The sequence below is a fragment of the Odocoileus virginianus genome, chromosome 4 (genome assembly GCF_023699985.2).
Source record: "Odocoileus virginianus isolate 20LAN1187 ecotype Illinois chromosome 4, Ovbor_1.2, whole genome shotgun sequence".
In the NCBI taxonomy this organism is placed as follows: domain Eukaryota; kingdom Metazoa; phylum Chordata; class Mammalia; order Artiodactyla; family Cervidae; genus Odocoileus; species Odocoileus virginianus.
The window spans coordinates 39,186,832-40,340,264 of NC_069677.1; the positions used below are offsets into that span (position 1 = coordinate 39,186,832).

General features: G+C 38.3%; 4 protein-coding genes, 3 long non-coding RNA genes and 1 other non-coding gene across 15 annotated transcripts; 1 reads left to right on the forward strand and 7 right to left on the reverse strand.

Annotated features, from left to right (window-relative positions):
• Nucleotides 1-10,232: 10,232 nt before the first annotated feature.
• On the reverse strand, nt 10,233-31,039 carry LOC139034661 (uncharacterized). Its single transcript, XR_011487154.1, has 3 exons — nt 30,787-31,039; nt 10,567-10,676; nt 10,233-10,454 (listed from the first exon to the last, which is right to left on the reverse strand). It is a non-coding gene; the product is annotated as an uncharacterized lncRNA (long non-coding RNA).
• A 34,850-nt stretch (nt 31,040-65,889) lies between these two features.
• LOC110151112 (uncharacterized) lies at nt 65,890-71,299 on the reverse strand. The gene is made up of 3 exons (XR_002317954.2): nt 71,171-71,299; nt 67,758-67,922; nt 65,890-65,975 (listed from the first exon to the last, which is right to left on the reverse strand). It is a non-coding gene; the product is annotated as an uncharacterized lncRNA (long non-coding RNA).
• An 86,507-nt stretch (nt 71,300-157,806) lies between these two features.
• On the reverse strand, nt 157,807-264,935 carry LOC110151118 (multiple epidermal growth factor-like domains protein 6). Its single transcript, XM_070467083.1, has 15 exons — nt 264,914-264,935; nt 260,011-260,133; nt 257,259-257,480; nt 255,259-255,390; nt 251,197-251,325; nt 249,626-249,754; nt 245,288-245,422; nt 241,540-241,671; nt 190,747-190,878; nt 185,057-185,185; nt 181,565-181,690; nt 174,741-174,869; nt 171,222-171,350; nt 167,747-167,875; nt 157,807-159,009 (listed from the first exon to the last, which is right to left on the reverse strand). The coding sequence occupies exons 1-15, from the start codon at nt 264,933-264,935 to the stop codon at nt 158,858-158,860; spliced, it is 1,950 nt and encodes a 649-aa protein (XP_070323184.1). The 3' UTR covers nt 157,807-158,857.
• On the reverse strand, nt 262,876-788,266 carry LOC110151119 (EGF-like and EMI domain-containing protein 1). The gene is made up of 10 exons (XM_070466463.1): nt 787,470-788,266; nt 715,697-715,831; nt 712,432-712,541; nt 710,791-710,895; nt 381,864-381,986; nt 318,061-318,183; nt 271,032-271,151; nt 268,980-269,102; nt 265,329-265,465; nt 262,876-264,528 (listed from the first exon to the last, which is right to left on the reverse strand). Exons 1-9 carry the CDS (start codon nt 787,742-787,744, stop codon nt 265,329-265,331), a joined length of 1,251 nt encoding a protein of 416 aa, XP_070322564.1. The 5' UTR covers nt 787,745-788,266; the 3' UTR covers nt 262,876-264,528.
• An 864-nt stretch (nt 788,267-789,130) lies between these two features.
• Nucleotides 789,131-875,627, reverse strand: LOC139034662 (uncharacterized). Its single transcript, XR_011487155.1, has 3 exons — nt 875,357-875,627; nt 791,329-791,643; nt 789,131-789,173 (listed from the first exon to the last, which is right to left on the reverse strand). It is a non-coding gene; the product is annotated as an uncharacterized lncRNA (long non-coding RNA).
• A 3,315-nt stretch (nt 875,628-878,942) lies between these two features.
• On the reverse strand, nt 878,943-879,046 carry LOC139034878 (U6 spliceosomal RNA). The gene has a single exon (XR_011487457.1). It is a non-coding gene; the product is annotated as a U6 spliceosomal RNA (small nuclear RNA).
• A 31,894-nt stretch (nt 879,047-910,940) lies between these two features.
• GOLIM4 (golgi integral membrane protein 4) lies at nt 910,941-989,371 on the forward strand. Of its 5 annotated transcripts, none has more exons than XM_020914355.2 (16): nt 910,943-911,767; nt 954,441-954,515; nt 955,731-955,780; nt 957,555-957,608; nt 959,383-959,533; nt 962,756-962,838; nt 963,369-963,452; nt 966,542-966,700; nt 970,513-970,842; nt 972,854-973,101; nt 973,557-973,639; nt 975,701-975,810; nt 978,478-978,645; nt 979,853-979,921; nt 987,260-987,340; nt 987,650-989,371. In XM_020914355.2, the coding sequence occupies exons 1-16, from the start codon at nt 911,581-911,583 to the stop codon at nt 987,797-987,799; spliced, it is 2,082 nt and encodes a 693-aa protein (XP_020770014.2). In that variant the 5' UTR covers nt 910,943-911,580; the 3' UTR covers nt 987,800-989,371. The 5 variants fall into 5 exon arrangements, with proteins under 5 accessions (XP_020770016.2, XP_020770014.2, XP_020770015.2 ...); XM_020914356.2 differs by having other exon boundaries at nt 973,557-973,636; XM_020914357.2 differs by lacking the exon at nt 987,260-987,340 and having other exon boundaries at nt 910,941-911,767.
• A 101,930-nt stretch (nt 989,372-1,091,301) lies between these two features.
• On the reverse strand, nt 1,091,302-1,120,015 carry LOC110128078 (uncharacterized). 4 transcript variants are annotated; one of them, XR_002311045.2, is made up of 8 exons: nt 1,119,878-1,120,015; nt 1,112,415-1,112,559; nt 1,109,469-1,109,562; nt 1,103,239-1,103,357; nt 1,100,749-1,100,891; nt 1,095,007-1,095,204; nt 1,092,564-1,092,673; nt 1,091,302-1,091,486 (listed from the first exon to the last, which is right to left on the reverse strand). XR_002311045.2 is itself a non-coding variant. In XM_020878636.2 (8 exons), the coding sequence occupies exons 1-7, from the start codon at nt 1,119,901-1,119,903 to the stop codon at nt 1,092,628-1,092,630; spliced, it is 750 nt and encodes a 249-aa protein (XP_020734295.2). In that variant the 5' UTR covers nt 1,119,904-1,120,015; the 3' UTR covers nt 1,091,302-1,091,486; nt 1,092,612-1,092,627. The 4 variants fall into 4 exon arrangements, 3 of the variants coding, with proteins under 3 accessions (XP_020734295.2, XP_020734292.2, XP_020734293.2); XM_020878636.2 differs by having other exon boundaries at nt 1,092,612-1,092,673; nt 1,100,749-1,100,870; XM_020878633.2 differs by having other exon boundaries at nt 1,092,612-1,092,673.
• Between the last annotated feature and the right edge of the window lie 33,418 nt (nt 1,120,016-1,153,433).

The following is a 1,153,433-nucleotide window of genomic DNA, read 5'->3' on the forward strand; positions in this document are numbered from 1 at the left end:
GACCCATTGGGATCACAAATTGGGACCCAACTGGGACCCACAAATTAATTTAGGGAGAATTAACATTTATTCATGGCTTAGCCGGTAAAGAATCATCCTGCAATGTGGGAGACCTGGGTTCTATCCCTGGGTTGGGAAGATCTCCTGGAGAAGGGAGTGGCTACCCACTCCAGTATTCTGGCCTGGAGAATTCCATGGACTGTATAGTCCATGGGGTCACAAAGAGTCAGATACGACAGAGCGGGTTTCACCTTCACTTTCATACGATACCAAACAATAACAGTAATTCCACCTAAATTGTGTGTGCTCAGTTGTGTCCGACTCTTTGTGACACCCTGGCCTGTAGCCCGTCAGGCTCCTCTGTCTATGAGATTTCCCAGGCAAGAATACTGGAGTGGGTAGTCATTCCCTTCTCCAGGGGATCTTCCTGACTCGGGGATCAAACCCGGGTCTCCTAGGTTACAGGCAGATTCTTTACCAACTGAGCCAGCAGGGATGTCTGCTGAATTGTGTATCTAAAAGTAAAGCTAAACAAGAAAAAATGGACATAACATACAGTAAGGATATCTTTGTGAATTTGATGTAAAATTTCTTTCTTAAATGGGATGCAAAAATTCTAACCAAGAGGATAATTGGTTAAAACATTTTGTCTTCTGAACATGTAATGAATTCATACTAATCAACATATAATGAACTACTCCTAATCAATAAGAAAAAGGTCATTAATCTCAGTAGAAAAATAGGCTAGAAATCTGACAGTTCACAAAAGATGTTATCTACATATTCAACTTCATTAAAAAGCAAGGAACACCGATTAAAGAAAGCTTTCATGAGACACTCCTTCCAACACTGTAGACTTATTAAATTTAAAAGACTGACAATACCAAGTGTTGGTAAGATATAGAGAGCAACAGTAATTCTCACACATTGCTGGTGGGAGCATAAATGGGTAAAAACACTTTGGAAAATTGTTTAAACATTACATATAAAAACTGAATATATGCTATGCCAAAGAACCAGCTACTCAACAGAAATATGTACACATCTGCACCATAATTCATCTACAAATGTGTTCACAGCAGCATCATTCGTAATAGCCCCCTAACTGTAAATTATTCAAGTATTCATCAGCAGTAGCATAGATAAATATACCAATGACTCTGGTATTTGCATATAGGGAAATACTTGTTGTTCAGTCACTAAGTCATGTCCGACTCCTTGTGACCTATGGACTGCAGCTCCCCAGGCTTCCCTTTCCTTCACTATCTCCTAGAGTTAGCTCAACTCATGTCCATGAGTTGATGTTAGCATTAAAAAGGAAAGACTGCAGCTACATGAAACAACATGGATGAATTTTGCTAAACACAATTTCAAGTAAAAGAAGTTAAAGGCAAAAGAATACATACTGTGTTACTTCATTTATATTAAAGTTAAAAAAACCTAGGTAGTACTATTCAGTGAATTAAGTAGTCAGGATGAGTTAATGTTGTGGTAAGTATAAAAAGGAACTTCTGGATGCTAATATATCCTGGTTCTTAACCTGGGTGATGGTTTCATGGGAGTGTTCATTTTATGATAATTCATTCAGGTAACACTTACAATCTTTGCCCCTTTCTAATTGTGCATTAAAATACATACATATATATATGTGTGTGTGTGTGTGTGTGTGTGTGTATACATATATATATACGTACTTATATCTACATGCATCTACATGCAGATGTAGGGTTTTACCTTAGTCAGCTTATTATTTATCATCAAACTTTTAAAATCAAATTATTAAATACCTCATAATAAATATTTTTTAAAGTCCTCTGGCCTACTGTCTGATTCCTTTTTCCTGCTTTCACAGGCATGTAATTTCAAGTGTTTTAGGTATTTAAATATTCATCTATAAATAACACTTTTATACTGCTGTAAGAATTGATTGGATTCTGTGCTTATATATAAAATGCTTATATTTATAATTTACTATATTTGTATGCAATAAATTTTATTTATCCATTGATTTCAGTTTTAGAGACTATCCTCAGATTCCTGCTATGGTTAATAAGAATTTAACTATCTTACATAATCTCTCCATAAAGTGAAAAAAGAAAGTGAAGTTGCTCAGTCATGTCCGACTCTTTGCGACCCCATGGACTGTAGCCCACCAGGCTCCTCCGTCCCTGGGATTCTCCAGGCAGGAATACTGGAGTGGGTTGCCGTTCCCTTTTCCAGGGGATCTTCCCGAACAGGGATCGAACCCGGGTCTCCCGCATTGCAGGCAGAGGCTTTTTAATCTCTGAGCCACCAGGGAAGCCCCATCTCTCCATACTCCTTCCTCTTATCTTCCCAGCATAGTTATATAAATAGCCCAAAATTGTGTTTACAAATTATGCTAATAAATATATTTTGTATTGATTATATAAATATCATTCTTAGCTCACCCATGCATTACATTTTATTTTGTATTAACTTTTATTTTCCTGGAGGTGAGACTTGCCCTCAAATCTCTAAATTATATCTAAACTTCTGAAATCTGTTCTGAGTGTTCTTGCCATTGACATTTCTAATTTAATATATTCATCTTAAACATTTTCTCTAACTTGTTTTCTATAATTTATTAAACTCTGACTCCTTCAACTATTGTCTGTATGCCGAAGACTCCTCAAATGGTTCTATTTGTGGCAACTCATTACTATCCTCTGCAGAACTTCCCTCCAAGATGTTTCCTTTATGTTCTGGTTCACAGCATCACCTAACAGAAACACCTGCTACCACCTGACTGGTCACATGGGTTCTTTCACCAAGGCCTGTCAGTTCTTCTTCACTAAATTCTCTTATATCTGTTTCAAGCCTTCTTGCTCTTTTTTTCTCATTGGCTGTAATTATTATATTTTGTTTTGTTTTATTTTCATCGGAGTATGATTGCTTTACAATGTTGTGTTAGTTTCTACTGTATAACAAAGTCAGTCAGCCATGTGTATGCATATACTCCTTCCCTCTTGGGCCTCGCTCCTACTACCCCTCCATCCCATCTATCTGTTTCATCAAAGAGCACTGACCCTGAGCTTCCAAGGCGTTATAGCAGGTTCCCACTAGCTATCTATTTTACACGTGGTAGTGTATATATGTCAATCCTATTCTCCCAATTCATCCGACTTTCCCCTTTCCCCACTGTGTCCACATGTCTATTCTCTACATCTGTGTCTCTATTCCTGCCCTGGAAATAGGTTCTTCTGTACCATTTTTCTAGATTCCACCACATACATGCATTAACATGCAATATTTGTTTTTCTCTTTCTGACCTATTTCACTCTGTATGACAAACTCTGGGTCCGTGCATATCTGTACAAATAACCTATCTTTGTTCCTTTTTGTGGCCGAGTAATATTCCATTGGGGCTTCCCAGGTGGTGCTAGTGGAAAAGAACCTGCCTGCCAATGCAGGAAATGTAAGAGACATGGATTTGATCCCTGGGTTGGGAACATCCCCTGGAGGAGGGGATGGCAATCCACTCCAGTTTTCTTGCCTGGAGAATCTCATGGACAGAAGAGCCTGGGGGGCTACAGCCCATAGGGTCTCAAAAGAGCCAGACTTGACTGGAGCAATTGAACACAAACACACAATATTCCATTGTATTTTAGCTCACATCATCTTTTGTCTCTGGCCTGGCCGATCAAGTAAACTTCTGCCTGATTTTCTGGTTCCAGTCTGTTCATATTCCTGTCAACCCTTCATACCATCAGCAACTTAATTTTTCAAATCATGAGCCTGATAATATATTTTAAAGATATTTATAATGTGAAGCTAAAAAAGGAATGAGATAACATGGAAAAATTCTTATGATAGCATGATAAAGGAAAATGCCCAAACCAGAACAGTGTATAATGTAATAAAAATTTTGTAAAAGCATATATACTGAAAGGAAATGCATCAAAATGTTAATTTGTATGGCAGGCATGGTAGGATCTGTGGATCTCTCTGCCCTGAATTGAGGAAAAAATGCAAAATTTTGTTGACTACCATGAAGCCATCCACGGACGTGAACACAGAATTCTACCCAAGGAAGTCTGAGGATACTCCATGGACTCCAAGAGCATGAAGCATAAATGGTGCATAGTTTAGTGAGGCAGACAACAGAGGGAAACATATTCTGGATAAAAGAAACAGCAGTTTAAGAGCCCAGAGTCATGAGAAAGAATGCTGGATTTCAAGGAACTGCAGAGGACTGTTTGGATTGGGATGCATATAGGGAGGGAGTAGCAAATGAGACTGGAGAATCCAGATGACTCAATCCCTAAAACTATGTTGTGACTTTGAATTTACACTACACGTGACCACGAGTATCCATGGAAGAATTCAGCCATAATATGAACAAATTTAGAACACAGAAAGCTCACCCTAGGAGAAAAGACTACAATGGGTAAGACTAGAAACTGAGAGAATAATTGGTTCAATAGTTCTAAAACTGTGGCAACTGCTATCCTAGTAAAATAATTTTTAATTTACAATCTAAGTGTGGTTTTGTGATTTATAATAAGGAATATATATTTGATCTTCATCTCTAATTCTGGCACAAAACTTTCAAAACTCTTGGAGTTTCCCCAAGTGATGAGAGCCAGTAAGTGTATGTTGTTATGTTCATGAGGAACCTAAGTTTGGACTGCACCTGAGGATGTAGGCTGGTTGCCAATGGAATCAACCACGTGAAATTGGAAATGTTAGTTGGAAATTTTAGTCCCACCCCTGTCTTCTGAGGATGGGAGAAGGGCTGGACATTTAAGCAATCAGTACTGGCCAATGATTTAATCATTCATGCCTAAGGAATGTAGTTTCCATAAAACACTGTAAGGACATGGTTTGGAAACTTCCAAGTTGGTGAATACGACACGTGGGGATTTGGGAAGAATGGCTAGCTGGAAGAGGGCATAGGAACTCATCATACTTTGTCCTATGCATCTGTTCCATCCGACTCTTCCTGTGCCTGTGTTCTTTCCTTTCATAATAAACCAATGATCTAGTAAGTAAGATGCTTCTTGAAGTCAATATAGACAATCCATATATCAATACATATTAATGTGTATATGCATAAATATAAATGAATCAAAAGTTTCAATAAATAGTACTTGTTTTTAGCTCTAATATTTTCTATTCCATTTCATTTTTTAACAAAAATTGTTGATCATAATCCATCACAAGTATTTCATACCCACTAATGGACCTCATCCTATAACATGATAAAGACTGAATCTAGGGAGTATTATAATTAATTTATGGAAGAAATGGAGGATGTGTATTAAAAACTAAACATGTCTTAAGAACTATCTGGAAGAATGAAGAGGAGGGACTGGCAGTCAATTGAGATTTAAGAAGATGTGTCAATAGCAGTTGGTGATGGATTAGATATGAGACAGAAAGGAAATCATACTCAAGAACAAGTTCCAGGGAATTCCCTGGAAGTCAAGTGGTTAGGACTCAGTGATTTAATTGCCCAGCCTGCTTTCAATCCATGGTCAGGGAACTAATATCCTGCAAGCCATGTGGCACCACCCAAAATGAAAAAATGAGTTTAAGATTTTTGTTTGCAGAACTTGATAGAGGTAGGGCCATTTGTAGAAATGAAGAATGCAATAGGAAGGATGCATGTGAAAGGGAGTGGAGAGTAAGTAACTAGTTTAATTTTGGCAATTTTGAACCTTAGGTGCATGTGAAACATTAAGATGGTATTGATTAATAGAAAAAATTATCTGGATATAGGAAAATGGGTCTCAGCTGAGATCCATTGAAGTAAATTACAGATTTGGAAGTAAAAGAAAAAACAACCTAAAACCTATAAATTATAGGGGAAAATGTAGAATGAGAAGGAAATAAGCTCAAGGACAGAATTCTAGGAAATATTACCATTTGGATGGTTGATGATGGACAAATAATAAAAGACAGAGAGGAAGGAGGAGAACTGGGAGTCAGCTCTGGAGGTTGAAGGAGGACAGTCTGGAGAAGGATCGGTCCATAGAGTCACATGAAGAGAAGGGGAAAAGGATCATTGAAAACTTTAACAATAACTGTTGTTGAAGAAGTAAAAGTGTTAGTCGCTTAGTTGTGTCCAACTCTCTGTGAACCAGCTTACTGTAGTCCAGGTGTATTGATGATCTTGTTGGTGATGCCCATTGTCTTGCTGTTTACACTGTTCACTGAACCCGTGGTAGGCAAGGCACAAGCTAAGAGGTTGGAAGAAAACTTGAGGAACTGTAGGAGCTGCAAACACGTTTATTCTCTCCTGGCTGGTGCAGCAGCCATAGCAGCAGACACGACATAACACAACATAACTGCACACAGTCCCCAGGGCTTTTCCAGGTGAAGCTTACACAAACTTAAAGAACAAAAGTAGCCTGTGGCCAAGCAAGTACCTCGTGACATGCATGTGCGCTGCCATAAGCGAGCTCAGCTGTTACATAACCGTGCAAAGTCATTGTTTAAAGAACATGGGGCTAGAGGGCATGAGAACGTGGGGTGACAGAGCCTGACTGGTACCATGTTGTTAATTTCCCCACACCACAGAATTCTCCAGGCAAGAATACTGGCATGGGTTGCCATTCCTTTCTCCAGGGGATCTTCCTGACCCAGGGACTGAACCTGGGCCTCCTGCATTACAGCTGGGTTCTTACCATCTCAGTCACCAGGGAAGCCCTACGTGTTGCTAGAGAAAGGTAAATACAGGAAGCCAGCTATTCTAGTAGCTCAAGACAGGACACTCTTTATAGTAACAGGATCCAGGAGAGAGTATCAATGGAGGCAAACATACTGTATGTCTAATATCGAAAAGCTGCAAACCAATAGCACGAACTGCTGAGATGTTCTACCCATTCTAACTTGACAAATGTACCTGTATAACCATCTGGAAGGCCAGGCTCGAATGTTGAGCTCTCTGATTCTTCAGAGCTCTGCCCTGGATTGTGGTAGTTTGGGAGAGGTCAATGCCAGCCTACAGGAGCCCTTTTTTGCTCCCACCCCATAACCTCCATACAATGAGGAACCCTGCACCCATAACATATGTATGGTCACCCAGCCCACAAGTCCAAATTCCATCCACACTTCTTTCCTTGCCAGCCTTCCCCTTATATCTATCCCTTGACCCTAGGAGTGTGCCCAGCAACAGGGTGGTCTGCCTTCTAGAGAGCTGACCAGGGAAGCACTTCCCCAAAGAATGGGTGGGCAAAGGCATATTTACATGCCAAGGGGAAGAAACTAACCTTGGGGGAGTAGTTGAGAGCCTGAGAAGAGTGAGTGACTGACAGTCAAGTCCTTACAGGAGATGATAGGGGTCAGGAAGGCACACAGTGCAAGGACAAAGAGGGCTCCAGCCTCCACGGGAAGAGAGGAAAATTATGGATCCAGGGTAATTTGTAGAGGGAGAGGGAGTTTGAATGCACTCATGCTTTATGTTTTCATTTTCTTGGCCAACTGGGAACACATCTCCATGGAAAGAAAGTGGTTGAGGTTGAGATGGGGAGAGGAACCCTGACGAATATGGTTGCTTTTCCTAGGGAAAAAAGAAAATCTCCCTGCAGTAGCAGTGAGAGGGGCACAGAGAGGAATGGAAGACTACCAAGTGGCCGTCAAGACCAAGCTAAGTTTGGGAAAAAAAAAAAAATCCAGGTTGCTATAATACAAATTGCATGACTGTGGGATTTGTCTTGGCTGTGAAGGAACCAGAGACATAGTGTTCACTATGAGCTAAAGGCAGGATCTAGCTCAGAGGTGGTTTGGTGAACATTTAATGGGTTATTATATGATTATTTCTGAGATTTTTTTTTTCTTAATATCAGGTCACAGAAAATGGAAACGGAAAGGATCTCCTTCCTCTCCCCAAAGCAAAATGGCTTGTTATAAGGGACTCCAAGAATGCATGCCTCATTTACAAAGTCCAGCTTTAAGGAAGAGGTCTCCACTTCCCTTAAGAATTATTTCATAGCCTTACAGTTATTGTAGCCAGGAAGCTGACTTTTTTTCTTCCTCTTGATATTTAGTCCAAATTATATTCTTCTTGATTTCAACCTATTATTGTTAGTCATTTCCTCATGGTTAACTTAGGAATCTCTATCCCTTCCTGGTATTTGCACCTTCCAAATATTATGTCGACTTATCACCTGACCTGGTGATAACTGTTTAAAAATATACATTTTTGGTTTATATATAGGATGATGGTTTTACATCCTATAAACACACTGTATCTGGATGTCTAGGGACTCGAGAAAATACACTTTTGTGTGAGTGAAAATATGTAGGCCATATATACCTGATATATGTAATTACAATCTTCATAATCATTCATTTCAGATTTGCCAACTTGCACATGTGGAAATGTTCAATTTGTAATGTGATTATAACACAAAAACAAAGCATGTTTGATACCTGTGGCTTGGTCGTTTCATGGTAAGTGCAGAAAATTCAAAAAACCGTGTTACATTTCATACTCCCAGCCAAGTCAAACTCTGAAAGTAGCTCTATAATTCTTGGGGAATCTCTTTAAGCAGACTTGTGTCAAGGCCAATTAGAATCCAAACAGCCTTTTTCTAATTGGGGTGAGGTATGCAGCTGAATAATTCTGTCATTAAGCAAACCCCCTTTAAAGGTTACAACTCCAAGGCAAACCTCAGCCCCAGGGCTGAATAAACACAGGAGGGGGGGAGTGTAGCATTCCACGACTGGCACCTTCACCCCAGAAGCCCTGAAGAGGGGAGTCTGGGATTTCTTTTTATGCTATTGCCATCCACTTCTCCCTCCACTCCTGGCTTTTCTCATATGGGGCAAAGATAGAACAGAATTAAGTTTTCCATTAACTTTCACCTTGTCAAGAAGCCATATTGGTTTTTTTTTTGTTATGACCAACCTAGACAGCATATTAAAAAGCAGAGACATTACTTTGTCAACAAAAGTCTGTCTAGTCAAGGCTATGGTTTTTCCAGTGGTCATGTATGGATGTGAAAGTTGGACTATAAAGAAAGTTGAGCGCTGAAGAATTGATGCTTTTGAACTGTGGTGTTGGAGAAGACTCTTGAGAGTCCCTTGGACTGCAATGAGATCCAGCCAGTCCATCCTAAAGGAGATCAGTCCTGGGTGTTCATTGGTAGGACTGATGTTGAAGTTGAAACTCCAATACTTTGGCCACCTCATGCGAAGAGCTGACTCATTTGAAAAGACTCTGATGCTGGGAAAGATTGAGGGCAGGAGGAGAAGGGGATGACAGAGGATGAGATGGTTGGATGGCATCACCGACTCAGTGGACATAGATTTGGGTGGACTCCGGGTGTTGGTGATGGACAGGGAGGCCTGGCGTGCTGCGGTTCATTGGGTTGCAAAGAGTCAGACATGACTGAGCAACTGAACTGTTTTGTTTTGTTTTTTCCTTTGGGGAGATAAGAGCATTCATTTGAGAATTTTATAAAACTGTTTCAATTATTGGGTAAGACCATATCTGCTCTGGTATTCTTGCCTTATTCAAATTTGAGCTCTTCTGTTTTGAACTTATTTCTTCCTACTGCTCCTCATGTCCCCAGTCACTGGCAATCACCATTGGCAATCACCGTTCACTACTACCCTTAATAGAATACTCTATATTTCATCTTTATCTAATTTATCATCTATCTATTTATCTCTATCTTTGTTCACATGATTGCCCCTGACAGGAATACTCAACCATTCATAATATTTTGCACAGGCTTGAGAAGTTTGCTTATCAGGTTCAGACCTTGACTCCACCAGTTATAGATGATGCAATATTGGGTAAGGCATTCAACTTTTCTAAGTCTCACTTTCCTCAACTGTAATGGGTTGACTTCACTATTTTTTAATTAATTATTTAATTAATTTTACTTTGGGCTGCTCTGGGTCTTCGTTGCTGCACTTGGGCTTTCTCTAGTTGCTGTGAGCAGGTGCTACTCTCTAGCTGAGGTGCAGAAGCCTCATTGCAGTGCAGTGGCTTCTCTTGTAGAAGAACATGGGCTCCAGGGCACGTGGACTTGTAGTTGAGGCTCACTGGCTTAGCTGACTTGCAGTATGTGGAGTCTTCCTGGACCAGGGATCAAACCCACGTCCCCTGGGTTTAATATAAACTTAAAGTTTAATATAAACTTTGCAGGTTTTGGGGGCAGGAATAAGATTAACGTATACTAAGCATCTAATAATAATAAGTAATACCTCATCCTGTGGTGTAGATTGAGATCTTTAAGAAAGACTTTGAACTGGAGTTTTGTTTGTAGGAAATTTATTAGGGAGTGTTCGTGGAAACAATACCTTTGGTAGTGAAGGAGGTACGACTGGAGAGGGGAGAGAGAGGTGGCACTATGATGCAGTTACAGTGAAGATCTCAACTCTTTGAAGCTGAGATGGCCTTTAGAGTTATCCCAAATTGTGTCAAGGTGCTGGTCCTTTGTATTGAGCATCAACGAATCATTGGAGGAGGGCTGATCCTGGGAAGGGAAAATGGTCTTGGATAAGGTGACTCCTTTCATCTGAGGGCAATTTCCAGTAGCTGACAGACTGAATGATTAATACTGAAGCAGGAAAATATGGATAGCATACCCCAGCATCCACAGAGATAGGATGGCTTAGCTCCGCTCTTGGCATAGCTCAGATCCACTTTCTAGGAGAAGTTCCTTCGTGATTCTGATGAACATATTTACCTGGAGAAACTTAAAAGAAAAGTGTTAGCAAGACAGCTAACAAGATAGCAGTTAACCATAGCTGCTACTGCTGTAGCTGCTCTTGAGGCTGGAACAGATATTCATTGTCTCCCATCTCTATCACAGATTTTAAATTTCCCTTGGTTAGTTCATACGCTGGTCGAGGTGACTGACCTTCTGGGGATAACCCAGACTCGCATCTCTCATCATCTCTGACCTCAAGGTCACCATGCCTTTCTCGGTCTGTGCTGTTTTGCCTCTCCATTTACTATCAGTATTGGTGGGGAAGTATCAAGAATCACTGAGGTAAATCACATGAGTACCAAACACACCCTTCCTCACCTCCTTTGTGTAACGGCAAATCTCCCTTCCCTGATAATCAAGGCTAATCATCCCTGCCAGCATAGTCATCTCTTTCCTTGCTGTAGGTTTCTTAACAAAGTGACTAGAAAGCAGCCATGGCTTAAAGTTTAATATAATGTTCCCCACTGAAAGCATTTCCTTCTAGGAATCAGCATCTCTAAACAAGCAGTTATGGAAAGTACAGATTCCTCAAGTCAATGGGAATTACTGTAGTGGCACCACTCATTTCTACTTCTTGGGTCCTGGACTCAGGTACTCTGTGGATTGAATATGTAATTTCTTAGCTGGCCCCTACACTACACTCTTCCATTATTCTGTCAGGCCAGTTAAGTGGTGCAGCATGAGATATGCCCAACAGATTCAATGGTCCTGTGCCCAGCACCATAATTCCTTTGCTGGAGAGGATTCCTTAGTCTTATGCAGTATTGTTAGTATTCCTGTGTTAGAAGTGGAAGTCTGCACACCCTCCACTAATGGTGCTAGTTGAAGCCCTCAAGCAAAAAAAGGCAAATCTATACTAAGAATACATGTGGAATATAGGTAGAAGTGGTCCAATATTATCATCAGCTTCTCCAAAATTGTTCTCCTTGAAGAAGTACCATAAAGAGGACTCAATGTTATTCTTCAGTGATGACCGTTTTGGGCATTTGGCAGTGGTAGTAGCTAGATCAGCTTCAGTGAAGGAGATCTAGCTTGTGCTTTAGGTCCAGTGCAGAATTTCCATTCCTCCCATGAGGTTATTCTACTCCTGCATGTATTATGCAAGAATGGGTTCTTCCAATGACAGGAAGGGTGATGCAACTATTGAGTCATTTTTTCTATTTTGTTATTTAAGGCCTCTTCTCTGGCAACTGCTGTCATGTGAGAGACATGATGTGATACAAAGATCTTCATATTTCATGACCACTCATATTAATCCATCCATATGGATCAGGAAGATCCCCTAGAGAGGGAAATGGCAATCTACTCCAGTATTCTTGCCAGGATAATCCTATGGACAGTGGAGCCTGGTGGGTTACAGTGCATGGGGTCACAATGGCTGAGCAACTGAGCAAACACACATTCCTTTTTCCTAAACTTTGCTACCCCTCACCTGCCAATCTTTTCTCTATCAGGATTCAGAATAACCAATCCAATTAATTACAAGGCTGTATACATTCTAAACTGAACTAATCATTTTATACAATGTGGGTGGCCTGGGGAACAGGATAACTGAATTTAAAGCCAAAAGCTCTACTTGTTAGAAAAATTTCCTATCACTGATTTTTTTTTCAGTACTACCCATGAGTAAGCAGTAGTGTGGCTGTCATTCATTTTTGGCCTGCGTAAAGTTCGAGTTAATCCATCCAAGACTGTACCTGATAGGAAGCACTGACATGTCCAAGACCACTGCATATCAAAGATCTTCAGTGACTGGCTCATCTCTGAATCTCCTTTGGGTTTATTTTTAACTTGGAATGCATGTGTCTCACCAAGATCTCCAAAATACTTGCCACTTCTGGATCATTCTGTCTAATTAACATGACATCATCAAGATATTGGACCAACCTGATTTTCTGCAGAATATCTATGTGGTGTAGGTTTTTGGATGATCCTTTGACAGGGAGTGAAAGAACCCCCAGGACAAGATAAGACATATACGCCACTGTCTGTCTCAAGTGATTGTGAACTGTTCCTGATCTTCCATTATGCTACAATTAGAAAAGAATGCACTTAACCCAATCAGTGATCATATTCAGTCACCTGAGTCTTTATTAACCTAGTCTAATAAAGTTACCATACCAAGCACAGCAGCTACAAGAGGGGCTAGTACTTGGTTGAGATTTTAATAGTCCATTATTATCCTCCAGGATCCATGCTTTGCCGTTTCCAGACCTGAACTTCCACCATTCAGTTACAAAAGGTCTAAAGCAAGTATTTCAATAAATATTAGATACTCTTTTACCTGCCTCACCAACATTGGTACTTACTATAATAACTGTTCCTACCTCGCTTCTATTATTATTTTGGCTCCATTTACCCATGTTGTTATCAGGAAGCACAGGTCCATGGTCACACCAGAGAGCACTTTAACAACTGCACCAGTACTACAAGTTGAGTGTCACTGGTGCTCTCTTTATCATCTTTGATGGAATCTTCAATGTTTACTGGTAATCTAGCACCAAAATTCTATTTGTGAGCCTGAGTAGGTAGATAATATCTCCTCTCTCTCTCTTTCTCCTGAATTTGACTATTTCTACCACCTCCTATTACTCTTGTCCAAGCCACCACTATATCCTATTATGGTCCATAGTGCCCTTTATCTGGCCCAGCTCCCTCTCTACAGTCCTCTTTGGATCTGCCTCTCCTGGTTCACTCCTCTGTAGCATAAATGTCACCTTAACAGAAAAGTCATCCCAGTGCACCAGGCCCGAGCACTTGTCTCATGCACCCAACCTGGGCTGGTGATCTATTTCACCCTAGATACTATACATGTTTCAATGCTGTTCTCTTGAAACATCCCACCCTTGCCTTCTCCCAGAGTCCACAAGTCTGTTCTATACATCTGAGTCTCTTTTTCTGTTTTGCATATAGGGCCTGGTGCACTGGGAAGACCCAGAGGGATCGGGTGGAGAGGGAGGTGGGAGAGGGGACCGGGATGGGGAATACATGTAAATCCATGGCTAATTCATTTCAATGTATGACAAAAACTACTGTAATGATGTAAAGTAATTAGCCTCCAACTAATAAAAATAAATGGAAAAAAATAATAATAATAATTAATACAATGGTAAAAAAAAAAAGTCATATGTGTCCATCTTATCCTAAAGACCACTTCCAAATATTCTCTATCACCTTATGTTGTTACATTTCCTTTTATAGAACTATCACTATCTGACATTATATTAGACATGTATCTATTTATTTTCTATATGTTTATCTTCTATACTAGATTGTACTCTGTGTAAGGGCAGAGTTTGTTTTATTTCATTCTTTATCTTTAGCGCCTAAAATTGTACCTGATATACAGTAGGCATGAATACATATTTATCAAATGAATGAATGACTTCTTAGTGTTATCAGATATTGCATTGATGATCTCTGTTGGATATATATGTGAGTTCTGAGTGAACCAATGGCAGAAGCCACAGACCTCTATTAAGTTCAGAATTGTCTTCTTTGAGTTAAATTTGGCTTGGATTTTTAAGATGAAAGGCAACATTCTGTTTTCCAAGTGGCCCAGTTTCCTTTTGCATTGACATCCATTTTGGAGCCTCTATTGTGCTGTGAACTTTGTTCTTACAGAGTCTATTGTTTGCCTTGCACCAACATAGAATCCCTTGGAATTAAAACAAAAGGGATTAAAAGAGATACCATATCAATTCTTTTTCCAAGGTTTCTTTTCTACTCTTGGCATCTAGATTCTCACGTATCCCCATGACCAATCTGATCTGGGGACTATTAGGAATCTTGTTCTCTCCCTAATCTCTCTGCTATCTTGCTGGGCGTTAGAGGAAGCAAAGAGGGGCAAGGTCACTAAAATTAACTTTGTAAATCTTTTGGATAGAATTTTTAGTATGTGATGCATAAGAATCTTAGCCTTTTGTTACTTTGAAATTTTTAAGTTATCCAAGTTCAAATAATATTTATATAATTTATTTAGACATAAATCTCCGAATTGGCAAATCTACCAAAGAAGCTACATCTACCTGTGTTTCAATATTTAAGTCTTTTTCTTATGTCTCTATGCAATATCTAGAGGATTCCCTAGGAGATTAATGGATAGGAGAGAAAACACTAATGTTTTATAGGTCAACTTCAGAAATATTTGAGTTTTAAAATATTGACCAAGTCTGGGTGAACACCTCATTATTTTAGCTTTTTTTTCTATTTTTGTGTATCTTATTAACAATGCTATTCTACTAGAATATAAACTCCCTAAGGGCATGGATTAATTTCTATTTTTTTCACCCTGCTTCTAAAGTATCTGGAATAGTTCCTAGCATATGTTAGGTACTTGAAATAAGAATTTCTTGAAAGAATTAAAATCTGGTGCTTTTTCCTGCTTGTCTGAAATTTCTTTATTCCAATGTTTATTTACACCAAACATAACCCACATAAAATTTTTATTGCTTTCCTTCTGCATGGAGAAATAACAGCACTTTTTAAAATATACTTTTGATTTCATAAGTTTTCACAAAGTGTCTTGCTTTTTCTAGTTATGTTTATAGGTTTTTAAGATGTGTCAAATTTTCATCATCTCTGGAAATGTAAGGAAATAATTTCACATCTTCAGAATACCTGGTATTAGACCTAGATCTCTCTTATATTTTATGTAAAGCATGGACCTCATTGGACATTAGGAGGTGTCCCCATTGATTTTATACTCTGGTGGGAAAGACATACATGGAACTAAAGAATTCAACTGTGTTGAAATTTACAAGAAAGATAACCGTGTGTCACGGGAGCAAACATTTTTGGGGGTAACCTCTCTGAAGACACGATACTTAATTTGAGATGAAAAGGCTCAGTTGAAGTGAGCTAACCTAAAGATGATAGAACCAAATGTTCCTGGCACAGGATGTCTCAAGTTCAAAAGTATTGAGGTGATAGGAAACTTGGTAAATTTTCATTTTTGAAAGTTAAATGTATGGTCCGAGCACTGAGAGCAAGGAGCAAAGTATATGATGAGGCCAGGGAGGCTGGCAAGACCCAGATTATGTGGATTCTTAAAGGATTTTTAAAGGATGTTTGATTTTGAACTTAGAGTCTGATAAGTCTTGTTTTAAACATGTTAGAACTGGTTGGAAAAGTTGCTCTAGCTGCAGTGTGGAAATGAGTTTAGAATCATCTTGGAATGCAAATTGGACATTTGAAATATTTCAAAGGAGAGACAATGGTGACTTTGACTAAGGTGATGTTAATAGTGGACATAATAGTGGACTAAGGTAAAGAATCTGCCTGCAGTGCAGGAGACCCAAGTTTGATCCCTGGGTCAGGAAGATACCCTGGAGAAGGCAATGGCAACCCAATCCAGTATTCTTGCTTGGGAAATCCCATTGACAGAGGAGCCTGGCTGTTTACACTACAGTCCATGGGGTCCCAAAGAGTCAGACAAGATTGAGCAACTAACACATTCACTTTCAAGGTGATTTTAATGCCAAGGATGATTGTTTAGTTTCTGCTCCCCTTCCAGAAGAAGAGAACTCACTATCATGTTCTAGTGACTGTCTCTTCCTTATACTCTTCTAAAAGAATCTGCCCCTTGTCCCAGCACTGAATCATGTGAGGGAAACTTCCCTAGAAATGGCAGAAAGATGCTGTTGGGTTCTAGAACACTAAGGATATATGGTGATGATAATAGAGTTGTTGCTATGCCAAATCAGAGGCACACGCAAGTTGCAACTGTGGAGGCACAGAAACCAGGAATTTCTGAGGATCAATTCATTCTGCAGAGAGAAGAATATAGCAGATTTAAGAGAAAAAAGAGAAAGATGAGTCTGTGTGATTCCCAAGAGAAAGAGACAGGGAGAGGAGAACTGACACTGTCTTGGTTTCTAGGAAGCTTGACCGCACTGCCTGTCGTTGCATTCTATAAGTGTATCCTTATTCTTTTGTTTTTTTTTTTCCTCTCAATAATCTATTTAAAAACTATTCTAGTGTAATATTTTGTTAGGAGTTTCCCAAGTGGCTCAGTAATAAAGAATCTGCCCGCCAATACAGGAGACACAGGAAATGCAGGTTTGATCTCTGGGTCAGGAAGATGACCTGGAGGAGGAAATGGCAAACTCACTCTGGCATTCTTGCCTAAAAAATCCCACGGACAGGGGAGCCTTGTGGGTTACAGTCCACAAGGTTGAAAAGAGTCAAACACGATTGAGCGACTAAGAATAAGATTTTGTTAATTGCAGTCATTTGATACTTGTCTCAGATATTTTCATAAAGAAGATTCTCATTTTTAACAGAACCATTGGATACAGTTTTCTTCTATACATAGAGCTTCATCTTTCTTCCTGTAACATGGAGTTCTTGGGAACCATGCTGAATAAGTCTAATTCCTCCTGCTATACCCCTGTCTGTTGAAGATCATGAGGGTGCCTCATCTGAAAGATTTCTCGACATAAAACATACATAGTTACTTTCATTGTTCTTAACATGATTCGATTTTCAGACCTCTCTCCTATTCTGCTTATTTAACTTATATGCAGAGTACATCATGAAAAATGCTGGGCTGGATAAAGCACAAGCTGGAATCAAGATTGCTGGGAAAAATATCAATAACCTCAGATATGCAGATGATACCACCCTTATGGCAGAAAATGAAGAAGAACTAAAGGGCCTCTTGATGAATGTGAAAGAGAAGAGTGAAAAAGTTGGCTTAAAGCTCAGCATTCAGAAAACTAAGATCATGGCATCCGGTCCCATCACTTCCTGGGAAATAGATGGGGAGACATTGGAAACAGTGTCAGACTTTACTTTTTGGGCTCCAAAATCACTCCAGATGGTGACTGAAGCCATGAAGTAAAAAGATGCTTACTCCTTGGAAGAAAAGTTATGACCAACCTAGACAGAATGTTAAATACCAGAGACATTACTTTGTCAACAAACATCCATCTAGTCAAGGCTATGGTTTTTCCAATAGTCAAGTGTGGATGTGAGAGTTGGACTATAAAGAAAGCTGAGCACTGAAGAATTGATGCTTTTGAACTGTGGTGTTGGAGAAGACTCTTGTCCCTTGGACTGCAAGGAGATTCAACAAGTCCATCCTAAAGGATATCAGTTCTGTGTGTTCATTGGAAGGACTGATGTTGAAGCTGAAACTCCAATCCTTTGGCCACCTGATATGAAGAGCTGACTCATTTGAAAAGACCCTGATCCTGGGAAAGATTGAAGGCGGGAGATGAAGGGGACAACAGAGGATGAGGTGGTTGGATGGCATCACTAACTCAATGGACATGAGTTTGAGTAAACTCCGGGAGTTGGTGATGGACAGGGAGGCCTGGAATGCTGCAGTTCATGGGTCGCAAAGAGTCAGACATGACTGAGCGACTGAACTGAACTGAACTCCTATCCTGTCATGCTTATCTGAATACCTTATGATCTGTCAATCATTTTAGAATAAGGAGCCCAGAATTAAATGAAATGCTTTGTGTATCATTTATTTGACAAGCTCAGAGTAGCATTAGACTATCACAATCCACTATAACTTTGCAGGTAACTAAAAGCTCCTTTCAGAAAATGTCTGTGTTTGAGATTTTTTAAACATAAATAAACATTTAGAAAAACTACCGAAAAAAAAAAAAAACAATTCCTTTGGATTAAGGCACTGTCAAGTGATTACCTGAAGAATCTATCTACAACATTAAATTGTCACCAGCTACTCAAACCTTAGCTTATATTCTTTCCAATGGGTCAGTTGTTAGCTCCCTATTGAAATGAACTGTAAAACACAGTTTGAGAGAGAAAAGGGGAGTTCTGAGCCAGAATCCAGGCAGCACTTCATGGAAGTTGGGTGGGGACTAAGCTTCTAAGTCAATGAGAACACTAGGTGGATTGGGTGGATATGAAAGAGGGATCAACCTAAGTAAGGACAACAAATGAGAGGTGGAAAGATTTATAAGCATTTCAGTTCTAGGTAGCAGTTCTCTGCTAACAAGTCACTCTCCAAGGCTTTCTTGAGATAGCTGCTTTTTAAAAAGTCTAGAGACAGGTGAGTAAAGGGTATGCAATTTCTGCACTTCGGTCATGGAGGATTGCCCATAACCAATGAGAATGATAAGTGTAAACTGTTTACAGTGCCAGTGACTGGATGGACCTATATTGGTCCCTACATCCAGGCATCACAAACTGGTATACGACCCTCAATGTATCAGATTAGGTGAGAGGTTAATATCTGCCTCCACAGATCCTTATGGAGGAGAGTCAATGACTGATTGTTAAAATTCATTTTCTTTCTACGTGTGTGTGTGTGAGGGAAACAGGCAAGTTTTGTGAGAAGGCTTTTTCCATAGTTACAGATGACTCGAGGGGCACAGCCAGGAATAGACACCGTTTTTCATACATACTTCAATTTCCAGCCATGCTGAGCCCTCCCAATTGCAAACTGACCTGCTGTGTGCTGGCAATCTGTCCATGTGCACTCAGCGACATGCAAGCATGTCACACTTTCTGCAACGAGGTATTAGAGTGTCCACATCTGACTACTGTCTCAGCAGTAGTAGGGCTACCAGTCTCTGGCTGAAGCTAAAGAAGGCAGGGTTTCTCACTATCTTTCTGGGTCAGATATGCTTATGTGGAGAAGTGCTTTGTCAAAATAAGTGATGAAAGTAAAACTTCTTATACCTTCTCAGATCTGTCTTGGAGACACTCTCTGTAGCTGAAGGTTTCATTTAGCTTTCATAAGGTTACAATGCTTAATCTCAGTAGGGTTATCAGTTCTGTCATGTATTATAAACCCTCCAATCAAGGCAGTGGGAAACAGTGTCTCTATTTAATACCCGGAGAAATGGTGGAAGTCAGCGATTGATACCAACACAATGATGGGAAAAAGTGTCCAGAGGTGCTACTCACATAATCTCATTTTACAACATCTTGAAAATTCAATAGAAAGGACTCTACTAACAATACCATTACACACCACTGATTATTGTTCTCAAATGTTCCTAAAGCTCTGAAAGCATAACCTAACAATAAAAATGTGCTATAAATACATCCCAACAATGTACTTGACTCTATTTTCCCTTTTAAAAACAAAAGCATGCAGTGTTAGTCACAAGTCATATAATTTCACTTAAGTAATTTCTTGACTAAAAGTGTATTATCATTTCTTAAACATTGTATAAATATAAATAAATAAGCTATTCCTTGGCACTGGAAAGTGTTTCCTAATAATTTAGAAAAAAGCGGGGAATGTTGCACCTTGGGTTAACTACTTAACATGTGATCTTTTCTGCAAGACACATATTGTTTATCATGAGCTCTATGTTATTTGCAAAGGCATTTGGGGAAAAAAAATAAAAATTTCCTTGCAAAGAAAACACAAAACTTAAGTTGTCAAATTTCCTGCTATAAATGTGTCAGTGATTCTTGTTTTTATCTTTTGCCATTAAGACTTTTTGAATAAGTGTGTTTTTCAAAAGGGTTAAAATTGTAGGAAGTTACTGCTATATCCTGTCTAAAAAACAAACAAACAGCTGAGAAACGTACATCCAAAGTATGCTCCAGTTCTTGAAAAAATATTTTAAACTAGTTTGGAAAAATATATTTCTTGTTTCCTGTTTGTGCTTATACCATGGAATGAGGGAACACAAATCTACATTATTGAGAAAAAAAGGTCAGTATTATTTCCCTAAGAATATTACATTATTTTGTTCTGTAATAGAAGGAACTAATAAATAAACATTTCTTTTACAAATAAATATTTTTGAATTGATAACTTACTGAAATATGTAACACTGCTGATTTTTTACTTTAACAAGTTTCAGTTTAAATTGTTTTAATACTATTGACAACACAGAACAGAAAAGTTAAAACTATACTTAAGTTGACTTTCAAAACCATTGGAGTAGTCTGTACGCTTTAAAAAATTCATATTCATATCCACACTCATTTTTAAAGTGTCAAGGAATTCCTTAAAATTTGTTGACTTTAAAGTGTAATGCAAAAAAAATAAAATAAAATAAATAAAGTGCAATGCAAATTAAAATTTATCAGTAATTTTAAAATGAAATCTACATATATTATTTTAATAATTCTTGAAATATTTAATAGTATTATGTTGTATTAATTTGTCAGGAATTATTAAATATGGTGTATTATTAAAATATTACTGGAATATTAAAAATTTAAAGATATTACTAGAATATCTTTTTCATAGTTTGACTATCAAGACAAACTTCCAAAACCTGTTTTCTACTAAAAATCTGCAATATTGCTACCTTAAAATTCTTTTGAAAATGATTATTTTAGGCTATATTCTTAAATGGCCATTTTATGTATTCAATCAGATTTGTTTACCATTTTTATAAACAACATTTATTGGGGAATACAAGAAGCACCAGAAGAGAAAGTTTTCACTCCCTCAAACATAGTAAAATGATCAAACGTTTGGAATAGAGGCAAATTATAAAAATGTGTCTTAACTGAGACGCTTTGCCCTAAGGAACCAAGCATTTGCGTTTGATGATTCTTCCATAAACCTGAGTTTATTTTTAAAAATTGATCCTTTTAATGTAAGAAAGTTGATGGAGAAAGAATTCCACTTACGAGTTTTTCCACTAGACACTATAAAACGCCATCATAGCACCTTGCATTTTTGAACTTGCAGAGTTGAACTGCAGAGTTCAACTGCAGATGCCAGATCTTATTTTGAAAAATGGTCTTGTGTCTATAGGATGCAAATGATCTGGATGAAAATTCAAATCCAATAGAACCTACTTGGTCCTAGATGTTCTATTTGAGTTGAGCAGTGAGATGCCGAAACTTACAGTGGAACATAAGGAAAAGAGAAGGAAGAAGGGAAAAGGCAAAAGTAAAAGGAGAAAGCAAAGAAAGTTAGGTTTGATTTGAAGACAGATTCCATTACAGACCTCTTAGTGCTTCCAACCAAATGATGTTGCAGTTCCTCCAAATACAAGGATGGCTGGTCTTTGTAAGGCAAGGTACCCTGTACGTGATCATCCTCATTGCAATAATCTGATAGCTAGTTGATTAATTTTAAAATTTTTCCTTTAGATAGCAAGTGTTTAATCCTTTTTCTTTGCTGACAAAATTGACTGCCAGATATTAAAAATAATACTTCTCTGAACTAGGTGTTTGGATATTTTTAAAAAGATACTAGAGTAAAATATTTTTAATTTGAAAAATATGGGTAGGAAAGCTTTTGAGAGCTCAATCATCCTTGATGACTCATAATTTGATAAACGCTAGAGACTTTTCTGTTTCCAGATACAACTGTCATAGTGAAAAATTATTCTTTATTGTTTTCCATTATGTTTGTAGTTTCTGTACCTACATAAACTCTCATTTTACATTGAAGTCGCTCAGTCATGTCCGACTCTTTGTGACCCCATGGACTGTAGCCCTACCAGGCTTCTCCATCCATGGGATTTTCCAGGCAAGAATACTGGAGTGGGTTGCTATTTCCTTCTCCAGGAGATCTTCCCAACCCAGGGATTGAACCCAGGTCTCCCACATTGTAGGCAGATACTTTACCATTTGAGCCACCATTTTACATTGTTTTATAGTAAAACTCTAATGAATGATGCGTTCACTTTGTTGAACAACAAAGTCAATCGGAAAGTAAAAGCACTTATGGAGAACCTTTTTACATAAATGGGGAGCTCATGTGGAGCTCAGTCTTACAGATTCTTCGTCTTTCTAAGGACAACGGTTCAAAACCAGAGTTAAAATCAGCAGAAAAGGAGAGTTGCAAAGTAAGAAACTCTAAATAACTCATGGATAAGCATGGAAATAATGTTTCATAACTGGAATCGGGAGCAGCTGCTGGGGGAAATTTTTTTTGTAAGAATCACAGTCAACAACAGTCATATTATTTCAGGTTAGCTCACACCATTGTGTGCATTTACAATGCAACGTTTGTATGCTTCCATTGGTTTGGTAAGAAAATTTAGAATTCTTAAAACACACAAACAGCAAATATAAAGAATCCTTTCTAGTTCTTGCAGACAGGATGACTCAGTAGTAAGAAAACTGTTCTACTTGTAGAATCTACATGAAAGCATGATTCGATACTTTTAAAAGTAAATCCAAACTGTGAGCCTTAAGCTGGAGAGTTCCTCATTCATAAAATAGTGCAAGATTAAGACAAGTTATTGTTTTCGGTTATTTCCCTTTGTTTATTTCACAAATGCCCCTCACTACTTACATAGATTTAGGATAAAGTTCAGTGGAGATACTTGATAAATGAATAATCACTCATTATCCAGGTAGGTCATTTATCATTCTAAAACTGAACAATAGCATAGAAGCAAATTATTTATTTTTCCTAACCTCTAGATTAGAAATGTGAATGCAGTAACAGAAAAAGGAAAGTAATCCAAATTGTTTGAGAATAAATATCCAAGTAAAATAAGATATTCTGCAAAATCTCATTTGGAAAAGTGATAACTGATAATTATTTAAATGGGAACATTCCTCCTCAATTCATTTAAATTGATTTTTACTCCAGCTCCCTTTTCATGGTAAGAACTATTGTTGTAGCTCCCTGGGTTGACATAAAGATAATGCTAACTAATATATTTATGGGATTTGGATATTAGATGAATCTAAATTACCCTGATGTCTCAAATAAAATAATGAACTATATTATTCATTATTTAGGAAATAACTCAGTAATATCATAACCATATATTCTGAAAATTAACTTTTATATTAATATTTTTAAGTTACTTATCCTAAATATTTTCCTTGAGTAATGGTGATGTTGACCCTGTAATCATTTGGGAAAAAGCATATTGCTCACCTTTAGTATTCAGGAAATAACTAGCTTCTTATTTCATATAACTCAGTGAAAATTTCCAAATTTGTAAGTCAATTTTTCTTCCTACCAGAGTGTATGTTTAACCTTGTTAAGCCTGAGGCTTTAAACAGTATATTTTGAGTGTTTTTAAGGATACTGAACAGTCTAAAATAATTTATATTATAGAATGCTAAATGAAACCTTTATAAATACTAGTTATCTCTAAGCAAAATTTAGATATCTTAACTCACATCATTAGTTGACAATCAAATATTGGCTTTATTTTGTTCTGGCTCTGTGATCATGCAGAATTTGAGTCAGAAATAACTCTTTAGATGCACACCTAAAGCTGCAGTTTTCTTTCTTTTCCTTTTAGTTACTAAAGGTGCTGTTTCCTGCTTTTCCTTGTTATTAGTTCTGATACCCAAAAGGAACCTCTGTGCAGTGCATTCAAGTCAAAAGCTGAACATCTGATCTGCACTGTGACTTCCCTTAATCAGCTGTCCCATAACAGTAGCAAAAACCACTACAATACTGTAAAGTAATTAGCCTCCAACTAATAAAAATAAATGACAAAAAAATAAAAACAGTGACAGAAAAAAATAAAATAAAATAAAACCATGCCAACCCCCTCTGCCCCATGCAAGTTATAGTCCACATTAAAGCCATCGTATACCACGTGGCTTGGCAGTCGGAACGTGGTGAGCTGGGGGATATGGAATTTGATCCTGATTTCACTGAGTGCTTTGCTTTTCCATCTTGCCCATCTTGTTATTGACTGCATCCGTTAGTCTATTTGGATAAAATAAGGGTAACACAAATGCACTACCTTTCCATCTATCTCTTCTTTTAAAAAAAAAACAAGAAGTCCAGATTGAAGTCCTAGCAATTTTCCCTCAGCTCTCTCTCTGGCAGTTTATTAAGAAAATGTGAGCTGAGTGGGCTCTAGAGACGCTGGTTCTCATACGTTTAGTCCGTGAGAAAACTCACTTCCACCTGCACAGGGGTCAGGAAGAGCAAGGAGGTTTCCTCCCCTTAAGGCGCTTTCAGGTCTCTGCAGCCGCTGTCCAGGGCCCTCCGTGGTGAGGCCTCAGGCAGGCTCAGAGAGAAAGTATGCTGTGGTCAAAATGCAGATGTCAACTCTTGGTTTTGCAAAAGTAAGAAGTCCACCATCCAGATAAAGCTGCAAAGATCACAAATGACCAGCCACGCGTTGCCAAAAATCAGAAAGTGATTTTGAGTTATTTATATGTTAACTTCAACTTAATCTCTGCCTTGTTCTGAGAAAAAGACATTGGTAAAAATACATATATAAATGTTTTAAATGAATGTTAATTTTTCTATTAGCACTTAAAAAAAAAAAAAAAAGGTTGTCAACTTGGTGATGACCTTAGCCTGGAGTTCTGCAGTGAGCATGTTTTGAGGCTACAGCTGTCTATAGACAGAAGAGTGAGAGTAGGGAGGCATATTATAAAAATGGTTACTCCATCAAAACTTAGGTTTCAAAAAGGACATCTATTGGTTTAAAACAAATGTGAAAGCATTTCAAGGACGCATCTAACTATTCTAAAGCTAATTAGGATTGGCCACTTTATTCTGTGATACTGAAGACTTTCTTGACTTTATTTTTTTTCTAGTTAGGATTCAAATGGGGCAGCAATCAATTGTCTTGGTCTCAGAAATAGACTTACTTTTCTTCCCTAAGGTAAGGAAGAAATAATTCAAATATTCTGATTATATTTAATGGTTAGATAGCTTTCCATTCCAGGTCTGATTAGCCTTAAACTGTTGTATTTCTTTTTTCTTAAGGTGTAGCTAATGAATAGTCATTATAAGTTTTAAAAATTATTATATCTGTTTTCCACTTGTGTTCTGAAGCAAAAAAAAGAAAGGCTATTCTTTCCCACTAGGGAAGATGTAAATTTTGAAGTGTATTTTTATAAAATCTCACAAGTCTATGGCCACTATTTCTCATCAATAGCATATGTATAGATACAACAACCCACAAATGTGTCTGATTATTGGGCAATCAATTTCACTCTTACCAACTAAAGTAGTTTGACTTTACTATTTACATGATTCTTAAAATATGCAGGCCACTGACCACACAAATAAACATGTACTTTTGGATCGGTAGAAAGTCTGGTGTTTATGAACAGGGTTCTTTGTATTTTTAACAATATCTGGCACATTTAAGCAAAACTCTGTACTGAAACATGGAGCCTGTATAATTGTGTGCCTCATGATCTGTGCTGGGCAGGGGCCCCAACCTCTGCTCTTTAAGCAGACAAGAGTACAAAAATCTGTTGTTGCAGTTTGACGTTTTCTTTGCATGATTAGGTCAGTTGGTAAATCTCCACTTTGCAGTTCTTAGAAGCCCAGATTTCCTGTTACAAAGCAATGTGGTTCTGATTACAGCCTTATTGAAGTCCAGACATAGTACCTATGCTCCACGAGCAGCTCGACTTCTCATTTTCCATGTTAACACCAGCAGCTTATTGACCCTTCCTCCCTCTTCTTTGCATGCAATGGTTGGGGAGATCAGAAATCCAAGGGGTCATCTTTAGGGAGGTGAACACAGAGTGAGTATTATTCCTATTATCAGTTCCGGTAAAAATGCTCTTTTAAGTTTGAGGAGAAAATCAAAATGAATCAAACACAAAGAGAAACTGATTTTCTAGTACACAGCTCTGGTTTCATCTGCTTTAATTCTGTCACCACCAAGTTCATTTGGTGAGACCATTATTATTATATTTCAAAGGAACATTGTCAAAGACTTCTGTGTACCATAAAAAGTCCTAGTCCTACCTAATATTACATGGCGAATCTGGTCCATGGCACCATCTTTTTATTATAAAGATGAATTATACAGCTTCTTATGTAAATCAATGTAAGCTTCTTTATATGCCTATATTAACCTGAAAGCTCACTGATAAAGCTTCCTAACTTGTCTCCTTTTTTCATTCGTACTCTCCTATAACCCATTCCTCACAGAGGAGTCTGAATTTTCTTTAAAAAATGAATGCAGGTAAGATCTTTTCTTTCTCCTGTTAAAACCCTCCAATGACTTTTTGCTACATGTTGATCAATATCCAAACTCCTTTTTGTGACATCAAACGTCACCATAATCTAGGCTGTATCATGTTCCTGACTGCAGTTACTACCACTTTCTCTTTGTGCACTGTATTTTATTCACAATGACTTCCTGGTTCTAACTTGAAGACTTTCAATTGGTTGTTCCCTCTTTTTGAAATACTCTTTCTCTGTCTCATCACAGTACTGATTTCTAAGCCATCCTTTGGATCTCAACTTACTTATCATGTCACCAACGCAAACAACTCTGATGAATGGATAAAGAAGCTGTGGTACATTTATACAATGGAATATTATTCAGCCATAAAAAAGAAAGAATGTGAGTCAGTTTTAATGAGATGGATGAACCTAGAGCCTGTTCTACAGAATAAAGTGAGTCAGAAAAAGAAGAGAAAATACCATAAATTGATGCATTTGTATGAAATCTAGAAAAATGGCACTAATGAACCTATTTTCAGGGCAAGAATACAGAGGTAGATGTAGAGAATGGGCTTGTGGACCCAGCAAGGGAAGGAGAGGAAGGGACGAATTGAGCGAGTAGCCTTGACATATATAGAAACTACCATGTGCAAAATGGATAGCAAGTGGGAAGCTGCTGAATAACACAGGGAGCCCAGACTGGCATCCTGCGGTGACCTAGAGGGGTGGGATATGGGGGTTGGGGGGTGTTGGCGGGGATGGAGGGTGGGGATAGACATATATATGCACTTACGACTGTCGTACACTAGAAACCAACACAACATGGTAACACAATCATCCTCCACTTAAAAAAAAATATTAACTAAAAAAAAGAATCCTCCTAGGGTTTCTCCTTTAACTACCTTATTTCTTTCAGAATGCTCATTATTCTCTAGTATTTTCTAGTTATTTCATTGGCTTGTGTGTTTATTTTTTGTCTCCCTATACAGTAATATGTGCTTCCTGAAAAGGGGGACTTTATCTTATTTTTGGTGGGTCATTGCCTGGTCTGGAATAGTCACTGGATGTTCTTTTTTGTTGGGTGGATGGTTGAATGACCAAATCATTGACTTTATTAATAGTTAAGCCCACTAGCCAGAAAAAGCACAGGACTGGTCTTAATCTACTACAGCTACGTGAGGGCCCATTAATTTTCATTCCCTAGATTCTACAGTTACCTTAATTCTTGCCAGAGCCCTACATTCATTTAGTTTCTATTAGTACCTAGAGAGAGAATCCAACACAGGCTAGGTACTTCATGAATGTTAGAGCAATTGGAATCTGATATTTTATTTTAATTAAGTTGAGCAACCTCATACTTGCTGTATAACATATTAACTCTACTAAAAAAGTCAAGTTTCAAAAAACTGAGTGATAACATTCCCCCTGTTTTAATGTCAGTGAAGTACCTTGTCATGATCTCCAACAAGTAAAGGCTAAGCAAGCTGAGAGATAAAAAAGACTAGTTAGAGTTTTTATGGGAACATTTTTCAAAGAGGTTTTGTATTGCTATATTACTGTGTCTGCTCACATAGAATTTCTTTAAGGAAGTAGCCTTACATCCCCTTTTCCAGAAAAGATTAATGTTAGGTGACTCACCCTCACTTGGTGAGCTGATAGGAAAGGAAGTACCCATGTTTCTAATCCCCAGCCCCACCCACAGCCCTTCCCATCTATGTCTCTGCCTTGCTGCCCACTCACTGTTTGAATGTCTTTGCTCTGTTTGGTTCCCTTCAGATTTGTTTTAAAGTTCAAACTTATTTTCTTGTTTTTAACATATTGTTTAAAAGCATACATAAACAAAAAGCCTGGGGCGTGGAAAGAGAACAGTGTTCAGGGAATAGGAAAGAAAAGGAATAGGAAGAGACTGGTAAGAATCAGCAGATCCTCTGAAGTTCAAAAAACCTCTTTACCAAAGAGGGTAATGGGAATGGTCAGGGCATGGTGAAATAATTCCTTTTCAAAGGTAGCCAGAAGGGAGACTGGAAATGACTAGTGCATTTACTCATCATTGATGGCAAAGCCGTCTGCATTGTGTAGCCCAAACTTCAATGTCCTGCTGTTAAGTCATCCCATGAACCACAAAGTGGAGGGTATTTAAAAGCACTGGCTATTGACACAGTTTGATTGGCAGCTAGAGACATTTTCAGATGTGATGGATAAAACAGAGGCATTTACTTTCTTTTCTGATTTTACATCACCATGATACATTCTTTAGATTTTTGTAAGAAGGAGAAAATACATTTTTAAGACGGGTGGAGTTGTCACAGACCAACGAGGGTGACAACAAAACCTGTTGTGATTTTGTAAACAGAAACCATAAAGTACAACAAATGGGCAGTTATCTCAGGGTGACTCAGACCACTGGTGGTAAGTTGAGGATGGGGACTCTGACCACTGGGCTTTGCCTTGTACCCACCCTCACAGCCCAACTCTCAATTTCTGCAAGTAAAGGCAGGGAGAAAATTATAAAACTTTGAGAGGCATCTCAGACTTTCTTGTGTTTCTTTTTTTTTTTTTCAATCTGGAAGAGTTCAGGGCAGGGGTAGAAGGAAAATGAGCTTCAAATGGTTGAGGAAACGTGTTGAAGAAAAAGGTAAGCAATTAGGAAAAAAGGCTTCCTTCATGTTAAAAAAAACAAAGCAAAGTCGTGGTTCCTAAAGAGTGTAGGGGTGATCCTCCTTCTTCCACTACACCATCCAGCCTCACAGGTGATTTACTGAGCCTCTTCGAGCCTGTGTGCCGTCTTAAATTGAGGCTAATACTTATCTTGCAGCTTGTCATGAGGTCTAATCTAGTACTAGGTTCATAACAGTCAGTAGCTGATAATTTTAGAAATCAAAAGATAATTTGAACTGGGAGGAAAATGAAGAATTGCCAATGGTTTATAGTAGGAAACCTAGTATTCCTTTTCAAATCTGCAGTAAGTGGAAAGTTATCCTCTTATCAGAGATCTTCAGCTACATAGAAGCCAAATTCAGTAAAATCCCTTTCAAAAGATATTCCAGTATCTTAATTGTAGGTTGAATATGGGTTTCAAAATCAATGAGAACGTGATCATTTAGAACATCCAGAAAAAAATGAAATAGGTTGCATGTCAGGTCACTGACATGTTCGTGGGTGAAAGGGGTAAGGAAGATTGTGTGTTTACAAATTTCACAAGTAACATATAATTGATTAAAAACAAACACAAATGCAGACTCTATAAGAATGTCTATAGAAAAAAGACAGAAATCTGAGCCCATTACCCACAGATAATTGTTATTTTGTGTATATCATCCAGACATTCTTCTATGTAGTCATTCACAATTACTTCTTATGTGAAATCATACCCTGCTGTTTTCAATCTTATTTTAATTTAAAGTATACAAATGGTTTTCAATATCAATAAATATATATTTGCAATATTTTTAATGATTTTCATAATAGTCTCTTTGTGTGGCTATACCTTAATTTATTTAATCAATTCTACTTCTGAGACAATTTAAGTTTTTATTTTCCCAATTCTTTTTACTATTACACCCTGTGCTTGTATTTGCTTGAATGTTTCTATAGACTCAATTCCTTTCAGCCGAATTGCTAGGTTAGAGAAAATGCAATTTTTTTTTTTTCCTTTTTAGTTTTTGATATATATTTCCGAACTGCCCTCAGGAAAGTTGTTCCAACAAATGCCCCAGTGTTTATTAGCGGTTGTTCTCTCTTGCTGACACTGGACATTACAATTCTTTTAAACCTATGCTTATCTAATAATAAAAAGGTACTCCATTTTAATTTACAACCTTTGTTTACTGTTAAGCATGGAGCATTGTTTACTGATTAGCTGAGAGTCTGCTTTTTGTGAATTGCCCATTCCTGTCCTTTGTCTATTCTTCTACTGGCTTTTAATCTTTTTCCGAGACTGATTCTTAACAGCGTCTTGTATATTGGGGCTATTGGTCATTCTGCAAATTCTTAATTTTTAAATTTATTTTGTGAATTCACAGTATTCAACATTCCAAGTAAAAAGTGGCAAAGTTTGTATGTGCAGAAAAGGACAGGGCACATACAGAAAAAGGGACAGACTTTGTGCAAACATCCACCATCTCCCTAGATATTATTTAAAATAGTAGCTAAATTACAACATGAGGAAACAGGATTACACACAAAAATACAGTTCCTCATAGCTAATGTTTTAAAGGGATGGCCATGTTCTAGAACAGGATGCTGGGATCGCCTTCTGAGGGACTTTGTAAATGAGTTACGTACCTTTCTGTCAGGCTTGAATAATCCGAAGGGATAGGCTGGATGAGTGCTCAAGAGGTCCCTTTGCCCAGAGTGATTATTGTCTTCTATTTCCACACTTGAACTTGAGGTTCAGAAAAGCCCTAGCTCAAGGTTCTTTGCAGTAAATTTCAGCAAATGCTATTTATATTGTCCTTCCTAAAGGGTTTTAAAAAATTAAGAAATTCTAAACTGTATTTCTAAGCTTAAGAACAAATAGAAATAGGTCTGTCTTTCGATTCTTCCTAATAGCAGAGCACATACACAGAAAAGTGTGACCATGAGTCATCTTCGTAAGCTTTAATTTCTTACTGCTCTCTTGTGGCCATTCAAATGAACTGTCCAGATGCCTTTTTTGAAAAACAGATCTTATAATATTAATAGGAAAACTTTTTTCAACCAGAGTCATCACATTTAGTTTGTGTAGTAAATTTAGTGTCTCTGACATTTGAACATCAAGGCTAACAAAATAATTTTTTAATTTTTTTATGATGTACTTGCAGCAATGGGGTTGAATAGGAAAAAGCCTGTTTCTTCTGGTGTTTTTAGTAAAACCAACCACATTGTTATTCATCTATGAAGTCATCAAAAGGCTGAAGTTTGAAATAGTTCTGGCCATTCTGATGGTAAAATAATGCAGTTCCCAGCTTGTTCCCTTATTGGGATTTTGGGAATATCAGTAGGGTCTAAGATTAGTCATCATAATATAAAACAGTTTCTTTTTAGGGAAAACCAATTCAAATACTGCCTATGCACTATAGCACAAATAAGATACAACTTAGAAATAAAATCATTCTGGTACATTTGTGTCATGTTAAACTGCCCATGAGTAGATGGGACCTAGGAACTGAAGTCTCAGCAGTCTTAGAATAGATTGAAGTGCTTTATTCTCCCAAGCCTCAGTGTCAGTCATGCAAATTATAATGTTGTCTAACAAATCTCTTATTCATTTGACTTCAATTCCTATAAACACAGCTATTCAAAATGTGAAGTGAAAATGTTAGTTGCTCAGTCATATCCAATTCTTTGTGTGACCTACCAGGCTCCTAGGTCCATGGGATTTTTCAGGCAAGAATACTGGAGTGGATTGTCATTCCCTTCTCCAGAGGATCTTCCCTACCCAGGGATCAAACCGGGGTCTCCTTGATGACAGGCAGATTCTTTGCTGTCTGAGCTACAGGGAAGTCCTTTAATTAGCATATATATGGGTTGGGTTTTTTTTTCCCCCTGTTCATGGAGCTAATTCTTCCATAAAATGCGGTCAATGCATTCCAGGCATTAAAGTGTAGAGACAGAATTGAGCTCAGATTGTCCAGGGTTAAGTTACTTTATAAGATCTATATTGGAACATCATTTCTATGCAGTCCTGGGGGTACAACAGTAACCACCAGTACCCAAGCCATGGCTTCAGGGAGTTTACAGTCTAATCTTTGAGATAGACATAAGCCCTGAAGGAATGCGGAGGTACAACCATGATAAATACTAGAAAGAAAAGGAATATGAGGAGCTTATCTGGCCAGGAAGGTTGGATGAGGCTTTTCTGATGATGTAATGTTACTGCCAAGATGTCAAGATGCACAGGAGCCGATGAGGCAAAGAGAAGAGAAAGACCAGAAGCACCAGCGTGCAAAGGTCCTACTGTGAAAGGGAACAATGAAATGAAACAGTGGTCAGTGAGTTGGTAATAACAGAGCAAGAGGAAGTGTGAGAAGATTTAAAGCTGTGGAGACGTGGTTTTGCAGGCTCAGTCAGGGAGTCAGTTTATCTTTATTATAAAAGTATAAGACATAAGCGTTCTTGAAGCAGATAAGGATAAGATCTCCTTGTGTCTGAAAAGATCATTCTTCTTGATGTGTGGGGTCAGAGTGATGAGAAGAGGGCACTTTGAGAGCTAGTGCACTACTCCTGGTAGTTATCTTTTAAGATAACAGTAGTAAAAGGATATGGGAGACATACATTTCAGGGCTTAGTAAGTACATTGGATACTGGAATTGATGGTGACAAAAGTATTCTGGATTATTCCTTGATTTCTAGCTTCCATAACACATTGACTGCTGGTTGTATTTACTAAGAGGAATACCAGAAAATGACAAGTTTGGGGGAGAAAGATTGGGTTTAAGTTGTATGTGAGATATATAAATGAAGATATTAAAAGGGAAGATTGATATGTCAGATAACAATTCAAGGGAAGAGTCTGTCATGAAACACTATATTTGCATGAACTTGGTATTCTAATGTGTGACTTTTATGAATTTCTGAGGCTAGAAAAATGATACAAATAATCTACCTTGTAAAAAAAATAGGGGAATTTAAACAAAAGAGGGAGAGAGAGAGAGGGAGAGTGAGAGGGAAAGAGTCTGAAAAGGAGAGTTTAAAAAATTATTGGAGAGGACGTGAGAACATGGTACCACAGAGGTCAGCGGAAGATTGGGATTAAAGAAGATAAAAATGATTACCATGCTGAGCAGCTTAGGTAGGAGTAAGAGCTGACAGTTGAAGCATTTACTATGTGTCAGACATTTTCTCAGGGCTTTGCATATATTAATTCCTTGAATCCTTCTACCTGTACTATGATGCAGATACTATCATCATCCTCATTTTGTGAGTGAAGGAAGTGAACCATGGAGAGGTTAAGGTTAAGTAACTTGCCTTGAGATGACACAACGGGTAAATAAAGGTGTTAGGGTTCAAAACAAGGCAGTCTGATTGTAGAGTTCTATGTTTTGTTCATCACTGCCATTGTTCTGCCTCTTAAAGCGAGAGAAAAATGTGTTTGACTGGAGTGACATGAAGGTCCGTCATGATCTTATCACAGACTTTGAATGGAAGGACAGGGCCAGGCCAACAGCCACGCTCAGGTGAATTGTAGTGAGAAGTCCTGAGGAGAGGAAGAAGTGAACACTGCATTTAGACACAACTAGAAGAGCAGCCATCCAGAATCATGGTGCTGAGAAATCTAGTGTTAATCGTCTAAAGATAGTGCCATGCAATTGGACTTTTTGAGGTCAGGCAACTATGGAAGAGTCCAAAGATTCGGATCATCTCTAGTTGGATATCAGGAAGGGATTCTGAACTGCATCAAGGTCTTAAGTTCTGTTTTTGAGTGAGGCAAAATCCCTCAAAATGGGTTGGGTTGACTCTGATATTAAATCTCCAAGTTTAAAAACTATTTTATTCATCTGATTAGCAGTCCTATCCCAAATTCACACTATTTCCAGTGCTTTACAGGGAGTGGGGAGCAATAGAATTCTGGGGAAATTCACTCTGAAGTTAGAGGACATGAGTGTTTACCCTGCTCTCTACTGGCTGTGACTTTAGACAAATCCAAATTTCCTGGTTCTTCTGCTGCAAAAGAGGAAAAAAGCAGTCTTCTCTCAGTATTTCTGGTAGGATTAAGAATCAAAATACTTTGTTAACTACACTATTCTAAACAAACATTAGGAGCTAATAAGCTGTTGTTGGAAAAAAAGGGAAGGAAGGAGGGAAGGAAGGAGAGGATGAGTGAATGACCTGGTCTGAGAGTTTCATTAGACAAGAAGAAATAAAAATCTATTAAAAATGTGGCCACATAGTAGATGTTCAATGACTTTTTTTGGTGGATTAATTGATTTTTTTCCCCCCCATTTGAGAAGGGCTAGAAACTGCAGCGTACATCTATTGAGGTCAGATAAGGATCACCCTGACCTTTGCCCCTGACCACGATTTACATGAGCATGTTGGCAACAGAGGGGGAGTTTCACATAAGCGGTAGTGATAGAACAGGCATTTCACATAAATATTTGTTGATTGATTGATTGAACTGGGCATATCATCAACACTGTAGTGCAAAACATTTGGACAAGTGATCTTGAGAGATTTGAGAGGAATAGGCTTGCCAGCACTTGGGCAGGCAGACATTTCCTGAATAGTCACACTGCAACGCCCCTGATGAATTGCCCACCAGTGCCAATTAAGTGTAGTTGTAGTTAAACCTTCAGGGTGGTAGAAAATGATCTTTAGGACAGCTTCAGATTCACTGGGGAGTAGCCAGGTCTACAATGCTATAGTTTCACTCGTAATTTGAGCAAGAGGTGGTGGAAGATGAAAGACAGCTGATTGATATCTGCACAAACTATAGATTCTTCCTCAGGGGCAAGTCTGAGAATGTTTAAATTTTTAGAAAGAATGAGACTCTTGGTTCTTTCAGACGCTACACAATGTCCTCTGAGACTTCTTCAGGTTTTAAAAAATATCACTTTTTAAAAGTATTGACTTTTCCAATGAACAAAACAAATGCACAAGTGCAGCAAAAACAGTGAACACAGCAAATGAACCAAAGAGAAGAATAATGCAGTTAAGAAAGACTGCCTTTCTGTGTTAGGATTTGCAGGACCTGAGAGTGTTAATGTGAAATTTATAAAACTATCCAGGATTTTCTTCATCACATCTCCGGAGTAGTCATCATTTCATGGACTCTTCATTCTAGAACATACCCAGCTTTCTCTGACCTTGCTCCATTATCTCCAAGTGCAAAACCACGGGGATGCTTAGTCAGATCCGGCAGTAGGACAGTCAAGGTAAAACGTGGGTTTTCTATGCAGCTGTTGACAGAAGTAACTTAGAAGATGGCAGTCACTTTTTTCTTTCTCTTAGATGTGCGTATGCTGTGTTAGCAACGGCCCTTGAGAGAGTCACTTTTTGGAGCTTGGTATCTTACTCCATGAAAATTCCAATTGGCAATTTGGACATAGATTGTCCACTAAGTTAATTTATATCTGGAAGTCTGAAATTAATAGCAGGATGCTGCAATATAGCACCAGGTGAATGTAGGACTAGAAGTTATATTTGAAATAGAATAATGTGATCAGTTTTAGAAATAACATTTTAAAAGATTAGTATCTTACTAGTCTATAGGCAGTCAGCACCCTAAATGTTCTTGCAAAAAATTCATAATTGCACCTTGTTAGCTCCAAGATGACAGCATCTGCACTTCTTGTAAGTAAGTAACAGATGCTTACTGGTCCAGATTCTGGTGGCTCTGACAGTAAAGAATCTGCCTGCAATGCAGGAGACCCAGGTACGATCCCTGGATCGGGAAGATCCCCTAGAGAAGGGAATGGATACCCACTTCAGTATTCTTGCCTGGAGAACTCTGTGGAGAGAGGAGCCTGGTGGGCTATAGCCCATGGGGTCACAAAGAGTCAGAAACAACTGAAGGACTAACACTTTACTTTCACATGGAACTTTTATCTGTTTAAACCCACTGGCGAAATTGCTGCTTCTTCCTAGCTGCAGGAGTTAAATGCAGATCCTTCAAACCCACAGGCTTTCAGAAGACAGCCCCATGCTCCTCTTTTACAACAACACCCTGCCTTTTCTTAGCCTACAGAATTTTCCTTCTGCCCTCTCCTAGTGTGGCCATATTTAATTTAGCTTGCTATTGTTTGACTCATACCTGATGATTTTGTATACTTTGTATAAAATTTGCATGAATTTATGTGAAAGAGAAAGCCACACTTCAATTTTTAAAGCCAGACAACTAAGTGATGTACCGTATGCTTATCCCACTGTCATGGTCAGTTTATATCAGTTCAGTTCACTTCAGTTCAGTCGCTCAGTCGGGTCTGACTCTTTGCAAACCCATGAATTGCAGCACGCCAGGCCTCCCTGTCCGTCACCGACTCCCGGAATTTACTCAAACTCATGTCCATCGAGTTGGTGATGCCATCCAGCCATCTCATTCTCTGTTGTCCCCTTCTCCTCTTGCCCCCAATCCCTCCAAACATTGAGGTCTTTTCCAATGAGTCAACTCTTCGCATGAGGTGGCAAAAGTATTGGAGTTTTAACTTCAACATCAGTCCTTCCAGTGAACACCCAGGACTGATCTTTAGTATGGACTGGTTGGATCTCCTTGCAGTCCAAGGGACTCTCAAGAGTCTTCTCCAACACCACAGTTCAAAAGCAGCAATTTTTCGGTGCTCAACTTTCTTCACAGTCCAACTCTCACATCCATACATGACCACTGGAAAAACAATAGCCTTGACTAGACAGACCTTCGTTGGCAAAGTAATATCTCTGCTTTTTATTATGCTATCTAGGTTGGTCATAAGTTTCCATCCAAGGAGTAAGTGTCTTTTAATTTCATGGCTGCAATCACCATCTGCAGTGATTTTGGAGCCCCCTAAAATAAAGTCTGACACTGCTTCCACTGTTCTTCCATCTATTTCCCATGAAGTGATGGGACCAGATGCCATGATCATAGTTTTCTGAATGTTGAACTTTAAGGCAACTTTTTCACTCTCCTCTTTCACTTTCATCAAGAGGCTTTTTAGTTCCTCTTCAATTTCTGCCATATGGGTGGTGTCATCTGCATATCTGTGGTTACTGATATTTCTCCCAGCAATTTTGATTCCAGCTTGTGCTTCTTCCAGCCCAGCGTTTCTCATGATGTACTCTGCATATAAGTTAAATAAGAAGGGTGACAATATACAGCCTTGACATACTCCTTTTCCTATTTGGAACCAGTCTGTTGTTCCATGTCCAGTTCTAACTGTTGTTTCCTGACCTGCATACAGGTTTCTCAAGAGATGGGTCAGGTGGTCTAGTATTCCCATCTCTTGAAGAATTTTCCACAGTTTATTGTGATCCACACAGTCAAAGGCTTTGGCATAGTCAATAAAGCAGAAATCGATGTTTTTCTGGAACGCTCTTGCTTTTTCAATGATCCAGAGGACGTTGACAATTTGATCTCTGGTTCCTCTGCCTTTTCTAAAACCAGCTTGAACATCTGGAAGTTCATGGTTCACATATTGCTGAAGCCTGGCTTGGAGAATTTTGAGCATTACTTTACTAGCATGTGAGATGAGTGCAACTGTGTGGTAGTTGGAGCATTCTTTGGGATTGGAATGAAAATTGACCTTTTCCAGTCCTGCTGACTTTTCCAAATTTGCTGGCATATTGAGTGCAGCACTTTCACAGCACCATCTTTCAGGATTTGAAATAGTTCAACTGGAATTCCATCACCACCACTAGCTTTGTTCGTAGTGATGCTTTCTAAGGCCCACCTGACTTCACATTCCCGAATGTCTGGTTCTAGGTTAGTGATCACACCATCATGATTATCTAGGTTGTGAAGATCTTTTTTGTACAGTTCTTCTGTGTATTCTTGCCACCTCTTCTTAATATCTTCTGCTTCTGTTAGGTCCATACCATTTCTGTCTTTTATTGAGCCCATCTTTGCATGAAATGTTCCCTTGGTAAATCTAATTTTCTTGAAGAAATCTCTAGTCTCTCCCATTCTGCTGTTTTCCTCTATTTCTTTGCATTGATCGCTGAGGAAGGCTTTCTTATCTGTCCAGGCTATTCTTTGTAACTCTGCATTCAAATGGGAGTATCTTTCTTTTTCTCCTTTGTTTTTTGCCTCTCTTCTTTTCATAGATATTTGTAAGGTCTCCTCAGACAACCATTTTGCCTTTTTGCATTTCTTTTCTGTGGGGATGGTCTTGATCCCTGTCTCCTGTACAATGTCATGAACCTCCATCCATAGTTCATCAGGCACTCTGTCTATCATATCTAGTCCCTTAAATCTATTTCTCACTTCCACTGTATAGTCATAAGGGATTTGATTTAGGTCATACCTGAATGGTCTAGTGGTTTTCCCTACTTTCTTCAATTTAAGTCTGAATTTGGCAATAAGGACTTCATGATCTGAGCCACAGTCAGCTCCTGGTCTTGTTTTTGCTGACTGTATAGAGGTTCTCCATTTTTGGCTGCAAAAAATATAATCAATCTGATTTCAGTGTTGACCATCTGGTGATGTCCATGTGTAGAGTTTTCTCTTGTGTTGTTGGAAGAGGGTGTTTGCTATGACCAGTGTGTTCTCTTGGCAGAACTCTATTAGCCTTTTCCCTGCTTCATTCTGTACTCCAAGGCCAAATTTGCCTGTTACTCCAGGTGTTTCTTGACTTCATAGTTTTTCATTCCAGTCCCCTATAATGAAAAGGACGTCCTTTTTTGGGTTCTAAAAGGCCTTGTAGGTCTTCATAGAACCATTCAACTTCAGTTTCTTCAGCATTACTGGTTGGGGCATAGGCTTGGATTACCGTGATACTGAATGGTTTGCCTTGGAAACAAACAGAGATCATTCCGTCGTTTCTGAGATTGCATCCAAGTACTGCATTTGGACTCTTTTGTTGACCATGATGGCTACTCCATTTCTTCTAAGGGATTCCTGCCCACAGTAGTAGATATAATGGTCATCTGAGTTAAATTCCCATTCCAGTCCATTTATTTCCTTGATTTCTAGAATGTTGACATTCACTCTTGCCATCTCCTGTTTGACCACTTCCAATTTGCCTTGATTCATGGCCGTAACATTCCAGGTTCCTATGCAATATTGCTCTTTACAGCATTGGACCTTGCTTCTATCACCAGTCACATCCACAACTGGGTGTTGTTTTTGCTTTGGCTCCATCCCTTCATTCTTTCCGGAGTTATTTCTCCACTGATCTCCAGTAGCATGTTGCGCACCTACTGACCTGGGGAGTTCCTCTTTCAGTATCCTATGAAAAGGTAAGGAGCAGCGGCTGCGCTTTGCTGGAGCAGCCGTGAAGAGATACCCCACGTCCAATGTAAGAGAAACGCAAGTAAGACGGTAGGTGTTGCGAGAGGGCATCAGAGGGCAGACACAGTGAAACCATAATCACAGAAAACTAGTCAATCTGATCACAGGACCACAGTCTTGTCTTACTCAGTGAGACTAAGCCATGCCCTGTGGGGCCACCCAAGACGCTGGGTCATGGTGGAGAGGGCTGACAGAATGTGGTCCACTGGAGAAGGGAATGGCAAACCACTTCAATACTCTTGCCTTGAGAACCCCATGAACAGTTTTACATAGTTGGTGTCATTTCTTTGTCACTCCTGAAAATATCAGAATGTAAAATGGTAAGAAAGCGGTAAGAATGATATTATAATAGAGATGACAGTGAATTTGCTTCAACTTAAAAAGAAGACCACTCGTAAGCATTGGTATTTTGATATTAGTAATCACCTGTGACACACCTCATAATTGATTGTCACCATGGTGATCTTGTTTCCTAAGACAAGCGCCCGGGAGAGTCCAGACTTCCCTGGTGGTCCAGTGGTTAAGAAATTGCCTGTTAAGCATGGGATGTGGGTTTGATCCCTGGTCTTGGAAGAGTCTACATGCCACAGAGCAACTAAGCCCATGAGTCGCAACCACGGAGCCCAAGCTCTAGAGCCTATAAACCTCAACCACTGAAACTGAAGTACCCTAGAGTCCATGATCAGTAACAAGAGAAGCCCACTCACCACAACTTGAGAGTAGCCCTCTCTTGCCGCAACTAGAGAAAGCCCGTGCAGCACTTAATCAAAACCCAACACAGTCAAAAATTAAATAAATAAAGAATTTTAAAAAAAGAATAAAGAGCCAGACCAGCTAATGGGTTCATGTCTCTCCGCTTACATCCTCCTCATACCGCTCATCTAGAAAGCCTCAAAGAACTGGATTGATGTAAATCCATGGCTAATTCAATGTAAATCCATGGCTAATTCATTTCAATGTATGACAAAAACCACTGCAATGTTGTAAAATAATTAGCCTCCAACTAATAAAAATAAATGGAAAAAAAAAAAAAAGAACTGGATTGAGGGGCTAAGGCTAGAGCTCTGAGCATGTGGACTGTACAAGAAGTCAGACAAGGGAAGGAGACCAAAGTCAGGCAGACCTTCACATTTCTGTATCTGTCCTGACATCATTCATTCTACTTTCAACATGCCACTAGATTATTTTTCTAAACAAAAATGTGTCTCAGTAGATAACATTAATCAGTTCATTCTAAGTGTAATTGTGTCAAGAACTTTTACTTTCCACTAATAATTTTTGTGGTACTTTTATTCTCATCCCAAACTATTCATAAATCCAAATATTAAGTGAATATTTAATAATACTTATTGAGCATTTATTACATTCTAAACTCTAATCTGCAGATACAATGAACAGAATAACTTGTTATCACAGAGTTTACATTCTTATTGGGGAGATAGGTAATCAATCAAACACAATTATAACAAAGGTTTATAAGTTCTATAGAGGACAAGCACCAGGGGCAAATACCAAAAGGTACATAATCCCACCTGCAAGAGAGAGTCCCCTGACTTCCTGGAAGGCATGAGAACTCAGTTGCTGTTTCAGGAGTGACTAGGACTTAGTCAGGCAAAAGGATCAAGTTTAAGGAAGTGAGTTCCAGTCAAATGGAATGGCATGTGCAAAGGCTTCAAGACAAGGAAGAGATGGTGCATTTGAGGAAGCAATTACCTACATCTGGGGTTAAGGATGAGCAGGGGCAAGAATAGGAAGAAATTAGAAAATGTAAGCTCTCTAAGCCATATTAAGAATTTGGACTTCAAAAGTGAATGGAAGCATTAAAAAGTTGCATATATGGTAAGATTAGATCTACAGTTTAGAAAGAGCACTTGGATATTAATGTAGAGGATACAGGAATCCCTTGCTACCCACATGATCTTTAATGCAGCTTACTGTGTCTCAGTTCAGGAGTGAGAAGACTCACATTAATTTTTACATAAATCCCTCAGCCTCCAAATTTTGTTAATCACTATGCCAAGTAGAGTTAGAACTTAATGTCCTTCTCTTTCCAAATTCTTGCTATCCAAACTGAGGAATCAAATAGATGAAGGAAATGAAGAATATTTGCAAATTTAAATGGGCTAAAATAGAGAATGGAGATTTAATCAAAGTGAAAAATTGACAGTGACCTGAGGATTTAAGAGGTGTTTAGAATAGACCGTCAATAGGCCACTGTGATAGATTCACTATAGAAAGGAGTTCAAGAAGGATGGAGGCAGAGAGTGGAGAATTATATGAAACTGGGGAAATTGTGTAGTATTTCTACTGCTATGATAGGAAACAAAGGAAGAGGAGTCATTTTTTGGTAAAATGAAGAGTGGGGGATCATGGAATGTAAAAGATTATAATATTATATAGATTTTATTTGGGACAAATTGAATTTAAGTTGTCAGTGGGAGATCAAAGTGGAACTGTCCAGTAAGCAGATATTTGAGTCAGAAGCTAAGGAAAGGGATTGGGGCTGAAGATACCGACTTTCTAGCTACTGGCTTTTCCATGGTGTGGCAGAGACTGCTAGGTGTTCACTAAAATCCACCTTCCCCATCTCTCTGAGGATGTGCCCAACCAAAGCCCACATTTCCCAGCTCTCCCTGTGAACTCATGTGGTCATCTGACCACACTCTCACCAGTGCAGTATGAGTAGATGTGATGTGTGTAATCTCCATGTTGTTGGTTTAAAGAGTAGTCCTACCCCTGAACTTCATCTCTTTCCACCTTCCTCAGGTCCCTGAACTTAACAGAAAACCAGCTTCAAACAGCAGACAGTGATGATGCAGATGATAAAGGGGTGCAGAACATCAAGACAAAAGAAGCTGAGTTGCTGACCGACAGCATGGAGCAAGGCTGCTTCCATCTTGGGTCATGTGCACTTTGGTTCTTAGGTGAGAAAGACATAAACCTCATTCTTTAGGCCACTCTTTTCATAGTACCTTAGTCTCCACCCTAAAGAATAGAGCTGGCATATATTAGATATACCTAGAGTATATTAGATATACTGGGGGAAAGTACATGGAATAAGAGCAAAATGATTGGACCTTAAATCAACTCTGAATATTCATTGGAAGGATTGATGCTGAAGCTGAAGCTCCAGTATTTGGCCACCTGATGTGAAGAGCCAACTCACTGGAAAAGACCCTGATGCTGGAAAGATTGACAGCAAAAGGAGAAGGAGGTGGCAGAGGATGAAATGGCTAGATAGCATCACCGATTCAGTGCAAACTCCAGGACTTAGTGAATGACAGGGAAGCCTGGTGTGTGGCAGTACATGGAGTCGCAAAGAGTCAGACAGGAATGAGCAACTGAACAGTAATGTTACAGAATGACAACATTGAAAAAGTAGGCAAACAAGAATCTTGAGAAAGGAAATGAGAAGGTGCAATCTGAAATACAGGAGGAAATCAAGGGATGTGTTTCATCGTATAAGTTTGGGGAAGATTGTTTCAAGGAGAAGAGAATGGTCACTAGTGCCAAATGATACTAATAGATCAACAAAATAAGAACCAGGGGGAAAAGGATAGGGAAGTAAGTGTCAAGGAGTCCATTGATGGCTCCATAAGAACAGGTGTGGAGGAGTGGTGGTGTGAAGAGATCCAGAGAGGTAAGAAAATGGAGTTTACACAGATTGCATTTTAAAGAAATTTGGTGTAGCAGAAAGAAGAGAGATGAAGCCAGAATTATGGATGCAAATAGGATCAGCAACTTTTTCTGAGTACTCATGAGGGGCCAGGTCATGTTTCAAACACTTTATATATGTTTTCTCATTCAGTCCTAACAACAACCCTTAATAGGGTTCTACTATGTGCATTTTATGGAAAACCGAGGTGCACAACGATTCCAAATAACTAAATTTTGAGTTACCCTTAATCACCTTGTGCTATAGTACCTGGTCAGGTAGCTTAGGGGGGTTACATATACTTGTTTTTTCTATATGCATAATGTGGAAACTTCCTACTTTATTTTTGCTGAATATAAGCTAAAAGTTATGGTGAGACCCAGCAAAATATTTAACAGCAAGGCAAAGCAAATCGGTTGTTCCACCCCAAGCAAGGCCCAGAACCTTTCCCATTTGCCTCGGTCTCTGAGCCTAATTAGTTAAGGAAGGATGCTTCCAGATGTTCTACTTTGATAATAATCACCACATCTATTATCACAACGTGAATGATAGAATTGATTTGTCGATCCACTTGGAACTGTTTGCCCTGGATTGTAGCATTATTCAGCTTGTTGTTTATTTGAAATAAGTACCTAGGGATCTAGAAATACAGTTAAGAAAACATAGAAGAAAGGATTTCTCAGGAGGGGTGAGGGCCCCGTTGCTGTTGTGGAGACTATAAATTTATTGTGGTATTAGTCTGCACAGTTACATGATTTCCTCCAAATGATATTCAGCCACTGAGATAAATATGATGAGAAGGGAGGCGGCTGGAGTTCTCTAGGTTTGGACTTCTGCCAGTAGAAGATGGAAAAATAATGAACCAAGTGGTAAGGATATTAAAAACAGAGTTGCTGAAATGATGGACCATGAGACTTAAGCTGTGTAAAGAAGGAAGTTATGGTAGAGTTGATTGAGAGTCTAAAGCAAGATCAATGGTTTTGAAAGGAGGTCCATGAGAGCGGGTATCTCTGACTTCCTGGTTCACTCTAGGACTTCCAGTGTCTAGAATAACATAAGATATCAAGAGGGCTCTCAATACTATTTGTTAAGTGGCATAAAATTGAGATGAAAGATAGAAGTATTGGAGATAATTAGGCAGCAAAGGATAAGTTTTGGCTCAAATCCCCGTAGAGTCTGAATTTGCAATTTAAGAGCTAGACCAGTTTCAGATAAAGATTAAGGTGCCAGTTTTACAACTTGGTGGTGGATGCTTGATGGCCACTGCGTAGGAAAGTCACTGGAAATGAGGTCTTCATCCTGAGAGCTAAGGGTTTATTTGAGTTGAATACATGTCTTTCCAGGCACTCAGAATGGTAACAGAGCCTGTGGAAGGGAGGAGAATTGTAAACCCAGGTGCCAAGGTAATCAGTAAGTGAAAGGGAATGATTAGATCTGAAGACAGCACACTGTGAAGGGCAGAGGATGGTATACAAGTCAAAGACAAAAATTCCAGCTAGCGTCACTCAGTGATAATAATGGTTAATGTGTTCCATTCACCTGGCTAAAGGGGCTGACAATGGGTACTTTATAGCCCGATTTACTTGTTTTCATGGTCTAAAATGAAATATTGATTGCTTGTCTGGAAAATTATTTCATTCTGTGCCATATGACTTGAATCTTCCTTCTATTTTTTTTTTTTTGCATGCCAAAATTGGATGAATCTATAATGGTAAGTTTATTTGACAGTAATGATCAATCAATCAAAAAAAATTCAAGCCAGTTTCTGAAAATGTATATTGTCTAGTCTTTGTTTGAGTTTCTAATATTTGTCAAATAATGTGCTCACAAATTCTTATTATTCACTATTCTTTCTAGATAATTTTCTACTTGTTTTTTATTTTCTTTGTAATGGCATGCATAATTTGGAGCTGTAATGTCAGATATCCTGAGTCAGCCAGTCTTTCATTTCTTACTATTATGTATTGTTTACTGGTTGATAGAGTTTGAAGTTAACTTTATCCAGATTTGACAATTCAGATATTTCAATGATAAGTTTTAATGTGATGGCATTGTTTATAGTGCTAAATATTTGGTTGCATGTCTTGTAACTCAACTTAGCTCCTTTATGATGTCTAGAAACAAAGATCATAGGTTTTTTCATTTGCACACTTGAAAGAGAACATGGAAAACTGAGATAATCATACCAATAACTTAAGTTTATAAATGACTTGGCTATTTCTTTCAAAAGTGTTTCTTCTTCTGTGTTATCTGGATATTTGTTTGTTGTTGTTCAGTCGCTTAACGTGTCTGGCTCTTAGCAACTCCATGGACTGCAGCAAGTCAAGCTTCCCTGTCCTTTGCTATCTCCCAGAGTTTGCTCAAACTCATGTCTACTGAGTTGATGATGCCATTTCCTCATTTCTCTCTTACCATAGAGGGACAGTGTCTAAATCAGAAACCAAAGAAGTTTCTAATACTTTGGTTAAAGAATGAGTGAGGGACTTCCCTGGTGGTCCAGTGATTAAGAATCTGCCTTCTAATTCAGGAGATGCAAGTTTGATCCCTGGTTGGGGAACTAAGATCCCACATGCCACGGGGCATCAAAGTCCATGTGCTGCAATGAAGAGCTGACAGCCAATGTGTAGAACCTTTCACAGTCAGAAAATATTCATATCCTTTACCTTGATTCTCATTAGCTAAAATTTAAGGAACAGAATCCCATCAGTGAATAGACCATTTCAGAAAGAGTGTTTGCATGCTGAATTCTTGATTCCCTTGTCTTTGTGAAGGTAAAAGTCACCAGACACTGATAGCCTGTTCCACTATTCTCTAGTATTCTTTTCTTTTCACTATTTTAACTATGCTAGTCAAGTGAGTTTCCACGGCCCCGTCCTCAAAAAGTTGTGCAGGGCATGATGGCTTGTTTTGCTTGGCAAAATTCTCTAGAATGTGATTCATTGTCTGCAGGTGATTCATGGTTAGGAAATTAATTCTGAACCTGCCAGTGATTGCGGTTGATTAAAGTCCAGAAGTCCCTGCCGTCTATTCACTAGCACTCTTTGTCAACTGAAATATTTCTATAATAAAAAAGAGCCGAAAGTAGATGTGCTTGATGCATGGAATTTACATGCATGTTTGCATCTTTTGAAAGAGCTACTCAAGACTACAGAATTTTAACACTTGGCATGAAAATCACTCTTAAAGTGTCTGACTGAATGAATCACATTTTACAAATAAATATCTGTCAAAGGTGCAATTACTTCAGATCCAGTCATTAAGCAATAAAATAAAGCAGTAAATAGGATACATCTGCTGCAAAGTGCTATAGAAATGTGAGTTTCCTTCTCAAGTTACTTGTCTTTTAATATTTTGGCCTAATTGGTGGAATGATTCACTAGAAACATCAGCCATTCAATCTAATCATTGTACCCAAAATAGAGGGAAAAAAGGTTTCTTATACTAGTCAATAGGACAAGGGGGGAAAAAAAAACAATACCCACTTACCCAAGAAAACATGAAAAATAGGAATGGGACATAAAGCATTGGTTTTATGTGCCATTAACAGGAATGTTTTGAGATGAAGGATCATACATCCTTTGAAAAGCAATAACAGCATCTCAAGTTGTTACCTAGTTTCTGACCATTACAAAACACCAATTGTGTCAATGCACATAAAAGTAAGTTTAAGGAGATGTAACATTTGTGAAGCAACTGAAATTCTTTGTGTGTGTTTTCTCTTAAATAAAGTAAATAAACAAAGGTGATATTAGTGTCACAATTTCTCTATCACTTTAAGTTGATCAGTTGTAGAGTTTATATTAATAGGAAGGCCAGGCAACATAGTAGGTAATTATCATCCACTGATATATAGATCAGTTAAGTCAGTTCAGTTGCTCAGTCATGTCTGACTCTTTGTGATCCCATGGACTGCAGCACACCAGGCTTCCCCATCCATCACCAACTCCCAGAGCTTGCTCAAACTCATGTCCATTGAGTCAGTGATGCCATCTAACCACCTCATCCTCTGTCATTCCCTTCTCCTCCTGCCTTCAATCCTTCCCAGAATCAGGGTCTTTCCAAATAAGTCAGTTCTTTGTATCAGGTGGCCAAAGTATTGGAATTTCAGCTTCAGCATCAGTCCTTCCAATGAATATTCAGGACTGATTTCCTTTAGGATGGATTGGCTGGATCTTCTTGCAGTCCAAGGGACTCTCAAGAGTCTTCTCCAACACCACAGTTCAAAAGCAACAATTCTTCGGTGCTCAGCTTTCTTTATAGTCCAACTCTCACATCCATACACGACTACTGGGAAAACAATAGCTTTGACTAGATGGACCTTTGTTGGCAAAGTAATATCTCTGCTTTTTAATATGCTGTCTAGGTTGATCATAACTTTTCTTTCAAGGAGCAAGTGTGTTTTAATTTCATGGCTGCTGTCACCATCTGCAGTGATTTTGGAGCCACCTAAAATAAAGTCTCTCACTGTTTCCATTGTTTCCCCATCTGTTTGCCATGAATTGATATCAGGGACTGGATGCCATGATCTTAGTTTTTTGAATGTTGAACTTTAAGCCAACGTTTTCACTCTCCTCTTTCACTTTCATCAAGAGGCTCTTTAGTTCTTCACTTTCTGCCATAAGGGTGATGTCATCTTCTGCATCAACCTGCATATCTGCATATCTGAGGTTATTGATATTTCTCCTGGCAATCTTGATTCCAGCTTGTGCTTCCTCCAGTCCAGCACTTCTCATGATGTACTCTGCATAGAAGTTAAATAAGCTGGGTGATGATATACAGCCTTGAAGTACTCCTTTCCCAATTTGGAACCAGTCTGTTGTTCCATGTCCGGTTCTAACTGTTGCTTCTTGACCTACATACAGATTTCTCAGGAGGCAGGTCAGGTGGTCTGGTATTCCCATCTCTTGAAGAATTTTCCACAGTTTGTTGTGATCTACACAGTCAAAGGCTTTGGCATAGTCAATAAAGCAGATGTTTTTCTGGAACTCTCTTGCTTTTTCAATGATCCAGCGGATGTTGGCAATTTGATCTCTGGTTCCTCTGCCTTTTCTAAATCCAGCTTGAACATCTGGAAGTTCACGGTTCACATATTGTTGAAGCCTGTTGATATCATGACATATGGATAGACATTACAAAATATTGTCTTCTTTCTCCAATTGGCCTCCCTTCTATATGAGTAACTATAAAAAGGACCATAAGAAGTATGAAATCTGTGAAAATTCAGTTTGGTAAAATATTTAAAATAAGTTTTTGTTAGGATTTAATTATAAAGAGTACATTTTGTTGTTGAAACATTAGAAAAAATAAAACAGAAGAAATTAAAAATCACATAATCCTTTCTTTCTGGTAACTAATGTTGTTGCCAAGATATTTTGTGATTTTTCTACATTTTTCATTGCTTATTCTCAAGCCTGGACTTAAAGAGGCTGCCTTTGCTTCCCTTTTCTCCCTTTACCTCTGTCATACCACAAAGAGAGCATGCTCAGACCAGTACGTTGTTCCAAGGAGGATGAAAAACATGGAGCAGAGCTGTTCCAGTCAATCCACACACAGACTGTGATGTTCAAATGCATGAGTGATAATAACTGATGGTTGTTTGGGTGATTTGTTATTCAGCAATAGCTAAGAGATGCAATGTGCATATATATGTGTATAGGAGTACATACGTGTATGTGTATGTATATGATACATAAGAGTGTTGGTCGCTCAGCTGTGTCTGACTTTGCTACCCCATGGACTGTACCTTGCCAGGCTCCTCTGTCCGTTGAATTCTCCAGGCAAGAACACTGGAGTGGGTTGCCATTCCTTCTTCCTGACCCAGGTATCAAACCCAGGTCTCCCACATTGCAGGTAGATTCTTTACCATCTGAACCACCAGGGAAGCCCATATGTACACATATATACATATATTTAATAAAGTTAAAAGCATAATGTCTTTTATATTTTTATTAAAGTATATTCATTGAATGGATATGGAATAACCACAATTATCTCAAATATAAATTAATAATTATTTTCATTTCTGTCTTACTGTTAAGAGTATGAGGTCTTTGAAAGCAGATACCCCTAGATGCCAGATACCAGGATCTGGCATCAAGTGATCTGTCAACAGTAAGAGCTAAACAAATATGTACTTAAGTTAAAAATTTCAAGGACTCTGTTTTAATGATTGCAGTTTTTCCATTGTATGTTGTTGCTCTGTCACAGTCATATCTGACTCTTTGCGACTCCATGGAATGCATGTAGGCTTCCCTGTCCTTCACCATCTCCTGGAGCTTGTTCAAACTCATGGCCATTGAGGTGGTGATGCTATCCAACCAGTTCATCCTCTGTCATCCCCTTCTCCTCCTGTCTTCAATCTTTCCCAACTTGAGGGTCTTTTCCAATGAGTTGGCTCTTCGCGTCGGATGGCCAAAGTACTGGAGATTCAGCCTCAGCATCAATCCCTCCAATGAATATTCAGGATTGACTTCCTTTAGAATTGACTGGTTTAATCTTCTTGCAGTCCAAGAGACTCTCAAGAGTCTTCTCCAATACCACAATTCAAAAGCATCAATTATTTTGTGCTCAGCCTTCTTTATTAGCCTTTCCATTGTATATATGCATATATTGTGATATTTCTAACCAGTCCCCTATTTCTGTTTTTGTTGAAATTCTTTTCTGGGCACATTTGTGATTATTTCTGTAGGAAAAATTCTTAGAGGTAAAGTTTGGGGGCCAAAGTATATAGAAAGGACAGCTATTTAGATAAAATTCTTTTTTTATCACTATCTTAACAATTTCAATTTGGCAAAAGGCTTTGTTTTGTTTCTTTTTCTTCTAAGTTATTTGACTCATAATGGGCCTTTTCAGATTAAGGTGAAGAAAAATAGTGGTCTCAGATTATGCCTGATGCAAGGGAAGGTTAGAAGTGGGTATTTTTCCCCCTTAGAAAAGGTAACTTATAACCACTCCCTTTTCTCTTTTCAGCTGCCATATTCTTTTCTTCTTTTTAGGCTTTCTTTCATGTCTGGTCAATAAAGGATTATTGAGGTTCTACTATGTGTGGGGCTCACCTTTCATCAATCTCTTCTCTAAAGGCACTGCTGCTCCTCTTTTATTTCACACCCAAGGAAATAAATGTGTGGAATAACAGAGTTCAGAGAGGTTTAAAACCAGGTTGAAAATTTCAAAGGTAGGACTAATGAAAGCAATGAGAGCAGCAGTCTTAGCTGCTTTGGGCACACTCGGATTGTCTAGCTTGAGGGGGTTTTTGTTGCCTTTCAGTTTGGACAGGTTTTAGAGCAGAGACCTGGAAGCTGACCGAGAGGCAGAGACCTTACTGGCAATAAGTGAGGGTGGGCACAGTACTACAGAGGGATTTACAACTACACCATTATATTGTGTGTAGCCTTTCAAACCAGCTCTAATTGTGTCTGAGCCTTTTCCTTCCTCTTCTCTAGGGATCGTTGTACAATGCAGACTTAATGGTGAATAGACAGTTTCTCATGGTACCTGTTTAAAGTATAATAGACTTGTCAATCCATGGTAATGTTATTCCCACATTCTGCTCAGCACTATAGTTATTACAAAACCTAAAAGATGGTAGGCTAACCTTTTTTTTTTCCCAGTACAGATACTAGATTTTAACCATGTCCAGTCTATTTTAATTGTATGTTTCTATAGGTAAAAAAAACCCCTTTTTTTGTTGTTGTTGTTTTCTAAACTACATCAATTTCTATTTTAATGTTGATATTATGTTCATTTCAGGGCTGTAGCTAAGGAAATAAAATCAGAGAATTTAGTTCTACCTTGAAATGGGTATATGGTTAGCAAATGTCAGAAAAAAGAAGAGGGAGTGGGTTTCTTTTGGTTTCAAATAACTGTAATTTTGGCCCACTCCTGATATCAGGATTGTCTTGGACTAATTTGGATGTAGCTCCTTTTAATAGAGTTGAAACATTTTCTCCAGGATCAGAATTTGATTCAGTACTTAGAATAAAAGCCAAAAGGATTTTAAACTCTGCCCCACCCCCAATACACACCCACAAAGGCCATGGCTTGTCATTCTTGTATGAAGTTGTGCTTGTAAGCAGCCTATTTCAAACCAAAATTACAGTTGGAAGTACCATATTTCAGTAAAGATTTTCCCATTTATCCACAAACTTTAATTTAATAAAAAAAAAGCCACTGGATTTTGAAACAAATTAGAAGGGGAAAATGAAAAGTAATACTTTTTATTTATATTGGAAAGATCAGAGACATGATTCAGAGCCTACTCGCCTCCCCTCCCCCACCCAGAAGACCAGATTTATACATATATTCAAAATGATATGAATAATTGGGCAATTATTCAGATATTTGACCTGAAATATTCAGACATACTACATAAAATTATTTGGGTACTTTTGAGCCTGAATTATTGAGGTAATTGGACCAATTCACTATTTCACTTTGCCTCTGTAAGTATAGTGGTACCTTAATTACAGTCTAATTTACAGAGTTTCTGTTCCTCCACAGACACTTTAAGAATACTGAATTTCAAATAAGGAGACATGAACTTGATTCCCTTTCATTCTTCTGAGCCCTGTAACCTTGGACAAGCCACTCTTCTTTGGGGGATCTGTTTCTTGAACTAGAACAAGACTATGATGTGTACCCTACACATTTCATGAAATTGAGTAAAGTCAAATAGCATAACAGGAAGAGTTACCTTTCATTGGTCATACATGAGTTCATTTAATTTTTACAATAATCACAACCATGTAGAAGAATTGATGCTTAGAAAAATTAAGCCCATTGCCAAAATCAAATAGCTAGAATTGCCCAGAGAGCCCAGACTCAAACCCCCCAGACTTGGATTCTAATGTACATGTTATATAGTCCCTTTAGGGAGACAAATTCCTGCACATACATAAAAGATTATTTTTCATATGATTCCAGTAAGCGCAGTGAACCAGGTAAACTGCAATGAGTTGAACAAACTTCCATATTGGTGGGTACTTAATAAAATGTATGGATTTTTCACTTTTTTTCAGTCAGAATTCTAGGACACTTGAACAAATGGCTCTTAACAGTGTCACTATTGGGGCTGTAGCCATATGTTCATGAAGGACATGTGAAACCTGTTAGCTTTGGCACCATCATCAATAATAACTTTGCCATTTCCCTCAGCTTGGGAACCAATCCCTGGGGTTGGATTTGCTAACACCAGCAAGAGGTCCCTTATCTAATCAGAGCTAGACCTATCCATATTTCAGGGCATTTGACAAGGAATGATGTAATGGTCTTAGTTGAAAATGAGATATGCATTTGACATTTGAATATCACACAGCAATATGATTGTCAACTGAATTGCCTTAGTTTAAAATAGGGTAATGGTTTTACTCTAGAGCTTTATTCCCTGGTCCCATATTAGTTACCTATGCACATATATATATGTGTTGATGCACTTATCTATGAAATAATAATATGCCTGTGAAAACAACCAGGTTGTGTCTGCTTTAAACATGGAGATGTCACTATTTTTCCACCCTCAAAAATTTCCCGCATACTGATGAAAAAGTAAGAAATCTTCCTGCTTAGATTCCAGTGGTGAGAATTTCCCCATATGTTCACCATCTCTTTACCCTTTAGATATTTTGGAGGTAACAAAACAGTACATTCCATCTTCAGTAAATTTCCATCAAACTTTCTTATCACAGATAAGGATTTTAGGTTAATTAACCAGAATCTTACACCAAATGTTTGCAGAGTAGGCTAATTACCATTTGCATAGCTTAAAAAGAAGGAGTATTTGAAATGAATAAAGGAAATATTTACCTTTCTAGAAATAATAGATAAGGTAAAATATATAGCATAACTCCATGAGACATAGAAATGCTACATATAGGCTAATTTTACATTAAACTATCGCTAGAAAAACTGCAAACGGAGGTCAGTCTTTGACATACCTAAAAATACAACCATGTGGATCAAATTTTCCAGTCACAGCTTCATCTCTGTTGATTTTCTTTCATTTGCAAAGGTTTAGCTGTTTCTGCAGAGGAACTGATTAGACTGTCCACTTTAGTGCTGAGCAATGTATTTCTGAAAATGAGCTTCAGCCTACAACAATGCAGTCTATTTGCTGTGTGTTTTTTTAATCTGTCCAAGACAAGCTCTTAGCCCTTACATTTCAGATTTGACAATTTGCCTTCGGCATAAACTCTTTCTTCGTGGCAGCTCCTTGAATTTTCACATTAACGGTTTTCCAGTTGAGAACTGTATCTATATAGCCATGTCATTGGAACATACACTTTTAAACCTCTTCTAATGATTAACATACATTTCTATGTATTGCTCTCACCAAGTTTTGACTTCGATCTTAGTATAAGAGAATAATATCCACATTCACTAATGCTTATAAACTAATGCTTCAGAACAATTGAGTAGAAGAGGAAACAATCCTTGGAATATTTTTACAAAATTGTCATTTTAACAAGGACTCTGTTTTTCCCTAGGACCTCAATCACATCTGAAAGGATTTTGTTTTCTAGGCCACACAATTGGTTTAGCAACTTAATACTGTTATTGCTAAGACATTATTGTCAAAAGGCTTTGACTAAAATATGTTTTGTTCTATATCATTAAACAATGAAATGCCCCAAGTAAATACATTTTCTAGATAATTGAAGTTTATTCCATTAAACTTGTTTGCTAGGACTATTTTGGGATCTGACGGACTGTAGCCTACCAGGCTCCTCACTCCATGGGATTTTTCCTGGCAAGAATCCTGAAGTGGGTTACCATTTTCTTCTCCAAGGGTTCTTCCTAACCCAGAGATGGAACTTGCGTCTCCTGCATTGGCAAGTGGATTCTTTACCACTGAGCCACCAGGGAATCTCCATTTCATTAAGAACCCAGCATTTTGTGTTTAAAATTTGTTCATGATTTAGTAGAGTTTTCCTTAGAAGTATTTAATTAACCTGAAGGTCAAACATAATAGATGCTAATTATGGTGTCTCCCTGGCTTATGATTTCTTTGCCTATAGGACCACTTCTTGGTAACTCAGCTGGTAAAGAATCCATCTGCAATGCAGGAGACCCCAGTTCAATTCTTGGGTCAGGAAGATCCACTGAAGAAGGGATAGGCTACCCACTCCCTTGTGGCTCAGCTGGTAAAGAATCCACCTGCAATGTGGCAAACCTGGGTTTGGTCCCTAGGTTGGGAAGATACCCTGGAGAAGGGAATGACTACCCACTCCAGTATTCTGGTCTGGAGAATTCCAGTCCACAGGGTCTCAAAGAATCAGACAGGACTGAGTGCCTTTCACTTTCACTTTCAGGGCTAATGACCCTAATATTGAGGTTAGTCCCACAAGGACCATTTTGATTTACTTAAACTCTTTCTCAGGGACAGAACTGATTGACTCATCGTTAGATACCTGACCTAAACAGAGTAAGACGGTGTTTATGCATAATTTTCAAATGAAACTAAGTTATATTCCCTGGAATTTAAGTGAATGGGAGCTCCAGGAAGTAACGCTGAAGTACTACCAGAAGCCATTGTCCACAACGCAGAATAAGAGGATGACACTGGGGAGGCCAAAGTGAATAGAAAGACAAATGAGGCAAAGAGGGGATCCTGGGGAAGACTGATTGCTTTGTTCACTTATCTCTGAAGCATAGTTGTACCTCTGTTCTTCCTCAGGTGAGAAAATTAGCTTTTCAATAAATTTTCCTCATTGTGTGACCTGGTTCCATTTGAATTTCTGGCACTTGAAACCAAACAATCCTGATCATGCCATCACATATTTGTGTTGTCTTCAGCTGATTCAGGCAAGCTTCTGAACTTGATATAGACTAGATCAGGTGATTTTTATGGAAACCTCAGTCAATGCAGTTTTATGAAGCCAAGGAACATTTCACAGAAAATGTTTTCTTAAAAGTGGCAATGGCATTGATCTTCGTAAACATAGCATACGGAACACACCCTCATATTTTCTTGATGATATGGAGCTTGTATACAAAAATAAATTTAAATTGTTGCACTCTCATAATTCAGTAAGACACTGAAGAGCTTTCTGAAATAGGAGAAGCTGTTGGTACCCACATTAATGGCCCGAGACAGCTGTGGTTTGTAAGATATTGTGTCTGATTTACAAGAAATCCCTGTCATTCCTTCACTGGCAATGCTGACTCTCATCTCCTGACACTAGAAAGAAATGGCTTGAGGAATAACATGGCTGTTAAAAGGAGAGAGATCTGGGTTAGTCAGGATGTGTATGCTCATTTACTAACTGTTTGATTTTGGGTAGATGATGTCAATGCCTGACCTTATCTCTCTAATGACAAAATTGGCTTAATGGTAAATTTTTTTCTAAAGAATAAATTAGATAATACATGTAAAACACAAATTAGGAGTTTGATAAACATTAAGTCACTTCTGGTAAACACTTCCTCTCAATTTACTACTTCTAGATGGTCCTAGACTAGTAAAAAGAATCTGGAAATATGATTGCTCAAGTTTTGATAGTAATTAAAGGTGACCCAGTTTTGTAAAAATAACTTTAAAGATTATTTAAAAGCTTACTCAATTAAAAACCGCTTGACCAAATTAAGTCTCTCAACAAAGGTCCCATCATATGCTTAGACAAATGCTTTCCCACCCTCCACTAAAGGAAGGGTATATGTTTATTTCTCCCTTAGGCTTCCCTGGTAGCTCAGCTGGTAAACAATCTGCCTGCAATGCAGGAGACCCTGATTCAATTCCTGGGTCAGGAAGATCCGCTGGAGAAGGGGTAGGCTACCCACCCCAGCATTCTTGGGCTTCCTCGGTGGCTCAGCTGGTTAAGAATCCTCCTGCGACATGGGAGACATGAGTTCAATACGTTGGTCAGGAAGATCCCCTGGAGAAAGGAATAGTTACCCACTCCAGTATTCTAGTCTGGAGAATTCCATGGACTGTATAGTCCATGGGGTCACAAAGAATCAGACATGACTGAGCGACTTTCACTCACTCACCCTTGGCCAACTATGGTCATTAAAAAGTTCTAGTCACATTGAACTGCACACTTGAATTAGTTCCACCCATTATTGCCATGTAGGTGGAAGAATGTGTATTTCTGAGTAATGACCATTCAAATATTTGAAAGATACTGTCTTGTCCCTGGGCTTCTTAGTGGCACTAGCTAGCTTGCCAATGCAGGAGATGAAACAGAGAGATTCAGTTTTTGACCCCTGGGTTGGGAAGTTCCCTAGAGAAGGAAATGGCAACCCACTCCAGTACTCTTGCCTGGGATATTCCATGGACAGAGGAGCCTGGCAGGCTACAGTCCATAGGGTCCCAAAGAGTCAGATACAACTGATACGGCACAGCAGGCATGCACGTCTTGTTCCTAAATATTTTTCTTTCATGTTAAAGGTGGCTATCCATTTTACTTCATCTTCCTTAGTCAACTTTTCAGTGTTACCCAATTTTTCTCCTTGAATTATTGTGCAGAGGTGTTATCTGAGTCATTTGGAATAGAATCAGATTTCTTTTAGAGTATGCCCTAGACTTCAAACAGAGAGATGCTTGTATTCTGAATTAGATTATCGTTTAGTGAACTGAAAGGCTTCCCTGGTGGCTCAGTGGTAAAGAATTCGTCTGCCAGTGCAGGAGACTGGAGTTTTATCTCTGGGTTGGGAAGATCCCCTGGAGAAGGCAATGGCAACCCACTCCAGTATTCTTGTCTGGGAAATCTCATAGAAGAGGAGCCTGACAGGCTACAGGCAATTGGGTCACAAAAGAGTCAGACATGACTTGTTGGTTAAACCACAAAGTAAACCTGAACTATAGCCTAGTTCTTCCCAAGAGTCAGGAAAATTTGTTTACTATCGATCAAAACTAAATCTGGTCTCTTTTTACTTTACCATATACCATATATATATACCACATATATATACCCATATATATATATATGCAGACTTATAAAATTGTTTCTCTTACCTATTTTTGAAACTAGATATTTTCATCTTTCTATAATTTTTCAAGATTACCACGTGGTTCTGTCATTTCAGTCATAAGTGATTTTAATACAATGAACTGGACTTATTTAGGAAATGTAGAATACTATATATTTTTATGATCATGATTGTTATTTTGATCTAACCATAATCAATTCAGTTCTTGTTCTATATTTTTCAGCTTGGAAAAATTTCTACCTTCAGAGAATTGCTTTCTCTATGTCCTTTATAAACACTGCTTCAAGTAGAGATCCAATATTTCCCTGATTGCTTTTCTCTCAATTTCCCTGAAAACTGGAAAACTCTATTTGATACCTCTGTGTTTGTGTGTGTGTGTGTGTGTGTGTGTGTGTGTGAAGGGGTAAAGGGTCAAGTTATTTGGAACTTTAACCCAAATGACCTGTGTGAAAGTTTAAGCCAGCTGCAAAATTTAAAGGAAACAGTCTCCAAAAGAGATTACCCTCAAATTTGATAATTTGCAATAAGGTCCTCAAAATGCACTTACAATGATTGTTTTCATGCTTATAGTTTATTACCGGAAAAGGATACAAATTTAAACCAACCAAGGGAAGGAAAGCATGAGGTAGAGTCCAGGAAAAGTACCAAACGTGGAACTTCCATTGTCTTCTTATGGTGTCATGGATGTGTTACTTCCCAGGCATTGATGTTTGACAATGCACAGTGGCTTGATAACATGTGGAGTATTGCCAACCAGGGGAACTCACTAGATTCCAAAGCTGCTGGTGTCTTATTTTTGGACTTTCCTGACTCTATAACTGTGAGAAATATATGCTTATCCAGTGTATAACCATCTAGTGTGTGGTATTGTTATATCAACTCAAGCTGACTAATATCATTTTTCTCCACAAAAGATGACACTAATGATAATGATAGTAATGATAATGTTGTTGTTTAGTTATTAAGCTGACTCTTTTTTGACCTCATTGACTGTAGCCTGCCAGGCTCATCTGTCCATGGAATATCCCAGGCAAGAGTACTGGAGCGGATTGCCACTTCCTTCTCTAGAGGACCTTCCTGATTCGAGGACTGAGCTCCCGGTCTCCTGCATTGACAGGAGTTTTTCTACCCTGGAGCTACCTGGGAAGCCTATTACACATAATAGGTGTTCAAATAAACCTTTTTAGAGTAAGTAAATACACAACTTCTCATTTTTTACTAGAATTTTACCCTCTTATGTTTAGCTTTCCTCATGTGTGCTTTTATCATTTTTCATGTGTCCTTAGAAACTGAACTTATTTTACATAAAACCAAATTTCTGTCTTCTCTTGTGAAATCAGAACCCAAGACAGAGTTCTGAATAATAACATTTGTTGAAGTTCATGAATGTCCATCCCCCCCAGAATGAACAACACCCCAAGTTCATCACATTGTGTTTTCTGCTTTCTATGCCCTTTATGGTAGTCATCTCTTCTGATAAAAATGGGTTAGTGAACCTGCTTATATGACAAGATTTTTGACGTATCTTGAGGTTTCAAATATTGCCTTATTGGGGTCATTACCAATACTACAATAGTAAAATGAATAATTTAGAATCATAAAATGATAAAATGCCTTGAAAAAAGGACATAAGAATACATAAGAACAAACATATACTTAAATATATATATTTATATGTACAAATATAAATATATATAATATATAAATATATATAAATATAAAAATATACATAAATATATATTTATTTATATAAATATATATAAATACATAAATATAAAAATATACATAAGAATAAACTCAATTGTATTGACAGTATCTGAGTGTATTAGGTTAGATCATATTGAGACATGTCACGTTTTTGGATGCAAGTATTATAAAAATGTAAGTTTCTCCAAATAAATGTACTAATTTAAAGCAATTCCAATAAAATAGATTCTAAAGTACCTACAGAAGAATAAAGAAGTGAAAATAAGCAAACAAAAAAAAAATGAAAGAATAACTAATGAGGAGAGCTTTCAGAATTAAATATCATGTTATCAAAGGTATAATAATAGTTAGTGTGGTATAGTCTAAGGACAGATAAATTAATGGAATGGAATAGAAAACTGAGAAAGTGACTCAAGACACATTCATCACTTTACTCAACCAAGTTGTTGGTACTTAGAGAATATCATATGATGAAAATTTGAAATTCATGCCATATTTGAACACAAACACATTACTTTGAATATATAAGTCAAGCAAGAGGAATAAATAAGTAGGCCTAGATAACAAAACCTAACAAAATCCCATGTGACTACTGTCATAAAGAATTGATTTTAATTAGTGAGAAAGAATGGCTTAATGGGAAAAAGGATGGCATACTTTGTTGATTAACTGGAAAATTTTACCTCACAATTTTTTAAAAACTGCAGATGGATTAAAATGTTAAAGAGTATATAAAGAGCTTTAAAGTTATAAAATAATCATGTATAGATGAAAATAAATATGATTTTGGGACTTCCCTGGTGGTCTAGTGGTTAAGAATTCTCCTGCCAACTCAGGGGACACGGATTTGACCCTTAGCCTGGGAAGATTTCTCATGCCTCTGGGCAACTAAGCGAGTGCGATGCAGCTTCTGAGCCTGCAGGCTCTAGAGCCTGTGCTCTGCAACGAGAAGCCACTGCAACGAGAAGCCCAAACACTGCAACTAGAGAGTAGCCCCTGCTTGCTGCAACTAGAGAAAGCCCACAGGCAGCAACTAAGACCCAGAGCAGGCAAAAATAAGTAATAATAAATAAAATTTAAAAAAAATCTGATTCTTGGTAGATATGCAAAGTAAATAATAAAAATATAAATGTTAATGTATTCAAGTACATAAATATTTAAAAATGTGTTCATAAAAATATCATAAATACATGGTAAAGTAGTAAAAATTTAAAAATAAATAAAAATAAAGAACTGTTCTTATTTATGAAGAAATTTATTTAAAGAATTGATCAAAGAAAATAACTGGTTATTCACCACACAAGTTATGAGCACTATAAGGAAATGTCTACATCACAAAAATCAAAGAAATGCATATTAAAATAATAAATATTTTTTCAGATGTAACACTGGCAAAGGTGAAAAAATTGCTCATTTTCAGTATTGGCAAGTGAAGTGAAAGTCGCTCAGTTGTGTCTGACTCTGCGACCCCATGGACTATACAGTCAGTCCATGGAATTCTCCAGTCTAGAATACTGGAGTGGGTAGCCCTTCCCTTCTCTAGGGGTCTTCCCAACCCAGGGATCAAACCCAGATCTCCCACATTGCAGGCAGATTCTTTACCAGCTGAGCCACAAGGGAAGCAAAGGTGGTGGAAAACAAGGATAGTTACAAATTAATTTACTAATGTCAGATAACAGCTTTTTAGAGAGCAATATAGGGTCTTCGCAGGTGGTGCTCGTGATAAAAGAATCCTGTTGCAAGGCAGGAGACCTGGGTTTGAAACCCAGATCAGGAAGATCCCCTGGAGAAGGAAATGGCGACCTACTCTAGTATTCTTGCCTAAAAAATTCCATGGACAAGAGGAGTCTGGTGTGCCACAGTCCCTGGGGTCTTAAACAGCCACACACAACTGAATAACTGAGCATATGGATACGCTATAACAAAAACCTTAAAAATATTCACACATTTGAGCCTGCAAGTTTACTTGTAGGAATGTACTCTGAGAAAACAATTTGATATATTAAAAAAGATTTATACTCATTTTTGTTCTTTGTAAAGTTGCTTATGCTGCCATAAAATATTAGGAATAGAAGTATGGTTAAATAAATTATGATCAGGGAAGGAATTTGATATAGCCATGAGAAAGTGAATTGAAATACTATAACTAAAGTTTTATATACATATATATATATAGTTACACATTTAGAAAAATAGAAGAGTTGCTGGAAGAAAATACATAAAATATTAACAGCAATATGTAGAATTTATTTTTTCTACTTTGACATATTTTCACATTTTAAATTTCCTTTTTATTCCTATATTTTAATATATTCTATACAAAAAACAGAACAAAATATAACAATTAAATGAAATTACCCTATAGCCTTCCCTAATTTCATTCATTTCTCTGGAAGAAATTATGTAGTCCTGTGCATATATCTCTATGAACTTTTTAAATATTAGAAGTGTATTATTATTGTGATCAGAGGTAAATACTATTTTAGTGAGTGTTGATCCAGACAGAAGAGAGTAATATGTATTTTATATCCATAGGTCTAAATATTAAAGGCGGTAACTATGACAAACCATATATAGGGAAACCATATAATTGACTGAAACCTTTTAATGGTATTAGAGAAGATATTTTGTACTATAAGCAGATAGATGACTAACCTTGACTATTCCTACCTCACCACTCCTTAACATACACCTTGGTTGTCATTAAACACTCTTAGAACCTAATAAAACCTTCTAGCAGAGGAAGAGAATACAAACATTTCCAACAATGACAATACACTTTATCAGGAAGAAATATAGTCCCAATCTTAGGGCTTTTGCCTTAAACTCAACAAACTTTTTACATACATTAGTGTTCATTTTCCTCCCAGTTGCATTGAGATATAATTGACATATAGCACTGTATAAATTTAAAGTATACAGCATAACAGTTTGATTTACCTACATCATGAAGTGATTATCACAAGTTTGGTGAACATCCATCATCTTATATAGATAGAAAGATAAAGAAATGGGGAAAACTTTTTCTTGTAATGAGAACTCTTAATGGTTTATTCTCTGAACAACTTTCATATATAACAAACAAGTCTTAATTGTATTTGTCATGTTGTACATTACATTCTTACTTATCTTACAACTCAAAGTTTGTACCCTTTGACTGCCACCACCCAATGCATCCCACCCAAACTCTACCTCTACTAACCATAAATTTGATTTCTTTGTGAGTTTGTTTTTGAAGTATAATTGACCTACAGCACTGTTAGTTTTTATTATACAATATAGTGATCAGATAATCTCTCTACATTTCAAAATGATCACCACAAAGTTACAATATGTCACCATATGAAGATATTACTTATTTATTGACTATATTTCGAACACTGTACATTTCATACCCATGACTTATTTATTTTGCAATTGTAAGTTTGTACCTCTTAATCTCCCTCCTCCAAACCCCCTCCCCTCTGATAATTACGTTTGTTCTCTGTATCTATTATTCTGTTTTCTCTTTTGTTATGTTGGTTCATTGGTTTTGGTTTTTAGGTCCCCATTTAAGTGGAATCATATAGATTGTCTTTCTTTGACTTATTTCACTCAGAATAATACCCTTTAGGTGCATCCATGTGGTAGTAAATCATAAGATTTCACTCTTTTTATGGCTGAGTAATATTTCATTGTATATGTATATATCACAGATGTTTATTTTCCTTGAGATTCTTTATACTTATATTGGTAGGCAGATTACTTGGATCAAATTTTTTTAGATAACATTATTTCTTCAAATACTTTTTTTCTATTCCTTTCTCTCATATCTCCTGAAATATAATCACACATGTACTAGACTCCTTGATATTGTCTCATAGGTCACTGATGTTTTTTTCTGTATTGAATAGTGAAAGCACTATTTCAGTTTGCTTTTCAGGTAATTCTCTTATCTCTTTCATTTCTAGGACTGTTTTTGTTGATTGATTTTCTTCTGGTGAGAATTGTATTTTCCTGCTCACTTGCATGTCTGGTAAATTTTTTTTTTCAATGTATGCAAGATGTTGTAAATTCTCCCTTGTTGGTAGTTGGGCTATATTGTATTCCTTTAAATAGAGTTAAATTTTATTTTGGTGTACATTTAGGTTACTTAAAATTTATTAGGTCTTGCTGAGACTTGCTTTTACGCTTTTCTAGAATGGAAGCCAGGACTTCGCTGGTGGTCTAGTGGCTAAGACCCTAGGCAGGGGCCTGGGTTCCATCTCTGGTCAGGGAACTAGAGGATCCTTTGGTATAGGGCTGATTTAGTCCATCACCTGTGCATGACCCTGCCAAGGATTCTGACCTTTTACTGTAATCTAATGTTTGTTCCACTCTAGCTGATAGAAACTCAAAACTACTCTCAGACTGATGTGAGCATCAGGAATTGTTCTACCTACTCCTTTCTGGTGGCTGTTTCTCTGAACTTGGACCATTTTCTCTCAGCTGGCACAAATTAGTACTCAGCCAAAAATGGAAGATTTCCTCTGCAGATCTTGGACTTTTTTTCTGTGCAGGGAGGAGTCTTTCCCTGAAATGCCCTCCTTTTGGGTACTCTACTTTTAAATTGTGACTTTCCCAGTGCCTCAGATAGTAAAGAATCTGCCTGCAATGCAGGAGATGCAGGAGCTGCGGGTTCAATCCCTAGGTTGGAAAGACCCCCTGGAGAAGGGAATGGCTACCCACTCCAGTGTTCTTGCCTGGAGAATTCCACGGACAGAGGAACCTGGCGGGCTACAGTCCATGGGGTCACAAAGACTAAGACACGACTGAGTGACTGACACTTTCACTTTAGTTTCAGAGATCTCCCTGAATTGTTTTCTGAACTTAGAGAGACTGTAAGTCATTTTTGAATTTTCCCCCTGATTTGCAGCCTGAAAACTGCCCCTGGACATTTGGCTGGTACGACTGTATGCTTCACCTTATTTGTTTCTCTTCTCCCAGAGATTATAGTCCCGTAGTTGTGCTGCCTGGAAAGTGTTGAAACTTTATATATGTACAGTTGACTCTTGAACAACATGGGTTTGAACCGCAAGGGTCTACTTATGTGTGTGTGTGCTCAGTGGCTCGGTTATGTCCAACTCTGTGACCCCATGGACTGTAGCCCACCAGGCTCCTCTGTCCATCGGATTTTCCAGGCAAGAACACTGGAGTGGGCTTCCCTTTCCTACTCCAGGGGATCTTCCCGACCCAGGGATCAAACCCTCATCTCTTGCTTCTCCTGCATTGTCAGGCAGATTCTTTACCATTGTAAATACTACTGTACTACACAACCACTGACAGTTGAATCTGCAGATACAATCATGGATATGGAGTAGTGGTGGTGATTTAGTTGCTAAGTTGTATCTGACTCTATGGATATGGAAGGCTATATAAATTTATATGTGGATTTTTGACTGGGCATGGAGTTGAGACCAGTGACTCTTAGGCTGTTCAAGCGTCAACTATGTATAGTCCACCCAACACCCTGGTTTTCTAGTTGTTTAACACAAGAGGGTAAATCTAGGTCGGTTGCTTCATCTTGTATACAAGACTAAGTCAATATATATTTTTATGATGGAAAATTAAGCTTGTGAAAAGAGGTATTCCTTTACTAAAATGAACTAAGCTAAGAAAATTACTTAACTTGATCGAAGCCTTCGTTTTCTTGCACATAAAGTATTAATGCTTCCCTACTTTATGATTGGATTGCAATTAGGATCCAATGTGACAGAAGAAATTCTTTGTAAACTGTAAAGCCCTATGCAAATAACAATGTTGAGAACAGTGGTTTGGATGGGGTGATGGAAATGTTGCTGACTGTTTCATTTCCATAACTATGCAAAGACTAAGACTATGTTTTAGAAATATTTACTTACAAAAAAAAATCATGTGAATAATAATAACAACATATGTGGGTCTTATACAGGCACAAACAGCATCCTTATCCAAATGGATTTTAAACAAAGAGAGAGTGTATTTGCTTTTTACTTGGGAAGGCCAAGTGGGCCAAGTACAGCCAAATTTTGCATTTCAATGTTCTCAGTCTCTATGTCTCCAGCTCTCTTGCCTCTGCTCTGCTACCTTCTCAGACTTTCTCCAGGTGGCAGCAAGATGGTCGTTGGCAAGTCAATCTCATATTCCAACAGCTTGGCAAAATGAGTAGACAGAATGAATCTTTCAACAATTGTTCTGGCAGAAAATTTCTGAATCTTATTTGGGTAATTTTCCCTTTTTCTGAATCAATCACTGTGACTAGGAGAAAGTGATGTTCTGATTGGGTCTCTTAAATCAGGGACATTTTATTAGATCCTGAAGATTCAAAACTCAACAGAATATGATCTTTCAGATTTAGTATTTATAAGGTACAATAAGTCACAAAGGAGAGTATTATGAGTTTTATTCAATTAGAGACCAGGGAGAAGGCCACAACATGTTTTACATGTTTTAATGTTTTCATTAGCATCCTTGCTTACTACTATAATACCCTGCGCCACTTTTGCGATGTAGATAAATAGGAAAACAAGCAATAAGAAACAAGCAAGCTTTGCCCAAAGAATCTACATAGCAATGGAAAAATGCTAAATCAAAACACTACATAAATTACATGAATACAAGGGAAAAACAATACTGGCATTGTCTTCTCTCCTGTTCTTAGATAATATAATTAAGTATTTTTTAAATACTATCTACATTGTTGCTTTTTTCATTTGTGCCTTATCTCCAATACTAGACAGTTGTCTACTTGAAGGCACGAAAGATCCTGCAGTTTTACCATTGCCGTTTCACAAGTCCCAGAACAATTGTTGCTGTTGACTTACTGAGTCAAGTCCGGCTCTTTTGCGACCCCATGGAAGGTAGCCCGCCAGCCTCCTCCACCTGGGGGATTTCCCAGGCAAGAATACTGAAGTAGGTTTCCATTGCCTTCTCCAAGGGATCTTCCTGACCCAGGGATCACACCTGCATCTCCTACCTTGGCAGGTGGATTCTTTACCACTGAGTCACCTGGGAAGTCCCCCAGGACAATACCTTACCCATAGTAGGATGTCAATGAGTTACTTGTTGAATGAATGAATAGCTAATGATTTGTGGTGTGTGAGGTATTATTCTAATTACTTTACATGTATTTACTCATGATATCTGATAAGATAGGTTGTACTTATTCCTTATTTTATTAATTAAGGAAATTAATGCACAGAGAGATTGTTACCTGCCCAAGAGCTTGTAATTAAGAACCAGGTTTTGAACCCAGGCAACTTGATTCCAGCCTGCTCTATCTGTTGCCTTAAAAAAAGATACAGAAATAATACTTTAGTAAAGAATAGAAGACAAAAAAAAAATCACTGTTGTACGTTGTAATAGTCAACAGCCATTGGCCACATATGAAGGAAAGAGAAAACATATACTTAGCTTAGAAATTTTCAAATCACAAGGGTTTTACCCATTAGTTAGATGAGTCAAATGATGATGAAAGTAAAATCTTTAATGGTGCACTAAGGCAATCACCTGAGTGATTGTTAGTAATATATGAAGGCTGAGAAGTGATTCTTTCTTTGTTCTTAGGTAGCCATGTAGAAATTAAAAAAAAAAAAATCAGTAACAGATTGCTTCAACTCTTAGTGAAGCAAAGGAACCACATTTTGAATTCATTAGACAACAATTACTTGATTCATACAATAAAGCTATTCCTCACCTATTGAAGAGGAAATGGAAGGGTTTAAGAATAGCAAGAATAATAGCAGTAGCAGCTGGTAAGTACAGGACCACCAAGAAAGCAACCTACGACTCTTGCTTGCAACTACCTCTGAAGTTATTTTTATTTATTTATTTATTTTTGGCTGTGTTGAGTCTTTGTTGCTACTTGAGCCTATCTCTAGTTGAGGCAAGTGGGGTTTCTCTCTAGCTGCAGTGAGGTGCAGGCTTATTGTGATGGCTTCTCTTGTTTGGGAGCACCAGCTCTAGGGTGTGCGAGCTTCAGTAGATGTAGCACGTGGGCTCAGTAGTTGTGACTTATGGGCTTAGTTGCTCTGCGGCATGTGGGATCTTCCTGGACCAAGGATCAGACTCATGTCTCCTGCACTGATAGGTGGATTGATAGGTGGCTCCCACTGAGCCACCAGAGAGGACCCTGGAGTTATTTTTATTGCTTGTCTCTTTGGCCTATGATTATTGTTTTTATGTTAACTCTTATGTTGGAATAACTTGGGTTAAATCTAGCTGAAACCATGGAAAAATTATAATTTGAGTAGTTTCTCTGTGTTACCCTTTTTCTCTCTTTTTCTCTGAGTACTGTCCTAGTTAACACTTGTCTCTAAGTCACTGAAATATAAACTCAAGCTGATATATTAATAAAATTATTTTACTTGTGTTAAAGGGCTTCTCTGATGGCTCAGTGGTAAAGAATCTGCCTGCCAATGCAGGAAACACAGGTTCGATCCCTGGGTAGGGAAGATCCCCTGGAGAAGCAAGTGGCAAGAATACTGGAGTGGACTGGCGGGCTACAGTTCACGGAGTTCTGAAATAGTCAGATATGACTTAGCAACTAAACAACAATAACTTATGTTTAAGGGAGTTTAGAGGTAGGACAATCATCTTTTTGCTCTGGTGCCATAGTAGTAGCTTTACAGACTGATTCTTCTCTTGGTCACAGGATGGCTGCCAGGAGCAACTGCCATCCTTATTCATGGAAAATGGGTAAAAGAGTCTGGCTACCTGTGAGAATATCTTGAGAGATGGAAAGAACATATTACACAAAAATAGATTACTACAGGCCATGAAGTCTTTGATTCAATAATGAATACAACCACAGTTAAATTCATGAACCATAAATTGCAAAGCTACCTAATTAAAAAATTTAATGAAAAACCTGCTTACACAAGATTTTAGAAAGTCTGAAGCACTGGATTAAGTATTAGACTTTTGTTGGGGGCTGGGGAGAGATAATCTTAGAGAAAAAAATGTACATATCTATAGTTAGTCCTTTTATAGTAATCATAAAAGAGTTTCAGCCTATTTTGAGTGAAAAAGCAGTTTTCCTATGATACTCAAGTTTACTTTAAAACTTACCTTTTAACGAGTGAGTTGAATTATTGAGACATTATTGAGACAAATTGAGTCGTTCAATTTGTTGTAGAGAATTGTGTTTGTTCCGTCAGCATTGTAAACACTTTGTTCTTCAAGGTTAATTTTGCTTACCAACCTTGTGACGCATACATGATGACCACACTGTTCCTAACGATAAATCAGAAGGTAAGAGTTGAATATTTTCTTATTGAGTCAGAAACATATTTTGAAAGCATTTCTTTTCATGTAATGGAATGCTCAACTAACAATGAAAAAATGTGACTAACAGATTTATTTAAAAACACAACGAAAAATCTTATTTTCCTGTACCTAGAGCTCTTGAGCATGTCACTTACGTTTTATTAGTTGCACACATATACACCACACAATTTTATTAGTACGAGGCTAAAAAATTGTTTTTTTATTAATCTGCTGTACTCTGGTTTGTGACGTCTTGGATAAATGAGATTGCCTTCAACTTTTAGAGTTGGGTTAAATGCTATCAATAATGTAAGGTAGACTTTCAGGGATCTCATCATCTATTTTAGAAAAAAATATCTATCCAAGAGCAATAGATAATTTAAAACTGTTAGTAGTTAATCCCAAATTCTGTGCTGGAGATTTCAGTGTACAGGATATGTTCAAACAAACCATTAGACTCAGTATAAGGTAGAGTCTCCTTGAATCTGAAACTCCCGCCAGTCTAGCAGTTTTGATGAAGGCTCTAAATGGAAATAACTAGTCATGTGTATTTGGCATTAGCATGTAAGTTCATAAACAAAAGAAAGGACTTTGAGAGTTGTATGTTTAACCAGAGTTGATATAAAATAGCAAAGATTAGATTAAAATCTAAAAATTCAAGGGAGAGATTCTGTCAACTCATTCTAAAGACACCGAATAAAAGGACTGTGAACTTTATAAAATAAATACTATAAAATATAAACATGAAATAAATAAATAGTTTATTTCTAGATTCCTGATAATTTTGGTCTCATATCAGTTTATGTCTGTGATGTCATTTTTTAAAAGAAAAATAGGAAAATTTCATACTTCCAGGAGGGAAAAATCCTTTAGCTTAACGTCAAATACTTCAGACTGTCAATCAACAGTGTCAGAAGCTATGGTAAATCAATAATGAATAAAACATATAATCTTTGTTCTCAAAAGTTTGTAATCTAGTGAGGGAGAAAATAATGAGGTATTTAAACTCACAGAAAAGTAGTATTAATAAAAAAGTAAATCACATCTTCTTACAAAAATGTTTACTAATTCCAACGTGGTTTTAAAAATCTAAGGTAATTCTTCTGAGATGTATTTTACTTGCTTAATTTTAGACATGGGCTACACCAGGATATTCTTGAACCTGGGAAGTATTTTACTAGATCAGTCAGTCAGTTCAGTCGCTCAGTCGTGTCTGACTCTGTGACCCCATGGACTGCAGAATGCCAGGCCTCCCTGTCCATCACCAACTCCCGGAGTTTACTCAAATTCATGTCCATTGAGTCAGTGATGCCATCCAACCATCTCAACCTCTGTCGTCCCCTTCTCCTCATTTTACTAGATAGTTATTTTCTAATATTTAATCCCTCTCTTGAGTCTAAGAATCCCACACCCAGGAGTTAGGACAACCTCAGAACATTTTCTATTGAGATTCTATAGGAAATTCTTCAGAAACTTTTACATATACTTGGCTCTCAAGATCCTATTCACTTAACCCTGTTTCTATTCTAAGTGACAGTGAAGTTGCTAAGTCGTATCTGACTCCTTGCAACCCCATGGACTATAGCCTACCAGGCTCCTCCGTCCATGGGGTTTTCCAGGCAAGAGTACTGGAGTGGGGTGCCATTTCCTTCTCCAAGAGATCTTCCCAACCCGGGGATTGAACCTGGGTCTCCCACATTGTAGGAAGACGCTTTACCATCTGAGCCACCAGGGAAGTCCAATTCTAAGTGAAGGTCAAATATAATTTGAACTTTTCATTAGGGTTTGCCCTGTCTTTGACATTTTCTTTTAAATGTGAAGTGGTCTTAAAAGAGCTGCAAAGAGTATCTATCCTTGTTATACCCTGTCACAGTCCCCCCAGACATTTGAGTTGTCTTACAAACCAAAGAAATGGAGAAAAAGGAAAATAAGAGAGGTGAGCAAGCACAGATACAGTAAGTGCTTTGAAAAGGATGAAAAAGCCTGTTTTTGCTTTACTTTGTTTTCCTGATGAGAGAAAGAGAAGAAAAACCATTTACTCTTCTGCCCAGATCACATTAAGTCATGAGTTTGTGGTGGAAGGAGGTGAAAATAAAATAAAGAATTCCTGAGTCTCCATCCTGTGCTCTAACCCCTAGACTGCCGCTCCCTGCTTAGTTTTCAGAAATGTATTTCATCCATCCTAACCTTGTTTGATACGTGAAATGAGTTTAATAAACTTAAAAGTCGTATAAAAATAAAATATGATTTATCAGTCAAAAGAATTTCCTGGTAAGGGTGCACAGCCTTACCTTAGGAACATGCCCCAAACCACAGCGTTTCTCTAACGGTGCCTTTTAAAAATTCCTGACCTCCCACCACCTCTGTTCTCACAGATTTTCCCTGTTTTAGCAGTACTCCATTCCATCAAATAGCTTTCAGTGGCATTATTTATTTGGGTAAAAACAACAGGAGCGTCGATGAGGGACTCATCAATTACAACTCAGACAGAAAAATGACTAGAATTATCTGGTTCTGGAGTTACTTTCTTTTTCACTTCATAAAACATCCCCAACATTCATCACACGTCAACTTCCTGATTGCATTTCAACCTGACCATTGTGTTTGTCAGTTCGAATAACTTTTACAGCCCTGTCTCTGTTTGTCTGAAGCTGCTGATGGTGCCTTGGATTTTACCCCTTCGTCTTCTGGCTTCAGCCTGAGAAGCCGGCTTCATCGGCAGTTCCTCCTGCTCTCCCTGGCTGCCATGACACCCTGTGCCCTGAAGGCAGAGCCCTGGAAGAAGAATGCTCTGAGGGGGAAAAGTTGGGGCCCAAGGGCTAAGTGGTAGGTTTGCGGTGAGTTGGGAATGTGCTTCTAGACTGGTCAGAACACCTTAATTGGGGGAATCTGACAAAAGCAGACAACAGCACTGATCTGTGAGTGACTTCAGTAATCTGAGTGGCAATTTAGGGCCTCTGACCTCAATCCTCTCCTCTCTTTAAAAACAGCAGCAATAACAGATAAGATAATGTCCACCTCAGGTGCCTCACTGAGTTTGCCCCAGTACGGTGGCTTAGGGCTAGTGGCCTTGAGTTCAGTTACATAGCCTTGTTCTCCCTACCCTACCCTAAACCAGCCTCCACAAAGGTAGCTGATATCCATGGACAGCTATGATAGGAAGGCTCTTGTCTACTGCCCCCACACCACATTTCCTGTTTAAAACAAATACTCACTTTTTACCATTTCTTCCTTTCTTTGATCTGTGAATGTTTTTGTGATAGTTTGGATCCTGGTGGTGTAGAAAGAGTTATCCCAAGGTGTTTCTCTTGCAGGAAAAGATTTAAGACATCTGTGGATGACGCGCTAAGGCAGTCCTTGGCAACCTCGCTTCCATTTCCGGGTTGGCTCATTGTTTACCTAATTGCCAGTAATAATATTTCATTGTGTAAAGAATGTTGGCACCAGGGGCCCAGGTTCCAGTTTATTGATGGCTCAGAGTTTATGAATTGATGCCCTCAGCAGGTTGCTGCCCTGATGAATGGCAATTACTGTGACTCCCACAGAGGCAATTGTAGCCAGAGCATTTACTCCTTTCAAATAATTGCCCCCAAGAAGCTGAACAGGTAATTGTAACATCTGAAAACCATGCTTTTGGCTCAGAATCAAAGAGTATTAATCTCCATAACAGAGGTGTTTTGGAATGACCCAAAAGAGTTGTTAAAGAATGGTCTCCAGAGTGTTTAATTTTAAGATGAATTGGAGCAAACTTAGCAAGAACCCCAGTCCCCCCACCCATGAAAATTAACATGTTGTAAAGACACCCAAGTAACAGATATGGGTGCCCACCTTTTTTAAGTTGTAATACCTTATGGTGATTGGTTGATTTTAGGCTTTAACCTAAATTACTTTTCCTTAAAATGCTTTAAGCACTCTGTTCCAGCCAAACTAATCTGCTTATTAACCCCCAAAATGTTACGTGTTCATTTCAGCCACTGAATATTTGTTCAGACCATTCTTTAATACCATTTGATAAATGTTTGCAATGAAAAAATGACAAAAAGAGTAAGTTGTTTGAAATACAATTTAATTTTGCCCCGTGATTTGGGTGAGTTTAGTTAATTACTAAAAGCTCTTTTGTTCAGTTAGTGCTAAAATCTTGGGACCACCTATATGTCTTCTACAGTGTCAAAAGGCTATCAAAGTTAGACCTTCTACTCTACTTATTTAGGTGCCATAGGAGAAATGGTAAATACTCACATAGTATAGCTTCTTTGCTTCAACTTAACTTTGAGAAAAATACTGCACCCAATGGGAAAGAAATATAAAGAGAATAACCTATGATGGTTTTTGGAGGACAAAAAGTAAAGAGTAACAAAAAAAGAAGGTAAGTACAGACACACCTACAACTTTGAGGTCTTTTGTGTGGAGAGAGAGCCAGAAATAATTACAAGATGTCACTGAGAAAAGGAGGAAAATTACAAAAAAGAAGAAAAGGATCTTTCAAAATAAATAAAGATGTAGAAAGATCATAAACTAGTTTTGAAGTCTGGAATACTTGATGTTTAAACATTTCTTCTCAAATTGTTAGCACTATGTCCAATGTGTTGAAGAGAGAACAGCCAGGTATGCTCTCTTTAAAGGCCATCCAAGCATTATCATTCAAAGTGGCAGGGGGTTAAAAAGTGTGTTCATATCACCATATTCCAGACTGATTAATAATGCCAAGAAGAATGATTAGAAGACTTCAGACTGAATTACAAGTCAGTCCAGAAACACTTGATGATTAGAATGAAAAATATAAAAGAGTGATTGTGAGAATAAATATAGGATAAAACTATGAACATGGGTAAAATTAAATGTGAAGTAATTCTACAAACACATATGCATGCATGCACAACTGGAAGGACCCAAAGATACCCAAATAAAGTTACAGTCACCCATGGGCGGGGAAGATCCCCTGGAGAAATAAATGGCAACCCACTCCAGTATTCTTGCCTGGTAAATTCCATGGGTGGAGGAGCCCGGCAGGCTACAGTCCATGGGGCTGCAAAGGGTCAGCCACAACTGAACCGCTGGACACACACACACATATGCAATCCTAGACATAAATTAAGGAACTTAATTTACCGTGAGGTTTCAAGACTTCCCTTCTTATATAATCATGATCTTGTTCTGCCAGTTAGATGATTGGAACTGAGAATTTTGTAGGTTCAGAACCAGACATGAATTTTAGAGAGCATGTGTTCCAGACACCTGCCTTAAGGCAGGTAAGTATCTGAACCAAGGATGACAAATGAGTTTTAACTTAGAGGCTAATTCCAGTCCATTTGTAGTTGAATGGCTAGAGCAATGTGCTAAGGTGGCTTCTGAAGTCCAACAGGAAGGAGTACTAAGTCTGATGAGTACAATAGAGTCTGATTTGCTCAGGATCAGGAAGAAGAATCAGGCATGTATAAGGGTAGAGGCTGACTGGAATGTCATGCATTAGTCTTTCTCAGTCTAAACCGTTTAGGTCTGAGGAAGCTAGCATACAATATGTGTGTGCATGCTAAGTCGCTTCCGTTGTATGCGATCTTTGTGACCCCATGGATGGTAGCCCACTGGGCTTCTCTGTCCATGGGATTCTCCAAGCAAGAATACTGGAGTGATACTTGTCCTCCTCCATCTTCCCATCCTCTTCCTCTCCCCATCCCTCCTCTTCCCATCTCAGGGATCAAACCCGCATCTCTCCTGTCTCCTGCATTTGCAGGCGGTTCTTTGCCACTAAGCTCTCTGGGAAGCCCCAACATACATTACAGATACTCAGTCAATAGGTATTCTAGGGTATAATTACATGGTGCAGATATATTTAACTTGCATTTTCTTTGACCAAAATTGTCTTTTATGTCCTGAGAAAATCTAAAAGTTTTTTTTTTTTTTTTTGCCACAAAATCTTTGCCCTTCATTCCTTTAAGATTAAGGAGTTTTAGAAAAAAAAAAAAAGAAGGGGAAGGTACAGAAGCAAGAGACATGTACTTTTAAAAATTTTTTAAAATTTATTTTCTTCAAGTATAGTTTTGGGTTTCCCTGGTGGCTCAGACAATAAAGAATCTGTCAGTAATGCAGGAGACCTGGGTTCCATCTCTGGGTTAGGATGATCCCCTAGAGGAGAAAATGGCAACCCACTTCAGTATTCTTGCCTGAAAAATGCCATGGACAGAGGGCCCTGGTGGCTACAGTCCATGGGTTTGCAAAGAATCAGACATGACTGAGAGATTAACACTGTCACATTTTCTTTCATAGTTTATTTATAATGTTTTGCTAATTTCTTCTGTAAAGAGATTCAGTTACATACATTCTTTTCACATTCCTTCCCATTATGGTTTATCACTGGCATAGTGGATATAGTTCCTTGTGCTAAATAGTAGGACCTTGTTGTTTATCCATCCCCTGTAAAATAGTTTGCATCTGCTAATCCCCAATTCCCAACCCGCCTCTTCTACCTGCTCTCTCCCTGGGCAACCACACGTCTGTTCTTTAAGAGATACCTGTTCTTTAAGTGAATGACAAGTCATGTTAGTGGCTATTCTTTATCCCATTCTCTTGTTATTCAGATAGCTACATAGCCTAAGACCTCAGTCTGGTTCATCATTTTTTTCCATAACTAATTCTACAAAGTGCTCAGGAAAGCCATGCAACATAAATGGTAATTATAATCAATTATCTTAATTGTACACTATTTATACCGTATACCAACTATTTATACCTAATGAACCAACAAAAATTATTCATACTAAAGATGTGTCCGATTCATTTTGTGGTATTCTTTGTATAATCAAAACAAGGAACTCTGTTGGTTCTAACTCATTTTTCTATGTGCTGTCTATCTTCCCAATTGGATTATCATCTCTTCATGGCCAAGGATGCACTTTTTATTTTTCAAATCTCACATAAAAACAGAGACATGAAATGAGCACCCAGCATCCATTCAATAAACACCAGATGATTTATTTGGTTATGAATGAATGAAACTATCCACAGAGAATGTGGTGCAAAACTGTTAAACGAATATTTCAAATTTATCCCGAGTTGTTAGCTATGGAAAAAATTAACCATCAGCTTAAGAAAGACACACCAAAATATTCTTGGTACACCCTATTTCTGTTAAAGATATTTCTTCAATCAAAAACACTAATGTTGGATGAGTAGTGTGGTACGCATCTAACTTTGAAGAGCTACTGTAGGAAAATAAGAAAGAAAAAAAAACCCTCTCAATTTTAAAGCAACGTTCTCAAACTTCTGTTGAAATGATTCATACTTCATTACCTACTACGATTGGGTCATATGTTTTTTTACTACAATTATTTCCACAAATGTGAAGAAATATATTTCATGTTTTCCCACTGAAATTCAACTTCGCTTATTAATGTAGAATTATCACCAGATTAAAACTGAGAATCTAAAACTGTTGGGTAATTTATACAAATTCTGTTATTAAAATCTGCCTATGGAATCACTTTGGCAGAAGTTAACTCAACCAGTTAAAACAATAACTTATGGGAGAGCTGTCAGAAAAGATGAGAACCCAAATTACATACATGCAGCATAAATATATAGTATGTAAGCTGACGCTGGAACTGGTAAGTTTCATGAGTCTTATTATCTAAGAAAATTAAAGGAAGAACACTGCATTCTTTCTCTGACTTATACTTGGTCTAACAGTGATTGTTGCTGCTGATAGACTAAGAATATGTGCTATTCCCCCGGAGAATGATAACCTCTTCCTTTCCATCCTAGAAATCTGCTAAATCTCTTCTGATGTTAGAGAAAGATTCACAAACTACATATTTAGCTTTTGGTATTTCCTATTGTTATTTATAGTTTCATGCATATTTTCTGTCTTCCCAATTCAACTGAAACTTTTCTTACAGAGAAAGCTGGCATTTTTCTTTGTCTTCTTATCCACTCTGTCCCAGTGTTTTGAACAAGGCTTAAGAATTTTTGAAGAAAGCTAATGAAGGATGAGACATAGCAAGTGAACTCATCTTTTAAAATGTATTTCTAATGAAAATAATGACTTTTTTTTTTTAAACTGTTAACTTAGTCAAATATGTCAAACTGTTGTCTATCTAGAAATGTGACTCAGGATAAGATTAAATCATAGTATAATGGCACAAATTCTAGATCATACTAGTGGCACATCCTACAGAACATACGCTGCTTGGCTGTTCGAACACATCCAACTGTTGTATGTGCATGCATACTCGGTTGCTCAGTTGTGTCCAACTCTTTGTGACCCCGTGGACTGTAGCCTGCCAGGCTCCTCTGTCCATGAGATCTCCCAGAACACTCCAGTGTTCTTCCTGGAGTGGTTGCTGTTTCCTTCTTCAACTGTTATTCGTATGTTTGGATTAAAAACGTTCAGTGAGTTAGGATTTTTCTGCCATTGAAGAATATGTCTTTTGTTGATTAAGTTGGGCTTCAAGACCTGAGAACTCTACATATATGCTCGAAATTTTTGGTGAAATACTGTTCCCATGGCAATACCACCTCATCGATCAAATTTGAGTTCCTCCCAAAACAGCTACTTTAGCCAAAGCCATCTTGCTGAACCACTGAGTGGGGTTCCTGGCACTATTCTTACACTTTCTCCCTTTGACTTTGCAATTTTGCGCAACTGCCTTTGCCCTCAAACCCTTTGTTCTAGAAGATGCATATTAGTGGGAATGTATTCTTTCTCACATAATACGGTGGCAACACACAGTCAAATTAATTAAATATGCAAAAGAAATATAGGTAGTTAATGGTGCTTTAAGACATGTTTCAACATTACCACAGCAAACATTTCCTAACACACAAAAAAATAAAATAAACTGTTTCAAGATGGTATGTGTATGCTAAGTTGCTTCAGTCGTGTCCAACTCTTTTCGATCCCATGGACCATAGCCTGCCAGGCCTCTCGATCCATGGGATTCTCCAAATAAGAATATTGGAATGGGTTGCCATGCCCTCCTCCAGGGGATCTTCTCGACCCAGGAATTGAACCCATGTCTCTTATGTCTACCTGCACTGGCAGGTGGAGTCTTTACCACTAGTGCCACCTGGGAAGACCTGATAATAAGCATATACACATAATTCAACTTTCACATCGCAAGCTTAGTACCGAACAAAGCATTTCTTTGTGAGAAATACTTTTTAGACATTCTAATAAAAGAGTATATTATATATAAAAAATTTATGAACATGGCTGTGTATCATGATGGGGAAGAATTCATTAAGGTAATGACACAGTATCAGAGAATAAGTAGATTTTTTTCAAGGGGAAAAGGAATAGGTTTTAGGCATAGGGATCCACATGAGCAAAATGAAAATTCAAAAGTCAAATGTATTAATTCTATTTTTAATTTGCAATTGATTCTCTTTTTAATAATTAATAATTAATTCTATTAATTACATTGTATAAATCAAGGATGAAGAACTTGAAAGCGAGGTAGTCCCCACTATTGACATCTAGCGGAAAGAATAACTTAAATGACTCAATTATTAAAAATGTAAACAGGATGAGTGAGTCGTCATCTAGGAAATGTGAAGATTATTGTGGGGCTACAGAGAAGGGAATGGTGGTGGTGGTTTAGTCATTAAGTTGTGTCTGACTCTTTCCAAACACATGGACTGTAGCCCGCTGGGCTCCTCTGTTCATGGGATTTTCCAGGCAAGAATGCTGGAGTAGGTTGCCAGTATTTCCATTTCCTTCTCCAGGGGATCATCCCTACCCAAGGATAGAACATGTGTCTCTTGCTTGGCAGGTAGAATCTGAACAGAAAAACTGATACAGAAAATTTTCCAGATCAAATGGATTTTGAGCTAGTCCCTAAAAGATGAGGAAGAATGTGAGAGATGGATCCAGGAGGACAGGGCCTTTCTGGGAGACGAGCAAGAAAGAGGGTAAATAGAAGCAGGCAAAGAATGCTTGTAGACTCATTCAGGTGACAAGAAAGTGGGGTTCTTTGGTTACCAGCTGGGGAAAGAAGGCATAGTAACAGTAAAAGCTGAGATGGTCATTTGGAAAGGAGTGGCAGAGTAGTTTGAATCATGGATCGAGGACCTTCAACAATAAAGAGTGTTGTGATTTAATCTGTGTCTTGAATTCAATGGAGAAGCCACGCTTAGCAGTGTCAGGAAGTGATCCATAAAGAAGAGTTAAGGCATTTGTGCTTAATATAAGACCAGACTGAGGATGGAACTCAGAAAAGTCTTTCATACATGGAGGGGGAAGAAATAGAGAAACTGGAAAAGATTCAGGAAAAGATTGCAAGGAGATGGGAAGTGTATCTTTTGCATCAAATGTTCATTCTTTGAAAACACATTTCACAGTAAATTTGTGGCACTTGTGGACCTCAGCAAAGACTTGAAATGTATACCAAGCAATTCTTCGAAGGGTGGGGATAATGTAGGACTCTCAATTCCCTACCTTTATCTCTCCTTCACCATTCATCCAACCCAAAGTTCATGTATTCTATGACTCTGTGTTTTTACCCTCTAAAACATCCCCAGATGTAATTTTATAGTTAAAACCACAAGAGGTAATTCCGTACTACAGCTCCTAAATAGAATCTGGGCTTCCCCGGTGGCTCAGTGGTAAAGAATCCAACTGCAATGCAGGAGTCATAGGAGACACAGATTTGATGCTTGGGTGGGGAAGATCCTCCTGAAGAGGGCATGGCAACCTACTCCAGTATTCTTGCCTGGAAAATCCCATGGACAGAGAGGAGTCTGATGGGCTGCAGCCCATAGGGTTGCAAAGAGTTGGACATGATGAATCAACTTAGCACACACAGGTCTTAAAGAATGTCCTAATGCTCTGGGATGGTCAAAATGAGGGGCAGAAAATGACTAAAACGGAATAGTCCTAAGAGAGATTATTTTAGATCCACATAGATATTAATCTAAAACATATTCTTCAGGGTAGTTTAATTCTAAGCTAATTAGTTTAGCACACTGTCATGCAAAATCATTTCTAGACATGTGCCCATTTATTGGCATAGAATTGTTGATAATACCTTTTTAAAAAAAAATTGCTGTGGGCTTTACCATTTTAATTGGTAGCTGATACTAGTAATTAATGTTTCGTTTTGCTCTCCAAGTGTTTCTTTATTATTAATTATTAATTAATTGTTAATTAATTGTTAATCATAATCGTTAATCCTATCAGTTTTTGAAAATAATTAAACTGTTTTTTAATTGAATTTTTCCTTGCATATTTGCTTTCTGTTTCATTAATTCTGCTGTCACATTATGACTTCTTTTCTTCTACCTTCTTTGGGTTTCATATTTTGTTGCAATCATTTTGAGATGATATTTAGACAGTTTACTTTTAATCTTTCTTTTTTTTCCTAATATATACACTCAAGATTATATATTTCTAAGCATAACTTTAGCTGATGTGTTTCATAAGTATTGATATTATGTGTTTATTAACATTCAGTTGATATTTTTTCTAATTTTCATTTTGATTTCTTTGACTCACAGATTATATAGAAGTGTGTTACTAATTTTCAAACATTTGGGTACTTGAAAATATTTTGAATGATTGGGTTTGTAGCTTCAGCCTAAGGTGGTCAGATAACATATTTTTAATAATTTCAGTCTTCACATTGACTAATATTTGCTTTATGGTTCAGCATATGTCCAATGTTTCAAGGGCTTTTGTAAAGAATATACATTCTGCTGATGTTAAGTGTGGCATTTTATGATAGCATTTAAGTTAAATTTGTTAGTCAAGTCAGTTTTTTTGTATCCTCACTGATTTCTGTTTGTTTTTATCAGTTTTCAAGTGAAGTATATTAAAGTCATTGTGTACTTTTAAAATATTTCCTTCTATTTCTACCAATTTTGCTTTTGCTAAGTAGAAATTTAGAATTTTGAACATTAAGAAAATCTTATTTTAGATCTAGTAATAATTTCTGTATTAAAGTCTACTTTGTCTGATACTAGTATAGCTATAACAGATTTCTTCAGTTTATGGTTTGCAAGATGCAACTTTCCCGTAATTTAATTTTTCAAGTATTTTATATCTAAAGTGTGCCTCATAAATAGCATATGATTTTTGTTGCTGCTTTTCTTAAAAATCCAACTTGATAGTATCTATATTTTACTATAATACTTATCCACTGAACTTTAATGTTATTTCTTATATATTGATTTTAAATCTACCATCTGAGTACTGGTTTCTATTTGCTCCTACATTTTTACTTTCCTTTTCCTCTTTTTTTCTGACATTAACCTGTTTTATTAGCTTGTTAATTATGGATTTTTCTATTCTTTTGTTGGTTACCCTAGACATTAAAAATTGGTCTTGATTTTTATAATTTAATTTATATTTTCACATTTCTCAAGCAATACAAGGACATGCGAATGCTTTTACTTCATTTATCACTATCATGACTTTTGTGTGTTGTTAATGTTGTCAAATATTTTAATTCTACATATGTGTTCAGTTTGATAGGGCATAATCCTTATTGTTTTAACCGCTGGATATTTATTTAGATTGAGCCTCAGATTTACTCTTTCCAAGGCTTATTCCTTACTCCTTCCCACATTTCCAAGCTTTCCTCTAGGATCATTTTCCCTTTGCTAAAGTAACTCCCTCTAATATTTCCATAAGTGTGAATCTGTTGAGGATACATTATCTTAGGTTTTGGTTATCATAAAATGTCATTATTTTACATTTAAAAAAATATATTCACAGGTTATAAAATTCTCAGTGGTGAGATTGTTTTTAATCACTTTTAAAAGATCATTCCTTTGGTTTCTGACCTTCATCATCGGATATCATTCTTATTGTTGCTAATTTGTAGGAACTATGTCTATTTTCTTTGGATCATTTTAAGATATTCTCTTTATTTTGGTTTGAAGTTTCACTGGAATGGCCTAAGTGGTGTTTTCTCTATGTGTATTCCATTTGGAGTTTACAATACTTTTGACTCTGCTTAATGACATTTTCCTCAGATTTTTATAATTCTCTCTTTTTCTTCCTTGCAACTATGGTCTGCTTCCACCAGCACTTATTCAACACCCTGATCTGATATTTTATATGTTATTTTTAGGTTGTGTAATTTTGCAATTTTTTTTGTGTATGTCTTTTTTTCTCTTCAAACTTCAGTGTAGATATAATTTTTTTTTTCTGATGTGTCTTCCAGTTCATCATCTCCTCCTTAGCTATATCTAGGTTGATACTAACCACATCTGTTATGTTTCTAATTCAGTTATTATATTTTATTTCTATAATTTACATTTTATTATTTTTTTACTTTCAATGCTATGTTAAAATCTTATTCTCTTTTTTCTTAAATATATTAATTATGGTTATTTTATAAGTCTGTGTCTATTAACTACTGTGTCTGGATTTCTCTGAAGTTTTTTCCCTGTTTTTTTGTCGAGTTTTGTTTTGTTTTGTTTGTTTGCTTTAGGGTCGTATAACTTTTTTTTTTTTCCTTTTCTTTTCTGGCTGTGCTAGATGGCTTGCAGGATCTTAGTTCCCTAACCAGGGACTGAACCCATGCCCTCAGCAGTGAAAGTCTGGAGTCTTAGCCATTGGACCTCCCAAGAATTCCCTGGGGTCATATAATCTTATAGGTAGTTAAGATAGGGATATCTAATTTTAAATTATCAAATGAACTTCATGCCACAATAAGTTGCTTCCGTTGCATCCAACTCCTTGCAACTCTATGGATGTAGCCCACCAGGCTCCTCTGTCCATGGGGTTCTCCAGTCAAGAATGCTGGAGTGGGTTGCCATGCCCTCCTCCAGGGGATCTTCCCAGCCCAGGGATTGAACCTGCATCTCTTTCTGTCTCCTGCATTCACAAGTGGGTTCTTTACCACAAGCACCACCTGGGAAGCTCAAGGTAACTTTAGTTTTTGCTAAATTCAGTCATAATTTCAGTTTGCCTCTATACTTAGAGTGTGACTTTTTGGGGTTTCTCCACTGAAAGCTTGGGGTCTTTGGGAGGACTCCTTGTTGGTGAGATCAAAACTTCATTTTTTTTGCTACCCAGCTCTTTCAAAAGATTTGTTCACTCTCTCGGCCTTTTAGCTTTTGCTTGTGCATCACTATATAGTGGGAAAAAATGGTCCAGGACATCGGGCTCAACTTTCTACCTCTCTGAACATCTTTTATTTTGGAAATTTTGACTTGTTATTCTTATTGCCTTAATAGTTCCCAATTTATAAGCACAAAATTATCTATCTATCCAAAGAGAAAGAGAGATAGAGATAATTATGTCTATATATGTGTCTGTGCATTGTCCATTTCTTCTTATTTTTGGTGGGACAGTTTATATGCAAGAAGTTAGTTCACCATTACCAGAAGATGAAACTGCCTGATATTAACTCTTAAACATATACCATTTGTTTAGTTGAAGAAATTCTCTAAATGTAGTTTATCAGAAATCCTGATATATAGCCCTGAACTTGACATTGTGTTCACAGAATTGGCTGCTAAAAACAGAAATCAGAAAAGAAAGCAAAAAGTTGGGGGAGAAGAAAAAGTGTTTTGCCAGAGAAATTGCAGGCAAAGAAAGAGAGGGGGATGAAAAAAAATGAGATACTAAGGCAGAGTTGGGAAAACAGATCATTATGGGTCTCCAGATAGGTTTCATTCCGTGGCTCCTTTTCTGTGTTTCTGATTTTCTGCATCATGTTTCTTTCTCGTGTCTGTCACCTCTTGTTGCCTCAATCAACCTGTCTGGGAAGTTCATGGCCAAACCAGTCTCTGGATGCAACCCACTGTCCTTTATTCAAACTCTTTGTTGGACTGCAGATCTAAGGCATATTCTGCCAGCACTTCTTGTATGTACTCCAGCTGGGAATGGGATGACTGAGCTCTCCTTTATTCCCTCCTCCACCTCTGACCCTCTTTCAGGCCTTTCTTGGTGTTCCTGGCCATCTGCCTGACATCCAGAGTTGCCTGCATTCTGACAAGACAGAGTGGCTCACCTAGCTTCGGAACAAAATCAGAGGTGCCAGCACAAAGTAGACCAGATTACACCATCCAAAATACCCCTCCATCATTATTCCAAACCCTAGACTAAGCCAAGAGTTGTTCCAAAAATACATCACTAAATTTTGGCCTGAGTGTCACTTCCCCACTTGGCAAGCATGGGCTAGAGAAATTGGAACAGAGATTCCTTGTTAGCCTCCCCTATACTTTCTCCTTTGGGATATACATCTTTTACTTTTTCTCTCTCTAATATGACACCATTGCCCCAGCTTTTACAATTATTCATAACATATCTGAATAAAGTGAAAACTTTACATTTTGTCTCCCATCTTCTCCAAAAAGAATTTCAGCCAAATTTTTCTTTTCCTATAAACAAATACTTTTGAGTGGATAAATGATCAACTAAGTGGATATTTGTTGTATATTTGTAATTGCATATTGTGGTTTTCTGAATTCCCCAACTACATCTGTTTTCTCTTTTAATTGGCCAAGTGCAATTGTACCCATCTATTGAGGTCATCTCAAATCTTGAAGCCTCTACTCACCATCCTACCCCTCTTGATGTCTTTTGTGGATTTAATAATTAAAGCGGTAATTTTTTTAACCACTCATTGTGATTAATCAAATACTTCTTTTATAGCTACCAAAACCATTTGTTGTAAAGATAGCTTGCCTCCAGAAATGGGTGGAAAGTGTCTTTGGAACAGAAAAAATTCCTATCATTATAATACTGACATTGGCCTCACATTTACAGTTTATTAAAGACTTGTCATCTTTCTAATATTTTCTTCCTTGATCTTTAAATGCCAGAGTAGAGCCAAGTAGTGGCCTTATTTCAATTTTTAAAATGATGAAACTGAAATGCAAAGAGAATAAGTGATTTCTTCAAGGTCCTCTCCTTGCTAAGTGAAGAAGCCAGGATAGAATTAAACATTGCTACTGCAAATTGGTGGCTCTTCTAATGTAGTATACTGTTTTCCACTTTAAAAATCCCTTTCAGCCTCCAACAAAGCCTTTCACAAGTTACAAAGGCTCAAAAAAGAATGAATGGCTAAATGAATAGTCATATACTTTTTTCAACTTAGTATTTATATAGCTAATTAGGCATAGTTAGTTAGTTCAGTAGCTCAGTCGTGTCTGACTCTTTGCAACCCCATGAATCGCAGCACACCAGGCCTCCCTATCCATCACCAACTCCCGGAGTTTACTCAAACTCATGTCCATTGAGTCGGTGATGCCATCCCACCATCTCATCCTCTGCCATCCTCTTCAACTCCTGCCCCCAATCCCTCCCAGCATCAGGGTCTTTTCCAATGAGTCAGCTCTTCACATGAGGTGGCCAAAGTATTGGAGTTTCAGCTTCAGCATCAGTCCTTCCAATGAACACCCAGGACTGATCTCCTTTAGGATGGACTGGTTGGATCTCCTTGCAGTCCAAGGGACTCTCAAGAGTCTTCTCCACCAAAACAGTTCAAAAGCATCAATTTTTTGGCACTCAGCTTTCTTCACAGTCCAACTCTCACATCCATACATGATCACTGGAAAAACCATAGCCTTGACCAGACGGACCTATGTTGGCCAAGTAATGTCTCTGCTTTTTAATATGCTGTCTAGGTTGGTCACAACTTTCCTTCCAAGGAGTAAGCATCTTTTAATTTCATGGCTGCAGTCACCATCTGCAGTGATTTTGGAGCCCAAAAGAATAAAGTCTGACACTGCTTCCACTCTTCTTCCATCTATTTCTCATGAAGTGATGGGACCAGATGCCATGATCTTAGTTTTCTGAATGTTGAGCTTTAAAGCCAACTTTTTAACTCTCCTCTTTCACTTTCATCAAGAGGCTTTTTAGTTCCTCTTCAATTTCTGCCATATGGGTGGTGTCATCTGCATATCTGAGGTTATTGATATTTCTCCCAGCAATCTTGATTCCAGCTGTGCTTCTTCCAGCCCAGCGTTTCTCATGATGTACTCTGCATATAAGTTAAATAAGCAGGGTGACAATATACAGCCTTGATGTACTCCTTTTCCTATTTGGAACCAGTCTGTTGTTCCATGTCCAGTTCTAACTGTTGCTTCCTGACCTGCATACAGGTTGCTCATCTGGTATTCCCATCTCTTGAAGAATTTTCCACAGTTTATTGTGATCCACACAAAGTCTTTGGCATAGTCAATAAAGTAGAAATAGATGTTTTTCTGGAACTCTCTTGCTTTTTCGATGATCCAGTGGATATTGGCAATTTGATCTCTGGTTCCTCTGCCTTTTCTAAACCCAGCTTGAATATCTGGAAGTTCACGGTTCACATATTGCTGAAGCCTGGCTTGGAGAATTTTGAGCATTACTTTACTAGTGTGTGAAATGAGTGCAATTGTGCGGTAGTTTGAGTATTCTTTGGCATTGCCTTTCTTTGGGATTGGAATGAAAACTGAGCTTTTCCAGTCCCGTGGCCACTGCTGGCTTTTCCAAATTTGCTGGCATATTGAGTGCAGCACTTTCACAGCATCATCTTTCAGGATTTGAAATATCTCGACTGGAATTCCATCACCTCCACTAGCTTTGTTCTCAGTGATGCTTTCTAAGGCCCACCTGACTTCACATTCCAGGATGTCTGGCTCTAGGTGAGTGACCACACCATCGTGATAATCTGGGTCATGAAGATCTTTTTTGTACAGTCCTTCTGTGTATTCTTGCCACCTCTTCTTAATTTCTTCTGCTTCTGTTAGGCATAGATCTAGCTAATATTTGCTTCAAGGAAAAGAATTCTACTAATATAATAGAAAACACGTGCAAAGATATGAATATTAATCTATGTAAGAGGTGACCAACAACAACTAAAAATCTCAGTGCAAAAGATGGATTCCATGGCATTATATCACTATTTCTATTATAAATCAAGCTGTTCCTAGACTTGGGTAAATGAGTTCATTTAAAAACATGCCACCTTCTGATCTTGTGCTTCAACTTACTCTTATCTTATACCTTCCACTAACAGCCCTGTCTTATGCCTGAGCATACATGTAGACATTCAGAAAATATGTGGATAACACAGTCAAACTGATAGCCTCATCATCTTTCCTGACCCAGCTCTCTTGGAGAGGCTGTAAGGAATTTTGAGTAAATTCATATTACAGGGGGAAAAAAAAGTTGTTTTTGCAGACTGAGACCAGATCTTCCAGGAACTGGCTTCTCCAGTTCCTGGAAGGTTTTGAAAATGTTAGACTATCTGTACACTGCCTTTCTGACATGTCGGTAGAGACTGCAAAGTATTATCACCACCACTAATTTACTTTTCTGACCGAGAAAAGAAAATGTACTTTAAAAAAAAAGAGAGAGAAAAATTGTAATGATAGGTTCTTGAACATTATCAGCATTACTATATATCAGCTTTTGTGTTAGAATAGCCTATTTGGAGCCAGGAATGATTCAAAAGCTTTATAATACAAAACGGTGGGGTTTTAACACAATGTAGTCTAGACAGAAATTGTGATAATACAGTCAAATCATTGTTGTGAATTTAAAAAACAAAATAATATAAAGGATGCAAGATTACTTTTAATTACTTCGTGGTGCCAGACCCTTTCCCCTCAAACTAAGCTACTTTTAACTGTTATTTCTTCTGTCCCAGATTTTTTTTTTCTACCCTGGCCATAGGCAGTGATTAAAATACTAGGATTGAAGCTGCAGTTTTACTTGTGCCCAAATTCAGATTGGCCATCAAGTCTTTAGCTCAGCTCTGCACTGCCAGTTTTTCAGTATACCTGTGTTGGGGAATTCAGGGCCACCACTCTGCCAAGACCAGAGCCAATTGTTTCCCAAGTTGGCAGACCCAAGTACTGCTGCGAGTCAGGACAGTGTCCTAGCAACCAAGTGACTCACCTCTTAAATTATCTCTTTATTCTTTTACCCTAAATTGGGAGAAAGCTCATAATTTCCTTCCAATATATTTTCCTGCCACAGTTTGGTTTCTCTTTTAATTATATGCAGAGAAAGAGGTTTTCATTGTGGTCATGGCTTTCTTTTCTTACCATCACGAGTCTTTTAAATTAGAATACATTCTTCATGAATATATACATATGCACACACACACGTATAAATTAAAACTTCATCTGTTGCTTCCTTTAATCTCTATATTTTAAAAATATACATTTTTTTTTTGTTAGTTTAGGACCAGTTCCAACTTCCAATCCCCAATTTAGATTACATGCTCTGAAACTAACTCCAAACATTTACTGAGTTTGAAGGTCACAGTGCTATTGATTGATTTCTAGTTATAATGTATGTTGTCCTAACATGAGTTGTGCTTTTTTTTTTACCTCCTATAACTTTGGGCTGAATCCAAAAATGCAAGGATCAAAGCATCTGGACTTGCTGCTTTCATGTTTGGCATATAAAGGGGCTGGCAGTCACCAATGTGGTCTTGGCTGGGCCCTACTTGTTTTCATTCTCTGATGTGAAACAGTTGGGAATCACAGACCCTCCAACAGCTAGAGTGGACTCAATAAAAATTGGCTTAATAATCTGCCAAGCATTTGGAAGTGCCAGTCTCCACAGTTTTTCAGCAGTTATTGGCCATGACATGTTGCTTTCTTTTATTTTTTTAAGGAAAGAATTTGCTGTGAAATTAGTTTTGTGATCAAAATTTGCAATAGGTAAACTATTCATCTTAGTAAACCAGCTTTATCATCTGATTTTATTGAATTCATTATTTTACATATTTTGTTTTTCTTACACGACGGTTCCTTTTAGCTACTTGTTTGTTTATCTTGAAAATCAAATGTGAAATATAACACATAATGAAGAAATCTTAAATATATGATAATTCTATCCAAAGTTCACTAATTTTAAAGACTTATTGAATCATCTTAAGGTTTTCAGTTACTTAGATGTAAAGCATTCCACATGAAATAATTGCAATTTGATTCCAGTAAAATAATACTGAATACATTTATAAAGCTCTATCATATATATGAACACATCCATTTTGCCAGATATCGTGGAGTGTGGAATCAAGTGGGCTTTAGGAAGAATTACTACCAACAAAGCTAGTTGCGATGATGGGATTCCAGCTGAGCTATTTCAAATCCTAAAAGATGATGATGTTAAAGTGCTGCACTCAATATATCAGCAAATTTGGAAAACTCAGCAATGGCCATGGAACTGGGAAAGTTGAGTTTTCACTCCAAACTCAAAGAAGGGCAATGCCAAAGAATGTTCTGACTACCATACGACTGCACTCATCTCACCTGCTAGCAAGGTAAGTCTCAAAATCCTTCAAGCCAGGCTTCAAGAGGATATGATCCAAGAACTTCCAGATGTGCAAGATGGATTTAGAAAAGGCAGAAGAACCAGAGATCAAATTGCCAACATTCGTTGGATCATAGAGAAAGCAAGGGAATTCCAGAAAAATATCTACTTCTGCTTCATTGACTATGCAAAAGTCTTTGACTGTGGATAACAGCAAACTGTGGAAAATTCTTAAAGAGATGAGAATACCATACCATCTTATCTCTCTCCTGTGAAACCTGTATGATGTCAAGAAGCAACAGTTAGAACTAGATATGGAACAACAGACTGGTTCCAAATTGGGAAAGGAGTACTTCAAGGCTGTATATTGTCAGCCTGCTTATTTAACTTATATGCAGAGTACATCATGTGAAATGCTGGGCTGGATGAATCACAAGCTGGAATCAAGATTGCCAGGAGAAATATCAACAACCTCAGATGTGCAGATGATACCACCCTAATGGTAGAATGTGAAGAGGAACTAAAGAGCCTCTTGATGAGGGTGAAAGAGGATAGTGAAAAAGCTGGGTTAAAACTCAACATTTTAAGTTGAGTGATCTCGAAAAACTAAGATCATGGCATCTGGTTCTATCATTTCATGCCAAACAGAAGGGGAAAATGTGGAAGTAGTACAGATTTTATTTTCTTGGGCTCAGAAATCACTGCAGATGGTGACTGCAGCAATGAAATTAAAAGTTGTTTGCTGCTTGGAAGGAAAGTTATGACAAACATAGCCAGATTTTTTAAAAAGTAGAAATATCACTTTGCTGACAAATGTTCATATAGTCAAAGCTACGGTTTTTCTAGTAGTCATGTATGGATGTGAGAATTGGACCATAATTAAGGTTAAGTGCTGAAGAATTGAAGCTTTCAAATTGTAGTGCTAGAGAAGACTCTAGAGAGTCCCTTCAACAGCAAGGAGATGACATCAGTCAATACAAAAGGAAATCAACCCTAAATTCAACCCTAAATATTCATTGGAAGGACTGATGCTGAAGCTCCAATAATTTGGCTGCTTGATGTGAAGAGTTGACTCAGCGAAAAGAGTGTGATGCTGGGAAAGATTGAAGGCAAAAGGAGAAGGGGGTGGCAGAGGATGAGATAATTAAGATAGCATCACCGACTCAATGGATATGAGTCTGAGCAAACTACAGCAGATAATGAAGGACAGGGAAACCTGGTGTGCTGCAATCCATGGGGTCACAAACAGTTGGACCCAACTCAGCAACTGAACAACAGCAACATTTTGGTTAAGGTGAGGAATTTTTCAAGTAGATTTTTTTTTTTTTTTTTGCATTAAAATCCAGGGAAACGTTGTTCTTTATATTGAATTTTATTGGTGCAATTATTATTTAAGATGGAATTGTTACCTAAGGCTTGTAAATATTTTCATTATTTAGAAATTCCATTGGCTTTCAATATAATTTTTAACTAAATCAACATTTTTACATTTCTCTACAGCCTTGTTTTCTACCAAAACATAGTTGTAGCTAACATACATTTTCTATGGATTGTTAAGGTATTCCAAGAGAAGGCTATAACAGAGTAAATTTAATAACATTGTGGATGGGGTAGGGAGCCAAGTTGGGAGAGTATATTAATTTTTTTGTAGTTAAAATAGAGCTCTAATTTGAATTTGAACTGATATTTAGTATTTGCAATTGTACAAAAGGAAGCAATAATAAGCTTAAAAATTGGAAAGGAAAAAAATCACCACTATTTACCTAGAAAATTCAAGGAAATGAATTAAAAACTTCACAAGCAAGAAATGCACTTGATAGGTTTTAAAGGGAAATGTTAAGCTTCTGAAATCAAGTATAAAACAATGGCATACTAAGAATTAAAATGGACACCACTTTGACAATAATAACAATAATATGGCAATAAAATGGCAATAATAACAATGAAAAGTGAAAAATAGAAGAATAAATGAACAGAAAATGCATACGATCTATAAGAAGAAAATCATAAGATGTTACTGAGGAAATAAAATAAGATTAAAATAAATGAAAATGTGCATAACATTTTTGGATAGTGAGATGCAACATCTCAGAGATTTTTGCTTAATTAATCTATATATTTAATGCTCAGTTCATAAGAAGAGAATTTTTTTCAGAAGCAGACATATTGTTTTTAAAGTTTGTGTGGAAAAATAGATAAGCAAAAAGAGAAAGAACAATATTGAAACATAAAAATAATGAGGAGCTAAGCCCCATGTAGAACCATATTAAAAAGGTATAGTAATTAAAGCTGTGTGATACTGACCCATCCCCCATGGAAAAGAAATGCAAAAAGGCAAAATGGTTGTCTGAGGAGGCCTTACAAATAGCTGTGAAGTGAAGAGAAGTGAAAAGCAAAGGAGAAAAGGAAAGATATTCCCATTTGAATGCAGAGTTCCAAAGAATAGCCAGGAGAGATAAGAAAGCCTTCCTCAGCTATCAATGCAAAGAAATAGAGGAAAACAACAGAATGGGAAAGCCTAGAGATCTCGTCAAGAAAATTAGAGATACCAAGGGAACATTTCATGCAAAAATGGGCTCAATAAAGGACAGAAATGGTATGGACCTAACAGAAGCAGAAAAAATTAAGAAGAGGTGGCAAGAATACACAGAAGGACTGTACAAAAAAGATCTTCACGACCCAGATTATCACGATGGTGTGATCACTCACCTAGAGCCAGACATCCTGGAATGTGAAGTCAGGTGGGCCTTAGAAAGCATCACTGAGAACAAAGCTAGTGGAGGTGATGGAATTCCAGTCGAGATATTTCAAATCCTGAAAGATGATGCTATGAAAGTGCTGCACTCAATATGCCAGCAAATTTGGAAAGCTCAGCAGTGGCCACAGGACTGGAAAAGGTCAGTTTTTATTCCAATCCCAAAGAAAGGTAATCCCAAAGAATGCTCAAACTACCGCACAATTGCACTCATTTCACACACTAGTAAAGTAATGCTCAAAATTCTCCAAGCCAGGCTTCAGCAATACGTGAACTGTGAACTTCCAGATGTTCAAGCTGGGTTTAGAAAAGGCAGAGGAACCAGAGATCAAATTGCCAATATCCACTGGATCATCGAAAAAGCAAGAGAGTTCCAGAAAAACATCTATTTTTGCTTTATTAACTATGCCAAGGACTTGGACTGTGTGGATCACAATAAACTGTGGAAAATTCTTCAAGAGATGGGAATACCAGATGAGCAACCTGTATGCAGGTCAGGAAGCAACAGTTAGAACTGGACATGGAACAACAGACTGGTTCCAAATAGGAAAAGGAGTACATCAAGGCTGTATATTGTCACCCTGCTTATTTAACTTATATGCAGAGTTCATCATGAGAAACGCTGGGCTGGAAGAAGCACAGCTGGAATCAAGATTGCTGGGAGAAATATCAATAACCTCAGATATGCAGATGACACCACCCATATGGCAGAAAGTGAAGAGGAACTAAAAAGCCTCTTGATGAAAGTGAAAGAGGAGAGTTAAAAAGTTGGCTTAAAGCTCAACATTCAGAAAACTAAGATCATGGCATCTGGTCCCATCACTTCATGAGAAATAGATGGAAGAACAGTGGAAGCAGTGTCAGACTTTATTTTTTGGGGCTCCAAAATCACTGCAGATGGTGACTGCAGCCATGAAATTAAAAGATGCTTACTCCTTGGAAGGAAAGTTGTGACCAACCTAGATAGCATATTCAAAAGCAGAGACATTACTTGGCCAACATAGGTCCATCTGGTCAAGGCTATGGTTTTTCCAGTGGTCATGTATGGATGTGAGAGTTGGACTGTGAAGAAAGCTGAGCGCCAAAAAATTGCTGCTTTTGAACTGTGGTGTTGGAGAAGACTCTTGAGAGTCCCTTGACTGCAAGGAGATCCAACCAGTCCATCCTAAAGGAGATCAGTCCTGGGTGTTCATTGGAAGGACTGATGCTGAAGCTGAAACTCCAATACTTTGGCCACCTCATATGAAGAGTTGACTCATTGGAAAAGACCCTGATGCTGGGAGGGATTGGGGGCAGGAGGAGAGGGGACGACAGAGGATGAGATGGCTGGATGGCATCATCAACTCAATGGGCATGAGTTTGAGCAAACTCCGGGAGTTTGTGGTGGACAGGTAGGCCTGGTGTGTTGCGATTCATCAGATCACAAAGTTAGACACGGTTGACCGACTGAACTGAACTGAACTGATACTGACATAGGAATAGACAGATTGATTAATGGAATAGATCAAAATGGCCATAAATAGACTCAGATATGGAAAGGCATCTAGTACATGGTAAAAGTGACACTACAAATTGTTAAGGAGAAAGGGTTTATTCAATAGTTACAACTGAGTAATAGAACAACTGAGTAAACATCTGGAAGAAACTGATATTGAACTCTACTTCATAAGCTAAATCAAAATGAATTATAAGCTGGAACAAATAGTGAAATTCATAGAAGGATGTTTCTATAATCTGAATGAAGAAGGCCTTTTCAGTTATGTAAATTAAATTCAATTGCCTTAATAAATTCAATGAAGTGTAAAAGAATCTGCATGGATAAAAAACATAAAACATTAAACGCAAATTGAAAGCTAGGAATATATTAATTATATAAGAATAAAGAAATAACTTTCCTAGTATTTAAAAATTTCCTTTGAGTAGTTCAGTAAAAATGAACACAAACAAATTGGAATGAGGAATCACAAAGTCTGTGGAAAAGGGAAATAAATGGATATATATTAAGTTTTTCACTCTTATTTATAACAATAGAAATTTAAATTAAAACTACATATGGATCTTTTTTTTTTACTTTTCAATTTGGAACACAAAATCTAAAATTTTATATTACATAAATAAGAATGTGGAGAAACCTGCTTTTTCATAAACTAATGTCAATTAACTGCAATGATTTTTATGACAAGCAATTTGACAGCACCTAAACTTCCTAAACATGCACATTTTTGACCAAGTAACTCTGCTTCTAGAAATTTACTGCACAGATATGTGCGCTCATGCACAGAATGGCATGAATTTGGATATTCGTTGCAAAATTGTCTTTAACAGTAGCGTGAAAACAACCTAATTGGAATTTAATAGCAGGTGAGAAATTACATTACATCCACAAAGCAGAATACTATACTGTTGCTAAAAGGATGAAGCATAAATTAGAAATCCAATTTTCTAACGAAGAAAAGCAGTCTGATGCTACCACAAGGACACCATTGTACCAACAAAGATCCAGGCTTCTTCTTTCTTTTTCTCACTAATTCTCACCGTGTGGCTTACCACCTACTTATTACAAGATGGTTGTTCTCTTTCCAACATCTTACTGATATTTCAGGCAGAGAGAAGTGAAACTGTACGTTCTGCAGCCTTCCAAAGAAAATTTCTCCAAGCCCCAACTATCGATTTCTGTTTTCCTCTCTTTGGCCAGAGCCATATTGAATAACTGTTCAAATGGTAAGGTATCTTGGAAATATGGTATTTTAGCAAGGCACATTTTTCCCCAGAACAGAATGAGCTTCCATTATAAGGAAGGAAGGATTAGGGGCTGGGTAAGGAAGAATGTGTATGTGTGTGTGTGTGTGTGTGTGTGTGTGTGTGCATGCACATGCTTGCCTACATGCCCATGCTTATATATGTGATGGGTATCTCTATGAGGAAGAATAAGAAACAGGTGGCTTTAGTTTCCTCTTAGGAGCGAAACAGGATTATAAATCGGAGTAAAGATATGCTTTTTACTGTACAGTCTTTTCTAGCTGGCATTTTACACCTCATGCATATATTGTTTATTACAAAAATATTAAATAAAAAATATATTTCTCTTCAAAATGCTTTTTAGTGAAACTCTTAAACTTTTCCAATTCACATAATATTCTTAATGAAATGCTCTAGTTTTAAAAGGGTAATTTCTACCATACATTTGTACCATTAAAAAAATTTTTTAACCCTTTCACAGGGAAAGATTTGGGATAAATTTCAGTTTTGTCACTTCCGGGTAGTAAAACTTAGAGAAAGTTACTTGTAATTTCTTTAAGCTTCTTTTTTTTCTGGTGTACAACATGGGGATAAGATTATTATTGGAGAATTAAACTAGATAACATATGTAGTGCATTTAACTTAGTACCAGGCACAGAGGAGATGTTTCATAAATGGCACCTACTATTTCTATTACCATTAAAATAATTACTATTCCCGAGAACATTCGTATAAGACTCTGTACATTCTCTCTAAATAGCATTAAAATGGATAATAATATAAAGATTAGCCTGTTTAGAAATAATACAGTGACAGGCGATCTCTAACAGGAAACAATAGCGTATATTAGGTCTTACACAGTCTGAAAGCATCCTAATTTCTACAAGCTTCATATCATGTGATATGAGCACTTAAAGCACTAAACTTGATTCTGTAAACAGATATGTATTCTCTAGGTTAAATCCTATTAATGTTAGGTCTGTACACTGTAAGTGAACAATCAGTCTTGAATACATTTCTGCCAAATTTAAGGAAATTGAAACTTCTGACTCAACTATAAATTTGTAACACTCACTTTAAGATCTTCCCTGGTAATTCAGTGGTAAAGAACCTGGCTGCCAATGCTGGAGATGTGGGTTTGATCCCAACATCAGGAAGAACCCCTCAAGGAAGAAATGGCAACCCACACCAATATTCTTTCCTAGGAAACACCATGGACAGAGGAGCCTGGTGGGCTACGGTCCAAGGGGTAGCAAAAGAGTTGGACATGACTTAGAAACTAAACAACAAACAACAACAACTTTCTTTGGCTATTGGTTGCTAAAACTGACTTCCCCAAAAAGTCCAAATGAGTCAAAATATAGAAAGGAGGTAGTTAATATAAGTGAGAGACATATTTGAAAAGTGAACTTAAAGGCATAAGAAGGTATTTGCATTTCAACATTCATAATATGCCCAAATTCTAAATAACACTATTGGTATATGTTCCACAGCTCAAGTGCAATATATTATAACTGGAAAGAAAATATCTCTACATGTCTCCTTTGGATGGTTAATGATTTTTTAATAGATAAAAGACTAAAGCCATTTGGAAAGCAACTGGCTTTCTTCCGTGATCTATTAACACTTCCCACAAAGAAACAAAGATTTTCTATCACCTAAAAAGACATATTTTGCCCAGAGGAGTAAGAGAAGAAAATCAGCTGGACAGGTAGATGTTGGCTGGTCTGTGAAGCTCGAACACTTTTCATCATATCAGCTACATGGGACACCCATCAGATTTCTTCCTCAAGAGAAAAGAGACAAAATATTCCACATCCTAGTTCTCAAGGATTGCCTACAAACAGCTTTTCAAGTAAATCTTTGAAAGCAGAGTTCCTTTCTACTGTTATAGCATGCTTAGCACAAATTTAACAACGTGGACTATTTCAAAGTCTTAGTGTTTCTATTTTTTAATCAAATATATATACAATGTGAAGAGTGTCTAATATTAACACTATGTATGAAGTTTCAGAAATCTTTGTAAATCAACAATATATTCAAAATTCCCACTTTCTTTATAATTCGGATATGACATTTTCAATATACAAGCAAGGTTACTGAAATAGATTGGATTTACCCCAAGGCTCTTAAAATTCTAGAGTAACAAACCTTAAAAATAACCAAGTTTTAGTTGTTTAGAAAGGTTGTCTTTAACTCTTGACCAAACTATGCAAGTTTTGCAGTTTTCCAAACCATTAACTGTGCCAGTAACACAGATATAGGGCAGAATGCTGAAAGTAAAAAGAGCTGAATACGTTCCTTTGTGTTCCCTCATCCTGTGTCCTTCACCAGAATGGCTGGGTCTTATACATTTCAGTCTTTAAGATGTTCACTTAACTTCCCCCTTTCCTTGATTCCAAAGCTGCCCAGGGAGGGTTCTAAAGAGCAAAGGGACTATGAGGACTCTAGCATGGCACCAGGCCATGAGAAGGAAGCAACTAAAAAATCATTGTAAACTTGCTATATTTGCATACTAAAACTGCTGTTTCTATAGTAAACATTTTGGTATTCATTAAATGTTTTTTTTTCCTTTTTTAGGTAAAAATCTTAGGGCTAGAAGCATTCCTTTCATCGTCTCTTCAAAGCACCAGGAAACTTTTCAGATTTTCACAATTTGCACATATAATCTGTAAAACTATGAGAGGTACCTCTATAACGGAGCATATGTGAAAAATGCAGAGGGGGCTGGGAGCAAAAAGGAAAGAAAACAATGTTAGGTTATACAACTCTTGTATCCTTAAAGACAGCTTGGAGACATGGAAACCATATGTGAACTTTTCGCTAATAAAATAAAATGCCAAAATGTGGTGGCTAAAGCTATTGCACCCAAAATGTAATTGGACATATGCTCATTTACTTGCTTATAATCAAAACATTAAAAAAAAACTGTTTTGAACTCAAGCTAGGTGTAAGTATTGGACTAACTTAATTCATATAATTATCTCACATGGAAAGAATGCATTTGTGCCATGGTGTTATTATTACATTAAGAAAAGTAAACAATGTATAAGCTGGAATAGATAATACTTAAGCAAAACCAAAAGTTGCTATTGCCCATGCAGAATAAAAGGAAAGAACATATTAATTTTACTCTAAGCTGAAGCTATTTTCCAATGAATGTGCTAGTTGGCTAGTGCGCTTGTTATAGATTGATCATGTTCTCTCAGATGAATGTCAGTCTGTTTAGGTAATCAATGCAAATTTCTTTCTTCAGTCAAAAATAACAGATTTTAAGAGTCTGGTGAAATGGCCGGTATGTCAGACTTGGTTGCTAAACTCAGTTTATGTAGCACATGAATCTAGATTTCTCGTGTGAATTCATTCAAGAATATCAAAGTGGTATTGGACTTTCCCTACCTGAAGGCCCTTTTTAATTTGTTGATCTGGTCTATTTATTTTTATTTACTTGTTTGTTGGTTGGTTTATTAGACATTTAGAGTAAAGCAAGCAAAGTTATTTTTAAAATTAAGAATCCTGAAATGGGTCACAGTCACATATGCAGACATTAGTAAGAAATGTAGAAGAATAAATCAGAATTTTTAAAAATTTAAGCAATCATGAGTGGTGTTAAGAAATTTGACTGAATTAGGAGAAAAGAACAATTGAGATGCTTTGATTATCTCAGAAAACAGTTGAGTAGGAACTCTGCAGGAGACCAAACGACAGAATTAAGTAGGAAAAGTTAAAAAAATCAAGTTTTCTTCCTCAAAACAATGTAGTATAAGATGCTAAACAGGCACATACAAAATGTGTAGAGTACACTTGTAAAGCGGCTTTTCAGCCCATGTAAGATTGTGATACAAGCTGAGTAACAATGATGGGACCTGTCACCAGATAAATGTCTTACCGCATGTGGTTTATGGTATGTATCTACATCCATGCTTAGCAAAGAATTCATAAGCCCTCTATCTGTATATAATCAATAATTTACTGAAAATTTGTTTCACACTTAGGATACAAAGAATTATCACAGGGTAAAGTTTGTCAGCAAAAATATTTGTGTATAACATAAATTTGCTGGTAGATTGATGAAGGACCATCAGTGGAGAGGACACAGACAAGATGTGTGACTGTGGAAGCAGAATCCATGTGGCTGGGAAAATAAGGTAAAAACTGGAAAGAAGGACATCAGTGGAGCTAGAGAAAAGTGTTCACAGTAGGAGATAATGTGGGAAATCAAGAACACTTTAAGGAGCTCAAAAGAAAAAAAGATTACTTTAACTTGAATGGAAATATGAAGATTAGGCTGGTTGATTCAATACTTTAAATTCTATAAATTTAAAAGTTTTTAGTTTGGATTTTTGGGTTTTCCTTTTTTTTTGCATGCTTGGGGTTATGAAGAATAATCTGGATGGGGCTTCTGGAAGGTATGAAGTAAGCCTTGTGGTTAATTCTGTGGTTTTATATTCAAGATGGACTGGAGCTGGGGCTTTCCATAAAGCATTAAGGCACAGTGTGTTAACAGTGATGGAAGAAGGAACTCTGCCTTCCAGTGTGTGGCCGTTGAGTTAGAATGTTGTCTTCATGGCATCTGGTGCTGTTCAGTTGCTAAGTCGCGTCTGACTCTTTGCAGTCCCATGGACTGCAGCATGCCAGGCTTCCCTGTCTTTCACAATCTCTTGGAGTTTGCTCAAACTCATATCCATTGATTCAATGATGTCATCCAACCAACTCATCTTCTGTCGCTCCTTTCTCCTCTCCTATCCTCTATCTTTCCCAGAATCAGTGTCTTTTCCAATGAGATGGTGTCTACAGCAGAGAAATTCAACTGATGAAATGACAATCAGTGGATTAGCTAAGAAAATAAGAATTAAAAAAAAAATTAGGGAAAAGAATCATAAGATCATATCAATTAATAGAAAGCTAAAAATGATAAAATAAAAATGAAAAAATGGCTTAATTTAATTTTTTCTTTCTAAGGAAATAAACTAATATATTAATAAATTTATCAATTTATAAATAAATTAACAATGAAGGAGAAAGAGGTTCCTCTCCAAAGTTGAAGCTGACTCTAGAGAATCTCTAATCACCCCTGAGTTTACCCTCAGTGGTGAGGAGGTCCTAGAACTTCCTAAATCAGTAACCAGTGTAGCTGCCAACTCTAAAGCTCCAGTAGCAACTCTCAACGCTTATTTTAAAAATCTTAAGCACAGTTTACTAATTCTTGTTAAAAGTTCCAAAAGCAAATGTTGAATACATATGACATATATTGAAATATCTGGAGAAGGGAACAGCAACCTATTCCAGTATTCTTGCCTAGGGAATCCCAGGGACAGAGGAACCTGTTGGGATACAGTCCATGGGGTTGCAAAGAGTTTGACACGACTGAGCAACTAAGACACAACACATATTGAAATATAAACATAATCTTTAAGTATATGTTGGATTCTCCCATTTATTAAATGTTAATTATATGCCAGGAAATATGTCAAGTGACTTAGTTATACCATAGTGGTTAAAAATATAGGCTTTGGCGTCCAATTGCATAGATTAAAATTCTAACTCTGTCATTACCAACTTTGTTAGCTTCAGCTAAGAGTGCTTTCTCTTAGTTTTCTTATCCTTACAATTCAAATAGTAATATTTGCTTTATACCTTATAGGATTATTATAAAAATTATTAAATAGAATGCTACAAACAAAATGTTTAGAACAGTGCCCAGCATATAATAAGTACTCAATATGTATTAATACTCACAGTTCCACAAAGGATATAAAATTTGAAGCTAATGAAAAAAAAAACTGAAGCTAATGAATTTTAAGAATTTTGCCTAAGGTCATCTATTTAGTTAGTAGTGGAGCTGGGATTTTAACCTGGGTATGTCTGGCTAGTCTGTCTTCATTACTTAGTACTCACAACTTAGCCATCTGTCTTACCTTTCATTTAACTGGCCCACCAGGCCTCAGTTCACAGCAAAGGGCCAGCCCCACAGAGCTCCATTTCCCTCCTGCCCAGACTGTCAAACGTTCCTTAGTCTCCCCTGACCTCAGCAGAATTCAGTGAACCTAATCTATAGATTCAAAAACCTAACTCATTAAAAACAGAGTTCCAATGTCTCCAGAAGAACCAGAATGGCTCTTCACTTTGTTTGTTTGCTTAGGATCATGTAACCTTCCAAGGAAAACATTTACAGTTTTGGAGAGGGGTTGATTTTCAGTGTTAAAAAAAAAATGACATGATAACTGGACAGAGCTGGCTCCAGAGGGGCAACAGCACATAAAATCATGAGACACTTCAACCATCCTGTTAAAGTTAGAAAAATCCATTACCAAGTTGTAGAAAGAAAACAACTTGCGGAAATATCATCGAGGGCCGACCGTTTCCAATCACTGGTACTCCATTCATTATATGCTCGAGCGGTTCCAGGAACAACAGAAGACCGTGCACTGTTACAATGCCAAGGACAAGAAAGGCAACTCAGCCTGTCGGGCTGACTTCCCCTCACAGCAATCCCGAACATTTCAGGCTTCGCTTCCCTTGCCCAGATGACTTAGTCACTGGGAAAGAGAAACCCCGGCCAAGTACTCCTTTCTGCAAGAAGACTCACTGCTCTCATGGACCACTGGCGGATCCCCACAGTTCTAGGCTGAGCACACACCAGCTCTATTTGGAAGGGACAGGGATGGCTTTTCATTCATTTATATTCTAGCTTCCTTTAGTTCCTTATTTTACCTCTACTCACTACTTTGTAATGACCTACAGGAGAAAAGAATCTAAAAAAATAGTAGATACATGTAAATGTATAACTGATTCACTTTGTTTTACACCTGAAACTGACACAGCATTGTAAATCAGCTATGTGTCAATAAAAAAAAATTTTTAAAGAGCTTTCAAAAGTTCAACATTGTCATTGCACAGTGTCTCTAGTTCTTATACTAACCTACAAAACTGTTTCATTGTCTAGAGGAGGAAAATGATGCTCATAATATTAAGTTTAAAAGGACACATACTAGCAAGAGATAGAAATGGTGCTTGGACCCAGGTCTGCTGAATTCCAAGGTCCATGACTTTTCATGTGGCAGAGTTGAGGGTGGTTTGGAAGGATGAAAAATCCAGGCAACAGTACAGAACCTGCAGTAGAATATAGAGAAATGGTGTTTTGTTTGAGCAAAAAAAAAAAAAAAAAAAGATGCTAGTGAAAGAAATGAAAAATTTCTGTGAAGAGAGCATCTGGATAAGACAGGGTGGAAAAAAGCTTGTGTAGTAAATACTTTCTCACAAAACAACGGGTGGGTCAAGGGAAGATAGAATTCTAGCTTACCTGGAGGTCCCACATATCAGCTTTATGTAGACATGTCAATGGTGAAAATGAATAAAGTATGCCACCATACTGAAGCATTACTTTTAATTTCCATTTGACACATTATTCTTTATGTTTTACTCAAATTTTTATACTGAAATAATTAAATTTTTGCTGAGCTTAAACACACACATCCCAAACATACTCTGTGAATTTATTTAGCCATATGTTTATGAGTTAAATCTTCCTAATGAGATCTTAAACTTGGCAAAAAAAATCTCTAAATATTAAGTCTAGATAATGTTTTGATATGAACACGCTGATATTATTATTAATAAGACTATATTAAGGCTATATATTAAAGACACAATTCTCCAAAAATAAAAGCTTCTCAATTTTGAGAAGGTGGTATTTGATACATGAATTTGAGCAAACTCTGGGAGACCATAGAGGACAGAGGAACCGAGTATGCTGCAGTCCGTGGGGTCGCAAAGAATTGGACACAACTTGGCGACTGAAAACAACAACCACATTAGTTGGTTCACCTATGTGGTAATAATTGCTTAAATATGCTAAACACCCTTATGAAAAGAATTAGTAACTGCCGTTTATCACTCAGAGATGCCTTGAAGTTTCTCCCACTACAGTGGAGCTCAGAGCTATTATTAGAAATCTACATACTTATCACATGTTCTGGATTGAACTGTGATTAACTTATCCCTTAGTTTTTCTTTTTTTTTCTCTAAAAATTTTGCATTCAGAGTAATAAAATTGGTTTCACTGATTCACTCTCCAGTTTCAATTCTCTTTAAGGCTTTGTTCTAGTATGTCTAGCCCAAGAAGGAATTTATGCAGGGCTTGAGTTAGGAAACAGCTGGTACCGAACGTGTTTCTCTTCTTTAAGCCCTCTCCCTTCCTTATCCAAACAGAGAAAAGACAGATCTGTTTTCTCCTACTCCAAAGGAGGAGAGTGAACTCCAAATCCTCCAAAAAAGAGACAGAATGCTGTTCCACCTCACTGTTCACTCCTACTTCAAACTTCAGCTTTTCGACTCACATCATTTTTAGAATGTTAAACCATTTTTCAGAGACATTATCCTCCCAAGAGGTAGGTGAGGATTAGTTTCAGTTGAAGCAACATTCAGACACACAACTTTTGGAAAAACAAAGCAAAACAAACAGGCTGGACATCATTTTTCTCTTTCTTTTTACACAATGAAGATTATAACACTGAAAACCATCCAGTCTGCAGCATCTCAGACTGTACTCCCTGGACCCTCTTATTGGCCAAAGAGAAGTTTGGGAAGACTAGAGCAGTTGAGAAGTTGCCAGTTAAGAAGTCAGTTTGGAAGCCACTTTAAACCAAAGTTGTGTAATCAGAACTGTTGGTCTTAAGTACTTGTTTGAGTAATATATTAAATAGCATTAATATGGACAGTAAAACTCTTGCATTATTTTCTTCCCTGGGGGCTTATAATGCAAAAGTTCATTGACTAGAGCCAGTTTGGTAAATGGAGCAGAAAATGCCTGTAGAACTGATGTAATGTTATGAAGAAAGTGGAGCATAAGATGGCATATAAACTCTTAATGACATTGTTTCCTAGATTCTCCATGTGCAGCAAAGTGGAGATTGTAGCTGTTTTAAAGGAATGGCTGATTACAATTAAAGCACCAGCATGTATGTTTCCTGGCACACATATGACTATGGGGGCACCGATTAGACTTCATTTCATCAAGCTTTAATTTCATGTTCAACCCCTTAAAAGTTCCATATCTCTTAAATATGCTGCCAGCAACCTGTTATCTGGTATAATGAAAAGCAGTGTAACCACTCACCAAATAAAATCCCATATAAAACCTAAACCTCAGTTTCACTTTTCAGGCACTGGTTTCATTGCTGCTTCTACCCACTCTTTCTCTCTGCCAGAGCCTCTAATGAGCAGCAACTCAAATCAAACCCTGCCAAGTGTGAGCAGGTGGGGTTGATGGGATGTGAAATGTAGTTTGCCTGTAACCAGACTGCCATTCGCTGGCAGGACCACATGGGCATTAAGGAAAGAGCAAAAGAATTTAAGCAGGATGCTTATCAATAAGATTGAAAATAAATAATCCTGCTTAATAATACTACATTATTCATTTGCATAATACTCAGTGTATTTAAATTAATATTTAAAGATATACTTCCTGAAAGAGTTTCTTTGTACTTTGTTAAATGTAAAATAAGTAAATTTCTAGAGGGAGGAGCACGTTTCTGGCTCTCTTCACAAAGTCCAGAAAAGCAGAAGCTGTTTGGATGATATGACCATTCATTCATTCTTTCGTTCATGCACTTACTTTAAAACAAAAACCAAGAAATTACAAACTAATTAATCTTAGCTATTTCTCAGACAAATCAGTAAATATAGCTGTGGTTTATGAAACAAAAGCAAGATTATTTTACTGTTACTTTGATTTGATTATCTAATGAATTTTTTAACAGAAAGATATTATATTTTCATGGCTAATACTACGTTTGGTTTCAATTATGCTCTATGTATTTTATGAGAAGGAAGAAATATGCTAAAGAAACTCAAGGGTGAATGTGAGAATCAAAACAGATGACGTGATGTGGAAGGCATTTTCAAAGTGGTGAAACATTTCACAGACTTACAAGCTTATTATTATCTTTTCAGGTAAAATGGTGTAAGGGAGAGAATAGACAAAAGTGAAGAGTCAAGTATAATCTATGCAACTAGCCAATGTGTGGACCTGTGTAGGTAATTTGCCATCTTAAAGACTTAGTTTCTCCTTATTTAAATAGTCCTTCTAATAAGTGCCTTATCCATCTGACACCCAAGCTTTCTGTAAGAGTCAAATGTATTTAAAAGCAATTTTTTGAACTGTAAAGCAGAATAAATAATTTTGAAATTTATGAAATGTGTTCTTCTTGATGATAGTCATTATTTCGGAGGACTAAAACCTCAGCTAAATTTCAAAAATAGGGAAATTTCAGAAGCCTCTTTCATACAAATGCAGGAATTCAAGCACTTCTAAAATTTCATTTTTAAGTGTGATTAGTTTAAATAAAAACCTCTGTTCAATTAGATGTCTTTGAACTAGAAGTAAATCACAAATGCAATTTACAAATTTTTTATTGACTTACTGTGTTGATAATAAATTATTTTTAAATTTACATTTTTCCTTTTAATAAGTGTAAAAGAATAGCAAAATATATGCATTATACAATGTAATAACAAATATGTTATGAGACATAACAACACATGTACCCAATAACCATGAGCCTAAAAACTAGAACATAAGTATGTGTATATTAGACAGTCCTGGCAGGAAACAGATGAGATATAATCATTTAACTGAAAAAAACTAATCCTGGACCAGCAATGACTAGGAGTTCCCATATCTTCTCCAATTTTTGTGCTGTCAAATTCTAAGTTTCTGCCAACTGAGTGGGTAAAATGGTAGCTATCTCATTGCATCTTAATTTTTATCCCCCTTAGTATAAGTAAGATTGGACTTTTTCCATAATTTTGCTTGACAAAATGTTTCCTCTTTTGTGAAGCTCGTTTCCATATCTTTTGCTCAGTTTTATGTATAATAATTGTAAATATGATTGACTTACGAGTTTTTAAAAAATATTTGCTACAATAGTCTTTTGGTGGTTGTATGTATATTGCAAATATCTTCCCAGAGCTTGTGGCTTTATTTTCACTTTCCTTTAAGATCCAAAAGTTGTTAATTTAATGTAATCATAGTCATTAAACTTCTGTGGTTAATGCCTTTTTTTTTTTTTTTGCATCATTTAGGGAAGTTTTCTTTATTCTAATTTCAGAGGGATCTCTCTTACAGTTTCTTTTTTTTAACTTTTTACTTTATATTGAAGGATACCCAGTTAACAATGTTGTAATAGTTGCAAGTGAACAGCAGAAGGACTCAGCCATATTTATACAAAGCAATCATTATCCCCTAAAATCCCCTCCCATCCAGGCTGCCACATAGTATGAAGAGTTCCTATGCTGTACATAAGATCTTGTTAGATATCCATTTTAAATATAACCGTATGTACATGTCAATCTCACATTTCCTTTAATTTTACCTTCATATAGACACCTTTAATTCCTTTAGCAATTATTTTTAATATGGTGAGAGGAAGGGGCAAATTTAATTTTTTAAATGTGACTTTTCTTTATAAAACCACAATTATTGAATAGTCTTTTAACTCCCCAGCTATCTGAGATGCCATCCCTGTATTTATCAAGGTCTATTCTGTGCATGGGGCTTCCCAGGTAACTCAGTGGTAAAGAATCCACCTGTCAATGCAGGAGACGCAGGAAATGTGGGTTTGATCCCTGGGTTGGAAATATCCCCTGTAGGAGGAAATGACAATCCATTCCAGTATTCCTGCCTGGAAAATCTCATGGACAGAGGAGCCTGGCATGCTACATGGGGTCACAAATAGTTGGACATGACTGAGCAACAATACTCTGTGCCTTAGCCTGTATTCTGTCCCTGAACCTGCATTCTGTCCTGTAGATCAACGTATCTATCTGTGTGCCAATCCCACACTTTCTTACTTATTCTGACTTTATCTTAATTTTTAATATATGGTAGAAAAAAATCATCCCTCTTTATTTTTCTCTTCCATGAATGTCTTAATAAATCTTGGCTTTTTTCTCTTCTGTAAATATTAGAATCTGATTTTAAAATAAATATAAAACTCTGCTAGAATTTTAAATATAATGGCATTAAAGCTACAGATTAATTTGGAGACATTTGATATCTCTATAAAAATGACTATATCTACATAGAAAATATCTCTTCACTAATTTAGGTCTCGGTAAAATTATTTGGATAAAGTATTAAAATATTATTAAGTCCTGCACACCTTTTATTTGATTTCCCCTGATAGATTATATATTTTATTGCTATTACAAATGATATTCATGGAAATATTTATTTTCTGATCTGTGTTACTGTTTCATAATGATGCAAGTGATTATTGTATTTTAATTTAGTATTCTAACTTGCACTATATGCTCATATTATCCTAAACAACTCAGATCCTTTTGGTGTTATTCCTTTTTGATGTCTTTAATTTTTTTAAATTTTCTTACTGAGAACCAATTAGGATGGTTGAGGATTGCCTAAGAGTCTAATATAAATGCAATCAATTTTGTAACTATTTTAAGTGTGCTTGAGAAGAGTGTACATGTTATAATTTAGGAACTATTGTAATAAATATTTCTACTACATCAAACTTTCTAAAACTCCTTTGTGTCTATATTAATTCTTTTCAGCTTTGACCTATCAATAATTAAAGATATATTAAAATTCCCATTATTGAAATAGATTTATCAATTTTACTTGGAAGCCTACTCATTTTTTTTCTATGTATTTTGAAGTCATTTTATTAGGTTCATTCAATTGGTATCTTTCTAATATGAACTGAATAACTAGTATTAGCTAATGATCCTCTCTATAACTGGTAGAGCTATTAAAACTCTTTTAATACATTTACTTGGAAAAACCATTTAAATCACTTTTAAATGTCCAATTCAAAGGCATTAGACATTCAAAATGTTTTGCTACCATCACAACTATCCATTTCCAGATTTTTTTAAAATCAATCCAAGCAAGCTGTGTACCCACCAAATAGTAACTCCCAACCCCTCATCCAGAAAAACATCTACTTCTGCTTCATTGACTACAGTAAAGCCTTTGACTGTGTGGATCACAACAAGCTGTGGAAAATTCTTAAAGAGATGGGAATACCAGGCCACCTTACCTGCCTCCTGAGAAACCTTATGCAGGTCAAGAAGCAACAGTTAGAACCAGAGGAGGAAGAATGGACTGATTCAAAATTGGGAAAGGAGTATGTCAAGGCTATATATTGTCACCCTGCTTATTTAATTTCTATGCAGTGTGTGTGTGTGTGTGTGTGTGTGTGTGTGTGTGTGTGGTCGCTCAGTGCAACCTGACCTCATGGACTGTATCCTGCACGGCTTCTGTGTCCGTGGGATACTTCAGGTATTCTTATACCAGAGTGCATTGCCATTCCCTTAACCAGGGGATCTTCCCAACCCAGGGATCGAACCTGGGTCTCCTGCATTGTAGGCAGATTCTTTACCCTCTGAGCCATCAGGGAAGCCCTCTATACAGAGTACATGAGGCCAAATGCCAGGCTGGATGAAGCACAAGCTGGAATCAAGATTATGGGGAGAAATATCAATAACCTCAGATATAGATGCCACCACCCTAATGGCAGAAAGTGAAGAGGAACTAAAGAGACTCTTGATGAAGGTGAAGGAGAAGAGTGAAAAAACTGGCTTAAAACTCAACATTCAAAAAACTAAGATCATGGCATCAAGTCCTATCACTTCATGGCAAAATGATGTGGAAACAATGGAAACAGTGAGAGACTTTGTTTTCTTTGGGGGCTCCAAAATCACTGCAGATGGTGACTGCAGTCATGAAATTAAAAGACGCTTGCTCTTTGGAAGAAAAGTTATGACCAACCTATTAAAAGCATATTAAAAAGCAGAGACATTACTTTGTCGACAAAGGTCTGTCTACTCAAAGCTATGGTTTTTCCAGGAGTCATGTATGGATGCGAAAGTTGTACCATAAAGAGGCTGAGGGCTGAAAAATTGATGCTTTCAAAATGTGGTGCTGGAGAAGACTCTTGAGAGTCCCTTGGACAGCAAGGAGATCAAACAAGTCAATCCTAAAGGAATTCAACCCTAAATATTCATTGGAAGGACTGATGCTGAAGCTTAAGCTCCATTACTTTGGCTACCTGATGCGAAGAGCTGACTCATTGGAAAATACCCTGATGCTGGGAAAGACTGAAGGAAGGAGGAGATGGGGGCGACAGAGGATGAGATGGTTGGATGACATCAACTCAATGGACATGAATATGAGCAAGCTGTGGGAGATACTGAAGGACAAGGAAGCCTGGGGTGCTGCAGTCCATGGAGTCACAAAGAGTCAGACACAACTGAGCAACTGAACAACAAATCCCCTAATATGCCCAACCCCTGGTAACCTCTCTTCTACTTTTTGTTTCTATGAATGTATCTCTTCTATCAGTTCAGTGCAGTCACTCAGTAGTGTCCGACTCTTTGTGACCCCATGGATTGCAGCACACCAGGCTTCCCTATCCATCACCAACTCCCAGAGCTTGCTCAAACTCACATCCATCGAGTTGGTGATGACATCCAGCCATCTCAGCCTCTCTCATCCTCTTCTCCTCCTGCCTTCAATCTTTCCCAGCATCAGGGTCTTTTCCAAGGAGTCAGTTCTTTGCATCAGGTGGCCGAAGTATTGGAGCTTCAGCTTCAGCATCAGTCCTGCCACTGGATATTCAAGGTTGATTTCCTTTAGGATTGACTGGTTGGATCTCCTTGCAGTCCAAGGGACTCTCAGTATATAAAGTCTATTCTGTGATGTAACTTATTTTCCCACAAGTAGAATTATACAATATTTTCTCTTTTTGGCTGGCTTATTTTAGTTAGCTTAATTTTTTCAAGGTTTATCCATGTTGTACCATGTAATCTAGTATAATTTTTTGTTTTAAAGTCTATTTTTACTGATATCACATTACTTGGCAGCATTCTCTTAGCTAGCATTTGCCTGGTATATAATTTCAAATCTTTTGCTATCACCTTTTCTATCTTTGTGCATTAAGATTATCTCTTATAATCTACATACAGCTTTATTTCCTTAGTCCAGTCGAAAGAATCTTCTTCCTGACAAATCAAAATTATGATTATTGACTTTGGCTGATAAAATTTTTATATTCAGATTTTATATCCTTTTTTTCCTTTCTTAAAGGTTTTTAAAAATTGATTGAGGTTGCAATTTCTGTTATTGTTTTTATTTTTTTATTGTGTTTCTGTTTTTCTGCACTACATTGGACCTTGCAACCCTTTTATTTTATCATATTTAACTTAAAATCTAAAGCTGAACGATGTATTAATTCCTACTTTTCAACCAGAAATGTCTTAAAGAATATATCAAATGGTCTGTATTGCTTATTTAGGGCCATTAGTCTAAGACTCCACTATAGACCAATAACACACATTATATTATCATTTGTTTTGGAGTGATATGGAATGTATGTTTGTGTACCCCCTTACGTTTATATGTTAATATCCTATGCCCCAAAGTGATGGAAATAAGATGTGGGGCCTTCGGAGGTACTTAGTTCAGAAAAGTTGGGCCCTCATGAATGGGATTAGGGCCTTTTTAAAAGGGCTCCAGAGAGCTCTCCTGCCCTCTTCTGCCAGGAGAGGCATAGTGAGAAGATACTTATCTATCAATTAGGGAGTGGGCCCTCACTGGCACTAAATATGCTAGCACACTGACCCTGGACTTGCCACCTTCCACTCTGCAAAACAAATGCTTCTGTTTAAACCACCCAGTCTATGGTAGTTTGTTAAGCATCCTGAACAGAATAAGACAAGAAGTATGAATGCTATGAACTAGAAAACGTAATATGTAGTACCATTGATTTGAATTTTTAAAAACATGGCCTCAAGTTCTGGCTCACAATTACTTGACCTTGAGCAAGTTCCTTATAGCCTGTAAGTCAAAATTATTTCTATAAGTAAGACAAATATAGTAATATCCACCATGAAACACTAATTTATTTATTTGTTCATTTATTTATTGGATAAATTTACGTTTGAGCTAATATGTGACTGTTCTGTACTAAATGTTGGGTGTGCAGTAATAGACAGAATGTATTTATTTCCTGTCCTCTTAAAATTTACAGTCTTGGAAATACAGAATTTTGAAAAATTTTATAAAAATATCTGAGACAAATTCTTAGAAGAAATTGATATGCAATAAGAGGCTGTTTTTAACGATATTGCATATGAAATGTATGGAATGTAGTAAACACTAATAAATTATGGGAGTAATATTATGAATAATAATTTTCCATAATTTTAGAGTGATTATTTATCATAAATAAACAATAAGTGAACACTATGCTATATAATGAAATAGTTACATTGTTAAAGGCATTACATTTTTCTTAATGATGTCAAAATATTTGATTTGTGATTTTCAAAAGTAGAACTCAATGAATCATGAAATTGGTTAAAAATACTTTTACCAATATCCAGTATCTTTTTTATTAGTTTCATCACTATATAGAATTCCATTCATATGACATTCATCCTGCGTTTTTCAAGGGAGCAGTTCAATATCTCAACTCTACTCACAAATTTTCATAATTTCTTACATTTAAAAAAAAATTCAGCATTATCATTTGCTCATTCAATCATTCAGTAAACTATTATTACTGAACATTTACTATGCACCACATGTGTGCTATAGCAGGGGTCATGTCATGACATTTTGCAGTGGAATTTGAGAACTGGGCATTTAGGGGGTGGAGGTAGCCCAGAAATAAGAATGTGAGATATTTGACACAATTTACCAGATTTTGAATCATACCACTTTGTTTTATAAAGACAGAATAGAAATCAATCAATTTTTTATTCACTACACATTTGTCACTGCGACTCATGTTCCCCTGGTGACTCAGACATAAAGAATCCGCCTGCAACGAGGGAGACTTGGGTTCGATTCCTGGGTTGGGAAGATCCCCTGGAGGAGGTCATAGCAACCCACTCCAGTATTCTTGCCTGGAGAATCCCCATGGACAGAGGAGCCTAGCAGTCTATGTTTTAGCAAAGAGTCGGACATGGCTAAGTGACTAGGCACAGCAGAGCAGCACACATTTATCAATTGTCTGCTGTGTGTTAGGCCACTGTCCAAGATTCTGGGAATGCAACAATTAACCTTCTCTCCCTGCTCTGAACTTATTAACAGTTAATTGGGAATTATGGATGAGTATAATCCAATGTGATACTATAAGGAAGATCCAAATAACAGAAATAGAGCATAGTATTTAGAATACTTTAGTACCAGGATTCTAAAATAATTCTTGGAAATGGAAAATCAAATCTTATTAGATTCCACACTGCTTTTTTCTAACTGTTTTTGTCTGCTTTATTTATTTATTTTTGTCTGCTTTAAAAAGCAGTTACTATAAAATGTTCTGTTAAAAAATATCAAGATGAAACTGTTGAAACCATGTCATAGAAATCCGTTTTTGCAAGAGATTTGAGAAATAATCTTTATGCTTATGATCTGAGGAGAGAAACAAAGGATATCTGGAAAATTGACATTTCTTGGTACATTCAATATTTATATCCAATGCAACCAGTGTAATTTTAAACTTATCTGTGATTTCAGTTCACCTACTTTTTAAAAAAGTGATAAATCAACAATGTTGCAGGCCAAGGGAAGGAAGTTTTTGTTGATGGCAAATTAAAAAAACAAACAAAAATTAAAGTATTAAGCACTAAGTCTAGTTTAGCTATGATTGTATTTTTCAGGAATTAAAATTCTCTAGAATATTTAATACTTGAAATTTATCAAATTCATCCTTAAAATGATAATGATTGGCTGATCAAATAATAATTGGATGAGCCCAGTAATACAAAAATTACTGAGAAAACTGAATAACCTAACCCCAAAGGATATTTGTGGATATTTGGGGATATTCTTGTGGATATTTGTCAGTGAAAAAAAAAAAGAAAGTATTAGTCTATCAATTGTGTCTGACTCTTTGCGACCCCATGGAGTGTAGCCCACCAGGTTCCTCTGTCCATGAAATTCTCCAGGTAAGAATACTGCAGTGGGTAGCCAACTGATAATTATTTCTGCATATGTGGCAGAACTTTTTGCCACACTGGATTTGCTTTGGGTATATTCATATATGAACTGTTATTTTTTGAATTATCAGAAAAGATTGACATAATAGCATAAAAAGTTTTTAAATTGGGAAGAAATGGCAAGATTGATGATACATAAAATGGCTATAAAATATTTTCACCTTTTTATTTCTGTCTTTACTGAATCTGCCTATACGTTCTTCTTGTTTATTATACTCTTCACTAAAAATGGGGGATTTTATGAAGTCACAGAAAGCTAAACCTTTTATAGCAGTTTTATTTTTCTCTAAGTGAAGTACTTATCATCGATGGAATCGATAGCTATGTAGTAAATCTTACCAAAGCAAGGTACATCAGGAAAAATAACTCTAAAAATAGAATGCTTTCTGTTCAATTTTCTTCAAATGTAATTTGAAAACTGCAGTATAGTCAGAATCTCGGGACTGAGAATAATACAATATAGTTTTATATTAATGGGATAGATGAGATAAATGGGATGAATAATAAATGATATGACAAATGGGATAAATGAAAAATGGGAATAATAAAATACAGTCCCAAAGGTGCTCCAAATAATTTTCGTTTAATGCAAGGAACACCTTTCCTCATAACAAAACAGCAATAACAACAATAAAACATTTAATTGTACATTTTAATTAAAATGTTCATAGCTCTACATGAAGAAGTGTAAACATTACAGATTCCTGAGCATGGCATGAGGGAAATATAAGAATATAGATGTGAATTTTGGGACTTTCTAGGTGAGTGTGAATGATAACACCATCATGATTATCTGGGTCGTGAAGATCTTTTTTGTACAGTTCACCTAGAGCCAGGCATCTTGGAATGTGAAGTCAAGTGGGCCTTAGGAAGCATCATTACAGACAAAGCTAGTGGAGGTGATGGAATTCCAAATGAGCTATTTCAAATCCTGAAAGATGATGCTGTGAAAGTGCTGCACTCAATATGTCAGCAGATTCGGAAAACTCAGCAGTGGCCACAGGACTGGAAAAGGTCAGTTTTCGTTTCCATCCTAAAGAAAGGCAATGCCAAAGAATGCTCAAACTAATGCACAATTTCACTCACCTCACATGCTAGTAAAGTAATGCTCAAAATTCTCCAAGCCAGGCTTCAGCAATACGTGAACTGTGAACTTCCAGATGCTCAAGCTGGGTTTAGAAAAGGCAAAGGAACCAGAGATCAAGTTGCCAACATCTGTTGGATCATTGAAAAGGAAAGAGAGTTCCAGAAAAACATCTCTTTCTGCTTTATTGACTATGCCAAAGCCTTTGACTGTGTGAATCACAATAAACTGTGGAAAATTCTGAAGGAGATGGAAATATCAGGCCACCTGACTTGCCTCTTCAGAAACCTGTATGCAGATCAGGAAGCAACAGTCAGAACTGGACATGGAACAACAGACTGATTCCAAATAGGAAAAGGAGTATGTCAAAGTTGTATATTGTCACCCTGCTTATTTAACTTACATGCAAAGTGAAAGTGAAAGTGAAGTGACTCAGTTGTGTCCGACTCTTTGCGACCCCATAGACTGTAGCCTACCAGGCTCCTCAGTCCATGGAATTTTCCAGACAAGAGTACTGGAGTGGGTTGCCATTTCCTTCTCCAGGGGATCTTCCCAACCCAGGGATATGAACCTGGGTCTCCCACATTGCAGGCAGACACTTTACCATCTGAGCCACAAGGGAAGCCTGTATGCAGCATGAGAAATGCTGGACTGGATAAAACACAAGCTGGAATCAAGATTTCTGGGAGAAATATCAATAACCTCAGATATGCATATGACACTACCCTTATGGCAGAAAGTGAAGAAGAACTAAAGAGCCTCTTGATGAAAGTGAAAGAGGAGAGTGAAAAAGTTGGCTTAAAGCACAACATTCAGAAAACTAAGATCATGGCATCCAGTCCCATCACTTCATAGCAAATAGATGGGGAAACAGTGGAAACAGTGGCTGACTTTACTTTTCTGGGCTCCAAAATCACTGAAGATGGTGATTGCAGCCATGAAATTAAAAGACACTTACTCCTTGGAAGGAAAGTTATGACCAACCTAGACAGCATAATAAAAAGCAGAGACATTACTTTGCCAACAAAGGTTCATCTAGTCAAGGCTATGCTTTTTCCAGTAGTCATGTATGGATGTGAGAGTTGGACTATAAAGAAGGCTGAGCACCGAAGAATTGATGCTTTTGAACTGTGGTGTTGGAGAAGACTCTTGAAAGTCCCTTGGACTGCAAGGAGATCCAGCCAGCTCATCCTAAAGGAGAGCAGTCCTGGGTGTTCATTGGAAGGATTGATGTTGAAACTGAAACTCCAATACTTTGGCCACCTGATGCGAAGAACTGACCCATTGGAAAAGACCCTGATGCTGGGAAAGATTGAAGGCAGGAGGAGAAGGGGCTGACAGAGGATGAGATGGTTGGATGGCATCACCGACTCAATGGACATGGTTTTGGGTGGACTCTGGCAGTTGGTGATGGACAGGGAGGCCTGGCGTGCTGCAGTTCATGGGGTCACAAAGAGTTGGACATGACTGAGCGACTGAGCTGAACTGAACTGGGACTGTCTAGTTGGTGGATTAATATTAGGACTAATCTTTTACCTTGGAGTGAAAGATGTACAGAGACTACTCTGTTCATCCAACTATTTATCTTTCCTCTCTGGGCACAGCAAGACTACATTTCCCAGCCACCTTGCACCCTCCCAGCCATTTTCAGAATTGGCCTATTTAATCTGACAAAGGAGCCAGTGTTCTCCTTGCATCTGTTCCTTGCCATCTGTAGAAGGGCAAAGTCATGAGAAAAGGAGTTTCTCCTTGGGAAAAGGACAGACAGAAGAGTCACTCAACCCAAAATCTACGTTAGGTTATTTTAAGCCCGAGAATAAACTTTTGTTAATCCTAAGTCACTAAAATTTGGATTTCTCAGCCTATCATGACTAATTCAAAAAGATTCCAAGAATGAGAAGTAGAGAGGTTACTATCAACATTCTAGAATCTGCATTATTTGTGTGCACATGAAGCATGAGCTGGAGGGGTATCAAAATGTTTACCTGCTCTTGCTGATAATGTCAGAATTCCATCACACTGTAGAAATTCTTCTAGGATTTTTTTTAATGTAAATATTCAAGGAGCGGAAATGTACTTTCATGAGGATGTTTTCCTATATAACAGGAAAAATGGGAGCAACCTGAGTGAAAGAAGAATGCTAAGGAAACAGGAAAAGTGTAGGAAAAGCCAGGTAATAGCAAACACTGCCTTCACGTATTCCTTTTCACAGGTAATAGAAAACATAAGATCTTTCTTGTAATCCTCAGTTCCAAGAATAGCAGGAGATGGGCTTAAAGTGATGCCATCATTTCTAATAAAGCAGATTATATCACTTGATTCCTCAAAATCTTTTGTATCTCCCTTGTAGTATTTTTCACATTCTGACTTGTCTTGCATTCATCTTATAGTCAGGTATTGCGTAGGGACATTAAGATATAAAAATGAAAATCAAATACGGTATCTAACTTCATGGAGCTTACATTCTGGTCATGGAGAGAAACATGACACATGTAATAAGATAGGTGTATAAGTCATAACTATAGCTGCATAATTAAAGTGATCTGTGCACTATGTTGGAAGCAGCTGTGTCACATGAGATGGAAATAGAAGACCATGGGATAAAGCAAAATTTTACCTGAAAGGTTAGTGATGTAGGCAGGTAAGAGGAGAGAGAAAAAGAGAAGACTCTAGGTGAGTAAAGAAAGGATATGGAAAACATCCAGTATATTTGTAAGTATGCAAAAAACTCTGAGATGGGAAAGAAAGCAGTAAAGAGAAGGCCAAAGATGAGAGTGAATTAGCAAGATAAGGACAAGACATGAAGATAGAAAGGAGCTAGCTGGATCATGCAAAGCATTGTGGGCCATTTCAAGAATTTTGAGTTTTATCCTAAGAGCAATGGGAGATCATTGAAGACGTTTAAGGAGGGGAGTTGTGTGAACTGTCATGCTTTTGAAAGATCACTTATACGCCATGAAGAATGCATTTGAGGGGAAAGAGTGTATTCAGAAAGATCTGTTTGGAAGTCATATCTGAATTCCAGGCAAGAGATGATGGTGGTTTGTACTAGGATGGTAGCCAGGGAGACTGTGACAGTTGGCCCTAGAACTTAACTACAACACTGGCTCCTTTCTAGGTCTCCAGCCTGATGGACTTTGTACTTAATGTGTAGTATTGCTTCCTTTCTGCATCTCCAACCTATTGGAGCATCATACAGATTTTGCAGTTGCTAGCCTCTATAATGATGTGAATCAATTTCTTAAAATAAATTTTTGTATGTCTATATCTACATATCTTATTGGTTCTGTTTCTCTGGAGAACTTTGTCTAGTGCAGAAACTAATACTCATTGAATGCTTTTGAAAAAGAGTTTGTGTTGTCTCAAGTATCTGACTGTATTCTAAAATATTATTACCAATTAGCCACAGTCTGGCTACACTCTTATAGATTTATTTAGACTAATGGTTCAGTGTCCACAAAGATATTAAACTAGAAGTAACTAAGAGAAAAAATATATGGATAAACTACAAATATTTATCAAAAAAAAAAAAACTTCTACACATCACATGAGTCAAAAATAAATCATAAGTGAAACTGGAAAGCATTTTGAACTAAATAAAAATGGAAAAACAAATCAAAATTTGTAGGATTCTGCTAAACCTGACATTAGAGGAAAAACTATAGTTTAAAATCTACTGTAACAGATCACCAGCCCAGGTTGGGTGCATGAGACAAGTGCTCGGGCCTGGTGCACTGGGAAGACCCAGAGGGATCGGGTGGAGAGGGAGGTGGGAGGGGGGACCGGGATGGGGAATATATGTAAATCCATGGCTAATTCATTTCAATGTATGACAAAAACCACTGCAATGTTGTAAAGTAATTAGCCTCCAACTAATAAAAATAAATGGAAAAAAAAAGAGAAGAAAAAACTTCAAATCAATTGTTTAAGTGCCTACTTTGAAAATATAAGAAGCAGCAGCAAATTAAATTCAGATTTAACAGAATAAATTATCATTATAGGTAAGAAAAGAAATAAATGAAATAGAAAACAAAATACAATAGCAGTTAGATCAAAGTCTGGATTTTTTGAAAACTTGATAAATATTTTATAGAACTGATGAATCTTTAACTAGAATGATCAAAGGAAAAGGAAAAGGATACGCCAATTACTAACATAATTGAAACTGGTGACTTCATTAACAGAATAAAAAAGGATAAATGGATAATGAATATTATGAACAACTTTGGGGTCATGAATTTGATAACTTCAATGAAATGGACAAATCCTTTAAAAACACAAATCACCAAAACTGATTCAAAAAGAAATGAAATATATGGATAGTTCCATATCTATGAAAGAAATGCTGCTGCTAAGTTGCTTCAGTCATGTCTGACTCTGTGTGACCCCATAGACGGCAGCCCACCAGGCTCCCCCGTCCCTGGGATTCTCCAGGCAAGAACACTGGAGTGGGTTGCCATTTCCTTCTCCAATGCATGAAAATGAAAAGTGAAAGTGAAGTCGCTCAGTCATGTCCCAGTCTTAGTGACCCCATGGACTGCAGCCCACTAGGTTCCTCTGTCCATGGGGTTTTCCAGGCGAGAGTACTGGAGTGGGTTGCCATTGCCTTCTCCGATGAAAGAAATAGAATTTGTTATTAAAAACATATATGCTCAAAAAAAAAAATCCACACCCAGATAGCTTCACTAGTAAATTTATGCCCAAAATAAGACTTTTCAATAAAATTCCTCACCAATAACCTTTATAAACACCAACACAAAGATGTTTAACAAAATTTTAGGAAATAAAGTTTAATAATTTTAAAATTGCCAGGTAATGATAACCCTATATGCAAAACAGAAAAAGAGACACAGCTGTATAGAACAGACTTTTGGACTCTGTGGGAGAAGGCGAGGGTGGGATGTTTCGAGAGAACAGCATGTATACTATCTATAGATCACCAGCCCAGGTGGGATGCATGAGACAAGTGCTCGGGGCTGGTGCACTGGGAAGACCCAGAAGAATCGGGTGGAGAGGGAGGTGGGAGCGGGGATCGGGATGGGGAATACATGTAACTCCATGGCTGATTCATGTCGATGTGTGACAAAACCCACTGCAATGTTGTGAAGTAATTAGCCCCCAACTAATAAAAATAAATGAAAAAATAAATAAATAAAATTGCCAATGTACCATGATAAGGTTTTTGCAGTAATGCAAGTTTGGTTTACCATTTGAACAGCTATCAGTGCAATTCATTATATCAACAGAATAAAAGAGAAAAATCATATGATCATCAAAATAGGTGCAGAAAAAATCATTTGATAAAAATCCCACAGTCATTCATGATTAAAATTACCCAAATTAGGAATAGATAAAAATTTTATCAACCTGATAAAGAAATCTAAGAAAAATCTACATCAACATCATACATCTTGCAGAAAGGTTTCAACCTATTTTCACTGAAGATTCAGAATAATTTCTATGTAACATTGTACTAAAAGTTCCAGGCAGTTAAGTTAGGCAAAAAAGAGAGAGAGAGAAAGACAAACAATTTGAAAGAAAAATCCAAAATGCTTTTTGGCATATTCATAAACTTAGAAATGCATAAGGAATCCACAAAATTGCTACTTGAGCTAGTAAGATAGCTTAGCAATGCTTACATAGGATACAAGTTCAGTTCAGTCCCTCAGTCACGTCTGACTCTTTGTGACCCGATGGACTGCAGCACGCAGGTCTCCCTGTCCATCACCAACTGCCAGAGCCTACTCAAACTCATGTCCGTCGCGTCAGTGATGCCACCCAACCATCTCATCCTCTGTCGGTCCCTTCTCCTGCCCTCAATCTTTCCCAGCATCAGGGTCTTTTCCAATGAGTCAATTCTTTGCATCAGGTGGCCAAAGTATTGGCGTTTCAGCTTCAGCATCAGTCCTTCCAATGAATATTCAGAACTGATCTCCTTTAGGATGGACAGGTTGAATCTCCTTGCAGTCCAAGGGATTCTCAAGAGTCTTCAACACCACAATTCAAAAGCATCAATTCTTCAGCACCTGGCTTTCTTTATAGTCCAACTCTCACATCCATACATGACTACTGGAAAAACCATAGCTTTGACTAGACAGACCTTTGTTGGTAATGTCTCTGCTTTTTAATATGCTTACCAAACAAAAATTAAATTATATTTCGATATACATTTTAAGAAACAAATAAAAATTGAAATTAAATAATATTTACAGTACTATCTAAGATATTAAGTTCTTAGTAAACAATAACATGTGGGTAAAATATAGTCTATATTCTAAAAATTATAAAATATTTCTAATACAATGGAGTATTGCTGCTGCTGCTGCTAAGTCTCTTCAGTCGTGTCCGACTCTGTGCGACCCCATAGATGGCAGCCCACCAGGCTCCGCTGTCCCTGGGATTCTCCAGGCAAGGACACTGGAGTGGGTTGCCATTTCCTTCCCCAATGCATGAAAGTGAAAAGTGAAAGTGAAGTCGCTCATTGTGTCCGACTCATCATGACCACATGGACTGCAGCTCACCAGGCTCCTCTGCCCATGGGATTTTCCAGGCAAGAGTACTGGAGTGGGTTGCCATTGCCTTCTCCGACATGGAGTATTATTGAACCATAAAAAGAACAAAATAATGCCATTTAAAGCAACATGCATGGCCTTGGCGATTGTCATACTGAGTAAAGTCAGACACAGAGAGACAAATGAATATATGATATCACTTATATGTGGAATCTAAAAAAAAGAGTACAAACAAAGTTATTTACAAAACAAAAGTAGAGTCACAGATGTAGAAAACACCTAAAACTAATACAACACTGTAAATCAAATATACTTCAATAAAAATTTAAAAATTCATTTCAGCAATATTCATAATAGCCAAGTTATAAGAACAAATGTCCATTGATTGATGACTGGATTAAAAAATGTGTCATATACATAGAATAGAATACTATTCAGTCTTGAAAAAGTAGGAAATTCTGCCATTTTCAAAAACATGGATGAACCTGGAGGATATTATGCTAAGTGCAGTAAGGCAGACACAGAAAAACAAATACTGTATAATTTCACTTCTGTATAGAATGTAAAATAGTCAAGAACACAGAAGCAGAGAGTAGAATGTTGTCACCAGAGACTGTGGGAAGAGATATGAGGAAAGAATTGCCAAAGCGTACGAAGTTTCAGCTATATAAGATGAACAAGTTCTGGTGATCGATTATACAGTGCCCAAAGCTACTGGAAATACTGATCTTGGTCTGTTTGTACTGTTATAACAAAAACTACAGATTCATTAGCAAATAAAAACGTACACTTCTCTGTTTTGGATGCTTTGTCCAACATCGAGTCTTCAGCCTGGTGGCATTCTTTTGAGGACCCTCTTCCTGGTTTATAAACAGTGACTTTTGCTATGTCCTCACATAGTAGACATGGCTAAGGAGCTCTTTTATGAGAGCACTAATCTTATTAATGAAGGCTTTACCCTCAAGACCTAACTATCTTCCAAAGGCCCCACCTCCTAACACTATCTCACTGAGCATTCAGATTTTAACATGAATATTGGAGAGGCACAAACATTCAGACCATAGCCTTATTTAAAATTGTCTAAGAAGATGGATTTTATGTTGAGTTTTTAGCACACCATACAAAATAATAATAATTCAGGGCCAAGATGAAACTTCAGGAGTGATGAATATGCCTATGGCCTTGATGGTGATGATGATTTATACTTGTACTCATTAAGTGATGTGCATTAAACATGTTCAACTTTTTTCATCTCAACTATACTTCGATGATATGGTTAAGCATACACACAAGCATGCACATACACACTAGGATGTTTTCCTACTTTCTCAGATGTATTGCCCTGTAAAAATACAGTCATCTTTACTTTAAAGTTGCCTTGCCTTCTGGTCTACATTTTCACATCTGAATTAATCTAATTTTTAAAATCATTTTATGTCTAAGTAACAAAAGGAATGGCAAAAGCACTTTATGGAAGACATCCTGCTTTCTCTGAAGCTGTGCTCTTTGCATTGGTAGAGAAAATGAGATGATGCTCTTCTTCCACTCAAATAGGGGCAGCGGTGTTCTCTGTGAAGCAAACCTTTCAACAATTACCTGTGGTTCAGTTCAGTTCAGTTCAGTCACTCAGTGGTGTCCAAATCGTTATGACCCCATGGACCAGAGCAAGACAGGCCTCCCTGTCCATCACCAACTGCCGGAGTTTACCAAAACTCATGTCCATCGAGTCGGTGATGCTATCCAACCATCTCATCCTCTGTCGTCCCCTTCTCCTCCTGCCCTCAATCTTTCACAGAATCAAGGTCTTTTCAAATGAGTCAGTTCTTCGCATCAGGTGGCCAAAGTATTGGAGTTTCAGCTTCAACATAGTCCTTCCAATGAACACTCAGGACTGATCTCCTTTAGGATGGACTGGTTGGATCTCCTTACAGTCCAAGGGACTCTCAAGAGTCTTCTCCAACACCACAGTTCAAAAGCATCAATTCTTCAGTGCTCAGCTTTCTTTCTAGTCCAACTCTCACATCCATACATGACTACTGGAAAAACCATTGCCTTGAAGAGAAGGACCTTTGTTGGCAAAGTAATGTCTCTGCTTTTTAATATACTGTCTAGGTTGGTCATAACTTTCCATCCAAGGAGTATTTGCCTTTTAATTTAATGGCTGCAGTTACCATCTGCAGTGATTTTGGAGCCCTCCAAAATAAAGTGAGCCACTGTTCCCACTGTTTCCCCATCTATTTCTCATGAAGTGATGGGACTGGATGCCATGATCTTAGTTTTCTGAATGTTGAGCTTTAAGCCAACTTTTTCACTCTCCCCTTTCACTTTCATAAAGAGGCTTTTTAGTTCCTTTTCACTTTCTGCCATAAGAGTGGTGTCATCTGCATATTTGAGGTTATTGAAATTTCTCCCAGCAATCTTGATTCCAGCTTGTGCTTCTTCCAGCCCAGCGTTTCTCATGATGTGCTCTGCATATATGTTAAATAAGCAGGGTGACAATATACAGCCTTGACGTACTACTCCTCTCCCAATTTGGAACCAGTCTGTTGTTCCATGTCCAGTTCTGACTGTAGCTTCCTGACCTGCATATAGGTTTCTCAAGAGGCAGGTCAGGTGGTCTGGTATTCCCATCTCTTTCAGAATTTTCCACAGTTTATTGTGATCCACACAGTCAAAGGCTTTGGCATAGTTAATAAAGCAGAAATAGATGTTTTTCTGGAACTTTCTTGTTTTTTCAATGATCCAGAGGACATTGGCAATTTGATCTCTGGTTCCTCTGCCTTTTCTAAAACCAGCTTGAACATCTGAAAGTTCACGGTTCACGTATTGCTAAAGCCTGGCTTGGAGAATTTTGAGCATTACTTTACTAGCGTGTGAGATGAGTGCAACTGTACGGTAGTTTGAGCATTCTTTGCGATTGCCTTTCTTTGGGATTGGAGTGAAAACTGAGCTTTTCCAGTCCCGTGGCCACTGCTGAGTTTTCCAAATCTGCTGACATATTGAGTGCAGCACTTTCACAGCATTATCTTTCAGGATTTGAAATAGTCGACTGGAATTCCATCACCTCCACTAGCTTTGTTCTCAGTGATGCTTTCTAAGGCCCACCTGACTTCACATTCCGGAATGTCTGGCTCTAGGTGAGTGATCACATGATCGCAATTATCTGGGTCGTGAAGATCTTTTTTGTACAGTTCTTCTGTGTATTCTTGCCACCTCTTCTTTGTATCTTCTGCTTCTGTTAGGTCCATACCATTTCTGTCCTATATCAAACCTATCTTTGCATGAAATGTTCCCTTGGTATCTCTAATTTTCTTGAAGAGATATCTAGTCTTTCCCATTTTGTTGTTTACCTCTATTTCTTTGCGTTGATCACTGAGGAAGGCTTCCTTATCTCTCTTTGCTATTCTTTGAAACTCTGCATTCAAATGGGAATATCTTTCCTTTTCTCCTTTGTTTTTCACTTCTCTTCCTTTCACAGCTATTTGTAAGGCCTCCTCAGACAACCATTTTGCCTTTTTGCATTTCTTTTCTGTGGGGATGGTCTTGATCGCTTTCTCCTGTACAATGCCACGAAGCTCCGTCCATAGTTCATCAGGCTCTCTGTCTGTCAGATCTAGTCCCTTAAATCTATTTCTCACTTCCACTGTATAGTCATAAGAGATTTGATTTAGGTCACACCTGAATGGTCTAGTGGTTTTCCCTACTTTCTTCAACATCAGTCTTAATTTGGCAATAAGAAGTTCATGATCTGAGCCACAGTCAGCTCCCGGTCTTGTTTTTGCTGACTGTATAGAGGTTCTCCATTTTTGGCTGCAAAGAATATAATCAATCTAATTTTGGTGTTGACCATCTGGTGATGTCCATGTGTAGAGATTTCTCTTGTGTTGTTGGAAGAGAGTGTTTGCTATGACCAGTGCATTTTCTTGGCAAAACTCTACTAGCATTTGCCCTGCTTTATTCTGTACTCCAAGGCCAAATTTGCCTGTTACTCCAGGTGTTTCTTGACTTCCTACTTTTGCATTGCAGTCCCCCATAATGAAAAGGACATCTTTTTTGGTGTTAGTTATAAAAGGTCTTGTAGGTCTTCATAAAACCATTCAACTTCAGCTTCTTCAGTGTTACTGGTTGGTGCATAGACTTGGATTACCATGATATTGAATAGCTTGCCTTGGAAACAAACAGAGATCATTCTGTCATTTTTGAGATTGCATCCAAGTACTGCATTTCAGACTCTTTTTTTGACTATTATGGCTACTCCATTTCTTCTAAGGGATTCCTGCCCACAGTAGTAGATATAATAGTCATCTGAGTTAAATTCACCCATTCCAGTCCATTTTAGTTTCTTGATTCCTAGAATGTTGACATTCACTCTTGCCGTCTCCTGTTTGACCACTTCCAATTTGCCTTGATTCATGGACCTACCATTCCAGGTTCCTATGCAATATTGACATCTGACAGAATGTGGTCCACTGGAAAAGGGAATGGCAAATCACTTCAGTATTCTTGCCTTGAGAACTCCATGAACAGTATGAAAAGGCAAAATGATAGCATACTGAAAGAGGCACTCCCCAGGTCAGTAGGTGCCCAATATGCTCCTGGAGATCAGTGGAGAAATAACTCCAGAAAGAATGAAGGGATGGAGCCAAACCAAAAACAATACCCTGTTGTGGATGTGACTGGTGATAGAAGCAAGGGGAACAGAATACAGAACAAAAATCTCTACTTACTGAGGAATCATATGCCAATTAACTCATCCTCCAAACTGGGTCTTGTGTCCTTTTTTATCTCTTCTCAATATGTGGGTGGCATTGCCAGACTCTTGTCTTTGTTAGTAAAATGCACTATCAGTTCTTATTTTTCCCATCATATTTATAAGAATTCAGGGAAATAAAAAATATTATTCATCAGAGAAAGTCAGCAATGTTACTTCTGACGTTACAGTCCATGCATTAGCTAGCAGACCAGAAGTGTGGGGGGACTCCAGGTCACAGTGCCCACTCCAGCATTTTGTGAATTAGGCAGACTTAGGTTTGCCCTCTGATCTGAAATCTGCTCCTTCATACTTCAAACGAGAGTTCTAACATCTTCATTACAGTGTCTTGTTAGGATTCAGAGAGACAAAGAATGTAAAGCACTGACTGCAATGTGTTCAATATACAGTAACTTTGATTATTATTATGGACTGACTAGGAATGAGGACTATTGACTTCTAATGCCCATGGAATACTCCAGCAAGGGCCAGTTCTTAACATTTGTGCCTGTTTCCTTCTCTCTAAATTGAGGAATAATCCCTTCCTTGTCTATTTGATGATATCATTGAAAGGATCCAACATGAAGGAACTCTGGCAATTGCAACTCTGGGGAACCAAATGCTTGAGTCAGAAGTAGCCAAGTACACATTGTGTTTTGATTTCATTGCAATGGGCAGATCAAGTATGTGTTTGTGGTAGGATGAAGAGGGAGAGTCAGGAAAAAGAGAAAATCTAGAATAAACTTGCTTTTCAATTGGGTGAGAAGAAACGTTTTGGAGAAGAAAAATTTATAGTTCCATAATTGGTTGAAAATTGGGTGGGGTCAACAAGGTGGGAAACATGCTTCTAATAAAATCAGAATTGAAAATCGTGGATTATCATGAAAGAGTAAACACAGGAGAATATTGGACTCCAGGGAATTATTGCTTAAGACTGCTAAGAAGTGAAACTCTGCTTAGTTCCTTTTTTGGCCTTTAAACACACACACACACACACACACACACACACACACACACACAACACACACACACACACACACACACACACAACACACACACACACTTGATTCCATGTGATTAAGCAGCTTTGTCCCTGTCATTTTCAACATGCCACTGCTTTCCAGAACTTGGGGAGGTTCTGTGGAATAGGGCTCCCTGGTTCTCGTGTCCCTCCTTGCATAACTCTGGTTTTTGAAGAGGTGCACCAGAGGCAAAGTGCATACTTGTGTCATTTCCAGGATTTATGGGGAACCAAATGCTTGAGTCAGAAGTTGTCAAGGATACATTTCATTTCGATTTAAAGGGCAGTTAATGCCTAAAATTGAAGAGAATACAAGTGATTATTAATAAAATAGGTACTAGGAATTAGCCACTGAGAAGCACAGCTCTTTTACGAACTATAGAAATGATCCCTGAAAGTATAGTCTTACACAGCTCTTTTACATTCAGTCAATGATGCTCATTTGTAATTAGGTACCAAAGTGAAAGTTGCTCAGTCATGTCCGTTTCTTTGCAACCCCATGGACTATACAGTCCGTGGAATTCTCCAGTGGAGTGGGTAGCCATTCCCTTCTCCAGGGGATCTTCCCAACCCAGCGATCGAGCCCAGGTCTCCTGCGTTGCAGGCGGATTCTTTACCAACTGAGCCACCAGGGAAGCCCTAGGTACCAAAAGCAGGCTCCTAATATCGATAAAATGAGAATTAGTTTTCTGAATGATGGTATTCTGTGACTGAGCCCTGGATCTTCATTTATGATGAAAAGGCAAATGGGGGCATTTTGATATGTTGCTGGAAAGATCATTTTCTCTAGCTGTTCTGTAAAGCTCTGTTCATTCCCCTGACTTCAATGCCACAATAACTTGGCAAGAGGCTACAATGGCTCACAAACGGATGCTTATAGAGGCATTTAAATTATCCAGACTTCGTTGCAGCGTGGAGAAAATGAAGGGGCACATGGTTACTGTAAATGTGGACCTTTCCATTGAATGGTGATATATAAGACTGATGACTAATAAACATACCCTACATGGGAAAGAGTTGAGTGATGACATCTTTCTTCTTTCACCCTTTTAACAAGCCACCATGGCTGGGATTTTACTTAAGGAATATATGGGAAACAGACTAAGCCCCAAGGCAGATCACCCTGGCAGCTGTAGAAAGAGAAGGCTTTACTTTCCCATGTATGTTATCTGCATTTTTCTATCATTTTAACATCTGCCAGTGAGATCAGCATGGTCCCTTGCACACTGCACACTAAATGCCCAAGTTTGGTGAACAACTGTGGCTTCCGGCCTTAAGAGACAAAAGAGGCTATTAGGCCGCAGCCTTTGAGGCCCTGCCACCAGCCCTATCCATATGCTTAGCTTTTTGAACAAATAAATTCACCAAGGTTCCCTGCAATCTTGGGAACAATTTTTTGTTCAGCCATCCTTTTCCCTGTGTCTCCAACAAGGAAGATGCTTGTAGTTCCTTAATCTTTATGAGATTCATCACGATCAAGTGAGAGGTTGGTTGCAATTTTGCAAAACAAAGTGAAATGCAAAATATCATATTATTGGCTAATACCACTTCAAAACAAAGATATTTACTTTATCTTCTCCATGAGATTTATTATGTCCAGTTACTTACTTTTTGCCTGCAGAAATATATTTCTGAGTGTACAACTAGCTTAGTTTGTCATTAGACTCTATCACTGAGCATGCTCCTACACTATTGTAATATCTACTCTGTTTTCTCCTGTGTTGTTGAAATTTTCCAAAAATATCCTTAGACCTGCCTTGTTCTTTAATAAGATATAATTATAAGAACAGAACCTACTGTAGCACAGAGGGACCTCTATTCAATACTCTGCAATGCCCTATAGGAGAGTAGCTGATTCCTTTGTTGCACAATTGATACTAACTCAACATTGTAAATCAACTATATGCCCATAAAAAAATTTTTTTTAAGATATATTAATCCCTCATTGGTTAAATTATTTTCAAATATTTTCTCCCATCCATAGGTTCCCTTTTAATTCTGTTGATGGTTTCTTTTGATATGCAAGAGCTTTTCAGTTTGATGTAGTCTAACATCTTTAATTTTGGTTTTGTTGCCTTTGCTTTTGGTGCCAAACACAAAAAACACCTTTTTCTTCTAGAAATCTTATGGTTTTAGGTCTTTAATCCACTTTGAGTTGATTTCTGTCTATGGGGGTAAGATAGGGGTCCAATTTCATTCTTCTGCATGTCTGTCCAGTGTTCTCAACACCATTAAACGGAGAGTCGATTATTTCCTTTCTGTATATTCTTAGCTGTTTTGTTATTGACCATAAATATGTAGGATTATTTCTGGGCTCACTATTCTGTTCCATTGATATATATGTCTAATTCTATGCAAATACCATGTTGTTTAATCATTATAGCTTTGTAATACACTTGAAATCAGGAAGTTGTGGTACTTTCGGCTTTGTTTTTCTTTCTCTAGACTGTTTTGACAATTCATTATTTTTTGTGCTTCCATACAAATTTTAGAATTGTTTGTTCTCTATCTTTGAGTGCCACTGGAATTTTAATAGAGATTTAACTGAATATGGATTATTTTGGGTAGAATGAACATTTGAACAATATTAATTCTTCTAGTCTATGAGCACAGAATATATTTTATTTGTGTCTTCTTCCATTTATTTTATCAATGTCTTGTAGTCTTCACTGTACATATCATTTTATACTCTTAGTTGAATTTATTCTAAGGTGTTTTATTTTCTTTGATGTAATTATAAATGAATCATTTTCTTGATTTTGATTTCTGATAGTTCATTTTTAAGGTATAGAATCACAACTTATTTTTTATATATTGATTTTGTATTTTGCAACATTACAAATTCATTTATTAGTTCTAACAGATTTTGATGGTCATTTTTCCATAAAAATTAATTAACTTGCTTAATCCTATTTCTATTCTTGAACCATAGTTAGATGAATTTAAGCACACAGGTCAGTTACTCCAGTTTTCCAGATTTTTACCACATCTTGTTCTTATGCTACTGGAATTAGTTTTTTGAGAATGAAGAAGAGCATATACGTGCCAAGGATCTGGTCATTCTAAAGCCACATTATTTTTAGGGGAAGGAAGGGGAACATGTCCTTGCTTAGATATATAGTTCTGTTATTTCAACATGAATATAAACTATAAACTTCCTAGTTATCTAGATTACTTCAAACACTATGAGCCTTCTTATTTGACTTTTTATTATGCACTACTTAATGCAGTTTCCAGGGTCCAGCCTCCTGAGAACTGAATAGAAGATGTTGAGGTCAGCATGACTTGACATGACTACCAGGTCAATGTGACCATTTTCAGGACTAAGTGCTAATACGGTAGTCTGTTCAAAGAATAATGCTGTCCCATTGGCCCTTCCTTTACTATATTTGTTGCTAAAACAAATGTGCATTTAGAATCAAGATTGCATGCCTAAGATGATGTGGAAGAGGAAGTTATAAAGTTAAAAGTTCTTGCTCCCTACTCTCCACTTCTCACCCCCATTCTGCCCAACTACATAAACATTAAAATACTATCTAGACATACTTCACTGTAAGCCTTAGGAATGTATGTTTCTATTGGCAACCAAGCTCCTAAACATCACTGCACACCAACTAGGAAAGAATCGGGACTGATGAAAACACAAAGGTAAGATTTGTTCTAGATGATTTATTCTTCTGTAATTTCTTCCAAGAACCTCCCATCCCCAACACACACACCCCTATTTCTCTTAAATAAATAATAAACTTTGGAAGTCCTTTAACCTTTTTTTCTTATAGACATCATTCTAAAGGAAAATAGAGCCCCATGTATTTTGGACGTTTATATAAGTTCCAAAAAAGGAGTCACTCTGGTGCAGTTTGAACTCTTACTACAGCAGGTTTCTTTATGGTGAATATGACAAAGGGCAGGCTGTGCTGCAAAAATGCCAGCCATCTCTGTGTTCGCAAACCTTCTATCACTCTTCTTGATTTGACATGAAATATTAAACACCAGTTACCAGCAAAAGGTTATTGAACACAGATGTCCACTATCACTTTCAAATTGCTAAAGTCATTTTACGTTTATATATTTTCTTTGCTTAAGCATTCGCATGCAACGCAAATGTTCTGTGACAGTAATGATTTCACAATATACCCTTTCAATTAGGAAAGCACATCGTATATGTGTTTTCATTTTTAAAATGCCTATTTGTTTTATCCAAAAGTTCTGTGTCCCTTGCTAAAAATGGGAACTTGGATTGAGAAATAAATAGAAAGAAAGAGCTCCACCTACTGATTCATTTTAAAAACTTTTTTTCCTCTCTGAATTGAAAATACTCGGCATGACAGGGATCTGGTGAGCAATCAATTCAAACTGTTTGGTTTACAAAAAAAAAAAAAAGAAAAAGATACAAGAGTTGCCCGCATGAAGAGAAGCAGATTAGAATGGAGCTCTGTCTCTGTAACTGAAAAAGCTCCCCCGACCCCTGCCTTTGCTGTGCCCCTTAGAAGCCCTAATTAATAAGTCTGCCTCAGGGTTAGTACTCCCCAGAGATATGGGTTAACTGTAGCATTCACTTTTGCTGGATTTAGCAGAATCCTCACGAGTCACACATTTTGCTGCTTTACAATAATCACATTCATGTCCCGGGCTGCCTCTTCTTTCTGAAGGATGTGGTGGGCCCTCTTTGAAAGGATTTACAGGGCCATCTCTCCCACCGGTGAAACTGGGATTGTTCAGCACCTACCGTGCTCCTCCCTGCCCCAGCTACTGCCCAGACTCTAGTGACTTCATGGGGATGGTGAAGAAAAACATCCCCTGAGAACCTGGGGGTATTTTAAGGAAGCCAAGAGTAATTACTGAGGAGGAACTGCTGCACCAGCCTCCTGGGAGCAAGGATTGTGAGCAGCAGCTGGAACGATGACTCTCTGCGACTTCCACCAGCTCCCACCCTGCTACCTCTGTTGTTGAGAAGCTTCCAGGACCACATCTAATTCCTTCCTTAGAGCTTCTATTCAAAAGGGCGTCTTTCCATGTCTCCCATTCTGTGCAACCCAGGCAGCTTCCTCGGGATACAGACAGAAGTGACTTACTGGGGAAATTTCCTGGCTGCCTGGGAGTGTGATGATGTTCTTGATTTTAGGTACCCATCGCTTCCAGCGTGGGTCCTGCTTCCTGTATTACAGAATTTCTCTTAAGATGAACAAACACCAGACTGTATTCATCTCATACGTTGGAGCAGCGGGTATAGAAAATATTACCAATGGGCGACAAGATGATATCTGGGAACACACAATGGAGTCATTTAGATTAAAGTCTCCTTCCTTTGAATCTGTCTGCTCAGTCATGCATTCCTATAAACATGATTAACTAACCATCAGACCCAGGAATTCAAAGTCTGAGTAGAAAATGTCTATTCTTCCCCAAATGAATCACACATCACCTATCACTGCAGAGTTGCCAAACTCTATGGTTTTCTCGTCAAACATAAATTCAAGAGCTGACCACAGCCAGGGAAAGGAATTTCTTATAAATCAAATAACTACATACATTAGAGGGAGATGCAGAGGACCCACTGCCACATTTCAGTCAATCAAAAATATATGTAATGAGAATCTCCCACATTCAAGGTGCTGCGCTTGGTGTTGTGGGGGGTTGTATTTAATGAAATATGACCTGCTTCTAACTCTCAAGCAAGGAAATGCCTACTTCACATTGCTGCTGTGAGGTGTATACGCAATTACCAAGCACAATGCCTGGCACATTGTCAGTGACAGGTAATGACCACTATTATCATTACTAGCATTGTAATATAATATCTAGGGAATATTTAAAACCTAACTGGAAGAGATGTCACACGATGGATGAGTTACCAAATGGTTGACCTAGACACTAATCATTCTGAGTTCAGAAGAAGGGGGAATTCCTGGAGTCTGAAGTAGGTGAGATGGTTTTATGCAGATGATTTTAGCTCTAATTACAATTTACTATTTTGGGAAGCTCATTAAGGTCTAGGCATCAGGTTGAGTAACTAACAATTTCATCTTTTTTTAACTTTCACAATCAAATGATGTAGATACAATCACCCCCATTTTACAGATGAGAAAATGAGACTCAGAAAGGCTAAGCAAGATACTTTGTGTCACAAAGCCCTGAGACTAATGCTCGCGGTTTTAGCACTTAATCAAGTGGTCTACATCATAGAATTATAGACTATTAGAGCTGGAAGCAGAGACCATGTTGTCTTAACTGCTCACTTGACAGGGTTAAAGAAGCAGAGGTCCAGAGAAGGAAATTAATTTGTTCACACATTAACTAGTGAAATCACTGAAATTAGAAACCAAGGTGCTGGTTTCAAGTTGGTACTACTTCCAGTAATTTTCCCAAGTATTTTCCAATATTTATATTAAGTCAATAGAACTTTAAAAATACAAATATAATAAAAATAAATGGAAATAAATAAATTAATTAATTAAAAAATACAAATATAAAAGATTATACTAAGAGATATCTTTATGCTTTAAGCTAATTTTATATAAACTCTTCTCTGTTGAGAAGATATTTCATGATTTCCTGTTAGAAGTTATTCTCCACCTCACATCCCACCCAACTCCATTCTTTATGTGTACAAACACACACACAAACTGAAAATACATACAATCTCTTTTTACTTAGATGGTAAAATGCAGGCTAAATTTATATCACATTATTTGGAACTTCTACTTAATCTCAGGTTTAACTGGATCTTTAGCTCCTCAAATTTATCTTTTAGTAGGATTTGGAGCTAATTTGTTTCTTTAGAATTGTATAATTTAGGAAAATATGGCAAAAATCTACCATAGTAGATGCTACGGTCCAAAAATTTAGCCAATGTTAGAATCCAAAAGTTCAAAACCACAATGAGGTACCATTACACGCCAGTCAGTATGGCTGCTATCCAAAAGTCTACAAGCAATAAATGCCTGAGAGGATGTGGAGAAAAGGGAACCCTCTTACACTGTTGGTGGGAATGCAAACTAGTACAGCCACTATGGAGAACAGTGTGGAGATTTCTTTAAAAACTGGAAATAGAACTGCCATATGACCCAGCAATCCCACTTCTGGGCATGCACACTGAGGAAACCAGATCTGAAAGAGACACGTTCACCCCAATGTTCATCGCAGCACTGTTTATATAGCCAGAACATGGAAGCAACCTAGATGCCCATCAGCAGACGAATGGATAAGGAAGCTGTGGTACATATACACCATGGAATATTACTCAGCCATTAAGAAGAATTCATTTGAATCAGTTCTAAGGAGATGGATGAAACTGGAGCCCATTATACAGAGTGAAGTAAGTCAGAAAGATAAAGACCATTACAATGTACTAACACATATATATGGAATTTAGAAAGATGGTAGCGATAACCCTATATGCAAAACAGAAAAAGAGACACAGATGTACAGAACAGACTTGTGGACTCTGTGGGAGAAGGTGAGGGTGGGATGTTTCAAGAGAACAGCATCGAAACATGTATATTATCTAGGGTGAAACAGATCACCAGCCCAGGTTGGATGCATGAGACAAGTGCTCGGGCCTGGTACACTGGGAAGACCCAGAGGGATCGGGTGGAGAGGGAGGTGGGAGGGGGGACCGAGATGGGAAATACATGTAAATCCATGGCTAATTCATTTCAATGTATGACAAAAACAACTGCAATGATCTAAAGTAATTAGCCTCCAACTAATTTAAAAACACACACACACACAAACAAACAAACAAAAAAACCCAAAAGCTCAAAGTAATGGTTTTAGGAGGTGGGGCGTTTGGAAAGTCAATAGGTCATGAGTATGGAGCCCCCAAGAATGGAAGTAGAGCCCCACAGAGCTCTCTAGCTCCTTTCACCACACGAGGACCTAGAGAGAAGGCGATTGTTATGAACCAGGAAGCGTGTTCTCATCAGAAGGCGATCACGCTGATTCCTTGATTTGGACTTTCACATTTCCAAAACTCTGAAAAATGAATTTCTGTTGTTATCAGCCACCAGTGTTTTGTTATAGCAGCCTGTATGGACTAAGAGGGTGGATATTAATAATCAATTACAAAACTTTATTATTTGCCTCATGAGTGTTCTAAGATCAGTCAGAGTATCCATCAATCAGATTGTCAAGTGAGAAAAGTTTTGCTTTCCCTGATCACAAACTCTTCTTCTTGGTCTGATATGATCATGATGCTCTGTGTCCCTCTTTTGTTTTCTTTTATAGGCCCTACCAATTGCTAGAGCTGATGCAAGCACAAAATTAAAAGAAGCATACAACACAGCACTACAGTAGGCGGGATTTTTTTTTTAACTAAAGAGCTATAACAAAAATTTGTAATTGATCTTTTAGTTTTCTAATTCAGTCAGGTACCATAAACTTCCAGATGTTCAAGCTGGATTTAGAAAAGGCAGAGGAAACAGAGATCAAATTGCCAACATCCATTGGATCATCAAAAAGCAAGAGAGTTCCAGAAAAACATCTATTTCTGCTTTTATTGACCATGCCAAACCCCTTGACTGTGTGGATCACAAAAAACTGTGGAAAATCCTTAAAGAGATGAGAATACCAGACCAGCTGTCCTGCCTCCTGAGAAATCTGTATGCAGGTATAGAAGAAACAGTTAGAACTGGACATGGAACAACAGACTAGGTCCAAATTGGGAAAGGAGTACTTCAACGCTGTATACTGTCACTCTGCTTATTTAAATTGTATGCACTCATGAGAAATGCTCGGCTGGATGAAGCACAAGCTGGAATCAAGATTGCTGGGAGAAATAGCAATAACCTCAGATATGCAGATGACACCACAGAAAGTGAAGAACTAAAGAGCCTCTTGATGAAAGTGAAAGAAGAGAGTGAAAAAGCTGGCTTAAAATGCAACATTCAGAAAACTAAGATCATGGCATCTGGTCCCATCACTTCATGGCAAATAGATGGGGAAACAATGGAAACAGTGACAGACTTTATTTTGGGGGCTCCAAAATCACTGCAGATAGTGACTGCAGCCATGAAATTAAAAGATGCTTGCTACTTGGAAGAAAAGTTATGACCAACCTAGACAGCATATTAAAAAGCAGAGACATTAGTTTGCCAACAAAGGTCCATCTAGTCAAAGCTATGTTTTTTCCAGTAGTCATTTATGGATGTGAGTTGGACTATAAAGAAAATTGAGCACCAAGGAATTGATGCTTTTGAACTGCGATGTTGGAAAAGACTCTTGAGAGTCCCTTGGACTGCAAGGAGATCCAACCAGTCCTTCCTAAAGGAGATCAGTCCTGATTATTCATTGGAAGGACTGATGCTAAAGCTGAAACTCCAAAAGCTTGGCCATCTGATGTAAAGAACTGGCTCATTGGAAAAGACCCTGATGCTGGCAAAGATTGAATGCAGGAAGAGAAGGGGATGACAGAGGATAAGATGGTTAGATAGCATCACCGACTCAATGGATATGAGTTTGAGTAGGTTCCAGGAGTTGGTGGTGGACAGGGAAGCTTGGTGCACTGCAGTCCATGGGGTTGCAAAGAGTCGGACATGACTGAGCGACTGAACTGAATTCAATCATATTTTTCTTTCTGAGAGTGCAATTATCGTCACAAAGCAAATAGCCATGTAATTGTCATCATGACCAAGAAATAAAATATTGTCAGTTCCCAGGAGGCCCCTTTGTGCCCACTATCTCCCCCTCAAAATTATCAATGGTTTGAATGCTAGTCTAATGATTTCCTTAATACCATCAAAGTCTGTATTGTTAAACACTTCAGGTTTTCCTGTTTTTAAAGTTTATTTAAATTGAGTTTTGTATGTATATATATTATGTGCATTAATATTTATTTGTTAAAGGACATTTTTCCAGTTCTATTTTTTAATAATGCTATTATGAATAATTTTGTGCATATTTGGTATTATCTTGAGTGTATATTAAAGAGTAAAATTATGGGGTCATGAAATATGGTTGGTCTTCCCTGGTGGTTCAGACAATAAAGAATCTTCCTGCTTTGTGGGACACCTGGGTTGAATCCCTGGGTCGGTAAAGTCCCCTGTAGAAGGGAATGGCAACCCACTCCAGTATTCTTGCCTGGAGAATTCCATGAACAGTGGAGCCTGGTAAGCTACAGTCCATGGGGTCACAAAGAGTTCAGACATAACTGAGCAACTAACACTTTCACTTTCAAAATATTATCAGCTTTATAAGATGCATTTTTCCAAAGTAGTTGTAGTACTCTCTCACAAAGTACTGGTGTGTGAGAATTCCCATTGCCCCCTAATATTTATTATTATCAACATTTTAAAATTTGGACATTCTTTAGGTGCTCTCAATGTGCATTTTCATGGTTTCTGTATGAGTTTGACTATCTTTTCAGATACTCCATATGTTTACTAGATATTTGCTACCACAGTGTGTGTGTGTATACTGCCTTTTTAGCTCTCTTGGTCTTTTTTTTCTATTGGGTTGTCTGCTTGTCTTTTACTCCTAGGTGAGAGTTCTTTATATAATCTGGAAAAAAAAAGGTCTATATCAGTAATACATGTTTAAAGCATATATCTTCTCTTGGTGATTTGTTTTTAACCATCTTGTATATTTTGATGATCAGAAATATTGTTTTAATATATATCCTCATTTATCTATCCTTTCTTTATGGTTAGTGCTTTTGTTTCTCATTTAAGTTTTTACTTAAAACAAGATTATGAATATATCACACAAATGGTCTTTAAATGCTTTATTGTTTTACCTTTAATATTTAAGCCAATAATACATATCGATTTGATGCTTATGTATAATATGAAATAAGGTCAAGTTTTTTTTTTAATTTTTCTATACATAGTCAGTTTTCCTAGTATCATTTATTGAAAAGACCATACATCCCAACTATCATAGTACCAGTGTAGGTATAAATCACATGTCTATATATATATATCTGTCTGTTGATGGGAATCTTGATTCTATTCATTATATCTTTATAAGCCATTACCATGATCTCTTAATTACTGTAAATTTTTAAGTTTGACACACAGTAGAGCAATGCCAACCACTAATGGTTACTTACAAAAGAGATTAGTCTGCAGAAAATATACAAGAGGAACATCAGAGGAAGAATGAAAATTAAGAGATGCTGGCACATCCAGGGCTGAGTCCTTGGACCACTTCTCTTTTCTTCCTACATTCATTGCCTAGGTCATCTCATCCATTCTCATGGCTTGAAATACCATCTATATCCTAATGGCTCAAAACACTATGCCCCCAACCTAACTTTACCCATGAATTTTGGACTCAAGTCTGGAAGAGCCTGCATGACATTTCCCCCTAAAAATCTAATAGCTATCTCAAAATTAACTGATCCCTGATGCCTGCCCCTCCCCAATTAAATTCTAGCTCTTTCTGTTGTCTTTCTCATCTCAAAGAGTAATTTGATTCTTTCATACATTTTTTTTTTTGCTCTTCTCTTTCTTACACATCCATTCTCCACATCCATTGCATCATCCATTCTCTTTCTTCACATCCATTGCATCAGAAAATTTTCTTTGTTGTGCATGAAATTATATCAAAAATTAGCACTTACCAGCTCTACTCTTGTCTTCCCAGGTAGTGCTAGCACTAAAGAACCTCCTGCCAATGCAGGAGACATTAAGAGACATGAGTTTGGTCCTTGAGTTGGGAAGATCCTGGAGGAGAATGGCAACCCATTCCAGTATTCTTGCCTGGAGAATCTCAAGGAGAGAGAAGCCTGTCAGGCCACAGTCCATAGGGTCACAAAGAGTCAGACACGACTGAAGCAATTTAGCATGCCCTCTCCTCTTGACATCCTGGACACTCTTGCCTGGATAAGGTAATATCTCCTCACTAGTCTCTCTTCTCTTCTACTCCTAGTTCTCCATGAATTATATCTACCCAGGAAAACATTACTATTTTCCTATTAGTCCTCTTTTCAAAAGCAGTTCAATGGATTTCCACATCACTCAGAGTAAAAACAAAAATACTATGTTGAACAGACTCCTAAATGATCTGGTTCCTTGATAACTCTGTGATTTCATCTCTTCGTATTCTGCCCTTCATTCTCTCTGTTCCAGCTACCTTGTCCTCAAACATGCCAGGCAAACTGCCTGCTTAGAGTTTTCACATTAGCGATTCCTTCTTCCTGGAACATTATTGGTTGTCTTCCTGCAGATAGCAACATGTCTAAATTTCTCATTTCTTTTAGTTTTTAACTCTGTCTTCATCATTTCAATATTTTAAAAAATTATTATAAAAAAAAAGATGATCCCTGGACACCTTATCTAGGAATTTCAAAGTTTAACATTTCATATTGCCTTTCCATGCTGTTTTTCTCCTTAACAATTATTACTACCCAACATACTACCTAAAATACACACTTTCCTTGTTTATATTATTTATTTTGTGGTTCTTTGAAGTGATGTGACTTGAGGCTTAAGTGGAGAAATTAGTCTTAAAAGAAGTAAGAGGGGTATATCCACTGTAACAGGTCAGAAGAAGAATGGGATAAATGCCCACATAAGTGGGTTTATAAGTCTGGTTGGTTGAGGAGTCTATATATAATTAACTCCATTGACAGTACTCCTGACTACCTACATAGTATCTTCAAAAGGTTTGACTGGGCTGAGCAGATTTCTTGAAACTATGTTTTGAAAAAATCTTTCATTGATCAGTTTCTGTGGTTTGTAATCATATTCGAACATTTCAACTATTGAACATGATTGAAAGTTGGCAAGATGGAAGATGGCATGGGGACAAGAAGAGAGAAATATGCACTCCGAGTCCAATGTTTTCACACTCATTTGAGCTTAAAAATGCTTATCAATTTAAGAAGTAGCTAAAAGTTACATCTCCAGATTTAGCTATGATTATTTCAACACAAATGTAGGAAACTCTGAATATGATTGGCCCTATAAAAGAGTCAGTAGAGAGATAATTCCAGGATCACTTTTAGTAAGTAGCAGGTACAGGCTTACAAGAAAATTTTAGTACAGTTCTTACCCTACCACTCTCGTGGTCATCCAGTGAGTAAGGTGACTGACTTCCTGGATGAACAGACACTTAGAGTTCAAAGATTGTGTTTGTTATGGGTTGAACTATATTCCCGGAACTGTATTCCAATGTATTACTGGAGGTACCTGTGAAAGTGACCTAATTTGAGAATGGACTCTGTACAGACATCTATAAACCAGAATGTAGATGGTAAAGAGTCTGCTTCTAGTGCAGTAGACCCAGGTTCAACCCCTGGGTCAGGAAGATCCCCTGGAGAAGGAAATGGCAACCCACTCCAGTATCCTTGCCTGGAAAACTCCATGGATGAAGGAGCCTGGCAGGCTATAGTCCATGGGGTCGCAGAGTCAGACATGACTGAGTGACTCACTTTAACTTGAGAATACGGTCTTCGGAGATGGTTAAGTTAAGATGAAGTCATTAGGGTGGACCCTAATCCAATAAGTGCTACGTTGCTTCAGTTGGATCTGGCTCTTTGCACACTATGGACTGTAGTCCACTGAGCTCCTCTGTCCATGGGGATTCTCTAGGCAAGAATCCTGGAGTGGACTGTCATGCCCTACTCCAAGGGATCTTCACGAACCAGGGATCTAACTGTTGTCTTTTATGTCTCCTGCATTGGCAGAAGGGTTCTTTACCACTAGCACCACCTGGGAAGCCAATCCAATATGACTAGTGTACTTATAAACCAAAAATTTGGACAGGAGCAGACACACACAAGGAGAATGCTATGTGGTTATGATAACAGAGATCTAGGAGATGCGTCTACAAGGTAAGGATGCGGAAGATGGTCAGTAAATCATCAGAAGCCAAACAGGAGGTATGGAACAGATTCTTCTTCATAGTCCTCAGAAAGAACCAAACCTACTGACATCTTGATCTTAGATTTCTATCTACCAGAAGTGAAGTCGCTCAGTCGTGTCTGACTCTGCAACCCCATGGACTGTAGCCTACCAGGCTCCTCCATCCATGGGATTTTCCAGGCAAGAGTACTGGAGTGGGTTGTCATTTCCTTCTCCAGGGGATCTTCCTGACCTTGGAATTGAACCCAGGTCTCCTGCATTGTGGGTAGATGCTTTACTGTCTGAACCACCAGAGAAGAAGTATGAAACAATTTTATTGTTTAAGCCACATAGTTTTTAGTACTTTCTTATAGCAGCTCTAGGAAACTAATGTGGTCCCTATTCTCTTTAGAACAACTATTGTAAATAGAGTTCAACTTGTGACCACATAAATTTTAATCTAGTAAAATTTTTAAGGTTTGAAAAGTCACCATTTAAAAAAAAATAAACTTTCTAGGGGACTCCCTTGGTGGTCCAGTGGTTAAGACTCCCACTTCTAAGAAAGGGGGCATGGATTTGATCCCTGGTCAGGGCTTCCCTTGTGGCTCAGCTGATAAAGAATCTGCCTGCAATGCAGGAGACCTGGGTTTGATCCCTGGGTTGGGAAGATCCCCTGGGAGAAGGGAACGGCTACCCACTCCAGTATTCTGGCCTGGAGAATTCCATGGATTGTATAGTCCATGGGGTCACAAAGAGTCGGACACAACTGAGTTGCTTTAACTTTCCTTCCTTTGTCACAAGTAATTAACTGATACACATACACTATTATTAACTAAAGCACACACTTTACTCAGATTTCCTTGTTCTTACCAAGTGTCTTTTCCCATCCAGGATACCATGTGACATTTTGTTATCACATTTCCTTATATTCCTCTTGGTTGTGACAGTTTCTGACTCTCCTTGTTTTTTATGACTTTAATCATTTGAGTAGTACTGGTCAGCTATTTTGTGTACACTGACTGATATTTTTCTCCTGGTTAGGCTGTGATGTTGACTTTTAGGGAGGAAGACCACAGAAGTAAGGTGTCATTTTCATCACATAACAAGGGTACAGACTACCAATGTGACATATCCCTGTTGATGTTCACCCTGAGGGAATATTGGTCAGATTTCTCCATTGTTAATTTAACCCCTGCCCCCGGCCTTTGCATTATATTCTTTGGGAAGAAGTCACTGTGAAAAGCCTATACTTAAGTAACGGCAAGTTATACCCCACTTCCTTTGGGGTAGAGTACGTAATTTTTTCTAAACTCTTCTGCACAAGAGATTTGCCTCTTCTTCTCAGACTGGATTGTAGTTAACTGGAATACTATTTCAATACCCTGAAAATCAAGAGATTCTACAAAGAGGATAATTAAAAATTTTTACTATATAACTTCTCTATAAAATAAAGAAAACAAGATAGTGCTAGTATTTGATGTATAATAAAGCAAAAATTCTGATCCAGATAATTAGAAATAATAATAATACACACTTTTTAAAGGTTTCCTTTGATCACACAGTCTCAATTTCTCTCCACTAGAGCATGTATTCTCAATTATCAAGAGTTTGAAAGTTCATTCTCAATTACAAAGAAAATTTACTATTAATAGTAGAATACAAGATGCCTTTGCCTCTTTTGTCACCACATTGAGGGTTTCATATCTTTGCTCATGACCCAACACGGCCCTTTCATTTGTTTATCCTCCTCCTGAAGTAGAATAGGGAATAGAGTGAGAGGGGGGAAAAAATGTACTTCCTCCAAAATGGCAAACTCTGTCACTAACCATGCCTCAATTCAGATGTACTAGACATCTGAATTAGTAATGTGGTATTATGGAAAAGCTCTTGCTTCAAAAATTCTGAGTAGAGTGAAGTAAGTCAGAAAATGAAAAACAAATTTCATACGTTAACACATACATGTGGATGCTAGAAATGTGTACTGGTGAGTCTATTTGCAGTGCAGCAAAAAAGACTCAGACATAGAGAACAGACTGGTGGAGACAATGGGGGAAGGAGAGGGTGGGGCAATTGAGAGAGTAGCAATGAAATATATACATTACCATATTTAGAATAGATAGCTGGTGAGAAGCTGCTATATAACACAGGGAGCCCAGCTAGGTGCCCTGTGATGACCTACAGCAGTGGGACAGAGGGAGGGGAGGGCAGCTCAAGAGCAGGGTGATACATGTGTAATTATGACTGATTTGCATTGTTGTACCAACACAGAAACCAATAAGTAGAACATGGTAAACCGATTTTCCTCCAATTAAAAAATAAATTAAAAAAAACTCTTATAAAACCACTACAATATTGTAAAGTAATTAGCCTCCAACTAATACAAATAAATGAAAAAAAAAAAAGTAAAAAAAAAAAAAACCTCTGAGCATATTTAGTGCCTTAATTTTGTTCATTCAACAAATATTGATGAAGGGCCAGCTATGTACAAGGCAGTTATGTTCGGTTCTAAGAAACCAACACTGAGAAAGCATAGATAAGGTCTCTGTTTTGGTGTAGTTTTAAACTTGGTGGAGAAAACAGGTACTGAGTAGGGATTAAAAGTGTATTAAGTTACATGCAAAATCACTGCAGATGGTGACTGCAGCCATGAAATTAAAAGCCGCTTACTCCTTGGAAGGAAAGTTATGACCAACCTAGAGAGCATAATTAAAAGCAGAGACATTGCTTTGCCAACAAAGGTCCATCTGGTTAAGGCTATGGTTTTTCCAGTGGTCATGTATGTATGTGAGAGTTGGACTGTGAAGAAAGCTGAGTGCCGAAAAATTGCTGCTTTTGAACTGTGGTGTTGGAGAAGACTCTTGAGAGTCCCTTGGACTGCAAGGAGATCCAACCAGTCCATCCTAAAGGAGATCAGTCCTGGGTGTTCATTGGAAGGACTGATGCTGAAGCTGAAACTCCAATACTTTGGCCACCTCATGTGAAGAGTTGACTCATTGGAAAAGACCCTGATGCTGGGAGGGATTGGGGACAGGAGGAGAAGGGGACGACAGAGTATGAGGTGACTAGATGGCATCACCGACTTGATGGACATGAGTTTGAGTAAACTCCGGGAGTTGGTGATGGACAGGGAGGCCTGGTGTGCTGCGATTCAAGGGGTTGCAAAGAGTTGGACACAACTGAGCGACTGAACTGAAGTTACATGAAGAAATTTAGGGTACTATGAGGGTGCAAACTGTGATCAGAGAATGGGGTGGTGGATTGATTAATTCAGTGCAGTGAAACAGAAGTTTTCTTTGAGAAAACCATGTTAAAGTTAAATTCTGCACAATGCATGCAATTTATGTAAACATGGAAAGTCATGTTGGGGAGGATTATCATATTAACTAATACAGCCCTGTTTTGATTGAAAGTTAAGTTTCTCCTTGCTTTATAAGACAGAAATTTTGGAGATCTCAAAGAAGGCTACACTAGTGTTTATAATATTTCTGAGAAGCCAGTTGAAAACTCCTAACCCTGGAAATTTACCATAAATAATTAGAGATGACTCAGATTGGTAATTCTTTGAAAACCCTCATGGAAATAGCAATGCTTCAATACTTCCATAATCAATATAGTGGTTTATAATAGTCAATTTCTCATGCAAATGATAGAACTGTGTGGTTTTCAGGATGTGTGCTACAAAAGGAGAAAATAAAATAACTGAAGAAGCAATTTTCCTAAATGTGGTGACAGCCTAGTCATTAAAGAACATTTTACTTCACTGTTATGAATATGTGACTCATTCCAATGGTTTACTGGGAATATATATATATACCATTTACAAGAAAACATCTGCTACAACGAGATGATTAGCTGCTAAGTATATAGCAATTTTGTTTTTTAAAGATTTCTTTCCAAAGTGCCCCCATCTACCTTTCATTTAATTCAGGTGCATGCCTGATGACATCAGTAGTGATTTCCAGAATTTTCCTGGTTGGCAGGAGCAAATTCTTGAAGGGGCTCATAAGATAAAGCTTTTGCTTCTCTCAGAATTTCAGCATTTGTTTGAGACTACTCTATCCCATTTTCAACAAGTTCTATGCCCCGTCTCTGGCCCTCCCAGGACATATCTTCAAGGTTAATGTTTAAGTGTTAATTAAGCCTAGCCATCCTTTAAGAGATAAGTAAGTAAACAAGTTGGCCATGATAACAAGGTTTCTAAGACTGGACAAAAAGGAATGTTAATGCATCTTTCATAATGGAAACAATACGTTTATAATCTTAGACTGAAAGTAACTATGGTTACAAAGCCTTGTGCCGCTTACCTTCACTTGATGCCTTTCACTGGGAACCCACCTCTGTCATCAGGAGAGAGTCTCCTCAGCTAATGGCCCCCAGTATGTCATCATGAGAATACAGAGATTAAACACCTTGTGAATAGAGAGTGTAAATTTCTTTATCAGCTTCAGAAGTATCTTTTCAATAAGGAAGACTTGGTCAACAAAAGAGAGAGAAGTGTTCTCAGTTTAAACCAACTTTCTCAATTTAAAAAAAAGCACTGGTTTTTTATTATACCTGAAGTGTTTTGTTGTCAATGATTACCTGCCAAGTGCTTCAAGTCTTTACAGCCACAGTCTTGATGTTGACTAAGTGCTTCAAAAAGAATTTCTGCAGATACTTAGGGTGAAAGGGTCAAGAAGAAGATATTATCAGGGTAGAATTTAGAATACCAGATTTAAGAGGAATTACTGCAGGCATCTTCACAAAGATTGTTAAGAAGGTAGGAAGTTGTTCAAACATAACATTAGAAATAAAGCAGGGCTCAAAGTTATGTCTATAATGCATTCTACAGAAATGATATAAAATATATCAAGATGAAAAGAAGCATATGATAATGTAAACAGTGATTATCTTAGGGGTGAGATTATAGGTGATTTGACACAATAAACATTATTAATTAAACAGTCAGAAATAAACTATGTTTTGTATAGTAATCTATAATCTATTCTAAACATCAGCTACAGTTTTGGCAGTTATAGAAATGACTCACTGTTAATCTGGGACACATTCAGAAGAGGTTAGTAAAGGATATCAGGAGCAGTTAAAGCACTGATGCTTTTTCCCTTGGAGAAAAAAATAAAAGAATAAAGTAACATTAAAACTGGCTTCAACTCTTCGAAAAACTGTCAAGTAGAGGAGTAACAAGACATTTTCCAAAGACTAGAAGTTCTATAGAGTTTAGTGCCTGTCTTAATTTAAGAAAGACATTTCTAATATCAAGGAAACAGACTGATATTCAAGAATTACTGAAGGTATTTAAGAAGAGATAGGGTGGATATCAGACATGATTATAAAAATGATTGCTTCACTGAGGGGGAACTCAGACTGTGGGGTTTTTAAGATATTTTCAACTCTTGGATTCTATTATTTTAAACATTGCTAACATGTTTTCCCAATACTCTAGACCTCAGATCTTGATTTTTCTTTCCCTCACTTTTCCCCACCCCATTCCCACTTCCCTCCCATATTGACAGAAACCGCTGACTTGTGCTAGGAGTCACAGGGGCATACTGCCCTTGAGAACAATGATAAGAGAGCAGTAAATTCCTTGTTATAAAGCCTCCATTTTAAAAATAGAAGTGGCAGTATATAGTGACTTGTCTAATTCACCATAATGTGTTTTGCACCATAATGTTAGGGCAGGGTTCCCTTGGTTTGGGGTTTACAGGGACTTAAGACAGATCACAAAGAATAAGATTGGGCTCAGATTTCTATCACTCATCTGATCACACATTCGAACATGACCCATTTTATCCATCCCTTTCTCTATGTCATTAACTTCCACACCATCTTACTCAAAAATGGCACAAGACATTCTCTGGCCAAACTTCCCAGACATCTCAGCCCCTTAGCTCCCAGGATGCCCATTGTGTGATCCCCACTGAGTGTGATATCTTCACTTCTTGTCAGCCCCAAATAGGAAGCAAATGCAAATACCCTTGTAACACTATTCATTTAGGAAAGATCCAAATAGTATTAGAAATTCCAAACTAGTAACCAGCTATCTCCCAGTAACACTATTATTTAGGAACCAGTCAGATAGTATTAGAAATTCTAAACCAGTAACCATCTATCTTCCAGTAAACATAATAGAACACACACATATATATACATATATATATAGCCCAGAATTGTAAATATACATATATATATATATGTGTGTGTGTGTGTGTGTGTATTTACAATTCTGGGCGATTTTGACGTTTACCTTCACTTAATTCCTAAGTTCAAAGTGAAGTTTCTGCAGAGTTCTCATTGCATGAAATATTAAGGAGAAGAATGTATCTCAAGAGTGACAGACACTAAAAACTCCTGATCATTTAAAATGTCTTGCTTTACATAATGTACATTGCAAAGAATTTTTATCAATGTAGATAATATTCACTTTTTAAAATTGATTTCATTGAAGTATAGCTGATTTACAATGTTGTATTAATTTCAACTGCATGGCAAAGTGATTCAGTTGTGCATACACATATGGATGTTTGTTTGTTTTTGTTTTTGTTTAGTCACTCCATCACATCCGACTCTGCGAACCCAGGGACTGTATCCTGCCAGGCTCCTCTGTCCTTGGGATTTTTAGGCAAGAATACTGAGCGGGTTGCCAGTTCCTCCTCCAGGGTATCTTCCCGACCCAGGAATCAAACCCATGTCTCCTGCAAGTCTTTTGCATCGCAGGCAGATTCTTTACTGCTGAGTCACTGGGGAAACCACACATATATATGTATACACATCCTTTTTCATATTCTTTTCCATTATGGTTTATCACAGGATAGTGAATATAGTTTTCTGTTGCTATACAGTAGTACCTTATTGTTAAAGATTCTTTCTTTGTTAATCATTAAAATCCATGGAATGAGTTATATTTCAAATGGGTCTATTAGTAGGAAAAAAGCATTCATCAAAACAGAAGTCTGAAAATGGAGACAGACAACACTGGCCAAGAAAGAAGAAAGAACAGGTGTTTTATCTTATCCCACACTCATTCAGAGTGGAATATGGAAGACCAACACTCTTGTTTTTGTGGATATGTGCTAAAGAAAACAAAGAACTCCAGCCAAGTTGCACAGTGAGTTTCGTGAATATGTGGAGAAATGTTTACTTGCCTTGAATTGAGGATGGAATTCTAGTCCCCTTAGACAGTGAGCCAGATTTTAGAAAGCCAACATAAGCCCACTTGTATTGTCTAATCATTCTCTCTTCTGGGAAAATTCTAATTTAGCTAAAACCAGGATTTGGATTTGGCCTAGCTATAAATTAAAAGAATACTACATGGTTATGCAGCTCTGCTCAAGAGTTTATTTGCTCTTACATTAAAAAATAACTCAAGTTACTCTCAAAGGATTCATTAAAAACCTGATTTCTCCACTTTATAGCTATTTTGCCTGGCAGATGGGATCTGGTTTTTTCCTTATGTTGCATTTTTCGAACTAAGTCTTTATGGTGAGATAGCAGTATTCTCTCCCGCCAACAAAAAAGCCACATGAATATTTCAATAAAATTGCATTATTTGGCATCTACTGTCCACATATGTTCATTTGGCTATTGCTTGTCCAAGCCAATTATAGCCACAAGGGGAATGAGTGTTTGAAATTTAAACAAGGAGCTCTAAATTTTGTAAGAGAGAAGAGGCCCCCTGACAGGTAGATCAGTCTCTAATTCATTTTTAATGCAGTTGACAATTCCATAAATCATTGTTTCCCTCCTAGAATATGCCAGCTTCTGTGCTGTAGAAGCCTGAAAAGAAAACTTCTTTATACTTTTGGGTGGGTGGGGGGTGGATTAGGACCAAGTTAGACTCTTTGAATGAGACTTTAAGGAGGAATAACTTCAGAATGCAGAGAATAAAGAGTATTTCAAGCAGAGAGAAAGGCATGAAGGTGTGATGAGTTCAAGGGTAGAGCTAGGATACAGATACATAAGTTGGAAGGGGATCGTAGAGGTGATGGATCTCTTGGTGCAAAAAGCCATCATCAAAAGTTTGAAAACAAGAAATGCTAAGTTCTATCCCTATCAGTCCTGAGAAATGGAGTATTACATTCCCACAATTGTGAAAAGAAAACCTGATTCCTCTTTCCAGCAAAGAATGCCGGTAAGGTCTGAAGTTAAGTGGACAGATAAACAGGGCCAAGAGATATTGGGAAATACTACTGTCACTTAAGAGCCAAAATGAGCTTCCCTGGTGTCTCAGTGGTAAAGAATCTTCCTGCTAAGGCGGGAGACTTGGGTTTGATCCCTGGTTTGGGAAGACCCCTGGAGAAGGAAATGGCAACCCACTCCAGTATTCTTGCCTGGAGAATCCCATGGACAGAAGAGCCTGGAGGGCTACAGTTTATGGGGTCACAATGAGTCAGACACAACTTAGCAACTAAACAAGAAGAAACAAAATATGCAGTGCCTAAGTTAAATCACCCTAGGGATTTTTTGTTTCTCCTTCTATTTTTAAGAATCTGGTTGAGAATTGGGAGAGAACAAGGTACAGTTAAATTAGTGTGATTGTTCTTTGTTGAAACTTTAGGTCACTCAGAGATACCATTTGCTTAATCATTGCTTATACACATATCAAAAAAAAAAAATCATACACACACACACATATTTTTACATGCCAAAAATGATAGTGGTTGAAAATGTGACTAAATCATGTGTCTTGATTGGAATCTGGAGTATGAACCTACTCTCACAGATTTTATTACTTTATCAACATTTTCAGCTATAGATTTCATCCTATATGGTAGTGCTTTAGAATCACATGCATAATATAGACAAGCGTTTGGCCCCCAGAATCAGACAAACCTGAGCTCTTCTACTTATGAGCCCTATGACCTCAACAAGTGATTAGATTCCTTTAGTTCTCAACTTTCTGAACTGTTATTAATTAAAAGAGAAATCAGATGTAAACTCATATCTACCAAATAACTGTTGTGAAGATTAAGTAAAACGTTTGAAAATGCTTACTGTGGTGTCTGGTGTATATTAAGAACTTGATAAATGTCATTAACCAATTATATAATTATTATTATTATCCAAAGAAAAACACCCACAATCAGTTTGAGAAGAAACATCTGTAGAAACCATTTTATCTATACACTGAGCCAGTTGATTCACTGCATTTTTCTTGATTAAATAATAAGTAAAAGGTTAATAATAACATACATATAATACTTCAGTGTTTAAGAATATTCCCTCATGAACAAATAATTTGGCACTAACTCTGTGAGTTAGAAAAGATAAAATATTCTTATTGTTTACAGAGAAGAAATAAAAAGAAATCAGGATATAATATCCAAGAGAAAAAAAAATCTATAAAAGTCACAACAAAACAAAGAGATTAAGGGGGAAGAAAAGCCTCTTAAAATGATTAATTTGTCATAACAAACACTTTCAGACAATCAGAGTGGAGAAAACACAGTGTCAGTCAATGGATTGACATTGTGAAATCAACTGATAGGGATCTAACAAATGTCAGACTTATTTAACTTTTTTTATTGCTAGTTATTGATTTCTGAAGTTTAAATGACTCTTTCCAAAATTAATATTCCATTTATGTTTATGACTCTTAACACATACATTATTGCAGAGAAAATATATAATAAAAACATTCATTTAAAATAAACACCATTTTCATAATACATAAGTTTGTTTTTAAAAAGCACATTACTGAGGAAAGTTTTATGTTCTCTATTTTTAAAAATCATATATTTATAGGTTGAAATACAGTCACCATCTTTATCTATTATTTAAATTATTGATCAACAAACCATAAGATAGACTTTGGAATAATGGTGCTCAAATTATACAATGGTGGGCTGAAAATTTGAAAAACAGTTCCACTGGTTAATTGAATATAGTCAATCTTTCTTCCAGTTCACATTTGATTAAATTTTTTAACTTAGATTTTTTATTATATTCACCAATAAAAGTTTTCCTTTAAAAAACTGATAATTGATTCTGACAAAGTGAATGTCCAGTTATCATAAAATATGTATTAATAGAAGTCCTTAGGAAGGTGACTGTGCCTTATTGTACAGTTAATAAGTATGGTCTTATATATTCATGTCTGTGATTTTTGTATCACACTTCCCAGGTGGTGCTAGTGGTAAAGAACTTGCCTGTCAATGCAGGAGAGACGCAGGTTTGATCCCTGGGTTGAGAAGATACCCTGGAGGAGGACAAGACAACTAACTCCAGTTTTCTTGCCTGGAGAATCCCATGAACAGAGGAAACTGGAGGGCTACAGTCTGTAGGATCGCGCAAAGAGTTGGATATGACTGAAGCACTTAGCACACATATATCTATAATAAAGTTATGGTGTCTCTAAGAAATACTGATTCCAAGCCATGTAATATGATCAAATATCTTAATAATTTATATTCTGTCATGATCATCATGATATTCACATGTTTCCTGATCAAATTTGATGACAATTGCTTTAGAAGTATACACATATTCATTTTAATTTAATTACTCTAAATTTGCTTGAATATATCTTTGTTGAGTAGGTATAATATAGGCGGTACAATTGGTTAGTTAAAAATATGTGGAGTAGATCCATTGTTATCACCAGGGTTTCCATTTCAAGTGCTCTCACACTAATGGAAAGAAGATACTTTTCTTTATGGCTACAAATGGAGGTATTACTAATAATGGTTCTCAGAGTTTTTTTGGTACTTACATAAACTTAAAAGAATTACATATTTAAACTTAAATGTCTGTGTGATTTGAATATAGGAATTGGGCTTTTCATTTAATAAATCGATAGCATGGAAAATTATACTTGTTATTTGTAGGCTAAACTGTTTTTTGCATGAAATGTTCCCTTGGTATCTAACTTTTTTTGAAGAGATCTCTAGTCTTTCCCATTCTGTTGTTTTCCTATATTTCTTTGCATTGATCACTGAGGAAGGCTTTCATTTCTCTCCTTGCTATTCTTTGGAACTCTGCATTCAAATGGGTATATCTTTCCTTCTCTCCTTTGCCTTTTGCTTCTCTTCTTTTCTCAGCTATTTGTAAGGACTCCACAGACAACCATTTTGCCTTTTTGCATTTCTTTTTCTTGGGGATGGTCTTGATCCCTGCCTCCTGTACAATGTCACAAACCTCCATCCATAGTTCTTCAGCACTCTTTCAGATCAAGCCCTTGATTCTATTTGTCACTTCCACTGTATAATCATAAATGATTTGACTTAGGTCATACCCAAATGGTCTACTGATTTTCCCTACCAATTTATGCCTGAATTTGGCAATAAGGAGTTCATGATCTGAACCACAGTCAGCTCCTGGTCTTGTTTTTGCTGACTGTGTAGAGCTTCTTCATCTTCAGCCGCAAAGAATATAATCAATCTGATATCAGTATTGACCATCTAGTGATATCCATGTGTAGAGTTATCTCTTGTGTTGTTGGAAGAGGGTGTTTGCTATGACTAGTGCATTCTCTTGGCAAAACTCTGTTAGCTTTGGCCCTGCTTCATTTTGTACTCCAAGGCCAAACTTGCCTGTAACTCCAGGTATCTCTTGACTTCCTACATTTGCTTTCCAGTCCTCTATGATGAAAAGGATAACTTTTTTGGGGTGTTAGTTCTAGAAGGTCTTGTAGGTCTTCATAGAACTGTTCAACTTCAGCTTCCTTGGCATTAGTGGTTGGGGCATAGGCTTGGATTACTGTCATAACTGAATGGTTTGCCTTGGAAACAAACAGAGATCATTCTATCATTTTTGAGACTGCACCCAAGTACTGCATTTTGGACTCTTTTGCTGACTATGAGGAATACTCCATTTCTTCTAAGGGATTCTTGCACACAGTAGTAGATATAATGGTCATCTGAATTAAATTCACCCATTCCAGTCCATTTTAGTTCAGTGATTCCTAAAATGTCAGTGTTCACTCTTGCCATCATCTCCTGCTTGACCACTTTCAATTTACCTTGATTCATGGACCTAACACTCCTAGTATTGCTCTTTACAGCATCAGACTTCACTTCCATCACCAGTCACATCCACAACTGGGCATTGTTTTCTCTTTGGCTTTGTCTCTTCATTCTTTCTGGAGTTATTTCTCCACTCTTCTCCAGTAGCATATTGGGCACCTACCATCCTGGGGAGTTCATCTTTCAGTGACCTATCTTTTTGCCTTTCAGTGTCCTACTTTTTTGCTATGGTTTTTCCAGTAATCATGTATGGATGTGAGAGTTGGACTATAAAGAAAGCTGAGTGCCAAAGAATTGATGCTTTTGAACTGTGGTGTTGGAGAAGACTCTTGAGAGTCCCTTGGACTGCAAGGAAATCCAACCAGTCCATCCTATAGGAGATCAGTCCTGGGTGTTCATTGGAAGGATTGATGCTGAAGCTGAAACTCCAATAGGTTGGCCACCTGATGTGAAGAACTGACTCATTGGAAAAGACCCTGATGCTGTGAAAGATTGAAGGCAGGAGGAGAAGGGGACAACAGAGGATGAGATGGTTGGATGGCCTCATCAACTCAGTGGACATAAGTTTGAGCAAGCTCCGGGAGTTGGTGATGGACAGGGAGGCCTGGCGTGCTGCAGTCCGTGGAGTATCAAAGAGTCGGACTTGACTGAGCAACTGAAGTGAACTGAACTGAAACTTTTTTAACATATAGAATATTTGAGTAATATATGCCAAAGAAGATATAAAGATGTTTAAAATTCAGAAGGCAATGAAATCACTATAGGACCCCAAACTTCTCTTAGGCTTCAGTTCTTTATATCTGTATAAAAGTACTCTTCCCAGATAGAGTTAGCATAACTACTAAATGGTGCCACTGAAAGTTTGGAAGGTCTATGACACAAAAGCCAGAATTCAAAGGGATTTCTGCAAAGCAAAGGTCAGTGACCCTCCTAAGCCAGAAGAATTTTTCATATGTCTTGGAAAAGGCAGAATCAAAAGGCAAAAGATGAAAGATATAAGACATGAGATAAGAGATGGAAAAGTCTTCATTCTGTGATTCTTGGTTTCATTCCTGAAAAAAAAATAAAAAAGACTAGAGGAGCCCCTTTAAGGTTTTTTCCAATTCTGTGCTTCTATGATCCCAGGTGTATAGAATTCTCTGTTCTGTGAGTGTCCCTCGCTTGTTTTGTTTGGTTACCTAACACAATATAGCTAGGCTACTGTATCTCAAATAACCAATGGAGAATGTAGTTTAGCCTGATATGATATGAATCATTACTCATAGGGGATTGCAATTTATTAATTATTAATTTATATATGTCACATAGAATTGGAAGTGTTTAAAAGTAAGGAAGATGATATTTCTGAATACTACAGCTTATACATTTATTTTTCATAATTTGGAATTTTTAATGGAGTTTTAACAGAAAATGTCTAAAATATATAATCCAAAAGGAAATTCTCCACAAATTTGAACCACTATCAACATAATAGGGGTGTGTGTGTGTGTGTGTGTGTGTGTGTAGAACTAGGGATAATTTACATTAAACATTTAATAAGTGATATAACAATCATTAGTAAATAGTAGATCATAATAAATCTAGTATCACCAGATTCCACATACTTCAATTATGTGACAACAACTTTGCAACCATTTAGCAATTCTCAAAAAAAAATTACATTCATTCCAGTGTGCTATTAAACATTCTTGCTTTGGAATTTTTAATGCATTTAAATAATCCCCATGGGTTGTTCAAAATATGGTATATAAAACTACTATAAAATGCCCAGATGTTAGCAAAACTTTAGTCTTTTATTTTTCTAACACACATTTCTGTATGCCTTTTATAATATTTCATTTAAAAAGAACGTATTTGTATACCTATGGCTGATTCATGTTGAGGTTTGACAGAAAACAACAAAATTCTGTAAAGCAATTATCCTTCAGTAAAAAAAAAAATTTAAACAACAAGAATATATATAATCTATTTCACAACTTTCTAATTCTCCTCAATGTTTAAAAAATATTTACTCAATTTCTCATATTAGACAAAAAGAAAAGCAGATCTCTTGAGAGTTTCAACATTTTACTTTGCCTTTCAAAGTTCCATTTTGAGAAAAACTTACTGACTCAGGTCAAATTTGTGGGAAACTATAAATTAATATAGGTCTTGCTAAGAATCCTCTCAGGCAATTACTAGCAGCACCATAAAACGGTGTGATCAGGATATCCAGTCCAAGTATGTTTTTGAGGACTCAAGTATACATTTACTCCCATTTTTCACAAAAAAATGTTTCTTGGGACACTTGTTTTTCAAAATTCTCCTCCAAAAAAACCTACATAGTTAAATAATTTGGACTTCTTTGCATACTGTATCTTCCTATTTGAAATTCACAAATCCATATTAGCGCCCCAAACAAGTATTTCAGTGAAGTGTATTATTTAATCCATGTTTAACCCAGAGTTTTCAAGTCATTAGTGTTCTGACTATAACACTCCCAGAATTCTCCTCTCCTTCTCCCCTCTTCTTATTAATCACTATTCTTTTCTAATTTCATGGAATACTTATTGCTTGAGACAACAAGGCTTTGAGAGCCTCCGCACTATGGCCTTGATACTTTGACTGACTCAAGGCCAGAGTGGAGTCCTGGGTGGAGATATGGAGGAAAAGAGTACAAACAGGAAATCCGTGAGGGTTGTTGTAAACAGAATTATAAGTTGGATTAATATTTCATAGAGCAATGAGAGTGCTTATTTTTGGATTTTTCTTCAGTACGTTTAGAAACATGAAAAAATGGATAAGCCACAACAGTGATATACCTAGCAAACAATGATTGCTTTTCTTATTGCATGATCTTTAAGAAAAGCATAATTGCTTAAACGAGAAAAATGTCTTTGTTTTCAGAAACATCTAGCAAATAGGAAGAAACTATTGTAGAAAGCATATTTTCAAAGAATCAAAGCATTCACCAACATATGAAAAACTTCATAAGTGCAGGCAATATATGATTAAGCATTCAAGTAGACTAATAACTTATACTAAGGACTCTACCTATTATTCAACTGGAATCAAGAAGTTCTTCCTATAAAAAAAGAAATAATCCTTGGTGATTGTAGTGTTAACAATGTGAATGTTCTTAATATCACTGAATTAGATACTTAAAAAATGGTAAGATGGTAAATTTTACGTTATATGTCTTTTACGACAACTGAAAAAAGAAATAATCTAATCTTATTTCAGACATCATTAAAATAGCAAGATTTTTTTTTAATACTTGAGAGAATTACACCTTATTATAAAATCAGATTCTTAAAAATGTCTGAAAACTCTCCTCTCTCACTGGGAAACACCTATCTTGACCAAAAGAGAAGGCAGTAGTGGATGTTGAAAGAACATGTTGGTTTCAGAATAAGAGAACTATTTTCTTTTTTTCTCTACTTCCACTACCTAAATCTCCATGCCATTAGAGCTACAAGAATAGATTTGAAAGTGGACTTCCTTTTTACATTAGGAAAAAAAATAGAGTTTTCTATAAATGTAAAATGGTATTTCCCAAGTTTTAAAAAAATATTTCATTTCTTGTAGTGGCATTAAGAGTAAAATCTTGTGTGTGGATTTTTTAAGGTTAGGTAGGATACATTTGATTATCAAAGTGTGTGTTAATATAGGAGCATTAACAAATTTTTGAGAAATAGACTTAGGAAAGGATTAATGAACTCTAAAACTCACTGCAAAACTAAGAATGTTTAAAAACATTACTCTCCTTAGCTAATATCTTATACTAGATTGTAAGTTTATGACAGCAGGGAACACATCCATCTTGTTCACCACTATTTTTTCATGCTTTCATGCTTTCCAGTGTTGTAAACAATAAATATTAATATCTCTCAGTGTATTAATAAATTCAGACAAAAGTTAAAAATACAGAAAATTGCTTTTTAGGTAATAGTTAAAAAGCAACACTAATAAAGGCCATTTTTCAATCAATAAATGATTTCAAATTTTACCAATGGCTTATATACCTAATCAGTTACAGGTTCCATTATTCATCAAATGTATGCTAAACTTAGCTACCAAATTCATCCAAGTCTTATGTACGGAAATTTATTTACAAACCAACATTCTCCATTTCAAGAGACCAATATTGTCAACACTTAAGCACTTACCATCCAATTCTTCACATCAATCTTTTTATCTGCTGGACCACTGTTGAACTTTTCTCATGAGGTGTGAGCAATAAAGTTATATTTCATAGATATTCTTACAGTCTTTTCAAGTAGAGGCATTATGAAACTTTACATATTTTTAAGATATCCAGTGGAAGAATATAAATCAAAATGTTAATATTTGACATTTGAATTAATTTTCTTCAAAATTTAAGCTATTTGCACATAAATAACAAAATAAGTATTATTAAATAGTGTTTCCTATAATCCTGAGAAAACTTTCAGAGATGAAAGTGTGTGTCAATATTTGTAAAAGTATAGAAAAGAGATACCTACTGCTTTTAAACAGATTTCCTAGACCTTAATTGTTGTTTCTTGTGTTTTTGATTTAAGAAAACTAAAATATAAGCAGAGAAAGTAGGACATAGTTTCCTTATGATTAGCAAAAGTCAAAATTTTGGAATCACTTTGAAATCTATTTTAAAAACTCAGCTACTTTGATTTTTTTTTCTGTTATAGAACCATGAAAAGTTATTTCAACTGAATTGAATACATAACTCCTAGAGTGTAGACAGTTGCTATTATTTGTTCACTTCATCAAAATGCTTTTTTAAATTCTTGCTACATCTGTATTACCAGGTCTTGGAGAAACCAAGGTGAAAGAGGCCCAGGAGAAGCCAAACCCTCTTTGCTATTTCTAACAAAGGAAATGCCATTCTTGCCACTAACTCTTGGAATGATTTCCAAGTTCTCTAAAAATAATTTAACCTGTGTCAAATAGCTGTCTCATCTGGAAAACTCAATAAATGAATGTAGAAGTTAGAAAGAGCAAGGGGAAAGTTAGGTGTTAAACTGAAATGGTATATCCCAGGCTTTTTAGATTAAAACTCCAAATTAGGCAGCACACTTCCATACATCTGCTCACTTTTCTTTAAACTTGAGCTATATTATTGCAGAAAAGCATAGCAATCCCCACTCTGCTCTTGTATTTCAAATGAGAGATTGAAACATAACAACATGGGCACCTTTGAAAAGGGGTATTATGGGTGGATGAATTTCTTGTGGGGTCAGCATTTCCACATTCAAAGAGCAGATTATATAGGGAGGAGAAGTAGAAGGAATAATAAAAAGGATTTCTACCCAATGACAACGATTCTAATTTGACATTGAACTTTAGTTTAAAAAAGACAGGTCTATTAAATCATGCTTCACTTTAAACAATAGTTGAATTTAAAACTTTTGTGCAAATTATTTCTTGGTAGCCAAATTCACTATACTTCAGTAGCTGTTGACAAGTAGAAAGCTCAGGTAAACCCTTACAGAAGTAAAAAGTATGCTATATTTGTTCAGAAATGTGGGTCATTGTATACTATCTTCTTGATTTAAAGCATTTTAACATGCCAGTGATTTAAAAATGAGTTTTTAAATTCTGTTACATGATTTTACAAGGAAATTCTATCTTATACTTTTCCATCTGTTAAATTAAGATTAACGTTTATTATATGCTGGTCCATGAATGAAATGTCATTGCCTAAATGATTTTTAGACATCTGTTAGTGTCCTCAAAGAGAAAAAACTGGAATATTTTTAGAACAGATGACTTACCACATGACTATTAACTTTTGCAGGGTCCTACTTAAGATTTTTCAAGGTGACTAAAAGTAAAATGGAAACCTTCTGGATTTTAAATATTTTTCTATTTTCTTTTTTGATATGAAAGGGAAATCCATAAAAATTTTGTGAAGAAAAGAGGCTACGGTAACTTGCATTGATTCCTGTTGAATGGTAGAGCCATGAAAGGCAAACTCAGTTTGTCTAAAGGGTCACATGACTGTGTGACTAGTGATTCATGCAATAACTCTACTTTCCTACTCTTCTAATTAGCTTTAGTGCTTGGGGTGGAAAAGGAGATGAAAAGAGATCATATATGGACTATCTGCCATTTGCCAAGAATTGTGCTTGACATTTTATATATGGCTTCTCATTTATAAAGACTTCAGCAATACAGAGGGCTTCCCTTGTGACTCAGCTGGGAAAGAATCTGTCTGCAATGCGGGAGACCTGAGTTCAGTCCCTGGGTTGGGAAGATCCCCTGGAGAAGTGAAAGGCTACCCACTCCAGTATTCTGATTCCATGGACTGTATAGTCCATGGGGTTGCAAAGGGTTGGACTGAGAGACTTTCACTTTCTCTTTCAAGTAATACATAAGAAAAATCTCAACCTAAAGAAATCTCTTATTTTTCTTTTTTCCTGCCAAATTGTTTTCTGTCTTACTAAGTGATAAAATCTCTAGTAAAGAAGAGAAACCTGGTATCTTGCTTTTCTCCCCTATTTGCAGTCACTGTTTTTTTAAGCCTTGAAATGAAGGGAGTTCAGTGGTAGATGGCAGTGTGAGAAAGAAAGCTGCTTATACTCTTTGCAGGTAAGATGAGGATGCTGAGAGGAGTTTTAAACATAAAAGGTAAGGAAAATGGTCAAATATTCAGAATAAGGCATAGTTTTCAATTGACTGGATAAAAATAGTTAAAATGACTTCAATTGTAAACATAAAACTTTAATTTCAAATACTATAGATGGAAACTAAAAAAGGATAAGTTGATTGTAGCTCTTTTAAGACCAAAGCAAATTTAGAAGCAATCATTGAGGATATTATCTAATCATATTTTCATATTATTTAATAAAAGTAAATTTGACATGGCTGTCTATTGTAGATATGATATATCTCTGTCAACTGTGTTGAGATATAGGAAAATACATGTTAAGTAAAGATCATAAACTAGTGAATTGATAACACCAAACATTTTTCATAAATCCCTGTCAAATCTTTCTTAAGATTTTATTTAAAAGTTTTAAAGATTTTATTTAAAATTTTATTTAAGAGCTTTAAATACTATTTTGTGTACATATTGTTTTAAGTCAAATATATAGTCATGTAATTTCAATATCCTCTGTTTATCCTATTAGATAACATGAGTGACAACATTTCTAATCAAGAAAATTATTGTTATTTAAAGTGAATTAAGCAGTCATCTGAAATTTTAAACACTTATATACCAGTTGAGAGCAAGAATATAATCATATTTATTGATGTGTCTCTCATGACATGGCTCATGCTTACACATGTTATAGAACCAACCTAAATGATGAACAGTTTGGGTCAAGATTACAGTGTGGATTAAAAGTTTACTTCCAATCAGGTCCTGCTCCATGGGAAATCTGTGGAGCAGGCTAAGCACTTGCCTTGATCAGTTGTACTCACTTTTTCTTCCTGTCTGCTGACCAGTGATGAGGAGAACACCACTAAACATTTTGATGATTCATTGTTAAGTCTGCACGTCATACTTTTACCCTGATCTTTATGTGGCTAAAGTCTTAATAGCCTCCCACACCAAAAGTCATGTTTGAAATACAATACATTAACAATCTGAAGCTGACTTAGCTGTGAAGCAGGATACCGAGAATAAATAGATGAAATTCTAGACATTTCTAAAGAGGATCCAGCTACTTAATGGTCACTGAGGTCTTCAGTGAATAGGTGTGAATATTTCAGTGCAGTCCAACCTGAACTGAAAAGCAGTTCTTACTTCCAAATTTAAATACCTCCTGTGCATATAAAAAAAGAGTTTCATTTATTAGTCCAAAATGTTACTATGATTTGGGACCTTGAAAAAACATTCTCTTTTTCTTGGGCATGTTCTTCAGCGAAAGGAAGTTGGGAAGGGTAGGCTAGAGAATGGAACTTGTGCTTGGAGGCCATAAAGTTGAGACGTCCTGTCTTTCACCTCACAACAGGCGAGGCTGGGCCGAAGATGGTTGAATAAGTACATTTCTCTGCCAAAGTTAAGATGATGAACCATGGGTGAACCTCAGCAAAATTCTATTCATCCACTGAAAAGCTGTTAGCATTTGGTTATTGAGGATCATCCAAACCATTTTCCTCACAGGTTGGACCCATTCTCTTTGGCGGGCGATTGCAGCGCCCATTAAGAGGGTCACAGTGAGCCGTGTGGACACATTGGCACTTCAGAGAGCAGTTGGGTCCGTACTGGCCTGACCTGCATTCTGTGAGGGGAAAAAACAAAAATAAAACCAATTCAAATATGCGTTTCAATCAGTCTTTTTACTACTATTTCTTGGAATTCAATAAGATAATGATAGGCTTGTAAAGAATTCTGGTTAACCATTGATATCTTTTTCCCATGCTAAGAATGTTATATAAGAAAGTAAGGACTTTAATGGGAAACAGGAGGAGGCTGAAGAGTGCTAAGAAAGTCAGTGACAAACAGATGAGAAGACGGGACAGCAACTGATATTTTCAAAATGCCTTCTCAAAATTAGATTATTCGATACAGCTTATAGTAGCGCTTTGTGAGGGACAGGAGGAAAATGGATTAGTTGTCTTGAGGTCAGAAAAAGGCAACACTTACCCAGAAAACACAATATATGAAATTTGCCTTTAGGTTGAAAACACAATTACTTGTGCTTATGTTGCTGAAAATGAAATGACTTTAAATTCAACTCTTTCATCTCTTAACATATGTTGAAAGGATTATAGATCTCACGGAGGATCCTGCTATATGTACTAAAGGGTTATAACTATCTTTAACTTGAATTGCATTGTGATCACAATCAGTAGAGAAATGAAGAAAAGGAATTAAAAAAGTGTTAGCTTTATCAAAATAACAAAACATGGACTAAAAAAAAGTCCCCCTTCCAAAATCACACCCCAACCTGTGTATTTTGTCTTAGTCTGATATCCAGCAGAGACTTAGCAGAGAATTAACAGGTTCTGTTTCTGAAGGATTGTGAGCTTGGGAAGAAAGCCAAGCCCAACCCATGGAAACAGAAAATGGTTTCACATTTCTTAGGCAGTCAGGCAAGACTGGGAAATAACTCAATTTACCAACGTTTAAGGACCAGAGAAACTTAACTTTGCAATAATAACATTCATCTAGCTCTATGCCATTTTTCAAAATGGGTTCCTAATATATCTTAATTGGCTCTAACAAACACCTGTGAGGTAGGAAAGGTGGTGAGGTAAGCTCTCTCATTCTGGAAAGAGATGAACTAAGGTTTGAATGTCTTAAGGGAACTTCTCAAATATTAGACCCCTGGAAAATGACAGAGGTGAATTTCTAAATTCTCAAGTGCTCATTCCTTATTCTGCACTACCGTGTAGAAAGACACCAGGTATTAAGCACATGGAAAAGAAAGCCCAAATCAGAAAGTGGAAAGCTGGAAGGTAGAAAAAATTAGAGATAGCAATATAAATATAAAGATACATACACCTAGAGCAGATTCTGAGTCTGTGAGCAAAATTTTGTTAAACATGTCTTTCGGGTCTCAAAATTCTTTTTGCTGGTTTAGAGATTCACCATAAATATTCCACAAGCAGTGCATGTTTATTTTAATTTTCTTTCTTGGATAATGAAGATAGATTTAGGCATGAGAGGCATAGCTCTCATCTTAATTAACTAGTTGCATTTAAAATACGAGATAAAGGAAAACATATGTCAATTTTACAATTAATCTTTTGACAGAGTTTCAACATGAGCAAACAAATTCAATCTCTTCCTAAATCAAGGAACAACAGGTAGGCAGAAGGAACTGGGGAGGTGATGCAAATACTACTCTGAAATGAATCTTTTTTTTTTTTTTTTAATGATCAAACTTTATGAACAAACAAAACTGTGTCATTTTGAATTTAACCTAACACACCCACTGCTGCCCAGTGTGTGGAAGGATTACTTAGTTTGGTTTTAAGACCTAGTTTTCTTGTTGAAAAAGAGTTATGAGTCAGGATCTCTCCTGAGCAGTTCAGAATCTGATTTTAATTTACAAAAATACCACATTTTCATGTTAATAACGATGTGTATTTAAGACATCTGTTTGAATGTCTGCAAATGTTAATTTACCAAGGGGGTGGGGAAGTAATCCAATAAAAAGCTGCTACATTCTTTTATGAATTAATATTATGGCTGTTTAATAGGTTCTTTACCAGAGTTCAAATTAAAACGAGGTCTTTTATCTTTATAGTGCCTGCATAGACACAGCTGTTCACAGTTAATATCGCAGATGAACTGTGCCTAATTGAAAATAAAAATGCAAATAAAAGAGCCCACAGTACGTCTGTGTAGGCTATAGGTACCCCAAAGAGCTCACAACAAGAGAGGCCTTGAGGTGCCCACCTAGAATTAACAAGTTAATACAAAGCATCCACTGTCACGTGGCAGTTTTACTTGTGGATGAAAGAGACTATGTGACAGCAAATTTGGTCCATAGAAACTCCATACAGTAAGGTTTTAATTTTCAGCTTATCCATCAGCTCTCCTGGTTTAGTGGCTAGTTTTAAGTCATTGCTAAATGTTGTTGGATAGAACTTTCTGAAATGATGAAAATGTTCTATACCAAGTTATTTGATACTGCAGCCCCTAGTCATATGGCCACTGAGCACTTAAAATGTCATGTGTGACTGTGGAGGCGAATTTTAAATTAAATTAAATTAAACAGCAATCACTCTGGTTAGTGGACAAGGCAGATAGACAACTGAAAGCAGTTCCTATCCCTTTCTTTTCCTTGAGAGTCAGTATCTAGTGGGGATGTTAAAAGTCTAACTCTAGATCCAGACTGCTTGTTTCAAATCCCTAAGCTCCCATTTATCAGTTATTAACCTTGGGCAACTTACTTAACCTTCAGCTCCCAGCTTCCTCACCTAGAAAATGGGCATGGTGATAATAGTAAAGGCATCTACTATAAATGAAAATGCCTGGCTGATAATATGCATTCAATATACATTAATGGGTTTCTTGAGGATTTAGATGAAACCACAAATGCTAAAAGCACTGCCTTTTGTGAGCATTTCATTGGAGACTGTGTCCTGTGGCTTCATCATGATGTCATGTAGATGTTTATTCTGAATTTAGTCTAGATGTGACCAAGTTCAGGTGCTTCTATCATGACTCCATTCAGAAAATGGAGAAAGGAAATGAGAATGAATTCAAAAAAAATTTTGCTGAGGCTATCATGTGCTAGACCTAATTCTAAATGTTTTTGATAAAAGATAAGTAAACATGGATTCGACTCTCAAGAAACTTGTAATGCAGTGAAACACAAGGATTAAAGATACAAATGAAGCAGATTTTCAGGGAAGAAATGTCAATATCAGTAAGCTCCTGAGTTTGAAGATCCAAAGGATTCCTAGTGAATACTCAAAACCTCTTGGCCTTATTTTGTAATTCTGCACAGAAGGGAAGAAGGAGGGGTTGGAAGGAATACAAGACTCTTAATGAGCCACTGGAGGTTCCTTATTCTGGACTAGATACAGATGTTTACATATACAGTATCGTCTTCCAATAGCATCACCCAAGGCCTGAAGCCAGAGTACCTGGGTTCAAATCTTGGCTCTGCCACTTTGTACTTTCTGTGCCTCCGCTTCCTCATCTGTCAAATGGGAATAAGAACATCAATGATTTCATGGGGTTGTGATACGGATGAAATAAATATAAGCAAAGTTTAGGGCAGGGCATGGCATTCAAAGCAAGTCGTTTTTATTGCTATTTCTCAGCAGCAAGGTGGGGTGGGGGAGATGGATGTTAGGTGACTAGCACTCTCCTGTTGCGTAGAAGGTTGGTGTTGTATTTATTATTTGTTCAGTCACTAAGTTGTGTCTGACTCTGCGACCCCATGAACTATAGCCCACCAGTCTCCTCTGTCAACGGGGCTTTCCAAGCAAGAACCCTAGAGTAGGATGCCATTTCCTCATTCAGGGGATCTTCCCGACCCAGGGATTAAACCTGCATCTCCTACATTAGCAGACAAATTCTTTACCACTGAGCCACCAGGGAAGCCTGACCTGGAAGGTTACTGAGGCTTTTACATCATGATTGAAATTCTAGATTACAGAATCACAGATTAGTGCTGGAAATGATGTTAGAAATGCGTAGCCTCAAACCTCCTTTCTTTTTTTGGCATTTCTTTTTCTTGGGGATGGTCTTGATCCCTGCCTCCTACACAATGTCACGAACCTCTGTCTATAGTTCTTCAGGCACTCTGTCAGATCTAATCCCTTGAATCTATTTGTCACTTGCACTATATAATCATAAGGGATTTGATTTAGGTCATACCTGAATGGTCTAGTGTTTTTCCCTACTTTCTTCAATTTAAGTCTGAAGTTGGCAATAAGGAGTTCATGATCTGAGGCACAGTCAGCTCCTGGTCTTGTTTTTGCTGACTGTATAGAGCTTCTAAATCCTTGGCTGCAAAGAATATAATCAAGCTGATTTTGGTATTGACCATCTGGTGATGTCCATGTGTAGAGTCTTCTCTTGTGTTGTTGGAAGAGGGTGTTCACTAGGACAAGTGCGTTCTCTTGGCAAAACTCTATTAGCCTTTGCCCTGCTTCATTCTGTACTCCAAGGCCAAATTTGCCTGCTACTGCAGGTATTTCTTGACTTTCTACTTTTGCATTCCAGTTCCCTATGATGAAAAGGACATCTTTTGGGGGTGTTAGTTCTAGAAAGTCTTATACGTCTTCATAGAACCGTTCAACTTCAGCTACTTCAGCTTTACTGGTTGGGGCATAGACTGGGATTACTGTGATATTGAATGGTCTGCCTTGGAAATGAACAGAAATCATTCTGTCATTTTTGAGATTGCATCAAAGTACTGCATTTTGGACTCTTTTGTTGACTATGATTGATACTCCATTTCTTCTTTGGGATTCGTGTCCACAGTAGTAGATATAATGATCATCTGAGTTAAATTCACCCATCTCAGTACACTTTAGTTCACTGATTCCTAAAATGCCTTACAAAAAGCTGTGTAAAGAGAGAAGCAAAGGCAAAGGAGAAAAGGAAAGATATACCCATCTGAATGCAGAGTTCCAAGGAATAGCAAGGAGAGATAAGAAAGCCTTCCTCCGTGATCAGTGCAAAGAAATAAAGGAAAACAACAGAATGGGAAAGACTAGAGATCTCTTAAAGAAAATTGGAGATACCAAGGGAACATTTCATGCAAAGATGGGCACAATAGAGGACAGAAATTGTATGGACTTAACAGAAGCAGAAGACACAAAGAGGTGGCAAGAATACACAGAAGAACTATACAAAAAAGATCTTCACAACCCAGATAATCATGATAGTGTGATCACTCACCTAGAGCCAGATATCCTAGAATGTGAAGTCAAATTGGCCTTAGGAAACATCACTATGTACAAAGCTAGGAGGTGATGGAATTCCAGCCTAACTATTTCAAATCCTAAAAGATGATGCTGTGAAAGTGCTGCACTCAATACCAGCAAATTTAGAAAAGTCAGTAGTGGCCACAGGACGGGAAAAGGTCAGTTTTCATTCCAATCCCAAAGAAAGGCAGTGACAAAGAGTGTTCGAACTACTGCACAATTGCACTCATCTCACACGCTAGTAAAGTAATGTTCAAAATTCTCCAAGCCAGGCTTCAAGAGTATGTAAACTGTGAATGTCCAAATATTCAAGCTGTATTTAGAAAAGGCAGAGGAACCAGAGATCAAATTGCCAGCATCTACTGGATCATCGAAAAAGCAAGAGAGTTCCAAAAAAACATCTATTTCTGCTTTATTGACTAAGCCAAAGCCTTTGACTGTGTAGATCATGACAAACTGGAAATTTCTTAAAGAGAAGGGAATACCAGATTACCTGACCTGCCTCTTAAGAAACCTATATGCAGGTCAGGAAGCAACAGTTAGAACTGGACATGGAACAACAGACTGGTTCCAAATTGGGAAAGGAATACGTCAAGGCTGTATATTGTCACCCTGCTTATTTAACTTATATGCAGAGTGCATCATGAGAAACACTGGGCTGCATGAAGCACAAGCTGGAATCAAGATTGCTGGGAGAATATAAAAAACCTCAGTAATGCAAATGACACCACCCTTATGGCAGAAAGTGAAGAAGAACTAAAGAGCATCTTGATGAAAGAGAAAGAGGAGAGTGAAAAAGTTGGCTTAAAGCTCAACATTCAGAAAACTAAGATCATGGCATCTGGTCCCACCACTTCATGGCAAACAGATGGAGAAACAGTGGAAACAGTGATAGACTTTATTTTGGGGGGCTCCAAAATCACTGCAGATGGTGACTGTAGCCATGAAATAAAAAGATGCTTGCTCCTTGGAAGAAAAGTTAATACCAACCTAGACAGCATATTAAGAAGCAGAGACATTACTTTGCCAACAAAGGTCCATCTAGTGAAAGCTATGGTTTTTCCAGTTGTCATGTATGGATCTGAGAGTTGGACTATAAAGAAAGCTGAGTGCCAAAGAATTGATGCTTTTGAATTGTGGTTTTGGAGTAGACTCATGAGAGTCCATTGGACATCCTAAAGGAAATCAATCCTGAATATTCATTGAAAGGACTGATGCTGAAGTGGAAACTCCAATACTTTGGCCACCTTATGCAAAGAACTGACTCATTTGAAAAGACCCTGATGCCGCGAAAGATTGAAGGCAGGAGGTGAAGGAGTCGACAGAGGATGAGATGGTTGGATGGCATCACTGACTCTATGGATGTGAGTTTGAGTAAGCTCTGGATGTTGATAATGGACAGGGAGGCCTGGTGTGCTGCAGTCCATGGGGTTGCAAAGTGTTGGATATGACTGTGTGATTGAACTGAAGTGAATTGAACCCTCCTTTTAGTCAGATGAAGAAGAAGAAATTCTGAGATTAAATGCTCTATTTTGGGTCATATCTGTGGCACAGTCAGTCCTTCAGGACTATTGTGAATTTAATATAAAACCTATTTATTTTGTATGCATCCGTTAAGTTTAATAGCAAGTGAGAAGTCAATAGTTCATTGAATCTATTTTCTTTTTTTAAAGATAGTTCCTGAATATTGCAATTTTATTTAAGGTTATTCTTCCTGTAAGTAAAATAAAACAAAAAGTGTAAGTTTCAATTCCCAAAGAATAGTTGAGAACTTTGTTTTTAAGAATACCATCTAGACCTCACCTTGATTGCCTTAAATCTAGTATTTTCTTGAATCACTGTGATCACAATGTTTAACTGCATCACTATGAGGTACTTACGAGGTATGCTCTGTCTGTTGTGGTGCTGGTTTGGGATGTCTATAATGTAACAACTGCCATACCCTGATTAATCATAGTAAGGCAAGTTAACAAGCAGTGGTGAGGCAATGTTCTTTGAGTAATGCTTTAGTATGAAAATGTCTGTATATTTCCACATAACCCATGAGTCAGAGAGACATCCAAAGGTGCTTTGGTTCATACCAGCATCACATCTCCCTCCAGTTTTCCCAGGTGGGCAGAGGCATTTTCCAGTTACTGGGTGGCAGGAGCTTTCTCTCTCACAATCACAAAGTTGATGGCAATTGTCTCCAAACATTCTAGCTGGACAGTCTATCCAGGAAAGAGAAATGCTGAAAAATTAACTCCTTGAGCTCTCATTGATGCACCTAAGTTGAGATTTAAGATACAGTTTCTTGAAAAGCATAGTGGGAAGATAAAATGAGATTGATTGGAAGAAGAGAGGAAAGTTCTGGAATGCAGCTTCATTTTATAGATAAGTTCATACTTGCATCTTAAAACTGACTTACTTCAACACTGGTTTGCACCTGTTAGAATGTATGTAAGCTTTCTGAAGACAGAAATTTAAGGAATGAGACTGAGTCATCCAGCCAGGTACATTATTTTAAGTGTTGCTGTTTTGTTGCTAAGTTGTGTCTGACTCTTTTGTGACCCCATGGACTGTAGCCTGCCAGGCTCCTCTGTCCACGGGATTTCCCATCAAGAATACTGAGTGTGTTGCCATTTGCTTCTCCAGGGGATCTTCCCGACCCAGGGATGGAACCTGTGTCTTCTGCATTGGCAGGCAGATTCTTTACCACTGAGCCACCAGGGAACCATTCCTTTAGTATTCCTTATAATGCTATTTATTTATTTACTATTTCTCCAGAAGATGGTAAGCTTCACTATATTTCCAGTCTTTAAATAGCAAGCACATAATATGTGTACATTTTTTCAAATTGTTACATAATAAATGAATAAGTGAATAAAGGATGGACAAGAGATACTATATGTACAGTTCCAGTGACCTATGAGAATAGGATATAGAACTAATATATAGTTCCTTTTTTAAGGCAAGAACTTTGATTCACATAAAGTCAAATGACCACTATCATTATATTATCTTTATAATTATTGGGGTTGCTGTAACTATACGCACAAGAGCAAACATAATATAAACTAAAACGAAACTTGGAATTATTTATTGAAAACTATGTGGTTCTGTATTGCTTTGAATTGACCAGGGCTTAATTATATTTGACCAGGGCTTAATTTTATTTCAAACTGACAGCCCACTTTCTCACCTATATATCTTCATCCACATCCATGGCTGTTATTCTGCTGATGAACGCCTAGTTCACATCTTTAATATTTTCATAAAGCCCTTGAATCTGTTTCAGTACCACTGAACCCAATGCATGTCATCCTTTTCAAAGTATTTAATGAAATATTTCTCATTCAAAGCAGAATCCTTTTCCATTGAAGACTAACTGCTTTAGTGGTGTTTTGAGATCCTAAATAGTTTCATTTAGGGGAGAATAAAAATTTTGACCAATCAGCAATAAGATCAGGACTCATTTTACTGCTTGTAAGAGTGAATTCTTGTCACTTTAATGTCCACATCAAAAGCTCAGGTGATTATTCCATGTTTGAGATTCAGGTTTACATGTTTCCCACCAGATGGAAAGATCTCACAGTCACTCAGAATCCCCACATTCAATGCTTAGAAACACCCTGGCTATACCTTTTTCACACTGGTTGCCATGGAAACCTGCTGGGCAAATGCACTGTCCACTGGCTGCATCACAATTGGCTCCATTTTTGCAGTCACAGATGTGAGCACAATTCAAACCATAAAATCCAGGAAGGCATGCTAGAAAATGGAAATGTCAAAACACTGTTTTGGCTTTAAGAATAAATAAGGGAAAACTTAAAGGATATATTCTAGGTAATCTCTTTCCCGGGACCAAAGAAAGAGAAAAGAGGCCCAGAACTGGAAAGCAAGGAAAAATTATATGGAGAAGCACAGTGACAGTACGTTCATCATGCAGATATATGAATATATCAGTGCCATTCTCAACCACTAGTCTAGAAAAGTCCACAAGAAAATGTAAGATATCTTCAAGTAGATAAAATTGATTTGCTGTAATGCATTATAGTCTGACAAAGACTTCATCAAAACCCTCTAATAACCTAAACAACTAAAATAGCAATGTTTTCTAACTTCAGATCCAGGCTAACTTTAGTGAGAATTTAAAATTTTTTAAATAAATAAGAGACTATCTGTGGAAGGTGATTCATATAGCTCTTGGTATTTGAAGTCCTGGGGATAGATAATGGAAAGGGATAGAAAGAAAAGCGGGGAGGAAAAAGAGGAAGAAAGTAAATAAAAGAGAATATGATGTATATGTATGGAGTAAGTTAACATCTTATGATGAAGTCATGTATTAAAGTCAGTGAAATTTAATCTTTAAAAAATTTCTTTAGATAGCCCATAGAAGTACAATGTAGAACTATTTCTTAGCAAGTCCAGTATAATCTGTTTTTCCTCCATGGTTGGAGATATTTTTGTGGCTGAACATCAGAAGTAATTGGTTTAGATACCATGTGGTCCAAACAAATGCTTTCCTTGGAATGCTAAAATTGTCCTCTGCCCAGGGAGATGGTCACCCTGAAGGAGGTATGTGAGAGCTAATTTTGACAGCAAGCAAAGGATTCTCATTTATTACTTGGGTTTTGTCTATGGCTATACTCATTACTCACCAGTGGGAACAGAAGGGGTATGCAATTTCCTTTCCCTTCAATTATCCCCTCTCTCTTTCTCTCCCTCTCACTCTTGCTCTTCACACTTTCTTCCTCTCTTTGTGTCCCCCAACCCCCGTTCCCAGGCACCTAGAGTTGGATTTGCCTAGTCTTCAAGTGTGTGACACTTTAGCATAAATGGAGTTACTTAGGACATATTTAACATTAGGAAAAAACTCACATCAGAGAGCAGAAAAAGAAGGTAAAACCAAAGAGATGAGGAATGAATTATTTTGTATGATATACAGTCTTCCATCTTATAATCTCATTTTCACTCTTAAAAAATGAATAATAAAGGAAGATATAGTGCAAGTTTTCTTCTATTCGATCTTATATAATTGTTGTTGACAATACATAAAAAAATCAAATCTCCTCTGTCCATGGGTATTCTCCAGGCGAGAATACTGGAGTGGGTTGCCATACCCTCCTCCAGGGGATCCTCCCAACCCAGAGATCCCCAGGTCTCCCACACTGCAGGCAGATTCTTTAATTCTTTACCGACTAAGCCACCAGAAACGCCCAGGAATACTGGAGTGGGTAGCCTATCTCCTCTCCAAGGGATATTCCTGACCCAGGAATCAAACTGGAGTTTCTTGCATTGCCGGCAGATTGTTTTTACTAGCTGAGCTACCAGGGAAGCCTCCTTTATCTCCCCTATTTTAATTATATAAAAAAACTGAGCTCATAAATGTTGGCTTGCTCAACTTTCCCTTTTGTCTAAATAATATTATCATTCTTTCATGTCCATTGGCTTGGAACTTTAGAGTTATCTTTGATTCCTACATCTCCCTCATCTGTATGTCCAAGTCAATCGCCAAAAAACAGTCAATTGTTCTTCCAACATACTTTTCTGTTCATCCATTTACATTTTGATCCCAGAATAGATTTTTGAAATCCTAGATCATCACGATAGCTTCCTGTGTGGACAGAATCAATGGATACTTTTCCTAATAGTTAATAATGTATCCACTTTACAGATTTCTTTCACCAGAGGGATGTCCCCTCTCTGCTCAAAATCTTCCTTGCTACCCTACTGTAAGCAGGATGAAATTTGTGGGAACTTTTTTCCCCTCTTCCGTATCTCTTATTCCAATATTGAAAACAAAACAAACAAAAACTACATGATGTTTACTTTCATACACCCTAACCCAAGAAACATCAGAGTGCTGGCAATAATTCTAAACCTAGAAAGGGTTACTAGAATTTGTTTCTGTGAAATGTTTTCTAGAGCCTAAAGACAGGTTGAAACAAGTGGAAACAATTTTAAATATTGTTAATATCACTGCTGTGTTTAGTTGCTCAGCTGTGTCTGAGTTTTTGTGACCCCACAGACTGTAGTCTGCCAGCCTCCTCTGTCTATGGGGATTCTCCAGGCAAGAATATTGGAATGGGTTGCCATTTCCTTCTCCAGGGGATCTTCCCAAGCCAGGGATCCAATCCAGGTCTCCTGCATTGAAGGTGGATTCTTTACCATCTGAGCCACCAACTACAGAGGCTTTAAAAAAGACTTGATTTGTAAGTAATTAATGTTCATCAGCTTTTACAACATGCACGCATGCGTGCATGCTAAGTAGCCTCAGAATGTCCAACTCTTTGCAACCCTATGGACTGTAACCCACTAGTCTCCTCTGTCCGTGGGATTCTCCAGGCAAGAATACTGAAGTGGGTTGCCATGCCCTCCTCCAGGGGATCATCCCCAACCAGGGATCAAACCTACATCTCTTATGTCTCCTGCATTGGCAGGCGGGTAATTGCCCACTAGTGCCACCTGGGAAGCCTTTTACAACATGCTTCAGTGCTAAATGCTTCCAAGTATCTTCTTATTTAATCCTAATGATGACCGTTTAAGGCGAGTTTATTAATATCTTCATTTTATATATGCTAAAAAGCTAAAACTTACAAAAATTTTGTTTATACATATTTTATATGGCAGAGGCAGGCCATATACAACTAATTCTAGAGGCTAAGCTCTCACATCTTAATCTCTTAGCTCTATTGTCCATCAGGGTTCTCTGATGTCAAAGACAAATTATGGCAGAATTCTCCCTTTACCTAGTTTAGTTGAAAATATAGAGTCCAAATGAAGAATGATATAAAGAAATATCAGTATATTTAAAAAGACCAACAGCTGACTCCACTGCATGTGTCTGCCTGTGTCTACTGTAGATAATCGTAGAACCACAGACATTTTTTAAACAGCTATTCCAAAATGAATAAAGAAGTTCAATTACTTCATCATCATGATAGTTGTCAACACCTAGAACTTAAATTAGAGCTATGAAATATATTGCAAGAATAAATATTAAAATATTAAGTTTATCTAGTTTGATATAATGTGAATGTATTATTTTATGATTTAAAAATATTTTTTAAAACTTGTCAACGTCATAACATGCCCACTCATTTTCTCTGTTTACCGTGCTCACAGTCCCTTCCGTAGTAACCAGGGAGGCATTCACATCTTCCAGAAAACCTACTGCAAACTCCATTGTTCTGACATGTGCAATTAAAATGGCAGCCTGGACCATAATAACCAGGAAAACATTCTGAAAAAGAAACCACAAAAGAAATAACTCTAGTTAAGACAATTAAACCTGTAATGAATTTGAAGACAGAAATAAACAGTACAATTAATGAAAAAGACAAATCATTAGCCAAGTGATCAAAATAAAAGAAGAAAAGTACAAATACACACACTTTTTAAAAAAATGTGCAATGATCATCAAAAGGAATTGATATGAAAAGTATAAGACAAATACATAAACCTTAATGAAACAGAAAAGTTACAGAAGACAACTTACCAACATTTTCCTAATTTGAAGCAGAAAACCTTAGGCTAGTTATAACAGAAAAACAATAGAGAAAATAGAAAACAGCTCCAATTAAAACCAAAAAAAATTCACCACTCCTGAGCTTCACAGGTAAATCCTATAAACCTTTACAGTTCAGATCATCACCTTATTACTTATATATACTCTATAGTATTGAAAAAGAAGGAAAATTCCAAATAGATTTTATTATGTGAGTATAACATCACTTCCAAAACCCCCTCAAAAAATGCATAAAAAACTATACTTCAATTTTACTTATGATATTGATGCCAAATTCATAAAAAGTACACAGAAGCCAATAACATATTATAAAGTAATATATCACAACTAATATTTATTCTAAGAATACAGTTATGCAATATTAAAAATTATTTGATAAATCCATCATACTTATCAGCCTAAAGAAAAAAATCATATTACTAATTTAACAAATGCAGAAGAAACATTTGAATTATAAAGTCATTTAAAATTCAGTAAAATGATGACTAAATTAAAAAATTAATAGCTATGTCATAATATGAATATTAAAATCCAGTGTTTTACTTTATTGGGGAACAAAAAGCTTACACAAATGGAAAGATAGACCATGTTTGTTCTTGGATAAGATGAGTTAATATCAGAAATATGCTAATTCTCCCTAAAACAATAATTCTCCCAGAGGACAATAAAACAATGGGAAAAAAACTGATTTTTTTTTTCCTGCATCTGGATGATTTGGTTATAAATTTCATTTGGAAGGACAAATTAACAAGAATAGCACCAGGAAATCCCCAAAAAGAAAGTAATGAAGGATGGCTAGCTCTGTCAATATCAAATACATATAATAAAGACTTCCTAATAAAAACACTATTGCATTTTCACATAAACAGATCAACAGAATGGAACATCAGAAACTATATCTAACTGCATATTAATGTTTAGTTCTCAATGAAGCCTTCATCTCAAATCAGTGGGAGAGATAGACTTGTGTGATAACTGAACAGCCACATAAGGGGGAAATGAATCTATTCCTCACATGATTCACTAAGAAAAATATTTTTAATTGATCAGAGAATTGAATGTCAAAAATGGTGTCATATGAGTCCTAAAAGAAAACATAGCTGAATTCTTCTAAAACCTGAGAATGGGGAGTCCATCCCTAATTAAGACTCAACATTTTACAAAATAGAGAAAAGATAATTTTATAACAAAAAAAGAAAACAAAATCCTTTTGAATAATGCAGAATCTATAATTCAAAGGTGCTCTTAATAAAGCACATCACCTGGGATTCATACTCTTGCATCGTCAATCCTCTTGTGGAATGTGGGCTGAATCCATAACTGGCTGTACCCAAGAGAATGTGGTAAAAATTATGATAGATCATTTCTATGTCTTAGGAAGACCTGACAACTTCTGCTTTAAGATGTCAGCTGTTATGTAAGAAGCCCAATAATCTTGTTGGAGAAAAAGCCAACAGTGATGAGAGTGGCCAAGACTGTGGAACACACAGACCCTGGGCTCACTTCCTCCCCTGGGCACATTGAAATGACAACTATTTACAGTATAAATAGACAATTTATAGAAAAAGAAATGCAAAATTCCTTAGCCATTAGAGAGGATGCTAAACATTATTCATAATAATAAAAATGAAAATGAAAACACCACTAATATAATAGTTCTCACCAAATTGCATAATATAGTCCTTTGATAACCATATATTGTTTATGAGGAAGAAGTATGGTATAATCTCACATGAAAGATAATTTGTCCATATGTTGCAAACTTACATTTGTAATTACCCCATGACTCAGTAACTCGTGTATATGTTTGAAATGTTCCATAATAAAAGGTTTAAATGATAGAACTAGAAATTAAAATATCCCACATCCCCAAATGCTTGAGAGTTATCTAACTTAAAATCAAAAATAAAATCAAGAGCACGTCTATTCTACACAAAATGCTATTATTCTGCTTTTGGAGTCCTGAGTATCACAATGTTGATAGGAGCTATCTCCCTTGAATTAAGGGAGGAGATCCACGGTTTTAAAAATTCCATGAAAATTGGTCTTACTTGAATGTTGGTTTTAGATGGGCTGTCATTTTAGGGTCATCATCCTCACTTTCAGATGGGAAAATATTGGGAAGATGTTGTGAATGTCCTTATGGCCCAGAGCAAGGTATCAGTAGAGCAGGAATTAGCATAAGGGTCTAGGCAATCCCATGGCAAGATATTTTCACTTGTGCTGTGATGCCAAGTTTCATGACAGTCAAATGAGTGGTGAAGCCTGGTGGGTAATTACACCCATTATGAGAGTACGTCAGGGTCCCAGGTCTAAGGAGCCAGAGATCCCATAGTTGGAATCAACTCAGTATAAATTCACTGTGGATTATTTTTCACTCAGGGAGCCCCAGTGTTAGGCCCCAAGAACGGTGTTCTCATCCATGCTGTGTCTCACTACCCTTTCTCAATGTTCTGAAAAACCTTTCTCAATGTTCTGAAAAACACAACACCATCTTCTCAAAAGTGTGCTCTAATTAGGTGCATGCTTTCCAGTGCTGTACAAAATTATCAACTGTGGTTTGAAAAGCAAACATTAGAACAACTATCGATATTTATTTCTATCCACTCATTGTCAATTTTTCTAATATGGAGCAGCACATGAATATCACTTCTAAATAAAAGTACATTTATGGTGGTACATGATTAAATTTCTCCTGATGATGTGCAGTTTTAAGACCTCTGGTCCCAGAGTCACGTTTTGAAGCTGGGCCCACTCCTGATGTGAGCTGGGTCTGCCCAGGGCCCCGCATCCTTTGCCTTGCCCACCTCAAGAATTGGCTGGAGGGGGAGTGGGATTTAGGTCTCACAGGAGCTCTTTCACATTAATGCTATTTCAATTACTTAAGAGTTTTAAGGGTTTTCATGTGGTATTCCAGTAACAAAGTAACAAAATCAATCGGTATTAACATAACACTATTTTTATTAGAAATGCAATCATAAACTATAAACAACTTGCATAAATGTATTGGAAAATAGCCCCTTCACAGGTTTCTACCATATTTTATCAATGAATGGCAGTATGCTGTAGATTTTATTGAATAAAAGAAGGTAGTAATCAACTTACCTTTTTCACAATAATCTCCTGTCCATCCAAGGGGACAGGTACAGCTTCCATCTACAGGATTGCAAAGGCCACCATTTTTACAGGTGCATTGTAGTTCACAATTTGGGCCATATTTTGTTGGAGGACATACTGCAGTAAAAATTCAAGAAATCAAAGTAAGTAAAAATGTCATGCAAGTAAATATTTTACTCTGTTTCAGATAGACTAATCAAATCCATATAGCAAAATCATTTTTTAAAATACTCAAATTAAAACAAACAACTGCTCAGATATATCCTTCAGGTAGTAAGCACATCAATGTCATTCATTCAAATTTTCATTTACTCCATAAATATTTATTGAGCTTATAACTATGTGCCTGGTATACTTGAGGAACTGGAGATGTTCTATGTAAAACAGAGATCAGTCTTAGACTAGTGATGGGAGATTTTATGTATTTAATCCTATAATTGATAAAGATGCATTAGTCACTTGCTCCTTAATGCCTCTGTGCTGAAATGTGAAAAGCACTTCAATACAAAGTGGTAGGTGACACAAACAAAAATGTACTGGCAAGAGGAGTTAAGATACACGTGAGTGAAGCTAACCAGACGTAAGGGAAATTGAGCCTTCATTGTCAGAGGGAAAATAATTGAATGATGGGAAGTGCCACCTGTGGGAGAGTAACCATTACTCACATTTATTTTGTTTTGCCATGGGCCCAACATAGCCAATGAATATGCTTTTTTTTTTTTTTTCAGGAAAACTCAAAATCCATATTTTATATGAAATCATCTAATATTTGAAAGTTGGCAACTAATTAAAATTGTTTTATAGCACTGTGGAAGCCAAAACTATGTCAGCCAATTCAAACACATTTGTGGCTAGATTTGGCCAAAGGCCTACCATTTATACCCTCTAGTTTATAGTAGCTTTACATAATGATATTTTCCACATGAATTATCTCATTTAATGCTTTAACATATTTCTCTGATGTGGGTAACAGTATTCTTATTTTACACTTGAGAAAACTGCAGCTGAGAAACTTAAAGTCTTGCTCATGCTTAAGCAGCCAAAAGATAAGACCCAAGATTCAAATCTAGAACTTCTGACTCTCTTGCTATTTTAGCTAGCAGAAGAGACGTTAGAGGGCTAAAAAAGTTTTAACTTGCTCTAACTGCATGCTTGCTCAGTCGTGTCTGACTTTTTGTGACCCATGGACGGTAGCCTGCCAGGCTCATCTGTCCATGGAATTTTCCAGGCAAGAATACTGGAGCAGGTTGCCATTTCTTACTCCAGGGGACTGACCTGACCCAGGGATCAAACCCATGTCTCTGTGTCTCCTGCATTGGCAGGCAGATTTTTTTTAACCACTGGGCCACCTGGGAAAACCAACTTGCTCTTATGTCTGGCTAATAAACAACAGAGCGCATACTTTGATTTGTATGACTCTCTCTAGCCTTTATTTAAATGAATAGGTGCACTTAACTTCAGTATCAAATGCTGCTGCTGCTGCTAAGTCATTTCAGTCGTGTCCGACTCTGTGCGACCCCATAGACGGCAGCCCACCGGGCTCCGCCATCTCTGGGATTCTCCAGGCAAGAGTACTGGATCGGTTGCCATTGCCTTCTCCGAATTATCAAATGAGAGAAGCATTTTAATTTTATTAAAAAAAAAAAAACCAGATATGGTTGTACAATTAATGTTTGAAACATCATCATATGTATTTTTGGCTTTTGCCTTTAAGGCAATTAAGCAGAATCAAGACACCATGTCTTATACTACTAAGATTAACTTTATTTGTGTCCCTTTCACCCTTCCAAAACAATTTCATCACCCAGGAGGCCTATTCATCTTCCAATCTGAATGCTGAAATGTACTCCTGAAACTGGTGAATCAGTTAAAAGATGGGACTTTAAGATAGGACTTTGGACAAAAAAAACAATCAGAAAAGTGAGGAGTGCTTAGAAATGTTTCTTTCCGTTGTTCTAAGTCCTAAACAACATTCACACAGAATTGTGTGAATAACTTTAGAAAAGTTATTGTAATTACACAATGAATATTCAAGCAGTATATCAAGGTATATTATGGAGAAAAGTGTTCCATCCCTCAGCTCTGTCTTTCAGTCTCCCTTCTAAAAAACATCACTGGTACTTGCTTTTTCCCGTATAGGCTTCACTTCAAAGAGACTTACCCTGACCACTTGATTCAAAATTTCAATCCACCTAATACTTTCAAGGGGCTTCTCTGGTGGCTCAGTGGTAAAGAACCTGCCTGTAATGATCCCAGGGTTGGGAAGATCCCCTGGAGAAGGGAATGGCAACTCACTCCAGTGTTCTTGCCTGCAGAATCCCATGGACAGAGGAGCCTGGTGGGCTATACAGTTAATGGGGTTGCAAAAGAGCCAGTCAGATACTACTTAGTGAGTAAACAAAACTCTCAAGCCGTACATCATGTTCTTTTTTCTCTTATCATAGATCTTACTCCCTGTTAGCATACATAAAAATCACTTATTAACTATAAAAGTTAACAGTGATATTGATGTCATTGTTAATGCAAGTTCATGTGACCAACACACAGTAAGGTCAAACAAACTGAAGCATCAGAGTTCAGACCAAAGAAAGGTTTATAGCAGGGCCTGCAAGGTGGCTCACGCTCTCAAAAGCCCCAGCTCCTCACAGGGCTGCAGCAAAGCATTTTTAAAAGCCAGGTGAGGAGAGGGGTTCCAGGGTCTGTGATCAGCTGGTGCACAACTCTATGACTGGCTGATTGTGAGGTAGGAGGGTATTGTCAAGGGATTAACATTATCAGTTCTTAGACTCCAGCAGGCCTGGAGCTGAGTGCTCAAGGTCAGTAGGTAGTTTGTTGTCTCCATTTGTTGGAGAGGGGGAGTTTTTCTTTTTTTTTTTTTAACATCTGCAAAACAACTCAGGAAATGGGCACCAAATACTGTTATCTAGGTATTTCAGAGAGGAGCTAAAGCAGAGAATATGGGGGAAGGCCTTCCCTGGGAAGGCCCCTTGGGGTCCTGCTCAGTTACATCATAACTACCGCTTTACTTTTGCTCAAAAGTGCTTGCTGTGTCTGTACCTATTTATTTACCTTGATTTTATTTTAGTCTTTTTTTTTTTTTTTTTGAAGGTAAGGTAGGTGTTATTTTTCTCTTGCTATTTTCAAAATTTGTTGTTTTTTCAGTTTTCAGAAGTTTGACGTTGTTATGTCTTCTGTGGATTTCTTTTGGTTTATCCTGTTTGGCATTCACACAGATTTTTTTATTCTGTAGGTTTAAACTTTTTGTCATGTTTAGGACATCTTCAGTCATTGTTCTTTTGACTCCTTCAGTTCTGTTTACTTTCTCCTCTCCTCTGGGACTCTGATGACATGAAAGTCTGAGTTTTATTTATTTATTTATTTGTTTTTTCCCTTCTACAGATTCCCCAAGGCTCTGTTGTTATTATTTGATTGTTGTCATTTCCTTATCTGCTGTCTAAATTGGGTCATTTCTATGATCTATCTCTGAGCTCACTAATGTGTTCCTCTGTCCTTTCCAAACTGAGATTTTTACAGTTTTGGTTTTTGCATTTTCCAGTTCTAAAATTTCCACTTGGTTCTTCTTTATGTCTCTTATTCTTTGTTGAACGTTTCTATTAGAAAAAAAAAAATTTTTTTTTTTGTTGGTCAGTGAATCATTTTTTATGATGGCTTCTTTAAAATTCTTATCAAATAATCTTGATGTCAGTGTCATCCAAGAGTTGGTGCCTTTCGATTATTTTTTCTTATTCAAGTTGAAATTTTCCTGGTTGTTGGTATAATGAATAATTTTTTAATGAACCTGACATTTTGAGACTCTGGATCTCCTTTAAATCTTCTGTTTGAGCAAGTCTCCTATGATACTCCACTGACAAGGAAAGAGGTTCATCTATTAAGAGGCTGAAGCCTAAGTTCCCCACACAGCCACCAAGGGGAGCAAGGGTAAATGTGCCTCATCCCTGCTGGGCCACGGCAAAATTTTAGGCCTCTACTAGGCTGACATCCTACCTGAAAGACTCTTTATGGCTTTATGGGTAGAAGTGTCTCTTTATAGCTTCCTACTCACTCTTCACTGACTTGCCTGGAGTGGCCTCATTGCTGCTTGGTGTTTGTGAAAGTCCTGACTGCCCACTAGACCCCCTCTGACTCCATCTTAGCTTGGAAGGGTGTGGTTTCCTCATCACCTGGTGGGTGCAAGCTGCCGCTTTCCACGCAGTTTCCACTGTCACTGCCAAGGTGGCAAAGCATCTGCCCCCTAGGATTTCTCTTACTCCATCCCGGTGCAGTTGAGGGGTGCCTTATATACCCCAGTGGAGCTTAAAGGATAGAGCTTATGCTCTTTATGTTACAATCTCGGCATTTTTTAATCATGTAAAATATCTACGTATTTATCATATTCCATGTCACCATAATTGCCACATTTGTTTTAAACTTAGCCTTAATTAAAATAGATTTAACACCCACTAAACGTCCTTTTTGGAGAAGGCAATGGCAACCCACTCCAGTACTCTCGCCTGGGAAATCCCATGGATGGAGGAACCTGGTAGGCTACAGTCCATGGGGTCACGAAGAGTCGGACGCGACCGAGCAACTTCACTTTCACTTTTCACTTTCATGCACTGGAGAAGGAAATGGCAACCCACTCCAGTGTTCTTGCCTGGAGAATCCCAGGGATGGGAGCCTGGTGGGCTGCCGTCTATGGGGTTGCACAGAGTCGGACACAACTGACGTGACTTAGCAGCAGCAGCAGCAGAGACATCTTAATGACCAGCAAACATCCTTTTTACCAGAGATTTTCTATGTACTACTTGGTTGCTCAAATTTACCTTCTAGTAGTTTCTTCAAAATATTTTATGGTTACTATATTGCCAGCAATTTTTGAGGATTAAAAATTATAGTTTATTTCCCATCATGTTATTCTTGAATAAAAGTTTGTGTATAAAATACTTGAATCACATATTTTCCCTAGAACTTTGTAGGTTTTGATAGCCATAAACTAGCCATAAATATTGCTGTGAGGTATCAGGCCGACTTTTTCCCCCTATCTCTTCATATGAGATCTCATATTTTTTCTTATATCCTCAATAGAATTTCCTCTCACATATGATCAAGCCTACCTAGTATTTCTAGGGATAGAATGTATTCATTCAATCTGTAGCAACAGATCTTCTTTCATTTCAGAGGGAAAAAAATCTTGATTATATTTGAATATTTTCTTTTCTATTTATATATCTATTTTCTTCTGTTTCATTGTTTTCACTTTCCTCAGGTATATCCTCCATGTACATGGCTATCACATCAGCAGATTTCGTTCTCTCATTACCTGAGTTCAATGTGGTCTACATTTATATGATGTGAGGTTTAATTTTCATTTCTACTTCTTTCTGAGCTCTGCCAGCTTACTTTTTCATTTCCCTTTGTTGTCTTTTCATTTATTCCATGAACCCACATATCTCTGCATTGCACTCACAATTTATAGGGAACACTTTTTCATTATGTCCTTCGGATGCTTGGAATAAATTCAGTTAATATTTTCATGGGCTCCATAACAAAACTCTTCTGCTCCATGTTCATCTGCTTTTTGTTTTCCAATTCCTTTTCTCCTTCTTATAGAAATTTCACTAAAAAAATCTTTGAATGGTTTCATATTTTGGTTCTAAGATGAGGGAAGATTTTCATGTGCACCAGTTTTTTTTTTTTAAGTCAGATTAGTTTTTGTGCACCTGCAATTTTTATGGGGGGGATGGGACTGGGGCTTCCCAGGTGGCACTAGTGGAAAAGAAGCCACTTCAAATTTCAGGAGATGTGGGTTGTTTCCGTGAGTTGAGAAAATCCCCTGAAGAATGAAATGGCAAGCCACTCTAGTATTCTTGCCTGGAGAATCCCATGGACAGAGGAACCTGGTAGGGTACAGTCCATGGAGTGGCAGAGTCGAATACGACTGAAGCAACTTAGCATGCATGCGGTATGGATTGGAGGCTAGAAAAATGATTCTGGTTATTAGGATGCCTCCTTAGCCCAGAATATGACACAAAGTCATGGGATGTGGGTCATGTACTTGTGCGGTGAGTTTAGCCTCCCTTTAGCTGCAAGATTGCTTACAGTTCCCTCTTCTCTAGTGAAGACTTGAAATGATAATATATCTGTGCACTTCCTCATTTTATTCAATCTTCCTGCACCTTTGTGACATCCACTGGGGTTCAAGAAAGCTCCTGCAGCCTGCCCACACACCCAACTTTTGTATTTCAACAAAGGATCTTTAGATTTGCTCCTCTGTGTCTGTCATTGAGAAACAGCTCTTTGTTGGCTGCAACTCAGAGCTGTAGGGGCCTGGCATCCTCTATGTATGTATTTTCATTGCACACTTCTGTTATTATGATAATGTTATCTAGGACAAAGAAAGTTTGACAGTTTTAAACCAAGATCATGTCTTTTTTCCTTCTCTCATTTTTCTTACAGCTTTCAATGGCCTTCTTGAAAACTGATGAGGACATAAAACTCTTCAGTTGTTGTCATCGGACACCTCCAACACACAATTAGAGGTAGTTTTACAAAAGTTAGTTATTTAAAAATTTGCTCCTCGTTAAGAATATGCATAAATTATTCTGTGTTTGTGTTCATTTTTTTGTTTACTCCCCCAGTAAACTATTTCCTTTATAACCCCACAGAAGTATGTACTTCCATATGATTAAAGCCACATTTTAAAGTGTCGTAAACAATTCCCACTTAATTCTAAGCCCTGGCACTGCATCTGCCTTCAGAATTTAGCTTAATTAGTGCCTGGATGAACAAGGTGACCCTGCAGGCATTGTTACCTTGCTGACACCTGGCTCCCATTTGGCCAGGTGGACACTGGCACCTTCCAGTCACTGGGTCACACTGTCCTGAGACACAAGAACACCGCTGGACACAGTCCTGCCCATAGTAATCTTCGGGACAAGCTGTAGAAAGGAGAAAAACAAAGCAGTGCAAAAGGAAACCAGATTTTCCTTAATAAAGCATTTCGCCAGTCAAGATTTGTAAGAACGTGTAGATACGTAACCTTTTCTTTTAATCAAATAGGTTTCCCCGACTTGCCCTCGATTTTCAATTGAAAAGGCTACTATGGGGGGGGGGGGGGGAGACTTGTTCAAATTGTTGCTTACTTAGTGCAATTTCAGAGAAGGCAGTGGCACCCCACTCCAGTACTCTTGCCTAGAAAATCCCATGGACAGAGGAGCCTGGTAGGCTGCAGTCCATGGGGTCGCCAAGAGTCGGACAAGACTGAGAGACTTCACTTTCACTTTCCACTTTCATGCATTGGAGAAGGAAATGGCAACCCACTCCAGTGTTCTTGCCTGGAGAATCCCAGGGATGGGGTCGCACAGAGTCGGACACGACTGAAGTGACTTAGCAGTAGCAGTAGCAGTGCAATTTTAGTTGATATCAGGAATTCCATCCAAATATCTACTGTCAGACATTTATGTATGTATGTGATATGAATGACACTTAACAGGCTCAGTCTTGCTTCGCTGTGTGGCTGTCTTAGGCTGTGTGTGTATGTACTAATCTTGAGTACAAAAGTGAAAGTGAAGTTCACTCAGTTATTTCCAACTCTTTGCAACCCCATAGTTATTTCCAACTCTTTGCAACCCCATGGACTATACAGTCCATGGAATTCTCCAGACCAGAATACTGGAGTGGGTAGATTGTTCCAACCCAGGGGTTGAACCCAGGTCTCCTGCATAGAAGGCAGATTCTTTACCAGCTGAGTCACAAGGGAAGCCCAAGAATACTGGAGTGGGTAGCCTATCCCTTCTCCAGGGGATATTCCCGACCCAAAAATTGAACTGGGGTCTCCTGCATTGCTGGTGATTCTTTACCAACTGAGCTATGAGGGATGCTTCCTCTTAAAGTGCACTCGGAAAATTTAGCTTACACTTCTGTGCCTTATGCTCACATCTCCAAATATTTATTTATGTATTGATTAATTTCTAAATTTATTGTGCATTTATCAAAACAAATATGTTAAATTACCTTCAATGGATTATATCTATTAAATTAATTGCATTATTTAACAAAATAAAAATTAATTTATTCATAAATTAACACACTTATTAATTTTCTTGCTTGTTTGTTTTGCTGTGAACTCATTCTACCAGTTCAGTGAGATGCTTACCAAAATAGAGATAAAACAAAGATAAAATAAATATCTGTGAGGTTCAATCAAAGGGAAAATACTATAATAGTGTATACATTGTGTGCTGAGTTGCACATGACTGAGTTGCCCAGTCGTGACCGGCTCTTTGAGACCCAGTGGACTGTATCCTGCCAGGCTCCTCTGTCCATGGGGATTCTACAGGCAAGTAAACTGCAAGTAGGTTGCCATGCCTTCCTCCAAGGGATCTTTCCAACCCAGGGATCAAACACAGGTCTCTTACATTGCAGGTGGATTCTTTACTATCTTAGTCACCAGGGAAGTGTGTATACATAAACAAATATCATAATTCTTTGAACTTGTAAGAGGTGACAGAAAACTTGGCTCTGACCTCGATAGCTGTCAAAGCAGAGAAGGAAAATTGCTCAAGTACAAGATCGTGGCTTTCTGCAGACAAAACTCCTCCCAACATTCAAGGAAACCATGACTTTTGAAGATTCTCTGGCCTAAGGAAATTTCTCCAACAATTTTCTTTGAAGAACAAACACAAAGGAGCCAGTTAGAACCTTCATTGAGAGATGTTTATGGGCTGGCTTTCACTCAAAGATAACTTGGCCATTGAGGCCTCAGAGGCAGTATCCATTAGGTTTCAATTTTCTGCCACTTGGAGCCAGGACTTTGTCTTATTCATCTTTTATTCTCAGAACAGCAGGATACTGAAGCAAAGTAATTACGGTTACCCTTATATGAAGAAAACAGAGCAACTATCTGCTTGAGGAAGATAAGCATTCTGGATATCTTTACCATATAACCATAACTCTGCCTGATCACAAACTTCATTATCATTCTTCCAAATAAGAGAATCTCAAGTTCACAATTACAGTCCTTCAATCTTTAAGATCTTTATTCTTATGTGGCAGCCTGGATAGGAGGGAGTTTGGGGGAGAATGGATGCCTGTATATGTATGGCTGAATCCCTTTGCTGTCCAACTGAAATTATCACAACACTGTTAATAGGCTATACTCCAAAATACAATGAAAAGTTGAAAAAAAAAGTCTTCACTCTTTTGTTAAGTAAAAGATAAAGAATGCATGTGAAGTTGTTTCAGTCATATCTGACTCTTTGTGACCCTATGGACTGTAGCCCGTAGGCTACCAGGCTTTTCTGGCCATGGGATTCTCCAGGCAAGAATACTGGATTGGGTTGCCATTCCCTCCTCTAAGGGGATCTTCCTGACCCAGGGATCAAACCCAGGTCTCCTGCATTGCAGGCAGATTCTTTACCACTGAGCCACTTGGAACATCCACCAGGGAAGATACAGAATAGTGCACAAAAAAATAATAGTGGACAGATCAATAAAAGGTCACCAAGCAAACATCCTCGTCAACAGAACTAGGTTAAGGAATAGGACATTGCCAGGATCACCTCCCCACCATGCCCCTCCAACTCATTGCCTCCTCCATCCTCCCTAAAGACCATCATCATCTTGTGAACTGTCTAAATAGTTGGAAACTAACAGATTTTATCAAAGCAAAATGTGTTTGCTAAGGATATTCCCACAATGTCTAAGCCAGTGCTTTGTATGGCATCTTTAATTTATATCTGGTCCCTTAAATTTTATGTCAGTAGTTACTTGTATGATGTTGTTGTTCATTGCTCAATCATGTCCGACTCTTGGCAACCTTACAGACTGCAGCATGCCAGGCTTCCCTGTCCTTCACCATCTCCCAGAGTTTGTATGATAGGTAGTTATTTAAGGTCTTTGGATTTTCAGGAAATGATTACTTTTAGGTAAGGGGAAACTACTTAATTTTGAACTGGAAAATTGCTGAGGATAAATGAAATTGTGGAAATTTGGACAATGAATCTGACATTGTGTACATAGGAATCTCCAGTCTGCTCTGATCTTGCCAAACACATTTTCTTATCCTGACTTGAGTCCAGCATTGCTGGGGCAAGAGAGGTTGTGACCAGAGGGCTTCCTGGCTGCCTTCACTGACTTCAGCTCTCAATCAAATTCCTGCCAGAAGTATTCCTCAACCTAGAATTTACTCCTGTTACTGCAGTAAATCATTATGTAAAATAAATGCAAAAATATGTACTCTCTAAATGCAGTTCTTTAAAACTCTGCTTTAGCATATTAAATTCATAGTAGATAGAGTGACTTACTTTGACTACAGTTAGCCCCGATGAAGCCAGGAAGGCAGTCACAGGTGCCAATCATGGTATCACAGCTACCACCATTCAGGCACTTACACTTCCTTCGGCAATAAGGACCATAAGTGCCTTTTGGACATCCTGATGAGAGAGAACAAAACCATATGTGGTATTGTAACTTGAAGCTATCAGTGCTCAACTTCATGCCCATAGTCATGTGGTTAACTCAACATTCCAATTACTGCCCTGTTCTTTGGTATTCTTATCACATTCAAGATACTGATTCAAGGGATGGACTTATCTGAGGATACAAATGGATATGTATAGATGCCTTAGAAGTACAGATGGGGACATAGAGTTCCTGAGGCTGTTCATTAATAAGATATAAGAAACGTAACCTTGAACTTCCTTGAAAATCTACCCACTTTTAGAGTATGCTCAGAAAAAAAGACAATTCACCAAAGAAGGTTGTTTTATTCCTGCCTAGAAAAAGTCATTCTTTCAGTTAATGTCTAAGTATTGTTTGTCTGATCTGGAATGATCTGGGTTTAATACACATAAGAATTCAAAATGGCAGAAAGCATGGAGGAAGCGTCTTCATTTTCTATTAGTGTCTCAGTTTTCTACTCATATCCGTGGATCTGGGCTGACCATGATGATACTTGTGTAAGAGGTAGATAAATGGCCAGACTTCAAGACAAAAGGAGACTGAATAGGGCAAAGAGTGACCTGAAAACCATATTATCTGTGCAGTGATTGAAAGATTGGTGGTATTTAGCCAGGAGAAAATAGACCTCAGAGTAAAACTGTCTTCACCCATGAAAAGGAAGTCTTATGGAAAAGGAAGAAGGGAGATATTATCTCAATAAGGAAATACTCTTTGAAAGAGCTGTCCAGGATTGGAATAAGCTTTTACCATGAGGCAGTGAGTTACCCATCTCTGTAGGAGTTTAAGTAGAAATAGGATAAGTAACTAGTAGAGAAAATGTAGCAGGGATTCAAGCACTTAACTGACTTTGAAGCACTTCCAAATATGTTGCTGTCCTGCTCTATGAAACGTCTGGTACTTTAAAGTCTTAAAATCACAGAAGTTTTAGTTTCAAGAGACCTCAGGTCCATCTGGCTAAATAATTATTTGAAGATCAGGAAGTATAGTTACTTAAAAATGTTATTGCACAAAATTATGTTACCTGGTAAAGACCAGTTTCCTTTTTCCTGTCATATTTCTAAAATAAAAAGATGTCGAACATTTTGAAAAGACTGAGATTTGAACCCTGTATCTTCCACTTGCTAATGTTATTGAGAAGTCCTTCCTTTGAGCTCCTAGTTCGTTGCTCCCAAAGAGAATGATAACAGAATCACAGGCTTGTTGTGTGAACAAGTAGGGCACCTAGCATATCACCAATCTCAGATAGCTGCCAAGTTAATGGTAGCCATTATTTTCTTTCACAGTGGCAAGATCATTGGTGGGCCTATGGCAAAACCCTTTCCCTATCTCCTTAACCTGAGTGCAAAGGTTTCTTATTTGCCAGAGGTCCCTCCTCTTGCACAACGTTTTCACTTGGAAGCACAGTTCTAAAAATGACTAAACTAGAGACTGAATGCCACTGGCTTCCTTCCATTTTATCCTGTATTTCTAGGTAAGAATCGATGGTAAAGAACATTTTTGAGTGTTGCGCATGTAGCAGGTTTTAGACACCAAAGGATGGTTTTTATTGAGACTCAGATTGTTTATAATCCCTATCTATATCCTGTCCTAGAATCCACTGTCTGATCTTGAGCCCTGGCTTCTCCTTCCCTCTTTCAGTTCCCTTCTCCCCTTCTCTTTCAGTTTTAAAATATTAATAAAGTCCTTCAAGATGGAGAATGAATGGCAAACAGCTAAGATCATTCTTATTAAAGGTGACTTCTCTGTCGCAGCTGTTGCGTTACTTTTTTCCTTTCTATGAAAAATGACGAAGGCACTTCACATTCTCTTCTATTGTTTCTTCCTTCCAAGGGATGCCAGTTCTCATAGTTAATGGATACTTCTTTGGTTTACAGCATTCTTTAGTCCTCCTAAGAAGTTATTTTTCTCCCTTACTAAAATTCAATAGAGTGTATCTAAAAACAGAATGGTGTAAAGAGTCTCTATCTCCTCTTATTCACCAAAATATAAAATGCTTTCATGTCTATCTGGGTCTGTCTTACAGAATGTAATTTTTAATAGCTTTTATCATTATTATATGATGCTTAAAACAAATGTTTGGTTACTTGATAGTGGAGAAAAAACACAAAGAAAGATAAAGGTATACTTGGAAACAATGAAGTGTGGTGGGTACTGCTGGCATGATGCTTCTAAAAAGTAGGTTAAATTAAGAATTGACTAATATAAAAAATTCTGCAATCCCATGAGTAGGAAGTGAAAAGTGACATGGGTTTTTGTTCAAATATGGAAAAGAAAACACCCCATAAAGTGAAATTTACATATTCATTAATGTAGAAAATGTTGAACTGTATATATAATAATGGGTATAAAAGAATGAGCATCAGTTAAAAGGAAAGAAGAGTTAGATGCTGTTATCTGATGAATTTATATAACTGATATATGTAAAGATCTATATTTTAAGATCACTTTCATTTGAATTGAAATGACTTGGAAAACATAATTTCTCTCTGACATATACTCATTACAAACTGTCTGAATGGTGGTTTTGCATTTGAAAACATCATCTCTTGCTGTTTCTTCTTGGTATACAGAAAGAAAATAAGCCTTCAACTTAATTATCCTTTCAAAATCGGGACACTGAATATGATGAAATTAACCTTCTAATGAGCATAACATCTGTTGAAAGACAGTATATGCACTAACCTCTTAATCCTGCAACTCATTAAATTTATATTAAGAGTATGATATGTGTTTACAAAAGTACCCATACATTTTTTTCCCCAAGAATAAGTTATTTTACCGACAGCTCTACTTTCACACATAATTCTGTGACTATGTGAGAGTCTAACTTCTAGAATCATGCACACATCTCTTGCTCAGATGTTCACTAAATTTAATAAGGAAACATACGCCCAGGAGATAATGATTTCATTTGGCTCGTTGGGGTGTTTGGTCTCCCCTCTCTCATTTCCTAAAATTCCACATCATTTCTTGGCCTTTGTTCTATTCTTCACAATTATTTTCCCCAGGAAATTTTGTTTTTTGAACAAGGGATATTTGGTTATTTTCCATTGTGTGTGTGTGTGTGTGCACGTGTGCTCAGGCGTGTCTGACTCTCTGAGACCGCATGGACTGTAGTCCACCAGGCTCCTATATCCATGGGATTCAGCAGGCAAGAACATTGTAGCGAATTGCCATTTCTTCTTCCAGGGAGTCTTCCCAACCCAGGGATCAAACCCACGTCTCTTGTGTCTCCTGCCCTGGCAGGAGATTTCTTTACCACTATGCCACCTGTAAGCCATTATTTTCCATTAGAAGATGATTATTAATATTTTCCCCTATCCTTGCACCACCCCCTCTACATGAAGGAGATTAACTAAGAAAAAGCTTGGAAATGAATTCACTGTTCTGATTTGTTTAAATATTAAAGGTTACTTATACCATGATGAAGTGAGTGGCACTTGGGAAGTTTAATTAGGAAGTTAGAACAAGCAAGTTTGTGACTGTATCTTGAGACACTTAGCTCCAAAGCAAATGAAAAGCCTGAATCTGTTTGTCAGTCTGTTTTCCTAGTAGTATTTGACCAGTTTATTCACATATGCACCAGCCATTGTTACACAGTTTTCTTTTATTCTTAAAAACAGATACTAAGATTTGGCCTGTCTGAATAGTCATTGCTATGAGCAAGACCATTCAAGCCGAGCTTCCACTCATGTCTTGACATCTTCCTCTTGGCACAGGTGAGCTATCCTGTGGCCCATGTTTCTCAAAGCATCCTAAACCAAGTGTTATGGGTCTTCTTATGGATACTGTCAACAGAGTGGTCTATGGTTCTAGAGGATTCCAATGCCTTCAGTTCGCTCAGAGAGACTTCTAATAAATCATACTGTAGGTTAGAGAAACAAAAGATTTCCAGGATCTGTAATCACTTAACAATTTCATGTTGGTCATAAAATAGAGAGGAAGATGAGTTTACATCTATCAGGAAGTTTGTTTGTTTTCCTCCCTGCTTGCTATCCATAGACTGGGACTAAACCACCCAGTATAAATTAAGGAAAAGTGGTGAGATTCCTACTCCAAGTCTGTCCGCTTCCTCTGACCTCTACTGAGAGAAAATGTTGATTCTCCACTCCAAACCTGGGAAGATGAAAGCCCGGTTGTTTTTGGCTGCTGGAATATTTGCTTTTGAGCCAGCTACACTGTTTTCGGATATTTTCTTGAACCCCTCTTTTGTCGTCCTGTAATTACAGTGCATATTGCCAAGGAACCTTTGCAGCAACTTCCAACCACGTGTTGCCTGGGACTGAGCCCATCAGACCAGTCAGGGAGCGGCCTCTGGCCTCAACCTGGCTTTTTCAAGGCAAAGCTCTCCTCCTTCAACCCAAGGTAGCTGGCTTTCTGAAATGGAAGTACGACCAGCTTTATGTAACTTAATTTTGATTTATTCAGATGAAATATCCTTGATATCAAGAAGAAATTCTTCCTGAGAAATGTGACAGCATCAGATGTGAGAAAATCACTCCTTTCTTCCATTGCTTGAGATTTGCCATGACCGAAAAAATAATTAAAATTTTATTAATTTAATGCTTTAGTTTTTCATTGTAAGTTTGAATAATGCAATGGTTATGGGTTCTATGGGTGTATTAAACCATATGTACATGCGTAATTGTGTTTTTAGTTGGTAATGTTTAAAATTAGGACAAATGTGAGAATTGATATTCAAAATATATATTCTATGGCTTGTGGAAAATGGGAACCAATAGCTTGACCATGAGTCTATGTTTTATGACTGGTGTTTTTTGGGGGAGATCCAAAACTCATCCATATACTTGCAGAATTAGGAAAGGAAAGTAGGGGAAAAAAAAACAAAACCTGTTATAGGAACGACTGGGGAGAAAAGAGAGTAGCAAGGGCCAAGTTGGGGAAAAATGAAACTAAAGCCAAATCATTTTATCCTTAAACCTATAAAAAGTACATTATAAATAATTACGAGCTTAAAAATTAAGTAGCTGACTGAACATTTTAACATGTTCCTTGGGAGTTTTTATCATGTGTTCTCCTATAACCATTTCTATGTTAAAATGTCCTAACAAATGAATATAAGGTGTTTGGTCAAGGGACTATTCTTTTTTATTATACAACAATGAGCCAACTGGCATTTTGTCATTTAAGCAAGTCATTGTTTTCATTCCAGAATAACAATTTATTTAACTTGGTTGTTCCTAAAAGGAGATTGTGGAACTAACTAACTTTCTGAAACACTCCAAATATGTTGCCATTTGCTATATATCGATTTATAATAATTGGTTCATATTTTCTTCTTTCTTTCTCTTTAATTCTTATCTTTTTCTTGGGGATATTTTGAATAGGAAAGACAAATGGGAGAATGAGTTACACAGGAAAGTATGTTTTCAACCATTCTAATAAAAACTCCCAGAGGATTTACAATGAATTAGAACCTTGAATTAACATTTGCCCTTTAGCATTCCGAGTGATGACCCACTCCAGCAGTGTCTCTTCAATAAATTACAACTAACACACAGAACACACTTACTGAGATGACAGCGGTTTCCATGGTAGCCAGGCAGACAGGTACATCTCCCTGTGACTGGGTGACACTCCTCATTCTCAGCTGAACACTGATATACCTGTTTACAGTCCTTCCCGTAGGTGCCTGGTGGACAAGCTAAGAGAAAGAGGAAATGTAAACCCAATGAATTAAATTTGTCTGTGTATATATAGCTCTAAAAGTGAAAGCGGGGAAAAATTTATTAAATAAGACCATTGCCTACAGAAGTGTGCTACCCATTGGGATTTAGGTTTCATTAAATTTACTTGGGGATTACTTCAGTGTTTGATTTTGTTTTGTTCAGTCAATTTGTGACCGACTGTCAAGGGCCGGCTGCAATTTTCTTGTCACTAAAGAAACTCATAGGGTGATGTCAGGTAAAATCAACTAAAATAATAGTATAATTCATGAGGGACCACATATCTGGATAAAGATTTTTTTTTTTTTTTTTTTTGGTGCAGCCGGTTTAAATTCTCAAGGTTGTTTCTCTCTGTGCATTAGTATGTACTGTATTTGTGTCACTTGTCAGCTACTCTGCTGGTTTTGAGGGTTTTTTGGTTTTTTTTTTTTACAGCCCAAGCAGTAAAAGATTTCCTTCCCAACTTCTAAATAATATCATACCATTTTGTTAGGAAAAGAGAAAGGTTTTCTAGATATTTCTCAATTTCTCAGCTTACAAGTTGGAGTCAAGCAGACATTTTGAATTTCATGGTTGTATCTGATGACAATTCAAACAAATTTAGTGAAAAACAAAAATCACATAATTTAGGTTGGTGCACCTAAAGTTGCATAACAATATCTAGATCAACCTTTTATCACCTCGGGGGTGGGGCATCATGAGAGAACAAACCTTTTAGAAAACCCTAGCACTGGAGAAGTTATTAGCTGCCTTGTTCACGGTATCCCTCTGTTTCACTGGCTGCTCTGTGTGCCTCTGGAGTTATTTGTTTTCTCTGCATCCACGATCCTTAAGATCATTTCATTTTCCAGTTTTCTTTTTAAGTAGAAATGACAGCAATGGTAGACAAACTAGATACTCTAACTTTAAAGGCCCTTGGTTGCTTGCTTAGTATTAAAAACATAGACTAATGAAATATGGGTGATTAATTTAAAAAGGAGAATTTTTTCCTCTCTTCTTGACTGGGATATGTACAAGTAAGAGAATTAGGTGGAATCTGACTCAGCATGTGAACAACTGTTTATTTAATCTGCTGTTGATCTAAACATCCTTTTTATCTAAGAGTCACTGATTAGTCATATATATGTACCAGTTAAGCACTTATCCTGAACTCGCTAGGTATGCCAAAGAGCACGTTTGGTTTTGCTGGTTGAGAAGTTGATTAACTTTACTTGTTACTGAGTGGTGAAGCAAGAACTGGTCATGGCATTTCAGAGGTGACTGGAAGTGGATGTTTGTAATATTCTTACTTCCTTTACATCGCTGTCAGTAAATACATAAAAGCATCAGCCCCATTTCACTGTAATGTGATGAAAGATACTCCCTAATGAAATGCTCACAATCAGAAAAATCAAATGTGTGTCTTTAAAGCTTTCTGATAAATTCAGAAGCCATGAGCTGCGGTTCTACAAATTCTTCCCATCACTGGGAAGACCTGTTTTTGCCATGGCATTGCTGAGCATAAAGCTTGACAGGGCCACAGCAAATGTGGCCACACAATTCTGTGCTCTGAAGAGAATAACAACATTAAGGAATCAACGTGGCCATGCTGAACACAGAAGTGTTTGTGTAATAAGTCCCATTTCCCCATCTATTTAGCCATTTCCCGTCTTGAGGTATGGGGCCCACTGGCTTGGGGCTTTGAGGGAAGCAATATTCTGAATGATTTGCTTTGATAGAGAGGGGCCTCATGATTACTGTGCTCGTCTGCAAGATCCATTGAAGGTTGTGTGGTCTAGAGGAAATGGCATGAACTTTGGGTCAGGGAGGCTCAGCACCGCTATGGACGTCATCTCTGGCTTTAAACAATTGCTAAGACCACAGTTCACTTCAATTCAGTTGCTCAGCTGTGTCCAACTCTGTGACCCCATGGACTGCAGCACACCAGGCTTCTCTGTCCAACACCAGTGCCTGGAGCTTACTCAAACTCATGTCCATTGAGTCAGTGATGCCATCCAGGCTTCTCATCCTTTGTCGTCCCCTTCTCCTCCTGCCTTCCATCTTTCCCAGTATCTAGGTCTTTTCCAATGAGTCAGTTCTTTGTATCAGGTGGCCAAGCTATTGGAGTTTCAGCTTCAGCATCAGCCTTTCCAATGAATATTCAGAACTGATCTCCTTTAGGATGGACTGGTTGGATCTCCTTGCAGTCCAAGGGGCTCTCAAGAGTCTTCTCCAACACCACAGTTCAAAAGCATCAATTCTTCGGTGCTTACCTTTCTTTGTAGTCCAACTCTCTCATCCATAAATGACTACTGGAAAAAACACAGCTTTGACTAGATGAACCTTTGTTGGCAAAGTAATGCCTCTGCTTTTTAATTTGCTGTCTAGGTTGGTCATAGCTTTTCTTCCAAGGAGTAAGTGTCTTTTAATTTCATGACTGCAGTTACTATCTGCAGTGATTGTGGAGCCCCAAAAAACAGTCTTTCACTCTTTCCATTGTTTCCTCATCTATTTGCCATGGAGTGATGGGACCAGATGTCATGATCTTCATATTTTGAATGTTGAGTTTTAAGCCAACTTTTTCACTCGCTTCTTGATGAAAGAGGCTCTTTAGTTTTTCTTCACTTTCTGCCATAAGGGTGGTGTCATCTGCGTATCTGAGGTTATTGATATTTTTCCTGGCAATCTTGATTCCAGTTTGTGCTTCATCCAGCCTGGCATTTCACATGAGGTACTCTGCATATAAGTTAAATAAGTAGGGTGATAATATGCAGCTTTGACATTCTCCTTTCCCAATTTGGAACCAGTCTGTTGTCACATGTCTAGTTCTAGCTGTTGCTTCTTGACCTCCATACAGATTTCTCAGGAGGCAGGTAATATGGTCTGGTATTCCCATCTCTTTTTTTTTTTTTAATTTTTAATTTTTTACTTTTTTTTTTTACAAAGTGCTTTCTTTTTATTTCTTTTTATTTTTTTTTAAGGGAAGTCCCTTAGTCTTTATTATTATTTTTTCCATTTATTTTTATTAGTTGGAGGCGAATTACTTTACAACATTGCAGTGGTTTTTGTCATACATTGAAATGAATTAGCCATGGATTTACATTGAAGAATTTTCCACAGTTTGTTATGATCCACATAGTCAAAGGCTTTAGCATAGTCAATAAGACCCTCAATTTCCTCTTCAGTACAGTGGGGTCAATGAGAGCAATCTCACAGATTGTCATGAGGAATAACTGAGTAGACATTGTAACATAGGGGAATCTCTTTGTATTTCAGTAAAATCTGTCTCCTTTCCATTGAAACCCTTATACTTAAAATCAGGATCAACTGTTTAACAGAGATGCTATATATGGACAAAACCCATAGACACATTCAGAATAATATGGGAAAAGTATCTAATATTTAAAGACCAATGTTTTTCTAAACAAATGTTCTATATTAATGCATGTATATGGTATTGATGAACCTATTTTCAGGGATGGAATGGAGATGCAGATATAGAAAACAGACTTGTGGATACAGGTGGAGAAGGAGAGAGTGGGATGAATGAAGGAAGTAGCACCTACATATATACGCTACCACAGGAGAAACAGGTAGCTGGTAAGAAGTTACCGTGTGATGCAGGGAGCCCAGCCTGACGCTCTGTGATAATGACCTAGAGGGGTGGGAGGAAGGGAGGGGAGGAAGGCTCAAGAAGGACGTGCTATATATCACCAGGAGGTGACACTGGTTCTCATAAACCAGTATAATCAGGACTGGTTTGTATTGTTGCATGGCAGAAACCAACACAATATTATGAAGCAATGTTCTTCCAATTAAAAAATTAAAAAGAAAGATTGATGTTTCTCTAAAGAACATTGAAACCACATGGCATGACGTCTCTGAAATACATGTAAATAAAATTTATCCACATCCTCCTTAATTGTTCTGCATTTTGAAGCTTCACAAAAATGTTCACAAATGTTAATACTTCTCCATCCCAAGAAGAGTTCAAGCAAATCCTTAGCTTTGATTCTTGAACTCCAGTGGAATCAAAATTGCAAAAGATATAAATAATTACTCAGGAAAAATTGATCTCTTGAAGTTCTCAAAGTCCGTTCTTAAATGGATGTTTAAGTGTCTTTGAAGGAATTTACATTTTGGGATCAAACTCACATCTCTTACATCTCCTGCATTGGCAGGCAGGTTCTTTACCACTAGTACCACCTGGGAAACCCCATATTGAAAACCAATAAAGTGCAAATGGAAATAAAAGCAGCAAAAGCATTTTGAATGCTATTAAAGAGAATTTTTGAGAAGTACTATAGTATTTCTTAGATTATATATGCATCGTGAAAAACATCTATCAATTGTCATAAGGCTGAATGACTTTGACTAGGAGTTCTGAGGAAATCAAAGTTAAAGCAAAACCTGCTCCTTGTCCTCTGAAGGAGAAGGTGGTGTATTAGTTTGTTGCCTCATGATCCCTGATAGACTGCATTATGAGGCATGCTTTCACTCCATCTTACAAAACTGAACTCGCAGAATTCTGGAACATTCTCATTCAGCCAAGAGATATTTCCTGGATACCAGTAGGTATCCAAGTTGTGCTAGGTTCACAACAGTGAGCAAAATCAAACATGGTACTCGTACCCTTCAAACTTGCAATAGAAGAAAGAGGAAAACAATAAAACAATCACTCTAATAAAGGTCTAATTTTAAAATGTTGTAAGGGGGTAGGGTGCTATGAGAGAGAATGACATCAGGGACCTTAATTTAGACTGGCAGAGAGGGGATGGGATGTGTTTTGTTTCAAATGTTCTCTGTCAGGAGATTACCATTTAACAGGTCTAAAACACTAGAAAGAGTATATGTATTGGGAAGGGAAAGGTGACGGAAAGAAGAACAGGGAGGAAAAATTTCCAAAGGGAAACATCCAAGTATGTATGAGTTACTGATGTGTGAAAGCCACTCAGTTGTGTCCAACTCTTTGCAACCCCACGTACTATACAAGTCCATTGAAATCTCCCTGCCAGAATACTGCAGTGGGTAGCCTTTCCCTTTTCCAGGGGATCTTCCCAACACAGGGATCGAACCCAGGTCTCCTGTATTACAGGTAGATTCTTTACCAGCTGAGCCACAAGGGAAGCCCATGAGTTACTGATATAATTCCCAAATAGTGTGTGGGCAATGGTACCTCTGTATGTATGTTAGACAATGGTAAGGCTTATATTGTTATAAATGTTTCTCTATTGGTTTCCTATGCCTGTTGTAACAAACTGTCACAAATTTAGTGGCTTTTAAAAACAAACTTATTCTCTCACAGTTCTGCAGGTTAGAAGTCTAAACCAGGATGTTGGCAGGGCTGCGTTTTTCCTGAAGACTTAAAGATAGGATCTATTTCTTTGCCTCTTCTAGTTTCTAGAACCCACTTATATTCCTTGGCTTGTGGCCACTTTCTCAAACCTTCTAAGCCAGCAGCTTAGCTTCTTCTTTTTATTCTGTTCCCCTCTTTTTTTTTTTTTAAATATATGTATATTTATTTGTATTTATTGGCTCTGCTGGGTCTTAGTTGTGGCATTCAGATCTTTAGTTGCAGCATGTGGGATCTAGTTCCCTGAGCAGGGATCGAACCCACTCCCCCTGCATTGGGAGCACAGAGTATTAGCTGCTACACCCTCAGGGAAGTCCTGTTTCCCTCTTATAAGAAACTTTTTGATTATATTAGGTCTATCAGGTAATCCAGAAAAATCTTTCCATCTCCAATCCTTAACTTAATCACTTCTGCAAAGTCCCATTTGCCATGTAAGATAACATGTTAACAGATTGCAGAAACTAGGACATCTTTAAGAGCCTATCATTCAGCCTATCACAATCTCTATATTCCCAAGTATTTTAAGTAGCTTCTGATTTATCCTTAGAGATCATGTTATTAAGTAGTTATGTTACTAATAATAGCTTGATGCACAAGTCATTATAGAAATCAACACAATACAATTTTTTAAAGAACTATATAATATAAAAATATGGAAAAACTATCATCAGTTATTTTAAAAAATTTTTACTTACTGGAACCAAAGGACATGTTGTAATGAATGTCATTTTGAGAATGACTTGGGATTCTTGAGAGAAGGTCAGCCCAGCAAGAACCTGGGAAGCAGCTTGAGGGGCCAGATACACCTACAGTAAGACTCAAGAAGAGACTTCTCAAGGGCTAAAACTGAGAGAAGTGAAAGACTAAATGCACGTCACAGTGGATGTCACCACATCATGAACTGCTTGTGCTCTTAGGGCTTCATGTATAATATTGTTTTTCTGTTTTAAGAAAATAACTTTAGGGGTTCTCCTATCTGTAGAACAGTGTTTGCTTTTATTAATATGTGTAAGGTCTCCTTTAAGCAGGTGCTACTGTACACCTCGTAAGATAAGCAGACATTAAACCACTTGCACAAATGGTAAGGTTACTAAGTGAAAAAATCAGAACAAAACTAAGATGGCCTTAGGATGAGCTCTGAACTTTTTTTCCATTCTCTCAGGGATTTTTCTTAGGAAGTGAGAAGGGTGCTAATTTTATATAACATTGAAGAGATTACAAAGTTGGAAAGTAGACCAAGCTGTGCTTTAACTTAGTAGGTATGGAAATCAGCCTGGAGAGTTTTATATTGACAATTTCTTATTCACCTTGTTTACTAGTTAGCCATTCAAGTCCCTGGAAGAACTGGTCAGACCAGTTTGAAGTAGTATAATCCATGCCGTTTTCTAGTTTAAATCATTCTGAACCACAAAACCTCTGTGGGTTGCTTCTCTAGGTTTAAGTTGTTTTTCTATATTAAAGCTGACGTTCCAAAAATTTGTCCACCTGTTGCAAAGGGCCAACTCATTGGAAAAGACCCTGGTGCTGGGAAAGATTGAAGGGAAAAGGAGAAGGGGGCGACAGAGGATGAGATGGTTGGATGGCATTACTGACTCAATGGACGTGAGTTTGAGCAAACTCCTGGTGATAGATAGTGAAGGACAGGAAAGCCTGGAGTGCTGCAGTCCATGGGTTGCAAAGAGGCGGACACAACTTAGTGACTGAACAACACAATTAAAGCGAGATTTCACCCTTTGAATTAATCAGTGAATGTACTCCAAAATAAGACTGAATTGACAATTACTATCTTTTGATTTATGTAGAATTTATATCACTTTTACCATGGAGATATGACTTGAATAGAGATAAATACCCAGAAGATGTTGAAAAGGATAATATTGCATTTTTGATTTATTGCATTCTCAGGCATTTGAATGATTTTTAGTAAAAACTGAGGAGTCATTTTGCTAAATTCGAGTTGAAACAAAATCAATTAGACAAGTTGGTTAACCCTGAAAACCTCATGAACACTGCTTCTCACCTAATTTTACTATGGGTAAACTTTCTAATAGTGCTTTTTGCTTCTAGGAAATAAGGGTTATCTTCTTCAAAGTGACTCCTGAGAGGTCATTCATATCTTTACTTTTTCCACTAAAATTTAAAGATGAATGAGATCTCAACTAGAGAATGTAATGAATTTGTCTTTACTTAATTTTCTTGTCTACTGCCTTATATATTCACAATTATTTTCCATGAGCGATATATCTGGCTGGCAAATGTTTTCTGAGATGGCACACAGAATTCAAACCATACACAGAAGAAAATGCAATGAATTGACTTTTTGTCTGGAAATTTATGACTGTCTTAGCATTTGTCACGGCACAAAGTAATTTCTCATGGGAAGACCCTGTCCAGCCTAGCAAGGAGATACATTGTGTAGTCCCAAGATCACTGTGACAGTTACAAACTCCAAGGCCATCTACACCAGCACAGAGTTCCTGACAAGCTAAATAAGCATAAGCAGAAAGATGCTTTAGACTGTCAAAACAAGTACCTACCCTCTCACTGGTTAAGAAAAAAAAAAAAAGAAGTGTATAGCTTTCATGATGGTCAGAGAGGTATATGCAAATTTCATCTAATACTTTGCTTCTTACAATTTGGGATTGACCTTAGGTGGTTTATGACAGCATATTTTGCTCAAGTCCTTATCAAAGGCCTGGTGATAGATCAGCTGTCACCCACCCGTTTCTCAGAATGTCTTTGTATTAAACTAATGGTCCAGCAGAACAGCCAGGCTGACAGGCAGCTTATTTATTTGCAATCTGGTAAAAGAACTGACAACTTCATTGTTTTAATTGTTCATTTTTCATGGCTTGATGCATTAGCTCACTCAGATCTTTGTGCCTCAGTCAGAGGATAAATATATGGGGATGAGGGCATCAGAATGGCTGAGACCATCTTAAAGTTCAAGAAGCTGCGGAGAGACCCACGGTGCCAGTTGTGATTACTAGCATCCCACAAGTATCTGGGGATTTTTTTTTTTTTTGTCTTATCTATGTTCTGCATCTCTTTCCTCTCTTTCAGGAAGACCTATGATGTCAGCTACTGATCTGATTGTTTCTTGAAACAATGTTCCTGGTTCTCACAGCCTATTAAGGGAGAAAGACCGGAGTGGCCTAGAGTCTCCATGTCTCAGTCAGGGTGGGGACCTGCCAGACAGAGGCCCAGAGACCTCAGATATCAAGATATTATCAAGAGCAGATATAGCTCAGTCAGAGACTCTCCAAATTACCCGCAAGTTTTTTTTTTTTTTGCTAAATATACACAGCCTGGCCTTAACTTGGGAGATTTAATTCTAACTCATGATTCTTAGGTATGGACTGAAGAGATATATTTTTAAAATCCCATGATGAACTCCTGGTTGAGAGCTATTAATCTAGAGTATAGAACAACACACTCAATTTACAGACAAGACATCCAAAAGAGTGAGTCATTTGCCCAAGGTCATAGCCAATTAACGGCAGAGCTAAAACTTGAACCCAGGGGTCCTGACCCTTGGATCAATGACCTTGTCATTCTCTGCATCAGATAGCATTCTCTGAGCTACTGAGACACTTCAAGAAGGTTCTCCCAAGATGACCTGCACATCCTAAGGTGTCAGGGCATAAGATGGAGGTGACCATGTGCAACTCAAGGCTTATCTCAAATGCTGGCCCTCAGAGAGAAGAAGACATGTTCGTGGTCCAGTTATAAACATACAGGGTGACTGTTAAGAAATTGGTACCCAAATCATATTACTAATTTATTGCTTTTCCTTCATATTAAAATTGAAAGCATCTCCATGGAAGAGGCAATGTTTTATTATTTTTAATATGCCTGATGCCTCTCATATAACCTAGAACACAGAAGTTGCTCAATAAATATTTGTTGAAGGAAAGAAAAAAGAAGGAAGGGATACTTCTCTAGTCCTATATGCATGACTGTGTACAAGGCTGATCCTACACAAAAACAGAACACTGGCTCCCTAGCTGGTATATGTACACATTCATTTCCTTATTAAATATTTATTCAACATTTACATTATTCACAAGGTCCTGTGCTTGGCACTGATGATATAAAATTGAATAAGCCTAGTATCTGTTTTGGAGAATCCAAGAGAACTGATTCAGGAAGACGTGAAAAACTGACATAGAACATTCTGACAAGTGCTACATACAGACATGTAAGAAAGGCTAAGGAATCTAAAAGAAATGAATAGTTAATCCTATCAGGTGGGAATCAGGGTGTCCTCAGAAGGACAGTGTTAGAACTGGGTCTAGAAGAGTAGAAATTCATCTGTCGGAAGGAAGAGAATGAATGAGTAAAGTCTTTTATTGAAAGTGATAGATACATTACTTCATGGCTACAGGGCAGGGTTTAGGAGCAAGAATGATGTTGAAGAGTTGTGCTGGTCCTTAAAAGTGAGGCATTTTTAATATCACACTGAAGCCTTAAGCTGGTGCTTACAAGTTGCCATAGAAACATCATGGTCAGACTGATGACAGTGTGCATATTGGATTGGAGGATGGGAACCCATTGTGGTGGCCAGAGATAAAAACCTGAACTGGAGATCTGGATAAGGATGGAGATAAGGGGTTGTTCCAAGAGACTTTCTTTGAGGTGGAATAAATAGGACCAGATGACAGATTGTATAAGAGATCAGAGGAAATGCTCTTGGTTCCTAAGTAGTTCTCTCATTGTTTGTTGCTATATGTTTGCTTGTTTTTGCCATATGGCATCTCTCTTCCAAAACGGCTCAATACACTTATATTCGAGTTGCAAATGGGCTAGAAAATTTTAAGATATTGATTGCAGAAGTTCATAGCAAATAAGCAAATCTGAATCAGCAAGCAGCCATCCTTACATTTTCCGATAACAGGCCTTTTCAGTTTACCTTGGCAATTAAGGCACTAGTTGGAGAGGAAAGGCTGAGAGGGCAAAGTCATTGTAAGAGCTACAGAGTGTGGATAATCCGGTGGCTCAGAATTGGAAAATCGCATGTGGAACAGAAAAGGGAAATGAGGCTAAGACCTGGGGCTCACATAGGTGGTGAAAGCAAGTTCCACCTGGCTCCTTTTAAGACTTGTTTCCTGAGTATACGCTCATATATGACACAATCATTAAGGAAATGTTATGGTGTTTTAGTGTTGGAGTCAAAATGACAATGTTCCTTTTTGCAATGGAACCTTCTATGACACAGTCAGCATGGTATCTCACTGGAGCCTTCATGATGGTTGTTGCCTTTTTGTGGAACCTGGTGATTGCCATCCTCCATATGTGTGGACAGTACTAATAAATGTCTGTTAATATTTCCTCCTTGTCAGTGCTCCAGATAAAAGTCAAACAATACATAAAATTTTGAGAACTTTGCCATTTCAACTTAATGTAGATGGATTATATTAATACCACAGGAGAAATAGACATCTGTATGTGTGTGCTAGTCACTTCAGTAATGTCTTTGCAACCCTCTGGATTGTAGCCCATCAAGCTCCTCTGTCCATGAGATTGTCTAGACAAGAATACTGGAGTGGGTTGCCATATCCTTCTCTAGAGGATCATCCCGACTCAGGGATGGAACCAAGTCTCTTGCATGTCTTGCACTGGCAGGTGGTTCTTTTGGACCAGCACTATCTGAGAAGGCCCAGGAGAAATATATCCATTCTGAAAACCAAGGGTTAATTTATGCAAGCCTATTTTTCAATCTTATGTTTTATTTAGCTACTAAAAGGTGAATTAAGTAGCATGGTTAAAATTGTGGTTAGGAGACTTTTACCCCCAGCAGATGTTCAGAATATAAGAATTCAAGCAGAGAGAAGGGAACAGTTTATAGAAATAAAAGAAGGTAAGAATGACCAGAGAGTAGGTTGTGGGCAATTAATGAATTGGAGAACTGAAGAAAGGCTCCTGACTAAAGAGCTGACATTCTCTGAGTACCTACAGTGCATCAGATCTGTTCTAAACTCTCTCCCTGTATTATTTCATTTCATAACCTGAACAACTCTGCAAGGGAATGGCTATTATTTTTATTTTATAGCAAAACTAAGGAAACTAATGTGAAGTTATTTGCTCAAAGTATGCACAGTCTGAGTTGGCATTGGTGACTCAGTATCACTTTCTTAGGCATGACTTTATACTTCTTCCCAGGAGTTATTGCACTAATGGCGGGGGGTAGGGGGTGGGAGTAGAAACAGTACCCTATTGGTTTATGGGCCCTTAAGAAAGTACCGGAGGGCTTCCCTTGCAGCTCAGCTGGTAAAGAATCTGCCTGCAATGCGGGAGACCTGGGTATGATCCCTGGGTTGGGAAGCAAACTTCTCCCCTGGGAAGCAAAATGCTACCCACTCCAGTATTCTGGCCTGGAGAATTCCATGAACTGTATAGTCCATAGTGTCACAAAGAATCAGACACGACTGAGCAAATTTCACTTTCACTTTTCAAGAAAGTACTTGAGGTCCATGTTCTCACCTCATTTCACAGAACCAAGGTAATATAGAGAGAGGAGACCTGGATGCAGATTTGTGAGTTATCAATTCTTACCCATGTTACTCTGGGAAAGTCACCTCTCTGAGGATCATGTTGTTATTTTGTCATTTCCATAACTCTATTTAGTTTTATTTTTCAGAAAACTTTTATTATGAAAATGTTCAGAAAAACATCTACAGTGATGGAAATCTGATACATTCTACTTTAGTATGAGTGTACAATAAGTTAGCTATGCTATATTCACAACCATAGAAACTGATAAATAAGATTAGATTCCATAATTTTCTGCTTCTTTATGAAATAATTACATATTAAGCTTGAGAGGCTATGAAACCAATGACTGCTTTCCCCAAGATCCATAAAACTTAAGGGATAGGAGTAGAATCTAGAAAGAAGGACACCCAGGTCCAATCTTCTGTTTTAGTGGATAGCAACAATCATACTAGATGCAAGAATTCTACCTTGAAGAGGGAAACATTCAGTATTATCTGCTTAGAATTCACAGATTGGATCATGTGCAGTATGGAGGTTAGACAAAGGGGGCAGACCAGGTATAGGAGATGCTTACATACTTGGCAAGGAACCCTAAAATCCCCAAAAGCCAAGTGTTTCTGCTTCTACTTCAGTGTGTTAATACTCCCTTCAGTACATATTCACGATAAGTTTATAGAACCCAGGAACAGCATAGTTAATAGTAATTATTTTCTTTTTGCAGATTTGCTACCAGAAGAAGGCAATTGTTTTTTGACTATTATTCTAGAGCATTAATTTTTGGTATTCATGCAAAATGAATCCTTAATGAAAATTTTCTTCATATCAGTATTAAGGTCAATGAAAATCAACAAGTGATATCCACATATACTAATGAAACTTCTGTATTAGAGATCAGCTCAAATTCTCACCTGGTAAACAGATGTCTATCTTGAATATTATCCCCCCTTTATCAGTACAGAGAAATAAAGCATCAAAGACAGAAACACAAAAGAACCTGTTAGTGTTATTTTGCACAATGCAATAAGATCAAATAACTGTAGCAGCATTAAGTAGATTCTTGTCAGTTCAAATCATAAAAATCATTGCTTTTAGGCCATGGCTTTTGAAAACAAATGCCTTTTCTTAATGCTGATATTTTAAAGCCATATAAATATTCGCTCATAAACAAGCACTAAAGCTACATTCATTTCACTGGCAAATATTAATTCAATGCTTACTATGTAGCAGGCATTGAATTTATTTACGAAAAACTCAAAATTGACTAGATCTTGGAGTTTTCTTCATAGCAAAGTCATCACCTTGTGCAAATTTCTTAAGAACAAGATACTTGAAAGAAATTGGCCCCTAACTTTTACAAATTATTCCTCTCAATTTCAGCCGCTTTACCTGCCAACTTTCTAAAACAAACTCTACTTCAGTTAGTAATAAAATATTGCAACTCTTATGAAGCTCTTTCCCTTTCTAAAGGCAGTTTACTTGGCCCAAAGTAAGGGACTGAAATGAACTACTTCATGTAGTTTTGCCTTACACGTTGTCCTGAATAAGTCACATTCTTTCTTAATAATTTGAAAGCATTTTCATTTGTGCCCTGGGAATGGCTAGAAGAGCTTTTAATATTATTAAGTCTAGATCAAATCAATCCAGTCCAAATAGGGTATAGAACTAATGCTTCTTTAACCACTCCTACTTCTTACCAATTATTCACAACTATATTGGTGGCCTTGTTAGGAAATCCTTGACATCAATGATCAGAGGTTCCAGATGCAGGCCACTTTCATACATTTTGCTGACAACCTTTGAACCAAGCTGCCAAGTCAAATCTTACCATAGTCTTAAAACCCAAATGGTGATTCATTGTTTGCTTACAGAGAGACAGATTACCATTGTTAACTTGACCTCAGCCTCTAACTCCAAGTCAAAAATGCTGGAAGACATGGGCATCTTAACTAGAGCAAGACATAAATCAAATTACCTTCAACACCACAATGAAATGAATGGCTGGCATCTCATGAACTGTAAAGTGCAGTGAGTTTTCCATGGAAGATGAAGTTGATGACAAAAGATCCCATTACTTAATTGAGTTTAATAAAATATGGAGGAACAAACTTTGTCATGATTTCAAATAGTTTGATGAATAAGTAGGGTCATGCTGAGAGCTTGCTAACTGCACAGTTCTTGGGACTGAAGTTTTTCTAAGAGTTGGAGTGAGAAAAAAGACAAACTATCCAGAGATATGTATAATGCCTTCATTATTATTATCATTATTATTATTATTATTTTGCTACAACCAAATCAAATTATATTCTTAATCAGCATACTTGCAGGATTTTTAGATATGGGTAGAGGAGAGGGAATGAAAAGGCTGTTATGAGGAGACAGGGGAAAATATATTTGTTCCAGAGAAGACAAATTTTGGTAAGTGAGAGAGGTATAGTGAGGTTATGGGAGAGCTAAGGCCAGGCCAAACATGATCATCAAGGAAGAATTTTATGAGCATGTTAAATCTCATCATGTCATGAGTTAAACTGCAATTTTATACAATGTTGGTTGAACTGAATTGAGGCAACGGATCCACAATTGAGGAAAAGAAAGACTTGGAAGTTTAAATAATAACAAATCATTATTGTTTTTGGTATATGACTCCAGTTCTACTTTTTCCAGGGAGTTTTAACTAAGTAAAAACTAAACTGTGTCTATGATTTTAAAAAATACTTATAAAATCCAACCTTCAAGGTTAGCTTGAAACCAAAATAAATGAAAATTAAATGTTGAAAAATACCGAATATTGGCAAGAGATAATATTGATCCTAATATTTTAGAAAGTTATAGTTCTTATTTGTCTTCCCTGGTAGCTCAGACAGTAAAGAATCTGCATGCAGTGTAGGAGACCTGAGTTTGATTCCTGGGTTGGGAAGATCCCCTGGAGAAGGGAAAGGCTACCCAGTCCAGTATTCTTGCCTGGAGAATTCCATGGACAGAGGAGCCTGGTGGGCTACGGTCGATGGGGTCACAAAGAGTTGGACACAACTGAGTGACTAACACTCACTCGTTCATAGTTCTTATTTACTTTCTGCTTCAGATCTGGGAGGAGACAGAACTCTACCTGTCCAGAAATGTGAGACAATCAGTATTATTAGTCTTGATATCTCCATAAAAGTACTGATTTTTTCCAAACAAAATCTTTTTGAAAATTGCTCTAGAAAAACTGCACTTTTCCACACAAACAGCAAATAAGCTTCAGCGGTTCATCCCAAAATGCTCTGTAAATTCAGCATTTCCAACAAAAGGTGATCTATCCCAGAAACACAAGAGATATTTCTCATTTTGATAGTCTGCCAGTGTGTAAGCTCTTGTGACAGCTGAAGATTTTAAACATTGGCACAAGCCATTTACTTAGAAACATATGAACATTTTTGCTTTTTTTTTTTTTTGTCTCTGGAGAATGCAACTTAATAGAAAGAGACACCCATGTGCACCTAAGGATACCAGCAAGACGCATGCACACCTAAGGATACTAATGCCTTCATGTACCTCTTTCTGTGTGACCTCATCAACCTACTGTCCAAATTGCTAGTTGAAGAAGAGTTAAATTATTCTGGTTATTTTGCCTACACTCACTGGTCTTTTTTTTTTCTTTTCTCCTTTCTGAATTAATTGAGCTGATGACCTGTGTTCATACAATGGAGTTGAGCTTATGTCATCATTGATTGGAAATAATACAGTGTCTTTCCAAAAATATTAATAGCAACTTAAGGATAATGTTTTTAGCATAGTTACAAATCAACACTAGAATGGAGTGTAAGAAATGGCCACATTTGGGTATATACTCATTAACCAGAATTTGAATTATTTTAAACTATGGGAGTCTGTTGGACAAAAAATGGTGCATGCATATTGGCCCCATGTGTAAGGTGTGGGATAGAACTGTTCAGTCCACTTCCATTGTGGCCTTTGGCTCCAAACCAACCAGGGAGAGAGAAGAATATCCCAGAGATGGACTGACAGTATGACACACCTGGTGACAATTCAACCCCCAAAAGTCCATCTGGACAAGTTGAAAATGGAAAAATACAGACCAACCTTTTCTCCCTTCCTTCCTTCTTTTCTTCCTTCTTTACTTCCCTTCCTTTCTTTTTAAAAATATAGGTCCAGTTTTCGTGCACTATTCCAGTGCTGGTCAAATGAAGCAACTATGTTTTTAGGCTTCTGGACAAAAACTTTTCAACTATTGGAAAACTTTTTAATATTTTTAAAATAGATTCCCCAATCATACTGAAAAGCATTTGACCCTCTGTCAAATTATTCATTACTTGTCTAACACAGAGCATGGAGAATTTTATGCACATTATCTGTTATAGAGAATACAACAACAATTTAAAAATATTCAGTCCAAAGGTTATTTTACACAGTTGATAAGAAATTACTGCTTAGCTGGAGCTTTATAATCTCAAATCACATTTTCAACATAGAAAGTTACAGCACAAGGCAGAAATAAATTCAAGTTTATCTACACAAATCTCTTTCTTTTCTGGTTTGTATAAATGAATTTTTATTAAATTATTATTTTTTACAATAACATTCACACTCAGGAATTCACTCCATATACATAACTCATTTCTCACAAACAAAAATCATATCTATGTATGCAGCGAACTCATTTTTCCTTATTCATATGTATTTTTCTCTTCTAGCAAAGCCATATTTTCCAAGCTCATAAATTGGCAGCCAATAATTACAATTTCTCCTCATTTCATCTTCCTTATTTAAAATATATTAATTACTAAAAATGGAACTTACATAAAACAGCCTAAAAATCCAGAGACCTCAAAATGAGAAATTATTGAGATAAGTCACACAGATTCCTATCTGGTTAGAGCAGGGGGCAGGAAGGAGAGGGTTTATTTTCTCAATTAGCACTGACTAGAGTCCAGCAAAATTCCCATACCCAGGAAGGCTGGAATGTAGTTTAAAGCCTTCTATTACAAAGGCTGAGGATATGGGTAACCAAAACCAAACTGAACACACACACACACACACACACACACACACATACACATACAAAAGAGTGAAATAAATAATGATGCCCTGGTACATCTATTGGTTCTTTGCCATTATATTTTTTTTTTTACATCTGGAATTTCACGTTTACACAGACCTAGAGAAGCTCCATAGAAGCTGGCATAGAAATCCCATAGGACATTCTCTATGCTTGAAAACACATCTCCTGCTCTCTATTCCAAACTATCCTCTTAAGAAAAGTTCTCCTTTGAGTCTCTGACAGTTCTTCATTTATATATACTCTCCACACCCTAGAAGACATAGTCAACTAATACCGAAGTTCAGATATCTCCCTTCCAGTGTAGATTACTCAGATAATGCTAAACACAGCCAGGCGGAGGGTGGAAGGAGGAAATAGGTACAACGTAGGGGCGATATGGCGGGTTTGAAGGAGGAGGAGGGAAATGAACAGCCTTGCCTGCTTTGCAATTTTCCAAGGTGGGCTTGTCCCTTCATGAGATGCTTTTTGGGTCAGTTAGGACATATATAGCTACCATGAAAGGAAGTGGCTTCTGTCAGAGCAAAATGAAGAAAACTGGTACAACAAACCAGCCAACTTCTGTTGTAATTATTTTTAACCTACTACTTGGGTGTATATTTAACCTAGTAACAAAAATATTTGTTAGGGAAAAACTATTTGGCATTTCAATTCTTGGCATTTTGTTCTTTGCTAAAAACCAAGAGGAAAGGGTGGGTGCTATAATTTAGAATGGAGAGAAAAGAATGGGTAAATTGTGATAGGCAGTCTCTAAGGAGAAAGGGAGAAACAGGCTTAGCAGGTGAAGGAAGATTCACTTTAAGATTCAAGATTCATTATTAAAGTTCTTTATGCTGGAAATCATAATAGTGATGAAGCAAAAAGAAACTTAAAGTTTCATTCTCATTTGAATGTTAAAAATAATATCCACCCATGTTCTTTTTTATCATTTAAAAAAATTATAACTTTTAAGTTTATATAAAGTATGTGGAAAATTTAAAATATTTATTTAGACCTAGCACTGGTTTTAGTGCCACTGGTTTATGGAAGTCAGGTCGGTTTGTCCAATGATCTTTTTCTTTTCTGGAACCATTAACAACTGGTCATTCTACTTCCATCTTCTGATCTTTTCTATTTTATATTTAATTTATTCATTGACATTAGTTATCATGGGCCTAGAGCAAGATGTCATTTTTCCTTTAATAAATTGGCAAAGATTATAAAGTTTGATGTACCCAGTGTTTGCTATGGTTAGGGCCAAAAGGTACTTTCACACATAGTATGAGTTTAAATCACTGAAGCACACCTTGTTGTTTGTTTGTTTGTTTGTTTTCTGGAGCTTGACATGTGCTTGTGCTAAGTTGCTTCAGTCATCTGCGACTCTTTGAGACTCCATGGACTGTAGTTCACCAGGCTCCTATGTCCATGGGATTCTCCAGGCAAGAATACTGGAGTGGGTTGCCATGCCCTCCTCCAGGGCATCTTCCCCACCCAGGGATCGAACCTATGCTTCTTATGTCTCCTGCATTTGCAGGCAGGTTCTCTACCACTAGCGCCATCTGAGAAGCCTGGAGATTGACATACTTTGCAATAATTATTAAAGTTTTAAATAAATGCAATATTGTAAAGTAATTAGCCTCCAACTAATAAAAATAAATGGAAAAAATAATAAATAAATAAATAAATAAGACTCACTATTATGTAGCTAGGAAATTTAACTCACAGAGAAACTCTCACATCCATGCAAAGAAATAAATGAAAGGATGTTCACTGCAGCATTTTTAAATACCAAAATCCAACAATCTAGATATCCTTCTATAGAGGATTTGTTAAACAAATCATTTCAGGGGCATATAATAGAGTAGTCTGAAATCATACTGAAGAAAAGGTATATCCGTGTGAGCTGACTGGAAAAGACACATACAATACATAGTTTAGCAAATAAAACAGACAAGCAAGAATAAAGTTAATATTTGGTGCAATATCATTTATGTTTAAAAAAAATTGCACGGCGGGTTGGGAGGGGAGAATTTTAAATTGGCAGGGAGCTTTCACTATACATACTTCTGTGCCATTATTTTTTAAAAATATTTTTACTTGTCATATATTTAAATATATTCTTATGTTATTATTTTCCCTCAAGCTCATTATTTTTCCCTCAAGCTTATTGTTTTATATATGTATGTATATAATACACATAAAGCTTGTTGTTTTATGTGCATATAACATATATGTAATGTATAATATATATATACACATATAAAAAACAATGAGCTTGAGGAGAAAATAATAATATAAAAATATTTACTTTTGGTTTTTTGAGCCCCATCCCAGATGCACAAGGAAGGAGGGAGCTATGGCCCTCTAGTGGAGAATTTTAGCTAAGAACTGTTCACTTAATTCCACATTCTGAAGAAAAGGCAACACGTGAATTTATTTATGGGTAGACTCAACCAGAATTTTATATCAGGTAATATCAAAAAATATATATAAAACTCAGTGGACTTGAATTGAATGCTTGCTTTAAAAGTCTTAGAAGTATCCTAATAAAATTTGAATTGATGATGCGTTTTCAATGTGCGGCACAGCAGTATCCACACAGTTGCATTTCATGGGAAAGGTCTGAGCACTTCTGTTTATTGTGAAAGCATATTTGCTAGCATAGATATTTCAATTACAGGAAAAGGTTGACTTCTAATAATTACAAAGAGCTTTATTGCTAATTAAAAACCAGTCATTGCTTATGCCAGTCTCTGAACCAGGATCTATATGGGTAGCTGTTCCCTCAAAACTGAATCACTGTATGTGAATGATGAAGGTGCTTATTTTCACGGACTAATCTAAAACATTTTTAACAAGAGAAAGTATTTCAAACTATGTATGGCTACGTCAACTGCCAAATTCCTTCGGTCCAGTTGAAGGCATGCATAGTTTCCTGTCAACTTGTGCTCTGAAGCGGAACAGTTTCTCCAACCCCACCACTGGGCTTGCTCCATATTAAGTACTGGCTACCTTGGAAAGGTACCGTCTCTCAGTGTAAAACTCCCCAAAGGGCAATTCAAATCACATTTAGAATTTCCTATTTACATTGCAACAGCCATGGCAGAAGCTTGAATGTCACAGTACAAATCGGGCACCAAATGCTGAGTGTGTTCAGCAGCGGATTTGGTTTCAGAACTCAGTTCACATGAGCACGCTTTCATCAAGCCAAAGGGGGAGGGAGTGTCAGGGGATAAGTTCATGGTATGAACTCTGGTCTTAATTCTATCATTTTGAACAAGTAAACTAGTGTTTTCGCCCTTGCAAAGAAAGTCTTTATCAGACTACTTTGCATAGGAACCTTGCCTTTTAAATGAAATGCATATGCAGAAATGTTATCAAGCAAGAACAGGCCACTGATATTTCCAGTTAAATTTCCCATGTGAAAAAGGGAAATTTGGTTAGAACAGCCTAGCAAATAGAGGCAACTTTCCTGAAGAGACATATTTTTCTCCACAAGTAATGAAGGTTGCTAATTGTTTTTCTTTCTTAAGCTGTGACTATCCTGAGGGGAAATACATTGATATATTATTTTGAACTTCTAATTTCTTTTTTTTTTTTTACTATATGAATTTAAAGGGGTAGATTTCCCAACATAGATAATCTGATGCAATTTTAAACAAACTTTGTTTTGTGTGGTCTTTTTTTATTATTATAAAAAATGAGCTGCAAGAAGAAAATGTTATTCCAACTGGACACAGTCACACACATGCATACCATCTCAATCTTCAGATTCCAAGTCCACCCAACTGAGGTGAACTTGAAAGAACGCTTCCAGACAAAGCTGGAAGGTAAACCTGGCAGTGAGCAGTACTGTTTCATGTCACTATTTAACGACTGGCTAGTTGACTTCACATCTATCCAATGTTCCCTACTTCAGACATGGGCATTTACTTGCAGGAAAAGAGGATATGCCTGGCAATTTATTACCATCTAACTTCAAAATTATTTATTCTGACCTGTCTCTTCTGAAGTTTGTTTAAAAATAAAACAAACCTAAAGGCAGTATGTATTACCATAGATTTCTAGGCTCAAAAAAAGAGTACTCATACTTGGCCTTTGCATGGTTATGGAAAAAATAACATAAGCATCCTTGGCTAAGGCTGCCTTTGAACTATCCTGAATTGCAGACATAAATGGCTGCCTTCATTTGAAATGGATGCACCCTTTTGGGGGCTGGGACTATGGGTGTTCCATCACATGAAGCACACAAACTCAGAAATACATCTGAGCAGAACAGACTTGCCAGCCTAGGGAGTATTCTTACTCAGATAGAAGAAAATAAGACATTGTTTGGTGTTCACAATCCACTGAGGCAGAGACTATTTTTCTTTCAAAAATTTAAATCGATTTGGACACTTTGAACTAGTCACTTATGCTGAGTTTTGATAATACATTAGCATATTAGATTGAAACATCTACTTTCCTGAAGCATTAGGATAAACCTTCCCGGAGATCTAAAATTCATCCCATAAATTCATTTCATTTTGCATATTGAAACAAACAGGAAAAGAGAAAACTAGCCCCCCCCCCCCCTTTTTTTAATATACCAGCTTCAAAGAAGATAGAAGCTGAATACTTCAGAAGTCATATATGTTAATATGATTATTTCTTTAAAAAGCCTTACTGTCGCCTTATGTATTATTCAATGCCATTTTGTTTCAATACACATTGCCATCTAGCCAACAGAGATCCTATAACTTCCCTGCCACACACCATAGGGCAACAAAAAAATAAGGGACTTGGGAGTGAATAGATCTGACCTCTAGTCTAGCTCTGCAGAGATGACAGCGAGGATGACAATACGTTTGCTGCCAGGTATCAGAGATAATGCTTCACAACAGCCGTCCCAGCGTCTGGCATAGGGTTGTTAACAACAGCAATAAGCAACTTTACCCCTGAGTGGCCAGTGCATAAGCTCTAAAGCATCCAGGTCAAACGCAACAGCCCAGAGCTGCCAGAAGGAAAAGTGCAAAGCCACAGTTAGAACTCAGCTGCTGCTTATCCAAGTCCTAAACCTTAGTTGTTCATCCAAGCGCAAGGAGTAATCCATTTCAACCTTTCCCAGTCTTAGTTGATCTTTAATCGAATTGTTCCCATAGGAAGAAAGATTTAGCCAAGTTCCTCATTATGTAGAAACTGTTGCATGTAAGCATTTGAAAATTTAATGTGAGTGCTCCTTTTATAACAAGCCAGGTCATGTCACTCGTCTGAGCAAAGCCTTTCAGTGGATCCCTCATTTTATTCAACTAAAAGCCAAAGTCTTTCAATGGCCCACAAGGTCTGATAGAGCAATCCCTTCCCTCTACTTTTCTGATTTCATCTCTATAGTTTTTTTTTTTTTTCCCCATTTGTGTCTCCATTCTTGATACACTAGTTTCTTACTGTTTCTTAACTCTCTCAACGAACTCAAATCTTGCCTTCTCCCTGAGGTCTCTCTTGACCACTCTTTACCACTCTGATCTGTCTTGCTTACCCAGCACTCCTAATCTGCTTTACTTGTTTTATTTTGTCTTTTTCCAGTAGTACTTTCACCTTATCCTGCAACAAAATGCCCTTAAAATAAGTGCATTTGTTTATTGTTTATTGTCTATTCCTCCCTGCTAGGATGTAAGGTCTAAGGGGGCAATGGTCTTTTTTTGTTCACGGGTATATCTCAGGAGGCTAGATCAGTGCTTGGCCCATACAAACACGGACATAGGACATTACCGACAATTCACAAGACTCTTGAGAGGCAATGTATCAAAAAATGCCAAACCTCACCAGTAATCAGAGAAGAGCAAATAAAAATAATATCTCCTTTAAAAGTCTGACATAAGTTCGACATTAAAGTAACACAGCTGCAGCTCTCACATAACTAGTACCCCTACAGTGGAGGGCAGTTTGACATTATTAAACAAAGTTGCATATAAAATATCCTGTGACCCAACAAATCCACACTTAGTACAAACCCTAAAGAAACATCAATGTATGTCACAAGGAGACACACACTGTTCTTGAAGCACTGATGGTAATGGCAAACAATCAGAAACAACATCTGTGTCCTCTTTAGGAAAAGGAAGAATGCAGCTGTAGCATGTTCACCCACCAGTAGCCTTTTCAGTACTTAAAAGAAATGGACTCAGTCAACATGCAACAAATACAAACTAATTTCCAAAACAATGTTCAGTGGCAAAACAAGTTGTAGGGGGAGAAACCCCGTATGATGGTCTTTGTTAATCAAGACATTAGAAACTTACAGAATAATATTACATGTTGTTAACTGAATGCATTATTAACTCCTTAACTCTGTAGAAGGCTCCCCATTTATAAATCCTTTCTGCATATCCTACCACACTCTCTCCCTCACCTGTCCTTGACTCTGCTCCAAGTTTGGATGAAGTTCAGTGATTCTGCTCCAGGTACATAGAATAGCAAGTTGTGCCTCTGAACTTTTTGGGGTTGGTTTTACATAAGTCGGACTGTTTTAGTTGAGGGAGGGCTGCCCTAAATCTCCAAAATTGCACACAATGTTTGCATTAAATAATCTAGGTTATTAGAGTTCAGCCATGACTTTTCTAAAAGGCTGCTTTCATAGACTTTATCTTGTTCCATGTGACATATCTCCAGCAATAGACCGTTTTAGTTGGTCTATTGCGGCTATCTGCAGATATCTCTCTCAATTTTAGAGGAAATAGAAACGCACTACGGTTCCCAAATGCTAGATTATCAGAAAGAGACCAAGATTTTTAGATACAATCTAAATATGTGAGGCTTAAAATATATAAACAGTTAGCTCATGTACTTTCTAGAATGCCAACAATTTCATTTGCTATTTGAAACAGGGCAAAACAACATATCAGTTTTTAAATGCCTAATAAATACTTTTTCTTTCTTTTGAAACATTCCAATTTTTGATCATATGCTTTACTTGGGATGGAAATGACCAAGAAGCTTCCTGGCTCCCAGCATAAATTCTCCTCCTTTTAAACGTGAATATGTCTCTTTTTATAGCCAACATGGTCAGAAAGAAATCAGCTTAGTCTTAGACAAAATTTTTGAGAAGTGATTTGTCTGTATTCTTCAACTGCATCTAAAAACCTTTTCTCATTAGTAACAGTGATTCTTATCTGACTTTCTCTAAATTAGCTGTTAGCCAGATTGGTTTCAGGGGTTATTAACTTGAACCCATGAGTTAATCTCAGGGGTTTCATAATCTCTATGAAATTGTTAGTAAAAATGAATGTGCGTATATATTTTTTCAGAGAAGAGTTTCTACAGCTTTTGACAGATTGTCTTAAGATGATGAACAACCAAAAAAGTTGAAAAATAATGTTTTAAGAATTGTACCTTGTTTCTAGCAGTAGCTTTCAGAGAGTGCAAAAGATTTCTTGGCTCAGTCTCCAAGAGATCTGATTCAGTGGATCTAAGAGCCAGGAATCTGCATTATTATAAAAAGTACTTCAACATATCATGATGCAAATGGATCTTGACAGAAAAAAATGATACTAAAAACCTACAGAGTAAAATTTAGCTTCCTCAATGATGCCTTCATGGTCTCTGTTTCTAACCAATCTTTCTAGTCTTACCATTTCTCCATTACTCACACTGTCCTACAAATATAATAACCATTCTCCCACTCATTTATTCCTGCATGAAAAAATAAACTGTTGGATTCATTATAGGGATCCTGTGCTGTATTTCAAAGATTTGATGGCTGACAAACAGTCCAGTCATAAGAAATGACCAGCATTTCTTCACATTGTATCTATTCTTCCTTCACTAGGTATGTGCCTATTCATCTTCTGAAACCCAGTGTAAATATTAACTATTTGTGCAACCATTCTAGATCCTTTGGGACAGAGTTTTCTGTTTGTTCGTTTTCTCAGTGAGTCCTGAGCTTGTAAGTATATTGTGATGTGATTGTTTTGCTTTTCTGATCTATGTGCCTCTCCTGGTCAGGAACCATGTAGAACCTCTAACATACTCATGTTTCCCTCCAGTTCCAGTGAAACATTCCCAAACATCATGTTTTCCTCCCTCCCAAGAGGGAGGAAATGTGCATTTTAGTGAGGTACCCTTGAAACCCAAAATTCCTTTAAAGAAGCAAAGGAGTCCATGCCAGAATCCTAGGCATGATGGTACAGTACTGGGCCAGAGACTTCAGTGAGGAAATCATTAAATTCAGCAGTACACCTGAAGAACTAGCTCCCCAAGAGAGTCTATTATTACACAGAATGGTAGGGATATATCCAGGCATTGGCCTCCAGCAACAAGAATGATCTTCAGCTCAGAGTGAATATTGTAACCAACCTACTCCAGAATCATCTCTCCTATCAGACAATCTAAAAGATACTGCCAATGGTGGAGTCACTGGTATTTTACTGGTTTTGGAAAGAAACTAGAGAGAAAAACAGAGTCTATCTAAAGTTGGTTTTATTCTTAAAGTCATTCAAAAAAACCTACAAGCAGTAGTGAAATAAATAAGGCAGCATTCTCTGAATCTTGGATCTAGTGACCACAGTGAGGATCAGGCCAGAAGACAGCATTCCTGGTAAAGCAAATCCACTTGATAATACCTGAACCAATGCCTAAACTTCTATTAATTCAGCAGCTATTCATAAAGGATTGCTTTCAGAGCTAGGAATAACATATGTGTGTACACACATGTATATGATGATAGTTGGTGGTTTAGTAGCTTAGTCATGTCCGAGTCTCCTGTGACTCCATGGACTGAAACCCACCAGGCTCCTCCGTCCATGGGATTCTCCAGGCAAGAATTCTGGTGTGGGTTGCCATTTCCTTCTCCAGAGGATCTTCCTGACCCAAGGTAAAGCCTGCTCTCCTGCATTGCAGGCAGACTCTTTACTGCTGAACCGTAAGACCTGATTTTTTTTCCTCCAAATGAGTACCTAAATTTATTGATGAGCTTTATATATTTGAAGCACTTTATATATTTCTAAGAATAAGTCACCCTCCAAATAATTTGTATATCTTCATTACTTTTATTCTATGTATGCTGTGAAATTTATAACATTTTAAAATGTTGTAAAAGCATACTTCAAATTAGTAGAAATATCATTTGTTTATATTTTCTTCCAAAGCATGTAATTTTTAAATTTAGGCATCTTTCAGATTTTTCATCTTATTTCACTTTGAAGCTACTTCCTTGCTGCACAGAATATTTCCCTCATGTGTTGAGACACTGGATTTCCAGGCTTCATATTGTATGCATTTACACTTGTAAAGATGAAAAGACGTGGACACAGATCACTTAAGTACAAGATATGAGGGTGGTCTCAAATGTGTGTTGAAATTGACATCCACAGTTTTCCTTATCTGTGCATCTCAGAGATCACAATCTGGAAGGTCAGTAGACTGAGTAAAGAAGCTAAATATGGTTCCACTTTTTAAACTAGACATGCACTCAAAGTGGAACACACTTAAAAAATGGAATATTTCACATAAAAATTCTGATTTTTTGGTCCTCCTTGAAACGTTCAGAAATCCTGGCAGCCCAGGGCCAACCTTCCAAATGGCCACAGTCAGTGGAGTTGAGAAACTGCTATGACAGCTCAGGGAATCTTCATGCCATCCTAATATCCCTTAGTATTTCTTAGAGCCTGGGGTACTTTCATGTCTTTAATTCCCCATCTTAAAACTGTATTTTTATTGTCTGAGAAAGTGGATATTTACAATATTCACTCAGACTGCTGCTCCAGTATCTCCAATAATCCCCAAAGACTAAAAGATTTGTGCCTGATTTACTACAGCATCTTCATCAGATAAACAGTTGATACACAAGCTGTACAGTATCTTCCTTGGGTGAAGAATTGACATACCAGCTGATGAGAATGAGGACTTCACGGAGATGCTCTGCATCTTCCTGTCCAGGGGAGCCTTGGGGTGCTGGGCAAACACATTCATAGGAAGTCCTGGGGCCCTTCTCTTCCATTTTCCTTCAGAATTTTTCAGAGGACCAGGGGCAGGCTCTCCTAAAGTTAGCACTATCTAGGGAAACGTGTTAATCTACTGCAGGACAGGTACCATTTTCTATGGCAGTGGTTTTCAAACCTTAGCAAGCTTCAGAAACGCAGAGTTCTGGCTCCACCTCTGGAGTTTCTGATTTGGTATAGGATGGAACTGAAGAATCTGAATTTCCACCAAGTTCTCCAGGGACGCTGATGCTACTGTTTTGGGGACCTCAGTCTGAGATGCATTTGCCTACAGACATCTACAGAGAATTTTTCAGATGGTTTCTGGACGCTGTAAATGCCAGATTTGTGCAGAGAAGGTCAATAAACAGCATTTTGGGGCATATCTTAACAAACATCTTGATGGCATTTACTAGGGAGAAGCTGAATCCGTGGCAAATTTTGAAGATTTATTAGAATCATACCCATACTGCCATCTCTATATTATTATCCCCCTATTTTCTACTATCCATGGTCATCTATGGACTATATGGTATTATGACAGAGAACAAACAAACAAGAGACTGTACTTGGATTATTATAATTTCTCTTTTGCAAGTAAGAGACCATTCCTTTGGATTTTTTTAAAATTGAAAGGAATCTTTGAAACCACACGATGGCAGTGTAATCACATGAGTGACTGTCTCAAGGTGCCTGAATTGGGTTTTTGAACCCAAGTCTACATTAATAAATAATTCTGAAAGCTAAGCATCTGTGATTTTGGCTTAACAGCTATTGGCCCATAAAGTGTAAGTGACAAGTTGTAGTCAGATACCTCCACAAAAACCCTCAGTCAGAGCTTTCAATATTTTTACAATGCCTCACACAGAATACAGTTTTTTCCCCCTCTGCTGTTTCAGTGTGGCAACAGCTTCACAAGAACAAGCAACAGATCATTTCATGCATGAGCTATGTAACAAATTCAATCCAAAATAACTCCTGCTTCAGTTTAGCAAATTACTGTGTGATAGCAAATTCGTTTCTAGACTTTAATCATTTTTGAAAAGTGAATTTATTTTTTCTCTAGCATTGCTTAATTTTAGATATTTGCATGCCTATAAACTTCTTCCAAGCAAGTAAAATGGAACTTTTTCTAGATTTGTTTACTAAAGCATCTACTCAGAGCTTTGCTTTCTATGGTGATATTTTAAGATGGTATTAAGATTTTGGTGCATTTTAATTTGGCTGGTTGGGTAGTAATCTGTACTTTATAATCTACAACCCAAGTTCCACTGTTTCAATTCCTGTCCTGTCGCAAAATATTCTGTACTGTCAGTAGAAATGGTAGGTCTCTGGTACGGGGAGGTGGGAAGAGGAAAGGCTGATTTAATATTAAATATAAAAAATGTTCCTTTATTTGCATCTTGATATGGTGCTCAGGTCAGCTGAGCAATTAAAATATTTAAATAAGACCATTGCAAATATCAGTAGATATGGGTGTCAGCAGATGGGAAAAAAAGACCCTACAAACTTCCCAAGCACACAGGTTCAGTTCTAGTCTGATGACAGAAGTCTGTCTTTGCCAAAGATGATAGGACTTAAAAAACAGCAGCAACCAGAGAGAAATGGGAAAGAAGGAAACAATACCTTTTCACAAACTGTCCTTACCCATCCTCCTGAACACATGCAGACTTTCCCGACCAACCATGGACACTCTGATTCTGGTTTTGGATGCTGCCCTCACAGTGTGGATCAAAGGTTCCCTCAGGGCAGTCCAAATTAGATAAAATACTCTCTGGGAAATACACTGTGAAAGAGATTTCCCCAGATGCAAGGATCTGAAGGGGAAGGTGTATTAACCTACAAAAAGAGAAAACCCAAGGTCTAAAATCATCTCCCCAAATGCAGACAGAAGTCATTAAAATATTATTTTGAGGATGGAGCTATTGCTCTGATGTGGGTACCATGTGCTGCACTTTATTGCCACATGTGTCAGGTGGAATGGGAGCTCAGAGAGCCCACCAGGGCTGTTGTGCTTCACAGTATAGCAACAGCATTCACAGTTTCAGAGGTTACAACTCCCCAGGGCCTCACTGCAACTGATGGTCTGCAGTGTTCAGAATTTCTTATTTGCCCCATGTCATCTGGGTTTTTAACCTGCTCTCCTGGTTGAGCTATTCCATATTCAGCTAGCTTGTCTTGCATTGGTGTCCAATTTATTCTCTTCCAGAATCTCAAATCAAGATCATCCACTTAAAGTAGGATAGATATTAAGATTTGAAAAATTACACTCTGCAAAACAATCGGCCTCATGCATACATTCAGCCATACAGAGCCAAGCTTGTATGTGGTAGGTATTATTATCCCCACTCTGGATAGAAATTGAAGCTTAAGAAAAGTAACTTGTCTATGGATTACACAGTTACTAACTGGCAGTGCTGGGATTCTTATGCAGGCTGGTTCAGTAACCTAAAGTCTGTGTTCTTAATCATTAACAGAGGTGGAAAGATTTATCAGTCATTACACTTCCTACTTTCAAAACAGCTATTTCTTCCCCCCACTTCACTCCTCCACTGTGATGGTTAAAGAGGAACAAATTATCTATTTTTTGGTACAAGCATTTATTATAGGTGGTTGATAAAAAGCAAACTCTTTCTCCATGTGAATGCTACATATTTTTAATTCTGACACATATGTTAACATTTAAAGAACATTCCATGTAATATTTATATGCATAATACATATTGGCAATATGATGTTGGACAGTTATAATTTTATCAAAGTGAAATTATTAGGAGTGCTATATGAGCTATCATTCTTTTTGACAATTCAATCAGGCTTCAAAATTTCAAAAGAAGTTTAACTTGCCTCATTGATTGACTTATTCATTATTTATACCCTATTTCATAAAAAGGATTTAAAATAACTTGCACAAAAAGGAAAGACCCATAAAATAGAATCATTAGAGCAAGGATGAAAGAAGAAGGACCATGCAATAAAAGGGACAAAATTTTTAGATTAAAGAAAATTATTGTAATCAGACATACTTTATCCATGAGTTTTTAGATAGTAAAAACAAATAAGCAAATAAAAATATAGTTCTCTGATTAAAAAATACAATTTTTAAAATAAAAGATATCTTTTTAATTTTAAAATTATGTTTTGGCTTGTGTTTGTAGTGTGAGGTAGGAGTGAAGATTCTTTTTTTAAAAACTTCCTATATGAATATTCAAAGGGCTTCTCTGGTGGCTCAGACAATAAAGAATCTGCCTGCAATTCAGGAGACTCAGGTTCGATCCCTGGATCAGAAAGATCCCCTGGAGAAGGGAATGGTTACCCACTCCAGTACAAATATTCAAGGGACCCAATGCTATTTACTGAAAAGGCCAGTACATGCCAACTGCACTGTGGGGTGATTTTTATCATCATCAATTAATTCTGTATGACAGGGTTATTTTTCTGGACTTTTATTATGTTCCATTGGTCTACCAGTTCAGTTCAGTTCAGTTGCTCAGTCAGGTCCAACTCCTTGCGACCCCATGGACTGCAGCATGCCAGGCTTCTCTGTCCATCACCAACTCCTGCAGTTTACTCAAACTCATGTCCATTGAGATGGTGATGCCATCCAAACATCTCATCTGTCGTCCCCTTCTCCTCCTGCCCAAAATCTTTCCCAACATCAGGGTCTTTTCCAATGAGTCAGTTCTTCACATCAGGTGGCCAAAATATTGGAGTTTCAGCTTCAGTATCAGTCCTTTCAATGAACACCCAGGACTGATCTCCTTTAGGATGGACTGGTTGCATCTCTTGTAGTCCAAGGGACTCTCAAGAGTCTTCTCTAACACCACAGTTCAAAAGAATCAATTCTTTGGCACTCAGTTTTCTTTATAGTCCAACTCTCACATCCATACATGACTACTGGAAAAACCATAGCCTTGACTAGATGGATCTTTGTTGGCAAAGTAATGTCTCTGCTTTTTAATATGCTGTATAGATTGGTTATAACTTTTCTTCCAAGGAGCAAGCATCTTTTAATTTCATGGCTGCAGTCACCATTTGCAGTGACTTTGGAGCCCAGAAAAATAAAGTCTGGCACTGTTTCCACTGTTTCCCCATCTATTTGCCATGAAGTGATGGGACTGGATACCATGATCTTAGTTGTCTGAATGTTGAGTTTTAAGCCAACTTTTTTACTCTTTTATTTCACTTTCATCAAGAGGCTCTTTAGTTCTTTGCTTTCTGCCATAAAGGTGGTATCATCTACATATCTGAGGTTATTGATATTTCTCCTGGCAATCTTGACTCCAGCTGTGCTTCATTCATTGGTCTATTCATCTATATCTAAACCAATACTATTTTATCTTAATTACTGTACCTATAACTAGTAATGAAAGTTCTCTAATTCTATTCCTATTCTTCAAGATTGTCTTGGTTCTTCTTAGATCTTTACTTTCCCAAATAAATTTTAGATCCAGCTCCTCAATTCCAAAAATAACTGGAGGGATTTTGATTCTGATTGAGTTAACACTATCAATCACTTTGGGTTGAATCTTCCAGTCCATGGTCAGAGTATATGCATCCATTATTTAGTTCTTTTAAAATTTATTTCAATGATATTTTGTAGTTTTAAGTTAGAGGCATTATATAGCTTGCACATAATTTATTTTTTACATTTGATATTCTCTAATGCAATTATAAACTGATTCTTTTGAAATATTCATTTTCTATTTGTTTGTTTTTTGGATACAGAAATACAATTAGTCTCTTCATTGATAAAATATCCAGGTGACCTTTATAAAGTTACTTATTAGTTCCAACAGTATGCAGTTTCTTTTATGAGGTGTCCTAAGCACATAATCATATCATGCAGGAATAATGGCAGTTTTAAGTCTTTCTTTCCAGTACATCTTTTTCTTGCCTTATTACAATGGATGAGACCTCAAGTGCAATACTGTAAAGAAGAGGTGACAGCAGCATCTTTGTCTTGTATTTCTAATCTTAAGAGGATAGTTTTAGCCTTTTACCACAAAGTATGCTTGCTGTATTTATTTTTATAGGTTTTTTAAAAAAATCAGTCTTAAGAAGTTCTTTTTCTCATTTTCTAAGACTGTCTGTGAATATACATATGAATATGTGTATATGTTACATTATAATGAGTGATGAATTTTTCACATGCTTTTCTGCATCTATTAACATATATAATTGTGTCCTATTTTTCCCTAATACAATGGTGCACTATAGAGATGATTATCAATTGTAAAACTACCTTTGAATACTTTTTACAAACCCTCTTGAGCAAGAAATTTTTTTTTTATATATTGCTAGATAGACTGTAGATTTAAATGTGAAAGATAAGACAGCAAAGCTTTTAGGAGAACTATAAGCAAATATATGCAAGAGCTTGAGTAGGCAAAGTATTATTAAACAAGTCTCCAAAAGTTAAACACAAAGAAAAAAGAAAAAAGTGATGAAAATTTCAACCATATTAAAATTAAGAACCTTTGCTCATTGAAGGACATAAGTATTAACAGAGTGAAATTGTATGCAACCACAATGTGGGAGAAGATATTGTAATATATGTGATTATGAAGGACTGTACAGAATATAGAAAGAACTTCTATAGACCAATAATAAATGTAGGTACCCAACTTAAAAACCAGCCATAACAGAGAATGCTGCTGTTGCTCCTAAGTCACTTCAGTCGTGTCCAACTCTGTACGACCCCATAGACAGCCCACCAGTCTCCCCCATCCCTGGGATTCTCCAGGCAAGAACACTGGAGTGGGTTGCCATTTCCTTATCCAATAACAGCCCACCAGTCCCTGGGATTCTCCAGGCAAGAACACTGGAGTGGGTTGCCATTTCCTTATCCAATAACAGAGAATAGGGATTCACAAAAGAAAAACTCCAAATCACAATATGTATATGAAAAAATAAATATCATTAATTATCAGGGGGGTTTAGATTAAAATCATAATGAGATACCGTTAAACACACCCCTAGAATTGCTAAAATGAAAAATACACACAACATCAAGTGTTATCAAGGGTGGAGTAAGTAGGGTATTGCTTATAAAAGAATAGTTTGACAAGCACTTTGGAAAACGTTTTCTTGGCATCTGTCTGATGTAGGAATTCCACCACTAGGTATTTATACTCGGTATAGACTGATAAAATATATGCAAAGGAATGTTCAAAACAGTACAATTCCTTTTAGCCAAAAATGGAAAACTATTCCGATAACCACCGCAGTAGCCGGCCTCTGAGATGGTCTGCAGTGTTCCTGCCTCCTGGGGTCCACATTCTTTTGTTGTCCACTCTCACACTGAAACCATCTGTGTAACCATAGAGTATGGCAGAAGTGATGGTTTGTCACTTCTGAGATTCAGTTATCAAAGACCGCAGCTTCTCTCCTGGATTTTCCTGTCCCCTCCTCCTCCCCTATCACTCTCTTGGGAAAGCCAGCCACCGTATCAGAAGAAATGCTATGAAGAGATCTATATGATGAGGAACAGAAGCCTTTTGCCAGTGGACACATAAGTGAACTTGGGAGCAGTTTGTCTTAGTCAATTCTTCAAAGACTGAACTTGGCTGGTAGCTTAAACAAAATCTCCTAAGAGACTCTGAGTCAAAATCCCCCAGTGGCATCACTCCCAGGCTCCTGATTCTCGGAAGCAGTGTAAGACAATGTTTGCTCTTTTAAGGTTCAAGTTTGTTGCCAATTAGGAATAATTTATATGCAGAAATAGATAACTAATATATCCATCATCAATAATAAAACCAAAAATTATGGATCACTTATCAAATGAAACACTGAATAGCAATAAGAATGAGCAAACTACAACTATATCCAACATTACAGATGAATCTCACAAATATGTTTATAAAAGAAACCAGATACTCAAAAGAGTATATACATCATTATTTAATTTGCATAAAGATCAAAAGCCAGCTGGCAAAGTGAATCTATAGTAATAGAAGTCAGTATACTTATTCTTCTAAGAGGCATAAGGGGGCTTCTATGAATTTTGACAATGTTATATTTCATAATCTGACTATTTGTGACATGGATGTATTAATTTTGAAAAATGTATCACCCTGAAAGCTTATGATTCATTCACTTTTCTATATTATATGTATGTTATAATTACACAGGTTAGTTGGGTTAAAGGAGGATGTATCATGTAAATTTCTGGATGAGGGTCTTTGAACAACATACTGAACAACTGTCTGATGCTAGTTTCTTAAAAGTACAGAATCACTTTACGTGTTGTCATTTCTTATACTGATTCTTGATAAAAAATCAAGCACAAAATAGTTAATCATTGCAACATGAAGAAAATTCTCTAGGGAATTGAATTAATAAGGCCCCAGTATATAGTTTTCTAATAATTAAATTTAATTCTGGGATAAAGTTAGCAGTGTTTCTCAAACTTTAATATTCATAAGAAATATCTAAGGGATTGACTCAGAAATGGAGATACTTTGTCTCTATTCCCAGAGCGTCTGATTCAGCAGGACTGAGAAAGAGCCATTAATTTGTATTTTTAACAGATGTTCCAGTGAAACACTTTGTAAAATCCAAAATAAAACTGTACAGGTGTTTTTGCAAACCTTAGTACATACATTTCTAAATTCCAAATAGAAACCATGGTTGGTTTTAACCACGCATACAGTATTTGATACTTTTTTCTAACTTCTCTCAAAATGAAGGTAGACAAAATTAAAGCTTGAATATAAAAGCTTGTATTTTAAATCCCTTTGGAGAATAAAGATGATATGAACTAAAAAGAATCACATATACTTTGCTGATTCTATCACATAACTTCTTTTGCACAGGGATGACATGTATAAAATACACATATGTGATGTACAATAAAACGTCACTCTCATATGAACACCACCTCTCATATACGCACTTAAACTGTAGCCCAAATAACAACTGAATCCTCAGATAAAAATGCCTACAAAAATGTTTATAAGGCAAACAAAGCAATTTCTAGCAAGATCACAGGGTTTCTTAGAAGTTTCTCTCTTCCTAGTTTGTGTCCCTCACTACAGTTCACAAATCTGCACTTGGTTGTGGATGTGACTGTAGCTGAGAGAACATGTAATTCTGACTTGGAGGGAAGAAAAAACAATAGCTCTCAGAGGACAGATATCCAAATAACCTGTTTTTATGCAAATATAACAAACAAAGCAAGGCAAGAAGTATCCTGAATATATAAGATATGTAGGCAGAATTATTTATAAACTGTATTATTGTGAAACTGCCCAAGAGGCATCAGCAAGTCTTTAAAGGTCCCTTCTGATCACTATTATAAGTACTGCTGGAAATAACATACAGCAGTAATAAACAACGGGTAGCTACAGAAGCAGGCATACCATTTACTTTACCAAACGGGGTTTATTTTTCCTCTGTAGTCTCCTCTTAATAATATGAGCCCCAAAGTGAGGTCTGTGTCTAGATTTATGAAGTAAGTGAAAACAGGGAGGTCCCGGGTCCTCATGCACACCAGTAACTCTGTAATCAAGCAACAGCTTACTGGGAGGGGGATATGGCTACCTCTGTGCTTTGTACATTAGCTAGGCCTATTGGTGCTCATTAAATTCTTAATGGGGGTGATGATACTACAGCTGAAAGATTATAAATGCAGCTACCCTAGGTGCAAAATTATGGGCCAGATTTCAAGCCCCCATTTCTGAGCCCTATGGATTTTTGATGAGAACTATCATATGAAGGGATATATGAACAGGATTATTAACATCTTCCCTCTATACAGAGTAACTATTTGCCCTGTTGAAGCAGGTAACACCTCCCCTTCTGGGCAGTGAACTTTAGGGAAATCAGTAGTCAAGGTAGTGTTTCAAAGGGCCAAAGACTAGCAAGGATGCTAGCAAGCTGGCAGAAGTGGAATAGGAAATGTGTGTGTGTGTGTGTGTGTGTGTGTGTGTGTGTATACTTACAGATATATATAAAAACACATATATGTGCAAATATACATATATATATAAGGCCATTAATGCACACACACACATATATATATAAACACACACATATATACATACATGAAAGAAAGAAGATGAAACACTTTCAGGACAAAATCAAAATTCCATTAGAGAAGTTGTATCTGTATTAAACCAAACAGAGCAGAAATGTATTAACCAGTGTGAAAGAGCAATATGGAGCTACCTAGTTATTTTTCTCAAATACTAACTTCACTGAAGGCTAGAGAGAATTCAGCACCTCACATCTCACTTTTGACTGATGGAGGTTATCATGCATAAAAGAGTGGGTGAGATGCAGTATATGAGGGCTTCTCAACACTGCCCCTCATAATCTGAGAAAGGAATGGTGGCCGACTGATCATAAAAATCATTCCCAATTCTCATCCCATCCCTGAACCCCTGCCATGGCAATGTGACTTTCAGTTTCTCTCTTCGAGAGGTGAAGTTTTCTTCCCCATCCCTTGGACCTTGGCTGGCCTTGTTATTTGCTTTGGCCAGTGGACTACAGCAGAAGTGATGGTGTGCCAGTTGTGAGATTAGACCTAAGAGGCCAGCTTGCACCAGCCAGAAATGGCTGCCCTGCCAGCTACCCACTGACGCATAAGAGAGTCCAGCTGAGTCTGGCATTGTCTGAGAGCATGGACTGCCCAGTCTATCCTTGGACTCTAAAGAAATAATGAATAGCTATTGTTTTCTGTCATTAAATTATAAGGCAATGTATCATACAGCAGTAAGTACATAATCTTGCCTAGCATTATCATGAAGAAATTCCCTCTCTAAAGAAAAACTATTTTTTGCATCCCTTTTTTGATCCTAGATTATACCCACTATTATCATGTTTGCTATCTCATGTGAGGCACAGTTCAAAGTAACTCATACAATTACTACAATTAATGGCTTAAAAAACCCCGATTTCTGGTAAAGTGCTTTACCTAAATGGGAGGTCTGGCTCTAACCAGAGAGACACTATTCTCTTGTCATTGACCCTTTGCATTAGAAATGGTAGTTCAAAGGAGCTGCAGCCAGTAGAGAAAAGCAGTGGGAAGATTAAAAGTGATCCTGGAATGGGGTAACTGGGGACCCAGATGAAAAGGGAGTTGCATCATGAATAGGCAAACTCTCTAGCAACCTTTTCATCCTCAGTTGGCACTTTGAACTGAAATCAACCTCAAAAGCTCAGGATGAAATGAATTCAGAAAATGACTAGTATCTTTAAATCATCGCGAACAGGTACCAAGTGTGACGCTGGTCCCAGGGTGCTCCTCTGTAAGTGAACAGAGACAAACATCCTAATATTCTTTCTTCCTAAAAACCAAACTCTAATTACTGAGCAGACTGTTCCCAGGCAAAGACATCTGAAACTAAACCCAGTATCCAATCTATTACATATTTAAATTCAAATGATAAAAGAAACCATAAAAATTTAAACATGGGCTCTCTAAAAACACTGGTGATCACAACATATTGAAAGATCTACAACTTGGAAGAGATTGTAAAATAACATCAAGGCAAAAAAAATAAAATAAACATTTCTATTCCCTTGACTCTTGCAGATTTCCTGCTTTGGCCCAAGGATAGCTGCCACATAAAACCCTCTTCATGAAGACAGAAGCAACAGGGGACAGGTCCCAGTTATTACTGCTTTTAACCACCATCACATGTGTTTCATGGCCCAGTCTGCAAATACCAGCATCACTAGCTGCAAAGAAACACAAAATTTAAATGAGAGTGGATTTCACACTTGAGGCAACAGGCAGTTTTACATTTGGATATGACATTCAGAGCTATGTAAAAATACTACTTTGCATACAGATTATTGAATGCTTTGCCTTGGAAACCAGTTCATGGTCCGTATGCCAAGAATAAGGGAAAACTGGTGGTGCTGACTGGCAGAGTCTCTCATTTAAGTTATAGAAGTCCAAGAAGGAATATAATTTTCCCAAAGTATTTTTTTTTTTTATGAAGAAAGGAAACCAGGAAGCTTTCGGAATGGACTTACAGGCATACAATGAGAGAAATGCAATCTTTGAAAGTTGGAGAAACTATCATTTCCTGCAAATTGGTGGTGAAAATGACTATAGAAATTTATACAATCATGCTAAATAACAGCACAGTTCATCAGATTGTCTTTTTTAAAAAAATTTAAAGTTCTTGGAAAGCAATATCTGGATACTTCAAAAATTAACTATCATGATATGAGTTACTGATTATTGAAGATCTAAATGTGAAGGCCGTGTAGCTGATTTTTTATAATAACCTTTTATAATAATGCTGAGTGCTGGTCCACTCAGCATCCCACATCAAAGGTATTATTGTTATTCCAATTTGAAAAATAGGGGAAATGAAAAAAAAAACCTGATTCATCAGGAGTCATATTCTAAATATATGAATGATTTAAATAAATATTTTTGATTAGAACAATTTTAATGCTGTTTTTTTTTTTTGCTGTCTTTCACTTCTTTCATTTTTTGCTGGCTCTATGAAGACATCAAAGTTGTAACAATACAGATTCCTCTAAGAACTTTCTTCTCTTCTCCATCTCCCTTTTCTATTCATGTCTCAGAATTCCTCTATTCTCCATTTAGATATCTATTTTTCATTGATCATCTTATTCTCAAACTCTTGCTCTATTAAATTCTTGGTTCCACTCCATGAAAATAAGATGCAGATTTTAGACCATGAGGAAGCCGTCATCATAACTAGTATATCTGTGACTGGTCTTTCAGATAGCATTGTAAGTCACACAAGCTTCCAGAGGTAACTGGTCTTTGAAGATACCCCTCTGTACCAAACTTCTAGACTAGTATGCATATGGCCATCATTTTGTCATTTCAGTTCAGTTCAGTTCAGTCGCTCAGTCGTCTCCTACTCTTTGCGACTCCATGAATTGCAGCACGCCAGGCCTCCCTGTCCATCACCAACTCCCGGAGTCTACTCAAACTCATGCCCATCGAGTCGGTGATGCCATCCAGCCATCTCATCCTCTGTTGTCCCCTTCTCCTCCTGCCCCCAATCCCTCCCAGCATCAGGGTCTTTTCCAATGAGTCAACTCTTCACATGAGGTGGCCATAGTATTGGAGTTTCAGCTTCAGCATCAGCCCTTCCAATGAACACCCAGGACTGATCTCCTTTAGGATGGACTGGTTGGATCTCCTTGCAGTCCAAGGGACTCTCAAGAGTCTTCTCCAACACCATAGTTCAAAAGCATCAATTTTTCGGCACTCAGCTTTCCTCACAGTCCAACCCTCATATCCATACATGACCACTGGAAAAACCATAGCCTTGACTAGAAAGACCTTTGTTGGCAAAGTAATGTCTCTGCTTTTTAATTGTCAAAGACCCTTGTTTAACATCTGTGTGTACATGTTTTAACAAATAAGAACTTTAGATTGATGAAGAAAGCAGAGAGTCTTACATTATGTGTCATTTTCAGAGCAGATGCATTTTAATCCAGATAACTAAAAACCACTCCAACTCTTTGACCTCAAAGCTGACACATAATTAATCTTTAATGAGTTATTAATATTCTTTGCAAAGTTTTAAAAGGCCTTGCTAGAGACTAATAAAATTATTAAAATTTAAAAAATTAGTCCTGAACAGATGAGTAGGATATTTTACTATCTTGTCAGGTGGATAATGTATTTGAATACTAAGTATGTGGAATGTGCTACTTTACACGGGTTGGCCTTTGCAAACATTTGCACTCTTAAAACTATTTGTCCTCTTATCTTTTCATATATTTTCAACCAGAATAGTCTTATTTTTCATTTTCAAAAAGCTAAAATAGGAGAGAAAAGAGAACATAAGATTCAAGACAGTTGAATCTTAAGACTTCATATTAGATACCACAAAGAACACATATTTCAAGATTGATAACAATAATAATTTAAGATGCTAAATATAACTAGAATTTGCATCTTCACCAGAACTTCACCAGAACTTCAACAGAACTGTAGTATTAAGGTAGACACCATTGTTTCTCCTTAGATAATTTTCCAATTTTGAACAAGATGATAGAGATGAAAATCTTTTGTAAAGCATAAAGTGCTAAATAACTTTTATGATGATATGATTATTAAAATACATCAGACTGCTGGACCACATAGTTTAAATTATAGACATTCTCTGCAAAAATGCACATTTCTATGTATACTATATATGGGTATGGCTAGCACTATCCCTTTGCATTCTTTTAAGTTTAAATGTAAATTTAGCAACACAGAGTTGAAATACACAATGGAGATATTTCACAATTCTATAATATAAGGAAACATAATTTGCTAGTAATAGTCAACACACTTTATCCTTGTGGGAATACAAAGGCAATTTCAGTGATACTACAGAATTTCCTTTTCAAGATTTACAAAGTTTCAGACTGAGCTTGCAAAACAGGAGTTATGTGGAGCCTCAGAGGAAGGTAGGCTTGTCCAGGAAGTCTGAGCTCCTTGCTGCTCTGCTGAAGTGAGACACATTCCGTGGTCTGCAAGCTTCCTTCCCTTTCTTCTCTACACTCAGACCATTGATTAATGATAGCACAAGAACCCAGCGAGATCAACAGTATCTTAAAATAGGAGAATTTCTTTTCCCTAGTTTCTTGGGCCTATCATTTTCAATACAGAAAAAAAAAAAAAAATCAGACATCTCCCAGCCCATGCATCACTATTGTTTCTGAAGCCAAAAGGCAGTTTTTTATTCCAGCTTGGAAAGAGCTATTATGATCCATCAGGCATTTACAATTGAGTCACTTCAAACTGTGAAAATTAATACACAGATTTCATTTGATTTTTCCCTCTATGTTCTATCTCCTTTTGGGCCCAGAAGATGGAAATTATTCATAATATAGTAACAGACACTTGCCTCCAATGTGTACCTAGACAATAGACCCTGTTAGAAAGTTACAATATAATTATATATTGTTGTGCTATCAGTTTATAAGATACTCCCTAATTTTAGAGATGTTAAAATGTGAAAAAATTGTGTCTCAGTATATATAAATATTGTGTGTGTGTGTGTAAGGAAGGTAGAGGGAGAAGTTCAACTTGACAATAGAAAAATTCAATGAGTTTTAAAAGTTACATATTTTTCCAAATATATATCAGCACAGTCATTTAAATATACTCTGCATGCTTCACATGAGAGCAAATTTCCAGGTATTTGATTTCATTTCAACATTAATAATTCTTAGAGATTCTGAATCTTTTCCATCATGACTACACTGGACCTGACTTTCAGGAGTGAGAGGGACCAAAAATGAATAAGAACCATCAACAGAAAATGATGTATGCTGATGGTCAGAAGGGATAATGTATCCTTGAAGAGGCAAGACAATTTTAAACATCTTGTTGACAGAGAACAAAATGGGCTAAACATTTTGTTTCCATCATTGTCAAGCTTCCTGGGGTGCTATTTTAATTTACTCGTTTACCATTCAATTTTAATCCCAAATTAAATTGATATTTCATGTATTTTTTTTTTCAAAAATTACCAAATTCTAAATCACAAATCCTGAGGTTGCCTTCTATTTTTTTTTTCCTTTTCCTTTTTAAACATATATGAGTTAGTGATTATCCTTTTCTTCTTGAAAGTCATCTTTCTCTGGAATTATATCTAGGTCATTCTATTTCTTTTCCATCTTTTTCCATCTTTTTAAAGCCGGAGTCACAAACACAGGCCCTTTCCCCAGAAAAAAAGTGGGTAGAATCTCTGTGGGTTAATTCCCACAGACCTGTGGGCCCAGGTCCAATAGGAGAGGGCTTGCCGTCCAATAAAGAGGTGTGAACTGATCAGATGTAACTGTTTGTTCCCATACAGGAAGATGTGTCCAGAGTTCCTACATCTGATTTTTTTAAAATATTGAATCACATATTTTAAAATGGAATTTGCCTGCCATTCAAAATATATCTGCAAGTCAAATTCAGCTCTAAGGCTGCCAGTTCGCAACATCTGCTCTAAGTAATTCTTTATCTCACTTGTTGATTTCCCTTTCTCTAGATCCCCTGAATGTAGGGGATTTAGCAAGTTTCTCTCATAGTCTTCTTGGCTTTCTCCTTTAGTGTCTTTCCTTAGTTATCTCTCCTAAATCATCTATGTTGATGGTTCTCACCTCTACCTGCTAGCTCTGACTTCTCCTTTGAGTTTTTAAGATCTGACTTCCCAACAAGTAATTGTTCATGAATGTCTCGTTCAGCATATCTCAAACTATATACCAAATAATTTTCAAACTTCAAATTTTCACTTTCCATATCTATTCACTAAAACTTGCTACTTGAGTTCCAGTCTTAACACCCTCACTAACTAATCCTGTGGCTTAGCCAAATGACTTTCTCTGTGCCTCACTTACCTAGAAAAGGGGTTAGTAAATAGTCCCTACCTCACAATGTTATCATGAGGATTAAAAAAATATTGACAAGACAGCAGGCTACAAAGTGGACATTTTTTATTGTTTTCTCAGATTTGCAGGAGAGGTCTCAAGTCACTGTATGTTCATGCTAAGTCAGTTCAGTTGTGTCCGACTCTTTGTGACCCTGTGGGCTGTAACCCGCCAGATTGCTCTGTCCATGGGATTTTCTGTCTGTGTGCTAGACAACTTATCCAGGTCTTCTTTAAGTGTGAATCTAGTTTTGTGATTTGTACTTGTTTGGTCACTTTGAGGGTATATAACAAGTGCTACAGATTAATTTTTAAAGGTTGGTAGAAATTTCCTTTAAGGAGAGAGGGTTTTAGCTTATAATTTACTGAGTGCAGCTATGTGCTAAATGGCCTTCCAAAGGTATGATATGTATTAACCTATTTAATCCTCATAAGAATCTAGTGAGTTGGGTCTTTTATTAGTCCCACTTTATGGATGGGAAAACTAAGGCAAAATAAGTACATATCTATTGCAAGTGGAGAAGATAAAAGGTCTGGACTTATAAGATTTTTGCTTATGAAGGAAATAATGGCATCTGGACACAGTCATACTTCAAACCAAATTAAAACATAAAGTATTCTTCATGTCGTACTAGCCCTTATATTTAAACACTAAAAAATTATAGCACTAGAATGAATACACGTTCAAGTAAAACTAAATATTCAGTCATAGTAGATAAAAAATTCCAAAACACAGTGGACCATAAACAAAACTAATAACACACAAAGGGTCTGTGTATCTATATATATGAAAGGTGTGAGTACTGGAAAGTAGAACTTTTTGATGACTCACTGTGTAGAAATAAGAATTTATTTTGTGCTCTGTCAGATATTCAATTTAGGGCTCTGGAAGCAAGCAGAAAGAGTAATCATGGATTACAGTAGGCAACTAGCCAGCTATATTTACCAACACACAAAGAGAATTTTAAACACTGTTTAGAGTGGGCAGATCTACAAAAACACAAAACACTGAGACCACTCGGCAAGTGCAAAATGCAAAGAAAATTCTTTGGGTCATTATTTATGTTAGATGATGAACAGGACTTATAATCTGCTTCTGATTTACAGCTTCTGTCGGCAGGCTCAGTCCAGTTGGACAGGCAGATACACCGGCTGGTATCAAGGTCCTGTTGAGAACTATCATTATTGATGTGGTACAGCAGGCATCTTAGGTTGTGGAAATAAGTTGGACAAGCTGCATACAGACAAACAAAAAACATCCTCCCTCCACTGTTAAATTGAGCATAGGCTCCTGTGGCACTTGACATTTCAACAATGCTCTTGGCTATGTCTGTCAACTTACATATATGAGGTCAAAAAGAAAAAAAAAGGACAACCTTAATGAAACTTCCTGACTTCTTAAGTTTTTCATAATTTTTCTCTATTTTCTTTAAATTTTTACAAGCAGGCAGCTACACTATTTAACATCAATAACTATAGTCTCACCTTATATCTAGCATTTGCATGAATGTTATTGTTTATCTAGTCCTCAGTTACTAATTACATAACTCCTGACAAGTTACTTAATTCTTCCTAGAGTTAGCTTCCTCATTCATAAAATGGGGATATTGCTTCCCAGGTAGATCAGTGGTAAAGAATCTCCCTGCTACTGTAGGAGACACAGGAGATGCAGGTTTGATCCCTGGATTGGGAAGATTCCCTGGAGTAGGAAATGGCAACTGCCTCCAGCATTCTTGCCTGGAAAATTTCATAGCCAGAGGAGCCTCGCAGGCTACAGTCCATGGGTCACAGGGAGTCAAGACATGTCTGAGCATACACACACACACACACACACACACACACACACACACTGACGAAAAAGACGTATACAGTGAACACACAAATGTCACTCAACTAGCATGAGCTTTTAGCAATTTATTATCACTTATTATTTATTATCACTTATTTATTTATCAATTTATTATACAGCATATACCTATAGCTTTTGTATAGTGTTACTTACTACATATTGCATTATATATTATTACATAGATACCACATATTGCATATTATCTAGTTAAACCCCTTTTGTTTATAAAAACTAAAAGCCACAGACATTTATTCACTATTCTAATGTTATATTCAGAAGAAATGATTGCATACATTGGAGGTGAGTACAGAAAAGTATAACTCTAGAGTCTTGAGAAGAAGCAAAAAACCACAAAAAACTTCATTGGTGTTTGGTGTTGTTATTCATTAAAATCTTTGCAAAAATCTTCTTCTGAAAAGTTCTTTCAGAAATGGAGCACCAACAAAGATATATATGGTGCTGGGCAAAAGCCTTCCTTCTCCTTGCACCACTGCTGTTATCTTAAAAGTTCTAACAATTCAATCTGGTTTATTTAGGCTAGTGAATATGTTTTTCAGTTCCATAAACTTTGTTTCTCATGTCTTTTTTTGACTCGATGGATTATTTTTATGAAACTTTAATTCCAAACTGTTCTACTAAGTTTCAAGAATGTTCTTTAATTGAGTCTAGAAAATTTTTAATGAGCATCCCTTGTAAACCAAGAGCTGGGGAATACAAAAAATGAATGATCATTTTAATCATGTATGAACAGACAATTATAATACACTGTGATGGGCAATGAAGGGATTTGGTGGTTTTGTTTGTTTGTTTACATATACTGAAAAATAAAAATCCCTGAAATATTTTAACAGGCAACAAAAATGAAGGAAGAAAAAACATTATTTAGGGGAAGAACAATGAATAACAGCACCATGTTTTAAAAGCACATGTGCTTGGGGGAATGATAAGGGTATGTGGGATACAGGTGAGAACAGCCAAATTATGATGGGCTTAAAACTCTTTATGGAATTTTGTAAGGCATCAGTAATTTGCTGAAGGTCATAAAGTTACAAGAGGTTGAATGTTTTTAAAAAGATCTAACAGACATTATGGAAGTTGATAAAAGCAGGGGAAAGAGCAGCCCTGGGACCCCCACTCTTCACCGTAAAGCTCTTCTCTCACTGCACTGTGACTTCCGTTCCCAGAGATGATGCGGAGATGAACGCATTGGTAGTGACATACCCATCAGCCCTCAGCCACATCCCTATTTTAAAACTGATTTTGCACAATAGCTTTTTGAAAGGCCTGTCACTGCTTTAGTGGCGCCTCTGGTCCCACCTCTCTGTGGGAGCTGACATTTTGCTGATACTTCATCAGGCTGGACCGCCTGCCGAGAAGCAGATTGGTAAAGGATATGCATCTCACTGCTGGGAAGGATGGGAGATGCATTATTTAAATACAATTTATTTTATAGCAACTTTAAAAATCAAATTGAGGATTGCTTCGGAGAGGTTGGAAGTATATTATTGCACCTCACCTCTTTGTGCCTGGTGATGCTTAACACTCAAACCTGTTCTAATAGTTTTTTGTTTGTTTATCTTATTTTACTTTACAAGTGTTCTTTTTTCTACCTTAGGTAATCATCTTTTTTTTATATAACAGTATGTCAAAAAGGAGATGCTAGCCCTAGTTTAGGGTAGGTATGTTACAGGAAGTTGGAAACAGCTTAGAGGTTGTTGGAGGGGCCACTTGTTTCCTCATGATCTGAGTTAATACTCCAGTTACATGAACTGAGAGAAAAAGGATAAGGGGAATGAATCTACACATAAAGCAATGCAATGATTTTTGGTCTATTTTTTGAATCTCAAATCTATTAAGCTAAATAATTTTTGTTCCAAAAATAAAATAGACTAGCTTGATAGCAAATTTTTTGTTGGTTGAAGCTATTTGTTGGTTAATTTAATTCAACCCAAATGTCAACTTAGTCACCTGCTTAGAAACAGGAAAAATCAACACCTGAAAAGTTACAAATTCTTAATATTAAAATGGATATTAAAGATTAAATCATTCAGATTTCTAGGGTTTCCCTGATAGCTCAGTTGGTAAAGAATCCACCTGCAATGCAGGAGACCCCGGTTTGATTCCTGGGTCGGGAAGATCCACAAGAAAGGGATAGGCTACCCACTCCAGTGTTCTTGGGCTTCCTTTGTGGGTCAGCTGGTAAAGAATCTGCCTGCAATGCAGGAGACCTAGGTTTGGTCCCTGGGTTAGGAAGATCCCCTGGAGAAGGGAAAGGCTACTTACCCACCCCAGTATTCTTGCCTGGAGAACCCATGGACTGTATGGTCCATAGGGTCGCAAAGAGTCGGACACGACTGAGCAACTTTCACTTTCATTTTCAGACTTCTAAGAATTTTCAGACTACAATTATTTGCCAGCCACTGGTACACTGGAGCTGTTAATACCAACTTGGAAAGCCAATGGTTAATTTGCAACCTGTTAAATTTTGGGGAATTTTCTGAGACAGTTGACATCACATTGGTTGCTTAAAATCACTTTGGTGGGAATATTACACAGGAAATTGTCAAACGAACTAAAACAGTGTTTATATATTTCAGAGAATCAGTAGTTAAACATTTATCAATTTGTTTACAGAAGGTTCACACCTGTCTTTATTAGGGTTTTCATGGCACTTAATGATTTTGACCTTCATCATCTCATGATGAATCATCATTTCATGATATTTGATCATATTTGATAAAACTTGTTTGATCATATAATGTTTAAAAGTTGTATTTGGAATTGGTATCTCCCTGCCTGGGGCTTTCCAGGTGGCACAGTGATGCCAATGCAGGTGATGAAAGAGATGCAGGTCGATCCCTGGTTTGGGAAGATCCCTTGGAGTAGGAAATGGCAACCCACAGAAGTACTCTTGCCTAAAAAATTCCACAGACAGAGGAGTTGGTGGGCTATAGTCCATGGAGCTACAAAGAAGAGCTGGACACAACCAGGACGGCGCACACACACACACACACACACACATCTTCCTTTCAGTATCTTCTCCCTTATCCTTTTCTAATTTTCTCTTCTTCAGAGTGAAGGGGTCTGTTTTGTAAACACTCATAAGAAATCATGGCGGAATTTAGAGAAGTAATAACAATGACCGAGGGAAAGAAAATGGGATTTCTGAAAAAACAGAAGTGAAGTGTCCAGAGGAAACATTTACTGATTTTTTTAAAGCATTTTAGTGATATTGTCAAGTTATGCTCAATATCCACCTCATCTGAAACAGGAGAAAACAATCTTAAAGAGCAACAAGATCAATTGGACTGAAGAACACACATCTTCAGTATATGGGGACAGGAAATGGCAACCCACTCCAGTGTTCTTGCCTGGAGAATCCCAGGGACAGGGGAGCCTGGTGGGCTGCCATCTATGGGGTCGCACAGAGTCGGACACGACTGAAGCAACTTAGCAGCAGCGGCAGCAAGACCACCAGATGATACTTTAAGAATAGACAACTATCTTATGTGTTTAGTGTGTGACTGGTCTGAAGATGATACATTTTCTCCCTTGTAAAGGAGAAAAATAGTTAGGAAGTACATATGGGAAAGACAGAAATGTAAAAAGGAGAAAAATATTCACTAATAGTCCTTAGAGATGGCCATTATTAACATCTGCTGTCCTTTCTACTACAATTTCCCACACACATACATGTGTACAGGTTTTTACAAATTTGGAGCATTCTCTATATACAACTTTTAATGTATATTCAATGTCAATTCTCCCAACGTTACACATTCATCCAAAACATGAATCTTAATGGCCTCAGAATAGTCCACTGATGTGTTATAGGATTTGTTTACTCATTCTTGCTCTGCATGGCTACTTAGGTTACTTTTATTTTGTACTTTAGCTAGCAGAAATAATACTGGGATAAAGAAAAAGCTGGGATCACTTCTGAGATTATTTGGTAACAGGCCTGATATATGAGACTAAACCTTCATAGAGATGGTACGCTCTCATCAAGGGTGTCAGTGTCTATTCAACCATAACTGTCACTAACCCTGATACTGGCTAGCAAGAAGAAAGAAAATGTATTGTCTACCATAATTCAGATAGTTTTCTCACACAGTGAAAGCAACTCTTTTAAAAAGGAATTATTTTGCCCAAGTATTTGTACTTATAATTTCTAATAATTGGAATTTATATAAAGTCAATATCTTTAGAAATGCTTTTGTCTCTCCTACCTTTAAAACATATACCTTGTGTAGCCTCCAAGTATTTTTACAGTTTATTATGCAGAATAACTAAGTTTTAAAATTCTGTAAGCACAATTTTCAGAGTATTTATAAAAATATATATGCGTTTTTTCAAACATAAACCCCTTTTTAAAATGCCACACACATTTCTTGTGGAGTACATGAAGCATTTTTAATGAATCCTATGCTTTGTTTCCATTAATTTTCCTAAATATCCTATTAGGATTATTATATAATTTGTGTTTCTATCTGTGTGTATAAAATCAGATAATAGCATATAACATTAAAATTGAACTGGTCTAGAAGTTGGGGAGTATTTTTGCCTATCCAAATCGATTTATTATCTCATGTATCAGATTGCCAATAAAGTTAGAATTGTCACCTAAAAATCTCTTGGGACTTTCATAATATATTCTCCTTGGTTTTGAAATCTTCGAATGGAAGATAGCTGTAACGTAACTATTAAAATTAATATTTTAAGGAATGAACAGTTTATCTTTCTCTCTCCTTGTTTCTAAATAGTCTATTTATATCACCTAACAATTGAAACAGATATATCACTATCTGTTTAATAATTATTAAATTAAAATTGAGTTAGACAAGAGGAAATGTCATTTCACTTTGGAAATAGCAAGCTACTACCTTTTGAATATGTAAATTATTACCTTTAAGCTTTTTTTAAAGGAAACAAGTAGGTTAGGGATAGCCAACTGCTGCACTAGCAAAATTTATACCTTTTGAAAGGCTGTCAACAGTGCCAGAATGACAGTCCTAAAGTACAAATGATCTAGTTATATCTAGAAAAATCATCAGACAACAACCTTGTTCTATCACTCTTGCTTGAGGGTTATCCTTGGGGGCAGTCATGCATTTTCCCAAATGATCAGATGATTAGTTAAGTGCTAAGTACTACCCTAATGTTACACTTTATATTTACATTTAAGTTTCCGGTTTTATTTGCTTGTTTATAGAAAATTCTAAGCACTAGCAGCTAATTCAGATCAATGTTCACATCTCATAGATCCAATCCAAACACTAGACTTTTGCTAACCTTGATCAGAAACATTTGAAATAGTAACATAAAAATACCGTCCTTACCATCCAGCCCACAGCTTTTCTCAAGTTTTCAAGTAACTGTTTCATGGTGGATGAAGTAGAAAAGGCAATACAGGCAGGGTTAACAGAGGTTATATAAGAATTACAAGCAGAAAAGGAGATAGCAAAGTAGTTCTACACAATTTGAAGCAGATTCAGTTTGACTAATCACTTTTTATCAGTCTCTAATCTGTTCCCACTCTGACAAGAATGAGAAATACAGTCTAGCAGATTTTTAAAGTGCCTTTCAGTATAACTTTAAATAGTATGCTATGATAGATGGGTTCCAAATATCTCCTAGCTTGCAGGTCTTTTGCAATGAGATTTTGCTACTCCTCTCATCAGGAGGCAGAATCTCTTTCTCCTCCCCTTGAATCTGGCTGTCCTTATGACTTACTTTAACCAACAGAAAGTGGCAGAAGTAACAATGTGTGGCTTCCAAAGGTAGGCTTTTGGAGACATTGTAGTCTCTGCTTTTCCACTTTTGGATGCTCTTTCTTAGATTGCTGTCTTAAGGCTGTGAAGCTTTGAGGAAGCCCAAGCTAACCTCCAGCCGTCAGGTACAGATGTGAAAGTTGGACCACAAAGAAGACTGTGGGCTAAAGAATTGATGCCTTTGAACTGTGCTGTTGGACAAGACTCTTGAGAGTCACTTGGACAGCAAGGAGATCAAACCAGTCAATCTTAAAGGGAATCAACCTTGAATCCTCAATGGAAGGACTGATGCTGAAGCTGAAGCTCCAATACTTGGGCCACCTGATGCAAAGAGGCGACTTATTGGAAAAGACCCTAATGCTGGGAAAGATTGAGGGCAGGAGAAGAGGGCAACAGAGGATGGGATAGTTGAATGGCATCACTGACTCAATGGACATAAACTTGGGCAAACTCCAAGAGATAGTGAGGGAGAAGAAGGCCTGGCAGGCTGTAGTCTACGGGCTCACAAAGAGTCAGACATGATTTAGCAACTGAACAACAACAAAGGTAACCTTGTGGAAATGCTATGTACAGGAAAGGCTGGATATCCCTGCTCCCAGCTGATCTACTAGCTAGAAGCAGCCACTAGTGACTGCAGGTGAGACAAGAGGGAGAATCATCTTATTAATCCAAACAATCAAAGTTGTTGTTGGCAGGATTTGGTACCAAATATTGAGGTTTTTCAATACAATAGATAATTAAAACATACACTCTTCCACTGTAGCTCACAGAGCAGTTTTGAAAAAGCATTTATAAAGCTAGCAACTGTAATAACTTTGCTGGTCATCTAGTCTAGGTTAATAACTTACATAGGGTACAGGCTTTTCCCATGTAACCAGGAAGACAGTCACAGGTTCCAGTTTCTTTGTTGCACTGACCTCCATTCTCACAGGGTCCACAGAAGAATTGGCATGCTGGTCCCCAGAGGCCATCAGGGCAGGCTTGTAAAATAAAACGAGAAAGAAAGAAAGGAGCTATTTATTACCACCTTGGAATAAATCTCAAGGTGGTCCCAGATTTCTGCTGTTGCCTAAGCGAGTAGGAAAATGTGTGTGTGTGTGTGTGTGTGTGTGTGTGTGTGACTGAGCTGCAAAGAAAGAAGCATTCAGCATAGCTCCTAAGGATTTATCACGCTTCCAAAGTATTCCATGAAGAAATCAACATGAGGCCATATCTTGTCACTTTGGAAACACACATACAGAGGCTGGCTTTTTGCTGAAAGCATGGTTTCTCAGACAGTAACAATGGAAGCAATTTTGATGTATATTTTTGGAGGCAGTTGCACAGAACATGATCTGAAATGAGATGTAATTTATAAAGGAAGCTTGGAAGGTGCAGTGCTTGGGATTTGTTCCACCTGAACCCTCTTTTCCCAGTGTTTGCTTATTTTCTAAGCCAGAATAATCATTCCAGAGGTTTGTAATTTCTGTGTTTTATAAGACTGTGCAATGTATAAGGGGGAGACAGAGAGACGTGCTGCTTTGTTGAATGTTCTTGAACTAGAAAAGGATGGCTGATACTGCAGGGACCACTGAGGGCTCAGTTAGAGGTTTCAGTCTCCACTGAAACCACTGGAATTTGAAACCTGGTGGATAGCATGCTTTTAACACAGGGAAAACAGTGAGACTTTCTTAAACATGTGATAATTATAGAAAGTTACATAAAACCAAATTTGGCTATCAAGTATCTTCAAGTCTTGGGCAGAGCTTCTGAATAACAGAATTATTATTATTTTAGAATGTTCATACCATTCTTGGCTATTATCTATTGATCACTTCTTCTGTGCCAAGCATTTTACATAAATTAGCTGACATTTTCATAAAAATCCCTATATGACATAGCAACTTTATCTCCACTTACATAAGAAACAAAGACTGGGAGAGGTTAAGTGACTTATTCTGGGTCATGGTTAATAAGTAGCAATGTCAGTATTGGAATCCAGAACTGGCTTTTGAAATTGGTGCTCTCAGTCACTACACCCAACTTCTGTGATGATACTACCAGTACTCAGCACTTTTCATGTCAATTAACCGGCTCTTAGGGTTCCATCAGTGTTCAAAATTTCACCAATATGGAACTAGCCTAAGAAAAATCGGTCCTTTTAATGGTGACACAAAGGCTTAACAGGCCTCCTTAGAGACTCAAGAGACTTGCTGGGCCAGAGTCCTCCATAGTCAAGTCTGTTTGCACCTGAGGTCCAAAATACGCCAGGCTACAAACTAATCAAAGCAAGGCAAAGACGCTGATTTTTTTTTTTTTTCCTCTCTCTCTTTTTGCTATTTCACAGATTAGTGTAGAAACCAGCTCTACTGCTCTTAAAAGTCATCACTGATGGGCTAAATAAGGCCCGGTGCTGATTATGGAGAGCACTGTTCATTAGTGCCATTGAAACAATTTTAGTCTTTAATTAACCATTCATCTGCAATCTAGACACAGGTCTGGAGTCAAGATTTTTAAAGATATGCCTGGCTCTAGGAGCACTTGGGCTACTTCACTCTTTGAAAAAAGAGAAAGAAGAACAACAGGCCTGATTTTCATCATGAACAACACTTGGAGAGTTTTCTTGCCTTCATTTTAGCTGCCAATCATGGTGATCCTGTTCACCCGCTCCAGTCTGAGTCATAATTTCATTTTGTGGTTAGACAAAAATATCAGAATTGGACAAAGTTATCTGATTAAAAAATAATATGTTTTCCTGAGCCTATGGTGACCTCTCTATTTTGCTGATTTACATATACTTTCAACTCATTTTCCTTCACAGTGGGGATCTCAAAAGCATTTTCCAATATAGTATATTCAGCAGTTGCTTTGAGAAAATGTTATCAGAATAAATTAAATCTACCCAGGTGTGTATATATGATATTGTCTCCCATGTGTTGACTTCTAGGGTACAACTTCTCTAGTAGGGAAATGAATGAGGGGCTGACTCATGAAATCAGTTGAAGCAGAAGGAGGTTTAGGTATTGGAATGGGACCCACTCTTATACCACGTTCAATGCATTTGTATAATGTCAGCCTCTGTTCCCTCATGTTCTCTTCCTCATTACCTAGAAAGTCACAGTCCAGCTGCATAAAAAGCCCTAATCTCTACAAAATCTTGTTTACATACTCTAGTTCCACAACCAGGTCCATAGCCACAGGTCAACCCGGAAGACCCTATTCCCTTCCAGTCAGCTTGGACAAACCCTGCATACCCTGTGAAGATGATAATGTAAGGGCAACGTGTAATATACAAGAGTCAAGGACAACCTTCCACCCCAGGCCCAGCCTCTGTAAGTGAACCCAATAGTATGACGGTTTCCATTCAAATCTATTATCGCCTCCTGATTTTAAACAAGGTTGTTTGTACTTTGGCAAAAAGTACACTTACCATTAGTTGTGATAACTGTACTTATATGTTCAGACCTGCTATGTGCTAAAAGGAAATAAACACTGTGATAACTCCCCCTAAATAAAATAGTAAGAATTGCTTAATTCATAATGTATAATATGAGAAAAAGAATAAAGAGAATAAAGAGAAAAAGAATAAAAATTATTGAATCATATTTATATATTTATTTAAGAAAATATAGTAATTATTGAGCAACCTCTATATGTCCAGATTGTTTTAGTAGTCTGGGGATACTTTGGTAAAAAATAAATAAATAGCTACCCTTCCTTTGTTGGGACTCAGCTTCCAGCAGAATGTGTGCAGGCAATAAACATTAGACATAATAATAATTAGAAAATACGGTATGTTAGATGATGGTAAGCACGTTGGAAAAATACAAAGTTCAAGGAGACTTGCAGGTTGCAATTTTGAGTAGCGTGGTACTGACAAGATTCACTAAAAAGGTAACACAATCCAATTTGAGAAAATGAGACAGTCATGCAGATGCCTTAGGAGAAGCATTCCATGAGTCCACAATCCAGAGAGAACTGTTACTAACATCTTGGAATACCTTTTCCCAAATTTTATATGCACCTACACATGCATGTATCTATACATTATATACATACATCTATACATCTATACAGCTATACATATATCTATACATTACTTATCATTGGAATTATGCTGCACACAAACTTGTATTTATAGATTTATAAAGAAATTATTCACAGAGATTTCAGAAAGGAGCACACTAATAATCATGTTTAAAATTTTCAAAATGCTTCTATGTTTCCACTGCATTTGTTTGAGCTGTCCAGGTTTAGATGTAAAGAAAATGATTCTTTCACTCTGAAAGTTAGCAGCCCTTACTTGATTAACTCAGCTCAAAGAAGTGATTGGCCAGCTCTCATCTTCTTAGGATAAGATTCTCTGCAATGTGATCTTTCATCCCTTGCTCAAGCCAGCAAGGGGACAGCTAACATCACAGGCTAAGAAGACAAGGTTAAATGGCTTTATTGCCCTCCCTGTCTCAGGTTCCTCACCTGCAAATGGGGGATTGATAAAGTTTTCTGAGTTCCCAAGGACCTGAGTGGGGTGGAGTAACTAATTAATGATCGGAGGGTGCTAAACCAAAGCTGAGCATTGTTATTAGAGAAGAAAGAAAATTTATCATCTGATTGTACCTCTCTGGCATCTGTTGCCTTGGTAACCAGATTTGCAGGTGCAACTGCCATTTCTGGCACTGCATTCCAGGGTGTTCTCCTCCACGCACTGACATTCTGAAGAGCAGCCAGCTCCGTAGACCCCCTTGGGACAGTCTGCAAGCAGATTGAGGCAAAGCGGTCACCTGAAATCCATGCTTTGTTCCTTTTACATTGTGAGTGCACAGGCATGTAGTTCTGTGGAGCCTGATTATGGGAAAAACAAGGGGATCATCCTGGCTGCCAAAAAAATAGGGAAACAAATGTCTTTCAAATCAAGCAATTCATGTGCTTTTTGGCAACTGGATGTGAACAGTGAAGCCTGAACTACTTAAAAGGCTTTGGTGCTTCTGGGAGAGAAATTGCTTCTCAATGTGCTCCATTGGTGCCTGTAGTTTATATTCTCCAAAGGCTGCTGACGCCTGCCAGGCCCCATATCCATCGTTTCGCAGCTTGGCAATGATAGACAAGCATTGACGGGAAGGCTTGCCATTGTTTTCATTCCCTTTCATTATATGGTAATCTGCAATAATTCTACATCATGTAGATGACCCAAAACCTTCATCCTGACAGCACCATTATCTTGGCCACATCTTTGGCAAATGGTGCCTCCCTTTCCTTCATCATTTTCCCCGTGCTGTTGAGTTTTAGGTATGCTAGTCAGCACAGGAATTCTAATTTGAGAAAGTCCCACCTTTGCATTCAGGAAAACGTACCATTATCTTAGTTATCTTTTTGAGGAGTTATAGTGCTTCAATTTCTTTTCCAAAATATAACTGACAATTTTTTTTTCTCCCACATTAGAGAGTCTAAGGGACTCAAATAAAAGATCTTTCAAGTGCCCTCCAGGCTCAAATTGTATTATATACCTGTATAGGCTTTGCTGTGGAAAACTGCTTGGTAAGAACAAAAAAAACCACTTGACTTTCTGATAGATGGAAATTATGAGCATCTGCTAATTTGTGCTATTATTAGCCGAGGTAATCTGAAGTGGTGGTTATAATCCACCACGGAGGGTGGTCTTTGTCTCAGTTACCAGGGACAGACAGAGTTACCCCTTAAAGCAGAACAGAATTATCAACAGGGCCCCTTTTCATTGTTAATAGTATCCTGTTTGGATGATACCTCCTCATCCTTCCTGCATCTTCTAAGTGTTGAGTTTTTTCCTAGACCCACCAACCCCTAGCAGCTTTCAGAGCTACTGTCTTCCTTGAGGTGGACTTCTTGCTCACTCTCCAGTGCTCATTTTCCTAGACTGGTTTCCAGGCCCTACTCTTTCTGGGTCAGCTTGCAGAACAGGGAATCAGTGGACAACTCATACCACGCAATTCTTAAATGTGACAATTGAGTATATTAAGAACATAGTACCGGGGAAGGGAAAAAAAAGGAAAAAGTGGAAGAAGAAATCTTTTGTTGGCAATCTAGCATTTTCTCAGGGTTTGCCATGCATTGAAACATGTCCTCCAAAAATGCACATGTTTAAGTACTTCCTTCTAGTACCTCAGAATGTGACCACATTTGGAAATTATGTCTTTGCTGATATAATTAGTTAAGGTGAGGTCATATTTGAAATTGTGCTGCTGCTGACATAATTCATTAAGATGAGGTCATATTGAAGTGGGCTGGACTGATATGACTGATAAGTCATAAGTCTGATATGACTGCTGTCCTTATCAGTAGGAGAAATTTGGACAGGGGCACTCACAGAGAGAGAGTGCCATGAGAATATTGGAGTTCTGCTGTCACAGTCAAGGAGGGGCAGGAAGCTAGGGGAGAGAGGCCTGACGCTGTTCCCCCCTTGGTGCCTACAGAGGAATGTGGCCCGCCAGCACCTTGATCCCGGACTTCCAGCCTCCAGAACCATGAGGCAATACATTTCCGTCATTTACAACACTCAATTCGTGGTACTTCACTGTGACAGGACTAGAAAACTAATGTAGTATGCACATTCAGGCCTCTTAGGGCCAGGCAAATGGCATTAATAAACGAAGCCTCAGGTCTGAGCAGTAAGAGTCCTGAAGACCTGGAATGTGTATGTTTTTTCTAAAGAGGATCACATTCCAAATGCTAACCACCATTGCCACCACCACCATCTGCTTTTTAAACTTTTGAGCAGATGAGTTATGATTTGAATGTTTTTCACCAAAATATCTGATATTAGCTTATGAAAAATTCAAGAATCATTACTTTAAAATGTGGTGAATCCTCTTACCTTGGAACAATAACAGAAATGATGCTATCTTTGTTTTTAGGTTTGTTCTAGGAGGTATCGAATGCTTTGGGATACACCGTCAGCACCTGCATTATTCTCATTTACCCATGTCTTCTCTGGTTCTCTGTTCCTTGTCCATACCTTTTCTCATGCTGTTGCTGTTCACTGCTATCATGTCTGACTCTTTGTGACCTCATGGACTGTAGCATACCAGGCTCCTCTGTCCTCCACTATCTCCTGGAGTTTGCTCAAATTCATATCCATTGAGTCAGTGATGCTATTTAACCATCTCAGCCTCTGCTGCCCTCTTCTCCTCCTGCCCTCAATCTTTCCCAGCATTAGGGTCTTTTCCAATGAGTCGGCTCTTCCCATTGGGTGGTCAAAGTTTTGGAGCTTTGGACCCAGGCTTGTTTTTCAATGAAGCCTTCACTGGCTCTTTTATTGGAGAATTCACTACTTATTCTGTTTTTAAGGGGTATGCCTTTTCCAAAATAGATAAGGTCCATGGACATTCAACTAAAAATACAACGTAGGACTCTAAAAGGTCTCTGATATTTTAAATAGGTCATGGTATTACTGAGGTTCACTCAGGAAGGATTTTCAAAGGTGGGACTATGGAATAGGTGGGAGAGTGAGGTGCAGACTGTTTCAGGTTCACAAGGACTTGCACAGTCTCAGGTGGGATGTTAAGGTGGGCACCCAGAGCTGTCCCAGTAGGAGAGAGCTTAGAAGTTACTGATGAGCGGAAACACGTACTGGTGATTGTGTTTTCTTGCACCTTTGGCAGTATGTAACTGCTGGTCACAAATGCAAACTGAACAGCATGATTTAGACATTTTAGGGAATTTTCTTTTGCACTAGAACTCAGTGTATTGGACTTTTGATGTTTAATTTCCATAAAGTGTGGAATGTCCACTTAAATGAACTATTAACATCTTCCTCTCAATAATTAAGGTAAACACTAACTAGGAAAAAGACTTCAGAATATTTTTTTTCACTCATCAAAATATAGATTCTATAATGTAAGGAGGCTAAATAAAGACTAAAACAAAAATTGTGATATGTATATAATATGACTGTATAAAATACACTATGCTTTTTACTTTCTTCCTTTGTCTGATGTAAAGAACAAAGATGTGCTGCTCACCATTTTGTTCCACAAGAGTTAAGTCCTAACCCATTGAAGCTGCTTATGAACAGTAAACTCTGAGAAATTCAGGATGAAAAACAGGATGAGGCACTCTGTGCTTTGGATAAACATGCCTTTAGATGGTTAGATGCATATCTCAGGAAGAATTTCAAAGAGCCAGATTCTTTTGTCAATATGTTTATATATGTTGATATATATGTTTATATATATATATACACACACTCAGACATGACTTAGCAACTGAGCAACAACATACATTTTTTTAGTAGAGTCTTATTTTTTTTTAAATTACCTTAAAATATTTACAGAGAGATGGATTTATATAACTTGGTGATAACACTAAAAATGTACAGGGTATTTCATATTATTGCACTTCCTCCTTAATAATATATAAGGCATTTTACTTTACATAAATAAATAATAATGTATAATATCACACATCAGGTGTGGCACCAATTAAGTCAACCCTAAAATTAGATGAGATGAGTATGGGCAGCTAGTGTGTGCATGTGCACTCAGCGCTTGTCATGTCTGATTCTTTGTGACCCAATGGACTGTAGTCCACCAGGTTCCTTTGTCCATGGGATTCTCCAGGCAGGAATACTGGAGTGGATTGCCATGCCCTCCTCCAGGGAATCTCCCCAACTCGGGGATGGAACTCGTGTCTCCTGCATCTCCTGCATTGCAGGTAGATTCTTTACCCACTGAGCCACCTGGCAAGCTCAAGGGAGGATACAAATATATATAAATAAAGTGGCTTCTCCCTTAATTCCTTGGAGCAGTTTCCTCAGAACTGAGTGGCTGTCTCCTGGGCTCTAGTCTTCAGAAAGACCTTAATTAAAACTTAAGTTCACAACTCTAATGCTGGATGTTTCTTTAAGTTGACATTAAATATTTTCAGTAATTTTCTGAGCTTTCTTGCTTCACACACAGAGAAAATTTAGTGCCATAGACTTACTCAAATGACAAAACCTCCCATAGCGCCCTGGCTCGCACACACAGGCTCCATATACCCTGTGGCAATGGCCATTGTTGGCACAGTTACATTTCCTTTTGCAATTCTTCCCAAAGAATCCTTTTGGGCATCCTGGAGGGTAGAAAGACAAACAAAGTGAATATTTGCGCACATGCAAACCTCACTAGAGCTATTGTTATGTAAGATAAGGAGACTGCAAAAGGTAAGATGTTTCTAATCTGATTAATCAAGAGACTAAAGAGATCTTTTAAAAACTACCCCTATGATTTTATATCATTTGCCCCAAATTCTCCAATGACTTGCCATTGCTGTCAGGTTAAAAACTCCAAATGTAACAAGAAATGAGCCCCTGTGCTGGCTGACCTTACGTTGCACTAGTATCTGCCTGACTTAGGCTCCATCAGCAGATCCCTCTCAGGCACCCCTAAATCACCCCATTCTTTCTCCCTTGCGAGTGGGGTCACATGTGGCCCTCTGAGTCTGCAGCGCTCTTCCTGCTCTCTTGCCTGGCTTCATGTTTCCTCATTTTGCATGCTTCTGCTTAAGGGTCACTCTCTACAAGTCGTTCCTGGCTCACACAGTCTGCATGGCCCTCATGGTTCAACCTCCAAGCACACGGCAAGATTTAACTTGAAATACCTACCAACATGTGTAACCTCTCTGCTTTGAACAAGACTATAAGTTCCATGAGGAAGGGCCAGGGTCTGTTTCATTTTTGTTTTCTTAACATATCATAAAACCTGGCTCAGTGTCTTGCAACACTTAATATATATTTGAATAAATGAATAAAAATTGGGGGATAAATAACTAGGGTGTGAGCATGAGCCTTCTTGCACCTCTCAGAGAGCAAACTAAACTTGGTTTTTCTATCTCCCCAGTTCTACAATCTGTGAAATCTAATAAACTCTCCATGATTTCTGGCAATCCCTGAAGACTTACATCTTCATGACTCTCTGCCTTCAGCTCCTGGGACTGTACAAAGCAGTTTCTTTTTGTGTGTTTTATCAGCCCATGTAGAAAATGTGGTTTCTTGATTGGTTTCTATGAAAAATCCACACACAGCACTCACTGGATGGGTATTTTGTAAGTTTTTCATGCATCATTTCTCCTCTCCTTTCTTTTTCTGGTTTTTATCTCACATCCTCCCTGATTTGTCCAAAGAGCTTCATTTTCTTCTTTCTTTTAGTATGCAGAGCAAATAAATTATCACTCCAGCCCCTGTGTGCAAACCTGCACACACAAACTCAACGCTTTGCTCAGTGGATGAGACAAGGCTTTATCTGTATCAGGATTCATCCTGCTTGGATCACAGCTGGAGATTTAAGTACCACTTATTTTGTTCTGTTATGCATTTATCAGTCAAAGCAATTGTGTGCTCTTGTGTATACATATATATATATATATATATATATATATATACACACACACACACACAGCCCTTTATGTCTTCAGAAAAGCCCACCTTGAAAAATACAGACTCAGCTTTTATTCTATTTCTTATTAGAAACCTCAAGAACTTAAAGAGTTGTCTCACTAGGACCAGACATTCCTACCGTCTCCACAGGTTTTCCCATGAACCCCTGGGGGGCACTTGCATCGCCCAGTCAGAGGGTCACAGGTGCCTCCATTCTGACAATCACAGATGTCATCATACTCTCCCACACTGGTCTCTGGGGAACGAGCTATGAAGAAAACAGTGAAGGTGAATATGCAGTGTTATACCCTCATTGTGACACAAATAGAGAGGGAAAAAAGATTGTCTATTAGAATTGATTCTTGGTAATTAAAATCTCTGTAACTTGCAGACGCAGGAGGAGTCTCTGGCCTGTTCATCACTCCTGGGGGAATTACTGGTACAGGTAGTTAAAATGATGCTGACTAAAGAACTGCTAACAAGGTTTACATGCAAAATTTACCTTGCTCCTTAAACTCTTACCCTCACATTTTCAGAACTACATAAACATTTTTGTTGTATAGATGTCACTAACCCTAATAAGAAACAAATTGCATCTTCCATTTTGAAAAATAGGAAGAAAATGTAGGAAAGAAGAGCCATGTGTTTTTAACCAGAAATGAATGTAACTAAGACTATCTTGTGGATTCCAAGGTATTCTGCACCATCAAAAACTGATGAAGACAAGCAATAGTTTTCTTTGGTTTGCTGTTTTGGGGGGAAGTGCTTAGTATTCCATTAAAAATAAACACAGTGTGGAAAATGCCTATGATTTTAAGCTTGAGTAAGTACAGCTGTTGAGATAATTTCAGTAGCCATTTAAATTGACATTTTATCATCATTGGCTAAATACTATAAAACTACATTTTATTACCTCCTCTATCTACCCCCCGTACACCATTCCAGATGCTAATACAGAAACTTGATTTCTAACTCACTTTTTTCTTTGCTTTCAAGCCTGTGGTTACTATGACAAGGAAAGGAACAGGAAAGGGGAAAAAAAGGAGTAATAAAGAAGTAAACTGGCAACAAACATGGTTGAGACTTGCATTACTAATTTACATGTAGTAACTCATTGAATTTTTATAGCAACTAAAGACTACACATTTTAAATATATATACATCTGGAAAATGAAGCTAAGAAAGTTTAAGTAGCTTGCACTGTATCTGGGTTACAGCAAGGCATCTACATCAGCACACCAACACTATCACTTGCTTCAGTTCAGTTCAGTCACTCAGTCATGTCTGACTCTGCGACCCCATGAATTGCAGCATACCAGGCCTCCCTGTCCATCACAAACTCCCGGATTTTACTCAAACACATGTCCATTGAGCCGGTGATGACATCCAGCCATCTCATCCTGTGTCGTCCCCTTCTCCTCCTGCCCCCAATCCCTCCCAGCATCAGGGTCTTCTCTCCCACAAAAGGATATGGTATCACAGAGTGTGGGCATGCATGTGAGTGCTCAGTCATGTCTGACTCTTTGCAACCCCAGGGCTAGGCTCCTCTCTCCAAGGAATTTTTCAGGCAAGAATACTGGAGTGGGTTGCCCTTTCCTAATCCAGGGGATCATGGATTTGCTAAATACTTCATTAACATCAAAGAGAGCACTTATCTAGAGAAGAAAACTTGAAACCAAACATGTCCCAAACCATAGCTGAATGATTTGGAAAAAGTCATGAATCTTCCCTTCCATGTAATACATAGTCCATTCATTTGTTATATGAAAATACTTTAGTCTTCTCTTTCTACTGGATAGATCCCTCAGAATAACAAAGAAGATAGTCAATATGAAATCTCTTTAAAAGAAATGGAGTCCTAAAGTGTGCTGTTAAAATTAATATGTAGTAATTTTTTAGTTGTTTCCTCTGTAACTACTTGGAGAAATTCCTAAAACATCCAAGTAGACGTTTTCATTATAGACCAATAAAGATATTGGGTTAGAAGATCTAACCAATGGGAAAACTAACTTTCCAGATCCCTGAAGAAATTTTGGTATGTCTCTTGCTGCATAAGAAGAGCTGGTACTCTTAGAAATATTAGTGATGAATGATTGGTCATTTCCATTTTTATAGTTTAATAGGGATTTTTAAGAAAATATCCTCATTCTCCCTTTTTATTAAAGATTTAGTGATCATGCTTTTTTCCTTTCCAATTTGGATTGCTCTGCTTTAATTTTTATAGAAAAAAAAAATTAAAGAGCCAGAGAGGTAATGCAAAGAAGATATAAATTTCTGCTTTCAGGGCCAGACTACCCTTTACAGGACCATGTGAACACTTAAAGAATCTCAAGGTTTTCCAAAACCAAAGAAGGGGTTTTTTCATTTTATCAGGAAGTTCATTTTCAACATTTGTATATTAACTTTGTGTCAGACATGTTTTATTCTCATGGATTTGCAATAGATTTCTACTTTTATTTCTCATGCTAACATGTTATGGATCAAGGGTGTGGAAGACACATATTTACCAATAAAATTTACAATAAGGGGTATGAACATTTACTTCCTAATAGTCATGCAACAAAATTGATTTGTGTGTGTGTGTTTAGTCGCTCAGTGGTATCCGACTCTTTTCAATCTTATAAACTGTATGTAGCCTGCCAGTCTCTGTCCATGGGACTTCCCAGGCAAGAATATTGGAGTGGGTTGCCATTCCTTTCTCCAGGGGATCTTCCCAACTCAGGAATCAAATCTGTGTCTCCTGCAGTGGCAGGCAGATTTTTCATCACTGAGCCACCTGGGAAGTCCCAGATTTATTTGATCCATTTTATATAGTTGACTATATCAAGTGGCTGATCAGTATAGCTGGATGTCTCAAGACAAAGCTTCATTCATTCATGCACTGGAGCCTCCAATTTGGAAACATGTAAATAAGCTCCCAAGCTAGCAAGGGAAATAGAAGAGGAGCATAGCTAACTTGAATCTGATGGAGACAGACAGACAGACAAATAGACAAAGAGGAGAGAGAGAGGCTTTAAACCCACTAGAAACATAAACGGCTGTTAGACTAGGGCCATCAAATAAAGCTTCATGCCATAAATGGCAATGGACAAAGATGGCAGTTTAGCAAAAGGCACAAAGCTGAAAAGTACAAAGCATTAAGTAGTGAGTAGTTTAGTTTGCTGGAAATAATAAGCTGGTCAGATCTGTGGATAAAAAGAGAGAAGGATTTATGAGGGCCTGATAATAGATGGTTGTCAGTGACTAGATTAGAAGTGTAAGCTTTATGTATCAGGAAATGGGACACTTCTGAAGCTGTTTGGGCAGCAGGGAGACAAGATCAGAGTGATGCTTGAGGAAAGTCCTCAGCAGTCTACCTAGTAATTCTGGGGAAACCACTTCACTATGTTATAATCCAGGTTTTGCTTCTTTTATATTTCATAATAGAAACAATATTTGTGCTCTTTCTTCCCATATTCAGGGGCTTCAAAAGAAAAATCTGCTCATACCATCTTCCAAGCCATTCACAAAGAAAACTCTTTTGTTAAAAAATTTATAAGAGAAATTTAAAAAGAGAAAAAGGAAATAAAGGTAGTCAATAAATTTGAGTTTTATTACTTGGCAGTTTTAGCACCTGCAAATATACCTCCCTTTAAAATATAAAGGAAAACATTTATTGGAGGTATTATTGTACAAATCACTGACATTATCTCATGAGAGGCTTATATAAAAATCTTAAAATTGTCATTGCCTGTACTTACATAAGTTTTAAAGAAAAAGATAAGAAAACACAAACAAAAAGGCAACAGTCAAGCAGTTCCACTAACTATACTTCATAACACAAATCATTTTATTTTATTTTTCTTCACGGGGAGTAGCTTGCCAGGGCCTAATGATTTATTTAAATGGAGGGATTTTTATAGGCTGAGGATATTAGGATCCTTTATTAACTTTCATGTTCAACGGATAAACAAGAGACAGCACATCAAGTTTCCCAGGGAACACAAAATTTCCCATTTTAATCACATGTTCAGTTTGAAACCTCAGTGCTTCACAGACATTCTTTGTGCACAGCAAATAAATTGCTTTCCCATCCATATCAGCCATTAATCTTGTTAAAACATTTTGGGGAGAACACATGTAAAGAACTCATCACCAGTAGTTCACCAGCAGTAAAAGGAGAATTCATCACCCTCCACCAATTCTCCAAAGTATTACTTACTTTCATTACAAAGAATGCCTCCCCAGCCATCGGGACAGGAACACCCACTCTTTCCTTCCTGGCACCGGCCTCCATTCATGCAGTCCTCACAACTCAAACTGCAGTCATGTCCGAAGGTGTGATCTAAACAAACTGGAATGAGATGCCGTTTTAGTGAACCCTACATGTACTATCTACATCACTGAAAATGGAGATGAAACCCTTTATTTACCCCAACAAATAAACATGCTCCTTGAGCACATTTTCTAAAGAGTACAGAAAAAAATAATAAAGCCAAGAGATACCTTTTAAAACAAAGCTTGGAATGTAATACCTAAAAAATATTTAGGATCTTTAAGAAAGTAAAAAAAAAAAGAAAAAAAAAGAAATTACCATTGATTTCTGAACACAGAAATAATGTTCCCGGCACTTTAGTGTATGTGTGTGTGTGTGTGTGTGTGTGTGTGTGTTTTCTTATAGGCTTTTTTATACAATTTTTTTTCTTTTTTTTTCCAAGTAAGCCTTTTTACTGAGATTTAATATACAGGTAAAGAAATGCACAAAACTCAAATGTACCCTTCAGACTTTTCCCCCACATTGTCAACAACCCCATGTAAAAGCCTCTCAGATGAAGATAAAGATTATTACCAGCATCACAAAAAACCAAAGGTGATTTGATGACTCTTAATCATTAGCCTTACAAATTAAGCACCATTGTGATTTATACTGCCATGGAATATTTCCCCTTATTTTTGAACTTTATATGAATATAATCGTAAGGTATGTACTCTTTGGTATCAAGCTTCTTTCATTCAATATAATGTTTATGAAACTCGGCCATATTGTGGGTTCACTAGTTTTTAAGTTTTGCCCATTTCACAATGGGGTCTTTCAGATGTCCCAGTTGAAAGCCTGTCATGTTTAGTGAGGTTTCTCCACCTTGGCAGATTCTGAATTTCAGTCTGCCTCCTAGCCCCACAAAACTGCTGGTAACTGTGCTAAGCTCCTCACACTCTTAGTAGCTATCTATAGATTTCCTGGCTTCTCTGTCTGCACTGCCCATGCATTAGCAAATGGTTCAAGGAGAAATGTAGCACAGACTGTCCATCTCACTTGTCTGAATGTCTCTTCTCTCTAGACCTTGGCCCTCAAGTCCTAACTGCCCTGGTAGCCCTGAACTATTTCAGTTGTGACTTTGAGTAGCCCAAGTATCAGAAGCTTGATTAAGAAACATTAAAGCATTTCTATCTTTATGTAGATGCAATTACTGATGTTATGTTTGACCATCATATATAAACAAATCTTCATTTTACTGGAAGCATTCTAAGGCAATCATTAAGCTTTGATGCTCTGAAAATACGAGGAATACAGGAAGAACAAAAAGAGCAGTTCTGTCTTACAAAGAAAAGAAAAAGCAGCAGCAGGCTGGCTGCAAACTGTTACTTTTGAAAGAAGTTATGCTAATTTATTTTGATCAGAAGTGATTTGATGCTTGAGTTCTGTTGAGTGGATATATAAGAAAAACTGTGCACATTTGTAAAGATATTTTTTCCTGGTCCATTTGAGCATATTGAACCATTGGTTCTCTGCATTTTAAAATTTAAAAAGGATCTAAATTTTCAGGCTATTTGAAGTAAATTTTAACTATACAAAAATGACTTCTAGTTGAGTTTAAACTGTTAGAATTAAAAGGCCCCAATCCTTGTCTCCATGATGCTAATTCAAATATATTTTTCAACTCCATTTCACTGTATCAAATTTCCATCACCCTGCATCCCCTTGTCCATTCATACATACATAGCAACCCTTTATTGGCAAAGGGAAGAAAGATAACAGATGATGAATTTGATAGGGAGCTGTGAAGAAGTAATTTTGGTCCCATGTCTCCTATCAATATCACATTAAAACACTTTTATTTGGCATTAAATATTGATAACAAAATTGTCTATAAAAGGAATTCTGTGAATTATCTAAAAATAGAGGGAAGGGGTGATTATAATGAAACATGTTCATTTACCCACCAACACTGTGCAAATCAGTCAGTTCTCCTGGAATATCTTGTCTCTCTTCCTCATTGTCTTCATCTTCATCGGAGAGAGGCAGAGAGGTGGCCACATAAGGAAGCAGTTGAGGTGGGCTCTTGAATAGAAGACCCGGAAACCTCACAATGTCTAATTCTTCTTCTTCCTCTAGTTCATCATCTAAAGCTAAGACCACACAGAGAAATGCCTGGATTCCACATGCTGGTTAAAAGAAGGGAGAACTGAGCAAGTGTTGATGAGAGAAATGAGAAGAGTTTGAACCAGATAGCCAAGGCAGGGGGCAGCTGAAAGGTAAAAGTCTTTGAGAAGACCATTTCAAACAGTCTATTGTAAATGAAGGTGAGACACAGCAAGCACAGAGTGGAAACGGCCACAGGGAGAATAAAGGGGAAAAGAAAAGATCTTAGTCTGTGAAGAGAGAAAGGGGAGGACAGGTTGATTTCAAGAATATATGGTCTCCGTGCTCCTGAAGAACAAGACAGGGCTGAAGTCATTTAGAAGAGATTTGATAGAATCGTTCACAGAGACTTACAGATGCAAGTTTTCCCATCACTTCCAATTCAGTAGCCTTCCTCACAAGAACACTCATAGGTTCCAACAGAATTGATGCATAGTTGGTCACAGATGATACTGACATCCAGACACTCATCCACATCTAGGAAAATTCAAACAATGCCTGCTCTTCGGTGTGGAGATAAAATAGACATTATGAACTCATGGGCATATTTGTCACCTCTATTAACCAATGACAAAGTACTGCTATACAAAACGTGTGTCTGTCTGTGTGCGCTGTGTGCTCAGACGTGTCTGACTCTCTGTGACCCCACGGACTGCGGCCCTCCAGGCTCCTCTGTCCGTGGGATTTCCCAGGCAAGAATACTGGAGTGGGTTGCCATTTCCTACTCCAGGGGATCTCCCTGACCCCAAATTCTTCCTCAAGAATATCCTGCCAATTATTTTCCTTTTATTCATTTCCAAGTTTACCATCATTTATCTATATGCATAGACAATGTCTTTCTGAGATCTCGTTCATAAGATTTTGATGAAGAATTTAAAACTTACATAGTCTCAGGCTGTGTATCATTTAGCAGAATGTTCATTCGCTCTTGAATTATTCAACATCTATGGCAAAGCATTTACTCAATGCATAATTTTGTACATGATTTGTGGAGAATTTTAGAGATGGAAAAATCCTAGGTTTAGATCTCATACAACTTACTGGTGTTAAACTCACATCCAAGCCCAGGCTTTGGGCAATGTGTTCATGATTCTAAAAGGTCATTTACGAAACTGAATTTCTAGGCTGGCCTCAGATTGTAGATACCTTTTCCATTTGGATGTGTGTACCCAAGTATGTATATTCTCGCCATATAATCATCTCTTGGCTCACTCTGTTTAACAGCAGATGGTACATGAAATTCAATTTTTTTTTTGGCCCTGTTAATTGGATGGGAGGTGTAAGTAGTAATATGTTCTACTGTGTTTAGAATATATAGATATCATAGTTGTATGTTCTTTGTTGTTATCGACACTGCAAGGCTGGGGAGTTTGGCATCTATGTGAAGAAACACCTAGCATCCTCAACAGAATTTAAGAATTTGCTTCTCTAATCCAAGAAACACTATTTTCTCTGGGGCATTAAAGTCTTCATATGGAATTCGACTGTTATTGAAATAGATAACAATATTCTCATCTTTGATTTCAAGAAAAATATGGCTCAAAATAATGGTAATAATGACCACAAATAAACATTTAAAGATTATATATTTAGGGTAAACTTGGTAAAGTAATTTTTAGCAATGACTTATACGAGCCCTTCACAAAATTGTGAATTTACTAAGTTCAAACTCCTCTATGATAGGGGCCTTCCTGGTGGCTCAGATGGTAAAAAATTTGCCTGCAATGCTGGAGACTTGTGTTCAATGCCAGGGTCACAAAGATTCCCTGGAGAAGGGAGTGGCAACCTACTCCAGTATTCCTGCCTGGAGAATTCCATGGACAGAGGAGCCTGGTGGGCTACATACATGGGGTTGCAAAGTGTCAGATACGACTGAGTGACTAACAGTTTCACTTCACTTTCATTTTCATGATATTATAAAAATTTATCTGTCAGCTAGAAATCCTCTAAAAGGTAAGCAACAAATCAGTTAGAAAATTATAGAATAACTCATCTTGAAGTGTACATTAGCTAGATTAACATCAGATATATAAAGGAATCTGATACTATGGCTCAAGAACTGGCAATCCTTTTGCTGCTGCTGTCTAATTAAAATGACTTTCAATAATCAACTCAGTTTCCAGTCAAGATTATCATAAGAAACTCCTATAGCATTACGCAATGGCTTGCTGGAATCTCTCACTTGCCTATGTGTATTAAGTTAGGTAAAAGGGATTATGAACCAATGAATATAAAAATAATAGTAATAGTAATAATAATAGCTACTTTTAGTTGAGTGATTTCTTGATGTCAATCACAGTAGTAGGCCCTTTACATTGATTACGTTTCTTAATTTATCCAGTAATCCCATAACTGTCTTCACTTCACTGATGAGGATTTGAGGCTCAGAGCACTTAGTGTCACCAAAGTTCATACAATAGTATGTGGCTGGACCACAGAGATCCAAGTTTCTTTAAGGTGAAAGCCTTTCTCACCCTAACCCTCTGCCTCAGATATTCCTCCATTGATTGCCCCATCACATCACGGATTTCATGTTAGAGCTCAGGAATTTACCATCACATCCACAACCATCAGAACTGATCTGAAAGCCTTCCTGACAACTGCATTCATAGCCTCCTGAATAGTTGATGTAGAACTGGGCACAGCAGGCTTCTCCAGTGTCACACTCATCAAGGTCTAAAAGGGACGAAAGGACATTTTTGTTATTTAAGAGATAGGAATTTAATCCACCTTTAGAGATGCTGATAAGCCCCACTTCTAAATTAAAACCATTTTACTAATTATTTTCTATTTCTCAGGCTACAGAGTACAGACACTGAATAAATGATAACACAAAAACAATGAGGCTTGCATTTGGATCAATGTTTCTGACATGCTTCTCCTATGCCTAGTGTTTATTTGAAAAGCATGTAAATAATCTCCAAATGCATTTAAAAGCACAGGAAAAGAGCTCTTTGCTATTTTTCCCGTTTAAACAGCAATCTGGCTAAATAAACAGAGAACCTGAAGAACAACAATTAAAAAAAAACCAGCTTGAGAAGCAGAGCTAAAATATTCCATTGAATGAATATTTAATGGCTACAAAAAGGAGGCAGTCTTAGGCCCCTATGTGTGTGTTCTTCTAAGAGCTTTGGATGAAAGAATGCTCCCAAGGAAAAGAATTCACAGGACTGGGAAGACAAGTGGTTAAAGGCAATTCAAAGAGAGCACAGACAAGAATCTTAAACATTATGTGTTAAATTACAGAATATTTCAGGGCATTTGCTTGAACTTTTCAATGATACATTGATGGGGATGAGTTTTTACTATAATCGGTGACACTATTACCCTGGAGTGTCCTATCACATAGACAGTTTTCTAAATTATGATCTTTAAGTCTCCTTTGGCACTGTCCTTCTAGAATTCTACAATCTGCCATGTATCTTCCTTTATTTGCCCTAGGGAAAATAAAAATTAATCAGAATAGGTCAAACTGAAACCTTTCAGCAAAGGATAATCTATTTATCCTAAGTTTTGAAATAATCATTTGTAATATATTTGGCTAAGGGGTAGAACAGACTCATCGCCCACTGCTAGACATCTGGAAATTGTGTGGTCAGGGTTTTTGGCTATAGGCCTTCAATTCTACCCACTTTGTTGAGCTGTTAAGTTGGGTGGCCTGTCAGTGCTGAGTTTACAAAAATCCCTTTGCTCCATAACTATGTGAACATATATAAAAGATCAGTGTCTCAATTAACCTTGGAAAGGGTATCAATGTAAGAAAAGGCAGACAAGAGAAAGGAAAGAAAATGCAATCAATTAACCATGGTTAGGGGTCACCATAAAATATCTAAATTAAGGTCATTTGGACACAAAACATTCTTTCTCCTGCAAAATGTCACAAGCAGTTCTACTCACAAAGTTCTAGATGATATTTTTTTCTCTTACATTAAAACTTCTGTTATCTTTTGGATTACATAGCATGGATACAGAAGGCAAAAAACTTAAAACTTCAGTTTTTTATCTAAAACATTGCTTTTAAAATCTTTTTAATCTGTTTTTTTAAATTAGAGGATAATTACTTTACAATATTGGATGGTTCTTGCCATACATCAACCTGAATTCACATTAGGTATACATATGTCCCCTCCTTCTCGAACCCCTCTCCCACCTCCCTCCCCACCCTATCCCTCTAGTTTATCAAAGACCATGGGCTTCGCATTCCCTGTTTCATAAACTGAATTCCCACTGGCTATCAATTTTACATATGGTAATGTATTAATGTATATGTTTCAATGCTATTCTCTCAAATATTCCCACCCTCTCCTTCCCCGACTGTGTTCAAAAGTCTGTTCTTTATCTCTGTGTCTCCTTTGCTGTGCTGCATGTAGGAACATCATACCACCTTTCTAGATTCCATATATATGCATTAATATACAATATTTATCTTTCTCTTTCTAACTTACTTCACTCTGTGTAATAGGCTCTAGTTCATCCACCTCATTAGAACTGACTCAAATACACTCTGTTTTTATATCTGAGTAATATTCCATTGTGTTATATGTACCACAACTTCCTTATCCATTCATCTGTTGATGGACATCTAGGTTGCTTCCAGGTCCTAGCTATTGTAAATAGTTGCTGCAATGAACACTGGGGTTAAAATATTACTTTTTAAGTTTTGTGGGGAGGAGTGGTTTCTTTTTTTTTTTTAAGCCTCATTTTATTTTTATTTTTTTTTCCATTTATTTTTATTAGTTGGAGGCTAAATACTTAACATCATTGCAGTGGTTTTTGTCATACATTGACATGGATTAGCCATGGGTTTACATGTATTCCCCATCCCGGTCCCCCCTCCCACCTCCCTCTCCACCTGATCCCTCTGGGTCTTCCCAGTGCACCAGGCCCGAGCACTTGTCTCATGCACCCAACCTGGGCTGGTGATCTGTTTCACCCTAGATAATATACATGTTTCAATGCTGTTCTCTTGAAACATCCCAAGAGGAGTGGTTTCTTATTTCAAGATTCTTTAAAAAGTCTTCTCATATACCACCAGAGCCTCTAAATACATACATCTCATGATTCCTTATTCTATCTAGCAAGAAGCACAATCACATCACATTAATTGGAAAAATTAGTTCTTCAATCTATCATTTTATGATCCATTTTGGATTCTTCTTCTATTATAATTCCTCTGGGGCTATTTTTTGTCTCATGTATAGAACTCATTAGAAATCCCATGCTTCCTTTCTTAAAATGCCCTGTCCCTTCAAGCCTTGTATCACTTGTTTTCCTAAATTTCTTGATTCCTTCTCAGATCTTTTTTTGGTAAGATCTTATTTTTAACTCCTCTGCCTCTCTGATGATCATATTTTTCCTACATTGGCCAATATGCCAAATATTACAACACTGCAGAGAAATTCACCTGTAAATTTAAAAAAATTTAGCCCTGATCAAAAATACAGAATCAATTATAGCAAGTAAAACAATTAAACATTGCAACTATGACTTCAGAAAAGCATCAAAAGTAAACCTTGAAAGAACCTGATCTTCTGTATCTGTCTTCCACACAGTCACTGAATAAAGCACCAAAGAGTAGAATAATTTTTTTTCTGATAACTATCAGTTGTTAAATTTAGTGAACTTATTGCTGGTGAGACACTTGTGTTTTTTGTGTAGCTGTCTTTCAAACTGTGTTAACACATCACTAGGTTTTATCCTTAATAAATGCTTCCATTTGGGCAAGACTGACCATTTGCAGACTAGATGACTTATCTTCACATTTATTTATATGTTCTCATGTAAGAAGAAGTTGATTCTAAAATAAGCTAAAAAGGAAATTATTTCCTCTCATGCATGAATGTTTTTACAAAGCATTCATGCCTGTAATCTGTTCTCAGGCAAGTAGGCAGACTATGTATATGCACACTCCAAACAAATCATTGCCTTTACTCTAGAGAATATTTTGTTTTTAGGAATGAGTGTTATTTATTGGAAATGAAATAAACTTGAGCCATCAACTAAATAATGTCGTCATGTTGACTGCTGAAATCTCATAAATATGCAATTTTCTATATTTTGACTCTGGCAGATGCAATTTTTTCTGGCTGTAAATATGAACTTTACCAAATTGTACTTTTCAAAGAATCAGGAAAGATATCAAATTATAAGCCTGCAAACAAAAGGCTTAACAAAATTCCAGTTTCCCTTACCGAACAGTCACAAGGAAAGGATAAGAAGGAAGGGAGGGAGGGAAGAAAGGAGGAGGGAAAAAAGAAAAGAAGTTCTTAATTTTTTCCAGAGATCCAAATGTTAGCAAGGTAGAAATCTATAAGCATATTTTTCATTACATAAGAAGGTGCAAGGCAAGCAACTGGCTTCATTAAGCTAACCACTGTAGACTCTGAGAAAAATGCAGAAGATGATGTTGGATTAGGAAATAACAAGCAAAGACATTGTTTTGGTTTAAAACTTTATGAAACCCAAATACTTTAAAATCCCTTAAAGTTCACTCTGTCACATTAGTGCCAAACTAAAAAAATCCCAACAACTTAGGTTTTTGAAATTCACCTCTTCACTTATGGTACTTCAATTTATTTTGAACCACACTGAATAGCATTAGATGGTCAATTTTTTTTTTTTTTTGGTACTCATAATTTTTAAGAAAGGTGATATAAAATACCACAAAAGAAAACATGCAAATAGGGTATCCTAATTCAAATGATGACAAGTTGTTTTAGAGGCTTGTAGGTGCTCTCAGACCCAGGGCACATAGTAATTTAGTTTGATGTTCATGTTCAGTAGTTCAGTTGTGTCTGACTCTTTGTGACCCCATGGACTGTAGCCCGTCAGGCTCCTCTATCCATGGAATCTTCTAGGCAAGAATAGTGAAGTGAGTTGACATTTCCTTTTCCAGGGCGTCTTCCCAACTCAGGGATCATACCCAAGTCTCCTGCGCCTCCCGCATAGGCAGGCGGATTCTTTACCACTGTGTGACCTGGGAGTCCCCACGTATTGCAGAGTGACTTGTGCGGACACCTGGCCAGGCCGAGGTCTGTAAGGTCTGTAGGAAACTTCACCTTGGGAAGTCTGCTATGTAAATAAAGGAAAACACGCTCTTTCATTCAAGAGCTTTTTAAAAAATGCAACAGTATACCAGGCAAGTCTGAGGCCTAATAGCTGCTTCTGACAATAGGGAGGCTGAGAAAGAGGGATAGAGTGATGTTGGGGAAATTTCTTGCAGGAGTAGGAAAACTAGAGATGCTCGCTCTCCCAATTTTTGGTAGATATTCATTTTTCTCAGAAGTTCTAGATTAAACATTTCACTATGAAGCAAGCTGGGGTGGAATTTACTCTTCTCATTGTCTCCTGTGATATGTTTTAATAATATGTTGAAAAAGTTATCTTTTCCGATGGCTTTGAGCTGGGTTTTCCAAAGAATAACATCTTCTAAAGTTTGCTTTCGGACTGTAGCTACCTGCCTTGTCAAAGTTGAACATGTACCCAAATTAACACCAAGTTAAGAACCAATGAACATGATTTGCTTCTGCTTGAGGTGGAAAGAATTAGGATGGCAGCATTTGTTTTTTGAATTACAAATTACATTAGATGGTTAGATAAGCCTTGGAATATTTTCCAGAAAGAAAACTGTTAAGTCACATATATCACTAATAAGTTTTAAATCTCCTTTAACTTCAAAGTAAGTATCTTGAAACACTATGATATCTTAGTAAATAAATATTTCTTTTACATTATCCAGTAGCCAAAAACACTGTTCATTTTACTTGTAGTTTGAGATTTGTGGCTACATTACAGCACCAAGTATTAGAGAAGAAAGGGCTAGATGAATCCAGGGCAACCTCTGAAGGAAGATAGCATCCACCATACATTACCTATGCATGTTTTCTCATCTGAATCGAGCCGGTATCCATGGTTACAGGAGCATGGGGCCCCCCAACTGCATGTTCACAGTGATGGGAACAACCACCATTGTTCTTTTCACAGCTATTGACAATTTCCAATTCAACCCCTTTCCAAAACAAGCAAAGGGAGCATTATTAGCATAACAATAGAGAAATATGAATACATGGCAATAATGGGTACACTCTCTCTCTGTTGGGAAGAGGACAAACTTTATTGGAAATTTGTCAACACTCTGAGCATATAAAAGTTTGAGAACTATTAAGCATTGTACATATCTGACACTGAAGTGAAGTGGTTCAATCATGTTCAACTCTTCGTGACTCCATGGACTGACCCCTCTAAGGCTCCTCTGTCCATGGAATTTTCCAGGCAAGAATACTGGGTAGCCATTCCCTTCTTCAGGGGATCTTCCCAACCCAGGGGTTGAACCTGGTCTCCTGCATTGCAGGTGGATTATTTACCATGTAAACCACCAGGGAAGCCCTGTACATATTTATATCATATCAAAATAATAATAAACCTATAAATAATATTAAAATGACAAGGTAATACAGAAAGGTAATGAGTCCACCAGTGGTTATTAAACACATCTTAAAGGATACTTCCCTATGGCAATTTTTGGTATTTTCAGAGGGTAAATATATATATGTGTGTGTGTGTGTGTGTGTGTGTGTGTGTATTGAATCAATGATCAGAATGCAAATAGTTCGCCAGTTGACATATCTGTTCTCAAACTAATGGTATGTTAATATGTGCCCCTTTCCTAGGCTGTGAGCACTGTTAAAAATGTATGGAACAAAATAATGGAACAAAAGTATGAACACAAAACCTGTGAGTTAGCTGATTATATGTAACTAGCATCATGTTTATAGCTATGATGTATACAAGAGTCTTTGGTATATAAACATCCTATTAATGCAAACACCAATTTGCTGATTGTGGTACATGCCACTAATTTGGGGCATTCGAGGGGACATCCACCTCAATATACAGATGCCAATTTTCCTGAGCACACGGGTATTATAATCAATCCTTTTCTAAGTGAGAAAGTGAAAAATAAAAGCATGCTTTGAATCATTGTGAAAAATACAGAATCAGATACTCTGCTATTTTCACCATTGGTCTCTATTGTTCCTCATTTGTGTTGCTTGGACACACCACTAATGAGAGTGACTACCTTGGTTCATTTCCTTTCATTTTTACCTCCTGAATCTTTTGAAAGAAGAAAGATGGGCAAGAACAGAACAAAGGCATGCAGGATTGTGGCATTCTTTGAGAACCTATATTACCATTCACACTGCTGAGGTATCTGCTATTTTTCTTGTATGGTTACAGTACAGAAATCATACTCCCGGATCCCAGCATCCTGTGTAGAGTAGGCAGCAGCCTTACATATCCCAAAGCAGCCAGGACATATCCCTGCCTTTGTGCTCATCGCTCTGTGCCTTCATCATCTTGTATCATCCAGCTCATAACAGATGTTCAAAAATAGGTTTGAATGACTGAATAAACAAAAGAAGGATTATGCTAATCAATTTATTGTTGAAAATAAGAATGCCTTTGGGTTTAGAAACAGCTAGTTTAGGACTGAGCTAAATGAGAAAGCTAAAGGAAAGATTGAAATAATTAAGGGAACTGATATTTTTCACAATATGTTAACATATACTCTTTAGGGAGACATATTTCAAATTTTGGCTCTGATTCTTATTTTTCTCCTGTGATCAATGTGGCTCTAAGATTGCTGGAGATAATTTACTTTAAATATAAATGGCATTATTATAACCTCACAAAAACTATATGAGGCTAAAACAAGTTCATACTCACCTATAACTTACCACCAGAAGTAAATGTTTTTGATATGGATGATACAGTTAAACTATCATACTTAAAAATATGCTTTAAAAAGTTTAAAAACTGATCCCTGTGGTTTCTCATAGCAAACAATCATTATTTGCTCAATATATTAAATATGCATTAAATGTATATGGAATTTAAGTTCATTATATATTGCCTGGTAGTAGTAGAAAGTTTTATTTAACCATGCTGGATCTGGAATTTTTAAATTTCTAACCACAAGATAGTGATAGTTCATTCATAGAACACATTGAGGATTCAACATTTATGCTATTCAGTATTTTGAGAACTTCTGAAAAGAAATGACATAGGTACAAAATATCATTGTCTTAGGAAAAATTTAAAACAATATTTGCCTAAAATAGGATGCTATATGAAGAACACATAATTTATTGTTAAATATGATCATGTTCTGAAAACACTTACTCCACCTACAAGTTTTGAAGCATTCATTTTCACCAAGAAAGTTTAGTATGTCAGTTAGTAAATATTGAGGTCTGGTGAGAGCCACACAAAGAACTTAGCCAAATATTCACATAAGGGAAATAAATGTAAATATGCACTTCAACCAAATGAATTCAACTCTAGGGCAAATTGCTTTCCCAAGTAAATTCTACGAAAGCTTGAACCTCACGACTCATTAACAATAATGGCCCCTTCTTTCATGATAACTGAGAATGCACCAGTCTGACTGCAGGAGTTTTTATTTCAGGCATCTGTAAAATGTCCTCATCTCCTAAACCTCTGACCACATTAAAAAGCCAAAATATTAATAGTACAGAAAAACCCCTCGACATTTCTCTCTGCCTGAAAGAACTCCTTGGGGCACCAAGAGAAAGACTCACTTTGGAAAAAGTTATATCCTAATTAGTTAATTCTTCCCTTCCATCTTATTTAGTTTGCTCTTTAAAAGATAAATATCACCGCAGCAAAACTGCCCTGTCTTTAAGCAGTAGAAACAAACCAACAGAGCTTATGGGTATACTGGCAACCCAGGCATTAAATAAATGTAGAGCTTTATGCAGTGGAGGAGAATGAAGAAGTTAGTGACCTTAAGACTGTCTCTTCATGAGAGAGCTTAGATAAGAACACTAGCTGATTTATTCTGTTTGTCACTATCTTTATTCTTCTTCAGGATCAAAGGTAATCAAGAGATGTATGATGTATACAAACACATAACAAAGTTAAAAGTAATATATTTGGAGCTTAGAGACACTAGTTCAAGTCCTAGTTCAGTCACTGCCTAATTTTGTATCACTGAACTTTGGGCTTTGGCCCTGATAGGAGAAAAGTGGGAAGGGCACCTTTGGAGCTGAGATCAGAAACCACACGTGGTACTACCATCTAGGGCTGCCCCTCACCCGGCTGGTTCTTTCATTCTTGCTGGCTCCTTTCCGCTGAGTTTTGCACTGGAGTTATTAGTGTCCAATAAATATTGCAGGACAGAGGTGGTGATGGATGACAGACTCCTCACAAAGGAGACCCATGGGTCCAAGAAAGCCCCAATCCAGAAGACCTGAGACTTAGTTCTTGTGGTCTACAAAGAAGATCATGATGCTGACCACATTCTGTGGACTCTGGGCTCCTATTTCATTGAATTAAAATGAGGGGGTTGGCCTTCTAAGCTCCCACTCCCACCCTATTTCAGTGGAAAACATTCTAAGGAGCTCTTACTTTAGCAATTTATTCAGCACAATCCTTTTATTACTCTTGCTTAATACTTGTAAAATGCCACACATTCCTGGGCTGCGATCACTGTCACTTACTGTAACACTGTTTTCCATCAGCTCCCAGCTCAAAACCAGGTTGGTAGGCACAAGTGAAAGATCCCACTGTGTTCACACAGCGATGGTTGCAGGGAGCAAGCCTTTCAGCACACTCGTTTATGTCTGCAGAAAGAGATACACAGGAGCTGTGTCTTTGAAGCTGGAATTAAGACTTATTTACAAACTATAAACATGAACGAAAGCATCCCCTCCCCTTCAACCCCTAACACAGTGCCAACAAACATAACAGTAAAATATCACATAGGCTCCATATTTGCAAATAAACCAACGTAAAATGACAAGAACTCTGCGGCAGGTCTCACTCATGTTCTTAAACACTTATTTCTATTAGAACCTACTTCTTATTGTTGTTTAGTCACTCAGTTATGTCCAACTCTTTGTGATCTCATGGACTATAGTCTGCCAGGCTCCTCTGTCCATGGGATTTGCCAGGCAAGAATACTGGAGTAGGTTGCCATTTCCTTCTCTAAGGGATCTTCTCAACCCAGGGACTGAACCCACATTGCCTGCATTGGCACATGGATCCTGTACCACTGAGCTACCTGGGAAGCCCCATGAGAAACTACTGCTATCTATTTATCTGAAGGAAGAGAAAACAAACAAAAATAGACCTTTCATATCCCCTAACAATACAGATAGAACACTTTAATTTGTCATTGTGAATAGATATCACATTCTTAACCAAAATTGGTATCTTTCTGACTTAAGACAGTACAAGTGGCCCCACACAATGCAGATTTGGAGTCTTCTTAAGTAGCAATCATAGTACATGTTCCACATATGATTGTCACAGTGCCATTTAAAACCTGGTGCCCTCTCTTTCTCGACACCAATAAACAAGTCTATTCAGTATAACATCATTTTGTGGCCCAGGTAGTTTATTCTCCCCTTACTCTACCCCTGCCTTAAATGGATAGGTTTCATCATCATTTTCCCAAATAGAACTTCCTCCTTCTCTTGTCCTGCATGTCACTCCCATCAGAACTTTTAATTTAAGAGAAATGCTCATCTTTCTAAGGTATTACAAAACTCTAAGTAGGCAGTAACTTTGGGGACAGTTTTTTTAGGAATAATGCACCAGATATCAAAATAAAAATTTGAAAAAGATATTCTATAAATTATGGCTATATATCTCAATTTTCCACAGGTATTTAATAAGATCCTAGTTTGTGCCAGATACAGAGCAAGGTAGGTTCTACGTAAACAGAGGACCAAGGCAGAAATATTCTGTCAGAAAAGTATGTTTAACAATCCACAGAAAGTTTTATCTTATTTTTGGCTTCAAGAAAAAAAAAAAACACAACTAACTTAACACTAATTTTTATGTATAATTCTTTTTCAATTTCTCAAAGCATTTATCAGTCACATTAGTCAGGAAACATTTTGTATTTTCTTAATTAACCCCAATAAACTGTTTTTCGTTTCATGGAAATGTCGTGATAAAAATGAAGGATTCTGTGATTTCTCAGAAGTTCTTAAAACAAAGACAGTCCCACAGGAATGACTTCATTTATCAGTTCTGGTCATGAAGTAATTTATCACTTTCATCTTTGAATTGAAGTATGTCTGTTTTGCTATGTCTAGGAAATGGAAATATGTAACCTTGTATTTCTAGAGTTTCTTTCTCTTTGGTTTTAATTATTCCAAACTTCTGAGAACACTCATTTGCACATACTTGATTTTCAAAGGTTAGCCCCACCTTCTGTAGCCTATAATAAAAGCTCCCTGTGCAATTATGGAAGGTTTTGAAATAATAATTTTGAAATTCACTTCAGAATGAAAAACAGAAAACAAAAAGAATTAATTCTGAAAGTACACCAGATTATTTTTTGTAACTAAAAATTTCACTGAGCTTTTATACTGAATAGTACCATAAAAAATACCTTTCAGAATGATCAAATAAGAATATAAGTGTTTCTTTTAAAGCATAAATGAAAACACCTTTCTCCTAGCTGTTCTGACTATTCAAAACTGAATTACCACAAAATTGCAAACAATTACCCAATTAATCCATCAGCTTCAACTTCTTACCTGCACAGGCCTTTTTGTCCTCAGAGAGTTGGTACCCTGGGTGACAGGCACACCTGGCCACGCCATTCTCACTCTGACAGATGTGGGCACATCCATTCCCACCTGTGCAGGGGTCCATCGCTAGTAGCAATTAAGCAGTGATAGTTTGCAATTCATTAACTGTAGAAAAATGTGCAGAGCAGAAGTGTAGAGAAAGATACAAGAGAACTGGGACCAGAGGGCTTCTCACATTAGGATGGTAAGCCCTTTGGAAAGTCTTTCCCACTTTCAGATGACATTCATCCAACAAAAGGTTCCCCATTTTCTGATCTGAACTCCAAAATCTGAACAAATCTAAACATGAATCAAGGTCAAAGAACTGGCTAATTTTACTCTTTTTAAAAGTTTATCTGCTGTGCTCTCATACCCAAAGTTAAGTAGAGTGAGCAGGAAATCCTCCACACACCTTTGCATTTTTTTCGCCTTCTCTCCCCACTTATTTTACTCATTTGCACAGCAGTTATCCTCATATAAACCTTTCACCTCCTCTCGATTTCCTCTACCTTGGAATAAGCAACCACGATGTGAAGTAAAGGCCAACTGGAGTAAAATGGAAGCGTCTTAGCTACAGCTACCATGGAGATGGAATAAAGAAATTCACATCCCACTGAAATTAGTCAGTGACCTCCTTCTGACCTCCTCCTTTTACTTGCTCTTTTCTTAGTCTCAGTCATATTCTTTGGAAGTCCAAAGTAATGTAAAGCCACACATCCTATCCAGATTACCTCTACATAGAGCTTATTTGTTGAATTCACGAGTTAACTGATCCTGGTCTAAATATGAGAAACAGCCTTGTCTACATTATAAGCTGCTGGGGTGGGAATTTCTACTCTTGCATGTTCCCCTTTCCTTTTTAAAAATAATGCACAGAATATAAAAAAAGCAAAACAATGAATAAAGCTACCTTGTCCCCACATTTACCCCGTTTCATGCAACCACTATCATACATAAATGCTTACATGCTTTCATTACTTTCTTGCAAACCATTTCAGACTTTATGAAAATATAAGTGATACAAACATCTTCTATCTATCTATCACAGATACAACACACATTGTTCTGCTTCTTGCTTTTATGCAGGAGGAGATTGAATTAAATCTGTAGATCAATTTGGGGGAATATTGTCATTTGAACAATATTGGGTTATCTGATCCATGAACACGAGATGTCTTTCCATTTATTTTAGGATCTAACTTGTTTTACCAATGTTTTATAGTTTTCATTACACAATTTTTGCACTTCTTTTGTTAAATATGTTCCTATGTATTTTATCGTATTCAATGCTATGGTAACTAGAATCATTTGTTAATTTTACTTCCAGATATTTTAGTTGCAAGTGTATAGAAATCCAATTGATATTTTACATTTTGATCTTTTATCATGTAACAGCTGGATTTCCTTATTATTCTAATAGCTTTTATTTTTTAAGGTGTATTCCTTAAAATTTTCTGTTTCAAGATCCTGTCATCTGCAAAGAAAGATATTTTACTTCTTTTCTAATCTGGATGCCTTCTATTTTCATGCTTTTTTGCTTTGGCTATAATGTCCAGTACAATGCTGAATAGAAGTGGTATGAACAGATATCCTTGCCTCATTACTGATTATAGGGGGGAAGCTTTCAGCACTTCACTGTTAAGTAAATATTAGCTGTGTGTTTCTCATAGATTCCATTTATTGGTTGAGCAAGTTCTCGTCTATTTCTAGTTTGGTGATTTCTCTTATTATGAAAGGGAATTAAATTTTGTCAAGTTTTTTTTTTTTTCCCCTGCATCTATTGAGATGATAAGGTTGGTTTTAATATGGTGTATTTTTAAATACATAATTTTTAGATGTTGAACCCATCTTGATTTCCTGAGATAAATCTGATTTGGTCATAGGGTATAGTTCCTTTTAAGTGTTGTTGGATTTGGTTTACTAGTATTTTGCTGAGGATTTTTACATCTACAAGCAAACAAGATTTTAGTCTGTAGTCTTTTTTTGTGAAATTTGTGATTTTGGTATCAGAGTAATACTGGCTTCATGGAATGAGCTTGGGATTATTCTCTCCTCTTATATATTTTGGGACAACACTTTTCAACTGATGAAAACAACTCAGAATCCTATACCGAGCAAAATTACCCTGCAGGAATGAGGGAGAAACCAAGACATTCCCACATGATGGAAAACTAAGAGAATTTATCTCTAGCAGACTATTCTAAAATTATGTCATTTTTTTTCTAAATAGAAAGGAAATGATTTTTAAAGAAAGGAATAGTGGAGCACCAAGAAAAAAAGAAAGAACAACAGCATAAGAAAGAAAGAGTAAGAATAGGAAAAATATGTATATATATATATATACAAAATATTATATATGCATTATATATATGATATATAGAGAAACATATATAAATACAATAAACTTTACTTCCCCTCATGAATCTCCTAAATTATACTTAATAACTGAATAAAACATAACATTGTCTAACATGGTTCTAAATGTACATAGAGAGAATAGTTAAAAATTATATAGGAATGGAAAAGAGCAGAGAGAAAGTAGTTAAGGTGTCATACTTCACTTGAACTGGTAAAAATGATACTACTGGTAAACAGTTATACACAATATAATACCTGACAACCAGGAAAAAACTAGGTAAAGATATACATTCAAAATTGTTATGAATAAAGGGAAATGGAATTCTAAAAAAATGTTATAGTAATGTATAGGAAGACATGAAAATATTCATAAAAATTTAATAAAACAGAAATAATAAACAGAAAAAAACATGTCAAACAAGTTGTGTCATTACATGACTACATTCATGTAAATGACTTACTATGCCAATTAAAAGGCCCAGTTTTGAAGAATGACTTAGAAAACATGACCTAACTATATGCTGTCTACATGAAACTCACTCTGAAAATAATGATATAGGCTGGTAAAAAGTAAAAGGATGGAAAAATGCATATAATACAAACACTGATCAAAAGAAAGCAGGAATGGCACCATTAATATCAGATAAAGTAGATTTCAGCGCAAAGAAAATTACCAGAGACAGACACATTATATAATAATAGAAAAAGAATACTAAAAAGGGCCAATTCACCAAGAAGACATAACAATCTTAAATGTAGGGATTCCTGGGTGGCGCAGTGGTAAAGAATCTGCCTGCCAATGCAGGAGATGCAAGAGACAAGGTTCGATCCCTGAATCGGGAAGATCCCCTGAAGGAAGAAATGCCAAACCATTTCAGTATTCTTGCCTCAAAGGTTCCATGGACAGAGGGGCCTGGTTGGCTACAGTCTACGGGGTCCCAAAATGTTAGACATGACTGTGCATGCATGTATAGGCACACATATGCGCCAAACAATAATACTGCAAAATGTGGAAAGCAAAAGCTGATAGAAATGAAGGAGAAATAGACAAATTCACAATTTTGGTTGTAGTCTTTATCTCTACACTTTCACCTATTAAGAACAGAACAACCAGAAAGAAAATCATCAAGAAAAGCCACTATCAACCCATAAGACCTAGTTGACACTTATAAAACACTACATTCAACAACAGCAGGATATATATTCTTGTCAAGTGCCTCCAGAACACTAAACAAAAGATATTTTGTGATGCATAGGCTGTAAAAAATCTCGATGTAAAATAAAAATCATCAAGTTGAATAAAAATAAAAATTCAATACCAAAAATTTGAGGACACGGTTAAAGCAATGCTGAGAGGGAGAGAAAGAGGGAGAGATTTGTGGTACTAAATCCACTGGAAATGATCTCAAATCAATCATCTAAGCTTCCACTTCAAGAACTCAGAATAAGAAGAGCAAAATAAATCCAAATCAAGTAGAATGAAGAAACAGTAAAAATGAGGTCAGAAAGCAAAAAAATTAAAAACAAAAAAATAGATAATATTACTGAAACAAAGAGTTGGTTCTTAGATCAACAAAATTGACAATGGAGACTGACAAAGAAAGTAAAAAACACAAATTACCACTGTTCGGAATGAAACAGGATATTACTATAAACCCTGATGACATCAAAAGTATAGTAAGACACTACTACAAACAACTCTCCTGAATTTGACATCTTGGATGAAATGGGCTAATTCCTTAAAAGAAATGCAAACAATCACAATTCAATCACATGAAACAGAGAGTGTATAAAGCTCTATAAATCTGAAAAAAATTAATTCATAATTTAAACATTCCCCAAAGAGAAATTTTTCAGCCTAGATAATTTCACTGAATAATCCTACCAAACTTTTAAGGAAAAATTAACATCAATTCTAAAATTTCTTCTAGAAAATAGAAGAAATACATTTTAACTTATCTATTTTATGAAGCTAGTATTATTCTGATACCAAAGCCCAGCGAAGACTTTCTATTTCTAAAAAAGAAAAAGAAAATACTATAGACCAATATCACTCATCAGTACAGATGCAAAAAATCCTTCACAAAATTTTAGCAAATAGAATCCAGCAATATATACACACAAGTTACACAGACCAAGGAGGTTTTATTGCAGCATAAGCAGCTGGTGCAATATTTAAAATCAATGTAATTCTTCATATTTACAGAATAAAGAAATTCACATGATCATATTAATTAATGTAAAAAATTTGACATAATTCAATAGGGAAAACCACTAGACCATTCAGGTATGACTAAATCAAATCCCTTATATAGTGGAAGTGAGAAATAGGTTTAAGGGACTAGATCTGACAGACAGAGTGCCTGATGAACTATGGATAGAGGTTCGTGACATTGTACAGGAGCCAGCGATCAAGACCATCCCCATGGAAAAGAAATGCAAAAAAGCAAAATGGCTGTCTGAAGAGGCCTTACAAATAGCTGTGAAAAGAAGAGAAGCAAAAAGCAAAGGGGAAAAGGAAAGATATTCCCATATGAAGGCAGAGTTCCAAAGAGTAGCAAGAAGAGATTTAAAAAAAGCCTTCCTCAGTGATCAATGCAAAGAAATAGAGGAAAACAACAGAATGGGAAAGATTAGAGATCTCTTCAAGAAAATTAGAGATACCAAGGGAACATTTCATGCAAAGTTGGGCTCTATAAAGGACAGAAATGCTATGGACCTAACAGAAGAAGATATTAAGAAGAGGCGGCAAGAATACACAGAAGAACTGTACAAAAAAGATCTTCACGACCCAGATAATCACGATGGTGTGATCATTCACCTAGAGCCAGACATCCTGGAATGTGAAGTCAAGTGGGCCTTAGAAAGCATTACTACGAACAAAGCTAGTGGAGGTGATGGAATTCCAGTTGAGCTATTTCAAATCCTAAAAGATGATGCTGTGAAAGTGCTGCACTCAATATGCCAGCAAATTTGGAAAACTCAGCAGTGGCCACAGGACTGGAAAAGCTCAGTTTTCATTCCAATCCCAAAGAAGGGCAATGCCAAAGAATGCTCAAACTACCACACAATTGCACTTATCTCACATGCTAGTAAAGAAATGCTCAAAATTCTCCAAGCCAGGCTTCAGCAATATGTGAACAGTGAACTTCCAGATGTTCAAGGTGGTTTTAGAAAAGGCAGAGGAACCAGAGATCAAATTGCCAACATCCACTCAGTTCAGTTCAGTCTCTCAGTCCTGTCTGACTCTTTTCGACCTCATGAATCCCAGCATGCCAGGCCTCCCTGTCCATCACCAACTCCCGGAGTTTACTCAAAACTCATGTCCATAGAGTCGGTGATGACATCCAGGCTTCTCATCCTCTGTCGTCCCCTTCTCCTCCTGCACCCAATCCCTCCCAGCATCAGTGTCTTTTCCAATGAGTCAACTCTTCCCATGAGGTGGCCAAAGTACTGGAGTTTCAGCTTCAGCATCAGTCCTTCCAATGAACACCCAGGACTGATCTCCTTTAGGATGGGCTGGTTGGATCTCCTAGAAGTCCAAGAGACTCTCAAGAGTCTTCTCCAACACGACAGTTCAAAAGCATCAATTCTTCAGCACTCAGCTTTCTTTACAGTCCAACTCTCACATCCATACATGACCACTGGAAAAACCATAGCCTTGGCTAGACGGACCTTTGTTGGCAAAGTAATGTCTCTGCTTTTTAATATGCTATCTAGGTTGGTCATAACTTTCCTTCCAAGGAGTAAGCGTCTTTTAATTTCATGGCTGCAATCACCATCGGCAGTGATTTTGGAGTCCCAAAAAACAAAGTCTGACGCTGTTTCCACTGTTTCCCCATCTATTTGCCATGAAGTGATGGGACCAGATGCCATGATCTTAGTTTTCTGAATGTTGAGCTTTAAGCCAAACTTTTCACTCTCCATTTTCACTTTCATCAAGAGGCTTTTTTTCTGGAACGCTCTTGTTTTTTCAATGATCCAGAGGATGTTGGCAATTTTATCTCTGGTTCCTCTGCCTTTTCTAAAACCAGCTTGAACATCTGGAAGTTCACAGTTCACGTATTGCTGAAGCCTGGCTTGGAGAATTTTAAGCATTACTTTATTAGCGTGTGGGATGAGTGTAATTGTGTGGTAGTTTGCATGCACTGGAACATCAAAAAAGCAAGAGAGTTACAGAAAGAAAAATCTATTTCTGCTTTATTGACTATGTCAAAGCCTTTGACTATGTGGATCACAGTAAATTGTGGAAAATTCTGAAAGAGATGGGAATACCAGACTATCTGATCTGTCTCTTGAGAAACCTGTATGCAGGCCAGGAAGCAACAGTTAGAACTGGACATGGAACAACAGACTGGTTCCAAATAGGAAAAGGAGTACCTCAAGGCTGTATCTTGTCACCCTGCTTATTTAACTTATGTGCAGAGTATATCATATGAAATGCTGGGCTGGAAGAGCACAAGCTGGAATCAAGATTTCCGGGAGAAATATCAGTAACCTCAGATATGCAGATGACACTACCCTTATGGCAGAAAGTGAAGAGGAACTAAAAGCCTCTTGATGAAAGTGAAAATGGAGAGTGAAAAAGTTGGTTTAAAGCTCAGTATTCAGAAAACTAAGATCATGGCATCTGGTCCCATCACTTCATGGGAAATAGATGGGGAAACAGTGGAAACAGTGTCAGACTTTATTTTTTTGGGCTCCAAAATCACTGCCGATGGTGATTGCAGCCATGAAATTAAAAGACGCTTACTCCTTGGAAGGAAAGTTATGACCAACCTAGATAGCATATTAAAAAGCAGAGACATTACTTTGCCAACAAAGGTCCGACTAGTCAAGGCTATGGTTTTTCCAGTGGTCATGTATGGATGTGAGAGTTGGACTGTGAAGTAAGCTGAGCACCGAGGAATTGATGCTTTTGAACGGTGGTGTTGGAGAAGACTCTTGAGAGTCCCTTGGTCTGCAAGAAGATCCAACCAGCCCATCCTAAATGAGATCAGTCCTGGGTGTTCATTGGAAGGACTGATGCTGAAGCTGAAACTCCAGTACTTTGGCCACCTCATGCGAGGAGTTGACTCATTGAAAAATACCCTGATGCTGGGAGGGATTGGGGACAGGAGGAGAAGGGGACGACAGAGGATGAGATAGCCAGATGGCATCACCCACTCAATGGACATGGGTTTGGGCAGACTCCGGGAGTTGGTGATGGACAGGGAGGCCTGGCGTGCTGCGATTCATGGAGTCGCAAGGAGTCAGGCAGGACTGAGCGACTGAACTGAATTGAATACAATATTCATGACAAAAAGAAAATGGGAGCAGTGAGAACTTTCTCAACCTAATAAAAAGCATATACAAGAAACCAAAAAGCATATACAAGAAACCTATAACTAACATTATGCTTAATGATACTGAATTATTCCCCCCTGGCATTGGGAACAACACAGAAATGCTTACTCTCATTGCCAGATGCAACATAGAGCTACCATAGCTCACGCAATCAGGCAAGAAGAGGAAATAAAAGGATCATAGATCAGATAGAAAGAAATAAACTATTCCTATTTGCATATCACATGATTTGAAAATCATGTTTGAAAATCCTAAGGAATCTACAAACTCTCAGAACTAAAAAGTGAGTTCAGCAAGGTAGCAGCATACAAGGTACACAGATAATGATAAATTGCATTTAGATATACTATTAATGAACACATGCACAGTGAAAACATCTGCAATTACCCAGTTACAGGACACATTCTATATCTTTGAATAGATTATATACAATTCTTTGAAGGCAGGGACCTGACTTATATACCTTGGTATCCTCATACATTGAGAATATATATAGAAGGCATTGTATAAACTGTGGTTTGTTGGAAAGAGGATACAGTTATCAGAAATTTGGTTTCAAGTATAGGTCTGTCAGTTGCTGGAAAATTGAAGGACACAACAGATACATGATGGTAGACTCTAGATGCATTCAAGGGAATAGGACCATGCTCTTGCCCTCCTAGACTGTTCATTCTGCTGGGTGAGGTAGATAGTGTATGAGTAAATCAGTAAGAAAAATCATCACAGATTATTGTGAGTGCTGTGAAGGAAATAAATAGGATGCTGTGAGAGACAGTAGCTTAAGAGGAGAGCCTTGACTGGAAAAGAGAATTTGGGGCAGAGGTCTCAAACACTGAGGTAGGAAAGGCGTAGCATGTTATTGTCATTGTTCAGTCCTTAAGTAGTGTTCAACTCTTTGTGACCCCATGGACTGCAGTGCACCAGGCTTCCCTGTCCTTCACTATGTCCTTCACTCATGTCCAATGAGTAGGTGATGCTATTCAACCATTTCATCCTCTGTCACCCACTTCTCCTGATCTCAGTCTTGCCCAGCATCAGGATCTTTTCCAATGAGTTGGCTCTTCACATCAGGTGATAAAAGTATTGGAGTTTCAGCTTCTGCATCAGTCCTTCCAATGAATATTCAGGGTGGATTTCCTTTAGGACTGACTGGTTTGATGATCTCCTTGCAGTTCAAGGGAATTTCAAGAGTCTTCTCCAGAACCACAATTCAGAAGCACCAGTTCTTCAGTGCTCAGCCATCTTTATAGTCCAGGTCTCACATTCATACATGACTACTGGAAAATCAAAGCTGTGACTATACAGACCTTTGTTGGCAAAGTTATTTCTCTGCTTTTAATACACTGTCTGGGTTTGTCACAGCTGCCATAAGGAAGCCTGTGGCTGCGCATGCAGTCCACAGTAAAGATCTGGGAATTAACTAAGGTCAGTAGTAAGGCACTGAAGAGTTTAAGTGGATAAGTGGCAGGGTCAATAGTAAAATTTCCAGGTCTTCTGAATCTTGCTTCAATAATCATTTTCTCTTTATAGAGATGGTTAAAATATGTGTATTTTATTAAGAAAATACATTACAAAATGGTAGCCGTGAAGCCACATAGGATAAAATCTTTCACTGACTTTGCAATCTTAAAATCTCTCAGTATCTTGCATTCTTATGCACAGTTAAGGCATTTCAAATTCCAAAGAAATTGCTGTTTCCTTTTTACTTTCTGTGTAACTTGAAGAACATAAATAAGAAGGTAATTTAGATGTATGAGTTGGCATGGATTTCACTAAATATGTTAGTTTAAGAGCAGTTTAAAATAATACATTGCGATTTATCTTGAACAGCTCAGATTCTGGCTGGAAATCATTTTAAGGGTTTGATTATTAGTCAAAATTTTGGAAAATGTTTAAGTAAAAAAAAAAAGCAATTATCTTATTTTATGTATTCCAGTACAGTTTAAAACCTTATTTAGATTTTTAACAAATATGATATTAAAATATGATTTAAAAATTAGTTATGATTATAATATTGATTTCAAATGAACTTTTGTCATATACCTCTACTTTCCAAAGACTGTATGGGATAAACAGCCACAGAGAAATTCCTGACTTATTTGTAAAAATTAAACTCATACCTATCTTGCAAAATACATGAGCCAATTTACACCTCAAACTTTTTAAGAAAAGCTTCTTACAGAAAATATACAAATATACACTGAGTAAGCTAAACATTACTTAATTATAATCAGTGACGCAGATTTCAAGCTCAATACCAGAAATTTTTTTCTCTCTTAAAGATGTTCTATTACACTTCCACAAGCTTTCAGTCACCAGTTTTTCAACAATTAAGGACAGAAGAATTAAAGATGCCATGGAAAAGATCTGGCTACTTTTGTTCTTATTTTTAAGACCTCTCAATACTCTCAGGTAACACTTTCTCTAAATGACATCCTCAAAAGCACATGTTAGTAACGTTCATGTTAGTAACCTCCCCATAAGCCACAAAGCATTTGCTAAAGGTATTCACTAGTCAGAGTCTTTTGATTTCCTCTCTCTAGATTCTCATTTCTTGAGTTTCAAAGATGCCTGAAAACCAATGATTCTATTTGTAAGGTTAAGATATCTGTGTTTAACAAAGTACCCATGTGGTTAAACAATGCACATTTTCATATATGCAGGTATATTGGCATTTTGCCAGGGAGTATGTTCTGGTCCAAGAAGTATATTCCTAATGAAAATTAATTGGATATATATGTTAATAAAATCTCCACTCTATAATCCCAATAGCATCCCTAACTGTTGGTGTTTTAAATATGTGATTCTCTATATGTGAAGTAATTCTATGTGGAGGATTTCTGTAACCTTGACACTGTTCTCTGGAGTAATTCCTACTCTTCTTTCCAAATTGAAGTTAGATATCATTTTCTCTTAAAAACTTTTTTTTTAGCCCTTTGGTATGGTTTACTTCTGTTTACTGGGGTTCCTATACTATGTTTTGCACAGCTGTGAACTCTTCATGCATTTGCCTCCCCTTCCAGACCATGATATTCTGGAGGGCAGGGACCTTTGACTTTTGTATCAAACAACTCTTCAGTTCCAACTCCAGTTCCTGGTCTATAATGGGAAGTTGGAAATGTCCCTTGCAGGAAGGAAACGCATGGAATAGCAACATATGAGAGAATGGTGAAGAAGATAAGCAGATTTTTTTATCTGGTGAAATACCACATTATTATCCCAAGCCTGAAAGAAAAAAAAAATCCTCAAAGCAAAAATGAGATAAAACAATCATTTGGTCCATGCTCTTGAAAAAGAGAGAGAAAACCCCCCAAACCTTTAGATTTTCTTTTTAAGTCTTGTTCATTACTAATATTATTCAATTCCTACACTCACTCTATCTGTTAAAGTCCCTCAGAGAGTCAAGATTTATTTCTAGCACAGCATTACAGATCCCTTTCATCTAGTCCTAGATAAAATGCAAGAAATCTATTTAGTTCATGGCGAGAAGTGCAGCTGCTTTTGGAGCTTCTACATGCTTAATGAACTGCATGTTCACTTGAAAGGCTAATCCCATCCAACTAGAGTTCAGGCCATTATGAGGCTTACAAGGGCGCTCAGACATGAAATGCTGGCTAAGACTCTAACTGAGCTTCATAATAGACAGCATCCTGGTTTATGGGACAGGGATATTGTATTCATCAAAGGGCAATATAAGACTTTGTATTGACTGACCGGAGAAACTAGTCACATCATCCGAGGCTGCTATAGTTTAGTCTAGCTGTCAATTTGGCAGTTCCTGGGTTGCAAATTGTGGATACTATTGCTTAACATTCACGTCTCTTCACATCCCAGCAGTGGCAGCTCACCATTGACGACTGTGTTTCCTAACTGCAGTCCAGCCCAGCTGGAGAGCCAATTTCTAACACAATTGCAGCCTGCTCTGACAAGAGGTCTGGTAGTCAAATGCCACATTCTCTGAGGCACTTTGGAGACTATCACTTTATGGAGCACTGGTTGATGCAATGAGAAAACCAATGGGCAGAAAACAACCACTTTTTAAAGTTAATTATATTATTAAAAATTCTGTTCCTCCACAGAATTACTATAATTATTGTCTATAATATTCATGTTGACATTTAACAAGTTAAACTTTCTAAATGGCATATGAAAAAGATCAAAGAGGCATGAATTTGTAACCTGACTTTGCCAGGGCCACTAGTACTGTGACCTTGGGGCAGTCATTTGACTTCTAGGAGCTTTAAGCCCTGTATATGTAAAAACAAGCATAATAATGACTATTTCATGATATTGTTGCTAAATATGAAGTGAAATAAGGTATGTAAAACATCTAGTACAGGATCTGGAATAATGCTCAAATGTTAGGCATTATAAGTGATAATACAGTAAGAAGAGGAAGTGAAATGGACAAAGGAATAATAAGCTACCATCAGAAAGAGAGTTTGGAATTTGAGATATTTGAAGTAAAACAACTGTGAGTGATATGAAATCCAGAGTGTGTTCAGGCTTGTGAATAGCTACCAGTGACTGGGGTAAAGGAAATAAAAAAAAAAAAAAAAAACTTAATGTAGGGAGTTAGAATCACGACAAGTAATAAAATCAAGAATGATTTACCAAATTCCTAGTAAGTAAAAGATCTTAGGAGAGAAAGATAAATAAGAACTTCTACTATGTGGGAAGATGAACAAGTATGTACAAATGGGGAAGGATGTAGAAAGAGAAGATCAATTATTAGCAAAAGAATCAGACCAGGTAAGAACAGGGTCTCAAAATCTAAGGAAAGAGACTTTCAGAAAGGAAGTCAAGTGTAAGTGGGTCAGCTGCTGAAGGGTGACAGTCAAAAGAAAGTTATGAGTGTTTCACTTGTACTAAGTGCTGTTTTAGGTACTTCACTTGTATTCATTCAATACAGCACGAATGTAAGTGCGATAACTTGAAAGTCAGATAAGGAAAAGTCTTTACTGAATGGTATCAGAAAACAAGGAGATGACCTGAAGGGATAATAACTCTGAACTATGCTACATTTGGAAATCTTCAACAAATCATAATAATTACTATAATTGTGGATTAATGGTTGTTAAAATTAAGATAATATATGCTTAATATATTCCAGGAACTATTATAAGTGCTTTATGTGCATTCATTCATTTAATCTTCATAAGAACTCAAAGAAGTACAATTTGAATACCCATTTTATAGACAAAGAAACTGAGGCAGAAATTGTATTCAAGGTCTCAAAGCTAAAAAGTTACAGAAGTGGGATTTGAAGGGGAAAAGAGGGCTTCAAGCTCAGGAGGCTGGATTCAGAAACTTGTTTCTTAACTCCTACACTATACTGGAGGAGAAGAGGTCTGGAGTATCTTGTGATAGCTATACAGATGAGATGCTTACAAAGACAAGGTCATAAAGGGTGGTGTACCCATAAGATAAGTGATGAGATGACAGAATTAAAGGTGGATAATAATGATAAATATAGAGAACAGCCACAGGGGGAATGGAACTTTTGTTCCCGGGAGATGGGAGAAATGGCATTAAAGAAAATTTTGAGAATCTACAGAAATTGATTCTTAAAATTCAGTAAGCAAGGACTGGGAACTGGAAAAGTGAGACCCAGGAAGCCTGCACTGAATAGAGTACATGAGGTTTGAGAGCAAGACTTGGTGTCGTCAAAAACTGAATTTCAGTCTTGACTCTATCAAGAAACTGTTATGTCACCCTGCAGCTGAAAATGTACTCCTCTCTGCATTAGGGTTCTAGCAATAACTTCTGTGAGCCAGGAAACTTACTAAGCCTTACACGCATTACTTATTTAACCTTTATTCATAATGTTATGACATATATATGATTATTATGCCCAGATCACAGATGAAGAAACACTAATGAGTTTAAATTAACAGCTCATCTTCACAATGATTGAGAGAGCTGGGATTTTCAGCCGGATCTAGCTGATCCCATAGTCCTTTAAACCACTAGGTCATACTGATTCTTTCCAGATGTTATTGAAGAGAAAAAATAGGTTTGAGAACCTAATCCATAACGATGGTGTATAAATATAGGAAGGCAGGAAGTTGAGAACAAAGACAGCTGTGGAAATTGGGGATCAGTTATTTGAACTTGAATATGTGTATAGCACCCAACCCAAGGACCCAGTTGGAGTGCTGGCTAGGAAGAACTTAACCCCAGAGTTGTGAGCAATTTTTTAAGTGGGGACACTTTTGGATGGGTGATTGAGGTATGAGATGTATATGAGTGATTTGACGAGAATTCAATTACATTGGATCATTTTAAAAGTGAGAAGACAATGAAAATAGATCTTCATTAATTTGCTTTTCCTAAATGTAGACATTATTTCACAAGAATTTTCCTTTTAATGATGCAGGAAGGATTTGGGGATACTGGTTTACAAATTGGGATACACATTTTTCAAGGAAAGTCAAATGTTCAAATATATATACAGATGCCAGCCTTTTTATTTAATTTTTGGTTTGGAAAATGTTAAAATACAAAAAGTTCAAATCGTTTTCAAAGTGCTGCTGTAACTTAATATCTGCCATCAATAATTTCCATGTATAAAGGCATTTCCAGACATACTAATATTGCAAACAGGCACATTTGGAAATTCTATTAAAGCAATGGTAGATATAATTCCTTGATGTATTTGCAAAATGTAAAATAGGTCAACTAAGACCGTTTAAACTCAATGCTCCAATAATCATTTATTCAGCTTCTAGATGATCTCTGTAATTCAAAGGATTCAGGCAAACATTTCTTTAGAGCAAATATCACAAAAATAGGAAGCACAGGACACTTCCCAGATTTGGACTAATCAATCATCAAGCCCTTACTGAAAGCCTATAATATATGCATGGTACTTGTGTCTTAAAGATTTTGCCAGATTTGAATTCATATGAATTACCTTTTAGATTTAAACACATTTTATAACTCTACTATCAGAACAGAATTATTAGGCTTGTTTCCCAACAAGATACACAGAGGTGATGTGATTTGCTGGAAATCAAAAAAAGGATTTGAATTTAGTGCTTTGTTGCTTCCAGTTTTCAGTCTATGTGTGTCAGGCTGAGCTACCTTAAGATTTAGGTTTGCATGAAAATGTGATACCATGAAATGTGCAAATAACATCTGAACCCTAACAATTTTAATCAGTGGAATTTATCTTAAGGAAATTATCATATTGGGAGCAAAGATTTATCTTTAAGAATATTTTTTTATTATTTTCTTTAAAATAAAAAGTGCAAATCTATTTATTCCACATCAGGATTATTGGAGTGCAATTATAAAAACAAGGATATGCTATGCATAATACAGTCAGCTGGAAAAATCTTGGGTTCCAGAGTGCCAGTTCCTAGGTTCAAATCCTGTTTCTGCCACTTTCATGCTATGAAATCTTGGGCCAAATAGCCAACCTCTACTGTGCTCCATTATGTTTTTTGTAAAGTGCCTAATTTATACAGTTGTTGTTTAAATGAGACAATCCACATAAATGTTCTTTGCAGTGATGTCTGAATCAAAAGTAATTCTGTTATTATTATAAAGCAATCATTAATATTATATTTAAAAATTAAACTTTAAACTTTTGTAATTAAATATATTACATAAAATAATGTATTAAGTATTTTAATAAGGCAAAATGTATAATGGAAGACACTGTACAATCTTATGTCATTTATTTATGCAAATAAAATGCTTGAAAAGATACATACCAATACATAAAAACTGTTACTTTTGTATGGCGGTATGGATGGTTTCTACTATTTTTCTTTTGTGTTATTTTATTATCCATTTTTTCCAGATTTCCTTCAATGAACATGTATTGCTTTTATAATAGAAACTGTAAAGCAATAAAAATAAAATAAATTGCATGGCATATATTGATCCATTACAGTTAAGAGGACTTCAGGAGAAGTTGCTGCTTTCAGTATGTCAATAGATCCTGAGGCAAGAGATGTTAAAGACGCCAAAAAGACCACAGGGAGAGGAGAGGTGTGAAGGGGACTTAGTGTATTTAATATAAAGTAATAGAATTCGAGGTTGATGACAGTAGGACCAAAAAGTCAATGTCTGCGGAAAACAAAAAATGTGCAATTTCAACCTCAAGATCACTATCACTGAAATAGAAAATAATTGTTTCTAATGATCTGGAAATAAACTGGCCTCACCTTGAGTTAAATATGTAAGGCCCTGATTAAATTCATTAACCTCTTTATGTTTTCTTTGGGGTTATTTTCATTTTCAGTTCAGTTTTAGGTGTTATTTCAGGGTCTGAGACTCTCCACACTCATGGTAAGACACAAAACTGGAAGGACCTTTGATCATTCCAAATGGTGATCATTTGATCATGTTCATCATTCCAACACCTTCAGTGTTGGTTTCCCTAATGTACCTTCTTTAACTTTAATTTTTTTTTTTGGTACTCCTTTTATGATGCCAAATTGTTTGGTAAAATCACTAAACATATAAGATTTCATTATATATATATACATATATATATACACATATACATAAGAACATATATATATTATATATATATACACACATATATGAATATGTATATATACATAATATCTCCCCGGTGGCTCAGCAGTAAAGAATCCACCTGCGAGAGCCGTAGGAGATGCGGTTTTGGTCACTGGGTCAGGAAGATCCCCTGGAGGAGGGCATGCAACCCACATCAGGATTCTTGCCTGAAGAATGCATGGACAGAGGAGTCTGGCGGGCTATAATCCATAGGGTCTCAAAGAGTTGGACAGGAATGAGGCGACTTAGCATGCACGCACACATAATATCACATTCTTGTTGCTTTCTCTTTATTGCCTTGGACAGTGACGTGTTATCAGCAAAATCACAGTCCTGTGTCCTTGAGCACTGCAAGTGTCTTTCTGACTGACAAATGACTATCTGTGGGTTCTTGATAAAAATTTAGCTGAACTGTGAATCATCCCATAGGCTTTAACATTTTCTAAAGTCAACTCCTTTGGCATAATCACATGGTTTTGAGCTTTTATTAAAAATGGTACAATGTGATTAAATCCAAGAATTCCAACCACATTACTTCATAACTGAAAACAGAAGAATGTTTAAATAATCCCAATAGCTTTTTGTAGGGAAAAAAAATATGTGTGACAGCAAAGTCCCAAACATTAACTTGAAATAAAGTAATTAAACTATGCTGAGACAGTCTAAGTCAGTGCTTGGAAAAAGGCCCCACTTCCCTGTCCTCTATTATTGGGTATTCCATGAGTTCAAGGAAAAAAGGTGCTACTACCAAACTTCAGTTTACTGCTGAACTAGCTTTTCAATCAAATTAATAGTCACCTTCCTAGGGACAGAAATATCACTCTCATGCTCACTGCCAAATAACAGAAAAAGAAAAGATTCATAAATGTTTGTTGAACAAATAAAGAAGAGTCTTCCCATCTTTTGCTGGATTAGGATTAGATGACTGTAGGCAGAGAATCTGCTTATGTCAACAAAGAACTTAATTATTCACAGTGATTGCTAATGTCAGCTGCTGGAAGGCAGTATTTTCGGAGGACTAGTGGAATTTCCTACTAAGTATGTCAGAAGAAAATGACTGTTTATCCTGATTTTATCCCAAGTATAACAAAACAACTGTCCTGGGGACTTTGTCTACACATATATCAAGTTTTAGTTCACCCACATAATTTTAAAAGCAAGAAACCTTAATATGTTCATTTTCTTCTTCCCACTTCTATCCAAAATCACCAGTTGTTACTTATTCATTGCTGGCAAACTGTTGATTTTATGGATGCTGAACATTAGCAGCATAAGACCATGAACTTGGCACTTGTAAATTCAGACCCATCTCTGTTGCTGCCCAGCAAAATGGCCTCTGCCACTTTCCTTTGATTACACTGAACTACTCAGCAGAATAATTCACAACTTAAAATGTGCACAGTTGCTGAAATAAAACATGCACAATTTCAACTACAAAGATCACTTTTTGTCAATGGTGTTAAAATAAGGTAGAAAACTTCGCTGGTGGTACAGTGGCAAAGACTTTGTGCTCCCAATGCAGGGGGCCTGGGTTTCATCTCTAATCAGGGAACGAGACCCCACATACTGCACCTAAGAGTTCACATGCCACAAATAAAGATCCCACATGCCACAACGAAGATCAAAGATCTCACATCCCACAACTAAGACCTGGCATAGCCAAATAAATAATTAAATATATATATATATATGTAATTGGTAGGGTATTTTCTCTTTCAGTGAATAATGGCTATCTTTGCCTTACCCTACCCGCCTTGTGGGAAAATTCTGAAAGAGATGGGAATACCAGACCACCTGACCCACCTCTTGAGAAACCTTTATGCAGGTCAGGAAGCAACAGTTAGAACTGGACATGGACCAACAGACTGCTTACAAATAGGAAAAGGAGTATGTCAAGGCTGTATATTGTCACCCTACTTATTTAACTTATATGCAGAATACATCATGAGAAACACTGGGCTGGAAGAAGCACAAGCTATAATCAAGGTTGCTGGGAAAAATAGCAATATCCTCAGATATGCAGATGACACCACCCTTATGGCAGAAAGTGAAGAGGAACTAAAAAGCCTCTTGATGAAAGTGAAAGAGGAGAGTGAAAAAGTTGGCTTAAAGCTCAGCATTTGGAAAACTAAGATCATGGCATCTGGTCCCATCACTTCATGGGAAATAGATGGGGAAACAGTGGAAGCAGTGGCTGACTTTATTTTTTTGGGCTCCAAAATCACTGCCGATGGTGATTGCAGCCATGAAATTAAAAGACGCTTACTCCTTGGAAGGAAAGTTATGACCAACCCAGATAGCATATTTAAAAGCAGAGACATTACTTTGCCAACAAAGATTCGTCTAGCCAAGGCTATGGTTTTTCCAGTGGTCACGTATGGATGTGAGAGTTGGACTATAAAGAAAGCTGAGCCCCAAAGAATTGATGCTTTTGAACTGTGGTGTTGGAGAAGGCTCTTGAGAGTCCCTTGGACTGCAAGGAGATCCAGCCAGTCCATCCTAAAGGAGATCAGTCCTGGGTGTTCATTGGAAGGACTGATGCTGAAGCTGAAACTCCAGTACTTTGGCCACCTGATGTGAAGAGTTGACTCATTTGAAAAGACCCTGATGCTGGGAGAGATTGGGGGCAGGAGGAGAAGAGGACGACAGAGGATGAGATGGCTGGATGGCATCACCGACTCGATGGACATGAGTTTGAGTAAACTCTGGGAGTTAGTGATGGACAGGGAGGCCTGGTGTGCTGCGATTCATGGGGTTGCAAAGAGTAGGACACGACTGAGCGACTGAACTGACCCGCCTTGTAGTACTGTAAACTTGATGCCAATTGCCCTCTAGTCTTAAGAAAATAAAATCTAGAGTTCATTAAAAGCTGTCATTCTTTTCTATAATTTAAAGTGGTCTAAGAAAGATTTCTAAAGAAGCCCTAGAATATATAGACTGAAGGGAGCTCATATCTTTGATAGTAAGATGCCTGTGACAGAGACGCAGTGATACAGCACTAAATCCCCAGTTAGGTTAATAAGGAGAGCTTGGTCTTCAGGTTGGAGATATGTTGACTAGGAGACTTACTGTCGTTTAGTCAGCCAGTCAGTCACATCCAACTCTTTTTGCAACCCCATGGACTGTAGCCAGATAGGCTCCTCTGTCTATGGCAAGAATACTGGAGTCAGTTGCCATTTCCTTCTTCAGGGGATTTTCCCACCCCAGGGATCAAACCCATGTCTCCTGTCTGGCAGGCAGATTCTTCACCACTGAGCCACCTGGGAAGCCCACCCACAAATTCATACATGTGATAAGACTGCATGGAACTAAAAACAGAAAAAGTTCAAGCAGCTGAGCACAAATATTTTAATTCTGTAAAGTGAAATTTTCTATAAGAGTTATCTATAGTGCAAAGCTCATTTCAATGAAGTATCAAATCCATCACCCTTTTAAGAGACATAAAATTATGAAAAGGTATCACCAGAACCTACCTAAACATTTCAGCTAAGGGTCAAGAGAAAGTTAAGTGTGTTGTCACACAGAAATCCAAAGAGAATAATCAGAAGGAAACAAGTTCAATATAGTCATACAAATGTTGCTAAAAGAACTAGAGTGGAAGCCAGGATGGTGAGCAAGAGGGAGAAAGAAAGAAAACATGGTTCAAAGAGATCCTAGGAAAAAACCCAGGACAAATACTGGCTTTGGCATTATCTCAGTCAGTTCAGTTGCTCAGTCGTGTCTGACTCTTTGAGACCCCATGAACTGCAGCACGCCAGGCCTCCCTGTCCATCACCAACTCCCAGAGTCCACCCAAACCCATGTCTGTTGAGTCAGTGATGCCATCCAGCCATCTTATCATCTGTCGTTCCCTTCTCCTCCTGTCCGCAATCTTTCCCAGCATTAGGGTCTTTTCAAATGAGTCAGCTCTTTGCATCAGGTGGCCAAAGTATTGGAATTTCAGCTTCAACATCAGTTCTTCCAATGAATACCTAGGACTGAACTCCTTTAGGATGGACTGGCTGGATCTCCTTGCAGTCCAAGGGACTCTCAAGAGTCTTCTCTAACACCACAGTTCAAAAGCATCAATTCTTCGGCACTCAGCTTTCTTTACAGTCCAACTCTCACATCCATAACATGACCACTGGAAAATCAAAGCCTTGACTAGATGGACCTTTGCTGACGAAGTAATGTCTCTGCTTTTTATTATGCTGTCTAGGTTGGTCATAACTTTCCTTCCAAGGAGCAAGCGTCTTTTAAAAATTTCATGGCTGCAATCACCATCTGCAGTGATTTTGGAGCCCCCAAAATAAAGTCAGCCACTGTTTCCATTGTTTCTCCATCTATTTGCCATGAAGTGATGGGACCGGATGCCATGATCTTAGTTTCTGAATGTTGAGCTTTAAGCCAACTTTTTCACTCTCCTTTTTCACTTTCATCAAGAGGCTCTTATAGTTCTCCTTTACTTTCTGCCATAAGAGTGGTGTCATCTGCCTATCTGAGGTTATTGATATTTTTCCCAGCAATCTTGATTCCAGCTTGTGCTTCTTCCAGCCCAGCATTTCTCATGATGTACTCTGCATATAAGTTAAATAAGTAGGGTGACAATATACAGCCTTGATGTACTCCTTTCCCGATTTGGAACCAATCTGTTGTTTCATGTCCAGTTCTAACTGTTGCTTCCTGACCTGCATACAGGTTTCTCAATAGGCAGGTCAAGTGGTCTGGTATTCCCATCTCTTTCAGAATTTTCCACAGTTTATTGTGATTATCTAGGTGACCTTTATTTTTTGTTATAGGTGACTCTAATAGTCTTGTTGCAAGAAACCAGTCCTACTTGTGCCAAGTTAAAAAAAGTCCCTCTTTGACTTTTTGGGTTTAGGTGGTAACCCATATCCTCCCACACCAAAGATATCAGTTCTGGCAAGAACCTGATCTAGGAGACCAGAAGGGGAGAAAACATTGAGATAGTTAAGAAAAACAAAACAAAACAAAAAAACCCACCTAATTTGAAAAAAAAAAAAAAAAAAGCTAGAACCATTTAGGGAATAAGCAATGATTCCAGAACTTCAAGACAGAAGGATCTTCAGAAAAAACACCGAGTTTGGAAGAGAAGGGCTTCCCTGGTGGTTCAGCTGGTAAAGAATCTGCCTGCAATGCAGGAGACCTGGATTTGATTCCTGGGTTGGGAAGATCCCCTGGAGAAAGGAAAGGCTACCCATTCCAGCATTCTGGCCTGGAGAATTCCATGGACTGTATAGTCCATGGAGTTGCAAAGAGTCGGATAGGACAGAGTAACTTTCACTTCTCACTTTTGGAAGAGTATGCAGTCTTAAAGCTGCATTTTCATAAACGGAAACATGCCATTTATATTTAGATGTTATGCTAGAGGTTAAAAAAAATATGAAAAGTTGAAAGGACGGTTTATTTACATTTTCCTTAGGACTGAGAAAACATATATTGCTCATATTAAAAAATATTTATCATTTTTGGGTAAAATTGGAAAATGGATAAAAATTTTGGGAGGAGGGCTAAAGCCTCCCCTTGACCCTCCCCGCCTCCTGAACTGAAAAAAATTGAAGCTAGCAACCAGAGTCTCTTCAGGGAATTTTAATTAAATAAATATATTAATAAAAGCAAGACGTGTTTTTTATCAAAAACATTACTGTGGATACATACTGCTTTTTCAATGGAGTCTGCAGACCATTTCTTCTTGATGTATAAGTAACAAAATATGCAGCAGAGAATAAAAGCCCTCACCCATCTAGCTTAGCTTGTACATCTCCACATTTTCTAGATATCTTTGTTTGTGATTCTTCTAAACTCAGTGGGATACTTAACATCACTTTAAATTCTTGAATGCTGTCACATTTCATCACCGTGAACCATATTGCTGTCTCTGGCTGCCCTGCCTTAAACGTGAGTGAATGTGAAGCTAAGGACACAAAGGGCTTCAGAGACAAAAAAGGCAACAGCTGTTTATGGAAAGCAACGTGTGAAGTCGATTGTAGGGGGGAAAATGATTGTTTCAAACACACAATCTTGCAAAATGGTACAGAAGGCTGGAAAAAGTTTTACCGCTCTCAACACGTTGCTCCTTTGCAGCAGGTAATATGTATTCACTGTGACTTCCTCTCATAGTATCTGCCATCTCATTTCAGCTGGTGGTGTGAAAGGCTCCAGGGCCAGTAGTGTTCATCAGTGATCTGAATACACCACAGCTCATAGCCCCCATTGTTAACAGAGCAAGAGCTGACAGCTTGAATGCTGGAAGAGGCAAGAAACAAAGTAAAACAGATGTCAAAACATCCTTTGCTTGTCTAGGCATAACTAGCACGCTGAGGAATCAATTGCTAAAGAAAATCTATTTCTGTCTATTTCCTACCTACTCCTGAGGTTCTTTGGTTAATATATTTTGATATGATCCCCCTCCCCCAAAGAAAACCATCACATATATATTAGTCCCAAACTCATGAGAAACCATACAATCATTATCTACAACATTTTCATTCTAATAAGATGTATTTCTTCCTTAGTGACAGAGCTTCTCGCATTTGGAGGACAATATCTTTTCAGGGAGTCAGAGTAATGAGAAGAAAATTTCCAGCTGCTGCTACAATTCATAGTACACGCATGTCCACTGGAAATATGAAAAAATGCTCTACAAAGGGCTTTTATACTGCCTTACTGGAAATGATCTTTTTAATGATGAAAATAAGTTTCTAATTTTATTTTATCTTCACCTAGCTCATAGTAGGGTGTCTTGCACACAGTGGTCATTTCACAGATCCTGCAAAATTATATCCAAGGACCCGGCAGTTGAAAAACTATGTTGGGGACTGGGAAGGAGTGTAAAGTCATCAGTTTTCTAAAACTGATTATGAATTAAAGAAGACACTAGAGAACTACTCAAGGAAATCAATTAACATTCTTCTGCTTTCAACTTCACTGCATCTGTGAGTTCCATGAGGGCAGTAACCACAATGTCAGCTTCTTCCCAACACTAATTCCACTGCTCCGAACAATGTATGGGTTATGTTCAGTCATATCCAGCTCTGTTGAGTGTTAAAAACCTGGGTGGCTTCAAAAGGGTCCCATACTTGGCTGAATGCTTTGCCATCATCATCTTAAAATTCTTAATACTTTTTGAACAAGGTATCCCACTTTTCAGTTTTGTACTCACCCTTGCCTATTATGTAGGCAGTCCTTCACTCAGTACATATGTGGAATAAATAAAAATAAATGAACAAAAACAATGACTATATAACTTTTCCATCCTATGAGTTCCAAAATTTTCAATTAAGTTTGCAGGCCCTCAAATTTAGTCTCTAGAACTTCCCTGAAAGTAAATCCAGCTTTAAAATTCAAAGTTTCATGAATGGCATCCCTTTAGAAAAATAAAAGGAAAGTATAGCACACATCTATATGTTATTTCAGTGTATTTCAACATAACAATGTTAAAAATATCTGCCTGAAAGTAAAGTGAAAGTGTTAGTCATTCAGTCATGTCTGACTCTGCAATCCCATGGACTGTAGCCTGCCAGGCTCCTCTGTCCATGGAATTCTCCAGGCAAGGATACTGGAATGGGTTGCAATTCCTTTCTCCAGGGGATCTTCCCGACCCAAGGACCAAACTCTTGTCTCCTGCATTGCAGGCAGATTCTTGACTGTCTGAACCACCAGGGACGTTCCAAAATATCTGCTTACCACATTGTACCAAAATATCTGCTTACCACATTGTACCAAAATATCTGCTTACCACATTGTAAAGTGTTCCAGACGTGACAGCCAAAGAGATGACACAGAAAGGAAATGACGATCTTATCATCCAACACTTGATAAATATTTAAGTTGTATCATGTGTAACAGAAAACAGAAAAATGCAAGAAATTTGAAAAGAAACATGCAGCTAAACATTGTTTAAAAACTGACTGTAAAGGAAAAGCAGAGGGAAAAAATAGAAGAACACAAAAGTGTGACATTTTCTTAATGCATTTAATATTTGTCAAATGGCAAAATGCATAGACCAAAGGTCATAAGTGAAGAAATACAGATATGTTCATAGAAGCTGAAAAAAGAAGACATTTCAGCATTTAAGATAATCATAATCATCTACCCTTGTGTCAATAACTTTTTCCCTCTGGTAGTTTGGTTCAACTAAGTAGTAAGTCATACTAAAAAACTAATAATTTAGGCAATATGTTTCTGATATTAGTATAAACAAGTTGATTGATCCAAAATCATATCTGATAGACAAAACTTGGTACACAAAAGAACTTAATGTACTTAATATTTCACAAAGATAGCATAAAATCATTAAAGAGGAGAAAGATCACTCAAAAATGATGCTGGGATAATATTGAACTATCTGGAAAACACATATAATTTAAGTCCTTGCTTTACATCATACACCAAAGTAAATTCCAAATGGATTAAACATTCAAATGTAACAAAATAAAACTACAAAATCACTAGATAAAATTATCTATATTTATTTATAAGCTAGATAGAAGACTCTTAAAACTTAAATGGAAGAAGCAAATGCAAAAACAAAACATAAATATTTTGTGCAATATAAAATTTAAACATGACTATACTGAAAAACAAAATATTTACAACATATGTGACCAAAAAAACCAAATCAATGATATATTACCTCCATAGAAAAATGGAAGAAAGAAATATGCAAGAAATTTTTAAAATTTATATTAATACACAGAAAATAATATATTAATAAATTACAATAATAATGAGATGCCATTTTAAATTACTATAATGGATACCATAGTGTGTTGCCCAGACTCCATTTTGGGACTGAAATTCTCATTACTTCAGCTCCCCAGGGGTGTTGGCAACAGACAGATTTCATCTGTATCCCTTTCGAGAAGGGTCATTAGATGAAGAGAGACACCCTGCCCAAGGTCACATGTTCTGTTCTAGCAGCCTTCACCTAATGACTAGCCCAGTGTTAGAGTACAAAGTCCTGCTGCCTTGTGCAAAGCTGGGGCCAATCTGAAAAGCTACTCTAGCTCTGACATTTCCAGAAAATTGCCTGAGGCTGGTTGTAATTGCATCTCAATTCATTCACCCACTTGCACAATTCTGCTTCCCTCATCTCTCACATGTGTTGTCCCCAAGAGCTCTCTTCAATAAATGCCCTCTATGCACATCTCAGAGTCTTGTTTCCCAGAGTTCTCTACCTATGATACTTGGTAAAAGAAGGAGGGTGAGAAAAATCTAGACCTGCAATGAGAAGGATGTTAAACATCAGTTTCAACCTCAAGACCAGCTTCAGTGGCAGGGACTATAGCTCATTTCACTAACTTTACTCTTGCCAATTTTCCTGGAAAAGACAGCAACCATAAGCCTAGAGAACTCGTCATTATACAAAGCTAGTAGATCTGAGAGGAAGAAGGCATGGTGTGCAATAGCAGCTCCGGCAACGTCACTCAGTTCAACCACACTCATTCCTCAACTGCTGGACATGGCAGCACACAGCTCACAACCAAGTTCTTCTCCAGAATAGCAGCCCTCAGCTGAAGGCAAACTCATTTAAGGTCATGCCCCTCCCACGTCAGGCTGCAGGTTGTTATAGGCTACTGAGTCCCAGTTGCTTTGCCTCAAGAATGGACAATTTTGAAGGGACACCCCAGCTCTCAAATTCTCTTGACAGGTCAGTAGAACCCTTGTTGAAGTTGCATCATACTTCAATTTCTCCCTCTGTCCTATATCTTGCTAACCTTACCCCTCACTTGTGTTGTTCCCAGTAAATTTTTTGCACAAAAATCTTGGAGTCTGTTTTTAGGGAACTCAAGCAATGACACAAATCACACCTGGGAAATGATGAAATAAAATATATCGTATAAGTCTTATTTGGCATGATGAAAAAGGTCAGGTTTTCCTAAAATATGACTGATAGAAAATTAACTTATTTTCTGGAGGACAATTCAACAATAAACATCATTTCTGAGGTCATCATTTTTGGTATCTTGATTCATACTAAGGAAATAATTCTGGAGACATTCAAAGATTTGGCATAAATGTGCTTAGCAGTTACTGTGTTCACTACAGCAGCAGAGAGAGAAAACACAAAAAAAGTCTACAAACAGCTAAATCATTAAAGAAATTATTTAACAGAAAAAGGAGTATCAGTCATTAAAAAGATTTTATCAGATATATAATAATATGGAAGAGGGTACATATTAAATTTTAAAAGAGTTGCTGAAAGTTGTATAAAGTATGATTGCATTTCTGTTGGGAAAGAAAAAGAAGTGTATGTTAACTCACATTCAAGCATCTTCCACTTTGTCATTTTTCTGCGTTGTAGAAAAAGGTTGAATTTAGCAAACTGAGGACAACTGTCTCCTCAAGGCTTACACGGCTCTCTTAAGAAATTGGTTTCCAAATCTATAGTCCAAAATTGGGAATTCTGTACCATCTTGATAGTCTCTTTTGAAGATTGATGATTATGCTTGTCTAATTGTTCTCTTCAAAATTTCCTCTTTAAGATCAATGCTTTTAGGCTCTTAAAATTGTGCATTTTTGCATAATATCATGGAGATGATTATCCACTAATGTCCCAAACTTTAAATATATATTGAATTAATGTGGTCACAGACCCTTCCTGAATAAAACCATATGAAAGGTCAGAAGTTTTTCTCTGAACAGTTGCTTGGTTATACCGGCTAGAAAACTTCAGTGTTTAGCATATCCTTTGCAAAGAATTTCTTCTGCACTAGCTCTGAGGCCCTGAGAAGGTTCTCACAGTCATGTAGCAGATATGTCACTGCCGATGAAGCATGGTATTGTTAGAATTAGGGAATGCAGAGAGCTGGAACCCTCTGATGAATCATTCCCTCGGAGTTCTGGCTTTCCCTCATGTTACACTTATTAAGACAGAATCTCACCTGCTGAGAAAGGAGGACAGGCAGTACTAGTTCAAAAGCTCTTAAGACTACCTAGATAATTGATTGATACTAGAGAAGTAGATAGATGATCAATAGGGATGATAGATTATAGGTAGATAGATAGACAGCAACAGTGCTGAAGTACATGGAATCTCCATTAGATTTGTTTCTAGTCTATTCCAATTAGCTTTCTAGGACTCAATACCCAAATTTCCAGCAGTATAACAAAAATGTTGACAATGGTAAATTCTGAATAATGATACTGACTTTTTACTGTTTTCCATTTTTTTCTTATACATACATATTCTAAGTTGTGATACACATATATTGCTTTTATACTCAGAAAAATTATGAAAACATATTTGTAACAAGTATAACAGACAATGATTATATTTGCTCTATAAAGCACTATATATATACATACATACATATATATATATGACAAAATTCACAAAAAATTAAAATTAGAAAAAGTACTATAAAAAAATTGATAAAAGACACAAATTACACATATACTTTTAGAATCTGAACTAAATGAAGGAAGTAAAAAATACACATGATTTACTTATCAAATTAGTGAACACTAAAAGGGACAATAAAATGTGATGCTAGTAAGAATAAGACAGGAACTATCATAGTGGTAATGGATCAAGAAATCATATTAAAATTTTGAAAACATTTTGACAAGAGATTTCAAGAATTTTTAAAAATATCTTTTAACTTCTTTTACCTTAATCCTCCTGCTTTAAATCTTGCCTAGAAAACAGTAATAATTTAAAATATCCAGATAATATATGCAAATATACAGTAATGTCAGTATTTCTTAGAAAAGAAAAAAATTCCATGATATGTATATTTATGTAAATATCAAAAGGTATTTGCCTTAAAGTCATTTACAAATAGTTTCAGCTTATTATACATTAAGGTTGCATGTGTGTATGTGTGTGCATGTGTGCTCTTATAGGAGTAGATAGCAAAAGGTGACATGGTCTCAATAAAGAAGAGAAAAAACTGAAATGCAAGAAGTCCAAATAACAAGAACTGTTTCCGAGTGAGAGGGTTTCTGATTCCCTTTATTCTCTCCCTATTTATATTTTTTTACTTCCCAAGATTTTTTACCCAAGGTATGTGCTGCTGCTGCTGCCGCTAAGTCGCCTCAGTCGTGTCCGACTCTGTGCGACCCCATAGACGGCAGCCCACCAGGCTCCCCCGTCCCTGGGACTCTCCAGGCAAGAACACTGGAGTGAGTTGACATTTCCTTCTCCAGTGCATGAAAGTGAAAAGTGAAAGTGAAATCGCTCAGTCGTATCTGACTCCTAGAGACCCCATGGACTGCAGCCCACCAGGCTCCTCCACCCATGGGATTTTCCAGGCAAGAATACCGGAGTGGGGTGCCATTGCCTTCTCCGACCCAAGGTATGTAATCCTTAGGAAGTCAGAAAAGAAAAATAAAACAATAAAAAAAAATCTGAGGTTCCCACAGAATCTTTCATTAAATGTATATTATTCAACTAAAGATGGTATTATATGGTACTGAGCTCAACAGAATATTATTCAAAATATCTGTATTTAAACCCTTGTTCTAACCGTTTCTAGCAGTGTGACTTAAGTCTTGCCTATTTACTGATTGCTTGATAATAGGAGATTTATTTAATTCCTCCAAGCTTCAGTTTTCACATCTTTAAAATGATTATAATGTGTATTTCACAGCATCATTGGGGGGATTAAATAACTTTAAAAGGGATGCATCAAGCCATGTGCCTGACACCCTTTAGGGGTTCCATCAATGTTTGTTGAAGGTAAAACAGTTGGGTGGTTCCATCATTGAAAATCACATTTTTTAAAGTGTAGAAACAGCCTCACTTCACAGTTCTGGGTCACAATCTCCTACCCAGACAAAAGAATATCCTAAAAATAATCTAAGCCTCTGGATACTAACCAATTAAACAGAGCAATGGCAGTGTGACTATTAGTTCTGGCTTCAAATCATTTTTCTCCTTTTTACTTACTCTTATTCTTTATTTTCTTTTAACCTCTCTGTTTGTTTGCTTGCTTGATTTATGGAGTTGTCCAACTTAAATTATAGTCACAGGATTTGTCCAATTCTTTATGTTTTAATTAATGGTGAACTTTCATCATTCCACATTTAAAGCAGTATTGCTCTATGCATTAAATTCATAAGAGAAAATTTTTTCCTAAAAAGGAGGAATAAGGAAATATAAAAGGATGGATATCTGTATTCATTTTGGACATTTTAGACATGGTAGTTCCAAAGGACTGCGAAGCAGAAATTAATCCCACTGCCTGTGGAGTTCTGAGGATGTGCAGGGCAGCAGATCTCATTTAGAATCCTCCTTTGCCATCTATTAAGAAGTGAGCATGGCAGAGTTGGCCATGGGGAGGCTTTTTGATTCTCAATTCCTCTGAACATTGTCAGTGTTTAATCAATAGCTAGTCCAGGCATCATTAAACATGTGCTCTCAGTTCAAGGTCCTCTGATCGGGATGGCTGAGGGAATTGTTCAGTGTTGCTGTAAAGTGCAAAAAAGGGGGCCTACATTCAGGTTAGCCTACTTGAAAGAGACAGTTTTAAACAGTATTGCATTAAATGAGACCTGTTTTAATGGGTCACGTGGAAGATCAATTATTCTTGTTCTCATAATTCTTGCTTCCAAGGTAGGATGTATCCTACTGAATTTGAGATTCAGCACTTATTAATTTATGCTTTCTACAAAGAGAGGGGTTAGCAAATATGCCAGTCATTGGAATGAAGGAAGCCTATTCTTCCACATCTTATATTTTCTATTTCGATGATTCCATACAAATTTAAATTCCTTGTACTGTGTTTAATCAACTGTTTGAAAAACCGAGACAGTCTATTTTGACACTCAGAGTGCGGCTTCAAGGACTAATACACAATTTTTTCTTTCTGGTTTTAATCCATTGTTCTGATACTTTTGTGATATGGCACTTAGTAAAACTATCACTAGCCTCATGGAAATACTAAGAGATGAAGTAGTTTTTGTTATACATTGATATGAATTAGCCATGGATTTACATGTACTCCCCATCCCAGTCCCCCCTCCCACCTCCCTCTCCACCCGATCCCTCTGGGTCTTCCCAGTGCACCAGGCCCGAGCACTTGTCTCATGCACCCAACCTGAGCTGGTTATCCGTTTCACCCTAGATAATATACATGTTTCAATGCTGTTCTCCTGAAACATCCCACCCTCTCCTTCTCCCAGAGTCCACAAGTCTGTTCCATACATCTGAGTCTCTTTTTCTGTTTTGCATATAGGGTTATCGTTACCATCTTTCTAAAGTCCATATATATGTGTTAGTATACTGTAATGGTCTTTATCTTTCTGGCTTACTTCGCTCTGTATAATGGGCTCCAGTTTCATCCATCTCAATAGAACTGATTCAAATGAATTCTTTTTAATGGCTGAGTAATATTCCATGGTGTATATGTACCACAGCTTCCTCATCCATTCGTCTGCTGATGGGCATCTGGGTTGCTTCCATGTCCTGGCTATTATAAACAGTGCTGCGATGAACATTGGGGTGCATGTGTCTCTTTCAGATCTGGTTTCCTTGGTGTGTATGCCCAGAAGTGGGATTGCTGGGTCATACGGCAGTTCTATTTCCAGCTTTTTAAGAAATCTCCACACTGTTTTCCATAGTGGCTGTACTAATTTGCATTCCCACCAACAGTGTAAGAGGGTTCCCTTTTCTCCACACCCTCTCCAGCATTTATTGCTTGTAGACTTTTGGATAGCAGCCATCCTGACTGGCGTATAATGGTACCTCATTGTGGTTTTGATTTGCATTTCTCTGATAATGAGTGATGTTGAGCATCTTTTCATGTGTTTGTTAGCCATCTGTATGTCTTCCTTGGAGAAATGTCTGTTGAGTTCTTTGGCCCATTTTTTGATTGGGTCATTTATTTTTCTGGAGTTGAGCTGGAGGAGTTGCTTGTATATTTTTGAGATTAATCCTTTGTCTATTGCTTCGTTTGCTATGAAATAATGTAGTTCTTATACAACCCGGTCTCATAAAAGTTTTATTGAGAAATACATAATATTGTTAAATTATTTTCTTTTGGAAATAAGGCCAGGTTGAAGCTAAACTGTTTTCAAACTTAAGAAATTTTAAAAAGGGGAGTTGTAGGAATCAGAGCATTCCCTCTAGACAAAGAGGACTAATTAGTCAGTTTGATAAAGTAATAAAATTTGCATCCTTTTCCCTTGAATCCAGGAGAAAATTGAAATTGTAAATATTTTCCCAACATACGACAGAGAAAATATTAGAGGCAGAAAAATCAATCCAACCATTCTACTGCAATTACTAAAAGTTTTAGCCATATACTATATTCACTTCTCAAATAAATGAATGTGAGCACTGAGATTATGGCAAAGTAACAGGCAAAAGCACTCTTATTGCTATTGGTTCATAATCTGTGAATTTCATTGGTAGGGATCAACATAGTAAAGACTTCTAGTACATGTGAAACCATACAATACAAAACCTTCAAATCAAAATTTAAACAATGTCAGACAATAACAAACCTTGGAATCCCTTTCTTTTTACTTTGTTATAAGATCATTAGGTTTGTTATTAAATAATACATCAAAACTTTAGAATTTGATGCAAATTTTATGTTCTTAGAATGAATATACAAATGGTTAAACTGATTTTGATAAAACTAATTTTAAAACTCTGAAAAATCGAACTACAAATTTGTATATGGCTTATATGACTTTTTTTGTCAAATATAATTCATATAGCTAATACCCTGTGTTAACCTATATTATTAGGGAAAAGAATCTGAGAAAGAATTGATATATGTATATGTATGACTAAATCCCTTTGCTGTACATCTGAAATTAACACAACATTGTAAATCAACTATGTGTGTGTGTGTGTGTGTGTGTGTGTGTGTGTGTATTAGCTGCTTAGTTGTGTCTGACTCTCACAACTTCATGGACTGTAGCCTACCAGGATCCTCTGTCCATGGGATTTCCCAGGCAAGAATACTGGAGTGGGTTGCCATTTCCTCCTCCAGGGGATCTTCCCGGCCCAGGGATTGAACCCAGGTCTCCTGCACTATAGGCAGATTCTTCACTGTATAAGCCACCAAGGAAACCCATCAAATAAAAACTCCAACATAAAATAAAAGTGGAAAAATAAAAGCTTTAAAAAGTCTTTAAAAAAGAGTCATCAGAATAATTTTTTGTCTTGATAGATTTCTTTTAAAAATTCATATGGCTCAATATACATAGGTAAAAATCCTGTAGCTTCTGAGTTTCTTAGCTGTGACAGTCCAAAGGGCCAGGATCGCTCACCAGCCATAAGGCAATAAGCTTGACTTGTTCTCCTTGATTTATATATGGCTAACCCATTTTCCACATAGAATTACATTATGAACCCTTTAAGTTTTAATTGGTGTCTTTTCTTTCCTTAAAATGCTTTAACAATAAGTCCAATCATCCAAACACCTTCCTTTTGAACAGATGTTTGTTTTCAGAACTGGATTCAATTGATCAGCTCTGTCTAAAAGGCATATCCCATATCTACCCCTTACAAGCTAAGTGTCCTTCCTCAAGTTGCTTAAACATTCTAAACCTCATTCTTTACATTGCTAAAAGAGTAATAACAAGAGTACCCAGCCCACAGTGTTTTACAAAGCGTAAATGAAACAGTGAATATAAACATAACACTGTGACCCAAAAGATAACACACACTCTATGAATATTAGCCATTGTTATCATGTAAAAACAGGCCCACGTTCACACAGCTTGTTAGGTGCAAAGCTGGGATTCTAACTTAGAGCTGTTTGGTGCCAAGGCTTATGATCTTCCCACTATGCACTCTGTATATCAGATGTCTTAAGGGAGATTTGGATGAATCTTGGCTCCCATTCAGTTCACAGTCAAAATCCTCTAACACGGGCCTGTAGAGCAGAATCTCTACATTTTCAGTTGAAGTGAGAGCCATACTATTTAGACACCAGGCCCTGGGGAGGCAAGGTTGAAATTCTGTTCTGAACGCTTAAGAGTTTGACTTGTGTTCTTGCCCAGACAGAAGGCCAGCCCACCACAGCCCAGACCAACCAGTGTGGGAGTCTACAGAAGGAGCCAATTTTTATTTTCAAGAGGGAACACAGAGAATCTTCTTAAATTCCCAAACTTGGGATGAAATAGGACTAAATTACCATATCACATAGCCCAGAAGAGAGAAGCTTAGCAAAGGTTACATGGCAGATGTACTCAACTTCTTTTCCCCTTCAAAAAGTATAAAGCATACTGCAGCCTACTTCTTCATGGTGCTTACTGATTTCAGATCAGTCCTCCATAGGGCTGTAAACCGAAGCCTGTGATTCCAAGACTGTATTAACCTCTGTGAATCTGGGTTTCATTGTCTTTAAAATGAGAGTAATAATATCTACCTCTTAAGGTTGTTGTGAGGTTTAGAGATAAAATTTTAAAAATCATGGTCATTAGTATTACTAATGGACACAGCCAAAATTACCCCCAAATTGTAATTACTTAGATTCTATAATTTGATGTCTCAATGAATTAATGTGTCTGAAGAAAGACTAGGCTTGCTCAGCCTCTGGATGAATGTCAACCCAGAGGACTAAGCTTGAGACTTGCCTTTCCCTGAGGATGCCCCACGTCCCAGTAGCCTCAATCCACTCAACCAGCAAGCCCACAGGGGCAGAAGTCATGTGATCTTGATTGTTAGTTAGGTCAATGGTTATATTCTTGTCTTATGAGTACTAAAGAGATGATCGCTGAAAAGTTTTCTGTGTCACAGTTCAATTCCTTTCCTGCCTATCTCCTTCTTTGGCTCAAACTTGAACCATACGCTGTGCCTAAGCCTATAGGCACACCTCCACTTGCCTTCAGAACTCAAATTCTCAGAATATGTATGTATTTCCTGAAGATTCCATACACAGTGTGACTTCCAAATAGTGCCCCAGCCCTTTCCCTTAGGTTTTATGTCTTATTCCTTGCCCTATGAAAAGGAAATGATTGGAAATGACACCCTAGATTCTTATCAGAGCTATGCCCTTGACTCCCATGTATAATCATACACATATGCTGTCTTTATGAACTGGCTGCTCTGCATCAAGGTCGAGGTCTACAAAGCCCTAGGTACTCTGCCCACTCTTGTGTGAAGGCCAGTCTTTGATCTTCTCACATGCTCTGACATTGACAGCAAGACCTGGGATTTCAGAGAACCAATAGGCAGACCATCCCACTGAATGGCAGGTTCATATCTTTGCTAAATCTGGGATTTAAAATTCTGTCCATGATGCTTTTACAAGAAGCCTGGTGATAAATCTAGGCTTGGATTTAGTTAGCTTTATTCCATTTATATTCAATTTACTCTCACAGATAATTTGTGGCTGTGTATGGTCTAAACATACCTATAATAGAACCACCAAAGCTATGGTTTAAAAGGAAAGGGAAAGGTACAAAAAATAACTACTGCAGCAAAGTAAGAACCATGTTATGAAATGGGGTAGAGAAAGCTACATTAGGAACAGGCTAAAAAGTCTCTGCAATTAACCCTTCAGTCACATGCTAGTGGGAGAGAGAGACAATAAGCCTTTATAATCCACTGTGAGAGGCTCTATTAGAGAGTTATCCTTGACTGTATGTGGTGTATGATGTAATATTTCACAAATGCTGTTTTGAAGTCATGGCTCAAAACCCTCTTCCCCTTCACAGACTAAGCCCCCACCCCAACTACTTCCCTTATCAAACATTCCAGAGTTAAGATATACACACAGTCAACTGCTAGAGGTCCCTAGACTCACAGACTTCCTGGGGGTTAGTGGAGTTATTCAAAACACCTAAACCCCAGGAAGACTGTGAGTTTAGCCTGACCACCTGCCCCACTTGCCACATATAGAGCTTTCCTGGTGGCTCAGATGGTAAAGAATTTGCCAGCAATGCAGGAGATGATGATGAAGTGAAGTTGCTCAGTCGTGTATGACACTTTGCAATCCCATTGACTATAGCCTACCAGACACTTCCATCCATGGAATTTTCCAGGCAACAGTACTGGAGTGAGTTGCCATTTCCTTCTCCAGGGGATCATCCTAACCCAGGGATTGAACCCAGGACTCCCGCAGTGCAGGCAGACGCTTTACCATCTGCACCACCAGGGAGTTTCTATTTGGAGCTGTAAATAATAAAGGTTCTTCTTGTCTGAGTGTCTTTATATTGTGTCCCACCATTGAAAGCATCTATAAGTCTTATAAAGCAGGTGACAAATGTGGATTCTAAGTATGAGAACAGATCTGGAAAGTCTCAGAGAAGGTGATTCTAACCTTTGCCTGGAAAGACAGAAGTTAGGTGAGGAGAGTTAGAGACAAAATAAATGAGAAAGGGGAATGTGTTGACTTGCACTCAAACCCGGCAAAAAGTACGGGCAGAAACAGGGAGTGTCTGACAGATGGAACACTAAGACCAAGATGTAGGAATGTGGAAACTTCTGGCACGCTTTACATACTACAAATTTTGAGGGTGTTTGAGCCTGGAGTGTGAAATGCAGAGTCACAATATGGCAAGTAAGACAGAAGTAACAAAGAGTCAGATCCTGGAGCACGCTGTAAACCATAGTAAAAATTTTGGGTTAATTCTAAAAGCTATAGAGAAACAAAGGTTTTAAGGATGGTAAAATAATTTTTAAGTTATAGTTTCAAAAGATATCTCTGGCATTAGTTTAGATAATTGATTGAAGGGGTCAGTTATGAAGAATGACATCAGGAAAGAAGCAATTATAGTAAACCTTTCTGTAAGAAATAATGAGGACATGAATGAAAGTAGTCACAGTGAAGCCAGCTCTTTGGGGGGTGTTGAGGAGAAACTACCCATTGGTTTTACTGGAGAGCTTGATGTGAGGAGGAAGAGAGAGGAGGGGTCATGAGTAACTTCAGATACACTAGACTGCCCTGGAAAAAGGGTGACCTGACCTGTCCTTAGTACTCAGAGAAGAAGAAATTTGGGAAACTTAGGCCCACTAAGTTTCCAATGCTTGAGACTCCCTCAATGAGAGCCTCAGATCCTCAATAAGGGCTTCAAGCAGTAGCTGGATCTCTGGGTTCAGAGGACAAGGAGAGTGATCTGATTTAGTAATATTGATGTGGACCTCATCCATATATAGCTAATTAGAGTTGGTAAAGTTTTGCCAGTGGATATGATCACAGAGGAGGGAGTAAAGAAATGGCCAAAACCAGAATTCTGAATATCTAAAAAAATGTTGGAGTTCAACAGAGGGGAAAGACTGTATGAGAAAGATTAGGGAGTCATTACAAAGATGGAAGAGAACCAAGAGAAAGCTGTTTCCTACAGTACAAGGAGGAGAGAAAGTCAGGAAGAAAGGAAGGAGCAGTCATCACTTTCAGGATGTTACACAGAATGCTTGAAAAGTATTTCTTGAAATTATCAGTGGACAATGTATAAACAAGCCTGGCAAAAGCAATTTTAGGGAGGAGATTTGTTTTAGGATAAAGAACCTTGATCTTAATATGCCCTTCTTTCTCTTCTATCATCAACATCTTTCTCTCTATCTTAAAATAAAACTTCCCTCTAAAGCTAGTTTTGCCAGGGTTATCCATACATTGTCCATTGAGAGTTTCAAGGAACACTTTTCAGTTGTTTTACTTAAACCTTGAATGTAACAACCTCTCCTTCTTTCCTGACATTCTCTCCTCTGTGGATTACAAGACACAACTCTCTCCCAGCTCCCTTCCACTTCTGTGATGACCCCATAAGCTCTTTCATATAAAGAAGACTGAGTACCCAAGAACTGATGCTCTCAAACTGTGGTGCTGGAGAAGACTCTGACCCTTAGACAGCAAGGAGGTCAAACCAGTCAATCCTAAAGGAAATCAACCCTGAATGGTCATTGGAGGGACTGATAGTAAAAATGAAGCTCCAATATTTTAGCCACCTGATGTGAAGAGCTGACTCATTGGAAAAAACACTGATGATGGAAGAGATTGAGGGTAGGAAGAGAAGGAGGCAACAGAGGATGAGATGATGGGATGGCATCACTGACTCAATAGACAAGTTTGAGCAAACTCCAAGAGACAGTGAAGGAGAGGGAAGCTGGCATGCTGCTATTCATGGGGTCACAAAGAGTTGGACACAACTTAGTGACTGAACAACAGTAGTCTTTTCCTCCCATCCACCTCCAAAATTTTGAGCAAGGTTCTAAGGTGGGGCAGGATGGGGTTAGCTTGAAATAACATCAGAGTGCTTTCTTTCTCAGTTGAAGAGCAAAGCAGAAAGTGTTGAGAGTTACTAATAATACCGAAAGTTCTAGATGGGAGGAAAAGTTGGGTGGGCTCTTAGCTGGAAATTTCTGTTTTCTCTGCAAAATGAAAGGAATGCATACCTTAAGAGATTTTGAAATTACTGAATTTTAAAAAAAAATGCCTCTATGATTATTGTTGTTAAAAATGCAAACCATGTGGCTCTTGTCAGTCACTAGAACGCTGTACTAGGTTACTAGATTTGGATTTAACTGTTACGCTCATATCTGGTATTTGCAAGCACTTAATCCTTCCGCTTCTTTTTGATGGAGGCAGTCCTATTTTCTGTTTCATATCATTTTGCACTTTGGACCCTGTGAAAATGCATAAGCTGCCTAAAGCTACTGCCTCCAGTGCTTTTGGAAACAGGGAGATATAAATCTTCAACCCAGTGATAAATGAGAATATTTTACCATACAATGAAAATATAGTTTTGAATATTGCTTTAAAACTCCAAAATGCAAAAAAGAAAGAAAGAAAAGTGAAGCAGGGAGTTGTTGAAGGAATGGGGCTGGGGTGGAAGTGTGGTCAAGAGGCAGAGGATGTATGCATGCACATAGGTTGACTTACTTCATTGTATAGCAGACACTAATACGACATTGTAAAGCAATCATATTCCAGTAAAGAAAAGAAAAAAGAATCAATGTATGTTTGCTAAAAGGCTAGCAACCAAGGTGCCCAAAGGAAGCCATCTGATCACCAAAGTAAGCTTATAATGATAACTGTAGTGTCTGACTCTTCATAATTTTATTTAGTCTGGCGGCTTACCTGGTGGAGAATCCACCTGCAATGTGGGAGATCTGAGTTTGATCCCTGGGTCAGAAAGATCCACTGGAGAAGGGAACAACTACCCACTCTAGCATCTGGCCTGGATAGTTCCATGGGCTGTATCGTCCACAGGATTGCAAAAAGTCGAACATGACTGAGTGACTTTCACACAGCCAACTGCAAGTATAGAACTAATATCAATATCATGATAGACTTTTTACTGATTATTTGCTCTGTGTCAGGCACTGCACTAAGGATTTTACCTGTGCTGTAATTTTTCACCAATCCCTACATGTGGAGAAGTGGAATAACTGAACAGTTAAGTGAAAGTCCAAAGTCACACATGTCTTATATGGGATAACTAGGTGGCCAAGTTACTATTGCTATCCTGAAACACTGATATCTTTCCCCCCACGAAATGTTGTTTTCAGATTAGCATTATTTTTCTCAAAATCCTAAATTCTGTTCTCTATTTCCATAAACAATTTAGAGAGAAGTTGCTGTACTTTTAGTTGCGCACAATACAGAATCTCCCATTTTTAGCATCTTTGTGTTTTGAATGGGTGCTCTGATTGTGGGAAAATAATAAAAATAGATAAATAATGATTATAAACTGCTGATTCAAGCCATCATTTACTGAACTTTGACTATGTGCCAGGTGCTATTTTAATCTTTTCATAATTTCATTCATCCCATACAAGGGGTATCCTGTAATGCACTATGAAATTATTTAGGGAACATAAGAAAACAAAACTAGTGCTTAAAAGTAGGGTTTGTTGTTTTATTTGACACAATATATGTTATGAAAATCTTACTGTTAAAAATATTTTACAAATATAACTATAAAAAATTCCTATAGATGCTTAAGAAGGAAGATCTGTGAATATACTTTCCAAATAGAGAGAAAGAAGAAAAGAAAAGGCAACCGGAAAGCATGAAAACCACTGTGCTAACATTTTATCACATTGTCTTGTTTTAATTTTGGATACAGAAGGTAGATTTTATCATACTGCCCAGTTCAAGGAAAATTCTTATCACTCCCCATTCCTTGGAAGGGCCACTCTTGCTTCATTTTTAACCCCAGAATACACTATTAGTCTCCCCCATTCCCCATCCTAGCGTATTTAATACATCCCTCTTTATAAGGTTTATGCCCTTGTACAATGTATAATGTTGATTTTTGTGAGTTATTATACTGGTCTTATTAGGTATAGACATAGATAGATGAGGAAAGAGATAAAGATGATATGGACTCTAGAGATGAGAGGTTAAAAAACCAGGCCAAGATCGTGCTAAGCTGCCTCAGTCATGTCTGACTCTTTTTGATAATATGGAGTATAGCCCACAGATCATGCAACTGTTATATGATGCAGTAGAATTCAGACCTCAGTCTGTCTCTACCTAAAACTGCCAGGCTTACCTTCCCAAGTCTGAAGACTATAGAAAAACTGTAGAAAAGGAAAGATTTCTAAATGCATTCCTAAAATCCACTGAATTTGGGAAAAGGTTTTGAATTGGGTTAATCATCAACAAAATGGATAAACACTTGGAAAGTTCATGATTTTTTTTTAAGGCCACAGATGGGTACAAGGAGGACAGAAGAGACGTGTTCCCTAAATTCAACTTTGGAGAATTAAATTTATCACCTAGCACACAAAAGTGATTAATATTGCAAGGGCGATGAATTTGATAATGACTGAGAAATGCCATCCACCTGACAAACTAAACAATTTTTTTTAACCTGACATAGCCCTGTTCAAGACATCAGCTGTCATACGAAATGAATTCTGTTTCTAATTTGTCTTCATAAATAATGCAATTAATTGAAAGGTAGTTTCAATGAAAGTCTTTAACTTCTTTCATCTCCAATTTGAGGGAAATCTCTGCATTCCCTAGAAAGAATCTTCCATTCCTTTTATCAAATACAACCTAGACATCATGGATCAGAACACTGAGATCAAAACCAAAAGAATCTATTATGTGAAGACCACCACATCTAATTGTGTTTTCAATCCTTTTCTAAGGTGGTTGCTGCTGCTGCTGCTAAGTCGCTTCAGTCGTGCCCGACTCTGAGACCCCATAGACAGCAGCCCACCACGCTCTTCTGTCCGTGGGTATCTCCAGGCAAGAATACTGGAGTGGGTTGCCATTTCCTTCTCCAAACGCATGCATGCATGCTAAGTTGCTTCAGTCGTGTCCGACTCTGTGCAACCCTATGGACAGTAGCCCACCAGGCCCCTCTGTCCACAGGATTCTCTAGGCAAGAATACTAAAGTTAGTATTATCTTAAAATGTGAAACATAAAAATCCAATGAAAGAAAATTTATTCAAGCTCAAAATTTTACTAAGAATATCTGTTTAATCAAGCTTCCAGGCTGTATATCTACCATCTTCGTGACACCTAATTTCTGTTTATTTAGAATTAAAATATGACCTCTGATTCTACTATGTTTCACATTTCAACACACAGAAATACCTTTGGTTTACAGCCTCCAGGTAACCTTACTTCTTCTTCACCCCCAGCTCATTTTGTGAGAATAAAAAGGAACCATTGAACAAAAACAGTTCCTGACCATTTCCAGCAAGTGGAAATAAAGAAATTTTGTATTAAAGACTAAAATAATTAAAATGTTGTTTATCTGAGGTTTCTTTATGCAGACACCAATGATTCCATTTGCTTATGTGTGAGTACACATGTTAATAAACCCATGTGCTGAAGGCATGAAAGAGAGGTAAGAGAACTATGCAAGCATTAAAACTTCCAATCATTTAATTATTTCACCCCTCGGAGAAGGCTAATTTCAACAAATATAGCAGAAGAAGGACATGATTATGAATGGAGATTTGAGCTGAGCATTTTTAACAAGGTTGTTACAAAAAATAGAAAGACAAAGACTTTGTGAGGTACACCAAATTATAGCCAAAATTTTACAAGTTACTTTAAATGCAAATTACACAGCTAAATACAGAAAATTTGGGTAATTAAATTATTTTGGTACCTAGCCCCTGACTGCTAAAAAATATCCACTGGCAATAAAAGGAGTTTAGTCTACATTATCCTTACATATTTTTAGTCATATCTACTAAAGTCTGCCTGTCAACAATGAGAAAATCTGCAAAGCTATCAAATATAATGTATTTTTTGTCCAGGGTCCAAAAGCTAGAAATACTGCAAGTTTGAATTTTTTCCCCAACAAGCAAATCCATCTGAGTAAAGTCCTTATGTTTTTTTTTACATTCTATTATGATAATAGCCTGGAGAAGTTTGAAACGCAACCCACTCCAGTATTCTTGCCTGGAGAATCCCAGGGACTGAAGAGCCTGGTGGGCTGCCGTCTATGGGGTCGCACAGAGTCAGACACGACTGAGGTGACTTAGCAGCAGCAGCTTGATAATAGCTAACATTTAACTAATACTTGCCAGATATTTTATAGGTATCGACTTTTGTCTAAAGGTAGAATTAAACGGAGATAGACTAGAGAAGGGGGAATAAAGGAGAAAAGAGAAGTACATTAGTCTGCTTGGGCTTCTGTAACAAATACCCCAGCCTGGGTGGCCTAATTAATTTTCTCACAGTTTTGGAGGCTGGAAAGTTCAAGGTCAAGGTTCTAGAACGGTTTGGTTTCTGGTAAGTGCTCGCTTCCTGGCTTCAGATGGCTGCCATTCAGTCAGATCCTGGTACGGTGGGGAGCCCAATCTCTCTGGTGTCTCTTCTTACTCAAGCACCAATCCCATCATGAGATCTTCCACGTGCATGAGCTCATCTTAACCTAATTACTTCCCAAAGGCTCTACCTCCAAACACCATCATGCTGAAACTTGAGGCTTTAAAACATATATTTGAGGGACATAGTTCAGTCCATACTGATGAAAGAAGATAATCAAAAGTCAGAACGAGGTAACAAGAACGTAAGTACAGAGAAGCAGCAGTCAAAGGTGAAAATTGTGCTGTCAAGAAGTCAAGAGGAAGATTTAGAAAAATGAGTGGTTAACAGTGTCAGAGGCCATTGAAACAGGCATGGAAAAGACTCCTGTGAAAGCTGATAATTAGAAGGTCATTAGTGTCTTTCATTTGGTCTAAAGCCCAACTGCACACATATAAAACTATATGGTATAATGTGTCATTAAGGCAACACTAAATTATATGGTATTAGAAGGAAAAGAAGGAATGCTTTTGGCTGGGGTCACCTGAGAAGGCTTAACAGGCCAATTGACACTGAACATGGAACTTGGTAAGTAGAGTTCTGATAGGCGGAGACTTGGGGGCCAGAGTCTAAGTTGAGTAAGGTAAGGTGTGGAAGCAGAAAAGGGCATAACTTACTTGCAGAACTGAGCGTAGTCAGGTTTACTGCAGCATATCATAGAAATATAAGAGAAAAGTGATAAATTTGTACTTACAGGGTGATAATATAAGGTGGATTTCTTTCATCAATAGCTGTCATGAAAATACATTATTTTAACCCTGAGCTCCACTAAAACAGAATATAAGAATTTCATTTCATAGCACTTTTATATTTTTTCTTAGTCTTTTAAAATATTTATCAGAAATTATTTTAAAGCATTTAATAACAAGTGAAGTTAGCCAGATTTTCCTGAAAGTTAATTGCCTTTATTTTCAGAGTAAAATTTACTTCATTTCTTTGGATCTCTGACCTTTTATCTCTAAAGTAGACTAGGCTGGATTAGTCCTTGAATTCCTCCAAAATATGATTCTATGATGTAAAAAATAATATTTTCAAAAAAAGACCAGAATATAATTATTGTTTTTATTAAGAACATTTAAGTTAAACTGGATATAAAATTCTCATTTTATATTTTTATTAAACTGGATATAAAATTCTCACACACTGTTTGTATGTAGGACTTCCTAAAGTCTAAGTTCTTTAAATACTTTTTAAATAAAATATTTATACTTTAAATATAAATATAATATATTTATATTTTAAATATAAATATAATATATTTATATTTATAAAACAAATAAAATATCTATAAAATAATTATTCCACAGAATCCAATGGAATTTAACAAATACAGGTTAACAGATGATTTGTAATAAGTTAGTAATTTTGGGAGCTCCATAATATTAAAATACTTTAGAGAGGCAGTAACTTTGTCATTTTGTCCAATTTCTACATTTACCACATGAGGAATACAGGATGAAGAGCGATTAAGTGACTTGCTAAAGGACAGACGACAACTGGAGTCCACTCTGCCACTGTTTCTAGTCCATAGTTGAGAGTCAATAGTGGACAAATATGAATATTTCTGTTTTTCAGGTGGTTGCTAAATCTAGTTTCTATTTTTTAAGCTGTTGGTTTCCAAGTAAAGGGAAATTTAAAAGTATATGAATTATTTGGTAATATCTGTGTTAATGGAGAATACTGATAGCAAAGCAAATCTGATTGCAAATACTGATAGCAAAGCCAAAATTTTATTTTGACTGCTTTCCCATGCTGGGTCTGGACCCTTCATCAACCAGGTGTAACTGTGCTGTCCAAGGTCACGGACCTAGACTTCTGGGTCAGAATTCCATTATAAAGGAAGTTATAAGGAGAAGCGGTCATTGACAAGCTTTGCCTCACATTGACAGAGTTGTGTGACTGTCAATGTTATATCATTATACAACAGTATCATGGAATCCTCCTACATATACACCTTTTAAAGAAGCACCATCTTAAGGCAAAAGTATACGGGAAATATTCTGAAGTATTATAGATGTCTTTAAAAATCTGATGAAAATAATAAGCCCTTACCACCAGAAAAATGACATGCACTGCAAAAATTTGCAAACAAATGCAGGTACTCAAACTGAGGGTCACTGAGGCCAAGATTCCAGTTTTATTGGGATCATATTTTATCAGTAGTCCGGGCAGTACTACATGGGGGGACAAGTGGCCTGTACACTGTAGCTGGATATTATGGACCCCCTCTCTTTTTTTTTTTTTGGACCCCCTCTCTTAACACCACTTTGTATAACTTTATCTGGCAGAGGCTGACCAGTAACTGCTGGCCATATGTCACCACAAGTGCACAGCCCTTAGAGACAGCATGCTTTCTTGAAATGAAGTCATCTTAAACTCTGCAAGGGTTTGGAGTACAAGAAATTTGCTGTAGCTGTGATTAAGACAAAGTGCAAAAAACACCAGAGGCTCAAAAGCTCACACTAACCAAGCCTCTGACTGATGGGCAGAACGGGTAAAGGAAGAGAAAGAAGGTAGGGAGGAGAGGAGAAATGAAAACACCTAATTTCCGGTACTCTAAGTAGTGGAATCATAAGATTCCATAACCTCACCTTCTCCTCTGTGACTCTGCCGCAGGTCATGATGAATTTCTGTCTACTACAACATCCTGGTAAGCATCAGCTACCATTCTCAGTTTTCTGCCAGGTAAAAAAATCCCAAAGGGGATGTGAGCTAATTTGATTTTCTTGTGTTTTAAAATATCTGATCCTTCCTACAATATTACTCAAAATAGGAACCAATGTAAGACTCAGCTCTCTATAGAGCATTCTTTCTTTCAAAACAAATAAGCAAACAAACAGCTCTTATCCTCCGACTCATGTTATGAGTATTTAACTACAAAGTGCTTAAATTCTTCTTGAGTTCATTTTAAAAAGACTGCTATAGTTGTGTCAACTGAGATTTTAGGACCATTCTTTGAAACCAAAATTTCAATATACTCATAGGAGAGAGGCATGAAAATTTTCATAAAGGTCACTTTCTGGGCTCTCAATCCAGTCCTTCTGTAGAATGATACCCAATGGGTGAAAAGCTTTAAAATGATGCAATCATGAAATCCATATTTCTCATTAACTTAGTTTTTAATTTGTACACTGTGTTGAAATTCTGCACAAAAAAGGATCAGTCTGTGGAGCTACAGATACTCTATTGCTATTGCTCTGTCACTTCCATCACGTCCAACTCTGTGCGACCCCAGGGACTGTAGCCTACCAGCGCCTCTGCCCATGGGATTTTCCAGGCAAGAATACTGGAGTGGGTTGCCACGCCCTCCTCCAGAGATGAGGACTACCCTCTTACCATAGTATCCATGTATATGTACAATAGAAATTTACTTTTAAGGAATAGAAACAGAAAAGATAAACCATAATATTCTTATCCAAGTCTACTTTTGACCTGATTTAACTGAAACAAAAATTGAAAACTTTCAGAGCAATGAAGGTGAGGAACAAGGAAACAGCTTAATGATTTTACTAAGAAATAGATAATAACTGCTAGAGTTTAGAAAATTAATTACACCTGAAAAGGTACTTTAGTTGGGATACTAGAGTGTTTATTTTGCCTTAGTGCAAAAATCAGATATCATAGATTTACATAATGCATTACTTTGCAAAGTATTTTTATAGCAGACACAAAAATTCAGCAAGTCAACCTTTACCTATAAATGCCACATCTGCATGTATTGGCAATCCTGTTCCGAAACATTTTGTGCCTGAGAGAAGTTAGAGCGGCAGTGTAAGAATGCAACAGCTGATGTCCTTACAGGTTGGGGCTGGAGATAAGATGGAAAAGGGATTCCTACCGCAACAAGCAGTCAAGTTGCAAAAAAGAAGGTAGTTCAGGGACTAAATAAACATACATGAGCTGCTGTCCCACTAGGGTCCTTGCTGTAGACACATTTATCATGATACTGAGTTCCCTGGCTTCTATGATATGGCTTCTACCTACATGATCACTCAACTTTGGAAAAGTCCTTTTTTGCTCCCCAAACCTCTATTCTCTCATATCAAAATCAGATCTATGACTAGGATACTTTTACCTGTTTCCTCTGGCTTTCTCTCATTTCCTACAAAATATGTTACAAAAAAGAGTATATACTATGAAGTTAAACAAAACTGGCTGTTTTCTCTTTGAAACTTCATAATTATATAATATTCATAAAATGCTGATAATTTTGAGTAAATGGGCAAGCTAACAAGCCCTATACCAATTAAACCAGCAATTAAATGCTGTTGTATAACATGCTACTCTTTCAATGTAATAGATATTTTTTAAAGGGACCTGGAGATGAAATAAAAATGTGCTTGATGCCATCTGAGGATCATCATTCAATGAAAAAACACTTCAGTTAAAAATAATTTATAAATCATACAGGAAGCATGGTGTTTTAAAAGTTATTCTATTTTTTTTCTGTGTACAAAGTCATTTTAGAAAATTTATCAATTTGAGTGAGAAACATACCAAGACTTAAAATAATAATTCTACCACCCCAAACTGATATCTAAGAACATTCTGATACATGATAAGTATATAGTAGCCTCAGATTTAATGTGTGTAGTTTTAACTATTCTTGAGCAACCATAAGCTCCCTGGTACATAATCTGTTACAATTTTTGCTATTATAACCACAAGTCCAATTCTGAATCTGGTTTGAAATGAGTGGACATTGCAGCTAGTGACTGTTATAGCCTCCTCTCTTCATCGAGAGTCTGTGCTGAACTGGTATAAAAGCAACAACTAACAAATTCATACTTTACTACATGTGGCAGAAAAGATGCCCTATGGAAACAGCCAGATGTTTGGAAATTCAAATTTTGCTTGTGAATGTTAATTTCTCTATTTCCTTCCCCATCTTTTTAGTCTTTTAATAGCAAGATATCTTTTCTTTTTATTCTAAGAGAGAGAATTGTACTTGAACACTGTCAGCTTCTATAGGTATTTTTACAATAGAAAAACCTTTTCTTCCTGCCCCTACAAGAGCAGGTCGATTTTCATTGAAAACGACTTCAAGCTGGTTCTAATATTTACTCACTTATGCAGGTGCGTTCATCAGCATGGAGTCTGTATCCTGTATCACATTCACAGTGGAAGGTGCCCAGAGTGTTAATACAGCGCTGCTGGCAGCCTCCATTCACCACCGCACATTCATCGACATCTAGAGGAGGAAGACAGATGGCCAGGATTACAATGTCATTCCAATGTCAGCTTCATAGAAGTGGTACAATATTTGTTTGATACACAGTATGTGTTTTATTGCGCAAAGGCACCATCTCTGTTGCCACAAATCTTTGCCTGTTTGATCCATTTTACTCCACAGTATAAACAAGAAAATGTAGACAGAAACTTTATTGAGCTTTTTAAAGCCTAGCCACGATGAGCATAGGGACTGTTTCACAATTTTCTATTCTTCACATCCTGATTAATTAGACAGATCCGAGATATAGATATGTCCTCAGGGAAGGAAACCTGGAGGGGAGAATTACAATGAGCTACTTACTCTATCTGGAGCAGCACAGGCGAGTAGATAAACACATATTATTGGTCTGATGCTGCTGAAAAAAGTCAGTAATAAAGTTAAGACCTTGACTCTCCTTCTTATATGCTACAGTGGACATTAGGGCAGACCTAGATAAATTAAAATAAAGCCATGATTTGGAGTTCTTAAAAACACATCAATACATTTGCTCCATTGACACAGCTTCTTCCTTATCACTCAAGGTTTCATTTTTTGAAATAGTATGATTATGCATGAAGTGATATTAATTTAAAATAAATACAAAGAGGTCAAGACTCATGGGCACCGATGTATTTGGATCAGTCAAATTTATGATAAATGAAGAGAGTATTTGTCTTCCTTTGGAAAGGAACATCAATTTCTCTCTCAGAACCTATGTCAGTACTTACATATCTAAAATCACAAGAAGACAACCACAAACATAGGTCAAGTTTTTCAGATAATCAGTGACATAAGAGCATCTAAATTTTCTTGTTTGGAGAATCTTTTTGTGACATGTCAAAGTAAAAATCAAGCAGCGGTCAAGATTTAGGACGTGCGTGTCTCATGCAGATAATGTCCCTGAGTCCCCTGCCTCCAGTTCCATTCCAGCAAAGAATATGGAGTATGAATACTCTTCACTAAAATATGTAATCATAATAGATAATTAGCTTTACATTGAGTGAGACTTAATTCCACAGGGCGAGACCTTTATTCAAGACACAATATTGGGGAGGAATACTATTGCAGTGTCTTATCATAGGACCTTGAAATCCTAGTGGATATTTTGTACTGTGGTAAAAATTAGGGCATTTGTACTGAGGGAAGAAAAAGAATTTCCTCTACTTGGCATTTTTTTATGAAAAAGAAGAAAAACATAAATCACAAAATGAGTCCCACATTTAAACATTACTAGTTTACTGTATTTTCCTTCTAAAATTAGATATTCTGGATTAATTTCTGATATTTTTTTAAAGAAATCTTATTTTAGAGATAAGAACTATGGAATTTTCATAGCATTAGAATTTTTATTAAATTTTGAGTCTGTGATCATCAAAACACTAAGTTTTTACATATAAACCAACATCAAATCAGAATTCTCCATTTGTTACTCATACTTTGTGCAGGGCTTTAATATTTATGCTAGCTAAATTTTTATTCTTTCTAGCTTTAGGGTATTATTCCACAAGGCTGAGATATAATTTTGAATCTTAGTTCTGTCAGCCGCTGAATTAGATCTCCTTCCTCTGATTTTAAACATACTCTTAATTCTCAAGAGTCATATGTCCTCCCAATGTAATGATCAGCACTTCAGCACTTGCAATCATCAAAAATTTTCATAATATATCATATATATCTATATATTTATATGTGCATGTGTATATGTGTGCTCAGTAGTGTCCAGTTGTTTGCAACCTCATGGGTTGTAGCCTGCCAGGCTCCTCTGTCCATGGGATTCTACAGGCAAGAAAACTGAAGCCAGTTGCCATTTCCTTCTCCACCTACATAAGTATTATAAATTAAAATGTCTTAAAAAGTGTGCACAGATAAAATGATGACTGCTGAGGGAAGGAAGGCATGTAGATTTGGTGGGGTACAGGAAAAGTGTGTTGGACAAGAAAGTTTATCCACATCTATAATGTTCTGTTCTGTTTTGTTTTGTTTTTTTTCCACAAGAAAGGTTTTCAGGTATTACGTGCATATTAAAAAGGAATTTTAAAGAAAGAAGCATAATAAGACCACCTCGCTTCCTGCTCAAGCTTCAGTAATTTTCTGCCAAAAGAAACCAAGTAAGTGTATAATAAAAAAAAAAATCACTGGGCTCACTCCAAAGATTAGAGTGGACATTGATTTTAAGGATGACTCCTCTTTCATTATATTTTAGTGTGTTCATATTCTGAATCTGCCCCCAGAACTATAATTCCATAGTTCCATAATATATTAGAATATACATAACATTCAAAGAAAAGCAAATCAAACCTCCTCTGGACATTGGGTCAGAGAGCCTTGGGAAAAGTATATTAGTGTCAAAGCTTATTAGCCTGTCAACCTTGCCTCTTTGAGACTCAGGTTTCTCATCTGTAAGATGGAAGAACAAGGACTACCATACGTTTGAATAGGAAAAAGGAGTCCAGAATGGCGGTGGCTAAAAGACAAGGAAGGGGAAGGCCTGGGAAAACAGAACAAAGGAAGGTCTGAGGACTGGAGTGAGGACCTCAGGTAGAACAAAGAGCATTCCTGGCTAGCCCAATATAAAAAGAGACATATAAAAAGGGAAGTCAAAGGGCCAGGGGTCTCTCTCTCTCTCTCCCAAGCGCATGCTCATTCTCTCTCTCTCGCTCCTCTTCACATCTTTTGGGTCGACATGCCTTCACGCCTCAAGGATGTATGTTCCTATTTTTTCTAAATAAAACTGATATGTCCGAGAGCTATAACATGGTCTGTCTGAGAGCCGAGAACTATAACATGGACTGTTTGGGAGCTGTGACGCACCAAGGGCTTTAATGTCCGTCGCTTCAAATTTTTGTTGTGACAAGACAGACCGAAGAGATTACACTCCCCTGACACTATGGTTTTTGTTTTTTCTTTCTTATTCATATATATGATTTTGGAATAGATTGCTCATACTTGAGCTTGTATGTAGGAATCAGTCAATTGTATTCCACTAACTTGAACCAACAAGACAAAACCATAAAGTGAAGGACTTCCCTGATGGTCCAGTGGCTAAGACTCTGTTCTCAATGCAGGGGCCTAGAGAACTAGATCCCACATGCCACAAATAAGAGTTCACATGCCACAACTAAAGATCCCACATGCGCCAATGAAGATTGAAAGTCCCTTGTGCCACAACTAACTGGCACAGATAAATAAATAAAATATTTTTAAAAATCCATAAAATGAGAGCACATGATAGAGGTCCTGAGCAACATAGGAATTCAGGGAAGGGAAAATGCATTTGGGTTGCAGTGATAAGGGGATGGTTGAGATATAAACTGAGAATGGAGTTCATGGAGAAAAGGATCAGTAATACCTGAATGATTCCATGGACAGAGGAACCTCGCAGGCAACAGTCCATGGAATTGCAAAGACATGGACATGACTGAGAGATTGAGCATGCACACACGATCCAAAGGTGCAGTTGTTTAAACATTCAGGGTCTGAGATTTAGTATTCAGACTTGTCAGGTTGGAGAAGAAGGTTGGCAAAAGAAAGAAAAGTTGAAAAACAAATCTAGACTCTTCTTTTAATTAATTGAGATAGCAACATGTTCCTTTTCTTGATTTGCAATACAATACACTTGTGGGCAGGTGGAGACATAATAGGCTGTGTTCACATAGTAGCTAAGCAAACTTATTAAAAGTTAAAAAAAATCAATCATTTATAAAGTGGTACCAAATGCAGAGTAATTGGTTTGACTTTCTTCCTTTTTGTCCTTTCAGAATACACTGAATTTATGAATTTCTTGGGCATAGTGTGACCTATAGTTTGCAAATCTGGCAGCACATTAGAATAATTTGGTGAGCATTTAGAACTATCCATGCCTTGGTCTTGCTTTTAGAAAATCTAATTTAACTGGTCTGGGGTAAGACTTGAGAGTCAAACAATTTGGATAAAATCAGCTATAGGATATATTGTACAACACAGGGAATATAACCTATATTTCATAATAACTATAAATGGAGTGTTATCTTTAAAAATTGTGAATATTAAATATCTGTAACTTATGCAATATTGTATATCAACTAAACTTCAGTATAAAAGATTATAAAAAATAGCCTATAGCAAATGTTCAATAAAAGTTACTTATGATAAAAAAAAAAAAAGCACCTTTAGTGATTCTTATGTGGAGCCAGAGTGAGATCCCCTGATGTTGTTTCTGCTTTAGTTGCCTAATGATCTTGTTAGAATGCAAAGAGCCAAGGGGCTGGATTTTTGCATTTCTAATAGAGCCAAGTCTATTCTGAAGCTGCTGGTCTGGGGGCCATACTCTGAGTAATGAGTCTGCAGACAGTCCTCTGTTCAACTGTAAATGTCATATGGATCATAGATATCATGATCTGACTCAACTTCTCAGCTGCTTGACTAAAGCATACCAATTCAGTTCAAATAAACAAATCAATACTCTGACTAAAATAGTGTATAGTATACACTATTATAGTATATAAGCGAAGTCACTCAGTCGTGTCCGACTCTTTGCGACCCTGTGGACTGTAGCCTACCAGGCTCCTACGTCCATGGGATTCTCCAAGCAAGAATACTGGAGTGGGTTACCATTTCCTTCTCCAGGGGATCTTCCTGACCCAGGGATCAAACCTGGGTCTCCCGCATTGCAGGCAGACGCTCTAACCTCTGAGCCACCAGAGAAGCCCACACAAATGTATACATATATACATTGTTGTTGTTTAGTTGCTAAGTCGTGTCTGACTTTTTATGACCCCATAAACTGTAGCCCGCCAGGCTCCTCTGTCCATGGGATTCTCCAGGCAAGAATATGAAGTAGGTTGCCATTTCCTCCTCCAGGGGATCTTTCTGACCAGGGATTGAACCCATGTCTCTTGCATCTGCTGCATTGCACACAGATTCTTGACCACTGAGCCACCAGGGAAGCCTTATATACATACACACATACATTAAATTATATGCTAAAATCATCTGAAACCACTAATATTTCCCACAATATTCTCTCAGTAATAGTTAATGGCTTTAAGACAACTTTAGCATTATCTCTTATGAGGAATGACTTTCTTCTGTAAAACATGAGGGATATTTTAGTTCTTTTCTGATGAAGTACCTCTGATATAGGATAAAACTGGGTTAAATTGCCAAGATATTAGACACTCATGCTGAAGCTGTCACAAGTGATTTTCTTTTCTATCAAGATTCTGCCCAACAGAGTTAAAAACTAGAAATGTCAATATTACATTAAAATGTTATTATCAAGTATACTCCATGTGAAGAAACCATTTCTCCAAAATTTCTCTCAGTTATATCTTCATGTTAGATGCTTACAGAAAGCCCTGCCCTTAGAATTGGAGCTCCAGGACACTGCTGGGAATAATGATAAAATGATTAGAATTTTTCAGCATTATCATTGAGATATGGACCAAGGATGATGATTTTTATACTGTAAAAAATGTCAGAAAGAATCAACTATGTCTGCTATTTTTCCTTTTTAGTGTCCTTTCTCTTAATACTTCTGCTGTATTTATCCCCCAAATTATTTCCCCAGATGGTCACAGAATATAATAGCTTAAAATAATTCACATCATTATCCAATGTATTTTGCACATAAAAGCTCCCTGAAACAACAATGATCCATTTTTTTTTTCCTAAACAATTCAGGATTATTTCATATTGTTTTTTTTAGAGTGTGCAGCCAGAGTAAGAGAAATTATTCTTCCATTTGCTTTTTAATGTACTGGTCTCAGAAATCTTTTGATTGGAAATAAGTGTTCCTGGGTTGCTTTATATTAAAGATTGCATTATAGAAGTGTTAGGTTTGGAGGGAATATTAAAGAATGTGTTGAAGACTCCACTAGATTTTACATGTGGTTTTATTTTCACTATGTTTTACTATTCTACTTTTGCTCTGATATGCAATACTGCTGACTTTTCACCTGTATTTTAATTTTATAGTTCCTGATGGAATGAACTTCTTAAGGTCAAGGATCCTGTTATATTAAGCATATTCTGGTATAGAGTTTATACTCCATAAATGATAAGTGAATGAATGAATGTGTGGTTTGAGAGCCCTCCACATCATTTAGTCTTCTTATTCACTCATATTCATTAATGGATTTTCTTAGGAATGGGCTCTGTTCCACTTGCCTTCTCTTCACCCCTGTAATAGACTATTGGTTTGTTTTTGACCCTTCACAAGTTTCTTTTAAAAAAATCCAAGGCACAGAATAATTTTTGTTTGTTAATGAACAAACTTAAACTGTGTCTATAGTGAATATTCACTGCCTGACTGCTTAGGATTCATCCATTTTTCCTCTTCATCTTCACTAATACTCAATAGCTATGAAGTTTTCCTTTGGGGAAATTTATCCCTGTCATTTTACAGAAGCCATGTAGATTACATGGGACTGATGAATACCATTCCTCTCTCAGATCTGAGGTGGATATTCCTCGGCATATATTTACCTCCATAGGTCACAGTGATTGGACCAGGTAATGTCTTTATTAGCATACGACTGTCTTAGGAATGAATGAATTCCTTCAGATGTGATCCAGTCACCATGAAGCTCAACATATAGGTTTGGAACCTGAAACATAGAGACCCTGTTGCTCTGGAAATTGTAATGTGTGTATATGAGCCATTTTACAGTAGCCATTTTGCTCCCATGAGTGAAGTTACATTGAAGATAAAGCCAACAAACTGGACAGAACTAAAGGACTAATAGGAGTATAGGAGTTGGAGTCCTAATTGAACTATGCCTGAAGCCTTCCCACCTCTGGCCTTCTCAGTTAAGTGATTCAATACCCTCCCTTTTATTGTTTAGGCATTTTAAATCACATGATCCTATTGCTTGTAAAATAAGTCATCCCAACTGATGCATGCATACTGTAAAGCGGGTTTGCAGGAGGAAGTCACCAAATGGAGCCCAAACTCAGCACACACTTTCCAAAAAGATTTATTGTCCTCCAATCAGTAAAATGTTTTAATCTATGCTTCATCAAAGATTGGAAAAGTGATGTAGTTCTTTCTATTAACATTACTGGGGCAATTATACTCTGTTAAGATTCTAATGAATTTGGGGATTTGTCACAACTTTGGTTCAATTTTATTACAAATATTAAGAGTTTATCAAACTGCTTGTGCAAGGCTGTGATATATCTGATAGTGTCTACAAGGTTGAAGATGCCATCTTGCATGGTTTCCTCACAATTGCACTAAGAAATTTTTCTGATTTGGTCTGTTGAGAATAAGGATTAATGCAAAAAAAAAAAAAAAAAAGAGAGAGAGAGAGATTATGCTAAAGATGTGGCTAGGGCCTGATTATTGAGGATATTTTCAGCCATACTAAGGAATCAGGGGTCTACTTTATAGACCATGGGCACCAGCAGGGCAAAGGATAGGCAAGTGGGAGACTGAAGGCAGGGAGATCAAGTAACAACAATTGCCAAAATCCAGCTAAAAGATGATAAGGACTTGATCTAAGCTAGTAGCAGTGGAAATAGAGAAACATGGGCAGATATAAAAGAGAAGAGAAAATCAAAATGATTTGTTTATTAGCATAGCAACCCACTCCAGTATTCTTGCCTGGAGGATCCTGTGGACAGAGGAACCTGGCAGGCGCATGGTGTTGCAAAGAGTTAAACACAGCTGAAGCAACTTAGCATGCATGCATGATGAAGAGCAAAGACTCGAGGTGAAGTGACTTGAACAACTGGATGGATATTTGTGGCATTCATCACATTCATTAAAATAGCATAGAAGGAGGAACATTTGATACTAAAAGAATATAGCTGCTGAGTCATATGTGTGATTATTTGTTTTATATCTGTGTTCCCTGTTCAAGACTAAATTCCATGAGAGTGAAATTCTGCCGGTTTTACTCACAATACTTAACCCGGTGTTTGGCACTATAGAAGATGTTATAAAAATACCTGTTAAAAAGGTAAATGAAAAGGTACTGAGTATTGAGCATCTCCATATAGATAGTAACTCAGAGCACAAGAGTAGGGATAATATCAATAAGCAAAAGTATGTAGATAAAGAAGATAAAGGAGGTTCATAGAGGACTCTGAGAAGTATCCACATTTAGGACAGAACACACAAATCTGACCAAGATGGCCATCCAGAGAAGTAGGAGGAAAGAAAGTCTGGCTGGGGGAGGGGGAGTTCCAAGAAGGAAAATGTGGACAACACAGGGATTTCAAATAGGAACTGGAAAGTGCCCACTGGATTTAACAACAAGAATTTCACTGATCAAAGTGATGAGGATGAGGATACCAATAAAAATAATCCACCTGACAATTACCAAACACGAACAATGTACCAGGCACTGCTCTAAATTCTCCACATTAACACATTTAATACTTAAGACAGCCTTAAGAAATAAATACTAATATTACTCCTACCTACAGAGGAGGAAGCTGAGACTTAGAAGGCTGTTTTAATAGAGTACTAGATTGATCCCTGGAGAAGGCAATGGCACCCCACTCCAGTGCTCTTGTCTGGAAAATCCCATGGAGGGAGCAGCCTGGTAGGCTGCAGTCCATGCGGTTGCTAAGAGTCAGACACGACTGAGCGACTTCACTTTCACTTTTCACTTTCATGCATTGGAGAAGGAAATGGCAACCCACTCCAGTGTTCTTGCCTGGAGAATCCCAGGGACGGCGGAGCCTGGTGGGCTGCCGTCTATGGGGTCGCACAGAGTCAGACACGACTGAAGTGACTTAGCAGCAGCAGCAGCAGCAGATTGATCCCAGGTTGCAATGTGCTGGATTGAAGAAAAAGTGGGAGACGAAGAAAGGGAGACAGAAAATTAAGACACATGTTGCAATAATTTTGACTATTAAGAAAAGGAGGCTGTATTTGGACTGCAGAGCATAGTAGAGGGAGAGAGTTTTTAAGGTGGACCAGATTTGCAGTCGTTTAAATATTGATGAGAAGGAAGTAATAGAGAGGGTTGACTTAAAGATATGACAGGGATTTCTCAAATTATTGAGAATCTCAAATCATATTAGTGCAGTCCATGAGAAAGTATATCCTGGGAGAAGCAATCCACCCTGGGCACTGAACGTCCTTACATATTTTATGTCAGATCATTCTTTACCTGAGCCATTTTTCAGGGCCCTGTTTGCATAGAGAGAAAAGCTAACATCTCCCCTGAGAAAACAAAGTGGCTTGTCTCCACCGACTCTAAAAGTGGTGGATTCCCCAAGCTCAGTGTTCCCCTTGTTTAATGCAGCCAGCCGATGTGTAGGCATCCATAATGAGCCTTTGTGCCACTGCTCTGGGATCTGGGGGGACACGGGGAATTGACACAGACATATAAAGCTCTGGCTACTGGCTATGCCAGGAGTAATAAAGCCCTTTGTTTCTGACCCTGGAGCCTCATGTCTTGTGTCACCATCTATGAAACAGTTACAGGCTAACTGGTTAGTGTATAGTAGGGAATTATAGAACCTGAGACTCTGCACACTTCGTAATAGTACACAGAAACGAAATCACATGCACACAATCACCTGTTACTCTGGATTACAGTGAGCAAGTCCATCTGAGCAGCAGCAGAGATGTTACTGTTTTCTCCTTGTTTCTTCTTATGCCTATTGATTGCTTGTAGTCTTGAAATGATTAGTAAAGCACAGTACAGGATAGATCCCTTATCTTCCTGGGCCTGATTTGATAAGCTGATCCTTTGTGTTAGCTCAGGAAGGAAGAAGGAAAAGATATCATGCATGTGGGCCCTCGAGATTTTAATGAGCAGTGATAGCACAAATACCTAATCCAGAGAACCAACAATTTTACTATATTGTTAGCTCCTTGAGGACAGAAATGGTATATGTTTTGCTTGTTGCTATATTTCTAGTATTTAAGGCAGTATTTGTCATATAGTATGCACAATAAATATTTGCTGAAAAGGAGGGGGAAAAACTGGACTTCCCTTGTGGTACAGTGGTTAAGATTCTATGCCTCCACTGCAGGGGTCACTGGTTCGATCCCTGGTCAGGAAACGAAGATTCCACAGATGAAAGTGAATAGATGAACAGATAAGTAATGGGTAGATAAAACTGCAGAGGAAGAAGGCTCAGCAAAGAGACTGAGAAAGGAGAATCAAGAAGATGGAAAGGAGCAGACAGTGTGGAATCCTGGTACCCAAGGAGGAATGTCTTTTTAAAAGGGAATGAACAACAAAATCAATGCTGCTGAAAATCAAATCAAATGAGGACTGAAAACAATCTGGTAGATTTGTAAATTATAGTCTTTCTGCCACATAGTAGAATGTGGATAGCAAGTTAGCCTTTGGGGATGACTATTTTTTACAAAAGGTTTTTCAGAGTCCAGAATAATCTATTCTTTCTTCTTATTGAAAACAGAGCTTCCAAGGCCAGGCTCTCTTGGATCTATTATATTGCTGCTTCATCTATAATGCAACCAATATCATCCCTGAAGACCACAGTGTGACAAGCCTCTGATATACAGTGGTACAATATTGTTATCATAGTTTCTCTGTGAGGGGCTGCAAACAATGAAAATGAAGCACATACACAGGGCCTACTGAAAACATGAACTTGACATACACTTAATGATATGCAAAATCATTTCTGTACTTTATAATGTCAAGCACAAATGACAAAGAAAGGTGAGTGAGCCAGTAAAACTGAGCTAAACAAAAATTCATCTATCAATAGTTCATTTTGCTTAGTTACCTTTCTCTATAACCACTTCAACCCACAGTCCAAATACATTGATTCTCTTCCAGTTTTCAAGAAAGAGCCAAACTCACTATAGGTTGAGACCTAAGGATATTATTTCCAGAAATGTATAAGGCGTTCACCCTGGGCATTCAGTTAGAAAAAACAGAAACATTTAGCCAAACTCCAGATTCACTCTCTATAATGAAAAGTATGATCCTCTGAGAGATTTTCATTTTTTTGGTCATGACTGGTTCTGCTTCTCCTTTTTTCCTTGGCGGTCTAACATAACTCTAGCATTTAGATGCTATTTAAGTTTCCTAAATGAATGGTGAATGGAGACACGTCTAGAGAGTTAGAAGAGGGGCCGTGGGAGAAAGGAGGGCTAATGCAGGCTTGGAAATCAAAGGTGGGTAACGAAAAATTGTTGACTGCCTGCTTGACTGAGATAACTGGGTTGGTCTAGAAATTGTTCAAAGACCTTAGAATATCTAACTCTAAGGGTCACAAATGGAGAGTGGGGGGCACCTGGCTCTGAATACTGTAGAAATCACTGCTTGAGAGGTACATCTTTTCCTAAGTGTTGGGATACAGGACAGAATACACACTGGGATTCCATTAATAGAGTATTGATTGATTGATTGATCAACTGATAGATACACAGAGAAATGATAGATGGGGAACCTTTTCTCTCCCAGTAACTATGAGTGAATGGGAAAACTTTTCTGGGAAAGTGAATGTGAGGCTGGATTATCCTCCTAGAGTGGGTTTTAATTAGCTTTATCCTCACATATCAGACTCAAGGAAAGAGTAAGATCTCTTAATGGTAGTGAGTGAAGGAGACAAAAGTTGAGGCAGCCAGCACAGAAACTAGGAGAGTGCCTGCCGTGGGGCCTTAAATAGCTCTAGATCCCAGGGCAGCTGATAGACTGGAAAGAGGATTCAGAAGCTGGGAATTAAGACTCAGAAAATGAACTCACCTCTCTCCCTTCCATTACCTCTGATTAACCCTATCCCCTTTTAGTCGACTTCATTTCTACACCCCAACCCCAAAGGTCAAACTAGCTAAAGGGAACTGACTATGTTTTAATACACAGAAGCCTCACGATCCATGAACGGGAGTCTGATAGAAACTGTGCTGAGTTGATATTATGACTTTGGAGGGTTCTAGTCATGATTTTAGTCAACAAGAGTCCGAAATGCAGTACTTGGATGCAATCTCAGAAACGACAGAATGATCTCTGTTCGCTTCCAAGGCAAACCATTCAATATCATGGTAATCCAAATCTAGGCCCCAACCAGTAAGGCTGAAGAAGCTGAAGTTGAACATTTCTATGAAGACCTTCAAGACCTTCTAGAACTAACACCCAAAAAAGATGTCTTTTTCATTATAGGGGACTGGAATGCAAAAGTAGGAAGTCAAGAAACACCTAGAGTAACAGGCAAATTTGGCCTTGGAGTACAGAATGAAGCAGGGCAAAGACTAATAGAGTTCTGCCAAGAGAATGCACTGGTCATAGCAAACACCTTCTTCCAACAACACAAGAGAAGACTCTACACATGGACATCACCAGATGGTTGACACCGAAATCAGATTGATTATATTCTTTGCAGCCAAAGATGGAGAAGCTCTATATAGTCAGCAAAAACAAGACTGGGAGCTGACTGTGGCTCAGATCATGAACTCCTTATTTCCAAATTCAGACTGAAATTGAAGAAAGTAGAGAAAACCACTAGACCATTCAGGTATGACCTAAATCAAACCCCTTATGACTATACAGTGGAAGTGAGAAACAGATTTAGGGGACTAGATCTGATAGACAGAGTGCCTGATGAACTATGGACGGAGGTTCGTGACATTGTACAGGAGACAGGAATCAAGACCATCCACACAGAGGAAAACAACAGAATGGGAAAGACTAGAGATCTCTTCAAGAAAGTTAGAGATACCAAGGGAACATTCCATGCAAAGATGGGCTCAATAAAGGACAGAAATGGTAGGGACCTAACAGAAGAAGAAGATATTAAGAAGAGGTGGCAAGAATACACAGAAGAACTATACAAAAAAGATCTTCATGACCCAGATAATCACGATGGTGTGATCACTCACCTAGAGCCAGACATCCTGGAATATGAAGTCAAGTGGGCCTTAGAAAGCATCACTATAAACAAAGCGAGTGGAGGTGATGGAATTCCAGTTGAGCTATTTAAAATCTTGAAAGATGATGCTGTGAAAGTGCTGCACTCAATATGTCAGCAAATATGGAAAACTCAGCAGTGGCCACAGGACTGGAAAAGGTCTGTTTTCATTCCAATCCCAAAGAAAGGCAATGTCAAAGAATGCTCAAACTACCGCACAGTTGCACTCATCTCACACGCTAGTAAAGTAATGATCAAAATTCTCCAAGCCAGGCTTTGGCAATAAGTGAACCATGAACTTCCAGATGTTCAAGCTGGTTTTAGAAAAGGCAGAGGAACCAGGGATCAAATTGCCAACATATGCTGGATCATCGAAAAAGCAAGAGAGTTCCAGAAAATCATCTATTTCTGCTTTATTGACTATGCCAAAGCCTTTGACTGTGTGGATCACAATAAACTGTGGAAAATTCTGAAAGAGATGGGAATACCAGACTACCTGACCTGCTTCTTGAGAAACCTATATGCAGGTCAAGAAGCAACAGTTAGAACTGGACATGGAACAACAGACTGGTTCCAAATAGGAAAAGGAGTACGTCAAGGCTGTATATTGTCACTCTGCTTATTTAACTTATATGCAGAGTACATCATGAGAAATGCTGGGTTGGATGGAGCACAAGCTGGAATCAAGACTGCCAGGAGAAATATCAATAACCTCAGATATGCAGATGACACCACCCTTATGACAGAAAGTGAAGGAGAACTAAAGAGCCTCTTGATGAAAGTGAAAAAGGAGAGTGAAAAGGTTGGCTTAAAGCTCAACATTCAGAAAACTAAGATCATGGCATCTGGTCCCATCACTTCATGGGAAATAGATGGGGAAACAGTGGAAACAGTGGATGACTTTATTTTTCTGGGCTGCAAATGACTGCAGATGGTGACTACAGCCATGAAATTAAAAGACGCTTACTCCTTGGAAGGATAGTTATGACCAACCTAGACAGCATATTAAAAAGCAGAGACATTACTTTGCCAACAAAGGTCTGTCTAGTCAAGGCTCTGGTTTTCCTAGTGATCATGTATGGATGTGAGAGTTGGACTATAAAGAAACCTGAGGGCCGAAGAATTGATGCTTTTGAACTGTGGTGTTAGAGAAGACTCTTGAAAGTCCCTTGGACTGCAAGGAGATCCAACCAGTCCATCCTAAAGGAGATCAATCCTGGATGTTCATTAGAAGGACTGATGTTGAAGCTGAAACTCAAATATTTTGGCCACCTGACTCGAAGAGCAGACTCATTGGAAAAGACCCTGATACTGGGAAAGATTGAGGGCAGAAGGAGAAGGGGACGACAGAGGATGAGATGGTTGGATGGCATCACTGATTTAATAGACATGGAGTTGGTGATGGACAGGGAGGCCTGATGTGCTGCAGTTCATGGGGTCGCAAAGAGCTGGACACTACTGAGCAACTGAACTGAGTCATGATTTTATCTAAATGCAACATTTTCCTCTTTTCTTTCTCCTGAAACAGAGCTTCTTTCTTGTGGACTGGGGTAACATGAAGGCTGTTGGCACCCATCTGTCCCCATGACCACCATCAAACTACAGGACTGGAATAGGACCCCAGCTGGGACAACCTGAGAATTCCATCTTCTGAGCCACATGGTTGGGCTTCCCAGTGGCTCAGTGGTAAAGAATCTGCCTCCCAAGCAGGAGATGCAGGTTTTGTCCTTAGGTTGGGAAGATCCCCTAGAGATGGAAATGGCAGCCCACTCCAGTATTTTTGCCTGGGAAATCCCGCGGACAGAGGAGCCTGGCAGGCTACAGCGCATGGGTTCACAAAGAGTCACAAATGATGTAAGGACTAAATAACAGCAGGAGCAACTACATGGTTAGATTAAGGAAGGGCATGTGACCCAGATGAACTAGTCACCAGTGAGTTTTGCACAGGCAATAGAGGAAAGAAGCACTACTTTTTTTTTCTGTATGATGCTTGAATTTCTCTTTATATTACAAAATCTTGAGTTAGCATTATATTTTCATGAATGTAAATTGTGTGCCACTTCTGTTATCTTTATTTCTTTTCTAGGAAAATTTTTGAATTAAAATGCTAGAAATAACTTATTTACCTAATTGTAGAATTCAAAAGAACCTTAAAAGATAAACAAGTCCCAACTCTTACACCATAGGAATCCCTTCAACATTTTTAACAAACGGCCATTCATACTCTGATTACAAAGTTTCAGCTACAGAGAACACACTGTTTTATCCTTTTTCTTACTTCCTACTCTTCCTTTCTTCTCCTTCCTGCTGTCCTCTTGTATTTATGTAGCCTTGTGTGTCTGTGTGTGTTACTTGCTCAGTACTGTCTGACTCTTTGCTACCCCATGGACTGTAACTCTCCAGGCTCCTTTGTTTATGGAATTCTCCAGGCCAGAAACTGGAGTAGGCTGCCATTCCCTTTCCCAGGGGGTTTTCCCAATCCAAGGATCGAACCCAGGTCTCCTGCATGGCAGGCAGTTTCTTTACCGTCTAAGCCACCAGGGAAGCCCTTATGTAATACTACCACATATGAAATGTTTGGAAGATAAAAATCAATAATTATGTATATTTTCCATCAAAGTTATTTTAAAACAAAAAATTATAAACACAATTGTACAAATAAAATAATGTGACATTTTGCTACTTTTAGTAAAATTGGTCTCCTTCTTTAATTTGCACTATATTAAGAATAAACATTTTATATTTGTTTATAGGTTATTATTCTTTTGGAAAAATATGTATTCATGTTTTACACCCATTATTAAATTATATTCTCTGGTTCTTTCTCTATACCTTTCCTTTTCTGATGTTTACCTAAACAAGTACCATTTATCATAAAGTATTACACACTAAAAATATAATCTTTTTTTTTTCAGTTTTTTTTCTCCTTTGCCAACAGCTTTCAACCAAACTTCCAAGAAAGATCAATTTAATTTAAAGTGCACCTCTAGACTATCCAGGATTTAAGCATTTAATTAGAAATCCATTAAAATAATTGTATTCCCTTTTAATGTAGTCACTTAACCTGTAGTTAAAAGTGATTTCTATTATTATAAAATAGCTCATATATAATCTGATGTTATATTGCTTAAATTTATCTCAGAAACATTAGCACTTGTAAATTAAGTAGAAATGTGCTGGATTCAAACCCTGAAGTTCCTAGTCACAAAAATTGGTGATGTTATTTAAAAGTCCCAAATGGAGCAAAACAATATTCCCTTCTCTTATTTCTTTATTTAATCAAAGCCAAATAAACTGGGACTGGGAGAGCATAATTTAGTGATTTTCCCTTTTAAAATTAAAAATCATCTGAAAAGATTTCTTTCCCGCAGAATTGACTTCTTAGGAAATACTTAGTGATAACTTAAAACATATATATTTATCTATTTTTGGTTGTTCTGGGTCTTCCTTGCTCTGTGCAGGCTTTCTCTAGTAGCAAGCAAGGGCTCCTCCTTGCTATGGTGACCGGGTTTCTCATTGTGCTGGCTTCTCTAGTTGTGCATCACAGGCTCTAGAATGAAGACTCAGTAATGGCGGTGCATGGAATTAGCACCCAGCAGCATGTGGAATCTTCCTGGACCAGGGATCAAACCTGTGTCCCCTACATTGGCAGGTGGATTCTTAACCACTGAACCACCAGGGAAGTCCTACTGATGACTTAATATATTGTGAACAAATTTAAATGAGTAAAATTAAACATAAAGATAAACTCAACATTCAGAAAACTAAGATCATGGCCTCTGGTCCCATCACTTCATGGCAAATAGATGGGAAAACAATGGAAACAGTGACAGATTTTATTTTGGGGGGCTCCAAAATCACAGTCACAGATGGTGACTGTGGCCATGAAATTGAAGGGCGCTTGTTCCTTGGAAGGGAAGTTATGACCAACCTAGACAGCATATTATAAAGCAGAGACATTACTTTGTCAACAAAGGTCCATCTAGTCTGTCCAAAGGTCTATCTAGTCAAGGCTATGGTTTTTCTGGTACTCACGTATGGTTGTGAGAGTTGGACTATGAAGAAAGCTGAGCGCTGAAGAATTGATGCTTTTGAACTGTAGTATTGGAGAAGACTCTTGAGAGTCCCTTGGACTGCAAGGAGATCCAACTAGTCCATCCTAAGGGAGATCAGTCCTGAATATTCATTGGAAGGACTGATGCTGAAGCTGAAACTCCAATACTTTGGCTACCTGATGCGAATAACTGACTCATTTGAAAAGACTCTGATCCTGGGGAAGATGGAAGGTGGGAGGAGAAGGGGACGACAGAGGATGGGATGGTTGGATGGCATCACCGGCTCAGTGGACATGAGTTTGAGTAAGCTCTGTGAGTTGGTGATAGAAAAGGAAGCCTGTGTGCTGCAGTCCACGGGGTCCAGAGTCGAACATGATTGCACACTAAACTGAAACTGAAAACATAAAGATAAAACATTCTGTGGCCCATAACTGGTCTTTATCTAGACCAAAGCTTTGAATCTTTATACTTGTTGAATGTTTCAACACCCTAGGACCTAGATTATTTCCCAGTCTGACCCCAAACTTTCATTCACTTTTTGATATGTTCCTAGTGACTCTTTCCCTCTCATTTCTCTGTGACTCCAGGCCCTCATCCAGCAATTCCTCATTCCCTAGAGACTTTCCATATGCCTCTCCACCCAGCCAGGATCTCACACTGTCCCCAGTGGCTCTCCAGAATCCTTTCCCAAATCTCATCCCACACCTACTATGCCAGTTCTGAATGACAACCATCCCAGGAGGGACCAACTTATCTATTAGACACAGTGCCTAGAACCCATAATGCTTTCTGATGACCACATAAATTTTTTATTAGTGTAACCTTTTAGGTTGAAAAAGTATTTTAAGGTAGAATATTTATATCATTGTAATCATAAAATATACATTTTTCTAAGACTGAAAGGGTCCATTAAGGGAAAAATGCCTCTATCATCTATTTACTCTGCTTTTCCTCCAAAGACAAAAACCAAGGACAGCATTGATGAAGGAACTCTCATAAACAATTTGGCTTATGCTGATGCTTCATTGAATTCGACAGTGAGCATTCTAAGCTTTTAATATGACACACACATAGGCACTTGTGCATGCACACACACGGGCATGTGACAACTGGAATAGCAAAGGGTGTTGGGCTCAGAAGGGTCCAATATTTAGGGTTTAATGTTCCGTGTTCACCATCTGGAAATATTTAATATTATTAATGTTGGTGTTTGTGTTTTGTAAGTGAAGGCATACGGGACAATAAGGCAGAATCCAGCGACCTGGGACCTCAACTCATGTCTTTTCATCTCTATGAACTCGCTTTCTCTTTGGACTACTTCTACCAGGCTGCCCTTCCCGCCTCCACCCCACCCCCCCATACCTAGTGACTAGTGCTCCTCTCTGCCCCCCTCCCCAGTCAGTAAAGGCCTGACCATGGGTTGGGAGAGGGTTAAGGGTTTGGTGAACAGTTTCCATGACACTTTGGTGCGTTTTAGCAGCAGCTGGTCACAGTTCAGGCTGACAGCCGCAGAGCACTCCTGTAGGGTGACTTTGCAGGGTTGAGCCTCCTACTCAGCTCTGATCCAATACTGAGCACGTCCAAGCACAGACATGAGGTTTGCCCATCCACATTGGGTAGGGCTGTAAGCAAGCAGGAAGGAAAGGTTGGCTTTCTGGCCCCCAGCCAGGCCACTGCGTGAGTTCCCAGGCGCACACATGCTGAGCTACACAGAAGGACAACAGGCCTGTGTGAGTATCTGCATTTCCCCAAGTGTCTCGTGCCCAGAAGCACAATAGTAAGTAAAAAACATCCTAATAGGATGAGACATTACTATAAAAAAAAATAAAAGCCTTACATTTCAGTACCTATAATATTTTTTCTTACTTTTTGAACAAAAACCACGCATTCTCACTTTTGCTCTGGACCCTGGGACTTATGTAGGTTGCCCTGCACACCTTTCCCAGGTTCCAAGAGCTGCACCTTTTTGATCTTATTGTGAAACCTGAGCTAGTTGATGAGAATCTCTTTGACTTTTGTCTTTCTGTCACAAAATGCCTCCTGTTTCCACTTCTCTTTCTCTTCTTTTTATGGGTTCTAAAATCAGTTTCTCTACATGATGCCTTCAATTGGATTCCATTTCCATCCTCTAGGCTTCATAACATCAACTGTTCTGTTGAGCTTACCTCTTCCTCTCTTCCTTGTCATCAGTTGTTTTCCCCTGTGTCTTCAATTTTCTAACCTCTCTCTTAACCATTCTGCTGCTTCTCCAACTCTAAAAGCCAGTTGAAGTTGGCTCCAATTACTGGCTCTTCTTCACTGACATCCTCTGGCAGTTTAGCCATCACTCATCATATTGCTAAAACTGCCTAATCAAAGGTTACCCGAGATGGCTTTACAACCATGGACCTAGTAATTTGTTGCCTTTCTTTTATATTTTATGTAGATTTAAAAACATGATGTAGAGCTATATATTCTGACATGGAAAGATTTCTATCCTATATGAAAAAGCAAGAATTGTACATAAAAGAAAACTCCATTTTTGTTTTTGCTTTTTTAAAAGGAGTATGAAGATACCTAGGAGGCTATACATCAAACAAGCAGTGTTAACAATTTATCATTATATGTTAATATTAGTCAATATCAACTTTGTCAAAGGAAAGAAATTCTTCAAGGAAAAGCACTGTGTTGATGCTAGAATAAGCAGTCTCAGAGTGTCCCAGGCATATTTTGGGGCAACATATAGATGTGACAACCTATGTCAGATGGCTAGTGCCTGGGATGGGACCTCTAGGCACCCCCTTGGAGCCCTCCAGGCCTGGGCGTCAGCTTTGCAAGCTCAAAAGGGCTATTTGGGTTTCCACACCCAGAAGATATTTGTCTGTGGGGAAATGATTAAACTCAGAAAGAGCATATGGGTAAATCAGAATTCAAATATTCTGAATTAGAATGATATCACCTGCCTTGCAGTATGCCTGAAAATGAGGACCTAGTACTCTGGACTTTTCTATAGATGTCAATAGTACTGACTACCTCCAGGCTTGGTTCTCACCCCTCCCTTGGATTTGTTGTCCTGGCACTTCAATGCTTCTCTCTGACTTTCCTGAAGACTTCTTCCCAGTTCTGGGTATTTTCTATTCTCCATCCTATTGCTCACCAAAAGGAAGTTTAACAGAATGTCCAATAAAGATCTGAACTTATCTGAAGTTGGAATATTCCATTTTCTGACCTACAAGTAATGCATGCTTTTCAGAGTAGAAACTGTAATTCTCCATTGGGATTAATATTGCTTTTTTCCTAAAAGAGATTTCTTCAGAGTCTGTACTCTTTTATTTAAGAAGTCCTTCTGGAATCTCAAAATCAATGAAGTAATTCAAATGCAGATACTTTTGACGGAGACATGAAATGTTCAGTTTAGCCATGTAAATTAGATGCATTGGCAAAACTGTACTTCTGCTATCACATCAAAAAATTGTAGGTTAAGTACTTTGGCCAAAATCTGACAGCACTGATATTTAAATAGCAAAGCCAGGATCCAAACCCCCCAGTTTCTGATGCTGAATCCAGTGCTCTTTCTCCTTCATACTATGCTGCCTACAACTGTTCTTATGTGGTCTGAAATAAATGACCCCTAGCCCTTAGTATAATATCTTGGGCATAATAGATAGCCTAAGAGAGATTTATTAATAAGTGAATGATAATATACATGAATATAAACAAACGTACTCAGATTGAAAAAAAGATACCTTGTTTAACATAAAAGAGATCTAATAAGACAACTTGTTTATCAAATTGTCTTCAATTCAAAAGAGTCACCAATGCCAGTGACACAGTTGATAATGTTAGGAATATTCCAACAAATGTCACAGTATGGACTTAGATTTAAGTCATTCATTTTAGAGAGTGGATCTGATTTTAAAAGGGAGAACTCTATTAGCACCTGGTGTGACAGTACAAGAAAATACATTTCCAGGTTTATCATTTAAGACTTTCTGACTGCGGGCAGAAGACATAGATGAGGTTCTCTCTCACTGAGAATCGAACCAGGAAGAGAAACCTGTAGGGTCTGAAGTACATTAGTAAAGAAAACATGCATTCTGATCCCCATGCTCTTTCTTTCCCCAGTGTTCTGAACATGATTTTTGTGGATTCACAAAGGCAGCACAAATGAAAGAGATGGAAAAGTACAGGCTAGTTACATTCAAAGGGAAGCAAAAGCTGTCTGGATTCAGGCTGATAAGGCTGAATTTGTCTAGGGATGGATTCTCTTGAAATTCGCACTTGATGCTCAAGAGGCTGTACCAGGAATTATCAGCGGTAAGAAGGCACTCTAATTTAGCTTATGAAGCAGTTATTGCTCTGGTTGAATGGACATTGATTAGAAATTGGAAGAATGTGCTCCAGTAGGTCAGGTTTTTATAATGCATGTCTTAAAACTGGGAAGTTTAACCCCAAATACAAACTTTATTTAAAGCTAGGCTTTAATTTTTAAGATTGCACCTGTTTTTGAAGAACCTGGTATTTATTATTACACATTACATAATGTCAGAGAGGAACTTACAGTCTCAGAAAAAAAAAGTACAGAAGAGGCTGCTTCAGAGAAAAGAAATATATGAAAAAGAAGGATTTAAAAGCATTTCTAAAATAAAATAGGTCTAAAAAAAATAAATAAAATAGGTCTATTTTATAATTAGTATTAATATCTGAATAGCAATGCAATATTTAAAGTTTTGCAAAATTTAACCATCAAAAATGTAAAAAACTATATTGTGCTGATCTTAGAAGGAAATAAAGTTATCCACCTATTTAATAAAATAAACTCACTGTAATAAAACAGATAAAAATAGCTTCAACAAATGATTATCTCCATGCTTTAAACTGGTTTAAAAACTGCTAAAGCAACCCTATGGAATGCTATGAAACAATTTTTAAAAAATCAAAAGTTATATTTAAATAGGAATAGAGATACAGTCACAGAGAACAGATCTGTGGCCACTGCAGGGGTAAGGAGTGGGTGGGGCAAACAGAGAGAATCACTGACATGTATCAACACCGTGTGTAAAGCAGATCACTAGTGGGAAGCTGCTGAACAACCCCGGGAGCTCAGCTCTGCGCTCCGTGATGACCTAGAGGGGTGGGGTGGGCAGGGTGGGAGAGAGGCTCAGGAGAGAGGAGATACATGTATACTTAGAGCTGATTCACACTGTTGTACAGAAGAAACCAACAAAATATTGTAAAGCAATTATCCTCCAATTAAAAATAAATAAAAAAGTAAATGGGCTGGCATGAAAATATGTTGATGTCATAAAGTTAAGTAAGAGAAAGAGGAGAGAGATAAAGTTCCTGAACAATATATATGGCATGATATGAAGGTGTTACATATGCATATACATTTATGCAAATGTTTAAAACTATGAATATACATAGATATTTTCATGCAAATGCATATACATGTATGCTTTTGCAATGCTTAGAAGAAGACCACTAAGGATGCACATAGCACTGTTTCCAGTGATAAAGTGGTGTCATCTAAAGAGAAAAGCAAGCAGAAAGAGTTACCAAACAGAACTTCACTTTCTCTTTATTTATACATATTATAATCAGAATGAATCACTCCCATATTTTAAAAATTACATGCATTTTGTCTCCAAAACTGATAACTGAAATCACCAATGGCACCTGGCTACTAATCTCTGTTTATCAGAGAGTGAATGCATTGCATATTCTATATTTAATATTATCACTACCACTAAACCTTGCCTAGGGTTTCTTTAAACTTCCTCGGTAACTTAAGATGGCTCACTTAACAAGCCTATATCACACATTTCAAAATTTCTGAACTTAAAATTTCTGAAAGAGCATCAATATTTATGCTATATTTAAGATTCTTCAAACTTTTGATATAATTCTAGAACAAATGCTCTTCTTTCAAGGTGCTCTTCTTTCACACATAACTGCTACAAATGCATGACAGAAATAAATCACAGCTGATCACTATAAGGGGCATGAGATTTTAGGGGGTGTCTAGCTATTGTTGGATGAAGGTTTTACCTACAAATTCTATAGAAAATATAAAGACCAGAAGAGAACCACTACATGTAATTCAAAACTGATTACTGTTCTTTCAGTTTGTCTTTTACATCTGAATCACATTTGATAGTTGGTGTGGAACATTCTTTTAGCTATTCCACAGATAATAATTACCCTTCCTTCTATTCTTAATCTTTTATGCAAACCATATGGCACATTTAGAAATTTTGCCAGCTCTAATTAAAAGTGTCCATTCAAATTAAACAAGGTCAAAAGAGACACTATATTAAGATCTACCAAATAAGTTGAGGGGAACTACATGTAGAGAACAATAAAACAGACTCATTGTCAGTTAAATTTATCTGCAGTCTTCATGCTGATTTTTAATACACAAAAGCTGAGAAATCAAAGCACATCACTGGTTGGTCTTCCAAATATGCAAAGAAAGCTAAAATGTCAGGGAAGCAAAGAGGTAGGAAAAGAAAGTGGCATCTGCTCAGTGATTTCTTGTGCCAGGGTTGTTAGAGTTCACTTCAGTCACTCAGTTGTGTCTGACTCTTTGCAACCCCATAGACTGCAGCACACCAGGCATTCCTGTCCATTACCAACTCCCAGAGTTTACTTAAACTCATGTCCATTGAGTCGGTGATGCCATCCAACCATCTCATCCTCTGTCGTTCCCTTCTCCTCCTGCCCCTAATCCCTCCTAGCATCAGGGTCTTTTCAAATGAGTCATCTCGTTGCATCAGGTGGCCAAGGTATTGGAATTTCAGCTTCAACATCAGTCCTCCCAATGAATATTCAGGACTGATCTCCTTTAGGATGGACTGGTTGAATCTCCGTGCAGTCCAAGGGACTCTCAAGAGTCTTCTCCAACACCACAGTTCAAAAGCATCAATTCTTCGGCACTCAGCTTTTTTTATAGTCCAACTCTCACAACCATACATGACTACTGGAAAAACCATAGCTTTGACTAGACAGACCTTTGTTGGCAGAGTAATATCTCTGCTTTTTCATATGCTGTCTATGTTGGTCATAACTATTCTTCCAAGAAGCAAGCGTCTTTTAATTTCATGGTTGCAGTCACCATCTGCAGTGATTTTGGAGCCCCCCAAAATAAAGTCAGCCACTGTTTCCAGTTTCCACTCTTTCCCCATCTATTTGCCATGAAGTGATGGGACCAGATGCCATGATCTTAGTTTTCTGAATGTTGAACTTTAAGCCAACTTTTTAATTCTCTTCCTTCACGTTCATTAAGAAGCTCTTTAGTTCTTCGCTTTCTGCCGTAAGAGTGGTGTCATCTGCATATCTGTGGTTATTGATATTTCTCCAGGCAATCTTAATTCCAGCTTGTGCTTCATCCAGTCCAGCATTTTTCATGATGTACTCCGCATATTAATTAAATAAGCAGGGTGACAATGTACAGCCTTGACGTAGTCCGTTCATGATTTGGAACCAGTCTGTTGTTTCATGTCCCGTTCTAACTGTTGCTTCCTGACCTGCATACAGGTTTCTCAAGAGGCAGGTCAGGTGGTCTGACTTCTTGTGCCAGGGTTGTGAGAGTGCCTCAGCTCAAAACAGCTTGATGGAGATGCAGTGACCATGTCCAGCTCCACTCATGCTGGTGACTAGTGTATTGGATGCTAGGATACGCCACCCAGATCACTCTTTATGAGTGAAGGACTTACACATTAGTGGCCAGGAGTGCTGCAAATATCTAGCCTTCAGCTTCCACCCCTCTTCAGGAGCTTCCTTTAATGAAGACAGCCTGTTTATCCAAGAGTACATCTCTTTGTGGGGGCAGCCTAAATCCAATGACTGGTATTTGCAGAGTAGAAAACCCAGACCTTGAAGTCAGCACAATTCTGAAGGGTCATCCTAGTTTCAGAACTTCCCATGAGTTCCGCTAAAATTTTTGTGTCACTGCATCACATAACATACCATTTTCTTCTTTCTGCCCCTTCCTGTTACCATTCCATGATTTCCACATTTGTTGATCTCTAGGGTAGCTTCTAATAAAATTCATGCACATTAATGTCCATCTCAGTGCCTGCTTCCCAGGGACCTATCTTGTGACAGTTTAGTTTAAAATCAGGCAAGAAATCAAATTTGGAAACAAACAATTCACTAGAAGAAACATTTCAAAAATATGGTAAAATATGAATGCTGGAAATAATTTTTATACTATTTTTGAACATGTAACATTTTATCAATTTTTAAGAAGGAATCTGGGGAAAAATTATTGAATTTCTTCTGTGAGTGAAAGCACAAGGTGAAAGCAAAATATGTTTATAATAAAGAGAGATAAAAGTGCAATTTTATTGTTATTAAATGCAAATAAAATCATTGATACTTGAAAATAAGTGCCACTGTCATCACTAGTGGAAGTCTGTGTTTAGGATCCTGGACAACTGCCAGTATTATAACTGAAAATGATAAAACACAACCAAAGAAGGACAAATTTTTAACAAAGAAATACATAAAACACTATCTAGAAAAAGTATTTTCAATACACATTGTTAAGAAACACTCCAAACTGTAGATTTTACTTTGAAATATTTTTTTGGAAATAATAATGGCAGATAAATTTCTGGTTAAATGAATCAATAAAAAGATAATTGATAGTAACCATACTGTAAGAAATTTTGTGGAAGATACAAAATACAAACTTATTCCTCACTATCAAGAAACTTAAAAAGTAGTTTATCAAAACTTCCCTAAGAAAAAACTTTTTTGAAGAAGAATAAATCCAAAAAAATTATGAGCTGTAAATTCACTTTTAACTAAAGACATAATTTTAAAAACTGCTTTTAAAGCCATATAAGGGAAAGATATATTTTCTCCATTTTTAGTTATTAATTTACATTCCAAGGAGAAAGGATTATCCTTTCTTCCTTAATGGAATTGCCATTATTTTGACTTACTAAATAATATCTAAGTGCTTTATGTGAATCATCCACTAAAAGTTTAACTATAATTGTAATCAACTCTGAACATGATACATTCAAGATCCCCTCAAAAAATTCTTGAAATAAAGTAATAACTTTGGTAAAAGTATAAAAATTATATAATAAAGATATTAAAGATTTATTTTAAAAATATATTATTTGAAGGTAAATTTTAATATTTAGTGTCATTTTCTTTCCTTTATTAAAAATCTAATAATAGGGCTTGACAAATTTAATTATTCAGTAATATATTTTGAGCCCAGAAAAATACCTTAGATTACTTTTAAATATTTTTACATCAAAATGTATGTCTAATATTCTCATGAAAATCTTCACAGAAAGTGAATGCACATCTTTCTAATTTAAATCATATATTATCAGAATGTCATCTCAAAAGTAATATGCTGAATCTTTCTATCATCAATTTTTGAAAGCTTTTCTTTTGATTAGAAGCAACTTGAATATTAAAAAGCTATTGTTTACTTTTTCATACCAAACTTACAATGTTCAATACCTTAAACGTAATTATTTTTTAATTAACATGGGCAAATACAGGAGTAAGGTAGCAACTGGTCTTAAAAACATTTCTAAACACAGGAAGGGAGAAGCAAATTAGTTTGCAATACAGTGAATAGACTTTAGCATGCTCATTAGCATCTTATACAAATCTCTTAGAATACTTTATTAAAAACCCTGACAACATCCCTAAGGGATGGAGATAATGAGTCGTTTTCTATACTCATTTTCTGAAATAGTAAGGAACAGCAGAGGGAGTTAATTCACTTTCCTCCTCCTCTACTATTCTCTCGCCCATAATATGAAAGACACAGACAACTCCAGTTGACAAATTATTAGATGGTTCTCTTTCAGATGTTTTTGGTAGTATTCACTCTAAAATTTACTTACCCTTTTAAACTGACAACTTAAAAAAATGCACAGTACAAGAGTTGTGAGTTAATTTTTACTGGGACCAAAATGAGGACTCTAGCCTAGAAGACAGCATTTCAGATAGCTCTGACAAACTGCCCCAAAGAGGTAGGGGAGAGGGTCAGTATATATGTAATTTTGGTGAAAGAGGAGTACATGCAATCGAGCACATATTTTTTTTTTTTTTTTTTTTTTGCAGAAGGTTTCTGCTTGTCTCATGAAGGTTACTACTAGTCACAAGGAACAGTTGTCACCATGAAGGATTTTAGTGCTTTTCTAGATACAAGGAGATGCAAGAATTGGGCTCATAAACTGGCTCCTGAAGATACCTAACTTTCTGAAGACCTGTTTTGCCAGTTTTTCCCAGAGCACAGAGTGCTTCATTTCTACTCTCAACCCTGAACTCCTTTCAGGGGATGTTGAAAGTCAGCAGCTGCAGTAGCACATAATTTAATCCTTTGTAGAGGCAGATGGCAAGTGTTAATAGCAAGTGCCAATTTGTAGCTGACAAAACTATGTCAGTCAATGAGAGAATAAGGTGAAGAAAACCAACATTAACGGCTGGATTCCAGGGTGAAATCTAAAGAAACTACTCATGAGAAGTTGTCTAGAGGTTATTTACTATCTTGTACCTTTAAGTGGTCTCTATGAAAAGTGAAAGTGTTTGTCACTGGGTCCTGTCCAACTCTTTGTGACCTGATAGGTTATAGCCAATCAGGCTCCTCTGTCCAAAGGATTCTCCAGGCAAAAATACTGGAGTGGGTTGCCATTCCCTTCTCCAGGGGATCTTCCTGATCCAGGGATAGAACCTGGGTCTCCTGGATTGCTGGCAGCTTCTTTACTGCCTGGGCCACCAGGGAAGCCCCATACATATGTGCATTTTGATAATAAAAGGAGACATGTGAATAACGTAGGCTTTTGGTACAGCACAAAAGTTGTATAACCTGAAATTCATCTAATCCATGTGTCACTGTGTATTAGCCAGCTGTCAGCTTCCCTGGTAGCTCAGTTGGTAAAGAATCCACCTGCAATGAAGGAGACCTTGGTTTAACTCCTGGGTCAGGAAGGTCCCCTGGAGGAGGGCATGGCAACCCACTCCAGTATTCTTGCCTGGAGAATCCCATGGACAGAGGAGCCTGGTGGACTACAGTCCATAGGGTCACAAAGAGTCAGAAAAGACTGAAGCAACTTAAATCCTAAAAGAGTTTAAACAAAGGGCCTGTTATAGGAAAAGTGCCATCACCAGAGATACCTACAAAAAAATATGGGCTTGGGTGGTAGGGATAAGTCAGCAGAGCCTAGAGACCAAAGTCCGTTCTGTATCCTATTGTCTCTGCATGGTCCAGCCAACATTTTTTAGCAAACACTTGCTTTTCCATCTTCATGTCTATTGCCTTCATCCTCTCTGAAGTCTCCAACCCCTACCTCCTTTTCCCTTTCTCAGATGGCATAGAGCCTTAATTGCCTAATTTGTCCATGGGCCTCATATTCTTATGGAACTCCTTGTATGTACATAATTAAATTTGATTTTTTCTTTTTGTCTCAAATCATTTTAATTCTTAGACCAGCCAGAAGAACCTAAAAAGGTAAAGAAAGAATTTTTTCTTCCCCTACACTTATCTCATGCATAAATTTTTAAAAATATGTTTACTAGTAGTAGTGTTAGTCACTCAGTTGTATCCAACTCTTTGTGATTGCATGGACTGTAGCCTGCCAAGGTCCTCAGTCCATGGGATTTTCCAGGCAAGAATACTGGAGTGGGTTGCCATTCCTTTCTCCAGAGGATAATCCTGACACAGGGATTGAACCCAGGTCTCCCTGTGTTACAGGCAGATTCTTTACCGTCTAAGTTACAGGGAAGTCCAAAAATATGTTTATGATTCTAAAAGTAACAATGACCATTGTTGACAAGGTGGGTATTACAGAAAAGAATTTTTGAAAATGTTAGGTGGTTAGAATAGGAAAAAGGAGTCCAAAATGGCAGTGGCTAAAAGACATAAAGAAAAGCCCGTGAAAATGGAACAAAAGAAAATCCATGGACCCGCGAGTGAGAACTTTTGGTGAAACAAACACACCTCCTTCTTGGTCAGGCCAGTTTGCATAGGGCAGGCTCAAGGTGGGGGAGGAGACAAATGCATAAAAGGAGGAAGCCAAGAGGACTGAGGTTGAGGCTTCTACTTTGGGGTTGGCCTGTCCTCACGCCTTGAGGGTGTACTATCCTTTTTTTTTTTTGCCAAATAAAACTGAGCTGTAACAAAGCTGTAACACTGGTCCACCATATCAAATCTTTGCTGCAATGAGACAGAACTGAGGAACTTACACACTCCCCTGACAAAAAGGAAATTAAATATCCCATAAAGCCACAATAAGGACAGTGTATGTTAACCTGTTAGTGTATTTATTTCTAGCCTCACATATCTAACTTGTATCTATATTTCTATCTATATGAATTTCTTTGTCAGCTCCCATATATCTATCTTTTTGTTTTTTCATACTGTTCTTAAGGTTCTCAAGGCAAGAATGCTGAAGTAGTTATCATTCCCTTCTCCAGTGGGCCATGTTTTGTCAGAAATCTCCACCATGGCCCATCTGTCTTGGATAGCCCTACACAGCATGGCTCATAGTTACATTGAGTAAGACAAGGCTGTGATCCATGTGATCAGTTTGGTTAGTTTTCTGTAATTGTGGTTTTCATTCTGTCTACTCTCTGAATAAGGATAAGAGGCTTATGCAAACTTCCTGATGGGAGGGACTGGCTTGGGGGAATCTGGGTCTTGCTCTAGGGGCAGGGCCATGCTCAGTAAATCTTTAGTTCAATTTTCTACTGATGGGAAGGGCTGTCCCTTCTCCAAACTATGGTGGGGGTAATGGTGGTAACAGTGACCTCCTTCAGAAGGACTTCTGGCAGCATGCCATGGCTCCCAGGATTGTTGGATTCAGTGCCCCTGACTGTCAACCCATGCCTCCACCAGAGACTCCTGGACACTCACAGGCAAGTCTGGCTCAGTTTCTTGTTGGGTCATTGCGCCTTTCTCCTGGGACCTGGTGCACACAAGATTTTGTTTGTACTCTCCAAGAGTCTGTTTCCCCAGTCCTGTGGAAGTTCTGTAATTAAATCCCACTGGCCTTCAAAGTCAAATTCTCTGGGGGTTCTCAGTCCTTTTGCCAGGTCACCAGGTTGGGAAATCTGTTGTGGGCCCTAGAACTTTTGCAAATGTATGAGAACTTCTTTGGTATAATTGTTCTCCAGTTTGCGGGTCTGCTAAGCAGCTCTATGGTGGGGCTAATGGCAACCTCCTCCAAGAGAACTTATGCCATATGTTGTACCTCCCAGGTCTGCTGCAGCCAGAGTTCCTCTCCTCACAGCAGGCCACTGCTGACCCATGCATCTGCAGGAGACAGTCAATCACAGGTACCTTACCTACCTCCTGAGAAACCTGTATGGAGGTCAAGAAGCAACAGTTAGAATCAGACATGGAACAACTGACTGGTTCAAAACTGGAAAAGGAGTACATCAAGGCTATATATTGTCACCCTGCTTATTTAACTTATATGCAGAGTGTATCATGCAAAATGCCAGGCTGGATGAAGCACAAGCCAGAATCAAGATTTCCAGGAGAAATAACAATAACCTCAGATATTCAGATGACACCACCCTTGTGGTAGAAAGCAAAGAGGAACTAAAGAGCCTCTTGATGAAAGTGAAAGAGGAGAGTGAAAAAACTGGCTTAAAACTCAACTTTCAAAAATCTAAGATCATGGCATCTGGTCCCATCATTTCACGACAAAAAATAGATGGGGACACAATGGAAACTGTGACAGACTTTATTTTCTTGGGCTGCAAAATGACTGCAGATGGTGACTACAGCCATGAAATTAAAAGACACTTGCTCCTTGGAAGAAAAACTATGACCAACCTAAACAGTGTATTAAAAAGCAGAGATATTACTTTGCTGACAAAGGTCCATATAGTCATAGCTATGGTTTTTCCAGTAGTAATGTATGGATGTGAGAGTTGGACCATTAAATGGCTGAACGCTGAAGAACTGATGCTTTTGAACTGTTGGGATGGAGAAGACTCTTGAGAATTCCTTGGACTGCAAGGAGATAAAACCAGTCCCTTCTAAAGGAAATCAGTCCTAAATATTCATTGAAAGGACTGATGCTGAAGCTGAAACTCCAATGCTTTGGCCACCTGATGTGAAGAACTGACTCATTTGAAGAAACCCTGATGCTGGGAAAGATTGAAGGTGGGAGGAGAAGGGGATGACAAAGGATGAGATGGTTGGATGGCATCATCAACTCAATGGACATGAGTTTGAGCCAGCTCCAGGAGGTGGTGAAGGTGTGCTGCAGCCCATGGGGTCCCAAAGAGTTGGACATGACTGAGTGACTAAGCAACAACAGCAATATATCGATCTACAAAACAGGAGGGGAGGGGGAAGGGCACAACATTTAAAAGAACTTCATGGCCTTATTATAGCCCATTGCAATACATTAGCATGCTAAATGATACACCCAGCCGTGCCCTGACAGATTTGAGGCCAACCATAAAAGGTCAAAAAGTGCACTGTGGCCCTATTCCTATAAATCTCTGCCCCTTCCCTAAAATAATTGGAATAATCCTCCTACTCATTAGCTTGTGAAATTACCCAGCCCATAAAAACTAACCACACCAGATTTCAGAGCTCTTTCACCTTCTGACATGGCCCATGTTCTGTCTATGGAGTGTGTTTCTCTTTAAATAAATCCACTTCTTACCTATCACTGCATTTCTAGATTTTTTCACAATGAGGCAAGAACCTCAAATTCACTGAGAACATCTATATCCATGTCTACTTTAATTTCTGCTTTATTTTTCAACCTCTGTGAACATGTACCTATCAGACAGTGAATCTTAGGGTGAACCCCAAGTCATGCTTTCATTTCTTTGCATCTTCAAGGCATTCTTGCAGGAAATTTTCTCTCTACCACCTTCCCCCTCTTTTTCTTCTAAGCAAAGTTCTCCCATCTAATGTCAATCAACTGGACTTCAACCTGGCAAAACTCCATCACTAGCTAATCAGAGTTTCTCAAGTCCATTTCAATCTTGCTTGAGATTCTAGTTATATCTGCTCTATTTTCTTTCCAATATAGATTTCAAATTCTTCTGCATAAATCTGTAGTTTGCTTTTTTTCACTGAACAGTCTCATAATCATTTTCTGAATGTTGTAAGTATATTTTCAAAATTATTCTTTAATATTCCAATGTGTTACTTATATTTATAATGAAGTTCATCGTCTAAAAGTATGTAAGTCCAGAGCTAAATAAGAGGAACTGATCAGAAATCAGGAGACATTTACTAAAAATGAAGAAGAGGTGAAATAACCACAAAAAGCTAATCCAAGACTTATAAAAAATAGTGTCACATTACATTGTTTTGTAAAGGTGAATATATATGCATATAAGTAAGGTTCATGGATAAGCAAAGGTAAATCATTTCATGCACTGCGAAGAAGCCAGGGAGGGGTGTTTTCTGTTCATGTTAGATATTCACTACATAAAGTAAAAGTGAAGTTGCTCAGTTGTGTCCGACTCTGTGACCCCATGGACTATAGCCTTCTACAGGCTTCTCCGTCCATGGGATTTTCCAGACAAGAGTATCAGAGTGGGTTGCCAGTTCCTTCTCCATGGAATCTTCCCGACCCAGGGGTCAAACCCGGGTTTCCTGCATTGCAGGCAGACGCTTTACCCTCTGAGCCACCAAAGAATCCATTCACTATATATCCACACCACAAAAGATAATGCATGCCAGTTTTACTTTCTTTGCTAAACCAAATATAATGTGTACTAATCTCCATCAGACAGGAAATTCTTTCTGGGTCCTTTGGTTGGGGAAAAGTCTCCTCTTCCTTAGACTTACACAAGTGCCAGGAAATGGCCCTGCTCTTTGGTTCAGAATGATCACTCCCACGCAGGGTTCTCAAAGTCCCCTGCAGGCAGCATTTCTCTGTTACCCCTGTGCCAACCATGGGAATAGGATGGGCCCTTTTGCTGAGACTTGGAGTTTCCACACTAAGAGGCCACTTTCTGATCACACTGTTAAGTGCCTGGCACTCTGCAGCCGTGGGGCATGATGCTGCCTCCCATGGGAGACACCAATGTGCCCATATCCTGCCCAAGTGCAATTTCTTCCCTCTTCTTCCTCAGGCTGCCTCTGCCTCTTCTTCCTTTTTATATTGCCCTGTATTCTCTCCACATTCTAGAGTCCAGTAACATTGCCTTCAGGTTTCTGGTCTTTCAAAAGGCACAGCATGGGAACCACTTTATGAGGTGAATGGGTCCAAACTCTGGGACCAGGGTATCTACCTGATCCCCCTTGAAGCCAGGGGAAAGCAGACAAGATAAAGGAATGGATGGAGAAGTCCTTTCTTACTTTCTTGACTTCTGAGGCCATGGGAACAAGAAATGCAGTCCTGAAATTACTGTTGCAGTATATTATTTTCACTTCCTCTAATTTTAATTTAGAAAAGTTTCCATAAAATTAATAAGATTTTGTGCACAAACATAAAAATACCTCTAGAAAGCTGGGTTATTCAAAATGACTAATTCTTGGAGACATTAAGATTATCTTGGTATCACTGTAGAATTTGTATAAACAGTGGTATAACAGCTGATTTCTTTAATCTAAAGATATATCCCAATCACTCAGAATAGAATTCAAAGATCACAAATAGTTCATTTGACTAATAGCCCTTAAGTCATTCAGCACACTCCCATTTGCATGTTGTCTAAGATTCAATGAAAAATTCATAGAAGAATTGATTGCACTGATGATTTTGGTTATGTTGGGTCCTCATAAACCTAGACATAATAATGCTAATAAAAATAGCCTCCTTGTATTATGTGCTTTACAATACTTTAAAATACAGCCTGTTTAGTTATAAGTGTTCTTGGAAGAAGAATTAGCTGATAAGATATTGGTATATAAGGGAACTGGATCAATTTAATGTGATTGGCTCAGATATTTTATAGCATAGTAGCACTTTGTTCCCCCAAGTTCCAGGAACTAAATATATACTACACAACTGAAATACAGAAAGTGTGGTGGTAAACTGTGGTACAATAAGCAATGCCCATTCATTTTACATTCTTCCTCTTAACTTCCTCTTAAATCCATGTAGGATTATTTACCTACTTACTCTTGGAATCGTGTACCTATGCATGTGGTATACTTTGATCTGTTCTCATAATTCAAAGGCTCCAGCACCTTCATATTCCTTTTTCATCAAACTACTGTTTCTGTTTTTTAAGGTAACTTCCTATACTTATTGCAAGATTTTGTTTTTTGGAATTTAATTGGTCTTTCAAACTACAGTAGTATTTTTATGAGCTTGGTTGTTTTAGACGGAGCTCAAGTTATAAAGTTCCATTTGTTTTTAGTACTGTGCCCTTATTTTTAAAGTTGAATTATTTTTATGGCTATGAATGCTTTTACGAACATATGCTACAGTGCAAAGACCTAGGCACTATGCTTTTTGATTCTCTTAATAAAATTATGAGGTAACTAGGACATTTTACACCCACTCCAGTATTCTTGCCTGGAGAATGCCATGGACAGAGGAGCCTGGTGGGCTACAGTCCATGGGGTTGCAGAGAGTTGGACATGACGGAAGCGACTTAACACAGGGCATTTTATGGTCTTTCCAGCTGGTGTTAGTGGTAAAGAACCACCTGCCCATGCAGAAGACCTATAAGAGATGTGGGTTCAATCCCTGAGTTGGGAAGATCCCCTGGAGAAGGGCATGGCAACCCACTCCAGTATTCTTGCCTAGAGAATCCCATGGGCAGAGGAACCTGGCGGGCTGCAGTCCATGGGATCACAAAGAGTCAGACACGACTGAAGTGACTTAGCACACAGGGCATTTTACAGATGAAATGAGGTGTGGGGAGCTTGAATGACTCGTCCATTAGCATGTGGTGAGCACATGGTAAACAGCCACCCTGGTTTGCTGATTCATATTTGAGTGCTCTAGACACAATATCAGAGTATACATTTCCAATGACTATCTGCATAAATTACTGTATTAATTATGATCTGCTTTATAATATGGCTTCTCTTATTGCTCTAAATTAGTATTTCAAGCTTTAATGATTATTTGTGTGTTCACAACTCATCTGCCTGGCTGCTCTTATTTGTGACTCCCTGGATAGCTAGAGTACAGGAGAAGCCTCTCCCTTACCCTCCTGATCCCCACTCTGTCCAAACACAAACACAATGAATTACGTGCACCGCACTGCTCAGGCCCTGAGGTCTTAAGGAGAATGCCCCAATTCACAAGTGAAAACCCCATCATCGCACACTGACCCCGGTGTCTCAGTAGTCCTGATGTTTGCTTGAAAGGAATTACAGATTTTTCTACCTGTGAGAAGAGAAAGTACATCTGGATAAAGTGGGCTTGTGAATTAGTGAATCATCTCGTCCCCCCTTAGAACGACCTAGGATGGATCATTACAGATCGATCGGCAACTATAAAGTGTGTACTGACTGAACACCTCTCATGACTCAGGCACACTTTTAGGCGCTAGGACACAGATACAAACACAGCACAGACAGCCTCTGCTATGTCAGCACAAGCGAAAAACACCCTCCTGAGAAGTTTCACTGGAAAGGCACCATTTAGGGCGGTGGTTCTCCAACTTTAGGATATCTGATGTACCTAGAGGATTTGCTAAAACAGTTGCTGTTTTAACTCCCCAGTTTCTGTTTTTTTTAGGTCTGGGTGGGGCCTGAGAATATGCATTTCTAACAAGTTTCCAAGTGATGCTGAGGCTGTTGGTAATTCAAGGCCACTAAGATTTTATCAGGTTTCCCCGGTGGCTCAGACAGTAAAGACATCTCCCTGCCACGCGGGAGACTGGGGTTTGATCCCTGGGTTGCAGAGATCCCGTGGAGAAGACAATGGCAACCCACTCCAGTATTCTTGCCTGGAGAATCCCATGGACAGAGGAGCCTGGTGGGCTACAGTCCACGGGGTTGCAAAGAGTCAGAAAAGACGGAGCACTCATACAAGCTTTTATTGTCTGTAAAAACGGATCTTTGTAATCGTGCCTAACCCATGGGTATGTCTTGAGGATAAAAGTAGTCAATAGCACGGTGCCTGGTACCTAGTGAGAAGTCAACAAATGTTAGCTTCTATTATTATTTTCATTATTATTAAGGGGTTTCAGGAGGATTTACCCAAATTCTCTCTCTCCTACTTCAGAATGTCTGAAATCCCTTTAGCCAAAGACAAACTGATAAAAATTAAATAAAATTCTCTGGGAGAGTTTACTTCCAGTAATACTAGGAATTAAATCAGAGGGATCATTGCCTTCCCTTATTCTGCCTTTGATAAGGTAGAGATCACTGAGGCTCTAGTGGGTGCTGCTAAAGGTGAAAGTATTATCCTGCAGAAAACCAGAAGCAACAAAAACAAAAAAAGGTTAAAGTAACAAAGGGAACTTAGAAAACTTCCTGAGGTCTGTTCTATTCCCACTTAACACAAATTTCCATCCAATAGAGTTCAATCTACATTCTGTTTGTCTCTGTAACATCCATTATTATTATCATTATAGCAAAATCATTAAAGAATAAAATGTTGGACTTCTTTTTTCAGTTGAAGGTCTGTGGCTTCAAAACTCAAGCTGTGTCCAGTTATGTCACATGACAGGCCCCCTGAACTTTCCCTCGGCAGGACATGACACATTGAAAATAAGGTTATTAAATAAGAAATACAAAAAGCAATGATTGATCTCCCATGGAAAACAGCTGCTTCTTGTCAACAACTAACCAAGGGCTCTCTCTCTGGGTTTTGCAGAAATCTAAACACCACTGGAAGTTGAAAAATGCCAACAGAGGAATATACAGTCCAAAAGGAATACATTAAGTGCTTTTTATTAAGGTAATTTCTTTTAAATTTAAAGTATATTAAAATCTCTTAACAGCAATTAAACCCAAGAAAGGTGATGCCTACCCTAGGTTAACGTAAAAAGGAGATGTTCTTATAGGTGGGCTCTTTGCTACATATATGACAATGTGGGAAATAAATCTAAATCCCAAATTATTTAAACATTAGGTGATACAACCAAACTTATAGAATGTCCATGGGCAAAGTGACTATTTTTTTAGTTTCTTGCTAAGAATGTGATGCCCTGCTCAAGTGTATGAAGAATATACATGATTCTTTGGATTTTAACTCCTGGGGGAGATTTAATTGTATTTCCAAAGGGGAATATTAAGTTAGCTTTCTGCAAGCCTCTGGTCACATTTTCACCAACCAATCAATACATAAAACTGTTTTTTTTATATGTGTTTCTGTTTTAAGACATATTTAATATGTATTTTTGGACTATTTTGAACACCAAAACCATCAGCTAAAAGCACCAATACAAGAAAAAAATGTGCCATTAAACAGACTGTAAAAAAAAAAAAAAAAAACCACACACATTTTACAGGTTTACAGGTTGAAAGCTAAAGCAAGAAGGCAGAATGTTATTTTGTTTGACTTCAGGTGGGAACATATGCATTGGGTGACTCAAATTTTTAGCTGCTCTGTGTATGTCCTTGAATGACTGGGAAAGCACTGGGAGTATTGATTTGGGTGTTACAAATAAATTTTAGTTAGTTGGTGAACTCACAAATAATGAAGATTGACTGTATATTCTCCACTATTTTGAAGATCTTGCTCCATTTTTTTCTAGATTCTCCTGTGACAAATCATCTGTCATTTTAGGCTATTTGTCATTTCTATCTCGCTGTTTTTTAGAATTTTCTCTTTATTCATGATGTTTTGAAGTTTCACTAAAACATAGAGAGGTATGAGTTTAAATTACTTCCACAATACTTAGTGTTCATCTCCAAACTGGAGATAACTATATATGTGTATATGTCTAGTTCTGGAAAAAACACCTTTCAATCATTATCTCCTTAAAAATTACTTCTCTGCCATTTTCCCATTGTTTCTTTTTTTTTTTTTTATTTTATTTATTTTTTTTTTTAATTTTTTTTAGCATTTTTTGTTATTTTTCTCAAAATATTTTTTTTTTTTTATTAGTTGGAGGCTAATTACTTTACATCATTACAGTAGTTTTTGTTATACATTGATATGAATTAGCCATGGATTTACATGTACTCCCCATCCCAGTCCCCCCTCCCACCTCCCTCTCCACCCGATCCCTCTGGGTCTTCCCAGTGCACCAGGCCCCAGCACTTGTCTCATGCACCCAACCTAGGCTGGGTGATCTGTTTCACCCTAGATAATATACATGTGTCAATGCTGTTCTCCTGAAACATCCCACCCTTGCCTTCTTCCAGAGTCCACAAGTCTGTTCCATACATCTGAGTCTCTTTTTCTGTTTTGCATATAGGGTTATCGTTACCATCTTTCTAAAGTCCATATATATGTGTTAGTATACTGTAATGGTCTTTATCTTTCTGGCTTACTTCGCTCTGTATAATGGGCTCCAGTTTCATCCATCTCATTAGAACTGATTCAAATGAATTCTTTTTAATGGCTGAGTAATATTCCATGGTGTATAAGTACCACAGCTTCCTCATCCATTCGTCTGCTGATGGGCATCTGGGTTGCTTCCATGTCCTGGCTATTATAAACAGTGCTGCAATGAACATTGGGGTGCATGTGTCTCTTTCAGATCTGGTTTCCTTGGTGTGTATGCCCAGAAGTGGGATTGCTGGGTCATACGGCAGTTCTATTTCCAGCTTTTTAAGAAATCTCCACACTGTTTTCCATAGTGGCTGTACTAATTTGCATTCCCACCAACAGTGTAAGAGGGTTCCCTTTTCTCCACACCCTCTCCAGCATTTATTGCTTGTAGACTTTTGGATAGCAGCCATCCTGACTGGCGTATAATGGTACCTCATTGTGGTTTTGATTTGCATTTCTCTGATAATGAGTGATGTTGAGCATCTTTTCATGTGTTTGTTAGCCATCTGTATGTCTTCCTTGGAGAAATGTCTGTTGAGTTCTTTGGCCCATTTTTTGTTATTTATGGAACTTCCCTCGTGGCTCAGATGGTAAAGCATCTGCCTACAGTGTAGGAAGCCCCAGGTTCAATCCCTGGGTTGGGAAGATCTGGAGAAGGAAATGGCAACCCACTCCAGTATTCTTGCCTGGAAAAATCCCATGGACGGAGGAACTTGGTAGGCTATGGTTCATGGGGTCACAAAGAGTCAGACACAACTGGGTGACTTCATTTCACTTCACTTCTTATTTATGAGACCCCTAATATACATATATTATAACTCCTCAATATAAATCTATATATCTTAACTCTTCTTTCATGTTTTTATCTCTTTGTATCATTTGACTATATGCTAAGTGACATTTTCAGAACTAATTCAATTCTTAAGACACACAAATACCACACACACAGGCACATCCACAATTTTTATGAATTTTAGTTTATGACCCTTTTTCAGATTCACATCTGCCATTTTTTGTTGCACTGTTCCTTTTAAGTATTCCTTTTTCTTTCTGTTTGATGATCTTGAACATACTTATTTAAAACTCATTTATGACTGGTTTGTTATTTTTTGTTGATTAAAGGGGATCTTCCTGACCCAGGAATTGAACCCAGGTCTCCTGCATTGCTGGCAGATTCTTTACCAACTGAGCTATGAAGGAAGCCCAAAGAAACTAAATTCCTTGACTAACTGTTGAGCTTTCTTAGCTTTTTTCCTTGTTTTTTGTTTTCCCTATGGGATTTAGAATTTTGGTTGACAACTTTAATTTGTGTGAAAGCATTTTACTTCCTTTGCTGGAAGGAAAGGAAAGTGGCAGAGGTGAATCTGAAAAAGGGGTCATAAACTAAAATTCTAAAAATTGTAGAGATTCTTCTCTCGGATTTGGGGTTACCTGCACCTAGACTGAAGAAGGCAATGGCAACCCACTCCAGTACTCTCGCCTGGAAACTCCCACGGACAGAGGAGCCTGGTGGGCTGCAGTCCATGGGGTCGCTAAGAGTTGGACACGACTGAGCAACCTCACTTTCACTTCTCACTTCCATACATTGGAGAAGGAAATGGCAACCCACTCCAGTGTTCTTGCCTGGAGAATCCCAGGGACGGGGGAGCCTGGTGGGCTGCCGTCTATGGGGTCGCACAGAGTCGGACACAACTGAAGTGACTCAGCAGCAGCAGCAGCACCTAGACTCTCGAGAACAGGTGCTACATTAGGGCACATGCATCCGTGGGGCTCAGTGTAAAAGAACCAGCCTGCTGATGCAGGAGATGCAGGAGACTTGGGTTCAATCCCTGAGTCAAGAAGAGCCCCTGGAGAAGGAAACAGTAACCCACTCAAATATCCTTGCCTAGGAAACCCTATGGACAGAGGAGCCTGGTGGACTAAAGTCTGTGGGATCTCAAAGAGTCAGGCATGACTTAGCAACTAAACAATAACATTCCTGGAATGGGGCTACCATAGATACAGTTTCTGAACAAGCAGATGGTCTAGTTTTGATTACTCCACATCTGAGGTATGCAAATTAGAACAAAGAGCTAGACTCAGCCTCCTTCGAAAGGTAGGGAAATCCTTTCCTGGCTCCTGGTTTCCTGCCAGGAGAGTGACCTTGGTATCCTATTTTGTAGGTTGAATTGTATTTCTCCCTAATGCCCCAGTACCCCAGAATGTGATCTTACTTGATTTTAGGGTTGCTGCAGATGTGATCAGTTAAGATGAGATCATACTGGAGAAGGACTGGCCTCTATCGCAATACTTGCAAACTTTCCAAAAGGAATGCCATGTGAAAAGAATGCAGAATGTCATGTGATGATGAAGGCACAGATGAATATGATGCTTCTTTTCCACAAGATGACATACACTGTATATTGCCAACAAGTATGACAATTAGGAGAGAGGCCTCCTCTAATGCCTGCAGCATGGCCCTGCTGACACTTTAAATCTCAAAGTGCTACCATCAGAACTTAACACAATAAATTTGTTGTTTAAACCACTCAGCTGGTGGTGGTTTGTTAAGGTATCCCTAACAAACTAATAAAATCAGTATTCGTTTTTTTCAGTCTTTAAGTCCAGTTCCTATTATCTTGCTGTTTACAGACTTAGAACTTGAAAAGTCAGAAGTTAGCCAACTCCATCCACACCCATTTACACATGTGTGAATTGGTGTCTTTTGTCTTTAATATGGAAAAGTTTGTCTTCTTTTCTTTAAGTTTGTCTATTCTTACTTAATTTTAAAAAATATAGTCTACTTACCAATACTAAGTCTCTGTATTAGACGTTGACATTAGAATTAGAAGATTATTAGGAGATGACATTTAATATGAAAATTCACCATAAAATCTTTTCTGTAAATGTCTATTTTCTAAGTATTCTGTGAGAAACATATATCCTTTGTATAATGGGGAAGGATACTTTAAGAAAAAGAGATATAACAAAGTATATCCTTATCCACAGATTTAAGAGTATTTCACAAAGGAAAAGTAAATATTAGGAAGGAAAGAAATGAGAGGGAGCTTGAAGAAATAAAGAAAAAAAGGTACTGTTCCTCTTCAGAGCATAAGTCAAGAGGCCACTCTATAAAGAGTCATAGGAGCAGGTAAGGTGAAAAAAGTCAATAATCAAAATCTATTCTTATTTCTGTCTGTCTTTAACTAACAGTAAAATTTTTCTAATCTGCTATTCTAGGTCCAATGGTTCTCTTACCTGCTCTCACTGGCAAGCTTTCACCCACATGTCTGGAGAAAGAAATATACGACATTAAATCAGGCTCCCTAAGAGATGGTATGGGTGGCACCAAACCTCTCAGGTCTTCTGGGACGCTAGGAATTATGACATGCTTTGCAACCCAGAGACAAACATTCATATGCATTTGTGCTATTTTCACTGATCAACAGCTTGAGAAGGATTCATTAATAAAATCTTTCAATGATCCCAGATTCAGAATGTCTGTAAACAGCAGCCGTGACCCAGAAACAAATCAAAGCAGCCTAGAAAATTTTAAATAGACTTGAACTTAGTTTGGAACCTGCATTTAAAAATGTTCATAAACCTGGGATCTAGGTCACACTCATAAAAAATAGACTATAATTACATAAAGTAAAGCAATGGAACATCTTTTCACTAAATTCTTATTATATTTATTAAAGGAAGCATTTGTTGGATATTAGCTTTCACATTTCCAACTTACATTTTTCATTAGAGGGATTATAAATATCTTTGCGCATTAAGTACAGAGATGCAGGTGGCACTGTGGAAAGAGAAGCAGATTTAGAGAAACAAAAAAGACTGACTGTACCATTTACTGATCACAAGCAAATCTTTTAATCTTTCTAAGCCCCATTTTCCTCCCAACTGGTAATGGCAATAATAATGCCTTCTACCTAGATAGCAGATTATATGAATTACAAAGTGTTACTCAACAATGTGTTTATCTACACTACACTATAGATATTTAGGGCAAAAAAATCTGAAAACAAAAATGAAACTTGGCATAGACTAATGATCCTTTTGAAGAGTAAAAGCACACCACAGCACTGTTATTTCCACTTGGGAAAGGATGTACATGTGCCCAGTAGGAATATCCTGGAGACTGGGGTGAGTAGGCTGGGCTCAGAAAGCCTGGCCCTGATCTTTCTGCTTCATGTTCTGACCTGAGCACGGCCCACTCAGAGTCTGAATGTGTTGGTTCACGTGGAGGGGCTGGGAGAGCAAGGACACAGAGGTTCAAACGAATTCCTATTAACGGCTATACTAGCAGCTGAAAAACCAAGCCTGTTCTTCACAGTGAATTGGGTGCCTGGAGAGTAGATGTACTCAGGAAACCAAATTATAGATGAGAAGCTGCCAGTGTTCACCTGAACAAAGACAGTCAACTGCCTTTAACACTTAGTGCCCTCAAGCTCAAAAACCCAGTGAATTGCCAGCCTCTACTATATATTATTTCTCCTTTTTAAAGTGGAATGGCTAGAAAAGTAGGCTCTTCTTTGGGGAGCATCAGAAACAACAATTAGCCAACATTTATTTTCCGTGATCCAACAGTGTGCTGGGCCCTGGGTAGATAAAAGGATGTGTGAGAAAAGATCTGTATTCAAGGACCTCTGAGTCTAGAAAGACAAACATGGGAACCACTAGCTATAATAAAGATAAGGTGAAGTGAATTTGTGTAAATGTTGGGTGAGTGTTTGGTGAGTGGTTTAAAAAGAAGGAAAAAGATGCTGACATTTTTGGGGCACTCAGATTGGAGGGACAATAGGCATTTCCCACATATTATCTCATTCAATTTAATACTTCCAACAATCCCAGGAGTTAGAGGTGTAACCCAAATATCAACTACATCACACTGTTCTCTAAAATCTATAGAAGGTTGACTCCAATAGTCTTTTTGCTCTAGCAAGCCCTCAGATGACAGGGTCAGTGGAAAACCTGGGAAATTATAGGCTCGTTCATGGGAGGCTGAAAATTCTTGCCACACAGAGCTTAGAGAGAGTAGTATGAATGTCCTTGCTACTCTTGTGCTTTAATTTATTATATGCTATAAATCACATATATTTATCTTATGGCATGTCATGATTTTTTATGTTTCAATACTTATAGAATTTTAATTATTTATGTATCCCTCCCTTATTCTCCAAGTTTTCCTAGTTTTGGCAATAAATGTAATGATTATCTTACTATAACCCCAACACTCACCTGGCCCGCTGTCTACGGCAGCTACCTACAGGGCCACTCCTGGAATCATTGCAAGTACCCTTGAAGTCCCATCCAGTCATTAGCCATAGGATTCTCTCTATTGATATTTAAGTGGAGTACACAATTGCCAACCAGTGCACCAAAACTCAGCCAGAATGAGAAGAGATTTTGATCCTCAAGAAACTTCCAGTGGCTCCCTGTGGAATCTTAACCCACCATCTAACTGTGTGTATGTTAGTCACTCAGTCATGTCTGACTCTTTTTCAACCCATGGACTGTAACCCACCAGGCTCCCCTGTCCATGGAATTCTCCAGGCAAGAATACTGGAATGGGTTGCCATTCTCTCATTAAAGAACAGTAAAAAGAGAGACCTTTAATGCCATTAAATGTCCAAAATTAATTTATTATAATCATATTTCATATTGCCTGTCTGCCAGAGAGGAGGAAAATATGGATTATATTTCCTGAACCAAGATTTGGTACACATTAACTAAAATATATATTTTTCATATAAAATTTATTTAAATAATAACTGTTACAAATAAATAAACATTTAGTAATGCCCTTGATGCTGAAGCTGAAGCTTCAATACTTTCGTCACCTTATACGAAGAGTCAATTCTTTGGAAAAAACCGTGATGCTGGGAAAGATTGAGGGCAGGAGGAGAAAGAGGTGACAGAGGATGAGATGGTTGGATGACATCACCAACTCAGCAGACATGAGTTTGAGTAAACTTAGATAGTGAAGGACAGGGAAGCCTGGTGTGTTCCTGTCCATGAGGTCACAAAGAGTTGGTTACAACTTAGCAACTGAACAACAAATGCCCTTAATAAATTGCTTTCATTAAAGTGAATAAACTCATTAAATCAGGATATTCATAGAAAATTTGGCTAATGTCTTCATTTGTGTAAAAAAAAAAAGAATGCCTGAAGTAGTTCCAAATTACAAATCATCTGATGGATATTCCAAAATGATCCTAAATTATTTTCCTCTAGCTTTAGAAAAACAGTAATGATCTTGATATAAAAATAAATCCCCAAATCATCCTGAAAGGGTGTCATCAACCTGAAAGAGAGTGTTTCTAACTCCCTTCGTATTGAAAATAGCAAATTAAAATTAGCACTAACTGAGCAACAAAATTTTAAAAAGGGATATTGCGGATTTGGTCATAGAGAACGCCATGAGCATAAGTGGGAGTGAGTCATATACAGTCTAATTTGAAAAGTCCAGGTGCTGCTTGGCATATAGAGATATTGTATAAGCTAGTGTTTGAAATTTTAAGTTACAGTAATAGCCCAGACTCAATATCCAAAAAAGCAAACAGATAAATCAAAGTGAAAAACAAGTTAGGTAATTATTACCTTTCATAGTAAGGCAGGGTAGCACTTTACTTCCAAGGAAACTAGATTGCCTCTGCAGGGCAGGTAAAACTGTCATTGACAGAATTGTACCCAAGAGCCCAGGATGTTAATTTATCTCATTTCATCCTCTCGTCTCATCCAGGATAAGGCAGTCATTAGGGATGAAACAATGAGGACAGCCAATGAAAGCCAGAAGAGAAATGATTTCAAATATATGTTTGTGACTTTGTCCTAATCTGGTCTAATAATTCTTTGGGAATTTAAAATTATTTTGGATAAATGATCAGAACTCTAAAATAAATAGATTCAAGAGTTAGACATTTGCGATTTAAAAACTAAGATTTATGAACAAAAGTAAATTATTGTTCATTCTAATTCTATAATTCCAAATCTTAATACCGGATCCAAAATGACCTCAATGGCTCAACCAACATACTAATAGCTGAATATGTGGCTGAGCTTAATGCCAAAAGTATACAGAAATGGTGTCTGATGTCTAAGTTGTACAATCAAGAATGAATATTAGCTAAAGTTCCATTAATATGTGTAGCAGAGAAGGATAACTGGTAGTAGGTGTATTAAGTCTCTTTCTGTATTTTTGTTGTTAAATCCTCTATGAGTCCTAATCATCTAGTAATTATGGTTTGGATTTCCTTTCCTTGTAGTTAATAATAATAAAAATTTGCTTCTGTGTTTTGAATTTAATAATGTATATTTTCTCAGTTTTTCTCTGAATATTTTTACTGGATGGAAAACAGTGAAATTTAAGGAAACTTAATAGTGCCATTTTGAAAAGGCTTTATTTTCATTAAAAATATTATAAGCTCAAGGTAAAAAATAATAAATAGTATAGAGGAGAAACAATTGAAAATAAAACTTCTTTCATTTCTACTGTCGTCACCTCCTCTCTCAGATCATGAAGCCATATTCCTAATAATTTGCTGCAAATTAATTCACATGTTTCCAATACCTAGACACACACATACACTTGCATACATATACACAAGGATTAATACAAGGCAGAATACATTTCATTGCAACAAAGATAACTGTTATTCTTTTTGATGATTATCTCATGTTTTAATCTAATATCTTTTACCAAGGTAGGAAAGTCTTGCAAAGTGAATATTCGGTAAATAGGTCTGAGACCCAAAGGATAGCCTCCCCAGATAGAGTAGTCAATTAAAAGACAATTGCATGTGTTGAATTTGCTCACTGTTGGTCCTTTCTGTGAATATTAGATGGGGCAAAAACTCTGGTCTTTTTATTTTATAACATATAGTTAACTGGGTAAGCATTGAGTGAGCATGGTGTCATTTGTAATACATTTATGCTTTAACAAGCTATGGGATCTTTTTCTTTTAATCAACTATTTCTTTTCATGCAGAATCACTTAGTTGGCATTTTCAATGAACTACATATTTGAGGAGATGAATACACATCTTTACTTTGAAAATAAGAACAAAATTCAATTTTGTTTGTTAAATTACTCTAAATAGCAATTTAACTGGATTTTTAAAAAATAATTGAGCCTCCTGTCCCTTCAGCTAGTCTTTTAATATTAAACAACCCCACTAACATTTGGCAGATAATCATGCCTAAAGTAGAGCTTCAAATTGGGCTGTTAATGAGAATGCTGGTGGATTTGAGCTTTTTGCAAAATCTATTATGGATTGTTTTAAAACTTTATTAAGGGTCTATCAGATGGGTCCATAAAATACAGGGATGTTTCAATATAGAATGTGACTTTTATTAGTCCTCTCATGATAAATGACATCGATTTGATTCGAGATGGCAATAAAAAATATATAGCCTGTTCTAGGGAACTCCATTTCCCAGATCTGGAGATTTGTAATTAGTAGGCAAAGAATTTAAATCACATAGCAGATGATGTAAGACAAAGCAAGATTTACCTTACCAAACATTTCCATAGAAAGTCAAATCTCTCCAGCCTGGCAGATATGATATTCCTCCAAATATTTCTTGCAAGCACATCCAAGGATTACACATACTCATTCATCATGCTTAAGATTAAGAATGAGATGACCATTTATGGACTTCCCAGGTGGCTCAGTGGGTAAAGAATCCACCTGCAAATGCAGGAGACGCAGGAGACAGGAGTTCAACCCCTGAGTCAGGAAGATCCTCTGGAGAAGGGCATGGCAACCCACTCCATTATTCTTGCCTGGAGAATCTCACGGACAGAAGATCCTGGAGGGCTTCAGTTCATAGTGTCACAAACAATTGGACATGACTGAAGTGACTGAGCATGTATACAACATCCATTTATAGATAGTAAATAGACAAGCTTGCTCAAAAATAAAAATACAAGAAAATGTTTTCACATTATCTTTAAGACATCTGAAAAAATGAAGCTTAATGCCTTACTATGATTTAGAATACGTTCAAGCCAATTTTAAAGCTGAAACTCCAATGCTTTGGCCACCTGATGTGAAGAACTGACTCATTTGAAAAGACCCTGATTCTGGGAAAGAGTGAAGATGGTAGGAAAAGGGGATGGCAGAGGATGAGATGGTTGGATGGCATCACTGACTCAATGGACATGAGTTTGAGTAAATTCCGGGAGTTGGTGATGGACAGGGAGGCCTAGCCTGCTGCAGTCCATGGGGTTGCAAAGAATCGGACACGACTGAGCGACTGAACTGAACTGAACTGAAGAATAACTTTTACAACATCGTTTGTCAAAAAACCACTTCCTTAACAAAAAGTTGTATGGAAGTCTATAAAGTCTAGTTAAGAACGGCAAGTTATCCAAAGATAAACCACAAGCCAGTATCCCAATTGATTTGCAGACATTTGATTAAGATAAGGTAAAATGAAGTAAATGATAATCTTGACAGCTGATCATCAACACTGGCAAAAAGACAAGTGTGAGAGCAGTGCAGAGGAACCTTTTTTATTAACGCAACAGTTAACTGTAACCTTTCCACTTCGACTCTTCCACCAGGGAGTTACACCCAAGAAAGTGTCATCTGGCAAATATCAGCTAGCAAGCCTCTGGAGACTTCTCTCAGGTTGACACTGCTGGGATGGCTTTCTTTCAATCCAAGGACAGGTCTTATCTCTTCATTCTATTTTCTTAAGGCAGGTAAATATGTAAAATCAGAAAATAACATAATGATTTGAACTATATTTTATGCAGCATGATAATAATTAGCCAAGCCAAAATCGGAGTTGTTTGTCAAGCAAGGAGACTGTATTAGTCACCTTTTTGGGGGTAATTAAAAAAACAAGCAAAATCTCAGGCATGTATCCAGACCTTTTCTTCTTTTAGTGGTCTATAGGTTGGCCGTGGTTCCACTCAGCTCTGGGACCTTACCCTGGGACCCAGATGAAAGAATAGCCTCTGCTTTGCAAATAAAAATCATCTATACCAGTTTTCTAGATTCTATTTACATGCTGGGAGGAATTGGGAGATTGGGATAGATACATATACACTATGGATACTATGTACAAAATAAACAAATGCGAAGAGCTGACTCATTGGAAAAGACCCTGATGCTTAGAAGGATGGAGGGCAAGAGGAGAAGCGGGTGGCAGAGGATGAAATGGTTCGATGACATCATGGATTCAATAGACATGAGTCTGAGCAAACTCCAGGAGATAGTGAAGGACAGGAAGGCCTGGTGTGCTGCCATTCATGGGGTCACAAAGAGTCAGACACAACTTAGCGACTGAACAACAGCAAGAACAAAATAGACAACTAATGAGAACATACTGTATAGCTCAGGAAGCCCTCCTTAACACTCCAGTGACCTGGGAAGGAAGTCCAAGAGGGAGGGAATATATGTATATGTATGGATGACTCATTTTGCCATACAGTAGAAACTAACACAACATTGTAAAGCAACTATATGAAATAAAATTAATTTTTAAAAAAAGAGTATCCTTTGTGCGGGACTCAGTTTCTATAGGGCAGAGGGCAATGATGCAAGAGGCCTTGCTGAACTGCACAGTCACATTAAAACCCTGCTCAGAACCGGCATTGTATCATTTCCACTCAAACACAATTGGCACCAGCAAGTCACATGATCAAGCTCTCAATGAGCAGGGGGAGCATCTTTGCCTTCAGGGGAGTGACATGTATTTATAGCACCTGTATGGTGTAGGATGAGCATGGTTGGGAATTGTGCTGATTGTTGATTCATTATTCCCAAGCTCCAAACGTACTTTTTGTCCTCTCTGTGAAAATGGATCTGGGCCTTTTGAATGGTTTTCTTTCCTGAGCAGACATGATGTTAAGCTTGGCCACTCGAGGGCGCTGGAGAGACAGGGTAAAGAGGGTTTATTCCTTCCTGGGGGCAGCTCTCTCTGGAGATGCAGCTTCTCCACCGCCTGGCTCCCTTAGCACAAGTCCTCACCAGCATCTGGCTTTTGCAGGGTGCAGGCTCTCCTATCGCTCGGTTTTGTGCTGAAGGCTGTTTGCCCAGCATCACACTTCTGCAGCACAGGCAGCTTCTCTAGCACTAGGATGCTGCATTCGTCCACAGCTCTGCCAATGCAGGCAGCTTCTTCAGCTCCAGCTCCTGCCCTGACTGGTGGTCAGCAGTCCCCAACACCCAGCACTTCCCCTGACACACACTTTGGGTGACAGTGTAGAGAAGAGACACCTCTTCAAGAAGAGTTTTCTCTAGCAGTTTTTTCTTTCTTCAGGCAAGTTCCAAAGGTCATACTTCCAGCAAGTTCCACAGCAGTGGCCTCTCTGCCATCCAGGGAGCCAGGAACACACCCTCTCCAACAATGTCTGGATCTCAGTCTTGGGGAGTCTCTTCCACGGGTATTCTTTTTAGCTCTGGGGTAGTAGTTGTAATCCTTTATTCTTTAAAGTTCTCTATTATTTCTCAGTGACCAAATTCTTCGTACTCCAACCTTCTGTTAATAATTTTTTGTATCAACCTTCTCATGTTAAATTACTGTGTGGTGTCTTTCTCTCCTAATTAGACCCTTTCTTACTGACCAGATCCTCTTCATGCTAATCTCCTGTTATGGTTAACAGTTCTTTGTATTAAACTCCTCATGTTCCAATTTCTGTTTTCTGTCTCTTGTAATTGGACCCGGGCTGATATAGGAACCATATTATAATCTGTCACAGAAATCTAACAAATGGGATTGAAGTGACGTGAAAGTGTTTTACAGATGAGGAAATGGAAGCCCATAGAAGGGAAGGTATACATTCTGAGTAGGGGGATGTGAGGTGGTCACTAAAGTGGTTTCCTAATGTCCACATCAGCGATCATCAATTACTCATGTGGGCAACAAGGGAAAATCTCTACTGATACTGGAGAGCACCACTTGTGAAAATGAATGGAAACGTACATAGCTATAGCTAAAGAAAAAAATGCTGGCTGGAGGGCTGTCTGCAATGCTGTGTATGTTACACTGAAACGTGTAGCTATCCTAGAGATCCATTTTTCTGCTAATTTAAGAACTATGACCCATATTGTTATACATTTCCTGTTATAAATAAGATGATATAATTTACACTCATATTATGCCTGTGTTTTTGTTTCTTAAGAACTTTTTTTAATTTGAGCTAACATTCTTTTCTGTTTGTTTGCTAACTTGTTTGTATATAAAGAGTCTTTTAAAAAAATGTTGTTGCTCACTCTTTGCAAACCATCTGGCAATTCCAACTCCAATGACAAAGGAAAACAGTGACTAAACTAAAAGGAACAAAAGTAAAGGCAGGTCAACTCTTCAAAGAGAGCACTTATTTGCAACCAGACTTGAGCAGTGCTAAATAGTGTGCCCAACAACATAATTAATAATAACATTCAGAGGTAGTTTTCATCTTTAATCTTATTTCTCATTAATTTGAAATTGGCTTAACTTAGGATTTAATGAAGAAAATTAGGAATCAGCATAAAGAAATACTAGTTCCATAATGAAGATGATAAGCAGGCTCTGCCAGATGGCAATATCAAAACACACGGCAGGTCATACACAGAAATCAAGCACTGATTTTCAAATAAGATATGAGGGGGGAAAAAGGACTGAAATTTTCTCACTATAGTATACATTTTTATACAGATTTGCTAATAAATCTGGTTTATATGTGATATCTCTGTTCAGTATTTTTTCTATTATATTGCAAGTGGCATTTCTGCTATCAATAATTTATTCTGTATTACTTAACACCTTATTTACAAAGTTTGGTACTCCATTTCAGTGATCTTCCTACCATTTCCATGTACACTTGTCTTTCCATTTCATTGTATATATTTTGGCCAGAATAACTTTCAGAAATCACAGTTTCATACCCTTATTGTTCTACTCAAATATGTCCCATTGAAAAACATACTTCTTCCCATGTATCTATAGAATAGTTCTTGAACTGAAGCCATTTGCTCTTTAGCTGAAGAAGTTATTCTTGAATATATTCCCTGAATATACTCTGCCCCATCCAGCAGTTCTATATCTGGAAGAACAATTAATCTATATCATGAAAGTGAAAGTGTTAGTCACTCAGTCGTGACCCACTCTTTGCCACTCATGCACTGTAGCCTACCAGACTCCTCAGTCCATGGGATTCTCCAGGCAAGAACACTGGAGTGGGTTGCGTTCCTTTCTTTGGGGCATTTCCCAACCTAGGTATCAAACCTAGGTCTTCTGCATTGCAGGCAGATTCTTTATCATCCGAGCCACCAGGAAAACCCAATCTATATCATGGAATTAAACAATTTCTCAAAATGCATTCTATAAAATACTACATCCTTGAAATATAAATATTTCACTTTTAAAGACTTCCAAACATGTTTTCCCAACATGTTTGGGAAACCTGGGTTAAACAAAGTTAAATGATTCCTCTTTTGCCTGATTTTCCTTAAGGGAGTATTGGCATCAGTGTTCCTCAAAATTATTTGACCATGGATCTCTTTTCATGAAGCCAATTGTTTGATGTGTATCTATCCATACGCATACCCATATAAATGCATATATTTCTAAGTCTTATCTAAAAGAAAAATAAATACATTAAAAGCTTCAGAAAAATTACACACAGACTGACCATATAACCTGTAGTCCCATTCCTATGTATATACCCAAGAGAAATGAAAATATGTACATGCAAAAGCTTGCACATCAATATTGATAGTAGTAGTATTCATAATAGCCCAAAGGTGGAGACAACTCATATGTCCATCAAATGACAAATGGATTTTAAAAATGTGGTAAAACTGAATGGAATATTATTCCATAAAATAGAATATCATTTAGCCTCAAAATGGACATTCTGACACATAATTTGTATGAAAGAAGCCAGTCACAAAAAGCCACATAGTATATGATTACATTCACATAAAAGTCCAGAATTGAGAAATCTATAGAGACAGAAAGTAGGTTTGTGGGTGCTTAGGTTTAGAGGGGAATAAAGGAGAGATAGGAACGTGATACTAAATGCTACAGGTTTTCTTTTTAAGGTGATAGGAATGTTCTAATATCAACTGTGGTAATAACTGTGTATATTTTTCAATGTATTAGACACTACGAATGGTACATTTCCCAAAGATTAATTAGAAGGTATGTGAATTACATTTCAATGAAATTGGCTTTTAAGAAAAGATTATTATACTGTATAAAGTGCTACACAAATGTAATATATCACTATTATGACCTTTTATCTTTCTATGCGAAACAAATGTCATCATTGTTAACAATAATAAGAAAAAAGAGAAGTTTTTAAAATATTGAGAAGGGCAGGTATCACACCATTTGGTAACCCTTCCTATGGCCTATTTTAATTAGCGAGGGCTTAACAATTATTTAACAAGTGAACTGAAAGAAAAGCTAACAAAAGGTTTTCTTCTCAGGGTGGTCTACTATGACAGAATCACTTGCCCTGAGACCCTGTTAGAAATGCCGATTATCAGGCTGATCTCACACCTGCTGAAACAGAATCTGCATTTTAGCAAGATCTAAAGTCATTCCTGGTGGCTCAGATGGTAAAGAATTTGCCAGCAATGAAGGAGACCTGGGTTCAATCCCTGGGTCAGAAAGATCTGCTGGAGAAGGGAGTGGCTCCCCACTCCAGTATTCTTGCCTGGAGAATCCCATGACAGAGGAACCTGGCGAGCCATAGTCTATGAAGTTGAAGAGTTGGACACGACTGAGCGACTGACTAAGCACGCAGAGTGATTCCTATACGCATTTCAGGTCTTACTGACCTGCAGTATCTTCTCATCCTTGAGAACACCAGACTTTTACATAGCTATTTTGCTTTCTCATGCCTTAAGGCTTTTAATAGGGATTAAATCAGCTCACTTTTAATAAGGACAATGTCTAATGAATTATAATTAACCTAATTTTCTCAGCTGTGGTTTTAATATGTTTCTAGTACTCAGTCAAGCCTCCAAAATGTGATGATTGTTTAAAACAGCAGAAATCCTATAAAAACCAATAGATGACTTGTTCAGGTCTTTTGGTCCCTTGAATTTTACAGTCATGCCATCTTTTATGATCACTGATTTAAATGCAAAAGATGATAGTTACCTTGTTCAAAGATACGTAACAAATTGTTTTTAAACCAGCTTATTTTCTCGTGAGTGAAAAGCAATTTATAATCACCTTTTTTTCCTAGTTTGTCAACATTTTTTGATTAATTAGCAAGGGTCATTTTGGTCATGCTCAAAATATATTAAATATACATGAAACAGAGAAAAGATTTTTTTTTTTTTTAGAACTCTGCTGAAGAGTTTGTGCTATTGCTGGGAATACTGTAAGACTTGAAGTGCCCCATATCTGTAAGCTTGTTAGAATTTAGAGAAATTTATAACTAAGAAGCAGGTACTTAATTATAGCATGATGGTGGTGGATGTTTAGTCACTCAGTCATGTCTGACTCTGCGAAGTTTTGGACTGTAGCCCACCAGACTCTTCTGTCCATGAGATTTCCCAGGCAGGAATAGTGGAGTGGGTTGCCATTTCCTTCTCCGGGAGATCTTCCCGACCCTGGGATCGACTCTGTATTGTGTATATTCTCCTGCATTGCAAGTGGATGCTTCACTGCTGAACCACCAGGGAAGCCCTAATTACAGAATAAATATACATATAAAATGCACTCCTTTCAAGGATTATTCTCATTTCTCCTCCTTCCTGCTCCTGACCTTTTATACCCACACAGACAGGGGAGCCGTAGGAGGCTGGATTCTGTGGTTCTCCATCCCAACCCAGAAACGGGGGTCAGCAGGACCCAGTGACAAATTTGAACCAACCAAGGCTAATTCCCTTCCCCACCACAGGTGTGTGCTAGGGAAGTGAAGGTCTCCTATGACAAGCAGGACCACTCAGCACTGTCAGATTGTCTATTACTGGAGAGTTATCAATAGGTTTTAGAAAAATCTAGCTGCCTTTCTCAGTCTGCAAGACAGACTGCAAATAACAATTTATGATCAATTATCCTGAGTATTCAGAAAAACAATCACAGAACCATAAGCTTTCATATATAATGCCAGAGGTTCATCAAACCCCTTTTAACAAAGATAATACTGAGAATTAGAAAAATTCTCAGATATGATTCTTTTAAATATATCTACTACCTGTGGGGAATGGTAAAATATATGAATGTTGATGTTTGTAATAGTATGGCACACTCTGCATATTTACAGTATTTCCTATTCTTAGGCATGTACTGTTACCAGTGAAACACTTGTATAGAAGATATAAAGTAAAAATGCAAATAAATATGCATCTTTCATGTGCTTGGTTTTTACTGGTGATGCATGTGGAATTACCATCAACTGTATCCACAATAAATAAAATGAATGATGTCTTTTTATATTGATATTACCTGTATTCAAGGAAGTGTATACTAGGTCTATGAATAAATGAAGAACTAGAATAAATAATAAAAACAAACAGTTTGAATTTATGAATTAAAGCATACATTTTTTTCCAGAAATCAGTGGTTTCAATTCTCTCTATGAGGTCCTATAGTGAGGAAATTCTGATCTTTAGAGGGTCACTGAAAATAGACACATGAAAGCCAATAGCAAACTAGCTATCAGTTTTAACTGGCTTATTTCCTGATTAAAAATGAAACACATATATATTCAGGATTCCTTCCATTATTTAGAAACTGATGCTTCCATGTTTTAGAAATCAATGAAGAATCTCTCTGAGCAAGAAAATCTTAAGAATTAGCTATCCATTACTATTTATGACAGTAACAGAAAATAATATGGGTCTTGAAAGGTAGGAACCAAACCTCCACATTTCACAGGTCTAAAAAGACCACTCTTTAGAATACAGGATCATATTCATCCTTTGGAGGGTGTGATTCCATATTGCAAAAAATATATAGAAAGAGGGAAAACAAAAATCTGAATTCAGGCAGGGTGCTTCAGTTGGGGATTTTTTTCTTAGAAACAAATGAAAAATGTAACAATATATTTTTTTCAGAAAGATCAGCTCATTTTTAAGAGGATCAAATAGAGAAACTCAAAATAACTGTGAATGAAACTAAAAGCTTTTATTCTTAAGAATAATAAATTTATATTATGTTTCTTGATAAACAGTAAAATTTAAGGAACATGAGCCAAACTCTGGAAGGCCCTTGCTGCCCACTATTCCCAGACACTCCCATACAGACATTTGACCTGATTGGCTGTTCAGTTTCATCATTTTTGCAAGTGGCAGGAGCTATTGAGACAGTAGGTTTGCCATAGCTTTTTTGTCTTGGCATATTACCAACAAGAAGCCCCTGTAAGCAATGTCTTGCTTATTAGCCTCATACTTTGGGGTCTTCTCTTTTTCCAGTGTCCCTCCTTTGGCATCACCTATAGGAAAGAAAATGTTAGTTGTTCAATCATGTCCAACTGTGTGACACCATGGACTGTAGCTCACCAGGCTCTTCCATCCATGTGATTTTCCAGGCAGGAATATTTGGAGTGGGTTGCCATTTCCTTCTCTAGGGGGTCTTCCTGACTCAGGGATCAAACCCAGGTCTCCGGCATTGCAGGCAGACTCTTTACCATCTGAGCCACCAGGGAAGCCCCACCTATTATAAGAACCACACCATAGATCCGCGCCTCTAATGAAATTTGAGTAGTGGGCCAGCTCCTCTTGGAGAATCTGTATCAGTTATGGTTTCTTCCAGCTTCTTTCACTTCCAAATACACTTTTGACTGTAATATGTATTAGCTGAAAGCTGAGGTGTTGAAATGATTACTCTGAATTACTAGGGGAGAAATGATGGGCTTTAGTTAAAAGATTAACTTCAAAAGAGATAAAGTGGATTTCCATTTTCATAGGAGAGTTTCAGGCTTGAATTATATGTGCTTTCTCTCTAGATGAAGAGATGCAGATACTTAAGAAAACATCCAGAGCTTCTACAAAGAATGATCGTGGTGTGGCAGTGGCAGCTTTGCTGTTCAAATCTCAGATGCCTCCCAGTGTCAGACAAGAAGGAAGGGAGACAGCAGGACGAGTAGTACGATGCAGTACTCTGATCGGAATTTTTTTTAAGGAAATTAAAGAAGTGGAAGGAGTGTGGTTCAGTCCCAGGACTGAATGATTCGTGCCTGTCCCTGCTCCCTGATCCTCTGGGAGGGAGAGGCTACCCACTCCAGTATTCTTGGGCTTCCCTTGTAACTCAGCTGGTAAAGGATCGGCCTGCAATGTGAGAGACCTGGGCTCAGTCCCAGGGTTGGAAAGATTCCCTGGAGAAGGGAAACGGTATCCACTCCAGTATTCTGGCCTGGAGAATCCCATGGACTAAGTCCACGGGGTCACAAAGAGTTGGACCCGACTGAGCGACTTTCACTTTCACTGTTCCCTGTGGCCCCTTTTGATTTAACAGTGGGTTATCTCATTCTCTGGCTAATTCCCATAGCATTTTCCTTGTGCCTGCACATAGCTACTCCTGCTATCTTATACTATCTTATACGCATCTCCTTTATTAAGCTGGAAGCTCCTTGGTGAGAGAAAGATAACCGCCTCATACATATTTTTATATTCAGGAACATATAGCATAGGAGGAAATATTTTTTTAATGAGGGAAAAATGAAAAAAAAATTTGACCACATATTATGTAGTAGGCTAATGCAAGGTGTTAGTATATAAAAAGATACGTTAACAAATGGGTATTCTCTGCTTGACTTTTGAATTAATTGCGATTTAATCCAAAATAGGTGGAGGTAGACAAAATAGCAACTTGATTTTTGTTAAAGTGGAACCTGGAAAAAGGATTTAGAAGTTTCCTAAAGATGTATGCAGAATTAGGCAAATGCTCAGAGCTGGTTACAAGTGTAACTGGAAAACTTACGTCTTCCCGATCTGGGGGTCCTGACCTAATTAAATGTGCATCAGAGAAGACCAGCATGGCCATTTCCTGAAGGCCTTTTGCAGATCCTAAAGAGGAGACAGGAAGGTGCACTGAATTCTGTATTCCTTTCCCCAAACTCCCCCGAGAGGGAAGTAACTCCTTCCCTGGGAAGAAGGGAATGAGTGATCTCAGAACTGATAACATCCCTCTTCTTGTGGTCATGAAGTAGGGGAAAGGAGCCTTATCACCAACCAAGTTGTTTGCCTACAACATCTCATTTAATCTCTCAGTTCATATCAGGTTAAATATTGTTACTTTGGTTTGATAGGTGAAGAAAGGACAGCCTGTGGATATTAAGTAACTTCCCCTAAATCTCATAGTTAGTGAATGTCAGATTAAATATTCAAACCCAAAGTGTGTGTTTTGTTCAACATGGTCCACAGTGTATGGGCCGGACACATAATTTGTTAGATGGATGAATGGATGAAAGGAAAGATATTTGTATAGTTTTATGTTTCAAATATGATAAATCCCAAGAATTTTAAGTGATTCATAGTCTTTTTCAACATAATGAATTCCATATTATAAATGTGCTGATAAATTCAAAACAGACAAACTTTTAATATATGAGGATATGCTGTATGGGAATTTTCTCAAATTGTTCTTCATTTTATATCACTCCCCACCCCCCCGCCACTAGACTTGTCAGCGCAAGGAGGTCAGGGAGCTAGTATTACTATTTTTGTGCTGTGCTGTGCTTAGTCGCTCCGTCATGTCTGACTTTTTGCAAACCCATGGACTGTAGCCCACCAGGCTCCTCTGTCCATGGCGATTCTCCAGGCTAGAATACTGGAGCGGCTTGCCATGCCCTCCTCCAGGGGATCTTCCCAACCCAGGGATCGAACCCAGGTCTCCCTCATGCAGGCGGATTCTTTACCATCTGTGTATCTGTATATGCTCCCTAATATCAGCAGAAGTTCAAGAGGACCTTTATAAATGACTATTAAAAGAAGCAACACAGAAAAGTAAATAAATCCTTAATAATGATTTCTTCAAGTGAATTTTATGAACTCAAAAACTAAGATGTGTGTATTATGTATGTAGATAGATGGATAGATACATACAGGGATGGAAAGATAGATAGGCAGTATTTTTTCTTTAAGTGCCAACAGCTTCCAGTATTTGGTACAATGTTTTTAGTAACAGTATTTGGTACAATGTTTTTAGTAAATTGAGGAGGGCACAGAAATGCCCTATAAGTGTGTAAGGAATTAATATAATGGAGGCTTGAGGGACGATTCTGATTTGTTAAGTCTTTCTGAGCTAAGAAGAAAATAAAATTTAGGCTTAAACTTCAGCAGGAGGAATACAGATTACGCATAAGAAAAGCTTTCTTGCTAGACAGGCTTATCAAAACTGTGAAAAGGACACGCAGAACCTCCCTGATGGGAGATGTCTAATATCAGGATAAACAAGCAGATGGTTTAGATTTGGTGCTGCTTGGAGGTAAGGAGCAGACCTGGGTGAGCTCTCAGAGCATATGGTGTAATTACTCATGCGTATGTCCTTAGTCACTCAGTTGTGATCAACTCTTTGTGACCCATTGGACTATAGCCCACCAGCTCCTCTCCAGACAAGAATACTGGAGTGGGTTGCCATTTTCTTCTCCAGGGGATCTTCCCAACCCAGGGATCAAACCTGCATCTCCTGCATTTCCAGTGTCTCCTGCTTTGTAAGCAGATTCTTTACCCACTGAGTCAGCAGGGGCCATATCTCGATGCTTAATGATACTGAAACACTATGATGAAAGAAACCAAATTTTGCACTGATCTAGTACTCTTAAGATTACCCCCAACACGATGCTGAACCAATAAATGCTTATTGACCATAACTGGAAGAATGGCAATTGGAAAAAGGAGAGCTTGATTTTGGTCTTAGCTCTGTAAGTAAACCATCTGGGAATTGGAGGAAATCAGTTTCTTCAGGTTTTTATTTCTTTCCTCTGTAGATTGTAGCCTCTATGAGCCGAGGGTTTCTGGGCCTCCTGTAGCAATTAGACTCCATGGTTCTGATTAATCCGCTCTGTATGCAGTTCATACTGCCTATCAGTCTCACAGAGGGGAAATACGAAAGCTTGGTTTCCAGTATCACTTCATCTATCAATTAGCATTTTGAGAGTGTTCAAATCATTCAATTTCCTTGGGATTCCACCTATAAAAACTTTTGTTTTAGTCAAAAATTCTATAGTTCCATATATAATAACAGCTTGCTGAGATACATTGTTTATTCACACTATTTCTAATGTTTTTCAGAAAAAAGTTGGCTAAAATATTATCAAATTACTTTAAAATATTTGACTGTCAATTCATTAAACAATATACCTTTAGGTTCATTCATTTCTGCCAAATGGAAAGCTATATCCCAACCGTCCACTCAGTATTCATTATTTTTGTCAGTTCACTGATTACAATGTATAGCAATGTTAGTTACCATTAATTTAGAAAAAGTCCTTGACTCCATGGTACTACCATGCTGAGTCACACTAGTTACATTGCCATGCCAATAATTTAGATATTTCACATGGATAAATGTCAGGATTTTCAAGCTAAGATTTTGATTTGCCCTCTAAAAGTAAAAATGTGATTTGCCTTTTCAAATGAAACAGATCTGTTATCAGCAAATATTTACACAGACCTACTAATAACCAAATGGTTTAACTAGTCAGACTTTAAATGACAAACCCAGCATGATTAAAATTTGTACATAAGGAAACGAATAAGAGGTGTACTGACTATGTCTGTATGCATTTCTGACTGGTTCGATATGTACTCTTTCATCTATTCATTCATTCAGTAAGCATTTATGGAATTCTGGTAGGCACTAGACACCTGTGATGTGGTTATGAAAAAGTGATAAGACATGGCTCTTACCTAGGAGATAGTCCTGATCTTGTAAGTAATTCTAGATAGTCTAAATGTTTAAACAAATACAGTGCTCTGTGAGAAGTTTTATATGGGAAGCATAGGCAGCAGGAAAGAAAAGAGAGTCTAACTTGTAGCCTGGAAATAAGAAGCAATAGTTTTAGATTCCCACACAAGGACCATAGAAATTAGCATCAGACACAGGATATAGAATAGCTATGTGCAAAATATCAAAAGGATACAAGTATAAAAACTGAACATACAACATAAAGGAACTTGCTTATTTGAGAAAAATGAGACTTCTTAAGATATAAAGTTAAATTGTTGATATTTGAAACTCAATAAGACTGAGCATATGTAGTAAAGAGAGAAAAGAAAATAGAATATATGAAAGCAGCATGTGAGATAGAATAAGGTCCAGCATATGTACAATCAGAGTAACAGAAGAAGACATTTAGCAGTATCCTGGCCTCAACCCAATAGATGCCAATAGTACTCCTTCCCCTCAGTTGTGAAAATCAATGTCTTCAGACATTGCCAAATGTCTCTGAGGGACAAAATTCCTCCATTTGAGAACCACTGCCATAAAAAGAAAATGAGAAACACAAACTACTGGCCTATTTCACTCATGGTTATAGATGCAAATATGATAAAATTATAGCAAATTTGATTTAATAGCAAATAAAATGACAAAATCGATTTTTTCCTGAAATGCAAAGATGGTCACATTTTTGAAAAGCCTTAAATATCTTACCCAACATTAACAATTTTAAAGAAGAAAAATTTATGTCCTTCATATATATATATATATATATATTCTCACAATGTTCAGTGACATGCAGTTATTTGTACATTTAATTTACACATTATAATAATCTACCTGCAGAATGAGTTAGAAACTGTGTTTTAGGTTCATTGCTATGCTTGAAAGAAGGGGATACTCATGTACCTGAGATAATCAGAAGACTTCTCCACAAGTTTATAGCTCTTTAGAGAAAAGGTTAAGGAATAAGATCAGCCATTTATAAATGCTTCAATTCCATTGAAAGGGTAGACTCTAGATGTATTTTAATGCTACAATAAATGTCTGCTAAAATTCTGATCTGTATTTTAAAAAGCAATTCAAATAGTTAAATACAATTTATATAAATGCAAAGAAAAAGTCTCTTTAAGTGATTGTTTATATCTTCAGCATTCAACACAATAGCCTTTGAAACCAACCAACCTTTACCGTTAACATCAAGTAAATGCATATGAATGACTCACTAGTGCCCTCACATGAATGGAATGCCCATTTGCAATGGCTTTAGGATAGATTTAATTTCAAAGCAACCTCTATTATTTTTATTAAATTACGTATATAAACAAATCTGAGATCACTGCATGTTCAAAAATCCACCATAATGAATCATTAACATCACTATATATATCAAATGGTCATTCAAAGAAATGAATAAGAAAAGATGCTAGGAAGTATGGGACTGAGAGAGGTAGTTCTTTATTGGCAAGTTGCTCCATCCCACACCATCAACCCCAGTTCGACATCTCAGTAAATAGGAAGTCAGTGTTAATTCAGTGTCAAACTCTTAATCCTCACAAATAACCCACGTTACTCTTATATACTGTGCAGAAATGAACATCAGTTATATGAAAGCATGGAAATCACTTCTCTAAATGTTATGTATATGGAGAGTGACTGATTTCAATTAAAACATGAGATATAATTGCATATAAATAAATTAGTGGATATAATGTTTAACATGCCTTACCAGACTAATAGTTGCTATAAAAATAACAACAATAATTGCCAAACGTAACAGCTAATTGTTCTACTGGCATTTCAAATGTATCATAATAATGATCATGTTGATAATAATAATACTCAGCCAAAAAGAAACAAAGAGTTCACTGCTTGTCAGGAAGTGGAGAGGGTTGTCAAAATAATATTCTCATCAGGCAGATCATGCTAACTTCAGTGGGCATTAGCCTACCTATCATTTGGACACTATGAGGTGCTTGACCCCTCTGGTTCTCTGATATTGAATCCATACTGAAAACATCATAGCAGCCTCATCAGAAATAAAGATGATCTCACTTGAATGAAAGAGGACCTGGTTGAATTTAGGATTTGCCTTTATAAATGCACACCTTTACAGGCAGAGGACCATGCCTGGAATGAAACTTGTCTCAGAAAGTTCCAGATGTAGTCACCCTCAAACATATGGTTGTCTACTTGCAGCCCATCCTGTTGCTATGTGCCAGAGATGATCCAGAAGAGAGTGCACTGCACTGCTTCCTGAGAATCTGAGAAATTCTCCAACCTACTCACATCCACAAATTGTCTTGTCTTGGCAAGTCCCAACAAACCCACAGCCCCAGTCTCAGACACCTTCAGTGGGATGACTTTTGTTTCTCTTGTTTTCGCCCATTAACTTACTCATACATGTCCCATTAGGAATTGACACTGTCAGGGGAAAAATTGAGTTTGATTTTGTAAGGTCAGTGGGGAAACCAAATAAATGTATTTCTATGTGATCTAAAGAAAAAGGCTGAATACATTAAATGCTCAAGCATTTAAATGGTAAAAATAGATAGGGAAAAAGTCAGAAAGGACAGTTAAAAAGCATGGTACAAGAGATTATTATATTTTGTGTATCTCTTTTTTTTGAGAAGAAGACATGGAAGTGATCTCTGGTCCCAATTACCTTCCCAATCTGGGAAACAATGTGGTCATAAATTAGGGTACAATTCATAGTTATCATTTGAATACCTACTATAGCCACTCACTGTGCTAAGTGCTTTAGATGCATTATCTTATTTAATTCCCACAGCAACTTTTGTGGTTTTAGGAGCTACCATTATCCTAAATTTTACAGATGAGGAAAGAGTCTTAGCAAGATTAAATAGCATGCCCAAGGTTACAGAAATTGTAAGTGACAGAGTTGAAACTAAAATCCAGGTCTCTTTGAATCCAATGCACTTAACCTCATTCTATAATGTCTTAAAACACTATTCTGTAAAGTTTTCGGCTTATGTTTCAATCTTTGCCTCTAATCAGTGAGCTCCTTCAGGGCAGAATTTATTTCTCATTAATTTTTATATCCCTAGAGCATGGAATAATGCCTGATACAGAGCAGCAACTCAATGACTGTCAAATGAACAAAATGATGAATTAATAAATAAAGGAAGGAGGGAATTAATTTTAAAAGGAGTCAGAAAATGGAAGTTTGTGGGGAAAAAGCTAATTCTATATCAAAAATACTGGTCCTGTGGTTGCTTTTGCATCTCTTTACTTCCATTGTAACAACACACGAGTATTTTATGATAAGCACCATTTTCACTTTAGAATTAAACAAAATGCTTTCACAAATATGTACTTTACCCAGGGATTTAAATGAATGATTGAAATTCCATAATCAGAACATGACACAGCCAAACCAGCGTATAATCATATGTTTCTTATAATAAGCTACTTGAAGTGTTCTTAGGGTTACAATTTTGTAATCTAGACATGAGAGGAAGATCTGTGCTCTTGACAACATTCAGCACAGGCATTTCAACTGGCTCTGGATCAAAGACATCGCCCTCTTTTGCATTACATAGATGTCCTCTCTTATCAGGAAGCGGACAGTCCCAACTGTTACCTCCACATCCTCTGCCATCTTCCTCCAGCTTCTGGCCAGCTTGACACTTGCAGTAATAACTGCCAATTGTATTACAGTATTGGTCCTGACAGCCACCATTGTCAGCGCTACATTCATTTATATCTGCAATTGAATATGCAAACAGAAATTAGCTTCCTATAGCTAGACACACAAAGAGACTTCAGTGGCTCTCCTAAAAATACACCATCACAGCATGACATCACTGTTTGACCTCAGATGAGATAAAATTATAATACATTATTTTAATTAACACACTCCAGTTTTAGCTAACACACTCCAGTTTTGGTGTAAAGAGAAAGACAGGTCATAATCTTTGGTATTTGATGTACTTTTGAACAGTGTCCTAAGGGCTTGTCTAAGTTTAGGGAATTTGGAGGCTTATGGTGCAGATCAAGAAATTTCACATTCGAATCATCATTTCAGGATGAGATTCAGAAGAGGAACTAGCAAGTTAGAACGCAAGGTCACTTATTTATCCACTAAATGTTTGGTTGCAGTCTTCTCAGATGAATAATTATTGAAGCACAAGCTGGAATCAAGATTGCTGGGAGAAATATCAATAACCACAGATATGCAGATGACACCACCCTTATGGCAGAAAGTGAAGAAGAACCAAGGAGCCTCTTTATGAAAGTGAAAGAGGAGAGTGAAAAAGTTGGCTTAAAGCTCAACATTCAGAAAACTAAGATCATGGCAACCGGGTCCATCACTTCATGGCAAATAGATGGGGAAACAATGGAAACAGTGGCTGACTTTATTTGTCTGGGCTCCAGAATCATTGGAGATGGTGATTGCAGCCATGAAATTAAAAGACGCTTACTCCTTAGAAGGAAAGTTATGATCAACCTAGACAGCATATTAAAAAGCAGGGACATTACTTTGCCAACAAAGGTCCGTCTAGTCAAGGGTATGGTTTTCCCAGTGGTCATGTATGGATGTGAGAGTTGGACTTTGAAGAAAGTTGAGTGCCAAAAAATTGATGCTTTTGAACTGTGGTGTTGGAGAAAACTCTTGTGAGTCCCTTGGATTGCAAGGAGATCCAACCAGTCCATCGTAAAGGAGATCAGTCCTAGGTGTTCATTGGAAGGACTGATGAAGCTGAAACTCCAATACTTTGGCCACCTGATGCAAAGAGCTGACACATTTGAAAAGACCCTGATGCTGGAAAAGACTGAGGGCAGGAGAAGAAGGGGATGACAGAGGAAGAGATGGTTGGATGGCATTACTGACTCAATGGACATGAGTTTGGGTAGGCTCCAGGAGTTGGTGATGGACAGGGAGACCTGGCGTGCTCTGGCTCATGGGGTCACAAAGAATCAGACACGACTGAGCGACTGAACCGAACTGAACTGAACCACTACATCTTTGGCATTGCACTAGACAGTGTAGGTGAAGGTAAAAGAGTAATTTCATGATTTCCAATGGCTCAAATCCAGCTGGGGTGGAGGACTAAACAGAAGTGTGATGTGGTTGTGTCCATATGCTGGGTATGTCCACAGCCTACTTCTTAACTTGTGGTCAGAAAGCATCCTTACAGATAGGGCTTGGTTGTATGTACACCCCAACCAGCTTCCAGTTGATAAGCATTCCAAGTTATCTGTAGGTTTGACAGTGAGTGGCCTGTTCTGCTCAAAGTAGCCACTTCTGTATGCTGACTTGTTGACAACGGTATTTGTTTTATGAGGTAATTGTGGCTGGAAGAGAGAGACGGGGGTGGGCAATGAGTTAAGTCAGGACCACCCAAAGTAGCTGACAAAGGAGAAGCAATGCCAAAAGGGAGATGAGTCTCCATAATGGTAGAATCAAGGCTGTGGAGCACTGATAACTAAAAAAAAAATGATGCAGAGTGGGGTTTGGTGCACCTTAACTGGATAAAACTGATTTGCCTGAGGCCTGGCTCTGCAGCTGTAGAAGTACATTTTATTAGTTTTTAGGTAAATTTTCATTGAAGTGTGCCATACACATACAAAAGTAAACATGTCTTAAGTTTTGTTAGGGGAAGCACACTGACTGAAACCGCCCACCCTGGCCAGGTCCCTACTAACCATTTGCATGAGTTGTATCACAACAGGAGATCCTGGTAAGGAACATGGAACATGGAACCACCAACCGGAAGAGTTCGGGAAAAGGTCAAAAGGAGACACCACGTGTCCGACCACCTCCCAGAATCCTTCTTGCTGGTATCCATCTTGGCTGAGTGGTGTGTGCACCACATCACTCAGGAAGGACTCTGAGTCAGAATGATTGGCTGAAGACAACCGGAAACTAATCCCATCACCGTAAAACCTGTAAGCCACGTGGCCGAGCAGTCCTCCTGGGTTCCCTCACCCTACCGCTCTCCATCGGGTGCCCCTTCCCAATAAAATCTCTTGCTTTGTCAGCACATGTGTCTCCTCAGACAATTCATTTCTGAGCGTAAGACAAGAGCCCACTTTTGGGCCCTGGAAGGGGTCCCCCTTCCTGCAACAGTTCGATAAGTCTTGAAACATAAAATACAGCAATGCAACCCCAAGAAACAAACCATTGCTAACATCCAGAGAGTTCTGCCTAGCTGAACATAACAACCACCCTAATCTTTAACACTGTAGGTTAGTTTTGTCTTTCTGAGTTCTACATAACTCATCATACTGTGCATATTTTTTAGTCTATCTTCTTTTGTCCAGTATTCTGCTTGAGACTATGAAACTGTACTTGTAGTCTGTTCATTTTTATTTCTGTATATCATTCACATATATGAATATACCATATTTTTTATTTACCCATTTCATAGTTAATGGGAATTTACCTATTTTCTTACTTTGGGTTATTGTAAAGTGTTTCTATGAACATCCTCACACATGCCTTTGACAGGCCTACATATACATTTCTGTTGGATAATATATCTAGAATTGGAATTGCTGGGTGAAAAGCTGTGTTAGATTCTGCTTTAGTAGTACAGCCAAATAGTCTTCTAAAGAGGTGATTCTAATTTACACTCCCATCAGTGGTGTGTTGGAGACCAGATGCTACTCATCCTTTCTAGTGCTTGGGATATTCTGTTTTGTTTTGTTTCTCATTTTAGCTCTTCTGGAGAGTATACAATAGCATCACATTGTGATTTTAATTTGCATTTTCCAGATGATTAATTAGGTTAAGCACCTTTTTCATGTTATTGGCCATTTGGATAAACTTTTGTTTAAGTGCTTATTCAAATATTTTGTCCATTTGTTCAATTCTTAAAATACTGATTCTTTAACTAGTAGAACACACAGAATGATAAAGAGAAATTGTAGCAGTGTTTATCTTTGTCTGGCTTCTGAAATTATAAAGATACATTTTAACATTTCACTGTAAGGAATACTGTGTACTGTAGGGTTTTTTTTTAAATAGATTACTTTTATCAGATTAGGAAAGTTCCTTTCTATTCTAGTTCTTGAGTATTTGTATCATAAAGAGGCAATTTTTCCACTTTTTTCTATTATCTGAAAAATTTTAAGTTTTTTTTTTTACTTAAATGTTTGGAAGAATTCAGTTATAACGCTGTCTGGGCCTGGGATTGGGTTTTTGTATGTGTGTATGTGTGTGTAGACTTTTAATTATTGATTCCACTTTTAAAATAAATAAGAATAAGAATATTTTCATTTAAACACATTAGACAAATTATGTTTGAAGGAATTTGTCCATTTCATATAAATGTTCAAATTTACTACTGTTAATTTATTCATAACATTCTCATACTATCTTTTTAACACCTGTTCAATTTGTAGCAAGGCCCTTTTCCTATTCTTGAAATAAATAATGTGTGTCTTCTCTTTTCATCTTCATCAGATTTTTGTCTATCTATCTATCTAGTTGGAAAAACCTGAACGAATAATTTGGCCAACCCAATATCTTCATATTTTCCAAGGACAAACTTTTGACTATGTTGATTTCTTTCAGTGCTTTGCTTCTAAGTTCTTGATTACGAAATTAATTTAACTGAGTTTTGGCTTTTTCTTCTTTAAAAATATTTTTGACTACCTATAAGTATAAAACAAACCACCTTTAAACTAAGTGATTTAAAGAGGCAATTTACTATTATCGTTCACACTTCTGGGGATTGAAGAGTCACCTGGCTGGTCCTTATTTGGGTTTTCACATATGCTAGCAGTCAGGTGACAGCTTGGGTTAGACTTGCACACAGGTTGATTCATGCCGATACTGGGATTTGGGCTGAGAGGGCTGGGAACGCGGGCTTCCCAGTGGCTCCAGCGGTAAAGAACTCCCTGCAATGCAGGAGATGCTGGTTTGATCCCTGGATCGGGAGGATCCCTTGGAGGAGAGCATGGCAACCCATTCCAGTACTGTTTCCTGGAGAATCCCATGGACAGAGGAGCCTGGCAGGCTATAGTCCACAGAACTGCAAAGAGTTGGACACATCTCAAACAACTGAGCATGCACACGATTGGAACATATGAGAGACTGCTCAGGCATCTCTCTTTATTTCCACATGCCTAACTTTGAATTTCTCATTGCCTGGTGGTCTCAGGATAGAGACATTTTACCAATGCATGGTGGTTATTATTACTTAGAGAGACAATTCTAAGAGATCCAAACAGAGGCTATGAGGCTTCTAATGACCTAGCTTTGAAAGTCACATAGCGTCCCTTCTTAGACATCTATTGGATAATGCAGGCACAGGTGAGCTGAGATTCCAGGAGATGGAAGACTTTCTTCTCACAATATGGGCTTTTAGGTGTGTCCAGTGAAAAAAGAAATTGATGGTAGCCTTCTTGGAGACAGTGTATCACCCTGATATGTTCATTTAAGGCTATATATTTTCCTAAAAATAAGGATTATCTGCATCCCACAGGCTTTGCTGTCTTATGACTTAATTATCATTCAACTCAAAATACTTCCTAATCTAAATCAACATTTTTGTTTGGGTCATTTTAGGTATATTTGGGGGATTTCCAAACATTTGAGGAAATTCCAATCATCTTGTTATTATGAAATGATAGATTAATTCTCCTGTGTACAGAGAATATATTCTTCATGACATCAGTTCTTCAAGATTTGTTAAGTCTTGATTTATATTCCAGTATATGGTCAATTTTGGTTTAAAAAAATCTATATTTACTTGAAAATAAAGTATATCCTACAGTTGCCAGGTGCTAATTTTTCTGTACGTATATATGAACATATAATTATGTGTGTGTGTGTTAGTTGCTCAGTCATGTCTGGCTCTTTGCGAGCCCATAGACTATACCTCACTGGGCTCCTTTGTTTATGGAGTTTTCCAGGCAAAGAATACTGGAGGGAGTTGCCACTCCCTTCTCCAGGGGGTCTTCCCAACCCAGGGATTGAACCAGGTCTCCCGCACCACAGGCAGATTCAGATATTTCAAATAAGTATGATATTTATATATTTAGGAAAAATGTATAATCAGATCAAGTTTATTAATCATGCATCTCATATCTTTGTAGCCTTATGAATTTTTAATGTTTGTTAATATATCAGTTAGTGAGAGGCATAGTGAATTCTCCCTGATTTTACCTTTGTCCTTTTCTGACTGCAATTTTTGGTTTATTTATTTTGAAGCCCTATTATGAGTGGCAAACAAGTTTAGAACTGCCACATCTTCCAACACATTAAACCTTTGCTATTATAAAATGTTCCTCTTTAGCTCCAGCTACATTTTTTAATTAAAATTGAGGTATTAGAAAATATGGTCCTGTCTAAGACATGCCTAAGACAATTTGTTCATGCCAAAAAATTCTTGATATTTGGTCTTGTACAAAAAATCCATTAGACATCTTGTCCATAAGACATCTGGTTCACACCAAAAGGTCCCAGATACTTGGCCTTGTCTAAAAACATTTTATTTTCTAAATTTTACTTTTAAATTTTTGTGTATTTGCTAAATTGAGAAATTATATTCATGTATCTTTGCATGTGTTATTTTAAATAACTAGTATCTTTAAACTATATCATTGACCTTTAATGTAATTACCCACTATTTGGATTAAATTTACCATTTATTTTCTTATTTTTCTAAATTTCCATATATTTTATATTACTTTTACTCTCTATATCCTTTTAAACTTATTATTAAAAAAATAAACTTAGTATTTTTAGTGTTTTACATGCACTCTTTATTAGGTTGTCAGTTAAATATTAATTTATTACCCTTTTAGTGGTTACTGTAGATATTATAATATCTATTATTAAAGTCTAATATAAATTAGTATTTTAATCACTTCCCTGACAATCCTAGAAACTTATACTTTAGTATCTTTATGCTTTTCCATCTTTTTATATTATTTTTATTATGTGTTTGAATTTCAGATATTTAGAAGGCATAAGGATTTATTGTTGTTATCTTACATAGTCAATAGTAATTTAGATTTATCCACATATTTGCCTTTTCTGATATTTATCATTGCCTCTTTTACTTCTATGCTTCTTTTTGGAATAATGTTCCCTCTGTCTGAAAACTGCTTTTAGTGTTTCTCTTCATATGTATTAACTGGCAATGCTATTTTTTCAGATTTTGTTAGGAAATGACATTTTTTCACTTAATTTTTAAATAAACTTAAAAAAATTAGAACATTTTCAGATTTACAGGAAAATTGCAAAGATAGAGAATTCCCACATACCCCATTTATTTCATATTCCATTAGTATACATATCTATATTAGTATGGTTCACTTGTTTTAATTAATGAGCCAATATTGGTACATTATTAAATAAAATCCATACTTCATTTAGTCTTTCTTAGTTTTTAACCTAATTTCCTTTTTCAATCCCAGGATCCCTTCCAGGGTAACATATTACATGTAATTGTCATGTTCCCCCAGGTTCTTGTTGGTTTTAACAGTTTCTCAGATTTTCCTTGCCTTTGATGACCTTGACAGTTCTGAGGAGTACTGCCAGGTAGCTTACAGAATGTCTCTCAATTTGGATTTTTATGATGTTTATCTTATTGTTTGACGGGGATGATGTGTTTCGAGGAGGAAGACCACAGCGGTGAAGTGCCATTTTCATGATCGTATTAAGAGTACACATGATCAACACCTGACTTAGCACTGTTGATGTCAACCTTGATACCCAGGCTGACAGTGTTTGTCAGATCTCTCCACTGTAAGTATCCTCTCATCCTTCTTCCTTTCTGCACCGGTATTTGCTGGAATGAGGTCATTTAGCACAGCTGACATTTATGGAGTGCAGTTATCCTTCCTCCTCCTTCAGGGTGAGGTGTATCTGCAAGTTATTTGAAACTCTTCTGCGCAGATTTGCCTATTCCTCCCATTGTCACATTTTAACGTCTGAAAAGTGTCTTCAGTGGAATAGAATCATAGATTGACAGTCATCGTCTTTGAGCATTTTGAAAGTGACATTTCACTATCATTTAAATTTCCTTTTGCATGTAATGTGACTGTTTTTCTCTGCCTACTTTTAAGATTTTCTTTTTGTCCTCTTTCTGGTGTTTTACTATGATACGCTTTAATGTGTGGTGGTTCATTTTTTTATAACTTTCCTCCTTGGAATTTAAGGCACATCACAATTCTATAGTTTGGTGTCTTTAAGTTTTACAGAAATTATTCTCACAATTTTGCCCATTTTCTCTCTCTTCTTTTTAGCACTGCATAACACTTCTTTGTGAGACTTTTGATTTTTATGCCACTTTTCTTATGATATTTTGTGTTTTGTTCTACTGTGTTTTTTCTTTATTTGCTTCCATCTAGATATGTTCTACTGACCTGTCATTTAGTCATTAACTCTATAAACAACTCTTCATAATATACCTTTAGTTCCACCTACTGCATTCTCCATTAAAGGTATTATCTTTTTCATTTCTAAAATACATAGTTGATTATTTTGTAAATTCTACTTCTTAGGTGAAATTTTTCATTTCATCCACAATTTGCTCATTTTTACAAATCCACTCTTTTTTGACTTGCTTTATAATATTGAAGCTGGATCCTGTAAATGTTTTTACTTTACCAGGTGGTACATGGTAAGCCTTAGTGAAGGGTACTGTAGGAATGCTATAAGAGGGAGAGACAAGAGTTTGACTCCAGTATTTTCTGTTTCAAAGGCATGTACACTGCAGCTGCCAGCAGGCTACTTCCCTCTCATCAGGAAACTTATCCACCAAGCAGCTATTTTTCCAGTGGTTCATACCCTTCAGCAAGTCTCACCAATGCTCCATCAGTTTTCCATTGAATCTCACTCCCATTCCAGTGGGTAGGTTTCTGCCTGCCATCCCTGGCCAGCAGCACCTCACCAAACTTTCATATCACCCATTGGGCAACAACTACAACCTCTCAAATTAGATGTAAATTTCAACCTGGTGTGAAAACTGGGAGACTGTTTCTAAGTTTGTTCCTTTCTTGAGCATTCTCCTTCAGTCCTGGACATAGTGACTTTTCCCTACATCTGCTAGTCCTATATTTTTTAACATTCTTTTAATCATCCTTCATACTTTATCTCCAATTAATAAGTTGTATAGTATGTTTTCTTTTCTCCTGATTACTTCTTTGCTGTGGATTCACAGTCTTACTCAACTCTGGGATACTTTATCTCCAGAATTTTGAGCTCTCAAACTTTGGATTCCATGATAGGTCTGAATTCCAATTTAATTCTTCCCAACCTCATGAGGCTGATGACTCTTCTTTCTGCCTTTCTTCCTATTAGCAGCAATTTTCTTCTCATCTTTTGGAATGTCCTACTATGTCACTAATGAATCAGCCCCTCAAGGGGAAACATCATCTCACTGGCCTTCCTGGCTGCCATGATATTCTCCAATGTCTTCAGATGTCTCTTTTTTTTACATTACATACCACTTTTCTATTTGTTCTCAGCTAGAGAATTGACGTGTTACCATATAGACCATTGTAGCCAGTAAAAGAATACCTGTTTACATCATTTCTTGATCACTCTTACTTTTCTTTGCATCAAACCAAAGAAAACTCCATTAACTGAGGCATTATGTGCTTGTTTATTTTTCTTACAACATGAATCAGTCAATAAGCCAGGAATTCATGATTAACAAAGAATACAAGACTCTAAAAATAAGTCCAGAGCCTAGAAAAATATCATAGAGAGAAAGAACAGTGAAAGCCGATTTCCTAAAAAATATCTGGGTACAAGTTTACATATTATTCTTTAAATTTAGTTTGCTGGAAAAATAAAAGGAGATATGTTGGGATAGGTCAAGTATCAAGAGTCCTGTGATTTCACATTTAAGAATGTGTCCAAAAATATATTCCAATGGAATTCAATTCTGTTAGCATCTTTCCATACTTAACATCACACAGACCTCATAATGAACTGATGAGATCATTAAAATTGTGCTTATTCAAAAAAGCTACAGTCATTAAAAAGAAAACTGAAAGTCATATATATGTTTAACAAAGCATTTATTACAGCTGAAATGTTCATCAATATGGAAATAAGTAAATTACATATATCACTTCAGTGCAGTCATTACAGGTCATAATTGTGATGGGTATAAATCAACATGGAGAACTATTACACTGAAACAGATTACAAATTGTTTCTGTGTTTTAGTTACAACTATAAAAGCTACATATTCTTATGAAGAAAGCTTGGAAAGATAAAAAATTAAATAATTTGACATAATAGTAGAGTTATATCTTTTAAATTTTAGTTTTGGATATAATATTATTTGTGCCATCATTACTTTAAAAAATAGGTGTGAGATGTCTGATGGGCAATAAAAAAGAATAAAACAATAGATTATATAATTTTTGGTGACCGTTCAAAGGGAAATGCTTTCTGTTTTTTTGGAGGGATAGATTTTTGCTGTCATTAAATTCTTATGGAAATCTGTTAGAATATAAGGACCATTTGATAAAACAATGAACATTTTCAACAGAGGCTTTTCCAAAATGTTAACATTTTGGGGGCTTCCCTGATAGCTCAGTTGGTGAAGAATCCACCTGCAATGCAGGAGACCCCAATCTGATTCCTGGGTCAGGAAGATCCCCTGGAGAAGGGATAGGCTACCCACTCTAGTATTTTGGGGCTTCCCTTGTGGCTCAGCTGGTAAAGAATCCAACTACCTGGCAGGAGACCTGGGTTTGATCCTTGCGTTGGGAAGATCTCCTGGAGAAGGGAAAGGCTACCCACTCCAGTATTCTGCCCTGGAGAATTCCATGGACTGTATAGTCCATGGGGTTGCAAAGAGTCAGACATGACTAAGCAACACTGCTACAACAATTTTGACTGATATTAACCTGTACTAAAAGATAAGGCCTAACCTGTGAGTGAGTGTTAGTCATTCAGTTGCATCCAACTCTTTGCAACCCCATGGACTATAGCCTACCAGGCTCCTCTGTCTATGGAGTTCTTCAGGCAAAAATACTGGAGTGGGTTGCCATTACCTTCTCTAGGGGATCTTCCCAATCCAGGATTGAGTCAGTGTCTCCTGAATTGCAGTCAGATTCTTTACCAACTGAGTCAGCAGGGAAGCCCAAGACCTAACCTAGAATAGCATATTATGACAAAATTACTTCAATTGAAAGCTGAATCAATATGGTCCAAATTGCCTCTGCCAGATTTTTACCTGAAATAAATCTAGAATTTTTAAAAGAAAAGTAGTGCTGCTTTGCATACCCCAAAGAGGGCTTTGAAAAATAATCTGTGCTTTTGGACCACATTTATATGTTCTATGTGTTTTCTAGTTCATCACAGCCTTTCCCACAACCTATCCCTTCTCACTTGTTTATCTCATTCATTTATTTTATTTAACTGGCTCTAAAGGCATCTGACTTGACCCTTCCTGGTCTGAAGACGTGGCTTCAAATCCTTGAAGATTCACAGATCTCTGTCAGGGAAGGCCTGGATAGGAATGGAGAGGAGGACAAGGCGAAGGAACACTGTAGCATAACTTCTCTAATTCATTAAGTGGATTGACTTGCTTGTACTACTTTTATATTGGGTAGCTCTCAACTTAAAATCTGTTTAAATAAATTGGTTGTTTGGCTACTAAAAAATTTGAAAATTCTTTTCCTAGACTGTGACATCTGATCATGGGAGAGTTGAAGACAAGGCTTTTTACTCCTAAAGAACGTAAATAAATGTATCTCTAGGAGATAATATGAGAGAAAACTGTCAGTAAAGATACCCAGTCTTGACTCTGATATATTAAAATAATAAATAACATGGAAGAATCCCTTTCCACATATGTCTATTTAATTTACAAATGTCAAACTGAATTTACCATTCAGAAAACTCATAATCAGATTGATAAGATAGAGTTTATACACGAGCAAGAGTTAAAGAAATAAAAGACAATTAGAAATTTGGTTGGTAAAAATAATTAGTATGTAAAAATAACATTAAAATGTCTTAAAATACCTTTTTCTCAGGAAGAATTTTAGTAGAACAAAAAACAGCTAATGATATTTTACAAATATGTTTTATTTTTTGGAACTAAAATAATAGCAGTATTAAAAAAAATAAAAGAAAGAAGCTGATAGATAGCCCTACATAAACTTTAAAGTCTATCATTCTAAGACCAAAATTAAAAGACAAATAAGAAATGAAGACAACATTGACACATAAAAGGCAAAAGGGCAGAAATCATTAACATATTAAAAAGCTAGTATAAAACAAAAGGAAAAGGTGAACTACTCCAAACAGAAATATGGTACAATGAAATAAACTGAAAAAAATCAGAAATACAGATGTCTAATAAATGTCAAATGTTTTTGAACCCTATTAATAATCAAATAAATTAAAATGAAAATAAAATTAATACTATTCCTTCTCTATTAGATTTACAAAGATTAAAATCAATGCTAATGTGTAAAATTATAAGGGTGTGATAAAGGAATACACCATACATTCTTTGCTAGTAAGAGCACAAACTAAGAAATAGTTTCTGAGATTCAAGGGTCCACAAAAATCTGTATATGCATGCATATACTTTTCCACCCAGCAATTCTTTCCAGAATATATCTTAAGGAGACAGTCAAAAGTGCCTATAATGATTCCTTATTTTTCAATGCCAGAGTAGGAAAAATAAAAATTAAATATGAACAGTAATAAGTATATTATGACACATATGAATCAAGGACCACTATACAACAGTCATGTTCCAGAAGAATATCTATCTCTGTAAATGTTATGACACACAAACAGTGTGTATATTTACATACACATATATAATGGCCATCCCACATATCTACTTATCTGTCAATACATTTTTTAAAATGCAAGGACATACTCAAGTATGCTAAAGTGCTTATCTTTGATTGAAGTGATTGCAGATGGATTTTGCTTTGTTTTATTGCTATATACTTTAGTGTTTCTCAACTTTTTTGCAATGAACATACTTTCAGAAAAATAGCACAATAAATGCTATATATATATGTATATATATATATATATATGTTTTAAGTTAAGGCTAAAAGGTTCCTACCACCTTCCTTTCCTTTTTTATATACTCTCTGCCATGGTGCACAATTATATCCTTTTTAGTGCTTTTACTTGAATTTTAGAATATGTAGTGTGCTATTAAAAAGAAGATGAATGAGCCTTACAGTTTTGCTTGTTAAGCTGCTTTGTAAAGAGCTTAACGTGCTCAATGATATAGAATGTTGGCATTCTATTTAATCCATTTCCTGTGGCCAAGGCTGTAGCAACCAATGAGTTGGATGGTCCCTACTTGAGAAGGCAACAATGCATGTGAATGCTTCTGATTTCTGGAGTAATCTTCACATTCAAATGATAAAGATAGTGTTTTAGAATATGCTCTGTGGAAGTTATACAAGAGATCACTATCCTCCTGAAAAGTAGACCCATGTTTATGTACTGAAGAGTTGATAAAAGGAGAGGGTGTCACACTGTTTATACCAAGAACCTCCTACCAGGGCTAAAGTAGAAACCCTTTCAGTTCAGTTCAGTTCAGTTCAGTCGCTCAGTCGTGTCCGACTCTGCAACCCCATGAATTGCAGCACGCCAGGCCACCCTGTCCATCACCAACACCCGGAGTTTACTCAAACCCATGTCCATCGAGTCGGTGATGCCATCCAACCATCTCATCCTCTGTCATCCCCTTCTCCTTCTGCCCCCAATCCGTCCCAGCATCAGGGTCTTTTCAAATGTGTCATCTCTTTGCATCAGTTGGCCAAAGTATTGGAGTTTCAGCTTCGGCATCAGTCCTTCCAATGAACACCCAGGACTGTTCTCCTTTAGGATGGACTGGTTGAATCTCCTTGCAGTCCAAGGGACTCTCAAGAGTCTTCTCCAACACCACAGTTCAAAAGCATCAATTTTTCAGCGCTCTACTTTCTTCACAATCCAACTCTCACATCCATACATGACCACTGGAAAAATCATAGCCTTGACTAGACGGACCTTTTTTGGCAAAGTAATGTCTCTGCTTTTTAATATGCTATCTAGGTTGGTCATCACTTTCCTTCCAAGAGTAAGCGTTCTTTAATTTCATGGCTGCAATCACCATCTGCAGTGATTTTGGAGCCCAAAAAAATAAAGTCTGACACTGTTTCCACTGTCTCCCCATGTATTTCCCATGAAGTCATGGGACCAGATGCCATGATCTTAGTTTTCTGAATGTTAAGCTTTAAGCCAACTGTTTCACTCTCCTCTTTCACTTTCATCAAGAGGCTCTTCAGTTCTTCTTCACTTTCTGCCATAAGGGTGGTGTCATCTGCATATCTGAGATTACTGATATTTCTCCTGGCAATCTTTATTCCAGCTTGTGCTTCCTCCAGCCCAGCATTTCTCATGATGTACACTGCATATAAGTTAAATAAGCAGGGTGACAATATATAGCCTTGACGTACTCCTTTTCCTATTGGGAACCCTTTAAGGACAAGCAAATATAACTAGCATGTGAGTTCTCTGGGCAGGCCGCACTTTCAAAAGCAACGGCTCTTATTATCAAGCTTACGTCTGGATCTGCCAGGGCACAGGTGAGCACAAAAGTAAGCTCCTTTATGAGATGTTTGAGGCTAGCCTTACAGTTCTCGGGCTCTGCTGGCTCAGATGGTGAAGAATCTGCCAGCAATACGACAGACTTGGGTTCAACCCCTGGGTGAGGAAGATCCCCTGGAGAAGGAAATGACAACCCATTCCAGTGCTCTCGCCTGGAGAATTTCATGGACAGAGGAGCCTGGAAGGCTACAGTCCATAGAGTTCAAAGAATCACACACAACTGAGCAATTAACACTTTCACTTTCTATTCATAGTTCTTAATTTTGTTATCTGTACAGTGAGCAGGAAAGGTATTTTATTAAGATAAGACTATTTTGAGGATCAACTGATATGAAACATTTAAAATAACACAGTTGCTAGCTTAAAATAAGCTCTTTAAATAGTAGCATTTATTATTAACTAAACATTAGCTATTATTATTATACTCGAAAAGTCAGGTGTGATTCATAGAAAGCACTTGATTGTTCTTGGTTAATTTGTATTGAACATGAATTCAGTCTTAATGTGGATGGAATTATAAATTTATAATAACATATATCATATTTCTTGCTGTACAGACAGAAATCTTAAAAACAATTTTGCTCTTCTTCCTATAACACTACTTTCATAAAATGCTGTTGTATTTATATAAAATTTGAGGGTTTTGTTTTTTTTTTAATTGCCTAAATAATCCAACCAAAAGATAAGCTTCATTACTAGTATCTGTTCACTGGTCAGTTACATATTGACATTAGTAAACAAAAAAATATAAACACGCATTTCCAACTGTATTATTTTTTCACCTTTCTTTAAAAAGTAAAAGAAAGCAGGATGCACATTTGGTGACCTCAAATACTCAGAAAAAATATATATGAAAATATAAAATTTTTACCAACTGAAAAATCAGTGTTCATCAGTTTACTTTCAAGTAAAAACTTGAAAGTCATTGGATTTGAAGATGGTTCTGAAAACCAAGTCAATACTTAAGGACTTAAAATTGCAGTTTTATAAAATACTCACTGCATGATAGATTTCAGACTGTTTCATGTGTCCAATGTCATTCAAGGTTGCAAATAAATTTGGCCTTTCAAAAGCAAGATGAATGACAAAAATTCTCTGACATATAGCATGTCTTCCAGGTTAGGCATGACAAAAGTTCAATGATATCATCAAGGCTATCAATCCATCTGTAATGACATACTGCAGTCTCTTCAAAAATTAAATATGATGTTTGCAAGAGCAGTATTGCATTTCTGGTTGTAGGAAAAAAATAGAATTGCAAACATACAAAAAGATATGTTAAATTACATATACAAATAAGCTATTAATTTCTATCTTTAAGCAAATTTGTGAATCTGGCTTTTTTATATTTGGCCATTCTCCTAAAACATGCTTCTGTTTTGAAAACCATGTGATCTATTTAGTCAATAGTTATTGGGTTTTAGTGATTGCTTATATTGCTTTCAAGAACTAGCAAGTGCTGAACAGAGTCGGCCACAGAGGCAGAATCAGAAGTGTTTCAATTTTTACTCACATCTTTCTCTAAACCAAATGTATTTGGTCCAATTTATCATGCACATTTTTGTTCTTACAGGACCCTTTTATGAAAATTACCCGAAAAGTCAGACATATCTTACATATCATAGTCATTTTCAAATCAATAGACCTGCTGGAGTGAAGACCTAAGCTCCTTACTGCAATTAGCTTTTCCAGCAAATTAGTCAATTTCTCTTTAGGTCCCATACTTAATGTAATTCTGTATAGGTTAAGATATGACAGTAATCAACATTTCTGGAAAATTCATACATGCCCAGATATAATTGGGAAATGTATTTAAACAATGCATTGGGTCTTTATGATCTCATTTTGAGATTACAGAATTATGAATGAATTATATTAACAATATGTGTTCTGAATAATTTTGACATTGCCAATGGAATAACTAGCATGTATGATTCTAACTCTAGGACTTTCCTTAAAATAGTGCATCTGTGGCTCCAGTTCAAGACTTCAGCACCCTGTTCTATTCTTAGTCACGAAGGAGGAAACTGAGAAACTCAAACAAAAGTCTTGACCTTCACGAGTCTCCTAAGGCCCAGCGAAGCTCCTTCTTCTACTATGCATCATTAGCAGTGGAAAGCAAGGAGGAATGTGGGAATTTGTTAGACTACCACAGAGGAGGATCAGTCCTATAGTCCAGTGACCTCACTCCTTACGTGACCCCTAGACAAAAAGGAAGAAACAGGGAATGCAAATTAGTACAGCCACTATGGAAAACAGGGTGGAGATTTCTTAAAAAGCTGGAAATAGAACTGCCATATGACCCAGCAATCCCACTGCTGGGCATACACACAGAGGAAACCAGATCTGAAAGAGACACGTGCACCCCAATGTTCATCGCAGCACTGTTTATAATAGCCAGGACACGGAAGCAACCTAGATGCCCATCAGCAGATGAATGGATGAGGAAGCTGTGGTACATATACACCATGGAATATTACTCAGCCATTAAAAAGAATTCATTTGAATCAGTTCTAATGAGATGGATGAAACTGGAGCCCATTATACAGAGCGAAGTAAGCCAGAAAGATAAAGACCATTACAGTATACTAACACATATATATGGAATTTAGAAAGATGGTAATGATAACTCTATATGCAAAACAGAAAAAGAGACTCAGATGTATAGAACAGACTTGTGGACTCTGTGGGAGAAGGCGAGGGTGGGATGTTTCAAGAGAACAGCATCGAAACATGTATATTATCTAGGGTGAAACAGATCACCAGCCCAGGTTGGATGCATGAGACAAGTGCTCAGGCCTGGTGCACTGGGAAGACCCAGAGGGATCGGGTAGAGAGGGAGGTGGGAGGGGGGACCGGGATGGGGAATACATGTAAATCCATGGCTAATTCATTTCAATGTATGACAAAAACCACTGCAATGTTGTAAAGTAATTAGCCTCCAACTAATAAAAATAAATGGAAAAAAAAAAAAAGGAAGAAACAATCACAGCTAGAAGGCAACATGCACTGAACTTCATTCAGCCTCTGAGGCTCTAAATTTGAATCCAGGTTCTAACTCTTCTGTGAGAAACCATGCAATTCACTTCACATTTGTGAGCTGTCTCTTATTCATTTGAAAAAGAATATGATGACAATTCATAAAAATGTTGACAAATATAACTATGATAACATCTACAAAAATGCTTTGCAAATTTTGAAGCCCAATATAAATGCACTCATGTATAGCAAGAGGAATTGTAAAAAAATTAATTGAATTTTTCTATTGAAATATAGTTTATTTATTTTGTTGTTGTTATTTAGTTGCTAAGTCCTGTCCAACTCTGTTCGACTCCATGGACTGTAGCCTGCTAGGCTCCTCTGTCCATAGGATTTCCCAGGCAAGAAAACTGGAATGGGTTGCCTGCACCAAGGACTCTTTGCAACCCGATGGACTGTAGCCTGCCAGGCTCCTCTGTCCAGGGGGTTTCCCAGGCAAGAATACTGCAGTGGGTTGCTATTTCTTCTCCAGGGGAGCTTCCTGACCCAGGGATCAAACCCAGATCTCTTGCATCTCCTGCACTGGCAGGCAGATTCTGTTACCACTAGTGCCACATGGGAAGTCTTTTGATTTACAATATTATGCCATTTTAAGATGTACAACATAGTGATTCTTCTTTTTGCAGATTATATTCCATTATAGGTTATTATAAGATTTTGGGCATAATCCTCGGTGCTATCTAGTAAATCTCTGTTGCTTATCTAGTCTATGTATAGTAGTTTGTATTCGCTAATCTCAAACTTTGAATTTGTCCCCCTCTCTTCCTCTTCCCCATTTGGTCACCATAAGTTTGTGTTCTCTGTCTGTGAGTCTGTTTCTATTTTGTATATAAATTTGTTTGTATTATTTTTTAGATTCCACTTATAAGTGATATAATATAGTGTTTGTCTTTCTTTGCCTGACTTATTTCACTAAGCTTAACATTCTCTAGGTCCGTCCATGAGGCTGCAAATGGAAAATTAGATTTTATAGGAAAAACTTACATTAAACAATGGCTACTTTAAATAAATGAAACCAGAGACATTGAAAAAAGGCCATTATATTATAGCACATCTTACATTTCTAGAGATATATTTATTTTTCAAGAATTTTTCAAAATGTGAAAAAATATTAAAATCAGTGTTCTGCTGACGTTAAATAACAATTCTAAAATTCCTACCTTCTTATTGCAGTCCTCGTGTGTGCTTAGTCGCTCAGTCATGTTCGACGCTTGATAACCCCACGCACTGTAGCCCCCCAGGCTCCTCTGTCCTTGGAATTTTATAAGCAAGAACACTGGAGCAGGTTGCCATTTCCTTCTCCAGTGGATCCTCCTGACCCAGGGATTGAACCCAGGTCTCCTGTGTCTTCTGCATTACAGGTAGATTCTTTACCTGCTACGCCATCAGGGAAGCCCAATTATAGTCCTGTCTGTTAATAATTAGGTATGTTTGAAATATTTGGGTGTATTGACAAAGCAGTTTTAACTGAAAATTTTCTATTGAAACTAACAATCACATTGCTTCCCTGCAGGCTCAGACAGGTAAAGAGTCTGTCTACAATGTGGGAGACCAAGGTTCTATCCCTGGTTGGGAAGATCTCCGGAGAAGGACATGGCCACCCACTCCGGTATTCTTGCCTGGAACATCCCATGGACAGAGGAGTCTAGTGGGCTACAGCCCATGGTGTCATAAAAGAGTTGGACATGACTCAGTGACTAAACCACCACCACCACCAAGGGCAAGTTGCCTTTAATTCAAATTCCCTGTGTAATTTATGTATAACTTTTATCAAGTGGCTGCAAAAAAACAGCTTCACAGTGCAATATGTTGGAAAGCTGAAAGTTTGTACAAAACACAGTCTTCCTGAACTGTTAGCTCTTATCCAGGAAGACAAAAAGTTATGACAAGTCTACAACACAGCTAACAAAAATCAGATGAGGAACTAAAACCAATTTGCTCTTTTGGTCTATATTTCCCTTACTCTATCAACAACACAAATTAGTCACAGTTAATAATTATAATTGCCAATTATATATTGTTTCACATAAATAACATTTGTATATTTACATCATATTCTCATATTCTGGGCTACATCTAAACTTCACAAACCAGGGAAGTGGAGTAGGCCTTATTTTTAATGACGGTACAATACAACTTTCTAAATTAAGGTAGCCATCGCTGAGAAACTTCTATCCCAGTAGAGTATTAAGAAATCACATGAGCCTCTGTCACCTAAAATAAAATGAGATAGTCTAAATCTATCTTTTAGCCAGATTCTCAAATCCTCTTTCATTCATGCATCATTATAGGACAACGGGAGAAACAGATGTCACATTAGTGCTAATAATGTTTGTTTCTCTATAACATTGATCCATCCTCCAATGTGTCAAGAAGACAAATTTTAAATGGAACTATTTATTTATTTATGAAGTACACGTCCCTCTATGACCTAGAAAATTTCCCAGTCCAAGGTATGACAAGTGCTGATAATTTCTGCACTGTAAATAAAACTGCTGACTTACATTCTAGAAATAAGGCAACTGATAGTCTATGAGTTTTAGTTACACCTTTTTCCTAATAATTTATTGAGCTATCTTTTGCAAAAACAAATTGTACATATTTAATGTATATAATTTGATGTTTTGATGTATATACATACATTATGCAAAGATCAATCACCACAGTCAACATAAAAAAACATATTTTTTACTTCTATATAACTGCCATTATGTGTTTGTGTGTGTGTGTGTGTGTGTGAAGATTTACTATATAAGGAACTCATACAACTCAATGGCAAAAAAACCCAAATATATCAATTAAAAAAATGGGCAAAGGAACTAAATAGAAATTTCTCAAAAGAAAGCATAGAAATAACAAACAAGTGTTGAAAATGTACTCAACATCACTAATCATCAGGTAAATGAAAACAAAAATCACAATGACGTGTCACCTCACACTTGTTAGAATAGCAAATATCAAAAACAAAACAAGTAACAAGTGTTGGTGAGGATGTGGCGAGAAAGTCACCCTGGTGCACTACTGGGGGGGGGTGTAAATAGGTCTACCCATTATGAAAAACAATACTGAGGTTCTTCAAAAAATTAAAAAAATAGAATTATCAGATGATCCAGTAACCCTACTTCTGGATGTATATCTGAAGGTTGCGAAATTGAATCCTGAGATATCTGCAGTTCTAAGTTCTTTGCAGCATTTTTCACAATAGCCAAGATAAGAAAGCCACCTAAATAAACGTTCAGTAATGGTCTAATGTAGCAGTCCCCAAGCTTTTTGGCACCAGGGACAGGTTTCCTGGAAGACAATTGTTCCATGGCCCAGGGGTTGGGGACCCCGGTCTAATAGATAAAGAAAATATGGTATATATGCAGAATGGAATACTATTCATCCTTAAAAATAAGGGAACCCTGCCATTTGCAACACATGGATGAATCTGGAGAACATCATGCTAAGTGAAATTAGCCAGGAACAGAAAGACAAACACTACATAACCTCACTTTAATGTGAGATTGAAAATAATGAAACCAGAGTAGAAATAATGAAGCAGAGTAGAGAGGTGGTCACCTGGAGAAGAGAGGAGTGGGAAATGAGGCGATACTGGTCAAAGTAAAAAGTTTTAGTTATATAAGATGAATGGTTTTTGGACATCTAATACAGCATGATGATGAAGGCTAACAATACTCTATTGTACTCATTTCCTCACTCAGTATTTACTCAACGGCTTCTTCATGCTGGGCCTGGAGGATCCAAGGATCAAGCCCATTAATTTTTCTCTCTTTTTTTTAAGATAAGCCTCATTCCCATACTAAGTAAGCTTATGGCTAGTCTGGGAGATGTGGTTCAACAAGTTGCTTTAAATAAACTAAAGGCAAGATTGAAATTTAAGCTCACTAAAATCTAAGTTTTCTGGCTCCAAAGCAGTTTCAGTTTTTTCTACTTCAAGCTGCCTGTTCAGAAATTATTGCCTCATTAAAAAAAAAAAAAATCACTGTTTCCCCCTCTATCTAAACTGCCATGTCATTTTACTATAGTTAGAAATCATCACTTAGATGATGCAACATATATCTACCAATCACTGGACAGTCAGCTTTTACAATGATGACAGTTGATATGTTTATAATCCCATTAAACATTTTCTTATTCTTCTGTCATTTAATTTTCAGTCATAAAAGGAAAAGTTCACTATGCAAAAACATTTTCTGTTCTCTCAGAAATAATGATTTGTAAAGAGAGATTTTTGCAGTACATTCATGTAACATGAAGGCTTTATTTAAACCTGAGTGTGACTGTTGCATGCTCAGTCATGTCTGACTCTGCAACCCCACAGACTGTGTCCCCCCAGGCTCCTCAGTCCATGGAATTTTCCAGGCAATACTGGAGTGAGTTGCCATGCCCTCCTCCAGGGGATCTTCCTGACCCAGGGATTGAACCCACGTCTCATGCATCTTCTGCTCTGGCAGGCAGATTCTTTACCACTGTGCCACCTGGGAATCCCCTTAATCCTGAAGGAATGTGCATACATCTTCTTGAACTTTACTTTCTGGCTAAGGAGCAAGAAAGGTTCTGCAGTCAGAGGGGATCCAGATTCCAGCTCTTAATATTTGTCCACTGTATGACTGTTCCTGATAGCGTTGCTGCATAAACAGAAAATGTCAAAATCTGGTAGTTTAAAAACAGCAGTTATTTTATTGCCTCATTTTCAGTGGGTCACACATTTGGGCCAGGCTTGGCGAGGTCGTTCTGGCTCCAGGCACGCAGTGGTAGTCAGATAGCAGCTGGAGGGAGAGGACGAGGGGAATGGAGCTGCTGGGACTAGCCAGGCACACCGCACTCTCTCTTTGTAATCTCAACATTGCCCAGGAGGCCTCTCTCTCAGGCTGCTTTGGACTTCCTCCAAGCATGCTGGTCCCGGGCAGCCAGACTGGCAGCATTTCAGCTCAGGGCTCCATGCAAGTGCTCCAGTGATCAAGGTGGGTGCTCTATCTACTTTCTGGACCTAGCCTTGGGAGTCACACACTGTCACTTCTGTCACATTCTGTTAGTTTCATCAGAGTCCCAAACCCGTCCAGACTCAAGCAGAGGAATTAGACTCCTCTTTTCATATGGAGATGGCAAAGTTCAACAAGAACATGTGGAAAAGGAGGCATTGCTGGAAAGTAAAATCTTTGGAAAATATAGCATCTATGGAAAATAAAATCTGCCTCAGTGAGCCTGGGAAAGTTAGCTAACTTCTCTATGCCTCAGTTTCCTTATCTGTAAGATAAGTATAATATATGGCCCTTCACAGTGTTCTTGAGGTTTAAAGGAGTTAATTTAGTGTAGGTGCTCACAACAGTGCAAGATGTCATTTTCATATATATTTTATTTTTAATTTAAAATTTAGATTTTATTATCATTAGTATCTTCAGATTTCAATTTAAGTATCACTTCTCCTGTGGAGCTTTCCTACTATTCACAGTGACTTTTCATTCTCTCTTCAAACTTACTATGACTTCAGATTGCTTCTTTTCTAATCTACTTTTTCAGATTGTATTGTAATTCTATGTTTGCAGGCCAAGATCCTGCAGTGTACGCTGGACTTCTCGGGAGCAGGAAACAAAATGGTTGCTCAGAAACACAGGTTTGTTTATCAGGGATTGACTTAGACCAAATTATGGGCTCAATCAGCAACAATGAAAATGTAGATTTTAAAAGATGGTGACAACAAGGTAGGGTAACACAATATAAAGAAGGTACGATGTACACAGGTAATGAGTGTCTGACTTCCATTTGGGCTTACCCTTCCATCAAAGCTTTAAAGGTTACAATTGCCTTAATAAGGGGCTTTAGGAGATGGTGCGATTTACAGATGAGAAAACAGAGGAGTGAGTTGAAAGCTTTGGGCTCCAACATCTAGAAATTAGATGAAATTGGTTGTAATAGACTAGCTAAAATTCAACTAACTTTCTTATCGCTGTAATTTAAACTGTCTATAATTAAAAACATTTGCTGAAAGAAAACTTCATTTGAGAATGAACAGAAGCTTTGAGCCTATAAGTGATATAAATCTGCAGCATTCTATTCATTTTAGGAGAGAAATCAACATTAATGTAAAACAAATAGAGCAAAAATGTCTGTCCTCAGGTATCATATAGAAATCTGCAAGATCTTGAGTAATGAGGAAGATTGCCAGTGCCTTTATCAACAAGAATGTACTTGTAAGCCATAGAATAGTCATGCAAAATCATGCAGGACTTGGTCTCCTGAACCAAGAGTAATCATTTAAATCCAATAAAATAAAAAACTCATAATACATTAAAATTTCAAAAAGCCATTTGTGAATAATACCGCTCTAGAATTTTCATTTTTTTCCCACAGAGCTCAGAAATGTTTAAAAATGAATCTTGCAGTTGAACCCTAGGAATGTCAGATCTCAGAAACAACAGACAAAGAAACTCTAATTAGCTGTGATGAACGTTGATTATAGAGCACGGATATAACAATGATTACAAAAGAAAAAAAAGAGGTGATGCATCAGGCCCACATATCAAGTGTGGTTGTGTAATTAGTGAAATTTAATCACAGTGGGCAAATGTGATGTTTTAGTATTTGTACCATTTTGCGGATTTGCAGGCAGAACTGTTCTTGGAAAATACAAAAGGGATAAAAGCATCTCTTTTTTATATACTGTATCTTTAAACCATTTAATACATGAAGGTCCTTTTTTCTTGTTCTTTTTCCACCTCCTCCCCAACCCCCACAGAAAACCTATTTCTTTTTAAGCAAACACTCAGTGCTATTGCCTTATGAGGCTGTTCTTTACAGAATGTCTCTAGCTTATTAGGGTTAATAGGAGATACACATATGCTCATAGAGGAAAAATAGGCTCTGTTTTATCTGATATATTTGAATTTAAAGATATGGCACCTCATTTGAGTTTCTAAAGAAAACAGAATATAGCATCCATGCCTAAAGATGAAGCCAGGAATAGAACTTACACTCTCAGGTTCTGTGACATCAGCCAAAGCTTTGCTGGTTCATGAAGTGAAGGTGTCAGTCACTCAGTTGGGTCTGACTCTTTGCGACCCCATGGTCTATAGCCCACCAGCTCCACTGTCCACAGAAGAGGACAAGATTCTTGTTCAGGCAAGATTACTGGAGTGGGTTGCCATTTCCTCCTCCAGGGGATCTTCCTGATCCAGGGATCGAACCCAAGTCTCCTACATTGCAGGCAGATTCTTTACCAGGAAGCCTGCTGGTTCATGAATGAATCCAAAAAATATAAGAAGTCCCTTGGCCAGCTGAACTCCCACAGGAGATTCAGTAACCTGTTAAGAGGTCACAGGGTTTATCTTGAATGAGGGTCTGTCTTGCAGCTTGCCGTCTTTTGATTTCCTGAGTAAGTGATGGATGAAAAGAGGTCACCAGGCAATACCGAACCAAAAAAAAAAAAAAAAAAAAATTTAAAAACCCTCACAGAAACCTCGGCTGGCCCACATTATTCCCAGCAAGAGATTTCTGCTTTGCACTGATTACTTATAAAACCTTTTCCCCAAGCAAATCTTTCTTTTTTTTTTTTTAACTAATGGTGTTCTATAATTAGGTGTTTTTGCTGGAATTAGGAGCAAACATGAAAAAAGCTGTGCTTGAAATACATTTGTATAAAGTATCTGAGTTATCACTGGTGATGTTGGATTAGACTATATAATTTATTATTACAACAATATATCTATGCTTTCCCTCGATACTCCACTGAACTACAATAAAAGAGAGAAATAATATGAGTCATTAGAAGGTTACACAGATACACACACGTCTTATACATTAGTACTTTGTGTAGTTTCTTTATCGTGTATATATTATCATTTTTCTAGACTCAATCTGATACAATGCAAATTTATTCACCGATATGGTAATTCTGCTTAAGATATTCAAGAATCCATCATCCTGCAACTTTAACAGTAGGAAAGTTTCTCTTTGATGACAAAACTGAACCAAGCAAAATAGAACCTTATTCCCAACAAGCCTCATGGGGAAACCTGGTTGGAGTGGTAGGCAATTGAAACTAAGTAAGCCAAATCAGTCACTTGGAGATCACTGGATGGGCAAATGGTAGAGAGAGATTGGGGTGAGAGGAGAGTTATCAAGAAGACGGTGCCAAGAAAAAGCTGGTGGTTATAGAGGATCCTGGTTAGCTCAGGGACTCAGAGAAAACTGGTTGATCAGACAACCAGCTGCAAGTACTAGTCACAGAGAAGGAAACACTAAAGTTCCAGAAATAACATTAAGAATGAATGAACTCTTCATACATCAGTTACACTTAAAAAAAAAAAAAATTCTGACAACACTTACACCAAAGTGAAAAATCTTCAAGCCACCTGTTTTGACTTCTTAAACCCATAAGTACCAGGATGTGCCCTAGATAAAGGGCTTAATGGAACACAAACTTCTAAGAAGAATTTAACTGTCATAGCAAATGCATGCTTTTGTTGGCTGATAAATCAACACAGGGATAAAGAAGCTTTACAATTTAAGAGCTGACATAAATTGCTGTGCTGTGATGGCAACTCAAATGTGTAAGAGTCTTTTCTAATAATCTGCAATTACCCACTTTACTGGTATCCTCTGGATGTTTAAATATGAGGGTGAGAATGAAAGCTCTGTTTTATCGTAATGCCTTCCGGCATTCTCACCTTCAGCTACAGGAATATGGCATCAGATAAAAGAGAAATGGCACAAAACCTTCTACGCCACCTTTAGAACCATTAAATGTGAAGAACAGCTTCTCAGTAATTCGAGAGCTTTTCATGAACCATGGTTTCAGCGCCTTGGCAGTGTGAGAGGGCTGAGGACAGCTTGCTGGGGAGGAATGCTCCCAAGCAGGAAGAACACAAGGTCACCAGGAGAATGGATTGGACAGAGTTTCTGTACTCAACTTAGAAGACAACCAAGGGCAAAATAACACCATGGCCATTTCCAAGGTAAGAGAAAATGAGACTCTGTTTTCTGAAAGAATCTGCTATTTAGAGAGTGAAGGATAAGCGAGTACTTGGATTGAAAAGCAAGGTCAAGCTAATAAAAGCAGTAAGTGGAAATTGTCACTCAGCTTAAAAAATAGCACCTAGATTTCAAGCCAAATTAAGGGTAAATTCTAAAGCTACCCCTGCCAAAGCCAAACTCTAAAGAAAGGAAGAAAGAAAGAAAGAAAATCAGATTCCCTATGACCCCTCTCTAGCTAGCTTTAGTTCTCTTCCACAGTTCCAGCATAATAAGGCTTTAAGAATAAATGGTATTCAAAGCACTGTTTGCATAAGGATTCACACTTGCATTATCATAATCCTGGTAGGCTGCTATGATCCAGATATTCCAAGAGGGAAAATGAAATCCACTGACGTTAAGTGCCTGTGGTCACCTAGCTGGTAAGCAGAGATGTTAGGATGGAAGCCCAATAGGTCTTCAAACACTCAGTGTAATGACATTTTAAATGCAGTCAGATTTTTGTGCTCGTAAGTATATATGCTTTCAATGTTATCCAAATTGATCTTTCTTTTTTTATCTTTATCAACATCTGTCTGATTTCTCTGACCCTGTGATTCTTGGTTAATTGTCCCCCATTCAGTCTAAGGCAAAATCCTTCTCTGATCCTGTTGTTTCAAGCCAAGGTTACAGTGAACTGCTAAGAGATTTTCTGGGTATTTTGGCCAAAAGTAACAGTGCAGAGGCAAAGACAATAGGAACCACAATAATGAAAACAAATCTTCCAAATGAGGAAAAGGAAACATTAAACTGCCACAGTAACAGGACTGCAGAGAAGTCATGGGATTGGAGTCGGGACAATCAGAGGTTAGAGCCTAGCACTGAAGACCAGAAAAAAAAATATCTGGAATGTTCAAATTTGAAAGAAAACAGTGAATTGCAAAGAAGAAAAGCATGCATATAGTAAGACTTAATTTCCATTTACCATAACCATATGTCCCTAAAGGAGCACCAGGGAGAAGCAGCAATTTGGCAAACATATCTTTTGTGTTTAAGCATCAATTTTGATTTGTGATGGATACATGTCTTTCAAATATTACATTTTTCATAAGTAGAAATGATCAGGAAAATAAACTCTCTAAGCTGTTTATGAGCTAAATTCTATTTTGACATCTAAAATAGAGAAGAATTTCAATAAAAGATCTTAGATAAAAGGAAAAAAAATAGACACTGCGTTTAGTTCATTTTATTTAAGGACCAGAGTCTCTCACAAACAGAATCAACTACAATTTGGCACATCATAGATCCCAATTTAAATTACTTTTATAAAAAGGAACAAATGACCTAGACTAAACACTTACAAGCAGGCACACACACCACTAGTGTATCAGACCAAGGATGGGAGAAGAGACTTGCTTTTTTCTGAAGCCTGGGAAGTAAGAAGTGACTCTCACCTTTCCCCTACAACCCCATCTCCCAAATGACAAACCTGCTATTGATCATGACATACAGTCTGGTGCTAAAATCCGAGTAATTACTGCTGGTGGTTGAAGAGTCCTGTTTGGGTGAAGGGAGGGCGCTAGATTGAGATCATTATCCAACAACTTGCAATTCTTTCAACTGCTGGTCAACCTGTATGTCTTTGAAATGAAGCATCTAAAGCATTTTAATTGCAGAGAAAGTCTTGGTATAAAAATCACCTCCTGATAGGTAGGCAAATTAGTTCACTTTCTCAGATACACTGTAACTATCCTTCCCTTCTATCTCCTCCCTCCACTCCGCTCCCTCCCAATTCTATGAATCCCCTTCCGGCTGGGGACAGTGATAACCATAAAACTTGACTCATGAAAATATTAATGAACTTTCTATTTTCCCTTCATGCTTTTAGTTTGTTGTTGATAAATAACTGTCTCCCTCCTGCTTTTAGAAAGAGATACCAAGGAATCTCCCAGTTTACCTCTTTTACGGGGCTGTCCCTTGAAAAGTAGACTCATTCGTAAAATTTATCATCAGGAAGTTGAAACATGTGCTGAACCCTCCAATACAAGATATGCCCAAACATATAATAGTCAATTCCCCAGGTTTGGGGACCACTTGGGTGAGGAATTGATTTTTTAGGATCTGTACTCTCTGCCACATGAATTCCTCCCCACCATCACCAATTTCACTATAGACACACTCATGTTCATTGTGCATCACTCTTGTATTGTAATAAATTGCTCATGGATTTAAAAAATTAGAAATAACGTTGCTTCTTTGTCTGGTTGTTTCTCATTTTTTTCCACTTCCTCTTTCAGCCCTCATTCTCTATACTCATTACATCTCTTTATATCTCCAGAAACTTCATCAAATTCTTTCTAAGCTGACAGCTGTTCCTATGATTTTCTATAAAAATACATTCTTAAGTCACCAAGAGCCTTCTGATTGTGAGCCCAATGGCCTCCTCCACTGTAATTTGCCTTGAGCCTGACCAGGTAAAAAGGATTCTGAGATGATGCCAGGTTCTCCCTGTGATACAAACACTGTCCCTTTGTCTCCACCTTTGCGATCTGTCATTTCCATTTTACTCTTGGTTTCCAAACTAATTGCCCTTAAAATGCATTTGCATATTATCATTCTCTTGCTCTGATACTATCAATTACTCACCCTCTATCACTACATCAGAACTATTCTGCTTTGTTGCCTCACATGATCCTCCATCAGTTTGTGGACAGAAGTTGAGGGCCCAATTTAAACAAGATTAACCTGGCACCTTGTAGGCTGCAGTCACTCCCTGTGAAGAATGAGAATATATAGGATATGAGAAGGGACGTAATATTCTTTATTTAATTTCAGTTGTATTTATATTTAATGTCAAGTTTCAGGTTATAACGTATTAGAACTTTTGTCCTTACAAAAGAAAATAAATTGCTTGAAGGGAAAAAAATTTTGTGACAGTTGGAAGTATTCATAATCTCATTCTGATAAAAAATATTTCGTATAGTTTTCCCCAATCACCTTTTTTTTTTTTTGAAATGCATTGATGGCATTGATCAGATGCAAAGCTCCAAACTACTGGTACCTATGTCTACAGTTATCACATATAACATAGGGAAATGGCAACCATTATGAACTCAATTTATTTGTTAATACTTCATTAGTTTCATGTTAATATTTCTTTCTTGAAGCCTAACCCACAGAGAATTTCATTACCACTACCATTCAGGTGTCAAATCCCTTTCTAAAACACAACAAAGGAAAATCTTTTATAAAAGTGGATCTTTAGTTTCGCAGACAAAAGAGACCATAAAAAAGAAGATTAAATCTTCATCATCTTAACTCACAAAGCAAATGCATAGGGAAATAGCATTACTCACCATTCAAATTGCCTAATTAGTCTTGGGAGTTTTTTTAGTCTGTCCAAAGTAAGGGAATTCTACACTCAGTTATAATGCTAAATGCCCAAAAAGTAGATTTAAGCAAATCTTTCATTGAAAGAAATAAATCACTTCTGTGCTGAGGAAGCTCTATTAAGATACCATCTGAAAGATCTATTGAGCCCTGAAGTGAAATACATACATTTTTAAGAGGATAAACATAGGAAAAATGTCTGTCGTGCTCTATGGTGAATATATCCACCCAAATGTTCAAGAGCTCTCTGATTTATCCTCAAGTAACAACCTTGAGTCTTTAACCATTGTTCATGATAGTCGAATAAGAACATGCACAGGGTTTCAATATAAGATATCTGCTAGTAGAATTTCTTTTGAGAGTCAAACATTCTTAAAGCCTCATTTACTTTCACAAACAGCATATGCTCACCACGTGGCACCGTTCTTGTTAACACCGAAGTAGTAATTTGAGCTGAACAGCTTGGGAGCTCTGCTTATAATAATAATAGTATGTGATGTCAAGTCCTCAGGGTCTCAGATGTCAAAGGTGACCATGAACATAAATGCAAATTCCCAAAATCTGCTCTGCTGGGAAAATTATTCTTAGCAAGCCCAAAGAAGCCAATAGAAATACAAATGCTTGGTCTCCAGCTTCTAATAAGTTCAGGAATTGTCTTTCCAAATTTACTGCATCACCTTCATCTGGTTCTAATGTACACACATGCCTAGTGAATTAGTTCCCCTTGGGGGAAAATTTTGTTGTCTCAAGAGCTTGAGATTTTCAATGAAGTGCCAATGATTTTATACAAATTGTTGAAAGTTTTATATTACAACTGTTCTCTTCCTTTCATATGAGCCGACTGTTTACTTTTTGAGTACCTTCAAACCTTCTAGCATTTCAGAATAATGTTTAAAACATGGCATTATTAAGAAACTTTAAGATTGCAGCTGTGAAAACAGACCTATGTCATTATAATCAGTGAGAAAGTCCCTTAAGTGGGATTTCAGAATATAAAAGGAGCCCGTGCAGAGAATTGGCAGGGTAAAAGCCAAGGAGAGAAAAGAGGGAAAGAAAGGGGGTGGGGGGGGAGGAATCCATCAACCAAAGAGAGGGAGCTGTTTCTATTCTTGACAGCCCATTTTTTTAAAATGTAGGTAATTCAGTATTTGAGTAGAAGACTTCTTTCATGAGGGAGGAGGTACAGTTACTCACTGCATCAGCTTGCATAATCATTTTATATATTATATCTATTAAAGCACTGATTTCTTTCTTTTCTAGATAGCTGTTTACTTATCTGTTTTTCTTATAGACTGTGAGCTATTCAAGTGCCTTAATCATATTATATGTATCTTACAAACTAGGACCTAGTACATTGCAGATACTCAAAATCTGTGGTTAAATAAATGATAAAGACCAGAAATAGTACAGAAAACACATTTTTGGTCAGACCATGAGGCAGAAATGGGAAAATATTTAGGGAAGGAAAACTATTCCATATCAGCACTGTACTAACGGAAAGAAATATCCAATATACATTAACATGCTATAAAGTAAGATGACCACAAAAATAAGTAAATTATGCAACATTCATTTGGGAATCCCTCATCTCTCAGTATAGGCAGTATCCCAAAGTGAGTGTTTTTCCTCCTGGCCCTGATCTCCCAGCTTTGCAGGTACAGAGAAGGTAGACAATTGTATATTATTCATGTGATATGGTTTTGTAGCATGGTGTCCTGGTAAGTGAAGATAAAACATTCAGAAGTCCTCCTGCAAGAATAGCTCAGATAAACCCTCTTTCCCTGGGTAAGAGGGAAGAAATTCCAAAAAGGGGCTCAAAGGGACTGATGGACTGGCGACAGTCCATCAGCTTGGCCCCAGGCAATGCCTCTCAAGTCTCTTACCCTGTCTTTTCTTGTAAAATTGCCAGCTCTCTTCCTGTCTGTAAGGAATTTTCATCTCTCTCCTGAAGGTCTATAACCAGTATCTGCAACTCTTAACCTTCTTCCATGCTAAAACAAAACGCCTTCCCTTTAGTCTCTATTAAAACATTATCCTTTTCTTTCTTATCCTTTTAATGCAAACTCCTTTATCTCCATACCAACACTTCCATACCAACCGATGGCTTCTCTATCCCCTGGACTCTAGCTTCCAGATCTATCCCTCTACAGAAGCTGCTATCCTGAAGACTTCCAATGGCTTCCCAATTGTCAGTCTATGGGCACCTTTAGCACTCACTGTATTGAAAGTTTGATATTGTTGATCCCTCCTTCAACCCTGTTCAAAAGAGTTGGCAATAATAGGCCAGTTACAGACTAATATAAGTAAAGTGCTTAGTACAACTTTTTGCACATAGTATGGACTCCTTAAAAATGTTTACTAATGTTCAGTTCAGTCGCTCAGTAGTGTCCGACTCTTTGCGACCCCATGAATCACAGCACACCAGGCCTCCCTGTCCATCACCAGATCCTGGAGTTCACTCAAACTCATGCCCATCGAGTCGGTGATACCATCCAACCATTTCATCCTCTGTCGTCCCCTTCTCCTCCTGCCACCAATCCCTTCCAGCATCAGGGTCTTTTCCAATGAGTCAACTCTTGGCATGAGGTGGCCAAAGTATTGGATTTTCAGCTTCAGCATCAGTCCTTCCAATGAACACCCAGGACTGATCTCCTTTAGGATGGACTGGTTGGATCTCCTTGCAGTCCAAGGGACTCTCAAGAGCCTTCTCCAACACCACAGTTCAAAAACATCAATTTTTCGGTGCTCAGCTTTCTTCACAGTCCAAATCTCACAATCATATATGACCACTGGAAAAACTATAGCCTTGACTAGATGGACCTTTGTTGGCAAAGTAATGTCTCTGCTTTTTAATATGCTGTCTAGGTTGGTCATAACTTTCCTTTCAAGGAAGAAGCATCTTTTAATTTCATGGTTGCAATCACCTTCTGCAGTGATTCTGGAGCCCAAAAAATAAAGTCTGACACTGTTTCCACATCTATTTCCCATGAGGTGATGGGACCAGGTGCCATGATCTTAGTTTTCTGAATGTTGAGCTTTAAGCCAACTTTTTCACTCTCCTCTTTCACTTTCATCAAGAGGCTTTTTAGTTCCTCTTCACTTTCTGCCATAAGGGTGGTGTTATCTGCATATCTGAGGTTACTGATATTTCTCCCGGCAATCTTGATTCCAGCTTGTGCTTCTTCCAGCCCAGCGTTTCTCATGATGTACTCTGCATATGAGTTAAATAAGCAGGGTGACAATATATAGCCTCGACGTACTCCTTTTCCTATTGGGAACCAGTCTGTTGTTCCATGTCCAGTTCTAACTGTTGCTTCCTGACCTGCATACAGGTTTCTCAAGAGGCAGGTCAGGTGGTCTGGTATTCCCATCTCTTTCAGAATTTTCCACAGTTTATTGTGATCCACACAGTCGAAGACTTTGGCATGGTCAATAAATACTATATTAATATTTTTCTCAGTTGACGTTGTGAGTCCTTCTGTGTCTCCTTTTAAATGCAGGCGTCCCTTACCCAGTGTCCTGATTATCCACACACTGTTGCTGGGTAATCTTACCAGTCTTTTGATTTCAACAACTATCACATTATGACTCTCACATCTATATCTCCAGTCCAGTGTTCTTGCTGTTGTTCAGTGGCTGACATGTCTGACTCTTTGTGACCTCATGGACTGTAGCACACCAGGTTTCCCTGTCCTTCACTGTCTCCTGGTGTTTGCTCAAACTCATGTCCATTGAGTCAATGATGCCATCCAACCATCTCCTCCTCTGTCCCCCTCTTCTCTTCTGGCTCTCAATCCTTCTCAGCAGCAGGGTCTTTTTCAGAGTCAGCTCTACGCATCAGGTGGTCAAAGTATTGGAGTTTCAGCTTTAGCATCAGTCCTTCCAATGAATATTTAGGATTGATTTATATCTATACATCTAACTCCTGAGGGAGATCCCCATTTAAATTGGCAATATGTCATTGAAGGATAAAATCACTCCCAAGAAAAGGTTGCTGACTTCTCTATGGTTATTTGTGTCTTTCTTCGGGTGACTGTCAACTTCCTGTAAGCCAGCTCAACGTCTCATTCATTCTTGGGTCCCTCAGAAACAGTAGAGGGCCCCCAAACTGCAGCCACAAATCCAACTCTACAATTCTCAACTTAGAAGGTTTCCTTTAATGGGAAGTCATATTTATCCCCTCCATGGAACAACAGACTGATTCAAAATCGGGAAAGTAGTACGTCAAGGATGTATACTGTCACCCTGCTTATTTAACTCATATGCAGACTACATCATGAAAAATGCTGGACTGGATGAAGCACAAGCTGGAATCAAGATTGCCGGGAGAAATATCAATAACCTCAGATATGCAGATGACACCACCCTTATGGCAGAAAGCAAAGTTGAACTAAAGAGCTTCTTGATGAAAGCGAAAGAGGAGATTGAAAAAGCTGGCTTAAAGCTCAACATTCAGAAAACTAAGATCATGGTATCCGGTCCCATCACTTCATGGGAAATAGATGGGGAAACAGTGGAAACAGTGTCAGACTTTATTTTTGGGGCTCCAGAATCACTGCAGATGGTGACTCAGAGATATTACTTTGTCAACAAAGGTCTGTCTGGTCAAAGCTATGGTTTTTCCAGTGGTCATGTATGGATGTGAGAGTTGGACTATAAAGAAAGCTGAGCGCCGAAGAATTGATGCTTTTGAACTGTGGAGAAGACTCTTGAGTGTCCCTTGAACTGCAAGGTGATCCAACCAGTGAATCCTAAAGGAAATCAGTCCTGAATATTCATTGGAAGGATTGATGCTGAAGCAAAACTCCAATACTTTGGCCACCGGATGAGAAGAACTGGCTCATTTGAAACGATCCGGATGCTGGGAAAGATTGAAGGTGGGAGAAGGGGACAACTGAGGATGATATGGTTGGATGGTATCACTGACTCAATGGACATGAATTTGAGTCACCTGCAGGAGTCTGTGATGGACAGGGAGGCCTGGCGTGCTGCAGTCCATGGGGTCACAAGGAGTCAGATACGACTGAGCGACTGAGCTGAACAGAACTGAATCCCACCTCACAAAAGTCCCTATACAGACTGTTACATTTAGTCCTGATTTATTTCACAAGGAAGTGTCTGGAATATTTCAATAATGAAAAAAATACATGTTAAGTGGATAGTGACAAAATTTAGAGATAAGAGCATACTGTTAAATTTAGAAATCAGATGAAACTTTAGCAAAGTTTTGAATAATAATATACTCTATTAAAAGCATGATTTGCTGGTTATTTTTAAAATAACCCAGGGAAACAGGAACTTCTAAAAATTTCACAGCAGCCTAAGTCTAAGACTTGAAAAAAAATAATAAAGTGCTGGGGTTGCTACATCCGAAGCCATCACATCCACGGCTCCATGTCAATTTATAATGGTAAATGTGCCACAGAAACAAATTTGTCATGGGAATTTTCACAGCAATAAATATCACAGTCTGGTGTCAGTAGATGGAGTTATGGATCACACCCTCACAAGTCTTAGGCCTAGTTTGTGGAATGTGACATGTGTAATGCACATTAGCTGAGACCTAAAATCTTTTCATGCTTCACAAACCAGACCAGATTCGCTGCAATGCAAAGTGTATTTGCTGCAACACAATAAGTTATCCTGGCAAATCACACCCCAGCTGATTGTGAAAGACAAATTAGCTGAAATCAGATCTTCAAGCCAATGTGATACAGTGGGAATGGGGATCAATATTAAAGTCACTGTGATCCACGAAACACAATGTTCTCCATCACTCAAAGGCATGAAACTACTTAAATGGAATATGATATACTAAGAATATCATTAATTAAAATATAAAGTATTAGAAACTCTAGGTTCCCAAAGTGGTATACTACTGGCCTCTAATGTGAAAGTCTTATAATTGTGACTATTATCTAACATCTCTTTAGGGCTTCTTTCTCTTCTCTTCCCTCATCCTCCTCCAACAATATCTTCCCTTTAAAAAAAATTAACCACTATGCCTTCTCTTTCTTTCATAAACTTTCTTCTCTTTCCTTTGATTTCCTAATTTAGCAAATATCTATATTCTAGATAAAAGGTCATATACCTCAAGGGAGTCCTAAAAGAGTAAATGATAGCCTTGTCTTTAAAAATTAATAATCTATGTTTTAAAAACACAAGTACAAAGTGATCATAAAACTAAGTAGAATTTGAAAGTACTGTAAAAGGGGAAAATTAAGCACCATGGAGATTTCAAAGTAAAGAGATATGATATTTGATAGAAGGAAACCAGGATTCTTCTAGTGCGAAAAATTTTAGATTAGGTGATATACTACAAGTAGAAATTGGATTGAGATAGGTTCAGGAAAACACCAAGTCAACCATTTGTTAACTTATGTGAATGCATAAATCATGGTGCTTAACTCTTGATAGGCATTCAACAAACATTCATTTTCCTCCCTCCTACCAGTGTGCTATGGCCTGAACTGTATTCCTTCTGAATTTATATGTTGAAGTCTTAACTCCGAATGCTTCAGAATGTGCCTGTGTTTGGAAACAGGGTCGTTAAGGTGGTAATTAAGGTGAAATAAGTTCATATGGATAAGTCCTAATTCAATATGACAGGTGTCTTTAAAAAGATTAGGACACAGACATGGAGAAGGAAAAGACCATGTGAAGACACAGGGATAAATGGCCACCTACAAGCCAAGGAGAGAAGCTCTCAGAGGAAATAAGCCCTGCCAACAGTTTTATCTTAGAATTTCTCTAGAATTCTGAGGAATTAAAATGGCTATGTTTAAGCCATCATTGACTCTGCTAAAGCCTTTGACTGTGTGGACCACCAGAAACTGTGGAAAATTCTTAAAGAGATGGGAATACCAGACCACCTTACCTGCCTCCTGAGAAACCCGTATGCAGGTCAAGAAGCAATTAGAACCAGACATGGAACAACAGACTGGGCCAAAATTGGGAAAGGAGTGTGTCAAGGCTGTATATTGGCACACTGCTTATTTAACTTATATGCAGAATACATCATGCAAAATGTCACACTGGATGAAGCACAAGCTGGAATCAAGATTTCCCAGAGAAATATCAATAACCACAGATACGCAGATGACACCACCCTTATGGCAGAAAGCAAGGAGGAACTGAAGAGCCTCTTGATGAAGATGAAAGAGGGCAGTGAAAAAGTTGGCTTAAGACTCAACATTCAAAACTCTAAGATCATGGCATCTGGTCCCATCACTTCATGGCAAATAGATGGGGACACAATGGAAACAGTGACAGATTTGATTTTCTTGGGCTCCAAAATTGCCGTAGATGGAGACTGCAGCCATGAAATTAAAGACGCTTGCTCCCTGGAAGAAATGCTATGACTGACCTCAGTTCAGTTCAGTTCAGTTGCTCAGTGGTGTCCAAATCTTTGTGACTCCATGGATTGCAGCACGCCCAGGCCTCCCTGTCCATCACCAACTCCCGGAGTCTACCCAAACCCATGTCCATTGAGTCGGTGATGCCATCCAACCATCTCATCCTCTGTCATTCCCTTCTTCTCCTGCCTTCAATCTTCCCCAGCATCAGGGCATCCCAGCACTATCATACCTCATTTTACGCTCATGACTCTGAGACACTGGTATCATTGGCATGTCAATATTATGGATTGCAAATGTGAGGCTCAAGGAACCTAAGCAGCACAAATACATTTCAGGAGTAAGCAACAGAGTGAGAAAATGAAAGAGGAGGAGCAGTTAATCATGACTAGATAAATTTAGTCCAGTCCAGTTCAGTTGCTTAGTTGTGTCCAACTCTTTGTGACCCCATGGACTGCAGCACGCCAGTGTTCCCTGTCCATCACCAACTCCTGGAGCTTTCTCAAACTCATGTCCAGTGAGTCAGTGATGCCATCTGCCATCCAGCCATCTCATCTTCTGTTGTCCCCTTCTCCTCCCACCTTCAATCTGTCCCAGCATCAGGGTCTTTTCAAATGAGTCAGTTCTTTGCATCAGGTGGCAAGAGTATTGGAGTTTCACCTTCATCATCAGTCCTTCCAATGAATGCTCAGGACTTATTTCTTTTAGGATTCACTGGTTGAATCTCCTTGCATTTGAGGGACTTGCACTGAGGGACTCTTAAGAGTCTTCTTCAACAACACAGTTCAAAAGCATTAGTTCTTCAGTGCTCAGCTTTCTTTCTAGTCCAACTCTCACATCCATACATGACTACTGGAAAAACCAAAGCTTTGACTAAATGGACCTTTGTCAGCAAAGTAATGTCTCTGTTTTTTAATACGCTGTCTAGGTTGGTCATAACTTTCCTTCCAAGGAGTAAGCACCGTTTAATTTCATGGCTGCAATCACCATCTCCAATGATTTTGGAGCCCAAGAAAATAAAGTCTCTCACTGTTTCCCCATCTATTTGCCATGAAGTGATGGAACTGGATGCCATGATCTTCATTTTTTGAATGCTGAGTTTTAAGCCAGCTTTTTCACTCTCCTCTTTCACTTTCATCAAGAGGCTCTTTAGTTCTTCACTTTCTGCCATAAGGGTGGTGTCATCTGCATATCTGAGGTTATTGATATAGACCTAGACAGTATATTAAAAAGAAGAGACAGACATTACTGGCAAAGGTCCATATAGTAAAAATTATGGTTTTTCCAGTAGTCATGTATAGATGTGAGTGTTGGGCCATAGAGAAGGCTGAGCACTGAAGAATTTGTGCTTTTGAACTGTGGTGTTGGAGACTCTGGAGGGTCCCTTGAACTGCAAGGAGGTCAAACCAGCCAATCCTAAAAGAAATCAATCCTGAAATCACTGGAAGGACTGATGCTAAAGCTGAAGCTCCATGATTTTGCCCATCTGATGTAAAGAGCCAACTCATTAGAAAAGGCCCTGATGCTGGGAAAGCTTGAAGGCAGGAGGAGAAGGTTGGATGGCATCAGTGACTCAATGGACATTAGCTTGAGCAAGCTCCAGGAGATGGTGAAGGACAGGAAATCCTGGTGTGCTGCAGCCCATGGGGTCACAAAGAGTCAGACATGACTGAGTGACTGAAAAACAACATGCCATCCGATCTTTGTTGCTTTGTTATGGCAGCCCAAGCAGACTGATGTAAGGGGCCACTGAATATAGGGCTAAGGTGATACCTTGGATCTCTCTTGTTAAGGAGATGAAGTCTGGGGACATGATTTTATAGTCAACAGGAAGTCAAAAAAGGTTTGTAAGCTGAGACTGTCCCAAAGACCTGAGATAGATGAAAAGATTTGTTTTTGTGTGTGTGTTTAGATTGTGATGGTGGAGGAGACAAATTTGGATGGTCAGTTTGGATCAGCCTAAGCACAAAATAGTTGGGACTTAAACTGGCTCACTGATAGTGAGAATGCCAATTGAAGTAAAGTATATTTAACTTAGCAAATGATTTTATAAGGGAGAGCCAGGTAATAAGAAAGCTCAATGATACCAAGTGCTTAGCATGGTAGAGATATTAATAATAAGGATATTAGTGAATAAAAATAATTTTTCATTTTAATTTTAAAAACATGACTCTCCTGCCCATATAGAATATATACAGTAAAGATTTCATCATATTCAACTCACTTGTTAATGAAAAAAACCAGTGATATACATATACACACATAGCAATGGACAATCAGGCAATAGGCAATGGGCAACTAATTTACTAGTAAGTGACAAACTGGTTAATTTATTATAAAGGATAATAACATCATTTGGGTCATGTCATGTTTTTCATAGGGCAGTTATCAAATGTTTATTTATGGGACAAAATACCTTCACTGTGGAGAAAAATCATTTGCATGACTATCAGTTTTCTACAACTTCTATACCTTTAGAGTTGTAGAATAATCCAGTCAACAGAAAGACAAGAAAATATGCACATTCCTATATAAATAGATAATACCCATAGGGTCCCTTAGGCATGTCCAATACTCCAGGGAGAGAATGGATACCTGTAATCTATTTGGCTGATTCCCAAGCACTGTATTGTTTTTTCTGACAATAAATATGAAAGTTATGTTTCATAAATATGAAAGTTATGTTAGGTATATTAAAGACGTAGTGTTAAAGAAACAGGGGAGAAAGTCCAAAGTGCATTTTGAAGGGCTGAGGATGTACATCAGTAGAAGAACAGCTTTGAATTCTTTTATCACCTCTGCTTGATCATTGCACATACCACACCAGCAAGCTCATCAAATTGAGACTCTATCACAGGCTGGAATTAAAAGCAACTATCCAGGACTCAGCCTCTTCCCTCCTCCTTGCTCACCAACAACCTACTTTACTGTGATCCCAATTTCCTGGAGGAGGAAATGGCAACCCACCCTGGTATTCTTGCCTGGAAAATCGCATGGACAGAGGAGCCTGGTGGGCTATTCATGGAGTCACAAAGAGTCAGACACGACTGAACACCACCACTACTACCATCACCTGCACCTAATGGGCTTAAAAGCTTGGTTCTGAATTCTTGACATGGCTTTACTTTCCTGGACTTTGACATATGGTGTTTATGGTTGGTTCTCTTCTGGTATCTATATTTCAGTTTCTGCAAGACTGACCCCTTGGACCAAGATTTCAACTGATACATCTGGTAGGAAATGCTTGTTCCAGTCTAGAGCAAGTGATCTTAGGGAGATGGTCCAGACTTCACTTTCCCAAGTGGCACTGGTCAACATGAGATGAGTGTATTCTTGTCCAGATGAAGTCCTTGGTCTTAAATTGCAGGTTTCTCTTCCTTAGGGCCAGGCCCACCACTGTGGATACATCTTGGTCATGACAATGGCCGTCACTTCTCTATAGCTTCACATGCAAGATTGATGCCGTCCATCCCAAGTAGTCACGTCAGTCGTTCAGCCAATGAGTAGAGGTTCAGCAGAAAGAATGCTGGTACCTGGGTCAGAAGAACTAGATTCAAAGCCTGCCTCTGGCCCTTACAAAGCGTGGGATTTTGAGCAATTCTCCTTTCCTCTGTGGGCCTCAGCTTGCTTCTGAAGTGCCAGGAGCTAGGCAGGACAGTTGGGGAGATGGTGGTAACCCCTCATAGACCACTTGAAATTTCCAAAACTTCCTAAACAAGAACCCAAGTCTCATTTTAATCCTTTGGCTGGTGCTCAGGTGAGCTACCCACAGAGAGAGGGTAGATCTGAGTCACTGCACAGAGATGAAATTTTCCATATAAAAGTCAAGATTTCCAATTTTCTCTTTGACCTTTAGTCTCTTATGTGACTCACTGACAGAGGCCCCTTTTCTTTACTGTCTATGTGCTAGGTATTTGTCATGGGATTTGGAAGCAGCTCCGGTAACCTCAAGTCAAACAAAGCTTTCATTCACTCATTCATTCACTTGTCAAAAAGTACTAAATGTCTCATATGTGATAAGCACTGTACTAGGAACCAGAAGATATACAGATAAACAAAATATATCCTTACCCTCTAAAAACTCAACCACTGAGGGCTATAAAGCAATGATTTTTTTTTTTAAGTACATTCCAGTGCTAGAGTAATGGCAGAGTACACAGGTATGTTCTTCTATCACCCCAGTATCCCCTCTGCCAAGAAAGAAACAACTACAAATAAGGTAAAAATAGGGTAATAAATATATAGTAGATGTCAATATGGATACAGATAGATTTGTGACTCAGCTGGTAAAGAATCCGCCTGTAATGCAAGAGACCTGGGTTTGATCCCTGGGTTGGGAAAATCCCCTGGAGAAGGGAAAGGCTACCCACTCCAGTATTATGGCCTGGAGAATTCCATGGACTGTACAGTCCATGGGATAGCAAAGAGTCAGACATGACTGAGTGACTTTTACTCCACTTTACTCTTACATAAAGGAGATATTTATATATATATAGCGTGTGTGTGTGTGTTGCCGTGGGTTGTTGTACATTTTGGGATAAGCCAACAAAAGATTTGAGAAAGAAATTTCTGTTTCAATTCATCATAGTAAGAAAATTATAATGACAAAAAAAAAATCAACACCGAAATAGACAAACAAAAATATGCTCTGTAACCATGTCTGTGGAAAGTTTTGGAGAATGGACTCTAATATGGAAGAAAACCCCCAAAGGGTCATATTTATCTTGAACAATGCTCTTCTGCCTCTTTTGCCTATAGGTAGCTTTTAACCCCTACACAATTACTTATTGTTATGTACTTATATAACAACATAAACCCCTATATTTTCAGAATTTCATTTTAAAATTATCTCCAAGTAATGAAGATGCACTATGCCACTCTGTCCTTTGGTATGCACAAAGAACTGGTAGGTCACTTTGAAAAATATATGTACATATAATATGGAGGTACATTTTCAAAATTTACCAAGGTCATTAATGCACCAAATGTAAATGGTCTTTCATTTATCAAATGCCCTGGAGAAATCAGGAGATAAGTGAAATGATAGATGAAGAGATGAAACCCTACATTAATGGGCTGTATATAAATGAATCAATGTCACATTTATGAAAGGTTTTAGAAAATGATTCCTATTCTTTGCTTATTTTAAGAGCTTTAAATTTCAGGAAGGTACTTGTAGGAGAACTAAAAACTGAATTTAAAAGACTTGTATCAGAAGCATTTCTCCTATGATTTTTCTTATGATAATTTGCATTTCCCTATACTAATTTCAGGAGAATTTATCACTGTCTCCACTTTTGTATTTGTATTTTCTTTTAGTGAAATCATCAGTTCATAAATTATCTCAGCCACGGATTGTTTCTCTTACTTCTTTCTCCTAGAAAACTTGTAAGGACTTAATATAAGATTAGCATGCTAAAAAAGATTTTAAAACAGAAGAATCTTTCCATTTAGTTAATCAAAATAATTTTTTAACTACAAAAAGTCATTAAAATGACATAGGGTGATTCGGATTTAAATTTGACAAAGAGAAAACTTATTTTTTAGAGCAAGCTATTTAAGATTAAATCAGACAAAGGTCCATGGGAACTTTACTCAGAAGCAACTGATACTCAGAAGCAAACTTTCTCTTCTCCCAAAAGTGACAAAGAATTGAGATGGCAATCCAAATTCTGAAGAGGAGATATGTTAAAACACAAATGTAAAGTCAAACCGTTAATGGGTTTCAGGAATGACAAATGCATCTTCCCTGGGCCAGTGGTTTTTTTTTCCTGTCTACTGGACAAATGTGTGTTTTGACACCTCTAAGCGATCATTTAGAAAGATGCCTGTGATGAGTCATGTTTGTTCCAAGTCAGGCTGGATGCTGCGGCTCAGCGTGGCTATCAGTGCAGCTGAGTGAATGAAAGAGAAGCGCTGATAGATGACCACGGGTACAAGCGATCAGCCTCAGAGGAGGGATTCAGGGGAAGACATCTCCTCCAATCCTAGAACAAGGTCAGTGCCTTGACAGTTGTTTCCATCAAAAGCCGCACAGGAAATGATCTTGCTGATGGTTTTACCAGACCAGTAGTAATTGACCCTCCTAGGACTTGAGCTGGGAAGCATGACCAACCAAGGTCGACCAAAAAAAAAAAAAAAAGAAACAAACCAGGATTCTGTGATTCAAAGGGAAGAGATAGCAGAAAATGCTTAGAAGAAATCTCTTAGGGAGGGGGGACTGGGATGGGGAATACATGTAAATCCATGGCTAATTCATTTCAATGTATAACAAAAACTACTGTAATGATGTAAAGTAATTAGCCTCCAACTAATAAAAATTAAAAAAAAAAAAAAGAAAAAAAAAATAAAAATAAAAAAAATAAAATACACCTGAAAAAAAAAAAAAGAAATCTCTTAGAATCAAAAATGTTACACTTTTAAGCTCAGAATAATGCTTTGGAATTGGAAATCCTGGACAAACTCCCCAAATAAAACATCATGAAAGAATTCAGTCACTGATATGCACACTGATTGTTAAAATACTGATGTATTTCCACACTAGTTGGAAAACAGTCTATGCAGTGAAATCACTGAGTGACCCCACCCACTGGACGGCTCCCCCAGTCCTCGGAACCTCTCAGACTTCTATCTCTCAGTCCAGATAATAAATTATTAAAGCAGGGGTCCTTGAGAACCCTGGTGGCTCCGGCATGTGCTCTGAATTTGTAAGTTTCCTGTGTTATACAGGTTACTAAATAACTTTTCCTGCCATCTTTACATAAATCCAACACTTAAAATGAATTGTATTGGTTTTCCCATTCCCTCTTCACTGCAACCACCCTTCCTTTCATACTAGTCTTCCATACACTTCACAAAAAACTATGCCTTCCCATCCTGCTACCGGTATCTATAATGTTAGCCAAAGGGAATATTAATCTCACTATTTATTACTGACTGCAAAGCTCCAATTACTGTTTCCAATACCAGTGGCTCTTTCTGAGACTGGCACAGCATGGAATAAAGGAAATACAAGATGTGGCTATAACGTGATGAAACTGATTTTCCCATGTGGCTTGTGGGATTTCCCTGACTACTTCTTAGTCATGCCTTGTATTAGCCAGTAGGTAAAAGCAGTCTTCTGAGCAGGAAGATTTCTTACATGGCCTAAATAAAATATGCATTCTCCTCCTCATGCTTACAAGGGTCTCTACCTAGGAAAATTTAGTGTTTATAGAGAACTCCAAAGTCTAATTAGTCTTTTCTTGCACTGTTAATCTACTCTTTCAAAATATTTTGCTTTGCGAACATTACACAGAATTTTGTCTGGCATAAAAGAATACTATCAGTGTCCCTATTGGTTAGCGGATAGAATTTTCAAAGGATGACAAACCAGTTATGTTATGTGGTTTGGTCTTGTCACCGCCAGTCATTCATGTAAGTCCTCAGACAGTAGCCACAATGTATGTAAGAAGGTAAAAGTAGCAACAAAAGAATTTTGCATGGATCCTTCAATTTACCCTGGGGTTTTATTTATTGGGAGGGGTTTTATTTATTGGGAGGAACCTCTCCATTCTCTTCTGCTGAGTTTAGAAATCAATGGCATGATGTTTCGGGATGTGTTTGAAAGGATGCTGAGGGCTTTCTGAAAATTTATTACTGAACTTTGATAATAGTATAGCCAAAGAAATATAAGATAGTAGCATTTGTTTCCAGGGTTTCATTTTCCTATCTGATAAAAAACCTAGTATCCTAAGAAAGTGAAATGTGCCATTTTTATTTTTATGCTGTGGAGGCAACCTCCTTAGAATAATTTCATCTAAAATCAATTGTCTAGTTATAGTAAAAATCAGAGATAATCAAAGAAAGGACCCGTGCAGACAGCTGCTTAATCCTTGTGTGTTTATATAGATATATGACATATCCACATGGAGATAACTAGGTAATCTTCACTAACATCATGTTGGATATCTTTCTACTATTTCCTCTCTGTAGAGCAAAGAAAATAATATATTGTGTAATACTATATGCATGTTGTTTTACCAATATGTGATCACATTGCACTTTCTCTTTTATGAACTACTTAATTTTATTAATATAATAATTTCCATGAATATCTTCCAGGTTATAACCATTCTATAATGTTTTAATAATTGTAAGGCAGTTTCATGATTTACACAGAAAGCTTCCTATTAATGGAGTTTAGTCTATTTCTAGTTTTCACTATTTAGAATACCCCTATTAACATCCTCCTAGCTAAGTATTTCTGCCTATTCATGCTTATGATAAGACTCGGCTTAGTGCTACTGAGAACAATCAGACACAACTGAGACTAACTTGTCATTTGTATGCTGGTCTGAAAGTTCTGTCTGCAAAGGAAATACTGCAAGCACACTCTGCACTGGATACTATAATAATGATTTCAGTGTTCTCTCATCAGAGAGCTATTTCAAAGTGTCTGCCATGTGTATCTTGCATTAGAAGTGAATATCACAATATTTTGCATTTTTTAAAAAAGTGTTTGACTTTAAAATTTTAAACTTAAAATAATTCTTTAGACCAGTGATAGTTGTATTCTCACTAAAATGTGAATCATAGATAAAGCATCACAAATCACCAGGGAATGGTAAATTATTCAATCATTTGTGTTTGAATAAATGATAAGCAATCTTGGGGAAAATCCATTTATAGCCTCACCTCACACCATTTACCAAAATAGATTCAGGTGGATTAGAGTTAAATATTTTCTAAAACAAACTATTAAAAACTGGAATTGGATATTCATTGAATCTCTGAAGAGAGAAAGAGTTTTACAATCAGCAGTTAGAAAAATCACGAAGAAATTAATCAATGACTTTCTACTCAAGAAATTGTGTTTTAAACTTTTGCATGCTATAAAAGCATAGATTGAATAAAAGAAAATAGTGTTTATAAACAAGACAAAATAACAGATTACCATCCTGACTAAGAAGAACATAATTGTTGATAAGAAAATCACTAAGTAGATGTTTTTAAAATTCTATAGAGGCAATTCATAAAAGCTGGCAATTCTCAACAACAACAAAAAAAATCATCACTAGAAACCAAACAAAGCAAATTAATACAATGATGAAACATTATGTCTTAACTTACAAAATATGACTATTTAAAAAAGAAGGTGAGATACAATAAAGGAGTGTTTGCTTTTCTAGGTATTAGTACAATGGTTACCCAAACTTCTGTGAAGATATACATTAATATTAATCAGATGCTATTAGAAATGCATATGCCTTCATTTATTGAAAAAATAACATAACTAGCTAATAATATTGTGTAAATTTGAATACAATATCAAATGATGAAGCCACATATATACAAGTATATAAACATAAAACCTCATTAAGTGAAAACAAATAACTGTTCCCATGGTTGGCTAGCACAGTGTACATGGCTTGAGAATTCATGAATGAAATGCAAATATATTTTAGCAATGCTAAATATAATAGTATTCCATGAATATTTTCCAGGTTATGACCAGTCTATATTTTAATAATTGCTCTGTAATGCTTTAATTAAAAAAAAATTTGAAAAAAAATATACCAAAATGCCAGAGATATGTATTATGTTGTGGTATCACGGGTGATTATTTTTCATGTCCCTATATCACTTTTTATTTTTAATTATTAATTTTAAAAGCAAAATTATGATTCAACAAATAATATTTTAGATTTCCTGTGTGTGTGTGCTAAATCACTTCAGTCATGTCTGACTCTCTGTAACCCTATGGACTATAGCTCACCCGGCTTCTCTGTCCATGGGATTCTCCAAGGCAAGAATACTTGAACTTGAATGGGTTGCCATGACCTCCTCCAGGACATCTTCTTGGCCCAGGGATCAAACCCATGTCTCTTATGTCTCCTGCATTGGCAGGTGGGTTCTTAACCACTAGTGCCACCTGGGAAGGCCTTTAGACTATCCTATAACAGTTTAAATACTTCCCAGTTGTTCTAGTTAACAGTGGTTTCTCGTAATCCTGAGAATGTTCCTTGTAGAAGCATAGAAAAAGTTACTATGCAATCTATTCTTTTATACTTCTTCAGTAAATGAATCTCCTATCTTTTTTGGGAGGTAGAAAAAAAAAAGAATGGATTTCTGGAAAGAACACTTGGAAGAGTTAATGTTTAAGACATGGCTAGCATTTCCAAATTTCTACTATATATCATTAGTTCTACTTATCTATAAGTACCTGGGCTACTTAAACAGACAGCCTTAAGAAGAGTCACATCAAAGCCCAGAGCAGCAAATAGATCATTGTTCTGGGATTACGGACAGGTTTGCTAGAGTTTATGGTTTAGAGCATTTGTTGGAAATCCAGACTGAATAACAAGCATATGAGAACCCATTGGAAGTGTTTGAGGAAGGGACCTGTGTGACCTCAAACCAACACATTGGACAGGGCCCTCACCACCTCTCCAAGGTTTCTTCCCACTGCCTTTGAAACGTAATTGATCTGTACTTTTACTCTCTAGTACTCCTCTTTCGGCCACGTAAACTGCAGGTTAAACTGAACCGATATATCAGTACGTCTCCCCTTTCACATAACCAGCCATGTTTTAGCAAAGGTCTTCTGAGATAATACCTAACTAAAGAAGGACAAAAGAATTTTATCTGTCAGCTCCAGTGGGTTGAATGTGACTTCCTACATGTTGTGATGAGATAGGATCTGGTACCATTTCTGGTCTCAGCAATAAAAATTACCATGAAGAGTAGGTTTATCATGGGAATAGGCTGGGAACAGGGATGACACACAGATAGTGTTTGCCATTCCAGACTTGTCCTGAAAACCAGACAGTTACTTTCGACAATGGAAGGAGAATAATTTGCCACACATGATGACAATTCACACCATGCATGTGACTGACACTGACCCAGTAAAACACAACAGCCACCAAAAAATTGTGAATTGCATATTTGCACTTAGAAGATGCAAAAACAAGCAAGTCTCAAGGATGTCAAATCCTTCAAAATGTGTCAGGAGTCCCTAAACACCATCTGTGGACTGGTGCTGGTCTGTAACCAAGTTTTATGCTCAGTTGGACCAAAATGAGAGAAAAAAATTAAAAGCATGATTGTTTAAAAATAAAGTTTAACTTTTTCTAAATTTAAATATGATTTCATTCTTAGACTGTGTCCATCCTTTCTGAAGTACTATAATGATTTTCTATATGAAATGATGCTAATCATTTAAATAGATTTTTTTTCTCCTAATACCTTTGCTAGGTTAATTTTCTTTTTTTTTAAGTAGACACTCATGAAATCTAACTCTTAGAAACCATTTACTAGTTAACAAAGTATTTTAGATAGACTATCGGAGTTTGCTTCTTTACTTAACATTAGATTTTCAACTATGAACACATAGACGATAAATCTCTCTGGCCTCTCTTCCTTATCAGAAAAAGACACTCAATATAATATCCCTCTTTTTGAGAACTCAGAGGCCATCTTTATGCTCATTATTTACTGTTCTCTACTATATCAAGAAGGAACTTAAGTCTATCTTAAATGAACCCAGGCTACCTCATTACTTGAATATTTCTATAGAATTTTAGCAAGACAGTAGGAGGGATGAATTCACATTTAGAATCAAACCCCATTCCTGCCAGAGATGCTCAGAGGGTTCAAACAAACCTGGTGCGCACCAGGACCCAGAGACCCCCCGGAGACGCAGACAGAACGGTGTGTGAGTGTCCCCGGTGCAGGTACAGATCAGCAGTGGACTGCCACAGGCGCAGGGGCTCTGGAAGCAGCAGACTTGGGTGTGGCTTAAGCCCTCCTGAAAGCGGTCACCATTAATCCCACCACAGTGCTGCCAGAACTCACACAGGACTGGGAAATAGACTCCTGAAGGGCACAGACAGAACCTGTGCACACCAGACCCAGGAGTAAGGAGCACTGACTCCCCAAGAGATTGACCCAGACTTGCCCGGGAGTGTCCAGGACTCTCCAGCGGAGACATGGGCCTGCTGTAGGATTGGGGGCTCTGAGTGTAGCAGTGCATGCATGGGACCTTTTGAAGGAGGTCACCATTATCTTCATTACCTCCACCATAGTTTGGCCCCAGGTAAATCAGTTCAGTTCTGTCACTCAGCTGTGTCCGACTCTTTGCAACACCATGGACTGCAGCACGCCAGGCCTCCCTGTCCATCACTAACACCCAGAGCTTACTCAAACTCATGTTCATTCAGTCGGTGATGCCATTCAACCATCTCATCCTTTGTCATCCCCTTCTCCTCCCACCTTCAGTCTTTACAAGGATCAGAGTCTTTTCAAATGAGTCAGCTCTTCACATCTGGTGGCCAAAGTATTGGAGTTTCAGCTTCAATATCAATCCTTCCAATAAACACCCAGGACTGATCTCCTTTAGGATGGACTGGTTGGATCTCCTTGCAGTCCAAGGGACTCTCAAGAGTCTTCTCCAACACCACAGTTCAAAAACATCAATTCTTCGGTGCTCAGCTTTCTTTATAGTCCAACTCTCACATCCATATATGACCACTGGAAAAACCATAGCCTTGACTAGACAGACCTTTGTTGGAAAAGTCTGCTTTTTAATATGCTGTCTAGGTTGGTCATAACTTTTCTTCCAAGGAGTAAGCGTCTTTTAATTTCATGGCTGCAGCCACCATTTGCAGTGATTTTGGAGCCCAAAAAACATAGTCTGACACTGTTTCCACTGTTTCCCCATCTATTTCCCATGAAGTGATGGGACCAGATGCCATGATTTTGTTTTCTGAATGTTGAGCTTTAAGCCAGCTTTTTCAATCTCCTCTTTCACTTTCATCAAGAGGCTCTTTAGTTCTTCACTTTCTGCCATAAGGGTGGTGTCATCTGCATATCTGAGGTTATTGATATTTCTCCTGGCAATCTTGATTCCAGCTTGTGCTTCATCCAGCCCAGCTTTTCTCATGATGTACTTATTCTGCATATAAGTTAAATAAGCAGGGTGACAATATACAGCCTTGACATACTCCTTTCCCTATTTGGAACCAGTCTGTTGCTCCAAGTTCAGTTCTAACTGTTGCTTTTTGACCCGCATACAGATTTCTCAAGAAGCAGGTCAGATGGTCTGGTATTCCCATCATTTTCAGAATTTTCCACAGTTTACTGTGATACACACAGTCAAAGGCTTTGGCATAGTCAATAAAGCAGAAATAACAGGGGCCAAATAAATAAGAGAGCCAAAGAATTGATGCTTTTGAATTCTGGTGTTGGAGAAGACTCTTGAGAGTCCCTTGAACTGCAAGGAGATCCAACCAGTCCATCTTAAAGGAAATCACTCCTGAATATTCATTGGAAGGACTGATGTTGAAGCTGAAATTCCAATACTTTGGCCACCTGATGTGAAGAACTGACTCATCTGAAAGGACCCTGATGCTGGGAAAGATTGAAGGTGGGAGAAGGAAACGACATAGAATGAGATGGTTGGATGGCATCACCAACTCAATGGACATGAGTCTGAGTTAACTCTGAGAGTTGGTGATGGACAGGGAGGCCTGGCGTGCTGCCGTCCATGGGGTTGCAAAGAGTGGGACATGACTGAGAGACTGAACTGAACTGAGTATTTCTTTACCCTTTACTTCTGGTTTACTCACTATTGGTGCACCCTGTTAGAGCTGGCTGCAGCTCATTTATTCTGGTTGCCTCCTCACATGGTAATGATTCCAGTAAGAACTCGGCAACATACTCAATGCATGGAAGCAAAGTTCATAACTTTTAGTGTTTGACCTTTGAAACATCTAATATTGCTTGGGAAAAAAATGTTTGTGATAACTTTTAGTTCTAAGGAATGTTCTAGAGAGATGTGTGGACAATTTAATTTCTGGAGACAAGATGATTCAACATCTATCCCCTGTCATGTTGCTTTTGTCTTCTGTTCGCTAAATCATATCCAACTCTTTTGCAGCCCCGACTCCTCTATTCATGGGATTTGTTTTCTACAGATGTCCAAAAGCTTTCATGATTTTGGTGGTGGCCATGTGACACAGTGGCAGCTTATGGGATGTAAATAGAAGTCTGTACAGGATTTCTAGGGGCATTTCCTAATATAAACACTGACCCACCCCACTTTATGCACCATCTTTGGGAATAGAATGTAGATGAGATGCCTGGAGATGCAAAAGCCATCTTGAAACCACGAATGAAATGAAATATAAGTGAGCATTCTATAGATGCTGAAGTGGGAAGTTAAAAGAGCCTGGGTACTTGGAGGCATTCTTAAGCCATTTTACCAGTGCTGTGTGCCTTCTCCTAAACCACTTGCAATGGGAGACAAACTGCTAACTGTATAAGCATCTCTCAGTTCTTTAAAGTTGAACATATTCTACACCATACCTGAGTATCTTACAAATGATTTCTCTAGAGGTAAATTCCATTGAACTTATTTTATCATTGAAGTATTCCCCAAGGAGATTTCCGATTTACAAAATACAGTCAAGGTCACTGAAAAATGAACATTTTTATCAAGTTTCATGTGAACAAAGTGAAAACATATATTTAAAGTACCTTAATAAATCATACCTTAATTTTCATTTGAAAAATGAGAGATCTTATAAGCAAGGGGCTTCCCTGGTAACTCAGCTGGTAAAGAATCTGCCTGCAATGCAGGAGACCTGGGTTTGACCCCTGGGTTGGGAAGATCCCCTGGAGCAAGAAGAGGCTACCCACTCCAGCATTCTGTCCTAGAGAATTCCATGGACTGTATAGTCCATGGGGTTGCAAAGAGTCAGAAAGGATTGAGCAACATTGTCTACAACAATTTTTGACTAATATTGACCTAAGGATTTTCATATTGTTGTAGTTTTATAATCATTGTTTTCATGATTATATCATCACATTTAATCCAGTAAAATTTTTTTTTATTTATCTTAGGTATTTAAGTTGTTCTCTGCTTTAGATTTCTAATTTTGGATATATTTTCCAATGTGGGTCTTATGACTGGGTCAAGAATATGAACACTTTAATGGTTTTCATTAGGTACTGTCAAATTCTTTCTAAAATTGTTGTAACAATGACACTCCATCAGAAATAGGTGGGGGATATTAATTAAGAATTTCTGCTGGCAAAGGGAATATGACATTTGGTACCCAAGCAGGTGGGAACCTTTCAAATATCATTGTCTACAGTTGTATTTCTTTTCCATAGAGCATTCCTAGAAACACTCCTCTCCATTGCTGCTTCCTGAAGAAAGTTTGAGGGTCAAATATAAGGAAAGTACATTCTCACTAACCTCTTAGAGTTTTGCTTTACACAATAGCATATTCAAAGTTCTGTAATATCCATCAGAAAGACAATTGCTTAACTTTGTTAAACTACATATTTCTCAAATACACTTCTCACTGAATACCCCTATCTTTTTATAGAACCTGATCTCATTCTGATTTATAAACATGCTCTAAAATCATGTCTTAAGAAAAGATGATGCACACAGCCTATGCAGTTGACTAACAGACACACAAGAATCTCCTTAAGAGCTCAACTTGTTGCTCTGTGATGACCTAGAGGGGTGGGATCGGGACAGGAGGGAAGCTCAAGAAATAGTGGATACATGTATACTTATAGCTGATTGACACTGTTGTACTGCAGAAATGAACACAATATTGTAAAGCAATCATCCTTCAATTAGAAATAAAAATGAAACAAAGTAATCTCCCTCAAACCTGAATCTATTTTAGAAAATGATGGCAGGACTAGTTGAAGGCAGTTTTCAAAAACCTGGGCCTCCCTTCTGGCTCAGCTGGTAAAGAACCCGCCTGCAATGTGGGAGACTCCGGTTCAATTCCTGGGTCAGAAAGATCCCCTGGAGAAGGAAAAGGCTACCCACTCCAGCATTCTGGCCTGGAGAATTCCATGGACAGTCCATGGGGCCGTAAAGAGTTGAACACGGCTGAGCAACTTTCACTCACTCACTCACTTCAGAAACCTAGGCATTAGCAGATCTGGCTTAGCCCAAACTTAGTCTGTATGACCTCAAGATTTCAGGTTCCTTTAGGTATTTGGTGGGGGCTAGAAAAAGATTTCTCTAATTGGCCGAGTGTGTGTTCACAAAAGGAGTTCTCTTTTTCCTGTTCTTTATCTCTCTGGTTTATTGATACTACTCCCCACTTCATCTACTGCAGTGAAGCTGCTGCTGTCTCACAAACAAGAACACAACCCTTGGGTAGGGAAGATCGACTGGAGAAGGGAACGGCAACCCACTCCAGTACTCTTAACTGGAGAATCCCAAGGACAGAAGAGCCTGGAAGGCTACAGTCCAGGAGTTTGCAAAGAGTCAGATATGACTGAGCAGTTAAGCATAGCACACACAACCCAGGAAAAAGAGAAGCCCTAGGGTAACGGCAACTTTGATAGAATATTTCACGTGAGCCACTTGGCACATGGTAGGATCATTGTGAATGGCACCACTTATTACCAACAGTAGCATCTACACTTACTCCTGGCTAATAAAAAGTCTAAACAATTTCTCTAAAAGATAAATTGGCATTTTTCTAAGAATTTTCTTTTCATCGTCTATTGCCCCAGGAACAATAGATAAGTACCCTTTTCAGGTAGTAATTTAAAATTGCTTGTTAACCAACACTGCCTCAGATACTTCACAAAAGCTTGGCAACTGAATAAACTACAAGGGATAAACATAAACAGGACATTAAGAGCAGAAAAAGAGAAAATGCCAACAGAACTGAAGCAACAAAACTGAGTAAAAAGAGAATGGAACAATGTAATCTGAATAAATTAAACAACATCATCCATGAGGTGGATAACTTGTTCTATGTGAGAATCTGAGTCTTTGCACCATAGATCTGTAACCCTGTCAGTAAAATTTTCAACCTTATCCTGTCCCATCCTGGGGCTTCCCAGGTGGCGCTCGTGGTAAAGAACCCGCTTGCCAATGCAGGAGTCATAAGAGATGAGAGTTTGATCCCTGGGTCAGGAAGATCTCCTGGAGAAGGTCATGATAACCCACTCCAGTATTCTTACCTAGAGAATCCGCATGGACAGAAGAGCCTGGTGGGATACAGTCCTTAGGGTCACAAACAGTCAGACATGATTAAGTGACTTAGCATGCATGCATGTCCCATTCTAATAAGTGATTTAATTGATAAAGAAATAAGGAACACAGTCCAAATAATGTTAATAGCAACATTTGCAATCTGTTTAAAAATGTGAACCTTGAAGCCAAAAAAGATCTGGATTCTCACATCATAAACTTTCAGACTTTGAGGAAGATGGCTATTTTCTCTAATTTTTCTTCAGTTACAGAATATGATTTACCTCAGAAGGGTGTGAGGATTAACTGAGTTAATGCATACGAAGTACTTAACACAGTGCCTAGCACATAATAAATTCTTAGTAAATAGTAATATTATTAGAGCATTGTAAAAATTATTTGGAAACAAAAATGACAAAATACAAGACTAATTTTGAGTTGAGAGCTCAACTGAAGTAGTAGTAATGAAAAGAGCTATTCTTTATCTCTCGGGTTTATTCAAACTACTCCCAACTTCATTTGGGGCTGAGGTCCAGGAAGACTGAGTAGTTTTCTAAACTGGTAGAAACCAAGAATTTCAATTCTTAATTTGGAGTCTTCTGACATGACTCTGAACTTCTGTGCCTCTGGAAGTTATGTTAGGCCTGACTTTTAACGACAGGAGCAGTTTCACAATGTCATCTCTGAGCTATACTTAAGAGGGCAAGGTTGGATCACCAACATGTAATAAGATCTTTAATGAAATTGGTCCTCCTGGATTAAAAGGTTGTTTCCCAATTTTCTTAAACCAGCCTTAAATTGAGAAGGGACTACCATACAATATCAAAGGAAAAGTTGCTATAATGAATTAATATAGGAAGTACCCAGAGAAATGGCAGTGTCTTGTTGAAAAAACTTCTTAAATTTTTCTTTTATTAATGAAACTTGATAGTTAGAATACAAAAGTTGAAGAAGTTTCAGTCTGTATTCAAAACTTTTCTTCATGGGTATTTCCTCTCTTGTTTAAAAAAAATAAAGTTACGAGCTGAGGCTATATTTTTAAAGATCTGAATCATTAAACATAACTTGCCAAATAAGACTCAGTATCAGCTATCCCTTCCTCCCATGAATTTTGGGATAAAGGAAGTAAACAAAGGATAAAACAAACTTTTTCAAGGGTAATATTAATAAGGGAGAGGGACCAGGGAAAAGTTGACTTTATGCAGAACCAAAGAAGTCCTGGGGTGAGAATTATAGAGTCTGTGTCCTGTTTTCAGAGAAGCTGCAGTTCATGACACATTTCTGCCATTAATATAATGATGTCTCCTTACCTACTGCTTGTCCTATCTTTCTCTTAGAGATGCAAAAAATGGGTGAAAAAAGCCAACCAGTGATACAAGTGGATCTATTTGCATCATAATCAACCACACTCATCCAATGTACTCAGATATGTGAGAGGAGACATGGGGCCAAGAGTGCAGGAATAGGGAATTAATGAACGGAACCGTCTCCATCTTATCCTGTCTGCATATGAATTTAATAAATAAACATCTTTTTAAAAAGATAAAGCATATTTAATGGACTTACATCATATACATGTAGGTAGGGAAAACTGTAATAGACTAGTCTTGAAATTATCCACATAAGTCATTCTGCATCACATATTCTTAATGGGAATTCCCAAGAACTCGTTAAAAATTAGTTTCATACGAGACTCAAAAGTGAAGAGTGATAAATCAGATATACAGTACCCAAAGAAGGAATGGTGTTCTTGGGCAACAGTAGAAGGGAAAGAAATAAAGAGAATTTCTAAAGCTAAAAAGACTATAATCAGTAAACTTGGCTTCTAACTATTGAATCTGTGACAAGTTGACAGATTTTTCCTGATACCCTGGAACTGGTGACTAGCCCCCAAACTAAGACCAAATAGCTTTTGAACATCTTGTGTTCTGAGAAGAACCACCAACAACTGGGGCTTCTTAAAGAGGTTCACACATTCTCTTTGCTACCCATTTGTTCTCAACCTTTATAAGCAGAAGGCTGATGGTGGATGGAGTAGCCTGTCTTCCTGCCACTTGGCTCAGCAATGTTATGATTGCTGAGAGAACTCGAAAAAAACAGCACCCTGGCTGCACAATCAATGCCTTCCCAAGTCTGTGGGCTACCTGCTGACGGAACCCCAGCTATAGAGTTCACCAGTTAAGAGGAAATAGGGCAAGCAAGAGTGATACAAAGTCAAAGACAAGAACAGAAGCTATAATCTCCATCAAGGAACCAGGCTTTGGGGAATTCCCATTGCAACTTCCCCCAAGAATACTTGCATGCCCCTTGAGAAAGTCAGCGAAGGGCTCTTGCCATACAGTTCCTGCTTTTCCCACCACTACCTACTGTGTCAATCCCCTGTATGTGGTGGGAACCCCAAGTCTGGCTTTCTCATGGGAATTCTTCTTGCCTTCATCCCAAGAACTCTAATGCCTGTCTCACTACCAGAAGAGTTAAAACACAAAAGAAGAAAGAGATCTTGCCTTGTTCTTTAAAGTAGTTTCCTGAAATCTAGGGTCAAACCTTAGAAGAGAAGAGATGAGATTCAGTTCAGTTCAGTTCAGTTGCTCAGTCGTGTCTGACTCTTTGCGACCCCATGAATCGCAGCACGCCAGGCCCCCCTGTAGAATTTTTTAAAATCTTAGATGAGCTTTCGATAACCCAACATGACTAGAAAAGATGGGCTTTCACTGAGATAATACTATAGCTAATACTTTCTGAATATTCATTGGAAGGACTTATACTGAAGCTGAAATTCCAATACTTTGGCCACCTGATGCGAAGAACTGACTCATTTGAAAAGAACCTGAAGCTGGGAAAGATTGAAGGCAGGAGGAGAAGGGGATGACAGAGGATGAGATGGTTGGATGGCATCACTGACTCAATGGAAATGAGTTTGAGTAAACTCTGGGAGTTGGTGATGGACAGGGAGGCCTGCTGTGCTGCAGTCCACGGGGTCACAAAGAGTCGGACACAACTGAGCGACTGAACTGAACTGAATACTTTTCAAAAGTTTAATGTATTAGGCACTGTGATTTAAATAGGGTAAACCAGTGAACAATCACAACAATCTCTTAAATCATTATTTTAATTGTAAGGAAGCTAAATTTGCCACCTCAAAACATGTCTCTTCCGCATGAGGATTATTTTAGGCTGGTTGCTTTTGAAAAACAAAAATCTCAGTAAGAGCTATTACTGCCTTCCCCTGAATAGCTTTGTAGGATTAGATATGGGCTTATCCCAGGAAAAGACCCTGGTGCTGGGAAAGATTGACAGCGCCAGGAGAAGGGGGCAGCAGAGGATGAGATGGTTAGATAGCATCACCGACTCAATGGACATGAGTTTGAGCAAACTCTGGGAGATAGTGAAGGGCGGGGAGCCTGGCATGCTGCTGCAGTCCGTGGGGTTATAAAGAATAAGACATGACTTAGCGATGAAACAACTTATCGCAGGAAGGGAGCCATCTCCAGAGCCAACCATAACTATAAGGAGTCAGACAGGTACTCAGCAAGGCCTGCTTGATCAGTCATCTCTGCATCCCATTATCTCTGCATCATAATAAACATTTGTTGACCAAACATTTGTTTTTTTCCCATTTTCCTATAAATTGCTTTCTTCCCCTTTGAGGGCTAAAACCCCTACCCCTTCTCCTTTCAGATAGCCTATAAGCCTCAATTGCCAGACTTATCCTGGGGTGTCATTTTTCTTATGGGACTCCTGTATGTGTATAATTAAAATATTGATTTTCTCCTGTTAATATGTCTCATGTCAATTTAATTTTTAAACCAGCCAGAACATAAAAGGGTAAGAGGGAAATATTTTCCAATACAATTATTATTACTCCCATTTTATAGATGTGGAAACAGATGCATTAAAAAGTTAAGCAACTTTTCTGTGGTCACACAACTAACATATGTCAGAACCAGACAGTTCAGTTCTTCCCTATTAATCACCACAGTCTTCTACCTCTACAAAATAAAAGTTACAAAAGGAGACACAAATGGGTGTTTAAAGGAGAAGATTGGAAAAACAAAAACATTTCATATTACTCTCCTACTGAGATCAGCTGTTCAAAAGACTGATTACACGTCAATAGGATAGGCTTAATCAATTTTTAATAAAATAATGTTAATTATGAAGGGACTAGGGACCATCTACTCATATCATTTTTACATATTCTCATCTTTCTAGATATAAAATATTGTCATTTACTTTATCCTTTGTATTGTATTAGATGAAAATAATATAAAGTTAAATACAGACACATTTCCTATTTAATGCTCAGTAGATGCTCAGTAATTTTTTTAAAAGATATTTAGTTAGTTCATCTAATTTTCTAATGAAAACCCTAAATTTATTACTAATTAAGACATGAACACTTGACTTGGGAATAAATGGTCCAGTTTCTTTCTAAGAATGGAAAGAAATTTGGTTAAAAGGTACATAATTCCCAGCATCTCCAACATTTAAAGTCAGTTACAATGGTTTTTATCTCTAGCTCGTTGATAATAATGGGTGAGTTTTCCCAAAAGGTCTCTCAAAACTCTGATTTGCAGAATTCTGTCTGAGCTTAAACGACTCAGTTAAAAATGTACTCTTCAGAAAGAATACTCTCATCCATCTCACTGATTATCATAGATAATCTACTGCATTTAGCTAAAATGAGAAAAATTTCAATTGCTTGATCAATCCTGTAATGCCTACCTGTGAGCCTCTATTTCTGGGCGATGTTCAGTCTCTTAGTGTAGATGTTTATTTTCTTGCTCATAATCTAAAAATAAATAGATATAAAACCTAAGGCTTCTCGCGTGTTGTTTCCTCTCCTTATTAACCGGGGAGCCAGTACTTCCTTCGGCTTTGCCCTTGTTTCAAATGTGCTACGAAAGGCAGGCTCCTTCTCCTCCTCGCTGACCTGCTCTAATTGGAATCATTTTGTGTCCCGGCTTCTCTGACCACCCCCCAGGCTTCTGCTGTTTGCTTCCTCTTGTCCTTGCTGATCTGCCCTTGTTCTATCCAGCCTGTAATTGCTTTTTGCATTTCAGATCTTAAAAACGGTCCAAGCCGCTACAGGCGACCTCCTACTGTTTTCTCATCTTTCTTCTCACCAGCATGGGTATCTCTATGCTTTGCCTTTAATACTGTCACGTGTTTTTTTTTTTTTAAACTTTTAAAGAAATTCCCAGAACTAGTTTTCACTACTTTTCCTCTGAGTGGCAGTGTCCAGCGGACAGTGCCCTCAAATACACTAAACTCAGCCATGACTGTTTTAATCCCTCTCTGAACTCTGATCCTTGGTATCTCCCCTTCCTTAGTAACTGTCATCAGCTCCACCCCCCCACTACAAGTGTCTGAACAGCTAACCCAGATCTGTAATTACTCTACTTGCCATGTACTGAATTACTGATGTGCTTGTAGCCTCTTCCACGGAAAGTCATTTGTATAACTTCAACCAAATATTATTCCCATTGTGATGAGTCCAAGAAAGTACAACTAAAGCTGTACAATACAGAACATTTTCTCCCAATGGCTGTATTTTCTAAAAAATCTGGTTATTTTTGCTAATAAATGTCCTTTTATAAAAGTTCCTTTTCTTTATCCCAGTTCAGCTAATCATTTTATTTCTATTTACATACTTACAAGCAGCTTTACACATACACAGCACTGTCAGAGCAGTAAAGAAAACTGAAATCAAAACATGGTATGGTATTTGCCCCATAGATTGTAAGCTATTTTTGAATTTCCAGTATTTTTCAAAACTGCCCTAAATGAGCCTTCTAGGAGAAAGCCTGAATATACGATAGTATTATAATGGCAATAACTGCAGAACCCAGACAACTCAGAAATAAATTTATTTTATCCTAGACATAGCTATCAGGGTTGTGAATATGTAAATAGGTTCCGTCCTTTCACACCCAAATGAATGGATTATATCCTGCAGAAAACTGCGTGGTTTGAGAGATTTAACTAAGACAGGAATGCAAGAATTTTCTTGGGACAAACAGGATTACGCCATTTCAAAAATGTATGAATACGTCCCAGTCACCGAACTTAACATTAATTGGTTGGATTTCCTTGCTGTATTTCTGGGTGACTTTCGAATACAGCAGTGAATAAATATCATAATCATGATGGAATTCTTTGGTGGAGGGGAATGGTGGTATGTAAACCCAGAAATCTTGGGACAAACAAGCAAGTGGAAACCTAGGATTACATACCCAGTGTTTTTTTATGAGAAACTTTGCTGAAGCCATCCAGGGCCAAAAATATCTCCAAAGGTGACTGCCTATAAGCATATGCATTAAAAATTAAGAGAAAGAAGAATTTTAAGCTCTCTGGGGGCAGGAAATACTTTCTGTTTTGGTGGGGACTATGTTCTGGTCACCGTTAGGTACATAATCATCCTGTCTTCCACGTGGTTCTCACCTCATCTCTGACTTCCAGCTCACCACCTGCCTGCCCTAGGTGCTCTCTGCCCCCAAGCCTCCCCACTCCGGTCACTCCCTAGCAGAAATCCTATGCTACCTTCAGGTATTGCAATGACATCTCTGACTTCACCACCAGACTATTAATTCTTGGATGGTGTCTTTGAGTCCTCAATCCCCAGGGCTTTGCACAGAGCCTGACACAAAATAGGTTTTTCAATAAATGCCGGTTGATTGAATAAATGAATTAAGGGATGGATAGATGGATGGAATTAATTGAACTGAACTAATCATAAATGGTAATTTTATGTTCTAAGCTTAATCACTGCTCGCTCTAACTCTCTCAGGAAATCTATTCATGTTCCTCATTTCTTTTCTCCCTAAACACACAGACATCAATTGAATTATTTTAAAGGGTGCTGTGCTGATTAGAAACCCTTCTTTTGCTCCCAAAATAGAAGTTGTAAAAGTTCTGCATATGCATTGCCAAATATTTTATTGCGCAGCGTTAGCTACTGTCATGCCACTTCAGATTTAAAATATATAAATGGACAACTTTAAAAAAAAATAAATGGACAACTTTGCTATTTGGTTCTATTGTAATCATTCGGAGAGACTTAATGTCTTTTTTTTTTCTCTATGAACATGTCTTCTATCAAAAAAGAATCATCTTTCAAAACACTCTGAAAGAACTTACAGTATCTCAGAGATTAAAAAAAGATTCATATAATTCCACTTGGCATCTATAGAATGTTACTCCTGCTTGTATTAACAGTGAGCTTATTAATAGAATTTTTCTATGTCCCTATGCCAGGTATCCTGTCAGATTCATGAGCTATATGAGGACAAGAACAAAGGAAAGGTTAGTATTTAACCTCATGGATCCCACAGATCCAGTGATCCTGGATGGCTAGATAATGTTCTGGAAGCTTCCAGGTCAGAGGCACAGATGTAAAGGCATCCATCCCTCTATCCGAGCACCTTGTTCTTCACTATGTTTAGTGCACTATTTCACTAGCCCCACGCATAGGCTACCACCTGCAAACTACTGCCGTCCACCACACACCAAGTCTTACATAAAAGGGAAAATTGAGCTCTTATTCAACAAAATAATTATTGAGTAACTCTTAGGGCAAAATGCAGAGCACCAGAGGCATAAGGCAGTTTTATATCAGTCTTTTAATGTCTTCCTGTCAAGCCACAGGATGGGAAGGGGGGTGGCTGGGGGATCAGGAAATAGGTGCTTGTCAAGAAGAACACAATTGAAGTCAGAAACCAGAATCAACTATTAAAAACAATTAAATCAGAATTTTTTATGTTACAAGGAAAATCATTCATGCTTTACCTTCCTGTAAAAGAAAAATCACAATGAATATAAATTTATGGTAACACAGATAGATGGTAAAAGAAAGACATGTTTTCCATTTTTCTCCCTTGAAGCATACATATGAATTTAATTATACAAAGTCAGTGGTATCAAGAAAGTAGTAAATGAGTTTTGTTTGCAAAATTTCAATTTGCAAATGGAGCCAGTTATAGGAACATAGAGGGATTTATTGGCTAATCTTCTAGATAACTGAATGATAATTTAATTTCAAGTATATATATAGTCATTTTCTCACCAAGAATAACTTTCTTTTCCTGGAATATCTGGCACACTGCGCTTTTTGGTCATTAAACAAGTAGAATGTACAAATGTGTTCTTGATGTTTTACAAAAGGCAATTCACCAAAAGTCTTAAAGAAATAAAGCAGTGACTTGTAGTAAAGTGTCATATTTTAACACAAGACTTTGTTGCCATAATGGGGAAATTTATCTTGCTTTAAACCATAGATTATCATGGATTCATTCTCATCAAATGACATGAAACATGATCGAGGACTCTCCTTGGACCTCCTATGGGAAATTCAGTTGAAATGAAATCAGTTACTGTCTTCTTATTCAATTTCTAAAACTCAAGAAAAGGTTAGATTTGGGAGTGGTCTGCTCTCACTTGAAACACAGGGTATGTGAAAAACGAAGGGAATAAAAAAGACCTTCATTTGAAACTTTCATTCTGGAAGATGAGGGCTCTCACATATTTACTAATGGTAGAGTAGCTTTCATTGTAAGGTTCCTGTTTTGAATTCTGCCTAAATCAGCAGTGATCAGAATTGTTACCAAGCAGTGAATCCATGAAAAAAAATCTAAGAAAAATAATTATCTCTCACACTGCTGAATTGTTGGCACAATGGACAACCCATGTGGCAAGGAGAGAGTAAACATAGGCCCAAAGAAGGAATTAACCTTTTAGAGATTTTTTTTTTCCTTCTACAACACTCAGTGATGGCAGGACAGTAATAGTATCAGGATGCTGCCCATCAATAAGGCTTGGTTAAATCCAACATTTCTAAATCTAGACCTAAATTCAACTATTCAAGTGCAATCATTTATCTAATTCTCATGTTGTGAAACACTGGGGGAGAGGTCATTCTATGGGTCAGTTAAGCAGAAACTTAAGACATGCCTGTATCCTAAAGTATGGAAAGTAATCAAGTAATAAAATTAGCAACAACAACAACAACAAAATAAATTAAAATTAAAAACAATGGAAACAGTGACAGACTTTATTTTCTTGGGCTCCAAAACCACTGCAGATGGTGACTGCAACCATGAGATTAAAAGATGCTAGCTTCTTGGAAGAAAAGCTATGACAAAAAAAGACAGCATGTTCAAAAGCAGAGAAATTACTTTAATGACAAAGCTCCATCTAGTCAAAGCTATGGTTTTTCCAGTAGTCATGTATGGATGTGAGAGTTTGACTATAAAGAAAGCTGAGTGTCGAAGAATTGATGCTTTTGAACTGTGGTGTTGGAGAAGACTCTTGAGAGTCCCTTGGACTGAAGGGAGATCCAACCAGTCCATCCTAAAGGAAATCAGAAGTGAATATTAATTGGAAGGACTGATGTTGAAGCTGAAGCTCCAATACTTTAGCCACCTGATGCTAAGAACTCAGTCATTGGAAAAGACCCTGGTTCTGGGAAAGATTGAAGTTAGGAGAAGGGGATGACAGAGGAGGAGATGGTTGGAAGGCATCACCGACTTGATGGACATGAATTTGCGCAAGCTCCAGGCATTGATGAGGGACAGGGAAGCTTGGCAGTCTGCAGTCCATGGGGTTGCAATGAGTCGGACATAACCGAATGACTGAACTGAACTAAGTAACGTTTAAAAAGAAGCCTCTAGGAAAGTTTAGAGTAAGAAAAATTACTTCCACCTCTCATGCTTCAGTAAAGACAACAGAGAGAAAAATCTAGGTTGTGTCTTCAGTTCAGTTCAGTTCAGTCGCTGAGTCATTTCCGACTCTTTGTGACTCCATGGACTGCAGCATGCCAGGCCTCACTGTCCATCACCGATTCCCAGAATTTAATCAAACTCATGTCCATTGAGTTGGTGATTCCATCCAACCATCTCATCCTCTATTGTCCCCTTCTCCTCCCACCTTCAATCTTTCCCAACTCAGGGTCTTTTCGAATGAATCAGTTCTTTGCATCAGGGAGCCAAAGTATTGGAGTTTCAGCTTCAGCATCAGTCCTTCCAATGAATATTCATGACCGATTTCCCGTAGGATGGACTGGTTGGATCTTCTTGCTGTCCAAGGGACTCTTAAAGTCTTCTCCAGCACCACAGTTGAAAAGCATCAGTTCTTCGGCGCTCAACTTTCTTTATAGTCCAACTTTCACATCCCATCCATACATGGTTACTGGAAAACCATAGCTTTGACTAGATGAACCTTTGTTGGCAAAGTAGTCTCTGCTTTTTAATATGCTGTCTAGGTTGGTTAAAACTTTTCTTCCAAGCAGCAAGAGCCTTTCAATTTCATGGCTGTGGTCACCATCTGCAGTAATTTTGGAGCCCCAAAAAATAAAGTCTGTCACTGTTTCCACTGTTTCCTCATCTATTTGCCATGAAGTGATGGGACTAGATGCCAAGACCTTAGTTTTTGAATGCTGAGTTTTAAGCCAGCTTTTTCAACCTCCTCTTTCATTTTCATCAAGAGGCTCTTTAGTTCCTCTTCACTTTCTGCCATAGGGTGGTGTCATCTGCATATCTGAGGTTATTGATATTTCTCCTGGCAATCTTGCTTCCAGCTTGTGCTTCATCCAGCCCAGGGTTTCTCGTGATGTACTCTGCATATAAGTTAAATAAGCAGGGTAACAATATACAGCCTTGACCTACTCCTTACCCTATTTGGAATCTGATCTCATGGACCACAGCCTTGTCTAACTCAATGAAACTATGAGCCATGCCATGAAGGGCCACCCAAGATGGACGGGTCATGATGGAGAGTTCTGACTAAATATGGTCCACTGGAGATGGGAATGGCAAGCCACTTAAGTATTCTTGCCTTGAGAACCCCTTGAACAGTATGAAAAGGCAAAAAGACAGGACTGAGAGATGGACTCCCCAGGTCAGTAGGTGCCCAATATGCTACTGGAGAAGAGTGGAGAAATTAACTCCAGAAAGAATGAAGAGACAGAGCCAAAGAAAAGTAAAGCCACCTTGTGGATATGACTGGTAACAGAAGTAAAATCTTATGCTGAAAAGAGCAATATCACATAGCAACCTGGAATGTGAGGTCCTTAAATCAAGTAAATTGGAAGTGGTCAAACAGGAGATGGCAAGAGTGAACATCAACATTTTAGGAATTAGTGAACTTAAATGGAGTGGAATGGGTGAATTTAACTCAGATGACCACTATATCTACTACTGTGGGCAAGAATACTTAAGAAGAAATGGAGTAGACATCATAGTCAACAAAAGAGTCTGAAATGCAGTACTTGGATGCAATCTCAAAAAAGACAGAATGAACTCTCTTCGTTTCCAAGGCAAACCATTCAGTATCACAGTAATCCAAGTCTATGCCATGGCCAGTAATGCTGAAGAAGCTGAAGTTGAATGGTTCTATGAGGACCTACAAGACTTTCTAGAACTAACACCCAAAAAAGATTTCCTTTTCATTATAGGGGACTTGAATGCGAAAATAGGAAGTAAACAGATACCTGGAGTAACAGGCAAATTTGGCCTGGGAATATAGAATGAAGCAGGGCAAAGGCTAATGCACTGGTCATAGCAAACACCCTCTTCCAACAACACTAGGAAAGACTCTACACATGGACATCACCAGATGGTCAATACCAAAATCAGATTGATTATATTCTTTGCAGCCAAAGGTGGAGAAGCTCTATTCAGTCAGCAAAAACAAGACTGGGAGCTGACTGTGGCTCAAATCATGAACTCCTTATTGCCAAATTCAGACTTAAATTGAAGAAAGTAGGAAAAACCACTAGACCATTCAGGTATGACCTAAATCAAAACCCTCACGATTATACAGTGGAAGTGAGAAATAGATTCAAAGGATTAGATCTGATAGACAGAGGTGCATGACATTGTACAGGAGGCAGGGATCAAGACAATAGCCAAGAAAAAGAAATGCAAAAAGGCCAAATGGTTGTCTGAGGAGGCCTTACAAATAGCTGTGAAAAGAAGAGAAGTGAAAGGCAAAGGAGAAAAGGAAAGATATACCCATCTGAGTGAAGAGTTTCAAAGAATAGCAAAGAAAGATAAGAAAGTCTTCCTCAGTGATCAATGCAAAGAAATAGATGAAAACAACGGAATGGGAAAGACTAGAGATCACTTCAAGAAAATTAGAGATATCAAGGGAACATTTCATGCAAAGATAGGCACAATAAAGGACAGAAATGGTAGGGACCTAACAAAAGCAGAAGATATTAAGAAGACGTGGCAAGAACACACAGAACTATACAAAAAAGATTTTCACAACCCAGATAATCACAATGGCATGATCACTCACCTAGAGCCAGAAATCCTGGAATGTGAAGTCAAGTGGGCCTTAGGAAGCATCACTACGAACAAAGCTAGTGGAGGTGATGGAATTCTAGTTGAGCTATTTCAAATCCTAAAAGATGATGCTGTAAAAGTGCTGCACTCAATATGCCAGCAAATTTGGAAAAGTCAGCAGTGGCCATAGGACTGGAAAAGGTCAGTTTTCATTCCAATCCCAAAGAATGCTCAAACTACCGCACAATTGCACTCATCTCACACGCTAGCAAAGTAATGTTCAAAATTCTCCAAGACAGGCTTCAACAGTATGTGAACTGTGAGCTTCCAGATGTCCCAGCTGGATTTAGAAAAGGCAGAGGAACCAGAGATCAAATTGCCAACACCTGCTGGATCATCGATAAAGCAAGAGACTTCCAGAAAACATCTACTTCTTAGTTTTATTGAAACTAATAAAACTACTACTTAGTTTTATTGACTACGCCAAAGACTTTGACTATGTGGATCACAACAAACTGTGGACAATTCTTAAAGATATGGGAATACCAGACCACCTGACCTTCCTCCAGAGACTGAATGGAGACCAGGAAGCAACGGTTAGAACTGGACATGGAACAACAGACGGTCTTCAGAAACTTAGAGAAATTCACTGTTCGTGGATATAAGAAATGCAGGGTAAAATGGGGGTATTATAGTCAAGGATATTATGTGGTTTCTATGGGTTTATTATGCAGGACAAAAACAACAAACATTTAAAATTTCTTCATCTCCTACCGCTTGATTTTATCCCTATTCAGCTTCTCTCTGCTCCCTTCAACCTCTAAGTAAGATTGCCCAACTGTACGATGATAAGTTAAGTTATTTGAAAAGAGAGGGAGAGAAAGAAAAGACAAAGGAAGCTGAGCAGCAAAATCCAGGAACATTAGGAGCAGAGAAGCATTTTCTCAGAAGCTTTAAAATGGGGGCAGTGCCCTATGAAAGCTTTGAGTAAGAGGCATTTATCCCCCAACAATCACAGGAGGTTTCACTCTCTTCTACAGAGTATGATGCTGAGGTTCCAAGAAGTTAGTAAGTAACCTTGATCAGGTTGAAGGGAATCAGAATACATCATCCTAAAATACACCAGTTCAGTGGAAGGATTATTTTGAGTTGAAGGCAATTGAGAAGCAACAGACTTAAAAATAGCTCTCCACTCTGCCCTTCCCTTATTCACATACACTGGACTTTTCATCAGCCCAGAGATGGGCACCCAGGGTATCATAAAAAACCTTACAGACAATTCTTCTCTTCCATTAGTGTTCTTGTATATTTACCTTCCCACAGTTTGCCATCCCCAAAGCCTAAACCTCTTTTCCTTTTCTTGTCACTTTTCTCAAGTTTACTGTTCTTTGTTATAATGGTATATAAGCCCCAGATTCCAGCCACTTCTTCTGGGTCTTCAGTCTTTTTCTGTGAAGGTGCCATATGTGTATTATGTAACAAACCATTTATCCTACTAATCTGCCTTTTGTCAGTTTAATTTGCATTGTCCCAGATACTGAACATAAAAACCTAGAACAGAAAGTAAGAGAAAGTATGTTCCCTTCTGTACAAGGCTGTGTGGCTGGTAAGTGCCCAGATTCAAGCACTGATTAAACTGATTCCAAGCTGATGACCTTCTCTACACTAAATGTCTTCCCTTTGCATGGGCAAGAAAGTAGGTGGTGTGTACTGTGGCTGAAGCGTAGGGTAAAACAAGAACAGAAGTATGCTTAAGAATGGGTCAATAACAGAGGGTCAGAATATTTTAGTAGGAATAAAAGGAAGAGTTGTCAGGTATAAATGAAGTAACTAGTATTCCTCCAGCATCCTTAGAAAGAAAGAGTATTAGATCCTAAAAGTTAGCAGCAGGAAATGGTGTGCAAAGTGGTGATTTAAGTCACATAATGGAGAAACCAAAGGAAATTTCTTGCAATTATGATGGCATAGAAACCTGTTGGAGTCAAGCTGCAAAGGTATGAATAAATGTCCCCCATTTTGCCAACCTAGGCTCCACTGATGCTGTTTCTGAGACTCATTCTCCACAAGTCTGGGTACCACTCTGTTGTTTGCAGTGGTCCCAGGATGATCCATCTGGAGCCTGCCTTTTCAATTGTACAACAGGGGGATAGCACCTTCCCAGTGTTGATGCAGCAGGTACAATAGACAAATTCGTGCCTAAGTGAAACCTGCTCTTTTCTCTCATGTAATCAGAAGATTCAGGGGAGGAGGTGAAGGGGGGAGAAAGCACTGAAAAAGCAAAAATTCAGGAGACCCATTACTTCAACTGTCTGAAGTACTTTGCAAAAGACATAAATACATCTAAAATACATTTCCTAATATTTATAGGCTATTTTAAGACACATGTCTTAGGAATCAAGAGAGTAGCCTTTTCAGTAAAGCTGTCTCATTTCCATCTTAGCAATTATTGTCTAAGAATGAGAGAGAACACCACATTCAGCATGTTTTGATTGCATTTATTTCTTCTGTCTTCATGTCATCTTCAAGCTCACCTCTTGTGATTTAATGACTTAACTTTGCTTATGGCAAAGGCTCAATGTACCTTTTATTTAAGCTGAGAATTCAGTGCTTAAAAAGAGACCTAAGCAAAACATTTTACAGACTATTCCTGAGAGAGCTCAGAATTAAACTGCTAAATGTTCTACTATAAAGAAATTTTGTTAAAATCAGCAGGGAAGTAGATGTTCGCCATTTATCAGTTTTTCTAGATGCAATTTTTTTTTTTATGCATGGGAAGCATAATTAGAAGCCTCTACAGGTGGAAAGTCTTACAGTATATTTTATCAGAATGTGAGTGCTCAGTTGTGTCCAACTCTTTGTAACACCATGGGCTATAGCCCACTAGGCTCCTCCGTCCATGGAACTTCCCAGGCAAGGGTATTAGAGTGGCTTGCCATGTCCCAACCCAGGGACTGAACCCTTGTCTCCTGCATTAGCAAGAGGATTCTTTATCACTGCACCACCTGGAACACCCTATTTAATCAGAATGGTGCTCTTTAATTTGAAATTTTTAGAGCATTTTACAGAGATGATCTACTAGTAATAATAACTAGCATAACTTTACGTATTTTAACATAGAACTGTGTGTAGAAGAGAGAAAGCACTTACAAAATTCACTAGACTTAGGGAACATTGTACCCATTATCTCAATCACTGGAGCGTGCAAGCATGCTAAGTCTCTTCAGTCATGTCTGCCTCCTTGTGACCTACGGGCTGCAGCCCTCCAGGCTCCAGGGAATCTCCAGGCAAGAATACCAGAGTAGGTTGCCATGCCTTCCTCCAGGGTCTCTTCCCAACCCAGGGATCAAACTCGAGTCTCATGTGTCCTGCATTGGCAGGTGGGTCCTTTACCACTAGCGCCACCTGGGAAGTGCCTCAATTACTGGTAAATATATGCAAGTAGGTCAACATTTATACCTTATGTGTCAGAAGGTAAACGAGGATGGAAAAATGTATACTGGGTACAGTGACAGGAATTTACATTTTCAGAGTGCTTCTTAGCTTTACAAAGAAATTTACATGTAGTCTCTCATTTAATTCTCATTCAGTTCTCTCCTTACACTAGAGATAAGACAGTTCAGATTAGGAAGAACAGAGCTTTGCTTGAGACCCTCTATGTGGTGACTGTCACCCACACCCTTCTGAGTCCAGGGACTATCCTCTGTTCCGTGGCTACCTGCTGGGCTTCCCCACGAAACTTCTGTGTGATGGAGCCAGTCACCTCAGTTTTCTGAACTGCCTCTGTGAATTGAGGTAGTTTTTTCCAGATAACTAATTCACCTTCTCCCAAAGCTATATGAACTTGACAAAATTCTACTCAAATCAGGAGGAAAAGAGTTTAAGTTGCAACCTAAGCAAAATGTGTGCTTTGTGAGAGAAAAGAATTATGACTTTTATAAACAACCATACCACTTTATAGAATGCTGAGGTCCCTGAAGACAGCTGGCTGAGGATCTTTCCTCTTCCTTCCTCCTCCTTTTTGATTTTTATTTATAAGACAAAGTAAAAAACTTGCCTCTTTCTGAAAGTGCTTAGGGGTATCCTATTTGTACACTGGTGCAGTAGTATTTAAACCAAGTCATGAACTACTTATGGCAGATGAAAATAATTTAGGGAGATATGTCACCTTTTAAAAATAAAAGAGAACTTAATAAAAATATCAGAGTATATCCTATTAAGAAAAATTAGTCAAATTTAGAAGAAATGAGTAAAATATTTGGGCACTATGCTTTTCAGCATTATATGAGGGTATAAACAAGTATTTGAGAGGTCCAAACAAGTATTACCTAAAGGAATAAACTTTGACACTGCTACTAATGTAAAGTCCCAGATTCAGTGAAAGTATACATTAACTTGTAGGTTTTATACAGTAGCTACACTAATAATTTCTGTCCAGTAGAAAAGATAACTCTTAAAGTTCGAGTTGATTATACTATAGCACATTGGCTAGTTTTACATCTAACTTAGCCATTTTAATATCTTATTGTCTATAAATACCCAGCTCCTCAAATAATCTTTTAACCAATCTCAACATTGTATTGGTTTCCTCAATAAGTAATAAGTTGAATGAAATATATATATATATATATATATATATAATTAGGGGTTAGGGTTTCATTTTATTTTTTTTAGGAAAATTATATCTTTAACTTTAAAAATATTACACTTTGACAATCCTATGAAATAAGGATAAGTACTATTTTGTAAAACTTTGGTTTCAATTGTAGTCTAGAGATGAATATAAGAGGTCACATTGTAAATTGTATTTCTTTGTGGATCTTGTTCAAAAGAGTTTGAAAGCTTCTGAATTAGAAATTTTATCCCATGACCTCTTGAATCACCTCTATTTCTCCAATTCAAATGATTCTGCGTTATTGCTTCTCCTTATTTTTCATTTAAGCGTCAAGCAACCAATATTTTTTTCATGTTTCTCTAAGAATTACCTGCAAGAAGTCTAAATCCTGGGAGTAATTTTTAAAGTAACCAAAGTGTCAGAGAACTGAGAACAAATCTCTTCCTCGGGTGGACAGTGTCCTGCGGTGTGAATTGGTGGTTAGGCCTGCAGCAGCAGCAGACTGTCAATTGCTCAAAGGCAGCGCTGCTCTATGGCCAGCTGATTTGCAGGGAGAAGCTTGGAAAATGTCAGAAAGAGGGTAAAAGCACAGAGATTACAAACCCAAAGTAAATACAGTGGTGGCACAAGTCATTTATTGACTTAGCACAAAATATCATGTGGCATTTTACAATAACAGCAAGATAACTACATGGGAATTCAATTCATAAATAACTGGAACCCCAGTAATAAAGACAGGAAATCAGGACACAAGTAGGCTATATTAAAGCCACAGCAAGAGGCCCGGCTTGGGATTTCCTCATTCAGACTTGGGTTCCATCTGCCTGTTGGCAACATTTTAACTTTGGCTCCTACAAAAAGCCTTCCTTGTGGCTTTTCTACTGGGAACACAGTTTCTCTTCTTTGAGTTTCAACCAAAACAAATGGGATACAAAAAGTTGGTGAAATTTTGATTGAAAACTCTGTGGCTGTTTCAGTTATTTGAGAATCTGCAATCAGAAATTACATTGTTCTAAGGAAGAAAAAAAATAATGCAGTGAATTGCAACTGGTAATATGGCGGATGCTTTGGAATTTGCTATGATTTGTCATAAAATAGCATTGTTTTGCATACAGTCATCTTAACATTTCAGTTGAAATTTGTCATTGTTGCTGTTGTTTAAGAAAAAGTTCTCATTCACATTTTATTTTTTCATGAGGTAACCCAGAATGCCTGTATCTGCAATAGGGCAGATTCTAAATCTGAAATTTTGACAGTGGGTAAACTGGACAGATAGTATTATGTAAAGTTCTTCAGCATCATGATTCATTCCTGTTATAAGAAAACAGTAAATAGCCACAACTATTGAGATAGCGAGCTTGACATGTTACATAAAATATCTTTCTGATAAGAGGAATTATATATTACTTTCAGTATATTATAGCAGAGATGCCATTTAACTGCATCTATGGTCTAGTTTCATGTGACAAGTTGACTCATTGGAAAAGACCCTGATGCTGGGAGGGGTTGGGGGCAGGAGGAGAAGGGGATGACAGAGGATGAGATGGCTGGATGGCATCACCGACTCTATGGACATGAGTTTGAGTAAACTCCGGGAGTTGGTGATGGGCAGGGAGGAAGGCATGCTGCGATTCATGGGGTCACAAAGAGTCGGATACGACTGAGTGACTGAACTGAACTGAACTGATGGTCTAGTTGTTTTTCTTTTGCCAATGACTAGTCATACGACCTTTCATTGATCAAATCAACCTTCTCACTTCAATCTGCTCAATTCACAGATGAAACAAATAGTTCAATTTCCATACTTAGACAAATAATAATATAAAAATAAGTGAAATAATATAACTGAATGTGTTTACAGGTTATAACCTGCTGGAAAATATAAAATGTTTTAACACATATCTTAAGAAACATTTTACATTCATATTTGATGTTTCAATTAATGTGTTTATGGTTTACAATGTTAAACTTCAAGATTATAATGGTTATCCATCAAAAGTTATTAGCTTGGCAATATAAAGTTTAAGCAAAATTTCTGATTTCTTAGAATTCATTAAAATTTGAACAGCTATTTAGGAGTTAAAGGTCTCAAGGGCAGATTTAATAAAATGTACATCTAATCAAGTCAACACCCTACATGGGATTCCCCAAAGTCAAACATTCTTAAAAGGAGAAAACAAACCTAGTGACAAACCTAGTGAGTTTTTCCTGAAAACTGAAGAGTTTTTGCAGTTTTCACAGGTTGAAAAAGGTAAGATTATATGAGGTTAAAGAGCATTTGAGGGCACAGAATCTAACATAGTATCTTTCATTATATTAAAAAAAAACACCTGAAAAATTACATATGATATCCAGTTTATTACCTAATGGCTTGCAGAAGAGACAGGGACAGTTAGCCCTCTGACAAGCCACTCCTTAACTATGGAAACAAGCAGTAAAATGAAATTAGTGCTCTCAGGTGGCAAGCAATGGTTTGGAACTTTATAACCCACAGAAACAACCAATTTTCTACTTCTCTGAAGACAGAGCTTCCATTAGGTCAACAAAGCATGACTTCTACAGCTGCCCCATAACCATATGCTGACCAGATGGCATCTGCCATAGAAAGATTTATGTATACAGAAGGCGTTAATATAGAAACAAAGATACTTCACAGTGCCTGTAAAATATGAAATGTGGCCGAGTAGCTCAGTGTCTGCTCCCTAGAATTGCCATAGATTTATCAAAGTTTCTAGAATACTGAATAAACTACATGCTGCCCAGCTTTAAAGCAAGCGCCATTGATCCATAACTGCATTTTGAAAAACAAGAAAACATATATATGAATATTTCTGCAGGTGATGGTTTGATCTAGACTATACTGAAGTGTTAAGAAAAAGGTATTTACAACAAAATTTTTAAGAAATTAATGTTGTAAATATACCTGTGAAAATGCTTGTGGTGCTTAAAATAACCATTTTTGACTTGGCTGTGACTCTTTGAAAAAAATCAGATTTTATTGGTTTCTTAAGGCAGACAAGACAGACCTTCTCTCAGAATATATATATGTATATATATACATATATATATATACACGCATATATATATACATGCACTAAGTTTTTTCTCTTTGTACAGATAAGTGCCAAAACCGTATCTCTTTAAAGGTATCTTATAATAATTAATAATATTTACATGATTGTGGATAAGCCTCACAACAAATAACTCTGTAAACTGAGTCAGTCAGCCAGTCAGTCAGTTAAGTTGCTCAGTCGTGTCCGACTCTGCGACCCCATGAATCGCAGCACACCAGGCCTCCCTGTCCATCACCAACTCCCGGAGTTCACTCAAACCCATGACCATCTAGTCGGTGATGCCATCCAGCCATCTCATCCTCTGTCATCCCCTTCTCCTCCTGCCCCCAATCCCTCCCAGCGTCAGGGTCTTTTCCAATGAGTCAATTCCGCATGAGGTGGCCAAAGGATTGGAGTTTCAGCTTCAGCATCAGTCCTTCCAATGAACACCCAGGACTGATCTCCTTTAGAATGGACTGGTTGGATCTCCTTGCAGTCCAAGGCACTCTCAAGAGTCTTATCCAACACCATAGCTCAAAAGCATCAATTTTTCGACGCTCAGCTTTCTTCACAGTCCAGCTCTCACATCCATACATGACCACTGGAAAAACCATAGCCTTGACCAGACGGACCTTTGTTGGCAAAGTAATGGCTCTGCTTTTTAATATGCTATCTAGGTTGGTCATAACTTTCCTTCCAAGGAGTAAGTGTCTTTTAATTTCATGGCTGCAATCACCTTCTGCAGTGATTTTGGAGCCCAAAAAAATAAAGTCTGACACTGTTTCCACTGTCTCCCCATCTATTTCCCATGAAGTTATGGGACCAGATACCATGATCTTAGTTTTCTGAATGTTGACCTGTAAGCCAACTATTGCTTTTTCTTCTTTCACTTTCATCAAGAGGCTCTTTAGTTCTCCTTTACTTTCTGCCATAAACGGTGGTGTCATCTGCATATCTGAGGTTATTGATATTTCTCCCAGCAATCTTGATTCCAGCTTGTGCTTCTCCCAGCCCAGCGTTTCTCATGATGTACTCTGTATATAAGTTAAATAAGCAGGGTGACAATATACAGCCTTGACATACTCCTTTTCCTATTTGGAACCAGTTTGTTGTTCCATGTCCAGTTCTAACTGTTGCTTCCTGACCTGCATACAGATTTCTCAGGAGGCAGGTCAGATGGTCTGGTATGCCCATCTCTTTCAGAATTGTCCACAGTTGATTGTGATCCACACAGTCAAAGGCTTTGGCACAGTCAATCAAGTGTACTACAGCCTATTTTATATACCTCAAAAGTCAAAATTTCAAAATGTACAATAGTCTTCCTTATGATTACTTAGCTTATAACTACTAGAGCCAATTTCAAATTTCATTCAAAAGCAAATGAGCTTTAATTTAGAAAATACTTTTGTATATATTAATCTGAATTACAAAAGTTACACTATATTTATCTGGGATGATATTTCAAGGATATATAGCGAACTATAAACCTGGTAATTTTAAAATATTTTTACCCTTTGTCAAAGACAGAATATGCATGCTTCCCTAGAAGGAATATTTGAAAACAGCATACCAAGCCTAATTATTAACACCAGTGAGGCAAAGAGTTGCTACAATTTTTCAAGAATGTGTCAGTGGCCAGAGTATCCAAAAGAAAACCTTAATTTAATGACAATCAATTTCTTCCAGTTTCTTCCTCTCAGAAGGTATGAGAAAGGTCTTTCTTGTTTCATTGTTCCCTTCCTGCAATAAGCAGAAAGGATATCAATTATTTTTGCCAGACAGGCTGTCACTGCCCCTGGTAAGTAAATACGTTTTTAGAAGGCTTCATCTGAAAGGAAGTAAAATATATGTCACTTTCCTAATCAGCTGTCAGGAATCTTTTATTCTAACATGTTTTCATAGAGGAAGATAGAATTGCCATTTTAGAAAAGTGATGGAAACTTTGGGTATTTTTTGAAAAAAAAATTTCAAAAAAAGATGGTGTTCAAACATGTGGCCACAGAGACAAAGTGCTTTTCCTTTTCTAGAGAAGAATGAAAAAAAATGAAAAGACTTAGAGGGAGTGTCTGATTTTATTCTGAAGAGTGACAAAAATGGTAAGCAGTAAATCATTAAGTATCTGATTTGGTGAATAAATAAGAGAGGACCAAGAGGTCTTATATACTAACTGCACGGGTAATTATTATACATTTAGGGTTCTGGGTCTAGGGTGTTTCATTCACAAAAGGCAGACTTGAGCCAAACAGTGGAGGGCTCTTTATGCCTGGATAACTTGAAGAACAAACAGACAAACAAAAGCAAACAGTCCACTCCATGTCTCCTCTGCCCCTAAACTGTGCTCTATATTTACATGTTCAAGAATAAAATGTGATTGTGTTCCTAAAAGAATTCAGACACTCAGAGACCACCCAAGAAAACAGAATAAACACAGAAGCACAATGAATTGTTTCTTTTGATCAATCTTATTAATAGTGAGCAAAATGAGAGCTGACAAGAAAAATATTGACAACTGGCATTCTGTATACCTAACACCCTTGTTGCTTCATCACACATTGAACAGGAAAAAAAAAACAAAGGACAATTTGGAGCCCATTCTGGTCAATCTAACACACAAAACAAAAAGTAAGGGCAAAGACAAGAAGGAAAATGGTCAATATGAATTTATAAGCAACATTGCCATTATCTGGTTCCCCATCATATTTTGTTTGCCTGCAAAAAAACAAAACTCAGTTTTACTGTGATTCTGTTAACTTAAACCACTTTAAGAGGAGAGTGAATTTTTGTGCTGCTCTGTGACATGATTATGCTGTGAAACTGCAAAATACCTGCTCCCTTTCTGATCTGAATTCTTTCATGGCTTTAAAGTGGCTGACAACTTCTCAGGAAAGTGGGCTAAGGACAAATGAAATTATTTTAGCTTGACATATTTATTTCTAAAACTAGAAATATAATTTTTCTCTTTGCTATGTCAGGTTGGTTTTCCTGCACTTATCCATTTAATCATTGATTCTGTTGTATTCCTAACAGTCACAGCTGTCAAAAATACTCTTGAAATTGTCAATCTTTGGTCAAGATGAAAATCTGAAGATTAATGAAGAGAGCAAAATATATTTTTAAATGGAAAGAGGAAATGATGAATGTTCTGGATCATGCTCTCAATATATTTAAAGGACATTATATTCTTAGTGGAATCCAACAAGAAAAGCACAATGCCTAAATACCTGACATGAGGCTAAAAACTTTCTTAGAGAAACAACCTTTTCTATACTCCAGAGAGTTCACACTTCACATATATACGTGCATGCTCAGACACTTCAGTCATGTCCAACTCTTTGCGACCCTATGGACTGTAGCCAAGCAGGCTCTTCTGTCCGTGGGATCCTCCAGGAGAGGATACTGGAGTGGGTTACCATGTCTCATCCAGGGGGATCTTCCCCACCCAGGGATCAAATCTGCATCTCCTCCTGCATCGCACATGGATTCTTTACTGTTGAGCCACTGGGGACCCACTTCACATACTCATACACATAAACTCCTGATTAAACAAACAAACAAACTCCTTAACAGAGCTTAAAAGAAAAAGTAGGGTAATGTACTTTAGTGAATAAAACTTGCAGCAACATTAATGAGAATTCCTTTTAAAAAGAAGGATTTCTGTCTTTATTGACATTTTACCCAGTTTGGTTTATTAACTGATCATTAGAAATCAAATAAAGACTAAAGGGAAAGGAACTGACAATCTGAGAACATATCTGAAAAGCCATATTGCCAGGGTGCCAGTGATCATTTTAATTGTCCAACTTAGCATAGTGGCCCATGTTATAGCTCACAACTGGGACATAAATAACCAGTGGTTTATGATGTCACGTCTCCAGTGATGTTAGAATGCTGGATTCCAACTGCATGGCTCTTCTGTGAAGACAACAGTGAACTTACTAGCTGATCACAATGCACAGTAAGCACTAAGGGAAAGTCACACCACAAGATTCTGCCACTAAGCTTGTATATTCAGAATGAACAAACAAATACCTTTTTATTTTAATTAGCATGTTCAAAACTAGGAAGCTAGTTTTGAGTTTCATTCCCATTTTCAAAGCTTCTACCAAGTAGCACTAATGGCAAATTGATGATTCCATGTAATGCAGACTGCCTATAATTATTTTTTAATCAGTAAATAACATGTAACAGCAGTTTCTAACCTAATAAAAGAGCTTCAACCAGCTTCAGTTGGTTGAGGAAGTCTTCACAGACAAGTTCACTGCAAGGGAGTACTTAGCAACAGCAAATCAAATGGAACCTTCAATGAAGCTGTTAGACACACGACATCAGCAGCTGCTGCCATAGCGAGGGCTTGTTAAAAATCGATTCATTCTAGTGATCAAAGCTGAAAAATCGTTCCACAGCCTGCTTCATATCAATAGACAATTTTGTGCAGTACATCACACACACAAAAATAAAGTCTAGTAGCAGTGGAGAGTATCAGAAATCTGGCTTCCAAACAATATTTAAAATGGATTTTTGTCAGTTGATAAAGGATGAGCTTAAATAGAACACAATGTCAGACAGAAAGGGTGAGGCTTTTAACATAATAAAAGCAATCAATGAAGTTTCTTTTCTAGTTTCAATGTGCAATAAAAGGGGAAGGACTTATTTTTCAGACTGGGAATATCTCAGACCTTGATATGGCATTTTAAAAAAATTATTTTTTTTATTTTTTTAAGCTTTTTTTAATTATTATTTTTTTAATCAAGGAATACTTTGCTTCCAACCTCCGGACATATTTATATATGTGACTGTGTATATTTATATGTGAGTATGTGCATACATACACATATATAATATCAATAAATTAAGCACTGACATGAATAAACATATTCCTGATAGGTTTCATTATTTTTTCTTTTAAATACAACAAAATTCAAATTGTTGGAGCTGCTAAGGTACAACCACAGAATAAACAGACAAATTATTTTCCACAATTTAGTAAAGAGAAATAACACATCAGGTGCCCAAGTCTGTTATTTTAATTCTATACATAAAATTAAGTATCTTATACAGATATGTGGGAAAGATTCCCTGGTTATTATTGTAAAGACCTCAACTAAAATTAAACTGCACCCTAGCTATTCCAGCAAGAATTGAGCAATCAGTCATAATTACAGCCAAAATAAATGAATTGGAAAATAGCAGATTTAAAGAGGTCATATATAGTCTGAGTTTTAATCTGAAATTAATAACAGCATGACTTGTGCTGGTAACAATTCTTTATTAAAAATGAATAAAGGCAGTGCCTGGGAGTAAATGTTTCCCATTTCATGGCCACATTCTCCTGATCACTGGAAGGGGTTTGGAGAGAGCAGGAGACATGGATTTGGCCTTCTGGGGTGCCTCTCCTGCTACAAGGTAAGAGGGATTGGAGTAGATAATGGAAGCCATAGAGAAATCCCAAGGTTAGTAACAACAGTTTGCTTTATTTGGTTATCTCTCCCTCTCAGGAGATCCCACCTACATTCTATAGTCCTCATTATTTCAAAGCCTGGATAGAAGTTGTTATGATCTCTGGGAACACTTCAGGAGCATCTACCCACTTTGGAGAACCACGGTCTCCTCTATCAAAAGAAACCTGAGCCAATGCCCCATAACCCTGCAAGGCATTATCTTTGCATTAAGGTATATCTCTTTACAGAGCACTGTTAGCGTCTTGAACTGTTATGCCTCGTGCATAATGATGCAACATTGACCTTTGCTTTTTGTATTTTCCAAAATAAGAATGAATCCCAACTGTAATTAACTCTCCCTTCTAACACTCCACATTTCATATGCCTTATGATTAGATACTAAAAACATGACTCTCGGAATTATGTGTCACATATTAATCATAGATTGGATGTATCATAGAAACCACTCTCTAATAAATATTTTTCAAACCCCTGATTAGTTTATATACATATCATAGGAACCACTCTTTGATGAATATTGTTCAAACCCCTGATTAGTTTAAAAGTAATTAGCTTTCACTCTATAAAATATTAACCAGAATATGTGTTATGGAATTTTCCCTTTCAGTTTGGGCAATTAGTTACTTCTAAATTGTGATATCTTCTCATTAATACTAGCTGTGTTGCATTTCTATTTTGTTTATCTAAGCCTCTGGCTGTACCTCAATTTCACAAGTAAATAGAAGACAGAAGCTGTACCTACTGGTCCTTATGGAATTAGCACCCAGGGTAGAGTTCACATATAACAGGTCATCAGTAAATATCTGAGTTAATAAATGACTTTACCTTTCATTAAGCTCTTCCAGCAAAAGAAAAAAATCTATGGGTCAAGTATTCCTTGGAAGGAAAGTTATAATAAACCTAGACAGAGTATTGAAAAGCAGAGATATCACTTTGCCAACAAAGGTCCATATAGTCAAAGCTATGGTTTTTCCAGTAGTCAGGTACAGATGTGAGAGTTGGAAGAAGAAGGCTTTGCACAAAAGAATTGATGCTTTCAATTTGTGGTGCTGGAGAAGATTCCTGAGAGTCCCTTGGAAGAAAAGGAAATCAAATCTGTCAACCCTAAACAAAATCAACTCTAAATATTCATTGGATGGACTGACACTAAAGCTGAAGCTCCAATACTTGGCCACCTGATGTGAAGAGCTGACTCATTGGAAAACACCCTGATGCTGGGAAAGATTTAAGGCTATAGGAGAAGGAGATGGGAGAGGATGAGATGGTTAAATAGCATCACTGGACGTGAATGGACATGAATCAATTAATGTGAATTTCAGCAAATTCCAGGAGATAGTAGAGGACAGAGGAGCCTGGCATGCTGCAGTCTATGGGGTTGCCAAGAATAAGAAATAACTTAGTGACTGAACGACTTTGGTCCCTCAATTTCCTTTGGAACATTCTAGTAGCATCTTTTGCCTTTCACTCCAATTTATAAATAATCTCCACTCTCTACTTACTTTCCCAAGGCTATAATATAGTATATCCCTACATATACTAATCTCCTTTCTGTCTAGAAATGACACTGCAATAACCGAAAAGGTATAATGATAATAAAACTTAACACATACACACACAAAGAGAATGAGGAAGGGGCCATCTCTTGATGAGAACTCTCATTACAATTCTGGAAATTCTTTTGAGCAGAGAAAAAAATAGGAGTGGAAGCAAAAAGTGGTCACTGAAAGAAGTGAGCTGCCAGACAAAAATCTAAAATGATTTAGGACTTGTAGAATCATGTAAGGGAGCTTTCCAGGTGGTGCTAACGGTAAAGAAGCCATCTGCCAATGTAGGAGACATAAGAGATGTGGGTTCCATCACTAGGTCAGGAAGATCCCCTGGAGGAGGGCATGGCAACCCACTCCAGTATTCTTTTCTGGAAAATTCTATGGACCAGGAGACTGGTGGGCTAGAGTCCATAGGGTCACAAAGAGCAGGACACAAATGAAGTGACTTAGTATGCTTGCAGGCAATCAGATAAGACTGGATGATTGAAGTTACTAAACAGAGGATTCATTGAATGCTTGCCAACAGAAGTGTAGATCCCATACTCCCTTCTCAGACACAAAACAGCAAAGAGATAAATAAAATGGATGAACATCTTGGAGATCATCAGGTACAGATCCCTCACTCTTAGAGATGACCTCCTGCAAATGAGATAACTCACACACCAAGTCATTAGCAAGAGAAAGAGCACAGAATGTTGATCTCAACTCTGGAGTGCCTTCCACTGCAGCACTAGGCTCATAGTTTAAGGAGCTATCTGTCCTCAAGGTTTGACATTTCCTCGAGAATGAGGACAATGATTTTCATGGTCTCCTTGTTACAGGAAGAAATCACATGAGATCAGAAGGTAGTTATTTCCTACTTCCCTGAAGAGCTTTTTCAATAGCTGTGGTCCACAAAACCATTCTCAAAAGGTCCTTCTAGAATGTTAGAAGGAGAAATACGGCTACTTACTTTTCAATGAACACATTCATATTCTTGACACTGGCATGATATACTAGAAAGGATACTAGATGCTTAATTTCCTTGAGTTTCAGTTAGAAGCATGATACCTACCCGAGAGCATAATTGAAGATAGTGAAAATCCACATGAAATATTTAAAGACATCCTTAATACATGGTGTGTTCCTAAAATGCTAGCTTTTGTGTTTCTGTGTATAATTTTGTAGCAGTCTGGCGCTCTTTATAAAGTGAGCTTATTTGATAAATTAAGATTAACATTGTTAGATGGATTTTCTTTAAGAAACTGCAGATCTTTATCTCAATTCTGTTAATGTGAGATCCTGGATGGAAGCAAAATAATGTTAACTCTTAAACATTCCTATTATCTAATGCAACTCCCTCCCCTAAATGTACAGAAAAATTCCCCTAAGAAGTAAAGTGACTTATCTAATGCCACACAGTTAATAAGGGGCAGCAACAGGGGTTGAATCCAATTTTTTAAGCTCAAGTACAGAGCTGGATATTTTGCTTTGGTTAAGTTAACAAGGTCTCAGGTTTTTCCCCATTTAAAAAAAAAATGTTTCTACACCCAAACTTCTGTCCAGTACAGAAATTTGAGTATTTGAGTAGAAATAAAGGAACATTTTCTGAGCATCCACCAAGCAGCAGATACTTTGCTAGACGACTTGGAGGATAAACTTACTCCATTATATACCAAAATGATAATCAAGAGGGATGTTCCTGATTACGGAACAAAGATTAAGACTTTGCCTTCCAATGCAGTGGGATCTGTGTTCAATAACTGGTCGGCAAGCAAAGATCACATGTGTCTCACAACCAAAAAAACAAAATATAAAACAGAAGCAATATTGTTAACGAATTCAACAAATATTTTAAAAAATGATTCATATTAAAAAAACCTTTTAAAATGATAATCAGGAAGACAATATGGTAACATGAAAAAAATGCTGAAAGTCTAATATGAAGTGAAAAACTAGTCTATAAAATCATGCGCTACAACTTTAGGTACTAGTCTCAGAATTTCTTTAGTGCAGAAGCATGTCTTCCGCTATCTCTCTATATCTATGCCTGGTCCAAAAAGCTTACGGTGAGCTAAATCACATAAGGTTAAAAAGAAAAAAAATCATGAGGCTGTACCAAATAAAAGCTTGAACTAATACACAAAAAATGAGAGCGGTTGCTGCTGGATTATCATAATAGATTATGAATTAATGTTCTCACTGTTTTTAGTTTTTCACTAAATTAGATGTATTTTAGATGTTAGATGTAAATTAGATGTTAGAGAAGACTACCCTTGATTTCTGACTCTTGGTTCAATCCACTAACCTATTAAAAAGACTAGGGTATGATGCCATCAACTCCATATTTCCTTATAGAGAATGTGTCAGCTTTCCTTAACTTCCCAACCAGAGAGGAAATTTAGTCGGAAGAAACGTGGGAAATCTCTGCTTGACTAATATCTCTTCTTTCCTATTATTGTGCATCAGCTTTTACTTCCTTTTCAAGAATCATGTGTCAATCAGGAAAAGATACAGTCAGTTGAGAAAAATATCCTGTAGAAAATGGAATGAAGCCTTCATTAAAATGGTCATAGTGACAGATGATGTATGTTTTAACATTTCTTCACCACTTATTTTTAGATTAAAAAATTAAAATGTACAAAAGCAACCACAGAATGAAAGAGAAAGTCAATATAAAAAAGGAGACCTCGAGCTTATCTCACAATGTCTGCTTTCTCTTAGGTGTGTTCAGAAAATAGAAATTGTGTCCTTTAAAAACCCTTGTAACTGCATGGAAAGTCTCTTTGCATGAGAAAGTTACCCAAAACTTGAGAAAAATAATCCAAAACTTGGAAAGAAGACAAAAGGATATGACTATGGGTTCTTTCAATGTCATATTGGAACAATAACAGGGCTAACAAAGGTTATTTAATTTCCTAGGGCAGAATTTCTCAACTGGAACACCACTGAGCCTCTAGACTGGATGATCCTTCACTGGGGGTATAAGAGGGGGCAGGGAAGACTTTTTGTGTATTGTAGGATATTTAGCAGCATCCCTGGACTCCACTCGCGGGATGCCACCAGCACCCTCCAGGTTGCCAAGAACAAAAACATCTCCAGACTTTGCCAAATATCCCCTGGGGGCAAAATCACCTCAATTCTCAACAACTACTGCACTTGAGAAAGGCACCTTGATTTGATTGACTATATTTTATAGTGTACCAGGTCACCCAAAGTACTTGTGGGCTTTCTGTTTGTTTGGTTTTTGTCTGATAGAGATACAAATAATTTCTCTCTGGTAGAAAAGATATAATCGAAGTTTATGATTTTATTGCCCTGTTGTGTTGGTCTTTTCTCTAATTTAGCAAACTTATTTTATCACCTTTCCCAAGTAACTATATAATCTCACTTCTTGAAAGGTTCCTGAAACCACTTCAGCCATCCCAAGGATTCTCTCATGGATGAGTTAAACAAACTATAGCAAATTCTTGGGGCTTTCCAGGTGGTACTAGTGGTAAAGAACCTAACTGCCAATGCAGGAGACACAAGAGACACAGGTTTGATCCCTGGATTGGGAAGATCCACTGGAGGAGGGCAAGGCAACCCACTCCAGTGTTATTGCCTGTGGAAGCCCATGGACAGAGGAGTCTGGTGAGCTATAATCCATAGGGTCGCACAGAGTTGGACAAAACTGCGAACAAACATGCATGGGGTATCCTTACTTGATATCTGAATGAGGGTCATGTTTTTAAGATTTTTAAAACAATGTTTTGAAAGCCCTTTCCACCTTTTAAAGAAATCATGCATGTCATCTTTCTACCTAATAAACCATTTCCATAAATCACAGTTACCTGTGACTCGTGACAGCTCCACCATCAACCATAAAAGTTGTTTTCATTTAATGAAAAATAGGATTGTATGATTGTAGATGGAGAGATAACCTATCTAAATTCCATTAGTTAATATTTTTAAAAGATTAGTTAATTATACAATTATTACTTTCCCTGTAAAAAATAGCAACACAAAAACATCATCTGATAGATCAAACAATCTTCACTTCAATAAGGAAAATAATCAGGAAACTTACACAGTTATATACTTTGCAAGTGTAAGCAAAATTAACCCCATATCACCAACCAACACAGTTACACAAACTTATGTCAACATGTATATTTGTGGTAGAGAACTAAAGATCCATGGCTCATTCCTTTGTAACATAGTCTTAAAGAGCCATGAGGCATTAGATTCAGCAATAAGACCTTATAAATTCCAGTTTTAAAACTGAAAGGGAAGAAAAGGATTACTTTTGATAGTAATGGAAGATTACTGCTTCTAAGGTTTTCCAGCACTTACTAATATTCTTAATAAGAAAACTGTCCTGTGGCTTAGGTGAAGTGTCTGCCTAGGAATTTATATGCCACAGCTTAGCTTTTATTTTTCCTGTATTTATTTCCCAGTTACCATTTATTTATGATAAATGATACTGGCTTTCCATTTTCCTTGTAATAAATCTTAAATTAAAATAAAAGAAGTATTTATAAATAATAGCACAGGTGGTAAAAGGATATGGCAAAACTTACAAATGTGTTAAGAGAACAATTGAGTTTGGAAGACACTCTGCTAGAGGAAACTGGGTATTTGAAATGGAATTTGTTTTATAATTGCTTGACTTCAAACTTTCTTTTTAACGAAGTGTTTAAAGAACCTCCTCTAGGAGGCAGTCTTAAAGGTAATGTGGAAAGAGTAATAGACCGAGGCACAAGAGAGCCTTCACCCATGTTCTGGGCACGTGTTTAGCTGGTTGTGATATCTTGAACAAGTAAGCCCACTGGAATACAATTGCATCATGTCTGCAATTGAGAATACATGATTTCTAAGGATCCTTTAGACTTTAAAGTGCAGAGACTGGCTGCTATGCTTACAGCAATCTCACCCTCTTCTTCACTCCTATTTCACATAATTAAGTTTAGCACTGATTGACTTTTAATTATTTCATGCCTGCCAGTTTTGTCTTTTTAGCAAGACTGTAAGATCATTGAGGAGAGGAATCACATCAAATCATTTTTTGAAACTTATGGAGAATTTTATGCAATACTGGCCAAAGACTAATACTCAATTACTGTGTGGTCACTGTTTGGTAACTGTCCAGCTTTTAGTTTTCAGTAGAAATCTAATGAGTGTTTTTATTAAAAATAAAGTAGCATCAACAGAATTAGCTTAAAACTTTGAAAACTGCTTTATATCACTATTTCATGGACAGTTTATTGTATAAGGACATGGTAATGAATTAGAACCATTCTAAGATATAGCATATAAGGCTAAGTTATTAATCAAAACCTATGAAATTCATAAAATAACTGATAAATTATGCATTTGGTGAATTTTTAACCTAGAAGAAATTGTCTAAATGATTAAAGTACTCTAGAACTCTGCTGTCCAATATAGGATCCACTAGTCATAAAAAGCAATGTAAAGAATTTAGTTCTTCAATAGCACTAGCCATATTTCCTGTATCCTTTGGTATTGGTTATCATATTAAACTTCTAATATGGTAGGTCACTTCCATCACCGCAGCAAAATCCACTGGACAACACTTCTCTAGACAATCCAGAAGAAGTTCTTTAACTGAAATAACAGTTTAAAAGAAACTGAGTTTCTCTTAATTCATTTCAGAACAAAGGAAAAGTCTAAGCAAAGAATTTGCTTTAAGTATCAGAACTCAACAAAATGGCGATGTGTCCTTTATTAATTTTGCATATTTATAAATTAAACTATCCTAAATGGGATAGAGTAATACCGCTTATAAATAAAAATGTACAAATGTGAAATTCAATTAAGGAAATAAAGAAAAAGTCTTTATTGAAAACAAGTTTCATATTTCTCTAAGGAAGCCTACCAAAATCCATGGCCAGGAGGTATGTAATATATACTTGGCAGAACTTGCCTTTCCAGTTTAAATTTTTATGCCAAGGATTCAGGTCTTCAGAATTCTGACTGAGAAAATAAAAAGCAATTTTGAACTGGTTCCTCTGGCCTAGGAGATGATAATGCATATCCACACTACCATGCCCAGTCCAACCTTTCAGCAACATTAAAGAGTATAAAACAAACAAATTAAAATTAACAGATACCAGCTCAACAGATACAGTCTACAAATAAATTATCAGTCAAGATACAATGCATGCAACCAAGAATTTAACAATACATATTTTATTTACCTCAGTTTCTTTACTTCTCTTCATCCCACCAGATGGGTTATTTGAAATTACTCCAATCTCCTACATAGAAAAGTAGAATTCTGGCAGAACACTAACTAAAGATTTTTGGCCCTATAGGCAAGCAGCTGTGAGTGGGGCTGGGTGTGTGAAAAATATGCAGTTAGAGAAAGGGTGGGTAGATGCCAAAGTGTAAATGGGACCCCCGCAAAATTCTACTCTGTCCATGCATCTCCATCCATCTCTCCTAGCCCTTAAAGAGCTGCCACAAAACCATGGACAACTGACAGCCACAGCTGGGTCAGGGAATAGGAGGTATGTACTCAAGGAGTATGGAGCTTACATATTCACACAACGTTTTAAAAATCATCAGCAGAATTTCTCAAAATTATGTCTCTTTCATGACCGAGACAAGGAAGTACATGAAGGGGAGGGGAAGAAAGTTGATGTGAGAACAGCATTCAGGTGCAAGTTCTAAGGGTTATATTGTATTGTTGTTGTTTAGCCGCTCCTTCAGTAGGCATTGGAAAACTCTGAGGAGGTATCCCACGTCCAACGGCAAAGAAGAAGCCCAACAAGATGGTAGGAGGGGTGAAATTGTGTTTAGAATCAAACCCCATACCCGCCAGAGATGCTCAGACAAACCTTCTGTACACCAGGGCCCAGAGACCCCACAGAGACTGAGACAGAACCGTGTCTAAGTGTCTCCAGGAGAGGTACGGGTGAGCAATGGACGGCCGCAGGGGCAGAGGCTCTGAGTACAGCAGACCTGGGTATGGCCTAAGTCCTCTTGGAGGAGGTCACTCCTTCGTGTCCAACTCTTTTGTGACCCCCATGGACTATAGTCCTTTGGGCTCCTCTGTCCATAGGATTTCGTAGGCAAGAATGCTAGAGTGGTTTGCCATTTCCTTCTCCAGGGGATCTTCCCAACCCATGGATTGAACCTGCGTCTCCTGCATTGGCAGGTGGATTCTTTACCACTGAGCCACCAGGGAAGCCCTGTATTTTCTTTAGATAATGTTTAAAAACAATAACACAAGCAACTGAAAGTGAGGTACAGTTTTTCTTATTCTTGTGGTCAAGAATGACCACACTCACTCATGAGCAGAGAAGATCCTCATGAGTCAAAGGAGGAAGGGGCCACCAGCCCATAATATGTCCTGCTAACTTCCCAGAAACCCTTGCAGTGGAATCCATCCTGGCTGCAAGATGCATATATATATCGAGGAGTGCCCTGAGTCAGACCAAATGTGGGCATGAGCAATATGACTGGCCATAGACAATGCAGATGACTGCCTCCACATAAGTGACCTAAGTCACTTCCATTCCATGCAACTCACTCTGAATTCACCCCTGCGTTCTTTCACACACAGTTTGCCTCTAATAAAGGCTTTATCTGCTTCACACATACAAAAATAATTAGCACTGGTGTCAAATCATTATCTGTCAACCTGGTTCCTGTCTTTTAGAAAGTTCTGAGAAATTCCATTGGAACGGAATTATAGAAAGGTTATGAATTATATCTGTGTTTTAGTTGTTTCTATCTGTAATAAGGCAAGATTAATTTGGAAGTCTTTGTTCTCTAAAAGACTTGCATTAACATAAAAGCCTTTTCTTTCTAGACTGTAGGTATTCTCACAGCCTCTGAAACCAAGTATGGGTCGCCTTCCTGTTCTGCACCAGGTCTCACCCATGCTTGATTTCTTAGGCCAGGAGAGCTTCTCTGGCAGATCTTACAGAGGTCTGATGTCAGAAGAGTCAGCAGAAGGAGGCAGAGTAATAAAGCAAGAGAAGATACCATAAAAATCACTGGATAAATAACACTTTACAGAATAGCAGCTAAAAATGGCCCAGAGGAATTTTCCATTAAGCTTATCTGTACTTTCATTTGCAGTGACAGGTAGACATCCAACAACCTTGAAATTTATTTTGTATATATTTCTTTACTACCTATTTTCTATCATTTGGGAAATTCAACTGCATGGTCTTATCCATTGTACTTTACTCCAATCAATTCTAGACTTAAATGTCTAATTTTCTCAATCATCACACTGTGTTTACAAAGTTTGCGCTTCTATATAGTTCTTCTAATGTTAAGTATATTTGTATGAGGTACCAAAAGAAAAAGATATAAAAAAAAAACCTAAGATATACTGCCAATACATAAATCCACTGAATTTTCTTCATAAATCTAGAACTTCATCTAACTAATTTGATTTACAAGATGTAGAGCATATAACTTCAAGAAATTCTAAAGGTGAGTAATTTCTGTTAATTTAGAATGTTACAAATGTATCATAATCTTTCAATATAAAAAGGAAAATAGAAACGAAGTAACAGAGAAAAAAGCAGGCTGATATGACACTTACCTCTAAATTAGCAAAATGCAATTATGGTCCACATAAGATAATCAAATAAAAATAAATCAAGATTTATAGCTCAGAAAAGACCCTGATACTGGGAAAGATTGAGGGCAGGAGAAGGAGGCAATAGAGGATGAGATGGTTGGCTGGCATCACCAATTCAATTGGCATGAACTTGGGCAAACTGGGAGATGGTGAGGGACAGGGAGGCCTGGCATGCTGCAGTTCATGGGGTGGCAAAGAGTTGGACATGACTTGGTGACTGAATGACAACAACAAAGAGCTGAAAAATACCTGAGAAATAAATATCTAGTCCAAATTCAAGTTCAATCATTTAGAGACCACAAAGCAGGAGCTGTTAGCCTTCATTATGAATTTAGAAATTGGGCAGGAGAGGTTTGCTCAAATCAGTGGCCTGTGTCTGTCTGTCCAAGGCACCCAAGAAGCAAGGTGTGTGCTTCCATGTACCCTCCAAAAACAATGACAGTCAAACAATATCCCATGCCTGATCCTGACAGTGGCCTAGAAACCACCTTGCTCTATATCATCCCTCAGTTCCATTTTTGCCTGACTCCCCATTCAGCGTTATCTCATTGTGTCAAGCCTTGCACCAACCTTTAAGCCTGACTGCCAGCATTTTGTGTCTCAGCTTTGATCTCTAGCGCTCCCCAAAGACTCTGTCGTATACCAGCTCTTTCTGGCTTCCTGAAAAGCAAGGACCCATCCTGTCTGGGTCTTCCCCTTCCCCTTGCCCCGTGATCACCTCTCCACAACCCCCAACACACCCGCATGAACTCAGCCCCCAATGTAGACACCATGCCTCGCAAGTAAACCAGGCTCAAGAGAGACAGCACCATTGCTAACAGTTTTTAGTTCTTTCTAGGGTCACTGGACTGTACTTCTCAAAGTACTATGCTTTAGTTTGAAAGTGGCATTTTAACAACATCAACTTCTTTGCAGAAAGTTTCATGTCAAGGTAACACTTGCTCAAAGGGCACAGGTCACATAATAAACTGATGGGACTACCACTAATGCATGATATGAGGTAGAAAAGTGATGCTACAAAAAATGAAAAGGGGTTTACCAAGACTACAATTAAAATAGAAAGGGCCTTCCAAGAGGAGGAAGAAAGGTGTACAAAGCGAGAGACATGAATGACTCAGGAGCTCCTAGAAATTCATTAAAACCAGAGAACAAATAAGAGAGAGAGAGGGCAAAAAAACACATGAAAAGATGCTCAACATCACTCATTATCAGAGAAATGCACATCAAAACCACAATGAGGTACCATTACATGCCAGTCAGGATGGCTGCTATCCAAAAGTCTACAAGCAATAAATGCTGGAGAGGGTGTGCAGAAAAGGGAACCCTCTTACACTGTTGGTGGGAATGCAAACTAGTACAGCCACTATGGAAAACAGTGTGGAGATTTCTTAAAAAGCTGGAAATAGAACTGCCATATGACCCAGCAATCCCACTTCTGGGCATACACACCGAGGAAACCAGATCTGAAAGAGACACGTGCACCCCAATGTTCATCGCAGCACTGTTTATAATAGCCAGGACATGGAAGCAACCTAGATGCCCATCAGCAGACGAATGGATGAGGAAGCTGTGGTACATATACACCATGGAATATTACTCAGCCATTAAAAAGAATTCATTTGAATCAGTTCTAATGAGATGGATGAAACTGGAACCCATTATACAGAGCGAAGTAAGCCAGAAATATAAAGACCATTACAGTATACTAACACATATATATGGAATTTAGAAAGATGGTAATGATAACCCTATATGCAAAACAGAAAAAGAGACTCAGATGTATAGAACAGACTTGTGGACTCTGGGAGAAGGCGAGGGTGGGATGTTTCAAGAGAACAACATCGAAACATGTATATTATCTAGGGTGAAACAGATCACCAGCCCAGGTTGGGTGCATGAGACAAGTGCTCGGGCCTGGTGCACTGGGAAGACCCAGAGGGATCGGGTAGAGAGGGAGGTGGGAGGGGGGACCGGGACGGGGAATACATGTAAATCCATGGCTAATTCATTTCAATGTATGACAAAAACCACTGCAATAATGTAAAGTAATTAGCCTCCAACTAATAAAAATAAATGGAAAAAAAAAGAGAGAGAGAGAGAGGCTTGTGGTGAATCATACAAAATCAATGAAAGATTAGGCTTGCAAGGGCTATTCTATGAATGGCTCTGAAGGCAATGCTAGAGAATCTGGATGTTTTACCAGTAACTGGTTGGATACTAGAGACTACTTAGAGACCCGTTACAATGTTCAGGTAAAAATGAGGAGGTCCTAAATTTAGACTTGTGGGAGACAACGGGAAAAGAACATTGAACATCAATAGAGCTTGAAGACTGGGTAAAGACAGAATACATGATGACACCTGTGGTTCCAGTCTACCTGAACATGTAGATTGTGATGCTATTTATTGACAGTAAGCAATAAAACATAAAGAGATTTAAAGGGGGTAGATAAAGAACTTGATTTTAAATATGATAAATTTGAAATAAAAGATTTGAGAATCCTAGACTTGAAAACCAAAAGAATGGTCAAACCAGCCCAAGGACAGCATGCAGTGACAAAGTATAATGACTGGAGGACAGAAAAACAGGTACTTCCAATTTAAGGAGACAGTAAAGGAAAAAAAAATTTTGAGAAAGAACATGCCCCCTAGAAGAGGGCATGACAACCTACACCAATATTCTTGCCTGGAGAATCCCCATGGACAAAGGATCCTGGCAGGCTACAGTCCATGGGGTCTCAATGAGTCGGACATGACTGAGCAACTAAACACAAAGGGAAAAAAAATCGAGAGAAAGAATATGCCAACTTTTGTGTAAGTCATAGGAAGTTATATTATCTTATTAGACATATTTTAACACATAAAACTTTTTTATATTATTTTATTAAGTCTCAGTTTTTAACTGCAGTTGGTATCACCATAGGAGATATTCATGTTTTTGTTATCTTGAAAGCTTAGTTTATAGCAAGATTGCAATCATTCTCAACCATACACACACAGATTCATAACTAAAATAAATACTGTAATATAGTTTTATATTGATTTTCATGTTATATAATTACTTTGAGCACCTCTAGTAATCATTTACTTTTTACTAGGGCTTGCTGTAAAAATTGCTTTCCCCATATTTATGCAATAAGATTCTTCCTTGAAATCAATTAGAGAAATAAAGTAAATTTGTAAAGCTCATTTATGCATACACATTACAGAAAAATGAAGGTTCTTCCTTGTTCTAGTTTATTCATCATCTTTACTTCAAGATATCACACTGTCCATAATCAGAATTGGGTTTCAGTATAATCCTTGATAAATATAACAGCCGAGCAGGTATCTTCCTTCGCCTGGGCCTCCATTCTCCCCACTTTTTGCTATTCACAATACTGCACAGCTCACATGCAGACCAGTCTCATCAGCCTGCATTAGGCTTTGGAGCCCAATATTATTTCCAAGAAAGTCTGATACAACCTTTTGTAAGAACAGGTGGCCACTATACAGAAAAACAGAGCTTTAATATAACCCCCCTAGACACACATAAAAGACACCACAGGGGGCTGTCAGTATGTGAAGAGTAATCAGTCACATAATCTTTATTAAACACAGCACACACCCCACCTCAAAGAACAGGGAATCCTTAAACACAAAAGGTGTTTTGCTGCAGATTACTTTAGATTTAGCTTCAGGATCAAAGAGGTAATTTTATTGTATTTTATTTTTAATCCTCAGCCTTAACATCGAGTGTTTTCCTTAGATGGAATTTTTCATCTCCATGCTGATTTTTCTATCCTAAAGACTTGTGTTGAAGTAAACAGTCTCAATATACAAAGATGGTTTCATTGAATCATTTTTCTGGATCCTTTGATATAAATCAACTTTTATAACTCTAACTCCAAAGATTTCATGTCATCTTAAATCTTTGAATGCCTGAATGTACTCTTTACTCCACCAGTAATTACTTTTTATGGAAAAAAAATATATTACCTACTTGATGGTTTCACCCAGTCCAAGACATTAATCTTTCACTTCAGGTATAGTATTAGATTACAGTCCCCACTCACAATCAAGTCTTGATTTGGGATGACAGGGTTGAGCCATCCAGACACTGTTTTTAATCAGCCACTTTTAAAGGTCGGCAAATGAATAGTCCGATTATTTCAGTTCATTGTGAACAGCTCAGAAACAAGCACTCTGTTCACTATGGAAAATGTTAGTGAGAAAGGAGCTTTGCTAGTAACAAGCAAAACTGCAGTGGCATCAATACAGAAGCACATTTCTATCCAACCTAGATTACTCTAGAGCCTTATAAATTCCCCAACTAGCTAACAGTTCTCTTCCATATATTACAGTCCAACTGGACAAATGATTTGCATACTATTTTCAGATCTTTTTTTCCCATTTCCTGGGGGTAATATATTTAATTATTATTATTAAAATTATTATTATTATTATTAGAAGCTATTAATTATTAAAAGAAGCTATCCCTTGCTCCTCTGAAAAGCCTCAGACTTTTAAACTATTATATACTTTTGATTCTAGTTACAAGTGAGTGAAGAATAATGTCATTGGGGAAAGAAGGTGCAAATTACAAATCTCTAGTTATGAGTTCTGTTCTTTTAAACAGAACATAAAAATGCATTAGGTATATGAAAATTATTTGACCATTATTTTATCTCTAGCCACTTCCACTACGAAATTTCAATTACTTACATTAACCCAAAATAATGTACTGTCATTGATGCTATTTTGCCTTGTAAAAATATATTACAAAATTAGGCTTCCCATCAGAAAATTAGGACACTTTCTCTCCTATACAATCAAACAGGAAGGTTAATAATTTTTCCACCTTGAGGCACTGTCAATTTATCAGCTCTGACTGTAGGCTCCTGTCCAATCCAACCTTTCTATCCTATATCCCCAAACCTCATTGCTTCAAACCACTCTTCCAAATCTCTAACCCTTATAGCAGTGAGTGGTCCTAACTCCTGGCTGCATGTCAGACTCTCCTAGGGAACTTTCACAGAATATGGATACCTGGATATTCTGATGTAATTGAGTTGGGATAGGACTTGAGCATCGAAGTTTTTATAAGCTACCCAGGTGATCTAAGGTGCAGCTGGGTTGAGAACTGCTACCCTACAGCAGTTTTCTGGTATTCCTATCATCTATTTTCACAGCCTACCTCCCCACACTGTAGATTTAACCACATTCCCTTCACAAACACACAGAACCAGCGACCAGAGGTGTGATTTTCAATAAATTTCTAAAGAGTAATTTAAAAAACCTCACAACATTTTCTGTATACAAATATTAATAGAAGAGTATTTCTATATTCAAAGAACATATCTGAACAAAAGTGGTGAAAAAAAGCAAGGGAAAAATGCCCATTATATATGTCCTCAAGTATTCAATGAATTTGCTCTTCCCAACCAAATTACCACAGTTCTTTCTCCCATACCTACTATTTCTTACTATTATTCATCACTGATTAAAGGGGAAAAGACAAAAATAAGGACCCACCTTGTCTGGGTAAAAATAAAAAGTGGCGATTATGTGTTTTAGGATGTGTGGTAAATGATTATAGTAGTATTTCCTAATGAACCATACTGTATTATATCCACATTCTTTGCAGAGACACTTTACCCTCTGTCCATTCAGAAGTGAACACTATTTTTCTACCCTTCGTGATTTGTTTTTACCAAGAGAATGTGATGAAGTCACTGCGTGACTTTTCAGGTTAAGGCTCAAGAGAACTGCAGCTCCTGTTTTTGTCCTCTTGAAATGTTTCCAATGAAGAAATCTAGTCTAGCTCATCAGCTCATAAGAGGCCACATAGAGGAGAATCAGGGGGCCACAGCCAATGCGTGCATGCATACATGCTTAGTCATTTGCGACTCTTTATGAACCATGGACTGTAGTCTGCCAGGTTCCCCTGTCTACGGGATTTACCCAGGCAAGAATACTAGAGTGAGTTGCCATTTCCTTCTCCAGGGGATCTTCCCAACCCAGGGATCAAACCGCATCTGTTGTGTCTCCTGCACTGGCAGGCAGATTCTTTACCACTGTACCACCTGGGGAGCCCGTGCCACAGTCAATAGCCAGCATCAGCTGCCAGGCCTGTCAATGAGATTCTTTTGGACTCCTCCATCTCAGCTGAGTTGTTAAGTTTCTCCAGCTGCAAGGGTGAACACAGGCAGGATTCTCCTCAGGAGCAGCAAAAGACACCCACCAATTGAGTTATACCCAAACTGCGGAATCATGAGCAAAGAAATGGTTACAGTTTTGGGCTAGTAAGTTTTGGGGTGATTTGTTACAAGAGATAACTGATATGGAAATTTATGTAATATTCAAAAGAACTGATTACTGTGCTTGCTTTCATGTATGTATATTATATGCAATTTATAAGTAACATTTTCGAAGCTTATTCTTCATAAAGTGTTTTGCAATTCAATCTCTCTCCATTACATTCCATAAAATCATACATTTGGTTCTCATTTTATTCCATCATTACTTGTAGGGGAAAAAAAAAAGCCCTGCTATAGTCATTTCTTAAAAAATTAGGCAACAAATTAGCCTGAAGTTCCTCTATAATTACTAAATTATATAATTCACTTCATTTCTCCCTAGAGAAAAGATATAAAAAGGAAAATTCCAGGAGGGATTAAAACAAAATTGTTCTGCTGCTGAACCTAAGGATATGTCCAAGATTGGCTACCTCGGATAACTTTAATAAACCATTTCCCTAAATATTCCACCTAATGGAAAACCTCAGAAACCTTTCTACAAAAAACAGTGGTAGTGGACCATTTTGCAATTTTTCCATTGGAATCTTTCTTCAATAGAGATCTAGGTTCTGACTGAAGGGAAATGTGACCTTGTGGCTTTTTGTCCATTTTTGGTTTTATACTGTTTTGCAGTAATTTGGGGAGTAACTAGCTGTATTAGTCTCCCAATCACTGCTGCAACAGATTACACTAAAATAATACAAAGTTATTCTTCTGCAGTTCTATAGGGTAGCAGTCTGAAACCAATTTCATGGAGCTAAAGTTAAGGCTTTGGAACTTGAGGAGTGAATCCTTCACCTGGCCCTCTCCAGCTTCAAGAGAAGCACTCCTTGCTTTTCTTAGCTCATGGCCCTTTCCTCCATCTTCAAAGCCAGCAGCATAGCATCTTCACATCTCTTTGCTTTCACCATCACATCACCTTTTCCTCTTATGTAGTCTCATCTTCATCATAAAAACACCGTTCCCTCTTCTGTAGTCTCATCTTCCTGTCTGCCTCCACTTTGTAAGGACATTTGTGATTGCACCTTTGAGCTCATCTTGATAATCCAGAATACATTTCCTATCTCCAGACCTCTAATTTAATAACATCTACAAAGTCCCTTCTATGATAAAAGGTAACATATGCACAGGTCAAGGGATTAGGATGCAGATTTAGGGAATATTACTTAGTTTATCACACTGCCTTTGATTTTGTACTGTTTGGTCCTGAAGTCAGGATTCTTCAAGTAAGTTTTGTCTTGAATTAGCTCAATGGAGGTATAGCAATGAAAATCCTTAATTTATGCATCCTATACAGCACAGAATAAATATCCTGTTTAACGCAAGCAACAATCAAATCATCAATTAAACTTAGCTAAAGCCAAAATCTGACTAGTTAAAAAGAATAGCAAAATTGGTCATTGAGACGGAGCTGTTCTTTTTTCCAGCAATTTATTCTACTTAAGAATATGACTGTCATCATTCGTTTGCCAAGTCCAATAAAAACTTCATCTGGAATGGTTGGTTCAGGGAATGCTGGGTAAATACTATTTTTTGTTTCAATTTGAACACAAACACAATTAAGTGCCACCTTATTTAACTATCATTTTTAATGTATTCTTACCTAACCTATTTTCATTTTATTCGCAGTATAAAACCTAACTCGTACTGTAATTTTTCCACTGACAATGTGGCCTATTTGAAGGCATCATAAACTTATAAGCACAGATTCATAATTCAGACATTATTTTAAAAAAGCACCCCTTAATACATTTTATCTTCAAAAGAGAGTAATATATTTCAATTGAAAATTATGTTAGCAGAGAGAATGATTCAAGCATGTATGCAGAAGTGTTTAGACCATATAACTAAGTTATAATATTTACATGTATGAAATCTCATTGACCCAGAAAATAAGTAATAATCTCTGTCAAAGGGAATATTTCATAAGGTAAATCAAATAAAGAAAACAAAGTATTAAAGGCAAATACTTGTGAGAATGATAGGGAATCATATATGCATTAAAACATCTTATTATAGAATAAGATAAAGTAAACTTAAGAATATAATCTAAGCTAACATTCAAAAGAAACACTGTGCAAATTAACTGTTTTCACTTTATGGTAGCTCTTAGACTGCTTATTTTTCAAGTTATAAAAAGTTATAAAAATAAATGATAAATGGTTTTAGGAGTATATAATTTGGGAAAGTTAATAGCCAGAGTTAAAATACTATTAACCAATGGTCAGAACTGATAAATGAATTAACAGCAGTTACTATCAATATATAATGTATTTAGCATTTTAAAAGCAAATATTGAACAGTTTCCTCTTACTAGTGAAAGAAAAAAAAAACTCTCAAAATCTTTATCCCATTCTTTCCCTAAATCTCACTAAAATGAAAATAAAGGAATCAAGTATAAATACAGAAGCACATAGACAACAGGAGATGGGACATCATCAGATAAGAGATGGCAGCAAATTTTGGAATAAAGAAAGTGAGTGGAAGTCAGGTTACCCAGTTAGCCAAATAGACTTCACTGCCTGGGAAGGGGAAGTAAATTTACCAACAGAATGAAACCAAGCTCAGATGAACAATCGCTGCTAGGTTTAGGAATTAGTTATCAGGAACTTGGAAGTCCAGGGTTCAGGGAAGGACTGAAAGCAGGATTGTTTGCTTAAGTCCATAAAAGCATATGCAGAGTCTCAAATCCCATGGCCTACACAGAAGACTAGTTAATTACTCTTTCTACACCCTCACAGAAGACAGGAAGTGTACGTCAGGCAAGATTCTGAGAGTGGGGGTGAAATAGGATCTTTTCCACACAGGAAATCCACCCTGGTCTCCTGCATTGCAGATTCTTTACCTACTGATCCACCAAGGAAGCCCATTACACTGAAACCAAAGGTTAAAAATGCTTGTCCATATTGAATGAAATCGAAGAATTTTTTTTCCTGGGGAAACCAAGTGGTCCAATCAAAAGATCCTGAGATTCTAAGTGACATTTGAAGGTCCTCAAAAAAAAAAAAAAAAAATCTGGTTCTTGTCCATTTACCAAAAGAAGGCTCCATTTACATACACATACACACACACACACACACACATTTCTCAACAGCCTTTTCTGTACTGCTTGGTACTGAAGTTTGGATTCAAAACAACAAAAAACCTTGTAAACAAACAGTGCAAGAAGAAAAAACTAAATAAATGTGTATTTGTGAGTGTGAATGTATTTGTGTATCTTTAGACATAAGGCAATGGCACCCCACTCCAGTTCTCTTGACTGGGAAATCATACGGACGGAGGAGCCTGGTGGGCTGTAGTCCATGGGGTCTTGAAGAGTCAGACACAACTGAACAACTTCACTTTCACTTTTCACTTTCATGCATTGGAGAAGGAAATGGCAACCCACTCCAGTGTTCTTGCCTGGAGAATCCCAGGGACGGGGGAGCCTGGTGGGCTGCGGTCTATGGGGTGGTACAGAGTCGGACACGACTGAAGCGACTTAGCAGCAGCAGCAGACATAAAAGAAGAAAAGATATTGCAGATACTGTGCTTATATATTTGATTAGGAAACTATAAACAAGAGCACTTAGAAAACAACAAAGAATGCTTACAAATTAAATGACTATCCAAAAATCCATTAAAAAGTTAAAGAAATCACTCAGGAATGTAAAAATAAAACAAATGGATGGAGTCCAAAACTTACATTCATTAGAAAATCAATCCAGGAGATCAGTATCTGATGAATTAGGGTTCCGGAAAGAGAAAACAGAAGATCAGAAATGACCCCCCCTAAAAATAAGACTGCAATTATCCCATACTGAAAGCATACATTTCTGGTTTAAAAGAGTCAGCCAAATGCAGAGCACAAAGGAATGAAAAAGACTTATATTAAGTGAGAGATTGTGAGATTTCAGAACATCAGGTAAAAAGAAAAAAGTTGGAAAAGCTTTTAAAAATAACCAATCAGATACAACAGAGGCTATAATGCTTATCAAACTGGAAGATAGAGAATAGAATAGGGCAATACTTCATAAAATTCTGAGGGGCAATTTTTTTAAAAACCTAGAATCCTATAACTGGTGATATGATCAATTTCTTGTGGGGGGTACAGGAAGACTTCTTGAGACAATGAAAATTTCCAGGAATTCACCCTTCAATCAGTTTTTCTCAAGTAGGTACTGGAAAGTAGTCTCCATAAGAAATAACTAGCTAACCAGATTCAGAAAACAAGGGACCCAAGACAAGAGAAAGGCAGAGGAAATTCCCAGAGCAATGACAAATAAAGTGAAAGTAAGAGTGTTAGTCGATCAGTCCTGTTCAACTCTTGAGACCCCATGGACTGTAGCCTGCCAGGTTCCACTGTTCATGGGATTTCCCAGGCACGAACACTGGAGTGGGTTGCTATTTTTTCCTCCAAATGACAGAGAAGTCCTAAGCAAAAACTGTCCTAAGCTACAACCTTATGGAAAATCAACTCCAATGGAGCCACGGGGTGGGTAAAAGATCTGTTTCTTTTTAAAAAAAAAGAAAGAAAGAAGAAGAAATGAAACAAGACTGTTAGATTCCTTTCTGTGTTTGACCATATTATTGAAGGATGCCTATGGCTCAGGTGGTAAGGAATCATCCTGCAATGCAGGAGACCTATGTTTGATCCCTAACTTGGGAAGATCCCCTGTAGAAGGAAATGGCAACCCACTCCAGTATTCTTGCCTGGAAAATCCCATGGACAAAGAAGCTTGGCAGGTACAGTCCATGGGTCTGTCATAGTACAGTCACAAAGAGTCAGACACGACTGAGCAACATCCCTTTCTTTTTAAGTTTTCTTAGAAAGTTTGCATTGAATTACCGTTAGTTACAGAGAAAAACTGTGGTGTTGGAGAAAACAACACAGAAAAAAAGCAATTGTGGTGTTGGAGAAGACTCCTGAGAGTTCCTTGGACACCAAGGAGATCAAACCAGTCAATCCTAAAGGAAATCAGCCCTAAATATTCATTGGAGGGACTGATGCTGAAGCTGAAGCATCAGCTTGGCCATTTGATGTGAAGAACTGACTCATTGGAAAAAACCCTGATGCTGGGAAAGATTGAAGGCAGGAAAAGAAGGGGACGACAAAGGGGATGACAGAGGGCTACAGTTGGATGGCATCACTGACTCAATGGACATGAGTTTAAGCAAGCTCCGGGAGTTGGTGATGGAGAGGGGCAAGCCTGGCATGCTGCAGTCCATGGGGTTGCAAAGAGTCAGACACAACTGAGTGAATGAACTAACAGAGAAAAATAAATAAATGAGAAAAATGAACCAATCTCTGGTTCCACAAAAAAACTCAGAAAAAAAAATGTAGTCATCATAATACACTAAATAGTACACTACATGGCTTATCTATGATCAATATTTATATAGTTATTTATATAAAAGAATATTGGTTGAAGAAAACACACGAGGTAAGTTTTGGGATAATGAAACAGAAAAAAAAATGTATATAGCAAGAAATGGAGAAGTAAGAAAGCTCAATCCTCATTTTCTACAGTAAGGAGACAGACAATTAGAATAAAATATCAGAAAATAGAAATATTGTCATATTATTTAAAGATACAGAATTATATATGAGAAGAAATAGTTATGAAAGAGTTGAAATTAGGTCCAGTCTAGGCATAGAGATAGAGGAACGAGAGTAGTGGTTTAGTAGATAGCTTAAAAAAAAAAAGAAATTGGTCTTTCATTACTCTTTGACTTTTAAAACTAGGAATGTGTACAACTTTCACAAAATACAAACACATTTTTATAGAAAGCTAGCATCTAGTAAAATCCTGTAATCCACTAACGACCAGCTCTTTTCAATGATTGTTTTCCAGGGAAAAATCCAAACATGTTTTGACATTGCATACCAAATGTCACTTGATTCATTTGCTTTCTAGTATTTCTATGACTGCAATTGCAATTTGCGGTGGCTTCAAGATGGCTCTAAGATAATTCCAAAGCTTTCAGCACAAATTGACCTCGTAAACAACTGCGCGTAATTTTCTCAGGCTCAAGCTGACCAAATGGCAATCAAAATGAAACACAAACAGGATGTTAATATTGCCTTATTGCTCAGTGAGCGTGAGCTCACTTTGAACAAAACAAAAGACAACCACCACTCACACCTGCGGAGGAAATAGTTTTCCATTGGGATGATTGTGTGTTGTCAAAATATATGAACTCAAATGAAGAAACAAATATGTATGTTATTATATGCCAGTCACTGGGCTGGATAAACAGGAAATAGGAAGATGCATAAGATGCAGAGACTTCTTCTGAGGAGTTTGTAATCAAAGAAACTAAAACACTACAAGCTCTCTCAACTGAGCTCCATTTATGTGACTTATCAGACCAACTCTCACTAGCTGTTTTCTCCTTGAAATATGACTGATCTACATGGCATGCTGTACACTCAAGTTAGCAACTACTCTTTCACCATTAGCTTCTTCAACTACCATTTGAACTGTTTGACTATGGAAGGAAGGAACAAATCTCCTCTAACTTCTTAATTAAGTAGTTGGGGCAGTAAAATAATCTGACAAAAGACAGACTAAAAAGAGAAAAACACACAGAATTTATTAATATGTACATTGCACATACACATGGGAGAATTCAGTGATGAGTAAATCAAAGAGGCGATTAGAACTTGGGCTTATATGGCATCTTAACAAAGAGCAAAACTTTTACAGGGAAGTGACAAAAAAAGAAAAAGGGATTTAGACTTTAAAGGTGGCCAATATGTTGTTGTTTTGTTACGAAGTTGTGTCTGATTCTTTTGTGACCCATGGACTGTAGCCCACCAGGCTCCTCTGTCCCATGGGATTTCCCAGGCAAGAATACTAGAGTGGGTTGCCATTTCCTTCTCTAGGGGATCTTCCCAACCTAAGGATTGAACCCTCATCTTCTGTATTGGCAGGCAGATTGTTTACCACTGAGCCACTAGAGAAGTCTGACCAATTGAAGGAAAGTAAATATATGGGGAAACCAGTGGTGGATAAGGGCTAGTTAGTAAGGTTTGTTTGTTGCAATTCTTGGTGCCATCTTGCCTCCAGTGATAAGGCTGTTACCCCGTTTCTGGTATGCAAAATGGGGAGGAGACATCTTCACAAGGAGCTTTTATGTTCTTTTAGAATACATTTATAATTACATACATTTGATTAAATACTATAAAAGTCAATTAAATCTGAGTGTTAAATTAGAACTAGCTGAAAGTTTCGAGAGGACTTGCTAAAGTTGAAAAAACTGTTGAATTAGGTATGAAAAATCATAAAAACCTAGAAGGATTTTTCACAGAAAACTTTGGCAAATATTTTTACATTCTTACTCCTTTTTCAAGAAAATGAAATTGGATATAGAGAGGATAAAAATGAACATGGCTTATACTAAAATATATGACACAAAAGAAACAAAAAAGAGCTCATATTCAAAGAAAAGTCTTAGTTTTTCATGACTAAAAATACATTTCTATGTCTTCAGTTCAGTTCAGTTCAGTTCAGTAGCTCAGTCGTGTCCGACTCTTTGCGACCCCATGAATCGAACCATGCCAGGCCACCCTGTCCATCACCAACTCCTGGAGTTCACCCAAACTCATGTGCATCGAGTCAGTGATGCTATCCAGCCATCTCATCCTCTGTTGTCCCCTTCTCCTCCTGCCCCCAATCTCTCCCAGCATCAGGCTCTTTTCAAATCAGTCAGCTCTTCGCATCAGGTGGCCAAAGTATTGGAGTTTCAGCCTCAGCATCAGTCCTTCCAATGAACACCCAGGACTAGTCTCCTTTAGGATGGACTGGTTGTATCTCTTTGCAGTCCAAGGGACTCTCAAGAGCCTTCTCCAACACCACAGTTCAAAAGCATCAATTCTTCGGCGCTGAGCTTTCTTTATAGTCCAACTCTCACATCCGTACATGACCACTGGAAAAACCATAGCCAAGACTTTCTATGTCTTAGATTAAAATAAATACAATAGGTTGTATATATCACTGATTTTCAATTCCACATTCTAACCAATATGACCGTTACCCAACCAACTACTGGTTCTTATCTTACTGAATGAGAGAGCTTCCTCTGCCTATAGAAGTCACTTGGGCCCCAGGGGATGTGTTTAGAATGGATTCCCTTGGAATGATGATACATATGCTGTTCTAGTCACATTCTTTCCCCTAAGGGCCCCAGCTGTGTTCAGCAAAACTAATTGATAATGTACATTTCCAAGGTGGCTGGTTATGTTTAACAAAATATACAACCAAACAAACAGAAAACTGGCCCGATGTTAAAGATTTTACATAAGAGCTCATCCTTTTGATAACTATTTTCTAAATCACTGTTAACATAGAAAAAAGTAAATTCTTATACATTAATAAAAAAAAAGATTGATGCAGATCCTCAAGAAAAGAAACATAGAATAGAATATTAGCACATGAGTTTGGAAAGGTCTTTAGATGTCTTTCTGGTGGCTTAAATGGTAAAGAATCTTCCTGAAATGCGGGAGACCCAGCCAGACTGGATTCCTGGGTAGGGATGATCCCCTGGAGAATCGAATGGCTACCCACTCCAGTATTATTGGGGCTTTCCTGGTGACTCAGTAAAGAATCTGCCTGCAGTGCAGGCAATCCTGGTTTGAACTGGGTCAGGAAGATCCCCTGGAGAAAGAAATGGTTAACCACTCCAGTATTCTTGCCTGGAAAAACCCATGGACAGAGGAGCCTGGCAGGCTACAGTTCATGGGGTCACAAAGTCAGACAGGACTGAGTGACTAGCACTTTCTCTCTCTCTCTTTTTTTTTTAGATGTCACATGACCTATAGAATTCATTAAGAATAGAGACATACCCAAAACTGAAGAGTAAAAGGGGACAGCTATAAGGACCCACGACAATGTGAACTATTTTCTGAAGCAATGGAAAATGTGTCATTTCAGAACCTTACCTAGTGGGTCAAAGGCTTTGATTTCAGCCATTATAAGGAGAGTTTTTCAAACTATAGCATATTCCATTTGACGACTTGCTTTTCCTCGATATTATTTGAAATCAAAATTAAATGATATATTATGGTAGACAGCTTATATTTTACTTTATTTGAATTTTATTTAATTGTATTTATTTAAATTAGACTATGTTGACTCAGGTAACTCATTAATTAGAATTAAGGAATGACAATTAAATCCTGCAACGTGAAACAAAGATCCTCCAATTTTATAGGCTATATCTCAGAAAACTTGGTTATAATTCAAATATTCTATTAATTTTTTATTATAAAATAAGAGCATTGTCCCACATGGTTAAATACATAAATGTTGTTGTTGTTTAGTTGCTAAGTCATGTATGACTCTTTTGTGACCCAATGGATTGTAGCCCAACAGGTTCGTCTGTCTGTGGGATTTCTCAGGCAAGAATACTAGAGTGGGTTGCCATTTCCTTTTCCAGAAGATCTTTCTGACCCAGAAATCAAACCTGCGTCTCCTACATAAGCAGATTCTTTTTTTCTTTATTACTGAGCTACTGGGGAAGCAAATGCATAATACATTGGCTTAAAAGACTGGAAAAATACGTGTTGAACTTGAACGGTTATGACAATTGTCATGTAAGTTTACATGTGGTCTAATGAGAGCTGGAATTTTGACCTAACATAGGTTACTTCACTTTTCTGCATATAGTTTTACCAGCATCTGAAAATTCACCTTCCTCCTTTGCCATTTCTCTCATCTGGTAGATCGAGGCCTCTTCTCACTCTACTCCATCGTTCTAGATTTTTCCTCCTTACTTTTGTCCTCCTAATAGAGCTAACTCGAAATATCACAATCCCCTAGTGCACGTCACACGAAATAGTATTCTGAAAATTTTTGTTTGAAATTATGAGTTATATAAAACACAGGTTTCTTTTTTAATTCTGTAAATATTAAATTCTGTGTATTGGAGTATTCTTTTCAAAAGATTGAAATTATTATTTATATCCTGTGACCTAGGTTAACTGGTCAAGTGTTTTATTATACCCTTGTTTTAATACAGAAGAATTAACTAAATAATAAAAGCTCAGATTATAAGAACAGTTAATAATTGTCTAGTTCTATTATATATGTTTGAACCCACTTTACAGTTCTCTGACTAAAAAGTTGTTCATTGGTTTCAACATTGCCCGGAAATAAGGAATTCTACCTTCTGGTACAGTCCCATTCCATTGTTAGGAAAACTAGTGCACAGTTATTATGACAGAAGAATTCTGTCTGCCATTCTTTAGATTCCTATTCAGAAGCCACATGTGTCTTAAGCCCAGGCACAGAAATTCAAAGCCAACTACTCATTTCCCATCCTGTCTTCTCTCTTCCTTTGTCCGTGCCATTTACTAAAAGAAGCAAAGAGCAAGCCACACTCCCCAAATCTTCAGTCTCCTGCCTATATCTTTAAAAAGAACAATGTTTTCTTTCAGTTTTCATATATTATTATAAGAGGTAGTAGCCCCAATACTTAAATACGTATTTCAGCAAATCCTGCCTCCTAATGTGACCTATTTGACATGCATGTCATTATCATGAACCAGTTTTGTCCTATGGACCACTGCATCTATGTCTCTCACTCAACAGAGAATCTCAAATTATTGTGATCTGTTTCTACCATTGAGAAAAAGAAACAAAATGTCACAAGGACAAGTTTTTGAGTCTTGAGCATTTCACTAAGAATTTAGCATTCTGTTTTTAACCAAGACATAAAAGCAACATAAAAAAAATCTAAAGCTTTTTACCTTGCAGTCAATTCAGATGGTTACCAGAGTAAGTGATAACTAATAAATCTGGATCACTTAAATAGAAAACATTCTAACAAATTGAAATAGATGGTGGTAAAAAGTAAGAATTAGGTTGCTTTTAATAGATAAAAGTTCTCTTCATCAACATAACAGCTTTGCATTAAAAATTGTCAAAGTTTCTATACCCAAAATCAAATAATAATTATTATATAATAATTCAAAATTACATAATGGTCCAAAATATTATGATACAATATTATCAAACATGAGTATTTTATTTTAGTGGAATTATAGTCACTTAAATAAGGGAAAACAAAGTTGTTTTCTAAGAAAGAAAAAAAGTCTGTCACTTTTCTGGTTTTTACAATAACAGTGTTTCAGTAAATATTCTCTTTTAAACTAAAAAATAACACAGTATTCAATTAATACTATCAATTTCTCTCAAAATGAATCTCTCCTTATATTTGAGGGACTTTATTTTACAACTAGAATCAGTTTGCATTTAAATCTTCCATTCTAGTAAAATTCAAAATGATTTTGTTTATTGAAGGCTCAAGGTACAGCAATTTGTTCTCCAGATTTTATACAGGGTTTGTCATGATTAATTTGCCTCAGGCTTTTTGTTTTGCTTTGTTTCGCTGATTTGGCTTCATTTTCCAATCTCTACCCCTCAGAATGCTCTCTTTCCTGTCCTTTGTGGATTGATCTACAGAAACATGCTACCTGGCAACTGCTCAGGTTTTCTACCTGCCATTGTATAAGTCGTTGAAGCAAAACATGTATAGGTTGGAAATTTGATAGAAAAAAAAATCTTTTTATTTTTCCATCTCTCATCCATAAAATAAAAGGTATTCCACCAGAAGTACTAGAAAGTATCTGTATCAAGGAGAGGCACAAATGCCTTCATTATAAGGAAAATGGAAAAAAAAAATACCCTTTTCAATGGAGTTATCTATCATCTGCTGTGTTGGTGGCCAAGAAAGCAAGAAGCAGTGTGTACAATCATGGTCAGGAAGAGGACTTGGAGTTCCATCCAAAACCAAATAAACTCACATTAATTTGTTAATTTATCAGGACACCCTTTGGTTATTCCTTCATAACTCTATTTTTCAACCTGAAATTTTCATTCAATAAAATGAAATATTACACCATGATAACATTTTCAATTGAACTTGAGCTTAAAAAAGCCAAATATCATATGAAATTTCACATTTTTAAGAGTTGCAGGAAGTTGTTACTGCTTAAAAATGTTTCCATCTCTTTGAATTATTTATGAAAATTATCTCCTTACCTGGGTAGATATGACATTTTCGACTTTACTGTGAAGAGCACAATTCAACCACTCCTCGTGTGAGGCTTTAAGAAAAAGGAATATGCAGATATAGTTCTGCTCTCACAAAAAATGTAAGGAGAGAAATCTACTTCAAATTATACGTGTTACATGCTTATTCTGGGTATATGTCTTTCTAGAGAAAAAATAATACAAGAGCCTGTTAGCATACAGATCAAGCTAGGAGAAATGAGACAAAATTTGCTCTATGGAAGCAGACAGTGTAGTTTAGTGTCCAAACATCCATATAGACCTGAATGAGAATTTTATCCCTGCCTCCTACTAGTACGGTATTTACTAGGATGGTAAATTCAGACAAGTCACCGAACCTTAATAAGCCTCAGTTTTCCCATTATAAATTGAGAATAGAAATGTATACTTCAACAAGCAACTATAAAGACTAAATTATATTATTTTATCCATTCAACTTTCATTCATTTTATATAAATTATGACATACACCAGACAATATTCTAGGCACAAGGGACACTGTAAATAAAAGACACAGACCGCTGAGGAGGCAACATTTGTGCAGAGATAAGGAAGGATAAAAAGGTACTATCCAACAGAGAGCTTTCGAGGGTAAGAGACCAGTGTCTCAGGAGTCTGACAAGCTGGAGTAACAGAAAGGAGGCCACAGTGGCTGGCAGGCAGTACAGAGAGGAGGGCAAGTCTGAGGAGGTGGGCAGAGCAAACACGACAGGCCCCTGGCCTACTTCCTAGGACCTGTGAGTTTACTGGCGTGAAGTAAGTCTAACACTATCTAATATTTCATTTAGCTCAATCATATTTTCTCTCTCCAGAGCTAAGACTACCTGACCCTTAGCATCAATTCTACCGAAACCTGTAGGATCAATCTTGAAAACAAGAACTGTGAAAAGGCTACAGAACATAGAACATCATGGTGAGTGATGCTTGGCTGGGCTACAGATTCCAATCACTCAAATGTCCAGATGGGACAAGTCATATCCCATTGGTGCCTGCCTCATGAGCAAACCAGACCAGTCACACCCTTACTAATTAGATATACCCTCACCACAAGCAGCAAAGCCACACATACCCAGTAGGAGAGAAGCAGGATCAGGGTAGGGGGTATCTAAAAATTTAAACATCTTCTTAAAAGGTACTCAGTCATTCAAAAGAGGTTATTAAAATTGAAAGCATCAGTGATGCTCTAAGTGACAAATGTAAAGTTTGTTGCATAACTGTGAAGGAGTTCAGAGTATACCACCCCCAGATATATTGCTCTGGCAAAAGGATTATTTTGAGCAGAAGGCAATTGAGAAAAAGCAGACATAAGATAAGGTCTCTGCCTACCCATCCATCTGCCTGAAAGCAGAACATAAATATGTGAACTCCTTTTGTGAAGGTGTCCGGGTCCCCTACTTCCTGTATCAGAGATAACAACCTGATTCCTGCAGAAAAGATGGCACTAAGAGTCTACACAAATAAGTCTTGCTAACTGCCTCTTATCTACAATTACTTTCCCCATATATTTTCATTTTAACAACTTGCCACTCCTGGAAACTCATAGAGATTTTCTGTTGTCTTGTCACTTCTCTACAAATTTGCTGTTCTTTTATTAAGATGCTACATAAGTCCAGGTTCTAACTGCCCTTTTGAGCTACTCACCACTGTGATCTGTGTCTACAAAGGATGCACACATTAATAAACTCTGTGTTTCTTTTGATAATCTGTCTTTTGTCAGTTCAATGTACAGGGCCTAGCTAATGAATCTAAGATGAATGGAGGAAAAAAAGTCAAGTATTTCCATCCCTGCACCCACCTATCTTATTTTTAGTAGGATGAGTGCTCATTAGTTTTTAAAAATAAAGTTAGAAACAGTTCCATTTATAAGTCTGTTAACAATTTCTAATACTTCAGGTCATTTCAATCTTTGTGTATATTATATAACAAAATAAATATATCATGTGGTGTTTAAACAGGATTTTGTGCTGAGAATCCAGAGACAAAAAAGGCAGAGCATATTAACTGCAAGCAGAATTTTCAATTAAATTTTTATTTTGGTTGCTTATTTGTAATGAAATGTCTCAGAATCACCTGTGAGTGAGTGAGTGAGTGAAAGTCGCTCAGTCATGTCCTACTCTTACCGTCCAGACCCTATGGACTGTAGTCCACCAGGCTCCTCTGCCCATGGGGATGCTCCAGGCAAGAATCCTGGAGTGGGTTGCCATGCTCTCCTCCAGGGGATCTTCTCAATCGAACCAGGGTCTCCTGCATTGCAGGTGGATTCTTTGCCTTCTGAGCCACCAGATTTAAAAACAACAAAAAGAATTGATGATTCAACTGTTAATGTTTCAGACATGTAAACTTAATATATAAAAATGGGGTAAAAGACTTCTTAAAGAATAAAATATTTATTTTAGTTGATTTCCCTAACCAATCCAATCCATCCTTTACTCTCTCATCTATAATGTTGATATTATAATTATTTCAGTTATTATTTTTCATTTTCCTCTGAAGTAACCCTTTTCTGGGAGAGAGAAGATAACCTAATAGATTTTTCTATATTTAATTTCATGCATTCTGTGAATTTTTAATGCTAATGCTTTAAAGAATTCCTCTTATTTAAATAAGATATTTGATAAAAAGTATTCCAGATAATCTTTCTACTAAATCTTTAACAGCAAAGCTTTAAAAAAAAAAAGAAAAGTTATTACCATATGCTCTTTAATGCCTAAAGCAAAGATCTAGTATGGAATTGAGCATCATAATGAGGTCAATCTCAATTCCATCAATGTTATGTTCTATTAAAATCAAATCCAATCACATTCCTCATTTCAACCCAGCATGGCTTGGCTTTGAGGTATGTTCAGAAATGCACTTAAATTAGAAGGAAACATTAACATTTTATCATATGAATGCCACTAATGGCTCAAAAGATTAGCAGTAACACTTTCTGGAGACTTCCTCTACTGAAAATGTACTCTTAATAATATTCTTACATATCTAACTGTAACTGTTGGATATGTGTTTCTAACTAACAAAGTTCAGGAGCTCTTGGTTAAAACATAAATAAAAGGGGCTTCCCTGGTGATCCAGCGGTTCCCTGATGATCCAGCGGTTCCCTGGTGGTCTGTGTTTCCTCTGAAGGGGGCGTGAGTTCAATCCCTGGTTTGGGAAGTTCCATCCACATGCTGTGAGTGTGCAAGTTGCTCAGTCTTATCCGACTCTGCGACCCCACTATACATAGTCCATAGAATTCTCCAGGCCAGAATACTGGAGTGGATAGCCATTCCCTTCTCCAGGGGATCTTCCCAACCCAGGGATCGAACCCAGGTCTCCCACATTGCAGGCGGATTCCTTACCAGTTGAGCCACCAGGGAAGCCCCTACAAAATGTGAGGTGTGGCCAAAGATAAAATAAAATTTTAAAAAGTAAAAGAAAGAAAAACTACTGCCAATGAAAATCCCTTAACGAGAAATCTACTCCCATTTGCCATTTTCACCAGAAAATGATGCTTCATTGAGATCATCCCTAATCTAGTGAAGTAAGTTACATTTCTCAGGTGAGTAATGGATCATCCTCCATAGATTATCTATGAGTTATAACTAAGTTTGTTTAGGAGGGTTTTGGGTGGGAGTGTATGGGAGGAGGGGTTTACATTTTCTCTGCTGCTGAATAGGAAATAGTACAAATTCACAGTGATCCACTGCTCTAAGTAGTGGATCTAAGTCTAAAGAAGGCTCGCCTCAACAAAAACAATTTCAGAGTTAACCCACTTCCATATAGCAACAAAACATATCACTGAGAACAAGGAAATATGATAGTCCTTAACTTACAATAGGAATGTATTCTTTTATATCTCATGTACTTTGAATGAATTCAATTTCTTGAATATCTAAATTATAACCTGCATGATTCTAGATATGTCAGGTATAGAGCCATGACCTAATGGAGATTGTAAGATATACCTGAAGACCAGATGTACAAGGAAGTAAAGACCTTTAAGCTGTAAATTCTTTTAAAGGTCATGAAGAAGAAGTCATTTTACATTTGTGGGAACAAAAGCCAGGAGAATTGAAGTGCCTTTGTACAAACCACAAAGCAAATTAACATTCTGCTGGGACTAGAGTCAAGAAGCCTGACTCTCAGTGTTGCTCATCTTGAATATGAACAAAAAGAAAATCTGCAGGCAGGGTTGGCGGGGGTGGGGGTGGGGGGGTTGGGCGGCATGCTGTGACACAAAGTGTGCAAATATCAACACTGTGAAAACTCCAAGTGTGGGGAAGACTCAGGGAAGGGTCAACATTTTTCTCCAAATTTAAATTACTGCTGATATCACCTGTTCCTGGAGCCTTAATCCCTAATAGCTTCAAAGAGATCAGGTGTGTATTATTCCAAACCATTGTGAAAGAGGGGTCCATTCATGCACATGAAGGAAACAAAAATATGTCACCCCAAAACATGCCTCTTTGACATAAAAATTATTTTGAGCTGAAGGCAATTAAGAGGCAGCAAAAGTAGGAACAGCTCTCTCTACTCTCCCCCAGCTCTGCCTAAAGGCAGGATATAAATTCTCCTTTTACTCGACAGACTCCTATCCAACCTAGAGATGACAGCAGAAGAATCGGTAAACAACCCAAATTCGGTAAGTTGGGTTCACCTATATATTTATGTTCCCACAGTTCACCACCCTTGAGAGCCTAAAGGCACTTTCCTTTGTTCTGTTGTTTCTTTATAGATGTATTATCCTTTGTTGAAAATGGTATATGAACCAGAGTTTTAAATCACCACTTTGAGCTTCTCTGTATAATAATTTTTTTTCTCCTGTGTGATATGCGCTGCTTGCATTAATAAACTCTTTTCCTTTGTTAATCTCTCTTTTTGAGTTGCAGCTGAAAATCTAAGGGGGGGGGGTGGAAATAAAGTTCAGCGCCCCTATGAATATAAACTCTTTAAAAGCTTGAAAAGACCTTCACCATCCGAGAGCTCTGTAGAACTATGAACCAAAAACCTAAGCACTGAACTGGACCCCTCTGGAATGCAGGATACCACAGTTTTAGATGAAGCTAGGGGCTTCACCAATTCTAGGACCCTTTTAGGAATGTCTTCTCAAAGCAGTCATGGCATTTGGTGCACACAAATTGGCCACAAAATTCCATATTGCTTTATGAAAACAAGTGAAAGTGTGGCTAGAGATGCAGTAAGAAGAAGGGAAGCAAGAGAATCAGAATTAGGGAACTCTAACAATGGGAACAATTTCAGGAAATTTTTAAAATTTCATAATTACTGACCAAATGTTTACGAGTATATTCACAATACAATACTTGAACTTAGAATAAAGAACTGGTTGACAACAGGTTTTGGTTTACAGTTCCCTAACAACTCTGTTGTCAACCAGTTCTTTATTCTAAGTTCAAGTACTGTATTGTGAATATACTCATAAACATTTGGTCAGTAATTATGAAAAAATAGTTCAAATATGCACACATTCCCTGACTTGACAAGTGGGGATAATTAGGATGAGAGCTATGGACACTCATTTTAAAAAAAGAAAATAAGGAAAATTAGAGTAAGAGGTTTTCTTCTCTGACTCTCCACCTCCATGAAGTCTTAGAAATATACATATTTCCCAGAGAGAAACAAAGATGGAGAGACAGAGATAGAGAGGGAGAGAAAGAAGGAGAAGAGAAGAGAGGAGAAGGGAGGAGAAGGGAGGGAAGGGAAGACCCATAGATCATGGGACAAAGAGTCAGCAACTCTCAGTGATTCAATCAGAACCCATTAAATGTTGAAAGGGTGCCTGGAGGAGCCATAACCTCATAACTGAAAAAGCATAGGATATTTACAAGCAGTTTCTTAAGACATAAGATATAAAAATATTTACTATGTCACACAACAATGAAAGATTACTTAATGTCATGCTCTTCATAATGGAAAAAAATTTGAAAATCCCCTAAATATAAAAATAATAACAAAATAGAATAAAATATTTACTATGGGAAAGGAAGGGCTTCACAGGTAGCTCAGTAGTAGAGAATCTGCCTGCCAATGCAGGAGATGCAAGAGAAAAGGGTTCAGTCTCTGGGTCAGGAAGATCATCTGGAGTAGAAAATGGCAACCCACTACAGTATCTTGCCTGGGTAATCCCATGGACAGAGGAGCCTGCTGGGCTACAGTCCACAGGGTTGCACGGGGTTGGACACAACTGAATAACTGAGCACATGGGAAAGGAAATGGTAGATGGAAGTTCTGAAATACAGTAAAAAAAACTACTAATTTTAAGGCCTATACATTGCATCGATATGATGCATATTTAGTGTGCTGCCATAATATCTCTATCTTAATGTACATAAAATATTTATATAAAAGCATTTGGTAGATTACTCCTTACCATTATCCCCCAATCCTATTTGTTCTCATTAGATCTCAAATAACTCAAACTCTAAGCTGGCTACTTGAGAGACTTTCACAAACCTAATCATTATGATAAATATACCTCCCATATCTTCTGTTTTTTTGTAATTTATCATTATGGCCTTTTAAAAATTGTTTCTGAAATCCAACTGTCCTATTAAATGTTCCCTGATGTATTAGAAAATTATTTTCTCACTCCAATTAAGAAAGTTAGATTTCTCTCCCTCCACTTGCCAACTCTTTCACTCTTACCAAGCAAGACCTTTATAACTTGTGTTACTATTTCTGCAATTTCATATCTAGACCATACATATTTTTCAAAGCCACTGTATTTTTGTTTTATTTAGGATAGCCTTTGTTAACCTAATCATAATGACAATGTTCACGTTAACACTTCAAAGCACATTTTAATACCAATTACTAGTTCTCTATCCATTAATGTGACAAGGCTACAAATTAAATGCTCTATATTATTTTCCTCCTATTCTGGATGCTCACAAATTTTAATGCTTCCAAAATTTCATACCTCGCCATTATCCATGACTTCAAACCTAGATTTTTACAATCTGAGAAAAATGTTTATAGGACAAGATGAGGAATATAACCTTTAATGGTAAATTTTTAACAAACTATACATAAGATGAATCAGATAAGATTAATTTACAAATAAATATGCTTGTTTGTCAAAGAACAGAAATTTACTCATGGAACTATAAGCAACTTATGGGAATAAAAGTACAAATGAAAGAGAAAGGAAAAGGAAGAGATGATAACAACCATTTGTTTTCTAAAACTCTAAAGACATGTTCCACACACATACACACACACACACACAAAAGACATAGACACTCATACACACCTATCCACCTATCCTCACATCACACACTTCTATATCCTGTTCATATTAACTTAATGTCCTTTGAATTAATTTTATGACATAGTGTGTTAGGGATGGGAGACAGAATGGAACCCTTCAATACAGTAAGCAGCTCTCTGTTGGAATTGTAAGCAACCCCTAAGCCTTCAGAGAACCACAAAGCTTTGCAAATTTCATTGATTTCTTTGATTGATGTAAATTGCAAGTGACTCTGCATTGTGTCAGGCAACTCTAAAATAGTTCCAGCTGACTCTGCAATGAGCCTCTACATGGTCCAAAGCGCTAGAAGGAACATGTCACATCTTTAACCTCAAGCAATAGAGCTCAATCTGCCTTGTTTTAAATTAAACACCCCGTAAGTAATTGTACTCAAGATTTGAAAAGTTTTTGCTTCCTTAAACAGCAAGAGCATACACTAATAGCATTGGCTTTTATAATTTTGAGAATAAAACCCATTTGGGAGACCTGAGAAAAAAGGCAGCCTTCAAGGTGGAGGCCTCAAAGCAAGAATGAAAACATGAAAGCTGTTCTGGTCGGCTTTTGACATCTTAGAATACAGAATAATGGTCTCAGCTCCTGTCCTCATTCCTCCTGTGATCAGAGCTCCATTTGCAGTGAATGGCAACTCCTTCTATAGGAGGCCTTTCTGAACAGTGAATTCTGAACAGAATGATAGAACTGAAAAGCATCACTGAATATAGTCTCTGGATTGTTCACCACTTGCAAGTTCATGGACAAAGGGGAAAAGAGAAGCAATACAATCAGCAGGTATTCCAAGACGCAAGCAGGCCTGAGAACATATCCAAATGATAGTGAGCAACAAAGATACCACCCTCACGCCATGAGGTTCAAATCCTGGCTACCTCACTTACTAGCTACACAATCTTGGGAATGTTTCTTAATCTCTCTGAATCTGGCTTCTGATTTTTTTTTAATTTTTTTTGGCCTGAGTATGATGATAATTCCTACATTGCATGGCCATTATGATTATCATGTGAGATAAAGAAGTCTATAAGACACCTAAGACTGGACCATGAACTCAGAAAGTGTTCGATAAATATAACTGTATGATGACAGTGGCAGTGATGATGATGAAAAGAATGATGACATATGATGACCACATCATTAAGATGATTCACAGTCCAGGCTATTATGCTGCTTCTGACCCTGGCACTTTTATACACCCTGTTTGCTTCCTCCTATAAGCTTCAAAAAAATCATACTTCATCATGAGAAAGTGGCCAAAACAATAATGCCTTCAGGGAGACAGCACTAGACACAACTGATCTGGATACCTGCTTCTATTTTTCACATTAACTAGAGCAAAGGGCAGATGACTTGGTGAAAGCCACCTGGAGAAGCTGAGTTCTAAAATGGGATTTAAAGATGCTTGGGTTTCCACATATTCCAGACACTGTGCAAAGGAATAAGGCTGGATTTAAGACATCGTATCGGCCATAGAAATATTCTGTCTAGACTTGAAACTACACCAAAATTGTGGCAAGAGCTGTAACAGAAATATGAAAAAATTCTGTGAGAACACAGGAGGGAGACACTAATTAAATCACAGGATGACAGAAGGAGAAGTTTCATGGAACATTTCCATTATAATGTAACACCTGAGGTGGACCTCAGAGGGTGAGTAGAAAAAGTTCCATGAGAGGATCTTCCCACAATAGCCTGTCATCCTATTAACATAAGCAAACCATCTCTAAGGAGTACTCCCCAATATGCAGATGGCTCCCACTGAAATGGCAATAGATTATTATACTTACAAGCCAATAAAGGACAAAGAAGTAGATGGGAGTAGCTTACATTTAGTGTTTTATTTGTCCTAAGGGTGATTTTTAATCAAAGCTATGCAGGACAAATATCAATATCAATAACCTCAGATATGCAGATGACACCACCCTTATGGCAGAAAGTGAAGAAGAACTAAAGAGCCACTTGATGAAAGTGAAAGAGGAGAGTGAAAAAGTTGGCTTAAAGCTCAACATTCAGAAAACAAAGATCATGGAATCCGGTCCCACCACTTCATGGGAAATAGATGGAGAAACAGTGGCAGATTTTGTTTTGGGGGGCTCCAAAATCACTGCAGATGGTGACTTTGGCCATGAAATTAAAAGACGCTTACTCCTTGGAAGAAAAGTTATGACCAACCTAGACAGCATATTAAAAAGCAGAGACATTACTTTGCCAACAAATTTCCATCTAGTTCAGGCTATGGTTTTTCCAGTGGTCATGCATGGACGTGAACTGCTGCTGCTGCTAAGTCGCTTCAGTCGTGTCCGACTCTGTGCGACCGCATAGACGGCAGCCTACCAGGCTCCGCCATCCCAGGGATTCTCCAGGCAAGAACACTGGAGTGGGTTGCCATTTCCTTCTCCAATGTATGAAAGTGAAAAGTGAAAGTGAAGTTGCTCAGTTGTGTCTGACTCTTTGCGACCCCATGGACTGCAGCCTACCAGGCTCTTCCGTCCATGGGATTTTCCAGGCAAGAGTACTGGAGTGGGTTGCCACTGCCTTCTCCAATGGATGTGAGAGTTGGACTATAAAGAAAGTTAAGTGCTGAAGAACTGATGCTTTTGAACTGTGGTGTTGAAGAAGACTCTTGAGAGTCCCTTGGACTGCAAGGAGATGCAACCAGTCCATCCTAAAGGAAATCAGTCCTGTGTGTTCATTGGAAGGACTGATGCCGAAGCTGAAACTCCAATACTTTGGCCACCTGATGCGAAGAGCTGACTCATTTGAAAAGACCCTGATGCTGGGAAAGATTGAAGGTGGGAAGAGAAGGGGACGACAGAGGATGAGAAGGTGGATGGCATCACTGACTTGATGGACATAAGTTTGAGTAAACTCCAGGAGTTGGTGATGGACAGGGAGGCCTGGCATGCTGCAGTCCATGGGGTCGCAAAGAGTTGGACACAACTGAGCAACTAAAGTGAACTGAGGCTGGATAATGTGAGCACAGAGGCAATTTGGGGTGCTAACACAAGCCCAGGTGGTGGTCAGACTACATTTGTTTCTCAGTGCTGGCATTGCTGGGTGGTTAAATGAATTGATGATTGCAAATTGCTTTGAAAATACACAATACTGAATAAAGCCCATGAATTACTGTTGTTCAATTTACTCAGACAAACTTGTCTCCAGACAGAAGGTCCCTGAATAACGGACTATGTTTAAAGACATTTAGGAGCTTTCTTTTTCACAACAAAGATGATTCTTTTAGCTAGATTTATTCTAAAACCATCATAAAGCCTAAGGATAATCTTTTTTAAATGCCATTATAACAAAATAAATCTGAAATTACTCATAAATGCCACTTACAGGGAACTTTAGGGAAAAAATGCATTAAACTAAAACAGTTTTGCCATATCATTTAAAAATAAATTACAAGAAAAAGGAAGCCTCCCATGGGAATGGTAGCTGTGATAGCTGAGAGGAAATAAGAGGAAACAAATTACAGGTATATAACCCATGGAAACATATAGAGAACATTCTCTGCAAAAGATGATGGAAAAACTGCTAAAAGAAACTCACATTTGATAATAATCATTGGGTTTCCTGGTGGCTCAGACAGTAAAGAATTCCCCTGCAATGTAGGAAACCCAAGATCGAACGAACCCTGGGTCAGGAAGCTCCCTTGAAGAAGAAAATGGCAACCTACTCCAGTATTCTTGCCTGGAGAATTCCATGGACAGAAGAGCCTGGCAGGCTACTGTCCACGAGGTCGCCAAGAGTTGGACATGACTGAGTGACTTACACTTTCACTTTTTTCGCTGTATTTCACATGGTTTTCAGCAATGTTCCTATGTCTCCACTAACTGTATCCAACATTTACAAAAGGTTAAGCAGAATGTGATTAGCTATATAAAAATGGTAGTTATATTGATATGTCCTACATTGTCATTCTTTCTAGTTTACACAGTAAATTTAACTAATTCAATATAAAATGTACTGTGATAGGACAGGTATAACACCTTTTTTAATTTGAAATTTTAAAAATTTAAAGAAGCAATTGAGGTGACAAGAGGTTACATGACTAGAAAAGTTGGAATCCCAGAGCAGATAAGTGTTATAATCTAGGCTACAAATTAATCTGATTTCTAGGCTACTGACCTAATGGCATTATTTTCATACACTGAGATTTTGTAAAAAGCCTTTATTCAAATAGCAGACAAGCTCTAAAAGAAATAACAAAATAGATCACTTTTGATGTTATAATAGACTTAGTATTTTAGTATTTAACTTTTTAAATAACAAAAACTGTTTTAAGAAAAACTATATTTACATAATAAAATGGAGAGGTAACACAAGTCTTTCTCAAGCTGTGTTCCTTGGAACACTCATTCCATAAGATGCCAGTAAGTGTGTATGTGAAAAAGATTTTACAGAAAAATGTACTTCAGAAATACTGCTTAGTAAGTCTTTTCTTTCTGTCTCTCAATCTATACTAATATGCAAAAAACGCTGGGAACATCTACAACCAGAAACCTATGGCCTCCAAAATTCACATATTCCATCTCAGTGCTTCTTGAAATGCAGTATAAACTTACCTGAGTTAAAGTTGGACTACCATGTGACAGACATATCCTAAATTACAAAATAAGTATGGTATCCACCTCTAGTGTGACAATTTTGATTGTTATTTTGCTAAAGAATAAGAGATGTAAACATAATTTTTAAATCAAAACAAAGAAAAGGCTATTACTTCAAAGCACTTTTGCTCAGGAAAAGTGCTCTACCCAATAACTAGAAGCCACTTCCCTCTGCCATGAAGATGACTTCCATGGAAATCTTTGAAAAGGAGTGCAATCTGCAATCTGGGGAGAACTAGCATGTCCAGCATTGAAAACAAATTATATGGCTTCTTAGGTTTGCATTTATCATTTACAAATAAAAAGGAACAGAATATGACTAAAATAACACATTGTGTTAAAGAGAGCTTGTTTGCCCACTATGTCTTCTGCAAGAAACCACATATTTCACTGTCATCATGAATGCATACTGTAGTCCTAGTTATCCAGATTTAAACAAGTTCAGGTATGAATCTTTCCTATTTGTTTTAGGGTAAGCTTTCAATTCTGTCAACTAGCAATTTGCTTAGAGCAAGTTGGAGATGAATTAGCAACACTAAAAGAGGTTTCAACCATTCCTAAGGAAGCTGCTTGGTAATCTAACTATTGAGAGAAATGTACCCCTTTGTTTCTTGAACACATACCTTGGTATAAGAAATTACAGTTAAGAGTTGTAATGTATGTGAAGTTGTCCTGTGTGTCTCCAGTTTGAAAATTTTGAGTCTGGGATTTTTCTGAACCAAAAACATGTAGAAAGAAAAGGAAATGCAATTATAATGCTGTACACTGAAGTCCAGAGATCTATAATTTGATTCCTGCTTTGCCTTAAACTAGCTGTCATTTAATTTACTCAGTTCCTTTAGCTAAAATGTGACAATATTTGTTGATATGATCACACAATTCATTGCTGATGCCTGGCAACACACATATACACCAACTCTAACATCAGAATGGAAAGCACAATAAAAAGGTTTACCTAAGACTTGGATTTTTTCCAAAATATGGTTCAAAATATTAAGTGGTATCTCACATACAGTAGGCATTCAACAACTAACCATTAGCGGAACTGATACGGTAATAATAGAACAAATATTTTTAAAAAGAGGAACCAAATCAAAAAGGCTAAAGAAATGGTAGCTAGCAGGCATAAAAGAAGGATGACAAAGAAGCAATGTAAATAGAGATTAGAAACAAAATGAAGTGAGGCCTGCTAATTACTGATAAGGAGACAGAAAGAACGCTGAGAAATTGTAAGTGAGAATGTGGCTTGAAATTTCACACACAATAAAACCTTCAGGACCTCAGTTGATCTGAAAGGGATATTTTAACATCAATAAATACATAAATGTAAGAACTAAAAGGGGGAAAACCAATTCTTGTTTGAAGAAATTTTAAAGATTCTATCATATGAAGAAGGCAGGAGATTAATTTCCCATAGATTGAAATTTTTGTACTGTCTGAGCTTTTACCTTATGTGTGAACTTCTTTTCTTTTTCTTTCTTTCCTTTCCTTCTTTCTCTTTAGCTTTTCAAAAAGTTCTTCTGATAAGACAATATTTAGAAAGAAAATTTTCAGTATCATAGCCTCAGTTGACTAGTTTCTTTAAACAAATACATTTATCTTAATAAATGTGGAAAATAATTAATTTAGGAGTGAAGTCTGGCATAAATATGCCAAATTGAATCCATAATTAGTTTTTTTTATAAAATAACTGCATGATAGGATAGAACAGGAAAATGAGTATCTTTAGGATTTCAATACTATAGTGATTCAAAAAATCCAACAGATCAGTACATTATTGTGAGAGTTCAGACCAATTTCCTTTGAGTTCAGGCAATTGCAAAATTAGAGGGCACAGTCTCCAAATGTGCCCTCACTTCTGACACTAACTGCACGTGTGGGGTATTACAAAACCACCCGCAGGCTCAATAATCCTCTAGAAGGGCTCTCAGAACTTCCTGAAAGAAGCTATCCTCATAGCTACAGCTTATTACAGAGAAGGAAACAGGAACACCAGCCGAGGGGGGAAGCAGACGGGGTGGAGTACAGGCAAGTACCAAACATGGGGCTCCCACTATTTTCTCTGTGTTCCTCTCCTGCCAATCGTGGGTGACAATATGCGTAGTGTTGTCAACAAAGGAAGTTCACCCAAGTCTCAGTGTTCAGAGATTTTATTGGGGCTCCATTATGTAGTAAAATTAATTGATTATTCACATGGTTGATTTCCATCTCCATGGTGACTGATACCATGTGACTCAAAGCCCCCACCCTAAATCACTTGTCATTCCCATATCACAGATATGACCAAAATATTAAGCAATGCATATAAAAGTACTTCAAAATGCAATTACACTACAAACAAGAGCTAGTATCAGGCTTTTTTTCCTATATACTTTTTTTTTTTTCATTTATTTTTATTAGTTGGAGGAGAGGGAGCAGGTATATACTTTCTTTTAAAAAAATCAGACAAGTTCTACCATAAAGGAAAAAAAAGGCATCATGCTATAATTTCATCATGATTTAAAATACAGAATTTGTTTTAATTATTAATGATAAATTGACAATTTTACAATAAAATATTCAATGTTAATTAATAAACTACTAATTGCATTCATCATAATATGATGACACAACTTTTAAAAAGTGATTTTTTATATCTAATACAATATCTTGATTGTGCAAAGAAAAAAAATGTTACTATATAGGACATAGTTTTTAAAAAGTGATTTTTTTATATCTAATACAATATCTTGATTGTGCAAAGAAAAAAATGTTACTATATAGGACATAGTAATTTCAGAGTCTATGACACCTTCTCTTTAATGTTTACCAAGAGGCTACCTTTGACTATATATATTCTATATATTAGCTTTCTGTAGAAAATTTATAACTTTTAAGAATGAGGAGGTTAATGTTATCTAGAAGTAATATGAAAAACATAGAAAAATAATTATTTAACAACTTCACATACTTTAAGACATTCCATTTTAAAAATTTAGCTGGTAAGTATAATATGACAGCACATTACTTTTAACATATGACTAAAGGGAGTGTATAATAAAATTGTTATAACTCAGAGTTTTCAAATCATGCATAAATTCCCCTTGTTAATAGAATTCTATCAAATCTAGCAACTTTGCACTGTCATTTATTCCCTTAACTTGCATAAAAATCCAGTAGATGCCACAGAGATATATAATCTTATAATGAAACTTCTAAATGGAGAAAGCCATAGGATGATCTATAAGTAAATACATGAAAGAGTAATCAAGCTATATGCATGTTTGCTTGGGTAAGAAATGCAAAACAAAAGACAGTGACATGGATCCAAGAACACTCAATGAATTGGTGATGCTATCACTGTATCTTTAGATGTGTGGAGTCTGAAGCAGCATAGAGGAAAAAGGAGGGCTTAGAGGTAGGGCTATTTAAAGACTATTCACTCACTGGTCCCAGTCATGAAGGTAACCCTGATCCAGATGCTCACCTTCCCTTGTTCAAAAGTGAATACAAGACCTGAGTTCAGTTCTAGAACTTGAATCTTGAAGCAAACAACACAAAGAACAAAGAATTTTCTTATTAATAACAATTATGTGTAATCTCAGGGCTGCTGTAGGTCCAACTGTTTCTAAGATTGGGTTTCCTGTTGCTGCTTCACTTTTCTGGGCAACCCTCATAATCTTTCAGTGTGTGTGTGTGTGTGTGTGTGTGTGCACGCAGTCCTGTCTGACTCTTTGCAGACCCATGGACTATAGCCCGTCAACATGGAAGTTTCTAGGCCAGAATACTAGAGTGAGTTGCCATTTTCTACTCCAGGGGATCTTCCCAACCCAGGGACTGAACCTGCATCTCCTGGATCAGCGGGCGGATTCTTTACCACTGAGCCACCTAGGAAGCCCCCAGCAACATTCTCGCTTTCAGTTAAGTAAAAAGTGGTTTCTGATGCTTCCAATCAAAGAGCCCTGACTGAAACAGTTCCTTTATCAAAAAATGGTACTGATATCTTTGGTCAAGGACCTGTCAAGCTAAATAAACAATGCAATTTTTTACATGCACTTGATATTCACCTCAGTTCCAGAAGAGGTCTGAAAAGTGCATGAAGACATGGTTTCCACCACTCAGTATGGTTTAAATATGGCCAGGGAGACAGAAACCACACATGGGAAATGATTACAAACTACTACTGAATGAACTACTAAAAATAAAAAAATATCTAATTTTCTATGCAATAACAGTTTGGGAAAGGAAGAGAATGAAATACAATGGAATATTGAGGGCTTTCTGGAAGATTGAGTACTGTGAAAGGAAAATCAAAATGGAGTTGCTATTGCTAAGAGCGCTCTCTTAAATGGAGCCAGGAGGCCGTTAAGGAAGTGTGACTTATGCACTGTCTCAGCCTACTGACCTGATGAAATCATCCAGAACACCTGTCAGAAATTCAGGATACTTATCTGACCCTTACCCTAAACTAACTCATAAGTCCTTAAGGACAAGTATTTTCTGACTAGCTTCAGAGTTAATAAAAATTCTCACCAGGCAACTTTTAATAACCTAGTGGCTTTCTGTCTTTACAAGCCTCTGACTCTTTGCTTTCTTCAAAACAAACTTTCAGCTTACCGAAATATGGGTCTCTCAAGCTTCACTTCTTAAAACCCCCAGTAAACTTATTCTCTCTTTTGCAGCCTCCCACATTCTTATTTTGGTTGACAGTGCAAACTGGAACCTAAATAAATGACCCCTGTTATTAGGAGTATTACACAAGTTGTCTCTCAGTATCTGTGGGGAATTGGTTTCAACTCCCCTACAGATGCCAAAATCTGTGGATGTCAAGTGCCTTATATAAAATGGCATATTTTCATTTTTATTAATGGCTGAGAATTTGTAGCAGCATGGATGGACCTAGAGAGTGCCATACTGAGTGAAGTAAGTCAGAGAAGGAGAAATATTGTATTATATCTCTTATATATCAAAAAAGAAATTAGAGAAATGAACTTACAAAACAGAAAGAGACTCACAGAAAACAAACTTATGGTTGTTGAGGGGAAGAATCAGTTAGGGACTCTGGTAAGGTCAAGTAAACACTGCTATATTTAAAATTGATAATCAGCAAGGACCTACTATAAAACACATGGAAGTCTGCCCAATGTTATGTGCCAGCCTGGATAGGAAGGGGTTTGGGGGAGAATGGATGCATATATATGTATGGCTGAGTCCCTTCACTGTTCCCATGAAACTACTACAACATTATTAACTGACTAATCCCCAATACAAAATAAAAAGTTTAAAGTTTGGAAAAAATGGCATAGTATCTGCATGTATTCTCTGTACATCCTTTGGTCTACTTTGAATCATCTAGATTACTTATAATACCTGATACAAATGTAAATATTTGCCAGTGCAGCAAATTAAAGTTTTGCTTTTTGGAAATATCTGTTTTTCTTTTTTTTTTTTAATTTATGGCTGGTTGAACCCACAGATGCATAAACAGTGGATATAGAAAGCTGACTGTAAATTAATCTCAATGAAGGAAAATATATAGTACATACATTTAAAGAAGGTGATAAAATCCATACTGTGAAGAAATGGCTTTGAGGGGTATATTGAAGAGTCAAGTCTCCACTGATAAAATGTACATTAGGAATACAGTTTTGGAAAGGAAGAGAATGGTTGGCAGTGCTTGGGTTCTCCTGAAAAGGTGCACATAAACAATCTTACCTCTGTTCACCTCCAGACACACTTTGATCAAAAGCCTTGCCCAGTCTTCAGAAAAGAAATGAGCCAGAAGCTAGTATGGAAAGACAACAGGAGAGACACCCGGAGATGAGAAGATGAGAAGAGGACCTACGGGAGAAGAGTGAAAGAAATGGGCCTGTTAAGTGTAAAAGAAACAGAGGCAGTAATTCAACAGCTTAGAAAGGTAATATATCAAGATGCCAGAAGTGACAGATTTGCCACTGATACAAAATACAAAATAAAAATTAATGACAACCGACAACAATGAATGTTGACGAACACCATTAAGTCTTGGTTTTTGAAAGTACTTAATCCCTTTAATTTGCAGAGGAGAGTTTTTTTTTTTTTTAAATTTAAGGGTTCCACCAGACATAAATTTTCATGCCCTTTGGATTTTATACAGAGCTTGATTGAGGGATGGGCCACTCCCTGGGGAATCTGTCTACAAAGGTTCAGAGCAGAACAGGACAATCTAGGGAGACTGGGAAAATTTCACTTATAAGATTTACTCTCAGGTTAAAGGTGTTTGTGGTTCAAAACACATACAATAATGAGCATGGTGACTATATAATCTATTATCTTATTCTAGACTCTTTTGAGAGTACAGAGGGTTGTTAACCCAGGTGGCAGAGTGGTAAAGAAGCCACCTATCCATGCAGGAGATGCAAGAGATGCAAGTCAGGACGATCCCCTAGAGCAGGAAATAGCAACCCACTCCAGTATTCTTGCCTTGGAAATCCCATGGACAGAGAAGCCTGGTGGGCTACAGTCCATGGAGTTGCAAAGAGTGGGACACAACTGAGTGACTGAGCATACATACTAATCACTTTGTTAGAACAAGGCACAAACCATAGACATATAGAGTCATGGTGCATGCTTCCGAGGGAGGGAGGAGGAGTAAAGCTCCCAAAAAGGATTCCCCCAAGAGTAATAGTAGTTTGGGCAGGTACTTGATTCACCAATAATATTACGTAGGCTTGGGGGCAGTCCACTGCTCAGGACAGCTTCCAGAGGGGGTAGATTCCTTCTCTGCAGCCCTTTTCCGTCAGCTTAACTTGTCAAAATACACTGAACACATAGCTCCAGAGTGTCAACAGGGCATTAAAATTTTTGTTGAATTTACAATATCAAAATAGATTTTGAAAAGTGAGAAGAGATTCTGGAAAGCAAGATATTTTCTCTAAATCTCCCATCTACATAACTAAGCTTCCTCTCGCTTCACAAATATTTCCCCTGGAAACCCCCAACTTTTGTCCTCACCAAGATTTTGTTGCCTTGCCCTGATTTCATTATGGCTCTTAAATCCTGAAGCTACTGAAGAAAGCCTCTTATGTATTCATAGCTGTACCAAGTCAGGCAGAGCCTCCTGGAGCCCATATTATATTAACCTAAGAAAGCATCTGAAACACATGTGGCTCCGTCAGTGAGCCTGGGAGATGCAGGGAGCGGGGGCTGAATCACCCAATTTGATTACAGTTAACTGCGGGTACCAGGTCACTTCCAAACCGCGACTGGAGCTGTTCATTCTATATTTAGCTAGAGAGAAAGAGATAGTGTGTGGAGACATGTAATTTGCCCCATAGACAGAGACTTGAAAGGTCAAAATGACAGCAAAAGAAAACTCTGAGGAGGAATTTTAAAGCCTCACTTGTCTCTAAGGCAAGGAAGTGATCACCTTGCAGCAAGGGACCAGGAAGTGATGAAATTTAACTTTTCTCATCTCTCCCCTGTGAAGAGGGAGGCAAATGAGTAATCACAGGAGGGCTGCAGATGATGGGGTAGTGATCACCTGAGCGGTAAGCAAACAGACTTGCTCCTGAGCCCAAAGAAAGCTCAGGGCAAGGCGATCTCATGATACCAGGAGCCTGCGATTTCACTACCTAACAGTTCTGCAGAAAATCCAAGGCAGGAATGGCAGAGGTCGGGTGGCTGGCTTATGCCCTCCCTTGGTGAAAGCTCCAGGCAATTTCACCATCCAGCTGTTCTGTTTTTCAAAACTAAAGTAATTGGAATTGAACTACAGAGCTTTGCTAAAACCCTAGCAATTAACAGTGCGATTTCCCAAATTGCACTGTAACGGGAAAGTGTCCATCAATCAACCCAGTGAAATAACACATTTTCTCACCAGATGTGAGATTTAATATCTTCATAACTCTCCGGATTTACCACTTATGAATTGTCAGCCTTGCCTGGAGCTCTGAGAATTAATGGACTACATCTCTGCTATGCAAGGATAGTTTACAGTTGTAAAATATCCCCACCTTCTCTTTAGATATATTTACCAAAATGGTCTTCTTTAAGATGTAATCAGAAAACATGCTAGATGGGAAAATTTCATTTCTATTTGCAGCGTTATATATTATCATTGTCTAGATAAATACAGCTTACAGAGTCTCAGTGCCACATGCTCTTGTAACAGGAATAACCAGTTTATCACTGGCAGCGGACAATAAATTACAGTGCAAAGATGCAATGGCTTCAAGTTTGAAACTTTAGAGTATTTTTATAGCTTTTTGGGGAGAGAGACCCAAAATATTCTAAGTTTCTAACTCTGTATGTATATACAGGTCCTGCTGTTCCTCCTGGACTAAGAAGAGAGATTAAAGCATCCACATATGTTCATCCTGTCACTGTGGTTATCAGGTACTTCAGTTCTCATTTTAGCTTTCACTCCGATCTTGAACATCTGAGCCATAGCCAGGATGAAGCTGCCTACTGAAAGCAACTCAGGCAGATTCCTATGATGCCTGAACCTCCAACTTTTCAGGTCTGGAAAATTAGTCTTGCTTCCACCCACAGGGGAAAATATCATAACAGTGAAGGTCACTCCACAGGCCTTGCATGGACTGAATTCATTTAAGAAATTATTTTTCTTCTACTGTGTTGTTCCAGGGTATGTGCAATAATACCTGCAGGGTACCAAGGCGGTATAGAGGGGGAGAGGCTGCAGGAGACTTGGGTATGGGGGTTGTGGTAGCAGTTAGGGATGGTTTCCTACAGGAGACAATGTCTCAGCTTGTCTTCCCATCACAAAACCTGTATGTTGTCAGACACTGGAGGTGTTGAGATGATTATAGTATTTTAGAAAAAAAAAGTCATAGGATTTCTAGCATTCTAAAGAACTCAGAGACCACAGATTTCATTTCCTAAATTCATAGATACATAAAATGATTCAGTGAAAACTGTCAATCACACCATTGCATCAGCTGATAAAACTCACTTGGCATACTGTGTTATCCTAAATAATCTGTCATTCATTCCCAACTCATAACATTTAATTCTCCTTGACCATTTTAGTTGGTTTTAGAAGTTAATATAACTTCTTTCTTTTTCTTGGAAGAAGGAAACAGGAGATGTGAATGGATCGTTTTTTTCCAAAGAATAAAATAATTTAATATATCTCTGCATGTTTTATTCTAATAGAGATTAAAATCACAAAGCAATAATTATATATTAAAAAATAGTTCAAAAAACAGACTGATGGAATAGAACCAAGATGATAAAATTCAAGATTGATATAATTCAAATGATTATAATAATCTCCAACAATGGAGAAAGAAATTACTGTTTAGTAAATAGCATTGAGCCAATGTGATATCGGCATAGAAAAAAAAAATCTTAGAGTCATTGCTCATACTACACAGTGTATTAATTCCAGATGAGTCAGAGTTGAACATTTTATTGAAAACTAGGGGGAAAAAAACCAAAACACAGTTCCTCTTCAGCTACCAAGAAGAGATAAATTCCTAATACTGAAAAAATGGAGTCTATTAGAATCTCATCAGAGGCAAGATGAATGAGCACAGACATATAAAACTAAAGTATCTGATCTACAACACATAAAAAATAAAGCAACATAATGGTCATGTAATAAATATACTGATATCTGATTAAAACATGTTATCAGACACAACCACATACTCACACACACTCATCTGTGTGTGTATAAAGAATTGACCTGTTATACAATTCAGTACTCAGGGGTTTCCCAGTGGTTGGGACTCCACGCTGTCACTGCAGAGGGCCCAGGTTTGGTCCCTTACCAGGGAACTAAGATTCCACATATCACACTGTGCTCAAAAATAAAACAACAACCAACAATAAATACCAAATCAGTACCCAGGCAGTGCCTCACAAATAAAGGGGCTACACAAAAGTTCACAAGAACAGTGAGGTAGAGAACTGTTATAAGGGGGGTTAAAACACAGCCATACAAACAAGTAAAAATAATAACTAAAGTAACAGTAAGGTATCTTTGCAAAATTCTGCTTCCCAGGTAGCTCAGTGGCAAAGAATCCACCTGCCAGTGCAGGAGATGGGGATTCAATCCCTGGGTCAGGAAAAGTCCTTAGAGAAGGAAATGGCAACCCACTCCAGCATTCTAAACAGAAAAATTTCATGGACAGAGGAGTCTGGTGGGCTAGAGTCCAATGTTGCAAAGAGTCAGACACGACTGAGTATGTAGGCACATTTTTTGCATAACTACTGAGATGGCAAATAAAATTAAAAAATACTAAAGTTCAGTGGAGATGAAAGCAAAAAGAGAAAGGGGCAACAGAGGATGAAATAGGTAGCAGCACCAACTCAATGAACATGAATTTGAGCAAACTCCAGGAGATAGTGGCGGACAGAGGTGCCTGGCATGCTATAGTCCATGGGTCGCACAGAGTCAGACACAATTTAGCAACTGACCAACAACTCTCAAAGTGAATAACAACTCTCAAAGTGGGTTTGAAATTTGAATGTATACTTCAGGGTCACCGAGGCCAGTCTATGGCTGGATCAGACCAGCAACGTATTTTTCCTCACAGTTTTCAAAAAGACTTCCAATGTTTTGTCAATGCTGAAAAGTTGTGAGATCTCCTCTAAAACCTGGATTTCTATAGTCTCCATAAATTTTTGAAATTCTATACTGATACTAAGAAGACAGAATGCTGAAGAATTGATACTTATGAACTGTGGTGTTGGAGAAGACTCTTGAGAGTCCCATGGAGGAGGAGATCAAACCTGTCAATGCTAAAGCACATCAGACATGAATATTCATTGGAAGGACTGATGCTAAAGCTGAAGCTCCAATACTTTGGCCACCTGATGTGAAGAGCCAACTCATTGGAAAAGACCCTGATGTGGGGAAAGATTGAGGGCAGGAGGAGAAGGGTGGGACAGAGGATGAGATGGTTGGATGGCCACCACCAACTCAATGGACATAAGTTTATGCAAACTCCAAGAGATAGAGAAGGACAGGGAATTCTGCTGCAATTCATGGGGTCGCAAAGATTTGGGTACAACTTAGCAACTGAACAACACTAATAATAATTCCACTTTATTTCAAAGAAATCTACATGTATCTCTTTAAACTCTCCTTCCCCCCTCCACTTCAGCCAAAAGAAACAGTACATGCTCACTCAAAAATAGCAAAAAGCATGGAGAAAAATCTACCTCTCCCACAGTATATGAATAGCTAGATAAATGGAAGCAAGAGACTTCCACACTATTACAACAAATGAAAGAAGATGATGTGCCTAGTTTGATGAGAATGTTAAAAAGTGATTAATGAGAAAAATGATCATATTGGGGCATGCCAACTACTGAAAGTTTTTGGGCTTTATACTGACAGGTGAGAAGTGAATGAGGAATGATGCTGATTGAGTTCAATACGTATGAAATATATTTCACATAAAGGTGTTTACACTCATAATAAAAATCTCTCAAAGGAGATACTTGTGCAGTTCCTTATGTTCTGAAGATTGACCCACATAACTAGGAAAGTAGTTATGACCCCTTGCTTCTTGAATATCTTTCATTCAGATCCACAAGGCCCTTTTTAGTTCACTCACTGTTTTTGCACCCTGAGGATTTAGAACTTCCTCCATGCATCAAATCAAAATTCCTCTCGAGTTCACTGAAAGCATGCTGTGCTATGCTAAGTTACTTCATCATGTCCAACTCTTTGCAACCCCATGGACTGTAGTCTTCCAGGCTCCTCTGTCCATCAGATTCTCCAGGCAATAATACTGGAATGGGCTGCCAAGCGCTCCTTCAGAGGATCTTCCTGACTCAGAGACTGAACCCACATCTCTTATGTCTCCTGCATTGGCAGGCATGTTCTTTACCACTAGCACCACCTGGGAAGCATATTTTCCCTTATAATTTGAAAGGGTGGAACAACTAACTGAACTACACTTAAATAAAAATATTACTTAGGTTTAATGCCAGTAATCAACTTCTACCATTCTATGCTCCTCTAAGCCAGTGGCTTCCCAGGTGGCATAGTGGTAAAGAATTTGCCTGCCAATGCAGGAGACACAAGAGATGTGGGTTCGATCACTTGGAAGAGGAAATGGCATCCTACTCCAGTATTTTTGCTAGGAAAATTTCATGGACAGAGGTCACAAAGAGTCAGGCATGACTGAGCACACACACACACGTCAGTGAGCCAAGGATGTACATTGATTAGTCTCAGGCTTTGTAATAAAAATCTTACATCCAAATCTTTTCTGATTCTCAGCCATCCTTTCTGTTAATAAGCGGGATAATGATTTTTGTCATATTAGGAACACTGGGAGCATGAATGAGCTAGTAACTAGGAAGGGCTTAGTTTAATATTTAGCCCATGTAACAAGTTAGAGGAGTATCCTTTTTTTTTACTAAAGTTACTGAATCTTTAGCTTTGTTTTCTGTTGAATATTCTGATATGTTTTAGTTTCCTCTCTGGAATATTTTTTTTCTTCTTAGAACCTTCTCAGGATGTTTATGCCTCCTCCCAAAGTGTGACTTTGGCTATGTGAGGGCAAGCATTCTGCAATATCAGCTTCCAACAGGGTTAGCGTCCTACAAGATGAAGCAAAGACTCCATAATAATAGTTGTTATGATCAAGGCAGGAAAGAATTGACTCTAACCTTCAGCGATCTGTCTTACAGTCACCATAAACTACCCTAAAGTCTACCTTCCAAAAGAAATCTAGACACTCTGAACTCTGTAAGAATAAGAGTTTCTCAGTAGGGGCTCATTATCACCATGTTAAAAATCAAATAAGCTATCATTTTGCCCACATACAGTCCATGCCTTCTAAATCTTTTGAAAGAAAATCTGATGCAAATGCTAAAGATAGAGGCATGAAATCATCCATTAAATCCCCTTTTGTTTATTTACTTAGCCTCTATCATTTAAAACCTATTTTTAAGGAAACCAATAGCATAACTTTAATGTTTGAAGAAGTAACATGTATTACTTTGTATTTGATCTTAAAAATTATCTAATGAATCAGTGTTTTTCCTGCTTTAAGGAAAACTGAATGATTGCACAGACTCCAGTGAAGTTAACTTGAAGTGACAAGTCTATAGTGGTAACTTTTCCCATTACTAAAAAGAATAATAAGGAGACCCAAGGCTCTTTGATGGTAAATATGCTTCTGACACATGTCCAGATCGAGGCATCAGAGATTTTCTTTCAAATGGAAAGGTGTGTCCACTTAAAATATAAAATGATAATGAAAACAAAAGGGGGGTTAGGTTACTCTGATTCTTTTTAGTCTTCAACTGTATTTTACTTTTTTATCCCGGTTTTATTGAGAGATAACTGACATACAGCACTATATAAGCTTAAGATATACAGCATAATGATTTGACTTACATACATCATGAAATGGTTGTCAAATAAAATGAAACAATTATTACACTTAGTGATTGTTTAGTCCAGTGAACATCCATCTTCTTATATAGGTACAAAACTAAATAAACAGAAAAAAAATTTTCCTTGAGATGAAAACTTTTAGGATTCACTCTCTAAACAACTTTGACATATAACATTCACTAGTATTCATTATATTTATCACATTGTACATTACAACTCTAGTACTTATCTTATAACTTGGAAGTTTGTGCCTTTTGGTTTTTCAGATGTATTTTGCATAGTTTATACTCTACAGAGATTTTAGGGAAAAAAAAATTAGGAGGTTAATATCAGTTTTGTTACCTCTGGAAGTGGGAGTGGGGATAAGCACGTACTTCTAAGTGTTAGTAGTGAGTGTATTCACATCCAAATAGAGACTGGCTGCACTGTGCTTGGCCACTCAGTCATGTCCAACTCTGTTCAACCCCATGGACCCACCAGGCTCCTCGGTCCATGGGGATTCTCCAGGCAAGAACACTGGAGTGAGTTGCCATGCCCTCCTCCAGGGGGTCTTCCCAACCCAGGGATTGAACCTGGGCTGCCAGCACTGCAGGCAGATTCTTTACTGATTGAGCCACCAGGGAAACCCAGAGAGAGCCTTAGAGGAGGTAAAATTATACTAATTACTACTAAGAGTAAGAAACATGATAGGATGTTTTTAAACCACTTGAAACCAGCTACATTTGATACATAAACCAACAATATGTGTTCTGTGACAGTGGAAATTAAGTGACCAATTTATTTTTGTCAATTGAAAAAAAAATAAAATAAAATAAAGAAGGGAGAATGAGTGCCACCTTGTGGAGAAACCGACAGCAACCACATCCAAGTTAACCTGTGCCCTGCGCCTCTCCTTGTTCTTTCCATACAAAGCTCTCATCCACCCTGCTATTTCCTTACCTTACCTTTCTAGCAGAAAGGATATTGTAGGTTGAAATGTGCTTGGATAAATCAATACTGTAGTCTGGACAAGATTAAGAGAGAAGTCCTGGCTGGGATGCAGGGGCATTCAGAGGAATGTACTGATATTTTACAACCCTGTATCCAATTGCCAAGGGGCTTCCCTGCCTGCCAATACAGGAGACTTGGGTTCGATCCCTGCAGCAGGCAAATCTCCTGGAGGAGGAAATGGTCACCCACTCCAGTACTCTTGCCTGGGAAAACCCACGGACAGAGGATCCTGGCAGGTTACAGTCCATGGTGGGGGGGCCAAAGAGTCAGACACAACCTAGCGACTAAACAACAAAAATACGATTGAGAGAGCAGCAATATTCACTTTAAAGAGGGCACATCCTAGAGGTGACCAAACAACTCATGCTGTAAGAATCTGGGTCCCTCTAGAAATTTCATCCCTTCTGTCTTATTAGAGAAATTGAGACAGCTTACTAGATTCAGCATTTCATAATCATCCATGGATCACAACAATGTATTCAAAGTCCATTTGTTTATTTTGTATTGTATATATTTAATCTGATGCCTTCATTAGAAAGGAGTTTACTTTCGTCAAAAGGCTCAACTGCTAAATAATATAGGAATAATAACCATTTTGTGAATGATAGTGGTAATAATAGTAGTGATTATAATAATAGCAACTAAGACTTATTGAATATAGCATGACAAGTACTTTAGATATATATATATGTGTGTGTATATATATATATATATGTGTGTATATATATATGTGTGTGTGTATATATATATACAACTTCTTAACAACCCTGCAAGTTATATAGCACATTATTAAGCAAATTGATTAAGACCACTGATCCACTAGTAACAAAGCTGAAATTTGAATCAAAGCTCACAACGTTCCTCAACACCAAATTTACTCTCAGGTCTGAAATTTTTGAGACTTCAGAAGTAAAGCATTCATAAACAACAATCTTGAAAAATAGAAGCTTTCCAAAATATGACCTTAAATCCCATTTTAATTATTTTTGCTATGCACCATTTTCCCAACATCCTAGCCAGGACTAGAATTATGAAAATCACTGTATGCTTCACTGAAAAACAGTTTCATTAGCATAGAATGCAATCCAGCTATTCCTCTATGGGGGACAAAAATTAGTCTTAATTGTAAAAGCTTATTAACTAGAGATTGCTTTCCAGTTAACTATCTCTATTCAACATTAGAAAAATGCTCATTAACTATAAATCATGAAGTGATTCAATATTAACATCTACCTCAAAGCAAAATTTTCCATGTTTCAAGTTCTATATCTGACCATCAAATGTTTGTTTTAGAATGAAAATATTTCCTCTTCAAATTAAAAAACAAATTAAAAATTCAATAATATAAATTGAAAATGTATTCTATAATTTTAATTCTTTCATATTTGCTGGAAGTGTATGTGAAAGCTTGGTTTTATTGATATTGTTACTGTCATTGTGTCTTTTTTGGTTTATTTTGGTCCCAGTTATCTGCATCAGCAAATTTTAATAATAAACCACATATTTAGGTAATCAGCATAGGAAATTATTAAAATTTCAAACACTATTCATAGCAGCAGGATACAGAGATTTCATCTGAAAAAATAAAATCTGTATATTCCAGGGAAGCACTTATATAAAAATAAGCATACAACTTTCTGTCCTTCTGGGATTTCCCTATTTGTATCGAAGGATATCAATAAAGGCAAATTATAAATAGATTTTTTATTCATTCTCTTTTTATTTCATTGTTTTGTGTCTGACCATTTAAATGATTGATTCAGGGATTCCTTTGAGCTGCATTTGCCTCACCTGATTGACAGTGATCTTCAAAATTTTATAGCAGTGGTTTTCAACATGTGAGTTTCAGACCACGTAGATAAGTAGAATGATTACAAAGAGTTTGGCAAATCTTATGGGAAATTTTTTGTAGATTGAATACATGATAGGTTACATATCCTCATACATACACATAGAAATCTACTCTTTATCAAATGTATTGTTGCTTTTAATACAATAGAAGTTCATTTATAGTTTACTGGCGTCATCATTGTCATTATTCTGTATATTCTGGTACACCAGGTGAAACACGCAACCATCATAGATGGGGTCAGGTTGGGAAACATTTTCTAGAAGTGACAGAGTTGCTTTTTCCTTGGTGGTCATCATCTCAATGTCTCTCAGAACAAAGAGATGCATGGAGCTGCCCAGGTGTAGCTAGATAAAGAGCACAGAGAATTAAAAGGAATGCCATGTATCAACAAGTAGCAGTGGCCCTTGCCTGGTATATTACTTTTCTCTTTCTTCTTCTAAGATCATCTGAAGGTCCACCCAGATCAAACGCTACAATTCCAGCTAACTGGATGTAGCAGTCATTACAGGGGAAAATGCCCCAATAGTTTTCTTTACTCCTTTCACACAATGCCCAAAACCAACCTTTGGAAACTTTTCCTAAGGAAGAAAAGAAAAACTTCTCCATTAGCTTCAACCTCCTCCTCTTTACCTCCCCTCACCACCTTTATTTGAAAGCATAGACTTTTGGTTGTTTTTGCCCTCTAGCCAGGGAATGATTAGGGGGATAGGGCAAGAGAACCCAGAGAAGGTGCTGCTCTTTGGTTCGGGAACAGGAAGGCAGGTACCCTTCACACAGAGAGGCAGAGACCACTAAGCTTTCCTGCCACCATGTGCAAGTTCAAAAAGAATAATTTCAATGTAAAAGTTCAGTTGGTTGTTCTGTAGTGAAATAAATTATTTCAGCTGCTACATTTTTGAAGTTACTCTATCAGAATTTTAAATCCTTTTCCATACATCCCCTAAGGGCATGTGAGCTGAACCAAGCCTCCTTTCTGTTTTATGATTTCTGGGCTGACGGGAGTTCACAGCAAAAATAACTTCCGAACATCAATCAGGCCCTGTCCGTCTGCTCTTTTATTCGACATGCTTCCTTTTCATTGTGATAATATACTCTGTTTTTACATTTAAAACATGACATTCAATACAAATCATTTGTTAAGATGAACTTCATATGAAATGCAAACCTTATCAAGTGCAGGAAAATTAATAGAAATCATGAAGGCAAAAATGAAAGAGCATAATATAGATTCAGTGGAATTACCTTTTATTGTACTTAAAGGGAATACAATCCAATTCTACAGTGCATTTGAGTGCTTTTGTTCTCTTATTTTAAATAAAGTACCTTTAACCAATGTGAAAGGAGGAGGGGTCTGTTACCAAAGAGAGTGATCAGGCACAAAATGGAAAATACTTTAAAAGTTCATAAATATTTGTAAGATTTTTCTAGCTGTTTCAAACAATTCCTTGGTTTGACTCTGGAAGGGATTCAAAAGTGAAGTGGTTACATCTTAAAATGAAATGTTTATCAAACTGCAGGTAGCAACATTTTAGTGGCTTGTGATGCCAATTTAGTGACATTAGTTAAATAGAATAGATCAGAAAACACAGAACATTGCACATGGCAAAGATGAACCTTTTTTTTTTGTTGTTGATAAGAATGCACATGTGCTAGCTAGCAAAATAAAAAATGTATTAACTCACTGTATGCCAGACTAGACCAAAATGCTTGAAAATTACACCAGTGAAAATTACATCACCCTAATGAAAGAGAAAGTGAAAGTTGCTCAGTCGTGTCCGACTCTTTACGACACCATGGACTACACAGTCCATGGAATTCTCTAGGCCAGAATACTGGAATACTGGCGTGGGTAGCCTTTCCCTTCTCCAGAGGATCTTCCCATCCCAGGGATCGAACCCAGGTCTCCCTCATTGCAGGCGGATTCTTTACCAGCTGAGCCACAAGGGAAGCCCAAGAATACTGGGGTGGGTAGCCTCTCCCTTTTCCAGGGGATCTTCCCGACCCAGGAATCAAACCAGGTTCTCCTGCATTGCAGGTGGATTCTTTACCAACTGAGCTATTAGGAAAGCCTACATCATCCTAATAGGACACAGCAAGTCAGGGTCTAGTGACAAAACAATACCTACAATGTTGCTCAGAGTATCATGGTTTGCAAAGTGTTGTAGAATTCTTCTACAGAACTATAAATTACAGATCCTCTAGTGTATATTACTTAATATAAAGACAATGTGTACAATTCAGCAGGGTATTTTTGGAAATGGATTAGCCAAGGATCATGACCCTTCACTTATATTTTAGCTCATATATCTCTGGTTATTAAGAATATGTTGGTGTTGCCAACAAATATACTTAATATCATATTTGATAATAAAAGGACAAAATAGCCTTTTTTTGAGAGTCATAAGCACACTTTTAATATCTGCACATTCAGAATACCAGTCATGTGTTTCCATCACATCCAAGAGTCTCAAACTATCTGGACAAGGAGCCACTTAGCAATCAACAGAACACCAGTGTTTTCCATCATGTATAGATTTTTAAGCACTCTAATCTTTGCCAAAATTTTTGGGTTAAGAACATTAATGATAACATTTGCAAAAAATGAATAATGGTTACATTTATTGGGTAACCCACTATATGACTAGACACTATAAATATATTTCATTTAATTTTCAGAATAATCCTATGAGGTAGATGCTATGGCTTCTATTTTATGAGGAAAAAAGTTCAGAAAGATTTAATAATTAGTGGAGTATCCTAGGATTTAAACTCAAAAGCCAATGTATCTTCTCACTTTCTCTCAGGATAATGAGAAATAACCAAGAAGCTGGCCTTTTAGTGTATATTTCAGATTTCTTAGTGCTGTTGATAGAAGGATGAAAGGAAGGAAGGAGCAAAAGGAGGGAAAAGATAGCAAGAACAAAAGGAATAAACATTCAAAATTAACTTTACAAAACTAAAACGAAGTGTCAGAACGTGAGATTACACATGTATTGTAATAACTCATGAAAACAATGAATGTATAATCTTTCATTGAAGCAGCCCTATTTCAAATGTGAACCTCGGTAACTGAGAGGTAACCACATACATGAACAAAATAAAAAAATATTCATTCTAACTTCTCAGAAAACAGGAAAAGGAAAAAGAAAAGAGAGAATGGGGAAAGAGGGAGGGGAGAACCTGGTCAAATACCTAACTCAAGGGTGTTAAGAGATGACTGAGAACCTCACAGGTTATTCCTCGGCCTGACCTCACGTGCTCACAAGGCCTAACTACCATAAGCAGTGTAGTCAGCCACTAGGACACAGCAAAGGCTTAGAGGTAAGAGAGAGACCTGGATTCACAATCTGGCTTTGCTCTCTCCTGGCCATTTTGATGTCAGGGGAGTTAACCGAGTACAAATTAAAAGCAGTAATAATATATGAAAGTGAAAGTCTCTCAGTTGTGTCTGCTCTTTGAAACCCCATGGACTGTAGCCTCACCAGGCTCCTCTGTCCATAGAATTCTCCAGGCAAGAATATGGAGTGGGTAGCCATTTACTCCTCCAGGTGATCTTCCTGACCCAGGGATCAAACCTCGGTCTCCTGCATTGCAGGTCGATTCTTTATTATCTGAGCCACCAGAGAAACCCCAGTAATAGAGGCAGAAGTGCCTGTATCACTATTTGTGAGCACTCACTGAGTGCCAAACTTGTGGCTCTTAGTAATTAAAAAGATTTAACAGCTCATTCCCCTCCTGCAATACATTAACTTTTAATATCTAAGGATTAGTCAATTACAACCTATGAAAGAGTATTTTCCATATTTTTCTTAACCCTACCTTACTGTCATTATATTTGTCAACCTAAGTAACTTCCATATTATGGTATTCTTAGTATTTTTGTTTAAAATCAATATTACTTTTACTGAAACAATTATGTTTTTATAATAAACTGAAATAATTATGTTTTACAATGCACACAAATAATTGTTTTTACAATAAAGTTAGGCATGAAAATGTATTTTTCCTAAAATAACTATGTAACTATTACAATTAAACAACTTAATTATCCACATTACTGTTTTAAATAATGAAGAGCCACACTTGGAGAAATGATTTTAGCAGACACAGAGAGAAAAGCCTTGAAGGCACTAGAAAAGCATAGTAGTAGAACAACTGCATTTCTACACGCAAAAAAAATTAACCCGGACCCCTACCTCATGCTATATGTAAAACTTAATTCAAAATGAATTAAAGAACTAAATATAAGAGCTAAAACTATAAAACTCTTGGTGGAAAACATAGGTGTAAGTCTTCATGACCTCAGACAAGGCAGTGGTTCTTTGGACCTGACACCAAAAACATAAGCCACCAAATAAATAAATAAATAAACTGGAACTCATCACGGGTAAAACCTTTCATGCATCCACTCAGAAAGAAAGTGGAAAAGACAGCCTACAGAATGGGAGAAAATATTTGCAAATCATATAACCAATGAGGGTATAGTATCTCAAACATATAAAGAACATTTACAGCTCAACAGCAAAAAGACAAACAACTCAGTTTTTAAGATAGACAAATTTGAATAGACACTCCTCCAAATAAGAAATACAAATGGCCAATAAGTATATGAAAACATGTGCAACATCATTAGTTGGTAGAAAATGTAAATCAAAACTACAAGATATCACTTCATACCAACTATGATGGTTATAATTTTTTTTTAAATGGAGAAAACATTTGATGTGAATGTGGCAATATGAGCACTTCATATATTGCTGACGGGAATGAAAAATGATGCAACTGGTGTGGAAAATCAGTTCCTTCGAAACTTAAATGCAGTTATCATATGACCCAGCAATTCCACAACTAGGCATCTTCCCAAGAAAAATAAAAACATATGTTCTCAAGAAATTTTATACACATATTTCATACCAGCATTATTCATAATAGCCAAAAAGTGGAAAACCCCAAATGACCATCACTGATGACTGGATAAAATGTCCATTAACTAATAAATGAATAAACAAAATGTGGTGCAAACTTACAATGGAATTATTCAGCCATAAAAAGGCATGAAGTACTGATGAAAGCTAAAATATGGATAAAACTTGAAAACCCTACCCTAAATGAAAGAAGTCGGGGGCAGGGACAGGAGGAAAATACCCACATATTGTATGGTTCCATTTATATGAAGTGTCCTCAATAGGCAAATCCAAAAACACAGAAACTAGATTAATGGTTGACAGGAGCTAGAGGGAGGGAAGAATGGGGAATGGCTATGAATGGGTAGGGGTTTCTTTTAGGGGAGAAAAAATATATTCTTTTTTAAAAAATTTTTTTATTTTTATCAGTTGGAGGCTAATTACTTTACAACATTGCAGTGGTTTTTGTCATACATTGAAATGAATTAGCCATGGATTTACATGTATTCCCCATCCTGGTCCCCCCTCCCACCTCCCTCTCCACCCGATCCCTCTGGGTCTTCCCAGTGCACCAGGCTCTAGCATTTGTCTCATGCACCCAACCTGGGCTGGTGATCTGTTTCACCCTAGATAATATACATGTTTTGATGCTGTTCTCTTGAAACATCCCACCCTCGCCTTCTCCCACAGAATCCACAAGTCTGTTCTATACATCTGTGTCTCTTTTTCTGTTTTGCATATAGGGTTGTCGTTACCATCTTTCTAAATTCCATATATATGTGTTAGTATACTGTAATGGTCTTCATCTTTCTGGCTTACTTCGCTCTGTATAATGGGCTCCAGTTTCATCCATCTCATTAGAACTGATTCAAATGAATTCTTTTTAATGGCTGAGTAATATTCCATGGTGTATATGTACCACAGCTTCCTCATCCATTCGTCTGCTGATGGGCATCTGGGTTGCTTCCATGTCCTGGCTATTATAAACAGTGCTGCGATGAACACTGGGGTACACGTGTCTCTTTCAGATCTGGTTTCCTCGGTGTGTATGCCCAGAAGTGGGATTGCTGGGTCATATGGCAGTTCTATCTCCAGCTTTTTAAGAAATCTCCACACTGTTCTCCATAGTGGCTGTACTAGTTTACATTCCCACCAACAGTGTAAGAGGGTTCCCTTTTCTCCACACCCTCTCCAGCATTTATTGCTTGTAGACTTTTGGATAGCAGCCATCCTGACTGGCGTATAATGGTACCTCATTGTGGTTTTGATGTGCATTTCTCTGATAATGAGTGATGTTGAGCATCTTTCCATGTGTTTTTTTGCCATCTGTATGTCTTCCTTGGAGAAATGTCTGTTTAGTTCTTTGGCCCATTTTTTGATTGGGTCATTTATAGAAAAAAAATATTCTTGAATTATACAGTGATGATGGCTCCACAACTCTGAATTTACTAAAAATTGCTGAATTGCATACTTTAAAATGGTGAATTTTATGGCATGTAAATTATATCTAAGTGAGGGGAAAAAAGCACAGTTTGGAAGGCTGAGGTGGAAGTAGGGAGAGAATCTTGGAAAAGAAAAGTTTGAACAGGTTATGGTTTCAGTCACTTAACAAACATGCATGAGCACCTACTCTGTGCCCGGTACTTCGATAGTCACTGAAGGCAGTGAGAGGCGCTAAACTGGTGCAACTATCATGGAACTTTAATGTCCTTATAAATACTCTGAAATTTTATCAAGTCACGTTTACTGGACAACAAAAATAATTTAAATAACAGGATAAAAAGTTTCAAAAGGTGAACAGTTCAGTTCAGGTCAGTCACTCAGTCGTGTCTGACTCTTTGCAATCCCATGAACCACTGCACTCCATCACCAACCCCCAGAGTCCACCCAAACCCATGTCCATTGAGTCGGTGATGCCATCCAACCCCCTCATCCTCTGTTGCTTCTCCTCCTGCCTTCAATCTTTCCCAACATCACGGTCTTTTCAAATGAGTCAGCTCTTTGCACTAGGTGGCCAAAATATTGGAGTTTCAGCTTCAACATCAGTCCTTCCAATGAACACCCAGGACTGACCTCCTTTAGGATGGACTGGTTGGATCTCCTTGCAGTCCAAGGGACTCTCAAGAGTCTTCTCCAACACCACAGTTCAAAAGCATCAATTCTTCGGGGCTCAGCTTTCTTTACAGTCCAACTCTCATATCCACACATGTACTGGAAAAACCATAGCCTTGAATAGACAGACCTTTGCTGACAAAGTAACATCTCTGCTTTTTAACATGCTATCTAGTTTGGTCATAACTTTCCTTCTAAGGAGTAAGCGTCTTTTAGTTTTATGGCTGCAATCACCATCTGCAGTGATTTTGGAGCCCCCAAAAATAAAGTCTGCCACTGTTTCCACTGTTTCCCCATCCATTTGCCACGAAGTGATGGGACCAGATGCCATGATCTTAGTTTTCTGAATGTTGAGCTTTAAGCCAACTTTTTCACTCTCCTCTTTCACTTTCATAAAGAGGCTCTTTAGTTCTTCTTCACTTTCTGTCATAAGGGTGGTGTCATCTGCATATCTGAGGTTATTGTATTTCTCCCAGAAATCTTGATTCCAGCTTGTGCTTCCTCCAGCCCAGCATTTCTCATGACGTACTCTGCATGTAAGTTAAATAAGCAGGGTGACAATATACAGCCTTGACATACTCCTTTTCCTATTTGGAACCAGTCTGTTGTTCCATATCCAGTTCTAACTGTTGCTTCCTGACCTGCATACAGGTTTTTCAAGAGGTAGGTCAGGTGGTCTGGTATTCCCATCTCTTTCAGAATTTTCCACAGTTGATTGTGATCCACACAGTCAAAGGCTTTGGCATAGTCAGTAAAGCAGAAATAGATGATTTTCTGGAACTCTCTTGCTCTTCTCTTTTGATGATCCAGTGAATGTTGGCAATTTGATCTCTGGTTCCTCTGCCTGTTCTAAAACCAGCTTGAACATCTGGTAGTTCATGGTTCACATATTGCTGAAGCCTGGCTTGGAGAATTTTGAGTATTACTTTACTAGCATGTGAGATGAGTGCAATTGTGCGGTAGTTTGAGCCTTCTTTGGCATTGCCTTTCTTTGGGATTGGAATGAAAACTGACCTTTTCCAGTCCTGTGGCCACAGTTGAGTTTTCCAAATTTGCTGACATATTGAGTGTAGCAGTTTCACAGCATAATATTTTAGGATTTGAAATAGCTCAACTGGAATTCCATCACATCCACTAGCTTTGTTTGTAGTGATACTTCCTAAGGCCCACTTGACTTCACATTTCAGGATGTCTGGGTTGAGGTGAGTGATCACAGTATCTCTACACTAAATTTTGCTTATGGCCAGTGAGACCAATTGATACAAATCAGGTTAAAAAAAAATAGTAAGGTAGAATTATGCCTTAAATTTTTCTTTTTAAAAATTCATTATCATATTCTTGTACCATTTGTACAACTTAAAAGATAAATGAATAAAACAAACCTGTATAATGTCCCTTCCTGACAGTGCATTCACTTCACTGTGACTTGACTGATTCCATCATTCATGTTGAAAGCCAACGCTCAGAGAGGGAGAGAACCCCAAGGTCTGGAAGTCTTTGACCTTTCAGCTCCATTCCATACATTTTGTAAAATGGCTACTGGCTCTTAGGGCACTAAATAAGGTAACCCGAAGAAGGCTGCAGTGAATGTGTGTGTGTATGCTAACACTCAACTCATTTTTCTCAGCTGTTGATTATGAATTTTTGTTTCTGGATTCCTCTCACTGATATTTTTGCTTTACTTTTTAAAGGATATTTCTTAGAGAGTGAAGAAATGGACCATTTTCTCTGTTGCAAGGAGACAAGAATACTCTATTAATATCACACTATCAGCATTTAGTTATGCACAATCAATGCAAAAGAAAGTTTTAGCTGCTCATCAATTGCTCCTAATAATGAAGCCAAACACTGTTGTCCTACAGATAAAAACTTGCTTCCCTCCAATCCATAAATTCTCCATAATAATGCATCTATAAAATAGCTGATAAAGGATTATTAGGCAAAAAAGGCTTTAATGTAGATTGCTTACCAGATGGTTCTTGTTCCCAAAGCCATGTCCAAAGACAATCTAAATTATCATAATCCCTGTGACTTTCTGGAGGAGGCATCTATCTACCTGCAGATATTCAATGTTAGTAGTTGTAGTGCCATGTGCTTAGTCGTGTCCAACTTTTTGCAATCCCATGGGCTGTAGCCCCGCCAGGTTCCTCTGTCCATGGAATTTTCCAGGCAAGAATACAGGAGTGGGTTGCCATTTTCTCCTCCAGGGAATCTTCCCAACTCAGGGGCTGAACCCGCATCTCCTGTGTCTCCTGCATTACGGATGGATTCTTTACCGGCTGAGCCATAGGGCAAGCCGTTGAATATTAACTAACAATAAAGGAGACCACTGAGGCTACATACAAGGAATAGCTATGTTGTGCTAATAATAAAACTAACAAGAGCAGAAAAAAAGCAAAAAACCTAAGTTGAAACCTAACTTAAGTTGCCTGTGTAGTTAACACAACATTCTTGTGGTCTCTGGACCACTAAAAAGCCAGAAAAAAAATTAAAAATAAATCCACCTCAAATGTAAACTACTGCCAAATGTGTAAGACTGTTTGATTAATACTACTAATTTTGTTTTATTCCCCTTCTAAAATGCTTACATTTCCCTACCTCCACCAATTGGGATGGACATAACTGCACTTTTTGCACTTGCAGTGTGGCAAAGCAAGAAGAAAACAGATCTCTATTATTCTTTCTTTCTCGCAACGGCATTAACTGTTAAATCACAGAAGAAAGAATATTAAAATGAGAATTATAGAAGCAACAGAAAGTGGAAGTCACTGTAAGTCACAAGAGATGAAATCCATGGTCAACTTTAATGCTAGCTTTGTTGTGAGAACGTAGGCTACTGCCAAGCTGGTCTTTTCTCACACAGAGAACAGATTAAATACAAGGATGCTTTCACTAACTTACTAAGACTATTTAATTAGATTTAAATTATGAAGTGAATGCATGTTATAAAATAGAAGAACAAATACATGCTAACTGGTCATACTAATATGCAATATAAACAAAGAAAAAAATCCAAATCTCCATGCTCTATTTCTTAATTGTTTGTGGAATCTATGTTAAATGAGAGCAGGGGTTTCTGTTTGGTTTGTTCTTAGTTATATCTCTAGCACCTAGAACAGTTCCTGGCAGAGTAGGAGCTCCGTAACAGTTCACTGATCTAATGAATGAATGAATATTTCATATATAAATATATATATATATATTACTTTCTCTTTTGCCTTTTCCTAAAATATACATATCTGATACAAAGTATTCTATATTTTAATTTCTGCTACATATACATCATAAAATATTTTATCATTTAATCTAGTCAATTACCTGAAAGAGAAAAAAGAGCACATTTTCAGTACAGAAAAGAAAAATTCAGTACCATGCATATATCAATACTGATTGAAGATATGTTACACAGCTACACTAACAAAAAAGGAGAGCCTGAAATATTTCTAATGCTTTCTCTTGATTTACGTATTAGAGTTGACTATGGACCTCAAATCAACAGACAAGGAATGACAAAATTTAGTAATATCTGGAATCTCTAACTCTATACCTCATCCCTCAAAAAATGGGCATTGCTTTTTGTTGACAGCTTATTGGAATCACACAAGAGAAGTATAACCAGGGTCACTAAACTTTTTAAAAATTATATCCTAGGAAAGGGGATTTCCGTGAAAAATTTATAATAGCAGACATCTTTCTTGATAAAGGGAAGCGCTTTATTTTAAAATAAGATTTGAAAATACAATAGATAGCCCCATGTATCAATCATATTTCTAAAGAATTTTTTCACATTACCACAGTGAACAATTACATTCGATAGGCATTCTAGTTCCATTTTATACAGGAGATGACAGACCATCTAACCTGCCCAAGACTCCATAACGAGAAAGCAGTAGGGCCACACTTAAATCCGAGTCTCTGCTCTAGCTCCCATCCTCCCTCCTCTGCTTTCTCCTGCCTATATATACTTGGAGTAAGAGACCCAGAGCAAGTCACCAAGTAACCACCACTATGGAAATTCTCCCATGCCTGGAAAACTTAGGAAGCTTGGATGGACATCATGAATTTTATTGGCCAGTGGGGATCCTGGTTGATTGTGGAGCCACCAGCAGCTAGATGGGGAAAATACAGTGCATAAACATGCTCTCAGAACACAGATTGGTGGTTAGTAGCTACAGGTGATTTTGAGTACAGGCAAGATGCTTTTCAAATTGCCTCTGGTCCGTTATGCATTCATTCAGTTCCTAGGTTATGGAATGTCCAGATGTCAAGAGAAAAGGAGTCATGAAAATAGGAGAAGGTAATTTTAAAATTAAGTGCTATAAGAATTTGAGAGCAGCAATAGGCCCTTCATCTGAGTAGCTGAATAAAAGAGTTCATAGGTTTAAGTCAGGAATTGGAAGGGAAATTAGGTGTGTATCCATGCTCCCCCGATGGCTCAGCAGGTAAAGAATCTGCCTGCATTGCAGGAAATGCAGGAGACACGGGTTCAATCCCTGGGTTGGGAAGATCCCCTGGAGGAGGAAATGGCAACCCACCCTAGTATTCTAGCTTGAAAAACGCCATGGATAGAGGAGCCTGTCCAAAGGGTCACAAAGAGTCAGACATGATTGAGTGACTGACACAAACACAATGTATCAGCCTACAGTTGATGCAGAGAGAGGAGAGGAGGGGCATGAAAAGTATTAAGGCAAAAAAATAAAAATAAAAAAGGAATCTATAGACAGGAGCAGTGAAACCTAGCCAGGAAGCAAGGAATCCTCTGTGAGCAACAAAAGGGACACAGTGAATGAAGAGAAAAGGAGTGAGAAAGGCTTGTTGCGCTGTTGTTCCTGTGTTCCTAATGGTGAATTTAACCCTCATTGTTGGAGTTGGGAGACTAAGAAGGATAATTTCAGCCTCCGTATTATTTCTTTGAGATACAAAAACATTAATAGTCACCTCTATCCCATGAATTGATGCTTTTGAACTGTGGTATTGGAGAAGACTCTTGAGAGTCCCTTGGACTGCAAGGAGATCCAACCAGTCCATCCTAAAGGAGATCAGTCCTGGGTGTTCACTGGAAGGACTGATGCTGAAGCTGAAACTCCAATACTTTGGCCACCTAATATGAAGAACTGACTCATTTGAAAAGACCCTGATGCTGGGAATGATTGAGGGCAGGAGGAGAAGGGGACGACAGAGGACGAGATGGTTGGATGGCATCACCGACTCAATGGACATGAGTTTGGGTAAATTCTGGGAGCTGGTGATGGACAGAGAGGCCTTGCATGCAGTGGTTCATGGGATCGCAAAGAGTTGGACACGACTGAATGACTGAACCAAACTGAACTATCCCATGAATGTGCCGGGAATTTCTGGACTTTCAAGAACTTCTTTGACAGGTGGGCAGTCCTTATGATTATCCGAACTGGTAGTCAGTTGGCTCCTTGACTCAATCTTTGAGGTCTTAAGCTTTCTCTTACCCCTTCAAAGATGCTATTGTCTGAGAAGGTAGAAATATAAAGCAATAAGCAGAGCCATAAAACTAGCCAGACTAGAGTTTAGATCCTGGCTCCTGCATTTGGATCTCACGTTTGCTGTATGACCCAAGACACTTCCTTGAGTCTCAGAATCTTCCATGTTAGAATGCTGATAACACATATAACTCTGGAGAATCATGGACACTAAGAAGATAATGCCTGCCAGGTGTTTGATACTGTACCTTCTCACACAAAGCAGATGTTCCATTGGTGACAGCAAGAAGATCATCTTTACCACCAATTATGAATTCTCAGTAGATTTCCATCTTGACTGCATTTTAGAACTAAATGGAGATGAGGGGCTAAATAATACCAATGACTGAGCACCAACCCAGACTTTCTGGGTGGAAATCTGGAGCCCAGGCAGGTTTTATTTCAAAACCTTCCAGAGGACGCCAACATTCAGTCCTGGCTAAGAACGGCTGATTGAACATGAGTTAATTTCTTGCCTGTTCCTACAGCAGCCCTTTCTCTCTCTGGAATGACTTGCCTTTTCTTAAAGCTGAGAGGGGCACCATCTCTACACTCAAGAGACAAACTTAATATGCAGTTTCTCAAAGTTAAGCTTCAAGCTTCCTCATTTCCATTAACCCCTTCTAAGGACCTGGGTCTAATTTTGTATTTATGCTCAGTCCAACCTTTTGCGATCCCATGTAGCCTGCCAGGCTTCACTGTCCATGGAATTTCTCAGTCAAGAATACTGGAGCAGATTGCCATTTTCTACCCGAGAGCATCTTCCCAACCCAGGAATTGAACCCATGTCTCTTGCATCTCCTTCATTGGCAAGTGGATAATTTTACCACTGTACCACTTGGGAAGCCCTTTGTATTCATAATTTTGTATTATTTTTATTAAATACAGTTTCCATCATTGAATTAGTTTTGTGCTCCAAGAAACCCAAATTCTGAAAACTTTGTTCAACTTCTCTTTGATGTAAATGAGCCAGAGAGCCCCAAATGCTTAGCTTGTGCCTGGATCGAATCTGCTGTTCAAACTTGGCATTCTTTGAACTATTTATTGGCTCTTTCTGAATAACTGAAGATTTGACTTTACCTTGAATTCCTATGAACTACCATTGAGTCCTTTGTCCCTTAAAACTGACTTCTCTAGTCTATTTTTAGCTTGCTAAACAGCTGACTCAGCTGCACAAATTACCTCAACCAGCTGAGACTGACCCTGCTAGTTCATAGTTGTACATTATACACCCCCAGTGGGGCCCTGAGAAAATCTGGAAGACATTTATAGCAAGCTGACTATTATGTCTGGTCTTTTTTCCTGAACTCTGAGTAAAAATTAACATTTCCTAAAAGTAATGCTATTCATTGAACTCCAATCCAGTGTCTTATTTTGTTATCTAATAAAAATAACCATAGTTTAAAAAATGTTCTGAGAAATTACTTTCACTATTTACCCAGAATCAAAGCAATTCTCTCTCTCTTAATCTTCTGCTCCCCACAAAGCTTAATTATCTTGCTGTCCATTAGTGTTCTTGGGAGAAACTTTTACCTCAAATGTATGACAGGAACTATTCACTTTATTTCTAAATGCTGTCTTAAAAGAAGCACTATTCTTACTCATCTATTAGAATTTTGGGTTTGTTTCACTATATAAAGTAGTCTTTTCTTCAGTATGATCCTCCTAGAAGAAAAAAAATAAATAAAACCTCATCACCTAAATTATGCTGTTATTTCAAAGTCTGACAGTTCAATTCTCTGCAGAGAGATGTAGGGTCAAGCTGCAGAAGCAAAAGTAGCAGATTTCAACCCAGTGTAATTTGGTGAGGACAGAGGGGAGAAAGACCAGCAAATCATTTCACCAGCTCCTGTAGGGACCAACAAGTCCACTGATACCTTGAACTGCATTTTTCTTTTTTTTTTGTAAGGAGACAAATGTTCACAAGAGAAGGGTTTCATTTTGCCACAAAAGCAAAAATTAGTAAGCAGAAAGTAGAGAGTTTAAGAAATGGATCCCAAATTGGAAAGGTTGAATAGGGAGCCAAAGGTCAGGAAAGGTCTGGAAGCGGGACTCAGGTACCCTGAGAGAAGACGGCATTGGGAAAGCCAGGGAGCAGATCACAGTAGATGGTGGTTTGGTACAGCATGACTGCGACTATTTTCCTATTTCTTCTCTTTGGAACAGATATGAATTTTGAGGGGATTGTAAGAAATAGGCAGTAATTTCAAAAGTATAGAATTTTAAAAGTAGATTTTCTTTAGGTAAATCCCAAAATGTCACTTTAAGCAAATGGCTAGGCGAGTTTTGTTTATTTGTTTGGGCTTCCCTGGTGCTCAGTTGGTAAAGAATCTGCCTGCAATGTGGGAGACCCACGTTTGATCCCTGGGTTGGGAAAATCCCCTGGAGAAAAGCATGGCTACCCACACCAGGATTCTTGCCTGTAAAATTCCATGGACAGAGGAGCCTGGTGGGCTATAGCCCACGGGGTCACAAAGAGTCAGACACAACTAAGTAATAACAAACTTTTGTTTTACTAAATCATCATCCTGGGTTTAAACCATTGACAACATAGTAATTCAGACAACAAATATCCCTGTTACTTCATTGAGAAGCTTCTTTGTTTATCAACAAAGAAATCAGAGCTAAACCTTGAAAACTAAAATGAGAAGATTCATCAGTTCTGGACTTCCTCGGTAGTCCAGTGGTTGAGAATCCGCCTGCCGATGCAGAGGACATTGGTTCAATCTGTGGTCCCCGAAGATCCCATAAGTCTTGTGGGCCCATGAACTGCAAACTACTCCAGCCCATGCCCTAAAGCCTGTTCAACAAGAGAACGCACCATAATGAGAAGCCCGTGCACCACAACGGAAGAGCAGCCTGCTCCGTGCAACTGGACAGAGCCCACATGCGGCAAAGATCCAGCACAGCTAAAAATAACTTACCATTAAAAAGTAGAAAACACTTAAAAAAGATCTACCCATTCCAATTGATCATCTCTCCCACCTTTTTTCTCAGTATATATCTTTCTGAAAAATTATTTCATATTTTTCATTATTTTCATTTCATGTGTCATCTTCTTTGACCATCTCTTAGTTAAGAGTGTTGGTTTTCCTTGACTTAAAAGCTTTTCAATACCTTGGGAGCCACTAAATATCACAGATAGTGTCTGTTCATCCATACTCAATAGAAAGTGGCTGCATCTGTAGGAAGCAGCATTCTGAGTTTTGCTGAGTCTTGATGAAATTTGGTAGGCTGTTTAATTTGCAAACAAATGTTTTCATCTACCTTGAAAGGCCTAACTGACAGAGCTGCAGCATTAGCTCAGTGAAAATAGGACTATTTTTGCAAATTTTCCTTTTGTAGCTCTTCCTGGTTTATCACCAGGTGACAAAATTATGCACTTACGTGGGGAAGTAGCTTAAATATGGTGCCAGCTGTGGCATATGACTGCCTCGGGCAGTTAGAAATGTTTCTACTGATACCTCTGAGAGAGAAAATCATCACTCAATCAAACCATAAAAGCTACAAAGAGACAAAAATCAATCATTCTAAAAGAGCAAAGAAAAATATCATGTATCATAAATAAACACTGGAAGCTATACATTAATGATAGGTACATATTTATTTCCTAGACTTACAGTGCAGCATGTCTCCAAAGAGTATGCATTTAACATGTGTACATACATATAAAGAGTATGATGAGCAAGCGTTAACAAACATTCTAATACCCAGGCACAAAATAACTATTAAATAGAATTTTATATTTTAAATCCTTTTGCAGCTGAGAATAACAAACTTGGAGGCATACAAAGTTGGTGCTAAATGCATATCATTACAGCACACTGTGTGTGACTCCGCATTTCAATAAGATCACTGAAGACTCAGAAATGTTTTGCAAATTGGCTTCAGCCTACAAATCTTTAAAATTTATGGTCACATTTGCTTTACTCTCTGTACCCAGGTACTGTTTCAACTTTTCAGATGTTTGCCTCTGTTGTTCTCCAGAGGTTACATTTCAGAGTTTTGCAAAATTAGACTTAAAACTAAACTTCCATTACTACCACCTGGTAAATCATAACCAAACTTTCAAAAAATAGTTTAGAACTTACATAAAAAGTACTGAGGTATTCCAAATCTGTACTTCCACAATATCTAATTTCAATGGTACCCCATTCTCCATTTTCATCTTTGCATTGGATAAAATGATATATTAATTCTTCAAGCTATTTTCCTGTAATTTAACAAATGCAAAAAATAAAAAACCAGAAACAAAAAAACAAAACCACCACCAATGTCAAAGAACACAGGAAATACACACAAGCAAACAACATATATACATACATATACAGATTTGTGGATGGTAGAAAGTTTTGGCAAGTTTTTTTCCCCCTTTATCTCAAAACCCAGGTTTGGTTTCCTGTCTATCAGCTATTAATATCAAATAAACAACCAACATCAGTAAAAACAGCATAGAAGAATATCTTCAGCTAGAAATGACTTTCCTTCCTACTTCTCAGAGTTATCCAGAAATGTGCGTCAACCAAGCTCAAAATAACCGTAACACTGGAATCACTTGTTCTTCCAGTGACAGACTAGGTTCCACAATAGGAATGAATATCATACATGATAAAATCTGCTCCAAAAGTACTTCTGTGGGGACTTCCCTGGTAGTCTTGTAGTTAAGAATCTGCATGCAGTGCAGGAGATGCAGGTTCGATCTCTGTCAGGGAACTAAAATGCCCCAGGCTGTGGGGCAACTACTGAGCACATGCACCACAACAAAAGGTCCTGCATGATGCAGCAGAGATCCTGTGTGCCACAACTAAGACCTGATGAGCCAAATAAATGAAAAAATAATGACAATAATAAAGCATTTCTACCGGCAAGTTGCACCCTCCCTCCCACCCTTGTGATCTTCACATGAAGCTGAAAGAGAAAAAGGACTTGAGGAAGCAAGGAAGATCATACTATGTGAACTTTACTGCTCTAAAATATGTACTTTAATAGTGACCTTTCACAGGCTCTGAAAAGAGTGCTCATTCCTTATTTATGGAGAAGTATATTGTTCACCTAGAGCCAGACATCCTGGAATGTGAAGTCAAGTGGGCCTTAGAAAGCATCACTACGAACAAGCTAGTGGAGGTGATGGAATTCCAGTTGAGCTATTTCAAATCCTGAAAGATGATGCTGTGAAAGTGCTGCACTCAACATGTCAGCAAATTTGGAAAACTCAGCAGTGGCCACAGGACTGGAAAAGGTCAGTTTTCATTCCAATCCCAAAGAAAGGCAATGCCAAAGAAGGCTCAAACTACCACACAATAGCACTCATCTCACACTAGTAAAGTAATGCTCAAAATTCTCCAAGACAGGCTTCAGCAGTAAGTGAATCGTGAACTTCCAGATGTTCAAGCTGGTTTTAGAAAAGGCAGAGGAACCAGAGATCAAATTGCCAACATCTGCTGGATCATCAAAAAAGCAAGAGAGTCCAAGGAAAACACCTACCCTGCTTTATTGACTATGCCAAAGCCTTTGACTGTGTGGATCACAATAAACTGGAAAATTCTGAAAGAGATGGGAACACCAGACTGTCTGACCTGCCTCTTGAGAAACCTGTATGCAGGTCAGGAAGCAACAGTTAGAGCTGGACTCGGAACAACAGACTGGTTCCAAATAGGAAAAGGAGTACATCAAGGCTGTATATTGTCACCCTGCTTATTTAACTTATATGCAGAGTACATCATGAGAAATTTGGGCTGGATGAAACACAAGCTGGAATCAAGATTGCTGGGAGAAATATCAATAACCTCAGATATGCAGATGACACCACCCTTATGGCAGAAAGTGAAGAGGAACTAAAAGCCCTCTTGATGAAAGTGAAAGAGGAGAGTGAAAAAGTTGGCTTAAAGCTCAACATTCAGAAGACTAAGATCATGGTATCTGGTCCCATCACTTCATGCAAGATAGATGGGGAAACAGTGGAAACTGTGTCAGACTTTATTTTTTGGACATGACTGAGTGACTGAACTGAACTGAACTGTTGTTGTTCTTAGTCACTAAGTTGGGTCTGCCTCTTTAGAGACTCCATGGACTGTAGACTACCAGGCTCATCTGTGCATGGGACTTCCCAGGCAAAAATACTGCAATGGGTTGCCATTTCGTCCTCCAGGGGATCTTCCCAACCCTGGGATCAAACTGGAATTTCCTGCATGGGCAGGCAGATTCTGTACCATCTGAGTCGCCAGGGAAGCCGATGGAGAAGTAGAAGGCACATTAAATTGAAAACCCTCTTCCCTAAAGAAAAAATATTCTCTTGGTTTCAATAAGGTGAAACTTACTAAACTTAAGTGAATGTGGACTTCCTAGCAATCAAGTGATTAAAACTTTGCACTGCCAATGCAAGGATCATGGGTTTGATCCCACCCTGTTCAGGGAAGATCCCACGTGCCATTTGGCAGGAAAAAAAAAAAAAAAAAAACTTAAGTGAATGTGTCCGTAATTTTCAATAATTAGAAAAAGTTACGTCTTCTTAGGAGCAATGGAAATGCATCAGTCAAACTTGAGAGAACGTCACTACTATGGTTAGTGTTGCTTACTCTTTATGATTAGTGTTAAGCAGTCTTACAGATTGTTATCACTCTGCATTTTCTATAAAATATGGTTAATTGGGGCTTCCCTCATAGCTCAGTTGGTAAAGAATCTGCCTGCAGTGCAGGAGACCCAGGGTGGATCCTTGGGTCAGGAAGGTCCCCTGGAGAAGGAAATGGCTACCCACTCCAGCATTCTTGCCTGGAAAATCCCATGGATAGAGGAGCCTGGTGGGCTGCAGTCCATGGGGTCGCAAATAGTCGGGCACCACTACATGGTTAATTGGTGACAATCTTTCTTCCAAAAGGTACACAAGATTTATCATCTGGGTATTCCTCTGATCTCCACTTATAACACACCAGCCTCTGCCATCACTGTTGCCACTCTCAGAACCTCATAGTTCATGGGGAGAAAGCATGGATGCAACAGACCACCAACACATTCATCTTCTCATCACTAAACGCAGCAATCTCTCTGCAACTGTACCTGCACTCTTTCCATTCCTTCTCTGAAGACACATCCTGGCCCTGCTCAGATGGAAGTCTGCTCTCTTACTTTGAGCCTTAGTTCTCCACCCAACTTCCCTGGTGGCTTAGGTAGTAAAGTGTCTGCCTACAATCCCGGAGACCCAGGTTCAATCCCTGGGTGGGGAAGATCCCCTGGAAAAGGAAATGGCAACCCACTCCAGTACTCTTGCCTGGAAAATCCCATGGGTGGAGAAGCCTGGTGGATTACAGCCCAACCATCTTCCTTGATGCTGGGGTCACAAAGAGTCGGACACAACTGAGTGACTTCACTTTCTTTCACTTTCTCCACCCTACACACCTCTTGGGAACATCATTCTAGCAATTATCCCCCTCTCTTCTGCATCTTCATTTATTCACTTTCAATTGGAATATTCCATGAGCACAAAACTTGCACTGTTTCTTTCTTAGCAAACTCATTTCTGGTCTTCTCATTCCTTCCTTCTTGACCACTACCTTTCTCTGCTCCATTTTTTTTTTTCAGTAAAATTTATCAAAAGAATGGTCTACTGGTATTTGCATTCCATTGTCTCCCATTCACTCTTTGGCAATCTGGTTTTCAGTTCCCTCTCCTCCACTGAACTGCTTGTACCAAGCCTACCAGTGTTGTTTTTTAGCAGCCCATATCATTTGGTAGGAGTCTATGCCAATACCTTTGACTGTCTTCTCTTGATTGAAATTTTTTTATAGGTTTCTGTGACAGTGCACTCTTCTGGTTTTCCACTGAGCTCATTACTTAAGGAAATGTCACTCTTTGACACACCTACACCAAAGGGTCTTTCCAGGATTCTTTTCTTCTGCCAGACCTCTGGAAGACAGGCTACCCCAGCCTTGGTCTTCTGCCATGTTCCTTCTTCCTTTATTCTCTCTCTGGAGATGATGCCAGTCAGTCCTGCAGTATTAATTAGTATTTACCCGCTGAAGAGCCAGCTGATTGGAAAAGACCTTGATGCTGGCCAAGACTGGAGGCAAAAAGAGAGGAGGTGACAGAGGATAAGATGGTTAGATAGCATCTCCAGCTTAAAGGACATCAATCTGAGCAAATTCTGGGAGATAGTGAAGGACAGGGAAGCTTGGCATGCTGCAGTCCATGGGGTCACAAAGAACTGGACATGATTTAGTGACTGAACAACAGAAACATCCATTGAAGGCTGCTAGATTTATAACTTTTTCTCAAACTTCTTTCCTTCAACTCCAGACAAAGCCCAATAGCATCTCAAACATCACTATATAAGAACATCTGGCTTCTTTGCACAAAACGGTTCTTTTCACTGACCCCCATTTCCTATTGTACTCTACAAGTTTCCTCGCTGAGCAAGTTAAAAGTTGAGGACTGACCTCTTCCCTTATCTCCAGATTCTAGCTAGGAGCCATATCCACTGGATTTGCTTCCCAAGTATGTTTCAAATTGTTTCTCTCTCCATCTCTACTACCACCACCTTAGTCTAAGTCACACTCATGTTGCTTCCACCGACTGCCAAGTCCTTCTAAAGAGCTTCTTGCTGCTCTACCCATTTCCTCTTTAAAATCTATTCTTCCATCAGCCTGTGATTTTTGAAAACAACCATCAGATCAGCTCACTGAGCTACTTAAACTTTTCAGTGCCTTTCCAATACTCTTTGAATGACAACATCCTTTCCATGGCTTCCCAAACACTTCCCAAATTATTTCTCTCACTTCATGTCCTACTAGTCACCATGTCATTTACCGGGCTTGAGCAAAAACTGGTCTTCCTTCTGCTTCTCAAACACACCCAGCTTGTTACTACATGGGGTAGCTGAATTTTCTCATCCCTTCACCCTAAAATTTCTGCCAGATGTTCACATAATGCCTCCTTCTTCCTGTTCAGTTTTCAACTCTCCTGTCACCTTGTGAAAAAAGGTTTCTGTGTCTCTCCTCTTAAATGCTGCACACCCCCATCACACTGAGCACTCACCACCACACTACCCTTTTTATTTTTATCTATTAATCACTAACTGAAATGATTTTATTTAGTTTGTTACCCAGTAGTTCTTTTTTCATTTATTTTTATTAGTTGGAGGCTAATTACTTTACAATATTGTAGTGGTTTTTGTCATACATTGACATGAATCAGCCATGGATTTACATGTATTCCCCATCCCGATCCCCCCTCCCACCTTCCTCTCTACCTGATCCCTCTGGGTCTTCCCAGTGCACCAGGCCTGAGCACTTGTCTCATGCATCCAACCTGGGCTGGTGATCTGTTTCACCCTAGATAATATACAGTAGTTTATTATCGTTTTTCCCTTGTTGAGATAGTAAGCTTCCTGAGAAGGCAGGGAGCTTTTCTGCCATGTTCAGAACTATATTCCAGCACATTAGGAGAGTATCTGGCGTATAATAAGTACAAAAAACAAAATACAATTGAATGAGTGATTGGATGAATAGCAATGTTTTGCAGAATGGATATCTAAAGTGATATGCTCTGTGCCAAGACATCCGTATAGTGTATCCAGAACCAGCTGGAATTTTGCTGTTGTCATCATATAACAACAGCATACAGGCATTTCTGAATTGATACAAACTCGACTTTGCCACGCCGCTTCTCTGGTAGTTACCAATAATGACTCTACTGTTTTTTAGGAACTGTTTCAGTGATGAGGAGAGCCATAGGGTTGTAGTGTCCCAAAAGAAGTGTGATTTATTTGTATTTTGATTTATATGAACTTAATCAAGTCACTCTTTTATAATAGGCTTCTGAAACCTGTTCCTTTTCCAATATTCTCCATCTTAGTAAATGACAACACCATTCACTTAGCAGCTCAAGCAGGAAATGTGGAAAATATTCTTGTTCCTTCCTCTCACTCACTTCACCACCACCCAATCCATCACCCAGTTCTATTCAGTCTACTTTGAAATATAATTTGAAAATATATGCTATCTTCATATCCATTACCATCATATCTAAGTCATCATTTTATTTTCTTTGGACCATTAACAATGCCTTGACTTTCATTCATACTCCTACAAAATCCATTCTCCATACAGTAATAGCAGTCGTCTCACTGACACTTAGTTACTTCAATAACTGGAGCTTTTTCCCAATTGGAGGTCTTTGCCCATGATGCTTTATCTGTCTAGAAAGCACTTCTCCTCCATTTTATTTTGGCTTTCTCCTTCTTCAGGTATTAGTTATATTGTAGTGGAGGCTCTAGTGTTCTGCTTTGATTCCTCTTTAGAACCGAGGTGTTTGCCTGTGTTGGTGGGAGTGAATGAGTTTCTAACCAGGCATTATTCTCATTTGAGAAGCGCAATCTGGAGCAATCCAGAGCCCTCCGTTGGAATCTAAGCCTCCAATGCAACTGCATCACAGTTCAACCTGTGCCCGTGGTTCTGCTCCCCTCATCCTTCATCGTGTCATCTTCAAATCAACCTCCTGACCTCAAATCTCAAAAGTTTATTTCCCAGGACCCCAGTCTATGGCAACATCTACTCAAAATGCTCTTCTCTAGGAACTTCCCTAGAGAGCCAGGACTTTTCCTGATGGTCCAGTGGTTAAGAATCTGCCTTCCAAGTCAAGGGATACGAGTTCAATCTCTGATTGAGGAACTAAGATATAACATGCCATATAGCAACTAAGCCAAGGTGAGAAGCCCTTCACAACTGGAGAAGCCCACACACCATGATGGAGCGCCAGTACAGTAAAAAAAAAAAAACAAAAAAATTTCTCTAATACCTGTAACCACTCCCCATTCCCTCTAGTAAAATACCCCATTTCCCTCTAGCTCCACCCTGTCATTATTTTCCCTCATAAACCCTAAGTCACAAATTCGAAATTCTGCCCATAGCGGCAAGAACCACCTCTAATACAGTGCTTGCTATATGTGGTGAGAATCCCGTGGACAGAGGATCCTGGTATATCCATGCTGCTGTCCATGGGGTCACACCGTCAGACACGACTGAAGCAACTTAACATGCACTCATGAATTCACAAACCATGCCTTTTTTCATGGTAGACATCAGTAAACCACTGTGTGTTGGTTTCATCTCCGATCTCCAGATAATTTGAGAATGCCAAAGGACCACTGACACTCTTGAGCAAGAGGGTGATCACAGCTGTGACATTTCAAAGACAAATACTAGGTTGGCCAAAAAGTTTGTTTGGGTTTTGGAAATGAAAAAATCTTATGGAATAAACCTGGACGAAACTTTTGGCCAACCCAATAGAACATAACAAAGTTGGGCTAGACTGTTACAAAGTAGTCAGCTTAATAAATATATTTTCTTCCCATTTTCATAAGTTGTGCAAATATTTAAGACTATTAAAGGCTAAAAGTTACATATGAAAGTGCCCCCAACAAAAAAAGAATATATTTCATTTTTCAAAATGCTTCATGGCTGTGGGCCATAAACACATAAGTTCTTTGTAATACATTTTAGATCCAGAGGTTCATGCTTCTTTGGATTAGAAAATATATAGTAGCATCTACAGAGAAAAAAATCCAGAACCCAGTTTTGCCAAAGTCAAGCTCCCAAGACACAGGTGAATTTTGTCTTTTACATTTCTAAATTTAGACCATACAATCCTAAGCAGAGGGGAAAATATTTCCATTTCAGCTTATTAAAAAGATAGAAAAAAAAAAAAAAACACAAAGAATCTCTCACTCACCAGAGAAATGAAATAAAAATACTTAGTATATGTCTTCTCAGATTTCAGTTACCAAAGTAATATTCTTGCTGAGCAGAGTGACTTTATTCCTGACCATGATCTATGCCTTAAATGTAGTCCACAGCTATTGGTGAATCACATTTAAAAAGTTTTCTAAGGTAATTATTATGAAAAGTCCATTTTAGGAGTCATCCTAAAGAACAAAAATATCATATTAGGATAATAACTTGATTTTTTTTTCCTTCTTTAGAGAATTTCACAGAGTAAAGGTCTTTGGGTCCACTTTTTTATAATTATCATGTAATCACTGGAACTATGAATAGCATTGTCTATTTAAGTATCTCAAATGCCTTATCCTCATTAAGTTTAATCAACTGAAATTTTTAGGCCTTGACTCTGAACTTGAAATATGTGTCCAATATCTGTAAGTGAATAAATGTCTGTGTGTGCCCATGTGTAAATGGTTTAAGTAGATTTTCTGTGAGTCACACATATCTTGGAAAATAAAATGGAAACTGGTGATTTCACTTGTGGTAACTTCTAAATAATGGGGACAATTTAAGCAAGTAAACTCAAAACTCTTAAAAAATTAGAAAGCACTAACATTTGAATAGACATAAGCTGTTGTCAAATACAAAGAATGAAATTCAAAATATGAGAATCACAAAGGGCTGATAATTTCTCACCTAACAAAACTCACTAGTAAGAAACCATTATTTTTTTTTCCAATTTTCCCTTTAGAAACAATATAGTTCAAAGAATTCTAGAATTAATCTTAAAATTAGTGCTCTCAGTTTAGTAATGCTTTCCAGTTGCCAAGAAAAAGAATTATTTAACAATTAACTTTCACAAAATCCAACTAATCAATTGCTCATGAAAAAGAATAAATAAACTTCACACATGCCAGGAAAAGATATAGAGTTAAATGAAAATCTGAAGTGATCACTTCATTTAACACTATATTAATTTCTAACATTTTACTGCTGAAAGTATATGTTAAAAAACTATTTATAATGTTGACATACATGCAAAACACAAAAAGGAAGAAGTACATCCCTTGCCCCCAGTTAAGTAGGGCTCATAGATAGGATGAACCACTGGATCAAAAATACTTCATAGCTGTGAGCCAGAAACACAGAGGTTCTTTGCAATACATTTTAGATCCAGTGGTTCATGCTCCTTTGGATTAGAACATATGTAGTAGTACCTACAAAGAAAGAAATCTGGAAAATCATATGCTAAAATTTTAATAGTGATTATTACCACAGATCTGAACTTTCTAATGTATCACCTAAGAATTTATATTTTTATAATAAACATTTTTGCAAGCAAGAAAATAATAAAGAAATGTTTTTGTTTTATTTTTTACCAAAATGGGTAATCAGGACTGGGCAATCTGGGGAAATGTATCTCTTAGTGTGTGGGATAAAGTGAAAATTTCTATTCAGGACTTCTTTTTTTTTAATACAGAGAATATGTGTGTGATTTTACAGTATCTGAATTAAGGTTTCATTAAGATCTCATTTTCATCAAAGATACATTCATCTGAAGAAAAACCTGCCAACCAAAAGGAAAATCCTTAAATCACAAAAAATCACTGCCAAAGTCAAAGAGCATATGTGTAGTGTGTATTCTCTAGCCAAGCTGAAACTAATCCAAGTTGTGTTCTTTGTCATATCATGGGGAAAGAAATCCAAAAAACTTGATATATAAAGATGTTCTCTAATTTTCCTATTTCTTCTGGCATAAAATCAGATGTGCCCTGCCAATCCTCTCCCATATCAGTAGCAGTAGCAATAAACCTAGTTACAAAATTGGTAAATTAGGGGTGACTATTACCATCTTAAGAGTCAACACTTATAAAAAGAATATTCTGTAGGGTTCAAATCTTAGAAAGATGAGCATTTCCCTTAAAGGCATAATTTGTTTGACTAAGACTGTAATTAGTTACAACTATTTAGGGACATATACTTTATATGATGCAAAGCACACTTATAAAACACATATTTAGAGTTGTAAAATATACTTCTACTGTTTTCTTTTGATATTAGATGTTACAAGAAAAGGTGGCTCAGTGGTAAGGAAGCCACCTGCCCATTCAGGAGTCGTAAGAGACGCAAGTTTGGATTTGGAAGATCTCCTGGTTTTGGAAGATCTCCTGGAAGAGGAAATGGCAACCCATTCCAGTATTCTTACCTGGGAAATCCCATGGACAGAGGAGCCTGGCAAGCTACAGTCTATGGAGTCACGAAAGAGTCAGACATGATCGAGAGACTGAGCATGCATGCATGTTACAAAGGAAATTATAATAAAAGCCTCCATTATCAGTAGTAATGGTGAAGATAGCTTGAAGACGTGTGAAATATTCATTCACTTATTCACTCATTATTTAACAAATATTAATTTAATATTACCCTATATATTCTAGGCACTGCAGTGGACAACAAGCAGAAAAAACCTACAAGTACCTCAGATGTGCAGATGCAAGCCAAGCTTTATAGAAGGATTGGAATTACCATATGACTCAGCAATCTAATTCCTGGGCATACACCTGGAGCAAAGCATATTCAAAAAGGTTCATACACCCATGTTCACTGCAGCACTATTTACAATAGCCAGGTCACAGAAGCCATCTAAATGTCTATCAACAGAGGAATGAATAAAGAAGATGTGGTACATATACACAATGGAATACTAGAAAGGTATGAAATTGGGCCATTTTCAGAGACATGGGTGGACCCGGGGACTGTAATGCAGACTGAAGTAAGTCACAAAGAGAAAAACCAATATCATACAGTATATGTGGAGTCTAGAAAAATGGTACAGATGAACTTATTTGCAAAGCAGAAATGGAGACACAGATGTAGAGAACAAACATGGATATGAAGTGGGAGAAGAGAGGGGGTGAATTAGGGGTTTGGGATTGACACATATATCCTGCTATGTATAAAATGGTGGCTCAGTGGTAAAGAATTCACATATAATGCAGGAGACCTAGGTATAAAACAGATAATCTATGAGAACCTACTGTAAGCAGAAGGAACAGTACTCAGTACTCTGCGGTGACCTAAATGGGAAGGAAATCCAAAAAAGAGGCAATATATGTATATATACAACTGACTCATTTTACTGTAGAGCAGAAGTTAACACAATATTGGAAAGCAACTATACTCTAATAAAGATTAAAAATTTTAAAAAAAGAATGGATGATGATTCGCCAAGTGGGAAAAGGGGTATTGCAGCAGTTGTTCAAGATGCCCAAAGGTGAGGAATCATGAAGTATCAGCCCTTATACAAGGAACTGTACATAGGTTGAACCTAAATATGCTATGAATAGAATTTGTTATTTTGTAGCTCAAAAATTATAGAATGTCCATAAGTTTACAAGGCTCATCTTCCTAGCAGGAAATGACTCAAGTGGAGTGTGTATCACGAGGAAAGAGGCGGAAGAAGGAGCTGGAGATGCAGGTAGTAACTATTATGTTGAGCCCTGTCTTATGAATTTGGACTGAACTGTAAACATCAGTGTTTCTCAGACTTTAGTGTTAGTTGCTCAGTCGTGTCCGACTCATTGCAACCCATGTACTGCAGCCCACCAGGCTCTCTGTCCATGGACTTCTCCAGGCAAGAATACTGGAGTGGATTGCCATTCCCTCCTCCAGAGGATCTTCCCTGACCCAGGAATTGAACCCTGGTCTCCTGCATTGCAGGTGGATTCTTTACTGACTCAGCCACCAGGGAAGGCCATGGATGGGACAATTCTACATTTCTAACAAGCTCTTCCTTGTGGAAGTATACAAGGAGGCCTTCAATTAGAATTTTTTTAAAAAAGCCTAAAATGACAGTAACAGACTGATGTCTTTGAATGGTACCAGTAACTCTGCCTGCCTGCAGTCCAATTTCATGATTCTCTGCTACAGTTAAATCTTGGCCCATAAAATGAATGTAGCAATTTATACTTTAAAACTGGCCTAGTGATCTATTCCAGGGAAGCTGCTGCTAATTATAGCTCAATGTTCTTGGAAAGAAAATATGACATAAGCATAAATTTACCTAGGATAAAAACAAATGCACAGATGTTTCTGTAGCCTGCATTTAGTTTGGCTGAGTGTGCTCTCAGCAAAGATGAATGCTCCTTAGAGTCACATAAAGTATCTTTATATTATGTGTACTGTACACTGAGTTTAGGTTGCCTAAATGGGTTTAGGTGACTCAACAGATATTATAAATATGCCAAATGAGGAAACTTTATGTTACTGTTTTCTAACTTTGGTTGAACATTCATAACATTAGAACAATACCATCATGCTTCTACAAACTAAACTTAAATGTCTTCTCCCATGAAGTTCCAGAACACGATCATGTTCAGGAAAGACCTAGAGCAAGGCAGGTATGGATGAACACCTGTTACCACATAAGCTTGGTGGTTGGGGTCAGTCAAGTTGGACAAAGGATTAATAAGCCTCTTAATCGAAGTGGTAGGTATCGGAGGTAGTGCCAAGGTGAAGGCTGATAATTTTGGCTTTTCAGTATTCTGGATTTTTGAATACACAGGTATAAGATTGGAAATTCAGATTGATTGTCCAAGTCCTAGATTTTATACACTGCCATTTATGAAGTAAAACTTGGAAGAAAAATGTAATAGTATGGTGGTATAAAGGAATTTTTCTATCTATCATGTGTTTAATTTTTAAAAATTCAACAATGTACTTTCACCATCACAAATATCTTTTAAAACGCATAGAATTTTTACAGACTTGGGAATCACTGGCTGATAACTCTTCAAGGAAGGCCTAGCTTGTGAACTGAAAAAGAAATGGAGAACAAAGGGGCTAGTTCCTTGATGTTGTTAATATTGCAGTCCTGCCTAAAATGACTTTTAAGGGTGCATGACTTCTGCAGCAGATTGTATGACCAAAGATAGTGAAGTGAAAGTCACTCAGTCACGTCCAGCTCTTTGTGACACCATGGACTGTATAGTCCATGGAATTATCCAGGCCAGAATACTGGAGCGTGTAGCCTATACTTTCTCCAGTGGATGTTCCCGACCCAGTAATTGAACCGGGGTCTCTTGCATTGCAGGCGGATTCTTTACCAATTGAACTATCAGGGAAGCCCAAAGATAACTGCAGTGATAATCTTCATTCCACATGCTTGTCTCAAATGTGATCCTGACACTCCACCAATAAGAAGCAGAGTCTAATCCCTCTCCTATAGTATCTGGCTTGGCCTTAGTGACTTGTTTAATGAGTAGAATGTGACAGAAGTGATGCTTTGGGATTTGGGGGACTGGAGTAGAGAAAGCCTTAAAGTTTCTACCTGGGTCTCCTAACATTTTCTCCTGGGAGACTCTTCCTCTGAACCCAGATGCTAGGCTGGGAGAAGGTCAAGTCCTACTGAGGGCCTGATATAGAGAGGCTCTGGTTGACAGCCCCAACCCACAGCCAGGATTAACCCTGCCCACATTCTCCTTTCATTCTGAGAGCTTTTGAAAAGCTCTAAGGAACAGCTCTCATCTTCTAGTCAATTAAATAAGAATCTTAGAGTGAAGGGCTCATGCGTCAGTGTTTATAAAATGATATCCAGGTGATTGTAATCTGCAGCCAGGATGGAAAGCTATGGACTAATACCATGGTACAACCCTCAAAGGAAAATTAGCAATCTTTTTCTAGTCTCTCTGGGCCCTCAAACCTGAAAAGGGATATAATACTCAAGCAGATATTAGGAAATTGTATACATAATTACCCTATTCCTGAATTAACTAATCTAGAAGATAGGAGAATTTATAGGTAGCATTTGGGTCATGTATTTTTTGTTTGCTTTGCTTGTCTAATTAATAAACCTATTATATGCAATATGGCAACTATAAATATAATAGGAGAACCCCAAGAATGATACCATTTCTTCCACCAGACTGCTCATCAGTGAATAATCTAGTGGGGAGAAGTGCTTGTGAATAAATATTTATAACATTAAACAAAAAATACAGTAATTGAAGTAAGTAGTTCACAGCAGAAGCAATTATCTTTCAGGGAAGGTTTCAAGGGTTTGCATCCAGTATAGTTTTGCACATGGCTTAAGTGCTCTGTGGTCACCATCTTGAAATTCTTTCTTCTAAAAACATTTACTGATTTGGCTGTGCCAGGTCTTAATTGCAGCATGTGGGATCCAGTTCCCTGACCAAGGATCGAACCCTGGCCCTGCGCATTAAGAGTGTGGAGTCTCAGCCACTGGACCACCAGGGAAGTTCCCTCATCTTAAAATTCTTACTCACTTTATGTTTGAGTTTGTGCTTCATAAGTGAAATTCAATGGGCCAATGGAGCGGCACCAGAGTTTGGAACTTTAATTCGCATAGTGTCCTGCATGCCCTAAAAGGGTTCTCAGCCTCTTTCTCCCAGACCAGCCTCTGCTCCACTGTGGGCTGCTACCGCTCTCTCTCTGGGGTGAGGGGGTAATTGACCAGGTTGGCCCCCGGTAGGGAGCCTGAGTGGTACTGCAGGGAGGCAGGTCAGGTGGACCCCAGCACTCAGGTAGGCTGCCAGCTCCAGGATGTATTCAGTGGTCCACCTGGCAAGAACCTCTTACCCACCTCGGGACCCACCTCTTGTCCACCCCTAATCCAGTATCTAGTGCTAGAGGGTGCAATCCTTCGAAGTCACCTGGCCACTAGACTGAGGGGAAAAGATTGACTTCCTCACCCCCAGATGGGACCAGGTGCCTTTTTTTTGGGGGGGGGGCACTTAGCTCCACAAATTATGTTCCTAGACCTAGTTATCTTTGTTTCTGAAGAAGTGGTGCTTATAGCAATACTGTGTGAGAAATTACTGCAGCACAGAACCAGACAAGTCTATCTGCAGCACTTTGTTTCAATTACGTATGTGTGATGTGTTAGATAGTAACATAAAGTTGGACTAATCACTCAACCACATTTCTCAACAGAGGTGACAAACAAAACTGATGTGCATTAATTGGATGGCAGACAACGCATGAGAAATTACAAGGCAGGTGGGAGAAAGATGAAAGAGAAATAACTTCTATTTGGAAACTCCCCAACTTATTTCAGGGGGGATTTTGACCTTTAACTTTTTGCAGGCTGAATAAAAAGAAATAATCTCCAGGCAAAGAATAAGTGAACAGGCTGGAATAATGGTTTTAGAAGGTCTAAAATAACCCACAAGTCATTAAAAAAAGAATCTTGTGATTTAAAAAGCTGTTATTAGAGTTGGAATTTGGCATCTAATTTCTGGTTTTAAGAACACCCATCTTATCACAAATGACCCAGTTACATAAAGATCCCCAAGATAAGCATTTATCATGATCAAAGATCAATAAGAAATTTGATATAACAACTAAAGTGAGGTTGATCTTTGATGAGAGAATGTCTTAAATATTTGAAAGTCTTTATACGACTTATTACAGGATAAAATTTTGTATTATAGAACTCTGATCATCTTTGGAAATGTTTCAAGGCTTTCTGTGACTTGAAGATACTCATTACGAGACAGTCTCCCTTACCAGGGCAGTGTTAAATTAAGGTTTCAGCATACCAAAATATTTCATTAACATTGTATCACAGAAGTTGGGGATTGGATGATTTTTTTTTTTCAAATTCTCTTGACAAGTTCCCACTTTTAAAATGGTTGCCATTTGTGGTCTTATTTTGGAAAGGAAAATACAGTAGGAAAAAAGTTAAGAAACATAAGTTACATGTTTCTCAGTATCACAGCCAATAAGCTGTCTCTAAAACAGACTGGGAGACATTCTGAAGTGCTACTAAAACGGGAGGCAGGGGAACATGAGGAGCCATACAAAGAATGCTGAAACACTTAGAAGGAAAAGAGACCATTTATTGCCTTTCTCACTCTCTCACTGTTCAATGCGAACAGCAAGTAAAGAAAGATACATGCCTTCTGAGACACATTTCCTAATGTGTAACAGAAAACTATCAGTCCCTAAGCAAAGAGATGTTTGCCCTTGTCTTTGATTAATTGGCTTATGGATCCTGGGAGGATAACCTGTATATTCAGGACCACAGAAGAGAGGATGGAAAGGTTCAGAGAATATATGACTCAAAAAAAAATCAAAGAGACTCAAAGGTCTTCCCCTGAATCCTCATAGCAAGTATCAGAATTGGAATTTGGAAAACTGAAAGAAGTTTCCAAGGTTATTTTCTCAATCCAGTGACACTAAGATAGCTTCCTTTAACCTGCCTAATTGCTTTCCCTAAAAACCAGAGCCAGAATAATAAAATTCTTTACAAATCCTTTATCAGTGTCAACTCTTGCCATGGAAAAAATGTCACAACTTCATTAAGAACAGGCCACTTCTAATCAGCTGGCATGCCTCCACCTCATTCCAAGTCTTCCTTTATTGGAAGTGTAACATTTGAGAATATTGCATGGAGTTTCCGGTCTGCCTTAATATGTATTAACTGGATGGCTTTGGACAAGGTGCCATATTTTGTGAAACTAAAACCACCAGTGAATGTAAGTAAGATATACAAGTAGTTTATGTGCCACTCAGTAAAACAAAACAGAACTGCCACTTACCTTCATAAAATACATGAATAGTAAGACAGTCCAATTTGAGAGATGGGAAAATGTATGCTGTGGTCTGAATGTTTGTGTCCCATCAAAATTCATACTCAAAAACCTAATGCACCTGCTGATGGTTTAAGGAGGTGGGACTTTTTGGAGGCTCTGCCGTCATAAATGGGGTTAGTGTCCTTATAAAAGGGGCCCTGACAGATCTCCATAACCTCTTCTGTCACAGGAGGACACAGAAGTCAGCAGTCTGTAGGGCAGAAGAGAGCCTTCACCATGACCTGACCATGCTAGACCCTCACACTGGACTTCCAGCCTCCAGAACTATGAGAAATAAATATTTATCATTTACACAAGCCTAGCGACATGAATGGACTAAGATGACATATCTCAAAATTGATGAAATTGGATGCTAACGTTTCTAATTCACAGCTTCCTCACCTGTAGTCTGTGGCTAGGAGGTAATTCAAATTACTGAGAATTTAACGAGATGAAGCAGGCTGCACAGCAGCTGGCCTTTCTTAACATCTCAATCAGGTTTAACTATTACTATTTTTGTTATTTTTATTGCATCTAATCGGACCAAATCATTTAAAGGTAATGCAGAATCAATACAGACTATCTAATTGGTAATGTAGGATCAATACACACTGACCACAACAGATGAGTAACAGTCTTGTGAAAATTTCTACTAGAAATTCAGTGAGCATACATAAGCTTCTTGAGAAAGGCAGAGATGCAAGAGTGCCAGAACGCAGTGTCACAAACAGAACCATGAGAAGTACTTGGAACCACCGCATGGCTCTCCCACAGGGTCCTCTATTTAAAAGACGCAACCAGCTGGGCCCCTCTCAGATAAGAGATCTGAGATGATCATAGCCAAAGGTAGTATGACTACAGGTCATGATTAATTTTGATCCTTTCTTTTCCCCATGGTACAATTGTTCTGTGTGCCTTACATGAAACCCTTCTCTCTTCACTTGCATATCAGGTGAAAAGGGAACATGGGGAGCGGTTGAAAGTGTCTTTACTTTTACAAAAGTTCTTGAAATTTTGGACTCGTGCTCAAATGAAATCAGCTAAGTGAATCTACACTGCAGGTACAAAGGAGAGATTCAGTGTTATTTTCCTGTGAGTGAAACACCAGAGGTTCAACGCCTTTGAAATGCACTTGTAAGAAGTGTGATTGGCATCAGCTGTAAGGACAGAGTGACCAATATAGAAATAATGAGAAGGAGAGGCCTGCAGGCAGAAACACCACGAAGAGTATGATGAGTATGTGCATGACTGAAGATCAATATGTTCAGAAGATGATGGAATGGGTTTCAATGAGGGAAAAAAAATTGATTCAGATAGTTCAAGTGTGTACAGGAAGACCCAGATGGACTGACAATCTAATACCTGCCAGCCCTGACATGCAGCAGAGACAAGGAAGGCTTCTGCCTTATACATCAGCTGCTTTCTAGTGCAGGGTAAAGGCAGGCTGTGGAGATGAATGAATAAGTGGGTTCTTATTTCTAGAACCAAGGACTCTGCATCTTCAAAACTGTTGTCAAACACATGAGTCAACTCTGCTAAAATTAGTTCTTAGGGGATGGTAAATTTGTCTGTGACCTATGGCATGAGTCTATAATGATCGAGTCCTGAAAATAACGGTTAAGCTTACCACTTGGTTTATACCTTAAAAATCCAAAATAATCTATGCAAGATTCAAACTATGTACATAGTCATACCACTATTATACTTTCTCCTTAATATTAAAGGTCTCTGGCCTTAATGTGAAAAGAGCTACATGTCAATTTCTTCTACTTTGAAATCATTTGAGGAGTGAGCAATGAACATGAAGACCTGCTTGAAAAGGAGGGATTCTTGATCCAAAGCTTGCAAAAGCTGGATGCTACTAGTACTGACCAGTGAAGTGCCCAACTATTTAAAATGAAATAGCTGGTTATTACCTTTCTTGATTTGTTTTTTTAATCACATTCCCTCTTACTACACATTCTATACCTTAACAGATTTTCTGCTAAAACAAATCATCAGGAGCCTTCTGTCTTTTCCTTTCCCTCTATATTAGTATTTAGAAGATCTAGACCCCTAAAAATCATCAAGTAATAACATCTTGAGATTTATTTATTACCATTAATTACTTTCAAAACAAATCAGCAACTTTCAAAAAAAACTCTAAGTAAATTAGTTTAAATATTTTATAATTGTAATAACAAATTAACATATTTACCATCTTCAAGCATGTTCTCATGATAGTGCATGATTTAACTCTAAATTTCTATTCTAAACATTTTAGGGAAGAGCTGTTTCAAGAGCACAAAATGGAAAAGTATTGGTCTCTACTTGGATGATATGAAATATTCTTAACAAATGTACATGGCCCCTGACTTCATGGAGCTTAAAGTCTGGAGGTTGGTATAGACAGGTGCACCCACAACTATTGTTGTTCAGTGACCAGGTCATGTCTGACTCTTCGTGACCCCATGGACTGCAGCACACCAGGCTTCCCTGTCCCTCACCATCTCCCAGAGTTCACCTAAGTTAATCTCCATTGAATTGGTGAAGCCATCCAACCATCTCATCCTCTGTCACCCTCGTCTTCTGTCTTCAAACTTTCCCAGCATCAGTCTGTTTTCCAATGAGTTGGGTCTTTTCCAATGAATCAGCTCTTTGCATCAGGTGGTTGAGGGATTGGAGCTTCAGCATCAGTCCTTCCAAAGAGTATTCAGGGTTGATTTCCTATAAGACTGACTACTTTGATCTTTTTTCTGTCCAAGGGATTCTCAAGAATCTTCTCCAGCACCACAGTTCAAAAGCATCAATTCTTTGGCACTTTGCTATATTGTCCAGCTCGCACATCCATACATGACTACTGGAGAGACCACTGCCTTGACTATACAGATCTTTGTCAGCAAAGTGGCATCTTTGCCTTTTAACACACAGTCTAGGTTTGTCATAGCTTTCCTGCCAATAAGCAATTGTCTTCTAATTTTATGGCTGCAGTCATTACCATCCACAGTGATTTAAGAGCCCAAAAAGAGGAAAAATGTCACTGCTTCCACATTTCCCCTTCTACTTGCCATGAAGGGATGGGACCAGATGCAACTTAAATACAGTATAAGAGATGCCGTAATGGGGACATTCTTGTGGGTGATAAGATATGGAAAGGGCACCTTAACTAGGATAGTGACTTAGAGAAGACTTCTCGGAAGTATTTTTAAAGTCAGGCTTGAACTAATTGTAGGGTAAAGAATGCAAGCTTCCAAAGTACCTTTTGTGGTTTTTTGGTTTCCCAGATCTTTCATTGTACCAACTCTCCACTTCCCTATTACTTGAGGAAGAACTGTGCTCAAAATGTCAATGTTCTAGATTTAACCTTTCCTAGTGTCTTATTCTTCACCATCTAAGCCAGTGTCTTATTCATGGCTCTGTTGGTTAAAAGTATCGGAATTCCCTCATCTATTCTAAACCTATTTTATTCTAAACCTATTCTAAACCTGTCCAAGTCTATGCCCCAAATAGTAATGCTGAAGAAGCTGAAGTTGAATGGTTCTATAAAGACCTATAAGACCTTCCAGCGCTAACACCCAAAAAAGATGTTCTTTTCATTATAGGGGACTGGGAGGCAAAAGTAGGAGGTCAAGAAACACCTGAAGTAACAGGCAGATTTGGCCTTGGAGTACAGAATGAAGCAGGGCAAAGGCTAATAGAGTTCTGCCAAGAGAACGCACTGGTCATGACAAACACCCTCTTCCAACAACACAAGAGAAGACTCTACACATGGACATCACCAGATGGTCAATACTGAAATCAGATTGATTATATTCTTTGCAGCCAAAGATGGAGAAGCTCTATACAGTTAGCAAAAACAAGACCGGGAGCTGATTGTGGCTCAGATCATGAACTTCTTATTGCCAAATTCAGACCTAAATTGAAGAAAGTAGGGAAAACCACTAGACCATTCAGGTGTGACCTAAATCAAATCCCTTATGAGTATACAGTGGAAATGAGAAATAGATTCAAGGGATTAGATCTGATAGAGTGCCTGAAGACTATGGATGGAGGTTCATGACATTGTATAGGAGGCAAGGATCAAGACCATCCCCAAGGAAAAGAAATGCAAAAAGGCAAAATGGCTGTCTGAGGAGGCCTTACAAAGAGCTAAGAAAAGAAGAGAAGTGAAAGGTAAAGGAGAAAAGGAAAGATATACCCATTTGAATGCAGAGTTCCAAAAAATAGCAAGGAGAGATAAGAAAGCCTTCCTCAGTGATCAGTGCAAAGAAATAGAGGAAAACAATAGCATGAAAAAGACTAGAGATCTCTTCAAGAAAATTAGAGATACCAAGGGAACATTTCATGCAAAGATGGGCACAATAAAGGACAGAAATGGTATGGACCTAACAGAAGCAGAAGATATTAAGTAGTGGTGGCAAGAATACACAGAACAACTATACAGAAAAGATCTTCATGACCCAGATAATCACGATGGTGTGATCACTCACCTAGAGCCAGACATTTGAAGTCAAGTGGGCCTTAGGAAGCATCACTATGAACAAAGCTCATGGAGGTGACGGAATTCCAGTGGAGCTATGGCAAATCCTGAAAGATGATTCTATGAAAGTGCTGCACTCAATATGCCAGCAAATTTGAAAAACTCAGCAGTGGCCACAGGACTGGAAGAGGTCAGTTTTCATTCCAATCACAAAGAAAGGCAATGCCAAAGAAGGCTCAAACTACCACACAATTGCACTCATCTCACACACTAGTAAACTAATGCTCAAAATTCTCCAACCCAGGCTTCAACAGTATGTGAACCATGAACTTCCAGATGTTCAAGCTGGATTTAGAAAAGGCAGAGGAACCAGAGATCAAATTGCCAACATCTGCTGGATCATCAAAAAAGCAAGACAGTCCAAGGAAAACACCTATCCTGCTTTATTGACTATGCCAAAGCCTTTGACTGTGTCGATCACAACAAACTGTGCAAAAGTCTTCAAGAGATGGGGATACCAGACCACCTGACCTGCCTCTTGAGAAATCTGTATGCAGGTCAGTAGGCAACAGTTAGAACTGGACTTGGAACAACAGACTAGTTCCAAATAGGGAAAGGAGCATGTCAAAGCTGCATATTGTCACTCTGCTTATTTAATGTATGTGCAGAGTACATCATAAGAAATGCTGAGCTGGATGAAGCACAAGCTGGAATCAAGATTGCTGGGAGAAATATCAATAACCTCAGATATGCAGATGATACCACCCTTATGGCACAAAGTGAAGAAGAACTAAAGAGTTTCTTGATGAAAGTGAAAGAGGAGAGTATAAAAGTTGGCTTAAAGCTCAACATTCAGAAAACTAAGATCATGGCATCTGGTCCTATCACTTCATGGCAAATAGTTGGGGAAACAGTGAGAGACTTTATTTTGGGAGGACTCTAAAATCACTACAAATGGTGACTGCAGCCATGAATTTAAAAGATGCTTGCTCCTTAGAAGAAAAGTTATGAGCAACCTAGACAGCATATTAAAAAGCAGAGACATTACTTTGCCAACAAAGGTCTGCCTTGTCAAAACTATGGTTTTTCCAGTAGTTGTGTGTGGATTTGAGAGTTGAACTATAAAGAAAGTTGAGCACCGAAGATTTGATGCTTTTGAACTGTGGTGTTGGAGAAGACTCTTAAGAGTCCCTTGGACTCCAAGGAGATCCAATCAATCTATCCTAGAGGAAATCAGTCCTGAATATTCATTGGAAGGCTGATACTGAAGCTGAAGAACTGATTAATTGGCCAATTGGAAGAGACCCAGATTCTGTGAAAGATTGAAGGCAGGAGAAGGGGATGACAGAGGATGAGATGGTTGGATGGCACCACGGACTCAATGGACATGAGCTTGAGTAAACACTGGAGTTGGTGATGGACAGGTAGGCCTGGCGTGCTGCAGTTCATGGGGTGGCAAAGAGTCGGACACGACTGAGCAACTGAACTGAACTGATTCTAAGCCAAGAAGAGAATGTGTGGAAAGATAACAATTAAACACAGCAATGCCGAGGTAGGGGGAAAACTTCAGATTTTCAAAGTAGAGAAAAGAAAACCAGCAGGAACATAGTGTTAGCATTTTTCTCCCTGACTGCCTGCTCCCCCCTCTCTTTCTCTCTCTCTCATTGCTGGACTGATTCTCACTGCTGTGATGTACATATACATAGTTAAATAAATAATACATTCAGAACCTATGTTTACATGTCCACATTTCCGATCATCCACAGAAACAAATGACACGTTTCTCAGGCTCCCTGAGGAATTTCAAGAAAAAGAGATTATGATTGACCTAGGTTGAGTCAGGTGCCCATTCCTTCTCTCTGAAAATATATTTCAGCCAATAGGGTGAGGTCACAGACCAGACAAGGTGTCCCGGGCTCACCCTAAAGGCAGGAGAGCACGTCTGAAAGATGCTGTCAGGTGGTACATACTTCAAAGCTGTCTATTACATCTACCTCATCACGAGCATCACTCTCTGCTCTTCCATGACCTTTTTCTATCTTGTAACCATTTCAAGATGAACAAATCCAGGAACTTCTCTTCTCACCCTTAATGAGCATTCCATCTCTACCTCAAATTCCATTGCCAACTCTTGAACAAGTTTTCTTTATCTTGCCCTCACCTTCTCTATCAAACAGTTCTCAAGTTGGAAAAAACAAAAGAAAACACTACAAAATTGTATTTGTTATCACAGAATACTTTTTTTTTTCTTATCCTAAAACTCCCCCCTCCCTGACTGTCCAGGCACTGTATTATGATGGTTCTGCTTTCCGTCCTTCCTCTATTCCCTCATCTTTTCTCTGCTGCTCTAATATAGGCAGGACTTAAAGCCTGGTCCTTGGCCCCATGTTCTTTTCCTGTGAGAAAAAAAAAAGCCATCTAATCCAATGTTTTTAATTACCTAAATCTATGTATCTCAGCCTAAGATTCCATCATCCTCAAGGTCCTGGAATTGAAATCTTATCATTACCTTTATCTCATTAGTTACTCCAAGCCAGTCATTCACTAACCCTGCTGATCCTTTCTCTGAAATGGCTTTTAGATGTTTTTCAATCCACATCAAGCACCTCAGTATAGATTTCTCATTATTGCACACCTGGATAACTGAAAGAGTCATCTTTTTGGTCTTTATGCTTTCATTTCTATTATGATAACTCTTAAAGTAACACTCTTAGCCAGTGTTATATCTACCTGTTTCTTTGGCCCAAGAATCCAAAACAACTTAATGTATATCAAAATAAAGCCAAACTCTAAAGAAAGCCTTGAAACTGTGTATTACCTGTGTCACAACATCATTTGATCTGCCCCAAACTGATCCCTCCTACCCCAGCAAGATCAGATTCTAAATGTGTCTATCAATACACACCCTGTTTTTTCCTATGCCTGCTGCTTAGAGGCTAACTCTGTCTAATCATAACATCTTTTAAATTTCCTTCATCAATACAGATCCTTATTTTTTTTTCCAAGAACTAGCTTATTTTACCCTACACTGATCATCCCCTAAGCAACCCCCTACATAATGTTCCTCATACCGTGTTGTTCATATACTGTTGTACAGAACAATTAAATGTTTTTGTGCTTACTTGCCAAGCTGTATTCGACTCTTACGACCCCATGAACTGTAGCCCACCAGATTCCTCTGTTCATGGGATGTTCCAGCCAATGATGCTGTAGTGGTTTAAATTTCCTTCTCCATGGGATCTTCCTGACCCAGGGATCAAACCTGCATCTCCTATGTCCCCTGCATTGCAGGTGGATTCTTTAGCTGCTGAACCACCTTCTTCCTCAATTAACTGAAAAACCATAAGTAAAAAAGGCATGATGCTTTGCATAGAGTCAGACATGCGATAGACAAGTGGTTGTAAACAGACAGCCTGTAGACTTAAAATGGTCCTACTGAGATCCCATATATGGTATAGTTTTAAAAAGCTATAATTAGTTTTAAACATTTAAATATCCAGATCACTTTGATTTGAAACATCACTTTGAAGCTTATTTTAAAATGGAAATACATTCCATGTTGGACAGAATAATTGCCACCTTACCAATTTGCTATTGTTTAGTCACTCAGTAATGTCTGACTCTTTTGTGACCCCATGGACCATAGCCCGCCAGGCTTCTCTGTCTGTGGGATTTTCCAAGCAAGGATACTGGAATGGGTTGCCATTATCTCCTCCAGGAGATCTTCCAAGCCCAGTCTTCTGCAGTGACAGATTCTTCACCACTAGCCACCAGGGAAGCCCCGACCCCACAAATATCCATGCCCTGATCTCCAGTACCTGTGTATATATTATATAGAAGGCAGGAATCAAGGTTCCGCATGGAATTAATTGTTAATAAACAGATGTTAAAGTAGATTATCTTGGATTATCCAGGTGGACCCAACATAAGCATATGTGTTCTTTAAATTTGGGAAAGAAAAGAAAAAGAATCAGGGTCAGAGTGGTACAGGGTGACAAAGGCTTGACTGGCCACTGGTGACTTTGAGGATGGAAGGCAGCCAGGACCCAAGAAATGCAGGCAGCATACATAAGATAGAAAAGGCAAGGAAAAAACTCTCCCCTAGAGCCTCCATATCACTGCCAACACCTTGACTTTAGCTCAGTGAGACCCAATTCAGACTTCTCATATCTAACTATAAGAAAATAAATTTGTGTTCAAGTCACCAAGTTTGTGACAATTTGTTACAGCAGCAATAGGGAACTGATACTTATGCACCCACAATACCCCTGCTGCTACACAAATTCCCCACAATTATTTCTTCTTCCTACTGTTGATATCATAAGCATTTGATTTCATGACACCTAAAATAGCCATTCAATGACTAGATGACCAAAAGAGATATTAATATTATTAGATCTAATATTAAAGGCAAAGGTTGTAATTTTAAAAAATAAAAGGTAATGGGAAAATGTGTTCACAATTGAATAAAATTTGTGGAATATTATATTTTCAAGACATAGCCCATAAAATTGTAAGTTTAAGGTATGGTTGTGGCTTTATGTGATAATATTATTGCTGAGTAGAAATATTTTGATGGACTACAGCAGGATTTCATTAGGGTTGGATAATTTTATTAAAGCACAAGGTACAAGCATTATATGCTAGAGCAAATTTCAGACAAAATTTCCAAAGCATCATAAACTTGAAACTGAAAAGAAAGTTGAGCATCACCACGGTTATCCACAGACAATTGAGCTAATTAAGCATGTGTTCCTCATCCTGTTATTTAAGAACATCTGATAGCAAGTGTTCTGCAAAATGAACAACTCCATATGTCAAATACTATCCATTTCTCTGTGCTTTACAAGTCTGAAAAGATATTATGCAGTACTCTTTCCCAGACCCAATTCAGATGTTTAAAGCTTTTTATGATCATAGAATTGCTTTGTTTTATAGAGTAGGGTGAAAGTCTTAGAGAATATTTTGTGTTGTGATTGGTGAAATGATTATTTCAGAATTATTGCAACTTGAAAACAGGTAAAATAAATCTAGGCTGCAACGATTTTAAAACAAAACAGACTCAAAGATGTAAGATAGAAAACCAGTAAGTCTCTGCTTTTACAAGTTGAATTTAACTGTGGTATCACTGTGACCCCAGAAAAAGCTTTCACCTCCATGTCTTAGCTGAAGAGATGTTCTACCAGAGACTTTGCCAGGTACAGATACCGCCCTACCACTGAATTTTTTAGATAAAGACTCAGGTAACAAACCATTCAGACTCTTCTGAATTACTTAAAGGCAAATTACGTGCCATAGAGAGTACTGTTTCATACAACACTTCAGAGGATGTAATTTCATAAAGTTGTTTTAGCATTTCCTTTCCCCTACAAAAATTATTCTTTTGAAGTTAGACATGACTTCTTTTCTCCATGTAAGAATTTTTGTTGTCGTTGTTCAGTCAATAAGTCATGTCCAATGCTTTGCGACCCCATGGACTGCAGCACTTCAGGCTTCCCTGTCCTCACTATCTCCCGGAGTTTGCTCAAATTCATGTCCACTGAGTATATCTAAACATTTCATCCTCTGCTGCCCACTTTTCCTTTTGCCTTCAATCTTTCCCAGCACCAGGGTCTTTTCCAATGAGTCAGCTCTTCACATCAGATGGCCAAAAGGACTCTCAAAGAGTCTTCTCCAGCAACACAATTTGAAAGTATCAATTCTTTGAATTCAGTCTTCTTTATGGTCCAACACTCACATCCATACACAACTACTGGAAAAACCATAGCTTTGACTGTATGGACCTTGGTCAGCAAAGTGATGTCTCTGCTTTTTAATACACTGTCTAGGTTTAATACGCTGTAAGGATGATGGAAGTCAAATAGATTTCACAATGATGAAATTCCAACCTAACTTCCTTACTCAACAGTTCAGTCTTTAATTGTCACCGACTTGTTATTCTGCTTTGATCTCTCCCTTAGAATGGCTGCCAATCAACCTGCTGGATATGAAGTTTCTACGATGAAAATTCAACTTGCTCTCAAGCTGAAAGTATCTCTGCACTTGTGAACTTATCAAAGTCAAATATGAACCCAAACAAATGATAGAAATTTTAAAAATTGCTGTTCCATGGCCATTTGGTACTAAATTGAATAAATTAGCCCAAGACCTGTTCTTGGAGTTCTGTGAAAGAATAGCTGCTTGAGTTTTTTCTCCCTGCTGTGAATTCCCTCTCTAAAATGGTTACTTTTGAAGCCATTAGCCTTTTCAATAATTAAATTTGAATCACCAAGGGAGACTCCAAATTCAAGTACAGAGCTAATATTCATTGAATCACTGCTTTCTGGCAAGCATTTCCCTAGGCACCTTAAAAATGCTTTTTATTTAACAACTTTAATAGTTATTTATTATTATTTTCTCCAATTTTCAGATTAGAAGCTCAAAGTGCAAAGAAGTCACACAATCCAATGAAGTGAACAGAAAGCCATTCTGACTCCTTGTTCTTTTTATCACCTCCAGCCCAACTCCCAGACTACCCATTTTTAAACTGCAGTGCTGTGAGCACCTCAGCTAATTCCCCTGTAAGCTGAAGTTGTCTTTGCTTGCATGATATTGTTGGTTCATGAAATAATTTTATTATAAATATTTTGTATAACAAATCTTTTAAAACAGTTTTACACTCAATAACGTCCTCTAATTTATCACTTCTAAAGAACTGCCACCTGACTTTGTTTTCAGGATATGAAGCAACTGTGGATTCAATTATTTTTGACTTTAGACATTGATACTGTTTCTACATTTCTTTCACAATTACATGTTCTTGGTCAATATATGTTTCTCCTTTAAAATCATTTTATTTGCAAAGGGGCTTCTGGAAGGCTCAATTCTTAGGAAAAGTGTAATAATACTGTTGGGTAATTAATTAGAAATATACTGTAATCAGCCTTTCCTGCTTTCTAATTTCTTTTTGCTTACAAGCATGATTTCTTTGACATGTACATACCCTTTTTAAAAGTTATTCATTTATAATTTTCTCATAACTTTATTATAATTTCTTGTAATTCATACTTGTTGAAGGTAATGAGGAAAGCAAGGAAGGAAATGTCAAATCTCATCACCAAAAACTTACTGTTACTATTTTCTGCATATTGTAGTTGTCTCTTTTCTTTCACATAAATATTTTTTTAAAGGCTCAAAAAATATTGTATGGTCGTTTACTCTTTGTTTTCATGTAACTTATTAGGGATAGTATTTCATGTAATTAAATATTACCTGAAATGACCATTTTAATGCTCTCTTGGTATCCCGGTGTTTGAATAGAGCCATAGGTCAATTAACCTGCTATGGTTGAAGATAAAAGTTGTTACCAAGTTTTAGCCATTCATTATAAAACGAAATCGCTGGGGAAAAGTGTAACTCTTCCTATGAAGGCTTCGCCCCCCAGCAGCACTCAGGAGAAAACAATATCCCACAGCCCAACAAAGACTGGTAATTGTATTTACTTAAAATACCTGTCAAAGTGATCATCCAAACAATAGTTTATTTAATTCACTGGTCCCCACACATTCCCCTCCTCCTAATTTATCTTGTCCACTCTGATCTACACCTCAGAGCAACAAAAGTGATTTGCAGTGAATTGCTACCAAAATACATTTTAGCAGCCCTTCCTGGACTTCAAAGTAGAGTGATAATGGGGCTAGCAGGCCTGCTGACTCAATGAGGTGGACTGATTAAAAGAAAAACAGCACTTAGAAAAACAGATACTTTCAGGGAGAAGGAGGCACATATGACTAAGTGCACACCACGCAGTCAGCTCACTCTCCTTTCTTTCCGAGAGCAGAGCTTTTACTGAATTGACAAAGAGGGCACAAAGTTCATAAATAGACTCTCTAACAGCACTTTCCCAGCACTTCAGTTCAATTATCATGAATTAACTTTAAAAACAGCATTAACTTTTCAGCATATACAATGTGCCCAAGAAAAACAACATACTTAGAAGTCCAATCTCTATTATTAAACTTTTTCCCCTTTTGTTAAAACCAGTAAGTAGTCTTCGAGAAAGGACTTTTCACTCCATTGATGGGATGTCACTTGTTTTTAAAACTATAACTAAGACTATCTCTGGTTTGAGATGGCTGGTCGATTGGACAGCGCAGATTTCAAGGGAAAAGTATAGTCCATTTCTGGGCAAAAAAGTAGATTAAAATAAGTGAAAGAAAAAAATCAGTTCCCTGGCCACACTACCTTGATGCTCTGAGTCCTCAAGTCTACTGGCTTGAATCTTAATAGCTCACCTGAAGATGATGAGCGATTAATTTATAATCCACGATAATAATGTGACAATTACACTGTGTATATTTCTAGAGTCAGACAAATTGTGCAATTCATTCACAGGCCCTCTTCTTGTCATCAATGTACTTCAGAAAAAAATGTGTAATTATGCCAACTCTCCAATTAGAAAGAATCATAGCAGAATCAATTGAGAGGCTTTTTTCAAATTACACATCTTTGTAGCTTTCACTATTTCACCCAGATATATTAGCATCATCCAGGAATGCTAGCATATGCCTCTGTTAGTAATATGATAGAAGTGGTACCTCTATGCTATGGTGAAACAGACAAGGATGGCTCTCACAGTATCGGAGCAAACAAACTGAATTGTTTCATGGGTCATTCCAGCCAGATTTTAGAAAGAGGTAATGCCAATAAATACTTACTGGATGCTTCTTATATGCTAGAAATGAAGTCAGGTTGTATTTAATTTATCCCTAACTATCCTATGGTGGTATCACTGACTTCACTTCAAATATGAGGATAGAGGATAGTGTTTCACAATATTCCTAAGGATAAATGGTTATCAAGTAGCAAGACAGAATCCACCAACTCCAAATCGAGTATCAAATCACTTTCATGCTACAGAGACTTTTCTATTTGCCACATATATTCACTAGAGAGGATTCTCTTCCCAAATTGAAAGTAAATTATATCATTTTCTATATTATCAATCAACCAGAACACTTATTTTAACATTACTTCAAGAGGAAAGAAGAATCTTATATTGGTGATATTTTAGTTAAAAACTGAGGATATCATCTTTTTTCCTGAGGTGTAGAAAATATCTCTATTTCCCATAATTCCTTAAAGTCCATCAGCAACATATGTGCAAAGTTCTCTTTTTTAGGTTACAATACATCTGCAGATTCAAATCTCATACATATTTAATTGATTCTTATTAACTATCTTTTTCAGTTCAGTTCAGTCTCTCAGTCGTGTCTGACTCTTTGCGACCCCATGAATCGCAACACACCAGGCCTCCCTGTCCATCACCAACTCCTGGAGTCTACCCAAACTCATGTCCATTGAGTCGGTGATGCCATCCAGTCATCTCATCCTCTGTCATCCCCTTCTCCTCCTGCCCCCAATCCCTCCCAGCATCAGGGTCTTTTCCAATGAGTCAACTCTTCACATGAGGTGGCCAAAGTATTGGAGTTTCAGCATCGGTCCTTCCAATGAACACCCAGGACTGATCTCCTAACAGGTGACAATTTTTAACTCAGTCTATTAATTCTATAGCCATATCTTCAGTGCTCAAACATACTGAAATTTCCAGGAAATCTGTTTGCAAAAGTGTTTATCTTTAATCTTGTGTTCTCTTTTGTATTAGAAAATGCAAAGTTTATTTAAAACAAAAACAAAAACCTTTATCTAGAACTTGTATTCTGTCCAGTCAAGAAGAACATTGCAAAGTTAGGAAATGACAGTCTGAGAAATAGAAATCAATCTCCATGCTGGACCAAACTGCCTCCGCAATACTTAGCCAACAACTTAGGGATGACAGCAGCAGAGTTTTATAAAGAGGAAGAGTATAATAATCAGTATGTACAATTTTATTTTACATAAACAAAAATTTATTGATGTCATTAGTTTAGAAGGAGTCAAAATTTATTTCTTAACTACCTCTATTTTATTCATTTTGGTAATTTATTGCATGCCAGTTAGGGAAAGGGATCCCAAGTATTTGTGTTTAGGACACGCTAGCAGCATGCATTAGATAATTTAGATTCTGGTGAACAGGACATGTTAGAAGTTCTTTATCTTTTAAAATGAAAGACTTTCCCTCAGAAGCACATCTTAGTACAGCAGTGATTTTTTATTGTAATTATTATTACTAAGAACATCTCTCAGTAGTCCTGGGGAATCATCCGTCCTACTAATGAGCAGGACAGGACTCAACTATTATATTTGCTATATTATAAGTCCCTGAGCTCAGTAAAGTGACTATAGGAAGCTTTCAAACTTTGTTACAAAAAAAGAGCATGGTTAAAGTTTGCTATAATAAACTTTGATATGAATGTGCCAGCAAAAGCAGGATGAATATGCATATATCCTCATGAACCCAGTGACTACAGTAGCATGCTAAAAACTACTTTATGTAATTATTGAATTTTACTAAACTCTCTCAGGATGCACTCAAATTTCCCTCTCTTGTGAGAAGATACAAGGCTTATGATCTTTAATTCCCCTCAATTCTTGCTCTATTATATTCATCAGGTTCACTGACAGCCTCATCCACTGGTTTTCAGACATGCCCATACTTGTAAGATCCCAGTTTGGGCACAGTATTCTTCAAACTGAGTTTCCCGCATTCCATTTTTGACCTTTAAAACATTTTTTTTTTTTTTCATCCACTACATTTTTTTTTCTACATCTTCAGAGTAAGGGTAGTATCTTGGATCTAGAAATTCTCCACTTGGAGCATCTTTGCATGAAAATTTGTGTGTATATTTGAGGTACAGCACAACACACTGGACTACCTTCACAAAGGAAAAGTCTCTCCTCAATTGCAGCAGTTACACATGAGGAAAATCAGATATGGATGACAAAAGATCATTTCTTACCCGAAGATCCCTTTCAAGTGCAGTGAAGTCAAAAGTTTAATATCCTTAAAGGCTACCCTCTCTGATCCACCCAAGTTAACACTTCCACCCTCACTTTATAATTTACACAGAGTACATAACGTGTCAGACCTTGCTGATCTCAGTAGGTTAAATGGCCTCTGGTTGTAGCAAGTGTCCTCTACTCATTTTAAGAATCATAGTTCTTAATAGCTGCCCCCAAATTATTGGTTTGAATCTACTTGAACTACTTTTGCCAGATATTTTCTCATAAAAATTAACAGAAAAAAATGCATGACTTTCACCTAATGAGCGAGCTCATGGGAAGATAACGTGTCAACAGCTTTATTACTTTCAAGAAAAGTTGGGAAAGGCTTTAAAAAGGCAAAAAGACTGGCGAATGCCCTGTTTGGTGCATCTTTCTTGGTAACTTCTGCCTTTCATTGTTCTGGAGATGTCTGATAACCCTGTAAATTACTGAATATATTTCAGTTCATTCCTCTCTATAGAAATGCAAATGAAAAACCAGACCTGTGAAATGCAATTCATTATTGCCTCATGGACAGAGCACTTGTGCATCTATTTGCACATTCAGTTTTGCTTTCTTTATTGCTCAGATGTACGTTTCTGTAAGTTTTCCTTTGAACTAGTTGTAGCTTCTTATTGGTTTACTCACTGAGTCAAATAAAATCTCTGACATATGTTCAGTTTATCTTTGCATAAGAACTGTGATTTTATCTTTTTAAAAAGTTATACTTTAACAATACACTTCAAGTTTTTCTCTAGCCAGATCATTCAAGTATCTTCATAAACTTAAGAAGTTATCTTGAGGCTTCCTCAGTGGCTCAGGGGTAAAGAATCTACCTGCAATGCAGGAGACATGGGTTAGATTCCTGAGTCAGAAAGATTCCCTGGAGAAGGGAATGGCAACCCACTCTAGTATTTCTGCCGGGGACATCCCATGAGCAAGGAAGCCTGGTGGGCTGCAGTCCATGGAGTCACAAAAAAAGAGTCAGACATGTCTTAGCAACTAAGCTACAACAACAGGTTATCTTAGAGACTTACTCACTTTTTCAGAGACATATTTTCTAACACTTAGCTCTTAACAGTCCCAGGATATGATAATATATATTAAGAAAAGAAATTTAGAAAATAATGAAATAAAGTATCTTTAAAATGTATCCTTTAAGCTACAAAAGAGAGCTTGGAAATCAGTATTTTAAAAATCAAAATCACAAACATGAGAGGAAAAGATTTACTGCTACTCAAGCTTGCTGGAGGGACATTTGCCAGCTTCACCTCTCCTATAACACCAAACAGATTTGGATATTATTTTCTCCTTATTTCCTTTCTCTAAACCAAAAAGTATATTTCTAAGTTTTTCCTTTAGACATTGACCTTAGTGAGGAAAATCAGCATGCAACACCAACGGGTCTAGCTGTGAAAATTGCATATTGAGAAAATCTGCATAATAGGGAATGGATCTGTCTTTTAGAAACCTTCTGTATAAGAAAATGCTAACCATGAAACTCTTAACCCATTCCCCAAACAAATATGCTGACGATGATTCTGGCAAATTTCCAAAAGAGGAAATTAATACTTTGTTCATCGCTGCTTGAAGTATTCTCTCCTTGGAGCAGTTAACATGATCTAACAGAGGTGATGGAGCTGGTGTGTGTGTGTTTAAGGCACTCATGCAACTATTCCCTCAGGTCCAGTTTCACCCATGCTAGAAATAAATCCATCATTGAAAATTTATTTAAAATTGGAACATACTTTGCAACTTCATAAAGCACACACAGCACAGCAGAGGTGCTGCACAAAACTTTTTCCAGCTTGCTTCATTAAGCCAGTAAATCATAGTGGTCTTTCAAGAGATATAGAACTTTATTGGACACAGCCAGTAAGACTGAAGGCAAGAGGGGCTTATACGGGTGCCGAAAGTGTTGGTATATTTTCACTCCAAAAATATCTATTAAAAGTTTTCAGATTCATGGAAAAACTTTAGCACAGACACATAAATATTAAACCACAGAGCTGTTTCTATATTTTATTACTTATTTCATCAAAAGGAGTTTTTGAAGGTCTCTATCTAATCTCCAGACAATGAAATTACCACAATTAATCTTTACAATAAGAAATGGTTTTAACGTAGACTTGTGAATGGCCTTGGGAACCATAATTTAAAAATACATTTGATGAATGATGAGGCTTTTCAGAAACCACTCGTTAAAGCCAAACTCTAGGGTTACCCGCTTCACTGTTGAACACGAGATATTAGACTAGAAACAGGAAAAACAGTAGCTCTGAAGGAGAAATGGTTAGTCATAAAATGTTAGATATATAATTTCATTTCTACGTATCATTTTTAAGCAGAAGAAGAGAATGTTGTCTTTCACCAGGAGGTGGAAAAGGTGTCTCTATGCTTCACGCTGTTTTAGACGGACAGTCTCTCTGAACACTAGCATTTCGGAGGCAGTCAACTTCATGAGGCAAAACTTAGAGAAGGCAGTAATGACTCAAGACATGAATGCACCAGGCTTCATTTTCTGGGATTATAAACTTTAATTAACAGAAACTATCCAGCAGAAATGAGAGCTACCTAACACATAAGAATGTACCTAGGGAGAAAAAAAATCCAAGACAACAAACTTACTCCTTTGGCTAACTCTCTATGCAGAGATAATCATAAATTGCAGACAAGGATTATAGTTTTTGGACTCATCTATTTATTCTGTAAGAAGTGGAGTTGTCCTTGGCTAATTAACATAGGCAAATTCAATATTGAAATACAAAGATTATGTGAATTTCAATGGAAACAATTTCAATTTGACCTGTTTGCTATTTGCTTGATAGAAAAAAAAAAAATGCAGTTAACCTCTTTAAGTATAATTAAAGGAAAACTCAAATTGTATTCTAAAAGATGGCCTTTGTCTGAGTTCAGGAACTATGTTTACTGACCTGTACCCCCACACTTAAGGTAGTCTTTCTTTTCTGGCCCGTAAGGAGTGACATCAAAGAGCACAGAAGATTTAGAGAAAGAAGAAGACATGAAATTAGCTATTCCTTCTTTGATCTCCTTTCCTGATAATTAGCAAGTTACAGGGCACAGTTACTTTGTTCTTATTACAAAGAGAACCATTTATCAAGGTCAGTAAAAAGAATGAATAAGTTACATACTGAAAAAGAAAGTGAGAAAGTGAAATTAAGAAATGATTATAAAGCTGACATTTCAACTGATGGAAGGAGGTAAGAATCCAAGAGCAACAGTGCTACGCACATTGTTTCAAAATTCCTCAAATGAATTGGAGGATCACACTGTCCCAGATGTGATTCTAACCACTGTATTTATAGCATTTATGAAAAAGCTATTTCACTGTAGCTAAAAGATACCCATTTGAATTTAATCTCAACATCTAAAACTATGTGGTTTATATACATTCCATAACGTTTAGCAGAGAAACATCGCATTAGTAAAAGAAATGAAAATTGAAATAAAGTATCTCCAAAGAGTTTTATATGAGTCCAGAAAAAGGGATGATAAAGATTTTCTCATCAAATCTATACTAAGAAATTGTGCTTTCAAAAATGGATAGTGGTTTTCATAAAATCTAAGAAATCATACAATTCAGACTAATTTAAAGGATAGACAGTTAATTCAACAATGTTTTTAGTCCTAGATAGTGAAAATTTATTACATTACTTGGAGATATGTTTTAACTCACATAAATCCTCTAAAACTACTTAACTGACCTCCTGGCATTTTCAATCACAAGATTCCATTAATAAGCTCAATTTATTTAAGTATTTTTGCACTTAAAATTGAATTAAAGTTTCTTGCCACCTTTTACCACAATCAAAGGGAACTGGGTTTGAAATAAATTCAATTTGAATTCTGTTAGCATATATGATCAATTGGCTGAAGAATTAGAGCTTAGATGGTTACTTAAACTCAGTACATAAAATGTTATCACAAACAATAACATAATATAATAATCTCATTAATACTGGAAACTTGTGATAACCTCAGAGCCCATGCCGTAGAATTATTCATGCTGCTGCTGCTGCTAAGTCGCTTCAGTCGTGTCCAACTCTGTGCAACCCCATAGACGGCAGCCCACCAGGCTTCCCCATCCCTGGGATTCTCCAGGCAAGAACACTGGAGTGGGTTGCCATTTCCTTCTCCAATGCATGAAAGTGAAAAGTGGAAGTGAAGTCGCTCAGTTGTGTCCAACTCCTAGCGACCCCATGGACTGCAGCCCACCAGGCTCCTCCATCCGTGGGATTTTCCAGGCAAGAGTACTGGAGTGGGGTGCCATTGCCTTCTCCAGAATTACCCATGAGTTTGTACTTTAAAATAGTACATTTGACAGTTCAGGTAATTAACTTCATTTGGATAAAGCTCTTCTCCATCATCAAAACAGAAATACATACCAAAATTAACAGAGAATTAATCATCTTCTAAGCTAATAGGGGGAGAGATCTTATCATGCTTGCTACTTTCTAGAATTTTTCAACTTTTCTTAACTGCTACAAATTCTGACAGATATAATTCTTACAGATATAATCACAACTTTACAAATAGAAGCATGCGTTTTTCTTCAGAATTAGAAATTTTTATTAAAATTAAAACTATCAAATCATTGGTGTTCAAGTCATTAATAAGTTAATCAGGCAAATAACTATTAAATATTTACAGCAGTCAAAAGTACATTCCAACATAGACTTATTAAAATTATTTTTTCATAATACTTGTTCAACACAGGACATTTTAAAAAGTATAATCACATTGTTGTTCAGTCACTAAGTCACGTCCAACTCTTTGTGACCCCATGGACAGCAGCACGCCAGGCCCCCCGTCCTTCACTATCTTTCAGAGTTTTTTCTAACTGACGTCCATTGAGTCAGTGATGCTATTTAACCAACTCATTCTCTGCTGCTCCCTTCTACTTTTCCCTTCAATCTTTCCCAGCATCAGGCTCTTTTCCAATGAGTGAGTTCTTAGCATCCAGTGGCCAAAGTATAGGAGCTTCAGCTTCAGCATCAGTCCTTCCAATGAATATTCAGGGTTGATTTGCTTTAGGATGGACTGATTTGATCTCCTTGCAGTCCAAGGGACTCTCAAGAGTCTTCTCCAACACTACAATGCAAAAGCATCAGTTCCTCAGCACTCAGTCTTCTTTATGGTCCTACTCTCACATCCATACATGACTACTGGAAAAACCATAGTTTTGACTATACAGACCTTCACTGGCAAAGTGATGTTTCCACTTTCTAATATGCTGTCTAGTGTCTCAGACTGTAAAGAATCTGCCTGTAATGCAGGAGACCTGAGTTTGATCCCTGAGCCGGGAAGATCCTCTGGACATGGGAATGGCTACCAACTACAGCATTCTTGCCTGGAGAATCCCCATGGACAGAGGAGTCTGGTGGGTTACAATCCATGGGGTCGCAACAGTCAGACATGACTGAGAGACTAACACTTTCTACTTTCACTGGTTTGTCATCACTTTCCTTCCTAGATATAATCACAGTACACAAGTGACCAGATTGTAACTTATTTTATTTTGAATAATAAGTCAGAAATTGTAGGCAATTCATGAATTCTAGGGTAGAAAAGAGATATTTCCTATAAGGGAAAACTTGAGGGAATTTTCATTTTGAAAGGGTCTGTTTTGCAAGCCTTTTAGTTAATCAGGGATTTGGTTGGTGCCTTTCCATTGCCGTTAGGAAACCTACATCAGATTGAGGGGATGAGGGTTCTTGGTAGAGTTAAAAGATAGTTCTACTGGCAGGATTGTACCTTTGCAAAGTTAGAAAATATCTCGTCTCCTAAATCCACATTAGGTTTACCCTATGATCAAATTTATCTTTAGGACATGGTGTATTCTCAGGCAAACATGCAGTCACAAAGAAATTGGGAGAGTCAATTCTGTCAGGTAGGATGTGTCTTCCTGATTGGCCCTCCATCACTTCATAGGTGTGGTGCTGGAGAAGACTCTTGAGAGTCTGATGCCTTCACCTACATCTGGAGGCACTGTCCTGTGGGGTGTTAGGAAGAGAAGAGCCCCACTTCAAGACTGGAGCCCCGGTGCTGGCCACAGCAGTCATGAGATGGCAGCCAGCCCCTGCGGAGATCTAACAACATCCATTAAGCAGCAAGGTCAAGCCATAAGGATGTGAACAAAGGCCAGAGAAGGACCTGTTAAAGAACATGAATAGATCTGATCACAAGAAGCTCTCAGAGATAGTGTAAGGGCTTGCTTGCTGGCCAGTTGATTGGTATATACAAATAATATACAATCACATTTTAGGCTGGTGAGGCTGATGCCATATGTAAATGTGTCACTATATCTACTTCTAGTTTTGTATTCTGCTTTTGCTTATAACATATGAGCATCTGTATGTATCACTAAACTGTCATTGTTCTACTGGTTGTATAATATTCCTCTGTGTGAATACTACAAACTAACCATTTCTATGTATTGAGGATTTAAGTTATTTTTTATTTGCTATTAAATAATTGAACTATGCATATCTTTGTATATGAATATTTTTCTGCAGCTGTGAGTTTTCTTACCTGAATCAGAATTATTGATTCTACCTAAAGAGAGGAGGGATGTTATCCCAAGTCTACATCCAGGACAGGAAATATTGATATCCAAGGAGATGAAACAGAAATTTGGCTGTCTATAACACTGTCTGCCCCTTCAAGGATAACCGCCTTGTTGTGGTAAAAAGGCTGGCATAACTCAACGAAATTAGCCATGCCATGCAGGGCCACCCAAGATGGATGTGTCATAGCAGAGAGTCCTGACAAAATGTGGTCCACCGGAGGAGGGAATGGCAAACCATCCCAATATACTTGCCAGATGTTCAAGCTGGGTTTAGAAAAGGAAGAGGAACTAGGGGTCAGATTGCCAACAATTGCTGGATTATAGAAAAAGCAAGGGAATTTCAAAAAAACAACCATCTCCATTTCATCAACTACTAAAACCTTTGACTGTGTAGATCATGACGAACTGTGGAAGGCTCTTCGACAGATGTGAATACCAAACCATCTTACCCGTCTCCTGAGAAACCTGTATGTGCATAAAAAAACAACAGTTGGAACCCTGTATGGAACAAATGATTGGCTCAAGATCAAGAAAGGAGTACGACAAGGATGTCTGCTGTCACCCTGCTTGTTTAAATTATACACTGAGCACATCATGAGAAATGTCATGCTGGATGAGTTACAAGCTAGAATCAAGATACATGGGAGAAATAACAACCTCAGATATGTGGATGACAACACTCTAATAGCAGAAAGGGAGAAGGGACTAAAGAGCCTCTTGATGAGGGTGAAGGAGGAGAGTTAAAAGAGCCAGTTAAGACTAAATATTAAAAAAAAAAAGCTAAGATCATGGCATCTGGCTCCCATGTACTGCATGGCAAATAGAAGGGGAAAAGGTAGTAGTGACAGATTTCCTCTTGTGCTCCAAAATCAGTGCAGATGGTGACTGCAGACATGAAATCAGAAGATGACTGCTTCTTGGAAGGAAAGCGATGACAAACCTAGACAGGATGTTGAAAAGCAGAGACATTACTCTGTCAACAAAGGTCCCTACAGTCAAGACTATGGTCTTCCCCATGGTTGTACGGTTGTACGTACAACATTGTACAACATGTACAGTTGTACGAGCTGGACCATAAAGAAGGCAGAGCGCCAAAGAATTGATGCCTTCAAACTGTGGTGCTGAAGATGCCTGAAAGTCCCTTGGACAGCAAGGAGATCAAACCCGTCAACCTTAAGGGAGATCAACCCTGAATATTCACTGAAAAGACTGATGTTGAAGTTGAAGCTCCAGTATTTTGGTCATCTGATGTGAACAGACGATTCATTGGAAAAGTCCCTGATGCTAGGAAAGACTGAGGGCTGAAGGAGAAGAGGGTGTCTGACAATGAGATGGCTGGGCAGAATCATCAGTGCAAGGAGCATGAACTTGGGCAAACCCTGGGAGATGGTGAGGGACAGGAAGGCCTGGCGTGCTGCAGTCCATGGGGTCACAAAGAGTCAGACACACTGGGTGACTGAACAACAACAACACTGTCTGAAAGGGGAACTCGGCATTGAAGCAACTTCTTATCCCCTGAGAGCATGGAGCATACCTCATTTCTGTTTCTGCTGCATTGTCCTGAGTTTCCCCTCAGAGCCATTTATAGGATTTCTTGTGACTTCTCCCCTTAGATTGGTTTTCCAGTGATTCTAGCCTTCTTGCATGAACCCAAGCCCCATATTAAGACCAACTTTCTTCTCCTTCCATGTAACTGCAGTAGTTTCTATATTACTTAGTCAAAATCACACACTAAAGGTGGTAAAGAATCTGCTTGCAATGCAGGAGACCAAGGTTCAATCCCTGAGTCAGGAAGATATCCCAGAGAAGGGAATGACTTCTTGCCAAGCATTCTTGCCTGGAGAAGTCCAAGGACAAAAAGCCTGGTGGGCTACATTCCATGGGGTTGTAAAGGACTGAACGACTAACACTTTGACAGTAAGTACATTATTGATTTTATATGGGTCCATGACAAGTCCAATCATTTATGGGCAGAGAGGAGTGAGGTCTTATATTTGATAAAGTTGTTCCCACCAATTGTTCTGCCTCATTCTGAGTCTGCTAAAAGGCAAAATTGGGTATCAATTTAAATTAGATAGAATGCTTATTGCATTCTGTCTTTGGATATAAAGACATAGTATTTCTCTATTTGTTTGAATCTATGAAAAAGAAATCTACAAATATTTATTGAAAGACACGTGCCACATATTACATGTAAGGGCAGTAACTGGATTTTTCATACAATTTAGAATAAACACTCTATCATTATTGATTATTAGTAGTATATTTAAAAATATAATTATTTTTGTTTTACCATAGTCTTAAATTCCCTATTCCACTTCTGTGAATTTTTGTGATGATTCTGTTAGATTTTACAGGTAAAGAATTATGCTATCCTCATATATTAATCACATAACTCCTTTTCAATAATTGTATCTTGATTCTAGGTCTCTTATTTGAGCTCCAGAACTGGATAACCAACTGATCACTTGAACCTCCACCAGAATATTTATTAAGCATACATCTAGTGCTGTTCCCATTCATGCTCCTCACAGTGCTTTCTTTCTCATTAATGATATCATCTATCTAATTGTTTAGGCCCAGCATACAGGAGTTACCCTGTAACTCTTTGATTCCTCATATCTTACTACCAAGCCATCATTCTGACCTCTTAGTTATCCTCCAAAATACATCCCAATTGAACCACTCTCATCATTTCTAACTATCTTATCTCAAGTCACCATTATTTCTCACCTGAATTACAGTAACAAAACTTCCTATCTCGCTTCCTTCTTTTCCCATCCTCTTTCCTCCACCCATCAAACAGAGCAGCCAAGGTGATTCTTCTCAGATGTAAACAGATCAAGATACACTCCTGCTTAACATCACCAAATATCACTTGTTAAAAATCAGAATTTTCTACACTCTAGCTAAGGAAAGACTTCTAAGATGACACAAGGAGTGGCAAAACTATGAATTGTGAAGCACCAGACCTGCCCCTTGTAGGAAATGTGTCTGGAGGAAAGAGATTGCTCGGCCAAAAAAGAAAAAAAGGGTGATGGAGCGAATTCTGGAGTCACTTGGTTTCTCCAATCCTGATATTCCTGGTGCCAGATGTGTGTGTGTGTTCTCCATCCCATCACTTGATTACATAGGCTAATACAATCTACACCTCTGCCTGAGTGATTCTGAATTGGGTTTTTCTCACTTGATGGAACCTCAACCATTCCAATCAATGTGTAATACTATAGGATGAATTTTAAAATCAAACACATAAAGCCTTTTCCTTCTCGAGTAAATTCTAACAAGTAATAGTTTTTCCTTAAAACAATAGAATCTATTTTGGATAATATATATAAGCAAAACATCTAGATAGTGTATTCATTTCTGGTTCTGCTTCTTGTCCCAGGATCAGGTCCAGCACTATTCAGGTTTCTGGCACCTACTGACCAGGTGGCATAAGTGTAGCAGCAGCAATGAAAGAAGCCAAGGATTAGGTCGTTAACTACAGGTTCTCCAGGACTGGCAGCAGAAACCAACAACAATATGCAACAGTAAGACAGAAGCTGGAGGACCAAGGTCTATAACTGATGGGCTTGAAGTTGCAGAATTAGGATGGAATAAAAGTAGACAAGAATGAACCTGTATCAAAGGGCTCAGAAAGTTGATCAGAGGAAATAGATCTAGACTGGGGACTCACAATTTCACCCATAGTAAACAGAAAGGGTAACAATATGTACATCATTAATAAATAGCATTCTGAATAAGGCTTTAACCAAGTTAACAGGTATTCAGAGACACATCCAACATATTTTGTTCTTATAAGTATTAGGAGTATTAAACCCTAAAACTTAATCACTATTAATAAGAGTCCCAGTTCTGGACTTTTAGAATTAGGATGGCACAGCTGATGCAAAACATCTTGGATGATGATTATGGTGTCCTTTGATGTTGTACTTGTAGATTAATTCTAGAAGGCTGTTCATCTGATTCTTGGGCTTAAATGACAATAAAAAGAATTTAGGCTAATGATGAAAAAATCTTTTTTGACAGTTCCAGTTATTAAACACTGAAATAAGTTATAAAAGAGATTACTGAATCATTTTCTCTCAAAGCCTAAAAGAAAGCATAGATTCCCATCTCACTGGGATGACTTAATAATAGCGGCTTTTATTGGAGGCAGATGGAGGCCTGAGTAACTGCCAAATTCCTTCAAATTTGATGATTCAAGGCCTATACAATTCAAATGAGACTGAATTATATGACAAAGTTCTTCACAGGTACCAGAAGTTTACATCTGAAAGGCACCCTAGAGTACTCAATCACTTCTGTATTTTCATTTCTTCTTTTTTATTTTTAAAATTTTTATTAAAAAAAAATATTGGAGTATAATTGGCTGAAGAAGACTCTTCAGAGTCCCTTGGAGTAGAAGGAGATCAAACCAGTCAATCCTAAAGAGATCAATCCTGAATACTTACTGGAAGGACTGATGCTGAAGCTGAAGCTCCAATACTTTGACCACCTGATGTGAAGAGCTGACTCACTGGAAAAGACCCTGATGCTGGGAAAGGTTGAGGGCAGGAGGAGAAGGGGTTGACAGAGGATGAGATGACTGGATGGCATGATTGACTCAATGGACATGGGTTTGAGCAAACTCCAGGAGATAGCGAAGGACAGGAAAGCCTGTTATGCTGCAATCCATTGGGTCGCAAAGAGTCAGACATGACTGAGTGACTGACTGAACAAAAAGAGGTGATTTAAAACATTGTGTTAGTTTCAGGTGCACAATAAAATGATTCAGTTAAACTTATAAACATATTCATTCGTTTTCAGATTTTTTTTCTTATATAGGTTATCACAGAGTATTGAGTCACATTCCATGTACTATACAGTAAGTCCTTGTTAGTTATCTGCTTTATATATAGTAGTGTTTGTTAATCCCAAGTTCCTGACTTACCTCTTCCCTCCATGTTCCCCATTATGTAAGCATAGTTTGTCTTCGATATCTGTATATATTTTCATTTCTAACTCAAAACTATATTTAGGATAGGAAAAAAGAAGGAAGCAGAAATAAACAAAGAAGAAGAAATACAAGGATATTAATTACATTCTCTGTATTTACCTTCCTGGAACTATCAGAATTAGAAGTTATATGTCATGAGCACAAATTACAAATATTGTATAGGCTTCTCCAATTCTGCCTGTGGTTATCATTCCCTGTATTGTTCTACATAAAGCACTATCATAGTGGCACAATTCTTACTTTGAATTTAGTAATAAGCAATAGATTTCTCATTTGGGAAGACAGAGGAAAAACTCTCTAAGTAAACACACACAAAAAAATAGAAAAACTAAAATGTTGCAACTTATCTAAAATCACCTAAGACTACTAAAAAAAAATGTTTATGTATCATTTTAATAAGTGGTTGCTTTAATGTTTATCTAAAACATGTGTGAGAATTCCATGTGGGTTTTTAATAGAAATTAAGATAATTTTTTATTAGTTTGTGGAGAGTATTAGGTTTTTATAGCAATATTTTTTCCTCAGACCCTGGCTTCATTTTTTCTTTTTTATATACACTTAGTGTTTAAAAGTTTATTCTTAAAGGCATATCACACCTATAACCGAGATTCTGATCTTATCGATTTAGTGACTGAATGGAGAAAGATAAAATCTAAGTTTAATAATACCAGTGAAGAAAATTCTTGAAACATGTGAATTGCTTTGAGACTTAAATATTAAGTTGGGCCACAGAGATAATATGAATACAAAGGCAAAAAACTGGAAGAAAGGGGATTTCTAAGAAAAATAATTTCAACTTCTCCATGAGGCTACCCAACAAATTATAAAAGAAACACTGCTTTCTGGAAGGAAAAAAAAAAAAAAAAAGCAAGAAAGAAAAAAAGGAAAGAAAGAAGGGAGGAAGAAAAGAAGAGAGGAAGGAAGAAAAGGAAGATGCTGATACAGCTTGAATCACTGAAATTTTAGGAACAAAAATATAATTTGTTTAGCAACTTTAATATACAGTATCATCACTGATGACTGCTTGGAAGCAGACAAATGACTACTAAATCTTAAGTACACAAGCTGCCTGAGACCATGCCGTTGTAGTGACAATACATTAAACACCACACTGTAAATGGCATTTCACTCTGATTCAGTGCTTGCTGTCGTTTTCACAAAGATACATGCACAACCAAAGGCGATATATGAGTGATTCTAGAATGATATTGAAGAGACGCTGAGCAAATATACACAGCTATATAAATCCACTCTCATCCGTAGATAATTTAGAGACAGAAATAAACCATGTTATTAGAACGCAATGTAGCTACTCTCGGTACCGTAAAGACAATAAACATCAAAAAGACACTTTGAATGGCTCTATGAAGTCATAATGGAAATAACTTGCATATGGAAAATGCTCAAGCACTGTTTTCAAAGATTAATTCACTTAAAATTGATTTATTTAAAGCCATTTCCAACTCCTGCATCCTGACATGCTTGGTTTCCGGTCATTAAGCAGTGAACCCTTTTGATGTTAGACCACAGAATCACATTAGTAAAACTGAAAAGTACAGCAAAGCATTTTATTTTAAAAAGTATAACTGCCAAGAGAAGACGGAAATTAAAAGCATTTCTACCCAATCACTGAGAATTGTACTCTGTGATTTCCTGGATTAAAGTGCCCACAACTACAATACCTCTGTACCAATATTTTAAATAAAGCAAGCATCATTCTATTACCACTAGCAGCTAATAAACACAGAAGATTGTTGTTAAGGAAAATAAATCAGTTATTATAAATAAACTGATTCAGGTCTATGAAATGTTATCATAGAATTATAGCCAAGAGGTGGACTTCAGGTCAGACTAGTGCAGTTCCCTTGTTTTGTCACTTCCTCATTGCATAACTTCTTGGAAACATTACATAAAGTTTTGGAAGCCTCAGTTTTCTCATCATCAAAATGGGAGACAATTGTGTTTATGTTATAGGTTTTTTGTGGGAACTGAATACAGTAACAAGTATGGAGTACTGATGGCAAAGACTTACAGATATCTGTACAGATATCTGACTTAGAGATATCTGTACAGATATCTCTACAGATAGCCCCAAAGAAAAACCTTTAATATGACAATTATTATTATGAACCAAATTTTTCTATCATACAGGAAAAGTAACAGAATGTCATTGGTCTGCTTATGAGTGAAATGCATAATAACTAAAATGCAAAGTTCCACAGTAAACTTTATAGTTTCTTTCTTAAGGAGTTCTTTATTAACTGAGGGGTAAAGCTACTTTAGAGAACGTGGGGAGACAAGAGGAGGGGGAAAAGAAAAAAACACAAAGTGAGGAAGGAAATATTTACCAAGAATCTGTGCAGTCCCTGTGTCAGGCACTCATATATGATTTCGCTTAATCCTTGGATTAATCTGGTGAGATACTCATTTCATGCATGAAGGGTCTCAAAGAATACCTTGGATTTTAACACATGCCCCTTTCTCTATCCAATGGTGCTTCCAGAAAATAAGCTATAAGTATGGAAAACTAATAGTAGCAAGAAGACTATGTCAGAGGAAGTTTTGAAGCTCACAAGTCTTACATTTAATGCCAGGGATCAATTCATCTCCTGATACAGTCATAATTCTAATAACATTAAGCTACTGCAGATTTGATGCTACTGTGGTCAGTCATATCTAGCTATTTGTGACCCCATAGACTGTAGCCCACCAGACTCCTCTGTGCATGGGATTCTCCAGGCAAGAATCATGGAGTGGGTAGCCATCTCTTCCTCCAGGGGAATCTTCCCAACCCAGGGATCAAACCAGCGTCTCCTGCATTGCAGGCAGATTCTTAATAACATGAAGGCCTCTGCTAAGTAATTAACTTTAGGATAAGATTGCAAAGGGAAGTTCCATTTGTAAAAGCACTGTATTTCCACAAGAGATGATGTTTAATAACAACAAGAAAAGATAGGTAGGAGAAGTATTCTTAAACAGTGTTCTACAAAGTGTGATCCATAGATGATATACTAGATCTTGTGGTATCTGCTGGGGCAAATTTCCCAAAAAGCTGCTGATCAAGCTTAAGTTTCTGGAGTATTTATTGTGACACTGTGCCTAATTTTATGTTTGTGTTATTTTCTTTCAGAAGAGCCCTTTCAAATGTGCATTAAGTCCTAGTCCTACAAAACCTAGATTTTTTTTTCCTGGTCCTACAAAACTTATAGATTACCTTTCTCCCTCTCTGTCTATCGAAATGCAGATTCCTGGGCCCCACACCAGGTTTATTAAATCCAATTCTCTGGAAATGAAGCCTAAAATGTCTTTATTTTTAATAGGAGACCCAGGGTGACTTTACACGAACATTTCATTTTGAGAATCAATGTCCTGGAGACAAAACATGAATTGCAAAATAATCAGCATCTTATGTTTATTCATTTACATACTAACTCTCTATTATTCAACCTATGACAATGTAAATAGCCCTCAGACCACCTCTCATTTATAGAACACAGTTTGTATTGTGTCTTATACTCAAACATGATTTTGTATGCTGTAGTGAGTGAATTCATCCTTCCCCTAAGATATCTCCATCCAGAATCTGTCAATGTGACCTAACTTGGAAAAAGGATGAGATGGGATCATCCTAGAGTGCCACAGTAGGCCCTAAATCAAATGACAAGTGTCCTTACAAGAGAGAGAAGGGAAGAAAGTGTGAACAAAAAGGGAAAAGCCATGTGAATGTAGGCAAAAGACTGGAGCGAGGCAGCTACAAAGAAAAGGAGAACCACCAGACCTGGAAGAGGCTAGGAGAGATTCTCTCCAGAGACTCCAGAGGGAGCGTGGCCCTACTAACACCTTAATATCAGACTTCAGGCCTCCAGAACTATGAGAAAATAAATTTGTTTGTTTGTTTTTTTTAGGCCACCAAGTTTATGGTAAATTGTTGTAATAGGCTGAGGCTTCCCTAGTGGCTCAGAAAGTAAAGAATCTGCCAGCAATGCAGGAGACCCAGATTCAATCCCTGGGTTGGGAAGATCCCCTGCAGAAGGGAATGGCTACCCACTCCAGTATTCTTGCCTGCAGAATTCCATGGACAGCAGCCTCGTGGGTTACACCCCATGGGGTCCCAAAGAGTTGGGCACTACCGAGCGACTGACACTTTCAAGAACAAATATATATGTGCATTCCAATATTTTATATAACATACTCATATCACATTGTCCTGATATCTGTGTATTCTCAACATCTCTCTCAAATCCCCACTGAAATGACCACCACGCCCTATTCTTTCTTCCTTCCTCAGAAAAAAGGAAAAGATATCACCTGGGAGAATCAAAACCTTTTTGGAAATTATTGTAGTGGAAAGATCCTGAAGAATAGGAGTTATTCTAGTCACAAATACTAGGAGTACACTCTGTGTTAAAATGTGGAATTACTTTTGATCCTGTTATGGCCATACTATTTATATGTTACCATTTAGATGTTATATTAAACTAACTTAAATAGGAAAAATAAATTGAAAATTTGACTTCATTATGGCCACTGTTAATTCTGTCAAACCAAATGAGATTATTTGCGTTAGATATATATGTCAGTCAAGTGTTAATAGGTAATTTTTTCAAAGGAGTCATCAAGTACAAATAAAAAATTAATCCCATCCAAATCAAATATTATCAGACATTTTGAAGATGTAGAATATTTTTAGTGAGAAATATTTCAGTAAGATGTGGGGAACACTGAGTCATCATCTTCTTTTACTTTGCTAATAGTAAAGCAATTATGTTACCTTTTTAATGATAATCTTACTAGCTAATGGTAATTAAACTAGTGCCATTAACATATCTAGCACTGGTATTCATTGACTACTTAATAATATCAAGAAAACAATAAAAGTCATGCCACAAAAGCAGAAAAGCCATTATGGTGTATTAGGAAAATGTTTTGAAATATATATTTAAAAAAATTTTAAATCTAAATTAGCTTTGTAAGGATGAATAAAATAGGTTGATGCTACTGGGGATATTTTATTATGCATAAGATATTGGAAAACATGTCAGCTCTCTATTATTCTATGTGTTGATGATAGCATTTCTGGCAGTTTCATTTCTAGCTTATTTATTCACCCAGCAAATATTTACTGATTGACTTTCGAAATGTGTTAAGAATCACAGTAGGCCTGTGGGTTTCAAAGCCTTTTAGCAGTTAAACCACTACCACAGATTAAATTGTACAACAAATAAAATTGGAGCTACTGTAACTCTAAAGCCAGGACACCTAAATTCCAGAAGAATGTTGGTAGAAACCCTTAAGTGTGGCCAAGGAACACCGTTTATGAACCAATGAACTTGGTGTATGAAGTCAAAAAAGATCTGAACCATTCCTGAACCTGCAATAAATAGTAATAATATTAATACCATCCACTGATTTACTCACTTATTCATTCAAGTAATGTATTTAAGAACCTACTGTAGAAAGAGCACTGTTCTAAATCTGAAGATACAGCAATAAACAAAAAGTCCTGACAAAGTCATGACATTGACATTGGAGTGAGTGAGAGAGGCTGAAAATAAGCAGAATGATTAGTATGTCAAGCAATAAGTGTGATGAAGAAAATGAAAGGTCAAAGGGGCAGGAAATAGTCCTTGCAGGTCATTATTATAAGTAAGAAATGAAATGAACTTGACCACAGCCAGCCAGAAATGGGGAAAAGCAGTGGATGAAAAGATCTTACTGACTAACTGGCTGTTGTTAGGAAAATGCAGAAAGTAAAAGTGACCCTAGGCAGGCCACTAAGTGCCTTAATTTCGCATAGCTAAAATGGGAATGGTAGTCACGTCACAGCACTGTGTGAGGATTAAATTCATAGTAACTACAGTTTATTTAGTGACTGCTATGTGTAGAACACACCGAGTACACGTGTTATCTCGGGTAACCGCTTCAGTGGAGATGTCAACACCAAGATAAGAATGACCAGGAGAGAAATAAATGTGCAAAAGGAGGAGGAGAAGTCTAACGTCAGAGAAGATGCATCCGGGGAGCCTGAAGACCCCTGTGGAGATAGTCAGTGAGCAGCAGGATATTGCTCCTTGGATTGGGAGCTCATCACTGTTACCTGGCTGGAGAGTTTAAGAGATGGGACACAAGGCGAGCAGTGAGAGAAGGAGCAGTGTGAGGACAGTAGATCGTCAAGGCTAAGTCCTATGGACCACCATCCCTTCCGCACAAATGCACAAACGCTGGCAAGGAATGGTCACAAAAGTAGGAGAAATACAAAGAGAGAAGTATGTTCCAGGAACTGAGAGAGCAGGGAGCTTCATGTAAAAGAGGGTCCACAGTGTCAATCCCAGAAACAGGTCAAGTCCAGTGAGATCTGGCGATTAGGAGTGGAAGCATAAATTGGGGATGTTGAAGAGCAAACAGAGGCAAAGGAAGTAAAAACAGACCTTGTAAAGAGGATGCCTGGAAAAGGGGGGAGTAGAACAAGGTGGTATTCTCAGTGGGTTATGGGTTTGAAGAAGGGTTTAAGATTCAAAAGACATGAGCAAGTTACAGGCAGTAGAAATTGAGCCAGTAAAGTGACAGAGTGAAAAAATGCAGGCAACAGACAGAGAGAGAAAAAAAGAATGCTGGTAGTTGTTCTAGGTCCCAGTGGAAAAGGGAAATGCTGAATCAAGAAGTGAGATGGAAGGTAAACCTCAAAAAGAAGCAGGGACATGTTTCCTGAAGCTGGGTAAAATTTTTAAAAGCCACGAGTATTAACCATAATGTTTACTTCCCTAGAGAAAATCCTAGACATATGCTTATTTTATTACTTGCAACACTGCAATTACACCTGCTATAGAGTGAGTAAGAGAGAGGCGTTGAAGTCAGATACAAAATCATATGTTGTCCTCTCTATTTGCTTGGTTTGGATCCTTCAATATGGCCCGGTTTCTTCATTTCTACAGAGATAATAATACTTCTCTCGTTGTGTCAGTCTAGACACTCTCCTTATATATTTTTGGTATAGATTTATTTATTTTTTTTGTTTTGAACTTTTTATTTTGTATTGGGGTATAGTCAATTAACAATGTTGTGACAGTTTCAGGAGAACAGAGGAGGGACTTGGCTATACATATATATGTGTCCATTCTCCTTCAAACCCTCCTCCCATCCAGGCTGCCATATAACATTCAGCAGAGTTCCACGTGCTATTCAATAGGTGCTTGTTGGTTTTTAAATACAGCATTTAAAATACAGCAGTGTGTACATGCCCATCCCAAACTCTGTAACTATTCCTTCCCCCAGTCCTTCCCCCTAGCAACCATAAGCTTGTTTTAGAAGTCTGTGAGTCTATTCCTGTTCTGAAGTTCATTTGTTATCATTTCCTTTTAGATTCCACATATAAGAGATGTCATACAATATTTCTCCTTCTCTGTGTGACTTACTTTACTCAGTATGACACTCTCTCAGAGAAGGCAATGGCACCGCACTCCAGTACTCTCGCCTGGAAAATCCCATGGACGGAGGAGCCAGGTAGGCTGCAGTCCATGGGGTCACGAAGAGTCGGACACGACTGAGCGACTTCACTTTCACTTTGGACTTTCATGCACTGGAGAAGGAAATGGCAACCCACTCCAGTGTTCTTGCCTGGAGAATCCCAGGGACGGGGGAGCCTGGTGGGCTGCCGTCTACGGGGTTGCACAGAGTCGGACACGACTGAAGCGCCTTAGCAGCAGCAGCATAGACACTCTCCTTATGTTGGCAATAATTAACACATGATGGGTACTCAGTAAATAAATGATGCTTAATGTTACTTGAACCATCAAAACAACCCTATGAGCTAAGCGCACATGGGGAACTAAGGCACAAAGAACTGAAATGGCCTGTCCAGGGTCATTTGTTTGAGCACTCTTCTCAACCTTTTTTCAATACCACCCTCTAACGAGCCTGAGCTTCCCAAGTGGTACTGATGGTAAAGAACCTATCTGACAATTCAGGAGACATAAGAGACGTGTGTTCAATCCCTGGGTCAGGGAGACCCACTGGAGGAGGGCGTGGCAACCCACTCTAGTATTCTTGCCTGGGAAATCCCATAGAGAGAGAATCGTGGCAAGTTAGAGTCCATGCGGTTGCAAAGAGTTGGACACAAATGAAGAGACTTAGCAACCACGCACACGGAGCCTACTTAGACTTTTTTTTCCTGACATAGACCATCCACATACCTATGAAATTTTAACATCACAGATATACTGTATATATGTATATATGTGTGTGTGTGTGTGTGTGTGTATGTATACATATTTTTATTTTATTGAGTAGGATTGACTTTTGGAGGGCCTAATCCACGGTAATATCTAAACATTTTTTTTTTTGCACACCAATGGCCAGTTTTTGGTCCCTTGAAAACCATGAGGCCCCCATTAAGAAAGCATGGTTTGACCCACAGATTTTGAACATTGTACCATTTACTTTAATCAATCCATAGACTAAAACAGGGTTTCAATCGCAGCATTACTGACCTTTTGAGTCAATAATTCTTTACTGTGGGGAGCCTGCCCTCACACGGTACAGTGCTGAACAGAATTTTAGGCCTCTGCCCATTAGAGGCAGCCCCCACCAGTCACAGCAGCAAAAAATGTCTCCAGACATTGCCAGATGTCCCTTTTGGGAGTAAGGGGAACAAACTCTTCCCTAGCTGAGAATTTCTGACTTAAAAAAAAAAATGGACATAAGGGAATTATGTTTCCAAGGACACAAGAAAAATAAGAAAATTCTCCACTACAAACAAGTAGTATTCCATTTCCCAAAAATGTCCTCAAAAAGAAAAACAGTATACAGTTTATAGCAAATGTTACAGAGAAATGATTTATCCTAGCAAATTATCAGCTTTTAAAAAGCTAATAACCTTCAATTTTTAAATTCAGTACAATATAATCACCTTGTTCCTCTCATAAACTGTATTCTGAATATCTGACCTGGCTTTTATTTAAGAGGTCCTATAATAATATGTAATTGTGAATGCTTTTACCACAGTCCTTCACCTATATTTATGTTTTTTAAGTCATCTGTGTAAAATTTCTAGGACTTAGGTAGCCTAAATAGATTAAAATTATATGTTTGACTCAGAGAAGATATGTGAAAATAATGAGAATTTATAGTAGCAATAATATGCATAAAAACAAATCTAGGAAGAAAGATAATGACTGCTCTTTATTATGATTTATGTTACAGATATTTTTATTATGTTTTCTAATTATATATAGTTCTACTGCTGCTGCTAAGTCACTTCAGTCATGTCTGACTCTGTGCGACCCCATAGATGGCAGCCCACCTGGCTCCCCCATCCCTGGGATTCTCCAGGCAAGAACACTGGAGTGGGTTGCCATTTCCTTCTCCAATGCATGAAAGCGAAAAGTGAAAGTGAAGTTGCTCAGTCATGTCCAACTCTTAGCGACTCCATGGACTGCAGCTTACCAGGCTCCTCCATCCATGGGATAGAAATTATTATGTCCATTTCACAGATGGAAAAATCAGTTCAGAGATGCTAAAATAAGTTGTCTAGGGCATAAATTCGTCTATGTTCAGCTCTAAAATTTCTGCTCAGTTCATGCCAGGCTTTTATATTCAGTTTTCCTATCAAAAAAAAGTCTTTTATTTTTCTTCACTCTAACAAAGTTCACAGGAGATAATGGAAAAGAATTTTATCTTGCTTGCAAAGGATGTTTTGAAAAGCCAAGCCCTCCTTTCAATATGAGAAATGCCACTTTATTGATGCTTTAGATGGATTAGTCTCACGTTAAAGCCACTAAAGCAAGAAAAAGGCAAAGACTAACCTTATATCCATCAACAATGAATCCAGGACAATTTTATTTTTTAATTTTGATGTTTTAATGCCAAAGCAAAACTAGGACCTTTTTATATAAGAGATAGAAGCCAAAAAAAAAAAAAAATCTTCAAAATCAGGACTCTGATGCAGATTTAATTTAAGCAATAAACAGCATTGTATGACCACTGCTGCTGCTACTGCTGCTAAGTCGCTTCAGTCGTGTCCGACTCTGTGTGACCCCATAGATGGCAGCCCACCAGGCTCCCCTGTCCCTGGGATTCTCCAGGCAAGAACACTGGAGTGGGTTGCCATTTCCTTCTCCAGTGCATGGAGGTGAAAAGTGAAAGTGAAGTTGCTCAGTCATATCCAACTCTTTGCAACCCCATGGACTGCAATCTACCAGGCTCCTCCATCCATGGGATTTTCCAGGCAAGAGTATTGGAGTGGGTTGCCATTTCCTTCTCCATGTATGGCCACTATGTTCTCTCTAAAAGGAACTGAAGGTCTGGAGAGTCCCTTGGACTTGCAAGGAGATCAAACCAGTCAATCCTAAAGGAAATCAGTCCTGCATATTCTTTGGAAGGACTGATGCTGAAGCTGAAGCTCCAATACTTTGGCCACCTGATGTGAAGACTTCTTAGAAAAGACCTGATGCTGGAAAAGATTGAAAGCAGGAGGAGAAGGGGACGACAGAGGATGAGATGGCTGGATGGCATCACCAACTCAATGGACATGAGGCTGAATAAATTTCAGGAGTTGGTGATGGACACAGAAGCCTGGTGTGCCGTGGTCCATGGGGTTGCAGATTCAGACGTGACTGAGATGAACTGAACTGAAGGTCTGGATTAGGCAAAACATCTCTAGTTCAGTTATCTACAAGTTCTCTTCTAAGTTTGGTATTCTATGATTTGAGACTTTTTTTCCCTTAAGAAGTTCATGTTTCAACCATACACCTAAGATTTTAAACATACATTATATTACATTAAAGGTGGTGTATATGTATATGTGTGAATAGTATAGTATGAACTATATGATCTAAAACCTTATTAGTCAAAATATTGTGACTCCTAGGACCTGAAGTCTTTTTAAAAATATCCCGCCCCCAAACTGCTAAACCAGAATTGTATGGTAAGAAGAACCCCAGGTGATTTGAATACACATTAAAGCTTGAGAAATCAAGTCAAGAATACTATTTCTCAAAGGTTGGGTCTCAAAAATCATCCTAGTGGCCACTTAATAAAGACATAAATACCTGGGCCTACTTCAGATCTACCAAACAAGAATCTTTGAAAATGGAACAAGAAATCATGATTATTAATCAGCAGTACAAATTTTTTGGTGGATGGTTAAACCTGTCCAAAATACAATTGGAGAACCACAATTCAATCTAACTTAGAGGGAGCAAGAGAGACAGAAAAGGCTATGAATTTTATAACATAACATTGAATATTGGAACATTGCTTTCCAAGTTCAAGAGAGTAGGGGTAATTTAGCGTTAATTATCAACAACAAGCAATTAAGGAGAGGTTAGCTGCAGGGGAAGAAGGTTGCCTGGTTCACTTGGATGCAGTTTTTCCAAGAAGTTAACAAAAAGGAGTCCCAGGGGAGCCATAAAAGGCAGTTTTTTTTTCAATGCTAGACCTGGGAGATAGGGCCACTGAAGGAAACCTTTCAGTGACCAGAGTTATATTTATCTTCCTGCCTAAGGCATTCACCAATTACGTGCACTATAAATGCAAGTTGGCTTCCCTACTAGAAAAAAAAAAGGCACAAGGTTTGAGAAATGCCTCTCAGTCCCCTGGTTTATTAGAAAAGAACACATTCTTAGAAAAACTCGTGAGTAACCCACAAAGTAGGGAAGAAAAAATTCTAGGAAAGTGGTATAAGGTTAAACTGGCATCAAACTTCTGAATGGTGGGAAGATATTACACAGAAGGAAAAGAAAGAGAAATTCTAAGGCCTAAAACTCACAGTATGGTCCATGAACCAGCAGCATCCACTTCCTCTGTCAGCTTGTTAGGAATGCAGACTCTTAGGCTCCCACGGAAAGACCTCTTGAGAGGGAGTCTGCAAGCTTAACAAGATCCCTAGGTGATTTTGTCGCCACCAACCAAGTCATATCCAACTCTCACGAGCCCATGGACTGTAGCCCACCAGGCTCCTCTGTCCATGGGATTTCTCAGGCGAGAATAAAGGAGTGGGTTGCCACCAGATCTAACCTGGTTCTCCTTCATTGCAGGTGGATTCTTCACCAACTTGAGCCACCAGTTCAGTTCAGTTCAGTTGCTCAGTCGTGTCTGACTCTTTGCTAACCCATGAATCACAGCACGCCACCAGGGATGCCCCAAATTTTCACTCGAGAATATCTGGAAATAGATCCAGGCACCTGCATGTTTTCAGAGCTCTCCATGTACGTCCAGGTCTTTCCTGGTGGCTCAGTGGTAAAGAATCTGCCTGTAATGCAGGAGACCCAGGCTCGATCCTTGTTGGGAAGGATCCCCTGGAGAAGGAAATGGCAACCCCTTCTACTATTCTTGCCTGGGAAATCCCAAGAACAGAGGAGCCTGGTGGGCTGCAGTCCCTGGGGTTGCAAAAGAGTCAGACACGACTTAGCTACAAATGTATGGCCAAGGTTGAAAGCCGCAACTTTATATCCCTGGAGTTCTAAAGTTACATTACAGGTATAAGACTTAGGCCTTTTCCTAAGGTGGCCACTGACCTTTTTGTTTCAGCCCCAATATTCTGTATGCCACAAAACTTTAAGGTGCCAGTGGATGAAAAGAACTGTGGGTGATGATTTAGTGAATGGCTGCTAATTCAGGGACAGCACCACATATTATTACAGATTTGACTAATAAAGAGGTTTGTTCTCTTCCTTTCCCAAGTGCATGAAACCCATCAGATGCTCATCAATTCAGGTAATCCTCTGAGAATAAGTGGAAAAGCCTACAGAAATCTAAAATGCTCCTTTAATGGCTTAAGTATTTTTGAGAACAAGTGGTATTTGCATCTCTTCTTCCAGTTAAAGGTCATGACATTATAAGAGAACTGAGGATTTGAGAAGTGAGTGTGTTTTAATAATCAGATAATCTGAGTCTGAGGTGAAAGGTCTTTACTCAAATCCGCAACACACATGTTTTAACTTCTTGTGCAATGAACATACACTGTCACTTTTACATGCTGGAAAGATTCTTTTAAATATGTGAACCCCTATGGTAATCTACTGTGTTTCTTATTGTAAAAGCTACATAAAATTCAAAGACATGAGATCATAAAGTAGGCATTCTGTAGAATCTCTTACACTGCAATGAGGCAGGGGAGTAATAAAATGCTCAAATTAACTATACAACTGGATGCTATGAAGGTAGCACACACAGTCTGAAAAGAATACCTTGGAACTCATCCATTCTCGGTTACAAATAACTGGAAAGATGGTCAAATACAATCCTTAAAACTAAAGAAATGGAAAATGAAAGTTTAGCTAATATGAATAATCAATAAATTAAGTTGAAGATGCAAGACATTAGTGAACAAACTCGTTGATTCCCCTAATGCACTGGCTAGAACTCACAACTCAACAGGAAGTGGCGTCCTGAATGGACTATTGCATGACATGCAGAAGATAGGCACTGAAATCTACATACCTGAGGGAGAAAACATGCAGGTAAAGATAAGGAAAGAAACAGAAGAGGTCTCAATACACTGAAGACTGGGCTTGAGTCAGTGATTCATTACACTATCCAACAAGAGTTTATTGAGCAACGATGTATCAGACATGGCACTATTACAGGCAGTTGGATAACCTGGAATTCGTGTCCACAGTGCTTCCCTAATCGTGATGCGATGAACTCAGATGTGGCTCCAAGTAAAAAAAAAAGCTTTCCACCTAGCTTGATGTTCTCATCCAGCTAACAGTAGAGCATTTTACTTGTCTAGCTGACAATATCTCAAGGAGTTGATAAAGCAATGAGAAGTGCCTCTCACTATACTATTTGACTCAGTGGTTGAATTGAGGAAATAACTGAATATTATTACTAAATAATAATATTCTTTCCAAATAATAATTTGGGAGAAAATGAACACCATTGTATAGGATACTAAAATAGTCATGTATAACACTTAGGAAATTTACAAAAGTTTCAAAATTCAGGAAAATATTCAGAGGAATATTTCATAGGAAAAGTAACAGAAAAGGGAAAAAAAGGAAAGATACAATATTTTTCAGATCATGTTTTAAGTAAGTAATCTCTCTCCTACCAAGAGATTATGTGAACTTCACAAAACTGGTTAAGAGTATATATAACAAGAAATTCTACAGATTGAAATCCTGAAATTAAAATTCAATGAAGAAGACAAGTACCTGGCAAAAAAAAAAAAAAAATGAAGATAACGTATAATGGATCATAATAAACACGTGGGGAAAACAACGGGAAACAAACAGTTCTCAGGGATTTCTCCATATTGTGATAAAACTATCCTCAATATGCAAAGATGGTAAGTATTAAAAATGGTGGTATTGTGATGAAATAAAAAGTATGTATTTGGTCTTTATCCCCAGTTACAGAGTTCATAAATTCCTTGTATAATAATTTCTTGAATGATGTGCTCAGTCGCTCAGTTATGTCTGACTCTTTGCAACCCCATGGACTGTAGCCCACCAGGCTCCTCTTTCCAGAATAATACGGGTGAGCAATTGCTCTTTTTTATTCATAATAACCCACTTTCTTTTTGCCTTTATGCCATACTTCATTATTTTTTTAATTGAAGTATAGTTGATTTACAATAGTATATTAGTTTCAGGTATAAAGCATAGTGATTCATTTTTTGAACAGACTGTACTTCATTAAAAGTTATTATAAGATAATGGCTATAATTCCTTATGCTATGTAATATGTTCTATTTTATACACAGTAATTTGTATCTATGAATCCAATACCCCTATCTTGTCCTTCTTCCTCCCTTTTCCCCTCTGGTAGCCACTAGTTTCTTTTCTATGTCCCTAGTCTGTTTCAGTTTTTCTATACACATTAGCTTGTGCTATTTTTCAGATCCTACATATAAGTGATAAGGCACAGTATTTGTCTTTGTCTTATTTATGTCACTAAGCATAATATTTTCTAGATCCATCTATTTTGCTGCAAATGGCAGAATTTCATTCTTTTTATGTGCTGAGTAATATTCCATTGTGTGTGTGTGTGTGTGTGTGTGTTCTTTTTTTAGATTTTTGAGGAACCTCCACACTGTTTTCTATAGTGACTGCCCTAGTTTATACTACCACCGACAGTATAAAAGGATTCTGTTTTCTTTACATCCTTGTCAACACTTATTATTTGTATAATTTTTGATAATAGCCATTCTGACACATGTGATGTGATATCTCTTGCATCCTTTCACGAGCCTGTTGGTCATCTGCATGTCATTAGGAAAAGGTCTATTCGGATCTTCTGCTTACTTTTTTGTTTGGGTTGTGTGTTTTTTTTTAATACTGAGTTGTATGAGCTGTTTATATATTCTGGATATTAACTCCTTGTCAATCTTATCATCTGCAAATATATTCTCCCATTCCACAGGTTGTCTTTTCATTTTGTTAATGGTTTCCTTTGCTGTGCAAAGTAGTTGCTATTTGTTAATTTTTGTTTTTGTTTCTCTTGCCTTGTGCTGTACTTAGTTGCTCAGCTGTGTCTGACTCTTTGTGACCCTACGGACTGTAGCCTGCCACACTCCTCAGTCCATGGGGATTCTCCAGGCAAGAATACTGGGGTGGGTTGCCACGCCCTCCTCCAGGGATCTTCCCAACCCAGGGATTGAACCCAGATCTCCCACATTGCAGGCAGATTCTTTATCATCTGAGCCACCAGAGAAACCATAGGAGAAAAATTTCAAAGTTCCCTTTCTTCCAGAAACTGTGGATCACTGTTTTTCCCTGAATATGCTGTGACTTCAATGCTACCCTTTAGAAAAGGCAAAATGAACCCTACCACACTTTACTATGAGATGTAGCTTCACTCAAAATGTTAATAACCTTCTTTTAAAGAGAGTCATTTTAACTACCCCTACTTTGATTAACCTGAACAAGAGCCCATATACCATAATTTTTTTTTTTCCAGTAGGCTTTCATATGCACTTTAGAAAATATTTTGGGAAATGGTTAGACATAAGAGTTACCATAAGAGATGGATGAAACCTGGCATTTTAAATTCAGGTACAATTGAAATACGAAAATAGATTGAACTTATATTAACTTCTAAAAGTAGACCAGGCAGAGTGAGTTTTTACAGCTTTCATATGAAAAGAATAACACATTGAGTTGTCATTCCTCAAAATTATTCATTGAGATGCCCATAGCCATTCATATGATTTGGCAATATATATTGAGTCAACGAAATTTTAATATGCTTTAAAGTGTGATTCTTCATATACAGAGTAAAATAGCATATTTCATCCCAATTTAATAGTGAAAAATAAAAAAAAGCAGTTTTTCTCTGCAATATGTAGAGGTCCTCTCACCTCTAGTGGTAAGTGACGTACCAATTTTTTAGTCTCTTTGAACTAATTCCTGAAACGCAGATCATTTAGAATCATCACCTGATATGAAATGGTAAACAAAGTTTATGGTTTGACTTCAGTGCCCCTTGGAAAATCTCTTAACCTTCCTTTCAACTCTGCATTCAAAAATCCCAAAAATGATTCAGCTAAACTTCAAACACATTAGGTCGACCAATGTTTTTAACAAAATTTCACATTCAGCCTGTATACATTAATAACTGTTTTATCGAGCAAGTAAACATCAACTAACTTCAACTCTTTCCCTATTACCATAAATCTGAAAATATATATGAATGTAAATTAACTTCCCTGGAGAACTTTTTTAAACAAAAGAAGCTCTTCTAAAACATTTAAGACAATAGGAGGGAAAAAACATGACATCACACACATACTTTATTTTGGATTCCACCTGAGCTATTGTTCTTTTCAAAGATGAACTACTGTTACTTCATATCTGCAAAAGACATATATAGTGAATAACGTCCTAGATGGGTCAGTGGGTAAAGAATTTGCCTGCAATACAGGAGACATAAGAGACACAAGTTTGATCCCTGTGTCAGGAAGATCCTCTAGAGCAAGGAATGGCAACCCACTCCAGTTTCTTGCCTGGGAAATCCCATGGACAGAGGAGCCCGGTGGGCTACAGTCCATGGTTTCAGAAGAGTTGCACATGACTTAGCGATTAACACACACATGCACGCACAAACAGGCACCTAATCAGGAAGGTTAGGGTGATTTGGTAAACTGGAGATTTGCCATAAAACATACCAAGGGGATATCTGCTGCTTCAGCTCTGACCAGCTACTTCCTAGCAGGGATTGGAGAGCTATGTTGTCAAATTCTGATTCTTAAAATTTCCAATCATTATGTGAACCCTCTGAATTTTAAATGTCCATAACTGAAGGAGTCATGAGATTCTAAGCACATAGTAGAACTGGACTGCCTAGCTTCTCCTGGATGGCACCATGTGAGTAGTTCCGTTTGGTTACTTGTAAACCAGATTTTAACTGTGGATGTAAGACCTTCCAAAGCTCTTTTCTTCCTACTCTGGCAACTATTAGTATTTCAGATAATGACTCCTTCATCAAAGTAGGTCCAGAGTGAAGATAATTCAGTACAATTGTCATGATACACATGTCACATGAGTGACAGAGAAAATTGTTATTTTAAACTGCTGAGATGTGTGTATGTGTGTGTGCACATGTGTGTGCCTGTGTTTGCCATAAATAGCTTCTCCTGACTGATAAAGCCACTAACTCAATTAAAAACACAAACACAACACGATGTCAATGAACAGGGGTCCACACGCCAATGCGGGTCAGAATTTACCTACTGGCCACAGATCATACTGAGCACGCTCATACAAGAGCACAAGTCCTTTGGGTTCTGTGAACAAAAAAGCGTACAGGCTAATAGAATGTATGGTCCCAGTGTTAATTAGTGTAGAAGGATGGAAAAGGCCACAGGAGGAGACGGAGGAGGAGAAGAGAAAAGGAGAGGGTGAGGGAGAGGAGGACAACAAAAATAATCAGAAGGAAATAAAGTAGGAAAAAACAACAGGTTGATTAGAGTGGGTGGACCTGGTTCATATCTGTTCAGTAGCCCATGTGGGCACCCATCTTACTTTCCACAATTCTCTTTCCTAGAGAGTTCTAGAAACTCTCTGAAGTCTGTTCACTCCACTCCCATCCTGGGGTTTTAAACCTTTCTTCCCCTTCTTCCCTGCTTCCTTCCTCCCTCTAATAAATGTCTAGGTCTCAATTCCCCTCTGGGAAAGCCAGTCAGCTCTCTACAAGACCTCTGCACTGTTCAGAGTTGTATATTTATGGTTATCAATATATTCTCCCTCTTCACTATGGCATTTTCATCATTAAAAATCACATGTATAAACACTTAGTTTGGTTTCCAAGATGGCACACCTGTCAATGCAGGCGATGTCAGAGACTCAGGTTCGATCCCTGAGTTGGGAAAATCCCCTGGAGTAGGAAATGACAATCTACTCCAGTATTATTGCCAGGAAAATTCGATGGACATACGAGCTTGCTGGGCTACAATCCAAGCGGCTGCAAAGAGTTGGACACTAGTGAGCGACTGAGCATAGACACACACAAACACTTAGCTTAGAGAAACTGAAGCTTAGAAACTGGAGGTACAGGTTCTGGGGTCAGACTACCTGAATCTGGATACTTACAGTGTGTGGTCTTGGAAGAAAAATGTTTCCCTACTTTGTCTCCATTTTCTCATCTGCAAATTAAGAATAATAAGAGTATCTATCCCATCGGGTTCTCTTAAGACTAGATAAACAGTAAGAGCATATAAATGTTTGTTAAATAAATAAGCAAACAAATAAGTAAGTATACACATATTGGGAATATCAAGATTCAGACTGCTGTGAAATATTGGCCGTGTAAGAAGGGAGTGAGGTAACGTTCAATTTCCTTTACATTTCATGGTATACTGCTTACAAGGCCCAATATGCACCTTTATCATCATTTTCAACAGTAAGAGTCAGAATTGATGTTGTTGTTTCATCTAAGTCAATATTCCAACATCAGGCTTACACCACTGGTAGTAGGAACTGAGTTACTGACAGCCATTTACTTTTTGATAAAACAGATAGGAAAATACTACTTAACACTAACACATAAAAAGAAAGAAAATCTACTCAGAAGCTAAACAAAACATCTCTATTGTCAGTATACTTGAAAAGTTCTAACCCAACACTCCAAAAGCCTTGTCTTATGGTGTGAACTCCAGTGCAAAGGAAAAAAAATGTGTCATTTCAATAAATCTTTGTTCTTAACTTGGAAAATGACTTGGTCTTTCAGTTTATCTCTTTCTATACAGTGAAGCATAAAGTTTAAGGGATGCCTTCCATCAAAAAGCTCCTTCCTCATAAAACATCCTTCCCAGTGCATTCTGTATTCATATGTTATACTTTAAAAGACAAGTCTGTGTTGACTCTTTCTACACCCCGAGTTGTATTTACAGATTTTGACTTGACAGTCATCAACAAAAGTAACAGAAGATGCTTCTTTGCCCCTCACCCTTCCTCAATCCTGTCGGTTTTGGGAATGCTTGCTGCTGTTGTTTCCACATTGTGATAACAAATAAAGAATGGGTCACAGGTCTCAACAATAAATCCAAGCTTCTGAACTGTATCTTCTACTAGATGTCGCTTTTTTCAGGATGAGGATGTACATAAACAGAACTTTAGAGGAATGTTGGATTTTTTCCAACAGATTTGAGAAAACTGATTCTGTTTGATTTTTGTACATTTAAGACAATCTGGGTGATAATCTCAATAAACATATTTACAAGACATGAGGGAGACAATTCTGAAACAGCCTGTGGGAATTTTCAGAGTTGAGAATTACTTCGAAGGTTCAGAAAAGAAACATCTAAAGGAAATTACAAACTAGTCATTTGGCGTATTGCATTTGATGCAGATGTCTTCTGTATCCATTGTGAATCCCATCTATCTCCAGAATGAACAGAGTCTTATTATGAAAGTCACTACTTGGTCTCTTGCTTTCATTCCTACCAGACTGGACATTATTGGCAATGTCTTGGAGAACTGGTAGGCTTGAAAACCTATTCATCTTTCTTCAAAAATACTGTATTTAAAACTGAAAACAATTCTGCGGAGTAACTACTTCCAATCCTTACAATACCATAGTTATCTCTCTTTGCTTTATGAAATATATTTTCTATTTGTTGTATGAAATCTTTACAAACGTCTTTAAACCATAAACTTTTCAGAGGTAAAAAGCATGGAGATAAAGCTTTTTGATGATAAACACTGAATTACACAGGCATCAATGTAATTGCTTATTTTTTCCATTTGGAACACTGTATGAAATATAAAAAAGCTAAAATATTTCTTGTTTTATTCTAATACTTCATGCTAATCAATATCCAAATACAAGAAACTGTAAAGCTACCGATCAAAACTCAAATGACCAAAAAACCATTGAGATATTTTGTTAGATTAAGAGCCTAGTAATACATTTTTGAAACTTAATGTTTGCTCTATTTTTATACAGTATTTCACATTTTATGTATATACAGCAAGAGCCTCTTCTGCCTTTCACTCTTCCATTCCACATTCAAAAGGATGGCCCTATTAATTCTTCTTCCAACCTGCAAATACATTCATTTTAATGAGAGGAATCGTAAATCCAATGGGAGCTACTGAAATAAAAGCTATTTTTCTTCAGTGAAGCAAATATTTAAAGAAGTAATTCTACAACTATGTGTGGGGGTAAGAGGTACACAGAGCTTAAATTTCTGCATCATTTCACTCCCCTTCTTTTTTAAAAGTCTAACTAATAAATTCAGCTGTTTAAAGGGAGAATCAAAAGAAATTTACAGAAAGCTTATAAAACTGTCTGGGCTTTTCTTTGGCTGACAAGCAAGAGTCGTTGCACAGGTAAATGTTTGGTTTTTCTTTATGTTCATTTGCAAAGAGCATCACCTGAAGGGTGACACAGAATAATAAGATCACAACACGAAGACTAGGCGCACACAGAGCCCGTACCAGTCAGAGAGTGAGTTCAAGTCCCACGGCCTTTGGAGATCAGTCTAAGCAGCCATCCTTGCTAAAAGAAGGCGAAAGAGCAAGAATAACTATGAAAACCAGAAAGAAAAGCAAGTTAAGCCAATGGCAGAAAAGCAGGTATAAGAAAAGGCCATCGAGGACCACAGTATTGCCTATCAGGTACTTAATACTGTCACTGCTCTAGGCATGGAAGAAGTTGGGTCAAATGAAACACAGTCAGGGAATTTGAAACATATAAGATCTGGGGGTTCTTGGAATATATGGACCAGATAGAATTCATGATTTCATTCAACATATTATTCAGTACCTATTATTGTACTGAGTATTGAGATGACAAAGATAACACACATGTGGCTTTATATCTCAAAGAACTATCAGTGAATTAAGAAAGTCAGCTTAGTGAAGGGATATATTTATAATATAGCCCAATAATACCTATGATGAAAGAAGGTACAAGATGCTCTGAGAACCAAACCAAAGCAAACTGAGATTATGGAAACTTCTTGTTAAAGGCTCAAGATGTCCTAAGGCACACACACACACAAAAACTATTATCTTTATGATACATGATTACTTGCTTCCTCTACAAAAAATTGTGGTGGAATTTTGTCAGACCATAAAGAGGCTTATGGCCAGGACAGTCTAGATAGAGGAAACCGATGTGAAGACATAAAGGTGAAAATACGTGCAGATCATGTGGGGTCCCGGAGAGATTTTGCTGTGTCTGGACACAGGATGGGCCTAATCAAAGAAGCTGAAGAGATTATTAGGACCAGGTTATGAAAGGTTTGGCTTCCCTGTGGCTTAGTTGGTAAAGAGTCTGCCTGTAATGTGGGGATACCCAGGTTCAATCCCTGAGCTGGGAAGATCCCCTGGAGAAGGAAATGGCAACCCACTCCATTATTCTTGCCTGGAGAATTCCATGGAAAGAGGAGTCTGGTGGGCTACACTCCATGGGGTCACAAACAATCAGACACGACTGAGTGACTATCACTTCATGGAAGGTTTGGTGCACCAGGCCCCATAGCTTGTATTTTATTCTGTAGACTATGGGGGAACATTGAGAGATGTTAGCAGAGGAGTGATATGATTAGATTTGGTTTCAGAGCAACTGCTCTGGAAGTCTCAGGAAGAACAAAGAGAGGAGGAAGGGGATGAACCACAGAGTGATATGTTAAGAGGCTGCTTCATGGAAAAGGCTGGAGAGCTTAAACCAAAGCAAAGACAGAGAGGGTAAGAGAGGATAGGCTCACAATGTTTAGAAGACTGAATTAATAGGGCTTGGTGATGGATAGTGTAAGGGAAAGACTGAGGCTAGCATGACTATTGGACTTCTTATTAGGATATGTCATTCCCTACTTAGAATATACATGAGGAGGAGCATCCTGGAAGGGAGGATAACAAAAGATTGATTAGAAGTCCCTATAGAGTATTCAGAAAGGTCTGGTATTGAACGTATGGATGTGAAGATTCAGAGTTCAGAGAAGCAGTCTGGGTTAGAGATGAAAAGCTGGGTGGTATTTTAAGCACTGGATTTGTGAGGAGACATAAAGGAGAACATGAATGCAAGAAGAGCAGAGAGCCTACCATGAAGTCAAGCAAAACAAGAGCATTTGAGGGCAGGTACTTGTGTCTAGCGTGCCTGGATACAGGTATGTTGTGAGGCCATCTTGACTCAAAAAGGCATGAAAGGGCTGATCACAGAGTTACCATAAGATTCAGCCATTCCCATTCCTAGAAATATATTCAAGAAACATAAAAACATAGCCTCACACACACACAAAATTGCACATCAATGTTCATAGCAGCATTATTCAAAACAGCCAAGAAGTTGAACCAACTCAACTGAACTGACAAAAGGATAAGTAAAATGTGTTTCCAAACAATGAAATAGAAAAGATATGAAGTAATGATACAGGTTATAACTCTGGATGAACTTAAAACCATCACGCCAAGTGAAAGAAGCCAGCTGCTTACTACATGATTCCAGTTCTATGACATGCCCAGAATGTGCAAGCCTATAGAAAGCAGTTTCTTCATAGCCCAGGGCTGGGGGAATGATAGCTGAAAAGTGCAGGGTTTCTTTCCAACATGATGAAAATATTCTAAAATTGATTGTGATAATGGTTTCACAATTCTATGATGATACTAAAACTCACTGAATTGTTCACTTTAAATGAGTGAATTGGATGGTATATGAATTATATCTCAATAATGCTGTTAAAAGATAATATGAAAGGACAGTTGAAATCATAGATAAGATGAATGTAAGCACAAAGGCTTAAAAGTTATTAAAAATCTCTCCAGAAGTTTATCTAAAGAAAAGTAATCTTCCATCCATTGCAATAGGCATTATAAGACACAAGTGATAGGTAATATGAGTGATAGGTAAGTATTGGAGTCAAGGAACAAAGGGGTCAATTCAATTTAATTCCCCACCTGTTTGGTGAAAGCAAAGGTCAAAGGGTAGGTGGGCTACTTAGAAATGCATATAAATAATCGAGTAACATTTTCAAACAATTTATTTCACATGTAAATATAAAATGTTTCAGAATAGCACAGTCTTTGCATTTTTGCATGTGTTAATTTCTGTGGAGAAAATCCACAGTAGGAGTCTATCCATTGTTTAGGCTCCCACAGGCTCCCCATTTCCTTCACTGTAGTTAAGGGCTGCGGAAAGGAAGGCAGAAAAACAGGTATTTCCAGTTAGGCCTAGTTTACAAATTTAGTTCTCAAGATTTCTCTAAGGAAAATGACAAAACACTCAACAGAATAGCCACTTGGGGAGGGTGGGAACCTTCTTTCCTCTTTTTTTTTCCTTCTTTCCTCTTTTCTTCCAATAAGGCGAAGTCATCGGCTCAGTCTGGCTGCTGCTCCCCAAAGGGCCTTGCTCTTCACATCCCCCTAACTGCCCCCCACCTCCACCGCCCACACCCCATCCTATCCCCCCACCATCCCACCCCCAACTCTCTCTCCTTCTCCATAGTCTACACTTCTTAAGGAACCAACTAACCACATCAACCCCATCTGAGTTTAGGGTCTAGAGTTTCTCTCTCCACCAAACTCCTGATGTCCTTCCAGGTAGAATCTCACAACTCCATGTTCTCTATCTTGTGTGTATATTTTATCTTCATAACCAGGACTTAAGAGGCTTATAGGCAGACAGGATGCTCCGGCACATTCTCTGTGATAGCTAGCATATTGCTGCAAAAGTAATGGATTGCTGTTAAATCCTTAACCATGACATAATTTTAGAAGAATGACTAATGTCCCTAAATGATTTCCTATATATATATTAAAAGTAATTCACAGGTGTATCAAATGCATTCTTGCTCTGCTCTTAAAAAAAAGGCTGAACACTTGCTGTGTGCAGACACTGTTAAGATCTGTAAGTTCATTTACTACAAATACACACTCTCTTAACAATCCTATAAGGTAGTTACTCTTGCTATCTTCAATCTGCAGATAAAAAAATGAAAGATATAGAGGCTTGGTGAAGCAATATGTCTGAGAATTTCCACAAGGATTTCTCCACATTAAATGCAATAAATATGTTACATTATTTGTTCTTTTACTTTCTAATATTGGCTGAAAGATTCCCAATGAAATGCTGAAAGATGCAAAGGCTCAGAGTCAAGGAGACCTGTATTTAAATCCTAAATTCTCAAGAATCACGGTTTACTCAAACATACAATGAGGCTACTAATACCCGACTCACAGATATTATAATATGATTGAAAAGAATACAATCAAAAGCTTCCATATAGAGCAGAAAAGTAATATTATTTCATTTTCAATCTACTTGAATCATAAATGATTCCAGAAGTTTACCATTATTTTGGAAGGAAACATATCAATAATTCAAGAGGTGTTAAGGCATTTTTCAGGGTATTATCACAGATATGTATTTGCTATAATCTTAGGATGTTAAACTTTTCCTCAAAGAGATGATAAGGGCATCCCAATTATGGCATCTAGTTCTTATTAAAGGCCATGTTGAAGATTTTACCAGTCATATTACATATCATTCCTGATTTGTTCTTAAATGAAGAGCTCTTCAATTTCTTCAGCAAGTAACTCCAAAATAGGAGCTTGAAAATGAGAAGGTAAAGTGTAAAAGATTTGAAAGTGTTATGGATGAGTGAGCCAGTACATGCCAAGCAACGATGAATGACAGAGTAAAGATGAGGGCACAAGTTTATTAATCTAGAAAAAATATTTAAGGCACATCTCTTTGGCGCTGTACTATTATATAAGAAATATCCTTCACAATCTAAATTCTAGACTCATTGATTTCCCTCAGGGAAAAAAATCACATGGACTGACCTACCTATAATGAAAAAAGTATGAATAGTGATTATCTTTTCAAAATATAATTAGGCTTGTAAAGCAATGGCAGTGAAATGCATTTAGTTGTGGGTATAACCAGTTTACTCTCTTCACTGAACCTGGGCAAGGTGATCTGGCTGAAACGTAGCTAGAAAACCCCAGTATCCTCTAGAAAGGACTTCTAAACTGCACTATCACTTAGAGCATGAAACTCCTTGTACACATGCTTGCCTCATTTTCTTAGCATTAGTCACTCAGTCGTGTCTGACTCTGCGACCCCATGGACTGTAGCCCACCAGGCTCCCATGTCCAAGGGATTCTCCAGGCAAGAATACTGGAGTGGGTAGCCATTCCCTTCTCCAGGTGATATTCCCACAGGGATCAAACCCACATCTCCCGCATTGCAGGCAGGTTCTTTACTGTCTGAGCCACCATGATGCAGTTTCTTAAGGACCAGGCCAATCCTGCTGATGGAGTAGATAACATAATTGGGCTTTATTTTCACTGTAGGTTTGACAATGGATCAGATGATCCCCCACCCACATCGGGGAAATGAAACTACTTTGAGTAAACAGATTCAAATGCTAATTTTACCCAGAAATGTCCTCACAGACACACTCCAAAGTTTAATCTGGGCATCCCTTGACTCAGTCAAGTTGACACATAAAATCAGCCACAATGACAGTACCGTAGGGATCCATCAGCATACAACAAAGAATTAGCTTCCCTCTTGATGCCTTTAGTGTAGCTGAGAAAATAATATATGGCCATGTCATTTTCATCCAAAATGGGACACTTGTGAGAATGAAAGGAGGTTCTGTTAATAATTAAGCTAGGAAAAAACTATCTGGGGCAGATTAGAATATATATTCATATATTTACTCTTTATATAAGGAAATAAGTATAACAATTTTATGCAAAAGATGACAAGAGGAGGGGGACAATCCTTACAAAAACTCTTTTTTGCATGGATCTTTTCAAATTTTGCTTCCCTACAACCATGTGAAGCTTTGGCAGATCCTATAACTTTTCCTGTCTTCTTTAGTTACCAGGAGAGTTCACTTCGGTAATCTATAGTGCAGTCATTGATTCTCCAAATTTCACTCCCCTTGGTAGCAGGTCTCAGCTAGGAGATAAGTATGAAAGGGGAAGGGTATTCTGCTCTCAGGGAATATTTGGCACTGTCTGGAGACATTTTCAGCTGTCACACCTGGGTAATGTGGATACTACTAGCATCAACTGAGTAGATGCCAGTGCTGATGTTATGGGATCAATGCACAGGATAGTCCCCACAATAAAGAATTCTCTGTCCTAAAATTTCAATAATGCTGAAGTTGAGAAATTCTACCTTAAGAAAACTGCTGTCTTCTTGATGGAGTTTGAGACCTGTAAATATGCAAAGGCAATGAGCCAGGAGGGGATTAAGATTCTTCCTTCTATCTGAAATTCATTTCCCTACCACTCCTATCAGTAGTTTCTGATCCTCATATTTGGGCTCAGGGGAATAAGGAATTGGGGATCAAAAACATATTCTTAAGAGTTGTTACAGTGATAATTTGGAATTTCTCTCTTTTGGATGTGGTGGACACACAATTGCTGTGGGTGTTTGTGTGGGTGGTGGTGTTTTAGACAAGGTGGGAAGGTTTAGCAGTGGGCAATATTGCTCAAGGTCTAAACATTAGGACACGTTAAGTTAAAAGAAAAAGACACATTTAATGACCTCAATTGGAGCTGTGTAAAGGGTGAGAGTGTAAGCAGAGGCCAGATTAACAAATGAATGAGAAAACATAGGCACAGTGATTGTATAGCCTCATTTTTCTTAACAATTTGCTCAAAAGCACAGAGGAGAGGGAAGGATCTTAGGTCTTATGTGGGGAAAGATAGGAATAAGTTTAAGTGGAAATAGGCAAAGAAAGCGGTCTAAGGGGATAGAGAGAGACAAAGGCTGAATTCTGGTAAAGCATGATCCTTGAATAAATAGGAACAGGAAGGAACATTATCCAGGTGTATGTGTGTTGGACCAGGGGATAGTGGGTCTCTTTCAGTACTTTTTATGACTTTGACCAGAATTAGTTTGGTTCTGTTTCATTTATAACTTCAGATTGGTTGTTTCTGGATTTAAGTCAACAAGACAGCTCCCTACATGATAATCTGAGAAGGAAAGGGCCTGAAACTTTTGTCAGTAATTGGTGTTTTGAGACTTGTTGTTTTGAGGCTTTGCCTTCTAAAGGCTCTCTATCAAAATATAAATAAGTTACCTGAAAAGTCATGATACGCAAATCCATTAGTGTATTTGCAAGGATGACTTTATCAATTCCCTAACTCAGGGCTGGGCCAAGACAAGTTCACTACAAGTGTGAGTGTGTGCACACACGCACAAGCCCAGAGTTCTGTGAAAGAGGATGATAACATAGACAATAATGGAAACAAAGCCCGGAAAATGAAACATTGTCTGAGAGGACTGCATCAGGGACAACATAAAAGTGCTAAGGGAGACTTTGGTGGTGGTTCAGTGGTTAAGACTCTGCACTTCAAATGCAAGGGGTGTGGATTAGATCCCAGGTCAGAGAACTAAGATCCCACATGCCATGTGGTGAGACCAAAAAAATAAATAATAAAGTATAAAAAATGCCAAGAACCTAGAGAGAGGATAAAAAATCACCTTCGGAGACAACTGCAATATGAAATCCAGTCTCTTACCACTTAGCAAGTTCAGCTGGCTCTCACAGATCCTATGGCTCTGCAGGGGAGCAATCAAAGTCCTGAGATCCATCAGATTCTGTGGTGGCATATCTCATCTCTTACTTCCTAGAAAGTAAGGTTGGCTCAGGGTGTGGCTGGCTTCTTCTAGAGGTCATCCGGATCTTCCACATGCCATCTAAACATTTGACTGGCTGTCTAAGCAGAGACCATAGCCGACCTTCAGGTCCCTGACTGTGCCTGAGGTCTTGGACACTCAGACACTTAAACCTGGAGACCAAATACTTCCACGGTACCTACTCTCCAACCCCTGCCATCCCATTGCTATAACACCATCTGTCCTCTCCTATATGCTCACCATGTATTGCTGTCCCCATGTGTCCAGTGTGGGGGCTTCTCATTCCTTGTGTTTTGAATCCAGTAAAAGTGGGGTAGAACCAAGTGTCATAGTCAGCTCAGGCTGCTATAACAAAATACCATAGACTGGATGGCTTAAACAACAGAAGTTTATTGTTTTACAGTTCTGGAGGTAGCAAGTGCAAAATCAAGATGCCCACTGATTTGTGTCTGATGAGAACTCTCTTTCTGACTTCCAGATGGCCCCTTTTGGCTGTGTCCTTACTTGGCCTTTCCTTGGTGCATGTGGAACAAGAGATCTCTCTCTTCCTCTTCATATAAGGCCACCAATTCTACCAGGTTAGGACTGCACCCTATGGCTTCACATAACATTATCTTCTAAAGGCCCTACTGTCAAATACAGTCACAATGAGGAGAAGAGCTTTAATGGATGAATGGGGTAGGGGGACAGGAACACAATTTGGTCCATAACACCAAGGAAATCTGCATTTTCAGCCAGCATCCTAGGTGAGTCTGAGGCAAGTAGTCTAAGAACCTGGCTTTGAGGGGTCCTGCTTTAGAACCTATTCCCACACATTATTCCTAAAAGGAAAACAAACTTGTCACCAATTGCAACTCTAAGACATGTTCTATAACACCATCTGTGAAAGTGAAAGTACTAGTCACTCAGTCATGTCTGACTCTTTTTGACCCCATGGATTGTAGCCTGTCAGGCTCCTCTGGCCGTGAGATTCTCTAGGCAAGAATTCTGGAGGGGGTTGCCATTCCCTTCTCCAGGAGATCTTCCTGACCCAGGGATTGAACCCGGGTCTCCTGCATTGCAGGCAGATTCTTTACCGTCTGAGTCTCCAGGGAAGCCCCATGACATCACATACATAACTGCCCTTGCATGACACTGCTGCTAAGACTACTACACATTACCCAGGTCAGATGAGGAAACTGAAGCCTATGATGCTGAGTAATCGAAAAATGCTTTCCTTGAGTAGTACATTTAGATAAACTTTGACAAGCACTGAGGTATGGCAACATATTTTAAAAGTTACTAAATAAGACAAACACATTTCCAAACATTTACTTAAAAGAAAAATTACAGTAGCAGAAACTGTTGCTAATTAAATGCAAATAGTGGGTTAATATGCAATGCAATTATCTCTTACTCAAGGAATTACATATGGAATACTGCATGCACCATTTCCTTCTTGAAGAAAAACAAATTCTCTTAAATCCACCATAAAATTACCCAACACAAATGGGTCCAAACCTTTCACCAGTAGGCTGGAAGCCAGCTGACATACTTTCATCCACACCACACAACCATCCACCTTAGATACTCTGCACAATGTGCTCATTATCACGAATGTTTGTATCACCCAATTAACAATGTCATTGTATGTTTTCTTCTCTCTGAATGTATTACCAAGCAAATAATTTAACACATGAATGTATCTTCTGTTATTTTTTCAGAAAAGACTGAATGCGCTTTGGTAGCCTTCAAAGCTAAGGAGCATTGCATATTGGAATGATGTCTGCAATTGGGCAGCCCAGCAGTGCCTGGATGCAGTGAATAATGAAAAGTATTTTGAGGTACTGAGCTTGCCTCTACAACGTGAAAGCTAAAAATTTCTAGCAAGAAATATATTTCTATGCAAAAAAATGTTTGTTAATAGCTTTTTTCCCAAGCCCACCTAGTTTAAAAGCACAAAAAAGGTTTATTCAAAGGGGAATGGAGGGCATGAAAGGAATATACATTATCATCTTTTTATATCATATCATCCATGATTCTAAAGCCCAGGAAAATCTGAGATAAAGCTATAAAGTACATAAATTCCAACGAAAGCACAAATAATAATAATTCCTTTAACTTAGGTCCTTCATCTGCCACACCACTCAGATCCTGTCTCTTTTCTCAATAGCTGCAGGTGGCTCTTAGGCACAGCAGTGGTCTTTTAAACCACCAAATGATTTTCAAAGTCAGATCCTTGACCACTACTCTTTTCTCTTTGTAAGCTGTTAGTTGCTCACTCATGTCTGACTCTGCGACCCCATGGACTACAGCCTACCAGGTTCTTCTGTCCATGGAATTCTCCAGGCAAAAATACTGGAGTGAGTTGCCATTTCCTTCTCCAGGGTATCTTCCTGACCCAGGGTTCAAACCTGGGTGTTCTGCACTGCAGGTAGATCCTTAACATTTGAGCCACCAGGAAAACCCACTATTAGGCTCCATAAATTTTTGAACATCAGTCCAGGAAGCTTGTCCTCAATGGAGAAAACAATCAGTCCTTATCTTTGGCGTCCTTTTCTCTTCCTTCTTTCATTTACAGAGACGAATGAGCCATTCTATCAATTTTCACTTTTCTCTGGGGTCTAGCTGCCTTTCAGACTTCTACTTGGTGACATTGCATAGCTCCAACTTACTACACCACACACACATATATCCTATTTTCTCTATTCAAAAATGCAGTTTTCTAAACATTTTAATATCTCTGAAATCAAGGTAGCCTTTGGGGACAACTGCAAATTGCTCTAATACTACTTTCCTCATATTTCCCTCTGTGAGATTAGAGCTGTTCCTTTTTCCATCCTTCCCTTTCCGAACCGCTGGACTATAAACTTGGGAGTTGTATGCCAAGCAAAGACACTGCAGGAATGGGTAGATTTCTTCACACCATTACTGGGTTTTGAATCTGCCAGCTAATGTGTGTGAATGCTTGTAGTGTTAGAGTCTTTGGGACACCCTGGACTGTGGCCCACCAGGCTTTTTTGTCCAGGAGTAGATTGCCATTTCCTCCTCCAGGGAATCTTCCTGACCCAAGTATCAAAACCCAGTGTCTACTGCATTGCAGGCAGATTCTTTACCTGTTGAACCATCAGGGAAGCCAGAGATTCTTCTTTAAGTTCAGTAAAGCTGAATCAGAAAACTTACCTGGCACATGCCTTCTAAAGAGCTCTTTCAGTACATAGAAAATAAAGTGATAACAAAACCTTAGTTTACTTGGTATATTTAGCTTTTTTGGTGATACCTAAAATAATGACATATCCTACATTTAATGACATTTATTTCTGATTAAAAAATAGGCAGTGGTGGTAAATTTTATACATGGTAGGTAAGTTGAATCCTTGGGAAGGACGGAGCAAAGGATGTTTTGGCCCTCTTAAATGGGCTGTGACACACATTAAAAGCTTTAAGATCACTAAATTTAAATTTTTTGTTTTATCTCAGCTGGTATAGTACCCGAGGGCTCCCACAGAAGCTTCCCTGGCCTTGATCTCATTTGTGGGGTGTTGTCTTCATAGCTAGTAATCCCATCATGCCACTTCTGTATTCATTAATGCTGCCCTCACAGAAAAGGATACTTTCCCTTTCCACCAGTGCAGCAACTCTTCCACTGCTGATGCTTTTTTTTTTTTTTTTCCAGTTCTCTCTCTCACTCTTTTGATAAACTGAGTTTATCTCTTCAGAGCTAGGTTAGAGGACATTTTGAGGGGCAGCATCCAGAGTCACACACCAAAATATCTGCCAATTCTAAAAATTGACATGCCTTTTAAGATAAAGAGCAGGCATCTATTTTATCCCAGGATGAGCTCCTTGCCTTTTTTGAAACTCCTATCAAGAAGAATCCTACAGCCAGAGGGTCAGACCCTAAGTCTTTTCATCTGTCTTCCCCAAAGATGTGTGAGGTCCACAGGCTAAGAAACCTCCTTAAATACTTATCTCAGAAGTAGACAAGCAGATAGGTCTTACCAGTATCTGCCACACACTGCTTGTCTGTCTTCTCCTCTAGGCTATAAGCTTCTGAAAGGCAGAGTATATTGCTATTTATTTATAACCTTCTTAATCAGTACCAGTAGATAGTACTAGGGACTTCGCTAGTGGCTCAGTCGGTAAAGAATCCTCCTGCAATGCGGGAGACCCAAGTTCGATCCACGGGTCAGGAAAATCCCCTGGAGAAGAAAATGGCAACCCGCGCCGGCATCCTTGCCTGGGAAATCCCATGGACAGGAGCCTGGCGGGCTACAGTCCATGGGGTCACAAGAGTCGGACAGGACTTAGTGACTAAACACCACCACAAATAGTACTATGTAGTAAAGTTCTCATACTCAGGTAACTCTAAATATTGTCTACTGAACATATTAACAAATGATTACAGTTAATGGTCACTAAAGCATAGAATATTAGAGTTAGAAGTGATAGTAAAGATTATTTAACACAAAAATGTTATGGAATACATCAGGAGACTATATTCCACAAGTTAGACAACTCTCTCACAATCACATAGCTAATAAGTGACAGGACCACAAAGACTCAGACTAGGCCTACTGATGACAGTTAATCAGTTCTTTCCCCTTTAAAACACTAAGGGCTGTTACACTGAAACTCACAATTTTAATACACTTTTCCTATAAATAAGGATATTAAATCAACGCATGTATTACTCCCTCATCCTGCAGTAATATGGACCAGGAACTGAAAGACCCCCAAATTTTCTTTCTCCAACTATTAGAAGAAAATAATGAGTTTAAGTCTTTATAGACCTCTTATTTTTGCATCACTGCTATAACAAAGAACATATGTATATTTTAAAATTAGACTTTGGTCCAAGCAGCAAACAGGATACACAAAACAAGAGGAAGATTAAAATTTATCTCATTAGCCCCACATCTCTTACAGAGTTACAATTACTAGCTCCAATATTTACAGCCAGGAGAGAAAAAGAATGAGATGACAATACCCAGACATCATCCATTGTTAGAGATCCTTAACAGTTTTTCAGTGGGATTCACTGGCAGTAATTCTAGAATGTGGATGCTAAATACTAGCTTTTATAATAGACATTTATAGATCCTCAGCATCAACTTCTAAATAGCATCGCCATCACTTTATTATAAGTGCAAATAGTAAAACTACAAGTAATGATAGCCACAATTTTCAATCATTTTACCATTTAGGAAAAAAAAAGAACTTTTCACCCCTACACAAGAACATTTCCTCCCTGAGGTTCCATAGAGCAAAGAATTAAAATTGCTGATGGTTACCTATTCTATAGATGACTGCTATTCACATAGTGGGAAACCGTCGAAATGTAACTCTGCATCTTTGCCCCATATTCACTTGATTTCTCCTTAAGGCACTAGTTGAATTTATCTGACAGTAAGTCTTGATTTGGGGAGGAGAGGATAGGAAGGCTGAACACTACATTGCTAATATAAAGTCGGAGCCATCTCCCAAGCTGCATAAGATACTGATTTCCTTGCAAAATAAAATGCACAAAGGCATATCAGGATCATTCATTTCAGCTTCATTACTGGTAATTGATCACACTGCCCAGAGGAAATCAGTCCATTTGTTTTTCATGAGCCAGACTGGGCAGAGGTCACCATTCACATCTCTCCTCTATAATGAACTAATTATCAAAACAATAGGCACTTAATGAAAGGCGGTCAAGGAAACATGTCTGTCCTCATTCTTTTGAACTTTCAAACTGTACAGATATATGGAACTCAGATCATTTTCTCTACTAAATCCTCTACTAAATCTCTACTAAATCTACTAAAACAAACTTGTTTCTTCCCTTCATCTTAATTTTCCTCCTGAAATTGATCGTATAGTTCTAATCTCACTCTTCCCAATACAACAGATGCCCACGCCAAACATGAAAAGAAGTATCCACCTCCTCAGAAATGTTCTAAGAGAGCCACACTCTAATTGGTTTATATGCCTTGCAAAGAAAACACCAGCACACGTATAAACAGACTGACAGGTTGCCTGATTCCACTGTGAGGAGGCTCACAAGTCTCTGTGTTCATTGAGCTTCCAGAACATCCTCCGGCAATGCTCATTAGCAAAACACAGCTGATATCTCTCCAAAGGTAATTGGTTGGGGGTAGGGTGAGAGGAAAAGGGCATATCCGTTCTCTCCCTGGATCCAAAAGGCCAAAGACTAAAATCCTACATATATCTCAACTCTTCAACTCTAAAATACTCAGAATCATTAAACAACAACAAAACAAACAAAAAAAAAAACAACCCAGAAACTTCTCTCCATAAGAAGTTTGGCAATCTGGCTCACACCCCTTCAGCTAAAGTTTCAGATCTCATTTCCTGACTTGAACCCTGGGAAAGATAAGGGCCAACACATACTGGCACTATTCAAGGTGCTGACTGAAGATATTAACCCATAGTCAATGATGACCTTTTCTGACAGATTTTAATATACTGACTACTCATAGACTATACACAGTCTTAATATACTATTACCCTATCCCCAAAAGGTTGTGATTTGTTTAGGTACAACCACTTTAAAATGAACCCAGTATATATTGCGATATGTTCAGAAGTGGCTTTTGGCACCAGGGAGTGTAGAATTATTCCCTCCCAGCTATTCAGTTTTGCTGAGAGCAAATAATAATTGTGTAGACCTCCACCTTACATAACCCTGGTAGGGGCCAGGGAGAACACTTTTCCAAGTGACAAATTTTGAAAAAGTATTTAGTGAAAAATTTTCTGAAAATGGCAGCAGCCACAACCAAGCAGAGAATACTTAAAAATACAAATCTGAGTTTTGTCAGGAAGGATGTGAGGATGGAGAAAAAGAAAAACGTACATCTCTCCATATACATGCATATATATGAGATTTAAAAGCTAACATTGCATATGGTGATTCTCTGAACTTCGTGAATTGCTAAAAATTTTATTTCCTTTTGTAGAAATACATTAAAGATCATAAAATGTCCTCTAGGAAGAGAAAGGGAGTATGTATTAGATGGTTCTTTACTTAGCTCGCCTCTTCCCTCCCCCTCCCACACTGTGACTACCAAGGTTACAAATCAGTCCACAGAAACGTCAAGAAACAGGCCAGAAGCCTGTACCACTTGTCCCCAGAGGTAAGCGGCAGGCTCATCACTCACAGCTGTGACTTCTCACTCTGCTCTCCTTGCTAGGAAGCTTTGATACACACTTAACTCTTATGCACCCTGGTTTTCATATTTTATAAATAAATTTCCCCCAGAATGGATATATGTGTATGTATGGCTGAGTCCCTTTGCTACTAACCTGAAACTACCACAATCTTGTTAATCTGCTATACCCCAATACAAAAGGAAAAATTTAATGTTCGAAAAAAAAAATTCCCTCATTTTACTTCACAGAAAATAACAATCAACTAAAAAAATCATATAAGCTGTGGCATAAAGATCACAGGACAAATTACCTAAGAGCTGTGGCCTCAGATAAAGTCCCTGGGCCTTATAAGATGTGGTTGAAGAGGAAAAGAGAAAAAGGAGTAATTTCTTCTACAACTGTAAAGCGATTCATACAGGTGAATTAAAATATGGCAGAGAGAAAATAAAGTGCAGTCTATAAACTCCTTACGCAATAAGATAGTACTGACAAGATCTAATCCCCTCCACTAACCATCATATACAGCTTTTTTTGAGATGCTTTTAGAAAGAAATTTAAGTAATGTATAAAAATATTCTCATACTGATGCTGGTGACTGTATATACATCTTTATACACTCCAGGAGCTGACAATGGACAGGGAGGCCTGGCGTGCTGCAGTCCATGGGGTCGCTAAGAGTCAGACATGACTGAGCGACTAAACTGAACTGATACACTCTAATGCCACAGCAATCTCCACTAGGCCTGTGACTTTGCAAGAGCTGTTTCCTACCACTTCTTCCTTCTGTGACATTCCCTCTAATGGCCAAGCAGGTTAGGGCAGAAGGAAAGACTTCAAGGGAAAGCCACCATCTTAGCATACTCCTCAAGAGTCCAGACAAGAGGCCTGTAGTGATACTGAGGGGGACGTCAGGCTGGTGGAAACACTTCATGTGTCGCCGACAAGATGATTTGCAGTCATACTGATTATTACTGGCCCAGATAAAATTAGCTTATTTTAGTATCTCTAATTTCCTTTAATTTCTCTGAACCCTGTAGGGTCTCTATAGCTATATTCTCTTTTCATTGCATAGCTCCTGTTCTGATTTTTTTTTTAAATATTTCTGTGCTTTTAGGTGACTTTAGGAATGAGGCAAAGCATAAAATCATAAGAGTAAGTCATCAGCTTGAATTAAGGAATCTCATAAACATAAAACATAAAGGTGAGTATCAATAAACCTAAGCTAAATACATGTACAGAAAAATGATACTAACATACAGCTCTATGCTTCTTAGAAGACAATGCAAAACATGGTATATGACAGATTAGTTGCCATTAATTATGTAATAATTTGCAAGTACCATTTCATTATGGAAGACATACCTCACCCAGCAAAATATGTTAAGATTAACTTATCATGTGGGTGTTTACAGGAAGATGACAAAAAAATAATAATAATTATAATGGGTCGGGTATTCTCAGAGTAGTGGTAGTGGTAGCCGCTCAGTCGTGTCCGACTCTTTGCGATCCCATGGAATGTAGCCCGCCAGGCTCATGGAATTCTCCAGGCAAGAATACTGGAGTGGATTGCTATTCTCTTCTCCAGAGGATCTTCCCGACCCAGGTATCAAACTGTGTTGCAGGCAGATTCTTTACCCTTTGAGCTATAGGGAAGACCCCACATGATATGAATAAAAGCTCTAGGAATCTTCTTCATGTGAACATATCTTAATCTAACTCTCAGTGAAGTCAAAAGCATTACGTTAAAGCAGAGTAAAACCATTTACATGAGGTCCAAATATATGGCTACTTGGAAGTCTGACTTTACCCAGCCTTCAGGATCCAGAAGAATAGAGATTTGGCACCTCTACATTCATATATAGGAGCTATCCTGATAGCAGGCTGCCTACCAAGAAGTATTTCTGAGGGAAAGACATCAGACCTTCTGCATGAGGATAAGGTTGCCAACAGAAATCTCCACATAAATTTGCCAGGTGAAGAAATCCAAGATCAGGAGGCCAGAAGGATAGAAGAAACTGTCAGGGCTCGGCATAATCAATTGGGAAGGGTCTGAGCAAGCAACGGCTGACACTGAGAAATAAGCAATGCATCAGCAGAAAAACAGGACAGAGAGAGGACACAAATGATGGTTAACCCCCGAGGACATTCATTTTATTTAAGCTCCATAGTATCTATAAACTGACAAAATGATATCTAGACTTTTTTTGTAGCATTCTGGAAAGCAGGCAATTTGAGACTAAAGTCAAAAGGATTGAGTACTTAAAATACACAGTTATTCTGTATTGAAGTATCACATCTTTTTCTACAGAGACCAGATATGCATTTTCTTTTGAAAATTAGAGTATGGTTTGTGTTCTTGCATAGAAAGTGGGAGACCACCCATAAGGCTTTTGAAATGATGATGTTCAAAAATCAGTGTCAGTGTCGTTAAACTTCACCGATTTCCCAGTGTGACCTCCCAGAGGTGTTCAGAGTCAAGGAGTGTGGATGCCACAGTGACCCGGCAGATGGCATGAGGGGTTCAGTGCATCGGTCTCTGTTTCAGGATCATGTGTGTCTGGAGGAAGGGGTGCCATTTGCTTATTATTACAAATGCTCTAAAAAGCTGGCAGAGTTCTGGGGGCCACAAAGAGAGAACTGAGTCAGAGTCCAGGCAGAGAGAAGGGTTTGGCAGGAAGAGAGCAAGCGATCCACCTGGGATGCAGAAGTACAGACAATAAATCCCCAAGAGAGCCAGCAGTAGCTGCAGAGCTGAATCATTCACGGCTTGGGAAGGAGGCCATATTGGTGGGTACTATAACTTGGCATATTCTTAAATGAAAACTGAAACTATGAGTAAGGGAGAGCTATTACACTGGAGACTGAACTGTCAAATGAATGCTGTATAGGAATATTGAAATTTCAATCCCAATTGTTAATATTGCATGAGATATATTATAACAGTGATTGGAAGCAAATTATAGAAGCCACTTAACAATATCTGTTTTGCTTGTAACCTACAATAGCAGTCATTAACAACAACTGTGATAACAATATACTAAGAACTCAGAGCATTCAAACCTGGAAGAGACAAAGAAATGAAAAAAAAGAAAAGTTTGTAGAGAGTCTGAAAGCTTGAATAGGCACAGGTGTGATAACCGAAAGTCAGCCCTATCCAAAGAAAAAATGGTTGATAACTGCTGGGGATGTCAAGGATATTTCAGAAATGTATACAAGATTCTTCAAAAGTTCTATTCATAAACACATTCCATCACTTCTCAGAACCTGCTGGATGCCAGACTGATGAAAGTGACAATCAAGCAAGCAATTATTCAGGATGAGATATTGACAGACATCTGAAAAAAACCCATTAGTTCTCAAACTGAATGCAGAAATATTTAGGAAGAAGAACTTTGGAGCAATCAGATATTAGTTCAAGGCCTGTCTCTGCCCTTTAGTAGCATGTTGTTTTGGGAAAGTCACATAATATTATACAATGTTACAAGTCAAAAAAAGCTGTGGATATATTGAATACTTCTTTACATTTTCAATATTAAAGAACCCAAAGAGTTTTATTCTATGGATATATGTGTGCTCAGTCACTCAGACTGACTCTTTGAGACCCCACAAACTGTAGCCCGCCAGGTTCCTCTGTTCATGGAATTTTCCAGGCAAGAATACTGGAGCAAGTCACCGGTTTCTACTCCAGGGGATCGTTCCAATCCAGGAATTGAACCCACGTCTCCTGCATCTCTTGCACCGTCAGGCGGATTCATTAACACTCTGCCACCTGGGAAGTCCAATATTCACCATTCTAGAAATTTAACTTGAGATTTAAAAAACACTATTTAGTCTTTATTTAAATATAAAAATAATAAGCCCATTACATATTATGACACATGTAAAAAAAAATATATTGTCCAAAAATGTAAGAATAATATCATGTTTATATTGATATTTTGTAAATATCTTTTTTTTTTTTCCATTTATTTTTATAGTTGGAGGCTAAATACTTTACAACATTGCAGTGGTTTTTGTCATACATTGAAATGAATTAGCCATGGATTTACATGTATTCCCCATCCCGGTCCCCCCTCCCACCTCCCTCTCCACCCGATTCCCCTGGTCCCACCTCCCTCTCCACCAGATCCCCCTGGTGCACTGATATTTTGTAAATATCTTGACTGTTCTGACTTAATAGAAGACAGTTGTTTTCTTATATCTGCTTCTTCATTCAATAGGTTGTTTTTGAAAATGGAAGAAAGGGTGTCAATTTACTCCATATATTTGAGAAATTCCTGAAACATAAAAATCAGGTACAATCTGATTATAGGATAATACAGAGAAGAGAAAACCACAGCATAAAACACTACTGTTAGCAGGATTCTCCTCAAGGGAGCTCTGTCGAGTCCAAAGTCAGTGAGTACAAAAACAGAAAGGAGCTAGGATGCATGATAGGAGTAGATTAATTAAAGTATTTCTTGTATTTATTTAAGAGAAGGAACCAGAAAGCGCTTTCTGTTCCTTTGCAGACAGAGGCTAGTGTCCTTTCCCTCAGGACTATACCCAGAGAATCCTTCTCCAAAGAAAATGGGTCATCTCCCAGAGGAGACGGTTCTGCATGTGGGTGTCAACATCTGAGAGAAAGAACATGGCTTAAGGTCATGTCAAAGCTCTATAACATACAGCAAGAAAGAATATACTGACTCAGAAATAAGATTCATTAAGATTGCTTCTCCCAAAGTAACTCTCTTGACAATGGAGAATGTCACAGGATAGTACATGCTGCCCAACAACACTGTTGTGTGGTAGCTACTGTCAGACAGTGCTTTCATTTTTTATGTTATATTATTTTATTATTTTGGCACACCACATGGCTTGCAGGACCTTAGTTTCCTGAACAGGGGCTGAACCTGGGGGCCTGGCAGTGAAAGCATCGAGTCCTAACCACTGGACCACAAGGGTATCACCCAGACTGTGCTTTTAGACTTTTAAATTAGAATCTCACACTCAAGGGCTGTTGGGAACAAAGACCTATAAAACTGCATAATAATCCTATGCAAGCTAACTCTACTAATTAAATTAGTTCTTTATTCCGAAATCCAAACAGCCAAACAAGGGTCATCAAATATTAGAGGAATATTAAAAGCATGGAAATAAGGAAGCAAAACAAAGAAATAAACTAGTAAATCTGGAATAAAACTGAATCAAATTGAAGAGAAAATACTTCTTCAAAAATATTAGTGTCTTCAGAGAGATACAAGAGGATATTATATACATCCATAATTTAAGAAGAATTCTGGGCAACCCACTCCAGTATTCTTGCCTGGAGCATCCCATGCACAGAGGAGCCCGGTGGGCTACAGTCCATGGGGTCACAGAGTTGGACATGACTGAGCACAGCACAGCGCATACATACACTTACATATGGTTAAAAAAACCCAAATAGTATAGAAGAAAAAAAATGAAAGATTTTTTTTCTCTATTTTCTTTTGGTTTTTTTTTTCAAGTCCTACTTACTAGAGATAATCACTATTATCAGTATTTATAGTTTTTAGGTGACTACTATTAAAATCTTAATGTTCTCAAACCCTTAATTTTAGACAGTATTTATCACCACCCATTATGAAAAAAGAGAGGTTCAAAACACCCAAACTTCCTGCCAATCTTTGTAAACTCTTATTATTTTCCATTCTTCTAGGTCTCTTGGTTTATTTTATACATATATATAATTTATTATAATCTAAAAATATGATTTATCTTCATTACTTTCCCATTTCATCCTTCATTTTATAAAATTTACTACATTATTATTATTACTATATAGTCAAGTTTTATAATATTTGCATTAAATTATCCTCTATATTTATTTTGGGTTTTGCCTGTAGATTGATTTTAAAAACTAAAAAGCAGCAAACATAATTGAAATACCATAACACTTCCAATCATGTTTGCTGATTTTTAGTCTAAAGTGGATCAAGATATGGACAATTTTCAGACACCCTACACTTTCATCATTACATGCTGACACTGTTAAAATGGACTTCCCAGGTTGCGGCAGTGGTAAACAAGCCGCCTGCCATTGCAGGAGATACCTGAAACACGGGTTCGATCCCTAGGTCAGGATGCTCCCCTGGAGGAGGGCATGGCAATCCACTCTAGTATTCTTCCCTGCAGAATCCCATAAACAGAGAAGCCTGGTGGGCTCTGGTCCATAGGATCCCAAACAGTCGGATAAAAATGAAACAATTTAGCATGCAGGCATGGACCGTTAAAATGCCTTTCCTATACCTGAATCTGCATTTTACACATTAAGTGCTGAAGGGTGCTTCTGAACCATTCAATAGATCTGGAATACCAATTCTAGGTACCCAACATGGCATCTGGAATGCCAGAGTAGGACAGGGAAGGCTTGCTTTTGTGACATTAAATATGGACAGAATTTCATCCAGACCTGTCTCTCAGGCTAAGCTTAGATGACAGGGCAGTGGTCTTTCACAAAGCCTCTGGATATCTGGGTCTTCCAGCTATCACCAGTCACACCCAGGAGATTCAACTTTCTTACCCCCTCTCCTCCTGTTATTCTTTTCTGACTGTGAAGAGATGAGGGGACAGTCATGGACAGGAAAAGGGGATGTTTGTCTGACTTAAATCCTAGATTTAAAAAAAAAAATTTGATTACAGAACTTAAAAGCAGCAGCCAAAGAATCCCACTGCTTATAAAAAGCTCTTATAAGTCCTTGGAAGATCTCAGAAATCCTCCAGATTTCCTGGCTCCAAGAGGGCCAGGCAGTGCAGAAACCATACTGGGAATTTTATCATTTTTTTTTTGGCTTCACAAGAGGAGACACTCCTCCCTCAAATAAGTGGGCCTACTGGACTACTTTAGGGTATTTCAATTTCAAATATATTTCTGGTGAATATTATCTATTGAATACTAATCTAGGAAAGGTCTCATCACACTTGACATCATTTCCCAATTGGAAGATTCTTCCTCAACCTGGGATATAAGTTAAATCTTCATGCATATGCTCTTTCTAGATTTAAAAAATATTCTTTTTATTTATCTATTTCTCTTAAACTTTTCCACTTAATTCATATAGAATTCATGTTGACATGTATACATACAAAGGTGAATAGACTATCTTGACTTTTCTCCATAGAACCAATTTTCAAGATGCCATTTATTGAACAAATTATATCTTTCCTGTTCTATTGCAGTTAACTAGAATTCCAAATTTTTAGTGTATTTTTGGATCTAAACCTTTATCAGTAATGAAAATACTCAAAGACTTTATTCACAGGACACACACATTCATACCTTTCCAGGACCAAGATATATGAGAAGTCAAATAATTAATCAGAATGTTGGTAGGTGCAAATGAAATCAGGATGAAGGATGATAAATGTTCTTAAGGATATTTCATCTGACTCTTGATGGAAGATGATAAAATAGCCTTACAACATAGCTCAACAGACCTTCATAGTGACTGAATCACTCCCCTGGAGAGAAATAGATGCTCATTACAGCTTTTGTCTCTGGATTAACTTCAATGTTAGATGTTTCAGTGTTATCATCACTATATTCTATGGGATCTGTGTATACTCTATTAATCCCCTTAGATGAGACAATATCTATTTCTCCTGGGACACTTCCATGAGCATCCTTATCAATTCAGTGCATTTTCTTGGGATTTATAGGAACATGATCATGTTCAAATAACATGGTCATTTGAAACATGATCATGTTTCAAATAACAGTACTATTTTCCTTTTCAAAATTTATAATTGTATTTCTATTTCAGCACATACCATTGACTAGAAACTACAGAACAGTATTTAAATTATAATAATGATACTGAGCACCCTGAACTTGCCCCAATTACATCTAATGGGCATAGAATCTTACTCTTGAAACTTATCACATTTATTTCAAATTTATTTACATTTTTTAAAATTGGTAATGGATGTTAGTTTCTGTAGCATCATCAGATTTAGTGATGTGCTATAACCTTAATAGAGTTCCTAATATTGGACCATAATTGTGTCTTAAAATAACTTTTCAGTTTTCAATCATTTTATTAAAGTATAATGAATGATTCTTTGCAAGAATTATTGTTTTATTTTTCTTTGTCAGTATTTTAGCTTGGATTTTGGGCTTTACTTCAGATGAACACTTCCAGCTGTAAGAACAAAAATACTTATCACAGTGACAAGTGGCATGTGATGTGTGTCTGTGTGTGTGTGTGTGTGAGCATGTGCCTGTGTATATATATGCTAACTCAGTTAATAGGAAAAACAGAGGTGACTTCAAGCTGCTTCAGTAGGTCAATTATGCCATCAGTGATCTAAGTTTTATATCTTTCTCTCCTCTATCATCTTTAACAACAGTCAAAGGTATTTGTTTTTCACACTAGACACCTCATGTTTGCAAAATGTCTGCTGCCATTCCAGACAACACTAACAAGCCTTCCCCTTCCATTTGATCCTAATATTAGGACATTAATCTAGCTATTCCAGATGCTCACCAGCAAAGGTCCTCTTAAGTTCCATTAGCTAGAACTGAATCAGTCAGCCATACTCATGCTCTAAGGAGGGCTGGGAAAGTGAACTGCTGGCAAAGAGGAACATAATTGTCATCTTTAGTTTAGAGTTAGACCAATCATAATTAATCACCTTGGGTTGGAAAAATCACAGCACACAGAAAATAAGGATTCTATTCGCAAGGAGAGATGGAATGAAGATGGTTCAAGGATAAAATTAATAACATGTCTGCCACTCTCCCTATTCAATTTTTGTGAGTCAAATCCGTACTCTTTTAGTACTGAATTTATCATTTTCAATAATCAAAATTAATGCTGATTTCCTAAAACACAATGTTCAGTATTCTAAATGTTCCATGTTCTGTGGTGATATGTACAAGGATGTTGCCAGAACTAAGGTAAAATCATCTGATTCTAGAAACTTTTGTGGAGGAATAACCTGTTGTCTGTACTACTTTGTTAAGATTATTGGTCTATTTAATCTTTGATTTCTGCTAGAGTAAACTTTGATAACTGGTATGTTTTCAGAAATGCTTCATTTATGTTTTCAAGTATTAAGCTTGGAGTTTAATATGTTATTACCAAAAAAATTTTACATTTACAATATATGTATGCTCAAACTAATAGAAATAGGTATGCTACTTCTTGATTTTTAATAGAATAAGTTTTTGAATGTATTATTATTTTCTAAAGAACAAGTTTTTGAATGTTTTATTTTCCTTTTCAATAATTCATTGATATCTGCCTTGAGTTTCATTATTTTGTACTTAATTTCTTTCGGCTTACTTTGTTTTACTGTTTCTAAATTTGTGATTTTAATCCTTAATTAATTATATTATTAATTCCTATTTAATAATGAAAAGATCTAAAGCTAAGATAGTTCCCTTACATTCAGTTTCGGCTACATAGTTTAAATTAAAATACTTCTAGTTCCCATTTTCCTTACCTAGGGTATAGCTTTCTAGTATTGAAGAATTGCTGTTTCCTCAAAAAAACATCAAAAGAAAGAAAAAACCAAATTATTAGGCAGAAGATCTAAAGAGACATCTTTTGCAAAGATGACATGCAGATGGCCAAAAGGTGCATGAAAAGATGTACAACACTGCTAATCATCAGGGAAATGCAAATCAAGATCACAATGAGATATTATCTCACACCTATCAGAATGGCTATCATCAAAAAAACACAAATAACAAATGCTGGCAATGATGTAAAGAAAAGGGAATACTATTGGTAGGAATGTAAACTGGTATAGCTACTGTGGAAAACAGTATGGAATTTTCTCAAAAACCTAAAAATAAAACTACCATATGACCCAGTAATTCCGCTCCTGAGAAGACACAAAAACACTAATTTGAAAAGATACATGCACCCCAATGTCCATACCAGCATTATTTACAATTGTGAAGATATGGAAGCAATCTAAATGTCCATCAATGGCTAAAGAAGATGTGAGATATATAGATAGGTAGATATGGACAGATATATAGATCTATATAGAAATCCATATAGATCTATAGATCGATATATGTATATATTTACACACACACACAATATACATATATCTACACACACACAATATACATAGAATATTAATCATAAAAAAGAATGAAATTCTGTCATTTGAAGCAAAATTAATGGACCCAGAAGGTATTACACTAAGTGAAATAAGTCAGACAGAAGAATACAAACACTATGATAAAACTTAAATGTAAAAACTAAAAAATAAAACACTAGTAAATATAGCTTCACAGAGACTGTAATTTTTCTCTAAACCAAAAAGAAATAAAGTCTTCTTGGAAAATAAATTTGTCAGAAGTTAATTTAGCCACCTCCATTCTCTTTCTGTTTGTATTTATTAGGATATTACCCTAACTATTGTTTCTCTTTAAAATTCTCTTTCCTTGGACAAGTAGGAAAGCATCACAGTTTAGTTTTTAACCAAAATGTGCAAGTCTCATATTTTAACTATTATATTTAAACTTCCATTTTATAGTTATATGCTGTTTCTAAATGCTTACTTTTATTTACAACTCATAATACTTTTTATATTCTCCAGTAACCTGTGAATTGGACTAAATATTTATGTAACTCCACTAATGCTTATCTTTATTTATACTTATACTATAGTGTTTATACTTAAACTATGAAGGATTGATGCTTTTGAACTGTGGTGTCGGAGAAGACTCTTGGGAGTCCCTTCGACTGCAAGGAGATCCAACCAGTCCATCCTAAAGGATATCAGTCCTGAATATTCACTGCAAGGACTGATGTTGAAGCTGAAACTCCAATACTTTGGCCACCTGATGCAAAGAACTGACTCATTTGAAAAGACCCTGATGCTGAGAAAGACTGAAGGCTCGAGGAGTAGGGGACGACAGAGGATGAGATGGTTGAATGGCATCACCAACTCAATGAACCTGAGTTTGAGCAAACTCTGGGAGTTGGTGATGGACAGGGAGGCCTGGTATGCTGCAGTCCCTGGGGTTGCAAAGAGTCGGGCACAACTGACCTGAACTGATAGATCCCAAATTTCCAGTAATCTAAAGACATGTAGTTTTACACACTTCACCACACAATATAAGGAACTGAAGACATGTTTACCTCTCTTTATTCCTCTACTCTCTCCATTCAGGTCTTAGTTAATATAATCTCTTGGTTTAATCTAGTTTCAATTAAATTGCTATGTTTACATTGTCCACAGCACTTCTAAAATACTTCAACTTTTCCACTGAACTTTGTTATCAAATTTTTAAAAATCATTATTTTTTTATATTTAAGCTTTTAATTAAACCCTAACTCAAATTTAAGTCCTAAAAAAAAACCACCCAGATTTCCTCATTTTTAACATCTTGATTTTAGGTCATTTCCACTGGCAGAAGTATTCCTTAAGGTAATTAAATTTTTCAAAACAGTAATTTCTATTTATCTTTCCAAAATTTTTACTAGTGAATAGCTAGATTTACATATCTCAATAATTTTGTGAATTGCAAAGAGCCCTATCCAAGTGAAATCTGTTTATTTTTTCACTTTAGTAATTATCACAAATTGTTCCCATATTCTGGCAATAGACTGACTATAAATCTTGGCTTTCACTGTTCCAAATTGGCTTTTTTTCCCCACTATGTCCTAATGGGAATTTTAATGGAAATTCAGGAACTGCTCACATTTTCCCTCATAATTTGAATATTTTCTTCTTACTTGACAATTGATCACGTTGCTGAACATTCAGTTTTTTTCTTTTGAAAATAATCTTCAGAAAAAGAAGTAACATAGAAAATAAGAAATACCAAGCAAAGGAAATAAAACCTCAGAATCTGAAGGCACTTCAACTATGAAAAATAGGAGCAGAAGTAGATTTATGAATGGGATGAACATGGGAGGGAAAGACATTGGTAAAATTACCAGTTTGTTGCCCTGGAAAATGTTTAATTTCTACTAGAACAAATTGACATTTCTTAACAAAACTGCCCACTTCCAAATCTTACCCACTCAGTCCAAATTCCAACCCCCATTATTTCAAAGCTCTGGTTAGTGAGTATAAACATAAAAACATGTGCAACTTTCTCTAATTTCATTTCATAAGTTAACAAAAACCCACTTGGTCACTAGTAGAAAGGCAATGTCCTTTTATGGTCTAATAGAGCTTAAGTTTCCAGGTTGCCAGAGCCTATTTTAATACATTTTCCTAAGCAATGTAGATAATGAGATAAGATATTCGGGGGAATTAAAATGTCAATTATGTGTACAGCTTCGTAAATATGCTCAGTGATTTGAACTGATTCATTATATGGGCTTAAATTATTATTGCAACAGTAAATGTCAGCCATTCATGATACATTCCTTCATCACAAAATATTGACAACCAAATTCAACGATGTATTCCCCCAAACCAATAGCTACTATAAAACTACTCTCAATTTGCTCCTAATTTCATTAGAGTTCTGACACTGTAAGCATTCTCCAAAATATGTGTGCCCAATTTCTCTGTTATCTAAAGAACTCAAGTGAAACCTCAAGTAATATAATATTTGAGCATAGTGACTAAGTATTTGCCCAAGGTCATATAGCTAGTAAGGCAAAAATAAAACTTCCAAATGAATTTAACTAATACCAAAACCTATATTCTTTCTGTTATTATTTTGATTACTTTGGTATATATAACAAGAGCTAAGAATACTGAGTATTCACTATACTCTAGCCATATGATCATAGTTGATTTTCACAACTCTTCTAGATAGATTTAGTTTTCGCATTGTGCAGAAAGGAAATTGAGGCTCAGAAAATTTTAGGTGTATTAACAACTCATGAAAGTACAAAAAAAAAAATGTACATTGCTTCAAATCACTATGTCTGTGACTTGGCCAGATAGTTAAGTGTGAAATCTACCTTGAAATACCTTTGAAGAACAACATTATTATGGAGAATTGGAGATATGAAAAATCAAGTCAGAATTCTTATTTTAGAAAGCAAAAAAAGCAAAGAGCGCTCACCTCACAGCAGGGGCCAAGCAAGGATGGGCTCAAGGAGATGCTTATGTGAACTTGTGCTCTGATGTAGCTTTTTCACGTGATAGTCAAGGTAGGACCCAACTGTATACCAGCACTGCTCATCAATAAATACTGTAAATCATTCTTCTCTATATGGTTATCTTCTCAGCTGCCCTCAGCATTTTGAGAAGTGAAAGGTCCCAATGAGCCAGTTACCTTTTTGCTCAGGGCTAAATGTACACTCTTTATAGCCCTACCTGCTTGTCCATAGCCCACGACATGTGCCAGCTTTCTCTGTGTGAAACACAAATAACTCCCATGATTCAATTAAAGAGCACCAGTAAAAATTAAAGAGCACCAGATGACAGGATGAAATCCATACCATTATGCGGAAATAGTACCACTATACCTTTTACTGAGCATTAGGGAAAATAACAATGCCAGCCTAACAAGGGCTAAAATATGTTTGATTTTTCTAAAAGATATATGCTCTGAGTTATAATTTTGTAGTTTAATGTGAAATGCTTATGTGGAATATAAACTGTTAAATCTATACACTTATCAATTCTTGAGTCATATATTTTCTATGCTTCTGGTTAATCATGTATGAGGCTAGCTTTGCCCACACATCTGTTCACTTCTTAATTACCAGGTTTCATCTGACCTGGGTGGATTACACAAAACCCCCTTTTATTTTCCCTGGTGGTACAGAGACATCATTATTCTGTCAAAGATTCTGCTCTATATATTTATTAATTTTATGATACATGACATCTCATCCTTCAACAGGTCACAATCTCCATCAACACTGAGACCTCATCTAAACAATGCCACATAATTCATGACATGGCCACCAATCCTATGCAGAAGCAGCAGCTACACAGCGGTTAGAGATGTTTCATGAGCACCACCTCTATTTTAAACCCTTTCAAAGAGCAGGCATTTTAAGAGAACAAGCAATTATTTAAACATTAAACATCTGGGTTTATCAACTTGCACCTAAAGTTTCTATTTGTGAGATATTCAGTGAGTCTGAATTTTGACCTCTCAATTCCCTGGCAGCAGTGGTAAAAAAAATTATAGACCAGTCCTTGCCTACCCCACAGAGTTGTTGTGATGATCAAAAGAGGCCACGTGACGCATACCTAAAGATGTGAGCAGAACATTATTTATAGTGCTTAAAAATTGAAACGAACCTAAATATTCAATAAAAGGTGTATGGTTTTCTAAATGTTAATATATTTGGATGATGGATGATATTTATTAAGAGACTTTCATCACACTGAAGAAATATATAATATTATTTTTAAAGGATAAAATATTATCTTTTAAGGTAAAAAAATTTTTTTCTTAATCCCGAAAGAAAACACACCATAATGTTAACAGTAGCTATCAGTGGACACTAATAGTTATTACATAATCATTTTTTAATAAAACTGGGAAAATACATAAATGTCACATTCAACATAAAATAATAATAATTTTGTTTTATACTTTTCCAAAATAAATACATTTTTCTATAACTGGAAAAGTATTTAAATATATGGAGAATACTTTGTACATCAGAATATGCTACTAAAATATATGCTAGTTAAATACTTGAATAAAGATTAAGGTAAATAAGAAAGTCTATTTTCTGCAGTTTGTTTCATTTCCAAATATAAGTTCAAGTTTCTTAACAATCTAGAAGGAATCAGGCCCATTATTCCAATATTTCAATTTGAGACAGTAAACCATTAATACCTATCTAGCATAAGGTAAATATAATATGACTCTAATCATTTAACTAACTCAGATGTTAGCATGCAATTCTGGTGATAAAATCAGAGAGTTCAAAATAACAGCTATCTAAACATGGGATGCTTATAAAGTGTGGTGGTAAAGATTATTTAGATAGCTTTATTTTCTTATGGAAAATTTGTTAGTGTTAGATTCTTTTGGAGAATATACTGCACACTCCTAAGAAATCTTCATTAGCTAACAGTTAGTGTTGAAATTTTTAAAATAAGACTCTAACTAAAAAATAAGAAATTGGGATCATACAATTATTTTTAAAAATGTAAAATATAGAGTTAGAAAATATTATTTATGTAGAAGATGTATTTCAAGCTTTTTGGTTCAACTCATGAATAAATTCAAAATTAGCTAAGATTAAGAGAATAATCAAACAATTTATTTACAATATTTATTCAGTGAGCTATTACTTATAATGGGAGTCAAAAGAATCAAAACTGAGAGAGGTAACTCTTGACTTCATTTTTAAAACTTGACCACAATATTCATATCGTCTAATCTTTTGTATAATAAATATTTAAAATATAGCTACATTTTGAAACTATTAATTTATATTTTAAATTTATATTCAAAATTATTTATGTGTACACATATTTTTAAAATTACAAATGAAAGAAAATATGCTTGATCACCCTCTTCCATGAGTCAAGTTAGATAAGAAAACAATCTGAACAACCTTGAGATGTATTTCTTATTCCTCTTAATCAGGAAGGAATGTGAACCTTGTCCAGGGTCATAAATTCAGGAAATGCAGTCAAAAGGAACTCACTTTCTACTACATCATAAAACCACTGAATTACTGCAAAAAATATGAAATAATCACCATTAGGATATACCCCCAAAAGGAAATTCCCTATGGAGAAATGAAGGCATAAATGAATAATGGAAAGCTACCACATCAACAATTCCAAGATACCAGTTTCCTCACATTTTAACATCTCTAAAGTTGACATACATCTTAAAATTGGTGGAGCATTTACCAATCAAGGACAACTTACATTAGTACTTGGCAAACTACCTGGAGGAGGAAGTGGCAACCCACTCCAGTTTTCTTGCCTGGAGAATCCCATGCACAGAGAAGCCTGGCAGGCTAAGTCCATAGGGTCGCTAAGAGTCAGACAGGACTGAGCAGGCACGCACAATCCTTATATAGCTCTACGCTGTTCAATATGAGTCCACTTGCTTTTGAACTGTGGTGCTGGAGAAGACCCTTAAGAGTCCCTTGGACAAAAAGAAGATCAAATGAGTCAATCCTAAAGAAAATCAACCCTGACTATTCATTGGAGGGACTGATGCTAAAGCTGAAGCTCTGATACTTTGGCCACCTAATGTGAATAACTGACTCACTGGAAAAGACCCTGATCTTGGGAAACAAGAAGGGCAGGAGAAGAAGGAGACAGAGGAAGAAACGGTTGGATGGCATCACTGATTCAATGAACATGAGTTTGAGCAAAGTCCAGGAGATACTGAAGGACAAGGAAGCCTGGTGTGCTGCAGTCCATGGGGTCACAAAGACTTGGACACAACTGAGCGAATGAACAACAACATGCATGCGAGTATTTAAAAAAGGCAAATTGCTATTAACACTTCTAAATGCTTCTCTCAAATTCTTTTAATGCAGTTTAACAGTGTATGAACCACATTTTTAAGTAGCACTGTGTTAGGAGTCAATGAAATATTGACATAACTCAAGTTTATTGCATATAATTTTGAATCCTTTGTAATCAGTATTTTATTACACACAATTTTTAATCAAGATTACCAACATATTTTCTTAAATTGGGACAAGTAGTACAATCAACTATTTCACTTTCTTTGCCACAAATGAATTAAATGGCTGAGGGCAGGGGTCAAGAAGAAAGAAAGAATATTGGATAATCCACCAATTTGAAACATGGTTCATGAATAATCAAGAATTAGCTCTGTCAGTTAAATTAAGTATTTCTGACTTGCAAGTGCAGTCATTTAGTAACTCCTGCTATTTTTGGTTATTTTGGTCCTTGAGTTATCTTATCACTGGTGGATGGATCACTTGCTTCTATTCTGCAGTAAAACTTACATATGTAAAATGATTCGGTCACTCATTAAAAATAAACTGTAACTGATGTTTAGTTCCTAACAGTAAAGCTGAATAACTTATGCCACAAAAAGAACAAAATATGCCTTATCTCACTCTGTGCTAAACCACATAAAAAATGAAAGATCCTGCAAGTAAAAAAGTAAAATATGACAAACCAGTCAGGAAATGTATTTAGGAAATGAGGGGAAAGTGGAGTAATGCCATAAACATAGGCAAAACCCAAGCCTGTCATTAGTTGTAAGATCTTACAGTTTAAATTATTCTTCCCCTATTATGCATTTTTACTATGACAACTTCTTATGAACATGGTGTTTTTCAAATTCCTTTGTATGCAGAGACTTTCAAAATACTGTACAGGTTTTCCCATTGAAAAGGTTCAGAATTTGGAACTGATGTTAATGGAGATGTAACTGTTTTCTCAAAGGAACAGCCTTATTCACTACTGCATCCACCCACCCCCCAGGGTACTACTTGTTTGCACAATTCATATTTGTTGACTTCTGAATGAATTACAAAAGTGGTGTCTTCAAAGAAAGAAAAGAGCACACATACCCTAATTGCTCTGTCTCCAGAATAGTGTGACTTGCCCCAATCACAAAGAAAGAAAAGAATTCACCACTTCCAGTATGGGTGGCCTCAACAGGAAAGAGCAAATGAAAACCCAATCCTGACAACCTGTTCAAAACAAAGGTGGATTTTGCCATGTCTCTCCCCACATCAGGCACTGAAGCTGAAAAATAAACTCTTCTACCTGTTAGAAAAGACATACTAGCCTGACATACTAGCCTGATATAGTGGGAATCCCAGTTATATCCACAACATAGTGTAACTCACAGCTAGGAATGTGCTCTGGAGGCTCATTATTTAATTAAGAGCAGGAATTACAAGAGCACTAAATGCAATGAAGCAGCACAATTTGCAAAGGCTCTGAATTTATGGTTTTCATTAATTAACATAAAGTAGTGTAGGCAAGCAAAATCAAGTGATCTGCTCAGCTATTAGAATTTTGAGAGTTAATTAATATAACAGCACAGATCATTGAGCTTAGAAATTATGAGTAACATATAGAATTTTAAAGAGTATCATGATGTTTTGTAATTACAAGATATTCCTCTGCTTCCTCAAATTGTATTCTTTTGAAGCTTGGTCCCTTAACTCAATTCAAGATCAGATATGGCTAAACCTATATGAAGGGAAAACAATTAGAAAATTTGTGAATTCAACTATGCAAACTCTTCTCATAAATGATTTATTTACATAGTCAGCTGTGATGATTACAGACCATTAGTGGCCATTAATTAAAACTATTTGCATTTTGCAAATGTATTTGAATTTCCAACTTCTTAAACTTCTCACTAGGGAAAGAAACAAAAATAACTGTTCTATGACCCCAGCTTAAAATGCAGTCGAGCAAATTCTCATTTCTCCTCTGGAATGGAGATAAACATGAATGAAATTGAAGGCTGTGCCAGTTGCCACCCACCCACTCTATGCATTCTGCACACCCTGTGCTCCTCATTGGGCATCTTAATTGGAGAGCTCTAGAGCACTGTATGCTATTGTTCCTCTTCAGTTAAGCAAATAGCTGTGTTAAAAGTTGAGTCATGCCATTGTCATTGAATTCAGCCTGCTAAAAATAACAATAAATATGCACTGTAACTTGAATAACATTGTCCATGATGTCTTTATAGATTCCTTTTACCTCTCAGTACATTTTACGATCAGGATATCAATGGTCTAAATAATATTTTCTCTATATCAGCCCAAATTTATACATTTATTTCACAATTACAATCATCATCATCATCTACTAAGTAGCTAAAATGTGCCCAATGCTTTACTATTGCTTTATATGGATTAGCTTATCATTGTTGAACAGAATCTTGAAAAGCAAGTCTTCATTTTATAAGAAATTAAATTGCTATGGAATAAATTGTGTTGCCTCCCCAAATTTATATGTTGAAGTCCTAATCCCCAATACCTTAAAATGTGACTGTATTTGAAGACAGGAAATTTAAAGGGATAATTAAGGTAAAACGAGGATACCTGGTGGTCCTTAAGCCAGTATGGCCAGTCTCCTTACAAGAAGAGGAAATTAGGACACAGACAATATGCAAACTGTGGAATAACTACACGCAGATACATGAAAGGATGGCCATCTGCAAGCCAAGGAGAGAAATTTCAGAAGAAATCAAACTTGTTGACACCTGATCTTGAATTTCTCACATCCAGAAATAGGAGTCAATAATTTTCTGTTGTTGAAGCCATCCAACTGCGGTATTTCGTCATGGCAGCCAAAGAAAGCTCAGTTCAGTCGCTCAGTCGTGTCTGACTCTTTGCAACCCCATGAACTGCAGCACGCCAGGCCTTCCTGTCCATCACCAACTCCCGGAGTCCACCCAAACCCATGTCCATTGAGTCGGTGATGCCATTCAACCATCTCATCCTTTGTTGTCCCCTTCTCCTCCTGCCCTCAATCTTTCCCAGCATCAGGGTCTTTTCCAATGAGTCAGCTCCCCGCATCTGGTGGCCAAAGTATTGGAGTTTCAGCTTCAACATCAGTCCTTCCAATGAACACCTAGGACTGATCTCCTTTAGGGTGGACTGGCTGGATCTCCTTGCAGTCCAAGGGACTCTCAAGAGTCTTCTCTAACACCACAGTTCAAAAGCATCAATTTTTCGGCGCTCAGCTTTCTTCACAGTCCAACTCTTACATCCATACATGACCACTGGAAAAACCATAGCCTTGACTAGATGGACCTTTGTTGGCAAAGTAATGTCTCTGCTTTTTAATATGCTATCTAGGTTGGTCATAACTTTCCTTCCAAGGAGTAAGTGTCTTTTAATTTCATGGCTGCAATCACCATCTGCAGTGATTTTGAAGCCGAGAAAATTAGTCAGCCACCGTTTCCACTGTTTCCCCATCTATTTGCCATGAAGTGATGGGACCAGATACCATGATCTGAAGTTTTCTGAATGTTGAGTTTTAAGCCAGCTTTTTCACTCTCCTCTTTCACTTTTTTTTTTTCCATTTATTTTTATTAGTTGGAGGCTAATTACTTCACAGCATTGTAGTGGGTTCTGTCATACATTGACATGAATTAGCCATGGAGTTACATCTATTTTTTTTTTCCATTTATTTTTATTAGTTGGAGGCTAATTACTTTACATCATTACAGTAGTTTTTGTCATACACTCTTTCACTTTCATCAAGAGGCTCTTTAGTTCTTCTTCACTTTCTGCCATAAGGGTGGTGTCATCTGCATATCTGAGGTTATTTACATTTCTCCCGGCAATCTTGATCTTGTGATGTACTCTGCATATAAGTTAAATAAGCAGGGTGACAGTATACAGCCTTGACATACTCCTTTTCCTATTTGGAACCAGTCTGTTATTCCATGTCCAGTTCTAACTGTTGCTTCCTGACCTGTAAACAGGTTTCTCAAAAGGCAGGTCAGGTGGTCTGGTATTCCCATCTTTTTCAGTATTTTCCACAGTTTATTGTGATCCACACAAAGGCTTTGGCATAGTCAATAAAGCCGAAATAGATGTTTCAAGCCAAAGTAAACTAATATAGAAACAATGTTGATGTAATAACTCTCAATTCTAACAGCTGATTATTTCACCTAACCTGGCTTACTGACATGACTAATGTGTAAAATATCCAGGTAATGTGTGAGAAAGACATAAATTCATTTTTCTCTGCTCAAAGAACAAGGTCTTTTCACCACTCCAGTTATTTAAAAAGAGAAAGAAAAAAGAAACTTGCACAAAAGCAGGGTATTAAAACAGATCAAAACAAGTCTGCTTTGAATTAAGCAAGTCTGAGAGTCGGGAACCCATCACCCGACTGGCTGGGCCATTCCCCTGACACTCCCCACACCAAACCTCTCTCTTTATTGTCAGTTAAAAAGGGACACCATTAGCTGATCATTGCAGCATATTGCGCTGCTGGTTTTAAGATTTATCTCATTCTCAGATTTGGGCTTTCAAATAGCAAAGAGTTTCTTTGACAATCTGTATTTTCCTCCCAATCAATCAAAATATAAGTAGAAACTTGTCAAAATACCCAAGAAGTTTCTAAGAGCAAGAACTGTCCAAAGCTATTATATACTCATGTTAAGGAGTGAGTTCCCTGTTCGAGCGTAGCTGGAATGACAAAGCTTCTGGCAAAGTGGTTGGTGAGGACATTAAGGTCTCATGCATGGGGATTAGAAACTGAAATTTGCAGAGTTTTTTTATTACAAAAACTGTATTACAGTCACATCTAAAAATGAAAAATAATTCAACAGAGTAGGGCTGCTTGGTACTAAGCAACACCAATTATGCATCTTTATTCATTTTATTCAAAGCTAAAATTGTCTGCTTGGAAAGATATTCCCTAACAGAGCTGGCAAAAGATAGCGGAAAGCCCTTACAATTAGCATTTTAACCAGTGTTACTGACGTATAACAGATATGCAACAAACTGCATGTAAAGTATGCAATTTGATAAGTTTTGACATATGTATATGCCTCTGAAATCACCATCAATATCAGCAAAATGAACACAGTCATTACCCTCAACAGTTTCATACTGCTTCTTTGTAATCTATCCTTTTAGCTTTGCTCTCCCACCCTATTAGCCCTACCAGGCAAAAACTGATCTACTTCCTGTGATTAAATATCAATTTGTATTCTACATAATGAAATCATGCAGTATGTTCTCTTTTTTCCTGGCTTCTTTCATTCAGCATAATTATTTTGTGATTCATCTGTGTTGTGCATCAATAGTTCATTCCTTTATACTTCTGAGTCCTGTTGCATTGTATGAATATATTCCAGTTTGTCCACTCATCTATTGATGAGCTTAAAGGTTTTCTCCAGTTGTGCCTAATATAAATAAAGCTGCCATTAACATTAATGTATAAATCTTTGTATGAACATATGCTTTCGTTTCTCTTGGGTAACTGTCCAGGAGAATGGCTGGGTGACAGAACAGATGTGTGCTTAAATTTTTAAGAAACTGCCAAATTCTTTGCAAAATGGTTATATGATTTTACATTTCCATTCACAGCATATGAAAGTTCCAGTTCCTCCAAACTCTTGCCAACATTGTCAGCTTTTTTAATTGTAGACATTCTAGTAGGTGTGTAGTGATATTTCCTTGTGGTTTTAATTTGAAATTCTTGAATGATTTATAATGTTGGACATCTTTTCATGTGCTTATTTGCCATCTGTATATCATCTTTCATGATGTCTCTATTTAAATCTTTTGCCAAATTTTAAAATTAGGTTTTCTTATTGTTGTTTGAGAGTCCTTTACATGCTCAGGATTTTATTGTTCAGGCACTAAGTCATGTTCAACTCTTTGCAACCCCATGAACTGCAGCACGCTAGGCTTCCCTGTCCTACACTATCTCTTGTAGTTTGCTCAAATTCATGTCCATGGAGTCAGTGATGCTATCTAAACCATTTCATACTCTGTTGCCACCTTCTCCTTCTGCCTTCAATCTTTCCCAGTATCAGGGTCTTTTCCAATGAGTAGGCTCTTCACATCAGATGGCCAATGTATGGAGCTTCAGCTTCAGTATCGATCCTTCCAGTGAATATTGAGGGTTGGTTTCCTTTGGGATGGACTGTTTTGATCTCCCTCCTGTCCAATGGGCTCTCAAGAGTCTTCTTGATCCCTTCATGAATCACAGTTTTGTCAGGCCAAAGGGGCTTGAGTAACCCAATGAATCTTATGAGCAGGGACACCCAAGACAGAAGGGTCATGGTGGACGGCTCTGACAACATACGGTCCAGTGGAGGAAGGGATGGCAAACCATTCCAGCATTCCTGCCATGAAAACCCTATGAACAGATTCCAGGATCCATAGCCTTTAATTCGGTACATGCTTCGTAAAAATATTCTCCCATTTTGTGACTTTCCTTATCTTCATAGTGTCTTTCCAACAGCTAAAGTTTCGCATTGTGGTGAAGTCTAATTTATCAATTCTTTTTAACAATTGTGCTTTTGGTATCATATCTGGAAATCTCCGCCTAACCCAAGATCACAAAGATTTTCTCCTATGATTCTTTCAAGAAGTGTTATAAGTTTTGCTTTACATAGAGGTCTATAATCCATTTTCAATTAATTACTTTTCCTTTCTGTTCTTTTTGGACTGCCTATGCATGTCCAATACTTCCAGCACCTTTTTGGGAGAAGGAAAAGACTTATCCCTTATCCACTGGATTGGTTTTGCAGCTTTGTCTTTGTGTAGGCCATTTTTGAGTTCTTTCTTCTGTTTCATTGATGTATTAGGCAATCTTCGTGCCAACACAATCTTGTCTCTATTATTATAGATAATCAGATAAGTAAAGGTTTCAAGACACTGAGGTAGAAAAGCATAGCACTTTACTGTTGTTGTTCCATTCCTAAGTCATATTTGATGATGTGTGACCCCATGGACTGCAGCACACCAGGCTTCCATGTGCTTCTCTATCTCCCAGAGTTTGCTCAAACTCATGTCCATTGAGACGGTGATGCTATCTAACTATGTCATCCTCTGTCACCCCTTTCTCCTCCTGCCTTCAATCTTTCCCGTCTTTTCCAATGATTTGGCTCTTCACATCAAGTGGCCAAAGTATTGGAGCCTCAGCTTCCGCATCAGTCCTGCCAATGAATATTCAGGGTTAATTTCCTGCAAGGTTATGAAGTGCATATTTTACTTTTAGTATTGTTTTCCATTGATTTTTATCAAATGTTCTACTTATATAATAAAACCATCTGCAAATAAAGTTTTACTTCTTTTCCAATCAAGACACTTTTTCTTGCCTGATTTTACTAGCTACAACCTCTATAATATTGAACAAAAGTGGTGAGGTGAACAGTCCTCTCTTGTTACTCACATTCAGTTTTTGGTTTTGTTTTTGTTTTTTACCATTAATTATAACATTAGCTGTAGCAGGCTTTTTGTAGATGTCATTTACAAAGTTAAGGTATTTTTTTTTTTCTATTCTTACTTTGCTCAGAGTTTTATTAAAAGGAATGTTGGATTTGTCAAATGCTTTCAGTATATCTTTATAAATGATGATTTTTAAAAACTTATCCATGTGGTGAGCTGCATTATATTACAATCCTATTTGGCATTTTAGATTACCTTTTCAATTTACTGTTAGATTCAGTTCAGTTCAGCTCAGCTACTCAGTCGTGTCCAACTCTTTGCGACCTAATGAACTGCAGCACACCAGGCCTCCCTGTCCATCACCAACTCCCAGAGTCCACCCAAACCCATGTCCATTGAGTCAGTGATGCCATCCGACCATCTCATCCTCTGTCATCCCCTTCTCCTCCTGCCCTCAATCTTTCCCAGCATCAGGGTCTTTTCCAATGAGTCAACTCTTCGCATGAGGTGGCCAAAGTATTGGAGTTTCAGCTTCAGCATCAGTCCTTCCAATGAACACCAGGAACTGATCTCCTTTAGGATGGACTGGTTGGATCTTCTTGCATTCCAAGGGACTCTCAAGAGTCTTCTCCAACACCACAGTTCAAAAGCATCGATTCTTCTGTGCTCAGCTTTCTTTATAGCCCAACTCTCACATCCATACATGACCACTGGAAAAACCATAGCCTTGACCAGATGGACCTTTGTTGGCAAAGTAATGTCTCTGCTTTTTAATAAGCTGTCTAGTTTAGTCATGACTTTCCTTCCAAGGAGCAAGCATCTAGATTTTCTAAAATTTTTATTTAGAATTTTTGTATCAATGTTTATGAAGATATTACTCTTTCAAGTTTTTTTTTTCTTCGAATGTCCTTGTCTGGTTTTGATATTTGGGCAATGCCAGCCACAAAGAATGAGCCAGGAAGTATTCTCTCAAGTTTTATGAAATGATTTGTGAAGACTTGGCATCACTTCCTCCTTAAATCTTTGGCAGAATTTACCAGAGAAGCTCTATGGGGCTAGAGTTTTCTTTGCTGGAAGTTGTGAACTACAAATACAATTTCTTTATACATAAAAAGCTCTGTAGGTTATTTGTTTCTTCTTGATTGAGCTTTGGTCTTTCAATGAAGATCAAATGTAACACGCCCATTATATTTAAGTTGTTGAATATACTAACATAAAATTATTCAGAATATGCCATTCCTGTTTTTTTAATATGGGTAACTTTTGTAGTTATGTTACCTCTCTCATTTTTGCTATTGGTAATTACATCTTCACTCTTTTTTTCTTTTTGCTTTCACTGACTTCCCTTATTATTTTTCTATTTCATTGATTCCCTCTCTGACCTTTAGTGTTTCTTTTTCCCTGCTCACTTGGAGTTTAATTTGTGATTTTTTTTTTTTCAGCTTCTTAAGTTGGACACTAAGGTCATTGATTGGAGACCTTTTTTCATGTCCAATGTAGGCACTGAGGGCTAACCCTCTTCCCCGAAGTACTGCTATAAGAGCATCCCTCAAATTCTACTCATGTTGTATACTCATGTGTGTGCGCATGCTAAGTCGTTTCAGTCCTGTCTGACTCTTTGCGACCCCATGGATTGTAGCCTGTCAGGCTCCTCCGTCCATGTAATTCTCCAGGCAAGAATACTGGAGTGGGTTGCCATGCCCTCCTCCAAGGGATCTTCCCAACACAGGGATCAAACTAGCATCTCTTCTGTACCCCGCACTGGCAGGCGGATGCTTTACCACCAACGCCACCTGGGAAGCCTATGTTGTATACTTATTTACATTCAGTTCAAATTACTTCTTATTTCCCCTTTTGATTTCTCCTTTGACCTTTAGATTACCTAAAAATGTGTTACAATTGCTTTTCAAGTGTTGGGGGGGCGTTCTCCAATATCTTTCTGTTACTGATTTTACATTAAACTTCATTGTTCTCAGAGATCTCATTTGTAACCACCACTCTATCTTAACCAGAAGTGGAAGTCTCTCCAATTAACATTTTTAAGTACTTTAAAAGTCACTTACCCATTAGGAGAGTTATTTATAATATAGTATTACTTAGTATGTGGACAGCACTGATGGGTTTTTAATTTTGATTAAAGAAAATCAAATAAGATGTTAGTTGGAGCTTGAGACATTGCAATATTAGAGAAAACTCTAAAGAGAATCAATATTAGGTTTTATTAGTAAGAGGTAATACCTTAAACAATTATCAACTTAAAGTCAGTCCTGTCAACTTAGTAACTAGGTTAGAGATGATCTTTAATGTCTCCTATTAAATTCAATAATTTAAACCTTTGGGAAGGCCAGGAATGGAAGAACTGGGTGGAAAACATTGGACTTGGAATGAAGTAACAGAAATGGGTAAGTGGAAGAAGGAAAGAGGGGGAGGGAAGGGGGACAGGTGCCTGGAGAAGAAAGCGGAAAGACACCCAGGGTACACAATTACATCTACTGCCTCTGTGCATTGTTAAAAATCATCTCCATGCTGCTTCTGCCATTGTCACAGGTTGTCAAAACCAATGTTAGGACATCGGTTATAGCTGGAAGTTTGTAACAGGGCTGTCTCATCTCCCAGACGTGTCCAATCCATTCCTCATTACTGAACTCGTTCCTCTTCAGTGCAATGGCATGTCATTTTTTGGCCACAGAGGAAAAGGGAAAAGATTTTTTTTAGAGATATAAACCTATAACTTTATATAGAGAGAAGACAGGGTCCAACAGATTGATCATTTAACCTTTCAGAAAATTATCGTAGCCTTCCTTGCTGCTTTTTATAAGTACAGTACAATATTTGCAGATATTCTCATAAAAAATAAGACAAGCTTCTTTTTTTCTGATATGCTCTTGGATTATCAAGAGTTGATATATTTGTAAAAGGCATATACCTGTACATCTACTGGAAAAAAAATCATTACATCACTGTTTAGGATACCTTTCATACTTTTCAATAGCCTTTCCATCTAGAAAAACAAAATTATTTTAGAATTAAGAACAAGGAAAAGGTCCTTTCTCTTAACGAATATGAACATTTCTTTTTCATTAAATAATGAATATAACGGACTATGTAGAATGCTTTTCCGTTGCTGCTGGAAACTCAGAACCAGTATAAGAGTTGATGGAGGAAAATACATGGCATGACTGCCATCCCACCTGCTCCTCTTCCAGACATCATTAATCAACCATGACAGGCTTTCACAGCTGAACCCACTTGGGCTGAAAATCTTTCTCAATATTTTTTCTGGGTGTACTTGACCAATTGAGCAGAATTTATACATGATGTGAAAAGTCTTCAACTAGTCTAGATGATAACTATATTTGCTACTCCTCCTGCATGTGATTTCTTAAATTCTTCCTGTGTTTATTTGATAGGTTTATTGACATATGTCTTTCATTGTAAGTGTAACCAAATTCTTTTTCAAAATTAACTTCCTTAATTCTCATGACTGACAAAGCTTATGAGTCAATTTGTGAATGCACATGAAAAGGTCTCAGGATAACTACAAACAAAATGAGTTTCTAAAGCTTTATACTTCTTTACAATAAGAAACATAAACATATATGTATATACATACATACGTACATACATATACATAGATATATACACACATGAAATTGCAACTGTGCACTATTATTTAAAGCAAATAATGACCAGATCAAATGTGTCAAGGGTGAGAGAACACTGTTACTTTCTCCAGTTACATTGATTGTTAAACTATAGAGCCTAATTTAAGGCTACACAAGTTGAGGACTGGTGCCAATTCATCACCTCTTACTTTTCCTGGTCTACAACAAGATATATACAGGATTGAGAGTACAAATTCAGAATCTTTTACAGTGATTGGTGGTATTTTTCTTGCATTTTACAAAAGTGTTATTTAAAGAAAAAGAAAAAGGTGGTCCTTTGAGAACCACTAACATTTCTTTTGATGTTCACAGCATAATCATAACAAGGGTCATATTTTCAAAAACACTTAATTCCCTGACTTGAGAAACTGTCAAGCCTTTCCATGCCAAAGTAACCTCGTCTATAATACAGTAATGGTAATGGCACCTGTGTGTGTCTGCGCTCACTCGGTCTAGTCTGACCCTCTGAGACCCCATGGACTGCCAGACTCCTCTGTCCATTGCACCTACTTCATAGAATTATTGCAAGGATGGAATAAAATAACCCCAGAGGGGCAGAGCCTTCCAGTGGTCACCTGGGCATCTGGCCAGCAAACATAAATACTACACTTTGCCTCCACCCTTGTATCCAGAGGTGGCCAAGGGATTAAGTACTCAACAGCGTATAAAAGCAAAGATGATACATGAACTTCTAGTGTGGACACTTGAAAGTGAAAGTGAAAGTCACTCAGTTGTGTGGGACTCTTTGAGACTCCATGGACTATAGAGTCCATGGAATTCCCCAGGCCAGAATACTGGACTGGGTAGCCTTTCCCTTCTCCAGGGGATCTTCCCAACCCAGGGGTCAAACCCAGGTCTCCCACACTGCAGGTGGATTCTTTACCAGCTAAGCCACAAGGGAAAGGGAAGAAAACTGTGACTAGCAGAAATGTACAGAGTGAGATTTCTAGGATTACACCCATGGCATTAAAAACTCTAAGGAAATAGAGAAATGGCATGGAAGGAACCAGGTCTCCAGAATTTTGCTGAGTAGAACCATTATACCAGTTCAGGCTAAGAAAAATTTCTGGCTTATCTAAAAAAGGTTAGTGTGACCCTGTGCCACACTTAGCCAAACTAATAGCCTAACTAAGACTATATGTTAAGCACTTGGACTAGCCCTCAGGATATAGTATACATTAATAGTGGGTAAGTATTATTATTTTTATTAATTTTTGACATTTCAACACTTTGACTTTAAGAGCACCATCTATGATCTTCCACAGTGATTCTTTTCTCCTTCAAATGATAACCAGTATAACTCTGCCAGACCCTTGTTTGTTAATAATTTTGAGGGTGGTTTAAGGAGTTCTGCAGAACTGTTTTTGTGGACTTCATGAAATCTCATATCTTTTTGAATGATGACTATTTTCATTTAGAAATGATTTGCCTTTTACAGCTCAGTACAGCCATATCTAACAATATGAGATATACTGACTAGAAAAGAGGGTGACAGAATGGTATGGAAGAAGGAGACATCTGCAGGAAGGGATATCTGAGTGGGGGTACATTTTATGAGGGGTTGGCTCATCAATGGATGGTTCATACTCTGACTCTTGTTCTTCCTTATTAACTAACATAGTTCTATATCAAGATCATTCTTCTTGTCAACCATTTGGTAATCCAAAGATATAACTGGTTTACTAATCAGTTTTCTTTCTGTTTTATTGTTTTATATTTAAATTTAATTCAATTTTAGAGTATAATTTATTTCCAACATTGTACTAGTTTCAGATGTATAGCAAGGTGATTCAGTTGTACATATACATATATCCCTCAATTTTCAGATTATTTTCCCATATAGGTTATTACAGAACATTGAGCAGAGTTCCCTGTGTTAAATAGTAGGTCCTTGCTGATTATCTACTTCATATATAGTAGTGTGTATATGTTAATCTGAAACTCCTATTTATCCCTCCCATCCCACTTTTCCCTTTGGTAGCCCTAAGTTTGTTTTCTATGTCTGTGAGACTATTTTGTAAATAAGCTCATTTAGATCATTTTTTTAGATTCCACTTAAATGATATCATGTGAATGTAAATTAGTATAACCACAACAGAGAATAGTACGGATGTTCTTTAAAAAACTAAATACAGAACTACCATATAACCCAGCAAGCCCACTCTTGAGCATATATTCAGAGAAAACCATAACTCAACCATTAGCAAGACTCATTAAGAAACAAAGGGAGAAGAACCAAATTAAAAAAATTAGAAACGAAAATGCAGAGATCACAACAGACAACACTGAAATACAAAGGATCATAAGAGACTACTACCAGCAGCTCTATGCCAATAAAATGGACAACTTGGAAGAAATGGACAAGTTCTTAGAGAAGTATAACTTTCCAAAACTGAACCAGGAAGAATAGAAGATCTTAACAAACCCATCACAAGCAAGGAAATCGAAACTGTAATCAGAAATCTTCCAGCAAACAAAAGCCCAGGACCAGATGGCTTCACAGCTGAATTCTACCAAAAATTTAGAGAAGAGCTAACACCTATCTTACTCAAACTCTTCCAGAAAATTGCAGAAGGTAAACTTCCAAACTCATTCTATGAGGCCACCATCACCCTAATTCCAAAACCAGACAAAGATGCCACAAAAAAAGAAAACTACAGGCCAATATCACTGATGAACATAGATGCAAAAATCCTTAACAAAATTCTAGCAAACAGAATCCAACAACATATTAAAAAAATCATACACCATGACCAAGTGGGCTTTATCCCAGGAATGCAAGGATTCTTTAATATCTGCAAGTCAATCAATGTAAGACACCACATTAACAAACTGAAAGATAAAAACCATATGATTATCTCAATAGATGCAGAAAAAGCCTTTGACAAAATTCAACATCCATTTATGATTAAAACTCTCCAGAAAGCAGGAATAGAAGGAACATACCTCAACATAATAAAAGCTACATATGACAAACCCACAGCAAGCATCACCCTCAATGGTGAAAAATTGAAAGCATTTCCCCTGAAATCAGGAACAAGACAAGGGTGCCCACTCTCACCACTACTATTCAACATAGTTTTGGAAGTTTTGGCCACAGCAATCAGGGCAGAAAAAGAAGTAAAAGGAATCCAGATAGGAAAAGAAGAAGTGAAACTTTCTCTGTTTGCAGATTACATGATCCTCTACATAGAAAACCCTAAAGACTCTACCAGAAATTGACTAGAGCTAATCAACGAATACAGTAAAGTTGCAGGATATAAAATTAACACCCAGAAATCTCTTGCATTCCTATACACTAACAATGAGAAAACAGAAAGAGAAATTAAGGAAACGATACCATTCACCATTGCAACAAAAAGAATAAAATACTTAGGAGTATATCTACCTAAAGAAACAAAAGACCTAAACATAGAAAACTATAAAACACTGATGAAAGAAATCAAAGAGGACACAAACAGATGGAGAAATATACCGTGTTCATGGATTGGAAGAATCAATATTGTCAAAATGGCTATACTACCCAAAGCAATCTATAGATTCAATGTAATCCCTATCAAACTACCAACGGTATTTTTCACAGAACTAGAACAAATAATTTCACAATTTGTATGGAAATACAAAAAAACTCGAATAGCCAAAGTAATCCTGAGAAAGAAGAATGGAACTGGAGGAATCAACTGCCTGACTTCAGACTATACTACAAAGCCACAGTCATCAAGACAGTATGGTACTGGCACAAAGACAGAAATATAGATCAATGGAACAGAATAGAAAGCCCAGAGATAAATCCACGAACCTATGGTCACCTTATCTTCGACAAAGGAGGCAAGGATATACAATGGAAAAAAGACAACCTCTTTAACAAGTGGTGCTGGGAAAACTGGTCAACCACCTGTAAAAGAATGAAACTAGAACACTTTCTAACACCATACACAAAAATAAACTCAAAATGGATTAAAGATCTAAATGTAAGACCAGAAACTATAAAACTCCTAGAGGAGAACATAGGCAAAACACTCTCCGACATAAATCACAGCAGGATCCTCTATGACCCACATCCCAGAATTCTAGAAACAAAAGTGAAAATAAACAAATGGGACCTAATGAAACTTAAAAGCTTTTGCACAACAAAGGAAACTATAAGCAAGGTGAAAAGACAGCCCTCAGATTGGGAGAAAATAATAGCAAACGAAGCAACAGACAAAGGATTAATCTCAAAAATATACAAGCAACTCCTCCAGCTCAACTCCAGAAAAATAAATGACCCAATCAAAAAATGGGCCAAAGAACTCAACAGACATTTCTCCAAGGAAGACATACAGATGGCACAAAAACACATGAAAAGATGCTCAACATCACTCATTATCAGAGAAATGCAAATCAAAACCACATTGAGGTACCATTATATGCCAGTCAGGATGGCTGCTATCCAAAAGTCTACAAGCAATAAATGCTGGAGAGGGTGTGGAGAAAAGGGAAACCTCTTACACTGTTGGTGGGAATGCAAATTAGTACAGCCACTATGGAAAACAGTGTGGAGATTTCTTTAAAACCTGGAGATAGAACTGCCATATGACCCAGCAATCCCACTTCTGGGCATACACACCAAGGAAACCAGATCTGAAAGAGACACGTGCAACCCAATGTTCATCGCAGCACTGTTTATCATAGCCAGGACATGGAAGCAACCTAGATGCCCATCAGCAGGCAAATGGATGAGGAAGCTGTGGTACATATACACCATGGAATATTACTCAGCCATTAAAAAGAATTCACTTGAATCAGTTCTAATGAGATGGATGAAACTGGAGCCCATTATACAGAGCGAAGTAAGCCAGAAAGATAAAGACCATTACAGTATACTAACACATATATGTGGAATTTAGAAAGATGGTAACGATAACCCTATATGCAAAACAGAAAAAGCGACTCAGATGTATAGAACAGACTTGTGGACTCTGGGAGAAGGTGAGGGTGGGATGTTTCAAGAGAACAGCATCGAAACATGTATATTATCTAGGGTGAAACAGATCACCAGCCCAGGTTGGGTGCATGAGACAAGTGCTCGGGCCTGGTGCACTGGGAAGACCCAGAGGGATCGGGTGGAGAGGGAGGTGGGAGGGGGGACCGGGATGGGGAATACATGTAAATCCATGGCTAATTCATTTTAATGTATGACAAAAACCACTGCAATGATGTAAAGTAATGAGCCTCCAACTAATAAAAATAAATGGAAAAAAAAAATACACGTGCCCCATCCCCAGTGTTCACTGTAGCACTCACTATATCCAACAGTCAAGAAGTGGAAGCAACCTAAATGTCCACTGACAGAGGAACAGATAAAGGAGATACAGTGCACATATACAATGGAATACTACTCAGCCATAAAGAAGAATGAAATAATGCCATTTGCAGCAACATGGACCTAGAGATTATCACACTAAGTGAAGTCAGAGAAAAAGACAAATACCATATGCTAACCAATTTTCAAAACTCTATTTAACAATGGCATACTCAAACACACGGAAGGTTGAGAAGCTTATATCTTGAGTTTTAACTTCACCTAGAATCTCGATAACCGAAGACTTTTTATGACAAGACTTTATTCTTGCAGTACTAAATGCAACAAAACAAATGATGAATTCAGAACTCATAATAACACATATCAGCCTGAGCAGTCCTTGCTGGAGAGCTAAAGAAAAGAGACAAACTTTCAAGCCAGTTTTCTAAAAACATTTTCCTACTAGTGTGACTACTTTGATATCCCTAAGAAAATGCAACATTTTAATTTATTCCTATAGTTCTATGACATCTGCCTCCTATGTCATAGAGGAGGCGGATCAACATCCGTTCTATGACATACTCAAAGTATGAGTTCCCCTCTGTAAGAAACTACCTCAGTCTATTTCACAATGTCTTTATGAGAGCTGATACATGAGCCTGGGTGCCAATAGCCCTACAGTCACCATGCTCCTAAAAGCAAGATGTAAAATATAAGCTAGATCAGAATGCATGTATCGGTTGTTTTTGTTCTTATACCTAGTAGTAGAATTGCTAGGTTATATGGAAGTTTGATTTTTAGTTTTTTTCAGAAATCCACACTCTTTTACACAATGGCTGCACCAGTTCACATTCCCAACAACAGTAAGGGTTTCCTTTTCTCTACATTCTTGCCAACATATCTTATTTGTGCTTTTTTAATGATAGACATTCTGACAGGTGTGCACTCCAATGTTCATAGTAATATGATTCAGGCTTGCCAAGGTAGGGAAGCAATCTAAGTTCCATCAACAGATTAATGAATAAAGAAGATGTGGTGTGTGTGTGTGTGTGTGTGTGTGTACACAATAGAATATTACTAAGCCATATAAAAGAATGAAATTTTGCCATTTGAAGCAACGTGGATAAGTTTGGACGGCATTATGCTAAGTGAAATAAACCAGACAGAGAAAGATAAATACTGTATGCTATTACTTATATGTGGAATCTGAAAATACAATAAACTAGAGAATATAACAAAGAAATAAGCAAGTTCAGATATAGAGAACAAACTAGTTGTTAGCAATGGTAGGGGAGATGCAATCTAGGGGTGGGCAAGTAAGAAGTACAAACTATTGGGTTTAAGATAGGCTCAAGGGTGTATTGTAAAACATCAGGAATATAGTCCATAAACAGAATGTAACATTTAAAATTGTATACAAAATAAAAATAAACTCTTATATAACCTAAAAAAAAATGTAAGCTAGATCATGTTATTTTTCTGCTCAAATTTCTCCAATGACTTCCCATCCCACTCAACAGAGAAGCTGAATATTTTATAATGATCTAGAAGACCTCCATGCAATGCCTGCCACCACCCTTCTCTGATCTCACTCCCTCCTACTTATATCCTGTCCCCTCTGCTCTCACATACTGCCCCGTGCTGGTGCTGACCTCAGACATCTTCCTGGCTCTGGGCCTTGCTTTGGTTATTTCTTTAGCCTAGAATGCTCTCCTGACCTTCTTGGGATGTTAGTATCAAATTCCACCCTCTCTGTGATACCGTTTCTGACCACCATCGTCCCAAATGCACACTTTCACCTGCCCTAACCCATATTCCTACCCTCTGGCTTATTTGAGTTTTCTCCATCACACTTATTGCCAACTAACTGACTGGAAATATTACCCATGTACAGTTCATTGTTGGTCTCTCTTCAATAGGATGTGTGCTTCTTTAGGATCCTGGACCACTATCATCTAGAGCAATACCTGGCACATGAGGATATTTCATTAGACTGATTGACTGAACACATACATGGCATGTTATTGATTCCTCACAAGGCTGGCAACAACATTGCTTCAGCAACCCTGTTAAGTTATTTAATTTAAATAATTAGATATAGACAGAATGCCACATAGGTTTTCCCTGGGAGCTCAGCTGGTAAAGAATCTGCCTGCAATGCAGTTGACCTGGGTTCAATCCCTGGTTTGGGAAGATCCCCTGGAGAAGGAAATGGCAACCCATTCCAGTATTCTGGCCTGGAAAATCCCATGGACAGAGAAGCCTGGCAGGGTACAGTCCATGGGGTCGCAAGAGTCAAACACAACTTAGCAACTAAACCACCACTAACTCAAAGGCAGCCTCAAAGTTAGAGCAACATGGAAGATGTGAGAGACTGAATATACAGACATGGGGAAAAAAACACAAAAAACTAGTTCCACTTCAGTGTTGTTTGCCTGTCTTCAATTTCAACTTTATGCAGAATTTTCCAAATAGAGATTCACTTAATCTTTCTTAGCACATAGATTATGACAGGAAAATAAATGCCCCCTCAAACCAAACAAACAAAAAATCAACTCCTATCTAAATAACTGGTACTTTAGGAAGATTGATTATTGCTAAGAAAAAATTAGAACAACTTCTCACGTCTCTTGACATTACAGTTTTCAGTAACCTCAAACATTCAAAATAAAGTTACAGAGCTGAAGGCCCACAGAGAACACGTCAGATCTAGGCTTAAGTGAAACTGTTTATTAAGGAACAGAAAGTTTTCCCTTTAAGACAGTGTTCCTCAAAGTGATTTCTATAGAAACTTGAGATTGTCTGTGCTCAGTCGCTTCAGTTGTGTCCAACTCTTTGCAACCCTATGGACTGATTCCACCATGTTTTTCTGTCCCTGGGATTTTCCTGGTAAGAATACTGAAGTGGGTTGCCAGAGGATCTTCCCAACCCAGGGATCTAATGCAGGTCCTCCTGCATCTCCTGCATTGCATGCAGATTCTTTACCACGAACCACCAGGGTTTCTCCAGAGTGTATTTATGACCAAATATAATTTGGGAAATTAAGAACTCTTAGAATTGAGCCGATAAACTTAGAATTGTATGTACATATCAAGAACTGATTTAACAAACTTAGATGGGTTGGATTTTCTCCTGGAAACCTTAAATCCTTCTTAAAGTATGACAGTTATATAGACACAGAGAGGAAGAGGAAAAGGCAAGTTATATATAGAAATATAATAGCCATGACCACAAGTCACAAAGACCAGCAAGAATATCAAAATTGCCTATCTACTTTCTTTGAGGGGCAAGGTAAATCCAGGACACTTCAAAGGTCCCTTGGAACACTCATGGCATTAAAACAAACTCACGCTGTTTATCCCATAGATAAAAGTTGCATTATGCTCAGTAAAATATGCTATGTAAAAAGATGTATTAGTTGCCTAGGGTTTCTAGAACAAAAGTGCCACAAAGTGGGTGGCTTAAAACAATAGTTTATGCTCCCACATTTTTGAAGACAGAAGTCCAAAATCAAGGTATTAGGAGGGTTGATTCCTTCTAGAGGCTATGAGGGAAAACATATTCCATACCTCTCCTCTCCTAGCTTCCAGTGACCGCTGGCAATTCTTGGAATTTCTAGGCTTATAGATACATCACTCCAACTTCGGTCTGTCTTTACATGTCGTTCTCCTTTCTGTGTGTTGGTGTCCCGATTTCTCTCTTCTCATAAGGACACCATATTCTCCCATTATCGTAGCCCACCATAATACAATAAGAACTCACCTTAACTTAATTACATCTACAAAGATCCATTTCCAAATAAAGTGTTATTCACAGGTTCTAGCGGAACATGAGTTTTGGAAAGAACAATGGTACTTCTGTGCCCAGTACAGAAGGTAACATTTATATCATGCATTTTAGAACAATTCTACCAAAATGATTATCTTCTGTAAAGTAAAATATTTTTTTTTGTTTAAAGAAGGAATTATTTAAAAACAAGTAAATGCACTGGGGAAGCTTAATTTTAAGTATTTTAATAAACGAAAGGCTTCTATAATAATGTGGAAAATTATCCCTGAAATTGTTTTCAATGTTTTGATTCCCTATAAAAAATATTCTTATGTGTGATTGCAAATACTTAGCAAAAGAAGGATGAAAGAAAACCTAATCTTAAAAGTAAAACATTGTTCCATCTCCATGAGTAGAAAAATATTGCACTTTATATTCTATCAACTTCAGAGATCTGGCACCTGAAGGCTCACCAAAGCTGAATGAAAGAGTCTGATTTTCATCTCACTCACAGTAACACAGAAAATGAATGTACAATAGCATAACCTCTTCACTTGGCTGCTACTGACATTTTATTAAGTGATTTTACTCTAGATGTTCACATGCCTTTTCATTTATTTTTTCACTTAAGTTATCATTAATTCTACTATTGAATGAAGGGTAAAAAGAAAAACAAATATGGGCAGACTGAAAAGCTTAGTTAACCCACACTCATCACCTGTAATAAAGGAGAAAGCTGAGTGGAAGCTACATTTAATGATTCTGACTCGGCTGCTCAGATGGCCTTTTGGAGTCAATAAATTGCCCTGTCCCACACCAAAAAAAAAAACAAAACCTCTTCTTTATCAGAGAATCTTTTTAAAAATCAAATGAAAGCCACTGGGAAGGACCTAAATCAAAATGAAATCTTTGTAATTTGTAATAAAAGAAGGATCACCATATGATGAGTCAGAAGTTTAATCTCATTTAAATTAAGGTCTCTGACTTTTTATTAAGACAAAATAGTGAGTTCAGGTATAAACACTCACTACCTCTGCTTTGAACCCATAGTAATTAAAGAAACACACACAAATTGATAATTTTATGTTATATACTATATATTTAGTATTTAGAAACAAAAAACAAGTTAGGAACAAGGTAAACACCTTGGAATAGAAACACAAAGAGTAAAAGTAACCTAATAGGTTCCTGGGTAAAATTAAGATATTGCAAAATGGGGAGGGTTACCAACAGGAGCCCAAAGCACTCCTCTTCTGTCAGCAGACCAGGGACAGACTCTGGCTATGAAACCTGATGTTGGGGTTAATTTCCCTGACCTGTGAGAAGGGAGTTTCAACAAAACAGTGAACAAGGCCAGGAGCTGAGACTCTATTCAGGAAAATGAGTGGGAGCCAAGACTCCTTCCCACTTCGACCCGGGTTCAAGCCTTCTCAGACTCAGAAACAAGACTTGTAACACCAATAACTCTGCAGAACTGGAGACCAGACACGCCAATATGTGACCTAGTTATGGACAGAGAGCTCCAGGGAGCTAGCAACAGGTAACGGCAAAAACCAGTAGGGAAGGTATATAAGCCCAGAGAGAAGGGCATTAAAAATAAGCTAACAGCAACATCAATAAAATTTCTACTCAAAATGAGCCAGCAAATAAAAATTTCATACCATATGAGGCAAATGCCACAAAAGACAGCTGACATTCTAGACATCTTGAAATAATTCATTTTGGAAGAATGCCAAACACAAAACTATTATCTGAAAATGATTTGTAAACAAGTATGTTCAAAATACTTATGGAACTAAAAAGAAATAGTATATGTAAAAATCACAAAATAAAACAAAATGTGGTCTGGTTAATGTAATAATTTCCTTTGTATTTAATCAATAAGATGTGTCTGAGGACTGGTTGACTAAATGAAAAAGTGTTTAATGCTAGGTAATGACAAATAATAAGTGAAGTAAGGCTCTACTTTCCATGACAGTATTCACAAAATTAATATTACAAGGTGGTCTATAGAATAATGATAATAGTATACTGTGAGTTCAAAGGAAGGAGACATATTAATAGCATTCACTTGCAGGAATCAGTTAATGGAGGTGGTGTCTGACTGAGATGGGAAGGGCAATGAGGTATACGGCAGGAGGCAGGATGAGGGGGAAAGCAGTCATTTCGGAAGGAGAAAAATACCAGTCAAAGCAGCAGCATACAAGGCTGAGGGATGGGAAGCAGCCTACCCTGGGCACAGATAATTAGGGGGCACACTAACGGTAGTTGCTGTAAAAATTTTAACAAGTTCAGTTTTTTTTTCTTGTTATCCCCATGCATCTACAATTTTAAAACTGTCAGTGACAAAAATACACTGAAAAAATTATTTTATTAGTCTAATTTCTAAACAACTGCATGTTTATGGTTGATTTTGAATGATATATGCAAGTTTCAAAGTCACATACTTTTGTTATGGATTCTTTCAAAAACATTGGATTCCACACAGAAATTTGGAAAACTTACAAGCATACAACTAACCCCAATAGATAAGGGCTAAACTATATATATGTGTGCATGCTAAGTCACTTCAGTTGTGTCAGACTCCGAGATCCTAAGGACTGTAGCCTGCTAGGCTCCTCTGTCCATGGGATTCTTCAGGCAAGAATACTGGAGTGGGTTGCCATTTCCTTCTCCAGGGGATCTTCCCGACCCAGGGATCGAACCCACGTCTCTATGTCTCCTGCATTGGCAGGTGGAATCTTTACCATTAGCTCTACCTGGGAAGCCCAAGCTACACACAGTCAAGTGTAATTTTATAAAAGTTCAGAATCATTTGAGCCTCCTTCAGATGCAATTCATTCCTCCAGTATATGTGGTATTATATATCTCTATATTTAATTGGTAATCAAAGTATCAGTCTCTGCAATTAGAAAGAAAGAAAAACTTTAATTCTGTCCTTCTAGGCAATGACTTGGAATTTTTGTGCTTAAAACAGGGAAACAGTATAAACAATAAGGTTTAATATTTTCATTTGTGAACTACTTGATAATATTTGCATTAAAGTTAAAATATATTATAATTTAATTGTTTAAAGTTAAAGTACAGATAGGAAAATAACTATATTACTGATTAACCCATAATTTTACTGAAAATAATCTTGTTATATATCAAAGAGAGTGTTAAAAAATACCAGTGTGCTCTAGTGTCAAATGTGCTAGGTATGCAAGTTATGAAGACAGAAAGTCATAGGAGTATGTATTTACCTCAGATAGTTGTAAAGTCAAGGCTTTGAATTATTCTGTTTCATAATTTATCTATTTAAGATAAAAATAATTTAATAAAATGCAAAGTGCCACATTTACTTTTTCTATAATCTTCACAAGTTTATAAAGAACTACAGTTTCTCAAAACACTGAGTAAACAGAGCTACGATGAAAATTCTCTGACGAGATCCCTAAGAAGCCTTTGTGACGGAAGCCAAAGAAAAAGGGAAGTAAAGCAAGGAGAATCTGGGCCTCAATGGGAAACAGTCACAGTTGGAATCCTCTCCAGTCTCCCTATTTGCTGATTCTATTTCATCCTAGCTCAAGACCCCTTTGAAGTAGTATAATAATTCATTATCTGGTCTCTTATCTTCCTCCTCTTCACTTCTGGTACCCATCCACAATAGCAGTGCATCCAAACACAAACGAGGGTCATTCCTTCACCTCAACCTACAGAGCCAGGACCTGATGATATGATCACAAAAGAACTTCAGATTCTGGTGAACAGGATATGTTTGAAGTTCTTTATCTTTTAAAATGAAAGACTTTCCCTTAGAAGCACATCTTAATAAAGCATAAATGTTTAATTGTAATTATTATTACTAAGAACATCTCTCAGTAGTCCTGGAGAATCATCTGCCCTACTAATAAGTAGGAGAGGATTTATCTATTACATCTGCTACCTTATAGGTCCCTGAGTTCAGTAAAGTGACTACAGGAAGCTTTCAAACTTCGTTACAAAAAAAGGTCATGGGTAAACTTTGCTATAATAAATTTTGATGTAAACGTGTCAGGCAAAAACTCTCCAAAGCAAAACAAATATGCATCAGTTCAGTTCAGTTCGCTCTCAGTCGTGTCTGACTCTTTGAGGCCCCATGAACCGCAGCACACCAGGCCTCCCTGCCCATCACCAACTCCCAGAGTTCACCCAAACCCATGTCCATTGAGTCAGTGATGCCAACCAACCATCTCATCTTCTGTCATCCCCTTCTCCTCCTGCCCTCAATCTTTCCCATCATCAGGGTCTTTTCAAGTGAGTCAGCTCTTCGCATCAGGTGGCCAAAGCATTGGAGTTTCAGCTTCAACATCAGTCCTTCCAATGAATATTCAGAACTGATTACCTTTAGGATGGTGGGATCTCCTTGCAGTCCAAGGGACTCTCAAGAGTCTTCTCCAACACCACACTTCAAAAGCATTTATTCTTCGGCCCTCAGCTTTCTTCATAGTCCAATGCTCACATCCAAACCTGACCACTGGAAAAACCATAGCCTTGACTAGACGGACCTTTGTTGACAACGTAATGTCTCTTCTTTTCAATATGCTGTCCAAGTTGGTCATAACTTTCCTTCCAAGGAGCAAGTGTCTTTTAATTTCATGGCTGCAGTCACCAGCTGCAGTGATTTTGGAGCCCAGAAAAATAAAGTCAGCCACTGTTTCCACTGTTTCCCTATCTATTTGCCGTGAAGTGACAGGACTGGATGCCATGATCTTAGTTTTCTGAATGTTGAAGCTGCTTGATTTCTCCAAGTCTCAATTCCTCCTTAGCACACCAAATAACTGGGATAATAAGCACCTCAAAAACTGGTGAAGTCATTAAATAAGAACCTACTTCAAACACTTAGAGCCATTCTAGCATAGGAGATAGACTCCATAAGTGACTTTTATCATCACTGACAGTAATGTGAAATGATGTTGAAAAGTAATTCTCTTGCTATATGGTTTTCTGAACTTTTTAAAAATAATAACATATTACTTTAGAAAGTAATTCCTTTTTCACTTTTCAAATTGAAGAATGATATTCAAACATAAAAGTATATGAAGTACTATTAATATACAACTTGATAAATTCTAATGCAACATGTAACTATAACTGAGATCAAGAAAAGGGAACATCACTGGCATCTCCAAAGACTCATTCTTTCCTACTTTCAGGTACTACCCCAGAGTCACCACTAACCTGATTTCTTAGATCATACAATAGTTTTGCCTGTACATGAACTTTCTGTAAATGGAATCATACTGCAACTACTTACATTTATATGGTTCTTTTATCCAACAATGTTTCTGAGATTCATCCATATTGTTGTATGTAAATGGATATGGTTTAACATGACATTGTCAATTATATACTCATAAAAGTTAAATGTTTCAAACCATAGTTTATCTGGAAATATAGCCCTATATTACTTATCCTTACCTAAGTTGGTTAATAAGCAACAAATATAGTCCAATCAAATGTTAGGTACTAGCATTCTTTGGCTTTCACATAACATAATATCCTAAAAAAGCATCTGTGGTACCATCTCTTGCTGATTCTACTAATCAGTGCCATGTACACTGGGACCCATGTAAGGGGAGATGGGAGCATGAAACAGGAGAACACCACAGGAAGGCCATATGAATGGTAATTACTGCTCCAGTATATCCAAACTGTCATAACAATAAGACCCCTGGGTCTTGTTTTGACAGGCATAACAAGTACCTTCAATGTCACCAGTTCCAAAGCTGACTCTGACATGGGACAGCAGAGACTGGTGACAGATGGGGAAATTTTAACATGCAGCTTGGACAGTCTTTGGGATGGAAGTCGTTATCTCTAACTTGCTGCCAACTCCTGTATGTTGCTTTACAACAGACACCACTGGGAAACTCTGGAGCCTCAGCCAAAATCACGGACTTGAAAGAACCAGATTTCCTCACCGTTGGTATTTTGCAACATCTCACCCACACCAGGTTCTGCTGAAATAATGAAACAGTCACTTGTACATCTCTGAATGTGAAATTCACTTTGACACACCAGACTGAATTTTTTTAGACATTAGGACATGGCTTATTAGATATAAAATTTGACATTCTTAAATGAATTCTTCCATAGTCTACTGAGGTATTTCAAATTCATTAAGACTTCATGTCAAGTCTTTCTCAGAATATAGGATTGGCTTTAAATAGACACTTAAATACCTAAAATATATTCTCTATTTGTTAGGCATTATCAATGTATCTGCTGTCCATTATGGTAACCACCATCTACCTTGCTGCCACTTGGCCTCCATCTCCTTGGGATCCAATTACTCATTGCATTTTGCTTTCGAACTGAGTGGCTGTAGTTCTCACTGTAAAGTCTAACCTATAGAGAAGAGTAAACACAGGGTTCTTCAAGGATGCTGGGGCACTCCTCAAATTTGAACATGTTTTCACTTGTTCCCAGTGGGCCATTTTTTGGTCCAACCAACCAAACTGTTAAAGCCTTTCCTGAAACTGCTCAGGGAGCCCGATACAAATTCATGTACCTTCCTCCCATAACCTACATCCTTAGCATTCACTCCCACATACCTGCCCTGGATTTCTGATTGTATAAATTAGAAAACAAGTGGTTCTTTTGGAGTGTGGCACACTTTTTTATAGATCACCCTTTGTTCCTTACTTTTCAAGTCTAAATATAGGTCTAGAAGCATAGAAGAGTGGATCCTGAGTAGAATTAGCATTGTTTTATAAGGCAACTGCTTTAGAGGAGGAGAGTACAATGTCCTTAGACCAGGCAGGACTAATCCCTTCATTCAGATCTCAGCAAAGAGATCTCTTCTCCTGGGAGTAGGAAAGCAGCACAGTGGATGAAAGAGGCAACTTCTAAAACAAAAAAGACTCATCAGAATTTAAGGGGTCAACGTGTGTGTGTGTGTATGTATATATTAGTCCCTCAGTCATGTCCGACTCTTTGAGACACCATGGATTATAGCCCACCAGCCCCCTTTGTCCATGAGGCTTCTCCAGGCAAGAATACTAGAGTGGGTTGCCATGCCCTCCTCCAGAGGATCTTCCCAACTCAGGGATCAAACCCAGGTCTCCCACACTGTAGCAGATTCTTTACAGTCTGAGCCAGCTTAATCAGGATCTTCCCATACATACGCTTCTCAACCTACAGAATACCATTCTTTCCAATCAATACCCTCACTTTAACAGTGACACCCTTTGAGGCTGAAAGTTCAACTTGTGTTATCATTTAGTCATCCACAGGATAAGGTTCAGCCCTACAGCTATAGGAGATAAGGTTCTCCCTTCAAGGCACACCTAGAAGCTCTTAGGTCACATCTATGCCACTAGTGCTTGAGCTGGGAATTTGAATTTCTGAGCTCATTCTTTTCTTTCACCACTTTGTCCAGAGACATTAGAAGCAATCAACGATTTCATGATATTTCTGAGTTTTCCAATAATGTTCAAAAGTATCAATATAAGAATCACTTGTCTCTTCTTATAAGTGGTTGGTTAGGAGTAACCAATGTAGATATTTTATCTATCTCTGTGAGTAGTTCACATCATGGACTATCCACGCTCTCTTTACTAAATAGAAAAAGAGCCATTAGTGTCTTTCAAGTCTAATTCAGTCCAACAACAACAAACCCAAGAACCAGATGATCCAGTGGCGTAAATCCCATTCCAAGTTCAAAGGCCCAAGAACCAGGAATGTCCATGTCTTCTGAAGGCAGGAAAAGATGGATGTACCAGCTCAAGCAAAAAGAGAAAATTCACTGATCCTCAGTTTTTTCTTTTTTCCTATTCAGGCAGGCCCTCAATGTATCGGATGATGCCTGCCTACACAGGTGAGGGAGATATTCTCTACTCAGTTAGTTGATTCAAATGTTAATCTCTTTCAAACCCAATATCAACAACACACTTAGAAGTAACGTTTCACCAACTATCTAGAACATCTGTAAGTCCAAACTGACACATAAAATTAACCATGAGACACTATCAACCATGTTTCAATGCCAATATTTTATGTATATTTTACTACATATCAGCCCATACTTTAGGCTTATTTTATGAATAATATATAACAGTATTATACAAACATCTTACTATATGTCATATCAGTTTTTTATAGATGGCTCTCATTTCAGGGGACCCTAGATTTATCTCCACTATCCCAGGTTCTCTCAATCCTTAGGGCCAACTCAGATGAAGAGTGAATCTTTAAAAAGTCTCTTGAGCCTGCTGCATTCCTACCCCATCCCCTAAGCTCAGTTCAAAGGTCCCTGAAGGTGACTCAGTTCAGTGCAACCAGCCAGTAAAAGCTGTCATGCGGGGCTGGTAGCCCCCACCATCCTCTGGAGATGGCTAGATTGACACGAATCCACTACCTGCTAGAATAATCTAATTATGCCTAAAGGTTTCCACTGAAAAGCCTCTATCTACTCCAGGTCCCTGTCACTTTCCCTGTGGGTGAAGTCAGCTATCCAGTGACTTTCAAACACTCTCCGCAGGTGGCTCTGTAACACATGAAGAAGCTCCTGAAATGTCAATCCTAAGGGACAAGTGTTCCTGTCACTGAAGTGATACATTATAACCTCTGCACTTTCTGGGTCTTTCAGACAAAAGCCAAAAGCGAGGAAGGCCATAATGAAATTATTCTTGCTACCCAAGAGCTGATATTTCCAAAGAGAAATTTATGTGCATTAGGAGAGTTTGGGGGATGAATTTGCACTATAGTAGTTCCTGCAAAGCCTGTCCTATGAATAAAAAGCCTTCAGTTTCTAAAGCCTGAAAATCTGATAACATTCAGAGCATATGGATATTCATTTAAATAAGAAAAAAAAAAAAAAAAAAACCTTAGTGTGACATTTCTTTTAACCCACAATTTTGCAGCTGGAAGAAATCTTTTCCTCTTTTAGACAGCAAAATGTGACAATCCAAGCAACCGAGCTTAAGGTCTGTAAATTCATCACTTTTCTTCTACTACCAAATTCCAAGAGTTATTAAACATCTCTCATCCTACTCGGGGCTTTATGAGCAAACCAAATTTGTTCTTTAAAGATGGTAGAAGCCTCTGAATTATTTCAACTGATTTTCCTACTGGCAGTTTCTTTAGTTCCTTCTTATATTTTTGCCTTCTATCTAACTCCACACATAAAATATGCAGGGAAAAGTGTGAAGGATGCATGAATTTCAAATTTTTAATACCTTAAGATATGTTTAATTAAAAACACCTGGCCCACAAGTACTGGTGCATTGCCACACTAGATTTCAAAATGCTCCTTTATACGAGGCTGTTGAATGATGTCACTAGTCCTGATTTAATTCATATTCCTCAATCTCTCTCTCTCTCAAAAATGCTCTTTCATACTCCAGCAGCTGTTCTAAGAGTATAACTCCATTCTGGCCAAAACTCAGATCATTAAGATCAAAGATAGATAAAAGGAAGCATGACTCTGGCCCAATATTACACTCTTAATAATACACATTCAGGGTCTTTATCTCAAGATCTCAAAGGGAATCTTCTTAATGGGGTTCCATAATCATAACAGGCCCAGGGGGATGCCAAAGAGCCACAGGGCACTGTTAAAAAGTCCAACTCAAAGTCGCCAGTCCGTCACTGACTTTCAATAGATGAAATGACATTAAAACTCTGGGTGAGAATCAGCTCCTCTGGAACAGAGTCACATTTTCTGGATACTAAAAATTGGTTTGTAATCCCAGGTCATCTGTTTTTTTCCTAGTCTCACATTTTCTGAAAATAAAACAGAAAAACTGATGTTAACTGCCCCACTCAGCACTTTGGATTTTTGTTATAGATAAGTCGAAAATGTGATTTTTATCTCATGATTTATGAAGTCACCATAATGCAACATGTCCATGAATTTGGGTCACTGTGAGAAACAGAAGCTTAAGGAATTATGGAAAATGTCAACAAATGGGCAAATTTGGATTCTAGTTCCTACTCAACTATTAACTGATGTTGTCACAAATAAGATATTTGTGTGTGTTTTTTTTTTCCCCAGTGTATAAAGGACAGCTGATCTTATGGAATACTTTTTATTCACTCCTCCAGCCAATTATTCATTCCTTCATTCAGCAAACACATGGCAGAGCTGCTGAGTTCAGTACTGTGCTGAGCAATAAGGAAGCCAGATTATGAGATATTTCTACTGAGCCATTTTCCTCTGTCAACAGAGCCAACAAAGTATCTCAAAGCTTGGCTGAAACAGACAGAAAATACATTTCGTTTGTCATCATCACCAAGTTCTTGTAAAACGAAGACAAGTACATTTTATTTAATTTGGGACTATTTACAAATATTTTTCCAAATAAGTAAATTATCTATATTTATATGGCCTGAATAATAAAGATGAATATTTGTCTTGAGCATATTAAGCTCTGAACACTTCTGTTTCAGTGCCTTACATGCATTATCTCATTTTATCTTCATAACACATTATAGGGTAAATAGCATTTGTGTATCCCTATTTTACGGATTACACCACAGAGATAAATTCAAGGAGATTGAGTAGCTTACTCAAGTGGTAAAGATTTTTATCTAGGCCTGTCTGACTCCAAAGCCTAGTTTCTTTAGTTTGGATATAAAAATAATTTCAAGTTTTCTGCACTTCTCAACAAAGTTTGCTTCAATATTTGTGATGATCCATGTTGGTATTCAGAGAGTAGATTTAAAAGACATAGAAATAAAGAAATGGAAGAGATTTTAGAAACCACCTAGTCTGACCCTATTCATTTACAGTTAAAATGTAGGCCTTTACATTAGGGATAAAAATACAGATTGAATGAAAAGCTAAAGGAAGCACAGAAAAAAGAAAAAAAACTGAATAGAGAAAAGGAAGTGAGGAATCTTGAATCATCCATCTTTGTATTCTTAGTACTTAATACAGCCCTCGGGAACAAGTAAAAACTCAATATATGTTTGGTCAATTGGATTATATTACATGTTATAGATTTTTTAAACTAGAGTTTCCCAAATGTCAAGAGGCATGAGGTACTTTCATTTGTTTAAAGCTTATAATATATGAAAAATGGAAAAGTAACAAAACTGTGCCATATTTTAAATGTTCAGCTCTATTAATTCATTTTAGTAATTATCCCTATAACTTTATTTGGACATAAGGCCTAAAAAGTATGAGTTCTAGTGTGTGTAACAATGAAATACTAAGAGGTAATATCTCAAATAAGCCTTACAACACCCCTGTTGTCTTGATACATCATGACCTTCAATTACAGAGCAAAAAAGAATTTAGGCAACTTCTAGCCTGTTCATAGAAAAGCTATGACCAAACTAGACAGCATATTAAAAAGCAGAGACATTACTTTGCCAACAAAAGTCCATCTAGTCAAAGCTATGGTTTTCTCCAGTAGTCATGTATGGATGTGAGAGCTGGACTATAAAGAAAGCTGAGCACCAAAGAATTGATGCTTTTGAACTGTGCTGCTGGAGAAGACTCTTGAGAGTCCCTTGGACTGCAAGAAGATCCAACCAATCCATCCTAAAGGAAATCAGTCCTGAATATTCATTGGAAGGACTGATGCTGAAGCTGAAACTCCAATACTTTGGCCACCTGATGCGAAGAACTGACTCATTTGAAAAGACCCTGATGCTGTGAAAGATTGAAGGTGGGAGAAGGGGACAACAGAAGATGAGATGGTTGGATGACATCACCAACTCAATGGACATGAGTTTGAGTAAACTCCGGGAGTTGGTGATGGACAGGGAGGCCTGGCGTGCTGCAGTCCATGGGGTCGCAAAGAGTCGGACATGACTGAACAACTGAACTGAACTGAACTGATCCTGTTCACGGCTTCCCAGTGGCTCAGTGGTATAGAATCCGCCTGCAATGCAGAAGCCAGAGGAGACGTGGGTTGGAGCCCTAGGTGAGAAAGATTCCCAGGCATGGCAACCCACCTCCAGTATTCTCGCCTGGAGAATCCCATGGACAGAGGAGCTTGGCAGGCTACAGTCCCCAGGGTTGCAGAGTCAAACAAGACTGAAGCGACAGAGTACGCATGCACACATCCTGTTCACGCATTTGAAAGTAATGCAACACTTTAGATTCTATACCCCTTTAACTTTCAAAAATCAGAAAAAGCACTCATGTAAGATTTTTTTAATTAGGAAACACCAAAACACACTAATTTCAGAGACATTAAAATCATTAAGTTGCCATTATAGTAAACCAATGAAATTTGAAGTAATAATTAAAAAATTTCTCCCCTGGAGAGTTCTGAGTTCAGTGATTCTAATAGACACATTTAGAGACATTGTAAGACCATCCTTTTAAAATACTCTTAATAGACATAATACAAAACAACGTGGATCCTTAGAGTTTCCTGTGTTGATTACCCATATTCATGTTAGAGTTTACAGGAATTAGATTTGATATTATCTCCCTGTTATGCAAAACCATGGAAAACATTTAATTAAAACTTAATTAAATTTTCCATGATGCTTCAACCCCATGGAGTCCATTTTTCAATAGCAAGCAACAAAGAAAGCCATCAGGACAAATGATTTTTTTGAAAATGGTGTATAGGTACTTACTTTTCTTAGTACCTATACCTTTCTAGGTGGCTCGGTGTTAAAAAATCCGCCTGCCAATGCAGAAGACACAAGTTCAATACCTGGATGGGGAAGATCCCCTAAAGAAGGAAATGGCAACCCACTCTAGTATTCTTGCCTGGGCACTCCCATGGACAGAAGAGTCAGTCCACAGAGTTGCAAAAGAGTCAGACACAATGAAGCCACTAGACAAAAACATACCTTTCTAATAAATCTTGGATCTTCTCAAGCAATTTTTTTTTTCATTTTCATCAACTAACAAAGCTACAGATTTGTACTAAAGTTGATGATCATCGATTATAAACAAGTATATAGGCTTAGATCACTTACTGATGCTTCATTTCTTCTAGCGGTTTTACATACAATTTCAAAACACATGAGAAAATTCATATAGTATTATGTCTGCCACACAATGTGGTCCTGACAGGAATTCATTTAATTAAATTAGTAAGTATTAGATAGGTATCACTTAAAAACACTAAGGTTATATACCAGACAACAAAAAAGACACAGCTATAAAGAACAGACTTTCGGACTCTGTGCCAGAAGGTGAGGGCGGGATGATTTGAGAGAATAGTATTGAAACATGTATATTACCGTATATGAAATAGATGACCAGTCCAAGTTTGATGCATGAAACAGGGCACTCAAAGCCGGTGTACTGGGATGACCCTGAGGAATGGGATGAGGGGGAGATGGGAGAGAAGTTTGGGACCAGGGGCCACATGTACACCCATGGCTGATTCATGTCAATGTATGGCAAAAACCACCACAATACTGTAAAGTAATTAGCCTCCAATTAAAATTAATTAATTAATTAATTAAACCACTAAGGCGCCAGTACAATATTTCCTAAAATATTTATAGCAAAACACGTGACCTATTAGTTGTCCTTGCGATTGACATTATTAAACTATTAGATCACTATTCATTATTAAATTCATTATTCATTATTAAATTATTCCTTCATTATTCAACTATTTAGAGAGAAATACTTTGTATAACAGATATACTATACTAGAACTGGTCTACATGAAGAAGATAATACTTAAATGTGACCACCTTATTCTCTAAATTCTAAGAAGATAGTCTAGTCTTCCCATATAGTTTTAACTTACATCATAAAACAAGCAATCATAACAAAAGCATTCTTAATTGGCAATTAAGAGGAACAAACTGCCAAGATATGCAGATCATGGATGAACCTAGAAAGTGAGGGAAAGAACCAGGAGCCATAGAGGGAGGATTTAATGATGCCATCTAGGTAAAGTTCTGGGACAGCATAATAAGACTATGATAAAAGATATCAAAACAGTCATTGCCTGTGTTGTGGTGAGGTTCAATTCAGAGACTGAAGGAAAGGGGCGGGAAAGACCTCTGGTGATGGGACTGTTCCACACTTTGATGGGGTGTGGATTACACAGGGGCGTGCCATTTTTAAAACTCATTCAACTTCATATTTACTATCTGTGCATTTTACTGTGTGTAAATTACATCTCAAGTTTTGAAAAGGAAATATTTACCAGACAGAATTCATCTTAAGGAGGTGAGTCCCCTCCCACTCAGATGTTATTGTAGAACAGAGTTTCTGGAACTCCTCTTTTGGAATTGCATTCAGTGGCTACAACACATTTCTTTGACATCAATGGCCACAAACTTCATAAAAGTGGAACCAACTTTCAGAAACAGCCAGCATCATTCAAGGTCAAGTCGGTTCACTCCAAGTGATTAAACTAGAGAAGAAAACTTCTGTTTGTCACACTGGGATACTAATATAATGAGGCTGATTTTTCTCACACACTGATGATTTCTCTCACAAAAACATAAACAGTTGTAACCAGATGATACAGTAAATTCAATTAAAGCATTCTCAAAACTTTTTGACTAAATGTGGAATACTGAATATAAGTGTCAAAACCTCTCTGATGCACTACTTTAAAGGGGGCAACTTTAATCACACACAGAAGCAATGATAGCACATAACTACCATGATAAGTTAATTATACCTACTATTTTGTGATGTACTCTACTAAAAAAAGAAATACCTCACATCTTTTTTCATTATATAATATCTGAAAGACACAGATTCTCAAATAAAATTTCAATTTGCAATTATGCTCAATTTAATCCCTACTGACAGGGAAGCAGTCTTCTCTACTAAATTTTATTTACCATCTACTATGCATAACACGTTGATCACATCTGCCATGGATTATTCCTCCTCCTCAGTAAGACTGTAGCAGGATAGAATGAATCTTTAACTTAGCACATGGGATAGTCGTTTCTCCTATCAGACCTTATTTTATTCTATTATTGGGATGGATAGCATAGATTCTCATAATGCAAAACATCCATTAAAAAAATAAAAGAAGCACTTGCCAGAATGACCACAACACAGTCCTGTTAGAGAATTGGGCATTTAAACTTAAACAGGTTGTATAAATTGATATATTTCTTTTGCTAAGTAGATCTGTGAAACTTGACATTACCGTCTTATGATTAAAAAACATTATGGCCCCCAAAAATGCCAAATTGAATTAGCTTTTGGGAATAAGCAATATATCTGAAATTTTAGTTTTCTCTCAGGTGCAGAGAAGCCCAAGACAGGCTTATAGTTTCCCTGTTTTAAATATGAACAGTTTGAACTAGACATCCTCCAAAGTCCGTGCCAACACTGTCATCATATTTTCCTATGAATCTATTTGACATAAGTGAGACAGTAACCTGAAACCAATCAAATTTATTGCAATTACTGTCTTAAGTTAGTGACACATAATGTGACCAAATAAGAAATGAAATATAGGTGCATACCTTTGATTTCCCCCTTCACAAACTCACAAGTTTCTGCACAGGTAACTTAATAGAATAGGTAAACGTACTCTAGATATTTCAAAAGAATTTAAGAATAAATCTGTTACATAGATATTATATCTGATATTTAAAACTTATGTAGCACTTTACAATCATTAGACACACCGGTAATAGTTTTATAGATGTTAATCAACCGTGTTCCCCGGAAACTTATGTTTTTCTAATTCCTTGCCTAAGAATACAAATGCATCAAATACTAATATATATAACAGAATTCTGAATTGTTGGTCTGCTTCTGTCCAATTCTGTTTCAACTTTATTTGCAAAGACAGTTCTACATTCCAAGTTGTTCATCTCCCAATGACTACAGATTATCCTTGTCCATATTTCTATAGAAAGCCATCTCAAAAAGATCAAAATTTACACTATTTTCACAACCTTTCAGGGAGAGTCCACAAACTGCCTTAATAATTCATTCTCAAATGTAACCACTCTCATTTATTTTTGTCAAACATAAATTATGTCATCCAGCTGCCTCCTCTCGGTGAAGTTAAGCAATCCCAGATCACTTTTCCTGCGGGTCTTCTTTTCTAATACACCCTGTATTAGCATTCTGTCTTAATCTTTGTGATTACTTTCCAAGATTTTTAAACCCCTCTGAAGACGACTTCACATCCTAATGAGCACCTAGCCCAGGGGCTGGCGAACTACAACTGGGCCAAATCTGCCTATTTCTGTAAATAAAGTTTTATTAGAACACAGCCATGATCATTCATTTATATATGCATGTATTATCTAAAGTGGTTTATGTGCTTACAACAGAGACTGTATGGCCTACAAATCCAGAAGTGTTTACTCTCTGGCCCTTTACAGAGGCGTGTGGGTCCCTGATCTGGTCAATGAGGCTTGTTTTTTTTTCAAAATTTAAACTTTCCATTTTGTATTGAGATGTATCTGATTGCAGCTTCCCTTGTGGCTCAGTGGTAAAGAATCTGCCTGCAATGCAGGAGATGCAAGAGACACAGGTTCAATCCCTGAGTTGGGAAGATCCCCTGGAGAAGGAAATGGCAACCCACTTCGATGTTCTTGCCTGGAAAATCCCATGGACAGAAGAGCCTGGCAATCTACAGTCCATACGGTCACAAAGAGTCGGACATGACTGAAGTGATTTTGCATGCACACGCACATAGCTGATTAACAGGTAAAAGGGACTCAGTCATACATACACATGAATCCATTCTCCCCCAAACCTCCCTCCCATCCAGGCTGCCACATAATATTGAATAGAGTTCCATATGCTATACAATAGGTCCTTGTTGGTTATCCATTTTGAATAAAGCAGTGTGTACATGACCTTCCCAAATGAAGTTATTTAAAATGCACACTTACTTCAGGTTTCATCTTATGTGGGAACAACCAGGGCATAAGCAAATTTATCATACCCCTTCCAACTTTTTCAGACTCTCTCTCTGGCCTAATCTGGGATCTATTAAAACTGACCAAGAATAATATCTTAAAATGTTTGTGTGTGTGTGCTCAGTCATGTCCAACTCTTTGCAGCCCCATGGACTGTAGCCCGCCGGCTCCTCTTTCTATGGAGTTCTCCAGACAAGAATACTGGAGAGGGTTGCCATTCCCCTCTTCAGGGGATCTTCCTGACCCAGGGATTGAACCTGCATCTGTTGTGTCTTCTGCATTGGCAGGTGGATTCTTTACAACTAGCATCACCTGGGAAGCCCATCTTCAAATACTGGTGGATGGCAAATGCTTGACAGTGTCACACAATATGAGCAGTAAAGTTCATGAGCAGTCTCTAGCATCTTCCCCAAGGAGGTTAAAAAGTAGTGAGTCTTCCTCCATAATAAGGACATACATTGGAAAACAGAGAACTTCAGAATTCTCTTAGTAAAGGCACAAGGAGGTATGCTGGCCTGACACTGGCCACCTCTCCATGATCTGTTCTCCTTCACCAGCTAAAGAGTATATTGTGAGGACACCACATAAAATGCTTCCAGGGACAGGAAACCAATATAAATGAGTGGAGCAGGCTGGTGTGAGACTGCAGAGCAGGATGAATACTGTGGCAGACCTGAGTTCATGCATCTGTCCAAATATGTTAGCACTAATCTCCAACCTACTGCTGGGCCACAGTGTGAGCCTTAAGCCAACAGATCTTTGAATTTTTCAAGGGAACCTGAAAATCAAGATTCAAATTTCTAAATACTAGGTTTGTGCAAAAGTATTACTAACTGTGATTTTGCATTGTTGAACTCTGTTGTTTGATACTGGCATGCATTCTTAAATAAATGTGGTTATGCATGCTAAGTCACTTCAGTTGTATCCTACTCTTTGTGACCCTATTGACTGTAGCCTGCAAAGCTCTTCTGTCTGTGAGGTTCTCCAGGCAAGAATATTGCAGTGGGTTGCCATGCCCTTCTCCAGGGGATCTTCCCAACCAAGGGATTGAACTTGCGCCTCCTGTGTCTCCTGAATTGGCAGATGGGTTCTTTACAACTAGCACCACCTGGTAAGCTCAAATGCGTTTATGTTATACATCATTTTAATGTGCACTTCTTGCTTTATGTTTTTTGCTAATAATTTATTACTTGCTGTTTATTTTACATTTATTTTAGACTAGGGAAATGATGTTAGACAAAAAACAAATTTAAGTGATTTTCTTATTCGAGTTCAAAATGGGTCATAAAGCAGTGAAGACAACTCGCAACATCAACAATGCATTTGGCCCAGGAACTCCTAATGAACGCACAGTGCAATGGTGGTGAAAGGAGTTTTGCAAAGCAGACAAGAGCCTTGAAGATGAGGAGTGTAGTTGCTAGCACCATCGTAAATTGACAATGACCAGATGAAAGGATCATTGAAATTGATTCTCCCACAGCTACATGAGAAGTTACTAAAGAACTCAACATTGACCATACTATGGTCATTCAGCATTTGAAGCAAATTGGAAAGGTGAAAAAGCTCGATATGTGGGTGCCACTTGAACTGACCAAAAATCAAAAAAATCATCGTTTTGTAGTGTCATCTTCTCTTATTCTACACAACAATGAACCATTTCTCAATCAGACTGTGATATGTGATGAAAAGTGGACTGTATACAACAACCGGCAATGACTAGCTCAGTGGTTGGACCAAGAAGAAGCTCCAAAGCACTTCCCAAAGCCAAACTTGCACCCAAAAAAAGGTCATGGTCAATGTTTGGTGGTCTGCTGCCCATCTAATCCACTACAGCTTTCTGAATCCCAGCAAAACCATTACATTTGAGAAGTATGCTCAGCAAATCGATGAGATGCACTGAAAACTTCAATGTCTGCAACCAGCAACAGAAAGAGCCCAATTTGTTCCATGACAATGCCTGACTGCATGTCACATAACCAATGCTTCAGAAGTTGAATGAATTGGTCTATGGAGTTTTGCCTCATCTGCTATATTCACTTGACCTCTCGCCAACCGATTAACACTTCTCCAAGCATCCTGACAACTTTTTGCAGGGAAAATGCTTCCACAACCAGTAGGAGGCAGAAAATGCTTTCCAAGAGTTTGCTGAATCCTAAAGTATGGATTTTGATGCTACAGAAATGAGCAAACTTATTTCTTGCTGGCAAAAATATGCTGATTGTAACGGTTCCTATTTTGATCAATAAAGATGTGCTGGAACCCAGTTATAATGATTTAAAATTTATGGTCTGAAACCACAATTACCTTTGCATCAACCTATATTATATACTGTGAGGGCCAATACTGCAATGGCTAAAAATCCTCACCTGCATCCACCTAGATTGCAAAATTCTTTAAGAACCTTGTTGATTGAGATATGTCTATTGAGGAGGCTTGACATTAATTAAAACTCTTATTTTAGAAAAGAAGAAACTGAAGATTAGAAACGTTAAACTATTGGTCTAAGATTGCATGGCGTACAGCTAAGCTAGGGCTATAATTGTGGTCTAATTCTACATTCAACATGCCACTTCACAAAAGCTTCTTAATTTAGAGGGATTCAAGGAAGCCACTGAGAATCTAATAAAAGCTGTAGACCCTATGAGAGAAAAATATACATAAATGTGAATTCACAAAAAAAGCGGCTTATAATTTAAAGGATTTCATACACTCATGAAGTTTATCCTAGCCCATCTGAAGGGAGCCATAGCCACCAGGCTCAGTATTTTTCAAGTCTTCAATATGAAAAATTCATAATCTTCCAATTATGGCATATAAAAGTATTCAAAGGTCTTTATAATATTTTGGATAGCTTTCCTTTACTACTTCCATTCATTTACATGACTGTTATGTCACCTTATTATACAAGAACAAATATTTCAGACTAAAGTTCACATACTCAGAGCACTGGTTATATAACAGTCTCTGTTATGATTTAAAATATCAGAACATTTTTTCAAATAAACTATAGCCTCTTTTAACATAAATTATCAAATCTTCAACCACTCAAAAAGGTATGGAGAAAAATCTCTCCTTTCTTGGACACATTGATTTGCACTTATTTTCAAAAGCATCAAGGTAACCAGTTCTCTCTGGGCAAAGTGAACACCTCTCTCTTGATCTCAGAACATTGTAGATATCGCCCTTACTGCCTCATTTTCAGATTTTTTGCTTATGTATCTCTCTTTACTATGACCTTTTTGAAGATGGACAGTAACTTATTAAGATCTGGGCACAATGCCTGCACATAATGAGCACTCTACTAATGCCAGATGAGTTAACATTGCTTTATCAAGAGATTTCACTAACTCTGGGTGAAGCTGAAGACTCCCTTGAAAATACTTTCAGTATTTTGTATTTTATCCCTTTTACAACTTCTTATTTTTTATAAAGGAAATAAGAGGTCAACGATGACTAATTTTGAAAACTTTAGGCTATGAAATGAATATGGGAAATTAGGTTTTAAACCATTTTCAAAGGAATGTCTGGCAGGGCATAAGTTAATCATGGAGGAAAATGTCTGTTGTCATTATCTACCCCCAAATTTCCCATTATCCCTTAGGATGGCAAATGGACAGAAAACACACAAATCACTTTGTCTGAAAGTCATTTTAGACAAGGGATCCACTTGCATACTTACTCTAAGCTTTGCAAATGATCTTACATTATGTAAAATGAAGAATACATGTAAATACACTATTAACAAGAAAATCAAATATAATGTAGATAAAATTAACACAATACAAATGTCATTCAAGCCCCAATATACTCAGGGTGAGAATAATAACAACACAATTTTATATATTCTCCCGAGTTGGTTTCCTAGAAAGTTTATTTTACAAAAGGGTAATTTTACAAAATGTTAACACTGAGAATTTTAGAGGAAAAAAATGCATGAATTATTGGCAAACTCAATATAATTGTTATAAAGCATCTAAGTTGTACAAAGTACTGTGAAATTCAAACACAATGTCTTCCTACCTGAAGAGGCAAAGATAGACACCCACCAGAGTCATTTTAAAAGAGTTGTGTGACCACATTAACAAATTGAAAGATAAAAACCATATGATTATCTCAATAGACATAGAAAAGGCCTTTGACAAAATTCAACATCCATTTATGATTAAAACTCTCCAGAAAGCAGGAATAGAAGGAACATACCTCAACATAATAAAAGCTATATATGACAAACCCACAGCAAGCATTACTCTCAATGGTGAAAAATTGAAAGCATTTCCCCTAAAATCAGGAACAAGACAAGGGTGCCCACTCTCGCCACTCCTATTCAACATAGTTTTGGCCACAGCAATCAGAGCAGAAAAAGAAGTAAAAGGAATCCAGATAGGAAAAGAAGAAGTGAAACTCTCGCTGTTTGCAGATGACATGATCCTCTACATAGGAAACCCTAAAGATTCTACCAGAAAATTACTAGAGCTAATCAATGAATATAGTAAAGTTGCAGGATATAAAATTAACACACAGAAATCCCTTGCATTCCTATACACTAACAATGAGAAAACAGAAAGAGAAATAAAGGAAACAATACCATTCACCATTGCAACAAAAAAAATAAAATACTTAGGAGTATATCTACCTAAAGAAACAAAAGACCTATACATAGAAAACTGATGAAAGAAATCAAAGAGGACACAAACAGATGGAGAAATATACCGTGTTCATGAATTGGAAGAATCAATATTGTCAAAATGACTATACTACCCAAAGCAATCTATAGATTCAATGCAATCCCTATCAAGCTACCAATGGTATTTTTCACAGAACTAGACAAATAATTTCAGAATTTGTATGGAAATACAAAAAACCTCAAATAGCCAAAGTAATCTTGAGAAAGAAGAATGGAACTGGAGGAATCAACCTGCCTGACTTCAGACTATACAACAAAGCCACAGTCATCAAGACAGTATGGTCCTGGCACAAAGACAGAAATATAGATCAATGGAACAGAATAGAAAGCCCAGAGATAAATCCACAAATCTATGGACACCTTATCTTTGACACAGGAGGCAAGAATATACAATGGAAAAAAGACAACCTAACAAGTGGTGCTGGGAAAACTGGTCAACCACCTGTAAAAGAATGAAACTAGAACACTTTCTAACACCATACATAAAAATAAACTCAAAATGGATTAAAGATCTAAATGTAAGAACAGAAACTATAAAACTCCTAGAGGAGAACATAGGCAAAACACTCTCTGACATAAATCACAGCAGGATCCTCTATGACCCACCTCCCAGAATATTGGAAATAAAAGCAAAAATAAACAAATGGGACCTAATGAAACTTAAAAGCTTTTGCACGACAAAGGAAACTATAAGCAAGGTGAAAAGACAGCCCTCAGATTGGGAGAAAATAATAGCAAACAAAGCAACAAAGGATCAATCTCAAAAATACATAAGTAACTCCTGCAACTCAATTCCAGAAAAATAAGTGACCCAATCAAAAAATGGGCCAAAGAACTAAACGGACATTTCTCCAAAGAAGACATACAGATGGCTAACAAACACATGAAAAGATACTCAACATCACTCATTATCAGAGAAATGCAAATCAAAACCACAGTGAGGTACCATTACACGCCAGTCAGGATGGCTGCTATCCAAAAGTCTACAAGCAGTAAATGCTGGAGAGGGTGTGGAGAAAGGGAACTCTCTTACACTGCTGGTGGGAATGCAAACTAGTACAGCCACTATGGAGAACAGTGTGGAGATTTCATAAAAAACTGGAAATAGAACTTCCATATGACCCAGCAATCCCACTTTTGGCCAAACACACCGAGGAAACCAGATCTGAAAGAGACACGTGCACCCCAGTGTTCATCGCAGCACTGTTTATAATAGCCAGGACATGGAAGCAACCTAGATGCCCATCAGCAGACGAATGGATAAGGAAGCTGTGGTACATATACACCATGGAATATTACTCAGCCATTAAAAAGAATTCACTTGAATCAGTTCTAATGAGATGGATGAAACTGGAGCTCATTATACAGAGTGAAATAAGCCAGAAAGATAAAGACCAATACAGTGTACTAGAGCATATATATGGAATTTAAAAAGATGGTAACGATAACCCTATATGCAAAACAGAAAAAGAGACACAGATGTACAGAACAGACTTTGGGACTCTGTGGGAGAAGGTGAGGTTGGGATGTTCTGAGAGAATAGCATTGAAACAAGTATACTATCAAGGGTGAAACAGATCACCAGCTCAGGTTGGATGCAAGAGACAAGTGCTCGGGGCCGGTGCACTGGGAAGACCCAGATGGATCGGATGGGGAGGGAGGCGGGAGGGGGGATTGGGATAGGGAACACATGTAATCCATGGTTGATTCATGTCAGTGTATGGCAAAAACCACTACAATATTGTAAAGTAATTAGCCTCCAACTAATAAAAATAAATGGAAAAAAAAAAAAGAGCTGTGTGAGTTTGTGTGTCAGTTGCTAAGTCGTATACGACTCTGTGACCCCATGGACTGTAGCCCACCAGGCTGCTCTGTCCAAGGGATTCTCCAGGCAAGAGTACTGGAGTATGTTGCCATTTCCTTCTCCAGAGGATCTTCCCAACCCAGGGATTGAACCCACATTTCCTGTATTGCAGGTGGATTCTTTACTCTGGGAGATTTTGAGCATCAAAATAAATAAATGAGAGTAAAGGATTATATAACACAATAAATATCAGTTAGTCTACCTTACTTATGCAAACCCCCCAAAAAAGTTCTTCCTTACAATAGGAGTACAACTAATATATGTAGAAGAAGAAGAGAAGTCACTCAGTCATGTCCCACTCTTTGCGACCCCATGGACTGTAGTCCACCAGGCTCCTTGGTCCATGGGATTTTCCAGGCATGAATACTGAAGTGGGTTGCTATTTCCTTCTCCAGGGGATCTTCCCAACCCAGGGATCGAACCCAGGTCTCCCGCATTGTAGGCAGATGCCATACCATCTGAGCTACCAGGGAAGCCCAATAAGGAACAATCAAATTAGAAAAATCAGTGAATTATCCATAGAATTATCCATAGAAGCTAAAAACAGTAGACAAAAGTTTGAGAAGCAACGGATTATTTCCATTGCTTAAAAATACTTCCAAACCAAATACTTACTAATCACAAAGGAACAATATACTAATTTTATAGTGGTGACACTTGACAGACACCACCTGAAGCAACTGGTCAAAGTTAACATTCAGAAATGGGCAGTGACCTCATGAACCTTCTGAGATGATGTACTGAGAATAGATCACTTTGCAAATCTCCTGCCCAAAGTAACCTAAATTCATTAATAAAGAAATCTATGAGAGAAAGCCAAAATGAGGGGTATTCTACAATGTGATAGCCTATATTGTTCAAAAATATCAATCTTAAAATACAAAGAAACATTTTCTTTTCAAATTAATGAAGGAGAATTCCATATTACTAAGACCAAAGAGATATGATAACAGAACATAGAATCAGAGATTCCTTTATACTATAAAGGACATCTGGCCAGTTGGACATCTAGCCATTGGAAAAATGAATGAGATCTACAGATTATAATACCATATCCATGTTAATTTCCTGATTTTGATAATCATCCTTGGTTATATAAAATAATTTATTTGTTCTTAATTAATACGCACTCAGTGTTTAAAGACATCAGGCCTGCATCTCACTAAAGAAGTTAAACAAAATACATAAATATCTACATATGTTTGTATACATATGTATACACCTGTCTATATTTTAATCACTGTTTCCCTTTGATCCTAATCTGATTTGACTAAGGAAAACAAAGGCTTTTTTGTGTTCCCAGTTTCCTTTTTGTTAGTAATTTAGGAGCAGTGGGCAAGGAAAAATTAGAGCCATTCAGGAATAATTCAAAACAACAATTTTGGGTGTAGTGCTACAGATAATTCTGAGTTACTATAGGCAGACAGTTAATTTGGTCTGTATCTTCATTTTTCATTCTAACCCACAACTCTTTTTCCACAAGAAAAAAAAAAAGAAACTAAATGCTATATGGACAGGTATATGGATATTTTAAACCAACTGACAAAGGGAAGAACCCTTACACCTCACCATGTGCTGTGCTGTGCTTAGATGTTCAGTGGTCTCCAACTCTTTGTGACCCCATGGACTGTAGCCCGCCAGGCACCTCTGCCCATGGGAATTCTGTATGCAGCAATATTGGAGTAGGTTGCCATGCCCTCCTCATCCCTCACCATATCAATCACTTAAAAAAAAAAAAAGCAAAAATAAATAAATACATAAATAAAAAGCAACAAACAATAAAAAGCCAAAAGTAGCATATATAGGTCATTTTGATAGATTTCAACCTCTCCATCCCAGTCCCCAATATCTAATGGACACTGTGGTCTCTTTTTAAGATAAACTATCCATTTGTCATGGGCTTCCTTGGTAGCTCAGTGGGAAAGAATCCACCTGCCAGTGCAGGAAATGCAGGTTTGTTCTCTGGGTCAGGAATATCTGCTGGAGAAGGAAATGGCAACTCACTGCAGTATTCTTGTTTGGGAAATCCCGGGGACAGAGGAGCCTGGTGGACTACAGTCCACGGGGTCACAAAGAGTTGGACACCACTCAGCAACCAAGCAACAAGAACAATCCATTTGTCATAGTCTTAGCAGTAGAACCTACTTTGTACTGTGGCCTTTCTCTAAGAAGGTAGAGTTTTCCATCTCCCATTCCCTGGTAGCCTATCAGGCACTTGCTTCTAGCAGTTGAATCATGCACAAAACAGACCTTCCACTCACTGACTGTATTTCCTGCTTTCCCCAGAACTCCTTGGCTTCTGCAAATTTCCCCTCCGAGACTCTGCTCCTCCCCCATCAATTTGTGTGCCTTCTCCTCCCAGACCAGCCATTCAGGGAAATCCTTTTGGGTTTAAAATACCAGCCAGTTTCTCTTGCTTGGAACCAAGAATCCTAACTGACAAAAAGTTATTAGAATTTCTAAAATTCTCAACTTGAAATAAGTTACTGTTAGCACTACTAATAGGAACCCAACGGGGGTCTGTTTACATGTGAGCAAATCTCTTTGGGGCCCTTGCGAGTGTGGAGAGAAGATTGGCTTCACATTTGGGCATGGCCTTTCTGGCTATTTAGAGATAGGCTGCCATACAGATTAATTCCTATAAGAGGCAATTAAAGCTAAATTCTTTTGATGTGCTGGAAGTTGAGATAAAGATGAAAAACTACTCGACTCTCACTAAATTTGTTAAAACATTTTAATTGAACATGTGGCCATTTCCAGAGACTGTCCACCGGGTAGAGGCTCTCTTTACCTGAAAAAAATGCAATCATGGTTGGCAACCAACATATTATCTCTAAAATACCATCCTCCAACACTTCCTCCAAAAATAAAATTTCTTCCTCCAGGGGCTATTTTTCTGCCACTAAGAAAAGTCTTTGTTTTCACAAAGCAAGAGGATTTCATACTGAAAACTTTTAGCCAGTTTTTCTTTACAGATGTAGAATGAAAAGTAATTGAAAACACTGCTAATTAAAAAGAAAGTTATCATTTGCCCTTTAGCTGCAAATAATATCAAAGCATGTTCAACGATAATGAAGTGCAGTAATAACCAGCCTGTTGTGATGGTAACACAGGAACATCACATCAGTTCTTAAAATTCCTAAAACTGTGATAAGGTCCAAAGGCATTCATTTTACATAGGTCACACAAGCCCTTGTTCATGCTCAGATGTGCAAATGTAGTTGTGTCTGTGACTTTGATCCAAATTTATTTAAGTTATAAACCTTCCCAGGGTACTGTTTCATGATAATTATGTTGTGAGGAAAATTGTTCTCTGTTTTCATCTATACATTTGAAGATTTAGCAGGTTTTCAAAGGAATGTATACTGCAGTGATTTTTCTTTCCCAAAATGCTAACCTGAGCAAGTCAATCCCTGTGTAATCTTTTAATGAGTCACTGCTGCCTCTGGGATAAACTTAGGTACGTTGGCCCAACATACATGTGCTTTACAATCTGTCTGCTGTTACCCTCCCATTGCTGCCCTACATTGTAACAGTCCTTCGTGCCCAAACCTTCACACTCTGCTCTCTCGCTTCTTGTCTTGCAAACTGTCTTCCTACTGTCTGAATGTCTCCTCTTTTACTCTATCTGTTCAAAGCAAGTCAAGATCGAACTCTTCTTGTTCAAATGGTCCTAGGTACACAGAGCAGACTTAAGTTAAAGGATGAAAATGAAAATTTATCCACAGTGAGCAGTAAGTAAATAGAGTGATGATTATTTTTATATGCAATGCATACTATGATTACATGCTATGTGCCAAGTACTGTTCAGGCTGGAAGTGTGACTCTTTGTGACCCCATGGACTATAGTCCTCTAGGCGCCTCCATCCAAGGGATTCTCCAGGCAAGAATACTGGAGGGGGTTGCCATTCACTTCTCCAGGGGATCTTCCTAACCCAGGGATCGAACTTGGGTCTCCTGCATTGCAGCCAATTCTTTAGCATCTGAGCCACCAGGGAAGCCCCCATGAGATTGAAAAAAGCCAACAAAAACCCCTGCCTTCATCTAGTCGGCATTCTAGCTAAGTGATGACAGAAACTCTAAAATCAGCAAACTGTATATAGAGTCTGCTAGTCAGTGGCAAGTGCCAGAGAGAAAACAATTGAGCCGAATAAGGAGGACAGAGAGTGCCAGGAAGCAGTGGTGATTTTTAAGACTGTCAAGATAACCTAACGGCAAGGAGACATTAAATGGGGGAGCCCATCATGCAGCATCTAAGAATGTAGGGAGCCATGGAGGTGGAAGCAAGAACCACTGCTCAGCCTGAGGCAGGAACATGCCTGGCTTCTGCACAGCAATGAGGCCAGTGTGGTCGGAAAGTGGCGAGGGAAGGGAAGTCAGAGGAGAGGAGAGTTCAGAGAGAGAATAGGGAGGTGGGGGCAGATCATGGAGAGCCTCACATGTAGCAGAGCAGTGGCGGGGGGTGGGGGGAGGCAGTGCAGAGTTTGATCAAAGGAGTCGAAGGCTCTGGCTATGCTTTCACCAGGAACAGTCCAGTTTCTTTGTAAGAAGAGAAAGGAGCACAAAGGTGGAAGCAGGGAGCCAGGGAGGAAGCCACGACAGTAATCAAAGCACAAGATGACTGCAGTTTAGAGGACGGTAGCAGCAGAGCAGGTGGAGAAAAGTGATGGGTTCTGGACATAAGTTGAACATAGAATCAAAAGGGTATTTTTCAAAGATTGGGCAGGAGATGTGAAAGAGATAAGTCAAGGCTGCCATCCACATGTTTGGCCGGAGCCACTGAAAGTTGTCACCATCAAGGAAAAGAGGAAGCCCCTGGGAGTAGTCAAATTCAGGAGGAAGATGGGGAGCTTACTTTGGGTCATGACCAGTCCTCTCTATAAAACCAAGTGTAGGGGAAATGGTCAGTGAAGACTATTGCAGTTTTGAAAATTTTGATGCCCAAGAAAATTCTAAATACCATACGTTCCCTATCTTTAAAGAAATTATTACAGGCATACTATCATTCCCACACTATTAAGAGGAAGCAAACTTCAGTTAAAATGACTTAAGAATAAAATTAAGGGCTAGTGCTCAATAAATAAAGTGCTGCACTGAATATCAAAACACATGGCACAGATAAGCTTTAGGATGTCTGAGAAGGGAAGATACCACTAACTTCAATGATACAAACATTTTTAGTTAACTCCTCCAGTTATAGACATGAAAAGTAACACTTTAGATTTTTTTTAAAAAGATCATTAACATTCCAGTAGAAAATATGACTCAAATCTGCTCACAAAAACCCTTTTGGACAATTCTAACATGTTATCATCCAGTAATGTGATACCTTGGGGCAAAGAAGCAAGCACAGATACCCTTTTCCAGAACACATTGTAGCCTAGGAGAGGAATAAATACTAGAATTCAGACGTAAATACTTGTACCACATATTCTGGGCTTGAGTCCTGCTCTACCAAGTAATTTACACCTGAATTCAAGATGGCCTCCTTGGAGAATCTCATTCTGTCGGGCTGTTAATCAACAAAGCAGTTCTCACCTAAAGAACCAGGCCTTAAAATTACTTATTTGAAAAGCCCAGTCATTTCAAAGGGCAAGTTGTTACACATATGTTATGTTCTACTTTTTCCAAACGTCTATGTTTTTAGAAGTGTTTTTTTTTTCAAAACTTTAGATATATTTTTAGTCTTAAGCACTTAAATGTAAAAATTGTTGCACCTAAAGATTTTAGGGAGTTAAAAACTAAGACTCTATGCCTGTGCATGCACAGTGGCCTACCTTCCAAATTCTATCAGTCCAGGCCATCAGATAAAGGGTGGAAACCAGCTGACTACATAAGGAACCATAAATTTTTACTAAAGTTTGACCTTATAAATTTTAGAACTTCAGTGCATTACCATATTGATTAAATCATGGATAAGCTGACTTCTTTATTATTTTCATCTTCCTAATCTATTTGCTATCAAATTTTAAAGGCTGAGGCCCACTAGGAGGAAAAAAAATGACTAAGTGCATAAAAAATTCTGATTCATATCCATTTTAAATAGGGACACAAAGGTGCTCCTGCAGGTGAAATCAACTTTTACCACTTCCTTCTTTCTCATCAAACACATACACAAGCACACAAACATACACACAAACATGGAAGCATTTACATCTTTCTGCAGGTTGAATGGGTCAGGAAGCATATGGGAAGGCCTTCCTATGAATCTGCTGAAAATGTACCACAACCAATAAAAAATTAAAATATGTGTCCCCCAGGACTGAGAAGCAGAATTAAAGCTGGAAAGACATCATTATTAATGCAAGGAGTAAAGCACAAAGCCAGGTATGAGGTGGGCCCTTTTTTAATATAAAGTGATGTTTCCTATAACCTCTGGATCATGAGTCTACATGTCTGATATAGATAGTTCTTCAGAAATGGAGAACATGAAATCTGTTTGGGACAGCAGTAAATTGGGGTCGGAAATGAAGGTTCCTGTTTGTCTCTGAATCATCTCTGCAATGTTTCAATCAGATGTTCATGCATTGGCCCACACTGTGGGTATTAATAGGATTTTTTGACAATTATGTATAAAGGATGCAACAGTAGCACCCCTAGTCTGACTGATGCATATTGTTTTTTCAAACTCTGTCAGTTTTCCTAAACTTGGAAACAGCACAAGATTACTGAAAAGGAAAAGAGATTCAGGTCAGCAACCCTGAATATAAAAGCTCCACTTGCAATATATCTGTAATAGTGAGAAAAGCAATTGCCCATGAATTCCTGGTGAACCAAAAGCAATTAGATTTACAAAAAACAAAAAACAAAAAAAGGAAACTGTTAGAAATAAGTTTTCCACACAAAAAATAGCACAGATACTATTCCCATCACTGAAGTACATCAGAACTGATAGTGTTTGTAAGAGAATATTCCAAACTTGTTAAAGAATAAATGGCATCATTTTTATTCAAGGTGACTAAAAAATAAAGTTGGTATTTTCAACTTTGTTGATACTCTGACTGGGGCCTGTAGGAATGCATTTAAGAGGTGAATTAAAAGTCTGTCAGACAAGGTAGGGTTTAAATCTCTCAACAAAATGAATTTAATACTGTTCCTTGAATGCAAGTTGGGAAAGAGTGTGAGTAACAGTTTCATCAACCCCCAGCAGCAAAAAGGATGGATGAGAATAGACAGGGAAGCAGAGCCGCCTGGAAGAGAGTGGAAGAGGAAGAAAAAACCCAAGTAATATCTGGTGTTAGAGAGAGTACCTTTCTTCCAGGCTTTCAAAACACTTCATATGAATTTTATAATTAATTCTAACAAGATTTATGGACCAGTTGGCTGAGGCAAGAGGAGTTATCTTCCTTTAGAAAACAGGAAGAGCAAACCCCAGAATGCTGAAGATCAGGCAGGTAAGAAACGCAAGATCAGTGCTCAGATTTCTGGGTTCTTTCTCCTGCATTCAAACTGCCCCGAACCTATGTTCCTTAGGTAAGGGCTTTGAAATAAACAGGGATTACACATCTGATCAAAAGCAAACAAAAAACATCCATGTGGGGCTTAAGAGGGCCTTTCCTTTAAATCATACTTTTAAAAAACAAGCAATCATTTTATTGCAATCATTCTTTTGATTTATTCATCCACACAATGCAGGACAAACTCCCTCAATATTTTTGAACCTCAATCTGGTAACTAAGCTACATGCAAAGGGAACTGTGATTCAGTCAGCTAATGTTATCACACTTTAAAAAAAAAATGTATTTATTGAATCACAGAAAGAAATTAAGAAAATGATTACCAATTATCTTGGCAAGGATTCCTTAATTAATTGCCAGCACTAATAACATGTTATCATCCCTATTATTAAAACAATGTGACTTCTATTAAAAACTATTCATTAAAGATTCATTCGTTCCTTATTGCATCCTGCTGTTTCATATCTTATGTAGCTAAAGGGCTGCTTCTGAGAGTATGAAGGACTGCTGTGAGAGAAGCAACACCAGCTATAGAATTTATGTTGATAGACATTATGCTTCTGAAAGCTCTGTCGAGAGTATTGTAAGGATATTACTTATAAAAGCAAACAGAGCTAATGTATAGAGGTCTGGGATGTGGGTATGTTTGTGTGTGTAAAAACCTGTAATACTGTCCAAAAGTAATTTACCCATATCCCTCTTATAGATGTATGGTAGTGATTCATAGTGGGTGTGGTTTTGCTCTCCAGGGCACTTTTGGCAATATTTGGAGACATTTTGGTCTCGATAATTGGGGGAGGTGGCTGATGGCATTCCTTGCATAGGAACCAGGGATGCTGCTAAACATCTACAAGGCACAGGACAGTCCCCCACAACAAAGAATTATCTGGCCCCAAAATGTCAATAGTGCTGCTGTTGAAAAACCCTGATTTAGAGGGAAAATATTGGATTTCTGCTGCCACTAGCCACCGTTGCTCTTAGCCAGCTCTGTCACATTTGTGACAGAATTTAAGTTGGTACTTAGACAGTGCTACTAAGATAATTAGAACCTAAGGATTCTTTTCTACCTTTCTCCCATAAATGAGCCGAATAAGAGATGGAATCATTAGCTAACTAAGAATTTTTGTAATTGCCACAATGCCCCCACCCTCTACCTCTCCCCCAATTCACCTCTCGTGCTAAAGAATGGCTAACATTTTAAGTTAGAAAGAATAAGATCCTGTGTCTCTGACATATTTGAATCGAAGCCAAGGAGACAAAAACCAAACCTTAGTCTGCAACCTCCCTTGGGAAATCTTTGTTCATTTTAATACTTGTTCAGTCAGCTGTCTGCCTGAATGACAAGGTTTTTATCTCTAATGTAAGTGGCTTTGAAGGCTACTTGCATTATCCATTCCTCAGCAATTGCTGCTGAAACCACAACACTGCAAGCTGATAATTAAATCCAGCTGCCTCTACTATGAATTCAATCATATCAACATTAGCAGCAATCTTTGTGGTTGTTGGTGGGTTTCTTTTTCCATTTCTAGACAACATAATTAACTTCACTAGCCTTCTCAGATTAAACAAAACTCAGAGCTAAAGAATACTATGAATTAAAACTACTATGAACCCTACTCATGCAAAGGAATGCAGATGGATCATGAAGATACAGGACTGGTGCTAATACATTACTTACTTGTGTTTAACCATTTGATCTAACACACATTATGTTTAATCCATAGGTGTAGTTTCAGATTTCACTTGCAAGCTCTCATGTTAACCAACCATTTACCACTCATGAAAAATCAACTCTGGAATATGTAAACAAGACAGTTCATAACGCAAAAAGTCAACTTGTCAAACATTGAAACGTACCCACTAAAATGATATCGAAGTGCTTTCACATCATCTGAACGAACCATGCAAAAGAAATAGGTTTCAACTGACTTAATAATCTGCCACAGTTCAGCTATTTCAAATTCATCTGAGTTTTAATTTGTGATGGCACCATAAGAGTACCCCAAATGCACTTAATATAATCCTTTTAATTAGTATTTGACATTATTAGTGAGGAAGTAAAATTTTCCTGTACTAAGGAATATGTTTAAAGCATAAGTGCAACAACAGCTGCTTTATTTATACGGACTCTAAGACAGACTGGTCCCTTTCACATTAAGGCAGACAAAGAATGTGGCTGGCTGCCAGACGCTGCAGTCCAGCTACCTTTCTGCCAAATCAGTGATGATGGCAATGAGATGATGATAATAATGATGACGATAGTAGCATTTACTGGGTGCTTGCTATAATCAGGAACTATATCAAGCAATTTATATAAATCCTTTCATTTAATTATTCAATAATCTTATCAGGTATGAACTCTTTTTCCATGTTATAGATGAAGAAATTAAGGTCAAGAGTATAAATGACTCTTCCCAAGTCACTAAAAGAAAATCTCAGAACACACTAAAAATTCATACCGTCTAATTTAAGGACACCGTTCTAACCACTTCACTCTGGCCCCGAATTAAAAGATGAAGCTGTCTTTATATGGAGGTTCACCTTCCAGATAGCAATTCACTTATTCACTGTTGTCTTCTGTTCACCACACTGAGAGGCGCAGGGAACATTAGCTGATATCGATTAGCTAATGAAACCAATCGAAGACAAGCCCCCACGGGCCTGTACTCACCTGGAGGGACTATGTCAATGAGGAGCCGGGACTCGGGACATGCTGCCTTTGAATCCAGACTTTTTTCTACTTACTAGCTGTGTGACCTTACTAATCGCTGACTTTTACTTCAACTATTAATAAGTTACATAACCACTCTGTGTTCAGGCTTAAGAACTGATAGAGCATTTACTTTCTACAGACACTGCAAAGACTAAATACACCCTTTATATGCAAAACATTTTAAACAATGCCTGGAAAATATTATGTGTTCAGTGAATGAGTTATTCATGTCTCTTCTGCACTAATAAGGAAAACACTCTGTCATTTAAAAAATGCATGCCATGATATTGTGGGGACAGTTTTCTCCATCAAATTCAGCAACTGGAAAATTTCAGCAGCAGAGAAGGAAATCGGAGCATATCTTTATTTGGGATTTCAACAATCTGAGATCAAGTCTCATCTGTCACTAACTGCCAGCACTCAAATGTACTCCTTCTGAAAACTAGTAAATGACTGAACATTTCACAAATTAGCATGTGTCTTTGTTGATTAGCCTGTTCTTAGCATTCTGTAGTGATGTGCCTGTTATTCAGAACAGTCAATGAAATACACATTGTAGATCATTTCATTTTGGTGCTAAAACTTTTACTTCAACTATTTACACAGACATTACCAAAACTAGTTACATCACTTTCAGCAAAGATACAGTCACAAATAAACCATGAACTTTCAAGTGTCAAGTATATACTGTGAGGAGAGAAAAGACGTGGAAGACATGATCTCAGGCTTAAAGAGTTTATATCCAGTTGGAAGGACAAGACTCAGACCACAAATAGATTACAGACCACAGAAGGCGGTAAGTGCCAAATAACAGGCAGACAGGAAGTGCTATAGGATTTGAGAGAAAAGAAAAATAACCATGAGTTGGTGAAACTGGAGTGAATGTCATAGAAAACCTGGACTAATGTCTTAAAAACTGACAGCTTATAAACTTGAACTCATTCCCTGATCCCAAAAGGCAATTTCTTTGTAATGTGCTCATCCTGTTGACAGTGACTTTGTGGAACTGTGTGTTCAGAAGGATCCTGAAGCCAAATGTGGACTCAGTGGGAAAGAATCCTGTAAGTGGTAATAACATCTGTTATTGGGAGAGGAAGGGGCTTCCCTGGTGCCTCAAAGAGTCTGACTGCATGCGGGAGACCTGGATTTGATCTCTGGGTCAGGAAGATCCCCTGGAGGAGGGAATGGCAACCCACTCCAGTGTTCCTGCCTGGAAAATCCCATGCATGGAGGAGCCTGGCGGGCTACATACAGTCCATGGGTTTCCAAAGAGTCAGACACGACTTGAGAGACTAATCCATTGGGAGAAGGAGGAAGTGAAAAGAGCCCAGCTCTGCCCTTTCCCGACCAGCTCTGCTTCCTCCGCACACTTGGCTCCCTACTCCTTCTCCTCTTTTGGGGCCACTATCCACTAGTCTCCTCCTTCCCTCGCTTCCTCCTCTTTCCTCAGTTTCTGTCATTCCTAGTGCTTTCCAGCAAGTCAACAAAGCTACCTTTTTTTTCCCCCTTAGGGGACCAACTAAACACCATATCTTATCCAACTGAAGCTCCAGATTTTCTCAGTATTGTTAAGCACCTAGTTTCTCAGCCCTGGTTTTGCAATTTGGAAACTCAACCGCTTATCATGATGATCACCACAATGACACCACTACTTAGGCTTACTCAGGGTAGGGTCTCAACAACATGAGAAGGGCATGAAGGTTGCTGATTCGGACACAGCAAATTGCCAGTACTACTGCCTGCCTCTCTCAGATCCACAGACTCCACAGAACATGAGAACAGAAAGAAAACTCAGAAGTCAAGCTTAATTTCTTCTTTGTATGAAGGAGGATAAATCATGCCCAGGAAATCGAGTCACTTTCTCAAGAAAAACACAAAGATTTTATAACAGAAATGGAGCTAAGGCTTGGAAGTTCTGAACATATGCTCTTTTGGACTGCTCTAATCACCCATCACCTCTCCAAGCACAAACAAAACCAAGTGATAAAGAAAATGTATCACCTTTCTGGTCTATCCAACCTGCACTGGTTGCCCAAGAGCTCCTGCAATGCACTTGAATATTTACTGGTGTTTATCTCTGAATGTTTTCTAACTTACTAACATATTTTCATATAAGCGTTCCATGTTATATGTGCCTACTTCTTTGCTCCACAACATTCAGAAAGAAACAGATTATACTAATAGTCAAAGAATTCTTTACTAAAGCCTTGCTACCTGCTACCATACAAATTGTTGCTGTTGCTATTGTGTCCAACTTTTTTGTGACCCCGTGGCCTGTAATCCGCCAGGATTCTCTGTCAACAGAATTTCTCAGGCAAGAATACTAGAGTGGGTTGCCATTTCCTTCTCCAGAGGATCTTCCCGATCCTGGGGCCGAATTCCCATCTCCTGCATTGGCACGCGAGTTCTTTACCACGGAGCCACCAAGGAAGGACATGTCAAATTCCTGAGATCCATAAAATCCAGGCATTGATGTTCTGTAAATTAAAAACAATTCTTGTTTTCATTAATCCATATCAATGCTTCAAAGTGGTGTTTGTGGTATCTAGTTAACACTGACATTTGTTGGAGATTTCTGAAAATAATAATAGGCCACCATTTATTGGGTACTTACTACCTGCCACTGAAGTCGGTGCTGTCATATATTATCTTATTTAATCCTTCAACAACTCTGAAACTAGACATTAGTAGCTCCATTTTACAGATGAGAACAAGGCAGAAGCAATTCAAGAAAAGTGTGCAATACTTGGGAGTGATTTTGTGAGCAGATTTCCTAAACTAATTCAAACAAAACCACATGATAAAGATGTCCAGCATTGTTTATGCCATGTGCATTCCACTGTGTTCAGCTTCTAAGCACAGCTTCCTCTCTTCCTGAACATATATTTTATTCAGTTCTACCCATTAGGATACAAAGGATGCAACTATCATGCAGTTTGGGGGTGAAGGGTGGGATAGGTTTCCTGGAAAAGGAGATTGATTTTAATAAGTCCTCAGTTCTCTTGTGACCAAAGAAGTCCAAGAGATCGCAGGGCAGCCTCAGAGATGCTTTCTGGGCTGTACTAAAGGCTCTCTCCACTTGAAGCGTACAGGCCCAGACCACAGTCAAACCCGTGACCCATCATTTCATTAGTACTGGTTTCTAACTGCTGTAACTGTCCCAGGAAAATTTACATAATTACACAGTTGCTGAATACATACTTGAAAAGCCTTCAAAGGAAACAGTTTACTCTCTATAAACATCAGTTTTCACACCTCAAAACCATTTCCTAGACCTTTTATTCCAAAGAAAAATTGCTTGAAAAATGTATACAGGACATTTAAGTGGTTCTTGTTGAGGCTTGCAATGGGATGTTTATGCCTATTTATAAACTTCTGCCATCAGAAATCTTGGTGCCACTATGGGATCTCACTCAGCCTGTCTCTTCCATTTTGATTAGGAGAAAAATGCAAACTACTCTCTTCTCTGCTCCACTTTTACAAGGTTAGCTAGCACTTTGAGCCAGTAGCAATTGAAAGCTAGTAGCTAGAAAGTAATTTACCTCTTTGAGTCTCACTCTTCAGAGCCAGTACAATCTGAGCACATTTTTGCACCAAAGACATTAGGGGAGAATTCCTTTTCAAGTGGTTATTCTTGAATTCATTTACTTTTGACACACACAATGAAATCCCAATTCTCCTGCAGGCTGCAGTGCCTTTGTTTGCTATTTTGTACACTGTCTATCTCCCTGCATCTTTGAATGAACAGCTGCACAAGTTTCAGAAACTTGTGAGTGCATCTTCAAGACGGACTATTACAACCGGAACTTAGCCAGCTGATGATTTTTCAATCACCATTTTGCTGTTTTCTTTTAAGAAATAGTGAAAAGGGACAGAAGATCCTCAATTTTAAATAGGCTCCATAAAACATGTAAATCTGTGACAAGTGCACACTTGAGTAATAAAATGACTTCTGATAAATGGCACTAACTATGATTTATAATGTGATAAAAACCCTCGAACATCTTTTCAAATCTATAGAAGATATTCCTTTTGCCCAGGAGTCATGTTAAAAGCCAGTGGCAAGAGAATTTGCATTGCCCAGTTAAACTATGGGATCTCTAACAGGATAGATGACAAGAGCTTTGTGAGATCAGAAACAGGGGGGTATCAACCACAAACATGAATTCACAGGAGCATTCAGTCTAAGACTAAGAAGCAGAATAATGTTAAGATCATGGGCTCTTTGTTTGAGCCCCATCACCTACACATACACTGATCTCAAGCAATTTATTTCATTTCTCCTTGCCTCCATCTTCTCAGCTCTGAAATAGAAACTCAGCTCTGAAATAGATAATAAAATGTTTCTTGCATAGAGCTGCTATGGGGAGTAAGTAGCCTGTCTCTTCTTCCCTTTTGATTAGGAGAAAAATGCAAACTACTCTATTTGAAAATACTTATACTATTGTATGGCACACAGTAAACACCAAGTATATTTTAATTTTTATTTGTGAAATTGGAGGTCACCTAGAGTTTCAGATTAAAATGAACTCTAAGCTAAGACATGGAAGCAACTTAGATGTCCATTGACATGAATGGATAAGGAAGCTGTGGTACATATACACAGCGGGATACTACTCAGCTATAAAAAGGAACACATTTGAGGTATTTCTAATGACATGGATGAACCTAGAGCCTACTATACAGAGTGAAGTCAGAAAGAGAAAGGCAAATACTGTATATTAATGCATATATATGGAATCTAGAAAGATAGTACTGATGATCCTACATGTAGGGCAACAGAGGAAAGAACAGACTTTTGGACACAGTAGGGGAAGAAAGGGAGGGATGACTTGAGAGAATAACATTGAAACATATACATTAACATATCATAAAACAGATAGACAGTGGGAGTTTGATGTATGACACAGTGAACCCAAAGCTGGTGCTCCGTGACAACCTAGAGGGATGGGATGAGAAGGACAGTGGGAGAGGGGTTCTCTTCAAGAAACACATGTACACCTATGGCTGATTCATGCTGATGTATGGCAAAAATCATCACAATACTATACAGTAACTATTTTCCAATTAAAAAATAAATAAAATGAACTCCAGTAGTGGACTGGCCTTTTTATATCTGATCACGTGCTTATGCCTCAACTCATCCATTTCAATACAGAAAATATAAAGCCACTCAGCGTGATTAATCAATCCTCTTGCAACTGCAACCAGCCTGAAGAAATACCTTTGAAGAGCTACAAACAAAACTGGCGGAAATTCCCCCCTCACATCTTTGACTTTTTCAACTAAATCTCTCTCAGTTTCATTCTTTTCATTTCAAAGGTTTGCCTTCAAAATATGCCTGTTTCTTTCTTATTCTGAAATAGAAAAGTATATTTGCAATATTGGAAAAGTCACATTTTATGATAAAGCATGTAGCAAGGCTTGAAGATTTCTGCTATTTTAAACTGGTGTCTTAGCAGAATCTAAATAATTATCATCTGTCTTCAGCATCAACATTTTAACCTGAAAACTGTCAGCAAATAAAACAATAAATAGAAATTTTGAAAAATAATTACAGAAATGTGGGATGAATTTAAATTGCCAACAGTAACTAGTGAATGTATTGTATTTATGCCTCTTTGAAGAGAAGCCCCTAAAGGGGCAGAATTGAAGATAAAGAATGCCACTAGGGTGGCATGGGCAGAGATGCTTTCCAAAGGCTTATGCCTAAGGATACAGACATGCACATTCAATGCATGCAGGCATTTGTGAACAACAATCAGGCAGGGGAATCTGGTAGACCAATCCCTTCTCCCCCTCCCTTTACTCACCCTTAATCAAGCTAGCACAAGAAATGAAAATGTCTCCCCAAATACCAGTGTGCCAGAAGACATAATGAGAAAGAGGCACAACTAGACTATGAAACCACAACATCAAAGGCAAATTTATACTAAGAAGATTAGATAGGCAGATTTGCATCCAACTAGTTTCAGTTTGAAATAAGCCAATTTGGAAAAAGATTTCATTTTCAAATGTCCATTACAGTTTCATCTAAGTACCAAGATCACCTCTAGAGAACTATAAAAAGAAACATAAACCATAAATGCATATTCTCTTCCTTTAACCCAATAGTCTCACTCTAAAATCAGTAAAGAGAAATACCGAAAGTACCTAAGATTCTCACTCTCACTGATTCAATAATAAATATATACTGAGTTTCTACAGAGGGAGAGGAATCATCCAGAATTTTCATTTAGTAATCCACTCAATCTACATATTAAAAGTTAGTCTTATTCTACTTAAATGTTTACAGATAAAAGGAAGATCTGGTTTTTTTTTTTTTTTAAGACTTGAGCTTAAAATTATCCATGGCAACTACAGTAATTCTGCAAGAGTTGTTAAAATGGAATATTAATTCAATGCATAGTAACTTCACAACTGCTGGCTACAGGGTTAGGAATAAGGCAAGAGAAACAGGTCAAATGGACTGAGAATGCTAATACAGAGAATCATAGGAATGCTTCTGTAATCCTCCTCCATGTTAGGTAAGCCAAGCACATAGTGTCAAAAAAGACTGTTTCTCCTTATGAAGAGGAAAAAAAAAAAGTTGCAGAGTAGACAAAGAAACAAGAGAATGAAATTGGAAGTCTTCCGATGGCAAATTATTAATGCCTTCTCTTTGAGAAATTGCAAGCAGGCAGAAAAAGGTCTAACCTGAAGAGAAGGATCAAAGACTGAAATAAAAGCTTTGATGCCCAAGTTGCTCCGTAGCCCCAAAGCGCTGTGGAGCCATGAATGCAGCTGGGATGATTGTTAACTCCAAAATAATTGTGGAATGAATTGGCTACTTAATCCCTGGGAGGACAGAGGAGTGAGATTAGGTAGTGTTTAGTTGCTTCTAAAATTAAATAACAGCATTTAATTTGAAGCTAAATATTTATATTTACTTCAGTTTTGCTCCAGAGTTTTTACATCTTTAAAAACATATGTCAGTGTTAGTGACTGGTGGATAGGAATGCTTTATTTGAATAAAATGTTTATTTCTCAAAAGATAACTTTATTGATTGGGTCATGAAAGTGAGACTAAGCTAAGACAAGCCCAGTGGGGCTGATGAGACAGCCACAGCCTGGCAGCACTGTTCATCCTGAGACAAGGACCCAAAGGCCGACATAGTGACTCAAAGGAAAAGAAACCATCTCTAAGCCTCACTTTGCAGCCTCCAAGTTAAAGTTACACAACAAGCTAAATAAAATTCTTACTAATCTATTAATTCAATCATTCAAAAAGCCCATTTAAAGCTCAGTTCGTTTCAGGCTCCTTGCTGGGGACCAGACATAAAGTGGCAAAGACTCAATCCTGGTGTCAAAATCACCATGTAAAGATCATAGAATCTTGGACTTTGAAGTGAACTGAAAGGTCATTTTTTTTTCCTCTAACTTTGCAGTCTTCTCTACGCCAGTCATACCACATGGTCATTCATAATCTAGGTGTACAGCTTCAAGGAGAGGAAACTTACTACCTCCCTAGGAAGAAAGTTCTTCCATTTTACTAAAAAAATTAAGTAGGACTCAATGACATGCCCCAAAATAAATAAATTGAAGTAGCCACTTCAATTAAGCCTCTGCAATTAGATGTCATACATTTTCTTTCTGCTTAGCAAAAATGTTGTGTACTTTAATAAATAGCACACACACATTGTCTCAATTACCACATTAAAAAAACTGTCTTTAACATAAAAAGCTGTTTAGAATCACAATATTTAGTCTCACCTACTGATCCCAAGCTGGTTCTCACGGGCAACATTTCACAACAGAGATAAACTGAAGCCAGAAGGATCCTAACATAGCTTAAAGTTACAAAGAAATCTCCTGAAAGTCTATTTTCTGTCCACCATGATTACTTCTGCCAGGATCAGGGGCAGGATGAAAGGGCAGTGTTATTCGCTCTGAGGTATCCTACTCTTTGCAACCCCATGGACCCTAGCCTGCCAGGCTCCTCTGTCCATAGAATAGTATGTACACAACAGAGTAAGGAAATCAGACAATACCTTTTTAAACAAAGGGGGAAATTTTTGAGCTTAGTCACAGTGTATCTTTGGTAATGATGGGGACCAATTTTCCTGATTTTTGGAAGGCTATTTGGTTGTTGTGTATGTGAGCTAAGTCACTTCAGTCATGCCCAACTCTTCGCCACGCTATGGACTGTAGCCCACCAGGCTCCTATGTCCATGGGATTCTCCAGGCAAGAATACTAAAGTGGGTTGCCATGCCCTCCTCCAGAGGATCTTTCTGACCCAGGGATCAAACCCATATCTCTTATGTCTCCTGAACTTGCAGGAGGGTTCTTAACGCCAGCGCCACCTGGGAAACTCGTAAGGTTGCTACTGTGACATTATTTTTCTTGAATATAATCTTCGCCATTTTATCACAGTAAAATACAAGTGATCCAGAATAGCTGAAGACTGTTCTTATTCTCTGACAAATATTATTACCTTAAGGTCGCATATGATTATAGTTTGCTTCTTGGGTTGGGAAGATTCCCCTGGAGGAAGAAACGGCAACCCACTCCACCATACTTGCCAGGAGAAAGGGACAGAGAAGACTTGGCAGGCTACAGTCCAGGGATTCACAAAGAGTCAGACATGACTGAGTGTCTGAGCACAGAGCACAAGGTCACATACATTTCAGAGGGATTTCAAAATGTTTAAGAAGGCAATATAATATTGACTACTAGTTTATGCTTAAAGTTTCCAAAGGCACTGAACCATTTCTCTTAACCACTAAGAAAATTTCTCAACTCTAAGAGTATTTAACTCCTGTGGACAAAAGATTTAGCTACATATCTAGCATAATGATTTGCTGAATGAACAAATATGTAAATATTCAACACAGTAGCAGAACACCCGTTAGGTACTATGTCAGTGATTCATGAGACTTCTTCATTCCTCTTCAGTACAAAAAATGACTTTGAATCATGCAAAATATCAGCTATCACTTCTTGTTTATTAAACTATTATATTTGCTCAGCTTTAATTTTCTTATTACCTAACTTTTCCTACTTGTAAGTTGGCTATGAAAAAACCTCTCAAGGACAGTATTTGCCCTGCTGTAATTATACATTTTTAATCACTGCCTGTCATGAAAAAAATAGTTTTCAACAGACACTCACAGAAAACACATTTTCTCCCTCTTTAATTGTGCCATTGCCATAATGTAGGACTATCTAAATGAGGGAAAAAACTTGAAAAAGAAAAAACTTTGAACACATTTTTCAAGATATGCTTAGTATATTAACTTTTATATTCCTTCAGTTCAGTTCAGTCGCTCAGTCATGTCCGAACTTTGCAACCCCATGGACTGCACCATGCCAGGCTTCCTTCCCTGTTCATCAGCAAATCCCGGAGCCTACTCAAACTCATGTACATTGAATTGGTGATGCCATCCAACCATCTCATCCTCTGTCGTCGCCTTCTCCTCCCACCTCCAATCTTTCCCAGCATCAGGGTCTTTTCCAATGAATCAGTTCTTCACATCACGTGACCAAAGTATTGGAGTTTCAGCTTCAGCATCAATCCTTCCAATGAATATTCAGGACTGATTTCCTTTAGGATGAACTGGTTGGATCTCCTTGCAGTCCAAGGGACTCTCAAGAGTCTTCTCCAGCAGCACAGTTCAAAAGCATCAATTCTTCAGCATTCAGCTTTCTTTATAGTCCAACTCTCACATCCACATATGACTACTGGAAAAACCGTAGCTTTGACTATATGGACTTTTGCTGGCAAAATAATGTCTCTGTCTTTTAATACACTGTCTAGATTGGTCATAACTTTTCTTCCAAGGAGTATGCATCTTTTAATTTCAGGGCTGCAGTCACCATCTGCAGTGACTTTGGAGCTCAAAAAAATAAAGTCAGCCACTGTTTCCATTGTTTCCCCATCTATTTACCATGAAGTGACAGAACTGGATGTCATGATCTTTGTTTCCTGAATGTTGAGTTTTAAGCCAACTTTTTCACTCTCCTCTTTCATTTTCATTAAGAGGCTCTTTAGTTCTTCGCTTTCTGGCATAAGTGTGGTGTCATCTTAATATCTGAGATTATTGATATTTCTCCCGGCAATCTTGATCCCAGCTTTTGTTTCATCCAGTCCAATGCTTCTCATGACATATTCTGCATATAAGTTAAATAAGAAGGGTTACAATACACAGCCTTGACGTACTCCTTTCCCGATTTGGAACCAGTCTATTGTTCCATGTTCACTGCTAACTGTTGCTTCCTGATTTGCATATAGATTTCTCAGGAGGCAGGTCAGGTGATCTGATATTCCCATCTCTATAAGAATTTTCCACAGTTTGTTGTGATCCACACAGTCAAAGGTTTTGGCATAGTCATAAAAGCAGAAGTAGATGTTTTTCTGGAACTGTCTTGCTTTTACGATGACCCAACAGATGTTGGCAATTTGATATCTGGTTCCTCTGCCTTTTCTAAACCCAGCTTGAACATCTGGAAGTGCATGGTTCACATACTGCTGAAGGCTGGCTTGGAGAATTTTGAGCATTACTTTGCTAGCATGTGAGATGAGTGCAATTGTGCAGTAGTTTGAGCATTCTTTGGCATTGCCTTTCTTAGAGATGGGAATGAAAACTGACCTTTTCCAGTCCTGTGGCCACTGCTGCGCTTTCCAAATTTGCTGGCATATTGAATGCAGCACTTTCACAGCATCATCTTTTAGGATTTGAAATAGCTCAACTGGAATTCCATTACCTCCACAAGCTTTGTTCATAGTGATGCTTCTTAAGGCCCACTTGACTTTGCATTCCAGGAATTCTGGTTCTAGGTGAGTGATTACACCATCGTGGTTATCTGGGTCATGAAGATATTTTTTGTGTAGTTCTTCTGTGTATTTTTGCCACCTCTTCTTAACACTGTCTGTTTCTGTTAGGTCCATATAGTTTCTGTCCTTTATTGTGCCCATGTTGCATGAAATATTCCCTTAGTATCTCTAATTTTCTTGAAAAGATCTCTAATCTTTCCCATTTTATTATTTTCTTCTATTTCTTTGTATCAACCACTGAGGAAAGCTTTCTTATCTCTCCTTGCTATTCTTTGGAACTCTGCATTCAATTGGGTATCTCTTTCCTTTTCTCCTTTGCCTTTCACTTCTTTTCACAGCTATTTATAAGGCCTCCTCAGACAACCATTTGGCCTTTTTGCATTTCTTTTTTTGGGGATGGTCTTGATCCCTGCCTCCTGTACAATGTCACAAACCTCTGTCCATAGTTCATCAGGCACTCTGTCTATCAAATTTAAACCCTTGAATCTATTTGTCACTTTTACTGTATAATCATGAGGGATTTGATTTAGGTCATACCTGAATGGTCTAGTGGTTTTCCCTACTTTCTTCAACTTAAGTCTGAATTTGGCAATAAGGAGTTCATGATCTGAGTCACAGTCAGCTCCCAGTCTTGTTTTTGCTGACTGTATAGAGCTTCTCCATCTTTGGCTGCAAAGAATATAATCAATCTTATTTTGGTATTGACCATCTCATCAATCATATGTTCCCTAAATTAGTATATATTAGTATAATAGTAAGTATTATACTAATGCTAATATATATTAGTACATTAGTATATTAGTCAATTCCTATATCCTCCTATATAAGTCCCTTGATTTGCTTCTTTTCAAGTCTAATTTCCATCTTGCTCACTCTTCCAGTATTCTTCTATAACATGGCTTCCTCTATAGCTGCCATCAGTATTTATCGATAATGCTCTAAGTTAACAATGAGGTTACCATTGAGGTTACCTGATATTCAGACCTCCTCCAACTCACTGCCAACTATACATTTATATAGTGAAGGCATTTGAGCTTCTCATTGTGTATTTTTATTTCTGGGTTAGTGAGGATGCTCTGAGAATCGCCTCCTCCATATACATGAGTAAGCCAAGCCCAGCAACCATGTGCTTTCCCTATTCTAGGACAGGGCTCTGTCCACGATGGACACTTACTCACATTAGGGTTGAAATGAAGAAGAGGATTTCTCTATTAAACTCTGAGTAGACAGAAAAAGTCACATCAAATCGTACACAGGCTGTAGGGAAAAAATAGTTCTATTTTCTCTTCAGGTATTCCTGACACGCTCTTCAGCCAGCTATAATGTATTCTTACTTAATTCACAGATTTATTTTGACCCTTCACCAAGGTTAGATGTAATATAAGCAGCTCAACAACGCAGCAATTGCAGTATCCTGGAGAAGATTATTTGTGATAAATGAAAGCTAAGCAGGGGTCACTGGAACTCACAACAGAACAAAACATATCATCTCCTGCCAGAATGAAAAAAAAAAAATAGGTTGTATTTAAGTTACATAACTAAATCTCCAGTTGTTAAATATTCTTCAGCAGATAGTTTTAAAGCCATTTTAAACCATTACAATAACTTAAACAAATGTTCATTAAAAATGCAGGCAGGTTCTTAAAACTTCAGGTCTCATGTACTGTATTCTCCTACTCCTCCGCATCCCTCAGTCTCCTGCGTTGTTCAGAACTAACAGATTACAAAAATGTTATTCCTGCACTTGCCTTCTGTGGTTTACCATCTGATTCAAAAAATGGATGGATTAAATCATTACTTCCAACCCACATAAGCAGTCCAGACACTACTGTTCTTCATCAGTGATGAGGAAAACCCCTCATCCAATACCATGCTGCACCAGTGAGCAGCCACCAAGTGCTATATAATCTTCCCTGTGCACCCCACATGCTAGGAAGAGGAGAGACTCAATGCATTTCATTCTTGAAGGAGAAGAAAAGGGAGAAGAGACTCCACTTCTGAGAAAGTTTAGTCCAACTGAGAAGTTAGGGGGAGCAATCCCCAAAAGAATCATCCCCATTCCTGACACCAACTTCAAGTTCATAGGGTTCACGAAATCACTCTCAACATTCAGTTATTTGTTAGAAGGACTCACAGAAATCACTAAAAGCTACTGTATTAAAATCAGCCAAGGAAAGAAGTACATAGGGTAAAGGCAGGAAGTATCAAAAGTGGACCTTCCATCATCCCCTCCACGGAGAGTTAGAAGGCATTAACTTCCTAACATCAGTGGGTAACAATACCCATGGGCGGCTGCCACTCAGGGAAGTCCAGCTGAGCTCTATGTCCAGAGTTTTTATTAAGAGTCCATCACATAGGCCTGTTGATTTACTTACTAATTGCCCACTTGTTAGATTTCAGTCTCCAGTCTCTCTAAAAGTGACCCAGAGCCTTTACCCTGGGTAAGGTCTTTCTCCAGTGGCAACCTAAGACTATCTACATGTGCCCAGCCCTCCAGTGATATTCAGTGATAGCTCTATTGTCAGACAATCCAGTGACCTAAGGAACCCAGGGAAATAAAATGCTCCTATAAGAAAATGATATTACAAGAGGTTAGAGACGACCTTTCAGAAGCTAAGGTCAAAGGGCAGAAGTCTTTCTACATAAGGTTAAACCATTTACTACTCATCTTCCTTTTCTCATAAGCCTTTGATTTGGGTCATTTATTTCAATGGTAAATATACTCATTATGATTATAACTATGCCCTTGGGCTTTCTGAGGTTCAAGGTAGATGCATGTAATACAACAGAGATTCAGTTCAGTCAGTTCAGTTCAGTTGCTCAGTCGTGTCCGACTCTTTGCCATCCCATGGACTGCAGCACGCCAGGCTTCCCTGTCCATCACCAACTCCCAGAGTTTACTCAAACCCATGTCCATCGAGTAGGTGATGTCATCCAGCCATCTCATCCTCTGTCATCCCCTTCTCCTCCTGCCCCCAATCCTTCCCCACATCAGGGTCTTTTCCAATGCATCAACTCTTCACATGAAGTGGCCAAAGTACTGGAGTTTCAGCTTCAGCATCAGTCCTTCCAATGAACACCCAGGGCTGATCTCCTTTAGGATGGACTGGTTGGATCTCCTTGCAGTCCAAGGGACTCTCAAGAGTCTTCTCCAACACCACAGTTCAAAAGCATCAATTCTACAATGCTCAGCTTTCTTTAGTGTCCAACTCTCATATCCATACATAACTACTGGAAAAACCATAGCCTTGACTAGACAGACCTTTGTTGGCAAAGTAATGTCTCTGCTTTTTAATATGCTGTCTAGGTTGGTCATAATTTTCTTTCCAATGAGTAAGCGTTCTTTAATTTCATGGCTGCAATCACCATCCGCAGTGATTTTGGAGCCCAGAAAAATAGTCAGCCACTGTTTCCACTGTTTCCCCATCTATTTGCCATGAAGTGATGGAACCGGATGCCATGATCTTAGTTTTCTGAATGTTGAGCTTTAAGCCAGCTTTTTCACTCTCCTCTTTCACTTTCATCAAGAGGCTCTTTAGTTCTTCTTTACTTTCTGCCATAAGGGTGGTGTCATCTGCATATCTGAGGTTATTTACATTTCTCCCAGCAATCTTGATTCCAGCTTGTGCTTCCTCCAGCCCAGTGTTTCTCATGATGTACTCTGCATATAAGTTAAATAAGCAGGGTGACAGTATACAGCCTTGACGTACTCCTTTTCCTATTTGGAACCAGTCTGTTGTTCCATGTCCAGTTCTAACTGTTGCTTCCTGACCTGCATACAGGTTTCTCAAGAGGCAGGTCAGGTCTGGTATGCCCATCTCTTTTAGAATTTTCCACAGTTTATTGTGATCCACACAGTCAAAGGCTTTGGCATAGTCAATAAGGGAGAAGTAGATGTTTTTCTGGAACTCTCTTGCTTTTTCAATGACCCAGTGGATATTGGCAATTTGATCTCTGGTTCCTCTGCCTTTTCTAAAATCAGCTTGAACATCTGGAAGTTCACAACAGTTCATGTATTGCTGAAGCCTGGCTTGGAGAATTTTAAGCATTACTTCACTAGCGTGTGAGATGAGAGAGATTTTGTGTTAGTCTGAGCATTCTTTGGCAGTGCCTTTCTTTGGGATTGAAATGAAAACTGACCTTTAGATGCTTGTCAAAAACTCAGGCCTTGGCATTATAGCTTAGAACAAACATTGCAGTAGTTCTTTCACTTGATGGCAATATTGAAGGAGTAGATTGCCACCAAGATCTACTATTGGCCTAAGAGGGTAAGTTAGTTCTGCACCTCAGAATGAAAAGAGCATGAATAGTAGCCTACACAATACATATAAATGTACTCTTCCAAGCTCCCCTAACTAACAAGATCACCTTACCTTCTGACTCCCAGAATTCTGTTACCACTTATGTTAAGCTACTCCAGTCATATCTCTACTGGGCATTGGTTTCAGGACTCTACCAAAGTTACCAAAATCCATGGTACTTAAGTTACTTATAAAATGGCTTGGTCCAATTGGCCCTCTGTACCTGTGGATGCAAAACCCACAGATATGGAGGGCTGACTGCATGTTAGACAGGAGTCTGAAGTTGTTTTTAGGAGAAACAATAGAACTAAATTCTGACAGATGAAGGGAAGAAAAGAGAAATATTAATATATAAATCATGAAAACTCCATGAGGGCCTGATGGGAAAAGATGAGAAAGAATTCCCAACCCCACTTTGCCTCCTCTATTTGTTTATCTAGCAGAGCTCATAGTATGGTTCAAAAAACAAAAAAAGACTCATAGCAAGTCTTGCTTACTTGCTTATCCTCAGGCAACTATATAGAACAGAGAATACCATAAACACTAGAGTTAAAGATCTGGGTAAAAACCTGGCTCAGTTACTAACACCCTGTGATTGGGGCACCTCAACAAAGCTTCCTGAGTTTCTGTTATCTCAATTCTAATTTGGGAATAATATGAACTCCCTCATAGAGTAGTTTGAGGCTTAAATGAGATAACATATGTGAAAGCTTGTGTTAAATGTACATTTTCTTAACTATTATATAAATACGTTATTATCAGTTGAGTAGATTGGAAAACATAGCTTTTAACTTTTTATTTCCAATTTTTGATAATGTGTGAGTGCATGCGTGCTCAGTAGCTACCATCATGTCCCACTCTTTGCGACCTCAGGGACTGTAGCCAGCCATGCTCCTTTGTCCATGGAATTTTCTAGGCAAGGATACTGAAGTGGGTTGCCATACCCTCTGCCAGGGGATCTTCCCGACCCAGGTATGGAAGCCACGTCTCATATGTCTCCTGCATTAGCAAATGAATTCTTTACCACTCCATCACCTGTGCTGTGATCGATCCTGCATTTCCTGTGTCTCCTATATTGCATGCAGATTCTTTACTGCTAAGTCAGGGGGGAAGCCCATCTATATAAATGTATATATAAATTTATATATATATATATATAAATTCTTCTATTAAAATAAGACATAGGATGACTCCAAATTTTAAATAGTTGTTTCAGTTGCTTTTCCAGGATGAAAAGATGGCAGTTCATTAAAATCCTGATGTATATTCACAAAAGCAATAGAAATTATTAGGTGACATGGATGAAATAAAGATATCTTCAAAGATATTCAAGGAAGACACACACAAACTTTTCCTGAAAGGTTATAAAAGTAGTGTACATCCATATTTACTAAATAATTAGACTCTATTTTGTAAACCATAGAAATTGCAAATGGCAGATCATTATATCAGAAAGTCAAGAATGCTTCTAAATTCTTGTAATCTGTACTTTGATCTAGGGTCATACAGTATATTATGAAAGGGTTTATTTAGACTACTTGTGAACTTAATATATGTTAATTAATAAAACTGAATGGTTTTGAACATGAAATATATATATTACATGTTATATACATGTTTTATATATATCTATATATATGTAATATCTCCTTCAAAGCAACTGAGTCCCACCAAATCACAATACTTGAAGAATATTATCAAAAACAAATACTTCAAGATACCTCCATAAAAGGGCTATATGGTCATATGCATTTGGAAAACACAGGAGTCTAGATACTCCTCTGAGAGAGTTACAGTACGCTAATGAACACACTAAGGGCTTCCCAGTCCTGGAGGAGGGCGTGGCAACCCACTCCAGTATTCTTGCCTGAAAAACTCCACAGACAGAGGAGACTGGTTGGGGGGGGGGGGGGGAGGTTGATACAGTCCCTGGGGTTGCAGAGTCAGACATGGCTGAGTGACTAAGCGCAGCACAGTGCAGGTGATGCAGTGGTAAAAAATTCACTTGCCAATGCAGGAGACACAGGAGACGCGCATTCCATCCCTGGGTCGGGAAGATCCCCTGAAAGAGGAAACGGCAACCCACTCTGGTATTCTTGCCTGAAAAATTCCATGGACCGAAAAGTCTGGTGGGCTACAGTTTATGGGGTCACAAAGAGTCGAACACAACTGAGTGTGCACGCACACACACACACACGCGCTCTAAAAATTCTACAAGAATGAACACAATATGAGGTTATTTGACATAGAATTTCCTGAGCTTATTAAACACAAAAACTTCATTTCTTACAACACTTCTTAAAATCCAGTGGAAATAGTGATACAGAGAATAAATTTTAAGAAATACTCATTTAAGAAATATTCATTTAAGAAATTCATATTATTCAGTTTAAAAAATACATGTCCGTGTGTGCTTAGTCACTCAGTCATGTCTGATTCTTTGTGACCCCATGGACTGTAGCCCACCAGGCTCCTCTGTCCACAGAATTTTTCAGGCAAGAATACTAGAGTAGGTTGCCATTTCCTACTCCAGGGGATCTTTCCCACCCAGGGATCGAACTCAAGTGTCCTGTGTCTCCTGCGCTGGCAGGCAGATTCTTTACCACTGCACCACCTGGGAAGCCCTTGAAAAATATAAGGCATTACATCCCGCACATCCAGCTTTATACTAGCTTGGCCAAGAAGGAAGAGGAACCTGCACAAAGTGCTCCAGGTTGAGAAAAGAGCCAAATCTGTGCAGCTAAATTTGTAGCTTCAGGGTCATCTAGTCTCTCAATTTTCTTGATTGTCACTACTCTTTACCTTTTATCTTACCTAGAATTTGACTTTTGACTTTATTTCTTCCAGTCTTCTACTTTGCCTCTTTCAGGAAATGTACCTTTAAATAAGTCCCGAAACACCCACAACCAGGTTAACTGGGTCCCCGGGACCATTCTGTCTGGTGAACGTCACTGAGGTAACAGACCCACCAGATGCTTCCTTCCATCTCTCACTCCTACTCTCCAGGGCAGTGTTACTAGACTACCCTGAGAGCAGAGAATCTTGTAAAGAAATTTCATTTTTTCTTTTCTCAACACAAAATACCCTAATCACTCTAGGGTATTTTTGTAATTGACTATCATACTGGTAGTTTCTAACACTGACCAGCCTAAATTCTAAAAGAGAAGTGTAGAAAGTTTCATTCCATTCCATTCATTTTACAGTAGATTAAGGAACTTATGGTTTCAAAAATGACTAAGAAATGAAGCTGCACTGTACAGACCAACTGACCCGTCCCAATGGCCATTACTGGTGATGATGCTATTGGTGTATGCCCAGTTCACTTTGCCCAGATATAAATAACTTTGAGTAAAATTTTACCCTTCACACACACAGGCAACATATACTTAAAATTCAAATGGCAAGCAAAAATTCCAGTTATACTATTTCAAAAAATACTGAACGGTATTGATTTTTGTCATAGATTTTTTAATCCAGGATTTCCTCTTCCAAATTACACTTATCAAAATTCTTAAGAGAAAAATGGGACTTTATATAATCAAAAAACTAAAGGGGGCATTTTAAGTTATGTACCTGATAAAATAAGAGAAGTCTGGTATTTTAAAAACAGTAACAGCAACAAAACCTTTTGGCAGCAAGCAATGAAAGTGAGTGAAGTGAAAGTCGCTCAGTTGTGTCCAACTCTTTGCAACCCCATGGACTGTATAGTCCATGGAATTCTCCAGACCAGAATACTGGAGTTGGTAGCCTTTCCCTTCTCCAGAGGATCTTCCCAACCCAGGGATCAAACCCAGGTCTCCTGCACTGCAGATAGATTCTTTACCATCTGAGCCACAAGGGAAGACCAAGAACACTGGAGGAGGTAGCTTATCCCTTCTCCAGGGGATCTTCCAGAAACAGGAATCAAACCAGCGTCTCCTGCACTGCAAGGTGGATTCTTTATCAATGGAGCTATGAGGGAAGCCCCAGCAAGCAACAAAAAGAATGACAAGACAAGGATGCCCACTCTCACCACTACCATTCAACATAGTTTTGGAAGTTTTGGCCACAGCAATCAGAACAGAAAGAGAAGTAAAAGGAATCCAGATAGGAAAAGAAGAAGTGAAACTCTCTCTGTTTGCAGATGACATGATCCTCTACATAGAAAATCCTAAAGATTCTACCAGAAAATTACTAGAGCTAATCAACGAATATAGTAAAGTTGCAGGATATAAAATTAACACACAGAAATCCCTTGCATTCCTATACACTAACAATGAGAAAATAGAAAGAGAAATTAAGGAAACAATACCATTCACCACTGCAACAAAAAGAATAAAATACTTAGGAGTATATCTACCTAAAGAAACAAAAGACCTATACATAGAAAACTATAAAACACTGATGAAAGAAATCAAAGAGGACACAAACAGATGGAGAAATATACCATGTTCATGGATTGGAAGAATCAATATTGTCAAAATGACTATACTACCCAAAGCAATCTATAGATTCAATGCAATCCCTATCAAGCTACCAATGGTATTTTTCACAGAACTAGAACAAATAATTTCACAATTTGTATGGAAATACAAAAAACCTCAAATAGCCAACGTAATCTTGAGAAAGAAGAATGGAACTGGAGGAATCAACCTGCCTGACTTCAGACTATACTACAAAGCCACAGTCATCAAGACAGTATGGTACTGGCACAAAGACAGAAATATAGATCAATGGAACAGAATAGAAAGCCCAGAGATAAATCCACAAACCTATGGACACCTTATCTTCAACAAATGAGTGCACGCAAGATTTGGCCATTTGAATGACATAACATTTCTTTTCCTTTGGATTTTCAGCCTCTTTCCATTGTATTATGGCTATATCTTTGAAACACACATCTACACATAAAATGCCCATCTTAAAATCTTCAATGGCATTACATATCCAAGGAGTTGAAACGCAAACTGTTCACTGGGCAATAATGAATGACATGGAGTTAATACACATCTTACTTGCCATAACCCCCCAAGTCCTGCTCCCCACTATGACTTAGTCCCTGGATTTCTTTTAGTGTATTTCTGAGAACACCCTTCATCACATTATAATGATTTGTTTTCCTATCTCTGTAATGAGAATGCAGCCTTTTCAATAGCAAAGCTATGTATTTCTTACACAGGTTCTAAAAATCCCTCAATACATGTATAGTAAGCAAAACTTTAAGTGAAAAAAGTCATTTAGCTCAAACTTCTTGCAGGAATACTGTTTTCTCAGCATACCGAACAGGTTTAAACACTAAAAATAAAATATAAATCCTTTATGTCCCTTTCAGGGAAATGATATAAATATTATTTCTCATAAACAAGAGATCTATTATATTTTAAAGAAACAACATCACATAGTGACTCAAAGGACAGACTCAGGAGCCAGACTGCTTGAGTTCACACCCTAGCTCTATCATTTATTACACACATGACCTCAAGTAAGTTAATTTCTTCCCACTTTCAGTGTGCTATTGCAAAATGGGAACTACCTTAGAAAATTGTTGTGAGTAATTAATGAGCTGACATGCATAAAGCAGTGAGGACAGCACCTACCATGTAGAAAGCATGATTTCTGTGTTAGCTCTTATAGTCATTACTATCCATCTTCAAACTTTTCTAGCCCATCACTAAGGATATCCTGTAGAATCAAATAACCCTGGATAGTGCTAGGTCATCCTCTTCTAAGGCTGCCATTCTTGCAACATTAGGCAATTCTCATACAGTCTTTTCTTTAAATGCATCTACCTTCTGGTTGCTAACACTGGCCAGGCAAAGCATACCTGGAAGGCTATTTTAGTAAAAGCACTGTCAAAGCTTCTATTTTTAAATCAATGTCAGGGTAGTAAACCTTCTGTGTGGATACCTAATAAGATGTCCCTTTATTATGCTCACAGGAAGATGTCAAACAGTTATTGCTTTACTTTCCTCATAAACGGTCTAGCTGTCCCTTTCCTGTACTTGCCTCAATCCTTGTCAATACTGCCATATCCTTCTGTCAAGTTATGTAAAGCAGAATGCAATCGCCTTGACACGGACTTGCTAGAACCCTGCCAAGGGTTTAAGGCTCTAACTCAGTGCATCTTTATGCAGTTAACAAAATAATACTGAATTTTACACTCTCAGAATTTTACACATGTTACACATGAACAAAAAAATGAACAAAAAAATACTGAATTTTACACATGTTAAGAATGCCTATTAATTTATCTCCATAATATAACCTGTGTTTCATCTCAGACTATCTCCTAGTAATGCTCATTTAGGACTGCAGATTAATAGGCATGTTCAATTAATGATTTTGCATTTTTTCCCAATTAAATCTTCTTCCCCCACTAATTTTATAATTCAATTAAAATAAGCCATCAAGTTTTCTTAGCATGATTTGCTCTTTATAAACCCCCTGCCACTTTTTCCCCATTTTCATTGTTTCAGTAGGCCTATCGCTGTAATGAAGCTGTGGAGATGGAAAATGTTTTCTAAACTTTCTAGATTAGATCACCAGGGCTGCTGTAACAAAGTACCACAAACTGAGCAGTTTAAACAACAGAAATGTATTGTCTCTCAGTTCTAGAGGCTGGAAGCCTGAGATCAAAGTATCAGCAGGGTTGCTTCTATTTGAGTGCTGGGTGGAAAAATCCTTTCCATGACTCTCTTCTAGCTTCTTGTGGTTGGCTAGCAATCCTTGACATTCTTTGGATTATTAATGCCTCACCCTGATTTCTGCCCTCATCTTCCCATGGTATTCTCTATGTGTGCATACCTGTATGTCCAAATTTCCCCTTTTAATCAGTATATATTGGATTAGGGGTCCACCTTACTTTCATACAATCACATCTTAACTAATTAAACCTACAACAATCATATTTTTAAATAAGGTCAAATTATGAGCTACTGGGGATGAGAATTTCAACATACAAATTTAGGGTAACACTGTGAGGCTACCAGGGTTAATACCATGACAGGTGGCCTGGACCCAAGTTTTAGCTTCCCCCGAAATGGTAAGATTCCCTACCCCCATCAGGTAACCTGGAGCCAGCCAATCAATATGCGCCCAGTAAGAAACAAAGGGAGAGCTGAAAAGCCCGCGAACGCCCAGGTTTGAAAAAAGCCCGCCAAAGTTTGTACCAATAAAATTGCTTTGCAAACATGTAACCAATCCCTTAAGCCAGCTACTAACCGCTTATGCACACCTTATAAATTTGGGTAACCGCCTCTGCTCAGGGCTTTCTGACCCTGCACCACTGCGATGGTTGCGGCAGAAAGCCCTGGCTCGAGTCAGTAATAGACTTCCCTTTTTTTGCGAATTGCATTGTCTTGGAAGCCTTCTCTCTTCCCGCCCGGGGATTCGGACATCGGGCAAAACAGACACAATTCAACCGGCACCAATTCTCAAATTAAAAATACTCTTGGGGACAAGCCACTTTAAGGAGATTCTTTGTTCTGATCTCCTATCTGCACAGAAGAGCTATATCCAGCAAAGAGTTCACTGGGCTCCATGATTGGAACCCACTGGTTGGCTGAAAATCATACCTGTGACCCAACACCTGAAGTTTGCTCAGATTTCCCACAGAATGGGAAGGAAAGCAACCACAGGCGCCCTTCCCCCTTCACTTAGTGCACTTCCTCTACAGATTTTCAGGGAATCTACAATCAATATAAAGAAGTAATGCATTAATTACCATAAATTAACACATATATGTGGAATCTAGAAAAATAATACAGATGAACCTATTTACAAGACAGGAACAGAGATGCAGATGTGGACACAGCAGGGGAAGGAAAGAGCAGGACAAATTGGAAGATTATGATCAACATATATACATTACCGTCTGTAAAGCAGATAGCCCTTGGAAACCTGCTATAAACCACAGGAAGCTCAGCTTGGTGCTCTGTGATGACCTAGAGGGGTGGGTGGGAGAGAGGCCCAAGAAAGAGGGGATATACATATGCATATGGCTGATTCACTTCACTATACACCAAAAACTAAGACAACAGTGTAAAGCAATTATATTCCAATGAAATAAGAAGCATTGCTTGGATAATGCCTGCCAACTTACAGATCACACGCATGTGTGTAGTTCACACATGTGAACTACAAATAACAACCTGGCAGAGACATGATTATGCCAAGTATTACAAAGGGACCATGACTTAAAGGTAACAGGACTAGAACATGGATTCCAGGTGCCCTCCTTCCCAGCTGTTTGATATCAGACAGGTTTGTATGCTTCAGTTGGGTACAAATAAGGACAAACAAGAGTGTTCACCTCATAGACTTGTTATAAGGATTAATAATTTGATCCATACAAATTGTTTAGAACTGTGCTTGGCACACAGAAGCTGCACAGGAAAATTAGAGCTCATTATTTTACAAATGATGACAATGAGCTATAGGGCTATAAAATGTCTTCTCCAAGATACTGCAAATAGTCATTGGTAAGACCCAACCTCCAGCCCAGAACGCCTTGGTTTTCCATGTCAACAGACAGCATTCCATTTGACAGCAACATTCTATTTTTAAAGTGCCTAAACATTACACCTCAAAGAAAATGAGAGTGTGAGATGGGCATAACTAGCACCATGACAGGCGCCCTGAACTATGAGTAAGCCTAAGTTTCAGTTTCTCGGGAGGGTGGGGTAATTATCTGCCCTCAACAGGCCACCAGAGACCAGCCAATCAGCACGTGCCCAGTAAACCTCCGGGAAAGTCCCCTGCAAGCGAAAATTTTAAAGTGTGTTTGACCAATGAAATCGCTTCGCAAACATGTAGACAATCCGCTTGTGATAACTACCCACTGCGTATGTCTGAAATCGAGCACCCTATAAATGTGTGTGGAAACTGGGGCTTGGGGCTCTCTGACTTTGCACCACTGCGTTGGTTGCAGCAGGGGCCCTGACTCGAGTCAGCAATAAATTTCCCTTCCTTTGCGTGTTGCATTGTCATGGAGGTCTTCTCTTTTCACGCTGGGGGATTCGGACATCGGGCATAACAGAGAGGTCTGGGGACTCTAGTATAGGAATAAAGTACCAAACAGTAAAGTTGTATGTTCAAGAAACTCTGCCTAAAGGAGTGCCTGGTCGGGGATTGGTTTTAGGGAAGGCAAAGTCCTTGAAGAATCAGTAACCACCTCTGTATGAGGTTCTGGAAAAGCTAGTTTGACTGGACAGAGAAAAGTTAAGGAACTGCTGCCCTGGACATAAGAAAAGCTGTTTTTGCCATGTCCCATGTGCAGCTCTTCTTGAAGCCAAGAGAACTACTTGTATTATTATTATTATCCCTTGAGCTTGCTCTGTTTTTAATATATCTGGGAAATATTCTATCTCCTAGGCCAAATTTCATATTATTGTTCTGTTCCTCTTTAAGAATAAGTTGTACTTTGTGTTTTCAAATCTTTTCATAAAACTTCCTTTATTTCTGAGCATCACCTTGAGCAACCCTCTCTTATTTTCTTTAGGAGAGAACTATCCTCTGTCATAGCATTCACAAACTATATTAGAATCACTGATTTCCTGGTCTCTATTTCCCATCACACTAAGGATACCACATTTGTTTTAGAATCTGCAGCACTTAGCACACAGACTAGGCGTGAGACATTAATATCTACTGACTAACTGAAAGACTGGCTAGAAGAATGAATGAATGAATATATAAATGAAAGAAATAAGAAGATCTCTGAGCATCTCACTATTAGGCACATTATAATTTAACTTGACCTCTGACCAGGGAAAGGGAAGATGGAATAAGTGACGAGGAATAAAAGGAGTGACTCTGTGTGTGATATTAATCAGTTAATGAAGCTCCAAGTTGTTTTGCCTGGATCCATAGAATTAAAAAAGAGAAAATTTAACCACTAGCTATCTAGCTTGATTTGCATGTGTTCAAATCTTCAAAGTATTCCCTTTGATTCCTTTAATCAATAGCTATTTTAGAAAGCTCTTCATTACTTCCTAATTGTCCAAATTCATTTTCTTCATTTTTCCTTATTAAAGGCAGATTTTTCAAATGAGTTAAGTAGATCAGCAATTTTAGAATCATTATCAACTTCAAGCATTTCTCTCAATTATTAGCATGTCCCTTCTCTCTCTGGACTAGATTCTTTTCTCCATTTTTAAAAGGCCCATCTGGCTCATTTTATTGACTTATTTTTCCCATACATATCAAGTAAAGTCAACTTTACTTTATCCTATGCTGATAGCAATCCATGTTTACAATAACTCTGATCCTAGATATTTTATCAGACATCTTGTTTTAGATGAAGATGCAAGTGATTCTCCATTTTGTTACCATGTCAAAAAATAAGTAAATAATTAGCACTCATCTAGGTTTTAATCCATCCCAACCAAATAAGCTTATAAAGTCATTGCCATGGCCCACAAAACATTTCACAAATAATTTAAATGAATATTTTGATCCTTAAGTACATTATAATTTTAAAAAACACATATTAATTGAATCCAACAATCCCACTGCTGGGAATCTGTTTCACAGAATTAAAAGCATCATACTATTGCAGCACTGATGCTGTATCAAAAAGCTGGAAACAAAATGAATGCCCATCAATATACATGGGTGGTTGAAATTTTACGGCATATCAACACCATGGAATGTTATGCAGCTGTTTGTATATGTTTCCATATGTGCAGAGAAATATAGAAAAGAGTATCGAGAAGATTGTTACTAGGGAGGAGAGAGTATACTGGATGAGAAGAGCAAAGAAGAAAAAGTAAGAAAAAAAGGGGGGCATTTGTGATAAAACCATTATATGAGAGACAATCTCATCTATGTAAAATTCCATATGTTATATGAATATGATTAAATATACATAAAAGGATAACCACATGATTTTCTGTGGGCAATAGGACTATAGATTTTTACTTTCTTATATTGTATAAACTGCTAATTTTTAATAATTAAAACATTTTAAATTTGAATTATTTTTATCATTTGAATCACTATTTATATAATTTGAAAAACATCAAATTAATTTTCATTTTGATATATATAATATATCCAGAGGGAGAGAGAGTAATGCCTATCAGACCAAGGTTTATATACTCATAATTCAGAACACAAATCCAGCCACTGGATAAGAGATTGGCTTCAAGCAGTACTTCCAAACTAAAATCCACCTAATTGAGAGAATATATATATATATATCTTATCAATTATACTCTCTTAAAACAATTTTTTCTAATTTTCATTTTTAATCTACTCTCAAGATTCATCTAATGTACTAACTGTATTCTTAAATGTATTCTCCACTTGTCTCACCAAATATTTGATTTCCTAGAAAGTCTTCAAAATTCCTCCATCAAACTCCTAAATTTCTATACTTTATAATATCTCATTTTGCTGGATGAAATATGAAATCATGTAGGAGATTCCTTAACTTCTACTTCAGGATATATATCCCTTGGGGTTCATCAATTTTTCTTTTTACTTTCAACAGGAGTTCTACAGTGAGAGATGAAACACTGTCAAAATCCATAGGTAAACACACTTGGAGAACAGGACTTAAAAGAGCAATGCAGAATCCTAAATGGTATTTTGTGTGGTCCACCTTTCCTTATGACTTCTGAAACTTTCTGTATAAAAACAAACTTGTGAAAATATATACTTATTCTGCATGCGTTTAAAATTATCCAGTATTTTCACCAACTCCAAACAAAAGAATACAAAATCAAGCTATCTGAATTTCAAAAAGCATTTTAATTACTTTGGTAAATAAAAGTTGTTAAGAAATTGTAATAATCAAAATATGCAAGTACTAATATAGAAAAATAAAGAATAAATTAATCCAGGTGTAATTTTGAGGCTATTATCATTGCCATATGTCCCTTTGATTACCTTTCTCCTCAGGGACTTGATGTTTTGCAAAATTTAGTCTACCAAAACAAATGAATTAATAAAGTAATAATTGATTTTTAAATTTTTTAATGAATCAATGACATGTGTAATTGCCCATCACAGATAATGATCAAGATGAGGAAACCAGTGTGGCACAGACAGTTCAAGCAATGTGTTTAGGGGCAAATAATTTGGTCTCATGGAATAATGTATAGTTTCTGTTACCATCTTGAAATTAACGGAAACGACTGAAGACACTCTCCAGAGCTCAGACCTCTGTTTTGAAATCATTGTTCCATAGTCAAAGAATAAATTGGGATAGAAAATCAGCTTTATTTTAATTCACAATTTTTTAAAAAAGGAAACAACCTAGAGAAGAATATCAAGATTAATTTACAAGCAGAATAGCTTTGAGGTGCCCAGGGAAAAATGTGAGCCTGAACCTCATGCCAAGGGCAGAGGAGACAAATGAATATGAGTGATGAGCTCTCAGCAACCTTCCAACTTCAATGACAAAGATTCAAGCAATGGATAAGAGAAGGCAAACGTATCAGCAGAAGATAATGAAGACAATATTTTTGTTCACTTCTTATACCTATTTCTTTAACTTCTATATGATAGGTTTGGTTTTGTTTTCCCTGCCTTGAAAAGATAAATGCAGATGCATTCACATCTTCCAGAGACTAGAATCAGATGATCAAGTCAAAACAAATCCTTCTGAAAGCACCCAATCTCATAGCAGATGCAGTAAAAGACACATCATTGGCCATTTTGAGAATTTCCTGCCCAAGAAACATCTTAAACACACATGTCCAAAATTGACAGTTGATTAAGCTCCAACCTTGAAAACTAGGTTACCAAGTTTTGACACATTGAGAATCATGCAAGTGTCAGGTTTTTTGTGCTTTTTTTTTTTACAAAACAAAGGATATAAAAATAGTAAATATCACATCATGCTGAATTTGTCTTAATCCTCACTTTTTTCATTCACAAATCACATAAATCTCACAGAATACTGTACCAGTACTTTCAGACCATGACTCCATTAAAGATTTAACATCTGAAGTCAGAAAGAGGTTTTCTTATTAAGCTGCCATTTCCTTTACAAAATAGACTATTTTGTACTGACTGCTACCCTTTGAACTCTTATAGTGAATAATTAAAACTAAACTGCAGAGCATAATTTCCAATGCTGAGTACACTGTAGGTTGTAGGTTTTTGCTTAGTGGCTGATTTCAAATGCTGACCAATCCCCAGAGGGATAACCCTGCCATTAGTTTGAATCGACAAAATTGGCTGGCCCCTAAAAGCAAGGCAGACAGCTCCAAATCATAATAAAATGGTCTTGTTGGCAACTCACCATATTGACAGTGGAGTCCCTGAAAACCCTCTGAACACTGGCACCGCTGGACTTCACCCTCTGAGCATCTCTTCCCATGGACACAAGTCCCCACGGCAGAGACCACTAAAAGAAAGGTAGACAAGAAGGCCGGAGAGAACAGTGTATAGGGAAGGAAAGAAAATCTTCAGTGTAAGCATCAAGTTGCTAATATAGACACCATCTAGATATTTCTACCAGCCCCTCCATTGCCTCTCCATCGAAAACAGTTTTTTCATTACCAATTAAGGCCATTGCCTTCTGAAGCCTTGTAGAACTCTATACATGGTAACATCCACATCACTTTGAAGCTCCTAGAAATGCCCCACCCCAGACCTACTGAAACAGAATCCACACCTTAACAAGGTACTAGCTGATTTGTATTCAGATTCAAGTTTGAGTAGTAATGGCCTTTATGGGAAACAAATTTTTTAAAGAGTGGATATATGTGTATGTATAACTGATTCACTTTGCTGTACACCTAAGACTAACACAGCATTGTAAATCAACTCCACTCCAATAAAAACTAAACGAAAAAAAAAAAGAGCAGCACTAGTCTAAAGGAACTCCATGAAGATGGCTGTGTAACCCAAGCAAATCTAAAACACAAGCAAGAAATACAAATACTTACCAGAGGCAAAGGACTGTGCTAGGTGCCACACAAGACAAAGAATTCATCTCACAGTCATTAATTTCCAGGAGTCTCTAATAGAGTTGAGATGACATGTGGGCAGATATATTTACTGAGCTTAAGCCACTCATCTTCAGTATCCTAGCACTGCATGCAAATACAATGACCCCCAGTGGACCCCTCAACCCTAAGCCTGCTTAATATGGGAAGCCTGAGGCAACTTCACCAAAATCATTCAAGAGCAGAAAGCATGCTGGGGAAGGGAGCAGGATGCCGACAAACTCCCGAAAGTGCAGGATAACAGAAGAGATGGATGGTTGTGCTGTGGTCTGCATTGATTGCAACACACTGAAGCATTTTAAGTGACTTGGCAATAACCATAAACACATAGGTAACGGAGTTGCTAAACAGATTCATTTCTCTGGTGTGAATGAACTATATAACGCTGCTAGTTTCACTGCTCAAGGGCTGTCAGATAGATACCAAAGGTCCCAGAATACCCTCACCAGAGGTTTGTGAAAGGACTGCATACCTCATCTTAAAAAGTAAACTGCCTCCCTAGTTCTGCAATTAATCATGACAAGTACAAGTCAAGAAATCCCATTTAGATTTCCCTCTGGACTTTTGAATCAGCCATGGATTACAAATTTGATGATATGGGAAAGGGGCAAACAGCAAAGGGAGATGGAAGCTTACTAGGTGTAACCTGTCTGGCTTTAAATAAACTGCCTTTTACATAAAGAGACAGAATATAAAGCAGCAGTTCTGTGGGTCCTGAGTTCTGACCTATCGTTAGCAACGCTTAACAGAAAGGCTTTCTGCACATTTCTGTACATGCCATGTGTGCATCTTCAGTCCAAAGAGATGCTCTGAATCTGTGGTGAGTCTAAAGATGCCTAAAGCTTGACAGGCATGATATGATTGAAACCCAAAACAGAGTGAGACCATTACTTCTAGTGACAGAGAGCTAGACAGGAAGAATTATAACTTACAGCATAGGCAGCCAGGCTCATTGTCCCACCGGCTCCAACCAGGGCAGCACTTGTAGACGGTTTGCTGCTCCAGGCTGTATGTCTGTCTGTAGATGGTGTAGTATCGGGTCCTAAGGAATAAGAACGAGATTGATCCTATTTTCCTCTTAAGGTAATGCTTCATCTTAAGGCCAGAGCTGTCACCTTAAACCCACTACCAAATTCTCCCTGCAATCCAAATCCTGACATTTATACATACACACACACTTTTATACACACACACACACACACACATATATATATAACTTGTATGCGTTATACATGCACACACACACACCTCACTAAATACATAACCAAGATTCAATGTAGATACGGTTATTGAAAATTAAGAGGGGCTGCAAGTCCTGTAGTATAAACTACCCTAAGGGTTACTGAAGCTATCAAAAATGGAACCCACGATTATGAAGAGAATAATGAAATCCAGAAGGATAATAAGTCACACGCTTTCAATTTGACAGTGAAGTCCCCTCATCATGGGTCCCATGATAGTGTGCATTCTGATCAGTGGTGACATCACCCACAAGCAGGGGACAATTGGTTCTTGGGTAGGAGGGGTGAGAAAAATCTTAGTAATACAATGGTCTGTGGTCCTCCACGTGAAAGAACAGAAACAAGCATATCTGTGATACTGAACCTTCATTGGGAGGGGGGACAATTACTAAAATAAAAAGTTTACAAAGTCTCATGGGAGGGGCAATAATGAACAAAAGATTGAACAATGAACAAAATAATGAACAAAACACTACACTATTTCTGTTGACCTCTTAATAGACCATAATACCACAACTGGTGATGGACAGGGAGGCCTGGCATGCTGCAGTCCTTGGGGTCGCAAAGAGTCGGTCATGATTGGGCCACTGAACTGAACTAACTGAACCATAATGTCACTAACCCAGATAACATCCTTCCTATCAAACTGATGTCTTATTTATTTATTCTTTATCCCTAAAGTATTATCTTGTCTTCCTCTCACTTACCTATCCTCATATCCCCAGCCCAAATCACCTTCATGTACCTGAGTGCTCATTTGCTTCACTCACATCTGACTCTTTGCAGCCCCATGGGTGTAGCCAGCCAGGCTCCTCTGTCCATGGGATTTTCCTGGCAAGAATACTAGAGTGGGTTGCCACACCCTCCTTAAGGGGATCTTCCCAACCCAGGGATCGAACCCATGTCTCCTGGATTTTAGATGGATTCTTTGCCACTGAGCCACTAGGAAGTCCAATCCCCTTCATATTCAAAGCCAATTTCAAGTTTCACTTCTTCCAATTTCTCTTTTTGCATCATGTCAATGTACAGTGTTCTTTCTCCTCTCTTGAAAATAGGATTTAATGTCATTTTTATAATACTTGACTATTCACCATCTTGAAGAAAGAATAGAAAGAAAGAAAGTGAAGTCGCTTAGTCGTATCCGACTCTTTGCGACCCCATGGACTGTAACCTATCTGACCATGGGATTTTCCAGGCAAGAACACTGGAGTGGGTTGCCATTCCCTTCTTCAGGGGATCTTCCCAACCCAGGGATCGAACCCAGGTCTCCTGCACTGCAGGCAAACACTTTACTTTACTTTCTTTCTTTCTTTTTATGACACTTGATTATTCACCATCTTGACGTGTCCCCTAATATTTTTGGAGGTGCATCTCTCTAATAGGGATATAAGTATACATTTGTTTACTTACAAACAAACAAAAGGGATGTTAGTTTGGCATGCCACAACTCCAAACTCAGTTTTAAATACTTGCTGAATAAAGGAATGCAGAAAACTATTAAGCTCTTGAAAATAAACATAAAACATGTTTTATTTATTCATGTTTGCTTTCCCAAACCTGAATGTCTATGTGGTAGTGGACTTTCTTTGGTTTGGACTAATATCAACAAGAGTTAAATCTCATGGAAGTGAAAAGAAAGTGAAAGTTTTAGTCACTCAGCCCTGTCTGACTCCTTTTGACCTGTAGCCTAACCAGGTGAACTGTACGAACTGTAGCCTGCCAGGCTCCTCTGTCCATGGAATACTACAGGCAAGAATATTGGCGTTGGTACCCATTCCCTTCTTCAGAGGATCTTCCCACCCCAGGGATCAAACCCGGGTCTCTTACACTGCAGGCAGATTCTTTACCGTCTGAGACCCTAAACTTCATGGAAGGGATGCCAGATATCTAATCGAAAAGACATTTTCAAAAGCAGGTACTCGAATATCTACTGTGTACCAAGTATCGTGACACATGTGTTAAATACGTTTTTAGTTAATCCTTGTAATATCCATGTACAGTATTATTTATCTAACTTTACAGACTACAGAACAGAAAAAGTAGAAACTTTTTCAGTGTCACACAGCTAGTAAAAGCCAGAAGCTTTTTCTGATTTAAATTAATTTAAAGGTCCTGAGTATAGACCAAAAAAAAAAAAACCCCACTATTCATACACAATGTATATGTAAATATCCACAATTATAAATGATTTAGTCTTATTAAATCTAGTCTTATATTACTAGTATTCTGCCATTTCTGTACAGTGGCAAACGCCCTTATTTACACATGCCATCAATTTTCTTTCAGCAATACTAGTGATATTAGTAATAATAAATTCATTAACCTAAAGTTACATTTTTTAACTTTGTTTCCTGAATTCAGACAAAATTGATTCATTTACGTAAAACTTGAACCCCTTAGCAACTATTTAAGAAATGCTTAGATATTTTATAAATCTATTTTAAAAAGTCCCTATGAACTCTTCACGCATAGAAAAAACACATACTGGCTTTTTCTCTCCTCTCCCAGGCAGCCGAGTTAATCCTAATTCAAATCATAATGAAGTTAAAGAAGTTCTAGGTTTCAAAGTGTTACAAGAGAACCAGGGGCAGGTCAGATGGTAGTTCAAAATCGTAGCTGCCTTGGATCCAAGTTACACTGAATTTAGCAAACTAACACAGTATTTCTTGTTTCTCTCAGCCTTCTGGTCCACAGCTTTCAGTGCCTATCCTGTCAAAAAGTAAAATTAATGGCATCTAACCTAAATACCTCACACATAAATGAGGCTTGAACTAAAGTAATAATATATTCTGTTTCTGAAGGAAAATATATAACTTTAAAGTTCCTCATGGGCATATCTTATGCTGGTTTACTTATACAATTATTTTCTAAAATTTATTGCATGAAGTCTTTAGATGCAGTTGAGGCTTTGGCTTTGATTTTTTGAAACAAAGACAAAATAGAAGGACACCTTTACCTTCTTTCATAACCCACACACCACCGTGGGCTGGTGCAGCGCTGTTTCCAGATCTTGATGGTGTGCGTGAATGCTTGGACACACGGCTGTCGTAGTCCCACCACAGTCAGCTGCTCTTCTTCACAAACATTTGGCCTTAAAAAAAAAAAAAAAGAATAGTAATGCAATAAAAATAGATTACATCTTTATGTTTTATTCATGAATCATTTGTTCCTTCATTTTCCACAAAAAGCTTGTGGTGACTTACATAAAGTGAGAAAGAAAAATACAGGCGAAGTAGAAAAAAAAATAAAACAGACTCAAGAAAAAGAAAAATCAGAATAGATTTTAAAAAACAAGGAGAAATTTAAAAGACAAATGTGAAAGTCCTAAGTTCCCATGTACTTGAGAAAAACTGAGCTGAAAATTAAGTTCTAAGCTCTTTGGTAGCCAAAATGTATAAAGAAACACAACTCTAGGATTCTCAATATCCATGAAGAAAAAGACAGGATGATTCAACAAAAGGAGTTAAATTTTTCCTGGAAATTATTCTTGAGCACTATTTTCCATCGGCATGCTTAGTTAATTCAGTCTCACCCATAACATTGGGTTGGCCAAAAAGTCAGGTTTTACTATAAGATGGTAGGTGAAAAACCCGTGACACTTTTGGCCAACCCAATACTTCTTTAAATGCAAATACTTTTCAACCAGCACAATTATATCAACATTTCCTTACAGAAAACTTATACAAACATACAAGATTTCAGACATATTATCTTTAATTTTTAAATGTCTGGGGATAGATAAAACTCAGGGCTTCCTAAGTGGCACTAGTGGTAAAGAACCCTCCTGCCAATGCAGGAGACATAAGAGACGCGGGTTCAATTCCTGGGTCAGTAAGATCCCCTGGAGGAGGGCTTGGCAACCCACTCCAGTATTCTTGCCTGGAGAATCCCATGGACAGAGGAGCCTGGAGGGCTACAGTCCATGGGGTCACAAAGAGTCCGACATGACAGAAGTGACTCAGCACAGCACATAGATAACACTCATCACCTAGAGTGCCAGAATTAAATTCTTTTGGAATTTGAGGAATGCTTCACTTAGTGATGAATGATTTACTAGTCCATAACAATTGCTTGGCTTTTGAAAACAATACTAATTATAACAGCCATCTGACCAAACACTCATACTTCTCCCGCACTCAAATCACCTGTATGTCATACATGAACCTTCCGAGGGTCAGGCTTTGATGTTCTTTTTTATGAGTCACGAAACTCATAGTCTAGCCAACTCTCCATACTCATAATCTGCTGAAAATAGAAATGGTTCCTGATTCAGGACTCCAGTCTGTGTCTCTAAACAGCTCTGTGAACCTGTCTAGTGATAACACTGATAACAACACCTAATATGCTGCCTGCGCTAAAATCAGTTACCTCACCCTCCACAGCTGCAGTCCCTTTTTGTGATCACTTCATTCCGGGGCTCTGACTAAATCTCACCTTCTGGTTTCACTTACAGTCCAATTCTCACTTCCAGATATACTTTTGAAAGGTGATTTTGGGGGACTGTTAACATTACCTAAATGAAATAAAACTTGTGTCGAACGTTATTTATGAGTTTGTATAGCACATCTTAGTGCTTTAGGTAAATACTGTAATAAAACAATAAATGTAAAAACTACACATCAATGAGGCATCCATAAAATCCTCAAGAATTGGGCAGTGGGACTAAAGAAAACCTTAGCTTTTAAAAATGCCATGTTAGGCCTTCCCTGGTGGCTCAGTGGTAAAGAATCTGTCTGCCAACACAGTAGACATGCATCCGATCCCTTGTCTAGGAAGATCCCATATACCGTGGAGCAACTAAACCCAAGCACCACAACTATTGAGCCCATGCTCGAGCCTGGGAACTGCAACTATTGAGGCCATGTGCTGCAATTACTGAAGCCCAAGTGCCTTATAGCACGTGCTCCAAAACAAGAGGAGTCACCGCAATAAATCCACCCACCACAACTAAAGTGTAGCTCTCGCTCGCCACACCTACAGAAGAAAGCCTGCCCACCAAGGAATACCCAGAACAATCAGAAATAAGTAAATAAAGAAATCATTTTGAATGTCATCTTAGATTGTCCTATATCTTCACCTTTACATGGACTTATGTCTTTGAGGGGAGCAGACTAGCCCTGTTAGAATGAGTTCATCAATTACTTAATCTGTCCATAATTTGAAATTTTACACCTCATACAGTCTTGAACTCTATTTTATAACCTATCTTTTAAATCTATTATTCCATTCATCCAGCCCCCGACCCATCTAGTCATTCATCCATTCAACAAACACTGCAGCCTACATGAGCCAGAAGCATTGCCCTACCCCAACCTCCCCCCTTCCACCACCCAACCCCCACCGCCCACCACCAAGGATTTCAGTATAAGTAGTTCCTTTGGAAAGTGAAGAAAACACCAGTGAGGAAGTGATGAAATGAGACAAGGAAGGAGAGTTAGCCAAGAAAAAAAGATATATTGTCAAGCCAGGCAACACTAGCTGCTGAGCTCCCCAAAGCAGGAAGGAGCCTGGGTATTCATACACTAATTCCTATCACATTACCTAAATGAAATTCCTATCACATTACCTAAATGAGAGCTACATCTTCTCCAGCATTTCAGGCAGAAGCCCAGGTAGGCAGAGTCTGCTTCCAGAAGCCAAAGTCTTCAGACACAGAAATGCAAATACTGGCATTGGAGGCATGGTACGTGTGCAGTGACAAGGGCGCTGCGCAGACACTTTCAGCTGCAGGCGGTACGAATGAAAGAAAGTCCACGGCCCCTCTGCACTGCCCATCTAAGTAGAAAGGAGAGTAAATAAAAACCCTTAAAAAATACAAACGGTGGACTGCTAAGATGGAAACAATCAGGGGACTGAAAAAGAGAAGGGAATTCTTACCAAGATTCATTGATTAGTAAAGGCCTCACTGAAGAGGTGACACCGTGGCCTGAAAGGGTGAAGAGACACCAGGATAACCAGGGGATGCCATTCAGGCAGAAAGAAGGAGAATGAACTGTGACTCTAAAAGGAGGAAACACTTGGCCTCCAGAGATCTGAAAGGAGGCCAAATTGACTCAGCTGATGAGATGTTCAGTAGGGCAAATGAGGCCTTTCAGGCTGAGGGGTTCTGATTTTATTCTCAGGGCACTGGAAGCCACAGAGAGTTTTTAGAATTTTGATTTTTGGTCTCTTTTTTACTACAGACAGGATCTGGAGATGGATCTGTGATTCTCTCTGACACCCAAGTCCCCTCCTTGATAATGATTTAGGTTATATCTGCTCTTGGGCACTACAAGTAACAAGTCAGCCCAATCCAGCAAAAGACCCACAAGTCCCAGTAATCTACCAAACCTTCCTTGAGGTTTTCCTGATTCCCACAAAGAAGCCCTCAAGGAAACTCTGTACCTTCAGAAGACCCAAACCTAGCAGCACCAGTGAATAAGAAAAGGCACAGCACAAACTTTATGCATCACAAAGAAAATGTATTAGTCTAAAGTTTCTAGAAAATTACATGTAATTCAGGTTGTCACCAAATAACCTCTCTAACATCATAAGAAACATCAGTGTGACTTCAGAACTTCACGTTATATATAGTTTCACATGTCACAGCTAGAGAGCAACATACCTTTGGTTGAGATGAAATTTTATTTTAGGTTAACTCATAGTACAGAATGTTTGGTAAAGCAACATCATTTCCTGATGCCCCTAGATGTGATTAAATAAAATCAGTCACTTGGGACTTTCCTGGTGGAGCAGTGGATAAGAATTCTCCTGCCAGTACAGGGGACACGGGTTCGATCCCTGGTCTTGGAAGATTCCACATGCCATGGAGCAACTAAGCCCAAAAGTCACAACTTCTAAGCCTGTGTGCTGCAACTTCTGAAGCCCAAGAGCATAGAGCCTGCGGTCTGCAGCAAAAGAAGCCGCCTCCATGAGAAGCCCTTGCACTGCAATGACAAACTGCCCTCACTTGCTGCAATTAGAGAAAGTCCTCACAGCAACGAAGACCTCCTAGTGCAACAAAATAAATAAACAAATAACCACTTTAAAAAAAATCAGTCACTTGGTTATCCTGCAGGTGTTCTGAGTATATTTCAATTTGAAAAAATTATGCTCCTTTCTTAAGGACAAAAGTCATAAACGCTAACAGTATAGAAGCCTGAACAATGAACAAATACAGAAAGTTAAGTTTGTCCCTAAACATGCTATCAGATGTAACCACTGCTAGTAAAATGACAGATTCCTATCCAATTCTTTCTGGGAGCATACAAACATATTTTCGTATAAATGGAATCATAATCTACTATTTTTTTAATTATGTAAAAAATATTTTTAACTTAGCAAATAACATGGTATGAATATTTTTCCTTTTTGAAATTTGTAGCATTACTTTAACCCTTTTTTTGTAGAGTATGAACTTAGAATAATATAGGAGAATTAATTCAGCCAACATCCTATTAATAGATATACAGTTGTTTCTAATAGTTTGTGACTATAAACAACTCTGATGTCAGTTGCCCTATAGAAACAACTGAATTAAAGATTAATCTTTTTCTTATATCTCCCTATGAAATATGTGTTTTTCTCGGAGTTGTTTCAGTTCAGGATTTTTTTAGCCTCTCCTGTGTTTTCAGTTCAGTTCAGTCACTCAGTCATGTCCGACTCTTTGCAACCCCATGGACTGCAGAACACCAGGCTTCCCTGTCCATCACCAACTCCCAGAGCTTACTCAAACTCATGTTCATTGCATCGGTGATGCCATACAACCATCTCATCCTCTGTCATCCCCTTTTCCTCCCAACTTCAATCTTTCCCAGCATCAGGGTTTTTTCCAATGAGTCAATTCTTTGCATCAGATGGCCAAAGTACTGGAGTTTCAGTTTCAGCATCAGTCCTTCCAATGAATATTTAGAACTGATTTCCTTTAAGATTGACTATGGATCTCCTTGCAGTCCAAGGGACTCTCAAGAGTCTTCTCCAACACCACAGTTCAATAGCATCATTCTTTGGTGCTTAGCTTTCCTTACAGTCCACCTCTCTTCCTCAAATAGCAGTTATCAGTGCTCGACTGCATTTTAAGCATGAAGCACTACAAGCTGATTGGCAGTTCTGTGTGATAGAAAGGGCTTACAATTGGTGAGCTCACTGTTAGGTGATTAGGGGTGAACCTAATGGATGTCCCTATATGGAAATCTGATTTTTAAGGGCCATTCCATTTTTCAGAAAAGTAGCTCCAATTTCCTGCCCACGCAAGCAGACAGCCTATGGCTGCTGCTTCAGGAACAGAAAGCAGAAGGGAACCCTGCTGCTCTTACCCCATCTCCACCCTTGGGCAGTATGAGTCTGCACCCCTAGTGAACCTTCTCTGCTTTGTCTTCTTCACTGGAGAGATTCCAATCTCTCCCTTTCTCTCTCTTTCCCTACTGTGTGGGAGTAGAGCATGGTATTTATCCAGCTCTACAGTTTGGAGAAAGGAACCTGGGAATTCCATCAGGTCTGCCAGACTGAATTTACATTCAGTCTTTCAAACAACTCTCTGCCTCCATCCGCACACATCATCCCACTGCTTACCTCCACTCTAAATGCTTAATGCTGAACCTCTCCGGATTCCCTGTGAAAGGACCAACAACCTGTCAGAATGGCATAAAGATTACATCAAAGTAAAAATACCTGACCTACAGGTCCAGAAAGAAATCTTTCCTGAACTTCCATCTGACTAAAGCTGAGATATACCAGAATCGCCTGCCCCAAGTACCCCTCCCAACCTCCTCACCACCACTCCAGGGAAGTCTCCAGTCAGGAGGTCAACTGATCTTGGGCAGTGGGACATTTCAAAGCCAATCTGTATAAACAAACTTCATCAGAACCCTCCATCCTTTGAAGCCCTGCTGCTGCTAAGTCGCTTCAGTCGTGTCCGACTCTGTGTGACCCCATAGACAGCAGCCCACCAGGCTCCTCTGTCCCTGGGATTCTCCAGGCAAGAATACTAGAGTGGGCTGCCATTTCCTTCTCCATCTGAAGCCCTAAACTGCCTTAATAAGCTAGTATGCAAACGCTTACTAGTATGTATCCCAAGTTCTTCAAGGAGCTACTCCCTATAGTGTACTCTTGCATACAGGAGTAATGAATTTTTCTCCTGCTAATCTTCTAGGAGATTAATGTTCAAAGCCCAGATGATAAAGGAAAAGATTTTCCTCCCAACAGTTTTGCAACAAGGACTGAATGGTTAGAAATCCTTGGTCACTTTGGATTCTGCAGTTGAACTCTGGGGAGCTAAAGTGACAAGAGCTTCTCATCTTTTTAGAAAGGAATTTTCCAAATTTAGATTCACAGGAGAAAATGTTTTGGTTAGGATTACTCTTGTTCTTTTGCTTTCCATGTGGCTCAGCTAGTAAAGAATCCACCTGCAATGCAGAAGATGCAGGTACAATCCCTGGGTTGGGAAGATCCCCTGGAGAAGGAAATGGAATACTGGAAACCCATTTCAGTATTTTTGCCTGGGAAATCCCATGGACAGAGAAGCCTAGAGGGCCACAGTCCATGGGGTCACAACAGAGCCAGACACAACCGAGAGTGCACGCACATGGGTGCATGCACACAGACACACACACAGATTTGTTCTCTGGGTATTGTGACTCTTGGTTTGGATCTTCCAATGGTCTTTTGTCACTGCCTTTTTTGTTGTTGTCTTAAAGTGTGGGGCTTCCCAGGTGATGCTAGTGGTAAAGAATCTGCCTGACGATGCAGGAGACATAAGAGAAGCTGGTTCGATCCCCGGGTTGGGAAGATCCCCTGGAGAAGGACATGGCAATCCACTCCAGTATTCTTGCCTGGAGAATCCCATGGACAGAGGAGCCTGGCAGGCTACAGTCCATAGCATCACAAAGAGTCGGACATGACTGAAGCAATTTAGCACGCACACATGCACGTCTTAAAGTGTTGCTTGTCCTAAGAAGGACAGTCATAGCAAAGAACACAGATAAAGGTTCCATTAGCCTGTTTGAGCCACCCTCATAGACTGGTGAGTTTGCAGTTCTCACTGGACCAGTATCTGCTTGGACAAATTTACTGTGGGTCACCAATAAAACCAGATAAGTCTTTCCTTCTGTCTCAATTTTGTGTCCTAAGAGGTTGACTTGGAACCAAAGAGAGAACTGAGACACGAGGTACATTAGCAAAACTTCTGCCAATCACTGCTGACTCTCAGGGAGGTTGTCTAAGCCTAAATCTTTAAGGGTCTCAACTCATAAGGACCCTTGTCACCTCCTTGCCAATGCCTTCATAGCACTGAGACTTCCCATCTCTGTATCACCATCTGGCATCACAGAGTTGAAAGTCTGTGTTAGATGGGCCTCACTTTTGTGGGAGGACTGGGACTAAACATTCTTAGCACCAGTGGCAACTTGGTTTCCTTCATTTCCTCTGGTTGAGAGTTATCTTGAATTATAGATGATGCATCTCTTGTGCCCTCTTCAAAGACACCTATTGTGTTCACATATGAATGTGCCTAAGCCACAAAAGAGCTTCTTGCTTGGGGTCACATTTGGGATAGGTATACCTATGTGGATCCTAACTGTCAATAGCCAGATGATGGACTTTTTCTGAAAACCTTTTATATTTAAAGAATTTTTAGAGGGTTTTCTTTCTAAGCAAATGTCCTATTACTACCTATAGAAGATGAAATGGAAAAAACACAAAAAGCATCAGAGCTAGTCTAAAATACCCGATAAACAAAATTAAAGGGCAGAAGTCACTCAAACTAATTTTGGCCCCTTTCCCCTCTTCTTCCCTGGTGGCTCAGATGGTAAAGCATCTGTCTGCAATGCTGGAGACCCAGGTTAGATCCCTGGGTCAGGAAGATCTCCTGGAGAAGGAAATGGCCACCCACTCCAGTACATTTGCCTGGAAAATCCCATGGACAGAGGAGCCTAGTAGGCTACAGTCCATGGGGTCCCAAAGAGTCAGACATGACTGAGCAACTTTACTTTACTTTACTTACTTCCCCCGCTCAGGGATTCTTAAGGAACTCAAGGAATCTCAAAAACAACAGTCTGAAGCTGAAAGTGGGAGGAAAGGGAGCCAATTGGAAACAGACTGGTTATTTTATCCACTTAGAAGAATCTGGAAATACCCACACAACTTCTTGATATCTCCTCAATCCTTTGTCCAAATTCTAGTCTACAACCTCCATGAGATTATATTGTAGATCAAGGCAAAAAAAAAAAAAAAACTTAAAAATCTTGTCTCTAAATATCAGTAGAAAGATTCTGCTCTCATATTGAGCAGTTAACAATTGGTCCCATCTGCCAGAAATGTAATTAGAATAAAACATAAAGTGGGTCAAAGACAAGAACCCAACTCTTGTCTAAATTAGTGCATTTTGCATGGCTGTACCATGCCTGAGTCACAGCTAAAATTTTAGAATGAAAGCCATAAGATCTCGATTTGCATCTGTTTATATAGTTATACTTGTTTTATGTTATGTACAGGTGATATTATCCTACCTCTGGATGATATTATCAATCTATAAAATCCCTTAAAAGAGTTCTATTATAACTGACTTAGAGCAAAATAAGCTCTCTTGTAAGTAAAATATTTCTAAAACTCCCAGAAGTATAAAGACTATCCCAAATATTTGTCAAATTCATGTGATTTGGATAAATCTTTGGTAAATAAGATTGGTATATTATTATTATCAGTTTAATAAAAATGAGTTTGTCTTCTGAGTTATCAGCATTAACTATAATATAAGCATGAATTTTATCTTACCACATTTACTAGTCAAGTAAGCTAATATTATACCTACTAGGAGAGGCTTCCCAGGTGGCACTACTGGTAAAGAACCTGTCTGCCAATGCAGGAGATGTAAGAAATATCCGGAAGATCCCCCAGAGGAGGGCATGGCAACCCACTCCAGTATTCTTGCCTGGAGAATCCCATGGATGAAGAAGAACAGTTGGCTATGATCCATAGGGTCTCAAAGAGTTGGACATGATTGAAATGACTTTAGCTTTAAGTATCTACTAGATATGTAAAATTATAAGTATAATGAATTTCATTTTAATCAAATTGAGTCAATATTTTGAAATTTTATTATAATAATGATTTATAACATGTATACTTAAAAATAATTTCTAAAATCTTTTTGCTTTATAGCCTTAAAGTTATAAGTAACAGATATTTATTAAATAGACAAATCAATTCTAAATAAGATAAAATGCTGACACATTCATTTTTAGCATCAGATAAATTCTATGTAATTTTGCCTTTTTATTTTCACAGGCCTCTTAAAGAAGCTTAAGATATGAACCTATAAACATAACCTTTTACCATACTGAGAAATTACACTATAAAGAAGCAGACAGATTTAAAATTGTGAGATGGTATATTCATAAATTTTACTAATCTGCTACAAAATGCTGGTATATGACAGACAATTCAAAACTGTCTACTTCCTAGATGTCTTCATAAAAGAAAGTCTTCTATATTAGTTAGTTCATTCTGTCATAACAAAAGTCCACAAAGTGGGTATCTTAAAAGGCAGACATCTGTTTTGTTGCAGTTTTGGAGGCTAGAAATCCAAGATCAAGGTCCCAGCAAGGTTAGTTTCTCGTAAAAACCCTCATCCTTGCTTAGACAGCTGCCTTATTCCAATGTCCTTACACAGACTTTCCCCTGTATACACAGAGAGAAGACTTTGGTGTCTCTTCCTCTTCTTGTAAGGACACTAGTTCTATCAGATTAGGGCCCCACCCTTATATCCTAGGGGCTTCCCTTGTGGCTAAAATGGTAAAGAACCTGCCTGCAATGCGGGAAACCCCTGGATAGAGAAGATCCCCTGGAGAAGGGAATGGCAATCTACTCCAGCATTCTTGTCTAGAGAATTCCATGGACAAAGGAGCCTGGCCGGCCACAGGCCATGGGGTCACAAAAAGTCAGACACGACTGAGCAGCTAACACACTACACTTATAACCTCATTTAACCTTAGTAACTTCTCTAAAAATCCTATCTTCAGATACACTCACATTGGGAGTTAGAACTTCAACACGTGAATTTGAGTGCATAACAGTTACTAATTCAATCTACAGCAGTTGCTAGTAATGAAAATAAAGTTTAATAAAAATATGAATAGAAATAATAGAGAAAAGGAAAGCAACTTTCTATGAAAAGTATGCAAGGAACGTAAGCCACATTATTGTCAAAAAGGAGAGTAATATTGTCCTAAAAGTAAGATGACCAGTTGTTCCACAACCATAAAGAAGAAAAGAATAGGACAAAACCTGAACAGTACAGAAAGTTGTACAAGGTTTGTAGAAAAGGAACTTTATGTTGAATGGTCAAATCTGCCTACAGCTGAACGGGTTTACTTATACATTTCTAATATGAGATTTATTATTAACAGTACCTGAATGCAAAACAAGAGCTTGGTTTTTTTCTCTCTAATAAAACCAGACTCTAGTTTTTGTATTGAGCTACTGGTCTGCTCTTAATAAGGAATTGTACAAAGTTTTTCTTGATTCTTTAAGTACCCTTTTTTACCTAGAAAACAAAGATTCTGTGTCTTTTCAGAATAATTTCCTATATTGTCTTCATTGTATTCCTGACTGCTTAAAAGAACCAAGTCTTTTCACTATCGAAAGAGCTAAGCTTTATCTTATAATCATGTAACTTCCTATCATTATTTTTACAATCTTTCTTTGTCACTTTGTTGAATAGGTTAAGTATTGCTAAACAGTGCCCTATGATCCTATTATTAATCAAGTGTTCAAACCTTTTGACATTTTTTAATTTGGATATTTTACTTTCTTAAAATCAACTCCTAAATAAAATCTTGATCTTGAACTGACTTTGAAATGTCCCAGAGGGACCCAGATAATATCAAAGGGTTTGCTCTTCCACCTTGTAAAAAGAGAGACGTTAAAAATTAATTAGGTATGTTGAATTGCATGAAAAGTATTGTCAAATAAGAGACACTTAACCTTCCTTAGGTTATATTTGTATAAGCAAATAGTATTAATATAAGTATTCAGAAACTGTATGAATTTCCTAGAGATTTATCAGTGCCCTCACTGCCCATGATATGTCCTAGTAATATTTAGCCAGATATTAGAAAACAACAGTAAATGTTATCAATTTCCAGTTTTTATTTTAAAATATTGTATGTCGAGGAAACAACCAAGTTTCTCTGCCAACTGCATTAATTTTATAATGAATTCTCAACAGATCTTTTTAACCTCAGCTATTTTAAATCCTTTTCAGACATAGTTATTGTTTTGCTTTGATGCTTTCCTGAAAGCTCTTGCAATCAGCTATAGGCTAGAGTGTTTAACAAAAAGAATTTTCTTAAAGACTCATGAAAAGGACTATGCCAGGTATCCTGGGATTCAGGCTTTAATGGTTTTGCTTAAATAACTACGAGATCATACCACTGAACTAAGTCACAATTTCTAGAACTCTAGTGGAAAAGTTGATAAATTCATAAAACTGCTAATCCAAGATCAAGCACAAGAATTACATAGGACTAAATAAACTCAGCAATACGTGAACCGTGAACTTCCAGGTGTTCAAGCTGGTTTTAAAAAAGGCAGAGGAACCAGCCAACATCTGCTGGATCATCAAAAAAGCAAAAGAGTTCCAGAAAAACATCTATTTCTGCTTATTTACTATGCCAAAGCCTTTGACTGTGTGGATCACAATAAACTGTGGAAAATTCTGAAAGAGATGTGAATACCAGACCACCTGACCTGCCTCTTGAGAAACCTGTATGCAGGTCAGGAAGCAACAGCTAGAACTGGATATGGAACAACAGACTGGTTCCAAATAGGAAAAGGAGTACGTCAAGGCTGTATACTGTCACCCTGCTTATTTAACTTATATGCAGAGTACATCATGAGAAACGCTGGGCTGGAGGAAGCACAAGCTGGAATCAAGACTTCCGGGAGAAATATCAATAACCTCAGATATGCAGATGACACCACCCTTATGGCAGAAAGTGAAGAAGAACTAAAGAACCTCTCAATGAAAGTGAAAGAGGAGAGTGAAAAAGTTGGCTTAAAGCTTAACATTCAGAAAACTAAGATCATGGCATCCAGTCCCATCACTTCATGGCAAATAGATGGGGAAACAGTGGAAACTGTGGCTGACTTTACTTTTCTGGGCTCCAAAATCACTGCAGATGGTGATTGCAGCCATGAAATTAAAAGACACTTACTTCTTGGAAGGAAAGTTATGACCAACCTAGACAGCATATTAAAAAGCAGAGCATTACTTTGCCAACAAAGGTCCATCTAGTCAAGGCTATGGTTTTTCCAGTAGTCATGTATGGATGTGAGAGTTGGACTATAAAGAAAGCTGAGGGCCGAGGAATTGATGCTTTTGAACTGTGGCGTTGGAGAAGACTCTTAAGAGTCCCTTGGACTGCAAGGAGATCCAACCAGTCCATCCTAAAGGAGATCAACATCAGACTGATGTTGAAGTTGAAACTCCAATACTTTGGCCACTTGATGCGAAGAGCTGACTCATTGGAAAAGACCCTGATGCTGGGAAAGACTGAGGGCAGTAGGAGAAGGAGACGACAGAGGATGAGATGGTTGGATGGCATCACTGACGCAATGGACATGAGTTTGGGTGGACTCTGGGAGTTGGTGATGGACAGGGAGGCCTGGCGTGCTGCAGTTCATGAGGTTGCAAAGAGTTGGACACGACTGAGCAACTGAACTGAACTGAACTGAAATGAACTCAGAAAGGATGATTATAGCTTTTGTTTGGAATATTTCTTCTGGATTTAAAGAACATCCTTCTCTTCTCTCTTAAGCCAACTATACCTTACAAATTTTTAAATTATACTTTTGTAAACAAAAATGAAACATTTATCTTTTTCTCTCTGTCTGATCCTTCCAGACTTTAGATACTCTCATTAGGTATTCTCAGTTTCATGGCAATATAGTTACTTGCACAAATTTGATAAGAATCTGTCCTCCTTGTAACAAAACATAATTGGAAACACGGGTTATAAAATCAAGACTTTGACTAGAATTTCACATTTTAAAAAGATTCATAGAGTCACATATGTCCAGACAGTCTGTATTAATAAGTCTGACTTTATGGAACCAAAGTTTGAAAGCCCTGTTGGAAAAACTGGCCTGTCACCTGGCTTAGAGTATTCCCAGCCATACAGGTAAATCAGGAAGTTCACTTCCTCACAGGCCTTGGAATTACAGGGACCTTGAGAACAGATGAATTCACTCATGTATATAATGCAAATGAAGTCTAGTGACAAGTTTCTGTCTTGGTTTCCTAGCCTTGAGAGACTTTTAAAGCCCAATGTAAGATTCCTTATAAAAGTTCCAGCAAAGTAAATTCTAAAAAGGCCTATGTGGTCAATTACCATTCTTGGAGCACTTATGTAATTAATCTGGCCAAATGTAATAAGATCAGACTCATTTTGTAACCAAGATTAATCTTACTTTTATCATTTCTGATTGAGATTATTATAGAGAAAAATTTTATGTTTCAATGGAAAGCTATAACCCACCCTTGTATGTTATATTATAGTTATATATTATAGTTGTATGATATTATAGTCCTGTTGGTTGTCTTTGAAGTTTTACTATTGGTCAACTGGACTGGATCCTGCTAACTTGGACATTCTTTCGATCCTTTCCAAATTCTGGATTCTTCTAGTTCCCTTTAATGTCTAACTATACCTCTCCTAGTTAACGTTTCCAGTTTTTCTCCCATCCTCCTGACTGGAAACTGAGAAATAAGGACCTCCCCTAGTGGCTTTGCTGGTAAAGAATCTGCCTGCAATGCAGGAGACCACCTGCGATATAGGAGACTGCCTGCAATACAGGAGATTGTCTGCAATGCAGGAGACCCAGGTTTGATCCCTGGGTTGGGAAGATCCCCTGGAGAAGGAAATGGAAACCCACTTCACTATTTTTGCCTGGGTAACCCCATGGACAGAGGAGCCTGGCAGGCTACAGTTCATGGGGTCACAAAAGAATTGGACTTGACTTTGTGACTAAATCACCACCAACCACCACCAAAGCCTGACTAACCCAGACAATTCTAGAAAGCTGTGCTCTTCCCACAGGATCCAAAGAAGCCCTGTGAATCGAAGCTGAATGATGTGACATAAACTTCAAAGGACCCATCACTACAACAGATCATGTATGGGCAACCTTTGTGCCTGGAGCTCTGCTGTAGGGACTGCTCAGGAAGTTCACCAAATCACTTTCATTCTTTCATGCTCTGCTTCAAGAAATAACAATGACTGTCACACTGCCATCTATGCCATCACCAAAGACATTCAAGCTTCAAGCCAGGAAATCCGTCGGATTGCCATTGACATCCTCCCTCCACTACCTAAAAGTACTTCAAACCTAATATTTATATTCTTATTGACTAGCTGCCTCATAGACTCAGAAACTGGATTTATAGTTTGTTTTAGATATCATCTTTGATTTTCTTTCTTTTTCTCATTGTAATCTATGCATTTCTCTCCTTCTACAAACCAGTAAATCCTAAAAGAAATCAACCCTGAATATTCATTGGGAAGGACTGATGCTGAAACTGAAGCTCCAATACTTTGTCCACCTGATATGAAAAGCCAGCTCTTTGGAAAAGCCCCTGATGCTGGAAAGTATTGAAGGCAAGAGGAGAAAGGGGCAACAGAGGATGAGACGGTTGGATGGCATCACTGACTCAATGGATATGAGTTTGAGCAAATTCAGATAGTGAAGGACAGGGAAGCCTAGTGTGCTGCAGCCCATGGGGTCAGAAGGAGCTGGACACAACTTAGTGACTGAACAACAAAAACAGATCTCTTACTTCATAACTTCTAACCTGAGTCTTCTCTCCTGAGCCATCAACCCAGCTTCTCTCCAAGAAGTTTCACAAGGGAGAAATGAAGCAATCAACAACCCACTGAAATGATGATAACAAAGATTACTTCAAAGTGAATGCATCTGAGCTACAGATGCAAAAAGTAATCTTATATGAGCTTTCCCTATCTGTCTAAAGCAAAGATTTAAAGAGACATCTGCCACAAACCCCACAGCCTGTACTCCTGGGTGATCAGGAATGCACCTAACCTTGGGCATCAGGACATTCCAAAAAACTTGTGCAAACCAATGTCATCAGAGCCTTACATCTTTGAAGCCTTAAGCCCCTCCTCCCCACTTATTAACCTCGTATATAAACCTTTACCCCTAGCTGTTCTGGGCTCTACTCCCTACAGAGGACTACTGCATGCATGAATAATGAACTCTTCTCCTGTTAATCTGTCTGTTGTCAATTAATTTGCAGGTCCCCAAACCTCCAAACCTAAGTTGATAGAGAATAGATTTTTTTCCCGCCTGATACATGGAAGAACTGACTACTGTTGATATCTAATTAAATCATACAGATGTCAAAGATTATCATCCAGCTGATGGTGATCCTTCAAAATCTATGAATATGAAAATATCTACCATTCTTCTGTAGTTGTGTTTAAAAGTTTTCTGTACACGTATTATACATATACTCAATAATATGCATTCTTTGTTAATAAGGACATGGATATGTACATATGTACACACACTATACACATTCAAGCTCGTGCATTTTATTGATGAAATCTCTATACTTAGTTAATACTTTTCTCTGCCTGGTTTTGGATCATGAAAGATGCATATTGAAATCTTTCATTAGTTACCTTGAACATTATTCTTCATAATTTTGACAGTTTAGTTCTTAAATTATTTTGAGGCTATGTTGTTAAGGGTTCACAAGTTGATGATGACAGTTGACCCTGAACAATATGCATGTTAGGAGCACCAACCCTACATGCAGTCAAAAATCCAAATAGCCCGCAACTCAGTATAGACAGTTCCTCTGCATCCCTGGATTCGACCAACCATATATTCTGCAACACCATAGTAGTTGTTCTTGAAAAAAATCTACATATAAATGGACCTGTGCAGTTCAAATCTGTGTTGTTCGGGTGTCAACTGTACTGGATATACTTAGTGTATTATTCCTTTTCATTTTACACTGTGGCTTCCCTGGTGGCTTAGATGGTAAAGAATCTGCTTACAATGAAGGAGACCTGGGTTTGATCTCTGGGTGGGGAAGACCCCCTGGAGAAGGGCATGGCAACCCATTCCAGTATTCTTGCCTGGAGAACACTCATGGACAGAGGAGCCTGGTGGGCTACAGTCCATGGGGTTGCAGAGTCGGAGAGGACTGAGCAACTAAGCATTGTGACTTCTAACCCATGATAATGTGTTTTTCATTGTTTTGTTTTACCTTAAAATCTGATTGCCTGATGTTAACATTTGCATACTAAATTTCATTTGGTTTGCATTTTTTAGGCATAACTTATTCTGTTACTTTATTTTAAAACATGCTATGCATTCTTTTACAAATTTAGCTGCCTTTAAAAAAACAATTTGTTAGTTTCTGTCTTTTAATAGGTACGGTAAATATAGTTAATATATTTTTATTACAAAGGTACTTATTTTTACTATTTTATTCTGTGACTTCTATATACCAGAAATTTGTATTTACTCTTTTCCTCTCTTGCTCTTATGGTTGTTGGATGGAAAATATTTTCTGTATTCTCTGTTCTCCACAATCTATGTGACCTAGTTCTAAATTATATTTCTACTATTTTAATAGTTTTCTTTACATTGGCTAAGTGCATTTTTGGAAGTAATTGGTGCTAAGGAGTCTTATGTAAATAACAGCCTGACTCTGGTCCATAGATGTGAGATCCAAAGCTGGGAGACTCTGCAAAGTATTTCAAAAAGTAGGGCTTGCAAGTACCAAGCTGCAGATATCCCACCCCATCACAATCCTTCACAAAGCTGGAAGGTCACTTTGATTTCATGCAAACAGACTGAGATGAGAGGGGGGGAAGAAGTCATCAGGCTTCATGTGGCTACTGAATCAAGTGAACACATACCCAGCAAAGAAGCTGTTTGGACATGTGGACCACTGGAAGGACCCAAAGGGAAATTATGTAGCCCCTCTCTGCAATGATTCTTGAAGACAGTCTGGGTTGAAGATGATTACTCTCTCCAAGAATACAGGGCACCTAAAATAGAGCATCCCAACTTCAGACAGAACCACACTAAATCCAAGTGTAACACCAGGCATCACCTTCATGACTGGCAGGAAATCAGCCCCCTTGATTCTTTCTCCCTAGCCTTCCTAAACCAGGAGACGGAGCTGTTGGAGGACAAGGGAAAAAAACAGCATGCCTTGGAGCCAGACCACAAGCAGCCTCTGCTCTTGCTGATTACTTCAAGTTCCCAGAGCTACAGTTCTAGTTTGTAATGGCAGAAAGAGGAAGACAGATTTTGAAGATTTGAGTTTTACACTGAGCTGGATTAAATTAACATTAATAAATGAAAGTAACTGGAAAACTTTGGAGTCTGCTAGTTACTTGTAAGGATGGGAAAGGAGGAAACAACATAATTGAAAGTAATAATTGGAAAAAAATAAAAACAGTCCCATATACCCCATATACCCCAGCACACTGCTGCTACTGCTAAGTCACTTCAGTCGTGTCCGACTCTGTGCGACCCCATAGACAGCAGCCCACCAGGCTCCCCCGTCCCTGGGATTCTCCAGGCAAGAACACTGGAGTGGGTTGCCATTTCCTTCTCCAATGCATGAAAGTGCAAAGTGAAAGTGAAAGTGAAGTCGCTCAGTCGTGTCCAACTCTTCGCGACCCCATGGACTGCAGCCTACCAGGCTCCGCCGTCCATGGGATTTTCCAGGCAAGAGTACTGGAGTGGGGTGCCCTTGCCTTCTCCGCCCAGCACACTGAGATGTCTTCAATACCAGTAGCCCTGGTTGAACTGTAGCTCCCCCCACCTGTCATCCTGGGCACTCAGTTGAGTCAGTTGTCTTATCCTGTTAGCCCAGAGTGACTGCCCCATGATATGGTTGGGCCTTCTAGAGACCCATAAACCAAGGACTGGCTCAAATCCTGGTCACGGGCTGATTTTGTCCTCCGAGGGCTAGACACACAGCCTCCAGGAAGTCAGCGTCCCCAGCAGCAGTTGGGAGGAGGGGACAGTCAGGAAGGGATGGCTCCTAATTTCATGTTGCTTTCTGATTCTGGCCTTGTAGCACTCTTACTCTCCTCCCCTTGTGGCTCAGCTGGCAAATAATCTGTCTGCAACGCGGGAGACCTGAGTCCAATCCCTGCGTTGGGAAGATCCCCTGGAGAAGGAAAAGGCTATCCACTCCAGTATTCTGGCCTGGAGAATTCCATGGACCATATAGTCCATGGGGTTGCAAAGAAGTCGGACACGACTGAGCCGCTTTCACTTTCACTTTACTTTCCTTCAACCCCTCCACTCCCTAAGCTCTCTCTATCTGCTTTTAGCCCTAGATATTAGAAAGCCCACACTGGACTTCAATTCACCACTGCTTGGCATTTCTGTTCCCTCTGGTCCACCTAGAGATCTAATATTAAATTTTCACGTTACATTTTTTATTATTATGTTTTTAAAATATTTTATCTAGCTTTGGTATATACTTTAAGCAGAGGGTGCTCAAAGTATGAACTTACAACATCGTATCAATCAGATCTGACGTATTTTTTATAAACTGAAATATGATCCCTGTTCTCCACATTCCACTAAAATATTATGCTTCCAATCTAGTTCCAAGGTGGACACAGACACAGAATTTAGTAAGTAGAACCTGAAAGAGTAAATGCATCACATTGCCTAAAAAGGGCCCCAGTACTCAAGATAATATAAATGAGTGAACACATATAAAGCATTTAAACAACTGTCTTTACTCTTTCATATTCTTACATTTTTATATTTACTCTTTTTCTCTTTCACTCACTCAAGTTTTTTGGATGGAAAATGCTTTCTATATTCTCTCTTCTCCACAATCTATTTATATTCATATAATGCATTTATATGCAGTTTCTCAGGTGGTGTTAGTAGTAAAGAACCTGCCTGCCAATGTAGGAGACATTAAGAGATGCAGGTTCAACCCTAAGGTCAGGAAGATCCCCTGGAGGAGGGCATGGCAACCCACTCCAGTATTCTCACCTGGAGAATCTCATGGGCACAGGTGCCTAGCTGGCTACAGTCCAAAGGGTCTCAAAGAGTTGGACAGGACTGAAGCCACTTAGCACAGCACATATGTAATTTTTAAGCTCATAAAATCTGAGGCTAGATTTAGGGAAAAAAAAAAACAATTTATATACTTGATCTTCAACTGCATTGCCAATTTGTAGTTCTGTGAAACAAATGAAAGTAGATAATGTGTAATTTTTTTTAAAAAATCAGAATCTAATATAACACTTTCTAATGAAAACACTAATTAAAATTCATAAAAGGCACCATGCTGCTACTGCTGCCATCTGACCCTCTATTCCCTCTGGGTATGGTTAAGCTTGTGCTCTCCAATATTATGACATAATTTGAGAACTTGTATCAACTTTCCTGTTCCTTAAGCTATTCATACAATGTTCTGGTCTCAACAAACAAAAGTGTGGTGACCTGAAGTGCATCATAAGGTATTAAGAAGTTACTGAGAAATCAAAAGGAGGAGTTAAAAATGAATCTATCATTATGTTCCAAAAGTGTATTACTATATGGCACTTTCCTCTTTGTTTTAATGTGCTATATCCCACCACGGCCACAAATTAATTTTCTCTGCTCCCTAAATGAATTACATGTAACTGTTTCTAAAAATGACTACAGACATGAAAGTCATTTTCACTTAATAACTATTAATCTCATATTTCTTGGTGTCACTTTAGTATGAAATGCAAAAGAAAATTATGCTAAACATTGCAAATTTATGGCAAACACCAGTCCTTGATTTATATTATTATAGATGGTTTATCACCAGAAGCAATCTAAACAAAACTCCATCAGATAGATGTTACAATTTGTATTTATTTCCCCCAGCACTAAATGGTTCTTCAATTTCAGAACTATCATTAATTTCTTATAAATGCAAATCTTTATTTCTTATTTTAATCTACAATGATTTCTTCGAGTCTTCAGAAGATTAACTTTTACATAAAATATTCAAATAGCAATTATAAACAATACTTTGCTTTCCCTGGGCAATCTATGAGCTATTAAGCATGAACTATTTAAAAGGAATGGGTGGTCAATATCAGTCAGGAATATAATGACCAGTAATTTCATCCTCCTTCCTTTTAAATGATCTCCTTACAACTCCAAATCTAGTCATTAAGGAAAACCTTGTCAATGGGCGTGACTATCTTTAAACTGTTTTGCTACCTCCTTAATCTTCTACTTTTACTCTATTTCCTTTCAAAATCTCTGCAAAGACCTAAGCCACCCTATTGACCTTAATAAAGAGAAAGCTGCAACTATATACTCCACTTATTTTTTTACTTCCATCTCAAAGCAGAAACACTTATAAATCTTCACCTGATGACACATCCTCAAGAGCAAAGAAGACAAGCAGTCCTGGCCACACTCCAGGACCACGTGTCCTCCTGCCAGTCCAGCCTCACCTGTACCTGGCCTGCCAAGCCCACTGCAGTAGCCAAATCTCCACTAAAATCAAATTATGGACTTCACTACAGCAAACTCTCCACCATTTAAAACTTCACTCTTTCTCCTCTAAAAATCAGAAGACAAAGCAATAGCATCTTGAGAATTCCAAGCTGACCAGCCTTAAGTTCTATTTATCAGGTCTATCCAGCTGACATCCTCCCTGGCCTAAGCCATTCATCATCACTGTTTTGTCTTCACTGCTAATCTCTTTAGCTTAAGATGGGATGTCCCTTATGAATATGCTATTGATTCTACATAGAAAAACACTGATTGATTTAGATTCTCTGTTTTCTTTATCTCTTAAAAAAAAAAATCTAGTGCAAACAGCAACCCAGTCCAATATTCTTGCCTGGACAAGAGGAGCCTACAGTCCATGGGGTCCAAAAGAGTTGGACATAGCGACTAAGCAACAACGAAGTGCTAATATATCTTCAGCATCAAGTCATAGATAGTGACATCAATACCTCAAAAATAATGGCAATCACACTGCTTTGAAGATACTGTGATGAAGAATTCATGAATTCACTCCACAAAATTTCCTTAAGCATCCACAATGTATTATCAATTGTGTCAGGGCCCTATAATACGGTCTGAAGTGAACTGTCCTTGAAACTAATGAAATTTAAACTTCAGGGTCCCTCACTAGCCTTAAATGCTACCAGCTCTGGAAGAAGTTAAACCAGTATTTTCATTTTGGCATAAGTTTTTGTAAAAGTTGAAAATATAAGATATATGTGTACTCTTTAAGAAGGCCTCCTGGATTTTATAAGTCTCAGGCTACATAAAAATTGAAATGTACCCCTGATATCCAAGGAAAAGTTACACAACTATTCCACAGGCTAAGTGTTACATGGGATATTCATTCGCTAACTGGAAAACACAAATGACACTGAAGTGTATCCAAATAAATCTCTGCTATAAAGCCTTACTTGAAAGAAGCAGGCTAAATTTAAATCACTTCTGCCTGTCATGTCTGGGTCAGATAAACTTCCTTTCAGGAACTTGGATGTCTTCTGTACAATCTTTTTTGAACAGGTTGAAAGAGTTCAGCCTTCTCCCATCAAAGATAATTGGTCTTACTATTCAACATCCTTTTGTTTATAACAATTAAATTAAGGTCATTCTTAGGGTACTAGAGCAATATATTACTTAGGCTGGAGATGTGGGATAGGAGGAAAAAGAAAAGACTGGTAATGACCTTTAATTTTAAATGATGCCACCTTTCTAAGGTCAAAAAGTCTAAGACAAAGATGAGCGAAGTTTCAGATAAAGGTTTTATAATAGATTTTTTCCACTAAAACACTGTTTCAATAAGTTATGAGGGAAGATACTGTCTCCCTTCCCAAAAATGCTTGAACACAGCAGATTTTCTGATCTTCCAAAGGATCATGACTATTTCAAAAAAGAACCCGATCTGCTATAGTTTTTTTTTCCCCCAATTATATTTTTAAAAAGTAATCATAGTTTAACACTGTAAGGGAATCTCCTAGATTAGAGATTCTCAACACATGGTCTCTGGACCAGCAGCAGCAATACCTGGGACTTGCTCAGTTCAGTTCCGTTCAGTTCTGTTGCTCAGTCAAGTCCAACTCTTTGTAACCCCATGGACTGCAGCATGCCAGGCTTCACTGTCCATCACCAACTCCTGGAGCTTGTGCAAACTCATGTCCATCGAGTCGGTGATGCCATCCAACCATCTTATCTTCTGTCATCCCCTTCTCGTCCTGCCTTCAATTTTCCCAGCATTAGGGTCTTTTCCAATGAGTCAGCTCTTTGCATATGGTGGCCAAAGTATTGAAGCTTTAGCATCAGTCCTTCCAATGAGTATTTAGAACTGATTTCCTTAAAGATTGGCTGGTTTGATCTCCCTGCAGTCCAAGGGACTCTCAAAAGTCTTCTCCAACACCACAGTTTAAAAGCATCAACTCTTCAGCACTCAGCTTTCTTCATAGTCCAACTATCACATCCATACATGACTACTGGAAAAACCATAGCTTTGACTAGATGAACCTTTGTTGGCAAAGTAATGTCTCTGCTTTTTAATATGCTGTCTAGGTCGGTCATAGCTTTCCTTCCAAGGAGCAAGCATTTTTTTAATTTCATGGCTGCAGTCACAATCTACAGTGATTTTGGAGCCCCCCAAAATAAAGTCTGTCACTGTTTCCACTGTTTCCCCATCTATTTGCCATGAAGTGATGGGACCAGATGCCATGATCTTAGTTTTCTGAATGTTGAGCTTTAAGCCAACTTTTCACTATATTCTTTCACTTTCATCAACAGGCTCTTTAGTTCTTCTTCACTTTCTGCCATAAGGGTGGTGTCATCTGCATATCTGAGGTTATTGATATTTCTCCCAGCAATCTTGATTCCAGTTTGTGCTTCATCCAGCCTGGCATTTTGCATGATGTACTCTGCATCCATGGCCCTCTTCTCCACATAATGAGTTAGAAAGTTTCAAAGTGGAGCCCTGCACTCTATGTCTTAACCAGCCCTCCATGTGATTTGTATGAAGCTACAGCTTAAGAATTGCAACCCTACAGACCTACCAAAGATCAACCTCATCAGTAGCACACATACTTTCCCTATGGTCATAAGAAAACTAGCTAACTTCCATCAACTAAACATTTTTATTTTACTCTAAAAAGGTCAAAAGCCAGATCCAATTGTCTAGAGTGACAGATTCACAGTGTTATGCAATTTACAGTCATGAAATATATGTTTTATTGACACACACTCAGCAACAATCTCAGTTGTAGCTCCACACCCCCAAAGATTCTCCAGCTGTGACACAGATCTGACCATCTCAGGAGTCTGACAAATACCAAAAGTGGAAAATCATGGCTCAGAGAATCTATTCCACCTCAGAGTCTCTGGAATTGCCACTATAATACTGAAACCTGCCTCTAAAGATAATCAGAGAAATAATAAAACTGGCAACATCCCAAGTTCCTGGTTTACTGTTTATAAATGAAATAACATGTAGAACTGAGGAGAAAGCAGTATATGAAGAGGACCAGGCCAAAGAAGTCACACTGTAGAAAAAGTAGGGGAAAAAATGACAGTCATGCATTTGCTCAGGTTTCAAAACACAAGTAATAGCATGAGAAGCTCTGCATAACTGAAGCTATGTGCAAAACTCTGCTTCTGATGAAAGGTGACAGTCAGTAGGTAAGTGCAATATGTATATGCAGTACCATCCAACCATTTCATCCTCTGTCCCCCCTTTCTCCTTCTGCCTTCAGTCTTTCCCAGCATCAGGGTCTTTTCCAATGAGTCAGTTCTTCACACCAGGTGGCCAAAGTATTGGAGCTTCAACATCAGTTCTTCCAGTGAATATTCAGGATTGATTCCCTTTAGGAATGACTGGTTTGATCTCCTTGATGTCCAAAGGACTCTCAAGAATCTTCTCCAGCAACACAGTTTGAAAGCATCAATTCTTCAGCGCTCAAGTCTTCTTTATGGTCCAGCTCTCACATCTGTACATGACTACTGGAAAAACCATAGCTTTTATTATGTAGACCTTTGCTGGCGAAGTGATGTCTCTGCTTTTTAACACACTGTCTAGGTTTGTCATAGCCTTTTTCCCAAAGAGCAAGCGTCTTTTAATTTCATGGCTGTAGTCACTGTTTCCAGTGATTTTGGAGCCCAAGAAAATGAAATCCAACAGTTTCCACTTTTTCCCCATCTATTTGCCATGAAGAAATGGGACCGGATGCCATGATCTTCGTTTTTTGAATGTTGAGTTTTAAGCCAGCTTTTATTGCGTATTTGGATGGCATCACTGACTCAATGGACATAAGTTTGAGTAAACTCAGAGAGACAGTGAAGGACAGGGAAGCCTGGTATGCTGCAGTTCATGGAGTCGCAGAGTCAGACACAAGTTAGCAACTGAACAGCAACAACAAACACAACATGTAACCATTCAATAATCATTCACTAGGATTCACTATTTAACTCCCATGACTGGACAAAAAGCATACACCCACCTCTAAGTAAGTCCAAGGCTTATATCAATCTCCTTACAAATCTACCTCTCCGTATATTGTTTCCTGGGTATAAGGACCACTTCTATTAGCTTTTATATCCACAGTGTTCTGAATAGCTTCTGATATATTGTTGTTGCTTAATAAATATTTATTAAATCTAGGAATATCGGCTATCAGTCACCCAACATAGACGGATATGATTTTCTAGACCAGCAAGGGACTTTGCAAGAAATCCCTATTCTGTTCAGATGAAAAACATCTTTCTCAAACAAGGATTCAAGAGTTCTCCTGAGCTAAAGGTAGTTCTTGAGCTCCAAAGAAATAATCAGTAAGGGCACTAAGTGGTATTTGAGGAAGGGAGATTAACAGTCCCTTCCCCCACAAGGTCCACAAGATGCTTCAAGACTCTCCTAAATAAATAAATAAATATATGTGTGTGTGTATATATATATATATATATATATATATATATATATAAGTGAAAGATCTGGGTAAATACCTTGTCTCTTTTTCAAATATGTTGACACCCTAACTATTCATACGCCTCAGTTCTCAGCCACCACAGTCTGGCATCAATGTACACAGTCACTTTAATACTCAGAGAGGACCCAGAAAAGACTGCTGAATATAGAAGTCTTCTGTCTGTCCAAAGATGATGCTCTTAGAATGTCTCCTCTGCTTCCATCTCTGTGCCAACCCCACAAATTCACCCACTTCAGGTCCTATAGCTCCTAACTTGTCATTCTACTTGAACACCAATACCAGGACATGTGCTAATCAGCTCGCGTTTCCTGTTTCTGACCTTGTCCAGTCAGCCCCTCCAAGTACCTATGTGCGTGCCAGGTGCCACGTTCCATTCCCAGACTGAGCAACTGCCCTCACAGTCTGCCTACCCTCCCCAGGCACAGAGCAGAAGGCCCTCCGAGGCCACTCCCTGGCCGTCCACACTCTAAGGGATGACATTAGAGGAAAGAGTAGGCTTGGCATGGAGCCCAATCAGTTTCAATGACAGGCCTCTTCTCTATGCCCTGCTCAGGACTATTGTGAAAATGAGAAATGACCTTAAACTGAATCACACTAAAAAATTCTGCAGCCAAATTTTAAAAGTATAATAGCAACCAAATGCATGCAATACCTATATTATTATTTGTTGTTTTATTTGTTGTTGTTGCCTAGTTGCTAAATCATGTCTACCTCTTTTGAGACCCACAGACTGTAGCCTGCCAGCTTCTTCTGTCCATGGGATTTCCCAGGCAAGAACACTGGAATGGGTTGTCATTGCCTTCTCCACAGGATATTCCCAACTCAGGGATTGAAGCTGCGTCTCCTGTTTGGCGGGCAGATTCTTTACCACTGAGCCACGATGTAAGCCTTACCTATATTATAAATAAGCATCAAAAAGACTAGAAGAACTTGGAACCAATAATAGTTTTCTCCAGCTTGTAGGAATATGTCTTTTTGTTTGTTTGTTTTTTATACTTTATTTATTTTACAGATTTTCTTTGGGGAGAGTGCATACTTTAATAATTTGAAAAACTATCATTTAAAAAAATGCTTGGATGGGTTGAGTCTTAAGTTCAATCTTTAATTAAAGAAGTATGAATCATACTGACTGTGAAAGATTTTTATCTGTTTCAGAAAGATTAAAAACAAAAAAATAGAAAAAAGTTAATATGATAGAAATATCTTTCAAAAATAACCAACCCAATTACTTAACAGCATCTGTGGCTTGCTCTAGATGCATATGCATTTTTAACATACTTACATTGTTATCTTCACTCAGAATTCCGTACGTGTGTGCTCAGCCACCCAGTCATGTCTCTTTGTGACCCCACAGGCCCTCTATCCATGGGATTTTCTAGGCAAGAATAATGAAGTAGGTTGCCATTTCCTCCTCTAGGCGATCTTCCTGACCCAGGGATTGAACCTGCATCTCCCGCTTTGGCAGGCAAATTCTTTGCTGCTGAGCTACCAGGGAAGCCCCTAAGAAGTCCAGAGCTGCCAGTAATAATTGACCCAATCACTGTAATATTGAGACAGTGGCAGGAACTGACTATTGACATCAAAACTCTTCCTAATATGCAACTTTCAGTCTTATTTTTTACAGCCCCTCCCACGTGGGTTTTTCTCTCTTCTCCCCAGACTGAATTTGGGGAGAAAGGCTTATAGAAAGGTGGGAGAAGTGGGCTGAGAAGAAAGCTAATGTTTACTAAGCATCTAGAATGTGCTAGCACTGTGCTAGGAACTTTATATACATGATCACAGTGCTACCAGAAGGATCCAGAACAAAGGTTTAATGTCTATTGAAACTCCCTAAACAACCAGCTCCTCTACACTTTCAATCTCCTGTTTTCTAGGGCAGAAATCTCTCTCTCTCCCTTTTTTAAACCACATGTGCCTGATTCTATGCCGAATATGTTAGAAATACTAGCAGAAGGAAAAGGAAAGAAGGGAAGGAGGGAAAAGGAAGAAGGGTGGAGAGAGCAAAGGAATGAGGGAAGGAGGGAAAAGAGAGAAAGGGAAACATCTGTGATCCTGATTTATATGAAACAACACATAAATGCAGGTATGTATGTGTGTATGTGTGTGCTCAGTCGCTCATTCATGTCCAACTCTTTGCGATCCCATGGACAGTATCCACCAGGCTCTTCTATCTATGGGGATTCTCCAGGCACAAATATGAAGCAGGTTGTCATTTCCTACTCCAGGCATGTGTGCATGTATTTATATACATGCATATATATATACACACATATATAATTAAATTCATGGGCTGTGAATGGATTGAATTGCTATTCAGTCCTTTTTTAAACAAGGGTTAGAGAATGAAGAGAGACTCCACTCAAAGGCCAATTTCAGCATGCAGACTAGTATCCCTGGCCATTACTCTTTCATTAAGCAATTGCTAAATACTGGTACTTGCAGAAAAAAATACTGGTGCTATACTTTATTTCTTTATAAAACCCTCTTCTACAGTTGTTACTTAGAGTGATCACCTGCTTTCCTGAATTCTTACTTCATTTAGGGCCTAACTTACATTACAAAGTAGTCAATTACATACTATTCCTGGCTTTTCTTAAAGAGCCTCTTGATGAATGTGAAAGAGGAGAGTGAAAAAGTTGGCTTAAAACTCAACATTCAGAAAACTAAGATCATGGCATCCGGTCCCATCACTTCATGGCAAATAAATGGGGAAACAGTGGAAACAGTGACAGACTTTATTTTGGGGGGCTCCAAAATCACTGCAGATGGTGACTGCAGCCATGAAATTAAAAGAGGCTTGTTCCTTGGGGAAAAAAAGTTATGACCAAACTAGACAGCATATTAAAAAGCAGAGACATTAGTTTTCAAACAAAGGTCTGTCTAGTCAAGGCTATGGTTTTTCCAATAGCCATGTCATACATGTGATAGTTGGACTATGAAGAAACTGAGTGCCAAAGAAGTGATGCTTTTGAACTGTGGTGTTGGAGAAGACTTTTGAGAGCCCCTTGGACTGCAAGGAGATCCAACCAGTTCATCCTAAAGGAAATCAGTCCTGAATATTCATTGGAAGGACTGTTGCTGAAGCTGAAACTCCAATACTTTGACTACCTGATGCAAAGAACTGACTCACTGGAAAAGACCCTGATGCTGGGAAAGATTGAAGGCAGGAGAAGGGGATGACACAGGATGAGATGGTTGGATGGCATCACCAACTTTATGGACATGAGTGTCAGTAACCTCTGGGAGTTGGTGATGGACAGGGAAGCCCGGTGTGCTGCAGTCGATGAGGTGGCAAAGAGTTGAACACAACTGAGTGACTGAACTGATTATTTTCTCATGTTAAAATATTCTTTCCTACAACACTACATAGTCTTTGAGGACTGAGGCCATCTATTAGCATCTTCCATCACACGCAGCTCCGAGACACTTTGTTGTTATTCAGTCACTAAGTTGTGCCCAACTCTTTGCGAGCCCCTGGACTGTATAGCATACCAGGCTTCCCTGATCTTCACTATTTCCTGGAGTTGCTCAAATTCATGTCCACTAAGTAGGTGATTCTATTTAACTATCTCATTCTCGGTCTCATTCTCATTCCCTTTCTCCTTTTGCCTTCAGTCTTTCCCAGCTTCAGGGTCTTTTCCAATGACATCCATCCAGGTACCTAATAAATTATCACATGAGACTTAGCCTTATAATTGTCCCCTCCTAAATGCCCCAAGACACATTGCTTCTCTCACTGTCACCACACCGTACGACATGAAGCTTTTGGATATGAATGTGTCAGTTCATGATGCTTCAAACACCTTAAGGGTAGAGTCAGTGACTTATTCATTTCTGTAGCCTCCTCTGGGTTTTACAGTGCAACTGATGCATCAGAGGGACTCAATATATATTTCTTGGCTAAAATAGATTAAGGATGGAATTCTGATGTATCCTTAAATCAGGTGTGGATAAGCAGGGCTTTTTGAGGACCAAAGGGAGGTCAGGAGACCCACTATACCCTTTCATGGGATTCCCCCCCACCCAACATTAGTCAATTTGTAAAATTCATGTTAGTTTAGAAGAAACACAAATGTTGGGGTTAGATAGCCCTGGTTGAAATCAGACCTGTGACCATTTTCTTAACATTCTCATTTTCAAATGTTCAGTTTGGCAGCAGAAATCCTTTCTAGATCTTTAAGTTTGAATTACCCAAGTGATATATGAATTAAAGATTACAACAATGCAAGAAACTAATGAAAAAACGTGAAAAAAAAATTGTTCTATCTGTCCCTCCCCCTTCTCAGCCACTTCAAATAACCACTGTCAGCCATCTAGTGTGTTCAATTCTGATACTTTTTATCTACATTAATATACACGTCTCTGTGCGTGTGTGCATACATCTACACATAGTTTCTTCTGTGTTTTTTACATAAATAGGTCCATATTTTTTAAATAATTTTTTAAATTTATTTTTGGCTGTGCTAGGTTTTCATCGCTACTCAGGCTTTTCTCTAGTAGCAGAGAGTGGGAGCTACTCTGTAATTGCCGAGTACGGGCTTCTCATTGAGGCAGCTTCTCTTGCTGCTGAGCACCGGCTCTAGGGTGTACCAGCTTCAGTAGTTGTGGTTCCCAGGCTCTAAAGCACAGTTTCAATAGTTATGGTGCATGGGCTGAGCTGCTCTGCCGCATATGGGATCTTTCTGGATCAGGCATCGAACCCACGTCTCCTGCATTGGCAGGCAGATTTTTTTTACCACAGAGCCACCAGGAAGGCTCCTAAATAGGTTCATATTAAATATAATTGCTGTGTTACATTTTTCACATAACTCTTATCTATTGCAATATTCAGTGACTATATATGTATACTTTAATCTTGCCTTTTAATAGCACTAACACTTTGCAGTTATGTGCCTTTACAAGGATGACACATGCCGTGGGTCTCAGTTTCTGCATCAGTAAATTGGAAAGAGTATCTTCAAAGAGATGGGTAAAGGTTAAATCACCTAATGCTTGCAAGACTTGTGGCTGTCAAGGGGGAGAGGGGTAGGAGAAAGAAGAATTGGAAGTTTGGGATGAGTAGATGTAAACTATTAGGCATAGGATGGATAAATAATAAGGTCCTACTATACAGCACAGGGAACTATATTCAATATCCCATGATAAACCATAATGGAAACAAATATGAAAGAATATGCATATATATGTATAACTGAATCACTTTGCTGTGCAAAGTGTAAATCAACCATACTTCAATAAAATTTTAAAAATAAAAATAATGTTTGCCAATCAGTTGCTACACAACTGGTGCTGAATAAAATATGACCGTTGTTCCTGTGATTACCTTGAACCACATGGAAATTCCTAGTTTCTTAGTGGGATCCTTAGGGGGATTTTAGAGAATCAACAGGAGAACAAAAACTGCATTATCCTCAATGTTCTAATTCACTGTTTGCAGGAAGGCGTCTTTCCCTCACTTACAAAATAGGAAGTCCCTTGGCTCCATGGGAACTTGGATTTGCTCCTGGTTCCTCTGTTCCCTCAGGGTTACAGAAGCATAAAAGCGAGGAGAACCATCTCCCTCCTAATCGCCCTCCAGGGATTCAGCCCTTCGAGTTCACCTTTTCATTAACCAGAGCCTAATATACAAAGACCTACTCACAGCCTTAGTGGCCTGACATTAAATTGTGACAAAAACAATACCCGCTGGCGGCACCAGTCCGCAGCTGTTCTGCCTTCCACATCTGCCTTCCTGCCACAAGAAGTGGAGCCCTGCACGTCTATCAAGTCTGTATTTAAAACAGCGTCTCGATACGTACATTTTAAATCAGATCTGAATTGCTGATCAAAACTGTTTGAAGTTTTCCAGATGCAAGACCATTTATTCTCCAACACTTCTAAAAATAAGGGGGAGAAAAGCCCAGAGCCTGTCAAAGTTAATTAGATTCACACAAAAAGCTTAACAGTCCCTTGCAATGTTTTTACTCTATTACACATAAATGTACAATAATTCCATGAACACTGGGTTTAATTGCTCATAATATTTTAATTAAGGTTATGCTTTGTATAAATATCAACTCATCATTTACTGTGACTACAGTCCTATTTAAATGATGAAGTCAATTTGACAGTACATTCATGAAAAAGAGAGCCTTTTAAGAGTTTTGCTCTTATGTGGTCTAGAATACTAATGGAGGTTAATTGTCAAAACAAACTGGGCACAGACATCAGAATGGTCTTCACATTTTAGTGAGAGAACAACGTAACCACATTTTTATGTGACCCGCTGACCTAATACCGCGAATAACATAATGGCTATTATAAATCTCCATGTCTGCTTCCTGAAAACCAGACAGCTCTCCTTTTTAATATTTACATTTTGTGGCTGCCCTTTAAGCAGACACCCTTTAACTACTGTATTTGCGATTCAGATGATCAGATAATTAGATGTAAGATTAGATGCGCCAGAAGAGATGGCTGCCTCAATTAATCTTACAGTCTGTGCCTCTGCAAATCACTACTTGGTGTGTAACAGAAAATATCAAATTAAGTTTTCAGAGGCAGGGAAATTTCAAGTCTGCAGTCATTTTAATTCCATCCGAGGCAAGGATATAATTTATTACTGTATTCAGAATTCATGTTCTCTTTTTCCAAAACACCAATTTTAATTAGAGAACAGAGACCCGAAAGAGGAGAAAAGAGTGGGGGGGAAAAGGCCTTCCAGTGCCCCACAGGGATCACTATCTGCTCCTCCTAGAGACAGTACCTGTTCTGAAGGCTGCAGTTTCCCCAAGTGAATATCAAAGCTTAGATTCAGGGAGCCTTTTCCTAACAAGTGGCTCTCCTGGCCTTCGAAAGAGCAGTGAGGCATCTCCCATCTGGCAAATACCCCCACTACTTTTCTTCTCTTTGCTACTGGTTTTTCACATTCAAATTTCACAACTCACGATGTCTTCCAAAATGATCTAGTAGTTTGTCTCATCAAATACACAAAGATGCAAAAGAAACCTCATATTGCCAACTACATGTACTTTCTTATAAATAGAAAAGAATTTTTAACAGAATAGACAAGGGACACAAAAATAGACTTGAGAAACTAGAAAACAGATGGCAACAAAAGACACCGGTATTTATCCCTGGGTGCTATTAAGAGGGAAGTGCAAAATAACTAGCCCATTTTGAATTCTTTTAAAATTTGGGGATAAAATTAATTCTCAGAGTTTCTAGTGAAGTCACAGGTCCTTTAAAGATAGGGGATGGATGTGTGGTATTTAAGAATTCTAGTTCACAGCTGTCAGATGTGAAATCCAAAGCTGGAATCCTACGTGAAGATTTGAGCATGATAAATCCAACCCTGAAATGATTTGAAGGCTTTGCTTCATCTAGGAGTGCTATTATTTGAAAGCTGGGGTTAAATTAATTTAAAAAAATCATTCTATTCTTTCAGTCAACAAATATTTTTGAAATACAGAAAAGCTTTCAAAATGAAGCATCTGCAAAGTAATTCCTGGGGGAGAGAAATCTCCATAAATAACAAGAAGGTAGGAATAGCTTGTCATAAACTTATTTAATATTCCTCTGATCTCTGAATATAAAGGTGACAACACATGGAGACATACAAGCATCTTCAAGGGTACCTGAAAGAGAAACCTATTCACAGCAAACTGGAACTGGAACCGATGAGCTTGACCCCATTTATTACCTGATGAGCAACTGAAATAGAGCATACTTTGCATATTTGTGTCTAAGCTTAGCTTCTCCAGAACAGAGACCTCAACCCACCATTTTTCCCTTTTGCACTCACACAGTAGTTATATTATCTTTAACTGGGTGCTAATTCTTTCCTAAGTATGCATAGATCCTATTCCCCAAACTAGATGGCAAGCAATGAAAAGGCAAAGGGATGTCTTTAGCATCTTTTTATCTCCCTTCATTACACTGAGCAGGACCAGAAACAAAGCAGAAGTTTCATGCAAAGGTATGGAAGGAAGGGTGGAAAGGAAGAAAGGAAGAAAAGAAAGCAGCCAGAAGAGAAGCAAGTTTTGATTTCAAGGACTTGCTTATCAATATCCTTTCCTACTCTCCAGTTATCAGGGGCCTCAATATCCCACCAAGCCTCCTCCCACCTTTGGTTCTCTTTGCACTCCTTAGGTCTTTCTCACAGATTCTCCCACAGGATTCTCATTTTCATTTCCTTACCTAGCGCAAGCAATTATTCCTTTGCCTAAACTAACTCAGTAGTTGGCTAACTGGGCTTCTTGTCTTATCTCTCCTTCAAGGTTATGGTACTCTTTCCTCCTCAAAAGCCTTGCTGGCTTTCAGAAAACACAACACATTAGGCATACAACTTCTCTGAACGACTGCCCACTGCTCTCTGCCCCTAGAATGCCTGCCTCCCTCTGCCCACACATCTCCATCAGTCAAAAACTCCATCTCGTCTCAAAGGCTCAGCCCAAGTGCCACCCCTCCAGGAAAGCCTTGTATGTTCTCCTGGAGCCTAAACTCACTGCTGCTGGCTCTCAGCTCTTATAAAAATGCCTTGCACCTCCGCGGGCCCTTATGGCATCTGTTGTGGTCAAATCTACCTGAGGATCTTGCAAGCTCCTTTTGAAAGCTGCATCACATTTTTGTATCCCATGCTGTTCTCCTCGGTAGTTTGCTTAGTAAATATTTGTTTAATGATAGCCACAAGCACTTGGAACCTCATAGCACACTCAGCACCAAAAATCATAATAATGATGAAGAAATCATAATTTAAAAATTGATTCTAGGAGACCGTTAATTTTATCCTTCTCTTTGAAGACACATAAATACCTCAGTCCATTCAGAATCTATCACTAATTAATATTCTTCAAAGAAAGTAATTCAAATAAATAAAGAGATATTTACATTTTATACATATTTTCCAGACACCAAACCAAAACATTTCTACAAGCACATAACTGTTTCCTGTAAATACAGCAAGTTAGCTTTTTAATTCCTCTCCCTTTTTCTTGATCCTTTTTCCACAGTGTGTTTTGCTTGTCTAGACAGTTCCTTCTGTGCCTCTTTTATATTCTGATGTGCAAGAGCACCTTCACTCTTCACCACCCCTGAGATGATGCTCTTTTAGCCTAGGAGTGATTCTTTGCTCTTCCTCTTACTTTCTAACAAGTTCCAAAAATTCTTTGTAACCGTAACATATGTCCTTCTTTCACATAACTTTGCTGACTGCTCCCAAACACTCTTTACCATGATGCATTCAAGGGTCAGGTGTGCCAGCAACTCCTCTGCCCCACCGTTAGGCCTGCAATATCTCGTGTGTAACTCTTTCCAATGTTTAACTATCCTACCAGAATATTATCCCTTGCATCCAATCTAAATCTCTTACATTGTATTCTGCAGTTTAAAGACACTTTCTCTTCCTTTTCTAATCTTGGTAGACGCAAACTGCAGTAATCCTCTGTATAATAGGCAGAGGGGGAGCTCAAAGTATGTCCCAAGAAATATTTTGATATTATTTTGGTTTTCTCCTGGACAATATTCTTTTATATCATTTATTTGTTAGAAAGAGTGAATATGTCATATTTTGTCCTCTTTAATCCTGATCTGCACAGTTACCCTATCTAAGGTGATGGCTCTTATTTCAAAAGTCTATGAAAGATTTAAACTTGGTGGATTGTGGTCGCTAATCCAACCTCCACACAACAAGGCACACAACATAGCCAACTCTCCTTAAGATATATGTGATCTTAATGAAGAAATGGAAAAATCCAAAAGGGTTTATTAGCAAAAAGGATTTACATGTATTAGTAGCATATTTAAAGATTAACACTGTGTTCTCATGAGATATACCAACCACACTCAGTATAAGTCTCACTCTCCTAAGACCAAAGATTCTGTCCCAGACAACCCTGGACACTGTATCAGCCTCATGAAGTGTCCTCATAAGATGGGGAGAAAGTCAGAGGATGCACCCTGAGAAGTTTCTAAAGAGCACCATGGAAAACCTACAACCAGGTTTAGAAGGCTTCTCATCTTATTCCCTCGAACATGACATGGTTACATAAAGATCCTTTTAGAACAGTGGCTCATTCAACTCTCTTCCCTCAAATTGAGAAACAAGGAAAAGTTAGCCAGAGCTGGAATTGTTCCCAATAGATTATTTGGAATGGAGTAAGAAGAGACTTTGCTGATGACACCCATAAACTTAGAAAACAAACAAACCAGTAAAAACTCTCACAGGCAGTCAAGATCGGCGTACAGCTCCTGAGGTCTGTTAGAATGGACTACATGTTCTATTCAGGTATGTGCCTAGATCACAATAGCAGTCAAGGACGAGCCCTGTCATTGTTTATCCATCTTCCCAGTAAAGAACAAGGCCAGTCTGATAGACTTAAGCTTCTGAAAAAATAACCTATCTTCTGCAACTAAGCAAAGAGGGCACATTCCAGGTTAATGCTGCTCTCACGCACCAAAATGTCCACTAGCTCATTGGGAATGTCCATTCAAGTTAGAAGCCCTGATGTCCACACCACCACTCACTTACTGCACCACATCACTCAGAGGCTAAAGTATCAACTGAACACTTATTTAGCAGCCTAATCCCCCTTCATTTTTCAAGCTACTCAGACATGTAAGAAATGTCTACACATTTTTATATTTTCATAACGAACTGCAGACAAACTGCTTGTCACGTCACAAAAACATTAAGAGATAAAAATAAAGGATCTCATGATTTCTCCAAAGCTAATAAAGCAAAGGGCGTCTCAATGAAGTAATTATTTCCTACTTACTCGCTGCATAGCAATTTATGAGATGTCTTGGGAAACATACAGACACACACATTTTTTTTTTCCATTTCAGTTACTGATAATTTTTTTTTCCATTTTAAGTACTGGCTTTACAGAGGTTTTATAAGAAAAAAGTCAACCATTTGGGGCAACCTAATATATTACTGGGGTCACAAAGAGTCAGACACGACTGAGCGACTGAACTGAACTGAACTGAACTGAATATATTACTGCTAGCATTTTAAGATTTGTAGGACAACAATTTGAACTAGACAGATAGATAGACTGACTAAAAGATAATTTAATTTAATTTAATTTATATATACACATGTATCAAGTGTTCCAAAAAATTTGCCTCAAGAATTCCACTTTCAGAAATATATTCTTATGAAATTATGAGACTTTCACTCAAATGATGAGGTATAAAGATGCTCATCATATTTTATAATTGTAAAAAAATTAGAAATATCTCAAAATACCCAATGATAGGGAGAGATTAATATGCTATAGGTACAACTACAAGATAAAATAGCTAGCAACCCTAAAACATATATTTTAAATAATATTTGACTTGAGGAAATGCTGGTGGTTGAAGTTAAGGTAAAGTAACAGATATAAAGCACTGATTAAATAAGATCCTGATTTTTAAAAAAAGAAACAATGATATGTGTTTTTCACTCTGTATGAAGATTCTAGGTAGAAAGTCATTCACTTAAATATTAACAGTTGCAATCTCTGTGGAGTATGTTTACAGGTGATTTATTTATGTTTTTATATATTCCCTCTAGTGAGTAGTGAATGTTTCGTTCATTTTAATCAAACATATTTCTATACCTTCTTAAGCCTTCATGCACTAGGATTCTGACACCTCTTTATACCTAGAATTTTGGGACACTATATATGGAACTTGTTCAGAAAAAGTCCTTCCGTTTTTGCTTGTCATTAACACTTCCATATTCAAAGGGGTTCTGGTTTACCTCATATATTAATAATGACCCTATCTTAACAGAATTTGCAGGACTAGGGATATAAAGGCTTGAGGAGGGGTAAAAAAATCTAATATACAACCACTCTTCTGTCTAAAGATGTGCTAAAGCTCTAGGCCAAGTACAGAGGAGAGGATGGGAGAGAGAGGACTCATCTCTGTTTACCTACATCTGTCTATCTCATAGCCTTTATTCACCTTGAACTGTCCTGTAAGCTGAATGACATCAGTAAGGACACCCAGTTATTGACACTCAGTCAAAACCTGCATCTTTTTACATTCAAGAATAAGAGTTTCCAAAGTAGAACGAATAATCTCTATTGGTATGTGGAGCACTGGTGATGTGTTTTAGTGTCTTAAGTTTGTGGTAAATTTGGGGTTGTTGTTCAGTAGCTCAGTTGTGTCTGATCCTTTCCAACCCCATGGACTGCAGCATTCCGGGCTTCTCTGTCCTTCACCATCTCCCGGAGCTTGCTCAAACTCATGTCCATTGAGTCAGTGATATCATCCAACCATCTCATCCTCTGTCATCCCCTTCTCCTCCTGCCTTCAATCCTTCCCAGAATCAGGGTCTTTTCCAATGAGTTGGCTCTTCACATCAGGTGGTCAAAGTACTGGAGTTTCAGTTTCTGCATCAGTCCTTCCATGAATATTCAGCATTGATTTCCTTTAGGATTGACTGGTTTGATCTCCTTGCAGTCCAAGGAACTCTCAAGAGTCTTCTCCAACACTACAGTTCAAGGGCATCAGTTCTTTGGCACTCAGCCTTCTTTATGGTCCAATTCTCACATTCATACATGACTAATGGAAAAAAACCATAGCTTTGACTACATGGACCATTTTAGGCAAAGTAATGGCTCTGCTTTTTAATACACTGTCTAGGTTTGTCATTGTATTTCTTCCAAGGAGCAAGCATCTTTTAATTTGAGGGCTGCAATCACCATCTGCAGTGATTTTGGAGCCCACGGGAATAAAGCCTGTCACTGTTTTCATTATTTTCCCCATCTATTTGCCATGAAGTGATGGGACTGAATGCCATGATCTTTGTCTTTAGAATGTTGAGTTTTAAGCCAGCTTTTTTGCTCTCCTCTTTTGCCTTCATCAAGAAACTCTTTATTTCCTCTTCATCTTCTGCCATTACAGTGGTAACATCTGCATATCTGAGGTTATTGATATTTCTCCCAGCAACCTTGATTCCAGCTTGTGCTTCATCGAGCCCAGCATTTCACATGATGTACTCTGCATATAAGTTAAATAAGCAGGGTGACAATATAAAGCCTTGACACACTGCTTTCCCAATTTTGAACCAGTCCATTGTTTCATGTCTGGTTCTAACTGCTGCTTCTGGACCTGCACACAGATTTCTCAGGAGGCAGGTAAGGTGGTCTGGTATTCCCATCTCTTTAAGGACTTTCCACAGTTTGTTGTGATCCACATAGTCAGAGGCTTTAGTGTATTCAATGAAACAGAAGTAGGTGTTTTCTGGAATTCTCTTTATCTATGATCCAAAAGAAGTCAGCAATTTAATCTCTGGTTACTCTGCCTTTTCTAAATCCAGCTTGTACATCAGTCAAAGCCTAGCTTGAAGGATTTTGAGTATTAATTTGCTAGAATATGAAATGAGTGCAATTTTGGGGTAGTTTGATCATTCTTTGGCACTGCCTTTCTTTGGGATTGGATAAAAACTGACCTTTTCCAGTCCTGTGGCCACTGCTGAGTTTTCCAAATTTGCTGGCATACTGAGTGCGGCACTTTCATAGCATCATCTTTTAGGATTTGAAATAACTCTGCTGGAATTCCATCATCTCCACTAGCTTTGTTTCTGGTGATGTTTCCTGAGGCCTACTTGACTTTACACTCTAGGATGTCCAGCTCTAGGTGAGGGATCCACCACTGTGGTTATACAGGTCATGCAGATCTTTTTTGTATAATTGTTCTATGTATTCTTGCCACCTCTTCTTAATATCGTCTGCTTCTGTTAGGTCCATATAATTTCCGTCTTTATTGTGCCCATCTTTGCAAGAAATGTTCTCTTGGTATCTCTAATTTTCTTGAAGAGATCTTTAGTCTTTCCCATTCTATTGTTTTCCTCTATTTCTTTGCCCTGATCACTGAGGAAGTCTTTCTTATCTCTCCTTGCTATTCTTCAGAATTCTGCATTCAGATATGTTTAGCTTTCCTCTTCTCCTTTGCCTTTCACATCTCTTCTTTTCTCGGCTATTTGGAAGGCCTCCTTAGACAACCATTTTGCCTTTTTGCATTTTCTTCCCCTTGGGAATGGTTTGATTACCACCTCCTATACAATGTTATGAACCTCTGTCCATAGTTCTTCAGGCACTCTGTCTAACCTTTTGAATCTAACCCCTTGAATTTATATGTCACTTCTACTGCATAATTATAACTTTCACTGTATAATTGTGAGAGATTTGATTTAGATCATACCTGAATCATCCAGTGGTTTTCACTACTTTCTTCAATATAAGTCCGAACTTTGCAAAAAGCAGCTCATGATCTTAGCCATATTCAGCTCCTGGTTTGTTTTTGCTGACTGTATAGAACTTCTCCATCTTTGGCTGTGAGGAATATAATCAATCTGACTTTGGTATTGACTATCTGGTGATATCCTTGTGTAGAGTCGTTCTCTTAAATTGTCAGAAGAGCATGTTTGCTATGACGAGTGTGTTCTCTCGGCAAAACTCTGTTAGCCTTTGCCCTGCTTCATTTTGTACTCCAACACCAAATTTGCCTGTTACTCCAGGTATTTCTTGACTTCCTACTTTTGTGTTCCAGTCCCCTATGATGAAATGGACATTTCTTTTTGATCTTAGTTCTAGAAGGTCTTGTAAGTCTTCATAGAACCATTCAACTTCAGCTTCTTCAGCATTAGTGGTTGGGGCATAGACTTGGATTACTGTGATATTGAATGGTTTGCCTTGGAAACAAACCCAGATCATCCTGTTGCACCCAAGTGCTGCATTTCAGACTCTTTTGTTGACAATGCGGGCAACTCCATTTCTTCTAAGGGATTCTTGCCTAAATAGTAGGTATACTGGTCATCTGAATTAAATTCGCCCATTCCTGTCCATTTTAGTTCACTGATTCTTAAAACATCAATGTTCACTCTTGCCATCTCCTGTTTAACCACTGCCAGTTTACATTGATTCATGGACCTAACATTTCAGGCTCCTACACAATACTGTTCTTTACAGTATCACACTTTACTTTCACCATCAGACACACACTGTTGTAAATAATCAGGCACGTTGCACACAGTCTCTATTTCCATAGAAATTAGAAAAATAATTATGATCCTGTATATTGATACATGGTTTTATTTTCATTATCCTTTATCTAGGAATCTAGAATCCTAGGTTGGTCTAGAAATATATACTTTGTTCTGTTTTCTAGCCAAAGTTAAAATTAATAGATTATAGATTATTATTAATTATTCTGACTAAAATCAGTATCTGCAGAAAAATATATTCAAAAGGCTATTGGAATTTATTTGTTTGTTCCCCCTTTCTCTACTCCTTCCAGGAGGTACTCTATGCAACTAATCATTTGGCTAGATCTTCAGAAACGTTCTTCTTAAGGTAAACCAATCCAAGGGAATTTATTTCGGATTTTTTTATTGCCAACTTGCAGCGCTAGTGGTAAAGAACCTACCTGCTGATACAGGAGACTCGAGAGACATGGGTTAAATCCCTGGATTGGACAGATCCCCTACAGTAGGAAATGGCAACTCGCTCCAGAATTCTTGCCTGGAAAATTCCATGGACAGAGGAACCTGGCAGCTGGGGTCACAAAAAGTCAAACACAACCAGTGACTGAGCACTGATAGACCAATACCACTATGGCCATGCAATATGATAGTAGCTTTCCAAATTTTTAAACAAAATTATTTCTTTTATGATTTGCCACAGTCTTTTGCAGACACTATGTAAAAAATATTTTTATACATAAACAGTGTATGAAGTGAAGTGAATTGAAAGTTGCTCAGTCGTGTCCGACTCTTTGTGATCCCATGGGCTATAGAGCCCATGGAGTTCTCCAGGCCAGTATACTGGAATGGGTAGCCTTTCCCTTCTCCAGGGGTTCTTCCCAACCCAGGGATCAAACCCAGGTCTCCTGCACTGCAGGTGGATTCTTTACCAGCTGAGCCACAAGGGAAGCATTTTAAACAATGTAAAAAAATAAGTAAAGCTGTATTGTTTTATCTTACCTCTGAAGTCTTTCTCTTCCCTCATTCCCTCATCCAACCCAGTGCCCCAGCAGCTCTATAATGAGCTCAGAGATTCAAGTTGGTGGAGAAATAAATTATGGTTTTCCTTCTAGGAGACTTATTTTACCAGCTTCCTAGCTTATTTCTAAAGCATACTGATCTTGCTAAAACTCCCAACTGAAAATATTCCTATCCCTGTTCCTTTCTGAATTAGAACCTATTATCCAGCTCCTCTCAAAGTCTGGCTGAGAGAAGAGCCCTGAGAAACACTGTCAAGGATTTACAGTCAAACTTGAAACCAAACTTTGGATCATCTCAGACCATGTGACATTCACATATGTAGACAAAATTAGTTTAGCCTTTCAAAATACTGCCTTTGTTGAAATGACACTTAATAACAACTTTTAGACTTTTTTCCTAAGGTTGCTTTAAAAAGCCCAGTTGCTTCAAAAAATATTATTGAGGGAATTGCCTATTAAATCAGTGCTCATTATTTATGTGATAAATCTCTTCTAAAAATCACTACTAGGAAAAACTCCCCAGAGGAACCTATTTACTTTCTAGTTTGGGATAATGACAGTGAAACAACTGATCATGTCTCCTTGTCATCTTGGCTGCCAAGAACCTCAAAGCTGAGTGTGAACTTCAGTGGTAACATACAAAGTTAGATCTCAGGTCCCACGCTTGGGCTCTGCTGTGCCATTGCGTCAATTTTCTTCTTTTATTTACATTTTATTTCTTCCGTTATTTGTATTTTAATCGCAAACTCCTTCAAATTCTTGAAGGGATAAAAAATGTTCATGAGCCATTCATTAACACTGCAATTGTATGAGTACAAATCTGCAAATTCAACTAACAGATTATAATCAAGTCCATCATGGTCACAACATTATCATTAGGTTTTGCTGGATTGCTTTTGAAAATATAATTTATTTCCTATCTGTCTTCAAATATATCTCCAAGCTTCCAAGATAATTACCAAAAATGGTCCTATTATAACCTACACACATTATCTTAAGAATCTCAAGTAAAATTAGTCTAGAATTGAAAACCTCAAACTGGGACTTTCTCATGATCTCCTGACATCTTGAGATTCAATTCCCTTTCAACTATTGTTCTACCCTTTCTAGTTTGAAGACCACTGTCCTTTTTTAATGGTAAGCCTAATCTAATAACGATCATTTAGTGCTTATTGTATACCAGGCACTGTTCTAAGTATCTTGTATATAATACTTCACGAAATTGCCATACCTCGTTTTAAGTGAAATAAACTATATTACCCAACGTCACACAGCTGTAAGTGGCCAGTCATGATTTGAACCCAGGTGGTCTAATTCTAGAATTCATTGACCACTATTTCATGTTGCATCTCTTGAATAGGATGTAAAATAACAAATCTGATTTCTGCTGTAAGAGATTAAGTAAAATATTAATAAGAAAGTTTCAATAGCTTGACTTATTACGTTTTGGAAGAGGATACCAGGAAGAAGTTCTGAAAATAATTTTAATAGCTTCCAAAAACAGGACAGCACTTCATTTTCTTGAGCTGTCTTAAGGGTGAGGTTGCCTAAAGATAAGAATGGGGAAGACATTCTAAAGGTTCCTTCTTACTCAGTCACTGTAACTTTTTTTTGTAAACTTTTGGATGAAAAGAGTTTTATGCAAAGAATGGGCAATTTCCAGGCTTCTGTTTCTTCAGCTCTAGTCTTGTGTAATTTTTTAAAATAAGTAAGTATGGCTAATATAGGGCTTCCCGGGTGGTGCAGTGGAAAGAATCTGCTGGTCAATGCAGAAATTTAAGGGATTCGGGTTTGATCCCTGAGTTAGGAAGATTCCATGGAGGAAGAAATGGCAACCCACTTCAGTATTCTTGCTTGGAAACTTCCATGGACAGTCTATGGGGTCACAAACAATCAGACACTACTGAGCAACTGACCACGCATGCATGCACACATGGTTACGGTTGCTGTTCCGTTGCTTAGTCATGTCTGACTCTTTGCAACCCCTTGGACTACAGCACGCCAGGATTCCCTGCCCTTCACTCTCTCTCAGTTTGCTCAAATCCATGTCCACTGAGTCAGTTATACTATCTAACCATCTCATCCTCTGTTGCCTTCTTCTCCTTCTGCCTTCAATCTTTCCCAGCATCAGGGACTTTCCAATGAGTCGGCTCTTCGCATCAGTGGCCAAACTGTTGGAGCTTCAACTTTAGCATCATTCCTTTCAAGGAACACTCAGGGTTTATTTCCTTTAGGATTAACTGGTTTGATCTCCTTGATGTCCAAGGGACTCTCAAGAGTCTTTTTCAGCACAATTCAAAAGTATCCATTCTTCGGTGCTCAGCATTCTTTATGGTCCAACTGTCACACCCGTGTATGGGACAGTGTTCAATCATTCAGTCATGTCCAATACTGCAGCCCCATGGACTGTAGCCCAACAGATTCCTCTGTTCATGGGATTTTCCAGGCAAGAACACTGGAGTGGGTTGCCATTTCCTTCTCCAGAGGATCTTCCCGACCCAGGGAATGAGCCCAGGTCTTCTGCATTGCAGGCATATTCTTTACCATCTGAGCCACCAGGGAAACCCCATTCATACATGATTACTGAAAAAACCATAACTTTGACTATGCGGACTTTTGTCAGCAAAGAGATATCTCTCTGTTTTTTAATATGCCATCTAGTTTTGTAGCAGATGATAAAATATTAATATTGCTACAATTCAGATGATATTTTAATGCAAGGGTAGGGGTGACAATAAAAGGCAATAAAATGGGGGAAGGCCATTCTCAAGAGATAAAACTCTTCCTGAAAATATTTTCTGCAACCAGGGAAAATACACCAACACCCAAAGGAATATGGGAAACTTTACACTACATTTAAGCACAAGCACATTTTCCACTTCTTAATTTAAAAAAGGAAAGGACAGCATTAAAATGCGCATACAAATAAATAAGCCACTTATTTACTCCTACTAATTAACATCTCTTGAGATCTCCAGGGTCTCTTAACTTCTCCAGGGCCTCTCTCAAAGGATGTTCTCATGGCAGGAGAACCAATGATTCAAAAACTTGCTGAGTTCAGAGGGAGAAATGTCAGAGAAGAAAAGACACCCGAAAAACAAACATGTTAATTAAAAACACGAGATAACCACCAGCATCTTCCACCTCTACCCACTGCCCTTGGGAGGCCAGGGAAAATAGTCTTCCTGCTTAAAACATTTAAAGGGCCAAATTATCAATAGTATGAATTCTCTAGAAGCAGTTAACATTTGCTCCACACAGTAATTACCTCCAAGAAAGGGAGCTCCTAAAATGAGAATTAAAGAGCAGGAATAGAAATTTCTAGTTGCTCAGATTTAAAATATATGATGCTAAATGAGTGTCACCCCCCCACCCCCAAAAAGATGGTCTGGAAATTTACTTGGCTACTTCCAGTGGAAGAGAAGGAATAAACTAAGATAGGTGGGAGGCATACAAGCGGAAATGGCCAACGTATGGAGAAGACGAGTCAGGAACAGAGGAGGAGGGGAGGGGAGATTGGGTGAGGCAGGGATTCAGTTATTCACCAAACCATGGTCTTACCAGAAATATGGCTCTTGCTGGTTGAGAAGTGAAAGTTCAGGACACATTGTCCCAAAATATAGCACCTTGGCATATTGAATATTTTAAACTGAAATGTGAGAAAACAGTAGAAGCAAGAACGTTCTCTGACCTTAGCCTCCCATTTGCCCTTCTTCCCTTTAGGGAAGATACTCCTGTGAGAGTATCCTCCCTGTATCTGGAGGGAAAAGGAACGTCCAAGATACCAACATGCCAAGTTGGAGAGACCTTGAGAAGAACCTGAAGGAAGCAACCTAAGTTTCCACATTTTTTTCACACTTATCTCCTTTTCTGACTTATACCTTTCCACAACTATCCACTCTTCATCAAACTTTGCATAAAAACACCTGGGTTTACCATTTTGGAGGCTCTTTATTTCCCTATGAAGGCTCCTATATCATGGAAAACTGATATTAAATAAAAGTGCATGCTTTAGTCCTATTAACCATTGTTCATCTAATCTTCAGACCCAGTCAAGGAACCTAAAAGAGTCAAGGGAGACCTTTTCCTCTTCTACAAAAATATGGAGAAGGAGAAAAGAATAGGAAAGGAAAGATAAAAATGAATGAGTACAGGAAAAAATTGAAGGTAGAAATAAAATTAAAGTTGAACAAGTTAAGTCAAAGAAAAACATGTGTATGGGACCATTCTGGATTTCTCATTAATTTTCCTTATAACTGGCATGTATATTTTACATGTCAAAGACGCAGTGTTACAAGTTTACTATAATGTTAAAGCATAGTCTTGGGAGGCAGGCAACACTGGGTTCAGGTCCAGCCTCTCTCACTGGGTGACTCTGACAAGTTACTTAGCAGCACTAATCTGCAAAGTGCTGATAATGAGAATAATCAAGTGACTGCTATTTTCTAGAAGTCTATTTTCATATGTGTGTGTGTCTGTGTAAAAATATACAATAGTTATTATCTACAATGTGTGTAAAATAATTTTTCACCTAGCATTATATGAGAGCAGTCTCCATGTTGCTAAGACCTCATAAACATAACTTTCAGTGCCTCCCAAATTCTGTCAAGTGGATGCATCATGTCCTATAGGCTTCTTTCAGCTTCTCCTTTCTATTAATGTAAACAAAGTAGTTAGACTATCTTCATGCTGACACAGTTTCCCCATAGTTTGGGTTAGTCATTTAGAGAAGAAATTGTTGTTCAGTCACTCAGTCGTGTCCGACTCTCTGCAACCCCACAGACTGCAGCATGCCAGGCTTCCGTGTCCTTCACCATCTCCCGGAGCTTGCTCAAACTCATGCCCATTGAGTTGGTGATATCATCGAACCATCCATCCTCTGTCGTCCTCTTCTCATCCTGCCTTCAATCTTTCCCAGCATCAGGGTCTTTTCCAAAGAGTCAGCTCTTGGCATCAGGTGGCCCAAATATTGGATTTTCAGCTTCAGCATCAGTCCTTCCAGTGAATAGTCAGAGTTGATTTCCTTTAGGATTGACTGGTTTGATCTCCTTGCAATCCAGGGGACTTGCAAGAGTCTTCAACACCACAGTTCAAAAGCATCAGTTCTTCGGCACTCAGCTTCTTTATGGTCCAACTCTCACATCCATACATGACTACTGGAAAAACCATAGCTTTGACTAGATGGACCTTTGTCGGCAAAGTAATGTCTCTGCTTTTTAATATGCTGTCTAGGGTTGTCATAGCTTTTCTTCCAAGGAACAAGCGTCTTTTAATTTCATGACTGCAGTCACCACCTGCAGTGATTTTGGAGCCCAAGAAAATAAAGTCTATCACTGTTTCCATTGTTTCCCCACCCATTTGCCATGAAGTGATGGACCGTCAAGATGAAAAGAGACTCTATAAAGAGCACTCATTCAACAAAGGGTATAAATATTGTTCTTTAACAAGAAAAAGTAGAAACCTTGTTCTGTTCTTACTAGAGGGTCTGAATACACTAATATTGCCAATTATTACGGTTTGTAACCAGCTTCAACTTATGTCATTTTGTTATCCTTACAGAGGCTCCTATGTTCCTCAAAACTCTCTTGATTGAATTCCAGATCCCAGATCAATAGTTAATTCATGAACTTTCCCAGCATTCTCACCCTAGCTTCACAGATAAACATACTTGTACATACACAGTACGGGTTGAGTTTCTCTAGAGAGCTATTTACAGTCCCTATCTTCAAAATCACAAGGCTACCCAATCAATATAAAGTAAAAAACTGAAGTTCAGTGTATTCTGCCAAAATTCAACTATGAGATGTTTGTCCATGGCAGCTTGTATATTATTTAATTGAAATCTTGATGGCAACTTTTTCCATTGTGATTTGTAATAAATGCAATTAATCAGCCCAAATACACAGATCGATCATCTGAATACTTTGGATTGTCTAGAAACTCAAATTGAAGTGCAAAGAAAAATAAAAAGTATAATCAGTGTAACTGGTAATGCTGGAGGGAAATCAAACTTGGATGTTTAAGTATGCGGGTGTGAAACACGACCTCCCATCTATTCTTTGTTGTCCCTGCTGGATTAACTTTAAGTCAAAAGTTCACTTGGTATTTTTAAGGAAGCTGTCACTTCTCATATTAACATCTGCTCCTTCATATTACTAGTTAAACGCAAGGATTACATCTACCTCCTGTCACATATATAAATCTCATACTAACAGCTTCTCAGGCAAATAACATTGGGAGTGTGCTACTCTAGGCTTAACCACAAACCTTTGAAAGCTCATGACATGCAAGAGAGAAATCATAAAAGGAACATAAAATCAATTTCTGAATTTATAAAACTGTATGCCCACCTGGATTTTGCCTAAGATTATCTACTTTAAAGCACTTCAAGTTACTCAGTGAGATGGAGAGGTATAATTCCATTTAACAGATGAAAGAAGGATAAAATATAAAATGTGATTTAACATGCATTTGAGTCTTATTAAACCATATATGAAATCATTTTAGAAGAAGAAAATATGAAAAAACAATATATAACTCCTTTTGCGATATCATGAATGGAGTACTTAAGTCAGAGTCCTACATACTCTTTACTGACACAAAAATCTCCTGTTCTGGAAAGAACATGGTATGGGGGAAGATGTCCACGATTTGGAATCGGGAGTTTCTGTGTGGACTCCATAATTTATCTGTAGACTTGGTCAAGCTCACAGTTATCTAACTCTTTGAAGATTCCTTGTCTGTAAAACAGGATTATATATCTCTATCTCACTGAATTTTGTGATAATAAATAACATTTGTGAAAGCAGTTGGTCAACTATAAAGCAACACATTTATTTATTCTAATTATGAACCTTGTTTCTTTGATTTTATCCTAATGTCAATAGCATTTCCACTTTAGAAATCAATTGTTCCTACATCTTGTCATTGTCCAGCTCATTGTGGATGGTCCACAAACATAACACAATTTTCTTTTGTCCCCAACTCCTGCTTTATTAGACAGAGATTAAGAAACACCAGTTTCAGCCCATGGTGGATGCTTTCTAAGGATTTATAGGTTGAACTGTGGATTCTTTCTATGGATTTGTTTTCCTTAAACATTTCAAAAGCACCAGGCACAGACAGATAAGATAAAAACTCCACCTTCAGGACATTTTCCCATCTGATGGAGGAGATATCTACATAAAAGTACATTTACCCCCAAATCTGATAATGAATAAGTATGCAAGCAAGTACTACAGGTGCCTGGAGAACAAAGCACTTGAACTTCACCTAGACGTCTCAGAGGCTGCACAAAGAAAACCCTTAAAGAATGAGTCTTTAATGTTCCCATTCATAAAGGCCTTGTCACACTATTTCAGAATGTTTAATTATTAGAAATAATTAGGGGAATATAAACAATCTCTACCCCATAAATGCAAAAGGTCTTTATGCTTAAGTCTCCTAAAAATGAACATTGCCACCTGCGCTGGCACTACCAGAAAAAACACAACAGGCATTTGTATAAAGTTAAACACTCCTCTGGGCACCCTCTGGTGGCTCAGTGATGAGTCCTCCTGCAATGCTGGGGACATGGATTTGATCCCTGGGTCAGGAAGGTCCCCTGGAGGAGGAAATGGCAACCCACTCCAGTATTCTTGCCTGGAGAATCCCATGGACAGGCAGCCCCATACAGTTCATGGGGTCAAAAAGAGCCCAACACAAGTTAGTGACTAAACAGCAATATCAAACACTTCTCCACCAAAGGAGGCAAAGTGACATCTGTAGCTTGGGATTTCAGACTAAACACAGCCACTTTTTTCTCCCTTTCTCTCTCTTCACAGGTTTTAAATTTTGACCTCAGATTTTTAAGCACCACCTTTTCTCACACAATCAAACCTCACACCTACATCCCTCCCTCATTTCATTTCTTCTCAAAGGCAAAGGGATAAAATACACAGCGATATGTTATTTTGTGATAAACAATTATGCACAGAGAGACAAGTGAGGGCAAAGTGCATGCAGAGCCTAATGAACCACTCTAAACCAAGCCTGTGTACTCAGCACCCAGGTCACTGATGTCACCCTAGGACCACTCCCCACCCCTCATTCCATTTCATAAGCCCTTCCCCTCTCTCTAGAGTAATAGTTTTCCTGACTTCATGCTAATTACTTCCTTGTATATCTTTCTAGTTTTACCAGCTTATTATATATCCCTATGCTCTGTAGTTCGGGTTCGTTTTTGAACTGTCTGTAATTATACACCAGGAGAAAAATGAACAGACCAGAACAGGCAAGTTCCATATTGAGATGCTTCTGCAATGCTATAAAGTGACACTTTCATCTCACCCCATAATGTTCTCTGAGCAGACCGACATCAGAACTCACTCTCTGGGGAACAGCATAGAAACAGCTTGGAGAGTTTTAAAACACTAAAAGAAGATGGTTTTAGGAGAAAAAGAAAAAGTCTGGACAGAACTAGTCTTACTTCTAACCTTCAGGTTGTATGGCCTTGGGAAATCTATGTTACCATACTGAAGTTGAGCTTTGTCATCCAAAAAACAGGAGGTCTATTTGGAAGGTAAAATTCATGGGTTGGATATGGGGTGCAAGACAGGAGTCAAAAACTAATGTCTAAATACTCTGAAATACAAATAATTTAATGAAACATGAGTTATTCAAGGTTCTAAAAATTAAACTGTAGGAGCCAACTTCTGAAGAATCAAGGATGACTATTGGCCAAGACCTAAGGCAAAATAGCAATCACTAGAAAGAAATAACCCTATGACAGTCCCACAGTCTAAAAGCATAAAAGATACTGTAAAATGGGAGTGTGTGTTCAGTAGAGTTTGGTGACCTCACATCCCTAGGAGAGGATGTAAGAAGATATTCCTGCTCAAGTGAAAACCAACATCAAGGGTGACAGAAGAAGTGATGCGGAATGAAGGGACAACTGGAAGGAGGAATACTCCCAATCAAAGAAATGGAAGCCAGAGTTCCCTGAGGCTGCTGGACACAATGTCCCTTGGTAGAAAGGGCAGGAAGAGCAGTAAAGAAATGCAAAATGTCCTCATCCTAGGAAAGGTGACCATTGATTGAATTCTGGAAGCAAAGGGGGTCTTGAACTGCTTTTACGAGAACCTCAGAGAAGTTGGTATTCCCCCCAACCCTCAAATATCATATACCAGCATATAATATTCCAGAGGGGAGGAAAGTAAAAATCAGATCTAATTAAATCATCAAAAGTCCCTATAAAATGTTGTATGTTATGTATATATGCATATATATATATTCTGTTTTTCACTAAAAGAGGTGAAAAAGTAAACTCTGAATAGAGTTATAATCACATCAAAGTAATTTCCCCCTGACTCTGCATTTTAGCTTCTTTGTCCCTATGGGAATGATATAGTGGAGACATACAATAAATGTGAATGAATTAGTGAATGAAATGTTACACGACACACTTCACAATGCACATCAACAAAGGTGCACATCACTTAATAATAACAGATGAAAAAGATTCTATTCCTTCCTTCTCCAAATGGAAGAGGCCCGCGCTTGCTTGTGTGTGGGGACACACGCGCACACACATACACGCATACACACACACATACACACACACACAGTGTTGCAGTGTCCAGGGACCTAAAATATATTAATTTTCCAATTTTGATTATCCAGTTCCTATAGAAACCATAAATCAGTCTTCTGAAGGACACACACAGGAAGGCTTTCCTGGCTGGAAACAACATTCTTTGACCAGCAAGAAAAATGAAACCAGAGCCAAATCATAGCAACCCAAGATGGCATTGTTTTAAAGGTCTCACGTTTCTTCCCTCTTCAGTGTTAATGCTAAAGCAGGCAGACGTCTATCCGCACGCTAAGGGGATCTGTGAATTCCAAGGAGCGCGCGTCGCGGAGCGGTGCCGCCTGGCTGGCCGCCAGGGAGCCTCCCCGCGGCTCGGTGATTGCCTATCGACCCGCGTGCGCCCGCCTCCTGTCAGCGCCCGGTGGATCCCCGGTGAACTTGGACCAGACTTGCCCATGCTGCTCCGAGCAATCCAATTGCCTAACAAACGCAGCGCAGCGCATTTTCACAGTATCCTTCATCTCTTTCAGAATGCAGACGCACATCAACAGAGCTCTATTTCCACACACTTCACTGCAAATAATTGCTAGAAAACCTTCATACAAAATTCCAGTGTCTCTGGATTTGCTTAGGAACAACTCTACTAAAGAATGTGAGTATCTCCTGCTATGTTACTCGCTAAACAGACTATTGAAAATTTTAGCTAGTAGTCACCAACTGGCAATAAAAATGAAACAGACAAAACCAGGTCTAAAAAAAAAGGTCTAAAGTTGCTAGAGCAGCATCTAGGACTTGTCTGGCCCGTTTGCTTCTGCCGCCTGCAAACACCATTTGGGAATTCTTTATTGTTAAGCTTAAAATTTCCTCCAATTCACCAGGTTTAAAAGAGCATTCATCAAAGGAATGTTGAAATTCAATCTAATTCTTTTAAAACATTCTCTTCTAAAATTCCTTGACACAAACTGAGTTCATTCCATGCTGTATCCTTTCGTGTCTCTTCATTGATTTCCCAGATTCCATCCTCTGCTAGGTTCTCTAAAATTTATTCCTTTGAAAATGCAGTTCATTTCCACTGCAACACCATGATCCTTCTCAAACGAGCCTCCCTCCAGAAATTTCCAAGGAATTGCTCATCCCAGCACCTCCTGTTCTTTAGCAAACTGATTTCCTCTTCCAGTCCACTCGTTTCTCCACTTACGTATCCAGTCCAGCAGTCTCATCAACAGGTACCTTCCCAACAGACCACTAATTCTGGTTTCCCCCTAGCTTTCCCTGGGCTCTAGTCCATCCTGCACGTGGTGCTCTGGGACCTTCCCCACAAATCTTGTTTTATCTCTGGAAGTGAACGTGTTAGTCTCTCGGTTGTGTCCCTCTCTTAGCAACCCCATGGACTGTAGCCCAACAGACTCCTCTGTCCATGAAATTTTCCAAGAATATTGGAGTGGGTTGTCACGCCCTCCTCCAGGGGATCTTTCGGACTCACGTCTCCCACATTGCAGGCAGACTCTTTACCATCTGAGCCGCTAGGGAATCTCAGTACTTTCTGAGAACAGCAGCCTCCCGGATCATCCTTCTCCCATTTACGCCTTTACAGAGCAGGAGACAGAAGATCGGTGTCATTGTTGCTCAATATCACTTAACTTGTTGGAGGGAGAGCATATTCTAGCCTAAGCAAACTTCTCTCGCATTTTAGAAAGTAGACTCTTTCATAAATCCACCGTCTCCATGCATGCTGGTTCCTCTACTTAGAAAGTTCTCCCCTTGTTCCCTTCACTGGGCTAATCCCAACCTATCTTCCAGCTCAGTCTAGCCAGCACTTCCTCGGGAAGATGCCCTGACCTCTCTGCAGAGAACTATGGGTAGGAGCCTGATCACTTGTTTCATTGCCGGTCTCCTTCACTGGAATGCAAGCTTTTGTGGGGCAGGCACTCCAGCTCTCCTGACCGCATTGTAATTCTAGCCCATCAATTATCATCTGACACACAGGAGGTGCTCGATAGAGTTTTCAATGAATGAATGAAACTAATACCTTTTCTGTTATCTAGATTCATGTTCTTTCCAATACCCTGCTGTGCCTTTGAAAAAGGAAGTATTCCAATGAACCGTGTGGTGCAAAGTAGCCAAGCTTGGAGGCGATTTCCCCCATCTCAGGAGGTTCCTGCCTGGTGGTCTGACCTGCTGAAGAAACTACTGAGATGATCTCATATACTTCAAGCCAACACCATGCCCTACCGTTCACCCAGTGATTCCGGCACCTCTAACCCAGACAAATACTCTCAGGAGAGGGCCTCAGCCATGCAGAAGCAGAGTCCCTCCCGATGCCGTATTTCATCATCAGCCCAAACACAGGATGTCAGAGTCCTGGCCTCTCTCCTCATCCACAGCTTCAGACCATACTTCCTTATAGAATACTCAGCTTATGGCCCATGCCAGACACAGAAAATGCTGAGGGAAATCTGATGAATTAATGACGGGTTACTTTAATCCAACGCTCCATCCTCTCCCCTGTCCTAGTTCTTTCTTAACAAATATTAAAATGCTTCAGATTCACCCATGCTTCCCTGGTGGTTCAGATGGCAAAGAATCTGCCTGCAATGCAGGAGACCCTGGTTCGATCCCTGGGTTGGGAAGATCCCCTGCAGAAGGGAACGGCTATCCAATCCAGTATTCTGGATTCAGAATATTCAGCCCAACAGAAGAGCCTGTTGGGCTACAGTCTATTGGGTCGCAAAGAGTTGGACATTACTGAGCAACTACCATTTTCACCCATACTTTAAAGCAACCACAAATATTCACTCAACTCTCCATCTCCCCACTGACCACCATCCTAACTCTTTGGCTTCAATCAAGCCCCTTGGAAAAATGGTCTCCACTTGCTCACTCCACTCTCACCCTCTGTTCATTCCTCAGACCAGGATCAGGATCTGGGCCCCAACCCACCAAAGCCACCAGTAAACTCTTGGAACAAAACACAAAGGACACTTCCTAGCTCTTATGTGGCTTGTCTTTCTTGCAACATTAATACAACTCATCTTCCTTCTGCGTGCATGCTAAGTCACTTCAGTCATGTCCGTGTTCAGTTTGTGATCCCACGGGCTGTAGCCCTCCAGGCTCCTCCAGGCAAAAATACTGGAATGGGTTGCTGTGCCCTCCTCCAAGGAATCTTCCCAACCCAGATATCGAACCACATCTCTTACATCTCCTGCATTTGTATGCAGTTCTTTACCACCAGCGCCACCTGGGAAGCTCATCTTCCTTCTCACCTCATCTTCTTTCTGGCCCACCTTCATTTTTATGATTCCCCCACCCATGGATGTCCTCCTTTACCCTTTTGACAGTACCTATTGTGTATTCTTCACTCATTCTTTTTTTGACCAAATTTCTCTTAATCATTATAGAGTAAAGCTGCATCTATCATTTTCTTAAACTACAAGGCAGTCCTACTACATGTACTTTAATATATAAACTCACTTGATGATTCACAACTACCCATAACCGAAATATGTGTCATCTCCACATTATGGATGAGGAAACTAAAGGACATAGATTAGGTAACTTTCCCTGGTAACTGGCAGAACTAGGATTGGGACCCAGACAGCAGAGAATACACCCTTATTCTCTGCTGATTCTTTCAATGATGGTGGTCCTCAACAACCCCTCTGAATCCACAGATACTTCCTGAGTGATTCTGCTCTGTTCCCTGGTTTCATGCTGGTATTCCCAGCGTTCTAGTCCACAGCTTCCTCTCATCTCAAGACGGTACACATCCAGCTGCCAGCTGGGCACATTCTAAACAGACTCATCACCTTCAACCTGTCCTCTCAATCTGCTTCATTCTGCACACTCTTCCCTTGTAGAAGTGTACCCAATGACTTAGCCTGGAAATGATGATGTCATCCTATTTCCCAGCCACTCCCTTGCCTCCCACCTCCAACAATCAGTAAGTTCATCAATTCAACTACTTTTTCACCTTAGTTCAGATTCTGATCATTTCCTATCACCACCACGGAGAGCTTCTTCATACAACTGCCAGAGTGATTTCTCAGAACCACAGCTATTCTTCTCAAGGCTCCACTGACAATATCTTCAAAGACTCTTTCCTTCAGGATAAAATTCCAATTGCTCAGCACAGCATACAATGCCTCTTTGATAGATAATGGTCATGTCTCAAGCTTTGTTCCACCTTAGAGTCTAATCTCCATGACCCTAAACACAGCCTGTTTGTTCTCTAGTCCCCAAAACCTTTTATACATGGGAGTCCCTCTATCTGAAACATACTTCATCACACTCCTTCCCCTCACCACTCACCTATCTTCTTACACTCAAGCCACTTCTCTCCACAGGCATCTCTATGGCCAAAGAACTTTGCCCATGTGTTACTACAGCCCTCTAAGCTCACTTCTCTCTCTGCACCTATTATACTAAACACTAGTAATCTTTTGGGGTTTTTTTCATCATCAGATTGGGCTTCTCTGAGTACAGAGGACATATCCTATACCTCTTTGCATTAAATAAGCATCTAACATAGGACTCAAACAAAGCAGATGCTCAATAAATCTTTGTCAAAGGAAATAGCAAATGAAAACACAGCTTTTGAAAGTTGGCCCTGCCCCTCCCCCTGAATTAAGTAGGCTGATGAATACAAAGCTGACTGCATTTCAAGTGAAAGAAGCAGATGGCTTTAAATCACATCAGCTCCAGCCAGGGAATATATACTCTTCCTTTCAAAACACTCTTAAATTATCACTCTCATTATTGATCCTTTTTTCTTTACTGAAAAAAAAAAAAAAGATTACTTTAAAAGGTTTAATCTAAATAGAGGAGAACAATGAGGGCTCTGTAGCCTGAAGATAACTCAAGTACATCAGTGCTTCATTGATATAGCATAATTAAGAAATGAACTGATTCACATGAAATAGTCTTCTGGATTAATATTCATTTTTCCTTAAAGCATTAAATAAATGTTTTGTGGGGGTTTTTTTTTTTAATCCTTTCTGGAAGAAAATCATTCTCAAATATATTAGACACCTCTCTACTTTCATAATCAAAGAACATTTTAAAAAATGCTCACAAGATAATAAGTGAAGGCAATATTAAAAAGTATTTTGTTAAAACATAAACATACATATTTGCATCAGTATTTATATTTGTATTTATATTGTGTAACTCTTTCAAAATGTTAACAATGGAAATCTCTGGTTGTGCATTTATTTTGTTACCACATCTGTATATTCTAATCTTTCCACAATAAAATGTATATATTATATAATAAAACTAGAGATTTGTAAATAAAATTAGGACTATATTGAATGTAACATGCTATTGACAAAACAAATCTACCATGATCAAGTTCCATATTTACCCACTGCAACACAATAAAGTAAGCATGACGCCTTATCTGACCAATCCAGAATATAATGCTTCCAGAGATTTTGAGAATATAGTTTTTTCAGGTCCTCTTACTATCAGTCTAAACTGTATGTTCTTTTCGTGCTATCGATTCTGACTTCTAGAAGTCCCCTTTTCTTCTTTTCAAATATGTTGAAAAATAGAGTGCTCATTGGGAATTTGAAGTTTTAAAATCCAGCATTTTCTGAATAGAGATTCTGTGACATCCATTTGCACTTTCTATTTACTATAACAGTTAAGTGTATGTTGGGCTTTGGAATATAGTTCAGCTTCCAGCTCCAGAACAACTAGCTATGTGACCTTGGATGAGCTACTCAACTTTTTTGAGCCTCAGTTTTCTATACTGTAACTTGGGAGAGTCACACAATTGCACCATTTTTGTAAAGATTAAATGAGATGATAAGGTAAAGAACCCACATGTTTAAAATGTAGCAAGTATACAATATAGGTTAGCTATTATTACTAATAGCTAATCTATATTGGGTTCCTGGTGGTTCAGACTGTAAAGAATTTGCCTGCAATGCTGGAGACCCCACTTCGATCCCAATGCTGGAGACCCCACTTCGATCCCTGGGTTGGGAAGATCCCCTGGAGAAGGGAATGGCTACCCACTCCAGTGTTCTTGCCTGGGACATCCCATGGACAGAGGAGCCTGGCAGGCTACAGCCCACGGGATCACAAAAGAGTCAGACACGACTGAGAAACTAACACTTAACATTGTAATTCATGTTACTATTATTATTTACCTCTGATTCTCAGTGATTTTACAGGTAGAAAGGCTGACAGAAAATTGAGTTCTAGGTAAGCAAAATATTTCTACCTGTATCAACTGGTTACAGAAATAAGAGTCACCTAAAAGCCAAGGCAGGTTAATCTCACCCTTTGGAGTAGGAACAAAGGTCATACATTTGTTACAGTAATTTAGCAATTTAGAGTTAGCAAATTAAATGTAAGACTCTAACTCTGAGTCACTAACTCTAGATCTGAAGAAGCCATGTTTATGGCCTACTTGTTTCTAAATATGCTTATGTCTGTTAACTATAAACCAGATTACAAGATTGGAGCCCATGTGGTAAAGCTACCTATTCCCCCCTGCTCTGGGATGTTTCCAAAACCTTTAAGCAGAGGACATTTGCCTGTATATTTTTTAGTCTTTTTTTGGACCATCACTGGAATAAATCATAGCACCCCAGACTGAGAGCACACAATGCCGTGTTTTTAATGAAAAATACAAATGAACCATAAAAGTTCTTATCAGAAATAATTCAATGGTACTGTGGCTTTAACAATAGTCTTACAAAGTTGTCTTCAAGTGGCTCTGGCCAGTGATATATGCCAGATGAGAAAACTATTTCCAAAGCAAGTTGAATTTTTTAAAGCATCTATCCAAATAAAAAAGTAATAGATGTTCATTATAAAAAAGTTGGCAAAAACTGAGAACTACAGTTGAGGGGATTAAAAATTATCCATAATTCACCACCAAGAGATAAACACTATTAAAACATTTTGATGCATTTCCCTCCTTTTGTGCTTATTGCCTTTATATGTATTCATTTCTATATAAAACCATGCTGTTACAGACATTTGTATCCTGCTTCCTTTTCAACTTATTATAATATAAGCATTTTACAGAGCATTAAAATTCTTTGTAAACATCATTTTTAATAGCGGCATAAATGTTCCATCGTAAGGATATACCATAATTTACGTACTGTTTCCTCACTGTTGGACATTGAGGCCATTTCCAATTTTTTTGCAAACACACAGAAATTTTAAAGATGGTTTTCAAGAGAAAACAAGTTTTATTTCATGGGCAAATGAAGTACCCAATGAAACAGACAGTGATGATATGTTCATGTAATAGATTCACTGCTAGCCTCAGGTTCGATCAGAATAGGCATTTATCTTTCCTTCAAGCAATAATTCATTTTAATTCAGACTTTCCCTTAGTAGCTGCTTCCTCACAAATGTTTTCCATCTCTCAAAACTGCAAAGACTCAGCCATAAAGCTCACTTTTTTGACAGGTGGCATTTAATTTGTCTGTGGGTCAAAAGCCACACTATCTCTTGTTGTCACACTGAACAGAGGCAGGAAGCGTCACTTGCAGTCCTACCCATGTGTAACCCTCCTCCTTTGTGAGACAATTTACTTCTTCATGTTCAATTCTTGCCCAGTCTGTCAGATGTTAAAGTGCCTTGCTTGGGCTTCTGAGGTCCGTTAAAATTAACTTTTGCTTTTGGGTCATTCGGCTCTCTTGAAGTGTCTGTCTCCATGGGGACCAGAATGCCATACCAAGGGACTCCACCCCGCCTTAAGAGGATTCTTATTTTCTTCAGAACAGGCCTCTCCTGCTATGCTAGAGAGTCATGTCAGAAACATAAATGCCCCACCTATGCTACCTGATGAAGAACTTAAACCCTGAGATAATTGAAGTAGTCACAGCAAGAAGCAAAGCCTTGGGGAGGCCATTAATAATGCAACATGTGATCATGCGGATTCCACATACGAAAGAGAATATCATAAGCATATATAACATGAAATGCAAGGACTACAGCAAAGTGAGATAGGAATTTCGACTGATTCTTTTTGGAAACTAATAGCTTACCAGACTCTAAACAGATATAGAGCTATCACAGATGCAATCTGAAAACTCTAACGGCTTGTTGCAGTCAAAATAAGGACTTCAGAAAACAAAATAAAATGTATAAAGACAGTGAAACAGGAAAGTTTGTGAAGCAGAGGGGAGCAAAAGACTTCAAGGTCCACTTCTATTAACATTAGTCTGGTACTAGGGGGTCCCTCAGACTGAACCTAACCAGACTGCCTTACCCTTCAAAAGGGACCAGGTTTACCTTCTGGAATTAGACATCAGAAAAAGCAACCAAGATTAGGACCAAAGAAGTTTTATCCTTTCTGCACAGAGAATGAAACTGAAATGAATAAAATATCTAAATTTTAGAAATGAGAGGGTTTTTGGCCTTATCGCAATCCCTAAATAATGATTTTTCAACATTAGAGGCCTAGTGTAACTGCACAGTGTTTGTTGATCAGATGAAATAAAATGAGACAATACAGGAAACCCCTACCACGTTGCCTGGAATGAAGATCCTGCTCAATGGATAGCACTGATTCTGCTCTTTTCATACAGAAGCAATGGGCTTAAAAGAAGGACAACAGAACTCATTTTCACCCATTACCCTTAAGGGACTATCTAATCTCTATTTCCCGATTAATAAAATGCTGCTGCTAAGTCGCCCAGTAGTGTCCGACTCTGTGCGACCCCATGGACGCCAGCCCACCAGGTTCCTCTGTCCCTGGGATTCTCCAGGTAAGAACTCCGGAGTGGGTTGCCATTTTCCTCTCCAATGCATGCAAGAAAGCTAAGTCGCTTCGGTCATGTCCAACTCTGTGCAACCCCATGGACAGCAGCCCACCAGGCTCCTCTGTCCATGGGATTCTTGAGGCAAGAATACTGGAGTGGGTGATTATTAAAGTGAGAACGTTTTTAAATGATAAAATCTGCTATTTTTTTTTTACTTTTGACAAGGTATATAATAAAATGTTTGGATTTTATATAAAAACATCCATTAATATTGATAATGGTCTTTTTTATTTCAATGGACACAAGAAGCTGAAATTTCCTTCTTTACACAAACCAACATCCAGAATTTAAACAAACAAAAATAGGTGGGTATTTCTTTGCTAAAAGGCAATTCCTCATTTTATAAAAGAATGGTCTAAAAATTCTAAAAAAACAAATGTCTAAAAATTTAAATTACTCTGTGAAAATCAACATGTTCTTTAAATATCTTATTTACCCACACAGGTTAGAATTCCTTGGGGCCCAACTGCTTTGAAGTTCAGAATTTTTCAGATTTTACAAAGACAATATGGCACATATGTGCCCAGAAGTGTCTAGAGTCACACCCTAACCAAATCCATTAACATTTACTTAAAGAAACTTAAGGATTTTCATATTGAATAAAATAAAGTCTATAATTAGACTCACATCAGTTCAGTGTAGATTTTCCCACCAAATTAATTTGTGACAAATAGCAACAATGAAAAATACCTGCCAGTATTTTAGAGCTTTTGGGATTTCAAAATTAAGAATAAGGGGTTATAAAACTATTTTTTATTTGAATACACACAGTCAAATCAGTCCAGAGTGTAAATTTAAGATGGGTAATTTAAGAAATAAAAAGGGCAGCTTATGTGCTGATATCATGGAGACAAAACACTACTTGAAATAGAAATACCTTTTATAAAAACTATAAGACACAAAAGAATTGGTGACTCTGAAGCATGTACCTTCCAAAGCAAAAGAATTTCAAGAGTTACTAGCGCAGATCAGGCCTGCAAAAGCACCACATTGACATAAGATTTCTTAAAATCTACTCTGGTCATTATTTACTACCACTAAACCCAATCTTCTGGCAATGAGTCTGAAACTATTTTTCGAAGGCAAAAAAGAGTGCTTGGAAACTGAACACACAGTGTGGGCAAAGCCCGCAGGAGACCCATCCAGAAACTGACAATCACAGGAACATAGGTCTATAAACACACAAAACTTACATGGTAAAAAGAATACAAGAACCATGCTCCCTCTCACTGCTGTTTTTGTATAATCTGTACCCTAATATCACTACCAAACCCCAGGATTAAGAACAGATCCTGAGCACCCCAAATAATAATTTATAGTGAGATGATCTTGGATCTTCCACATTTTTAATGTACTTTGATGGTATAAGGCTGCTGGATCATTTTGATATAAGGCTTTATATCTCTCCATCTCAGTTTTCCCTTAGAAAATAAAATTATTTTGTCTCTTTAAGAAATGAGCATCTTTCATTATTATAGCCAGAAACAGTCTTTAGAGAAAAAGGATCTTTTAAACTGCCAAGTGGAGAAGGAAATGGCTACCCACTCCAGTATTCTTACCTGGACAATTCCAGAGGAGCCTGGAGGGTTACAGTCCATGGGGTCACAAGGAGTGGGACATGACTGAGTAACTAAATAACAACAACAAAAACTACCAACACATCTCGTCAAGGAGGGCTTAACACAGAACAAAGCCAAAGAGCAAAAATAATGTCTTAAGCAGACATTTCCCGACATTTAAGTGACCAATGTTACAGTAATTGTATATAACAAGTCAGATTAGGGATATATTTTAAGGCTGATTAATCCTTGAAGAATGTGTATCTCTTGGAACATTTGTTGTCACAAATACATGAGAAACTAGAGACCAGAGAGGTTACCAGTCTCACTGAGCTAATTTGTAGCACAGCCAGAACAAGAACTCCCAATGCTTACAAATAATATAAGTTTGGGGTACATTTTTATCAAGGGAGCAATAGAGGGGACACATAAACATGGGTTGAAGGTTGATTATCTGTGACTAGTTTAAATTCAACAAACAAATATTGGGCTCACACGTTGCCCACAGCGCAGTTAGAATCTAGCTACAGAAGTAACATGAGCAACTAAATAAAAATGGACAGAAGATGCTCAACGGGACTTTAGGAGAGAGACCCTGGGATTCAGATGAGGGAGAAGCGGAGAGCGTTTTCTGGTGGGGTTGAAATGGGGAGATACAACAGCTTACTGAGAGCATATGTGACCACTACAAAGAATCCCTCAGTTGTACAGTGAGCCAAAAAATATATTTAGAACTTTTACAACCATCGCTAGGTCATTGGAATAAACTATGAACTTTCTGGTCCCTTAAATTTTAATGAAACTGAGCCCTTTTAAAGGTGGCACTTTGAGCAAGTTTAGCTGTGAAACAATTAAAATGTTACTGGGGTTTCTACTGTAAACAGATTTATGAAAGGGAATGCTGACTGAGTCGTTTCCTGGCCCTAACTTGTTACTGTCAGTTGAATTTAAGCAAGATGTGCTTAACAAGAGATGTAAGGCATACCTTTTAATAGCTGCTGCCTGTTGTGTTTCCTATTTCAAAATTCATTTCATATTGCATATAACATGCCTAAAGCTCAGTACAAATACTATTCTGTTATCACATAATTGGCCAGTGTGTATCGCTGTGTCTTGAGTTTCTACTTGTTTTATTTTACATGTGGTATTTTAGTACATTGAAAGGAAACCCGTGCTCATTTTTGCTCATCCCAATACAGAAAGAGTTCAAAAGTTCAAAAGATAAGAAGTGGTTCTCAGCATGAATAAACCGTGAAAGGCATTAGAAAATAAATTTTTGATGTCAAGATACATTCCCAGTTTATTCATGCTGAGAAGAGTTTTCTTATCTTTGGGACTTTGTAAGTTAGGATAGACAAAATTTGTTTAAACTCCACAATAAATAAAAAAGTAATACAATTTGACTGTTATTCTATTATCACACACTTGTCTATAAATCAAACCCTTTACAGTGTAACGAAAATTTGGAAGTATTGCAAATGAAGATTAGTGCTTTGAGCTCCAGGAAAAAAAAATCAAAATTAGGTTACCTTTCTCCTGATACTGATCAGAATCTACTATGCTAAACCAGAAAAACAGTTTTCCTAATAATTCAGAGAAATCAAACCTCAAGTCTCCTGGGACTGCCTCTTCTCTCAAAGAGTCAAAGTCGCTAAAGCTCAGAATTACTGTCAATTCTTAATTAACCATATCAGTGAGAAGAACACTTACCACCACTGAAAAACTGTCTACTGAAGAGTGACAGAAAACATTTCCCACATCACCAGTTGACAAGCCACATAATTTATACACCAGGAGCTGACTTTACAAACAGTTGGCTGGGAAAGCCTTTACTAATTCCAAACATGTTCTCATCATTATCACATGGTTTTCAAATGGATTTCTTTAAAATAAAAATTAAAAAAAAAACTAGAGATCTTTGCATACCTATGAAAATTTAAATGTCAGTTCAGATTGCTGGGACAGTCAACTAATCCTGTGTGAGGGACCCAGAACTTATCTGTGAAACAGATGACTTTTGTGCTGGGTCTTAAGAGATTGACCTAGCAGAGACAAGGAGGCAAGAAGTTCACGGAGAGTCAAGTATTGAGATCAAGGGGGGACCCTGCAAGGGCATGGGGGGCGGGGGCAATGATGATAAACTGAGTCCAATAGGAACTCAGACACCTCCAGCTGCTCTCCGGGAGTCTACACTTCTCGTCACCATGACCAAGAGTGATGGCTACCAGAGTTTTCTCAACTAAAACAAAGATCTTCCATTGGGTTTGTTGGGGGTAACTCTAAGTCAATCACTTTTCAGTAGCAACACCCTCCACTTTCCACACTCCTCTTTTATTTAAATTCCCTGATGCCTTTCATGGCATTTACACTCCCTCCCTCGTTCCTTCTTCTCAGGCAGATTCTTAATCTCTTCCTTGGGTCCTTTTTCATCTGTCCTCCTCGTGTGTGTACCTGCTAAGTCGCTTCAGTCGTGTCCAACTCTGTGTGACCCTAAGGACTGCAGCCCACCAGGCCCCTCCATCGATGGGATTCTCCAGGCAAGAATACTGGAGTGGGTTGCCATGCCCTCCTCCAGGGGATCTTCCCAACCCCAGGATTGAGCCCGGGTCTCTTACATCTACCTGCATTGGCAGGCAAGTTCTTTACCACCAGTGCCACCTGGGAAGCCCTCCTCTCATATACCAAAGTACCCCAGGTTTCCTTCTTCAATAATCTTTTCTCACTTTTATACATACTTGTCTCCTGACACTTCAATACCCCGATATAGATCTAGCCCAGACCAATCTCCTGGCCTCAGACACTCCTATGTTGCTTCCCCAGAAGGTCCCCATCTGAGAGCCCAGAGATGCACTAAACGCCAACGGGGTCACAGCGGAGCTCCCCTTCTCCCCTTTCCTGTGTTTCTGATTTTCTCTATTACCCAGCTGTCACCTTCTCTCTCTCTCACTCCCTTTCCACCACGTATCACCAACTCCTTTGGAATCTACCCTTCCTTTCACCACCACTACTTGCGTTGTTTATAAGACTCACTCCACTTCTCCTCCTACTACTGAAGGAATCTCCTCCTTGGCCTCCCCACCTCTGGCCTCTTCCCTCTGCAGCCCATTCTTCATTCAATAAACACAAATCTGACTAGTTCCTCTTCCGCTTTCAGTCACTCTCTTCTGGGTTCCTCGCGGGTGTTGTGAAGTTCAAAGCTCTCGCCTCCAGACTGTAAGACCCACCCTCGGTCAGTACCTCTTAACTGCCCTAAACTCCTCTTCTACTGTGTCTCCTTTCATATTCTCCCCTCCATTAAGAAAATGATTTACGGTTTTTCCTAAATGAGAAAAGACCTCCTTCTTCTTGCACATGCTCTTCTCATCAACTAGAACCCCACCTCCACTTTTATCATCCATCTAACCTCTACTCAGTGAATTAGCTTAAGAAAAATACACTCTTGAAAACCCACAACTAAAGCCCTGGATTCTTTCTTCCCTCCAGCTAGGTTATATGTTCCATCTCTGACAACTTTTTTTTTTGATAGGTTCTGATCTGTTCATTGATCTCCCTCCAGGCCTATGAGCTGCTCAGTGACAGAGAATCAACTTATCCTCTTTGTATCCCCAAAGCCGAGCAAAACACTGGACAATGAATAAACATTTGTTAAATGGAAATAGCAAGATATCAGCTACATATTAAGCAGCTGGGTTAGTGATTTTTTTTTCCATTTATTTTTACTAGTTGGAGGCTAATTACTTTACAATATTGTAGTGGTTTCTGTCATACATTGACATGAATCAGCCATGGATTTACATGTATTCCCCATCCCGATCCCCCCTCCCACTTCCCTCTCCACCTGATCCCTCTGGGTCTTCCCAGTGCACCAGGCCCGAGCACTTGTCTCATGCATCCAACCTGGGCTGGTGATCTGTTTCTGGGTTAGTGATTTAATTTCAGCTTCAGTGGAGAGAAGACAGATACTTGGGATTTGAACATAGCCCCTTGAGTCCGCTCATTAAACCTCTGTGTTCATCTAGTTCCAGAGTCTTCCCACCCATTGAAAAAGAAATGGAAACACAAGTGCTGGATTTAAAAAGAGAACAAAACTAGATTTTAGCTTTAGCAAAGCCCGTGTCGGTGAAATGGGGAAAGAAAATCTTAGAGGTGTTGAGACTCATTTCTACATACCTTGCGAAGAAGCTTTCAGGGCTTTTGTCCTAGAAGGATTTTGTATAGCAACAGCCTTGGAAGATTTAGAGGGTATGTCCTGCCAGGGCTGAGGGCAGAGTTGTTTCCTGAGCAGGATAAGAAAGATGGTATCTCCCTCTGAGGCCAAATGTTGAGCAAGGCTGCTAACATCCCCCTTACAATATGGGAGATTTTTATAAGGCCTGGGTTCCTCATCTGTGATATAAACCCACTGTGTACACAGTATCCATTTGGGCCACTCCTCATTGCTTCAAGGAACTGGTGGGGGGTGACTGATGCAAACATGAAGCTGGCATTACCTGCTATGGCCTGACTGATCAGTAAAGTCCTTTGTCTCTCATCCAGGAGTCTCATGTCTTCTGTCAGCATCTGTCAACTCTGGCAGACTAACTTGTTACCCTGCAGGCAGAGTAAAATCTGACACAAGAACACCTCATCAGAGTTCTTGATGAGGAGAAAAGAACTAAAGGAAATTTTTTAAATTGTCCTATAAAAGTTTAAGAAATTGAATAATACCAGAAAGATAAAATCTTGAATAGAGTGCAATAGTTAAAAGGGCAGATTCTACAGTCAAACAATCCGGGTTCATAGCCTAGCTTTCAAAATTGTTAACTACATAAATTCTCCTGAACTCCATAGCCTTATATGCAATTTCTCAGAAAATCATAACTTCTCTAGATCTCAATTGCCTCATTGTAAAATGTGGATACTAATATTCTGATAGGGTTTTTGTGAGGATGAAATGAGTTAAAATATGGAAAGTACTTATACTGTTCCTGGCATTTAGTAAGTGCTATTTAAGAATAATATTCTGATGCTTGAACTTTACTCCATGGACAATCAAAGTTTTTACAAAAGGAAATGATGTTAATAGGTCTTTGTTTGATGAAATTGTATATACAACAAAAACAAACTTTGATGAAATTGAATATATAATAAAAATAAAGAGGATCCAGAGAATATGAAACAGAAGACCAACCAAGAGACAACCATAACAATCTAGGAGTAAAAATAGCATGACTGGGCTTGAGTGTTGGCAATGGGAAAGAGAACTAATTCAAGAGATTTCATTGCTGATGTTTCTAAAATTTGACACCTGAGAGAAATATAAATATTCATTTCTAGTTATCCAATCATCATATGCAAAGGTTTGTTCATGATCATCTTACCTAAAGCTCATAATGTAACTACAAGATAAACTAGGAGAAAAGTGACAGATCTGAGTTCAAATATGAACGGAAAAAAAATGAGGGAAGTACTTTGGAGGGAGAAAACGTTAGGGAGACAAAGATAACTAGAGATGATCTAAGGACATTTTGAGTCTTGACCCCACAGTGATAATAAATCTATTATTTGAAAAGCAACCCTGTAGCTCTGAAGAGAATGGGGCTAAATGAACAGATCTAGGTTTCACCAGAATAGAACACATGCTAGAAGCCAAGGAAAGAAATAGATAAAGCAGGGAAAATATATAGAGTGGAAAGGGGATTAAAGATAGAAGGGGACAAAAAGCAACAGCTAGTGCAGGAGAACTCCAGATGAAACTCAGTGTACAAAGGAAATGCACAAGTGAAGAAGTGAAGTGGGAAACAGGAGTAGCCAGTAGAAAAATGGGAGTAGGGTGAGTTCTGGAAAGAAGGCAGCATCTTGAGAAGGAATTTTAGCAGAGGAGGCCCGATTGCAGTGGGTTAAATGATCAATGATAAAATCATTGATATGCATCAAAGAACTGTTCTTGAGAAATTAAAGGTGAAGGAGAGAGAAGCAAGGTCAAAACAGATCCACATTAGACACAAACATATCAGAAACAGGGAACAGAGGGAGATGCAGACAGGAAGACATGAACACATAGGGGAGGAGAAGCGAAAATAGCAGAAAGGAAAGAGTTGGCAATAAAAGAAAGAAAAGAGATGACTAATAAAGAATACTGTTCATGGTAGGATGTGGAACATGTAGGGAAGGAATTACCTTGAAAAAGCTGGAAAGTTATTCCTACAAGATACCCAAGAAAGAAGCAAAGAAACAGAAAAAATACTGAGGACAGGAAGTTGAGGATTCCCTGCTGAGGACAGAGAGTCTGTCAAAACATTACATATTAAATAATGCAATGTCAGTGTCATCAACAAAGTAAGGGTTGAAGTTGACTCCTAAAATCACCTGGCAGAGGTGAGGTTCAGGTACACTTGGGGCAATAGGAGAAAGAGTAAGCTACTGCTGAAAATAAGCAGGAGGGCCTGGGAGGATGGTAATTTGAAAGCCAAGGAAAGCTAGGAAGGAAAGGCCAAGGGGAGACGGACCATCACAGGTAACAGTGAACAGGAAGAAGGCTCTGGAGTTACAGTGGCTTCATCCCACCACTTCTCAGCTATGAAACCACAGCAAGTTACTTAATCTCTCCCTCTGTCTCAGTGTCCTCATCTGAAGAATAGAGATGACAGTATTCCCAATCTCAGAGGATTATTCTTAAAACAATAAACACAAACTGCTAGAAATAATGCCTTGCCCATGGAGGGTGCACATAGTCTTCTCCACTTTATGTTATGCTCACTTAGTGTGACTGATCTCAACAAAAAAGAAAAGTATTTTCTAATTAATTTACACTGAGTAAATGACAGACCACAGGCCGTGCTTAAATTATTTGTGAATTTAAAAGTGGACTGTTCTGTTCATAGCCTCAGACATCTCTAATTGGCTCAATTTCAGGCTTTATCAGAAGTGAAAAAAAAAAAAAACAGAACTACAGCAAATAATACAAATACCAACATCGTGTGTGTTTCACAAGACACCTCTGTCAATTCCCCTTCACAATTCTGGATTATTATATCTTCTTCCCTTTTTCTACTTCTAAATGTATTGATTGTTCAAAAAGCTAAATCTCTGCCATGATGACCACAAGTTTCTATATCACCTACAGCAGGCTGAGGGGGAAAAGTTCTACACATATGTGTTGGGGGTGGCATTTGGGTGGGTAAGCTGTATTGTTATCAGGCACATTTCGGATTTCTACATCAACCTGCATTGGAGACCTACATTAGGGAATGAATGTGAGCTGTCCTGATCCTCTGGAGGAGGAACTGGCTATCCACTCCAGTATTTCCACCTGGAAAATTTCATGGACAGAGGAGCCTGGCAGGCTACAGTCCATGGGGTCGCATGATGAAATAGTTTAGGAGACTACTGAGTCACAAAGTGGCCATATCTTTCCAAAATCCCCACTACGTGTCAGAGAATGCCCAGTACCTCAAGTCCCTGGAGCTTCAGCTACTGGATCTGCCTTTATAGACAGATCTGCCTTTATAGACAGATCTGCCTTTATAGGCAGATCTGGCTTTACACACATTCTGCCTGAATGGTATCTATCTGCAACACACCCATGTTCACTACTTCCGTCACGTTGTATACAATAGTTATGCAAGTGTTTACAAGACAGTATTACAAAGGATAAATTTTAATAGAGTGTATTACAGCCAGTCATTTTCCTTTGATGTCTCAAAGATCTGGAGTAGAGTTTATTTCCGTCTATTTAATCCTTGAGAAAACATTTGCAGAGTACCATTAACATAAGTAAACGCTTCAATATCCCTTTATCAAAATGCCATCATCAGTTACAACTCTCCAATTCATAATGTACTTGCCAAGGCTAGCTTCCCCTATTCCACAATTCCCAGTTTAAGCCGAGCCCACTGTTTTAATACTTCAGTGTCTACAGCTCTAGGAGAGCAGGAGAATTTCTTATGAAGAGTCTCGGTGAGGAAGAGAGAGATCAGATCTTCCTTGTGAGGAACAATCTTACCCACTGCAGGATAAAGCACACCAACCCACCTCCATACCAAGCCCAAATGCCAATAGAACCCTACAGCTTTTACAACAGTCAAAAAAGCCCCACAGGTTCCCACTAGGCAGAAAATACCGGCTGCATTCCCATTGAGAACCCCGGGCAGTGATTACAAAGAACTTCTTAGAAACACAGGCTGGGTTTGGGTGTTCTAAAAGGGATCATATTTGTTAAGAACTCTAGCACTGGAATTCAAACTACCTGTATCCAAATCTCAAGAATTCTTAGATTGTGAATTTAACCTTACTTTGTCTCTTTCTTCATCATAAATGGAGACCATAACAGTGCCTTACTTGTAGGGCTATTTCCAGGCTAAAATGAAATAATACACGTAGTTAGAAATTTGCCTGACATCTAACTAAGAATTCAAAAAAGATTCAGTATTCATTACCTGTGATTTCCAAAGTCAAGTCACATAGTGTACACAGCCACTCTTTGTGGAATAATGATTTTATAAATCTGTCTAACCTTAGGAAACCAAAGGTTTCCTAAAAGTGATGACAAGGTCATCAGCAAGATCGATTATCATTAGAGTTGGAGGACCCATATGTCATCTTTTGCTTCATTGATAGAATTTCCTTTGAAAATGAGCTTACCTGTGGAAGAATATACCATAAATACAATTCATTACACTTAGGCTGACCATTATTTAGCTGCACAGTCATTTCTTCTTTTTAGTTGTCATTCCAGCTCCAAAATCTGCTCAAGGACAAGATCAGCTACACAAAACTTTTACCTGTGTTAATGACCTATAAGTGCCAGTCGGCAGGATGATGCCTTCTCATTAGTGGCCCTCATCTCATTAGAAGCCTGCTCTCACTGATAATGGACCTCAGAGGTCAATAAAAATCTCAGGAAGAATTCTCTTTAATTTAATAGATGGACAGGTGTGTGGAAGCCAAGTGCTTTGCGTGGCTGTATTCCACATGCCTACAACAATTGCAAAGGCATCTGCAGAAAACTAACACTAAATCCCAACATGGTTCCTGCTGAAGAAACCATTAACTCTAATACCAGGGAGGACTAAATGCAAATTTGATTGGATTTTTCCCATCCAGATTTCAGAAAGTACTAAGAGTCATCAGAGTGATCTCAATAACTCCCAGACAGAGCATCTCTATTAAACACCCAAGAATTTATATTGGTTTTAATATCTGATCTCATCTCACCTGATAAATGAATGAGCTGCAGTAGCAGTGTCCTTTAAAAAAAAATGCAATGTCATCCTTCCAGCCTTTTCAACAAAAGTACCAATACAGAAACATGAGGTAAAATATCTAAGCAATATAAAAAGTGATGTGGTATCTCTGTTTTTCAGTGCCCCCCAAAAGGGGTTATTCTGCCTCATGTGCACCAGTAGCTACCTAATAAGTTAGCCAGGGTCCACTTTAATAACAACACTTGTAAAAGTAAGAGAACAGCTAGCCAGCCAGCTAGCTAAAAAATCAGCATCCAAAAAGTGGAGGCTTATGTATACACAAGCTACCCAAAGTAAGATGTGTTTTCTGAAATAAACTGGAGAGGAAACGCCTATTCAAATAAACAAGACCCATCTTCTCAATGTAAGAGAAATCACCTACCCAGAAATTTCTTGCATTTCTGCCAAAATGTATTTACAAACTATGTAGACAAGGAGTTGTTCTGCGATGCCTCTGCACACTGGTCATGTCTCAAGATTTATAGTTAGTGACATTCGCAGTAACCAGGTAGCAAATCGAATCTCACAGGAGAAGGATGAAATATGGAAATGTAAAGTGAATCCAAAAATAGTATTTTTCTGACAAGAAAAAGTCAAGACCCAGAAAGGTACAGATGGCTTTGTGCACTCATCATTTTCCCACTATAAAGCATTCACATTTCAGAAAATCAAAGATGAAGCAAAGAAGTAGCAAAGACATTAAAGGTGTACTCATAACCGCTTAAGAGTAGAAGGGAAAAGCAGAGTTAGATTTGGCTTCTCTCTCAGACAGTCGATGATGATCCACCCCCCTGAGAAGACAGAATTCCGGGGCAAACATCTCCAGTCAGTCACGGCGATAGGGCAATTGGTTAAGATTCACACCTGCGCTGAGCTTCCGGCAACACTTGCCACAGTGACCAAGAATGAGCATCTCCTGCCTCCTTCACTTTTGTTCTGGAAATGAAACCATGCCCCACCCGCAGAGGATGCGTTATAATCACGTTCCTACTCTTTCGTTCTCTCCTAACCCCGCAAGCATCTAAGTTGGCCGCTCACTCAGCCCTTAACAACACTGGCCGCCCCAGCTCCTCACTTTGGCGAAAGTCATTCGCCATCAAAGGGTTCGCCTCTCAACAAACCTGTGGAATAATCCACTCCTTCGGACTCGGAGATACTTCTTAAAAAAAAAAAAAAAAAAGACTGGCTATTACATAAACTCTGGTCTCTAGGAAGGACATGTCAAGTAACGCGCGTTTCGTTCAAAACCCATTCAAAAAGTGGAACTTGTTATTAGCCAATTATTCTTCCAAAAAGGAAATTCTCTATCTCTCACACACACACACCCCTAGGGAGAAATCCTGTCTGGCGCTGAGAAAGTAAGTCAGGTGGGAAGCGCCCGGGTCCGGGTCTCCGCCCCGAGGACGCGCAGGGGACAGCGTTCCCGCCGCGCTCGGCCTGGGACAGCTCTCGGACCTCGCCCGGTGCCTGCCCGCCACTCCCGCCCTCCACCCCTAACCGGAGGGAACTGCTCTAGCCACAGGGGCCGCAGCAGGTTAGGAGTGGGCGGAGGCACGCGGGGCCGACTCTCCCCACACATCCCGGAGCGCGCAGGCTACACTTACATGCCTGGCCGGAGCTGAAGGGCGCTGCCTGGCGGCCAGCCGGCGGCCACCCAAGCGCAGAAGCACCAGAGCCACAATCGCCGGGTCATCTCCGCGGGGCGGAGCGGCTCCAGCCGCCACCCCGGCTGCGCGCCGCGCGCCACTCCGGCTCCGCAAGTCCGAGCCCCGTGCAGAAGTTGAGCTCGCGGGGCAGAAGTTGGTGTGCGGGGCTCGCGGGGCCGGCGAGATGCGTCTCCCTGCGGAGGGCGCGGCAGCAGCTCGGCCCCACTAGGCATCGCCGACGACGAGGAGCGCGCGGGCGGAACGCCTGTGTGGCGCTCGGGCCGCAGAGATGGGCGCCCTTGCTCCGACGGGAGCGACTGGAAACCTGCGAGCCCAGCGGCCCCGCAGCCCCCGCAGCCTCGGTGCCATGGAAACGCGCTCGCTGCTCTCGGGGCCCGGCCCCTCCGGAGCGCTTAAAGAGACAGTCCCGCTGCCACCTAGGCTAGACTGCTGCTGGGCGGCCCTGCGCCCCGCGCCCTCCTCCTCCTCTCCACCCCGTGCCGCCCGGAGGAGGCGCGGAGCGCGGCAGGACGCTGGGGGCGCAGTTAAAACGAGATTTAGGGGGGGTCTGCTTAATCATCTCGCCTAACTCCGCTCCCTACCTCTTCCTACCTACACACCCAAGACACACACGCAGACCTCGCCAAAGACGCGAAGCGGTTCCAACCCCTCCCAAACCAACCTGCTCAGAACCAAGCCAGATATAATCTGCCACCAGCAGAGACTAAAGGAAAGCTGACTTTTGATTCTTTCTCGCTCCGCTCGGAACCCGAGTCTCTGGAGTCTGTCAGAACACAGGCTAGGGGCGGGGGTCGGGGGGAGGGGGGGAGATGTGTTTGAAGTGGGAACCGAACAGCAGTTGATTGAGTCAAATCTCCTGCCAAATTGACAGTTGCAGGACGCCGTCGGCTCATCCAAAAATCCTCGTCACTCCAAATGGGATCATCTCCCTTCCTTTTATTTGGTCCCCATCTATCTCATCCCTTCAGGCACCAGAGTTATAAGGAGAAGCCAACCCTTTTCCAAATCTACCCCCACCTTTCCCTCAAACCAGCTCCTCTTCCCCCCGATTTGCTGAGGAGCAGTCCATTGCGAGCCCCCCAGAGCCCTTCCGGAAGGGAACAGCGTCTGCTCGGAACCGGAGGCTCCGGCTGCGGTGCTGGCCCGCCTGCCTGGGACGCACAGCCAAGCGCCGCGCGGTCGCCAGCAGCTCCGGCCCGAAGCGATGCCTCTGCCCGGCGCCAGCTGCTGTCTGGAAGGCCACAAACCTCTGGAGTCTGTTTCTAGAAAATAAAAATCTATGGTGCAATGTGCCCTCCAACAAGGGCAGCCCGGCTCCGAAGCCACAATCTGCAGTTCGGCACTGCAGGAATCGGATCAATCTGCAGCGAGAGAACTTATTTCTCTGATTCCTAAACTTAACCAAAAGTGGCTCTCCGAAGACTCATTCATAGTCAAACATTTAAAGTGGTACCACCTGATTTTCTCGGTCCTGTGAGTCCGAAAAAGATCTTCCCCAAATGGTGTTTGGGGCTTCCCTTTGACCTTCATAGTTGAGTTAGCCATCTGGCTCTTCAATTCAGTTTTCTGAGCCTTTGTTCTCCCTTCTTTCCTTCTGCTTTTTCCGCAACTAAAGAAGCAATTGGGCATACACAGGAGAGACTGAGGAGCAAACTTCTGGGGTTTCTATGAAAAGAAAGAAAAAAATGAGGGTAGGATAGAACCATTCCACTCCTGAGTTATTTCACATTCTATGACTTTGCCCTCCTTGACTTGTGGCATTGGAATTAACACTACCCTGCAGACTTTTCTGTTTCTCTTAGATATATTCATACTTTTTTACTTCTTTTATTGAAGTTTAACTTAAAGTGAAAAATCATAAATATGCAACTAGATGATTTCTGTATCTTTGACAGGTGCCTTTAACAAACAGAATTTTGGGACAATTTGCACAATAGAAGTCTTTATTGAAACCCCTTTATTTTATAAAACAGGGATTCATGCTTTCTTTTTTGTTCCTAAATACTAGTTATGTATGAATCAAACCTTTTCCAATCACAGAGCAGACTTAGGGAAAGTGCTGACATCTGTTTTACAAATGCATTGTCCCTTGGCTAACTCTTAATTAGTTCTGATAATGGCTGCCCAGCATGGGTCGCTGAAACACACTGGTAATTTTAACCTCTATTTTAAACTCTTAGTCTTAACTTTTCCTAAACCTCTTTGTCATCTTTGTTACCAACTAACAAAGTTGAATGTGTAATTTCACCTCTTCTTCTTCCTGTCCCTCTTCTAGTGAGGTGCTAATGATCAGTGAAATGACCCAAGGCTAGCAGGTCAGGGTGAGAGCAGAAAGAAATGTAATTCACAATAATGGTGACTCCTGAGCTGTGCTACTAACTACGGAAGGTGAGACTGTCTTCTTCCCTTCTCGATGTAAGTAGAGGTGAAAAGATTAATTCTTTCCATCGATTCAATTTCTAGTTTGTCTTTAGATGAAACCCAAAGAGTTCAGGTTATTTCAATACAGTTTGATCTTAATTGTTTTAATGAAAATGTATAGCACACCTACAGATGACAGTATAGATTAACTGTGCCCTGAAATGTCTGTGATTTGCAAAGCCTTTCTTTGCTTCTGGACTAGTTTTTACACTGCAGAGCTCTATCTTCAACTAATCTCATTCCCTCCTGGAGTGAAAAAAGTTTCTAATCATTTTCTTTCTTTATGTTACAGAAGGCCTTGCATAAATAATAGACCTCTTTTATTACAAGGCTAAATTTTATGTAAGCCACAGCTGAAACCCAGAACTATTTTAAGAGCTAAAGAATAATGAGGAAATACAGAAATATATGTAAATTATCTGATTGTGTGGATGTTTAGTAAAGGTCATGTTTAGTTTGGGTAAGGGGGAAGTGAATCAGTAAATTGAAAATCCCAAATTAGGAAAGTTTCCTTTTATGCACCTTAATTTAAAGCCATGTTTATTATAGATGAACATTTAAAGCACTTTGGATGGGATGCTAAATGTGATTAGTGCATATTTCATAAAGTGAAATTGATTTCAAATTATTTTAGCATGGATAACAATATAGCATGATGCCATGTAAGCAATTATCATTAAATGAAATATACTCTTCCAGCAAAAGGATTTAAAACTTTCCATGAACTAGGAAGCCCTAAATTGAACCCAGCTCTCCTTCTGCAATCTATTCATACAAGTTAAAAATAATTAGTGATTAGGTTTGATTAGTTGGTTATTTTATTCTGTAAAAAGAGGGTGAATTATGAAACCTGTTGTTACAGTCATACATAGTAAAAGAGCAAAGCAGTTTGGTGGTTTGGGGATGCCATGAATAAACAAAATGAAGCCAGATACAAACAATTCATTCAGCATTTATTGTCCAAGTGAAAGAAATTTTAAAATAAACAAAGGAAGAGAATGAGGCACACACACAGCATCATTTTTTTTAATTAAGAGAGAGAAGTTTTGTGTTGATGTCACCCCTTATTCAGACATAAATTTCATAGAGGAAAAAACAGAAACATCATGAACTGGGTTTTATTTTTGTGAAAGGTCTTTAACATTGTCAACCTGAATAGGTTCTTAAAAATGGATTTATCAAGCAGACAAATGTTCTCTGAGAAGAGTCCAAAGGATTTGAGGGGACCTCCAGTGGGAATGCCACATGCTACCCCACTCTCTCCAGAGCTGCATCAAAGGAGTAATAAATATAACTAGCTTCTCCCTTGTTAGGAGGAGGCGGAGTAAGCCAATTTCATGCTTTATGTATGCTGGTTGTAAAAAGGAATGCTTACCTAAAAAGAAATAGATTCCAACCAGATGTTCCAAAATCTTCCTCAGCTGCTGCTTGAAGCCTTACAGTCACTGCATACTTTATCTTCTCGTCTATCTTCTTCTAATTGAGAAATTGTTGATCCATGCAATTCGACAGGCAGGCTGCTGCAAAACCCTTCCTGCCAAAGCTCTTCAGCCCTGCTCTCCTGCACACAGAAACTTCCAGTGTCTGTGTGGGGACAGGAAAAGAGAGCAGGCCACTTCATCTGGCAGGTGTTGTGGGTTGAAAGAAGCAGAAGTCAGAAAGCAATTCTTCGAAGGACAGATTCTGTCACCTAAAAGTGTAATAAATAGACATTACAGAAATGCCTAAAAGCACTAATGAGCCATGTACAATGAAACGTTGACGTCAGGCAAAATAGAATGAAACTCACCCAGGAACCAACTGGGATTGTCACACCAAGATGTAAATGATCATTCTTGCTTTGGTTTCATCTGCCACTAATTTTGTTGCTACATACGAATAGCTCCCTTTTTTAGGAAAGTGCTAAATTTAGCATAAAAATCCTAAGATCTCTGTCTAGTGATTAATACATAATTTCTTAGTACTGTGCTACGAATTGGCCATTAAGATTTGACCAGTTTGATGTAAGTTAGAATAGAATTACCAACCCCAGAATTATGTATACTTATGAGATAGGACACAATTAGAAGACACATTTAAGTTGTACTTTTTTGGAAACCATACTTTGCACAGCCAATTCATGTGTGTGTGTGTTTTTTAAAGCATGTAACATTGAATTTACTGTCAATTATTTTTAAATATACAGTTCAATAGTGTTAAGTATATTCACATTTTTATGCAATATCACTAAAACTTTTTCATCTTGCAAAACTGAAACTCTATTCCCATTAAACATTATTTCCCCCTTCCCCTCTCTGCTTAGAAGTTGCCAAACTTGGAGAAGGAAATGGCAACCCACTCCAGTACTCTTGCCTAGAAAATTCAATGGATGGAGGAGCCTGGTGGGCCACAGTCCACGGGGTCACCAAGAGTCAGACAAGACTGAGCCACTTCACTTTCACTTTTCATTTTAAAAGTCTTCATGGAATTTGTTATGACATTGCTTCTATTTTATGTTTTGGATTTTTGGCTGCAAGGCATGTGGGATCTTAGGTCCCCAACCAGGGTTCAAACCTGTACCCCTGCAGTGAAAGGTGAAGTCTTAACCATTGGACCACCTGGGAAGTCCCTGACATGTATAGTCTCAAAGAGTATGATTTGACTCTCTCCTTTCCTAAAAAAATGTTGAAATAAGAACTACTATGTTGACTGAAGTTAGTATAGACTATAAACTGAAGATTCATTTTGTAGGAATTATCTGAGGGAGATCAAATTAGATGTCATTTTATGAAACAGATTCATTAAAATTTTCCAAGAATTTCTTTACAACAGTAAAGAACTGGAAAACATGCAGTTGTACCAATCCATAACAGTTTCTGAAAGGCCTAGAATGTTTAAAAAGGAGGGAAGAGAGGAAGCAGAGAGATCCCTCAAGTTGAATGGCAGTACCACTGGAAATCAATTACCAATGTGATATGTAGGAAGAAACCGGTCAGGTCCAAGTGCTGAAAGCAACGTTGAGGTCAGAGTACACACCAGACTACACTAGGTTTGGGAAGATGACCTCACGGGAAATGACAAAACAAATGACCAGAGTCTAGGTTTCTGTCTGCACAGCAGCAAAAACTCCCATGTGGAGCAGGAAAAGCGTAGTCTCGAAGGATGAGCAATAATAGCTCGTCTGAACGTCCACAGTTCAACCTTGTTTCCAACCACATCTATGAATGAATCAGAATTTTCCCTCGGTTGAGTTGACTTCTGGCTGAGTGCAATAGGCTGAATAAGGTTCCCACAAAAATATCTCTGTCCTAATCCCAGGAGCCTCTGTCTCTTGCCTTTTAGGGCAAAGGAGACTTTGCAGATGTAATTAACATAAGGTTTTTAATACAGGGAGATGAAAGGGCCCTCCAGGCAAAAAAAAAAAAAGAAGTTGCCAAACAACTTTCTACTTGTTTCTATGATGGTAACTATTGTTACCATACTACTGTTACACTTCATGAGTGGAATCATATCTTTTATGACTGGCTTATTTCATTTAGCATAATGTCTTCAGGGTTCATCCATGCTGTAGTATGTGACAAATTTTCTTCTTTTATAAGGCTGCATAATATTCCATTGTATGTATATACACCATTTTGTTTATATGTTGATGGAAATTTGGGTTGCTTCTACCTCTTGGTTATTATGAATAATGTTGCAATGAACATAGTTGTATAAATATCTCTACAAGCACCTGCTTTAAAACTTTCCAGCTACATACTCAGAAGTGGGATTGCTGAATTATATGGTAATTTTGTTTTTTATTTTGAGGGAAACTCTATACTGTTATACATAATTTCTGTACATTTTATACTTTCACCAATAGTGCACAAGAGTTCCAATTTCTCTACATCCTTCTAAATACTTGTTATTTTCTATTCTTTTCATAGTCACTATGCTAATGGGTGTGAGATGATACCTCATTAGAAGTTTTATTCCATTTCTATTACAATTAGTGATGCTCAGCATTTTTTCATGTGTTTGTTGGCCATTTGTATACCTTCTTTAAGGAACTGTCTAAGTATGGTACTAGCACAAAGACAGAAATATAGATCAATGGAACAGAAAAGAAAGCCCAGAGATAAATCCACGAACCTATGGTCACCTTATCTTCGACAAAGGAGGCAAGGATATACAATGGAAAAAAGACAACCTCTTTAACAAGTGGTGCTGGGAAAACTGGTCAACCTCCTGTAAAAGAATGAAACTAGAACACTTTCTAACACCATACACAAAAATAAACTCAAAATGGATTAAAGATCTAAATGTAAGACCAGAAACTATAAAACTCCTAAAGGAGAATATAGGTAAAACACTCTCCGACATAAATCACAGCAGGATCCTCTATGACCCATATCCCAGAATTCTAGAAACAAAAGCAAAAATAAACAAATGGGACCTAATGGAACTTAAAAGCTTTTGCACAACAAAGGAAACTATAAGCAAGGTGAAAAGACAGCCCTCAGATTGGGAGAAAATAATAGCAAACGAAGCAAGAGACAAAGGATTAATCTCAAAAATATACAAGCAACTCCTGCAGCTCAACTCCAGAAAAATAAATGACCCAATCAAAAAATGGGCCAAAGAACTAAACAGACATTTCTCTAAGGAAGACATATAGATGGCGCAAAAACACATGAAAAGATGCTCAATATCACTCATTATCAGAGAAATGCAAATCAAAACCACAATGAGGTAACATTATACGCCAGTCAGGATGGCTGCTATCCAAAAGTCTACAAGCAATAAATGCTGGAGAGGGTGTGGAGAAAAGGGAACCCTCTTACACTGTTGGTGGGAATGCAAATTAGTACAGCCACTATGGAAAACAGTGTGGAGATTTCTTAAAAAGCTGGAAATAGAACTGCCATATGACCCAGCAATCCCACTTCTGGGCATACACACCAAGGAAACCAGATCTGAAAGAGACACGTGCACCCCAATGTTCATCGCAGCACTGTTTATAATAGCCAGGACATGGAAGCAACCCAGATGCCCATCAGCAAATGAATGGATGAGGAAGCTGTGGTACATATACACCATGGAATATTACTCAGCCATTAAAAAGAATTCATTTGAATCAGTTCTAATGAGATGGATGAAACTAGAGCCCATTATACAGTGCGAAGTAAGCCAGAAAGATAAAGACCATTACAGTATACTAACACATATATATGGAATTTAGAAAGATGGTAACGATAACCCTATATGCAAAACAGAAAAAGAGACTCAGATGTATAGAACAGACTTGTGGATTCTGGGAGAAGGCGAGGGTGGGATGTTTCAAGAGAACAGCATCGAAACATGTATATTATCTAGGGTGAAACAGATCACCAGCCCAGGTTGGGTGCATGAGACAAGTGCTCGGGCCTGGTGCATTGGGAAGACCCAGAGGGATAGGGTGGAGAGGGAGGTGGGAGGGAGGACTGGGATGGGGAATACACGTAAATCCATGGCTAATTCATTTCAATGTATGACAAAAACCACTGCAATGATGTAAAGTAATTAGCCTCCAACTAATAAAAATAAATGGAAAAAAAAATGTTCATTATCCTCCATTTTCATACAAACACAGTACACGCTTGCACGTGGAATCTCTTCTGTAGCTTTCAGTGTGTGTGTGTGTCTTGTGTTTGTTTGTTTTTGGTTGTATGATCTTTTTTTGCAGCACTTGGGATCTAGATCCCTGATTAGGGATCGAACTGAGGCTAGCGCAGAGTTTAGGCACTAAAGCACCAGGGAAGTCCCTTGACTATGTGTTTTCTATAGCTTAAGAGTCAGGCAGATTCAGTTATGTCACTATGATATCCAAAGTGCAGTCAGCACACTATCAATAAAGTGAAAAGACAACTCACAGAATGAGAAAAAAATATCTGCAAATCACATATCTGATAAGGGACTAGTGTCCAATATTTATAAGTAATACCACTCAACAATAAAAATGGAAAAATGATTTGTACAGACATTTGTCAAAGAAGATACATAAATATCTAATAAGCACAGTGAAAAAGATGCTCAGCATCATTAGCCACTAGGGAAATGAAATTCAAAACCACAATGAGGTACAACTTCATTCCTATTAAGATGGTTACAATCAAAGAAGGGTTGACAATGATGTGAAGAAACTAAAACCCACACCACAAACTAAAACCCTGTTATTGGTAGGAATGTAAAATCATGAAGCCACTTTGGAAATACTTTGATAGTTCCTCCAAACATTCAACATAGAGTAACCACATGACCCTGACTTTCTAGGTGACACCAATGGTAAAGAAATCGCCTGCCAATGCAGGAGACATAGGAGATGCAAGTTCTATCCCTGGGTCAGGAAGATCCCCTGGGGGAGGGCATGACAACCCACTCCAGTACTCTTGCCTGGAGAATTCCATGGACAGAGGAGACTGGTGGGCTATAGTCCATGGGGTCGCAAAGAATTGGACCCAGCAATGACACTGTACAAGGATGAAAAACACATGTCCACACAAAAACTTGTACAAGAATATTTGTAACGGTGTTATTTATAAAAAGCCCCAAAAGGGAAAGAATCCAAATGACCATTAATTGATGAACAGATAAACAAAATGTGCCATGTCAGTACATTATAATATTATTCAGTCATAAAAAGGAATGAAGTATTGATACATGCTAAAATATGGATGAACCTTAAAAACCTTATGCTAAGTGAAAGAAGACAGATACAAAAGCCCACATATTTATTTATGATTCCATGTCTGTGGAATCAAAGAAGATTCCATAAAAGTACAGAACAAACAAATCCATAGAAACAGAAAGCAAATTAGTGGTTAAGAGGAGCTGGGAGAAAGTGGGAAATGGGGAGTTGAGGGGTATAGGGTTTCTTTGTGAGATAATTAAAATACTCTGAAATGAGGTCGTGGTGATGGTTGAGTAACTTTGTGAAAATACAAAAAAGCACTGAGTTGTACACTTATTAAAAGTACAAATTTTATGACATGTGAATTATATCCCAGATTTTTCCAATGTAGTTTGCTGACCAGTGTCAAGCTGCAGCGTGTTTCACACTGGTCGCTGACTAGACGAGAAGCTTTTCCCAGAATGAAAGCAGACGACATCACAGAGCGCACCACTTAGTTCAGCTGACATTTTTTAATGGCAAGACTTTACCAATGAAGTAACCAGTCCATCGATTTCCTTCTGAGGTAAGCTCCTTATCATCCTTGGGACCAGGTAATGAAGAGTTCACAGATCAGCTACTTTGAGTAAAGCTGCTGTAATCTACATGTCTGACTTCAAGAGCATGCCTGCCATCAGTTACATGACATGCTGATGAATGAATTAAGACACTCCCAATTTCTGAGACAAATTATTTTGAACTTACGTCCTATGTATTGACTACATATGGTAACATAACTCCAGTTCATCATGTCTCTATATGTGAGGCAATAAGTCCAGGAATAGAAACGAAGAAGAAGGAGGAGCAGGGGAAAGAGTAAGAGGATGAGGCTGGGAAGTAGGTGAGAGGAGAAAGTGGAGGAGGAGGAGGAGGAAGAATGTAAATAAATAATAAGACAGGCGCTACATGCACAAAGACTTTACTCTTTTCTATGGAAGTCAGACATATGACTTGTCCAATGTGATTAGTATAACAAGTAGAAATAAAATATAGAGGATGAAGGCAGAGTATGTTCTCTGCTGCTGCTGCTAAGTCGCTTCAGTCGTGTCCGACTCTGTGCAACCCCATAGACGGCAGCCCACCAGGCTCCCCTGTCCCTGGGATTCTCCAGGCAAGAACACTGGAGTGGGTTGCCATTTCCTTCTCCAATGTATGAAAGTGAAAAGTGAAAGGGAAGTCGCTCAGTTGTGTCCGACTCTTAGCGACCCCATGGACCGCAGCCTACCAGGCTCCTCCAGGCTCCTCCATCCGTGGGATTTTCCAGGCAAGAGCACTGGAGTGGGGTGCCATTGCCTTTTCTGGTATGTTTTCTATGTGGTCTGAAAAACCTTCCAGAGGGTGTATATGGAGTAGGTGATAAAGGATGAAGAGGAATTCAGCATGCACATACCTCTGCATATGAAAGACTAGAACCAGAGTTAATTAAAGTGAAAGTCCATGCATGTAAATTGGTATTTGTCAAAGTGTGGTTCCCAAGTCAGCAGCATCAGCCTTGTTTGGGACTCTGTCGAAAACAATTCTCAGACTATCCCCTAACAACTGAAACAACCAGTCTGGACGTCGGGCACAGCAATTTAACAAGCCCTTCAAATGATTCTGATGCACAGTAAAGTTTGAGAACCCATGTTTTAGATAAATATAGCAACCAGTTTAAAAAAGAGATGCTGTGTCCTGAAAAAAAGCATTTCAGTTTAATACAGTAAATTGATCACGCTGTTTTATACCTTCTTCTTCCCCACACTTTACTAAATGAAGAGTAAAGAATGTTTTAAGATGTTATCCTCCAATATGAATGAGAGAGGAGACAAATGATCAACAATTTCAAGTAGAGTTTGAAAGATAGAAGCCTCATACAGGGTTATTAACCACATTGGTAGATAGAAGTCACAAACAGGCTCTAGATGTGTGGGCTTCAGTAGTTGTGGCACATGGGCTCTAGAGCACAGGCTTCATTGCTTTGTGGCATGTGGGATCTTCCCTGAGTAGGGATTGAACCCGTGTCCCCTACTTTGGCAGGTGGATTCTTAACCACTGAACCACCAGAGAAGCCCAACTTCAAAGTTTTGAGGGAAAGTTTTCAATGTAGAATTCCGTACTCAACTAAACTGTCAATCAAGTTTAAGAGGAAGAACTTTCAGACATATAAAATATCAAAAAAACTAACCACTCACATATACTTTCATAGGAAGCTAGTGGAGGATATAGTCTGGGAAAATGACATGAACTGAGAGAGAAAAATATAGAAACAAGAAAGTATGGTAAAAAGTATTTCCATGAAAGTGACAAAGGGAAGTTTTACAACTCAAACTGTGAACCAGAATTAAGAAACATCCTATAGTCTGGAAGTGGAGAGTCTAGGAAAAAATCTGTGGGAGATAAAAGGAAAGGAAGGTCATTTAATGTGTTTGGGAGTTATAGAAATTATTTCTAGGCATTAGAGCCCTTGAGGAAAAAAAAATCTACTAATAAGTGAGAAAAAACATGAGAAAATTATTAAATGGGAAAAAAAAAGTTTATTGAGGAAAGTAAATAGCTTAAGACATAATTTGGTGTCTTGTTGTTTAGTTGCTCAGTCATGTCCAACTCTTTGCAACTCCATGGACTGCAGCACCAGGCTTCCCTGTCCTTCACCATCCCCTGGACTTTCCTCCAACTCATGTCCATTGAGTTGGTCATGCCATCCAGCCATCTAATCCTCTGTTGTCCCCTTCTCCTCCTGCCTTCAATCTTTCCCAGCATCAAGGTCTTTTCCAATGAGTCGGCTCTTCTCATTAAATGTCCAAAGTATTGGAACTTCAGCTTTAGCAGCAGTCCTTCCAATGAATATTCAGTGTTGATTTCTTTTAGGATTAACCAGTTTGATCTCCTTGCAGTCCAAGGGACTCTCAACAGTCTTCTCCAACACCACAGTTTGAAGGCACCAATTCTTCAGCGCTCAGCTCTTTTTGTTGTCCAGCTCTCATATCCATACATGACTACTGGAAAAACCATAGCTTTGATTATATGGACCTTTGTAACTTGGTGTCGTTGCAAGCAATATGCCATATGTAAAATAATGCAAATACTGATGCAGATTTGTGAAACAGCTACCAAAGGTATAGTGGAAAGGAAGCTTTGGGGGAATTGGGTATAACAGATCCAAAACAGGAAGGAAGTCAATAAATATAGCCTAATGTGGTAAATTATGAAATAATAGGGGCTTCAATGGTGGTCCAGTGGTTAAGAACTGCCTTGCAATGCAAGGGACACCAGTTCAATCCCTGGTCCAGGAAGAGCCCACATTTCTCGGAGCAACTGAGCTTGTTAGCCACAACTATTGAGGCTGTGCCCCAGAGCCTGGGACCCACAAATACTGGGCCCACATGCTGGGAAACCCTCACACCTAGAGCCTGTGCTCTACAACAAGGGAAGCCACCACCATGAAAAGCCCAAGCAAAAGCCCACGTGCAGCAACAAAGAATCACCACAGCCAAAAATAAATAAATATATCTTAAAAAAAAAGAAATAATTGGCTACTCTATCAGATTGAGATGTGTGTATGGAAAACTAGGAGAATGTTACAGAACAAAAAGAGAAAGAAGAAACAGGCTATTGTGTTTTGTGATCAGGCCTTTTCTAAGTATATATGTGAATTCTTAGAAAGAGATAGTCATATCAAATCCAAGGGACCGATACTCCAGACAGAAGTGATAGCAAGTTTTAAGATTTTGAGACAAGAATAAATGTAGTGTGTTCTAGAAAGGCAAGAAGAGTGGTAAGCATTAAGCATGGTCAGTAATAAGGGGGAATAATAGATGAAACATATCCAAATGGGAGAAAAAGCATTGGAGCTTCATGACCTGCTGTGTCTAAGAACAATTCATGATTCAAAGAAAAACAAAGCAATGCCACATCTGTCTACTTTCGTTCATGGATTTCTCCTGCCCTGCATTATTTTATCTTACCTTCTTTACCCCTGGAGGAGGACACAGCAACCCACTCCAATATTCTTGCCTGAAGAATCCTGTGGACAGAGGAGCCTGGTAGGCTACAGTCCATGGAGTCTCAAAGAGTCAGACATGACTGAGGACTTTGACCCTGATGCTGGAAAAGATTGAGGACAGGAGGAGAAGCGGACGACAGAGGATGCGATGGTTGGATGGCATCACTAACTCAATGGACATAAGTGTGAGCAAACTCAAGGAGATAGTGAAGGACAGGGAAGTCTGATATGCTACTGTTCATGGGGTCACAAAGAGTCAGACACAACTGAGCGATGGAACAACAACCACCACCATCAACCATTACTACCACCGGGCCCTGTAACTGTAGTAAATACTAAGAGAGGAGTTCTTTTGGCTAATATATCTGAGTCATTTGCCTGTCTTGAAATTAGCTTGTCACCACATAAATCATGCACCCTCCATTTCTATCTATTTCACTCCATTCTGCATTTCTCAATGTCATCTTCATCACCCCAATTTCCTATTTGCATTTTAAATAGTAGTAACCTACAAGATTTTATATATTCTGAAGATACAAGACTCTTGTGTAGAGATTCTAATTAGGCTGGCTGGGCAATGTTCTATTATTAGTAAGAATTGTGATTTTTAGAGTTGTGGGTTAATTGCTAATAACTGTATGCAGTGTTTTCCCTCAAGATGTTTTCTATTACAGTAATTAACCGAGCAGCTGGGAGAGCAGACATTAACCATTTGTCTTCACAGTAGCCCTCGCCGGGGACTCTCCCCAGACTTTGCACATGACCTATCTGCTGTTTGATGGGTAATGTAAGCTGCTGCTGCTGCTGCTGCTGAGTCGCATCAGTCGTGTCCGACTCTGTGCGACCCCATAGACGGCAGCCCACCAGGCTCCCCCGTCCCTGGGATTCTCCAGGCAAGAACACTGGAGTGGGTTGCCATTTCCTTCTCCAATGCATGAAAGTGAAAAGTGAAAGTGAAGTCATGTCCGACTCTTAGGGACCCCCATGGACTGCAGCCCACCAGGCTCCTCCGTCCATGGGATCTTCCAGGCAAGAGTACTGGAGTGGGGTGCCATTGCCTTCTCCGGTAATGTAAGAGGGAAGCACAAAAGATATAAGATCGTCATCCTTTGGAATGAATATCCGATTTTAAACAATTTTTTTTTCTTGTTGAAGGGAGGCTTTCTCACACATGTGAAGCATAGATTACCAACAACACAGAATGTCTTCTAGATGTATGGACTTATTTGACTAGTTTTTATGTGCATATTTCTCTTCGTATCCTCGCATAGTGAAATTTTGTCACAGAGATTGTGTCAGAAGCCTCAGCTACCCTGAAGACACCACTAGTTTATCTGTTTACAAACTAGATTGGACCAGTGAAAGCTGGCTGATAGTGAGAAATATGTTAGAACCACCTTGTCTGAAAGCCCTGTTCTTTTTCATGACACCTGAATTCCCACTTGATTATTAATTCCGCTGAAGCCCTTGACTTTAGTATCCCGAATCTCCCTCTGGGACTGTTGGTGCTTCCTTGCGTGAATTCCTATTTACTGTCCTGCTCTCAGGACTATATGCCAGTCTGATGCTTGACCCCAGGTTTTCCAACCAACTCTGCTGTTGGCCAGACTCCATCTCTTGTCAAGTTATTTTCCACAGCATACCTTTTGTTAATGCAAAGACATTCTTTTTTTAATAGGAAACATTTTATTTAACATTTTGTAATGAAAGGTTCCAAACCACAAGCAGAGACTAAGTGCAAAAATAAATAAATAAAATTCCACTTATAGGAAGTTATTAAGTACATAAGAATTTTTTGTCTTCTCTCTCGTTGAATAAAATAACTTACTACTGTTCAGATCTCATTGCTTTTTTTTTCACTTTGTTTTTCCAGAGGCAAGAATTTTCCTTCTTCTTAAAATGACCCCATTTCTTTAAATCCAGAAAAGCTCTGGTTTTATACTGTCTTAAGTATTTGGTTGTAAGAGCCTTAGCAGAAAGAATGCCATCTGATTTATATTAATTCTGCAGAAGCCACACAAATAAGAACATGCCAGGCCCTCTGGCAAATGAGGAGCCACAACTTTCCTTCCCTTCCAAAAGGATCCAGGACCCTGACCTCTATACAGCGGTTGGTGGCTGCTCAGACAACCCCTCAATATGTGTGTGCGTGTGTGTGTGCGTGTGTGTGTGTGTGTGCACACTCAGTTGTATCTGACTCTTTAAGACACTATGGACTATAGCCCACCAGGCTCCTCTGTCCTTGGGATTTTCCAGGCAAGAACACTGGAGTGGGTTGCATTTCCTCCTCCAGGAGATCTTCCCTTCCCAGGGATAGAGCCCGCATCTCTTGGGTCTCCTGCACTGCAGGCAGATTCTTTTACTGGTGAGCCACGGCGGATGCCCCACCACTCCGCAGTCAGTGCTCAAAAGAGAGATTCACCTCTTAATTAGCAACCGTGCTCTTGGGTCTGATGTCTGCAAGTCTCAAAAGTCAGAGTAACAAGGAAGCCTACATTGCCATAGGTAAAATAGATAGCCCAAGGGAATTTGCTCTAAGGCTCTGGAAACTCAAACAGGGGCTCTGTATCAACCTATGGGGTGGGATGGGGAGGGAGTTTCAAAAGGGAGGGGACATAGGTATACCCATGGCTGATTCATGTTGAGGTTTAACAGAAAACAGCAAAATTCTATAAAGCAATTAGCTATCCTTCAATAAAAAATAATTAAAAAAAAAAGTCCACCTGGTACTAGGAAGAGTGTCAAACATGGAGGATTTGAACCAAACATGTCTGGAGTACAATGTGAGGGAAATGCCCACACAGACTAAAAACTGGAAATCCCACAAAAGCCTGGGAATAACCCTGAAAACAGGTTGACAAAACAGTCAGAGTTGGGTAGAACCTGGAGTCTGGTTATAGAGACAGTCGAGAGGGTGAATTGCAAATTGGAGGCAAGAGATCAGATACAGAAATTTAAGGTTGTGGTCCCTTGGTCAGCGAGAGCTTCAAAAACAGTAAAGCAGTCACCTGAATGTCCTCATGGAAGTGGAGTTGCTCTGACCTCTTGGTTGTAGAAGAGGAAGCTCTGAGTCACTCTGCCTCTTCTTCTAGAAAACTTTGGCTGGGCTGGCTCTCTCCGCAGGGCATTCAGACCTAAATGATGCTATCTACTTACTTCTTTATAAACAGTGCCTTGCAGTGAAAAGCTTTAATGAATCTTTTTTGATTTACTGGTTGGTTGAACCAATTTTGGAAAAGCCCGGCAAAGCATGAATTAAAATACAAATTGAATTTAGAAAATATCAGCTTGCATAGTCCAAAGAAGCTAAGCCCTTCTTAACCTCAGAATTTTTCCTCCTTGCAAACCCCTTTCCAATATATTCTGAGCAATAGCTAATATTGGAAGGTCACACAGGAAAAAAAAAAAAGCTGCAGCATTTTCTGTCCACTTAAAAGAATTTCATATGATAAAATCTGAGGTTTTTTTTAATATTAATATCCAAGTGTTTCAGTTTTACTGTCCACTTCCTCCATCTAAATTTATTTTGAGCTCCTTAAGAGGAGAAATGTCTTATTTATACCTTTCAAAATACCAGACTGTATCAGGTGAGGTCATGTTGAATGACTGAAATGTTTTAGTTAAAACCAACATTTTCTTTTTTTTTTTCATTTATTTTTATTAGTTGGAGGCTAATTACTTTACATCATTGCAGTGGTTTTTGTCATACATTGAAATGAATTAGCCATGGATTTACATGTATTCCCCATCCCGGTCCCCCCTCCCACCTCCCTCTCCACCCGATCCCTCTGGGTCTTCCCAGTGCACCAGGCCCGAGCACTTGTCTCATGCACCCAACCTGGGCTGGTGATCTGTTTCACCTAGATAATATACATGTTTCGATGCTGTTCTCTTGAAACATCCCACCCTCGCCTTCTCCCACAGAGTCCACAAGTCTGTTCTATACATCTGAGTCTCTTTTTCTGTTTTGCATATAGTGTCATTGTTACCATCTTTCTAAATTCCTTATATATGTGTTAGTATACTGTAATGGTCTTTATCTTTCTGGCTTACTTCGCTCTGTATAATGGGCTCCAGTTTCATCCATCTCATTAGAACTGATTCAAATGAATTCTTTTTAATGGCTGAGTAATATTCCATGGTGTATATGTACCACAGCTTCCTTATCCATTCGTTTGCTGATGGGCATCTAGGTTGCTTCCGTGTCCTGGCTATTATAAACAGTGCTGCGATGAACATTAGGGTGCACGCGTCTCTTTCAGATCTGGTTTCCTCGGTGTGTATGCCCAGAAGTGGGATTGCTGGGTAAAACCAACATTTTCTTAAGGCCAACCTAGAGAACTATTTAACAAATGAGCTGATTTATACTGTCATTATTATGTTGGTTAACAGATTAAAAAAAAAAAGGGAACAGTCAGGTAATAGCACTGCCTCTTTAGGTTAAAATATAAACATAGTCCCACTTTAGAAATGAGAACCAAGGACAAGTCTTGGCATTTGTTGAGTCCTTCATAGAACAAGAAAACACATGAGATTTTGCTGTAATTCAAGAGCCATTCTTGTCAGTGCTTTCAAGGGTAGAAATTAAGCTATATTAAAGCTTGTCTTGGCCCAATTATAGAATGAAAGTCAGGCATCTATGGAATGGTTCCAGGATAGGTTTCAAATCAGTTTGGATTCAGCTATTTGGTCCTTGTTAGGACTTCAGGGGACAGCCAAGAATTACATTTAATTCATTATCTTGTTCTGAAAGTGCTACAGTGGCTGCTACACAAATTGAAAGCAGCATTTACACAGGCTAATACCTATGGTATCTTTCCAATTTATCTTTGGGCATTATCACCTCCCAGTGTCCCTCCTTGAAAGTTTGACATGTGCCCTGAATTCTCATTTTGTAGGATGATAACTAATCACCCTGAAGAAAACACAGAAGAAAATGGCCCCATGTTAAAATGCTAGGAATGCTACCTGAAACACATTTTCTTAAAACTTGAAAAGAGCTCCAGTCTTTTGGCAGAAATCATGTTATATATAAACCTGCCTTCTAAGCAGTCCGATCTTTCTGGATATGAGGCTGTGGCATTATTGACTTAATTCATTTGACTTGTGTCCAGCAGTCTGGTACAGCTTCACAAGGGAATAATTGGCACCTTTTGTGAAATATTCAAAACCACTGATTTTTGTTTTCCATTGTTCTTTAAAAAGAGAAAAAAGTATTAAACACTACGATTGTCTCTGTGATGTGAATGTAAATATAACCTGTTGTAATTCAAGATAGGAAAATATTTCTTTAGAAAACCAGGAAGGATGATACAGGAAGAAATGTTGCCCACATGCAGAGTGATTTCTAATAGTTCATTGATCTCATTGTTTAGCATCCCCTTTTAGAGTGTGCATTAACAAAAACACTGCATGGATATTAAATTGACAGTGTAATCCTAGAGTGTTTTATATAACTAGACACTAGCAATAGACAGAATACTGTATTGATGCCCAGATTTCAGGCAACGGCACTTCAAGTGACTTGTATTAATGCTTTATATTGATATAAAACCTTTATTCCAAAAAGTACAAAGCACTTTCTTAAAATTGTCTTATTGGGTTTTGTAACAACTCAGCAATGCACGTATCTGACACCACAGCGTGTAGAACTGAGATAATACCTTATGTTTCCTGATTTCTAATTTTATATTTCAAACATTTAATCATCAGACATCCTTTCAGTTTCCAAAACTGCCAAAAATTATCCAGTCTATACAAGACTAGAGAAAGGTTTTATTTCCAAGATGATCCTTTTAGAGTCCATAAACTATTAAGTAAAAGTTTAAAAATCAATTGTATGAGCGTTCAAGTGACTTTTTCTTTGAGCCAGGGATTTAAGTCTATTATAGTCTGTCCCAAAGAAGAATACTACAAATGTTAAGGAAAGATGAACAGAATAGATATTTTCCAATAACTGCGCAAAATATTTCAATATTCTCCAGTAATTCAAAATGCTTGACTAATCTTTTAACAGCAGAAAATTTCCCACCAGACTTTAAAAAAGCCAAGGATTAGCCATGTCAGGAAATATTCAGGATCATTTGATATAGATAGCAATTGGGAAAGTAGCTCTTTCTTTTGGAAGGTAATCATGTCCTTTCTTATAACAATATTTTTAACCTTTGACTTAACAACATGCAGTGTCTAAATTATAAAATCTGCCATCAGATGTAATATATGCATCCAGAAATGAACACTAAAAGAGGTATCTTGATACAGGTGCAAGGTAAAGGGAGCCTTGAAGGTTTAAAAGCAAGGTATACAAGATAAGGCCTCAACCATTAATTTGCCTTCTTATTTTGTTGAGTTTAATATGAAGAGCTAAAGTCTAATCCAGTGCAGTGCACTTCTCTGCTCTTTTAGAATACATTTTTCCTTATTGCCCTGTTATTCACATGTTCTTTTAAAGATATTTACATCAATAGGGAGGAAAAACTTTCCTAGAGCTAGCAGTTGACAGTTAGCATCTCACTGAAATTTCATAAGGAGAAGCATTAAGCTAGTTCGTTTACCTTCGAATTTAATAAAATGCATGAGAGCCTCACCAACACCGGCCATTACAATTTTGTCTATTATTTGGACTAAAACACATCAAAGAAGAAAACTGTATACATTTCATTTAGGTTCAAATGGCCTCATACTAGCTTAATCTTGTGCCATTTTTTGCCTTTTCTAGATTCTATACACTTTCTCTTTCATTTGGAACAACAGTGTGTTTAGTTAGTAACCTCACTGTTTTCTGCTGTTAAGGGAACTGAAGTACCATTAACACATATTAAAGTACCATTGATTCCATTAGTGCTGACAAGCACTAAATCCCAATTTCTTTTTAAATAAGCATTAAAACAAAAGTAGATGTCCTTTATTAACAAGTAACATGCTGAGCAACCCTTATTGCAAGAGTCTAATATATGAAGGATGTCTTAAAGAACAAGTAAACATCTTAAGGAACTGAAATGCTAGAATTTGGGTACCATGAAGGACAAGTGAAGGAATTATTATGAATTTTTTACACATACAGGAACCTATCCAAAGCTCCATTTTTTATCTCCCAGGGTCATAATCACTTTTCACCTTCATATGTCTCTGCATTTGTATATTATAACATATATAACAGCACAAGAGGGAAGACACACAAGCTATAGAGTACAATAGATCAATTTAAGAATCCGCCTGCAATGCAGGAGACCCCAGTTCAATTCCTGGGTTGGGAAGATCCCCTGGAGGAGGGCATGGCAACCCACTCCAGTATTCTTCCCTGGAGAATCCCTTGGACAGAGGAGCCTGGTGGGCTACAGTCCATGGGGTTGCAAAGAGTCGGACACGACTGAGTGACTAAGCAGAGCATAGTACATGAATGAAGGGCCTAAGTCCAGGAAATGAGCATGGCTTAGATGAGCTCTTACTCTGTGATTTCTACCCATGGTCCCCGTGATTAGGTGGTCCCACAGAATAGCAGAACATTTTTCAACTCTGAGGCAATCTCAGAGGGAAGATAACTATGTGCCTGACCATTGGGCCTTCTTGAAAGATGTAACTGTTCCTGGAAACCTTCCCATAGCCAGAGAACTTAGAAAATTTCAGCATAAACCTCACAGCCAAGTTTAGAGCAAAATCAAGTATGTTTAGTTTTTTATATTAATCTCACCCCTCAGCACTGTTTTAGTCTTTACCCTCTTTCTCTTTCATTTTCATCTCTTCTTTACCTGTATCTGTTAAGGATTGTGGTATTTGTATGTATTCCTTGAAATCTATTTTTAATATTTTTTTAAATAAAGATGAAGATAAAGATTCAATGATGAGAGACTTCAGCTTGTTGTATTTGCGGCTGAATTTGCAGGAGGTGCAACAGTGCCTGAAACAAAGGAGGCACTCAGTAAATATTTGTGGAATAAATGAAGAAAATGATATTAACAAGATAATTAGATAGGGATGGATATTGATAGATAGATAGATATAACTGGTAGGAAGCCAGCGGGGAGGAAAGGGTGGAAGAGAATGCCTGTATATTTGGGCAGATGTATGGGCTCACAACTCTGGAGATTTTACACCACTTAAATAAGTTTGACAGAGAGGAGGGATGCTGAAAGCAGTGGGACACTGAATGAAGTAACTAAACAAGTCACTAGGTAGCATTCTGCAGTCCTGTTGTCGCTAGACTCAAGACTTCGTCAAAGACCTTTATTACTCACAGCAAAAGCAATAGCAGACATATCAGTATGTATGGGCTGGTTCCCTAAGCTCCCAATTCCACAGAGCCACACAGAGGATCAGATAGGCTCTGAACACAGGGTGGACTGTGCCACAGGAGATGAACCAAAAGTTTAGGCAGTCCATCACTTTTATAGCAAGCACTTTTATATGGTCTGGAAGGAGAGCAGATGTGTTGGAGGACCCTGTGATTCGTTACCATGCTTACCAAGACTGCCACTTTTAGGATTCCCAGTCCAGGAAGATGAAAAAAAGGGCAAAAGCATAATGGAAGATACATCTGCTACAGTATGTAGTCCCAGAGATAAAATTGTGTTGAGCTACAATGTGTGATTAAGAGATAAGCTGTGATTGTGTGTGCCTTGGGAGCTAGAAGACATGCTAAGAGGTGACTGGACAAGCAGATGTGTAATAACAGAAAGTTACCAGCACATTCACCACAGGGAATAGCCTCAGACAACTTGGAATATAGAGTAATATCCCCACTCAACAAATATTGTGCATAGTGCATTACTTGCATATATATCTTCTATGTATGCCTAGACATAGGCATACATAGAAGACATGGGAATGTTATGTGGAGTGTGACAAGAGGTGTTGGCCTGGTGTGGCAGGGAGTGAGGGGGTATCCTGGGTGTCATTAGTATGTTACTTCATTGGAAAGCACTGAAGATAAAGTCAAGGTTATTTCCTGGTGGTTCAAAGGAATGTTTCCATTGCAAAAGCATGAGGGAGTGGGGGTAAATTTTGGGTGTCTACATCCACAATGAAATATTCTCTACCAGATCTCTCTGGTGACTCAGGTGGCCTTCCTGCAGGAGGTTTTCCCTCTGTGGATTCTCACTTTAAGGCCTTCAAGGTCTTCACTATCTACCTCCCTTCTTAAAGAAGTTTTGAAAACATTTTGAATACATTCTCTTTAGGAAAAAATTGTGGCTCATTACATTTGATGCTTACATGCAACTATCGATACCTTCTGAAGGATTCTGTTGCCAGACCACAGGGAGGTTGAAAACAGAGGGACAGTAATAAAATTTAAAAAGAACACTTTTTTCTCTTTCAGCATTTTAGTAGTTCTGGTTTAGCTCCTGAAATTCTAATTTCTTTTTGATACTCAGATCTTAATTTCAATTCATTGGCATGTGAAAAACAAAACAGAGACCATGCTCTTTCAGCTGAGGGATAGACAGCAGGCTAAAAGAACTTCTCTGCAAACTTCCTTGATGTTTTCATGATCTATAGTTAATACCTTGTTATTCATTTAGTTTTTAAAAAATTCTCAAAACTACCATAGCTTCACACAGAAATTCAGGTGGAGCAACAAAAAAAATTGCTACAAATCTTCCAGATTTGTATTTCTACACACGTATTTCTAGGTCCAGGATGCATCTGTCAATGTATTTTTTTTTTTTTACTTCCACAGGGCTGCATGTGTCATTTCTATCACTGTAGGTATGGGGGGGGACCTCCTAACTGAGTTATCAGGGTCTCCCAGACTGTACCTTCTGTTCATTGCTGCTACCAGCTTATTAGAACTGCGTGAACTGAGCAGTTGTCTGGGTTTGAATTTTAAGATAAAATAATTACAAATCTCCAAGACATTTCACAGATACAATTTGATAAATATGTCCATATTTGTTTATAATATGCTACATGACTTCATTAATTTAGCTGTAAATAAATATATCTAATAGCAAAAATTCTAGAAAGAAGCAAACAAGAAGCTAATGTTCAGAAGCACAAATTAGGCTTCTTACTTCACTCATAAGTTTGCTTTTATTTTGAATCTCCCTTAAAAGAACCTTGAATGTCTACATGGCCGCAGTCCTGATGATCATTCTACTTAGGCAAGAGCCACAAAGTCTTGAGTTACTTTAAGTTTCAGAGCACCTTCTTTTAAGTTATCCTCCAACTGAAACACCCTGAAGTGGAATGTCTCAGACAGTAGAGTCTGTGGTTATCATTGTTTAATCGCTGTCATGCCTGACTCTTTGCGACTCCATGGACTGTAGCCTGCCAGGTTTCTCTGTCCATGGGATATCCCAGGCAAGAATACTGGAATGAGTTGCCATTTCCTTCTCCAAGGGATCTTTCTCTCTCACCCAGGGATCAAACCTGAGTCTCCCGCATCGCAGCAGATTCTTTACCACTGAGTCACCTGGGAAGCCCCAGAAAACAGAGTGAACATCTGCAAAAATGCCAGAAGTAAGAAAGGAGTGAACATCCATATTTTCCATTTTTACTTTTTCTAACTAATTATTGATAAATAGCAAGCTCAGGTAATAACTACAATAAACTACACAAAATTTGCTCCATACTTACTTAAAGGGAAAAAAGCCTCTATGATAAGAAAAAAAAAAAAAAACAAACCCACATCTAATTCTCAAACACATCGATCAGAGGCCAAAGTGGCAAAAATCAGTGAAGGATAAATCTTTCATTTATTTACATAGGACAGTCTCAAATGACTGTTTTCTTAATGAAATGAAAATAAATTATTAATCCCTATATAAAACTAAGGAAAAGTCATATGATGATGATGATATACTACATTCTGTCTTTATCATTGGATGGACTTTCAAAGGCCACCAAAACTAGTTAAACAATCACTGAACTACAAAAATGAGACTGCTAAGCGGGGTCCATGGGGTCACAAAGAGCCAGACATGACTGAACAACTGAATAACAACTCAATGGGAGCCCCTGGAATATGGGCCAGTGGGAGGCAGGGAGGGTATCTCTTGCCCCATCTTGCTCCCTGTCTCTGGTTGCTTGGAGTCACATGCAAAGGCCAGACTTTCAGCAGCCCTCTGTTTTCACAGCGCTTTCTCTGGTATAGGGTTTCTCAGTCTTGACACTATTGACATTTTGGGCAGGATAATACTTCATTGTATGGATCTGTTTAACAGCATCCCTGGCCTTTACCCACTAGATGTCAATAACATCTCACAAGTCAAGACTATCTAAAATGTTTCCAGACATTGCCAAATGTCCCCCAATGGGAAAAATCACCTCCCATCTCCCACTCTGACCTCTTCTATTGAGACCAACTGACGGCTACTCTGTTCTGGTTTAGTAAACATTTCCTCCATTGCCCCTGCAGTCCTAGGGGTACTTACACACCCTTCCTTGTTACACTGCAGTGCCTTTCTATCCCTGGTGGGTTCCCTTTGCTTTTTTGTAAGTAGCCCTTTTATAAAAATTCTCTCCATGGTGAATGGTATTGTTTCCTTAATTTCTCTTTTTGTTTTCTCATTGTTAGTGTATAGGAATGCAAGAGATTTCTGTGTGTTAATTTTATATCCTGCAACTTTACTGTATTCGTTGATTAGCTCTAGTAATTTTCTGGTAGAGTCTTTAGGGTTTTCTATGTAGAGGATCATGTCATCTGCAAACAGAGAGAGTTTCACTTCTTCTTTTCCTATCTGGATTCCTTTTACTTTAAATGACCCAATCAAAAAATGGGCCAAAGAACTAAACAGACATTTCTCCAAGGAAGACATACAGATGGCACAAAAACACATGAAAAGATGCTCAACATCACTCATTATCAGAGAAATGCAAATCAAAACCACAATGAGGTACCATTATACGCCAGTCAGGATGGCTGCTATCCAAAAGTCTACAAGCAATAAATGCTGGAGAGGGTGTGGAGAAAAGGGAACCCTCTTACACTGTTGGTGGGAATGCAAATTAGTACAGCCACTATGGAAAACAGTGTGGAGATTTCTTAAAAAGCTGGAAATAGAACTGCCATATGACCCAGCAATCCCACTGCTGGGCATACACACCGAGGAAACCAGATCTGAAAGAGACACGTGCACCCCAATGTTCATCGCAGCACTGTTTATCATAGCCAAGACATGGAAGCAACCTAGATGCCCATCAGCAGGCAAATGGATGAGGAAGCTGTGGTACATATACACCATGGAATATTACTCAGCCATTAGAAAGAATTCATTTGAATCAGTTCTAATGAGATGGATGAAACGAGCCCATTATACAGAGCGAAGTAAGCCAGAAAGATAGACCATTACAGTATACTAACACATATATAAGGAATTTAGAAAGATGGAAACGATAACCCTATATGCAAAACAGAAAAAGAGACTCAGACGTGTAGAACAGACTTGTGGACTCTGGGAGAAGGCTAGGGTGGGAATGTTTCAAGAGAACAGCATCAAAACGTGTTTATTATCTAGGGTGAAACAGATCACCAGCCCAGGTTGGATGCATGAGACAAGTGCTCGGGCCTGGTGCACTGGGAAGACCCAGAGGGATCGGGTGGAGAGGGAGGTGGGAGGGGGGACCGGGATGGGGAATACATGTAAATCCATGGCTAATTCATTTCAATGTATGACAAAAACCACTGCAATGATGTAAAGTAATTAGCCTCCAACTAATAAAAATAAATGGAAAAAAAATAAAATAAAAATTCTCTCCAGTTGCCTCATTTGAGTGTATTATGTATTTGTTTCTGGAATTCTAATAGATATACTCTACATCCTCTTGCAATCCCTACTTACTGTCCATGTTCTTTGGGTCCTTTTACTTTCTTTAAGTCTTGCTTATAAGAGAAACGGAAGCAGCCTTAATTGAGAGCCCACAACATGTCAAATATGGTGGCTGGTGCTTACATATTGTGGTTAATATTAGTGGTTGATTGTCTTATGAGCATCCATTTTCTCCTTCCAAAAGGTACCTTAATTTGGGTTCAAGTACCCACATTTCCCAAGCATAATCCAGGTGCCCCTCTGCTAGCTTCAGAGGCTGAATATTCTAAGGATAATCCCTTTGTTCCTGAAGTGAAGGGCATAGGAACCTAGACTGTGAACAGTTGGTGTATCTCACTAATTGAGAATTTGGCTCAAAAATAAGCATGTGTTACAATTTGGTCAAATGAGACAAGAAGAGAATTTTGATGGGAGTTCTGGGAAAGACATTTCCTCACTCCAAAGTCAGTACCAAAAATGTCCTCATTTTCTCTGAAATTTCTTTGCCTAGGATTCTTGCAGCCATCTTAGTACAGTTATAAAGAAGTCAGCATGGCAGGAACTCAGAGACTTATACAAAAAAATTTTTTTAAATTAAAAAACCAAGAGCTATCAATTCAACCATTAACTAATCATTACCAAGTTTCTCAGTTATGTTATTCTATATATTTATTCATTTTGAAGAGCATTTGAGTTGGGTTTTCTACCACTTGTAGCTAAAAGTCTCCTAGCTGAGCAAGAGACCAAATTGCCAACATCTGCTGGATCACTGAAAAAGCAAGAGAGTTCCAGAAAAACATCCATTTCTGCTTTATTGACTATGCCAAAGCCTTTGACTGTGTGGATCACAATAAACTGTGGAAAATTCTGAAAGAGATGGGAATACCAGACCACCTGACCTGCCTCTTGAGAAACCTGTATGCAGGTCAGGAAGCAACAGGTAGAACTGGATATGGAACAACAGACTGGTTCCAAATAGGAAAAGGAGTACGTCAAGGCTGTATATTGTCACCCTGCTTATTTAACTTATATGCAGAGTACATCATGAGAAATGCTGGGCTGGAAAGCACAAGCTGGAATCAAGATTGCCAGGAGAAATATCAACAACCTCAGATATGCAGATGACACCACCCTTATGGCAGAAAGTGAAGAAGAACTAAAGAGCCTCTTAATGAAAGTGAAAGAGGAGAGTGAAAAAGTTGGCTTAAAGCTCAACATTTAGAAAACTAAGATCATGGCATCTGGTCCCATCACTTCATGGCAAATAGATGGAGGAAACAGTGGAAACAGGGGCAGACTTTATTTTTTAGGGCCCCAAAATCACTGCAGATGGTGACTGCAGCTATGAAATTAAAAGACGTTTACTCCTTGGAAGGAAAGTTATGACCAACCTAGACAGCATATTAAAAAGCAAGACATTTGTCAACAAAGGTCCATCTAGTCAAGGCTATGGTTTTTCCAGTAGTCATGTATGGATGTGAGAGTTGGACTATAAGGAAAGCTGAGCGCCAAAGAATTGATGCTTTTGAACTGTGGTGTTGGAGAAGACTCTTGAGAGTCCCTTGGACTGCAAGGAGATCCAACCAGTCCATCCTAAAGGAGTTCAGTCCTGGGTGTTCATTGGAAGGACTGATGCTGAAGCTGAAACTCCAACACTTTGGCCACCTGATGTGAAGAGCTGACTCATTGGAAAAGACCCTGATGCTGGGAAAGACTGAGGGCAGTAGGAGAAGGGGACAACAGAGGATGGGATGGTTGGATGGCATCACCAACTCAATGGACGTGAGTTTGAGTAAACTCTGGGAGTTGGTGATGGACAGGGAGGCCTGGCGTGCTGCAGTTCATGGGGTTGCAAAGAGTCGGACACGACTGAGCGACTGAACTGAACTGAACTGAGCCGTTCATTCAATTCATTAGACAGTTGCTTTTTTGTGCTCACTATAGACCAGGCCATGTTCTACAATGACCCAAAGAGGTCAAAATTAATGAGTAGAATTATGTAGTTAATTTTCATATCACTGTAAGAGCTAGATATGTCTGACAGTGAGAGAAGAAGTCTCAGCTGAGAAGTGGTAAGTGGCTTGTTTAAGAAGAAGAAACTAGAAAGTGTTGGAACTGAATGAGGTCTGTCTGACCACATGGTCTTTCTAATCCACCCCTCTCGATGTGAATCATCCACTTAAATCATTCAGCTACCACTTACTCTAGACCAGTGCCCATACAGAAGAGATGCTGGTAGGTAACTTTGACAAGTAAGAAGCAGTTAGATAACCCAGACAGATGCATGCTAAGTCGCTCAGTCATGTCCGACTCTTTGTGACCCTATAGACGGTAGCCCCCTAGGGTCCTCTGCTTATAGGATTCTCCGGACAAGAATACTGGAGTGAATTTCCATGCTCTCCTCCAGGGAATCTTCCCCACCTAGGGACCAAACCTACATCTCTTACATTTCCTGCATTGGCAGGCGAATTCTTTACTCCTAGTGTCACCTGTGAAGCCCCAGATAACCAAGTCTGGAGCAATGTCCATGAATTTAAGGGAGAACTAGAGTAGCTATGGAGTTGCCTCCCCTGAGGACTTGGCCTGCCCTCATCCTCACGGATTCAGAGCTCTCTAAGTCCTGTCTACATTCTCCACCTCTCAGTGTCAGAGCAAGTCAATGGCTCTCAACTTCCCACTTTCCTGTTCAGGCCAAGAGAACATCTGTACCTTTGCATGTCATGCAGCGCTCGGAACAACATACCTGCTTCTACTTTCTCTCTATCCCTGAGTTTCAGGGGGAGAACAGAGTGCAGGTCTGCCTTCAGATTTCCTCTCGAAATGGAGGCCACACTCCCAGGTGCCCCGCTGGGTTTTCGACCCAGAGAAAGGAAGACATTTGAACCCAGTCTGACCAATCACTTCCCCTCATTTCTTGTCCTTTCCCTCTTCCCTTTCCCACATGGGCTGAAAAAGGCAGGCTTTACGTATCTTCCGGCTTGTCAAGTGCTTTTCTATTTCACATTTCTGACTTTGACCTTTTGCTGGGACCACAGTATGGACTGGGGGCAAAGAGAAAAGGTTCTTTTATGATAATATTCCTCCTGAAGCATTCCCGAAATATCTATCATCTCGTTATGAATGCCAAAACACTGACCTAGTGAAATTGTTTCCAAAATAAAATGAGGTTGTATCAATATAAAAGCTCTTGATAAGATGTAAAGGACCATAAAATGTAAGTGCTCACAGTATTACTGTTAAGTCACAAAGAAAACAATTTACTTAGCCCTATATTCCAGTTCCAATATATTTCTCTACAGAAAACAAATTATCAAATTTAAAAATGCCAACTCTATACTATTATAATCTGGAGCAAGAAAACACTCAGATTATATCAGTAAGTTATTAGTAAATCTTTGACTCATCAAATTACATTTTACAGTGAGACTCTTTCATGGATTCCCCATCAGTGATTCTCAGTCTTGGCTATACAACAGAATCATGTAGGGAACACTGAAATCATACTAATGTCAGGTCCTTCAAACTACCTAAATTAGAATTAAGTGTTCCTTCTTGAGAAAAATGATATTATATGAAAGAAATAAAAGTATCTAGGAGTTGTTCATATAAAACTTTAAAGTTAGAGCTTCTCTGGAAAATCAGGACTTCCACATAGATGAGTAAACTAGAGAAAAAAACCTGAGGTCTCTTGGCCAGGCGATAATCTGATTTTCAGGGCTGGAGAAATAAAAAGTGATTTCATCTAGACATAGCTTCATGTTTAGCAAAAGAAATATGAAGACTTTGCCAGATTAGTCCAAAGTTTTCCTCCATAACCTACATTTTCTGGATTCCACCGGGACTCTCAGAGAAGCAACGGTTTCCCCGCCTGAATCTCTGACCTCTGACTCACATATCTCCAGCATCAGCACCCGCTTTTCTGTCCCACGCCCAAACGAAAGGACTACTTCAGACAAATGGGAAGTAGTTTCAGTTTCTCCTCACGCTTAGATTGGCCGAACGCACGAGCTGATCAGAAACACAGATGCCTGAGATAGAAATAGCCCAGCCTGCCTGGCTCTCAGGGCCAGAGATAAATGGGGTGGAGGCCAGAGCAGTGAGGGAGGTGCTGTTGGCACCAGTGTCCCAGCAGCGAAGTGAATCATCTCTGCCATTCAAAACGGGTCCAAAAGACACCAGAGCTTTGGGGGAGAGGAAGCAGGTTTTTTTATCCTGTGACTCTGTAGAGATAGTGGTGACAACAGCTGTGCTTCCGCCCCTTAGAAAGTCATTTTAGCATTAGATTTTCCCTAAGGAGGAAACAGATGGAGAGAAGCTTGACTTGCACATATGTGGCTGCTGCTGGCTTTCTTATTGCTGCGACTGACCCTGGATTAGATGGAGAAACACAGCCTTGGATGAAGGAGGGGATGATCACTCAAGAGGTTCTTTTCAGACCTGTGAACCTAATGCTCCAACGGTGCATGGATATTAGGGGTTAACTGTTCATTCTTTGACATTCCTTTAAAGATGGTAGCAACAGGCTATAATTTTGTGTAAAATGATGATACTCCCTGATTGCCTAGTAAACACAACAGGCATGACAAATGTAATAGGCAAGGTAGCTACAAAAATGAATAGCACAGAGTTCCTGGCCACAGAATGGCTATAGTCAAGTTTCTGGCAGCCCTATGAACTGAATTATAGGCTATGGTTTGACATCATAACCAGCATATTTTCTTTTTGCAATAGAGTACTTCTCACCCTCACATCATCCTATAGAGAAGCACCCACTCTGTGCTGGGCATATTACCCAGGAGAGTGACATAATTGGGTGAAAAAAGCAAAGACGGGGAAAAAAAGTCTTCCTTCTTTCTGACTTTGCTTCCAAAGATTTACGCCTTGAGGACACAATGAGCTCTTATAATGGATAAAACATTTGCTTAAAAGATAAAGATTCTCCTTTTCTTTCAGGGAGGAGAGATGAAAGGGGAGAGTATGAGGGCAGGAAGTTTAATGAGGAAGGGGAGAGAGAGGGCCAAATCCACTAAAGCCAGGCAAACTGAAATCTATTTTCAGCAAGGGGCAACTGTGGCACTGTTCAGGCATTGGGGAGAGGAATGGGGGCTGAATTTTCATCCTCAGACTCCCAGGCCTGCAAAACACTGCATGCTCCCAAGATAATGCTGGCAGTCCCTGCCACTGGCCACCGCATCTGGGAAGGATTTCCCTTCCTGGGCAGCCAAACCTTTGTCAAGGGAAAACACAGCAGTTGACACTGTCCCAATCCAGAGACTTAGCTTTCACCCTTCCTACGTGCTTCCCATACCTTTGCTCCATCCCAGAGAATGCGAATGAGCTCTAGTACCTACAGGATTACCAGGAATCAGAGCAAGTCTTTACACCTACTGTATAGCAGTACTTAATACAAAACCTGGTCAAAATTTTTCCAGGAGATTAATAAATACATACCATTACAGGCATCACAAAAAGAATGATACAAACATAGGAGAATGGAAGGGGAAGGGCTTCCCAGGTGGCACTAGTGATAAAGAACCTGCCTGCCAGTGCAGGAGACATAAGAGACATGGGTTTGATCCCTAGGTTGGGAAGATCCCTTGGAGGAGGGTGTGGTAACCCACTCCCTCCAGTATTCTTGCCTATACCATGGACAGAGGAGCCATGAGGTTTATGGTCCATGGGACTGCCAAGAGTCGGATACGACTGAAGCGACTTAGCACACAGCACACAGACTGGGATGAGAAAGAAAAAGAAAGGGTTATCCATGTTTCTGGAACAAGAAAAGGAACCACTTTGAGGAAGTGTCACTGGGCCCCAGTCTAGAAAGAATAGTATGTAGAGGCCTTCCAGGTGGAGAGCAAAACAAGGAAACACAGCATTCAGACACGTAAAAGGACCAGAAAGTTGTATGAAATAAAACTCAAAAGAAGGAATGTGGAAGTAGGGGTAAATCACATTGAATGCATCAGAAATTTCCCAAGAACCTATTGGACATGAAGAGTGTCTTTTAGGGACTTCTCTGGTGGTACACTGGTTAAGACTCCAAGCTTTCCATACAGGGCATGTGGCTTCAAACTCTGGTCATGGAACTAAGATTCTACATGCCACTTGACCAAAAAGAAAGAGAGAAAGAAAGAACAAAAGAAAGTAAAGAGAGAGAGAGAGAAAGAAAGAAAGAAAGATGTCTGTTAGACTTAACCATTAGCCATTGGATTTAGCCCTAGGAGAACACTGGTCAGAGCAACTTCATTAGATGGTGAGGTTGGAAGATGGATTGTGCCGTACTAAAGAGTGAATGAGAGGAGAGGAAATGAGCAGCACACATGGAGAGCGATGGTTTGCAACGTGTATCCCCTGGACCAGTAGCAGCAGTACCACCTGGAAACTTGTTACAAATGCAAATTCTCATACATATATACATACTTCCCTAGCCTACAGTCTGGGGTTCACAAGCCCTCCAGATGACTCATATGTCCTTGGGTTTGAGAACCACTGATTCTTGTGAGAAATTTGAAGTGGTTATTTAATAATAATGTGGAGGAATTTATACTAAGTCTTTACTTAATAATTTGGGGGGCATAAATTAGGAGTTTAGGATTAGCAGATACAAGCTATGATGTATAAATTAGATAGACAGCAGGTTCCTACTGTATAGCACAGGGAACTATTTTCAATATCCTGCAATAAATCATAATGGGAGAGACTATGAAAAATAATATATACAAGTATAATTGCATCACTTTGCTATTCACCACCGACTAACACAACATTGCAAACCAACTATATTTAAAAAAATTTTTTTAAAGAATGTGGGGATGCTGCTGGGCATACACACTGAGGAAACCAGAACTGAAAGAGATATGTGTACCCCAATGTTCCCTGCAGCACTGTTTGCAATAGCCAGGACATGGAAGCAACCTAGATGTCCATCAGCAGACAAATGGATAAGAAAGTTGTGGTACATATACACCATGGAATATTATTCAGCTATTAAAAAGAACACATTTGAGCCAGTTCTAAGGAGGTGGATGAAACTGGAGCCTATTATACAGAGTGAAGTAAGTCAGAAAGAAAAACACCAATACAGTATATTAATGCATATATATGGAATTTAGAAAGATGGTAACAATGACCCTATATACAAGACAGCAAAGAGACACAGATGTAAAGAACAGACTTTTTGATTCTGTGGGAGAAGATGAGGGTGAAATGATTTGAGAGAACAGCATTGAAACATGTATATTACCATATGTGAAACAGATGACAAGTCCAAGTTTGATGCATGAACAGGGCACTCAAAACTGGTGCACTGGGACAACCCAGAGGGATGGGATGGGGAGGGAAGTGGAAGCAGGGTTTGGGACAGGGGCACACATGTACACCTGTGGCTGATCACGTCAATATATGGCAAAAACCATCACAATGTTGTAAAGTAATTAGCCTCCAATTAAATTAATTTTTTTAAAAAGAAAGGAACTTCATTAAAAAAAGAATGTGGGAATGAAATTTATATTAAGAGCATCTTTATATACAGTGAAATATTTCTTGATGATTTTTCATAATGCTTAAGGAAGTCCATCCAATAGACGAGATCCATGATAGGTATATAAACCCAGGAAATTCCTAAGAATGGATGACTGAGTTAAGAGATCCATCCCAAATGCAGGCAAAGTAACTCAAGGGAACATCAAGATTGCAGCCCTGGACTTCCTTGGTGGCTCAGTGGTAAAGAATCTGCCTGCCAATGCAGGAGATACGGGTTTGATCTCTGATCTGGGAAGATCCCACATGCTGCGAAGCAACTAAGCCCATTCACCACAATTATTAAGCCTGTGTTCTGGAGCCTGGAAGCCACAACTACTGAGCCCACGCAACCACTGAAGACTGCACACTCTGGAGTCTGTGGTCCACAACAAGAGAAGCCACCACAATGAAAAGCTCGAGCACAGTAATTAGAGAATAGTCCCTGCTCTTCTGGAACTAGAGAAAAGTGTGAGCAGCAATGAAGACTCAGCACAGCCAAAAAATAAATAAAATTATAAAAAAAGATATCGTAGAGCTGAAATTTACCTGATTAAAAGTAATCAATGTTTGCCCTTTCTGGAAACAAGGATCTGACAGTGTATCTAAAACTTTCTGGGGATGGGGAAGGGGCAAGGAGAGTGTGAGATTTACTGATAAGGAGGTGGAGGAAAGCAGTAGTCAAGACGGTGGGGGTAGAGGAGAAGTAAGTGGTGATGAAACCAAGCTAGCAGGAATGGAAGCAAGAACAGAGCAGTTGAACAGCACTAATCACTGTCAGGAGGGACTCCACGTTGTGGTCTGAGTCGAGGTCACCAGCCTAGACCACCTGAGACAACTTAAGTCTCCTCGGGGCAGCTGGGCTGGCCCTAGCATCATGTTCTGAGTGCCCAGGACTGTAGGGGCTCTGCCCAACTGGCTCCAGGTTTGCCTCAAGAGTCTATCCTGGCTTTCTCCTTCCAAAGGCAGGCAGGTGAATGGCCAGTGGGTGACTGGCTGCTCGTGGGGTGGATTGAACTTGTGCTTGTATAGACTGAGGTACTCACAACATGGATGTGAGATGCTTGGCAGGACATGGAAAGAACTAGGGCTGAAAAGAGATGAGTGAGAAGCAGAGGTGAAGCTGCGATGAGCTAAAGAGCACAGGTACGGAGGCGGGGAGCCACGACGCTATCTCCTCCCCACAAGGAAAGTGGAGAATTCTAATCCCAACCTGGCCTTCGTCGAGATCGGAAGACAATACATATTTTAATTAATCATATATTAACATAATTTGTAAATATTTAGATGGTACGGGTCATGATTTATACCCTTTCCTCAGGCCCTATGAGTTAGGGGTGAACCTGCTAATACCAGTGATGGTTAGTCATAAATATTCTGGCGGTAAGAAGTATTTTATATTATAAATTAATGTGTTGGATTTCTTATTTGTAAAAAAAAATAAAATCCCTGGTTGGTTTCTTGATTGTACACCCCTTCCTCAGCATCCTATCAATTGAGTCCCCTGGTCCTGTGTTCTTGAGAATGAGATTCAAACCATAGTCACAAGACTCCATGCTTCTAATGCAGGGGGTGAAGGTTTGATCCCTGGTCTGGGAACTAAGATCCCCCATGCTGCTAGGTGCATCCAAAAAATAAAAGAATGCAAAGGTCAAACCATAGGCTCCACATAAGACAATAGCACCCACATGCTTTTCCTAATTGCTGGCTGGCATCTTGAAGGACACTGATCTTGTCTATATGTAGAATAAGAAAAAAGATCTGAAAACAGGGATAAACTAAAAGAGAGCTAAAGCCAGATGTAAAGAACCTTTCTTTCCAACACATATAAAAAGAAAAATGCCAGCCATTACTAACCCTCTCTTTTAAAGTTTTAGAATTAATGGTGAAAAACAAAAGTTCTGATGCATGAATTTGGAAAAAGCTGCTATCAAGTATTAAGTGTCCCTTAAGTAAAATTATGGAAAATTGGAATAGAAATTCAATATATTGCACAAATAGAAAATTATGTAGGAGGCATAAAAGGCATGTGTTGGAATCTACCTAAGCTCTAAAATTAGGAATATCCTACTGAAACCATTTCTTTACTATTTACCAAGACTACTTAAAGTGACTAAAGCTGACGTCTGTGGGAGCTGTGGTGCTGTTAAGGCCAAGTGCATATGGAATTGCCCCCAGGGCTGAGGCAGGGGATTGAGGATGTCAGTGACAATTCCCACCGCCAGAGGCAGATCATCTGCAGCCATCATCTCTGGGGACTTGCCAAGCCAAGACTATTTTAGATGGGAATTGTTTATCGTAACAGTAGGCACTTTTAATACTTTTCAATGAGGAAAGGAAGCAGTTAGAACTTGTAACAAGTCAGAGTAGTACATTAGTCTCTGGCACACACAGCTTGAAAACAGTCTTTTCATCTGAGCTAAAAATCACAAGGAATATTTTAGGCCACGGTTCAGTTTCTTATAGATAAATATTTGAGCACTTGTGGCTACAGATTGATGGAGTGGACATATTTGTCAACTCTAATTTTTAGAAATAGCTGAAATATATATTATCTGCTCTAACCTGTATCAATTTCATCTAAGAAAGTAAGTTGTTGCTGTTGTTGTTTAGTCCTTAAGTCACGTCTTACTCTTTGTGAAGACCCCATGGACTGTAGCCCACAAGGCTCCTCTGTCCATGGGATTCTCCAGGCAAGAATACTGGAGTAGGTTGCCATGCCCTCCTCCAGGGGATCTTCCCAACCCAGGGATTGAACCCTGAGTCTCTGTCTCCTTCATTGGCAGGCAGGTTCTTTATCACTAGCACCACCTGGGAAGTCCCCCTGCATTGCAGGCAATTTCTTTACCACTGAGCCAAGAGCAAAGCCTAACAAATAGGAAAGGGGGGAAAGGTACAGACAATATATTAACACTAATAATATTTCACACTTGGACATAAAGATTCTCTATTTAAAGAATTTTTAGATAAGTCTGTTATTTGCTTGTAACAACCAGCGCATGAGGCTGATATTACTACATTCATTTTACTGAAATTAAAAAACCTCAGCCCAGAGTTAAATGATTTGTCCAAGATCACACAGAACAGCTATGTGAAGACTGAACCAGAATTAGTGAAATAATTTCCAGGTCTATAATCATTAGATGAACGATGACTATATTTAACATATTTTGATGGATTGTTATGGGTTGAACATTATAACAAGTAATCTTGCACATCAATGGGATAGGAATAGTCAACGTCTCAGTTGCACAGACATTCGGGATTAGAGGCTAAGTAACTAAGTCACCCAAACAGCAAAGAGTCAAGAAGCCAGAACTGGTCTGTGCTGCCTGCCTTTATTTGTCATTACAGCCCCATGTGAGATGCAGACAGGTGAAATTCACCTGCCTATCTTTGGTTTTCAAACATTATGAAGGAACAAGTCATGGTTACATTTTTCTTTTCCTTCCTGCTAGTGTTCTTTCCTGCTCCTCTTCCCATATTCTGCACAAGTCAACCTCAAACCCTTTTAAAATAAAAAATAGCTTTCTTGGTGCACCTGGGCCAAACATCAACCTCTTCAACATTTCTAGTTAGAATTTTCAACTATCAATCCACTGCTCTATATTTCCCTCCAAGTTGCTTTCTTTATACTTTAAGTGGTTAAGTATAGGATCTTTTTAGAAATGCATTTTACTACTCCACTCTACACATACTACAAATTCTGTGGAGAAGTCAGTATACAGTAAAGTCTACTGGTCACAGCCCAATATCTAGTCTTTCCTTCTTCCATACAAATAGAGCACTGGTTTCCTGCTGCTGCTGCTAAGTCACTTCAGTCGTGTCCGACTCTGTGCAACCCCATAGACAGCAGCCCACCAGGCTCCGCCGTCCCTGGGATTCTCCAGGCAAGAACACTGGAGTGGGTTGCCATTTCCTTCTCCAATGCATGAAAGTGACAAGTGAAAGTGAAGTCGCTCAGTCATGTCTGACTCATCGTGACCCCATGGACTGCAGCCCACCAGGCTCCTCTGCCCATGGGATTTTCCAGGCAAGAGTACTGGAGTGGGGTGCCATTGCCTTCTCTGACTGGTTTCCTACCCAGCTTTAAAAGCTGTATTTCCAAGCATTCTCAAGATAGGGATGGTCATTAGGCGAAGTGCAGGTGAACAAAATATAAGCAGATGCCTGGGAATACCTAGAAGCATTTTGCTTTCCTGATAAAGACATCACCGTTTCTGCATGTGGCTTTATTCTCCTTCCACTTGTACTGCTCAGAGAAGGCTAGAGATCAAATATCTGGGATTCATGAGGTGACCCTGGTGGCTCAAGGTCATCAGCCGAAAGTGGAGGAGCAGAGAGAGAGAAAGCATCTAGACTCTGATGTCAACAAGAGCCACTGTGACAGTCCTAGATGGCTGATCCTGGTCTATTTTCTATGAGAGAAAAACAAACCCTTACTCACATAATTGACTATGATCCATTTTATGTAGTTGAAAATTACTTTATCTGACACAGTGTGTTAATGCTGAGATAATAGTGTAGCCACACTGATACAACAACAAGAACAAATCTAATAGCAACAAAATCAACAGCAATTATGACAAACAGTACACACTGTGACTTCAGGGGTGTGAGTTTAGACTCCAAAAATGAGAAATCAAAGCTGATCCCTCTGGGCTTGTGGAAAAAAGAGACATTTATTGACAAGAGATATAATCAATAGAGAAAACAAAGGGACATTACATGAAGACACATGTTTAAAAATATTGCAAAGTGTACAACAAATATGTCTATTTTTGTTGTTCAGTCACTAAGTCATGTCCAACTCTCTGCAACCCCATGAACTGCAGCACACCAGGCTTCCCTGTCCATCACCAACTCCCAGAGCTTGCTCAAACTCATGTCCATTGAGTTGGTGATGCCATCCAACCATCTCATCCTCTGTTGTCCCATTCTCCTCCTGTCTTCAGTCTTTCCCAGCATCAGTGTCTTTTCCAGTGAGTCAGCTCTTCACATCAGGTGGCCAAAGTATTGGAGCCTTTTTTCTCCCTATGCAATTTTCCTACACATGTTTAACCTTGTAGTACTAAAGCAAATATCAATAAGCTAAGTTCCCTGGGAAGAACTCCACTTAAAAGCAAGACTATGAATTTTGGAAATGCTTCCACTGACGTCCCTAATTTCTTTCCTACTTCTCTACTGATTCCTAATAACCTCAGCCCCCTCCAAAGCCTCATGACATCTGATGTAGTATCATTTTTTAATGCATTTATTTTTAATTGAAGGGTAATTGCTTTACAATATTGTGTTGATGTCTGCCATATATCAACATGAATCAGCCATAGGTACACATATGTCCCTCCCTCTTGATGTAACATTATATATATGTGTCCTCTGGCTCAGCCCAGGACAATACCCAAAACTCATCTGCTCCATTTTTCAAACCTTCAGGACCCTGCATTTTTCTGGGAAGAACATGGATATTCTAAAGCTCTCGAATATATTAATTAGAAAATACTACTCCATCCTCCATTTGTGTAAAATATCCACGAACACTTAATACATGACTAATCACAGGTGTTTCAGGGCATCCTGATGAGCCTTCCAGTCCCCATTTTGAGTGACCCTCTGTGGGCAGCTTCCTATTACTATTTGCAGAGCCAGCCCTGTTCCACACCGGTGATGATTTTGACAAGATGTCACTCATCACTGATCCCCCACCCATAGGCAAACTACTTCAGGATATACCAGCACTGTCCTTTCCTGAACTTTTCCTTCTGAGCTCTACACTAGTCTCTGGTGGGCACTATGTGACTATAAAACTATCTTTGTTTTTTTAGCATCTAATCCCAAACTTAGAAAATCAGCAGTTTCTATAATTCAATATATCATTTTCCTTCACTGACTTTTGCATCATGTTATTACACTTGTTTGTTGAGTCCCTTAGGATGTATGGATTAAAATGGTTATGAGAGGAACTTTTATTTTTATTTAATTGAAAGTTACTGGTCAGACAAGTGTTCTGTGTAGTTGTGCACATGAAGTGTTTGAAAAAAAAAATCCATACTGTATTTTCCCAGACCTAAACAGATCTGTATGGCTTTCTTTAACTTTGATACGCACTTCTTTTCCAAACAAACCCTGAACTAAATGACCTCACTAGGCTAGTTTAAAGCTCTAATAGGAAAAGAGTTTTTTGCTCTTGAGGCTCTTTTGTGACTTCAGCCTTTATTTTTTCAATTGATTAGTGGATGAGGATTTTGAACATTCATTTAAAGTCTCTAAGATGGATGATTTTAAAAAATCAAATAATTCTAATTCCATATGGTTCTTCTTAATGACTCGACAACTGCAGCTATTTTTTCCATTGTTCCCACTTCTTCCTCCCTTCTGAGAATGAAATTCAGCATTTGCTAAAGCAAAGAACCCGATGAACAATTACCCTTAATGCGTATGTTCTCTTTTTCTGTCTCATAGTGTATTGAAGTTATAGATTCAGACAGAATCTCTTTGCAAATGTGGACGGCAGACTGCACTCTGTCTTTTCCCGCTGTCATATTCCTTTGTTGATATCTCTGTTTTAAGATGAGCTTGCCCCATGCATCACCAATTGTCTCTTGTTTTCACGCTGCGGGGAAGACTGGGCTAATCCATATGTCACTGTGAAACTTCAGGCCTCTCTGTTTGACAGGTAGGAAGGCTGACAGCAGTCCATTGAAAATGCATTTCAGACTATCATTTTTCCAGTCTAATTTACTCTTCATAAAATGACTTTGAAGACAAGGGGTCTACTCTGTGTTGGTTTGCTTCGTTTAGATAATTGCATTTTGAAAAAGATGCATTGACAGTTTTCACAAATACAAAATGATGAAATTTCCTTGGGAATAAAATAAGATAGCTTCACAATAAATTGCATCTTTTAGCCTAAGTGATCCCAAAGCACTTTGGGAACTGTGGACGTTCAGATGACTTCCTAGGGTAGGGAAGTGGCCAGACATTCATCCAAGCTCTAGAGCAAGACACATTCTGTTCTGTGCAGTGTAAAAAGACAGCACCACCCTCATGCATGCACGCCTATGAGAAACAAGGAACACGTATGTACTCTAGGTGTGCATATGTGCATGTTGCTGGCTAAATTTTACAAAAGAGTATACGTGCAAAATAGTATAAAAATATATGCACAAAACTGCTGCTGCTGCTAAGTCACTTCAGTCGTGTCTGACTCTGTGTGACCCCATAGACGGTAGCCCAACAGGCTCCCCTGTCCCTGAGATTCTCCAGGCAAGAATACTGGAGTGGGTTGCTATTTCCTTCTCCATGCACAAAACTGAGCTAACATCAAATTATTTTTTAACCTGCTTTCATTTTTAAAATCCATTTCATGCTGTGCATTTACACACAGATCATTTCTTCCTCCTCCAAAGAAGAGTCAAAATAGTGGATGTTAATATCTTTGTTCCTTTATCCATTTCCCATCACCCTGGCAAAGTCATTAATCACTTAGTACCCAGATCTCCAAATTTGAAAGAACAAATCCTTACAGAACTTTCCTCACATGAACATTTGACTAAATTTTGCACAATAGACAATTGATTACCCAATACAAAATACTAATTTATAAAGGCATGGCATTTTTTAAGCCATTGAAATATTACTAAAAATAAGAAAGAATCCTCAAAGTTTCCTAAGCTGTGTCATCTGCAACATAACTATTATGTTGATTAAAGATAAAACTATCCCATAGTTAGAAGATGATACCAAGATTTATCAGTATATTAATTTCATTAACTGTTTTAATAATTTAAATGGTCACTCATACTATTTTTTCTGTCATCAATGATAATTAAATTTTGAAACTGAAAAAAAAAATTACACTAAAATTAGAGAAAATGGTTATTTTTAATCATCTGTTTAACTAGCATGCTGGATGCATACATTTGTCTTCAATTAATCTTAATCATTACTTAGATAAGAAGGAGTGATTGTATTTCTATTATTGACATGCGGTTCTGTAACAAGCAGAGCTTTTAACACTGAGAAAAGGACAGTGAAGCAAACACAAGTGAAAATGACAGGGTCCCTGAAAATATTCATGAAACTTATTTTGTAATGTCCATCATGGCCTTTACTCCAGAGTCTAAAGAGGGGAAAATAAAAATAAAGAACGTGAGAAAGATTCTCTCTCTCTCTCTCTCTGATAAAGCTCCAAATTAAATACTCTGGGAAGTTGGAGAGTGAATATTAACCTCTGATGAACTGGCTCCTGAGGCTGTACCTTCTCATCTCACAGTAGTGGAACCTCTGGGTTTTCTCGAAGGTGCAGCGAGGCCTGAACTCTTGGAATACGGTGTTCTGGTGCCATCTGGTGGATACTTTTCAGGTTGGCCGCCTCTGTTAAGAACCTGGCATATTTCTGAGGTATGACAGAAGGAAGGACCGGAAGAAGTGGGGAGTTGATCTCTACTAGTGATATACTATGGAGTTCTCCATAGGGCATGCTGAGAACTACTGGCAAGGAGGTGGCAAGGAGGCGGCAGTCTATGTGGAAGCAGAGGGGAGCCAGTGATGATGAACCCAAACCGGCAAGAGCTGAAGCGAGGTTGGAGCGCCTGGACAACCCTAATCAGCATCGGGAAGGGTCGCACATTGTGGCCTGAGTTGAGGTCTCAAGCCTGGAGCACCTGAGCCATCTGAGGTCTACTCTTGGCAGCTGGGGGCTCTGGGATCTGCAGGAGGGAGAGGTCGAATCTGAGGGGCTATAGGGCGTATCCCTAGTGGTTCAAAGAGTAAAGAAAATGCCTGTAATGCGGGAGACCCAGATTCGATCCCTGGGTCGGGAAGACCCCCTGGGGGAGGGCATGGCTACCTATTGCAGTATTCTTGCTTGAAGAATTCCATGGACAGAGGAGGCTGGCGGGTTACAGTTTGTGGGCTCACAAAGAGTGGGACACAACCAAAGGACGAACACTTTCACTTTCAGGGCGTGTGCCTTGCAGGGCCGGGCAGCAGCCCTTGACTGTCAGTCTCTGATGACCCCTTTTTCCCACAGGAAAGGAGCTGAGCGAGGATTTAGAAATAAGGTGCTGGCAGGATAAGTTGTAAGTCAAAGCTAAAACTCCATTACCAAAAATCTTCACGATCCTAAAGGTGCTTTAACTTAAAATTCCTGGTCTTCTCTGCCACTTTCAACCCAATCTTTAACAAAGCAAAGCAAAATTATTCCTAGTCTTCCTTTTTCAATAATGGCAAACTATCCATTTTCCAAGTCAGAAACACAGTTTCCTTGATGTCATCCCTGTTTCTCACCCCTCATATGCAGACAGTTCAAAAGTCTTGTTGACTTCATGCCTTGAAGATCTCTCAAATCCACCCACTTCATCTCTGCCACCACCTGGTTTAAGCCATGCCTCTCTCACCTGGTTGGCTGAACTACTTTCAACTACATCTACTTCCACCTCCTTCCACTTCTCTCATTTCTGACCCACTCTCTACACGGCAGTTGGGGCTGTATTTTTATTTTATTTTTTTCTTTTCGTAGACTTTTTTTCAAATGTATTTATTTGAATTGGAGGCTAATTACTTTACAATATTGTAGTGGTTTTCATTGACGTGAATAAGCCATGGGTGTGCATGTGTTCCCCATCCTGAGCCCCCCCCCCCCAAACCTCCCTCCCCACCCCATCCCTCTGGGTCTTCCCAGTGCACCAGCTCTGAGCACTTGTCTCATGCATTGAACCTGGGCTGGCGATCTGTTTCACATATGATAATATACATGTTTCAATGCTATTCTCTCAAATCATCCCACCCTCTCCTTCTCCCACAGAGTCCAAACGACTGTTTTAGACATCTGTGTCTCTTTTGCTGTCTCACACATAGGGATATCGTTACCATCTTTCTAATTCCATATATATGCGTTAGTATACTATATGGGTGTTTTTATTTCTGGCTTACTTCCCTCTATATAATAGGCTCCAATTTCATCCACCTCATTAGAACTGATTCAAATGTATTCTTTTTAATGACTGAGTAATATTCCTGTATTTTAAAAATGAAATCTGATCATGGTGCATCCTCTGCTTAAAATGCTTCATTTTCAAAGTCAGAAGCCCTTGCCTTTGGGATAAAGCTCAGGCTCTAGCAGGCACAGCGACTCTGCAAGACTAGGCCCCCACCTTCCCAATCTCCCTCTTCACTGTGCTCAGCTCTAGCCACTCAGGTCTTCTTTTCGGCCCATTTTTCTTGCTACTACAGGCCTTCTGTAGACGCTGCTCCTGCTGCTTGGGCACGTCTCTCTCCCTGATTCCTCTAGCTAACTCTCATTTATCTTTCAGAACTCCATTCAAAGTTACTAATTCTCTCTGGGCCTTTCAAATCAAAGCCCCCACCTTAAGCGCTAATGGCTCCAATTTCCATTCATTGGTGACTCAGACAATACAAAATCTGCCTGCAATTCAGAAGACACAAGTTCTATCCCTGGGTCGGGAAGATCCCCTGGAGAAGGAAATGACTACCCACCCCAATATTCTTGCCTGGAGAATCCATGGACAGAAGAGACTGGTGGGCTACAGTCCATGGGGTCACAAGGAGTCAGACACAACTTAACGACCAAACAACAACAGCAAAAGTAAAAGTCAAACTTGCAATTTTTATCTAGAAACTATTTGAATATCTAGCTCCCTGCCTCCCCGCAACAAAGAATATAACTCCCATGAGGGCAGAGACTGCACATATTTTGGTTCACCTTTATATATCCTGGGGCCAACACAGTCCTTGGATGAATAACTTAATTTTTAAAAAAAAAGAAGAAAAAAGGAGAGGGAGGGAGGAAGGGAACAAGAAGAAAGGAATGTCAGGAAATTATTAAAAAATTATTATACAGTGAAAAGCTTGAAGTTTATCAAAGATTGATGTATAAAATTAATGTTTTTCTTAAGCAGACCATCCTGAAACTTCTTTGTGATCCACTGTGTATTGTGAATGCCACCCCAAACCCCTAACAACTAAGGGTCCTGCTTAATGCAGCAGTGAGGGACAGCCCTGCCCAGGTCAGACAGCAGAACCAATCCCATCTCCTGCCCTCCCCAGCTAGGAGACCTCAGGCCACTACCTTCACCTCTCTAAGGTTTAACTTCCTTAAGCATTAGAAGGGGATACTCCCAGCATCTGCTCACAGACTTGAGAAGAATAAGTGAAGCAGTCCAAATGAAGCACTCAGGAAATCCTCAGCTGCCAGCAGCTTTGATCTTCACCCATAATCAACCTCAAGACGATCTCTTTTGCCTCTGCTTTTCCACTCCTTCTCCTCCCCACCATCTGGGCCTATCACGGCAAAAACCCCCTCACCTTCCAAGGCCTTATTCAAATGCCACCTCCTTCAGGAAGCCTTCCATGCTCCTCTCAGAAAAATCCTCATAGATTTAGTTAATGAACCCAATGTTGGCCCACTCAGACTTTGTAAACTCATGTGTGGTACTTACAAAAGGTATGGGGAAAGCATCCAATCGTTAAATTTTCATTTAAAGAAAAACACATAAAATGTGTCTGTATTACGAGGTGCCTCATCTGAACTAGGAAAATAGGCCTTTTTATACAATCCTCTCAAACCTGTTATTTCCAACTGTAGTGATAATAAAGACGTTTTTAAAAACACTTACCATGTGCCAGCATGGAGCCTGTTTTAAAAGCTATCCCAGAGGATGGTCTGGGGAAATAGCACAGAAGGCAATAGAGGCTGTTCTGTGGACCTTCAGAAGAAGAAAGACAAAGAAAACGGGGGCTGAGGGAGTGAGGAAGGAAGTGGCCAGCTAGAGGACAAGGCACTGTTGTGTTGGTAGGTTCTCAGTGGAGGCCCCGAAGGACATACACAACGGCCAAGGAGTCATCCATGTGTAACTGACGGGCCCACGTGCACAATGCCATCTTACAGCCCCGCAAACACACGAGGGCTTTCCAGCCTTCCCTTCCCATCTTTCAGGTGAAAGGGAGAAGATTGAACTTTAACTCAAATTTAGAGTCACTGGTGTGTGGAACTGAACCATTTTCAGAATGAAGGTCGTGTTTGCAACTCTGAAATCTGAAAAATGTCTTAATGTCTAAAACGAAGTAAAAAATTCATCCGTCAGGGGGTGTTTTCAACCAGCAGCAGCAAATGGACTTCCCGTCTGAATAAATTTTAAAAGGCCAATGGGAAGTTCAAATAAAAATGATTTCTAAGTGTATTTCATGAGTCCTGGTTGCTTATCAGACCAGATATACATATATTATTTACTTTAATTCTCACCATTTTATATCCTGGGACCAACACAGCCTGGATTAATGACTTGATAAAAGAAAAAGAAAGTAGGCTTAGTATTGTTAAGTATCATTCCCATTTTAAAAAATGAAGAAACTGATGCACTGAGAATATTTACGTGTTTCCTCGCGATGCACAGCAAGTAAATTTGAGATTCATGGTGTGAATTCAGTAACTGAAACCAGATTACAGTCAAGCACTCTGCTGGAAGTGCCTTGATATAGTACTATCTTATGCAAGCAATTAAACATTCTATATTTTTATATCCATAGTTTCTTGACTGCTTAAAACAGGATTCTACACTGAAGCTCATTTTATTGGCTGACTGAAATCTGGTGGTGGGGGAGCTTCCCTGGAAATCTCAGTGTCTGGGATCCCACTTGCCGAGGGCACCAGGAAGTCACCTTTCACCCATCAACCCACACAGGCGCTACCATAAGGCCATGGGCAAAGATCTCTATTTCTCTGGAGCCCACAAAATTACCTTCTTTTCTGAAGACAGGAAAATCCCTTTTTAGTCTTGGAGAACTTATCTCTTCATCTAATTCTCTCCTCCCAAGGAGGCTGTGGCCAGAAGTCCTTCATATCAAAAGTTGGATTTCCTTTAAAAAATTGGACGTCTGGCTTCTCTGGGCTCACATCCCACAGAACAAAAGCTGGGGCTGTGCAGTAGCTACTTTATCCAAACCACATGCCCTCTAGCTCATCTCAGGCCCGTCCAGCTCACACTTCCCATCGATTTATTTCTCAGACCCATCCAAGTGTTTGGACTCGTTTAACCTTGGCTTAAGCATTTGGAAAAAAAATCCAGGAAGGTTTGCTGTGACTTCTTTAGAATGTGTCATAATTCTCCCAGGAAGAGATGAAGCAGCACATACTCCCTGCCTTTCTGGATGATACAGAGAAAAGACTCAGGGCAAGAGGGGGGAAAAATTCTCAAAATTTGATCTATCTGCTATATCTCTGTAGCAAAGAAAGTTGACTTGCCTTCTTGTACACTTGACTTTGTTGTATGAAATGCCCACCTGCTCCCAGAGAAATACAGCGGCTATACTTAGCATTTGGCTGTATACCAAGTAGATCCTCAGAAAATGTTTACTGAATCAAGTGTCCAAGTAGATTAGTACAAACATATTTAAGGTCAGCATCCACGCCTAAAGGGCTTCCCTGGCAGCTTAGCTGGTAAAGAACTTGCAATGAAGGAGACCCCCAGTTATATCCCTGGATTGGGACGATCCCCTGAAAAAGGGAATAGCTACCCACTCCAGGATTCTTGCCTGAAGAATTCCATGGACAGAGGAGGCTGGCAAGCTACGGTCCATAGGGTCACAAAGAATAGAACACAACTGAGTGACTGTGTGTCATTTCCATGCCTAAAGGGCTTACCTGACGGCTCAGTGGTAAAAGAATCCTCCTGCGATGTAGGAGAGCCCGCTTCTATCTCTGGGTTGGGAGGAGCCCTTGGAGAAGAGAACGGCTGCCCACTCCAGTGTTCCTGCCTGGAAAATCCCATGGACAAGAGGAGCCTGGAGGGTTACAGTCCATGGGTTCGCAAAGAGTCAGACAGGGCTGAGCGACTCAACAATCATCCCCAATCATCCATGCCTAAACACAGGCAAGACTTGTTCTAGAAACATTTACCGTATCTAGACTCACATGAGCTAACAAGTTTGTCAACTCCCACCCTTTGGAAACACAAAGTATACAAGTGAGAAAGACACATTTGATTGATAGCTAAATAATTAGTTCTCTGGGCCCCAAAACATTATTTCAAAGGGAGTCTTTAGAAAGCTGTCATTTTATCCCAGATGTTGAATCTATACAGATCAAACCCAGACAAAGTAACAAAGGATTCTGAAGCATTATCTGGATAAATTCAGTAACCCCACATTTCCTCTGGGTAAGGATGCTCCTGACTTGTCAATAAAAGGAGGGCTTACCCTCTTTGGTTACATTTCCCAAATAATTCAGTGTGTGCACATAGGAACCCAAAAAGAGAAAAGCAAGGAAATGTGGAAAACAAGGAGAGCTCTATGACTGGAGGCTATTTCAGAGCATCCGTTGCCCTCACAGTTAATTACAGGCTGCCTCTCCAAGAATTTTCTCTAATGCTGGCTTCTGCTACCAGTCTAGCTCAGCCGAGCAGCACATTGCCAGCTCTCCAAACCACCTTCCTTCTTCCTTTTTTGCTTTTTCCACAGGACAAACATACTTCAAGGATTAAATCATATGAGGCCTTAAAGAACAAATACTAGACCGGTTACATTTTCAGATCTCACTTGCTGTAACCCAGATCTTTTACCTACCACAGTAGTTGTGCTGGTTGACCAGCTGGGTTTGGCATCTACAGGGGTAGGTAATAATAATAACTGGCATGCATTGATTGTCTAGCAAGTGCTAAACATTTTGCCTATGTTTTAAATATTATCTCATCAAGCCTCACTAGAACTCCTGGGATCAAAGTTCAAAAAGGTTAAGTGACTTGTTCCTAGTCCCAGAGTGACTGAAATGTGAGTTAAAAACATCATTATTGTTTTTAACTTATGATTCAATTCACAATGGATCCCTGAACCAAGGCCTCCTTTGGCGTCTTTAAAGCACTCTGGGGAGGCCCAGGGAAGACTCACAGCATTATGGCTTTTGATTAAGGGATAGGAAGATGCTTTGTTCTTATACTAGCTTGAAGGAAGAAATGAAATCTGGAATGCAAGATTCAGAGGATTGATGGCAAAAAAAGCACTTTGGGTCAGGGAAGACAACTCCATCACTCCCAAAGTTAGCCTGAAGCTATACTCTTGGCTGAGGCTGGAAGTATGCATAAGGTGATTTCGTGTAATCATTTTAAAGTATTGATACGTAATTAGCATCTTCTAATTATGTACTTTAGCATACATGGCCCATCTTTCACTTTGTCTTAACTCAAGGACAAGAATTACGAAGGATTTCAGAGAAAAAAAAAAGGAAAATGAAGTCCAAATTTTTGAAAATAACAGTTACAAAATGTCTTACTGAGAGAAGAGTGATTTAGAATTATGTATGTGTAAGGATACTTCAAGCTTCAGAATGGGGAGAAAAGTGTCTCTGTTGAGATTCAAATGCAGGTTCTCTAAGTATTTCAAAGTTTGGACTGTGGTCTCAGGAGATTCCTGGCAAGTAGGTTGTTCTTTCAAATCAAAATCTCATGCAAATCTAAGCTGGGCCATCAAATTCATAAACTGAGAGTGAAAGGAGAATGAGGCTGGGGAAAAATGGGAAACTCGGGGCCAGATAAACAGTTGTTTCTCTCCAGACTTGAAAAAAAGTAATAGAAAACAACTTCTTGAAGCAGGCCTCTCTTACCACTTGCACCAGGTCACCTGGGAGTGCTTATTAAAAGTACAGCTGCCGAAGCTCCATCCTCAATGTTCTACATCCAGTCCTCTGGGGGAGAGGCCCATGAAACAGAATTCTTAACCTGAACCTTTCTAGTTATTCTAAGGCACAGTAACTTTTGAGAATCTCTGGTATAGAGAATATGTAGAACACTTATTGACTAGAATCTTTCATCTCAAACCATAGCCTGATCGATGGTAAAAATCAGTGTTGGTGATAACTCTTATGTTAAAATCAATGTTTGAAATACACATGCCAGAAATACATGGAACAGTTACTTATCATCATTACATGATTGTCGTTACATGGCAACCCCCCTTCCCCACACACACACGATGATCACTGTGCCACATAAGACAGCACAAGGAAAGCTAATGAACAAAATCATCTGCAGGTAGATGTGAGGAATTGGATATGCCTATTTTTGGTTAGACACCATTTGCTAACTAACCATTGCATGCTATCTGTCTGTTCATATTTGGCTCTGTTTACTTATACACTTGAACCAGCCCCAGTTCTAGCTCCAAATCCCAAAACATAATCATTATCTATACAGCAATTCTCATATAACAAACACTGTGCTCTACACACAAGAAATTACATGGTTTCCATAACCACAATTTCATTATTAGCTCCATTTTACTGATTAAAGAAGCTAGGAATTAGAGAAGTTAAATAATTTGAACACAATCACACAGCCTAGGAACTTCCCAGGTGGCACAGTGGTAAAGAACCTGCCTGTCAGTTCAGGAGACATGAGGTACAGGTTCTGTCCCTGGGTGAGAAAGATCCCCTGGAGGAGGGCATGACAACCCACTCCAGTATTCTTGCCTGGAGAATCCCATGGATAGAGAAGCCTCAGGGCTGTAGTCCACAGGGTTGCAAAGAGTCAGACACTACTAAAGTGACTTAACACGCACACATGCACACAGTCTAAAGAACTTCCCTGGTGGTTCAATGGTAAAGAATCCACCTCCCAGTGCAGGAGAGGTGGGTTCAATCCCTGGGTCAGGTAGATTACCTGGAAGAGGAAATGGCAAACCCACTCCAATGTTCTTGCCTGGGAAATCCCATGGACAGAGGAGCCTGGCAGGCTATAGTCCATGGGGACGTAAAAGAATCCAACATGACTAAGCAATTGAACAACAATAAAAACACAGTCTAAGGACACCACACAGCTTGGACTCAAATTCAGTTCTGACAACTCTAGGCTGGACTTCCTCCTAAAAATAATTTCTCCCTCCTCTCTACTCCATTTCTCACTCTCAGCCATATATCACTGCTGAAATTCCACCATCCAGAAGTCTTTCCTGTGGGGAGGTTATCACTAATGAAACACCAGAATTCCTCCTTTGCATTAAAACACTGTTGGGCCAGAGACACCAGCTGTCAGTCCTTCATACCTGACATGCATGAGTCGTCAATGGTCCTGTACAGCTTGCTGAACTAGATGAAGGGGAAGTTCTTTGAAGGGCAGAGGATGGAGGTGTGGTAGGAAGGGGTAGGAATAAAAGCCCCTTACTCACCAAGGAAGTTTGCAGGTAATGAGTGCTTGGGGTCCAGGGAAGTGAGGCTGCCAAGAGGTGACAATCTGTAAGTGTGCCTCTTGTGATTTGCCTGGAGTTGGTCCTTTCTCCATGAAAGTGCCAATAATGTTCTACTTTCAAATGTATGTTTAAAGGACTTGGGCTTGAGACCTAGCTCTGCCATATTTCAAACTGGGTAAAGTTGACCAGAACTGTCCCTGTTGTTGGAAGCCTCACTCAGGAGTCATGTTTTTTAAGGTGTGGGGCTGCTGTTAAAATCTTAAGGGAACATGTGGCCCCATAATATTAAGATACCATGGTAGTAGGCTAACCTTATCTTAAACCTGACTCTCTCTTTTTTGAATTTGGCTGCACTGGGTCTTAGTTGCAGCATGTGAGATCTTTGATCTTCATTGTGGCACGTGGGATCTGGGCTTCCCAGGTGGTGCTAGTGGTAAAGAACCCACCTGTCAATGCAGGAGACATAAGAGATACAGGTTTGATCCCTGAGTTGGGAAGATCCCCTGGAGGAAGTTACAGCAACCCATTCCAGTATTCTTGCCTGGAGAATCCCATGAACAGAGGATCCTGGTGGGCTACAATCCATAGGGTTGTAAAGAGTTGGACATGACTGAAGCGACTCAGCATTCATGCATGCATGTATGCAGGATCTAGTTCCCTGACCAGGGATCAAACCCAAGCCCCCTGCATTCGGAGCACAGAGTCTTAGCCACTGGACCACCAGGGAAGTCCTAAGCCTGCCCTTTATTTATGAAAACTTTCACTAAGATTTTATTGATGAGAACCCACCCACTTTTTCAAGATTATCTCTCATAGCTACCTAAGCTTTTCTCTAGAGTGTCTCTGAAGTTCCCTCCTAGATTCCAAAATAAATGCTAGAAAGCAGACACCTCTGATAGTTGCCTTTTCATAGCTTTATCTTTCTAACCTCCACAACATACAATATTATTAAAAATTTTTTTTTGAAATAACCAAAAGTCAAACTAAAATTTTTTCAAATTATTCAGTTTTTATATAAGATATAGGAAACTTGGCTCCCTCCAAGGGCCATAAAAAGGTATAGTTAAGGAAAATATAGAATATAGCATTAGTATTCTAAAGAATTAGTGGAGAATATAAAAAAGCTCAAGTTTTAGGATTAGATAGCTTCATTGAATCCTGTTTAACAAGTTACAATTAGTCCCCTACATATGAACATTAAAGTTGCAAACTTTAAAGATGAGAGTGTGAGTTCTCATCACTATCAGGCATAACTGAAATTGCAGCATTGCCCTCTGTCTTTTATCGCCGATGATCTTTCAGCCTTACAATCTCCCTACTCCTCTTCCCTCCTCTAATCACTATCTCTTCTTGCCTGTTCATGTAATGCCAGCCCTTGTATTCCAGCTCTTGTACGGCACTACTGTACTTTTCAAGGTGAAATTGAAACTGTTAGTAGTTCAGTCGTGTCCAGCTCTTTGCAACTCCTTGGACGGTAGCCCTCCAGGCTCTTCTGCCCATGGAATTACCCAGGCAAGAATACTGGAATGGGTAGCCATTCCCTTCTCCAGGGGATCTATATTAAAAATGTTTTTTTGTGTGTGTGTGTTTGTTTTTCACATATTATTTGTGTGAAAGTATTATAAACCTATTATAGGACAATACTACATAGCCACTGGTATTAGTTTGGTATCTAGGCTAACTTTGTTGGACGTAAAAACAAATTGGATTTATAAATGCCCTCTCAGAACAGAACTCGTTTGTATGGAGGGGACTTACTGTACTAGATGCAGCATCTGCGATAAATTAATACCTCTACCCTTCAGTTTCCACATCTGTATTATATACCCACCACTGAGGGTATTGTGATGATTAAGTGTGCTAATTAAACATTTTTTTAGAAAGCCTACCCTAGAGTAAGAACTCAGTAGGCTAATATTATTAAGAGAGATAAGCCAGAGGACAAACATCAATATTTCTTTCTCCTATCCCGCCCAGAGTTAAATATCCTTACCCATTTACCAGGAAGAATTATGGAATACTCATAATAGTTTCATTTCTCTACAATGTCCTCTTATAAGACTGTGGGTAATAAAATGATCCATTTCTTAAAAATGAGAGAATAGGAATAAAATTATCCTAGCAAGCTCACCTAACCTTTCTCAAATCCTTTATCCATACAAAGGAGCAAAAGCATGCATCAGTATTTTCTGTATAAACTTAGTTCAAATATGTAAAAATGCTTCATAAATTACATGATACAGTATAAGTTCAAGATATTTATTATTTGGCATAGAAGGAACTGAGGATATAGGATGTAATTTTAAATATAAGAAGAGAGCACACTAATAGCTGCCTCATCAAAAAGAGGCATTTTCTGTTTAATTTTATCCTTACTCCTCAAGGCTAATCTACATCACCTTTTTAAAACACTTATCAATGGCTGTGATAAACGAGATTAAAAATATAATAACCACTGGAAAAGAAGAAACCACAGGGTCTCCTTTCTTTAGGATATAGTTGCCCAGTTATGTTTGATGGAGAGAAAATCACTAAAATTACCAAAGGAGCTTACCTGCCAGCCCCTCTATCAGCATTCTAGAATAGATCTTTGACCACCATCCTTCTTCATGAGATAACAGCTCCTGCATTATATTCTAATTAATATATATAGTACTTAAAAATAATATAGTACTTAAAAATAACAAGGACATTTGCTTTTTATATTTAGATTCAAACATTTCCATCAGAGATATTTTACTAGCACTAATTTGAAATTTTATATATGTTCTATAATATAATGGAAACTGGCAAAGTGAGTAGTTCTATGGAAGAATAAATTTTTATCCTACATTTAAAAAAAAAATACTAAACCTCCATCTAAAAATGCTATCTTGGGTCTGTGTGTAGAACCCAGGTGGTTACTCTGCATAGACCTTTATTAGGACTCATTTTCCCAGGCTGATGAGAATATTATAGACTGTACTTAAAACCTGAAAGTTTATGTATCACAGTTTGTTTACTGAAGGAGGTGAAATATTTTTAAACTCTCACTCTGTTTTTATAGAGGGAACAATTTCCCCTGGAGATAAAGACTATTATTAGCATGACAATTTAAAGGTGTGATGATTTAAAAAATAGCAAAGTGGTGAAAAGAGCAAGGTCTAGGGTCACCTGCCAGGGTCTGACTCAGGTTCTGCATGTGGTGGCTGTGTGACTTTACGAAACTTTCTTAATCACCCTGTGTCTTGACTCTCCCATCTTTACACTCTTGTGGCATATACATAGAAACTCTCATAGCATTTGTAGATTTAATCCTTAAGCTGGGTGGTTAAATATAAAGAACAAAAAGCGCAACAATGAGAATTTATATATGTGCACAAACTCTTTGTGCAACCAGTTTGACATGATATTTTTCCTTTCCACAAAGATGCAATAGCTTATTCAACTTTGCCCAAGATAGGCTTCATAGCTAGTATCTAATACTAAAGTTAGAATAATTTCTTTCAGGGATGAAGTTAAAGACATTACCTTGCAGTAGTCTGTTTCAGTGCTGCTTTCTCAGTAACTCAACTGGCTCCAACTCTCTGCAACCCCATGGACTGTACCCCACCAGGCTCCTCAGTCCATGGAATTTTCCAGGCAGGAACACTGGAGTGGGTGGCCATTTCCTCCTCTCGGGATATGATAGTGTACCTGTGTGTTTATATACATAGTGGCCATTGCTGTGAGTTAATAAAATTGTTTTCTTCCTGTTGGTTTCAAGAATATCTGGTCTGAAAGAAATGTGAGCATTTATACATTGTATTCTATGCACCCTGGACAATCTGAGAATTACGTTTTATATTTCACAGATAATCCTTCCCTCAAAAAAGTGGGTAAGCTCCTGCCCATGAGACAAATTGAGCTCACTGCCTATTTTTATATAGCTTATAAGCTAAGAACAGAATGAAAAGGCAAAAAGATAGGACGCTGAAAGATAAACTCCCCAGGTCGGTGGGTGCCCAATATGCTACTGGAGATCAGTGGAGAAATAACTCCAGAAAGAATGAAGAGACGGAGCCAAAGCAAAAACAACACCCACTTGTGGAGGTGACGGGGGAGGGAAGCAAAGTCTGATGCTGTAAAGAGCAATATTACATAGGAGCCTGGAATGTAAGGTCCATGAATCAAGGCAAATTGGAAGTGGTCAAACAGGAGATTGCAAGAGTGGACATTGACATTTTAGGAATCAGTGAACTAAAATGGACTGAAATGGTGAATTTAACTCAGATGACCCTTATATCTACTACTGTGGGCAAGAATCCCTTAGAAGAAATGGAATAGCCTTCAGAGTCATCAAAAGAGTCTGAAATGCAGCACTTGGATGCAATCTCAAAAACGACAGAATGATCTCTGTTCATTTCCAAGGCAAACCATTCTATATCATGGTAATCCAAGTCTGTGCCCCAATCAGTAATGCTGAAAAGTTGAAGTTGAATGGTTCTATGAAGAACTACAAGATCTTCTAGAAATAACACCCCCCCAAAATGTCCTTTTCATTATAGGAGACTGGAATGCAAAAGTAGGAAGTCAAGAGATACTTGGGAGTAACAGGCAAATTTGGCCTTGGAGTACAAAATGAAGCAGGTCAAAGGCTAACAGAGTTTTGGCAAGAGAATACACTGACCATAGCAGACATCCACTTCCAATAACACAAGAGAAGACTCTACACATGGACATCACCAGATGGTCAATACCAAAATCAGATGGATTATATATACTTTGCAAGCAAAGATGGAGAAGCACTATACAGTTGGCAAAAACAAGACCAAGAGCTGACTGGCTCAGATCATGAAGTCCTTATTGCCAAATTCAGACAAATTGGAGAAAGGAGCAAAAACCACTAGATCATTCAGGTATGACCTAAATCAAATCCCTTATGTTTATACACTGGAAGTGACAAATAGATTCAAGGGATTAGATCTGACAAAGCCTGCCTGAAGAACTATGGACAGGAGTTTGTGACATTGTACAGGAGGCAGGGATCAAGACCATCCCCAAGAAAAAGAAATGCAAGAAGGCATAACAGTTGTCTGAGGAGGCGTTACAAATAGCTGAGAAAAGAAGAAAAGCTAAAGGCAAAGGAGAAATGGAAAGATATAAGCATCTGAAAGCAGAGTCCTGAAGAATAGCAAGGAGAGATAAGAAAGCCTTCCTTGATCAATGGAAAGAAATAGAGGAAAGCAATAAAATGGGAAAGACTAGAGACTTCTTCAAGAAAATTAGAGATACCAAGGGAATATTTCATGCAAAGAAGGGCACAATAAAGGACAGAAATGGTATGGACCTAACAGAAGCAGAAGATATTAAGAAGAGGTGGCTAGAATACACAGAACAACTGTACAAAAAAGATCTTCATGACCCAGATAACCACAATGGTGTGATCAGTCACCTAAGCCAGACATCCTAGAATGAACTTAGGAAGCATCACTATGAACAAAGCTAGTGGAGGTGATGCAATTCCAGCTGAGCTATTTCAAATCCTAAATGATGATGCTGTGAAAGTGCTGCACTCAATATGCCAGCAAATTTGGAAAAGTCAGCAGTGGCCACAGGATTGGAAAAGGTCAGTTTTCATTCCAATGCCAAAGAAAGGCAATGCCATAGAATGTTCAAACTACCACACAATTGCACTCATCTCACAGGATAGCAAAGTAATGCTCAAAATTCTCCAAGCCAGGCTTCAACAGTACATCAACCGTGAACTTCCAGATATTCAAGCTGGATTTAGAAAAGGCAGAGAAACTGAGATCAAATTTCCAATATCCATTGGATCATTGAAAAAGCAAGAGAGTTTTGGAAAAACATCTACTTCAGCTTTATTGACTATGCCAAAGCCTTTGACTGTGTGGATCACAAGAAACTGTGGAAAATTCTTCAAGAGATGTGAAGAATGTGAAGATGTGACCACCTGACCTGCCCCCTGAGAAATCTGTATGCAGATCAAGAAGCAACAGTTAGAACTGGAAATGGAACAACAGACTGGTTCCAAATCGGGAAAGGAGTACTTTAAGGCTGCATATACTCACTGTTTATTTAACTTATATGCAGAATACATCATGCGAAATGCTGGGCTGAATGAAGCACAAGCTGGAATCAAGATTGCTGGGAGAAATATCAATAATCTCAGATATGCAGATGACACCACCCTTATGGCAGAAGCGAAGAAGAACTAAAGAGTCTCTTGATGAAAGTGAAAGAGGAGAATGAAAAAGTTGGCCTAATATTCAACATTCAGAAAACTAAGATCATGGCATCTGGTCCCATCACTTCATGGCAAATAGGTGAAGAAACAGTGGAAACAGCAAGAGACTTTATACTTTTGGGCTCCAAAATGACTGCAGATGGTGACTGCAGCTATGAAATTAAAAGACGCTTTCTCCTTTGAAGAAAAGCTATGACAAACCTAGACAGCATGTTAAAAAGCAGAGACATTACTTTGCCAACAAAGGTCCATCTAGTCAAAGATTGGTTTTTCCAGTAGTCATGTATGGATATGAGAGTTGAACTATAAAGAAAGCTGAGCACCGAAGAATTGATGCTTTTGAGCTGTGGTGCTGGAGAAGACTCTTGAGAGTCCCTTGGACTACAAGGAGATCAAACCAGTCCATCCTAAAGGAGATCAGTCCTGAATATTCATTGGAAGGCCTGAGGATGATGCTGAAACTCCAATACTTTAACCACCTGATGTGAAGAACTGAATCATTGGAAATGACCCTGATGCTGGGAAACATTGAAGGCAGGAGAAGGGGACAATAGATGATGAGATGTTGAATGGCATCACCGACTCAATGGACATGAGTTTGAGTAAGCTCCAGTTGTTGGTGATGGACAGGGAGGCCTGCAATGCTGCAGTCCATGGGGTCACAAAGAGTCGGACATGACTGAATGACTGAACTGAACTGACAAGCTAAGAATGATTTTGATTAAATCAGTAGAAAAAATCTGAAGCGAATAATGTTTCATGGCACATGAAAATTAAAATTGCAGCAATCCGTAAAAAAGTGTTATTGGAACCCAGTCATGCTCATTCCTTTACATATTATCTATTGTCTTGGGTGCTTCTACACTGTAACAGCTGCGTTGAGTAGTTAGGACAGAAGTCATATGGACACAAAGCCTAAAGTATTTACTATCTGGTTCTGTAAGAAAATGTTGCTGATCCTCCTGTCTGGCCTAATCTTTCCCAGAAAGAAAGGAAGATTGGCACTCTAACAAGATCATAGCCAAGATTCTACTAAGCAGAGGGTAAGCTGGTATTTATCTGATGGCTGTAGAACAATCTGCTCCAAGACAAGAGAGAAGATAAAGATAAAGAAGAGGACCAGTTCTTCGGTCTAACATACTTGTAGAATATAGATAGAATATATAGAATAATATATGTTTATATTTATATGTAATATAAATTATATATAATATATAAGAAAATCTGTATACCTCATGTACAAATTCATAGAAACTGAAAGGGAATGGTGGTTACCAGGGACTGGGGGGAGGTGGGAATGGGGAGTTTATATTTAGTGGACAGAGTTTCAGCTTTACAAAATGAAAAGCATTCTAGAGATGGTTGGTGGTGATGGTCATACAACAATATAAATGTATTTAATACTGTTGAACTGCACACTTAAAGGTGGTTAGCATGGTATATTTTATGCTATTTTTAAAATGGAAAAAAAAAAACACTAGCGATAAAGAGATGTCTTAAAAGCTTCCAAAAAGACACATTTCCTACCAAAAAAAAAAAAAAGCATTCAAGTTTTTATCAGATACTAGAAAATAATGAAGAAAAAACATGTTCCAAATTCTGTGCTAAAATTATTTTCAAGTTAAACTTCTATACTTAGACAAATTATTAACTAACTGTGAATGTAGAAAAATGTTATTTTCAGACAAACACACATACACAGATATACATACAAGTAAAGTGATGGTGGCTGGTTAAGTGGCCGCCATTCATGTTAACGTAGTTTCAGTTTTTTTCAAAAAGTGTTTAGAATAAGAGATCTATTCACATAGTTAAAAATCAGAATATATAAAAAGATACATGGTGAATCTCCCCTTCCAATCTCCTCCTTCATATTCTTAGATGTTCTCACTGCTCCTTCTCAGAACCACTGTTGGATCCTCACATAGTTTCTATAATATCACTATACATGCATAGGCACATCTACATATAGATTCTTTCTCTTCCCTTCCTTTAAATGGTTGACTTAAAAAGGGTAATTAGGTAAGGTCTGAGTAGCAGAAAGATTGAGCCAGGTGACCAGGAGAACATTCCAGGCAGAGAAAAGAGACCAAAGGCTCCAGCACAGAAATCAGTGTCTTATGTTTAAGAATCAGAAGGAAGTCAAATAATGGATGCACAGTGGATGAGGAAGGTGGCACAGAAGAAAAAAAGGAAGAAGGGAAGAAAGAATGCATGATTCTACCTGGAATAATAGTGCATAGCTGCCCAACCCTGTCTTCATCGAGAAACTTTCCCCATGATATCTAGCCTTATGGTAGTTTGACTTCAAAAAGAGGACCCCATGGAGCCTCACTTCTTCCAGGAAATAGTCATCTACAGATCCCCCTTCAACCTCTAACACTAAGCACATCTTCCTCTTTAGAAATGTCCTTGGATGGCTCACTTGCCCTCTGAAGCCAACAAAAGAATTATGAGTATGCCTGGAATCCAAGCGGCAAGTGCCTCTCACTTCCAAAAATCCCGCCATAAGAGGATGCTTGCCAATCAGAGACTGTGTTTCCTCTCTTTACTCTATAAATGTATTCTCCTCTCTACCACCTTATAACTCCTGCTGACAGTGATGATAGATGGATTCCCTTGCTCAGTTTATGAATCAACAGCCTTTGCACATCTTATCTCTGACACAGTTTTGTCTTTGACCTCATGAAACAGTTCCAACTTGAGCCTAAGTGCAGGGCCCTGTTTTACTCCACCTCCCAAGATGAAGGGGCAGAGGGGAGAGATAAATCACCAGATGCTTAGTTTATTGCATTTTACTTTATTTTAGTATTTTCTGTGCTTCTTAAACTCTACTATCTCCCAATACTATTTCTAAATACTTACTTTATTTTAGTCCCAACTTTGGCATTTAGAGAGGAGTTTTTTTTTTTCAGACTGAAAATCTCTATTTTGTCCAATATATACATAGACATACTCATAAAACTTTCCAAGCTTTATTTAAATGGTTTTCTGATGTGGTTTCCATAAAGCAATATTATGACTCAGTGTGCATATTTAGAGAAATTATGATGATTTCTTTTAAAATTCTAATTATAGTTTAAATGACCTAATTGCTATTCAGAATCAGACACATTATATGCCCAATTCAATATACTGCTTTAAAATATTGCCAAGGATTAAAATAAATTATAATGTATAGTGCATAATTTCACCTTAATTACGTATTTCTGTGATTGGTTTCCAGCCTCACTATTTCTGTTATCTTTGTAAACCATTTTCCTTCTCCACCATATTTGCTTCTTGATAAAGGAGTAATGCTGAAATGATGAGACTGTTAAATGTTTTTAATGTTTTTTTATTGTAAATAATGCATACTTATGAAAATTTAAAACACTACAGAAATAGATAAAACCTGTCCCTGTCCCCATGAATTCTACTATTTAAGTAATCAAGGTATGATATGCCTGTGTATTAGAATCAAGAGTAGAACTAGGAAGAGCTTAAGACAACTGTAAAATTAGAAGGCACTCAGAATATATGACACCAACATTTCTGACACTAACATTTGTAGGGATCCCAGAGCCACTCTCAATTTTGACAATGTCTAGATGGATTCTCAGAACTCACTGGAAACTATTATACTCACAGTTCTAGTTTTTACAAGGAAAGAAAACAGATGAAAATCAGTCAACAGAAGAAGCACATGGGGTATAGTCCAGGACAATACCAAACATGGGGCTCTCACTGTCCTCTCCCCACAGAGTCAGGACACATTGCTTTCCCAGCATTGATATCTGACATGGAATGACGCCAACAAGACAAATTTAGCCAAGCCTCAGCGTCCAGAGATTTTACGGGGGATCCATTGCATAGGCACGATTGATGGCTTCATGGCTCATGTGCTTGTCTGACCCAGAATAATCCTAGATAACATTGCTGGGTTTTTTAGTGTGGCCAGTCCCATCCTAAGCCTATCTGGGTTTAGCCAGTCCCCATTATGTATCATAGTGTTAGACTATCTGTAGAAATAAAGACACTTTTTTCAGCCCTGTAGTTCCAAAGGCTTACGGATTACCTCCCAGAAGCTAAGGTCAAAGACCATAACTCTTTTTGAGCAAGGTTAAATTATTTACTACACAGGCTTCCTAGTTGGGGGCGGGGGGACTTTAGAGGAGTAAAAGTATCCAAAGTGATTATTTTCAATTAATTTCAGACATTATTTCATGATGTTCCTTAAAGGAGAAAACCAGTAACTGTCTTATTGCCACCATCAGAGTATCAGGGGTACTAGGGGAGAATGGATTCTGTTTATTTTATGCTTTTCCTCTTTGTCATTATAGGTCTCTATTTTATTTGATTCCTTTTCTCTCCTGCTCCACCTCCACTGCTGAGCTCTGATTACAGAACTGGTCCCTCAGAGGCAGTGATCACCTGTACCAATGCCCACAGAAGTGACTAAAGGAGTGAAGTTCCCATTTGACCTTGGTTCAGTATTGATATACAAAAGAATATCCTTTTCAACAAAGGAAATCTATTTCCTCACTTTGCCACTAACCCCTCCTTTATTCTTGAATAGTGCAGATCTCTCAGCAAATATTTCATTATCTGGCTTTTGATGGAGTGTGCAGAGAAACAGCTGTCTGCTACAGTATAGTCAACAGCTAGGGCATGTAGAATTTTGGTCCTGATTTTTTTTTTTAAGTTTTTCTATGTGTTAAAAATATCTGAGTCTTTATATTGTTACAATTATGATTAGTACACAATAGATCACAACATAAATATAAGTCTTTAGCAAGAAAAATATAAAATTTTATTAGAACTGTATCTAGTGAGTAGGAAGGGGCATATATCTCTCCCATGTTCATCTAAACATAGATGAATATTATTTACTGCTAGACTAAGACAGTATTTAGTATTAATCCTGTGTATTTAAAAAAAATTCCTGATTCTTTAGTCTCAGACTCAAGTCAACAATTCAGGGTCTGGCAATGTGGTCCCCAAAGCACCTCTTCTCACCTAAAGGACTAGAGTTCGCTCAGCACTGACAGCTACATAGTGAGAATGGGAGGACAGGTTCCCAACAAAGGTAGAAAATCTGAAATCACTCCACTCACTCATATATGTGAAATTCACATAGTATAAAAGTAACTTATGTTAATACTTTCAGTGCTTTCATCGTGTTGTGCAGCCATTACCTCTATCTAGTTCTGAAACACTTTCATCATTCTGAAATAAAACACCATACCCATTAGGCAATCACTGCCCACTCTCCTCCTCCCAGCCACTAAAAACTACCAATTTGCTTTCAATTTCTATGGATTTATCTATGCTGGATATTTCATATAAATGAAAGCATACAGCATGTGATCTTTCGTGTCTGGCTCCTGAAATCACTGCATTTTAAATGTGGTTGCAATATCAAAAAACAATGAACAACAACACTGGATGAGATAAACCAAATACATGTGAGGGGAAGTATGGTCTGCTTGCCACTAGTTAATCACCTCTGCCCTGATGCAAAGAGTGATAGGAAGCACCAGGACTGGACACTGATTAAGAGGAAGGAGCCTGGAAAAGATGTCCCGAAGGGCAAGGAATTAAGCTAAGTCGCCATCTATTCACAAATCCAGTTAAGAACAGTCAAGGACACAGAATTTAGTAGAGAGAGCTTGTTAGAATCATGGTTTATATAGGCAAGCCAAGTCCAATGTTCTAGAAAGTCCTGGAAAGTAGAGAATGCAGAAACTTTATTTGCAACAACTTTGCATATGGATTGGTGGGTAGAGATGGGGGGATATAGCTTAAGGCCAATGAATCCTGTCAATCAGAATGGATAGGTTAAACAAAGTTTTTTTAAAGTTGTTTTTAATCACATTATAGAATTTCAAAGTTGTTGACCTGATCATCTCATGCCAATCAGTACCTCTTATTAGTAGCTTTAGCGTTCTTGATTCAAAACCTAAATAAAGATTAAGTTTCAGGCATTCTAAAGTTGGTAATCATGTAGACTCCAGACTTAGAAAACATGCAGAATAAAAAGGGAAGATTATGGGGTAAAATAGAAATGTTAGGGATGATGCCAGTTGGAACTCAACGTGAAGCACAGCTTTGCTTTGATACTTCTTAGCCTCAGTTTTACCATCAGAAACATGAGTTTGTCAATGTGCTAGACTGTTGTTAGAATGAAACATAATTGTCTGTGTGATATCTGACACAGATGAAAAGCAGTAGGTATGAATTATTACAATAATGAGGCTGACATTCACAAACAATTTAAACTACTAATTTTAGGACAGACATTTGCTCTCTGACTGCATTTCTGCTCCCTGCTGGGTGTAGGTGAAACATCATACCCAGATAAGGCAGTTCCTCAAAGGCTTTAGTAGGTCTTCGGTAAAAGGACAGAAATGTACCTTACAAAAGTACATGAAGCAAGTTTACCACTAGTTTAGGGGAACAGTCATGGGTTTTTAAATTAAATCTAAAATAATTTTACTCATTGGAAAAGATGACAGATGGACAGTGTGACCCCCTGCAATCTTTCTTAGTTGTAGAAATGGCAGCTAGTTGGAGGGATTAAGCCTGTCAATGTCACACTGCCAACTGGACAGTTCTCAAATTTAGAAGGACAACTTCTGTGTCAGACTAAGGAGGTCAAATTTTTGTGCTTTTCCATAAAGTCCTCCCTGCCAAGCAGAAGGTGAAGAGTTGGGGGCACTTGTTGGTTTGACAAAATTGAGATTTAACTTTTTCAAACATTTTTAGTAATTATCACAAATGCTAATCGTAATAGAGAATTAAATCAATGCATCCATAGTAGAAACAATATTTTGGTCTATTTAAAATTCATTTCACATCATAAAGAAAGACATATACTAAGTGTCAACTATGATATAATCTTATATAACATATTTTTGTGAAAAAAGCAGTGTGTCCTTTTTAATGTGGAAATGAAGAGCAGGACCATCTTTTACTCCAAATTCTATTTTTGGATTAGTTCTGAATACATTAAAGATAAAGTCCAACATCCTTTCCAGAAATTGCATGAAGTGAGTTAAGGGGGGAAATGTCTGATTTCTAGAAATCAGTGTACCAAAGAAAAGATAATCAGGTCTAAAACTGTCATTTCTCTCTTTAAGAAGGAAATCCATGGGTTTGTCATGTGTAGTCCGTGGCTTTGGGTTTTCTACAGTCTTTGGGTGGATGCTGACAAGAAGGATGTAGGACATGCAGGACAGATTTGTACCCCATAGCTTTAACAAGTACAGATTTTAAGGGGAGCCAGTTTTTATTAGATCCTGAGCCCCCAAGAAATTAACAAGGCTAGTGACTGGGCAGGGGTAGGAGAGAAATTGTGGGGAGTGAATTCCAAGTTTCTGATTGATAAACTGATTGGTTGCTGGATTAGGCTAGGATCAGCAGAGGAGCAGGAGGCAAAAATTAATTTAAAACTAGTGTTTGCAAAAATTATTTAAAACTAGTGTTTCCAAAAATATAGCACTTACTACTGATATGAAACATAAAATTAGATCACATAAAATATGATATATTAATAATTTTAATTACCCTATCTATGACCAATCATAACGATTTTCCTTTTATCTTGGTAATACAGAATTTTGTTTTACATTTGTTAGGCTAAGTGAAAAAAGTTTTATAAAACATGACAAAAATTATGAAAGTTGAGTATGAATGATTGCTTTGTGAGACATTTATTTCAATTTAAATAGAAGACATCTTTTTAAAATTGAAGCACATCTAAACGTTGGCATGTGAAATGACATTCCAAGACTCTGGGGTAAAGACCTGTCAGAATAACTAAATTTGGGGGGGAGTCTGGATTGTGATTTTTATCTTTGTGTGTTTTTAATTCTAAGCCCTATGAATATAGCACAAAAGACAATAAACAGAAAAAGATATCATTTCCCCAATATTCAAGATAAAGATGAATCAGAAAACATCAGTACAACTTAAGAACTTGGAATAATACCTAAAAAGAGATATAATAAAAGTCAGCTATGGTAGCACATGGTAGATACAGATGTCTGAATCTACCAAACTTCTACTTTGGTCTTTGCTTGACAAACTTACACCTTATGAATTGAGAATTATATCTACAGTAATACAAAATCGATTCCCAATTAAATGCTATGCTAAATCTAGCTCAATTAGATGAATCTTATTTCAAAAATGAATTCATGTGGTGGTCTGAGATGTAAACAATAAACAGAATATTTAAAAGGTGGTCAAGGACACTGGCATAAAGGAAAGATGACATGAATGGATTGATGTATGTACAGCCTGCAGGCAGTGTGATCCACGCTGGAAGCAGACTGCAAAGTTGGGTCTGAGCTTCCTAACAGCCAAAACAAATACGACTGTATAATTAGTTGCAACAGGGGTGGCAAACTGTAGTCCTTCCGCCAAATCCCATCTGCCACCTGGTTGTGTAAATAAAGTTTCACTGAAGCACAGCTGTGTTGACTGGTGTCTCTATTGTCTATAGCTGTCTCTGGGTTACAATAGCGGAACCGAGTTGTTCCATCACAGACAGTGTGGCCTGCAAAGACGAAAATGCTGTCTGATCTTTAAGAAAAATTTCGTCAACCCCTGAGTCACAATATTATAGTATCTAAGAGATTTAAAACAAATTCCCTGGCTCAGTGAATTTTTTTTTAAAAGCCAACTGCTTTAGGTTATTAAAAGCCACTGATATCAATTAAAATGCTTATACAAATGGATATTTTTGCCATGAAATTTATATTTATTTTTTTTCCATACCAATGGATTAACAGTTATGTTACACTGTAAATCTCAGTTACCCCAAGCTCATCTCTTGTACAAATAAAACACTATATATTCAATATCTTCCTAAAGTATTAGTCTAAAACGGGACTGCCTCTACAGGCCCAGTTGTTGTTGTTTAGTCGCAAAGTTGTGTCTGACTCTTTGTGACCCCATGGACTGTAGCCCACCAGGCTCCTCTGTCCATGGGATTCTCCAGGCAAGAACACCGGAATGGGTTGCCACTTCCTTCTACAAGGAAGTGATCTTTTCGACTCAGGGATTGAACCCACGTCTCCTGCATTGGCAGGCAGATTCTTTACTGCTGAGCCGTTAGGGAACCCCCTATAGGCCCAGACCTAAAAAAATCCACTTCTGAACAGTTATCCCTTACACAGGATTTTTAAATATAGTCTTCTACCTTTTAAGGTGCATCTCACTAATCATTAATTTCAGAGGAAAGACAATCTCTCAATAAAGTACACTTCCTCCTTCTCAGTCTTAAGGACAGATTAACAGCAACTGTCAGATAATGGATTTAGGGCATTACACTGAAAGAAAAAACAAGAATGTCAATAAGCCTTCTTTAAAAAAGTTTCTATCTACTTGGACTTCAGAGAAGGCGAAAAGAGAAAGTAGAGGAGGCTGTTCTCGCTGTGAATATGACACTTCATTCTGATTACTAGGGACCTAAATCTAAAGCCCATTTTACTAACTGACCAAACATTGTTGTTCCAAGAGTGGACCTGATACAATTGGATGGTCAGATTCTCTCTCTAGAGAATTGAAAAGAGACTGGAATGCTGGCGCTGAGACACATCAGTGGTGGCACCCAGGAAAAGGAGCCTCAAGCTTAAACCCCAAAGCTTCCCTGACACCCACCTCATAGAAGCCTATTGTTCAGATCTTCCTTAGATCTTGTGAAATCCTCTATTCTCTCCTAATGTCTATTCAGTTCAGTTCAGTTCAGTCACTCAGTCGTGTCCGACTCTTTGCGACCCCATGAGTCGCAGCATGCCAGGCCTCCCTGTCCATCACCAGCTCCCTATATCCAAATGAACAACTTGTCCAGATGATACATATTCAAATACTTAAGGGGCTATTTAGCACATCCCTCTAAACTTCCCTGGGCTTCCCTGATAGCTCAGTTGGTAAAGAAACCACCTGCAATGCAGGAGACCCTGGTTGGATGCCAGGGTCAGGAAGATCCGCTGGAGAAGGGATGGGCTATCCACTCCAATATTCTTGGGCTTCCCTTGTGGCTCAGCTGGCAAAGAATCTGTCTGCAGTGCAGGAAACCTGGGTTTGATCCCTGGGTTGGGAAGATCCTGTGGAGAAGGGAAAGGCTACCCACCCTGGTACACTGGCCTAGAGAATTCCATGGACTGTATAGTCCATGGGGTCACAAATAGTCAGACACGACTGAGCAACTTTCACCTCACTAAACTTCTCTTCTCCACATAAAATATTCTTAATTTACCCTGACTTTAAAGTTATTTTACTGAGGTAGAAAAGTCTCAACAGTTTAAAGAAATATATTTTTAAAAATAGACTTTAATCCTAAACCTAGACCCCAGCCCCTCTAAAATCTTATATGGAGAACTGAACACAAGGCTTAAGGCATGGTGTGATTAGCACAGAGTAGGACAAGACTGTCACCTCTCTTATTCTAAACATTTTACTCATGCAGCTATAGGTCATGTTTAGTTTTTCTGATAGATACATCATACTACTGACCTTCAGTTCAGTTCAGTTCAGTCGCTCAGTCGTGTCTGACTTTGCGACCCCTTGAATCGCAGCATGCCAGGCCTCCCTGTCCATCACCAACTCCTGGAGTTTACCCAATCTCAAGCCCATCGAGTCGGTGATACCATCCAGCCATCTCATCCTCTGTCGTCCCCTTCTCCTCCTGCCCCCAATCCCTTCCAGCATCAGGGTCTTTTCCAATGAGTCAACTCTTCACATGAGGTGGCCAAAGTATTGATGGTTTTGAACTGTGGTGTTGGAGAAGACTCTTAAGAGTCCCCTGGACTGCAAGGAGATCCAACCAGTCCATCCTCAAGGAAATCAGTCCTGAGTATTCATTGGAAGGACTGATGCTGAAGCTGAAACTCCAGCTCTTTGGCCACCTGATGAGAATAACTGACACTGGAAAAGACCCTGATGCTGGGAAAGATTGAAGGCGGGAGGAGAAGGGGACGACAGAGGATGAGATGGTTGGATGGTGTCACTCATGTCTATCATCAATGAACATGAGTGTGAGTAAGCTCTGGTTGTTGGTGATGGACAGGGAAGCCTGGCATGCAGCAGTCCATGGGGTCGCAAAGAGTTGGACACGACTGAGCAACTGAACTGAACTGAGTGTTAAAAAATGTATCCTAGATTCTTAAGAAGTCTGATTTTGAAAGAAGTTGCTGTTGTTGTTGTTTAGTTGGGAGTTGTGTCTTACTCTTTTGAAACCCAATGGACTGCTGCTCATCAGGCTCTTCTGTCTGTGGAATTCCCCAGGCAAGAAGACTGGTTGTTCTCTTCAGTCACTAAGTCACATCTGACTCCTTGTGGTTGCCGTGTCCTTCTCCAGGGCATCTTCCTGACCCAGGGATCGACCTGCATCTCCTGCACTGGCAGGTGGATTCTTTACTACAGAGCCACCAAGGAAGCCCGTTGCATGAAGACAGATTATTATTTCAAATGTAATTTCTCATGGAAAAAATTGCTACATTAGAGGTTAATTTCCGAAGTCAGCCTACAGTACTTATTTAGTCCATAATAAAGTGCAGAGACTGCAGATTTATGACTCAAGCTGGAGGAGAGAAATGTTGCAACGCTTGTAATAAAACAAAACCAGGATAATATATCTTAATAATACATTGCTTTTATGTGTCTTGAATGCTGGTAGCTGAAGAAGATAGAATTAATTAAAGAAGTATGACTTGGTGGGTGGATATTTTAATGTAAGGATTCTGATATGAACTTCTGAAAATGTTAAGGTCTTTATTTTTTTTCATTGTGTTTAATTTCACTTCTAAACAAATGATCATGCCTTACTTTAATTTTCTGTCTTTGGCATTAGGTCCATCATTTCCAACTTTACCTGGAGTTGCTTCAGTTCAGTTGTTCAGTCATGTCCGACTCTTTGTGACCTCATGGACCACAGCACACTAGGCCTCCCTGTCCATCACCAACTCCCAGGGTTTACCCAAACTCATGTCCATCAAGTCGGTGATGCCATTCAGCCATCTCATCCTTGTCATGCCCATCTCCTCTGCCCTCAATCTTTCCCAGCATCAGGGTCTTTTAAAATGAGTCAGTTCTTTACATCAGGTTGCCTAAGTATTGGAGTTTCAGCTTCAACATCAGTCCTTCCAATGAACACTCCTTCAGGATGGACTGGTTGGACCTCCTTGCAGTCCAAGGGTCTCAAGAGTCTTCTCCAACACCGCAGTTTAAAAGCATCAAGTCTTTGGTGCTCAGCTTTCTTTATAGTCCAACTCTTGCATCCATACATGACTATTGGAAAAACCATAGCCTTGACTAGACGAACCTTTGTTTAGGTATTTACAAATATGAGCAGGGAAGGTGAGAAGGAGATGGTAATGGAAAAGTATATTTAAAAATCCAGTTTCTAGATTACGGTGGAAAACAGAAGTGCCAGTGATTCAAAGGCATTTATTCTTTAAGTAGCTTCTTATCCAAGGCAACTAAATCTTGAAACAGCCTAGATTCCAAGTTTTACTTAAAAAGGGCAGAAAAAGCAAAATGGTGAAAGACGGGGTCAAAATTAGCAAGGAGTCAACAGTGAAAGAAGAGTGAGCAGAAAAGGTGCAGCCTTCAACTTACCAAGAAATTAAATTAATTTTCCGTAACTGATAAGTCTCATATGCTCTTATCATGCTGCTGCAATAAGATACGTCAAATGCCCATTGGGTAAAATGAAAAGTGATGAATCCTAACTATCAATACCATCATGGAAAGAAAAGTCAACTGGCAAGGGAAACTTCTTCTTAGACTTTAATGGTTTCTCAATTACAGGAAAAATGAACTCATTTGAAGCCAAAACTGAGTGTGGTGGCATTTGGAAAGCTATAAATATGAGACATTAGAAAAAAAAAAAAGAGCTGACCAAAGTAAATTACTTAAAATCTGAAATTACTATACTACTGTTAAGGAACTCAATCTGAAAAAATTTAATGGGCCTGAAGATGTTAACATCAACAGTTTCTACACAATAAATAATAAAGTAACAATTTAGAAGTCTGTCTTCCTTCTCCTATCCTTCTCCCCACCCCTATCACACCCCACAACAAACCCTCCAGTCTCAGATTCCTTCACAGATGAATTCTACCTAATATTTAGGAAATAGATAATACCAGTTCTACACAAACTCTCAGAAAACAAAAGAGGTGGAAACACTTCTTAACTCATTTCATAAGGTCTGCATTATCCCAATCTTAAAACTTAATAAACATACCATTAAAAACATTATACACCCATATCCTTTATGAAAATAGATGCAAAAATCTACACCAAAATATTAACAAATGGAATTTAGCAATTTATGAAGACATGAAAGTGTCAGTCTTTCAGTCACGTCCAACTCTTTGCAACCCCATAGATTGTAGCCCGCCAGTTCCTCTGTCCGAATGGATTCTTTACTGTCTGAGCCACATGGGAAACCCATATATATAAATAGAAAAAAATAGCTTGACATCTGGCATCTTTCCCAGGGGTGTACAATATTAAGAAACCAAAAATAAAAATCTTATGATCATTGTAATAGAAACAGGAAAAGCATTTATAAAGTATAAGCCTATTTCTGATTTAAAATTCTCACAAAACTAAGAACCAAAGGGAACTTTCTTAATCTAACATAATATTCAATGGTGAAAGATTCAATATTTTTTCCCCTAAGATAGGGAACAAGGCAAGGATATTCACTCTACCCTTACATTCAACATTATATTCAAAGTCTGAGGCTGTATTATAAAGTAAGAAAAAGAACTAGATGGCCTATAAAGTGGAAAGGAAGAAGTAAAACTGTCACTACTCATGGGCACCATGATTGTCTATGTAGCAACTCTTAAGCCACCTAGAAAAAACTGCTAGAATACATGAATTTGACAAGGTTACAGGACACAGGTCAATAAATAAATCATTTATAATCTATATACTAACAAGAAAAATTTGACATTGAAATTTTAAAAGGTTTCAATCATATCAAAAATATAAAATGCTTAAATAAATTTAGTAATAATGTGCAAAACATACACGCTGAAAATTACAAAACATTGCTAGTAGAAATTAAAGGATCCCTAAGTAAATGAGGAGATACCAATTTTGTTAAGTATCAGTTCCCCCTAACTGGTCTAAAGCCTACACACAGAAACAAGAGCAGATTTTTCAGCAGTGACTTACTTATAAGGGTCAATGTCCAAACAACACACAGAAGTCAAACCATCTCAGAAGAGACTGGATAGACAGCAATGCAGAAGCCCCACTGCAACTAAACCTCAGAGCTCAGACCCAACCAGGGCAGAAGGTATTGGGGTGACTGAGTGACTGAGGCTTAAGTTTTCATCACCAATGAAGTGGAGGTTTAATATAGATAGTAATTATGTTACAGAAAAATAAAGTTGGAACTCTTGGACCTCTGGGTTTGTGGATGTAACTGCAAATCATTACTATATAATGCCTAGAACTTATTTATGTGCCTAGTACAGAGCAGATCCTCAATGAATTTTTATTGAAAGGGTAAATAAATCTCATATTGGTCACTTTAAATCACCTTCAAGTTCTGAAATCCTGTGGTAGTTCATTTTCTCCAAATTCTTGTTTCCCACTAGGTGGCGTCCATTAGCTGGCATTCTTTACTTCCTGGATTGCTACAGGAATGGTTTCTAGTTTGCAGTTGGCAGAAGTCTTTTACTTCGCTAGACTGCTATACATTTTCTTCTCATGCAAAATGACTGGGGTTTCTGCTCTAATTTTTCCCAGACTGCTTCTCTAACTGCTGAGGGAAAAGACTGAAGAATTTACCTTAAGCTCATTTAAATATAAGGGCAGCTGCAGTAAACACATCCATTTCACTTTCTTAAAAATGTTCTTGGACTTAGATTTTGTAGTATTTTTCTCTCTTCTGCACATATTTCTCAGACCTGTGTCACTTTTAGTCTCCTCATCCCCATTTCTTCATCAGAAGTAACATTATATTTTAACTTAGTTTTCTTAAGTTTTCTATTCAGAATTGTTTGAATTTTGGACAGGAACATAAGAAAACAGCTATACGAAATTCCAAAGAAACTAGACAGTCTTAACTAGAAAACAAAATGCAATTTAAAAATTTAGAACATAATCATATTTTTACCCTCTGATAGGGGGGAGGGGGGATGACAGAAAAATCTCAGTTACTTGAAGGGGAATAAATGAAGGACTAGACCGATCTGCTGGGTTTAGGTGGACTCTGGGAGTTGGTGATGGACAGGGAGGCCTGGCGTGCTGCGGTTCATGCAGAGTCGGACACGACTGAGCTACTGAACTGAACTGAACCAAACTGAACTGAACTGAGACAGATCAGCAAGAAATGTTGGAAAGAGGAGAGTGGAAAATATAGAGCTTAAACATGTTTAAATCTTCTAGATTGGACCCTGGTAGAACATACAGGTTATATCGCCGAATCATCTACGAGCTTGGTGGAATCTGGCAGTCTCTGAGGGTCCTCGCCCTCTTTCTAATCTACACACTGCTGAGACATCATCCCAGGCAATTTTTGTCACCCACAGATACCAGTGCCTGAAGGCCATTCCCTGCTGACCCCCCAGCCATCTCTCCAGCCCAGAATGTACTCCCCAGACACGGACAATCTAGCCCATCTCCACCCGGAGGTCTTCCGTGAAACTAAAATTCAACAGGTTCAAAGCTTGACTCTACCACCACCAGCAGCGCCCCCTGTAGTCCGGTCTGGACAATGACATCACCATTCAGCAAGACAGAAACAGGAATTTCCCTCAAATCTACCTTTTCCTCACCTGATGCCCAATCACTCACTACTCAGTCCTGTCATTTGTATCTACCCTAACTTTCTTGTTTGCATCCTTCCACTCTATTCCTAACATCTTTCTCTTGTTTTAACATTTATCAACTCTCAGTAGGAGTAATGTTGCAAGCTCTGAAATTTCCCTGTCTCACCATTCTCTAATTCCTCATCCACTGTCCCCAGACTGATTTTTCTAAAACACAAGGGTAATCATGTGATTAACTCCTTTGTTTAAAGCACTGTTTCATGTGTAGAAGAGAAGCCCAAAGCCCTGAATCAGCCCTTTCCTCCTATATATCATCTACCACTGCTCGTGACCAGAACGCCACATTTCTATTTATTTGGCTGCACAGGGTCTTAGTTGCAGCATTCAAGATGTTTAGTTGTGGCATGTGAGATCTAGTTCTTTGACCAGGGATTGAACCTGGGCCTCCTGCTTCGCGAGTGTGCATTTCAGCACAGCATTTCAGCATGAATGCTGCATTTCAACTTTCAAAATCGCTTACAAAGGGGCTCTACTCTTTCATGTTCTCTGCTTTTATTAATGCTCATGCTATATCCTTTATCTGGAATTCCTCTCTCCTCCTTTTCCCATATTCATCCAGAACTCTTGATCATTCTTCAAGACCCAGGTCATCCTCTAAATTGAGCATTCCTTCCTCTGTTTTCTCCTGATATCCAGTATGTAAATCTACTACAGTGTCATTATATTATAATGCCAATACTGTGAATTCCCTGCTAGCAGAAACTGATCCTCATTTTTGTGATCTTTAGTCACAAGCTCTGTGCCTGGCCTTACTTAGTCCTCAGAATATCTCAAATAATGAAAGAATGAGGAGGCAGGATATTAATTATCAAAATTTACTGACTACTTGAGACAAGCACTGTGCTCAAACTTTATAAACATTATCTCATTTAATTCAACAGCCCAGTGAGGTAAGTTCTATACTTATTTTATTTTGCAGATAATAAGCTTCAGGAAGTTAAGAAATATATGCAAAATCAATATATGCAAATGAAAGGCTTAGATTCTCTGCTTCTTTTCCTGACCAGAGTTCAATCTCTTATGTACGCTGCTTAACTTCAAATGTATGCCACTTCCGTAGGAACTAAATACAAGGAAATACTATTCTATCCAAAAAATATTTTTTTTTAAGTCATGGATTCTGCAAGCTGGCTACTTGAGAGTTTTATACTCATTCCAAGAGAAAAGCAAGAGTGCTTCTCAAGCATGGTTTGTGAACACTTACTGAAGGGAGTCTTATTAATGCCCTTGGGTATTACCAGGAAGAAGCATGATTTCATTAAGAACAAGGAATTGCAAAGCATCTTCCTTCCCTTCTAGAAGACAGGATTACTTGACAAAAAAACCAGGGAGCTGGAGTAGGTGCATGGGGTCTGTGACTTCCCAACATCCTCCCCAGCCCTGGCCATTGTATAGCAGCCTTGCCATTGTGAGTGTTGACCCAAGCCTCAGGGGTGAGTACTATCAAGTCTAAACCAATGCTTCTCTAAGCACTGCTGTGTAGGGCATTGTCTGCAGTGCTTGATAAAAATTAATTTCCCATTTCCATGCTGAGAGATTCTGAATCAGTGAGTTTGGTGCCAGGGAATCTGCACCAAGTGGTATCCGATAGACCAGAGTCACACTTCAGAAACATTTGTGCAAACCAACCATGTGTTCCCATCCCTTTGCCAATTCCAGTGGTGGTTTGGCCACTAAGTCGCATCTGACTGCTGGCAACCCCATGGACTGTAGCTCACCGGGCTCCACTATCCATGGGATTCTCCAGGCAAGAATACTGGAGTGGGTTGCCATTTCCTTCTCTAGGGGATTTTCCCTACCCAGGGATTGAACTTGGGTCTCCAGCATTGTAGGTGAATTCTTTACCAAGTGAGCCATGAGGAAAGCCCTTTGCTAAAGGCTTTGACTGGGTAAGTCAGGTTTCATCCTGGTAGAGGTCACTGGTCTAGGTGTAGGTGCCAGGGTGACCAATGGTCCCCGCTTGCCCAGGACTTTCCTGGTTTTAGCACTGAAAGTCCACATGATGGGACTCCCCTCACTTCCAAGCACATCAGGATTGCTGGTCACTGTAAAGGCGATATAGGAGGTTGTCCTAGTCAAACTGAAAGAATAGTCTTCTATTCACACTTTCTCCCCTTCCCACCCTCCTTCTTGGACACCAACAAGGAAGCATGCTATCCCCACTGCTGTTGGCAGCCAGCTTATATCCACAAAGGAAATTGGCCTGGGGACAAGACACAGAAAAGGTAAATTCCAAACAGCAGAACAGTCTGAGCTCTGGTTGGGCCGTGCCTGGAGCCCTCCCTACCTCTGTGCACAAATAAATGTCCTTATTGTTTATTCCAGGCTAATTCAGAGTTCCACCCTTGCAGGAACAAACATCCTAACCAGCACACTTTGGCAAATTATGATGTTAGAAAGAAATATGACCAAGTTCCTTTTAGACGAAACAAAGAAGTGAACTAAAAAACAAGACATAGGGTAAATCTGTCACTTTTGAATGTGCATAAGGAATTCCTCTGGATTCTGTCTCATTGCAAGTTATGGGGGAAATGTGTGAAAACTTGAGTCAAGATATCCAATACTCTCTGAGAGTTGGCACAATGGTCTAAGCCTAACAAGATGAAATTTAATAACCATAAATGTAAAGCCCTACATTTAGGCCCCAAACAGTAATTAATTTCACAAGTACAACATGGCGGAAACAGGATTTAAGAGCAGCACGTGTGAAAGATTTAGGGATTTTGGTCGACAGTGAGTTCAACATAAGCCCAAGGTATGATGTGGCTGCCAAAAATGCTAATGTGATTGTAGGCTGCCTTACAAATGTGTAACAAAGATTTCCCCGAGGCCACACCAGCCTCAATAACCTTTAACAGAAGAGGGGCTTTCTGCTTCTCCAACCCCCTGAGTTCTCCTGTTCAGCCTGTGGGAATTCTAGATGCCCTTCCTCTACCAATCTTTCTGGGAATCTTTAAACTTGTGCCTTTCCTTTCTTTTTGGACATTATTTTAACCCTGGATTAAACTGGCTGTCTGCTTTTTACATTCTCCTGTTTAAGCTACTAAGTGAAAAGTGAAAGCGTTAGTCGCTCAGTCATATCCAACTCTTCGGGATCCCGTGGACTGTAGTCTGCCAGGCTTCTCTGTCCATGGAATTCTCCAGGCAAGAATACAGGAGTGGGTAGCCATTCCCTTCTCCAGGGGATCTTCCCTACCCAGTGATTGAACCTGGGTCTCTTGCATTGCAGGCAGATTCTTTCCCATCTGAGCCACCAGGGAAGCCCCATTAAGCTACTAAACATTGAAGAAAATCAGATAAACAACAGCACTAAGAACTCTTCTCGTTATCCCCAGCCAGGTCCTCCACACTTTTCAGCAGTCTTTCATTAGCCCTAGACATAGCTGTGCCTTCTTCCCCATTAACTTGCTTCCTTTCCTCAAGGCCCACACCTCACTTCTTCCTGAGGATGGCCTAGCCTCTTTCTTCATGAAAACAGTAACCTGCATTAAAATAGCCCTTACTTAATGAATATTTGCCAAACAGAAATAGAGTTACAAATATAGAAAATAAACATGTTTACTTGGAGATAAAAGGCGGGGGGGGGGGGGGGGGGGGATAAATCAGGAGATTGGGACTGAGATAAACACACTACTATAAATAAAATGGGCTTCCCCGATGGCTTAGCAGCATAAAATCAGTCTGCAGTGCATTAGACGGGTGCTCGATCTCTGGGTTGGGAAGATCCCCTGGAGGAGGGCATGGCAACCCACTCCAGTATTCTTGCCTAAAGAATACCATGGACAGAGGAGCCTGGTGGGCTACAGTCCATTGGGTCATCCAGAGTTGGATATAACTGTAGCAACTAAGCATGCACACAGATACATAAAATAGATAACTAATAAGGACCCACTCGACTCAATATTCTGTAATGGCCTATGAGGGAAAAGAATCTAAAAAAGAGTGGATGTATGTATATGTATAGCTGATTCCCTTTGCTGTACACCTAAACCTACACAACACTGTAAATCAACTATGTGTGTGTACGTGTTAGTCGTTCAGTCATGTCCGATCTCTGCGGCTCCATGGACTGTAATCCACCAGGCTCCTCTGTCCATGGGATTTTCCCCAATAAAAATTTTTCAAAAGCTAACCCTCGCTTTCATCTGCCCTCTCAGGACCTCAGCCTCCTAAGGCTAATAAAGTTTCTTCTTCAACATTTCACCAAATAAAAATGTCTTCTGAAAACTGACTCAGATAACTGACTTCTCCAGAATCTGCTTCCTGAATTTAGCCATAGTGCCTCAGCTCAGCCATGAACCCAGGCCCCAGATGAGTCTGGGTTACGGAATAGCCCGAGGCCAGTAGACAGGAAGTTAAATGCCTGACTTTGCCTCTCGGCGTCTCTCTTGCCTGACCTCCTACCTGGCAGAAAGGGCTCTCCATGTCTTCACTAGTGATCTGTGTCTAACACCTCTCACCTCTCCAGAGCTTGATTCTCTCCAGAATCTTCATCTTCTCTCTTTGGGCTTTTTTCTTTTTTTGTAGATAGACAGACTCAATCTTTCCAACCCCTCCAAAAATAATAAAATAAGACATTAAAAAAAATTTTTTTAACCCAGTAACACAAACTAACAAAAAGGCACCTCAGGGTAGAATTCAATATGAATCCTCCTCCACAAGTGAGCGTTCTTCTTTGAGTATTGTTAGTGGGATTGGCTAGGCGGGTGGTTGAGGGGAGGACAGGGGGTTCGATGTGAGGAGTACAGTGACATGAACAGAAAGTTAGGACCAGGTTGTATTTCCCTGCTTCTCCTCTTTCTCCAGTGTTGGAGCTGGATCGCAGAAGAAGAGGCCATGAGGTCAGTCTCCAGAGCCTGTGCTCCGAGACTGCAGCCCATGTGAACGCACAGCAAGCCCCTTCTTTCTGTTCCTGGGGCTCAGCATTGACACAGCTTTGCTCCCTTCAGTTCCTGGGACTCCACTGAAGGCTGCCCTCATCCCACCAAGGACCCTGGTTCAGTCTTTCTGCCCTAAGCTTAGGTTTTCCAGTGTCACTAGGCTGTTGCCCTCGTTAGCTTTTGCCCAGCTTTCCAAGGTCCCCACCCCTTCTCTTCTCCACAAACTTCGTGTTCCACCCCTTACCCTAATCTATGGAAACCTTTCGCACTGAGGACCCCGATGAAAACCTTGTTGCTTAATTCAATGAATGTTCTCTGGGCCCTTTATTCTTGAATTCTCTACAATATTCAATGCTAGCATCATCTTTTCTTGAAAGTTTTCTTCCTTGGCTCCTGTTGAGATCATTTACTAAACCCCTCTTTCTACTCCCCAGGTCATTTAATCTCAATCTCCCTAGCTTTCATCTCCCAGGTCATTTAATCTCAAATCTCCCCAGCTTCCATCTCTTATTTCCTTAAGTATTGGTGTTCCCAAGGTTCTGGGATTTTTTCTCTTCCCTATTCTCTCCCCTACACTGCCCAATTCTTGAGTGATTGTACCTACCCCATGGTCTCAGCCACCACCTATAGACCACCAACTTCCAAAGCTACATTTTTTATCCACCTCTCTTCTGAGTTCCCAAGCCATTTACCCACTAAATATATGTCATACATCCAGTAAGATGCTTCAAATTCAACATGTTCAAAATTGAACACCAAATTTATGCTCCCTCAATCCCAGCACTGGGTCTTTTCCTCCTGTGACTTGAACCTGTGTTAATGACACTGTGTTTAAGACCTGGGTGACTTCCAGAACTCCTCTCTTTCTGCCACTCACCCACATTTCTTCTGTGAGTTAAAACCTCATATCTTCTTTAAAGGTTCAACTTGGTAATGACTTTATCACTGTCTAGATGACAGCAACCAGAGAAGGCACTGGCACCGCACTCCAGTACTCTTGCCTGGAAAATCCCATGGACGGAGGAGCCTGGTAGGCTGCAGTCCATGGGGTCACTAAGAGTCGGACATGACTGAGCGACTTCACTTTCATTTCTCACTTTCATGCATTGCAGAAGGAAATGGCAACCACTCCAGTATTCTTGCCTGGAGAATCCCATGGACAGGGGAGCCTGGTGGGCTGCCATCTATGGGGTTGCACAGAGTCGGACACGACTGAAGTGACTTAGCAGCAGCAGCAGATGACAGCAACACCCTCCTTAAAGATCTCCTTACCTCCACCTAATGCCCTACCCTCTCCACACTACTATTAGTATACTATTAGCTATTCTCCTCATTATTACCAGATAACTTTTTTTCCCTAAATACTATGATTATCTCATTTCTTTGCTTGAAGTCCTTTAGTAGCAGCTTCTCACAGACTTCAGGACAAATGCCAAATCCTTTATTATGAACTATAATACTATTATCTGCTCTTGCTTCCCTTTCAAACCTATTTATGACTACTCTTCAACTAGGTCCTTATGCTATAGCAACAAGAAGTTACAGTTCTAAGTACCATGAAAATAATCTAGTACTATGAATAAATAAGTATGTCATTCAATTGGAGAAAAAGCCTTCCTTCCTTTAAAATAAGTCAGCAACCCCAAACATCCTTGTTAATTGCATACCTATATGTTTCTCCCAACACTAGGTTGTGTGGTCAACAAAGGCAGTAGTGGGTTTTTTTTAAATATTTCTATCTCTGATACAATCTGGCCTATTGTACTGTCCAATAAATGAATGGAAGGAAAAACAAAAGAGAGAGAGAGAAAGGGGAAAAAAATGAAAAGGCAGAAGCGCAGGAGAAAAAGGAAGTAAAAGAGAGAAGAAAGGAAGGGAAAAGAGGAAGGGAAGGAATGAGGAAGAAAAGACAGGCTGTTCTTGGAAGCACTATTTTACAATTGCTTTCAAATCATATTCTGCTCTTGGCCTGTCTCTGTCTTAGAAACACACCAAACACCTAAAGTTTACCATATAATTTTTTAAGTTAAGGAACCCTATGAGAGAATTTTTATTTGAAACATAGAAAGAATATTTGCCCTGAAGCGTCTAAGAGTCTTTTTGGAAAGCAAGCATCTAAGCATTTGCAGACATCTGGGGATTTTTTGAAGAAAAGGAATTGAGTAGAATTACTAGTCTTGTGTCTCATTAATATTTAAACCAGGTAGCAAACAGGACTGAGAATGGTATAGTTCCTCTGTCTTCTAACTGACTATTCCAAGTATGCTAAACTCCCAATCTAGGCAGAATCAGGAGCCTGGCATAAGAACTGATGCAAGACTGAACAAGGTTACATTCCATTCTTCTAGGTTCCTTTTTATAACTCACACCATGTAAGAGCCCTTTTCCTTTGTCTCAAGAGCTTCATTTTTCCCTCAGCTGATATGTGGGACATAGGACATCCTGGATAATGGGAAAAGGATCTGAGTGCCAGGGTGTCCCAGAAAATTCCCTGTTGCCAAAAGGCCTGTCATTAGATGCCAGCAGCTCATATAAAGATAAGAGGATTTCCCAGGAGAAACTGCATGGTCTGAGGTGAAAATCCTTGGGATTGAGATAATGTGTTCTCTCCCCCAAGAGCAGTCATGTAATTTGGGGTGTTGGAAGTGAAAATATTACATTTCTGGCCTATAAGGCCTTGGCCAGAAATGTGTATTTTCAAGAGGTTTGATTTGTTATACTGCTTTATCTCTTGCTTATGAGGAAGAAATAGAGAGGAAAGTCCACAAATGGCTCTGTGAACTACAATCAATGTGGGAAAATATGGCTGTAAACGGCATAAAAAGAGTGATTCAGGTCAAGGAGGGGAATGGTTGGCAGGAGCCAAGCTGTCTTAGCTGGGGTGAGAGGGACTTTGGACTTGACTCTGTAGGCAGTGAGAAACTATTCATGGCCAAGATTTTAAGCTCGAAAGTGAAACTGATCTAATTTGAGGAAGGGGATTCTGGCAGCAAAGAGAAGAAAGAGAATGAATACCAAGAGATCAGTTAGAAGGTTTTGGAAATAATCCAGAGTAGGTATTGAGCTGTGTGGTTGTGCTGAGTCAGTCAGGCATGCTTTACTCTTTGAGACCCCATGGAGTGTAGCCCACCAGGCTCCTCAGTCCATGGGATTTTCCAGGCAAGAATACTGGAGTGGGTTGCCATTTTCCTACTTCGGGGATCTTTCTGACCCAGGGATCGAACACTGTCTCCTGTGTCTCCTGCATTACAGGCAGATTCTTTACCTGCGGAGCAATCACGGAAGCCCACCAGAATAGGTATAATAGAGTCCAAGTTTAAACAGCAAAAAATGAAGAGAGAATGGCAGAAGCTAAGCGAGAGAAAAACTATTGGTAGCAGGAGAACTTTTCCTCAGTTCACTTGACTCCAACCAAGTTGTCTAATTTCACGAACTGCTCTCCAACCTTACAAGAGTGCAGGGTAGGACATTTTTTAACACACCCTACATATCTCTGCATTTAAAGCAGAACTTCTCACCAGTACTGTCCATTAGCAGCACCTTTGGAGCCTTTAACATTAATGATTCCTGGGCACTGTGCCACTTTCTCTTCATATTGCCAATTCCATTGGGCACTCTTCGCAAAATCACTGCTTTAAAATGAAATCACATCAACAAATATGTGCTCCAGACATTAAAAAGATGAATACTCCTTAACTCTTCAGCAGCTTCACCATACCATGCCTCTTTAAATTGTCCCAATACAAAAATAAGCAACATATTTGTCTGTTCAAATATTTGAAATGTACTTCCTATTCTATGATTATTTATAGTGTTCTGTTGACTGCTTATGACACATTTTTTTTGGATATAATTGAAAGAAAAGCCAGTGAAGATAATGAAAAACATAAACTTTCCAGATTACTAAAATGATTTCATATCAAATAACAGACTTATTCAGTCATTCTCTCAGCTGATGCCCATCAGAATTACATCTGGTGAGTGTTAAACATTTGCCTTCTGGGACCTATCTCCAGAGTTTCTTATCCAATAGGATTAGGGAAGGAGCCAGAAACCGGATTGTGCTTAGCTTCCCCAAGTACTTGTGATATTGGTGGCCCATTTGGGTCATGCTTTGGGAAAAAGCAATCTGTTTTGTACTTGGTTCATAGTGTATCATTAAAATGTGTCCAACTTTTGTCTCATCTACAAAAATTTTTGACTCCTCCCTCCCTCACTGAATCTGAGCTTCCCCAAAGGCTCATCGGGTAGAGAATCTGCCTACAATTCAAGAGACACAGGAAATGTGGGTTCAGTCCCTCCGTTGGAAAGATCCCCTGGAGAAAGGAATGTCTATCCACTCAAGTATTATTGCCCAGAGAATCCCATGGACAGAGGAGTGTGGTGGGGTACAGTCCATGGGGCCTCAAAGAGTCAGACATAACTGAGTAACTAGCACACAGTGTATTCACTGAATCCAGGTGTCATTAGTCTGGAAAACAGACTGATCCAATCCATCCAGAGACTGATGGCAGTCAGCATCATGGGGGCATGAACAGCTCTTTCTGTCTCTCCTTTTCAATCTACAACACTAAAAGATCTGCAGTTCACCAGAGGTTCCTTACCCCATCCACCAGGACAGCAGAGAGAGCCGCACATCTGTGTGTCTGAAGGTGGGTGGACTGGAATGCATGGAGGAGGCAGAACTGGGGAGCAGTGCAGGCAAAGCCAGTCCACAATCTTGGACTCTCCCCGCAGTGGCTGAGCCTACAGCCGCAGAGAGCCCCAGGGCAGCAGGGGAAGCAGTACCTGCTAACCAAGCCTCTTGGTCACATCAGAATCTGTGAGCACAGGGAGCTGGGCATGGAAGCAGCAGGACCCATGGCCCCGGTTCCTCCAGCTGTGGCAGCACTCTTGACTCCAGTCTCCCCATCCCTGCCACCACTGGCGGTACCCTCAAACCCCACAACTCCAAGGTGTGGTAGAGGTGCTAGTAACCCTGGCTCTTCGCCCACCCCGCCCTCCCCCTTGCCATGGCATCAGTGCCCGCAATCTAGATGACCCTGGGTGCAGTGGGAGCATCTGCGCTCCTGGTGTTCTGAATGGCAGCTCCACACTGGCAGCATCGAGGCACCAGTGACCCCCCTTCAGAGGCACGGGCAGTGGCAAGGAGGGCCCCAGTGACACCTTTGGAAGAGGCAGTGGAGGGTGGCAAAGTGTCCATTCTCTAATGTTGCCAGAGGCTGCCCTGATAAGAGAGAAACCAAAACCTTGTGCTATAATGCCACCTGCTGAAAAACCAAAGAAAGGCTTTAATTACCAACCAGTTGAGTTGTTAAAATCAAAATTTAAAAAGCTTTATCTAAATAAGAAAGGTGCTTGCTGCTTCAAATGTAGCACTAGAAAAATGAATCAAGCCCTACAAAAAACCATGGTAACTCGGTATCACAAAAGGAAACTGAGAATTCTTCAGAAGTCAAACTTAAAATCATGGAATACTACAATCTGACTGGAAGAAGATTCAAAATAACAATAATGAAGAAACTCAGTGAGTCACAAGAAACTAAGAAAGGCAGTTCAGCTCAGTGAGCTCAGGAATAAAGTTAAGGAACAGAAGGAACACTTTACCACAATGAACTCTAAAAATGAAACAGAGTTTCTAGAGCTGAAGAACCCAATGAATGAGATGAATAATGCATTAGAAAGCATTGGGAATAGAATAAACCATAGAGAAGACAATTGGTGAGCTCAAAGATATAAATATAGAAATGATTCAGGTAGAAGAGGAGAGAAAACTGGTTTTCAAAACTGAAGAAATTCTTTGAGAACTTTCCCACTCCATTATGAAAGGCAAGAGAAGGATAATTGGGAATCCCAGAAGGAGAAAAGAGGGAGAAGGGAGCAGAGTTTATTTAAAAAATTATATTTAAAGACTCCCCAAATCTGGGAAAGGAATTAGATATCAAAGTCCATGAAGCTAAGAGATTATCTAATTTTCTGAATGCAAAACAAAACCTCCTCCAAGATATACTCTATTAATGCTATTAAAAGTCATCAATACAGACCTTTCGGCTATGGGGCAGGAGGTGTGGAAAAGAGAAGGAACCTATAAAGCAATCCCATTAAAGCCATTAGCAGATTTCTCAGCAGAGACTCTACCTGCCAGGAGAGAGTGGAATGACATATCTAAATATTGAAAGATAAAAACTGTCAGCTAAGAATACTTTATCCAGCAGTTAATCTTCAGATACGAAGGAGAAATAAAGGCTCTCAAACAAAAACTAGGTAATTTCAACATTAAACCTGCTTTACAAGAAATGTTGAAAGGAGCTCTTGTACCTGAAATGAAAAGGTAAAAGTACACAAAACTATGAGTAAGGTGTTAACTAGACATAAGGAAACTGCAACTCTGTATCAGAATAAATTGTTAAGCACATAATTACAGTATAAAAGATAAAGGAAGAGAGGCAGTAAAAATAACTACTTTAATTTGGTAACGAACTCACAATAATAAAAAAAAGGATAACTTGAGACAACAGAAACTTAAGTGGGGAAGAGTTAGAAAAACAGAACTCAGTTACCAAATGAAGACGTGATGCTATCTTCAGGAAAAGGACTATTTTATCTGTGAGACGTTTTGTACAAAACTCATGGTAACCATAAAACATGAATCTAGAGCAGAGATGCAAACATGAAAAGAGGAAACTGAGAAAAATATCAGAGAAAACCAGCAAACTAAAAAAAGCATATGGAAACACAAGGAACAAGAAAAAATGGAGCTATAGAGCAACCAGAAAACAAAGGCCAAAATGACAGAACTAAGTTTTTATTTACCGACAATCACTCTAAATATAAATTGATTGAATTTACCAATATGCTGCCTCTAGGAGACTCATCTCAGCTCTACAGACAAACACGAGAGCACCAAAATATATAAAGCAATTATTAATAGACCTAACGGGAGAAATTGAGAGCAACACAATAATCAAGAGGAATTTAACACCCCATTTCTACCAATGGATAGATCATCCAGACAGAAAGTCAACAAGGAAACAGTGGCTTTAAATGAGATATATTCTCAGTATACCAGATGAACTTAATAGATTTATAGAGAATATTTCATGGAGCAAAAGGACAGTCTCTTCAATAAATAGTGTTAGAAAAACTAGACATCCACATGCAAAAGAACAAAACAAGACCCCAATCATGTAATACACAAAAATTAACTCAACATGGATTAAAAACTTCAAAGTAAAACATGAAACCACAAAATTCCTAGAGTAAAACATAGCATATGCTCACACTGGTTTTAGCAATATCTTCCTGGATATGTCTCCTCAGGCAAGGGAAATAAAATAAAAAATAAACAAAAGGAACTACATTAAAATAAAAAGCTTCTGCACAGCAAAGGAAGACATCAACAAAACAAAAGACAACCTACCAAATGGAAGATTTTTGCAAATCACATATCAAATAAGGTGTCGATATCCAAAATATACAAAGAACTCAACTCAGTAGCAAACAATAAAAAATGTACAGAGGATCTGATTAGCCATTTTTCCAAACAAGACAACAGGCACATGAAAAGATGTTCATCACTAATTATTAGGGAAATAAAAATCAAAATCTTCACACCTACCAGAATGGCTATTATGAAAAAAATCAAGAAATAACAAATGTCAGCAAAGATCTGGAAAGAAGCATGCCTGAATACACTGTTGGTGGGAATGTAAATTGGTGAAGCCACTATGGAAAACACTATGGAGATTTCTCAAAAAATTAAGACTACAATTACCATATGACCCAGGTAGTCCACCTTTGGGGATGCATTCAAATAATAAGAAAACACTAACTTGAAAAGATATATGCATTCCCATGTTCATCGCAGCATTGTTTACAATAAACAAAATATGGAAACAACCTAAGTGTCGATCAGTTGAATGGATAAAGAAGATGTTATAGATAGATAGATGTACACACACACACACACACACATAAATGGAATGCTCAGTTCAGTTGCCCAGTCATTTCTGACTCATTGCGACCGTATAGACTGCAGCATGCCAAGCTTCCCTGTCCATCACCAACTCCTGTAGCTTGCTCAAACTCATGTCCATCGAGTTGCCGATGCCATCCAACCATCTCATCCTCTGCCGTTCCTTTCTCCTCCTGCCTTCAATCTTTCTCAGCATCAGGGTCTTTTCCAGTGAGCCACTTATTCACATCAGGTGGCCAAAGCTGAAGCGTCAGCATCAGTCCTTCCAATGAATATTCAGGACTGATTTCCTTTAGGATTGACTTGTTTGATCTCCTTGCTACTTAGCCATAAAAAAGATAAAATCCTGCCTTTTCTAGAAATGTAGATGAACCTTGAGGGTATTGTGATAAAGTCAGACGGAGAAAGACAAACACAGTATCATTCATTTATATGTGGAATATAAAAATAAATAAATGAACAAATAAAAATAAGTACATAGACACAGAGAAAATATAGTGGTTACCAGAGAGGGAGGGGTATGATGCTGCTGCTGCTGCTAAGTCGCTTCAGTCGTGTCGAACTCTGTGCGACCCCATAGACGGCAGCCCACCAGGCTCCCCCGTCCCTGGGATTCTCCAGGCAAGAACACTGGAGTGGGTTGCCATTTCCTTCTCCAGCGCGTGAAAGGGAAAAGTGAAAGTGAAGTCGCTCAGTAGTGTCCGATGCTTCGAGACCGCATGGACTGCAGCCCACCAGGCTCCTCTGTCCATTGGATTTTCCAGGCAAGAGTACTGGAGTGGGGTGCCATTGCCTTCTCCGGGGTATGATGAGGTAGAGTGAAAAGGGTAAAGAGAATAAACTATATTGTGATAGAAACTAAACTTTTGGTGGTGAGCACACTGTGGTGTATACAGAAGTCTAATTATCATACTGTACATTTGAAAGTTATATAACATTTAAACCAATGCCACCTTAATTTTAAAAACTGTAAAAGAAAAACTTTTGAAGATTTGTTTGCTTCAGGGGAGAGAATTATGAGGTTCTATACTGTGCATAGGGCTACAGACTGGCTAGAGATCAGGTGGGGCTGTCCTTGGGCAGCTCTAATGCTAACTTCTCTGAGTGTGAGCTGGCTTTAGCCTCAACATGTAGGGATTTACAGAAGGAGCACTCCATGTTCACGAGGGTTACACAAGTATGGCATTTACTGTCATACTTAGTTCAGGACCCAAGAGGTAACAACTTATAATTCATGACAAGAGTGGGTCTCAAGCGCAGGGCAGAAAGCTGGGTCAGGAACCAGATGAATGGTCAGAAGATCCAGATAGTAAATAAAGATGGAAACCAGGCACAAAAGAACCATAATTGTCCTGTGTGGAAATTCACATGCAGAGCATAAACAAACAAATGTCCAGATCTTATCCCAGACTAACTAAATCAGTAACTTTGGAGGTAGACCCAAGAATAGGCATTCTGGAAGTTCGCCAGCTGATTCTATATGAATCCAAGTTTGACATCCACTCCTCTGAATATCTCCCTTCTCTGACTATGATGTTCATTGGCCCAGGTGCAAATTAAAAGGCTCAAATTCCAGTGCCTTTGGTGAATACCCATTGATCTTTCAAGACTCAGCTCCAACACTACATCTGCAATAATGTCTTTCTTGGACTTCCTTGGTGGTCCAGTGGTTAAGAATCCCCCTGCCAATGCAGGGGACATGGATTTCATCCCTGGTTTGGGAAGATCCCACATGCCATGGGGCAACTAAACCCAGGTACCACAGCTGCTAAGCCCATGCTCTAGAGCCTGTGTTGTGCAACAAGAGAAGCCACTGCAATGAAAACCCATGCACTACAACTAGAGAAAGCCCACACACTGCAGCAAAGACCCAGTGCAGCCAAAAACTAATTAAATTTATAAAATTAAATATATTGAATGTCCGAGCTTTAAAAAAATGTCTATCTTGATCCCTATCTCAACCTCTTTGTTCCTCAGTGCTTCATTATACATACTCTATATCATAGCACCTATAAATTTCATGCTCTTTGTCCCTTCCACTGGTCTCCCGGGGTATGTAATTTATGTGTCTTTGTATTCCCCATCCCACTTGGCATATAGTCTAGCAGGTGATAGACCCTCAATAAATTTTTATTGAATTCTTAAACATTTATTTATTTTTAAACACATATTTAACCACCATGTAACATTTTCAATGTTTATGAAACGCAGAGGTTGAACTGCATTGTCTCTAAATCTTAATCCCTTTGAGATCTAAAATCCTGATTTTTTTCTTCTTGCATCACACAAAAAATATTTACATGATCCTAGAAAGAATGCATTAGTCTTGCATAGCCAAAACTTCAATATGTATGCTACTTACCTGGGGATCTTCTTAAAATGCAAATTAAAATTTGGTGGGTCTGGGGTGAGGTTGAGATTCTGTATTTTTCATAAGCTCCCAGGTCATGTTGGCAGATCTGGTGAGTAGCACAATTTAAAGACATGGACACTGATTGTAGCCCTCAGTGCTGAGTCCACATCGTACATTAGAAAGCAGATTAGGTTCTTCTCAGCACCAGATGGTCTGGGTTCAGCTCCTGGCCCAGACACTTCCATGAGAGGAGTTATCTTAACCCATTTACACTTCAACTTCCTCATCTGTAACAGAGAGATAATGAGAGAGTTTTTGCGAAATTAATGAGATAATTCATGCCATCCATATCATGGTGTTTCCCACATACTAAACACAACATATGTGAACTCTACAGTTTCACTCCTTGTCAGTTTGCTTGTTTCAGCAGTGATCAGTTTACAGGCTCAGGAGCCTTGATTTTATCTTGAAAATGGTTAAGGGAAAATATTCTCCTTTCCTTCCATTGAGAAAGTAAATATATCAACACACCAAGACAGGACCAGAAGAGAAAAGAAAATTTAACTTGTCATTTTCCAGTATCATTCCCTGCCCTTTTACTCCATTACTGCCCCACTGAAACATTTTACCATTTCAGAAAAGATAAAATGCAGGGATTAAGATCCATGATATAAAGAAATTCTGGCCAGAATATATGAACTGACACTGTACAGCATAAATATCAGCACACATGCTTACACACACACAGATATTTTTTCTGTTAATAATAAGATGCAAAGCTCATTTCCTAATGCTAAAATATAATTTAATAAAAAGCATAGGGCTCAGTCTTAGAGAAGGAGGAAAAGAAGAATCAGAGGGAGAAAAGTAAAGAGCTACAGAAAAGCAGAAAATCTGACATTACTAGTAGCCTTGTGTCATCTTAAAAGGGAAATGAGAAAAGCAAGAAAGAGGTTCAGAACAATTACTGAGTCCTTCCTATGTGCCAAGGGCTTCAGGTATATCTGAGTTTTAAACATCCAGTAACATTCTCCGTGGAAGGTGTTATGAGCCTCATTTTAGAGATGAGGAACTTGGGTTAAGAGGGTTAACCCTGCCAGACCTACATTTGGCAGAGCTGGAATGTGAATCTACTGCTAGTGGACCCTCTGCAACTCTAGCCAGTCTTATCTCCTGAAACAAACTTTGAAATAATCTTCAGATCTGAGCTTCTTAAATTTAAATCCAGTTTAAGGTCTTACAGTAAATCACAGGGCTTCCCTGATGGCTCAGTGCTAAAGAATCCACCTGGCTAAGTAGGAGACACGGGTTCAATCCCTGGTCCAGGAGAATCCCATGGAGAAGGAAGTGGCAACCCACTCCAGTATTCTTGCCTGGGAAATCCCATGGACAGAGGAGCCTGGTGGGCTACAGTCCGTGGAGTTGCATGCAAAAGAGTTAGACACGATCTAGCAACTGAACAACAACAACAATAAATTACAAGCCAGGACAACATGAAGTAGGAATTAATACGTAAAATAGCTGAAATTGTGGCAAAGATACAAAGAATCCTTTAGTAAAGCAAAGATCCTTTAGTAGTTTTACTGAAAGAGTAAATTCTGGGTCCCAAACAAGTTATTTAGGCTTGTTTCCAGTCCTATCAGCCAGTTTACATTTCCCCTGGATTACAGACAGGTGCAAGAGGGTAAGCACCGTCCTCTCTTTTGCTTCAAGGTGTAACTGGAGAAGACTGTCTGCCCTGCTGAGTGGTGCAAAGTACGAGACTCACCAGTAACTTGGGTTCTGCTCCTGGCTTCTCCTTGTATTGAAACTGAGCTGTTTGGTTGCCAGCACTGTTTGATTAGTGTAAATTCCACTAGGCCTCTGAGTCCTTGTTAAGTGAAGGAGGCCAGCCCAGCCGGGAAGATGAATTCAGGGTCTTGAAACTGAAGGATGGTTGATTTAAAACTCTCAAGAATTTAGTGTTAACCTAAAGTTCTGCCTATTTACTGATTTTTAAGTGCAACAGAATAGAGAACCTGGCCAAGTAGTTTAATTTCTATCTTACTATGGGACAAGGTCCTTTAAATATCCTGATTTATATCCATTTGCTGATTATATTACCCACTTTGAATGCTGAAACTAACATGTTCCTTTTGGTTTTAACTACACTGAAAAAAAAATTTAGCCTTAGTTAAGGTTTTCAGAGTCTATTTCTCATACTTAGAAAAGTCCAATGATCTCTTATACAGTTATAAGCTCCTGGGTTAGAAGAAAGGCACTAATAATGATACTGTTAAGGGGGTGTAATAACTTGACAACACCTCATCATTTGGGGTTCTTCTAAATAGAAAACTATTCAAATCTTTTCACTTTAACTTTGTTCTCCACAGAATATATGGATAAAAGGAAAATAAGTTAGTCATATTTTATAATAATTAGTATGTCAAGAAATGCAACATGCTGTAAAGAAGTACTTGATATCGAAAATGACTGCTAATTCAAGGGTTTCTTTTAATAATACTGTATTCTAATAAATAGAGGATTATTGCCTATTATATAGAGAATAAATATATTCAAAGAATTACAATTTTCTGGAAACTGGAGTGACTTGGAAATATAATTTAATCTTTCTTTGATAAGTCAGACGGTATTTAAAAATCTTACACATTTTCAGGGTCACAATAATAAACACAAATTAGTGCAACTTAACCTGCTATTGCCAAAACACAAATGTCTTTATTCAGAGAAATGCCAGATTGATAGAATGGCCAATAAACCATAATTTACTGCAACACATAATATTTTGGAAGATGTATCCACTCTTTTGAGTTTTCATTTAAAAAATATTATTAAGAGATAATTATTTTAGTGGTCACAAACCTGCACAGTCCAGAGTGATACAAAAGCAATTTGCATATGATTTCTTGCCCCATGCATGTTGTCATTACAAAAGGGGGATTTGGCATGACAAATATATTCCTTAATAAAATCCCTTGTCACATGAAGAGCCAAATAAGTGAAGAGCCAAGTTTCAAATACACAAATGCAAATATAAGAGATTAACACTTTCCCATAAATCAATTCTCAGCCTTAGTAAAGGAAACTTCCCATTCAACTTACAATTTGTAAGAAATCAACCAATTTTTCTGTACAAACTGGAAACAAAAAAAAGGTATGTTTTAAAAATTATTTGAAGTTATGATTCTTGAGTGAAATGTGTTCTTGCAATATTACAAAAGAAATCTCAACTTTCTCATTTGGAGGACTTGGAGGACTTGTCTGGTAACTAATATTGATATATTGACTATAAAATGCAGCTATTTTGTAAATGGACTGCATTAATGCAATCAGTAGCATTCATTGAATGCATTAAAAATCCACTAAACTTTAAAGTGAAATATTGACTGGAACCTGCACATCCATTATGTTCATTAAAAAAAACAGGCATAGTTCATTAAAAAAACAGACATTTCAGTCATGGAGAGATTTCTAAAATGTTAAATTCTTTTATAATGAAAAATACTTCTTTTGTGTGTGGCAAAATATTTTATTGCTGCCATCCCCATGGTGGACCACTGGGGGTTATGAGGGTTGGAGTTGGGTGTTTCACAGCAAAAATATGGAATGCTTCACGAATTTGCGTGTCATCCTTGTGCAGGGGCCATGCTAATCTCTGTATCATTCCAATTTTAGTATATGTGCTGCCGAAGTGAGCACAATAATGAAAAATACTTGGGTCGGAAGTTGTTTTGAGGGTAAAGAATAATAAAAACATTCTGCACATCGGATGTATCAGGGAAAACCTCTTGAAAAACCACAATGTCTTAATTATGGAGCAATGATGACAAAAATCAGAATTGCCGCATAATCATGGAAGGACTTCAAGAAACCAGTCACCTGAGAAGTGAGTCTATAACTGTTCTCTCAGCAAAATCTTCACAATTACCACAAATGTGTAGTAATCTCCATCATCATATATGCTACTCATTTCTATCATTGCTTCCTAAAGCCAATCTTCACAATATATATTTTAAAAAGTATGTTTATAATCTCAAAAATCATCTTCTAAGAATATATAATGTTTACATAACAACTTAAAAAGATGTATTAGTAAATCAAAAGTTAAAAATAAAACATATTAATATTACCATTTTTCTTTTCTTCCCTAGTCTTAGTTTTATTTTTGAACAAGCAATTAATTTACATAGTACAAGATTTAGAAGTTAATAATATTTTACAAACTTCTAAGTATTGTTGAGACGTGACTATGCCCCAAGCAAGTCCTAAAAATAGTAACCTTTCACTAATACCATGTCTTACTTTTCTTCCACATCCTGTTATAAAATTTTAGCCCACTAGTTTTAATTCTGCATCTGTATCTTTAGTATTTTTGAGGCATTGCTTTAGCCAATATGCAGAATTTCATTATGACATGCTTTATAAACTATGCAGCATTTAAATTTCTATTTACAAACTTTATGCTATGTCATTATTCTAATGTGGTACCCTTTCCAGGAACTAAAATGATTATCAAAATAAATTGCTCCTCCATCCATCTCATTTGTGGCTAGAAGCCACCAGAATGGACAATACAGGTCTATAGTGTCTGCTGATTTGTTTGGTATTTGGCTTATGACGGCTTGAAAAATTAATTACTTTCCATGAGTAGCTGACTAGACTCTAGATTGTCAGCTCCTGTGGTATGGGAATAGCCAATGCCAGTAAATGTTTGCTTAGGAGAACAAGCATTCTGGACTGGGGCACAAACAATCCAATAGGGAAAAAAAATCATGTACAGAGGTTAGTATAGTACATTGCTATAAGGGTTAAAATAGTAATAAAAATGGGAAACCAATGCTGGGTCAGATCCATAGTTCTCTATTTCTCTCCTATATCTCTCAGAGCTGCTTCTATTACATTGCACTCAGGGAATAAAACAGTTCAGTTCAGTTGCTCAGACATATCCAACTCTTTGCGACCCCATGGACTGCAGTACGCCAGCCCTCTCTGTCCATCACCAACTCCCAGAATTTACCCAAACTCATGTCCATTGAGTTGGTGATGCCATCCAACCATCTCATCCTCTGTCGTCCCCTTCTCCTCCGGCCTTCAATCTTTCCCAGCATCAGGGTCTTTTCAAATGAGTCAGTTCTTCGCATCAGATGGCCAAAGAATTGGAGTTCAGCTTCAACATCAGTCTTTCCAAAGAATATTCAGGACTGAATTCCTTTTGGATGGACTGGTTGGATCTCCTTGTAGTCCAAGGGACTCTCAAGTCTTCTCCAACACCACAGTTCAAGAGCATCAATTCTTCAGCACTCAGCTTTCTTTATAGTCCAACTCTCACATCCATACACGGCTACTGAAAAAACCATAACCTTGACTAGATGGACTTTTGTTGGCAAAGTAATGTGTCTGCTTTTTAATATGCTGTCTAGGTTCGGTCATAACTTTTCTTCCAAGGAATAAGTGTCTTCTAATTCCATGGCTGCAGTCACCATTTGCAGTGATTTTGGAGCCCAAAAAAATAAAGTCTGACACTGTTTCCACTGTTTCCCCATGTATTTGCCATGAAGTGATGGGACTGGATGCCATGATCTTAGTTTTATGAATGTGTGCTTTAAGCCAACTTTTTCACTCTTCTCTTTCACTTTCATCAAGAGGCTCTTTAGTTCTTCTTCACTCTTAGTTCTTCTTCACTTCACAAGAAATAAAATAAGGTGGTAGCCAGGTAAATTTTTAATAATTATTATTAATAACATAGCACAATTAATAATATGTGATAATATAATTATTAATAATGCTACATGTGATATGTAAGGTAGAAATGTATTCAGGAGCTCATAACTGAGGAAAACTCACTTAGTATGCCAATGAAATTTAGAAGAAGACCTGAGAGGAATGTAGGACAAAAGGAACTCTGAGAAAAGAGAAGAATATTCTAGGCAAACATACACTACCATGTGTAAAATAGATAGCTAGTGGGAAGCTGCTATATAGCCCAGGGAGCTAAATTCAGTGCTCTATGATGACTTAGGGTGGGATGGCAGAGGCAGCGTGGGGGGGTGGGTTTGAAGAGGGAGAGGACATACGTATACTTGTAGTTGATTCACCCTGTTGTAAGCAGAAAGCAACACAACATTGTAAAGCAATTATATATTCCAATTAAAAAAAAAAAGAACAAGATGGAATAAAAAGAACAGCCTATGCAAAGGCCCTCAGACAAAAAGAAATGAAGAAAGGACCTGGAGAAGCCATCTAGGAGCCTAAGGTCCAGCATGTCCTCTGCCTGATACATAAGGCTTCATTTAGAACCTGAAGGAAGTGAAATGCAGTGAAAATGTACCACGTGCCTATCAGAAAATTTGGCCACAGAGTTTGGGGCTGAGGTTTGACTAAGTCTCTAGATCTGGTCTTAATGAGTTGGGGGAGGGGCAGGTAATATTCTTTGCAATCCCATAATCTTTGGGAGATGTGGTCTAAAAACTTCTGCATTCTCTCCCTAAAAATAGGGTTTTATGAGCTGTCATCTGAGGGAGAGTTAGGTCAGTTCCACTTGATTCATGTTGTAGAAGTCAGAGGTACTAGAGCAACTTGTTTAATCATGAGTGGTTCCTCGATTAATTGTGTTGATATTAAAATTGTAAAAACCTAAAGGAGAGCTACTTTCTAAATAGGAACAGGAAGCCCAAGAATAGAAATACAAATAATGCAGCTATAGCAAAGTCCTAAGTTGTCCCAAACTTCCAATTAATTAAATGTGACAGAAAAAGTCACGGCAATGCTGCTACAGTTATTTATTTTTAATTTGTGTCTCCTACACTCCCCAAATCAATTGGAGAATCTAACAGCTGCACTGGTGTGATCACAGCAGAAAGCAGTTTCTATTTCTGAGTTCCTGCCTCCTATTATTCAGACACGCTTCGGAATTCTCCTCCACAATTTCAGTCTTGGTTGCTGCCCTGTTACTTAGCTAACATTGCATGATTTTAATTGAGTATGGCTGTATCTAAGAGGGAAAGGACACCAATTTTGTAAAGCAAACTTCATACCACCATGGCTCAAGATTGGGAGGGAGGCTCCAGGGAGGGAATACATATATCCTTACAGCTGATTCATGCTGATGTACTGCAGAAACCAACACAACACAGTAAAGCAATTATCTCCCAATTAGAAATTTTAAAAATCTAAAAAAGATTGGTAGTTGTTTTGCTGGCTGATCTAAAATTTCTACAGATGTTGGAAACTAAATCTTTATGGAATCCAAGTCCCCATTAAAATGCTCTATTTATCATGCTGGATCAATAAGATGAAGTAAGTTAACACTGGTTTCCCAATGCAATGAATCAATGAAATATTTTGAGGTTATATATTTAATTTCTTGTTCAGTGGTATTGTGAATTTATCCAGTGATTGCATAAGCACTCAATTAGCCTACTATTCTGGGTCCAGAATTCCTGGGACACTCTCCAACACATTTTTCTCCCCCATCAAGATAGTTTATTACTAGGAGGTTACATAACCTAGCAGTTTCAGTGATTACTGAAACACATTTCTTCTTCATGGAATTTAAAATACAAAAATATTTAAATTTTTTGAAAATGTTTTTTTTTCTATAAATAGGTCAGCACTAGTCACAACTCCAGTACTGTTAACAATAACAACAGTGACAAACAAACCTATATGGCATGGAATTCGAGAGCCTGCTGCTGAAAAGTCTTTTTCTCATTCTTTGCCAAAGGGACCCCACTTTGGGGAGCCGGGTGGGGCTTGATGATGAGCCTATCAGTACCTACTTAGACTCCCTTGCATCTAGGGGGAGACTGTGTGGCAGGCTTCTGGACAATAAAATATAGGCTGAAATTCTTGGTGTGGTTTCTGGGAAAGCTACTGTTTTCTTAAATGTTAAAAGGGAAAAAAAAAGGGAAAGAAAGGGGTGTGGGAGGGAAGGAGGGAGAAGGAACAAGAATGATACAAAAGGAAGGAAGGAAGGAAGGAAAGAGAGAGAGAGAGAGATAAAGAGTGAGAGAGAATGGACTTTCTCTTCCTGCCTGAAGCCCAGAAGTGGAGGCTGGCTATGAAGGATCCATTCTGTAACCTTGAGAAAAAGACCTCCTGTTGCTGAAGATTGAAACAAGGCAGATCTGTGTCCTTGATGATTTCTTTTGAGCAGAGTTGTGCATCAATTCTGAACTGCCTCCTCCCAAATTTCCTATTATCTGAGAAAAAAAGTAACCCCTTTAATTGTCAGGGAAGAATGGCCAGGACTTGTGACATGGCTGAAAGAAATCCTAACTGATAAAACACCCACTCTACACATCTGGTGTGGTTGGGTCATATCAGTCTGAGAAGCATCATTTATTTGTATCCTGTACAAACACATGGCCCTATAGCTGTCAGACGCTAAGCATGTTCTGAGGATTCAAAGATTAGTGAAATATGGATACTGCCTTTCAGAAGCTTATAACCTACTGAGGAAAATTTGTAAACAGATAGTTACAACATAATGTTATCTATGAAATCAAGGTCTCAGAAAGGGTGTTCCCTAGAACAGCACTCAAGTTAAAAAATGGTCTGTCATTATATGAGTTTAGGAAGCATATACCACGTCTTTATGATACACTCTGGCATATTAAAGTTTCCGAGGAGTCCTGCAAATAGCTGGTAAGGCGATTTAACTTTATTTGACCTACAGTTTCTTAAAACTATTTAATAATAAAAGCCCCCTTTTCCCCTAAGCAGTACTTTCTAATATTCTGCAGACTAGTGTTAGAAAACACACCTGAGGAAATGTTGTACCAAGGGATTTAATAAAGTTATAACCTTAGTCTTATGGTAAGTTTACTTGTGGAAAGAATTCAACCCTATTTAAATTATTCACAAACTAGTCCCTTTTTAAAAAAATCATCAGTTGTGGTTTGAATCGTGTTCTTGCATAAGACAGGCTGTCCTAAGCCCTCGTACCTAGGTGCAAGCTAGTTTAGTCGCTCAGTCGTGTCCTACTCTTTGCAACTCTATGGACTGTAGGGTGCCAGGCTCCTCTGTCCATGGGATTCTCCAGGCAAGAATACTGGAATCGGTTGCCATTCCAGTCTCCAAGGGATCTTCATGATCCAGGGATCTAACTCGGGTCTCCTGCATTGCAGGTGGATTCTTTACCATCTGAGACACTAGTGAAGTCTGGTACCTGGATATGTGAGCTAAATTGGAAATGGGGTCTCTGCAGATGAGACTATCTCTTAACTTAAGATATAAGTTAAGATGAGTTCATACTGGATTACAGGTGGCTCAAAACCCAATCCTTATAAGAAGAACAAAGGATACCAGATGCAGGTAAAGCCACGTAAAGACAGAGGCAGCGACAGGAGGGACAGAACTGCAAACCAAGGGACCACTAGAAGCGAGGGGAGAGCCCAAGAACAGATCCTCCCCGGGCCCCCAAGAAAAACCCAAACCTGCTGACACATTGATTTGGACTTATGGCCTCGAGCTCTGTGAAAAAATAAATTTATATTGTTTCAAGCCACCCAGTTTGCGGTCCTTTGTTTCCTCAGCCCTAGGAGACTAATACGCAATCATACTTCCTATTTGGCTTCTATTGATTCTATTTGTTTGAAAAATTTGTCTTGGCATTTTCTCCACGGTCTAGCAGCTGGGTTGGGAAAGCGAAGGGCTTGAAGTCCAGAAGAGTTTGAGCCCTGACTCAGCCCATTGTGAACTCTGAATTTAGGCAAGTTACTCAGCTGTTAGGATTCTTGGTTTTCTCAACGATAAAATAGGGACAGAAACTTTCATTCATTCAAATCATCCCTTCCTTTGGCAAGTATTGATGGAACAGAGACTGCTAAGGACTGTGCAAGGCACACAGATAGATATTAAACAGCCAATTACTGAATCCTGCAAAGATAAGGCAGGTGCCAAGGGAGGGCATAGGCTGACCACATAAACTAATCTTGAAGGTGGTTATGAGGATTCGGTGAGAAGTATGTGATTGTGTTTTATAATCTATACTTTAAATATAAACAAAGGTATTATTACAAACAGAATCAAATGGATTAAGGAGAATGGAATGGGTATCTCTGGTCAAGCTGGTTCCTCCAGTCAAACTGGTAAATATTAGGAAAAGGAAAAAAAAATGTGTTGGTGGGCTTTCAGAGGACTGGCAGGAGAAATTGTTGGAGATCATAAGGGGGAGTCGAAGAATATGAGAAATGTGTGAATTTACTCATCAGTCATTCAACAAAACCGACCTAGTCATGCTCCTCATGGAATTCAGCTAAAGCCCACCTATCGTGTATTGTAATTAAGTGAGATGTTGACTATTGTTCCCTTTTCTTCCAAAAAATGAGATAAAACAGGTGTTTGAGTTGACTCATTAGGTGGTATACATATGAGAAATAACACTAGTATATCAATGACAGGAAGGTAAAGTAGTTATTGGTGTTACGTTGGGAAAAGGTATAATAGAAGAAAAGAAGGTAAACTGTCTTACATCAACCATTTCTGAAGTCATGCCGGTGAATATTTGAAAGTTCAAGTCACTGGTACCTGCATGATGAAGGTGCAAAGCATCTCCTCAGTAAACCTGTCAGGGATCATCGTCTGATTTCTGTCGGAACCAGCCAGCTACTGGAAAGGGCCCTCCCTTGGCATCCAGAACACTTGACTCTCGCACTGTCATAAAGATAGCAGCCAAGAGTTTTCCATCCAACACAAGTACTGTCTTATTAAAACTTTATGAAGTGACATGGAGTCATATTTCAGAAGCCAGTCATGGAGCTACACTATATTAAAACTCCCAACACAAAGGTTCATCCTCTCTATAAAGATGATATTGGCATGCAGAAAGAGTCACAGAGCTGGGGGTCTGGATATATACACTGACCAGCTCAATCTGGCCCAACTCTTGGGCTTTCCAGTTCAAAGATCAATAATTCACCCTTTTCCCTGTACAAAGTTAAAAAAAAATGACACAAGAAAAAATGCTGAAATACCGATAATATGTTTCAGTAAATACACAAAACTTATATTCCTACCTATTTCAAGATGGGTTTGGAGCTGCTTTTTAAAAATATTTTTGATGATAAAAGAGTTAATTCTGCTATTACAAGGCTTTGATTAGGTCAGATTAAGTTTTATAATATATTATAGGTTTCATTAAGAGTATTAAGTATTTAATATCAGATAGAAAGGTTTTTAATATTACAACAAACAGTTTTTCATGTTAATTCATGGTATAAATTTCCTTTAAAAAGTGCATATTGGATTTCTTTCATCCATTCAAGATTCAAAGAAAAGTGACCATAACTCCAAGTCTTGCCAGCAGTAAGTCCAAACAAACTACCTAATCAGCAAGAGGAAAGTTGTTTCAAGGACTCTAAGGGAATTCTAGCTAACAAGGCTCATATGTCTAATGAGTATCAAAAAATTGTGATGAAAATACAGCAGTATGAATAACATTTCAGTTATATTTATCTGAAACTATCTCAGTATTTATTAATTGCCCAGGGGTTTCCCTGGGGGCTCAGATGGTAAAGAATCTGCCTGCAATGCAGAAGACCTGGGTTCAATTCATGGGTAGGGAAGATCCCCTGGAGAAGGGAATGGCTACCCATGCCAGTATTCTTGCCTGGAGAATTCCAAGGACACAGAAATCTGGCAGGCTATAGTGCACAGGTTCACAAGAGTCACACACGACTGAGCGACTAACACTTTTTTTCAGTTCATATATATGCATGCATGCTTAGTTGGACTGTAGCCCACTAAACTCCTCTGTCCATGGGATTTTGTAGGCAAGAATACTGGAGTGGGTTGCCATTTCCTTCTGCAAGGGATCTTCCCAACACAGGGATTGAACTCAAGTCTCCTGTGTCTCTTGCATTGCAGATGGATTCTTAACCTGCTGAACCATCAGGAAAGCCCCCTATAGGTATACGTATATTAGTCATTTTTATGGCCCTACGCTACTGTACAAAATGAAGACTGCCTACATGTGTTTAAACAACCCTCCCCTTCCCTCTGTGTGTGTGCTCACTTGTGTCTGAATCTTTTCGACCTCGTGGACTATAGCCCGCCAGGCTCCTCTGTCCATGGAATTCTCCAGGCAAGAATACTGGCATGGGTAGCCATTCTCTTCCCCAGGGGGTCTTCTCAACCCAGGGATCGAACCCAAGTCTCCTCCATTGCAGGCGTATTCTTTTACAGTCTGAGCCACCAAGGAAGCCCATTTGTGTATATATATATATATATATACACATATATGTGTGTGTGTGTGTGTGTGTGTATTCAGCTAGAAGAAGCAAAATATGATCTCGCATTATTGTTTCAAACTCCTAACTTCAGTTATATAATGTTGACATTGAAAATGTATATCATCTACCTCATTTTTCTTATGTTACAGTGGTCTTAGTCATTTCAGGCTGCTGTAACAAACTACCAGAAACTAGCAGCTTAAACAACAAACATTTCTCATGGTCCTGGAAACTGGGAAGTCCAAGACCAAGGTACTGGCAGTTCAGTTCTGGTGAAAGCTCACATCTGGTTTGCAGAGGCTGCCTTGTCACTCTGTCCTTGCAGGGCAGAGAGAGAAGACTTTGGTGTGCCTTCCCCTCTTATAAGGGCACCAACACTATCTGATCAGGACCTCAGCCTGATGACCTCAGCAAGCGTCCTCACGGCCCCTGTCTCCAGATACAGTCATGAGGTGGGTCAGGGCCATGACATGTGAATTTGAGGGGATACAAATTTTCAGTTCATAACAACAGGTATGTATCCAAGAGCAGGAAAGGTGAAATTGGTTATTCAAGGTCACAGAAAGTGCAGATGGTTGCAGGTGGGCAAGCCAAAACCTGAAGAGCCCATGGTTAGGCTCCTCTGAGTATCACTCCACAGTGTACTTACTGACAGCCCAAGGGTTTCTGTTTGTTTTTGCTGGGATCTTAGTTCCCTGACCAGGGGCTAAATCCATGCCCTCTGCAGTGGAATCACAGAGTCTTAACCTACTCCACCACCAGGGAAATCCTCATGTTTGTTTTTTAACTGAAAATTAGCACATCAACTAACAGTAAATCTCAGCAATTCTTTACTCATCTGTGTATGTCCAATAATTATAAAGATATGCTCTTTATTCACTTGATTACATGCCAAGGATCTAGAGGATTTTCATCTGCTTTTTTTTTTTTCCTCATCTGCACTAAAATTCTGCACTCTTCAAGGGTAAATACAACAGAAAATGTATATGAACAAACTAAAGTTTGATTTACCTGCTACCATTGATTTGTTTTTCTATCCACTACCCATAGCTGTTTTGAAAAAGTAAGTAATTTTTGAACTCAGTATCATCAATATAATAAATAAAGGCCCAGAGTTGACCTGTTTTGAGGCCCCTCAGCCTGAAACGTGTCTTGTCTTTTCACTTTTTCTCCTGAGGCTCAGGCTTTGAAGAGAACAAAGTAGTTCTGGAGTTTCTCTTCCTTCCCCAGAGTCATTATCTGAAGAGCAAAGAAAATAAAGCAGAATATTGCTTCACCAAGGCATTCCTCAATCTTTCATGCCTGTTTAATCTTGTGGTAGTGGTGGCATTGTTCCAGGCTATGGGGAAAATAGGCTCTTACATGAAGTGCTTAAGCAAAGAGTAATTTATTAATACTAACACAGATGATTTCATGGGAGCTAAAAGAAATAAACAAAAAGAAGAAGCCCTTTAGGCAAGTTTGCAACAATAAAGCACTATTCCCTTAAGGGCCATCCTGAGAAATAGCATTCTCTCTCAGGCCCTTCCTTGTCTCTAAAATGTCACACTTTGTACTGCTTCGTCTCAGTACCCCAATTTATTCCTAGGTAACCTGGCCAATGGACGTTCCAGGTGGCTAGGTGATAAAGAACCCATCTGCCAATGCAGGAGATGTGGGTTCCATCCCTAAGTCAAGAATATACCCTGGAGAAGGAAATGGCAACCCACTCCAGTATCCTTGCCTGGAGAATCCCATGGGCAGTTGAGCATGACGGGCTAGAATCTATGGTGTTACAAGGAGTCAGACTCGATTTAGCAAATAAACAACAACAAATGAGCCAGTCTTTGGTCAGTCATAACAGAATATCAGAATCAGAAGTATGTAAAATGGATTATTTATTGCCTCACCTTAAAATGACATAATTGCTCCCTGACAGATTATCTTGATATTGGTTTAGCTTTTCAGTTTACAAGACAAATTCAGTATAGAAATGCCTATCTGGTGATTTGTATCTGGTCAGTCACCAAGAGGAGAAAATAAGTCCGCTGTTTCTTCTCAGATAACAGACAACCATCATCTCTATACAACATTTTCCTATTTCAGCATATTTTAAGTGGAAATCTTTCTAAAATGCATAAGAAGCCTTCATGACTCTACCAGTAGAGTAAATACGACATATTTTAATTTGTTGCTATAATCTCAGGGTTATCCAGTGGGTCCTGGTCTTCCTTCCAGATTAAGACACTGCTTTGTCAAACAGTAGGGCTTCCCTTGTGGTTCAGATGGTAAAGAGTCTGCCTGCAATGTAGGAGGCCGGGTTCGATCCTTAGTTCGGGAAGATCCCCCGGAGAAGGTAATGGCAACCCACTCCAGTACTCTTGCCTGGAAAATTCTGTGGACAGAGGAGCCTGGTGGGCTACAGCCCATGGGGTCGCAAAGAGTCGGACATGACTAAGTGACTAATACACTTGTCAAAGAACAACATGACCTCTCCTAAGTGAACTGGGCAAGGTAGGAAGGACTTCTGTGAGTCCAGGCCAGTGGTTATCATATCCTTGGCACCAGGGCCTTCAACTGACATGACTATTCTCAGAAGTTCTGGGAAAGAGTCCTATTTAACTCCTCCAGAGCAAAGACTTGGCATGAGACCACAGCTACAACCAGAGTTACAGATGGGGCTGTCTCATGATTCTGTGGGAAATTTGCTTCCTTACTTGGCTTGTACTGCACAGTATGTCATTTTCTGCCCACAATTTGGTGAAAAGAGAACTTCTCTAAGCTCCTCTCTGAGCATTTGCATGCAATGCAAAAACTAGTCTTCTGAGTGCCAAGTATGAGTGAATAAAGGACAAAGGAATAAGATCATCCATTCTCTAAAAACACCTTGTGTAATACAACCCAAAGAATGCACTCTACCCTCAAGTCTATGGCTAGTTCAGATAAACATAATCATCACCATCCTTGAATTAAATGGATAATTAAAGGTTATAAACATGCTGTCAAAACCAAAAAATAATTCAAATTCAGTCATAGTGATGATTTTCTATGATTTGGGCAAAGGGAAATGTCTGAAGAATACAGATAGTCTAAATGATTTAAATATCTATAAGGAAGACACTAATTCAAACCCCTTCACCTACTTGGATATAGTTTGCTAGAAATAAGTTTTGTTGACAGATGTTGATAAACATTTTAAAGAAAACATTATGAAAAAAAAGATTTATAAATATTATGGCTCAAATATAATTCATACACTTCCTTTCCCAAGTTTCTGCATTATATACTAGCTTATATTTTCTGTGATTTAATAGTAGCTGTATTTTGCAATACTTTGATCCTCTTCAAAATCTTGGCATAGTTCCCTTTTTCCTAATGGAGCCCATATTTTAGCATTATTAAGTTTATCCACTCTTTGGCCTCAATTTGTCTTTCCAATTCAGTTTCTAATCCTCACTGTTCAAAGTCTATACACCCATATTATTAGACATTTTATAATTCTTTGAGAAAGCCTTGTACTATTTTTGGACTATTCCTAAAGTTACCTGCTCCATGAATCTTCTGTGATTCTTTCTAACAAAAGGTTTTAGTCCTTTATCTGACTTCTGTAGTCTTTTGTGTTTCCCATGTGTCATCCATCATGTATTGTGCTGTATTATTAGCTGTATACATCTTACTTTTCTTACTAGATTGTAAAGTTACTTAAGGGCAGAATATGAGTTCTCTGCCCAAATGATTATCACTCACAATACCTAACACAGTGCCATTCACATACAAAATCCAAGATCATAGAATGATATTACAAATATATGAGTCATGTCTCTCAGTTACAAAATACCAGAAGCCCACCCAATTTAAAAAGGCTTAGTTCCTAAAAGAGGAATTTATTGACTCATATAAATGGCCAACCCAGGGATTCAGTTGACTTCAACTATAAAGGGATTTATGGTCTCAAAGAATATCATTATAGTTCCCTCTATGAATCTCTTTACTCTTTCTATATTTCTTTGTCTTCATTATTTAAGGATATATTTTCCCCATGGAGGTAAAGAAAGGAACCAGCAGCCTTGTGTCACAAACTCCAGAAAAGAAAACCATTGACTCTTCTTGGGTTTCATAAAGTCACAGCAGACAGAGAAATAAAAGCCTAATTTCCTAATGGAACTCAAGGACAAAAGAAATGCATCAGACAATAAAAAAAATACCTACAAAATCACACTACATATTATAGATTAACTTTTTAAGAATTTTACAGACTAACATAAGGGTTAGCTTTATAATTTTTTAATTTTAGTGAAAATATCAAATCAAGAAATATTACATGATTGTATTCTATGCTCAAGGCATATAAATGTTACAAAAGCCAAAATTAAGACCACTAAAGAATCATGGTCTAGTTGGTGACTGACAAAATTTGATGCATGACAAATGAAAATAAGCTGTGATATTAACCAAGTGTTAAATACTGCAGCACGTATTATAATCTTAGCACTAACTCAAAAAAGAAAGGATTGCAGAGTAGAATAATCATTAAAGGTTTACAGAGATGGTGCAAGTTGTTTTGTTTAATGAAAGGTAGATTGTCTTTGAATTGTTGGAAGATAGTGGGAAGAATGAGGGTGGAAGGAAAGAGAATGAAATGGCTCAGAGGTGGGCATTCTATTTGTAGAGACCTGATCATAGACAGCAGCCCATTTATAATGGAGAGTTCATTTTGAGGATAAAGTAAGATGGTTACAGAGAGGTTAACTGATAGAAAATTTTGAATTTGATCAGTTGTAATTTCTCTCCATGTCGGTTTGAAGAAGAAGAAAGAGGGAAATCCAGTGGCAGGTCATGATATAATTGAAGTTCAGAAGCTGGGTTAATATTTCTCCTGTGAAATAGAGGCCATCAATTCCATTTATGCACATTATAAGCTATACGTGCTTGTAACGCTAGCGGGCACCAATCACATTGCAGTGCGAACGGTGCTTCCGAAAGCTGGGAAATACATGATCCTGATAAAGATATATGGTCCATCTAGATGACTTCAAGAAACGAAGCACATCAATTTGAAAGGGGTAGAAGGTATGTAGGTACTAGGAAGAAATTAGAAGGTTGAAGAGAAAAGTGGAGAGCAGACTATGGAGTGTTTAAGGCTAAGGGATGCAGACTTTATTCTGTGGTTAATTCAGGGAAGCAGTTTCAGAAGCCACTGAATGATTTTGACTAGAATAGTGAAGTTGCAACCAGTGTTTGAGGAAAATCAAACTTGGGCTACAGGTCAAGGATCGATTCAAGGGGGCAGAAACCAGCAATAGAGAGAACTATGAAAAGATCATTAGAACAGTTCAGAAGAAAACTGGACCATAGGATAGAAAGTAATGGAGGTATTTGGGAGGTATTTTGAAAGGAAAAAAAAAAAACAAAACTGGTAACAAGAAAGAAAGGCAAGAAAGTGGGATTTTTTGCAAATCTTTTACAAAGGAAACATATGCCCTGGGACATATTGTTATTATTTAGGTGGAGAATAAAGGACAGAAATTATATTTCTTTTAAATTGCTCCCAATGACTTCACTGCTAGAAGTTACACAGTTCTTTAGAGTTTACAGAGTAATTTCAAACATATTACTCCCTTTGAGTATAGATGCTTTCTGAAATCATGAAATTAAGCAGTCTTAAGCTTATACAGAAAGGTAACATCTAAAATACAGAAATGTTTAGTCATAACCTATGATAGAATGCAATGGAATATTATAATGACAAACCTCCATGTGTTTATTTGGACCAGAAATACAGGAATCTCTAATATCAAACTTTTCATATATTTTGGATCTTATTTCTTTCTGGATCTCATTTTTCTTCAGAGACCATGTTTCTTGTCTTTCCTCTTCCCATCCTTGATCTTCTCTTCAGAATTTCAGAAAAACGTTCTTTAACCTACTTCCATCCTGGATCATCTCTTCACTTTCCATCAATCTAAGCTGCTGGCAGCATTAAGTCTGTTTTACGTCTCTTGTCTCCTTTGCATTCGCACTTCTCAATCCATCCCACCTCTGCAAGTTTTTCTCCCTGGAGTTAACACAAATCTGTTTGCTATTTCTGCTGGTCATTTTTTCAGTGTTTCCCATATTTGACTTCTTGGCAGCAGATGATAGTCTCCCTCTTCATTATTCTTGAAACTCCTGCCTTGGGTCCCTGGCCTCATCCTGTCATCTCACCTCTGTGTCTTCAACTTCTCCTGTCCCTTCATGTCAAGAGCCCTTCAGAATTCCACCCTTCATCCTCAATACACTTTCTCTGGGGAATTTCATCCTCTCCTTCTAAAACTTAGGCACAGACAGCTGTCAATGCAATATCTCCAATCTAAACCCAAAGCGGTCTATTTACAATCGAATGCCCCGCAGATTGGGACTTCCCTGATGGGTCAGCAGGTAAAGAATCCACCTGCCATGTAGAAGCTGTGGGTTTGCTCCCTGGGTCGGGAAGATCCCCTGGAGGAGGAAATGGCAACCCACTCCAGTATTCTTGCCTGGAGAATTCCAAGGACAGAGAAGCCTGGCAGGCTACAGTCCACAAGTTCACAAGAGTCAAACACGACTGATCACACACACACATGCCCCACAAATGCTCCAAAAACATGTCCAATACTGAACTTGCCTTGGGTACCTCGAGTCTGTTCCTTCCTTACTCGCTTCAGAAATCATGGACCCATTGTCCACACAAAGATCTAAGGTAGAACACAGATAACTGTCTTTGATTCTTTTCTTCTTCATACTCCATGTGACGATTAATTTTATGTGTCAACACAATTGGACCACAGGATTCACAGATATTCAATTAAATACTATTTCTGGGTGTGTCAGTGAGGATGTTTCTGGATGAGATTAACATTTGGTGGTCTGAATAAAGCAGACCAAGCCAAAGTAACTTCCTATGGGGCTACAGGTTAGGCATCATTCCTGCAATTATACTGATTTTTCACAGGAATTCTAAACAATGCTTTCACACAAATCCTTTCTTCAAGGTTCCTTTCTGAGGATTCCAAGTTAGACAACCAGTTTTAGTGGCTGGTTAATATTTTTATATAGCGTTTATACCATAATTTGAAATGCTGGGCTGGAAGAAGCACAAGGGGAATCAAGATTGCTGGGAGAAATACCAATAACCTCAGATATGCAGATGACACTTATGGCAGAAAGTGAAGAAGAACTAAAAGCCTCTTGATGAAAATGAAAGAGGAGAGTGAAAAGCTTGGCTTAAAGCTCAACATTCAGATAACTAAGATCATGGCATCTGGTCCCATCACTTCATGGCAAATAGATAGGGAAACAGTGGGAATAGTGTCAGACTTTATTTTTGGGGGCTCCAAAATAACTGCAGATGGTGATTGCAGCCATGAAATTAAAAGATGCTTACTCCTTGAAAGAAAGTTATGACCAACCTAGATAGCATATTAAAAAGCAGAGACATTACTTTGCCAACAAAGGTCTGTCTAGTCAAGGCTATGGTTTTTCCAGTGGTCATGAATGAATGTGAGAGTTGGACTATAAAGAAAGCTGAGTGACGAAGAATTGATGCTTTTGAACTGTGGTGTTGGAAAAGACTCTTGAGAGTCCCTTGGACTGCAAGGAGACCCAACCAGTCCATCCTAAAGGAGATCAGTCCTGGGTGTTCATTGGAAGGACTGATGCTGAAGCTGAAACTCCAATACTTTGGCCACCTCATGTGAAGAGTTGACTCATTGGAAAAGACCCTGATGCTGGGAGGGTTTGGGGGCAGGAGGAGAAGGGGATGACAGAGGATGAGATGGTTGTATGGCATCACCGACTCAATGGGCATGAGTTTGAGTAAACTCCAGGAGTTGGTGATGGACAAGGAGGCCTGGCGTGCTGCAATTCATGGGGTCGCAAAGAGTCGGACACGACTGAGTGACTGAACTGAACTGAACTGATACCATAATTTAACCATTTCCCAATAGTGCAGTGTTTATGTTGTTTCTATTTGTCTCTATCATAATTAGCTTTGCAATGATTAGCTTTGCATTCAAAAATGTTCTCATGAGTTCTAAACTGCTTTCTACAGATAGATTCCGAAAAGGAAATTACTAAATCAAAAGGCATGAAGACACATTTTACAGTGCTTGATCTGCATTGCTGTCAAAAATATTTTTACCACATTAAGCCGATCTTACTGTAAATATTTTTTAAAACTTGCTTATTTTATTTGTTATGAGATTACTATAATTGTTTTCTTTGATGAGATTAAAAATTTTCTTACATATTTACTGGCTGTTTATCTTCTGCTTATAAATTTTGAAATTTTAAATTATCCCCAAATTTTTCAAACAATATACATACAATTATACAACTTAAAACTATTAAAACTGTGTTACTAATGCAATCTACTTAATCTAATAATTTAATCTATTAAATAATTAATTTAATGCAAGTATTCTGTGCTTGACTTTAAGTTTTTTAATATTGTTTAAAATGCAATTTGACTTTCAAGTAATGTAATCTGTTTTCCTTTGTGATTTCTTCTAATGTTTCCCTACTTAGAAAGTTGTCCTACATTTAAAATCAGATAAATTTCTCTTACTTTTTTTCTCCAATTTTTTCTCTTTCCAATGTCTCTCTTTAACATTTATCTTGTGACTCCCTCTGTTATTTACTTTGACATACGGCAGAGATTGAAAATAGATTCCGCCTCATATGCCAAGTTGATTCACTCACTCAATAAAAATGTATGCAGTGTTTACTATGTACCGGGCAGAGTGCTAGACATGATCGCAGAGGCAAATGTTGAGATGGATGCTCAAGTCCCATTGGAAGCCCCTCAGTGAGAAAGTGCATTTCACTGACTGTCAGTGTGGGGAGGAGGGGAAACGAGCGGACTGGCAGCCTAGTGCCGGGGGTTTGCCCTCTTTTTGCATGTTGTGATATCAACCTGCTCCTTATAGAAAAGCAGACCTGATGGTCAGGGGATGTGCTTCATAACATTAAAGACTACAAATGAGTAGAAAGCATCATTATCCTGAAGAGAATAAACAGGTTCTCAGGAGTAAGTAAAAATATATGCCTTCCCTCCCATCACCCCCTAACTTCCTTTAATCACTTAAAAGTAGCAAGATATAATAAATTATCTTTTCTATAAGTATTTTAATGTGGTTTCAATCATACTGTTTATGTGATTTTAGCTTTTACCTTTTCTATTTAACACTATGAGATATCTGCATATGTCATAAGCTTCTTAGTAAACACTGTATCTAATTGTGATACATTAAGTGGACCAATTACTCATTTCAAAGTAGAGTTAGTTTCTTTTCTTTTTCTTTTTTTGCAATATTTATTTATTTATTTAATTTATTTATTTATTTTTTCCATTTATTTTTATTAGTTGGAGGCTAATTACTTTACATCATTACAGTAGTTTTTGTCATACGTTGAAATGAATTAGCCATGGATTTACATGTATTCCCCATCCCGGTCCCCCCTCCCACCTCCCTCTCCACCTGATCCCTCTGGGTCCTCCCAGTGCACCAGGCCCGAGCACTTGTTTCATGCACCCAACCTGGGCTGGTGATCTGTTTCACCCTAGATAATATACATGTTTCAATGCTGTTCTCTTGAAACATCCCACCCTCGCCTTCTCCCAGAGTCCACAAGTCTGTTCTATACATCTGAGTCTCTTTTTCTGTTTTGCATATAGGGTTATCGTTACCATCTTTCTAAATTCCATATATATGTGTTAGTATACTGTAATGGTCTTTATCTTTCTGGCTTACTTCGCTCTGTATAATGGGCTCCAGTTTCATCCATCTCATTAGAACTGATTCAAATGAATTCTTAGTACAGCCACTATGGAAAACAGTGTGGAGATTTCTTAAAAAGCTGGAAATAGAACTGCCATATGACCGAGCAATCCCACTTCTGGGCATACACACCAAGGAAACCAGATCTGAAAGAGACACGTGCACCCCAATGTTCATCGCAGCACTGTTTATAATAGCCAGGACATGGAAGCAACCCAGATGCCCATCAGCAGACGAATGGATGAGGAAGCTGTGGTACATATACACCATGGAATATTACTCAGCCATTAAAAAGAATTCATTTGAATCAGTTTCTTTTCTTAAGTAGATATTTCTAACAGATTCTCTACTTGAGATACTATCAGACAGTCATGCCCGTCTTTTAGGGTATACACATTGAATCCAAGTGAATTAACACAAGCACACATTATCTTAGGTCCTCAAGCAAATTTCTTTTTCTATTAGCCAGACAATATTTTAAATTTTCTTCTTTCATAACTCTTAAGACCATTCATTCAATAATTTATTGAGTCTCTAAATGGAATATAATCAATAATAGGGCACTTCCTTATGAAATAATGTTCCATATATTCCAATATACTTAAATGCAGCACTTTACATCCTTAACTTACCCCTCTCTACTAGCTCCTTTCCAAAACTGTTTAAGTGTATGCTAATCTAAAACAAAATCCCAAACTCTAAAACCAAACTTTTTCTCAACCTAGTTTCTCAGACCTCAAACTCCATCCAATCTTCTTTCTCAGCCTAACATAAACAAAAGCAGAGTTCACTCTTACCAAACCTCTTCCCTTAATTATCTATTACCAATCTATTCATTGGAAAGACTGATGCTGAAGCTGAAGCTCCAATAATTAGGCCATGTGATGTGTAGAGCCAATTCACTGGAAAAGAACCTGATGCTTGGAAAAATTGAAGGCAGGAGGAGAAGGGGAGGACAGGGGATGAGACAGTTGGATGCCATCCCTAATTCACTGGACATGAGTTTGAGCAAATTCCGGGAGATTGTGAAGGACAGGGAAGCCTGCATTCCGCAGTCCATGGGGGTATCAAAGAGTCGGACCACGACTTAATGACTGAATAACAGCAACCAGCTTAATTCCCTAAATCCTGCAATCTTCCACCCTACCCCTAATCAGTTAACTTTATGGTCTTATTTAGGCTTTATCTTAACTTGTCCTCTCTGTAACTCTATCAATAACACTTCCATCTCTCTTCAAGCACTCTCTTCCCCAACACCTTTGTTTCCATTATTTTTTCTCTCACAAACCTTGTTCTTAATCACCAATTCCTCCATTTATCACAGGAGCATTTGAATGTACAGTAGAAACCCTCAACTCCAGATAAGGAATTCACAGGATCAGGGAAGGCTCTTCCCCTCTCTGTAAATGGGTTCCTTCCCCACCACACATCAGGGCTGATACCTTTTGGGACAAGAAAAATAATTTCCAAGTCGTCTGTGTATACCTAACAACCTCTACCCTCAGTAGAGGCAAATTTTTTGTTCTAAAAACTGTTTATGCAATTGCATTTGTTATTTTTATTATGTAATTTAATCAAATGTTATACAAACTAACAAGATATGAGAGTAAAAAAGGAGTTTTTTTCTATGAAAGTTAATATGAGTGGTTTGGAAAAGCTTCATGATGGTTGGTAGCTTAAAGAAAAATTATGGTCAAGTGGAAAACAAGGCCAAGAAAAATATCTTTTTAAATCTAGATATGTTTTATATCTAGTGACCTTATCATGTAGGTGTCTTTAAGTTCTTACACCACTCAATAAAGATGAAACTGGAATCTGAATGATGCTCTATGGCTTAAATGACAAAGCTGAGCTCCAACCAACAACAGATCCACACACAAAGCAAAGACCTTGGCCCCACATTCAGAGATGATTAAAGGAAAGTATATTTATGTGTTTTAAGATGTTTATGTATCACTTATTTTTCCCAGTTAGAACTGACTGATTCACCTGTTCCAACCGCATTGTCTAAGAAGCATTCATCAGAAGGGTCTTGACTACATCACGAGCCCTCTTCTTTCCTTGCTCTGCTGTCTCCCTGAGAAAATTAAATTTCTAACCAGAGCTTCAGTTTAGACTTTAAACAAATCAGCACCACACTGGTAAGTTCTTCACAGAGGGTCCAAGGTTCATTCATCATCAAATCCCCACTTTCTGCTGCCCTCACTGCATTGTACCTTATATGCAGTAACAACTTCAAAATATGTTGTGATTTAAAGCATAATGAAAATATTAGTCCACAAATTACAACCCAAGAATTAGAAATCTGGTTGATAGTGGTGTATTACTAGAAAACTCCTCTGCTTTGAGGTCATAATTTGCCCCTTCCCAGCAATCAAAAGCAGCTCAATTGATAATTATAACTTCTAAATTATCAGTTTTAGTTGGGTGGTGGTTCAGTTGCTAAGTCATGCCCGCATCTTTTGCAACTTCATAGACTGTAGCCCACCAGGCTCCTCTGTCCATGGGATTTTCTGGGCAAGAATAATGGAGTTAGCTGCCATTTCCTACTCCAGGGGATCTTCCTGACTCAGGGATCGAACCCACATCTCCTGCATTGCAGGCAGTCTCCTGCCTGAATGCTGATTCTTTACTGACTAAGCCATCAGGGAAGACCTTAAAGCTAATTTTTAAAAATCAACTGTAGTTTTCCAGAAATGTACACAAATTTGGGTGAATAATGACAAGGACCACTGTAGCTTTCAATTTTATCTAAATTAAGTCTGAAGTTTTGCTAGTCTCTTGAATCCTGGGGGTTTCATCTCTCAGAAGCAATTTCTTCTGAGATAGGCAGGACAGATATGATCACTTCTTCCATTTGACAAATGAGAGAATGAATGGCTACAGACTCACCCTTGACCTTATAGATAATTTGTGACTTACGGATATATTGTACCAGGCACTAGGTATTCTGAGTCACTTTTAAAAGTTCCAACACTCCTTTCCAATTGGGCAGGAAAATGAGAAACTGAACAGTGAAAAGTCAGACTCTTCAATCCACAAAGATCACTCCTCTTTTCATTAGGCTGGTGAGAACTATGCCTTCAGAGTTCAGCCCTTTAACACATTTCCCCACAAAATCTTTGGGAGGAATAATGAGTTAATATTGTGGGGGGCTCCAAAATCACTGTGGATGGTGACTGTGGCCATGAAATTAAAAGATGCTTGCTCCTTGGAAGAAAAGCTATGACCAACCTAGACAGCATATTAAAAAGCAGAGACATTACTTTGCCAACAAAGGTCCATCTAGTCAAAGCTATGGTTTTTCCAGTAGTCATGTATGGATGTGAGAGTTGTACCATAAAGAAAGCTGAATGCCAAAGAATTGACGCTTTTGAACTGTGGTCTTGGAGAAGACTCTTGAGAGTCCCTTGGACTGCAAGGAGATCAAACCAGTCCATCTTAAAGGACATCAATCCTGAATATTCATTGGAAGGACTGATGCTGAAACCGAAACCCCAATACTTTGGCCACCTGATGTGAAGAACTGACACATTGGGAAAGACCTTGAAGCTGGAAAGACTGAAGGCAAGAGAAGAGGATGACAGAGGATGAGATGGTTGGATGGCATCACCAACAAGATGGACATGAGTTTGAGTAAGCTTCAGGAGTTGGTAATGGACAGGGAAGCCTGGCGTGCTGCAGTCCATGGGGTTGCGAAGAGTCGGACATGACTGAGCAACTGAACTGAACTGAACTGGATGAGTTAATATTCATTCTTTAACATCTTTCTATTAATAAATATATCCAATTTGCTTTCCTTTAAGTAATTACCTGAGGAAAAGGAAAGGAAAGTAACAGGCATTTTGAGAAAGAATTTGTTACCTATTTTGCATTTTAAAAAATTGAGTTTTCTTGTCTGAGGGAAAAAACCTTTCGTTTTGAAACCATAATACTCTTGCTGAAGAAGGAGCCATCTTTGGCTTCCAGGCATCATTCTCCATCTAAGATTGACACTGTGTTTACCAAAATGAAAACTGATATTAATTGAAACTGGCTTTATTGTTTTGTTTTGGTCTTTTTGCTATTTACATTTTAGCCATACTTGTTTGTGACTATCATTCTGTCCTTAGTTCATGAATGTTTTTCTTATGCTTTCAACAGGGAATTCTCATCATCATAATAAAATTTCTATGCAAATACTGATTTTTTATGGCATTCCTTTAATCCAACCCTTCCTTATCTTGTAAGTCTAAATTTACTTACCATTTGCACTACAATAACAAATAAATCACACAAACAGAAACTTAACCAGCATATTTTCTGAAGTTATGTGATGTTGAATGAAAACTTCTGCTAGTGCACATCCAAACCGGTAGAACTACTCAGACCCACGAAGCTGCTTGCGCAGTTTCAGAAAAGGCATTCCTGGGAATGTATCCTTAAAAAATATAATTGGTAGATATGAAAACAAACAAAAACCAAATAAAAATATTCACTATTAATTATTTAAAAACTATACAAATGGCCAAATATAAGAGACCGGCTAAGTAGGTATTGTGTGCGTGTGTGCTAAGTCGCTTCAGTTGTGTCTGACTCTTTGAGACCTTGTGGACTGTAGCTCACAAGGCTCCTCTCTCCATGGGAATCTCCAGGCAAAAATACTGGAGTAGGTTGCCATGCCCTCCTCCAGGGGATCTTCCTCACCTAGAGATTGAATCCGTGTTTCTTATGCCTCCTGCACTGGCAGGCAAGTGTTTACCACTAGAGTCACCTCAGTGAAAAGGAAGACATTTGAAAATATGATTTAAGACAATATAAAAAAACAAGATATTATAAAGGTAGTGGTAATTAAAAAGCATTATACAAAATAACATGCTATTTTATAGTTTTAATTAAATATAACTGCAGATGAGAAAGAAATAGATGGAAATAGCTGCTATGCTAAATGAGTTAATGAAACTTTTTTCAGCAGTTATTATTATTGCTACTTCATTTTTGTTTGACTTTTAATTTTATTGATTTTTTAATTAATAAAGATGCTAATTTTCATGTAAAAATTGAGGTTTAACTGACATATAATATATTAGGTTAAAGAGTACAATATAACGATTTTATATTTATGTGGACTGTGAAATGCTCACTGCAATAAGTCTAGTTATCATCCATCACCATACAAAGTTAGTTTCTTTTCTTGTGATGAGAATGTTTAAGATTAGATCCTTAAGTGAAAGTAAAGTCGCTCAGTCGTGTCCAACTCTTTGCGACCCCATGGACTGTAGCCTACCTGGCTCCTCCATCCATGGGATCTTTCTAGGCAAGAGTACTGGAATGGGTCGCCATTTCCTTCTCCAGGGGATCTTCCCGACCCAGGGATTGAACCTGGGTCTCCCGCATTGTAGACAGACACTTTACCATCTGAGCCACTAGGGAAGCCCAATTAGGTTATATCCTTAGCAACTTTCAAATAAATATTACAATATTGAATACAGTCATATACTCGACATTACATCCTCATGACTTACTTTATAACTGGTCATTTGTACCTCTTTACCCTCTTCACTCATTTGTCCCACCCACCACCGACTTCCTCTCTAGCAACTACCAATCTGTTCTCTATGAGGCTGGTTTTCTTTTATTTTGTTTGTTCATTTGTTATATTTTTTAGAGTCCACATGTAAGTGAAATGATCGATACTTTGGTTTATGTAGCATAACATCCTTAAGGTCCACCAATGTTGTCACAAATGGCAAGGTTTCTTTCTCTTTTTTAGCTGAGTAGTATTCCATTATATATGACCCATTATATATACCATCTCCTTGACCCAGGGATCAAACCTAGTTCTGCATTGCAACAGATTCTTTACCGTCTGAAGCACAAGGGAAGCCTCATTATATATGATACCACATCTTTATCCATCCATCTATCAGCAGAAACTTAGATTATTATAAATAACACTGTAATGACAGGGAGGTTGCAGATATCTTTTTGAGTTAATGTTTTTATTTCCTTAGGACAAATACCCATGAATAGAATTGCTAGATTACATGGTAGTTCTATTTTTAGTTTTTTGAGAAACCTCCATACTGTTTTCCATACTGGCTATACCAATTTACATTCCCACCAAAAGTGCACAAGGGTCCCTTTCCTCCACATCCTCACCAGTGTTTGTTTTTTTTGTCTTTTTGATAAAGCCATTCTAACAAGTATGAGGTAGTATCTTATTGTGGTTTTGATGTGCATCTCCCTGATGGTTAGTGATGTTGAGCATCTTTTCATGTGCCTGCTGGCCATCCGTATGTCTTTGGAAAAGTGTCTATTCTGGTCTTTTGCCCACTTTTAATTGGATTTTATTTTGCTATTGGTCTGTATGAGTTCCTTATATATTTTCAGTGTTAACCTTTAATCATATATATGACTGGCAAATGTCTTCTCCCATTCCATAGGCTGTCTTTTCATTTTGTTGATGGTCCCCTTTACTGGGAGGAAACTTAGTTGGATGTAGTTCCACTTATTTGTTTTGGTTATGCTCTCCTTGCTTCTCATTGCTGTTATTCAGTCATTCACTCATGTCCAACTCTCTGTGACCCCTTGGACTACAGCACGCCAGATTCTCCTGTTCTTCACTGTCTCGAGAGTTTGCTCAAACTCATGTCCATTGACTCAATGGTGCCATCTAACCATCTCATCTTCTGTCACCCTCTTCTCCTCCTGCCCTCAGTATCTCCCAGCATTGGGGTATTTTCCAATGAGCTGGCTCTTTGCATCAAGTGGCCAAAGTATTGCAGCTTCAGTATCAGTACTTTCAGTGAATATTCAGAGTTGATCTCCTTTAGGATTGACTGGGTTTGAGCTCCTTGCGGTCCAAGGGACTCTCAAGAGTCTTCTCCAACACCACAATTTGAAAGTATTAATTTTTTGGTGCTCAGCCTTCTTTACAGTCCAACTATCACATCAGAACATGACTACTGGAAAAACCATAGCTGTGACTAGATGGACCTTTGTCAGCAAAATGATGTCTCTGCTTTTTAATACGGTATCTAGGTTTGTCACAGTTTTTCTTCCAAGAGCAAGCGTCTTTTCATTTCATGGCTGCAGTTACTATCTGCAGTGATTTTAGAGCCCACGAAAATAAAGTCTGTCACTGTTTCCATTTTTTCCCATCTGTTTGCCATGAAGTGATGGGACCAGATGCCATGATCTTAGTTTTTTAAATGTGGAGTTTTAAGCCAGCTTTTTCACTCTCCTTTTTCACCTTCATCAAGAGGCTTTTTAGTTCTTTGCTTTCTGCCATAAGGGTGGTGTTATCTGCATGTCTGAGGTTATTTGTATTTCTCCTGGCAATCTTGATTCCAGCATGCGCTTCATCCAGTCTGGCATTTTGCATTATCTACTCTGCATCATGTAAAATAAGCAGGGTGACAATATACAACCACGACATATTCCTTTCTCAGTTTTGAACAAGTTCATTGTTCAATGTCCATCTGTAACTATTGCTTCTTGACCTGCATACAGGTTTCTCAGGAGGTAAGGTGGTCTGGTATTCCCATGTCTTTAAGAATTTTCCACAGTGTGTTGTGATCCATGCAGCCAAGGCTTTGGCTGAGTCAATTAAGCAGAAGTAGATGTTGTTCTGGAGTTTCCTTGCTTTTTCTATGATCCAGTGGATGTTGGCAATTTGATCTCTGGTTCCTCTGCCTTTTCTAAATCCTGGTCTTATGGTTTCAGGTCTTACATTCAAATATTTAACCCATTTTGACCTAATTTTTGTATGTGGTATAACACAGTGATCTAGCTTCAAACTTTTGCATGTGGTTGTCGTTTTCCCAGCACCATTTATTTAAGAGCATGTTCTTTTCCCATTGTATATTCTTTGCTCCTCTCTCACAAATTAATTGATCATATATGCACGGGTTTATTTCTGAGGTGTCTATTCTGTTCATTTATCTATGTATCTGTTTCTATGCCAATACCATACTGTTTTGATTCCTATGGCTTTGTAATAAAGTTTGAAAACAGGGAGTATGATGTCTCCAGCTTTGTTCTTTCTCAAAATTGCTTTGGATATCTTGGAGCTTTTGTAGTCTACACAGATTTTAGAACTGTTCTATATCTGTGAAAATGCCATGGAGCTTTGGTAGGGATTGCAATGAATCTGTAGATTGCTTTGAGTAATATGGATATTTTAGCATGTTAATTTTTTCAAATCCATGAGTACAGGATATCCTTCAATTTTAGTGTCTCATTCAATTTCTTTCATCCAAGTCTTATAGATTTCACTTACAGACCTTTTATCTTTTTGGTTGAATTTATTTGTAGGTATTCAATGCAATTGCAAATGATATTGTTTTCTTAACTTCCCTCTCTGATCACTCATTCTAGTGTATACATATAACCAATATTTGTATTCTGATTTTGTATCCCATAACTTAGCTGGATTTATTTATTATTTCTAAAAGCTATCTTTTTTTGGCATAATCTTCAGAGTTTTCTACATAGAAAACAGTATCATCTGCAAATAGTGTCAGTTTTACATCTTCCTTTCCAAAATAAATGTCTTTTATTTCCTTTTTCTACCTGATGACTATGACTAGGACTTCCAATATTGTGTTAAGTAAAAGTGGCAAGAGTAGGCATCCTTTTCTTGTTTCTGGTTTTAGAGCTGAAAGCTTTTCACTTGTCAGTATGATGTTAACTATGGACATGTCGTATGTGAACTTTATTCAGTTCAGTTCAGTTCAGTCGTTCAGTCATGTCCAACTCTTTGCAACGCCATGAATCGCAGCATGCCAGGCCTCCCTGTCCATCACCAACTCCTGGAGTCCACCCAAACCCATGTCCATTGAGTCGGTGATGCCATCCAGCCATCTCATCCTCTGTCGTCCCCTTCTCCTTCTGCCCTCAATCTTTCCCAGCATCAGGGTCTTTTCCAATGTGTCAGTTGTTCACATCAGGTGGCCAAAGTATTATAGTTTCAGGTTCAACACCAGTCCTTCCAATGAACACCCAGGACTGATCTCCTTTAGAATGGACTGGTTGGATCTCCTTGCAGTCCAAGGGACTCTCAAGAGTCTTCTCCAACACCACAGTTCAAAAGCATCACTTCTTCGGTGCTCAGCTTTCTTTATAGTTCAACTCTCACATTCATACATGACCACTGGAAAAACCATAGCCTTGACTAGACAGACCTTTGTTGGCAAAGTAATGTCTCTGCTTTTTAATATGCTGTCTAGGTTGGTCATAACTTTCCTTCCAAGGAGTAAGTGTCTTTTAATTTCATGGCTGCAATCACCATCTGCAGTGATTTTGGAGCCCGGAAAAATAAAGTCAGCCAGTTTCCACTGTTTCCCCATCTATTCGCCATGAAGTGATGGGACCAGATGCCATGATCTTAGTTTTCTCAATGTTGAGCTTTAAGCTAACTATTTCACTCTCCTCTTTCACTTTCATCAAGAGGCTCTTTAGTTCTTCTTCACTTTCTGCCATAAGGGTGGTGTCATCTGCACATCTGAGGTTATTGATATTTCTCCCAGCAATCTTGATTCCAGCTTGTACTTCCTCCAGGCCAGCGTTTCTCATGATGTACTCTGCATGTAAGTTAAATAAGCAGGGTGACAATATACAGCCTTAACATACTCCTTTTCCTATTTGGAACCAGTCTGTTGTTCCATGTCTAGTTCTAACTGTTGCTTCCTGACCTGCATACAGATTTCTCAAGAGGCAGGTCAGGTGGTCTGGTATTCCCATCTCTTTCAGAATTTTCCACAGTTTATTGTGATCCACACAGTCAAAGGCTTTGGCATAGTCAATAAAGCAGAAATACATGTCTTTCTGGAACTCTCTTGCTTTTTTGATGATCCAGCAGATGTTGGCAATTTGATCTCTCATTCCTCTGCCTCTTCTAAAACCAGCTTGAACATCTGGAAGTTCACGGTTCACGTGAAGCCTGGCTTGGAGAATTTTAAGCATCATTTTACTAGCGTGTGAGATGAGTGCAATTGTGCAGTAGTTTGAGCATTCTTTGGCATTGCCTTTCTTTGGGAATTTGTGTCTATAGCCACTTTATTGAGATTGAGGTGAGGATTTCTCAATTTGTAAAGAGGTTTAAATAAAAAATTTACTCTAAGATCCTGACCATTATTAATTTAAAGTCAGCAATTTTTAAAACTTGGGCTTCCCTAGCGGCTCAGTGGTACAGAATTTGCCTGCCAATGCAGAAGATGCAGGTTCAATCCCTGGGTGGGGAAGATCTCCTGGAGAAGGACATAGCAACCAACTCCAGTATTCTTGTCTGGGAAATCCCATGTACAGAGGAACCTGGCAGGCTACAGTCCATGGGATCGCAAACAGTCTTGTTTTGTCTAGCAACTAAACAATAACAATTTTTATAAATTAGCTATATGTCTCACCTATAATTTTCTTGCCTTTCCCTATTTTGAAAAGTAACAAACTTTATAAAAATGATAAATTTACTGGAGAGAATACTAAGGTTCCCAAATGTTGCTTCCATCTGTCTGTCCTAAGTGCCATCCAACTCTCTGTGACCCTATGGACTGTAGTCTGCCGGGCTCCCATGTCAGTGGGGATTCTCCAGGCAAGAATACTGGCGTGGGCTGCCATGCCTGCCTCCAGGGGATCTTCCCAACCCAGGGATCGAACCCAGGTCTCCCACATTGCAGGTGGATTCTTTACCAGCTGAGCTACCAGGGAAGCTCGAATGTTGCCTTTGACCTTCTCAAATTTAAGATCTTGAATCTCTTGAATTTCTTCCACTTTTAGGAATAAAACATTAACTTCATTAAATTCCTCTAGTTACAATTTTGAAATTATTCATATTGTTAAATATATGGCATATAGAAATATAATTATAAAATACCATTTTTAAATGCTAGAGAAACAGAAACAAAATAGAACTTACAACGTATCTAGCAAGACCAATATGAATAGCTCTACCTAAAGGCAGAGTTATGTAAATTCAATTTATAGGTCTTGAATAGCTTCCCCAATATTGGCCTTTGAAAAGCTCTACACTGATATTTTCAAGAAACTAGCAGCACACTTCACCTTGGAAAAGTAATACTATAAAGACACTGCCATTAGTGATTTTATGTACTTCTACATAACCTTCTTGAATATGAAATAATGGATAAGTTCAGGTAATAATTTTTGTTCTCTTTCAAATTTTACGACTAAAATATTGAGTTGTGTTTTATGACTTACATTTATTATATTCTGTAAAGTCAGCCAGCAGCTTTAGGCAAAGAATACCTTTGCAGTCAGAAATAAGACTCTGGGAAGAAATCAGAGGTTTAAAATGAGTAATCATATATTCTGGAAGCAGAGGAATTTTCCAAAGATTTTGAAAACCAACCAAATATTGCATACTGTGTAGTATATGAGCAATAATTTTCCAACTGTCTATATAGTTTCTTTTTCTTTTGTGGCTAGGATAATTATCTATTCATGTATGGGCCAGGATTGTTGCTATAAAACTTAATTTCTTCCAGAGCAGTTTAGGTAGTTTTTTGGAGGAAGAGTTTGTTTAACAAATTGTACACTGACAATGGTAAGGAATTTTTAGTTATGAGGAATTCTGACAAGGTCGCAGCAATTATCCAGTCTGTTTTCAATCTCAAGAGTCACATTGAAAGAATGAAATTTAAACACTGTAGATTTAAACATGGTAGATTCAAAAACAAGTAAGCCTACTTAATATTTGCATGACAGGACAAAACACTGAAACTTTAGATCTTTTTCTCTTTAAATTAGGTTCTCACTCTAATGGACCAGATATCATCTGCTAATATAACTTATTTAAAAAGAATGAGAATATGGCTTCTATAGGAGAAAGAGATGGAAAGGGCAGGGTTCTGACCTGGATTATGATCCTGTTGCGCTCTTAGCTTTCTAGAAGGTTCTACAGCTATCACAGTACTTTGATAAGCTTTGCTTTATTTACCAATATGTGAAGCAAATATTTAACCTGGCTGTGATAGGTAAGATAGTATGTTTATAAATAAAAGCATTAAAAAATAATATAAGTTATCATTTATTAAGGAAAAGCACAAGTCAGGCTCACTGAGTTTTCACCATAGTATGAACATCACAGGCTGCTGCTGCTAAGCCGCTTCAGTGGTGTCTGACTCTGTGCGACGCTATGGACGGCAGCCCACCAGGCTCCTCTGTCTGGAGTGGGTTGCCATGCCCTCCTGCAGGGGATCTTTCTGACCCAAGGATCAAAGCCGGTTCTCCTGCATTGCAGGCAGATTATTTACCATCTGAGCCACCAGGGAAGCCCTCAGACTAGCTAGATTGTAAATTCGGTTTATTTTATGGCTTTTAACATCAGAGCCCACCTAAAAAATTTCTGCACGGAGGCTGTCCTTAAGCAGTAGTTGTGGCTAAACAGATCTACTCTCATTTTGAGGACTCGCTGGCTATTATTGACCGTGGTGACTAAAATCTGGTTAAAGTATCTCAAAAATTATGCAGTATGTGATAAATCACACTACTAAGGCATTCGAGTAATAATTTACTTTTTTAGAATTTAGGTCAAGAGCAAAGGCAAAATTATCAGTTATGCATAAACTCAATTTTCTTTCCCTTCAAGAACTTAGAACAAATGCGCTATGGATTTTCTCTGAAGAGGTTTATAGTTATTATTTTTGTTTTACTTGTTTTTTTACATACGGAATCTTATTGGTCTTTAAAATGCAACTTAGCAGTGTAACTGATGTATTTTTTGCCACTAATAAAACCAATACATATGACAACATGAATGCATACTCATTTCAGCCTCTAAGATTTGTTTTCAAATTATTCTGTTCGCAGCCAGGAGAAAAACATGAGATCATTTCTTTCCCTTCTGCCAAAGACAAGCTGGTTTCCCCAACCCACGTGGACAGTGGAGCGGTAAGTCTACCAACATAGCGTGCTCATAAGTCTCCAGACCAGTGATCTGTGGTGGACCAGTGACCAGTGGGGACCAGTGACCAGACCAGTGACCTGTGGGGACGCGCTAGGACACGGAATGGGCCAAGACTCAGGAGGCAAGGCATCTCTGGTTCACAAGAAAACTGCGGTCATTTACCGGTGTGTGTCTGCCGCATCTGCCCACTGGACAGGGAAAGAAGGAAAGGTGCTCTGGGCAGAGTACACGGTTGTTCCCATTCATCTCGCCCACTTCATACACTGTATTCCTTCCCCACGTGCTTTCCAAGTGCAGGATCACAGATACGCTTCCACGCGCGCGCGCACACACACTCACACACACACACCGTCTCTCTCCCAGGCGCCAGCCGGGACTCGCCTCTCGTGCACCCCAACCTCCCCGCGGCTGGATCCACGGCCTCTTCCCATCACCCGCACTCCACGTGGGCGTAACCCGGCGCCAGGCGGCCCGGCTGCCCTAGAAGCCCTTCGGCTCAACCAGGAGCTCGAGGGAGGGCGCGGCTCAGGGGTCGGACGGACAAAGCGGGCGTCCAATCGAGCCCGGGACTGCCTTCCCGAAGGGAGGGAGCGGCGGCTCCGACAGGCCCAATGAGCGGGGAGCCCGAGTGAGACTTCCTCCCGGAATCCCGTTGGCCAAAATAGCGGGGCCGTGGGTGACACGTAAGTTGGGTGGGAGGCGGCGGCCGCCGAGGTTCGGCTGCGCCGTCAGTGACACCGGCCCGCGGTCCCCCCAAACTCGGCCGGGGCAGCCGGTCGCCCACCCAGCTACTCACCCCCGCGGGCCGCGCGCCGAGAGGCTGCCTGGAGTCCGGCTCCCTTTGTTGGGCGCGCACCCCCTCCTTTTGGTGGCCACAAAGTCGCGCAGTGGGAGCCACCGCGAGGGGGCGGGGAGCGGCCGGGGCGGGACTCGGAGCGCCGCCGGGGGCAGCCGGGCCACAAAGTGGGGAGGAAGGAGAGAGGCAGGCGGCGTCTGGGGACCGGCGCGAGAACAGCCTGCCGGAAAGTATGCGGAGGGCCCCCTCCCGGGCCCGGGCACTCGCGGAGAGTCAGCCTAGCAAAAGTTTGGCGGCGGCGGCGGCTGCCTCGGCGGCGTCGATGGCTGCGCGCCCCGCGGCGCGCGGGGGCTGAGCGGGCGCCACTTCCCCTCCGGCCCGGCTTTTGTGTCTCGCGTCTCCTCCTCATGCTGCGTCCGGCCACCTCCTTCGGCGGCCGCTGTTGAGGCGCTTGCTCGGGCCGAGAGGAGGAAGGCACGGCGGCGGCGCGGACGGCCGCGGCGCGGGGCCCCGGCGGGACTATGGGAAACGGGATGTGCTCCCGAAAGCAGAAGCGGATCTTCCAGACGCTGCTGCTGCTAACCGTGGTGTTCGGCTTTCTCTATGGCGCGATGCTCTACTACGAGCTGCAGACGCAGCTGCGGAAAGCCGAGGCGGTGGCGCTCAAGTACCAGCAGCACCAGGAGTCCCTTTCCGCCCAGTTACAAGGTACGGTTAACGGGATGCGCGCGGCCAGCGGCCAAGTTTGCCCCGCGCCTCCAGCCCTGGCTGGAAAAGTGGCTTTGGCGAGCCGTTGGCCCTGCGGGCGCTGCCACCTCTGACCTTCAGGGACAGCAGAGGCGAGCCCCTCCGGACCCCGGAGTGTCAGAGGAGATGACACCTCCCCATCCTCCGGCGGTTACATTTGAAATTGGCAGCACAACCCGGGTCCCCCTGGGCGATGGGATGGGCGGGTGCACTCTGAGTCTACGACCCCAGCACTTGTCAATTGTCAGAAGGCCCAGCTGCCATCTAGGCAGACAAACCAGGATCCCTGCCTCCGCTCTGCCAGCGCATCCGGAGGAGCTTGGTTTTCTGGTTTCTGGGTATTTGCTTTTCAGATGACTTTGGCAGTAGCCTAAGAAATGGGCAGATTGGCCGAGGCTTCTCAAACTCTGCCGTTTTTCCCCCAAGGAAATTAAGCCTGAGTCAGTGGTCCGAACTAATGCCCTATTTGAAAGATACTTGCTTAGTATCTTATTTCTGCTAACTCGGTAGTGTGACTTTAGAGATGTTCAATGTGTTGGGGGAAGTCCACACTACTGTTCGCCATCCTGCAAAAACAATTTTGGAAAAATTCTTTTAAAAGGTTGAATTGTTTTCCTAATTAACTTTTAGTTTGTCCCAGAGGGGGGTGGGTGGGTGCAGTTGTGTGCGTGTGTCTGTATGTTACAGTTAGCCTTGAGAAGCGCAAGAGGAGGTACCTGGTTTTTCACTTTGCCAAATACACAGCACACCCAATGTGAGCAAGACCTGCAGAATGACTTAAGCTCCTATTCTTCTATTTTAGAATCCCATTTAATGTAAATTTCAGGCACATAAATGATGCGTGACTGCAAATTCAGAACCAGGTGGCCTTGTTAAGAGCAGCGTCATCCTGTAAATATTTTTTGAAAGCTTTTTCTTGTACTCCCGGTTAGTTTTCAACACTCATGCAGCCCTCTCCCTAACCAGAACAAGTAATAATGGTAAAGGCTGTGAGTAGTGAAATGTTGACAGTCTTTGCTGATAATGCAAATAGAGCTTATTTCACATTACGAGGAAGATACAAGCTGCATGGCTGGTTTCTGTCAGTGTGTATTTATACAAATGTAAAACAGATGCCTTTTCAAGACTTAGCTATTTTGAATGTTCTCTCTAGTGAAAAAATAATAATAAAAAAAGGTCCACAGCTTCTTCTTGGTCTTGTTTGTTTTTCCCAGTTTAGAAGTAAAGGAAGTATTTTTAGCTTACTAAAGCTATGTCACCACAGGCAATGAAAATATGTGAGCTGGGTTTGTTTCAAAAGGAAAATCTGTTTTGATTCAGCCTTAGGTTAAAAAGTTTTTTTTTCTGTAAAATGTGTTGAAATTTACCCATGAATTACTGTTGGTTTGCAAAGCATGGGTATTTATTTATTTACTTAGAAGACACTAGTGTTTCCTGGTGAAGTTCAGTGCAGTTAGATCCAGGGCAATATTTGCCATTTAGGAGTACAATGGCAGGACTGCATTTTCACACTCGTGATAGGAAGGGTGTATATGGTGGATGGGACAAGGTTGGTACCTTGTTCTTTTAGTTCAGGAGACTCAAGCGAGCAGGTGCTATCATGTTCACCAACACACCCTCAGCAGTGCACAATATCTGACCCTGAGGGAGGGTCACTGTATTCATTTATTCACTCAACAAACAAAAATTAACTGTGGTAAGAAAAGTAGTTCCAAGCACTTTTGTTTGCGTTCTCAGATTTCGTTTCCCTGTCTGCTTTTTTGAAACAGCCCACGTAACAACAGTGAAATATTTAACCCAAGCACCACATATGCCTCAATTCCTAGCACTGGAACTCATTGACTGAGGAGGTCCCGATTTCTGAGTCGTGGCCTTTATTTGCACTATTCTATTTAGAAGATAAGACTCAGTGTCTTTTCTCCTTTTATTTGCCTTCTTTTGGTGGTGGTAGTGGGGGAGAGGGGTAGTACTTGGTATCCAAGACCATTATAGTGCATAGCAGTTACTTTGCTGCAGGAGATGAAAAAAAAAATGTTGTAGCCAGTTTGAATGAGTGACCTTACAGTCCAGACTTAATTTACTCTTTTGCTATTTCCTTTTGAATTGTGGTGCTACAGCCATTGCAATATGATTGTGTGAAGAATTATTTCCCACTCAGATTAGTTTCTTTAAAGTTTTTTTTTTTTCCACACTTGACTTCTGTGGCATTTTAGTTTAAATTTCACATCTGCAGGCCATTTAATGAAGATGTTCTGATGTCAGGCAGCTTTTCTTCCCTTTTCCAATGACAAATGACATTTTACTCGGCAGTACTATGTACGACCAGCAGAGATTTGTTTTTAGGACATTAGACTTGTTTAGCTATGTAAGATCTTCAGACTTGTTTAGCTATGTGAGATCTCTTGACCTGGCTTGGATTAAAATCAGTTAATTATGAGTGGCCAAAAAAAAAAAAAATGCTGGTTGAAAAACTTTTAGATTGGTCATGTAATCTGAAGGTGTCATTTGCTAAATGAACATATTTGGGTCATCTTCAGTTTAATAATGGGTTGTACACTAGACATTATTCTAAAAGTAGATTAAACCTAACTCCAAGTGCATTTTGGAGTCAAAACAGTCTCATAAATAGGAAATGGTGGGGGTGATATGGTGAAAGTTCAAGACTTGGCAATGCCCCCTCCACTAAAAACAAATGTCTGTGTCTGCCAGTCTAGCCTCTCTGCCTTCCACCCATAATATTCCTTAATTATATTGAGGAGTAGGGCAGAGGTTACCTCTGGTGGCAGAGGCAGTTGTAACAACCTTTGATTAGCTCAGTTTAGGCTAACTTAAAAATTAAGGAAAAAACACTTTCGGGCCACCCACCATTTTCTGTGTCTATAAAGAGTGTCTTAACTTTGCCCATTAAAATCACCCGGGCAGCTCCCAGGCCTATTAAGTCACAATCTGTGGGGGTGGAGCCCTTCTGGCAATCTCCCCAGGTGATTGCAGCGCAGAGCCAAGGTTGCGAACCACAGTTCTGTAGTCTTAAGACTGAGCTGATCCACACAGTGACTTCACTGGCTTGGCTGAAAAGACATTTGACTTTTTTTTTTCTTTTAACCCAAGCATGTGATTCAAATTCTAGCCCTGCAACTTTTTGTGTGATCTTGAGCCTCATTTTTCTTATTTATGTAATGGAGATTAGAATGGCCTATTTCATAAAATACTATGAGGATACAATAATTAATACCTATGAAGCTTCTGGGCTTTCCTGGTGGCTCAGCGGTAAAGAATCCACCTGCTAATGCAGTTAGTTCCCTGGGTCGGGAAGATCCCTTGGAGGAACGAATGGCAACCCACTCCAGTATCCTTGCCTGGGAAATTCCGTGGACCCACGACCCTGGTGGGCTACAGCCCATAGAGTTACAAAAGAGTCAGACACAACTTAGCGAGTAAACAACAACAAATGAAGCTCCTAGCACATGCCTAGCACATAGTAGGTACCGCTCATTCACGATTAGCTTTTGTTATCATTAACGGTTTCTGTTTAAGAGATTTGACCTCTTTTTCTTCCCACGGTTGCCATGAGTAAAATTTTGAAATTCACAGAATTTGTTTTTATAATTAGCTCCTTTTTTGTTGTAGCTAAATGCACATCAAGGAAAATAGTAAATTCAAGTACTTTCCTCTGGAGAAGGGACCCTCCCTGACAATTTAAAGTTAGATTTCAAGTAGTAACTTCTGGTTACTAATTAACTGTATATTATGGAGGGGGAGGAGCTAAGATGGCGGAGGAATAGGACGGGGAGACCACTTTCTCCCCTACAAATTCATCGAAAGAACATTTGAACACTGAGCAAACTTCACAAAACAACTTCTGACCGCTAGCAGAAGACATCAGGCGCCCAGAAAAGCAGCCCAGCGTCTTCGAAAGGAGCCTGACTGAACAAGAGAACCTAAATAAGAGACCACCTCCACCCAGCTGTATCAGGGCAGAAATTAGACACTGAAGAGACCGGCAAACAGAAGCCAAATAACTGTATATTATGTCAGATTAGGAGAGGGCGTGCTAGCCAGAGATAGGAGTAACCTTGTGCAGTAAGATCTGGGAGAGGGATGTAAGTAAGTAAAAAAAAATTTTAAGTAGGGTCAAACAGTCCCTTGTTCTTAAAACACTGTTACATTATTGCAGTGCTCTTGGTCTTCCCAGTGATGACCAGAAACCATCAAGAAAAGGTTCATATGTTGTCTTCTATGCTCCTATTCCAGATCAGTGTATGACAGTTATTTAAAATAAACAGGCTTGGTGCTTAAGGCTGACATGGTTATTTAAGTTAGTTCTCCTTTGCATGGTGTTCCCCTGAGACGTGGGATGACCCATTTACCTGAGCATGAAAGCATACTGTTTCTGGTTACTTTTTCCGACCTCCCCTGAATCTGCTTTAAAGAATAAAAAAGTGTCCTTCAGCTAAGGGCCAGATTTTTTTATTATGGTGGTGGTTCTTTCATCTCCAATGCCAGGTGCTTGGCATGATAGGTGCTCAGTAAATAGTAGGTCTATACCTATGTGATATTGGCTCTGTGCTGATGAATATGCTTATGTAAGGTGGGCAGTGAAGTGTAGTGGATGTGGGTTGAGGAGTCAGAGTGCTTGGATTTGATGTCTTGCTATATTTTTCTTTTTTAAAGCAGCTGGTGATCTTGAATTCCCCTTCCCAGGTGGCGGTGCAGTGGTAAAGAATCTGCCTGCTAATGCAGGAGATGCAGGAGACGTGGGTTCCATCCCTCAGTCAGGACGATCCCCTGGAGTAGGAAATGGCAACCCACTCCAGTATTCTTGCCTGGGAAATCCCATGGACAGAGGAACCTGGTGGGCTACAGTCTGTGGGGTCGCAAGAGAGTCAGACACAACTTGGCGACTAAACAACAAACAGATATTGTCTATTAAATGGACTTTTTCACTGAAGTACTGAAGTACATACATCTTGCAGTTGAAAGGTGAAATTTATTAGCCTGTTTTTGTTTAATTCTGTTCTATCTAAAAAATGGAACAGAAATGACAACTTTTTAAGTGCAGTCAGTTTTATTTGTATATAAAATCCTGCCTTAAAATTCATTCCCTGAATAAAAGATAAAACTTTGGAAAATATGACTCAATTAAGACCTCTGTTAAATATATGTGACATGCATAAATATGTTTGGTTCTGCATATTATACTTGCCTTAATCATCCCTGTGATGGAACTCGCCAGTATTGGTTGACCAGGGAAGAGAATCGCCCGTTATCTGTGAGCCTTTTGTTTTGCCGTTAACTTTTTATTTTATATTGAGGTAAAGCTAATGCCTAGCGTGCTGCAGTCTGTGGGGTGTCAAAGTCAGACAGGACCGAGCGACTGAACAACATCAGCAAATGTATCGTTCTCCTCTTAATTCCCCTCCTGTCCAGGCTTCCAGGTAACATTGAGCAGAGTTCCATGTGCTCTCCAGTAGGTCCTTGCTGATGATCCATTTTAAATATAGCACTGTGTACATGACCTTTGGAAACTCCCTAACTATCTCTTCCCCCCTTTCCTTCCCCACGCAACCCCATGCACCACCGGCAGCAGTTAAGTTTGTTCTCTAAGTCTGTGAGTCTCTTTCTGTTTTATAAGTAAGTTCATTTGTATCATTTCTTTTTAGATTCCATGTATAAGGGGTGAGTGAGTCTTTTAAGTCTCAGGTACGTTGTACAGTTGACTGCATCCACGTAGATTGGAAACCTTACCTTGAGCTTTTAAAATTCCCTCTTGCCTCACCAAGAGCACGGACATATGACTAGGTTTTAGCGACTTTAAGGAATGAGTGAATTGGAGTTTGAGAATGAAGACTGAAGCTGAGAGTACCAAAGTGCAGAGGATTTGAGAGGAACCAGAAGATGGAAAGAGAGAAAGAGAGGGAAGGAGACTCACATCAGTTTATGACATTTCAGAACATTGGAGAAGATTCCTGCCCACACCTCCATGTCCTAAAAAGAAAAAAATAGGGAATAGTGAAGGGGGTGTGGGTTTGGCATCAGATGCTGTTTGAATACAACTCCGGTGTTTACCAGTGGAGTGACCTTGAGCACGCAGGTAACCTCTGTGAACTTTGGTTTCTTCATAGTGCCCTGAGGATCGCAATGTCTACTTTGCACACTTGCATGGACTAGAAATAATTCCTTGAATGTGAATCCCAGAGTGTGTCACTGTGACATTTACTAGGAAACCCGGACTTGCTATTGTAGTGTTAGCATTGGCTGCTTTTCATTTAATTTGCCCACCGTATTACATCTAGAAGGTAGCAGTTATTAGCTGTGGTCTAAATGTGGCTCTTTTTGGAGCCATATGCTCGACTTGGCTGAAACTTTTATTTGATTTAAGAGGCTCTCACTCTGTCTTTTCTACCGTATTGACCCTTTTTTAGTAAGAAAGGACCTGAGCATGCTGTACATGGTAGCAACTAAGTGTTGCTGTTTTTCATTTTGACAACTAAGTGTTCTTATTTTATCACTGAGGACAAAATGTTTTTGCTACTCTTGCCCGTCAGTGGTTTGTGGGTTTTGTAGCTTTGTTTGGAAGTGAAAGTTATGCATAATATAACTGTACTTTAAAATAAAAATGGCCAACTGTATTTTGTCTTTCAAGCCACTAAAGCGAATTTATTTTGACAGAAATTTGGAAATTTCCTCGAAAGAGTTAAATTATGTGAAGTACATACCATTTCTTGTCTCCCACATTCAGCGGCTGTGCTAAGCAGGATACTTGCATTTTCTCACTTAACACTGAACCCAGCACTGGGGTGTGAAGGAGCAATCTGAGGCTCAGAGGGGTTAATTAACTTTCCAGCGTCAAGGTCGAATCTAATGAATCTGAATTTGGAACCCTAATGTGACTTTGTAGCCTGGGTTCTTTCCACAGTACTACATTGCCCTCAAAATTATTTTAGTGTCTCATGATGATATTAATGGTTTGGAGAAAGTGGGTTAGGTGGGTCATGTGAGGATTTAAGATAAAATTTAGAATCAGAAGTAACAAGTCTAATTATTTGATGCAGCATTTCCAGAGTATAGGGCATTTGGTGCAGTTACAGAACATAATTTTAGTTGATTCTTGAGTTGATTTTAGGTGGTATGCACATGCTGCTTGAAATAACATAGAATCACATGAGAAATGGCTGTTTTTTTTTTTTAAATTCCCTTTCAGTGTTTTCTTGACAAGTCAAGGAGGAACTCTCAGTTTGATTCTAGAACCTCTCTTGTGGATATAACTTCTCATTTGTTTTTCTTAAAGAGAGCAGGCTTCAGGCAACCAACAGCCTGATAGCTTCAGGCAACTAACAGCCTAATAGCCTGATAACCAACAGCCAAAAACAATTTAATAATTGTTTTGTTGTTTTATTGCATTTAAATTTTACAATTACTGCCCATTGATGCCATGTAAGTCAGATTTTTCATTTACAAGGTAGTAATGTAAAGTTTCCCTTTTAGAAGTTTATTATAGGGGGAAAAGTGAACATTTGGCATCTCATAGTACGTGTACAGGTTTTGCATGCATGAAATAAGAACTCAGGAGTACCTGCATCTCCAAAGTTTAGGAACAGATCAAATCACTTTGTGATACCGACACTGAATTTTATAGTTAAGAAAACAGTTTGGAAGAGGATGAGTCACTATGTGTCTGAAGCTGAGCCCAGAGTCCACATCTACTGACTTCCAGAACCACATAGCATTCCTCACTGCACCCAGCAGCCCCTGGAGACCAGCAGCACCCTCATTGCAGTCTGAGCTGAAATGGGTGTTGCTATTTTTAAACAATGCTGTGTAGTTCTGAATGGCACACTTGTGTTCTTTGTTTTTATTGGCTTATGGGTGCTTTTCCAGAGGACATGCCAGCCATTGCCCTACGCTAATAAGCCTCACTAAATAGGCTCACAGCCTGGAGGGATGCAGGTATGAAATAAATTGCTCGTTATAATAGTGTGACATTTTAAAAAATACTGCTTTAGCTATTTCTCATATATAAAATGTCATAATATGATAGGTAATGAATAGAAAGATGTGCTGTCACTCTGAAGGATGAGGCATTTTAGAACATGTGAATGACACCATTTCCTTTCCTTTGAGAATAAGTGAATTTAAGAAAAATATATTATCATTTTAGGAGAGTCAGACATTTCATTTCCTATTTCACATCTCATTTAAAGCCTCTTTTTAAGTGGAATTTTTCAAAAAACAAAAAGAATCTACAATTCAAGCTATGTAAGAGAACTTTGACATTGCTTATATGCTCTAGACAATAGCTATGATACTATGAAATATTCTAAATATAGATTAAAAATGGGAAGTTGATAAATTGGTTATTTAGTTTGATTAGTGTAGAACAGTTTATTAAGCTTTACATTAGTGAGATTTAGTATTATAAATCTATACTTCCTACTGCTTTGACCTCTCAACCTAATAACAAATATTTAGAGGGAATTTTAAAAAGGATTTTATACCCTTTATAAAGATTTATTTCTGAAAAACATGTTAAATTATACTGATGTCAAACATCACTTTTATTAAAAAATGAAAAAAAATCCTCCTTGTAGGTAAGTGTCAGCTCAAAATCCAGAAGTCATCTAAGTTTTATCTGGGTGTGGGTATGACTCCTTGGAAGTAGTTCCTCAAGTATAACTTCTCAAGTTCAGTTCCTCTTCATTGATGGATCTGTGAAACTAAACCTCAGCTCAAGCAACATACGACAGTGGATCAGGCCTAAGATACCAATATATTCTTATTCAAAAAACACAAAGTACACGGTATGTAGGAGTTGCTGGTCCATGAAAATTCTGAAATCCAGTTAGACAAATGTTCCTCAGCTAGGTTCAGGCCTGGGAATAATCCTTCATGGTTCTTGATTCTACCCTATGGACTATTTTCATGAAGGGTGGTATGTGTTTACAGCTGAGTTTTCTCAGCCTATTTCTTGCCTGTAGAAAGTTGGGGATTTCTGGTGTTTTTTCATTTAGGACCCTCTCTATTCCTTCCAGCCAAAACTGGCAGTGTTTCTCCTGATAAAATCCTCTCAAAACTTTTGTGGGTCTCCTGTGAAGCTTATTGAGGTTTACTCTTGTTAGTCAAAAAGCACACCCATCTTAGAGATGATTCCTTCTCTTCCTTGAGTTTCTGCAGAAATAAGGGAGAGACAATGCCCTTTACCTTCGCAAAACCCTGTTGAGAGAACGTGTGTTAGGTGAACTTGATTAAGGAAACTCACATTTAAGAGGACCTGTGAGTCACACCCTTAAAAGTTGTAGGAGAACAATATTCTGACATGCCACATTTCCCAGGGCTTACCAGAAGGATTTTAGAAGCTACAACCTTGACCTCACTTCACACTTTTTTTTCCAGACAGCTCCCTAGAAATGATCTTTGGTTGGAAACTACTTCTTGATTTTAGCATTACTGAGAATCTTCAAAACCTTCAAGTCTTGTCTTTTTTGTTTAGTGATCCCTCCCCCAATTTATCTTCTCACAGGTTTCCCTAAACAGCAAGAAGAAACCAGATAGCCTCTTCAGTACTTTGCTGGGAAATCTTCTCAGCTAAATCACACAGTTCATTTGGCACTTTAAACATCTCATCTAACTGCACAACTCTGCAGGTCACGTAACTACATGTTCAGTGTCAGTATTGTTAAACCTTCTGCCACTACGTAATTTCTAGTTTCCGATAAGATTTTCTTCACTTTCATTCATGCCCTTGTTAGAGATGTCTTCAAAGTCCAAAGTTCTGTGAACAATGTGTTCAAGATAGTTTTTACACCTTGACTTATGCTCTCCTTAGGCTCACTGCACAGTTCCATAGCCGCTGCCACCATTTAGATTTTTCTCATGGCAGCACTCTGCTTCCAAAGTCTGGATTAGTTATCCTGCTGAATAACAAACTACCCCCGGACTGAATTGATTTTGAACAACAAATGCTCTCACGGTTTTTGCTGGGAAGGAATTGACTTAGCTGAGTGATTCAAGCTCCCTCGGGATGTTGGAGTTAAACTTGTGATCAGGGTTGCGTGTACTGTGCTGTGCTTAGACACTCAGTCACGTCCGCCTCTTTACCATGGCTTGGACCGTAGCTCACCAGGCTTCTCTGTCCATGGGGCTTTCCAGACAAGCATACTGCAGTGGTGTGCCATGCCCTCATCCAGGGGATCTTCCCCACCCCGGGATCAAACCCACGTCTTGCACATTGCAGGTGGACTCTTTACCGTCTGAGCCACCAGAGAATCAGGGTTGTAGTTATCTCAAAATTTGACCAGGACTGGAGAATCCACCTCAGAATTCACTAATGTGGTTGCTGGCAGGCCTCAGAAGATCCAATTTTAGTCTCACTCTTCCAGGGCTTTCCATAGGAACTTCCATAGTTCCAACCTGGAACTTTCAGCAGAATAGCTGGCTTCCCTCAGGGCAAGAGATTGAAGAGCAACAGCCAGGGAGAGGGTTTGTATGAACCCAAGATGAACATGAAAGTATTTTAGTAACCTGATCTTGAAGGTATAACTCACGACTTCCTGCCCTTTTCTGTTCATTGCTGTGGAATCAGCAAGTTTGGCCTGTGCTCAAGGGTAAGAATAACAATGCAAGAATCATCTGGGGCCATCTTAGTAGCTGCCTCCCACAATGTAAGAATGTCATTGTTATTGTTAGCAATACCCTTACCTAAGTCATTTTTGAGTACTTGCTATGTACCAGGTACTGTTCTAAATTATATTCTTGGATTACCCAGTGTAATTGTAATTTTGTAAAAAATGTTTGTATATTAAAATGTGATTTACCATTTAATTTGGCATAGTAAAAAATGACATTTGAAATCATGGCACCTCAGAGGGAAATTATCTGGTTTTTAAACTATCTGACCAGGAGGAATTCAAATTAAAAGAGATTTCCATGTAACTCTCTGAAGTATAAACCTAACTAGGAGGCTGTTAGGGGAAATCCCAAAGTTGAAGCCATCCTGTCCTTCAGTTCAGTTCAGTCTCTCAGTCGTGTCTGACTCTGTAACCCCATGAATCGCAGCTCGCCAGGCCTCCCTGTCCATCACCAACTCCCAGAGATTACTCAAACTCATGTCATCGAGTCAGTGATGCTGTCCACATCTCATCCTCTGTCGTCCCCTTCTCCTCCTGCCCCCAGTCCCTCCCAGCATCAAGGTCTTTTCCAATGAGTCAACTCTTCGCATGAGGTGGCCAAAGTATTGGAGTTTCAGCTTCAGCATCAGTCATTCCAATGAACACCCAGGACTGATCTCCTTTAGGATGGACTGGTTGGATCTCCTTGTAGTCCAAGGGGGAGTTTCAAAATCCACTGACAATTTGTGAAAATTTCACATTCCTGCAAATGACTGTATTTCATTGGTTAGTAGCTAGGAATGCAGTAGAATGTGTTTATCCATATAGTATTTTCACTTGCTTCTGAATGTTCCTTCTCACTTTATATAGCCTGCAGCCCTTGTGAAGACCTTATTATTTGATAGTTGGAAGATACATATTTTTAATGGAGTTCAGCTGGTTTTAGAAAGATAGGTATCTTTGATTTAAAGAAAGAGCTTTAGTTTCATGAATAGTAATTTCAACTTGTTCATTCATTCCTATTTTGAAAGTCAAGTTTTAAATATTATAATACATGAGGTATTCTTTTGTGCTATTGATAAAATTAAAAAATAGAGCATATAGGCATATTATGAAAACATCATTAAATGTTCTGAACAATTGCAATTTCAAATTCATACTCTGGCCTCACTCTTCCAAACATACTTTACTAATTAGAGATACTTGAGTTGCATATTTCTATTTTCCATTTTACTTCCATTGTACTTTCCTAAATAGATTTCTTTAAGAGGTGGGATCATCAGGAAGTGGATAGAAAATACTTTGTTTGAAGCCATACTTCACTTAAAAATCAAGGGGAGTGTCTATTCTTGTAAGTGAGAAGTTGCTGTTGAATATCTAGTGATCAGTGATCATCTTTCTGCCCCCACTGCTATCTATGTGGGTGCCAGATTGCTGCCATGATCCTCACTGTTAGGCTAGGTTGCTGTGGGCCTCATGTCTTAGTGATACCCTCATAGATTGAAGTCCCTTGAGGCATATGGTCTCCATTCTCTGTCTGAACACATAGAAAATTGCCTATGTGTTCTATAGGGTACAGTGTAGTGCTTAGGGAGACTTATGGTCTGCATGTTGTGTTTCTCTTATTTACCTTTTGCTAGTCAGGTTGGTTAGGGTCCATATGAACTAAGCCAGAGATGCTATTTTCTGTTGATACCACCCAAGGAAACAGTAGCTACTGACCCAGTTAGCTAGAATGATGGTATTTATGAGTACATGTGAGACCCTGTTTTGGCTTCCAAGAAGTCTTCATCTGAGGGTCCCACAGTAGCAATACTTTGAGCAGAAGCTGAGCTTTTAAAGAAAGACTGCTTTGTTTTTATGGTAGGCCTCCAGCTGATCTCCAAACTGCCTCCTACCAGGCGACAACTCAGTTCTAAGACCACGTTGTGTGTCTTGTCTGTGACCCTCTCTTCCTCAAGGATAGCATTTTCAATTTGGAATCAGTGAGAGGTCCATGAACTTTCTGAAAATTTATGTCAATTTTGTATATGTGCCTTTTTCCAAGACAGAAGTCATAACTTTTATCAGATCCTCAAAGCATCAGTGACCTGAAAAAGGTTAAGAACCACTGCTTTAGGGCAAATTCCTCCTTCTGAGGTTTTTTTAAGTCCATCTTGGAATTTGACCTCCTTTGGTTCTACCTCATGAAAAGTGGCCTCTGGAAAGTGGCCCTGTTTGTAATGGGGTTGTCAGTGCTCAATGCTGTTCCTCTAAAGCCCAAATCCCCACCACCCCCCTTCAGTGTAAGAATCCTGATTAGAGATTTAAATGACATTTCATAAATTGCATTCCTAGAATCTGCTAGTAATTGCTTGTTGCTGTTAGGTCTTTATGTTGTGTCCAACCCTTTTTGCGACCCCAGGAACTGTAGCCTATCAGGCTCCTCTGTCCATGGGATTTCCCAAGCAAGAATATTGGAGTGGGTTGCCATTTCCTTGTCCAGGGGATCTTGCTGACTCAGGGATCGAACCTGCATCTTCTGAATTGGCAGGAAGATTCTTTACCACTGAGCCACCTGCAAAACCTATTATAATTGCTTAGTAAATAACAAAAGAATGTCTTGTTATCACGTGAGAAATTTAGGCTTTTCAGATTGCTTTATGATATTTAAAGCAATATGCAACAATTATTTTCATTTCAAATTTGGGGAAACAGAAACCACACAGCAAGACAGTGACACACTTGGGAGTAATGCTAAAATTACTTGAATCCTAATTTAGGGCTTTTCCTAATCCTCAATTTCCAATGCTACATCACCCCAGAACTCTTGATAGAAGGAGGTTTTGGCAGTATCTATTCACAGAATAGAGTTTCTGTGATATTCACAAAATATAGATATTATTATTATATATATTATATATATATATTATATTATTATTATATAGATATTATTATATCTATATTCACAGAATATCCCCAGATGGTGACTCAGCTCGGCGTGAGAGCTTGTCTCCTTGGGGCCCACCTGCCATCCCCCATCACTTCCCATCTCTGGGTCCACGGAAGGTACTGCTGGCTGCTCATGCCCCCGCGTCCTGCTCCACTCTGCAGCTGTCCACTCACCGTCAGTGGCATGTCTCCCTTGCTCCTTTCTGCATCCCAAGTGCCCTGGAGGATGGAGGCAGCCTCCACAGGATTGGATCCCGGGGTAATGAGAGTGGTAGTCCCCGTGGTGAACTGGACTGCACCACACTCTCATCTCTCTCTGGCACATTGTCCTTGGTCCCAAATTAGGGGCATGAGCAGTCCCTTACCTTTGGAGGTTCTTTCTCAGACTCCTCAAGCTGGGGTATAGACAGGGATAAGCCCACACCCAGATCCTGCTATTGGAACTTTCATCACAGGCTCTGTACCTTCACCTTGACTTCACAGGGGGGCTTTGAAGTTCTCCACTCAACTGGTTCTCCAGCTGTGTTTTTAGCTTCCAGATGTAGAAGCCAAATCACTCCTAAATAAGTCACAGATTGGAAAAACAGGCAAAAATGTTTGTAGAAACTAGGTTGCAAAGAGAAACATATGGATATGTTTTGGTTTGGCCCACACAGTGCCCGGAAAAATTTCAAGGTAGTTGTCTGCATGCAAGAAGAGAGATCCTTTATGTAAACATCTAGATTTCAGACTGTTTGAAAAGTCATAGGATCTCTTGACCCTGGGCTGCATTCTTGTGTGGCTTGCGCTTTGAGTGGGGCAACGGGCTTCGGTTGGCAAAAATTTCCACTGGAATTCTTCCTCTCGAATAACTTATGTAGTTTATCAATGAAAAAGGCAAGCCTCAGAGAGATCAAATGACTTGACAACTGTGCCATCCTGTATGGTAGCCGCTGGTGCTGTGTGGAAGAAGCACTGAAAGTGCAGCTAGTGTGTGACTGAGTGGAATTTCATATTTTAATTTATTTAAACTTAAAATTGAAAGCTGAAGCACTGTGAAATATTTTTCAGTTAAGCACAGCTTGATCATTTTGGTGGTACCATATTTCGGTTAACTCTTGGGTCTTGTTAGATATTATTGGATTATTAGATATTAATAATTATTAGATACTATTGCAATGCACATATACTTTGTACTTTTTAAAAATATGGCTGCAGAAATCTAAAAATTGCAAATGTGGTTCATGGTGTATTTCTGTTGGATGGTGTTGACCTGACAGAGGTCACACAGCTTGTTGGTGGAAAATCTGGAATATGTCCGCTGATGTCCCCAGTTCTAACCATATTTTTTCTTTATTATCAATACTTTATAAAGTGTTGCCCAAATTTTCTTCTAATTCTCAAAACCTTTTCATTGTACCCGACAATCTCACAAACTCCTCTAGGACTTTATTTTTCCTCATTCTTGCATGGCACATGATACAGAGGTGACTTCATGCAAATAAAAATTTAGCTTTGTGTGTTATAGTGGCCATATAATAAAGATAATTTTAAAGATGATACAGTTAATGTTCATGATATATAAAGGCTAAAATTGTTTTCTCATTTTAAGTGATACTGACCGTTCGTTGTCTCTGAATTATTTAAGAAAATAATTTTAACACTTCAAAATAACACTGTATTTGATTTTGTCACAAATGTATATTAGTCTAAAATTAGTTGCATATTGTATCTCATTGTGTAACCAGCAACCTGATCAAAACACAGCAGCATCGGATCCCAGAAGCTGCCTTGAGCCCCTTGCAGTCGTGAGTTGGTTCCTCACTCCCTAAGGATAGTTGCTATGAATTGATTTTGCCTGTTTTTATACTGTGCATCAGTGAAGTCAAACAAATGAATCAGACAGCTCTTCTTAACATTGTGAGATTCATCTGAGCTATTACATGTAGTTATAGATTGTTCACTTCGTTTAGTGTGCCGTCTTACAAGTATCATCCTTTATCCATTCTGTGATTGATAAGCATTTGAGTAAGAGGTCTGCTGCTATGTATGCTCTAGTTCTTTTTGACTTTTTTTTTTTTTTAAGAGCTAGCAACTGCTTGATGTCCTCAATGACTATAGCTTAAGGTCTGTTTTGAGTGCATTTGCCAAGTTGTTATTTTATTATTTCCCCTCTACTAGTGTTAATTTAATATCCTTATGCATCCTGTCTGTATGCACTGGACTATTACCACTGCAAATTAAAAAATATGACCAAAAATAAAAGCAACTAAAACAACATTCAAAATGCAAGTGTTGGTGTCATTGTTCCGCCAGGGATAAGGATAAGCTGCCTAGGGATCTGTCCAGATGTGAGCTGGCTTATTTTTTCTCTGTTCACCATCATTTGTGCTCTTCTGATACATTCTTTGTCCATTTGTACTATGTAAAAGGGTCATTTTAAAGTAATTAATTTATTTAAAAACTTAAAATTACATCAGGCCCGATTCCTCCTTTCTGCTAATGTCCTGAAACATGTTCAAAATCCCCTGATTTGGGAACATTGCCTCTCACTGGAAGTGTCCAGAGGATAGCTAAGCATTCGAGAGGAATGTTACAGAGTTAACTTAGATATCTGGTGGGTGGTTGAATTAGCCCTAAGAATATTTCTAAGCTAGAATAATGTCATTTTTAAATGCTGAGATGCTAGCTTAAGTGAACAATAATGAAAATAAGAATTACTTGTAGTGACATGCTCAGCAATTTATTAGTACAGTTTTCACACTAGAGTTTGCTTTATTACATATAAATGGCTAAAAAGGCAATGATATTCTTGGAATTGATTCATGAACTTTCATTAATGTTACTTTTATAATTTGTCTTAATAGAACATGTGCTGTGCTCATTTGTCTTTGTGCAAATTATGATAGAAAAAAATTAATAAGATATTTATGCTAACCAAAATCTACCCTAGTTTTTTAAAAGAATAGATTCCTAAATCACTGTGGAGTATATCCTCCTAGCCACAGAATTAATAGATATTTCCTATCTTGTGATTCAGGCAGGCCCTAGAAGTATTAGTATTCAAAAGTAATAAGCTTGTATGTACTAAACTCTTCTTTAATTCCAGATTTTTAGTGATTTATACTGTCTCCCGTCCCCAACACTACTTAGTTCACACCTGTGAAGTTTCAAATGAAAGCTATTCAGTAACTGCTCAAAAAACCATATGGGTAGTTCTGGAATCTTATCAGGTGCTTAGGGAGATACTTTCAGTTCACTTAGAGAATTGCTTAGTAGAGACATCTGAGGTTAAAAAATTATAACTTGGGTTTCTTAAAATATAGCCCATTCAATATATTATAGTTTATTTCTAAAAATTAGACTACATAGAACAAATGTCTTTCCATGACATTTTCTTTCATTTTTTTTTTTAATTAAAAGAATTTCTGACTCTGTTTTCTGAAACAGAAGATAGTCAAGGAAAATTACTGTTATTAATTTAGGATAGGTAATCCAAAGAGGTGTGATTTGATGCAACTAATGTTACATGAGTAGCCATATAAATATACTGAGCATTAGTATTTTTTTGTTTTGTAACAGTTTAAAAGTCTGTTACTTAAAAGAACAGACATATTCATGCTTATTGCTTGTCTGTGATTTGAACATTGTGGCCTGGACTTGACCTGGCCTGATTTATCTGGACCTACGGGGTAGACAGACTTGGAATTGGCTCACTGTCTTTTTGTCACCTCATTGGTCAAGCAAGACGCATGGTCAGTCCCCACACTGATGGATTGCGGGGCGGAAGGACACTCTGCCCACAGCAGTAAGTACTGCTATGTGGCTGGCAGGGTGTGGGTATATAATTACAGTAATGAAGGTTAAAAGATTTGGAGTGATGACCCCCTCTATCAGAGTCAATTTCAAAATTGGTACAGTGTGAGATAAAAGAAGAAAGCTTCTTTCATTTGAAGAAACATTTTATGGTGACTTGACATAGACTTTTCAAAAATTAACATTGATTAACATAAAAAGTCAGACATAACTTAGCAGCCATACAACAACAAAAAACATAGTTTTAATCATATTTGGTTTTCTAGGCGAAAGGTATGAGTTCATAATGAAAAGACATGTAGCAGAAATTATAAACAAAAGGCAATAGGTAAATATGTTCCTTTTTTCTTCAGTTAACAAACTTTTCTGAAGCACCTGCTGTCCACAGGCTTTCTCAGAGGATATAATTTTATAGGTGCTGCCATTAAGAGATAGAATGTAAATGAAGTTTCCTTTAAAGCTGAAGGTGTATCTGTTAGGTTTTTATGACTGCTCTTTCAGTGGCATGGAATCAGTAGAACTTCTCTGCTGAATATTTCAACGTTTAATATGGTGATTTTAGCAGCAAAAGCAGATAAGATCTAGGATTCAATATTACATATTAGTTTATAAGGGTTTTTTAAAAAGCCAGAACAATTTAGAACATGGACCCATGGATAAGTTTGGGCATTTAAAATTTTTTGTAGACTTCTTGTAGATACTCAAATAATGCTTGGCTTTAAAAAAAAATTCATTACATATTCACGGGGATTCTTTTCTTTAAAAAACTTAAATGAAAAAATTATGCCACTAGTATTTATTTGAAGGTTCTAGCACCTACTGTGGCAACCATATCTTTTTATACCCAAGGCTTTATATTTTTATACCCAAGGCTTTGGGGGAAAACTATGGAAAATGGAGAGAAATAGATGGCCTTTTATTCAGTCTCTCTGTTTATCTTTCTATATTTTAATAGATGTATCTAATTTTAAGCATTTCTTCAAAATACCCTCCTTTTTCAAGTTGCCTATTTTTTTTTTAATTTTTAAATGATCTTTTATTGAGTTAGTTATTTCTGGCTGTGCTGGGTCTCCCTTGATGTGCAGACGTCTCTCCAGTGAGTCGGGACACCTCGAGTCGCAGCGCGTGGACTTCTCACTGCGCTGGCTCCTCTGGTCGCAGTAGTTGGGGCACATGGGCGCAGTAGTTGTGGCTTTGGGGGTCTGGAGCGCGGGCTCAGCAATTGTAGCACATGGGCTTAGTTACTCCACAGCACGTGGGATCTTCAGACCAGGGATTGAACTAACGCTCTCTGCTTTGCCAGGCGGACTCTTAACCAGTGGACCACCAGGGAAGCCCTCCGTATTTACTAATTCCTTCCATTTAATGTGAGATTGTGTATGATGGTATGTATGTGTGTGTGTATGTCTAATCAGTTAAGAATGACACTGGTCTTTAGTTATATAATCCTAGTAGCAATTTATTTATATTTTTACTTTTTAAAGCTTGATTCCTCATGTTTCAGCTTGAGAATATCAGAATGTTTTGCTTAAAAAGGGAAGCTGAAGGCTGGTCCCTCAGTACACAATAATGGCCTTAATTTGGAAATAGTTAATTTCCTGTGAGTTGTCCTGACATGCTTTTTGTGCTTACACTAGAAGAAGCAGTAAGAAGAGGCAGGGTTTTTTTCCAACAAGTTTATTTCTGTACTTTTTGTGAACAATGCCTGCTCAGAAAGTTTTCAGAGTAGGAACATGTAGATTCTTGTTAAGCACCAGTTAGTGAAACTAATACTGTATGAAACCAGTGAATAATTGGCCAGTTACCTTGTATTTATTCTTTAACTTACTTGGAGAAATGCTTCTTGTTATTAACTTTGTTCCTTTGGAAATATGTTGATGTGGGAAGAAAATCTGGCTTTAATTTTCCTTCATCTCTTTTTGTATTTATTTTTTTTAGCTCTGCTAATTGATTGCTTAAGTACTTAAAAAAAAATCTGATTGGCATCAATTGGAACAGACACCAAAAAGAACATTTCTGAGTATTATTTTGTAAAGAGAAGAGTCTTACCAGGTCCCATCGCATTTTAACTGCAAGAAATTAGTTTTTAACTATCATACCCAGAATTATGTCTTGAACTTTGAATTGTGTCTCATTCGATTATATCTAATTTCCCCTTTCTAGGTCTGTTCTGGCGTTATCCAGGTCACTCAAAAAACCTACTGGCATGGTGTAGACTGCATGGATTATTTTTTTTTAGTTGTGTTGACCCTACTTTCAAAATACATATCCTGTCTCTTACTAATCGGTACTGATTTCTATTTCTAACAATCCTAGGCTGATTCACTGTCCTCTCTTGATTGGGCTGATTGCAGTAGGCTTCTACCTGGTTTTCTTGCTTCCACCCTTAGCTCCCATGTGGTAGCTCAGTAGAGGAACTTTTCTATTACCACTTAGTTGCATCAACAAGTTTCTGACCACATGGGCCTTTTAGCTGTTGCAGCGACCTTCCAGGCTCACAGCCTTCTCAGAGTCTTTAAACCTGCTATTCCCTCTATCTGGTTGCTTCTTCCCTGAGAATCTCTTCATCATTGACTGGCTTTTTTTATTCAGGCCTCAGCTTTGATGCCAGCTCCTACAAAGGCAGCTGTGTTAGTTGTGTATTGCTCCATAACAAATTATCCCCAAACCACTTTCAAGTAAGAAACACATGTAACCATTAACTATTCCACACTTTTCCTGAGGGTCACGAATTGCTGGACCCAGAGAGTTGGCTGGGCTGCAGTTGACTCAAGAGGAAGCATATTGTTAAAGATCACCTTGCTGAATTGACTAAAAATACAGGAATTTTATTTCATAATGCATGGTTGTCATCCCATATAGACAGTTGCCCGTACTTCAGCCTTTAGTCAGTGTACCTTGGGAATTAGTTCTCTGAGTAAAAATTATGTTCATAGTATTCTTCAGTGTTACCAGTTTATTAGGGTAGTCCTTCTGGCTCTATCTCCTTAAAGTTGCTTCATCTAATTTTGCTGTGGCTTGAATGCCCAATTACCGCACTAGATAGAATTATGTATGTGAAGTGAAAGTCGCTCAGTCATGTCCGACTGTGCAATCCATGGAGTTCTCCAGGCCAGAATACTGAAGTGGGTAGCCGTTCCTTCTCCAGGGGATCTTCCTGACCCAGGAATTGAACCAGGGTCTCCTGCTTTGCAGGTGGATTATGTACCAGCTGAGCTGCCAAGGAAGCCCAAGAGACTAGAGTGGGTAGCCTGTCTTTTCTCCACTGGATCTTCCCAGTCCAGGAATCGAACTGGGATCTCCTGCATTGCAGGTGGATTCTTTACCAGGCTGAGCTACCAGGGAAGCCCCAGAATTATGTATAATAAGAATAAATGAGACTCCAAAAGGAGTTTTCGAGTAATTACATTTTTTTTTAGTAATTACGTTTTAAGGGAGGATTTATTTTTAGTTTAGCTCTCTCTGGCTCATGATTTTCATCTTCCTCATACTCACCTGAGTTTTAACAACTTCTCTTATTTACTAGGTGTTGTTTCACTTAGGTCTGCTGTTGAACTTTGTGTTTCTGATCAATGTATCATAGTTGGCTTTGAAGTCAGACTGACTCATGAGTCTGCCAAATTTTAGTTTTATATCCTTAAACAAGTTGTTGAATCTTTCTGAGCCGTATTTAAAAATACATCTGACAGTATTGATGTAAAGAGTAAATATGGTGAAGGCCTAGAATGTTACCTGGCATGAATTTCCTTCTGCCCTCTCTTCCTTCTCCAGTTATCCCCACCAGCTGGACTGGGCTTCACACTGTATCACCTGGTGCCTAGAGACAGATGCTTCAGTGAGCAGCATCCACATGTGTGACACTTGGACACAGATATCCCAGTTTATCTCCAGTGGTGTCAGGCTGGACTTGGAAGACCAATCCTGCAGATTCCTTCCCTTCCTAAGATTGTCAGCACAGTTTGGGGAGCAATCCAAGATTGAGTTTCATGGCAGACTGGTACCAGTAACTTGGTCTGATGGAAAATGCACAGTCCAAGATTGACTGTAATATTAAACTTGCTTTCTAGGTATCCTTTAGAGATTTGATCCTCTGAAGCAAGTATTAACTGCTACATGGTATTTCACTCCTTGCTTGGGATTTATAACAGTGGAATTCAGGGGCAGCTCAGCCCTTGAGAAGAAGAAGGCCTTGGGGGTTTCTTTGGGGGAGATGTATTAATCCCTGTGCATACTCAGAGTTAACAAAACATTCAGAGCAAGGAATTTTTTAATTAAAGTAAGTTTTACAACATCCATGTAATTACTTACATATTTTCCACTCCCTCACATATTTTCTTGTGTTACCCACCCTTGTGACTCATTCAGTAGCAAAATCAATGAAATCAGCATTCCCTTCTAGTCATCAAGCAAAACAGGTCATCTCCATACCTGCTGGATTGTCTGGTGTCCCCCTGGAGAATCTCATTTCAGTTTAGGTCTCTTCCTGCTGCCGTATTTCCTTGTTTTCCTCATGGGTGGTTTCCACTGACCCGTCTTCTCACCATGCCAGTTTCTTCATTCCTGTTGCTCTCTTTCGACTGTTGCATTTTTTGTGTTTATTCATCATTCATGCCTTGAGAGTCATGCCAAGATTCTGCCCTTGTTTTAAATTCAACTAAAATTCATTGAGTATCGATTTTGTACCCTACATGGAAATAGGCTGTATTACTTTACTTTATGGAATAAAAGGATAAGGTTCAGAAAGGTTTTGTGTTCAGAATGACAAAAATAGTATATGAGAGAAGAAATCTGAATGAAAATCTGCCCACTTTAAATTCAGTTTTCTTTCCACTTTAGCACAACTCCCATCTCCTCTAGGTGTGCCAGGGTGTTGGGAACCTCTGATGACATGAACTGGAAGACTTCATTAGGTCATGCTTAAGTCTGTGCCACTGGGCACCATCCTTCTGCTGATGCAGGAGGCTGCTGGAAGCAGTGTGTGGCAGATGTGCCCCGGGTACCAATCTCTGGGTCCACCTGGAGTCCGTACTGCCAGCTCCTGGCCTATAGCATGGAGAAAATGCTGATATTTCACTGTTGATTTTTTTATTTTAAAGGACTAGTCTTAAAAGTAGATTTAATAATTTAGGGAAAGAAACCTCCACTCATTAAGAGGAGCAAACTTATTAAAAGCAAAGAAGTCAGGGGAACTCCCTAACTTCTATTTTTTTCAGAATGTGATTTTACTCTTTCATCAGAAAGGTGTTACATTGAATAAATAGGCTTTCCCTTTTAAGTTATAAAGCTGTATGCCTCTGTCTAGGCAGGCTCTAGAAACTGTTTTCCTTTTAAAATTACTTCTTTAATAACCCTAATGAAAATGAAGGTGGTTTCCATGAGTTGAAAATTAGGCCATTATTTGATTAATTATATCATTGGATGATGAGAGTATTAAAAATAATTCATTTGGGGGGATTTCCTGGCAGTCCAATGATTAGGATGCCTCGCTTCCACTATAGGAGGCACAAGTTCAATCCCTGGTCAGGTAACTAAGATCCTGCATCTTACAAGCCTTGCAGAGTGCCCCCCAAAAAATTCTTTTTGGGTTTTATAACAGTCTTTAGAGATTCTGTGAATCTGTATTTAAGGAGATAGATGATTAGGTCAGAGATACAGTGTGAACAGCAAACTTAAGAAGATGAGGAAACTATTCACTTTTCCCAAATTTGAAGTGATTATAGCCTGGGGTTCAAACTTGAACTCCATAATTAAACACTTGGATAAGCTTTGACTGGTTACCTAGCCACTCAGCCTGTTTCATTGCCAATTCAAGTAGAGATTATACTTGCTCTCTGAAGTTAATGAATCTAATGAAAACATCAGTTCTATGTCTAATACATAGTAGACATTTTGAAAAAGATAGTCAACTCTACCTCCGTTTTAATTAGTTGTGCATTTACAACTTGTAGAAAAACAAATTCCCAGATGGTGCAGTGATAAGGAATCCACCAGCAGTGCAAGGTGCAAGAGACTTGAGTTCAATCCCTGGGTCTAGAAGATCCCCAGGAGGAGGGCATGGCAACCCACTCCAGTATTCTTGTCTGGAATATTCCTTTGTAGGCTAACAAAGGAGCCTGGCAACCTATAGTCCATGGGGTCTCAAAGAGTTGGAGATGACTGAGCACATACACAAAATACACACAAAGAAAAACAAATTAAAATATTTGCCTTATTAATGGTGAGTTAGTAGCTATGGTTTTTCCAATAGTCATGTATGGATATGAGAATTGGACCGTAAAGGAAGCTGAGAGCCGAAGAATTGATGCTTTTGAACTGTGGTGTTGGAGGAGACTCTTGAGAGTCCCTTGGACTGCAAGGAGATCCAACCAGTCCGTCCTAAAGGAGATTAGTCCTGGGTGTTCATTGGAAGGACTGATGTTGAAGCTCCAGTACTTTGGCCACCTGATGCGAAGAGCTGACTCATTTGAAAAGACCCTGATTCTGGGAAAGATTGAGGGCAGGAGGAGAAGGGGACGACAGGGGATGAGCTCGTTGGATGGGTAAACTCTGGGAGTTGGTGATGGACAGGGAGGCCTGGCGTGCTGCGGTTCATGGAGTCACAAAGAGTCAGACACGACTGAGCGACTGAACTGAACTGAAGTAACTTCATCTTTCTATACAAAGGCTTCATATTTGAAAACCAGCTACATTACATCAAAGTTTTTATATAACACCAACTTAGAAAATAAAAACAGGATATAAAGCTCCAATGACACCCTTTTAAAATCTCCGTTAGGGAGAGTAAGTTTAGCATATTAAAAGACATGATTTTTTTAACAGGCATTTTTATTTCTCTCACAAAGCATATTTTGGAATGATCTTTGAAAGGCTCCTGTTCAATCGTTAATTCATTTTACTCACCGATTATAAACATTAAAGCAGTAAAACTCAGGTAAGTGAAATAGTCCGAAAATGGCATATTCTGGTACATTTAGTTGTCAGTGTTAAATAGGAAAAGTATCACTTTCTCCACCCATATGTTTTCTGGTCTGTATATTTAAACCATTCTGTTGAATTTGAGATGATAATGAAAACTGTATGCCAAGTGTTTTTCTGGTAAAAGAAATCCGTTAAATTACTTTTTGTTTCCTGTTATATTATTGAAAGACATTCCAAACTGTACTAATTGCTTTACTTAAGTGCTAAGAATGGTTATCATTAGAAACAGTAGTCTCCTCTAGTGCTGGAAATGTAGATCAGATATGAAGAAGATTCGGCTAACTGTATACTGTCCGTTGGGCATGGCAATGAACTTGTCAATAGATTTTGATCTCTCCCTTTATTTTAGAAGATAAGTAAAAAAAAAAAAACTCCATTTATGGTAAAATAAGCATCAACATAATTATTATGATATAAATTTAAGAGTAGTTTATGTTCGTGTAGAAATTTGAAAAGTGCAGAAAAATTCCGAGAGACAAAATGTCGCTCATAATAACAACCAGGGCTAGCTCTAAAATTTTAACATCTAGTCTTTATATAGAATTAAAGGCAAGTAGATGTATAGGTGGTTTTTTTTTTGACTAGTTTAAGTTTTTTTAGACCATTTTAAGTTGATGTTTTACTTTATTTGTATTTCCATTTTAAGTTTTAGAGAAATCATTTTAAAATGGTTGAGAAGAATAGAAATGAAGTTTCCCTTATGGCTTAAAAAAATCTGCCATTCACTTAATCAACATTGCAGTATCTTATTGGGGAAACAGAAAAAAATAACAGATTATTTTTAAAAGTTTTTTTATCCTGCAAAAAACTGATATATAAATATATAAAATAGTAAATCATGTACCTGCTTTCAGAATTTAGGGGAAAAGTTTCTCTGAAAAATAGAACCATTCAGATGTCAAATTGAAAGAGATTTTTATTTTCACTTTATTTTCTGACTTGGAGTATTGAAAGAAAAATTTTAATTACAGTAATTTTTGTTGATTTGCTTTCAGGGTTTTCCACTGCAATAAGGAATGTAAGCCTAACTGATAAATGCATTCATGAATTATCAATATTTGCTTTATCTTACATAGATTAATTTCTTTTTTTTCTTTCTTTTTTTTTTGAGTGAAGGATAATTGCTTTACAGAATTTTGTTTTCTGTCAAACCTCAACATGAATCAGCCACAAGTATACATATACCCCCTTCCTTTTGAACCTCTCTCCCACTTCCCTCCCCACCCCACTCCTCTAGGTTGATAAATTCTTTTAACTCAGAATGATAAATTAAGCTTATAACAACTTTTATTTCTTAGCTATGAAGTTAAGAAATTATAAAATTACTTCTGTATATTCCTAGTGAAACACCAGGCCAGAAAATATTAATATGTTCTTGTTAGATTTCATCTATGTTCTTTTCAAATTCGTGAAATTCTGAAAGACAAGGTAATGGAAATACTTCCTTTGTACACCTCAGATAAATATCATGTATATTTTGTATATTGATAGTGTAGAACTTTCCTTTCTGCTTTATAGGAATGTTTTAAAATGAGTCCTGGCCTTTTTTTTCCCCCTCAAATGCCTGTGTTGTTTTCTGTCATGCATTTAGTACAAGGATGGGTTACTAAGTTGACATTACATTGGCAGCTTATGTGGGTTTTATTTTTTTGTTATTCAGGCTTTTTTTTTTTTTTTTGGTTCTTTTTATGTCATGTGCACGTGCATGTGTGTGTCAACCTCAGAAGAAAAACTATAATAACTAGTGCTGTTTTTTATTTGCTTACATATACTGCTATTTAAGTAATCATCTAATGTATATTTCTAGGTTTATTGTTTTGAATCAGAGACTGCAGTTCCTAATTCATAAATTTGTAGTGTTGAAGGGATGGGATACTTGTAAGTACTGTAGTTTTTACTTTATCATGGAGTAAGTAACAAAGTAGCACAAAATTATCTTCATTAAAAGTAGAACTCAAAAGTGAGTTCCTTAAAATGTTAAAAAATTTACTTACCGAGTTGCCAGGATTCTAAAGCAAAGATGAAAGAACCAAGCATGAATATTAACTAAAATTTGTCTCAGTTCTCCTGTGATAATTCATATTCAGCAATAATTAGTAAAACCATTTCTTTTATCTACATACTTAGATTCATACAGCTTTATAGCAGGGTGGCAGGTATGTTGTATCAACAACTTAAAGGTAAATTTAAAGACAATAATTTCCTTTCTCACAGTCTCTTGAATGACAATCACAAAATTACCATAATAAATGAATTTCTTTTCTTATGAAGTATCTCTACAGAAATTTAGAGTAGTGGAACATAGACCACACTAATTCACTAAAAAGTTTAAAGCTTCTTAAGTAAATACCTTTTTCAGTACTATACGTGTAAGATGAGCTAATGGCTCAAGAAAGGTCACTGGATTTTCTAATGAATAAATAGGAGTAGTTTCTAATTAGCACCTTGTTCCACCACAAATTACTTGTGAATTGGGAGTAAAAACCTCTTTGTATATAAATTATAAAGGGATATAAAAGCATAGTCTATGATGATTGCTACCAAAGTGGGTTTTAAAGGATGGGGAGGGAGGTGGGAGGGGGGATCGGGATGGGGAACACATGTAAATCCATGGCTGATTCATGTCAGTGTATGGTAAAAACCTGTACAATATTGTAAAGTAATTAGCTTCCAACTAATAAAAATAAATGAAAAAAAAAAAAAACTAAACAGAGAAGTAAAAATAAATAAAGGACACTTTTTCCCCCTGAATAAATGAACACTCATCTGCAAATGTATTTAACCTCTTAGTGACAGGTTTATCTACAAGGTAATAAAGAATGGAACTGGGATCTTTAGTGGAATAACTGTTTACTCTTTCAGAGAAATTCTGATTTACACTTTGTCAATAGGGAAATAGCATCACATCAGAGGTAAGGTGTCTAGTATGCTAACAAATCTTGTTTTAAGCTATGGTTATAATTAGTTTTAGTCTACATTTGAAAATCGAGCTGTAATCAAGCTGTAGTACAATAATAAATATCAACTACTCATGTCCAAATTACTATAAATATTGAATTGTTAGAATCTAGAACGAGGTTATTCTTTGCCCGAACTTCCTGTTTTCACCCACCTCCCAATTACTTGCAGCTGTCAAAATAATTTTAATCATTTTCAGATACTTTGCAGAAGAAAAGGGACTTAAGCCCTTCAGCCAAAAAAGATGTTGCCCCTCCTCTGGTCTTTTATAGCCCTGTAGGGCCCCCCTATTCTAGTCAGGCCAGCATTCTTTCTAAGCATCACTTTTCTGCTGTAAGATCTTAAACATTTATTCAGGTCATTCCATGGTACTGATTCTGTGTCCTTGCCTGTTAAGTCACATCAGAGAAGCAGAGAATTTTAGAGCTGGAGGAAGCCTGAGAAATCAGTTTCTAAGCCAGGTTTATTTTACCAGTGATGAAATGTATGACATTAGATAAATACATTTCAGATTAAAAATTAAACCCAAATCTCTGGACTTCTAGCCTTTGACCTGCTCCACTATGGAATGTTGCCTGCAGATATGCTCAAGTAGACATACGCAGACATCTGCCTACTCTGAAAAAACTTGACATTTGCATTTTCCCACCTCTGTGTCCAGGATTTTCACCAACTATGCTTGGGTATTAGTCCCTGGTATGCGGAAAAGTCATGAAGACAGCAAACTGAAACATTTATCAGGCAGGGGAAAAAAGGAGGCACGCATGCCCCTTAGACCTGTTTACAGTGGAAGTAGTAACTGTGTGTGTGCACTTTACTGCTTTTATTATTCTTTCAGTATCAAAATTCATTCAGTATCAGAGAAGGATAATGTGCTTGTAGTTTTTTAGAGTTATACCTATAGAAAAGGAGAGCCCCACTATAGGACACTTTAAGTGTGACACAGGTTCTTCATTTATACATATAGTTTCCAACTCAATGAAAATCATAAGTGACAGATAAATCCAAAATAGTGTTATTTTTGTCAAAAACCATTCCCTGAAAAATCAGAGCCATTCCCAGCATTCTGCTAAATTGAATCTTTCCTCTCATATTCACATTTATTTTACCGAGAATATTCAAGTTCAATTTGAAATGATTACTGTTGATGCCTCCTTTGCTTTAAATATGTGTATTGAGAATTTTAGCATTGGAAGGACCTTGGTGACTCAAATGTCCAACTACTTCATTTTATTGCTCAGGAAACAGTATTCAAAATGTGAAGATTCTTAAATGTGACAACGGAACTGATTAGTGTATGGTAGCATGGGGCTCAGGAATCTTGGCTCAGGCCAGTTATTTTCCCTAAATTACTTGAAATATTTCTCATTAAATTGTCTCTTGGCTCCACCTGTTTCTCTTTCTCTGTCCATTTGTCCCTTTTTTTCCTCCTTTCTCTTTTTAAATTCTTCCAGGTGAATTCATATCAGGCCTACTTAAGTAATTTTCAGTGGATTTAATATGCCTACTAACTATGAAATGGGTTGAAAAGAGAACTGGAAGTCTCACTTTAATTAGAATGCTGATATCATCAAAGTTTTTTTCTTTTTCTTTTAGCATCCACTTTTTCTTTTTCTACTGACAGATCTGGACTGTCAGTTGATTTTACTGTGCTTTCAAAAATCCCCTTGTACTTTGTTAATTTAAACAATATAGATATTAGATATATTGTCTCTACTTCTCACAGAAAAATTTTAGAGGTTGCCGATGAATTTCTATGTTTATATTGGTATAAGTCAACTGTATCAAATTTAGCCGGACTCTCAGAAATCTATCTTGGTATGTAACCAATTACATGTGTTGTAGGTAAATTTTATGAAATAATTGATATGAAGGGTACATTGTAAGCATCACCTTGTAAGCATTGTAAGCTAATTCTCTTTATTCAGTCATTTCATAAACCATCAGCAGGTACCCAGACTCAAGGCTAGGTAACACTGCACAGATTTGATTCTCTCATGAGTAATTCTATAAAGTAGTAGGAATGACAAATCCATACATAAAGTATTATAATAAGCCCATGGATAGAGATTTGCTTAGGCCCCCGTGGGAGAATAGGCATGGGGCATCCAGACGGCCTGCAGAAGCCTCTGGGGACCACGGTGAAGGTGGACACTGATCTCACATGCCAGGCGTCGTGAAGGTGACTACCTTTACGTGATGGAGTCCGGTATAATGGAAGTATTTCAAGGCCTGCTCACCAGAATTTCACAAAACCCTCTGTGTCCTCCTCATGTTGCATCATGATCAAAAGTCTCCTGCTATCACACTGAAATCCAGATGTCCTGATATGTCCTGTACCCTTTCTTAAAGGCTGAAAAGAGGATGCTTTTATTTGACCTTTGGGGGTCTCAACCAGCGAATTATCCTTCTACTGAAGGGCTTTTATGTGCTGTGCAGTGAGCAGAGATTAAACTCTTGCCCTCACTGCACATCAGACAGTGCCCAGGATCTTAGCACAGTGTTTGTGTGAGTATGTTAGTCGCTCAGTCGTGTCCAACTCTTTGCAGCCCCGCCAGGCTCCTCTGTCCATGGGGTCCTCCAGACAAGAATATTGGAGTGGGTTGCCCTCAGTACAGTAGATATTCTTATTTAGAGTTGCATATGATCTTCCTAGCAAACCATCAGGAAAATATTCATTGCTCTATAGCAAATATGAGAAAATAAAAGAAATTATACCTAATTATATTCGTGTCTCAGAGGACAGCTTAAAATGTCAAAAAATGGAAAAAGAATGCAGGTTATCACTAAGAATTCCAGTCAAACTGGTGAAGCAGGTTTTAGACATTTGGTGTTGATCTTGTCCCCACACTGTCTTATCTTCTTAAGTTCCCTCAGTGGTAATTGGGATGAGCAGCTTGTTGTGGAACAAAAACTGTCAGGCAAAGTAAGAGGTGACTGTGGAGGGTTGGCTGGGGGTTTCCCTTAGAGGGGTCCTTGTGTTGTGTCTTCTTAGACTTGTGATAGTGATGTAAGTGTTCCCACCATTGACCTTTTGGCTATCAGCCACTTGAGCGTTTCCTTGGTTATTAAAACTTTTTGGTACTATTCTGGTGTCCACATCAGGCATTAAACATGTCCACCATGAGATGCATGATACCCTGCCCGCCTCCTCCAACCCCTGCTATCTTCCTTGGTCTTGGACCCTTCTTTTGCACAGGAGCATAAGGCAGAAGTCTTTGCATCATCCTTGGATCCACTCTCATAATGCACTTTGAGTCAGTCACTCAGGCATTTTGCATTTATTTCTTAAATATATTTTGCTTCTGTGCATTCATTCCCTGTCAGTGATTACTGCATATGCTTGAATATTATAAAGTGAAATTCCCTTTACCCTGCAAGATTACTCCTCAGAAAAGAGGGGATCTTGTTCTACCAGTGTGAGTACAAAGCCTCTGCTAATTTTGGGTGCTTTCCCAATTGCTTTATTTTAAACAGCAGAGCATTGTGTGAGGAAGATGCATTGGCCCAAAATGACCTTGTTTAATGCGGCCGGATATTTTCGGAGGGCACCTGACAAAAATTTTTTTTTTTAAGGATGTGGCAGCATTAAAGATAGTGTGGGTATTTATTCCCAGGAATGTGATCTCATAAATGTAAAATATCTTTATATGTAAGCCTTTTTACTACCCCCAACCAGCAAAAACAAAACAGAAAACCCTCACCCCTAAAACGTTCAGGGAACTAGGGCTACTGGAAGCATGAATCTGCACCTACAAGACAAATGGAGATGTCAGCTATCCTAATTCTTACCAGATATCTGTGACTTAGGACTTTTCTGGTGACAGCATCAGATGGAAAATTTCACAAATGCTGTACTTCTAGTGAAGATGAATATGCTCTAGAAAACTGTTAGAGGGCTGAAATGCTGACCTGAGATAATGCGGACACAGATGCCAGGCATGCCTGTGAAGAATTTGAATCAAACTGCTGGGGTGACACAGATAGAGGGGGAAAAGTGGTCTGTCTGAATGTTTTCTGTTTCACTATTAATTTCACTTATAATATGTAACTCAAAATAGGACTTCCCTGGTGGCTCAGTGGTAAAGAACCCGCCTGCCAATGCAGGAGACATAAGAACCACGGATTTGATCCCTGAGTCAGGAAGATCCCCTGGAGAAGGAAATAACCCACTGCAGTACTCTTGCCTGGAGAATCCCATGGATAGAGGAGTCTGATGGGCTACACAGTCCATGGGGTTGCAAAAGAGTTGGGCACAACTGAGCGACTAAACAGCAATTGAAATAATAAGTCCATGATCTTAGATAAGTATACATTCAGAAAAGTACATGAATTCTAAATATATAGCTCAGTGAGTTTTCCCAAAGCAGACAGTGTGGAATCAGACCAGGAATCAGAATGCTACCAGCACTCAAAAATGTGCTCTCCTGGCCTCTTCCAGAAACCACCTGCTCATCTCCCGCTGCCACACGCAAGGGAGAACTGGTCCTGCCTTCTCTCGCCATGGACTGCACATGTGTGCTCAGTTTCTTTAGTCATGTCCGACTCTTTGCAAGCCTGTGGACGGTAGCCCACAAGGCTCCTCTGTCCATGGAATTCTCCAGGTGAGAATATTGGAGTGGGCTGCCATTTCCTTTCCCAGGGGATCTTCCTGACCCAGTGATCGAACCTGGGTCTCCTGCCACTCCTGCATTGGCAGGCAGGTTCTTTATCTTCCAAGCCACCTGGGATTATCAAGGCTCTTCCCAGGAAGTTCTGACTCAGTAGATTCTAGTTGGGCCCCAGGAATCTGTGTGATGAACAAGCACTGCAGGTTCTTACTTTCAGGAAAGTCTGAGTAATGCTACAAACAGATTGTTTTTGTGTTTACCACAGTGCTTTCACGTGTTCTCTGTCTTCTGTCTCTCTCTGCTGCTCTCCTTTAGAAAAGAAACATCCTTCCTCCTTGGAGGGAAGCATCCACACAAATGTTGCCTCTGGGAATCTAGATTGACCCCTGCAGGCCAAGTAAATCACTCTGTAGTCAATCAAGTCACTCCTGGTCTTCCTCATAACCCTAGTCCATGGTGACCTTCCCCATCTCAGCTGATTACAGGCACTGGTGTTACCTTCAGTTTAAATGCAGACTTGTCTGAGGCTTCTGCATCGTCCTATTCTAACATTACATTTGGGCCACATCACACGTTACTGCTCAAAATTCTCCACTGGCTCCCCATTTCTCTCAGAGTAAAAGCCAAGTCTTGACAAGGTTCTGTAAGACCCATTGCCATGTGCCCCCTTCCCCACCTTCACCCTTTAACCTTCTAGGCTCACTCTGTCTCAGCTATTCTAGCCTCCCTGATTTTCTTAGCTACGCTTTCTTTGTAGGACTTTTGCACTTCCAGTTCCTTATATCTGAAACACTTGCCCTGAGGAGTCTAGAGTACCAAATCCACTTTTTTTCAAGTCTTGGTTTCTTCTCTATGAAGCCTATGTTGACCACCCTATTTGAAAGTGAAACTTGGAGGAAAAAAAAAAAATGAACCTTGATCTATTCTTCCCACAGCTCCAGCCTCTTTTACCCTTTCTATTTCTTCCTGTGGCATTCACTAACTTCTTACATACGATTGACTATGGCATCATTTTTATCTCTCTGCAGAATATGAGCAGAGAGAATGGTAGGAAAAAAATGGTAGAAGATACAATATTTTCTACCATTGTGCTCAGGATATATTCCCAAAGTAGTAAATGCTCAGTGAATATTTGATTTGTTGAATGAAATAGTCAGGATGCAATAGATAAGAGGTTTTACATAGTATCTCTTAATAAGCCAGATTTTCATGAAGACTTTTCCAAGAAATGTTGCAGACTTTCACATTTTGAAGTGAAGACTTGACACCGGGAGTTTGGATGATTTTGGGGGTGCTTATGTACGGCTGCATTAATTTGAAGAAGCCAGTTGCAGCCCAGCTCACCCTTTCTGAGTTGTGGGTGTGCTGCTAGATATAGGTTTATACAAGGGGGTTGATACTTGAGTACTGGATTTTCTCTCTGTTGGCATTACTTGAAGTGTCCATAGCGGCAGGTTTCCATGAAGAAGCTAGATAACTTAAGAAAATCAAATAATGTCTTTCATGTTTGGTCCAAGCACATAGATTTTGAAAGTTTGTGCATAAATTCTTACTTTCATTATAAAACCAGTGTGCTTTTGCATATTTTAGTCCATCCGAAGAGCATTCTTATATGCCTTTACATCAATTTTGGGATACCGGAAACGTAATTATCTCTGTCATGCATTATTTCCTGAAGTGTTGTGATGCAGTCCATCTGAAATCCGATTTCTAGATACGAATATTTCTTTAGAGGGTCTTTTTATTCATCTGATTTTAGAATAACTTGTTACTGTGAGTTCATAAGTGTTTAATATATATGCATGTGAAGTGTTATTCGCTCAGTCATATTCGACTGCTTTGCAACCCCATGTAGCCCACCAGGTTCCTCTGTCCATGGAATTCTCCAGGCAAGAACACTGGAGTGGGTTGCCATTTCCTTCTCCAGGGGATATTTCAGACCCAGGGATCAAACCTGGGTTTCCTGCATTGCCGGTAGATTCTTTACTTTCTGAGCCACCAGAGAAGCCAATATATACTCATATGTACTTATTTAGGCCTTCAAGAATGTAACTTTTACATTTTTCATGAGATAGGAGGATAATTTTTCTTTTAGCTTACAAAGAGATTAGGTGTAAAAATCTGCTGGCTCAGCAGGTTATTCTGTCATGCTGGCTCACCTAGCCTTTAGAAAGAAACTGAAGCCTCTCAGTCGTGTCTGACTCTGTGATCCCATAGACTGTAGCCTGCCAGGCTCCTCCATCCATGGAATTTTCCAGGCAAGAATACTGGAGTGGGTTACCATTTCCTTCTCCAGGGGATCTTTCCAACACAGGGACTGAACCCGGGTATCCTGCATTGCGGACAGGCTCCTTACCGTCTGAGCCACAAGGGACGTCTAGCCTTTGGTTGTCTCTAATTGTCCTCTTACTGTTTTACCTGTCTTAACCTCCTCTCCCAATCCAAATTTATTGATTAGAGGCTTTTTATAAGAGTAAACCTTATACTTTAGTGTCTTCCAAGGTGCCTGGAATACTGCTGGGCTATGATAGCTCTGAGCATCTAAGAGAAGAATTATTTCAGGAGGAGTGAGTAGGTTTCCTCTAATAATAAGAATGATTATTAGTAGCTCACCACTTGAAAGAATGCCATGGAGAAGACTTGTGTGAAGACGTATATCTTAAATCAGCTAATACATGTTTGAAAAAAGGCAAATCTCAATTAGATAGTGTCATGAGGGAAATCCTGGGTATAGTTTTATCCAAAATAGGAAAGACAGTAAAGCACCAATTCAGATCATGGTTAAAATTTCCATTTAAACAACCTCACAAACTGTATGCATTAGCAAACTTAAAAATAGACACTTTTGTGGGCTATTATAGGAAGTTTATTGTGCAGTTAAAAAAAAAGTACAGCAATTGCCATGCAGTAGAAAAATACCTAATCAGACTGTCCTTTTTTCCTCTTGGCTTTCTGAAAGCATCTGTATTTCAGGGCTGTAATTTAACTAACGCTAATCTTATGAGCCTATACATCAACAGATAAATGTATATTTATTCTGTTATCTGTCTGTTCTCTGGGATGTGTGACTACCAGTGAGCCTAAAAATACCAAAATTCAGTTAAAAATACTGAGACTTAAAGGATAGCAGGCAAATGAGGAAGAGAATGACCTATCTTCTAAATGCATTCAATCATTTCACAAGTATTATTGAATCCTGCTAGATATTAGGAGATGGGGGGTTTTAACTGAAATGGTAGTAAGGGTTGGGGATATAGAAGAGAAGGAAAGGGAATCAGCCAATCCCAGCCTTTATGGCATATATAGTTCATTCATTTAGTCATTCATTTGTTCATTCATTACCTATTCAGTGCCTGTAATTCACTGTAACAGGGATAAATCAAACCAGGTATTTTTGTCCTGTCTGAACTTATATTCTGGTGAGATGGCAAGGCAATAAATAAAGCAAAAAATAAAGTAGAAAGAGTTAAAGAGTAAGGAGAAAAATGAAGTGGGGAGGAGCCTGGAAGCCTTGAGGGTGAGAAGCAGGTTGCACACTTCGATAGGTTGTCCAGGAACGTTGTTGATGAGAAGCGCTGTTTTCAGTGACGATCCGAGGGAGGTGAGGGAGATAGTCACGCAGAGAAGGAGCAGTGGGGGCACCAGAAGGAGGCGGTGTGAGACGCGGAGGTGAAAGCTCGCTGGTGTGTGCAGGGGATACTGAGGAGGCCGCTGTGGCTGGAGCAGAGGATGGACGAGGGGGTGAAGCCTCGTGAGGCTTTGGGCTTCGTTCAAGGCCTGACCGGAAGCCACTGGAAAGTGCTGCCCCAGGCCTGCAATACAAAGATGTCATTTGGCAAAGGGAACTAACCGTAGGACAGGGTTCTTTAATAATTCAGTTCACACATGCACTTTCGAGCAGACTGGAAATGTGGACTTGTATTGGAAGAAGTAAGACCAGAATGGGGTGGGAAGCCAAAGCTGGACTGAACTGTTGAGGGGTTAGAGGCCCCAGTGGAGTCAGGAGGAGGGGGCAGAGCTTGAGGATCCTTGAGGAAAGATCGGGGCGGAGACGCTGAAGATTCGCCTTAGGGCGCTGGAGGGGATATCCCACGTGATCCTCAAAACGGTGATAACTGTCCCCCTTCTTTTGTCTTTTTACTTGCTTTATGTGGGTGGTTTTCTAGGGAGATATTTGGTATTCTTTCTCAGACTTCGTATGAAATGAAATTATGAAAGAGGTTAGTTACTAACTTGTTCAGCAGAGGAGGTGAGTGGGCAAGTTGCGGGATTCTACCCCACTTCTGACTAATTAGAACCACAATCAAAACTGTTTTTAAAGATACATAACAATGATTTTAGGCCTAAAATCCAAAATAAAATAAAACCTCAAAAGTATTGTGTTCTGAGAACTATGATGATTTCAGTTGATTTTCCTTTTATGTCATTTGTCTTGCTATCCTAAAGATCTTCAGCCACAATTATCAAAACACAGACTTGTTCATTTTAACTTTTATCACCTGTAAAATGATAAAGACGCTCACAAATCAGTGTTTTCACAAGTTGAACGGTGTGCCTGTCCTACCAAGACTCAGTTGTTTGTGTTTTTTTTTTTTTTTAAATAAAGATAAAATTTTGTGTTATCATCAGGACTGAACAAGATTTCACAGAAATTCCAAAGAAACATTGCCCTCTCTTGTCTTAAGGTATTAAAACACTTAGCAATGTTTTCTGTTTAATTTTAAAGTGTTGCTTTCTAATTCTGAACGGAAGCAGTTTACCTTGAAATGTTATAGATGTTATGTTTTACCCTTAAGTGGATACACACGGGTTTCCCAGGTGGCTCAGAGGTAACGAATCCACCTGCAATGCAGGGGACACAGGAGATGTGGGTTCGATCCTGGGGTCAGGAAAATCCCCTGGAGAAGGAAATGGCAACCTACTCCAGTATTCTTGCCTGGGAAATCCCATAGACAGAGGACAGCTAATTTCTCTGCCTTTCAAATGGAAGTCAGTTAAAATGGAAAATTGCTGTAGGAAGCTGGAATGTTTTTAAACTCTTCAGTGTGTTGAGAGAGGTAGGAAAACTCTTTCCATTCTTGACTGCATGGAAAATATTCAACTCCTTGTCAGTAAGCAAGGGAGATGATGAGTGTTGTGGGCTTTCATCTTTTCCTTACGAGTTCTTATGATTCACATCCTGTCCCTGTTGCAGTGTTGGTCAGCATTAACGATCCTGAATGCCAAGATTGAACCATTATTTTTAAACTTATTTTTCCTGGAACCTGTTTGCTGCTTTGAGCATGTTCATTGTATATACGTTTTTTGCTGCGGAAGTTCTCTAACAGTATGATTTCATCTTGACGGATGCCTTTGACTTCAGAGTATAAATAGAAAAATAGAGATAAGTGACAAGGATTGATTAGCAATCCTCCTTCTAAGCAAAACAGTATCTACCTAGACAAATCACCAGTTTCAAAAGCCTTAAGAATGTGTGTTAAAGAATTAAAGGTAGTGTGGCATATGTGTGTGTTTAATTGATAGGGACATTTTCTAGAAGAACTGTAAGAACACAAAGATTCCATCTGGTCTGTTCTGCTGTCCTTCAAGTTTTATTAAAAATAGGCTTATAGGTTTTACTAAACTATTACAAAGTTTATTCACAACCCTTTCCCCCTTTTTAAGGGAATTTTTTTTAAGTAACAAGAAACAGACCAATATTTTATTGTTGTTTCAAGTCTCTCTCTCAATACATATGTGTATGTGTGTGTGTGTATAATTGCTTTGTTATTATTAGACTTTAATTGTAGGGTTGAAAGAGCTCAGGGATTCACCTGACTCATTTTCTGGCACTTTTAAGCCATCACAGACAGATGAAAAAATATTTTAGTGTTTTCTAGCACTTGCTCTGTGCCCTGCAGTGTTTGAAGCGGTTGATGTAAATTAACTCATTTAGCCCTGACATCCACCCAAAGGGATGGGCACAGTTATTATTCCCGTGTGCCATATAAGGAAACGGAAATGCGGAGCAGTTCAGCATCTTGCCCTGTAAGGACTGGATCATGAACTTGAACCCAGACACCAGACTGTGTACTTTTGATCATTACGTTACCACCTGCCTCTTCTCTCTTTCTTACTAGATTTTCCAATTTTAAGGGTTAATTTTTACTCTCACTTTCCTTTACCTAACATGGTTTTCTCATTCTGTAATGCTCCTTTTCAGTTTGTTTTCCTTTTTCTGAGCACTTCTCCAACCTTCTGTCAGTCACTGCTGTTCCATTCTCTCATCTTCCTCCTCAGTGATATTCTGTAACCCTCAAACCATTTCTGAATTCTTAGGTTATATATCAGGACTAGAAGCTGGCACTTTAATAATGGCTTGACCAGTTCTGAGTAAGTTAATATTAATAGTACAATTACATCATGCTTTCTACACATACCCTCTATTCCTGTGTACCACATCATTTTTTCTGCTGCAATTTGCAAAAACACATTTTTCTTGCCTTAGGTTGTGCTATGAATGATGCCATTTTATGCATTCATGATCACACCTCAGATTTCCCAAGACCTTTGATTGTGGACTGTAATCCACAGATATATTCACCTCTTTGTGGACATTGTATAGCATCCCTTCGGGTTATTTATGAAAGTTTCTAACTTTCATGTATCCTAGAATCTTCTAGCTCTTGAGACAAGCTGCTATTAATATGTCAAATGTGTAAATTCCCATTCTGCACATAATTGTCCAACAGCTGTGTGATTCAGTTTGGTCGATGGATACTTTGTACCAGCTGTTTGCATGTTATCCTTCTGACTGAATTGGAGAGAGGAGAGTAAAGCGCAGAACCATCTCTTCCCCATCCCCCAGCTCTCCTCACCCCATCTACCAACTCCCTCTCCACTAGGTCACACCTAGTGGACTTTCTACCCCAATGAAGATGCGTTTCTGCAGATGCAGATGTGTTTTCTGCTTCCTAAACCAAAGAAAAGCATTATATGATGACTAAGTACCACATCGTGTTGAGTGATTGCTGCTGTATCTTATGGCCAAGAAGAATTTCACAGGATTATAATTTGTAAATGCAGCGTTTCCCCCCATCCTTACCTTCCCATGGTAATAGTTAATATTTAGAGTCTGAGGTGTCTGGGGATGGTGATTAACAGTTCCCTCACATATGTTTTCTTGACTGCTGCTGTGCTGGGTTCTTTGTTTCTATCTTGGGTGTTGCCAGCCTGGATTGCCTCCCCCTAGAGGTCCTGACCTCCGTTCAGGAGTCCCTAGACTCAGGACTCCTTCTGCCACTTCACTTCCTTTAGAGCAAGATCTTGACTACATTATCTCTTCACTTCTTTGAAAGTGATGCACATGCTTACTGAAATTGTCCATGATATGTCCAGTTAGTGCACCCATTTAGCATAATAAAGGTATATTTAAGCCCTGTTACCTGGCGTGTTTATGTTCCTGTGAGCGACTGCCCAGACCATGGGGACTTTGGCCAGTGGATTGGAGATAAGGGAGTGCTTTTCCTACCAGTTGGGAGCTTCGATGTTCTCATGGCATCCTGTTCTCACCTGTGTACATCATGACAACATTGTAATTTAGGTTTCCTAGGCTTCCCCCACCTGACTGAAAATTTCAAAGACTGTGAGCACAGAGTTCTGGGCTTGGCTGGGTGAGGTTCCGCAGCACTAACCTTTGTTTTCCCTGCCTCATTCCAAATGTCATTCAAGATGGTAGCATTAGTACCAATCCAAGGAAACTCTTGGTTTTAATAGACTTTTAGAAATTGGCCAAGACACGTATGTACTATACACCTATATGTTTGAAAAGCAATGTAATTTCTCAGCAGTGGACCTGGAACCAGCTTTTTGGAAAACAACTACCTTTGGTCTAATTTCATCACCTCTGCACCTTTGCCCCTGTGATGTCCTCCAGGAATGCCTTTCTCCTGTGGTGCTCCCACCTACCAAATTGTTCTTCACTCTCAAAGCCAGCCAAGAGTCTTCCCCCACTCCTCTTCCTTCCAGAGCTCACCCCTCTTTTTCACTGGGCTTCAGTACACTTTTATTATGCCAAATACAGTTAGCTCTGATTATTTAAAATTACCGAATCTATCCTCCTGTGTTAGACTAGAGCTTCTTGAAGCCAAGGCCCATATCTATTCACTTTGCGTTTCTACTCATATTACAGTGCTGAGTAAAGTGGAGTTGGATGAGATCCCTTTATAATCACAGCACTGGAGGAGGGGGAAGGATCATCTGGTGAAGAGAATAGGGACCCAAGTGGATAAAGAGAACAGGGCAGGTCGTTGTTTGGATGACTGTTGGGAGGCTGAGATGAGACGAAAGATGAGTTTGGGGCAGGCCAAAGGAGACGACGCCAGGCCAGTCTGGGTGGTGGCAGGCATTTTAGCAGTCACGGACTGAGGTGTAAGCAGAGGAGTAGGGGCCATGGGAGTCGTAGATGGAGCCCTGGCAGTGGCAGTTCTACATGGGAGGCAAGATAAGGGGTGCAGTGTTGAGAGAAGGGGAAGGACCTTGGAGATGACGGCCATATTGGAAGCACAGCCATAGCTGGTGCCTGGCAGGGGGTGGCGGCCGGCAGTGGGGAAAGGTGGTGAGGAAGGTCAGGGAGGGGATTGCTGTGACCGTAGCAACTTTGGGTGGCCAGGAGTTTGGGGCAGTTGTACATACTTTGCCGACAAAGGTCCATCTAGTGAAAGCTGTGGTTTATCCCGTAGTCATGTATGGATGTGAGAGTTGGACTATAAAGAAAACTGAGCACCGAAGAATTGATGCTTTTGAACTGTGGTGTTGGAGAAGACTCTTGAGAGTCCCTTGGACTGCAAGGAGGTCAAACCAGTCAGTCCTAAAGGAAATCAGTCCTGAATATTCTTTGCAAGGACTGATGCTGAAGCTGAAGCTCCAATACTTTGGCCACATGATGTGAAGAACTGACTCACTGGAAAAGACCCTGATACTGGGAAAGATTGAAGGCGGGAGAAGGGGACAACAGAGGATGAGATGGTTGGATGGCATCACTGACTCGATGGACATGAGTTTGAGTAAACTCTGGGATTTGGTGATGGACGGGGAAGCCTGGTGTGCTGTGGTTCATGGGGTCACAAAGAGTCGGACATGACTGAGTGAACTGAACTGACACCCTGAAGAGTCAGTCAGTGATTGACGATTGAATTGTGTCTTAGGTAGCTGTGAGGAGCTGGAGGTGGTAAAAAGAACCCAGTGGCAAGCTTGGCTGAGCTTGCCAGGGAGTGAGGTCATCTGTGACCATAATGCTGAGCAAACAGGATTAAAGGGCACATCAGAAACTTGCTTTATCCTCTCCTCCTCTCCCCTGTTCCAACTTCTATTCTGTGGGCTTGAGTTTTCTGTCCCTGCATGAAATCTAAGGCAGACTTCACTACTTCTCAGCTTCTCTCAGATTAAAAAAAAAATTTTTTCTCAATAACTTTTATCCATAAATACAGTCTTGGTTTAGTAATATATGGTCTAGTCCAGTGTAATAATACTTTTTTTTTTTTTTCATTAAAGGTAAATCTTCTCTTGCTCTTGCAGCTCCTTTTTCCTGGAGATGTGAACCCTGTGGTGAGGGAGGGAGTACTCAGGGGCTTCTCCCTGTTTTCCCTCTAAATCATCGGCACTCCCCGCTCCCGTCACCAGGCAACTGCCACTTCTTTGGAATAGATGGGGGAGGTGGGCTTGGTAAAGTGCAGGAAGGTCCCGTGGCATGACATCAGCTTGCCTTGGGTTTCCCGCCATGGCAGATGTCAATCCTGTGGGCTTCCCAGGTAGCTCAACGGAAAAGAATCCGCCTGCCCAACCAGAGATGCACATTCAAGCCCGGGTCGGGACGATCCCCTGGAGTAGCAAATGGCAACCTACTCCAGTTTTCTTGCCTGGAAAATTCCACTGACAGAAGAGCCTGGCAGACTACAGTCCACGGAGCTGCAAAGAGTCAGACACAGCTGATCATGCAGGCATGACGCAGGTCACAGGCTCTCCAGTGGGGACAGTCTCCCTCCTTCATTTCTGTGGCTGTCTCGCCTGTATTTTCTGACATGGGGAATACACCTCCTTTTCAGCAAACCTTAGTTTGCTGCTGAGATTTCCACACCCACCCTCTGCTCAACTCACTCAGCTGCTGGGCTGTGCTAAGTCCTGTCCAATTCAGTGACTCAGTGGTCTGTGGCCCACCAGGCTCCTCTGTCCCTGGAATTTTCCAGACTAGAATCCTGGAGTGGGTGCCATTTCCTCCTCCAGGGGATTTTCCCAACCCAGGGATGGAACCCGTGTCAGGCAGCTCTCATTCACTGTCAGCTCATGTTGACTTGGCAGCACTTATGGGATCTCTGGGTGTAAATATTCTTCTAGTGCCTGAGAGTGAGGTGGGAGCTGGACACGCCTGGGGGTAAATGCCGCGCAGATGGTGGCTGAAGTGTGGAGAGTGGACATGCTAGTCCAGCAGAGACAGGGAACCCCACAGAGACCCACATTCCAGAAGCAGGAGAACAAGGAACTGGCCAAGAGGGTGAAAGCCTCTTCCACAGTGTTGTTTTTACAGAGGGGCAGACCATACAGGAGTCAGCTGAGTATTACGTCTATTATTGTTTCCATCTTTTACCCACATTAAAGGCATGCATTTTAAGTTTGATTGTGAAAGGACTCTAAACTATCTTCTTCCTGTTTTGAAAATTGATGTTGATTTTACTTTAGAATTTCTAATTTATTGAAGATAAGTTTTAACTTTTTTGTTTCCAGTTGTGTATGAACACAGATCAAGATTGGAGAAATCCTTGCAAAAGGAAAGACTTGAACATAAGAAAGCAAAGGAAGGTAAATAAATAATGTAATTTGTGTTTGACATTTCTTTTGCTCTTCTTTGAAGTATCATGTACTTGCTTTACTGTTTTTTCGCTTAGAAATTTTTCAAATCACCCAAAGTCAGTCAAGCAGCATGCTATACATTGTGCAACAAAATAATTCCTGCTCAAGATTGGATTGAGAATTTTTCATTTAGTTTGTGCCTCTTTGAGGTCATTCATATATTAGTTATATGTATTAGTTCAGAAATAGCACACAGTTTTTCATTTGAATATTGTATATGTTATTAACATCTGTCAACAGACATCTGGGAAAGTAATACCATGCAGTCCAGAATATGACAAGCTTTATGTATACATATATATATGTATATATGCATTTATAGCATAATCAATTTCAATCTCATTGCATGATATCTTTTAAGTTATAGACCTGTTTTTCCTCTTGTGCTAAAGACTTTATTGGCATAGCTGATTGGTTTGTTTTAAAAAATTAACATTTAGCACAGGTGTTAAATAAAAATCAATGCTGTTGATTTTTATCAGAATTTTTCTATAAAACATGGACTTGGTATAGCTTGTGGTTTGGAGTTACCTGCATTCTTATTTTCATTTATTCATCTTTTTGGTTAAACATTAGATTGAAGTGGTGTTTTGTTATTACTTTGGTATGGGGTAGAAGGAGGGAGAACAGAGGAGGACAGTGTGAACTGGGAAGTTTTACTGAGAAGAGTTAAGATTATTAAAATGCTTTGATGGGATTGGGATTTTCCTGGTCTTCAGATGCAGAGTGATTTTGTAGAGCCACCTAGTGGATAATAAAGCCTTAAGCGCATTAAAGATGGTTTCCTTGGCTTGAGGTCCTGCGTGACTTTAGTGCGCCATCTAGTGGCTGGCAGTGAATCATCTCTGTCCTCAGGTGCCTGCCTGGTTCTGTTTTTTCCTCCTTCACTTCAAGGAGAGTTCGTCACCAAGCCCACACTCGAAATGCACTTTTAGTCAGTTGGCTATAGTGTGTCTTTTGTTGATACAAGATTCACAATTTTAAGGTATGGAGGAAAACTTTTAAAGCATTAAAAGACAAAATAAAGTATGTCATCAAATAGATTTTTTAGGTCTGAGTAAAATGTGCCCTTGTGTTTTTAGATGTCTAAAAATGCCACAATGAATTCACTTATACTAATAGAGTTAATTAATGTAATTATATTCTCCATTTTCTATTTTCTAGATTTTCTAGTTTATAAATTAGAAGCACAAGAAACACTGAATAAGGGAAGGGTAAGTTGTTTTTTTTTCTCCCTTAATTTATTTCACAAAACTTGACCGAGGCGGAAATAAAGTTTCCAAACATTTTACTCTGTTGATCATTAGGACTGAAATACATCTCCCTCCATCCTTTCCTTCCTTCCTTCCCAAAAAAATTCTGAGAGGAAGACCTTAAAAATTGTTCCTTTAAAACCTACCTTCCTTTGCTTATCACATTATTGGCGATAGTGATAAATTGAAAATATCCTTAATATTCCACAATAAAGAGATTCATTTGTTTATTCATATAGAATGTGATATTTAGTTTAATTTGTCTTTGTACCATGTTACTGTCACTTGCAGAGACATTACTGTGTAATGTCTAACACAATACCTGGCCTAGAGTTCACATGTTCAGATGTTCAAAAATGTCTGTAAAATGAATGGATAAATAAATGATATTGACATTTTAAAAAAGTTTTTCAGTCCAAATTAACTAGGGGAAAACACTTTTTTCTCTTACTGTAAGAAAAAGAGAAAGCATTGAAGAAAGCATTGGTGTTGTGGGGTATTAAAACTGAGAAGAGTCGGTTCCTTGAATAGCTAGGAGGTTACTGGCTTTTCACTCTTACTTGCATTTTTAAGACCTAGTCAAAATTGTGTGTGTTCTGTTGTGCATTTTGTGATGTAATATATTACAAATTAAAATAAAGTGGTAAAGTGATAAAAATGAAGTGTTAAAGCAAAAATGCGGTCCATTTTAGAAGTTGCAAGAACATGAAAGAAAGAAAGAGATGAAGCTGTGCTTATCCTGCCGATGGTGGAAAGTAAGAGGCAGGCGTGTAAGAGAGAAAACACAGCAGCCTGGGGAGAGGAAAGTGGCAGGTGCGGTTTGTACACCGACCCCGCTGGGGCTGCCCCGGACTGGACCTGTGTGAGCTCCGAAAGTGAAGATGCTCCACCGGTCCATGAGAACCCCCTGCTGGAGCCCGGAGTTCAGCTGGACGCTCCGGCTCAGGGTCCTGTGCTGGCTCTGCCCCTAAAGGAGACGTTTGCCCTAGGCCTGTTCCCTTAGACTTTCTCTTTCTCTCTGTGAGCTGGCGCTGTAGTAGAGAATCTGCCTGCAATACAGGAGATGCAAGAGACCTGGATTCAGTCCCTGGGTCGGGAAGATCTCCTGGAGGAAGAAATGGCAACCCACTCCAGTGTTGTTGCCTGAAAAATTCCACGGACCGAGGAGCCTGGAGGGCTGTAGTTACTGGGATCACAGAGTCAGACGTGACTGAGGATACACACACACACACACACACACACACACACAATGTGTGTAGAATGTTCTTACCGGTGGAAACTCAAGGAAGAAAAGTGCCTTTTCTCTCCCTTTCTGGAACCCATTCTAAGCTTGTGAGGCTGGTCTCTGCTGGTTTCTCTCCTGTTCTTGGAGCACAAGGTACCAACCATATGCGATGCTGTGTCTCAGGACAAGCTCTTCTGTGCCTCTAGCCTCAGTTCTTCTTCTGAATGTGAGAGTGGAAGTAAATCACCTCCAAGGGCCCTTTCAAACTGCTGTTTTATAATTCCATGCCCTGTTTTTTCATCATTAAAGTCTTGCGAACTTGGAGGAATATAAAACTTCATTTCTGCTATGAAGTAAAGACAGGACCTCAGAAGCATCCCAGATCCAGCTTAGAATTCATTTTTACTTACGTGAACAAGTGAAGACCTTTCATTAAGAGCTTTAAGTTCTGTTTAACAAAAGAGCCAAATGTGTTATCTTTTTGTTAATTATTTGCTTTTCAATTTACAGCAAGATTCTAATAGCAGGTACAGTGCATTGAATGTCCAACATCAGATGCTGAAGGTGAGTAATTTAGAGGTGTTCTTCATGAATGAATGAAGGGGTTAACTAAGTAACTTATGTGATTAAGGAAAAGTTTACAGAAAATTGATTTGTACCGTGATATGGTATAATAAGGTCATTTTTGGCTAAAGGTGATATATAATTATAATGCTCCATTATGTTTATCACCTGATTACAAAGGACATATTTAATTCATTATTCATTTTCTTATAAATCAGGGCCTCTGGTCACTTAATTTTTGAGTTTGTTCTTTATCCTTTAAGGATTTTTGTTTGTTTTTGATCTAATTTCTCAGAGTGGTTTTTTTTGAATTTTTTCTTTTTTTATCTTAGACACAGTGGAGACAGTAGAAGTATTAGAATGCTGTCTTCCTGTTACTAATGTGTCATAAGTGGTCCACCTACCACAGGAGCACAGTTTATATTTAAAGATATTCCTTCCTTGGTTTTTGGATAAAACTCATTGTTGTGTGTCAGGAAGACTGAAGAAAAGAGAGAAATGCACTGTTTGTGTCAGGCCGGAAGAGATGAGCAGCGGCTGATATGCCACCCACACAGTGGGAAATCAATGCCGTTGTCTCCAACGCCCAGTGCCCAGCTTTCTGTTTGGTGTTGTCTTTCCTCCTGTATCAGTAGGGTGTATGCCTTTTATTGAAACCGGAATCTTTACTGTTATCAGGAAAGCAATACGTGAATTAAAGCAGACCACCCATTCATGTTAAGCATTTGGAGACTATAGAATTTATCTGGATTGTGATTATAGTATTATAATCTAGAATAGTGTAAGTAATAATCATTTCTAGAAATAATCGATTTTTTTTTTACTTCCCCCAAAGGGAAAAAAAGTCTTTTTTTCCCTCTTCTTTAAACTGGGTTACCAGAAAGGCTGATAATCAAAGAAGGGAAATAAAAAACATTGCTGGGAAAACGTCAGATTGAAAGGCAATCTAGAGGCTCCATGGAGGGGTAATTTTTCCTTTAGCTTTACCTCGTTTCCACAGTAACTTGAGTCCCTGGGAATTTCCCCAGATCCCTTCCTTTTCCATCACTCTTGTAAATGTCCAACTTCTTGTTGTTCACATTAATGTTAAAAGTTAAGGAGAAAATTATTTTTGGCCACAATCCCAAACTATTCATTTGAAATGGAAAGGAAGTGGAAGAGCGCTGCACAAATTTAAAGCAGTCAGGAAAACAAAGCCTACTTCATCTGTGCTTACTTTCTTACAAGAGAAAGGCTGTGCAATCGAGAGAGAGACTGATTTAGAGAATGTGTTAGTGCAAATTCTCTGTGCCCAATGCACAGTGAGGCCAAACAAACCAAACCATCAGAGTTGGGACAGAGTAAGGTTTATTGCAGAGCCATGCAAGAGATTGGTAGCTCATGCCCTAAAAAAGCCCCAAGCTCCCCCAAGGGTTTGGCAAAGTGAGGGAGGTGGGTTGCAGGGTCTGTGATCAGCTTGTGCACAAGTGTCTGATTGGTTGGCGGTGAGGTAGCAGGGTAGTGTCACGGGAGTTAGCATTATCAGTCCTTAGGCTCCAGGAGGCCTGAGGCTGTATGCCCATGGTCATCAGGCAGTTAACATCTTCCATTGGGAAGGTGGGGGGATGGTTTCACATCTACAAAACACTTCAGGAAATGGGCATCAAATACTGTATCTAGGTACTTCAGAGAGGAGCTAAATCAAAGGATACAGGGTAGGCCTGTCCCAGGAAAGCCCCGTAGGGTCCTGCTCAGGTACAAATGTGTATCCCTGCTCAAGTTTTCATCTTTGCAGAGTCAACACGAGGAGCTAAAGAAGCAACACAGCGACTTGGAAGAGGAGCACCGCCGACAAGGAGAAGACTTCAGTAGGACATTTAATGACCACAAGCAGAGATACCTGCAGCTGCAGCAGGAGAAAGAACAAGAGCTTTCTAAGCTAAAAGGTATTTGGAAACCTAATGAGCCAGTGTGCATGGAAATGAGTGCTCACTTTAATGTTTGAATGGAACAATAGACTTTTGTTTGCTTGGTGATTGATTTACATTACATGTGGTATTTTATCAGCTACTTCTTTATGATATTTCACACTGATCTCCGGGTGTGTTTAGGGAAACAGTAAAGCATACTTAGTGTTTCTCAATGGGACATATTGGCCTTGTTGGGCAAGACAGTTCTTTTTGTGCATTGTCAGACATTTAGTATCTCTGACCCCACCCGCAGAATACCCCTAGCACTCCCCAGTCACAGGGATAGGTTTCCAGATCTCCACTGGGGCACAAAGACTCTGCTGATCACTAATAGTCACTTTAAGAAGCTCAGGCTCTGAAGTCTGACTGCCCTGGTGAATCAATGACTAGTTTTATGACCATTGGCAAGTTGCAGAAATCACCACAGATTTAATTGTCCTCATCTGTAAAAGTAGGATATTCATAAAAAGTAGTAACTTTATAGAGTTGGTATGAGGATTAAATTATGCAAAGCACCTAATACAGTTACTGTTATATGGTAAACCTTCAATATATGCTAACCACCATAAATACCAGCATCAAGTATTTTCATAGTAATATGAAATGAAATACATCACTTCTGAGTACATATGAGTTTTGAAAAAGGGCAACAGCATAGCCTACAATCACCTATTCAGGTCCTGAATAAGTTTGAAGTATGAGATTTGGTTTAAAAAGGTACATGGTGCTTACATAAACAAAGATGAAATCACAGTAAGGTCTTCTATAATCTAGTTAATTGTACTGTGCCAAACAATTGCCTGGTTTTATGCAAAACGTCGTCATAGAGATCTGCTGTGTGATGGGTCCTTTGGCTTTCTGCACTTTTCTTTCGCTATGCTTTGTCTCAGTATTCCAAAATAATAGGTTAATAATGGTATTCCAAAATAATAGGAATTCATTGTAAGTATTTTCTAGGTGCCTGACCTTGGCATACTTCACATTATTTAGTTCATTTAATTTTAGTGAGAGGCTTAAACGGCATGTTATCTTATGTCTTCTCTATATTTCCACCTTTCTTTGAAACTCAGTCCATGTATAGTAAAATTTTATCAAGAAATCAGAACCATGGAAAATAGGAGGACACTTGTATGTGAGTTCTGCCTACTTGGACAGTTCAAGCCTGATGGCTGGTCTGAGCATCCTGAGATCCAGAACAAAAGGAGAAGTACAGTCAGTTCTGGGGCTCTTGTCATCAGAAGAGAGAATCTCCCAATATCTTGGAGGGTGAGAGAGAGACAGAGACAGAAACACAGAGAGTGAGAGAGAGCAGTGTTTTTGGTACCAGTTAATATTTGGAAGACATCTCTCATAGAAATTTTAAACAAGTTAATATGACAGTGCCTTTGATGACACTTGATAAGTGATTTTCACATCAGCAGTTTTGTTTGATCATGGTCCCTGACAGTAAATTGTGATAGACGAGGGTCTGTCTTGGCAAACCATGACGTGTGTAGTCCGAGTGATCCTTGGTAGATGAATGTGACACGAGGAGGGAGTTTAGAATTTAGAATGTGGATAATGATGAGTGGACACCGTGTAAGCTTAGATGATTCCTCTCATCATCATGGTTATAATAAGAGCTGACACTCAACAAGCGTTGACCATGTGTCAGTACTAGGTGAAACTCTTCCTGCAGGTATCTTATTTAAGCCTCATAACAACCTGGCAGGTAGGCATTATATATAACCCAGTTCAACAAATGAAGACATTGAGGCCTGCAAAAGTTAAGTAACTTAGGGTCACACAGCAGAGGCCCAGGAGACGCTGTCCTTAAGGTTATAAACTGAATTCCTTTAAAAGGCAGCCCTGTATTTCAGCTGCATGTGTGTGTGAGTGGACTGAAGGCCTATCCAGCCTGGGACACACTTGGGATCCTCTTGGATTGCCACTGGTGTCCCGTTTTGACGTTTGAGAAAATCTGCTGATACAGATAGGTGGACAACCTAACGACTAGCAACATTCTCACCTTCTTCTTGATCTCTTCCCAAACGTAGTCATAAAACCAGTGCCCAGGGATCAAGCAGGGACTCTTAACAGAGTGAAAGCCGGCAAAGAATATGAGGCGGCGTGGCGACCGGCAGTTTCCTGCGGTGCAGAGAGCCACGCTGGAGACAGTAAAGTTCTGCCTGCAGGGAGTGGCTGCCGCTCTGGGGACAGTTTGCCCAGCGACATGCAGGTCCACATCTGCTGCTCTCCCAGCATCATTCTAAAGCAGCACCCCTTTCACTGTCGACCATATCTCCCATTGGAAAATGAATCATATGATCACCCAGCTGCCATTTAACTTCTCCTGAGAATTGGCCTGATGTTGCCAGAATGTTATGAGACCCAGCTTCTTGATTTTTACTTGGTGACAACTCTTTGAATGTGGAAGACACTGAATGTCGGCTAACACTTGCAGGGGCCAAAAAAAAAAGGTCTGTGTGTTGGCCCAGGGGCTACCAGTTCATAACAAATAATGCCCGGATACAGAAAATGTGGGAAAATTACCAAGAGGCTGTTCCCTGAATTGTAGGGCTTGTGGCTGGGGAGGTTTTAAGACTTCACTGTGATCACTGCAGTCTCACATTGTAACTGTGGAAAGAATTGTCCAGTAGCTATTGGAGGAAGAATTTAGACCAGTCAAGAACCCAACTGTGGGAGACAGAAAATACATTTAGAATTTTTGAGCAGATGGGGTGTCTGTCTCTTATTTGTTTCTTGAGTTGCTTTTGTAACTGAAATCCCTTTGGAGAACTGTGGAAGTTACTCATGGCTATGAGAGATGCAGTTAGTGCTTTTTGATAGCTTTGTTTTTAATTTCTGGTGAGACTAAAATCTCAGATGACCCCTACCCATTACATTTTATCCTAAGGGTTTGCTTATTAACAGAAATATTTCATTTTTAGCTCAGGAGTAATTAAAAACCCTTAACTTCTATGCCAGATAGCTTGTTTAAGCATATTTAAACCACTGAGCCATATTGTGTTGTGTTGTCCAACTGAATCTGTGCCACGTCCCAAAATGGTGCTAAGTTTTATTGATTTGGAGTATTGTACTGTCAAAGTTCAAAATGATCTTTGAAAAAGTTATATGAGGCTTTAGATAGGAAAATGATAGAATCAAGAGCCTGAAAGGCCCAGGGTTTTATGCATGATTTTCCTTTTTCTAAAATAGAAACTGTGTACAATCTGAGAGAAGAGAACAGACAGCTGAGGAGAGCGCATCAGGACATGCACACACAGCTGCAAGATGTCAAGGTAAAAAAAAAGCAACAACAACCTAAAAACCCAGCATTTGATTGTTTTGTGTTTGCCTGCTTTAGTTTGTAGCGACTTTAAAAGTCATTCACTACTTGACCTGCTTTACAATCCACACTGTTATTTTGGGCTTTTGCAGAAAGTGAACCTGCCCATTACTTCTTGTGCATTGTAAGCTAAAGAATGATCTGGAAATCTCAGCATTTGCATTAGCACTGGAATGATTCTTTTGCTAAATGGTTGAGTCTTAATAAGCTTTTTATTTGTAACGGTTTATTAATAACTAAAGGTATTTTTCTTCCTGTTTTGATTACCTTGTAAGTGATTATGATTTTTGGGTAGCACATTTTAGATTGTGGATTACCACCTTAACCATGGTCTTCCCACTGCAAAGATCTTTGAACTTATCAAATGCTACACAGCAACAAGCCAGCAAGTGAGCAACGTTTGGGAGGCCATACCACTATCTGCCCAAGAGGGGTTTGTCCCAGAATGTCAAAACTCAACGTGTAAACTTCTTTTTTGTGTAGCAACAGCATAAGAATTTACTCTCCGAGCATGAGCAACTTGTAGTGACTCTGGAAGACCACAAGAGTGCACTAGCTGCTGCACAGGTTAGGAGGGTAGCCTCCTCTCCGGGTTCCTAAGTCTGCCTAACATTTCTGATTCCTCTGTGCATGCAGTCTCTTAAAGGCCAGTCTTCACTGGGCTCCTTAGGACAGAGCTTTCCTGATCCTGAAGATCATGCATGCTTTCAAAACTCAATCAAGAGAATATCAAGTGAAGCTTTGATCTTTTCTTTTTCCCTGCACTGGCAGTGTGGTTCATAGGACTTTTTCTCCCCTCCACCAACTCCTACATGCAGCAGTCTAATACTTGTCTAAGTCAGAGAGTTCATCCCACATTTATGGTTTTTTTGCGACGATATAGATCTATGTAGACGTGCTATACTATCTACAGGATTTTATAGGCTAATTACCTAAATAAATTATTATAAACTATATTTTACTCCTCCTTCCGTTGCTCCCAGCTTTTCGCCTGCATACACTCCTTTTGGGCCTAGGCTTATGTGTTGTTAGGTCAAATTACAGGAAATAAGAAATCTCAGGTAAATAGAGAAGGAAAACATAGTTGTAAGTTTCATTTGTTCAAAGCCTACAACAGTCCTCGCACAAGGCAGGCCCTCCATAGATAATGTATTAAATGAACAAATGCAGGTGTTAGAGAGCTTAGTGAAGTAATGTCACACTGACTGTCTTACAGCTTCATCATTGAAGCAAATAGGAATGGCTAGTTTAGTCACTGTATATTCTGAATCACTGGCCTTCACTTTTCTTCTCTTGGAAGAATTAAAATAAAAGAGCAAAGGAAAACCAACTATTTGTTCTTACCAGGAGACTGTGCATTATTTTTTGTCTTTATAAAATTTTTAAAAGAATTATATGCCAGGCCCTGATCTGTTTCAGAAACTGTAACATCTGGGTCTGTGGAACCCCTTTTCAAGGCAGTCATTGATTATACCCCTACAAAACTGTAGCTGTATGGTAATTTTTTACATGTTTATCAATTAAATTGGCTTTAGAGGATATTATTACATTCAAAATCTTCTTTATAAAATTTCTGCCAAGCTTTGTTACATGAGGCTACTTTTCATACTAAAAAATATGACAGACCAATTTGAATACTCTAGGTACTATAATAACCATAAATATTAAATTAAGCAGGGACTTGAAAATTCAGAAAAATGTGAGTAAAGTAGTACACTTAATGACCAAAACCAAATTCTGTTGTAAGCTCACTGGGGAATATTACTTGCAAGATTTTGTAATAGAAAACAAATTTTTAAATTTAATATACATGTATTTTTTTATTTCTTTGAATATCTTTTTGATTTTTTTGGATGGGGTCATCAAGTTTCTCCTGTTCTTTTACTCCCCAGTTGAAACTTTCCCCAGATCTGCTTAGAAAACAACTGCTATTTCAGGCATATACGTTTCTCATGTAAATCATCTTATGAGATTCTGTCTTGACAATCTGATTTTTAAATGTAATTAACGGGGGAGACAGCAGGAACTGAGTGGAATTTGAGAGCTTAGAATTTGTCAGGGATTATCATAATAACTTTATATATAGAATTTTATTTAATATTCACAACCTACTGAGTTATATAATAACTGTATATTTTTTATAACTAAATAAAATAAGGTCAAAAGGAGTAGAGAAGCTGGCCCAATATCAGTGCCCAGAACCACCTTGAAGCTGGGATTTGTGGAGATTCCCCGTATTATACTTAATGTGGGCCTTGCCCCACACCTACTGAATACTGATTTCTAGGGTGGGCATCTAGGAGCCTGCATTTTTAACATGGTCATTCCATAATTTAACATGATTATTCATGCATGCTCATATTTGAGGACCATAGTATTTCTCCCTTCGAAGGTTATATACGTAGGAGGAGGAGAAAGAAGAAAGGGTAGAATATTTGTCTTATTAAAAGCATCACTGTGTGGATGTCATTTTTTTTCCTTTGACCTCCAAAGTTGGTTTGCAAATGTTTTGATAGGTTTCTGGGTAAGGGCCACTGTTAGCCATATGGCACACATTTGTACAAATGATAAAGAAGCACGCCCCTGAGACAGATCCAGCAGGCAGACCTCTGCGTGAATTAGAAAAAGGCAGGGAGCGGGTGGGAGAATACTGTGCGGGTGCACAACTGTGGCCGAGGGAGCCAGACTCACCAGCCTCCTCTCTCTGCTCTGCTGGGCACAGTGAGGGGGGCTCCCTGCCTGGGAAGCTTGTTCAGAAGAGATTTCTGGGTTCTTTGTATGTGCTTATGTAAATGTGTGTTTACACGTATAGCACTTCTGTTTTAGGATAACAGTGCTGGTGCATATGATAAGCTAAGTGTAAGCAGTCTAGTGGTTTTCTTAACATATTTATTTTTTCCATCTTTGTAGCTTCTGGTATTTAAAGTATCACACACACACACACACACACACACACCCTACCACATATACGCACAGATAACACACAAATGAGTATATTCTCGTCCTACACCTGCATTAGTGCCTTTGTCATTTTAGAAGAAAAGGATATTCAGAATCGAAGAGTAAGAATAAAAACTCAGCCTCCTTTCATGCCTATGCAGAGCACAATACAGGGAGCTTTTTGGAGAGGAAGGGACCTTATGTGACCACAGATTGACTGGGAAAGAGGGTGGCCTGAGTGATTTTACGTATATAATCAGTTACTTATTTGAAGCATATGGTTCTTTCTGCCGAAAAGTGTTACTCAGACCATACTAGTAAAAGATATCTGCACTTAATTTATATAAATGTGGAATTTTAAAATAGATCTTAATGTCATAAAACTGATTGCATAGCTGTCTTTTAATAATGATATTTATACTAGAGAGTTATTTATAAAAATTCTGACTTAGGTTAATGTAGCATGGGAAACTAACATCTGTCTTAGATATTTTTTTCTCTGTTCCCTTTAACTCTAATTCTAATTTGCATGTGATTAAAAATGGTTGAGCATGTCCAAGTAAGTATAGCTAATGCATGGAAACAGTCTGCATATTTTTCCTCTCTTGCATTTAGGTATATTTTTGTCTAGTCCTCCACTGAACCATCTATGAATGATATCCTTTTCCCTCCTCAAATTGTGCAATTTGCATCCAATTGTGCAATTTGCAATGCAGACTCAAGTTGCAGAATATAAACAACTGAAAGATACACTGAACAGGATTCCAAGCTTTCGAAAACCAGAACAAACAGAACAGCAAAATCTGACCGAGGCGGCACATTCTCCACAGGGTGACCTCACAGCAAGGGGCAAGTCACCTGGAGAGCCTCGGGAGGTAAGAGTTGGGAACTGGTCTGTGGTCGAGTCATTTTCCCTGTCACGCTGTTCCTGGGTGACCTGCTCTAAATAGGCTCAGCTCTTCCTGCAGAACACTGATTCTCAAATTTTAGCACTTATCAAGAGTTCCCCACTAGGGCTGCTAAAACAGGAAGAGCTGTTTTCAGCCCACCGGTTGGGCTTCCCAGCTGGCTCAGCGGTAAAGAATCCACCCGCCAAAGCAGGAGACTCAGGTTCGATCCCTGGGTCGAGAAGATCTCCTGGGAGAGGAAACGGCAACCCACTCCAGTATTCTGGCCTGGAGAATCCCATGGACAGAGGAGCCTGGTGGGCTACAGGCCATGGGGTCACAGAGGCAGACCTGACTGAGCAACTGAACAACAAGCCGACAGGTTACAGTTCAGCTAGTTTGGGATGAAACCTGAGGATCTGCATTTCAGTTTCAGCTGGTCTGGTGATGTACACTTTGAGAACTGCTGTCTTGTTTTCTTGACAAACTCTAATCTAGTTTTATCTTTCTTCATATGGGTCTATTTGGTTGAAAAGAGCTATCATGTCTGAGTATTTTAAGGTTTTTTTTGGGGGGTGTTGGGGTAGAGTAAGAAGGTTAAATGATTGTGAGGATATTATATGATAATCAGCCCACTCAAGTACTAAAGCTGATAATATATTTGAACTTGATACTGTACTAGGCCATACAGCATATGTCAAAGTTTGTATTTTAAGACCTTCATGAAACTGCAAGAGAGTAAGTGCTAGTCACAGAATCCACTCTTTGGTATTCTCGTTCTTTATAAAATTAAGTCTTGTTGTTTAAGAATATCTCCCAAGTGGAGCATCCCAAATGATGTCACCTGTATGATTAATTCTTACCGAGTTGTTTTTGTAATCAGATCTTTTCCTTGACAAAGACACTTTAAACAATGAATGTTTGAGAAGACTTTCTCTAACTCATCTTCTTATCATCTTATGGGAATAATTAAGTTGGTATAAGTGAACTTCACTTGAATCTTCAGTCTGAGCAAAGCATTCCTTCACAGACAGGTTCTGTATCCTGGATACTTGTTCTTTGTCTGGGTCTTATGTTTCTCTGAACTTCAGAAAACACAGTCAGCGCCCTGGTGTGGGAACTGGTTCTACTCTCTATTCAAGTTCAACTGGGTTAATCGTTTAATGACTCTGACTTTTTAGTTTTTCTATCTATGAAACAGAGGTAATAATTATTTGCCCTAACCTTTCTCACAGGGATGTTGTGGAGTTAAATGGCAGGTGTTTGAAAGTACTTAGAGTCCTTCAGAGAAATATTTCCTATAAAGCCAGCCAGCGTGCTTCCTAAGTTGCCTCAGTCATGTCTGACCTTTTGCAACCCCACGGTCTGTACCCTGCCAGGCTCCTCTGCCCATGGGATTCTCCGGGCAAGAATACTGGAGTGGGTTGCCAATCCCTTCTCAGGGAGATCTTCCCAACCCAGGGATCGAACCTGTATCTCTTGATTCTCCTGCATTGGCAGGCAGGTTCTTTACCACTATAAAGCCAGTTCAGTTCAGTCGCTCAGTCGTGTCCAGCCCTTTGCGATGTGATGGACTGCAGCATGTCAGTCTTCTCTGTCCATCACCAACTCCCAGAGCTTACTCAAACTCTTGTCCATTGAGTTGGTGATGCCCTCCAACCATCTCATCCTCTGTTGTCCCCTTCTTCTCCCACCTTCAGTCTTTTCCAGCATCAGGGTCTTTTCCAGTGAGTTAGTTCTTCACATCAGGTGGCCAAAATATTGGAGTTTCTGCTTCAGCATCATCCTTCCAATGAATATTAAGGACTGATTTCCTTTAGGGTGGACTGGTTGGATCTCCTTGCTGTCCAAGGGACTCTTAAGAGTCTTCTCCAACACCATAGTTCAAAAGCATCAATTCTTTGGTGCTCAGCTTTATTTATAGTCCAACTCTCATATCCATACATGACTACTGGAAAAATCATAGCTTTGACTAGATGGACCTTTATTGGCAAAGTAATATCTCTGTTTTTTAATATGCTGTCTAGGTTGGTCATAACTTTTCTTCCAAGGAGCAAGCGTCTTTTAATTTCATGGCTTCAGTCACCAACTGCAATGATTTTGAAGCCCCCCAAAATCAACTCTGTCACTGTTCCCATTGCTTCCCCGTCTATTTGCCTTGAAGTGATGGGACCAGATGCCATGGTCTTAGTTTTCTGAATGTTGAGTTTTAAGCCAACTTTTTCACTCTCCTCTTTCACTTTCATCAAGAGGCTGTTTAGCTCTTTGCTTTCTGCCATAAGGGTGGTGTCATCTGCATATCTGAGGTTATTGATATTTCTCCCAGCAGTCTTGATTCCAGCTTGTGCTTCATCCAGTCCAGCACTTCTCATGATGTACTCTGCATATAAGTTAAATAAGCAGGGTGACAGTATACAGTCTTGATGTACTTCTTTCCCGATTTGCAACCAGTCTGTTGTTTCATGTCCAGTTCTAACTGTTGCTTCTTGACCTTCTGACAGATTTCTCAGGAGGCAGGTCAGGTGGTCTGGTATACCCATCTCTTTAAGAATTTTCCACACTTTGTTGTGATCCACACAGTCAAAGGCTTGGCATAGTCAATAAAACAGAAGTAGATGTTTTTCTGGAACTCACTTGCTTTTTCGATGATCCAATGGATGTTGGCAGTTTGATCTCTGGTTCTTCTGCCTTTTCTAAAACCAGCTTGAACATCTGGAGGTTCACAGTTCATGTACTGTTGAAGCCTGGCTTGGAGAGTTTTGAGCACTACTTTGCTAGCCTGACTATGGAGCCAGGGCAGTATCAGTTCACACTTGCCAGGTATGTGAGGACTTGGTAAAATGTGTACCTCCAAAAGCTGTCCTCAAGTGTCTGAGAAAATACTTTTTCTATTGGTTTATTTATTTATACAGTACAGTTTCTCAGTTATGTTTCTGCTAATCTAAGATGAGAGCTTCACATTTCAAGTATGGGACAGTCTGACCAAACAAAGTATTTCTTCTGATAAAGAAGGTTGGCAGGAGAAAGAGCAGTGACACATTTTCCTATTGATATTGTATTTACTTTCTTTTGCCCCTTTTTTCTAAGTAATGAAGATCATATAGAAACCTCTGACACTTTCAGAGAAAACGGATTTTAGAAGAGGAGTTCTCTGTAAAAAAGACATATTTTTTTTTCTTCAGAGTTTTCTGTATTAATAATATAAAATATTCACAGAAATTCTCTGGTGTACAAAGAAGTATTACTTTTAATACATTAAAAATGTTTTATTGTACCCAACTTAATGGACACTATTTTAGCTAACATGGATGTCCATTAGTAATGGCATTCTTTTTTATAGTAGGTAACAAAAAACAAACCTAACTCATCCTCAATTTGATCTTATCCTTTTCTTTTCAAATGATTATTGAAGACAAAATTTACATTGAAGAAAATTACATAAGTTTTCAATCACTTGAAGTATGAGGGTTTTCCCTTTTTATTCTGAGAGAACAGGAGTTAGACTGCTTTTGAGGGCAGAGTCTATTGAGATGTGATCATGTACAGGCTTTACTTTTAGGTTACTTACGGTATGCTTCCCGTGATGAAATTTTGCTTATGTTATCTCTATTTTGTAGGTGAGATTACACAGTGAGAAGAGTTAAGTGACTCCATTGCAGCCATACTTTTCAGGCAGGACTCTATATTTCTAGACTCCAGGATTTTGCTTATGTTGTAACCCTGTAGACACGGTAATAAAGAAATTCTGTCACTACTTTCGAACTAGAGGAGTGTCATTTCCAGTGATGTGCTTGACCTAGGTGTCTCGAAATAGTGAAGTGTGGCAGAACCATGAAGCAGCCCCTGGAAGAACAGAGGAAACAAAGCCTTACCCTTCCACCCAGAAGGAGGCAGAATTTCAGGCTCCCGTGGAACTGACCCAGCAAGAAGCGGGACCCAGGGAGCCGGAGGAGCGACAGGTGGAGGAGGAGCACAGGCGGGCCCTGGAGGAGGAGGCCATGGAGCAGGTGGGGCGGCCTGAGCACCTCGAGGAGGAGCACGACCCATCACCCGAGGAGCAGGATCGGGAGTGGACGGAACAGCGTGAACGAAAGGAAGCCGGACTTGCGGCAGGGGAGGTTCATGCTGAGGTATGAGGTTACCCGACCAGTCGGCTGGGGCAGGGGCTGTGGCTTTGTCTCTACATAGCATTGATCCCTGAACCTCGCAGGACCACTTCTGTAAGGATTTTTCTAGTAAACACTAGAAAATCCGTGGTTGGTTGAATCTGCACGTGGGAAACTGAGACAGAAGGGCCCCCACAGGGAGGCTGTGGAGGATCCCTACATACCGAGGACTGACTAAAAGTTATGTGAAGATTCTCACTGTGCTGAGGGGCCATGCCCCTAACCCCTGCATTGTTCAAGGGTCAACTGTATCAAGGAAAAAGCCCATGTGTAACAATCTCTAAAATAAAATGGGGGTGATTTCACTAAATCTTCCATGTACTTGTTTAAATGTTCTGTTGTGACGTTAGTAGCATAGCTCCCTTACCCCAGAAAGATGACTGGGGAAAAGAGAAGGTCCTGTAGGTGTTTATTTGTCAAGAGTCCACAGTAGGGCGGTGTAGGAGGGAGGCTCAGTGGGGGGATATGTGTATACCTATAGCTGATTCATGTTATTGTACAGCAGAAATCAAAACATTGTAAAGCAGTTTTCCACCAATTAAAAATTTTAAAGAAAGGAAGAGAAAAGAGTGCAGAGTAAGGGAGACTTGGGGCACATCCCTTTAACAGACAAGGAAGCTAGATGGTCACCTCATCCTGCACTTTCTCAGCCTGTGCTCAAGGCCTGTGGGCATCTTGATGCCCAGAGTGACTCATTTTCTGTGATCAAGGGTACTTGTCTCCCTGTTCACTTACTGTTAAATCCTATCTTGGCTTTCATACATTCAAATTCAGGGTGGTTAGTAAGTCATCAAAAGCCGACCTTATTACTTAAGGATGTGCCACTGGTTACAGTGTCTGCTCAAGCTGAGCATTCCCCTCTCCACATGAGCATGGCCCTCTCACTCCACACCCCCTCCCTCCACACCCCTCTCACATAAGTAAGACTCATGAAAACAGCCATTGTTATTATAAATGATACTTTAAGAGAACTGAGAGCAGCACTGAAGCAACCAGGTATTTTTCTTACACAGCCTTTAAAGTGATACCTGACAACAGGCTACCTAGCTCCTACATGGATGCTGGTCATCTTTTATTTACAGCTCTGAAGCTCCGTTTGCTCTCAAACTTGTTTCAAGACTTCAAGCTGCTAGAGGCTTGGCTGAGCAGGTGTGAAGGTGCCTGTAGGTTTACTCTTAAACTGTTGCACACTTATGGTGGAGAAGCCTCTTCCAGTCTTGCGTCCATAAGCTTTCCTCCAAGATAATTCCCCGCCAGGTTTAATTTCCTCAACCATGCACCCTCTTTCCTTTGGTGAGAATTGTACATGCTTGTATTAGTTGGGGGATGGAGGACAGAGTGGTAGATTGCTTAATGGAAGCAAAGTTTAAGAATTCCTGGATCAGATTTTCCTTTAGTCTGAAAATCCTCTCTTCTCATCCATTTTTTATTTCTTTGAAGAAAACTGATTCTGCCTCTCCACCCTAACCTGAAATTTTACCTTTTTTGGCTCCGCTTAGCCTAAGATTGGTGTATGCATTGCTAGAGTTAATTAGCTTCCCAAAGTCTTCAGCTCTTCATGGAAAAGCCTTAGCCTCAACTTCAGCTCACACATTGCCCCAATTAGTCTGAGGTTATTAAGTGCCCACTTGTACCAGAGTCTTTTGAGCATACATTTAATTAAAGCTGAAACATTTCTTCTGTTGTGTCCTTTTCCATTTGAGAGGAAGCACATTAAAAATCTGCATTAATGCCAACCACGGGGGAAGGTCAAAAGAAGCCACGCTTCTTCTTGCTAAAAGAAGCCAAGGGTGATTGAGAGAGAGTAGGGAAATAGCAGTGGAGTCCGGCAGCGGGTGGTGTTGGGCCTAACATACAAGACAGTTGGCCTGACAGAGAGGTATTAGTAAACCGGCCCTGCCTTCTGCCCGTGTCATGAGAAACGGGTGAAGGGCAGACCCAGGGGACCCGACTGCTCTTGCTCACTGCTCCCCAGGTGCATCCTTCAGCCAAGCCGGTTACCAGACTCCAGTCGCCATACGAGGAGCAGCTGGAACAGCAGAGGCTGGCGGCGCAGCAGGCGGAGGAGGCCCAGCGGCTGAGAGAGGAGCAGGAGGCCCTGCACCAGCAGCGGCTGCAGGGACGCCTGCGGCGGCAGCAGCAGCAGCTCCTCGCCGGGGAGACAGCCCGACAGCGGCAGGACGGGCTCCAGGAGGGCCGGCCGCAGCGCCCCGAGCAGCCACGGTAGCCTTCTGACCGACCTGGGCGGCTCGGCTTCCTGTCCACAGGCAGATTAAAGACAGCCCCACATATTCCTTCCCTGTGAACTTGAGGGGCTCCTGTTGCTCATGGGAGCTAAGGCAGAACCGAAAATCAGATTCCAAATATTTAACTTCCAAAATAATCAACATTTTTCTTTTCTGCCTAAAAGTAACAGTTTAATCTCAAAGTAACCTATCAGGTTTTGTGTTAACTTCATTTTAGTTTTTGAAAAGCATTTTATCTTTTATAAGGTATCTTTTAAAAGTGTACCTGGAATCTTTATTAAACCTAATTGGATAAGTTTAAGAAATACATTTATGGCTTTTAAAAGAATGTTGAAAAATTCATTGATAGCTCTCTTTAAAGATAAATGACTTATGTCAAACTGTGCTACTTAAGTTGTGTCCCAGAGTTGATGACTATTTGTTTCCTTGCAGGCAGCAAGCTCCTTACGATGCTGTGGATAATGATATCGTTCAGGGAGCAGAGGACCAGGGCATCCAGGAAGAGGAAGGAGGTGGTGAGCTTCTTAGATGATGAATGTTTTAATAAAACTGCTTGGTAATATATAATGTCAACTCAGAGACATATGCATACCTGTGTACAGGTTTCTCCTGATCTCTGAAAGAAGAGTGCTCCTTTGAAACCATTTGTAAGCTGAAATGGTATAGATTGAAGAAACAATTACCATAGGAAACAAAATAAATTGAGATAAAGCGCAAAATAACATGGCCAATAGATACACAAAATGAATTGAGACAAAGCACAGATGCTCACTGCACATTCAGAGCCCTGGGGGTGTGATGCTGAGATGCTGAATGTAGGTCCCAGGGAAGGAGGGGGGTGGTGCCATTCTTGCTTCTCTGCTCAGGTGTGTGCTGCCTCCATACCTGCTCTCCCTCTCTACAAATGAAACACTAAATGGCCATTTTCGCTTTCACCTATTTTCATAAAATTGAAAATCCTCTTCCAATTTCTTTCAGTTAGCCAAAGCAGGTACTAATGTAGATCTTTCATAAAAGCGAAGTGGCCTAAAACAAACTTTCCGAAAGTGGAGGGTACCTATATGCACAGAGATCTGTGCACCAGATTTGGTTGTCATTGATAGGTTTTCCTTTATCCTCCCCAAAAGTTCACATTGATGGCCGAAATCACCCAAGCTAATCTGTTTGCCCTCTAACATTCTAAAGTAGAGAGGAAATAGTGGTTTACTCTTCTTCCGGAAGGCGTGCTTGCATGCTCAGTCGTGTCTGACTCTTTGCAACTCCATGAAGTGTAGCCTGCCAGGCTCCTCTGTCCATGGGATTCTCCAGGCAAGACCACTGGAGTGGGTTGTCATTTCCTACTCCAGGGGATCTTCCCAACACAGGGATCAAACTCGCATCTTCTGTGTCTCCTGCATTGGCAAGCAAATTGTTTACCTGAGTCATATTGTTTACCACTGCATCACCTGGGAAGCCCCTAAACTTCTTGTATGTTAGTACTTATTGCTAGCATGTTGTCATAGGAATATTAGGCTTTGGGAAACCTCTACATTTTCTTCTTACCTTGGAGACATATAGATTATTGCCTTGAAAGTTTTTCCAATTAGGTCATTAGTAGCTTTCATTTCTGGTACACATCTCCATGTCACTGAACAAATACTAGTTGCTGTGATAACAGAACTAGAGAATAGCCATCTCTCTGGCAACGCTAGCACTTAGCTGTGTATCCTTTCCTAAAGAATCTAATGGAAGGTGATTGCTGAACTCCCTCTGTAGCCTATTCTGGTATTTTATAGCTCTGATAGTCAAGAAATTATTTTCCTTATGTGTCCCCATGCAACATTTAAAGCTTTTCTGTTCCGTTATCAGTAAGACTAGAGAACCATTTGTTCTCCCTTTTATTTAATGGATCCCTTGGTGCACTTGAAACAGGATGTTAAGTTACCTGTATCTTTATTTTCTGCAGGCTAAATACTCTCCATATATTTAACCTTTCCTCTGATATCTGTGTGTGTGTTCTTGTCTAAATTCTCTATATTGAAATATTTTTTACGAAAAGTAACAAGTAAATGTGTGAGTATAAATATGTGATGTTTGCGGTATCATCATCACTACCACCTCAGAGAACACAGGATGGCTGAATTTGTTTTTGAGCTTCACAAGTGGGGTTACCATTTTTTTCGTTTCCTGAAGTAGCATCCATTTCTTTTTTTGGTACCTTGCTGTTTTCTCTGACATTACCGAAATTTTGTCAATAATTTTAGTGATTTTCAATTGACTGGGCTTTATTTTATGGAGAAAGTTTCTATCATTGTTTTTGGCATAATGGGGGAAAATGCAGCTTCTCTTGTAAACATTTGTTTTAGAGAGTTAGAGTATGTCAGTTATCTACATTGTCTCTGTAGATACAAGGACTGGGAAAAAGATATACCTTCCAGAAAAGCTGAGACATGTACCTTATGTTGAGCTAACCTAGAGGGAGGGGAGAGTGAGTGATGTGGTCTGTAGGAAAGCCCACCGGTGGCTTGGCTTGGCTTTGAAAGGGGAGAATCCTGTCTGGTTCATCGGAGCTGATACGGATTCCTTTGACTTGCTAGCCTATGAGAGAGACAACCAGCACCAAGACGAGGCGGAAGAAGACCCAGAGAATGGACACGAGCTGCAAGAACAAGCGCCCCACGAGGCTGACCCAGAGTCCGAGGGAGATGTAAGTGGCCTCTCGTCCGGCCGTGCCTCTTGGGAACTCACAAGGCAGGAAGGAATCATAAAGGTTTGCCTGACACTGTGACTCCAGCTCCAGGTAGCTTCCATAATTGTGTGGTAACTGGTGACTGTCAACCATGGGGTGTTTGTGTGATGAGAATGGGTTAAAGGCTGCGCAGGGAAAACATCCAGGGAGTCGCCCTCTGGGCACTTTAGTAAAATTAAAATAGAAGAGCAAAAAAGAGGCGCTGCACTATGTAGTAATTCTGAAAAATGAAAAAGAAAGCACAACAAAGCAAATGTGGCAGTTAGAGAACCAGAGAAAGGAGGTCAATCACCACAGAGCACGTTGAGCAGTCTGCTCGGGTGTGAATGTGTGTCCTGAGACTGTGTAATGTCTCAGTAGTCCAGTGACTATCTTAGTAAACACACAGCTAAGAATGTGAGGTTTGAGAGATGAAAAATGTCTCCCAGATACCATAATGCCATAGAAAAATTAGAGTATTAACAGGTAGAGATATAATAACCAAAACTGTTCCTTTTATTTACCCAAGAAAGGACCAAGACTCCCAGTTCAGTTAGAGGGTCTGGGGCCTTGGCCTTGCCTGTAACTGTGTCCTTGCACTTATGCATGGATGATTTTGACAGCTTACTGTAGCTCTCCTGTCATCTTTTGCCAGCAAATCAGCCACCACATTTATAGAATGCAGTCTGCTGTCCTCTGGGCCATGTTTATGTTGGTCCAGTGGACTGAGAGGAGGAGGATTGATATTCTTCCTTGATGAGCTCTGCCAAAGTCTTCCTGAGCTGCTTGAAGCAACCTCGATGGAAACAGCTTTCCCCTGTAACTTGCATGGAGAGGTGGCAGGATATATCTACCCACCAGCTCCTCAATCAGCAGTTCTCAAAGTACGCTCCAGGGAACCTTAGCCTGAAATATTGTCAGGAAAGAACAAGAGCTGTAGATAATAGGAGAATATGAGAAAGCCAGAGGATGTGTAGGAGTAGGAGAGTGTCCATGAGAGAGCAAGAAAGCGAGTATGCAAGAGCCTGAGAGCAATGGACGGCACAGGGGAAGGGTGGGTATTCCAGTTCCTGATGTTTGGGAAATGCTGTCTGTCTCGATGGTTACCTGACTGCATAATCCTTCACTCTCCTTTCGTCAGTTGATTTGCTCTAGATAACACATAGGGAAATGTTGGCCTTTCTACCATGCCTTCCCTTAATTAGAAATTATTGGCCTGCTTGTCTCTCTGTCTCACCTATTTATTTTTTTTTTAATTAGAAATATTTTTCTCCAGCTTCACTGAGGTTTAATGAATCTTCCTTTTTTTTTTTTTTAATATCTAACATCTGTGCCTATTAAACCTTTTTTATTACTTGGTTAGAGTTAGAGCTAATCTGTATATTTTTATAAACTTTTGCAAAGGACATTCAGTACTTTTTGCCCTGAAGAAAATGCGTTACATATCCCCTTTGTTTCTACACAGTTTATTGATAACACACAAAAGGAAATCCATATGACAAGATTGTGGAGTAACTGGAGTTTAGTGTGAAGGTTATGATTTGTCACTCTCTATATCCCCAAGAAAAGTGTCATTTTGTTCTTGAATGAAGTGTATAGCCAGGGAGGTGGAGATAATATATCAGCTGAGACTGCAGTGAATTCTTGAACGTGTTCAAGGCTCTGAAGTGAATTGAAGTAGAATTTTGTGGTCTGGAGACTAAATCTCACTCAGATTTCCCTGTCTCTGGGAAGCATTTGCTGCTTCAGTGAAGTGTCCTGTTGATGACCCCAGTGTGATCAGGGAAGCTCCTCCAAGCATCACCATTTCTGCCCAGCTTACATTCTAAAAATCTGAATCTTTATGAGGGTGTGTATTATTTTGAAAGGTGCTTTGCGAACCTCAGTGGGACATCCAGATAATTCTAACGTTGATAATGTGAAGGGCATTCGTTGAACAGAGTAACCGAGAACTATTTGAGAGGTAGGATGGGTTGGGGGAGGTATTTTTCAAAATATTTATATTGCTAGAAGTTGGGTTAAGCCCAGTCCCTCTTATTTTGTCTCTTAACAGTGCAGCATCTCTCAGCTTCACATTAGTGTTCCTTATAAAGAAATGTGATCCACACTAGCATGTGATGGCCTGCCCTTGAATTAGCCTCCTCTTGTCTCCTCACAGGCCCTCTTCTTGGGTCCCTGCTGGTGTGGTCTTCCTCTCTCCTCAATTGCTTTTCACTCGCTTACATCAGCTGGTTTGCAAAGAATAACTATAAAAATCAACGTACTGGTGAAAGCAGTTACCATTTGCCTATCTAAATCTCTCATTTTAATTATTTCTCCTACTTGGTCCTTTGGCTTTCATCAACTGTTTTTCTTGTCATCTAGTTATGCTCATATGACTTATGGCATTGGAGCTTTGAGAACTGTTTTGGAATCACTTGCAGGAAAGAAGTGCTCTTTGAACTTCTTTCTGATGCATCCGTCTCTGACAAAGCAGAGGCTTTATCTTTTGACAGCAGGATGGGTACCTGTGAGTCTTGGCAAGGATAAACCTGAGCAGTCTGGTAAAGGACAATTTAATTTTCTATCAGCCTGTGGCCTTTCAAATGAAATTAAACTTGATCCTGGATTTTGAAGTGGTGCTTGCTTTTCATTAAAATTTTACAGAGGGCAGCTGTAGGGGATATAAACCCAGCAGATGACCCTAATAATCAAGGCGAGGATGAGTTTGAAGAAGCCGGGCAAGTGAGGGAAGAAAACTTGCCAGATGAAAATGAAGAGCAAAAACACAGTCACCAAAAGCAACAGAATGCAGAAATGGAGGAACATTTGGTGGTAAGTGGGTGCCATGATGGAGGGTGGTTTTAACCTGGGGACTTTATTATTGTTTTTAATTAATTTATTTTAATTGGAGGCTAATTATTTTACAATATTGTGGTGGTTTTTGCCAAACATCAACACGAACCAGCCATGGGTGTACGTGTGTCCCCCCAACCCTGAGCCCCCCCGCCCATGTCCCTCCCACCCCATCCCTCCAGGTTGTCCCAGAGCCTTGGCTTTGAGTGCCCTGCTTCATGCATCAAACTTGCACTGATCGTCTATTTTACATATGGTAATATACATGTTTCCATGCTGTTTCCTCAAATCATCCCACCCTTGCCTTTTCCCACAGAGTCCAAAAGTCTGTTCTTTACATCTGTGTCTCTTTTGCTGTCTTTACACATAGGGTCATTGTTACCATCTTTCTAAATTCCATACATATGCGTTAATACACTTTATTGGTATTTTTCTTTCTGACTTCACTCTGTATGATAGGCTCCAGTTTCATCCACCTCATTAGAACGGACTCAGATGTGTTCTTTTTAACAGCTGAGTAATATTCCATTGTGCATACGTAGCACAGCTTCCTTATCCATTCGTCTGCCAGTGGACATCTAGGTTGCTTCATGTCCTGGCTATTACAAACAGTGCTGCAGGGAACATTGGGGCACACGTGTCTCTTTCAGTTCTGGTTTCCTCGGTGTGTATGCCCAGCAGTGGGATTGCTGGGTTGTATTAACCTGGGGATTTCACTAAAGTGAAAGTGTTAGTCTCTCAGTCATGTCTGAACATTTGCGACCCCATGGACTATAGCCCACCAGGCTTCTCTGTCCATGGGATTCTCCAGGCAAGAATTCTGGAGTGGGTAGCCAATCCCTTTTCCAGGGTACCTTCTCAACCCAGGGATCAAATCCGAGTCTCCTGCATTGTAGGCTGATTCTTTACCATCTGAGCCACCAGGGAAGCCCTGTAATGCCAGGTTTTATGCAAAAGGTTTTAGTCATGACCTGTATGGGAAGGAGGTTTACCTCATATGCAATGCTCGCACTCAGGAGTGGGTCATGGGCATCCTGGGCTTGTTGGGAGTGACTAGTCATCACTTCCTGCGCACTGAGGCATTGAAATGCACTGTTCATGGTGGCCTGCCTGTTCTTTGGCCCAGAGGACTGGAAAATGCGTCTCCAGTGTTCAGTAACCTGAACCTCTCCTTTTGTTTCAACAGATGGCAGGAAATCCAGACCAGCAGGAGGACAATGTGGATGAGCAGTACCAGGAGGAAGGGGAAGAGGAGGTAGGAATGGGGAGGGCAGGAGGCCAGACTGCTTGGGGTCTCTCTCACCTGAAAAAACCTCTCCGAATGGGCTTTCATAGAAAGGTTCAGAGAGCTGTAGGCTGGGTATGGTCCATTTCGAGGAGAAATGGACCATAGCTATGGAGACATTTGGTTGGAAGATAACAAAAACAGGGTGATAGAATTCTCTTCCCTGGTTTCCCTAGAAATTTTGAATTAAGAAGACACTTGACCTTCCAGGAATGGCATACTTAGGTTTATGTGATCCTTGTAAAAATATTTTCTCCTGTCTCTTTCCCTCACAAGAAAGAAGAACAAAGCTCTGCCCCTTGAGGGGCTGGACAAACCCCAGAGACTTTCTCTGTAGACATGGCCACTGCTCCTGCCTCATAGCGACACCCCATGGTATACGGCAGAACACGCTTAACACCCTCCAGACATGTAAAACATTTTCACTTTTAAACTCTTCCCTTCTAAGAATTTAGTGTCTTAACTTTAACAAGGAAGAAAAGGAAAAATAGGGAAGGAGCTCAGTTGAGTAAAATGCATTTGGGTAGAATTTCTTAGCATTTCATTTTAGTTTGCTTTTTATTGCAAACCTCTAGCATATTACTGTTAATTAGCTTCATGGAGCATCTACTTTGTGTAGTTGCGTGTAGTGTGTAGTGCTGTTGTGTGCAGTGCCACAGTTGTGTAGTTGACTGATTAATGCTCTTGGTACCTTGTGGACCACTGGAGCTCAGAACACAGGAATATGATACGGATGAGGCCCAGGCCCCAGGTTCGGTGTCTCTCTAGACCACAACATGGTCCAGCAAATTAAAGCCCTGGTTCAGAGGTGCCTCTCAACCAGGCCTTTGCAAATGTGTGACTCCGGCCCTACGGGGAGCAGCAGGAGCGGATGGACACGGGGCTGCCTGAACCTACATGAGAGCCTGCTGAGAGGCCGGTGCCGCAGCCTCACGGGCGGGGCTCCCTCCGCTGGGGCTGCCGCCTCGCCTGGCTGCATTTGTCAGCTTTTCAGAGCTGGTGCTGAGGTTTGTGTTTATACCAGGAAAACAGAGAAGAACGTTGTTCTTTGCAGCCATTGGCAACGTACACCTGTAGTTTTACATGCAGTCTACCTGCCTTGATCCTCTTAGTCTCTCTCCTTTTTCTCATCCTGCTGTTCATCCTGATCACACCCCTGAGCTGTGTCATCAGAAGAGTGTTAGAGAACCCAGCAGCCTTTGAATATGAAGACATCTGGCAAGAGAAAGATATTCCTTTGGACCTCTCTTGTAACAGGATGTCTAGACTAATATTACTTGTTTCATTATGTCTGCTGCCAGGGATCTTTGAGGGATTAAAAGAGAAGAGGCTCACCTTGGCTTCTTTTTAAAAATTCAGAAGGGTAAACATAAAATTTTAATCAGTATTTACTGATTAATTTTTTTTTTTAACTTCTGTATTCTATCAGTTAATGTGGGATCCAAGAGGGATCAAAGATAGAAAAGAAAAGCAGAGAGGTGGGAGGGAAGGAGGATGGTGACAGGCAGAGGCCCCCCAGGGCCCAGCCCGGAACTCCCAGCTCTGCACCTCTGTCCCCATTCTCTGACCCTGACAGACTCAGGTCATCACACCTTCTCCTTTAGGGTGGCTACCACGTGAGGTCTCAGCAGAAGCCCAGCTAGCCTCTCTTCTTCCCTGGTTACCTTTCCCCTCTGCCCACTAAGTGTCCCTTGTTCAGGCTGCATTTTATTTTTTTGGCAGTTCTTAGGTGCTTAGTTATTGGATTTTCCCACCTCTTTCCATTGTTCTCAGTTCTTCCTTTGAGGAGGGAGAATTTCTGTATACCGGTCAAGGCCTAGTAATAGAGACGAAGTTCTCAGCAGAGTGCAGCAAAATGAGAAAAACAAAGAGGGATGCTGTCTGTGAGAATACATAGCCTGTCGTCTATGAGTGCCGTGTATGTGATCACTCAAAACTGTAAAATGCAGGGTAATGTGCATCGTTCTTCTCTTCCTTAAGCCTCAGAGTCTTCCAGCTGACCCCTGAGATGTAAGGCCCACTGCCGCCGTTGGCTCCCCTCCCTTCCAGCCCACCGTCAGCCTGCCTTCTGCACATTTGCCTCTAGGGAGGAATCGCATCTTGCCAGGGTTGTACGTGTTTGGAGGCACAGCCCATCAGACTTGTGACTTGAACCTTGAGAGTAGAGAACCCGAAACAAGTGTGATGTTAGGAAATCTGCGCTTTCCTGCCTTTTCTTATCTTAATGCAACAGTGTTTTCCTTCTAGGATCTGAAAATGACTGTTAACAAGCATTGATTGTTTTTGCTTTGGGATCCTTAGAAAGACATTCCTATGATAAGACAGTCCTATGAAAAGCCATCCGCATGTTGCATACTTTACAGATTTTTTTAATCTCCTTATGAGCAAATGAGACAAACTGTGAATTGCCAAAAAGTGCTGTGTGTACTTTAAAATGATTTAAATGTTTAAAAATATGGAGAGCTTAAATGACTACTGTGAAAAACCCAAGTGCTCTGTTTCCCCAATCTGACTAAAACCAGATTGATCTGAACATTCACGTAAGAACAGGTACAGGGTTTCCTGGCTGCCTTTAGTGGCGTGTCGGCCTGGGAATCACCACATCAAGAAGCTGTCCAGATGGCAGACCTCTGCTATTAAACATTAGCTGGCAAGCAGGAGTGTCCATCACAGATTGAAGGTCTTTCCATGATCATGTCCCATCCATCTCTTTGGATTTTAGGCTTCTTGGTTACTTAAGGGCATTCTTCCAGTTCCTGGCTCACCCCCTAAGATCTTTGACGCATCAGAGAAAGGCATGAATACATATAGAGACTGGGTAGCCAGCCAAGACCATTCAGATTCAGGAGATCTGTTTTGTTTTGTTTGGGCTGTTTATTAAACTTTGCCACATCACATAGGGACTTTTTATGCCTAAATCATTAGATTTTAGTAATGAGTAATTTGAGTTACTTTGTCAACAAAGGTCCGTCTAGTCAAGGCTATGGTTTTTCCAGTGGTCATGTATGGATGTGAGAGTTGGACTATAAAGCAAGCTGAGTGACGAAGAATTGATGCTTTTGAACTGTGGTGTTGGAAAAGACTCTTGAGAGTCTTTTGGACTGCAAGGAGATCCAACCAGTCCATCCCAAAGGAGATCAGTCCTGGGTGTTCATTGGAAGGACTGATGTTGGAGTTGAAACTCCAATACTTTGGCCACCTGATGTGAAGAGCTGACTCATTGGAAAAGACCCTGATGCTGGGAAAGATTGAGGGCAGGAGGAGAAGGGGACGACAGAGGATGAGATGGTTGGTTGGCATCACCGACTCAATGGACATGGGTTTGGGTAGACTCCGGGAGTTGGTGATGGACAGGGAGGCCTGGCGTGCTGCGGTTCATGGGACCTCAAAGAGTTGCACACGACTGAGCGACTGAACTGAACTGAACTGAATGAGTAATAAGGAATGGTGCAGGGAGATATTTAACAAAATGTTTCCATCAGGTTTAGCAGGATAATAAAGAGGGTCAAGTGTAGAAGACATAACTGGCATGTCCACATTATAAAAAAGTAACATTTGGCAGTTATTAGTCTAAGCATATTTTAAAATGACAAACTCCGTATCATTTTGTCCCATTTCAGTAATGCCTTTAAGATGAGTTTGAATTACTCTTGCCCCCAAATGTAAAGAATATATTACTAGAATATTAGAAAAGGTATATTCATAAATTTAAAAAATTACAAAATTTTCATTTGTGTGATACCTAAATTAAAAAGTAATTTAAATCAATGGTTTCCACCTCAGTTTATATTGTCAGTTGATCCACAACCTAACTTTTCTACAGTAGGTTCCAAGAGAGGAAAGAACTCATGAAACAGTATTTCTCTCTCTAGCCAGACATTCACTGTCACTCAGGTGGCTCTCAGGCTTTGCTGTGGGTGAGGATCCCCTTGGAAAGTATGTAAAACATACAGACCGCTGGATCAGACCTTACTCTTGGAGTTTCTGTTCCTATCTGTGTGGGACCTAGGAATTGGAGTTTTTCACAAGCTCACATCTAATGCTGATGTTTCAGGAACACACTGTTTACAGAAATCTGAACCTCTAAGACTTCTTTGCAAAATGATGTACATCTATGTGCCTGCTTACTAAAGACTTTCTCATCAAAGTCTTAAAGCAGTCCTTGACCCCCACCATGCCACACACACACACAGAAAATTAAAAATCACTGATTTTTATCTAACCCTTTCTTTGACAGATAAGAAATTTGAGCTTCAAAGAGGTTACATAAGTTTTCAAAGGTCATACAGTTTGTTATTGTTAGAACCATTCTTAGTCCCTACCCAGGTCTGCTTTTAAAAGTTATCACAATTTAGTATACCAAGCATAGTAACTGGGCTTCCCAGGTAGCTCAGTGGTAAAGAATCTGCCAGCCAGTGCCGGAGACACAAGAGACATGCGTTCGATTCCTGGGTTGGGAAGATCTGTAGAAGGAAATAGCAACCCACTCCAGTATTGTTGCCTGGAAAATTCCATGGACAGTGGAGCCTGATGGGCTCCAGTCGCTGGGGTCACAAAGAGGAGGACATGACTGAGCATGCACACGCATGCACATTACATTAAAGCATAGTAACTAAATAGTTGATACAGGCAAGTTTTTCTTGTTAGAAATTAGTGAATACAGAAGGAATGATGGAATTAGAAAGTCACCATTTTTGTAACCCCTAATTAAAACAGTTGATTTAGGAGCAGTCATCAATGGATGGCATCACCAGATTAATGGAGGTCAGGGGATTTTACCATGGAGGGATCAGGCTGTAGCTGTCTGTGCTCACTGACCAACTTTAGCTTCACTAAAAGAAGAGCAGACAGTATATGCCTCCTGATATGATAGACATATATGCCTCCAGATATGAAGTCTGCAGCATCATCTCTGAAAAATCTTTACTTTACAAATTGAATCTGAATTCATTCAAGCCTTTAAACTAACTTCCCTTTGTAAGAAATGTGGAGACTAAAGAAATAACTGACACCTCAAAGAAGCAAATAAATCCAAAATCTGGGTCATTTTACTGGACAGTAATTTAATATAGCATTAAGGAAAAAAGAAGGAAGTGGAATGATGTTGGATGTGACTTTTGTTTAGATTAGAGCAAACCAGCTGTAAATAAACATATTTAAGACAATTGGGAAAATGTAAGTAAGGACTAGACATTCGATGATGTCATAGAATTATTTATTAGATGTAATAATGGCATTATGATTATATAAGAAAAGTGCAGTGTATTTGGAGATGGATAAGGCTGAAATTACATGATATCTAGAATATTTAAGAATAATTCATCAGAAAATAAAGTGATAGGTAATGCAGGCATGGCAACATTGAGATAACCTTTGAGCCTTGGTGATGGCTATCAAGGAGTTTATTGAATTATTGTCTTTGTGTGTGCTTGAAATTTTTCATAGTAAAAACAAATGACCTTATTGTTTCTACAGCTTGGAGAGTTGCAGAGCCAAGGATTTAATCTAGCTCTGTCTGACTCCATGGTCTGTGTTAGGGGGTTGGCAGGCTACAGGCCTGGGTATATTTAATAAGTGAAGCCTTACTGGCACAAAAGCCTTGCCTTTTTGTGTACATGTTGTCTAAGGCCACTGCTGCGCTAGAGTTGGGTAATTGCTACAGGGACTTGATGGCCAAGAAAGCCTGGATATTTACTGTCTGGCCCCTTATAGCAAACATTTGCTAACCCTGATTTATTCTTTTCACTGTACCACAGTCTCAAGGCAGTTCCCTCCCAAACTCAACTACAGAATTTACTGTTCACTAGTATATTTTCATTATAAAGCTATAGAAGACATGTCTTTTCACTGAAATCAACCAGGACACTTTAGCAATTTTCAATTAGTGAGACCTTAGTACAGTCTGAAATAAGTGCTTCACTGTTTTCACTATAATGTCCTGGAGAGTGTTGTTATTCTGTGGCTAAGGGCCGAAGAGATGTCATTGGCCACTGCTACAGCCTACAGGTGAGGCAGAAGTGTCTTCTTTATAGCTCGCTCTACCAGGACACGTAAATACAAAATATACTCTATATTTACTTGGTGCCAGTGTGGTGTAGGGGCTGTGAGTCCAGCCAACAATGGACTGGTTAAACAAGACTCATGAAGGCCAGCATCTTAGGCTGGCATCTTTGAAGGTTCATCTTTGTAGACTCCTAATAGGCCAGGGTCCCTCCAGAGTGAGTCTGGTGGGTTGCAGTTCACTCTGCTGAACCTGGGCTATGGACATCTTGATGCAGCCCTTAATTTGTTGTTCCTTAATTATAACACCAGAATACTTTCCTTTTCTTGCCCATTTCTGGGATATTTAACACATATATACCGCCCCCCCCCCCCCCCACCAAATTAGGTAATTTTGTATTCAAGAAGACTTATGCCATTGTCATAGTTAAGTTATAAAATATATTACCCTCTATTTTCATGGATGTGATCATTAAATAGAGATTTAATGATCAAAAATATTTGGATTCTTTCTCTGATTTGCATTTTGAGATAATCAGAATCAATGACACATAATAGTAAAAGCATACATGAAAGAGAACTACTTAAAACAGAAATGTGTTAGAATACAAAGTGATGCAGGGATTTGAGGTAGCTTAATAACTATTCTATGAAGAAACTGAAATGATTATGTTCTGTGTTCTAGATGTTTTAGCCAAAAAAGTTTATTCTTAATTATAGAAATGTATATATACAGGTTTTCCTCTGTTCACTATTACAGTCTAGGTAGGTGGTGGTGCCTGATTTCTGTGACTTGTAAATATCTGTAAGAGCAGATATTTTTTGCATTGATTCACTCATTGATTCATTTATTCAACAATATTTATTAAGCAGTTGCAGCATGCCAAGCATGCATCTAGGTGTTGAAGGCAGTTAGTTGAGTAAGACTGATGGTTCCTGTCTTCGCAAGAACTTAACATTCTGTCAGAACTTTCAGACTTTCATACTTCTCTCTTTTGGAAAAGAGGAGTTTTTTAACTTTATGAGGTGAATTTCTTTAGGTGTTATACTTGGAGTGTTAACCCTTATTCAAACAAATCAGAAACTCAACACACTAAAGTCCCAGATCCTGAATAACACTAATTTTTTTAGTAAGTTGTTACACATTTATTCATGGCTAATAGACAAGTCAAATCTTTGTCTTTTCACGTTTATTTTTAGTTTAATTTTGTCTTTACTGATTTGAATGAACTTTTTGGAAATCAGAATATGTTGCTTCAAGTCTTGAAATGATCCAAGTGTCCACTTGATGTCTCTGGTTTGTTTTAGGTTCAGGAAGATTTGACTGAGGAGAAAAAAAGGGAACTGGAGCATAATGCTGAAGAGACCTATGGTGAAAATGATGAAAATGTATGTGTAGGATATGCATATTTCTATTGCACATGTGTGCTTTTGTGCACATGAGTAGGAGACACCTATGTGTAGTTGGAAAGATCGCAGTGGGTACATCTAAGGTGCCACGGAGTATAACATTAGGAATTAGAAAATTGTGTGGCAGTGTGAAGATCAGAAAAGATAGTAGCACTCTTGCCTATTGGAATATTTTCTTCACTTGTTTTCTTTCTGTTCTGTTCTTTTTTTTTCAAAGAGGAAATTATTTATACCACTAACTCTGTGTCCTGTTGCTTAGTTTTCCTTTTTTTTTCTTTTAACTTCAAGGCCGATGAGAAAAATAATGAAGGAGAAGAGCAAGAAGTTCGAGATGACAACCACCCCAAAGGCCGAGAGGAGCAGTATGAGGAGGAGGTGGAGGAGGAGGAGGACGGGGCTGCCGCCGCTGAGAAGTCACGGCGAAGAGCTGAGATGTAGCCCTGCCCGATTTCACAGGCAGAGCTCAGCTGCCGGGTCCTTTCCAAGCTGCTCAAACATGAATCTGCCTACTGAGCTCTAGGGTATTTAACTACAAAAATTAAAAATTTAGACTTTTTTTAACTTTTGTATTAGAAATGCTCATACATTTATATGAATATATTTTGATAACCTAGGTTAGAGCTTCTTTTTATATTCAAGCAAGACCTGAATGAGAAGAAAAATGATAGAGCAGACGTTAGGCTGTGAATCTCATTGTTCGCAGATTATGTGATACTGGAAAAGACCTTGATTTTGTATATGTTTCAACTTGTCCCTTCTCTGTCTTCCAGTTTCCAAGTGTTCTGCTGTCTGCCTTTGATGAAATGCAGAATTTCAAGATAGGGAATACTGAAAAATGCTGTACACATTTTAAGGAGAATGGCCAATTTACTAATTGGTGCCTTTCCAAGGTTCTTATGTATAGTTCTGATAGAATTTTCACCTGTCTGTGTATCTCTGGGATAAGACTCATAGACAGTGACATGTAGTTAGAAAGACATTTTGGTTATAAAGACACTGTTTTTCAGGCTTCTTGGATCAGTTAGAGAAATGTTTTATCTTACTTAAGATCACAGGTCTTCCTCTTGAATTAAATTTAAAAGTGAGATAGTATTAAAACTTAACGTGGCAGTATTCTGGACTTAGCTATTTCAGGATTCAAACAAGGTATGACACACCAGCATATTAACCTTTTGAAAGGACTGACACTTTGTTTAATAACGAATTTGGTGTGTATGGGTGGCATTTTCCACATGAGCACCCCTTCTTTTTTTCGGTGGTCACCCAGTGATAGCCTTGTTTTAGTATCTAATTCTTGACAGTAATACATATTTCCCTGTAAATCCTGTGCCTCAACACTTAATCATTGATGACAAGCATGAATATGAAGAAGTACCAAACTGTACAACTGATCAGGATATTGTTCAAAAACTATATGGTGAAGTACATAAGGTGGTATGATTGACTCTCATGACTTTTCTGTTTGCTGGGATTAGGTCTGCATTATACCCATGGATACAAGTTTAATGATGATGAATTATACAAATCCCTTAAAATTAAAAATCAAAATTTCCTATGGGATAGAGACATATTTCAGTCTCAAGTATAAAAATATTTAACTAAATAGAATTAAGTTATATCATTCATTCATATGTGTGTGGTTTTATAATAGTACTTTCAAATTAAAACTGATTTCAATTTGTACTATTATTGTGTGAATGTAATTTTATTTTTAATAACCACACTCATGTATGGTTTTTGCTTATCCCAGATGAGTGGTTATGTTTGTATGCATAGGAATGCTTTGTTCAAATATATTTTGGATTTTCAGTAATCATGAATCAAATCTTACCTTTATGTATAAAAACTCTTTATGTAATGTAAAATGTATAATATTGTACATAATATTCAGAATACAATTATTTTGGTAAATTAGTTTGTATTTTTAATGTCCCAGTTGCAGTATTTAATTATTTGAAACACATTGAAACTTGGTAATAGTCAATAAAATGAAAAGGAGCAAGTGGTAAACCTTCTAAAAGTATGTGATTTTTTTTTAATTAGTTTCTGATCTTACAACGTTTTTCAGTTCTTTTTCATAAAAGGGAAAATTTTAAGAGTTACAGTGTATAGTAATGAATTACAAAGTGCTTTTCCCAGTCTATTCCTATTTTGCTATCTCTTTCTCTGCTTGGATTAGCAGATGAGTTTTTCTCCCCTCTTTTCTAAAGAAAGAGCTAAGAATGTTTATTTTATTTGAGCTAGTCCTGGAGGGGAGAAAAAAGGAATGTCAGTCAGAGTCATGTGCACACACACAAAATAAACAAAAAACTATTATATCTTCCCTGGAAAAGCAAACAAAGCAATCACAAACCATTCCACTCTTATAGCACAAAGTTATAGAGCTGTTATAGCCAATGTTTGGAAGAGAACTGATCAGCCAGAGCTGATCTACATTAATGAGATGAGCAGAAATAAAATGTCACTTGTATTTACTTTGCCAATTAATCTGTGACTTGGTACAACCCATTTGTCAAAGGATTTTGTACCAGTGACATAATAAGAAGCGGGGAGAAAGGCACGTTTTTAAAGGACAAGTACAATGGAGCACAAAAAAAGCTATGTTAATATTAATACAAATGGAATAACTGGATATTTAAGAGTGATTGAGTTAGATCTAGGAATAAGAGTAACAGGGAGGTCACAGTGACTCACTGTGATAAAGGAAAATGATGGACAGACTGTTTATACTTAGTGTGAGAAATGGGAGAACAGGGTCCCCCTTATCCCCACAGTGCTCTTTTAAGGCTGCTGGAATTCCCTTCTTACAACTGAAGAATTTTGGTTTCCTGAATCATGTGAGGTTGTTTAAACTGCTTTGAGTTCTTTGTTTTGCTTTTAGTTCTCATTACATCACTATGGTACATTGTCCTGTGGCAGGCGGCATAGCATTAAAAAAAAAAAGTCAATTTCTGCTCTTGAATTTTCTTTTGGCTTCCCTTGTACTGTCTACTCCTAGTTTGCTTCTAACCATCCTGGCTACTCTTTCCCAGCCTCTTTTTTTTTTTCTCTCTCAGATTTCTCTTCTCTCTGCCCCTAGCATATCAGTGTTCTTCAGCTTTTGTCCTGGACTTTTCTCTACCCAGTCCACTTCTCTCTCATGTCTTGGACATATCTCCAAATTTATCTCCTCAGCCTAGCTTTCTGTGACCCACCCTACCTTATGATTTTCAAGACTGAAGTTGCCTTCTTGCCTTCCTAAAACCTACTTCTCTTCCTAAGCTCTGAATCTCAATTCATAAAGTTTCCCAAAACAGAAGCAAAGTGTGTCCTTGATTCTGTCTTCTCTCCCTGTGGGTGTTACCAATATATCATTTGCTGATTTCTTTTCATCCCGACTGTCCTGGTTCAGGCCCTTGTTATCTTTTATGTGGACCACTGTAATAGTCCCCGTAACTTTTCTTCTTGTTTACCCTCTCCTGTCCCTAAAGTCTGTGTCATTGTGATCTTTCCAAAGATAACACACTATGCCATTACAAAATTATTTAATAAATTGCTATTGCACATAGAAAAAGTTCCAAACTCTGTAACATGACTGACATAGTTCTTCATAACCCATCTTAACTGCTTCAGCCTTGTAATTTATACTCTAATTCTGAATCATAATAAGAATGACTCATCTTTGTCAAGCACTAATGTCTTAGTAACCAACCTGGACTCCTGCCCTTGGGTGGGAAGTTGATTTGACAAGAGCTGATAATACTACCCCGCATCTTGGAACAAAGTGCTTGATCCAAAATGGGCACATGATTCATGACACACCAATTCAGTTCCTTCCCTGGGATTTTTTTGTTGGAGGGCAATTCTCTACGGTGTTTTTATACATCTTGTGAATTTTTACCCTGAACAATCTTTTCAAGGGTATTTGCCTATCAAACAGCCAGCTGCTAGAGACAGTATCTCCCGCTGGGTCAGAGGGCATGTTTGTTCCTGGCTGGAATAAAAAAAGAGAATGTCTCCCCACAGGCTGAAATTTGGGCAGATTTACTAGCAGTCCTATAAGATGGAGAATTTCTTAAGATCAGAGATCCTTAGGAGAAACACAAGCACTGTGGCTGCATCCTCTGACCTGGGATGTTCCACATCAACCTCACGACACTCGGGGACCAAGGAGGAACTGATGTGAACAGGAAGCTCATGTTGCCTCCTGTGCCATGAGAAATATTTGTTTTTAAGCGAGCAGACTAGAGTCTTCTACCAGCATCCATGGAACTGTGGCAGGCTAACTTGTTAGCTTGTAAGGTGAATCTCAGACTCTGCACAATTACTGACATTTTTGCAGGCTGGAGCAAATGGAAAAAAGCATGTCTCTTTCCTTCCAATAGCAAAGCTACCATTTGTAAATATACATCAGCTGATGTCTGTTTTCTCACTTGTGTGGAGAAACTACTCTACAGAGGTAGAGAACAAACCTAACCTGCAAAGACAAGCAGAAGGCAGAGGGAGGGAAGAAAAGAGCTGTGACAATTTTTCAGTCCCTGTATCCTGCCATCCCTGATACTGGGCAGGTCCACCCACAGATTGATTAATGAGCCAATAAATTATACTTTTTCAGTTGAGCTAGTTGGAAATGGATTTCTGTCACTTGCCACCTGAAGATTCCTGACTAATACTTGACTAACACTCAGTTCCTTTAAATCATTGTGCTCTCTTGTAGCATGATAAATTTGCTCCCTGCAAACACTGTTCATTCAGTTTGCTTTCCTCTCCCTTACCTGGCTTATTGCTCAAGTCTCATCTTAATACCAATTCTGAGAAGTGTCTACCTCTCATCCCACCCCTGTCTAGGTTGAATATATTTTCTCTGTCCCCCTATAGCATCCTGTGTTTCATATCACGGTACCTCCCACAGAACGTGGAAATAGACTATCAACAAGTCTGTGCATTCCTTGACATAAATGTTCTGTGAAGGTGGAGACCTTATTTCCCTTGTTCACTGTTGCAACCCAAGCACTAAGAACTTCAATATATATTTACTAAATGAAATCTCAAAATCCTTACCTGTAAAATGAGAATATTGATTATTTCAAAATCATACAAGTAAATGGCAGAGCTAGGAAGGCTTTCCAGGTGAATCTGACTCTAATGTTAATTCCACATACAGCCAGGGTTGTATGGATCTTTATCCAATGTCTCATTCTGAGTTTCATATATTAAGAAGGTATGTTTTAAATTTTGCAAAAAACAAATGTAACAGGAGTAAAAGGCAAGAAGTCTCGGCCATAGAGTTTTGAGGAAGAACCGAAAAATTGCAATTACTTGACCTGAGAAAGATACGGTCAAGGGAAGAGGTAACACTGTATGTCTGTCTTCTATGAAGCATCAATTGTAACATGAAGAATAAAGAATGTCTTGAGAAACGAGTGAATGAAGTTGTGAAACCTAGAGAATGAAGTTGTGAAACCTAGAGTCATTTTGAAATCAGAATATATTAAATAATTTCAATCTATAACAGCCATGCCTAAGCCATAAAACAGATGCAATACCCTCTTTAAATTTCCTTGGGTCTTGTCACTAACTATTGTAGGAGGCCCAGCTGGTATGGTAGAGTAGGCTTTCTATCTATCCACTGGTTGCCCTTTTGTCTTCACACCATTTCTTTTGTTCTTCATCTGCAGAAAGGCTTAACCCTGTAACTGCTAGAGTAGGTTCCAAACCAATCATTGGACTTCATCTTCTGTCTCTATTCTGATTCTCTACTTCTGCTTTCTATATTGAGGCAAGATAGGAGAAATGTTCTCTTGGCTGCTCTAGTGATGACAGAAATCATTCATTTGGAGCTTCCAGAAGTCACAGTCCTTTATGAGATGGAGAAAACCCAGTTGAAGCAGAAGAAATGAAGTCAGAACAGAAAGAGGGACAGGATTGGGGCAGAAGTGTAGGAGAAGAGGGAAGATGAAAAAGGGAGAGAGACAGAGTCACAAACAAAGAGAATGGTGCGCAGATTCCCAGGTTCTGACTTTAATTTTATTTTCCAAGTTTTCTCTCCCTTTTGTCCCATTGAAATAGTTTAAGATTCTTTTCTATCAATTATATACTGGAGAATGTTGACTGACTTCACATTATATTTTTTTTTTATGTAACTAAAGGAAATACTCCCATTAACTTTTAGTCACATTGCCCTAAATGTAACAGGTTTTTTTTTTTTTTTTAATTTTAAAAAACCTCTACTGTATTGCTTGTGCCTTCTCGTGAATTAGAGTGAACAGGCTCTCACCAAAGGGATGGGAGAATGTGACATTTGGAACCACGCAAATTCAAGTTGAAAGCTGCTTCTTTCCCTTGCTTAGCTGTGGGATTTGGAGCAAACTGCCAGCTTCAGTTCCCATATGGGATGATGGTAATGACTATTGTATCTGTTAAGACATGCACTGGACTTCCAGCAACTGAAAAAAGTGACTTTAGCCATGTAGAAGTTTATGTCTTGAAAACAGGGAGCTCGGGGCTTGAATAGTGGTTCCTTAGTATTTTTAATAAATAATGGCCATGCTTTTTGCCAGTCTCTTGATCATTATGTTTTTCTCTTGGATCTGGTTTTAAGTCCAGAGAATTCATCACAAAAACTTTGGGATTACTATAATGAAGCTAAGAATACTTATATAATCTCATCTTTAGTCTCTATCAAGGACTGGCAAATTTTATCTGTAAAGGGCCAAATAGTAAATCTTTTGACCCTGTGGGCCTTAGAACCTCTTTTGAAACTACTTAACTCTGCCACTGTGCTGTGAAAACAGCTGGAGCAATGTGTAAAGGAATGAACATGGCTGTGTTCCAATAAAACTTTATTTACATAAACAGACAGCAAGGCAGATTCAGCCCACAGACAATAGCTATCTCGTTTAAATGACCCAACTGTTTGCTGTAAAAATAATTATTTCAACAGAAAATAGAGCATTTTAAGTTCTTCAGGTATCAAGGCTTTCCAGTTTTTTCCTACAATCCTTTCTTCTATTTGGAGTTGGCAAGCACTCAACATAATCCTAGCTGCTGCATTTGTACACTGTTTAAGTAACTAGAAATGAAATACTTTTGTCCTTTACCATCTCGGCTGACCTTGTTCTCACCATTCCCTGTATGTTACTAATGGAGCTTGAAATTAAACGTCATTTCTGTTTATCTGTTAACACATGCATAGCATTCCCCATAAAGTACATGTCTTTTAAAGACATTGGAAAACAGGGTTTGAATATGAAGAGATGACTTCTTTGGTCTGGTGTATTTTTTCTTCTTCTAAAGACTGAAGGTAGGGAAACCAGTTTCCATGGTTGCCCATTAAAGTATTAAAAATCATGCAATTTGTGATCTCAACTCAGAATTTTTTAAGTGCTATAGGTGTCTGATTGCTGTTAAGCTGATGAATCCTAATGGAAATAGACATTTTCTTCCATAAAAGTAATGCAACCACCTTTTATGTTTCCTTAAACCTATACAGTGTGTTGAAAAGCAGAGGCATTGCCAACAAAGGTCAGTATAGTCAAGGGCATGGTCTTCCTAGGGGTCATGTACAGTTGTGAGAGCTGGACCGTAAAGAATGCAGAACATCAAAGAATCGATGCCTTCAAACTGTGGTGCTGGAGGAAACTCCTGAAAGTCCCTTGAAAAGCAAGGAGATCACCCCAGTCAATCTTAAGAGAAATCAACCATGATACTTGCTGAAACAACTGATGCTGAAGCTGAAGTTCCAGCATTTTGGTCATCTGATGTGAACAGATGACTGAGTCCCTGATGCTGGGAAAGACTGAGGGCAGAGGAGAGGAGGGCATCAGAGGGTGCGATGGCTGGATGGTGTCACCAATGCAATGGAAGTGAACCTGGGCAAACTTCGGCAGATGGTGAGGGACAGGGAGGCCTGGCATGCTGCGATCTGTGGGGTTGCATAGAGTAGGACATGACTGGGCAACTGAACAACAATGGCCCTATCCAATTATCTTCTGCGGTGGTTTTAAGATTTGGCCACCAAAGATTATCTCTGATAATCTTCCTTCAAGAGGTGGAGTCTAATTTCCCTTCCTTTGAGTGTGAGCTTCACTTAGTTACTGGCTTCTAACAAAATTAAAAGGGGTGATGGTGTGGCTCAGAAATTAGGTCAAAGAGGCAATGTAGCTTCTTCCTCTCGTGTGTCTCTTGGAGGCCAGCTACCATGTCATTCAAACAGCCTTATGTTGAGACCTACGTCTTTGTGGCAAGAAATTGAGACTTCTGGGCAACAACCAGTGAGGAACTGAGGCCTCCCGCCAACAGACACATGAGTGAGTTTAGAGCGGACCATTTGGCTCCATTGAGCCTTCAGACTACAACTTGACTGTGACCTTCATTAGAAACCCTGACCCAGAACTGCCTATATAAGTCATTCCTACATGCCTAGCCCACACGAACTATGAGATAATAAATGTTTATTGTTTAGGTTTTAGAGTAACTGGTTACACAACTGGAGATAACTAATACATCTTCCAAGAGTGCTTATGGCTCTAAGTGTAGAGGCCAGCGGTGGAGGTGATGGGTAGCAGCAAGGTGTAACAGCATCCAGCCAGTTGCCAGGGCCAGATGTGCAGGTGAGGGAAAATGAAGTTCAGCTTAATTAGCTGAAAAGTTTAAGCCGATTTATTTGTCCAAAATTATTAGATTATTTGTGCCAGATATCAGTAGCCTCTTTACAGCGGTTCTCAGCCTCGGCTACACATCTAAGGAATTTCAAAAGTAGTGATAACCTGGGTCCCACTCCCAAAGACTCTGAATTACTTGTACTAGGCTATAGTCTGGGCATCAGGGTTTAAAATTTTCCCCAGGTATTTCTAATGTATAGCTAAGACTGAGAACTACTGCTTTATAAGTTAGAAGCTGGAAAGAGTTATGTTTTCCCCCAATATCTCTCTGTACATTCCTGCCAAGTCGCTTTAGTCATGTCTGACCCTTTGTGACACTATGGACTATAGCTCGTCAGGTTCTTCTGTCCATGGGATTCTCCAGGCAAGAATACTGAAGTGGGTTGCCATTCCCTTCTCCAGGAAATCCTCCTGACCCAGGGATCAAACCCATGTCTCTTATGTAATCTGCATTGGCAGGAAGCTTCTTTACCACTAGCACCATCTGGGAAGCCCAAAATATATCTTCCAAACCCAGGGATGGAACCCAGATATCCTACATTGCAGGTGGGTTCTTTATTGTCTGAGCCACCAGGAAAATCCAAGACTACTGGAGTGGATAGCCATTCCCTTCTCCAGGAGATCTTCCCAATCCAGGGACTGAACTGGGGTTTCCAGCAATGTAAGTGGATTCTTTACCATCTGAGCTACCCTCTATTAGATGGTAAATTACAATGAAAGCAAGTCTCAGACTGAATTTGCAAAACAAACATTTTCAGGTAAGCAGAAACAGACTACAAACTTTTAGGAAGTCTCAGATATCTATCCTTTTAGGCACTCTAGACAGGCATGAGGCTTAAAGGATTTGCTCATAATCCTGTAATACTCTACAGACAGAATTCGGCTAAATGTCTGGTCAGATCCTGCCTGACAATCTTCCCTTATGCAGCCTATGGCCTTCTGCAATGGATGCTGGGCACCCCCAGTGTCCAGACTATTTTGTGGGCAGGGAAGGTGCCTGTGCAAGACTGCCTCCAGCTCACACACATGTTTTGAGCATCATTCATTTCTACAATGAAAAAGAAAAGTCTTTAATATCTATGGTCCTATCTAACTAAACACATTGAGCTGAAGTGAGTAGAAGATCTTGTAACAGCAGCCTCTGGACTTGGGCCCAGGTGAGAGCATCAGCTTTTCAGCCTGGAAGCACATTTGAGCCACCAAAGAAACTTAAAAAAAAATTTCCAACACCAACCCGTCTAATCTAATCACAAACTCCGACGGCCGAGCCTAGGCATTGGTACTTTTCAAAAATCTCTCACCAAACCAAGATTGGCAGGGAGGTGCGACTCCTAAGGGGTGTAATTCATACAAGGGAGTGTTTTGGGTGGTGAAAATCTCCTATGTTCTGATTGTGAGAGCTTTATATGAATCTGTACATGTATAACACGTAAAACTGTACAATAGAAGCAAAGGGAAATGTCAACCTTATTGTATGATAATTGTAAAAACAAAATATTATACCTATTAAATTCTTTATAAAAGTCTCAGAGTCTAATGTATAGGCAGGATCGGAAGTCACTGATTAGATTCTTTCTAGGGTGAATCTACCATTTCTGAGATGTACATTCATAGTTAGGGTACTACCCGCACACATCCACATACATAAGCTCACCACATAGTCTATGCAGAAGTATTTTAAAGTGAATTATAAATATCGTAATAGTAAGACTTAGCTATCTTTTGCAGATTCACACTGAGGAATTTTAGAATATTACAGTGGGGCATTGCACAAGTAAATAGGTCGATTAATCTCTTGCTCGTGGAGAAAAACACTTGCAATGCAATTGCTTTGCCTCAAAACAATGTTTCTCAAACCCATAAACTGGGATTTTTATAGAATAACAAAAAAATCCCAAAAGGAGAGGAGTTTGGCAGTTTAATTAGTTTCATTTCTGAGTAGGATCTCAGGAAGAAATAAATACAGTTTATATCACAGAACAGTGTGCATGAATATGTGTGCTTATATTAGATAAATGAAACAAAAGTTTCAAGAAACAGCTCATGTCTCTCCTAATGCTAAGTTGCTTCAGTCGTGTCTGATTCTTTCTGACCCTATGGACCACAGCCTGCCAGGTTTCTCTGTCCAAGGGATTCTTCAGGCAAGAATACTGGAGTGGGTTGCCATATCCTCCTCCAGGGGATCTTCCCAACCCAGGGATCAAACCCATGTCTCTGGCATCTCCTGCATTGGTAGGCAGGTTCTTTACCACTAGCACCACCTGTGAAGCCCATGTCTCTTCTACTTAACTTTATCAATATTTCATGACAGTGTTGGTCATGACTCAGTATCTTGCTATCATGGTGAGAGAATCATAGTTAAAACACTTGGGGAGGATATAACCAGGTACTTAATGCTTGTAAATGCCATGCAACAAGAAGACAGATGGGAATTTGACCATAGCAAGCACCACTCTCAAGCTTTCTGGAGTTGGGACAAGTTTCTTGATTTCTGTGTGCTTCCACTTCCCACTCATAAAATGGGAATGATCACAGAAAACTTCATGCTGTGGTTGGGATCACTGAGTCCTCATCTGAGGAACCCAACGCCCAAGTTTCTCTCCCTCTACCTGTAAGACTCACTAAGACAGAGACAGGACATGGAAGCCCTAAACTATTTCTGAGTTTGGAGGCTAGAAGACTATACCTGAATTCATCACCTTTTTTCTTGAATGATGTAATGTGGTAGCTAAGTCTTATCAGAGCTTTCAATATATGAACCATCCAAGGATCTAAAAAATAGTATGAATCCTTTAATCTTCAGTAATTTGAGATACTCTGTCTGGAGGAAGAAGAATAAATAAAGCAATTGTTCTGGCTAAAGAGAATTGAATGGTGATCCAGGTTGATCTGTCCCATCCACATCCTTACTTTAAAATGAACAATAAATCACTTTTATGAATTTGCCTTATGGAAGACCGACAGTATATGAGGAAAGATGAGATGATTATCCTAGGTAAAAGAAAAGGTGTGTAAGCAGTCTCAGTGGAAGGGCATGGCCACACAAACAGTTTGAGTTGAATTCCTCAACATTCAGTCACTTCCAAGGCATCACAGAGCATCTGGGGACATGGCCAGCTAAGCAGAGTTTATTCACATGTTCACTAGGGCACTTCCTAAAGCTTCAGAGACATGGAAAAATATGCTATATGTATAGAAATATAAATCACGCAAAATATAAGTGAAAACTAAGAAATAAATCACAAGGCAATACATCTACTTGTTCAGCTTCTCACTTCTGTTATTTTGGGCATAGGCTGCCAGGGTGGAGGGAGTAGATGGTGGTTGTCTCAGCCAACCAGTCCTGCTCTTAAACCACACTTCGGGCAACAGAATCTAATGCAGTAACATGTGCTGTTCAACCTAATGTGTGTTCAAGTCAAGACCAGAAATTTCTCCAAGACAAGGAGGAAAACATCCGCCACCCTGATAAAAATTCCACAGCTAAATTAGGGTATGGGTTCTTTACACACAATACATTGAAATCTCCAGGTCAGTGTTTAGATTGTGAAAGTTATCACACATATTGCTAATCTTGACAGAAAAGCAGGTGTTGGTTCACAATTCTGGGAATCACCCCCTGACCCGCAAGGTAAAATCTGAAACTAGCCCCTGTACACAGAAGGGCAGGGAGCGATACAAGAAAGATGCCGACCACTCCAGATTGACAGGTGGCAGCTTTGATGAGCCAGGAAAGTTACATAGGAGGCTTGTCTTCCATGACTGCACGACAAGTATATCTCCACACCAGCCTGCCAGAAACTTAACGGTTTATACAGAGGCCTTAACTGGGTTCAGTCATGTTTTCAGTCCAGATGGTCTCAACACCACATTGCTTTCTCAAAGCTGCCTCCTGGAAACCAGCTTCTCCTGTGGGAACGATGTGTAGAAGGTACACTCCGAGGACCCTGAGAGGGTGAGGAGCCACCCATTTCCGGTCCAGCTTCCGGGTCAAACATGGCCACATCCTTCCCACCACTTCTTCCAGCAGCTGGAGAAATAGGTTATTTGAAGTGCCACAAAATTACTAAGGTGGCTAAAGAGCACTGTTCAGTTCAGTTCAATCAGTCAGTTGCCCCGAACCGCAGCATGCCAGGCCTCCCTGTCCATCACCAACTCCCGGAGTTTACCCAAACTCATGTCCATCCAGTCGGTGATGCCATACAACCATCTCATCCTCTGTCGTCCCCTTCTCCTTCTGCCTTCAATCTTTCCCAGCATCAGGGTCTTTTCAAATGAATCAGCTCTTCACATCAGGTGGCCAAAGTATTGGAGTTTCAACTCCAACATCAGTCCTTCCAGTGAACACCCAGGACAGATCTCTTTCAGGATGGACTGGTTGGGTCTCCTTGCAGTCCAAGAGACTCTCAAGAGCCTTCTCCAACACCACAGTTCAAAAGCATCAGTTCTTCAGTGCTCATTTTTCTTTATAGTCCAACTCTCACATCCATACATGACTGCTGGAAAAACCACAGACCATGCTTAATAAGAATGTAACTGAATTGGGAAGAAAATTAGCATTTTATAGCCTACATTTTAGAAAGGGAAGAAACTTCAGTGTGGACCCTGAAGATGATAAATTGTATCTGCCAGGGAACAGGCAGGAAAGGACTGCAAAATGATATCATCTTGGCTCCTTATTTTGAAAGCTTCTCATTTTGAAGGGCTTCCCTGATGGCCCAGTGGTTGGGGGCGGTCTGCCTGCCAGTGCCGGGAACACCTGTTCAATCCCTGGTCAGGGAGGATCCCACATGCCTCCAGGTAACTAGGCTCTTGTGCCACAGCTATTGAGCCCACACCCAGCAACTACTGAAGCCTTTGTGCCCAGACCTGGTTCTTTGCAACAAGCAAAGCCACTTCAATGAGAAGCCCATGCACCAGAAGAAAGAGGAATCCCTGATCTCCATAACTAGTGAAAAGCCTGTGGGTAGCAGCAAAGACCCAGCCCAGTCAAAACTAAATAGAAAGAAAAGGCACTTGAATTTAACATGAATGTATACGCCTGACTTCTGTATTCTGTCAGTTGGTTACACCACAGGTCAGCCCCTGACAGAGGCATCTGTGTCCAAATCTCACAGGCTTTCTGTAGCTTGAATGAACTATACCAGGTACTCTTCATTTGTTCTTTTTCCTTCTTATTTTCTTCTTCTTCTTTTCTTTTGCTAACTAAATTACTAATATTTGAAATGTCCTTAACTGAACAGGAGGACTTGAAGGCTTCATGTCCTCAATGAGGCATGAGTGGTTTAGTACAGGGTCCTGTCTGGATGAGTAGACTGTCCACCTCCTAAATTTCAGGTAACCATGTGTGTGTCACTGAATATTGGTGATCTGGAGCTGAGTTGCTGCTGGGTGAAGAGCCAGAGAATGCTGGTGCCTCAAGGCTAGAGAAGGAGAAAGAGAGGGCTGACTGATTTGCCTAAAGCCTACTCTCCTTGTTTGCCTTTAGCTGTGAGTAGAATTAAAAAAAAAAAAAAACTGACACTACAATATTGTAAAGTAATTAGCCTCCAGCTAATAAAAATAAATGGAAAAAAAACTGACATTAAGGTTCAAAGATTCTGACCCTTTGCAAAGTCTAGGAGTAGTACTTTTATCCCAATAGATTGCTGAACCTGATTTCTTAAGTGGGTTAATAATTTTGTCCTGCACCCCAGCTTTGGAATGGGTTTTAACAACCCTTGGGAGCCTTTTCTATTCTGCTTCATCATAGTGTCTTGGCTTCCATTATCTCAGACCTGTAAGACACAGGTCTGTTGCTGTAAGACACACCAGCAACGTCAAAGCTAGTGGAACAGAGACCATGATTCCAATTCCTTTCTTCTGCTTTTTACTCCTTCTGTTCCACATCTTTAAATATTCTTGGTTTCGAGAACAGACATCTGAACCATTAAATACCTGTGCATATGCACGTACCACAGTGGGGACATATATGGGTTTTAATCCTTTTGACATTTGCCCATTCTCAGCTCTTGAATTGTTCTCAGCTCCTGAATTAACCCATACTTCCTCTTCCTAGGCAAGCTTGGCTGTTGACTCCTTCCTCTCCATCGTTCCACCTATTCTCCTTACCTGGTAGCCTGGTAGAGCCAAGATTCTGTGAGCCAGCTTTCAGTGTGGAGGATCACCTGGCCACTGACTACTAGTCTGCTTCCTTGATCTTTTTATTATTTTTTTTTAATGTGATATCTTAAGAGTAACAAATAAGAAAAAATTTTAATTAATCCAGGAAGTGACTTCTGAAAGGATTCTCATGTCATAATTTCTTGTTTTTACGTAGTTTAGGAAAACAAACATCCTATGGTCAAAGATCAGTACTAATTTTTCTACAAATTTTTATATAATGTCTATGTTCTAGAGAGTTTCCTTATTTAATATAGAATTCTCAATGGCCATTTAAGATGGCCATAGACATTAGTAAATATATATGATAAAGCTTCACAGTGTAGCATTAATTTTGTGTATATCTGAGAGTCTGCTCTGAGCACACAGTCTTTTTTGCATACGTGTTAAGTTGCTTCAGTCATGTCCAACTCTTTGCAACCATATGGACTGTAAACTGCCAGGCTCCTCTGTTCATGGAATTCGTCTGAAGAGGTTTTTTTAGCAGCCCATTCATATATAGAATTGATGAATTAAGAGGGACTGCATTACTTTTGTATATTCCCCAGTCCACAGTTTTTTTGAACATGTATCACTATTTTGCCTTTTAAGAAGTCATATTGTTGTGAATTACAAATCTGTAAATGGTGATTGTTTGGTTCTACTTATTTTGAGGTTTATTAGCATGGTTGCACACCCTAGTTTTTTGAGATGCTTTTTTGGTTCAATGTTATACACCTAACTTTCATCCATATTGATTTAGATAATTGTTCTTCATTTAGTTTCATTTTTGTATTGCTCACTTTTAAAATTTATTCATTCATGCTTTTGTCCAGATATTTGGAAATAAAGGAGTGGAGAGGGAAGAAATTAATATTTTGAGACAAAATTTTCAGAAAGCAAAACTTTTGCACATAGGGATGTCAGTTTAGTTCAGTCTCTCAGTCGTGTCCAACTCTTTGCTACCCCTTGGCCTGCAGCACACCAGTCTTCCCTCTCCTTCACCAAATCCCAGAGCTTGCTCAAACTCATGTCCACTGAGTCAGTGATGCCATCCAACCTTCTCATCCTCTGTCATTTCCTTCTCCTGCCTTCAATTTTTCCCAGTATAAAGGTCTTTTCCAATGAGTCAGTTCTTTGCACCAGGTGAACAAAGTATTGGAGTTTCAGCTTCAGCATCAGTCCTTCCAATTAATATTCGGGACTGATTTCCTTTAGGATTGTCACCAGCTCACAATTTGGTGACAAATAGGGATGTCAGTTCAGTTCAGTTCAGTTCAGTTCAGTTCAGTTCAGTCGCTCAGTCGTGTCCGACTCTTTGCGACCCCATGAATCGCAGCACACCAGGCCTCCCTGTCCTTCACCAACTCCCGGAGTTTACTCGAACTCATGCCCATCGAGTCAGTGATACCATCCAGCCATCTCATCCTCGTCGTCCCCTTCTCCTCCTGCCCCCAATCCCTCCCAGCATCAGGGTCTTTTCCAATGAGTCAACTCTTCTCATGAGGTGGCCAAAGTATTGGAGTTTCAGCTTCAGCATCAGGATGTCACCACCTCACAATTTAAGGGCAAATCATTTAATTGTTATACTACCACTTTAATACTTCCTTTACTTTACATGCTTCCTTGACAGCTCTGTTGGTAAAGAATCCATCTGCAATGCGGGAGTCCTGGGTTTGATCGGTGGGTTGGGAAGTCCTCCTGGAGAAGGGAAAGGATTCCCACTCCAGTATTCTGGTCTGGAGAATTCCATGGACAGTCCATGGGGTTGCAAAGAGTCAGACTTGACTGAGCAACTTTTACTTTCACTTTAATTTACAAATGAAAAATTAATGAACTAAAGAACTAGTCATACTTTCATCTCACACTCTTTGCTCATGAATTTCTCTGTATTATTTCCCTGGGAATACAGTACGTGTATGTCTTTAAATCTATAGGTGTTGCCAGCAGCAAGTAAGGTTTTCTAGTGGTTCAAGCATACAAATCTCAAATGAAAAATTTGAAAAAAATTCCAACTGTAAATATTACTTTTCTACCAATTGAAAAATCATGTATTTCTTCTGTTGCTTGGAAATGCAGTCAGCCTCTTAAATGGTGTTTCTTAGAAAGCCAAGAAATTGCTAAAATAAGAAAAAAGTCAGTAGTTCTAGGTTGCAATTAGCATATCATTATTTTTAAGAATACTTAACATATATTTTCAGAATTTAATGCAGTTGTAAAGTGGTATCAGAAGCAAATCCTAAATATCAATATTTTTCTTTTCCTTATTTCAAGCTGAAAATATTTCTGAGGCTTGTGTGAGTAAATAAAACAAATAGTTTTGTATAATTACCAAAGGCTTCATATAGTTAGAACTGACTTGAGCAATTTTTTGGTCAATTCAGTAAAATAATCAGCAAACTTATTATTTAATAATTTAACATTTAATGATAAATGGATTAAATGTAGCTTTTGAAATTATTTCAAAAACTCTTGCATTACCTTTATAAAAAACCAGGAAGGAAAAGTCATCATTTTGAAAACTTGCGTAGGTCTGATTGGCTTTTGATTGTAGGTTCTATTGAATGAATTGTATAGTATGAGAAGCCCAAAACTTTTTCTGTTAGGCAGGAATGAAACAATCTATTGTTAGAATTAATACAGAAAATATAGTACTTGATTAAATCACTGCATAGCAACAAATAATTAACTGGCAGAAATTAAGCTTATTCACAAACTTAAATAAGATATTTAAATACTGCTTTGAAAAGTGATCATTTTACATAAAGACCATGTATGTTTACAACATCACTTTCACTTTGGAAAGTGATCATTTTAGATAAATAAAGACCATGTATGTTTACAACAGAAATAAAAATAGTGACATTTATGAAAGTTTTTCTTGCTCATGTCTCAACCATTGAGGCAACAACAAATTTCTATCCAATCATGAGCAAATACTAAAATGTAATGTAGTGCCTACATGGAGAAGGCAATGGCAACCCACTCCAGTACTCTTGCCTGGAAAATCCCGTGGACGGAGGAGCCTGATAGGCTGCAGTCCATGGGGTCTCAAAGAGTCGGACACGACTGAGCAACTTCACTTTCCCTTTTCACTTTCATGCATTGGAGAAGGAAATGGCAACCCACTCCAGTGTTCTTGCCTGGAGAATCCCAGGGACAGAGGAGCCTGGTGGGCTGCCGTCTATGGGGTTGCACAGAGTCAGACACGACTGAAGTGACTTAGCAGCAGCAGCAGAAGCAGCAGTGTCTACATTAGTAACTTTGGGCTGTCATAACCAATTACCACAAACTGAGTGGCGTGAAACAACAGAAATTTATTCTCTCACAGTTTGGAGGCTAAAAGTTGGAAATCAAGGTGTCTGCAAGGTTGGTTCCCTCTTTAGGGTCTGAGGGAGAATCTGTTCTGTTCTTCCCTCCTGGCATCTTCCTCTGGCAATCCTCGGCCTTCCTTAGCTTATAGATACATCGGTACACAATCTACCTCCGTCATGACATGCTGTTTTCCCTGTATTGTCTCTGCCTCCTTCTTATCGGGACAAATCTAATCTATTAATATAGTATGACTTCATCTTATCTATTTACATCTGCAAAGACTATTTGCAAATGACCAAATAAGATCATATTCTGAGAGTCTAGGTAAACATGAATTTGGTGGGGGAAGGATACGATTCAATTATTCAGCCCAGTACAAGGTTTTAGCTATTGTAAAGGAAAAATCAGAAGTTTAGAAAAAGTGATTCAGAATATATTTTTGGTACTCATGTATTAAATACTTGAAGTGGCAATTAAATAATTTTACTTGGGAAAGATGTTGTTTAGTTTTTATTGAATTTTATCAAACTAAAGAATTAGGAAGTAACTTAATACTACTATTTTTAGGAAATATTGGCATAGTCTTTATTAGAAAGAGTCAACAAATGTTTACTATGCTCAAGCATGTCTTTGTGGAATATTGGTTTTTTCATTTATCTGAAGCATGATTACTATTGATTAACATATTTATTGTATCTCTTCTTGATTGCTTGCAGTATATAAAGAAGGACATGCTGCTGCTGCTGCTAAGTTGCCTTAGTCATGTCTGATTCTGTGCGACCCCATAGACGGCAGCCCACCAGGCTCCCCCGTCCCTGGGATTCTCCAGGCAAGAACACTGGGGTGGATTGCCATTTCCTTCTCCAATGCATGAATGCAGGCTAAGTCACTTCAGTTGTGGCTGACTCTGTGCGACTTCATGGGCAGCAGCCCACCAGGCTCCTCTGTCCACGGGATTCTCTAGGCAAGAATACTGGAGTGGGTCACCATGTTCTTCTCCCAAAGAAGGACATGAAATATTGGCAAAAAGAAAGCAAAACAGATATACTACTTTTCTTCAAAAGCTTTTAAAATAAAGATATACTATATTATTGGAAAAAGAAATGGCAACCCACTCTAGTATTCTTGCCTGGGAAATCCCATGGACAGAGGAGCCTGGCGGGCCGCAGTCCATTGGGTCACAAAAGAGTCAGACACAATTGAATGACTAAACATATACTGTATTATAAAGAGAGCAGGGCAGTGTGGTGAGGACATCACAGGCCGCTGCTGACTAGCCATGTGAGTGAATTTCTCTGCACCTCAGTATCCTGCTTTGTAAAGGCAGTAATATGTGTTATATGCCACCCAAGATTATTAGGAAGATTAAATGAGTAGATGCGTGAAGAGTGTTTAGAACCATGAATGGACCCAGGAAGTCTTATATGTGTTAGCTATTGTTACAAGAAAAGCTAGCACATATAAATATATTTTTTAAATTTTTATTTATTATTTCGTCTTTGTGCTGGGTCTTCAGTGCTGCACCAGGGCTTTCTCTAGCTGTGGTGAACAGGCTTCTCACTGCAGTGGCTTTTCTTGTTGCAGAGCATGCACTCTAGGGCCTGGGGGCTTCAGCATTTTCAGCACACAGGCTCAGTAGTTGTAGCTCGCAGGCTCTAAAGAGCAGGCTAAGTTGTTGTGGCACAAGGGCTTAGTTGCCCTGCAACATGTGGAATCTTCCCAGACTAGGAATCGAACTCGTGTCCCCTGCCTTGGCAGGCAAATTCTTTACCACTTAGCCACAGGGGAAATCCTAGTATATATAAATATTTAAGGATAATATGGGACCTTTTTTTTTGTCTTTTGGGGCCCAGATAGTCTCCAAAAAAAATGATTTCCAAAGAACCCTGAATAACTTGGTAGTAATAAGCAAATTATTTGTGGCAGTAGTTTATTTTCTTATTGGTAATAATTGTTTGTCTATTTCAATGTAATGTGTGGTTTTTGCTTGAGTAGTATAATAATTCATTCTGGACTTGAGTTTGCTGTTAAAAGTAAATCAGAAAAGTCAGTAAATGAAAAACTTAAAATATTTGATGAATCTTTTTTTTTTTAGTATCATGTGAATTTATTGCATTCTGTGAGGTCTTCTGATGATGGTCATGATAAAAGTCTAGACTTTATTTTTTTCACCCCTCTTAAAAAAAAAAAAACACTGGTTCAAGTGAAATAGGCAGGTTACTTTGAGCATACTCTGGTCATATGTTTTTGTCTCTAGAAAGGAATCTTCTGTTGTGTCAATTTCTCAAACCAACTATACATCCTGGGACATCTACTGCCACAGACAAAAACGTACTAGACTAGAGAAGTTACATTATCCTGATTTAATGTTTTCTTCCCCCAACTTGGCCAAGGCTAAGTAGGTGAACTGAAATGAAATCTGAGTGACCACAAATCCACCACTGGCTATTGAGCAGTGCATGTTTTGTTGTTGATGCATTGACCAGCAATATTTAAGGGGAGAATAAGTTGTAAGCAGTGGGAGGAAGTGAGTGGAGGTGGTTAAGGCATGTGAAACCTGATGCTATAGCTGTCATCCACTCAGTGTGTTTATTAAGGTTTAGGAAAACCTATGTGATAAGCCTGGTTCTGCCACTCACTGGATCATGAAGGACCAGATATTCCGTAGTTACGATTTAACAGTGTCTTCAAACCGAAAAAGATAGGATGCATGCTGCATCCTGCTTAAATGTGTCATTTCCTTCTACTACACCTCCCTCCTGCAAGTGCTTTTTAGAGTTGCTATGAAGAAAAGGACAGGACTAAATTGTCCAATATTGTCCCAGGCAAACATGGTCACCCAACTATGTCATCGATAAGAAATATTTGTTTAGGAAGGAGATAATATATAGCATTTCCAAAAATTACGTTGGAACACATTAAGGGTCTAAGTGGACCACTGTCTGAAATATTTTATGAAACAAAACATGTTTGTGAAGTGGTTTTAAATGTGTACTTAGAAATAATGAATTTTCCATTCCCATCCTCATTCAGATTTAAAAAGAAACTACATGAAAGCCAAAGGAGGAAAATATAACTTCTGTATCAATTTAAATGTCCATGGATAATGTTAAATTCTTTAATGAGGACATTAATTGGGTAATACAAATCTTTGGGATTAAAGGTTTCTAAGGATGGCTGATATCCCATTAACTTTTAATAATGTTATAATACCTCAGGAGGAAATTAAGTCTGTCCCTAAAGATCATTAAAACAGTCTGCCTATTTTGTCTACATTTTCATAATGGTGACTTTTGATTCTAAGAGTCTTTTACGGTTGATTCAGAAAGATGGTTTATTGTTAAGTCCCACTCATTTCTGGGCATGAGATCATTTAAGTGAAGATTTTCCTGTTGCTGGAAGAATCCCTCTTATAATTCGAGCAAATGTTCCCAATTTTATAAAATGATGATGAAAGTTTAATGACTCTCTTCCCCCTGGAGGAAAAATGGTTTCTAACACATTAGAGATACAAGGACTTTGCTTTCTCTGGAAAGACAAAAACCAAAATTGACCCCATTCTCAAACTTTAATCCTCCAGTGGTTAGTTGGATATTATTCTTTGCATGTTTCAGTCTGTTTTCAACGGTCCCCAAGCTCACTGAATAAAAACTAACAGGAGGAAAGAAAGAGAAGAGAATCATGATTTAAAGCATGAAGAAGTAGGACACAGTAGTTCAAAAGAAAATTGCTGTTTTTCAAACAATAGAATCATATGAATATACATACTTGTGTTGTTTGCCATACATAGAACATGGGTTTGAAACAGGGTAGACAAGCGAAGGTTGTGAGGTGGTGATAGGCAGAGCTTGGGGAAAGGCACAGATTGCTTGAGCAGAGTAAAAGTTCCAGGAGAAGCTCAGCTGCCTTAGAATAACAGCCGGAATGCAATAGACACCCAACAAATAGCTCAATATTCAGTGAGTATTTGTTGAAAGAATTGATGACTCACAATAGTAATCAGATCTTCTCTTAGCATTTTGCAAGTACTAACACACTGATTAAGAAATGCTATTTGGGTATAGACATATAAATAATCATTTAGAACAATTTTTCTGTCTTTTTTAAATCATAAAACAGAAAAGTAGAGAAAATGTGCACATTCTTCCTTTTCTTTTGAGTAAATCATCAAGATTCAGATTCTAATATTAGAAATGATAATATTTGCTCTACCTTCCTCACCTGTCTGTTTGAGGATCAAATGAGAGCGGTGATAAGGATATATTATACAAACATATTGGATTATTACTCTGACAGAGTATCAGTGATTTCCTTTAGAAGGTTTTCTCTCGTTCCCAAGTGACCAAATCTCTACATATGGAGAAGAAGTTGCAATGCAGATGCATGGCAGCCACGTGTGTACATGTTGGTAGAGTAGCGTGGATCAGTGGGTCTGAACTTCTCAATGTGCATTAGATTCACCTGGACAACTTTCGGGCTTCCCTGATAGCTCAGTCAGACAACTTTTACATGCCTGTGTCTGTATCTTGCTCCAAGAAATTCTGATTTAATTAGTCTGAATAGGTCCCAGGCATTGGAATGTTTTTAAAGTTCCCTAGATAATTTTCTAGGTAGGTAGAGTTGAGAATTACTATTGTAGACCAGAGTTAGGGGGCGGGGAGAGACATAAGGGGAAGGGACGCAGAGCCTACAGTTTTTCCCTATATTAATTCAGCAAATATTTCCTGAATTATCTACCATGTGCCAGACCCTGTTTTAGGCACTTGGCACATATTGATGATTAACACAGACAAAAATCTCTTCCTTCCTTTTGTGTCTATTCTAGTTTGGAAAAGCAGACAATACATCTCATTTATTTGAAGACACATATATTTTCCCTAGTTTAATGTCTCTAAAATTATCAAGCAGTTTACAGTGTATGATAGTTTTGCAATGTATAGTTATTAGACATTATTTCCCTCAGTGGTAAATGGAATAATAATATATCTTATAACCCTTCAGCTCTCAAAGTCAGTAGAATATAGTACTATAATATAATTTCAGGTAAAGTCAAGAAAAAAAATCCTCTTCATAATCAACAAAACATTATCACATAATTCAAAAGTTTAAAATCTCAGCTAACAAAGTAATTATAGTTGAATTACTCATCTAAATAAATTGATTTCTTCTTTGATGTTTTACTTCCCTGGGCCAGCAATGTAATCCCTCAAGAGATTGTACATATTTTCCTGAGCAAATATTATACACTTTTTCAATATGTATTATCAGTTTGAGGACACAGTTCTCTGTGAGTTTCTCATGTTTCTTGACATCTTGATAAGTGAAGCACAAACTGTCCTTTGTTTCAATTATCTTTTCAAAGATTTTTGCATAGTAAACACCTTTGAAAGATAGAGGTAATGTTTCCCTCCAGAACAAAGGGCAGGCATGCTTACTTCCCAGTCTAATAGAGTTAACATCTTCCTCTAAAATGAAGGAAAGGCATCTTATTGCCCATTATAAAAGATCCAGATTCCCCAAAGTCAGAGCTCCTCTCCTGTATCACATCCAGCTGCATGTTCAGATATCATCTCACCCCCCTTGCATGGCCCTTTGGGGCTAGGGAACCAGCACAAAAGATGCTGATACTCTGACCAGTACTACTATTGCTGTGAGTGATAAACTGTCCTATGTCTCTGACCCAGAAGTCTTGAGCCTTCTACAGTCTTTCATGAACTTGGGATTGGCCAATTTGTTGGCATGTGAGTAAGGTAAAATCTCAGACATTTCATAGTTCTCATAAATCAGTATCCTTTTCAAATAGCCTTTTGGAGTTTTCTATTTAGCAATAAACAGAGCTATGGAGATGATTAATGGAATATAGTGTCTTAAGGGGCAAGGTAGGTTGCAACCAATACAGCTATTTTGAAATGTATGCAAAGAAATCAAAGATACTTGGTCAGCAGATGGAAGGGAGTTTCACCAACAAAACAATCATGATCCTTTGCCTAGTTTTCAGAAGTGAGTCGATTTTCAAACTTAGAGACCACTTAATGATGAAACAGAGGTCAAGCTCCTCAGAGAAAGGTTAACTGAAAGACACATCATGAGGATTCCCTAGTCGTTTCACAGAAGGACCTACAAAGTAGTAATGTAGAATTCCCCTGTTGTAGTGAGAGTGGTTGAGGTCAGATAATAAATGGAATCTTGGCCTGGGTCCTACTCATAGTGGTCCACAGAACCACCAGTGGCCATTTTCTCTTTCCTAAAATGAATAGTTGTCAGAGACAAACTCAGCGGTTGGAAGATCCTCCATACTGATTCCTCAGTCTGTGGAACAAGAATTATCATAAAGGAAAAGGGCAGGTCAAAGCCTTTAAAACTGCTCCCCGATCCCCTGCCAAAACAGTCACAACAATTTTAAGCTCCAAAGGAAATGGTAGAGTAATTTCAGCCTTTAAACTAAAGGATACAGAATTAGTGATCCCCATCATATTCTAATGAAACCAGATAAATTCTGAAGGACGAGAGGAAACTATGCCAGGTATTATCCTTGCCAGAACAGAATATCTGACCCAAGGTATACAGAGTGCAGTCATTGATCGGGTGAATTCATTCTTTTCCAATTGTATCAGGAAAAGAGTCAGAAATAGTTTTCACTCATGATAAACTAGAATGTTCATTTAGGCTCTTGTTCCAGGGTTATGTTAGCTTTTGTCTTCTGTCATAATGGAATAAAAAACCTGGACTATTGAAGTGAAGTGTGGAACATCATGTTGGTCCATCACAGCAAATGATATGTTAACTGGACTAGAGAAACAAGAATTGGCAAATAAAGGCCAGAAAGGGAGAAAATAAACCCTCCCTTTGATGAAGGTTCAGGATCTTGTCCTCACCAGTGTAGATTATAGGACTCTAGTGGTCTGAGGCAAGAATGTCCTCTCAGAAATAAAGAACAGATTGTCACATATTGTACCTCCCACCACCTAGAAGAGAGGGTGATGCTTGGTAAGCAGTTTCAGCTTCTGCAGTATATTTCAGCAGTATATTCCAGGGTTGGAAAATGAATCTAACTGATTTACCAAGTGACAGAAAGGCTTCGAGGACTGAGTGAAACATGGCATGGGAAAGGGGTCTGCAGCAGACCCAGACAGGGGGGGCTGCTGCTGGAGCTGATCAACCCAGAGCTGCTTTAGTACAAAGGGACCATCTGCGGGGAAAGATAGTGGGTTTCGAGGAACCTTTGCTAAGGAAACCCTACTTTAAAAACAAAAATGAATAGGAAGAAAAAAGAAAATGAATAGGAGGAGGAAGAAAGGGAGAAGGAAGAACAATAGAAGGGAGAGTATCCCATACTTAGGATCTCTCTCTAATATATATATATATATATATGTATATTGTATATATGTATGTATGCGGGGCATTTCAGAATATCCTCTCAGAAATAAAGAACAAATTGTCACATGTTACATCTCCCACCACTTAGAAGAAATTGCAATGCTTGGTAGGCAGCTTTAGCTGCCTATATATATATGTGTGTGTGTGTGTGTGTGTGTGTGTGTGTGTGTATGCAAGCATGTGACTCTTCATCATGGCTTTGCCAGAGCTATCCTTTTACAAAGTAAAATCTGCAGTATCACTCTAATATTGAACACACGACAAAATTTTCAGAAATGTGAGCTGCTTCTTGGCCCTCATAAATTGTTGTTATTGTTGTTCAGTCACTAAGCCATGTCCAACTCTTTGCAACCCCATGGACTGCAGTATGCCAGACTTCTCTGTTCTTCACTATCTCCTGAAGTTTGCTAAAATTCTTGTCCATTGAGTCAGTGATGTTTGTAACCATCTCATCATCTGCTGCCCCCTTCTTAGTATGTCAATTTAAATATAGTTGAGAGAAGGAAGGAAAGAGTTATAGTAGTTTTACTATGTAAGTATTCATAGGATATCTCACAAAAGTAAATTAACCTATTGTGTTTTTCACTATAGTAGTTTTATTATAAAAAATTAAAAATAGTTCCTATGCCAAGGATGGGAGAATGGTTAAGCAAATTGCTGCACCTTCAGACTTTGGTATACTAAGTGATAATTAATAATAATGTTTAGAAACAATGCTTTTGTTATAATAAATATATATTTGCTATATACATATTTATATATGTATCTATGTATACACATATCATACTATATATATAGTAGGTGTATAATAAATTATTAATATCATCAACATATACATGATAGCAACAAAAATAAAGATATCAATCATTTATTCATTCTACAGAAAGTTATTGAGAATACAAATGTCCAGGGACTAATTGTCAATATAAATATCCATGGCGGTGGGATTTTTATTCTTTATTTCTATCTTCTCAAAGCTAAGAATAGTGCCTGGCTCATTTTGAACAGCTCAGTAATATTTATTAAATGATTGCATTCAATCTTTCTGACAGTATAAGAGAGAGTTTTAATTGTCTATACTTTTCTTTAAAATACTGATCCTATAGAGTGGACTGCAGATGTGTATTTTAATTTTTCTTTCTAATCCAAAGTCATTTGGTCAACAATTCAATATTCAGATTGGAAAAACATTCCAGAGGTGATTGGTAGTATTTGAAAGACGCTGATCAGGAATCTATCCTGCAGGGCAATCTATACCAGGTTTCATATATCACTGTTATTTTTTTATTAGAGAGTTCATTAATTAGCATAAGGAATGCTAGTGGTTATTTCTCACGAGTGAAATGAGTGGTGTTCCAACTATGTTGATCAGTTAGAAATACTTTATATTCACCTGTAAATTTGCCTGAATAGTGTATTAAACCTGAGAAGCCTACATCTCTGCAATGGTGTTTTAGATATCATCTGTTCCCATGAGAAGGACTGCTGATCCTCATCTTGGAATAATGTTAACATCTTTGGCTTGGAGTGTAACTTCCAAGAAAACTGATGGGAGGTTACCTAAACAGATGGAGAACTGGTGTTACCTGATTGTCATGAAATGTTCATATTTGACAAAAATCAGTCTGAGCTTTGCTTTCATTGCTACAAATCCCCCAACAGCCAGAATGTTGGAGAGGAATTCTAATTATGGTAGATCACCAATATTCACCAAAAAGAGCCTGACAGTTGTAAGGACATACATTCAGTGAGGTCAGATCACAGCAGACAAATGTCAGTATTATCCCCATTTAATAGATGATGAGGCTTCTCTGGTAGCTCAGCTGGTAAAGAAACCACCTGCAATGTAGGAGACCCCAGTTTGGTTACTGGGTCAGGAAGATTCCCCTGGAGAAGGGACAGGCTACTCACTCCAGTGTTCTTGGACTTCACTGGTGACTCAGTTGGTAAAGAATCTGCCTGCAATGCAGGAGACCTGGGTTCTATCCCTGGGTTGGGAAGATCCCCTGGAGGAGGGAAAGGCTCCCCACTCCAGTATTCTTGCCTGGAGAACTGCATGGACTTGACTGTATAGTCCACAGGGTCACAAAGAGTAGGACGTGACTGAGTGACTTTCACTTTCACTTATAGATGAGAACCAAAGACAGAGAAATACATGATTTGTCAAGGTAACAAAAATAAGTGAGAGGCAGAACTCACTGAGATGGAGGTCTAAATAGCATTCTACTCCCTTCCCAGAATATTGGAAATAAAAGCAAAAATAAACAAATGGGACCTAATTAAAACTTAAAAGCTTTTGCACAACAAAGGAAACTATAAGCAAGGTGAAAAGACAGCCTTCAGAATGGGAGAAAATAATAGCAAACGAAGCAACAGACAAAGGATTAATCTCAAAAATATACAAGCAACTCCTCCAGCTCAACTCCAGAAAAATAAATGACCCAATCAAAAAATGGGCCAAAGAACTAAACAGACATTTCTCCAAGGAAGACATACAGGTGGCTAACAAACATGTGAAATGATGCTCAACATCACTCATTATCAGAGAAATGCAAATCAAAACCACAATGAGGTACCATTACACGCCAGTCAGGATGGCTGCTATCCAAAAGTCTACAAGCAATAAATGCTGGAGAGGGTGTGGAGAAAAGGGAACCCTCTTACACTGTTGGTGGGAATGCAAACTAGTACAGCCGCTATGGAGAACAGTGTGGAGATTTCTTAAAAAGCTGGAAATAGAACTGCCATATGACCCAACAATCCCACTTCTGGGCATACACACCGAGGAAACCAGATCTGAAAGAGACACGTGCACCCCAATGTTCATCGCAGCACTGTTTATAATAGCCAGGACATGGAAGCAACCTAGATGCCCATCAGCAGACGAATGGATAAGGAAGCTGTGGTACATATACACAATGGAATATTACTCAGCCATTAAAAAGAATTCATTTGAATCAGTTCTAATGAGATAGATGAAACTGGAGCCCATTATACAGAGTGAAGTAAGCCAGAGAGATAAAGACCATTTCAGTATACTAACACATATATATGGACTTTAGAAAGATGGTAAGGATAACCCTATATGCAAAACAGAAAAAGAGACTCAGATGTATAGAACAGACTTTGGGACTCTGTGGGAGAAGGTGAGGGTGGGATGTTCTGAGAGAACAGCATTGAAGCAAGTATACTATCAAGGGTGAAACAGATCACCAGCCCAGGTTGGATGCATGAGACAAGTGCTCAGGGCTGGTGCACTGGGAAGACCCAGAGGGATGGGATGGGGAGGGAGGTGGAAGATAGGATCGGGATGGGGAACACATGTAAATCCATGGCTGGTTCATGTCAATGTATGGCAAAAACCTCTACAATATTGTAAAGTAATTAGCCTCCAACTAATAAAAATAAATGAAAAATAAATAAATAAATAGCATTCTAATGTCCCTGTCCTTGTACTTAAATCTATGGGTGGCGGGGGTGGGGAATAATACCAAACCAAAATTATGCATTAAAAAAAGGAATTATACCAAAAATATTACTAATAATGGTCTTACAGGCAATTGTTTTTCTTTATACTTTTCTATATTATACAAAATTTCTGCAGCTAGTATTTTTACATTTATAAAGAGAGAAAACCTCTAAACTTAATTTGATTTCTTAAAAAAAAAAAAAAAACACTTCTGGCTGAAGCAAACTCTCCTATCAATGTTTCTCAAAATAGGACTTGTAGAGAAAAAAATAAATTCATAGGCCAAATAAAATTTTTCTTGTTTCTTAGCCCTAAAATATACTTATGCAGTTGACAGAATTTTTGAAATTCACAGAACATCCCAAGCAATGTATTATTTTTTCTACTGTGAAGAGTATTTTTTAATTTGCTAAAATTCATGTCTTAAAAACAGAATATTGACCTTATTGACTAAAATATGATGTTACTCATTATTTCAAACCATATCAGAAGACAATGTTGAAAAAGAATAGAAATAAATCAAACTTCTACATTCTACTTTAAATTTCCCTGTGCATAGTTTATGTGAATATAATAATAAAATGCATTGCAAATCTTTCTAAGGACACCCTGGATGAAAAAGAGGGTTATATTTATGCTTTCTGTTGTTGTTAATAATGTGAGAACTCTAGTATGTTTCACTTAAATGCTGTTTGAGTTTTCTAAGCTGATGAATGGGAACATTATAAATATGTATGTGACTGACAAGGCAAGTGAATAACGCCAGTATAGTGACAATCATTTTCCAAAATTGTTGTCAGTAGAGCAATTGCTCACTGAGTTTTGAATTAAGTATCTTTCCAATGTGTGAGATATTTTAAAACGTAGGCTTTTGGTTATGCAAAGAAAAAAATGCCGCAGAGCATGCATGGGACACTTTGAAGGAGGTCACCATTATCTTCATTAACTCCACCATAGTTTGGCCTCAGGTCAAATAACACAGGAGGGAACACAGGCCCTCCCATCAGCAGAAAATTGGATTAAAGACTTACTGAGCATACTCCTTGAAAGAAAAGTCATGACCAACCTAGATAGCATATTAAAAAGCAGAGACATTACTTTGCCAACAAAGGTTCGTCGAGTCAAGGCTATGGTTTTTCCAGTAGTCATGTATGGACGTGAGAGTTGGACTATAAAGAAAGCTGAGCACTGAAGAATTGATGCTTTTGGACTGTGGGGTGGGAGAAGACTCTTGAGTGTCCCTTGGACAGCAAGGAAATCAAACCAGTCCATCCTAAAGGAAATTGGTCCTGAATATTCACTTGAAGGACTGAAGTTGAAGCTGAAACTCCAATACTTTGGCCACCTGATGTGAAGAGCTGACTCATTTGAAAAGACCATGATGTTGGTAAAGATCGAAGGCGAGAGGAGAAGGGGAAAGTAGAGGAGAGATGGTTGGATGGCATCACTGACTCAATGGACATGAGTTTGAGTAAGCTCAGGAGTTGGTGATGGACAGGGAGGCCTGGAGTGCTGCAGTCCATCGGGTCGCAAAGAGTCAGACACGACTGAGAGACTGAATTGAAATGAACTGTACTGAGCACAGCCCCACCCATCAAAACAAGACAGTTTCCCCCTCAGTCAGTCTCTCCCATCAGGAAGCTTCCATAAGCCTTATCCATCAGAAGGCAGACAGAATGAAAACCACAATCACAGAAAATTAACCAATCTGATCACATGGACCACAGCCTTGTCTAACTCAATGAAACTATGAGCCATGCCATGTAAGGCACCAAAGATGGATGGATCGTGGTGCAGAGTTCCGACAAAATGAAGTCCTCTAGAGAAGGGAATGGCAAACCACTTAAGTATTCTTGCCTTGAGAACCCCATGAACAGTATGAAAAGGCAAAAAGATAGGACACTGAAAGATGACCTCCCCAGGTCAGTAGGTGCCCAATACGCTACTGGAAATTGGTGGAAAAATAACCCCACAAAGAATAAAGACATAGAGCCAAAGCAAAAACAACACCCACTTGTGGATGTGACTGGTGATGCAAGTAAAGTCTGATGCTGCAAAGAGCAAGGAACCTGGAATGTTAGGTCCATGAATCAAGGCAAATTGGAAGTGCTCAAACAGGAGATGGCAAGAGTGAACATCGATATTTTAGGAATCAGCAAACTAAAATGGACTGAAATGGTGAATTTAACTCAGATGACCCTTATATCTACTACTGTGGGCAAGAATCCCTTAGAAGAAATGGAGTAGCCATCATAGTCAACAAAAAGTCTGAAATGCAGTACTTGGATGCATTCTCAAAAATGACAGAATCATCTCTGTTCAGTTCCAAGGCAAACCATTCAATATCACAGTAATCCAAGTCTTGGCCCTGTCCAGTAATGCTGAAGAAGCTGACGTTGAACTGTTCTATGAAGACCTACAAGACCTTCTAGAACTAACACCCCCAAAAAATGTCCTTTTCATTATAGGGGACTGGAATGCAAAAGTAGGAAGTCAAGAAATACCTGGAGTAACAGTCAAATTTGGTCTTGGAGTACAGAATGAAGCAGGGCAAAGGCTAATAGAGTTCTGCCAAGAGAATGCCCTGGTCATAGCAAACACCCTCTTCCAACAACACAAGAGAAGACTCTACACAAGGACATCACCAGATGGTGAATGTCAGATTCAATATCAGATTTCAATCTGAAATCAAATTGATTATATTCTTTGCAGCCAAAGATGGAGAACTCTATATAGTCAGCAAAAACAAAACAAGGAGCTGACTGTGGCTCAGACCATGTACTCTTTATTGCCAACTTCAGACTTAAATTGAAGAAAGTGGGGAAAACCACAGACCATTCAGATATGACCTAAATAAAATCCCTTACAATTATACAGTAGACGTGACAAATAGATTCAAGGGATTAGATCTGATAGATAGAGTGCCTGATAAACTATGGACAGAGGTTCTTGATATTGTACAGGAAGCAGGGATCAAGACCATCCCCAAGAAAAAGGAATGTAAAAAGGCAAAATGGTTGTCTCAGGAGGCCTTACAAATAGCTGTGAAAAGAAGAGAAGTGAAAGGCAAAGGAGAAAAGGAAAGATATACCCATGTGAATGAAGAGGTCTAAAGAATAGCAAGGAAAGATAAGGAGGCCTTCCTCAGTGGTCAGTGCAAAGAAATAGAGGAAAACAAAAAATGGGAAAGACTAGAGATCTCTTCAAGAAAATTAGAGATACCAAGGGAACATTTCATGCAAAGATGGGCACAATAAAGGACAGATATGGTATAAACCTAATAGAAGCAGAAGATATTAAGAAGAGGTGGCAAGAATACACAGAAGAACTATATATAAAAGATCTTCATGACCCAGATAACCATGATGGTGTGATTACTCGCCTAGAGCCAGACATCCTGGACTGTGAAGTCAGGTGGGCCTTAGGAAGCATCATTATGAACAAAGCTAGTGGAGGGATGAAATTCCAGTTGAGCTATTTCAAATCCTAAAAGATGATGCTGTGAAAATGCTACACTCAATATGCCAGCAAATCTGGAAAACTCAACAGTGGCCACAGGACTGGAAGAGGTCAGTTTTCATTCCAATCCCAAAGAAAGGCAAAGCCAAAGAATGCTCAAACTACCACACAATTGCACTCATCTCATACACGAGCAAAGTAATGCTCAAAATCTTGATGCCCTGCTTCAACAGTACGTGAACCATGAACTTCCAAATGTTCAAGCTGGATTTAGAAAAGTCATTGGAACCAGGATCAAATTGCTAGCATCTTTTGGATCATCAAAAAGAGAGTTCCAGAAAACATCTACTTCTGCCTTTTGGCCATGCCAAAGCCGTTGACTGTGTGGATCACACAAACTGTGGAAAATTCTTAAAGAGATGGGTATACCAGACCACCTGACCTGCCTCCTGAGAAATCTGTATGCAGGTCAGGAAGCAACAGTTAGAACTGGACATGGAACAACAGACTGGTTCCAAATTGGGAAAGGAGTATGTCAAGGCTGTATAATGTCACCCTGATTATTTAACTTAAATGCAGAATACATCATGAGAAATGCTGGACTGGACGAAACAAAAGCTGGAATCAAGATTGCTGGGAGAACTATCAATAACCTCAGATATGCAGATGACACCACCCTTATGACAGAAAGCAAAGAACTAGAGAGACTCTTGATGAAAGTGAAAGAGGAAAGTGAAAATGTTGGCTTAAAACTCAACATTCAGAAAATTAAGATCATGGCATCTGGTCCCATCACTTCAAGGCAAATAGATGGGGAAACAATGGAAACAGTGTCAGACTTCATTTTTTTGGGCTCCAAAATGACTGCAGACGGTGACTGCAGCCATGAAATTAAAAGACGCTTGCTTCTTGGAAGAAAAGTTATGACCAACCTAGACAGCATATTAAAAAGCAGAGACATTGCTTTGCCAACAAAGGTTCATCTAGTCAAAGCTATTGTTTTTCCAGTAGTCATGTATGGACGTGAGAGTTGTAGTATAAAGAAAGCTGAGCACCAAAGAATTGATGCTTATGAACTTTGGTGTTGGAGAAGACTCTTGAGAGTCCCTTGTACAGCAAGGAGATCCAACCAGTTTCCATCCTAAAGGAAATCAGTCCTGAATATTCACTGGAAGGACTGATGCTGAAGCTGAAACTCCAATACTTTGGCTACCTGATGTGAAGAACTGACTCATTTGAAAAGACTCTGATGCTGGGAGATTGAAGGTGGGAGGAGAAAGTGACGACAGAGGATGAGATGGTTGGATGGCATCACCAACACAGTGGACATGGGTTTGAGTAAGCTCTGGGAGTTGGTGATGGACCGGGAAGCCTGGCCTGCTGCAGTCCATGTGGTCTCAAAGAGTCGGACATGACTGAGCAACTGTATTGAACTGAACTGAAGAAAAAAATGTAAGCCAATACAATAGTAGAGTTTTGTTCAAAAAGTAAGAGATGGCTGGAGTCACCCTCTCTTTTCCTGATCCTTCTTTCTCTGCTTATATGGTTGGTTAGTGTGTGCTCTGTCGTATCTGATTCTTCGTGACCCTATGGACACTAGCCCACCAGGCTCCTCTGTTCATGGAATTTTCAGGCAAGAATTCTGGAACGGGTTGCCATTTCCTTCTCCAGGGAATATCCCAACCCAGAGATCGAACACACGTCTATTGTTTTTCTTGCACTGGCAGGTGGATTCTTTTCCACTGCGCCATGTGGGAAATCCTCCTCTACTTATATATGTGTATAATTATTTATGTTTACATACGTGTGCTTGAACCACACTTTTCTATTACTTTGATTTATTTCTGTAAGCATACTGTCTAATGTTTGAGGCACTCCAGTCTTGGTAACAAAAAACAACAAAAATGTTACAATAACAATTGCTAGAAGTGCACTATGTTGCCTCGACAATTTCATTTAGACTATTTCTGTTTCTTCAATATAGAAAAAAAAATCAATACATTGATTATGTTATTAACCTAATATATTAAAAGGTGCATGAAGACCTATTTTTGTGTGCGTGTGTGGTGGTGGTGGTTTTTATAAAATATGGAAGAACTTATTTGAAACAAGAGGTGAATAAAATTTCCTTTGGAGAAGGGAAAAGCTACCTACTCCAGCATTCTGGCCTGAAAAGGACTGTATAATCCATGGGTTTGCAAAGCATCAGACACGACTGAGCACCTTTCAGTTTCACTTTAACACTATCAGGGAAGGAGACTATATAGCCTCAGTGGAGGTTCAGCTGGCTGATGGGAGTGTACCTCTGGACAAGATGGGTCACTGAAGTCTCTGTCATTACTTAGATTCCTAAGATTTTAAAGCTGCCTGTTCTAGAATATAAGAATATAAGCCTTGGGAAATAATAAGCCATTCTTTGGCCTTTTAGAGTAAAGACTATCTACAGAACTGTCTGGGATGCTAATATGTTCTCACTGTTTCACTGCACCCTTGGAACCCTTCCATATAAAGCAAACATTTTACTATGAATATAGTCATAGAGCACTTGGGGTTCATTCAAATTCTGCTTAATTTCTAGTCAACCTAAAAATAAAAAGAAATTTTATACCATAAATGAAAGTTACACTAATTTTTTGCTTAAATGCTATAGAATAAAGTCACTTCATATTTTAGATATAAATTTATCTGACTAGATTTTAAACTAACAATAGCAAAATTGTTTTCTGTCTTATTAAAGTTGGAAGAACTTTCAAATTATAACTAATTTTTATTTTGGGTCCTCTTTTAGTAGAACTAAGAACTACTTTTCAATGTTTTGTAAATTTCTTTAGCTTGTTTTTAAGATAGATTTTGTGTGCATATTGCATGGCTTTGAAAGATTAATCTCCAGTTCCCCAAACATATCTTAGACTATATTGTGTCTTAATTAGTTTTTACATATTTCTTTCCAAGTATATTGTATAATTGCTTGAGGGGAGAGATGACTTCTGAATTTTTAAATCTTTTATAATACCAATAATAGAGTCCTATACCTAGCTGGACTTCAACAAATACTTAATAAATTTAAGTGAATTTATAGATTCAAAAAGAAAGAAAAGAAGAAGGAGAGAGGGAGAGAGATTTTGAAAGGGAGGAGAGGAAGGAAGGTGGAAGGCAGGGAGGGAGGGAGATTGAGAGAGAGGATTTGAGAAAGATGGGGAGGGAGAAAGGTTGGAGACAGGCACAGAAAGGCAACCAAGATATTAATTGGGGGGAAATGCCCTTTTAGAAAAGGTCAAAGAAACTTGGATTATTTTCTTGTTAAAGAAATAACCTCATTGTAGGTTTCACATGTAAAAAATCAAGATGGGTAGCAGGCAAAATTGATCTGAAATGATGAAGAATTTTTTGACCAGAAAAATTGTTAGAATGATAGCACAAAATAATTGAAATGGCAGCAATCTCTGTGCTTTTGACTTTTATTAGCCTGTAGAGAAAAATTCAACCAGATGCAAGAAATATTGCTTCTGGTATGGAGAGAGAACAGAGAGGAGACAATTAAATGTGAAGAGGAGACAATTAAAATGATCTTCAAGAATTTTATCAGTTAGGGCCCTCAAAACAGAAAGGAAAGAAGAAAGCCTGAAGCAGAAAGTTCAGCATGAGCTAAGGCCCAGGACTGTGGTGGTATGAGGGCTGTTGAGTAGGATACATGCTGAGTCAGGATTAGAACCCGTGTCCAAATGTTAATTCTCTTCTGTAATTTCAAACCTTGCTCTTGCACTCATTCTTGCTCAGCACTCATTTTTCCTGAGTCTAGTAGTGTCAGAGTATGAAGTTAATGGAGATTTTTGTACAGATTTTCTGAACTGAGGGAAGGGATGGAGTGGGAAAGTCAAGTGACAGAACCGCCCAGGGTTGTCAATATTTGTAGAGAACTTCTGGTTCTCCCCTCTCCTTTCAAAATTGTGCCCATTAAAGCTCAGAGAGGTTAGGCAACTTGGACAAAACAAACAGCTGGTTAGTGCCAAACCCCCATTAGTCTGCCCTAGGCCCCAGGGAGGAAGAGTCCAGATTGTAGAGGCAGACAGCTGAGTTCAGACTGTCTCCATTACTCATTACTGTGCAAACTAGGAATTTCACTAAAAGATGGAGATAAACATATTTGCCTCATGGGTTTGTTTGTGATGAAACACTGTAGTGGTTATCATAGTGGCTAAGAATATGATGAACCTCTGTGCCTTGGTACCTGCTATGGACTGAATGTTTAGGCCCCAGGTCCCCTACAGTGTAAGGACACAGGAAAAGATCCCCATCTGTGAACTGAGAAGCTGGCTCTTACTAGACACCAAATCTGCCTCCACCTTGATCTTGGACTTCCCAGCCTCTGGAACTCTGAGAAATAAATGTTCCCAGTCTCTGTTGTTATTATAGAAGCTGGAACTGACTAAGACAATACCCTCATATCTAATGAGAGGATAACAGTACCTACCCACAGAACTGGTATAAGGATTAAATTGGTTAATCCCTTAAAAAACCATTAATCCATGGAAAAATTTTAGGACAGTACCTGATACATAGTTATTGCTCAATAGATGTTAGTTGTCATAATCATCTTTATTAGAGAGATCAAAGGGTTTGAATCCTCCTCCCATCACTTCTTATCTGTGTGACCTTGGAGGACACCTCTGTGACTGAGTTTACTCATCTGAGAAAAGTTAATAACAGTATTTGCTTAATAGGGTTATAGTGATGATTAAACAAACAAGTATAGGAAAGAACCTTCTGGAGTATGCTTGGTACATGCTAACCACACTATAAAACAGAGGTGGTATTAATTGCCTGAGAACCCCAAAAAGATTGCCTTGTGGTTGTTATTTAATATCTAAGTGATACAATTTCTTTGAATCTACAAAAACTGTAGAATGAAAAGTTTAGAATGGGTTTTGATGTAAACATTGAGATGAACAAAGAGAAATACTTAACACAGAAAGATCTGAGTAAAGAGTGATGCAAATCCCAACTGTTGACCATATATAAAGAGATGGCATTTTTTGAAACATTAAACTGAAGCAAGTGCGTGCTTATTCTGAGGAATTAATAATTGTTTCTCTTTGCCCTGAGGCTCCCCTCTCATTAAAACTGAAGTAATAGTAGCTTCAGGGGAAGGTAGCTATTCCAAAATAATTGCTTAGCCTGAAGCAAATTTTTAATATACTTATATATATATAATTATCATACACACTTGTTTAGAGAAACGGTTTATTTTTAAAATTAGCTTTTGAAGGTTAAAAAATGTATTTATAGATTTTACAGTCATATGGTTCAAAAGCCAACAAGTATAAAAGACTATCTGGTGAAAATTTCCCCACCGTCTAATGACGATTATTCTCCTACTTCCTCTCTGCACAGTCAATCAATACTAATGGTTTTGGTGTAACCTTCTAGATGTATCTTGGAGATTTTACAAATTAGTATCTGAAAATCCACTTTGTTATTTTTTCATACTTTCATTATATTCTGTTGCATGATTTACCATGATTTTTACTTAGCTAGTCTCATATTGATAGTCATTTACTATCTTTCATGATTACAGTCACATAGTGAGTAACTTCATTAAAAAGTCATTTTCTGATAGCATGATTGTATCCATAGTATAAATTCCTAAAGGTAGAATTGGCATTCAAGGCCATGTGTTTTAAAAATTTGTAAAATATTGCCAAATTATTTTCTATAGAGGTGGTACTAATTGATATGCCAACTGGAAATGTACGGAAAATCTTCAAACTAGATTTTCTGAAGTCTACATGAAACATCTGTTTTTGGCTTCACCAACTTGGTTTGAAATTCAGGAAAGGGGACAATGAGATTATCATTCAAACAGGATGTTCAGTCTTGTGCTCACTGTCTGGCCATTGCTGGGGGAGGTGACAAGCTTCAGAGAGTTCCCAGTTCCCATGGCTCTGGATTGCACATGGCATGCAGGCAATAAACAGACAGTTTCCAGGGATCTGAGCCTGAGAGCAGCTTTGAAGGGTCTCTGTCTTACCAACAAGGCATGGAAAAGCTCCTGAGAACTTCTGGGACTCACACCATGCTCAAAAGCAGAGAATGAGAAGAGGAGTGGATCTGGGCCCAGGGAGCCACAGAGAGCAGAGATTCTGAAATCAGCAGTGGTGGCCAGTCTGCTGTTACCAATTGCAAAAGATGAAGGGCACCTGACAGATGACCTTGTAGACTGTCTTCTCCTGGGCCAAGCAAGGGGAGCAGAGGACACGGAAGACTTCTCTCTAATGACAGAATAGTATGTAAACTTGACGCTCGCCTGGGGATAGGACCAGCACTCTGAATTTTCCTGCTTCATCTCTTCTTCTCAGATACTGAATTAGCAATTGCAAATGTCTTTACCTTGGATCTGTTATCTCACTGAATCCTTCGGTAATTTATTCCTATTTGCCGACTAGGATGGGCTTCCGCAGTGGCTCAGTGGTAAAGAATCTGCCTGCCAATGCAGGAGACTTAGATTTGATCCCTGGTTTGGGAAGATTCCCTGGAGGAGGAAATGGCAACCCACTCCATCATTCTTGCTGGAGAATTCCATGGACAGTGGAGCCTGGCTACAGTCCGTGGGGTCACACAGAGACACAACTGAGCAACTGAGCTCACATGCAGGCTAGAATCTACTCCAACTAATCTAAACATTAGGAGACTCTTCTATAAAACACTCTTGGGAAACTTACAGGAACTCCAGGATTCCTGGGAACTAGTGAAAGTGAAAGTGTTAGTCACTCAGTTGTGTCTGACTCTTTGCAACTTCATGGGCCTGCCAGGCTCCTCTGTCCATGGAATTCTGCTCCATTCTCCAAGGGATCTTCTTGACCCAGGGATCAAACTTGGGTCTCCTGCACTGAAGGCAGATTCTTTGCCATCTGAGCCACCAGAGAGGTCCTGGGAAGTAGGCTGAGATGTAAAGCCAGCAATAATAAAGCCAGCAGAAAAGTCCAGTAAAAATCAGTTACCATTCCCAGACTAGAGGAACCTGGGGAAGGATTGCCAGACACTTGACGACAGCTACTCTAGGAGACCAGGAACCTCTCCAGTATGCCTGTGTATAGGAAAATGACTTCTTCCCATCACTGGCAGCTGCCACTCGTTGCTGTTGGAACCAGGCTACATATGGGGCACTTAGCCAGAGAGTGCCTGGTCTGCAGAACAAGACAAGTGAGATAGGTAACAGGATGCGTGTTGCATACACAAGAAGTTCTGCCTCACTGTGACCTTTGTGTTGAAGAGTTCCAGATCTATGTGTATCTATGCATCAGATCTGAATTTCCAACATCCTGCTAGACAGAGAAAATGACTGTTCACAGTGTGGAGGCAGCAGCTCTTTTGAAGTGACACTATTTTTTTAGTGATTTTTTTCTCTGAAAGCTAGCCTTGTCTTATTTTTAGCATTTTTGGATGAGGTCTCTGAAGACATGTTCTCACCACCCCGTTTCTGAGTTTTCATTTTGAACAGGTTCCCCTGAGGTGCGATCTTTCCCCTGAATGCCAGCATCTTGGTTACTGTGCTTTAACTGGAAATAGATGAAAGGATGAACATTAAAAAACAAATCTGAATTCTGAACCAACACATGCAACACAGGATGATTAACCATTTAATGTTCTCCTCCCCCACGAAACTCACACTTATTTATTTCTTGTGGATATTCTGTGAAGTTGGATTTACAGACTGGAGTTTCCTTGAGAGTATAAAGAACAGTGGTTCCCACTGGGTCTGACCACTTTTCTAGAATATTCTGTTCATAGTCTCTGGTCTTTCCAAGTGGCAATAGTGGTAAAGAACCTACCTGCCAATGAAGGAGCCATTAAGATGCAGGTTCAGTCTCTGGGTCAGGAAGAGCCCCCGGAGAAGGGCATGGCAGCCCACTGCAGTATTCTTGCCTGGAGAATTCCATGGACAGAGGAGCCTGGTGGCTACAGTCCATGGGGTTGCCAAGAGTGGGACACAGCTGAAGCGACTTAGCACGCACACACGTAGCCTTTTTCTACTAGTCCTTTCCTCATTTAATGTGTAACAGCTTCTTCAGTTTTCTCTTCACTATGTTCTCTTCATTCACATATGTTCAAATATTTCTTATATCCATTGTTTACTGTTATGCTGTCATATCAGATAAGAGTGTCTGCCTATATGTGAAAATGAAAGTTGCTCAGTCGCGTCCGACACTTTGCGACCCCATGGACTATACAGTACATGGAATTCTCCAAGCCAGAACATTGGAGTGGGTAGCCTCTCCCTTCTCCAGGGGATCTTCACAAGCCAGGGATTGAACCCAAGTCTCTTGCATTACAGGCAGATTCCTTACCAGCTGAGCACCAGGGAAGACCCCCTCTGCCTAACCACACATACACACGCACACATATAGAGGTGTACCTCTGAAATGTAGTGGGTTTGGTTCCAGGCACTAAAATAAAGCAGATATCTCAATAAAGCAAGTCACACAAATATTTTGATTTCTCAATGCATATAAAAATTATCTTTATATCATACTGTATGATATACATATATATATATGATATACATATGATATACATATACATATAATGCAGTAGTATTATATCTAAAAATCAATGCACATGCCTTAATTAAAAAATACTGCTGAAAAATATTAGCCATTATATGAGCCTTTATTGAATTGTAGTAGTAACATCAGTGATCATTCATCACATACCAGAATAATATTGATAAAATGTTCAAAATATTCCAAGAATTAGCAAAATACGATGCAGACACTAACTATGCAAATGATGTTGGACAAATAGCTCAGTGCAGGGTTGCTACAACGTTCCCTTCATAAAAACCACAATAAAGTGAAGCTGAATAAAGTGAGGTGTGTCTGATATATATGTATCAACCACAGCAGAGTCTATCCTCATTCACGTTACATATCCCATGTCAGTCGGTAGAGACCTCTGTCTCGACTTCATCATTCAGCGATCCAGGCTGTGGCATTGGTTTTGGGAAGGAGACAACTGGAGGGCCCTTCCTGGGCTCTTATGCCTCAGCCTGTACACGACACAGTAGCTGATCACAGCTCAGTGGTCAGATTTAGGCAGTGGCTTCATTGTTAGCGCAAGAGGGCTGGGGCATGGGATGAACGCTTGTGGAGCAGCGGTGTTTATGTCTCAGCTCACGTCAGAGGGGAAGGAGGAAATCAGTATCCTGGGCACGCCTTTCAGCTCCATCCTCCCTGTCACACACCCGCACAAGCATAGACCCAAAGACCATAGTGTATCAGATCTGGACAGCACCGCCCTCCTTACAGATGGGGGAAGTGAAGTGGAGAGAGGGTTGAGGACTGGCTCCGGCTCTGCCGACGGCCCCCTGCTAGGCTGCCTCTGCCAGCTGCTTTCCAATGTAGCAGATTCCCCTTGGTCTCTCCTCCTTTGTTCACTGGCTCCCTCTCCCTTGCAATTTTTATTTCATTATGCTCCTCCCCTCATTCTGCCTCACTGCGCATTTTAACTGTGACCTGTATGAAGAGTACCATGACCTTGTATCTGAGCCTCATATGTGTGTTTTCAGCCTCCTGTTTCTGAACTTCTTTTGGCTCAGTCGCTCCAGATTAACTTTTATAAGTGCATTTTTACACAGAGAAGGCAAGAAACGAATACATGCAGTAGTGAAAGGAATCCTGTGAGAGACATGTGTAAAGGGGACCTTTGTCCTCAAGGCTGGACCATAGGTTTCCAGAGTAAATACAACAAAAAGAGGTTTCATTTGAGCCTATATATGCAAGTGTCTCTAGATGCAAGAAATGCAGTAGCTTGTACTAGCTGATGCTATGAATCTTGTCATCTCCTTTTCAATTTTAAAAGATACTGTAGATTTCCAAAGTACCTAATATGGTAGAATCAGAGCCTTAGGGGACACAACCTAAACACTGCTGGTGGTTGTGAAATATTGACTTCTCCCTCTTTGCATTTCACCTTATTTCATTTAAAGAAAATATTGTGTATCTTTTCTTTGGTTGCCTGTCTAGCTTTTGAAAAGTTTATTCTAACTCCACTGACATTTTGCCTGCCTGAGGTCTTCAAGTTAAATAATACTTTAGGAAGTGCAGTCACTCTCTCTCTCTCTCTTTTATTTTTCTTTATTAACATGCATGTACTCCAGTCTTGACTGATTAGCAAACTTTGTAAAGAATTATTTAAGTTTTGGGATATTAGGAATTGTGTCTTAATTATTTCATTTTCAAGAAACAAGTCTTTTAAAAGAATGGAACATGATTAATTTCCACTTCTCATTATTTTTTAAAGCTTCTCTTGAAAACGTCCTTTTCTTCCTAGGCATAGAAGCTTGTTGTTTAAAGCTACAAGGGTGAGTGATTTTATTTTCACTATGGGACTGTTCCTGCAAAAGCCAGATATTGATTCTTTTGTTGGATGTACAGTAAAATCATTTAAAGAAACTTGTTCCTTCTTTTTTATAAAGATGATCATTTTAAATGTGTGCTCCTGCTCCTTCTGATAACTCTCTGCCTAACTTAGATTCTCTACATTATTTTGTACTTTTTTGTGTGTATGTGGCAATAACAAGATAGAAAAGGCACATGGAGAAGTGAATACAAAAAAGATCTCTCTCGTGTCGAATCTTATAAATGCTTTTCCTAAGGGTTTGAGTGAAGCCATTTTGCACAAAGCCCTACCAGTGAGAATAAAGAAGTTGCAAAAGAGATTTTTAGTCAGAGAAAGCTTTTCACTTAGTGAAACAGTAGCATCTTGTATCTATCCTGTAATTATCAAGAAATAATAGAAAACAGTATTTCTCTCCAACACAGAAGAGCACCTTTATATGATTGTATGATAGGATGACTCTATATTTTAATTATAATTGTTTACTTCAGACGCCACTGAAGGGAGCACAAATTGGAACATTTATGGAAGATGATTTGACTTCTGCATCAAAATCTAAAATATAAATGCTTATAGATGCAATGTGTTGGGTTAAATAAAGATCATGGTAAACCCATAGAGAGGATGACTTGGTGGCATAAAAAGAGTGGAAACGCTGTACACAGCCCCCAGTATGATTCCAATGTGTTTTGTTGACTGAAAAATCAAGGGGCAGAACAGCATGTAGGAAATGTTACTGTTTGTGTTACAAAAGGAGAAATAAGTCAGTTAGTAAATTCACCACACGTACATATTGTTATGTCCAAAATATGTTTGGGAAGATATCCCAATAATTCCAAATAATATTACTTGTAAGTGGGGAGCAAAATTGAAGAGATAGATTGTTATGATTTGAAATCCTTTGGTTATTGGGAAGGAGAAATAAGGAGGAAAAGGTAACCCAGATTTTGAGCCTGAGTTGGGTGTAAAGGAAGGCGGAAGGAAGCGAAGTAAAAGAGGAAAGGTGGTGAGTACATTTAGGGCCCAGGATGATTGTGGGAAGTGGCATATCTAGGCAATCTGGAATGTGTGAATGAGCCTCAGAAGAGAGGATAAAGCAGGGGATGGACATTTGAGAGCCATCCATGTAGATATTACCCTGAGGTAATAGTTACATCAGAAGAGTTCTCCCAGAGAGAATGTATTTGGAAAAAGAGTGCAAAACCTCAGATTCCTGGGATCTTTAATATGCAAGTATAACTTGGAGTTTCTCTGCCTTATTTCTAATATGAATGACTAATAAAGTCTGAATATTTATTCTCCAGCTTTCCAATTTAAGCGGAAAGAGAAATAATTATTTTAGAGTGCTTGTAGCTTGCAACATGATTAGAAATTTCATAGCACATTTATGAGATGCGGATGTTTTGTTTTGAGAAATGCAGGAAGCAAGTCAGACAGAATAAATATTGCTATAAATAAATGCATACAATAGGCAACCCCAAAGCATTCTGATTTGGGGAATCAACCCATCAAGCATCTAATGCTTTTGGCAGGAAGAGACGAGGCGAAGGCCAAATGAGAATTGGAAAGAACAGATGGCTGTCCTCAGGTGATAAATATTTAACACGAGCTATAGCAGGCATTTCTCAGTAGGTTGACAAGATCTTAATGACCTAAAATTTATTTTAGTTTCTCTGCTTCAATGAAAGTGAACACCCACCTCCTCAGGCAGCATATTGTGATAGATAAGCCTCTGAGTATAAAATATTGACCTGAGCCGTATTGACAAGACAGGAAAGGGCTGCAGGGCCAAGACTACCAAACTTTATCTGTTCATGAAGTCCTTGGTGTCTCAGTATTTTTTCCCCTACAGCATCCTTAGGCCAAAATAAGCACCTGATATTTCGGTGCTTTAAGTACCTAGATCCAAACAATTTCATAAGTGTTTATGCCTTAGCAATTTAGCAGCCACTTAAGAAAGTATTACATGTAAATTAAAAGAAAAATTATTTTAAATCATTCTTGAAAATCACAGTTACCTCCTAATATGATTTGTGCCTCTGTTGGGCACTGAACAACTTCTCGAACCTTGGAATCAGACTGCATCCCTCATTATCCTCACTTCCTGTCCCTGATTAATTTTTGTGCACTGCTCACTACAGAAAACCCAGTTTCTGAAAGACGTCATCCAAAGGAATGTCACGTGGTCTGAAAATTACCTCTAGCTTGTCATTCATGGGCTCTCTGACAGATGCTCAGTATCAATGTGTTTCCATTAAAAATGTAAAAAGTCCACAACTCCCCTATAAATTCTCTGACATCTGGAGATGGCATACAGTTAAGGAACTGCAGCTTTAGGGAATGAGGAGGTAGTAAAAAATCAGTGTGGGATCAGGGAACAGAACATTTAGCTCATCTCTTTGGATAATCAAGTGGTCTCCTCACTGTGAGAAACTAAGATTCATTGAGTTCATAAGAGGCATCATAATTTGTTTCCAGTTATGCATCAATATGGGTTTGCATAACTCCCTTTCATGAGAATACAATGAGCTTTCAAGATAAAGCAATAACCTCTTATCCTAAGATCCCATGAGAAAATAAGATCAGATTATGGTCAGTGCTTCCGTGGGCAGAATTCAGGGCTCGTGTAGGTTGGACAATGTGTGATTTGTTCCTGAGTATTTTGAGCTGTGCCTCTGGGGCTTTGTTAAAGGACACAGTGTCAGATGTATCATCTCCTAGAGAGGCCAGGAAATGACTCTGCATCTAATCACTCCTGAACCTGGAGATATTTTATTAGGTGAATGAAATATTAGGCTCCTACATCACCTTAATTGTGTTCCAAATTGGATCCCCGAATTAAATCCTTGTTTCCTGTCTATTATTGCTTAACTTGCTTTTTTTAATTGCTATGACAACAGGTTCATTGTAAGCTATAATTTATCAGCTGTCTAACATAACCATTAGGTAGAACAACAGGATTACCTCTAGCTTCTAGGACAATTACGAAGAAAACTCACGTCCCTTTCCCCATTTTCCCTGGAATCAATCTGATTCTAGAATGTATCATCTTTGAAAGGAAGAAGAAGAGGAAGCAATTGCTTATTTTTTCAAGTCTCCACTTATTCTATACTATGCACTTTTGCTACCTTGGTGAATTCAGAATCCGTAAGAACAGTCTCTCTTTACTGGTTAGGATAAACTTCCTTAGAATTAGTAAGTGCTTGAGTGGGAATTCAAACACCAACATCCATGTTCTTTTTACTATGTGCTTTCTTTCTTTTTCTAGGACACTTGGACAATGCCACCAAACAGTGCAAAGCTGTGTCTAATCTGTGACCGCCCAATCTGCTGTCACAAGCCCAGGATCGAGCCAATTAGGCCCAGGCAGGTTCACAGATTGGTAAAGTCCCACAGCCAATGTACAGAAATTGCTCTTTTTGTGTTCCCTATGAGCCCCACGTTGAAATCACAAGGGTACTAACACTTAGAAAATTTACCAAAGAATCTAAAGAAATATGGGCCCAGGGAAGACTGAATGTGGTACTGGAAGAGGCCTTAGAGATCTCTTAATTCAGTTTTATGATATTATAAATGAGAAAACAAGGACCACGGTAGTTAAGCTACTGTCTCAAGTTAGTGAGGATCTGGGTTTTAAAATCCAGGTCACCTGACATTGAATCTAGACTTCTTTATACCATGTCTTTGTTCATCATGGGATTCTTTTCAAGCACAATAATATAGGCTTATTATAGAAAAGAAGAAAATATAAGTATGTAGTAGGTAATAAAAACAGAATTTACCTACATTCCTCCCACTCAAGATAACCACTTTGGACTTTTTTCTACACATTTATGTTCATTTAGGTGGCCAGAATGGTCTCCAGGCCAGAATACTATAGTGGGTAGCCTTTTCTTTTTCCAGGGGATCTTCCCAAACCAGGGATCAAACCCAGGTCTCCCGCATTGCAGGCAGATTCTTTACCAGCTGAGCCACAAGGGAAGCCCAAGAATACTGGAGTGGGTAGCCTATCCCTTCTCCAGCGGATCTTCCTGACCCAGGAACCAAACCAGGGTCTCCTGCATTGCAGGCAGATTCTTTACCAACTGAGCTATTAGGGAAGTCACCATTAAAGAAAAAAAGAAAATATAAATATGTAGTGGGTAATAAAAATAGAATTTACCCAAATTCCCTCCCATTCAAGATAACCGCTTCTGTTAAGACTTCTTTGTATTCATATATACTCATTTAGGTGACTAAGATGGTAAAGAATCCACCTGCAATGTGGGAGAACTGGGTTTAATCCCTGCCTTGGGAAGATCCCCTGGAGGAGGGCATGACAATCCACTCCAGTATCCTTGCCTGGAAAATCCCTATGGACAGAGGACCTGGCGGGCTATAGTCCTTGGTGTCGCAAAGAGTCAGACATGACTGAGCGACTAAATACACACAGATATTTTAAAAATGTAATTGTACTATGTATAATAGCTTGTAATCATTTTAACTTAATATTTTATAAATACCTATGTGTGAATGGAAAATATATACCAATATTATAATCTTTTATATCAGCATAGTACAATATACAAAAACCTTTTTTTTGTGGAAGTTTAGGTTCTTTCTAATTAATTGCCATTATAATAATACTTCTATAAAACTTACAATGTAAAAGGTATATCTACATCTCTGTCAATCTATCAGTCTATCTCTATATCTATCTATCTACTGAATGATTACTTTCTAGAGATATATTCCTAGAAGTTCAACTCCAAGAACAAAGCATATGTGTTAGATTTCTCCAGAGAAACAGAACCGTTAGGATTTATTATGTAGAAAGAAGTAGATTATAAAAAATTGCCTGATAAGATTATGAAGGCTCAGAATTCTCAAAATTTGCAGGTTGATTCTGTTCGAAGACCCAACGGAGCCACATTTGTGTTTCCAATCAGAATGCCAGCAGGCTCACAACCTAAGAAGAGTCAATGTTTCAAGTCTGAAGGCAGGAAAAAACTGTCCGCCAAGTTCACAGGCCATCAGATAGGAGGAATTCTCTCTTACTCAGGGAAGGTTCAACCTTTTTGTTTTATCCAAGCTGCACATAAAATTATCAGAGTAGGTGAACAGTTTTTAAATTTCTGATTTTGTATTTCCAAGTTGGCCTCAGAAAATTCTGTCCTATTTCAGAAGGCAAACTAGCAGTGGAGAATGTCCACTGTTCCCCATCCTTGCCAACACTAGTCTTACTGATCTTTTGAAATCCTTGTCAATCCCAGTTATTCATGAATTCTGTATTTGTGAATTTGCTAACTCATTAAAGTCTATTTGCAATTCCAAAGTCAGTACTCAGGGCACTTTCCTGGTTTTTGTGGACATGCGCAGAGTGGTGAAAAATTTCAATCACATATGGGCAAACAAGGCCATCTCTTACTTTCTTGCTTCAACTTTCATACTGTGAACAAATGTCTTTGTCACAGTCAATTTAGTGCCACAATTTTCACATTTTGTGTTTTGTTTGTAATTTTGTTGTTTAAATGGTCCCCTAGTATATGCTAAAGTGCTGTTTACTGTTCCCACGTGTAAGAAGCTGGGATGTGCCTTCTGGAAAAAATACACGTTAGACAAGCTTCATTCATGCATGAGTTATAGTGCTGTTGGCTGGGAGTTCAGTGTTAATGAATCAAGGTATGATGTATCCAGAGAAGGGGAGAGGAAATTCACTGATCTATATGTGAGGCTTCTCTGGAAAAATGCAGAAATAACATCCACAGTTCGAGATGAAGCTATAGGACTGTTAAATTTGTGGATTAGTGATAAATGACTGATTAAAAAACCATAGTAGATAGAGTTCTTGCAAATTGAAAGCCAAAGAAATTTATGGTCATGTTACCCAGCATCAGGATAATGTTCTCAGTTAATGTTTTATTATAAAGAAACACTGCCTATGATTAAACAAAATTATATGCTTATCAGTTGAAGAAAATGTTGTGACCGAAAGCTTGCAAGAACCTGTTCTATTTCTCCTAGGAGCAATGGCTCCATATACGCTTATTCAGTGTTCACAGACTTTATAACCGCGAACTGTAATTTCCTCTTATTTTAATACGTATCTTTTATTGTAGCTGAAATTGGCCTTTTTATGTTTAATTGTTGTTGCTGTTGTTTAGTTGCTAAGTCATGTCGCTTTTGTGTCCCCATAAACTGTAGTCCGCCAGTCTCCTCTGTCCATGGGATTTTCCAGACAAGATTACTGGAGTGGTTTGCCATTTCCTTCTCCCCTGGATCTTCCTGACCCAGGGACTGAACTGGCATCTCCTGCATTGTAGGCAGATTCTTTACCCTTGAGCCATCAGGGAAGCCCTTTTATGTTTAATGAGCATATATATTTCTTCTTTGTCAAGAGGCAGTATAACGTAGTAGTTAAGAATGAGTATAATGTCTGAAATAATATCCTGGCTCCACACAAAATTGATATCAAGAAACCTGGGTTCTACAGTGTTTTCTTCCACACATATATGATTGCTATACTTTCTGAGCTTTTCTTTTCACTTACATAAAGTGCAGATATGAATTTCTCCAATTCTAAGGTTTTGGGTTTTATAATGTAAAGATGTCAGTTTCTAGATCCACTCTAAATTTACTTCCACAATGTGCCTTTGGGAATCAATGACTACTGTAATGTTTCTAGAAGCAGAGCATAACTGCTGGGATAGTATCTACATTGTCTAATTCTATTTTGAAGATCTGATGGGTTGAAGAAATTTAGAGTGATACTACTTCCAAGAAGATGTGTTTATATATATGATTTATAGATTGTTGGACTAGCATAATTTCTCAGCATTTGTTGACTAATTAGTAAACAAAATCTGGATTATCATTTTATCAAATAAAAATTATAGTATAGTTATATTATCTGCATTGTTATTTATGTTGTCACTGTCTCTGTGCATAATTACACTGCAGACAAATATGTTTACTTCTTAATATGGTTCACTATCCCAAATTGCTGCTAATAAGTGAAGTAATTTATAATAATTTTAGCTAAAGAAAAATACAGTCACCAGAGTTATACTTAAGATGCTCAATCTCCAACTAAAGTAAAAATAATCTTCAGTGTGTAGTATGTAGAAGAGAAAACAGTAGAAATCCATTCTTATGACAGAATTTGTAACTATTCCTCAAGATACCAAGGTTTGCATCTGATCTACATCTTTCCATACGTAATCAGCTTCTTACTCCTACTCAGCAGCCTGTTTTAACTTGCTTTCTTATAATCAGGCCCAGAATCTATACTCACAATCTTTGCATATGTTGTCATTGGATATATCTTATTTATGCCAAAGCCTTTGACTTTGTGGATCACAATAAACTGTGGAAAATTCTGAAAGAGATGGGAATACCAGACCACCTGACTTGCCTCTTCAGAAACCTGTATGCAGGTCAGGAAGCAACAGTCAGAACTGAACATGGAACAACAGATTGGTTCCAAATAGGAAAAGGAGTATGTCAATGCTGGATATTGTCACCCTGCTTATTTAAATTATATGCAGAGTACATCATGAGAAATGCTGGGCTAGAGGAAGCACAAGCTGGAATCAAGACTGCCAGAAGAAATATCAATAACCTCAGATATGCAGATGACACCACCCTTATGGCAGAAAGTGAAGAAGAACTAAAGAGCCTCTTGATGAAAGTGAAAGAGGAGAGTGAAAAAGTTGGCTCAACATTCAGAAAACTCAACATTCAGAAAACTAAGATCATGGCATCCAGTCCCATCGATTCATGGCAAATAGATGGGGAAACAGTGGAAACAGTGGCTGACTTTATTTTTCTGGGCTCCAAAATCACTGCAGATGGTGATTGCAGCTATGAAATTAAAAGACACTTACTCCTTGGAAGGAAAGTTATGACCAACCTAGACAGCTTATTGAAAAGCAGAGACATTACTTTGCCAACAAAGGTCCATCTAGTCAAGGCTATGGTTTTTCCAGTGGTCATGTATGGATGTGAGAGTTGGACTATAAAGCAAGCTGAGTGACGAAGAATTGATGCTTTGAACTGTGGTGTTGGAGAAGACTCTTGAGAGTCCCTTGGACTTCAAGGAGATCCAACCAGTCCCTCCTAAAGGAGATCAGCCCTGGGTGTTCATTGGAAGGACTGATGTTGAAGCTGAAACTCCAATCCTTTGGCCACCTGATGCAAAGGGCTGACTCACTGGAAAAGACCCTGATGCTGGAAAAGATTGAAGGTGGGAGAAGAAGAGGATGACAGAGGATGAGATGGTTGGATGGCATCACTGATTCAATGGACGTGAGTTTGAGTAAATTCCGAGGGTTGGTGATGGACAGGGAGGCCTGGTGTGCTGCAGTTCATGGGGTTGCAAACAGTCAGACACGACTGAGCGACTGAACTGAACTGAACTAGGGTACATAATAAGTTCCCAGAAGTTGCCAGTTCAGAATTATAAGATTTTCTTAATGCTTTTTTTCAGAATTTTCAATGATGCTTATAGTCAAATGGTCAGATATTAATAATGAAGAAAATTATACATTCTAGGAAGTTCAGTCTACTCAAACCCATGTCCATTGAGTCAGTGATGCCATCCAACCATCTCATCCTCCATCGTTCCCTTCTCCTCCAGCCCTCAATCTTTCCCAGCATCAGGGTCTTTTCCAATGAATCAGCTCTTCACATCAGGTGGCCAAAGGATTGGAGTTTCAGCTTCAACATCAGTCCTTCCAATGAACACCCAGGGCTGATCTCCTTTAGGATGGACTGGTTGGATCTCCTTGCAGTCCAAGGGACTCTCAAGAGTCTTCTCCAACACCACAGTTCAAAGCATCAATTCTTCGTCACTCAGCTTGCTTTATAGTCCAACTCTCACATCCATACATGACCACTGGAAAAACCATAGCCTTGACTAGATGGACCTTTGTTGGCAAAGTAATGTCTCTGCTTTTCAATAAGCTGTCTAGGTTGGTCATAACTTTCCTTCCAAGAAGTAAGTGTCTTTTAATTTCATAGCTGCCATCACCATCTGCAGTGATTTTGGAGCCCAGAAAAATAAAGTCAGCCACTGTTTCCACTGTTTCCCCATCTATTTGCCATGAATCGATGGGACTGGATGCCATGATCTTAGTTTTCTGAATGTTGAGTTTTCTGAATGTTGAGCCAACTTTTTCACTCTCCTCTTTCACTTTCATCAAGAGGCTCTTTAGTTCTTCTTCACTTTCTGCCATAAGAGTGGTGTCATCTGCATATCTGAGGTTATTGATATTTCTTCTGGCAGTCTTGATTCCAGCTTGTGCTTCCTCCAGCCCAGCATTTCTCATGATGTACTCTGCATATAAGTTAAACAAGCAGGGTGACAATATCCAGCGTTGACCTACTCCTTTTCCTATTTGGAACCAGTCTGTTGTTCTATGTCCAGTTTTGACTGTTGCTTCCTGACCTGCATACAGGTTTCTGAAGAGGCAAGTCAGGTGGTCTGGTATTCTCATCTCTTTCAGAATTTTCCACAGTTTATTGTGATCCACAAAGTCAAAGCCTTTGGTTAACTCAATAAAGCAGAAATAGATGTTTTTCTGGAACTCTCTTGCTTTTTCAATATTCCAATGGATGTTAGCAATTTTATCTCTGGTTCCACTGCCTTTTCTAAATCCAGTTTGAATATCTGGAAGTTCATGATTCATATACTTTTGAAGCCTAACTTGGAGAATTTTGAGCATTACTTTACTAGCGTGTGAAATGAGTGCAATTGTGCAGTAGTTTGAACATTCTTTGGCTTTGCCTTTCTTTGGGATTGGAATGAAAACTGACCTCTTCCAGTCCTGTGGCTACTGCTAAGTTTTCCAGATTTGCTGTCATATTGAGTACAGCACCTTCATGGCATCATCTTTTAGGATTTGAAAAAGCTTAACTAGAATTCCATCACCTCCACTACCTTTGTTCGTAGTGATGCTTCCTAAGGTCCATTTGACTTCACATTTCAGGAAGTCTGGCTCCAGGTGAGTGATCACACCATCGTGATTATCTGGGTCGTGAAGATCTTTTTTGTACAGTTCTTCTGTGTATTCTTCCCACCTCTTCTTAAAATCTTCTGCTTCTGTTAGGTCCCTACCATTTCTGACCTTTATTGAGCCCATCTTTGCATGAAATGTTCCCTTGGTGTCTCTAATTTTCTTGAAGAGATCTCTAGTCTTTCCCATTCCATTTTTTCCTCTATTTCTTTGCATTGATCGCTGAGGAAGGCTTTCTTATTTCTCCTTGCTATTCTTTGGAACTCTGCATTCAGATGGGAATATCTTTCCTTTTCTCCTTTGCTTTTCACTTCCCTTCTTTTCACAGCTATTTGTAAGGCCTCCTCAGACAGCCATTTTGCTTTTTTGCATTTCTTTTTCTTAAAGAAATTTTTTTATCCAAGTGTAGCAAAATTTCATCATTTGTGCGTGTCTGGTATCTTTTGAACACCTTCTCTGTATTTTGATAATTTCCCACAGTTTGAGTTCTAGTTCGCTATTGGAGAATCTATTTTTAGATATGTTTGCCCCAGGCTAAGGGCGTAGAACCTATACTCTGTGATTCCAGAATCTATACTCTGGAAGATAAGCAAAAATAAGCAACCTGAGAATGTAAAATTTATTTATTTATTTTTTTCTGAAATAGTAGCTTGGATATGTGGCTCTTGGCAATAGGAGTCTCTTTATTGGCCAAATCTCTGTGTGTGCCTGAATACTTAACCTCTACCCTGTTTCACGAACCCTGTTTAATGGACCTATGCATTCCTTAATATCCTTTAACAAATGATTTCTCTACTTAGATTAAGCAGAATGTATTGTGTTATTTGCAAGTTAATTAAAATATGTAAAGATTTTATAAAAACACTATGCACATAATTTTTTAAAATAAAAGGATTATAATCAACATGAGCCATCTCTCCATCTTTTTTCCAATCCTATTGCCTAGAAATATTCACTTTCAACAAATGAGTAGATTGGTCTGTTATTTTCCCTTTCTCCACATATAAATTATATGTGTATATAGCTATTTATCATAGCTAGATATCCTTGGTTTGGTCAAAATGTTCATTCAGGTTTTCCATAAAGTGTAATGGAGAAGCCTAAATGAACTTTTTGGCCAAAATTGATTATGGATTTCCCTTTTTATGTTCACCTCTCTTTTCTGTATCTTCTCCATATCATTAATATGAAATAATGATTTTATAAAATATTTATAAATATTTTTAATAATAAAATTAGATAATTTTTATATAATTATTTAAAAATAATTGTAAATATTTTTATTATAATATAATCTTTTACAATATTTTATAAAATAATGATTTGCTTAAATCACTGGTCAGGGTTCACTATGTAGATATGTTTATTAATAAGCCAAACAATATACTGTCATTTTATTTTTTTATACTCTTTCATTTTTCCTGGTGTCTATAATTGCCTTGCCCGCCCCTCTTGTTTTGTTTGATTTGTTTGTTCGATATATCTTTTCAAATTCTCTGACATCTCACTCAAATACTCATTACTACAGTTTTTTCAAATGTTCAAATAAATCTGATATTTTGGAGGCCTTAACCTCACTGTTTTAGCCTGTGTTGGTTGCTTTCTATCCTTTGGGATGGCTTTCCTGGTGAGACTCCACTTTGTAGCTTTCTTGTGTTGGATCCTCTATTTTCTAGGCAGCAGTCTGCCTCTTTCTTGTTTTACTGCCCCATTTTCCTAGAGCACATCTTATAATATCTTCCTGAAAATGAATATATGGGATTTTGAGTCCCTGTACAGTTTTGCAAATTCTCTATCACTCCTCACACTTAATCATTTGGCTATAAAATTGAATATTTTTCCCACAGCATTTTTCTATGAGCAGCACTTCTCTTTTTAAGAAGAAGGAATCAAGTTTCTCAATTGTTTTTTTAACTGTGATTTAGTGCAAATTAATTGTTAACTCATGGTTATTACTGAAGTGAGTATAACTGTCATTTGCAATTTTAGGTGGGAATTTTCATATCTGAATGTATTTTGCCACCTTTGAAAGGACCTAAGTAGTTTACAGTGTCAATATTGTTAAATATTTTGCAAATCACCAAAATAATGTGAACAATGTTAATTTATAGCCCTTTGGCTATCTTCTTCCAGACCTAGGAAAATTTCATGAAGTATTAATATAAGAGGAATTGGACTTGTAGCTTGATATCTGTTGCCAGTTAGGAGAATTAGAGCTCTGTTTTGGATATTGTCATTTCTAGCAAAGTCTGCTGGATAAATACTGAAATTCATAGGTTTTAGAATGACTTTTTGTGCTTCTCCTTACAGGAAAACTAACTTCTTTCATTAATCCAAAATCTTTTCTAAATGAAAAGTCTAAGAACATTAACTTCAAGATTTAAAAATTAAAATAATGTTCAATAAAATGTAACAGGTAGTTTCTATGAAAGTAAGCTTTGATCTTGAAGAAAATTCAAGATAAGCATCTCTATGAAAATAACAATCCTTAACTCTGTTTTATCTTTATGTACTACTACATTACTCAGTATTCTGATATATCCCTTTTGTAGCATTGTACACAGAGGAGACACTCACTAAAAAATGGCATACAGAACAAATGAAAGGATGAGAAACATAGTAAATGTTTAAATAGAAAGTTCGGAGTTCTTTTATTTTCTTTTTTTTTTTTTTTTGCAATGAAACTCATGTAATGATGTAAATTCTATGCTGATAGTAAATTAGGAACTTTCAGTATCTAAAGATTGCACTGTCTCCTCCTCCTTTTTTTCCTCAACATCCTACCCAGGCACTGAATTATATATCTTGTCACAATCTCTGCCACTTGGTTGTGAACTTTAGGAAAATTAAGTCTGTGATTAATTCATCTTAGTGTTGACCTCAGCAGCTACCGTTTTAATCTGCACAGAGATGGTGTTCAATCAATGTCTACAGAGTCGAGTCATTAGTGAACCTTTGGCTGACTATCTACCAGGTTCAGCAACGTGATAGTACCTTTCCAATAAAGAAATGAAAAATAGAAGTTGCATAGTAAAACATATGAAGGTAAATGATGGGACAATATCATACAGAGAGCACAGACATATATAAGCACACATTTAAGAATTCATGTAAAAATTTCACCATAGCTTAATGCCTTTGAGATCTTTGGCAGATGCTTTTGAATAATACAAAGAGGATATTGATTTTAACCAGTGAGGGAGTTGATCAGTGCCCTGCTTTTATTGGGATTAAAACAATACCATTCAAAAAATGTTCTTTCACAAAAGTATTTTTAAAAAACTTATAGGCATTTTGAAGCCTATCCATGCAAATATTTGATGTTAAGAGGCATTAGAAAGTTGAAAATTAACTTTTTCTTCATGAAAAAATGAATGGTAGAATCTGAGTAAATGTAAATATGCTAATTTGAGAAGAAAGTTAGAAACCAGAATGCTAAATCATGATCTGTGTCTTAGACCACTATATCTGGGAATTTAATTCATCTGGGTAACTTCCTTTAACTCTGCCAGCTCTCTCATCATCTCATTGTTTGTTCTAATAAGAGTATTGCTTATTATAATTTCTTATAATAGCACTGCTATGAAGCATCATTAAATTCACCTCTAGAAGTCCAGGGGGCTGCAAAGAGTTAGACAAGACTTAACAACTGAACAAAAACTACGACTTCTAGAGGTGAATTTAATGATGCTTCATAGCATGCCAGGCTTCCCTGTCTTTCACCATCTTCCAGAGTTTGCTTAAACTCATTCCATAGAATCAGTGGTGCCATCCAAGCTTCTCATCCTCTGTCACCCTCTTCTCCTCCTGCCCTCAATCTTTCCCAGCATCACAGTCTTTTCCAGTAAGTGGGCTCTTTGCGTCAGGTGGCCAAAGTATCAGAACTTCAGCTTCAGCAAGTCTTTCCAATGAAGTCCTTCCAATATCCAGGATTGATTTCCTTTAGAATTGACTGGTTTGATCTCCTTGCTGTCCAAGGGACTCTCAAGAGTCTTCAGCATCACACCTACTCAAATTGCCATCTTTTCTTGTTTATCTCTTCTATCAGTCTCCTTGGATGCTAAGCAAAAATGCAGACTCCTTGAGGGCAGGGCTTGCTTACATTGTTGTTAATCACTCAGTCATGTCCGATTCTTTGCAACCCCATGGACTATAGCCCTCCATGCTCCTCTGTCCAAGGAATTTCCTAGGCAAGAATACTGGAGTGGGTTGCCATTTCCTTCTCCAGGGGATCTTCCCAACCCAGAGATCAAACCTAGGTCTCCATCATTGCAGGCAGATTCTTAACCAACTGTGCTGCCTGGGAAGCCCTACATAAGCCTAAAATCATGCCAAGTACACAGGGCATTAAGAAGTATTATTGAATGTTGATTAAAATGGGGCCTTTTTCTATTCCTATTCTGTTTGATTCTTATAAGTTGCTGTTGTATAAATCAGAAGTTCAGGGATTATGAATTTTGTTAGCTTCTGAACTGTTTAGGAGACTGGATGTTGTTCCCAGATCAGTGACTTCAGCTAGAGGACAGAAGCAATGACAAAGTGTCCTGTCCCATCCGTTATTGGTTTGTTTTCCCTTTGCACAGGGCATGTTTGTACCCTGACATGAACTGCATCCTGTTTCCAAGCAGATGAGATCCAAATGTATGTGAATGGTTCAGAACAATCTGTCTGCAAGTCTGAATAAGCAGCTCCAGTTTCAGACTGTAAGTTAATAATGTAATTTTTGTAGAAAGACAAGACTTTACCAAAGCCATGATCATTGTTACTGAGTAATAGGTTGAAGTTCAAAGTGGGCTGCCATTTCCTTCCCAAGGAGATCTTCCTGACCCAGGGATTGAATCTGGGTATCATGCATTGCAGGCAGATTCTTTACAATCTGAGCCACCATAGAGATACATGTTGTGGTAATACCATTTAACATTTAATACTATTTAACAATAAAAATATGCACATCAAATTTATATTTTCCTTGTATTTGGAGAATATATTCTCAAATATCTACCCATGCCTATCAAGTTTATTAAATCTTGACTAAATTTATTAAAATAGTGCTTAAGCTATTCTGAGTCTTTTAATGTGGCAAATCAACTTCCGCAGCTATTTTGGCATATGGAAACATTCCCTATGTCATCATTCAGATACCAGGATTTAGTCTGGATTTGATTTATTGATGCACAATTCTGTTTAACTAGTATGTTGAATGTGATGTGTATATAAATAATCAAGTTACAAATTATACATAAGTAAAAAAGCTTTGTAAGTTAACATCCCTTTGATGAAAAACAAAGGTGTTTGATAAAAATTATGAAAAAACTTTCTTCCAAAAATTAGTAATGTTTTAAGAATGATTAAAGTAAGAATGTTGTTAGTATTCAGAATATAAATGGCAATGTGAAATAATTCTAATGAATCAGAGTGGATTTATGTCTAAGATGAGGAGAATTGAATGACTTTAAATGAAAATTTTAAAATTAATTTTTAGCTAGAAATGTCAGTTATCAAAAGTTGTTTATCAAAGGCAGATATTTAATACCTCTTGAATGATTTTCTCAAAATTAGTCAATCTCAGAAACAGTCATGCAGGTTAATGACAGCTTCACTTTGCTGAGAAGGTATGTTCCAATTTCATTTCTCTAGTGTTTTTAATTTTGTAGAAGTTTATTGCAGATTCATGGATCTGCTTGTAACCTGTAGCATCCTCTATTGATCTGATTATTCAATGGTGCATTTCTGTTAATTCTAGAGATCTTAATATACTGATATAGTTTTAAATTTGATAAAAATTGAGATCAAAGAGTGTATGCAACCTCTGGTCAGTGATAAGGAGGATAATTCCATAGCAATCTTGGTAATAAATATGAAATGTAAATGAAAGTTAGGAGTGTTTTAGGTAAGTTCAGCCTAGCCTAATATTATATGAGTCAGCAATAGCTCTGCTTCATTCTTGAAGACAAATACCCACGGGGAATAAGTGCTATTTTGTTTTGCAAACGCACAAGTGCACATTCACAGTCCTTTGATTTTAGAATATGAATGTTAGCCACACTGAGCATTAGCCTGCACCTGGGATTAGACAACACAAAACTCTTCAGTCCATTTTACAAACGTGACTCTATTCAGGTAGGTGGGCTTGTGTGTGTCATGAATGCACATTGGGGCTGTTAGTTGACAGAAGTATTTCAGTTTTACAGTTAACATATAAAGTTTTAAATGCCTTATTCAGGGGACTTTTATTTATAAGAGCGCTCTTTACTGTCTGCATCATTTCCCACCCATCATCAAAACTTGACAGGTAGCCTTATGATGAATACTTTGAAGGACTTAGAAAGTTATCTTTCACTAGGAAATGTCATCATTGAAATGAATCAGATTTTTAATAAAAGCCAAAGCTTTAATATGAATGATGTTAGAAATACTACTCATATCCTGGGTATGCCAAAATACCTTGGTTGGCACATTAATGAATAAATTAAGTTTGTTATGGGTTTACTAGAGAAGATTCTGATTTGTTTTTTGAGAGTTTGCTTTGCCTGATTTCAATAATGATAGCAGTAGTAATGAAAACGAGAGCGAAGTTAAATTAAGTAGATACTATATGAAAGGCTGCAGTGGTCATATGATTATTTATTTGACAAAAACACATGTTATGAGGTAGATAGTGCTAGAAATGGATACTCTGTGTATTAGTCTTCTATTGCTTCATAACACATCACCACTAATCTAGCAGCTTACAACAACACCCATGTATTAGCTCACGGTCTGTAGAAAAGAATTTCAGGCATGGCATGATTTGGTTCTCTGCTCAGGATCTCAGGATGCTAAAATCAAGGTGTTATCTGGACTGCTTTCTCATCCAAAGCCTCTGGGGAAAAATCCACTTCCATTCTCATTGAGGCTATTGGCAGAATCCAGCTCCTTGAGAAAGCAGAACTAACTGAGGTACCAGTTTCCTTGCTGGCTGTCACCTGGGGTCACTCTCAACTCCTGCAGGCTGCCCACATGCCTTGCCATCTTTAAAGACGGCCCCTCCATCTTTAAAGCAGGCAATGGGAATGTCTTGTGTCAAATCTTGGACTTCTTTCTCTCTGACTTCCAGACCCATATTTCAAAGGCTCAGGTGATCAGGTCAGGTCCATCCTTTCTTAAAATTAACTAATCTTCTTAAAGCTAACAATGACATATGACATACTCTAATCATGGGAGTGTCTTTCCTGTCTTCATAGCTCATACCCACACTCAGGGGAGGGGGTGCATTATACAAGGATTGAGTCATTGCAATATTGTAGGTTGTACCTACTACACCCTGAAAGCATAAATAACTTTCCAAGGTAACCAGCTAAAAACTGGTGGCATCAAGGTCTGAACTCATGGCGGTCTAACTCTAAAACTTTGACTATTTTTTCATGTAGGGCCTGATTATGGAATTTAAAGCTACCGATCAGTGGGGAATGTCTGGCCATTATACGGCTACTGAATGGTGCCCGTTGGAGCTCTGGAGTTAGTGGTCCTGACTAGATGATATTATCTCTTGCCTCATTCTAAACCCATGGTGGTGGTTTAGAGTCATGTCTGACTCTTGTAACCCCATGGACTGGAGCCCACCAGGCTCCTCTGTCTGTGGGATTTCACAAGCAAGAATACTGGAGTGAGTTACCATTTCCGTTTCCAGAGTATCTTCCCAACTCAGAGATCAAACTCAGGTCTAGTGCATTGCAGGTAGTCTCCTGTATTGCAAGCATTTTCTTTACCAATTGAGCTGCAAGGGATGCCCCTTCTAAACCCATATCTATTTTACAATTAAAAAAAGCATTATCATCATTCATTTAGTTTAAAAAGTGGGAGGATACCATAAAGTTTATTTTTATTAAATAAAATTTTATTTTTATTTATATTTTATATATTTATATTTAATATATATATTTATATATTATATTTATAATAAAAATTTATTTTTATTATTTAAAAATAAATATAACTTTCAGAAAATCCTCAAAACTTAGAAATTCCATATACCTGTCACCAAAAGTCCTTAATTGTTAACATTTTGCCACATTTACCTTATCAGTCTGGCTCTACACATGTGTATTTTTTATTAACAGCTCTAATGAGATATAATTCACATGCCATAAAGTTCATCTGTTAAAAGTCAGCAATTCAATGATTTTTAGTGTATTTATAGAATGGTGTAATTGTAGAACACTTCTATCATCAATAAAAGAAACCTTATATCCATTATCTGTCATTCTCCTTTACCCATGCAGCCCCATCCAAACTCTAATCTTTTTGTCTCTAAAAATCTGCTGATTCTGGCCATTTCATATAGATGGAATGTGCTGCTGCTGACTAATTTATCATGGCATTGGTTCAGGGGCAAAACTAAACCAAAAGTGGTCCAATTCCCAGTTTAACAACAAATATAATTTTAAAATCTTTTAGAAGATTTGTTTCTAAATCCTTTGATATATAATTCTTAACACTTCAGAGTTTCTAGAGTTGACATATTAAGAATTTGCCTGTTTACCCTGACTTCAATAAATTGTTAAATATTTTTGAAGTTTTAATATATTATATGTATATATGTTTTAATTTAGTTGGTTTTACTCAGGATTCAATAGGCTTTATTGTTCTTAGATGTAATTTGAATTGATGAAAGTTTTCTTTCTTATTTTCTCATTAACTATATGCACCATGTAACAATGATTTATTTTAAATATATAATCAAAATACAGGCTCAAAAATGTAGTCTTTAAAGGCTTCTTTCATTGAGTGTAACATTTTTGAGGTTCATCCATGTTTTAGTACTTACTCATATTTAATTCCTTTTAATGGCCAAATGGTATTCTTTTTTACATCTTGCTTATCCATTCCTTAGCTGGGTTGTCTCTACTCTTTGTCATTATGAATAATGCTGCTGTGAACATTTGTATACAAGTTTTATATGGACATATATTTTCATTTGGGGGGTTAGATATCTAGAGATGGAATTTCTGAGTCATATGGCAACTCTGTTTAACCTTTTGAGGAGTTGACCATCTGTTTTCTGAAGCAGCTGTGCCATTTTACATTATAACCAAGCAATGTATGAGGATACCAATTTCTCCAGATCCTGGTCAACACTTAGTATTGTCTGTCTCTTTATTTATAGTTTTTCTAGAGTGTGTGAAGTGGTATTTCAGTGTGGTTTGATTTGCATTTCCCTAATGACTAATAATACTGAGAATCTTTTCATGTTCTTATTGATCGTTTGTATATCTTTCTAGAATTCTCTATTCAAATACTTTGCCTATTTTTAAACCAAGTTGTATTTGAACTGTAAGTTCTTTGTATATCCAAGAACTTTTTATGTATCAATAGTATTCTTCGAAGTACAACATTTAAAAATTTTTTGAAGTCCAATTTATCTATTTTTTTCCTTGATGCCTTGTGCTTTAGGTTTAGAGAAACATTACCTAATTCAAGGTTATAAAGATTTACACCTTTAAGGAGTATTACAGTTTAGTTCTTACATTTAGGCTTTTGATATATTTTGAGTTAATTTTCATCATGTGAGGTAGAAGTCCAACTTCATTCTTTTGTATATAATATTTGTTGTACAGCAATATATGTTGAAAAAGATTGTTTTTCCCAATTAATTTCTTGGCATTGTTGATGAAAATCAATTTCCATAAGTGTTAGGATTTATTTCTAGACTCTAAATACTATTTCATCGATTTGTATGTCTCTTTTTGTATGTAATTACCACATATTCTTGATTATTGTAATTTTGTAGTAAGTTTTCAAATTGGAAAGTGTGAATCCTCCAACTTTATTCTTGTTTTTCAAGATTATGTTGGCTATTCTGAGCCCCTTGTATTTCCATGTGAATTTTAAGATCAGTTTGTCAATTTCTACAATAAAATCTGCCAGGTGGGGTTTTGTAAGGGATTGCATTTAACCTGTAGATCAATTTAGAGAGTTTTGTCATCTTAACACTATGTCTTTCAATTCATGAACATGGGTGTCTTCCCTATTCGAGAGTGTTTTGTAGCCTTCAATGTATGTCTTACATTTTTCTTGTTGTATCTTTTACTAAATATTTTATTCTCTTTTATATACTATTATAAATGAAATTGTTTTCTTAAACTCATCTTTGGATTATTCATTGCTCGTATATAGAAATGCAATTGATTTTTGTACATTGACCTTGTATAACTGTAATTTTGTTGAATTCATATAGTAGCTGTAATAGGTTTTAGTGAATTTCTTAGGATTTTCTACATAAAAGTTTATTTCATATGCAAATAGTTTTATTTCTCAGTTTCTATCTGGAAAAACCTAATTTACCTGGCTAGAAATTCCAATAATGCTTTTATATCTAACATTTTTTTCCTTCTGATCCAAGATTCAATCCAGGATTATGTGCTGTATTTACCTATAACAGTTAATTAGTTTACCCCCGATCTGATAATTTTCTTCAATGTCTTCTTTTCTTTTGTTGCCTTGATATTTTTGAGGAGTCCAGGTTAGCAACTTGATAGAATGTTCCTCAATATGGACTTATCTATTGCTTCTAATGATCAGATTTAGGTAATGATTTTAGGTAGGAAATCCACAGAAATGCTTCTGTGTCCTCAGTGAGGCGCATGATGTTGCTTTGCCCAATGGGCAAAATTATTTTAACTTTTAATGTTTTAAATAGAGTGATATCCACTTTAAAGTTAATAAATAAGTTTATACCTCCTGTCATTCAATAAACTTTCATCCACTTAGCTACAATCCATTAATGATTCATTCCTGAATCTATTACTGCTATGATAGTTGCTAAATGGTGCTCACTGCAGATCTTGCGGCTTCTCAGCCTCCATAATCACATGAGCCAATTCCTTATAGTAAACATATGTAGAATTCTTTATACTTACATATGCCCTATTGGTTCTATTTCTCTGAAGAACCTTGACTTATACAAATTTATTCAATGTCTTCCTGACCCAGATATCAAACTCCTGTCTCTTGCATTGGCAGGAGCATTACTTAATGCTGAGCTATGCGCCGCCAGGGAAGTCCTGGATAAGATCTACTGCCAATATTCTGAGCGACTTAACCATGAAAAGGGCTAGAGAGTAGTATAGACTAAACATCTGTGTCCTCCAAAATTCATGTTGAAACACTAATCCTCAGTGTGACTGTGCTTAGAGATAAGACTTTAATGGAGGTAATTAAGGTTAAATGGGGCCACGGGCTTCCCAGGTGTCTCAAGTGACAAAGAATCTGCCTGCCAATACAGGATCCACAGGAGACGTGGGTTCGATCTCCGGGTTGGGAAGATGCTCTGGAGGAGGAAATGGCAACACACTCCAATATTCTTGCTGGGGTAATCCCATGGACAGAGGAGCCTGGTGGGCTCCATGGGGTCACTATGAGTCGAACACAACTGAGCAGATGAACACACAACACAACACAGATGCACAGGGCTGTAAATGTGGGGCCCTGATTCAGCAGGATCAGTGTCTGTTTAAAAAGACACTGGGAGCTTCCCAGGTGGCTCAGTGGTGAAGAACTCACCTGCCAAGCAGGAGACATGGGTTCGATCCCTGGGTTGGGAAGATCCCCTGGAGAAGGAAATGGCAACCCACTCTAGTATCCTTGCCTGGGGAATCTCACGGACAGAGGAACCTGGTGGGCTACAGTCCATGGGCTTGCAGAGTTAGACACGACTTAGTGACTGAACAGCGGTAGCAAGAAGAGACACTGGAGAGCTCTCTCTCTCTCTCTGCCATGTAAGGATATAGTGAGAAAGTGATTGTAAGCCAGCAAAGAACTCTCACCAGAAACCAGTCCTACCAGAACTTGATCTTGAACTTCTGTTCAACAGGATTGTAAGATAATAAATTTCTGTTGTCTAAGCTACCCAGTCTATAGTATTGTGTTGTGGCAACCCAAGCAGACTAATACAGAATATCTCTCTTTCTCTTAATACCTATTTGTTTTTTTTAATTTGGCCACTTGATAGATGGGATTGTCTTTCCCTTACCAGGGATTGAACCCATGCCCCCTGCATTGGAAGCTTGGAATCTTAACCACTGGATCACCAGGGAAGTACCAATACCTGTTTTTAACATGATGCTTGTATGCCTCTTATGTCTCCTTAGCTATATCTGATGCTCTTGAAATTACTTTCTTGTTTTTACAAGACTGAACCTTGAGTTTTCTGCCAAGGGAAAGGAAGGTGTACATGCCTGGATATGCTGGGTGTGGGAATGGATGCAGAGGGTTAACGAATTCAAAAAATCCTCCTGTTTTAAGCCCCACTCTGCACTGTTCCCTTCAGAATGACAGCATCAATTTGTGCTTGTCTCATGTTTTGCAGTTTGAATTATCTTGTTGCTAGGGGGAAAAAATTGCTACCTTTTCTACTGCTGTTTCCTGTCTTGCTCCCCTTTTCTTGGAAATATGTCTCCTTTTAAAAATTTTCTAATTGTGGTTTTCTGTCATTTTCTAACAGTCATGTTAATGGAGTCTGTTGTAGGGACTGGACACCAAAAGATCATGGGCTTGATCAGTTCTACCAGTTCCCCCAGTCCTACAGAGCCATTTACTGAGACCCAGCAGCCAGAGGTTGCAGCAGGAGCAGTCTGCAGGAACTCAGGAAGTGGTCAAACCCACATTAGAACTTCTATTCCAGGGAAGGGAAGGAGGAAACCTGGGTCCCATGATAAAGCCCATATTTAGACACCGGCATCTTATGGAGCTAGTTGGCCAGACAATGTTAAGCAACAGTGATAAAGAACAAAAGAGGACTCCCTTCTGACTCTGAGATATCATATGTGCACCCCTCCAACTCTCCTCCTCCCCAGCAATAGAGGACACAACTCAGAGAAGGTGAAGGGGGGGCATGTGGGAAGAGTAGATTATACCTCTTATTTAAGCCCCAAGAGAGGAGCTACAAAGGGGACAGCCTACAAAGGGGAAAAGGAAAGAGGTATGAAATTAGATAATGAGGCTGAATTTTACAAATAATTGGTATTGACTCTTTAAATGCCAATATGAGACTATTTAAATAATAAAAAGGGACTAAAAGATTATGGAATCCGGATGAAATATATTCAAGAGAGCCACCATCCAGCAGGAAATGGGTGCCCACATGATTCCATTGAAGGCAATTATTTTTAAATATCATGTTTATACACAAATAACTTGAGACTAATAAGCATATACTAATAAGCAGTATATATTTATACTCTGGAGTTTACTTGTATTCAGATCAAGAAAAGAGAACAAAGTACTCTAAATTCCAGTTTTGAGTACTTGGGACAGAAGAGTTGGGTCAGGAATAAACTGGCTTAGGCCAGATGTCTACCTATAACCCAATTAGATGGGGTGGGAAGATGGAGAGAGAGGGCAGGGGCATGTAGTAGAAATATTACTTTGTCACCATTTTTATTTTTTAATTTTACTTTTCACCAGTTCTTAGTTGTGGCATGTGAACTCTTAGATGTGGCATGTGGGATCTAGTTCCCTGACCAAGGATTGAACCTGGGGCCCCTGCACTGGGAACATGAGTCTTAGTCACTGACCACTAGAGAAGTCCCATCTAGTACCATTTTTAAACATAGTTCTCAGAGTAGGTGAAACAGGAGCTGGGAAGACATCCTCATGTTTTTGAGAATGTTACAGCTAAGTGTCCATCTATTTTTTGGCAATGATTGCATCAGAGCTAAAGAATCAAGTTCACCAGAAACCAACCTACTTTCTTTCTCTGTGCAAAGTGATTGTGCAATTAAGCAAAAAATAACAGCCATTTGCTCCAGGAAATTATTGTAAGCTAAGATGGTGAACCAACTAAAATAACTTACTCGTAAAGACTAATATTTTACTCATCAGTACTTTGAAGTCCTCACATTATTGTGCCTTCCAATCCAAAGCTATCATTCATGAACTTTGCCCAAACCCAATCAGTCCTGCTCCTTGACAAAATCTACATAAACTCTCCCAGACAAACCCTTCAGATACTTTCCACTGGCTTCCCTCTTCTAAGGACACTATTAAGTTTCTATCATGCTGATGTGTTTGTGTATGTATGCTCGGTCACTAAGTCATGTCTGACTCTTTTGAGACCCCGTGGACTGTAGCCCACCAGACTCTGTCCACAAGATTTCCCAGGCAAGAATACTGGAGTAGGTTGCTTCTCCAGGGGATCTTTCCCCACCCAGGGATCAAACCCACATCTCCTGCATTGGCAGATGGATTCTTTACCACTGAGCCACCTGTGAAGATGATACTCTCTCATTGCAGTAAATCTGATAAAATAAACTTTGCTGTAGCTATTGGTTCTTCTGGGGGACTTTTCAAATGTCAGCAACTGATGCCGAGAGCTATGATTTCTGCTATTTCTCCTGTTTCAAATTAACTTCCACATTTTATTACCATTTTATTCCCTGAGGAGTTATATGTGATTTATATTTGCAAAGCAAAAAATAATTTTTTGCAGAAAAGCTTATTGAAAAGATTAATTGGTGACAAATTAATTTCTAAAGGGAAATAAGACACTGTGAAATACATTAGTCTGAACCTAAACATCAGACAATAGTCAAGTCTACTCAAAATGTTAATCATCTTTTCAGTTGAAATATAGGTTCAATAGTCAGAAAAATAACAACTAGACAGTTGATGATTAAAGATTAACCCATGATAATTTTTACAGCATTAATATCCATAGTTAAAAAAATTAGTAGTCGAGAGTAGTGCTAATACAGCCAGTTTTGTATAACTTCCCATTTAAATAATTTCTTTTTTTTTTCCATTTATTTTTATTAGTTGGAGGCTAATTACTTTACATCATTACAGTAGTTTTTGTCATATATTGAAATGAATTAGCCATGGATTTACATGTATTCCCCATCCCAGTTCCCCCCTCCCACCTCCCTCTCCACCCGATCCCTCTGGGTCTTCCCAGTGCACCAGGCCCGAGCACTTGTCTCATGCACCCAACCTGGGCTGGTGATCTGTTTCACCCTAGGTAATATACATGTTTCAATGCTGTTCTCTTGAAACATCCCACCCTCGCCTTCTCCCAGAGTCCACAAGTCTGTTCTATACATCTGAGTCTCTTTTTCTGTTTTGCATATAGGATTATCATTACCATCTTTCTAAATTCCATATATATGTGTTAGTATACTGTAATGGTCTTTATCTTTCTGGCTTACTTCGCTCTGTATAATGGGCTCCAGTTTCATCCATCTCATTAGAACTGATTCAAATGAATTCTTTTTAATGGCTGAGTAATATTCCATGGTGTATATGTACCACAGCTTCCTCATCCATTCGTCTGCTGATGGGCATCTGGGTTGCTTCCATGTCCTGACTATTATAAACAGTGCTGCGATGAACATTGGGGTGCACGTGTCTCTTTCAGATCTGGTTTCCTTGGTGTGTATGCCCAGAAGTGGGATTGCTGGGTCATATGGCAGTTCTATTTCCAGCTTTTTAAGAAACCTCCACACTGTTTTCCATAGTGGCTGTACAATTTGCATTCCCACCAACAGTGTAAGAGGGTTCCCTTTTCTCCACACCCTCTCCAGCATTTATTGCTTGTAGACTTTTGGATAGCAGCCATCCTGACTGGCGTATAATGGTACCTCATTGTGGTTTTGATTTGCATTTCTCTGATAATGAGTGATGTTGAGCATCTTTCCGTGTGTTTGTTAGCCATCTGTATGTCTTCCTTGGAGAAATGTCTGTTTAGTTCTTTGGCCCATTTTTTGATTGGGTCATTTATTTTTCTGGAGTTGAGCTGGAGGAGTTGCTTGTATATTTTTTGAGATTAATCCTTTGTCTGTTGCTTCGTTTGCTATTATTTTCTCCCAATCTGAGGGCTGTCTTTTCACCTTGCTTATAGTTTCCTTTGTTGTGCAAAAGCTTTTAAGTTTCATTAGGTCCCATTTGTTTATTTTTGCTTTTGTTTCTAAAAGTCTGAGATGTGGGTCATAGAGGATCCTGCTGTGATTTATGTCGGAGAGTGTTTTGCCTATGTTCTCCTCTAGGAGTTTTATAGTTTCTGGTCTTACATTTAAATCTTTAATCCATTTTGAGTTTATTTTTGTGTATGGTGTTAGAAAGTGTTCTAGTTTCATTCTTTTACAAGTGGTAGACCAGTTTTCCCAGCACCACTTGTTAAAGAGATTATCTTTTTTCCATTGTATATCCTTGCCTCCTTTGTCGAAGATAAGGTGACCATAGGTTCGTGGATTTATCTCTGGGCTTTCTATTCTGTTCCATTGATCTATATTTCTGTCTTTGTGCCAGTACCATACTGTCTTGATGACTGTGGCTTTGTAGTAGAGTCTGAAGTCAGGCAGATTGATTCCTCCAGTTCCATTCTTCTTTCTCAGGATTACTTTGGCTATTCGAGGTTTTTTGTATTTCCATACAAATTGTGAAATTATTTGTTCTAGTTCTGTGAAAAATACCGCTGGTAGTTTGATAGGGATTGCATTGAATCTATAGATTGCTTTGGGTAGTATAGCCATTTTGACAATATTGATTCTTCCAATCCATGAACACGGTATATTTCTCCATCTGTTTGTGTCCTCTTTGATTTCTTTCATCAGTGTTTTATAGTTTTCTATGTATAGGTCTTTTGTTTCTTTAGGTAGATATACTCCTAAGTATTTTATTCTTTTTGTTGCAATGGTGAATGGTATTGTTTCCTTAATTTCTCTTTCTGTTTTCTCATTGTTAGTATATAGGAATGCAAGAGATTTCTGTGTGTTAATTTTATATCCTGCAACTTTACTGTATTCATTGATTAGCTCTAGTAATTTTCTGGTAGAGTCTTAAGGGTTTTCTATGTAGAGGATCATGTCATCTGCAAACAGAGAGAGTTTCACTTCTTCTTTTCCTATCTGGATTCCTTTTACTTCTTTTTCTGCCCTGATTGCTGTGGCCAACACTTCCAAAACTATGTTGAATAGTAGTGGTGAGAGTGGGCACCCTTGTCTTGTTCCTGATTTCAGGGGAAATGCTTTCAATTTTTCACCATTGAGGGTGATGCTTGCTGTGGGTTTGTCATATATAGCTTTTATTATGTTGAGGTATGTTCCTTCTATTCCTGCTTTCTGGAGAGTTTTAATCATAAATGGATGTTGAATTTTGTCAAAGGCTTTTTCTGCATCTATTGAGATAATCATATGGTTTTTATCTTTCAATTTGTTAATGTGGTGTATTACATTGATTGACTTGCGGATATTAAAGAATCCTTGCATTCCTGGGATAAAGCCCACTTGGTCATGATGAATGATTTTTTTAATATGTTGTTGGATTCTGTTTGCTAGAATTTTGTTAAGGATTTTTGCATCTATGTTCATCAGTGATATTGGCCTGTAGTTTTCTTTTTTTGTGGCATCTTTGTCTGGTTTTGGAATTAGGGTGATGGTGGCCTCATAGAATGAGTTTGGAAGTTTACCTTCTTCTGCAATTTTCTGGAAGAGTTTGAGTAAGATAGGTGTTAGCTCTTCTCTAAATTTTTGGTAGAATTCAGCTGTGAAGCCATCTGGTCCTGGGCTTTTGTTTGCTGGAAGATTTCTGATTACAGTTTCGATTTCCTTGCTTGTGATCGTTTTGTTAAGATCTTCTATTTCTTCCTGGTTCAGTTTTGGAAAGTTATACTTCTCTAAGAACTTGTCCATTTCTTCCAAGTTGTCCATTTTATTGGCATAGAGCTGCTGGTAGTAGTCTCTTATGATCCTTTGTATTTCAGTGTTGTCTGTTGTGATCTCTCCATTTTCTTTTCTAATTTTGTTAATTTGGTTCTTCTCCCTTTGTTTCTTAATGAGTCTTGCTAATGGTTTGTCAATTTTGTTTATTTTTTCAAGAAACCAGCTTTTAGCTTTGTTAATTTTTGCTATGATCTCTTTAGTTTCTTTTGCATTTATTTCTGCCCTAATTTTTAAGATTTCTTTCCTTCTACTAACCCTGGGGTTCTTCATTTCTTCCTCCTCTAGTTGCTTTAGGTGTAGAGTTAGGTTATTTATTTGACTTTTTTCTTGTTTCTTGAGGTAGGCCTGTAATGCTATGAATCTTCCCCTTAGCACTGCTTTTACAGTGTCCCATAGGTTTTGGGTTGTTGTGTTTTCATTTTCATTCATTTCTATGCATATTTTGATTTCTTTTTTGATTTCTTCTATGATTTGTTGGTTATTCAGAAGCGTGTTGTTTAGCCTCCATATGTTTGAATTTTTAATAATTTTTTTCCTGTAATTGAGATCTAATCTTACTGCACTGTGGTCAGAAAAGATGACTGGAATGATTTCAATCTTTTTGAATTTACCAAGACTAGATTTATGGCCCAGGATGTGATCTATTCTGGAGAAGGTTCCGTGTGCACTTGAGAAAAAGGTGAAGTTGATTGTTTTGGGGTGAAACGTCCTATAGATGTCAATTAGGTCTAGCTGGTCCATTGTGTCCGTTAAAGTTTGTGTTTCCTTGTTCATTTTCTGTTTAGTTGATCTATCCATAGTTGTGAGTGGGGTATTAAAGTCTCCTACTATTATTGTGTTACTATTAATTTCCTCTTTCATACTCGTTAGCATTTGCCTTACATATTGCGGTGCTCCTATGTTGGGTGCATATATATTTATAATTGTTATATCTTCTTCTTGGATTGATCCTTTGATCATTATGTAGTGTCCATCTTTGTCTCTTTTCACAGACTTAATTTGAAAGTCTATTTTATCTGATATGAGTATTGCGACTCCTGCTTTCTTTTGGTCTCCGTTTGCGTGGAATATTTTTTTCCAGCCCTTCACTTTTAGTCTGTATGTGTCCCTTGCTTTGAGGTGGGTCTCTTGTAGACAGCATATACAGGGGTCTTGCTTTTGTATCCATTCAGCCAGCCTTTGTCTTTTGGTTGGGGCATTCAACCCATTTACATTTAAGGTAATTATTGATAGGTATGGTCCCGTTGCCATTTATTTTGTTGTTTGGGGTTCACGTTTATACCACCTTTCTGTGTTTCCTGTCTAGAGAAGATCCTTTAGTATTTGTTGAAGAGCTGGTTTGGTGGTGCTGAATTCTCTCAGCTTTTGCTTATCTGTAAAGCTTTTGAGTTCTCCTTCATATCTGAATGAGATCCTTGCTGGGTAGAGTAATCTAGGTTGTAGGTTATTCTCTTTCATTACTTTAAGTATGTCCTGCCATTCCCTTCTGGCCTGAAGGGTTTCTATTGATAGATCAGCTGTTATCCTTATGGGAATCCCTTTGTGTGTTATTTGTTGTTTCTCCCTTGCTGCTTTTAATATTTGTTCTTTGTGTTTGATCTTTGTTAATTTGACTAATATGTGTCTTGGGGTGTTTCGCCTTGGGTTTATCCTGTTTGGGACTCTCTGGGTTTCTTGGACTTGGGTGGCTATTTCCTCCCCCATTTTAGGGAAGTTTTCAGCTATTATCTCCTCGAGTATCTTCTCATGGCCTTTCTTTTTGTCTTCTTCTTCTGGGACTCCTATGATTCGAATGTTGGGGCGTTTCACATTGTCCCAGAGGTCCCTGAGGTTGTCCTCATTTCTTTTGATTCTTTTTTCTTTTTTCCTCTCTGCTTCATTTATTTCCACCATTTTATCTTCTAACTCACTTATCCTATCTTCTGTCTCTGCTATTCTACTCATGGTTCCCTCCAGAGTGTTTTTGATCTCATTTATTTCATTATTAATTTTTAATTGACTTTTTTTTAATTTCTTCTAGGTCCTTGTTAAACATTTCTTGCATCTTCTCAATCTTTGTCTCCAGGCTATTTATTTGTAACTCCATTTTGTTTTCAAGATTTTGGATCATTTTTATTATCATTATTCTAAATTCTTTTTCAGGTAGATTCCCTATTTCCTCCTCTTTTGTTTGACTTGGTGGGCTTTTTTCATGTTCCTTTAGCTGTTGGGTATTTCTCTGCCTTTTCATCTTGTTTAGATTGCTGTGTCTGGAGTGGGCTTTCTGTATTCTTGTGGTCTGAGGTTCCTTTTTATTGTGGAGGTTTCACCCAGTGGGTGGGGTTGGACGATTGGTTTGTCAAGGTTTCCTGGTTAGGGAAGCTTGTGTCAGCGTTCTGGTGTGTGGAATTGGATTTCTTCTCTCTGGAGTGCAATGGAGTGTCCAGTAATGAGTTTTGCGATGGGTCTCTGTGTTAGGTGTGACTTTGGAGAGCCTGTATGTTGACACTCAGGTCTATGTTCCTGCGTTGCTAAAGAATTTGTGTGGTATGTCTTGTACTGGAGCTTTTTGGCTCTTGGGTGGTGGTTGGTTTTGGTGTAGATATGGAAGCTTTTGGATGGTCTCTTATTCCTTAATGTTCCGTGTAGTCAGGAGTTTTCTGGTTTTCTCAGGATTTGGGCTTAAGTCTCCTGCCTCTGGATTTCAATTTTATTCTTCCAATAGTCTCAAGACTTCTCCAACTATACAGCACTGATAATAAAACTTCTAGGTTAATGGTGAAAAGATTCTCCACTGTGAGAGACAACCAGAGAGGTTCACAGAGTTACATGAAGAATAGGAGAGGGAGGAAGGAGATAGAGGTGAGCAGGAAGAGAAAAAGGGGACTCAAGAGGAGAGAGACAGATCTATGCAGTTATCTGTTCCCAAAGTGTTCTCCGTAGCCCAGACACCCACAAAGATTCACAGAGTTGGATTGGGAAGAGAAGGGGAAAGGAGGAAATAGAGGTGTTCTGAGGTAGAAAACAGAGAGTCAAAAGTGGGAGAGTAATCACCACACTCCTGAATAGAAATGGGAACTGAATATTGGATTCTTAAATGACCAAAATTTATATCACATACTACTGAAAAACAAAGATTGAAAATCTAGTGTAGAGGTTAGACTCTTTGAAATACAATATTTAAAAACAAAAACAAAAACACAAAAAAAATTTAGAACTGTATATGAAGTTTGGTTTAAAAATAGGGTTTCTTTCTCTCTTTTTTTTTTTTGGCAAGGTTATAGTGAAATGAAAATGAAAATTAAGGAATAATAGAGGAGTATTAGAGGGCTTTAAAAGGAAATAGGAGAGAAAAACAAGAAAAAGAAAAAAAAAGAAAAAAATTTTTTTTCCCTAATTAAAAAAATCGTAAAAATATATGAAAATGAAAGTTGAGGAGTAATGGGGGAGTAATAGGGAATTTTAAAAGAAAATAAAAGAGAAAAAATAAAAAATAAAAAAAAAGGAAAGAAAAAAAAATTTTTTTTTTAAATAAAAAAAAAAATACATGTACATATATATCTAGGAATTTCTCTGGAGTTGTTGCGGTCAGCGTAGGTTCAGTTCAATTTCAGATAGCTCCTCTTTCCAGCTTACACTTCTCGATATCTATAGGCCCCTTCCAGTGTAGTCGGTGTTACCTTCAGGGATTTTAATCTGTTGCACCGGTCCTTTCTGAAGTGGTTCCCTTTGTTTATTTGGCTTCTGTTTGCCGTCTCTTTGGTGTCTAATTTCCGCCCTGACACAGGCGGGCGGAGGTGATCTCTTATTTAGGTTCGCTAGTTCAGTTCAGTCCTGCTACGGGGAGGGCGGGGCGTGCAGACAGACACCGCTCTGTGTGGATAGCGCTCACCGTGTTCCGGCCACACTGGGTTTGCCCCGCTCACGGGTGTCTGTGCTTTCGCCGTCTACACTGCTCAGGCTCCCGGCTGCTCTATATGGAGCGGGCCCTGCGTTGAGTGCGGTTCCAGTTTTCGGGTACTCCACAAAAGCGCAGATTCGGTTGCTCCTGCGTTTTGTGCCTTCCCCGGCCTGAGCGGTTCAGGCAGCCAGAGGCTTGGGCGCACTCTCCCCAGGTGCAGCACGCCTTTTCCCTCCGCGGCGAGCCGCCCAGGCAGCCAGAGGCTTGGGCGTAATCTCCCCGGGTACGGCGCGCTTTTTCCCTCCGCGGCCCCAGCGCACGCCGCCAGTCGGGTCTCAGGAAGTCTTTAGCTAGAACCGGAGGCCTGTTTGCAGTGTGGGAGGGGGTGGCTTCTCCTTAAATAATTTCTGACTACATTTTTCCTGGTGTATTTTTCTATTCCTCCCAATCACTGACTTCCCTCCTGGTAAATATTAGTAAAGGGTAAAGTCTCTGTGACTTAAAAATTTTGATCTTGGCCCTTTTTGTTTTTTTCATATTCTAAAGCTCCTATAGAAAAAATAAATAAATAAAAAAGATAAAATAAAGCTCCTATAGCAATATTGAATACAACATTCAGTACTGTGCCACTGCCACTGTTATAACATCATCTTATTTTTACTAAACATAAAAGCATAGTCATGACCATATATTAAAATCTGATGCCAAATGAGAACAAATAGGGTTGGCTTCAGCTGGAGTTCTTTTTGGGCAAAATCTCATGTGCCAATTGTCCTTGTGCATATCCATCAGAGAGAGCTAATAGTATTGTATCTCCTTCATGTAGGCCATTATCAATAAGAAGAACGGGAAACCGTGTGGAGGTTGGTTTTCAAAACATCTTTCCAAAGCATTAACTAAACCACAAAATTTCATTCTTTCTTTCTAACCATAGCTGTGTTGTAATAGAATCATACGTTATTACACTAAGTAGCACTGATACACCGGGACCAGAAGATGTTTAGCAAAAACTTTTTTAAACCTCAATTTACAGTGTTTGGTTGGGTGACCTTGGGCAAATTAGTGAAGTTATTTTTTCAGCCACAGTTACCTCAATTGCTATATGTGAAGAATAATACGTGGTTGTTATAAGGATTAGAGAAAATGTTTTACAGCCATGCCTGTGTGTTAGTTGGTCAGTCGTGTCCGACTCTTTGTGACCCCATGGACTGTAATTCACCGCCAGGTTCCTCTGTCCATGAAATTTTCCAGGTAACAATACTGGAGTGGGTGCCATTCCCTTCCAGGAAACTTCCCAACCCAGGGATTGAACCCAGGTCTGCATTGCAGGCAGATCCTTTACCATCTGAGTCACCAGGGAAGCCCATAACCATGATTAGCTTTCAATAAGTGGTAGTTGTTGGTAATCCATTCAATACAGAAATGAAGCAAAATAAAATTCAATACACAGGCGCACAAAGACTAGACGGGGTTAATACATTTGCCAGTGGAGAATTTGAGAAATGTGTTATAAACCTGGAATAGTTGAGCTAACTTATCACAGAAGGAACATCTGTAATGAAGAGGCATAAAGCAAGATTTTAGCAGCTTGTGCAAGTCAGAGAGGAAGCTGACCTGTCTCACACGTCTTCTGCATCATTCAGTAAGAGATTCTTTGCTGGCAACTTTGAAAGTCAGATTTTTTATTGTGTAACAGAAAGGAGACATCAAGTTTGAAATTCTTATTTTGATGTTTATATATTACCCTATATTTTTTGAATGGCTCATGGGAACGAGATAAAGCAAATTCTAGAAATGTAATTTTGAGATTTTAGTCACATAGAATGCATAGCAGGAACTTTGCAGAAAAGTCTTTTCAATTTAAGAACTTTGTGGAATTAATGGCCTCGAAAGGAGTCAACTTGTCAGATACATTATGACTCACAAAATTGAAATTTTTACTGAGACGGCAAGACCTCGACCACATTTGTCTTCAAAGCCCAGGGAGGCCAAACAAGTCTGTTATTGATTTGTTCAAGGAAGTGGTAGTTCAGATTCAAACATTATGTGTGGAGTTGGGCTGCCAGTTTGATCTGCAACTATGTACACTGCTGGAGCTAAAACATGACTAGGCATGTCTGGAGGACAAGCAGCACAACTTCACCTGGAGTCTATTTTTATTAGGAATGAAGTGTCTTTAAGGAGTGAAATCACCCTCTTCCCCTGGAATAACTGGACTCTGTAGGGTGGGACAACTTTGCTAGAGCCTGGAGGTTCTTTCATAGACAGTGGATAACCAACACCTCCAAACTAGGGAATATACTTCTTAATGTCTCCAGAACTCAAGGAGTTGTCTGTTTTAATTAGTGCTGTATCCTTAGAGCCTACATGGGGAACAGACATATGATAGGAACTCATAAATATTTGTCAAATTTGTTGAATGACTGTGATCATATTTATTATCTCAGGCAGATTGCTTGATAAAACAGGGTGTAATCCTAAATTTTATCTGTTAACTTGACTGAGCCACTAGAGGGCCCAGATACCCGATTAAACATTTTTCTAGGTGTGTCCCTGTATCTCGATGAGATTAACGTTTAAATCAATAGACTGAGTAAAGCAGATTGCCGCCCTCAATGTGATGGGCCTTGTGCTGTTTGTTCCAGGCCTGAATATAATAAAAAGGGCTGCTACTGCTGCTAATTCACTTCAGTCGTGTCCGACTCTATGCGACCCCATCCCTGGGATTCTCCAGGCAAGGACGCTGGAGTGGGTTGCCATTTCCTTCTCCAACGCAAAAAGGGCTGAGTAGGAGGGAATTTACTCTCTGCCTGATGGGCTGCAAGCTGGGACATTGGACTTCACCTTGCTTTTGGGCTTGGACTCCGACTAGAGCTATACCATTGGTTCTCCTGGCACTTCAGCTTGCCAACTGCAGATTATGGAGTTCTTGACGCCAAAATTACATGAGCCAGTTTCTTACAGTAAATCCTGTATGTGTATATACATACATGAATATATGAATATATACATATATGAATAAATACATATTTACATGGGATTTCCATATGTATAGGGGTTTCCCTTGGTGGCTCAAATGGTAAAGAATACACCTCCAATGCAGGAGACCTGGGTTCGATCCCTAGGTTGGGAAGAGCCCCTGGAGAAGGGAATGGCTACCCACTCCAGTATTCTTGCCTGGAGAATCCCATGGACAGAGGAGCCTGGCAGGCTACAGTCCATGGGGTCACAAAGAGTTGGATGTGACTGAGCAACTCTTTCACTTTAATATATGAGGTACATTTACAAAGATTGGTTCAGTTCAGTTTCTCTGGAAAAACCACACTCATAGGTATGGATTATATATAGATTATGCAAATAGCTACTGTAGAGAAACCTTGTTTTGGTTCTAGGCATTTTCACAATAAGAATCTAGGTATTTTTACAACAAGAATCTTTGCTCAAGTAGTTTCCTACAGTTTCTCTGCACAACCAATTGATCAGAAGGCAACTTTGACATAAAAAGTACATTAACAAAAATCAAATAAAAGAGGGACATTAAAAAGAACATAATGAAGCATAAAAGAATAAAAGTTTTCAACGTCTTGTGAAAAATGAAAATGCAAACAATATTTCAATATATGTAAAGTGTGTGTAGATTCATGGTTACATTTGTATTAAGGAATATTGTAGAGAAAACAATGATACTTTCTCAAAGTTAGTCATTAACGATTTAGTCTCTAAAGTCAGGATACTTTTTAATAATAACAAAAATATTAAAAATCTTATTTTTATAATATTAAAAAATCTACTGTAATATTCTTTAGATTTACCCATAAATCTGAAGTAAAACAAACAGAGAAAAGTGAAAATGAAAGTCGCTTAGTTGCGTCTGACTCTTTGCAACCCCCATGGGTTATACAATCCATAGAATTTTCCAGGCCAGAATACTGGAGTGGGTAGCCTTTCCCTTCTCCAGGGGATCTTCCCAACCCAGGGGTCAAACCTAGGTCTCCCGCATTGTAGGCAGATTCTTTACCAGCTGAGCCACAGGGAAGAGAAAGATGCTGTTATTTCTTATCAATATATGTAATGTCTGTAACTGGAAGTACATATCTGAACTGCATTTAAATGTTCTATCACAAGCCTAGTCCTTATATTTCACCAAATTCTCCAAGCCTGAACCCATGCCAAATACTAAAATTCTGTCTACATCAGAATCATGATAGAGCTTGAGTCTTCGCTTGCCTCCAGTTTATAATATTGCATGATGAATTTGGTAAAATGACATTAGAAGACAAGCTGCTGTTGAATTATTGTAGCTAAAATAGTGGATAATTAATGCTCTTGAATACTGTTGTGAATTACCACCGACATCTTTTATATTTGCCATAAACTTGGCAAACTTTGGTTTTCGAGGGTGGGAAGGATTACTGTGGTCACCAAAGGATCTGCAAACTAATGTGTTATCATGTTTTAGTATAATATGCAATTTGGCTTTATACTCTGTTATTTCACACTTCCAGTAAGTTTGTTTATCTCCGTATTTTTTTCCAAGTCCATATACATAGTTCTTATCATCTACTATTTTAAGCCTGCCATATTTCCTTTCCATTATGAGGCTTGTGATTTATATAACATAAAAATAAGAGTGCCCTGTCAATGGAAAAATTAAATGAAAATGTCAGCCATTTGAAATCAAACTGTCAACTGTTATTTTATCTTTAATGATAAAATTGCCTTTCAGCCAATTAGTTGTGCAGCAAAACTGCCTCTGGCAAAACAAAAATACTGGATACGTCTCCTTTCCTATTGTAGAATTCCTTGAAGTCAAAGGAAACAGAATTCAAAAAATTATAGTGCAATTTCATGGAAATAAACAGTTTTAAAAGATATTCTCAGATTTTGTTGACTATGAACTATGTTTTGAGATACTGTAGCTGTTCTAATATACAAATTATATTGAACATCACTCTGTTCCAAGAAGTAACTATTGAGTGAACAGAAATTATACCCACCCAGATGATACATTATTATCACTGATATTTGAGAGCCACTTCCCTCTGTGGAACTGTATTACCTTTAGGACACTGAAGATGTTGATGCTCTTTGGAGAGGCATTTATATATTAAATGGTGATGTAGTCCCTTGGTCAACATTGAGATGTATCCTTATTGGGCTTCCCTAGTAGCTCAGCTGGTAAAGAATCTACCTGCAATTCAGGAGACCCTGGTTCGATTCCTGGGTTGGGAAGATCCCATGGGCGAAGGCATGGCAACCCACTCCAGTATTCTTGCCTGGAGAATCCCCATGAACAGAGGAGCCTGGTGGGCTACAGTCCATGGGGTCACAAAGAGTTGGACATGACTGGGCAATTAAGCATAGCACTGACTGAAAAGTATCTGCATTGAGTAAAGTGTTGTTTTTTTTCCTCTTCTGTTTTCAGAAAGAATTGGTGCAGGATTGGCATAATTCTTCCTTAAATATTTAATAGAGTTCACCCGTAAAGCCATCCAGACCTGGGATTTTCTTTGTGAGAAAACTTGTAGGTTACTGTTTTAATTTCTTGTTAAGGCCTGCTCTGATACACTATTTCTTCTTCACTATATTTTGATAATTTTTGTCTCTCTAATGAATTTACCCATTTCATCTAAGTTGTCTAATTTAGTGCATACAGTTGCTCGTTTCCTTACATTATTTTTTGGAAATCCGTATAGATAACATTATTTTTTAATTTATTTTTAATTGACGGATAATTGCTTTATAGAATTTTGTTGTTTTCTGTCAAACCTCAACATGAATCAGTCATAGGTTCCAAATAGGAAAAGGAGTACATCAAGGCTGTATATAGTCACCCTGCTTATTTAACTTATATGCAGAGTACATCATGAGAAACGCTGGGCTAGAGGAAGCACAAGCTGGAATCAAGATTGCTGGGAGAAATATCAATAACCTCAGATATGCAGAGGACACCACCCTTATGGCAGAAAGTGAAGAGGAAATAAAGAGTCTCTTGATGAAAGTGAAAGAGGAGAGTGAAAAGGTTGGCTTAAAGCTCAACATTCAGAAAACTAAGATCATGGCATCCAGTCCCATCACTTCATGGCAAATAGATGGGAAAACAGTGGAAATAGTGGCTGACTTTATTTTTCTGGGCTCCAAAATCACTGCAGATGGTGATTGCAGCCATGAAATTAAAAGACGCTTGCTCCTTGGAAGGAAAGTTATGACCAACCTAGACATCATATTAAAAAGCAGAGACATTACTTTGCCAACAAAGGTCCGTCTAGTCAAGGCTATGGTTTTTCCAGCAGTCATGTATGGATGTGAGAGTTGGACTATAAAGAAAGCTGAGTGCCAAGGAATGTGATGCTTTTGAACTGTGGTATTGGAGAAGACTCTTGAGAGTCCCTTGGACTGCAAGGAGATCCAACCAGTTCCTCCTAAAGGAGATCAGTCCTGGGTGTTCATTGCAAGGACTGATGTTGAAGCTGAAACTCCAATACTTGGGCCACCTGATGTGAAGAGTTGACTCATTGGAAAAGACCCTGATGCTGGGAAAGATTGAAGGCAGAAGGAGAAGGGGACGACAGAGGATGGATGGCATCACCGACTCGATGGACTTGGGTTTAGGTAAACTCCGGGAGTTGGTGATGGACAGGGAGGCCTGGTGTGCTGCGGTTCATGGGGTTGCAAAGAGTCGGACACGACTGACTGAAATGAGTTGATACATATATCGCCTCCCTTTTGAGCCTCCCTCCCATCTCCCTCCCCATCCCACCTGTCTAGGTTGATACATAGCCCATGTTTGAGTTTCCTGAGACATACAGCAAATTCCTGTTGGCTATCTATTTTACACATGGTAATATAAGTTTCCATGTCACTCCTTCCATACATCTCACCCTCTCCTCCTCTCTCCTCATGTCCATAAGTCTATTCTCTATGTCTGTTTCTCCATTGCTGCCCTGTAAGTAAATTTTTCAGTACCATTTTTCTAGATTCTATATATATGTGTTAGAATACAGTATTTATCTCTTTCTAACTTACTTCACTCTGTATAACAGGTTCTAGGTTCATCCACCTCATTAGAACTGACTCAAATGTGTTCCTTTTTATGGCTGAGTAATATTCCATTGTGTACATGTACCACAACTTCTTTATCCATTTAACTGTCGATGGGCATCTAGGTTGCTTCCATGTTCTAGCTATTGTAAATAGTGCTGCAGTGGATAATGGGATACATGAGTCTTTTTCAATTTTGGTTTCCTCAGGGTATATGCCTGGGAGTGGGATTGCTGGGTCATATGGTAGCTTTATTCCTAGTTTTCTAAAGAAATCTCCATACTGTCTTCCATAGTGGCTGTATCAATTTACATCCCAACCAACAGTGCAAGAGCATTCTGTTTTCTCCACACCCTCTCTAGCATTTATTGTTTGTGGACTTTTCGATGATGGCCATTCTGACTGGTGTGAGGCAATATCTCATTGTAGTTTTGATTTGCATTTCCCTAATAATGAGCAATGTTGAGCACCTTTTCCTGTGTTTGTTAGACATCTGTATGTCTTCTTTGGAGAAATGTCTGTTTAGGTCTTTCTCCCATTGTTTGATTGGGTTGTTTGTTTTTCTGGTATTGAGTTGTATGAGCTTCTTGTATATTTTGGAAATTAATCCTTTGTCAGTTGTTTCATTTGCTCTTATTCTCTCCCATTCTGAGGGCTGTCTTTTCAACTTGCTTGTAATTTCCTTTGCTGTGAGAAGCTTTTAAATTTAATTAAGTCCCACTTGTTTACTTTTGTTTTTATTTTCATTACTCTAGGAGGTGGGTCATAGAGGATCTTGCTTTGATTTATGTTATCGAGTGTTCTGCCTGTGTTTTCCTCTATGAGTTTTATAGTTTCTGGTCTTACATTCAGATCTTTAATCCTTTTTGAGTTTATCTCTGTGTATGGTGTTAGGAAGTGTTCTAATTTCATTTGTTTACATGTAGCTGTCCAGTTTTCCCAGCATCATTTATTGAAGAGGCTGTCTTTGCCCCATTGTATATTCTTGCCTCCTTTGTCAAAAATAAGGTGCCCATAGGTGCATGGGTTTATTCCTGGGCTTTCTATCTTGTTCCATAGGTCTATGTTTCTGTTTTTGTGTCAGTACCATACTGTCTTGATGACTGTAGCTTTGTGGTATAATCTGAAGTCAGGAAGGCTGATTCCTCCAGCTCCATTTTTTTCCCCTCAAGATTTCTTTGGCTATTCAGGGTCTTTTGTGTTTCCATATGAACTGTGGAATTTTTTGTTCTAGTTCTGTGAAAAATGCCATTGGTTATTTGATAGGGATCACATTGAATCTGTAGATTGCATTTGGTATTATAGTCATTTTCACAGTATTGATTCTTCCTACCCAGGAACATGGAATATCTCTTTATCTGTCTATGTTGCCTTTGATTTCTCTCATTAGTGTCTTATAATTTTCTGTGTATAGTTATTTTGTCTCCTTAGGTAAGTTTATTCCTAGATGTTTTATTTTTTTTGTTGCAATGATGAATGGGATTGATTCCTTAATTTCTCTTTCAGATTTTTCATTGTTAGTATATAGAAATGCAAGTGATTTCTGTGTATTTATTCTGTATCCTGCAACGTTGCTAAATTCACTGATTAGCTCTAGTAATTTTCTGATAGTATCTCGAGGGTTTTATATGTACAATACCATGTAATCTGCAAACAGTGAGAGTTTTACTTCTTCATTTCCGATCTGGATTCGTTTTATTTCTTTTTCTTCTCTGATTGCTGTAATGAGGCCTTCCAGAATTATGTTGAATAATACTGGTGAAAGTAGACACGCTTGTCTTGTTCCTGATCTTCAGCTGAAAACATTCCCCCAAAGATCAGGAACAAGACTGGTGACAAACTGAAAGCATTCCCGTGAAGATCAGGAACAAGACAAGCGTGTCTACTATGCTGAGGTATGGAGAAGGAAATGGAAACCCACTCCAGTATTCTTGCTTTGAGAATCCCAGGGACAGAGGAGCCTGGTGGGCTGCTGTCTATGGGGTCGCACAGAGTCAGACACAACTGAAGCGACTTAGCAGCAACAGCAGCATGTTGAGGTAGGTTCCTTCTATGCCCATTTTTTGAAGAGTTTTAATCATAAATGAGTGCTGACTTTTGTCAAAGGCTTTTTCTGCATCTATTAAGATTATCATATGGTTTTTATCTTTCAGTTTATTAATACAGTGTATCACATTGTTTGATTTGTCCTTACATTATTTTTAATTTGTGTAGGTCTCCTGTGATGTCCTTTCATTCATTCCTGATTTTGGTAATTTATGTCTTCTTACTTTTATTCTTGGAAAATCTGGCTAAAGCTTTATCAGTTTTGTTAAACCTTTCGAAGAACCAACTTTCTGATTTCTTTGTTTCTCTTTATTGCTTTCTATTTTGCATATCATTGATTTCTGCCCTGATCTTGATTGTTTCTTTTGTTCTATCTGCCTTGTGTTTAACTTACCCTCATTTTACTAGCTTCTTGAGATGCTTAAGTCATTGATTTTAGATCTTTCTTCCTTTTTAATAAATGAACTTATTGCAATAAATTTCCCTTTAGCATTCCTTTAGCTGCTTCCCACAAAAATTTGAGAAATATCACTGAGAAATACAATTAATGAAATTAAATACCTACATTTGTGACTACTTACCAAAAGAAAGAGAAAAGGGGAATAAAAATACTGGATTTATTTGAATAATTTGTTCCTTTGTGTTAGTAACTTTACTGTTCAATAAGAGAGGATAAATTACTGAGCTGTACTCTCATTCATCAGCAGATACTAATAACACTGTGACCTAGAGAACATTTCCTTCCAGGGCATTGGCTGGAGCTGTCATTGTCCCAGAGTAGCAGTTCTGTCAGAGCCAAGTCCTTGAAAAACCAATTAAAGAGTGCAAATATAGGTGGTTTTTAAGAAGCCTTCCATCATTCACTCCTGTCAACAATGCAGATTTTGGGTTTTGTGTCTGCTAATAATGACAGTATTGGTTGACCAGACTGGAAGAAGAATGAATTTAATACAACACCAAGAAAGAACAGGAATTAAATAGTGAAGTTTCCTTTCATCATGTGATTACTTCACCTTAAATCCGTGCAGCTGGATTTTGCTGGGAAAACAAAAAACCTGTTTGCAGTCACCAGGATGACCTTTTAAAATATATGTCAAATCATGTCACTCCTCTATGCACATGCCTGCAATCATCCCCATGTCACTCGGAATGAAAGCCAGAAACTACACTGGCTTACAAGGCCCTGCATGATTTGACCTTCACTGCCTCTTGGGTTTCATTTTTGGTTTCTCTTGCCTTATTCATTCTGCTTCAGTCACAGTGGCCTTTTCCGGTTTCCTCCAACATGGCAAACATCTCCTCAAAAACAGGATTTCTACGTGCTATTCCTTGTGCCTGGAATATTTTCCCTCCACATATCTGTGCTGCGCACCTCCTTCAGGGCTTTGTTTAGATGTTTCCTTTTAAGTGACTCTTTTCCTGATTACCCCTCTAAAATTGAAGCTGATAATCAACAATTGAGGTTTCCCTTTAATGCTTTATTTTTCTTCTTGGGACTTATGACTCTATAAGACACCACAGGGCTTCCCAGGTGGCACTAGTGGTAAAGAACCTGCCTGCCAGTGCAAGAGACATAAGAAACACACATTCAATCCCTAGTATGGGAAGATCCCCTGGAGAAGGGCACAGCAGTGCACTCCAGTATTCTTGCTTGGAGAATCCCAGGGACAGAGGAGCCTGGCAGGCTACAGTCCATGGGGTAGCAAAGAGTCAGACATGACTGAAGCAACTTAGCACGCAAGATACCACAGGTTGTGCCTACCTAGTTTATTGTCTAAATGGCTAAAAGTTCCATGGGGCACAGCAGCTATTGTCTCTTTTGTTCCCAGCTGTATCCAAGGCACCTAAAACAGTTCCTAAACATACAAGAAATCTGATTTATTTTGGTGAATGAGCAAATAATTGAATGAATACCATGAAGATCTGTCTAGGAGTTGAATGTGTTGAGATCACTTGTCACATAGCCAATAGCACTAAAAAGATTTTCTAAATCTCTTGAATGTGAAATTTGTTTGCTAGCTGTTATTATATAGATATTGTGGTGGATATTAATTTGCAGATTCTATAGCTCTTCATTTCTCTAAGTCACATTTCTGCTCTGAGCCCCTATCTGTCTCAAATAGTAGGAAATATTATTCATCACTGACCTCCTCTCTCCTTTGCCAGGATGTGTAAGGGTCCTGGGAATCTAATGAGATCTGGAAAATTTGGCAGTCTCTGGTTTCTTCTCCTGATAGACTTGCATGCTGCCTTGGAGGCAATCTGCTGGGCTGCCTTTCTGCCAAGCTCTGACAGCACAGACTTTGCCAAGTTGAGAGCCTTGATGTCTTGGATCTTGTCTCCCTGGGTTCATTGTTAAATCATGCATCCTGCAGTTTCGCTACCTTCCATGGTAGCTGTGAGGAAGTGAGGCATGTGCTAATTCTCACAAAACCCTTAAATACCTTCCTCTTTGAAATCCAGGGCTGCTGGCAGCTTTCCCTCTCCTCTCTGAAGGAGTCTTGTGTGATCTTTCTTTAAAACCCTTTAAGAAGGTAATGTTGTTTTTCTCAGCAAGATGAGAAAAGGAGATACTGATGTGTGTTCTGGAAAGTCGTTTAGTCATGTCCAACTCTTTGTGACCCCATGAACTGTAGCCTAGCAGGCTACTCCATGGAATTCTCCAGGCAAGAATACTCGAGTGGGTTGCCATTTTCTCCTCCAGGTGATCTTCCAGAGCCAGTGATCGAACCTACCTCTCCCATGTCTTCCTACATTGGCAGGCAGATTCTATACTACTGAGCCACTGGGGACCTAACCTCACCTCAGAACTTTTCTTTAGTAAAACAAAGGATATCATATATTACAAAAGGGTTTTTTAACCAGAACCAGAAACCAGAAGAGGAGGTTGCACAGAAGAAAAAGATATCCCAGAAGAAACTGAAGAAACAAAAACTTATGGCCTGGGAATAAATGCCGCAGAAAATAAATGCAAATAAAAGTAAAAAAAAGGGCGGGGGGCGTTAAATAGAGAATCTGGAGACACTGAAACAGTCAGATTTTCTATTAAAAAACCCCCTTTGCAATAAATGACATCCTTAGGTTTACTAAAGAAAAGTTCTGAGGTGAGGTTAGGGGCATTGCTAAGGATTAACTGAAAATTACACCAGGACACACTTCTGGAAATAGAAGAGGACACTAAGGTTTCAATGGCCAAATAAATCTGATTCATACAGAGATTTATAATAAAACATATTATGAAAGGTAATAATACAAACAACAGATTAAAAATGTCTTCCAATCTCTCTTTCCTTATAGATAGACAGGTAGGTAGATAGATAGATAATTATGTTAAGTGACAAAGTGGGTTCTGCATTCAGTACCAGGTGCAAGCTGCTGATTATTGGCTTGTAACAACATAATACAAAGAAAATATAGAAAATGGGAGTAAGAATATAGAAACCATTATGGCAGCTGGCATACAATGGTAACCAAGTTCATGATAGCAAACGCATCTTGTTTGATAGCATATAGATCAGTACAGATGCTGCTGAAGCTGGGTGGTAATTTGCTTTTGGTTCAGCTGCATACAGTCATGGGTAATATCTTAAAGATAGTTTGTCAGTCATAACCCAAAAATGTATTGAAATCTGAGAACAGGTAAGTATTAGAAACGTCAGACATTGTTTTTAGTTATTTTACATTTTGATTCAGAATTTTAAGTTTATAGTTTAACATTGTTAGTAAAATTTGATGTCAGATTTATATTGTTTATACTTAACCCTAATTTACATACGGCCTTTTTATGAGCCTAGTTCACTGAATTTTCTCTCTTTTTTTGTCAAGAGAAAAGACTTTTTTTTCTGAATGTTGTAGTAAAATATGTGATTACTAAGAAAGGAAGACCAAGAAAACTAACACTTGCTTTAATTGGAAAAATTATAACTTATATATGGTGTTTAATTTTGTGGCCATTATTGTTGGAGAAGTACTAAAACTTCAGTGAAAAGGTACTGGCTAAAGAAATAATGAACATAAGCATTTAAGCAAGATTTGCATTCATGGTGTAAAGAAATATATTTAAATCTAAAGGAATTCTTTGTAAGAAAAAATAATGAAATGAAAGGATGAGAAAAGGATTGATATATATTCGATATGTTCAGCTTTTCACACATAAACATATTTCACATATGAATATTAGTGCTGTATGGGTTATCTACAATGTAGATTACATATATTTGCTGAGGCTTAGGTAGAAAACTGTAGTAAAGATTTTTGCTTGGAAGTTTTGTATGACTCTGCCACAAAGAAGGTAGCTGAAGCACTTTCCAATGACACCACAGCCTATTCAGGAATGAGTGAAAGATAAAGGAAACAAGTTATAACAGATAAAGCTAGCCAAGTTCTTTTCACTACAAGTTGGTAAATGAACAGATATTGCCAACATGGCAATTCTTTTATATATATATATAATTTATATGTAAATGTATATTATATAATAAATATATGAATATATTTATCACATAAATATATTATTATATATGTACGCATATAAATATATATGTATATATAATATATATAAATATATACATATGATGTGAATGTCACAGTGATTATTCTGTCAGCAAATATGGGTCAGAATTTAATTTTAGTTTAAGAATAAATTCTGATAAACTAGTTGCAATGACGTGAGAATAATCTGGAGTAGTTGTCCAGATTAAGGAGTTTGTGGTAGAATGTAAATCAATTCCATTTCATACATCATTAAAGTCTTACCTCAAGGAGAAAAAAGTCAGCTAAACAGCAAACTAATTAGTAAAAACTGTGAATAATACAAAGGCAAATATGTTAAATTCTAGAAGACTCCTTGTATTTTATGATAGTAAGGAAGCTTACTGTAAACAACTATATATACTCCATGGTTACCCACGGGCAAAGTTCTACCAGGAAAGTTTGAGTAATGGAATAAACTCAATGCTTTTCAATGTAGGGAACCAGATTTGGTCTCAGCTTTTTATAGATCATCAACAAGATATTGTTTCTTTGTCTAAAATCTGAGATATTTTATATGATATTAGATTTTCCATGCAAGGAACAAATGCAACATGTTTTCCAATGGAAGATGAGACCCAAGCCCAAAATGGAAGCTAAAAGCTGAGAACAATAAAGTTTCTATAGATTGTTATGGCATGTCTTGTAATCAAACAATTTTCTATGAAGTATGTGATGACCTTGATGCGCCACATCATCTAAATGAAATATCCATAGGTTATAGAGATGAAAAATGAGGAATGGAGTGTTTGTTTTCAGATATGGATATATATCTACCACATAAGAAATTGTTGTTGCTTAGTTGCTAAGTCATGTCCAACTCTTTTGCAACCCCATGGACTGTAGCCCGCCATGCTCTTCTGTCCATAGTCTTTCCCAGGCAACAATATTGGAGTGGGTTGCCGTTTCCTTCTCCAGGGATCAAACCCGCATCTCCTGCATTGGCAGGCAGATTCTTTACCACCAAGCCACCAGAAAAGTCTCATAAGAATTTATTCTTGCTCTATTCACCTTAGCCTTTATTCTTTCTTGCTTGGTTCCCCTCTGTTTAATTTCTAGAAATATTAAAATAGTGTAAAGAATATGTCATTTAATATAGATTACATTTCTTTGCTAAAAAAGAAAAAAAACCTAAACTTTTTTTTTGGTATATTATTTTTCTTCTCTGTCGTATGTGCCTCAATGGTCCCTAATGATGATGATGGTGGTGGTGACTGGGGTATTGATGGTACTGCTGTAGATAACTATAATTTAAAAATCTAAAATATGTGTATCTTTTGTTCTCTTTCTGGGATAGCTAATTGTACATTTGAGTGCACCACTTGACTCTGTCACCAAAAAGTGACGCATTTAGTCTTTTGAGATAGCTCGGTATAATACAACATTAGCTTTAGTGGAGAATAATGCAGGTATAAGTTGCCAGATCCCACCTTAATGATCCATATTAGAGTACAAATACTGGTGTTTAAAGATTTTGAAGCAAATCTTAGTTCTATTTTTTGTTCAGTCCAAGAGATTAGAGAATAAGAAGATCTATTCCCCCACATTTAATCTTGAGTCCCGGGGTTGGGAAGATCCCCTGGAGAAAGAAGTAGCAACCCATGCCAGTGTTCTTGCCTGGGAAATCCCATGGACAGAGAGGCCTGGTGGCTACAGTCCATGGGGTCACAAAAGAGTCAGACACAACTGAGCAATTGAACACACACACATATACAACACCAACCACACACATGCACTTCCCTCTCTGCTTCCCTAGTCACCCTAATGTGAAATATATATCTCCAGATACTGTACTTTTATAAGATTGAAAGGCTTCTGCTATTGAGAGTATGTGTCAGTAGGGAATGGCAATGTCTGGGCTTTACATGTATTGGGATGAGGAGGATGAATTTTAGGTCTAGGCCCCAGGTGAAAGTAATCTTGCCTTCCAGGCAGCATGTGATCAGTTTTTTACTAGGTTGTGAAATCCATTGTGAGTGATGAAAATGTATGTTGGGCTCCTGAAGAATGTCTATAAAATTGGGTCCTGGTAGATTTATACTGAAAGCTATGAAGACTGGAGTTGATGCAGCAAAACCATTGGCTTGCGGGTTGTAAGACCTGAGATTGAGCCAGCAATCGCACTTATTAGCTGGGTTATATCAAGGAAGTCACTCGAACCTCTCAGTCTCAGTTTCCTGAGCCATGTAATGAAAATAATATTACCTCATGGACAAATTGTGAAGATTACATATGATCTTATATGAAGAAACGTTTTACATAGTATACACAGTCTAGGTACTCTCAATTTCTCTCGAGTTCATTTTGCAATTTATGCCTAATGCTGCTGCACCAATCAGTAGCTATCGATGAGACATGGCCTTCCTTGAACCTTGTATGATTTTCTAGACTTTTTTTGGCATTTCTAGTCCTTTTGAATCTCTCTTGGGTTCCCCCAGAAGACTCTTCTAGCTCACTTTGAAGGCCTTCAGATGAATCTGCCTTTCCTCTGCTCAAGCATCCACTCTTGCTGTGGGCTAGCTGCTTATGTACAGCTCCAGGCTGCCTGGCTCAGGCTTTCCTCTGGCTTCTCATCTTGGTCTCGATCTGTACTTGACCTCTGGTATCTCTGGATAATCTAGTCTCTCGTCCATTTTCCGACCCAGTATCAGAGTCTAATTTACCTTTCTTTCCAGTTGATTAGATTACACTCTTCACTTTCTTCTCTTGGAGAAGACGAATAAAGTTGCCCGGTGGGGAAGTTTCTAGGTCTCTACTGGGAGCATTCCTACGGACTTTCCACACAGACCCACCTCCTTGCTACTTCACCCTCACTTCCAGTCTGCTGCAGTTTTCCCTGGGACAGACTACACAGTTGAATCTGGTCTATCAGGCCAGGGTCTTTCCTTATTTACAGGGATTATTCTTTCAGGAATTCCACTGGGGTTGTCCCTAGTCTAGACTCTCCTGTTCCTCAATAGAAACTAGGTTCAGGTTGTATTCTTTAAGTCTTCTGGGCTGCATGCAAATCAGATGATGTGGTTAGATACTGGTGGGTATACCAATAAGCTCCTTAGGCCAAAGTACCAGAACCTCACGTAAGACCCCCATTCACTAAAAATAATTTGAGTGAGAAGAATGGACTTGTTTGGCAAGTAAAAAGAATGTCCTCGTTTATGCTTACTCAGTCGTGTCCAACTCTTTGTGACCCTATGGAAGGTAGCCCACCAGGCTCCTCTGTCCATGGAATTTCCCAGGCAAGAATACTCGAGTAGGTTGCCATTCCCTTCTCCAGGGGGTCTTCCTGACCCAGGAATTGAACCCACATCTCCTGTGTCGCAGGCAGATTCTTTACCACTGAGCCACCAGGGAAGTCCAAACATTACATACAACTAGCTAGACAGTATCAGAATATATAACTCCTCAAGCAAAAAATTCCTGTAATATTAATACAGGTCCTGATAGATTGACTCTGTCATTAAAAAATGTCGTTCTATTCTTTGTCACCATTAGCAATTTTGTCTTTCAAGTCTATTTTGTCTGATACTAGTGTCATCATTCCAATTGTCTTTTGGTTACTGCTTTCATATTACATCTTTTTCTATACTTTTACTTTCCACCCATTTGTGTCTGTGAATCTAAAATGTGTCTCATATAGACACATATAGTTGGATCCTTTAAAAATTAATTTATTTATAATTAATGATAAGGTAGAATAGTAAGACATGGCCAATCAAAATTTATTATTCATACCATTGAAAAAACGTACTGTCATCTCCAACTTCCAATGCAGATCCAGCCAATAACAAAATAAAATATTTCAATTCCCAACTAGCGTAACTTCAGTGATTTCCTTATTTTCCCATTTAAACCCTTGCAATTTTTATTTGATCAGCCAGTCCAATTGAGGTCTGACTCTCATGCATCTTTTCACAAGTAAATGTTTTCTCAATAATTTCATCTGAATCTTTGCATGACAGGGAGGTGAATTCTTCTTTAGTGGTATGGAAGAACTTTAAAAGGAAGCTTTATATCTACTTAGATAGAAATCTACCTACATATATATAACATATCTTAGAGTGAAAATACAACATTTATTGCATATTAACTAAACACTATTCCCTACATGAAACTTTGAGTCTGAAATGAAACATCTCTTTCTGAAAATATATTAGGAAATATTAGCTGTGTGACAAAGATATCCCAACAGGGACAGCTGTTGGGAGATGGAAAGGGCAGGAAAGGTAAAGACAAGAGAAATTATGTTCATCTTTCAAATTGGAGAAGTAAAAGGCAATGATTGAACAATAAACAGAAGTTTGAATTTAGAAAAAGATATCATAGCATAAACTAATGTTTTTTTCTTGACTAATCAAGAGAAATAAAACAGAATTAAAAAGAAAGAATCTACCATGCAATTCAGTGTTATTTAACTCACCATTTGAAATTCCTTGTATACAATCCACATTTTAAAAATACTTAACTATTGACAGCAGGACAATTTCTCTACTTTTTTTGAGACACAGGCTTTCAAGATAAAAAGTACTTGAGGCTTATGTCATTGAACTTAGCTGAGGAACTAAGTATGGCACTGCATAACTAAGTATGGCATAACTAACTAAGTATAACTAACTAAGTATGGCACTGCATAGAGCAGTGCTTCTAAATTGATGTTGGTCCCTAAATAATCCCACAGTCTACAACAGGGAAAGACCACTGTACTGAAAAGAGCATTGAGTTCTTTTAGCTGTTATATGTTGTAAGTGTGTTAGTCGCTCTCTCAGTCATGTCCAACTCTTTGGGACCCCATGGGCTGTAGCCTGCCAGGCTCCTCTGTCCATGGGATTCTCCAGGCAAGAATACTGGAGTGGGTTGCCATTCCCTTCTCCAGGGGATCTTCCTGACCCATGGATCAAACCTGAGTCTCCCTCATTGCAGGCAGATTGTTTACCATCTGAATCACCAGGGAAGCCCTGTTCTATGTTAATTCAGAGCAAAATAGAAACCGTGTTTGTGTGACTACACTAACTTTTTTTGTGATACTCCAACCAGTCACTGAAGGAGGTCACCCTTTTAGTCATCACAGTGATGGATTCAGAGAATGTTAGTGTTGGACAGTTCACTGAAGACCTTGAAACTCAGTTCCACATTTTGCACATGAGTAAACTGGACCCAGATAAGTGAAGTGCATCCCTCCAGGTCTCAGAGCTGGTTCTTGGCAAAACAGGGATGGGAACCCAGTCCTTGAGCCTTTGCTTAACATCAGCATTTCCTACCTCTTGTTGTACATTAAAATCACCTAAAAGGCTTAGTAAAAATCGTGACAGCTGAACTTCATAGACCTGATCAAAATCTCTGGGGAATGAAGGTAGGGCATTCATAGTTTTGAAGGTCCCCAGATGATTCCAGTATAAAGCCAAGTCTGAGAGTCACATTTATGCAACTCTTGCAGAGTGAGAATATTTACAAATATTAGCTCATGGATCAAAAATTTTTTTCATAAATTATTTTGCTTTCTCTCTGTTAGCATAAATGATGAAGCAGCCATTGCTTTAGGGTAGGCAGATGAAAACCAAGGATAAAAAGCAGTGTTCTACCTTGATTTTCAAGATGAACTTCAGAAAGTATATAACAAAAAGAATAGTTTTGAAAACTTGCCTTTCAATGGTAAGAACTAGACACTTGAGCAAGAAAAGAGTTTTTTGAATTTCAAAATAACCTTAAGTATCAAAAGTTAGAGGCCGATGGATTTAGGCATGGCGTGTAAGGAAACCACAGGAGAGAAAGGGTTAGGGATATGTTGAAGTCATTTCCAACCACACAGAAATTAGAAGAAAAACAGAAACGATGATAACTTATCTGGGGGCAGGTAGAAGGCTCATAGAGAACAGGAAGCATGCAAGAGATACACATCATAGTCTGGCTATCTACTGTATTAGGATTCTTCAGAGAAACAGAACCAATAGGACATGGGTGTATGTTTATTTATTTATAACATATTTATGTACTTATTATTAAGGAATTGGATCACACAATTATAGAGGCTGGCAAGTCCAAAATCTGCAGGGTAAACTGGCAGGCTGGAGACCCAGGGAACAGCCAGTGTTGCAGCTCCAGTCAGACGCCCACCCACTGGCAGAATTTTGGGAGGTGGGGGGGGTGGGTACAGTGGGAGTGAGAGAAGGGAGTGGAGGAAGTGGTCTTTTGTTACATTCAAGCCTTCAACTGATTGGATGAGGCCACCCACAGTATAGCCAGCAATCTGCTTTACTCAAAATACATTGATTTAAATATTAATTTCATTAAAAAAAAAACAAAACGCTTCACAGAAACATCTAAAATAAATATGTTTGGCCAAATATCTAGGCACCATGACCCAGTCAAGTTGATGCTGGGCACCGTGATCTCATCAAGTTGACAAATAAAATTAACTATCACAGCTGATACATATCCAGTTATGCTTAGACCACATCTACCTCCCTCTCTCTCCTTTCCACTGTGCCCAGTCAAGACTCAGGGGGGAAGAATATCTGCTCCCAGGTGGATTTGAAGGCCCAAATGCAAAAAAACAATCCTGAGAGTTTGTAGACTGAACAGCCAATATGAGGATCCTCAAATCCCTAAATCTTATCTACTGCTAGAATTACATTTAAAAAATAGGATAGGGTAGAGCTTTCCTGGAGGCTCAGCGGTGAAGAATCTACCTGACAATGCAGGGGCCATAGGTTCGATCCCTGGTCTGGGAGGATCCCACATGCTGTGAGGCAACAGCATCTGCATGCCACAACAACTGAGCCTGCACTGCAACTAGTGAAGCCCAAGTGCCTAGAGTCTGTACTCGGTAACAAGAGGAGCCCACACACCGCAACTAGAGAGTGGCCCCCGCAGCAATGAAGGCCCAGTGCAGCCAAAAATAAATAAATGAATAAAACAGGATGGCGTAGAAGTTACACAGGTGATTTGAAAAATCTCAGCATAGAGTCTTGCATATCGTGGCTGCTAAGTAAATGTTAGTTGCCCTAAAAATATTATAAAATATCAGATTTTTATCTAGTGAAACACACACTGTTACAACTTGTAAATCAAAGCTAGATTATGTGTGCTTTTTTGTGTAGGTTACAGAACTGTGGAGAGTTAAGTGTGGGAGGAGCCAGGCCAGAGATATGCATAAACCCTCACCTAAAATTTAGAATATTAGAACAACAATGCATGATAAAATTCATTTGCTTTTCATAAATTTATTTCCTCTCACCAGTGAGCCATTTTCTATGTTTATCCATGATAATTTACTGAGAGAAAAGACATACAGCTTTTTAAAAATGTGTTTTAGACAGATAATGGTCTTAAAAGCAGGGGAAATATATCCAGTCATTGAACAGGTGTGTGCTTGCAAAAGGGAAATAAATGAACCTTTTAAAACACAATTTTTCACGAAAATGAGTTTTACTTCTAAAAAATGATGGCAGTATACCCTGCAGATACTTAATATAAATTCATTTGAAAGGCATCCTAGATCTTTTTACCCAGTGATCAATTGCTTTGTCTTTATTTTTAGTTTAGAAAGCCAAAGAGAGAAGCCATAATTCTTCTGAATAATACAGACCAGTATTCAGCTATTTGCTTGAATTTTATAGCTCGGTGTGAGATAAATGTACATTCATTTTGGTTCCTTATTTTAATCCTTAATTTGCACAACAAAGCTTTGCCATGTTATTAGCTCTCTGTGTTATACAATAGGCAGAGAGAATAGCATTAGCTTTCTCTGACCAGACTGGCAATAAGTTGAGACTCTGTAAGAGCTGGATCTATAAAATGTAATCAAGGTATTGTTTTCTTTGTTTATAACTTTTACTTAGGTAAAATTCTATTCAATGTTTAGTACAAAATCTATCAGCATATTTGTATGTATATATGCAAACACATGGGGTTTCCCAGGTGGCTCAGTGGTAAAGCATCAGCCTGTAATACAAGAGACACAGGAGATGTGGGTTTGATCCCTGAATTCGGAAGATCCCCTGGAGGAGGAAATGGCAACCCACTCCAGTATTCTCACCTGGAGAATTCCATGGACAGAGGAATCTCACAGGCTACCATCCATGGGGTCTCAAAGAGTCTAACACAACGCAGTGACAGCACACACATGCACACAGGCAAACGCATGCTCTAATCTCCAGAGTAGAGTAAGATTTATTAAAGTGGTATTTTGGCCATGGGACTCAGGAATCCTAAAATCCTACCTCCCACAATTTTCAGGAAGGTGATAAATGAAAAGAGCAATAACTAGTTGAACAAAAAGACATCTTGTTATAAATTAAGTCTCTGCCCCAAAGACCGTTGGCAAAGTCTAGTAAATTACACACACTGTGATTTAGTAGAATTTATACACTAGCTCGACATGTGAGGGGGTGCCATCCTGCTGAGCCCAGATTTGACATTAGGAAATGACTCTTCCTATAGAACGAAAGCAAACAAGAGAATATTGGCTCTATTTGCCCAGGAATGACCAGACCTGGACCACCAGACTGGCATACATATCTCCCAGACCAAGGCAAAGTCTCCTGCAAGCAGGAGAGTGACAAGCAAAGTATGTGTATGTGTGTTCATTTGTGAGAGAGAGAGAGAGAGAGAGAGAGAGAGAGAGAAGGGGGAGAGGCGGAGAGGGAGGGAAGGGAGAAGAAAGATGGTGCCCTTACCACTTTCCAAATACAGAAAAAGGAGAATTAGGAAAAGGAAAATCAAAGCCATCTCAAAAGCTCCACCAATAAAAAATGCAATGGAGTCAGTAATCGGTGATTAGGCAGTTCAGCCCTCTTTCCTTGGGCTGGAGGAAGAGGCAGGGCAGAACTGCTGGCTTGGGGTCTGACTTGGTTAGCGGGAGGAGTGAGAAAGCGGGCAGAAAAGAAGCTGGAGCAATGTCAAGGCTCTCCTTTGTCCCCCAAGAGTCCTTGTCTCAGTGAGATTTTTGGTGTTCATAAAATATTTTGTCAGCCCCATAACGTACTTCTTTAGGTATAACTTTTTTCAGCCCTAGAGATTTAACCTCAAGGAGAATACACTCAGATTTCACATTCATCCACTTAATACTCATTAAGAACAAAATTTTGTTTTGGAGGGATATAAAGAATTCGGAGAAGGCAATGGCACCCCACTCCAGTACTCTTGCCTGAAAAATCCCTTGGACAGAGGAGCCTGGTGGGCTGCAGTCCATGGGGTCGCTAAGAGTCAGACACGACTGAGCGACTTCACTTTCCTTTTCACTTTCATGCACTGGGGAAGGAAATGGCAACCCACTCCAGTGTTCTTGCCTGGAGAATCCCAGGGACGGGGGAGCCTGGTGTGCTGCCGTCTATGGGGTCGCACAGAGTCGGACACGACTGAAGCGACTTAACTGCAGCAGCAAAGAAGGATTAAGATGAGTCCAGCTCTTGAAGCAACTTGCATTTTAGACATAATCAAAATAGCTAGACTATAAAATATAAAATGAAAAGTACTTTAAAATATTTATAGCTCAAGGACATAGAGAATTTAGAGAAACATTTTTTAAAAATTAGCAATAATATATTTCACTGTGATAATTATAATGTAATATGTTTTGGAGGTGGCTCAGATGATAAAGAATCCTCCTGCAATGTGGGAGACCTGGGTTTGATTCCAAGGGTTGGGAAGCTCTCACTGCAGTATTCCTGCCTGGAGAATCCCCACGGACAGAGGAGCCTGCCTGGCTACAGTCCATAGGGTCACAAAGGGTCAGACACAACTGAGTGATGAAGCACAGCACAACACAGCACAACCTTTTAGAAATTCTGCACAGAAATGATAGAATACTCCTTTTAAAGAGAAAAAAGCAGCTAAGCAAATATACACCTGCACAACTCAAATATTGATGCATCTGCTTCAAAGCTCTAAAACCAATTAGAAATTTTGTTTCATGACTGCAATTAGCCTTTAAGAAGATGGGCATCTATTAACACAGTTTGGTAGTATAATGACAAGCAATTAGTTATAATTGTTCTATTCTGGAAAGAAATAATAATTGGAAGCAGATGACTTCTATAGGAATTGAAGAATGAGCTTGCTAACTTAATTTTTTAAAGTTGACACAGAATTCATTTTAGGAATTTTTCTCTTTAGATGTACATAACACTTGAAAAAGGTAAAATTCTTTTCTAACTTTGGGGATTTCTAGTTAGCTTTTCTGCTCTTCCTTCATCATCCTCACCCCATAAGTTAGTTTAACCATTTACATTTTGCTCATAATATAAGAGAAAATATCAGGATACTTTTAAGAACCTGGAAGCTGAAGAAAATTCCCTACAAGATGAAATTAATTACACTTATTTGAAGATTTGAACAGTTAGTTGGAAATTGCAAAAGGCAGACATCAGTTCAATATAGGATGAACTTCCCAGAGATTCAGATCGATCAAAAATAGTTTTCCTCAATGTTTCTAATCCTTCAATTTGTTCAATTTGTATGCTGGAAAGCCTTTTACTGGATAATATAGAGTTGATCCAAGCATTCACTGGATGCTGTTGAGAAGCTGGACTAGTTGATACATGAGATTTCTTCGTACACGAATGAGCTTCTCTCCCTGAAATTATTTTCTAAAGAGTTATTTGAGTTGTGCCATCTCTCAGGAAGTGGTAATTGTGAATAATATCTACACAATATATCTACACAATAATTCCTGCCACTATTTTGAACTAAAGCCATTAAGATAATCATGAACCGACACGTGTTTCATTCAGGGAAAGAATGAAACTGGGACACAAACAGAGATGTGAAATAGTGAATGGTCTTAGGAAATCCTTTTATGCCAATCACCCTGTGTTTGAAGAAGAACTGAATATTAGAACTGTTAGAAGGATGAATGTACCTAAAATGTTATAATAGAAACTTTATATGGTTCTGTTGAGTTAAATAGACTATGGCCAGAAAATTTTTGGCACCTATGTACAAAATTCCTACAAAAATAGCTCTGTTGCTGATTTTTTTAAAAATCCCTGCATATTTCCTAACAAAGTATGCCTGCTAGTATGTTTAGGCTATGGGAGTGAGTGGTTCAGATATCTGGGGACTATAGAATATACAAGGAAGCATTTTAGACAAGTCAAGTGAATAGATTTATTTGAAATAATAGCAATACCACCCTTGGACATATAATATCATTGCTGATAGCTATGAGAACTGCTACCACCACAATGTATAGATAGCCTCAATTTGGGATTTAGCTTTTATTTAGTCCATTGCCCTTGGTCCATTTGGTTCCTTCTGGTGTAGGTAAGCATCACCAACACGAGTCAACCTGCTCTGGCCACACTAATCATAGGACCTGTACCCTCTTAAGATCAGAAAATCAGATTTCAATTCAATAGAAGCTTTCTCTTAGAAAGAGTGTAACACGTATTTTGAGACCCTAATTACATTGCATTTAGCTATTTTTCTTCATAGCTATCTAGAACCCAGCACCTCTTATGAAACCCATGATTTTCCTCGCAATTAGACTGTTTTTGCCTGCAGATAATAACTTAATTCAAAGTAATTTAAATAATAAAACAATTTGCTGGTGTCATAACTCCCCAGCTTTTCATGTCTTCATAACTTATATCTATTTCCAGTACTATTGCCCTAATTAAATCTTTTTTAATACATTTCACCCAAAGTATTATAGTTGTATCCTACCTGGTAGTTATACCACCCCATTTATGGTTTCTGATGGTAGGCATTTATCCCTTTATTCAACATTTTACATGTCAACTCTGCTATTTTGGTTGGCAATACCAAATATTAAACACATTATTGCATTGAATAAGTAAAGTTTCAGTCCCTAAATTTGAGAAGGTGATGGAATTCCAGTTAAGCTATTTCAAATCCTAAAAGATGATGCTGTTAAAGTTCTGCACTCAATATGCCAGCAAATCTGGAAAACTCAGCAGTGGCCACAGGACTGGAAAAGGTCAGTTTTCATTCCAATGCCAAAGAAAGGCAATGCCAAAGAATGATCAAATTATCGCACAGTTAGACTCATTTCACATGCTAGCAAAGTAATTCTCAAAATTCTCCAAGCCAGACTTCAACAGTATGTGAACTGTGAACTTCCAGACATTCAAGCTGGTTTTAGAAAAGATAGTGGAACCAGAGATCAAATTGCCAACCTCCGCTGGATCATCGAAAAGGAAAGAGAGTTCCAGAAAAACATCTATTTCTGCTTTATTGATTATGCCAAACACTTTGACTGTGTGGATCACACTAAACTGTGGAAAATTCTGAAAGAGATGGGAATACCAGACCACCTGACCTGCCTCCTGAGAAATCTGTATGCAAGTCAAGAAGCAACAGTTAAAACTGGACATGGAACAACAGACTGGTTCCAAATCGGGAAAGGAGTACATCAAGGTTGTATATTGTCATCCTGCTTATTTAACTTATATGCAGAATACATCATGTGAAATGTCGGGCTTGATGAAGTCCAAGGAATCAAGATTGCCGGGAGAAATATCAATAGCCTTAGATACACAGATGACACCTCCCTTATGGCAGAAAGTGAAGATGAACTAAAGAGCCTCTTGATGAAAATGAAAGAGGAGAGTGAAAAAGCTGGTTTAAAACTCAACATTCAGAAAACTAAGATCATGGCATCCAGTCCCATCAATTCATGGCAAGTAGATGGGGAAACAATAGGAACAGTGACAGACTTTATTTTGGGGGGCTCCAAAATCACTGCTGATGGTGACTGCAGCCATGAAATTAAAAGATGGTTGCTCTTTGGAAGAAAAGCTATGACCGACTTAGACAGCATATTAAAAAGCAGAGACATTACTTTGACAACAAAAGTCCGTCTAGTGAAAGCTTTGGTTTTTCCAGTGGTCATGTATGGATGTGAGAGTTGGACTATAAAGAAAGCTGAGCACCGAAGAATTGATGCTTTTGAACTGTGGTGTTGGAGAAGACTCTTGATAGTCCCTTGGACTGCAAGGAGTCCAACCAGTCCATCCTAAAGGAAATCAGTCCTGAATATTCTTTGGAAGGACTGATGCTGAAGCTGAAACTCCAATATTTGGGCCATCTGATGGGAAAAACAAACTCATTGGAAAAGACCCTGATACTGGGAAAGATTGAAGGCGGGAGGAGAAGGGGACGACAGAGGATGAGATGATTGGATGGCATCACCAAGTCGATGGACATGAGTTTGAGCAAGCTCTGGGAGTTGGTGATGGACAAGAAAGCCTGGAGTGCTGCAGTCCATGGGGTCGCAAAAAGTCGGACACAACTGAGCGACTGAACTGAACTGAAATTTGAGGAGGTATGTTAGTTGGGAAAGGCTAGGTTATGGTGCATCATCAAATGGAATCTTATAGGTTGATGACATGGGTCCACCCTCTCTTGCTGTACATCATTTGTAGGTGGACAGTAGCTCTGCCTCACATCATATTCACCTAAGGACCAAGACTGATGCAGAAGCCATTATCTGGAAATTTGCCTGCTAATGTAGTGCAAGAAAAGAAAGTGTGACAAAGCACAAACTTATTTTCAAAGTTTCTGCCTATAAGTGACTTGCGTCAGACTCATTTGCATTTCACTGCTCAAATCAATTTGCTTGACACATCTGACTTCAAAGAGTAGGGGGAAGTATACACCTTTTCTGGGGAGGGCAGTGAATACTGATAAAGAGTAAAGCAATAAACCACATGAGGGACTTCCCTGGCGGCAATGCAGGTAGTGTGAGCTTAATTCCTGGTCAGGGAGTTAAGATCCCACAAGCCTAGCAGCCAAAAACCAAAACATAAAACAGAAACATGTTATTAAAAACAAAAACAAAAGCAAATTTTAAAAAAACCCACCATATGACCTTAAAATTTAGAGCAGAGGTCAGTAAATGATGACCTATCGTATACTTTTTTAAATGAAAGTTTTATTGGGACACAGTCGCATCCACTCATTTACATGTGGCCTATGGTTGCTTTTGCACTAAAAATGGCAGAGTTGAGTGGTTAGTACAGAGATCATATGGCCAATAAAACCTACAATATTTACTCTCTGGGTCTTTACTGAAAACATTTTCTCACACTGAGTTAGAGAGGCAGAAGTTTACATGTGTAAACACCTAAAATGAAATGTGTCCCACTTTCTTATTTACTTCATGAGTAAAGTCCCTGTTTATTTGAAAGCAGGCAAAGTCTAATTCTTTTTAAATCAAATTGAAGCAGCAATGAGAAAACATGCCATAAGACCAATATTTCTTTTAAAGTACTTTTTACAGAGAAAACAGATCTGATTGAAACGGTGAGGGAAGATTTTTTTGGAGGAAATACTATTCAAAGTGAGTGTTGAAAGGAGAAAGGTGTTCTCAGGGGTGTTTTCAAGGGAAAAGTATTGCAGAAACGGAAAAACTTGAACAAGAAAAGTTTAGGATACATTCAAGGAATAGTGAATTCTTGACTATGATTAAATACTAGGATTTGTGATGCTAGAATTTGGGAAGATGAAGCTGTTCCTAGAAATATAAAAGTACCATCTTGAATTTTAAAATTAGAACCAAATTTTTAGAAGAGGCAGCAAAAGTGTTGAAAGGTGTTCAGGGTTTGAATCTTGGGTTTGCCATGTGGTAGTTACCTACCTTTATCACCAATCTTAAGCAAATTACTTAACCCCTCTGAGCATCAGATACTCCTGCCTATAAAATAAGAATAATCACAACCTCACAGTTTTTTGAGGACTTCAAGATGAATGTATAATATCTGTCCTATGTCTGATGCATAATAGACATTCAAAAGTTACGGCTATTTTTATCAATATTTTACTCTTTTTCAAACCACTGTCAATATACTTCTCTGACTTTTCTAGCCAGGCCCATTCCTAACTTAAATACAATTTCTAGGTTTTGTAGCCCTTTTCATGTTGTGTTATCTGACTGGAAGAACCTGCTACTACCTGGGAAGGTCTACTATTCTTTAATAGTAGACTCCATTCAGATGGCTTCCTGTAATTTAAAATGAAATCTCTTCCTTTCACTTACTCATATAATAGCTATTCATAACACAGTTCTTTGAATTTAAGTTCCTCTTTGTGTGCAATCTTCCATCATTCATAAGATCCTTGAGGGAAGGACCTGTTTCTTGGTCTTGTTAGAATCTTTGTTATATAATTTTACAAGCAGAATTTACTTGGCAGAATGATTCAGAAAGCATGTTATTTATTTCATGCTAGGATCTCTAGATAATCAATAAACCATCTTAGGAAAACCTTAATTCTGCAACTCCATTGATCTTTATAAATAAAAAAATATAGTCATAAGTTGTTCTGGGTATTGACCTTGCTCTAAATTTTGAAAGCAATGAAAGTGAATTGTGTTCTTTCCTATTAGCACATAGGGAAAGCAGTCTTAAAATAATATTTATGAAATTCTCTGATCAAAAAGAAGCTTTACCATTATTATTTATTTTCTAAGCACTTCATGAATAGCATATGGCTTAGGACCTCCCTAAATTTCTGCTGTGTGAAAATCACTAATAAATGAGAGAATATTTAAAATGAAGAATCCAGTGCATGTGGTTTAAAATTGTACAAGGTACTTCTAATTGTGCCTTTTCCTTTTGATAGATTCAGATATTTAAAGCAGTACATTCTAAGTAAGGAGCTTATAGTCCTAGGGGTGGACCAGATAAGTAGTCCCTGGAGCATGGGAAAACCTTAGAGCCCTTATTTATGTTAAATTTTTATCACCATCATTTAAAAATCTTTAATTGCATGTTTTTAAATATATGTTATATATTTATTTTATTATTGTATGTATACAATTTCTAAAATAATAAATAATAAATTAATAAAATTATTAAAAATTATTTAAAATTCATGTGCTCAAAATTTATTTACTGATAAGGCATAGAATTTAAAAAACTGGAGAGGACTGGATAAAAGGAAAGAAATAGATATATAAATATATAATATATGTATATATACACATAATAAGTCATAATATTTAGTCATACATTTCTTGTTTATTCATTGTTTAAAAAACAATGGTGATGGCTTTCTTTCTATACAGATTTCATTAGGATACAATACATATTTTTGAAAAAGTATTGGTTTCTGGTGGTGAAGTATCTTCTGGTAGCTTCAGGATCCCATCCAGCATTTTTAAGTTTGGCAAACAGGAGAACACTCTAAAGCAAAAATTAAAGAAAAAAAAGTAACTGTACAGAACAAATGAATTGTATTTCACTTACTCTATATAAATGAGTGGACTTTGCCTATTGTTAAAATAAAGATGAGTGGCTATCACTTTATTCTGTTTTCCTTATCTTAGCAATGACATTAAGTTAAAATGCAATTCGTGTTCATTGAGCTGATGACCCTGTCATAGCTTGCCTCTCTGGAAGCTACTAGATCATTCAGCAGATTCTAAGTATTGAGCAGAGGGGTGAAACTGCATACACTCTGTTTTCATAAGAGAATGTCATTCCAGTTTTTACAATGTCCTATAAAGAAAAAAAAATCAATGAGTAGATTTAGCTATCTAACCATGAGAGAAAGAATGAGATCATGAGATATGTACACATTATAAAATTGGAAGCTGTTTTTTAAAGTAAAGCAAGTCCGAGTTGTCTAGTGATAGTTAAGGAAGAATTCTGGCTGAGAGTTATAAGAGGGGGTGGGCAATAATTTTGGGCTGAGTTATTTTCTCTTGACAGAGAAGCTCACATTTCAAATTTAGACAGTCACTTCCAGCTTCAGGAGGTGGTCTTTCATGTCAACCCAGTTAAACAGTAGCCATATGCCTAGTAGCTTTATAAAGCAGCGTTTTCTTTAGAGTGGATAGCTTTCCTGATTGGGGAGTTCTGGTGGCTCAGGCCAGAGGAAATGGATGGCAGTGACATTGGCCCAGGATGAAAGATGCTGAACCTCTCAGGAGACAAGCCATGTCAACTAATGATGGTGCCAACCTCCTGGAATGCTCCCATTGGCTGCATGATTTTCTTAGCTCTAAATGCTTTGTGCACATTATCTCAACCTCACAACACTCTTGTCAAGTTAGTTTTTACCCCCTATTTTAAGTAACTTATCCAAGATCATAAAGCCTATAGGTGATGGAGTAAAGATTAAAATCTGCCTTCTGGCTCCAGTTTTCAGACTTGGCAGGAACTCCTAGTCCTCCGCCCCCCCCTCCTTTCTTTTTTGACAGTCAAACTATTGGTGAACTAAGATAACACTAGCTTCTGAAGAATGGTAAAAGAATTTGCCTGTGGGTGTCCCAAGAAGTGGGCTGCCCTCTATCTCCTGGGACTTACACCATTAGCTCTATCATTAAGTCCTTTCTCTTTTGAACTGTGCTGTCTTCTTATTGGAGGATCTGAAACAAAGGAGGAAGGGAAGACAGTCACAATTCTAGGTGTCAGTGATCAAGAAAAGCTTATACTTAAGTATTCTGATCATGATGTAAAGGGTCACTGAAAGTCTGGCCTAAATCCTCAACACAAAGGTACCCAGTGACAAAATGAATGCTGCTGTAATCCTCATGTGGATTTCTGGCTAGATAATTAAACCCAAATTTGGATGAACTTGAGACTTCGACTTAGTGCTTCAGTAGGAGTGAATACTTAAATCCTTCTTTCATACTTTAAAATGACCACATCTTTCTGTTTAAAGCAACCCTTCACTACCTTGGTCAATACAACCTGGCTTTTTGTAGTCTGATTGTCAGTATGTATGCACCTTGGACTCAATCCAGAAGAATTAATACTAAAAAAATAGAATAACCTCATTATATCCTTCATTTCCACATTATTCTATACCACCTTATGAATTTTGAAGACAGATTTATAGTGAGACCTCAGGGCATGTCAGATTTCAGACAGTTAATCTAACACTATTGTTATAAGGCATTCTTTGAAAAGAGGCAAGTGACTGAGTTGGAACCAAAGTGTTTTCTAAAATCCCACATATTAATTAACCAAACTGAAATATAATACTAATAAATTATGTTTAAGACAGACATGTGCTATTTTATGATTGATGTTGAAATGTCTAACTAAAACTCCTCTGACTGTAGGAAATAGAATTAATTTTAAGCTTCAAAACATTATTTTGGTTAAATATTAGTTCAACATTAAAGCAACTGTGCTGCTAGATTTTGCTTATATAGTATCAATTTGAGAATTTATTGTCACAGAATATGAAATTTTGCTTTCAGACTATAGTCAGAGGGAAAACAATTGCAGTAATAAGATTTATGTAGTAACAACAGAAATTAAAATTTTTATTTTGACAATTTTCATTGCACATCATGGACTAAAGAGTCTGATGTTATACAGGCCTCTAGAATATAGTTGCTATTATGGGAAAATGCCAGTATGAGAAAGGAAAGTGGTAAGAGAACTGTCTTTTGTAGAAATTAGATGTGGAGGAAGGACTATAATCACAGAACAGAATGGAGCCTAGATATGATCTAACCCTTCGTGTGACAGATTCAGAGTGAGAGATGAGATGACTTGTGGTCATCTGGGGGCAAATATAGGTCTAGAAATCAGTTCCTTGTTCTACCATTTTAATTTCCATAAGTATACTAATAGTGCGGACTTCCAAGGTGGCTCAGTGGTAAAGAATCTGCTTGCATTGCAGGAAATGCAGGAGACATGGTTTCAGTCTCTGGGTCAGGAAGATCCCCTGGAGGAGGGCATGGCAACCCACTTCAGTTTTCTTGCCTCAAGAATCCCATGGACAAAGGAGTCTGACAGGCTACAGTCCATAGGGTCGCAAAGACTCAGGCACAACTGTAGCAGCTGAGCGCACACACATACTACTAGTGGTGCTGGAAATTAGCTGCAGATAAATAGGGGGGCATATTACTTGGTTCCCTCATACTTGGGCTTCCCTCATAGCTCATAGCTCAGTTGGTAAAGGAATCTGCCTGCAATGCACGAGACTCGGGTTCGATACCTGGGTCAGGAAGATCCTCTGGAGAAAGAAACAGCAACCCACTCCAGTATTCTTGCCTGGAGAATCCCATGGACAGAGGAGCCTGGTAGGCTACAGTCCATGTGGTTGCAAGAGTCGGACACGACTGAGTGATTTTCACTACTACTATTAATATATTACTTGGTACACGCTCAAGGTTGTTCAGATTCCATTATTATCATCATTAAGAATGTTCCTAATACTGACAAAGAAATAAAAATGGTTTATTCTTGGCAGGTTTCCAGCTCTTTCAACCACTAGAGTAGATCGAATCAATTACTTTTTTGTATTTGTTTAATTAATGGTGCCCTTGTGGCCCAAAGATAGGAAAACAAAGCCAGAGAATAAACAATTTATAAGATGGTCACTTAGGCCTTGATGGGAACCTTCATTTAGAAATTTTATAAAAGACATCTGTTGAACATCATGAGAGAAAATGCATGGGATTTGAAAGTCTAAAATGAAATATCTGTTTATGTATAGTCCCATTACAGGAGGAGCCTAAAATTTGCACAGCATCATAAATTAACTAACAGAAGAGTATATTAAAAATTAAACACACACACACAAAATCAAAGTTCTTTAGGTGAGATTAGAAGCATGAATTGTTCAACACACAGTAGATAAGCTAAATACCTGCTGAGCAAATTTAAGCAAGATGGGAACAATGGTTAAAAGTAAAATATTCAATGAAGTACAAAAGAGGACTTAAAGCATTTGGGACCTCACCGTTGTCGGTAGTTTTGGTGAAATTCACAAGGGTTCCTCTTGAGCATAAGGGATTCCAGTGGCGTGTGCCGTAAACTGGACAGCCCATTCAGAGTCTCAATATGGTTGTCAGCCAAGGATAAATGCTGAATCTGAGGCATCTTTGGCAATTGTTTGAAAGATGTGAGATGGTTTTTGTTCATATTTAAAACTCTGCAACTGTATATAAAATATAAACATCTTGTCATTTGTCTCCTAAAGAGGATGGTAAACTACCAAATATTGCAAAGCACTAGCATGCCTCACCTAGACTACGACACCTCAAAGGTGTGAAAGTGACATTTTCTACAAATATGGTTGGGAAGAAAAAAGAAATATGTATATTAAAATAGTAAGAGAAAATAAACTGGGCGGATAAGACCGAAAGCTTGTCTAAGGCAAGAATCTGTTTTCTTTTCCAATGTATATACTAGGTACCTGGCACTGTATTTGGTCTCTGGTGACCTCTCAATAAGTCCTGGATGAAAGAGTAAAGGGCTACTGAAATCTCAGCAATATGAAAAGTTCACTCAAAGACACATGAAAACATCTGAAGAGTATATTGCCCCTAAGTAGTGAGATTATAATTGTTTTCCTTTCTTTCTACTTTTCTGTACTTAAATTCGATATTGAGAAAATGGCATTAAAGTTTTTTTAAAGCCTTTTTTTTTATGCAAAAGAAAACTAAAAATTATCCTTGGGAACAGAAATATGTGCTAGGCATTGAGGTTGAATACATTTTCCTGACAGAATATAATGTTTCTTAATATTTTTGCCTTAAAACCATAGTTGTATATAACCATGCCATTAAAGAAAATAATTCCAAATCTATCACTGACACCTTGCCTTACAGAAAAATTCCTTTATGCATAACCTGGGATTTAATACTCTGAAGGAAACACAGGGTATTTATTTGTAAACCTCATAGTCCACAAAGACACTTGGTAAATGATTATTGCTAATAGTAAACATGGTGCTAAACAGAGAGATGACAGTCACACAGCAGCATGAAAAATACAGATCCAGTGTGAACTCCCCCCGCCTCCTGCAGATTTCATTGTAATTTTTCACATCCATTATTTTCATTTCCCTTGTTTCCTTCTGCTCTCCATAGGGATATTTTGCAGTCTTAACCATATCTTTGATAACTTCAGGTTTCCACTCTTTGCTAGGTTGCATGTAATCTTTGTGTGCCGTATCCTCAGTTGCATCTGACTCTTTGCCATCCCATGGACTGTAGCCTGTCAGGCTCCTTCGTCCATGGAATTTTCTAGGTGAGAATACTGGAGTAGATTACCATTTCCTTTTCCGCGGGATCTTCCCAACCCAGGAATCAAACCACTGTCTATTGTGTCTCCTTTTTGCAGGTGGATTCTTTACCTGCTGAGCCATCAGAAAGCCCCACACATAATCATTTGATGCAGTTTAGTCCTACTGCAATTTCTAACTGAAAACCTATCTCAAACAGATTCTGTCTCTCTGCCTCTCTCTCTGTCCTCATCTGAAATCTGTTTTTTCCTTATCTGCTAGTCATTTTCTCTCATTTTCAGTGTATACCCTGCTACTCTCTCAGCCTCTCAGTTCAGTTCAGTTGCTCAGTAGTGTCTGACTCTTTGTGACCCCATGGACTGCAGCACGCCAGGCCTCCCTGTCCATCACCAACTCCCGGAGTTTACTCAAACTAATGTCCATTGAGTAGCTGATGCCCTCCAACCATCTCATCCTCTGTTGTCTCCTTCTCCTCCCATCTTCAACCTTTTCCAGCATCAGGGTCTTTTCTTCCAGTGAGTCAGTAGTTCTTAACGTCAGGTGTCCAAAGTATTGGAGTTTCAGCTTCAGCGTTAAGTCCTTCCAATGAATATTCAGACTGATTTCCTTTAGGATGGACTGGTTGGATCTCCTTGCAGTCCAAGGGACTCTCAATAGTCTTCTCCAACACTGCAGTTCAAAAGCATCAGTTCTTCAGTGCTTAGCTTTCTTTATACTCCAACTCTCATATCTGTACACGACTACTGGAAAAAAACCAAAGCTTTGACTAGACAGACCTTTTTGGCAAAGTAATGTCTCTGCTTTTTAATATGCTGTCTATATTGGTCATAACTTTTCTTCCAAGGAGCAAGCATCTTTTAATTCCATGGTTGCAGTCACCATCTGCGGTGATTTTGGAGCCCAAAAAAATAAAGTCTGTCACTGTTTCCATTGTTTCCCCATCTATTTGTCATGAACTGATGGGACCAGCTGCCATGATCTTAGTTTTCTGAATGTTGAGTTTTAAGCTAACTTTTTCACTCTCCTCTTTCACTTTCATCAAGAGGTTCTTTAGTTCTTCGCTTTCTGCCATAGGTGTGGTGTCATCTGCATATCTGAGGTTATTGATATTTCTCCCAGCAATCCTGATTCCAGCTTGTGCTTCATCCAGCCCAGCGTTTCTCATGGTGTACTCTGCATATGAGTTGAATAAACAGGGTGACAATATACAGCCTTGACGTACTCCTTTCCCAATATGGAACCAGTCTGTAGTTCCATGTCCAGTTCTAACCGTTGCTTCCTGACCTGCATACAGGTTTCTTAAGAGGCAGGTCAGGTGGTCCCATTTCTTGGAGAATTTTCAGTTTTTTGTGATCCACACAGTCAAAGGCTTTGGCATAATTGATAAAGCAGAAAGAGATGTTTTTCTGGAACTCTCTTGCTTTTTCAATATTCCAATGGATGTTAGCAATTTTATCTCTGGTTCCACTGCCTTTCCTAAATCCAGTTTGAATATCTGGAAGTTCACAGTTCATATACTTTTGAAGCCTAACTTGGAGAATTTTGAGCATTACTTTACTATCATGTGAGATGAGTGCAATTGTGCCATAGTTTGAACTTTATTTGGCAGTGCCTTTCTTTGGGATTGGAATGAAAACTGACCTCTTCCAGTCCTGTGGCCACTGCTGAGTTTTCCAGATTTGCTGGCATATTGGACGCAGCACTTTCACAGCATCATCTTTTAGGATTTGAAATAGCTCAACTGAAATTCCATCACCTCCACTCGTTTTGTACGTAGTAATGCCTCCTAAGGCCCACTTGACTTCACATTCCAGGATGTCTGGCTCTGGGTGAGATCACACCATCGTGATTATCTGGGTCATGAAGATCTCTTTTGTATTAATTCTTCTGTGTATTCTTGCCACCTCTTCTTAATATCTTCTGTTAGGTCCATACCATTTCTGTCCTTTATTGAGCCCATCTTTGCATGAACTCTTCCCTTGGTATCTCTAATTTTCTTGAAGAGATCTCTAGTCTTTCCCATTCTGTTGTTTTCCTCTATTTCTTTGCATTGATTGCTGAGGAAGCCTTTCTTATCTCTCCTTGCTATTCTTTGGAACTCTGCATTCAAATGGGAATATCTTTCCTTTTCTCCTTTGCTCTTTGCTTCTCTTCTTTCACAGCTATTTGCAAGGCCTCCTCAGGCAACCATTTTGCCTTTTTGCATTTCTTTTTCTTGGGGATGGTCTTGATCCCTGCCTCCTGTACAATGTCATGAACTTCCATCCATAGTTCTTCAGGCACTCTATCAGATCTAATCCCTTGAATCTATTTCTCACTTCCACTGTACAATCGTAAGAGATTTGATTTAGGTCATACCTGAATCGTCAAGTGGTTTACCCTACTTTCTTCAGTTTAAGAGTGAATTTGGCAATAAGGAGTTCATGATCTGAGCTATAGTCAGCTCCTGGTCTTGTTTTTGCTGACAGTATAGAGCTTCTCCATCTTTGGCGGCAAAGAATATAATCAATCTGACTTCAGTGTTGACCATCTGGTGATGTCCATGTGTAGAGTCCTCTCTTGTGTTGTTGGAAGAGGGTGTTTGCTATGACCAGTGCATTCTCTTGTCAAAACTCTACTAGCCTTTGCCCTGCTTTATTCTGTACTCCAAGGCCAAATCAGCCTCTCATATTCACCATATCACAGATCTTCAGTCAGTCAGATAATGTTAGGGGACATGACTGACAAACCAAGTGTGATTTTTCTCCTGGGGCAGAAGAGAAGGAGGCTATGAATATACATGCATCAATTTTATGCTCTCTTGACACATTGATTTGACAGTTGTAGAGTCTGAATAGCAATTACATAATTTTATATTATACATTGTATTTCTGAAGAAAGGCCAAAAGAATACATCTAAAGGATACTAAAACTGCATCAAGTCTTTTCTTTAATGATAAGGATTTCTCTTTTTCTCTCTTCTTTTTTATTTAAGATAGGAAAAATTTGGAGGTTTACTGATTTGGATCAAGTCAAATTCACATACACCAAATTAATGGTCTTCCTGTGTAGTGTTTCTAAAGTATGTTATGTGACTGTTAATATTTGTTCTTGTACATTTATTGAAACAAATATTAGAAAATGTAACTAATACATCCTTATTTTATCCCTAGAATAGAGTTTAGGGCAAAAAATTGAACAAATTAACATCAAGTAACAGATGCTGGGAAAGATTGAGGGCAAGAGGAGAGTGGGGTGACAAAGGATGAGATGGTTGGATGGTATCACTGTCCCAGTGGACAGGAGCTTGAGCAAACTCAGGGAGATAGTGAAAGACAGAAAAACCTGGCATGTTGTAATTCATGTGGTCACAGAGTCAGACATGATTTAGTGACTGAACAGCAACAAACTGAATAAACTAAAATGGCAGTAGTAATTAAGAGTCCTCTGAAAATTTTTATTTTGGTATTTTTAAATTTGTCATTTGAAAGGAACATAAGTAAAATCAAATGTTATACAAGTCTGTCTAACGTTGGGAAGGGACTTTGAAAATGACTAAAGATCGTCAGGGACCATTGCATTTTTTGTCACTTCCTCTGTCTGCTGGGCCGTTTCACTCCCCTGGTAACTGTGATGAGCTCCTTTCATTGCCCTGCCTCAGCCCAGGCTCAGAGATGCAGCTTAACCCGCTCGAGGACTTACCTTTTCTTCTTGTGGCTGCTTGATATTTCCTGATTCTTTTCTGGGAACATCTGTCTGCCCCTGTGATGGCTACCTCAGCTTGCTCTAGCTACACACCTGCTTGGTGAAGCAAAGGTCAACTCTCCACAGAATTCTCAAGCAATCCTGAGCAAGGAGGCAGATTATCTTTAACATTACCTTTGGTGTCCTTGGGACATCAAAGAGTCCAAATCAATTAAAAAAAATTTTATTTCTGTCACTGTTCTGATTGACAACTTCTACTCCTCTATTAGAATGTAGAGAATTTTATCTTAAGTCAAATAAGAGATTAAATTGAAAATAAATGTTCTCAGTTAAAAATTTTTTTTTAAAAGCTTGTGAACCTGAAGTCAAGACGCTTGTCAACTACCTATAGAGTCTTTCCCTGTAAATGGTCAATAAACATGACTAAAAATCACTATCTTACAATGATAATGTGTATATAATGTGATTGTATTTCCAGTTCACTACACAAGGAACCTAGCAAGCTTTTCTGCCAATATGTCTTATGATTATTAATTATTCCCCTAAGAACTGGTAATAGCAGTATTAATTTGAAAAGGAATGGATTTTTCCTGCTAAAGTGTGACAGTTTGATTTATAATTTCCCTTTTTGCCTTGCTCAGACATCGCTTAGCACTCTCACTTTCAAGGCCTGACCACATGAGGGAGCCACAATAGGTAAAGACATTGATCACATGAACCCATATAATAAAGACTTTAACTTAATAACTGGATATGCTAGGGAGCAGGTACCTTGGCAATCTTATGGCACTTAAATCCACCAGTGAATTGTCCACTAACCAGAGGGTTTCAACTCGAATTAGTCTTCTAAGAATCCTGTTAAAATTTTCAACTTGATAAGGGTCCCCCAAATCCTGAAATGAAAGGTTCAAATTCTGAAGGGAAAAACAAATAAAAAGAAAAAGCAAGTGCTTTGTCAACTTTTAAAAATAGTTATTAATTTGAACTGTTATATATTTAAGTCAGCAGTTTTTACTGTTTTGTTTTTTGGTCTTGTAAAATATTCACACATCCACACACTCACAATTATTGCAGAGATTTTCAAGATAGGGGAGGAGGGTGAAGATATTGACGGGATTGTTTCAAATTAAACACCAGGTGGGAGGTGGCAGGTAGAGATGGAAAGACCCTTAAATTTTGAAATTTTTCTAGGTATGAAAAGTAGAGTGGGTAAAGCATTGTTTGGGTTTATATGATTAGTTATCTTTGAAAGTGAAAGTCACTCAGTTGTGTCCAACTCTGCAGCCTCATGGACTATACAGCCCATGGAATTCTCCAGGCCAGAATACTGACGTGGGAAGCCATTCCCTTCTCCAGGGGATCGTCCCAACCCAGGGATCGAACCCAGGTCTTTAGCCTCCTTGGAAATACTCAGAAATCTCATTTATAAAAATTTCAGAGTAAGATGCCATCATTCAAAAGATGGAAAATATGATTTCATTTTAAAATAACCAGGGATATATACATATACATAATGTGGCATATTTCTGAGATAGTGGATATTTTAGTTTTACTTTTAACATCAGTCAACTTTGATGTCAAGGAGATTAAAACCACTCTTAGTGGTAGCATTGCTCTTGTAAACTCTATTTCTAAAAGTCAACTTTACTTTTTTTTGTTTCCAAAATTTTGCCATCAATTTCTGTGACTAGAAATTATTGCATAAGATGACATTCCTTTTTTTAATGTGAAGCAAAATAATTTACTATTTTTAAAGAAATACAGATATCTCTATCTAAAAAAGGTCTTGATGTATTCAGACATTAAACATTATGAAATTTGATACCATAAGTTCTATTTTCCCAAAGTATAAAAGGTCTTCATTCTAAACTAAACTAAAGAAATATTGAGATTATATCTATCATGTCCACATTAAATATCACCTTCTCAAATAGGCTGCTTTTCCCAATAAGTTTTTCTGTGATGGATTAGGGTTGATTCAGCCATTCGCTTGCAGTATAGTTAACTAAAGGCCAATTTAACGTTCTATGAGAAATTTTTAGCAAGGTACCACTGGCCTTTGCAATATATCCACAGTTTAAATGACAGCTATAAAGAACAAATGCATGTGTGCACTGGAATGATTACTTTTAAAAAGAATCCTGGGAGTGGAGGTTAAAGTTTTAGGTGTGTTGTTTAAATTTTTCAAATAAATAAGTATGTGCGCTATATAAATTTTTAGAGTGGAATGTAGCCATTATATGTGACTAATTTAAATTAATTTTAGAAAGAAAAAAAAACCACTGAACTGGGAAATAATATTCTACTTTCCGTGCTTCCCTTAATAAGTTGTGTGACCTTGGGCAAATTGTTTCTCTTTCTAAATTTTCCTTTCCTTTTTCAAAGAAAAGTGTTTGGACCAGACCCAATCTGAAGCTCCTTCCCAACCCCTAATTCTAGAATTCTATGACATACAAGATTCATCTGTGAAACAGAAGAGGCATTGGGAGATCCCAGTAAGTCTCATTTCTGGAAGATTTCCTAAAATCCTCACATTCAATTTGATCACTTTGAAAAACAAAAATATTGGCATCTTACTCTGTTATAAAGAAATTCATTGATTCATTTGTTCTTTTTATTCTTTTATTCACTTATTCTTTTATTGCTACCAATGCTTATTTTTCACAGTTAAGTCTTCAGTCCTCTGCTTAATCATGACTTGAAAGCTTGAGTGATGGCAACCCCAGAGGTGGGTAGTGGTTGAGAGCTAACTATGGGAACTGTTTCAATGCTAGTGGCTCAGCCAGCTGAGTCATTTTCAGCACCAAGAAACCACACCTCAAATCCTTCACTGCTGAAAGTTTGATTTGTTCCAGGATAGCTCTGTTCAGACCCCAGTGGTTGCCCTAGATCATCAAAACTTTTAGCTCTTACCACATCATTCAAGGAGTCCAGATTACATCATATACTCATTGATAAGGATTATCGTTCAACACGACTTTTTTATTATCAAAAAGCCAATTTCATTCTCTGTTCTTTTAAACTTTTTCTAAAGTTCAGCAATATCAATATAAAATGAAGATTAGAAAATAAGTAGCATGCCTTGATGAAGAGAAAGGGTGGAAAAAAGAGATGGAATGCCAGTCACAACTATTTTCAGAGAAATTTCTAGAGATGTGCTTAAAAGTTTGATGTTTATTCTGGCAATTGACCTTTTAAAAAAATGCCATAATTTAGTCAATGAAGGAAATACACTTTTTCTTTTTTTTTTTAAGCTCTCACCGTGCAGTTCTCCCAGTTTTCTTGCAGCCACGTTTCCCATTTGTTTTTTTCAAGGACTCTTTTCTGTGAAGGCAAAGTACATCCCTCCTGTCTGAAGGGCAGCTCTTCGGCAGAGGGTCCTGAGCGGAAATCACAAGGTGAGATCTTGGAAGTAGGTTCAGGAAGACAGGACCAACACCCTCACTGGATGCTTGACTGGTTGTTTTAAATTTTCACTTGATATCAGGACTGAGGGAGACAGGATTGAACTCTTATGCCCCAATAGTGTGAGCAGTAACAAAATGTGATGTATGTGACTAAATACACTTCTGCCTGCCTAATCAGGCTGGGGAGAGCTGGGGACAGAAGAGGAGCCAGGACTTGATCACTATGAATGCTTTCTAATTGTTTAAAATTATTTTTCCTGAAATTTTCTGAATAACTCTCATGTCTTCCAAACAAAATACAGTGAAACCTCCAATGTGAAAACACTAAATCAGATGTGCAGGTATACCAATAATAGATTAATCAAGAAATGATTATTAAATATTTAAACCCCCCAGTTCCTGTGTTTCTCCTCCTGCTGCCAGAAGCCTTGTGGCCATCTCTGATGGGCTTACTTTCTAGGCCCTCCCATCACCAGATGAGTTATACAAGAGAGGAAATAGCAAACAATCAGCAATTTTATTTCTTTTTCATCTGTTTTACTTACTTTTTTTCAGTTTACAATAAAGTAAATACAGTTATCAGAAAAAAATAGGGCTGTAGGTTATTTTAATTTAAATTGTTCACAAGTCTGCTACCTATGGTCTAGGTTTCTGCAGAGAATCAAAAGTCAGCTTTAACTTAAATTCTTACATATGGATTTCTTTTTAAATGCAATTTGGCACATTACTATGACAAATATTTTGAGGTTCAGAGATAATCTGATGACTTTCTAGAGTAATTAAAAGGGAGGAATGACCTCTATTAACTGTAGGGAAAAGTCAACATGTAGAGTTAACTTTTAATCTTACATCAATTACTTCTAGCTCAAGCAAGTGAGAAAAATCACCAGTATAGTGACTTTAATCTTCATATAAATTTCTCTTTAGGGATCATGAAGTCACTCTTGACTTTCTTTCTCTTTTGTCTCTTGATTCAATAAACCACCTAATCTTACCAGTTTTCCCCTTGAGAATATGTCCTTTCCTTTTCAATGTCCAGACACTCACATCTTCCTACCGGAACTGTAGCTACTTTCTCTTAGATCTCCTGCTTTGTAATCTTCTCTTCTTCAGCATAAATGACACAAATTGCTATCCAGCTCTCCTAAAAACAGTGTTTACCCTGGGACTGATATTTTCAAAACCTTTCAGAGGTTTCTTATTGCTTACCAAATAAAGATGGAAAAGTCTAGTTCATCAGGCAATGTTTTATACAATCTTATCCCAGTCTCCATTTCCAAACTCATTTCCTACTATTTTTCAGCCTTATTGTCTTCTAAATCAGGTTTGCACATAACTTCCAGGGTTGGGGAAAGGATATTTTGTTTCTAGTCTGGAGTTAAGTAGCAGGTAATTGTCTGACTCCAGATGATTAATTTTAATTTTCTAAGCTGTTTAGTTTTCCACATCTGCAAAAATATGGGGAAGTCTAGCATCAAGGGCCCATCAAGGGCTGAATTTGGTGAGAAATTATGTTTAAAATTCACAATACTTTATAAAGATTTTATAAATTTCTAATTTATAAAATTACTTCTAATACTTTTAGACCAACATAGGTTTTCTTATTGTCATAGACCCCAACACCCTTATCATGCTGCCACAGGCAAACTTCACTCTTTCCTGATGCCAACCAAGCCCCTGAAAGCCACTGTAAACTTTGTTGTTTAGTCGCTGAGTTGTGTTTGACTATTTTGAGACCCCAGGGACTGTAGCCCGCTAGGGTCCTCTGTCCATGGGATTTCCCAGGCAAGAATATTAAGAGTGGGTTGTCATTTCCTTCTCTAGGGGATCTTCACCCAGGGATTGATCCCATATCTCCTGCATTGGCGGCAGATTCTTTACCACGAGCCACCAGGTTTGATTTCAATTCCCTTCCAACTCTAACATCTTGTATTTCTGAGTCAGATCTGGCACCATTTGTACCCACTTCTCCTTAATCCATTTTTCTGGAGTGCATGCTTTCAAAGGTGAAAAGAACACAGAAACGATATTGAAGTTATCGAGAGCAAACTTTGCTTTTTGTGGCAAATTTGTCTGGACTCTGATGGGCGATAATGAGTCCATTTATGAAGGATTTATGGAAGGCAATAAGAGCAAGAGGCCAAAACTTCATTATTTTGACAAAAACATCAGTTCTTTCATCAGACACAGGTGGAAGTCAAGAATCTAACCTGCACTTTCAGGCATTTTTCTCATAACAAGCTGTAATGTTGCCAATCAGGAAATTACATACCCTGAAAGTGGTAGTATCCCAACTACTTTACAAATAAAATATCCTTGTGCTAGGAAATCACTTTCTTCATTGGTTAGGATGATTGGAATGAAAAGTTACAGAACTGGAAAAAAACTGGACCAGTCAACTCATTGACTGGGGAGACCTCAAGTTTATTGTCTTTATTTTCATCCTCTCCCCCACACCAAATTTGGTAGCTTTCTTTGTATAACAGCTATACCAGTTCTTAAACTCTGCCCTGTATTGTTTGTTTGATATCTATTGATCTTCTGCTGTTTCAATTATTTCTTTTCAAAGCAGCTTGCAAAGATTTCTTTGAAGTTAGAAGCCAAAGGTCACTTCCACTGTGAGGAGATGTATTAAATTGGATTCTTTAAAAAAAAAAACCAAACCTCAGACCTGCTTGGTAATTGAAGATATATCTCAGCAGCTGAGAACTGAAGTCTGGAATATCTGACAGCCCAGGGATGTTGGCTTACGCCTGCCATGTCTGAGCTTATTCTTTGTCCCTTCACTGGATTTGTAACTCTTAACAGCAGTGACTGAATTAACTTGCTGGGGGATTTTCAAACAGGAAGAATCTATTCTTTAAAAGAATTCTGCCAACAATATGCTCTTTGGCTTCATTTAATTGGGAGGAGTTAAGTCAGTTTCTATCTGGCAATCAAAGCCCTGGGAAATTGCTGTTTATCACACACCAGCTAACCTTTCTTTTCTTGGGAACACTTCCTGAATGTACAACTGGGGCGACTGAGATCAACTGCGGTAATTTTGATGGATGTTTCAGGATCTAATCTAGAAAGAGGGGCATTCTTATCAGAATGCTTTTGAAATGCACTTGTTCTCCATCTCACACAAAAAAACACTTATACAAAATTTAGGGCAACGAACTAGGACATCTGTTTTCCTCATGGCTTGACTGTTTCCTCTCCCCTAGAACATGCTCCAGTCCTTTTACGACCAGTCACTTGCGAGAGATTGGGTGTTGTTAATGGCCTAATGGAAGCAAATTGTTTCTTATCTCTGGAGACTGATGATATCCTCTGCATGAATGACCACTGGGATCTTCACGAGGGCCGATTTTACTGATGACCTCAGCACATGACTTGGCTGCTTAGATCAGAGAAGAAGGGAGACTGCTGGACTCTTTTTTTTTTTTCATTTATTTTTATTAGTTGGAGGCTAATTACTTTACAATATTGTAGTGGTTTTTGTCATACATTGACATGAATCAGCCATGGATTTACATGTATTCCCCATCCCGATCCCCCCACATGCTCCTTTTCAGTTTACTCCTAGATTTTTATTCTCCTGTCATCTCCAGTTTCTCCAGTTCTGCAGTACTCTCTAAATCTCAACTCTCCACCTGTCACTCCAAATACAATTTATTTTGCCTCATGGTGGCTGCCACAGTTATCAACGACCTCCCCCCACATACACCTGGATAAATGCCAGTACGCTTACATTCCGTTCCCAGTGTTTCACTTCCTATTCAAATGTCTTCATTTCCTGCCTCTCTCCAAGCCCCCTCAACCAGTTTTTTCCATAGTAGGGACCTCAGATCACCTGCAACAGAATCACCTAGAATAATTTTAATAAATGCAGATTCCAGGGCCCCACTACATACTAACTACATCAGATGCTTCAGGCATAGGGCCTGGGCATGCATGTTTTCTGCACACTTCCAGGTAACTTGCGCACACACAGAAGTTTAAGAGCCTACTAAACCCTGCCTTCTTTAACCCCTGATGTAACGCTTTCTCTTTTTTTTGTTGATGAACTCTATACCTGTGACATACATGGCCTCCACGGCCTCTGATCTCCTTCCTTCCTAATTCCCCATAATTTATTTTTTATTGTTTATTAATTTTTTCATTAAAATTTATTTATAGTAGGTCTTTATTGGTTATTAACTTTAAATATAGAAGTGTGTACATGTCACTAATTTCCCATAATTTGTTGCTCTTAGAAAAATATTCCAAGATCTCCAAAGGGAAGTGTAATTTACCTCTAATAGTACTATCTAATAACATTTTATTATTATAAAATAAATTAATATATAATCTAAGTTATTACATAAAATATGTTTTATTATATAAGCCAATGGATGCTTAGCTGCAAAATAGATATGGTAGAGTTAAACCATAAGAACATATTTAACTCACAGTTTTATAAAAAGATGTTATTTTAATCACCTTTATCATTTGAGCTTGAGTGAAAGAAGGAAAGCATTAGTGGGTAAAGTAATGCAATTGAGAGGTGGAAATGGGCAGATGAATATACCTATAGCAACTTTTCTTAAACCAATACTACAATTGTATGATAGACAGTGTATCTGCAAGTCTACAAATACAGGTATAAATTAGCCAAGATACTTGATATTTTATAAAGACCAAATACTCACTGCAGCAGGAATTACGTCTAATATTATTTCATCCACTTGTGAAGGATGCAAAAAGATAACAGTCTCTGTTCCTACAGAACTTATAATCTGTTGCAGCTACTTCTAGAAATCAAACATTATGTATATCAGGGCTTCAGGTTAAAAATCCTTCATACTGCCTCACCAGCACATTAATAAAATCTGACAGTATGAAAGAGGAATAATGAAACATTGGTTATTTTACCAAGTTTAAAATGTTTAGTGAAAATGCACAATGCACTGGTTTATTTAGATTGTCTTTTAATACTTTTTTAATCAATGTAGGATTAACCAGTTTAAAGTCATCCACTGAATTAACAATGTTATTCATGATCATAAAATTCCAACAAATTTTATGGTTAAATAAATTTCATTGGTTAAATAAATTTAATAATATCCTTACGATAGAAAGATATGCAACTTCTAAACAATTTGTTTGGAGTAATGTTTATAACAGGGAGGAAAGAATGGCTCACAATATCAGATGAAAAAACTCAAGAAATACAGGTGTCCACATTATTTTGTAAGGAAATATATACATGCTTTTCAAAAAAAGACTAAATGGAAATAAAACAGTGATTATTTCTGGATAATTGAATTGCAGGTTCTTCTGTTTGTTTTCCAATATTTAATATTGAACGTTATTATTTATGTGATCAGCTATAAGATGATGCTTTTAGGGCTTCTCTGGTGGTCAGTGGTTGAGTCTGCCTCGCAATGCAGGGGACACTGAGTTGATCCCTGGTCTGGGAAGATCCCACGTGCCCTGAGCAGCTGAGCCTATGAGCTACAACAGCTGAGCCCGTGTTCTAGAGCCTGAGAGCAGAAACTCCTGAGCCCACGGGCTGAAGCTCCTGAAGCCCTTGCAACCTAGAGCCCATGCAGAAGCCCAGTGAGAAGCACGTCCACTGCAATGAAGAGGAGTCCCCCCTCATGGCAAATAGAGAAAGCCCACACACAGGAACAAAGACCCACCACAGCCCAGAAGCAAAATAAATAAACACATGAGTAAATTTTAAAAGAAAAAGAGTATGCTTTTAAAGGTGGTTTCAGTATATTAACAACTATGTGGTCTTGAAAAAGGGAATTTTTCTTTTTTTTTTTCATTTATTTTTATTAGTTGGAGGCTAATTACTTTACAATAATGTAGTGGTTTTTGTCATACATTGACATGAATCAGCCATGGATTTACATGTATTCCCCATCCCGATCCCCCCTCTCATCTCCCTCTCTACCTGATCCCTCTGGGTCTTCCCAGGGCACCAGGGAAAAAGGGAATTTTTCTACCTCTAGGTCATACAGGTTTGTATCCCCCAGTAATGTCTTATTATCCTCAAAAAACATCTACCAAGAGCATGTACGAAAAGATCACACACTTCAGTTCCTTTACCTTCTCTTACTCGTGGGCAACGCAGTTGACTTCCTTGGATGTCATTTTGTTCAACTTTGTGCCAAGTGAGGTACTTAAAAGAATCTGATGGAAGCTTTAAAGTAAGAGAGAAGAGAAATATCATCTGGTGATAAACAGTTCACTTACTTTATGTGTACAAGTAATGTGAACCCATCCAAACATTGAGCTAAATCGAACTCTAGGTACCTAATGACATACTTATTGATGTTATGTTAGTCCAATCTAAATTATTTATTTTTATTCAATTTTGCATCTTCCAACATCTACAACTGATTTATGTTTATTGACAAATGATAGCACAAATAAATATATGTACCCATTCATGAATCCACTTTACACCACCTCTAATAATCTGTCCTCTGATATTTATTGAATAGCTCATGAGGAATCTCATTCTATTTTAGAATAGTTGTAATTGTTAAAGGTTCTTCATTATATGGGTCCGAAGTAATCCTTCTAAGTTAGTCCAGTTGTACAAGCTCTGCCTTTTGAGGCTACACAGAAGAATCCCTTCACATTTTAAGTGTCTGATAATAGTTGTCATCCTCTTTGTCATTTAGTTATTACTTACAGATCATGGTTTACAAATTATTGACTACTCAGGAAGAGCGTGGTTCTCCTTGAGAAGAGTTCCATTTTACTGACATTGTTCCTAAAATGTGTGGCCAATATTGAATGAAATATTTCAGGTCTCTGGTCATCTTCCTTGTTCTGGACAGTGTATTGCTGACCAGAATATGTGTCAAGATCACATCTGGGGCAATTTTATGCTGTTTGTTACTATTGAAGCTGTAGTCAATCAAAATTCCTAGTATCTTACATGACTTATGATAGTTTCAAGGTTAGCACAAACAAAAAGGCATATTACTCAGCAAAGAATATTATGTTAAATACATATGCCATAGATTCATTCTTCTGTTAGCCATGTTATACCTATACAGACAAACCAAGGATATTTGATTTGAAGAAATGCCATTACAATATTTGGGACAACTACATTCATCTCACAGAACAGTATTTTGTATAGTTTTTCTTTGCTTGAGGCTGTGTGACTAACATAAAAAACATTTTTGTCATTAAATAAGATTATGAGGCACTGGATTAAACCAAGCTAAACATTTATCTTTACTACAGGACTTCTCTGAATCTTTAGTATCCTAAGATATATTGTGAGTCTGTACTATGAAGTAGTTTCCTGGACTTTTAAACCACAGAACCTTTGATTCTTAGCGTAGCACATGGAACTAGCTCATCCTATAAAGCAAAATTTGGGGCAAGCTGCCTCAAAATAAATTGGGAAGAGGTGGGTTTTTAATAATCATTTTAGCTTTGATCTTTTACCTTCATTACTTGTTTACTGAATGACCTTAGTTTTTCCATAAATATTTAAACATATTCATTTAAAAAATAACAAAAGTTCTCTAACTTGACTAACAACAACATTAAAAAGTTAATTAATGCTTGAGCAATTCTTTGGGACAATCTGAGGATTTGCTAACAGACTTTCAAGTAATTCACTTATTCTTCAGAATCAGTTTTTAAAAAACTAAGAAGCACAAACACATTTTAGATTATTGAAAAATGTAGTCTATCTTGGGCTGTTCAGTTTACATGTTTGTGGAAGCATCTTTCCCAATCTGTTACGTGCTTTTGGAATTTGCTTTGCTTGTTACTGTCATAGAATAAAAATTTTTTAGAAGTTAAATTTCCTGTAGTTGCCACATCCAATTGCCTTTTTGTGCTATTTCATGAGACTCTAGCTGGGAAAAAATGAATCTAAGCTAAAGTTATACTGAAAATAAAGTTTCCATTTTTCAACTGATATCTAATTTTGTGCCCCCCCCAAAAAACTGTCAGTTTTTTAAAGGAGTTATGTGGTTGATTTGGGGGTTTCTAACATCACGGGAAAATGAACCATTGCATTTCTTTATGTCTGTGAAAGGCTGTCAACATATTGCAGTTGTGTGACCATGCTTTCTTAAAGGACTCGTGAATATTCCTGTGTCTTACCCTGTTCTTTTTTTATTTTAATGGACCAAGTGATTAATCCATTGGTTCAATAAATATTTTTGAAACTAGAATGCTTCAACTCACTAATTTATTGAAAAATAAATATGGTGCCCCTGCTATGCGGCAGGCACTATCTCAGACACTAAAGATACAGAGTTAAATAAAATATGGTATTTGTGCTTGAAAAACTCATTTTCTGTCATTTGAGAGGCAAACATAGAAATAACTCATTTTCATCCAAGGAAAAGTGGAAAAGTTTTGAATGAAGGAAAGGAGGGACAAAACTTTGTGATTCCACTTAGATGGATTAAAGAACAGTCTTGGAAATGGTACATTTAGGAGGAAAATTTTTTATCTGGTGGACAAAGGATATTTCATAAAGAAAGGAGATAATTCTTAGACTAGAGACAGAATTTGAACTCAATTTGAACTCAGTGGGGAAAGGAAGGGACACCATTGTTATGTCTCTGGTCATTATCTTTTCTATTCATCTCTATCTCTTTTGTCTTCCTTCCTCCCCCCCAGATTCTTTCCTCTCTGAGGTGGGACTGAGAGTAACAACTTTCATTTTCTCCCCAGTTACAAGGATAGATTTAAGACATGTTTGCGTGTGTGCTAAGTTGCTTTGGTCATGTCCAACTGTTTGTGGCCTTACGGACTGTAGCCTGCCAGACTCCTCGATCCATGGGATTTCCCAAGCAAGAATACTGAAGTGGGTTGCCAGTCCCTCCTCCAGGGAATCTTCCCTACCCAGGGATCGAACCTGCATCTCTTATGATCCTGCCTTGGCTAGCAGGTTCTTTACTACTAGCGCCACCTTGGAAGACATGTATACACTTATTAAAAAGTGTGAAGTGTTAATTAAAATGCATGTTAAACTTAAGACTAAGTAAAGAACAAATTAAAAATACTTACCAGGGATGATATTCCAGAATCTGAACGAGAATACGGTGTTCTGTTCCTGGAGAGAGCCCACGGCGTGTGTGTCTCACTCAGATAGGAGCCATAGGATGAATTAGATGGACAAGTCTCCTGATCAGTTGCATTTTGGCCTGAGGAGCTGAGTGAAAGAAAATGCTTAAGCGGTTCGGGAGGGATGAATACTTATGCCTGATCCACATTTTTGCAGGGCAGAAACCAATACAACATTGTAAAGCAATTATCCTCCAATTAAACATTTTAAAAAATGCTTAAAGTTTTTAAATGCAAATATCTTTGAATAAAACAACAATAGCCACAAATTATAAGCATCAGCTTTTCCATTTATAGGAGAGATAAGTGATACCCTAGGAATTGTCATAGGCCTAAACACAATTTTTATGGCTGACAGTCACTTAAGGCAAATTCTCCTCCAGATAAGAAAGAGTGTCTACAGAGAGTGCACATCTTTGAAAAGTAAATCTAATAGTACACAAATACATACTCGTAGGATATGAATAGGGAAATCAGCCCTAATTTTGTAATACCATTCCTAGTAGAACTAATACTACAGATTTGGCTAGTGCCAAATAAGCTTTAAACTCTCTACTGGTTTTCCCATTGATCTGGGTCTTCCATTTTCCCTGAAATTTCCCCTAGACCTATTATGTTTCCTCAAATTGGTGGCAAACATATTAAAAATTCAGGTTCTTTAATCAATTTTATTCACTTTAAAATACTGCTCAAATATTTCACTTAAAAACAGTCCTATTCCTTCTGTATTCCCATTGTTGTGCCACTGAGATATAAAATGTCTTTTTGCTTTCCTGTAGTTATTTACTGTTATTCTTGCACTTTTCCCTTTCTCCTCAAGAGTGGTTCTGTTTCTCTTTCTGTAATTGGTACTGTATATTACTTTAAGTCAATTTAAAAATAATATCTGAGTATGCTTTTTCATGTTAAGTAAAACTAGAAGTTGTATCTATCTCTGGCCTCCTTTTACCCTTGATGGATTATTTCTCAGGCTCCGAGAATCTTAAGAGACAGCATTCTATATTTTATGGCACAGTTATTATGAAGCTCTGTAGCAATTTTGCTTACAAGAAACTGACACATCTCTTGTATATTGAAGTTGCCTTCATGAAGTATAATGTAGAAATGTCTTTCATTTTTCATGTATTAACTGATGCGTTAAAGTAGAAGAGCATAGCCATTACATCATATTCTTAAAATAGTGCTATTGTGCCATTAAGAAAATAAAACAACTGTCTCCTTGTGTTATCAAGGAGAAAATTATCCCTCCATCTACCACTAAATAGCAAAAGATTTGGTCTTAATCATGTGAAAAACTCAGAAAATATATACCTCTCCAATATTCCCCAATTGAGCAATTCTTTAATAAACTGGATATGGTTTTCTTGACATACCAAAGAATACCTTACCATGGCAACAAATTAACAAACATTAGAAAAACATTACAGTGTGCAAAATTTATTATTCCTGAAGCAGGTAAATCCTGCTGTCTCTAACCAGAGTTTTGGCCAACAATCAGGGAGAATAAAATAAGGCAAAATGGAATAGTATTTCAGGGAATGAACAGAGGATAAACGTTTAACTGAATTTTGGTTCTCTTGTCTTTATGAAAATATGCTAGCCATTTTCTGCCAAAATGAAATCAGGAAGATAAGGATAATGATATGACTGACTCTTCTGTGATTCTGAACTTTAGTAATGGTTATACAGTGATGAGGGCCTGACAAAACATGGTCCACTGGAGAAGAGAATGGCAAATCACTTCAGTATTGTTGCCTTGAGAACCCTATAAACAGTATGAAAATCTGGCTTAAAACTCAACATTCAAAAAACTAAGATCATGGCATCCAGTTGTATCACTTCATGGCAAATAGATGGGAAAAAAATGGAAATTGTCAGATTTCATTTTCCTGGGCTTCAAAATCAATGTTCACACTGACTGTAGTCACACAATTAAAAGACACTTGCTCCTTGGAAGAATAACTATGGCAAACTTAGACAGTGTATTAAAAAGCAGAGACATTACTTTGCCAACAAAGGTCCATATAGTCAAAGCTTTGGTTTTTCCAGTAGTCATGTACGGATGTGAGAGTTGGACCATAAAAAAGCTGAGCACCAAAGAACTGACGCTTCCAAACTGTGGTGTTGGAGAAGACTCTTGAGAGTTCCTTGGACTGCAAGGAGATCCAACCAGTCCATCCTAAATAAAATCAACCCTGAATATTCATTGGAAGAACTGATGCTGACTCTGATGATCCAATACTTTGGCCACCTGATGCAAAGAGGTGACTCATTGGAAAAGACCCTGATGCTGGGAAAGACTGAAGGCAGAAGGAGAAGGGGACCACAGAGGATGAGATGGTTGGATGGCATCACTGACTCAATGAACATGAGTTTGAGCAAACTCAGGGATATAGTGAAGGACAGGGAAGCCTGGTGTGCTGCAGTCCATGGGGTTGCCAAGAGCCAGACACGACTTCACAACTGAACAGTAACACGGTGATGAGAAACAGGCCCAATAGGAAAATCAGGAAGTGTCTTTCTCTCTCTTGTTTTGAAACCTTAAGTGTGAGAAATGATCTTATTTTGTTTAAAGGAGAGCACCGGGAACCATAAGTTCACAAAGCCAAAATGTCTGATAAGAAGGATCCAGTTGATCGGGTTTTCACTGTACTTTGGTTGTGTAGTGCTGCAAGACCAGGCACAACAGCTTCAAGGTAAAATCACGTTTACAAAGAACTGAAAATTATCTCATTATCTTAGTTTATATTAGATTGTTTGAAAGTTTAAACTAGAAGAACTATTTGTGCCATTACCTTGACTGCTACTAGACATTTGTGAATAACAGAAAGTACTTAAAACTTTGGTAACAGAAATAAATAGGCAAATAACATCCTTTCTCTTTCACCGGCTGTTTTCCTGCCAGAATGGAATGAAATAAATATGGTCTAGAGTTTCAGCTAAGGACAGATTATCTGAGAAGATTCTAATCAGTAGATAACTAGTGTGACTCTCTTTCAGTGTGATTACTTTCTGTGGGTCCCAAAGGCTGGATTCTTTCTCTCATATTCATATATTCCTCCTGGACACCACACCAGAGGGCAGTGGTGAAGAGCAGTGTGCTCACATTGTGAAGTAAAACCTTTGGGGAATTCTGAAGCTCTTCTTTGTTCCATTACTTCTATCATGAATTCCATATAGAAGTTTATTTTGGTCTGGTTTGGGGGGGAAAATATCAGCAAAGAAAGATAATTTGTGATCCTTTAGTTTAAAAAAAGAAAAGGTAGAACATCTTCCAGGTTATCTGACTAATCCAAACTTCTACCCCATCTGCCTTCATGCACACATCACTGATGTCCAGAGTGCAAAACAGTGAGTCCCGAGAATCTAAAACTGTTACTGCTGTGACCTTGGGTCACTTAGCACCACTGGTGGGTCCTTATATTTAATATTCAGAAGATGATGTGGACTCTGCCTGAGTGAAAAGCTTTTCTGGTTTGGTTTTGTGTTTTTTTGGCAACAATATTAATAGGATGCCAACTATTACTTATATAATGATTTTATAAGTAACATTTATTAATCATATGCTATGTGCTAGGCATTATTCTAAGAACTTTACAGAGATTAACTCATTTAATCATTGTTGTTGTTCATTCACCAAGTTGTGTCCAAGTCTTTGCAACTTCATGGACTGCAGCATGTCAGGCTTCCCTGTCCTTTACTATCTCCCAGAGTTTGCTCAAATTCATGTCCATTGAGTCAGTGATGCCATCTAACCATCTCATCATTTGCCACCCCGTTCTCCTTTTGATTTTAATCTTTCCCAGCATTAAGGTCTTTCCCAACAAGTTGGCTCTTCACATCAGGTGGCCAAAGTATTTAATCATTAAAATCACCAAAGTGCATAGCATCGTTATTTTGATTTTAGAGATGAGGAAGCAGAGACCCAAAGAGGTAGCATAACTTGTCCAAGTCAAACAAGTAAATGATCAAGTATTTTTAATTACTACAATTCAAATAAGATTCAGATAAGATACTGTGATTCTTTAACTGTAAATCTGTATCATTTATTTGGATGCAGTTGTTATTAAGGAAAATCATTAATATTGATTTTTCCTATTCTGATTGCTTCACTTAACTACAGATAAATAATTCACTAGTTAATAGAACATGTAAATCTGAGCAGTGACTCTTTACTGAAAATAAATGGTAAGCCTTTAGTAGTAGAACCTATGAGAACATCATTCCAGGTAACATCAAGCTGTTTTAAAAACCCTCTCATGTCTCCCCTCCCCAAAGAAAATAAAACCAGGCTTATAGTTTAGTTGGTATTTTGGTTTATTCATTTTTAATCTTTCTGCCTGCATTGAACAAATAAATATCATAAATTGCAACTCTAAACCTTATGAAAGAGAAATTAATTTTATTAATGCTTTAATATAAAGTTGCCATGACTAAAACAGTACAGCATTCGTCAGGAGTGATTTATGGTGTCTTTAAAATAGGTGGTATTATCTGAATTGGCCATCTGTTCTTGGTTTCAAAAAGTGTAGAATGGCCAACAAGAGTGAATCTGGTGAGCTGAGACTGCAGGACGAAAAACAATAATAATATAAGTTATCAATTCATGAGCCCCTTTCATTGGAAGATTGCATTGTTGTTTACAATCAGGAATTTATAAGCCCCATAAATTGTCTGCTGCAAAGGGATGCTATCTATTTAATTAAAATGTCAAGTTGGTGATTATGTAGCTTTGCAAGGACAGGAAAGGAGGAAGTGGCAAATGGCCTAGTTTCTAAGGTGAAGCCGAGCTTCTGAGATGAAGGAGGCTGTATTGAACACACACCATCCAGAATGCCAGGGGGCTCCTTCAGACAGTCAGTGTGGTCAAGATGGCATTGCTTACAACTCCATTTCTAAATGTTCCATTTATATTCAGTGCTGCATCATGAAAGCTTTGTATTTAGAAGAAAAAGAAACAGCTCAATCATATTTTTCAGTTAGCAAAGGACGCTCCCCAAGTCCTCAGATGCTTTCTTACTCCCCCCACATTATTGAGCTAGGCTCTCAGATCTAGTGGGATCTTGCTAAACCCATGCACTTGGGCTATCAACTAGAGGAAACTTACCATGAACTCTAGAGCATTAAATTTGGCTGAAAGAAGATATCAATCCAATCTCTGATTACTTTGACCATTCTTCTTATCTTTTAAAATCCAGAGACCTTGTCCTCTCTATACCTATATGTAAGTTTATTCATTTGTAGAACAGGTGATGATTGTGCTATCTACATGTTAGGGATGGTGAGGAGATATTGTAAAACACTGAAAAAGAAGGTTTCATGAAATCAAGAAGTCTTTTGCAATTATAACATGTTAATGTCTGAAGTAGCAAATTTGGCATACCATGTTATTGCCTTCAAATTTCTAATGTCTCTAAATTAAGTTCCTAGAACTAAATCCATAAATTAAGTAAATAATCACATAGCAATGAATGTTCTAAAAAACTCGTGTGTTTTACAAATATCCCTAAAATTTTAGTACCTAAGGCCCAGAGTTTTAACAGATATATCTGAAACTATTTAGATTGTTGATTCTAAAAACACAGAGGTACAAATTATAATTTTGAAAAATATACAACTAAAATTGTCATTTCTTTATTTCTATCTTAATGGTCCAATTTTAATTTTATGTAACCTTGTATTCTAATGACTTTTTCCTGTCCCTGTTGCTCTAGCCCCATGTACATTCCTATAAACACAAATAGGCCCCCATATTAAGATACAACAAAAGTAAAAGGACAAATGTTATCAAAATTCTTTAGAGGAAAACCTTGTAAACTTCAGTACCTATTAATGGGTTCACTGACATTTTTAGAAACACAAAGTTATATTAAAATCCTAGGAACAATGAAGATAAACTGAGATACCTCTATGTTTTCTTTATAAAATTATATTTAGATTTAGAATGTTATTGCAACCACATATATATCTGCTATTTAGAAGGTTCCCAGTACTTGAGGAATGTTTTACTACTCGCTACATTGTTATAGTTTTGAAAATTCAACCACATACAACACTGCAAAGGAGAAGAAGAATATAGACACTAAAGGACAATATGTGATTAGGTAGTTTTGTCAACAGAGACAAAACTAGAAAATTTCAAATGAAATTAACAGTATGTTAGGAAGGTAGTCTGACCAAGACTTGTTTCATGATGTGCAGAAATGTGATCGAACAAATACTGGCACTAAGAAAACATTTTTTTTTTCTTTTTTCTTCTTCCTTCCCTCCCTCCCACTCTTCCCCCACTCCTTCAAAATTTGAAGATTAAACTTTAAGTTGCAGCCTGGCCATCACTTTTTACCCTGTCTCTGAAATAATTTTATAAAATGTACCAGCTTAAAAATAATAATATTGATCATAAATATCATTTTTTTTACAGAATTCATGAGTAAACTTCCTCTTGGTACAGTGTATTCAAGGGTGTTAGCAAGTAGGAAAAATTAATTTATAACTGGTCACAAAACTTCTACACATTTAAACACCATTGATTCACATGCCCATTTCTAATTATTTCACAGTTTTTGACATTAAAATCAACATAACATCTACATACTGCTGAGATAAGATGTTCAGAGTTTGCTAACTAAAATAAAACTTCTGTAATATAACTGCTGCAGCTTTTAAATCCCTACTTAAGCATGAGTCCTATCTTAACTATAGGCAGTAAATTTAGAGGGCTATAAATAAATTTCACACAATCATGAAAGCACAATGTATTTCATCCTGAAAACTGAAGGGGCAAATCTCACTTTTTTAAGGATGAGAGCCAATTGAAACTCATCTAAGGACAAAACATTCAAGTCCTTAAGAGACCTAATCATATGTTGTCTAATTATCAGCATGCTTTGAGAAACATTTATGAAACAGCTATAAAATTTAGGAATGAAGAAACAAGGATCGGGTTTTGGCCTCTAATTTAATCTGGTTTATGACTTTATTGATCTAGCAAAAGTCCTGTTTTCTGGTAGTTATTTCATTTAAATGTAACTAATAGATAAAACTAATATTAACTATAATTAGTGGGTATTAACTAATAGATACTTCCTTCTGGCTGTCCTATCTGATCTTCCCCCTGAAGTTCATACACGCTCTCTTAAAGTGCCATGCGTAGCTATGAATGTACCACTATTAGGCTGTAAGTCCAGCTCTCTGTTACAGCAACGATTACCTGAATTGCATTTGTAGCCAGTTGCCTGCATATAGGTGAGGTGGTGGCTCATTTCTCTAAGCAACAGTCATCAGTAACCCAGATTTCATAATTTTACATTTTTAAATGAAATTTAATCCAGGAACACACAAACCTGTGGTTGTCTGTTTTCTCTTAAGGAATGAATAAGACTACTTGTAATATTTTGTTTGCTTACCTTTTGGACATGTCTTGCTGGTGCATAAAGTTCCTCTGGCCTTCCTAAACCTATTTTTCTGAAGACATTTTTCATCCCATTCCCAGAAGAGCTGTCCAGCAAGAATCAGCAGCCTTCTTCTGGGGTCTTCCATGTGTTCACCGTGACCAAGGAAACAAGCTGTTACCTAGCAACCTGGCCCTTTAGGAGGTATTGTTACCAATCTGTTAGTGCTCATCAAAGGAATTCCTGGGCTCCTGGAGCAGCTAATGGTGGATGCTGTTTCCAGGGAGTTTTCTAAACTGTGGTATAACTGAACCTTGACTACAGAAACATAAATTATAGCAGAGGGAGCAAATGGCCCTGGCACCCCTGAAAAGTGTGCTGTCTTTAGCTCTATTATTTCTTGAATTGTCTGCATCTGGCTTGGGTTTAGTTGAAGTGGTACTGATGCCATGTATCCCTCAGTATTTGGTTTCGTGTTCCTCTTCTGAAGTTTCAGAACAAGCAGAAGGAGCAAAAGGGAAGTTATCTAATTCCAGTTTGAAACTTGGTCAGATAAAACACCTTGGAATTGAAGGTAGGGAATTCTGCCTTGTTCAGCACAAGAAAACAAAAAGTATTTCCAAGCAAATGTTTACAGCCTGTCACAGAAAAAGGAGATAATATCATACTGTATTCTCATTTACTGATTCAAGAAGTCTGCTTAGAGTGCCTGCTATGTAGGTAGACAGCACTGTGAATTTTTAACTTCAGGAGCTGATAAAACAAAAGTTCAGCCTGCTACTTGCATGCCTTCTTTCCTCCAAATAGAAAATGTTAGCTGTGCTTTTGAGGACTGAGAATTTGTTGTTTGCCAGAAGCACAGTAAACACTTTCATAGTCTCTACTGATTCAGAGAACAAGACATTTGTGAAACCATTTTATTTAAAAGCTCATTTCAAAACAAGATATTTGGCATGTCCTGCAAAAGAGCATTATGTTTCCATTTCATTTCTCTTTCCAAGCAGTGGTAATCCATCCATAGGCTAAAAATTTTCAGTAACCTTTGAAATGTGTTTCATATCAAAAGAATGTAAACACATTCTCTACATTATGTTTCTGTTAGAACTTATATTACACACAAAATGTTTCAGGCTGAAACTTAGCATAAAAACTTTCTGTGCTAAAAAATATCATTTGATATATTTGGTAAAGACCCACAGTTGACTTGTTTCTGTCCAAGTTAGTATAATTAAGAAAAGTTATCAAATATCTATAAAAGTTACATCTCAAATTTTCTGAATATTTTTTCCATGATAGTAGTAGAGATGCCAAATGGCAGACATTTCTTTACCCTTGTCATTTTGAAGCATCCTCAGAATTTCCCCAACTCCAAAAATTGTAAACAAGTATCTCAAGATGTATTAATTAAATTATAAACTGGTCTTAATTAATATTTTTAGCTTTATAGCCCCCCAAACACACCATAGCTCCACTATCTCAGGCAAAAGCTATTCATGCTCAAATGTTTTCATTCTGACCTTGCCAGAATCCTCTGATCCAATTGTCTCCACCAGTCTCCCAGTTGATCCTCACACCTTCTCTATCTTCTAACTTCCAAGATCTCTTCTCCCATTCTTACTTCCACAAAGCAAACAGAAAGAAATTTCCTCAGGGTCCCATCATCCATTCATCCACCCACTCTCATCTTCCTGCCTATTTTCCATGCTTTCTCCTCATTTACAGGTATGACATCAGCACTTCTTTCTTCATTTGTGGACTTGAGCCTGTCCCTTCATCTCTCCTCAAGACCATTGGTCCAGAAATTCCTCTGCATCATCAATTTCTCCTCTTCACTGCATCATTCCCACAAACATATAAACCTGCTGTTATTTTCCCCACTTAAAGCAGAAACCAAGCAAAAATACCCGGGATCCATTTCTCGATCCAGCTTCATCCCATTCCTTTATATCCATTACAGTGCGGGGAAAGCTTTGCAAGAGTTGTCTATGCTTGCTACACCCGGTTCTCTTCCCATCCCTCTTGAACTCATTCAGCTGTTGTTTTCACTCTACTGCTTCACTGGAACTACATTTGGCTTGGCCACTAATGACCTTCGAGTCACTCAATTCAATGGTTGGTTCCTAGCTCTCATTTCCTCGATCTAGCCACTGTATTTGAAACATCGTGCTCGCTTCGGCAGCACATATACTAAAATTGTATTTGAAACATCAAGTTACTCTCTTCCCTGGAACACTTTCTTCATTTGGCTTCTAGGACCCCGCACTCAACTGGTTTTCTTTCTATTTTATAATCTCTTTTGCTATTCCCTACTCATCCGACTAATGTCTTAATACTGATGTGTCCAAATCTCAGTCTTTTGACTTTTTCTCTTAACTCACTCCATTAATGATCCTATCCAGTCTCATGGCTTTAAAAACAATTTATATGCTAATGACTCCAATATTTATAACTCCATCCTAGACCCCCGCCTTCTCTCTCTTGAATTCCAAGGCTATATATTTACCTGCCTACTTGACATTCCTCTGGATGTTTCATAGTCACCTCCATCTTAATATTCCCAAAATAAACTTCTAAATCTCCTATCCAGACCAATCCCTTTTATATCCTTCATTTATACAAACCGAAAATCATGGAATTATCCTTAACTACTCTTTTCTTTCAAATATCGTATCCAATCCCTGGTGAAATCCTTTCAGCTCTAACTCAAAATATATTTAGAGTCTGGCCACTTCTCATCCACTCCATGGCTACCACAAGACCCCATATTTTTTTTTTTAACTTTGTATTTTGTCTTGTAATTTAGCCAATTCACAGTGTTGTGATAGTTTCTGGTGAACAGCAAAAGGACTCAGCCATACACATAAATGTATCCATTCCCCAAATTCCCCTCCCATCCAGGCTGCCGTATAACATTGAGCAAAGTTCCCTGTGCTACTTATGGTACCATAAGACTCCATATTTCTCATTTATTTATTGAACTATAGAAACTATAGTAATGAACACTAACAATATTGTGTTAGTTTTGGGTGTGCAGCAAAGATATTCAGAATATATATTCAGATTCTTTTCCATTATAGGTTATTATAAGATAATGAATATAGTCCCCTGTGCTATATACAATGGGTCCTTGTTGTTTATCAACTTTACATATAGTGGTGTGTATTTGTTAATCCCAAACCATTTATTCCTACCCCACTTTCTCCTTTGGTAACCATAAACTTGTTTTCTAAGTCTGAGTCTAGTTCTTGTTTGTAAATAAACTCATTTGTATCATATTTTTAGTTTCCATATATAAGTGATATCATGTAATATCTGTCTTTCTCTGCTTAACTTACTTCACTTAGTATAATAATCTCTAGGTCCATCCATATTGCCTCAAATAGCAATGTTTCATTATTTTTATGGCCGAGTAATATTCCAATGTACATATATAGCACATCTTCTTAAATTAGTCATCTGTTTACGGGCACTTAGATTGCTTCCATGTCTTGGCTATTGTAAGTAGTGCTTCTGTGAACACTGATGTGAGACCCCCATATTTCTTAACAGTATTATTGCAACAGACACTTCACTCGTCTCCTGGTTCAAACAATGCCCCTCACATTCTGTCCTCAAACGTAGCATGCAGAGTGATTCTGTTAGTTATTCTTCATATCAAACACTCAAACAGTTATCTATCTCACAAAGAAAGGACCAGCATCCTTACAAGGAAGTACAAGGCACTGATATATCTGGCATTAAAGAAAGTAATATCTCAAAATTAAAACTACTTTTGAAGTGTCCTCAAAACAATCAAGATTCAAGTTGACTAAGGTTCTTTGACAACTACCTGGAAGCCCAGGCTGATATATGATGTTAGACAATTAACTCTTTGAAAAAATCCTTCTACTTTTCTCTCTTATGGGCATCCCAGGTGGCGCTAGTGGTAACGAATCTGCCTGCCAATGCAGGAAACACAAGAGACTTGTGTTCCGTCCTCAGGTGGGGAAGATCCCCTGGAGTAGGAAGTGACAACCTGCTCCAACATTCTTGCCTGAAAAATCCTATGGACAGAGGAACCTGGCAGACTATAGTCCAAAGAGTTGCAAAGAGCCATACACGACTGGGGGACTAAGTATGCACACTACTTTTCTCTTAAGTTTCAGGACCAGTTAAAAGAAGAAATGTCCCAAATTTGGAATGTGAGCTGTTAAAAAAAAAAAAAGGCTACCATTTACAAGTGCTTCTCTGTATAATGGAGTGTTTTCTCAATATTGTGAAATAAAAACAAAAGGTAGAGTTTGTGGGTAGCTTCAGACAGTGGTAGCAGACTAGTTACCAGATCCCTAAGAGGTCCTCTTAGCATGCAGCACACACGTAATAGGTCCTCTGAAAAGTATACAAAACAAAAAGAAGGGAAAATTGTGTCTGCACAAAAACTCAGCAGACCTGGAGAACCGAGAGTGCTCAAACTTCAAAATAACTATGAATTAAAAACAATGATGAATCTTTTTTTCATCTCATGTGTCTCTCATTTGTCAGTCCTAGCCTCTCTCTACAGCAGTACATCAAGGAAAGCAAAAGCTGACCAAGAAAAATTGTGGAAAGGACAGAAAAAGATGGAGTCCAAAGTAGATCTAAATCTATCACAAGAAAAGATCAAGTCCCACCTAACCAGAATGTGTTATAAAACTGTCCACACAAATCAGAGGAAGGATTATTAGGGAAGAGATTTCAGAGTATGCCAGGTGAAAAAGCCCAGGCATGATATAAAGGGGACATCTTTGAAATATGTAACTTCTGGGAGAGAAAAAATGTGAAAAAAGAAGTGAGAACTTCCCTTTGGCAATTAGGATGTGGAGACAAAGATAAAAGGGAAAATATAACGTCTTATAATACGAAGTAGCATGTCTAGTGGAAGGACTCACAATTCATCCTGTGTCAGGTAATATCTCCCCCAGAGATGTCCACATCTGAATACCCAGAGTCTGGGAATGTGTTACCTTTCATAGAAAAAGGGAAGTAAGACAACAGATGGAATTAAGGTTGCTAATTAGCTGACCTCAAGACAGGGAAGATTCTCTGGGTTTGCCAGGTGGACCCAATGTAATCACAAATACCCTTAAACATAAGAGGAAATAAAGAGAATCGGTGTCAGAGAAAGACAGCTAGCCATTCCTGGCTTTGCAGATGGAAAGAGGCCATGTGCCAAATAAAGAGGCCATGTAACACAAAAGCATTATCCATAAAAGAGAAAAAATTGATAAACTAGCCTTCATCAAAATTAAGACATTATGCTCTTCAAAAAACACTTGTAAGAGAAAGAAATGGCAAGCGACTTGGAAAAATTATTTGCACATATATATAATATATACAGAATTTATAAAGAACCCTCAAATTCAATAGCAAGGAGAAAGGGAAAGGAACTAAAAAAGTGGGCAAAATAGTTGAAAGGAAGTTTGAGTAGAGTACATATGTGGATGATGAATTAGCACACGAGAAGATGCTCAGCTTCATCAGCCATTAAGGGAATGCAAACTGAAACCACAAGATACCATCACACATCTGTTAGAACGGTTAAAATTAAAAATAAAAAACTGCAAACAAACCAAATAATCTAGCCAAAAGAAGTGAATGGACTAAAAATTATGATATATTCATACCAGGGAATTACACCACAATAGAAACAAATTAACTAATGAGATGTAATCTATAGTGACAGAAAGAGATCTGTTTGTTTGGAAATTGGGCAGGGAATATGCCCACCATTCACCAGGGCAAGAACAGGATTACGGCCTTGCAGATGGCCCTACCCCAAGCCTCCTGCATGCCCAGCCATGGTCAACCTCATCATTCTCTTCAATATCACCGTCAACAACAAGCCCTTGGGCCACATCTCCTTTTAGCTATTTGCAGACAAAGTTCCAAAGACAACAGAAAACTTTCATGCTCTGAGACCTGGGGAGAAAAGATTTGGTTATACAGATTCCTGCTTTCACAGAATAATTCCAGGATTTATGTGCCAAGGTAGTGACTTCAGACGCCATCATAGCACTGGTGGCAATGCCATCTCTAGGGAGAAATTCATTATGAGAATTTCATCATGAAGCACACAGGTCCTGTCATCTTATCCATGGCAAATGTGCCCTAACAAAAATGATTCCTAGTTTTTCATCCGCCCTGCTGAGACTGATGGCAAGCATGTTGTCTTTGGCAAGGTGAAAGAGGGCAAGAATACTGTGGAAGCCATGGAAAGCCTTGAAATGGAAAAACCAGCAATATCACCATTGCTGACTTTTCTGGACAAACCCAGCAAATTTGACTTGTGTTTCGTCTTTGAGAAAAAAAAGAATGGGATTATGAAGGTGTACTTAAAAACATTTTTGGATAATGGACATGTATGTTATATTGATTGTGATGGTTTCACAGGTATATACATATGTCAAATTGTTTGCTTCAAATCTGTGCAGTTTATTATATGTCAATCACACACATACACAGAGAGACAGGGAAAGAGGATGTGTTTGTGTGTGTGTGTGTGTGTGAGAGAGAGAGAGAGAGAGAGAGAAAGACAGAGCCACAGAGAGGAAGAAGGATGAAAGAAGGAGAAGTGAGAGAAGGAAAAAGGAAATAGAATGAGAAGTAAAATGATGTGGAGGTATAATAAACCTATAACAGCCACTCATAAGCTCAATCTCAAATTTCTGTGCTCATGGAAATAGCCCTGTTTTCTCACTGATTATCCTTATCAATAATGTATATTTGAACTTCAAAATGAGCTTAAGTGAACAGCCTACTGCTCTAATCTCTTTTATACATGTGAGTTCCACTAAGTGGTTATTTCTTTACAGGGATGCATTGCTTACAGATATTGAAAAAATACTGTTTTGCTTTGTTTTTGACACTCAGAAAGCCCTTCTAAAATGAACCTGAGTATTTACTAGGAGTACTGCTGATGCATTTTGACTTATTGTATTTTATCATGAAATGGTGATTTGCTAGGCAGGCAAGGTGATCCATCTAAGCCCCCTCCTCTCCTTCAACACTTCAGGCAGAGTTGTGCTTGTATCTGTTTTATAAATGGATTTCTGCATAAGATTTAGATTGATAAAAAGCTGGCTAATAATTGTCAATTCCCATGGAAATGAAAACCAGGGAACAGCAGAAAAATGAACTCAGAACCCGGTACCGGGAAGGGCAAGCCAGTTTGCAAAACTGCAGCAGGGGAAAGCAGAGGGTCACTCAGAAAGTTAAGGGTAAGATTGACAGGGTAGGTTTGGAGATGGGGCCCTATAGCGAGTACTATCAAACAAGATTTCTTGGGGACAGCCTTCTACACCTCTACCAAAATCTTCCAGACATATACAAATGAGTAACTAACTAGCCTTCCTCTGCTCTTTCTCCATAATGATCTTTTTGCCTTATACTAAGAAACTAATACCCATAGTAGTTTCCCTGTGTATATCATCCACTACTTGATATCTCTCTTGCCAAATACGGTGACTAGAATATCATAAGCATGAAATAAGTACTGGCTAAATGAATGAGCAACAGTGCACGGTCTAGAGCCATCCTTCTGAATCAGAAGACGGAGGGAGTCCACAGCTGAGAAGTGGTCACTAAACTGCAGAATACTTCTCTGGTTTACTATTGAGAAAAATGTGTGTGTTTACAAAGGCATTGCTTAAGGAAAACATTTCAAGAGCCTTCTATCAGTAGAAACGCACTTTAGCCCCTAACAGATTGATCTGGAATCTTCAGAAAAAGAAGTGCATATTTTCCTATGAGAGTGTGAAGAATAACTGATAGGGAAATAAGGGAAAAACAGAAAAATTCCATGGCATTTCTAACACAGATGTATGGATTCTGCCTCACATTCCATTCTTTGGGGAGAAAATAACAATGAGAAAAAGCATTCATTTCCTTCCTGTAAGGTTTAATTGGAGACAAATCAAGGTTTTGCCCTTTCTTTTTCTTGTGGTGTGAACAGTTCTGTGCTCCATGTAACAGAATTTTGAGGACCTGGCTAGGGTCTTGTACCTAACAGGTACTCAATCAGGAGGTGACACCAGGGAATTGGGAGTTCTTTGAGAGATGACTTTATTAATTAGGAGAGAAAAAGATCTTGCCTTCAGAGAAGCAGAACAATGACTTCAGCAGCACCCATTCAAAGGCAGACTAAGAGAGTTCTAAACTTAAGCTGGAAGAAATTATTATTAGGCAAAAATGATTAATAGAATGTATGAGATGGGTCAGGTTTTTGTCATTTTAAATCTTTTTAAATATCCTTGCTACATGAGAAATCTTCTATATGTATATTTGCCTGTGCTGTGCTATGTTCAGCAGCTTAGTCGTGTCCAACTCTGTGTTTCCCTGTAGACTAGACCCTGCCAGGATCTTCTGTCCATTTATTTCCCAGGCAAGAATACTGGAGTGGGTTGCCATTTCCTCCTCCAGGGGATCTTCCCAACCTAAGGATCAAACCAGCATTTCCTGCATCTCCTTAACTGCCAGTGGATTCTTTACCTCTGAGCCACTGGGAAAGCCCCTTTGCATGTGTATATTTATATATAATATAAAATTTTAATCTAAAGTTTAATTCACTTAAAAGTAGCTCATGGTGCAAAGTCATAAAGTAAAGTAGTACTTTCCATTTTGAGTCTTTTATAAATATGCAAAAAATTAGTTAATTGGCAATGAATTAACAGTTTTTTATATAAAATAACCAAAAACAGCAAAAATACTATATTTCATCATTTCTAAAATTAAAAGACTGCATAATCCATGTAAGAAAAACACTATCTTAAAATAAAAAATATTTCATTAAATTAACAAACTGTCTCTGTTAAAAAGAAAAACTCTATTATGTTTTCTTTATTTTCCCTGTTTGCCCTTGGCTTTGCTGATACTAACTTGTGGTCCTTCTTTAGGTCTCTGGCAGTCACTACTCTGGAGTCAATTCTAAGAAGGAAGCAGTCTGCTGGACTGTGCATAATGGAGTAGGACCATTTTATTGATATTTATTTAGCAGATTTATCATCCTGAAACTCACAGAGGGCCATAGGGCATGTCATGCTAATATAACTCATGTGTTATGGTATGATAACATCATGTGTACACAAGGGGTTTATGTGAAATATGAAGAAAGTCTTGCTTGGTTTCAGATAAATAATAGGATGAGTTAACAGCTCAACTCTGGAGACCTAAATTTTGAGTACAGGATGGCTCTGATAAAAGAAGTAAGAAAATAAACTAAATAGTATTCTATTTGGACTTGCCTCACATCTGATGTTATATTACTGCTGATTCTTAGAATATTAAAATTTTTCTTATACATATATCATCTTTTTTACTTAATATATGCTAACTAATAGGTGATGAAGATTATGCTCTCTATAATAGAAGTGGCAACCAGCCAAATCCCAATGAAATTCATTCAAAAAATTTTTCATTTGCAAAAATATATATGCCAAGAATTTTACTTTGTTTTGCCAGTCTCCAGTAAAATGAGTCATGTTTCCCAGTCATAAGGAGTTGCTCTTTTAGGGGTGTGCATGCTAAGTCACTTACAACTCTTTGTAACCCTATAGACTGTAGCCTGCCAGCCTCCTCTGTCCATGGAATTCTCCAGGCAAGAACACTGGAGTGGGTTGACATGCCCTCCTCCAGCTTTTTTAGGAGAAGAAGATTAATAGAATTGGGAAAGACTAGACATTTCTTCGAGAAAATTGGAGATATCAAAGGAACATTTCATGCGAGGATGGACATGATAAAGGACAGGAATGGTAAGGCCCTAACAGAGGCAGGAGAAATTAAGGAGAGGTGGCAAGAATACACAGGAGAACTATTTAAAAAAAGGTCTTAATGACCCAGGTAACCATGATGGTGTGGTCACTCATCTAGAGACAGACATCCTGGAGTGTGAAGTCAAGTGGGCCTTAGGAAGCATTACTATGAACAAAACTAGTGGAGGTGACGGAACTCTAGTTGAACTATTTAAAACCCCAAAAGATGATACCATTAAAGTGGTGAACACATAGGTCAGCAAATTTGGAAAACTCAGTAGTGGGCACAGGACTGGTAAAGTCAGTTTTTATTCCAATCTCAATGAATGGCAATGCCAAAAATGTTCAAATTAATGTACAATTGCACTCATTTACCATGCTAGAAAGTTTAATTTTGAATTTACGCTGGATCTGCTTCTGTGACTTTAACCTTCATCTTGCCACTCTTGTAAGATAAATAATGGCCTGCCTCAGGGTGATAACCTCAAATGCCCATTTGTGAAGGACTGTAAGGAAATGAAACTAACACATTCCCCTTCCTCAGGCTTGCCATACTAGGGGACAATTGCAAGGATTGAATAGCTTTTTTAAACTTTGTTTCCGCACCTCCACTGCCCATCTCTGATCCATAAAAGAATCTGGCAATCAGGCCCTGATAAGATGGTTATTTTGAGGCACTAGCCTGCCATCTTTCCAGTCAGCTTGCTCTGAATGAATTCCCTTCCTGATCCCAACACCTCGTCTTGGATTCATTGACTTAATCTGTGGCAAGCAGAGCAAGCTTAGACTCAGTAAAACTAACATGTGAAATGAGTGCAACTGTATGATTGTTTGAGCATTCTTTGGCATTGCGTTTCTTTGAGATTGGAATCAAAACTGGCCTTTCCCGGTCCCATGACCAGTGCTGAGTTTTCCAAATTTGCTGACATGTTGAGTGCAGCACTTTAGCAGCAGCATCTTTTAGGCTTTGCAAAAGTTCGCCTGGAATTCCATCACCTCCACTGGCTTTGTTGGTAGTAACGCTTCCTAAGGCCCACTTGACTCCACAGTCCAAGATATCTGACTCTAAGTGAGTGACCACACAATCATGGTTATCCAGGTTATTAAGACCTTTTTTGTATACTTCCTCTGTGTATTCTTGCTACCTCTTCTTAATCTCTTCTACTTCTGTTAGGTCCATACTGTTTCTGTCCTTTATTGTGCCCATCTCTGCATATGATCCCTTGGTATCTCCAATTTTCTTGAAGAGATCTCTGGTCTTACACATTCTATTGTTTTCCTATATGTCTTTGCATTGTTCATTTAAGAAAGCTTTCTTATTTCTCCTTGCTATTCTCTGGAACTCTGCATTCATTTGGGTATATCCTTCCCTTTTTCCTTTTCCTTTTGATTTTCTTCTTTTTTCAGCTATTTGTAAGACCTCCTCACACAACCTCTTTGCCTTCTTGCATTTCTTTTTCTTCAGGATGCTTTTGGTCACCGCCTTCTGTACAACATTACGAACCTCTATCCATAGTTCTTCAAGCACTTTGTCTACCAGATCTAATCCCTTGAATCTATGCATCTTCTCCACTGTATAATCTTAAGGGGTTTGCTTTAGGTCACACCTGAATGGCATAAATCTGGAATATTAAAATTATATGCGAAGAGAAGTGAAACTAGCTTCTTCCATAGTAAGTGAGGGGAGACAGTTGGACCTCTGTGGAACAGAATTTGGGTATCATTGACTATAGACAAAAATTATTCTGCTTTGTATCAGTTATTTACAAAGCATGGAGTTAATAGCTCCCATCAAATTGAAATTAGATAAGACAGGAAGGTGTGTTCTAGATAAAGGCCAGGCAACCTCCTGACCTCTGGTCAAATTTGCCCCACAGTTACTTTTGATAGAGCCTGGAGGTAAGAACGCTTTTTACATTTTTAAAGGGTTGTAAAAACAAACCAAAAACCAAGCAATAGCAACAAAGAAGATGCTACAGAGGTATATGTGGCCCTTATAGAAGCAGCTTGTTGATCCAACTTGTTGACCTTTGCTCTGTTGCAGAGGCCAGCAGAACATGCCAGCCGTCCAGATGGTTGCATGGGTTTTAGAAGTTAGGTTTTATTGAAACATAGACATACACACACATGCATTTTTAAAAATGTACTCTCTATGGCTGTTTTAGTACTACAGTGGCAGAATTGAAGCTATAACAGAGCAAAGCCAACACATTGACTGTGTGATCCTTGTTAAGAAAAGTTTGACTATACCTCCTTAGACAATACATGGTTCTCCAAAAAAACACAGAGTTATTCCTCCTGGGGAGATCTTTTGCTTTTCCTGTTTCTATTTTTTCTTCTCTTTTACTTGGTTTACCCCATATTTTCTTCCTGTCACCCATAATTCTTTTTCATATGTTTCCTCCTCTTTAGCTCGCTCTTTCTCCATTAAATAGCTATAATGTGGAACTGAAATACAAAATTTTAAAAATAATTTATGAAATGAATTTTTAGATTCCTTACTAAATCTAAAGCAAGAAGAGATCTTTTTCTCACCACATCTAATGCCCTAAGAGTCTAAAGTTAAGTGGAAGTTAACTTTTCATTGTGATGTATATCTATGTCTGTGGGTCAGTGATCCTTAAAGAAAAGAACCTCTTACTTGAGAAAGGAGAATCGGGGGGTCCAGTTAGTTGCCTTCCTTTTTCCAGGCAAAACAAGGAACACTTACTGATGTTTCAGTGAGAAAGTGACTTAATAACATATTTTTTGAATGGCTCTTTACTCCCACTGGTATGTACACAAAGCAGTGTGAAGTGGAGATTGACTAAAGATGGTACAATGTCTGCATTTTTAAATATAAATATAATATAAATTATATCATAAATATACAGTGTAATGTCAGCATTTTTAAAACCACTATTCCCAAGCAGTGAAGAGATTTACAAGGAAAAGTTTTCTGTCCCTGTTTCCTCTGCTGATCCTTTGTTGTTTCCCTAATCCCTTCTTGATCTCCTTTATTTTATCACTTTACTTCTGTTAGTGTCTTAAGTGTCATTTTTTCAAACTATCACCCTTGATCTTCTTCTATTTGTGCATTCTATGTCTGAAAACTCACATTTACTCTTATTTTAACCACCAGCTAATGATTCCCAGTCTGTATCTTTAACTGAGAAGCATAACTAAGGGAAACAGTGAGAGATATTATTTTCTTGGACTCCAAAAATCACTGCAGACAGTGACTGCAGCCATGAAATTAAAAAACACTTGCTTCTTGGAAGAAAAGCTCTGACAAATCTAGACAGCACATTAAAGAGCAAAGACATCACTTTGCAGACAAAGGTCCATCCATGTACAGATGTGAGAGTTGAACCATAAAGAAGACTGAGCACCAAAGAGTTGATGCTTTCAAACTGTGGTGTTGGAGAAGACTCTTGAGAGCCCCTTGGACTGCAGGGAGATCAAACCAGTCAATCCTAGAGGAAATCAGTTCTGAACATTCATTGAAAGTACTCGTGCTGCTGCTGAAGTTCCAATACCTTGGCCACTTGATGTGAAGTGCTGATTCATTAGAAAACACCCTTATGCTGGGAAAGATTGAAGGCAAGAGGAGAAGGGGATGACAGAGGATGAGGTGATTGGATGGCATCACCAACTCAATGGACATGAATTTGAGCAAATTTAATGAGAGATGGTGAAGGACAGGGATTCCAGGCATGCTGCAGTCCATTGGATCACAAAGATCTGGAAACAACTGAGGGACTGAACAACAGCAACAACAATAGATGTTACATGTATATATACATAGTACATATATTAAATGGTCATCTCTAGTTCAATGTTATTGGGTTGAGCTCAATACATCCCATAAAATTTTGTTTATGCATTCTTCCTCATCAACATTAACTTAAGAAACAACCCAAACTCATTTAGCCACATTTTCAATTAATCTTATTTTTTTTTTATTGCAAGGGGACATCTGCAACTTACATTGGAATACATTGAAAAAGGAACAACAGGTGAATGTACTGAGAGATGGATAGATGAATAGGTATGTGATAAAGAAGGTATAATGAAATGTTAATTGTAGAATTAGGTGGTGGGTATATGACAAGTGAAAGGCAAGGCAGAAAGGGAAAGATAAACCCAACCAAATGCAGAGTTCCAGAGAATAACAAGGAGAGATAAGAAGGCTTTCTTAAATGAACAAAGCAAAGAAATAGAGGGAAAAAACAGAATGGAAAGACTAGAGATCTCTTCAAGAAAATTGGAGAGATCAAGGGGACATTTCATGCAAGGGTAGGCACAATAAAGGACAGAAATGGTAAGGACATAACAGAAGCAGAAAAGATTAAGAAGAAGCAGCAAGAATACACAGAAGAACTATACAAGAAAAGTCATAATATGTCAACAACTTTGGGAAACTCAGCAGTGACCACAGGACTGGAAAACGTCAGTTTTCATTCCAATCTCAAAGAAAGGCAATGCCAAGGAATGTTCAAATTATGGTACAATTGCACTCATTTCACATGTCTGCAAGCTAATGCTCAAAATCCTTCCAACTAGGCTTTACCAGTATGTAAACTGAGAACTTCCAGATGTACAATCTGATTTTACAAAAGGTGGAGGAACCAGAAATCAAATTGCCAACATTCACTGGGTCATGGAGAAAGCAAGAGAGTTCCAGAAAAACATCTACTTCTGCTTCATTGACTATGCTAAAGCCTTTGACTGTGTGGATCACAACAAACTGTAGAAAACTCATGAAGAGATGGGAGTACCTGACCATCTTACCTATCTCCTGAAAAACCTGTATGCGATTCAAGAAACAACAGTTAGAACTTAACATGGAACAATAGACTGGCTTCAGATTCAGAAAGGAGTATGACAAGGCTCTATATTGTCACTCTGCTTATTTAGCATTTGCAGAGCACATCATGTGAAATATCAGGCTGGATGAATCACAAGCTGGCATCAAGATTGCCAGGAGAAATACCAACAGCCTCAGACATGCAGATGATACTACCCTGATGGCAGAAAGTGAAGAGGAACCAAAGAGCCTCTTAGTGAAGGTGAAACATGATAGGGTGAAAAAACTGGCTTGAAACTCAACATTAAAAACAACTAAGGTCTTGGCATCCAGTTCCATCACTTCATGGCATGGCAACTAGGAGGGGAAAAAGTGGAAGCAGTGACAGATATTTTACCCCCTTGGGCTCCAAAATCACTGTAGATGGTGACTGCAGCCATGAAATTAAAAATGCTTGCTCCTTGAAAGAAAAGCTGTGACAAACCTAGACAGCGTATTCAAAAGCAGAAACATCACTTTGCAGACAAAGGTGTATATAGTCAAAGCTATGGTTTTCCAGTAGTCATGTAGAGATGTGAGTTAGACTGTAAAGACCCAGCTGAGTATCCAAGGAAGAATCGATGCTTTCAGACTGTGGTGCTGGAGAAGACTCTTGAGAGTCCCTTGGACTGCAAGGAATTCAAATCAGTCAATCCTAAAAGAAATCAACCCTGAATATTCATTTTAAGGATTGATGCTGAAGCTGAAACTCTAATACTTTGGCCATCTGTTGAGAAGAGCTGCCTTATTGGAAAATACCCTGATGCTGGGAAAGATTGAATGCAGAAGAAGAGGGCAGTAGATGATAAGATGGCTGAATAGCCTCGCTAACTCAATGGACATGAATCTGAGCAGACTCCAGGAGATAATGGAGGACAGAAGAGCCTGGCATGCTAAGTCCATGGGGTCACAAAGAGTCAAATAGGACTTAGCCACTGAACAACAACAAATATGGGTACTCACTGTAAGATACTAAACATTTTGTAAGGTTATTATTATTATTATTGAATCTGTTAAAAAAAAAAGTCTTTCAATTTACCCCCAATATGTCTTTAGTTTCAACCGCTGCTTTACCTTAGACCCTCATCTCTTACCTAAACTATCATGTTTGCCCCTGGGTACTCCTAAGGAAAGTCCCCTAAAATGCTGCTTCTCAAAGAGTGGTTCACAGAGCAGTAATCAGCCAGCACACCACCTGGGAGCTTGTAGTAAATGCAGGTCTCTCCAGGCATATTAAATCAGAATTCACAGTTAGGAAGATCCCCAAGTAATTTGTATAAACTTTGAAGGGTTGAGCAGCTCAGCTGTATATGATAACTTTAGCCTCCATCACTCCATTGCCTGAAACTCTTCAGTGGGTTTCATTGTATACAGTGTGATATCTGAGAACTTCAGAGTGGTTGCCTATTTAGAACATTTCAAATATTAATATTTCCAAGGCACATGTGTCGTGTCTCATTCTAATTGCCCTTTCTCTAACACTCTCCACATATCTTAACACAACCTTATACTATCCTCTTTGTCCTTCAAGATAATTTAGCCCACATTGCTTTCTTATTACTTTGGCAATATCTTTATAGTACCCCTATATTTTAACTTTTTTCAGATAAGAAGATATCTGTTACTTTTCCCAATAAGCTATGAACCTCAAAAAAAAAAACAGAAAATGTATCTTATTCATGATTACATTCCTAAGTATTAGCACACTTCATGTTGTGGATGTGAGTTACTTAAAAATGCTTATTGAACTTAACCCAGAAGGAGTTGACTATTCCTGAAGGTGTGGAGAGCTGGTTCAGAAAGAGAGTGCTGAAAGGTGAGTAAGCAAACCAAATTTTACTATGGCTCCATTCACTTAACTATATCTACCTATCTATATCTACTTTCCAGATCCTGAATTTATTCATAATAAAATAGCTATTTCATTAAATGTGTATATACTGAATTCAAATGAAAAAGCCATATAAATTTGGTCACCATATATTTACTGAAATCTATTAGTACAAGGTTAGTCTTATTAAGATGTAATATTGCTTTTGTTGTACTTAAAGAGATCTCCTAAATACTTGTTTTCCAAAAGTTATAGCAATCATATTTATCAGTTTTCATGAATAATAGATGAAAATACAATGTCATATTTATCAACAAAGGCAATGAAATGTTACTTAGATATTCATTAGGCAATCAGTCACCCATCAACAAAACATAATTCAAATCTCATTTTGACTTTTGCCTGTGAGACTATTACAACCAAATAGAAAATTAAGTATTTTGTGTATATACCGTTGTAGTAGGGTAAATCAGAGCTTTAAGAGAAAAAAAAAGAGAGACTAATAATTCTTATCATGGACCATAAAAAAAGTTCTTGCAACTTAAACCCTAATTCAATTCACCCTCCAATAAAAAGAAATTTTAATCTTATTAGAATAATAAAATATGTATATTTAAAAAGTAAAGTATGTTGGCAGAATTCATCTAATTTTGAAATAATATTTTAGATGCCAGTCACAAGAACTAAGCAAGCTATTTATTGTTTTATACAGAACTAATAAACTGAGAAATGGAAATTCTTTTCCAACCTCCTTCCTTCCACAATGTTTATTGATTGGTTGCATTGAGCAAAACATTGTGCTATGCTAGCTTCCATGGATACAAAGATAAAACATCCCTTTATTCATTCCAGAAATATTCAGCACCTTCTACATGCCAGATACTGTCCTAAGCCTTGAAGATACAGCAGTGAATGGACAAAGATTTGTGTTTTGGAGTTTATATTCTAGCGGGTGAGACAGACAAGTAAACAAATGGGTAAGGAGTACAATTACAGATAGGTGATCTGAAAAGTACAAGATGGGGTAACGGCATAATAAGTTTGGGGGGTAGGAGAGGATGCTATTTTAGGTACAATAGCCAGGAAAGACCATTCTGAGAAGACAATGTCTGAACAGAGAACTGAAAGAACTGAAAAAGTGAGCAATTTGAAGAATGGGACAGGAGAGGTATTCCAGGCAGAGGGAACAGCAGATATAGAGACTCTAAGATGAGATTGAACTTGGGGTGTTTCCAGCAAAGAGAAAGGTGAAGCTACTGGAACTCAGGGACCCAGGTAGAGGGTGGTAGGACATAAGGTCAGGAGGGGAGATGTGATCTGAGGATCATTCGATGAGTCTGGATTTTATTTAAAATATGCTGGGAAGCCACTCAAGAGATTTAAGCAGGGAAAGTTTGTGAAAAGACTCTCTTTCTAGAAAGATCACTCAAGCTACCATGTGGAGAAATAATCACAGAGAAACAAATGGAAGCAAAGCTTGGGTCAAGAGGCCATTACAGCAGTTCAAGAAATAAATAGAAGTGTCTTAGGTGTCTTAAATCTCTCTCCAAAGGTATATGAGCATGCATGTGTTCTCAGTCACTTCAGACGTGTCCAACTTTTCGCAATCTTATGGGCTGTAGCCCACCAGGCTCCTCTGTCCATGGGATTCTCCAGGGTGAGTTACCGCACCCTCTTCCAGGGGATCTTCCCAATCCAGAGATCAAACCAGCGTCTCCTACCTTGAAGGAAGATTTTTCACCACTGAGCCACCAGGGAAGTCCCCATAGGTAGATAGAAGTGATTAAAGTGGAGATATACTAGAGAGGTAAAGCTGATATGTATTGTGTCTGATTTAGATTTAAGGGAATTGGAGGAGAATAATAATAATAGTAATAATAAAGACTCCTGTGTTTAAATGACAAAGTGAATAGTGAATAGTGAGCTAGGATGGTAAGAGGAGGCAGAAGTCTGTGGAGAAATTGCGATGATATAAGGGGCTTCCTTCCCTGGTGGCTCAGCTGGTAAAGAATCCGCCTGTAGTGCGGGAGACCTGGGTTCGATCCCTGGGTTGGGAAGATCCCCTGGAGGAAGGAAAGGCTACCCAGTCCAGTGTTCTGGCCTGGAGTATTCCATGGACTATATAGTCCGTGGGGTCGCAAAGAGTCGGACACAACCGAGTGACTTTCACCCTCACCCTAGACATCAAAGTGGAAAGGCGAAGCAGGCAGTTTGATATGCACAATTGGAGCTCAGAGGACAGGTCAGGGTTGGTAGAACAAATGAGGGAGCAATCCCCACACAGATGACATTTGAAGCCTAGGGGCTGGATGACATCACCTAAGGAAGAAAGCAATGAAAGAAGAGGCTTAGCTCTGACTCGTCATAACATCTAGAGCCAAGAGGAAGATTGAGAAGGTGCAGCCGATGATGAGGCTTCCTGGGTGTGTGACCCATGCAGCACACGGCGCTTGGTGCTCAGAAGGGCCCCAGACTTGGTTGCTCAGCTGCCCCCAATTCTTACTTATCTTTGAACTCATGTTTCGTAGGTGAAGTTTGATGGCACAATGGAGTGTGCAAGTGAGGACAGAAGATACACACATTGTGTATATTGGCCATTCCTTGACACCCCCATTCACATTCCTGATGCTTCATGAACACAGAGTTCGAGGGGACCCATGCTGCTTGGGTGCTCAGCCAGACTCAAATCAAGGACAGGCAGGTGGACTACACCTCCAACAGGACAAGCAGTGGTGCTGGTGCTGACAGCGTCTAGAGGCGGTGCTTTCTGTTCAAATCAAAAGTTGCTTTTGGAGCAGAAGAAGGCAATGGTGACCTAAAAAGCATGAACCACCAAATAACCCTATCCTGTCCTTTCTTGCTTATGTTACTGTTAACATTTGATCGGGTCCTGCAGCTCATCGCTTACAAAATCAATTATTTTCTCACAAATGGTAGGAAGGAAAGGCTGAGGTAGACTCGGTGTTCCCTGAAAACCATCTCTGCAGATTCTCCTGGGCCATGAAAGTGTTAAAGGAAAGGAAGGAAGGAATTTCAGCTAATCATTGAGATAGGGGGTCAGGGTCATCACCATCCCCCACTTTCGCAGACTTGTGCGGCCTTATTACTCCTCGAGACATTCCTCTAGAAGTTATCTTGTTCACAGGGTTCGGTCACACAATTTGTTAGGAAGATTGCTGAAAGGGAAGCTAGAGAAGAGAGCTAGTCATTTGTTCATTACTTATTCTTCATTTCTACTTCTTTGATCTACAAAAAGAACCAACAGTTGAGGCAAGGCATTGTGTGAGTAAGAGATTTGAAAGGTGTGCTAGAGCCAGAGATGAATACAGGATGGTGGTGCTTGGTTTAAAAGTTAGTTACAGTATAGCTTTGTTAAACTGACAAGAAAAGGGGCCTCCTGCTGAGGACTGTCTACTGCAAAGAGCTGCTTACATTATTTCTCTGCGTTAGCCAACGATTTACACTGGAAAGGGTAATGTAGAAGGAGCGGGAAAGACAGAAGAACCCATACAGCCTTTTCCTTTCAGTCCTCCTTTTCTCATCTGTTAGCCAAAGTAGAGAGTATTGATAGAATAAATGTATCACAAGAAGTGAAATAAAAATAATTGAATTAGTCTTATGCAGCACTTTCACTGTTCTGGGAAAAATAAAAATTATATATGCATGCATGGGCTGCAAACTATCAACTGTGTATTCATATGACTTAAATGCTCTTATATTTTCATTAACTCTGGCATTGCATATTGTAAAATTGAATGGCAAAATTCATGTTGATAATTTAAATTCTAAATTTTTCTTTATTTATGAGCAACCTCAAAAGGCAAAAAAAAAAAATAAGTTGAACGAGAGACAGTGGAAGAAAGGAAAAAGCTTTCTTATGATTTATGACTTTTAGATATATTTTTCCCTTGCTTTTTGAACAAGAAAGCCCACGTTTTCATCTTGCTCTGGGCCCACAAATTATGTAGCTGGTGCCGCAGGAAGAATATAGTGTCCTGGAATCCAAGTGAAGAAAGTGCTTCCAGGAGGGAGGAGTCTGTCAACTACGTCAAGTGCTGCTGAGAATTGAATAAGGTAAGGACAGAAAATCGATCATTACTTTCATCACGGAGACTATCCAATTAAAGTCAGTTCTGTCAGAGATGGGAAAGTATTGCATATAATAGTTTGTGTGAGTAGCTAAGTCGTGTCTGACTCTTTGTGACCCCACGAGCTGCAGCCTGCAAGGCTCCTCTGCCCATGGAATTCTCCAGGCAAGAATACTGAAGTGGGTAGCTATTACCTTCACTGGGGATCTTCCTGACCTAGGGATCAAACCCGGGTCTTCTGCATTGCAGGTAGATTCTTTACCATCTGTATAATAGGTTAACAATAGTAAAAATAAAAGGCAAGATTTATACACTCATTTTTATCTGTGATGTTTTAATTTAAACAGTCTATTTGATTATGTTTCAAGAATAAATTAGCATTTGTTCAATGATAAAATGGAATCTCCCTAAAAGTGAAACAATTTAAGAAATATAAATTATTACTGTTTATATCTTCTGTTGCAGCAGGTTAAAAAATGTTTATCTTTCTTTCTCTTCTTATTATTTACTTTCTGCTTTTTCCCCCCTTTACTTTGAACATGCACACACAAAGAAAGTAAACTGTTATTAGATCAAATTTGGCACACAAAAAAATAGTGTGTTAAAAATCTGTATGATACCAACAACAGAAAATGTAGGTGAAATACAATGACCAAAACCTTTTCTCTCCTTTATGTGCATGCTCAGTCGCTCAGTTGTGTCTGACTCTTTGTGAACCCATGGACTGTAACCCACCAGGCTCCTCTGTCCATGGAATTTTCCAGCCAAGAATACTTGAGTGGGGTTGCCATTTCCTACTTCAGAGGATTTTTCCTGACCTAGGGATCAAACCCATGTTTCCTGTGTCTCCTGCATTGGCAGGCAGATTCTTTGATTCTTTACTGCTGGGCCACCTGGGAAGCCACCCCATCCCCATATTATTTACATAAAAATAAAATTTTCTAGTTCATTATGAAATTAAAAGACCCTTGCTCCTTGGAAGAAATGTTATGACCAACCTAGACAACATATTAAAAAGCAGAGACATTATTTTGCCAACAAAGGTCTGTGTAGTCAAGGCTATGGTTTTTCCCGTAGTCATGTATGGATGTGAGAGTTGGACTATAAAGAAAACTGAGCACCGAAGAATTGATGCTTTGGAACTGTGGTGTTGGAGAAGACTCTTGAGAGTCCCTTGGGCTTCAAGGAGATCCAACCAGTCCATCCTAAAGGAAATCAGTCCTGAATATTCACTGGAAGGACTGATGTTGAAGCTGAAACTCCAATACTTGGGTCACCTGATGCAAAGAACTGACTCATTTGAAAAGACCCTGATGCTGGGAATGATTGAAGGTAGGAGGAGAAAGTGACGACAGAGGATGAGATATTCGGATGGCATTGCCGACTCGATGGACATGAGTTGAATAAGTTCCAGGAGTTGGTGATGGACAGGGCAGCCTGGCATACTGCTGTCCAAGGGGTTGCAGATTCGGACAGGACTGAGCGACTAAACTGAACTGGAGTTCATTGTGTAGTACTTTAATTCAGCCACTAGATGGCAGATGTTACCATATTCAACAAATCGTTCTCAAAAGGAAACTGGTTAGAAGATTACTCAACATTATGAGTTGCGGAAAAATAAAACCCTATTGATTCATTCTCTCCATCCTCCCCGCTCTTGATGAACTCCTTCTGGGGGCTCGATTTCTGTGACAGTTTTCCTTGCATAGAGATGGAAGGATTAAAGCTTTCCCCTATGTGTGTATAAGACGGATGATTCAGAAAGCAATTCTGGAATCCTATCAACTCCATAAAATATAAAATTAAATCACAAAACTGAGTAACAGATTGCATTTAAATGACTATGAAGATGAATGGCAATGTTGTGCTGGAATATTTTCAACCAAGGCCAAATGGATAACCACATTGATCTTGCATTTTATGTCTTACAAAGAAGGACATGACATAAACATCACAAAACAAGCCAATATATTTACTGCTATGTTAAACTAGTTATAGACATTTAAAAAAAAAACTTTGATAAGTCATTTGTTCTTTTGATCACTGTGTTGGTTCTTATTCCTTATATGGCAGTTCCAATTGAAGAGTAGGTGACGAGGAAGAAACCAGAGCTGTTAAAATAACGTTGTACTGCAGGATTTAATGTTGTTCCCCATACGTAAAGGTTGACTTTTAGAATCTGCTGAAACTGAAACTAAAGTCTCTCAGTTGTATCTGACTCTTTTCGACCCCGCCTGTAGCCCGCCAGGCTCCTCCGTCCATGGCATTTCCTAGGCAAGAATACTGGAGTGGGTTGCCATTTCCTTCTCCAGGGGATCTTCCCGACCCAGGGATCAAACCAGGGTCTCCCACATTGCAGGCAGATGCTTCACCATCTGAGCCACCATTTAAAATCTGCTAGAGATTATAATTATAATTAACCAAATTCCTTTTGTGGGATTGCATATTACTTATGTTTTGACTGATAACTTGAAATATATTTAAGCAAAATGTGAACCTTTGTTAGTTTGTAATTTTCTTAAGGTAACATTATGATGCTCTTATGGTAAGGGATTTTTTTTCAGTTTTACAATTTTGTGAAAATTTCATTAAGCTGGCTGTAACTGTCCTGCAATATTTCATACCAGCCAAGTATTCTTGTCTGGAAATAATGGAAACAAACAAACAAATAAGAATTGATTAACTTGATGGAAAATTTTGGAGCCTGAAAATAAAGAATCAGGGTCAGAAAATAAACCATATTCCCTACTAGAATTCTCCATCACTCCTGACTCTTTTCTCTCTAATTCCATGGTATGTATTCTCTTCTTTGTTTTTCTCTCTACCTGCCCCTTCTCACTGTCTCCCCTGGATTCCTCTTCTGCCTGCTTTTTTCATGCTTTGGCTCTCAGCACTTTTCTTGTCACTCTTCACTCTTCCTCTATACAATCTTAAGGATTTAATTCATTCCCAGTGTTTCAGCTGCAATGAATAACTAGTTTCTCTCCAAATCCTATGAGTCAGCATCACATACATAGGAGTTATATTTAAGCTCTGACGTTAGGCTGCCTGGATTCTAATACTAGTTTGACCACTTAATGGTTAGATGATGCTGATAAATTACTTAACCTCAGTGTCTCAGCTTCCTATCCTGGAATTTGAGAATGATAATAACTCTAATATCTTGTGATTAGATTAGAGTGAAGCAATTTGTGTAATGCACTTAGCACAGTATCTGGCAAAAAATAAGGACCTAGTAAATATTCCATCTAGAGCTTTCTCAGAAAATAGAGCCATCCATATCCACTGGAGGTCCTCACTCTGATGTCTTACAGAAGCCTTAAGATGATAGATCTAAATCTTACAGATCAATTTACAATCCCTGGATTACAATCCCTGAATCAGTTTCCCCAAAGCTGAGGAAACTGATTTTAATATTTAATGTTGTAGTGCTTTTCCTCTAAAGTCAAGAACAAAGATACCTACCATATCCATAACATGTAGCATCATATTGCAGATACTAACCAAAGCAGTTAGATGTGAGCAAGCAACTATTGGATTATGACAAGGGAACAAGTAGGTAAAATTCTATCAAGAGAAGATGTGATTACGTATCTGGAAAATTCAAGAGGATCCATGGAAAAAATACAATAATCAGTGAGAGAATTTGGATAAAATAATAGGTTATAAATGTGTGTGTGTCTGTGTGTGTTAGTCACTGAGTCGTGTCTGACTCTTGGCAGCCCCGTGGACTGTAACCTGCCAGGATCCTCTGTCTATGGAGTTATCCAGGCAAGAATACGGAAGTGGGTTACCGTTCCCTTCTCCAGGGGATTTTCCCAGCTCACTGATCGAACCTGAGTCTCCTGCACTGAAGGTATATTCTTTACTGTCTGAGCTACCAGGGAAGCCCCAGTTTATAAAGTAAGGATACAAAAATTAATAGGATATATATGTATGTATGTTTATAAACACATATAAACATATATATGTATAAACAAAAATAGAGTGTAAAGGCTCCATTTATGATAGAAAATAAAGAAAAGACAAAAAAATAACATAAATTTAACAAGAAATGTCCACAACTTAAATAAGCAAAACTGGGGACTGTTTTTGCAAAAAGCTGGATCTTAATGAATGGAAAAACATATCAATTCTGGAGAGAAGGAGACAGGCAACATCATAAAGATGTCAATTTTCCCTGACTAAAGGACTGGGAGAAAAAGCCGTATCAGATTTTTTTCTTTTTTCTTGTGTGCACCACTTGGCATGTGGGATCCTAGTTCCTGATCAGGGATCGAACCAGCATCCCCTGCATTGGTAGCACGGAGTCTTAGCCACTGGACTGCAGGGAAGTCCCATATCAGACTTTTTACAGTACTATACAGCCTCTGTAAGTTAAACAATTTATATTAGCACATGAATAAGCATATACACCAAAGGGAAAAGTAGAAAATCCAGAAATAGATCCAATTGCATATGGAAATTAATATACATTATAGGTGCCATCACACATCATTGGGGAAAAGATGGACCTTTAAATAAATGTTGTTTTGATTACTGGGTAGCCATATGGAGAAAAATTAAATTGGATCCATTTCTTACATCATAAGCCAGGATTAAATTCCCAACAGATCAGATATTTAAATCAAAGATATAAAAAAGCACCATGCAGAAAAAGCTTCTATGAATTCCTTTATAGTCAGGAGATAAGAAAACATTCCTAAATATGACTCAAAATCTAGAAGCCATGAGAAAAAAGATTGACAGATTTTTATCTTGTAAAAGTTAAATTTTTTTCATTATAAAAATATAGCATACCATTCACAAAATAAAAAATACAAGTAGCAGCCTGGGAAAAATATTTGCAAAATATACAGTGAAAGGTATACTGATATATAAATTGAGATGAAAAAGGCCAAGAAGTGGTCTACAGAAAATTCATAGAAAAAGACATATAAACTGCTCTTAATAGTATGAAAAGTCATCCAACCTCACACATGAGTTGATACAACTGTTTACTGCGTGATGAGTTTGTGCATGTTCGTTACATCCATGTATGTCCAAATTTGATTGTGTCATTCATTTGATTGAGAACTTCAGATGGCTTCTCATAGCCTGTAGGATGAAGTCCACTTCATAGCATGGCATTTAAGACTCTTTAGACAGAGTTCTGCCTAATTGTTTGACCAAATCCCTTACCATTGTTGTTGTTGTTGTTAAGTCGCTTTAGTCGTATCTGATTCTTGGTGACCCTATGGATTGCAGCCTGCCAGGCTCCTTTGTCCATGGGATTCTCCAGGCAAGAACACTGGAGCGGGTTGCCATTTCCTTCTCCCTTACCATTATCCAACTCGAAAACATTATGCTGTAGTTGCGTCAAAGGTTTTGTTATTCCCCAAACATGGCATGTATCTTTTTCATATGTCCATGACCTAGCAACTTATTTCTTCTGTCCATAGTGCCCTTTTCTCTGTTCTCTGGTTGGTAAAATTCTACTGTTCTCCAAAATACACTCAAGAGTTCAAGTGCTTGAACTTGCTTGCTCCTTTGAGTTCCCATGACACTTTCCACAGATGTTTATTAAAGCCGTTCTGGGATTTCCTGGGTGGTCCATTGGTTGGAACTCCACACGTCCAACATTGGGCACTCCAGTTCAATCCTTGGTCAGGGAACTAAGATCCATGTGCTGTCCAACTCGGCCAAAAAGTTAAAAAGAAAAAAAGCCTTTCTTACACAGTTCTGTAGAAACTGGCTTTTATGTATGCTTCTGCCATGGACATAAGGTACTTTCTTGCCTCAGTTTCTTGAATATTTTAAGTGCTTAGCACAATGCCTGGCCCTAAAGAGGCGTGGAATAAGTTTGTTGAATAATATGATTTTTATGCTGTTGCCAAAAAGACTTCAACATTTCCTATATAAATCTTTCAAGACAGATGTCAAGGGGAATAGAAGCTAGAAAATAGATGTCTTGCAGATTTTGTTTACTTAGCACCCTGAGTTTTGGCTATTAGTCAGGACTTTTAGTTAAATGACAGAAACTTAGCTTGAACTTGCTCTGCAATCTATTTGCTCTGAAAGGCAAAAAGGCAAACCTTGGAAAGTAGATTTAGCCTCAGAGACACTGGATTTCTCTCTCTCTCTCTCTCACACACACACACACACACTTCTTTCCATTTCTGATTGATGTCTTCATCATCTTAGGCCTGTGACTCCCACGAGGCAAGAACTGGTAGCAGAAAGCTCTGGGCTTGTATTCTGAAGGCTTGTAACTAACAAGAAACAAAGCTATTTCCTGCCCGTTTCTGTTAGAAAAAATTCATGCAGGTACTCAAATTGGCCTGAGTCCTATTGATACATCTGTCCCTTAGCTAATCTTCACGACTAGAAAGATGACATATGTGATTGATCCCAGTCTGGCACCCGTGCCCCATCCTGGGGCGGAGATGGGGGAAGAATAATGTGATTAGCAGCCCCCATGAGGACCATATTTTGAAAAGTGAGAGGAGCAGTTCCCCAAGACAACAAAGATCTTGTCTGGACATATTAACACAAAGGAATGACTCTCCAACATGCATGTGAAGAAAACAGTAAGATAAAATGTTGAGAGGATGTTATATAATTTTATAATTAAATTTCTCTTCTTCCTGATAAATAAATATTATAGCTCAAATGCATGATAAAATATATTAATCAAAAGAAACAGCTGACCAGGAATCTTATTTGAATGCTTTCATCTTTGGGTTCCTATTTCTAATTAGTTTTTAAATAAGGACTCACCTAAAGAGTAAAATTCCCTAACCTAAACTTTCTAAGTTTGATACATACATTTTATTATCTTATTCTTTGTCAACCATATTCTCTTCTTCTTTCTTTCACTGAGCACATTTCCTGCAAAATCAAGTCTAGTATTCAAAAATAAGAGAAAATTGAAGATAAAAAATGTTCTTGTCTGTGAATGTTACCACTCAAAGATGTTTTGAGAGTAGAAAATTATGAAGCAAACACTTCCATGATATTCACTCTTAACCAAGTTTTCTGATAGCACTTGTGAAGGTATTATAGCATCACAGTGCTCCGTATCCAGGAAATTGGGTTATCTGGGCAAGTATCATCACCCAACTCTGGAAACTACAGTTAAAAAATGTGACCTCATGCTGGTGTGACAGCCCCAACAAGCAACTTTCTCTTGGACTTATTTGGTCCACATACGTTCGATTGCCCATAATGATTAAAAGAACTATCCCAGGAATAGTGGGTGGACAAAAGAAAACCCTCAAAAAGTTAACTCTCCTTAGGAAGAGAAGTGTGCAAAATGCTGAGTAAGATTTTGAAATAACTTAAGCAAATTAAACCCTTTAATGTAAAAATATACTTATTTTGCCTATCTGTATTTTGTTTATTACAATGAACATATATTTCAGAGATAAAACAAAATGAAAAGTTATTGCAAAATATAAAAGGGCTATGTTCACTGTCAAGTATGGCATCAAATAATTACAAATCCCATTTCTACCAGTCACCAGCTGTGTGAATATGAACAAGTTAATTAATCTCTCTAAGCTTTGGTTTCTTGGGCTATATAATGGAGCTAATAATTCCACCTGCTCAATATTAAATAAGATAAAATGCAATAAAGTGGTTAACACTGTGTCTGGAATATAGAAGCTGCACAAAACATTATGTTCATTATTCTTGATATGAATATGAAAAAAAAATCTCACTTGCAGGTGGGAAAAACATAAAGTCTAGGAACAAGTAGTGTCTAACCTAGTTTATTCTTTCCCAATAATTGCTCAAATATGAATTCTCTAGACTCTTCCAACTTTACACTGAACCCTCTCAGAAGCCACCCTAAGGATCTCCATGTCTTGGCCCGCTGTTGCCACATATTTTATTTCTAGTAGCAGAAACTACCTTCCACTTCAGAGAGCCATAGAACCAAGCAAACCTTGCCACCAAGAGAATACAACCTGAGATGATTGGTATCTGCATCTTGTTTTTTCTTTTTTTTTGGCTTTTATTTTTTAATTTTTTTTCCATTTATTTTTATTAGTTGGAGGCTAATTACTTTACATCATTACAGTAGTTTTTGTCATACATTGAAATGAATTAGCCATGGATTTATATGTATTCCCCATCCCAGTCCCCCCTCCCACCTCCCTCTCCACCCGATCCCTTTGGGTCTTCCCAGTGCACCAGGCCTGAGCACTTGTCTCATGTATCCAACCTGGGCTGGTGATCTGTTTCACCCTAGATAATATACATGTTTCAATGCTGTTCTCTTGAAACATCCCACCCTCGCCTTCTCCCAGAGTCCACAAGTCTGTTCTATACATCTGAGTCTCTTTTTCTGTTTTGCATATAGGGTTATCGTTACCATCTTTCTAAAGTCCATATATATGTGTTAGTATACTGTAATGGTCTTTACCTTTCTGGCTTACTTCGCTCTGTATAATGGGCTCCAGTTTCATCCATCTCATTAGAACTGATTCAAATGAATTCTTTTTAATGGCTGAGTAATATTCCATGGTGTATATGTACCACAGCTTCCTCATCCATTCGTCTGCTGATGGGCATCTGGGTTGCTTCCATGTCCTGGCTATTATAAACAGTGCTGCGATGAACATTTGGGTGCATGTGTCTCTTTCAGATCTGGTTTCCTTGGTGTGTATGCCCAGAAGTGGGATTGCTGGGTCATATGGCAGTTCTATTTCCAGCTTTTTAAGAAATCTCCACACTGTTCTCCATAGTGGCTGTACTAATTTGCATTCCCACCAACAGTGTAAGAGGGTTCCCTTTTCTCCACACCCTCTCCAGCATTTATTGTTTGTAGACTTTTGGATAGCAGCCATCCTGACTGGCGTATAATGGTACCTCATTGTGGTTTTGATTTGCATTTCTCTGATAATGAGTGATGTTGAGCATCTTTTCATGTGTTTGTTAGCCATCTGTATGTCTTCCTTGGAGAAATGTCTGTTGAGTTCTTTGGCCCATTTTTTGATTGGGTCATTTATTTTTCTGGAGTTGAGCTGGAGGAGTTGCTTGTATATTTTTGAGATTAATCCTTTGTCTGTTGCTTCGTTTGATATTATTTTCTCCCAATCTGAGGGCTGTCTTTTCACCTTGCTTATAGTTTCCTTTGTTGTGCAAAAGCTTTTAAGTTTCATTAGGTCCCATTTGTTTATTTTTGCTTTTATTTCTAAAATTCTGGGATGTGGGTCATAGAGGATCCTGCTGTGATTTATGTCGGAGAGTGTTTTGCCTATGTTCTCCTCTAGGAGTTTGATAGTTTCTGGTCTTACATTTAGATCTTTAATCCATTTTGAGTTTATTTTTGTGTATGGTGTTAGAAAGTGTTTTAGTTTCATTCTTTTACAGGTGGTTGACCAGTTTTCCCAGCACCACTTGTTAAGGAGGTTATCTTTTTTCCATTGTATATCCTTGCCTCCTTTGTCGAAGATAAGGTGACCATAGGTTCGTGGATTTATCTCTGGGCTTCCTATTCTGTTCCATTGATCTATATTTCTGTCTTTGTGCCAGTACCATACTGTCTTGATGACTGTGGCTTTGTAGTAGAGCCTGAAGTCAGGCAGGTTGATTCCTCCTGTTCCATTCTTCTTTCTCAAGATTACTTTGGCTATTCGAGGTTTTTTGTATTTCCATACAAATTGTGAAATTATTTGTTCTAGTTCTGTGAAAAATACCGTTGGTAGCTTGATAGGGATTGCATTGAATCTATAGATTGCTTTGGGTAGTATAGCCATTTTGACAATATTGATTCTTCCAATCCATGAACACGGTATATTTCTCCATCTGTTTGTGTCCTCTTTGATTTCTTTCATCAGTGTTTTATAGTTTTCTATGTATAGGCCTTTTATTTCTTTAGGTAGATATACTCCTAAGTATTTTATTCTTTTTGTTGCAATGGTGAATGGTATTGTTTCCTTAATTTCTCTTTCTGTTTTCTCATTGTTAGTGTGTAGGAATGCAAGAGGTTTCTGTGTGTTAATTTTATACCCTGCAACTTTACTGTATTCATTGATTAGCTCTAGTAATTTTCTGGTAGAGTCTTTAGGGTTTTCTATGTAGAGGATCATGTCATCTGCAAACAGAGAGAGTTTCACTTCTTCTTTTCCTATCTGGATTCCTTTTACTTCTTTTTCTGCCCTGATTGCTGTGGCCAAAACTTCCAAAACTATGTTGAATAGTAGTGGTGAGAGTGGGCACCCTTGTCTTGTTCCTGATTTCAGGGGAAATGCTTTCAATTTTTCACCATTGAGGGTGTGCATCTTGTTTTTTCTAATTGAATCACAATAGGGGGATAAAATGGTGACTTTTCTCTTTCTCCTCATTTCTACTGTTTTATTTTTCAAAATTATTCAGGTGGAAGTGGTGAATGACGACAGCCTCTTATTACCACATCTTTCATCTTCCCTCCATCCTCTCTCCTGCCTCTCAATTCTGGATGGACTATTAGCATTTCTTCCCTACAATAAGAAAGCTAATTAATGACTCTCATTCTACTCAGCTGTCCCCAAAGTTTTCTCACTGCCAAACTGGGCTTTCTTTTGAGAGGGACCCTTCATTTATTTCTCTTGTTCAAAATTTATTTAAACAACACCATCCCAAAATAGGCATGCAGTTTTAACTTCCTTAGAGGTTTATTTAGCCAATTGAGACAGACTTTTGACAAATAGATTTTCTCCTGACTCACTATTCGAATAATCTTAAAAGATGGAAGTTAGCATTCTTGTATACAGCAATGCAACTGAAACAAAACAAAACGTAATTCTCACTAGCAGAATTCTTGGAAAACAGAATTGATGGCTCTCAAAGTATGGTCACTACTACTTTTGGTTCTTTTATTAATGAACATTCAACGTATAACTTTACTTGTCAGATAAGGAACAGGTATCATTTAATCCTTTTAGCAACACGAAAACAATCATTGTTATGATTTTTTACCCTTTAGTGTTGAGGAAACTGTAGCTGAGAGTGGTTAAGTAATTGGACCAAAGCCACCCATTTGGTGAGTGATGGAGTTTGAGACATCCCAATTAAATTGTTAACCTCAATAGATTCTGTGATGTACTCAGAGAGAAATATAACCATTGAATTAAATGTTTTATTTTGTGCAAAAGTCCATTCACAAAAGCATGAATTTAGCTCTAAAACTTGTTTGCATTAAATGAACAACAATAGTCTTTTATCAATGAATTATAGTACATAACTCTTTAAGCTTAATCTGTATGACCTACTGTTCCAAGTTTGAGGGCTTCTCAGACCATGATAGCACTTTAGCACTGGAAAGGAATTTAGAATCTGTCTACTTCAGTGTTTTTCCAACAGTACTCAGGAGATGCCCAGTCCCTTGGGGACCGTCTTGGAAGAAGGAGCAGGCTTATCAGGCACACCTAGTATTTTCTGGATGCATGGTTACTTGACCCTCTTCATAATAACAATGCATATATCGTTTTAGACCATGACTGTTCTGTAACTAGTTTATAAGTAACTGGTAGTTTAGAAAATTTGGTGAAGCATCTACCAAACCAATCATCTGAATGTTTACATTTTCAGTCAGTTTTGGTAGAAGTGTGACTTTGGTTGCATGACTTGACAAGGAAAGAAAATATATCACTCTTCATGAGATTTATGTCAAAGATGTACAAACACCATGATTTTCTCAGGTACTTCCAATTTCATCAGTTCTGGATTTTCCCATATACTAGGAAGGGTTCCCCCCAATTCTAGCTTATAGAAAATAATAATTGACTGAAGTCAGTCAGCATTATAAAATGAACTAGTCACAAAATTTGTTGCCCCACAAAAGATGTGGGAACACAAATTGGGGGCAATCTGGCTGCATTAAAATTTTTTTTAAACTACTCATGAAAATGCCTGAGTGTGTAACATTTATGAGGCATAACTTTATGAATGTGGTACTTTTGTCGTAAAGTTTTGTAAAACCACGATAGTGAAAAAGCAGTGTAGTTTAAGTTGAAAAAAAAATGGTGCAGTACAAAGTGTGTGGTGAGATAATCGTTATGTCTGTTATGAGCCATTACTTTGTCTATGGTCAGAAGTTTGAATTAAATTCAAAAGGATTAGTTATAATTTAATATCTTATGCACCCAGGCAGAAAGAAGTTTTCATTTACTTATGCAGTAAATATACACAGATATGAAGAGATGCATAATCACTAGAGGTTATTGGCTGGAGTATGAGTGATAGGGACTGCCTGCCTGAGTTCAGATCCTGATTCTGCCTCTTACCAGCTCCTAAGTTAGACAAATGACTTCATTTTTCTGTTCTTTAATTTACCCATCTGTAAATAGGGCTAATAATAGATCCTACATCATATCATTGATATAAGGATTAAAGAACTTAGAAGAGCACCTGGCATATATTGTAGTACAAATACTTGGTGCCTGCTCTGTGTCAGGCATTATTATTTATTCTGGGGACACGAAGATGAACAAGACAAAGAAGTCCTCCGTTGCAGTCTGCAATTTACATTCTAGTGCAGAAGAGAAAAAAATCAGGAAGCATACGCCATAAATAAATGAGATAATTGAAGACTCTATTTAGGAATTCCCCAGTAGTCCAGTGGTCCAGTGATTAGGAATCTGCCTGCCAATGCAGGAGACACAAGAGCTGCAGGTTCGATCCCTGGTCTGGGAAGATTCCGCATGCCGCAGGGCCACTAAGGCCATGTGCCACAACTCCTGAGCCTGAGCGCTAGAGCTGGTGAACCACAACTACCCTGGAGCCCACAATAAGAGAAATCACTGTAATGAGAAACCCATGCACCACAAGTAGAGAGAAGCTACTACTCACTGCAACTAAAGAAAGCCTGTGTGCAACAACAATAAATAATAAATAAACATATTTTTAAAAGACCATATTTAAACTCGAAGAAGACAAAAAGAGCATTTTTTTTTTCAGTAGCTGAACTTACAGTGTATCTTGAAAATTATACTTTGGTTTTAATCATGCAATATAAGCCTGCACATGTCCAAGACACTTGGGTTTGGTACCCCTTTGGTGAAGAACTGTTAAAACTACTTTGCTGGATTTA

Bases quoted from the DNA above. Each gene is read 5' to 3' on its own strand.
- LOC110128078 (XM_020878633.2), bottom strand. From the start codon at position 1,119,903: ATGCACCAGCAAGACATGTCCAAAAG. The intron at 1,109,563-1,112,414 runs GTAAGTATTTTT...CTTACTTTAAAG, and splicing joins ATTCTGGAATATCATCCCTG to CTTCCATCAGATTCTTTTAA. The intron at 1,100,892-1,103,238 runs GTGAGAGCTTAA...TTTTCCCTTCAG, and splicing joins AAAACTGGGAGAACTGCACG to AATTTGAACCTTTCATTTCA.
- LOC110151118 (XM_070467083.1), bottom strand. From the start codon at position 264,935: ATGTTCAACTTTGACAAGGCAG. The intron at 245,423-249,625 runs GTAAGTCTATGG...ATCTGCTTGCAG, and splicing joins TGGGAGGTTTTGTCATTTGA to ACTGTCCCAAGGGGGTCTAC. The intron at 190,879-241,539 runs GTAAGTTATTAA...TCTTTCTCTTAG, and splicing joins GGGAAAAGCCTGTACCCTAT to CTTGTCCACCAGGCACCTAC.
- GOLIM4 (XM_020914355.2), top strand. From the start codon at position 911,581: ATGGGAAACGGGATGTGCTCCCGAAAGCAGAAGCGGATCTTCCAGACG. The intron at 963,453-966,541 runs GTTAGGAGGGTA...TTTGCAATGCAG, and splicing joins GTGCACTAGCTGCTGCACAG to ACTCAAGTTGCAGAATATAA. The intron at 966,701-970,512 runs GTAAGAGTTGGG...TGCTTGACCTAG, and splicing joins CACCTGGAGAGCCTCGGGAG to GTGTCTCGAAATAGTGAAGT.
- LOC110151119 (XM_070466463.1), bottom strand. From the start codon at position 787,744: ATGCCTAGTGGGGCCGAGCTGCTGCCGCGCCCTCCGCAGGGAGACGCA. The intron at 715,832-787,469 runs GTAAGTGTAGCC...TTTTTTTTTAAG, and splicing joins CTTCAGCTCCGGCCAGGCAT to GCCAAATGTTTGTGAAGAAG. The intron at 269,103-271,031 runs GTAAGAAGTTGA...CTCTTTCTGCAG, and splicing joins GGACAAAAAGGCCTGTGCAG to ACATAAACGAGTGTGCTGAA.